Genomic DNA, 1,153,433 nt, shown 5'->3' with positions numbered 1-1,153,433 from the left:
ATGGATCCCTTCCCATCACATATTTCAAGGGTTCAGTTGGTGTAGACACAGAATATTTGGAAAGTGCGTCTCAAATTTTAGTGTGCATACAAATCAACAAGGGGTCTTGTTAAAAAGCAGATTCTAAATGAGTGAGTCTGACATGATGTCTGAGATTTTACGTTTCTAGCAAGCTCCCAGGTGATATCCATGTGGCTGGTCTGTGGGTCACACTTTGACTAGCAAAATTTTAGAACACACAACATAGTAAAAGCTACAAAAAGATGACATTTAGGGGGAAAAAAAGCCTGATTTGGGAAATAATTGATTAACGCAACTCTAGAATCTTGGAAAATTGAACACAGAGCTTATGGTTGGCTGACTTGTGGAGCTTGAACCCTGTAATTATGGAAATTGCTTTTGCCATGTAATATCTTGCTTTTGCCTGCTCTGCATCCATATTTTCTTTAAGAAACTTCTCTTGTTGCATTGCATGCATTCCCAGAGAGAATGATCATTATGGGGTTGACTTCCTAGCCAATCCCCATTACCACTTTTTTTCTACCTCAGGGGTAGTACACGCCCCAAGAATGAATGTACATACCTCTCCGGATCAATGTATGGATTTTTAAGAGGCAAATCCCTTTTCTGATGAGAATATGAAACTGGAGAGTTACATTTCTGGGCCCACTGTTTAAAAGGGAGCCGACAGAAATAAATGAACCAATATTTTTCAACCTGAATCAACCACGACTAAAGCAAGCTCTTCTTATTGCATAAGCTTATAAATTTTCTAAGATATTTCCAGGTTTTTTTTTCAATCTACTTGTAACTGAAAGCATGTTGATTAAAAAATTTGCAGAGATTTAGGTCAATTGGTTTGCTGAATAGCTTTGTCTTTATTTGAGTTTTCCAGAAAGCAAGGCCTCAGGCAAAATCTTGTGTGCTACTACTTTATTAGGAAGCAATCCAGGGAAGGAGGGGTGAGAAAACAGGGGAGTAAGGTGGGGAAAGAGAATCCAGGTAAAGGTGTGTTGCTGAGCTGACCACTGCTGGTTAGCAAGCTTATCTGATTGTGCAATCCTGCAGGGTCCCCTGCAGTGAGGCTGTATGAACTCTCAGGAACGTCAGCTTGGTGGGAAGGAAGGCAGAATTCACCTGCTGTTTGTTCTCTCTTTGGGGAAAAGTTTACCCCATGGTGTTTTAATTCACTTATTTTATCAATTTATGTATGTCTGGACATTTAGTCCCTTGGAATTTCAAGCCTTGTCAACAAATGAGCCTCAGGAACTAGGGAAGGAAGGGTGGGCCTGGTATGAAGAGAAGCCTTATAAGTGTGTCCCTACAAGAATCTGATTGGCACCTGCAATGGCATCTGTAGTAGAACATGTGCCAAAGTTTCTGGAGATAGGTGAGTGTATGGCCAATATCCACGGCCACCATCACAGTTGCCTGGCTCATGCAGGTTCGCATTTGATTCAGACAGATGGTAATGAATAATGGAGCCAAAAACTGGTGGGCCATTAGCTTTAATTCTAGCTGGCACCCGGTGGGCAAAAAATACACACAGTGGGAAAACACTTCCCTTTCCATTCAGGGCTCCCAAAGCCACTGATTTATCCAAGTTTTCTAGAATCAAAGGTTTCTACCTCACCAGCCTTATTCAACTTTGCTCCCCATCTCCTTCTCCCTGCACAAACTCTGCACAAACTGATTCTCCCGCAGCACTCCACCATCTTAGCTGCTTCTCCTGGCCTCCTCCACGTGACCTTTCTCCATTCTCCTCTCTAATGCTAATCTCAGGAACTGAGAGAGAGCAAAATCCTGGTCTGCCCCATTTTATAGTGTAGAAATCAAAACCTTTAACCCAATATACAACAAGGAAGTCTCTGATATAAAGTTACTTATCGGAGGCATAATGGGATTCCTTTTGAGAGTGCACCACCCCACATCATGCAATCAGTCAAGGGTGTGGGGAAAAGCTTAGTCTTAAAACTAAGTCTTAGGTTATAATGACTCGGCCTGCTTACAGCCTGTCCCCCACACCCAATACAAACTATAAGCGAGCAAACATATATATCATACTAGAAAGCCCGGCGGTCATACGAAATGACCGCTGTTCTAGATACTATAAATTGTAATTAAAATGATTTGTGCAAAGGTGTCTGCTAATTCAAACTGAATTACCCAGGGCAGGCGGCGAGGACGCCCCTTTGCTTAGTGCCCCACGGGGTTTCCCCCTTCTACTTGCTTAATTGCTTAAAGTAGAGTGCAATGAAGGAAACCACTGGCGGTACATTTCTTAAGAGCCACCGCTAGCTCAATAAATAAAGGTGATTTAAATAATAAAATGTTAATTCACATGTCAAAGATCTCTTTGTACACAACATTTCTTGTGTAGATCTTTCCATCATTTTTAAGCTTGCCTTGCAGAGGACCATCAATTATTTTTAATTTTACATCCGTTCTTTCAATAGAGGCCAACTTTTTTTCAACTTCATGTATCATTTTATATGCAGTAGCAAATGGGTTAATGTCTTGAAATAATTCCCCCATTTCATTAAGTAAGGTCTCAGGAACTCTTTTATTCCATTCTAAACGTACCGAACTGGCTTCTGAGGGATCAAGTATATATAATTGAGCAAACTTTCTTTTCCCGTCAGAAGGATGCAAAGTTCCAGTTTGATGGTAAACCTGACCATGAAGTCAAAAGCAATCAAGTCCTGGTCCAGGCAAGTCAATTGGTTTGTTTCCCATGGACGCAAAAGCAAACGAACTATTAATGGATCGAATGCTATCCATGTACTGTTTGCTATTTGGATGCTGATTAGTTAATAATTTATTCAAGAGTGGTGGGTAATTCTCAATTAGTGGAACTACAATGTTTCCGTACTTGCAACATTGAGAAAATCCTTTCTTGCCACAGTCAAATTGATTAGTTTCTAACTTGAAGTTTAAGGACTGACAGTGTTCACATTTAATATTCATGTCACCAGAGGAATGCTCAAAAATTAAAGTTTCTCCGTTTGAAACTGTTTTAATCCTTTTTGCGTTTCGGTCAGCATTACTCTGTCGTTTTTTTTGCATTTCTCTCCTGCCTTTGTTTAAGGGACTCATTTTGTCGAGAAAGGCTTTTTTGTCTTGCATCTGAGGCAAGCCTTGTTTCTCTATGCTCATCAGTCTCATTTTGCCGAGAAAGACGCATTTGCTCTGCGACTAAAGCAAGCCTTGTCTTTCTCTGCTCAGTGGTTTCTTTTTGTCGAGAAAGCTGTTTTTGTGGAGCTTTAGCTCCTTTTCTCTCCTCTTCAGTGCTGTATTTTCTAGGAGGCATTCTTAAAAGAAATTACGTTAAGACATAGCTTTTATGTAAAACAGATGATTGCCAATGCAAACATATGTTCACCTTCCCCCTGACATGCTCAATTTGCGTTCAGCCTTAAATTGTTTCAAAAGCAGATGATTGCCAATGCAAACAAATGTTCACCTTCCCCCTGATCCGCTCAATTTGCGTTCAGCCGTGGCAACTTCACCCCATTGGCTAGTACAGTTATGCAAGCAACCAATAAGCTATCAGCGACAAACAGACACTTAAGCCGCATATAATAAAGATTTGCAAACTTATTTGAACATCATTCCACCCCTTTTGCTTGCTTCACAATCTAAAACACAGATATTCCTGCACAAGGAAATTAAGCACATTACACAAATTACAAAAACATGACAAACCATACAATTTCAACAATTACAAGAAACATTTCACCAGTCTCTGTGCACTTTGCCAAAAGTGCAAAATGTCCTCAGCCTTCTCTCTAGCCATGGGGAAAGCTTCCCGGGGCAGGGGAGTGCTTCCAGCAAAGCCACCCCCAACCCCATCAGGGTATTTTACATTGTCCAAAATCTGAAAGTCCATCCAACAAAAGAGTCAGTGCCCACTCTAGTAGTAGTCCAGAAAATCAGTCCATGCACATGGAGCCTAAGCCACCCCCCACCCCTGCCATCCTGGCAGGTCTTACACTGTCCCAAGGAGGAGCATGTGGCAATGGCAGCATTTCCATCTCTGCTCCAGAGAGCATGATGGCATCCAAAATCCCTATGTCCCAAAATCACAGACGTACCAGGAACATAGCAGGTACTCCTTGCTGCTGGGCTCTCACCTTCTGGAGACTGTGGATCGCAACTCCAGACCAATTCTCCTCCTCCTCTAAAGAGGAACTAAAAATATCAGCTCCTGCCGCCGGCCTTGCAGCCCCGGCCAGGCTCAGCCCCGGCCTCCTGCCGCTGCTGGCTCTCCACAATGTCCAGGGCAATCTGCAAGTCATGTGATTCCTTCTCCAACAGCTGCTCCATTTCCAAGTGAATCTCACGAACCTGGTTGGGTGCTTCCAGTGCTTGCTCCAGCTCCAGGGTCGGCATCTCTATTTCCCACATTTGCTCCAGCTCCTTCCACTGCTTGGTTTGCAGAGTCCGGGAAGCCACTTTCACAGAGCTCTCAATTTCCTCACGCATGACTGTAAAAGTCAGCCAGCCTATGGTCCTCAAAATGTCAGCCACGGGGAACCATAACAGCAGCCAGTCCTCTACTCCACTGCTCAAAGGTGGTGGTGGCTCCATACTGATCTGTATTGAATCCTGCCGACTATGCCAAACGCATAGCCAGTTGCTCCAGCCACCATCACAGCCACCTGGCTCATGTAGGTTCGCATTTCATTCGGACAGATGGTAATGAAACAATGGAGCCAAGAACTGGTGGGCCATTAGCTTTAATTCTAGCTGGCACCCAGCGGGCAGAAAATACACACAGTGAGAAAACACTTCCCTTTCCATTCATAGCTCCCAAAGCCACTGATTTATCCAAGTTTTCTAGAATCAAAGGTTTCTAGCTCACCAGCCTTATTCACTTCTGTTCCAAATCTCTTACTCTCTGCACCAACTCTGCACAAACTGGCTTATCCCTCAGCACTCTGCCATCTTGGCTGCTTCTCCTGGCCTCCTCCATGTAGCCTTTCTCTGCTCTCCTCTAATGCTAATCTTAGGAACAGAGAGCAAGCTGCAGGTCTGCACCATTTTATAATGTAGGAATCAAAACCTTTAATCCAATATACAAACAGGGATGTCTCTGATACAAAGTCACTTATCTGGGGCATAATGGGATTCCTCAGGAGAGTGCACCACCCCACATCATGCACCAGTCAAGGGTATGGGGAAAAGCTTAGTCTTAAAAATTTAAAAAACAACCCGACCTGCTTACAGCCTGTCCCCACACCCAATGGAAACTATAAGCAGCAAACATATATCATATTTAAAACTTATTTGACCAACAGTGAGATCGAGGGGATCTGAGCTGGCATATTCTGATGCTGCCTTCTAAATCTGCATGTTCTACTAAACATCTTGGTGCCTAAATGTCTCTGCCTGCCTTAACAATCTTTCTTAGACAGTATTTTATGCAATGCAATTTTTCAAATAAGTTTGTAAATATGACATATATGTTTGCTTGCTTATAGTTTGCATTGGATATTTGCAAACAGGCTATAAGCAGGAAGGATCCTTATAGACTGAGCCTTAGTTTTAAGACTAAGCCTTTCCCACTGTTTTTTTTAAATTAATTTTAATGGGGTGACATTGATAAATCAGGGTACATATGTTCAGAGAAAACATCTCTAGGTTATTTTGACATTTAATTATGCTGCATTCCCATCACCCAAAGTCCAATTCTCTTCTGTCACATTTTTTTGTGCCCCTCTCCTCTGCCAAAACCTCCCTCTCCTCCCCTCCTCCCCGTAACCCCCACACTCTTGTGCATGTCTCTGAGTCTCATTTTTATGTCCCACCTATGTACAAAATCATGTAGTTCTTAGTTTTTTCTATTTATTTTGCTCAGAATAATGTTATCAAGTTCCATCCCTGTTGTTGTAAATGATCCGATGTCATCATTTCTTATGGCTGAGTACTATTCCATAGTATATATGTACCAAAGCTTTTTAATCCACTCATCCACTGACAGACACTTGGGCTGTTTCCAGATCTTCGCTATTGTGAACAATGCTGCCATAAATATGGGGGTGCATTTCTTTTATTCAAACAGTGCTATGGTGTTCTTGGGGTATATTCCTAAAAGTGGGATAGCTGGGTCAAAAGGCAGTTCGATTTTTAAATTCTTGAGGAATCTCCATACTGTTTTCCACAGTGGCTGCACCAGTCTGAATTCCCACCAGCAGTGCAGGAGGGTTCCCTTTTCTCCACATCCTCACCAGCACTTATTCTGTGTTGTTTTGTTGATGAACGCCATTCTGACTGGTGTGAGGTGATATCTCATTGTGGTTTTAATTTGCATTTCTCTAATGATTAGTGACATTGAGCATTTTTTCATATACCTATTAGCCATCTGTATATTCTCATTGGAGAAGTGTCTATTCATTTCTTTCACCCATTTTTTGATTGAATTGTTTGTCTTCCTGATGTTGAGATTTACAAGTTCTTTATAAATTTTGGTTATTAACCCCTTATCAGATGTATTGTCAAATATATTCTCCCATTGTGTAGTTTGTCTTTTTATTCTGTTCTTACTGTCTTTAGCTGTGCAGAAGCTTTTTAGTTTGATATAGTCCCATTTGTTTATCTTGTCTTTTATTTCACTTCCTCATGGAGATAAATCAGCAAATATATTGCTACGAGAGATGTCAGAGAGCTTACAGCCTATGTTTTCTTCTAAGATGCTTATGGTTTTACAGCTGACATTTAAGTCTTTTATCCATTTTGAGATTATTTTTGTGAATGGTGTAAGTTGGTGGTCTAGTTTCATTTTTTTTTGCAGGTAGCTATCCAATTTTCCCAACACCATTTGTTGAAGAGGCTGTCTTAACTCCAATGTATGCTCTTACCTCCTTTGTCAAATATCAGTTGTCTATTTAAAGTGTGGGTTTATTTCTGGGTTCTCAGTTCTGTTCCATTGATCTATATGCCTGTTCTTATGCCAGTACTAGGCTGTTTTGAGTACAGTGGCCTTGTAGTATAACTTGATATTAGGAAGTGTGATATCTCCCACTTTATTCTTTCTTTTCAACATTGCTGAGGCTATTTGTATTCTCTTTTGGTTCCATATAAATTTTTAGAATATGTGTTCTATATCTGTGAAGTATGTCATTGGTATTTTAATAGGTATTGCATTGAATTTATAAATTGCTTTGGGTAATATAGACATTTTAATGATGTTTATTCTTCCTAACCATGAGCACGGTATATGCTTCCACTTGTTTGTATCTTCTCTGATTTCTTTTATTAATGTTTTATAATTTTCCAAGTAGAAGTCTTTAATCTCCCTGGTTAAATTTATTCCTAGGTACTTTATTTTTTTGGTTGCAATGGTAAAGGGGATTGCTTCCTTAATTTCTCTTTCTGACAGTTCATTGTTAGTGTATAAAAATACCTCTGATTTCTGAGTATTAATTTTATATCCTGCCACCCTGCTGATTCATTTATCAGGTCCAGTAGTTATTTGACTCAGACTTTAGAGTTTTCTATATACAATATCATATCATCTGCAAATAATGATAGTTTTACTTTTTCTTTTCCAATTTGGATGCCTTTTATTTCTTTTTCTTGTCTGATTGCTATGGCTAGGACTTCCAGAACTATGTTGAATAAGAATGGTGAAAGGGAGCACCTCTGCTTTGTTCCTGATCTTAAGGGGATTGGTTTTAATTTTTGTCCATTGAGTATGATGTTGGCTGTGGGTTTCTCATAGATGGCCTTTATCGTGTTGAGGTATGTTTCCTGTATTCCCACTTTGCTGAGAGTTTCAATCATGAATGGGTGCTGGATTTTATCAAATGCTTTTTCTACATCCATTGAAATTATCATGTGGTTTTTCTCCTTCCTTTTGTTTATGTGATGAATCACATTGATTGATTTACGAATATTGTACCAGCCTTGCCTCCCCAGAATAAATCCCAGTTGATCATGGTGTATGATTTTTTTCATATATTGCTGGATCCGGTTTGCTAATATTTTGCTGAGGATTTTAGCATCTAAATTTATCAGAGATATTGGCCTATATTTGTCTTTCTTTGTGTTGACTTTGCCTGGTTTTGGAATCAGAATTATACTCGCCTCATAAAAGGAGCTTGGAAGTCTTCGTTTGTCTTGAATATTTTGAAATAGCTAGAGAAGGATAGGAGTTAGTTCTTTGAATATTTGGTAGAATTCACTTGTGAAGCCATCAGGCCCAGGACTTTCCTTTTTGGGAGTTTTTTGATAACTGTTTCAATCTCATTTGTTGTAATTGGTCTGTTTAGGTTTTCTGATTCTTCCAGATTAATTTTTGGAAGATTATATGATTCAAGGAATTTGTCCATTTCCTCTAGGTTGTCTAGTTTTTTGGCATACAGTTCTTCATAGTATTTTTTTTACAATATTTTGTATTTCTGTTGTGTCAGTTGTTATTTCTCCATTGTCATTATTAATTGTATTTATTTGAGTCCTCTCTCTTTTTTCTTGGTGAGTCTGGTTAAAGGTTCATCGATCTTGTTTACCTTTTCAAAGAACCAGCTCCTGGTTACATTGATACTCTGTATTGTTTCTTAGCCTCTATGTCATTTATTTCTGCTGTAATCTTTATAATTTCCTTCCTTCTACTACCTCTGGGCTTTACTTGCTGTTCTTTTCCTAGTTCTTTTAGATGCAGGGTCAAGTTGTTTATTTGAGCTATTTCTAGCTTCTTGAGGTATGCCTGTAATGCTATGAACTTCCCTTCAGGACTGCTTTTGCTATGTCCCATAAATTTTGAGTTGATGTATACTTATTATCTTTTGTTTCTAGGAATTTTTAAATTCTTCTTTGATCGCATTGTTAACTCATTTGTTATTTAATAACATGCTATTTAGTTTCCAAGTGTTTGAGTATTTTTCAGTTTTTCTGTTGTGGTTGATTTCTAGTTTCATGGCATTGTGATCAGAGAAAGTGCTCGATATGATTTCAATCTTCTTACATTGGTTGAGACCACTTTTGTGCCCTAACATGTGATCTATCCTAGAAAATGTACCATGAGCACTTGAAAGGAATGTATATTCTGCTCCTTTAGGGTCAAAGATTCTGAAGAGATGTATTAAATCAAGTTGATCTAGTATGTCCTTTAAGTCTGTTGTTTCTTTGTTAATTTTCTTTCTTGAGGATCTATCTAGTGATGTTAGTGGGGTATTGAAATCCCCTACTATTACATATGGTCTACCAGAAAGTTCTGTTCGTTTTTGGAATAAAACAAAATACAAATTTTTCTTACTGTCAATAAACTTTATTAAAGCATATAATTGTCATTATTATTAATGATTTCTTGCCAGCATGAGGGCAATTTGTATATGCCATTTTTGGAAAATGTTTTATCTTTTGATTCGAAAAATGGAACCAGTGCTTGTTTGATATCTTCTTCATTTTTGAATTTTCTGCCCTTCAAAAAATTTTGTAAGGACAAAAACAAGTGATAGTCGGAGGGTGCTAAGTCCGGGGAATATGGTGGATGAGACAGAATTTTCCAGCCTAGTTATGCAATTTTTTTGATGAGTCTCCAAAGCAGCATGTGGCCTGGCATTATCATGATACAGTATGATGTTCTTCCTATTGAACATCACCGGCTTCTTTTCTTGGACTGCTGTCTTTAAATTATCCAGTTGCTGACAATACTTCTCCAAATTGAGCTTTTCATTTGGTTATAAAAGCTCATAATGTATTGGTCCTCAAATGTCCCACCATATACACAACATTCTCTTATTCAAAGTCAAATTTGGTTTAGAGGTGGAAGGGCTAGGTTTTCCGGGTTCACAATATGCCCTTTTCCTTATGATGTTTTCATAGGTAATCCACTTTTCATTCCCAGTTATCATCCGGTTCAAGAAGGGCTCGATTTTGTTCCGAGCAAGCAGAGATGTACATATGATGACTCGATCATCCAAATTCTTCTTAATTCATGTGGCACCCATTTTGTATATTTCCACACCAATCCTATCTTCCGAATAAGGTCCAAAATGGTTTGCTGAGATGAATTAAGCCTTTCTGCGATCTCTGAAGTTGTCAGAAAAGGATCTTACTCCAACATGGTCTTAACAACATCATCATTGATCAAAGATAGGTTGCCCAGAACGTGGCTTATCAGAAAGGTTGAAATCACCTGTTTTGAATTTTTCGAACCATCTTCTGCATGTCCTATCAGAAACTGTACCTTCACCACACACTTTCAATAAATTTCTACATGCTTCTGTAGCATTTATTCCTTGTTGAAATTCATAAAAATTACAGTGGCATAAATAAACTTTATCAGTAGCCATGGGTACACTATCAATTCACACATAAGACTAACATGAATCAACTTTGTTTTAATTTGCTACGTCAGTATGTATACATTAAGTCAGGGGTCTCAAACTCACGGCCTGCGGGCCGCATGCGGCCCGCTGAAGAATTTTGTGTTGCCCGCAGACTAATCCACGGGCTTACTTAATTTTATCTAAAATATTTTGAACTTCGTGGATTAGACTGCAGGCCGCACAAAATTGTTCAGCGGGCCGCATGCGGCCCGTGGGCCGCGAGTTTGGACCCCTGCATTAAGTGATAAAAATAGAGAGGCACACATGCGCCAAATAAACATGTGCTTACGTGTCGAAACTTGTTGTGGTAGAAATGACCAGAAATTTCTGGTAGTATTGCTCTTGATCTCGCCCTTTAAATCCATCAAAGTTTGCTTTATATATTTAGGTGCTCTTGTATTAGGTGCATAGATATTTATAACGGTTATATCTTCCTGTTGGATTTGCTCCCTTTATCATTATGTAGTGACTTTCTTTATCTCTTACTCTAGTATTTGTTTTAAAGTCCATTTTGTCTGATATACGTATTGCTACCCCAGCTTTTTTTCATTTCCATTTGCGTGAAATGTTTTTTTTCCATTCTTTTATCTTCAGGTATGTGTATCTTTTGTTTTAAAGTGTGTCTCTTATAGACAGCATATGTATGTGTCCTGTTTTCTTATCCATGCAGCTACCCTATGTCTTTTGATCGGATCATTTAATCCATTTACATTTAAGGTTATTATTGATATGCAATTGTTCATTGCCATTTTATTATTTAATACTGTATTCCTCTTTTGCTCTATTCTTTTTATCCTTTGATCTGTTTACAACAGATCCTTTAGCATTTCTTGCAGCCTTGGTTTGGTTGTAGTGAATTCCTTGAGTTTTTTTTTGTCTGGAAAGTTTTTTTTCTCCTTCAATTTTAAATAATAGCCTTGCTGGATAAAGTAGTCTTGGTTGTAGGCTCTTGTTCTGCATTACTTTGAATATTACTTGCCATTCTCTTCTGGCCTCAAGTGTTTCTATTGAGAAGTCGGATGTCATCCTTATGGGGGCTCCTTTGTAGGTGGTAGTCTTTTTTTCTCTAGCAGCTTTTAATATTTTCTATGTATCACTTAGCTTTGGTATTTTAATTATGATGTGTCTTGGTATAGATTTCTTTTGAGTTCCTCTTTAATGGAGTTCTCTGTGCTTCTTGAACTTTTGAGATGTTTTCCTGCCTTAATTAAGGGAAGTTTTCAGATATGATATGTTTGAACAAAGTCTCTATCCCTTGTTCTTTCTCTTCTTCTTCAGAAACCCCTATGATGCAAATGTTATTTCTCTTCATGTTGTCACAGAGCTCTCTTAGAGTTTCCTCAGACTTTTTGAGTCTCTTTTCTTTTTTCTGCTCTGCTTCTGTGCCTTCATTTATCTTGTCCTCTAACTTGCTGATTCGATTCTAAGCTTCAGCCATCCTGCTTTTATTTTTTTCCATTGTATTCATTTCTGATATTGTATTTGTTATTTCTGACTGATTCTTTTTTATTATTTCAATGTCCTTTTTTATATTTGCTATCTTTTTAGTTAGGTGTTCGTAATGACTATCTATTGTTGTTCTAATATCTTTGAGCATCCTAACAATCATTATTTTAAAATCAGCATCTGGTAATTTGGTTATATCTGACTCATTCCGGTCCTTTTCTGGGGATTTCTCTTGATTCATTTGTGTTGCATTTCTCTGCCTTCTCATTCTGTCTGTGTAAAAGAAGGTTTTGGCCACTGGAGTCCCCTGGGTGTCGCCTCTGTGTTCCATAGGTGTGGTTTGTCTGCAGGCCCACCACTCCCTCTGCTGCTGCTGCCTAGGGCATTCGGGTATGGGGGTTGCCGGTGCCTGCTCACTGGGGCTGTTGCTGTGATTTCTGCCTCTCCTTCACGGGAGTGGCTGTGATCACGTGCTCAGGTGTACAAGCCTTGGTGGCCTTGACCTTTGCCTTGCCCCTGCGGGTGGTGTTATTTTCAGCCCTGAGGATAGGGGTGAGCACCTTTGCTCAGCTGCAGGTCTCCACCTGTTTCTGTGCTTTCGCCCTGCCCCTGCAGGAGGATCCCGCTCGTGGGATGGCTGCAAGCCTTGGCTCCACAGGCCGGGCGAGACTGCATGCCCATGCTCAGTAACTGGACTCTGCCTGTTCTGGGCTTTTGGCTCCACCCCCATGGGAGGAGCCGGCTCCAAGTCAGGCCACAAGCCTCGGTTCCGTGGGCGGGGCAAGGCTGCGCTCCTGCGCCCTTGCTCAAGGGCGGGTCTCCACCCCTTCTGGGGCTCCTGCCCTTCCCCTGCAGGCTGGATTGCAGGCAGCTTGCAGCTGGGCTTGACCACTTTTGCACTCCCCCTTCTCCCCAGCCGGGCAAGACTGAGTTCACACCTGGGCCTCAGTGGTGGCCCGCCGGCTTCTGCCCTTGCTGACAGAACCACGCTTCCATGTCCTGCCACCGCCTGCCCTCGGGTGAGCACTCAGCTGTGTGGGTGGAGGCACTGCATCTCAGACCCTAACACTCACTCCTGTAGTCTCAAAATCTCCCTCCTTCTAAGCAACTCTGCTCTGAGTGCCGCAGGAGAGCTTGTTTGGCTGCTATCCTGCTTCCCTTTGCTGGTATTGCTGTTTCTAGGGGAAATATTTGCTTCAGATTTGGGGAGTGACTCGTCCCAGAGGTTACGGCGGCTGTCTCTCAAAATGTTTCTCCCTGTGCCTCCTAGATTACACTTTCTTCCTGCTACTCTGGTTCTCTCCTCTCTCCCCATCCCCTGGAGCCCCAGGTGAGTGGTTGTGAGAGAGGTGTTCTGCACGGTCCCTTTCAGAAGAATCCTGGGTCTGAGAAATCATTCTCTTTCTCACAAATGGTATCCTGACTTGTTTCCAGCTAAATACTGTCCATACGCCTCTTCTAGGCTCTGGGGCTACAGGCTGGGGCTTTGTTCCTGGGACTCAGGACCCTCCCCTCTCTGCTAAACTCACTACCTGCTACGAGTCTCTCCCACTGCCGTTCGCTCCGGGGAGCTGTTCTCCGCATTTCCGCTTTTCCTACCAGTCTCAGTGTGGCTTCTTCAGTGTTCCTTGGTTGAAGAGTCCTCTTAGTTTAGTCCAAAGTTGGTTTTTCCAGATGATGGTTCTTAAAATTAGTTTGCAATCCACTTTGGTTCTGGGAGGTGGAAGTTTGTACGTCCACGTACTCCATCTCCATCTTAGGATTTCATCTCCCACTGTTTTTGATGTGGGGTGGTGCACTCTCATGAGGAATCCCATTATGCCTCAGATAAGTGACTTTGTATCAGAGACCTCCTTGTTTGTATATTGTATTAAAGGTTTTGGTTTCTACACTATAGAGTGGGGCATACTGTAAACTTGCTCGCTCTCAGTTCTTGAGATTAGCATAAGAGGGGAGAGCAGAGAAAGGCCACGTGGAGGAGGCCAGAAGAAGCAGCCAAGATGGTGGAAGGCTGAGGTATAAGCCTGTTTATGCAGAGTTTCTACAGAGAGAAGAAAATGAAAAACAGAGATGAATAAGGCTGGTGAGCTAGAAACCTTTGATTCTAGGAAACTCGGATAACTCAGTAGCTTTGTGAGCACTGAATGAATGGGTTTTGGAGACCAGTGAGTGTTTTTACTTGCTCGCCAGGTGCAAACTAGGATTAAAGCTCATGTCCCACTGGTTATTGGCTCTGTTGTTTCATGTCCATCTGTCTGAATCAGATGAGAACCTGCCAGGGCTAGGCGGCTGTGATGGTGGCCTTGCCTACTGGCTTTACAAAGACCTATGGAGTGCCCTGGTGATACCACATGTACAAGCTTCCTGAGGCTGCCTTAACCAGATACCACACACTAGGTCGGTGTAAAGCCAGTAGCCGCAGCCACCATCACAGCCACTTGTCCTGTGCAGGTTTGCATTAGATTTGAACAAACTGTAGTGAAACAATGGAGCAAAGAACTGGTGGGCCATTAGCTTTAATCCTAGTTCGCACCCAGCGGGCAAGAAATACACACAGTGGAAAAACACTTCCCTTTCCATTCAGGGCTCCCAAAGCCACTGACTTACCCAAGTTTCCTAGAATCAAGAGTTTGTACCTCACCAGCCTTATTCATCTCTATTCCCTATCTCCTTCTCTCTGCACAAACTGGCTTCTCCTTCAGCACTCCACCATCTTGGCTGCTTCTCCTCTCCTCCATGTGGTCTTTCTCTGTCCTCCCCGAGCATGGGCTCCTCTGCCCCATTTTATAGTGTAGAAATCAAAACCTTTAATCCAATATACAAACAAGGAAGTCTCTGATACAAAATCACTTATCTGAGGTATAAATGGGATTCATCATAAGAGTGCACCACCCCACATCATGCAACAGCCAAGGGTGTGGGGAAAAGGTTAATTTTGAGAAGATTTTAGGATTAAAAGGGTGGGAGAGGCTTAGTCTTAAAACTAAGCCTTAGGCCAGGGGTCCCCTAACTATGGCCCATGGGCCGCATGCGGCCCCCTGAGGCCATTTATCCAGCCCCCACCACACTTCCAGAAGGGGCACCTCTTTCATTAGTGGTCAGTGAGAGGAGCATAGTTCCCATTGCAATACTGGTCAGTTTGTTGATTTAAATTTACTTGTTCTTTATTTTAAATATTGTATTATTTCCCTTTTGTTTTTTTACTTTAAAATAAGATATGTGCAATGTGCACAGGGATTTGTTCATATTTTTTTTATAGTCTGGCCCTCCAACAGTCTGAGGGACAGTGAACTGGCCCCCTGTGTAAAAAGTTTGGGGACCCCTGCCTTAGGCTATAAGTATCCTGCCTGCTTACAGCCTGTTCCCCATACCCAATGCAAACTATAAGCATCTGTCCGAATCCAATGGGAACCTGGATGTGAATGGCCAGGATGGTGAATCCTGACCATACAGATTGTTATTTAATTACATCTGCAAAAATCCTGTTTCTAAATAAGGTCATGCTCTGAGGATCTGAATGGACTTGAATTTGGAGGGAATACTACCAAACCCACTACAACAGGCTAAGTTGTTAGGTGAATTACAGTCATTTGACTTATAGCATTGTATGTGATCTCATTGACCTGCTGATGCACAAAGGAATGGTTGACTTGTGTAATATGACTTTAGCTCAGAAGAATACATTTTTGTGTATAGCTCTTCCTCAGGATCTTATATAGTTTATATCTCTTAGCATATTTCACTATATCTTATTCCTTCCAAGTTCATTGCTCATCTATTAAAATAGGAACCCATATTCCAGAATAAGCAGTAGGGGGAATTAATATAGAATGTAAATATATTTTTAAATGACCTCAATTTGCTCATTCAAAAATTTTTCTCTTTTTTTAGGCTCTTGTTCTCCTATAAGCTATAGCAGTCAATCCCCAAGTTTAATGGGTGTTGGTCAAATAAGTTTGTAAATATGATATATATGTTTGCTCACTTATAGTTTGCATTGGGTGTGGGGAACAGGCTGTGAGCAGGCAGGGTCCTTACAGCCTAAGGCTTAGTTTTAAGACTAAGCTTTTCCCCACACACTTGACTGTAGCATGATAGGGGGTGGTGCACTCTTATGAGGAATCCCATTATGCCTCAGATAAGTGACTTTGTATCAGAGATTTCCTTGCTTGTATATTGGATTAAAGGTTTTGATTTCTACACTATAAAATGGGGCAGACTGGAAGCTTGCTCTTTCTTGGTTCCTGAGATTAGCATTAGAGGGGAGAGTAGAGAAAGGCCACGTGGAGGAGAAAAGAAGCAGCCAAGATGGCGGAATCCTTGAAGGAGAAATCAGTTTGTGCAGAGTTTGTGCAGAGAGAAGGAGATGGGGAAAAGAGTTGAATAAAGCTGGTGAGGTACAGACCTTTGATTCTAGGAAACTCAGATAAGTCAGTGGCTTTGGAAGCCCTGAATGGAAGGGGAAGTGTTTTTCCACTGTGTGTATTTCTTGCCCACCGGGTGCAAGCTAGGATTAAAGGTAATGGCCCACCAGTTCTTGGCTCTGTTGTTTCATTATCGTCTGTCCGGATCAAATGTGAACCTGCATGGGCCAGGCAGCTGTGATGTGGTCGCGGCAACTGGCTTTATAAATGAGTATATGCAAATCCAACTGAAATTATTAGGCTCCCTAATCACAGAATACAAGAGCTAGAGGTACCACTGAGAATCATACTGATTTTCACTGAAGTCTGCATCACTATTTCACTAAAAAATGAAGTACACCTAGTGCTCTACTTACAACCATGATTGGTTCCGACAGCCAGGTCGTAACACGATTTGGTTGTAAGTTGAGTAGGCTATATGTACAATACTGCGAAATGATGTTATAAAAATCTCTAAGTCATATTTTATCATAATTTTTTTATTATTGTTATATATCATAATTTTATTTGTTCATTTTATGCCATTTGTATCATCTCTATACTATTTTGTTTCTTATTTTTACATTCGCCAGGTTTAAGTAAAACACTGCATTACCAGTATAACTGGTTTAATATAGTGTGTCCGTAAAGTCATGGTGCACTTTTGACTGATCACAGGAAAGCAACAAAAGACAACAGAAATGTGAAATCTGCATCAAGTAAAAGGAAAATACCTCCCAGTTTCTGTAGGATGATGTGGTAGCATGTGCTCATGTGCAGATGATGACATAACACTGTGTATATAGCAGAGCAGCCCACGGCCATGCCAGTCAAGATGTAGACGGTACAGAGGAAAGTTCAGTGTGTTCTGTGGCTTGCTAAATTCGAATCCGTGACTAAAGTGCAGCATGAATATCGGTGCGTTTATAACGAAGCGCCACCTCATAGGAATAACATTACTCGGTGGGATAAGCAGTTGAAGGAAACTGGCAGTTTGGTGGAGAAACCCCATTCAGGTAGGCCATCAGTCAGTGACGAGTCTGTAGAGGCTATATGGGATAGCTAGCTACCTAAGGAGCCCTAAAAAATCTGTGCGTGAGCCCCATCGAACTGCACTGAATAGGTATGAAACTGGGAGAGTTTTCCTTTTATTTAGTGCAGATTTCACATTTCTATAGTCTTTTATTGTTTTCCTGTGACCAGTCAAAAGTGCACCATGACTTTAGGGACACACTGTATTTGCAAAGACAATTTCCTCTTGGTAGACTTCTTGGGAGGAGTTTGGTGAAAAATATCCAAGACACAAAACACAAATTGCTGTACCAAGTCTGGGATAACAGTTGAAATGGTGTGGAGATGGTAGTGCTGCTGGAAGCTGGTCCGCACTGTCGTACGCCCAGCTGGGCAACGCTTGCACTGCCAGACTCAGAGCAGTCGTGGCTTGCGATTGTGGTCGTAAAGTCAAATGGTCTTAAGTTGCATAGATCGTAAGTCAATCAATACTTGTAATCATCAAGATTACATTGTATAAAGCAAATATGGACAACATAAAAAAATCCCAACTCTAATAATGTCCTAATAAAAAAACAGAGTATAAATTGTCTTGAAATACAAAAATACAGGCAGGATACTTCTTGCGAGTCAAATCAAAGTGATAAGGCAAGATTTCCGACCTTAATATCAACCTCTTCCAGGGACTAGTTTTGTGATAATATAATTTGCTTTCTATTATAGTTTGTATAAATTTTTAAATTCCTATTGAGTGAATAAGTAAATGTGTATTGTGGGTCAAATAAGTTTGCAAATATGATGTATATGTTTGCTCACTTATAGTTTGCATTGGGTGTGGGGGACAGGCTGTAAGCAGTCAGGGTCCTTATAGCCTAAGGCTTAGTCTTAAAACTTTCTCATCCTTTTAATCCTAAAATCTTCTCAACACTAAGCTTTTACCCACACCCTTGACTGTTGCATGATGTGGCGTGGTGCACTCTTATGAGGAATCCCATTTATGCCTCAGATAAGTATAACTTTGTATCAGAGACTTTCTTTTTTTTTAATTTTTATTTTTTTTATTTATTCATTTTTAGAGAGGAGAGAGAGACAGAGGGAGAGAGAGAGAGGAGAGACAGAGAGAGAGAAGGGGGGAGGAGCTGGAAGCATCAACTCCCATATGTGCCTTGACCTGGCAAGCCCAGGGTTTCGAACCGGCGACCTCAGCATTTCCAGGTCGACACTTTATCCACTGCGCCACCACAGGTCAGAGAGACTTTCTTATTTGAATATTGGCTTAAAGGTTTTGATTTCTACTCTATAAAATGGGGGCATACCAGGGGCTCACTCTCAGTTATTGAAATTATCATTGCAAGGAGAGGCAACCAAGATGGCGGAGTGCTGAGGGAGATGCCAGTTTGTGCAGAGTCTGTGCAGAGAGAAGGAGATGGGGAACAGAGGTGAATAAGGCTTGTGAAGTAGAAATCTTTGATTCTAGGAATACTAGGATAAGTCAGTGGCTTTGGGAGCCTTGAATGGAAAGGGAAGTGTTTCCCACTGTGTGTATTTCTCGTCCGCCAGGTGCGAGCTGATAGAATCAATTGGTGTCTGAAAGACCTGTGCAACAGGCTTTAATGAAAGGAAACCTGCTGGGCTGTCTCGTGAGGAAGAGCAGCCCTGGCTACAGTCTTAGGCCACGTTTTAAGGGTTAGGTTAGGGAAGTAGGAAGGGTGGCGGGGCATTTGCTGATTGGCTGTGCTATCGCTGGGTGCAGGGGTGCTTTTCACTAATCACGGATGTTTGTACATTTTCAACCATCAGCAGTTTCAACCGTCCATGACTTCTCGGAATTGTGACATCGGACGTTCCTTTGTGGTTGGTCACCTGCCACAAGCCCTGAAATGAAACTCATGCCAGCAGGGTTAAAGAAATGAAACCTAAGACGAGCTAGGATTAAAATGTAATGGTTCACCAGTTCTTCCCTCTGTTGTTTCATTACCGTTGGTCTGAATCAAACCTGAACCTGCATGGGCCAGGCGGCTGTGATGGTGGCTGTGGCTACTGGCTTTACATGTATCTTTTAAAAAATATGATATTTCCATTGTTTGAGAGGGAGAGAGAGAGAAAGAGAAGAGAGTAAGGAAGAGAGAGAGAGAAGCATCAACTGATTGCTCTACTTAGTTGTTCCATTTAGTTATATACTCATTGACTGCAACAACCTTATAAGGAATCTATTGTTAGCTCTACCTTGCAGGTGAGAAAGCTGAGGCACAGAGTAGTTAAATAACTTGTTTGAAGTGAATGGCAAATGTCAAACACCATATGTATGGCGCTTTGAGCTGCTATAACAAAATACCATGGATTGTGTGGTTTACATAACAGATAATTATCTCTCCTGGTTCTGGATACAGAGAAGTCCAAGATCATGTGCTGGCTTATTTGATTCCCGTTGAGAGCTCTCTTCATTGAGTACAGATGGTTGTCTTTTTGCTGTATCTTCACATGGAAGTAACTGCAAGTTCTGCTGTTGCTTCCTCTTCTTAGAAAAACACTCTCTTATCATGGGCCCTTCACTATCATGATCCCATCTAACCTTAATTACCTCCTGAGGCTTCATCCTCATTACCATCACTTTGGGGGTTATGGCTTTCACATATAAATTGGGGTGGGAAGGGAACAAAGCAACATCAAGTCTATGATAACAAAGCACACGACCTGAATAAAAAGACTACAGTTAAAAACAAATATATATAATTCTGGGACACCTGTTTAAAGACTGAGACTCATACATCTTGCACTAGAAAGTACAGATACAGACACAATGCCATATAGTGTCACCATACAATGTGCCACAGATAAACTGTACGCAATGTACATATTAAATGCTCGGTGGTTGTCATCTGAGGGCTAAAAAGCAATTGCTCTAGGGATATTTCCCTTATGAAAATATAAACTTGGACTTCATTCCATCTGTTGCCTGTGGAAATAGGGCTTTTCCACAGAGTCACAAAAAAGCATTTTGGTGATCCACGCAAGGAAGGATGAGGAGTAATGGTAAGATTTATTGAAGCTGAAACAAACACAAAGGACTGTCCCCAAGTGCTCAGAGTCTGGACCAGGTGGTTCAGCTCTGTCCCACTATGGAAGAAGGCCAGCCTTGTCTTCATCAAGCCCAGAAGGACTGAGTCCAGAAATTCTGTGGCACTGATTCAGTCCATGGCAAAGCTCAGCCCAATTCAGACTCTGTCCCCACCTGGCTAGCGTAGTCTCTGCTCCCAGCTGCACCCTGGCCAGTGCTGCACTGCTACCCAGGCCCATGCTTGGAGCCCACGCTTGGCCCATAGCTGCTAGGTTCACATGGTTGCTACAGAGAGAGACTGAGCTACAGTCAGGTGAACCCATACTACAAGAGAGGCCTTTATTAAGCCTTCATTATATCATCTTAGGCTTTGGAAGTAGCTGACCTGCTTTCAAATTAACCAGTCTCTTCCCCAATCCTTTACAGACTTGTATTGGGTCCTCCCCCTGTCAAATCTGATTCTTTTTTTGAGGCTAGATTTCTCTCCCTTTTGGTTATTATTTTAGCACCTACTGTACATGCCTCATAGTAGAAGGACCCCTCACTGCGCCATCTTGGCTTCGACTGTGCATGTCTCAAAGTTTTGCTGCGTCATCTGGTTTCCATTGTGCATTAACTTACTTCCCCCTGTGCCATCTCAGTTTCTAATGCACATGCATCTAGCAAAGAACTTCCCCAGGCTGTTTTCATTCCTCCCTTGGGAATCCTAGCTCATGCCTGGTGACCAATCCTTCCTGTGTACTACAGTGATTAAGTCCCTAGGCTGGAGGTCGTGGAGGTCCCCTGGGGAGCCTATGAATGCTGTGGCTTCCTAGCGAATGAAGCTTCATTTCTGAGTCAGTTTCCTTGTTTATTTATAACTAACTAGCTACCTACGCTAACACATCTACCACTAGTTTTGCTTTAATCACTACAGGGTAGACTACACAAGGAATGGCAGGTTATCTAGAAGCTATTTTGTTGTGTTTAAAAAAATTGGAGGGTGGAAGCTGGGGGTGGGGACAAGGACAGGAAATGCAGAATCTGGAAAAGGAGAATGTCTCTGCACTGCAGAACTATAAAGAATAAGCTGTGTAGAGGGGAAGGACCCACTAATACCATCAAATGCTTTGCAGCCAAGCAGTTTTAAGCCAAATGAAGCTGAATGAACCTCTTTAATAGTAAGCTTTGCTTATTAAGAAACATTATTTTCACCTTTGCTTCACAGCAAAGACCCCCCCCCCCATCTGTTCTCCCACCAGAACCCAGAGTGGTCTGACAAGGGAGAACAGAGATCAGAGCTGGCGCTTGGGGAGCCAGAGATTAAGCCCTGCAGCAGGAAGCAAGCTGCAGACCTGGACATGGCCTCGGTCCTGGCGTCAGGCTGTCCCTCACTATGGGGCTGGTGGTGGTGAAGTGTTACACTTTGCAAATTATTTACCTTAAACAGGTGAGCGAAATAGAGTATATTTAAGGTCATCTCCATAATAAGATATTTCTCACTTATTTCTGTTCCTCAGGAAGAGGGACAAAAGAGTTTGTTTATGGAGATTCAGTACCTCTCACTCTTATCCTTACCCTACATCTGAATCCCATCCGTAGACTGTACAGACCCGAGAGAAATCTACTGTTGATAACTTGGATTCTTCTTGGGCTCCACAGGAGGGAGTCTTCCTTAATCCATTGATTATTTCTTTGCTTCAAAATCCAAAGGAAAGCATATAATTTGGAGAAAGAGCAATAATAAAAGTCAAGTGACTACTTGTATATTTTTGGAAACAGCAAAGAACTACAGCTGGGAAACTTTTTGTTGTTGTTGTTATGCAGAGGGAAAAAAGAAGTGTGAATGGAAGAAAGATGAATGATATCAGAATCTATACAGTCAAGGATGTAGGAAAGGATTTGGGTGTTTGTAGGTTATTGCAGAGTGTTGCCTATAATCTACTTGAGGTGAGACATCAACACAAGAATGGCTAAATGGTGACAGTATATTTTAAGTAGCAGTGGTTTGTGAATGAGACCCTCTTTTAGAGATTTCAGAAAGATTTCCTTATATATTTAATTTGCTTTTGAACATTAAGTCTTTCAATTCCCAGTTGTAGAGATCCGACCCTATACAGAGCTCCTTTAAAGCTATAGGGGGCTAGCTTGGATTTTCATGCATTGTCACTGAATGAGAAAAACAAAGTTAGGATCTAAAATTGTGTATAAACTCTGGGCTCTTTTGTTCATGCAGCAACTCAGAACAGATCCCGTGGGCATGCATCACCGCAAGGATCATCATTAGCCTGCGTGTCAGGGCTGCTAGAAAGTGAAGAGCATCTCTCCAAGGGCATGCTGCCTTCTGACTGAAGGACCAAGGGAGGAGGGGAAATCCAGCTGCTCCTCACTACCACAACTCCTCCCTGTTGCTGCCTGTCTCCCATTTTTCCATGGAGGTGGTAAGGCTAAGTTCTTCCAGTGGAATATGTATCCCCTCAAATTTCTAAGAAATGAATCTGCTTGCTGCCAGGCTGTGTGGAGAGCCCTGTCGTGTACAATAACATCCTTGATAGCTTGTTTTCTTTCTTTCATTATTTTTCTCTCTTTCTTTCTTTAATTGATTTCATTGGTGTGACACTGGTTCACAAAACCATACAGCTTTCAAGCATATACAACTCAACAAATCATCTGCACTCTGCATTGTGTGCCCAAAGCCCCAAGTCTCTTTCTATCTGCATTCTCCCACTTTGCCCACCTACACTGGCCCCCAGTTTGGTTTTAATAGCATCTTTGTCATCCCGAATCCAGAAGTCTGTTATAACAAGCTCCTGTAAATTACTGCCAGCACTCCATTTTGCCACCGCCAGCCTTTCAGCTGTGGTATAGTGCCCATCAATCTTTTCAGGACTATCTCACGACACTGGGTGCTGGAGCTGCCTCACCACCTCTTCTATCTTCTGCATTCCCTCCACCTCTCCTGATTCTGAGTGGCTCAGCCAAGATGCAAGTGGGACTGCAGTGGAGTTTAATCAGACTCTGTGGGGCCATGAAGATGAATGGGATTTGGGACTGAGGGTTAAGGGAGGGGAGGGAAGGAGGAGAAACAGGTCAGCAGCAGTTAGGTCTCAGAGGACCTAAATATTTCAAAACCTGGAATTAGCTAGAGATAGTTGCAGGAGAGAGAGAGAGAGAGAGAGAGAGAGAGAGAGAGAGAGAGAGAACTTTGTGCTGATACACAAACCTCAACAGGTTCCAACAGCTCAAAAGATAAGACTTGTTCATTATTGATTTTCCTCCATGTTTGATTAGAACTAGAAATGAAAGAAGGAGAGAGAGAATAACTCTAAGCCCTGGGCATACTTTGATGTTTGCAATAAGGCAGGATCTTAATAGTTTTTTTTTTTTTAAGGGAGTATATATGTTTTTCTTCCTATATCAACTCAGGGTGCGTTCTTTATTATTTCCTAAGAAAAATGAGTATCAGACCTGAGAACACATGAAATCCCACCTGATTCAAAACCAAATAAATAAGAACATCAGTAAATAATGTATAATGAAAAATAAATAAATAAAAACAGCTGCTTCCTCTCCCGGACAAAGCTGCCCTCCCATCTCTCTCTGGCCCGGCCTCTTTTCCCTGGCCAGCTGAGACCAAAAGACCAAAGGCCTTATACATTCCTTTCTGCCTTGCTTTAGTTTTCCAGCCAGAATCCGGTCTGATCTCTACCTTATCTTTACTGAATGTTTGCTCCAGAGGAGAAGGGGAGAGACTGGGAAACCCTCTGAACTGTGTGGGGCGCTTGCAAGTTTGTTTTCTCCGTCAGCCAAAGCTGAAGTGGGAACAAAGGAGCCAGGAAAAATGTGGGAGCTGGGATTGGAAAAGTTTGGGGAAATGTCCTTCCCTCTGTCACATGACTTGTGTGCGTGTCACACACCCATTGTTTTCATGTCCCCTGTGTGTAGTTAGTTTTAATTGAATTCGGTCCCTCTCGTACTCTATCAAACTGAATCCTAAAACTTCCCCCAAATCAAAAGCCATAGTCACTTCCTTCAAACTCCCTATTTTTTCGCACTTTATTCTTACTGCCATTCCAGATGCTCTTACTATTCCTCATTTCATTCCCCTGGCTTCTTTTCCTCTTTTTATGCATGCACCAGCTTTTTACAAAAGCTCAGTCGGCAGTTCTCTAATAGTTCCTTAACACCTCTCTGAATTCTACACTCATCACCTCAAAGAATCTCTTCCCTTGTGATTCGATTAGCACAAATATTCAGATGATTTATCCATCTCTGCCCTATCAATCACCCTAGCTCTGGTGCTGCCTTTCTTCTTCTTCCCTGGATATTGGCACTTAGACATCCTGTGATCAATAAAACTCAGCACAGTTCTGTTAACAACACCATTTTCTTCAGTTCAAAGTCTCAGACATGTCTTTGATTCTTCTTTTACTTATACACTTCAGTATGTCAACCAAAAAGAAAATATAAAGGTTTAGGCTATAATAAAGCATTTATTTGAGAAAAAGAAAAATGGATTGCAATCTGGGGAGCACAAGTGGCAACCTAAACCGTGCTCCGGAGAGGGAAAGAAACCAGGGCTCTTCTAAAGGTGAAAACTGCAAATGCTCTTTCCATTCAGGTCCTTTGTGCAAATAAAGGATGTTGGCTAGATCAGCAGGGATTGGTTAGACCTATGCTATCTGTGGAGGATGCTGGTTGTTGGAGTAGTTTGGTTCTTTCAAGATGCAGAATGTAGATGAAGTGCCCGCCATGATGAGGTGGAAGTCAAGTCCATGTAGTATGTGCATGCAGCAGTCCTTGATCTAGGATGTTTGCAGCTCAGTCTTGAGCTATAAACATGGCATGGGGTGGAAAGAGCTGAAACCGAGGTCTGCACATTGGAACAGAGGACTAACAAATAACTCTGTGACTTAGTGGTGGTAGTCAGTATGGAAGAGGAGAATGAATGTCTCCTTAGTGACTGTACAATAGTTAAGTTTAAAAAATGCTTCTCATTCTCTATTTTTTAACATATGTATCATGCCTTGCATCCAACATGCTATTATAACCTGTGAGAGAACAGACCCACGTGTGCATACTCCCATGCCCCTATGTGCACAGCCTGCCCAGTCTCAAACCCAGTGCATGCCATTGAACTGGATATCGAGCAGTTGACTGAATGAACAATTGAAATGTTTTTCTCTGGCCAGATTCCATTCAGATATCCAGCACAGTGCTGGCAACTGGCCTGCCTGAGAGTTCATTCTGGTTCTGTCTTTGTTCTAATTATGTAGTCCTGAGCAAATTGCTTAATAATCAGTATTGCTGCTTTCTCATTGATAAATGCCATTCGAGGTTTTTGCAAGGATTAAATAACGAAATAATATGTCAGCTGGCACCGTACTACACTGCTCTAAAGAACTGTGGCACAGTTTCTGGCTCAGAGAAAATGCTTAGCAAGTGGCCAACCATTATTATTTAGTCTGCATTATGACATTTGGAACTGTTTAACTTTGGCAATGATCAATGACTTTTCAGTGTATGAGTTATGAATCAAAAAAATCAATTTAGCATTTATAGAGAAAATGGTGGGTCTATATTAGCAAAAACTAAAAATCCCTAAAGACAGAGTTTACTTATATTTTACAGATTTCTCACTTTTGTACTTTGTAGAGATCTGGGAAAAAGTGAGGCAATTTCAATCGAGGTGTTTGCTCCTCCCTATCAAAAGCAATTCTGAGGCGTTAATTCTCTTTGCTCTTCTGTTTTGAGACTTTTTGTGTTGTTTGCTATGTGCCTCTAAGACAATTGTTTCTTCTTGGTTTCAGTTGGACTTATAATTACTCCTTTTTTGATAACATAACATTACTAGTGGGAGAAGCAAAGCTTTTTATTTGTGTTCCTTCACGAATCCATTCCCATTAGACATGTCTCAGAGGCCATTTGCATCAATTAAGACACAATGCACATAAAGCTAGCATGTTGCTAACAGTCCTCATCATTCTACCACGTGCTCTGCATCATTATATATGAAGCGGTTTGTGTTCCTCCCCTCCTGTGATGTCACCCAAGCCCAACAATCCATCTGAAATACTATGGTTTATTAAGCCATTCACCCACTATGTATAGTATTATGAATCAAGGTTATTACTTAGAGACTTTTGCCTTTTGGTGGTAGTCACAGCTGTGGTTAAAAAAAAAGGAAAGAAAAGAAAAAAGAAAGGCTGATTTATTCTTAGTTTCTGTTCTACATTCCCTTTGGAATAAATTCAATAGGAAAGTCTGGGGGGAATACAAAATCCAGAAGCCCCTGCAGTGTGAAACTCATCAGACCATGATGCTGTCTCTTGGGAGCATCAAATTCTCTAAAGGGAAGGTCCTGCTCAATATACTCTATCTTAACAACTAACCAGGCAACCATAGACTGGTACCGCCTAGGCAGCATCCACCTGATGGGTTTAGTGTGACTGGGGCCCAGGGGCCTTGAAGAGTGAAACACCTACCCAACTTGGTCGCGGGTGTAAGTTCCAATTCTTGGTCATTCCTTCCTGCTAGAGCATTTTAATACCTTCACTGAAACATAAAATGTCATTGTGACATCAAACCAAGTCATGGTCTCCCTGGCTGATTTTGCCAGACCTCCATCTTCAATGATTCTCCTCCTACCTTAACTCCCGAGTGCCAGACCCTGATGTAGCCCTACTTTTTTACATCATGGCATCAGGAGAGCATGTAGAAAGCAACCTATTACCAACTGAATTTGGTCCTCCTGGAAATTGATCACCAACACTCTGAGAGTCAAAAGGAAGGCACAAAGAAGATCTCTTCTCCTCCCACCAGGTAGCCTTCCAGGTCATACGGAAACCTCCTCAGCTGGGCACGGGGAACAACGTCCTCCCTGCTTTTCTTCACCTTCTATCCCTTGGCCCTCTCCCTGCGCCCAGTGCCCTCCAGCCAGCACCTGCATCGTCAGACAGAGAGCCCTGTTAACAGTTCTGTTCCGGAGGCAGAGAGTGGGCCCTAATCCCTCAGAATGCAGCAACAGTAAAATGAATGTACTCCCCATTTGATAATGTTTGTCACTCTTCACAGTACAGCTTCAATGTATTTTTATGTTAAAATGCTCCTTGTTCAACATGGGTAGGATTAAAAAATGAAATAATGTATAGTTCTTGGCACTGTAATGTATAATTTCCTACTGGAGTGCCTGATGCAGAGAAAATGTTTAAAAATGATTCACTATTTTAATTAACTCTGCATTTTGACATTTTTGGTGCTATTTAAATTTGGCAGTGATCAGTGTCTTTTCATTGTAGGAGCTTTGAGTCTGAACCACCAACTCAGCAGTTATTGATATTTATTGAAAAGAGGAGAGGATGCTCAGTACTACCACGTATATTTCCCAGTGACTAGGAGGGTGCTCCCACCTGGATGTCCTACAAGAGCTCAGTCTCAGCACGTGGAAAATAGTGAGTTTCCCCATTCCAAAACCTGGCCCTCTTTGCCTGTGGTCACTGGCAATGCCCAGAGTAGGGGTCATCTTTATTCTGTTTTTGCCACACCGTGAGGCTCATCAGATCTTTTTTTTTTTTTTTTTTTTTTTTTTTTTTTTTTTTTTTTTTTTAATTTTTATTTTTATTTATTCATTTTAGAGAGGAGAGAGAGAGAGAGAGAGGAGAGACAGAGAGAGAGAAGGGGGAGGAGCTGGAAGCATCAACTCCCATATGTGCCTTGACCAGGCAAGCCCAGGGTTTCGAACCAGCGACCTCAGCATTTCCAGGTCGATGCTTTATCCACTGCGCCACCACAGGTCAGGCAAGGCTCATCAGATCTTAAGTGGAACACTCACATGGTCTAGTGAAGTCCCAGTCCCAATCATTCTTACACCTAGTCAGTCTCCAACTCCTTTACATGTCCAAAATATAGTTCAAATCTTATCTTTTCCACTATCACTGTTTTATCTCTGCCCTCTAGAAGTAGCTTATAATAATTAGCACAGAGTTAGTATTCAACAAACCCTAGATTTGTGCTAAGTGTTTTATGTTCATTATCTAATCTTATCTTCACAAACAAGCTATGAACAAGCTTTTTCTGTATTATCACCTCCATTTTACAAATGAGCAAACTGAGGCTGAGAGAGAACTAATTAAGCCCAGGCTCACCCAGCTAGAATTTGAACCTAGGCTCTGATGTCAAAGCTTGCCTTCTTAATGTCTACATTACGCATTCTTGATGAATGCCTATGTATTCTCTAAGGGACAAATAAAATAGTATACTTGAAACTAATAGAAAATAATACTGAATGTAAACTGTAATTGAAAAAAAAAAGTCTTATTAGTGGTTATGCCTAAATAAGAAATTTGGCATTTTTATAAAATAAAAGATAATTGTAAAGAAAAAGAAAAGAGTAAAATAAGATAGTCACTATATGTCACAACATATGTGACTCTTCTCTTGCCATCTTCTTGGCCACTGCCATGGGTGCCTTCTCTATTTCCTCACAACACTTTATACCTACATGTGGTAAAATATTTATTTCATGGTGTTCTAAGTTTGGTGTAATGGTATTTTGGATTACTATCCATGTTGTTTTTCCCTTGTTTTTTTTGTTATGTTCCTTTTTCTTCCTTCTTTTTGTGAGCAAGCCTTCACTCAGTGCCTCAGTGATGGGATGACAAGTGGAATGCCTTGGAAGAAATGAATCAGTATCTGGCTTTTGACTTTCACAAACCCAGACCACTAGAGGAAAAGGAAAAGACACAGGGTTTGAACAAGAGTTGGGCATCCATCTGAAGAGAATAGTTTTCCTTCCCCCAACTAGGTAAACAGTCCTGAATAGTAATAACTAAGGTCTCTGGAAAGGATGGTAGATTGACTTATGAATTCTGATTAAGGGGGGGGGGGTAAGAGGCATCTTTCTTTCCCACTCCCAGATGGAACTCTGAGAGGGATAAGTAGAATCCCCACTATGTTTAGAAAATTAGAGAGCAAGTGAACTTGATTCAGTCCACTGTACTTATTAGGTGACTACCTTGTACCAGGCACTATTCTAGGTGCTGGATATATAGCAATAAACAAACAAAAAAGTCCTGCTCTTACTTTAAATAGCCTTAAACCGCTTCACTGAGCACTCTCGTGTTTCACTTTGGTACAGGAACAGCAGAATGACCCTAGTGAGGGTCACAGAAACAGCTGATAATGTGCAGAACCTTAACAAGCCTTGTACCTGGAATAGCAATGAATTCCACAAATAGTTGAGAACCAGATCCAAAAAAGGACATCTCAGGAACTGGTAATGTGCCTAGATAAATACCCCGAAGGGATGAATGATCAACACAGCATACCACAGCATGTATGAGCCACTTCTACCCCCATCCTCTGAGGCTTCCTCAATCCCAACAACTAAGGTGGCAAGAAAACCCTACGTTAACTACATTAACTTTTATCCTATACAGTATTAGTGGAATGGAGGCTCAAATATAAGTTTAATGGAGTTATAGAAAAGTTAAGAAAGTTGTATTTCTTGACCTCGTGAATTAATGGCCCAAGATGTTTATCTGATGTCCATGTCTTTTTTTGTTACCACAAGACTGAGTTTTCTGAGAACACTTGATTGATTGATCAGGGGCGGTATGATTGGTGGACATGTGAATTATTGTACACACATTTGTTAATTCACTCAATCATTTTTCATATTTATTGAGTTGCATTTTTGAGTACTGGGCCAGGTGCTGGGTATACAGCAGAGAAAAAGACAAGGTCCCACCACTCAGAGAAACAATACCTCAGCCACGGGCTATGTTTTAAGCGGGAAGTCTTGTCGGGGGGGATGAATGGAAGAGGAATATGATCTTCACACTCCCTTTCTCAGAAGGTAAAACTTTTCAAGATTGATTTTTGGCTTTTTGTGTTAGTTCACACATTTTTAAGCTACAAATTCTCTAAATGCTCTAAGGTTTTCTATCAACAACCCCCTCCACCCCTGCATCACCAAACAATCTCTGGGTATCACATTTTCTGGGCTTTGTTGTCTTTTTTTTTTTTTTAACTAATGCTGTAATATTTATGACAATATTATTGAACTTTTTAAATAGGTTCTCCATTAGAAAGTCTTAAACCACAAGGACTCAGAAAAGAGTAGCATTATTAGTGGCTACACCTAAATGTATGTTGGTATGGATTGCTTAAAGCAGGGGTAGTCAACCTTTTTATACCTACCACCCACTTTTGTATCTCTGTTAGTAGTAAAATTTCTCACCGCCCACTGGTTCCACAGAAATGGTGATTTATAAAGTAGGGAAGTAATTTTACTTTATAAAATTTATAAAGCAGAGTTATAGCAAGTTAAAGCATATAATAATAATTACTTACCAAGTACTTTATGTCAGATTTTCGCTAAGTTTGGCAGAATAAATTTTTATAAAACAACTTACTATAATTAAATCTATCTTTTTATTTATACTTTGGTTGCTTTGCTTCTGTCCACCATGAAAGCTAGAATGCCCACTAGTGGGTGGTAGGGACCAGGTTGACTACCACTGGCTTAAAAGATACTTTGCCACTTCTAAAAGGCTACTAACCCATAAAGTTAATTGTGAAAGGGAAACATCAATGTCCTAGGAATCAGGGCCTATCAGCTCAGAGATATGCAGCTGATTTTACATTTTCAATTGATTTACACAGCATGCTTTTCAATGTTGCTTTCTCTATGAGGAGTTCAAACACTCAGCCAGCAAAGTAAACATGAGCACATAGAGCCAACTAGTGGCGAAGATGGATCCTTAGAGTATTTAATTAAAGCAAACCAAATACAAATTCTCCCCAAACCCTTCATTCCAAAAAGAAAGAAAGGAAAAAAAAAAAGTGAAAAGATCTATGTTTGGCCCTTTGCTCCTAAGAAAGGCACTCAACATCTGACGCCAGATTACTGCTTTTTATGTTGCTGATACACACCTTCAGGTCTGTTTTACACATTGCACGTTACTAGACTGATCTTCCTAAATTACTCTGTAAATTTTATATTTTTACTTTCTTTCTGCTGCTTTTCTCTCTAAAGGACCTGGAGATTAGGTGAACATCTTTAGGGGGGTGTTGGGCAGATAAAATATATTATGCTCACTTTGTTAAAGATGGCGCTGCCCACATGGAAGCCTGTCGCCCAGGTGATGGTATTGGTTGCCCTTCTCACTTGGGATGGGCATGATTATATTAATGTGTATTGGGGGCAGGCTGTGGGCAGGCAGGATCCTTGTAGCCTGCGGCTTGGTTTTAGGACTGAGCAATTCCCACCCTTTTGATGTGGGGTGGTTCACTCTCATGAGGAATCCCATTATGCCTCAGACAAGTGACTTTGTATCAGAGACTTTCTTGTTTGTATATATATTTTGGATTAAAGGTTTGGATTTTTACACTATAATGTAGGGCAGACGGGGAGCTTGCGCTCTCAGTTCCCGAGATTAGCATTATAGGAGAGAGCAGAGAAAGGCCAAGTGGAGGAGAGAAGGAGCAGCCACGATGGCAGAATGCTGAAGGAGAAGCCAGTTCATGCAGAGTTTGTGCAGGGAGAAGGAAGGAGATGGGGAACAGAGGGGAATAAGGCTAGTGAGCTAGAAACCTTTGATCCTAGGAAACTCGGATAAGTCAGTAGCTTTGTGAGCACTGAATGAGTGGGTTTTGAAGCCCAGTGTGTTTTTTTACTTTCCCGCTGGGTGCAAGCTAGGATTAAATGTGATGGCCCACCAGTTCTTGGCTTCGTTGTTTCTTTACTGACTGTCCGAATCCAATGCAAACCTGCATGGGCTAGGCGGCTGTGATGGTGGCCACGGCAACTGGCCTTAGAGGGGATCATTATTCTCTCTACCACAGCCTGCCCTCTGACCCCAAAAGATTCCCTTTATTCCTCATGCAAAATACATTTACCCAATTCCAATCTCCCCAAAAGTCGGTATTAAGCATCAATTTAATGTCCAAAATCTTATCGGCTTAACTACCCCATACCTCATCATCTAAATCAGATATGGGCAAGTCTTTAGCTGTGATACTACTTGAGGCAAAATTCCTTTCCATCTGTAGACTTGCAAAATTCAAAACAAGGTTATCTTCTGCATGGTGGGTCAGGCATAGAATAACAGTTACAGACATTCACATTTAAAAAAGGATACAGTGGATGGAAAAGTCTACAGTCTCAATTTCAAAATCCATTCGGCAAATTCCATTTGGTTTCAAGACATGAGATCTATCCTCTGGGGCTCATGGTTCTGTCCTCTAGAATTATGGCTCTGTCGTTTAAGTCCGTATTCTAAGAATACACCATTTGACATGTCACATATGTATTAATACATCGCCTCACCATTAGTGATGCTGAATTTGATTACATGGTTTCAGTGGACTGGCAACACTTTGGAGAGTGATACCTTTAGAGTGTTGCAATATCTATTTTCCATATAATAGACACAATGGTTATAACTTCTATTGATGATCCTTTCATAAATTAATTCATTATTTTGATAGTTAAATATGGTGGTTTCCTAATTCTATCACTTCTTCTATCATTATTATCTGGCATTCTTACATAAAAGAGAACATTTACTCCTCTTTTTCCCTTTCAAATATTATTATGGCCTTTGGTATTAGATGAGGATAATGATAAAATGTGTTATAAGCCATTACTGTTGATTTTTTTTAACTCTCAAGTTACCCATTGTTGGGAAAATAGCTGTGTTACGCTTGCTCGCTTGTACATTACCAAATTAGTGCATGAGCACGTGGCAGCGCCACGTGTGTACAGCCTATGTGAGGCTACGGGTGCCCGCCCTCAGGGCAGATGGTGGATTGCGGATTGCTTGCCCACCACTGCATGGGGCTGGTTTTGCTGTTCATTTGCCTGATGTCATGAGAAGCAGTTTTCCCCTGCCTGTTTGCTCATCCGCTGTTGCAAGACTCTATTAAACGGGAACGGCCCACCGGTTTCTGGCTCTGCAGTTCTTCTACTGTCTACCCGAATCCATTGTGAACCTGCCTGGCCTCAGTCACAGGTATTACACTTGTATATAACTAATGGGAGCCCCTTCAGGTCAGCTACCGTGTTCTCTTGACACAATTCAATAAGCTTTGGGTACCTCCTTGCTTTCTGGCACAAGATGTTCAGAGCTTTTTTTAAAGATTTTTTTCCTGGAATCATTTATTTCTCCAAGAAGCCCTGGACCATTTTAGATGAAACTGGTATTTGAAGACCGAGACCTGATCACTAAAGATACTCATTGCTAATGTGGAAGTCACTGAAACATTTTAAATTCTCCTACTGCTGCTAGTTCAGTTCTAGGCTGGAACCTGTCATATGCAATGAATGAATCAATCAATCAACAATTGACAATATTATTACACTTAATACTAAATAAGCTAGGGTAAACCAACATGCCTTGAACATGTAAACCACTATTCCAATAGTAGATGTTTCTATAAACATGTTAAAATTTAAGGTCTTGGGGAAGTTTTTGTAAAAGAAGAAAGTTTTTGATAAAACAAGGGAGAGAAAGAAGAAAAGAGTCAATAAAAATTATTAAGGGGACAGAGAAAGAGAGAGAGAGAGAGAGCAAATATTTTGATAGCTTTATGAGGCCAAAGAGACTTGGTTTTGGCTAAGGATTCCAAGTCCGGCTGTGAAAGAATTGGAATTATGCCTTTAGATGTATTCTGTGTTAACCTTTTTAGAAAACACCTGAGCCCTTTGCCAGCTGAGCCATCTGGGAGAGTGGCGATAAAAACAAGATAAAGGGAAGCTGCACAGAATCCCGGTGTTGTGAAGGGGTGAGCTGTAATGTTTAGGCAACAGAAAGGTTATCAGAATTAGCCTGATGGAACCAAAAAATATCAGCTCTACATTATAGTAAGATTTCCTTACATTTCACCTTTTGAGCTGCTGTTCTCCTATCTCGTTTATTTCTGAGCAATCACTGCCTGCTGGAAATGCCATCTTGAGACAAAGTGAGATGCTATTTATCCACCTATAAAAATCTCTAGTGCTTTGTTTCTCGGCACATGAAGGAGCTACTAAAAAATACTGTCATTAGGGGAAGCTCCAAGCCAATAGTCAATTTATAGAAAATAGAAGAAATTGTCCAATCAGCTGAGATTTATTGGGTTTAAAGCCCTGTACTATGGAACATCAGTTTTCATTCTCTCTTCTTAAATTATTATAATTCACTTTTAAAGAAAAATTGTTCCTACTAATTTGACAAAAATAAAATAGAACTTCCCAGCACAAAAACAAACAGAAGTATTTAAAATGACTCCTGTTAAAATAAATCAATTTATGTTCATTATAGCAACTTAAAATACCAGATAAAACATTTCAATTATGTAAAATTAAATTTTATAAGAAAAATTGGGACTGTGGACAAGGTAAAATAGAGAATGTATTGGTACAACATACTTTTCAGAAAAACATAAGGTGTTTGGAAAGAGCAGTGCAGACTGTCCACTGAACACCCTGCTGACTTCCCTCAGCTGGGGAAAGTCATAGGCCAGTTAAGAAAAGAGCTTCCAAATAGAAGAACCTATGTTTTATTTATTTTTGTATTGCTATTTTCCTTCACAAGTGTTGGCACCCAGAAAATGCTCAATTAATATTTTTAAATAAATAAATAAATAAATGTGTAAATGTATTAAATGAAAGCATTGATAATATAAAAATAATTTTACAAACTCAACTAATTATGTTAGAATCCATATTGCACATTAGCTGTAATAGAAAACCATTTTTAATTATTCAGGCTTTTATCTTCCTTTTAAAGCAGAACAAAGCACATCTTCATTTCAATAATTAATTTCACCAATATAATAACTCAGCTGCTTCAGTGATTTGATGACACAGGAACAACCCAGCTTTGACTTTGTGGAGTGAAAAAGTATACAACTTTTTATTGCCAAGAAACTTCAAATACATTGACTATGGCCCTGAGAGGAAAGAAAGCCTTTCTGATAGAAAACACTAAAAACACTGTGTTTAAATATTGAATAACTGGGTACTTTGTTTTGATGGTTAAATCTCGACCTAAGCTGTGTGAACATACGGCAGCCTCCTAATACAAATTTCTTAGGATAGTTGAAGAACTAGGATGAACCTGATGAAGCAGCTACTAAGCCCTAATTAATTAAAGAAGTCAGTTTGCTACGTGTATCATCTTCGCCTCCAGTGTCATCTTCTGGTGCTTCCTATGCTCAGGGCCTTAGTCAGTGGTCATCTACAATTAAGAACAACCTTGCCTTTCGAAGCTATACTTACGTGTTGCAAAAATAGCTAATTGGAGCAATTAACTTGATCTCTGGACAGACCACTTTGAACCACACCTGTTATAACAAGGACCTGGGTATGTGTTTTAAGTGCACACCATAATGCCTGGACTTTGGTTTAGTTTGAAAGGTCAGAGTTAGTTAAAGCCATCTCATATGTGTGTGTGTGTGTGTGTGTGTGTGTGTGTGTGTGTGTGTGTGTATACGTGGGAATAAGAGAGAGTGATTAAGTATACAATGGCAAGAAACACTAAGAGAATGGTAGGAGGGTTGGCCTCCTTAACCAGGCAGGGAGATGTCAGTGATGGTAAAGAGCTGTGACTTCAGGTTTTCCCTTCCTCCCTCCAATAAGCACAACAAGTTGTTAATTTGGCTACAACTCCAAACGTTTTCAAATTCAATCAATCATTGTATTCACATTGTACGGTTAATTCTAGAATTATTTATTCATCAAGAGAAAGAGTGCTCCTGTCTGTGGGCAGAGCAAGCAATACTCAAATGATTGATGTCAGTCCTGCAGAGCTGTCATGAGACTGGGCGGGAGGTGGGCACAAACCATCTGTAACTAAAACACCCAAAGATCAGGACATCAGCCACATTAGTATTTCTAAACATGACTGGCCTTTTCAATTTCCATTTTCTATAAATGGGAAACAATATGCCAGTGACAGGCTGACTGATGTTTCTTAGAGCACTCCAGAAAGTGTTTGCCTCTTTGGGGAGAGCAGTGGGCAGATCTGGCAAACACTGGTGTCAGGCTTAACTCCACAAAGGAAGAATGTTTTTGTTTCTTATGGGGCCTGAAGCAGAGCCAGCAAGAACTGTGTTAAATTACAATATTTTTAAGCAAAGAGAAGAAGCATTTGTCATGTGGAAGAGCATATTATAGATTCATCTCCAGTTGGGATGGAGAAGGCGTGTGGAAAATGACAATGTTTAATCGATTCATACCTTTACTTGTAAATATTGTAGAAGGCTTTACAATTGTCTTCTCTGGATTTTTCCTGCTGTGAGCTCATTCCGTGACCACAGCTCTGAACCTAAGGGACACAAAGACATAATTACAAAAAGCAGAGAAATATCTAATCCAATTGCCTTGTATTTTTGATCCGGTTGGTTTCTCTTTCTTTCTGGCCTTGTGACTTAAGTGAATTCAGCCAAACCTGACAGTCACATGTTTTTAAATAGGCTATTTGCCTAGGAGCCATATTCCATTATTAGTAGAACCATACCTACACCTATAATTCCATTTCTACGTCACATTATTCTCATGTGGGTAACGTGGAATCTAAAGCTGGGGTCTGGATACATGGGATGAGTAGTTCCTGCTCAACCTTCAGGTCTCAGCTTAAGTCATCACTACCTGCTCTGTAATTATAATTTATCTGTTTGCTTTTCTATGGTTTGTATCCACAACTACAATTTAAATGACATAAGATAAGGTGCTAAAGAGCCTGTAAGATGGCTTCCAACAGTCCCTGCCTCCTGGTATTCACACTCTATGTAGTCCCCTTCCATACTGCACCAGGGCTGGTCTCTGTGGCCAGCAGAGTACAGAAATGAAAGTATGGCATGTCACTTCCAACATTAGATTATGAAAGACTGGCTTCTGACTTGGCATTGTCCTCTTCTTTTCTCCTGACCCCCTCTGCCTCTCTTTCTCTCACTGGCTGCACAGCAGGGCGTGGGGGAGAGGGCTCTTGTCCTGCACTGAGCAGCCCTATGGAAGAAGCGGGATGACAAAGAGCTGAAGCCACCTCCCATCAGCCGTGTGAGTGTACTGGAAGCCAATTTTCCAATCCTCCAGGTGACTGCAACCCTGGACAACAACTTGGATCACAGCTTCATGAGAGGCCCTGAATCAGAATAACTCAGATAAGCTGCTTTTGGATTCCTTACCTTCAAAACTGTTTGAAATAGTAAATGTTTGCTTTAAATTGCTAAGCTGGGAGTAATGTGTTCCACATCAATAGACAGTTAATACAGGGACGATCAGTATTTGATTGTATGCTCCAATTCCTAGCACAATGGGGCATATATATCTCAATAAATTGGCTGAATAAACAAATGAACCCAGAGAGCTATAAACTTTCCCCAGGCACATTCTATAAGAGATGCTTTGTATTTGCTCAGGTACGAACAACAAACTTTTGACTGAAGTTGTTGGGCAGGCAAATCCCCTAATGAATAACTTGGGAAGAGTCCTTCAGTTCAAGACTTAAGTAAAAATATTAAGTTTAGTTAATAATACCTGAAGCTTTACTATAGTATAAAGGACATATACTATTTTGTTAAGCAGTGGACAGAAACACACACTTATAAAATAAAGTATGAAAGGTCCTAAGACTGGTTTTTGTGTTGTCTTTCCGTTTCCCCTCCTCAGGGCTGGTGAGGACGGTAGGGTGAAAGGAGGTGTCTCTCCTGATTTGGTTTGTCTCAGAGGTCTGTAGTCTGTTTTTGCTCTGGTTTTCCATCATGTACCAAGTCTGTCACCACCCATGTTTTCATCTCTTGCAGGCTGGATGGGAATGGGCACTTCCCTGTTCAGACAGATTTCAAAAAAAAGTCTCAGACCCTCTGGATTCTATTGCTGACATTTTTAAAAGAAAACTATTTTAAATTTATATATTTATTTTCATTCATAGCTTATGCTCTAAAACAATGCCTGTTTAGTTGCCACCTAGAAGTGGCTTCTCTGCTCTCCCACACTCTCTGGTTTTTCTACTCTGTCTTGGCCCATGCTTAGAGTTGTGGGAGTATTTTGGTGATTCCTGCTTCTTGGCAGTTTGGGTGCAACTTCTAGTCTGAACAGAATCTGGAAAAGACTCCTTAGTGTGCAAAAATTTGTTTACCCGTTATGTCATAGTCGCTACATAGAGCCCACAGCTGTAGATTTTTTTTGTGATGACTTTGTAGTAGTTCCTACTTCCCAGTCCAGATAAAGCAGCCCTGTGAGGAAAGGCGGACAGACTCATGCACTCAGATAACAATCCTGACTCAGTCTCTTGGCCCATCACAAAGTAAAGTAAACAAAAGCAAAGAAGTTTAATAATAGGTAAAAGTAACCAACGAAATGGTCAATATGGTTCAACTTCATAGTTCTTAATTTTTTAGTTTTGAAAACACTAGACATTTCTCAGTTTCTTGTAGAACATCTGAAATTTTTAATATTTCTGCACATTAATTAAAAATTGCCATGGTTATAGCTAACTTTGATTAACCAAGCCATGCTTTTAAATATCTCCTACATGAAATAATTCTCCTTTTGTCTTAACACCTAGAGACATATCTAGTATTCAGTAGTTAGGAAATATTTTTAAACTTTGATTGAACCATTACCATACCCAGCTTGTGGCTGTTCAATTTATAAATATTCTCCTTCCCCCTCGGCCCCATCTCCCCACGTATATGTATATAAGCCATACCCATTTTCACCACATTACTGTTTCCAAAACCAAGGAATATTCCCAACATCTACCAATCAATATGGTACTTCATTCAAAATTCAACTGAAGACTTTATTAAACTTTCATCAACTATAATGATTGTCTCCATTATTTATTTGTTTCTAAGTAAACCCAAATATCTGTTCACACCATCTCTTTATTATTTGGTTCTATATGTAATTTGTAAGTTTCTTTTGAGAAGACACCATACTTTGTGCCTCTTTGACATTCTTTATAGCACCTGACCCAGTGGTAGGCATGGCCTTTTAATGTGTACTGTCATCAACTGAATACCCATAATATGATCTTCAATTAGAAAAAGAGAGCCCCAAGAAAAAATAAACATTTTCATAAAAACCAGAATCAGTGGCAGCTGTACTAACAGCATGTTTAGTGAACATGAGCAGGAAAAACATTAGGGTCTTTTAATCCCCCAAGGTCATACCTTAATTTCTCAGCTTTCACCTTCCATATTTTTTCATAAGACATAGGGACTGAGCTTGTTTCCTTTCCTTTAAAAAAGAAACCCCATTCTGCTTCTTTGGAGTTTCCCCCTAAAAGTTAACTTTGAGAAAAAAAATATTTTTTTGTTGTTGTTTCTTTAATATATCAACTTTTTTATTGAAAAAATTTCTCTCTTGGCCCTGGCCGGTTGGCTCAGCGGTAGAGCGTCAGCCTGGCGCGCGGGGGACCCTGGTTCAATTCCCGGCCAGGGCACATAGGAGAAGCGCCCATTTACTTCTCCACCCCCCACCTCCTTCCTCTCTGTCTCTCTCTTCCCCTCCTGCAGCCAAGGCTCCATTGGAGCAAAGATAGCCTGGGCACTGGGGATGATTCCTTGGCCTCTGCCCCAGGCGCTAGAGTGGCTCTGGTCACGGCAGAGCGATGCCCCGGAGGGGCAGAGCATCGCCCCCGGTGGGCAGAGCATCGCCGCTGGTGGGCAGAGCATCGCCCTCTGGTGGGTGGGCCGGGTGGATCCCGGTCGGGTGCATGCAGGAGTCTGACTGTCTCTCCCCGTTTCCAGCTTCAGAAAAATACAAAAAAAAAAAAAAAAAGAAAGAAAAAGAAAAAATTTCTCTCTAATCTTTCAGTACAAATACAGCAAAGAAGGCAGTAATAAACGTACTATGTAAATTGAGGATTTTTTTTCCTCATACATGTCTTCAGTCCTCTGTTCAGGACCCACTGTTCCTGATTTACCAGCTCAGATGGATCTGGAAGCCAAATGCATTTCAGTACTTCTAAGGATGTGCTCACCAAACCCTTCTCTCCCTAGCCTCTATCTCAAACATCTCAGATGCTTTTAATCCTCTGGGTTTTCAAAGACTTTCCTCCACAAAGGCTCCTTTTCCTAGTAGATAGGTCTAAAAGTATGGATATATGTCCCTTCAAAACTTTACTTCTCTTCAGTCAGTAGTTGGTACATTTGATGTCTTGATAAGTACATTCTGACTTCAGAAGTTAATGTCCTTGGCTATATAGGAACGATTGCTTTGTTGTGCATTGCTCCTATGTACTCAAAGCCCTCAGCCCCGGACCCATGACTTCCCAACCAAGGATTAATTTCTTCTCTGGATAATGTGGTACATTACTTCAATCACTCTTTTTGTCAGTATGATCAAAATCATGTTTCCTTATTCTTTTATTGCATTTGCCCTACCAACCCCACTTTTGGACCAACCTATCCATCTTCCTTCTTTGTTCCCACACATATGGGCCATGATACAGAAAGAAAGAACACTACTACACTCACTAGAGTCACTGTGTTTTATGGTTTAACCTATGTCTCCACCCTCAGCTAGGCTCTCAGTTACACTTGAAAATCCTACTCTGCATCCTTAAAGGACCCCTCTCCCATTTTTATACTGGTTACTCAGAACTTGTTTTTATTTTCTTAGTTTGTCTCTTTTTTTATAATCTCATCACTCTAATAGTTTAAATATTTTTATAAGAAATAGATAAGAAATTATATTTAAAGAACTGAAGGTACATAACATAGAGAAAATATTTAATAAAGCTTAACCATTACTATTCTTAAATAATCAGAAAATACAGAAAGTAGAAAGCAAAATTACACAGAATCATACCACCTAGAAATATTTACTGTTCAGCAGTTCTTATTTTAATAGACAGCATGATTTAGATGAATATCATTTCCTCAAAAACATAAGTATTAATTTATCAATTACTTAAAGTTAAAGAGTAATATCACTAAAATAATTAAGCAGCAGTGTTACTAGTATATCTTAATTTCATGTTTCTTAATGAGATTAAGTTTTATAACTGTTAGTAAAACAATAAAATATAAAAATCAAAGTCAGAAAAGATGTTATTTCTTCAACTTTTTATTATAAAAGAATGTAAACATTAACACAGTTGAAAGACTAGTTCAATAAATATCCACATATTATAAATTCAACAAATATTAATATACTATGTTTTTTGTTTGTTTTCATGAGAGAGACAGACAAACCGGAAGGGGGAGAAATGAGACGCATCAACTCACAGTTGCTGCACTTTAGTTTATTGCTTCTCATACATGTCTTGAGCGGGGGATGGTGACAGTTGAACCAGTGACCTTGGGCTCAAGCCAGTGATCTTGAGCTCATGCCAGCAACCACAGGATCATGTCAATGATCCCATGCTCAAGCCAGCAACCCTGCGCTCAAGCTGGTAAGCCTGTACTCAAGCAGGATGAGCCCACACTCAAGCCGATAACCTTGGGGTTTCAAACCTGGGACCTCAGCATCCCAGGTTGATACTTTATCCACTATGCCACCACTGGTCAGGCAATATATGTTATTGTTCTTTAGTTTTCTGTGTTTGTGTATTTACTGAAGGTTCTGAAATAATTTGAAGATATGGCAGTTTTAAAGATTTCAGCATGCAACTCTTAAAACTTAGATCATTTTCACACATAATTTTAATTTTATTTTCACACCCAAGAAAATTTAAAAGTCCCTGAAATCAATTAATATATAGTCTTTACTCAATTTTCCAAACATGTCTTCTATATCTGTTTTGGTTCATTTGAACAAGATCCAGTCAAGGTCTCTATATTGCATTTTATTGCTTTACCTCCTTATCATTTTTATTCTATAACAATTATTATTTTTCCTACTGATGTTGACTTTTTGAAGAGAACAGTTCAGTTGACTTATTTGTAGTGGTACTTAATCTGTTTATACAACACCTATATATCCTATACATTGAAAGTTAGTCTAAAACATAGATGCATGTTACACACTTTTTTGGCAAAAGCTTTTCATATGTGATGCTGTGTACTACATTACAAGGTGCCCAGTAGCAAGTTGCCTCACTATTCATAATAATACTTGGTTATGGTGATGAAATACAGATATGTTCATTGTGAGGTCAATTTTTAATCATTTTTATTTAGTAAATAATCCGTGGGGTAATACCCTTGCATATAGGTAACATGCAGGGTGTTCTCCAACAATTTTTGAATAAAATGTTTTAGTATTCTTACTTGAATCAATTATTTCATTGGAGGTTGCAAAATAGTGGATCCCCCCCCATTTCCTTTATTCCTTTTACATTTGTGGTCTAGCACTCTTCTATAGAACACAGTTTTCCCCCACCAACTCAGTATTTTCTAAACGGAAGAGCAAAACATTAATTCTTTGTCTTTCATTGTCAAATTTAAAAGTAAATTTATGACGTGGTTATTATATCTGCCAGAGGTATATAAATAGGTTTTACTTTTTCTCTCTCTCTTTTTTACTTATATCACTACTCATTAATTTATTTTATTTAATGTTTTACAATTATACTGCTCACAAAAATTAGGGGATATTTCATAATGAATATGAAGCGATCAATTATCCCCTAATTTTTGTGAGCAGTATAGTTACAGCCCCAGATTTATTCAAACTGTTCCAGAATTGGACAATGACAGTTTGTTCGAGACGGGTCCTCTTTGAACATGTTCCCCTTGGTTTCTGAGAACTTTCTTGCTTTCTGGCTGCAAAGGTTTTTCCTCTTGTTCATCTGTCTTTTTATTTTAATTTAATATTTGAATTACACTTGAGTGTTTTAAGTATTGAATTTTGACAAATGCTTTGTCTGTGTATATTAAATTGCTTATATGGTTTTTTCCCTTTATTAATTTGCTGTATGATATTGCTGCTTTTCAGATGTTAAACCAACATCATATTCCTGGGATAAATTCCATTTGTTTATGATGTATAAATGTTTTTATATGTCTCTAGATTCTATTTGTTCATGCTCTGTTAAGGATTTTTGCTTAATCTCTACTCTTTGAATTATTTCTTATTTTTGGTTTTAATTTTTTCTTTTAAATTTTTGGCATATTACTGTCAGTTTTTAGCCCACATGCATTTATCATAGTCAAATGGATTATCAAATACAACAAATAGATTTTGTTCCAGATCAAGGAAAACAAAATGTGGATATCGTGTACACTAGAAAGGCAACCTGGTTCTTTCTAGGTAAAGTAATGTAGTCCAATGGAAATGTGTTCCAAACTGTGGCAAATTTTGATCCATCAAGTAACCAATAATATTGAGACTATAGAACTGTGATTGGGGAAACATCTTCTTATCTAGAGCAAAGGAGAAGGAAGAAAGCAGGTGATGTCTCTGCCAAGTGGTATAAAGAAACATGAAGTTCCATGCATACCATAAGCCGTAGTAATTCCAACAACACATTCCCACTATCATTGTTAGCTCTTCCAAAATGTCACTCAGAATTCTATACAGTGAATTCTTTTCAGTATCAACTTTTCACTGATGTTCAATATAATCTTGATTTCCCTAGATACCAATACTGGCCACAAATCTTGTTTGGATAGAAAATCTCTATGAAACTTCTCTCCCTGTCAGGATCCAGGGATCTCCTTAAATGGAAGAAATAATCTCCACAAAAGTTAAGTCAAAGATGAGCAGGAGGGGTGAAGATCTAACATTTGAATATGCTGACCAGGGTGAGGTATACATGAGTGAATCAAGGTTCAACCTATTGAGAGAAAGTTTGTGTAGACAGACAAACTTCTTTCTCCAAAAGATCTGGTGACAGTTATGAGGTTCAGACACTGGGCAAAAATTGGCAACCCAGCCGATGAAGACATCTCTTAAGTATGGAGAACTTCTTAGGGAGACCTAGGCAGAGAATATGCAGTGAATCTTGCAGAAAGGAGCATTACCAGCAGGGGTCAGGCACCAGTCACAGGATCAGTCATGAAGTTAGACTGAAGAATTGTGAAAACTGATCAGTCCAAGACTCAGAGTCCTGGGTTTGTGGGACGTAGGTTGCATGGAGGTAAAAGTAAAAATATAGAAGCCAAGAGCACTTCAAAAAAGGGATCTGTCCTCAAAGCAGGAGGCCAATTGCAATAAAAGAGAGCTTACTGCAGAAAAGAACCCTTAGACAGGAAGAGTTGGTGTTAATTCACCTTACTTACTAGTGTAGCCCAAAGTACCCTGACTATAACTGAGGACATTCTGCATTTGGTATGAAACTGAAACAATATGTGGGAATTGACTCAAAGCAGAGGAGAGAGGCTACATGGAACCAGAGAGCAAACAAATCATACACGTGGACTTACACCTTGGTCTACCAATCATAGCCAGTAGTAAAGAGTCTTTTGCACTCCAGCATTATTCACAATAACCAAGATATAAAAATAACCTAAGTATCTGTTGTGGATGAATGGATAAAGAAATTGTGGTTTGTACATATACAATAAAATATAACTCAGCTTTAAAAAAAGGATCTCGTCACTTTCTTTTTTTTTTTTTTTTTTTGTATTTTTCTGAAGCTGGAAATGGGGAGAGACAGACAGACTCCCGCATGCGCCCGACCGGGATCCACCTGGCACGCCCACCAGGGGCGACGCTCTGCCCACCAGGGGGCGATGCTCTGCCCCTCTGGGGCGTCACTCTGTTGCGACCAGAGCCACTCTAGCGCCTGGGGCAGAGGCCAAGGAGCCATCCCCAGTGCCCGGGCCATCTTTGCTCCAATGGAGCCTTGGCTGCGGGAAGGGAAGAGAGAGACAGAGAAGAAGGAGAGGGGGAGGGGTGGAGAAGCAGATGGGCGCCTCTCCTGTGTGCCCTGGCTGGGAATCGAACCCGGGACTTCTGCACGCCAGGCTGACGCTCTACCACTGAGCCAACCGGCCAGGGCCTTGTCACTTTCAACAACATAGGTGGCCATAGAAGAGATTATGTTAAGTAAAATAAGCCACTGTTATTTTTTTTCCATCCTCCAATTTTATTCATAAGCATAGTGTCTGTGAGAAGCTGGGAAAGGGTGTGGGTATTACCAGCCTGAGGCAACTGTCCAGGCTGTACCCCTTAGGGAGGGAGAAACAGTTTGTGGAGATGTGTAGGCGCCAGGGAAACTGACTCACCCCAAAAGGATAGAAAAAAGAAACTGCATGATTCCACTTCTTTACGAAATTCAAAAATTTTGAATACATTGAAACGAAGAGTTACCTGGGGTGGGGAGGTGGGAGAAATTGGGAGATGTTTGTCAAAGGTTATAATTTTAGTTATGTAGAATGAAGAGATTTAATGTACACAGTATTGTGATTACAGTTAACAACACTGTATTATATACCGAAAAATTACTAAAAGAATATATCTCAGGTGACCACAAAAATAAAAAACGTTAACTATGTGATTAAATGTATGTTACTTAGTTTGACTGTAGTAATCATTTCACTATGTATATGTTTTGTCAAAACATAACATCATGTTGTACATATTAATTATATGCAATATTTGAATTTAAGAAATCCTAAGTTTTTGCATTCCAAAATAAAAGGGCTCAGTGTCATTAAATAACAATCACCATAAGAGTAATAGTAATCATAACAAAAACATCATATATATAATACATGATGTTCTCATCACGTGTCAATCTCATTTAATACTGTACAAGGTTGGTAATATTGTTTTCTTACCCTCAATGAGAAACCTTAATCTGAAAGAAATTTTAAAACTTAACTACGGTTAAAAATTTTACCCAGGCAACTAAGAACCACACTGAGAAACTAGCTTTAAATCCACCCTGACCTTATTCTTAATTATTGTTTTTCATAAAACCTCAGTGACCTTCAGATTCTACCTGTGTGTGCATACTCTATTTACTATCCCTGAGGTGTGTAATCATCATATTTTCAGGCATTCAAAGCATGTTATTTCTACAGAGTAGATCTCAATAAAATCTGTATTATTACATTTGTGTATTTAAGCACGAAGAAGATTGGTACAAAGATCAGAAGGCTTTCAATAACTTATTTGCAATGTTGGTAACTAAGAAGGTGTCCTTGGACAAGTCTTTTATTACATTCCACACCTCTGTTTCATTTTTTATCAGATGAATAGTGAATATTCTTATCAAATTGGAATACTATAAGAATAAATGAAGAGACATGGCCTTGGGCGGGTCATTGACTTCTCTGGCCAGAGACTGTGGGGAAAACATCAATTTAAATCATTTCATTTTTTTCCTTTTCTCCTTAGAGAGATGCAGGGCTAAGTGTGTGGGCTGATATCTTAATCAGAACTAAGAATGGCTACAAGGAACATATATAAAGCAACTTAAGCATCTGGGAAGAAAAGTGCTGCGTCCACCTGGTGGTGATAATGATAGTGATGAGGAAGAATTTTATTAACGATAAAACTGAATGAATTTCATTCAACTTGCTTGTAAAATATAGCTGCTCAAGGATATAAACTTCCCCCAAAAGTTAGGTTCAGTATCTAAATTTGCAAATAAATTGTTCACGGCTTTCTTGGTTCCATCAACAAAATGTAGATGGATCAATATCATGTTTTGCTTCAGTAGTGCTTCATGCCAATTGTGAGGATCAAGAGAACCTTAAACTAGTTCTTATGATGCATGTTCAGTTTCAGAAAAACTCTATTTTCCCGGTACACGTATGTGCACTTACTTTTTCTTAGCAGAATGTGAGTAGTTTAGCTTTCATACATGAAAAAAAAGTCACAATGTGGAATGATTTTCTTTTATTTTCATGCTTGACTGCATTCCACCTAAATTAGTACAATTCAGGCAGATGCTATCAAACTGAAATCCTGTAGTGTTTTTCTTTTATTCATGAACATACAAGTAGCTTTCAGAACTAAAGTCACCGTTGAGTATTTTATAGTAGTGACATGAAGCAAAACTGAGAATGGTCAAGAGAAGGGTTATGGAAGCCTGATTGGAAATCGCAGGAAAGGGTTATCAGTGCACCAAACCTAAGTCGTTGGCAGCAGAACAGAAAGAATGAAGCCTTATCTTCTGCCATCTTGCCTTGGGGTATCACAGGAGTTATTAGCTAATGATAACCATCTGCTGACATTAAAGGGTGCTAGCCTTTCCAATGCATCTGGCCTTCTTCAATGTCTATTAGTGGAGATTCACATGATCACAAAGTTGCACAAGTTGTGGGATGCACAATTCGCCAAAGTGCAAAGCATGACCTCTCTCTCGAGAATTTTTTTACTGAGGTGACATTAGTTAATAAAATTATACGAGTTTCAAGTACATAATTTTACAACACATACTGCATCATGTGTTCATCACTCCAAGCAGTATGAAGCTACCTTGAAATATTAAAAATAGAACTTTCTTGTGACCTAGTGATTCCTTGTGACCTAGTGGTTCCAAAGAATCCTGAAACCCTAATTCAAAAGAATATTTGCACTCCTGTGTTCATTGCAGTGTTATTTACAATAGCCAAGATTTGGAAGCAGCCTAAGTGCCTGTCAGTAGAGGCGTGGATAAAAAAAGCCGTGGTGTACTTGCACATTGGAATACTACTTGGCTGTAAAAAAGAAAGAAATATTACCATTTGCAACAGTATGGTTAGAGAAACAGTTTCTTTATCTCTGAGGAAAGAAAGCTCTGAGTAGTATTTTTCCTCTTTGAATGGAACTTTGGTTTGATGCAATAACAGATGAGAGTGATTTATGTAAAGTTTCCTCTTGATGTTTTTGCTGAGGCCAGGGTAGGTCAGGTGATGGGGTAATGAGTATGATATAATTTTTAGACTTTACCTAGGAAATCTGTAATCTAGTATAATCCTTATTGACCCATATGAAATATACTAGTCTTTTGGGAATTTGCATGCCCAAGTATGACCTAAAAACAACTCTGAGAATGTCTTCACCTCTCCCTGAGCATTCTTTGCTTATCCAAATGTGCACGACAGCACATGGCACCAGTGTGTGCGCATGGAAAAGGCATGTACTTTGCCTTATGATGACTAATGCACAACACTTTTTCTCCTCTGGTAGGAAGGAAGCAAAAATCTCACCAAAAATATTCAAACCATACAGCCCTATAGGTTTTTATTATATATTATATATACATTTACTACTGTACTATGATACAAATTATAAAATCTCCTAAAGATACATGAAAGAAGTTGACATAAAAAATAATTTTGTCTAATAATTTAATTAATAAGAGAAAAACTGCAGTGTTCTCATTAATATATTGACTTTTTAAAGCAAATATGATTGCGATAACTATGATTGCATTTGTTTTTATAATTATAATTACATTTAATTATATGAAATATTTTTGCCTTTAATTTAAGGCTAACAGTGTAACTCTTTTATTCTCCTGTATTTTTGTTTCATGTCTTCTCTATCATTTGCAAAAATTTTAATAATCTGTTTGTGATGACTGACTGAGTTAAATGTAGGTATGCAACAACGAATCAACTATCCAGCTGTGAACTCTGATAATCACAACAGCTAAAAGCAAGTGCGCTAGTCAGATGGCCACTTTCAATTCCACTACATTCTCTCACCTGTTTTTTTAGGACACTTGGTGTTCCTATTTGAGACATGATAGAAGGGCATAAATCTCAACTTAAAACTTAAATATTCTAAAGATTAATTTTGTTATCATTTTAAGGTGAATAAATATAAATAGAAATTTTAATAATTTATTTCAGCATCCCAAATAATAGTCTTATGCACTTAGCAATCTCATAATCCCTTTTGGAGGTCCTTATATAGATTTATTGAGCAGAGGACATCAGGTCAATCTGAATTCTCAATTTTTGACCCTGCTGATAAAAGCAGGCAGGAATAATGAGTTTAAGTGAGAGAGGATGAGGCAATGTTTGAAGAAGAGGAAGCTTCAGCAATTTCCTAGGGGGAAGACAGATAGGATAAACCATTTTCCAAATAGCCACAGTATAATGATCTCTTCCCTCTACAGCCACTGTACTTAAAAGGTAACAACTAAGCCATTTAATGCCTTTGATGTTTTTTCCCTTAAAAAATATTTGAATGAGCCTAGCCAGCAAAGAAAGGTCAAGTGAAACCACTATGGCACATTTTTTCCTGGGAGTCTTTTCCCTCTCCATACTGAGCGGAATAAAGGACCCAGTTGTGACTGCCACACAGTGGTTTCTTAATTGAGTCTTCCATCTTCACAGAACCAGATGAGAGAGTCACTTAAAAGAGAATAAATTCAAAACCATGTGCAGTTTCAGAACAAACTGTCCAAACCACCTAAAAGTGAAAGTCTTTGAAATCCTGGTGCTGCTTCTACTACATCAGGCTCTTTCTAACTCTAGCCAAAGAACTCCTGTATTTAAAGCGCAGATCCCCGTAATGAAGTGACATTTGACTGTTCACAGTGAATTATATAGTCTCTAACATGAGAATGGTATTCACAGTTGCATTTTCTCAATTCTGATTAAGTGAGAAAATACCATATGAGGGGTCTGGAAGGCTTAAATATATTTCTGAGAATCACAAGGTGAGACAGAGCTGAGCCTGATTCATCACAGGATATCAGTGGAGTCCTGATCATTGAAGACAATTAGGGGGAACTGTTATAGAGGTACTAGGGAATAATGGAAATGTATTGGAAACAGGACATGTTGTTAACCTGGAAGTCAGACAGCAAAGGGGGCTTTACAAATATAGCCAAAGATCTGGAGTTGCCAGAGTCCAGCAGCAAGGAGAGATGGCAATGGAATATTTAGGGACAGAAGCTGAAAATTCAGAACAGAATGACCTATTATACAGTAAGGCTTTTTATTCTAAGATAAAGTCATATTAAATTTACACCTGGGAGTGTAAAATAATCAGGCTGAGAAACAATAAAATCTAAACATAATAGCTTTGTTAAGCACTTGGTATAACATACTTACACTAAGAGATTATCACGTGATTCAAATAACTGTAGTTTTTTGAAATGGAAAGTAAAATCTATACATCCAAATACTGAGACAGAATAGCCATTTGGTGAGCATAAAAGGTCACTTGTACAACTATTATAAAACTTGTACTGCAATTCTGGTTTTAACAGGAAATAATTGAGTGACCTGAACCTTGGTTTAGTCATCACTAAAATGAGAGAGCATAAAACTAAATCTTTCTTGAGTATTAAAAAAGTAATACAAAAGTTTAGCAAAAGATGCAAACAGTATGAAAAAAATTTAAAAAGACATACTTACCCTTAAATTTCCTATGTCCCCATAAACCCTTTGTTCAATTCCTCAAAGAAAAACTACTATTAATATTTTCTTTGAAGTCTTACAAAAAATTTATGCAAATATGTATGTAAATGCTTTAAAATATGTGAAATACTATTACACATACTATTCACACCTTTCTCTATTTATATTATAATATATAGTAGGGGTTTAATTATATCTTCTCAAAATTCATATGTTGAAGTACTAATCCACTGTACCTTAGACAGTATTTGGAGGTAGGTCTCTAAAGAGTTAAGGTAAAATGAGGCTGTTAGGGTAGGCTCTCATCCAATATTACTGGTTTCCTTAAAAAGAAAAAGAGATTTAGGCATGGTCAAGAACAGAGGAAAGACAGTAGAATAAGAAGGCCATCCATAAGCCAAGGAGAAAGCCCCTCAGAAGAAATCACTACTACTGACACCTTGATCTTGAACTTCCAGCCTCTCGAAGTTTGAGAAACTAAATCTCTGTAGTTTAAGACATTCATTCTGTGGTACTTTGTTATGGCAGGTTTTTTGTTTGTTTTTGTGACGGAGACAGAGAGAGACAGAAAGAGGGACAGATAGGGTCAGATAGACAGGAAGTGAGAGAGATGAGAAGCACCAATTCTTCATTGCAGCACCTTACTTGTTCATTGACTACTTTTTCATATGTGCCTTGACTGGTGGGCTACAGAAGACTGAGTGACCCCTTGCTCAAGCCAGTGACCTTGGGCTCAAGCTGGTGAGCCATGCTCAAACCAGATGAGCCCGCACTCAAGCAGGCGGTCTTAGGGTTTTGAACCTGGGTCCTCTGCATCCCAGTTTGACACTCTATCCACTGTGTCACCCTCTGGTCAGGCTATTATGGCAGTTCTAACAAACTAACACAATATATAGTAGATATCATCACATATCAGAAAATACAGATCTACCTTATAATAGTTCTATTATATTCTATTTTATAGACATGATAAATTAAATTTACAATTAGTGGAAATATAGGTTGTTATTTGCCTCCATTTTTGTGACCAGAAGTCCAGTAAATCCTCTCTGGAGGAAGAAAACACCACACAGAGCCACCATAATTTTTTATACACAATGACTAGTAGTAAAATAAAATGTTAACAGGCATGGTGGAGACAGAACCAAATGCCTGAAAACCAAGATAAAAATTTAGACAAGAGATTTCCATTTCTGCTCATGAAGGAATAACTGCTACAGCATAGTTTTTCTTATTAAACCACTTGAAAACTGGACAATGGAACTTTTCAGATACTGAATAACAGCAGCAAAGACCTATGCTTTGAAAAATAATTTTAAGAAATGAAATAAGCCTTATAATTTCCTGTCTTTTTTCTTAACTGAATCTCTGATTTGTATTGAAGAGAAGGAAACTCAGAGCTCAGAATACACAAATATTGAACTCAGGGAGGCTGAAGGTATTGGAATTTACAGTTCTGGGTGCCAGAGAAGAGGCAATTAAACAGAGAAAGACAAAGAGCTCTAGAAATCTGTAGAAGAGACCTCTGAGTTTTTTGTTCAATTCTAACCTCTTATTTTTCTAGGGGAATGTTACATGAAGCCAGGCAAATGATAACATCAAGGAAAGCTAATTCTTAGGGAACTATAAGCCAAACATATTCCAGAACTCATGCAAACCTGATGATCTTCTAAACTACTACCAGACAGAATGGAGAAGCCATGTTGGTGACATGGCGCATTCAGTAAACACTTTAGAAGAGTAGCCCTGCCCAGTTAGCTCACTCAGAGTGTTATCCTGAAGTGCAAAGGTTGTGGGCATGAATCTTAGTCAAGGCACATTAAAAAGCAACCAATGAATGTACAAGTGGAAAAAAATAAATGTTTTTCCTTCTCTCTCCCTTCTTCTCTCTGCCTCTCTAAAATGAACCAATAAATAAGAGTAAATGACACCTAAAACTTGGAGTCCAAACTGAGAGTATAAAGTTCTTAAGAAGATCCAAGATGGCAGCAAAGTAGGTAGATGTTATACCCACCTTCTCCCAGAACCAAACTGGAGTTGTAACTGCATTTAAGAACAATCATCCTGGAAAACAGCTCAAGACTAAATGAAAGGGAGTCTTATAACTAAGGATTCACAGAAGAGGCTATATTGAGACTAGTAAGAAGAGCAAAGATGTAAAAAGGGTTGACCCTGCTCCCAAGAGCAGCAGTGAGGTTGTGGATGGGTACCTCAGGTACAGAGGAGTAAATCCTGAGAATTATGGGGCCTAAACCCCTAGCCAGGCTACTCAGCCTAGAGCACAAGAGCCAAAAAGAGACACCCACATGGCATCCAGCTGTGAAAAGTGGCGAGGTTTCTGTCTGCCAGAAAGTGATGAGAATCTGCAGGTATGCAGGCACCCTCTTACAGGACCAACACACAAAATCTCATTCATAGTCACTTACCCTGGGCTAAGGCAAAGGGAGGACTGAGCAGACTAGAGATGCATAAGGAGGGAGAGTCTGATGTTTTCAGCTCTAGGGAGATACACTGTAAAGGAGAGCCACCAGGATCCCTGTGCTGAGTCATTCGCCAATACTGCAGTCACCATCTTTCTTAGGTGGAACACTTGCCTCTGTGTGGCATCAGCCTGGGAGAGATGCAATTACCCATCCTTGGAAGTTTCTCACACTCCACTCTCCAGAGGTTAGGCCTTAGTGAGAAATCAATGGCTTTGCCTAGAGAGTAGAGGTCTGGACAGGTTCAGAGGGTGACAGTGACCCAGTTGTCTGGCTTCAAGCTGGAAGCTATTCCCCTAACTTTCCCAGGTATCTAACTCTTGCCTCCCCCTCCTAGGAGATTCAGTAGAACTACTCTAATAGTGTGAAATTAGAAATCAATCTCAAGAAAAACACACACAAAAAAACCATGTAAGCTAAATAACATGTTACTAAACAATATATGGGTTAACAATGAGCTCAAAAAACAAAAGATACCTTGAAACAAATGAAAATGAGAAAACAACAGCCCAATATCAATGTGACATAACAAAAGCTGTCTTAGAGGAAAAATTTATAGCATTACAGGCCTATCTCAAGAAATAAGAAAAATCTCAAATGAACAATCTAACCTTACCCTTAAAAGAAATTGAAAGAGAACAATAAGCAAAACCTAAAGTGAGTATGAAGAAAATAATAAAAATAACAGAAATAATAAAATAGAGACTAAAAAACAATAAACAACATCAATGAAAACAAGAGTTGTACTTTGAAAAGACAGACAAGATTGACAAACCTTTAACCAGACACAACAGGAAAAAAGAGAGATGATTCAAATAAATAAAATCAGAGATGAAAGAGGAGAAGTAACAATAAAACCAAAGAAATACAAAGCATTTTAAGAAAATATCATGAACAACTATCAATACATGCCAACAAATTGGGCATTCTGGATGAAGTGGATATATTTCTAGAAACATACAACCTTCCAAAACTGAATCAAGAAGAATAAAAAACTCTAAATAAACATACAGATTACATACAGCCAGTGAAATTAAAGCAGTTTGCCAAAAACCTCTCAACAAACAAAAGTGCTAGACTGGATGGCTTCACCTGTGAATTTTACCAAACATTCAAAGAAGAATTAGCACATATCCTTCTCAAATATTCCAAAAAATTCAACAGGAGGATTCAATATTTTCCCAAGCTCATTTTTCAAGACAAGCATTATTCTAATTCTAAAATCAGAAAAAGATACTACAAATAAAAAAAAATTATAGGCCAATATCCCTGAGGAACATAGATGCTAAAATCCTCAACAAAATATATTAGCAAACTGGATACAGCAATACATTAAGAAAGTCATACACCATGATTAAGTGAGATTTATTTTAGGGATGCAAGGTTGGCACAACATACACAAATCAATAAACGTGATAAACTGCATAAACAAAATGAAGGAAAAGCATCACATGATCATATCAGTTGCAGAAAAAGTTTTTGATAAAATCTAGCACCCATTTATGTAAAAAATCTCAGTAAAGTGGGAATAGAATGAATATACATCAGTGTAATAAAGGATATATATGACAAACCCACAGTCAACATCATAATCATGGGGAAAAACTACAAGCATTTCACTTAAGACCAGGAACAAGACAAGGATGTTTGCTATCACCATTACCCAGTACTGTATAATACTGAAAGCCTTAGCCAGAGCTAGAAGAAATAAAAGGTATCAAAATTACAAAGGAAGAAATCTGTCATTATTTGCAGATGACATGATACTATATATAGAGAACCCTAAAGATTCTTCCCCAAAACATTCTAGAACTGATAAATGAATTCAGTAAAGTAGCAGGATACAAAATAAATATACAGAAATCAAATGCATTTTTATACACCAATAATGATCTGTCAGAAGTGGAAACCAAAAAAAAATCTCATTCATAATTGCATCAAAAAGAATAAAATAAATTTAACCAAGGATTTAAAAGACTTGTAACCAAAAAAATTATAAGACACTGAAGAAAGAAATCGAAGAAAATACAAACAAGTGAAAGAATATACCATGCTTATGGATAGGAAGAATTAACATAATTAAAATGTTCATATTACCCAAAACTATCTATAGATTCAATGCAATTCTTATCCAGATACCAATGATGTATTTCACAGAACTAGAACAAATATTCTAAAAATTTATATGGAACCCCAAAAGACCCTGAATAGCCGTAACAATCTTGAGAAAGAACAAAGTTGTAGGACTCATGCTACAATATATCAAACTACATTACAAAGCCTTGGGAAGCAAAACAGTGTGGTACTAGCATAAAAACAGACATATAGATTAATGGACCAGAATCAAGAACCTAGAAATCAATCTATGCCTATATAGTCAATTACTATTAATAATTTACCCAATGGAATACTACTTTGCCTTAAAAAAAGAAATCTTTCCTTTTGCAACAGCATGGATGGACCTGGAGAGTATTTTTTTTTAATTTTTTTTTATTTATTCATTTTTAGAGAGGAGAGAGAGACAGAGAGGGAGAGAGAGGAGAGAGAGACAGAGAGAGAGAAGGGAGGAGGAGCTGAAAGCATCAACTCCCATATGTGCCTTGACCAGGCAAGCCCAGGAGAGTATTATGATAAGTGAAATAAGACAATCAGAGAAAGACAAATAACCATACAGTTTCACTTACATGTGGAATCTAATGAACAAAATAAGGTAAGAAACAAAATAAAAACAGACTGATAGATACAGAGAACAGACGGACAGCTGTCAGTGGGGAGGGAGAGTTGCAGTTATAGTTTGAAAAGATGAAGAGATTAAGCAAACCAACAACACTAACAACTCATAGACACAAACAACAGTGTGGTGATTACCAGAAAGAAAGGGTGGTGGGGGGAGATAAAAGAGATTAAAGAGGAAATAAATGACTTGGGATGGTAAACACAGATGATGTATTATAGAACTGTACACCTGAAACATGTAATTTTGTTAACTAATGTCACCCAATAAATTCAATAAAAAGGAGGGAAAATGATTTATTTTATTATGAAATATTAGAACCTCTCTACTGAGATTAGGAATGAAACAAGAAGACATGCTATTAGAATTTTTATTAACTATTATAGTAAAGTCCCAACTAGAACAATATGGTCAGAAAATTTCAATGTGGTATTGGTGCAATTTTAGTTAAATACATCAAGGGACTAGAACAGGGGTTGGGAACCTATGGCTTGTGAGCCAGATTTAGCTCTTTTGATCGCTGCATCTGGCTTGCAGACAAATCTTTAATAAAAAAAAATAATAACGTTAAAAATATAAAACATTCTTATTTATTACAATCCATTCATTTTCTACTGCTCATGTTCATGGTTGCAGGTGGCTGGAGCCAATCACAGCTGTCCTCTGGGACAGCACCAAATTTTTATTGGATAATGCGTAATGTACACGGGTCATTGTATGGCTTTCACGGAATTACATTTTAAAATATGTGGCGTTCATGGCTGTCTCAGCCAAAAAGTTTCCCGACTCCTGGACTAGAATGAAATACCTAGAACAGACTCACATATACACTGTCATTTCATTTGTGACAATGTGACATGGAAGTGTGATGGACAAACAATGATCTTATCAATAAAAGATATTAGATCAGCTGAATAATCATAAAAATAATTTAACTTGACACTTAACTCTCATTCAAGGTCGATCATAGATCTAAGTGTAAAAGTTAAAATAATGAAGCTTGTGCAAATAGAACATTACTCTCATGGCCTTGGAGTAGGGAAAACATTACTATCATGGCCTTGGAGTAGGGAAAACATTACTCTCATGGCCTTGGGGTAGGGAAAACATTACTCTCATGGCCTTGGGGTAGGGAAAGCTTTTAAATGGTGCATATTAAATCTGGACATAAAGAACTAATTTGAGAATTTGCCTTTATTAAATTAGGAACTCTTGTTCATCAAACAAAAACAAAAGGAGAAAAAATAACTAGCCTCATAGTAAGAGACTGTAATATAGACACACGTACATCCAAATCAGGATTTTTATGTCAGCAAATTTATTAATTTTAGTCTTTATAACGCTTAGGTTACATGTTTTTATTAAGAAGACCCTGAACATTATCAAACAAATCACCCATGGAACTATCTTTAATATAAATAATGATTTACATATCTAGCTTTTGTTTTCCTTACTGCTAAACTGCCATCCCAACAGTAATTTTTTAACAATACCATCTTTTCTTTTAATTTTAAAATATCATTATCATACACTCTCTTTCCTTTTATACTAGAGACTATTTATGGACTTTAAAAAATGGTATAATTTCATGTCTTTCACATACTGCTCTACAGCTCTACAAACCCAATTAACCCTGATGTAATGCAGTTACATTTCAGGTCTTATTTTTATGTTCTCAAATAGGATATGCTTTTATATCTGCTTTTAAGTGGGAGATTTTTGAGATTCATGAATTTGTAGAAAAAAAACCCTTCCTAAATAGAAAAATATTTTGAAATTTTCCTCAAAATTAACTGCCCTAATGTGAGTTTGAAAATTTTCAAAACCTTCCATTAATAACCTAATCTCAAGGATCCCTCAGCTTGATCAAAGTCATTTTGAGTTTAGATATATGTACATAGATTTGTGAATAGCTTTTAAGTCATAACAATATGCAGCATCAATTCAATAAAAGCTTAACTCTTAACACTGAAAATGGGGAGTGAGTTGGGGATGTAGGATGTTTTTCATTGAACTCAGTAGAAAAATATGTAACAAAACATTTCAGTAAAGCTCACCTGACCTTCCTATTGAATCACAGAATTAACTAACATAAATCAAGGCTGACAAGGTTGAAATCTCAGTCCTAAGAGCTTTGAAAATAATAATACATCATCCTATTACAATATAACATCCATCCTCTCCCATTTTCTCTCTCATCTTGTTGGCAAAAGGTCCCTCTATTCAAAAACAAACCTTCACTATACCAGATGAATGTAATTCTCATGCCAGAAAAAGAGTATCAGATTCATATTAAGGGGAAGATTGTTTTACACAAGAACTTGCCAGAAAAAGACTTAGAGATGAATTATGTTAAAGCTCCCTATGCTCTTTTAATGAAAATTCTAGTATGTAGCCAAATGTTGTATTGGGGGAAGAAATCACAAGAAACATGGATTGTTCTGCCACTCTACTGAACTCTGAAGCTGATATTAGAGTGATCCACAAATGCATATAATTGTCTGGAATATTTATCTTTCTTTTTTTGAAGAGAAAATAACTCTCCATCTACATTTTTCTTTTCTCTCTATAAAATAAAAATGAGATCTTTGTTGTGAGAACTTGGGAGACCTTGTCTCTGTGGCAGAAACAACTAATGCTAATAGCTTTCCCAATAACTCTTCTCTATTTTACTAACTGAATTTTAAAATGATTCAAAATGGCAGTGTGTCAGCTTAAAAACAGAGGAAAAGGCCAACATACACACAACCAAAAAACTAGTCTCCTCTGAAACAAGAAGTGCTCATGTGACACAATCATGGTTAGTGAAATGTAAGTAGAAGTCACTGGGAGATACTTTTAGAAAAGTAGCTCTTTACAAGGGACAATAGTTGGCAAGAACCTTACCCCTCCCCTCCCCTCCCCACCTATTCCTTCCTTTGTTTTTTATTTTTCTCATTCTTCTTTGTTTTCAGGAAGAATGGACACAAGACTGGAAGTGACATAGACATATTATGAGTATATAGCAACAAGTAAAAGCTAAGAATAGCTAAGAATAGCTAAGAAAAAAAGATAGAAGTTTCTGGTGATATTGAGTTGCTGCTGCACAGGATGGACTAGTTACTTCCAGACTGGTACTCTGAGAAAAAATTTAGAGAATGATTTTAAAAGAGAACAGACCAATTATACTTTTAGTCAAATTCAATTGCAAAAACTTTCATGCTATTTATATCTTCTCCAATTTTATCGGCATAATGATAATTATCATTATCCTGTGGTACTATAATATTGCATTATTACACCTAACTTACAGAAGACTGACTTGGGGTCTGAGGGTTAAACATTTCCCTAAGATTTTAAGCTTAAATAAACTGCAGAATAGTATACCAGCAAATCAATTTGATTACACTTACCGTGGTGTCCATTCTATCACATTGTCTCTGACATGCTCTCCAATATTATGAGAAGTGGATTTTGGAACTGACCAGGCAGTCTAATTTGAGAGTATCCGTGATGATTAATTTTACATGTCAGTTGATTTCTACTCTAATCAGACCTTCACACTGTTTCTCTTGGAGCAAGACCCTTTTGGAACTTAAGTCAGAACATCAATCCAGTAGGTACTTTTCTGCTTAGTTTAGCAAATACTAAAGTATTTGCTATGTATCTGGTCCACTCCTCAATAAGCCATTTGTATTTGAAACTATTGATATAGAAAATTAATTTAAATACAAACCAGTAAGCTCTATAGAGGAAGCAAGCATAGGTGCAGTGGGACAGGGGATGGGACATCTAGTCCAGCAGGGGGTGGTTAGGAAATGTCTCTTTAAATAAGATGACTCCTGTTTTCTGTAATGCACTTTGTTACAGGATTTATTTTCTAAATCCCATGACCTCATTTCTTGTTTTAAAAATTAATTTTGTTTTGATCTGGCCTGGTTAGGGATATCCCTCCAATACAAATAACCTATCATCAAAGAGACAAGAGATAACAAGCGTTGGTTAGGATGTGTAGGGAAGGAAACACGTGTTCAGTCTTGGTAGGAATGTAAATTGGTGCAAACACTATGTAAAACAATATGAAGGTTCCTCAAAAAGAATTACAAATAGAACTAATGTATGATCCAGAAATCCTAGTTCTGAGTTTACATTCAAAAGAAACTAAATCACAATCTTGAAGAGATGTCTGCACCCTCATGTTCAATGTAGCATTAATCACAGAGCCAACACATGGAAGCAACCCATATTTTCAAACACAGGTAGGTGAACAGATAAAGAACATGCAATACGAATACACAATGAAACGTCAGCAATAAGGAAGAGGAAATTCTGCCACTTTTGACAACATGGATGGACCATGAAATAATTATGCTACATGAAATAAATTAGACATAGAAATAAAATACTATATGATCTACTGTATTTGGAATCTAAAAAAGTTAAACTCAAATAAATGGAGAGTAAATTGGTGGTTAGCAGAGGTTGGCGGTTGGGGTGATTGGGAAAATGTTGGTCAAAAAGTACACACTTCCAGATATAAAATGAGTTAGTTCTGTTGATCTAATATACAGCATGTTGACTATAAATAGGTAATAATATTGTACTGTATACTTGAAAGTTACTAAGAGAGTAAATTTTAAATGTTCTCACCACACTCACACACACAAATTGTAATTATGTGAGGTGAGGGGTGTTTTAACCTTATTGTGATAATCATTTCACAACATGTATGCAAACAAATTATTATGCTATACATTTTACCCTTATATAATGTTTCATATCAATTATATTTTATTAAATCTGGGGGAAAATTAATAAGTACAAAAATTTTTATAGGCAGAAGGAGTGTTTTTGGGTTTTTTCGTGATTTTTTAAAGCTAGGAATTCTATTACTCAATTTATATTTTAGAAAGGGAACACCAGAGATATTGGGGAAGACAGACTGAGCTGAGAAGAGCTGATGCAAGAAAAAGTTTAGTTTATTAATGCATGCATTTATTTATTTATTTTTAAGTTCATTACTCTCTTCCCTTTCTTCCTCTTTTTCAATTATTACTTGTTAAGGAAATATTATATTCTGGGCACTGTGTTTTATCTCCTTTAATTCTTAAAGCAAACCTATGAAGTAGATACTATATTGCTCTCTTCTTATTTTTTGTTCTTTTCCAAGTGAGAATAGGGGAGATAGAGAGACAGACCTGATCCACATGCACCCTGACCAGGATCTACCTGGCAACACCCATCTGGGGCATGATCGCAAACAAGCTATTTTTAGCACCTGAAGTATAGGCTCTACGGAGCCATCCTCAATATCTAGGGCTGATGCTCTTGAACCAATCAAGCCATGGCTGTGGGAGTGAAAGAAAGAGAGAGAGAGAAAGGGAGGTAGAGTGGTAAAGAAGTAGATGGTTGCTTCTCCTGTGTGCCCTGGTTGGGAATCAAACCTAGGACATACACATACCAGGCCAATCCTCCTATCACTAAGTCAACTGGCCAGGGCCTTGCCCCTCCTTTTAACTCAAGAACCTTGAGAATTAAACTAAGAGCATAAATACCAACTTTGTTCTTATAGTTAACTAGCAGTTCAGGTGATCTGAATCCAAACCAACAGACTCCTAGAACACTATAATTCATAATTATTCAGGTCTATACTTCATTAATTTTCTCTCTACATTTATGTATTTTCTAAATTCAAGTCACTAAATGTGCCTTATTTAATAAAATGACAAATGTTATCAGTAAATTCCTAGAGACACTAATGTTTGATACACACACACAAATAATAAGAATTCCAGCATCACAATTATTTTATTTTTAAATGATTTGTGATTTTAACAACTTACCAGTAAAAACATTTTTAAATTTTGTTTAGAAAAACTGACTTCATTTAAAAATACTTATTTGGAAAAAAATGAAAAAGAGAATTAGCCAAAACAACTTGTGAAAAAGAATATAAAAGAAAAAATACCCATCATACAAGCTACTTGACATAATACAAACAATACTAACTTTAAAAGTCTAGTTGTTTCTCTTAGAATTTTCTAGATATACAACTATATCATCACCAGTATGTATATATGCTCCTTTCTGTTTTTTAGGCATTTTATTTTCTTTTCCTTGGTAAATTGGGTTAGTATTTCCAGAATAATGAAACTCATTAAATCATTTCTCTACTTTTTAGTTGTAATTTTATTAGACTATATATATTTTGTCCTTTTTTTAAAATTAATTTTAATGGGGTGACATTGATAAATCAGGGTACATATGATGTTCAGAGAAAACATCTCTAGGTTATTTTGACATTTGATTATGCTGCATTCCCATCACCCAAAGTCCAATTGTCCTCTGTCAACTTCTAACTGGTTTTCTTTGTGCCCATCACCTCCCCCAACCCACTCCCTCTACTCCCCCCCATCCTGTAACCCCACACTCTTGTCCATGTCTCTGAGTCTCATTTTTATGTCCCACTCATGTATGGAATCATATAGTTCTTAGTCTTTTCTGATTTACTTATTTCACTCAACATAATGTCATCAGGGTCCATCCATGTTGTTGTAAATGATCCGATGTCATCATTTCTTTTGGCTGAGTAGCATTCCAAAGTATATATGTACCAAAGCTTCTTAATACATTCATCCACTGACGGACACTTGGGCTGTTTCCAAATCTTCGCTATTGTAAACAATGCTGCCATAAACATGGGGGTGCATTTCTTCTTTTCAAACAGTGCTATGGTGTTCTTGGGGTATATTCCTAATACTGGGATAGCTGGGTCAAAAAGTGGTTCAATTTTTAATATATTGAGGAATCTCCATACTATTATCCACAGTGGCTGCACCAGTCTGCATTCCCACCAGCAGTGCAGGAGGGTTCCCTTTTCTCCACATCCTCGCCAACACTTATTCTGTGTTGTTTTGTTGATGAGCACCATTCTGACTGGTGTGAGGTGATATCTCATTGTGATTTTAATTTGCATTTCTCTAATGATTAGTGATGTTGAGCATTTTTTCATATGCCTTTTGGCCATCTGTATGTTCTCTTTGGAGAAGTGTCTATTCTTTTCTTTTGCCCATTTTTTGACTGGATTGTTTGTCTTTCTGGTATTGAGTTTTACAAATTCTTTATAAATTTTGGTTATTAACCCCTTATCAGACGCAATGTCAAATATATTATCCCATTGTGTAGTTTGTCCTTTTATTCTGTCCTTATTGTCTTTAGCTGTGCAGAAGCTTTTTAGTTTGATATAGTCCCATTTGTTTATCCTGTCTTTTATTTCACTTGCCTTTGGAGACAAATCAGCAAATATATTGCTGCAAGAGATGTCAGAGAGCGTACTGCCTATGTTTTCTTCTAAGATGCTTATGGTTTCACAGCTTACATTTAAGTCTTTTATCCATTTTGAGTTTATTTTTGTGAGTGGTGTAAGTTGGTGGTCTATTTTCATTTTTTTGCAGGTAGCTGTCCAATTTTCCCAACACCATTGTGGAAGAGGCTGTCTTTACTCCATTGTATGCTCTGATCTCTTTTGTCAAATATCAGTTGTCAATAAAGGTGTGGGTTTATTTCTGGGCTCTCTGTTCTGTTCCATTAATCTATATGCCTGTTCTTATGCCAGTACCAGGCTATTTTGAGCACAATGGCCTTTAGTATAACTTGATATTTGGAAGTGTGATACCTCCCTCTTTATTCTTCCTTTTCAAGATTGCTGAGGCTATTTGTGTTCTCTATTGGTTCCATATAAATTTTTGGAATATGTGTTCCATATCTTTGAAGTAAGTCATTGGTACTTTAGTCGGTATTGCATTGAATTTATAGATTGCTTTGGGTAATATAGACATTTTAATGATGTTTATTCTTCCTAACCATGAGCACAGTATATGCTTCCACTTGTTTGTATCTTCCCTGATTTCTTTTATCAATGTTTTATAATTTTCCAAAAAGAAATCTTTAATCTCCCTGGTTAAATTTATTCCTAGGTACTTTATTTTTTGGTTGCAATGGTGACGGGGATTGCTTCCTTAACTTCTCTTTCTGACAGTTCATTGTTAGTGTATAAAAATACCTCTGATTTCTGAGTATTAATTTTATATCCTGCCACCTTGCTGAATTCATTTATCAGGTCTAGTAGTTTTTTGACTGAGACTTTAGGGTTTTCTATATACAATATCATATCATCTGCAAATAATGATAGTTTTGCTTCTTCTATTCCATTTTGATGCCTTTTATTTCTTTTTCCTGTTGTATTGCTGTGGCTAGGACTTCCAGTACTATGTTGAATAAGAATAGTGAAAGGGGGCACCCCTGCCTTGTTCCTGATCTTAAGGGGATTACTTTTAATTTTTGCCCATTGAGTATGATGTTGGCTGTGGGTTTGTCATAGATGGCCTTTATCATGTGGAGGTATGTTCCCTGTATTCCCAGTTGGCTGAGAGTTTTGATCATGAATGGGTGCTGGATTTTATCAAATGCTTTTTCTGCATCTACTGAAATTATCATGTGGTTTTTCTCCTTCTTTTTGTTTATGTGATGAATCACATTGATTGATTTGCGAATATTGTACCAGCCTTGCCTCCCAAGAATAAATCCCACTTGATCATGGTGTATGATTTTTTTCATATATTGCTGGATCCAGTTTGCTAATATTTTGTTGAGGATTTTAGCATCTTAATTCATCAGATACATTGGCCTATAATTGTCTTTCTTTGTGTTGTCTTTGCCTGGTTTTGGAATCAAAATTATACTCTCCTCATAAAAGGAGCTTGGAAGTCTTCCTTCATCTTGAATTTTTTGAAATAGCTTGAAAAGGATAGGAGTTAGTTCTTATTTAAATATTTGGTAGAATTCACTTGTGAAGCCATCAGGCCCAGGACTTTTCTTTTTTGGGAATTTTTTGATAACTGTTTCAATCTCATTTGTTGTAATTGGTCTGTTTAGGTTTTCTGATTCTTCTAGATTAATTTTTGGAAGATTATATGTTTCAAGGAATTTGTCCATTTCCTCTAGGTTGTCTAGTTTTTTGGTGTACAGTTCTTCATAATATTTTCTTACAGTATTTTGTAATTCTGTTGTGTCAGTTGTTATTTCTCCATTCTCATTTTTAATTGTATTTATTTGAGTCCTCTCTCTTTTTTTCTTGGTGAGTCTGGTTAAAGGTTCATCAATCTTGTTTACCTTTTCAAAGAACCAGCTCCTGGTTTCATTGATCCTCTGTATTGTTTCTTTAGCCTCTATGTCATTTATTTCTGCTCTGATCTTTATAATTTCCTTCCTTCTACTAGCTCTGGGCTTTATTTGCTGTTCTTTTCCTAGTTCTTTTAGATGCAGGGTTAAGTTGTTTATTTGAGCTTTTTCTAGCTTCTTGAGATATGCCTGTAATGCTATGAACTTCCCTCTCAGGATTGTTTTTGCTGTGTCCCATAAATTTTGAGTTGATGTATACTCATTATTGTTCGTTTCTAGGAATTTTTAAATTTCTTCATTGATCGCATTGTTAACCCATTTGTTATTTAATAACATGCTATTTAGTTTCCAAGTCTTTGAATTTTTTCAGTTTTTCTATTGTGGTTGATTTCTAGTTTCATGCCATTGTGATCAGAGAAAGTGCTCTATATAATTTCAATCTTCTTAAATTTGTTGAGACCACTTTTTTGCCCTAACATGTGATCTATCCTAGAGAATGTACCATGAGCACTTGAAAAGAATGTATATTTTGTTGCTTTAGGGTGAAAGGTCATGAAGATATCTATTAAATTGAGTTGATCTAGTGTGTCCTTTAAGTCTGCTGTTTCTTTGTTAATTTTCTTTCTTGAGGATCTATCTAGTGTTGTTAGTGTGGTATTGAAATCCCCTATTATTATAGTATTGCTGTTGATCTCGCCCTTTATATCCATCAAAGTCTGCTTTATATATTTAGGTGCGCCTATATTAGGTGCATAGATATTTATAACGGTTATATCTTCCTGTTGGATTGCTCCCTTTATCATTATATAGTGGCCTTCTTTATCTCTTACTCTATTATTTGTTTTAAAGTCCATTTTTCTGATATAAGTATTGCTACCCCACCTCTTTTTTCATTTCCATTTGCGTGAAATATTTTTTCCATCTTTTTATCTTCAGTCTATGTGCATCTTTTGTTTTAAAGTGTGTCTCTTGTAGATAGCATATGTATGGGTCCTGGTTTCTTATCCACACAGCTACCCTATGTTTTTTGATTGGATCATTTAATCCATTTACATTTAAGGTTATTATTTATATGTAATTGTTTATTGCCATCTTATTCTTTAAAACTGTATTCCTCTTTGCTATATTCTTTTTCTCCTTTGATCTGTTTACAACAGGCCCCTTAGCATTTCTTGCAGCTTTGGTTTGGTTGTAGTGAATTCCTTGAGGGTTTTTTTTTTGTCTAGAAAGCTTTTTATTTCTCCTTCAATTTTAAATGATAGCTTTGCTGGATAAAGTAGTCTTGGATGTAGCCTCTTGTTCTGCATTACTTTGAATATTTCTTGCCATTTCCTTCTGGCCTCAAGTGTTTCTGTTGAGATGTTCAAATTCATCCTTATAGGGGCTCTTTTGTAGGTGATAGCCTTTTTTTCTCTAGCAGCTTTTAATATTTTCTATGTATCACTTAGCTTTGGTATTTTAATTATGATGTGTCTTGGTGTAGATTTCTTTGGGTTTCTCTTTAATGGAGTTCTCTGTGCTTCTTGAGCTTGTGAGACTTTTCCTGCCTTAATTAAGGGAAGTTTTCAGGTATGATATGTTTGAACAAAGTCTCTATCCCTTGTTCTTTCTCTTCTTCTTCAGGAACCCTTATGATGCGGATGTTATTTCTCTTTATGTTCTCGCAGAGCTTCTTAGAGTTTCCTCAGACTTTTTGAGTTGCTTTTCTTTTTTCTGCTCTGCTTTGTGCCTTCATTTATCTTGTACTCTAACTCACTGATTCGATTCTCAGCTTCAGCCATCCTGATTTTAATTCAGGAAAGCCATTGTGTTCTTCATTTCTTATATTGTATTCGTCATTTCTGATTCTTTTTTATTATTTCAATGTCCTTTTTATATTTGCTATCTCTTTAGTTAGGTGTTCATAATGACCATCTATTGTTGTTCTAAGATCTTTGAGCATCCTAGCAATTGTTATTTTAAACTCTGTATCTAGCAATTTGTTTATATGTGACTCATTCAGGTCCTTTTCTGGGGATTTCTCTTGATTCATTTGTGTTGCATTTCTCTGCCTTCTCATTTTGTCTGTGTAAAAGAAGGTTTTGGCCACTGGAGTGCACTGGGTGTGGCCTCTGTGTCCCTAGGTGTAGTCTATCTGCAGGCCCGCTACCCCCTCTACTGTTGCTGCCTTGCGCATTTGGGTATGGGTGTTTCCCGTGCCAGCCCACTGGGGCTGTTTCTGTGGTTTCCACCTGTCCTTCATGGGAGTGGCTGTGATCATGTGCTCGGGTGTATAAACCTCGGTGGCCTTGGCCTATGTCCTGCCCTTGCAGGTGGGTTATGTTCAGCCTTGAGGGCAGGGGTGAGAACCTTTGTTCACCTGTGGGTCTCCACCTGATTCTGGGCTTTTGCCCCACCCTTGCAGGAGGAGCCCATCATGGGACACCTGCAAGCCTTGGCTCCATGGGCTGCGGTGGGTCTGTATGCCCAAGCTCAGTTGTGGAACTCCGCTTGTTCTGAGCTTTTGGCTCCACCCCCGTAGGAGGAGTCGGCTCCCAAGTCAGGCCACAAGCTTCAATCCCATGGGTGGGGCTAGGCTGTGCTCCTGCATCCTTGCTCAAGGGCTAGTCTCTGCCCCTTCTGGGGCTCCTGCCCTTCACCTGCAGGCTGCATTGCAGGAAGCCCACAGCTGGGCTTGACCACTTTTGCACATCCCCTCCTCCCCACCTAGGCAAGACCAAGCTCACACCTGGGCCTCAGTTGTGGCCAGCTGGCTTCCATCCTTGCCTACAGAACCGCGCTTCTGCGTCCCACTGCCACTGGCCCTCAGGTGAGCCCTCAGTCGTGTGGGTGGGGGTGCTGCAGCTCAGACCCTAAGAGTCTCACTACTGTAGTACCGAAAACTCCCTCCTTCTAAGCAACTCTGCTCTAAGTACCATGGGAGAGCTTGTTTGGTTGATGTCCTGCTTCCCTTTGCTGGTTTTGCTGTTTCCAGGGGAAATATTCACTTCAGATTTGGGGAGTGACTTTTCCCTGGGGTTAGGGTGGCTGTCTCTCAAAGTGTTTCTCTCTGTGTGTCCTAGATTACACTCTCTTCCTGCTTCTCCGGTCCTCTCCTCTCTCCCCATCCCCCTGGAGCCCTGGGTGAGTGGTTGTGAGAGAGATTTTCTGTGCAGTCCCTTTAAAAAGAATCCTGGGTCTGAGAAATCAGTCTCTTTCTCACAAACAGTATCCTGACTTGTTTCCAGCTAAATACTGTCCATATGCCTCTTCTAGGCTCTGGGGCTGCAGGCTGGGGATTTGTTCCTGGGACTCAGGACCCTCCCCTCTCTGCTAAACTCACTTCCCGCCACGAGAGTCTTTCCCGGCTGCTGTTCACTCCAGGGAGCTGGGCAGCCCTCTCCATGTTTCCGCTTTTCCTACCAGTTTCAGTGTGACTTCTTCAGTGTTCCTTGGTTGAAGAGTTCTCTTAGTTTAGTACAAAGTTGGTTTTTCCAGGTGATGGTTCTTAAAATTAGGTTGTAATCCATTTTGGTTCTGGGATGTGGTAGTTGGTATATCCGCCTACTCCATCGCCATCTTATCTCTCCACTTCTAAATCCTTTTTTAGAATAAGTAGTAGACTGTATTTTTGAAAGCAGTTTTAGGTTCATAGAAAAATGATGTCGAAGACATAGAGATTTCCCATATACACTCTGTCATCACATTTGCACACAGTCTGCCAAATATCAACAGCCCTCACCAGTGGCACACTTGTTAGTCAATGAGCTTACACTGACACATCATTATCACTTAAGTCCATAGTTTATATTAGGGATCACTCTTGAAGTATATACAAACATGTGTTTTGCAAATATTTTCTCCCAGACTGTGACTTGTCTTCTCATTCTTTTGACAGAACCTTGTCTTCTCATTGTTCTTGACACAAAAGAAGAAGTTTTTAATTTTAGTAAAGTGAAGCTTATCAATTCTTCTTTTAATGAATATGCATTTGGTGTTGTGTCTAAAAATGCATTGCCAACTATAACTTATATAGATTTTCTCTTTTATTATTTTCTAGAGTTTTATATTTTGGCTGATGATCCAGTTTGAATCCATTTTCCTGAAGGATGTAAAGTATGTGCCGATATTCATTTATTTTGCATGTGAAAGCCTACTGGTTTCAGAATCATTTGTTAAAAAGACTCTCTTTGCTCATTGTATTGTCTTTGCATGTTTGTCAAAGATCAATTGATTATATTTATGTGGGTTTATTGCCTGACTTTTTATTCTGTTCCATTAATCTACTTCTCTATTCTTTCTACAATACCATGCTGTTTTGATTACTATGCTAAGTGTTGAAGTTGGATAATGTCATTCTTTTGACTTTTGTTTTTCTCCTTAAATATTATGTTGGCTATTCTGGGTCTTTCCCTTCTTTATATGAACTTTAGAATCAGTTTGTCACTATCTATCAGTGACTTGTTGATAGTTTGATGAGGATTGTGTTGAATCTATAGATACAGTTTGGAAGAACTGGCATCTTGACAATATAGATAGGAATATTTCTGTGCATAAGCATAAAATATATCTCCATTTGTTTACTTTCTTGATTTCTTTCATCAGTTTTGTGGTTTTTATCATATAGTTATACATATATTTTATCATATTTACTCCTAAGTTTTTTGGTTTCTTCAGGTGCTAATGTAAATGGTGTGACATTTTAAATTTCAAATTCCATTTGTTTATTTCTGGCATATAGAAATGCAACTGATTTATGTATAGTATACTAACCTTGTATCCTGTAACATTGCTATAATTACTTACTATAAAAACCTCCACTTCTCAGGAGGTTTTCTTTCTTCAGATTTTCTGCATTAACAATAATGTCATCAGTGAACAAAAAGTTTTATTTCTTTCTTGCATCCTTATAATTACTGCACTATGAACAAAGAGAAAAACCATTTAGTGAGGCTGTATTTTGCAGCCAAAACTGTCTCTTAATTTAAACAAGTCATTTTTATTCTAAGGCCTCTATTGTTCAACTGTGAAATAAAGGGACTGAGCTATATAAACTCTAAGCTGCTTTTAACTTTAACATGCTATATTCCATCTGTAATTCTATTACTGTATTTGATTTTTAGTCTTTCTTGAAAGTACATTATTACAATCGAGTCCTGGAAACTTCTGTTTCTGGAGTGAGGGCCTAATTGCCTTTGTATTCTTTAGACTGTCTTTGCAAGAAGTTCTTCTCAGAGAAGGCTGACATATACTGAGTCTATAGCTGTTATCAAAGTGATAACAGCTTGTCCTAAAGCTTGTGATTTTCAGGGGTTTTACATTATTAAGCTACAAGTTTGAGCATGTAATAAGTATAGGATGAAGCATTCATATGAAAACATTTCTAAATATATTCAAGTTGCTATATTTTTTACAGTTTAGACTTATATGTGGAAAGTTTACAAGAAAGGAGTAATGGGGTGCAGTTAGCAAGGTACACAGTTAACTTGTTATCTGAAGCAGGGCATGCTGCTTAGCCTTTCTTTCCCATCTATAAACTGGGAACTAATAGTAGCAGATACACCTCATCATTTTCCAAATAATAGAGGGAGATATTAAACAAAACTTAACTACATTATGAACAGTGTTATCAATATTAATGCAAGGTGGTGATAACTTTCATAAAGACACATAAAACAAAAAATAAGATAAAGAATGAGATTTTAAAAGACAATATGGTCATGAAAACCTTTCTGATAAAATGACATTTGAGTGGAGACCTAGAGAATGTGACGAAGAGAGTCATGTGGATAGGGACAGCTGGGGACATAATGTTCCGGGAAAAAGGAACAGAAAAAGCAGAAAAGCAGGCCTATTCAAAAATTTACAATAAATGTTATATGATAGGATTACAGAGAATGAGAGGGAGTAGAAAAAAAATGAAGTAAAAAAATAACAAGGCGGCAAATCTTAGAGGGCAATGTTGACCATGGTAAGAGCTTCAAATGGTATGCTGAGTAAAATGAAAGCCATCATAGAACATAAGACATCCATTTTTTTGTGCAATAATATAATAAATATTATGAATAATAGATATAAACAACATGTATTATATTCAATCATTCTGCTATTACTTAGTCTATAGCATCTCTGCTAAGAGTCATAAAAAGTCAAGGAAATCACCCACTACACGATATCCCATTCAATCCTTGTATGTTATTTTTTGTCAAAGTATTTTTCCTGTCCAGAAACCGACTTTGTCTCCCTGAACTCTTCACCATTCTGTTTTAACTATTCACAGTACAAGTTTTCTTTCTAACAAAAACCATTTATGTATTTTCACCCTGATTCATCTCTGAAATATCCACCCTGTCTTGATCTGACATCTGAATAAATCTTCTGATTATTCTCCTCAGGTCTATTTTTATCATTCTATGTATTTGGTGACTAGAACTAAATGTATATTCATTTCTACTTATCTTTATTTATTGCCATTATTTATATTAGTTCCAGGAAGTTTATTTTCCAACTTTTGAAATGAGCCCAAGCTTTCTCCTTGAATAACCTATTTTTTTCTTAAATCAATTGGCTCCAACTTGATAGCTCATGAGAAGCTTGGTATGTTGGCATTTCATACCTCTGCTCTAAGCTAGCAGTGTGAAATCCATGAGCTGGAGTCGAACAGTGTCTGTGGCAAATCCTAAGAAGGTTCTACTATTTTCCAACATAGGCAATCCTTTTCATTCTTTTTTTCTTTCTCCATCCTCATTCTTTCCTTTTGTTTTTCTTACCAGTTTTTGTTGTTATGTTCTTCACCTTTATTTTATTCTCCATTTTTCCCCTCTATTTACTTCTCACCATGGAACTCTGAATAATATTCAGTAACAACCACAAAAAAATTTCAGCTTTAAAATTTCAGAAGTTTCAAGGATGCAGAAAAGATGAGTCAACTGAAACTTTTCATAGTTCTAACAAGGAATCTTAAAATACAAAATTCCTTCTTGGAGGTTCTTCCTTTGATCTAAATATCCAAGTTAACACAATTATCAGGATGCCAAATTGAAAAAATTCATAAATTTTACCTAGTATCAAACTTCACTAACAATTCCAAAGGTATGTATAATCAAGAGATTCAAGTATAGATCTGTGATCCTTAATAGTTCTCCAGTTCTTCATTTCACATTTATCTTTTTTTTTTATGATTTTTTTTTTTTTGTATTTTTCTGAAGCTGGAAACGGGGAGAGACAGTCAGACAGACTCCCGCAGGTGCCCGACCGGGCCATCTTTGCTCCAATGGAGCCTTGGCTGCGGGAGGGGAAGAGAGAGACAGAGAGGAAGGAGGGGGGCGGGGGGCGGAGAAGCAAATGGGCGCTTCTCCTATGTGCCCTGGCCGGGAATTGAACCCGGGTCCCCCGCATGCCAGGCCGACGCTCTACCGCTGAGCCAACCGGCCAGGGCCCATTTCATATTTAAAAGCATCCAAAGGTCTCTGGCCTAAAAGTAACACCAAGATCTTTAAGAGGTGTGTGTGTGTGTGTGTGTGTGCACGCACACATATTTGTGTATGTGTGCAGCTTACGATTACACAAAAGTAGCTGTTTCAAACAAGCAACTTTTTAATTTTTGTCTCAAATAACTATGAAGTTGATGGTATTTTCTATAGGTCATACTCCATAAATCCATACGTTTACTATAACTGTCCTAACAGACCAGGTATAAACTGCTTAAAGTATCCTATAAATCAGAGGTCCCCAAACTTTTTAAACAGTGGCCAGTTCACTGTCCCTCAGACCGTTGGAGGGCTGGACTATAAAAATAACTATGGGCCCTGGCCGGTTGGCTCAATGGTAGAGCGTCGGCCTGGCGTGCGGGGGACCAGGGTTCAATTCCCAGCCAGGGCACATAGGAGAGGCGCCCATTTGCTTCTCCACCCCTCCCCCTCTCCTTCTTCTCTGCCTCTCTATTCCCCTCCCGCAGACGAGGCTCGGGCGCTGGGGATGGCTCCTTGGCCTCTGCCCCAGGCACTAGAGTGGCTCTGGTCTTGGCAGAGTGACGCCCCGGAGGGGCAGAGCATTGCCCCCTGGTGGGCAGAGCGTCACCCCTGGTGGGCATGCCGGGTGGATCCCGGTCGGGCGCATGCAGGAGTCTGTCTGACTGTCTCTGCCCGTTTCCAGCTTCAGAAAAATACAAAAAATAAAAAATAAATAAAAAATAACTATGAACAAATCCCTATGCACACTGTACATATCTTATTTTAAAGTAAAAAAGCAAAACAGGAACAAATACAATATTTAAAATAAAGAACAAGTAAATTTAAATCAACAAACTGACCAGTATTTCAATGGGAATTATGGGCCTGCTTTTGGCTAATGAGATAGTTAATGTTCGGTTCCATATTTGTCACTGCTAGCCGTAACAAGTGATATGACGCGCTTCCATGCGTCCCGTGTCACTGGAAGTAGTACTATATGTGAGCAACGCCGCGCTTTGCAGCACCGCCACATACAATATTCCAAAAGCACATAATGTGGATGCATCCTGTGCTTCTCTCACTGACCACCAATGAAAGAGGTGCCCCTTCCGGAAGTGCGGCAGGGCCGGATAAATGGCCTCAGGGGGCTGCATGCAGCCCACAGCTGGGCTGGAGGTAGTAGTTTGGGGATTCCTACTATAAAGTAAATACTATCAACAGGTCCAATTAGCATGTTTGTAAGGAGGTTTAACCAGCTGATTTGCTTTTCTTTGTGTCTTGTTTTCTTTCTGTCCAAAAGTTCCCAGGTTAGAAATAATGGATTTCAGACTAGCTGATAACATGTTTCTTTTCAGAATAATTTAACCCACTGTTGTTGGCTTTGGAAGAAAGCCTGGAGTCATGAAATGTGGGCAGCCTCTAAAAGCTGGAAAGGACAAAAAGAATGGATTTCCCCTACTGCATCCAGAAGGGAGCATAGCCCTGCCACACTTTGATTTTAGCCTAGCCTGACCCATTCCAGACTTCTGAACTACAAAATTTTAAGATAATAAAAGTGCATTGTTTTTAAACCACTTAGTGATAATTTTTTTAGGGCAGCAACATAAAAAACTAATATAGGCATATATAACTGGAGTTCATTCAGAAACTGTTCATGAAAAAGGAAAACGAAATCATATGAGCAAGAACAGGAAAAACTGAAGGAAAAGCTGCTTGGGGTATGTATAGGAACAATATTATAAAAGTCTTCATACCAAACAGAGATTAGTTGTGATTTATTTCCCTTTTAATATCAAGAGAGAAAATAAGGGCCAATGAAAAAATAAAAGCAAAATGAAGTCAATTTTACATCTAAAGAAAGCAAAGAATTTAACAATTACGTATCTTAAAAAATGTTCTGGGTTGCCTCAGATAATAATGTATTATCCATTATTAGAAAAATTCAAATACAGTGTAGTGATCCATATGATCAAAACTGAAAGATTACATGAATAGTTATATAAGGTGCTATTCTCCTGAACTCCAAGTAGGGAGATGATTCCTTAAATAGCTAGAGTGGATATGTTAATTCTGAAAGCCCTTCTCAGAGCCACCAGATTTTAATTACAATAAACAATTAATATTCAATTTTAGAAATCTGGTCTGTAATTAAGAACATCATAACCAAATTATAAAACTGAATGCATTGATAATTCATCCTCTGAGGATTTTTTTTAAAGGACTGTACTTGAGGGATAGTTAAAATGAGAACATGTTTACTAGTCAATTATTTTCTATTTTAAAAGCACTAATAAATTTGGTTCATAAGTTAGTTTTTAAAGAAAGTCTTAAGTCAGGGAAAAATATGTTCATGAAGAAACTGATTATATAGCCTAATCAAAAGCTGCATCACTGTTACATCTGGAAAAAAAGAGCAAAGACGAACTGCTTTCCATATTTTCATGGTCTTGTTTAATATGTTTCTTCCCTTTTGTGGAACTAAAATTAAACCTCTCAAGGTATTCCATTCTATTTATCTGGAAGTGATTTTTAAAAATAGGTCAATGTAGTAAGCACATAACAATATCAAATATTGAATTTTGCTTTGACTTTCAACAGAAGTTATATTTCTAATACAATAAATCAAACACTTAATTTTAATAAAAATGACAAGGGAGTTTCTGTATCTTAATCTGGTAATAAGTATTTGTAGACAACAGGAATATGGACTGTTATAGTAGTGGTCTAATGGGTGAAGAGGATAGAAAAAAATTGTAAGACATCTATCCTGACCCTAGGAAGTTTAACCTACTCAGGGACATAAGATAGACCCATAAGGTATTGTAAATAAACAAGATATCATGGATCATGCAGGTAGTTAGTGCTGTAAGAATTATGCAGCTATGGTAGGCTACTAAGGTGAGATATTGAGTCCGAAGGGCTGAATAAGGTTAGAAGTTTGATGGGTAAAAAATAGGTATAGGCCCTGGCCGGTTGGCTCAGCGGTAGAGCGTCGGCCTAGCGTGCGGAGGACCCGGGTTCGATTCCCGGCCAGGGCACACAGGAGAAGCGCCCATTTGCTTCTCCACCCCTCCGCCGCGCTTTCCCTCTCTGTCTCTCTCTTCCCCTTCCGCAGCCAAGGCTCCATTGGAGCAAAGATGGCCCGGGCACTGGGGATGGCTCTGTGGCCTCTGCCCCAGGCGCTAGAGTGGCTCTGGTCGCAACATGGCGACGCCCAGGATGGGCAGAGCATCGCCCCCTGGTGGGCAGAGCGTCGCCCCTGGTGGGCGTGCCGGGTGGATCCTGGTCGGGCGCATGCGGGAGTCTGTCTGACTGTCTCTCCCTGTTTCCAGCTTCAGAAAAATGAAAAAAAAAAATAGGTATAAAACTTGTTCATTTGAGAAGAGCATTTAAATAAAAAAAGTAAATAAAATAGCAGATACTAATTGCCTAGATAGGTGTGCTGGGGGAGAGCACAGGGGTCAGGTCGCCAAGAAACCTTTGATCCTTGGGAAGAAGCTATTCACTCACCTGTGAGGTTTATTCTCCTCTTTGTATGTAAGAACTAGAGAGTCTATATTTACAGGATGAAGGAAAACTTGGATCTGATCATTATATATACTCCTGAATAATGCAAGGGCCAATTTCCTGACCTCTTGAGGGTTTCTTGAACCAATGGAGGAACATGAGAGAAACTAAGGTAGAGCCAACCAAAACCCAATTAGAATCTTTCAAGGGCCACAGAGCGTATGCTCTTTTATTATTTATTCATTCACTCAGCATATATTTATTGATTTTGCCTTGTATATGCCAGGAGCTGCTGTAAGTGCTGGGAATACAGTGGTAAACAAAACACATAAATTTCCTCTCCTATTGGAGCTTGTATTTTAGAAGCTGGAAAAGACACAAAATAAACAAATAGTTAAGTAAACATTTAATATTTTATATGGTAGTACATGTTATAGAAACAAATGAAGCAAGTAAGGCAGGTGACTAGGGGGAAAAACTTCCTATTTTATTATATAATGTGGATAGGGAAACTCTTGCTAATAAGATGGCATTGCAGTAGGGATTTGAAGGATGTAAGAGATGAGCTAGGATGATGTTAAAAATATGCCAACAAATACTTTCATAGTATTTCCTTAAACAAGTGGAGCTGAATTTCTCTCCTTTTCTGAACAATAGGCTGGACTTAGTGATTCACAGACTGCAGCCTGTCATGAGTAGCCCTGTCAAGCAGCCTATATGAGAAAGTACTGAAGCCTCTTGCCAACAAATCTGAAAGCAGACCCTTTAGCTTCTGTCAAGTCTTCAGAAGCCACAGCTCCGGTCAACAGCTTGACTGCAACCTTGTGAGAGGTCCTGAAATGAAATCACCCTCTCCCAGATTCTACACCACTCTCATATTCTGATCTCATGTCTGATAAATGTGTGATATAATGAATGTCGATTGTTCTAAGTTGCTAAATTGTGGGGTAATAAATAACTATTTTATATCCCATAGGTACATCTGGAATAAGAGAAATTGAGGAAGAAGAGCAGCAAGTGACAAAGAGCTCATAGAGGAGGCCTGAGGCTATGAGTACAGCAAGGAAGCGTTAGAGGTGATGCAGAGTAAACTGAGGGGCAGGCAGTACAGAGGAAGGTGGTACCTGAATGGTAGCAGTGCAGTTAAAGAGCCCTATAAGCCAGTGGTCACCAACCTTTTTTGGGCCACGGACCGGTTTAATGTCAGAAAATATTTTCACAGACCAGCCTTTAGGGTGGGACGGATAAATGTATCACGTGACTAAGACAAGCATCAAGAGTGAGTCTTAGATGGATGTAACAGGGAATCTGGTCATTTTTCAAAAATAAAACATCGTTCAGACTTAAATATAAGTGAAACGGAAATAATGTAAGTTATTTATTCTTTCTCTGCGGACCGGTAGTAAATGGCCCAGGGACCGTTACCAGTCCGCGGCCCAGGGGTTGGGGACCATTGCTATAAGCCACTGTGAGCTAAGTTTTAAAAGGAAGAAAGCTGAAAAGATTGGAGGGTGTGGTCAGGGAGTGGATGATTGAACTGAAATTTTAGAGGAGTACAGTTTTGGGTCAAGGATATCGTGAAAGAAGGTTAGACACAAGATTAATGATGAAGAGATAAAAACTGAAGAAAAATACCATGTTTTAGGTTCTTCCTAGAATGATTTTGTTTCTTCTCTACATATCTGCTTACATATATGCCACATTAGCCTCAAGGAGAACCAGGCAAAGTGTTGAATGGGTCATCTTAATTTGAACACCACTATTAGCAAAACACAAAATGGGTTATTATTATTGAAAAATCAACATAAACTGGGTTTCTAATATGAATGCAACTTAATAAGCTTTCTAATTTCTTAGAGAAATGAATTGCACATTAACTCCCAGATTGCTATATCTGACTCTCTATCACTCACCTATTTTATTTGGTGTAAATTGATTTTATTATTATTTCTCTGTTACAAACAAATTTATCAAATTTATCATCTCAGAATTTGGTACTTTCTCAATCAAGTATCTGTATATATTTTTCTCATTTAAAGTGTGACTAATTTGTTAGGTGTAAATTGGAATTTATTTCTTAAAGTGATATTTGAGCAAAACATTGAATCTCTCTGTCTACAGGAGGGGTCCTCTGTCACTTCCTCTTCATTCTGGATAGAATTTAGTACCAACATTTAGTGGAGTTATAATTGCAAGATATTCAAATTTGAATAAAGACAGTAATAAACAATGCTAACAAGCTGAGAAAATTGACTTCAGAAAGAATTTGTATATTTAAGATAAGAAATATATTTTATTCTTCCCCTCAGGCTTTTTGATTAAGCATGTTTTCTGTCTTCTAAGAGTACTCTTGTTTATTAATTAATTAACTATGACCAAGGCAGTTCAATCCACAGCACCAGTATTATTTTGTAGAGATATCATGAGTGTGTTAATCTCAGATTGTGAGAAACCTTTAATATTATTTAATTTTATTAGGCTGTATAGCTAGTCACACAGTTGGCAGTTATTTTGTAATCATTTATTTTTAATTTTTTGAAGTATTAAAAATGTTGACTTAGGTTTTTTGGGTTTTTTTACAGGCAGTTAATGTCTCCTCTTTCTCCACCTCCAGCATTCAGTGAAGCAGGGAATATAGAGTCATTTAAATTTTTGAGTTTTAGAGACTCTAAAATTCAAAAGTGTGGGTTTATGAGGGGGTGGGGTAAAAAAGGTGACAGGATTAAACAAACGAAATCATAGACACAATGAATGATAATGCTGATTACCAGAGAGAAAGGGGTGTGGGGGATATTGAAGAGGGTCTAGGGAAAATAAATGGTGATGGAAGAAAGTTGACTTGAAATGGTGAACACACAATACAATATGCAGATGATGTATTATAGAATTGTACACCTGAAACCTATATAATTTTATTAACCAATGTCACCTCAATAAATTCATCAACTTTTTTAAAATTGTGAGTTTAGATTTTTTCTTAAAAGTAGGACCAATTTAGAGAATACTAATATTATTTTTTCATAAATATTTCTGACATCCGACCAAGAACAATTACAAACTAAAATCTCATAGTATTTATTAATTTGTAAATGTAAAATTATATAAAAAACACACATTATCCAAAGTAGTGAGTATGTGAGTGTATAATGTGTATATGATAGAAAAGAAATGTTTGGGAAGGAAAATAGCTGTATTTCTTAAAAATAGTACTTTCCACTTAAGGAATATTAGCTATGTAACCGGAAAAAGTTCAAAGTTCATATTTTACCCAACACCATTTGATCTAAATAAGTCAATGTGTACTGTGTGGCAAATTAAGCAAATGGCAGAGTAATTTTCTCTGAAATAGGGAACTATTAACAAACAGAATATGCCATCAGCATTAACGTTCTAGAAACACTGTTTAAAGTAATTTACAGGTTGGCCAATGATTACAGATTTCTTTTTCATTTGTACTCAGGAGAATTATTTTTAATTAAAATAATACACAGAGCCCAATTTAGCTTGACATATAGTAGATGAAAAAAATAAAAGAGTTTGCTAGGTTGTTTTGCTCAATTTGGTTGGATTGTTTGTCCCTTCTTTCTTATATTTTCACAAAATCTCAGCTATAGAAGATTTATTGTGCTAACAGTGTAAAGGAGAATAATGGGAAGGTATTTTTGTTTTTGTTTTGTTTTGTTTACCTGGTTTTTATAGCCCTGAGGAATTTTACTGTAGTCACATAAATTGACATAAGAATTGCAAATCCTACTGCTTGTGCTTCAAACCAGCTTGGGTGTTTTGTTTATTTGGAAAACAAGCAAAATGCTCCTATTGTCTCACAAAATGTGAAGTTATATGTCTATAAAATGATTTCTTTATTCATCAAATGTTTATTGAGATCCTGCCAAACACTAGTCAATCTTCTAGGCGTTTGGGGTAAATTACAGTGCAAAACTGACAAAAATCTCTGACCTTATCTGAATTGTATAGAATGTGAAAGTGGTAAGCAATGTGGGGGGGAAAAAACTAAAAAATGATAAAAAAAAAACCTAAACGGAGAAATGCAATAATAAAAACAGGTTAATAACCTGTTAGAAATATAATTACACTGTCCTCTGGCTCCTAGGGCTTTCAGTCTAAGTGTTGTCAGAATTGATTCACATTATTTTACAACTGCTGTAGGGGGTATGAATTATACTTCTCAACATATGGGGTTTTAAAAGGCTATAATAATTTTCAAAAACAAATTTTCTAGATGGTTTCCATGATTAGGACTTTCTTGACTCCCAGGGACTATAAAATAACTCAGGACCTTATTTAGGGTTTCCCCGGCCTCTATTCCACATTGCTCACCACAAATATACTCAATTTTTAACCCAAGAGTTGCCTAACGATACTCAGCATAACCTACTGTCAGCTTTTACTCCTAGTCGTCCGTGCAGCCACTCCAATCTGAAGAGCTTCTTTGCACTATGAGAATAAGCAGTAACACTTTTTTTATTGATAAGATCTGCCTCACACTCTTTCCATTTCTTCATGAATGGCCTTTCTTGGCCTCTAATTTTCTGACATTTCTTCATAATTCCTCCAGTGTACACTTAAGGAAGTTCAAGATTGAGTTGTACATCCTAAAGGAAATGTCATGGAAGATGTCCACACCTGTCAGCTGTATTCCTTCTCAAACTCCAACTCTCTCTTTTAAATGCTCTGTACGATGATTTAATTCAAATCTAGGACCCTAGACAGCCCAGGGTTGGGGCAACATAATTATTATATGTCTCCTTTGATTGTCACAGAAACCAAGTGGCAGACTGAACAGTGACCTATTAGCTAACTTTATGGATGTGGAGATTAGGCAGATCGACAGAGTATAAAGTGAGAGATAGAGCCAGAAACTGAACCCAGGTCATCAAGGTTCATGTCCAAGCTCCTAATCATTGCAGAAGGAGATAATACTTGATCATGTACAACAGTCTTATCAGCCCAAATTTCTTTGACAATTTCTTTTGCACATTTGCGTTTCTCCCCTCCTCTAGGCTTATTATTTCTCAACTTTTCAGTTTGGTCTCTAGGTTACCAGAGTGGCACCTGTACATAAATAATACTAATTTTTCAAATTAGTGCACAATAGTCATTTCTCCCTTGCTCCACAGAATTTGTGCACATTTCCTGGCATCTTTTCTTACATGAACTTTATTTTCTCATACATGATAAGCCTCTTTGTATAAAAAAACTATATTTTCTTTCTTCAAAGAAAAGATGGATTATGATTATATTTTCTCGCACCAGTATTTCCCAAACTATGTTCTACGAACACCAGGGCTCTTCAGCAAAATAATATGTTGACAAAAATATGAATGAAAAATAATTCATTAAACAAATTTCATCAGATGTTTTATTATAGAGTTTCTCACTATGTTCCCTATGTTAAGAAGCATAAAAATTTCCTCCAGTAGGGGGAAAAGTGCGTAAAGAATTTTCCCAACTCTTTGCCATATAACACTTTCTGGCAGAATTATCAGTCAAAACTGTAAACACTAGCATTTGAAGAATCCAATTTGGAAGATGCCATTGTGAGCCCATCAGTAAGACTTTCCCTGTTGCCTACCCAAGAGTCCTTAATGTAGCTTAGTGCAAAGAAGCTGCCTTTTATACACATCATATAATTTTGTTCTTTAGGGACCAAATAAGAAAACGTATTTAAGAAACAAATAAGGAGGTCCTGGCTGATTGGCTCAGCAGTAGAGTGTCGGCCCGGCATGTGAAAGTCCTGGGTTTGATTCCTGGCCAGGGCACACAGGAGAAGCACCAATCTGCTTCTCCACCTTTCCCTCTCTCCTTTCTCTCTATCTCTCTCTTCCCCTTCTGCAGCCAAGGCTCCACTGGAGCAAAGTTGGCCTGGGCACTGAGGATGGCTGCATGGCCTCCGTCTCAGGTGCTAGAATGGCTCTGTCTGCAGTGGAGCAATGTCCCAGAGGGGCCGAGCATCGTCCCCTGGTGGGCATGCCAGGTGGATCCCAGTCAGGCACATGCAGGAGTCTGTCTGCCTGCCTCCCCACCCCCAAACCCCCACCAGCTTCTCACTTCAGAAAAAAAAAGAAACAAATAAGGAAACAAGTTTTAGAAACACCAAGTTGAGTTTCTGAGTCTTATAGTATGACAGATTAGGTATTTTGAATAAATTGTCTACTTCAAAAGAATTACATTTATAGATAAATTAATCTTAAAATATATGTTTGAATTGTCACAAAATATGAAATCCATATAATTCTGGGAGGTGAGAAAGTGCCAACATGGGCTTTTGGTATAAATGTTTCTAGCGACACTCTTAAGACCTTAAAGCTTTTTTTCCCCCCACCTCATTGATTTCAACGAAGGTAGGGAATTCAAACAGGAAATCCATGAATAAATATGGGAAAACACAGAGTTCTATATTGACTTTAAGCATGAACAAACAAACAAACACTTCTCATAGAGAAGGAGACAGCAAGTAAATTGCCTATATTTGGACCAAGGTGCTGAAAGAAAGATAAAATGTATGCCCTGAAAGTTCATATTTATATCCCAGGTCTCTTTCAGAATTGCAGTATAATTTATGTTACCATTATAGTTTGAAAAACTTCAGATATAAATAATACTTAGGTCAAAATTGTTTCAGGTTTATAGTGATTATAAATGTTTGACTGAAGCAAATGCAAATTTTTCTTGGAGGAACTAAAAGCTAATTCAGGCTTCAAAAAATTCCATAGAGAAAGTGTCAAGTAAAAGGTTTTTACAATTAAAAATCATAAAAATGGGTCAGTACAGAAGGCATCATGAATGAAAACTAGCAGAAGCAAATGATAGTAGACACATTATGACAAATACTTCAGTTGTTGGATTTAGAAACAAAATTCAAAATAATATATTTAAAAATAAAAAAGGAGTTTGAAATTATAATTAGAGGACAGCGTATGTGGAAAATATAATTGAAATTTAAACCTTAGTGCAGAGTTTAAGGGACAGCTCTCCTATTTTATCAACAATAACAATAAATGGACTAAATTTACCAGATAAAAAACAAAGATTGCAAACTAGCCTAAATAATCCAATTATATGTTATTTATAAAGAATTAAAACATATGGATATAGATAACTAAAAGTCAAATGATGGAAACTAAATATCAACCAAATACTAGCCAATAAAGAAAAGTTGTAAAATTATATTTGTATATGTCAAAATAGACTCAAATCCCAAACCATTACTTCATTACTAGAAAAAAGCAACTCAAAACATAATAATAAAAGTCTTAATTCACCATAAGAATAACACAATTCTAATTATTTATTTGCTTATTTATTTATAGCTTCAAAATATGTAAAACAAACTTTGACAGGTAAGGAAAAATAGAAAAATCCATAATTATGGTGGGAATTTTTTGTGTGTGTGACAGAGGCAGAGAAGGTGCGAGAGAGAGACAGATACGGACAGACAGAAAGGGAGAGAGATGAGAAGCATCAATTCTTTGTTGCAGCACCTTAGTTGTTCATTGATTGCTTTCTCATGTGTCTTGACATGGGGGAGGGGAGCACTACAGCAGACCAAGTGACCCCTTGCTCAAGCCAGTGACCTTGAGTTCAAGCTGGTGAGCGTTGTTCAAACCAGATGAGCCCATGATCAAGCTGGCGACCTCAGGGCGGGGGGGTTGTTTTTGTTTTTTTGTTTTTTTTGACCTTGGGATTTTGAACCTGGGTCCTCCTCATCCCTGTCCAACGCTCTATCCACTGCACCACTGCCTAGTCATGGTGGTAAATTTTAAGATAATATTTTATTATGGAATTTTTTAAATGATTAGAAGAATATGTGCCCATCATTCAGCTTTCTGTTGAAGTTTAGCGCTTATTTATATCTGTTTTAGGAGTATTATCTATTTATAACCTTTGTCAATTATTCAAATTGTTTTCATTGTCTGCACAATACTCATTTCACTCTTCCTCTATTGTGTAACAGTAAAGCATTTAGATAGAGTTAACTTCATCCAAGGGGATTAGCCAACACTAGTTAGGGCAATCTCATTTCTTTTGCTACAATAATTGACTCAGGTAACACAGGTATAGCCAGTCAATAGTCGACAGTGCCCTATACAGTTTCTCACTTATGGGTACTAGTTCTAGTCAGCACAGAGTTCAGGACATGTGGTTAAAAAAACATGTAACCCAGATACTCTTGGTAATCATTTGAACCCAGGAGAAAAGCAAGCCCAAGCTTTGTACAATAAATCATCAGAAATGAGAGGAAAAGTAGCCAGAACCTAATAAAACTGTATTGGAGCCTAATCTATGTTTAACATCTTATTGTTTAAGCTAGTTTGGGTCAGTTCCTTTGATTGTGATGATAAAAATTATAAACCAGATAGTTCTTGGTTTGAATCTTTATAAAATATGTTTCATTTCTATAAATTCGTCTGGAAGTTTTGATGATAATTCTTTTATACATGTAAAGATGTGTTTGTTGTTTTGTTTTTAGTAAGAAAGAGAGACAGGGAGGAAGAGAGGCGAAAAGCATCAACTCATAGTTGCGGCACTTTCATTGTTCCTTGATTGTTTTTCATATGTGCCTTGACCATGGGGCTCAAGCTAAGCCAGTGACCCCTTGTTCAAGCCAGTGACCTTTAAGCTCAAGCCAACCACCTTTGGGCTCAAGCCAGTGATCTTTAAGCTCAAGCCAGCCACTTTTGGGCTCAAGCCAGTGACCACGAGATTATGTCTATGATTCTACACTCAAGCCAGCAACCTCGGGGTTTTGAACTTGGGTGCTAGGCATTCCAGGTTGATGCTCTATCCACTGCACCACCAGGTCAGGCGAAAGATGTGTTTTCCAACGTTTACCATTTATTTTCTTTTATTTAGTTTATGGAAACTTTCTTTTTATACACAGAATCAGATAAAAAAAATTGTGGGGCATAAAAGTTATGTAATCTCTAAGACCTTCTTTTTAAAAATTGCAATTATAAAAACAACTTTAAAGAAAAAGTAAATATTTCGAGTGAGATCAGAAATTGCAACATTCTGAAAATATAAGGCATTGTAAATATAAGTAACATAAATCTTTGATGTTTTTGCCATTTTTCCAAAATTTTGTAAAATTTTCTGTAGAGAGAATAGAAAGTTTAGTCATTTCTAAAGCTTAAAATTTAGTCTTTATAATTGAAAAGTGAGATGTATAAATCCTGAGACTTCACTGAAAAGAAACTCACTTTTTGAACTCTTCTAGCATAAGAATCCTGATCAATTTTATTTCACTACTCAAGAAAATTTTTTTTATTTTTTTAATTTATATTTAAGTCTGAATGATGTTTTATTTTTTAAAAATGAGCAGATTCCCTCTGTTACATCCATCTAAGACTCACTCTTTAAGAAAAAAATTAAAAAAAAATGTGTTGTGTGATTATAATGTTGAATAAATAGGTATATTTTTGGCAGAGAGAACTTTTATTTTGGCTAGATATTAGTGAAAACCAAATCCTCTATAAATTTTATTTATTTATTTTTTATAAATTTTATTTATTTATTATTTATATTTTACAGAAACAGAGAGAGTGTCAGAGGGAGGGATAGATAGGGACAGAGAGACAGAAATGGAGAGACATGAGAAGCATCAATCATGAGTTTTTCATTGCGACACCTTAGTTGTTCATTGATTGCTTTCTCATATGTGCCTTGACTGCAGACCTTCAGCAGACCGAGTAACCCCTTGCTCGAGCCAGCGACCTTGGGTCCAAACTGGTGAGCTTTGCTCAAACCAGATGAGCCCGCACTCAAGCTGGTGACCTTGGGGTCTCGAACCTGGGTCCTCCGCATCCCAGTCCGATGCTCTATCCACTGCGCCACTGCCTGGTCAGGCTATTTCTTTATTTTTTTAAAAAATTATAATTAATTTTTAGAGAGAGAAGAAGAGAGAAAGAGAGAGACATTGATTTGCTGTTTCACTTATTTATACATTCATTGGTTGATTCTTGTATGTGCCCTGCCTGGGGATTGAACCCATTACCTTGGCATGTTGGAAGGATGCTGTAAACCAGTGGTAGTCAACCTAGTCCCTACCGCCCACTAGTGGGCGCTCCAGCTTTCATGGTGGGCGGTAGCGGAAGCGGAGAAACCAAAATATAAATAAAAAGATAGATTTAACTATAGTAAGTTGTTTTATAAAAGTTTATTCTGCCAAATTTAGCGAAAATCCAACATAAAGTACTTGGTTAGTAATTATTATTATATGCTTTAACTTGCTGTAACTCTGCTTTATAAATATTATAAAGTAAAGTTACTTCCCTACTTTATAAATCACCATTACTGTGGAACCGGTGGGTGGTTAGAAAATTTTACTACTAACAGAGATACAAAAGTGGGTGGTAGGTATAAAAAGGTTGACTACCCCTGCTGTAAACCAGCCTACCAGGCCAAGGTTCTCTGTAAATTATATATTTCTGATATGTGAAAGGATTTCCCATAGGCTAGCTTCTGGCTCTATTCTTTCAACAATTTTTTTTTCCAATCACTTAAATATATGTAATTAAACCTAAATTAAATATATTTCCCACTATATACCAACATTTCTTCAGCCAAACCCCAAAATGTCCTTGGCTTAAACTCAATGCCTCTTCACATGGAAGCAAATATAGCAGAGGCAAGGCCTGAGCAGAAAGAGACAGTGATATACAGGAGGACTTAGCAAGCATTCCTGTGTAGAAGGTCAAAGAGTAAATGTTTTAGAGCTTAGAAACTAGAAAACCTCTGTCCCAGCTATTAATCTCTGTCATTGTACTATCAAAGCATCCACAGGCAACAGGAAAAGGGATCTGCATGGTTCTGTTTTAGTAAAACTTTATTTATAAAAATAGAGGTCTGATCTAAACCATCCCTGAGCTAAACCAGTTGAAGTGAAAATACCGTGCCAGCAAACATTTCACATAAATGTCTGTCTATGTGAGCACAGTTAAGACTTCCTTTGGCTCTTGAAGGAGTCCAGGTCAGCATACTGTTAAACCTTAAACATCATTATCATCAAAGGAAATCCTGTGATTACAAATATACAAATTTTTTATCCTGTATAATTTTTGCTTTCTGTATTCATTTAAGATATTACTTTCACTGAAGGGTATAGTTTCCTATTTTTCCACAAAACTTTCAAATTGTTTTCTTTTTGTGTTATGCCATTAATCTCCATGAATAGTATACTGTAGGAATATTTTTTAATAACATTTTAAATTTTCCTAGAAACATTTATTGAATAATTTATCTCCCCACTGATCTGAAGTGCTACTTCTATCATAATATTGAATATTGAACTATGATTCTTTCTCTTCCTTTTATTAAGCTCTCTTAATTTCTTCAGTAAATTTAATATTTTCTCTCTAAGGAATAAGGCCTAATAATTTTTGTTAAGTTAATTTCAAGATACTGTGTCATATTTGTAGCTTCAGTGAATAAAATCTTTTTCTTGTTAGAATTTTGAATGAGTTTTTGCAGGAGTATATAAAGAGCTACTGGCTTTTGCATATTAATTAGGTATCAGGTCATGTCTGAGTACAAATATTTTCTGTTGATTCTTTTGAAGTTTCCAGGTAGATGATTATGTTGTTTGTAATAAATTTTCACCTAGTAAGACCTATATTTTAAAAAATATGTTTCAGTGGCCCTAACTTGTTGGCTCAGTGGTAGAGCGTTGGCCTGTCATATAGATGTCCTGTGTTCAATTCCTGGTCAGCCACACAGGAGAAGTGCCCATCAACTTCTCCACCACTCCCCCTCTCTCTTTTCTCTCTCTCTTTTCCTCTTGCAGTCATGGCTCGATTGGAGTGAGTTGGCCCCAGGTGCTGAAGATGACTCCATGACCTCTACCTCAGGTGCTAAAATATGGCTCCAGTTGTAACAGAGCAAGGGTCCCAGATGGGCAGAATATTGCCCCCTAGTGGGCTTGACGGGTGGATCCTTGTCAGGGGACATGTGGAAGTCTGTCTCTCTGCCTCACCTCTTTTCACTAAATAATATGTTTTAGGCCCTGGCCGGTTGGCTCAGTGGTAGAGCGTCAGCCTGGCGTGCGGAAGTCCTGGGTTCGATTCCCGGCCAGGACACACAGGAGAAGTGCCCATCTGCTTCTCCACCCCTCCCCCTCTCCTTCCTCTCTGTCTCTCTCTTCTCCTCCCGCAGCCAAGGCTCCATTGGAGCAAAGATGGCCCAGGCACTGGGGATGGCTCCATGGCCTCTGCCTCAGGTGCTAGAGTAGCTCTGGTTGTAACAGAGCGACGCCCCGGATGGGCAGAGCATCGCCCCCTGGTGGGTGTGCCGGGTGGATCCCGGTCGGGCGCATATGGGAGTCTGCCTGACTGCCTCCCCGTTTCCAGCTTCAGAAAAATACAAAAAAAAATAATAATGATATGTTTTAATATCAGGGTTATGCTAGCTTATAAAATTAGTTGGGTAGAAATTCATCTTTTTGTAGTTTTTGGAACTATAAAGCTTACAATTATCTGTTTGTGTTCTTTGAAGTTATTATGCAGAGTTCATCTGTAAGTTATGAATATTTGGTCCCTTTTGAGGGATAGATATTCCACTACTACATAAACTGATTTTTTTTTCTGTGAGAGAGAGACAGACCGACAGACAGAAAGGGAGAGAGATGGAAAGTATCAAGTCATAGTTGCAGTACCTTAGTTGTTCATTGATTGCTTTCTCATATGTGCATTTACCCAGGGGTTACAGTCAAGCCAGTGACCCCTTACTCAAGCCAGCAACCTTTGGGCCCAAGCCAGTGACCATGGGATCACATCTATGATACCATGCTCAAGCCAGAAACCCCGTACTCAAGCTGGTGAGTCCACGCTCAAGCCAGCACCGTTGGGGTTTCAAACTTGGGTCCTGCGCGTTCCAGATCAATGCTCTATACATTGTGCCACCATTGGTTAGGTCATAAATTGATCTTAAAGACATGATTAAAGAAGTTAAAAAAAATTGACTATACCAATTATTAGTAATAGTCCCATATTCTTACACATCTGCTGTCGATACACATAGCAACATTTCTATTCTTGCTGTTCTTTCTTTGTTCTTCCTTTTTGCGTGTGTGAATACTTCTCAAGAACTCATTAGGTTGTTTTAAAAACAGCTATTTCTATTGGTATACACTCATGTTTATTTGTTGAATTTTTATTTAAAAATTTCTTCTTTATTTGGGTTAATTTCACTAAATTTTTCAAGTTAAAATATTAACATTTATTTTCCTCTTTCATTAATAAAATGATACATTTTCTTCTGAGTATTGCTTTATTTTATTCTACACATTTTATATCTGTTGTTTACTTCAAAGTGTTTGTTAATTTCCATTTTTCAATTACTTTCCAACTCCCGAATTATATAAAACTTTTAAAATATTAAATTTTTAAGCTATCATTTATGAGGTGATTTTAATTATATTTCACTAGACATTTCTGATGTCTGTTTATATGATACTAATATTTTATAATTTGTTGACACTCCCATTTTTGCTAAAATATGCTCAGATCTTTCAAGTATTCCATGTGTATTTGAAAATATGAATTTTGTGCTTGTTGAGTTTGGTAGACAGCACATTGTTATTGGTGGTCTTCCCAATACTTCTGAGTCTCCATTTCTTCTTGATACATTTCTCTGCCCTTTTAAAGTCAGCCATGGTCACATTACTTGCTTGAGAGAATAAAGTGTAAGTGGAAGTGACAGGTGTGATTCCCAATAGTTCTGCAAGAAAGAGCTAATGTCTAATTCCCTGTGCAGTCTTCTCTTGTGGCTGTAATCCATGAAGCTTCGTTTTGAGATTGTAGTATCAAAACACAGTGGAATCTCTCATCCTGTTTCCCTGAATATTGATTATGTAGAGCAGAGCTCCCCTACTAAGCCACTGGCATGAAAAATAACATATTTTAAGCCTTGAGATCTGAGAATTATTCATTAGTATAATGTCCCATCAATCGGCTTGGGCCAATTTATGCTATTATAGCAAATAACCCCCAAATTGTGGTGTCTTCCAGCAATAATGGCTCAGTTTTCACTTATGTGACATAGCCTTTGAATCTGACTGGATTTCCATCTGGGACCCAGGATGAAAGAGCAATTCCTCTGAGACATTGTTGATGCTACAGCAGAGGTAAAGACAGAGATGGTGATACACATAAAGACCCTCACAGCTTGTGCCCAGAAGTAGTGCATGTCCTTTGAATTCATATTGCTTTGGCTAAAGAGTAAATCATATATAGATAGCTAGCACATTGCTATGGCCAAAAGAACATCATATATACCAAGCTTGGTACCAATGAGGTAGTAATGATTACACTTCCTTTAGGATGAACCTAACAGGGAAGAGCTAGTAGGAAAAGCATGTGTATTTTGACAATAATAAACTGTAAAATATGCAGTGTAACTTAGTTTATCCTGTTCAATAGACCTCATTGTCTATTTCTGTTTGATGTCAATTTTTGAGAAAAGTGTATTAGCTTGATTATGGGATATTTTTTCTTCTTATTGTATTAGTTTGTCTTCATACATTTCAAAGCAATGTTGCAAACAGCACATTTGTTTCATGATTTCATATCTTTTTTATTATGTTTATAATTAGGAAATATCCTACTTTGTTCTTAAAGTATCACCTTAAATTTTATTTTCTCTTGTAATACTACTGCACAATTCTTATTTTTTATTATTCCCAACAGTATATATTTTTAAGAAATCAAAGGCAAAGTTCTGAAGCCAGAATTTATCTTTGTCTTGGTTCAACACCTGTTTCTGTTACTCAGTACTTGTATGAGCTTCAACAAGATAACAAACCTCTCTGTGCTTCAATTCCCTTGTCTGTAAAATAAAAGTAATAAGCCTATTTTGTGATATTGTTGTGAGGATCAGAATTATGTCTAGCATGTAGTAAGGATCAGTATTTATATTTTTTATCATTATATTAAAAATCAGTTACCGGACCTGCCGGTTTGCTCAGTGGTACAGTGTCAGCCAGGTGTGTGGAAGTACTGGGTTCGATTCTCTGCCAGAGTACACAGGAGAAGCACCCATCTGCTTCTCCACACTTCCCTCTCTCCTTTCTCTCTATCTCTCCCTTCCCTTCCTACAGCCAAGGCTTCATTGGAGCAAAGTTGGCCCAGGCACTGAGGATGGCTCCATGGCCTCACCTCAGGGGCTAGAATGGCTCCGGCTGCAACAGCAACACCCCAGATGGGCAGAGCATCGCCCACTGCTGGGCTTGCCAGGTGGATCCTACTCAGGGGAATGCAAGAGTCTGTCTCTCTGCCTCCGTGTTTCTCATTTCAGATATTAACCTAGAGTCAAGGAAAATTTAGTATAAGGTTGTAATGGAAGAGACATCTCACAGGGCAATGGTAGAAAATGCTATTAGATCTCCTTATGAGCAGGAAAGTTCTCAGGAACTAAATGGGCCATCATTGTTTGCTTTGCTCTACATCTCTATGAGTCTGCTTTGTCCTTTGACTTTTCTCTGTAGATTGTAAACAAATAAAAAATGGCAAGGATTTGGTTTGCTTTGTTTTCATTAGAGTCTGAGAAGTTTAGTAGTAAATTAGTTAAGCCTAGTTACAGTGATTGTGATTACCAATATGTTTGGACTAATTTTTTTTTTTTCATTTTTCTGAAGCTGGAAACAGGGAGAGACAGTCAGACAGACTCCCGCATGCGCCCGACCAGGATCCACCCGGCACGCCCACCATGGGGCGACGCTCTGCCCACCAGGGGGCGATGCTCTGCCCATCCTGGGTGTCGCCATGTTGCGACCAGAGCCACCCTAGCGCCTGAGGCAGAGGCCACAGAGCCATCCCCAGCGCCCGGGCCATCTTTGCTCCAATGGAGCCTTGGCTGCGGGAGGGGAAGAGAGAGACAGAGAGGAAAGCGCGGCGGAGGGGTGGAGAAGCAAATGGGCGCTTCTCCTGTGTGCCCTGGCCGGGAATCGAACTCGGGTCCTCCGCACGCTAGGCCGACGCTCTACCGCTGAGCCAACCGGCCAGGGCCATGTTTGGACTAATTTTTATTTTATTTTCTTAGTCTTTACCCTATTTCTCTTTTTTTCTCCCTTCTGTCTTTTGTTGGGTAGATTTCTTTTACTGCATTTCTCTCTCTCTCTCTCTTTCTATATATATATAATATATATTATATATAATATATATTTGTGATGTATACATATTAAAACTTAATCTATGATGAGAGTAACTGTCACTATTAAAAACTTACATCAATGCCAAGGCAACTAGAAATATGGCTGAAGATGTCATGTCCTCAATTGCTTGTGAGGTATATTTTCTATCTAGATTTGTAACAGAACGCTTTTTTATTCAAGGCTTCTTTCCTTCATTAAGCAAAACCTACTGGTTTAAAAGTTATTTTATTTCCATTCTTCTAAAAACTGTTTTTAACACGCTTACACTGACATTTTTATAGTAAAACTCATTTTAATCAATCTCTCTACACTTCCACCTCTACTCTCTATCTCACCTCAAATGTTAATGCAATTTACAATCATTGTTCTAGACAATAAAAAATAATTTATTTAAATAAATACTTTATTAAGACTATAAAATTTATGTATAAATTTTCTATTACTTTCAGCATGCCATCTAACCATTTGGAATCATTTTTCTTTTCACTAGAGTATGCTACTCTCAACATTTTAATTACACTCTGCTAAAGACACCCACATGCTTATTAGCTGCCAATTCTTCAATTCCATCTTTATCTCATGTTTTCTCACAATTTATTGTACTCTGAAATTGCCCCTTTTATTTTTTAATATTAATATATAATCACTTAAATATTACCATCATGTAAAAATTTTAATAAGAGGGGACAACTGCCTTATGTTTTTCCTACTTTATTTGAAATCACAACTATTTCTAAGATTATGTAAGACTATATAGTGACAAATGATAGTTGCATTTGAAGACTACTGATTAGTGATTGTGAAACATTAATTATAAGTATATTTACTTTAATTCATGACCTATCAAATCTATTTCAAATTTTTCACTATTGTGCTTTCTGGCTGCTAATAGTACCATCAGGTTACGTGTATAAAACATCCAGGTTTCTGAATCTTTAATAATAACCATGTCACAGAAATTACCATAAATTAATTTTAATTTCTAATCAGCAAATACCTTAACATTCATTTGGTTTTCTTATCATGAGCAATCTAAGATGATATGAAGCCAGTTAGAAAGAGAAGAAACAATAGCTATGATAAATTTAAGTGCCAATGAAATGGTATGTGAACAAAACACTTCTCATCTAATATTCTTGTCTTTTTCTAATCTAAAAGAAATTTATCTTGGACAGAATCATTTCTTTCAGGTACTGATTCTATTGTACTAAATGCTTATTGGTTCCCACAGTCATTCCAGATTTATCCCATATTACTCACTATGACAATCAATATTATGGTTTCAACTTATGTTTCAAATTGATGTTCAGACAAATTGATATCAATGGTCCCCTGACTTGGTCCATACAATCCTGTGCTCATGTCTTAGTTAGTGCTGTTAAGAATTCCATTATTTCAGTAGGTTACAACATCATCTCTCAAGATGTCAAGGTTGTGTGGTTCCATTGCCAGTCAGGGCACATACAAGAATCAACCAATGAATCCCTAAATAAGTGAAACAACAAATCTGTGTTTCTCTTTCTCCTTCTCCCCTCTCTCCCTCCTTCCTTCTCTCTCTAAAATAAATAAATACAAATTAAAATAAAAAATATTCCAGGCATGGGTTCTTCTAGTATTTGTGATAGTTCAAATCATACAAATGGTTTAAAACCCCCTTGGGATTTCCTCAAGTGTTAATAAATTCTCTGGTTTTACAATTCTTTTTTTAATTTTTAAAAATTCATTTTAGAGAGGAGATGGAGAGAGAAAGAGAGAGAGAGAGAGAGAGAAGGGGGAGGAGCAGGAAGCATCAACTCCCATATGTGCCTTGATCAGACAAGTGCAGGGTTTTGAACCAGCAACCTCAGGGTTCCAGGTTGACACGTTATCAACTGCACCACCACAGGTCAGGCTGGTTTTACAATTCTAAGAGGGCCTTGTTTCTTTGATGATATTTATTTACCTCCATCTAATGATATAATTTTGTGTGATATTTCCTACATTACACACACACACACACACACACACACACACACACACACCACCTTCACATGATACACTTCTTAGAAGCCATAAGAATGTCTAACTCAGCTTCAGTGGCCCTGCAGGAATTAGCACCACCCCCTGTTCTTTCATAAAACTCTCAGTACACTTACAAAATGAATTGAATTGGATCATATTTTTTATTTAACACTATTGTATATGTCTACAAATTTGACCACTAGATTAGGTAAGACTAACAGGACATTATTTCTTCTGATTTTACATTTAAACTGGGCATGAACAGTTTTAGCCTGTGCTCTCTACCTTTACCCGTATTTCCTATAGATGCCTCTACAGGAATTTAAGTCACCATTTTATAAATAATCACCCCAAGATCAACACCTGGAAATTAACCCCTCCATAAAAATGCAAAATAAATGTAAATCATCAGAGGAGTCTCATTGTAAAAATTTATCTTTGTTGAAGGGAGAAAAGGCTTTGGAAAAAGGTCCCTCAGAAATGCTTTAATTTGTTGATGAGTGCTAAATACAATTTACAATCTCTGCACAGTTGGCAAAACTCATTTATTTTGCTGATTAGTCATTTCAATGAATGTTTAGGGAAGGGGAAGTCTCCAATTCTAAAGTTGTATTCAAATGCATAAACTTGATTTGTCAAGATGAGTCTAAACTAAACTGCCAAGACTTGGCCTCTTGCTGTTGGTGAAGTGTAAGTTCCCCTGTGGGTGGCCTAGATGGGAGGATAACTAATTTTACATGGGCAGAACTACATAGGGAGATAATGTTAGATCCACGAGAAATTTAGAAACAAACTAGTTCTATCATCTGAGCATTTTTTTTTTGGTCATTTCTAAAATGAGGAGTTTAAAGTATAAAAATCATGAAAGGCATGTATCAAAAAACTTCGAGAATCAATGCAAAATTTCCAGCAAGTAACTTATCTTATTTTGGTTCATTGCAAAACAAATCTTCATGACAAATATTGTACTTGTACAACCTGGATTTCCTTAGGTCTTACAAGATGAGACACAGATTTCAATGGCTTTAGCCTTCACTTTCTAATGCTGGACATTCAGCCCTCTTTTTAATTTCATACAGTTATTTCTGGAAAGCCTTCAGAATATATCACAGAAGTTCTCAAACTGCTCTGTAGTGTCAATCCTGTGTTGCTCGAGGATCCCCTGTTGATGTCTCCTCCATTGAAGCCTCTTAAGGACATCTACTGCTCCCACTGCAGCACTGTCCGCTAGGACAGAGCTAGTCCAACTCTTAAGAGTGATATCTCCTAAGTTCATAAATCTTACACTTTTGAAGTGCTACCTGGATTCCTGAAAGCACGAAGAATAAAACAGCTCCTTTTCTCCACTTTCTGTCAACATGTTTTTGGTTTTTTTTCTTTTTGGTTTTTTTTTTTGTGTGTGTATTTTTCTGACATTGGAAATGGGGAGGCAGTCAGACAGACTCCCGCATGCGCCCGACTGGGATCCACCCGGAATACTCTGCCGGAATACTCTGCCCATCTGCGGCACTGCTCTGTTGTGACCAGAGCCATTCTAGCACCCGAGGCAGAGGCCATGGAGCCATCCTCAGTGCCCGGGGCCAACTTTGCTCCAATGGAGCCCTGGCTGCAGGAGGGGAAGAGAGAGACAGAGAGGAAGAAGAGGGGAAAGGGTGGAGATGGGCGCTTCCCCTGTGTGCCCTGGCTGGGAATCAAACCCGGGATTCCTGCACTCCAGGCCGATGCTCTACCACTAAGCCAACCGGCCAGGGCCCAACATGTTTTAATATCCAAAATATATAAAGAACTCACAAAGCTCAGCAACAAACAAGCAAACAATACAATTAAAAAATGGGAAGAGGGACCCTGGCTTATTGGCTCAGTGGTAGAGCATCAGCCTGGCGTGTGGAAGTTCCGAGTTAGATTCCTGGGCCAGAGCACACAGGAAAAGTGCCCATCCCATCTGCTTCTCCACCCTTTCCCCTCTCCTTTCTCTCTATTTCTTTCTTCCCCTCCCACAGCCAAGGCTCCATTGGAGCAAAGTTGGCCCAGGTGCTGAGAATGGCTCCATGACCTCTGCCTCAGGTGCTAGAATGGCTCTGGTTGCAATGGAGCAATGCCTCAGATGGGCAGAGCATCGCCCCCTAGTGGGCATGCTGGGTGGATCCTGGTCAGGTACATGCAGGAGTCTGTCTCTCTGCCTCCCTGCTTCTCACTTCAGAAAAATACAAAAAAAAAAAATGGGAAGAGGACCTTATCTGACACTTCTCTGAAGAAGACATACAAATGGCCAACAGATATTTGAAAAGATACTCTTCACTAGCTATTTGAGAAATGCAAATCAAAACTACAATGAGATAACACCTCAACACCTGATAAATTAGCTATTATCAACAATACAGGTAATAGCAAGTGCTGAAGAGGCTTTGGAGAAAAAGGAACCCTCATTCCCTGCTGGTAGGAATGCAAACTAGCACAACCATTATGGAAAAAATTATGGTGGTTCCTCAAAAAAATAACAATAGAACTACCATATGACCCAGCAATCCCTCTACTGGCTCTTTACCCCCAAAACTAAAAAACACTGGTAAGTAAAGACACATACACCCCAATGTTCATCACAGCATTATTTGCAATGGCCAACATATGGAAACAACCAAAGTGTCCCTCAATTGAGGACTGCATAAAAAAGATGTGGTACAATACAATAGAATACTACTCAGCCATAAGAAATGATGAAATTGTGACATTTACAACAACATGGATGGATCTTGACAACATTATAATAAGTGAAATAAGTAAATCAGAAAAAGTTAAGAACTATATGATTCTACGCATAGGTGGGATATAAAACTGAGTGAGACTCATGGACATAGATAAAAGTGAAGTGGTTACCAGGGAAGGGAGACATGGGGGAGGGACTGGGAGAAGGGGAGTAAAGAGGGACAAATATACAGTGATAGAAAATGACTTGACTTTGGGTAATGGGTATACAATATAATCAACAATTCAAATTCTAGAGAAAAGTTTACCTGAAACCTCTGTACTCTAATTGATCAATGTCACCCCGTTAAATTTAATTTTCTAAATAAATTTATTAAAAAAGAATCAAGCACAACTGTTTCTCAGCTGAAGTAGCAGAATAATCAACAAATAATAAATTAACTAATGTAGATATTTAATACATCCCTTAGGAAGTTTGGCTCATCCCATTCTTTAGTTGCTTTTTTCCTAAGTGAGAAACAGGAAAGCAGAGTGACAGACTCCCACATGTGCCTCAACTGGGATCCACCTGGCAAGCCCCCTATGGGGTGATGCTCTGCCCATCTGGGGCTGTTGCTTCATTGCTCATCAACAGAGCTCTTTTAGCCCCTGAGGTGAGGCCATGAAGCCATCCTCAGCACCAGGGGCCAACCTGCTCCAACCAAGTCATGGCTGCAGGAGGAGACAAGAGAGACAGAGAGAGAAGGGAGAGGGGAGAGATGGAGAAGCAGATGGTCACTTCTCCTGTGTGCCTTGACTGGGAATTGAACCCAGGACATCCACACACCTGGCCAATGCTCTACCACTGAGCCAACCAGCCAGGAATGTCTTTAGTTCTTCTTTAATCAGTAGGCAGTGTCTCTTCTTTTGGTCACACAATGACTGCAGGGACACAAAACTGTCCATCCCAGGACATTGATCAGGAATATTCCCAAACAACTGTAAAATGAGCAAAAACGGAGCACTGCACATTTTTCCAGTGCACCCTTTTTAATTATAAACTAATATCGCTCAAGAAAAAAAGGAAGTACAGGGCTAGTCATTCCTTAGATACATTACTCTTTCCATAAAAGAAATATTTGCTAGCCTGACCAGGCAGTGGCACAGCGGAGAGAGAATTGGACTGGGATGCGAAGAACCCAGGTTCAAAGCCCCGAGGTCACCGTCTTGAGCATGGGCTCATCTGGCTTGAGCAAAGACTCACCAGCTTGAGCACGGGGTCGTGGGCTTGAGTGTGGGATCATAGATGTGACCCATGCTCGCTGGCTTGAGGCCAAGGTCGCTGGCTTGAAGCCCAACGTCACTGGCTTACGTCTAGGGTCACTGGCTTGAGCAAGGGGTCACTCGCTCTGCTGGAGCCCACCCCCCAGGTTAAGGCACATATGAGAAAGCAATCAATGAACAACTAAGGAGACTAAGGAGCCACAATATAGAACTGATGCTTCTCATCTCTATCCCTTCCTGCCTGTCTGTCCCTGTCTCTCTCTCTGTCACAAAAGAGAGCGAGAGAGAGAGAGAGAGAGAGAAATGTTTGCTAGAATTGGAGCAAAATGCTATCCCCAACTTTAAGAAAGAGAGTAGAAACATCTGGCATTTTCAAATTCTACACTAGGAGATTAGCAAGCAAGATGGTGGATGAGTATGGCCTATATTTGCCTAACTCATTGAATTCTTCAATAGGGCTCCATGAGCCTCCAGCCTGGGACAACTCTTTCCAGAAGTAGCAGACAGTGTCTTTGAAGTTTAAAGCCCTAGGAAAGATGTCTTACAGAACATTGTCTATTCTCTGAATACTCTTCCCTCTTAGATATGGATGTACTCCCCTGATTGTATTCTCGAATCCCATACTATAAATAGACTCCCGTTAAGTTTGCCACCTTAATTTACTATGAGTGTATGGTCTTGCCTGGAAAGTGGTAGTGAATAGAGCTTGAGCTCAAGGTTGGCATTCTGATGCTTCAGTAAGAAGAGCAACTAGCTGTAGGACATTGGTTAAGTTATTCACCTTGTCTGCCTCCAATCCAGAGGCTTAGACTTAATGTCTAAAGTATCTTCTAGTTCTAAAATATTATGATTTAGGATGTGCTTTTTTATTACCCTATGTCTCTATTTGACTCTCTTTTTTTTTTTTTTTAAAGATTTTATTTATTCATTATAGAGAGGGGGGAGAGAGAGAGAGAGACAGAAGGGGGTGGAGCTGGAAGCATCAACTCCCATATGTGCCTTGACCAGGCAAGCCCAGGGTTTTGAACCAGCAACCTCAGCATTTCCAGGTTGACGCTTTATCCACTGCGCCACCACAGGTCAGGCTCTATTTGACTCTCAACAAGAACTTCATGTTCAAAATTACTCTTCTCTCTACTATAATTTAAAGAGGTACACAAAGTTTGTGATGATAAACACCAAAGCAAGAAATATTAAAAAACACAAAATTCAGTGTCTTTTATTTGCCTTTCTCAAGAAGTGCATCTTTGAAGATCAAGATAATTAATCAAAAAACTCTGACAGAACACTATTTCTCATGTAAGTAGCTCAAGCAATTGCAAAATTATATTCTAAAATAGGTTAAGCCTGACAGGTAGTGGCACAGTGGATAGAGCGTTGGCCTTGGGTGCTGAGGACCCAGGTTCAAGATGAGAAGCATCAACTCATGGTTGCAGCACCTTGGTTGTTTATTGATTGCATTTTCAGATGTGCCTTGACCCGGTGGGAGGGGCTCCAGCCAAGCTAGTGACCCCTTGCTCAAGCCAGCGACCATGAGGTTCTGTCTATGATTCCATGCTCAAGCCAGTGACCCCATTCTCAAGCTGGTGAGCCCGCGCTCAAGCCTGTGACCTCAGGGTTTCGAACCTGGGTTCTTAAAATCCCAGGACAATGATCTATCCACTGTACCACTGCCTGGTCAGGCTTTACAAAATTTTTATGAAAATATTTTAATAAAAATTTTTATGAAATCTTAATAACATTTCCTTTTCTCTAGTTTACCTCATTGTAAAAATACAGTACATACTATCATACAAAAATAAGTTAATTGGCCACTTATGTTATTGGTAAGGCTTCCAGTCAATAGTAGGCTAAAAGCAGTTAGGTTCTGGGGGAGTCAAGGTTATATGCTGATTTTTGACTGCTAAACCCCTCCATTGTTCAAGGGTCAGCTGTAAGATCATGTCAGTTTTTGATGCTCATTTTTTTTGTGCAACTTTAGAGGGTCATACAGAAAATCTCTGCACATTCATGGAAACTATTAAGTCTGACGCACTGGTGAAGAATTCTCTCTCTTGGTCTAGTTGGTACCTAATAATTCTTTCTTTCTATGCACAGTACTCACTTGCTTTAGGTGCCTTATTCTCATATCTGTTTAGAGGAGTCCTGGATGCTAACAGTATATAGAGGGAGACCACCTCTGGATGATGTTAAAACATTTTGCCACGTGACTATTTAAATATCTAAGTGTAGATGGAGCATGCAAGTTATTTATGAAAAACTCCTGTGGATTGTCAGTCTATCAGTATGGGGCTTTTGGCAGTCCTTCTCACTTCCCTCCAATTTTCTTTTCTATTTTTTTTTCTTGAGCTCTGCATATTGCTTTTAAATTACAAGTCTCTAATCAATCAGAGCCAAAGTAGTAACTAATGGTATTCTAGGGAAAGTTTGTGCTGGAAACAAACCACAAATAAAAGTACTAATTAGAATAATTATGGCCATTACTATTATAATGTCACAGCATGGTCTTGCGGTGTGCTAAGTATCCAAAGCTATCACATTTGCAAACAGCATAATTATACATATTAAGATTTAGAATTCTTTTACTCACTATGGGAAATTAGTCACTTCTTGAAACCTTGCAAATAAGCACATCCTTACACATTCAGAATATTATTTTGTCAAAAAAGCCTGACTAATATACAATGCGAAAGGATGTGGGCAAGAAAAGAAGAGGAAAGTTTTGCAATCAGGTACTCTTCTGATTATCTGCAAATACCAAATTTTATAATCCCCTCTAAAACCTCATGTATTAGTTTCTATATTACTCCTCTTCTGCATGTGAAAATACTGAAGTAGACAGAGATTCACTCATTTGCCCAAGGCTACATGCAGTGAATGAGTGGGAGGGCTGTGATTCAAGTTCAGGCAGATTAGCTCCCTAACCTGTGCCGTTAGCTAGCAGGCAACATGGCATAAATAAAAAAAAATATTTGTTATTTGCAATGTGAACCTATTCAAGCTGTGTAGGAAGTAAGTCTCTACATTATATACAGAGCAAAGTCTTTATCACTATTCCTTTATTTGCTTCAGTATTGGAGGGCTTCCCTGTATATTTTTATGCCACCCAGAAAGCCTTATATAACTTCAGGGTAGATGTCAATTTGACAATAGAAACACCCCCTCCACAGACTAACACACACACAAACACAGACACACACACACACACACTGCAAAAATTTCAGTTTTCTCAGAATCATACTATACATTAACCTATGTGAGGCGTGCAAACTTAAAGTCAAAATGGATAAATCCTTTGTCCTTTTAACTTCCTCTGTATGATCATATCGAGCGGAAACCAATCAACTACACAGATATGTTAGGTCTGGAATCCTATAATTTAACATTGAAAGAATATTCTCATAAAAACTAAAGGACTAAAATTATGTCTGTAGAAGAAGTGGAGGTTTAGGAAGAAGATCTCTCCGTGCCCAAGTTTTCTCATTTGCAAAAAGAAATTGTAAAGACTCTTACTTTCGTGGGCGTGTGTGAGAATTCCATTTGTGTGCATCCTTAGAGGCTTCCTGGCTCATCAGACACATTTAATAACCCCCCCGCTGCTGTCACTGCACCAAGGGCTCCTCTCATCCACCTTCTCCTAAGCCTGACCTCGGGGGTATACATTGAATTCTGCCTGAGCCTTAAGAAACTGCATTTTTAATGACATTAATGGCCATTTATTTGGCCTTAGAAAATTCCTAATGACTCTTTGAATCCTGTCTCAAGTGTTGTTAGCCCTCACTGGGAATGCACACAGTCCTGTGGAGGCCTGGACCCTGCCTTCGCTGTTGACTGTGTAACAAACCCCCCCCCCCCGCCCGCCTGTCCCCAACTCCCTTGACTCAAATTCATCTCATTAAAATGGTGCATCCAAATGCTAGCTAAAATTTTAGCTAAATTTTTCTGTTTAATTGGCTCGAGTGATCTGTGACTTGCTAATATTACTGCTTTCAAGAAATGTGAGGAAGCTCCAGTAGTTCTTTTTGTGGAGAAATATTACCTTGTTCCGGAAAAGTACCCAGTATGAAATTCATTAGTGAGCATGTGTGTCTGGAGAGTAGAAATGAAGAAAAGTGGTCAGAGGGAAGGGCTCACTAGTTCCCATGGAAACAAACACAATCACCTGCCCAGCTTGCTTGGGTCTATAATTTATAAGAATTTCACTCTTAACTGGGCTCCAAAATTCCCTGGGAGGGAGGTCTAGAACTAATTTATGTATACTAGGGGCTTTTCTATTTCTCCAAAGACCAAAGCTAGCTGAGCAGAGCCCAGGTAAAGATTAAGTATTTGGTGAAGCATTGGGGGTAAAGTATGAATGTATCATTTCACTGGGAGCAATAATTTTTTATTGTAGAAAAGCCACAGTGGAAAGAGGAATGAGATACTGAACTTTAAAATTTCTATATCTGCATACTTTCTCACTTCCCCAAACTTACAGTTAACTAGTATCACAGCCCTTGATAGCACATGACTGAGCAGAAAACTTTCACTGGTTTTTGTCTCAAATTATTTTCCTCCAATTGAGAAAATCTCTTGCCATTCTTCTTTCACTTTTCAAAATTTTACCTAATCACCACCATCATATATTTAATACATGAACATTGTAAAAATAATCAAATATCACAGGACTGGAAGTAAATGTACCATTTCCTCCTACTTTTTTCACAATCCCTCTCCTTAGAGCCAGGCATTTTTAGCAGCCTAATGTGTATCCTTCTAACTCCTTCTCTCCATTTAATTGCACACACAAACACATACAGATATTTACACATTCACACAAAATGTTCCCACACTTCCTGGGTAAATAATTATTGTTAACTATAACCTTAGTGTTTTTATTAATATTGATGATTTAAGTATCATCCACAGCTAAGCTGTATAGAACTATAGAATTGTATTTCTTTTATTTTATAACTTCCTCCACTACCCCCATTCAGCGCTTCCCTCATCTTTTGGCTTGCTAAATTATGTACCCAATTTGTGGCCATATAGTTGTCACATTATAATCTTTTTTTTTTTTTTTTTTTTTTTTTTTGCCAGTGTCCTAGAAAATGCTTTCTTTCTCTCCTTTATTGGCATTTCTCATTCCTAGATCCTGTTTCATCTTTCTTGGTTTACTTTTCTGTCCTAAAGTAAGACAAGCTACAGTAGTTCTTATAAAAGGATACATGACAGGTAAGTTTTTTTTGACAACTTAAACATTTAAAAATGTCTTTATTTTCCCATTACATTTAAATTACTTTATTTTTCAGGAGGTATCATTCCTCTTAGAATTTCAAAGATATTTCATTGTCTTCCAGCTTGTAATGTTGGTGGCAAGAAGTCTAATACCATCCAGGCTCTGGCTTTTTGTGTGTGTGTGTGTGTGTGTGACAGCGACAGCCAGAGAAAGAGACAGAGGGAGGGACAGATAGGGACAGACAGACAGGAAGGGAGAGAAATGAGAAGCATCAGTTCTTTGTTGTGGCTCCTTAGTCTCCTTAGTTGTTCATTGATTGCTTTCTCATATGAGCCTTGACCTGGGGGCTGTAGCAGAGTGAGTGACGTCTTGCACAAACCAGTGACCTTGGGCTCAAGCCAGTGACCATGGGATCTTGTCTATGATCCCACGCTCAAGCCAGCAACACTGCACTCAAGTTGGTGAACCCACGCTCAAGCCAGTGACCTCGGAATTTTGAACCTGGGTCCTCTGCGTCCCACTCCGATGCTCTATCCACTGCGCCACCACCTGCTAAAGTGTTTTCTTTTTATTTAAATAGGGACAGATGTGTGAGTGTGTGTTTGTGTGTATGTGTGTGTGTGTGTGTGCCTAGAAGTTCTTATTTTGTGGGTCATTCAATTCTGAAATATATTACTGGATTTTTGTCTTTGATAATTTCTTATCATTTTTTCTCTTCTCTGTATCTGAAACTCATTATTTTATTGTGTAATTTTTGTATTGAAAATCTCATTCTTTCTGTGCTCTATTTTATATGTCTGGAAGGTCTTAAGAGCTTCATTTCCCAATTATTCTATTACATCTTTTGTTTATGCCATTATAGTTTTAATTTCAAGAATTTTAAAAATTTTCCTTTAAGCTTGCGTTATGTTTTGTTTTGTGAATACATTTCTTTCAAATTTCTCACAGAATATTGTTTGTGTTCATATTTATTATATTTTATATCACTTTGTTCCTGCAGCACCACCACTGCAAGATGAAGTTTCAGCACTATCCTACATTATGTCAATTACCACTCATCTTGTAACTGGGAATAAATATGTTATATTACTGATATTAGTCTGACTAGCCATAGAATGGAGCTAAATAAGAATGTACTAAAAATCTTATAACATGATTCAATATTACTAGTTTAGTGATCAAAGTTTATATGTTGAAACAAATCAAAAGTATATAATTGATCCTGTGCTTTCACCTCTGGTCAAGTTCTCATTACAGTTGAAAGGCCTGTTCTACTCTGGCTGATGCATGTCAAAAATTAACATCACAGCAAGAAGAATAAACATAAGCAGGAGCTACTTGGCTTCACCTCAGCCCCCCTTCTCCTCACTCTTACTGCTCTGAAGCTTGCAGTTCTGATTCTCACTCAAGGCCAACAGGACAAACTAACTGCACAGATGTGTGGGCACCTATTGTAGAGAACAAGGACCCTCGTTTGTAAGTTACTTGCTAGCTTCAGTTTCTATAACAACCAAAGCAGTAGATCCCCACAATCAGATACGCCAGCTCCAGATGTGCTAAGCTTCAGTCAGTTATCTGAATACACTGACCTAGCCTGCATATAGTCCCACTAAGCAAAGAATACTCAACCCCTTCCCTTCAATTCCTTTATTCTATTTTTGTTTATTCCCTGTGCTTTCTCCTCCTTAGGAGAACCCCTGCCTGTACCAAAAGATTACGATGGGTTTTGGAGGACAGGAGTCTCCCATCTTCTCAGGCTGCCAGCTCTTGAATAAACAAACCTCTTTCCTTTTGAATTAACACTTGCTTCTCATGATTATTGACTTCTGTTGCAGCTGGCCCTGTGTTCGGGAACAATCTCTCTGCTTCAAAGATTTTTTTCTTTGCCTCTTTTCCCTGTGCTTTTCAATGCTAGTACTATCATTTTAGAGGGTACTAGGAAGAAGTTGAGAAAAGAACATGCTTTCCATTCACCAGTTTTCACTTGAAGACAGAAACCATAGGGCCTTGTAATATAACTCCTGAAGTTTATAGGACTCTCAACCTATCATTTGATGATAACATTTGACTGTTATGTTGTCTACTCATAAGTAATTTCATTATACTTGGTGGGGGGAGGCAGTACCCAGGAAGAGACTTTTAATAAAAATAGTTTTTTCCTTAAGTTCAAAAAAAGTTCTGGCATATTGATATATATTTTTTCCTTTTGATTGTATCTAGCCTCTCCTGCAGTTCTCATTAGATAAATACATGTTCAACATCTTGGCTATATCTTGATTCTTTGTTTACATTTCTCTCCTGTTTTCTATCATTTTTTTTTCTCTAACCCTGAAAGATTTTCCTAAATTTCTCTCTCCTATCACTAACTTGATCTATAATTATGTACCTTTTATTAATGGATAGATATTTGTATTTCTCATTGAACTTTGTTATTACATTAACTTCTTTTAATAGTAAAAGAAATATGGTCTCATTGTGGAAAATAGAAAACATTTTTTAAAGTACGTACACTAAAATAAATATAATCTGTATCACATTTTAGAGTTAACATTTTGACAAAACACTTATTAATGCAATCACTCATGCATTTAATTTTTTTCACAGAACAGAATTATGCAAGCTAGTCTTTTTAACCTTATTTTTCACTTAGCAATGGAACATTGTCATTCTTTCTCATAAACACATTATTTGCTTTGCAGTTCTAAAAGCTATATATCATATCTTTGCTTAAATGTACCATAATTTATTATTTTTCTTTCATTTCCTATTAATAGGTATTAAGATTGTTTTCAATTTTTCTTTATCACTAACATGTAATGATAAATATACTCAAATAAATTTTCAGGGCTTTCCAAATGCTCTAAAGTCTTTTGATATATACTAGCAGATTGCCCTCCAGAAAAGTTAGAACAATTTACATTCTTATCTACAGTGCCTTTTTCTCTACACACTTTTTGATTTCTTCAAGCAGTTGGAGTTAGGGGACGTAAAGGGGGGGGCAATTCATTCTTGTTTAAATTAGAAATTTTATAACTGAATATTAGCATTCTTTTCAAATATTTATGCCATTTCATATTGCTACTGTTGTAAATTAGTCTTCATGTTATTTACTCATTTTTATCAAATTTTCCTTAAGAAATTCTCTAATTACTAAACTTAGATTTTTTGGCAACTAATGAAACAATGTATATACAAATAAGTATATATTATATAATGATATGTTCTTTTCTCTTCTTATCTACACACTCCTCTTCCAACATAAGCATTAATGATTGGATGTGTACCCTTGGGCAACATACATATAAAATTTGTGAAAGGACATTTATTCACCCATTTATTCACCGAAATGGACTTTTACAATACACATGCTCTTTAACTCATTTAATTTTTATTTAATTTTTTTTTTAGAGAGAAAGAGAAAGGGAGAGGACAGACAGGGACAGACAGACAGGAAGGGAGAGAAATGAGAAGCATCAACTCACTGTTGCAGCACTTTAGTTGTTAACTGATTGCTTTCTCATATGTGCCTTGATGGGGAGTGGGGCTCCAGCTGAGCCAGTGACCCCTTGCTCAAGCCAGTGGCCATGGAGTCATGTCTATGATCTCACACTCAAGCTGGTGACCCCTTGCTCAAGCCAGTGGCCATAGGGTCATGTCTATGATCTCACACTCAAGCTGGTGACCCCTTGCTCAAGCCAGTGGCCATGGAGTCATGTCTATGATCTCACACTCAAGCTAGTGACCCCTTGCTCAAGCCAGTGGCCATGGGGTCATGTCTATGATCTCACACTCAAGCTGGTGACCCCTTGCTCAAGCCAGTGGCCATGGGGTCATGTCTATGATCTCACACTCAAGCTGGTGACCCCTTGCTCAAGATGGTGAGTCTGAGCTCAAGCTGGCAACCTCGGGGTTTAGAACCTGGGTCCTCAGCATACCAGGTCAATGCTCTATCCACTGAGCATTGGTTAACTGGTCAGGTGAACTCATTTCACTTTTAATTAAGAAAACTTTAAGGGTACAGAGCACTACTATGTAGTAAAATAAATACCATCTAAACACCACCTTTCATAACTTAAAAATACAGTTATTTATTTTCATGTTTTAAAGAAACAATGTTAAAGATACAGTTGGCATCACAGATAGTCCTATTACCTAGAAGACCAACAATTTGGAATCTTTTTCATCTCATGGCATACATAAACTAATTTCTAAAACTGTATGACACACCAAATAATATATTATTTTTTGTTGATTTGAAAATAGGTGTCATTTAGATTCATTCTCAGCAAATAGTCATTGTTGTGTTGTGTCATTTTTTTAATGCGACAGTCTAAGGGAAAAGAGGTCAGTGCCCCTTACTAAACAGTCAGCTATTTCGTGTTTTAAACATTCTTGCAGCGCACCAGTTTGCCTGCCACAGCCCACCAGCCGTGACCGACGAGTACTGTCATGTATCTTCTGTAAAGTCTTCCTGTTTCAAGTTCTCACACTTTTTCATATATTTTGAGAGCTAATTAAAAACACAGACAAAAGCTCTCCTATATACATGTGTGTTCATAAAAATATGTTGTCTTGAGTTTTTTAAAAGACATTATTTGCATACTTATATTTTTATTCAACATTTTATTTTTGAGATCGACTTATATTCACTTTAGTTTGTTTTAATGGCGCTACACAGAATTTGATTATGTAAATATACCAAAATGTATTTATTCACCTTTTTGTGAAAATTTAGATTGCCAGCATATTTTACTGTTAATAATAAGTCAGCAGTGAGCATGTCTGTACATGTTTTTCTGTACATATATGTAAATATTTTATAGAATATGTTCCTAGAGATGATTGTTAGGCCATAGCGGGTAAATAATTTTTCATGGTTACTGATGCACCTTGCTTTTATCATTTAACATTATAAAAAATAACTAGTACATGCTAGTTTAAGTAGTTATTTTAAGATTTAGTAATTAAATTAGACTGATTAAAACATTCATTCTCAAAGATGTTTCACCTGCATCCCTGTCAGACTAGACATTAAGTTTCTTTTTAATAGTTGTCAATCTGATGACTCAAACAGAGGGAAACCTCATTTTTTTTTTAGTGTGTGTTTCTTTAGTGTCATATTGGTGAAACTAAACATATTTTCATTTATCTATTGGCCATTTCGATAGTATTTTCTGTAAATTGCCTAATCATGTGCTTTTTATACTTTTCAGTGGGTTGTTTGCCTCTCTGATAAAATGGTAGGAGCTCCTTTTCTTACTAATTCTTAGCCATTTGATGCATTGAAAATTGTTTATGTTATTGTTCTGTTTATACTGAATATGTGCCTTTTCCTACTCCCAATGTATACCAGACATTAAATGTGTCTATATTTTTGTTTATAATGGCTGAGCCTCCTATGTTGAATAGAAATATTCTTTACACCCAAGATTATTCATATAGAATTTTTCTTAAACAGATATACTTTATTTAAAATTATAATTAAACAACAGAGCTGAAATTAATTTTATTGTGGTTTAAGGTAGAGGATTTAGCTTTTTTCATATAATTAGATGATTATTACAATACCATTTATTAAATAAATCATTTTCTTATTTAATGGAAATGACACACATTTATGTTCCTGTATATGTACAAATCTGCATGCTTGCATACAAACACAGATACATTTCTGATAAATTATTCACTCTGATGCCAATATTCTATTAGAGCATTTTGTTGACAATGGCTTTACTAGTGTTGCTATTTTTAATCCATTAAGAAAATTTCTCCTCTCCTCCATATTTTACATTTTAAGGCTAATCTCAAATATTCATATCTCTGTTTGAACCTTTAAATTATTTTATTTAGTTCAGCAGTTCACCCTCCCAATACTTTATTTCTAGAATACCTAGAAATAGTCTAGATATTGAATATCTGGTTTTTATTGTACATTTCTCTTTATGAATTAGGTATCCTACTGATTAGTTTTAAAAATGGGATGTTTCTTTTTTAGATTCATATCCTTTCTTAAGTTCTCCATTAAATAAGAATTCAGAACCGGGATAGGTAGGTTTCTTAGTAAGTGCAGAGTAGAGAAGAGGCAGGCCTGGCTGGATCACACAACATTACTAAATTAAGATCGTTCTTACCCCAGAGGTATTGAGCCCACTGTACTGCAAGGCTGGACATAGCTACTGTGTCTTTTTCTCTTTCTACACTGCCAAAGAAAGATTTGGAGTGCCACGTCTCTTCCAGGCTCCCTTATGCTCACTAGGAGCCCAATATAAGGATATGTGGCACTTATTTTTAGAAAAGAAGACCAATGCAGTGGTAGCTAAGATGATTGGGAGAACAGAGGTGGAGCCTCACTCTGTCAGCGGACCGAGTATGGTTCTTTAATTTATTCATCTTGTTTTCTTTTATATTTTGCATAAGATAACTCAAGATTGTGAAGATTCAAGAGTTTTCCCTGTCCTTTTCGTCACTGTTGATCTAATATTTTAAAATAAGATTTCTAATTTTTAACCAAACCAGTCCAAAGTTGCTATATAGCTTTTTTATTTTTAAGAATTCTGAGCCTACTTCTTTACCCAGGTGAGAAACAACTGACTGTTTTCTCAATAAAATATATATATAATAAATACACATATAAAATTGAGTTTTATTCAAAGAACTTGACCTTATATTAATTACTGGAGCCAACAAAGCAGTTTCTGTAAGGCTGTCCTCTTTATACCTGATGAGCAAGCTTGAAGTCTATGGGACAGGGAGTTAGAAATGCAAGATGGATGTAAAGTGTCAAAGATCAGGAGAAAACCTACCAGGATAAGCTGGAGCCTGTGAGAAGGAACTGAAGCCTTAGTAGTTCCTGTTGCCTTAGTGATGTGAATATTCTGCAGAAGCTGGAGTGCTTCAGCATGGAGTTAAACATATATACTTAGTCCAGGAGTCAGAGAAGCTAATGTAGGATCTAGAGAAAAATCCGAGCACTTTCTGGCCAGAGGCTGTGTTCCACCAGAAAGATGAGTTAGCTGATCAGTAACATCATATCTGAGCTAAAAAATGCCTTCTCTTCTGCCTTCCAAATCTCTCAAGAATCTCATGGTTCATTCTACCCAAAACATCTAAGGAGAGAATTTTGGGAAATGCAGTTTAGCCTAGCCAAGTTGACATATCATTAAGCCACCACATGTAGAGATAAATACATGAACTCAGATTGCCATTTGAATCCAAAGTCCTTTTCATTACCCGTGGAAAGATTCAGAAAGTATTTTGCATTTCACAAAAGAATTTGTTCAAATACACATATGTCTTTTCTCAGGTGATGTTCTCTCTAAAGCAGACCCTGAGACAAGGCTTATTTGCAAATTACTTATTAAAGGAATGCTGCCAGTATAAATACTTACTGGAATGAAGAAGTGAGATTGGGAGGAGGAAGAAGACAAGTCAGAAAGCAATCTGATTGGCTGCTGAGGTGGATGACACTGTACAGCCTATTATTACACCCCAGAATTATTTGCTCTGCCTAGAGGCAAAGGACCTGGGCTTTTATACACACACTACAAGGCAGGGGAGGGAAGGGGCAAAACAGTGCAGCCTCTTCTGTATCTCCATTCATGCACAGCACCTAGGTGTCTTAGGTGTGCACAATTACTAGACTTCTGAAAGCCAGTAAAATAATCCAACAGTATCTGGGCAAGGCACTACTACCAAGATTTTATTTCATGTAGATCAACAATTGCCTACATGACTCCAAAGATAGAATCTTGTTTTTCCTCTAAATTTTTTCTACAGAAGTTTATGTTAATGCAGACCAGAAATCTAAAACTTCATCAAGACTAAAACTCTATAAAAAACTGTAAGAACTACCAACATAGTCATAGCCACATGCATAGCAACCTTCTCTGAGTGCTTTAATATTTAACAAATAACCTGCTTTCCTGTTTTTTTTAAAAGGTCAATTTCTTGAAAGCATAAAAATACTTTTAGACATTTTTATTAATACCGTGTCATGCTTTATGCCTTATAGAGTGTTAGTCCATGGAAAATTAATTTATGATAAAGTAGTGAAAAAATGCTGATGTTAAGAGAATATATTTTCGGTTGTGCAAACAGTATTGAGTTATAAAAAATATTTACTGTAATGCTGAAATATACTAAGCATCCATAAACAATGTCCAGTTAAAAAATACCAATTATTAAGGTGAGATATGAGAGAAACCTAGAAAATATGCAATCATTTCAAGAGAGGACCTGTGGTATATTTTTCAGGAAACCAAAAAGAGCATGAGATCCTTGAAATTAGGTCCTAGAAAATTTACCAAGTGTAGCCTTCAGAATATATCATCCAAAATATTTGTTTGCAAATGAGGAAAGAATGGGATGTTAATCATATTGACTCCCAAGAAATAAGTTTTATGATACTAACACCATATTTTCTATAAGAATGATTGCCTAGCAGAGTTTGCTTCAAAGACTGCAAATGTTTTATGTAAAAAGCATCAAGTCTGTGGTGTTGCTGAGTGTTAGGAGATAGGCCTGGTTTCTCCAGGCGAAGCCAATCTAAAAAGAGTAGAAATCAGTGAAGGGAAATAGTTTTAAAATCAAAAGTCCCAGCCCTGATTTTACACACTGGAGTTTACAATAAGCCTTAGAAGATAAATAACGCCTTATTAAATACAAATGTGTTATTTTGGAATGTCAACACATAGACATATTAAGGCCGCAAAGAAGAATAAGCCTGCAGCAGAAAACACTTAAATGGGAGGAGGAAAGAGAGAAAATTCAGAGGCTGAAGAACGAGCAAAATGTATGTGACCCAAACAGTGTTTTGCAGTTTCTATTTCTGGACAGAAATGTATGTCATGAGGGTGCTAAGTAGTTCAGCATCTAACACGGAGAAAGGGAATTGGGAAGCAAAGGACCATACTCAGTGTAGCTCAGACATGAGGGCTATAGGCTTTGCAGGCAGACATCCCATTTAGTTCCTTTTTTAGCCTGGATATTCTGATCTTAACAGGTGTGTATTGATATTTTCTTCTCGAGATTATGAACATTTTGCAAGATAATATGCAAAATACTTAACACGGTGTCATGATGCAAGCATTTACTTTGCCACCGTTAACCATTTACTGTTTTGTCTGTCAACAGTTGTCTGCCCCTTCATGAATGTCCAATGGGTTATGTTGCCAATGGTAACACCTTTTTCTCCCTCTGCAGCAGACTCACCACCATGTTCTAGGTTTCAGGTGAGCTCTCGAGGCTGGACTGCCTGAGTTCTTTTTCAGAGAAGAAAATATATCCTATGTAAATGACATAATATCTATCTGGACAGAACTGGAATTTAAGAAAGGAAAATTGCAAAAGAGTTTTAAATATGAATTTCATTGTAGGGACAGTGGAGAAGATGAGGAGAGACAATGGCTTTTACAGCATCTTACTATGTGCTCAGCCCTGCGGTAAGCACTTTGCATATATTATTTCATTTACTAATTATCACAACCTTGTAACATAGTACTCTTTCCTTCATTTTACAGGTAAAAAAATTAAGGTTCTGAGGTTATAAAGCTTGTAAGTTGCCAATCCAGAAAAGTAACCATGAAAATGTAAGCCAGTGAAACAAATACAAATATAAAACAGAGTTTATAAAAGAATGCTGTTTAGAGATGCCCACCATATGTTCCTTTGACTTTCTTTGTATAAGCAATTCTGAGTGCTGTGGAGTTTACAGAAGTAACATGGGGTTTGACAAGGTGTAACGTTCAACATTGCAGTTGATGGAGCTCTGAACTTGGCTAGAAAGTTGCATATGTCATCCTTCCCCTGCTGATTCTGGTATGAGCACCTTCTTGAGGGGGGTTCTTGCCATAGATACTTCAGCATTGGGGCTGAAGCAACAACTGACTGATATATAGCAAATGATATGTTTCATGATGTATAGGGGAAGAAAGAGGAAAGGGGAAATATCAGGAAGAAACTAGAATTCTATATATTGAGACTTGTTTCTTTAATGCTATTCTCACAGTTGTTGGATTTCCTAAGAAAGCTATGTAGCCCTTGAAGGTCTTAGAGCTCTGCTGTGAGTAGTGCTATGGAAATGATGCTAAGAGAATACAACTGGGCTTTCCAGCTGAAGAGGGACTTGATGACTTTTTCTCTAGATGTAAAGGGATTGATACCTGTGAAATGAGATGACTCCATGAGAACAACCTATAGAAGTCTGGCAATTGGATCTCATTGCGTTGTGGGGAATGGTCACTGCTGCTGACAGAAATAGCTGATGCTTCTGCTGCCACTGGGATTTCTGTCCATCAAAACACCCTCTGAGCAACCCTACTGATGAACACAAACAGCTCAGATTCACTTATTTATTCAATTATAACTGATCGAGCATCTTACTCTTATAGGCACTGTCCTACCTCGGAACTGGGTCTATCATGAAGAGAACATAAATAATGCCTCTACCTTGAAACAGCTTATAGTTAAAAGAGCATAGATCATGAAGGTAAACTGTTAGACTGCTATAGAAGCTAATGATAAGGTAAGCAGGTGCTAGGAGTGCAAATGGCAATATACCGTCAAGAAAAATTAACTTGAAACTTAGAAATAAGACAAAAAAGTGGCTAGCGTATCTTTCAGTGTACATTGGGACATTGTTTTAGTAAGGATTATACAGTAGACCCCCTTTATCTGCAGGGAATACATTCCTAGACCCACAGGGGATGCCTGAAACCTTAGCTAGTACCCAACCTTATATATACTACATTTTGTAATATACATAATCATTTTTTTCACTTAAAGGGAGCACTTTACAGCTTCTCTTGGGCATAACCAAACTGCCAGTATCACTATTCTTATGCTCTGGGGCCATTACTAAACAAAATAAGGGTGACTTGAACACAAGCACTGTGATAGATAGCACGACAGTTGATCTGATAACCACAATGGCTGGTAGATGCCAGTGGGTGCAGAACATATCCAGTGTAAAGAGTAAGGAGAAAGAGATGATCATGTCCAGGGCAGGATGGAACGGGACCCTGGGAAATGTCATCCTGCCATTCAGAATGATTTACAATTTAAAACTTATAAATTGTTTTACTTAGTAATTCCAGACTGATGTTGACCATGGTAACTGAAACTGTGGAAAACAAAAACTTGGATAAAGAGGAGGTAACTGCAGATAATTTTCTGTAGGAATGTACCTGTGTTTGTGCTATTTACTAGTGGGACTCCAACTTCAAGATGTTACATGGTAGCTTGTACATTTCTGTGTAGAAGAGATGTTAACTCTACAGTTTCATTGCTCTGTAGGATCTCAACCAATATTATCCCTAGCTCAGCAAACTTACTTCAACATGTCTTCCCGGTTAGACAATATACACATTTCTCAAAATGCTCTTTGAACTAGCTTTACAAACTTATCAGATTCCTCATTAATAAGGGAATTGATTAAAATATTGATGCATATTCAGTATATATTGGTATAAGAATCATGTTGTTAACATTTTAAAAATTAATTATTTTATAGCAATAGAAAAAATTCTGGAAAGGTAGGTATAGGGCCAGTATTCGTGGCCACCACACAGCCACCTGGCAAACGCAGGTTCGCATTTGATTCGAAAAGATGGTGTAAAGCGAGTAGCCACGGCCACCATCACAGCTGCCTGGCCCAAGTAGGTTCACATTAAATTTGGACAGACAGTAATGAAACCACAGAGCCAAGAACTGGTGGGCCATTAGCTTTAATCCTAGCTTGCACTCAGAGGGCGAGAAAAACACACAGTGGGAAAACACTTCCTTTTCCACCCAGGGTTCCCAAAGCCACTGACTCATCTGAATTTTCCTAGAATCAAAAGTTTCTACCTCACCAGTCTAATTCACCTTTGTTCCCCATCTCCTTCTCCTACACAAACTGGCTTCTCCTCCCCATTCCACCATTTTGGCTGCCTCCTCCATGTGGCTTCCCTGCCCTGCTACACCACGGGCTCTTCCTTTTACAAGAAAATGATCACTCTCCCCAAAATGGCCTCCTAGCTCCACCTTTTAAAACCTTTTGGCATGAAAGACCTCCTCCAACACACATTAGCATAACCACACCCCTTCCCAAGCAAGAAGGCAATTAATGTTATCACCTAGGCTATGGCCGTTGACACGGGCAGCATCATCTTTAACAATGTGAGCATAATATATCTTATCTGCCCAACAATAGTTACACAGTGTGTCCGTAAAGTCATAGTGCACTTTTCACTGGTCACAGGAAAGCAACAAAAGACAACAGAAATGTGAAATCTGCACCAAATAAAAGGAAAACTCTCCCAGTTTCATACCTATTCAGTGCAGTTCGATGTAGGCTCACGCACAGATTTTTTAGGGCTCTTTAGGTAGCTATCCCATATAGCCTCTACAGACTTGTCACTGACTGATGGCCTACCAGAACGGGGTTTCTCCACCAAACTGCCAGTTTCCTTCAACTGCTTATCCCACCGAGTAATGTTTTTCCTATGTGGAGGTGCTTCGTTATGAACGCGCTGATATTCATGTTGCACTTTGGTCACAAATTCGAATTTAGCAAGCCACAGAACACATTGAACTTTCCTCTGTACTGTCCACATCTTGACTGGCATGGCCGTGGGCTGCTCCGCTGTATACATTGTGTTACGTCATCATCTGCACATGCACACATGCTACCACATCATCCTACAGAAACTGGGAGGGTTTTCCTTTTATTTGGTGCAGATTTCACATTTCTATCGTCTTTTGTTGCTTTCCTGTGACCAGTCAAAAGTGCACCATGACTTTACGGACACACTGTATTAGTCAGCTCAGTTGCAATAACAAAATACCACACAGACCGAAGCTTAAACAATAGACACTTGTTTATCACAGTTATGTAGACTAGAAAATTCAATAGGAAGGTACTGGCATATTTGGTTCTTAGTGATGGCCCTTTTCCTGGTTTGCCATTGGCATTCTTCTTCCTGTGTCTTCATGTGGGGGGGAGAGAGAAGAAGAGAGATGGGAATAGTGAGGGGGGAGAGAGAGAAAGAGAGAGAAATCTGATTTCTCTTCTTATAAGGGCACTGATTCCACCATAGTGACCCCACCCTCATGATTTCTTATAAACCTAATAACCTCACAAAGGCCACATCTCCCTATTTCATCATACTGGGGGTTAGGACTTCAACAAGAAAATTTGGAGGGGGATACAAATATTCAGTCTATAACAGTGTAGTTTGGTTTTATCAGACAACATTTTCAGTACACAGTTGTGGAGAATGCAGCAGCTGATGAAAACTGCTATGGCATAGAGATGGTATAACTCAGTTAAAATAGCTTTGGAGTCAGACAGATACAAGTTCAAATCCTGTGTTCAGGATTTAGTACCTGTTAATAGAAGTGCTCAGTGCCTTAATTTTCTCATCAGTTAAATGGAGCTGATAATAATGACAATATCAGAGGGATACTGTAATAACTATAAAATAACATCGAAACACCTTGCACAGAACCTAGTATACAATGCTTAGTATTCAGTTGTCTTCTTAGACACTGATTGCTACTACTTCGGGCATTTCCAGAGATATCAAAACTGGAAGGTCAGTGCCATGCTCTCAGTTCCTAGGTTTCTCATCCTTGACATTGCAGAACAGTAGAAACTTATTCTCTCTTCTACACAAATTACATAAACATTTCCACCAAAACACGTAGATATGGCAGTCCAGAAACATAGAACTCAAGAGAGATATAGAGACTGAAATTTTTCTCAGGTTTAAAATACTTAGGGTGTGGTGAGGCCTACGGAAAGAGACTGCACAGCAGATTTTCATCTCTTTAAGTCAAGCTTGATTCAGTATTTGTCACAATTCTGATAAAGATCAGCCTTGCATTTACCTGTGCTCAGCAAAGTCTCCGTCAAGGATTAACAATATGAAGATTTTAGAAAGAATTTGTTAATATATTTAAGAAATCAAACACTATTTATGCACCTACCTTAATTGCATTTAATATATACACCAAATTATATGTAAAAATAAAACGTTCTTATTTAGTCTTTAAAGCGAGTCTCCAAGGGCTATTTACTAAGCTATACTTCATCACTTTCAAGTATGTGAAGTTAAATAAATGTAATGTAAATGAATGTTGCTAAAAGTATTCCAGATTTCTTACTAATTTAAATCAACTTCCCTTATTAGTTCAAATTGGCTTTCAGAGTAAATAAAATTTTATGCCATCTTACAACACACATAAATACCCACTTTATGGCACAGTCTAAGAATGAATTATTTATTTAAAATTACAATATTCACAACTAATGTTTTGATACTCTTTAAAAGAATGTGGTAGGAACACAAGATTGTCATAGGTGATTTTAATAAATTTGCTTTTCAAAATTTGGTTCTCCGACAAGATAACCTGGACATGTTATCTTTGAATATATGTATCTTGATTTACTGATGTCACCCCATTAAAAATAAAAATAAAAATAAAATTTGGTTCTCTTGTGTTCCTTTTACTTTCTTCTATATATCTTTACATCTTATCATAGAGAAAATAACTCCACCACTAATTTTCACCCCTTATTATTTAGCCTTATTCCCTCCTAAAATATGATTCTAGATGCTACCAATAATATTTATGATTAGGGTAAAAATTTTTGTGTTCCTTAGTTTGTAGCATAAATAATAAAAAAAAGATTTGTTGGCCCTGGCCGGTTGGCTCAGTGGTAGAGCGTCGGCCTGGTGTGCAGGAGTCCCGGGTTTGATTCCCGGCCAGGGCACACAGGAAAAGTGCCCATCTGCTTCTCCACCCTTCCTCCTCTCCTTTCTCTCTGTCTCTCTCTTCCCCTTCCGCAGCCAAGGCTCCACTGGAGCAAAGTTGGCCTGGGCACTGAGGATGGCTCTGTGGCCTCTGCCTCAGGTGCTAGAATGGCTCTGGTTGCAACAGAGCAATGCCCCAGATGAGCAGAGCATTGCCCCCTGGTGGGCATGCTGGGTGGATCCCGGTCTGGCGCATGCGGGAGTCTGTCTGACTGCCTCCCCATTTCCAACTTCAGAAAAATAAAAAAAATAAAAAAGATTTGTCAAGCTTTTAAAATCTGTCAAGCACTATTTCAAGTCCTTGATATTAATTAACTAATAAATCATCAAAAATCCATAAAACTATCATTATTATGAGGTCAATTTTATAGATAAAAAAGCAGAACATTCAAATAAATCTCTCAAGGTCACACTGATTAAGATGGAACCAGGCTTTGAACTCAGGAAGTCTGACTTAAGAGGCTGCACATTTATCTGCTACCTCCATTTTTCTTCCTCATATTAAACATCTGTACTTCACAATTACTATCTTATAAGAAGTTATAATTATGATACATTTCTTTAGAAAAAGGACTTTGATGATTAATTTTATTTGACTACTTGACTGGGACACTAAATCTCTAGATATTTCATTAAGTATTTTCCTGTGTGTCTTTGTTAGGATGTTTCTGGACAATATTGAAATGTGAATGAATAGACTAAGTTGATTGCACTCTCCAATGTGGATAGGCCTTGTCTTATCCATTGAAGGCCTGAATAGAACAAAAGACTGAGTACAAGAAAAACGGCTCTCTGCCCGGTGGTCTTTGAGTTGGGATATCAGTCTTTTTCTGCCTTCAGACTTGGACTTACATCATTGGCTCTCTTGGTTCTCAGGCCTTTGAATTGAAGATCTTGGAACATTTCAACCTCCATAATTACAAGAGCCAATTCCTTATTATCTAGTTAACATTAGTCTGTCTGTCTGTCTATCTATCTATCTTCATCTATTTCTTATCTTTTTTATCTATACCTTTATATATCTATATCTATATCTATATCTATCTATCCTATTGCTTCTGTTTCTTAGAGAACACTAACACAGGTACCCAGGACACATGAGATTTCCCTAACCAGTTTTATATTTTTTTCAATATTTTGTATTAAGATATGGAACATCTTATCAAGATATTAGGTATATTCATAAGTATAAAAATATTTGAATTACTCAATGAATGCAAGATGTGGTCTGTCTCTCTCTATGTGTCTATATACTGTACCAATTTTATGTATTTAATCGTTTCATTAAAGGTATAATGGTGAAGAGAAGAGAACTGAGATCTCAGAACTAGAAAACTGTTTCTGTGGCAGCCCTATCAGCTGACCAGGGTATCTTTGTTAGGGTTCATAAATATAGTATATAATACATGTTACATATGGCCCTATTAGTGGAGTAACACGGGTCACATTTCAATTCCCCCAACTACTCTGAAATAATTTGTAAGTCTTATGCATTCTATATCTACATAAAATCAATTTTTATATTTTCATTGTCTCCTGTCCCTAACATTATGCTTACATATATATGTATGAGAATGAATGCATAACTATATGGAGGTGTTTATTATTTAATGCTAAGTGTCTTTTAAAAAAGATTTTCCAGGCTTAATAATGTCTTGCTATATACATCACAATGAATAATAGATAATGTAGTGAAGTAGAAATACCATGAACACTAGATAGTCAGATATAGTTTGAATCTTAGCTCTGCTATTAACCAGCTACAAGATCTTAGGAAAGCTACTTAAATTTAATTAATAATCAGGAAATGAAAATGGAAATAATAATATCATAATAAGAACCATTTTATTCACCAGACTGACAAGAATTTTTACATTTGCAATACCAATTATTGGTAATGTTATAAAACAATAAAAAATAAAAAGTCCTGTAGACTATTTGTAGGAAAATAATTTGAAGATGTACATATTCTATTAGCCCAAAATTTTATTGTCAGGTATATATCTCAGAAAATATTTTTCACTTGTACACCAGAAAACATTTAAGCAGCCTTATCTATAAGAGCAAAAAACTAGAAACAAAACTAATGTCCATTCGCAAGAGAATTAACTAATAAATTGTCCTGTATACATATAATATTATTATTTTGCATACACATAAGGATCTAGAGACACACACCTAAGCATGTGTGAATCTTAATAGTTAAATCACAAGAATAAAACGATGAGTTGAAAAAGTTAAGTCCCAGAAGAATACATGCATTATATTAATGATATAGTTTAAAATCTTACAAAATTAGCCTGACCAGGTGGTGGCACAATGAAAAAAGCATTGACCTGAGATGCTGAGGAACCAGGTTTGAAACTTTGAGATCGCTGGCTTGAGCACAGGGTTGCCAGCTTGAGCGTGAGGTCATAGACACGACCCCATGGTTACTGGCTTGAGCAAGGGGTCACTGGTTCAGCTGGAGCCTCCGATCAAGGCATGTATGAGAAAGCAATCAATAAACAATTAAAGTGCTGCAACTATGAATTGATGCTTCTCATCTCGTTCCATTCCTGTCTATCTCTTTCTTAATAAAAAAAAATTACAAAATTAAATAACATATTATTTAAAAATGTGTTCATATATAGTTTATATGTTTATAATATTATATTATATTACATATTTCTATGTATTATGTATAGTAATTATATAAAATATATCTTGTCTGTATTTAAAAATATACGTGGTAAAAAAATTAGGATAGTAGTTATATTAGAGAATAGGAATTGAAAAGTTTTAGCGTTGGCAAGGTTTAACTTCTAATCTTGGTGTTAGATTGTTTTTTATTTTTTGTGTCTTTATATGTTTATATTATTTTACATTCATGAAAATTTTTATTTTTATATTTTAAAATGTTTGATATATAAAATGATATTTTAAGTCAATTTATTATTATAAGGTTACTTGCAGTCTCAATATTTCATAGTGCCATGAAAAAATCTTTAAGACCATTTGGTGATTCTCTTCATCTGTTCTGCATTTCACAACAATATATATATATTTTTTTTGATGGAGAAAGAGAGAGGGACACATAGGGACAGACAGAAAGGAAGGGAGAGAGATGAGAAACATCAATTCTTTGTTGTGGCACCTTAGTTGTTCATTGATTGCTTTCTCATATGTGCCTTGACCAGGGGGCTACAGGAGACCGAGTGACCCCTTGCTCAAACCAGTGACCTTGGACTCAAACTGGTGAGCCTTGCTCAAACCAGATGAGCCCGCGCTCAAGCTGGCAATCTCGGGGTTTTGATCCTGGGTCCTCCGGGCCCCAGTCCAATGCTCTATCCACTGTGCCACCACATGGTCAGATTTTTTATATATTTTTTTCTTTTCTGTAAGCTATGAAACAGTGAGGCTCAATGATCACACAAAATATTTTCTTAGAATAGAATTCTAGATGAGTTTTCCTGTGCTGTATAAGGGTAAATATTTTATGTAAGGTCACCAACAAAGAATAAAATGTAATAAACTAACTATTTAATTCCTACCATTTTAACTGATATGTGTATAACATACTGCTATCTATATCACTATATAGATATATATCAATCTTTATATATCAGTATATTTATATCAGTATGTTATAAAATACTGAACTATATTTTTAAAATGCAAAAGAAAATTTATTAAATACTTTAAAATATAGTTTTATACCATGACTGGTGAAGTCTGATAGACAAAACTGGGAGAAAAGAGAATGTAATTGGGGAAAAAATGAAGAGAGAAAGAGAAGAAAATAGTTTGCACAGGAAAATGTGAAGTGTCAAAACAGTGAGGGGAAACAAAGGAAGAGAGAGGAAATGTAAAGGACACATTCACAAATACAGAATATATAATAATAAAATAATTTATGTATCTCATGGTCTATTTAGATCTACTTCGAATATTCTAAAAAGTTGTTACAGTATAACCAGAAAAGGTACTTGAAAATATCAAAACCATCCTAGCCAGTATTTCTGGCCTCTGTGCCTCATTACAGCTTTGCATCAAATCTTTGATTTTCTTCCATATTGCAATTCACTTATTTCCTCTCCTTGGTTTCTTTCAAAGGGGATAGAAGTAACCTTGGTTCACATTGTTGATAGTATTTATTTATGCCTCTGAAACACTCTTGAAGGTTTGTCTTTTTTTTCTCTATATATTAAATAAAAAGAGCTCCACCCTACCACGATCTGTAGGGTTTTATGAATATTAATCTAAGTTTTGTTGTTATATTAAGCCTTTTGTAGACTTGAAAGAGAAACAGCAATAGAACTGATCTCTTTGTGAATGTTAAAATTTCAAACTAAGCAAGCAAAGTCAGCTAGTTGACCTTTAAGAAGACTATAAACTGTTGCTTAGAAGAAAGCTTGGGGGTGAAGGCTGGCTTCCTCTCTTAAGAACTTTGATCAGGTGACAAATAAGATAACTGTCTTTGAGCTTTGAGCACATCTGAAAATGCATCTGCAAATGAATAAAACTGCAAACATCAAAAAGATAGTTTATTTTCCATTGCCTTTGTAGCAGGTTCATTAACAGTGTCAGCCTCTCGTTATTCTAGAGGCAAGGGGGAAAGTGAAATTGTAGTATACCTGTAGAGTACTGTCAGGATGTTATCCAGTCCATCTTTAATTTGTTTGTTTGGAGAAAGCTCAGTGCTACAATGTACAAGTTAAAACTTAAGGTCCTATTCAATAACTTTAATAATATTTCCTATTGCTTTCTAACAACAACAACAACAAAAAAAAACTCAGTCACTAGAATTTGGTTTTGCAGTTTGATGCTTCCTGAACCTTTGAATTTAAAACTTAAAACTACATGCATTTGGCAAAGAACATATAGTTAGTCATTAGCCTTAGAAACTGTCCATTCCTCTCACCTAAAAGGGGGCAGTGGTTCTGGAGAAGTAGAGAGACTGTCTCAAGGCTAGTTTAGGGCAGAGCTGGAAAGCAGACACTGTAAACCGGTTCTGGTCCCGCGGTCCAACCCTAGCGCTACTGCTCTACACTATATGATACATTGGGGAGTGTTTTTTTTCTTTCTGTAAAGTGCCCTTCTTTCTAATTCAATAGCTAAAAAAGGCACAATGGACTCAAACTGTGGCGGAGAGAGGAAAGCTGTGGTTCCTGGCTCCATTAGAATAGATTCTGGACAGCATCTCCAGCATTCTCTAAAGGCAAAGAACATTCAGCTGGAACCCCAGGGGGCATCTTCACTAATTAGCATGCTGCTTCCTCTTCAAAGTAAAGGTTAAATGTTTGAACCTCATCTATCACTTCTAAGCCAAACCTGTTCATGCTGCACTTCAGGGAAAGGCGAGGTACGCCCTCTGATTCAATAGGTGGAAAGGGAACAAACTATTTGACTTTTGAACATGAGTTTCCAATATGTAAGGTGCCTTTCAGGCAGTCACCTACATTGGGGATCTGTTGAACTGAATTTTACACACACGGATAACCATATATGGAGCACATGTTTTATGCCAAATCCTGTGTTACCTGCCAACAAGATAAAGGCAAAAAGAGATACCACCTCTGCTTTGTAGGGATTTAGAGTTGAATGGGAATAAAAGACTCCTAAAATTGTATCACTATGTAATATAAAGGAAAGTAAAATGCTAGAGATGTGAGGAGAACATAAAGGAGTCGTAGTTGGTGGCTGAGGGTTTAAAAAAGGCTTCTTGATGGAGCTGTCTCAGCCGCGTCTTGAAAGGCAGCAACCAGGTAAAGAGAGGTACGAACTTTCCACACAGAGGCGAAGAATATAAGACATGGAGGAGTGAAATATGATGGAGAGGAAAATTTTGCAAGATCTACATATCAATTGCGAGAACTGAGGTCATTAAAATGAGGCTTAGACACTTCCCTGTGGTCACCTCATGAAGAGCCTTGAAGGCCAAGCCAGAGGCCTAAATTTTAATTTGAAGGATACACAGGGGTATTGTTGGAGTCTAAATAGAAAAGTACCAGGTTAATTTACAGTGCATATAGATTATTCTGCCTCATGGTTTAGAGATCTTATTTTTTAAAAAGCAAAGGTAGAGAGGAGCGTTTGAAGACTATTGAAATATGATATCTTGTAGCAAAGCTGATCACACCTGAGCAAAGGCAATAATGGTCAAGACAGAGAGAAAGGAAAAGGGAACAAAAAGTGAAATTTGAGGATGCATTAGAACAGAGGGGTAAAATATTAGGAGAAAATTAAGATGATTTAACTAATTCAGAGACGGTTTTTTTCCCCTCTCTATTTGGAAGACGGTAAACAAGTCCTCACTTTATAAAGGGTAGCCTCATCTAATTAAGCAAAAGCAAAAATGCATGATTGCTATGGTATGGAAGTTCAGTATGTGTGCAGAAATGTGTGTAACACTACCTAGCCAAACACGTGGACTGTGTGGGTTTAAGCTACGGCTTCTCAGCTCTAACTCCATCGTCTGAGCCTTTTCCTGGAACTGGGGCTAGAACTCGGCTCACTACGGTTCTCCTTTGTCAGCGAGCTCCCTCTAAGAGGGGTCAGGGAGAAGTAAAAGGCAGGGCGAGGGGAATTGGGGCTTGGTCCTTTCCTGAGTTGCTTGTTGTTTCTGTTTGGGACACGTCAGCAATGGCCCTTCATCCTGGCTGTGGCACTGGCTTCGATACCCAGCTTTCTCTTTTCTGAAAGCACACAGAGGTCCTCTGTGGATGCCCTTTACATACAGACTTACAACTGTATCCATTACACACAGTAAGAGATTAACAGCACCTAAGAAAGTAGAATCCTTATAACAATATACTGTCATAAAAGTTATGTGAATGTGATGTCTCTTTCAAAATATTTTTTATCACAAATGCACTCACCCTTCTTGTGATGTCAGATGAGAAAATGCCCACACGATGAGGTGGCGTGAGGTGAAGGAGACATTAAGTTAAACAAGGGTTACTTGAACACAAGCACTGCAACCCCACAACAGCTCCCAAAACAGCCAGGAAGGGACAGATGCCGGCAGCGCGGCCGCTGGAAGATGCTAGATTAAGGGGTGGGTCGCGTCCCAGGCTGGGTGGCACAGGACTCACGAGATTTCGTCATGCCACTCGGAACAGTGCACAGTGCAAAACCTACGAATGCTTTCCTTCTGGATTTTTCCTTTTAATATTTTCAGACTGTGATTGACTGTGGCTTACTGAAACTGTGGAAAGCAAAACTGTGGTTTTGGGGGCACTGCTGTCCACAGCAGTCTCCTTGTAGCCCCTGAAAGTTGCCAACTGGACAGCGGTTTGGCCTCAGAAGTCTGAGTCCGGGTCTGGGCCCCCCTCTATGATGCAAAAACCTTCGGATAAGCCACGATGTCCCCTCGTCAAAGGCTGGGGCTCCCGTTCTGCCTGGAGGCCCGGTTCTTCTCTCAGCTGATCAAGTCCAAGACCCCATGGCTTTCCTTTGCTGTCCAGCGCCAGGTGGCCACGCTGGCGACAGGTACTGTCTCTGTGTTTCCTCTGTGTCCTCTTGGCTTGCTCAGTCCAGTGCATTCAATCCCTTATGTTAAAGTCTCTGCTGTGATGTTCAGTGTACTTTCCTGACTGGGACCTGACTCATTTGGGCTTGAAGTTGAAGAATTTATTTATTGGGGGAGGGGAGCAGATAGTGGTTGAGGTGCCTATTCAGATTAAGTGGGTAAATCCAGCAAGTTCTTGGTTTTATGAGTCTGAAACTCAAAGGAGAAAACATAGAAGAGCCTGGGATATTTATTTGAAACTTAATATATTAGAGGCAGCTAAAAGTTGGAGAATATATGAGATTACTCAAAAATACAGGAGAGAAAATGCTCTCCCTGTGAATTCTGTGGCACTATGAAGAATAAAACAGGTCTGAGAATTATGACTTAACTTCATATGTGTGTTTCTATTAATGCCCTGTGCTATTTTTGGCACCAAGTAAGAATATAATATTTTTTGAGTGAATGGAGCAAAAGGAAAAAGAAAAGAAAAAAGAAAGCCAAGTGGGGGGGGGGGTTTCAGGTTAATAGGCATGGCACAGGATACTGCTTGCCTATTCTGTATATATTCTCCCTATGTCAAAGAATTATGATTTTATTGAGGTTATTAATGAGTATATTTCACAGATTTCTGCAGCTAAGATATGGTCATGTGACTAAATTATGACAAATGAGAGAAATGTTGAGAATGACTTTCAGAAAGGATCCCTGAATGGAATTGATTCTACTAAAGATAGTTTTTTTGTTTGTTTTTGTTTTTGCCTTTTCTCCTTCCTGATTTCTGCTGTGTGGATGCAAGGGCAGGAGTTCCAGCAATCATAGTGAACCATGAGGTAATTTTGAAGATAGTGGATTAGAAAGCAAGGAGTCTGGGATTCTGATGGCAGAAACTGTTATACATTCTCCAAGCTGCCTCTCTGTCTCTAGATGCCTTTAAATGACAGAAATAAACTTCAATCCATTTAACCAATATTTTTTATTGTATAGAGTTCAAGACAATGAAAAGTTATATTAATGGGTTTTAAAGATTATCTCTAAGAGGTATTTGAACGACCTCTTTGACCTTTTCATTCTTTGTCAACCCATACATGTTGTCAAGAATACTTTCTGAGGAAATTACTCGAGCTTTTGAATAGATTTGACTATTACAATTTTATTGAATGAGAGAAATAATTTCTACTTGTTCCTGGATCTTATTTATTGAATGTCATCAAAAATAACAATTTCTTCTGCACTAGAAAAGTATTCAGATTTCTAAGGACTGTTACTCTGCCCTCAAATCTCTAGGCTAAACTTTTCAGCTTCTTCCTGATTTACGATTAGACATGATTTAAAATTTCCATCCATCGTAACATAACATTTAGGTTATAGCCAAATGGAGGAATGTCTACACAGGTTCTCAATAGTTTTTTTTTTATGAGACTCCCATTGCTATTGATCCTGTGGACTATAGAGTGTTAGTAAAATCTTACAAATAGTGCTGTTGCCTGCAGGTGCCTTCTGCTCCTCTGGAGAATCAAGCGGGACAGTGGTGAGAGAGAAAGGATTTTCCTAGTGAATGTTTTCCTTAAAATAGTCTACATGTATCAATTAAAGGTTTAAGCATTTTTAAGCCATATTATCTGTTGAGAGGCAGTGTCCATAGTGACTAAGAGTAGACCTTGGAGCCAGACTGGTTAAGTTCAAATCCCAGCTCTGCTTCTGACTTGACCTTTTTTAAAGTCAGCACCTTCAGTCGTGGAAAAACAAAACAAAACTCGCCCTGGCCAGTTGGCTCAGCGGTAGAACGTCGGCCTGGCATGCGAGGGACCCGGGTTTGATTCCCGGCCAGGGCACATAGGAGAAGCGCCCATTTGCTTCTCCACCTCCTCCTCCTTCCTCTCTCTCTCTTCCCCTCCCGCAGCCAAGGCTCCATTGGAGCAAAGATGGCCCGGGCGCTGGGGATGGCTCCTTGGCCTCTGCCCCAGGTGCTAGAGTGGCTCTGGTCGCGGCAGAGCTACACCCCGGAGGGGCAGAGCATCACCCCCTGGTGGGCAGAGCATCGCCCCTGGTGGGCGTGCCGGGTGGATCCCGGTCAGGCGCATGCGGGAGTCTGTCTGTCTCTCCCTATTTCCAGCCTCAGAAAAATACAAAAAAAACCCACCTCTAATAGTATCACTTTCATACAATAACTGGGAGGATGAAATGTAAATTCCATGTACATTTCTATGTAAATATTTGGAAGTGCTAATACCTCTGTCATATCAAAGTTTCAAACAGAATAGTAGTTACTTCATAAATGTGTTATATTTTTATTCCTGTTTACCAATAAAATTTTTATATTGGCTATGTCCATGTTCGATGTTGTTCTGAGAATCTCTCAGACTATCATATTCATTTCTAAATTTGGTGATAAAAATATGTTTCTCTTTTCCTGGAATGGGTTTCTCCTTTTTTTCTCAGTAAAGTCCTACTAACACTTGAATACTTAATTTAAGTATCCCACATTCCTTGCTGACTGCTTCTTTACTAACATAACAGACTCCCCGAAAACAAGGGCCACATTCTATTTTTTTAACTACCCTAATAGCTACTACCATATTTGGTATTCTATTGATAATTACTATAAGTTTTTTGAATTATAATACATTACTGAGTCATGAAAATAATAGATGTTAATAAAATAATTATTTATATTGCCTTAATTTTAAAGGAGTAGGGTTTATTTTTTTTGAATCAGTACATTTAATTTCAGACAGGTTAACTCTCTTCAAAGTAACATTTTTCTGTCACTTGCTATGTATCAGAGTCTCTGTTAAATATTTGACATAGACATATTATTTTATTTAATCTTTGCAAAAATTGCATGGAGTAGATATTATTAGCCTTATTTGACTAATATAAGGCTTTAGAGAATTTGAGTAACTTCTCTGAGTTTACATGATTGATAAATGGTAGATTGAGTATTCAAGCTAGTTCTCTTTAATCCCAAGTCTGTACTTTCAATCAAGATGCTATACAAGTGCTTTTTGAAACTTAATATGAATTAGACAAGTTACCTGGGGATGTTGTGAAATGTAGATTCTTATTGAGTGGGTCTGAGATGGGCCAGGAATTCTGCATTTCTAACACCTCCGCAGCAAAGCTGGTGCTGTGCACAGACCACACGTTCAATATTACAGTTCTGGTTTCCCTCCAGATGGGTCTCCTGGCTCTACCCTACACTGCCCAGTTTCTCACTTATCATGCTGAATAGACATCCAGTGTTTACCTTGCCTGTAATTCACAGCTCATTTTCCAGTGATAGCCAAGAAACCTTCTTTAGCATTTGGCTTTTTGAATTTAGAATTACTAAGAAATAAATATCTTCAGCAATATAGATTATTCAGAGTAGCATGGACACCCTTCTAGCTCTAAACACAAAGTAATCCTGGATTAAAAAAAGAAAATCAGAAACATATAGTCAAATTTGAAAAATGGTAAAATTACTTTATCAGAAATAACAGAATTATTCATAACCAGTTATTGTACAAGCTAACTCAGTGGATGTCCAGAGGTTATTAGACCTAGATGAAGGCCTGAGCACCTTAAGGAGAGGATGTTATTTATCATCTGTCCCAAAGCAGTAACTGTTCTTGGAAACTACATGAGACAGAAAGCTGGAACTAAGAACAATGAAGACTCACCTCCTTCAAGAAAAGAGAATCTCCACTCGTTGCTATGAACAACAACAAAAATGCATATCATCTCCTAGAATCTTTCAATGGAAGAAAAGTCTGTTGTGAAAATCAAGAATCCAAGACTTCACCATGGACCAAAGTGAGAATTTAGTTTATACCACACATGCTACAGGTATCCCAGCATGATAAATTAACATGTATACTGAATTCAGAATAGCAAGTTACATGAGATCTCCAATAGAACTGCATCCCATACTGCTCTATTTGTAAAATTCCAAAGGGCATTGTGCACGGCTATCCCCCAACCTCACCACACACGCATACACACAAGCAATCCCACAAACTCCCACTGAAGATGAGCTCATAATAAAACTGAAAATCTCAAGACTACCATGGACAGGTGATGTGACATGTGAATTCATACCACAAGAGCTGCAAGTTTCCCCGGGTTAATAAATTGACATATAAACAATTGAGGATAGTCATTTTCTCCCGAGACTGCAGTAAAAGCTCATTTTACAGTAGTCTTTTCAGAAACAACAAGAACGTGTGATGCACAGACATCCCTTATGTGCACATATAATCACAATAACAAAAACAAACCAAACAACCCATAAGACTTTTATCGAAGATGAGCTCATAAGAAGATACTGCAAATCTCGATTTATGTGAGACTTAGAGTGAATTAGTGAATTAACATATGCACTGAACTCAGGGGAGCAATAGCCCCAATGCTCTGCAGTAGAAACCCATGCCATAACCCATTTCATTTGGAAATTTCCAAAGCTCATGGCACATGAGCTCTGCCAGAGAAATTAACTCAAATTGAATATGAGTTTATAATAAGACATTATAAATCTTCATGGAAGTGCTTTATGTTGTGTGTGACTTAACACTACAACCACAATCTAAAAGAGATTATAAGTTTATTTAAAAGTATTGAGAAAAAAGACAAATCACAGTGAAAGAAAGGACACTATAAGAAATAAGTAGGAATAAGGACACTTAAAAAAATCAAACTAATGAAGTAAAATACAATTATTAAAAGTAATGACTCAGCCTGATCAGGGAGTGGCAGGCACAGTGGATAAAGTGATGGCCTGGGCCGCTGAGGACCCAGATTTGGCTCCAAGGTCACCCGCTTGAGTGTAAGCTCACCAGCTTGAGCATGGGGTCGCTGGCTTGAGCATGGGATTATAGACATGACCCCATGGTCACTGGTTTGAGTCCAAGGTCGACAGCTTGAGCAAGGGGTCACTGGCTCTGCTGGAGCCCTCCAGTCAAGACACATATGAGAAAGCAATCAATAAACAACTAAAGTGCTGCAACTACTAGTTGAGGCTTCTCATCTCTTTCTTTTCCTGCCTCTGTGCCTCTGTCTCTTCTCTCTCTTTTTCTCTCTCTTTCTCTATTGCAAAAAAAAGAAAAAAGAAAAAAAGAAAAGTAGTGACTTAATGGATGAATTTTAAAAAAGTTTGACAGATTCAGTTCATCAGAAAAAAAAAAACTGTGAAAATTACTGATTACTCATCCCAGTGGAAAAAATAAATACAAAATATTTAAAGTGAGATTAAGAGATTTAGAAGATAATATGAGGCGTTTAACATATGCATCTTTAAGATTCCAGAAATAGAAAGAGAAACAATTAAGAGAAGTGCAGGATTTAAAGAGAAGTAACACTAAAACTTTCTAGAAGATATACATAATTCTCAGACTGAAGAAGCCAACCAAATTCTAAATTCCTAACAAAATTCATTTTAAAAGGTCATAAAAGCAACCAAAAGAGAAAGACTGATCACCTACCAAGGAAGAACAAATTCAACTAGTGGCATTTTTGCAGCACAGTAGAGAAAAGAAGATAATGAAATGACATCTTTACTGTGTCAAATAAAATAATTGTCTACATAAAATTTTATATTTATGTAAAGTGTTTTTAATAATTTAATAAGGGCAAAATTCAAACATTTTTTAATAAAACAAAAGATTAAGAGAATTTTCTTCTATAGACTTTGACACTGAAAGATCTAAAAAAAAGGATACCCTTTGTAAGAAGATTAGAACCAACAATAAGCAAATAAATTGGTAAAACTGGTAAATATGAGGATATAGGTGTTGGCCAAATAAGTTTGTAAATATGATATATAAGTTTGCTCACTTACAGTTCGCATTAGATGTGGAGGATAGGCTGTAAGCAGTCAGGGTTGTTATACCCTAAGGCTTAGTTTTAAAACTAAGCCTTTCCTACCCTAAATGACTTTGTATCAGAGACTTCCTTGTTTATATATTGGATTAAAGGTTTTGATTTCTACACTATAAAATGGGGCAGACCGGGAGCTTGCTCTCTCTCCGTTCCTGAGATTAGCATTAGAGGGGAGAGCAGAGAAGGGCCACGTGGAGGAGAGGAGAAGCAGCCAAGATGGCAGAGTGCTGAAGGAGAAGCCAGTGTGTGCAGAGTTTGTGTAGAGAGAAGGAGGTGGGGGACAGAGATGAATAAGGCTGGTGAGGTACAAACCTTTGATCCTAGGAAAACTCAGATAAGTCAGTAGCTTTGGGAGCCCTGAATGGAGAGGGAAGTGTTTTCCCACTGTGTGTATTTCTTGTCCACTGGGTACAAGCTAGGATTAAAGCTAATAGCCCACTAGTTCTTGGCTCTGTTGTTTCATTACTGTCTGTCCAAATCCAATGCAAACCTGCACGGGCCAGGAGGCTGTGATGGTGGCCGTGGCTACTGGCTTTACAATAGGTAAATAATCATTGATTATAAAGAAAATATAATTATATGATTCTAAAAAGAATTTGGAGAATTAACCATAAGGAAATTTAAAACACTATAATAGCATGGAATCTGAAATGGCATGATTAGAATTAATGTGTTCTTATTTACCTTTACAGTTTCAGCAGAATATAGAGATGTTGGTCAGATTTATATACTGCTAAGTCAAATGTACACTTTAAGGTAAGGGCTAAAGGAACAGAAAGAGAATAATTTTCCATCCAGAGAAAAGAGATATAAAAGTGTATTACTTTCCTATGGATGTCAGAATAAATATCACACATTGGATGGCTTAAAACAATGGAAATTAATTCTGTCACAGTGCTGGAAGCCAGATGCTTTACATGTTTCACTGGGCTGAATCAGTTTCAGAGGGACACGCTTCTATTGAGGCACCAGAGGAAAATCTGTTCCTTGCCTGTTCTGGTTTCTGGTGACTGTTGGCATTCCTTGGCTTGTAGTTACCTTATTTCAATTTCTGCCTTCGTTGCCTTCTCCTATGTGTGTCTGTTTAATCTCCCTCTGCTTCTAAGGTTAATCATGATGAAATTTAAGGTCTATGAGTATCACCCTTTACTTAATCACATCTAAAAGAAAATCCTTTTTGCAAACAACATAATATTTATAGGTTCCGAGGATTAGTATGGATCATATCTTTGGAGCTATAATTTATCCTACTATACAACAGGAATAATGAAAACACAGTCTACCCAATAAACAACAAAGAAAGAGAGATAATAAGAGCAAGATAGCCAATAACCATTTTGTCTACTTTGACTACTTCCTGCTTGCTTCATTTCAATTTACCATTTTACTCTCTAACCTAAGGTAATGGAAAGCATTAGAAAAAGAGTCAACAAACGAAGGCTAAAGGACCAGATCCAGCTCCCCACCTGTTTTTGTGAATAAAGTTTTAATTGAACATAGTCACATCCATTCTCTACATATTGTCTGTGGCTGTTTTTGTGCTGCAAAAGTAGAGTTGAGTAGCTGCCAGAGAGACCATATGGCCTGCAAAGCATAAAATATTTACTATCTGGTTCTTTCCAGAAAAATTTGCCATACTTTGGAATAAATAATCTACTGTAATTGGAAATAGAGAAAAATAATTAAATAGATTAATTCAGTGACTATGTGTGTGTGTGTCTGTTAAACATTTTTACATTAAGGTCTTTATCAATAGTCTGACACCTTCAATGGACCTGATGTCTTTCAGAGAACTGACAAATGAAAAAGAAATGTTTCTGTGAATTTGGAAATTTGGATATTTGGATTTAGGATTTCCTTTAACTGTGCAAACTGTTCTTAGGAGAAAGATTTGCAATTAGATGCTAAGCACATTGGACTGGAGGGATAAGGAGCCGTAAATACTGCCACAAATTTTATGAGAAGTCTATGCAACCCAAATTTTACTCCTAACGGGATGCACATTTTGGCCTCATTTTATTTTTACTTCTCTTGCAAGCTGGCTCAAGTCATTTTGGTGGAGGTAGATGTGGTATAAATAAATAACCATACATGGACAGCACAAGAGAAAGAGAAAATGTGGAGCAGAAAAAAATAAATTTCATAAGTAGTTGTATTTTAACTGGAAGGTCAGGCTTTACATTAGGTAGTATTTATAAGATATTTGTGGAGTGCCTTAAAATGCCATGAAAATGTCAATGATGGTCTCAGCTCTTCAAAACAATAGTGTCAGAACCAGCTAACATAGTTTTTTCTGCTGCTGCTTGGCTTTCACTTCTTTGTAAGAAACAGAAATGCCTGTTACTCAAGGCTTCATGTCAGGCTCAGAGATCACAATTCTCTCCGGCCCAGGGGCATGACAGCTTTCACTGACATACTAGCTCAACAGAAGGGATGCAGTTGGGCTCTGTGAATTTACAATAAACACGGTTAAATATTTAAGAATCTGACAATTTCTAGTTTCTTTTTCTTTTTTTTCCTGCCAATTATAGGAGGGAAAAGATGGAAATTTTTATTTTATAAAAAAATCCTCCGCATTATTTACATTAATACCTGTCTGAGTTGCCTTAAATAAGTTGGAGGAATTATCACTCTCTGGTTGGAGACAGACTTCTTCATAAGAAAGCTGACAAGGATAACAAGATCATGTCACCCCTCACTCGACCCTCAGTTCATTATGCTTGGTCTTTCATTTGCCCTCCCTACCTTGGAGATTTTTAGCAGAGGAGAAATTCTCTCAAGATGGTGTCAGGAGGCAGCACCTAGAAGAGCAGGAAGAGAGTCAACTCTGGACTCGCCCAAGAACACCAGGGAATGTATTGATGAAGCAGGTCTGTTTATTAGGCTGAGTGCAGCATGGGAGAACACAACCCCAGGAGAGCTTGAATGGTGTCTCAGAAGAGGGAGTTCAGCGGAAGGTGTTTGAAGAGTTTTGTCAGTTAAGGAAGATTTTTTTTGGATTTGCATAAGGTATTTTTACATGACATTTTAAGATTGGTGGGCACTGTGAGGTGAAGGTTTTAAAGCCGATCTTGATAAGGAAATTCTCTGTTGGATAAGTGAGCTGTTTGCCCAAGGGAACAATTTATTTATTGTGATAGGAAAGCTATTTACTCAGATGAACAAACTATTTGTTCCCATAAATTGATTTGCAGAAATCCCCTGAAGCAAAGAGTGAAATTTTTCATTGCTTTACAACCTTATCTTTCTGGGCAAGAGTTAACTCAGGTTGGCACAGGTGACCTCTGTTTAGTTCTGTAGTAGGCAGTTAGGTCTAAGCAGAGCAGATCAGAGAGCCAGGTACCAGGGGTCACCAGGGGAAAAACTCTAAGTGCCTAGCAACTGACAATTGTTAAGGTGGGGCCTCACTGCCAGGGTGACCTTCCCTCCCCTAGCATAATGCTGGCCAGGTGGTTTAGACCCTCTAACCTTTCCCATCACAGGTCATGCAGTTTGGACTCTCCCCTGATCTTTCCTTCCCTGGAATATCACTCGTCATGTGGTAGACCTCCTCAGAGGAGGAGGAGCAAGGGAGCCAAAGAATAGCCATGTAAGACTCCCATACAAGCCTTGCACAACCATTCTTTTAAGCATTGAGCTCTCTAGACAACGAGGTTCTGACCTATATCAAATGATCTTGAAAGCAGAGCCTCAGATCTGCTCACCACAGAGACAGAGTTTTGGTCAAACTGGAGATGACATCTAGGACTCAGTTGTGTTTCAACTCTAGGCCCAGAAAAGCAGCAAGACCAGTTGGGAGGTAGGATGGGGGGTCTAACACCACAACAGACATCAGAACAAGCTGAAGTGACTAATTTCTCCTGCTCTGGTGCCTACCAATCAGTGGAGACATTGACCCTGAAAGGACACATCTGGAAAGCTGATGAATATTCTACTGAGATTCTCCCCTGAATCATCCTCTAAAATTCCCTCCCTTAAAAGCCCTTACGGTAGAGGACCCAGCTAGCCTCTCTCTCCAGCACACCCTTGTCTTTCCCTACCTCCTTCTCTCATCAGTGCAAGCAGTATCTCTGAAGCATGTCTGAGCCTTCCCTCTCCTTGCCCTGCCCCCCAGCCAGGTGTGTACATCCTTGCTTTCTTTCTCCTAAGTTCCAAGGGCCCTTCTTTTCCTCTGTAACTTGCTTCCTGAACTCAAACAACCCAAATGACTCGCTTCTTCCATGGCTCACTTCTTCTACTTCTGTAACTTTCTAAATAAACTTTTGCTTTTATTTGAGTCTTGGCTTTCATTTCTCTTTCAGCTGGAACTCAAGTACCAAGTACGAAGGTTGCTGATCCAATGTCCAACCACCAGTAACATTCTTGTGCTATTTGCTACCAGTTCTGTAGTCATATGGATTCAGGAGCGTCTGCATTCCTAAAAGTTTTGTCCTAAAACATGACACAGATTCACAGGCCAGAGCCATTCCTGTTTCAACACTCGTGGGAATTCAAACCTGTGCATTATATCTCCAAATATTGATATATAAAGTATCTAAAGTATTTGATTGTTTTGGGAACTTCCTAAGCACCTGTTCTTGTCAGGTCACATTCAGTTCTGTGCCTAAATTCCTTTTACTGTCTGCACTTACCCAGCCTTCAGTGGTATTGCAGTTCTCTTTAAGAATTGCTAACTGAAGGAAAAGTATTTAGTCTTCTTGCAATTGAAAATGTGGACTCAGGATTTCTTTCAACTCTGCTTTCTTACATGAAAAATTTCAGTTAGAGGCTAAGCATATCAGCTAGAGGGATAAAGGGTAGTAAATGCTGACAAAGGCATGTCTACTGAGCTTCATTCTTTACTGAACTCATGCACTAGATGCCCAGTTTGAAGAAGAGAACAAGTCAGAAACTTGGAGAGATGACCATGATTTTGAACCTGATTTCTGCTCATGGAAGCCTGATGATTTGTGCGGCTTTGTTGTTGCCCCTACATAAGGGTTGGGTCATTTCTGTAATGCAAGAGTTGGTCCTAAGAGATTATCAAACCTGTCTAGAAATAAAACCCTTTTTCAAACCAGAACTTTTGTGCAGCTACTGCCCAGAGATATCTGGCAATAAAATTGGACTTCTGAATTGGCCATGATTATCTGTTCTATGATTAGAAATGGTGCGTCTTTCTTACCTCACTCTCTTTCTCCTAGAGACTACTTTCATTGCCCTTTAAACTTGTTGCTGTAGATTCCTAATTACTCTTTTTACTTCATCAGACTACAACTAAAATCTTAACATGGCTCTTGGGCCTGGGTCCATAATAACTATTGGCAGCCATGCTATGGGGAAGGCTACCATGTCCTGCATGTGTATATGAGGCTATTTTTTCTTTCTTCTTCTTCTTGTTTTTTTTTAAAGAAATTTTATACGAGTTTATTCAAGCCAAACTGATGACATGTGCTGGGGAGCAAGATCTCAAATGTGCCTGCAAATAACAGCTTTGCAGTTTCTCTTCTGCACTGGAAGTTAGGAGGGGATATCAGGAAGATTATATGGAGGTGGGGGTAAGCAAAGAGGGGATTAGATCACAGGATAATGAACAAGATCAGGTGCTCTCTTGAGGGTGATTAAGACTTATTTCAACAGCGTGTCAACCTGGATGCTTAGAAATAATGGACAAAGCTTGCTTAAGGCAAAGATAAACCTTTTACTAAAAAAGTATATGCCTGAGGTGTGACTGCCCATCATGACCATACCCAGTTAGGAATTTATGTTCAAATCACCCTGTGAGATTACTTTCCATAGAACCCCTTTTTTTCAACCACAGTTTCTGCTTTTGATGTAAATCAATCCAAAGGCTGCATCAATGTCCAACATTTTGGTAGGGTAGTGTAGTACAAGAGCACTAGAAAGACTCATTCCTAGGAAGTCTCAGTATCTACATGGTCTTACTGACGATGGAGCAATACTATGACCATGGAATATGAGTTGAGGCCAATTTTTTTCCAAAAAGGATAAAGCAGGCAAATGGAAGACAAACTGTTCTTCTAGCCTTTATTGAAAAAAAAAAACCAAAGCATTCTGGATCATTTCGAGCCTGTGAATTATCATTATCTGAGTTTTGCCTTCTATCCACTGTTCAAGGCCAAATCATTTCATCAGATTTCAACTGATGAAAAGTTAACAAGGGAGCTGTCTTGTTCCCCATCCCCCCAGTATACTTTGAATCTTGTTTTCTCTCTAATTAAACTTGATACCCATATTTGCTGAATCTATTTAAGGTTTGAGGGGGGGGGTTGCTTGTTTGATTTTTTTTTTTTTTGACAGAGACAGAGAGAGAGAGTCAGAGAGAAGGATAGATAGGGACAGACAGGAACGGAGAGAGATGAGAATCATCAATTTTTCATTGTGGCACTTTGGTTGTTCATTGATTGCTTTCTCATATGTGCCTTGACCCGGGGGGAGGGGGGCTACAGCAGACTGAGTAACCCCTTGCTCAAACCAGCGACCTTGGGTTCAAGCTGTTGAGCTTTACTCAAACCAGATGAACCCGCGCTCAAGCTGGCGACCTCGGGGTCTCAAACCTGGGTCTTCTGCATCTCAGTCCGACACTCTATCCACTATGCCACTGCCTGGTCAGGCGTTTGTTTGATTTTTAATTGCAGAGAGCGAACCCAGACTCTGAACCGGCACTTATACATATAGTGTATATTGTTATTAAGGTCCGTGCTTTAAAATCGTGAAAAGAAGACTGCCTGTTTCTATATCATACTCAGATATCCCAGTCACCATCTGTAAATACTCAAAGCACCAAGATTCTACTTCCGTGTGGAGAGGAATCAACACTACCATGGGGCCTAGATGTAGTTAACATGGAAGTCCAGAGGAAAGAAATGACAATCTGAGTTTCTCAACTGGGTTTTCCCCCTTTAATGGCATTTTGTTTTATTTTGTTGGCCACGCAGCACCTCCTGACAACTCCTGAGGTGTTCAATCTTGGTGTTTGCCCTCACACTATAGAAAACAAAGGCAGTTCTTAAAGACTTCTTGTCCAAACACTCCTTTTCAATGCCCCTTCATGCAAGATGTGGCTAATCCACCTTCATTTGGGACTCACATTTCTCTGGGGAAGGATGGAGGTCTCAGAGCTTGATTAGGCACCTGGGGAATTTGTGGAGCTCTTCCTGCTACTCACACTGCCTGGAGCCACCTTGTTCCATATCTTTCCAACTTGATCTTGTACCCACTTAATTTTTTTTCATTTTTCCAAAGCTGGAAACGGGGAGACAGTCAGACAGACTCCCGCTTGCGCCCGACTGGGATCCACCTGGCACGCCCACCAGGGGGCGATGCTCTGCCCCTCTGGGGCATCACTCTGCTGCAACCAGAGCCATTCTAGCACCTGAGGCAGAGGCCACAGAGCCATCCTCAGTGCCTGGGCCAACTTTGCTCCAATGGAGCCTTGGCTACGGGAGGGGAAGAGAGAGACAGAGAGGAAGGAGAGGGGGAGGGGTGGAGAAGCAGATGGGCACTTCTCCTGTGTGCCCTGGCCGGGAATCGAACCCAGAACTCCTGCACACCAGGCCAATGCTCTACCGCTGAGCCAACCGGCCAGGGCTTATACCCACTTTCAACATCCTGTATTCCCTCTGCCTTTTCTATGGACTCTCGTTTTTTTTAAAAAAGTTAACCAGAGCCTATTTCTGAAACTGAAGTACCTGCCCAACTTTTGCTGCCTTCAGGAGGCTGTGCATTACAAAGTTGGTTTTTGTGCAGTCCGGTTGAGGTTGACCCCTTGAGTATAGCCAGGCTGGCCTGCACCCTGTCCTGGTTAACTGAGATAGAACACACACATCCTAAGTCAGTCATGGTCCATTCCCTACACAAAACTCTGTAGGGAGGGGCACACTTACAGGAAAATCTGGCTTACTTCTGAGGTCAGGGACAAATTGTCTCCTTCATTCATATGACAAGCCAAGTCTGCAATGAGACCATTTCAAAAAGCAGTGACTCACTATCAATTTTGGCTTGAAGCTAGACAGTCAAAAATGAGCTCCTTTTTGAAATTTAATTTATATTCCTGCCTTTGTGTGTATGTGTGTGTGAGAAAGAGAAAGAGAGAGAGAGAGACCCTAAAAAAAAGCACAGAACTCAGCTGAACACACCAACAGTGCACGTTCAGTTTATAGCAGCTCTATCCCAAGGGAGTGATGCTTTGTTTTAGTTTCATTTGCTTCAAAACTGGTTTTAAAATCTCCTTTCTTATCTAGTCATTCTTTTGCAATAGCAATCAAATGGCAATTCAAATGGCACCAAAGTTAAGATTTCCCAAGAGCCTTGTCTCTTGAGATTGCCCACGTGAAGGGCAAAGGGCCTCTGGGGCCAGGGAAGGTCTGTTTGTGTCCACTAGCCCTCATTGACTATTCACCTTCTCCTGGGTTTTTTGTCGGGTTAAATCCTGTTAATTTGAATAGCAGAAGCTGTCTTAAAGAGAAAGAGAAATCACAGGATGTTAACAGTGTGAAGAGGGTTCCCATTTACCTTTTGTCCTAATCATAATACTGATAAAGAATAGCTATGGAGTGGTGATTAATTAACAATGCTTATATAAAGCATTACAGTATATGCTATATACATGCACATACATATATAAACTAATCTTTATAGTTCTCTATTTCTTCTAATATCCTTATGAGATAGGTATTCAGTTTATTGGAATTCATAACCTTAATTTAGGAATAAATAAGTCTGATGTTATCTAATGTTACCTAAGTGACTTTCTCTGGTCACAAATTGGTAAATCATAGAGATATGTCTCTAGATCAGCAATTTTTTTACCTTTTTCATCTCATGGCACATATAAACTAATTACTAAAATCTTGTGGCACACCAAAAAAATAGATATTTTTTGCTGATTTGACAAAAACAAATATGTAAAATTTTGATTCATTTAAACCAGATGTTTATTGAGTTAGCTGTTGTAATTATTTTATTTGACAACCTAAGGGAAAAGAGTTCAGTGCCTCTGACTAAATAGTCAGCTATTGCGTGTTTTGAACATTCTTGCAGCACACCAGTTGAAAATCACTGCTCTATAGCCTTGCTAATGAAAGGTTGTCTATGAACCAGCAACGTCAAACAGCATCATCTGGGAGCAGTTAGAAATGCAGACTCTCAGGCGCCACCTTAGAGATACTGAATTAGAGTCTGTGTTTCAGCAAAACTCCAGGTGATTCTTTTGCACAACAAAATTCAAGGAGTGCTGCTCTATATCAAGGCTGTTTTTTGCCATGAAAGCTTAGTAATTTTTTTAATCTTTTTTAAAAAATTATTTTTATTTATTCATTTTAGAGAAGGGGGGGAGGAGCAGAAAGCATCAACTCCCATATGTGCCTTGACCAGGCAAGTGCAGGATTTTGAACCGGCAACCTCAGCATTTCCAGGTCGACACTTTATCCACTGCGCCACCACAGGTCAGGCTTGAAAGCTTAGTAATTTTTTTTTTTTTTGTATTTTTCTGAAGCTGGAAACGGGGAGAGACAGTCAGACAGACTCCTGCATGCGCCCAACCGGGACCCACCCGGCACGCCCACCAGGGGCGATGCTCCGCCTACCAGGGGGCAATGCTCTGCCCACCAGGGGCGAAGCTCTTCCCACCAGGGGGTGATGCTCTGCCCCTCCGGGGCGTCGCTCCGCTGCGACCAGAGCCACTCCAGCGCCTGGGGCAGAGGCCAAGGAGCCATCCCCAGCGCCCGAGCCATCCCTGCTCCAATGGAGCCTCGGTTGTGGGAGGGGAAGAGAGAGACAGAGAGGAAGGAGGGGGGGTGGAGAAGCAAATGGGCGCCTCCCCTATGTGCCCTGGCCGGGAATTGAACCAGGGTCCCCCGCACGCCAGGCCAACGCTCTACCGCTGAGCCAACCGGCCAGGGCCTGAAAGCTTAGTAATTTTAATCACTGGTTACCTCCTTCTTTCTCAGAACTTCTTGACAAGATCATTTTCTTTTTGTTTATTATTTTTTAATTTTTTTTACTCAGTGAGAGGAGGGAAGGCAAAGAGACAGAATCCCACATGTGCCTTGATCGGGTTCCACCCAGCAAGCCCACTAGGGGGCAATGCTCTGCCCATCTGAGTTGTTGCTTCATTGCTCAGCAACCAAACACTTCTCAGCACCTGAGGTGGAAGCCGTGGAGTCATCCTTAGTGCCTGAGGCCAGCTTGCTCCAATTGAGTCAGGGCTGTAGGAGGAGAAGAGAGAGAGATAAGCAAGAGGGGGAGGGGTGGAGAAGCAGATAGGCACTTTTCTTTCTGTCTTGACCAGGAATTGAACCTGGGATATCCATACACCAGGCCAATGCTCTACCACTGAGTCAACCAACCAGGGCACTGACAGGATCATTTTCTAGGAGTCTGGCCATTAGAGTGAGGAATCATAAAGTGTTTGGCCTCAATTTATCCTTGGCTTTCCTTCAGTCCGAGAGCCATTTCTTTTCCCCCACAAGGCTATCACTGTTGGAAAACAAAAGTAAGCATAGCTACAAAAGGGCAGAAAGCTGGAAAAGAATAAAAGCCTGCTCAGTAGATTGTTTCCCGTTCTTCCTGATTTGAAGAGCTGCTCCAAAAAGCACAGACCATTAGGACTAAATTTTGAGTAGAATGAGGACAGCTGCAAATGGAGTCGTTTTGCCGTCTATTGTTACTGTAATCTACCAGGTAGACAGACATGGTTTGACTTCATTTGTATCAAGGCTCTAATATACTCTGTCTATTATAAAATTTTCACAATAAGAAAGTATGGTTTAAAAACATGCAAAATTCTCTCTCTCATTGGTAGATCTAGGCTAGCAGTATTATACACTCAGTCCAGGCCTCTACAGAGATACAGAGTAGCAAAGACTGAGCCAGAAACCTGGAGGCTGAGTTCTGTCCTGTCCTGCCAGGCTTGCCCAGCCTGTCTGCTCCACAAAGTTCCGGAAGCTTTTCCTATTACCCAAACCATTCAAAACTGAGTTGAGATGATGTGTCCGTTGCTCTTGTTATGATCACACTTAGGATTTGCAATTGGTTGATATCTGGTTCATGATATGATTGATGGAGCTCAGAGTGCTGCAATGGTTTTGAAGTTTGACGATCTACCCACTCCCACCCAAACCAGGCAACATTTACCTACTAAGTCTTTTTAATTTCCCAAATTTTTCTTCATTTCCAGACATTACATTCTTCCAATAGCTTTCCCTTGCCTGGAATGTATTTTTCACTTTAAATCAAAAGATTGTTGGCTCTTATTGTTTCCTTTATTATTATTTTATTCCAAAAAGTTTAAAAGGCGTAATGCTCAGGATACAAAGGATCTGAGTAGCTGGAAACTGGGTCATAGGCACATGTTACATTAGTAGAGATCTCAAAACTTTCTTCCCAAATAGAAATAAGGTCTAGTTAACAAATACAGAAATATTCTAAATGATTCTGGTATATTTTTCTATAAACTTGTGTTCACCTTACTGAACATATGATAATGTTTTCGGGGAGGACACTAGAATTATCTCTAGTGAAAACATGGTTCTAACAGGCTAGAGGTCAGAAGAGAAAGACGATGTTCATCACTAGATGGGATAATTAGGTTAAACAACCTTCAAATCTGGGGCAGATTACCTTTGTATAGTTCCTTCCCCACATCCATTTATAGATTGTCACATTATTTATTCTGGAAAACCCTTTCATCCAACTGGTACTTATGGTATACCTAGAATGTGCCAAATACTCTGCTGGCCACTAGGTAAAGAGAAAGGAGAGAAGCAGACATAATTCCTATTCTCTTAGCTCTTGTATTCTAGTACTGTTGGTTATGAGGATGGCAGAGGAGGGAAGTGACCTGGGAGAGCAATAAAAATGACGTTTTCATATAAAAAGAGATAGGAATTATCCTAATTGTTGTGGATATATTTATGGGAACTGATTAACTATTCAGTTTCCCTGATCTCAAGATGTCAGCATGTATCAGGATGTCAGAAAGCCTTAAGAGATGCTGTATGCCAGAGTGTCTGTCTTCACTTTGCCTTAGTGATCAGTAGACGGATGCCACAACTACTGAAGGCGTTTCGATCCCAGAAACAGATTTAATCTAATTAGTAAAGTTATCAAATTATCTAGATTATTAAAAACAAAGCATACGGGAGCACTGAATGACCAGATTCTAGAGCTCATGTTTTGCCCCCCAAACTGATTCACCCTAGGAATTCTGTGTTGAGCGGAATGAACTCTCATTCACTCTGCGTTCCACTGAATGAGCTGTACTAGCAGGCCGCCACAATGGCTGTCATCTGTCAGCGGTTAGCACCGACCATTAAAGCTAAAGGGAGTGTTAATGAAAAATATTACAACATGCTTTGCAAAATTCACAAGCCATTTTACTATTATCCCTGCCAAGCTGAATATAGAGGTTTGCCTAATCACAGAATTTTACCTCTCTCATCTTTTCCCCTACCCTGCTTTTCAGATACCCAGCATCCATCCAACCGGCAATAAGAAAGACTGCATTTGATGACTCAGAACAGAATTCAGTCACATTTTACCAGACGTTATTCTGCAAGAGTCTTTTGTGTTCTGTCTTTCCGTGTTCTGAAAAGAGTGTGTATTGAAGGTTGCAGACCATTCTTCCTGAGTCGATAGCTTTACGTGGACTCAGAAGCCTCATTGCACTGTCTGACGCAGCTGTAGGGGAGCTGAAACAATGCTCTTCAGTAAATAGGCTTTGTCTGCCCGCACTGGCAGTAACTGCTCCAGGAGCACACAGGCACTACACTACAATGTACTCCCCAGAGGTACTTAGCTCTCCTGCACGCAGCTTCCAAATCTGTCATCTTTCCGTTCTGCTCTTGCCTATTTTCCCTGGCCAGGACCGTGAAACATAAGCTTCTTTTCCAGCCTCTGGGGCCATGTGAATGTTTACTTTCCAAAGGAAAGATATTGTGGGACTAATTTCCCCATGGTTTAAGAAGTGAATTGCATCTCAGTGCCCACAAAGTCGTCTGCTAGTTGGTGATTCTAAATGCAAAAAAAAAAAAAAAGAAAAAAAAAAAGAAAGAAAGAATAATATTATGTAAGCCTATAATCAATAAGTTACAGACAGAGATAGTTCTGGGCTCTTTGTTCCCTTAGTGTCTCTCCCTACTTTGACTGTCCTCAGAGTGGTCTGAACAAGCATGGTGCTGAGGAAAGACAGAGGCTCAGGAAGTTAGTGGCCTGCCTGGGTACACACAGGTTGTGTCTAAGCTAGAATCAGAACACATGCTTTCCACTGTCTGTTTGACCAACTTTATTTGAGTTAAGAAAGTACTTTAGAGGAGAGGAGAACTTAGATCTAGGTCTTGAAAGTAAATCTGTGTTAGGAAAAGGGAAATCTGAAAAAATAAACCCACGTGCAGGAAGGCAGACACGTACTAAAAGATGGCTTTCTAAGAACCCAGCAAGAAGTCCAGCAAGGCAAAGTGTGGAGTGCATGAACGTGAGTGAGTGGCCGTGGAGACTTCAGAAGTCTTTGGGACTAGACCTGGAGGGACACTCAAGTGCCATTAAGGAGTTTTGGTTTATCTCATAGGTAATAGGGATAAGATTAGATTTTAGTTTAGATAGATCATTACACAGTTTTGCTCACACAAAACAATTGTCCTTGATATTGCAAATTAAAAATACCATATATAAGGAGAAGGTCGAGCTATATACGAAAGTGTTAAAAGAATTTGCTGAAGAAATTTAGAAATTCTAGATTTAATATACTAGCTGGAAGGATAAAGACACATAAGAGTCGTTTTTTAGAAAAGTGGATTCAGATTGGGTTCAGCGCTGTAACAAGCAGAGATAACATCTCGGAGAGAACAAGTTAAAAGAGTGACAAAGCAATCCTGACCAGATAGCTCGGTTGCTTAGAGAATCGTCTCAAAGCACAGAGGCTGCTGATTTGATCCCCCGTCAGGACACATACAGGAACAGATCTATGTCCCTGTCTCTCTCCCCCCCCCCCTCCTCTCACTAAAATCAATAAATTAAAAAGAAAAAAAGAGGCAAAGCACATCTTTCTGAAGGAGAGAAATTTTGTTTGGGTTTTGATGGATGTGAGAAGTAAGAATAAAAGGGGAAAATATTAGAAAAAAGCAAAGCATTTGTGGGATATATAGTGTCAAATTATTTGATTGAGTTATTTGGTTAAAAAGATTGGCCCTACAGATGTTAGTGCGAAATGACTGGGAAAAATTCTGGGTGTGAAAGCATTTGATTAGTATACTGGATGCCAGACCAGCAGCTTCACTACTTTAGGAAGTTATCCCAGACTAGGTCAAGGAGTCCATCCAGTATTAGTAGATGGCCCAAACAAAGATTGTTGTCACCGCCAGAGTTATTTTTCAAAAACAACTAAAACTGACCTTGTCTGATTAAAGCAGCAAAGAGATATTTTGAAAGGACATCAGTTATCTCATAGGTTTGCTCATAATTCTGAAAAATGAGTAGGAATAAATTGACAATATTTGGTTAGACTGTAGCCAACATAACACTGCAGAAATAGTCCTCTGGGGAGATGTCGCCTCAGTTGCTGAACACACGGCTGTGATTCACACCCGTTTGTGGTTGTCAGAGCCTGGAGACACCCCTGCCACTGCTGCCAAGAAGCATATCTCCTACCCTGAATCTTGGTTCAAAACCCGGACCAGTTGTGACTGGCACACTGAGGCTAGGCCATTGACTCAAACACAGCATGGGATTCAGATATAAGGTGTACCAAAAAGTTATATTTACTACAATTCTTACTGTTATTTTCATTGCTTTTGAATTACGCATACTTGCATTGTTATTGATTTTATAAGAATTACAGATATGGTCTCTAATTTTCTTAAGTCATCTTCTGAATAGCTGTAATCTTTATAATAATATCAAAAACACCATCTGACCCTCCAGGATTCTTACTCTGCTTCACCAGAACACTTACTTACAGGAGCCCCGATTTCTTGTTTCTACGTCTTTTTTCCATTGAGATAAAATTCATAAAATATAAAATTCACCATATTAACCATGTTAAAATATACAACTCAGTGGTTTTTAGTACATTCACAGTATTATGAAACCATCACCACTATCTAATTCTAGAATATTTTCATCACTCCAAGAAAACCCTCCATACCCATTACCAATGATATATTAACCTCCCTTCCTCCTAGCCCTGGCAACCACTAATCTACTTTTCTATCTCAGTGAATTTTCTAGTCTAAAGATTTCATATTAATAGTATTATGCAATATGTAACTTTTTTGTGTGTGGCTTCCTATTACTAACAAAGTGTTTTCAAGATTTATCCAAGTTGTAGAATATGTTAGTGTTTTATTCTTTTTATGGCTGAATAATATTCCATTGTATGTGTATATATAACACATTTGTTTAACTTATTCATCTGTTGTGAACATTTGGGTTGTTTCTACTTTTTCTGTCTATATAAATAATGCTGCTATGAACACTAGTATAAAAATATCTGAGTCTCTGTTTTTTTTTATTTATTCATTTTTTTAGAGAGGAGAGGGAGAGAGAGAGAGAGAGAGAGAGAGAGAGAGAGAGAGAGAGAGAGGAGAGACAGAGAGAGAGAAGGGGGAAGGAGCTAGAAGCATCAATTCCCATATGTGCCTTGACCAGGCAAGCCCAGGGTTTCGAACTGAACCGGCGACCTCAGCATTTCCAGGTTGACGCTTTATCCACTGCGCCACCACAGGTCAGGCTGAGTCTCTGTTTTTAATAATTTTGGATATATATTTGAGGATGGAATTGTTGGGTCATATATTTTGTTTAACATTTTAAGGACTCACCAAGCTATTATCCATAGCTATACCATTTTACATGCCCAAGAGCAATATATGAGTTCCAATTTCCCACATTCCTGCCAGCATTTGCTTTTCCTTATTATTTTTCCTTATTATATTATTATATAATATTATACACATAATATATTCTATATTAATATAATTATGTTTTATATTATTAAGTTAATATGTAATTAAATTATTATATTAATATATTATAAGTATATCATTATTATAATTAGTATAGCTATTCTAGTGAGTTTGAGGTGGTATTTAATTATTGTTTGCATTTTTTCTAATGGTTAGTTAGTAGTGGTGAGTTCATTTTTTTTAAATGTTTTTATTTACTTGTTTGTTTATTTATTTATTTATTTATTTATTATTTTAGTGAGAGGAGGGGAGGCAGAGACAAACTCCTGCATGTGCCCTGACCAGGATCCACCCAGCGTGCCCACTAGGGGGTGATGCTCTGCCTATCTGGGGCATTGCTTTATTGTTCAACAACAAAGCTCTTCTTAGTGCCTGAGGTGTATCTATGCCGTGGAACTATCCTCAGTGCCTGGGGACAGCTGGCTCTAATCGAGCCATGACTGAAGGAGGGGAGGAGAAGAGAGAGAGAGAAGTGAGAGAGGAAGGGGTGGAGAAGCAGATGGGAGCTTCTCCTGTGTTCCCTGACCGGAAATTGAACCTGGGACTTTAACACACCAGGCCGACGCTCTACCAGTGAGCCAACTGGCCAGGATCAGTGGTCTATCTAATGTGCTTATTGGCCATTTGTACATGTTCTTTGAAGAAATGTCTATTATGAATTCTTTCTCTATTGTTTAATTGGGTTGTTTGTCTTTTTGTTGTAGAGAGTTAATTTTTTTTCAATTGTGGATACTAGACCCTTGTTAGATATATGATTTACAAATATAAATTTTTTCCCATTCTGTGGGTTGTCTTTTAACTTTTTTAGTAGTGTTCTTTATTTATTTGTTTATTTATTTTTATGACAGAGACAGAAAGAGGGACAGATAGGGATGGACAGACCAAAAGGGCGAGAGATGAGAAGCATTAATTCTTTGTTGTGGCTCCTTAGTTGTTCATTGATTGCTTTCTCATATATGCCTTGACCAGGAACTACAGCAGACCAAGTGATCCCTTGTTTAAGTCAGCGACCTTGGGCTTAAGCTGGTGAGCCATCCTCAAACCAGATGAGCCCATGTGCAAGCTGGCGAGCTAAGGATTTCAAACCTGGGTTCTCAGAGTCCCAGTCCAACACTCTAGCCACTGTGCCACTGCCTGGTCAGGTTAGTAGTGTTCTTTGATACACAAACATTTTTAACTTTTATAAAGTCCAGTTTATTTTTTCATGTTACCATGCTTTGGTTGTCATATTGCCAATGCAAGATTTTGAAGATTTACGCCTCTATCTTGTTATAAGCGTTTTATGGTTTTAACTCTTACATTTAGGTCTTTGATTCATTTTTAGTTCATTTTCTAAAATGGTGTGAGATATATGTCCATCTTTATTTTTTTTTTGCATGTAAATGTCCAATTGTCTCAGCACCATTTGTTGAAGAGACCATTTTTACCCCATTGACTGCCCATGACAGCCTCAGCAAGAAAATCAATTGACCATAGATATAGTGCTTTATTTTTGGATTTTCAATTCTAGTCTGTTGATCTAAATGTCTTTCCTTAGGTCAATATCATACTGTTTTGATAGCTTTTAGTAAATTTTAAAATAAAAAAGTATGAGTATTTTAAGTTTATTCTTTTTCTAGATTGTTCTGGCTACTTGAGATCTCCTGCAATTTCAAAAGAATTTTAGAATCAACTTGTCTATTTCTGCTAAAAAAAAAAGGTTGGGCCTGACCTGTGGTGGTGCAGTGGATAAAGCGTCGACCTGGAACGCTGAGGTCACCGGTTCGAAACCCTGTACTTGCCTGGTCAAGGCACATATGGGAGTTGATGCTTCCTGCTCCTCCCCCTTCTCTCTCTCTCTCTCTCTCTCTCTCTCTCTCTCTCTCTCTCTCTCCCCTCTCTAAAATGAATTAAAAAAAAGGTTGGAATTTTACTAGGGATTATTTTTAATCTGCAAATTGATTTGAAGAGTATTGCCATTTTAACAGCATCAAGTCTTCCCATACAAGAACACATAATGTCTTCTCATTTACTTATGTCTCCTTTAATTTCTTTCAATAATGTGTTTTAGTTTTTAAAAAAAGGTCTGTAGTACACAAGTCTTATCCTTCCTTGGATAAATGTTTTCCTAAGTATTTTATTCATTTTAATGCTATTATAAATGGTATTGATTTCTTAGTTTCCTTTCAGACTGGCCATTGATATTGCATAGAAAAACAAAGATTTTTGTATATTAATGTAGTGGCCTGAAACTTTGCTGAATTATTTTATGTCTAATAATTTTGTGGAGAGTACTTAGGAGGGTTCTTTGGGATTGTTTTATATACATAAAGTCATGTCTTCCCCAATTAAAAATAGTTGCACTTCTTTCTTTGCAATTTGTATTCATTTGTTTTGTTTTCTTGTCTAACTGCTCTGGCTAGAACTTCCAGTATTAAACAGAGGTGGGAAGAGAAGACATCCTTTTCTTAGTCCTTATCTTAGGAGGGAAAGCTTTCAGTCTTTCATGTTAATTATGTTAGCTTGGGGTTTTCACAGATGCTTATTATTAGGGTGAGGAAATTCCTGTCTGAATCAGTGTTGCCAAGACTACCCTCAGATGCTTGATGATTCTCTAGGAAAACTAACAAGACTTAGAAGCTGTTATACTTATTTATTAATCCAGATGATACAGATTAAAATCAGCCAAGAGAACAAGTGCATGGGCAATATCCAGAAAAAAAACAGGGGCAAGCTTCCAGTTGTCTTTTCCCAGTGGTAAGCATGGACATGCTTAATTCTCCCAGCAATGATGTATGGCAATACATACAAAGTGTTGCCAACTAGGGAAGCTCAATGAAGCCTTGGTGTTTAAGATTTTTATTGGGAGGGGGAGGAGTTCAGTCACAAAGGCATGTAGTGCCTACATGACTGACTATAGCTACTCAGACTCTAGCCCTCCAGAGAAGGTCAAGAATTTACCATACATCTACTTACTAGCATAAATTATATCATCAAACTGCTATCACATATCCCAAGGCCTCAGGCATACAAAAGCAAGTGTTCCTTATAAATCACATTTGTTAGCCAAGGGCTGGTCCTGAAGACAGGCCTTTCTTGGGGATATACAGGGTTTGAGCAATCCACACCAGCTCTGTTAACCCATTTCTACACAGTCTACCTCCTTGGTCTTTGGACTAGAGACTCTCTTGAAGCAAAATAATCACTTTTTTGGGGGGGGGAATCTTCATGTGACACAGCATTTATATATCTGATATACCAGTAGTATCTGTATAAGTATGCCTAACACTTGAAAGTCATTGTGGAGACAGACTTAAGGGAACAAATAATCCATTCTCTAAAGCCATTACAAATGTTTTTATGTTTTTGCACTAATTTGATACATATCTCTCTCTTGACTTACTATTATTTGTACCCTGTGATATACTTGTGCAGAGCTATTTAAAGTAGAAACTGGCTGGCGGTGAGCTAAATCCCATTCTTCAGGCAATGTATATACTTTCCATTGGCATGACCTCTGAAGAGGTTTCATGTCAATCTCTCAATAAATTTGATTGTCAGGGTTATCATTTAACTTATGTACACAAGTTAAATCTTACCAAAATATCAATGTCATACCGTATCACAACATGGTTATGGTACAACTAACTTTTCATAATGAATTAATCAGTAGAAATCACAGAGCTATTTGCCATCCCTTCTCAGCAGAATCAGCCTTTGCCCATATATCAAATATTACTGTGGATAATTGTTACAATTGACCCATTACTCAGTTATTTCTGAGTTCCAAGTCAGCTGGAGACAAAGCTAGTCAACCTGTCTCAGTTCATAGGCAAGATTGGTGTCAATTGTGTGCTATTATATTTATATATAGCCAGATTCATTTACCTCCTAGAGGTAGGTCATAAGTGTGATTCAGAATTGTTTCTGCCTCTGCTGGTTTAAGAGAGCCTAGACTATAGGATATGTCTTATTCTGATGTATAAATATTTGTGGAGTGAGTGCAGTTATAGTGCATCAGTGTAAGTTCCAAGTACCCATAGAGATTTATAAGATTTATAAGATTCTCATAGGTGTGTCCTTTGGGACTCAGCAGCCAAAAGGGGAAGCACTACCACACAGCTAATTTGCGTTCTATCATTATTAACATCGTCAAGAGGCCCTGTTGGGTAACATGCAGTCTGTTTTCTAAAACTGCACCTAACATTTTGCAGCATCAGTTCTTGAATCTGCCTGACCTACTTAACTAAAAACTTCATCATCTTTCCAGGCTTATTCCCATTCTTTGCTCTCTTCTAAAAGAGAATCTCTTCTAACAGGCTTATTCTAGTTAATATTTTCCTCTGAAAACCACTCCTCATTAAAAGTGAATTCAGCCTGTCCCATAGCTCCTTTCGCTGTGTGGGCCAGTATTAGATAATATGTCATGAATGTTGTTGACACTATTACTAATGGTCTGAATACAGTTAAGATACATGTTTTGTACCTAAAAATGTTGAGTTTCGCATAATACTAGGTTTAGATGGGTAGTGGGCATGCCTAGATATAATTTAGTCTGAGTATTCCACTAAGCCTCCCATAGCCTTTCTTGTCTCACAGTGGAGAGATTCTCAGAAATTCGTTCTCACTATGTGAAGTTTACTGCTATCTTTCCCACCAGGAACCTATCATTCCTTTCTCTTCCGTTTAATAGGTTTTCATCTACAAAAACTAGGGTGCTGTGTTTTGTTAACAGCATAATCATATTTGCAACGGCTGTATTTTTTCTATGATAACTAGGGACCTTTTAAAGCATTTAATTAAGGTTTATAACTATACAGTTATCAGTCTGCAGGGAGTTGTACACTACACAGTCTGATAGCCAATGGGGAATAGTTCCTGGAAAATCCTTCCCAAATGATATCCTTTGTGGTAATTATAGCCTGAAAAATAAAGTCAAAATATACTGACTCATTACTAGAGTTCCACTCAGTCATAAATATTTGGTCCAATTCACTGTCCTATTATATGACCAAAATGTTTCACAAAGCAGTGCCAATCAGGTCTGCAGGCTTCCATCTGACCGCGTCAGATTCCAAAAGTAGGAGCGTCTTGGAAAACACATGGCTTCCCCCTTTCTGAGCATCTTCTGTAATTATGATAAGAGATAATAGAATTATCACACTCTGATACTCTTTTTAGGTACCAATGTAATACTGAATTTCCCTTATGGTATAGCCCATTTATTTATTTCTTTATCCTCAGCTACTATTTCTTCCGCTCTCTCTCCATTTGTTATTGATCTAAATACAGACTTTCCCACCCATGAAATAAACATGTTCATTCAGTCATTGTGCTGGTCTACTTTGCTGGCTGCATTACCACATTAGCAAGTGCCTCCATATAAGGTTGGATTACATAGGTAGAGAAGTAGTGGGCTCTCCCAACCACTAGGCAATACAGTTGCATATATTGTAAATCACAGTTTTTTCCAGATGGCACAATTTGTACCATTATGCCCTTAGGAATTTTGTTACAAGTGTTTAAAAGTATAGTTTAAAAAAAATTATAATTAAAACTATACTTTGAAAGTATAGCTATCTTGTTAAGAGTCACACCAATTTTGGGTTCCTGCTAGTGTAGTTCTGGTCCCAGGACTGTTATATCAAGTAGGTAAAAAGAAATTTAAAGCGATGCGGGGAAGAATTGTATAGTTGTACCAGCATCCTCTCTCAATCATTCCTGCCCAGATCAACCAGAAAAGTAGAGCGATCCGTCAAGTGGGGATCTTTCCCTGGCACTTCTCATGTTGTGTGTGAACCCACAATGTATCCAGACCTTCATACATTTATTTCCTCACAGTTTGGACAACCAATATTTCAAATGCCCGTTTCAATTCTCTTATCAGACCACTACTCTGAGGATGAAATGCAACTTATGTAAATTTAATATATTTCTCTTTGCCCATTGTTGGACACTGTGGAATATAAAACTGTTTAAAGAAATGTAACTTAGCTGTCTAAATTGGTACAATGTGATCAGTTACAGTCTGTTTTTAACATTTTGAGCATTTGTGTTATGTTCTAAATTGTGCCCCCCCCTTAAATTTATATGTTGAAATCCTAACCCCCAAAGTGACTGTATTTGGAACAAGGACATATAAGGAGATAATTATGGTTAAATGAGGTCATAAGGGTTGAGTCCTAATTCAATAAGACTAATGTCCATTAGAACTATTATTGTTGTTAAATTTTTCCCTCACCAATCTTCTTGGCACTGCCTTTGTATTAGTGTTTCTGTAACATTACCCATGATGTTATGGGTATTTTAGGTTTTAAGATTATTTTTGGCCTTTAGTCATATGGGCAGTTTCAATTAAAGCCCAGTAACAAGACATTGTCTCTCAAATGGTGCATATCATAGTGATACACGTGAAAATGTTCTGGTCCAAAATCACAGTGGTCACTGCTGAGCAGCACTCACAGATTTTTGCCACGAGCCCTAATTAACATACGTACAACTTGCAGATTTTTCCAAAATAATTTGAGTGTGAATTGTAAAAGCTGAAAGAAATTGACTGAATGGCCATGTTTTGCAATTCTGAAATAGCCTCCTGTTACTCAGGTTCTCATTCAAATACTTCTTTCAGGTAGTTTTGTGGATAAAGAAGTGGCAATATTCCCAGTTGTGAAATATATATCTTCTGACATTGAAATAACCTTATCAACTGCTGTACTTTTTGCTTAGTTCCAGGGGCAAACAATGGCAATAGCTTATTTTTAGCTGCCTATGGATTTTGTGTCCTGTGGCGGCTCCTGACCAGGTTATTCTAAGAATTTCACAATTTGGGCAGGCCCTTGTATCTTTATTAAACTTATTTATTTATTAAATTTGCATAATTAGCTATTTTACTGATTTTAGAGAGAGAGAAAGGGAGAGAAAGAGAAACATCAATTTGTTGTTCCAGTTACTTATGCACTCATTTGGTTGATTCTTGTACATGCCCTGACCAAGGATTGAACCTGCAACCTTGACATATTAGAGGGATGCTCAACCAACTGAGCTGCCCTGGCTAGGGCTTTACTAATTTTATTATTCAGCCTCTGTTAATCAGGTGTGTCATCACATCATTTAAGTCAAGTCTCGCTTCTCTTTCAGTTTCTAATACTATCATGATATCATCAAAATTTGGTTTATTTCATGCTGGGGACCTGCATTAAGTTCTAATCTCTTCTAATCAAATGATGATAGAAGTTGGTGAATTCAAATAATATGTGTAATATATTGATAGTAAATGTAAATTGAGATTCTTTCCACATAAAGGCAAACTGCAGTTGGCACTTTTCCAAGATTAGAATTGAGAAAATAACGTTTATAAGACCAATCACCAGTCTTTTCAGATTTTTGTATTTTTGCACTTAAAAATTTATATCACATTCTTCTGATGCACTAATCAGTAACAGTTATTCACACTTTGAATCTCTACTGTTAGTCTCCATGAACCCCCTGCCTCTTTTAGGGACCACATAAGGCAATTAATTGGTACCAGAACTTCAATGTCATATCATGGTAGCATGACAATTATTAAAGAGATAATCGCTTTTTCCCACAAGGTATCAAATAAGATTTCATATTAACAACCTGTGTGGATTCAGGCAATTCTAAAGCTTCCTATTTAGCAATTAATACTGGCCAAAGTATTATTACAGTGATAGGTAGAGTAAGTGTTCACCAGCCAGACATAATTTCTATCTCAATAATATATGTAAATAAATGAGACAGTCAATTCACAAAAGTTCTGTTCAAAGATTCCAATTTTTATCCAAACTTTCACCTAAATCCCATCAATCACTACACCCTTACATACTCCCAATCTAATTGTAGCCCATTTGAAGACCTCACCAACAGTTTTAGAATCACAGTGCATTACGTTTCTATGTTAAGGAACGCCAGAAAGGTTTCTTCTCCACTCTTGGCCACTTTATCCACATGGGCGTGTATGATTTGGGTCCTCGGCCAGGAGCTGTGCTCATAGACCTTGAATCCTTCATCCATCTCCATCTCGATGATAATTTGCCAGACCATTGACCTCAGCATTGCGAGGTTAGGTTTATCATTGTTATTTTGTTGTCCAGCTTTGCACATTTCTCCAGACTAAGGTAAATAGAGTAGATTTGTTTAGGGCTCTTTAATGTTGAGAAACAATCAGGGGCTCCTATCAGTTCACCCAAACTCTGGCAGTTTTACATTAAGACTTTTGTATTGACTTCATCAATATCCACATTATTCATACCATTTCTTAATAACAGCTTAAAGTCTTTCACTGCACAGGATCAAGTCCCTTGATATTCACTTGTCTTTCCCCATTGTTTTGTGAATTACTTTCAACTTCTTAGCATCTGTAATACTCATAAGGGATACAGAAACCATGAGGCTGATGTGGCTTATTGACTCATTGCTTATTTTCAGCAGTAAGGTGACATAAGACATCCATGCAATGGAATGCCTTAGCCAAGGCATTTAACATGACCTTGGTAAAAGGCATATTAGGTGGGTGAACATTTTGATATTATAAATCCAATCCAGCATGGTTGGCATATTCAACCTATGAGCCACTATATCTGGAAAGTTCCACTCGATGTTAGAAGAACAATGACAATTATCCTGCTCAGGGTAGAACAAATACATTAGCTTTTATCTAGTCCACTAAGTTAGCTGTCACTGAAAGAAAAGCAGCCGTGTGTTTGGGACAGTAACAGTCATCTGTAACTGTCCATAGTAAGCTGTATTATCTGGACCAATCAACCCAAATATGCTTCTCCATTCTGCTGCATTTGAAATCATGAAGACTGTTTCTAAGTCACTCTCACAATCCCTTTTAATAAAGATTATTTAGGAGCTGATGATATCAATCCACAAAATTAGACAACTCCATTACACTGTACCTCCTCCTGGTTTCAAAAGTTCCTTGGTTTTGAGCTCCCATGATTCAGAGTACATTTTTGGTGATTGGAGATTATAAAGGCACCGTGTGTCATTTCAGCATAGATTTTTCCTTTGGAATTGGCCCCAATGCTTGTGGTCATAGCTTAGATAGGCCAAAATCCGAGTTTAGGACAGTGCTAGGATGTGCCCCAATACTCTTCTTCACCTTAATTTTAACTATTAGAGATAAAATTAATCAAGATATTGTATAGTAAGCATGACTTTATTATTTTATATCCTCTTATGCATCTAGTGAACAATTTCTTAGAAGTTGAGTCTAAGTTCATTTCTTTGTTCCATTCGTGACTTTTATTCCAGTAACTAATTTAAGGGCAGTTGCTGTCTCATACCGTGGGTGACTCAGTGTCATAAGATATGAAGGTAGTCATCTTTCATTTTAATAAATAATGCTTTCCCCAACAAAAGTTTGAGTGAGTCAGAGTTATGTTATAAAATCCAGCTTCTGATGTCAACTGTATCAATGTCTCCAGACCTCTCTCATGCAAGGTTGATTTGCTAGAAAGTCTCACAGGACTCAAAGCTGTTATAATCATGGTTACCGTTTATTACAGTATTCAGTACAGATCCAAATAATCTAAGGAAAATGTTACATGGGGAGAATCTGAGAGAAGCTTAGAAGCTTCTAGTATTCTTTTATAGTGGTCACAACAACATGATTAACTTTTCCCAGCAATGACGTGAACTGTTGCCAACATGTGAGAAGTGTTGCCAATTAGTCAAGTTCACTTCAGAATTGATTTTCAGAGTTTTTATTGGAGGTTAGTTATGTTTACCTGTATTTACCTACATAACTGACCTCAACTACTCAGATTCCAGACTCCAGAACAAAAGTAGGCATTCACCATAAATCACATTTATTAGTAAGTTTGATCAATCTAGGCCTATTTGATAACCCTTTACTTCACATCTTCAATTCCTAGTTTTTTGACAATTATTTATAACTAAACGGTGTTAGATTTTGTCAAATACATTTTCTGTGCCAACTGAGGTGGTAATGTGCTCCCCCCCTCTATTATATTAATAGTGTATATTATTATATTGATTGATTTTTAGTCAAGATACCCTTGCATTCCTCAGATGAATCCAACTTGGTCATGGTGTGTAATTCTTTTTATATGATGCTGGATTTGGTTTTCTATTATTTGTTGAAGTTTTAAATGTTTATTAATCAGACATATAGATCTTTGGTTTTCTTGTGATGTTCTATGGCTCTAACATCAGGTTAAAACTGGCTTAAAAAGAGAAAGTATTTTTATTTCTATTTTTTGGTAAAGATTGAGAAGTAGTGGTGTTAATTATTTTTAAACATTTGGTAAAATTTACTAGTAAGGAATCTGGTCCTGGGCTTTTCTTTGTTTGGCATTTTATTTTTTTATTATTGACTCAAATATTTTTATTGTTAAAGATTTATTTATAGTTTCTATTTTTTGAGTCAATTTTGACAGTTTTTTTTTAAATTTAGATATACTTAAGTATTTTCTTGAATTTTTTTAAAAAATGCATAAGGTTATTAGTAACATTTCTAATTTTATTTCTGATGTTAGTAATTTAAATTACTAGTCTTTCTTTTATCCTTGGCTAAAGGTTTGTCAATTTTTTTTTCTTTTTGTATTTTTCTGAAGCTGGAAACGGGGAGAAACAGACTCCCGCAAGCGTCCGACCGGGATCCACCTGGCACGCCCACCAGAGGCGAAGCTCTGCCCACCAGGGGACGATGCTCTGCCCCTCCGGGGCGTCGCTCTGCCGCGACCAGAGCCACTCTAGCGCCTGGGGCAGAGGCCAAGGAGCCATCCCCAGCGCCCGGGGCATCTTGGCTCCAATGGAGCCTTGGCTGCGGGAGGGGAAGAGAGAGACAGAGAGGAAGGAGGGGGGGGGGTGGAGAAGCAAATGGGCGCTTCTCCTATGTGCCCTGGCCGGGAATCGAACCCAGGTCCCCCGCACGCCAGGCCAACGCTCTACCGCTGAGCCAACCGGCCAGGGCAGATTTGTCAATTTTGATGATCTCAGAAAACCAGCTTCTGGTTTTGTTTATTTATTTTTTATTATTTTTTAGTCTCTATTTCAGTTATTTTCTACTCTAATCCTTATTATTATTATCTTATTTTCTCTTGGCTTTGGGTGTAGTTCTTTTTCTAGTTTCAGAAGGTGAAACATTGGGCTATGGATTTGTGGCCTTCCCTCTTTATTAATGTAGGTGTTTAGAGCTTTATATTTCCCTCCAAGAACTAATTTTTCTACCTTCCATAAGTTTTGTCTTGCTCTGTTTTTGTATTTATCTAAAAAAGTAGTTCCTAATTTATCTTTAGATTTATTCTTTGATTCATTTATTTAATATTGAATTTTCACATTTTTGTGAATATTTTACATTTTCTTCTAGTGATGCCTAATTTTATTTCATTGAAGTCAGAGAAGGTACTTTGTATTGATGTCAATCTTTTTACATTTATTGAGCCTTGTTTTGTGGTGTAATATACAGTTTGTCCTGGGGAATGTTCCATATACACTTGAGAAAAATGTGTATTCTTCTGTTACTGAGTGAAGTAATCTATATATGTTTCTTAGTTCTAACTGGCTGATAGTGTTATTCTGGTCTTATATTACTTTGCTTGTCTTTTATCTAGTTGTTTTGTTCAAATTTGAAAGCTGGGGATCCAAGTCTTCACCCATTATTGTCATGCTTCATAGTGCTCCCTCAATTCTGTCATTATTTGGTTCATGTATTTTGGGATGCTGTTGTCAGTTACATATATGTTTGTAATTGTTATATATTCTAAATTGATTGACTTTATTATCGTATAATGTCCTACTTTATCTCTTTTAACAGTTTTGTCTTTAAGTCTAGTTCATCTGATATTAGTTTAGCTCTTTTTTGCTTGATGTATCTTTTTTCCACTTTTAACTTATTTGTGTTTTTGCATGTAAAGTGAATGTATTGTAAATAGTATATAGTTGGACTGTATTTTTAAATTTATTCTGCTGGTCTCTGCCCTTTAATTTTAGAGTTTAGCCTATTTACATATAATATATTTACTAACAAGGAAGGACTTACCTCTGTCATTTTACTATTTGTTTTTAGATCTGTTAGGTTTTCTGTTCTTCCATTTCTCTTACTGCCTTTTTTTGTTAAACATTTTCTAATGAACCATTTTAATTTTTTATTACATATTTTAAGTTCCTTTCTTAGTTTACAGAAATCTAGTTCAGATTAATATAAATTTAATTTTAATAGTGTACAATGACTTTCCTCATGTATAGTTATGCTCCCATTTATGTTGTTCTTGCCACAAATTACATTTTATATTTTATGCAGCCATTGATGTAAATTTATACTTATTGTTTCATGCAGTTGTCTTTTTTGTTTGTTTGTATTTTTCTGAAGTGTGAAGCAGGGAGGCAGAGAAACAGACTCCCGCATGTGCCCGACCAGGATCCACCCGGCATTCCCACCAGGGGGCGATGCTCTTCCCATCTGGGGCATTGCTCTGTTGCAACTGGAGCCATTCTAGCACCTGAAATGGAGGCCATGAAGCCATCCTCAGCACCTAGGCCAACTTTGCTCCAGTGGAGCCTTAGCTGCGGGAGGGGAAGAGAGAGAGAGAGAGAAAGGAGAGGGGGAAGGGTATAGAAGCAGGTAGGCTCTTCTCTAGTGTGCCCTGGCCAGGAAGGAACCTGGGACTCCCACATGCTGGACTGATGCTCTACCACTGAGCCAAACTGCTGGGGCCTATGCACTTGCCTTTTAAATAATATAAAACAAAAAGTTACATCCCCAAAACTTACTAATTTTGTTTTTTATTTTTAAGCTATGTTGTTACCTTCCTGTTGCTCTTTGTTTCTTCATGTGGATTAAAGTTATTGTCTAGTGTTCTTTTGTTTCAGCATGAAGGATTCTCTTTAGCATTGCTTATAGAACATGTCCACTAGAAACAAAGGCTCCAATTTTGCTTATCTGGGAATTTTATAATTTTTCTTCATCTTAAAGGATAACTTAGGGAGATGGAATCAGAATAAATTAAAAAGCCACAACGTTCTCTTACTTAGATTTGGCTATTATTTTTTGACTGAGAATTTCTTAGGTTGTTTCAAATGTTTGGCTAATTTTCAGATTCTGACAGTTTTGCCAATTTATTTGCTGCTTTTGAGGAGGTATACACTTTTTGGAGTTTCCTACTCTGCCATTGTTGCTGATATAACATTTCTTTTTCTACTGTGAGACACATTTCTCCAAAGGTTGAATGATTCCTTGAATTTCATTTCAAAACTCATCTTCCACCTGTGTCACCATGGAAGATGATCAGGACAGAGCTAAGTGGAAGCTGGCCAACACAGGGCTTTAAGGCATAGAAATGTGCTGAAACACAGGATATGGCTGGAAAATCTGAGCCATTGACTAGCCCCAAGCCAGGCAAATGAGCAGATTCAGCAGCCCTCACATAACAGTGCCAGAAATCATACTGAACTTAGATATGGTTCATTCAAACTTGGGTTCCAGTAATTGCAATATGGAGAGCATGCCAAGGCAGTGAAAAATTTCCGATGGGAGATAATTTGATTTATATTGGTTACTCAAAAGTCATATACAGGCAACAAAATAATAATGTCAGAAGTTGGGAGGATATAAAGAAAAATAAGATTTAAAATAAAAACTAGGTCAACGTAACAACTTTAAGACTAGGCCATGAAATAAGAGTAATAATGATTTATTTTATTTATTTACTTTTCAATCTTTTATTAATCATTCATCAATTAAATGAATAAGAACTATTTAACAAGCTTGTGCTAGATCCTGCCCTAGAAACAGTGGATATTGAAATAAACACAGTGGTTATAACCATATCTTAGTGAATCTTTCAGTCTGATAAGGACAACATGTTTTAAAAAAAACACAAAAATACAAAATTATAAATTGTGATAAGTATGAAGGAACAAGATAGTATGAGAAAGAACTGGAGGTGGGCCAAGTTTGGACTAAGGGGTACAGAAAGCTTGAGAAAGAGGAAGCTAAGATTTAAGAGATGCAGAAAGGCTAACTAGGTAAAGAGTAGACGAACATTCTGATCAGAAGAAATAGTATGGACAATTCTTATGTAGCTCCAGCTACTTGATATAAGGGTGAGTAATGGCTTATAAGAATGGAAGAAATCATAGCTGAATTCAAGAAAAGATTCATTTCTTAGACAGACTTAACTAAGTAAATCATGTCAGAAAGTAAAATAGGAGCCAAATCTAGCTTACTAATGAATATTAGGTATTAGGAAAGATATACCATGAAACAAAAGTCTTAGGAATACTTAGGAATCATACCTGCAATATAGAGTCTCCCCATTGGCACAGCCAGTGCTGGCCTCGATGTCCTTAGTGTTATTTAACAACCCTGGGTGTTCTTGTGAATTCCCTCTCCCATTCTTCTTAGGGACCATTCAAAGTCATTATCACTCTTATTATTATTCCTATCAATTCTCATATCCCTCATAAGTCTTAACAAATATCCCCTTTATTTTTTCAGTACGAAAACTAAATCCATCAGGCATGAACCATCTCAAACACATGCTTTTATATCAAAGTCATTTTCGTAAATTATTATATCACATTTTCCAACACTTTTTCTTTAAGACTCAAATGATAAATTAGATCTCATTCTATTCAGGATCAACTCTTCATTTTTCTAACATCCCCTCTTTTTATTTTAGGAACTATGATAAATCAGTTAACCCCTCATCTACACATATCATACTTTTCCTCTGATTCTTTCTTCTCAGCCTAAGAAGTCATCTTCAAACCCTTTCTATTTAAGAAAAGTACACATTTAATCCTGTTTTTTATCAATTGCCCTGTCTCTCTCCTACTTCTACCCAAATTTCACTGACTTATTCTAATATAAAACTATATGTAGGTGTATGTTTAGAGTATACCTTGTAAAAATGACAAAATATTACAAAGAGAAAAAGTGAAATTACCTGTCAATCCTTTGTCCATTTCTATTTTTATTTAATGATTTCTGAAATAGTATACACATACTGTTACTTCTGTGTTTCCAAAATGGTATCTTCATTATCATTTGGTGAATACTTCTAGGTGCTCAGTCTATGTAGAATCAAGGTGAAATATTTTTTCTGGTTTTATAATCTTCTTCCTAGTCTTTCTGGTTCTTGAAATTGACTTCAGTGGCTAAAACTAATCTCAGTATCCATTCTAAAAGACCCAGTCTGATTCAAGAGAACAGGAATAATTTTGAGGAAATCTGTTAGTACAGGAAACAATAAAATCAAACCCACTATCCATAAAAAAGTTTTGACCTAAATTGTGAAGTTTATGAAGATTATTCATTGATGACCTTTCTTTATTTTGGAAATCCAGGCCCTCCCTGGAATTTGAACTTTCATGCAGTGTGGACTCCATCTGCTCCAGCTAAGAGTACCACACTGCTAACTGTGGTGGAGACCTTCCCTTACCTCCTCAGCCTGGCTGATATGTGTATGTTCCATGATCCAGTGCCTCAGCACTCTTTAACTGAAACTTACATTTACCAAAAATAAAGAGCAAATACAGTGAATGTTTCTTACTGTGTTTAATACTTTCACCAGATACCATAATGATCTAATTTAATAATTTGGTCATGTTTCTGAAGCTCCATACACACACACACACACACACACACATGCACACACACGCACACACACAAATTCTAATGAAGAAAACTTTTATCTGGAAATTTTTTATCAATGACTTTTTTTACAAAATGGGTTTCTCCCATATGCCTTGAGGTAACTAATTAATGATTAAGAAGAAATAAAACATTCTAAAATCCACTTAAGTCTATTTCCAAGAGCAGCATTTCATGCATACTGAGAAAATTGGATGCCCTGGCTGGGTAGCTCAGTTGGTTGGAAGATCATCTAGATAATCTGGGGTTGCGATTTGATCCCCAGTCAGGGCACATACAAGAGTCAACCAAAGATTGCATGGATGGGTGGAGCAATGAGTGTTACTCTCTTTCTCTCTCTTTCCCCCTCCCTCTCTTTCTCTAAAACCAATAGATTTAAAAAAAATTATTTTAAAAGAACATTTGGGCTGGCTCAGAGAAGAGTTTCCAAATGGATAGAGTCATCAACTGAATGTAACTTCAATTGCCATAGCTACTAAGCTCCTGCTGTCTTCTTGCTTAAATAAAGCAGCAGTGAATGTATACAAGCAGGTGCTTCAGAAAATCCCATACTTATAAAAATGTTTATCCTACCCCTTTTGGGGGGTGCCTGTGGGTTAACCATCTGTGTCTGGGCTAGTTTTAGAAGGCCCCGTGACTTCCAGCAGATTGAGGAGTGAGTGGGTGATGACAGTTCTTGAACTAGAACCTGGCACTGTACAATGGGCAGAAACAGGTAAATGCCCCCAGTGGGTGAACCTGGCTTGCAAAAACAGACCTTTAGATGAAGTCCAGACATCCATCCTAAAGTGAGGAGTGTCTTTCAAATGAATGATAGATCCAGAGATTGGAGAAATAATCCAGGGTAGGTTAATACTAAAGTTAGGATCATTGTCAGCAAGTTCTGAGTCGGCAGCAGGAACTCAGACACTAGGTCCAGATTTGGACCAGTCTCTAATAGTACACGAGTGACTGGTAGGAATCTGGCAGGTCCTCAGTCTGAAGACAGCTGAAGCAATATGAAAATCAGAAGTGTGTGCCGTGAAGTGAAAGAGCTATGGAACAGATGTGTCTAAAATTACCCATACAATGAAACACAATTAAATCAGCAGATACTGAGCCTACAGAGTAGGAGAAATACTATAGATAGACGAGGGATAAAAGAAGGATCATAGAGAGTGTTTATTCTTTAGATGGTATTAGTCAATTCGGGAGGGCAAGATAGAAATAGCAAAACATGTTAAATAACAATGAAAAAATCTCATTAAGGTAAAGTGTTAAGATATGTCACAAGCTAGAACACAATTAAAAGATTTGGTTTTGAATGAAGCAAATGGAGTTTTCAGACCGAACCATTAATTTGTTAAAAGTATTACTAACTAGGAGAAATGATAAACTGACTGTAAAGGTGATTTCAGTTTATATTACCTAGTAATTTGTCATGTATTTTGTAGCAGTTTTTAAATGAGACACCCTGGGATGCCCTTCCTACTTCCTCCCTCCTCTTAGAGTTACTTTTAACTGAATCTTTTTGAAATAGATCAGAGTGAGAACTTCTTACTCGTTTGATCACTCTCCAGGGCTCACTGCAGACAGGTGGAACCCAGGTCTTGGCAGCCTGGCTTAGCGAGGGCTATTTCTTGCCAGCTTTACAGCAAGGCTTCTGGTTGTGTCACTATGACAACAGCCCAGTCTGGGGGGCATTTCATCAATTATCCAGTTGTTATATTTTCATAATGCCCAATGACTTATGCGAATGACTTGTTTGATTACAATGACCTCTTTAAAGCTTAGGCATAGTACTTATTTCTGAGTTAAATGAGTTTTTATCATATCATGACCATGAACTGGTTTTGCTCACCAGTGAATTAGCTGTATTAGCCATGAACATACCACTTTCATGAAGAGAAATGCCTGTTGTTATAGGGGACAGTGTAGCAAGTAGGGTTTTTCTTTCTCTCTACCTTCGTTATCTCTCCTTTTCTCAAGCCTCTAAAGAAAAATGAGCTACTAGCCATGTTAATGTGTCAAGGTCTCAGCCATATGGACTCAACAGTAATAAACACACACATGTGGCAGAGGGACCTAATATCCTTCCAATTCCCCACCACATACAGTTATGATAAAATATCCTGTTTTGTGAATATTGCATTTTAATGAATTTTAATATGCAGAATCTTTTTTTGAAAGTTTAAAAAAATCATTCTTTTAATTGCTGAGATCAGCTTGAAGAAAGGATTTGAAAAGCTTTGCCAAGGAGGAAAAAAATAATATTCTAGAAAAACCCAAAGTAAAGTGTTTTGACTTTATTTTTTTTTCCTGTTAAACTAATGGCAGTATTATGCTAGCAATTACCATCTTTCATGTCAAAGCTTTAAAAATTACTGAACATCAGCTAATCAACAACATTGTGCAATTCACTAAGAAAGATTTAAAGCCCAAATGAAGGGGGAAATTTTTCAAGTGGTTTTGATAAGTTACCTAAAAATCAGTTTTTTATCTGAAAAACCTATTGGGTTCAGAATGGAATGGAATATCATAGTAAACCAAGGCCCTTTCTTCATCTAAATTATTATTCCAGTATTGAACTAAAATAAAACTAATTTAGTTTGAAGAGGTCATTTTCTGATTCCTCCAATAAGATGTTTTATAGGTCTGCATGAGACTATCTTTCTTGGAATCAGAATTAAAGTTTGAATTCCCAAATACTAAATTCAGGGTCAGAAAACACCTTTTTAAACAAAATTTGTCATTTAGTTAAAACGGAGCCCTCATTTCATTATAGTGCAGTCTTCATTGACATTCATTCCTTTATGTAAGAACATATTTACATTGGGGCCATTTACTCACCGGGAATTTTTTCTCAATCACTCCTAATATAGAACATTTCCCAGAAGCAGTACTATTTACTTTCTCCTTGAAGCAAGAAAACAAATGAGAATGCAGAGATGTATAATTGATTGTTTTATTATTAAAATAAATCACACTTTCATGTTTATGTAATTTTCTGATTTCAGGACAGTGTCTCTAAAAGGCAAATCCTCAGAAAAATAGATCATCATCTCTTTCTTGTGTATTATTGTGACGAACATTTATGCTTTCCCCTCCATTGCCCTAAGTGGTGAATTTACAAGTTATTTTAAGTATTGTTTGAATCAAAGCTGTCAGTATGTGTTAGGTTTTAAGTGCTTTTAGTAAATTAATAATTGTTGTTTGGGGTTTTTTTTGTATCAAGTTCACAATAAGCATTAAGAGACATAGCAAACTATGTCACTTACTGACCATATGACCTAAGAACAGTCACTTAACATCCCTAGATCTCACCGTCCTCATCTATAACATCAGGTGGGTGACCATAACAATAAGCAGGAGACATGTGCCTCGAAGGACTGCTGAAAGGAGATTTGGACGTACAGATGTTGGTACTATAGAGCAGAGTTCTGGGAAATTTTGAAATTAAGGGTGATTGTTTGAGGGGGAATTAGTACAGGTCTTCCAGGAGCATTAGAAAATAATTAGTAAGGAAGAAAGGACAGAGCAGGCCAAAGACCCAAACGAACAAAAGTTATCTGCTAGAAATCCTTATTTCTGCAGATATATCCAAAGAAACTCGTAATACCAATTCAAAAGAATATATGCACCCGTATGATCATTGCAGCATTATTTACAATAGCCAAAATTAAGAATCAGCCCAAGTGTCCTTCAGTAGATGAGTGGATACAAAGGCTGTGGCAATTTTACACAATGGACCACTACTCCATCTTAAAAAAGAAGAAAATCTTCCTATCTTGCGATAACATGGATGGACCTGGAGAGTATTATGCTAAATGAAACAAGCTAGTCAGAGAAAGGCAAATACTATATGATTCCAGTTATATGTGGAATCTAATGAACAAAATAGCAAACAAACTAGAGGCTCACAGATGCAGAGAACAGACCGATAGCTGTCAGAGGGGAGGGGTTGCGGGGGCTGGTTGAAAAGGTGACAGGATTAAGCACAAAAATACATTTATAGACACAGGCAACAGTATGGTGATTACCAGAGGAAAAGGGGTGGAGGGAGGTAGAAAAGGGTAAACAATGGTGACTTGGGGTGGTGAACACACAAAATATAATATACAAATGATGTATTATAGGATTGTACACCTGAAACCTGTATAACTTTATTAACTAATGTCACCAATAAATTCAATAAAATTTTTTTTTAAAAATTACTTTTAGCCCTGGCTAGTTTTTTCAGTGGTAGAGCATTGCCAGGAGTGTGGGTGTCCCAGGTTTGATTCTTGGTCCAGGGCACACAGAAGTGACTATCTGCTTCTCCACCCCTCCCTCATCCTCCTCTTTTTCTCTCTTTCTCTGTCTTCCCCTCCCGCAGCCATCTCTCGTTCAAGTGCATCAGTCCCAGGCACTGAGAATGGCTCTGTGGAACCTCTGCCTCAGGCACTAAAAATAGCTCAGTTGTGAGTATCGCCTCAGATGGACAGAGCATCAGCCCAGATGGGGGTTGCCAGGTAAATCCCAATCGGGGCACATGCAGGATTCTATCTCTCTATTTCCCCTCCTCTCACTTGGAAAAGAAGAAAAAAAAATTTTTACTTCCCATTGTTTTGGTCTGTACTACTGATGATAGCAATCAGAACAATAAACTATAAGTGCACAAAATTTTATTTCAACTTAGAACTCCCATATCAGTGAAATGGCACAATTTATGGCAGGAGAATGAAACTACACATCAAATTTGTAGCATCTCAGCTGTTTTTAAATTTCAACCTGTCAAAGAAATTGTTTTTAATGCATATGAATGGGGATTTCTTAGAGCTGTGAACTCTATTGCACCCCACCACTACCATCTTCAAGTCAAGCCAGTCAGTACCTTAATAGAACTTAGCATGGTACACAGCCTGTCTATCCCAACAATCTCACCTTCAGCCACTTCCCCACACAAATGCTGTTTTCTTAATTTATAATTATTTCTGCTCTTTACTGTCATGCTATAGTTTTCCTTAATCCTTTGTTATTCCTTCTTGCAGAAATACATGCTTTTATTCCTCCACCTTCCTCCTGCCTAGTTGTAAATTACCATAGCTCACGATCATCCCGTTTGGAAACTTCCAGTGACACTCTCTTCTAAAATAAGCACACTGAGAAACACGTTCCCAGATTATTAGGGTACTAGAGAGGACAGCAGCTTTTGTAGCACTGAGATTATTGAGATTTATCTCCCACTACGCCATGTGATTTTTTGAAGATTTGACCTGCATGTTATTTTATTTATTTTTGTGTTGGTGTTTATCCAGAAATAATAAGTGGTTGGCATATTTGCCCTTGTTCTCTTTTTTCTTACTGTAGATGGCAATAATCTATCACCACAATTTCTTTTTCTTTCTTTTTTTTTTTTACAGAGAGAGAGAGGAGGATAGACAGCGACAGACAGACAGGAATGCAGAGATATGAAAAGCATCAATCATCAGTTTTTCATTGCGACACCTTAGTTGTTCATTGGTTGCTTTCTCATATGTGCCTTGACTGCGGGCCTTTAGCAGACCGAGTGACCCCTTGCTCGAGCCAGAGACCTTGGGTCCAAGCTGGTGAGCTTTGCTCAAACTAGATGAGCCCGCGCTCAAGCTGGAGACCTCGGAGTCTCGAACCTGGGTCCTCTGCATCCCAGTCCGACGCTCTATCCACAAGTTCTTATCCACTGCGCCACCACCTGGTCAGGCCATCACCACGGTTTCTTACTTACCCCTTTCGCCAAGTCATTCTCATACTAATTCTTCAGCCAGATACTGCCAGTCATTCAGATTTGGAACACAAATCCATGTGACTTTCTTGCCTTAAGTAAGCTCTAATCCTCATGTAAATAATTAACATATCAAAGATTGCCTCCTGTTTTCCTAATATCAAACCTGGAACTGGTATAATAAGTACTTTGTTCAAGCTATCTTGCTAGGGTATTTTTACACATTACCTCATGTGATTCTCACAATAATATGTTTGTGCTATTACTTCATTTCTTTCATTTGAGAATATAGGCAGAGGAGGTCAGACACTAGTCTAAAGCTATGCTATTAAATCTGGATTATAAACCACAGCTAGAAAGTTTTAGTTATACAAGATGAATTAATCCTAAAGACCTGCTGTACAGCATAGTGGCTATAGTTAATAGTGCTATATTGTATACTCAAATTTTGTTAAGAGGGTAAATCTTAGGTTGAGTTATCACAGATACAACAATAAGAATAATAAAAAAGGGGACAGGAGACAACTTTTGAAGGTGATGAAATGTTTATGGCACAGATGGTGATGGTGGTTTCACAGCTATATATAGTTACCTTCAATCTCATCAGGTTATATTCATCAGATCTATACAGCTTTTTGTTCATCAAACATACCTTAATAAAGCGGCTTAAAAATAAACAACAGCTATTTAACTTTCAAATTTAGGCACTTTTCATTGTCAATAGGCATTTGGATTTGTTTTGTTGTTTGTTATAAACTATAGATTCTAGCCACCTGTACTTGAAGAACTCCAAGTCAGGCATTGGCAGTCGCTACCTCCTGTCTCTTAACTGGCTGATCCTCTGCCCCCACGCTATAGTGAAGAGACAGGTGGATCTGCTCAGCATCAGTGAGGTAGGAGACTAGCAGAGCTGGCCACTAAGAAAGTGGGTTCAAATCAGCTGCATACACATTCCAGGGTCTTCAAAACTATGTGGAATCAGCGTGCCCCAGTCATGTTTCCTGCACGGTTCTTTATCGTTGCCGTGTGGAGGTCTGAAATGGTAGCTACGTTCCCTACCACATACACTCTCCTCTTCCATCACACACACAGACTGATGATCTGTTATTTCTGGGTTGTTTTTGAGTGCTGGACTGTTGTTGATCATTGATGGGTTTTTTTTTCTATCTCAGGAAAAGGAGCTGTGAGGCATTGCCTTTCAAAGAAAAAAAAAGCTAAAAAGAGAAAAACCACACACATCTGAAGGATTCCATGGACTTTATAAATAAATTTGTTTCCAAAACTTTTTATTTTAATCCAGTCAAAACATTTGAGCAGCCTTTGCAGTGACACTGCCTTTAAAGGAACTTAGCTGCAGTTTTGCCACAGAAAATGCCATTTTGAAGTTTAACTTAACAGTAAACATGCCTTTAGATTTAGTCACTAGGAGTGGAAAATTATCATGGAATTTGGCAAAATGTTTCTCTTTCTAGTGGCTGTTTCCTCTTTTATTCTCAGAGCATGATCCTCTCCACATGCTTGGGCTTTGAAAAGACCTCAATTCTAAATCAGCTTGGTCACACTTTTCATCTTCCAAATCTCAGATTATATTAATATCCAAAGCTTCCCCTGGTTTAAATCTCTGCCTGCCTCCCCCCCCACCCCCCCACAATACCTCTGGAGAATTAACTATAAAGTAGGAATGGAAGCTCATAGCATATGTATGTGAAACTCTGTTTCTTCCACTCCTGTCCCCAATGGAACCGCCGATGGTCATCTCAAACAGTCTAGCTGGGTGGAAGGTGGCTACTAAAAGGTTTTTCTATTTTTTCTGAGATAAGAAACTATAAACAGGTGCAAAATAATTATCCCTTACTTTGTATTATGCTTTACTGCTGAGTAAAACCTCATACATACATTGATTAGTATATTTATCTTTATAATTCTTGAATTGAAGCACCAAACATTACTGCTTTAGGGATGGGGACAATATGGCTGGGGATTTAACAGTATTAAATTAATACTGTGATAGGTTGCATTATTGGCTAAATTCATCACCCCTCCCTGAATCAGTCCCCTCTGCACGTGACTTTAAGCTCCTCCCACAAAAGGCATAGAGAATATTTGCTATCCTTTGACTGTGATTTTTGCCTGTACCACTTGCATTGGCCAATGCAGGAGGGATGCAGGGTGTGCCCATTCTCTCTCAGCCCCGAGAAGTCTTGTATATTTACGTTTACACTCTGATTCTCCACCCACAGTATGGGAAGAACATGCCCCCGGTGGGTCCCAGAACAAAGAGGAGAGCAACATGGAGCAGAGCCACTCTGGCTAAGCCCAAACCAGGTCAGCTGGCCAGCAGACCCATGAGAAATTATATATGAGTAAAGTTTTAAACCATGAGTTTGGGCTGGGTTCGGTAGTAATAACTAATTAACACATTGCCCAAAACCACGCAGCTCTTTAGAAACAGTCAGAGATTAGTCATTACTTTGTACTTCAAAACCATTGATATTTTATTACACCAGATTGCCTACTGAACATATCATTAGAAGCTAAACAGCTTTGCAATTGCAAAGCCAAGAAACTTTCTTCCAGGAACCTGTACCTTACTTACTTAGTCCAACTCATCTCTCATTATTCCCTAACATAGTTCTCTGCGACAGATCGGCTGGTGTCCTTTCCACCGGCCGTGTGTACGAGTTATCTTTCTTTCCCTATACACTCAGTCCTCGTGGCTGCTTCCCCCCTCTCTGCTCAGTCAAGTCTTTTACTTAACACCCCACTTCTAATGCATCCATCCATCCTTCCATTTGTGAGTTGTCTTCTATTCACCTATTCTCTGTTAACCTGGCACTTAACGTTGATATGTGATCTCAGTCCCACGCAATTACACCCTTAATCGCTGCTCTTGGTGACTTATGACCTGCCTCCATAGCTCATATAAGAGCTTCCCACAGGGACCAAGACCTCTGCTTCCCTGGTGCACCTATGAATAAATAGATGAGTGAATAAATAAATAATTAAACTCATCACATATAAAGTACACTAGAAGGAGGCTAAAACAGTGCAGCATCTTTTTAGCTGCTTGTATAACTGCTTCTCATCTCTAGAATGCTAAAAAGCAAATGGAAAGGTTCTATGACATTACCTTAATCTCTTATTATCTGAAATATTATTGGAAAAGAAGAAACAAGTACACGTCACCCAGAGAGAAAAATGCTTTTCTTCTCCACCAGGTGTCTCCCCAGGTTCGGCCACTGTTAGCAGCATCCCCTGTACTGGATGAGGCTGTGGCTAGGTTTAACTAGTAAGCACAGTGCAGAGGGAGCCCACCTACTGTGAAGGACTGCAGGGCTTGTTACACAGCAGAGCAAAGCAGGCATAGAGATAACTTTAAAAGGTTGCTTCCCTGTGTGTGTGTGTGTGTGTGTGTGGTGTGGGCACAACTATTTTAAAATGCACACCTTTTGAAAACATAACTCATGGATCATTACTTGTAAAAGATTACCAGTTCTTCTTTTGAAATGTCATTTCCACTTGAGGGAAAAACTTAATTTCTATGCGTATCATACTCATTGCCTTCGGTGCATAGGTGGTGCAAATCTGTTAGCAGATTTTGGTATGCTTAAAGATTGCTCTATCGGAGCCTTTGCATTCGAAAGAAAACCAAATCAGCAATAATAAGTCAGCATTCGCTCTGCCCTTTTCCTTCTCACTGCTGCTCTCCCAGTTGTAGGCATGTATGAGCCTTGCTCAAAACTGTCCACCTGAAGAAATGTTGTCCTCACCCCAACTAGTTACCTGGTGGGTCCAAAACAGCTGAAGACTTTCCCAAGATGCTTCCAGGGCCAAATCATTAGAGCTGTGTAGCCAGTGAGGGAGAAGGAGGTGAGCCTGCCAGCTTGCGTACAAAAAGACGCCAGCTTTCAAGTGTCTGTATATAACTGGGTCTTCCTGGCAAGGAGCTTTTCTTTTGTGTTTAGCACGTGTGGCACGTCTCTTATTCTTGTTATTTCTTTTCAGGGTTTTCCCCGGATATTTATTTTCACACAGATTTCTTAGATGTGTGTGTGTGTGTTGTGTGTGTGTGTGTGTGTGTGTGTGTGTGTGTGTGGTGGTTGCACATGGACATGACTGACATATAACAGAGATGAAGGACTGCTTTGTTCTCAACTCTAGATCTTCTAAGGATGTCTTCTTACCTGATGAGGGAGAGAAGTGTTGTTCGCCCGCTGATTAGCTAATCCCTGTTTCCACAGAAACCCTTAGAATCAAATGATTTCACATTAACATTCTGCCTATGACCTAACATCAGGTAGATCAGATCAGAATTAGGATGGAGACTGGGCATGGTGAATACATGGTGTTATAGGTTGAAATTTGCCTCCATCCATAAAATATATATTGTTCTAACCTCAATGTCTCAGCAAGTGACCTTTAGAAATAGATTTTTGTAGAGGTAGTGAAGTTAAAATGAGGTCCTCTGGGTAGTCCCAACCTAATATAACAGGTGTCCTTATAAAAATAGGAAACGAAGACACAGACATAGGGAGAAGGCCATGTGACCATAAGGCAGAGATCAGGGTGATGTATCTAGAACCCAAGGAACTGGGTTGTATCTAGAACTCAATGTCTGCCAGCAGACGACCAGAGGTGAGAGGGAAGGCATGGGACAGAGTCTTCCTTTTAGCCCCCAGACAGAGCCAACCCTGTTGACACCTTCATCTCAGACTTCTGGCCTCTGGAACTGGGAGGGAATACATTTCTGTTAAGCTACCCAGTTTGTGGTCTCTTACAGCTGCCCTGAGAAACTAATACAAATGGGGGTGGGGGACAGAGATTCAGTGCTTCTAGACTGATTGATAAAAGTAGTTTAAACCTTTAAACCTTGCTAAGAACTTGTATTTAACTGGCGGTGGCTGGAATGCGGATCAAAGGAGGTGAGGCAGAGAGGGCTTTCCTGGTCGAGGGCTGTACTGCTCTATAAATATTTATTAATTAACTTAGTACTCTGGCTCCACCAAACCCCAAGGTAAAATAATAACCTCTAAGTGTTGGTTTTGTCCTGCCCCTTGCCTTGTACAATGTTCAGATATGAAAGCATTGTTAAGGTGTGAACAATTAAAATGAAATAGACACTATTGCAAAGTTCTGTTTCACTTCAGTCATCACATTTTCCTCAACACTGTAGTAAGCCTGCTGTATGATCTTGGGGTTATAATAAGGACCTGGATACGAGTATTCCTATCTTTTATTACTGCTGAGATCTATCTTGTTTGTTTTCTTGGGGTTTTTATTTTATTTTTATTTCTTTGACAGAGACAGAGAGAGAGAGAGAGAGTCAGAGAGAGGGATAGATACCAACAGACAGACAGGAAAGAGATGAGAAGCTTCAGTTTTTCGTTGCGGCATATTAGTTGTTTATTGATTACTTTCTCATATGTGCCTTGACTGGGGGGCTACATCAGACTGAGTAACCCTTTGCTCGAGCCAGTGACCTTGGGCTCAAGTTGGTGAGCCTTGCTCAAACCAGATGAACCTGCGCTCAAGCTGGTGACCTAGGGGTCTCAAACCTGGGTCCTCTGTGTCCCAGTCCAGTGCTCTCTCCACTGTGCCATCACCTGGTCAGGCCTAAGATCTATCTTGAATGCATTTACATTTGTTGTCCTGGTAAAAATATGGAGTAAGGCCCTGGCCGGTTAGCTCAGCGGTAGAGCGTCGGCCTGGCACGGGGGGGACCCGGGTTCGATTCCCAGCCAGGGCACATAGGAGAAGCGCCCATTTGCTTCTCCACCCCCCCTTCCTCTCTGTCTCTCTCTTCCCCTCCCGCAGCCAAGGCTCCATTGGAGCAAAGATGGCCCAGGCGCTGGGGATGGCTCCTTGGCCTCTGCCCCAGGCGCTAGAGTGGCTCTGGTCGCGGCAGAGCATCGCCCCCTGGTGGGTGTGCCGGGTGGATCATCCCGGTCGGGCGCATGCGGGAGTCTGTCTGACTGTCTCTCCCCGTTTCCAGCTTCAGAAAAATACAAAAAAAATTATGGAGTAAAATATTGTTTTGGACATACAGTAATGATACTGACTACTCATAGTCAGGTATTGCAATGATATAACCTAGTTAGTACAGTTTAAGAGTTGCAGGGGGTGTGAGTAAACAACACCATATATTCAGGAACTTCTAGAAAGAAATGTTTACCTATCAGTTAACCAGCTCTACCTAGTAGGTGCGAGTGCTTCACAGTGTAACACAGCACCCCTCAGATTTCCATTCAGCCCAATTTAACTCAGCATCCATTACATACATCCCGTGCACAGAATGTTGCATGGGGGTTTATGCACTGTATCTCCGTTTTTATTTTCTTGCTTTCTAGAAAAATAATATTGCCATATTGCTTCCCCAGTTAGAAAGATTTCTTTCTTGTTAAAAAAAATAGCTTTTAAAGCAATAGAGGAAACCAAATTTCTCTTTCGTGAATGCATCGGTAAGTGTCTATTCCTGGGCCCTGAGACCCAGGAATCTGAATGTAGCAACTACTTCTAATGTATAGGAGCTTAGGTTCCAGGGAGCTTCAGCATGGACCAAGTGATAGATACTTATGAATATACTACCAAACAAAAAAGAATGGTTTTGCATGACTACATAAGAAGTCACCCAGCTGGAAAGTGAGTTGTGATCAATATATAGTGCGGTCCTTTTAGGGAGACTGCCTTGGGGGAAAGAAGAGCATCTTGGTTGCCTTTAATCCCAAGTACTCAATACAATGCCTGACTCAAAATGAAACCCCATCAATAAAACAATTACAGTGGGAATGCTCGTGACTGTGATGCCAGTGGACATGGTGTTCTTTGATGGAGCCGCAAGGAAAGCATTTTGGGAGACTCACATACGGAAGGTCGTGGCTTGAGGGTAAGGTTTAATGGAGTTGAAATAGAAGGTTCCCCTCAGGTTCCCAATGTCTCACATCCATCTATCCACCATAGAAAAAGTCCAGCCTAGTCTTAATCAGGCCCAGGAGAGAGGCCAGTCATAAATTTAATGCCATGGTTTAGTTCACCTCTGTGTCCCCATCTGGCTCTGTAACATCCAAGTCAAGCAAGCAGACTTATTGTCTGATTCAGCTCGCCAGTTGATTAAGCTCAGTGTCTGATTCCCTCTGCTTTCCTATTTATTAATATTTAGCTACTTATACTAACAACTGGACTTTTAAGCATTGTCACATCTGGACATTGAGATTTTCTATCCTTAGAATCTATTGTTCATTCAACTCTTTTTTTTTTTTTTTTTTTTTTTTTTTTTCTGAAGCTGGAAACGGGGAGAGACAGTCAGACTCCCGCATGCACCCGACCAGGATCCACCCGGCACGCCCACCAGGGGCGACGCTCTGCCCACCAGGGGGCGATGCTCTGCCCATCCTGGGCGTCGCCATGTTGCGACCAGAGCCACTCTAGCGCCTGGGGCAGAAGCCACAGAGCCATCCCCAGCGCCCGGGCCATCTTTGCTCCAATGGAGCCTTGGCTGCGGGAGGGGAAGAGAGAGACAGAGAGGAAAGCGCGGCGGAGGGGTGGAGAAGCAAATGGGCGCTTCTCCTATGTGCCCTGGCAGGGAATCGAACCCGGGTCCTCCGCACGCTAGGCCGACGCTCTACCGCTGAGCCAACCGGCCAGGGCAAACTCTTACTCATTCTGAGTCAGAGTGAAATTGTTAAATCAACAAATCTCAAATTTTGTATTTTTTAAGACTTGCCTGTATTGGTTTGTCACGTGCTGGCATGAAGGAGCGTAGGCAATATCACATTTGAGAGTGCTATAGTGATACTTTGTATAGTCGGGGAGCCTTTCTGAGAAATTCCTACAGAGCCCGCAGTTCCCTGTTTCTCCACTCCTGCCCACACATCATCCCCAATACTGAAAAAAACGGTTCTCACACCGTTCTAGCCCAGTGCAGGGCAAGATAGGGTGGGGTGAGTGTTGGACCAGACCCTGAAAACCATGGCACACTATAGGTAGGAAAGTCATTCTTGGGATAGCAGACTGCGCACACAGAGAAAAAAAATAAACTTTAGCTCTCAGCATTGCCTGGATTTATGTAACAATCATTAGAAATAGCAGTAGCTGGAGATACAGGAATAGTTGATCTATTAATTATGAGCAACCACAGAGACAGAATTCCCTGAAAAGGGTCCATAGCTTCCATACAAAGAAACAATTCAGGGCCAGCAAGTTTAAGACACAGAGAAGGATTAGCAGAGCGGCCAAGACTAGGATTCTTAAAACAAAGGAGGGTCCAAACAGACCCAGGGCATAGATACTATTTCTCTGTCTCATGGGGGGCAGGCTGTGATACTAACACCGGAATCACAAGCATACCATTAGCAGTTGTAAATATCTTTTTATTTTTCAGCTTACTTTATAGTTAACTTAATAGTTGACTCCACAGTAGGGACCTGGTCATTCTTAAGCAAGCCTTGAGTGCTTCTTTAATGATATCCCAAATCAAAGGTCCTTTCAGTTATTATAATTTTCCCCCCTCTTTTGATGGCTCCCAATTGACAATTGCAGTCAGGACTCCAGCTTCTAAGTGCAAAACAGGTGAAAAACACCTTTTGGAGAATGCTGACTTGCTGAAGGTGTGCTTCTCACTTACTATGCTTGCTACACACATTCTGAAGTGGGCTGAGCTTTAATTGCTGTTTGGATGGCTAACAAAGCTAAATGCTGAGAAAAAACAGCATCTGCTTTTGAAAACATATTCTGGTTTTGCAGCTCTAGGTAGTAGAGTCGCCACGTAGTCAGCAGTGAAAGAAAGATATTTTCTTTTAAGTTGTGACAAATGGTAAATGTATACTTTTTAGTCATTCTTCCTTTAGGAACAGGACTGCCGAAGGCTCCCTGCTGACTAGTTCTTCATTTTCTTCCTTTAACAATAAAAAAATATTTTCCTTAAACGGAAGTGAATTTGCTACATTATAACTTAATCATTAACAAGGAGAACTTTTCTTCTGCATCAGTTGAAAAACATTTAAACCTTTCTCTTTTCGTTGCATTGTAAGAATCCCTATACTTTTTTATGTTTGCATTTTTGACCCTGAAAAAGTAGTGGTTCCTTTCATTCTTGGAACCCAGTATGTTCTAGACATTTATTCAAATCTCCCCCTTATCTTTATAAAGCTGGCATAAGTTACATGCATCTGGGAAGGCACTTGCTCTGAAATTATTAAATTTGTTCAAGTGAATAAATCAGAGATAGAATTGGAAGCCAAGTGGAAATCAAACTCTAGGAAAGAAAATTCAGGCTTTTTGAGAATTTTCTCTTGATTAGTTTATTTTTTCTGATTTTTAAGTTTTCACAATCTAGATTAGATGTGGTTGGGCTAAAGATGTATTAGAAAATAATAACCTATGTTTGTAAATAGCTAGGACACAAATAGGCAAACATTTAGAATATATGTTGCTTTCATAATGGTCATTTAGAGGACAAAAATTGGTTATGTAGTCAAATATCAGTTGATTGTTTTTTGTTTTTGTGACAGAGACACAGACAGAACGAGGGACAGACAGGAAGGGGAGAGATGAGAAGCATCAATTCTTCGTTTTGGCACCATAGTTCATTGACTGCTCTCTCATATGTGCCTTGACCAGGGGGCTACAGTAGAGCGAGTGACCCCTTGCTCAAGCCAACGACCTTGGTCTCAAGCCAGTGACCATGGGATCATGTCTATGATTCCACGTCCTAGCCAGTGACCTCTCACTCAAGCCAGATGAGCCTGCACTCAAACTGGCAACACTGGGGTTTCGAACCTGGTTCCTCCTCATCCCAGTCCAACGTCCTGTCTGTTGTGCCACCACCTGGTCAGGCTATCCATTGAATGTTGAAAGACTATTTTAGAAGTTCTGTATATCTAAACCTAGCTGTTGTACTCTTTTCTCCAGATTACACAAGTATCAATGTATAATTAGGGTAGGAAAATGAAGGTCTGTGCTGCAGTGATTTGAATGGTGAAGTTGTGCCTGATCTGTGGTGGCACAGTGGATAAAGTGTTGACCTGGAACCCTGAGGTCACCAGTTCAAAACCCTGGGCTTGCCCAGTCAAAGCACACACAGGAAGCAACTACTATGAATTAATGTGTCCTGTTTTGCCTCCTTCTTTCTCTCTCTCCCTCTCTTTTATTATCTTTCTTTCCTCTTTCTAAAAATCAATAAATAAAACCTAAAAAAATAAAAATAAAATGGTGAGGTTGTGATTCTAGTACCAAAGAAAACTCCATGCAAAAGAATTAAAACAAAACCTGCCATACAAGAAAATATCTTAGGGTGCTCTAATACAAGAGTGGTGTCTAGTCAGATTTAATTCAAGTGTCAGAGAGCATTCCTCAAGAGGTCCAGGTTCAGCTTCATTGACATTTATATCTCCAGAAATAACTCTTCAGTGGGTTTTAAAAGTAGACTTCAAACTTCACTGCACACTATAATCAACGGAGCAGCTTTTAGTGCTGACGTCAGGTCATACCCCATCTTAATTAAATCAGAGTATCTGTGAGTAGGAGCCAGACTCAGTAGTTTTTAAAGAATGCCTAGGTGATTCTATTATGCAATAGAGTTTGTGAATCACTTAGTTATTTTAAAATGTTTAAAAGATCATCAAAATGAAATGAAATACTCAGGCAAGATTTCCCTTTTCTGTGACTGAGTGGTATTCCATTGTGTAAATGTATCACAGCTTTTTATTCATTCATTTACTGATGGGCACTTGGACTGCTTCCAAATCTTGGTAATTGTAAATAACACTGCGGTGAACATAGAGGGTGCATATATTATTTAGAATTAGTGTTTTGGAGGTTATTTTGGATAAATTTCCAGAGGAGGAATCATTTGATCATAAGATAGTTTCATTTTTAAGTTTTGAGTAACTCCATACTGCTTTCCTCAGTGGCTGCACCAATTTGCATTCCCACCAACGGTGCATGTAGATTCACTTTTATCTACATTCTTACCAATACTTGTTGCTTGTTGATTTTTTTGATGGTATATATTCTGACAGGTATGAGATAAGACCTCACTGTGGTTTTAATTTGCATTTTTCTGATGATTAGTGACATTGACCATCTTTCCATATGTCTGTTGGCCATCTGTATGTCTTCTTTGGAGAAATGTGTATTTAGGTCCTTTGCCCACTTTGCGACAGCATGGAGGGATCTGGAGATTATTATGCTAAGTGAAAGACAGTTACCATATAATTGTATTTATATGTGGACTCTCCTAAACAAAATAAACTACCAACAAAATTGAAACAGAATCATAGACATGGAGAACAGACTGACAGCTGTCAGAAGGGATGGGGGTTGGGGACTGAGTAAAAAAGTTGAGGGGATTAAGCAAAGAATAAAGACCTGTAGACACACACAACAGTGTGGTGATTACAGGAGGAAAAGGGGATAGGGAGAGGAGGAAGGGGGTAGAGGGAGGATAGACTTGTCTTGAGGTGGTGAACACACACTGCAATATACAGATGATGTATTGTAGAATTGCACACCTGAAACCTATATAATTTTATTAATCAATGTCACCCAAAAAAATTCAATAAAATTTTAAAAAATAAAATAAGAAATGAATTTTCAAGCAAATAGTCATATTTTTATATGATAGATATTAAGTATAGACTCTCAATTCTGTATCTGAAATCTTCAGGAATAAATATGATTTGCTATTCAGAATTTTTTCAAATTTTGGAAGTTATATAGTACATATATTTATAGTATGTAACTCTCTAATCAGAATATGGGGATAGAGCACCCTGTAACAACAAAACTAGTATTTTTACAGAAAAGCATTCATACTAAATGAGAAAATTTAAATGATAAAATCATATCTACTGAAGTCAAGTTTTACCACCAAATGAATTTGTCTATATTTAAAACACCAACTTTATGTTCAAACCTTTTGTGGTTTTATAATTATTGATAGGGGTATGTGAACCTTTACTGAGTCAACTTTCAGCAAACCAAATCAAGACCTAAAGCAACAGAGTCCATGTTGTTGTATGTTTTTCCATACAAACATACATGTCATACACACACAGTCTTTCTGTGTGTGTGAGTGCAACTAAAATACCAACCCACTAAGTCATATACCTGAAACGGTCAACTAGCCAGATTTCGTAAGAGTAACCAGTAATCATAGATTCCCTGGTGTGTATCTCTCAAGGCTGTCAAACACTAAGTTTACAATCACTGACACTACCCTGTGGTTTATTATCTGTAAAATACAGCTGAAGAAAGTCTTGGAAACTTCTTGGTTGGATAGCTCATGGAGTCTAGCAGCAGTCTCATTACATCCAAAACATAGCATGCTGAGTCAGTTATTGGAAATAGCCTATTGGTTTTCTGTCCTGGGGTGGAATTGCTCACTAGTATTAAACAGATGAAGAGGAGATTCATACCTGTTCACTGGGAAAAGATATGTGTGCTCAATGAGAACAGAACTTACAGAAAGATTGAAGATTTTAGTCTAGAGGCACCTAGATAAAACAGTAGCTTCACAGGACTGGATGGAAGGTCCAAGCTGGTTATTCAGCTTTGATAATATTTAGCCAGTGGAAGACACCCTATATGGAGGCTCTACAGGGACCTGACAGGAGAATACAATGACAGAACTACATAAAGCTAGAAGGAGTCTCATTGTGGATTGTTTCCAAGACTTTCTTCAGGGACTTGTTGAGAAATAATCTGCTTTACTGGATGCCCTGAATGTTCCCCCAACTCCTAAGAACACAAAACTCAGGAATCAGGGGATGAAGCAGGCTTCTCTTTCCAGCACTGTTCTAAAAAGCCAGGTGCAGGTTTTATCATACTAAGAGAACTACCAAGAATAAGAACTACTGACTTCGTCTGAAAATCGCAGTTTGTTTTTCAGAAATTCTAAAATAATCTTTTGCTTGTTGCCAGTCACCAACCACTAAGTGACTGTAACATTCAGTACAAATATTATTACTCTTCCAAAGTCCTTTGTCCCTCCTCTTTCTCAGGACATGAACCTACTTGACTGAAAACAAAACGTCTATGATATTTGATTTCATTCCATCAGTTTCCTTCTGACACCTACAATCTGATCTGCATCCACACCCACTTCTTACTTCCCTTCCTCCTCTTCCAGGGTCACCCCACTGTTTCTCCAGCAGGGATCTCTCTCCTGCATCTTCAGTGTACCCTCCTCTAAAGATCTCTTCTTTATCTATAAACATACTCAAATCTTTCCCACCTCAAAAACAGCAAAAAGGAGTTAAGACCTTAAGTTTGCCAAAGCTTCCCTTGCCTTGCTTTTATAGCTTAGCTTCTTGAAAGGGGTGAATGGAAGGTGAGGAAATAAAAACACTTAGGTTGGCATCCCCTCCCACTAGGGTACAGAATTTGTCAATACAGGGTCAATTTTTCTAGCAGCTAAATTCAATGGACATCTTTCAGTCATCTCATACCTCATTTGTCTGCAACAATTTTCATTCTTTCTGGAACTGGCCTTTTGTGACTCCACTCTTTCCGAGGTGTTTTTTGTTTTTTGCTTTTCTAGGCCTCCAGGTAGAAGCTTCATTTCAGAATTCTTTATGAGTTGTTCTTTCTCTGCCAGTTAAAAGCTTGTGATCCCATGGTTCTGTCAATGATTTTAGCTGCATTGTTAATATCGCCTAACTCCATCCTCTTCTCTCCAGCACCACTGACATTAATGGATTTAGAACTTCATCATTTCTATTTTGGATTTCAGCAACAGCCTCCTGTTTCTTCCACCGTTCCCTGGTCTTGCTTCACTTGCCAGCTCTTTGATGGCATCTATGGCACACCATTTGCATTTCTCCACCACTGTTCCCTTGACAGTCACATTTATTTTTGACAATGGAGAAATACTTTATTTTTTTGGAAGCTGAATCTTTCCCTGACATCCTTTTTAAAAAGTCTTCAATATGCTCCACATTTCTTAGATATTGAGTGCTGATATCAGATGTATTTTTTAGGTGGGAGGAGGTCATGTGGTTTTAGGAGATGTCTTTTGGAAGTTGTCCCTAGAATAACAGCCATACCTGAGTATATAATGATGGCTTTAGTCCCAGCTTTACCTAAATACAGCATCAGTACCCTTCTGAACACAATGTCAATTAATGCGAGTTAGATGTTAATTGAAAACTCTCAGTCTTGATTTGAATATTTTTCAAGATCTTCTTAAAACAAACAAATACACACACACAAAAAATGTGATGCTGCCACCACCCTGTTGACATGTTTAAAGTGCTCTTCTTTGCCCATAGGATACAGTCTACAATTTTATTCTGACACAGAAGTTCCTCCAGGACCTGGCTTCGCCTATCTTATCAATCTTCCTTCTAGCATGTTCAAACTTTGAGTCTAAGCTGTTTCTTTCACAAACTACTTACTATTATTGAGAGTTCCATGTGCTTTTTTGTTTCTGTAGGATGTTTAAGAGTTGTGTCTGGTGACTACAGTTACTAATACTGCATTGTATAATTAATTGAAAACTGCTAAGAGAGTGGATCTTAAATGTTCATACCACCACAACAATCAAAATGTGGTAATTGTGTGAGATAATAGATGTGTTGACTAACATTATTGTGATAATCATTTAGCAATATATATGTGCATCAAATTATCACATTGTATACTTTAAACTAATACAATGTATGTTATATGTCAATTATGTCTTAATGAGGGTAGTGGGGAAAGTTCATTTCTAAGAGCAGAATAATTCAACAAAGAAGTGAGCACAAAAGGATTCCAGAAAAATTCCCTAGCAGAAGCATACATTAAAGTTTAGAAAAGGAAGGAAGGCAGAGAAAGAGTGAGAAAGTAAAGGAGAATTGTCAGAAAAACTAGTAAATAAAAGTGTCATGGAAATCAATGGAAGAGTAAAAGAAAAACACATGCAGCCCTGGCCAGGTGGTTCAATGGATAATGCATCGCCAAGGTCGTGGTTCAATCCTCAGTCAGTGAGAAGCAATCGATGAGTATGCAACTCAAAAGTGGAACAATTAAATGGAATAACGAGTTGATGCTTGTAAAGCCAGTAGCCATGGCCACCATCACAGCTGCCTGGCCCATGCATGTTTGCATTAGATTCAGACAGACAGTAATGAAACAACAGAGCCAAGGACTGGTGGGCCATTACCTTCAATCCTAGCTTGCACCTGGAGGGCAAGTAAAAACACACACTGTTTGGCAGGCTCCAAAACCCACTCACTCAGTGTTCACAAAGCTACTGACTTATCCAAGTTTTCCTAGGATCAAAGGTTTGTACCTCACCAGCCTTATTCACCTCTGTTCCCCATTTCCTTCTCTCTGCACAAACTCTGCACAAACTGGCTTCTGCTTCAGCACTCTGCCATCTTGGCTGCTTCTCTTCTCCTCCATGTGGCCTTTATCTGCTCTCCTCTCTGCTGTCCTCCTAGAACATAATCACTCTTTTCTCCGAACAATGTGATCTCTCTTCCTTTTAAAATGTTTTGGCGTGAAAGCCCTATCCCAACACATATTAACATAATCACGCCCATCCCAAGCAATCACCTGGGCGACGGGCTTCCACGTGGGCAGCGCCATCTTTAACAAAGTGAGCATAATATATTTTATCTGCCCAACAGTGCTTCTCTCTCTCACTCTCTTCCATTCTCCCTCAAATCAATGGAGACTTTAAAAAATATGCATATGTTAGTTTTGTATCTGTTTGTACTAAAAATGCTGGGGGAGGGGTGATGAGTAAGGGAGGAAGTAAATCAGAGGTCAGAAAAATGATTAGTAATTTCAAATATCATGGTAAATAATAACTGAGTACAAGATATCAATGTGTTAACTATACTAACACAGCTTGAAATAGGTATTTCAGATGAATTTTAAAGACAATAATTAGATTTCAAAGGATTTTGGAATGAGTATGTAGTGAGGAAGTAAAATAAAGTGAAGAAAAGGTGGTCTTCCCTATTAGTCAATGAGCTTCTTGGAAGCAAAAATTAGCATCTAGTATAGGACTTGTACATAGGGTTCTTGGATAAACATAAGTTATATCCGACTGTACAGTCTGTAAGCCAAGACCTGCTTTTTATCATGAAGCTGAAAACACAGGAATAACTATGAGTTTTATTAAAGCTTGCTTTGGGGAGCAGGTTAACATCCTTTGCTCCAGTGCAGTGGTAGTCAACCTGGTCCCTACCGCCCACTAGTGGGAGCTCCAGATTTTATGGTGGGTGGTAGCAGAGCAACCAAAGTATAAATAAAAAGATAGATTTAACTATAGTAAGTTGTTTTATCAAGATTTATTCTGCCAAACTTAGCAAAAATCTGACATAAAGTACTTGGTAAGTAATTACTATTATATGCTTTAACTTGCTGTAACTCTGCTTTATAAATTTTATAAAGTAAAGTTACTTCCCTACTTTATAAATCACCATTACTGTGGAATCAGTGGACAATTAGAAAATTTTACTACTAACAGAGATACAAAAGTGGACTGTAGGTATAAAAAAGTTGACTACCCCTGTTCCAGTGGATCAGTGGATGGTCAGTTTTCATACTGAAGCAATCAGATTTCAGAGTCAATGGCTTTTTCTTTGAAAGCAATTTAATACATTTGAATGATCCAAGAACAAATCATATAGGTTCTGATGGAAAATTATTTGAATGACAGAGCACTTAAACTAATTGTCTTCTGCATTTTTTTTCCTTTGTGCTGCTCTATAAACAACATGGAACTTTTCTCATTTTTGCCTTCACTCCTCTAAAAGCTGGACTTCACAATTTCAATTATACTATGTCTTAATTTATTCCTCCCTTTTGTTCCCACTGTGCTACGTTATTCTGAACCTCTATGCTTTTGACTTAGATTGATTAATAGCCTTTTTGAAGCTAACAGTGTCACATTTTTTAATCTCCATATAGATTATTTTCTTGCTAATAAGCAAACAAAAGAAATAACGTAAAATCCTTCTAAATTGTTCTCTATTACCATTTAAAGAAACCTAACCTGATTTTCAAGACTCATTAATCTAGTGCTCATTTTTAATTTTATCCCCAATTACTTCTTTCTAAACTGTACTCCAGCCAAACCAGTAAGTTCCATTTCTACCAGGGTCTTCTGTTCTCTGAGTTATTCATATAGTTTCTTCTCCTTTTATTTTCTTTTGGGTATGTCCAGATTCTTTTTCTTTATATGGGCACGGTAATCCACTGCATGAAGTCATTCTTAGTGTTCCCCAACTCAAGTTTACTTTCTTTTTTTTCATTTTATGAATGTTCATAGTCTTCTGTGCCTTTCTGGTAGGATATATTACATCAGCCTGTGTTTGAGTTCTTTGCATGTGTCTCAAATCTCATACTAGATCTTGACACAATGCTTTGCCTAGTGTCATCCACTTTGTAAGTACTCTGTACATATTAAATGCATGCATGCATGAATGAATGAATGAATGAATGAGAATAAATATACAAGAGTAACTGAAATTTAAAACCAATCTTTGGAGATTTGTTAAGTGGTCTACTTCTTTAAAATATGTGGACTTCTAAATTGGCTAAATCCAGCAAACAAAATAACATAGTATGTCTTAAATTTTGAATTTTAGTATTAAATCCATCTAGATAGCCTAAGTCTCCTCTTCATTTTTGACTGAATTGATATAACAAGCAATTTTACTAACTAAAAAGGACAAAGTATTGGAAAATCTGTTTGAAGTCAAGGTAATCTTACTGTACAGATACATGTTTTTAAATGTTTATTTCTACATGCCAACCAAAGAATTAGTAACTTTTGGTTAGCAATATCCAGAAAACATTTTTAATGTAATCTTTTAAAAATAATTTCAACAAATAGCTTCATTTCTTCTTAAAATATTTTTCCATATTTAGGTCTTTTATTTAATTCACCCACCAAGCCTTTAAAAATATATTAGAAATAGGACTGGGATTAGAATGTATAATGTAGTCAGCCTGGATTAGAATGAGGTCAATCAATTAGTTGGAACAAGATGTTAATGAGGTTGGGGTTACATATTCAATCCCCACATTGACCATTAGCTGGACTCCATTCAAGTTCCAAAGTCTCAACTTCAGTCCCCAATCCAATAAAAGAATAACTCTGGATCAGCACAAATGTATCTTCATTCTTAGAAATTAAAGCAAAAATACTTTCCTTATTTAAAGAGGGTCAGAATAGCCATCAAGTAATAAAAAACAGCTCATTAAATTTGGGGCAGGTTTGAAGATAGAGGAGTGGGAAAATTATGGAAAGAAAAAAGAACTGTTCTACAGTGAAACAGGGAGCATGATAGCTATCATTCCAAAAGGAAGTTTAGAAGTTGAAGAATTGGGGTAGGTTGGTTCAAAGTGTCTTAGTTTAAACAGAAAAATATTATGAAGATCTGTGGAAGACTGAGTGGCCTGAAAAGCTAGAGGAGATTTTATAAATTCTGTTCTATTCCCTTTCTCAATTTTATGTATTATTGCATGCTTGTCATACTAGCTTATTGCATCTTTTGAGGGAGTAATAGGCATAAGAACATTATCAAAGGGTTTACTCTCAAGATAGTTAGGCTGCTGAAAAACAATTGTGTGCAAAACACCATTTCTTGTAGGATGCAATGAAGCAAACACTTTTTTTCTTTTTATTTTAAATTTACCAGAGATTTTCTCCCCAAGGCAAATACTGTGGGTTGCAGTTAAAAACAAACAATTAAAGGTTTGGAGCTGGACAAGCAGTCAGAAAATGTTACTGGAATCCAAACTTTTCCTAAGCAGGTAACTATGCTTGTCTGTAAAACTGCTTCAAGTGAGAAAAAGAAAGGACATTGATTGAGGCACGGAAATCCACAGTGAAATGCTCATGTCTCCTTGGTGTGCAGCACATTTCAAAGAAACTAATGTTTCCAAATTACTTTATCCTGGGTGTATATCCACGCCCTGTCTCTCCCTGTACCATATGTGTTTATAATGACATATTGATTTCAAGTCCAACTTGAAATAGAATAGAAACCACCCTTCCACCAGAGAGGGGGCATTTCTCCCAAGTCAGCTCTCCCTGTGCACATTTTCAATGTACTATCTGTCCACTGGGTGTTTGGTCCTTAGACTACTTGAAGAAATAAGGTTGAAAAAGAGGGGATAGGAGAAGGACAAGAAAGGAAGTGTGACCCTACTCATTTCAGAGGTGAATTGAGTTCCAGGGCTGAGTTAGTAATTTTCTATCAAATTCTGTTCAAATCATTTCCAAAGTCAAACACTTGAAATCTAACAACCTTGACTCAGGATATATGTTTTTAAGCTACAGACCTCACTCAGCATTCTATCTCTGCCTTGACAGCCACCACCAGAATTATTCTCCTGTCATGATTTGTGTAGAGGCTCACGAATAAGATACTGACCAAGCAAACAGAAGACCTCAGAGAATTTCCATTCTAATCTCAATTAGGTGAACGTCCTTAATTCTAAGTAATTGTTAGTGAATCAAGTACACAGTAAAATACTGCAGCTACAAATCACATGAACTTACACAGAAAATATTAGACAAATAATAAAGACCAAAGTAAAATGCATACAAAAAGTGAGACAAAAGTATGCATGTTTAAAAGGCAACTACGATTTTACTGCTTTTAGCTGCATACTGTTACTATTATACAAGAGTGTTTACCATTAGTAAGATGACTGGATCCAATAGAATGAACAATAGATAAGATTAGTTTGATTCAATAACATTCAGTTTTCACAAAAATATGAAGATATGTCTTTAAAAATGCATTTTGATCTGAACTCATGAAGTTATTACTAAATGCTGAGAACTGTGTTAGATAATTTATATATGTCACCTTTAATTTAATTAATTCTAAAGAATATTTAATATCTTTATAGATGAGTAAACTGAGGTTTGAGAAGGTTAAGTAACATGCCCAAGTTTATACAATTAATAAGTGATAGAGCTCAAATTTGAGTTCAGTTTGAGCTGTTGAACTCCATGGGCCAGATTAAATGTACCAAAGAATGCTTTTGTTTCTATTATTGAAATACACCATAAGAAATGTGGCTAAAAAATAAACGCTAGCTTATCAGACTAGATCGGGCGCGTTCAGGGTGGTATGGCCGTAGACTAGCTTATCAATAAGTGAAATTATTTGTTTCATTTTACATGAACATGTAATGTATTATATTTAAATGTTTTACAGAGGTAATTTTAGAAGGTTTTAAACTTATTTCACTAATGTGAACAAGCATTAACAATCTTATATATTTAGAATTTCCCTGTGGAATTTCCTTTAGAGCCAGTATGAAACTATACTTATGACATACTTCCTGAGTACCTTTTAAGTCACAGTCACTAAGTTAGGGAGAAATTAAAACATATTTAAAAGTCCAATAATGCAATTCCTGTTCTCTAGTAATTTGAAATCTAGGATGAATGAAACATTATACATCTATATCAACACAAGACAGTATAGCAGTGTACATACCCTATAAGTGACAAATTTTTACATATTGCATTTGAAAGAATAGATGGCTACTCTACAATGAAATTTGGATTACTGGAGAATTTTGACTTTAATTTATTTGAACTTTTTTTTTGAAAACTATTTCAATAATGTATAGAATTAACTTTTACATATATCTGGATGAATAGACACCAATATACAAATAGAAGTCAGGAAAGACCTATATTTTCTTCCAGTCCAATAATGATTAGACATTATCCTGACCTGTGGTGGCACATTGGATAAAGTTTCAACTTGGAATGCGAAGGTTGCTGGTTCAAAACCCCTGACTTGCTTGGTTAAGGCACATACAAGAAGCAACTATAAGTTAATACTTCCCACTGTCCCCTCCAATTTCTCCTCTCTCTAAAAATAAAAACATAAAATCAAAAAAAAAGTAAAAAATAAATAAATTCTACATTAACTGATATGATAATTTTTACAATATTTTAACAGGATTAATCAATTATTTGTTTTATCTACTATTTCCTAGCTCAAATAAGGGGTCTCAGTACCTCAAGGTAAATATAGCCAAGAGTAGCTTGAACTCCTGTCTTAGTCATCAAATTTAAATTTGATCTTTTAAAGATGAGTTTTATTTTTTCAGGAATGAAAGAAATGTTTAGAGCTACGATAATTGAGAATTTTAAAAATGCCTTGTCATAAGCTCTGATGACAATTTTTAAGAAAGAGTCAAAATGTGTACATGACTCCTGGGAAAGGGACAACATCCTCTGTCACTGTCTCAGACCTCCTATATAGTGTAGCACTTACTCTGCAATATCAAAATCTTCCAGTCATTGGAGGCTAAACTAATGAGATAGTATGGTTGCCATTAAATAAAATAATGTTTTTTGTGTGAGGGAGGGGGAATGTCAGGCTTTCTTCATGTTTCTGGTGAGCATAGGCAGGAATAATTCTCTTTAGTTAAATAAAAAGTTGGCCTTTTTATTACCTATAATGCCTATTAAGCAATTGATGGCTAAGTATTTCCTCTTGCTTTAGTTAATTTAATTCAATAAATATATGTATGCTTATGAACAAAAACAAAAAAAAATGACATTTAATAATTATCTGGTTGCTCGTTGATGCAAAAATCCATAGCAAATAATTCAATATTTAATAATTCAGTCATGAAAATGGATTTTTTTTAGCCTGGACCATTCAACTAGGCCATAATAAGCCATGCGTAACCACCAGATTTTCCCTTTGTCCGTGCTGTAAGTCAGTGGCAAAATGAAGACTTCCTAGGTATAGTGTACATAAAAAGAAGGACACAGAAGCAATTTTGCTTCTGCATTTTTCTTCTCAAGGCTTTAAAATTTCCGACTATTAATCTGCTGTGGAAAGTTTCTATCTGTGCTTCTTTACAGTTATCTTGCAAGCAGGTATTTCAGAAGACATACTCTTTCTAAATCTAACCTTTCAATAGATAAATAAGTATTCCAGAGGCTGGAAAATCAACAAAACCAGAAATATGTTTTTCCCTGCTAGTCACCAGAAAACAAATATCCATAGCATATTATGGAATGGAAATGACTCAGGCACCACTCTTTGTGTGTTTGAACCACCCACAGACACGATGCCCTGACCAAGAGAAAAAGTGTAGCATTTTATTGCTGATTTGCATTGTGCATTGTTGTAAAGATTTGCACAAGATGCACGTAAGAAAGCCAAATTTACTACTGGGCCCAGAGTTGAAGAAGAAGTAACCTGGGAATAACTGGCAAAATAATATAGTAAATATTTCTATCACTCTGGCCATTAACTTGAACAAGTACTAAACCAAATTAAATCCCTGTTTTGTGTCTTTTCTTACCTTCTATACCCATCCTTTCTTTATCATCAAGCTGCTGGTAGCATGCTTCTTCCTTTTCCTTCTTTTCTTTTCCTTCAAATCCTTTAGCCTCAAAGCCTCCTTAAGATCTAGAAGCCACAGGTATGGACACTAAGCCAACAGCCAAGGCTCTCACCTTTGCGCTCTCTGGGCAGCCTACTGGCCGAGGGAAGTGATGCTATTCTCAGAGGTGAAGAGGAGGGGTGTTCTCACTGTGAAGGAAAGACAATTTGAGATATGTGCTGTGCTCCAAACTAAGGCACATCTATTTTTTGGCATAGTCATAGATTTGTAGTAATTTTACCATTATTACAACATTACTATAATTATTTTAATTAAAAATTTAACAGTTAATCTTTATTCCAAACTGATTGATTACCCCTAATGAGCTGAATTCACACACATACAGACACACACAGACACACACACACACGCCAGAGTGCAGCAAATAATTGGTCTCTTGATTCTTGTTAATGAATCTGGAAAATTTTCAAGTGACACCTGCTATTTACGTGAACCAAGAAAGTATTCCATTTTCCTGAGGCTAAGGCTCATCTTGAAATTTTGACGAGTTGGATTGTGTGATGTTCTCATTACCTTTTAGTGTCCACAGAGTCATATAACCAAAGCATCATCTTGAACAACCACCTAGACAGAGCATAGATTTTCCTTCAGAATATCTTCCAGCTTCTGGTCGATTTATCCAAAGGAATTAAAGCTTTACTATCTTCTGTTGCATCTTGAATGACTCCAAAGATTAGAATATCTACTGACATGAAATCTCTCTCCAGCAACTCCCATCCTTTGGTCTTGTATTACTCTTTGTCATCATGTAATTTAATTCTTTAATAGGGAAAACTTTTGGTAAATACTGCAAATGAAAAAAAGGTTTAGCACTTATTTCTATAATTCAGAAAGAATAAATATTGAAAAGCTACCAACTTGCTGCTTTATGTGGGGTGTTTTTTTTTTGTGTGTGTATGTGTGTGAGATTCTGTGGTGAAGTAATTTTCTGTTAAAAACACATAGCAGGGCCCTGGCCGGTAGGCTCAGTGGTAGAGCGTCGGCCTGGCGTGCAGAAGTCCCGGGTTCGATTCCCGGCCAGGGCACACAGGAGAAGTGCCCATCTGCTTCTCCACCCCTCTCCCTCTCCTTCCTCTCTGTCTCTCTCTTCCCCTCTCGCAGCCAAGGCTCCATTGGAGCAAAGATGGCCCGGGTGCTGGGGATGGCTCCTTGGCCTCTGCCCCAGGCGCTAGAGTGGCTCTGGTCGCAACAGAGCGACGCCCCAGAGGGGCAGAGCATCGCACCCTGGTGGGCAGAGCGTCGCCCCCTGGTGGGCATGCCGGGTGGATCCCGGTCGGGCACATGCGGGAGTCTGTCTGACTGTCTCTCCCCATTTCCAGCTTCAGAAAAATACAAACAAACAAACAAACAAAAAAAAAAAACACATAGCAGGATCACACATGGGTAGAGGACAGGGTTTCCCCAGAAGGGAGTGGATATTCAAACTGTTGACTTTCCTGAAATAAGTCAGAGCCTAGGAAAAAAAGATTTATGACACAGAAAATAATGAGAAAAACTCTATTTTCTCTACTCCAGACCCTATGGAGACCAGTCTGCCAGAAATATAGAAAACCTTAAGTATATTTCTAGGTGTTACGGAGCTCTGCCACAAGGCTCCCCGTCGCTGGGCATGGGTGTTGCTCTGTAGATATACAGAGGGGTCTCCTGTTAGAAACTCAGGGCTTCTGGGTCCTGAAAACAGCTACATACAGTAATCAGCAGCAATATTTTTCTGGCTTAAAATATTCTTTAATCTTTAAATATCCTTTACTGTTTTAATAATTGTACAATCTGAGCTTAGCTAGGCTAACAGTCAGACTCCCAAGGCCAGTGTATTATAGGTAGCAACCTCTAAAGCAGTGGTTCTCGGTCCTTCTTGCCCTGCCAGGGGATATTTTGCAAGAGGTGAAGACATTTTTATTGTCATTATTGGGGGTGCTACTGGAAACTAGTGGGTTAAAGGCCAGTGATTATGCTAAGCATCCTGTAATATACAGGAAACCTTCAAAACAAAGAATTATCTGGTCCAAATCATCAACAATGCCAAGGCTGAGAAACCTTGCTCTTAGGACAGACCGCTATCTCAGACCTGTAGGAGGTGCAGACTGAGGCCCATGTGTGAAGGCAAGACTGGCAACCCGGAGCCACGTACAGTAAGTGGCAGAAGCAGGAGTTGGGACAATATCAGAAGCACATGTGTGATACTCACTGTGGATGCAGCGGAGTTTCCTAGAGTGAAGGGGGAAATTGGAAGGAAAGATTGTATTCCTTTGATTAGTCTGGTGACTCTGAGAGACATTAGATTCCAGCAGTTAGTTTCTCCAGGCAGAACACTTGCAAGATTCTGTGAGTCCTAGACCACTCTGAAACAGGAACCTTGACTTGGACGTGGACATAACTGCCTTAGACCTTGATTTACTTCAGCTTGTAAGGCAAGAAGTCAGTACCTCATTGTCCAGAGCCTAGCTGTTGTCGTTGCCCTGTGCATGTTAAATGCATGACCTTTCACAATGATTTAGTGTATGGCTTCACAGTCTCTAACAGGAAGATGTTTCAGTCTCCCCTTCTCCTGACTTATCTAGCTATTAGTTTAGTGTTTGTCAGGATTTTTAATCCCTTTTTATCTGAATTATCAGATACTTAGGCTGATTTTTAACTTGCTTCTTGCTGAGTCTTTGATTCTAACTCAGTATATGTCCATATATTTTCTGTTATCTTGGAACAATAGATATTTGTCTGGGTGGAATCACAATGAAATTAACTTTCTTTGGTGTTCTAAGATTGATTCTGAAGTGTTACTGTGCCATTTAGCATGTTGTATCATTTCTACATCCTGCATTATAGTCACTTGTCTATTCATTAACGGGGCTATGATCACTACAAATTAAAATGCAATAAATATTATTAGTGTTGATAATGTTTAGGACATATTTTAGCAATAACATTAAAGTGTTGTAAATCGTATGCTTTGTTTCTAAAATAGATGCCTTTTCTATTACCGTGTAATTAATATCTATGTATACTGTCCTTCGTAATTTTTCAGTTTTCTTGAATAACTACATCACTTAATTTAAACATCTTGCCTTTGTTTGTTTTTTCTTTTTTACTTTTTAATTGAATTTCTTGGTAAACAAAATAATACAGGTTTAAGCCTCAATTTATCACCATTTACTCCATTTATCCCCTATCTACTTTCCTCTACCTCCTCACCCCCACTTTCCACAGCATTGTCCACACTGCTGTCTATGTCCATGAGTTCTTTCTCTCTCTTTTCTTTTTTAGGTTTTTGCTAACTCCCTCTAGCCCCCTCATCCAGTCCCCTACCCTGACAGTTGTCAGTCTGTCTCTATTTATGAGTCTGTTTATTTTGCTCTTTAGATGTTATGTTCATTAGATTCCACATATAAGTAAAATAATATGGTACTGTCTTCCTCTGCCTGGCTTTTATCACTCACCATAATGCTCCCTTGGTCCATCATTGCTGTCACAAATGGTAAGATTTCCTTCCTTTTTTTTTTTTTACAGCAGAGTGGTATTCCACTGTGTAAATGTACCACAGCTATTTTTATCCACTCATCTACTGATAAATACTTGAGTTGCTTTCAAATCTTGGTTATTGTAAATGATGCTGCCATGAACCTAGGGGTGCTTCTGTTCTTTCAAATTAGTGTTTTGACTTTCTCTGGATAAATTCCCAGAAGTAGAATCACTAGGTCATAAAGCAGTTTCAATCATAATTTCTTGGGGTAACTCCATACTGCTTTCCACATCGGCTGCACCAATCTACATTCCCACTAACAACGCACAAAAGTTTCCTTTATTTCACATTCTTGCCAACATTTGTTGCTTGTTGATTTATTGATAATAGCCATTCTGACAGGTGTGAGGTGTAATCTAATTGTGGCTTTAATTTGCATTTCTCTGATAATTAGTGAGATGAGGATCTGTCGATTGGCCATCTGTATGTCCCTATTGGAGAAGATTTGTTCAAGTTCTTTGTCTATTTTTTTAAAATAATTTATTTAGAAAGTTAAATTTAATGGGGTGACTTTGATCAATAAGAGTATATAGATTTCAGGAAAACATTTCTATAGCATTTGAACTGTTGATTAAGTTGTGTACCTTTTTCCATTTTTAAATTAGATTGGGTATTTTTGTTTTATGTTTTTTAATAAATTTTGGATATTAACTGTTTAGCAGATATATCAGCAGATACGTTCAGTGGGTTGTTTTTTTATTTTGTTGATTTTTTTTCCATGCAAAAGCTTTTTAGTTTAATGTTCTCTCATTTGTTCATTGTTTTCTTTTGTTTCCCTTACCTGAGGAGATATATCAGAAAAATATTGTTATAAGAAATGTCCAAAATTTTCCTGTCTATGGTTTCTCCTAAAATTTTTATGGTTTAGAGTCTAACATTTAGGTATTTAGTTCATGTCAAGTTTATTTTTTTACATGGTGTAAGTTGGTGGTCTAGTTTTATTAATTTATTTATTTTGCATGTTATTTGTCCATTTTTTTCAACACCATGTATTGAACTGACTGTCTTTAACCTAGTGTATTTTCTTGCCTCCTTTGTCAAGTATTAATTAACTATAAAGGTGTGGGTTTACTTCTGGGCTCTATATTCTGTTGCATTGACCTATATGCCTGTTTTTATATCAGTACCATGTTTTGATTATTATAACTTTGAGTATAGTTTGATGTTAGGTAGCATGATTACTCTAACTTTGTTCCTCTTTCTCAAGATTCCTGTTGCTATTCAGGGTGATTTGTGGTTCAACATAAATTTGGAATGTTTGTTCTGGTTCTGTGGAATACACCATTGGTATCTTGGAAGGAACTGCATTAAGTTTATAAATCGCTTTGGGTAGTATGGCTATTTTAATTATGTTAATTCTTCCTATTCATGAACATAATATATGCCTTTACTTAATTTTTATCTTCCTCAGTTTCTTTCTTTAGTGTCTTATAATTATCCAAGTCTTTTACATTCGTGATTAAATTTATTTCTGAGTATAATATTCTTTTTGAAGTAATTGTGAATGGGATTGTTTTCCTAATTTTCTTTGCGATAGTTTGTTATTGGTGTATAAAAATACAATTGATTTCTAGATATTTATTTTGTATCCTGCTACTTTATTGAATTAACTTATCAGTCTAATAGTTTTGTGTGTGTGTGCGCGTGTGCATGTGTGTGTGTGTGTAATCCTTAGGGTTCTATTTACAGTATCATGTCATCTATAAATAATGATTGCTTTACTTCTTTCTTTCCATTTTAGATATGTTTTATTTCTTCTTCCTGTTTGATTGCTGTAGTAGGACTTCCAGTACTATGTTCAATAAGAGTGGTGAAAGCAGACATCATTGTATTGTTCCCAATCTTAAGGAAAATGCTTGTAGTTTTTGCCATTGAGTATGATGTTGATTTTGAGTTAGTCAAATATGCCCTTTGTTGGGTTGAGCTGTGTTCCCTCTATTCTCACCTTGCTGAAGGTTTTTGACATAAATGGGTGACATAAAACGGATTTTATCAAATGCTTTTTCTGCATCTTATTGTTATAATCATGTGGTGGTTATCCCTTGTTTTGTTTATGTGGTATGTCATGTTTAAAATTTGTGGATTTTATACTAAATATTTATCCCTAGAATAAATCCCACTTGATTATGGTGCATGATTTCTTTAATGTATTAATTATTTGGTTTGTTAATATTTTATTGAGGATTTAACGTCTATGTTCATCATGAATATTGGCCTATAATTTTCTTTCTTTGTAGTGTCTTTATCTGGTCTTTGAATTAGAATAATGTTAGCCTTGGAAAATAAGTTTGAGAGTCTTCCATCTTCTTGAATATTTTGGAATAGTTTGAAAAAGCTAGGTGTTAATGTTTCATTGCATGTTTAGTAAAATTTACTCATGAAGCCATCTAGTCAAATGCTTCTCTTTTGGGGAGTTTATTGCTTCAATTTAACTAGTTATAATCTGCCATTCAAATTCTCTGATTATTCTTGGTTCAGTTTTTGGAGGATTTTATGTTTCTAGAAATTTATGCATTTTATTAAGTTCAATTTGTTGGCATATAGTTGTTCATATATTTCCTTAAAGTCCTTTGTATTTCTGTGGTGTCAGTTGTTACTTTCTTTCATTTCTGATTTTATTTATTTGGGTTTTCTTTTTTCTTAATGAGTCTAGTTAAAGGGTTGTCAACCTTTAACTTGTTTATCTTTTCAAAGGACCAGCTCTTGTTTTCATTGATTATTTGTATTGATTTTTTAGAATCTATTTTGTTATTTCTGTTTGATCTTTATTATTTCCTCCCTTCTACTTATTCACTTTGGGCTTTGTTTGTTCTTTTTTTTCTTTTATTTATTTATTTTTTAGAGAGAGAGAGAGGGAGAGAAAACAGAAAGGAGAGAGAGTGGAAAGAAGAGAGAGAGAAGCAGCAACTTGTTGTTCCACTTAGTTGTGTATTGATTGCTTCTCATATGTGCCTTGACTGGGGATCAAACTGGTGATCTTGGGGCTCAAGCCAGTGACTTGGGCTTAAGCCAGCAACACTGGGCTCACACCGGTGACCTCAGGATCATGTCAGCAATGGGAGGGTCAAACTGGTGACACTGTTCTCAAGCTGGTAACCCCATACGCAAGCCAGTGACCTTGTGCTAAAGCTGGTGACCCCAGGCACAAGCCAGCAACCTTGGGATTGAGCTGGTGACTATGAGCTTAAGCCAGTGACCTCAGGATCAGGCAGGTGACCCAGAGTTTGAGCCAACAATATATGCATTCTGGGTCGATGTTCTATCAAAAGTGACACCACTGGTCAGGCTATTGTTCTTTTCCAAGTTCCTTTATGTGTAAAGTTAGAATATTTACTTGAGATTATTTTTGTTTCTTGAGATCAGTCTAGAATACTATAAATTCCCTCTTAGCACTACTTTTTCTGTGTCCATAGATTTTGGGTTGTCTCATTTTCATTTGTTTCAAGGTATCTTTTAATTTCTTCTTTTATCTCATCCATTCTTTTTCATTCATGTTATTTAGTCTTCATGTCTTTGTATGTTTTTTAGTATTTTAGTATTTTTCTTGTGATTGATTCTTAGTTTCATACTATTATGGTCAGAAAAGATGCTTGATATGGTTTTAATCTTCTTAAATTTATTGATACTTATTTTGTGTCCTAACATGTGGTCTATCTTAGAAAATATTCCCTTTGCACTTGAAAAGGATGTATATTCTAATGTTTTTTGGTGAAATGCTCTGACAGTATCAATCAAATCCATCTAATCCTAGTGTATCATTTAAAGTTGATATTTTCTTGTTAATTTTCTTTTTTTTTTCTTTTGTGGCAGAGACAGAGAGAGTCAGAGAGAGGGTCAGATAGGGACAGACAGACAGGAAGGGAGATGAGAAATATCAATTCTTTGTTGCGGTTCCTTAGTTGTTCATTGATTTCTCATATGTGCCTTGACCAGGGGGCTACAGCAGACTGAGTGACCCCTTGCTCAAGCCAGCAACCTTGGGCTCAAGCTGATGAACCTTGCTCAAACCCGATGAGCCTGTGCTCAAGCTGGCAACCTCGCAGTCTTGAACCTGGGTCCTCTGCATCCCAGCCCGACACTATCCACTGCGCCACTGCCTGGTCAGGCTCTTTGTTGATTTTCTATCAAGAAGATCTAGCCATTAATGTCAGTGGGGTTTTAAAATCCCCTATTGTGACTGTATTACTATCAATCTCTCCCTTTATGTCCATCAAGATTTGCTTTGCATATTTAGGTGCTCCTATGTTGGGTACATAAATGTTTACAAGAGTAAAATCTTCTTGTTGAATTGCTCCCTTTATTATTATGTAAAGTCCTTCTTTGTCTCTTACTATAGCTTTTGTTTTAAAGTCTATTTTGACAGATATAAGTATTACTACCCAAGCTCTTTCTTTTCCATTGCCATTCGCATGAACTATTCAATATCTTTTTCCCATCCCTTTACTTTTAGCCTGTACATATCTTTTGTTCTGAGATGGGTTTCTTGTAAACAACATATATATGAGTGTTGTTTTCTTATCCATTCAGCTACCTATGTCTTTTGATTGGAGCATTTAAGCCATTTACATTCAAAGTATTTACTTTCCTGGCCAGATGGTTGTTTAGAGCATCATCCTGAAGCACGGAGGTTACTGGTTTGATCCCTAGTCAGGACACATACAGGAACAGATCAGAGTTCCCCTTTTCCTCTCTATTATGCTAAAATAAATTAAAAAAAATAGAATTTCTAAAGCGTTTACTAATAAGGATGCACTTATTGCCATTTTCTGCTTTTAACTATGTTTCTCTGTCTCCTTCTTCTTCTTACTCTTCCTCTTCTTTGTCTTTCTTATTATTCTTTTTTCAGGCCCTTTAATATTGCTTGTAATACTGGTTTGGTGGTGACAAACTTCTTTAGCTTTTCTTTGTCTAGGAAGCTCTTTATTTCTTCTTTAATTTTAAATGATAGCCTTTCTGGGTGAATTAACTGTAGGTCCTTACTTTTCGTTATTTTTAGTATTTCATGCCAGTCCCTTCTGGCCTAAAATGTTTTTGTTGAGAAATCAGTGGGAGCTTCCTTGCAGGTAGCTAACTGTCTTTCTCTTGAAGCTTTTAAGATTCTCTCTTTGCCTTTAACCTTTGACATTTTAATTATGATGTGTCTTGTTATGGGCCTCTTTGGGTCCATCTTTTTTGGAATGCTCTTCACTTCCTGGACTTACATGTTTTTGTTTTTGTTTTTTTCACCAAGTTAGGGAAATTTTTGGTCATTATTTATACAAATAGGTTCTCAATCCTTTGCTCTTTTTCTTCGCCTTCTAGTACCCCCATGATACGAATGTTGTTATGCTTCATGTTGTCCCAAAGGTCCTTTAAACTATCATCATTCTCTTTAAATCTTTTTGCTTCTCTGATTATTTTTTTTCCCTACCTTGTCTTTCAAATTTCTCATTCAATACTCAGCTTCACCCAACTTACTGTTTATTCCTCCCAGTGTATTCTTGACATCAAGTACTGTATTTTTCATTTCTTACTGGTCGTTTTTTTAGGTTTCTTTATCTTCTTTAATGCTATTGTAGTTCTCACTAAGTTCTTTGAGCATCCTTATAACCATTACTTTGAACTCGATATTTGATAAATTATTTGTCTCTATTTCTTTTAGCTCTCTTTCTGGAGATTATTCTTGTTCTTTAATTTAGAGCGTGTTCTTTTGTCTCCCCATTTTGGCTACATCTTTGTGTTTGTTTTTATGTATTAGACAGATCTGTTCTGACTCCCAGTATTCATAAAGTGGCCTTATGTAATAGGTGTCATGTGGCATCCAGTGGTGTATTCTCCTTGGTCACCAGAATTGGGTGCTTCAGGAATGTCTCTTGTGTTGGCATGTGGGCTTTCCCGTTTTAATTGAGTCTTGTGCTTGTTCTGGCCTCTTGTGAGGGATTTTGGTGCAGGCCAATGTAATAAACAGCCTGTGACTACAGGTCCTTGGCAACATGTTGGAGGTAAGTGTTCCACAGTTTGTGGTTGCCTCTGCTATGCCTGGGTGACTGTATGAAAGACTAAGTTGCATACCAATGCCAACTTTTCCCAGCTCTGGGCCCAAGGACAGATCAGCAAAAGTCCCAAGGTGCCCTGATATCTGTCTTTGGCTGCTTCCACCTGCTGTCTGACTGTTAGACTAAATCACTACAAAAGCTTCCAGCTGTTCTCTTCATCAGGGCCTAAGCTCCATAAGGTGGGGCGAGAAGGAGTCCAGATAGTGGGACAGTTGCTTTCCCCAACACTGGAGCCATGTGGAGGAGTACTCCACTCAGGAAAGATCATGTCTTCAGTATGGGGATGACTCAGCGATTGTAATGCCTGCCCCTTTAGTTGATTCCCCATAGCCACAAACCCCAGACTCTCCTCACAAAACCCTAGTTCACTCTGACCTCTCTCCCCCGTTGCTAAGAGAGAGTGGCTAATTTCATGCAATGTCCCTTTAAGGGGGTGCATGTGTCTCTGGGAACTCTTGTCCCTCCCTGGCAGACAGAAACATGGCTGATTTTCACAGCTATATGTTATGTGGGTACCTCTTTCCTGGCTCTGGCACTTTGGGCTGGGGAGCCTCGTTTGGAGTTGAGACCACATGCTTCTTATGTGGGAATCTTTGCAGATGAGATATCTCTCCAGAATCTCAGCCACTACCCATGAGAGCAGGGCCAAGCTCTGTCACATCTCTGCCTTTCCAACCATTCTTTCTGTGGTTTCTTCTGTAAATCTTGGATTATAATTCTTCTCTTCAGCTAGTCTTCAATTGGTTTTTCAAGATGATTGTTCCATAATTTAGTTGTAGTTCCAGTTTGGTCCTGGATGGTGAGTTAGCTTTCACCTACACCTCTGCTATCTTTGATCACTTGCCTATGTTTTTTATATTAATAATTATGTTCTACATAGTCATTGTCATTAATTTTTTAAAATTTTCTAGGGGTATAGACCTTCATTTATTATTAACCAGAATGGATTGATTGTCTACCATGTGCCTGGGATTTAAAGGAGGGAGGTTATAGTTACATATGGTGTATAAAATCCACCTATGTTTAAATTCAGGGGAATTACAATCTAGGTTAAAACCAAAACCAAGTCTTTCATTTTCTGATATCAGTTATTGCTATGTAATGATTTGTCTGAAGCTTTCTGTGATAAGATTCACCCTAGAGTCAGACTTTCACATTACCTTCTCCAAAAGGTCTTTCTAAAAAAAAAGGAGGAGAATGAAGATGCTGAGTCTATACATCCTTTTCAAGCTTTACAAAGTTGTCCTGAGGATTCTTTAAGGGTTGAGAACACGTGAATTCACCCACCCTCCTACTAGCTGATTTGGTAAACTCAAGACTTTATGATGCAATTTGAAACAGAAGAAACAAAGAGAATAGAGAAGACTGGTTTATTAGGAATGTATTCTATTCCACACTAATGTCAATATAAATGCAAAATGAAAAAGCCTTAGAAAGATTTTGTTATTCTTTAGAATTTCATTAATCCAGCCACAAATAGCAGAGGGCTGGTCTATCTCCCCACCCCACCTCCATTCCACCACCTCCAGTCTTTGTTCATTTTAAACAGTTTTAATGGCTCTGGAAGTATTCATGAATTCCAGTTGCTTCACTCTCCTAATCATGTTGTCGGCTTAAAATTCACATTTAATTAACCTCTTCACCCAAGGCATAAATCAATAATAAAACTCCAAATGCTTACCATGCCAATAGTGATTTTCATTTGGAAGAAAACTATTGAAAATTAGACATTAGAACGCCTGAAGAAAAGCAGAGAACTAGTGGCGTAGAGCAAAAAAAAAGGAGTTGATACATAAACTGTGGTAATGAAAGAGCTAGATTTGAGAGAGAATATTCATTTATTCATTTATTCAGATTTCAGAGCCAAGTATATGTTTGAGATGGGTTCAGAAAATAGCGTTTTATCTAGAAAAATTAGAGGCAATCTAACATACTGATAGAGGAGTAATGTAGCACTCCATTTCTTAGTAGAGGAAAAGATAAAAGAAGAGGTGCTATTCAGGGACAGGAACAAAGGATTTACAAACTTAGTTCAAATTCTGGCACCAATATTTTAGGTATATGACCTTTGTGATAAATTTTAACATCTCTGCAATTTAATTTCTCTATATGTAATATGGAAATATTAGCATCTCATAGAATTATCCAAAGAATTAATTAAGATCAAACAGATTACATACATAGATGGAGAGATTGTGTGTGTGTGTCTATTTGTAATTAAGAGCACACAGCCATGCAACATAATATAACAGAGGGAACCTGACCTTCTAATTGCTATTGATTATTGACTAATACAAAGGAACTCTCAAACCCAAACCAAGATAATTAGTGTTCTTTCCTGGAATTTTTAACCAATAAGTAAGTTATTTTCTGCCCCTCTCCACAGAAAATGCTGTTAAATTACAATTCAAGAAGCTATGTTTCCTAACATGAAAAAGTGTTATGTAGGAAGTATAATTCAAATACATACAGAGATGCACACTGGAATACACACACAAACACAAAGTTGAGATGAAAAGTATAGAAATTGATTCATGGTATCCAAATCAAGAGATACAGTGATTTCCAAAGAACTAGCTATATTCATGTCCCACCTGTGTTTGATTGAATTATCTTACCCTTTCATTCTCATCTTTAACAGTTTTTCTTATAAATAAATTTTTATTTTAATGGGGTGACATCAATAAATCAGGGTACATATATTCAAAGAAAACATTTCCAGGTTAATTTGTCATTTAGTTCTGTTGCATACCCATCACCCAAAGAGAGATAGTCCTCCATCACCCTCTATCCAGTTTTCCCTGTACCCCTCCCCTTCCCCCTCCCCCTCTCCCTCCTTCACTCCCCCCACCCCCTGTAACCACCCCACTCCTGTCCATGTCCCTTAGTCTCGCTTTTATGTCCCACCAATGTATGGAATCCTGCAGTTCTTGTTTTTTTCTGATTCACTTATTTCACTCCACATAATGTTATCAAGATTCCACCATTCTGCTGTAAGTGATCCGATGTCATCATTTCTTCTAGTTGAATAGTATACCATGGTGTATATGTGTCCCATCTTCTTTATCCAGTCTTCTATTTTTTTACAGTGATTAAAAGCCTTTAAGCAAACTCTTGGCCAATACAGCAAGAATCCATAAAAGACTAGTGTCCTGAACATGTTCACTAACTCCAAGTTGGCCCCATCACCATGCCAAATCCCTGAAAAATGCAACCCAACCACAGTTCAGTCTGTTAGGAGCTGTCACAGGGAGCAGTAGTCCAGGAAAAGTCCACATCCAGGAAAAGTCCGCATAGCACTGGAATTGTTGTCACCATTCTATACTTTGCAGCTCATGTCCAAGTCCCAATGACCGCTGCTTCTAGCTGGTAATGGTTCAGGTAAACTGGAAAAGCCATTTGCAGCATGCTTGGATATGGAGCTTCTGTTCTCCTCTGCCTGGAGAGATGAGACCAGGTTGCTTTTCCCTGGAGCTCTGCGACTGTGGCATGGTAAAGAGAACCTTGGGATACACTAAGCTAGGTGGCAAAGGTAGATTCATAATAGAAGTTGGCAAAAGGGGGAAAGAGAGCTCTAAATTAGGAGTAGGTCCCAGCCTGAAATATGAGTGGGGCATTGAGGTAGGAGGGATAAAGGAAACACTATATATTAAGCAAAGCAGCAGAAAATAGGACTATCAACACCCACAACAGAGATCTTTGAGGGAAGAATAAAAAACCTGACTATTCAGGAAAAACATAGTTAAGTGGCCCTTGTGCAAATGAGATCAGTTTACCTGCTTCTTGGAAGAAATACCCTAGGCTTGTCCACAGTGTCGTAGATGGGGCCAACGGCCCTGGGCACCTTCAGCCTTCAGTGGCCAACCCCAGCATTCTGGGCAAGGTTAGGTCATAGGTGGCTGGAGCAGGGCTGGAAGAGACTGAACCCTCCCTTAGAGGAGCGAGGGGGAAGCTTACCTTCCAGTGTCCCTGTTTCCTCACAGCAGAGGCATGTAAGCCTGGCAGGCTTTAGCTCAATGACCTTCCTTTCCACTATTGAAGCAGGACCCAGATGGCATCCTATGAGACCCCTTTGGGTCATTGGAGCCTTTAAGGGTGTATCCTAAAAGCTGGTAGTTCCCCTGATCTCTATTGGGCTTTTTCTGCCTCTAGGTATCTTAACAGCCATGCTCAGAAGATCTCACTGAGGGGTTTGAGGATCCCCATCCGCCTATATAAATCGTTTCCATATATCTGGAGCTATTTGGAAAAAGACAAAACAGTGTTATTAGCTGGATCTAATAAAGAAGGTAGTAGTTTGCAGGCGAGAAAGATTTGGTGTCTTCTGTTCCTCAGCATTCCAAAGAAATGTAAAATTTTTTTTTAAGTAAAAAACATGATATGGTAGACCCATAGGAGTTCCAGGATATGACTACCCCCTCTTAAATTTTTTTTTAATTGATCTTAAAATGTTTGCTGAGTACACTTTAATAATACCTTAACTTTAAAGATTGTAAGCATGACAAAATACAGTAAATGCTTTTGCTCCATATGCAGGAGCATTTTCAGTTTAGCCAGTTTAGGAAATCCAATAATAGAACAATGCATACAGACAATGAGCTATAGCAGGGGTCCCCAAACTACGGCCCGTGGGCTGCACCGAGGCCATTTATCCGGCCCGCCGCACTTCCAGAAGGGACACGTCTTTTATTGGTGGTCAGAGAGAGGAGCACATTGATCATCTCATTAGCCAAAAGTAGGCCCATAGTTCCCATTGAAATACTGGTCAGTTTGTTGATTTAAATTTACTTGTTCTTTATTTTAAATATTGTATTTGTTCCTGTTTTGTTTTTTTACTTTAAAATAAGATATGTGCAGTGTGCATAGGGATTTTTCATAGTTTTTTTTTATAGTCCAGCCCTCCAACAGTCTGAGGGACAGTGAACTGGCCCCCTGTGTAAAATGTTTGGGGACCCCTGAGCTATAGCATGCTTAGCAGCCTCTCCTGTTCTGACAGAGGTTACTATAGATCTGGAATATGTATCCACTGTAATGTGGACATACGACTGTTTGCCAAATGAAGGTAAATGAGTAACATCCATCTGCCAAAGTTGTCCTGGTAGGGGTCCTTGAGGGTTAACTCCAAATGAAGGGGCAGTATAGGACCCCTTGGACAGGATTTCCCAATCTGCCGTGCTGCTTCCCGAGAAAGTTGAAACTGTTTACACCGGGCTGCAGCGTTCTGGTGATGAATAGTATGAGACTGACTTGCTCGGTCTGTCATGGTTGCTCCATATAATTTTCTTTTGGGTAGCTTGATCAACAAGGGCATTCCTAGGCCCTGGCCGGTTGGCTCAGTGGTAGATCATTGGCCTGGTGTGCAGGATTCCCGGGTTCAATTCCCAGTCAGAGCACACAGAAGAAGCGCCCATCTACTTCTCCACCCCTCCCCATCTCCTTCCTTTCTGTCTCTCTCTTCCCCTCCCGCAGCCAAAGCTCCTCCAGAGCAAAGCCACCCCGGGCACTAAGGATGGCCCCATGGCCTCTGCCTCAGGTGCTAGAATGGCTTTGGTTGCAACAGAGCAACACCCCAGATGGGCAGAGCATTCCCCCCTGGTAGGCATGCCAGGTGGATCTCGGTCAGGCGCATGCGGGAGCCTGTCTGACTGCCTCCCCATTTCCATCTTCAGAAAAATACAAAAAAATAAATAAATAAAAGAAAAAATACAACAACAACAACAAAAAAGGGCATTCCCTTGTGCTAAAGCTCCAGGGAGCATGGAGTGAGCTTGAGTATGTAATATGAAACATGGAGCTCTATGTTAACATATAAGTTTCTGAAGAAGGAGGAACTGCTGAAATAGTTCATCAGCATTTGTCCCTATGACAGCAGTCTTTATAGTGGAAACACCATAAGTAAATATTTGCTGTCTGTCTATAGATTAAAGGGGGAATATGGCAAATGCTGAAAAGCCATGATCTTTGTGCCCCTCCCTTCCCCCAACCCCCTCCCTCTCCTCCCCCCACCCTGTAACCCCTACACTGTTGTCCATGTCTCTGAGTCTCATCTTTATGTCCCACCTATGTATGGAATCATATAGTTCTTAGTTTTTTCTGAATTACTTCTTTCGCTCAGTAAAATGTTATCAAGGCCCATCCATGTTGTTGTAAAAGATCCTATGTCATCATTTCTTATGGCTGAGTAGTATTCCATAGTATATATGTACCAAAGCTTTTTAATCCACTCGTCCACTGATGAACACTTGGACTGTTTCCAGATCTTTGCTATTGTGAACAATGCTGCCATAAACATGGGGGTGCATTTCTTCTTTTCAAACAGTGTTATGGTGTTCTTGGGGTATATTCCTAACAGTGGTATAGCTGGGTCAAAAGGCAGTTCGATTTTTAATTTCTTGAGGAATCTCCATACTGTTTTCCACAGTGGCTGCACCAGTCTGCATTCCCACCAGCAGTGCAGGAGGGTTCCCTTTTCTCCACATCCTCGCCAGCACTTATTCTGTGTTGTTTTATTGATGGGTGCCATTCTGACTGGTGTGAGGTGATATCTCATTGTGGTTTTAATTTGCATTTCACTAATTATTAATGATGTTGAACATTTTTTCATATGCCTATTGGTCATCTGTGTGTCCTCTTTGGAGAAGTTTCTATTCATTTCTTTTTCTCATTTTTGGATTGGATTGTTTGTCTTCCTGGTATTAAGCTTTACAAGTTCTTTATAAATTTTGGTTATTAACCCCTTATCAGACGCAATGTCAAATATATTATCCCATTGTGTAGTTTGTCTTTTTATTCTGTCCTTATTGTCTTTAGCTGTGCAGAAGCTTTTTAGTTTGATAAAGTCCCATTTGTTTATCCTGTCTTTTATTTCACTTGCCTTTGGAGACAAATCAGCAAATATATTGCTGCAAGAGATGTCAGAGAGCGTACTGCCTATGTTTTCTTCTAAGATGCTTATGGTTTCACAGCTTACATTTAAGTCTTTTATCCATTTTGAGTTTATTTTTGTGAGTGGTGTAAGTTGGTGGTCTAGTTTCATTTTTTTGCAGGTAGCTGTCCAATTTTCCCAACACCATTTGTTGAAGAGGCTGTCTTGACTCCATTGTATTTCCTTACCTCCTTTGTCAAATATCAGTTGTCCATAGAGCTGTGGGTTTATTTCTGGGTTCTCTGTTATGTTCCATTGATCTATGTGCCTGTTCTTATGCCAGTGCCATGCTGTTCTGAGTACAATGGCCTTATAATATAACTTGATATCCGGAAGTGTGATACCTCCCTCTTTATTCTTCCTTTTCAAGATTGCTGAGGCTATTCGTGTTCTCTTTTGGTTCCATATAAATTTTTGGAATATGTGTTCTATATCTTTGAAGTAAGTCATTGGTATTTTAATCGGTATTGCATTGAATTTATAAATTGCTTTGGGTAATATAGACATTTTAATGATATTTATTCTTCCTAACCATGAGCACAGTATATGCCTCCATTTATTCGTATCTTCCCTGATTTCTTTTATCAATGTTTTATAATTTTCCGAGTACAAGTCTTTAGTCTCCTTGGTTAGATTTATTCCTAGGTACTTTATTTTTTTGGTTGCAATGGTAAAGGGGATTGATTCCTTGATTTCTCTTTCTGACAGTTCATTATTAGTGTATAAAAATGCCTCTGATTTCTGAGTATTGATTTTATATCCTGCCACCTTGCCGAATTCATTTATCAGATCTAGTAATTTTTTGACTGAGACTTTAAGGTTTTCTATATAGAATATCACATCATCTGCAAATAATGATAGTTTTACTTCTTCTTTTCCAATTTGGATGCCTTTTATTTCTTTTTCTTGTCTGATTGCTGTGGCTAGGACTTCCAGAACTATGTTGAATAAGAGTGGTGAAAGGGGGCACCCCTGCCTTGTTCCTGATCTTAAGGGGATTGGTTTCAATTTTTGCCCATTGAGTATGATGTTGGCTGTGGGTTTTTCATAGATGGCCTTTATCATGTTGAGGTATGTTCCCTGTATTCCCACTTGGCTGAGAGTTTTGATCATGAATGGGTGCTGGATTTTATCAAATGCTTTTTCTGCATCTATTGAAATTATCATGTGGTTTTTCTTCTTTCTTTTGTTTATGTGATGAATCACATTGATTGATTTACAAATATTGTACCACCCTTGCCTTCCAAGAATAAATCTCACTTGATCATGGTGTGTGATTTTTTTCATATATTGCTGGATCCGGTTTGCTAATATTTTGTTGAGGATTTTTTCATCTAAGTTCATCAGGGATATTGGCCTATAATTTTCTTTTTTGTGTGTTGTCTTTGCCTGGTTTTCGAATCAGAATTATGCTCACCTCATGAAAGGGGTTTGGAAGTCTTCCTTCCTCTTGAATTTTTTGAAATAGCTTGAGAAGGTTAGGAGTTAGTTCTTCTTTGAATATTTGGTAGAATTCACTTGTGAAGCCATCAGGCCCAGGACTTTTCTTTTTTGGGAGTTTTTTGATAGCTGTTTCAATCTCATTTGTTGTAATTGGTCTGTTTAGGTTTTCTGTTTCTTCCAGATTGATTTTTGGAAGATTATATTATTCAAGGTATTTGTCCATTTCATCTAGGTTGTCTAGTTCTTTGGCATACAGTTCTTCATAGTATTTTCTTACAATATTTTGTATTTCTGTTGTGTCAGTTGTTATTTCTCCACTCTCGTTTCTAATTTTATTTATTTGAGTCCTCTCTCTTTTTTTCTTGGTGAGTCTCGTTAAAGGTTCATCGATCTTGTTTACCTTTTCAAAGAACCAGCTCCTGGTTTCATTGATCCTCTGTACTTTAACAGTTTTATTGATGTATAAGTTACATAGCATTAAAAATGCTCATTTTAGGTATACAATTCAATGATTTTTAGTAAATTTTTAGAGCTATACAACTGTCAGTACATTTTCAGTTACACTGTTTTCATTACTCCACAAAAGGTTTTCTTGTGCTCTTTTATAGTCAATTCCATTCTTTCCTCCAGTTCCAAGCAGTCATTGATCTGCTCTCTCTCCTTCGTAGATTTTTTAAATAAATTTTTATATAAATAGAATCATATTGGTCTTCTGAATCTGGCCTCTTTCATTCAGTATGTTTTTCAGGTTCATTCATGTTGAGCCATGTAAAATATTAATAATTTTTTCGTTTTAATTACTGAATAATATTCCATTGTATGGATGTGCCATGTTTTGTTCATCTTTTTACCAGCTAATAAACATTGGAATTATTTTTAGTGTTTGGCTATTTTGAGTAATGCTGCTAAAAACGTTTTCATACAGATTTTTTGTAGAAAGGTTTTTACTTCTTTCACTTGTGTAAGACTTAGGGTATAGTTATTAGGTTATATGATAAATTTATGTTCCAATTTTTCTGAATCAAATTGTTTTTTCAAATTGACTATCATTTTACATCTCTATCAATAATGTTTCATCACATTTTGGAAAACATCTGATTTGTCAAACTTATAAATAATAGCCATTCTGCTGGGCATGTGTGTAGTGTTATTTTCTGGTCGTTTCAATTGGCATTTCCCCAGTGACTGAAGATGCTGAACTTCTTTTCTTGTGCTTATTGGCTGTTCATATATCTTTGTGGTGCACTGACTATTCAGATACTTTTCAACATGTTTTAATTGGGTTGCTTGTCTTCTTACTGAATTGTAGTAAGCATATGTTGCATATTTGGAATATAAGTCCTTTACTAGATATATAATTTGCAAATATTTCCTTAGATTCTGTGGTTTGTTCTTCCATTATCTCAATGATGTCTTTTGAAAAGGAAATATTTTTATTTTGATGAAGTACAATTTATTAATTATTTTCTTTTATGGATTGTGTTTGTGGTGTTGCAGCCAACAAAACTTTATCTAATCTAAGGTTACAAAGACTTTTTTCTTTTGTTCTAAAAATATTACAGCTTAGCTTTCACATTTGGGTCTATGATCCATTTTAATTGATTTTTATTTGTGATATGAGTTAAGACTCTAAACATTTCTTACGTATGTATACATGTACATGTGCATATGTAAATATAGGTACAATACTATGAAAAAAAGAAGCTTGCTGGGATTTTGGTAGTGATTGCATTAAGCCTATAGATCAGTTTGGAGAGACTGCATCTTAAGAATATTGGGCCACTCAGTACATAATCTCCATTTGCATTTTGTCTTTGTTTAAATTGCATTTCTGTCAGTGAAAACTAAAAGATTTCTGATTGATGCATCATGGACTCACTTTCCCATTCCCAGTCTGATTAGTAATATCTAGACAAAATTACCCTGTGATCAAATAAATTATCAAAATTTCTGAAAAAGCCAGAAGCAAAGAAAAATTAGAATAGGGAGAGACTAAAACAGAACCATAAGTACTAATGAAGGAGAGGAGATGAAGAATAGACCGTGTAAGGTGGCAAAACTTTTGCTTCTGGATCTCTGCCTAGTGATTGGAAATATACTACATTAGTCTATTATTGTAGACCAGGATTTTTTTTTCTTCCAGAAATATTTAGTTTATCAATGCCCCACTTAACAGTGATAGAGCCTTTTTTTATTTTTATTTTTTTTAATTTATTGTGTTGGCATGGTTTCAAGTGTCCCACTCGATATAACACCTCAATTGCCTGTATTGTGTCCCCGTGTCCCATGCAGAGTCTCCTTCCATTCCAATCTCACCCTTTTTGTTCCCTCCCACTACATCTATCCCCCCTTCCCTCTGGGACTTCTTACATTGTAGTATGTAGCTACGAGTTATGTGTTTATAATTTGATTAATCTCTTCACCTTCTTTGATTCTGACCCCTGTTCTCCCTTCCCTCCGACGGCTGTCCCTCTGTTCGTGACCCTGCCTCTGTTTCTATTTTGTTCCTCAGATTACTGTGTTCATTAGATTCCACACATAAGTGAGATCATATGATATTTGTATCTCTCAGCCTGGCTTATTTCACGTAGCAAAATAATCTCCAGGTCCATCCATGCTGTCACAAAAAGTAAGATTTTCTTCTATTTCACAGCCATGTAGTATTCTACTGTGTAAGTGTACCGCAGCTTTTTTTATCCACTCATCCACTGACTGACTCTGGACTGTTTCTAGATTTATAAAAGTATGTTCTAAATAGGCATGTATTAGTAGTTCCTTTTCATTTCTGAACAATATTTCATTATATGAATGTGCTATGTTTTGTTTATCCTTTCCACAGCTGATAAACATTTGGATTATTTTCAGTTTTGACTATTATGAATAATGCTGCTTATAATGTTTGCATACAAATTTTTGTATGAACAGATTTTCATTTCTTTCTCTTGAGCAGACCTTAGAGTGTAATTGTTAGATTATATGATTAGTTTATATTAAAGTTGTTTTAAAAATCGAGTATAGAATTACAAAAAGATAATCATACCTCCTTTGATCTGATCACATATTTCTACCAAGGCCATTTTTTTAATGACTGTATTTAAATATAATCTTCGGCCTGACCTGTGGTGGTGCAGTGGATAAAGCGTCGACCAGTTCAAAATGCTGAGGTCGCCAGTTCAAAACCCTGCACTTGTCTGGTCAAGGCACATGTGGGAGTTGATGCTTCCTGCTCCTTCCCCCCCCCCCTCACACACACACACACATACACTCTCTCTCTCTCTCCTCTCTAAAATGAATAAATAAAAAATAAAAATAAATAAAAATAAAAATAGAATCTTAATAAATCACTCTGCACAGAACTTTTCTAAACTTTCTAAACTTTAGCTCATGTCATATCAGACATGAGCTCTTTTTAAATAAACTACTATTAAACCAGAGCTCCCATCCCTATTTTAGCATCCATTTTTACTTGAACAATGGATATAATTGGGCTTAAATCAGGTCGGGAACCTATGGCTCGCAAGCCAGATGTGGCTCTTTTGATGGCTGCATCTGGCTTGCAGACAAATCTTTAATAAAAAAATAATGTTAAAAATATAAAACATTCTCATGTATTATAATCCATTCATTTCCTACCGCTCATGTTCATGGTTGCGGGTGGCTGGAGCCAATCATAGCTGTCCTCCAAGACAACACTAAATTTTTTTTTTTTAATTGGAATAATTTATTCTAACTTTTAAAAGTACAAAGTGTGAAAACTTAGTGTGATTGAATCATTTGAGAGAGTAGAGAAAGTTTCACACTAGCAGATTTGAGCTTTTAGCACCTTTGAGCAGAAATCGAGTTAAGACAAGTGGCGGCCCAGGCTTCTACTGCCTATGGTGAACAACTCCTCTGACGAGGTGTGCCGACTGCAGAACAGTGCGGTCGTTTGGTGTTTTCTCTCCATTTTGAGAGTGCTACAAAAACAAAGAATGGGGAAGGTGCTCACTGAATTCACGGCTGGTGGTTAGCAGATGGAGGAGAGAGGGTGACAGAGGAGAAGAGTGCGGGCGATGACGAGGTCAGATGGACAGCCCGAAGGTGGTGACGATGCAGTACATGGTCTTGTTCTCCCACCGCATGGTGCAGCTCCCGTCAGTAGAGCTGTCCCAGAAGCAAGAACTCACCGAGTGCAATCCTGCTCCATTCTTCTGCATAATTACACAGGTCACAATGTATTTAAATGGTTTTCCCAGCTTGCTGAGTTGGCTCAGAGTTTGTTCCACTACGTTGTTGGTCCACTGGTTGACCTTGCTGTGCTGGTAGGCGCTGTCTCCGATGACACTTTCCACGGCCTCTTTTACAATGTTGCTCACTTCATCAACAACAAAAGTCGCCTCTTTGGAACCCTGAAAGTCTTCCATCTTCCCTTTGATGCGTCCGACAACACTAAATTTTTATTGGATAATGCATAACGTACACAGGCCATTGTATGGCTCGTGGAATTACATTTTAAAATATGTGGCATTCATGGCTCTCTCAGCCAAAAAGTTTCCCTACCCCTGGCCTAAATGATGAATTGATATTAATAAGTATAATTTTGATATTATTGGATATTGATTCTGTTGTTCAACTTCTTAGTTATTTCTCTTAAATTTTGTAATTTTCACATTAAATGATAGTTATTTTATGTGTCTTCAGTACATTTTTTAAAATTATCAAGAGTAAGAATAATATCAGACATGAGAAATTAATAGGGTCCAGAATCACTCTTGTACCTTAAATAACTGGATTGTTAGAAAAAAATATATGAAACAATGGTTGTCAGACAATTGGACAATAAGCAGTTTGAGACCATGGTTTTTGAAAGAAAAGAAACAAATGAAATAAGCTCTAAGTTTACACCAATTTATTGCTAGGCTAACTTTTCAGGCTGCAGCGTAGGGAGGGGATATGTAGTTGCAACCTAATGGCCCTCATGAGTTGAAGAGATTAAGATCAGAGTTAAAAAATAAAATAAAACACCTAAAATTTGTGAAACCGATTACCAGAGAGGAGAAACCTTACAGAGAGGTCTCCAGAGATATGAAATATTTTATAATCCAACCAGACAGAGTAAAATGATCTCTTAATGCACATGGTTTCAGATAATGTCCTGAGAGGAAACCACCATAGGAATGGAGCTAAATCAACCTAATACTAAAATCTAAACTGGACCTACTTTAACAAGCTCTAAAAGCAAGACTTGAAATGATCAAACTGACACCAGTACTTTAAGTGCATACCTGGAAAAAGGAAAATATCATTTAAATGAATAAAACAAAACCCATAAACCAAAATATATAATTCACAGTGGCTGACTATTTATGTCCTGCACCCAATTGCACCGTGTGTGTGTGTGTGTGTGTGTGTGTGTGTGTGTGTGTAAGAAGAAGTGGGGGAGTGAACCAACAAGCAAATCTCCAGACACCAGTTGGGTTTTCTAGAATTTAACCAATTTTGACATTGGCTACCTAGAGATAGCATCAGATGCCACAAGTTAACGGCTCAGTCCCAAAGACCACCCTCCATTCAAATGCCAGTTGCAAACCTAAGTTGTTACCAGTGCTTCTTGACCAACTGGCTATAAATTAGAAGTTTCTATGACTCCATTCTTTTTTTTTTCCTGTATTTTTCTGAAGCCGGAAACGGGGAGAGACAGGCAGACTCCCGCATGCGCCCAACCGGGATCCACCGGGTACGCCCACCAGGGGGCGACTCTCTGCCCACCAGGGGCGATGCTATGCCCCTCCAGGGCGTCGCTCTGTTGCGACCAGAGCCACTCTAGCGCCTGGGGCAGAGGCCGAGGAGCCATCCCCAGCGCCCAGGCCATCCTTGCTCCAATGGAGCCTCTGCTGCGGGAGGGGAAGAGAGAGGCAGAATGGAAGGAGAGGGGGAGGGGTGGAGAAGCAGATAGGCGCTTCTCCTGTGTGCCCTGGCCGGGAATTGAACCCGGGACTTCTGCACGCCAGGCCGATGCTCTACCACTGAGCCAACCGGCCAGGGCCTACTCCATTCTTAGGTTCAATTAATTTGCTAGAGTGCTTCACAGAACACAGGAAATCTGTTTACTCACTAGAGTACTAGATTATTACCTAGGATATTAAAGAATATAAATCAACAGCCAGAAAAAGAGATGCAAGGATAAGGTCTCCAACAACGGAGCTTCTGTCCTTGTGGAGCTTAGACTCAACATGGTGGCACATGAAAGCATTCTGTTTACCCAACCTGAAAGCTCTCCAAACTCCAGTCTTTTGGGTTTTTATAAAGGCTTCATTACATAAGCATAAATGATTGAATCACTAGCCAGTGGTTATTGATTTCAACTTCTAGCCTATCTCTTTGCCCCAGAAATCAGGGGGTGGGACTCAAAATTTTACCCCTTAATTTAGGGTTGGGTCCTAAACCATTCCCTGTCCTTAAATGCTTTCCAAAATTCAGCTCATTAACATCAACAGAGTTGGGATGTACAGGAACTTGTTATAAATAATAAGACACTTATTTAACCTTTAAGGTTTTGGAGCATTTCAGAAACTGAGGAAAAAAGACCAAATATTAAAACAAAAGATGTTCTTATTGACCTTATCATTCATCAAGTTACAAGGATTGGAAGCTGTAAACCAGAAATGTTGGATTAAGATCCAATATATGTGAGAAATGACCAAATATATACAGGGTGGGGCAAAAGTAGGTCTACTGTGGTTTGTATGAAAAATGATACAAGAAATAAATAGTACAATAATAAACTCTGTGTTTCACATACTCACAACTATAAACCTTCTTTTGCCCCACTGATATTTCTTATAAATCACACTATCACACTGACATCCAATAGAAAATTACCATGTCTTTTTCAACAAGTTAGAAAATACAGTATGATGGAAAACCATCAATGTAAATGACTCAGAAGTGTCAGATTGATAAATACAGTAGTTAATGATATTTAAACAGCTATCATAAATACGCTAAATACACTAAAAATGGACCAAGTGAATATGATTAAGAGAGGAATAAATGACACCAAGAAGACCCAAAGTTAATTTCTGAAGATAGTAAGTACAACATTGGAAATAAAAAATACACTGGAGAGACTTAATAGTAGATCATACACTTGATGTGTTTAACAATGGGATAGATAATGCAAAAGAAAAAATTAGTAAGCCTGAAGACACAACTATGAAAATTGTACAAAATGGAGAACAGAGGAAAAAGAAAAGAATGTCACTCCTGACCAGGCAGTGGCACAATGGATAGAATGTCAGACTGGGATGCAAAGGACCCAGGTTCAAAACCCCAATGACACCAGCTTGAGCATTGGCTCTTCCAGCTTCAGTGTGGGCTCACCATCTTGAGTGCAGAGTCACTGGCTTGAGCATATCATCATCGACATGACCTCATGATCACTGACATGAGCCCAAGGTCACTGACTTGAGCAAGGGGTCACTCACTCTGCTGTAGCCCCCCGGTCAAGGCACATATGAGAAAGCAATCAGTGAACAGCTAAGGTGCCATAACGAAGAATTGATGCTTCTCATCCCTCTCCCTTCCTGTCTGTCTGTCCCTCTCTCTGTCTTTCTGTCACAAAAAAAGGAAAAAAAAGAAAAAAAAAGAATGCCAAATTATGAAAAGGCAGCCATGATTCATAGGACAATACAAAAAAAGTCTAACATAGGTGTAATGTGACTTCCAGAAAGAAAGGAGTAAAAATCTACAAAAATATGAATGGCAGAAATATCTAAAGTTATATATATATTTTTAGATCTTATTTATTCATTTTTATTGGAGAGAGAGGGGGGAGAGAGAGAGAGAAAGAGAGAGAGAGAGAAAGAGAGAGAGAAGAGGGGAGGAGCAGGAAGCATCAACTCCCATATGTGCCTTGACCAGGCAAGGCCAGGGTTTTGAACCAGCGATCTCAGTGTTCCAGGTCGATGCTTTATCCACTGCGCCACCACAGGTCAGGCTAAAGTTATATATTTTTAAAAACTATAAAGTCATAGATCTAATACACTCTACAAATTCCATGAGAAATAAAAATAAAGAAAACAACACCAAGGAATATTATAATAAAATTATCAAGAAATAGAGATAACTATTAAAAATAGTATGAGGAGAAAAGATGTGTATAAAGTTTAAAAAGTAAGAATGATGGCACACTGCTCATAAGAAATTATGCAAGGCAGAAATGGAGGAATTTCAAAAATTATTTAAAGAAAAAAACTTAATCTAGGATTCTATTTTCACTAAAAATGTTTTTTAAGAATAAATGTGAAATACTTTCAGAAAACTAAAATCTGAGAAAAGCTATTGCTATACTTGCTCTACATGACATGTTAAAGTTTTTCAGGCAGAATCATATACACAACACAATGAAGAATGCTGGTAAGAAACAATACAAACAATACAAATATCCATTGACTATTGAAATAATAAACTAACTTGTGATATAATCATGCAAGGATATACTGATCAGTAATAAGTATTGAACTCATGATACATTAAATAACATGGAAATTGCAAAATCAGTATTCTAAATGAAGAGATAAAAGAGACAGAGAGAGAGAATTTTCATGTTTTATGTTCCATTTATATGAAATACTAAAAACTTAAAATTTAGTGACAGAAGAGAGATCAGCAGTTCCCAGGTTATGAGCTGGTGGGGGAAGCAATTGACTGCAAAGGACATGAAGGAGTGTTAGGGTGATGAAACTGTTCTCTATCTTGATAGTGGTGATGTTTACATGTCTGGAACTCATTACACAGTACTTTCAAACAGTTCAAATGCTGTAAAAATGTTTACCTGAAACCTATGTACTCTTATTGATCAATGTCACCCTGTTAAATTTGATTTTCTAAATAAAAAATTTTAAACATTGATAATTTTTATAGTATATAAATTTTATGTCCATAAAGCTCATTTAAAAAAATATCAAGCATTTCTTATGATGTAGGCCTTGTGCTAGATACCAAAATAAACAAGACATAGTCTTTTCTTCTATACTGTAGGTGGAGAGATAGACAAATTTAGTAATTGTGACATAAAATAATATATATGTGATATAATAGATGTACACACAGGGTTCTACAGGGACAAAATATTAGGGAAACAGGAAAAATTACCAGATGAGGGGGTAAGAATGACAAAGCACACATTCCTATTTCACTCACCTATTAAAATCACATCGCTCCACTAACAAACATCATACAAAGAAAAAGAAATTTGTATATCAAATTGGTGAAAATTCGATAAACAATATAGCATATTTAAATTTAAATTCTTAAGAGGATGCTCTATTTTTCATACGGTGCTTGTACTCTTATATAACACTGGGGAACAGTTTTTTTTTTCATTTTTTGTTGCATGAGGTTTTAGAAATGTTTCTATATATCTCTGCATCACTGATTCCAAATCTGAAATCCATATTTTGGTGCATGCTCTAGTTTTTATGCAACTTTCATTTCTTTTTGTTATAGTTAATGGCATGCATTGGTTTTTAAATTGGAGTTAAAGGGCAACGACTCTTGGATTGAACATAACCACAAGGCAATTAATGTTTAACAAACATCACTTTTACATAATTGTAGTTGTTTTTAAATGTAAAAAAATATTATCTGATAAAAACACCCTCTTATTTTGTTTTAAGATTGAATCATGGCTCTTCGAGTAGGCATAAATGTAAGAATAGTCCTGACACCTTCTGTTATATATGTGGCTGTTACACACTTCAATGTTAAAGGCACAATATTTCATCATTTGTGACACGTGCATATATTGCGTATATTCAAGTTCCCCTTGGTGATCAAGAAAAGAATTGGGCTCCTCATATTGTGTGTCATAATTGTGAGAAAATGCTTCATGACTGGACAAAAGGAAAACGCAAAGGAATGCCTTTTGGTATTCCCATGGTTTGACATGAACCTAAGGACCACAGTAGTGACTGTTATTTCTGTCTGATCCACACAAAATGCATTGACAAGAAAAAATGGCATATGATCGCATATCCTAATATTCCTTCAGCAATACGACCTATCCCACACTCTGAGACACTCCTGGTTCCAGTTTTCAATGGTTTTATTTCTTCTAAGGATGAAGAAAGTGAACATGGTGATCAAGTGTACTTTGATAAGATGCATGAGGAAATGGTTGTAGAATCTGAAGGGTCTTCTTCTGATGCCAAGCAGTCATTAACTCCTCTGCAGTTTAGCCAACCCAAATTGAATGACTTAGTAAGAATGACATAAAAATTGTCCTCGACTTTCTGAAGTATGAGGTGCATAACTGGATCATTTGTGTGGATCTTAAAGTGGTAAATTTCCTGCTAGGACAACAGAGAGGTTTCACGAAGTATTCTTGCTTTCTGTGTTTGTGGGACAGCCGAGCTCAAGAGAAACACTGGACACAGAAGGAGTGGCCAAAACATGAAGCTCTGGAAGTAGGGATGCAAAATATTGTGAATGAACCTGTAGTTAACCGAGACAGGATCATTTTTCCCCCTCTTCACATCCAACTTGGCTTAATAAAGCAGTTTGTTCAGGCTTTGAATAGAGAAAGTGAATGCTTTCATCATATTAGTTCTGCTTTTCCTGCTTTGTCTTTTGAGAAGATAAAAGTAGGTGTATTCAATGGACCTCAAATTTGAACCATTGTATGTGAAGAAGAATTTGCCAGGAAGATGAATAAGGAGGAGAAAGCAGCATGGCAATCTTTTGTGGCAGTTAGAACGAGCTTCCTTGGCAACAAAACAGAAAACTATGAACTTCTGGTTCAAAGGATGTTGTTGGCTTTCCACAACATTGGATGTAACATAAGCATTAAATTGACTTCCTGAACAGTCACTTTGATAAGTTTCCCGAAAATCTTGGAGCTGTTAGGGATAAGCAGACTACTGCTGGAGCATCAAATGAGATTGTCCTCAACAAGTACAAAAACGTAAGAGCTACAAACGCAATTTTTTGCCTGAATAGAATTTAAATGTTTTGCACAAATTTTATAATTAAAATAAGTGTTTTAATATGTTCTATTTCAAAATTGTAGACAAATTCTGATGAAATCATATCTTTTAGTGTTTAATGTATTTACTGCATTATATAAATTATTATATTTTCACAAAGATGATGCCCAAGAAGACATTCTACTTCATTATGCTAAACTAAATGTTGAAAATTTTACAATAAGATGAAAACCTAAAATTTTGAATTGCAAAAAAACTGTAGCTTACAGAGAAATCTAATGTCAGATTTGAGATCAGCACACTCACTCGAATTAGGTAAGAACAAGTGTTTTTGTGGATGCAACCAAAGTTTTGTTCCCCAGTGATCTTATTTTGCCCTATTTTTCTGAGTAATAACAAAGATATAGTAAGTCACAGAAATCTTAATTGTACCACACAATGAAATTTTACAGATGTATATATTTCCTCCTAACCAGGATCAAGATTTAAAACATTCATAGACTCTTCTCTTTATTGAAGCCTTTGATTGCTGGTTGATTAATTACTGACATTTTGGAATTTAAGATAGAGGGCAGTATTCTAATTCTGTGGATAAAAAAAGAGGAAGATGAAATTGTCATCACTACTTATAGGAACTGTTCAGAATGATCAATTTTTACCCTGTCAAATTCATTATGAAGATGGCTAATTTAGGTAATGCTTGTAAGCACTCCCAGGGTAAAGCATGCCTTTCTAAGAGAGGTAAATATCAATATTCTGCACTAGGAAAAGCTATTGAAATTATAAAATTATTTTACTGCAAGTAGAAAATTTCAGTTTTCAGCGGGAGCATGTAGAACTCTGAATAGGATAGGTGCCTTATATCAAGTGTCCTCTGTACTTTTGTATTTTAAAAATATGCCTTTGTGAATTGACCTTAAAATGCACTTTATGGCAATATCTATGGTTACCCACTTGAAATAATAATTAATGCTAATGAAATTGATAATTAGGAGCCATTCTCCAATTTAATTAGACATATAAGTGTTCTAATTAACTGGTTTTGGACTTGGTCTTGAAGTTGAACCTGAAGGTCTTCTATTCTTTGACAGATGATGAGGACAACTCTGAAAAATAAGTAATTGGTACCACACAGTTCTCTTATTAGTTTCAAACATTCCACCTTCAGACTTTTATCAGAATTTTCGCTTCTAGATCTTACTTGCAACAATTTCTATTCCCAATCCCAAGCTCATGGTAAATGAGAACTGACTTTGTGCTAATGTCTGAGGGTGTGATGAAATATGACACTGCCAAGGTAGTTTGGGGAAATGTCATACACATCCTTAGCTTCAGGGTTGTCTTTGCCTAATGCCCATGAATCAAAAGTGATTTGAACACAGACAACAGTGTGGGGATTGCAGGAGGGAAGGAGGGGTGGGGACAGGTGGAGGAAGGAGAAGGGGACTAGACGGTGATGGAGGGAGACTTGAGAGACTTGACTTGGGGTGGTGAACCCACAATGCAATATACAAATGATTAGAGGATTGTACGTCTAAAACCTGTGTAATTGTATTAACCAATGTCACCCCAATAAATTTAATAAATTATAAAGTGATTTGAAATTCTTAGTCTTTTATAATCTTGCTCTAGTAATGTGACATTATTTGGTGACACATTGTTGCACTAAAGCAATAGTTTGAAAGATGCTTTCTAGACATTGTTACACTAAAGCAATAGTTTGAAAGATGCTTTCTAGAACCAATCCTAACCAAAAGGAGTGAGTAATGAGAATCGTAAGCCCTTTTCAACTCTAGCCAGTCAATGTTTCTGGACTACCTGGCTTTTTTTTCTATTATTATTATTATTATTATTATTTATTATTATTATTATTAATTTTAATGCAGTGACATTGATAAATCAGGGTACATATGTTCAGAGAAAACATCTCCAGATTATTTTGACATTTGATTATGTTGCATACCCCTCACCCAAATTCAAATTGTCTTCTGTCACCTTCTATCTGTTTTTTTTGTGCCCCTCCCATCCCCCACCCTGTCTCTCTCCTTCCTCGCCCCCCCATTACCATCGCATTCTTGTTCATGTCTCTGAGTTTCATTTTTATGTCTCATCTATGTATGGATTCATATAGTTCTTAGTATTTTCTGATTTACTTATTTTGCTCAGTATAATGTTATCAAGGTCCATCCATGTTGTTGTAAATGATCTGATGTCATCATTTCTTCTGGCTGAGTAGTATTCCATAGTATATATGTACCAAAGCTTTTTAATCCACTCATCCACTGACGGACACTTGGGTTGTTTCTAGATCTTCGCTATTGTGAACAATGCTGCCATGAACATGAGGGTGCATTTCTCCTTTTGGAACAGTTCTATGGTGTTCTTAAGATATATTCCTAAAAGTAGGATAGCTGGGTCAAAAGGCAGTTTGATTTTTAATTTCTTGAGGAATCTCCATACTGTTTTCCACAGTGGCTGCACCAGTCTGCATTCCCACCAGCAGTGCAGGAGGGTTCCCTTTTCTCCACATCCTCGCCAGCACTTATTCTGTGTTGTCTTGTTGATGAGCGCCATTCTGACTGGTGTGAGATGGTATCTCATTGTGGTTTTAATTTGTATTTCTCTAATGATTAGTGATGTTTCTGCCTTCCTTCAGATCATCACCATATTGAACAATCATCTGTTCTGTCTCCATACATAATGTAGAGCAGGGGTCCCCAAACTATGGCCTGTGGGCCACATGCGGCCCCCTGAGGCTATTTATCTGGCCCCTGCCGCACTTCTGGAAGGGGCACCTCTTTCATTGGTGGTCAGTGAGAGAAGCATAGTTCCCATTGAAATACTGGTCAGATTGTTGATTTAAACTTACTTGTTCTTTATTTTAAATATTGTATTTGTTCCCATTTTGTTTTTTTACTTTAAAATAAGATATGTGCATTGTGCATAGAGATTTGTTCATAGTTTTTTTTTTATAGCCCGGCCCTCCAATGGTCTGAGGGACAGTGAACTGGTCCCCTGTGTAAAAAGTTTGGGGACCCCTGCCCTATACCCTGCCACAGTTACGCCAGCTACTAAAAAAAGCAGGGTATGTTGTCCAAAGATATTTTCAGAATGAGACCTGTATAAAAAGCTGTCAACTATGGTTCTCTTGGTGGTAGATGACCTCCTCAATGCCATCTACTTGCCATCCAGATGCTGAGACATTACAGCCTCCAGAGCAAGCTCTACATCAGGGGTCCCCAAACTTTTTACACAGGGGGCCAGTTCACTGTCCCTCAGACAGTTGGAGGGCCAGACTATAAAAAAGAAAACTATGAACAAATCCCTACGCACACTGCACATATCTTATTTTAAAGTAAAAAAACAAAATGGGAACAAATACAATATTTAAAATAAAGAACAAGTAAGTTTAAATCAACAAACTGACCAGTATTTCAATGGGAACTATGCTTCTCTCACTGACCACCAATGAAAGAGGTGCCCCTTCCAGAAGTGCGGCGGGGGCCAGATAAATAGCCTCAGGGGGCCACATGTGGCCCACAGGCCGTAGTTTGGGGACCCCTGGTATAGGGTAGTATCTTTTAATAGACTCTTATTGGCTTTCTCTGAGTTCACGTAAAACTTTACCAGGATATGAAGATTGCCTCATTGCTTGGTATTCAAGCAGGTTAGTTTTCATAGTGCCATCATTCTAGTATCTCTGCTTCGTTGACTAGAAAAAAGATTATGGTCTCAGTGTTCAATTCCAAAGACACTGCCTCCACTTACAGACATCCCAGACTCTGAGCATCCCCGCTGCAATTTTCAATATTATGATGCACATCATTACAATGAGACAGGTTTGTTTCATTTTCAAACAAAATGAAAGGGAATGGCTTGCTGCCCAGTACACTCATTCAAGGATGTAACAGAGCTCTAGGCATCATCGTTTCAAGGCAGAATTTCAAAATGCCCTGGGAGCATCAGCAACGAAGGAGACTGTGCAACTGCCTCTGGACATTTTTTTAAAATGAAGAATTTATTTAAATAATTTTGGGAAAAAACATGTTATTCGTGATAATTTTAGCTTTATAGAAATTTGCAACGATAGTCCAGAAAGTCCCTGTGTACCCCTCACCCAGTTTCAGTGTCCCCTGGTGTGATCATTTGTCAAAAGTAAGGGACTAATCCTGATATATTACCTGAACCCCAGACTTCATTTTAATTTGACCGGTTTTATCATTAATGTCATTTTTTCTATTTCAGGATTCAATTCTGGCTGCTTTTTAGATTTGTCCTCTTCCCATCTATTGTGAAGTACTTTTTATATTAAGATATCAGTATTTTCTGTCCAATAATTATTTTAGTATGCCTTGGATCTTAATGGGAATAGTAATTAAGTTCCGTATGCTCCATGTTGCTTATTGTTTTGTTCCTCTCAACAGCTAAGACGGCTTCTAATAAAAATCTGCTCTAAATTAAACCAAAAGACTGTTACAAGGGTGAGAGATTTTTAAAATGCCCTTCATTTGGTTTTCACCAAGGACACAGTGGACTGAAGCCAGTCTTCTTTCATTCTTTATTCCTTTCTTTATTCCTTCTGAGTGAAAACATTTAGGTCAAATTTGTCTGAACTAAATAAAAAGCAGCTGAAATTTTCCCTGGAATCAATAGAATGCTTCCACAGCATCCACATTGAAACAGAGAGAAAAAGCCCTTGATGTGCAACAGCCCTAACAGGCCAAGGATTCTCTCCTTCCTGCACCTGCAGGGTCACTCTTAGGCTGTAGCCTTTAATACAGAGCCCTCCAGACTTCAAAGAATAACAGTAAGAGGGGCATTACTTTGGTTTAAGAAGTTACAGTGCATCATAACAAATTCAGTTTGCAAAATTAATCTTGCTAAAATAAGCTCACCAAGTACAGCTCTGGTGTAGCCTCTTGGAAGCTTATATAGGGTGAACAGTGACATTTAATTGCTCTTTCCTTTTTAAACCTCTGAACCTGAAGTTTTCCTTCTCTCCAACCAATGTCAGTTCACAGTAACTCAGTTTATTGATGCATGTAAAAAGAAGGTAGGCAATTATTTCTGAGAGTAGCCAAACCTGTGCTCATGGGGTGGGGAAGAAACTGTGATGAGGATTTTAGTACATTTAATTCACTTATTCACTGAGTGAAGGAAAGGGCAAGAGACAGAAGGAAATTAAATTATAGAGGTTTTTCTTTTCTTTCTTTTTTTTGTCCACTGCCTAGAGAATTATTACAGGCCTATGCTATTACACAAGTACATGAACAACACACCCAGTAAAAACTATCACTTAGGATTTGATATTAAACTATTCAGGTTCAAATTTTAAGTATGGGTTGAGTTAAAGCTTAATTGACACTACTGTAAAAACATGTTTTTTCTTGGTAAATTGACACCATAAACAAAGACTCGTGTACAACTTTAAGGCTGTCAATAAGAACGGCTGCTATCAAGTGGAGAAGGGGTTCAACTCACTAAGCTAAAACACGAAAATGCTTTGTTTTTCCACTAAATGCTCGCCTAACCTCCTGCCTACCTTTCTTGAAAAATAGGGGTTCTTAAGTAAAATAAAGTCTGATTTTTATCATCTGGAATTATATTTGATCATTAAAACAGTACTTCTATTCATTTAAAAACCATGTTAGCCTGACCAGGCAGTGGTGCAGTGGATAGAGCATTGGACTGGGATGCGGAGGACCCAGGTTCGAGATCCCTTGGTCACCAGCTTGAGCGCGGTCTCATCTGGTTTAAGCAAAAGCTCACCAGCTTGGACCCAAGGTCACTGGCTCAAGCAAGGGGGGTTACTTGGTCTGATCAAGGCCCATGGTCAAGGAACATGAGAAAGCAATCAATGAACAACTAAGGTGTCGCAATGAAAAACTGATGATTGATGCTTCTCATCTCTCTCCGTTTCTGTCTGTCTGTCTGTCCCTCTCTCTGACTCTCTCTCTGTCTCTGTAAAAAATAAAAATAAAAAAATTAAAAACCATCATTATCCTAACTGATTCAGAAATACAACCCTCCCCACTCTTCTAGCAGGAAGATGAACTGGTGGCACCAGTTGGAGAGTTCAGCACTCTCCTGTGCTCTTCTGTGCGCTCTCTCACCTGCTCATGCACCACACAGACTTACCACTGCCCCCATCTCCTCTGGCCTTTCCCCTGCCCTTCCTGCCTATCTCATCCCCAATGTGTGATAGTACCAACCTCGCTAGTGGAGAGGCAGCTGTGGAAGCAGAAACAAAATGTCAGTCTCCCCTTTCAGCTGAGCTCCAGGCTATAAAGAGGTTCTCTTGTGAATTCCCTCCTTTGTCTGCTGCTATCCATAATAAGTATATTATTTATACGTATATTTTGCCTTCAATTTGTGTGTTAGAACTTTAAAAAATGACAAATACAGTGTGTCCCTAAAGTCATGGTGCACTTTTGACCGGTCACGGGAAAGCAACAAAAGACGATAGAAATGTGAAATCCGCACCAAATAAAAGGAAAACCCTCCCATTTTCATACCTATTCAGTGCAGTTCGATGTGGGCTCACGCACAGATTTTTTAGGGCTCCTTAGGTAGCTATCCCGTATAGCCTCTACAGACTCGTCACTGACGGATGGCCTACCAGAACGGGGTTTCTCCACCAAACTGCCGCTTTCCTTCAACTGCTTATCCCACCCAGTAATGTTATTCCTATATGGTGGCGCTTCATTATAAATGCGCCGATATTCACGTTGCACTTTGGTCACGGATTTGAATTTAGCGAGCCACAGAACACACTAGACTTTCCTCTGTATCCTCCACATCTTGACTGGCATGGCCGTGGGCTGCTCTGCTGTATACACGGTGTTACATCATCATCTGCGCATGCACACATGCTGCCTCATCATCCTACAGAAACTGGGAGGGTTTTCCTTTTATTTGGTGCAGATTTCACATTTCTATCGTCTTCTGTTGCTTTCCTGTGACCGGTCAAAAGTGCACCATGACTTTACGGACACACTGTACTTCACAAATAAGTAAATAAATAAAACCCCAAAGATCATGTAATCAATTTCAAAATTTCATTTGTAGGTTGTTTTTTGTTGTTTTAGTTTGTTGTTGCTCTACCTCATTAATTGTAAAGTACGTAAATAGTTTCTTAGAGGAAAAGTAGATACATATTTTTTAAATTATTTATGAAATAAACCAAAGAAGTTGGGGTTAATATCTCACTAAGCTGTTAGCCTAAATCTTTTAGCTATATTTTCTTTTTTATCTTATCTATTGTGATAACATAGTAAGGTTGAAAGGAATGCACTTAACTCAAATGAAATTCAGATGATGGTGATGATAAAGCTCTTTATATTTCATATGATTGATTAAATTGTTTTTATTTTATATGATTGACTTCATTCTACTTTCATTCTCACAAACTCAAGGAGAGAGGAATAAAGTCACCCCCTGGGACTTTCTCAAAGCAATTTAAGTGTTTCTATTTCCTTTATTCCAAAGGGATTTTGATTTCAGGGCAAAAAACAGAACTCAAGTCCGACCTCCCGCTCCTCGTGCTGTCTTCTCTCTCTGCCTCTCACCACCAGAAGCTTCTGCTTCCTCCTCCTGTGCAAGCAGACCTCCAATTCTGTCACATTTGTATTTTCCTGACCTGTGGACTTTTTCATATATTGTTACTCCTTTCTCTGTGGCCACAATCCTGATGGTCTAGCTTTAATGGTAGAAATACTACCAAAGAAAGAAAAACATGGATTGTTAACCAATAAAATATTTCCAAAATATTATTCTCATCACAGAAATATTGAGAGTATGTTCATGGTCAGAGCTATGTTCCCAACATAATCCTTTCTTTAACCCTTTGCTGTCATCAGGAACTATGCTTTCTTAAGGTGGAGCATATGGCTGAGGTTTACACTCTAGTTCTTTTCCAACATGGCTGATAAACTCAATTTTCATGCAAATGATGATTATATTTTGCTACTTATACTTTATCTGGGAGCCACCCTGCTATGTAAATCAATGTTTCCTAATCTTTATTTCACTTAAAAGGTAATAAAGACGCCCACTCAGTACACACATAGGACCACAGGGAACACTCTCAGAGCCACTAGAAAAGACAGTATTGCTAAACAATTGGGAAGGTAGTTGGTTGCCTGGACATAAACTTGCAAAATGTTTGTGTACAATTCACTGGACCATATTTTAGTAACTGTATGTAATGCTGCTTATGGGGGGGGGAGTTGGTGGGTAGTTTAAAGTGTACTATTACAAAATTGGAAAGTGTATGTTTTTTTAATTTATTTTTTATTATTAATTTTAATGGGGTGACATTGATAAATCAGGGTACATATGTTCAGAGAAAACATCTCTAGGTTATTTTGACATTTGATTATGCTGCATTCCCATCACCCAAAGTCCAATTGTCTTCCATCACCTTCTAACTGGTTTTCTTTGTGCCCCCCCTCCCCCAACCCCTTCCTTTTCTTCCCCCCTCCCATAACCACCACACTCTTGTCCATGTCTCTGAGTCTCATTTTTATGTCCCATCTATGTATGGAATCATATAGTTCTTAGTATTTTCTGATTTACTTATTTCGCTCAGTATAATGTTATTAAGTTCCATCCATGTTGTTGTAAATGATCTGATGTCATCATTTCTTATGGCTGAGTAGTATTCCATAGTATATATGTACCAAAGCTTTTTAATCCACTCGTCCACTGACGATCACTTGGACTGTTTCCAGATCTTCACTATTGTGAAAAATGCTGCCATGAACAAGGGGGTGCATTTCTCCTTTTGAAACAGTGCTATGGTGTTTTTGGGATATATTCCTAAGAGTGGGATAGTTAGGTCAAAAGGCAGTTCGATTTTTAATTTTTTGAGAAATCTCTATACTGTTTTCCACAGTAGCTGCACCAGTCTGCATTCCCACCAGTAGTGCAGGAGGGCTCCCTTTCCTCCACATCCTCACCAGCACTTATTCTGTGTTGTTTTGTTGATGAGCGCCATTCTGACTGGTGTGAGGTGAAATCTCATTGTGGTTTTAATTTGCATTTCTCTAATGATTAGTGATGTTGAGCATTTTTTCATATGCCTATTGGCCATCTGTATATCCTCTTTGGAGAATTGTCTATTCATTTCTTTCGCCCACTTTTTGATTGGATTGTCTTCCTGGTGTTGAGTTTTACAAGTTCTTTATAAATTTTGGTTATTAACCCCTTATCAGATGTATTGTCAAATATGCTCTCCCATTGTGTAGTTTGTCTTTTTATTCTGTTCTTATTGTCTTTTGCTGTGCAAAAGCTTTTTACTTTGATATATTCCCATTTGTTTATCCTGTCTTTTATTTCACTAGCCCGTGGAGATAAATCGGCAAATATATTGCAAGAGATGTCAGAAAGCTTACTGCTTATGTTTTCTTCTAAGAGGCTTATGGTTTTACGGCTTACATTTAAGTCTTTTATCCATTTTGAGTTTATTTTTGTGAATGGTGTAAGTTGGTGGTCTAGTTTCATTTTTTTGCACTTACCTGTCCAATTTTCCCAACACCATTTGTTGAAGAGGCTGTCTTTACTCCATTGTATGCTCTTAACTTCTTTGTCAAATATCAGTTGTCCATAAATGTGTGGGTTTATTTCTGGGTTCTCTGTTCTGTTCCATTGATCTATATGCCTGTTCTTATGCCAGTACCAGGCTGTTTTGAGTACAATGGCCTTCTAGTACATACAGTAACTTGATATCCAGAAGTGTGATAGCTCCCACTTTATTCTTCCTTTTCAAGATTGCTTAGGCTATTCGTATTCTCTTCTGGTTCCATATAAATTTTTGGAATATGTGTTATATATCTTTGAAGTATAAAATATATTGGCATATAATTTTCTTTCATTGTGTTGTCTTTGCCTGGTTTTGGAATCAGAATTATGCTCGCCTTATAAAAGGAGCTTGGAAATCTTCCTTCCTCTTGAATTTTTTGAAATAGCTTGAGAAGGATAGGAGTTAGTTCTTCTTTGAATATTTGGTAAAATTCACTTGTGAAGCCATCAGGCCCAGGACTTTTCTTTATTGGGAGTTTTTTGATAACTATTACAATCTCATTTGTTGTAATTGGTCTGTTTAGGTTTTCTGATTCTTCCAGATTAATTTTTGGATTATATGTTTCAAGGAATTTTTCCATTTCATCTAGGTTGTCTAATGTTTTGGCATACAGTTCTTCTTAGTATTTTTTTACAATATTTTGTATTTTTGTTGTGTCAATTGTTATTTCTCCACTCTCATTTCTAATTTTATTTATTTGAGTCCTCTCTCTTTTTTTCTTGGTGAGTCTGGTTAAATGTTCATTGATTTTGTTTTCCTTTTCAAAGAACCAGATCCTGGTTTCATTGATCCTCTGTATTGTTTCTTTAGCCTCTATGTCATTTATTTCCACTCTGAACTTTATTATTTCCTTCCTTCTACTACCTCTGGGCTTTACTTGCTGTTCTTTTTCTAGTTCTTTTAGATGCAGGATCAAGTTGTTTATCTGCGCTTTTTCTATATTCTTAAGGTATACCTGTAATGCTATGAACTTCCCTCTCAGTACTGCTTTTGCTGTGTCCCATAAATTGTGAGTTGATGTATGCTCATTATCGTTCGTTTCTAGGAATTCTTTTACTCCTTCTTTGATCTCATTGTTAAACCATTCATTATTTAATAACATGCTATTTAGTTTCCAAGTATTTGAGTATTTTTCAGTTTTTCTATTGATTTGATTTTTAGTTTCATGCCATTGTGATCAGAGAAAGTGCTTGATATAATTTCAATCTTCTTAAATTTGTTGAGACAGCTTTTGTGCCCTAACATGTGGTCTATCCTTGAGAATATACCATGAGCACTTGAAAAGAATGTATATTCTGCTGCTTTTGGGTGAAATGTTCTGAAGATATCTATTAAATTGGGTTGATCATCTAGTGTGTCCTTTAAGTCTGCTGTTTCTTTCTAAATTTTCTTTCCTGAGGATCTATCTAGTGATGTTAGTGGGGTATTGAAATCCCTTACTATTATAGTATTGCTGTTGATCTCGCCCTTTAAAGCCATCAATGTCTGTTTTATATATTTAAGTGCTCCTATATTAGGTGCATAGATATTTATAACGGTTATATCTTCCTTTTGGATTGCTCCCTTTATCATTATGTAATGACCTTCTTTATCTCTTACTATATCCTTTGTTTTAAAGTCCATTTTGTCTGATATTAGTATTGTTACTCCACTTTTTTTTTTCATTTCCATTTGCACGAAATATTTTTTCCATCCTTTTATCTTCAGTCTGTGCATATTTTGTTTTAAGGTGTGTCTCTTGTAAACAGCATATGTATGGGTTCTGTTTTCTTATCCACACAGCTACCCTGTGTCTTTTGATCAGATCATTTAATCCATTTATTTTTAAGGTTATTATTGATATGTAGTTTTTTTATTGCCATTTTATTCTTTAAAACTATATTCTTCTTTTGCTATATTCTTTTTTCCCCTTTGATCTGTTTACAACAGGCCCCTTAGCATTTCTTGCAGCATTGGTTTGGTTGCAGTGAATTTCTTGAGTTTTTTTCTTTGTCTGGAAATCTTTTTGTATTTTCTTCAATTTTAAATGATAGCCTTGCTGGATAAAGTAGTCTTGGTTGTAGGCTCTTGTTCTGCATTACTTTAAATATTTTTTGCCATTCCTTTCTGGCCTCAAGTGTTTCTGTTGAGAAGTCGGATGTCATCCTTATGGGGTTCCTTTGTAGGTGATAGCCTTTTTTTCTCTAGCATCTTTTAATATTTTCTCTTTATCACTTAGCTTTGGTATTTTAATTATGATGTGTCTTGGTGTAGATTTCTTTGGGTTTCTCTTTAATGTTGTTCTCGGTGCTTCTTGAACTTGTGAGACTTTTTCCTGCCTTAATTTAGAGAAGTTTTCAGCTATGATATGTTTGAACAAAGTCTCTATCCCTTGTTCTTTTTCTTTTTCTTCAGGAACCCCTATGATGTGGATGTTATTTCTCTTCATGTTGTCACAGAGCTCTCAGAGTTTTCTCAGACTTTTTGAGTTTCTTTCTTTTTTCTACTCTGCTTTTGTGCCTTTATTTATCTTGTCCTCTAACTAGCTGATTTGATTCTCAGCTCCATCCATCCTGCTTTTAATTCCTTCCATTGTGTTTTTTATTTCTGATATTGTATTTGTTATTTCTGACTAATTCTTTTTTATTATTTCAATATCTTTTTTTATATTTGCTATCTTTTATTTAGGTGTTTGTAATGACCATCTATTGTTGTTCTAAGATCTTTGAGCATCCTAACAATCATTATTTTAAACTCTGCATCCAGTAATTTGGTTATATCTGACTCATTCAGGTCCTTTTCAGGGATTTCTCTTGATTCATTTGTGTTGCATTTCTCTGCCTTCCCATTTTGTCTGTATAAAAGAAGGTTTATGCCACTGAGTCCACTGTATGTGGCCTCTGTGTTTCCTATGTGTGGTCTGTCTGCAGACCCGCCACCCCCTCTGCTGATGCTGCCTAGGGCGTTAAGGTATGGGGGTTGCCGGTGCCAGCCCACCGGGGCTGTTGCTGTGGTTTCTGCCTCAGAAAGTGTATGTTTTTAATAGAATTATTTTCCATTGCTTCTCAAAGCTTATAAGTTTACTACACTTAAATGAGAATTGAGTACATGAATATAGATCTTAAAAGTTCTCAGCTCTAATTTGTTCCCTGTAAATTTTAGTAAGTGGCATTTAGCTGCTGACATAGAAGCTTTAGAAGGAAATTGAAACAGCATTTATATTTCTAAATACATATATTTCTCCTCTATCAGAATAAGTCCATCATCTTTGACCAAGCTTTCAGTTTTGTGTGAGAAACACAGGAAAAACCAGTGGAAGAAGACAGTGGCTCTTTGGGTAAACTGAGCGGTACAACACCTAATGACACAATCATGATAAAAAAAAAAAAAACCATCCTGAATCCATAGATTTTTTATTTTTAAAATACATATTTTAATGATCATTTTATTCTAAAGTGGGACAGTTTGAAGATATCCCTTAAAAATAGAGTTTTTTAGGAACCAATATTTCTTATACTCAAATCTCAGAGATTGTTTTTTAAGTGAGAGTAGCAGAGTAGCAGAGATTCAGAAACAGACGGTATCCACCCACCAACCCCTATGTGGGGCCATACTCACAACTGAGCTATTTTTAGCACTTGAGGTGAGGGCTCCAGGGAGCCATCCTCAGGCCTAGGGCTGACATACTCCCAATCAATCGAGCTGTAGTTGCAGGAGAAGGAGAGAAGGGAGAGTGGTTAGGGAAAAGCAGATAGTCGCCTTTCCTGTGGGCCCTGGCTGGGAATCGAACCTGGGACTTCCACATGCCAGGTCGATGCTCTATCACTGAGCCAATCAGCCAGGGCCAAACCTTAAGATTTAAAGTCTGTCTTCTTAAAATGAGTTATGAGATATTTTCCATACAACAACAGAAATGTATAAAAGTGACCTAAAGTCTATGGACCTTAGTTTCCCCAGAAGTAGATGAAGGAGAGAGAGAAATGAGGTCTCAGTCTTTGCCTTGTCTCACAAAATAACGGGGACAGATCTCAAGCTTTTATTTTCTGACTGGTTTCCTTCAACAGCAAAATGAGGCTAGGGCTCAATGGAAATCGATAGTCTGATATGTATGTGCCTTGATGATTTCTCCCCTGCTTCTGCTCCTGCCTTGAGGATGAAAGGGTTTGGCTGAAGGCTGGCGTTGACCCCTGAGACCAGCTCCTTAGAGACATCCAGGTGCAGAAATAACAGGAAGACTTTTGCATGTGTGTAGTCGGTGTGAAAGGTAAGATTAAATTTGAATTAATTTCAGCTTTCTAATATTAAACAACAGAACATCTCACTCTGTTAAAAGACCCCAGAGAGAGGTATTCTCTGAAAGCAACTTACCCTTGACAGGAACTTTTTAAACAGTGACACCATGTAATGGGCCTCAACGGCTGGAGCTTGGGGAATGGTCCTAACAGAGTTCATGAGAAGTACCAGCAGCATATGGGGCATGTTTGGGGGAAACCTGGGTTCAGACACACCTGACTGGTTCTGGTAGATTTGGACACATCATTTGTGAGTTTTTTTGAGCCTCAGTTTTATTGTCAGTAAAATGAAGAGGGAGATGACAACTAAAGACCTTCCCTTCTAACCTTTATTATACAAGTCAATAGACTCTTAGTCTCAACTGCTGCTTTCATCCTTTCTTTTATTAACACAAACAATTCCATGGAGAGTAAAGTGATGACACCATGCATATTGGGTTCTCAAGCAGAAAAAGGGCTGAGAATTCCATCCATCAAAATAGTCTTTGTTAAAGTGAAACTTTGTTGGCTTTTAACTCCCTAATCATCACAACACAAAACCCAAGGAATTCAAAAGGGGAAAAATGTAACCATGTGACTTCAGCACCCTAACATTGAAAACACACACACACACACAATACACATGCATACACAAATACACATATACACACACAAGCAAATACGTAAACTTTGGGATGAGGTGAATTTAAAGTATTAACAGGGATAATGTTTAGTTATTTTCAAGTTAATACAATTTTATTATACATTAAGACATAATAATTTGAATTATAGGGACAAAGTGAAAATCTTTAAAGTTTAAACAATTCAAAATAAACTGAAATGTTAGTAATAGAAGTCTAAAAACCATTTGATACTTTTTACCAAAAGTTTATTCTGTCAAATAGTTTGGAGCTGTTGGTATCATTTAATAAAGATAAATAATATTTTAATGAATCAAATAAAAATATAGAGTTAATAAGAAGGATACTTAGAGCTAGTCTTATTCCATTTATCACAAATTCTGGGTCAGTATAATATGGTTAAACAAAATTTATCAAAACAAAATATTAATTCAAAACAAAGCATGAAGAAAAGAGTAAACAAAATCATTAAATATGCTTCTTAAAAATCCTTTTTATCTTTCCAATGTAGTATAATATTACTTTCAAATTGATATGGGAAATGTTTTTCTTTTCCATACTTTGTTTTTATTACTCTCATCTTTTCCTTAAAACTAGTGTCCTTTTCACTAGGCATCATATTTCAGTCTCTCTGACGTGATTGGCAAATATGACTGCTTCTCTGAGATTTTTTTCCTTTTTCCAACCAGATGGTGATGATTTCAATAATAACCTCAGGTTTAAATAGATCACATCTCACGAGGCCCCCAACAGTTCCTCACTTACTCATCCTTCCAGCATGTCAGAGGAAAAGACATGGTTTGGCTAATCATGCCCTGGAATAGAGAAATTAGAGCTCCATGTGGATAAAGGGATGACAAGGGAAGACAGCACAATGGAATGTTACAAAGCAATGCCACCCTAAGAAATCAGAAATGCTAAACTAAGATTTTCTTTTATTATTGTCAGCTTTTTTATTCACTCATCTACTAGTGGCAGAAAGAGACTTGTCTTTGGGTGGTGAGCACACAATGCAGTATGCAGATGATGTGTTCAAGTTACACACTTGGAACCAGTGTGGTTTTATCTTACAATGTCACCCCAATGAATTCTATTAAAAAATAAAGTAATGTTGAAATATTTTCAAGGTTAAAGTTATGCTTCTAAATGTATTCCTTCTAAAATTTTCTTCTTATTCATCATCATTTAGGAATGGAAAGATAAATTCACATTACACCATTCTTTATTCGTTAGATGGGTTTGCTTGATGGCATCAGAAGTGCTTTGCTCTTGAGTTTCTGCCTCTCAGAGAGCAGAAAGATCTCTTTCCAAAGACCTAGCTTGATTTAACCGTTGAAGTAATCTTGGCGCTGGCTTCCAGAGAGTTCACACTTTTCAAACTACTGCTTCCTGGGCTGAGCTACTGAAATGCCAGTGTGAGCAATAGCTCTCAATGAATTTCCTTAATTTTTGACACTGCGAATTAGTTTTAGTTATTATGTAGAGTACTGAGATGCCCTATTTGCAATGCCAAGATTTTAGTAGACTTAAAATGTGGGTTTATGCACTATTAATTCAAAATTTTAGAATTGTTTTGTGGTTTATTAAGGATTAAAACATCCTCTGGCCAGATGGCTTGGTTGGTGGGAGCATTGTCTGGAAGTGCAGAAGTTGCTGGTTCGATCCCTGGTCAGGGCCCATACAGGGACAACTTGATGTTCCTGTCTCTCTTTCTCTCTTCCTCTCTTGCTGAAATCAATAAATATAAATTTAAAAATATATATATTATACTTATGGAAAATATATATATATTGTACTTATGGAAAAAACAAGACTGGGTTTTGTACCTGAGTGAGGATTTGTTTCTATTGATTTATCAAGGGAAAAGATAATCATAATTTTTTTCCCTTGTAATCAACATATATTGGGAATACTGTGTTTGGTGCTATGAAGACTAGTGAAGGCTGTGGGAAACTTGAGATTGCTCATTATCCTCTATTAAAATTATAAGAAACATTTATTCTGGCCCAACTCACAAAGGAATCTGATTTTCTATTTATTTATTCAGCAGGCATTAAAGTCATAGAAAAATAAAAGGCTAATATGTAGAATATAGTTTAACCATGTCATTTTAAAATACTTAAAGTATTTTTATTTTAGTGTTAAATGTATGGAAAAGATACAATGATAGTACAAAGAATTCCCATATACCTAATACCTAATTCCCCCTATTGTTAATGTCTGACATTATTACGTCCATTTGTCACAAATAATGAAATAATACTGATGCATTATTATTCACTAAATTTTATTCTTTATTTAGATCTCATTAATATTTCCCTAACTTCCTTTTTCTGTTCCAGGACCCCACCCAACATAGTACATTATGTTAAGTTGTTCTTGCCTCCTTAGGCTTCTCCTCTTGGCTATGATGCTTTCTCACTTTCCTTGTTTTTTATGACCCTGACGGTTTTGAGAAATGCTGGTTAGGTATGTTGTAGTGTGTCTCTCAATTTGGGTTTGTCTGATGTTTTCCTTATAATCAGGCTGCAATTATGAGTTTTGGGGGAGAAGACAATAATTGTGAGGTACCCTCTCATCACATTATATCAAGGGTACATGCTACCAACATGGTTCATCACTACTGATCTTAACCTTGATCCTAACTACAGTGTTGCTAGGTTTCTCCACTGCACTTTTTTATTTCACTGTTCATATAATACTCTATGGGAGCAAGTCACAAAGTGTAGCCTTCATTTAAGGGCTGAAGAGTTTCGACTCACCCTTCAGAGGGAACAATATATAGAAATTATTTAGATTCTCTGTATGAAATATTTGTCTCTTATTCCCTATTTATTTACTTATTCAATTACTTTTATCAGTATAAATTCATAGATAGGTATTTTATACTTTGGCTTATACTTTGAGTTTTAATCCAACCTTGTATTACATATGCTATTGTTCAAATTGCTCTAGCTTGCCTGACCAGGTAGTGGGGCAGTGGCCATTGACCAAGGATGCTGTGTTCCCAGGTTCCAAACCCTGAGGTAGCCAGCTTGAGCATGGACTCACCCAGCTTGAGTGCGGGGTCGCTGACTTGAGCGTGGGATCATAGACTTGACCCCATGGTTGCTGGCTTAAGCCCAACAGTCGCTGACTTGAAGCCCAAGGTCATTGGCTCGGTGGGAGCCCCTGGGTCAAGGCACATATAAGAAACAAGCAATCAATGAATAACTAAAGTGTCACAACTACGAGTTGATGCTTCTCACCTCTCTTTCTCTCAAAAACTAAAACAAATAAAATTGCTCTAGCTTTAGCCTTTGGGAACTTTTTCAGTTGGCTCCTGTGTCCTGCTTTTTGAGATCTTTTTTACTTTCTGTCACTAAAAGATGTTCCTGGGTCTTCTAATATATTCCCTGCATCAATCTTTCTGTCAGATATATATATATATATAAATATATATATTTAAAGTAGCCCTGTTTTTTTTTATTGGAGAATGGTATTAGAAACCAAGATCTGAGCACTGGCAACCATGTCCTTTTACAGATTACATAATTAAAACTCAGAGAAGAGAAAAGATTTGCTTAAGTTCCAAAGATGACTTGTTGCAAAGCTAACACTGAGACACAAGGATCTTGGCACCTGAATCGCTAACTTGCCATTGCACCACTCTGCTTTTCCGTTCACCTTCCAGGACATGCAGCCTTCATAGGCATGTCAGTGAAAAATATATGTCTATTTTTCCTGTAGTCTAGACACTCTGAAAGTCTTGCAGTTACATGCATTTTGATTTATGCAGGACTTTGAATACTTGCCATGAAACAGAAGATGAAAGCAAAAAAAAAAATACATACAGTAATCTTAATAATAATAACCAAGTAAACAATAAAGGGCCATTTTCCCAAGCGGAGTAAGATTTAGGTTACACAGAGAATATCTGCATGTCTTGTTATGCTCAGAAAATCTGCTGTGTCAAATACTTTGTGACTTTTAAGATCATCAGTTTGTCACATTTATTTTAGATGTATGTCTTTAAAGCCATGCAGACCCAGAGCATGTTTGCTTGCACATACACCTAAGAGCAACTGGACATTAGAAATCTGTTGTAATAAAGAGTAATGCTTATTGTTTCTCTTTGAAGGGAGACGCAGCAAATTTCCCTATTGTCTTTGAGATGTGCAGGATTTAGAGATCACTTAGTACATAAAACACTATTAGAAACTTTGACAGTGTTCTTTGGCGCCCAAGGGCAAGAAGAGTACACATCTCACCACCTTATTATAACATTATTCAGACCGACTTTAGATTTTAAAGGTGAGTAGATTGTTTTAATGTTAGTGCTTTAAGCTCATTTATTTTTTACTCATACATGATTGTTCCCACTAGATTCCATGCATTTAATAAATAGCAATGTGGTCCTTGCCATTGGTCTTAATGGTAGAGTGTCAGCCTGGCATGTGGATGTCCCAGGTTTGATTCCCGGTCAGAGCACACAGGAGAAGTGACCATCTATTTCTTTACCCCCTACCCCACCCCTTATCTCTCTCTCTCTGCCTCCTGTAGTCATGGCTCAATTGATTGGAACACATCGGCCCTGGGCACTGTAATGCCTTGTGGAGCCTTGCCTCAGGTGCTAAAAATAGCTCAGTTGGGAGTGACCCAGGTGGGCAGAGCTTGACCCAAGACAAGGACTGCCAGGTCCATTCCAGTCAGGGTGCGGGGACATGTGAGAATCTGTCTGTCTCTCTCTCCTTATGTCACTTGGAAAAGAAAAAAAATTAAAAATAAATAGTAGTGCTTATTACTACCGCTAAGTATTACTAAGACTGTTCTGCCATTATGGGTGATATAAAGATGAATAAGTCCCAGATCCTTTTGCTAAAATAATACCCTAACATGTATGTACTATAGACCTCCCATATAGTACACACATTAAGCATTGAGGAAGCAATCATTGTTTAACAAATTAATAGTCAATCTATATAATATTGGTCATTTTAAAGTGAAGAAGTAGTGAGATACTTCTGATTTCTTGTACCATTTTCTTGAATGCTTACACCTACTGGTTATCCCAGTTGTCCCCAGAAGTGAAGGACTTAACTATTTAAGATTTTCTTATTTTTCCCCTAAAATAGAGATTTTATTTTGAATATACATCTTTAAAAGCAATTCGTGTTAATTATTCTAATTTTATTAATAGTAAATAGAAGAATTTTATATAATTTTTTAATTTATGCATATTATCTAAATTACAAAATGAGAGGTTTTTTAACTTTTTATTATTTTAATTTAAATTGCTATTTTTATATGTGATTGTAATTAATGCGAATGTATGACATTTACCAATTACTGGTTCTGCAACAATCAACCAATTGCTAGTACCAAATGTTTAATGTAGGCAAAACCTCTCACTTAGCAGTAAAATGATCACATTTTTACTTACTTTTATATTGGTTCATCAATATCTGTCTATTATGTAATTTATTGAAACACTCTCTGAAGAAACATAGTCAAAGGTGTAGCTAAGACTCTTTAATAATGTCATTTTATATGGGTTTATGCTAGATAAAACTAACTGACGTTAAAGGTAGTATCTTCAAATAACTTGTTAAGAAATTTTAGATGCTAAAATATACATATTTCCTATTTTTCTCCCCAATTCACATAAATTGAACACTTCTTTATCTTACTTAAAACAATTTATACTCTGTTCCTAACGGATATGGCTCATTGTTACTTTATAACCCTCTTTAGGTTGTCCACAGCCTTCGTAATGGGTGGCTGATCTGGGGAGGAAATGTACATTAAAGGAACTTTTCTACCTAGACTTCATAAACCTTCTAAATGTGCCTGAAATATCTCGTCATATGTAGATTGGCTGGTGAAATTTATGTAAAGAACATGGCATCTTACTTTAGCACTCTCAAGTTCTCTGCTTTTTCCCTCAGAGGAAGAAAAAGTTCCCAAAATTTATTTCTCAGTGAAAAAGAAAAATAATACATAGAAAATTAAGTCATATTTAAATTTATTCTTGAATATTAGCAAATTTTAATATTTTTCTTAATTCTTGCGTCATAATTTTTAAAATCCAAATAAATTTCTATGGTGTTAGTTTAATTGCCTTAGGAAAGTTCAAGTTGGTCCTGGTTTTCTATTCCTTTCAAAACGTTCTTTGGTACAACAAATCCAGGAGGACAGAATGATATTCTCTAAACTTATCAAATGGAAATGAACCTATGGGAAATGGTAAAAAGCATCTGTGAAACTGAGCTCAGAATCAGTCTCTCACATTCTAAGTCCTGGTGAGTACCCAACACACTAAAGGCTAAGCTCTGGTCTTTGGTTTGGTGTATTATTCTATGAACTGACATTTGGACTAACCTCACTGGCCTGTAAATATTTTATTTTTATCTTTGAGGATTAGGTGAAGTTTTTCCCCACTCATAAAGAAGCAGGATATTAACACATCCCAACAACAGCCTGTTTTCCTTTTTTCTAAATGATGTGATTTGAAAACAGAAACAATCCATGGTTAATGTTGACACTGTGGTCATATTTTGAATATCCGAATGCTCAGTTCTAAAGGATTTTGAACATCATCCATATTCTCATGGTACTAAGGGAAAGATTTGAACCAAAATTTTATCTCCTAAGAGGAAATTGGATTTGTGAAACATAATTTTAAAGAAAGGTTTATTGGCCTCAGTAGATATAAAATTTGAGAAATAGAATGGGTTAAATATGTCATTCAAAAAAAATTTGGAGTACAGTTAGTAGACTCAATGTCTAGGAAACCATACAGTTTGATATAGACTTTCTTTACCCTCTGACTCTACAATCTCATCTTAAGCCTCTATTTTACAGCCTATTTGTTTAGGGACAAAATATAGTGGAAAGTTAATGAAAGGAGGAGTTAGCAAATATGGCCTATTAGCCAAATCTGGCCCACTGCCTGTTTTTGTAAACAAAGTTCTATTGGAATACAGCCATACTCATTCATTAGCTCATTTCCCATGGCTGTGTTGGTACTACAACAGCAGAATATAGTAGTTCCAGCAGAAATTGCATGGCCTGCATGCCTAAACTATTTCCTACTTGACCCATTAATGAAAAGGTTTGCTAAATCTGAACTAAAGGATCAACTGATAAGTTTGGATTTCAAACATTACAGTATTTGCTGGTTCACAAAGCCAGCACTGATCATACATATCACATATTTCTTCATTAAATGCTACAGCATTTCAAATCATAGATCCTCTTCTCATTTTCTCTCTGCAAAGAGAACTATATGCAGCATGTTAGTGAAAAGAATAAATGGCTCAGCAAGGAGGAGACTCAGAATACTTCATCTGATGCCATTGCTTTTCTTTACCTTAGTGACTTTAAAACCATGCGAATATTGAAGACAACAGCATTTCATATTTCTTTACAATTTATCATTACTGGTGTTGCAACAATGCACAGACTTCTTGAGACTTCATGGCAGAATAGGGTTCTTTTGTATGCATGCACACACAATACCCACACAGCACACGCATGCATACAGAGCCAGCCTGCATTGATACCCAGCTCTCTCCCTAATATTTCATGTCCACTCGGATACTGACCACCAGCTGGCATAAATGACAGATGATCCTAACTTTCAACAGATGTCTTTCTGGCCCCAAAGATAATGGAAGTGACAAATAATAACTTTGTAATTACCTTAACTTCAATCAAAGCATAAGCTGAAAAATAACCAGATGAGAACTACAGGGAACATGTGGGACTGTCCTCCTGCTTACGCCCATTGAAGTGTTTCTTGTGCTGTGCATCTCAGGAACTGTGCCAAACCAGCGGCGAAGGCAGCTAAACATGCAGCCAACCATAAATCTTCTTGGCCCCATGATACACAAATAAGATTTCAGCATCTGCATGCACAGCTGACAAGAAATGGAAAAATGAAGATTAAATGAGAATTAGGGCAGTCAGAGCATGGAGTTTCACAGTGCCTGGATCAGATAAAAGTCCTCTAATTAAAAATACATTTTGAATGCTCACATTCTCTTTTCTGTTTGCTGGGTCTGGCACTTGAGAAGAAACAATGAAAGACTAAAACGGCAACTTGAACTGGTGAGAAGAGAGGTTGCCTTTTGCTGATATTCTTGGTTTGGAAAGTGAGTGAAATTCAGGGCACCATGTCTGCCCTTGACCAATGCGATGGTCTAGGCTTCATACTTTGAGTACACAAAGAGACCTCTGAGCATAGTGATCTTTTCTTTATTTTCAAGAATCTGGAGCTTATTTTAGCTCTTTGAATAAACACCCAGAAGTTACTTTGTTTAGCTAGACTAAATATCCTAATCATGCTGTCTGGAGATTAACCAATCCTTGGATAGAAACCATTCTTAATTTGATGGTTCACTTCATGTGTCAACTTTACTGACCCATGGGGTATATTTTGTCTATTGTTATTCCGAGTATTTTTTAGGGTTTTGGATATGATAAACATACAAATTGGTACACTAAATAAAGCAGATCGTACCCCTTAATGTAAAGTGGTGCCATGGTCACCTCTGCAAGCCAAACATCTTGCTTGGATCTAACCATAACTCACCAGATATAGTTTAAGTTCTGTTCTCACAGTCACTCTTCTCTGTGTGATAGTTTGTTATAGAGCCTTCTTTAGACACAGAGTAGCATTATCATCCCCTGAATTATAATGCAATACCATGACGAGTGAAGCATGCACTGGCACAAGGTCTTCTATGATTGTATTAGTTTTGATCCACATTAGCTTAAATACTCCTGCTACATTAAATGTTTCTGCTAAACTACATCTTTATGTGTAGTAAAAAAAAAAAATTTAAATATGAAACTTAGTAATCCATAGTTGTAAGTGTTCCTTATAAGCTGTTCTCCTTTGGATCATTTCTAGACCAAATCTTTCATCTAAGCTCCAGCACTAATTCAGTCACCTACTGGAATGTCCATAGGTAGACTATTAGATGTAAGCTATATGAAGACAAGAATTGCTATTTGTTTTATTTACTGCTGTAAGTCCAATGCCTAGATAGTCTCTAACATCGGGTAGGCAAGTTGACTGCAAATATTTTTAAACAAATATATAAGTTAATCTTAAAAATGCACATGTTCTAATACAGTCTTTTTTTTTTCTCATTTTTTTTTTTCTGAAGCTGGAAACAGGGAGAGACAGTCAGACAGACTCCCGCATGCGCCCAACCGGGATCCACCCGGCACGCCCACCAGGGGCGACGCTCTGCCCACCAGGGGGCGGTGCTCTGCTCATCCTGGGCGTCGCCATATTGCGACCAGAGCCACTCTAGCGCCTGAGGCAGAGGCCACAGAGCCATCCCCAGCGCCCGAGCCATCCCCAGCGCCCGGGCCATCTTTGCTCCATGGAGCCTCGGCTGCGCGAGGGGAAGAGAGAGACAGAGAGGAAAGCGCGGCAGAGGGGTGGAGAAGCAAATGGGCGCTTCTCCTATGTGCCCTGGCCGGGAATCGAACCCGGGTCCTCCACACGCTAGGCCGATTCTAATACAGTCTTATCAACACATTCCATTTTCTATATACATTTTCCTAAGAGTGGTGACACCATACATACAGGTATCAATGCCAAAAATGTAAGAGTCACCCTGTATTCCACCTTCAATTTCAACTCATATATCTAATTAGATCTCAAGGAAAACTGAGTGTCTCTCAAATTGATCCCTTTTCTCCTTTTTACTATCACTGCCTTAGTTTAGGTCTTCCTCTTCTCCCCAACAAAGTTTTTCAAAAGCCCCCCTAAATAAATTGATGACTTCATTCTTGCCTCTACTCTTTTAATCCATCCATTCTTCATACTTCTGTTAAAGCTGTCTTTCTAAGATACAAATTTGCTCAAATTATTGTACTGTTTAAAATTGTTTAGTGGTTTCCCATAATGGCCACAGTAAAATCCAGATCCCTTAGCAAGACACTCATCATTCACAGCTTCTTAATTCTCTGACCTATTCATACCTTTCCAGGTTTATTTTTACTCACTTGCCCACCAAATGTCCCATTCTTCAGCTGTAATGAGCATGCCACACTCTCACCTCTGGCCTGTGCATGTGTCATTGCTCTTGTTTCTTCTCTTAATATATAGATTTAACTATAACTCATTAAATTATTCAGAATGTCATTGAGGATTGCTAAGATACTTTGCACTCACAGAATACCTTTGCCTAACCTTTATTGTAGACAATCATAATAAATTGTGATGAGAACACTCTCACACTTGACTCTAAAATTATGTGAATTTGTATTCTCAGTGCTCTTCCTAGTGTTCAGGACATATTGTGCTCAGTTGAATAAATTGCACTCTGTCAAGCATGTTTCTAAAGATGGTTGGTAGAAGAAAAGTCCCATGTGCCTGGGAGACATTCCAGAAAAAGTAAACCACATGAGCAAAGGCAGAGGAGCAAGAGAACAGTGCTTTGTGTCTGGGAGAGCCAGGGACATGGAATTCAGGAAGGGAACTGGAGAGCGGAGGGCTAGAAGAAAATATTCTTTGCAAAGAAAATTTCTGAGGTCAGTGAATTGCCATCTGGCTGTCCTGCTGACCTAGTGTTCCATTCTAGTTTTCCAGCAAGCAATTAATTATGTGCATCACACAGACTTTCCTCTGAGTGTCCCACATCTCACACTTTTGCACTCTCTCTTCATCAGCAATAACCGACAAAGCTGCTGAGTTCAGCACATATTATCTTGTTAGCAAGTTTTCCCTTCAGCTCTTCCTCTTTGCAACCCAGTCTCTCTAATGCTGACTCCTAAAATGGCTTGATGTCCAGATGTAGATTCAACATCTGAGTCAGGAGCTCTAAAATCTGTGCCAGCCCTGTGCAAATGTGTTGGTAGATGTGATAATGACTTATCTCTTACACATATATTAAAACATTCCAAAGCCCTCAGTCAAAATAACTCACAATTACGGAGTATTTACCTTGTACTCTGTATTGTTCTTGTATTCTGTATGCATTACCTCACAACATTTCTATTAGATATTTGTTCTTTTGCAGATGATGTCATTGGGGCACGGAGAAGTTAGAAAAGTTGTACAAGGTCACACAGCTGACAAGGTTTGAAGTTAGAATTTTTTAAATGTAGCTCCAAATTCCATGAACTTAATTATCATTCTTTGCAGCCTTTTAAAAAATGGGCAAGAAATACAGGACCAAGTAAGAGAGCATGGCTTCTAATATTGACTTTGCTATAACTATGTGATTTCAAAAGTCAGAAGCCCATGAAACTTAATTTATTTCTCTGTACAATGACAAAATTTGTATAGAAATGCAGACTTCTAACATTGTCACCTCCATAGGCCCTCCCTAACAGAATTTTAAAAGAATAATGTATCCTTTTGTATATTTTTAAATGACCTCTAGATTTTCAATAATATGCTTAAATATGTACAAAAAGTACATTCTAGCATCTTATAAATAAATTTTCAACAATAATTTTCATTACCCTTTTAATATAAGTGCTTCAGCTCTCTGCTGTGTACTATGTGTATTGTGTACTTTTTCCGTCCTTGAATTTTCATGTCTATGTCTTTGAACTATGTTGTACAGAGCATATAATAAAATCTTGCTTTTTCTTATCCAGACTGATAATTTGTGACTTTTGATTGGAATCTTTAGTGCATTTGTACTTAATGTAATTTTTTTTTTTTTGTATTTTTCTGAAGCTGGAAACGGGGAGACAGTCGGACAGACTCCCGCATGCACCCAACAGGGATCCACCCGGCACGCCCACCAGGGGCAACGCTCTGCCCACCAGGGGGCGATGCTCTGCCCCTCTGGGGCATCGCTCTGCCGTGACCAGAGCCACTCTAGCGCTTGGGGCAGAGGCCAAGGAGCCATCCCCAGCGCCCGGGCCATCTTTGCTCCAATGGAGCCTCGGTTATGGGAGGGGAAGAGAGAGACAGAGAGGAAGGAGGGGGGCGGGGTGGAGAAGCAAATGGGCGCTTCTCCTATGTGCCCTGGCCGGGAATCGAACCCGGGTCCCCCGCACGCCAGGCCGACACTCTACCGCTGAGCCAACCAGCCAGGGCTGTACTTAATGTAATTTTGATATGTTTAGATTTATGTCTGCCATTTTGCTATTTGTTTTCTATATGTCTCACATGTTTTTGTTGTCATTGTTGTACCGTTACTCTTTATTTTCTTTTTTTGGTGTGAAACTAATATTTTTCTAGTAATCCATGTTAATTACTCTGTTGAAATATTAGCTCTGCTTATTTTGAGTTAACTTTCAAAGTGGTTTACACTATGGATTACCACATGCACGTTTAACATAAAATTGTATATGTTTAAGGTATGCAGCATAATATTTTGAAATACATATGCATAATGCAATGATTACAACAGTTCAGCTAACTATCATTTCCATTGCCTCACATAGTTACCATTTTTTAAGTGTGGTGAGAGTACCTAAGATCTACTCTCTTAGCAAATTTCCAGCATTCAGTACAGTATTATATTGTTGAACATGACTATACATTAGGTCTCTAGACTTATTTATCCTCCCTATATAATTGTAACTTTGAGCTCTTTGACCAACATCTCCCTATTTTCCTCACCTCTCCACCTTAATTTATCATAATCTACTTCAGATTAATACTGACCTAAATCTAGAAAAATTAGCTTCATTTTCTCCTCTTCTGTGCTATTATTGTCATATATATCATATCTGTCTATGCTATGAGTGCAATACTAGTGTTATATTCATTGTTTTAAACAAACTTATGAATAGTTTTTTAATTAGGGGAAACAATAAAATATATATAGTAGAGTATTATATGCTTGCCCATATAGTTATCATATCCTGCTCTTTATTTTTTCTTAGGCATTTGATTTCATACCTGCTGTCATTTCCTTTCAACCTAAAGAACTTCTTTTGTAGGACAGATGTGCTAGCAAAAAACTTTTCTTATTTATTTTTTTATCTAGGAATGCCTTGATTTTGCCTCATTTTTGAAGGATAGTTCTGCTAGATAAGGGATTCTTGATTGAAACTTCATGAATGTCTGTAGTCCATGTAGTAGGCAAGTAGGAATTGGAGCAACACTCCCTGAAGAAGTCTGTCCTTTGAAAATTCAGTTTCTTTGGAATATCTAAGGTCTACTAGAGTTGGAAAACACTGGTTTCTGTACAGCAGAGTTTTTCAGTCTCTCTCTTTAACATTTTTCAAATTGTTATTTATTATGTTTATAGAGAGTGGGGAGAGAGAAAGAGAGAGAGAGACAGAGAGAGAAAGAGAGACGGGAGTGGAACAGGAAGCATCAACTCCTATATGTGCCTTGACCAGGCAAGCTGGAGATTTTGAACCAGTGACCTCAACCTTCGAGGTTGACGCCTTATCCACTGTGCCACCACATGTCAGGCTCACGGTCTCTCAAATGCTGATTGTGCCTTGACTCTTGAAGGAGGAGGTTGATCTCAAAATATCTAGAAAACCTTTTTGAGTATAGGAAACTTCTCCTATTGAGTCTCTCACTTTACTAGTGTTCTATAAACAGTGTGTTGAACAATATTAATCTAGTTTGGATAAGTAAACTGAGGCACAGAAAGGATCCAGTTGTGGCCCATGGATCAAGCACTGGCACAGTGAAAGGAAAAGCAGGATGATTATATTTCCATCCCATTTACTCCCAGCAGCATTGCAGCTGGGATTATGTTGTTGGAGAAGCATGGGTATGACACTCACTGACAGTCAAGAAAACATGCTGGGGGGTATTTATTATTGGGTTGTTTTGCCGTTATAAACTATTGTCATATACTTGACAATACAAGCTTCATAAGTGATCTGGAACTTAGTTTAAGCTTCACCTTACCACAACCATAGGCTTAACTGTTACAGTTTACGCTGAATAGAATAAAAATTAAAATATATATATAGCTGTTGAACCATCCCTACTTTATAATTACATTTTGATTGCTGAGGCATTATCAGGGCATCCTGCAAAGCTCAGCTGATGCAAACATAATTCTCCTTTGATATCAATCCTAGTAAGAGTTTAACTCGAAGACAGTAAGATTTATTTTTTGAGCCTACAGATTATTTTAAATACTCAGTTGCTAGATTTTATGCACTATTACAAGGGAGAAAACAGATAATCAGAGAATTCTATTGTTTCTAATCTTCTGAGGGGGCAGGAAAAGATACAGCGCTCACAGCAGTCAGCTCTGTAGTCTGAAAGATGATTGTAGGAAATCTGGAAGATAATTACAGAACAAACAGGTGTATCATTATACACAGCATCTAATTCCTCTGGTGAGAAACAGCAAGAGAGGACTAGGTCTTTCATAAAACTCTACTTATTAGTATGGTTAACATTTTTTGAACTCTTACTATATATCATTTCATCCACATAACAATCTAATGGGGTAGCTACTATTATCTTTTATTAAGTTCAAGAAACAAAGCCAAAAAAATTAAAGTAACATGTTTAAGATTTACCATGTCTTGCCTGTGGCTTAGGATCTATGCTTTTAACCAGTTCTACCTTGTAGATAACCATGTAACAGTGGTTCTCAAGCGTCCTCTCCAAATCACATGAACAGGACCTGGGAACTTGATAAGATGCAGATACTTGGTCCCACCCCAGACCCGACTGAATCAGACACTCTGGGGATGGGGCTCAGCCACCTGTTTTAACCAGGTGATTCAAAGACTCTTTAAGATTTTATAAACACTGCTACTTAGCATGATACTTGATAAATATGTTTTTGGTTGAGGTATATTTTAAGGGATTGTTTTTTGCTACACATTAGAAATTCATCTCTCAAATTTGCAATGTCAAACTACAGAGCACGTTATAGCATTCACATAGTCTCATTTATAAAAATGCAGTACAAGATTTTGTTTTGTTTCTCTTTGTCTTGTTTCCTGTATCAGCAAATGTATTCAGTGCCACTGCATTGTGTAGACATCTGATCCTGCTGCCTTTGGAGAAGCCAATCCTAGATACATTCAAGTCTCCTGAGCTATAATTTCCTCATTTATGTACCTCATTTATTCACCAGAATTCATCAGTATCCAGTACAGTCTCTGGAACCTAGCAGATAATTAATAATCATTAATTAAATAATTAGTGAAATTGCTATAAACTCTGGTGCAAATTTGAAATGATTACTTTAGATGCTTTTTGAAAGTAGATTCTTAATTCTTGTTGACTAACTGATTTGGGTATAACAAGAGTTTCTGCAAGCCAGGCATCATCATATATCCACAAGGTATATATGACAAAGGTGGTCATTGGTCTTCAAAGTTGGATTCCTCAATGAACCATGGATTCCTCAGTGAACCACGTTTCCCAGGAATCGTGTCCTGTGTAGTGACATTGTGTTGATTTTAAGAGTAGGTGATTTAAAATATACAGATTATGCATTGGTCAGTGTCTCTTGGAATATGTGTTCAAGGGAAAATCAGCCACCATGTATGAAGTCTAAATTGAGATCTCCATGCTATAAGGAAGCAAAAACTGTCTGGCCAAATGAGGAGGCTCTCTAGATAGAGAGAAATTCCCAGTGATCCTCAACTGCCTGGGCTTCCCAGGTGAGGCACATGACTTGTGAGTTAGGAAGCTATCATGGGGAGCATTTGAGTTCTTACTTACTAGCATATGTCATCAGTCTGCCTCAAATAAACTCATTACACACACACACACACACACACTCTCACACACACACACAAAACCTATCATGAATATCCAGCTCAGCTGGGCCTGTCAGTTGGCCCCCATCTACCCTCTGATTGCAACTCTGTGAATGACCTCAGGCAAGAATAGCCCATGTGAACTCAGTCATTTACAAAACAGTATAATAAATCTTGTTTTAAGTCACTGTATTTTGGGATAGTTTGCTACATAGTGATACATAACTAGAATAGGTTAAAGTATTTCATATACTGAACATATGTCATAGTGCCTAAATATAATACAGTAAGCTAAGGAAGAAGGGGCAGGTCTATGCCTAATTCATTTTCTTTTGCTAGCTTTAGGGACACCTTCATTTTACTTAAATGTGGATTGTAAATGCTCTTATTGTAAGTATAAAAACTAAATTTGCATGACAGCAGTGTTGCATATTGCATATTTCTGTTGAGTTAGAAATTTTGTTAGCAGCACAGGGAATATTTTTATGAGTGTCCATGAAAGAAAGAAGGATGAAATTTGTATCCTGTTTAAAATTTTATAACTTGAGTTACACTGTACATTAAGTAGATCTGTTTCTAATACACTCTAAGAAAAGTGACTGAATGCCGACTGGTACTGCCTCCATAAGGCAGTGAAGTCTTCCATCATTTGAAGTAGCATCCAGTTCTTATATGACCACTTGCTCATGGAGCCAGGTAGACACATGTTAAAATTCTTTTCTCCCTACCTCTCTTCTTTTTCTATATAGAGTGGACTAAATACATACTTTTATATACCCCTTACCATTTATCACATAGTATATAGGCTAGATTTGTCCTACATACAACTATTACAATGTATTTATAGGCAAAGATTATTTTTTCAAGTTTTACTGAGATATAATTGACAGATAACATTGTGTAGTTTAAGGTGTACAATGTGCTGATTTGATATACTCATATATTGCAAATGGTTACCATCATCACATTAGCTAATACCTCTATATGTTAACACCTCTATCATGTAACATAATTCCTATTTTTTTTATAGTGAGAACATTTAAGATCTAATCTCTTAGAAATTTTGAAGTATACAATAAAATTTATTGTTTATAATCACCATGCTGTACACGAGGTCCATAGAACTTTTTTAGAACTGGAAGTTTATACCTTTTGACTAACATCTCTATTTCCCCCAACCCTTAGTACTTGGTAACCATCATTCTTCTCTAGTTTCTATGACTTAGGTTCTTTCAGCTTACACATATACAAGAGAGCATACTGTATGTTTTCCTCTGTCTCATATATTTTGCTTAGCATTATACTCTCAAGGCTCATCTATGTGGTTGCAAATGGCAGGATTTCCTTCTTTCTCATGGCTCAATAATATTGCATCGTGTGTGTGTGTGTGTGTGTGTGTGTGTGTGTGTGTGGATTCCACATAATTTTTTATCTATTGATCTACTGAAAACACTTAGGTTATTTCTATATCTTGGCTATCCTGATTTCAGTCGCCTTAAATATGTGCCCTCAGTGGGCTGTTAGATCATATGGCAGCACTATTTTCAATTATTTGAGGAACCTCCATATTGTTTCCGCAGTGTATATACCAATTTACATTTCCACCAACAGTACACTAAGTATTGTTAGAACTGATTTCCTTTTCTTTATATCTTTGTTAACATTCCCTTGCCTTTTTGACAATAGACATTATAATAGGTGTGAAGTAATATCTCATTATGGTTTTCATTTGTATTTCCTGATAATTAGTGATTTTCAGCACCTCTTCATGTACCTGTCAGCCATTTGTACAGGCGTAGGTGATAGTAGGTTTACAGTTGTAATACAAATAAATAACATGATAATTAATAAATAATAATACAAAAATAAATGCTGTGGTTTTGTGTACTGACTACTGTAAACCTACTTTTGCCTGCCTCTGTATATCTTCTTTGGAAAAATATCTATTCAGTTCCTTTGTCCTGGTGAGCATCCTCTTTGTGGTTTGCAGTCAGCCACATTCTTATTGTCTTCTTACATGGTAGAGAGAGATATAATCTCTCTCATGCCTCTTTCCATGAGGGTACCAATCCCATTTATGAGGGCTCTACCCTCATGACCCAATTACTTCCCAAAGACCCCACCTCCAAAGACCTTTACATTTCAGATCAGGGCTTTAGAAAACAAATGTAGGGGAGAGGACACAAACACTTAGTCCATAGTAGTGGCTTTAGCGGGTGGACACCAGGGAAATCAGTGAAGTAGTGTTAGCAGAGTACTGGAATGTATTTGCTGTGAGATCTGGGATCTCAGTAACGACATCTACAAAAGTATGAAATTCTGTAGTCTACTCAAACTATTTCCTCTCTCCATTCTACCCTCCTCTTCAAAAATGATTTTTTTAACCTATATGTGCAAAATTCTCACAGTACATATTGACAGCTCAGCCTAAGACTATAAAAGTGATGTTATAATGGTAATAATGCTACTGAAAAAAAAATTAAGTCAGCACTTTCTCATTTCCATACAAGTCCCAGGAAAGCAGCACATCTGTGCAGCTGTTTGAAACATCTTTCTGTGCTTTTCAAACCATGAAGGCTTACTTCTTTCTCAGAAAATCCCTGGTGAGGCTGTTGGAGATGTGAAGTAGCAAGGAAATACTAACCTTTAGCATCCTTACCTTTTAAATTTGTTAGCTATGGAAGTTACGTCCTTTTCTTTTAAACAAGTCCATACAGTTCCAACATCCAGAGACAATAAACACTTGACTTCCAGTTATGATGAGGAACTGACACAGTAACCTGTGTCCTCCACAGTTCAATCACCCCTCTTGTTTCATTTCATCCTGCCCCAAATCCTATCCCTCCCATGTCAGATGACACTGATTTGTAAGCATCTTCCTTCCCCCTCAAATCAGATATGCTCTCTTCCTTCCTGTACTTCCATCACCTGTGGCCTTTCTTGCTCCTGCTTTGGATTCTATTTATGTGTCTGCATCTTAACTTTTTCAGTCAACTATCTACTCTCTAAAGGCAAGGATTACAACTTACTAACTTTTGTATACCCTTAGATTTTAATAAACAATGGGTTTTTATGAAGGCCACTCTATTACACCCTTTAGTGTATTATCTCAATCTTTTTTATTTCATAGTTGTAGCAGTTGATGTTCCACCCATGTCTTTGAGCCTGGAAATTGTGGTGCTCCTAAGACTTCCAGCTGCCAGGGCCAGGACCTTTTCACCAAGAGATTACCCTGAAATCTGCTCTACCCAGAGGCACCACACAGGTGAAGGTGCTGGAGAATTAATGTTTATTTCCAACACCCTCTCCCCAACAGTCTTCAGTAATGACTGACAGGAATTGGTGTATAAATATCCCAGCTACATTTTCCCCCTTGACAGAATAACTCTGGGAACAGTATTCTGCATCTACTCCCAAAGTTTCTTAGCTCATCAGTCCTCAAACGTAACTGTGTAACAAAATCATCTGCAGGGGTTTTAGACCAGATTGATGGGTCCATATGCAGAGTTCCTGAGTCAGTCAGTCTGGAGTGGGATCTGGAAATTTGAATTTCTAACTAATCAGTACCTGGGTGATGCTGACACTTGTCAACCATGAACCTCACTTTGAGAATGAGTCTCTGCTGCAGGTATCACAGTAATAACTTGTTTCTTAGCCGATCCTTCATTAGTTGCCCTATCTTCCCTCCCTCCCTTGCTGTCTTGTTTCTGAGATCTCCTTGAAGGTAAACAATCTGTACGCAATTCTAATTTGGGGGATCTACTTTCAGGGACACACAAAGAAGGCAATCATTATCTCGATAGTGATTCTTGCCATGATACACGTAAGAATCTCCTTGCTTAGAGGGATTAGGCTACTTGTGTAGCATTGGCTTGGCTCTGCATTGACACTATGGCCTTCCGGTAAAACTGAGTTCTGCTGTTGCACTTTAAAAATGCAAATGCTAGACAGGAAAGATTTACAGCTGCTTGACAGCTGGAGTCTGGACATTATAATGCCCCCCTCTGGAGATAATTAGAACTCATTGTATACTCTCACTACCTCACTTTGATTCATTGCTTTGTATTAGCCAACAGCCCAGATCCTTCTCTCTCCAATGTGCATCAGTTTAACACTCTTAAAAGTTTTTGTTGTTTTCCCCCTATTTTCTTTTTGTAAATGATGGGCATTGTTTTCCCCACACAAAACAAAATGTTGCCATTTTTGGCTGGTCTTATAATTCAATCGCACCACTCTTTAAACAACCTTGTCAAAAATTTAGAGGTGGCTGAATACTCAAAGCTCAAAATCAGATAGGACGCTGGCTTCATGGAATAATCACCAAGCTTTGGGCACCCATAGAGAATTGTACATAACAGGAAAATAATATGTAATTGTGTGAACAATTCACTTTATTAGTTTCCTTGGGATTAAGCTTGTACCATCTATAGTAATCTTGACAGCAAGGAAAGAAAAAAGGAAAAATTATGTGCAATTCTCATAACTTATTCTGTAATAGAATAGAATTTGAATTGAATTGGGTGATAAGCTAAAAAAAAAAAAAGAAAAGAAAAGAAATACTTAACGTGAATAAATTCAAGTTGATTTATTTTTAATTAACTTTAGTGATGGTGAATTAAGCCAGGCTTCCAGCTTGAGTTAGGACAATACCCAAAACAACAAAAAAAGTGACAAAAGAAGGGAGTTTTGCATATTTCATGTAAAATGTCAATAGCACTTCCACCATGAGAGTAAATACTTTAAATACTTTAAAGCAATGATTTGGGGTTTTTACAGACAGCCCATTGGACCAGCCTCACTGTCTATAAGATGCCTCTGTATCAGGCCCCATTTCTTAAGTACATTTGTACAAAATAAGAATAATACAGGTACTTAGAAGCAACTAAGCATTTTGTCTACTAAGCGAATGATGTCCATTAAATGCTCTATCACTTAAAAAAAAATAGCAAACATATATGGTGCTTATTTCCAGGGCCAGCTTTGTGGGTATGTGGTCATCACAGTCTCATGGATTCTCACATTCAAAAGTGTGACCCCCAAGCCTTAGTTGTAATATTCTGTAGTCACCACCTTAAAATTCTTCATAATCTTAATTTTGAATCTGTGTTTTGTAAGAGAAATCCTGTGAGACAATGGAGCAGGCACTGGAGGTTTGGAGTCCCAGCTCAGGTGTGGTACCCTATCCTGCTGTCCTCCTCTGTCTCAGCCACCTGCTCTTCCACACCTGCTGGCCTCCTTCTCCTGCCCAGGGACCTTCCCAGGGGCCACTGCCACCCTCTACTTCCAACAAGGGCCTAGGTGTGGATGCAGGGGAAGGTTAAACCCTAATCCTTAAAACTATGAATACAGTGAGATATCATGCTTGTGATTACGTTATGCACCTTGACAAAAAGGATTTTAAGAGGTTACCAAGGTTACTAATCAGTTTGCTTTGAGTTTATCTAAAGAGAGATTCTTCAACCAGGCCCAATCTACTCACAGAGAATTTAAAATCAGTGAGTTTTCTCTGCCTGAGAGCTTAAAGAAAAGTCAGAGACATTCAAAGTGTTAGAAGGACCTTGTGTATCTGCTGCACTGAGGATGGGGGACACCAGGCAAGGAGGAATGTGGGGCCTCTGGAAGCAAAGAGGAGTCTTTGCCTGCCACCAGAATCTAGGACCCCAGACCTATAGCCACAAGCAGCTGGATTGTGAAAGCAACCTAGAAGATCTTAGGAAAAGATTCTTCCTCAGTTCCCAGATAGAAGCCCAGCCTGACCCAGATTTTGACTTTCTGAGAGCCCAGCCAAGTCAGCCTGGGCATCTGACCTGCAGAACTAATAAATGAGTATTATTTTGAGATACTAAGTATGTGGTGGTTTCTCACACAGCAACAGAAAACTAATACACCTCCTCCATTGTTTCTAAGTGGTCCTTTGGCATTTTTTTTTAAATGAAGCCAGTTATTATATGAAATTAATGGTTGGTTAAAGTAGACTCTCCAAGGACAGCTTTTCTGTGTTTACTCACACCCACAAACAGTATTCTTCCATGAAACAATTTATGACAACGCTGAATAGTTTTATGAGTGATAACATAAAATGTATAGTCATGCTAAATAAAGGTAATCAGATATGCATTAAAACATAAGAGCCAAATCATACTTATAAACAGATTTCTGGTCTCACTCATGTCAAGCCTCTATTTTGTGTAAAAGGAATGTTATACTTCTCTAGCTCTCTGAGTGTCATACTTATTCAAAAACTGTCAGATAAAGAGATAGCAAAAGAGAGAGTGAGACTGGGGAAGAGGGTGAAATATTTCTGTGTTTTTATTTTTTGTCTTAATCTCGTCATTGTTTCTTTCTTTTTTCTTTTTTTTTGCATTTTTCTGAAGCTGGAAACAGGGAGAGACAGTCAGACTCCCGCATGCGCCCGACCGGGATCCACCCGGCACGCCCACCAGGGGCGACGCTCTGCCCATCCTGGGCGTCGCCATGTTGCGACCAGAGCCACTCTAGCACCTGGGGTAGAGGCCACAGAGCCATCCCCAGCGCCCGGGCCATCTTTGCTCCAATGGAGCCTCGGCTGCGGAAGGGGAAGAGAGAGACAGAGAGGAAGGTGCGGCAGAGGGGTGGAGAAGCAAATGGGCGCTTCTCCTATGTGCCCTGGCCGGGAATCGAACCCGGGTCCTCCGCACGCTAGGCCGACGCTCTACCGCTGAGCCAACCGGCTAGGGCATTTGTTTCTTTTTGATAAAAGTTATTTTACTGTGACATTAGATGGGCTCCACTTTCTGTTCCTGTGACAAACATGTTGGTCAATAAATGGGACAAGAAAAAGGAAGGGGAAGTCTATGCTGAACTAAAGGAGCCCGATTCACATACAGCCAGGATTCAGGCTTGGACCAATCAGAGCTGGCCCCTGGCACCAGCTTATATTTAAGCCCATCATAACTCAGTTACCCTGCTCGTTTGCACATCAAACTTTTCTCCCTTGTCCTCCTCAAGGTGGCACTATCCAGAGGCTGATTTAGAAATGTGTAAGGAAAACCTTTCACATTTTCTTCTGAACCCTGATAGCCAATCACCATCTCAAAAGCTGATATTTTCCTCTTTGTGGTAGAGTGTAACCATCACAATTTCAAACTTCTCTCCTGAGGCATGAGTCATCCAGAAAAAAAAATTATTATATCAGTGATCCACTCTAAATAAATGACGTTTACACCAAGGTCCATATTATTATTTTAGATTTAATCTTCAATGGAGGAACATTGATTTCACTTTTTTAAAAATTTTTAGTGAGAGGATGGAGAGGCAGAGACAGACTCCCACATGCACCCTGACTGGAATCCACATGGCAAGCCCACTAGGGGGCGATGCTCTGTCCACCTGGGGCATTGCTCCATTGCAACTGGAGCCTTTATATATATATATTTTTTGGCACCTGAGGCAGAAGTCCTGGAGCCATCCTCAGCACCAGGGGCCAATTTGCTCCAATCAAGCCATGGCTGCAGGATTAGAAGAGAGGGAGACAGGAAGAGAAGGAGGAGGGGTGGAGAAGCAGATGGGTGCTTCTCCTGTGTGCCTGACCAGGAATTGAATCCAGGACATCCACACACCAGAAGCTCTACCACTGAATAAGCTGGCCAGGGCTGATTTCATTTTTTTCTTTTATTTTTTTGGTGTCACTCAGCCAGGAGACTCTTAAACACAGCTTTCTACCAACCATTATTTATGCTTCTTCTCTGAGCAGCACCTAATAACTGCTAATTAAGTCTTTTGTAGCCTGACTCTGAACTAATTAGGGTTAATTGAGCCTGTTTGTGCATTAACTATTCTAGCTCTTGTTCTGATAATCAGGATTTTGGAGCACATTGAATATTTAGTCAGTTAGCTTAGACTTCTCTCCACTAGTCCTTCTGCTGCAGGTCTTTGTCATCTGTTAATGAGCACATTGGGTCACTCTCTGCTTGATTTGTGTGTGTGTGTGTGTGTGTGTGTGTGTACACAGCCAAGGAATGTTACAGATGAATGAGTCCCAAAAGAATGGGCAAACAAAAGGATTGGTTCATGTTATTTCAGCTTTGATTTTTACTCACTAAGAGTTTGTCTCTTTGAAGAGAATGAGAATGAAATTTTTGAGGATCTGTGATTGTGATCCATAAATAAGTATTTTAGTCTTCCTTCCTAGTCCTGTTCATTGGTAAGATGGCTATATCTTTGAACTGACTCTGGGTTGTAGTGTACTGTACATGAGGGACCTATGAGAATTAGCTCCATTTCATGTCATTTAAGACCATTGACAATCCAGCTTGTTTTTGCAACTCAGATAAGAGGTTTGATCATTTAGCTTGGAATCATTTTCAATTATTCACCCATCTTTATTATAAAAATACCTATTCTACAAATTTCAAAACATGTTTACTCTCTAGTTTCTCCTGATTGTACTTCACAAGTCAATTAAGTTGAACAACAGGAACTAAAAGATAATTTTTAACATTAAGTAACTTTTCTAATCTCACCAAGATGAGTGGTTATTAAACTATTTATGTACATACATTATCTGATAATCCAGAATTCAAAACAAACAACCTAGCCATAACAAAGATTGAAAGGGTATTCTTTGATGAACCTCTGACAGGTCTTAAAGTAAGGAGCTCATCCTATTTTTTTTTTTTTTTTTTTTGTATTTTTCTGAAGCTGGAAACGGGGAGGCAGTCAGACAGACTTTTGCATGCGCCCGACCGGGATCCACCCGGCACACCCACCAGGGGGCGATGCTCTACCCATCTGGTGTGTCGCTCTGTCGCGACCAGAGCCACTCTAGCGCCTGGGGCAGAGGCCAAGGTGCCATCCCCAGCGCCCGGGCCATCTTTTGCTCCAGTGGAGCCTCGGCTGCGGGAGGGGAAGAGAGAAACAGAGAGGAAGGAGAGGGGGAGGGGTTGAGAAGCAGATGGGCGCCTCTCCTGTGTGCCCTGGCCGGGAATCGAACCCGGGACTTCTGCACGCCAGGCCGATGCTCTACCACTGAGCAAACCAGCCAGGACCACATCCTATTTTTTTTACATATCTAATATATAACTCACAAGTGTTGGCTAAATAACGAGTGACTGAATAAATGAGACAGTGAATGAATGTGTATAAATGAATAGTGGATGATACAGCTACCTTCTTTATCTTTATATGTACAATGCAGATATTAGTTACATAATTTTTAATTGGTTTTAATTTATTATGTTTACATAGATTCTAGTGTTGCCCCAAATGCATCCCCCCTCTCCCATGTTCCCCTCAACATCTTCCTTTCCCCTCTCCCCATAACGCCCTCCCTCACTTCCCTTCAGGTTTATCCCATCCTATCATCCCCTTTCTCTCTGTCCTCTTTTCCTCTGGTTCCTTTGATCTCTCCTCTGTCTCAATTCCATTTCTCAGTTCTCATTGCTCATTGGATTCTCAAATGAGTGAGGTCATATGGTATTTTTCTTTTTCTGCCTGGCTTATTTCACTTAACATAGTATTTTCCAAGTCCCTCCATGTTGTTGCAAAAGGTAAGATTTCTTTCTTTTTCATGGTCCCATAGTATTCCATTGTATATATGCGCCACTGCTTTTTAATTGACTCGTCCACTGATGGACACTTGGGCTGTTTCCAGATATTCGCTATTGTGAACAATGCTGCCATGAACATGGGAGTGCATTTCTCCTTTTCAAACAGTGCTGTGATGTTCTTGGGGTACATTCCTAAAAGTGGGATAGCTGGGTCAAAAGGCAGCTCAATTTCTAATTTTGTGAGAAATCTCCATACTGTTTTCCACAGTAGCAGCACCAGTCTGCTATCCACCAGCAAAGCAGGAGGGTTCCCCTTTCTCCACATCTTCGCCAGCACCTATCCTGTGTTGTTTTGTTAATGAGCACCATTCTGACTGGTGTGAAGTGGTATCTCATTGTGGTTTTTATTTGCATTTCTCTAATGGTTAGTGATGTTGAGCATTTTTTCATATGCCTATTGGCCATCTGTATGTCCTCTTTGGAGAAGTGTCTATTTATTTCTTTTGCCCATTTTTGATTGGATTGTTTGTCTTCCTGGTGTTGAGTTTTACAAGTTCTTTATATATTTTGGTTATTAACCCCTTATCAGACGTGTTGTCAAGTATGTTCTCCCACTGTTCAGTTTGTCTTTTTATTCTGTTCTTATTGTCTTTAGCTGTGCAAAAGCTCTTTAGTTTGATATAGTCCCATTTGTTTATCCTCTTTTATTTCACTTGCCCATGGAGATAAATCAGCAAATATATTACTACGAGAGATGTCAGAGAGCTTACTGCCTATGTTTTCTTCTAAGAGGCTTATGGTTTTACAGCTGACATTTAAGTCTTTTATCCATTTTGAGTTGATTTTTGTGAATGGTGTAAGTTTGTGGTCTAGTTTCATTTTTTTGCAATGTAGCTGTCCAATTTTCCCAACACCATTTGTTGAAGAGGCTGTCTTTACTCCCTTCTATGCTCTTACTTCCTTTGTCAAATATCAGCTGTCCATAGAGCTGTGGGTTTATTTCTAGGTTCTCTGTTCTGTTCCATTGATCTATATGCCTGTTCTTATGCCAGTACTAAGCTGTTTTTAGTACAGTGTCCGTATAGTATAATTTGTTATCAGGAAGTGTGATACCTCCCACTTTATTCTTCTTTTTCAAGATTGCTGAGGCTATTCGTGTTCTTTTTGGTTTTATATAAATTTTTGAAATATATGTTCTATATCTTTGAAGTATGTCATTGGTATTTTAATCGGTATTGCATTGAATATATAAATTGCTTTGGGTAATATAGACATTTTAATGATGTTATTTCTTCCTAACTATGAGCAGAGTATATGTTGCCACTTGTTTGTATCTTCCTTGATTTCTTTGATCAATGTTTTACAATTTTCCGAGTACAAGTCTTTAATCTCCTTGGTTAAATTTACTCCTAGGTACTTTATGTTTTTGTTACAATAGTGAAGGGGATTGTTTCCTTAATTTCTTTTTCTGACAGTTCATTGTTGGTGTATAAAAATGCCTCTGATTTCTGAATATTAACTTTATATCTTGCCACCTTGCTGAATTTACTTATCAGGTCCAGTAGTTTTTTGACTGAGACTTTAGTGTTTTCTATATACAATATCATAATCATCTGCAAATAATGATAGTTTTACTTCTTCTTTTCTAATTTGGATGCCATTTATTTCTTCTTGTTGTCTGATTGCTGTGGCTAGGACTTCCAGAACAATGTTGAATAAGAGTGGTAAAAGGGGGCACCCCTGCGTTGTTCCTGATCTTAAGGGGATTGTTTTTCATTTTTGCCCATTGAGTATGATGTTGGCTGTGGGTTTTTCATAGATGGCCTTTATCATGTGGAGGTATGTTCCCTGTATTCCCACTTGGCTTAGAGTTTTGATCTTGAATGGGTGCTGGATTTTATCAAATACTTTTTCTGCGTCTATTGAAATTATCATGTGGTTTCTCTCCTTCCTTTTGTTTATGTGATGAATCACATTGATTGATTTGTGAATATTGTACCAGCCTTGCCGCCCAAGAATAAATCCCACTTGATCATGGTGTATGATTTTTTTCATATATTGCTGAATCTGTTTGGCTAATATTTTTGTTGAGGATTTTTTTTTAATAAATTTTTATTAATGGTAATGGGATGACATTAATAAATCAGGGTACATATATTCAAAGAAAACATGTCTAGGTTATTTTGTCATTAAATTATGTTGCGTACCCCTCGCCCAAAGTCAGATTGTCCTCCGCCACCCTCTATCTAGTTCTCTGTGCCCCTCCCCCTCCCCCTAACTCTCTCCCTCCCTCCCTCCCATGTCCTCCCTCCCCCCACCCCTGGTAACCACCACACTCTTGTCCATGTCTCTTAGTCTCATTTTTATGTTCCACCAATGTATGGAATCATGTAGTTCTTGTTTTTTTCTGATTTACTTATTTCACTCCTTATAATGTTATCAAGATCCCACCATTTTGCTGTAAATGATCTGATGTCATCATTTCTTATGGCTGAGTAGTATTCCATAGTGTATATGTGCCACATCTTCTTTATCCAGTCTTCTATTGAAGGGCTTTTTGGTTGTTTCCATGTCTTGGCCACTGTGAACAGTGCTGCAATGAACATGGGGCTACCATGTGTCTTCATGTATCAATGTTTCTGAGGTTTTGGGGTATATACCCAGTAGAGGGATTGCTGGGTCATAAGGTAGTTCTATTTTCAGTTTTCTGAGGAACCACCATACTTTCCTCCATAATGGTTGTACTACTTTACAGTCCCACCAACAGTGAATGAGGGTTCCTTTTTCTCCACAGCCTCTCCAACATTTGCTATTACCCGTCTTGTTGATAATAGCTAATCTAACAGGGGTGAGGTGGTATCTCATTGTAGTTTTGATTTGCATTTCTCTAATAACTAATGAAGCTGAGCATCTTTTCATATATCTATTGGCCATTTGTATCTCTTCCTGGGAGAAGTGTCTGTTCATGTCCTCTTCCCATTTTTTTATGGGATTGTTTGATTGTTTGTTGTTGAGTTTTATGAGTTCTTTGTAAATTTTGGATATTAGGCCCTTATCTGAGCTGTTGTTTGTAAATATCATTTCCCATTTAGTTGGCTGTCTGTTTATTTTTATATCAGTTTCTCTTGCTGAGCAAAAACTTTTTATTCTGATGTAGTCCCATTCATTTATCTTTGCCTTCACTTCTCTTGCCATTGGAGTCAAGTTCATAAAATGTTCTTTAAAACCCAGGTCCATGATTTTAGTACCTATGTCTTCTTCTATGTACTTTATTGTTTCAGGTCTTATATTTAGGTCTTTGATCCATTTTGAATTAATTTTAGTACACGGGGACAGGCTGTAGTCGAGTTTCATTCTTTTGCATGTGGCTTTCCAGTTTTCCCACCACCATTTGTTGTTGTTGAGGATTTTAGCATCTATTTTCATCAGGAATATTGGCCTATAATTTTCTTGTTTTGTGTTGTCTTTGCCTGGTTTTGGAATCAGAATTATGCTCGCCTTACAAAAGGAGCTTGGAAGTCTTCCTTCCTCTTGAATTTTTTGAAATATCCTGAGAAGTATAGGAGTTAGTTCTTCTTTGACTATTTAGTAGAATTCACTTGTGAAGCCATCAGGCCCAGGACTTTTGTTTGTAGGGAGTTTTTTGATAACTGTTTCAATCTCCTTTGTTTGTAATCAATCTGGTTAGGTTTTCTGATTCTTCCCAATTGTTTCAAGGAATTTGTCCATTTCATCTAGGTTGTCTAATGTTTTGGCATACAGTTCTTTATAGTATTTTCTTACAATCCTTTGTATTTCTGTTGTGTCAGTTGTTATTTCTCCACTCTCATTTCTAATTTTATTTATTTGAGTCCTCTCTCTTTTTTTCTTGGTGAGTCTGGTTAAAGGTTCATCGATCTTGTTTACCTTTTCAAAGAACCAGCTCCTTGTTTAATTGACCCTCTGTATTGTTTCTTTAGCTTCTATGTCATATATTTCCACTCTGATCTTTATTATTTCCTTCCTTCTACTACCTCTGGGCTTTACTTGATATTCTTTTTCCAGTTCTTTTAGATGCAGGGTTAAGGTTTTTATTTGAGCTTTATCCATCTTCTTATGGTATGTCTGTAATGCTATGAACTTCCCTCTCAGTACTGCTTTTGCTGTGTCCCATAAATTTTGAGTTGTTGTATGCTCATTATCATTCATTTCTAGGAACTTTTTATTTCTTCTTGATCTCATTGTTAAATCATTCATTATTTAATAACATGCTATTTAGTTTACAAGTGTTTGAGTATATTTCAGTTTTTCTGTTGGGGTTGATTTCTAGTTTCATGCCATTGTGATCAGAGAAAATGTTTGATATGATTTCAGTCTTCTTAAATTTATTGAGACCACTTTTATGCCCTAACATGTGGTCTATTCTAGAGAATGTACCATAAGTACTTGAAAAGAATGTATGTTTTGTTGCTTTAGGGTGAAAGGTTCTGAAGATATCTATTAAATCAAGTTGATCTAGTGTGTCATTTAAGTCTGCTGTTTCTTTGTTGATTTTCTTTCCTGAGAATCTATCTAGTGATGTTAGTGGGGTATTGAAATCCCCTATTATTATAGTATTGCTGTTGATCTCACCCTTTAAATCCATCAAAGTCTGCTTTATGTATTTAGGTGCTCCTATATTAGGTGCGTAGATACTTATAATGGTTATATCTTCCTGGTGGATTGCTCCCTTTATCATTATGTAGTGACCTTCCTTATCTCTTACTATAGCCTTTGTTTTAAAGTCCATTTTGTCTGATATTAGTATTGCTACCCCAGCTTTTTTTTCATTTCCATTTGCATGAAATATTTTTTTCCATCCTTTTACCTTCAGTCTATGTGCATCTTTTGTTTTAAGGTGTGTCTTTTGTAGACAGCATATGTATGGGTCCTGTTTTCTTATCCACGCAGCTACCCTATGTCTTTTGATTGTATCATTTAATCCATTTACTTTTAAGGTTAGTATTGATATGTAGTAGTTACATAACTTTTTTATTCTATACTTTTGATAGGTTAGCAGTTGAAAAGACTTACAGATAATTATTTTTAACCTCTTTCTTTATAGATGATAAAATTAAGGATTACGAGGTCAAGTATTGGGCCCAAGTTCACAAATAATGGCAAAGCTGGAATTCACGAGCCAAGTTAGTCCATTGCAGGTATGTTTCACCGTGAATGGAAATTCTGAGCACCGATATTGCCTGTGTATTGTTGTCAGATGGAAACTTCTTACCTTCAGAAATATGACCAAGCCAGTTACAAAGGCTTGAATTACAAACCTCCATCTCTGCACTAAGGCCCATAATGCATTCTGTAGCAACAATCCATTTAACACCAGCTATTTATAAATATTTATTTTATGTTATGTAATTTATGTAAATATGATTCAAAGAAAAGTCTTTATTACAAAGCTTTTAATGTAGATTAGAAAGCTACCTTTAACATGACCTGTGGTGACACAGTGGATAAAATGTCCACCTGGAACACTGAAGTCACTGGTTTGAAACCTGGGCTTGTCTTATCAAAGCACATATGGGAAACAACTATTGTAAATTGATGCTTCCTGCTTCTCTCTACTTCTGTCCTCTCTTGAAAAATCAATAAATAAAATCTAAAAAAGAAAAAGTTTTAGAAAGCAACCTTTAAAAACATATCCAAATAAAATAAGCAACTAGTTATTTGTATACAGATGAGCACATAAGAACTCAGAGGTTATATATAAAGTGTATAACTTTATAAGTAAAGACTATGAATAATTTTGGTTTCTTTTTTAATTGGATCTAAAATTAATCAATGAAATTAATAGCAATATATTGACATTGAACTCCCAAAACCTTGTTTTAATGGTTTTAAACCAATGATTTTTTTCCATGCATTAAAAAAGTGCTGCCAACAATCAGCAGTGCATTGAAATAATATCTAATTACTTCAGTAGGTAGGGGAAATTATAGAATCTATAATTGTGGCCTGAAAAAATGCAGTTTAAAGCATGCATGCTGCTGTTAAGATTTATGATCATACTAATCAAGTTGATGTCAGGGTTTATTTCATAATGGGAATTTTATGATTCAGGAAAACAACTGTGATGGCTGAGAACAAGTTAAATGGATTTTGTCCGAAGTATTGTTCCAGAGAATGATGTGAACATATATTGTAGTGTTTCCCAGGGAATTCTTCCATTTCTTTTCCTCTTAGCTCCCTGCATTCCAGTGTGATTAATCTTACAAGCAATTTTTTATTTTTCTGGTATGGTTACTATTCCAGGCAGTTCTTAGGGGAAAGGTGCATGCAGCATACTGATAATTAGAATTAATCAAGTGATCCAAGGATCCATTTCTAGTTCTGAGTTTATCTGCATTGAACTATTGTCTTGATTGTACCTGGAATTTAATTTTTAAAGACTGATTTTAATTTATACAGGGAATGGTGCAGAAAAGTCAATGTCATGTAGAGAAGCTTTATTGCTCAGAGTTCTCAGGAGGAAACCTGTCATGCCTTGCAGGTCTCCATGCAGGTTGGTCAGGAGGCAGACGTGAAGGAGAAAGGGTGGCCCAGAACTCAACTGTGGTTTTCTTCAAAAGGAATAGGCGAGGTCGGGGAGGCAGGTTTGAGCAAGTTTAAGATTAGAGAGATGAAAATTTTCAGCAGACTCTGGGCTATAGGTTTAGGGGTGGTTCCTGCCTGATACATGATCCTGGAGTGATGTAGGGTAGAGGAAATAATGACTTGCTGTGTGAGAGTTAGATAAAGGAGGTGTTTGGGGTATGGGTGTGCATTGTTTGGTTTTCATATGAAAGGTGTGCTCACTGGAGAGTCATTTTTATTTTTATTTTTAGAATTAGCTAGCCCTGAGAGGGGCAGCCTTTCCCAGCAAGTAAGGCACCTAGGTGTCAAATCATTATAAAATATAGAAAAAATTTTTCATGATTAATACAGCTATCCCTATGCTTTCTCTCTACTCTTCTTAGTTTATACAATTTCAAATGAAAAGATTGATCAAGAAAGCAACCAATCTGAAATGAGGGAAGATCAGGGATCTTACTAGGCATCATACTTACATAAACAGATTATTTTCACATTTGACTATGTCGTGTATTTCCCATCATTTACATAAAACATTAGGAGGCTGATTGTACTTGTAATAAATATCACACAGATGTGCATTACCATTTTCTAGTATTTAAACCTGTTGTTGGGTCATTTGCAAACCTCTACTTAATGTCCTCTGTACCATCTTCCACTTTCCCTTCAGAAAAACACACCCATACACCATGAAGAACAAAGAATTTGCAAATCCTCTATGTAAATGAGCCCTAGATTTAACAGCTGAGAATGAGCATGGATTAACTCTAGATTGTTTTTGCTGAGTCCTTTGGTTCTTTACATTTCAGGGACTGAATCCTTATGTTTCATTATCTCACTATCTATTGCTTTTTCTAGCTTTTCCCATTTCTTTCTCTCTTCTTACCTACCTCTTCCCTCTTTCATCTTGTTTTCTGTTATCTTCTTGCAACAAAACATTTATTAAGTTCAAGTTATATGGTAAACTGGGTAAGTACTGGTGATGCAGAGATGAAAAGACATATCAATATCCTCAAAATGCTCAAAGGTAGGTAGGAAAACACTGCTAAAATGTCAAGGTTACTGAACATTGCAAAGCTATTCTAAGAAGAGTTCTGTGAGGAGAAAGCCTGGAGCAGGGAAATAGAGCTAAGTGTGTTGATGGAGTCAAGGCAATATCCACAGAGGAAAAAAACCAAGCTGAGAAGGGCAGGCATTTGGAAGGTAGACAAAAAATGTGGACAGACACTCTAGACACTGAGAATGTGTGCTCAGTAGTGAAGGGAAATCTGGGGTCTTTAGGGAACTGCAAATAGTTGAAACTAATTGTAGTTTAGGGATTAGAGAGAAGTAGAAATATAAGTAAAAAATAAAGGAAGTCCCAGATTATGAAGGACGTTTTATGTCATGCTATATAGTTTAGATTATAATCCACTCCATTCCTAAATATGAATTGAGAACCTATTCTTAGAAACACTCAGAGCCTGACCTGTGATGATGCAGTGCATAAAACATCGAACTGGAATGCTGTTGCTGGTTGAATACCTGGGCTGCCCGGTCAAGGCACATACAGGAAGCAGCTACTGAGAGTATATACTCCCTGCTTCTCTCCCCACTTTCTCACCTTCTCTCTCTTCTCCCTTTCCCCTAAAATCAATAAATAAAATCTTAAAAAACAACACAATTTGAAACATTGGGAATACGGCAGTAAAAAAGACATTCAAAGTCCTCTTACATTCCATTGCAAACACATAAGCTCACACATGTAAAAAAAGTTGTGTCAGATGGTGATACTGTAAGGGAAAGGACTGAAATTTGGGTGTTATTTTAAATAGGGTGATCAAGAAAGTGCCCCAAAGCACAAGTCATTTAAACACAAGTTTGACTGGGCTCTGAGGAAGTGTTATTTGAACAGAGAGGAAGTCAGGAGAAAAACCATGAGAATGCTCTAGGCAGAGGCAGGGATGTGCTGGTATATTTGAGACAACTAAGAAAAACAACCAGGCTTGAGCCGTGTGTGTGAGGAGGGGCTAGCTGCTGGGATGAAAGTTTGAAAAGGTGGGCAGAGTCCCACCTGTGTAATTACATAAGACAGAAAGTTGAATTTCATTCAGTGATGAGATTTTTTTGAGACTTACGTAAGCCAGGTAACAGAACACAATTTATGTTTTAAAAAGATGACTTTGATGTTTTATATCTTAATTGGATGATGGTTTCACAGAGGTGTATATATGTGTATATATATGTATTTGTCAAAATTTATCAATACATATACAATATCTCTGTGTTTTATTCTATGTAAATTATGCCTCAAAATTTTTTTTAAAGATTACTTCTCTTGTTCTATGGAAACTCATATATCATCAGATAGAGGAACTAAAAGCTGAATAGCCATATTTTTTTCCTTATCAACAAATAAAGATCATTGAAAACTTGTGAGAGAATCAGATTCATACTTTTCAAAAATAACTTGAACAATTTGGAGTACAGAATGAATTGGAGAACCTGAGAACAGGAAACCTGATTAGGAATACATGATTGCAGTAGCCTGGGTAGAAAATAATAAGGACTAGTCAAGTCAAAGAAAAGAGAAATAATTAAAGTGTTCAGGGGATAGAATTGGCATGATTTGACCAATTGGATAGAAGAGAAGAGTCTAAAAGGAATGATTGTCAGGTTTCAGGCTTTGGAGGCTGGGGAGACTATAGCCCATTCATTCATTCAGATAGAAGTTATAAAAGAAGGAGTTGATTTAGGGGTGCAGTTCTTTATGTGCCTTGTTTAATTTGGGATGTGTAGGCAACACACATGTGGAAAGACCAGCTTACAGGTGTAGATAGAGGTCCAAGAGTTGACAGTGGTCTGGTGTGTAAATACAAATTTGTAAGCTATTAATAAATGAATACCAGCTAGCATTATGAATATTAATATGAATGCCCCAAGAGTCTTGAATAATAGTCTACAGTTTTCAAAATGTCAGGATAATTGCTTAGTGTGAAGGGGTGATTCAGTCTCATACATAGCCCATATCATTTAAACGTCTTTACTAAGCATATATAATGTACTCGGTGGTAAGCCACACAGTATGGTTGATAAAGAACTATAACTTACATCGAATATTTCTCTTAATGGGAAACATGCATAAAACAGTTACGTGAATCATCACACCTTTTAAGCGTTATCAAGTCTTAACCCATTCTATAGAAAAATTACCATTTATTATATGTCAAGTATTTTCCTGGAGCTAGCTGATTTTCACATAAATTGCATCACTTTGATAAGTTGAATGCAAAGGTATCCCCAAGATATCCTGCCAGTGACGTACTGAAAAATCCTGAGTGTGTGAATAGGATAGATTTTACTCCTGTGATTAGGTTATATGGCATAGCTGGCCTTAAAATAGGGAAATTATCCAGGTAGGCATGACCTAAACATAAGAACCAATTAAAAGCAGAGACTCTCCTCTGGCTAGAGGCAACCATGGAAATCAGAGAGATATGCTTCGCCTGGCCTAGAAAATGCAGACATTCATCTTGTGAAGCGCCCATGGGGACCACATGGCAAGGAGCTGTGGGCAGCTTCCAGCGGCTGAGAGTAGCTGCAGTCCAAAAGCCAGCAGGAAAAGGAGGACCTCAGTGTTACAACTGCAAGAAATGAATACTGCCCATAGCCTGTGAGCCTGGAAGAGGACCCTAAGTGCCAAGTGAACACTGCTGTCCTGGTCAACACCTCGGTTTCAGCCCTGTGGATAGCTGAGCAGATGCCAACAACTAGTGCCTGGACTCCTGACCTGCAGCAGCTGTGAGATAAAAATGGATGTTAAACTGGTAACTGTTCGTTATACAGCAGTAGAAAACTAGTACACACGATAACCTAGTAATTCTCCATGCTGATACTCAGAGAGGTCCAGCAACATGCCTAAGCTCCCCATGCCTATGTGGGGCAGCAAGGGTTGCAACCCAGCTTGTCCTGACCTCAAGTGCCCGGCTGTCCTTTTTCAGCTCGTGCAGGGAAACCCTGAGGCGGCAGTAGAGTTAGGTGGTGTCGTGGGCAGAACTGAAGCTTAGCATCCTTCTGCAAGCCTTTATGCCTCTAAGCTGTATTGCCTCTGATCATGTCTACCTCACAGAACCAACGTTTTTCTCTGCATCCATCTATCTGACTCCAGGGAGAGCAGTGAACACTCTTCTCATGTACCAATTAAACTTTGACCACCAGGTATGCCTAATACAGGCAGGAAGGGTGAAATGGACTCTTGTTTTTAGGAACTGAGCTGAGACCCCTGATTTATTTCACCTTGTTTGTGAAACAGCAGCTAATGATTTTGTTTCGTGACCCACCTGGTTGAGATTCAGGGAAAGTTGTTCGATGGAATCACAGGAGAGCACACTTAGGGCACGAGCGAGCCAGCACACTTGTGTCTTGGCTGTAATTCATCCTCCCTCAAGTTCAGAAGGCTCGAGTATCCAAGGAATTATTTGCTGTGATCTTATAAAAACGTGTCAATATCTTAATGACTATTTGTGCATGAACCATAGTATATTCCAGTACTTCCTATACTCCCGGATAAACCCAATAAATATTCCCTTTGTGTCAATAACAATATAATACTAAGAATCCCTGGCCATTAGACTCCTTATCTTTAACATGAATATAGCAACGACTTGTGGCAATATTGTAAAGATCAATGTGATAATGCACACAGAATTACATTAAAAACTGGAACTGCTAAGTGCTACCCACAATTAAGATGTTATTAAGTTAGGCTCAAAGTGGATGTCTATAAAAAGCCAATTTTTAAAATATTTGAAACTTTGTGCATGTAGAAACTGCTAAAGATGAATGTATTTTCTCTATGATAAGTCTTTTTCCCTCCCCTCTACTTCTCTGTCTCTCTCTTTTTCCTGAAATAGGGAGATCCATATAACATCTTCAATCCATTGTTAAATCATCTTGCAAAGATGCTCAGGTTGTATGTTAAGTGTACTCAAAGCTCCTGACCGCTAAGAGACAAGTGAGGTATTACTTAGAACTGAGTCCACACTTTTCTTAAAGTTGAGTTATCCTGCCTGGGAAAATGGGGTGGTAGTGGTTCTAGCTATATCAGAACCATAAAGAAGGATAGACAAAACTGCCAAATAAGATGCAGAAATTGGTAGGGAAAAGAAATAGAATTTTTCATCTCCTAAAAGGAAATTACTCTCAATGGTGAGTGAGTAAGAAAGAAGAAAAATTACTGAGGGAGTATGAGAGAGTTACTTGAAACACATTTTTATTCATTGGACAGCAGCAAGAAATTTGTCAGCATTGGGCTGCATTATGGTTTGCCAGAGCTATAGAAAGGTTATGCAAACAGTAACCCAAAAGGAATAGAAATACAGTAGAATTTATAGGTCTAAATTGCTCACTATGTAAATGAAGCTTTCAAATATATATGGTTTATGGAAATTAATGCTTTATATTTATTACTCAGCTCCAAGATTAAAATTGGAGCCACACTGATTAGGTTACATTATAAATCAATTCCCATAGAGAGAAATAATAATAATACATCAAAGTACAAATGCTCTGATTAAACAAGTTGATATATAAGAAGAAGAAAGATGTGTGCTTTTCTTGACTGCTGCTTCTGAATGCTAGTCAGTTTTCTCTTTATTCTTTCCAAAACAATGGGCTGAAAGTAAACAGACAAGCTGGTTATGACACTTTCCATTTCAGTAAACACACAGGGAGAAAAAAAGGGAGAGAAAGATCTGGGCTAGTTTCCTGCAAGTTAAATATCAAATCATGTGAAGCTTGTATTGCTGAATGTGGCAACACTTCAAGATTACAATTAATGTAGCCTTTAGCCAAAGAGAAGACAGGGAAGCAAACAGTGCATTACTGGAGCGTCAGCTTTCAGTTTCCTTACATTCTTTCAGGCAGGGAAAGAGGGTTATGAGGTGGAAAGGATAATATTAAAAGAGTAAAGCATTAATTTATTCTGTCATGTATACTAATAACCTATGGAAATTGTTAGGATCCATAATGTCCAAAAGTATTAAAACATTTTATTCCAAAGGGGGAAAAAGATTTTACTAAAAAATAACAGAGTGAAAGTAAATTTAAATCTCAGTGCCTTTAGAGTGCGATAGAAGGAAGGAGAACTTTGTAGAAATGTGTTTCAAAGCCTTCCATAGGAGAATCCTTGAGCAGAAGCAATGCTGATAGGAGGACTATGTACCTGAATGATTTGGGACCAGGTCTCCTTTTATGAATAGGTAGAGTTATTGTTAGGGAAAGCATCAACAGATGAACAAAACACTCTTATAATAGAAAAACAATTTTTTTAAATTAACTAAAGCGATTTTTCTCATCATTTTGCTTCTATCCAGACTCACCCTAAGTGTCTCATTTATATAACAAGTCATAATTGCTCACAGGTTAGCTGATGGAAAAGGGTTTTCCACTTCATTAAAGAAGAATGGGGTAGATTTTTATAGCAGCTTCAGTATTTTATAACAATTCTATTTTTTTCATCGTGTTACTTATTTGCTATGGTAGGTATAATGACTGTATTCATCCCTAGTGTTGGGATGATTTAGGTCACATGGAGAATCTGGCTTCCTGCCTATTACACCTGCAGATGTTGATGAATATTCCAAGAGTTAGACTCCCAGGCTTCCCCTAAAAATCTGCAGTGTCTTGGTACACTCAGAACTGTGAAAAGAAATGCTGGAATTTGCTGTCTGGTTAGTATGTGCTGTATTGACAAATCATATCTGGTAGCATCAGAACGTCACTATTTCTTTTAAAGACTGCTAAGGACGACTGCATGTTTATGGAACTGGACTCATCAGTCTTTAATTTACTGTTGTGCCAATGTTATAGCAGCTTTGACGTCACCCTGGACAGCGATGCCTTGATGTCTCTGTTTTTAAAGTGGCTGGTCTGGAAGTTATGAGTAGGGTACTGTCCCAGGTGTGTTAAAAGACATCAAAGTGAAGGAGGTGAAAATTCTACCTTTGAAAGGTCTATAATCCAGTAGTGGAGATAGGAGAGGTAAGTAATTACCTCATTATATAATATTATTACTAAATTTAGTGTCATAAAAGAGATACAGTGACAATGCAATGGGAGTTCAGATAAATCACCAGGAAGAATTGCCAGTAAATTGAGCAACAGCATTGCCCAGGGTTGGACTTAAAAAGAGCACTGATGCCTGCCAGCACCATAGAACAGACCTGTAGCCCTTCCTCAGTGTCTGGCCCTACTGCTGAATATTCCCAACCCAGGACTTGACAGTGTTAGTTAGCACCAGGTTAGTCTCAGGTAACCTTTCACTAAGACAAGGTCCCATTCACTCACATCCTTATATCTGTTATTGGAGTTATGACTTTATCTCACATATTTACCTTTATTCCAAAACTACACATGTAGACTCATCTCAGTTTTTGGTTTCATTATTCCTTTTCCTAAAGCTAGTGTTCTCAGATAATAGGAAAAGGCTTCATAAAGGACCTAACATGGACATGGCATCTGGCCCTATAGGGACAGATAGAATTTGGTCATGTAGAAATCAGTAGGAAGGGAAGGGGGACTTTCTTACAGAAGGACCATCATGAACCTAGACAGAAAAGGGGAGCGCATACGTGTTAAATTGTTTTGCATTTTATTTGTATCACAGGGACAAAAAGAAGACACATGGAAGATAAATATTTAGCAGTCATATTAGGGTTAACAAGGAATATTTGAAATATCTGACATATGAGAAGATAATTTTATTGGTATCAGAAAATGAGGAAAGACTTTTTAACCAGAGATTGCATGATCAGACCTGCTGTTGGGGAAAATAATTTAGTAGTTATGTATAAACTGCTTTTGAGTGCAAAAATAGAAAGAATTAAAATTAAAGAGAAAATAATTATTGCAGTTCCTCAAACACTATGCTGGTCTAAATTAGGATCAGGGGTACGGAGAAGAGGACACTCATTATCATTGTCTCCAGGGAGGTGTGGCTGGTGGAGAAGCAGAGACACCTGTAATCTTGGCTTTTGTCTCCAAGAGCTCAACTCCATCGTATACCATATAAACTCAGCAGGGGTCTCCAAACTTTTTACACAGGGGGCCAGTTCACTGTCCCTAAGACCATTGGAGGGCTTCCAAATACAGTGGTCCTCTCACTGACCACCAATGAAAGAGGTGCTTCTTCCAGAAGTGCAGTGGGGGCTGGATAAAAGTCTATAGGAAGTAAATGAGAAAGCAGGTGTGCCAGAGAAAGTAAGAGGGCAAGAGATCTCTCCATCCTGTTAATGATGTTTCCCTGGGCTGAAAGAGAGAGCAAGATCTGTAGCTGGCAGAGTTGGAGAACCAGAACCCCAGAGATGCCGGGCAACAGCACCCAAGACAGACTCTGAGGCACCAGAGTCTCTAACCTCTAAGACTTTTTGCCTTCCACACAGGGCCAGAGGGACCTACAGGCACCATGCAAACTGGGGACAGATATATCTCATCATCACAGATATCTAATAAATGAGGACTCCCTCTAGATAGATGACTAATCATAAATGTCTTAGAATTGCATGTGGCGTGACCTGTGGAAACAGGATAGGAGGAAACCCAGACACACTGAGCTTGAATTCCTCGCTAACACAACAGGAATAAGACTCAGGAGAGAGAATAAAATAATTCCAAGAAAATGCAAAAGCGCTCTATTTCTTATCCACCTGGATTTTTGAAATGAAATTCATATACTCTAAACATCTTATATATTTTTATATTCTGAGCATATAGTATACCACATGCTAAGCAGTGTATACTCCATAAATAGGGGCACATAAGTGTATGAGATTCAAAATAAATCCAGTTTACAAAAAAAAAATTGTCCTATCATGCATGGTAAAAAAAATGGTTGTATGTACTGTCACTACTGATAATTACCTACCTTTTTCCCTAAAAAAATCTGGTTTCTTTGGTTTGAAAATCAAATCACCAGACTACAAACAAGTAAAATCCTATTTTTCATCTTAAAGTTTCGGAATTTTGGGATTTTTGTTTTTCTTTTATTTTTTAACTCAAGGTAAGCCTAACATTGTTCAAAAATTTTAAATTACAAGGGATAAATTGTTCTATTTACTTATGAAACTAATACTGAGGAAAATGGAACTTTTCTGCAAAAAAAAAAAGAAAAAGAAATTTAATTATAGCTTTACAGGAACAAATATCTACTTTTAAAAATCAATCTCTTGCTTTTTTTGCCACCTTTTACATTTTATTACTTAATGGTTTGCACCAATTAACATCAGAACTGAAGACACTTGCTGACAGAACCTGCCCTCAGATTTGTGTGTTTATTGACCCAACAGTGTCATACAAAGCCAACCAATTTATTAATTTCTATCACTGGAAACATCTGGGAAGTTTCAGAAGGGGCACAGCTGGGAACATCCCCTCTCAGATTGCCTGTAGGGGCATTGCCATGTGGGGCCAGGCATTTTTCAATGGAAAGGACACCTCTGCACAGTGATTAAAGCCTCATTATGCTAAATGCCATACAAGAAATCAAGGACCTTATTATTTTCCCCTATATTCCAGTTTGGTTATGTAATAATGGATTAAGGTTCTACTTGTCTGAGAGTAGAAAAGTTGGTCTAAAGAATCTGCCAAGTTAGCCTGACCAGGTGGTGGCGCAGTGGATAGAGCGTCAGACTGTGATGCAGAGGACCCAGGTTTGAGACCTCAAGGTCGCCAGCTTGAGCGCAGGTTCATCTGGTTTGAGCAAGAGTCATTAGCTTGGACCCAAGGTCGCTGGCTTGAGCAAGGGGTCACTCTGTTTGCTGTAGCCCCCCAGTCAAGGCACATATGAGAAAGCAATCAATGAACAACTAAAGTGCCTCAACGAAAAATTGATGATTCTCATCTCTCTCCCTTCCTGTCTGTCTGTCCCTATTTGTTCCTCTCTCTGACTCTGTCTCTGTCAAAAAAAAAAAGAAAGAAAAAGAAAGAAAGAAAGAAAAGAAAAGAAAAGAAAAGAAAAGAAAAGAAAAGAAAAGAAAAGAAAAGAAAAGAAAAGAAAAGAAAAGAAAAGAAAAGAAAGAATCTGCCAAGTTCTAATGCCAATGATTCTGTCCCATACTTCCATGGCACTAAGTTTTCAGTGTGTTTGGGAGTCCTGGGTCTCATATTTATCTTGATCTCATGAGGTAAACAGACATGCAGATCAAGCTGAGAGACATAAAGTGACATGTTCAAGGTTGTGTAGGTGGCTTAAGGCACAACAGAAACGAGCACATAATCTTTCTTTGTATCACTCCAGTCATTGATTATACCACCTATTATGTGCTAGGTACCTTCTACAGCCTTGGAATAAAAGTATAAAAGGGCTTATAGTCTTTGTTTTTAACAATTTTATGGTATTTTATTAGAGATTGATCAGAAAAGGGGTCAAGTATAAAATAACCTAATAAACACAGTTTTCAGGGCTGATTTTACTCTCTGAAATGAAGCGTAAGAACTGGAGTTCAGCCCAGGTATTCTGCCTCCTTTCCAGTTGCTCTGTCAGCGCTCTTGCTTTTCGGTCCCTGTGCACCAGGCATATGCATAGCTGCAGAGTCTTAGCAAGGAATAATTTGGTCCAGAAAAAAATCATCTTAAACTGGTTTAGGTGTTGGGGGACCTATTTTAAAAATGCAATAGTAAGTCACCGAAGCCCAAAGCAGGAGACACTGAAGGGCTGATGGGGAACTAGAATTGGAAGACTCCAAGCACTGGCAAAAACCAAGTTGTTCTTCTTCCTGTCTTTTTATCCCTCTCATGTGACCAGGTAAAGGATCACTTTTCTTGACACATCTGTTCTGTTTTCCTATGTGAAAGATAAAATGCACCAAATAATGAAGGTGATTTTCTTTAGGATATTGCCATAGGAAGAACACATTAGTGAGGGTCACCGTAAAGAAGAGGAAAAGAACTTGGGATTTTATACAAGAGAGTAGCTGATGAAGAATGAAGATGAGTCTTATCTAAGAATATGCAAGGGTAGGTTGATTCATTAAGGTTAGCTGTTTATCCTGACACAAGGGGTTCCCCAAAGGGTAGGGGGTTCTCCCTTGCTCTGCAGGACTTCTCTTTGCTGATCAGCTTGCCCTTCCTGCTTTCCAACATATGTGACCCCAAAACATCCATCCACAGTCTATAAAATAATTCCTGATTAAAATTCTCAAGAGGAAGAGGGTTAGAACGGATCAGATGGGTAAGATATTTACCCCTCCAACAATTACCTAGCAAAGATTGAAGTTAGTAAAGTATGACACCAGAGACCATGTCTTCTGTTGTATTGGTGGGAATGGAGAAGGTCAGACTTTGAGAAGAAATTGGGAGCAGAGAAAACACACCAATCAATGTCAGCTACTTAGGTGATAACTCTGGCACAACTCCTTGGAATGCTAAAACTACTGTTCTAAGTATGTTAAGGGGCAAATGTTATTTACATATTAAAATAGATAGGATACTGATAAAGATGGTAGATTCTGTAAAAATATCTAACTTCATTTCTGACAATCTCTAGACATGACCAAAAATATATGAAAAATAAATTTATACCAGCACTGGTAATCAAGAAAGCATGCCAACCTGACCTGTGGTGGCGCAGTGGATAAAGTGTCAACCTGGAATGCTGAGGTCGCTGGTTCAAAACCCCAGGCTTACCTGGTCAAGGCACATATGGGAGTTGATGCTTCTTGCCCCCTTTTCTCTCTATCTCCCCTATTCTTTCTAAAATGAATAAACAAAATCTTAAAAAAACAACAACAACAAAGTATGCCAGTGGCAATTTTGAGGAGTTCCTGGAAGAAGAAAAACAAAAACAAAAACAGATGCTTCTGAATCAACCCATTAAAAATAAAGTTAATTAACATTTAGAAAATGTCTTTATCTCAGGAATGTAATGATTATTTAATATTAGGCCATTTATTGGCACATCTCACTAAAGAAACTTTTAAAAGAGAAAAACAAGAAGCTAAAACAGTCATTTCAGTGCTTCTCCCCTAGCAGATATCTCAACTCGAACAACTATCCACACATGAAATACCTTCCCAATAGCTAATGATTTCAGATGAGACATTCAAGAACCTGGGTAGATCACAGAAAGAAGAAAAGATTTATTTGAGAGGGCAAAAAGGACAGTTTCACATTACCCTCATCACTGCTCCCCACACCTGGGACGCCCAGCACAGAGAGACAGCTGCCCATTAGAGGAAGAAGACTGGTATGAGCACTCACCTAGGAACCAGTGCCAGGCTTGCCCCCATGGCTCATCTACATTATAGGTCATCCACAGTTAACCCCGATCCTAGGCCAGCTCCCATGCCCAGATTCTCAGTCTGCCACAGTGCCAGGCCAGACTCAGGGAACAAGTCACCAGACCAACACCTGTAAGACTCCAGACTAGTCTCTGTAGTCCCAGGTCCTGAGCCTAGGACCCCAGCTCACCCTAGTTCTAGGCAAGTCCTCAGGCTTCATTCCAGCATCCATATACCCAAGCTCTAGACCCAATCCTGAAATCCTGGGCTCTGGGCCTGCCTCAGCACCAGGCCAGCACTCACAAACCTGGACATGAGGCAGGCTCCAAGAATGCAGAACACCAGTCTGCCTTGGCACCAGGCTGGCTCTGCCAGCAACAGGCACCAGGCCAATACCCATGGAGCAAGGTTCCAGGACCATTCCAGCACCAGACTAGTTCCTGTGGGCTCAGACTCCAGTGTAACAAGTCTAGGCCTGCCCCAGTAGACCTCAGTGACAAGACCAGCTGTCATGGACCCAATAATAACAACAAATGGAAGGAAGGAAGGAGTGAGGGGTGAGGAAAAGAGGGAAGGAGAAAGAAAAAGAAGAAAACCTCTTTAAAAAAAATGCATAAACATATACATACATACAAAAAAAACCCCTAAAAACAAAATAGCCAATTCATAAAAAGGAACTTATAAAGGATCAATAACCATTTGAAGTAAGCTTCAATGTTATTAGTAATCAGGAAAATGAAAGTAAAACAACAGTGAGATACCATTTCTCTTCCGTCAAATAAACAAGGATACTGTAATGGTAAAATGCATAGACTAGAATGATTCTGCCTGACTTTTAATCTCAACTTTATAATTGATTAGCTATCAGATCCTGAACAAATTACTTAACTTCCCCTGGTCTATTTTCTTATTTGTATAATGGAGCTAATAATACAGTGTGTCCGTAAAGTCATGGTGCACTTTTGACCGGTCACAGGAAAGCAACAAAAAACAATCGAAATGTGAAATCTGCACCAAATAAAAGGAAAACCCTCCCAGTTTCTATAGGATGATGTGGCAGCATGTGCCCATGCGCAGATGATGACATAACACCGTGTATACAGTGGAGCAGCCCACGGCCATGCCAGTCAAAATGTGGACGGTACAGAGGAAAGTTCAGTGTGTTCTGTGGCTCGCTAAATACGAATCCATGACCAAAGTGCAACGTGAATATCGGCGTGTTTATAATGAATCGCCACCACATAGGAATAACATTACTCGGTGGGAAAAGCAGTTGAAGGAAATCGGCAGTTTGGTGGAGAAACCCCGTTTTGGTAGGCCATCAGTCAGTGACGAGTCTGTAGAGGCTATACGGGATAGCTACCTAAGGAGCCCTAAAAAATCTGTGTGTGAGCCCACATCGAACTGCACTGAATAGGTATGAAACTGGGAGAGTTTTCCTTGTATTTGGTGCAGATTTCACATTTCTATCAACTTTTGTTGCTTTCCTGTGACCAGTCAAAAGTGCACCATGACTTTACAGACACACTGTAGTACCTACATCGTAGGATTGTCATGACCATAAAATTAGTTAATATGTATAAAGTAATTTAAACAATGCCAACTTAATAGTAAATGCTTTTAATATGTATAGTAAATATATAAAACTAGTGTTAGCACTTAGTTGTATCATCTAAATAATCGTGGAAGAAATGAAAATATATTGAATGAGTATTTAAGTGTCCAGGATCTATCACAATAACATTAATTCCAAATCTCACTGCTCACATTTGTCTCTTTCAACAGTAAATTGCCATACATAACTCATTTGGAAGGCTAGTCCAGGGTCTGAGATCAGTTTGGGGCTCCATGATTAAAAATTAAAATGAGATGCTCATGAGAGAGAACCAGGGGCATCGAGGCTAGAGAAACAGCCAAATCCCTTTCAGTGGAGAAAGCAAGATTCAAATACTAAAAAGCCCAGTTTAAATTCCCAAATAAGGTTAGAGGCCAAAATTGAAGCAAGAATGATAAAGCCAGCAGATTAGAGTTGTGACGCCCAACTAATTCATGAGGGTGGGCAGAAAAAGCCATGACCGACCTGGCCAGGTAGCTCAGTTGCCTAGAGCATCATCCTGATATGCCAAGGTTGCAGGTTTGATTGGGGCACATACAAGAATTAACCAATGAATGCATAAATAAGTGGAACAACAAATTGATGTATCTCTCTCAAAATCAATAAATCTTTTTTAAAAATCTGTGAACTGAGATAATGTCATCAGATAGCAAATCTGAGCCTGAGATTGCCTCAAAGACAAGTGGAGTGGTTGAGCCCATAGTTGAAATTCCCCTCTCTTAGGAGAGAGGCTGAGGAAGAAAAGGACTCACAAGTATGGTGAAATTCACTTCCCTTATCCTGTGCTCAGCCCGATGTGTGATTTGACTCACTGTAGCCCCTCCAAGGCCAAGTCACTCTCATGGGGTACACAAGTGAAACCTCTCTTTCCCGGCCACGTGCTGCACTCCGTTTCACCCTACTAGCACAAAACTTAAACCTGATAATAGAGGCTACCCCGTAAGAAGTACGCTGTGCTTGCTAAACTTTCCAGTGCAGCTTTCTACCACTCAACCAGGAAGTCATCATCAGGACCTGAGCTGTGGAAAGGAAGCTTTTAATATGTGTAGAAATGTGTGTAGGTCTCTCACGGGGAAAGGTTAAGAGACAAAGCTTCAGCAACAAATGTATTAAGCAGATATATTCCAGAGTGGGGGGGGACCTCTGGGAGGCTGTAAAAGGAAAAAGAGGATCAGTCAAGTCCTTGACAAGATGATGGAAAGAAGTCAAGGCCTTGCCAGCTGAGTTTCATACTGACTTTGTTGACGGAAGACCTACCCGCTCCTGGAGGCATCAGCTAACAATGGCCCCTTCAGAACCTCTCATTAGGGGAATAGATCTGTTTTATACTATAGAAAGATCCAGGAGGGAGAAATTGGCTACCCCTTGACAAAAGTCAGGCGGAGCTTCCTGCTAGCCTCTTGTCACAAAGTTAGGTTTATTGACTATTTCAGTCTTTGTGTCGTGTGACTTATCTTGTGGAGGATCTTAGAAGCCCACACTCTCCTCTCCCAGTGGAGCGGATTTAGTAAGAGTCATACACCAGCTCTCAGATGTGCCTTCCAACCAATCAATATGCTGAGAGGCTCTGTAAAATAAGCGCTAGCCATCACAGCATGTCCAATTTCTCTGTGTTATCACTTTTATATCTGTTAAAGGTCAGAGACTATATTTATCACAACCAAAACATACATGAATGTTAAAAAGATAGCTTTGCCAGCATATTGTCTTGAAATGGGATGGGTTAGGGAAAGGCTGCCTCCTGGTTTCTGAAAAGTTCATATTAAATTAAAGCACAGTACACTTTTATATGTTCCTTTCCATCAAAAGATTCCAAAGTACTTAAACAATATTAAATAAGTTCCTCTAGCATTTCTCAGGAGCAAATCACTATTTTTCATACTCCTTGTTACAGTGTAGGGGAATAAAGTCTAGCCCCTTCCCCTAACCTTGATTCAGATTTAACAGTCTTTCTTTGAAATATAAAACAGCCTTTTGAATCTATTTAATTATAGGGGAATAAAATTATCCTTTTAATGTACCTTACCATTTTTCCTCACCTAGAGATGAGAAAAAAACAAAAAACAAAAAAAAAACAAATCCCAAATAAGAATCTGAGAAATTTTTTTTTTTTTGGAAACCTGGATTATAAAAGCAAAAACAAAATACATTTCTCATCTTTCAAGCAGTATGGGAGACAATCTGATTTTTTTTTTCAGGCTGTAAACAAAAGAAATATGGCCATATTTTTAGAGCCCTAAAAGTTCTTTTTTTTAATCTAGATTTGAAAATCAGCAGAAGTATTTTTTTAACTTCCAAAGTGTCACCAAAATGAATCAGAAATGTTCCTCTATAAACCTGTGAAAGAAGGGGAAGGATGCTGACTTTTTCTTCTGTGCTTTGTAGGATAATTGGGTTTCTCTGTGTCATTTGATTGAGGATTGACATTCTCGACTCTCAAATACCTAATTGTCCAATGGGGAGAAACTGGGCTTCTAGAGCAACCAGTAGATGGTGGGCTGTACTTGGTATGGCAGGAGGACAGGAAAAGGCCACTCTGTCCTGTCTGAGGTGGCACTGTAGGGATGCAGGAAAAAAATAATCCAGAAGAGAAATAGCAAGTTAACTACTCACATTTCTCCACCTGGGGGCTGCTGTTTGGAGCAGCAACAAACTGCTATAATAACAGTTACACTTCTGCCACTTTCTCGGGTTCACCTTGGAGACTGATTTAAGCTCCTGAGATGAAAGTTTTTTGCTCTTAAAGTCTGAGTGCTTGCAACTCTCCTTTAATGGCTTTTGGAAATAGAGGCCTTCTGCATTTCCTGCTTTGGAAAGCTCTGAATCTAAGAGCATTTTAGCTCAGCTGTATCTGGACTTCTATTTCAGCAGCAGCTTCACTGCACAATGAGACAACCTCTACTTCTCTATTCATAGCATAAAGCAAAGAAAAATGGCAGCCATTGGGCATGAAAAATGGATATTTTAAATTCATACCCATTTTCTCCTTGATAATCTCTTCTGAGACACTTAATCCCAATATTCCCTAAGGTCATCAATAGGGTGTTTGCATTCTTCCTCTCTATTCACACATGCACTACCAGGGAGAATAAACTTCCCAGAAAGAGAATTGTTTTTTGATCTAAGGTACACAAATGTAATAGTGTGAGATGTTGAGAAAGCCTAGCAATGACAGTATTTTCTTTCCCTATTGTTACCTCTAGAAAAAAAAAATGAACATGTGTTTCTAAAGACTCATGTAAGAAGTCCTCACATAGGATAATTATAGACCCTGGTTATACCTGATATGTTGGTGTATCTATTACTAATATTCCCTTTTCCCTTAGAAGTGTCCTGATTTAGATGACTTATTATGTGGTCACGTTACATATTAATATCTTCCCCAAAACTATGAATATGGAGAAATTCTTGCAGAATTAAAGTCAGAATTGCTGGTTCTATATAAGGAAGAGGTTGATAAAGACTAGAAAGGGCCTGACCAGGTGGTGGCACAGTGGATAGGGTGTTGGACTGGGATGTAGAGGACCCAGGTTCGAGACCCCGAGGTCTCCAACTTGAGCGCGGGCTCACCTGGTTTGAGCAAGGCTCACCAGCTTGAGCCCAAAGTCGCTGACTCGAGCAGGGGGCCACTCGGTCTGCTGTAGCCCCTGCCCCCGGTCAAGGCATGTATGAGAAATCAATCAATGAACAACTAAGGAACCGCAATGAGGAATTGATGTTTCTCATCTTTCTCACTTCCTGCCTGTCTGTCCCTGTCTGTCCCTCTCTCTGACTCTCCCTGTCTGCCACAAAAAATAAAAAATAAAATAAAATAAATTAAAATTAAAAAAAAAATCACTGGGAAGGAGACAGTTTTGGCCAATTCCATCCTAACACCCTGCACCTGCCAGGTATGTGTACTGAGGTTGGATGCCAGGTGCTAAAGACCTAAACTACATTAAGACCCATGTACCCAAGCTTGGCCTACCTAATGTGTATGGATCATGTGGACTTGAGCACTGTACATATCAGAAACTCTCATAGTCTGAAAACTAGAGAAAATTTCTTCAGTTTTTGCCACTCACATAAACCACCTGTCTCCCAAGCTATTACTGAATTTGAATTTCTCCTAACCATGACTAGTGTGGGAACAAACTTGGAGTTAATTGATTTAGAGAAATTAAACAATATGGTATTTCTTATAGCCAGGTACATAGACAAAAAAAAAACATGTGTACTATACAAGAAGCTAAAAATTTCTGTTTGTAGCACTAAAGAAAATGGTAGACAGATGGCAGTGAGCTTAGAACTGCGTAGTCGCCTTTAGTAAGCATGTGAAGTTGGAGTACTCAGCGGCCTGGGATGTCCTCAGAGCCCCCTGAACCAATGAATAGCAACAGAGGGAACTGCTTACAGAGGCACTGTGGAGTAATTAATTTATCTAGTTGATTCCACCAGTGTTCAGTGAGCACCATTATTCTTCTGTGGCTGAGTTGGAATACTTTGTGTTTAGCCCATGGTCTTTTTGGCTATGCCCAGGTCCCTCCTACAAATATATGTAATCTCAGATTGAAGAGTCACTTGTGGAAGAGATATTTAAGCAGGAAAAGTTTTGGGGTACAAGTAAAACACAGTACTTCACTACACGTCTGTGTCCAGGGATTTATATCTGAGACAGAAAAGTTGAAATACAGGAAGAACCAAAGTGATGATAATTAAAAACAAACAACTATTTGAAATTAAAAAACTGAAACAGAGGTATGATAGAAAAGTATCCAGGGAAATTACAGATTTAAATATTGTTAATTGGCTAATAAATTAATTCATGTCCTACCTGTTTTTTTTAAAATAGCATAAGAATTCTAACGTAAAAGCTGGGTAAGGTAATTAAGAAGGCAGACTTAGAAAATGCATATCCCCATCTCATATAAGTGCTTTATGTATGGTAAGAGTAAGGATACAGGTAGTGTATGGCTACTATAGGCAACTTTTAGACCTTATATGTTAAGGAGGAACTCAGGGAAAGGCTCTTTGGAGAAAAACAGGTTATTTAAATTAGGACATCTGAGGGTTATGTTAAGCCAAGATTTATAAACCAATGAACCTATAGAGATTTTAATGTCCTACCTATTTCCCTCTTGAGCATCCAAAATGGAAGTACAAAACTGGAAATCATGAATGATAATGAGCCATAGACTACAAAAGCAATTGGAATCCATAGAACACTGTGATTACTGGTCCGAAACAGCTTTTTGGTGGGCTGGGACTGAGATGAACTTTGAAGTGTGGTTAGGACATGAGTGAAATAGAAGTAATGAACTTTGTATAAATACTTGTTCCTGTGTTTACCTCCAGCCATCCTAACCAGCAGCAAATGAAGCTAATGTACTTGTTTGTTCCAAATTGGTATTCTGCTAGATGCCCTTTAGTAAGTATATAATAATAATAAGAAGAAGAATCAGCTATGGCCTAGACCTTGAGGGAACAGAATGGTGAGTGTCTATTACAGGGTTGGTCCTCCATTTGTAATAAGAGCCTTAATTAAGAATTAGTACTGGCTGGTTGCCCAAGAGAAAATTGAATAATCCTTAGAGAAATGCTTCTTCTTCTTAGCCCAAAAATATAAACACAGGTTTAGCAAAGTTTTCTCTCTCCCTTCCTGCTTGGAAATTAGCTTGCCCTGCTTGTTTGTTCACGGACTCTCCAAGCAGCAGCCATGCTATGTAGACTGGCAGTGGACAGTCTCCCAAGTACAGGCTTTGAGCAGGGCCTGGACTGGACTAAGCTTTGAAATCGGCTAAACCATGGCACAGAATATCTGGACTTTGGTCTTTATACTGGGCTTATTGAAAACAAGACAAGACTTTTTCCTTGGCAAGACAGAGAGAAATGAGACGTTAAATACCTATGTGCAGCCTTCTATTTCAACTTCGAACAAATCTTACTGCAAAAGCCTAAGCTTCTTCAAGTACAGGTCCAGTAAAATGCTTTTTTTACAACACAACACAAACGACACTTTTACTGGCATCAGAACTGATATCGTATATTCTTTGACTTATCATTTCAAATGTAAAACATAAAGCTATAAAACTTCTAGAAGAAAACAAAAAAATCTGTGTGACTTTGGGTTAGGCAGTGAGTTTTTATTTATTTTATTTTTAATTTTGAAAGAGAGAGACAGACAGACAGACAGGAAAAGAGAGATGAAAAGCATCAAATCATAGTTGTGGCACCTTAATTCTTCATTAATTGCTTCTCATATGTACCTTGACCAGGGGGCTCCAGCCAAGCCAGTATCCCCTTGCTCAAGCCAGTGACCTCGGGTTCAAGTCAGCGACCTTGGGCTCAAGCCGGCAACCATGGGGTCATGTCTTTGATCCCACGCTCAAGCCGAGGACACTGTGCTCAAGCTGGGAACCTGCGCTCAAGCCGGCAACATTAGGGTTTCGAACCTGGGTTCTCAGCATTCCAGGCCAACACTCTATCCACTGTGTCACCACCTCATTAGGCTAGGCAATGAGTTTTTAGCTATAGCACTGAAAGCATTCTTCATAGAGAAGAAAAATTGATAGGTTGTACTTTACTTACATTAAAAACATTTTGTCTGTGAAAGACACTATTAAGAGAATTTAAAGTCAAACCACAGGCCGGGAGAAAATATTTACAGATCACATATCTGATAGAGATGTTTCCAGAACACATAAAAAACTCAACTAAAAAGTAAGAAAACAGACAATCCAAGAAAAAATAACAGCAAAAAGAGCTAAAAATTTACTTCATTAAAGATGATATATGGATGGCAAATGAATGTATGAAAATATGCTCAACATCATTAGGGAAATACAAATTAAAATCATAGTGAATTATCAGCCTGAACTTACTAGAATGGCTAAATTGACAAAACAAATCTAAACAAAGCAAAAATACCTACTGCTGATAAGGATGTAGAACCAGAACAACAGAAAGTCTTATTCCTTGAAGGTAGGAATGCAAAATGTAGAGTCATTTTGGAAAATTGTTTTTTATACAGTTAAACATATACTTACCATGACCCTGAAATTTTAGGCACGCTGAGAATAAATGAACCAGAACTACATGCAACTAAATGTATAAATCTCACAAACAAAATACAGTGGTACCTTGAGACATGAGTTTAATTTGTTCTGTAACCGAGCTTGTAAGTCAGTCAACTCGTATTATATCAAACAAATTTCTCCCATTTAAAATAACTGAAATAGGTTTAATCCGTTCCAGCCCTGTGAAACATCCCCAAACTATCCTAAATTATGAAAAAAGACATGTTTTTAATTAAGAAACACACATGTATACTTTACCAATGCATAACAAAATATATGAAATAAAAAAGTGTTATTTAGTACTGTATTCTCACCTTGGAGACAGACGAGTGCGGCTAACAGAGGTGAATGGTGGAGGAGGAGGGAAGGAGGAAGGGATGCAGGCACTGTAGACTCGTAAACTAAAACTGCACTTTCTTAACACTAAATGTAAACTAAAACTGTATTTTCTTTACTTTAAACAAAACTAAAACTGCACTTTTTTTTTACTTAAAATGAAACCACAATAACTTAATTGTAAAAAATGCTCTTTCTTAACTTTAAACTTAACCTAAGCTTACCATTACATTTTTTTTCTTTAATCATCACCTGTTTTTGCCTTTTTGGCTGCACTTTCAGCACTTTCACTTTCAGGACTTTTGAATAAAAATCTATCCAAAGAGTTTGCTTTTGCCTGCCTTTTAAAATGTTATGGAAATGTGACAAACAAGTGTCATTAAAAAGTGCTGAAGCACGACCAGTTGAAACTTCTTCTGGGTGTTTCTTTTCAATGAAACTTGAAAGCTTCTCCCACATTGCCAGCATGTCTTTAATTTCACTTGTAGAAATCACTTCCTTCGACTCTACCTCCTCCTCACCACTAATCTCTTGCAGAAGCTCCATATGTTGATCATCTGTAGCTGCTTCAACTGCTCAGTTGAGAGTTCCTCCTCATGTTTCTCGATGAGCTTGTTTAAATCTCCCTCATCTACCTCCAGACCCATTAACTTTTCAAGGGACACAATCTCCTCCAACGCTTCTACCTCAGTCTCGGTCTCTAGTTTAAATCCTTCGAAGTCCCCATCTGCAACAACATCAGGCCTTAACTTTTTCAAGGTTCTTCTTGTAACCTCTTGCCATGCCAAGTCTATAATGCGTAAACATATCACAATGTTGTAGTGATCTTTCCTAAACTCTCAAAGGGTTAGTATTGTATTCTCAGTTACCTCAAAGCAGTGGCAGAACAAGTGCTTTGTGTAAAGATTTTTAAAGTTGGAAATGAGCTGCTGATCCATAGGTTGCAAGATTGAAGTCGTGTTGGGTGGGAGGTAGAGGACTTTCATGAATTTGAACTCATCGAGAATGTCATCTTCAAGACCAGGTGGATGGGCTGGAGTATTATCAATGATTAGTAATGCTTTCATCAGGAGTTTATTTTCTTGAAGATATTTCTTCACTGCAGGACCAAAGATGAGATTTACCCATTCAATAAAAAACTGCCGCATAACTCATGCCCTAGCATTGGCGCTCCACATAACCTGCAGTTTTGCTTTAAGAATCTGTAAATCTTAAAGGCTCGAGGATTTTCAGAATGATACACTAGCAGTGGCTTTACTTTGCAATCATCACTAGCATTTGCACACAATGCAAGGGTTAGACAGTCCTTCGTGGGTTTATGGCCTGGCGGCTTCTTCTCCTCTGCGGTGATGAAAGTCTTCTGGGGCATTTTTTTCCAAAACAATCCTGTTTCATCACAGTTGAACACTTGTTGGGGGATGTAGCCTTCCTTTGTGATAAGCGCAGCAAAATGTGCAATGTACTCCTCAGCTGCCTTAACGTCAGCACTCGCAGCTTCCCTGTGCCTCACCACCGAGTGGATGCCAGATCTTTTCTTGAAATTTTCAAACCAGCTGTGACTTGCCTTAAACGTATCTTCTGCTGCCTCTTTTGAGGTTGATGGTTCTTTCTTCTTCAAGTCACCATAAATAATATGTGCCTTTTCGTATATTACAGTCTTCGTCATTGTATCTCCTGCCAGCTCTTTCTCTTTCACCCACACCAGCAGAAGCTTCTCCATTTCTTCATGTAAATTTGTCCTTAATTGGGACAGAATTGTAGTTTCTTTCACTGGATTTGCACTTTTGATAGAATTCTTTTGTTTAAGGATAGTACAAATTGTAGATGTATTGCGGTCGTACAGCCTTGCCAGTTCAATCACTCGCACACCACGCTCACGTTTTTCTATTTTTTCTTGCTTTACTTCTATCAACATCATTCTCTTCTTCTTCTCACCACTGTCCTTTACACTCTTTCTTCTGCCCCATGATAGCACACAAGAAAGTTAGTAAAAAATGCAAAAATAATGCAAGAATGAGCACAGCACACGAGATTTGACTTGATTCTTCTGGTAACACGTGAGAAAGAATGAGATGCTGGTGTTGTGCTTCTGATACTGGGCCCATGCTCCAATGCGCCAACTAGCGGCAGCTTCTTGAATCATGACTCGTATCTCGGAAGTTTGCTCGGATCTCGAACAAAAATAAGGACCAAGTTGCAGCTCGTATCTTAAAAATTGTTTTTTCATATGTTGGTCTGCTCGTATCTCAAGGACCACGGTATTAAGGGAGAAAAAACAGACACAAAAGAGTACATATTTTATTAATCTATTCATGTAAAGATCTAAAATAGGCAAAACTAGTCTATGGTGTTATAAGATATGGTGTTATAAGAGTTATTGCCCTGAGGTGTGGGGTAGTTATTAGGGTGTGCAGTCATTTTGTTGATTTATAAAATAAATAATGTGGATTTATAAAATAAATATGGAAAGTGTGGATTTATAAAAATACTTCTGGTGTGCTGGCAATGTTTTGCTTCTTGATCTAGGGAATGGTTACATAAGTGTGATCACTTTGTGGAAACATGAGCTGTATATATGTAACTTATAAACTATTTAGTTATATGTATGTCCTTCTTCAATAAAAATTTACCAAGAGCCTGATCAGGCAGTGGATAGAGCATTGGACTGGGATGTGGAGGACCCAGGTTCAGGACCCCGAGGTTGCCAGCTTGAGTGTGGGTTTATCTGGTTTGAGCAAGGCTCACCAGCTTGAGCCCAAGGTCTCTAGCTCGAGGAAGGGGTCACTCAGTCTACTGTAGCCCCCCAGTCAAGGCACATATGAGAAATCAATCAATGAACTACTAAGGAGCTGCAATGAAGAATTGATGTTTCTCATCTCTCTCCCTTCTTGTCTGTCTGTCCCTATCTGTTCCTCTCTCTGTCTCTGCCACACACACACACACACACACACACACACACACACACACAAATATATAATATATATATATAATTTACCAAGAAAGGCCTTGACCGGGTAGCTCGGTTGATTAGAGCATTGTACTGAAGCATGGAGGTTGTCAGTTCGATCCCTGGTCAGAGCATATACAGAAATGGATTGATGTCTCTCTCCTTCCCTTCCTTTCTGGCTAAAATCAACAAATAAAAATTATAAAAAAAAGTTATGCTTACTTTTAAAAAAGTTTATCAAGAGAGAGCAATGAAATATATTTATCATTAAAAATGTTATAATATACTATTCATATGAAAATATAAGTAAATAATTTGGAGAATAATTAAAAATCGAACAATCCTACTATTTCACTTACTGAGGCCACAAAGGAGCTATTAAGTGGAAGTGACTTTCAGCCACAATCAACTTTGACTAGATTCAAACCAAGGACCTTGCAGTGGGAGGCACTAGTTATAGACTGTCTACACTCTCATAGGCTCAAAGCTCGTGGCACACGGCTGATTTAAGACTTGCAGCTGTTGAATTTTTTTTAAACATTGTGATACCACAAAACTTCTTTTCCTCTTACCCCCTTCCCAAAAGTAATTATCAATTATAGCACGGTTATTAAAATGGCACTTTAAAAAATTAAAATACAGGTTTTTAAAAAAAAAAATCCTATAAATGTAGAATTAATTGCTATATATGCTTCAAATTACTAGGAGACTTTATTTTATTTCTGTCACAGCAGAAAGTGCTCCATCAGGAGGAATTCATATGGAGATCCAACCATGTCCTAGTTATTTTGTACTTAATATGCTTGAGATGTTTAATTATTTTTGATTAATTCATTTACCATTGAACTGCCCCAGTCCTTTGACATGTTCTGCACTGGGTGGCTTGCCAGTGGGCTAGCTCTCCAGTCCCAGCATGAGAGGGGTCAAAGGAAAAGCCCAGCACTGGGGGAGGGGGTGTCAGAACAGATTCAGATTCAAATCGGGCTCCATTACTTACTCATTGTTGAATTTTGACAGTCAACATTCCTGAGCTATGGTTTTGCCATTTGTAAAATGTATAATGCAATAAATCTGACTTCACAAGTTGTAATGAGAACTAAATGAGAAAATGAATGTAAAGCTTATTAAACTTATAACTAGTTTAGGCAAGCCCTCAATAAATGGTAATTATCGTTATTATTATTATTCAGTGGAAATGCTAACCCTCTACTATACACAAAAGTAAAATACACAAATCATTGCTTGCTTGTTTTTTTTGTTTTATTTTGTTTTGTTTTGTTTTTGTCATATGCAGATTTCCTGAGCTGAGTGAGTCCCAGGCTCAACTCGAATGAAGCTGAAAGAAATCAAGTTAGGGGAGGTTTTTAGCTGGGCCCGGATCACCATTGGAGCCCAGCACATAATTTTAGTCTTGGCTCTCACTAATACTCCAAAGAATACTCAATTTCATTCAAACTAGTTTTATCAGTGGCCGCTAAGCACTCCTGTACCTTCCTCATGTAGTCTGAGAAGCCTTCTGTAACCACTGTAACCTTCCCTGTCGCTCCCTCTGGCACTCTCTGAGAAACCTCTTACAGAATCAGAGAATGTGAAATGTAGAGGAACTCACAGAATGTCAGGGAAGGAAAGGGCCTTGGAGATCATTTAGCTCTCTTTTAAAAACAAGGAAACAGAGTCTTAGAAGATTAAATAACTTGCTCAAGGTCATACAACTAGGCAATGGCAGAAGCAGAACAAAGACTCACGCTCCGGACTATTCCACCCTTCTTCAGATGTCTTAGCTTGATGTGTTTCAATTTGGCAACTTCTTAAACAAAAATAGCTACCCAAAATTCCCTAAAGGGAGATCTTGGGAGTAACTTGAGTAGCAGAATAGGAATTAGAGGAAAATATCTCTCCCTGTCTTTACTACCCATGTGTAAGTGTCTATCTCTGAAACGAAGAGAAAAGAGAAAGGAAGTAGCTATTATTGAATCCTTAATGTATAGCTGACACCATGTCCTTCCATAGCCTCCCATTCTTCAGGCTTCACCAACCTGGATGTTAAAAGGAGAAAATAAGCGGCCTCACCCACCATAAGGGTAAACCCAAATGTCCTTAAAATTTCTTCTCTTAAATCAATTCTGAGTATCCTATGAAGAGCCTCGCTTCTACTGTGAACATCTTCACAGCTGCTGAGTGATGCTCACCATTTTCCTCTTTAAAAAATTTATTGCAAGTATTGAAGATGATCTTTTAACACCACTCACTCATCTGATAAAATACAGACTGCAAAGCCACTACAGTGTGACATCTTTGTAGTGTTTCCTCACATTGGTATGTCTCATGAATCAAGGTGCTATGTTTTTCTTAATCACATCATATTGCAGCAAAATTCAAAAGGAGGAAAATAGTGTTCATTGGTATAAGCACAACATATAGTTATGCAAAGCATGTCTTTTACTATCAGTATTCGTCTAGTAAAACTAGGATTTTTGTTTTTGTTGTTGTTCATTGTAGTCTATCTATTACTATTCAGCAATAGGTCCACATGGACTCTGTTTTGCAATATATGGTTTTGAATTCATGTGTCCAATACTTCTTTTATGTCCCTAAACAAAATTTGCTACCCAGTTTGCTTCTCCCTTACCTTAGAATGAGTTACCTCCCTGCCCTTCCTGAATCTCTATCTTCCCACACAAAAAAAGCCCTGCAGCAGCTGGCTCACCAGCTGAACACTAATCTAAATTTATAAGCTTCTGTTTACACCAACTTTAACTAGTTTGATTTTTACAAAACTGTTAGAAGTAGGAAATACTGCTTTTATTGACAGCTCAAGGTCATAGAACCAGTACCCAGGGCCAGGAATTCAAGCCAGGAATCGACCCTCTGAGCTCATGCTCTTAGCACTGTAGCATTATGCTTCCCACAGGACTTGAAAGACTCCATTCTCCACCTCCAAACCACAGTTCTATACTATGGACTAGTTGGTTCTTCAAGTCTAACAGCTTTCCTTGTTTAAGAGGTCCTTGTCATTTTTACACATTCCTTCTGCGAATGAATTTATTGCAGTGTTTTTATCCTAGCTCCATTAACCTTGTGACCTACTTGGGACTGCTCTTAAGTCTCTAATGTTCTCTGACTATCCAGTAACTGATGTCTACTGTCTGACTTATTATATGTTAAAAAACAAGCATTTTCCAAAGAAAAACACAACTCCACCGTATTTCGGGTGAAAACTTACAGTGGACTGGTACAAGCAAGAAAAGCTGTTTGACATCTTGACGGTGGCTAACAGTGGCTCATGTGTTTTATGTATCTTTTGGTGAATTATATATGCTGCACTGTAGCTACAGATGGAAAACCATGCAATTTATCTCTTATTTTCTTTAATGGTCTGGCTCATAAAAATAGGTCAATCATGAAGGGAACATTTTGGAATGAGAACCTGAAAATAAAACTTCCATACAGACATTCAACTATAATTCAAAATCTGAAGAGAAGAATGGACCCCTTAACTCTGAGGTTATTGCAGACATGTACAACTTACTGAGGAAATTCCTGTACTTTCTTATATCCAGGGGCCATAAATTATCATGAGGATTGCACCCAGGAAGGATTCCTGACATACTGGTTTCTCAATATTTCAGCTTCAGTAATAGGGCTTCCAAGGACTGATATCATAATGGATGATCACTCTGGACAGCAGAAAACTGTGAAAAGCAAGTTGGATAAGATCCCTTTGTCTTCTCTGCTCCATGTTGAAAAAACACCAGTTCTCTTACCATCCTGAATGAATTTCTGTCATTGATTAACTTAATTTTATCTCCTTATATAATTTGGGGAACTGCAAAAACTTCATAAACTGTTCTGTGTCAGTGGGATGAAATCCTTATCAGTGCTAAATGGCAAAGGAAGCTAAAATTGATAAGATACCCCTACACATTTGTGAATCTGTTGTTTAATTACTGACCTTAACCTCAGATGAGTAGAGAAATAATATTAGCAGCTATGACTAGCACGTGTTCCTCATTATTTTTTCCAAAATATTTTTGTAAGCTGTTATTGATTTAACCCTCAATATGTTGTATCATAGTATCTTTGCTAATTGTCCTGTCCTCTTCTTAAACACAAGGAAAAACACACATCCCTTGCTCTCAATCTAGCTTTCCTTAATTTTACTGACATTCTTTCTGTTTCAGCCTCGCTAACATTGTCCTAAAGGCTCTGGATCTGAATTGTCCAATAGAGTAGCCATTAGCTACATGTTATTTAAATTCATTAAAATTAAATATAATTTAAAATTTAGTTCCTTAGACACACTAGCCAATTTTAAGTGCTCAATACCTCTTGAATAGCCACGTGTCTGATAACAGTTATTGTAGAGCAGCAATTATTAATAAATTAATAATTGATTTTAATTGAAACAATTTTTAAAATATGCAATACCTGACTATTTAGTTAGGGTACTGATCTCTTTGTTTCTTAGATCGTTAAATAAAATATAACAACAGACAACACAATAGCCATTTCTTGTGAATGAATCAAGATTATACCTTTTTTTTGTCAGGTTGGCAAAAATATATAGTGTATTTTTGGGTGTGCTGCAGACTTTTAGTAAGTAGTTTACATGTGCCATGAGATGAAACATGTTAAAAGAAGCTGTTGTAGAGGATAGTGCAGGTATAGAACATTTCCATCAACTCAAAAATTCTATTGAATAATGTTATTCTATGGTGAAGAACCAATTATTTTGATGTGGGTTTTTTTTTTTAATCACAATTTTTTAAAATCTATCCCTATTCAAGAATTTCTCTTCATTCTACAATGAGATAACAAGGACCATAGTTATCTTTTGCAATTTAAACAACTAGAAAACTGAAAAATACATGAAATATATCTTGGGTTTTCAGGCATAGGTAAAAAAGCAGCACATAACTTAATAAGTGAAAAAAAGAGAGATAAAGTTCTATGATTCACCCAACAGGTGCTCAGTGACAGCTTATTAACCCCAAGAAAGAGAAACCTAAGGACAGCATAGAAGTCTTCATGAATCTCTATAAATATTAGATACAAAATCAGATATTAGAGCAAAGGGTGGTCAGCAATACTGGAATGTGTGAGGTGGAGTACCAAGAGAAGTGACTACATACTGAGAGGCAAAATAAGACATTTATAAAGAGATCCATTTCTGTCTTTGACTGGTTACTGATCTGTACATGCCTAATAGAAACTACTCAGAGCTGGAAAAAGAACCACTGAAAAAAAAAATAAGCCAAAAAATTCCAGTAGAAGGCTGTGTATTTACTACTTTTTGTTACCACCAAGCCAGAATTGGAAAAACCCACATAATACACATCAGATCAAGTTCTGAAAGGAATCATGTTAGTAGTGGATATAAAATAAACTAAATGTATGGAATTCTCTGGACCCACTCTAACAAAGTTTAACAGCAATATTTAAAAGGATCTAAGGCTCTACCTGCTCCTATGCAACTACACTGAGTGCCCAATCAACATACACTATTTAATAAAATTTTTAAAACTCTGGGTCCCAAGAATTCTAAGAAGCATAGAAATATGACCCAAAACTGGTTGAAAATTATTCAATTAAGCCCTGGCCGGTTGGCTCAGCGGTAGAGCATTGGCCTAGCGTGCGGGGGACCCGGGTTCAATTCCCGGCCAGGGCACACAGGAGAAGCGCCCATTTGCTTCTCCACCCCTCCGCCGCGCTTTCCCTCTCTGTCTCTCTCTTCCCCTCTCGCAGCCAAGGCTCCATTGGAACAAAGATGGCCCGGGCACTGGGGATGGCTCTGTGGCCTCTGCCCCAGGCACTAGAGTGGCTCTGGTCGCAACATGGCGACGCCCAGGATGGGCAGAGCACCGCCCCCTGGTGGGCAGAGCGTCGCCCTTGGTGGGCGTGCCGGGTGGATCCCGGTCGGGCGCATGCGGGAGTCTGTCTGACTGTCTCTCCCTGTTTCCAGCTTCAGAAAAATGAAAAGAAAAAAAAAAAAAAGATAACCTGGAGTTGTTATCTTTAAAAAAAAAAAAAAGAAAATTATTCAATTAAAACAGGCAACTCTGTGGCATAAACAATGGAATCAGCAGATAAAGACATGTAAACTGCTCTCATAAACATGCACCGTAAGACCAATAAGGTAGAAGAAAACATGAATATAAGATGGAAAGAAAGAGAATGTACTAAAGTAACCCAATGAAACTTTTAAAGATTACCAATAAAATATCTAAAATAAAAGACACATAATATGGAATTAATAGCTGGTTGTATACCACAGAAGAAAGATTAGTGAACATGAAGACATAGCAAGAGAAATTATTCAAAATGAAACAGAGAAAAATGACTGAAATAATAAAATGACTAGAAGATTGACATGTGGGACAATATTAAGTAATCTAAGAAACATGTGTTTGCATTTCAGAAGGAGAAAAGGGAAGGAAAAAATAATTGATAAAAAATGACCAATTGTTTTTCTAATTTGATGAATACTTAGAAGCCACAGAACCAAAAATATCAATAAAATTCAAACAAACTAACAAAGTAAGACCACATCAAAAACACATCATAATCAAATTGCTGTAAACCTAATAAATAGAACATTTTTTAAGTTTTCAGATGAAAAGAAATAAAAAACAAATAAACAAAGAAAAATTTTACCTGATTTTTCTTGGAAAACTATGCAAGCTGGAAGATAATGCACAAACATCATTAAATGCTGAAAGAAAAAATAGTCTACTCATCACTCTGTTCCTGTATGCTCTCTCTCTCTCTCTTCCTTCATTTTTCTCTAAAATCAATAAATAAATTTTATAAAACACAGTCTACTAAAAATTCTATACTAAGGAAAAATATCTTTCAAAAATAAAGGTGAAATAGAGACTTTTCATGCAAATAAAAGCTGAAAAAATATATCTCCATCAGATCTACACTACAAGAAAATGATACAGAAATTTCTTCAGGCAAAAGAAAAATAACACCAGATATAAATTTGGATCTACTGAAAGAACTAGAACAGTACAAATAAGGGTAAATATATAAAATAAGTAACTGCCAGTTTAAAAATAATAACAATATATCATGGGTTTTATAATCTACATATATTAAAACATATAAAACATAGTCATAGCATATGGAAGCTTGCTGTTTTAACATTCTTGATTATACATAAAGTGGCTAATTTTACTTGAAAGTAGACTGTGATAAGTTAAAGATGTATATTATAAACACTACAGAAACCACTAAAGAAAGAGTTATAGCAAATGAGAAGATAGTAGGAAATAAATAATAAATAGAATAACAAAAATCAACAATATAGAAAACACAAAAAGAATAATGACTATCAATTTAATTATATGCTAGTTCTTTGAAAACACTAGCCAGACTAATCAAAAAAAGGGATAACACAAATAATCAAAATTAGAAATATAAGAGATCAATAATACAGATTTTTAAAATAATATAAATATAATAAGGGACTGTTATAAATAACTTTATGAAAAAGTAGACATTGTTGATGCTGTGTAGAAATTCTGTAAAAAAACACAAATTATGAAAGATCACTAGAGAAAATATAGATGAATAGAGCTATGTTTAATTTTAGTATATGTGCTGCTGAAGTGAGCACATTCTATGTTTAATTTTAAAAATTGAAATTATAACCTAAAAATTTTATAAACAAAACTCCAAACCCGATAGCTTTATTGGTAACTTTTATTCAACATTTAAGAAAAACATTACACCAATCACACAAAAACTATTACAGAACATAAAAGAAGATGAACCCTCTCCAACTGATTTTATAAGGCTTTCCGTGATTTCAAAACCTGACAAAAATATTGCAATAAGCAAAATTACAAATCAATATTCTTCATGAGCACATATGCGAAATCTGATATACTTTTAACAAATCAAATCCAGCAATATAGGCATCATGAACAATTGAAGACATTCAGAAATGTAAAGTTGGTTTAACATTTGAAAATCAAGTAATATGATTTACTGTTAATGATCAAGCAAAAAAACCCATATGATGACTTCTAAGAAAAGGATTTGACAAAAATTCAACACCCATTCACAATAACATTTCTCAGTAAACTAGGAATAGAAGAGATCTTCCTCAATCTGATAAAGGACATCTATAGTAAAAAATGAAGATAATAGTGTAGTAATGTTGAAAGACTAAATGTTTTCTCTTGAGATCAAGAATTAGGCAAGAAAAAAACCACTTTATCACTTCTATTTAACATTATCCTGGAAGTCTTTGGTAGTGAATAAAAGAAACACTAATAAAAAAACACACATATTCAAACCAAAAAATAAAATGTTCTTTATTTGCTAATGACACAACAGAGTACATAGGGTCACAATCAATCTACCAAGAAACACCTGACAAGGCAGTGGTGCAATGGATAAAGCATCAGCCTGTATGCTAAGGACCCAGCTTCAAAATCCTGAGGTTGCCAGCTTGAATTTGGGCTCATCCAGCTTGAGTGTGGGCCCACCAGCTTGAGTGCAGGGTAGCTGGCTTGAGTATGGGATCATAGATATGATCCCATGGTCACTGGGTTGAGCCCAAGATTGCTGGCTTGAGCAAGGGATCACCAGCTCAGCTGGAGCCCCCTGGTCAAGGCACATATGAGAAAGTAATCAATGAACAACTAAAGTGCCACAACTATGAGTTGAGGTTTCTCATCTCTCTCCCTTTTTGTCTATCTGTCTGTCTCTCATTCTCTCTATCTCTCACTTAGAAAGATCTGCCAAGTGTCTGCCTGGTGTGTGGAAGCCCCGGGTTTGATTCCCGGCAAGGGCACACAGGAGAAGCACTCATCTGCTTCTCTACCCTTACCTCTCTCCTTTCTCTCTATATCTCTCTTCCCCCCCCCCCAAGCCAAGGCTCCAATGGAGCAAAGTTGGCCAGTCCAGGCACTGAGGACAGTGCCATGGCCTCCACTTCAGGCACTAGAATGGCTCCAGCTGCAATGGAGCAATGCCCCAGATGGGCAGATCATTGCCCCCTGGTGGGAATGCCAGTGGATCCCAGTCAGGTTCATGTGGGAGTCTGTCTGACTACCTCCCTGCTTCTAACTTCGGAAAAATACAAAAAAAAAAAATCTGCCAAGGAGCCACTAAAAATTATGTGATTTTAGCAACTTCGCAGGATACAATGTCAATGTACAAAATATGTATATATTGCATACCATATTCAGTGAGATAAATGTGTTGATCACCTACATACTTTCATGCTGCAGCAAGATAAAATATATAACAATTTCTATCACTTATTTTCAATAGCTGTACTTCTCTCATTCTGGGTTGGCAACAAACAAATTCATGGAGTGTCCCCAGACTATAGACAACTACACAAATGACACTCACCCTTTTATTAATAAAGGCAATCTTTCATTTATACAGTAAGCACATTCTTTGTATGTGTTAGGCACTGTACTAAACACAGGAGTCTCCAAAATGAGACAGGCTCAAGATCCTATACTGGATAGGATCTCCAGTATAATATATGAGACAAGTACACAAATAATGAGTATTTTAAATTACAGCCATAGCGATAAGAAATTATTTGCATCTAAAGAATGGGAGAATGGAAATGCAAGAGTTGTGCTGATGAGGAAAATTTTAATATATATTTAGAAATGTATTTGGATTCACCAGAGAAGTAGCACTGCAACCTTAACCCACCCACATAACTAAGAGCTTATGAAGAGAACTTGATGTCTCATAACGGTCATTTTTTTTAGGAAATGGGTTTCTACAAAAGCTTCTGGGATATGGAAAGGGTGCAAAAAAACTGACCTTGAATCTCTCCCTCCTAACACCCTCCCAGACTCCCAACACACTTACATTTCTGACTCCCGAATAGCTATGGCATTCATGCTGAAATCCCAAGAGTAATGTTTTTGTACAGATTGTGACCTCTGTATGATAGAATCATAGAGAATTAGAAATGGAAGATCCTTAGAGATAAATTGATACCAAAATTTTTTTTTAAATATGGCAATGGGAGATAAAACATTTTTGTGGGCTTTGCTAGAATCAAGAGAGTTTAGATCCAGCTTTGACACTAAGTCTAGTGCTTTTTCCATTCCGCACAATGCCTCCCAGGCATTAAACAGTGGAAAGCATCCGTCGCAGCTGCTGTCACTGCACGTAATTAACAAATCCAACCGAGTGGTCTGTGTAACAGAATGACAGCTCTAATCTGTGAACATGCAGAAAGGCTAGGGACAAATCCCCCAGGACCCTATTTACAGGAGCATAAAATCAACCTTCTGGTAAAAACATGGTGAAGAGGAAGAGGAAATAGAGGTGTGGGACAAGAAATTCATAGGTAATAAGCCATCATCGAAAGGATGAAGCTGAAAATATGAGGTTATCACTGAGACAATCCAGTTTTATTAACTAACACTCTCATTCCAGGAGAAGTAAGAGCTACAGGATGAATTTCAATAAAATATCAGTATGACATTAAGAACGGTATTGTCCTTGGCCATGGCATTTGCAAAGGTAACAAGAGCATTGGCACTGGTGAAACTAATAGTTTTGGGGACAACAGTCAGAGCTGATCTGTTCTTGTCAGCACCAGGGTTAGCTACATTTCTAACATAAATACCAAAATATCAAGGTCTTCCTATTTCCATATCCAACCGGCAAATGGATTCAAAAGCATATAAAACAAACTGAAAAAAATAATCATAGAAATCTTCAATAAGACAGGTATTAAATAGCATGTCTTTGTTTTCAGTAAACTAAGCCCAAATATAGGACAAATGGATTTTAGCAAATGGACCACTGGTAATTCAGGATGCATTCTCTTCATTGCTTTTCTTCTTTTTGCAGACCCAGAACACTACACAGCTTTCTGATTCACATACAGAAACAGACTTTTTTTTTTAATTAAAACTTTTTATATCTTTAAGAGCAATGGCTCTCACACTTTAGTGTGCACTGGAATCACATGAAGAGCTTTTATAACCAGCTTCTGGGTTCAATCACCCAATATCTGGTTCAGGGGGAGGGGAGGTAGGGCCTGACAACTGGCATTTCTAACAAATGTCCACACGTTGCTGCAGCTACTGGTCAGGATACTAGACTGGAAGAGGAAACAGTCTTTTACACTCTCGTCATCCTCCAACCATTTGAGACAGCTTTTTTTCATACTTAAACAGGAAAACATGTGTACAGCTATTACATCTGCCTCTTTCCCTGTAGTTTAGGCAGGGCATTGAGTAAGGGTTCAATACATATTTGTTGTTTAAGTAAATTAGCAGATGAATGAATGAGTTGTGAATGAATCAATGAATACCAGCATTTACTTTTTGTTTGCTTCAAAAACATTTAGAACTACTCAAAACACAACAAAATAAAATACTGCATGAACAAGAAACCCAACCACAATGATTCTTTCTCAATACTGAGTCTTTTCTGAAGATAAATATCCCATTAAGCCTTTCCAACCATAGAGAGCACATTTCTGGAACTTTTCAAATGATCACATTTTCTCTATGTACAGACTTTAAACATTTATACATTGAACGCCAGTCTCAGAGTATCTTTCTGTATATTCAATACATGATTTTATGGCTTTAAATCCAAATATTTATGTCCTTAAAACAATAGTACCCTTCACTTAAATAAATTGCACACATGCACTTACGTCTTCTCCTTCCGAGAATCCGCTAAGCCATAAATCTACAAAGACAAGCAGTTTGGGAGAGACATGACATCAGAAAAAGAGAGGTCAGTGATTTTCTGGAGATAGAAAGTAGAAGCTGAGTAGTAACTCCCTTCGCAGAGCAGAGGAAGCTGGGTCCTCGGAGACTGCAGGGAAAGAAAGCAACAAGAAACGAGTGGGCCCGTGTAGAGAACACAGGGAGAGCTCGGGAACTGGAAGCCCCAGACGCCTTAGATGGTCATGGTGGGAAGAAGGGTAAAAGGAAGACCAATTAAAAGTTGAATAATGTGAAGCTTTAATTGCAGACATCCTTTCCAACCCTATGTGGCCAATTCATATTTAAGATCTCTAAGCATTTGAGGAGGACCATTGTCATCAAAGAGACCAAGTCAAACAAGGAAGAGACATCAGAGGAAGTAGAACAGAAGGGAGAAAAGAATAATTTTTAAGGTGTAAAAGATCTTTAGCCCTGGCCGGTTGGCTCAGTGGTAGAGCGTCGGCCTAGCGTGCGGAGGACCCCGGTTCGATTCCCGGCCAGGGCACATAGGAGAAGCGCCCATTTGCTTCTCCACCCCTCCGCCGCGCTTTCCTCTCTGTCTCTCTCTTCCCCTCCCGCAGCCAAGGCTCCATTGGAGCAAAGATGGCCCGGGCGCTGGGCATGGCTCTGTGGCCTCTGCCTCAGGAGCTAGAGTGGCTCTGGTTGCAATATGGCCACGCCCAGGATGGGCAGAGCATCGCCCCCTGGGGGGCAGAGCACCGCCCCTGGTGGGCATGCGGGAGTCTGTCTGACTGTCTCTCCCTGTTTCCAGCTTCAGAAAAAAAAAAAAAAAGATCTTTAGAGAGAGGGAAAAGTAAATTTGGCATTCCTGAGACCAAATAAAACCTGTAATAAAAAATTATTTTTAGAAGTTCTTTCAGAACTGCCTTACACTCGGATTAAATGACCAGGGAAGTCATTTCATTGCAGAAACAATGGGTTTGAAGAATCAAGTTACCAATTCAGGAAGCAGGTGTTGCTTCTCCAGCAGGGGTTTGAGGGCATGGCTGCCCTCATGCAGGGATGCCATCAAAATGTCCGCTCTCAGTCATGGATCATCCCCTATGACCATACACATTGATCTCAAGCATGCCAGACTACTAGACAGGTCAAACCATTTAAATAGTTTTGAGCTTAGGAAATATTGCATCATATCTATATGCAGTGCTAAGCAGAGCTATTTAAAAGACATGCTCATTGCAACGTATAGATGAATATAAGAGTCTGCAACCACATATGGACCATTATTTTATGACCATAGTGAACACATGGATCATCTCTATTTCTAAAAATATATAAGAGAAAGAAAATAGAAAGCAAGAGAGAGAGAAAGGAAACTTAGTACCTAAAGATCAAATGATTGTAAGTAATTTAAAGAAAAAAAATGTATTTGCATTGATCCCAGTCACACTCCTCGCAGCCCTAACTAAAACCCCTCTGGAATCGTCATTTTAGACATTTAAGATTGCTCCAAGAGAAATTAGAGCCAAAACTCCTGTCAGCCAGTTGGGTCCCGTAAGTGCTGAGCTCACTTCTACCTCTGAGAACTCCATACCTGCTTCTCTCCTTCTATTCCAGGTCTTTGTCTCTGCCAATCTGATTCTTACCTATTATTCAAGGCTCAGTTCAAGTATATCGGTTTCTTCAAAAAATGATCGTATAATTACTATCTAATGATTTCTCCTTATCTTCAGGATAAAAATCCAGGCTTCGTAAGGAGACATACACTGCTTACAAAAATTAGGGGATATTCTATAGCTTCATATTCATTTTGAAATATCCCCTAATTCTGTTCACAAAAATTAGGGAATGTTTTATCTATCTATTTATTTATTTTGTGACAGAGACAGAGAGAGGGACAGAAAGGGACAGACAGACAGAAAAACAGGAAGGGAGAGAGATGAGAAGCACCAATTCTCTTTCTCGCCCTCCTCCCCGTCTTTTACACACACACACACACACACTTCACTAGTCTTTGATTACTCGTGTAGAGCCTTGGAATCACACTCTGCTGGTTTGGGGCATGTATTATTTCCCAAACACATCTCAGACTTTTAAAAGTCCAGAGCTGGGTCTTCCAGTTTGGGATATCTCTGCACTGGCTAACACAACACTGGGCATATACTTAATGCTTAAAGCTGTTGCTTTTGTTGCTCTTCTTGCTGCCTCAAGAAGAAAAAGAGATGAATCTGTTCGGTGGTTTCTACAAAAAGCTGAAGTATCATTCGCTTGAGCAACTCTGGTTTATCCCTTCAAGTGAAACACATGTTTGGCTGCGGCGACTTGAAAGCCGTCCGACCTGGGCTGGCCAAATGACACTCTGGCCTGAGAAAAACTCTGCCAGGGTGTAAGCCATGCAGTTCCCTGTGTCGAGAGGGTTCCAGAAAAAGCCATACCTGTTTTTCAGAGCCAGTGGGGACCAGGATATGGGTGAGAAAAAGAGCATTAACATTTTACGTTGGGAAATTGAAGGTTTTGGCATCCCTGGGAAAAAAAGAAATGATGTGGCCTTTTAAAGCCTGCAGGAGTTACTGCCAAATGTCTTTCTCCTTGAAACAAAAACTGTGTTCAAGTCTAGATAATTACCACTGAGCTGTGCCAAGCCCAGAAATCCTTCTCAGCCAAGCAGCCCCACAGGGAGTTAAAATTTACATTTATAATCATTTACCTTCAAAAAAAATACCTTAGTTTCCAGCATCAGGGTTCACATACATAACCTTGGGGTTAGATCTTATTTAGACCTGAGGCTGGACCTACTCATATCAAGCAAGGAATCCCATGTAAGAGGCAGCTTTTTTCTTTCTCTTTAATTTTATAGAAGATGCTTGGAGGGGAAATACTGAAAGAACAAAACAGCTGAAATATCAGAAGCAAGATTACCTTGGTACTACCCCGTAGCCTGTTTTCCTGGAATTTTGTAATCCCAGAAATGAGCAGGCTGTTTCTCATCTGCTCTCCAGAGGACTCTCCAAAACTCAAGAGAGACTCAGTTCTCAAGTCCATCTGATCCCTTTTGCCTATCTGAACAGAATTAAATCACAAAGAGACCCAAATATTTGGCAAAACAACAGAAGAAGCCAGGCAACAGATACTTTAAAAAAGAATCTCAACAAAGACAGATTATCATCTGCCTTTTCTTCGGATAAAGACCCTGTCTTTATTGTCACCAAAAATATTCATTGATATTATTCGTGTCTGATTCATTCAGAGTAAGTCCCAGTTTTCTACTTCTGATACCATTGGTTTATGAATTCAGAATGATTAAAAAACTGTTTCAATGCCTTACACCAGGAGTCCCCAAACTATGGCCCACGGGCCACATGCGGCCCCCTGAGGCCATTTATCCGGCCCCCGCCGCACTTCTGGAAGGGTACCTCTTTCATTGGTGGTCAGTGAGAGGACCATAGTTCCCATTGAAATATGAGTCAGTTTGTTGATTTAAATTGACTTGTTCTTTATTTTAAATATTGTATTTGTTCCCGTTTTGTTTTTTTACTTTAAAATAAGATATGTGCAGTGTGCATAGGAATTTGTTCATAGTTTTTTTTATAGTCCGGCCCTCCAACGGTCTGAGGGACAGTGAACTGGCCCCCTGTGTAAAAAGTTTGGGGACCCCTGCCTTACACTGTTCTTTTCTCCCCAGGAAAATTAATGTCAATCTCTGTAGATTTCTCCATCTTCTCCCCAAAATATTGCCCCAGAAAAAGCAAAAAGATTCACAATAGAGATGTTCTGATTGAAGTATGAGGGGCAAAGGAGTGGGCATTGATAGTTGTATAAAGTGGGGGACCAGGGGAGTATTCAGCATTGTCTTTCATTGGGATTCACCAACTGTAGAAAAAGATTTAATTGCCCCTCCTCCCTTCTTTAAGTGTCACAAGGGTAATGTGTTACTGCCAAACCTTGTGAAAACGTTAAGAAACACCATTGCAGCTGTTGGAGTCAATGAGCAAAGCTATGAGTCTTGTCAAGTCCTTTTGCTACTTCACAGCATAAAACCTTCACTTCATTAATTAGATGAGCGTGTTGCTATGCAACGCCTGCACACTCACTCTTCATCACTGATCTTTGTCAATTTTGGTAATAAAACAGTAATTTAATAATCCCCCCCTCACACGTTAGTAACTGCTTTATGATGGAATTTCAGTTTCCTGGTACACTTGATTAATTAGTCTGGGGAGGTCTTAAAGAGATGTACAATATTAGGAGTTTAATTAAAAGGCTGGCTGCAAAGAAACCAACTGAAAGAAAGATACACAAAGGAAAACGAGCTCAAGTGACGAATATGTGACAAAATTAAATATTCTAGGTAATCAATTTACTGTATGAGTCAGGTTAAAGGAGGACAAATAGACTCATGGTGGGGGTACTATAGAAATCTCATGTTTTCTCTACAAAAGTATTTCCTTTATTATCTGTTGTCTCATCCCGTCTTCCACCTGCCATCGTGCCCTCTTCTCCCTGTTGTAAATGAGTCAGCAGGCTCAGCAAGCTCTTCTGGACTGTGTATGACACCTGATGATAACCCTTCTCCTGTCCCTTGGCAACAAGAGCTGAAATACCTCTTTCTTTCAGGCTCTGAAAAGATTCCACAGATGATTTAAAAGTAACTTGATACCTCTCCTGTGGAGTGGAATCTCAGGTATTATTAAGAGGATATACATTAAAAATCTCAAGATATGAATGAAACAGGAAGAAATTGGTCCCCTCTCGTAGGCACACAAGGCTGATAAAGAACAGCCCACTAAACTAAATGTGTTCATCTAAAGCCAGAAGAAATGGGTCTGGTTCTAGCCCTGCCGCTACCCACAACATCTAACTGAGTGATTTGGGGCAACTATTTTCATCTCTTTCTCTGCTTCAATTTACTCATTTATAAGACCTCTAATATCCCTTCCACCTTAAATACCCCTTGGCTTTCTGCTATGCCTTGCCAACCTTCCCTGACCCCTTTCCCTGCCCTCCTACTGTGGCTTTGACGAGTGCTTCAGGGCCCAACAGAAAAGGGAGTTGAAGTTATACTTTAACGGATAATATGCGGTTACAACCTCATGAATAAAATTAACCAGGGAATCCATTAGGCAGTACCGTCACATTTCGAAGTTAAATTATATATCACCATATGACCTAAACTTTGAGGGGAACAAATGAGAAGATGAGTCTGAGAAAAGAGTATTATAATAGCTAGGTTAAAAGAAAAGGTCACATAATTCGAGCAGCTATAAAGAAATATCAGAGGATCTTTTTAATCATAGGAGTAGATGAAATCTAAGGTCCATATAAACAGTCAAATTGTGTTTGATGTGAGCTTTTGAATCAGAAGTAGATAATTTTGGCAAATCTTACTCCCAACAATAAATAAGAAAGACACAGCCCACAGTTGGCTTGAGAGGAAGTGTATTTTTCCAGGCATCAGTGCGTTTCTACGGTACTTGTCACTCAAGTACTTGTCTTTTCATCCTTACACTCTATTCCCTAAGAAGTCCTGCATACTAATTAATTCCAGCTTATAAGAGTTCTTGCTATATATGATTTTAAGAACCTCTGGTGTACAAAATTGAATTAATTATAATCCTCAGTTCATGATAACCTATCATTAGTATCCATATATGACATTAATATATTTAGTTTATTAAATCTAATAATATAATAAACATTCATGAATGCACCATGCAACCCAATAATTAGAACTCTGACAATAACTTTTATCTATTTACACACACCTCCCAATCTTGTTTTCAAGCCTCCTCTTCCACCTCAAAATAAGTATGATTCCAAATTTTGTAGCAGTTATTCCCTTTAATATTTAATAGTTTTAGAAATATATACATATGCCTAAACAATATATATATATTTTTTAGTTTTACTTGTTTTTGAATTCCCCCCCCCAAAAAAATATGCTGTTTAAATTCCGTTTTTTTTTTTAAATTTCCATTAAATTAGCAAGATTCATCTACATGGTAGTGAATGCATGGGGTTGATTCATTTCACTGCTGTATAATATTCCATTGTTTGAATATATCATATTTTAATTATTCATTCCCTTAAGATTGTTTTCAGGATTTTACTGTTATGAACAATGATGATGTAAAAGTTTTTTGTTCACATCTTCTGGTGATCCTGGTCAATTATTTGTCTTGGATATATACCAGAAGGTTAAATTTTGGGTTTGTAAGATGTGTAACTATTCAACTTACCAAGATAATACCATTTTTCTTCAAAAAATGTTCTATCAATTTCCACTTCAGCCAGCAATTAGTAAGGTATCCTATTGATCTGTATACTTTTTAATAGTTGGTATCTTCAGATGTCTAAAATTTGTTAACAGTGACATGAGTAAAGCATTTACCTCATTATGGTTTCTTAATACATTTCCCTCATCATTAATGGAGTTGAATATCTCTAAATGTGGTTATTGGCCATAAATGTCTTTTCTTTCATGAAATGCCAACTTTTCTATTTTAATATTGTATTGCAGAATTTCTTTATGCACTAAAGAGATAATGACTATCCTTTGTCAATTGTATGTGTAGCACATATAGCCTTTTCTATTTGTAGTTATTTTTTCTCACTTTCTTAAGTTGTTTATTGAGTATCAGAGGTTTTCATTTTAATAGGCATAAATTTATCTACCTTTTCCTTTATGACTAGTAGTTTTTATATCTTGTTGAAAATAAAGTTTTCTACCTCTATCTCAGCTTTTTATCTATGAAAATTTTTCTCTTGATATTTGAAGTTTCAATGCATCCAAAGTCGTTTTGTATAGAATGAACTTGGTATACAATTTTCTAGCTAATAGAATAAACTAGAAAAAGAAGTTAGGTATAAAGCTTGGAAAAGGAAAAAACTACTGTCATTATTTACAAATGATATGATGTTGTCTAAATAAAAAGCCCTAAAGAATTAACAGATTTATTATAAAAATATAATATATAAAATTACAGTTATTAAAATAATAAGAAGTGACCAATTCTTAAAAGGGGAAAATATAAAATTCTATTGTGTTTATCTACATCACTAGCAAATAATAAAATATAAATTCTAAAACAAAGATATTAACATAGCAAATAATATTGTAAAATATTTAGGAATAAATCTAACAAAAGATGTATAAGACCTGAGAGCAAAAATTATAAGGTTCCACTGAGAGACATTTAAGAAACCTAAATAATTGGAAAGATCATATTTGTGATAGATACATATCATGGAGATGTCAATTCAGCCCGCATTGATTTATAAACTTGATGCAACTCCAGTCAAAGTCACAACTAGACTTTGAATGAGGCTGATTCTTAAATTTCTATGGAAATGTGAAGAACCAACAATAATCAGGATACATCTAAAGAGAGCTAAGAGAGGAGACATATCTTGTTATACATCAAAATTTATGATGAAATTACAGCAGTTAAAACTGCATTAATGCAGTAAGAGACAAATTGACAGATGATATAGAGTAGACTAGAAAGCCCATAAGAAGATCAACACATATAGGGAATTTTAAATATGATACAAGTAGAATAGCACATCAGTGTGAAAAAGGAGATTATTATAAAAATTAAACTGGAAAAATTGTTATTCATAATGTCTGTAGGTAAAAAGTGGCTAAATGCCATTTATATAATCAATCGGTATTCTTTAAAGTGGCATTTCAAAGCTCTCAAGCTTGTCTTATTAAGAACAAGCTCCTAGAACTAACTAACTCTCTCTCTCTCTCTCTCTCTCTTTGAGTATATATAGTCTGAATGTCCTAAGGGTATTGAATTAATATCTTTAAGGGAGTCCCTTGAGTAACAACAGGTAGTCTTTATTTTCCTTTCAAGAAATATGAGGCTGGTAGACTGAAAGCTCTTGGGCTGGTGACTAAGAGATGCAATTTGAGTGCAAAGTTGAACTGCCGAGGCAAAAAGGAGAAGCTGCATGCTACCCACAGTAGTTAACCCTCTCTGTCCTCCGCCTCATAGCATTCACCCTCTTCTTCAAACACATTTAGGGTACTTTTTAAAGGATTTTAAATATTTAGCTCACCTAACACACTGCTATCTTTTGGTCTGCTTTTGCCTCAGAGTGATTAATAAAGTCACAACTCCTTTGCTTGGGTCCACACTTTAGTGCATTTCCAAGATAACCACTCATCGTTGACCTGTACATCTCTCTCTTGACCCCAAACCTTAAATATCTGAAGCCTGTGTTCATTCATGTATTTCGGTCCATAAATGTTCTCTTGTAGAAAGTTACATGTGGTCTATGGAAGCATTCACCTAACCAGTTCTTCAGATAGTCCATTGATATTTACTATTAAAATGTTACTACAAGGCTTCCTGGACAGTACTCAGCATAATATAGTAGTCCCGCTTAATTTACAAATTAGGCACAGTAAGAGATTAACAATAATAACTAACAATGAAATAGAACAATTGTAACAATACACTATAATAAAACCTATGTGAATGTGGTCATTCGTTTCAGGAGATCCATTGCTGATATTTTTATACAGCAATGCTTTCTGGTGCAATATGTTACCTTCACTCAAAACACATTTTCTGTTCATATTTCCCACCTACAAATTTAATGCCTTCTCCATCTTAACTAATCACTTCTCATACACTGTCGTTGTATCTTTTGCTTTTTGAAGTGAGGTTAGACACAAATTTAGCACAGGTTTCTTATTTTTTCCTCAAAACTTCACAAATAAAAGATTCATTATTACTGTAGATCTTAGCAAGTTCAACATGTAATATTTTGGGAGTTTTCACCTTTTCATTTCAAGGGAACACTTTAAGGCTCCTCTTTGGCATAACCAAATTGTCAGCATTGCTACTCTTGCCTTTGGGCCATTATTAAGTAAATAGGGGTGACTTGAACACGAGCACAATGATACTGTGACAGTCAATCTGACAACCAAGAGGGCAGCTAAGTGACTAATGGGTAGGCAGCACATAGAGTGAATGAAAAAGGAGCCACCTGCTGAACCTGACAAGCTCAGGGAAAGCCTGCATGGTGGCCCTGCAGACTCAGAGACCTAACGTAACCACACAGGATGGTCTGAAAGTAAATCTTTCTAACTAAAAGCAGTTCATGGTGGGCAGCCCTGTCCTAGAGGGGTATTTTTCTCCAACCGGTCACAGCTTACCTCCATCAGCCTGTTGTCTTTTGCATCTACAGTAACATATCTGATAACACATGACTTACCTTCTTTTCCAGCCCCTCCTCAGGGCAGGCATCCTAGCAGAGTAGGAACTAACAAACCCCCTCATTGTTGTTATCATCATGTTAATTAAATACTATCTTATTCCTGCCTATGTAAAAGAAGTTTCAGTACACACATTTTTAATTTTTATCCAGTCCCAGAGATTTCTTTGCCTTACTTTCTCCTTCCCTAATCTATCACAAATTTCATGTACCCCCCCCCCTATATCTTTCCCTTTGATTCTGATATATAAAATAAATGGTGAAGCTACCATTTTCTGGAGCACTTTCTCAATCTTTTGGGACATTGCTTCCTAGCAATTGTCGACAGTTTGGCTCAAATGAACTTATAAAAAATTCTTACACATTTGGAAAGTTCTTAAATTGACAACAGCATGAATACAATGGACAAAGGATGGTTCATATTCCAGGTGGAGCGGAGCAGGCTTCATTATAGTATCCAGAATGGTGCACAACTTAAACCTTATTGATTTTTTTCTGGGGATTTTTATTTAATATTTCTGGACTTCAGTTGACCATAAGTAACAAACTGAGGGGATAAGGGGGGACTACTCTAAGTATGCAAAAGTTTTTCTTGTTTTACTACACAGGACCTAAATTCTTTTGATTCATTATAACCTCTACTCTACTTCTCAGTACATTACTGATCTTCTCTTGGCTTAATGCTTTGTCTTTTCTCTGTTGACTTAAATTTTTGACTCTTTGTGTCAGCCTGTAATTGTAATTTCTCTTTATTTCTATCTAACATTTCTTGATAATTTCAGTCCCATTTTGGTTTCCCAAGAAGCAAACCAAAGCATTCTTCTCTAGCACAATCCAAGTGTTTGGCTTTCCCAACAAGCTTGTTCTCAATAGGAATGTACATTAAATAATTAACAATCCCAGGTTAGCATATGACTTCTGCCACATCTCTGCCTATTCAAATGCATGCCATATTTCAACTACCTGGCTGAATTCTACCTCTTGTATGAAGTATTATTACTTCCTAGTTCACAATTTTTGCTAGAGCTTCCTTTGCCCAGAAAACAAATTATTCCAAAATCAGACAGGAACTTAGAATGGATTTGTTATCTGGAATTCTTTCTGCCATGCTGGAATCCCTATAGCCATAAATGACCATTTCACTTGTTTCAAGGATACATTAAAGAAAATTTAATAATAGGTTGCAGAGTGTTTTCAATCACCAGTTAACAGAAGTAATCAGTACTAAGCTTGCCTCAAAAGACTAGTATATGTTCCCTATAAAGGAATGAGCTACCTAATTGATACCTTTACATTTTATTGAGACTATACCTTGTTTTTCCTATTAGCTCCTTGAAAATAGCCCTTCCACCCTTCAAATTCTCTCTGTATCAGTCAGAATGCCAGAGGAAGCAGATGGCTTATTCAAACTGAAAAAGTTTTAGAAAAGTTAGTACAGGGGCTATTTACAATCCCTAAGAGATATTGCAGTGTGCAGAAACTAGTAATTATAGGATTGATTCCTTGACCAGTCTTAAAAGGAAAAAAGAACAGTCATCATAAAAAGCTTTGTGGAGCATGGTGACTAGTGTTTATTCAAGGGAAGTATCTAGAAGTCGTGCTTCTATACTAGGGAAATTAGTACCCTGGTCACATACACCTTACCTCCTTCTGTCTAATCTCCTGGCAGTGCACCCCACAGAAAAATCAAAGCTGAAGCAAAGGCAAATGAAAAGGCAAAAGAGAGCCCATTGTTCCAATCTACACACATAGCCTCCCAAAGCACAAAGTAATGTGGAGAGTCGAGAATAAACCTATGGGAACAAAAGGAAGACATATAGCATATCCTCTGAGCCTCAGGTTACATACATGAAGAATGGCCCCAACCAAAATGGAATTAAATTACAAATAAATAACAGAAATATATCTGTAAAACCCCCATATATTTGGAAAATATTTTTCTAGTTTCTCTGAAATTAGAAAGTATGACATATCAAGATCTTTGAGAAGCATACAAGACAGTACTTAGAAGGAAATTTATAGCTTTACAATTAGATTAGATTTTTAAAAAGGTTTCAACATAATGACGTCAGCTTCCACAGTTAAAAAGAAAAAAGGAGAAAAAAAACTGAGAAAAACTAAATTAAAGCTTAAAGAAGCAGAAGAAAGGAAATAAGGCCTGAGCAGAAAAGCAATGTAATAGAAAATAGAGAAAAACAATGAATCAAAAAGTTGGCTATTTGAAAAGATAAATGAAAATGATAAACTTCTAGCTGGATTGATCAGGGAAAAGGGAGAAGTTATTAATTGTCACTATCATGAAAGAGAAAGGTGACATTACTACAGAGGGTACTAAGGGAATATTATTGAAAAACAATATGCCAATAGATTTGACAACTTACATGAAATAGCAAATGCCTGGGAAAAAAATGAATTTATAGTTAAAAACCTTCACACAAAGAAAACTTCAGACCCAATTCCACATAAAATCTTACAGAAGAAAACTTAAAGCAAAAATAATTCCTCATTCATTTTATAAAGCCACCCCTCTTGGACCCCCATGACACTTCTCTTTTCCTCACATGCATATAGAATTAACCAACAAGTCCTATTGGTCCCACCTTCACAATATATTCTGAATCTTACCATGTCACCCTGCCTCCACCATGGCAAGTCTAATTATAGCCAGAGTCACTGTGCTGCCTTCTTTCACTCCTGAGCCCTTAAAATCAATTCTCCTTCACAAGGCAGCTAAAATAATCTTACTCCAGCTCAAATCTGATGATATTCAGAACAAAATCTACATATTTGACCATTATTCATACTGTGACCCATAGGGTACCAATGATGCAGGCTTTTCCAATTCTTTTATCTCATACCTTTTCTCCTTTTCTCTTATCTCACTTCGTTCTATAACAGTGGTCTTTTTTTTTCTGTTCCCTGAATAAATCAAGCTTATTCCTGCCTTTAATGTTTGCCACTTCCTCTGATTGGGATACTTCCCTCCCACTCCCCACCCCCCTACCCCAGACACCTACATGGTCTATTCCTGCAATTCAGTCACAATTCTTCTCAAATGTCACTTGCTCTGAGAGGTTTTCCCTGATGGTTCTATTTAAAATAGCTTTTCTTTGTCTTATTGTCACTTTCTATTTTCACATCCTCTTTATTTTTCCTTAAAGCATGTAAACCACATTAAATTTTGTGTTTATGTGTTTAAGTGTTTGTGATCTTTCTAATAAATTTAACTTCTATGCGGGCAGTTTCTTTCCTATATACACAGTGCCTAGAACAATGTTTGGCCCATAGTAAATACTCAATGTATATCGCTTTTTAAAAATGAAATATTGAGGGAAATATTGTGCCAGATCAATACATTCCATTAAAACTTGACCCTGCATTGAGATTTAGTTATTTTCTTTTTATATAGCCTTTTGTTAATTCCATTCTATAAGATGAAAAAGAAAAATAAGTAATATCAATGAAATAAAAAAAACTCAAGGCAAGTTTAGATTTAAATATTAAAAGCATCAATCATAATAATGCCCTATGTTTCAATAACATTTATTGGTTTTCTTGGTACTTTCTTATATACTATCCCATTTAATCCTTATAACAATTCTTTATTAGCATCTCCATTTTATATATGAGAAAATGAAAACTCCATAGAGCTGAGGGACTTGGGTAAGTCATGCTGCTGAGAAATAATGGAGACAAGATTAGAAGCTATGTTTATCAGACATTTTATCAAGGATTGTTCATTATATCATACTCCCAAAGCTAACCAGAATCCTTCTACTCTGTGCTAGGTTGAAAGTAAAAATAAGAAAACAAAAAACAAACAAATTAAACAAATTTAAAAATGACATTCCATGACTCACAGTATGAAAATATTTATCCTCTTTAAAAGTCAATCTTTAATATGTAAAGGATTATTTCTGGTTCTGGAACTCTGACTTTGAAGCAGAGGGGAGCTTAGCACTGCAAATATGATTTACAGTAACAGGACAGGGACTTTCTCTCTGAGAGAGTGTCAAGCAAAGGCAAGCAGGATGGGGGCATGCTTAGACCCTATCTGGTAAGAAGAAGAGCAGGTGGGGAAAGTGTCAAGTGATTTAATACAGAGGAACAGCTGTAAAGATATAGTTTATGAGCCATATCTAGTCTGAGTATTTCAGTTTGGGGGTTTACTTTCTTTTTATTTGTTTCCTATTAATGTGGTGAAAATTGTTTGTTCTTTATTTTAAATTAGTTTAAATATTTCATATCCAAGTGACTTCACATAAAAGTCTGAGTTTCTCGGCTTTCTTTTAAAAATCAGAAGATGGAATGACAGCTAATTTACCATGTGAAATCATGGCCAACCATAACACGAAGCTGCAGCTACCTCTTTCCATGGGGCATGCACTTTCTATTCGACACACTCCCCGTTTTTTGCTCATAAATTCCACCTTTCTGCTTTGCTCATTTTCATTGTTTACTTGGCCTCTGTAAATATTTGAGTTTGTGACTTCAGATATAGGGATTCCTTGCTATGGAAGAAGCAAGGAGAATCAGATAATCATCGGTGAGGTGAGGTGAGGTGAGGTGAGGTGGTATGTATGGGCTGCAGAAACTTGAATCCCCAAACTAAGTATCTGTTGTTTGGGGAAAGAGTGTGTTCATAATAAATGTAGTTAGGTTAGATAAGGAGCCAAAAGAGCAACTTGCCTAACAGGGCTGATTCCCCAATGTAATCCGCTGCCTTGATGTATGAGCTGAGGGCATTTATTATGAATTGCTTTCCCATAAATATATTCTCCAGCAGTCTCTCCTAAAGTCTTGGAAGAAGATCTCCAGAGGTACAATATATTACCTTATTTATAAAGGGCAGAACACACTACCCAAAATGCAGAGTCACCATTTCTGTTGCTACCATATAGAAGAAAGCCAAAAGGAAATAGGAAACTAGAGAGGGAAGATGACCAGGTGTTTTTAGCTATGACAGTCTTGGATAGAGTGATCTTTTGAAGGTCTCTGTGCTACTTAGGATAACACCTGGGCATTGAATATTGTGAAGGGAGAATGGTACCTGCAGCAGGAGGGAATTTCTACTCTACTGCCTGCAACAGAGGAGTATGAAAACAACTCTCTCACTTATCCTTTCCCAAAGTGGAGGAGTCACTTATTTTACAGGTTGTATGTTCCTGGAACATACTCAGTTCAGACATTCCTGCTTAACTTCAGCCTGCCTGCAGAGAAAATGCATTTTGGTATATTCCCCACCATGAGATAAGTGAACAAGTTCAAACTGTTCCTTTAAAATGCAAAGCTGTTCAATCTGGGGGAAGAAATTCAGTTCTGGGGTGAGTAATAGGATGTCCATTATGATCACGCTTCTAAAGATATTGTTTCTCATTAGCAATATTATCATGTTATCTCCATTTTTTGTTGTTGTTGTTACTCATGTCTCAACACCTTATCATCACGGGAGGGGATAAAAAAGGTTAGTTATAAACTCCATAGAGTCCTTATAATGCTGAAACAAAATTGGAAGAATTGACTGCTGAGAAGTCCAAGCAGCCTGGAGCCAAGTAAATGCCTTAGCCCTGCCTTGAACCCCCCATTAGCAACCACTGACCATTAGCACATGTTAGCCTGAGGTTTTGTTATTCTCAAATAAAGTTTGAAGCTTCTGGCTGCTACTACAAAAAATGATGAAAGAATTGAAAATTTATCTATCTTTGTCTTGTATCTAGAGTTCTCTTGTTTAAATTGGAGGTTTTCAAACAGATAGGCTCTTGGATGACATGACACTTAATGTTCTTTTGAACCCTAAGATTCTATAATTGTATAATAAGATATACCACTGATAACTAATATGTTTTTCTGCTCCACAATCTGCAGTGAGAAAAGATGGGATCCGTGACCAGATTAACCCGTAAAGAGAAGAAAAGCCCTAGTTGTTATCAACTCACAGAATTTATAAGGTTGGAAGGAGCATATAAAACCATTTAGTTCCCAGCCTGTTATCAGTGTCCTCTTTCTTTCTGTACCCATCTAATAACCTCTGCTTATGCTTGAACATATTCTATGATTGGAAATGTAAAACTGTTTGTTTTGAATGACTGATTCTCAGATTGAAAGCTATAGTAATAAGGACTTGTAGAACCGTGTCAGGTAAAGCATTCGCATAACAGAAATGTATTGAGCACCCATAATGTACCCAGCACTGTGCAATATTTTGATAGTATTAAAGCAAAGTCTTAGATTTCCACAGTCAGCTTAAGAGAACACATGTAGACAGATGAACATATTTCATTTATAACAAGTAGAAAAAGGGCTTTATACCTTATTAAAAGTATAAATGAAATTTTTGAAGTGGGATTTTTAACATCTTTTTTGTTATACACCTTGAGTTTTCTTTCAGCAATACCTTCTCAACTTTTTTTTAATATTAATAATATCTAAAATTTATTTTTATTAATTTTAATGGGGTGACATTAATAAATCAGGGTACATATGTTCAGAGACAACATCTCCAGGTTATTTTGACATTTAATTATGTTGCATACCCATCACCCAAAGTCATATTGTCTTCTGTCACCTTCTATCTAGTTTTCTTTGTGCCTCTCCTGTCCCCGCTCTCCGTCCCTCTCTTCCCTCCCCACTCACCCCAGTAACCACCACACTCTTGCCCATGTCTCTTAGTCTCTTTTTTGTGTCCTACCTATGTATGGAATCATATAATTCTTAGTTTTTTCTGATTTACTTATTTCACTCCGTATAATGTTATCAGGATCCATCCATATTGTTGTAAATGATCTGATGTCATCATTTCTTATGGCTGAGTAGTTATCCATAGTATATATGTACCACATCTTCTTTATCCAATCTTCTATTGAAGGGCTTTTGGTTGTTTCCATATCTTGGCCACTGTGAACAATGCTGCAATGAACATGGGGCTGCATGTGTCTTTACGTACCAATGTTTTTGAGCCACGAAAATCAAAACAGCATGGTATTGGCAGAAAAATAGACACTCAGACCAATAGAACAGAATAGAAAGCCCAGAAATAAACCACATATATTTGGTCAAATAATTTTTGATAAAGGGGCCAACAACACACAATGGAGAAAAGAAAGCCTCTTCAACAAATGGTGCTGGGAAAACTGGAAAGCCACATGCAAAAGAATGAAACTGGACTACAGTTTGTCCCCTTGCACTAAAATTAATTCAAAATGGATCAAAGACCTAAATATAAGACCTGAAACAATAAAGTACATAGAAGAAAACCTAGGTTCTAAACTCATGGACCTTGGTTTTAAAGAGCATTTTATGAATTTGACTCTAAAGGCAAGGGAAGTGAAGGCAAAGATAAATGAACAGGACCACATCAGACTAAGAAGTTTTTGCACAGTAAGAGAAACTGACAAAACAAACAGCCAATTAAATGGGAGATGATATTTTCAAACAACAGCTCAGATAAGGGCCTAATATCCAAAATATACAAAGAACTCATAAAACCTTCTCAGCTTTTTAAGACTTTGTAATTGAAGGTTCTCTTTCCATTTTAAATCAATAACTGATCATGAGTGATAAATCATTTATTAGAAAACAATCTGAAATTTATTAGACACTACATTTATTCTCAAGTATTTCTTCACATTTGTGATGCTATGACTTGGTTTGGATTCTCTTTAACTTAAAGAAATTGTACGTCTTATTAAAACATTACAGCTGATCATTGAGTTAATGAAGTTAACAAGTCTCCATTGACCTTCACATAGCATCAGGCTCACAACCACAAAGTGTAATTATTAGAACTTATACACCTTTGAAATCTTAACTTTAAAAACCTACACTCTTATTATTACAACCCTTTCAGCTCTTGCTGCTTCACACCCCCATTATACCTAATCTCAGCTTCGGTGAGTCTAGAACCCCAGAAAAATCAGTCAGTCTTCTGGCTTCATGTTTTTCTTTGCCTAGTTAATTGCCCAAGGTTCATTATTTTAGTCACAACTTCTTTACGCCTTTTAACACACCTTTCTGAAAAACCATGGTCCTGATCATTCTGGCCTCTGGACTCTTCTGCTCCTACACCAGGGATGCAGAGTCTTGAGATAATACTTGAGATAATTTCACCATGTGTAGATTGTTGGCATCAAACATTCATGCCTCAATTGTCAGCCTCAGCTCCAGAAAAATCTTTGTTTTTTTTCTTCTTAGAAATTTTGTTTTTCCTTTGTCAGTGTTCTCCCAGTAGGTACAATAGCTATTTCATTTTAAATAAAAAAAAATAGTTTGATTAAATAAAGTCTGGGGTATGAAATACTAAAAAAACAAATAAATGTCATATATTTTTTTCTCTTCAAAATAGCAGTTTTTAACAGGTTTATATATTCTTTTAGGTCTTTTCTTCTCAATGAATAGGGTAATTTCATGTTGTTGTATCATGCAATATATAACAATTTCTTATCTTTCTTTTCTAAAAATGCTCTATCATAAGCAATTTTTTGTTATACTACTTAAGCAGCATTTAAAATGATTCACAATATGAAGAAACTTTACCATGATTTTATTATGAAATTTTTTTAAAGAGTAGATGCTACTTACTGCATTTACTTACTCATATACAATTTATTAAATAATGTAGAATAATAAGATTAGTATCTTTATGTTATTTTATAAAAAATACTCCAACAAAATTCATCAGATGTCTCATATCAGTAAAGATTAGACTCAACAAGTAACATTAAAACATAAAATAAAAAGGTGTAAATTATATAGAAATTTGTTTCTTACTCAAAGTGTAATTCTAACCTGGGAATTGCAGGGACAATATGGCATTACTGCTCCATGAAGTCATTGGGGACACAGGTTCCCTGGCTCTATGGATCTGTTACCATGACCACCATTCACAAAACCACACTGTAGTTCCACATAGCTGTTGCTCTCTAATAATCATGTCTGTATTTCAAACAGAGAAAAGAAGGACAAAACAAAGAAAGAAAAAAAATAACTGCATCAGCAATTTTGTAAGGAGAAGCCCTGGAAAGTTTGATAGGAAAGTCATTCTTGCATCCCCTTGGCAAGAACATAATCATTTGGCCACAGTTAGCAGCACAGGAGGCTAAAAATTAAATGCTAATTCTAAAGAGAGAAATGTTGGAAGATGACAAATAGTCTGTGTCGTATTTCCCAATTGCCAAACTTTACTTACCTTATGTAATCCCGCAACATTGTTTGTTACCACAATCTCCTTATTTAGTATCCGTTTCACACAGTTCCTCTACTTCCACAAGTATAATTTTTCAGAAGTTTATACATGGTGGCTTTCTTCTTTTCTATCTATTACAGAATATTAATATTCCCCAGAATTTTATTCTTGAACCAGGATCTTGCTTCTTTGATTTTATTTATAGTTTCTACACGTTCCTATTTGTGTTTTTAACAACTACATGTACGCTGATGACTCCAACTTCTTTATTGGCACCCATATCTTCTATTCAATGTTTGAAGTTGATATTTTTGTAATCTTATTTTGCATTTTCATGGACACACAGTAAAAATCTCAAAATTTCCAAATCTATACCTAAGTTCATTTTTTTTCATTATAAATCTGGTTCTTCCTCATGCAGTTTCTGCCTTGGTTATTTTCACAACAATGCCACTGAACTCAAAAATCACTTTAACTATCCAACTATGTATAAATTCACAGTCATACTGGTTATGTTATATTACGTTTGCTTGTTTTCATCCTGAGTGCTTTGAGTTAGTTACTGAATATCCAGTGTGGAACACATAAATAAAGCTTCATTTAGAGAGAATTTGTTAAATATTGCCTTGACTACTCTCTTTTGTGATTTCTGGTTACCAAACTCTTGGTTTCAATCAGTAGGGAGCATCACCCAGTAAAAGTGATATTTCTTAAAATATTATATAAGATTATAAAAGAGCTTTGGCCAGGCAGCTCAGCTGGTTATAGCATCATCCCAGTACACCAAGGTTGTAGGTCTGATCCCCAATCAGGGTACATTCAAGAGACAACCAATGAATGCACAACTAAGTAGAACAATAAATCAATGTTTCTATCTCTCTTTCTTCCTCTCTCTCTCTTCTTTCATCTCTCTCTCTCACAAGTAAAGAAATAAATGTTTAAAAATAAAAAATACTATAAGATTTAAAAATTTTAAATATTTATTAGATTATACAAGATTATAAAGATTTAAACTTTGAAACTATGAAAACAATAAAGCAATTTGTTGAACCTAAACAAATCTAAATTTTTACCATGTTATCTTATATAAACAGATTTCTTTTATATAATTACTTACAAAATAGACTTAAGCTTTTAACTTCTAATTCCTTTTCACTAAAATACTGGTTATAGCCATATCCAACAGTAAGACTACAAGAACAATTTTGGTCCAGTGTGGGCCCATTTCTGTGTAATGCAGATTATTTTTATTCCACATAATTGAGTCTGCTCAAAAGTATTTGCTTCTTTATATAATGGAGTAAAGACAGTCTACTAAATAAATAGTATTTAGAAAATTGGATATATACCTGCAAAAATGAAACTAGACCTCCTCCTTACACTAGACACAAAAATAAACTCAAAATGAATTAAAGATGTAAATGTAAGACCCAAAAACCACAAAACTCATAGAAAAAAATATTGGGAGAAAATTCTTTAGCAATACTCTTAGTAACAATTTTTTGGATATGTCTGCTTGGACATGGGAAACAAAAATAAATAAATAAACAAATGTAAATACATTGAACTAAAAAGTTTTTGCACAACAAAAGTAACCATCAATAAAATGAAAAAGCAACCTATTAAATGGAAGAAGATTGCCAATAATACAACCAATAAGGGGTTAGTGCCAAAAATTTATAAAGAACTCATACCACTCAACACCAAAGTAATATACAATCCAATTTAAAAATAGGAAGAAGAGTGGAATAGACCCATCTACAAAGAGGACATATGAAATGATGTTCAATGTCATGAATCATCAAAGAAATGCAACTTAAAACCACAATGAGATGTCACCTCACACCTGTCAGAGTGGCTATCATCAATAAATTAACAAACAACAAGTGTTGGCAAAGATGTGGAGAGAAGGGAATCCCGTGCACTGCTGGTAAAAATGCAGATATGTGCATCCCCTGTGGAAAGTAGGAAGAAGTTACCTCAAAAAATTATAAAAAAAAATTATAAACTGAACTGTTTTATGACGCAGTGATTCCACTTCTGAGAATTTATCCAGAGAAACCTAAAACAGTAATTCGAAAGAACAGTAACACCCATATGCTCATGGATACATTATTTATAATAGCCAAAATTTAGAAACCGTCCAAGTGTCCATCAGTTTAAATGCATGGATAAAAAGTTCGGTATGTATGTATGTATGTGTGTATAAACACACACACACACACACACACACACACACATACACACACACATAGAATATTACTTGGCCATGAAAAAGAATGAAATTTTACCATTTGCAACAGCATAGATGAACACAGAGGGTACTATGTTAAGTGAAATAAGTCAGATGGAGAGAGACAAATGTTATATAATTTTACTTATCCATGGAATCTTAAGAACAAAACAAACAAAATAAAAACAGACTTATAGATACAGAGAACAGAAGAGAGTGGTTGAAGAGCTGGGGAGAAAAGATGAAGGTATTAATAACTACAATTAGTAGTCACAAAATAGTCACAGGATATAAAATATAGCATAGGGAATATACAGTGTGTCCATAAAGTCATGGTGCACTTTTGACCAGTCATAGGAAAGCAACAAAAGATGATAGAAATGTGAAATCTGCACCAAATAAAAGGAAAACGCTCCCAGTTTCATACCTGTTCAGTGCAGCTCAATGTGGGCTCACGCACAGATTTTTTTAGGGCTCCTTAGGTAGCTATCCCGTATAGCCTTTACAGACTCATCACTGACTGATGGCCTACCAGAACGGGGTTTCTCCACCAAACTGCCGCTTTCCTTCAACTGCTTATCCCACCGAGTAATGTTATTCCTATGTGGTGGCGCTTTGTTATAAATGCGCCAATATTCATGTTGCACTTTGGTCACAGGTTCGAATTTAGCGAGTCACAGAACACACTGAACTTTTCTCTGTACCATCCACATCTTGACTGGCATGGCCGTGGGCTGCTCTGCTGTATACACGGTGTTACATCATCATCTGCATATGGGCACATGCTGCCACATCATCCTACAGAAAGTGGGAGGATTTTCCTTTTATTTGGTGCAGATTTCACATTTCTATCATCTTTTGTTGCTTTCCTGTGACCGGTCAAAAGTGCACCATGACTTTACGGACACACTGTAGTTCATATTGTAATAACTATATACAGTGTCAAGTGGGTATTTGAAATACCAGGAACCACTTTGTAAAATATATGCTTTTCCAAACACTGGGCTGTACACCTGAAACTAGTACAAAATAATTTTGAATGTAAACTATAATTAAAGAATAAATTTTTAAAAATAGAAAACTAAAGCAATTCAAAGTATCAGTAAAGCTGGTCCCAAACTTTTAGATAAAAAAAAAAAAAAAAGGAAAGGGAGAGAAAGAAAGAGAGGGGAAAGAAGGAAGGAAGGAAAGAAGAGAGGAAGGGAGGGAGGGAGGGAGGAAGGAAGGAAGGAAGGAAGGAAGGAAGGAAGGAAGGAAGGAATGAAGGAAGGAAGAAAAATAGATTTGCTTTGATTAATTATGTACCCAGAGTTCTTGGTCTTTTCTAAGTAATCCTAGAAATGGTTTTCACCTCCAGGAAAACTTGTCACAGCCTCAGGTGAGAGACAGTGCTCTGCCTGTAGGATCGGAATTCTGTAATTCTGGCCTGCACATTCTTTCTATCATCTCTACTTTATTTTATTATAATATTGGGGAGGGGTTTTAAACCTCTTCCAGAGATTTATATTTTCCTACTGTATAGGAGTGGGAACTGAAATTTGATCTCCATATTTACAGTCCATGAGATTTCTTGCATTCCATCACAAAAATAGTGACTCAGAACATTGCTTTTTAATCACTTCCAGGCCCTGGCCGGTTGGCTCAGCGGTAGAGCGTCGGCCTGGCGTGCGGGGGACCCTGGTTCGATTCCCGGCCAGGGCACATAGGAGAAGCGCCCATTTGCTTCTCCACCCCCACCCCCTCCTTCCTCTCTGTCTCTCTCTTCCCCTCCCGCAGCCAAGGCTTCATTGGAGCAAGGATGGCCCGGGCGCTGGGGATGGCTCCTTGGCCTCTGCCCCAGGCGCTAGAGTGGCTCTGGTTGCCATAGAGCGACACCCGGGAGGGGCAGAGCATCGCCCCCTGGTAGGCAGAGCATCGCCCCTGGTGGGCGTGCCGGGTGGATCCCGGTCGGGCGCATGCGGGAGTCTGTCTGACTGTCTCTCCCCGTTTCCAGCTTCAGAAAAATACAAAAAAAACAAAACAACAACAACAACAAAAAAAGATAATCACTTCATACCCAGTTTAGTGATTTTCAAATGTCTTCATGTGGACAGGCTGCATCAGAATTTTCCGGAAAGTATATTAAAAGCACAGATGCTGAGGCTCCAACCTAATCATTTAAGAGAAATTCTGGGACAAGGGCCTTTAATCTGTGTTTTAAACTAGAACTAAGAGAATTCTAATTTCAATGCATTTTGGGAATTTATTAGAGCACAATGACTATCATATACTTAAAATTAGCAGATACTATTTAAAAAAAAATTTTTAAGTGAAAAGCGGGGAGGCAAAGAGACAGACTCCCACATCCACCCCAACTAGGATCCAGCAAGCAAGCCCCTATGTGGTGATGCTCTGCCCATCTGGGGCCATTGCTTCATTGCTCAGCAACCAAACTATTTTAGCACCTGAGGTGAGGCCATGGAACTATCCTCAGCACCTGGAACCAACTTGCTCCAACCAAGCCATGGCTGCAGGAGTGGAAAAGAGAGATAAAGAGATAAGAGAGGGGGGGAGGGGGGGAGAAGCAGATGGTCACTTCTCCTATATACCCTGACTGGGAAGTGAACCCAGAACATCCACATGCCAGGCCAAAGCTCTACTGCTAAAGGAATAGCCCAGGTCTGATACTATTTTCTGAATTGAAAATTAAAAAAAATGACATAGAAGGAAAGCACCTCAACATGGTAAAGGCCATATGTGACAAACATTCTGTAAATATCATACTCGATGTTGAAAAACTTAAAGCATTTCTTTTAAAATCAGAAAAAGACAAGAATGTCCACACTTACTACTTTTATTCAACATAGTTTTGGAAGTCTTAGCCAGAGCAAACAGGCAAGAGAAAGAAATAAAAGACATTCAATCTGGGAAAGTAGAAGTAAAGGGGTCACTTTGGCAGATGACACAATTCTGTGTATATAAAAACTAAACAAATCCACCAAAGAAACTATTAAAACAAAAATAAAAATACAGTAAAGTCACAGGATACAAAATTCACACTTGATTTTAGCCAAAAGGCCTAGAAGTGATACGAAACAAAATTCATAACAAATTTCTACTGCTTTCCTGTATGCTAACAATGAAACTTCAGGGGGGAAAAAATGAAAGAAAAAAAATCCTTTTACAATTGCAACAATAAGAATAAAATACCTACGAATAAATTTTTTTTATTTATTTATTTATTTATTTTTAATGGGGTGACATCAGTAAATCAAGATACATATATTCAAAGGTAATATGTCCAGGTTATCTTAAAGTTCAATTATGTTGCATACCCATCACCCAAAGTCAGATTGTCCTGTCACCCTCTATCTAGTTCTTTGTGCCCCTCCCCCTCCCCCTTCCCTTTCCCTCTCCCCCCTCCCCCCGTAACCACCACACTCTTGTCAATGTCTCTTGGTCTCAGTTTTATGTCCCATCTACGTATGGAAAAATGCAGTTCCTGGTTTTTTCTGATTTACTTATTTCACTCCGTATAATGTTGTCAAGATCCCACCATTTTGCTATAAATGATCCGATGTCATCATTTCTTATGGCTGAGTAGTATTCCATAGTGTATATGTGCCACATCTTCTTTATCCAGTCATCTATTGATGGGCTTTTTGGTTGTTTCCATGTCCTGGCCACTGTGAACAATGCTGCAATGAACATGGGGCTGCATGTGTCTTTAGAAGTCAATGTTTCTGAGTTTTTGGGGTATATACCCAGTAGAGGGATTGCTGGGTCATAAGGTAGTTCTATTTTCAGTTTTTTGAGGAACCACCATACTTTCTTCCATAATGGTTGTACTACTTTACATTCCCACCAACAGTGGATGAGGATTCTAGGAATAAATTTAATAAGGGATGTGAAGGACTTATATACTAAAAACTAGAAAGCATTGTTAAAAGAGATTTTAAAAGACACAATGATAGAAAGATATTTTGTGTTCATGAATTAGAAAAATCAACATAGTTAAAATGGCCATATTACCAAAATCAATACGCAGATTTAATATAATCCCCATCAAAATCCTCAGGTCATTTTTTAAAGAAATAGAACAAAAAATTATCAGATTTGAATGAAACCATAAAAAACCCCATATAGCTGAAGCAGTCTTGAGAAAAACTAAGCCAGAGGTATCACACTACCTGACTTAAAATTATACTACAGAGATACTATAATCAAAACGACATGGTATTGGCAGAAAAATAGACACACAGAACAATATTACAAAGTTGAGAGCCTAGAAATAAAACCACATATATTGGCAAATAATTTTTGATGAAGGAGCCAAAATACTCAATGGAGAAAAGAATAAAAATAAACTACACTTTGTGTCCATGTACAAAGATTAATTAAAAATGGATCAAAGACCTAAACATAAGATATAAAGCAATAGGTTACTTTGTAAAAACGTAGGTACTAAACTTATGGACCTTGGCTGCAGAGAACATTTTATGAATTTGACCTCAAAAGGATGGACCTTGATAACATTAAACTGAGCGAAATAAGTAAATCAGAAAAAACTAAGAACTATATGATTCCATACATAGGTGGGGCATAAAAATGAGACTCAGAGACATGGACAAAAGTGTGGGGGTTATAGGGAGGGGGGGAGGTGAGGGAGGGGGTTGGGGGAGGGGAGGGGCACAAAGAAAACCAGTTAGAAGGTGACGAAAGACAATTGGACTTTGGGTGATGGGAATGCAGCATAATCAAATGTCAAAATAACCTAGAGGTGTTTTCTCTAAACATATGTACCCTGATTTATCAATGTCACCCCATTAAAATTAATTTTAAAAAAGCAAGGGAAGTAAAGACAAAAATAAATAAATGAGACTATATCAAACTAAAAAGCTTCTGCACAGCCTGACCAGGCAGTGGCGCAATGGACAGAGCATTGGACTGGGATGTGGAGGACCCAGGTTCGAGACCCTGGGGTCGCCAGGTTGAGGGAGGGCTCATCTGGTTTGAGCAAAGCTCACCAGCTTGGACCCAAGGTCGCTGGCTCGAGCAAGAGGTTACTCGGTCTGCTGAAGGCCCACGGTCAAGGCACATATGAGAAAACAATCAATGAACAACTAAGGTGTCACAACGAAAAACTGATGATTGATTCTTCTCATCTCTCTCTGTTTCTGTCTGTCTGTCCCAATCTGTTCCACTCTCTCTCTGTCTCTGTAAAAAAAAAAAAATGCTTCTGCACAGTGAAAGAAACCGATAGCAAAACAAAAAGGCAACCAATTGAAAGGAAGATATCTACTCTGACAAATAACAGCTCTGACAAAAGGTTAATATAGAAATTATATTAAAAAATCATAAAACTTAACACCAAAGAAGCAGTCCAATTAAAAAGAAGGCAGAGGGCCTGAATAGACATTTCTTCCATGAAAACATACAAATAGACAGCACATATATGAAAAGACGCTCATCTTTGCTAACTGTTAATGAAATGCAAATCAAAACTGCAATGAGTTGCCACCTCACACCTGTTAAATTGGCTTGGCTATTATCAACAAGACAGGTAAAAAAAGGTGTTGGAGAGGTTGTGAAGAAAAGAGTACCCTCATTCACTGCTGATGGAAATGTAGATTGGTAAAGTCTGATGGTTCTTTGAAAAATTAAGACTAAAGTTACCATATGAACCAGCAATCATCTATAGGGTATCTACCAAAAAAAACTTGAAAACATTTGTTTGCAAAGACATATGCCTCCTCACGTTTATCACGGCACTATTCACAGGAGACATAGAGAAAACCAAAGTGTTCTTCATCAGAGGACTGGATAAAAAAGATGTGGCACAGATACACAATGGAATACTACTCAGCCATAAAAGATGAAATACTGCCATTTGTGACAACACGGATGGAACTTGAGCATACTATGCTAAGCAAAATAAGTCAGAAAAAGCTAAAAACTATATTAATTTCACTTTTAAGTGGGATATAAACTGAGACTCATAGACAGAGACAATATAATGGTGGTAGGCAGAAAGAAGGGCATGGGAAGGGGAATATATAGCCACAGAAGATGACTTAGCTTTGAGTAATAGGTACATAATGCAATATACAGATCATGTATCATAGAAATGTACACTTAAAACCTATATGATCCTATTAACAAATGTCACCCCATTAAATTAAATAATAATTATTTTTAAAATTAATGACTACGTAACATTCATAAGCATTAGAAAGGCAAAAAAAAAAAAAAAAAAAAAAAAAAAAAAAAAAAAAACCCGCCTTCTAGAACCTTGATTTTAGAGAAGCGAAAGACTGCCATCTGTTTTAATAACAAGTCTACGGCCATACCACCCTGAACGCGCCCGATCTCGTCTGTTTTAATAACAAGGCCGTCTGCACTCCTGCACATAGTGGAATGTAATACGCAATGTTAGGCCAATGGTTATGCAATAGCAACCAGAAAAAGTCATTACCTAAACCCACATATTTTAAGGCATTAAATTGCTGTGAAATTATGGAGGATTAGATGATCTAAAATTCAAAAATGTTAGAATATTTCCGAGATAACCTGACTATATTCAGCCTCTATCTTCATCTAACGGCATTTTTTACTTCTGAGCATGGGCTGATGAAAGAATTTTCTGAACACCTCTTTTGTGAGAATAAAAATTGGTAAAATTTTTGGGAGTGTGTCTGGTGGTAGAGTAAATAAAGAAATTTGAGAAAACAAAAATGCCTGGCCAGTTTTCCCTATAAGACACTTGCTAGACTTTGGTAATGTTAGGATGTTTTCTCTGGTGAATTCTTCTGAATATTTAAGAAATAAAATATACAAATTTTATACAAAGTCTTTCAAAAAATAGAAAGAGGGTAAATACAGTGCCTCTATTTATAAGGCTAACATAATCACGATTCTAAAATTTTCAGAGAACATTATAAAACAGAAAAATTACAAACCAGTATCTCATATAATTATAGATGTAAAAATCTTTGACAATATTAGCAAATCAAAGCCAATAGTATATATATGAATGCATGTTACCAACTTGAATATCCTGAAGTGCAAGGTTGTTTTAAAATTCAAAAATTAGTCTTTTTAAATTACTGAATTAACAGAACAAGTGAGATAATCATGTGATCATTCAGATAAATGTAGGAAAGGACTAACAAAATAATCTATTATAATTTAATAAAAGCTCTTAACAAACTAGAACTATAGAACAACTTTTAAAAAATAAACTTATATCAAGTATCATGTTTAACAGTGAACTGTAAGAGCATTTTGTTCCTGAAACAGAAACAAGACAAAGACGCTTACTGTAGACCACTCTGTTCACCATTGTGCACTTGAAATCCTAAGCAGTGTAATAAGGTAAGAAAAGAAACAAAAGGCAAAGTGATTAGAAAAGAGATGATGAAGCTACCATTGCTGGCAAATTATGTGATTATGTATATAAAATCTGCCAATACATAGAAAACCTTTTAAAAATATAGTGCAATAGATGAATTTAGCAAGGTCATGACACACTAGATCGATATTTTAAAAGCCATTTAACTTCTATAAACTAGCAAAATAACTTTGAAAATTAAATATACTACATATAATAATATAAAAAAACTTTAAACGCCTAGGAAATATCTCCTAAAAGATATGTGGAACTTAAAAACTAAAGATTACAACATGTTTTTGAGAGAAATTTTAATAGACTTGAAGAAATGGAAAAATGTACATATCATATTAATGAACTGATGACTCTTGTAAAGATACAAATTTTCTCCCAATAAATCTCAGAAATCAACATAATTTTGCTTTTTAAAAAAGCAACTTTCTGGTGGAACTTGAAAAACATTCTAAAAGTAATGCTTTGGTATAAAAATATCAAAGCAATCTTGAAGAATAAAAAAGCTGAATTGCCTTTTGGCTTGATATTTTTTCTAAATCAAAAATCATTATAGAACTCTGATGCAAGGATAAACAAACTGGCCAGTGGAATGAAACAGAGGTCAGTAATTATGCATAACATATGCACAACAATTCTACTTTTAGTAATACATTTGATAAATATACATATGTATGTATTCATGTACTGAAATATTCACAGCCATAGTAACCATAACAACCCCAAACTGGAAATAACTAGAATTCCCATTAGTAGTTTAATAAACAAAAATATTACGATAATTACATGATAAAAGTTATGTAGTATTGTAACTGAATAATTTATAGCAACACTGCTGACATTTAAAAAGTCTTACTAATTTAATGAGCAAAGGATTCAATCAAAACTACATAAGCAGAACAGAAATAGACTCATAGATACAGAGAACTTTTTGACAGTTGCCAGATGGGTGGGGGGAGTTGGAGGGATGGGTGAAAAAGATGAAGGGATTAGGAGTACCAGTTGGTAGTTACAGAACAGTCATGGGGATGTGAAGTACAACATGGGGAATGTAGTCAGTAATATTCTAATAACTGTGTATGTTGTCAGATAGGTACAAGATTTATCAGAGTGAGCATCTCATAAACTGTATAAGGTCTAATCACTAGATTATACGTCTGAAGCTAATATAATCTTGTATGTGTCAACTGTAATTGAAAAATAAAAAAGGATTAAGGAAAAACTATAGAAGTCAGGATGGTAGTCATCCTGGCATAAGCAAGTACTGACTGGAGGAGAGAGAACATGGTTTCCAAAGTATTGATAAAATAGTATTTTTATATTTGAGTGCTGGTCATGTAGCTAAACTCAGTTTATGAAAAATCATCAAACTAAAAGCTGAATCATTATAATACAGGAACTTCTGTGTATTTATTTAATATATATATTTAATTAAAAGTTAAATAAATCAGTCTGAAGTGCTAAAGAGCTCTAAACTAAAAGTCATTCCAAAGCTTCATGTGTAAGATTTAGACACCTATAGAATGAATGAATAATAAACATATAATCTTATAGTCAATTAGACAATCAAACAAAAACATATGGAGAATTTACTGTAAAATGCTGTGATGAATGGTGAAGTGAATTGAACAAAATCCTTTACTCAAAACCAGTTTATGATATACAAGGTCTTACAAACTCTTAATAATAAGATTATTAAAATTTCTGGTATAATAAATGTCATATGATAAATGCAAATAAGTTGCTATTGGATAGGATCTAGCTGAGAGTGGGAAGAAAGAAAGCTCATGGTAGAATGGTATTGAAACAGACCTTGAAACTAGGTAAAATTTCATCAGCTGAAAATAAAGCCAACTTAAAGTAGTATTTCTGTGCTGTTCATTTCAATTCTCATTTTTACTTTATATTCAAAGAGATAATAGTTCATAAAATAACACATTGTTTTTTATTTCAATTTATTTCTAGGTGTGGCAAATGCCACTCCGCACCCCCATCACAATAATATTTTGTTGTTGTTAGAATGCCTCCCATTCTTACTTCATTTTCTGTGCACATTTCAGCACGATATTTTTGCCATTGCACTTTATCTTAGTATATTAGTATGTTCAAGGTCATTTTAAATTTTTTCCCTATCTTTTGGATTGTTAGCACTCATCACAATTTACACCGAGTCTATAGGATGGTATAAATTGACTCTAGCATGATCAATTTCATATTTTTAACCCTCTTAGTGATTGGCCATGTAACAATTGATTGAGTTGAACATATAAAGATTCAGCAATTTTGGTCTGTAAGAGTCAAAATGGATCATCTATCAAGGTTTATATATTTTGATTGTCTAGTTTTGGTGTCAAACTTAATCGCAATAAAATGATAAATTAGGAAAACATACTTTGCTCTATGTGAGACAAAATCCAATCTCTATGACTTTCTTACATGCTGAGATGCTTCTTTATTATATAATGGATGAGAGATATTTATGTCTATCCTGGCCTGTTTGCCCTCAGATTCATTGTTTGTGCCTACTCTGCTTGACTCTATTTTGAAAAAAACAAACAAACAAACAAACAAACCAGAAAGCCTGTCTTTAGCTGTTTTAGTCAGTTGAAGGTCCTGGTAGAATGGTGAAGTGTGGAAAGAAGAGAATATTAAGGTTTTCCCTCTCTGTTTTCCCTCCCCTCTCAGGTAACATTTTTAGAAGCAGCTGCAAGAGACATCAGCAAGATGACTTAAAAAGATGTCCCCTTGTTGTATTCTCCTAATAACCTTGGTTAGCATTCATTCATGGACAAAAGTGTTTTTATAGAAGAGGTATGGTCCAGCACCATATGCCAAAGGATGCAGGAGGAGCCTTAGCCATCATGCATTAAGTATTAAGCATACGGACTTCAGTCCCAACTCTGAACTCTGAAGTGGCCCATGACCTGGCTTTAGCCCTTCATGAACACAGTCTGGGAACCCATAGAGAAAAGTGATTCAAATAATCCACTATGGATAAGAGCCTTTATAGAAGTCCAGGATTCCAGTGGAGAAATTCCCAATAACTGAAACAAACAAACAAATATCTAAGATAGTACTTATTGGAAAGAATAAGAGGAACAGTTTAACTTGAACCTCATAATGCCACCCTCAAAGCAGAACAGTTCAGTGCCAAGAGAGCATTTCTAGGCCAGTGATTTTCTTCTGTGGGGAAAGCAATTGAGTGTCCAGCTTCCCCAGCTGCGTGTGACTCTGCCAGAGAGGCCCATTTCTCTCTCACCCCATCAAGAGTAATGAGTCAAGAATTGCGCAACAAAGGGGTAGGGAGCAGATAGGAGAACAGCAGCCAGGGTCCAGATAACATCAGGTATGGGGATCCTACTAAAAGCATCATGGACTCCACTAAGAAGTCTGCCAGCTCCTGAGGCATCTCACCTGCAGGAACCCCCAACAGGATTGTAGACAGCCCCAGCACTCTGTGTCCTCGCCCACACACCCTTCCACTCAGTGGCTGGCCCTCTGTGCATGCTTCTGATAATGACAAGGGCAAACTCTGGCAGAAGACTAGTGAGCAACACACAAAAAGCTGGCCCAGATCCGCAAGCCAGAGAGAAACCTCAAAGTTGAACATTAGTATTACTTTAGGGAAAGCATAAGGGAGGCCATCAGCACCTGGTCTATGCATTGCAGAATCCAAAGAGGCATACAAACTTAAGAAATCTGCCATAGAGGGAGCAAGAAGTGGGAGCAGATATATCCATAGAGTATCTGAGTTATCTTCAGCATCCATACCACATATATGGTCATGTAATATGTAACAAGGGAACCAAGAATGCTGAATGGGGAAAGAGACTCTCTTTAATAAATGGTGTTGGGAAAACTGGTTAATCACACGCAGAAGAATGAAATTGGACTCTTATCTTTATTGAACTCACAAAATTAACTCATAATCGATAAAAGTCTAAACATAATACCTGAAGTCATAAGACTCCTGAAAATAAACATTAAAAAAAAGTTTTTGACATTGGTCTTGGCAAAGATATTTTTAGACAGGGCACCAAAAGAACAAGCATTAAAATAAAAAAAATAAATAAGAGTAAATCACACTAAAAAAACTCTTCCCAGCAAGGAAATATTAATAAATTACAAGGTAACCTATAAAATTGAGAGAAAATATTTGCAAACCATTTATCTGATAAGAGGTTATTGTTCAAAATATATAAAGAATCATACAACTCAATAACAGAATAACAAACAATTGTATTTATTTTTAAATGAGCAGAGGATATGAATAGCAAATAGACATTTTTCCAAAGAAGATATAAAAATGGCCAACAGGTACATGAAAAAAAAATGTACAACATCAATAATCATCAATGAAATGCCAATCAAAACCATGAGATATACCATTATACTGTTAAAATAGCTATTACCAAAAAGACAAGCAATAGCAAGTGTTGGCAAGGATGTACAGAAAAGACAACAAAGTGCACTGTTGCTGGAAATGGAAATTGGTCCAGTCACTATAGAAAACTGTATGGAGATTCCTAAAAAAATTAATAATAGAACTATTCTATAAGCCAGCAATTCTAGGTACCATTTTCTAGGTATTCACCCAAAGGAAATGAAATCAGAATCTCAAAAAAAAAAAAATACAGGTATGTGCAATATCATATTTATTACAGCATTATTCACAATAGCCAAGATAGGACAACTACTTAAGTGTTCATCAATGGATGAATAAAGAAGATGTAATATGTATATGCATATACATATATATGCAATGTATATATTAAGATTTTTAATAAAGGTGTGATATCAATATTTATATATGTATGTGTATGTATACATATAACTATAGTTAATACTATATTATATACTTGAAACTTGCTGTGTCAGTAGATCTTAAATGTTCTTAGCACACACGTAATTATGTGAGGTGATGGAGAGCTTAACTAACCTGATGTGATCATTTTGCAATATATAAGTGTATTATGTCATCTCCTTGTATACCTTAACTTCACATCATGTTATATATAAATTTTATCTCAATAAACTTGGAGGGAAAAAATGAAGGAGCATCATCTCTTTTACTGTTTTAACTTGTCCCTTACATAATCATTATGGTTGTAGCTTCTGCTGGAACCTCCTGATTCCTGGCTCCAATAAAACTGCCTCCCTCTTCTGTTCCTCAACTTTCTTCTAATGACCTTTCTTCCAGTTTTCAATTCAGTTCTTCTATTCTATCACCTATATAACTAATTCCCAGAATTTAGTACTTTCTCTTACTCTCAGTACTGTTTGATGAATAGACCCTGACTAATATAACTCTCTATGTTTCAAATTACAAATTTACAACCATATTTTGCTCATACAAGCATGAGTTAATTATTTCATTAATGTCACAAAAAATAGGACGCCAGTTTTCTTTGTTGACACAATTGACAGATCATGAATCTGGAAATTATTGTTAGTTAAATTAGCCAGAGAAGCTCAATACTGTTTAGCGTGCACCAGATTGTCATCACATATATCTACCAAATTCATAACATATTAGATAACAAAGCATACATCATTTCCCTTTTAATAGATGCAAAAACTGAGTCACAATAAGGTATCATATTCATAGACTGCTATGGTCTAGGAATCAAAGAGATCACCTTGAACAGAATTTTCAAATCAGGGTAATGTGTAGATCCTGTACCGGCACTTAATATAAATACTCTGACATTTCTCATTCAAATATTTTAATTTACAAATGCATAAGCTGAGACTGCAGAAGGTGAAAAGGTGTGTCTATGACCAAAGGGAAGGCTCAAAGCACTTATAATTCTTGACTTTCAAAACCATACCCCAATCAAAACAAGGCTTCAAAGCTACTCTTATACTTACTGCCAATATCCCCATCATTTTCCTGAAAACTAAAGAGAATTAAATTGTTCTTGTGATCATTCACACTAGGTATTAATTTTATAATGGCAAGATCCATGTTTTCTTTTCACTGATTGATTTTAGAGAGAGGAGAGAAAGAAAGGGGAGAGGAGCAGGAAGCATCAAATTGTAGTAGTTGCTTCTCATATGTGCCTTAACCGGGCAAGCCCAGGGTTTCAAACTGGTGATGTCAGCATTCCAGGTCAGCGCTTTATCCACGATGCCCCAACAAGTCAGGCAAAATATCCATGTTTTATATGATTTATAATTCTTGCACATTCTGTAGCAAGCTTTTCAATTCTAGTCAATAGATAGTTTTTCATTTTCTACTACATTCAAAATACCATACTATGCATCATTATAGCCAACCAAGACTTAATCATATTTCCTGCTATATACAGCATTCAGCTATATTAGTAATTTGGACTAATAAGAAAATAAACATATGCATTTATTTAATAATTCATTCATTTATTAAATATATTTTGAGCACCTACAATGAAATAGACACTGTTTTATCTATTGATGATATAGTAGTGAATAAGATAGACATGGTCAATGTCTTCCTAGAATTTCCAAACTGTGGTGGAATAAGACATAAATAACAACTTCAACAAGCAATAAATACTGGGAAACAAACTGAATGCTGTTATAAAGAATACAGGGTTTTAGGAATGCTGTGTACAATCATGCATGTTTTACACAACACAACCATAGGGGGCACCATTCATGTCATGGGCATTGCAGATATGAAAATTTATTGCAAAAATATTTTGGCAGATGTCAGTAAAGTTCCTTCTTTAAATAAGTTGGTATATTAAGATTATTTTCTGGCAATGTAAGTAAAGAACCTTAAGGAAGGACTGCTTTTTCCAATTTGCTCAAAGACATCATGTGGACTAGCAGAGGCCTTGAGAGGGGAGGGGGTAACTTTGAAGAGGTAATCAGATAAAATAATTTTTGATAGATAAAGTGACATATAAGTTGAGGATGCATAAGAGCCAGACATTAAAAAACCCAAAAGAAGAACACTTCAGGAAGACAAAAATACATGCGCTTGACATTATCCACTCATCTTTGGGGGGATTGTTTGCCTTGACATTCTATTCTTAAAACTAAAAATTATGAAGTTCTTTGTAGACGACTATAATTTTCATTTGCAGAGTTTCTGTTCTGCGAGGTTGGTTTCTCCATTGGTGATGACCTAGTCTCATTGGTCTTTCCCTCCAGCACACATTTCCAGAGGTTTTTGCTGTGGTTGGGAATATAATTTTGGTCACATGACCTAGCCAACTGACCTCACGTCAACCAAGGACAGAGAAAAATAATGGTAGTAAAATTTAAGAATTTTCATGAAAATTACTGCAATTTGTTGAGCATTTACTAAAAACAAGGCAATATAGTAAACAACAATTAATCTGAACAATTAATCTGACCTAATTAGTTACCTCCAAGAAAACTTCCACCGCTATACATTTATCTCTTCCATTTTCCTTCCTTCTATGTAACGTTTAAGCTACTTTCCCTTTCTGCTATAAAAGAGAGTTAAAATACCTACAACGTAATGTAATTATGATAACTGGTAACATTTGTAGAGTGTTTATTAAAATGTCAAGTACTATACAAAGATCTTTACTAACTTTAGCTCACTTAAACCTCAAAACTCGAGACCAGATATTATTTTACCTAATTTACAGAGGAATCTGAGGCTTAGCATGCCTCAGAATTGTTGAGTTGGAATTTTTCCCCAAGCTTCCTGACTTCAGAACGTACGCTGTTAATTCTAAATATGGTAAATAGTCTATAGAAAGACTTCAATAAATGTTTGCTAATACTTTCAGAATAGGATAGCGATAGACATGTGTAAGCTCAGTAAGTGCAGGTCCCTACCTCCCATGTGGCTTTAATAATAACCCTGAGAAAAGATGTTTTAAGTGATCAAGATTTCCTTAGAAAAACAGGCCAACCTAATAAGGCTAACACAGTCTGATTTTACTGCATGCTATCGTCGGTTTTCTAACTTCCTTTGTTTCAGAAAGAAGTCTTCACCTCCCCCAGTGTACCCCTGAGAGTGAAGCACACATAATTCTCCCCGAAAGATACCCTATTTCAAGAAGAAGGAGACACAGAACGTGCCTAAGATTGTCTGTATCCTTCCAGGTCCACCTTCCCAAGAGACTCCTACTGGCATCCCCTTTCTGAACACCAATTAAGCACACAAAAAAGGTGCTTTCTCTCCTATTCTGTATTGTAGGAATACTGTTAGACTATTTACAGTGTTGTGTGGCAGACTTCACAGAAATTTGCAATTCTGAAGCACAAGGAAAGCCCACATCATGATATTAATTTGATAAAAAGACAATTCAAAGCCAAGAGACTATTTAGACATGTTGTTTTATTAAACATCATAAACTCGGCTGTGTTATAGGCACAGTGGAACCAATAAACCATTAATATGGCATCAAGCAATAGCCAAGAGCAGAATATGAACCAGCTTTGATCAAGAGCAGGTGTGAACACAAAGCAGAAAGTAAATTGTTCAATCAATTAATGGGAACAGAGTTAAACACTCTTGTCTATCAGTAGGTTATAAATCACTGCATCTCAGAGGGAAAGGCTATAATAATTCCATAACAAAGCTCAGTGGTTCTAAACACTCTGCAGTAAATCTTTTATCAGACTCAGCCTGGCATCTCTGTCCCAAGAGCCAGTTTGTACTTTGTGTGTTCAGCCCAAATCAGTGCCCAGAAAAGATTTCAGTGAAAGAGACTTGTGATCAAACCTCCAAATGTTCACATACTAGATCTGTATAAATACCCACAAGTTCAGTGGCTTATGTTAACTGCTGAAACGTGAAAATGCAGGCTGGAATATGTGAGAATTGGTATTCGGGGTCAAACTAAATAAGCCCTTCGGAGAAGCTAGGAAAATTAAGTCACTCAAGGAAATAGACATCCAGACATCTTCAATTTTTTAAATCAAAATATTGAAAGGTATTTTTCCTTTTGTTGCTAGACTATTGTACTCCTGAGTCTCCAAGCATGGTTCCCTACAGCGAAAAACTCCTTTCCGCATCACAGCCAAAATCAGAAACGCACTCTGAAAGGCAGGGCTTGCACTTGGAAATCTGGCGTTTCCTCAAAAAATTAAAAATGGAACTGCCTTTTGACCAACAATCCCGTTTCTGGGACTATATCCTAAGAATCCCGAATCTCTAACTTAAAAGAATATATGCACCACTTACGTTCACTGCAGCATTATATTATTTACAATAACTGAGATCTGGAAACAGGCTGAGTGTCCATCAGTGAATGAGTGGATAAAAAGGCTGTGGTACATTTACACAATGGAATACCACATGGCATAAAAAGCAAACAATCTTACCTTCTGTGACAGTATGGATGAACCTAGAGAACATTATGTTAAGTGAATTAAGCCAGTCAGAGAAAGACAAGTACCATGTTATCTCACTTATATGTAGAATCTAATGAAGAAAATAAACTGACGAAATAGAAATAGAAGTATTAATACGTGGAACTGACTGACAGCTGTCAGAGGAAAGGGAATTGAGGAAACTGGATGAAAGAAGGTAAAGAGATTAGCCAAAAGCATATACACATAACACACAGACAATGTGGTGATAAGCAGAGGAAGAAGAGGAGGGAGGGGCTCGGTGGGGGTCAGCAAAAGCAGGAGAGTGGGGATGGAAAGAAATTTTGCTTGAGGCAATGGGTGAAAGATGATGCGGTGGCAGATGATATTTTATTGAGTTGTACACTTGAAACCTATGTGGTTTTTGGAACCAGTGTCATCCCAATAAATCAATTAATAAAAAATTAAAATAAAATAAAATAAATTATGAAAAAATAAAGTAAAAAAATTAAAATCACAAATCAAACTTCAACCCACTTAGATGATCCCACTTAGCCCACTAATGGGCTCTTTTTTCTCTTTTTGTCTTTGTAATTTCTAGCCAACTCTATAGTCAACTATAATCACCTCAATATGCTTACTGAAATCCTGCTGAGAGAGCCAGCTTCTACCCAGACTCTAACCTAAATGAGGAACATACATGAATTGCTGAAGTGTGGCAATAATTCATTAGCCCAACCTCAAGGTCAGTCTTACCATCCAGTCTATCTGACCTTGGTAATAAGCTTCCCAATAACTGGATTCTTACCATGTTCTACACTTATAATGAAGTTGGTGCCTTGAACTGAATACCAGCGGACAGACTGTGTCCCTGAACCTTCATTTCCTCAATGTTTGTTCTAAGTTTCTGCATAGGTCACCAGCCTATCTGATTGTATTGTTTATTTTTCTGCAATAGCTTGACCTGCCTAGATTTGTCTCTCTCACACTAACAAATCTCTCAGTCTTTAGATTAAGTTTTGATTCCTCTTCCTTCCAAACATGTATTGAGTGTTTATTTGGAACTAAGGTTAGAGAAAGAAAATAACCAATCCCTGACCTCAAGAGCAACTGCAAGTATCAGCATCAATATTCTGATTTTGAATAAAATCAAGAAATTACCTAAACTTTAGGTCTTATTTTACCCCATATAGAAACTGAAGCTGAGGCCCTAAAAGAACACTAAATATATTACTTAAAGTGGATAAGCCCGTAGTCTTCAGTGACAGCCTCTCTTAATGATGTCCCTTTTACTAACTCAGTGGTCCCTAACCTTTTTTGGGCCACGGACTGGTTTAATGTCAGAAAATATTTTCACGGACCAGCCTTTAGGGTGGGATGGATAAATGTATCACGTGACCGAGACAAGCATCAAGAGTGAGTCTTAGACGGATGTAATAGAGGGAATCTGGTCATTTTTTAAAAAAATAAAACATTGTTCAGACTTAAATATAAATAAAACAGAAATAATGTAAGTTATTTATTCTTTCTCTGCGGACCGGTACCAAATGGCCCACAGACCGGTACCGGTCCACGGCCCAGGGGTTGGGGACCACTGTACTAACTGATTTGACTTGAACTGGTTTTCTTTTCTATTTTGCTTAAATAGGTTGGGCAATGTCAAGAGTTAGTTTATCACAAGTTGATCTCTGCATTAAGGAAAAATTATTTGGTGATTTAGACCATAGATATATAAACTTGATCTCTACTGAGGATATTTTTTATTTCAGTTAGAATATTTGCTTTAGGTTGTGTTCTGTTATGCCCTTTGCCAAATGAAAGCTTGAGGTTTTCCATACAGCTATCTAATTGGTAGAGACTCACCCAGTAATCTACCCAATAGCTTCTAGCTCTGATTCTGATTAGCAAAACACAAATTTACAGTTAAACTCAGAAATTCTATTTATTCATAATGAAAGGACAAACATAATCTATTTATTTTTAATTTTTGATGTGACATTTGTCCACATTTGTCAAACCAGTCTAAAGCCTATGTTGTTGTGAGGATGCTCTCAAGCCAATACCAATCCAATGCATTCAATCTTCTTTATTTTTTTCTTTCTTTTCTCCTCCCACCCCCCGCCACGTACACATACATTCACACACACACACACACACACACACACACACACACTTTTCCAATTTCATCCACTCTTTTAAACAGAAGATAAAGTTGAAAAGCAGTAACAATGTAAGAGCAATTCCTGTATGTTTTTGCACTTTGGACAGAGATGGAAGAAACACCCAGAATTGCAGATGTCAACACTGAGAACAAACACTCTCAAGATCATACCAGAAAACTAGCAACGCAGTTTAACGAGAAACAAGTACTGTGCATCAGATCATCAATAGTTACCTTTGAGGATTATGGATTTTAGCAATTATCAATTGTTGATAAACACATTACTTATTCATGGAAGTGGATTTTATTTTCTTCACCAAACCATCATTTGCCCTATTCAGTTATCTTAGAAATTAAAGAACCTTGAAATTATTCTTGGTCTAGGAGTGAGTTTGTAAAATATTTTGTATTTCTAGAAAGTAAGTTAGAATTTTGGTCGAAAGACATGAGGTTCAAGCTTAGTCCCCATAGTCATTAATTGTATGACATTGCACAAGATAGTTAACCTCTCTGAGGCTCGGCATTTCCATCTATTTAAACATTATTAACAATATTAATAATAACTGCTATATAAATTTAATTAGACTTTTGTGATTTTAGTACATTTTTATTGTGGTAAAATATACATATCTAAACTTACCATTTTAATCATTATTAACTGTACAGATCTGTAGTATTCAACACATCCCCATTGTTGTGCCCACACCAGTACCATCTAACTTCAGAACTTTTTCATCTTCACCTGAAAAAGCTGAAAATCTGTACCTATGACACAATAACTCACTATTGACCACATCCCTGCCCTGGAAATCACCATTGTACTCTGTTTTCATGTATTTGACTATTCCAGGAACCTCAGTAAAAGGCACCATACAGTATTTGTCCTCTTATGACTTGCTTATTTCACTTAGTTTAATATCTTCAAGGTTCAGCCATGTTGTAGCATGTGTCAAAAAAAATTTTTTAAGGCCCTGGCCGGTTGGCTCAGCGGTAGAGCATCGGCCTGGCGTGCAGGAGTCCCGGGTTCGATTCCCAGCCAGGGCACACAGGAGAGGCGCCCATTTGCTTCTCCACCCCTCCCCCTTTCCTTCCTCTCTGTCTCTCTCTTCCCCTCTTGCAGCAAGGCTCGATTGGAGCAAAGATGGCCCGGGCGCTGGGTATGGCTCTGTGGCCTCTGCCTCAGGCTCCAGAATGGCTCTGGACCCAACAGAGTGATGCCCCAGAGGGGCAAAGCATTGCCCCCTGGTGGGCATGCCGGGTGGATCCCGGTCGGGCACATGCAGGAGTCTGTCTGACTGCCTCCCCATTTCCAGCTTTGGAAAAATGAAAAAAAAAATTTTTAAGACTTAATAATATTGTACTGTATACTTATATACCACATTTTGTTTATGTAGTCATCTGCTCAGGAACACCTAGATTGCTTTCTCTGTTGGGCTACTGTGAATAATGCTGAGGAGAACATGGGTGTCCATGTATCTGTTTGAGTTTCTGCTTTCACTTCTTCATACACACACACACACACACACACACACACACACACACACTGAAATTGCTGGATCATATGGTCCTTCCATTTTTAAATTCTACGTTTAATTTTTTGAGGAATTGCTATATTATTTTCTAATTTTGTGTGTTTTAAATAAGATAATTTTAGAAAGAGCTCTGAAACTTATTCTCTATGAAAAATAAGTTAGGTGACAGCATAGTCTGTATTTTCACATGTTTGGAGAATTTCTTCATCAGACTTTTCCTCATATATCAGACTCAACGTCTCTGAGCCTCAGAATGGTCAATATAAAATGAGGATCTTAATATTAATATAGAGCTTGCAAGTTTGTTGTGAAGTTTAAATGTAATAAGAGTAGATTAAACTTCAAAAAGTTGTTGTTATAGGTTAAAGCTGGTCAAATATTGGCAATTTTATATACCTCAACCTAGTTTATCTGTGTTACTGTTTACTTGCATTTCCAGACCCACTCTACATATTTTGACATATACTGTGTGTCTTAAGAGACAGAGCTGCATGAATAGTTTTCTTGATATTTGCCTTTCTGTTAATTCAGAAGGACAGACAGTAGACTGCAGGGCAGAAGAGTGTGTTTGGGACATTCATTCCCCGGCTTTCTCAATGCCAGATGCCAGTAGGGCCAGTAGCTGCCTTCCTCCCGTGAATTTCATAGCTCTTCTCAGGTGGCTTCCCTCTACAACTATAGCAATAGCCTCAACTTTATCCACATTTTATGCTTCTCCAGGTGTGCAGGTACTAACAGCTCTTAACATTGATAGTCTCCGGTTACTCCACCGTTTTTGTTTTGTTTTGTTTTTTGTATTTTTCTGAAGTTGGAAATGGGGAGGCAGTCAGACAGACTCCCGCATGCGCCCAACCGGGATCCACCCAGCATGCCCACCAGGGGGCGACGCTCTGCCCATCTGGGGCATTGCTCTTTTGCAACCAGAGCCACTCTAGTGCCTGAGGCAGAGGCCACAGAGCCATCCTCAGCGCCCAGGCCAACTTTGCTCCAATGGAGCCCTGGCTGCGGGAGGGGAAGAGAGAGACAGAGAGGAAGGAGAGGGGGAGGGGTGGAGAAGCAGATGGGCACTTCTCCTGTGTGCCCTGGTCGGGAATCGAACCCAGGACTCCTGCACGCCAGGCCGACGCTCTACCACTGAGCCAACTGGCCAGGGCCTCTCCACCGTTTTTTGTTGGATTCTCTTAAACATGTTCTCACTTAAACAATTATTTTATTAAACTGAATTATCCTATTTGAGTGTGCCATGCTTTTCCTGCAGGGACTGAAATTGATATAACATCTTAAATATATTGCCTTTTAAAAAAATAAATGCTTAACAAATGGTAGTAATGGTCATGAAAAGTACTTCCAACTTTTTGCTACTATTATTTCTCTCTGTCTTTGGTTAACCACACTTCTTATCTCATGTGAAGATTACTCCTATGCTAGCGTCATGTCCAGGAGATCATCTTTGTGAAAACTATATATAAAGGTAAGACCTCCCTTTAAGTGTGCATGTTTGGTTCTCCAAGTAGCCAACAAGCTGGAAAACAAACAAAAAAAGTTGGCTGAATCTCTCTCTTGAGGTCTTTAATCCTATCTTTGTTCCATTTTTCAAAAATAATTTATTTGAGAAGCTAAACAACCCAAAAGTCATTTTGGTTTCCATTTAAGGAAAGTGATTGACCTCTTGTTGAAAATGAACTGCCCCTTAGTCAACAGGTGTCAGTATGTTGAAGAGCCTAAATGCAATGCTAGTTCAGATGAAGAATAGAAAAGATGAATTTCCTGTAAAGTCACACATCTTAAACTGCAGGGCCCCTCACTTGTATAAGCTCCTTCTAAGACACTGGAGGAGCAAAGGACTCTGTGCACAAGGTCATATGTGTTTGTAAATTTGCAAAAGTAAGACTAATTACTCTTTCCACTGTGACATTCCCACTATTATATTTTCTCTCATGATGAGTAAATCAAAGTGGCTGTGGATATTTTGTGGGATATGACTAAGGGCAAGTTGAACTGGGCCTTCATTCATTGGGTTTAGTGGGAGATGTTTTTGCTGTTTAATAGTATTTCTCAGGAAAGTTAATTTACTGCTAGCCATTCCATAAAAATTGGCTCTGGAAATTCTATTCCTGGCCACTTTGCTGGTTCAACCATGTGACATTAAGATGAAAATATATGGGCTGTATCACAATATAAATGTGTCCTGCAACACCCAGCACAGAAATTTGTGAGTAGATTTGCAATATAGAGCCAGAAACTCATCTATATAAGACTTTTTCAATCATTAGATAAAATTATAAGGAGAGAACTTAGTTCCTATCAATGCCTAGTCAAAACAAGAATATACTCAATGCTGCAAAATGTAAAATTATAAAAGCACCGCTCATTGGCCCTGGCCGGTTGGCTCAGTGGTAAAGTGTCGGCCTGGCATGTGGGAGTCCCGGGTTCAATTCCCGGCCAGGGCACACAGGAGAAGCGCCCATCTGTTTCTCCACCCCTCCCCCTCTCCTTCCTCTCTGTCTCTCTCTTCCCCTCCCGCAGCCAAGGCTCCATTGGAGCAAAGTTGGCTTGGGTGCTGAGGATGGCTCTGTGGCCTCTGCCTCAGGCACTATAATGGCTCTGGTTGCAGCAGAGCGATGCCCCAGATGAGCAGAGCATCATCCCCTGGTGGGCATGCTGGGTGGATCCCAATCAGGTGCATGCGGGAGTCTGTCTGACTGTTTCCCTGTTTCCTGCTTCAGAAAAATACAGGAAAAAAAAGCACCACTCAGTTTTATTTTTGTATAGTAATCATGCAAAAATAATTTTACCCAAATTCCTGTTATTGTTGAACACAAAACTATAGGAATACTACAATAGCAATGAGTTTGTCTATAATAGCTCATAAATGAAAGAAATTTGACAGAGATTTTTAAAATTCTGGCTACGCTACTGAAATAATTTATGACATTACTGTAATGAATTGTGAAATAAAGGAAGAAACTTTTCTAAACCTTTATTCATAGAAAGTAATGGTTATTTATTATTCTGATTAAATTTGTTGTGATCTCTCTCTTAATTCTAAATAAATATTAACTAATTAAAAAGCATTAATATCTATTCTATATAATGTCTTCTGGGAATATAAAAGAAGAAAACATTATCATTAACAGATTCTCAATGACAATACAACACCATCTCCAAATAAAGTTGCCTTTAACGTCAAATTCTGTACCTAGCTAGGTTTCCATTCAAGAGCGGAGAGCAAAGTAAAAACATTTTCTGACAAACAAAAAGCCTATGATAATCTATACATTATTAACTCCAAGTAAAAGAACTTCTAAAAGGACCTATTTCATTCACTAGGAAAAAAAGTGGAACCAGAAGAAAGCAGGAGAGTATAAAAAGTTAGTATGAATAAAAAATTTTTTTTTAATATTTTGGTAGTATTTTAATGAGGATAACTATTCACAATATCACTAATGATGTAATCTGTTGCTTTAAAAAATGCTAGAAAACTGCCTGACCAGGTGGTGGCGCAGTGGATAGAGCGTCGGACTGGGATGCAGAGGACCCAGGTTCAAGACCCCCGAGGTCGCCAGCTTGAGCGCGGGCTCATCTGGTTTGAGCAAAGCTCACCAGCTTGGACCCAAGGTCACTGGCTGAAGCAAGGGGTTACTCGGTCTTCTGAAGGCCCACGGTCAAGGCACGTATGAGAAAGCAATCAATGAACAACTAAGGTGTCACAATGAAAAACTGATGATTGATGCTTCTCATCTCTCTCTGTTCCTGTCTGTCCCTGTCTGTCCCTCTCTCTGTCTCTCTCTCTGTCTCTGTAAAAAAAAAAATGCTAGAAAACTAAAATAGGAGCTATAACATGGGAATGAAACTACATCAGAGTTTAAATATTCCAGAGTTCATGCATCATTCCACAAAAGGATAGAGATGTTGGCTTACTTGATTTCTGGATAAAGAATGTTTTAAATTTTAAGAATAACCACTAAAAGAATAGGAATGTTACATAACTTCAAGAAGTCAGAAAAAGAGAAATCAAGAAATAAAATGAATAGTTTAAAAATAAGATGTTAGAATGAAGTCTAAATATCATTGCAAGAAAGAAAAAGAAGCAATTTCTGAGATTCAGGAATTACCTTGACAATTACAAGTCAGAGTTATTAGAAGTAAGCCTGTCACTCAAAGCCAGGCTATGTTGTTCTCCTGTTAGGCATAAATAATCTCACAGAACACCAACTTCAGACAAAGTCACTATGAGACCATGATAAAGTGAGCCACAGCAAGACCACTTTGTAATATTGTCTAAGCATAGTCACCATCACAGTGCAATCCAGAAAATACCAAACATCCCCCTCTTCTGGCTAATATGAGAGAATGCTACTTTTTCTTTTAACAATCACAGCTTTTGTCTCATTCTAACCATCTTTCTCTGTTGCTATATTAAAATATTCAGTTATAACAAAAATTGTCCCCCACTTTATGACAGTATTCAATTCAGAATAAACCTCCTTTTTTTCTGAGATCCTCCCCCAAATCACTCAGTCAAATCCCAAGTCTGATAAAAGGTCCTTCATAACACCTTCTATGTCAACGGTCTTACGCACTGCGCCACCGCAGGTCAGGCCACTCTACCCCGTGCCCCAAAGGTTACACAATCTCCTGTGATACAACGAGTTATAAACCCAACATTCAATTATGGATACTTCTCTGGGGTCTTTGGATAGAGAGAATTAACACCTATAATCACATTAAGGATCAAATGGATTTTTTTATATCAATTTGTTCCTAGATGAATTTAGAATAATTCTGCCAAAAGTTCCTGAACCATACCTTTCCCTGCCCCCCCTCCAAAAAAATCTTGTGGGAAGTTTTCATTTTTGTAAAAGTTTAGAGTAAGTTGGTAAGAATTGATATTTTTCCAGTATTGAGTTTTCCTTTTCAGAAACATTATGTATCTCTTCATTTGTACACATTGTGGTTTATGATTCCATTATATTTTTATTCATATAAATATTACATATGACTTATGAAATTTACTTCTAAATAATATATAAAAACCTATTCCTTAATATTTGTGTAACTATATTTTTACATAGGTATTATGTGTACATACACACATATATATACATACACATAATATATATACATATATATTTCCTTACATAGTTTTTGTACATACTTTAAATTTATTCCTATATATTTATATATCTTATGCTTTTATATAATAGTGTTTTCTGTTTTCTAATTCACTAATATCTATTTTAACTTTAAAATTTCTGATGTATATTCTTGATTTCTTTCTACTATTTAGAATAAAATAATTGGCTAATCTATTTTTAATAAGCATTTCAGGATATGGATGTTTCTCTGAACACATAGCATAAATTACCACTCAAATATAGAGCTCTTTATGTCCTTAATTTCTAAATAATATGAGGTTGCAACTATCATATTTTATTTTAGTTAGGAGAGTTTTTTTCAGGCCAATAAAGCTTTGTCTCTAATTTTTTTGTAATCAATTTCTACTTTTAGAACATGATAGTGGTAGAATCTTACTTGTATAATAACTAAAGATTTTTTTTGTTTTCCTCAATTATCTTCATCTTAAGAAACTTTCTATGAATATTAAAAAAGTAATAGTCTCCAGTGGTTACCAATATATATATTCTTAATACAAATTTTTAATATATATGCATCTTTATGAATAAGCTTTTCCACATACACTAAGCTCTAAAGATATTTGTCCTTATCACCATTGTACCATTAGACACAATGACAGATGTACTGAAAAAATATTTGTAATTCACTGAATTAACAATTATTTTCATTTATTCTTATTTCCTAAATTATCTCTCAAAAACGAAAAGATGTGTAAAAAATCCCCCACTACTATGGCTATGTCAAATGTTCTTTGTATTTTTTTTTATTTTTCTGAAGTGAGAAACAGGGAGGCAGAGAGACAGACTCCTGCATGCGCCCGACCGGGATTCACCCAACATGCCCACCAGGGAGCAATGCTTTGCCCATCTCGGGCACTGTTCTGTTGGAATCAGAGCAATTTTAGCACCTAAGGTGGAGGCATGGAGCCATCCTCAGTGCCCAGGCCAACTTTGCTCCAATGGAGCCTTGGCTGCGAGAGGGGAAGAGAGAGACAGAGAGGAAGGAGAGGGGGAGGGGTGGAGAAGCAAATGGGCGCTTCTCCTGTGTGCTCTGGCCAGGAATCGAACCTGGGACTTCCACACACCGGGCCGACGCTCTACCGCTGAGCCAACTGGCCAGGGCCTTCTTTGTCTTTTTAAAAGTATTCATTGAATATATTTATATCCAATATTATTTGAGGCATTAAGGTTTATAACCGTTATATTTTATTGTCAAAGTTTCCATCAAAATAGTATTATCTTTGCCCACATAATGCCTTTAAAATTGATTTCTGTTGTGTGTGTGTGTGTGTGTGTGTGTGTGTGTGTTTACAAAGACAGAGAGAGAGTCAGAGAGAAAGGGATAGATAGGGACAGACGGACAGGAACAGAGAGAAATGAGAAGCATCAATCATCAGTTTTTTGTTGCAACACCTTAGTTGTTCATTGATTGCTTTCTCATATGTGCTTTGACCGTGGGCCTTCAGCAAACTGAGTAACCCCTTGCTAGATCCAGCGACCTTGGGTCCTAGCTGGTGAGCTTTGCTCAAACCAGATGAGCCCGTGCTCAAGCTGGCAACCTCGGGGTCTCGAACCTGGGTCCTCCACATCCCAGTCTGATGCTCTATCCACTGTGCCACCACCTGGTCAGGCTGATTTCTGTTTTGTTGCAGGTGGCAGCTCCATTTTTTCTTTGGTATTGCCTGATAGGCCTTTGTCCCAATTTTAAACTTACTGAAATTCACCTATAGTGTTTTTTTATAAAAATGATATACATTTTGTGTTTTGGTTGTTTTAACTAATATAAGCCTTTGTCTTCTAACAGGTGACAAGTCAAATATTTTGTCTGCTTTTAGTTTTTATGCTTTCTTTTGTTTATTGTATGGTATTATATAAATGTCTTTTTTGTTTTGTTTTTGTTTTTTTGTTTGTTTTTTGCTTTTTTTCTATTTCCTAATAAGTAGAAAAATGTACAATGTATTTCAATAGTACATACCCTCAAGTACCTAGAATCATAAACTTTCTCAATACAGCAGTGTAATCAAGGAAATAATGTAATGCTCCCCATCTGTGTCTAGGTCCTCAGATGTGTGCTACCTGAAACTTTTCATCCTCTCTGGATTCCTGGTTCATGAGGTAAGTAGGAGTCTCTCATGGTGGAGTCTCTCATTTTGGCTTCTGGCGCAAGTGTTTCTGTGGAGTTGTGGGAGGATTCCAGCGGGGCTCAGCAGGTGGGCGCTCACACGGGGACATCTCAGGAAGGGCCAAGTTAGCGCTGCACCAGGCTAACTGGTTTGTGAACCAAGAGGGTGGGAGGAGGAGAGGAACTTTTAAATTGCAAGGAGTTCTTCACAGTTAGGTCTCCCCCTTCCTCCTCCTACTTTGCCTTCCTGTCTCCCTCTCCCCCACTTCCTCCTCATTTCCCAGGGGTGCCTTCCTGGTCAATAAAAGACAAATGCAAAGAAGGTGAAGGAGAGAATCTGGTCTAGCCAGTGAGTTTGAGGGAAACTTGGTGGCAGGGTGGCTGGTTATCTTTATCCTCTAAGTTCAGCACTCTTACAAGACGCTTCCCTCTGTATCTCATTTTGTTACTATTGCTTGGTAGTTAGATTGATTTTGAGTTTTACGTCTCTCTTGAACTTGAGAAAAAAAAATTATATGACTCAATTTCTTCACCTTTATATGTTCTGGTGTCTTCTTATGGGACTCAAGTTGCCTCTACCTTTGATCTCGAATTTCTGTCTTCCATATGTGTGTTCTCAGTCACTCTGTCCTCTCTCCACAGTTGAAAGCATACTGTCAGTATGTAGTCCATAATTTCATATTACTCAGTGTTGATTCTGCTCTCAACTGCAATTAATGTTGATTTAATTATCCTATTGCATTTTTACTTTCAGCTCTCTTTTTATTTCTTACTGTCTCACAACCAGCCCATTGTAAATTTTAGTTTTCTGTTATTATTTTTGTCAAGCCCTCATCTCTTATTTTGGGGTCTCTTAATTTTCTTCAGCATTTAAACCACATACTTTATGAAATTTACCTTTGTATCCACTTATGAATAATTTTTGGAAGTACCTTTTCCTTCTGCATCATAAATTCTCATTTATATTGCAGATTATTTTTTATAGACCGCATCTCCCATGTCTTTCCTTTCTTCTTTTATGACTTCCTTCTTTAGAAAAGACAAATCTATTCACCTGAGAAAGGGGGTGAATTTTGATTAGGTCATTATTGATTGTTTTCAGACTCCTCCTTGTAGAACACAAGTAGAAACACTAAGATGCACAGGCCCAAACTGAATATCTAGTAGCTAGTCTGAACAGTCTTTCCTATTCTGCTTATAACCTTCCAGTTAGGAGAAAAGTTTAATGTGTATAATCTGAAGTAGTCTGTGGTTCTTCACTTATCCCAAATGATAAATGAAAAAACATAGCCCTCTGGGTGTTTCTCCTGCAACTTTCAGACTTTCCCTTTAAAAAGAGAAGATCTAATTTGTAAAGCACCACCTCCTTCCCATGTAGCCATCAATTCTAGTTCATACTGAAAAGCGTTTGGTAGACTCACATCAAAATATTGAAAACAGAAGTACTGGGCCAGCTCTGCTCTGGGCGAGTTGCTTTTTTTCCTTAGAAATGGATGCTCACATACATACATACATACATACGTGTGTGTGTGTGTGTGTGTGTGTGTGTGTGTGTGTGGTTTGAATTGAACACTTTATCAACTGTTTCTCCATGTGGCTTGTCAGCCTGCCTCAGGACTTCATCTGAGCTATAGTACTTGGCAATTTCTCATTAAATTTGTATCCTAGAGTCTAAAACCTAGACAATTATTTTGTACTGTTGGAAAAAAAGCATACTTTGATGTGTTTTTTCAATGATAAAAATGAGATTGGTTCGGCAAATACATATAATTGTAAAGGTTCTCTTTGCCCTAGTAATATCCCTCACCCTTGTGAATAAGAGGCCCATATTTGCAAGTATAAGTGATAATTAACTGTTGTCTCCATAGAGGATATCAAAGAGGGGTTGATTATTCAACTAAAGCTCTTGGCCCCTAGCTAGTTCATGTCATTTTATATCCCTTTCACCTTCCTAGCATTTCCCAGGTCTATTTGTAATAGCAATTATTCATTCACTTATTTGTTCAACAAATGTTATCTACAAAGCTCTGTTTTGGGGACTGGAGATGTTGTGGTAAACAATATAAACATTGTTCTTGCTCTTATGGAATATAATGTAATGAGAGAAAAGCCAATAAACAAGTAAGTAAAGAAATATTCCTAAAGTGATGCTACTCACTATGAAGAGAGTAAACTGTTAGCTGTGGTAGAGAATGCAGAGGGAAGTACTTTGAATGAAGTGGCTAAAGACATCTTTGTTTAAGTTGAGAAGAACGAGAAGTAACCAGTTTTGTGAAGGAGTGTGAGGGTGACAATCTGTGTTCTAGGCAGAACAGCAAGTGAGAAAGCCCTGAGGCTGAAATTAGGAAAGTGATTGGAGGAGTATGGGAATGGAGCCATAACCTGAGATTTGCTGAGGTGGGCATAAACCAAAACCTACAGATTTGGAAGGTAAAGAATATGGGATAAATTCTAAATACTGTGGAAAGCCATTGAAGGATTTTAAATAGGGCATAACTTGACATTTTAAATAAGGATAATGTGATACATATAAAAAACGTGAATCTGGAATGGGGAATGTGATATATATCAAAAACATGATTCTGTAATAGGGGATGGAGAGGATACAGAACAAGAGCAGAAACAAGAAACACATTTAAGTGATTTCAAACCCACACCAAAAGTAGACACATTTGAAATGTATAACAGAGGTAGAAATAAGGCTTGTCACTGTTTGGATATAGGATATAAAATACAGAAGCAAAAAGAGGTACTTGCTTGAGCAACTGAGCAGATAACAATATGCACTACTAAGATGTGGAAGATTGGCATGACCTGTGGCGGTGCCGTGGATAAAGCATCGACCTAGAACACTAAAGCAACTGGTTAGAAACCCTGGGCTTGCCCAGTCAAGGCACTTTTGGGATGCAACCACTACGAGTTGATACTTCCCACTTCTTCCTCCACTTTCTCTCTCTCTCTTTCTTTTTCTCCCTCTCACACTTAAAAAAAAAGATGTGGAAGATTGGGAGAGGAACAAATGTATAGAAGAAAGTGAAATCAAGGGTTCATTTTCCTTTTGGAAAATCTTTGAGCCATAAAAACAGAAGTAGTATTTTTTTTCTTTTTGAATTTTTCCAAAGCTAGAAACGGGGAGGCAGTCAGACAGACTCCCGCTTGCACCTGACCGGGATCCACCCGGCATGCCCACCAGGGGGCAATGCTCTGCCCATCTGGGGCGTCACTCTGTTGCATCCAGAGCCATTCTAGCACCTGAGGCAGAGGCCATAGAGCCATCCTCAGCGCCCGGGCCAACTTTGCTCCAATGGAGCCTTGGCTGCAGGAGGGGAAGAGAGAGACAGAGAGAAAGGAGAGGAGGAGGAGTGGAGAAGCAGATGGGCACTTCTCCTGTGTGCCCTGCCGGGAATCGAACCCGGGATTCCTGCATGCCAGGCCGATGCTCTACCACCGAGCCAACCAGCCAGGGCCCAGAAGTAGTATTTAAAGACGTGAATGTAGCATGTGACTAGATAAGTAAAAAAATTTCTTGGATAGAGAGAACATATTACAGACTGATGTTTTCCAGAGAGAAAGAGGATTGGGGGCCTGCGTGTAAAAGGTGAAGGGATTAAGAAGTACAGATTGGTGATTACAAAAAGTAGTCATGGGATATAAAGTACAGCAGAGGGAATGTAGGAAATAATATTGCAATAACTATTTATGGTGCCAGGTGAGTACTGGAAATATTAGAGGGAACCCTTTGTAAAGTATAGAATTGTCTAACCATGATACCATATACCTGAAACTAACAAAATAATATTGAATATAAACTAGAATTGAAAAATAAAATTTTAAGAAGCACTAACCATAAAAAAAGGAGAAATTTCTTGGCAATTCCAACATTTAGAAGTAGAGTAGAAGAGGAGGAGCTAGCAAAGGAGACTTTTAGTGGGAAAAAACAATGAGTTAAAAAGGAAACTAGTGTAGGGAACCCTGGCCTTAAAGCTCAGTTAGATAGAGCATCGTGCTAAAACACAGAAGTTGCTGGTTCAATCCCCAACCATGGCAGATACAGTAACAGACTGATATTCCTTCCTCTCTCTCTCTCTTTCTCCCTTCCTCTCTCTCTAAAAATCAATAAAAAATTTTTAAAAAGAAAAGAAAAAGAAAACGAGTTTAGTGCAGTTATATGAAAGCCAAGAAGAGAAAGTGTTTAGGAAGAAGTTGTACGTACTCACTTGTGCTGGAGCTGCTGAGGGGTTAACAAAGGTGATATGTCTTCAGAATTTGTACTCACAAAGGTAATTAGCCACCTTGACAAATGCAATTTTATTTGAATAAAGGAAGTTGGAAAAGCAAGAAAGGAAGTTGGATAAAGAGTATCAAATTAAAAGTTAATTTAAAATGTAAGAGGATAAAATAGTGAATTGCAATTGGACAAGTAAGATAGCACGTATAGATAACTGTTTCAAAATCTTTGTCTCTGAAGGGGGCAAAGGATGGGACAATGTTTCAGGGAGGATGGGAAGTCAGAGGAGGTTTTTAAAAGATGGGAAACTCTAGAGTCTGTTTATCAATCATAAAAATCCAAAAAAAGTGAAAGAGACAATTGATGCAATCCAAAGACAGACTGTATATTCCTGGGAAGTTGAAAAGAATGCCATCTGGAACACAAACCAAGGATTGAATGTGCTGACAGGAAAGGACCTTTGGCTATTTATTATAACAGGAAGAATGAAGAAAATGAATGGATGCCGATAATTTTATAGACTTACATTACAAATCCAGACTAACCAACCCTTCCTTGGTTGGAAGAGTGTCCAAGTTCTAATTCCGTACTGCAAAATGAGACAAACACTAAACCAATCAGATTTCTCCTTGCTACCAGATCAGCAGAGCCCTGGAATTTAACTTCTCTAGCTGGTCTCTGGAAGTCAGATGCCAGATTTTGTATAACAATGCAACAGCGATAGTAAAAGGTAAATTCTGTTTACCATTTAGAGTAGCTTTCCCTGCATTTACTCACTTACTGTATACCCGCTGCTATGAATTCTTTTTATCAGTGTTATAAAAATTCATTTTTTTTAGCAATAGGGTTTTAAGTTGTCATTTTTGTTTTAGAAGCCTAAAAAATAAGGAATTACACACAGAGTCTGAGAAAGGAATGCAGTATATCTTTTGACTATCCAACCACTGCACCAAAATGCTGAAGAGTAAGACAGCAGCATGGCTTGTAAGCCATTTTTTAGTATACTTTTTTTAAAACTGGTTTTCACATTATCTTCAATGCAGTGCCTTGGGATTTTGAGCCATGAGTATTCTAGCTAGCTGACACTGACATATTTCTTTGTAGATACATCTGACAACTCACAGCCCCACTAGTCAGCCAGCTTACAGTAATATTTATGGACACCTATGAACTCAATCACACAGCAAGTAAGACATAGAGAAGAAGAAAAGGCAATGACAGCTGTTAAATAACACTTGTGTTATTTTTCTTTTTGCTTAGGCATTAAGTCAAGGGTTAAATGCATACCCTTCTGGGGGTGAGATGCCTCCTATTGGGGAAGAGTGAACTGGGATGGAGTTAAAGGACAATTACGAGAAATGTCACATAGAAGATTTTCTCTCCCCAAAATGAAGCGTCACTTTAGGTGTCCACCTACATGTGTCAATTTAATTATAAAACAAATTTTATAAATCGGAAGCAATAATGGGGTGCTGGGTATGTGCGTGTGTGTGCATGTGTGTATAATTTTTAGATATTCAATGTGCAGATTTTGCTCTCCAGAGAATTCATCAAACTGTCAGGCCCAAGACCAAAAACTGAAAAGCACACACAGTATGTCATGGTAACTTAGCAACCAGAGCTGAAGAGGTTAAGACAGAAATTGCTGTCGTTTTCTTACATTTAAGAGTTTCTACCTTATCATCTCCTTACCCCCTCACTAAACCTACATTCTGATTTCTCCAGGTGGTAGTTCACTGAATCAAATCTTTCATATATTTTAATGATCTTATGTTTGACAATTTTTATTTGTGAAAGATAAGAGGAATCACCTACTGAGGACGGAGTTTCAAAACATCTGTGGATACTTCATTGATCAGGACTGCAAGTCTTTTGTGCGTAAGACAGGTGTTGACAACTGGATTCATAATTTTTCACTATGTTATGAAACACACATATATAACGAGACATTTTAGATATATAAGTATAGCACCAGAGGGACATAACCAGTCCCATGACAGATCTATTCTGGCACTAATGGCAGTCGCAGCTGTCAGGATGACGATTGTTCAGCAGCCTCTGCATGGGCACCACTATTGGGCCTTCATACGGTAGGTCTTCTGGATTAAGGAAATTTTGACTTAAAATGGGTACAGGAGTTCTTTATGTTGAGGCTTAAGCAAAAGACAAAAATTCAGTATTCACAAACAAAGGACAAAAAGTTTTATTAGGGGCATTTTAAAAGTGGATATATTGAACAGTTTATTTAATGCCCAATGGCCTTGGATTAATTAGAAGTCAGAGGGAATGTTTATCTCATTTCTTCTAATCCCATCGACATCGCCCTGTCATACTGAGCCCTCTTGCACCAGGTTCTCACATCAGGAAGAAGAGGCTTACTTGCCATGTGAGGAGCAGTGAAAGGGGAAGTGGCCCCAACTGCAGAACCCCTTTGCCCCTGTGCTGGCCCCAGGACAGGTCGCTTGTAAGATCATGTCATCTTTGTCACAGATGGGGCTGGTAGCAGGTTGAAGTTCAGTAACTCCTTGTACTATTGCATGGTTTTGCTGGGTTTGGGGTGAAACTTCTAAAAGAAAAAGTCAGACTGTTCAGGCACTGTGTGAAAAAGAAGGACGTGGTGGTGCCAGCCACAGAAACTCCACTTTATGACTTGTGCTTCCGTTCTCTTAGTGATCCCGGCCATGCCCCTGTCCGTCCAGAGTAACGGAGCCGGCCACACTGGCTCATTGTTCCCAAGGTTGTTAAATTCAGAAGCAGGACTTGAATGTTCATCGGTTTATTTACCCCTAATATAAGCAAGAACTTAATTACTGGTTTGTTGTTTCATCTTTAGAAGACACACAGTTAAATAACATTCTAGAAACAAAAATATTTGGGGTCAGAATTCATTGCAAATAACTGTTATAACTTTTTTGTCTGCTGTTGTTTTGTGAAATCATAGTTCTTGCAGTTCATAATAGAATAATGTTAATACTTCTTAAATGTTTTTCTTATTTTCTATGTGAGATGGCCTGTTAGACTTATGGAAGCCATACAGATAGGCAGAGATAGGTAGATACACTGATTCTTAACTTTTTTCTTTTTTGAGTGTATACCCCCTGTACCTCAAAAATTTTTAGCTACATATCCTTCTGTTTGTATCTAAGGTCTGATGATAACCATACTAGGTTTTATCCTCACATGAGATGATTTCATTCTTTTTTCTGTCATTAATAAGGCTGTTTCACTATGCCTTTCTCTCTGTGTAGTCATTTTTTTTATTCATTTAAGGAGTATTAACTGAACTCCATTTGAGCCAAGTTTCCCAGCTTAAGAAAGAAATAGGTAATTTTCTGTACCTTCAAAGAGCTGAAAATAGATACACTTCATGTAATAAGGCATTCCACGCTAACCTCAGCACTGCACTCTCTCTGAGCTCTGGTCCCTCTCCATCAAAGGGCACGTTGTACTCTGACCAGTGGTTTTCAACAGCTGGTCTGTGGACCAGTGCCGATCTGCCAGAAATTTTGTGCCAGTCCATGACAGAGTTACCACCCTGAGTACCAGCGGTTGAAAAACACTGTTCTAAGTCAATGATGCCCAAAGAGAGGGGTATATACTTCCTGGATTGTGGAAGCTGATCCCTGGGATTGTAGGAAGAAGATATTAGAACTTTCCTTAATGTAGTTTATTTAGGGAAGGGAAAGAAATTACATAGAGTCACATCAGCTCATTCTTAATTCTTTTCCTACTTTCATGAGATCATATGTCATATATAGTATGCCACATGCCCAGAAAAAGTAGGGAGAGTCTGTCACACATGGTTGAACAGTGGCATCCTCACTTGCTTTTAGAGCATTGCGATATTGTGCCATGCTGTCATTGCAAATAACTGTTATAACTTTTTTGTCTGCTTTAAAATTGTATTGTTTAGTTTTAGCTAAACTAATCTTCAGAATGTACAAGTGGCTTAATATATTCATGAATAAAACACTACTGATTACAGGTGATAAGACAAACACAAGGAAACAACAAAAATTAATGAAGTTGATGATCTACCTTTCCTGCATATTCTTTGTGAATTTTTTTTTAAGCATTAAATTTTTTTTTTATTAAATAATTTTATCTTTTTAATGGGGTGACATCAATAAATCAGGATACATATATTCAAAGATAACAAGACCAGGGTATCTTGTCGTTCAATTATGATGCATACCCGTCACCCAAAGTCAGATTGTCCTCTGTCACCTTCTATCTTGTTTTCTTTGTGCCCCTCCCCCTCCCCCTTTCCCTCTCCCATTCCCCCCTCCCCCCCGTAACCACCACACTCTTATCAATGTCTCTTAGTTTCACTTTTATGTCCCACCTACGTATGGAATAATGCAGTTCCTGGTTTTTTCTGATTTACTTATTTCGCTTCGTATCATGTTATCTAGATCCCACCATTTTGCTGTAAATGTTCCGATGTCATCATTTCTTATGGCTGAGTAGTATTCCATAGTGTATATGTGCCACATCTTCTTTATCCAGTCATCTATTGACGGGCTTCTTTGTGAATTTTACAAGAGAAAACAATGGCGTATAATGAGGGCTCATGAGAAGTTGCCAGACGTTTTAGAAATTAAGAAAATAATTAAAAACGTGGGTTTATATCCACTATTAATGGATGTCACTTAGCTATGCTTCAAAATGAACTCCAGCCCAAGTGAATTATATCCCTTGTGATGTAAGCTCATGCTCGTTTTATACGTGTATCTTTTATAAATAAGTATATATGCATTTATTGGGTATATATTCTAAGAAATATCAAATATTTGAAAAAAGAAGAAGAAGAAGGAGAGAAAAGAAAAGTTTGGATACCACAGTTTTAGGTAATTAGGCTGTGGTTCCTTTTCTGGTTTCAGTGGCCATGCCATGGTACTTTGACTCCATAGGCTGAGCCACCTTGACGACTCTGTCCCTTGAGCCAGTATCGATCTGCTTAGCATTTTGTTCACACTTCTTCCCCTGACCAGAGCATATCATATATCAAATCCTGGGAAAAACCTCTTTATTTTAATGAGAAGAATTATTTCATTGCTCATAGAACACTGCCTCCTGCTACAGTTTTATGTCTTTTCTCTATGTCCTTTTCCCATTTTTGTTTCAAAAGGGTGTCAACTCCGGCATTGTCTTTTAATATGGCTGAATCATACTCTATTTCAGCAAATATTTTTTGCCCCCTGCTACTTTTGCTTCTTTGTGCAATGTGCTCTGCATAGATCCTCAAACAAGCACATTGGAAAAGCCAACAATTTGGAAGTATACATTTCCACAAAGGGAGCCTCCAATGCATAGACCACCCCTCCTCACGCAGAGGTTGATGGCCAACCCAAGTTTCCCTCCATGGATGCCTCTTTCCCAAGTCCCATTTCTTCAGTCTCCTAGCTGACTTGCCAGTTTTTGATTCACAAACCTTGGGAGCTTCCCAGGTGAAATCTGAAACTGGCCCATATGTGGAGGCCAAAGAAAGACCAAAGAAAGAAGCAGACTTTTCCAGATTGGTAGGTGACAGGTTTAATTAGCAAGGAAACTTGCCTGTCTTATAGGGCAGCTGCAGGACAAGTAGAGCTCTGCATCCATCCACCAGAATCTCATAAGTTTATATAGAAGCTTCAACAGGGTTCAGTCACATATACCATCAAATGGTCTCAACAGCACATGGCTCTCTCAAGCCTGTGTCCCTGAAAATGGCTCCCACTGTGGGAATGGTGGGCAGAACATATGCTCGAAGGACAAGGAAGTGGATGAGGAGCCTTCAGTTGCCCCAGTCTGGCTCACAGTCAATCAGTGGTCACAACCTCTTGATGATCCTCCGACAATCAGGGTTTCTCATTGTTGCCACTATTGATATTTTGGGTCAGATGATGTTTTGTAGTGGGAGCTGTCTTGTACATTGTAGGGTATTTAGCAGCATTCCTGGCCTCTACCCACTGCGTGTCAGTACCAAGTCCTCCCCTTCCCCAATGTCTCCAAACATTACCAAATGTATTCTGGAAGACAAAATCATTCTCGATTGAGATCCAACTGTTTTAAGGGCTAAAAAAGTAAAATTACAGATTGCTATTGTAGAAAATATTAAGCAGGGAAGATTTAGATAGAGCTGTCCAAGAAAAGGGTGAAGAAGAGTTTCCTAGATTTTGGGAATAGCCAATGTGAAGGCCTTGAGTCTTGAGCTTAATGGACTCAGGAAACTGAAACAAGTCAGGTGGCTGGACTACAGTGACAAGGAATAGGGTTGGCGATGTCGGCAAAGGCGAGATTAGACAGGGCCTCATAGATTCTTGTGAGGATCAGTTCTGCAGGAACCCTCATCTGCAGCCATTCTCTGCTTATTCTGTGTGTTCAGAAGAAAACTACCATGAATAACTTATTGCAGTTTTTAAGAAAATGATAATATTGGAAGTTGTAGGTGACTTCATCTTTCTTAACTTGGAAGAATTTAAACTTCAGAGTCTGAGAGCAGGGACTAGTCACACATATGTGCAGAATTTACTGCCTGGGGCAGAGGGTTGGTTTCTGCAATAAATAGATCATTTATTTTGAATTAGCTAGTAAATATTCAGAATATTTAGTTATTATTGGTAGAAATGAAAACTTGGTCAGGAGAGAAAATTAAGATGTTATTTCTACAAATAAGGCAGTCCAATTGTCAATTTCTCTAAGAAAACACTTGAGAAATTAATCCTCTGTAGTTGCAGTTTGCATAATTAACTTTGTCCAACACCAGATCTCTAAATTTATCTGCTTTTCTGGGGAAGGTACTTGCTTGGAAGCTTCAAGTATTAGGGCCTCAGTTTATCTGTAAAATGCTAGGATCTTTAAGGCCTATTTATATCTAAGATGTTTCATTCTCTCTCCTTTATATTTTTTCCTCAAAGTAAATATAATTTAATTTTTGCTAAAATCTTCATGGATGTGTAAAATAATTAGGGGGAAAATTGTCCTCTTTGATCTCTCTTGTGCAGATTACTTGGATTTCAGCTCAAGATGACATACAATACCACACCCTTTTCCATAACTCAGTTTACCAAAATCTAAAGTGAAACTAGCAGGTGTTTCAGGCATCCAGCCAAAGATATATTCAAGATCAATTCACTGAAAAGAAATAAGAAACATTCTCTTCTGCCAAACTTTCTCTTGCCTGCTGCTCTTGAAAAATATTTCTGTAGAAAAGAAATCTATAAAAAGATATAAAAAAGCAACAGTTGCCTCTACTCAATTTCCCATGACATGTGACATGATTTTTCAAACCTCTGTGATGTCTGGACCCTTATTTCCCAGCGAGAGCCAAAGCAAACTGATTTCAAGGGTCTCCATCTTCTGTCTGTTTGCAAACCATACCGGGTTTGCCCATTAGGCAGACATCTGGCATGAGGACAACAGCACAGCTTCCTCGTGGAGCCTCAGTCTGAGACAGGACAAGCAAGTCTAGGGGAGCTCATCTGAAGATGCCGAGGTCAGTGTTGGGTAGGATAAATGAACTTGTTTTTGACACTAGAACTAAACAACAAACATTTGGGGACAATGGGGTGCCTGAGGCTGATACTGTTTTCTGGAGAAGAAGGGTAAAGAGTACAGTTGTCTGCCCTTGAAAATGCTGTTGCAAAGGGAAAGAGTGACTGTGGGGTGTGTGTGTGTGTGTGTGTGTGTGTGTGTGTGTGTGTGGGTGGGTGTGCGTGTGTGTGTTAGAGAATAAAAATGTGTAGTTAATAGCTGAAAACTAAAGACTATCATCAAATTATCTTATAGTAATTCCTTTAAACCCTCTTATCTTTTCTAACAAAGCTATTTTTTCAAGAAGCAATATAGGCTTCCAGTCTCTTTTGCTATCATCTGTATCTGCTTTTTGTTTTAATCATTCACTGAAGTTATTTCCTGACATTTTGGACAAACCTAGTGCTTTCTGAGCCAAATAAAAATTTTTGTAAAACAATGCTTTCATACCCTGGAAAAGAAGATTCTGCAGCTCTGCTTTGTGTGTGCAAGAAAATTGTGCCTGCGGTTTCTTAAACTTAGGATCATGTCCTTGATAATTCAAACACCAGTAAAAATACTACTTGTATCAGCTTGTTATTGTAACATAATAGATAATCCCAAAACATCATGGATTAAACCAACATACATTTATTTGGTTAACATTCCTGTGCGTTAGAAATTTAAACTGTTTTACTATGGTTCTTCGGGCCTTGGTAGGGCTCCTGAGCAGTCAAATCAAATGTACGTCAGCTAGGCAGTGCTGCTACTCAGGTGTCTAGCAATAGATGGAATGAGAGTGGTGACTGGAATACATTTCTCTCATCTTCAAGAAGGCTAACCTTGGCATGTTTACATGTAGACACAAGGGTTCAAACAAACAAGCAGGGCCCTTGACTCGGAACTGATGAAATATCTATTAGCCCAATGCAAGTCTCCTGCCGAGGCCCAGTTTACCAGGTGGGAAATTAGACTCCATGGTTTAATGAAAGCAGATACAGGAAGCTTTTTCTGTGGGGCACGCCTGCGCCTTTTTCTGCCCCTTTCCCCCAGAAAAGCTCCAAAGGCCCTTCTTTTGCATCTGTAACTTGTTTCCTTCTACCCACTTCTTTAACCTCTGTGACTTTATAAATAAACTTTCTCTTCTAGAATAAAAAACTAGGAGATACAATACTACCTCACAAAGGATGTGGACACAAAGAGGGAGGAGCCATTTTTGTAATCTACCTCACTACTCAATGGTACATACAACATTCTAGCTAAGGAATTATATTTTCACCAAATTTTTCAAGCACCCAATAAGTTAAATATTAAAAGATTGAATATTTTTTTATTGGAGGGTTGAAGAAACTGAGGTTTAAAGAGACTAAGTAGCTTGTCCAAGATCATAAATAATAAGCAGATAAGCACAGTCTTAGACAAGGACTTCTATGACCCCAAATCTTTAATTATTTCTTTTATTAGATATACTTATTTTCATAGTTATCAAATTCTGTTAATTTGTTATAAAATTATATTTTATTCCTCTCTTTTACATATTTTATTTAATATTATTATTGCACCCATATAAATTATTCCAGTGTTTTCTTCTTAAAAGAAAATTTGAGAGTTGCTGAAACTAAACATTTTCACCTTCTTAAGTTAAACCTAAGCAGTAATTTATACCATAGATTTGATTTCCTACTGACGCCATATTTTGGCTGTTCAGTCTTTACGACTACACTCAAATCCGGAGGTGATGGGAGGGCGGGGTCCAAACAACAGATTAGATATATTTAGGGGAATGAGGACAAAGAGGTAAATGTTCTAGAACAGATGTGTAAGTGTAGTGGTTCTTATGTCTTGGCTGTCTGCTGGGAAGATCTTCCAGGGTGATGCCTAGCACGTGGCACACTGGAAAGTGCCCTGTCCTGGAGATCAGAACGCTGGTGCACCCTGAGGCCCACGGCATGACTGACTGGTTGTTTTACTTCTCCCGATCTCCGTGTCTTCACTAATAAACCGAGAGTGTTAAGAGTTCTAAACAACCTTGGATGTAAACTATTTCAGCATTCTTATTCATAAGGTGACCAATCGTCCTCCTTTAGGGAGGACAGCCCTTCTTTTGTAAGTTCTGTCCTTGCTTGAAAAGTGTCCTCCTACATGTCCTCCTTTTTGACATTGGAAGACTAATCTGTAAATGTCCGTATTCGATTGATGCAGAGTCTATCCATTGTGTGATGTGACGTATTTGTATTTGACATGACGATTCATCAAGGATCAGTATACTGCAGTGAAACGCGATTATGAGACGCACGCGCTCTGCACGAGAGACCTTGAGAGATCATGCGAAATACTGAGCTCACAAATGGCTTTGTGTACTTCTTTTTGAAACACGACACAGCACATACGACATTGTAGACTCACGATTATTTCTTTCTCAGTGAATACTAAATCATAGACAGGTAAGCACAATTTACATTTTATTAGTTAATTATCTATTTAATAATTTCCAAATATGTAAAATTTTATTCATAAGTATTTTCCCGAAATTTGAGTTTTAAAGTGGAAATCTAACCTCAGACCATATCTATTAATAATACATTTTGATTAAATTATAGTGTGCTTGTAAACTCATGGTGCACTTTTGACCGGTCACAGGAAAGCAACAAAAAATGATAGAAATGTGAAGTCTGCACAAAATGAAAGGAAAACTCTCCCAGTTTCATATCTATTCAGTGCAGTTCGATGTGGCTCACACACAGATTTTTTAGGGCTCCTTAGGTAGCTATCCCGTATAGCCTCTACAGACTCGTCACTGACTGATGGCCTACCAGAACGGGGTTTCTCCACCAAACTGCCGCTTTCCTTCAACTGCTTATCCCACCGAGTAATGTTATTCCTATGTGGTGGTGCTTTGTTATAAACACGCCGATATTCATGTTGTACTTTGGTCATGGATTCAAATTTAGCAAGCCACAAACACACTGAACTTTCCTCTGTACCGTCCACATCTCGACTGGCATGGCCGTGGACTGCTCCGCTGTATACATGGTGTTATGTCATCATCTGCGCATGCGCACATGCTGCCACATCATCCTACAGAAACTGGGAGGGTTTTCCTTTTATTTGGTGCAGATTTCACATTTCTATCATCTTCTGTTGCTTTCCTGTGATGGGTCAAAAGTTTACCATGACTTTACGGGCACACTGTAGTTGCATAAAACAGACGTTTTTGAATTAGAAAATGATAAATACACCCAAATATCACTGCAAATTAGTGGTTTTGTTTGATATTTAGTTTTACTAAATGAGTACTTTTTTCTTACAATTATTATTAAAAATTAATAAGCATGTAAGCATAATTACAATATAAAATATTACAAATGTTTTTATTATTTATCATATAGTAAATTATTGTTGCAATGAATAAAATGTTTCTTTTATTTACTATATTGTTTTCTTCAATTTATTTTTGTCCTCCTTTTCATTGTAAAAACGTTGGTCATCTTATTATTCATCGCACAAGGACACTCGGAGGAGAGAACTTCCAGGGCCGAAACCTGCCTGCCGTGTTGGTTGCTTCCGCCTGCTGGTATGAAGCGCTGTCTTTCCCCAGCCTCTACAGTGGTCCGCTTTCAATAAGAATATGACTCTTTCATGTGCCTACCAGAAAGGATACCTTTTTAATTCTTATAAATTGTGAAATGGTTAGCCTTGGTATTGACCTTAATGGTCTCTACTCATTGTGTCCAGTAAAATGGGTGTGAGACCTGCACAGATTTTATGTTCGCCTATTGAACTGTGGATTAACGTAATTAGCATGTGGCTCTAATTGAGTACAAGCCCATGGTGACAGGAGCAATGCTTCATCCCTTATAAAAACATCACCTAATGTTCACTAATTGATAATGACAGCCTCCCCACTTAAATCCGATGTCTAAGATCAACTTCCTTTCGGAAAGAACAATTGAAGTGAAGGTCTGAGGGGAATGTTGAAGGAAGCATTGTTCAGACAGTTTCTCTCTGGGCTTCTGAAGGAATACTCTTATCTTGATGTCTTTTCTGGCTTCTGGGTGTGAGCTAGGGGTTAAGAGCATAAGGTGTCTAGCTAGGGGATAATAACAAGGCACACAAAATCCTCATACCCCGTGGATGCCTGGCAGGGGTTCCACACAGTGCTTGGGGCCAAGAAAATCAGTTTATAATGAGAATTCATTTGCTGGCTTTGTGCCCTGCGCAGATCTCACTCAGGAAATCTGTGATACTGACAGATACAAACACAGTTCATGTTGTCAGATCGTGGTCAGTTTGGGTCCCAGTAATATAAGTAACTACTCAAAGAGCGTTACCTGTGTAAACTCTATTTGGGTAAAGTCTTACTGCTGATCTATGCCTTATCCATAAGTTAAGACTTTCTATTTCTTCTATTTGGTTTACTATCTCAAGTTATTTTATTTCTAATAGAGCTACAAACCACTAGCATACTAAATATGTGGCTGGCATATTTAGTAAATCTCCTCCTCCCTCTATATAATTTAGAATTGATATTCTAGTTCTGAGTTTGGTGGTAAATTTTTTTTTTCAAAATCAAATACTACGAACAATAATAATAGCTGTTACTTTAGTAGTCTACTAAAGCTGCAATAACAAAATGCCATAGACTGCATGGTTTCAACAACAGAAAATTATTTACTCATAGTTGTAAGTGATAGAAGTCCAAGATCAAGGTGTCAACAGGTTTGGTTTCTTCTGAGGCCTCTCTTTGTGGCTTATAGATGCCAACTTCTCACTGTACCCTCACTCAACCTCTTCTTTGTGAACAAGTAACACTGGTGCATCCCTTTGAGTCTTAACTTTCTGCAGTTATGTTAGATTAGGGCACACTCTGAAGAATTTTCTTTAATTAGCTCTTTAAAGACCTTATCTCTATATATAGTTACAATCTGGGGTACTGGGGCTGTGGGTTCAAGATATACATTTTAGGGAACATGTTTTAGTCTGTAACATTTAATATTCTTTACGTCTGCAAGGTGTACAATTCTAGTCACTTTACATAAAGTAAGTCCAACATTTCTCAAGCTCAGCAGTATTGGCATTTTGGACTAAATGATTCTTTGTCGGGGTTGGGTGGGAGACTGCCCTATGACTTATAATATGTTAGATATTATCCTTGGCTCCAACCCATTAGTACCTGTTCCCTTAGTAATGGCAACCAAAAATGTTTTCAGACATTATCAAATCCTCTCTTAGGCAGAAAACTGTCCCAATAGAGAACCATTTATTAGGTCTAATATTTGCCACCACATTACAAGTTAACTTATTGTAAGGTACCAAAGAGCTGAAAATTAATATTGATATTCTGGGAGGAAAGGTCAGGCTTTCCTGTCAGGCTTTCCTGTCCTGTCCTCCCTTCAGAGAGGGAAGGAAGAAGAATGTAGAATTTTCTGGCTTGCAAGAACAACGGGTCATTTAGTTTAAATCTAAAATAAAGGTTAACCGAAAAACTTCTTCCCTTTCAATGGGAGGCAGAATTTACATACCACCTTGCATTGACTGTAGTTCCTCCCCCTTCCTGGAATCTTGAGAATAAAATAACTCTAGGCTAATGAGGGAAGATAAACCCTGTAAGATTTGTAAACATCTTTCATTATGTTACCTTGAAAGTCTTAATGTTTCTGTGTATCCCCTAAACAAATGTTGTCAGCTTGTGCCATGATGTCATGCTCTCCCCCGCCTGTGTGTGATCAAGGATATATAAACAGCCCCTGAACTATTTTTGGGGCTTGTGCACAATTTGGGTCTGTTGCCCTGTGTCAGCCATATGTGGCTGGCATATTTGGTAAATCTCCTCCTCTAAGAAAACTCATCAAAACTTATTTAGAATGGATGTCTTTCGTGAACTCGATGAAGTGAGGTACAGTGCCTTTCAGAATCTGGGGTGCAGTACTTTATAACAAACTTTTTTTTTTGTATATTTCTGAAGTTGGAAACTGGGAGGCAGTCAGACAGACTCCCACATGTGCCCGACCGGTATCCACCAGCATGCCCACCAGGGGGTGATGTTCTGCCCATCTGGAGCATTGCTCTGTTGTAACCACAGCCATTCTAGCACCTGAGGCAGAGGCCATGGAGCCATCCTCAGCGCCCAGGCCAACTTTGCTCCAATGGAGCCCCGGCTGTGGGAGGGGAAGAGAGAGACAGAGAGGAAGGAGAGGGGGAGGGGTGGAGAAGCAGATGTTCGCTTCTCCTGTGTGTTCTGGCCAGGAATTGAACCCGGGACTCCTTCACACCAGGCTGACGCTCTACCACTGAGCCAACCTGCCAGGGTCATAACAAACTTTTAATATCCCCACTTTGTAGAGAAAGATTCTGAGATCAAGAGAAGATAAATGATCGGCCAACGTCACATGAAAACTAAATGGCAGAGCCAAAATTTAAACTTATTATTTTCCCATGACATTAAGCTGCTCATTAGTGGCTACCTTACATCTCTTACACCTTCCACTGTCTCTAACTCAGTTAACTCAAACTCTGAAACTGAACTGAAAAAAAAAAACTAATCAGTAATTAATTATATGATGATATTTTCTAATCTTTATGAAAACCCAAACCATAAATTGATTGTGCCTTCCCCAAATACTGACCTATTGGTATTCCAGATTGTCCGCCTGACATCACACCAACAGTTCCCTCTAAAATGGCCATTAATAATTGCAAACTAGACTGGAGGATGTACTCTAAGGATAATAGGTTATAAATCTTAATTTAACCATATACCCCTAATGTATATGGTACCCCAATTTTAAAGAAAACAAAGGAGAAAATTTAGAATATTAACCTTTGACTACACAATTAGGCACAGAAATAAGGTTTAAGTTCTACCTTATGAGAAGTTTCAAAATGAATCTTTGGACAGAGCACCCCAGAAAATGGGATAGCTTCAGAGTGATGTTTATTTTATCTTAAAGCCAGTAGGTTTATCAAATATTACCTGAGCTTTTAGTAACTGCCAGAGAGAAGAGAAAGCTAAATGATTGTGATCCCTTCCTAACTCTTGAGAAGTAATCTTCACTACTTTACCATGAAGCACAAGACTTACCTTAGCATACCAATAAATGTTGTATTGGCCATAAAAACAGTCAGCTCTAGTATAAATCTAACATCAGTATTTAATTCTTTGACCTTACCTGTCACTGATCCCCACAAGCAAGCTACATGCCCTGTGAAGTGTCTCCTTTTTATTGGCTCTAAATTTACTGTCTGATCACTTTGTAGCTCCTACGCTCATCCTGCCATGAGATAACATAAAAAAAAGAACTGTTCCAGAAACCTTAGTATTTTGGAATATCTTCATCTATTCTACTCTATTCCCTCTGCCCAGCTCTTCCATATGGTCATGAATCTCTTGGAGAAGATGTGATTTTTTTTTTCTACACAAAGCTGAAGCAAATGAGAGACTAATCTTCATTTCACTTGAGAATGATACTGAGTCCTCTGGAATATTGTTTCTGCTTTATCCATTGCCTCATTAGGAATATAACAACCTAAAAGATTTCCATGCCCTGGCCGGTTGGCTCAGTGGTATAGCATTGGCCTGGTGTGCAGGAGTCCCGGGTTCAATTCCCGGCCAGGGCACACAGGAGAAGCTCCCATCTGCTTCTCCACTCCTCCCCCTCTCCTTCCTCTCTGTCTCTCTCTTCCCCTCCCACAGCCGAGGCTCCATTGGAGCAAAGTTGGCCCGGACACTCAGGATGGCTCTATGGCCTCTGCCTCAGGTGCTAGAATGGCTCTGGTTGCAACAGAGCAATGCCTCAGATGGGCAGAGCATCACCTCCTGGTGGGTGTGCTGGGTGGATCCCGGTCGGGCGCATGCGGGAGTCTGTCTGACTGCCTCTCTGTTTCCAACTTCAGAAAAATACAAAAAAAAAGATTTCCAGTTTCCATTGTTCATGCTACAGTTTTTAGAGGTACTATTCAAAAGTATGAATTTTAAGTTTAAAAAATATATATATATATTTTATTATATATATATAATCAGGAGTACTAAGAAAGCCTTGTTTATTTATAATGGTATATCTTAAACAGTATGAGAAAACTACTTATCCCTGTTTCTGTCTTTCCTGAAAAGATTTCTCCTTTTCCTGTTTTGAAATTTTAAGTTCTATTTTATTACAGTTTTGTTTTTTTTTTGTAATTATTAATTCACCAAAGAAAGGTAAAACATACTGTTTACCCTAACCTGGAGCATCTGTGCTTATGAGTTTTACCCAGAATATGTCAAAGCCACTTGGCGGGAGTTTTCTAAACCCTACCCCATGATTCGTTTTCCTGTAGAGATGCAGATATGCTCTGATGTGCTACAAATGAGACTTACTTTTGTCCGTGCTAGCCATCAAATCTCTCAGATATATCTGGGCTGTAGAATAATATTGAGAACCACTGGTCTGTATTCAAGAAAAGGTTCTTTTGAATGGAACTTGTTAAGAGACAGAGGTTTAGATTTGTCCCTTGAGTACTTGATCCTCTTCCTGGACATGCTTACACATGCTATTGTCTCAAACTGGGTGTCCTTTTCTGCTCTTCCAATTCACCTTAAAGTGCCCAGCACAGCCGTATTCGCTCTCGAATGCCTACTCCAGATGGCCAGGCAGAATTACCTGTGCCAGCCTCTGTGCTTTCGTAGCACCTGGAAGTTAGCTCTTGACACCTTGCACACCGTCATTTCAAGTCTTTCCTTCCTCTTCCCAGACCTCAGGTCTTGACAGTTAGGGATGATGGGGATCATTTTTATATCCACAGTACAAAGAAACATGGCTGAGACATGTTTTGGGGGCTCAATAAATGTCTGTGAATAGATGAAATTGACACTTTAGGGAGAGGACAGTCTGAGTTTGAGGGAAGTGAGAATTGGGTTGTGAGGAGAAATGTAAACAACTCAAAGACAACCTGATGGGCTCTTAACATGGTTTGAAGGATGAAGAACAAAGACACATTTTGTCTGTTTCACAAATCCAGCCAATTAGAAAAGGACAGCATGCAGGGAAATGTTTCACTTTAAGCATCAAAGTGTCAAGCTTGTTTCTTTAACCTCCTCCTGTCCAGTAAACCGTTCTTCCTGATTTGGGTGAAAGTGGAAACGTTAAAACTCCACCCCATCTAGAAGGACTGATACTTTTCTTGCTCCAGACTCCACATGGTAAGCCAGAGGAGACATCACTGACAATGGGTTAAAAATAACAAAAATGGTCTGAAACTTTGATGAGAGCTTTAGGGTAAATGTTATTTTAACATCACAGGCTGCAGCAAGAAGACTAAATCCTGGAACCTTATGAAAAAATAATGAAAAGGATTTGAGAGTGTTGTTGGTTCTAATAATAAAAAGAATAATGTTGCCATTTAAGTCAGTCACATGTGAAAAAGCCCAGCAGACCCAGAATAAGCGTAGTCCCAAGAGCAGACGAAGAGTCCCCTTGCCTTGCAAAGAGGGACAGAGGGAAGCGGTCTTTCCTCCTGCACGTTTAAACTGAGAATAAATGCCAGAGCGTGACTCGGGGCTCTGCAATAAGAAAAGAAAAGGCCAACATCCTTAAATCTTTTCTGATTTATTTATAATTATTTGCCCACCATCCTCAAGGCTAGTGAAAATGAAAATGACCCTTGCCTAGGGTAAAGACCTGGTGGTTCTTCCCGAAAAGCACTTAAAGTAGATTCGCAAACTCTTCCCCACCCCTGCCCGGCTTGCTCTCCTCCTTCTTCTCTGAACATCCTTTCGTTCTTTGAATACCAACATTCTTTAAAAAGCAGAGAAATGAAACACCAAGTTGCCTAAGTCACAGATGAGGAGGAAGTTTGGTCAGAGAAAGCCTTGAGTGAAATCACACATACCTGAGAGAGCGCAGGGAGGGAGCCACCCCGCTTGGGAGAAGAGCAGGGAACATGGACAGCCAGGAAGGCAAGAAATGCAGTGAGCCACGTGCTCTGGGCTGCATCCATGGGGTCCATGCACATTTCCTGGCAGCAAGTGGGTATTGGGATTGAAATAGCAAACAGGATATTTTTTTCCTTCTTCCCTACTTGAGTTCCTATCTGCAAATCACAGAACTGAGCAAAAATACCCTGCTAGAATTTGTGTTAAAATTATTATCACAAAACTTAATAGAGTAATGACAAACTCATGGCATTGAGGTGTCCCTCTCAGAATTCAGATTTCCAGATAAGGTCAAAGCTCATTTTGCTTCTCTGTTATCTGGCTGTTTCTTAAATCCTCTTGCGAGTAGCTGTGACTTATTTAGAATGGCTTGGTGGATGCTGAACAAATGAAATTTACGAATTTGCCCTCTCTTGGAGGGATGTGTTGTATGCTGGGGAATTTAACAAACTAAATTTAAAACTGGGGGGAGGAATGAATGACTACTAGCAAAAGTGGAGTAGTCCCACGGAGAAAGCAGCCTGTTGTGTCCTGTGATCCGCAGCTGATTGTGGCAGAGACTACCATGTGCTGTCTTCACGAGTCTCATCTCCCTGCTGGGCACAAGCCAAACCACATTGTCAGACGCCTTGGCTGTTATATAATATGTAGCCATGCTACTGTCCAGTCAATGGAATGTGAATGGAAGTGACATTTGCCACTTTCATCTCTGGCCCATAAAAAGAAACTCTCTCCTTTCCTACCTATGAGCATAATGAGGAAGACATTGTGCAGCTCACCTGGAGAAGGGGGTAGCCACACAGTGGAAGGACACTGGGTCCCTGGACGGCCAGATGGAATGCCTCCTCCTCCATTAAAAAGATATGCCTGGGACTCTGAGCAAGTGTGAATTTTTTTTTATTTGTTAAGCTGCTTGGGTTGAGGGGATTGTTCATACAAATTGAGCATGCTCAGATGAGCTGAACCTTGCTGCTTCAGTTTCTTTAACTGTGAACGGTGCCCAATAACCTTCCTGTTCTATTTCATACCGTTCGGGAACTATTATGTGAAAGAATATATACATGAAAGTTTTAGAACATACAAAGTATGACATAGGCATTATTGCTTTGATATTTAATGTACCCTCACACAATATCCTAATATTCAACATTTTTACAATTTCATTTGCTGTCTCCATGTGCCTGCGCCACAGTCCAGACTTCCTGTCTGTAGTGGGAGCCATTGATTCCCAAACATAACTAGAGGTCGGAATCCCTGTTTAGTCTGTCTTGGAGACCACGGTGACACATAATGGTGAATAAATTTATCAGATTTCTTTTTTTGTGTGTGTGTGGCAGAGACAGAGTCAGAGAGAGGGATAGATAGGGATAGACAGACAGAAAGGGAGAGAGATGAGAAACATCAATTCTTTGTTGCAGCACCTTAGTTGTTCATTGATTAATTTCTCATATGTGCCTTGACCGGGGAGCGGGGGGGGGGGGGGCTACAGCAGACCGAGTGACCCCTTGTTCGAACCAGCAATCTTGGGCTCAAGCCGGTGAGCCTTGCTCAACCCAGATAAGCCCGCGCTCAAGCTGGCGACCTCGGGGTCTCAAACCTGAGTCCTCCACATCCCAGTCTGACGCTCTATCCACTGCGCCATCACCTGGTCAGTCTAGGGATGCTATTGTTAACCTAGAAACATTTCTGAGAATAAGTGAAATTGACTCCCCTGGAAGTCTCTGGCAGCTTCCAGGACTCCGGAATAGGAAAGACAAAGATTATCACCTGGTTATGACTAAGATCTAGCAACCAAAAAAATAAAAATAAAAATAAAAATGAGAGAGAGAGAAAGAAGAACCATCCACAAGAGTGAGTGGTTAAGTGGAAACTTCTATCATTTCATTTGAGGCAAGCAAAAAATACATCAAGTTTCTAGAGTGTTCTCTATGTTGGCACCAAAACAGTGTTCAATGCTTTACCCAGCACATATGGAGGGTTTTGGTTCTATGATTCCCTTGTTGAAATTCATAGGTTACCTTTGCGAGTAGGCAAACTCTAGCCTATTCTCAAGCTGAAGGATCTTAAAAACTATATAGCTGTTTGTTTGTTCGTTTTCTTCCTTTTAAATATGTGGCCCAAAATGAGAAATACATTGTGCTATCACAGTCAGCACCAGAATCCAGATCTCTTAACTTACCCAGAATGCTTTCTACTTCAGCACACTATCTACAATCCTGAGACTAGTGATATTTTGACAAGCAAAAATTAAACCAGTATCCTCTATTCTTAACTTTGTAGCTAGTGTTTCTGTGCCTATGAATAAAAATATCATCTGTGGTCTCGAATGTGCCGTCTTATATCATTGTTCACTTGGCGGAGGGGTGGCGGAAGTGCAGAGGTAAGGGACAGGGGATACCATGCATTCTCTTCTGTATTTAGTACATATGAACATAATAAAGAACAAAGTTACCTTACATATATGAGAAAATAAGTCCTTAGTAGGAGTCACATCATAAAAAATATAAAGGCATAGGTGTCAGATTTGTTTGACAACAATTAGCCTTTTACATCAGCCATAGAAAAGGCAGTTGTGATAGAGTTAACCAAAGAACACCCAAACCTGGTGTTTATAAATGGTTCATAAAGCCACATGTGATCTGGTCCCCTCCGATGTCTCCAATCCATCTCCTGCTCCTGCACTCCTCACTCACTCCACTTCATCACACTGGCCCTCTTACTGCTGCACGGACACGCCGCTCACTCTTCATCTTCCAACGCTGAACACTGGCACCCTCTTTCCTGGGGGGTCCCAGAGCTTGCCCCCTCACTACCAGCCTTTTCTCTAAAGTCACCTTCTGATGGAAGTTTTATCTAATGACATTAAAAATGGAAACCTTTCCTCTCTTACCTGCCCCACATTCCCTACCTACTCTTCCGTGCTGGATTTTTCTCTGATCTTTTTATCATCATCTAGTATAGTGGTTCTCAACCTTCCTAAAGCCATGACCCTGCAATACAGTTCCTCATGTTGCGGTGACCCCAAACCAAAAAATAATTTTGGTGGCTACTTCATAACTGTAATTTTGCTACAGTTATGATTCGGAATGTAAATACCTGATATGCATTATGTATTTTCTGATGGCTTTAGGCGACCCCGCCGGGGTCGTGACCCACAGGTTGAGAACCGCTGAGCTAGTATATCATATTATTTATAGTATTTTTTCAATTGCCTGTCTTACCTGTATAAAATCTAACCTCTGGGAAGGCAGAACTTTTGTCTGTTTTGTGTGCAGTGGTATCTTCACTTAAAATTATTCCTGGTCAATTACTTTCAAAAATTAGATTTTAAATAAATAAATGAGGGATACCTATAAATGAATAAATGATTGAGAAGTTAATGATCACATTAAAAACTTAATGTGCCTGGGATTTGGGCAAACATTTAATTCTCTGCTGTTCTTAGAGATCCAACTGTAGGGTCCTGGGCTCCATGGTGGCAGCCTCTACCAGGCGTCCCCAAACTATGGCCCCGCGGGCCGCATGCAGCCCCTGAGGCCATTTATCCGGCCCCCCCGCTGCACTTCTGGAAGGGGCACCTCTTTCATTGGTGGTCAGTGAGAGGAGCACTGTATGTGGCGGCCCTCCAACGGTCTGAGGGACAGTGAACTGGCCCCCTGTGGAAAAAGTTTGGGGACCCCTGCCTAGACTGAAGAGCACAACTGTTTTCTTTTTTCTTAATTTATCTATTCATTTGAGAGAAAGAGAGAGAGAAAAACATGATTTGTTATTCCACTTAATTGTGCATGCATTGATTGCTTCTTTTATATGCCCTGGCCAGGAACCAGACCACAACCTCGGCACACAGGGATGACGCTCTAACCAGTTCAGACACCGGCCACCACCAAGAACTGTCTTCTTTTGTTCAGACAGTATTGTTTCTCTTTTCATTGAACTAAATGCCTTTAGCCAGATCATGAATTCTACTATTTCCCACTCTTTTTGCCCTCACATGTCATACACATGGCCAATTTACATACTTACCTTACCTGCCTGCTTGGTTTTGAAGGCCTTTGCATTTGTGGTCCTGCTAATTTCACCTTATAGACTGCTCTGGAGAGCAGTGGGACAGAGGCCGAAGCCTTCCTCAGTATTCCAGAAGCCAGAGTTTAATTCGTTGATTCATTGTGAATTGAGCTGAGCTAATGCCAGGGAACCAAAGATGAAGAAGTCTCTTCCTCAAAAGCTGGAAATTTAATGAGATTGTCACACCTTGTAGACCCTCAGGCTTAACACAAACAGCCCTTCTTCTCTCCCTAGAAGGCTGCGTTTCAGAGATACTGTCATTCCGACATATCATTAGATAGTTCCTTCTTTCCTCCTCACTCTCATGTCTATTTTTTCTCATCTTAACGAAAAAGAATAGATCTCTCTCTCTCTCTCTCTGAGAAGTCAGGCTCCAGGCCAGATCTTATGTGTGATCTTTGCCTGTCAGGCCCTGTGGGGAGAAGCTGCCCTCCCCAATCCAGACTCGCTGCACCGATGCACCGCAGTTTTGTGGAGAGATTTGCAGTGGAGTTCTCACTCAAGCCCAGCCTTGGTGCAGCTTTGCTCACATGCATGTCTAGCTGCGTTTCTAGCCCAGGTACCTTCATTCAGAGGCCCCTTCTCAGGGGCCTTGACTAAGGTACCTTCTCTACTTTGACTCAGTACCTTACTACTCCTCGCCCTCTCCCAACCCCAGGGGTCCATAAAGAGGCAGGAACCTTTTGTCTGGGCCCTTCAGTAATGAGATTGTAAAGCCAGTGGCCGCCATTGTAGCCATTCACATGCAGGTTCGCATTGGATTTGGACAGTTGGTAAAGAAACAACGGAGTCAAAAACTGGTGGGCCATCATCTTTAATCCTAGCTTGCACCCAGCAGGCAAGTAAAAACACACTCTGGGCTCCAAAACCCACTCACATTTAGTGCTCACAAAGCTACTGACTCATTTCCTAGAATCAAAAGTTTCTATCTCACCAGACTTATTCACCTCTGTTCCCCATCTCCTTCCTTCTCCCTGCACAAACTCTGCACAAACTGGCTTCTCCCTCAGCACTCCACCATCTTGGCTGCTTCTCCTGGCCTCCTCCACATGGCCTTTCTCTGCTCTCTGTTCTCTGCTCTCTCCTAATCTCAGGAACCAAAGAGAGCAAGCTCCCGTTCTGCCCCCATTTTATAGTGTAGAAATCAAAACCTTTAATCTAATATACAAAATAGGGAAGTCTCTAATACAAAGTCACTTATCTGAGTCATGATTGGATTGTACCACCCCACATCAAGAAGGGTGGGAAAGGCTCAGTCCTAAAACCAAGCCCCAGGCTACAAGGATCCTGCCTGCCCACAGCTCACCCCCAACACACATTAATATCACCTGGGCAATGGGCTTCCACGTGGGCAGTGCCATCTTTAACAAAGTGAGCATAATACATTTTATCTGCCCAACAGAGATGATATCCATTTTCTTTACTGCTTCCATCTGACCCTTGCCTGCTGCCGTTCTGCAGGGGGAAATTGAACGCTAGGGAGCGAGCTGGTACTTGTATGTACCTCTTGCTTGCGCTGTTGCAGTGCATGACTAAAGGCTTGATTGTTACTGATTTTTGACACTCTATACATCCAAGAAGGTATGGGAAACTAAACTGACTCCTGATTCTCCTGTGTCTCCCCACTTCTTCTGCTCTTTCCTCTCTCAACATCATGGGACCAGGAGAAAGCACAACATTCTCTTAGTTTTTGCCTATTAGTTTGAGAAGATGAGTTTACTTCTGTTTGATAATCCTTTTTAGTTTGGAGTTAATCCCATCCACTGAAAGCCACTAAAGACATCCCATTGTAAAATGGTATTTAAATGATTATTTTATGGATAATCACGCCCCAGAATCTGACTCTCACTTCTCAAACCTTGCCTCTCATCAGTCTCTGCCTCATTCATTACATTTCAGACATGCTGGTCTTCCTCTTTTATAAACACATCAAACTCTCTCCTGTGTCAGGAATTTTGTACACATTTTATCTCTGCCTAAATGTTTTTCCCCAGCTCTTAGCATGGCTGGCTTCTCATGCCTTCGCTCAAACATTCCCTTAGGGAAATGTTCCTTTTCTGGTATATTCCTTATCCAGTCATTCTTCATTCCATTGCCTTGCTTTATTCTTATGACAATTATCACTACCTTAAAATATGTTGTTCATTTACTTATTCATTTATCACCAGACCGTTTCTCTCATTTACCTCTTATCCCAGGGCTCAGGACAGGGTCTGGTGCATAAATACATGCACTTTCTTCCTATCCTCCTAGTTGACTTCCACGAACTTCCAGGTCGCTCATTGTGTTCCTAATGTTCTGTGAGTTCAAGTCACATTAATGGCTTGTTCAGTACTCTATTGTGTAGTTCCATGAATTCCTCTCCTTAAATGTATTTCACCATTATTCTATCTCAGCCATTCTCAGAACCATCATCTGAAACTTCTAAAGTTCTTTCTTAAACAACAATTATTACTCCCCTTTCTTCATTCCTACTTATTTTTTCCTTGAGCTCTTATTCATTTTAGACACTAAATCCTTTTTCTTCTACTTCTTAACAAGGCTTCTAAATTTCATTTTTTCTCTTTTCTTCTTGAAACTCACGATTAAATATTTTAATGCACTCTCTCAAGCTTTTAAAATACTCCTTTGTTACATGACTGTACATTGGGTTTTGGCAATGTACGTTGTTTTACAATATCAACATAATGGATTTAAGAATGAAAGGATTTAGCAATGATGATAATCTTTTCCTCTTATCTTGTTTTAGGGTAGAGAATACAGCTAGAATCTTAGCTCTGCAGGGTAACCCTTTAATTCACCTCTATTGTACTTTTTTCTTTCTCTTTAAAACAGATTCTCCTCTTTGTTCAAGCCTCCAACTATACCCTCATGCTTACCATAAGATCACATCTTTTCCGTTGAAAAAAAAATATTTTTAACAGATTCCATCAGACATGGATTCTTTTAATTTCTTACCACCTTGGTTCCTGTTTTTGTTTTCTTCTGACTTATTTCAGAGCAGAAGGGTACAATTTATTCATTTATGTTCAATACCCAGTATACTTTCTAGTAGGCATTTGTTATATATTGATCGAATAAATGAAATAAGAACAGATGGGCAGTTCACACTTTATCAGCAAAATGTGGAAAGTTTAATATTTTGAAAACCAATACAGATGTACTTGACAGATCTGTGGTCTGGAATAGGAACAAAACTAAATACTAAAAAGCCTTCTGACTTGGTAAAATTAGTAAAGACACTTAGCTTTACTGTCACCCCAGGTCATACATGACTGTGTAGCTAAATAGATGCCACACTGGTCCTGGAGTCAGGGGACATAGTTTCTAAACTTGACTCTGCTACTACCTGTCATTAGCTCTCTAGACTTCAATAACCTCATCTGAAAATTAGGGGCCTGATAGCCTCTAATTTCTCTTCTGGATCTAAAGGTCTATGATTCTTTTATTTCCTTGTCATTGTATCAAATTGATAGCTGAAAGTGAGGACTTCATTATAGAGTGGGTGAACCTAGGTGATAGGGTAAGTATGTCAAGTGGGACTCTGGAAGGACACCAAGAACATACTGAGTTTATTGTTTGATTTGGGCCTACTCCTAGTGGGAGGCTTGAAAACTTGAGTCCTGAACCTCAGTCTTTGTACTTATTTCATAAAGCTAAATTAGCAGTCAAGAGGTGACTACAAAGCCTGACCAGGTGGTGGCGCAGTGGATGGAGAGTCGGACTGGGAGCAGAGGACCCACGCTTGAGACCCCAAGGTCGCCAGCTTGAGCGTGGGCTCATCTGGTTTGAGCAAGGCTCACCAGCTTGAGCCCAAAGTCACTTGCTTGAGCAAGGGGTCACTCATTCTGCTGTAGCCCCCTCAGTCGAGTCACATGTGAGAGGACACTCCATGAACAGCTGAGGTGCCGAAACGAAGAGTTGATGCTTCTCATCTCTCTCTCTTCCTATCTGTCTGTCCCTATCTGTCCCTTTCTCTGTCTCTCTGTTAAAAAAAAAAGAAAAAAGAAAAAAATGATGTGGATCCAAGTATGAACATATATGAGAAAGGTTGTATACTATGCAAATAATCTCATACTTTTAGTTTTGATGCCTTTACACCTGACCTCGATCTTTGTTTTAGATTATAGATGAAGTCTGGTTATGGTGAGAACAGGAAAACTTACTAATTTTCCAATGATTTCAAATGGACTACAGAACAGTGTTAATTATTGATTTTAACTGTGAATGCACTTAATTTGCTATTTAATCACTTTTTAGTTATGGCCAAGAAACATGTCCTCATGTAGTAAGAATGGATAAAAATATTGTTTCTTTTTGAGAATATTAATATTTTTACTTATCACACACTCAAAAAAAAAAAAAAAACCTCCATGATTTTAATGATTACTCATAAAACTTGGTACATTTTTTTTTCGTCACTTTGTTCTATCCTAAACTTCATATTAAGCCCAAGAGAAATGTGTATAAAGCTCTGCATCTACTATGACTGATAAACTCTCCCAGGACCAAGAGGATACAAATAAGCAGAATTCTATTTCTTCACTTCTCAATCATACTGTTTCTATGTAGTTTTGAAGCTGAAAGTGAGCTCAATAACAAAGTTAGTGAGAAGGTATACTTCTGATGTTATTGTGTGTGTGTGTGTGTTTATTTATTCAAAGATACAAGCTAACAGGCTTTTCTATACTCAGATGCACAATGGTAAGCATGTTGACAGGCAAAGGAGTATGTAGGAGCACTAGTTTTTTTGAATTTATTGATTAAGAACATGTTTTTGATTCAGGCATCTAGAAATGAGTGCTGCCATCTGTCTTTCCTCAAGGAAAGTTGGGCAAAAAGGGCTTGTTATGAGGACATATCTCATGAACATGACATCATCTTTACATAAAACAAAAACTATATTTTTATTTATGTGTCTCCATTGTCATTTATCAGCAGGTTTGTGCCATTATTGGTTACTGGAAAATATGTATTCTTTACAAGCAAGAGTTAAAGGAAATGGATTATACCACACTGGGAAGACAGTTGGGTAATTAATAAATGGTATTATTTCTTAATGATTGAGAGCCACTTTCAGTTGCATTTAGTTTATATTTATACATACTTAGCAGCCATGTGGTGCCTGGTATTCTGCAAATGACACATTCTGCAAAAACTCCTACCTTGTAATGCAGATGGTCAAATTCGGACAGATACACACTCACATAGTTTCATATACCCACAAAATGCACTTATCTAAATACTACATGGACTAGGCACAACTCTGGTCATCTATGGCTGAATAAAAGTGATAAAAAGCAAAATAGATGCTGGTTTAAAAGACAGTTCAATCACCTTTAACTATCCCCTTAATAGTACTAAAAATTATATTACATGGATTTATTCATTGTTTGCTTGAAGGAACTTTTACATCACCATCCCAAGGTATTCCTCTTAAATATCCATTAGATATGTATTTTAAAACACCTGTAAAATTACACACTCCAGCTCCTTCAGGACTATGGTAGATGAAATACCAAATAAAAACAAAAACCATTTCCAGCTTCTTCTTTTCCCTAACAAGCAGGAAAACCTATTTTAATACCTGCATATTTAGTTGTAATGTGTATAATTTTGTAGTCTTGCTGTAAAGGATATTTTTCCTCCTTGTACAAAGACATAACAGATGCAATCAAAGAATTTTATATTGTCATATGCATCAAAGGAATAGAGTTGGTATGAAATTTTCCACAAGACACTCAGGCAAAGACATCAGAAAAGGAAATGGCATTATTCAGAATCCTTTTCACCTTTCAACCCCAGGGGGCCTCATTATATCTGAGGGAAGGTGTTTGCAAAAGTCAAATGCTGAATGGGATATCAATTGTCATGGGGAGTGGTGGGAAAGGAAGTACTCTAATCATGTCAAAAGCAGCACCCTCTGAAGGACCAAATAAAGTGCTGATTTTATACGCTTTGTTGATCGTCCAGATACTTAGTATAGGAAGGAGAGGTTTGATAGATGAGACAGTCCATTTAAGATTGCAGACAACGGTAGGTAATGGTGTTGAATAACAATGACCAGAGAACAGTTCATGCACCATCACTTGCAAATCCTGATTACAGACAAGACACCTACAAATGACTCTGCGTTCTGGAGGTATTATAGTCCGTGTGTATCAGGTATTATAGTCCGTGTGTATCAGGTATTATAGTCCGTGTTTATCAGGTATTATAGTCCGTGTGTATCAGGTATTATAGTCCGTGTTTATCAGGTATTATAGTCCGTGTGTATCAGGTATTATAGTCCGTGTTTATCAGGTATTATAGTCCGTGTGTATCAGGTATTATAGTCATGTTTATCAGGTATTATAGTCCGTGTGTATCAGGTATTATAGTCCGTGTGTATCAGGTATTATAGTCCGTGTTTATCAGGTATTATAGTCCGTGTGTATCAGGTATTATAGTCCGTGTTTATCAGGTATTATAGTCCATGTTTATCAGCAACTTGGAGCAGCCTTTATGGGGTCATCAACTGCCAATCTTCATTGTATGAATAATCTAGATTTTATATTCATTCAGATGAAAAAGTAATGAAATTTCAAAACAATATAATCATATTACAGTATGTCTAAACCTACCTTCTAAGACGCCTCCTGTGCTTTGGATAATGCTTTGTGTCATTCAACAAGATTTTTTTTTCATGCTGCATTGAATAATTAAAAAAAATTGCTATTGCAGAGAAATAGCAGTGTCTATGAAATATTTCTGATGGATGTTTCTCAGTTCCTAAAATACGTTCTTGAATAGAACTTTTTTCTCTGTAAATGCGGAGAGAAACTGATTTGAAAGGAAATTAACCAAATTTTTTCTCACTTTGATCTCGCACATATCCCAAAATGTATTTTTAAATTTATTGAGCACCTACTAAGTGTCAGATATTTTTACATATGCTATTTTTTATTTAACAGATATCTGTAAAGTGGTAAACACTATTCAAATAACTAATATTAAAGCTGTAAACAAGGTAGACAAGCTTTGTTCTTTCATGGAACTTGGCTTCCACTTATGGTAGGCAAAAAACAAGTAAACAAATAAAGACAAATACAGACTGTGGACATATTATAATAGAAATAAACTGTGTACAATAAGCATTAGTTGAACATCTATCATGTGCAAAACAACATACAAGGTGCTTTCAGATGTAGAAATGAATAACAAAATAAATTCCCTGCTCTCAAGGAGCTTATAGAAATATAGAAAAATACAAATCATCAATCAATTTGTTCATATATTTTTTAAAGTATTATGTATGTGATTTGTTATATGGTTTTACCTCTAAGCTTAATTCCTTAACATCTCTTCCTGAAAAAGTGTATGGATGAGAGTGACATGACAAATAATAGCTAAATTTTAGAAGAGTTATGTGCAAATCTGAATTTAAATTCAAGAGAGAAATTTAGCTGAATTACCTGAATTTAAACCCAAGAGAGGTGCTTCATAGGAATTTCTGCCTGAATCATTTTATAACATTAACCTGTATTGAGGGACAGTAATATGGATTTCTCACTGTTTTCAAAGTTTCATTATTGGCCTGATTTTTGAAGGAAGAATAGAAGTTGACTAGGTTGTAGAGGATGAAGGTGCTTCTGAACAGGAAAAACAGCATATATAATGGCTCTGGGGTGTTTCATTGGAGTCAAAACATTGAAAGAGTTGAGAAAAAAGGGAGAGTAAAAAAAAATGAAGCTACAGATGGAAAGATGCAGAGGAAGGAACCCACAAATGGGTTTTTTTATGTATGTTAAGGATTTTGGTCTTTCTTTTAAGACAAATAGGAAGGCATCATAGTGCTTTAAGCAGAGGTCAATATGATCATAATTGTTTTTAGAAAACATCACTATATTGCAAAACTGAATACTGACCGAAGACCAGCTGGTGTGCAAGTAGAAGAATTAGTTGGCTTTTAAGATAGGTCACTCAAGGGATAATAGTACCTTAGGCCAAGTTACTAATAGTAAAGATGGAGAATGGTGGATAGTAGAGAGACAATTAAAAGATACAGTTAATAGGATTTAGTTATAGATTTACATACATATGGAGACCACAGGAAAGGAGATTTCAAGGAAGACATCCAGTTTTTTAAGTTGTATAATAGGATAAATAGGGTGAATGGTAGTATCATTCACTGAAATGGCTCAGTTAAGGCAGACAATAAAAATTCACAGCCATGATGAGTTTGAGTTGCCTTTTATTTTTTATTGTTTTTAGTTGAGTTGCCTTTTCAACATTCAAATAAATTTAACAAATAAGTAGCTATTTTCTAGGTACTATATCAGTCGAGGTTCAACCAGAGAAGCAAAACTAGTAGAAGAGAGATGTAGATATCTATATAATATGTGTGAGTGTGCTGGAGAATCAGGTAACAAAATTTCAGGAGCCTGTTAAGCAGTCAAGTCTCTGTAAGAATGCTGTCTCTGCATCTGATGCTGGAACTCGGAGTCCACAAGACAGACAATCACAAGGGGAAGATAACAAGCAGACAGGAAGGCATGAGCATAAAGAACTAGACCTCCCATGAGAAAAGACTGAATCCTATTTCACATGCGCACGTGCACACACACACACACACACACACACACACACACACACACATACACACACACGGCCCAGGAGTTAAGCAGAAGGACGATCTAGGGGGAATGAAGGACAATTCCAGGCCCAGTGGCTGCTTCATGCCCACACAGTGAGTCAGCAGATTAGAGATGTGTGTAAGCTACAAAATGGCTGCTCCTTCACATCTGCTTTCTGAATTCCTGAAGAATCCCCTGCATGGTCCACCCTAACAGTATATATATTAAAAAGCAAATTCTGAGAAATGTAGTTCAGCTAAGCCAAGTTGACACATCACAGAGCCATCACAGGCACAGTGCTATTTTGGATAAGTATTGTGATGATTAAGACCATTTTTTCTGTCTTTGCATAACTGTCAATTTTCATTTCATACAATAGGCTTAAAAGAAAATGTATACATACACTGGTGCTATTGGAGCTCATAGGGGCTTTCTGCAAGCATGAGAGTTCAAAAAAAATCTTTCTAGACTGAGTTAAGTTTTAAATAATGTGTGTGAAATAAGGAAACCAAGAATTCCAGAAATGGAATTGCAGACAAAGAAAGCATCAAAATGAAGCCACAGAGAAAGCATATAAGACAAGACTGTATTAAGACAAATGTAAAATTTTCCACACAGGTTTGTTTGCTTTGCTCACATTAATGTTCATTTTATTTGGCTGCATTTTGCCTTCTAATCTTCTTCATTCAAGCCCCAGAGTGAAAAGCAGTACTCACCTAGACATGCCTGCCTCAAAGAAGAGGGAAAAGAGCAAATAACCAAGTGACACAATAGCTTTTTTTTTAATTTTATTGCTTTTAGAGAGAGAGGAATAAAGGGAAGGGAGGGAGAGAGAGAGAAAAGGAGAGAAACATCATTTTGTTATTCCGTTTATTTCCGCATTGATTGATTGATTATTGCATGTGCCCTGACCAGGGATGGAACCCACAACCTTGGATATCAAAATGACCCTCCAATCATCTGAGCTACCCCATTGTACCAGCCAGGGCACAATGGCTCTTAAAGCTACTTGGGGAAAGTATGGAAATCATTTTCTCTCAATTTCATTGGCCCAGGAGAGTCATGTGGCCAAGAATGACTTCAGTGAAGGAGGAATATATAATCATCTACATAGAGGGTAGCAAATATTTCAAACAAACAAAATACTTATGTCTGATTACAAATATTTACTTTTCTCCCTTATGTACACTAAGTTCACTTACTCTTTCTTTTCAAAGGAGACAACCCAAAAGTCTCATTCAGGCTTAAAATCTAGGATCTTTTGATGGTCTCTGTAGCAAATCTGGATATGGCTCTTCCTGATTCTGTGACTTGTAAATTAAAAAGATAAATTATATTTCTTCACATACACAATATGTAATAGTAGAAAAGAGCTATTGTAAGCAAAATAAACCCTCCCACTTGGAAAAGGTAAAAAGGAGACACTCATTAGTTGCTGGTCAATAGCAGTACAAAAATTTCATGAGGATAACCTGGAGATCTGAAGTTTTTCTTAATTTTGCCAAAGTTCTCTACCCTAGGGGTAGCTCTTCTGTTCATCATCCTCTGTAACCTTTGGCTACAATCTTTGTGGGTCCCTTACCTTTTTTTTATCATTATTGGCTACATCTGCAGGTGACACTGGAGACTGAGTCCTTCTTAGAGGCTCAAGAGCATTCCAAACCCTGTTTCCTATCTGTCAAATCTTTGGGGCACCAGATTAACTATGTTCTTTGTATCAATTCAGAGTTTTCCACAGAAAGTTTGTTGGCAGTGCTCTAAAGTTGAACTGTGCCATTAGGCAGTTTTAACTGGTCCTTGGTGTCCATGGACCTTCTAGATTTTATATCTTACTAGTTAGAAATGGTAAAGAAACAAATGGCAATCATTGCATCTTCAAACTCTGAAAGTCTCATAATTTTGGGGTTTTCCATATGCCTTTCAGTTCTATGCAAGTTGCTTGATTCCTTTCCGAGCTCATCATTTTCCTACAGTACTTTGTCAGATAGAGCCAATAGAAATCATGTTCCCAATATTCTTTTTTCCCTTTTCACTTCACTAAAGCCACAAGTTTACTAGGTACATAATTTGCCTTCTGAGCTATTACAAGTGATGGTTTTACAAAATGAAAGGATAGTGACAATTTACCAATCCCTACTCTGTGGCCTAGAAGTCAGAGCTGCATATTTTAGTTCTGTTGTTTTTATGGAGGCACCAATTTTCATATTAGTCAGATTCCCCTAGATTACGCTACAATAACAAACAACCCCTCACACTTCAATGGCTTACAATAATAAAAGTCTATTTCTCATTTACATTAATGTTTATTGTGACTAGACTGTGGCTTTGCTCCATATACTCTTTATTTTGGGACCCAAGCTGAAGGAGTAGCTCCGCCTGGGATATGTCTGCTTAATAGCAGAGGGGAAGAGAGTGAATGGTTACATGATGCAATGGTTCTTAAAAATTCTGATTTGAACTGGAAACTGTCATTCTCACCTCATTCTATTGGCTAATCAAAATCATATGATCAAACAGCATAATGGAGTAGGGAAGTATTATCCTCTCAAAAGGAAGAGCAACACATATTCCGAGCAAATAAAGTCATCTCCCACAAAATTTAAGCTGAAGGGTATCATTCAGTTGTAGTAGAAGATACATAAAATGAAGGGATAAAAGATAATACTAGGGCATAAAATACAGACATGTATTTGGAAGGGATTGTATACAGTACTAAAAATGTACTTTCATTTTAGAAACAAATGGCGATCATTGAAGATCTTTAAGAAATGACATTGGCCTGACCTGTGGTGGCGCAGTGGATAAAGAGTTGACCTGGAATGCTGAGGTCGCCGGTTCAAAACCCTGGGCTTGCCTGGTCAAGGCACATATGGGAGTTGATGCTTCCTGCTCCTCCCTCCTCCTTCTCTCTCTCTCTCTCTCTCTCTCTCTCTCTTTCCTCTCTAAAAATTAATAAAAGTAAAAAAAAAAAAGTCCTGGTATGTCCGGAGCCCCTCCTTGGGGCGGCTTGTCAGCTTTTAAAAAAAAGGAAAAAAAAAAAAAAAAGAAATGACATTAGCCTGGTGAGGCAGTGGCACAATGGTTAGAGCGTTGGCCTGGGATGCTGAGGACCCAGGTTCAAAACCTCGAGATTGCTAGGTTGAGCATGATCTCATCTGGCATGAGCATGGGATCGCCAGCTTGAGCGTGGGATCATAGACATGACCCCATGGTCGCTGGCTTGAGTCCAAAGGTCACTTTCTTGAAGTCCACGGTTGCTGGCTTAATTCCAAGGTTGCTGGCTTGAACAAGGTATCACTTGCTCTGCTGCAGCCCCCGGGTCAAGGCACATATGAGAAAGCAATCAATGAACAGATGATGTTGTAACAAAAAATTGATGCTTCTCATCTCTTTCCCTTTCTGTCTCTCTCTCTCTCTCTCTTTATCTCACTAAAAAAAAAGAAAGAAATGACATAGGATAATTTTAGTTTATATAGTATTCTGACAGTGGCAGGAATAGGGAGACCAGTTAGAATATTATCTCTATAGATTCAATGAGTGATAAGTTGATGAACTAGAGCCCTGGTCAGCAAACTGTGGCTCGTGAGCCACATGCGGCTTTTTGGCCCCTTAACTGTGGCTCTCCCACAAAATACAATGTGCAGGCGCTACCTCAATAAGGAATGTACCTACCTATATAGTTTAAGTTTAAAAATTTGGCTCTCAAAAGAAATTTCAATTGTTATACTGTTGATATTTGGCTCTGTTGACTAATGAGTTTGCCTACCACTGAACTAGAGCTACTGTAATTGGAAAAGATGTGGGTGTACTGTGTTCTGATTTGGTAGGTAAAATAGTCATATAAGAAAGAATTAAGAAGGGAAGAAAAGTTGGCTAAATTGAAAAGAAAGAGAATAATTGATTACTTAGGGATCATGGCAGACAGTAAGTACAGTTAAGGATATATTTTGTAGGTGGTTGAAGGATCAGGCTATTCCTGAAGGCTTCATTCAACTTTCTATGTAAAATATAGGTTATTCACTTAGATTAAAGGATATAGAAGCTGGATAGGAGGCTTGAATATAAATGCCAAAGACAAAGTCTCTGAGAGGATTGGGAGAGAGAACAAATAAAAGTGAAAACTGTAAGGTAATTAAGAGCCTTGCCTACTGAGTTTGTAATGACTTTCAAAGGCACATTTAGTTGATTTTCTCCACCAGTGCTAAACAGCCTAAGGGTTTGAAGATAACATAAGGTTGGGATTGTGAAGGGCAAGTATGTTGGAAATACTGGGTTTCAAGATAATTGAGGATGTTAGTGAGAAAGTGACTGAGGTAATAAATTAACAAGTTTAGACACGTTAGGAAAATGAGTAACAGTCAAGAAACTGATTGATAATCTGGAAAACAGTGAAGAGTCATGTGGCTTTTGCCAATCTGCAGTTAAAGAGTAGACGTCAGAGTGAGGACATGAGCATGATTGATAAAAGCCTGGGGTAAGAGAGTGGTATCATTGCCTTTAAGGTTTTTGATTCAGGTCTCATTTCTCCTTGGTCATGAGGATTGGGACAAGGAAAAGTGCACAGCCTGAGTGGTGCTCAGGAGGGAATAAATCTTTAGAATTGAGTAAATAAAATAAATGTGAGAATAGCTGAAGTAGTTATGAAAATTGACATTGGGGACATTCTTGATGATATGAAAAGTAGAAATAATTGATATGGCTTTTTTGGAAAGGTACAATTATAATAAGTATGGCCAGGGAGGGGGGTGGGGACTAAGAGAGAATTATTAAACTTGTTGATTGCTACCTGTGATTGGAATAATTCTAAAATCATTTTTAATGACCCAAACCCTTATAGAATGATGTGGGCTTGAACGCGATGGGATCTATAACTTGCTTCTGAGCAACAGAATATGCACAGGTGATGGGATATCATTCCCATGGTTTTGTTACAGAATATGCATAGATGAGGGATTTTCACAGTTGTAATTAAAATTCCTAATCAGTTGACTTTAAGTTTATCAAGAAGAAGCTTATTTTGGGTGAGCCTGGCCTTTTCAGATGGGACATTAAAAGAGGATTAAAGGTCAGAGATGGAAGAAGTCAGAGAAATGCTCTCCTGCTGACCATTAAGAAGCCGAAAGCATGTGGTTAATTTCCAGTGGGGAGGGGTGGGGAGGGAAGGGATAGCCTTTAGGAGCTAAGGGTCTCATTCCTACCATTACAAGGAAATAAATTCTGCCAACCACTGCATGATTTTGAAAGAGGACCCAAGCTGCAGATAAGACCCCAGCCTTAAATGACACCTTGATTGTAGCCTTGTGAGATCTTGAACAGAGGACCCAGCTAAGCAAGGCCCAAACTTCTTACCCATGGAAACCTTGAAATCATAAGTACAAGTTATGCAGCAGTGGAAAACTGTACTAAGTTAAATATACCACCTGTTAAGGTACTGACGTGTTTTTATAAACCTTGTGTATAGTTCTCTTTTAAAAGTTTTCAAATATTTCTTTTCACCTTACACTTTTATTCGCAGAGACAAACACAAGATGGTTTATAATTCAAGATTGTAGATTTGAGCACGAGAAGCAAGCTGTGCAGTGGGTGGACATAGAACCATGGGACGGACAGATCTTAGTTATACGTCTCATTACTGTGTGCATGGAGCAGAAATGGAAGGAACAGGTATGCCAAGTCAGAGGGGTTGGATCTGCTGACAGTCGTCGCTTCCAGAAAGGAAGCTGGTTGAGGAGGCGAGTAAAAGAAGTATAGTTGGTTGAGGAATCTGAGACTGAGAAAGAAAAGGAAATGGTAGAAAAGGAAATAGGGACCAGGGAAGGAGAGGGAAAAGATCCGCTCAGTGACTGCTTGACAGACACACAGTTTCCTGATGGCTTGTGGCATGTAACCTCCTCCCTGAAATAATTTACCTTTTCAACCAGTATGGGAGAGCTTGCCTAGCTAGCCTGCAGTAACTGAAATTTCCACCACATTCTAAGTTCTACCCCTGCAAGATTAACGTTAACATTTAGCCAGATCAGGACACCAAATAGATCTGTATAAAAGCTTCTTCTGTTTTTTTTTATTTTTATTCTCTCATATCTGTCAGCTTCATTGTAACTGAGCAGAAAGGGGCTTAATATCTGTTGGCTACAACAAAAATTAATGACCATGCAGGAAGAAAGCATTAATGGTTAAACTGAAAGTAATATAAAAACGTTTAGTAATGTATGAATTCCCATCACTTCTACTTAACATAAAACACATTTAACATTTCAGTTCTGTTCTAAATGTTCACTTTAGAGCCAGAATGCAAAACTTTATGAAATTGCTAAGTGTTTCAGACTAAATTATGACTAATACTTTGGGACATGGTTAAAGATTTGTTAAACACACCACAGAGCAGTTTAAAATGTGCAATGATTCAATAAGATACAGGAGATACAGTGGGAGTATTTGATTCATTATTTCTGGAATTACACTTGAGCTATTTCTGCAGAGTGATTTTTCAATGGTAGGCTTATATTCTTGACTGCTATGGCTCATGGTTGTGGGTAAAGGAAAGGTGGAGTTGATTATCAATTCAAGATGGAAAAATATGTCTTTACTGGACTCAAAATGTTCTGTGACCCACAGAGAAAAAGCAGAAATCAGGCAATAGACAATATGAACTTTTCACTGTAGTGTGTGATTTAAGAGTAATTTGTGCATTTAAAACACTACTTTAAAACACAGTGCATTCATTAGAGAAATGTTTTATAAACATACACACACATATACTTTATTCAGAGTAATCTTGGCATACCTTTCATTCAGTCAAAGAGATAAATGAATCCCTTCCTTCTCCATTTATAAAAGCTATTTGGCTAATTACATTATATAACGGTCTTGTCAGAAGTCCTTTACCTGATAAGAATTCAGTTATGTAGGGCAGGTAGACTTAATCACTAATATGTTTACAATCTGTGTATCTAACTCTGTGGCAAGAATAACCAGAAAGAAAACTTAGTTGTCCCGGAAGTTAAAGATTGTTTCTGTTGCTAGTCTACAGTATGTAAAGTGAAGGAAGTTGGCATTCAGAAATGTTTAATTTGAACTGAGCTAGAGTGGATATGCCGAATTTCAGAGTCCCATACTTTATACAGCTACATCAGATGTTTGAAACCTATGTTAAGCAAGTGAAAAATTGGTAGAAAAAATACCCCTCCCAGGCAGGGTTTGAAAATAAAAATGATCACAATCAATAAGTCTCTGGTAAGGACCATAACTAAGTGTCTGAGGGAAGTTGTACCAAGACTGAAATAAGACCAAAAGTTAATAGTGGAGATAGCCCAGGGAGAGTCCATCCTGCCTCTAAGACTAGTGATTTTTCAAGCAATAGGCAAGAAAAGACATTCTTATCACCCTCTGTGGCCTTTCCCTGCATTTGAAAACCTTTCAAAGCAGAGAGTACATTTTCCTTATGCTCTTTCTACACTCATATATATTATGAGCTATCTCCATGAACAACTTCTTTCTCAATCTTCCTTTATAATATTTTGTCATGAAAAGGAAGACTTTTTAAAAGAACTTTTCAGCTCCCATCTCCTTCAGAATTAAAAGAAAATCCCCATTTCTTTAGACTTGTCTAGGAACTATTATTTTTCACCACCATTTATTCATCTCTCTTGTTTTCACTTCTGGACTCCATCCAGTTTCCAGACATTTCTAACATACTGAAATTAAAATGGGTGCAGTGTTCTGTTAAGGTCTTGGCTCTTTTGAATAACATCTATGTTTCTGTGTCTAATGAAAACTTCAGTCATTGACAGTGGGTCCTTTACACACTCAAGGTCAGTATAGCTTGTCTGAACCCTCTAAAAACCAGATTAGTGCAAGTGAGATCTCTTTTCTTGTGCTCACTGACAAGAGGAAGTTGTGGGTTCTTAGAGAGATGTTTGCTCTCTCTAGACCTTATTGACATTGTTAGCTCATAGGCATAGCACTTCAAGCAGTGTTTATTTATAGGCTCTCCTTCAATGAAGTGACATGAGGCTCCCAAATCTGCTCAAATCGCTATGATGAACTGCACATTAGATGATGATCTTATGGCACTTGTGATATTAACTCCCAAGAATCACTTTAGACTTGTGTATCTCCCTTCTACAAGCTGCGGATAAATCAAATAATGGTTGTTTGACTTCACAGGATTTACAGCTGATCTACAATATGATTTTGTACCTTGTAGAGATAGTCATCAGTTGGAACTTTCTCTGGTAAAGTGGTTAAGCTGCACAGGAATTCAGCATTCACAGCTACAGGGGGGAAAGATCCCAGTGATAGAGACCTTTTATATTTGTTTTTCCTTATCCCTAATGGTCATCTCTATGCCTCGCATATTGCTGTTGTGTGTGTGTGTGTGTGTGTGTGTGTGTTTCCTTAATCACAAGATGTTTACATTCCTTTAAGATTTCTGACAATGGATTTGGGAAGAATCCTTGATGTAAAGATTGCACAAGTACCTGTTGTTTTAAAGGGGTGATTATAGATGGGATTTGTATCCCAAACCATTTTCCCCAAGCAACTTCTCAGCTGCAGGCCACTTAAGTGCAGTTAATTCATTAGAACAAGAAGAACTTGAGTTAAATACATTAGCGATGAACTGCTCATCTGTAATAAAGCTGACTCAGGATGGTAATTTCTTGCATAGTTATTATTCAACATGTACTCTAGAGTCCTGGCTGAAGACTAGGAAAACAATGAGAAATGCAGCTTGTCTTAGTATTCTTAAACTTGTCTGGGTTTAAGAATATTCTTTCCATAGTGCTGGCATAATTTGAGTATCTCAGTGTTGCACCTATAGACAGGTCATAGTTAAAACAAGCTAAGCACGTTTTTATAATACTAGACCATTTAGGGAAGTCTGGAGACCCATGAAATTTAGGAAACAACATTAGAAAATGGGTGAGGTTATTCTTAAAGGCTCGTGTCTTCAATTCTGGGTCTTAAAATTATCTTTTTACCACAAAGTGAGCCCTTCCTAGAGCCAGGGATTCGCTAGCAGTCCCTTATTCCCTGACCAAATGAATTAATTTGGCAGTTGCTATTCCTCTCTCCAGACCAGCCATGTGCTCTAATTGCCTATTTCCTCTTCCCTAGTTTGGAGTAAAATACCTTCCTTTCACTTCCCCTGTTAAATCAAAGCACATGTCAGCATCTGCTGGCCTCTAACAAATGTTCCCACTTGTCCTACCCTCCTCCCCACCCCTTCCACCAGAATGCCTTCCATCCTAGTCAGTGTACTCAAACCCCTCTCTTCCCTCATTTCATGCCCTTTTTAGAGATTTAGAGTTTTCAAGGTCAGGCCTCCAAATCTCATTATTTTTTCTTTAGGTGTTGTGCCTGTAAAACTCAAACTTATAAAGTAATAACCAGTAAGCTCAATAAAGGTTCTTTAGTAAAAAAACAAAAACTCTGTGATTATACCTTTAAAATAGTGCTTTTCCTGCTACTGGGTTATAAGGTTCTCTAAGTCTCTCCAATCCTAATCAAATATCAGAAATGTGTACATTGCAGGGCTCCTATTATTAATCAGCATACATGGCACTACCAAGTATTAATCTCTAATTTTAAGAGAATCTTATCATTTCTCTTAAAAAATAAGAAACCACTATGTAAGACATATTTAAGATTGAGAACTTAAAACAGCATAACCATAATGAATTGAAATATGTTAGGAGTCAGCATTCTTTGGTACAGTTGACTCAAGTCAAGACTAATTATCAAAATGCTACCTGGGGTCCCTGTTAAAAATACAGATTCCACAGCCCAACCCCTGAGCCTCAAAAACATGGTTGTTTGGCTAATGCCTGAGAATCTTTGTTTTTAAGTCCCTCCGTTAACCATTGTATTTGTTTCACCTCCATCTTTTAGAATATAGACTCTTTTTGACTGTTTTCTTCACTGCTAAACCTACAGTGCCTGGACCCGTGACTAGCATATATCAGTTGCTCAATATTTACTAGTTGAATGAATAAACTCTCATTTGGAGCCAGGATTGGCAACCACTGGATTAGTAAATGGAGCCTTGGAACCAGTCAAGGATTGATTTGAATCCTAGCTCTGACTGTTAATACCTGTGAGATCTTGGGCCAGTCTTTAATCTTTTGGAGTTCCAATTTCTTCATTTTTAAAATGCTGATCATATTTCCAAAAATCAATATCTGTTGACTCAGTGAGGGAAATTTTCAAGTCACTATAATGACTGGGGATGACATATGTTAAAAACAATGCCTCACTCAATAAATGACACCCATTGTTATTATTTGGACGGGGGGAAGAGAAGATTGGCTAGCTGGGGTCATTTTTATGAGCACCTGAGGGAGCTCATGGGAAGACCAACTTGACATAATGAGGTTAATGGCTGGTCCTAGGAAGTGAGACAGCTGTACTTGATTCATGTAATTTAAAGGAACCAAATAATCATTCTCTCTGTGGTAGGAGGTTAGTGTTAAAGCCACATAGGAAGTAAGAAAGGAGGGAAATCAATTTTATTAGGAATGCAATGGGACCCCATAGAGAACTGGAATTTTCAAATACCCACGGAGCCCCACACAGTCTAACAATTTATCTTTACCCCGCTCTGCTCTCTCTGCTCCGCTTCTAATCTGCAGTTACCAGGTGCTCTTCAACATAATCCATGACTTCTCTTTCAGCTCCCTTTCTGAACCTGTGCTTTTTTTTAGTACTCTATCATGTTTCTTTGTGTTTCAGAAATAACAGGTAAAATTTGATCCTCACTCGGAAAGTTTATTCACAGTCTAGGGTAGACCGTTTGTTTATACTGAGTAGACTTTTCATGCCAAGCCCCACAGACTTTGGGCAGCCAGCCTTTATAATGGTAGAATTTCAACCCATAGCATAATCCTTAGTGGTGAGGGTAGCAATGTCAAATGGCTCGAAGTTTGACAACATATGTGAAAGGACTTGCTTTTGGTCATTTTGTCTAGGAGAATTAAGAGGTTGTTATTTTACTGTTATTGTTTGGAGAGTGTATTAAAGAAATATCTAGAAACTCTGTGTAACTCTCACCATACTGATCCCTTCGGGATATTTTTTATTGAGAAAGGATATTTTATATCATTATTAATAACCACTTATGATGATGCTAAACATTGTGTACCTTATGATTTTTCATAAGACTAATTTTTAATAGTGTAGTAAGATATTTTAGATCATATTACTATCCTTTTATGAAGTTCTTAATCTTAAAGTCTATCTTTACCATCATAGCTGTATTGTACATGTACTGAACTTAAAGAAAACATGAACTTAATTGGATTACCCGGAATAAGTTGATATACATATGCCTTATCTGGGACAGTGGCCAGTAGTCAGAGTGTAGAAGGGTGTGGAGTCCTTCAGGGTGTGTTCTCCCTCAGACTGTCTTCCAGCCTTGCCTCTCAGGAACGAGCTGTGTTAGCTTCCCAGAAAGGGATGTGCCAAAACATAAAGCAGATGAACAAAAGAGGGATATTCTTAGAGGCCAGGCTAGAATCAAAATATGTTTAAAAAAATTAAATCCCTTTTGTGGCTTTAGTGATAAGACTATAGGACAGGTGAGACGGAATAACCTTTCTCTAGGTCAGCATGATGAAAGTCAGCACAAGATAAAAGAATATCACACAGCAGCAGCAGATGTGGTATAGCAAATGAAGCCCCCTTGACCAGAAGAGGAAAACCAGGTGGAAGCAAGAAAAACAGCATCATCATTCATGAGCCCCAGAGTTCTGCCCCGACCCTTCCCACACATGCACATACACCAAACAGAGAATTTAGGGGCCAGGGTTCCAGCGATTCTGCTAGAGGGTGATGAGTCTTATATTGGTTACCTATTTGGTACATAATAATTTGCCCCAAACTTTGTGGCATAAAACAAAAACATTTAGTATAGTTTGTGTGGATTATGAATAAGAGTGTTTCTGGCTCGGGGTCTCTCCTGAGGTGGAAGTGAAAATATCAGCTGTGACCTCTGTCATGTGAAGTCCTCTCTAGGGCTAGATGGCTTGCTTCCAAGCCCACTAAGTGGTGTTTGCCTGGAAGCCTCACTTCTCACTCCATAAAGCCGTTTGAATATCTTTGTGATATGGGCAGTAGGCTTTCCCCAGGCAAGCAATCCAAGAGCTAGTAAAAGGAGAAAGCTACAACGCCTTAAATATCTTCATCCCAGAAGGCTCAGTCTGTTGTGTCCACCTAACTCTAGTCATTAGAGATGAGTTCAGCCACACTCAAGGGGAGGAGTATTTAAGTTCTCCATCTTAAAAAGAGATGTATTAAGAGTTTCTAGACATGTTTTAAAACCATTGAAATTTGTACTCTGGTGACAGTTTGTTTATATTTGTCTAAGATGCAAAATATACCCACTCTCCCCACAAAAACACTAACACAGTATTAGCTTGAAATCCAGAATGTTGTCATATAAAAGACATCAAGGCATGAATTAAGCCTCTCAGATGCAGTTCCCTAAGTGTAGATCCTTGGTACAACTCCTCTTGCCTTTAAGACCTATGAACTAGGAGGCAAGTTATTGTTTCCTTCCCATTGCCTACATTCAGTGGAGGAATGGGCACCAGACATCCGCTACAAACATGGCGGATAGCCTGGAATCACTGCTATACCAGTTCTGAAATCCCATCTCGTGCAAGTTGGCAGTTTCTTGATTGGAGTCTCAAGGCCTGGGAATAATTCTCCATGGTCCTTGGCCCCTTTCTTGTTTTTGCCTTCTGAGTCATCCTTCCTTTTTAATGAAAGATAACACGCATTTTACAAAAGGTACATGAAAGCTCAGTAGTTTTCTGAGCCCTGCTCCTGTCAGTAAGATTGGAGTAAGGGCGTGAGTATCCAAAGGCTGCTTTTTATTTAGTACTCTGTCCCTTTCCCTTTAAGCTAACAGTGTTTCTGCTGATGTAATTCTTTTTCTAAAAGTTTGCAAGTCTCTTGTGAATGGTATTGGGCTCCAATTCATTAGATAAATCTACACATATAAATCAAGATAAGCTCTTCTCTGTGTAGGGCTTCTGCTGAGGGACAATGCCCTTAAGCTTCTTAAAGCCACATTGTTTGATTGAGGGGCGCTCTGAGACGTACGGATCTTCAGAGAGCCCTTTTTCTGACTAAATGGTATTCTGAAGCTGCACCATTGATTCTTTTGAAGTCTTAATAAGAGATTGTATAGCCACGCCCTCAGATTCATTGTTAGACCCGGCAGCAACCTTGATCTGGTATTTGTACAGCGACCATCTGCTAATTTATCATCTTTCACCATCTGGAGAGGCTGGGAATTTTTAAAGTCAAAACACTAGCTTCTTTTTGTTTAGCAGACCTTCCATAAGCTTATCTCTTTCCTTTCACATTTTACTATGACTAGAAAGAAACCAAGAACACCTTCCGTTACCTTATCTGTTCACTTCGTTCGTGAAGTCATTTTCTACTCTCCATGTTATTGCAGGTTAGTGTTGCTAACCTGCCTGCCACTAAGTAAGAAGGATCCCTTCCTTTCCTTGTTTAATAAGGCAATCCTCCCTTTCCTTTGAGTCTCACTGACAGCCTCCCTAGAAAGTCCCAACTTCTACTACCCGTCTGTTCAAAGTCCGTAAGCTTTCACTAACCCTCTCTACAAGTCTTCCCACCTCCTGCACATTGGTTTGTGCCAGAGCCACTCCTCATTTTTGGTTATTTGTTATAGCACTTCACTTTAGGTACTACAAGCTGAATTAGTTATCTACTTCCACATAACAAGTTATCCCAAAACTTAAAATCATAAACGTTTATTATCTCACTGTTGCGGTAAGCCATAAATTTGGAAATGGCTTTAACTGTGTGGTTCTGGCTCACAGTATTTCATGAGGTTGCAGTCATTCCAGGAGGAAGCTACAGTATTTTATGCCCTAATTGACACTACAAACTCTCACTTCTGTCACATCCATTAGAAACAAGTCATTAAGTTCAGCCCCCAGTTAAGAGGAAGGGCATTAAGCCCCTTCTTTTGAAGGAGAGTGTATCAAAAGATGGGTAGCCATATTTTTAAACCACCAGAAGCCTAAAACTATTTTATAATTGATACTGAAACCATACTGTACCCATAGGGAGATACGGCAGAAAAATGATGACTATATTTATACTATTAGAATTCACCAAGGCTTTCCGCAACTCTGCAGAGCTAAATCTTAGTCTTCGTCTTAGTTCATCTTTTAGTGACATTGAGCGTAATTGACCAATGTTTACTTCTTGACATAGTTTCTTCATTTGGCTTCCTCTTTCATAAATCTAGCTGCTTGCTTTCAGGCTCCTGTGCCACTTGCCCATCTCTCTACTGTCAAAACATTAGAGTCCTAGAATTCATGCCTTGAACCTCTTTTTTTTAAATTCTTAGTTCCCGATGATCCCATGAAATTTCAAGGATTTAAATACAATGTGCACTTACAGCTTCCAGATTTTATATCCCTCTGTGACTGTTCAACTCTAAAGTCTTACCCAACTGCATCTCTACTTGAATGTTTAATAGGTATCATAGATGTAACTTGCCTTGAACTGACTGTTTGATCTTTACCTCAAACTTACAATCTTCCCCATTTCAGTTAATGCAGCTCCATCCTTCCACTTGCTTAAAATGTATTCTCATTCATATTCTCCCTGTCTTTCTTTCTCTCCCTCTCTCATTTCCTTCCTCCTTCTTACCCCACTTTCAACCTACCAGCACAATCTGTTACTTCTTACTACAAAATAGGGCCACTTTTCACAAGCTTCACAACTGCCTCTGCGGTCCAAGCCAGCACTTTCTGTCCTCTGGATTACCAAAGCTACCAACTTCCCACCAAGGTTTCTTTCCACCTTTGCCCCCTGTAGTCTATTTTCAGCACACCATTCAAGTAATCCTGTTAGACATAAACCAGTTCACATTATTTCTCTATTTTAACTTTCCATTGTCTCCCCTATCTCACTCGCAATAAAAGCCCATATACTTAGCGTGACCCATGTGGTCCTACAGAACCCGGCTGGTGTCACTTAGCTGATCTTATCTCCTACAGTCCTCCCTTTTGCTCACCCTGCTTCAGCCACATTTCCTTGCCCACTCTTGTTTAAACGTAGCAGGCACGATTTTGCCTCAGCAACTGATGATCACCTCAACACTCTGTTTTTAGATCCTACAATTTGCTCCCTTACTTCTTCAGACATTACTCAAACGTCACATTCTAAATAAGACCTACCCAAATGACCTTTCTTAACGTCGCCCCTCCAGTAGTCTCATATCACAGCTTCTTCTGCTTTCGTTTTTTATATCTCTTGTCATCATCTAACAAACCATTCCCTTTACTTGTTTTTACAGAATGTAAACTATGAGAGAAGTGATTTCTTTTATTGCTCTGTTCACTGCTGCATTATTGTTAGCACCTAGGACGACTTTTGACACATAGACATCCTTCAGTGTCTTCGAATGAGTAAAAGATCTGTCTGTTAGTTTCTTCTTCTCTGACTGGGATGCTCTTCTTTCTGTCCTCAGGCCATCAAAGTCCTGAATCAGCTCCACAGATGAGACAGTCAGGACCTGTCTTCTCCAGGAGCCTTTTCTCCCCGATGGAGCCCTACGTTGCTCCTCTTCACGGCTTTCTTCAGCCCTCTCGGTCACAGCTGGACCATGATACTGTGTGCTCCATTGCTCCTCACCTTGCTCCCATATTCATGCCTCATTTGTTTAAATAGATCTTGAGACTCCATATTCATATTCAGTTGATTTCTTTGAACCACTCTTTTGCTGCTTTGTAATTATGCAACATGCACTTTATAAATTCCCTGCCTCTGAAACAACTGCCAACCCATGGAAATGAACTTCCTAACCCCACGCAGCTGATGGAAGACACTACTTCAGGACAACACACTGTTTCTGTAAAAGGCATCCAATCATTTTCAATTTGTGCAGTAATAAGTTCCAGGCGGAACCAGCTGAGCTACACAAGAAGCTCTGTTCTAATACTCACACATTTATTACACTTTCTGGAGGAAATGGGATCCACTTTCCACATGGACTGGAAGTCCTTAGATGTTAAAATTTTTTTAGAAAGCTCCACCGAGATTTAGCTTCCGGTCATGATACTCTGAGTTGTTTCAACATTGTGTAAGTTACAAAGTCCTGAGCGAGTGCCTCCTAAGGTGCTTGCTGATTAGTTTTGATTCACAACCTGCTTCTGATAGCCCTGAAGGTACACGAGAAAAATCTCTTTGTAGGCAACCTCAGAACTCTAAGACAATATCAAAATCAGTCATGTCAGCTAAATATGTCTGAACAGCTCTAAATTTTCTGATATTTTATAAAGTGTTAGAGAAGCTCATCAAATGATTACATAAAGAGTTATGCCCCAAAATTTTTACTTCTGTGAATTAAACATAATATTTTTTTTCTAAATTCATCTCATTTTATATCCTGACTGATTTTCCTTAGGAATAAGATCAATTAGAACTGTCTCAATCAGCTCATCTTCCTCTGCCTCACCTCACCTTTGATACTATGTGTGTCCATTTTGGATGCATTCTATCTTCTTAGACAGAGACACACACACACACACACACACACACACAAAGTCTAAATACTGAATCAGGAATATTAGAGCTTGTGACTAACTCTTCTCGGAGCAAGAAAGTTAGTATAATAAAAAGAAGACAGTTTCTTCACTATATTTCTGTGTTGAGTTAGGACTGTCATCTAAGAGCATCTGACCCTAGTTCAGTTTATTAAACTCTTTTACTAAGTTTATTCAAAAATAAACTAAACTAAATACTTTCTTTTCTCGTTAACAAAAAAAAACAACTCATTAATCTGTTCCTGTATGTTGAAACCTTTGTTAATTTAGTGTTTTAAATAATTTTGAAGACTATATCTATAAAAAACATGAAAAATAATTACCAAAAGTGTCACTTTAATTTTTACTGTAACACCCTGCTGGTTTGCTCAGTGGTAGAGCATCAGCCCAGCGTATAAAAGCCCCAGGTTCAATTCCCAGTCAGGGAGAACACAGGAAAAGTGACCATTTGCTTCTCTTCCCCCTTCTCTCTCTATCTCTCTTTCCCTCCCACAGCCATGATCCGAATGGTTTGAGCAAAGTTGGCCTGGACACTGAGGATGGCTCCATGGCCTCCCCTCAGGCACTAAAATAGCTCAGTTGCAGGAAATGGAGCAGCTTCTCAGAAGGGCAGAGCATTGTCCAGTAGGGGGCTTGCCAGGTTTTAGACAAGGCCCACCAGGGGTGAGGACGATGGAGACACAGAGACCTGACTCCAGAGACCAGGTTCAGTGACACAGATTTGTTCAAGAAGTAAGTTAGCTTATATACACAGGTTCAGCCTATAGGGTGTTACAGCATGTCCTTCACAGCCAATGGCTGAAAAGGTCAGGGAGCTGCTTGGTTGGCGCTGAGTTACTTCCTTATAGCAGGTGAGCTCCCTCCTGGGTGTGCCTAGGAGGGTTTCAGGTGCTGGAGTGTTCTCACAGCATTGCATCAGCCACAGATGCTAGGAATGCACTCTGCACTCTACCTACACCAGGTAGATCCAAGTCAGGGCATATTCGGGTCTGTCTCTGTCCCCCTACCTCTCACTTAATAAAAAATAAATAAACAAATATTTTTTAAAATTTTACTGTAAGGCCTGACCTGGTGGTGGCGTAGTGGATAGAGCGTCAGACTGGGATGCGGAAGGACCCAGGTTCGAGACCCCGAGGTCACCAGCTTGAGTGCGGGCTCATCTGGTTTGAGCGAGGCTCACCAGCTTGGACCCAAGGTCGCTGGCTCCAGCAAGGGGTTGCTCAGCCTGCTGAAGGCCCGCGGTCAAGGCACATGTGAGAAAGCAATCAATGAACAACTAAGGTGTTGCACCGCGCAATGAAAAACTAATGATTGATGCTTCTCATCTCTCTCTGTTACTGTCTGTCTGTCCCTGTCTATCCCTCTCTCTGACTCACTCTCTGTCTCTGTAAAAAATAAATAAATATTTAAAAAAAAAAATTTTACTGTAAGTTCCTGGTATTGTCTCACACATATAATTGGAATCTGTTTATCTCATTTTACTCAGAGTCATTATTAAAGCATCTTAAAAACTAACTGTTAAGACTAGAATTTACCACATGTAGCTATAAAATGCATATCATATATATATATATATACATACACAGTATATATGATTGCAGAGAAACAGATCTTAGAAGTAATCAAATCCATGGGCTTATGATCTTTCTTTCACTCATAATACTTGAGAAACATGCAGATCATCAACAGAACCTCATGGTAGTATACTATTTTCTTATCATTTCTATAAAAATTACCACATATTAATGTTTTCAAACAATACAGATCTATTATCTTGCAGTTCTATAGGTCAGAAGTCTGAAATGAGCCTCACAGAGCTAAAATCAAGAAGCTGACAGTGTTGCATTCCTTCTGGAGGCTCTAGGGGAGAAGCTATTCCCTGCCTTTCCTAGCTTCTAGAGCAGGGGTCCCCAAACTTTTTACACAGGGGGCCAGTTCACTGACCCTCAGACTGTTGGAGGGCCGGACTATAAAAAAAACTATGAACAAATCCCTATGTACACTGCACATACCTTATTTTAAAGTAAAAAAGTAAAACGGGAACAAATACAATATTTATAATAAAGAACAAGTAAATTTAAATCAACAGACTGACCAGTATTTCAATGGGAACTATGGGCCTGCTTTTGGCTAATGAGATGGTCAATGTCTGGTTTTATATTTGTCACTGCTAGCCATAACAAGAGATATGACGCGCTTCCGGAGCTGTGATGTGTGCATCCCACGTCACCGGAAGTAGTACTGTACATGAGCGATGCCGCGCTTTGCTTCCGCATCCTGTGCTCCTCTCACTGACCACCAGCGAAAGAAGTGCCCCTTCTGAAAGTGTGGCAGGGGCCGGATAAATGGCCTCAGGGGGCCGCATGCGGCCCACGGGCCGTAGTTTGGGGACCCCTGTTCTAGAGGCTGCCTACCTGCAGTCTTTGGCTGTGGCCCCATTCTAGTAATCACATCACTGGGCCCTGACTTCTCTGAATCTTGCCTTCCTCTTATAATGACACTTGTGATTAAAATTGGTCCCTCCCAGATAATCCAGGATAATCATATCTGCAAAGTCCTTTTAGTAAGTCTCAGGGATTTTGAATTTAGGCAGTTTTTATGGAGGTAAAGGAGGCATTATTCTGCCCACCATAGATAGTGTTATCAAGTAACAGAGGGGAACATATAGTAGCAAATAATATTTGAAAAAACAAGCAGTATCGCATTGTGGTTAAGAACGCGGACTCTGGTGCCAGATGGCCTAACTTCAGATTCTAGTTTTGTCATTCAGTAGCTATAAAATTTTAAGCAAATTAAAAAAAAAAAAAAAATTTTAAGCAAATTATTGAAACTCTTTGTGCTTCAGTTGTATAGTTTGTAAAACCCAGATATGACAATATTAGTAACTATCTCATATGGCTGTTTTGAACATTTAATGAATATATACATGTAAATGCCCTTAGAACAATTTCTGACACATCATTAATATCCATCCAATAAATATTTGCTATTATTATGTGCCTTCAAAGTCTGAGAATATTAATTCAGTCCAAATGTCTTTTACAGATGAGAAAATTGAGTTCCAAAGAACTTATATGATTTACACAAAATTATATAGTGGCATTAGATTATAAAACTTGTCACATTAAGTTTATTTTGTATTGTTGAATCAGCATCTTATGAAACAGTGTTTTCAGTAGTGTCATAATTGTAAAAACACCTATTTTCTTATTACTAATAAATCTTAATTACCCTGGTGATATTAACATACTTCACTCTTGCTTTAGTAATGGGAATCTCATAAACATATATTTCTGTCCCAATTTCCCGTAACTTGATAGGGTTATATTATATCTTGTAAAAATTAAGATATTTTGACAAACTGACAGGAATTGAAAATACTCAAGGCTTAGTATTTCGAATGATAAACTTATCTTTGACTTTTTTACCTAGATAATAGTACATATATATTGCCATTAAACTTTTTAGATGACTTTAAACCTCTATTCAAAACATTTGTAACATATTTTAGATTTATAGATTTGATGTTGTCAGTGTATTCTGTAACACAACCAATCCTATAGCAAACTGACCATTAAAATAGTCAAATTAAACAGACCATTTAAGATTGTGAACTTTGATCATTTTTGTTATGTAGAAATTCTCATTGGTTTTTAATTTTTAAATATGCTTAATCTTTCCATTCTAGAATTAAAATCCTGAGAGTAGATATTATATCTTTTATATTTATGAGTCTTCCACCTCTGTCAAGCCTGAACTGATTTTTTTTGAAATCTTTTTTTTACTGTGTTAAGCATAAAATACAAAGAGAAAACTATTTGGTATGGAGAATTACTAAGACAAAACATGTTATTTTATCTTTCTGATAAAATAGAAATTTTCTACTAAAAGTTAAAATCACTCACCTCATCATCTTAACTAACAAATTGCACAGAGTCATGAAAGTTAAGCACTAGAAAGGAACATAGAGATTATTTGGTCAAAAAGCCCTCATTTTGTAGATGAGGAAGGATATAGGGAAATATAAAATTGAGCAAGTTAATTTTAGGCATCTGAAAAAAATTCAATCATTGAACATCATTTTTGGCTCTAGGCCCATAACATTTCATTTGATTGTGAGTGAGGTACATTTTTATTCACTCTAATCTTCTCATTGCTCTACTCTTTGGAAGAGGCAAATAAGTGTTAATCAGCATACAGGCTCTGACGGTACTGTCCCTTTCTTCTACATGACTTCTGTTATTGTTTTGCTTTCAGTTAAAGATGACCTTGTGCTCTTAACATCTTTTTAAATGACTGTTGGATAAGAAATGTTTATATGTTCCTAAACTACTGTGTTTGTTCAGTTGTCAAGCTCCAACTTTGCATTCTCCTTTTAATGTCATTCTTATTTTTTTTTAATCCACTATGAAAGAAACTGTGTAAGCCCTTCTTAGATTCTACATCAAGCTCTATCTTTATCGCCCACCCACACTTGGGTAACCTTGATTAAGTCAACTAAACAAAGCATTTGACTTTTCCTCATCTGTACAATGAGGACAAAATGGGATAATTATAAAATGAATGTAGACTACATATATAGCTGTTAATAGTGGTTGTTATTATTTGTTATGGTCAAATAGAAATATTTATTTTGGGATGGCTCCCTCATATGCTCCCCAGAAACTTGATCCCCGGTCTCCCACCAGGTTCCCCCCTTACTGACGATCTGCAGGCTGTGTGCTCCGGCACCCCTCCAGGAAGTGAATGCCTGTGAAATCACAGAATCAAATATTCCTGTGCCTTTTTCTGCTCCTTTCTTTATTTTTTTAGGTCTCCTAGAGTTTGAGTTGATTCTCCCTTTATTATCTCTGACATGGCAGTGCCAGACAGACCTCACCCCACACCTACTCAACTTCGTCCTTGGTAATTTCACATATAGTATTTCCTGTAGTCTTCAGATATACCTATGAAGGAAATGTGATTGTATGTTACAAATGATGACAAAGGCTCAAAAACATGAAGTGACTTGCCTAAGGTAATTCAAAATAACTGACAGCATCATGATTTGAACCTAGCTTCACATTAGCTTTCTCAGAGTTCCAAGGGAGATTGGTCCATTCAGATACGGTTGTGGGTCTGGAGGGGCCAACACTTTAAACCGTCTTTGGTCTTAATTTTGACAGCTGTGTGTTGACATCATTATGCATCTGGAATAATCTGGAGTTTTATCTTTAAACAAAAGGAAGGTAGTCTCTATACCTCATTTTCACTTTAGGATGACTATCAGAGTTTGTCTGAACAAGAAATATCTGAAAAAGGACAGAAGCAGAGAACTAGGAAGCTATTACAATAATCTCAGGAATGATTTGTGATTAATGGTGCTAAGATTAGTATGGTAGCTAGGGAGCAAAGAAGCAGTCTTAAGTCACATGCACAGGCTATTTCTTAATTTCTGCTGATGAAGGCTATAGTGCTGAAAGCCGTAGAAAATTACATGAACACTTATGATGATCACACAAAGTAGTGTAAGAGAAAGGTGCTAGAATGAGATTTAAACCTGCCTTGCTGTTGTGTAATATTACCCAGCCCCCACCAAGGAGAGGACTTCTTGCTCAGGACCCAATGACCTAATTGCTTTCCTTCTTCCCCTCCCAAAAAGAGATAAGCTAATTTAAGAAAGTAGTGTTTTCTGATCAACACAGAGTAACAATATACGTTTAGCAAGTCTCTTGTGAATTATCTTATTATTTTTAAACAAACACATATTTATATCTCATATTAAATAAAACCCCCACCTAGGTAGCCGTAATACCTTCATCAACAGAACTCAAAAGGGAGCAAACAGTATCAGAGCTCAGCTGTCTTATTTATTTATTTATTTATTTATTTATTTATTTATTTATGAGAGAGAGGAAGGGGGGTGGGGGAGAGCGAGAAACACTAACTTGTTGTTCTACATATTTATGTGTCCACTGGTTGATTCTTGTAAGTGCCCTGACTGTGGCATTTCGGGATGACACACTGGCCAGGGCAGCAGCTGCCTTTCTTTCAGAATAATTATTGTGGATTGGGTGACAGCCTCGTGTACTCAAGTTGTACCAGAGTTTTGTCAGCACTATAGCCTTCATCACCAGGAATTAAGAAATAGCCTGTGCATGTGACTTAAGACTGCTTCTTTGCTACCTTGCTACCATACTAATCTTAGCACCATTAATCACAAATCATTTCTGAGATTATTGTAATAGCTTCCTAGTTCTCTGCTTCTGTCCTTATTCTCAACACGGGCACCAATGTTATCCTGTTGAAATATAAATCAGGTCATGCCACAACCCTGCTCAAAGTCATCCAATGGTTTCCTAACTCATAACAAAAACCAAAGAAATGACGATAGCCCACAAGTACCGACACTATCTGCACCCCCCATCATCTCTAAATGCGTTTCCTCTGACTCTCCTGCATAAAACAGTAGTGCAAAGGGCCTGTGATGGGAAGAGCATGGAATTAGAAGGAGGCCTGTGTAGTTCAAGTGTGACACAGGAGCAGAGGGGAAGAACAGAGCATAAGGGGCCAGAGAGGTTTGCAGTTACCTTAAAAATCATTTAAGGATTTGGTTTTTACCTTAAGAGCTATGAGAAAACCATTGAAGACATCTCAGCACAGGGAAGACCTCATCATGTTTGTGTTTTTAGAAAATAACTCAAAATATGATAAAGGATGAAAGGAGAGCCAGACTGGGTACAGAGAGACTGTTGTCAGAATTAAGATTTCCATGTGAGAGTTCCTTCCCACATTATCTCAGGAAATTTATTTTTTCCAAGAAAAATGAATCAAAAGTTCATAAAAGCAAGAAAAAAAGTAACATAATCTTCCTGTAAGAATTAAAACTCTGCATTCACATAAAGTTCGTGGGTGTGAAGGAATCCACTGACATCAAGGGACAAGCCAGAGCATGAAATGCTGATGTGGACACAGAGTAGAACACTTCTAGGACCTGCGACAGAAGCACATAGGTGAGAAGTGGTCGCAATCTAATAAATTAGTCTTGCTAGTAGTTCCTGTCATGTTGCAAGTGTGTATCTGTCTCCCCATAAGCTGTTAAGGGTGAGTTGTTCTTACAAATAAAAGCAATTAAATTTAGTTTCATAGGATACTTTATACAAATCTTATGTTTGATGTTCCAAAAAATAGCAAATGTTGAATACAAAGTCCTTAATTTGACAATTTTGACACAAGTCTGTGTAGTGTTATTAAGCTTGTTAGGAAATCTGAAGTCATGTTATTTTAATACTCTGTGGTAAATTATTTACTGGTGTTTTCTAGTGTTTGAATATTTACTTTTTCTAAAGTTCAATGTAAATACTTGAACAGAGGAAATGCAAAGAAAAGAGGATGTTGTGTAGACACTTTGACACAAAGTTAGAATCTGATCTAGAATCTAAATTAGCAAAAGCAATATGGATTTCATGCCAAAGCCAAAATTGGGGTAAGCAGGCAGAATACTTTCACCAATTTAAAAATAAAAAAGAAAATGATGTTATATGTATCTTAATACCCAGCTTGACAATGCTTCTGGACTCAAAAATTTGACTGCCAATGAATGATGTAAAAAATACTTCTACATCTGCAATATTTGTCATGAAGTAAATTTCAAGGCTATTAGGACAATTAATTTTTTATTTGTTTTTAAATTTTATTTTAAGAATATTAAATATTTGTGGTTTTATACATTAATTTTTAATAATTTTTATTTGGCAATTATTTTTTATTGATGTTTTCTTTATTGTTTTTGGTTATCAAATATATTTATCTGGCAGAGATCTTTTTTTTATAAATAAATTTTTATTAATTTTAATGGGGTGACATCAATAAATCAGGGTACATATATTCAAAGAAAACATGTCCAGGTTATCTTGTCATTTAATTATGTTGCATACCCATCACCCAAAATCAGATTGTCCTCTGTCACCTTCTATCTAGTTTTCTTTGTGCCCCTCCTTCTCCCCCTCCCTCTCTCCCTCCTTCTCTCCCCGCCCCTTGTTACCACCACACTCTTGTCCATGTCTCTTGGTCTCTTTTTTATGTCCCACCAATGTATGGAATCATGCAGTTCTTGTTTTTTTCTGATTTACTTATTTCACTCCATATAATGCTATCAAGATCCCACCATTTTTGTTGTAAATGATCCGATGTTATCATTTCTTATGACTGAGTAGTATACCATAGTGTATATGTGCCACATCTTCTTTATCCAGTCTTCTATTTTTTTTTACAGTGATTAAGGCCTTTAAGCAAACTCTTGGCCAATACAGCAAGAATCCATAAAAGAGTAGTGTCCTTAACATGTTCACCAAGTCCAAGTTGGCACCAACACCATTCCAAATCCCTGCAAATGCAACCCAACCCCAGTTCCAGAGATCATTTTTATATTTATTAAAATACAGAATCTTATCACAGTATGTTGGGCCATGTTAATCATAAATCATGCATTTATTATATTTTTATAGAAAATCTCAGAATTTTTTGTATAATCCTGTCACCGAAAAATGAATACTTATTTTTATAGTCATTTATTTTAAAATACATGTAAATATTTTAAAAAATTATTACAACTCCCCCACCAAAAAACACACATATTGCTATGAAAAACACAGACTGCTTCATAATTTCAGGGTTTTCAAAGAATTCCAAGAAAGTCTGATTTCTCATTCTCAAATCCTGAAGTGCCAAAAAATGATGGTAGTATTCGGAACTACGGTAGTAGCAATGGATAAAAAGAAATAGATAAATTTAAGAAATGTCAAGGAATTAAAGCCCAGAGGGACTGTTGATTAGCTGGACATAGGAAATGAGGTAGAGCAGAATGTCAGGAATAGGTTCTGAGTTTCTGATTTTTGTGATGAGGGCACCATTTATTGAAGGAGAGAACTAGAAGAGGACCAGTGTATCAGCTGAGCTGTGCTTCCCAAGCAAGCAAGCATCCTTAAATTATTACTGATGTAAACAACTGAAGTTCAAAGACAGAAAGTAGATTAGTGTTTGCCTGTAGCTGAAGGTAGGGACTGGGATAAGCGGGAATGAAAAATAAAAACACTGCTATTGTATATATATTTTTTCTTTTGGAAGTACTAAAAATGTTCTAAAATTATATTGTAGTAATGGTTGCACAACTCTGAACATACTAAAAAGTGCTGAATTTATTTTGTGGTATGTAAAATATATCTCAACAAAGTATAAAAAAAGTCCTGTAGGTCATTTCTCATTTACACTACATGTCAATTTCATATAAGATGGGGGCTCTGTTCCATGGCATACTCATTGAGGAAACTAAGTTGATGTCTCCACCATCTGAAATATTGGTGAAGTCTTTGGCAGAAGAAAAGGGAATATGACAGATTTTATAGCATCTCTTAAAGGGTTATACTTGGAAGTAATCCATGTCATCACTTCTGCTCATATCCCATAACCAAAGCAATTTATGTGACCACACCAAACTTCAAGGGCACAAAAAAGTACAACATACCAGAAAGAAGAGATTTAGGAATGGCACTAATGACTGCTACCACCAGCACTGAGAGAAAGATCGAGAGATCCACTGCAGGCATGTTGAGTTTGAGGGTGCCTTTAAAATATCCACAGTAACGTGTTAAATAGACAGTCGGCCTTGCGGGACTAGGAACTCAAAGGAGATGTCTGGGCTGAAAGTGCAAGTCAGGTGATCACTGATATGTATGTGATTATTTAAAGTCATAAATGTGGATGAGATTACAAAAGTAGGTGCCATCTATAAATATCCTATAAAGTCATAGCTCTCTATGTCATACACAGAAACACAAACACACACACACACACACACACACCACATTCTATTGTGACTTCTCTCCAGAGCCATCTGGAACTATAACTATTAAGAGAAATGGAGAGGGTGTCAAACTCTCTTTCGTGTCTTAGAAATATTGAAGGTGACTAGAAAGCAATTGGTATTTTATGTCTGTCAAACTTTATTTAAAAGGCCACCGGCTCAATAAAAGCCTTGAGTTTACATATGCTTTTTGTTCTTTGAATTCCAAAGCATTTTATTTAGATTCCTTTTATAGTAAATTTTATGCTTTATCACTAAATGTGGTTTTATGCTGTTTTATCCCTCCTACTAGACAATATGCCTCTTAAGTTGAGGTCTGTGTTTTAATCATTTTTAAGGCATCACCACACCTACCACCATACCTTCTACATGGTAGTGCAAAAGAAACAAAAAAAAATTTTATCTATTATCTTTGTAAAGACAGATAATGTACTTTTCATTTCTTTCTGTTTTGCTTTCCACCTACCATAGTGATTTCTATATAGTCCATTATACTGATAAATATATTGATTGATGAATCAATTCAAAGAAAAATATTAAAAACCTTTAACAAATTATTTTTAGAGATTTATTGTGCTGCTTCTAGGTGAAAATATATGTACAAAAATACATAATACATTCCCTTCAGTTTTTAACTATTCAAATGTAAATATTCAAAGCTATTAGCTGCTATCAAAAACAGGATTAAAAATGTTTGCCTTTTCTGTCTCTAAAGTCTCAGAGAAATAAATTATTGTTTTGTTAGATACCTTATAAGTTATTCTATGCCCCTAGAATCTTATATTCAAAATTTTAGCAATGCTTAGATAATTAATTCTTACAGATTAAAATTTTAAATTAAATACTGAATAATTTAAATATATGTTATATACACCTATGCATATATGAACATATAATATGATCATTAATTAAGTCATCACAAGTGACTTAGTTTATAAGCACTTTAAAATATAAAAAAATATTAGTCATATAAACCCAAGATAATTATATATGCAATTTCATTATATAGCACATATATAATAATTGATAGTAATAATCAGTTCAAGAATATAAAAATATAATGATAATGCTCAAGTAAAACATTTTACCTTGCAAGGATTATTGTTTAAAAATATCAATTTAGCTGTGATACCAAAATGTTACAAAAAATGGCATAAAATACAGATGACGTCAGAGTAATGGCGGAGTAGGAAGCGATACCGATAAATCTCCCCCAAAACTCAACAAGATCTTCAACCAGAAACAGAAAAACCTATACTTGGAGCTTCCAGATTCTTCGCAATACACCCAAAGGTATGATTGAGTGAAAAATTGGCTAAATATATAACCAAACCCCGAAGGAAATAGGGAGTAAGAAATGCTCCGCCTTCCTCACTAACCTAAACAGGGCGGCTTTTTCTGGTAACTGTGAATATAGAAACTGAGGCGGGCAAAGGGGGTGAATAGATCCAGGCCGCCGCAGCAAAAACGGCCGAACCAGGCTGTGGCTCAGAGATCCAAGCCGAGGAAAATCTGATCCTGTGGCAACCCGGGCAATACAAGCTAACACTCGCGCCAAACCCAAACAAAGAAAGACAAGCGGAGCGGCCATTTTACCCGGTCTCCTGGTCGGTGCGCAGTTAGCGGAAGAGAGATTTCTTCCTAAGCCGCGGAAGTGGGTGCCCGTGTTGCCCCACGGAGAGGCAGGGTCAGAGGCCTTTCTGTGGGCTGAGGGCAGAGTCTCTGGGCAGCCCCAGCGCCCTGGGAAAGCCACGCACGGGAGGGAGTGAGAACTACTTCCAACGGTGGAGATTTTCCGTGCTGGTGAGGGTTTTACTCAGAGGGAACCGCGGCCGGCCTCATATCCTGGTGTGCGCGCGCAGATAAGGAGTGAGCGATTCCTCCGAGTGCCTCGGCAGTGCGCGCCCGTGTTATCGCACAGAGGGGCAGAGTCAGGGGCCTTTGTGTGGGCCAAAGCGGAATCTCGGGCCGCCCCAGCGCCTTGCAAAAGCCGCACACGGGGACGGAGCGAGACTCAATTCCAACGCTGCAACTTTTCCCTGCGGTTGGGGGTTTCACTCAGAGCGTGAGACTGCTGGCCGGATATCCTGGTTGCAGACAGTGAGTGAGAGTTTCCTCCAAGCACCCCGGAAGTGGGCGCCCGCTTGTGTTACCGGACAGAGTGGCAGAGCCAGTGGTCTTTGAGTGGGCGGAAAGCCCACCTGATTATGCTAGCAGCTCTGACTGACTGAGCCTTACCCAGAGCCCTGTGCTGAGTGGAAATAGAGTGGGGAGTTGCCAGCAATTTGAGCCTCTTACTATCCAGGCAGAGGCAGCAGCAACCCCATACCTGGACTATCAGGCTACTAATTGAGGAAGGAAAGACTAGGAGAAAGGCTCCAGGAACACGGACTCTCTCACTGTCGGAGCCTATAAATGCTAATGAGCCTCAAATCCCAACGAGAATAAAGCATAATACATGACATTGCCATAGAGACTTATCAACTGCAAACCTCTACCTGAGCGTGCCAAAGGGGCAGAACCCGGGGTACAGAGTCACCGACCAGGAAGAGGGAGAGAAAAGAAAAAGCAAGAAGATAACCTCTCAAAATCAAGAATAATTTGCAGACTTTATAACCTATCCCATTTTATTATATTTGTTCGTTTGTTTCTCTTATCTTCATTCTTGAGACTTTTTTTTCCTCCTCCAATTTGGCCGATTAACTCTCTACCGGTCTTACTCTCTCCTCTCCTTGAACTACACTACCCATAAGTGTTACATCTCCCATTATCATTTCTCTTCTCTTCCTTTCTCTCTATGAGGGTTGCACTCCAAAACCCTTAACTCTTTCTCTCTCTCTCCTTTCTTTTTTCTTCTTTTAGTGGTTCCCTCTTTTTTTCTCTCTCTCTCTTTCTTTTCTCCCTCTATATTAGTTTCTTCCTTTCTCCTTTACATCTCCTCTCATTCAAACCTCAATAACAAACAAATTATCTTATCTGGGACTCAAACCTATGTTTGTGGCATTTTGGGGGGTTTTTACTTCACCTTTTTAACTCACTAGCAGTGCTCCCATCCCTGGCTCTCCATATTATCTAGTTCTTGTTCCACTAAATACAATAGTAAGTTTTTAATTTGTCCCCCCATTTTTCCATTTTCCTCTTATTCCTCTCATCATAACTCTTAGAAAACCAACACCTAAAAGCAAATCATTTTATTCTTGACCCAAATTTTTTCCTTATTTGCTTTTTGTGGGTCCATACGCTCTTTTTTTTTTCTTTTTTCTTTTTTTTTTTTTTTCTTTTCCTTTTTTTTTTTTTTTTTTTTTTCTTTCTCTCTTTTTTGCCCCTTTATTACTTTTCCCCAATTCAGGCCCTCCATCACAGGCATTGTTTGTTATAACTCACAGTCCACCACAAGATTTTCTCAAGAAAGAGGGGAGAGGAGAGGAGAGGAAAAAAAGAGGGGGGGAATAATTTCCTTTTTTAAAAAATTTTTATTTTATTTTATTTTTCTTTATTTCATTATTAATTTTTTTTAAAAAAAACAACTCTTTTCGATTTGTTATTTTTTTATTTTTTTTTAACTTTTTATTCTTTATTAAATCTCATTAATACTATCAACAAAACCACCCTCAGATGCCATTAAGGAAGAGAAAATCGAATATCATGGATACAAAAGAAAGAGAGGTAACACAGCTAGATGAGGAAAAATCTATGGAGAAAAAATTTAATATATTGGAAACCTTGGAGCTAAATGACAGAGAATTCAAGATAGAAATCCTAAAAATCCTCCGAGATATACAAGAAAACACAGAAAGGCAATATAGGGAGCTCAGAAAACAACTCCATGAACACAAAGAATATATGTCCAAGGAAATTGAAACTATAAAAACAAATCAAACAGAGATGAAAAACTCAATTAACGAGCTGAAAAACGAAGTAACAAGCTTAGCTAATAGAACAGGTCAGATAGAAGAGAGGATTAGTGAAATAGAAGACAAACAACTTGAGGCACAACAGAGAGAAGAAGAAAGAGACTCAAAAATTAAAAAAAATGAGATAGCCCTACAAGAATTATCTGACTCCATCAAAAAGAATAACATAAGAATAATAGGTATATCAGAGGGAGAAGAGAGAGAAAATGGAATGGAGAACATACTTAAACAAATAATTGATGAGAACTTCCCAAGCCTGTGGAAAGAACTAAAGCCTCAAGTTCAAGAAGCAAACAGAACTCCAAGTTTTCTTAACCCCAACAAACCTACTCCAAGGCATATCATAATGAAATTGACACAAACCAACAGCAAAGAAAAAATTCTCAAGGCAGCCAGGGAAAAGAAGAATACAACATATAAAGGAAGGCCCATTAGATTATCATCAGATTTCTCAGCAGAAACTCTACAAGCTAGAAGAGAGTGGACCCCAATATTTAAAGTCCTGAAAGAGAGGAACTTTCAGCCACGAATACTATACCCATCAAAGCTATCCTTCAAATATGAAGGAGAAATAAAAACATTCACAGATACAGAAAAGATGAGGGAGTTTATCATGAGAAAACCCCCACTCCAGGAATTACTAAAGGGGGTTCTCCAATCAGATACAAAGAACAAAAAAAAACAGAGCCACAAGTAAAAGCTCCAAGAAGAACACAATAAAACCAAATTTAAACTGTGACAACAACAAAAAGAAAGAGGGGGAGAAGACGGAGATTAACAGTAGCAAAGGACGATGGAGTGCAAAAGTACTCACAAAATAGTTCGCTACAATGAAAAGGGTAGGGACCCTTTTCATTACTCAAAGGTAACCACCATTGAAAAAACCACCACAGAAGCACATGAGATAAAAAAGATAGCAACAGAGGAAAGATGTATGGATTACAACCAAATAAAAACAAAAGATAGAAAAACAAAAGAGAAGGATCAAACAAGACACAAAACTAACAGAAAGCAAGATATAAAATGGCAATAGGGAACTCACAAGTATCAATAATTACACTAAATGTAAATGGATTAAACTCACCAATAAAAAGGCACAGAGTAGCAGAATGGATTAAAAAAGAAAATCCAACTGTATGCTGCCTACAGGAAACTCATCTAAGTAACAAGGATAAAAACAAATTCAAAGTGAAAGGCTGGAAAACAATACTCCAAGCAAATAACATCCAAAAAAAAGCAGGTGTAGCAATACTCATATCGGATAATGCTGACTACAAGACAGGAAAAGTACTTAGAGACAAAAATGGCCATTTCATAATGGCTAAGGGGACACTGAATCAAGAAGACATAACAATTCTTAATATATATGCACCAAACCAAGGAGCACCAAAATATATAAGACAGCTACTTATTGATCTTAAAACAAAAACTGACAAAAATACAATCATACTTGGAGACCTCAATACACCGCTGACGGCTCTAGAGCGGTCATCCAAACAGAGAATCAACAAAGACATAGTGGCCTTAAACAAAACACTAGAGCACCTGGATATGATAGACATCTACAGGACATTTCATCCCAAAGTTACTGAGTATACATTTTTCTCCAGTGTACATGGATCATTCTCAAGAATTGACCATATGTTGGGCCACAAAAACAATATCAGCAAATTCAGAAAAATTGAAGTTGTACCAAGCATATTTTCTGATCATAAAGCCTTGAAACTAGAATTCAACTGCAAAAAAGAGGAAAAAAATCCCACAAAAATGTGGAAACTAAACAACATACTTTTAAAAAATGAATGGGTCAAAGAAGAAATAAGTGCAGAGATCAAAAGATATATACAGACTAATGAAAATGACAATACGACATATCAGAATCTATGGGATGCAGCAAAAGCAGTGATAAGAGGGAAGTTCATATCGCTTCAGGCATATATGAACAAACAAGAGAGAGCCCAAGTGAACCACTTAACTTCCCACCTTAAGGAACTAGAAAAAGAAGAACAAAGACAACCCAAAACCAGCCGAAGAAAGGAGATAATAAAAATCAGAGCAGAAATAAATGAATTAGAGAACAGAAAAACTATAGAAAAAATTAATAGAACAAGGAGCTGGTTCTTTGAAAAGATCAACAAAATTGACAAACCCTTGGCAAGACTTACCAAGGAAAAAAGAGAAAGAACTCATATAAACAAAATCCAAAATGAAAGAGGAGAAATCACCACGGACACCGTAGATATACAAAGAATTATTGTAGAATACTATGAAAAACTTTATGCCACTAAATTCAACAACCTAGAAGAAATGGATAAATTCCTAGAACAATACAACCTTCCTAGACTGAGTCAAGAAGAAGCAAAAAGCCTAAACAGACCTATCAGTAGAGAAGAAATAGAAAAAACCATTAAAAACCTCCCCAAAAATAAAAGTCCAGGCCCTGACGGCTATACCAGCGAATTTTATCAAACATTCAAAGAAGACTTGGTTCCTATTCTACTCAAAGTCTTCCAAAAAATTGAAGAAGAAGCAATACTTCCAAACACATTTTATGAGACCAACATAACCCTCATACCAAAACCAGGCAAGGATGGCACAAAAAAAGAAAACTACAGACCAATATCTCTAATGAATACAGATGCTAAAATACTAAACAAAATACTAGCAAATCGAATACAACAACATATTAAAAAAATAATACATCATGATCAAGTGGGATTCATCCCAGAATCTCAAGGATGGTTCAACATACGTAAAACGGTTAATGTAATACACCATATCAACAAAACAAAGAACAAAAACCACATGATCTTATCAATAGACGCAGAAAAGGCTTTCGATAAAATACAACACAATTTTATGTTTAAGACTCTCAACAAAATGGGTATAGAAGGAAAATATCTCAACATGATAAAGGCCATATATGATAAACCATCAGCTAACATCATATTAAATGGCACTAAACTGAAGGCTTTCCCCCTTAAATCAGGAACAAGACAGGGTTGTCCACTCTCTCCACTCTTATTTAATGTGGTACTAGAGGTTCTAGCCAGAGCAATCAGACAAGACAAAGAAATAAAAGGCATCCATATCGGAAAAGAAGAAGTAAAGGTATCACTTTTTGCAGATGATATGATCCTATACATCGAAAACCCCAAAGAATCCACAAAAAGACTACTAGAAACAATAAGTCAATACAGTAAGGTCGCAGGATACAAAATTAACATACAGAAGTCAATAGCCTTTCCATATGCCAACAATGAAACAACTGAGAAGGAACTCAAAAGAATAATCCCCTTCACGATTGCAACAAAAAAAATGAAATACTTAGGAATAAACATAACAAAGAATGTAAAGGACTTATATAATGAAAACTATAAACCATTGTTAAGGGAAATCGAAAAAGATATAATGAGATGGAAGAATATACCTTGTTCTTGGCTAGGAAGAATAAATATAATCAAGATGGCTATATTACCCAAAGCAATATACAAATTTAATGCAATTCCCATCAAAATTCCAATGACATTTTTTAAAGAAATAGAGCAAAAAATCATCAGATTTATATGGAACTATAAAAAACCCCGAATAGCCAAAGCAATCCTAAAGAAAAAGAATGAAGCTGGGGGCATAACAATACCTGACTTCAAACTCTATTATAGGGCCACGACAATCAAAACAGCATGGTATTGGCAGAAAAATAGACACTCAGACCAATGAAACAGAATAGAAAGTCCAGAAATAAAACCACATATATATAGTCAAATAATTTTTGATAAAGGGGCCAACAACACACAATGGAGAAAAGAAAGCCTCTTCAATAAATGGTGCTGGGAAAACTGGAAAGCCACATGCAAAAGAATGAAACTGGACTACAGTCTCTCCCCCTGTACAAAAATTAACTCAAAATGGATCAAAGATCTAAACATAAGACCTGAAACAATTAAGTACATAGAAGAAGACATAGGTACTCAACTCATGGACCTGGGTTTTAAAGAGCATTTTATGAATTTGACTCCAATGGCAAGAGAAGTGAAGGCAAAAATTAATGAATGGGACTACATCAGACTAAGAAGTTTTTGCTCAGCAAGGGAAACTGATAACAAAATAAACAGAAAGCCAACTAAATGGGAAATGATATTTTCAAACAACAGCTCAGATAAGGGCCTAATATCCAAAATATACAAAGAACTCATAAAACTCAACAACAAACAAACAAACAATCCAATAAAAAAATGGGAAGAGGATATGAATAGACACTTCTCCCAGGAAGAAATACAAATGGCCAACAGATATATGAAAAGATGCTCATCTTCTTTAGCTATTAGAGAAATGCAAATCAAAACGGCAATGAGATACCACCTCACACCTGTTCGATTAGCTGTTATTAGCAAGTCAGGTAATAGCAAATGTTGGAGAGGCTGTGGAGAAAAAGGAACCCTCATACACTGTTGGTGGGAATGTAAAGTAGTACAATCATTATGGAAGAAAGTATGGTGGTTCCTCAAAAAACTGAAAATAGAACTACCTTATGACCCAGCAATCCCTCTACTGGGTATATATCCCCAAAACTCAGAAACATTGATACGTAAAGACACATGCAGCCCCATGTTTATTGCAGCATTGTTCACAGTGGCCAGGACATGGAAACAACCAAAAAGCCCATCAATAGATGACTGGATAAAGAAGATGTGGCACATATACACTATGGAATACTACTCAGCCATAAGAAATGATGACATCGGAACATTTACAGCAAAATGGTGGGATCTTGATAACATGATACGAAGCGAAATAAGTAAATCAGAAAAAAACAGGAACTGTATTATTCCATACGTAGGTGGGACATAATAGTGAAACTAAGAGACATTGATAAGAGTGTGGTGGTTACGGGGGGGAGGGGGGAATGGGAGAGGGATAGGGGGTGGGAGGGGCACAAAGAAAACAAGATAGAAGGTGACAGAGGACAATCTGACTTTGGGTGGTGGGTATGCAACATAATTGAACGACAAGATAACCTGGACTTGTTATCTTTGAATATATATATCCTGATTTATTGATGTCACCCCATTAAAAAAATAAAATTATAAATAAAAAAAATAAAAAAAAATGGCATAAAATAGAAAAATAAAAATCTCTTAGAAAGGTCATAATCAGATATTGCATACAGAATCTAAGCCATAGGTAAGAAGACTAGGAAACCAAGTTGTATATATGTAATTTATAGAATTTTTAATTAAGCCAAAGTCCAGAGACTGGTGGGATGGTCTTAGAGACATAAAACTAATTCAATGAGTTTGCAATTGTTGCATAATCTTCCAGGCCTCTTCCTGCATTGGAAATTGTTTCCACTACAAATGGTCCCTCAGGACAGATGCTCTTTCTGATTTGTACCGCTTCACTCATTGCTTAATAAATCCAGTGTAAATAAATATTTATAAATTAATACATAAATTTTTATTTATGCAAGTAAATATGTAAAAATATACAAATAAATATAATACAAACAATTGTATGCAATTAAATGTAGCCACCCAGAACAAGCTTGCTATTGTACATTTAACAGACCTGTGGTATTGAATCCCAGACCGTTGGATTGAATTGGACAGTGGCTGAAACAGATTCATGAAATAAAATACAATCCTGAATTGTGATTTGGCTTTCTTTTTGAAATCATGCTTCTGTGAAATACTGCAAATATTTATTTAGCACCTATAATGTACCAGTTATTTTTCTGATACAACAATAAAAAGAACACAGTTTTTGCCTTCCGAGAATTTAGACCCTAATTCTACTGTACATCCCAATTATTTTGAAAGTGGATTCTTTCTTTTCAGTAAAGTCTCTGAAATTCTAGTTTCCACTTCCTTACAAAATGCCAGGCCTCACCCATCCTGGACAGCGAGTTAATTGTAGAGCACTGTATTTTTAGCAAGATAGGGAAATGCTGACTCTTGCTTTTGGGAAAAAGACAGTCTGCGTGAGGCTGTCATCCTTAAATGTGCAAGAATAACCAATCGCCATCCTGATCCCAACAACAGATTAGCTCTGTCATTTTTAATTACCTCAGCTTTAGCACAATGAAAAAAAGATGGCCTCACTGCCCCCTTTCCGCATACATATAAGCTGTGCAGGCTGCTATCTCCTGAATGCCTTAGCACGGCCGCTCCAGGGCCCCTGAGACACCCAGTCACATATAATGAACTGTAATGTTACTAACTGCTAAACTAAGCCTGATAATCCCAGCCCTTGAGATTTACGCATGTGGTGGAGGCATGGACTAATTCCCAATCAGACTCCAGCTCGGCATTTGCTGCCGAAGTAAAATCATTTCCAATTACCAACAGTGTCTAAGGATAATCATGAAAACTCACCTAGTCACACCCATTTGTGTACATGCAACAGACGGAGCACACACGGACCCACATTATTCCTGGATTGAGGCAGAGACCTACGAAGTTGGAACAAGCCAGTAAATGCCATGAAGCTGTATTTTGGCAGTGGATGCTTTTGCCGTTAGAAAGGCGGGGTTTACACTGAAATTTAAGACTTAAATGCTTTTACTTCGTTAAAAAGTGTTTTTTCTTCCTGCCTCACCTCCATCATCCAATCACCAGCCTGCAGGCTTTCCACCACTCCCTACTGAGAGCCTGCAGGTATCACAAGGTTAAATTTCCTGACTTTGACCACATTTTATTACCAGGAAGCAATGAAGGGAGGTTTGGATTTGTAGTAAGAAGTCCTGGCAGATTCTAAGCCTTATCTTTTTTTACCAGTTGAGTAAACTTGAGCAAGACATACATCACTGAGGCTCAGTTTTTCATCTGTGAAAATGGCTAAAACAGCACTTAATCGTGGAAGTTCTAAAACTGGAGGAAGCGGCAAAAGAAATTTTTTGGTAGAAAAGTCTGTTAGACTGCTGTGGCAAGGTCTCCACAAAATGGTATTGCCATGACTCATGACAAGTGTTACAAAGTCTCACTCTTCATCTCCATCCTGCAGGTTCAGCGACAGCAGGAGAATGGCTTTCTCTCCAGTGAGGCTTCTCATTAGTGGTGTACACAGAGACTAAGGTGTCACTCCTGAAAGCCTATGCTTAATTAAGATGAAAACTGTGAGTGCCACAGGGCACTGGAGTTCTTTGACCAGCACGTTATCTCCCTGAAGGCGAGGTCTATGAGAAGCCAGATAATTACTAGAAAAGTGTTTTTCTGAATATGCAGAACATTTAATTATCTGATTCTCCAAATTTGAGTACAACATACTCACATCTATGAACCCATCCTCATAACAAGAATACATTTGCTACAAAATTGGACAGGTCAAGTTCTTGGACACTCTCTCCTGGATAGCATTTAGTGGTCATTGACCAAGGGAGTTTCAAAGATGCTTCTCTTGGTGAACAAATCTCTTCATAATTGACATGTTCTTTCCTTAATAAATTTAATCAAGTTGATATTTTTCAGATTACAATGAAGTGTTTCTACCTGAAAACATTCCTGACTCTAAATGGGAATTTCTCATGCCTTTGCTTTGATCTAGTTATATTCTGATTTTAAAGACACTCCTCAGAAGAATACCTTATTTCTAAGTTTTGTGTACTTTGTAAAACTTAGAAGGGGGGAGGGAGTAGGAAACTAGTTGTATAGAGTTTCATTAATCAGTCTTTTTTTTATTTTTTATTTTTTTAATTTTATTTATTCATTTTTAGAGAGGAGAGAGAGAGACAGAGAGAGAGAGAGAAGGGGGAAGGAGCTGGAAGCATCAACTCCCATATGTGCCTTGACCAGGCAAGCCCAGGGTTTCGAACCGACGACCTCAGCATTTCCAGGTCGACGCTTTATCCACTGCGCCACCACAGGTCAGGCAAATCAGTCTTGAAGATTAAATAAAATATCTGAGAAGCCTGCAAGCTTCTGTGCTGTGTACAGTGAAAGTACTGTGGGAATCTAACTGGGGAGTGCTGTTTTGGTGCTTAGGCATTTACTTATTCTTTGGGATAAAAAAGCACGTGTGGATTTGTTTTATTTTTTTTTTAATTGACAGATAAACTATATGTATTTAAACTGTACAGTTTGGTAACTTTTAATATGTGTATTTATCCTGCAATAATCACCCCATCAAAAAAATCGGCCATATATCCACCAGCACCCCAAATTTTCTGGCTCCCCTTTACAATCATTTCCTTTACCCCTCACTGTTGTGTGCTCCCCCAAGCAAATACTGATCTTCCTGTCTCTTAGATGAGTTTGCATTTTATAAAATTTTATATAAATAGACCAATACTTTATATATCCTTTGGGGGGGGCAGCTTCTTGCCATATAATTATTATGGTATTCATTCATGTTGTTATAGGCATCAACTTTTTCTTTTTTTTTTTTATTATTATTGTGGAGTGGTATCTCAGTGTATGTAGACACAACAGTTGTTGGGCATTTGAGTTGTTGGCAGGTTTTTGTATTACAAATAAAGCTGCTATGAACATATGCTTTCATTTTTCATAGGGAAATAGCTAAGAGTGAAATGGCTGGGTCATATGGTAGGTTTATGCCTACAAAAAGAACTTAACAGTTATAATGTTTTACATGACCACCAGCAGTATATAGGAATTCTAAATTTTTCTCATCACTACCCAAATTTGATATTGGCATTGTATAATTTGGCCATTCTAAGTTGTATAATATTGTGGTTTTAATTTACATTTCCCCAAAGGCTAATACCATTTCATGTGATTACTTGTTTGCTTTATGTCTCCTTTGATGGATTATCTGTTCAGCTACAAATTTTCCCTATTTTGTGACTGAGTTTTTGTTTTCTGATTAAGTTTTGAGAGTTCTTTATGTATTTTGGATATAAATCCTTCACCAAATATATGATTTGCAAATATTTTTCCCAGTTTGTGACTTGTTTATTCCTTCTCTTGATAATGTCTTCCACCAAATAGAAGTGTTAATTTTGATAAAATTCAATATATAAATGTATTATCTTGTGAATAATGTTTTTGGTGTTATATCTAAAAAGTTTCCTACCCCAAGGTCAGAAGATTTTCTTTTATGCTTTCTGCTAGAAATTCTTTCATTTTAGGTCTTACATCTAAGTTTATGTTTCATTCTTAGTCAGTTTTTTTGTATATGGTTTGAAGTATGAATTAATGTTCTTTTTTGCATATAGATAACCAATAGTTTCAGCATTGTGTGTTGAAAACACTGTACTTTCTCCACTGAATTACTTGTGTGCCCTCTTTCAGAATTAGTTATTCATATATGTATGGGTCTATTTCTCAAATATTCATTCTGTTATATTGATCTATGTGTCCGTCTTTATACCAATAACACTCTGTTTTGATCCCTGTAGGCTTTCACTATTCAAAATCAGGCAGTATTAGTTCTTCACCTTTGTTGTTTTTTAGAGTAACAATTCTAGAGTCTTTACAGTTCCATATGGTTTTTAGAATATAGATATTACTTCAGTGACTGATTTTTAATTTTACTCCATTTTGATCAGTGGACATAATTTATAGGAATTGAATTATTTTAAATTATTGAGACTTGTTTTATTCTCCAGATTATGTTCTACCTTAATAAATGTTTCCTTTGCACTAGAAAAGTATGTGTATTCTTCTGAGCAGAGTGTTCCATAAATGTCACTTAGATAAAGTTGGGCACTTTAACACCCCATTGGCATCAATGGAAAGGTTCTTACAGAAGGAAAATCAACAAGGAAACAGACAGCAGTTTTAAATGACATATTAGAACAGATGGATTTACTGATATTTTTAGAGCATTTCACCCCAAAACCGCAGAATATACATTCTTTTTAAGTACACATGGAACCAGCATTATTTACAGTAGCCAAGATAGGAAACAACCACCTAAGTGCCCACCAATGGATTACTGGATAAAGAAGATGTACAATGGGATATTACTCAGGCATAAAAGCAATAAAATCTTACCATTTGTGACAGCGTGAATGGGGACTAAGTGAAATAAATCAGACAGAGACAGACAAATACTGTATGATTTTTCTTATATGTAGAATCTGAAGAACAAAATAAGTTAATGCACAAAACAGGATCATACTCATAGGTACAGAGAACAAACTGATGGTTGCCAGAAGAAAAAGGATTGAGGATTCTGGGTGAACAGGTGAAGGAATTAGGACGTACAAATTGGTAGTTATGAAAACAGTCACAAGGACATAAAATACAGCAGAGGGAATATAGTCAATAACATTATAATAACTAAGTATGGTGCTAAGTGGGTCTAAGACTTATTGGTAGGGATTACTTTGTCAATTATATAAATGTCAAACCACTATGCTGTTCACCTGAAATTAAAATAGAATAATATTGAGTCTTAACTGGAATTTAAAAATAAAATCTCTGCCAAACACTGACTAATGTCTATAATTCCCTACACACTTCCCTCCCACCCAACCAACTTAACAAGAGGCTGGAAACACAAGAACACAAATAAGTAAAGAGAGAGAGAGAGAAAGAAACTCTAACAGTAGAAGGACAACTAACATGGGAATAAATTCCAAACATACTACATTATTACTAAAAGCAAAACAAAAACAGTACAGCATTCAAGTGACCTCTTCCAAGAACAGGTAAATCAACTCAAATCCTTGCTCTTAAACATCATTGCTTAGTTCTATTTAAGACTGTATTGTGTAGCTACCGCATAGAAGGTAATGTGCTCTTTGTTACAGAGAACTATGATTCTGAGATCCTAAGGAGCTTACCATACAACAGGAGAGACATTTGTTTACATTATGAATAAAAACAAATGTGACAAAGGAAAAGTGGCAAGAGAATATCTAATATGTGATAACTTTACAGACATGGCAAAAAAAATTTGCCCCGGACTCATGCAATAATTATTCAATAAATCACTCTTTTGAAACTATTAATAATACACTAAAATTAACCGAGGTTAATAAAATGACAGTGCCTTGATTTAACACTTAAAATCTGATTCAGCTGGACCAGGGTGAAGCACTGATATTTTCTACAGACTTCAAAGAGTATGCTAGTATGCGGGCAGAGTGGAGGACCAATGCATTCCACACTGTCGGTCCCTACCAGACACCAGATGCTCTACATCTCCAACACGTGGCAAAGATGCATACGTTCTGATTCCTGTGTTAAAGGTAATTAGGATCTAATGAGGGTTCTTATGCAGTTACTTAAATTTGTAACCAATTGAATAACTGGACCATTATGAACTTGAAGGGGAACTCACATGGAATAGCACAAGGGTCTGCCTTCTACAGTGGCTTGATTTAAAGAAAGAAAAGTTAATATTCATCATATCTGTGGAGACTGGCAGAAAGATTTTATTATATTATAATGTAATACATTTTCTTCTGATATTTTTTTAAGTAGCTACAACAATACAGATGACGCCCCTGTGTACCCTTTCTCCAATCCCAGCCTCTTCTGGGGAGGTGTAAATAAATATTCTTTATGGATCTTTAGAGCTCTCTAACTGGGCACAAGTTTATTTTTCTTCTATAAAAACAATTAATGTTTAAGGACTTTTGTCCATTATACTGCTCAGCTTTGTCATAAAAAATATTTTATATGTAGGTTTAATCATATTGCACTCAAGAAACTTAATAGCTTTTGAACATTCTATTATATAATATATATGATGGAAGGAAGAAGCAAAGTTAATCTTGACTTTCTCAAAAGATCTGATTGGCTATTCACACTGATCCAAACCACTCAACCATTTTATGACAGATAGTCACAAAAATTCTGTGGAAAAAAAAATGTCTAAGAATAGAATATGAGAATGTCTACTTGGACAAGTAGATAGACATTTGATATAAAACCACTACTTTGTTTAATTTTTCTCATTATTGGTTTTGTTTTTATGCAGATTCTTTCTCTTTTCATCCATCTTGCCTACTCATTACTCAGCACACATTTGTGAGGTTGTCTGCCCTTCTTGATCATTGCCATCTGAAGGCCTGATTATGAGATATGCAATCCTTCCTCAACACAGATGGGGAAAAAATTAGTCATAAATATTAAGGGAAAGCTAAAATAAAAGCAGTTAGGGTTTACCTGCCTGTATCCAGAAGAGAGCTGCTCATGTACAAATGTGTTTACACATGTATAAGTACAACTGCAGAATTAGAGACAGAATTTTTAAAAATAAAAGTTTATTGACTGTACAAAATAATTTATCCCTAGGGAAAGAAGAGTTCAAATATTCTTTCCAGTCTCTGATTTTGATTAAAATACACATCATTGTCTTATGAACCACATGCCAGTGATCATTCATTCTGAAGTATTCTGCCAGCCTTCAAAATTTAGTGGAAGATAGTGTGTTTCTTCTGGAAACGGATGACATATTGAAATTCCTAAAGAAGGATATTCTAGTTGGAGTTTAAAAGTCTGCTAAGTTTTATTTAGCATTTGAAATCTAAAACCTTCCATTTCTTTCTCAAAGTTTAACTTGCTAAGGAACCCCTGAATTTCAATCATGAAAAAATAGTTTCAAAGAACAGGAAGTAAGAGAATTGGCTTTTGAGGTTTAGCTAGACAAAGAAGAGTTGATTCCTTGTGTTTAAGTATCTACTTTTTAACTAGATTTGAGGCACAACAATGGTGATAGCTGCTTTGGATGCAAAACACCATTTATTTCTCTCTTATTTATTTGTTCATTTGTTTGTTTGTTTGTTTAAAGTGAGAGGAGGGGAGATAGTGAGACAAACCCCACATGCGCCCTGACCTGGATCCACCTGGCAACCCCAGATGCTCGAGTACCAAGCACCTGAGGCTGATGTGCTCAGACCAACTGAGCCTAACCAAGCTATCCTTAGCACCTGGGGCCAAAGTGCTCGAACCAAACGAGCCACTGGTTGTGGGAGGAGAAGAGGGAGAGAAGGGGGAGAGGGAGAGGAAAAGAAGCAGATGGTCACTTCTCCTGTGTGCTCTGACCAAGAAATCAATCTCGAGTCGTTCATACGCTGGGCCAACGTTCTATCTGTGAGTCACCAGCCAGGGCCACACCATTCATTTCTACTGAGATAAATTGAAAACTGCTGAACTAGTTATCACCAAACTTCTCAATGTAATCTGTTGCCAGCACTGGAGCAAAAATGACTGTAGCCTCCACACTATTAAGATTGTGTATGTGAGCCTGACCAGGCAGTTGTGCAGTGAATAGAGTGGACTAGGACACAGAGGACCCAGGTTTAAAACCCCCAGGGTGCTGGTTTGAGTGCAGGCCCATCCAGCTGGAGCGCAGACTAACCAGCTTGAGTCCAGGTAACTGACTTGAGCGTGGTTCATAGACATGACTCCATGGTCACTGGCTTGAGCCCAAAGATCACTAGCTTAAGCCCAAGGTCACTGGCTTGAGCAAGGGGTCATTCACTCTGCTATAGCTTCCCAGTCAAGGTACATATAAGAAAGCAATCAATGAACAACTAAGGGGCCACAATAAAGAATTGATGCTTCTCATCTCTCTTCCTTCCTGTCTGTCCTATCTGTCTCTCTCTCTACCTCTGTCACACACACACACACACATGCACACACACACGCACACAAACACACAAAGGTATATGTGAATTTGTTTAAACGCATGCAATTCTAGTAGAATTGTACACTGGTATATGTAGAAAAGCTTTCATTTGGCAAATAATTTATGTTGATACTTTCTGATTGAGTGATTCAGTATTTAGAATGCATAGTCATGTAAAGATCTGAGAATGAAGCTTTCCAAAATTTCAGTTGTAATCATCGCACTCTCCAAATGCCATCTTTTATTTTTCTAGCTTATAACTTCTGGGGTGCTAACTCCAACAGTCATTGACATTATTGGGACCTACAAATCATTGACCTACCATCCCTTTACCTGTCATGTACTCCTTTTTCTCGTCATGTAGTTAAATTCCATTGTCTCTCTGAGCTGTCTTACCCTCTAGCTTCACCCTTTGTCTACAGCAGATGACCAGATGCCCTCTTCAAGACAGAGACACTCATTCGCCCAACTGCTAAAACTGTTGGCTTTTCTTGGATTGCAACTGAGTCCCTTCCACCAGGAATTGCCCTCCTAATGGGAGCTGACTTGTCCAAGATAAAACCTTCTCCCAATCAGTGACTGGTTGATGTAGGAGTACAAAAGCCCAGCTTCTCTTTGTTTGTTTGTTCAATCAGGGACATCTCTGAAGGGCTATCTCAACTCTGTTCTCCCAATGGAATCAGCTAAGAATTTTGCTCTGTGGAACCACATTGCATTTTAACTTCTCCCTCTGCTGATTCTACTCCCCTTCCCACCACGCATGTTTATTCTGCCATTGCTGCCCTATAAGACACTGGGACATGAATCTCAATCTCAGAGTCTGTTTTGCAGGGAAGAAGATTCAACAGTTAGTATGAAGAATGGTGCTAGAAAACAGATTCTCAAGTCCAGTTTTGGAACTGAATCATCTACCTCCAAGTTGGAAATAAGGACAGCATCACTGGTGGGAAGTGGAGTTATGATAGGTTCTGGCATAATGCAGCACTCTGACTGTTAAACTGCCTTTGGTGGTAAACTGAGAAGGAAGAGAATGCACTGAGACATGCAATGTTTCAGGCATGTGAAAGCTATAAGAATTTCTAATTATAAAAATGGTGTAGTTAGGTAGCAGTTCCTGGGGGTTGTTAAAGCATTGTCGAAAGATAACAACAGGCCAAGGGAAATAAATCATCTATTTAAGGCAAACAGTGAAAACCTCCTTGACAACAAGCAAAGGCTCTCTCATCTGTTACAGCTGGAGAAAAAGAGTTCTATCATTATTCTTCTGTTTTCTCATTAATATAGAAATAAGATTGTCGGCTGAAACGAAGAATGTTGAGGAGGTACTGAGGATTTGGAAAGGGAAAGGCTTAATTGCAACAGGTTGCCCTAGAAAGTTGAATTCTGGAACCTGGAAGTTTGCTACACCAAACTTTGACTGGGAAGTAATGTGACTCTGAGACTTGAGGTGGAAACATATAGGCATTTGAAAATTTAGAATGCCTAGGTTTCCCTGAACATTCTGGGACTGCAGGTGTGGCTCATCTCTTTCTGTTAAAGACTATATGGCTCTCCGTTTACTTGACTAGAGAAGAATCAGCTTCCAGATTCATTAGGGTTATTGGAAGAATTTATTTCCTTGCAACTGTAACACTTAGAACTTCGGCTTTTGGGGGGCTATCATTCAGATGATACCTTCAGCTACTAGGGACCATCCACAGATTCCTGCCATATGTTTGGAGATGGCTGCACAATATAGAAGCATAGATTGTCAGGATCAGCAGAGGAGCAAGAATTAGTCTACTGGAAATACGGAGTCAAATATATTAATATTTTCATGTAATCATGGGAGTGACATCCCACCACTTTAATCGTATTCTATTAGTTAAAATCAAGTCCACCTATATTTGGAGAGAGGTGATTACACAAGAACATAAACATCAGCAGGTAGGAATCATTGAGATCACCTTAGTTTCTTTCTGCTACAGAACTCATCTGAGAACCTTCACAGCTAGAGAAGAGTTGCAGCAGTCATGGCCCACAGAGAGCATGGTGACCAGGGGTTCAGAACTCCCATGGATTTGAATCCTTCTACTGGGTTAGCCATCTAGACTAACAAAGGTGCTCATCACAGGTACGAGTAGTCTAGAATGGGTGATACAGGATGGAGACCATAAGTATCAATTGTAGCTTCTAGACCAGCAGTAGTAGTAGAAATGATAGTTCAACCAACCAATATTTCTCTTGTAAATTTCCTCAGTAAAAGAGACCATATGGAATCCTGGAGAGGTTAGTGTCAGATGGTGAGAACTTATGCAAAGCAAAAGAATTTAAACAACAGAAGGAGTGGACTGTAATGAAGTCTGTGGCATGCTTTCCAGAGTTCCCCTTTGGATACTGTGGCAATCACTTTTCCCTGCTACCAGAAGTGTTGCCTCTGCTGATTCATAACTGACTTCCTCCCCAGGCACTTTTCTTAGCCAAATAAAACTACCTTACCCAAAGTGACCCTCCATCCTTAAGGTAGACCACATCTAGTTTCTGGTTGATGTGGGGGTATAGGATGTCTGTCCCTTTTTCTAAATTGAGGACATCCTTCAAGGGTTATTTCAGATTCAGAATACTGAGGATCTCTGAAATACCATACCAGAGATTAGTTCAACTTTTTCTTCTTTTCAAACCTACTTCCCTTGACTCCCTTAGAAGTGTTTTCCCCAAGAGTTCTTCCTGCAAAACCACCTATATGCAGATGTCTGCTGCAGAGTTATTTCTCAAGGCACACAACCTATGACACCTTTGCTAAACCACTCTGCCTAAATATAATTCTCTTCTCACTCTGTATTTACTTTCATGAAGTTGATGATGGCAAGAGGAAAACACACAATAATGTTTACTGGCTTCGCTTTAAATTTGTGAACACTAAACTCAAACAGACATTTAGCGCTACATGAAAATCTTTTATTTTCTTTGTCCTTTAACCCTCATAGTCTTTTAGATTTCTATTTCATATCTTTCCTACCCTTCTCAAATCTCCAACACAATCTCAACATTCTCAGTTTCAACTGACAATCTTGTTTTTATATTAATGAGAAAATAGAAAAATAGTGATAAAACTTTCACATACTCCTACCATCTCATATACTCATATACCTGCCTGCATTTATTCCTGTTACTATTCATACCATTCACACTCCTGGCAGGGGCTACTCCACAAGTCAAATTTTTTACCATCCATTTTTTCCTCAAGGATATTGCTCAGAAATTCTTGCTTCATTACTGTTTTGTCTCTCTATTAGATATTCCCCATCTGCACACAAACATGATGTTATTTTTCTCTCTCATACCATTTTATTAACCAATTATTGCCTAGTTATCTTTTTTCCTTTTAAGCGAAGATCCTCAAAAGAGTTGTCTACACTCTTATCCTCAGTTCATCTCTTCATATTCTTTCTTGAACCCATTCCAATAAGGCTTTTCCTTTATCCACTCCTTTGAAACTACTCTTTTGAAGGTCACCAGTGACCACCGTGTTACTAAATCTAACAGACAATTTTTCATCTTTAGCTTGCAATATCAGGAGCACTTGCCACAATTAATCCCTCCATCTTGAAACACTGTATTCACTTGACTTCTAGGACTCCATGATATCCTGGTTTCCTTCTACTTTATAAGCCATTCTTCTCAGTGTTTTCTACCAATTCTGCCCCATCTTCATAAAGTCTTAATTGTTGGAGCACCCTAAAACTCAATCCTTTTGCCTCTACTCTATTGACACTACCTGCCTTAATAAATTCATCCGGTCTTATGGCCCCCAAAACAATATAAAATTTAGTAACTATTGTTTCTATATTTTTTACCCAGAACTTTCCTCTGAACTCCAGATTTATCTATCCCATTGCCTTTGCAACATCTACACATAAACATCTAATAAACATCTCAAACTTTTAATATGTTCAAACCTAAAATCTAATTCTTTACTCTCAAACCTTCTTCTCCTACAGTCTCTCTCATCTCAAGTAATGATACTCTCTCTGTCCTCCCCTTTTCTCAGTGTATAAGCTCTTGGATTAGTCTGGAATATGCTTTTTCATACATACAGTCTTTGTCCATGCAGGCTGCTATAACAAACTAACATAGATTGAGTGGCTTATAAACAATAGCAATTTATTTCACATAGTTCTGGAGGCTGAGAATATCAAAATTAAGGTGCCAAGATCAATGTCTGGTCAGAGCCTGTTTCCTGGTTTACAGACAACCATCTTCTCCATGTCTTCACATGGTGAAAGGGAGGACCTTCCACCACAAAACACGGGAGCATTCAGGGGCACTAATCCCATTTATAAGGGCTCTGCCCTCAATACTTAATTACTGTACTTGCCAAAGAGGGGGATAGGGTTTGGGGGAGATACAAGCATACACACTATCTTTTATCAGTAAATTTGTCCAGTGATTTTTTACAGTGTCCCTAGAAGCTGGCCACATTTATCTCTTCTGCCTTACTCCAAGGCATCAGAATCTCTCCATTTGACTATTTCCTCCTAACGGGTCCTCCTGATTTCACACTCTCACTTCCTTAGTTTATTCTCAGCCCAACATCCAGCATAATTCTCTTAAAACTAAAGTTTTAAATGGTATTCTTCGGCTCAGTTCCTTTCAAGGGCTCCCTGACTGACTTAGGTAGAAGTCAAAGTCCTTCTAATGGTCTATTTGCCCTAAATACTGTATACTGACACCCGTTAGTTCTCTGAACTCATCTCACAGATTTCCTCCTCCCTCGTTTTATTCTAGCACACTGTCCTAAACACCCAGGCACTCCGAGCCTGCCTTTAAGCTTTTGTGGTGGCTATCTCCACAGCCTATAATGCTTTCTCTGGATGTCTGCTTTGGTTTTTTTCTCTTCGGAAATCTTTACCCAGATGCCACCTTCTCAATGAAACCTTTCCTAACCACATTAACTAAAATTATTCCTTGTCCCTTTCTACATATATGCTTTGTATCCCTCTTTCTTCCTATATTTCATCTTCCTAACATACTCTAATTTAGCTACTTCTTTTATGTATTAACTATCTTCCCTGACTAGACCTAACCTTTGTAAAAACAGAGATCTCTTGTTTTTGTAAAAACAGCATTTATATTTTAAGGCCCAGAACAACAAATAACATATAGTAGATATTCAATATTCATTGAATAAATGAATCAATAAAGGAACAGATGAATGAATAAGTGAATGAATGAATGAATGAATGAATGAATGAAGCTAAACTCTTCTGTATCAGTCAGGGCACCAGCAGAAAACACATGAAAGATTCGAGAGGGGAAATTTAGGTAAGGTTAAAGAAGGGAGTATTTAGAAAAGTGTGGACAGGAGGGAAAGAGCCCACCACAGGTGGTGAAACACCCAGGCTCCAGGAGCAGCGGGGTGTTGTTGTTATTCCTGTATCCAAGGAAGTAAGGAAAGAAGTCAGATGCCACAATATGAAAAGAGTTGTAAGACAAGGCCATATGAGAGTTGTAGGCTACGGTAGAAGAATGCAGCTTTCGGAGGTGACTCAGTAGGGAAAGAACCTAGAAGGTAAATATCCAGAACTTGGCCTCCTCTTGCCCTCATGCATCCTGCCAATACCTCGCATTGGTCAAACCCAGCTGTGGGTCAGAGAATAAGGAAGTTTGTTAATACAATTCCAAACAGCCAACACCCAAGCTGGGAGAAGGGTAGGAATGGTTGGAGAGCAAATCTGGAAAGAAAAATGGAAACACTTTGCCTCTACAGTCTGCCACTTACAATATCTTATGGATGGGATAGAACAAAAGTACGATTTTGACATAAGCATACATTTTCTGTAGAAGATAAATATCACTTATTCTAGATATTTCAGATCTCCAACTTTCTTTCCCATTGTCTGTTTATCACTCATTTCTTTCCTTATAAAATAAAAATATTCCATTCTTGGACAGTTTAGAATTTTTTTTTTTACTTTAAATCACTATAGTTGAGATTGTTTTCCCTAAATCAAATACTAACCTTTAAGAGACTGTCTAAAGGCTATATACTTTGGCCTATTCTATTTAGATGACTAGAAAGAAAGAGCATTGAAATTTGCTGAAGGCATTTTTAGAATTTTTTTGAAATGAGTCTTTTTTAAAGGAATGGAAGTAAAATAAAAGGAATAGAACTGAACAGCCTTCCTTATAGAAAGATCAGACTCAACCCAGGCTCAAAATAGCATCCCTAACTGCTGATGGGAAAGAGGACTATCTGGCAGAAAGAATGCATTTAGTAGGTGGCACACTTGAGAAGGTGCCTAACTCATTGAGGACATCATAACCGTAACAACATTATGATCCTCCAGGACTCTGGAGCAGGAAAGAAAGGCTTGGCATTACTCAAAGTTTAGGGTATAATGCAAATGGCCTTTGTGTTGGACTTTCTACTTGTGAAAGTCTTCCCCTGTCTTTATTGTGCCTTTACTCTAAAGGAGCTTTAAAAGAAGAGGGTGAGAACCTGACCAGTGGTGGTGCAGTGGATAGAGCATCCACCTGGGATGCTGAGATCTCTTGTTCAAAATCCCAAGGTCACCGGCTTGAACTCAGGTTTGTGGGCTTGAGTGTGAAATCATCAACATAATCCCAAAATTGCTGGCTTGAGCCCAAAGGTCGCTGGCTTGAGGAAGGGGATCACAGGCTCAGCTAGAGCCCTCTGGTCAAGGCACATATGAGAAGCAATCTATAAACAACTAAAGTGACACAACTATGAGTTGATCAAGCCTCTTGTCTCTCTCCCATCCTGTCTCTCTCTCTCTCTTTCTCTTTTGCTCTCAAATCAATTTTTTTTAATCTTAAAAAAAAAAGAAGAGGGAGAGGGACTTGTACTTACAAAAGAAAAAGGTAATTGGTGACTCAGCAAAGAGGATAGATAGGTAAGATGAATCAATCATTGGAAGAACTTACGTCCAATTCAGGAGACTCAAATGTAAGCTTTGTAGATGCAAGGGGTGCTGGTGTAATACAGATTGAATGATAATACTGAAGAACTCTACAATAATTTGGGGGGGACTATTGAATGTATGGTACTTCTCATGAACCCTGAGAGATGTGCATTTGCTGTGGAAATGTTCAGGGGGTTGTTTTGTTTTCCTTCTGAATTTTGTAACTGTGCAGTGTCTTTTTCTAATGCCCTGAGCTCCTGGGATTTATGATCTGTTTCTCTTGTCTCCCATTTCTCCCTTACCACTCAGATAGGCTACCCTTTGTTCCCTCTTCTTGTATTTGTGATTTACTCTCTAACATTCTTTATCAGCAAAGACCTTGTACTCAGTGTAATGAAGACTATTAATTCTATAAATGTTAGCTAATTTCCAGTAAGTCCCATGGCCAAATCATTTTACTCTTTTTATGAAGTACTGTTGTCATCTCTGAAACAGCGACCCTGCCATGTTGTCCTTCCCCATCTTGGAAAGTCTTATCTGTAAATGACAAAAAAATTTACCTTTTTTTTTTTTACAGAGACAGAGAGAGAGTCAGATAGATAGGGACAGACAGACAGGAATGGAGAGAGATGAGAAGCATCAATCATTAGTTTTTCATTGCGACACCTTAGTTGTTCATTGATTGCTTTCTCATATGTCCTTGACCGTGGGCCTTCAGCAGACCCAGTAACCCCTTGCTCGAGCCAGCAACCTTGGGCTCAAGCTGATGAGCTTTTGCTCAAACCAGATGAGCCCACGCTCAAGCTGGCAACCTTGGGATCTCAAACCTGGGTCCTCCGCATCCCAGTCTGACACTCTATCCACTGAGCCACTGCCTGGTCAGGCAGAAATTTACCTTTAATAACTTCTCTTTAGCCTGGAGATGCACTCACAACTCCATTTTCTCCTTTTACTTACAGCCCAGACCCCTGCTTGTACCATCCAAGCCTTTAATCAGTTTTATCTAACTTAATTTGAATTCTGTTCATCCATTCTCTTTAGACCTTACCCAGATTATTTTCTCCATCATTATCTACAGAATTAGGTGATACTACAAGACCAACTTGGATGTGTTATTAAGCTGGATGGCACTGCTTTTGTGTCTATATACACACATGCATGTACTTATGGAAACAACAAATACCTATGCCAAGGCCCTGCTCTGTTAATGATCCTATCTGACCTTTACAACAGCTCTGCAAAGCATTACTGTTCCCCCTATACCACAGATAAAAGCTCTGATGTTCAAATAAATAATTGTCCAAGATCATAGTGTAGGAAAGTAGGGAAAGCCAATAATGAAAGTATGTATCTAATTCAGTACTCCTCAAACTTCACCATTCATTGGAATCATCTTTATCAGTCTTTAACAGTATTTACTATGCACACCAATCACCTGGGCATCTCAGTAAGGTGCAGATTATGATTTAGTAGATCTAGAGTGGAGCCCAAAATTTTGTATTTTTTTGTAATTAAGTGAGAGCTGAGGAGGCAGAAAGACAGACTCCCACATGCACCCCAGACTGGGATCCACCTGGCAAGCTCCCTATGAGGCTTTGCTCTGTTGCTAGGTGACTGAGCCATTTTTAGCATGAGAGGTGGAGACTGCGAAGCCATCCTCAGCGCCTGGGGCCAACTTGCTGGAATCAATCAAGCCATGGCTGGGGTTGTGGAGGGAGATGTGGAGAAGCAGATGGTTGCTTCTCCTGTGTGTCTTGACTGGGGATGGAACGCAAGACATCCACATGTCAGGCCGATGCTCTACCACTGAGCCAACTGCTCAGGGCCCCAAGATTCTGCATATCTAACAAAGTCCCATGTGATGCCAATGCTACTGGTGGTCATGGAGCATATTATGAGTAGGAAGGACTTAGAGTGGTTTTAAGAAAATGTTTTGCCAAACCTGACCAGATTAATAAAATGTTTGAAGATAGGGAGCCAAGCAACTCACTTAGAAATGAATAAAAAATCGGATAGAGCCCTGGCCAGTTGGTTGAGCAGTTGAACATCGGCCCGGTATATGAAAGTCCCAGGTTCGATTCCCGGCCAGCGCACACAGGAGAAGCACCCATCTGCTTCTCCACCCCTCCTCTTCTCCTTTCTCTCTGTCTCTTTCTTCCCCTCCTACAGCCATGGTTCCCATTGGAGCAAAGTTGGCCTGGGAGTTGAGGATGGCCTCCACCTCAGGACTAGAATGGCTCTGGTTGCAACAGAGCAATGCTCCATATAGGAAGAGCATCACCCCCTGGTGGGCATGCTGGGTGGATCCCAGTCAGGTGCATGCAGGAGTCTGTCTCTCTGCCTCCCTGCTCCTCACTTCAGAAAAATACAAAAAAAAAATCAGATGGATTGATAGATGGATACCTAAATACGTGATAAAGCAAAAATATAGCAAAATATAAATTTTAGAAGATAAGTGTTGGATATATATGGCTGATCACTCTGAAGTTCTCTACCTCAAAATTTTTTTAACAATAAAATATTGTAAAAATGGATTGGGAAGAAAATATTTTGGGGGCTTTGAAATCCTTCCTCTCCTTCAGTATATATCAACTATATTACTCTTCTTTAAAATAACCCTATCTATTATACCTTTAAATAAATTATATTTATTTTTTTTTCTATAAAGTTATTCATACTTGTTTCACTTATGGAGACAATTTAAATCTTTGATATAATTTAGTATATTTCAGAGCACGAAATTTGGAATCAGCCAAAGTAACCAAGGTTTACATTATAAATCTGCCCTTCCCTAACTAGTATGCAATTTTAGCTAAGTTACCATGTTGCTTTTAGTTTTATAATCTGAAATTTAGCAATAATAACAGTAGTAATAATAATATTTTGCTCTCAAAATGGAGCTGGCAAACTGGCATAATTTATATACTTTTAACAACACTGAACCTTAGCACATAGTATTTGCTGTCCCAGACAGCCATGTGGGACGTGGCTTGCTGTGTGAGTTATGTCACTCACACAGAGACATAACTGATTAGACAAGCTTTAGACTAATAACTAAAAAACTCTAACTAGCCAGTGACACCTGACTTGTGACTTGGTTCAAATAGATGCACTAAAACCAAAAATATATCTCTCAGTAACATAAACCAAGAGTCTCAGAGAGAGGAGGAAGTTGGTAGTAGGTTCTAGGGTAGAAGATCATATGGAGATAAGGTCCAGAGATCTTCCCCATCTGGGTCATATATATGACTGATTACTTTGTATAGAAAAGTTTATTGAGGGAGGAAGAAACAATAACAGGTAACAGAAAAAAAAAACCCCAGAAATGTGGTCACCTGTGCAGCTTCTAAGATGTGAATAAAATAGCACCTTTTTCTGACTTTCTTGTTCCAATGAAACTTAAGTGTTCTTGGTCCTGATCTATGTTATGCCTAAGACTGATTTCATTGAATTTTTTGCTAACCTCCCCTTCATTCCAGCCAGGCTGAATGACTCTCTCTCAGTCAGAAGAGACCACAGTATGCTATTATAACACAAAAATCACAGTGGTTAACAATAACAAATATTTCTACCTCTCATTCAACTCACTCATGGTTTATGATAACAAACATTTCTATTTCTCACCCAACTCAAGTTAACTGGGACTATGTTCTACAGTATTTGAGGTTTTGATGCCAGGAACCTCTTTTTAGAAATATATCAGTGATCAACTACATGGTTAGCCACCATGATCTGCTTCACAGAGTTCCTGCATAAAAGTCACACTGTCATTTCTGCTCCCATTTCACACGACCATACCTGAGTTCAGCGAGCAGGCATAGATACCCGTAAGGAGGGGCACTGATTACTGGCCAATAAAATTATCATAAGATTTTTTTCAATTCTTTTTTTTTCCCATTAAAATTGCACAAATGAGAAAATGTATATAAAATGACTGGGACAGAATAGATAATAAATCAGTATGACATTTGTCCTTGTGAAGTTTTTTGCCTATTAAAGGCCTTTCTCAAAGTGTCAGAATGTTTTTTACTCAGCCATCTTCAGATATATAGAGTGTTTCCTCTATGCCAGGCAGGGTGCTAAATGCCAGAAATAAAATGAAGAACAAGATAGACACAGACCCTACACACGTGGTGCACAGAGAATAATGGGTCATAGAAACCAATAAATGGGCACTTCCAATGCCTATTATGATTCTTAGAGTCAAACCAGAACTGGGAGCCTGGAAGCATGAATATAGATTTAATTTAGGTCTGGGACACACAGAACATTTCTTAGAGGGTGTGGCAACAGTGGAAAGCAGATAATGAGAAAGAGTTAGCCAAGCAGAGGACAAGAGATGGGACACTTTCCTGGACAGAGGGGTCACCAAAGTCACAGAGCCTAATGCAAAGGGAACATGGAGCAGCACAGAGCTGCAGGAAGGGGGAAAGCAGGGTGAGTGTTGGTAAGGTGTGCTACGGAAGTCGGACTTTATTCTGGGCAATGAGGAGCCATGAAAGAGTTTTAAGAAGAAAAAGAACTTAATCAAAGTTGTGTTTCAGAAGGAGAATTGAGACCATAGTAAGTTTCTAGGACTTATGGCCCATTGTAAAAGTCATTTATTTGTTGGCCAATGCTTACATCCTACACACACACACACCTGTGCTTATTAAACAAAAGGAACAGACCTGTGTTTCTCCGGTACTGTGAGTTCTCTCCATTCCTCATCGTACTGGTTTGTATGTGGCAGGCAGTCATACAGTGAGCTCAAGTGGAGCAAAGGCAGTGAAGTAGGAGGGAGACTCACAGGCTCCAGCCCCAATCCGATCACTTCCTCAAAATGCGCTTTTAGACAAGTCACTTAGCTACTCCAAAAAATTGTCATCACAAGTTACCTTAAGGGCTTTGAAAAATATAAATCTCTTCACTATGGGTACCATTGGCAGGGCAGGTTTTGAACACCAGTAGTAAAAAGAAAAAAGTAAGAAAAAATAATCTAGTTGTGGAACAGACCAGAGTAGTGAGGCATAATTTACTTGGATCATGTTGATATATTTTATCAATAATCTCTTTGGAAAATAAGATACTAAGGTGGTACTCTTCAGATATTATTCAGACGCATTAACTGAATTTTTCTTCTGTTATGTGGGTGACAGAGTGAAACAAGAGCCTTTGGGAGACTTGATTAGCCTGACCCAGAAGCCATTTCTGAATACTGAACTTAGTCCATTTACACACATTGTCCTTTCCTGGTTTGGGTTGGATTTTCCAATTTGCATTTGAAATTCAAAATGTCAGGCCTAATAGTCCTGCTGCATCTCTGAGGGCATGACATGGCCTTTATAACTAAATGTTAAAACATAACTCGATGCCTGATAGTTGCAATTCCATTTTCCAATCCTTGGTGCTGTCAAAGGCATTGTGCGATATGCTGTCAAGCCGGGTTGGTCAAGCTGCACAGAGCACAGTCTCCTCTCTGGATTCTGCTCTTGGAGTAAAGAGCCCTTCACAGGCACCGACTCGTATCACGGCATTCCAGCAGTGTCTCGAATGCGTGTTTATCTGTCTCTTCTGAAGATAATTTACGACTTAAACCCTTTCGGAGGATCCAGAGAGTCAAGAACCACAGATATTGCGAAAACTTATTATTTATTTTTCCTATTGAGCAATTGATTTGTTTTTATTTTTTAATTGATTTTGGAGATAGAGGAATGGGAGGCAAGGGTGAGAAACACTGATTTGTTGTTCACTTGTCTTTGCATTCATGGTTGATTCTTATATGTGCTCTGACCAGGGACTTTCTGTTGTTGTTGTTAATGTGAGGTAATGATACAAAGGAAAACGGTCGTGCACATAGGTAGATTCATGCATTGTCAAGGATAGCCTTCCACAGTGCCCAGTGATCTGCTTGGGTGAAAGCAGAAGTATAGTTCATGTGTTCCAGGATAAAGCTAGCCTAAAGGTTCAGGAAAAGCACAGTTACCAAATGAGTTCAAATAAGAGATGTCCATGTAAAAGCTAGGACCAAAATTATTTTTCATTTCCATGAACTAGCTCGCTATGGAGGTTATCAGAAAGACACCTTAGTAGGGGTGAAATAAAGATTGACAAAAACATTTGATGAATGATGAATCTTGATGAAAACAGAAACAGCACAAGTTCTGGCTTCTCTTAAAGGAAATAACACAAGTAGAGAAGAAAGTTATTTGTATGTGTATATATACATATTTCTGAGGTAAAGCTTAAATAAGTGTTAAGTGTGGAAATTTAGGAAAATGAAATAATATAATACAAAAATGTCTCTCCTTGTAGTGAAAGAGTTTGTCACAAACTAAATCTGCATCTAATGAAGATTAGAAAAGCTGGATAGTTTTAAAAAATTGTGTTTAAGCCTGGGTGTGTAGCTCTGTTGGTTAGAGCATCATTCTAATATGCCAAGGTTGTGGGTTTGTTCCCCAGTGAGGGCACATACAAGAGTCAACCAACAATAAATCGCTCTATCTATCATCTATCTATCTATCTATCTATCTATCTATCTATCTATCTATCATCTATCTATCTATCTATCTATCTACCTACCTATCCATCTATCTATCTACCTACCTATCCATCTATCTATCTACCTACCTATCCATCTATCTATCTTGCTCTCTCCCCCTCTCTCTCTCTCTAAAATCAATTTTAAAATAATTTTAAACAAAATCGTGTTTGCAGATGTGATGGCATAACTAAGGCAGCCAGGACATAAGAGCTTGAGATTCCAGAGAAAAGATTATTGAGGAAAAAGTTTTTCTCTTCAGGCATTTATCAAGGATCCAGAACAAAAGACAAATAAGCTAAGTGTAAACAAGTGCCTAATTGGAAAATTTGCAGAACTTTTAACAATCTCATGGGAATGGAAAAACAGAAATCCATTTCAGGGCCCACCATCATGTAGGGGCCTGGTAAACATCACAGACTGCTAGTTAAAGCCCGGAAGGAGTTGTTCGAGGAGTAAGAACAACAATACATAGACCCAGTGTAACAAAATTTAAAACTTTAAAACTTTTGAAACAGCACAGTCCTAAACTCTAACTGCCTATTCCAAAACAAAGGTAAACCCTCACTGGGAAATGGTTACCTAAGCCAGAGTTTACGGTATTTGTATAATTTTTCATAATATTGCCTGGCATTCAGTTAAAAAATATTAGGTATGCCAGGAATAAATATGAAATGAGTGAAACCAAGGTAAAAAAAATATTCAATACAAGCAGATTCTTAGATGATCCAGATTTTATAGTTATCAGCTATGATATAAAGTAACTGTTATTAATATGTTGAAAGTACTAGAAGACAAGATGGAGAATTTCCACCAGAGAATGGAAATTTGTAAAAGTAGTCAAATGCAAATTCTAAATCTGAAAAATAAAATTTAGAACTCAATGAATGTGTTTAAAATAGATTAGACATAGCATAAGAGAAGTGAACTCAACATAGAACAAGGAAGCATCTAGAAAAAAGGGAAGAATGTCAGATGCATGTGGGACACCATCAAAAGCTGTGATATGTGCAATTGGAGAGGAAAAGAGAAAGCAATGTATCAGTCAAGATATTTTTCAAAACTGATTTAAAAAAAATCAAGCCCCAAAGCAAAAATCTCTTCACACTCCCCAAGCAGGTTAATTACACACACACACACACATACACACACACACACACCTAGACACATATACACACATTTATTATAGTAAAATCTGTAAATCTATGAGAATCAAAGCAAAAACAGAAAATTTTAAAAGAAACCAAAGGGGAAAATGAAAACATGTATTTTTTAAAGAAACAAAACAATGTTAAAAACTATTTGGAGGGTGGGTGGAAAATTAGCACCAATATAGAATATCTATATCCAGTAAGTACATAATATATACTGTAAGAATTAGCCTCACTTGTGGTGGCAAAGTGGTTAAAGCATCGACCTGGAACACTGAGGTTGCTGGTTCTAAACCCCTGGCTGGCCTGGTCAAGGCGCATATGGGAGTTGATGCTTCCTGCTCCTCACCCCTTCTCTCTATCTCTCTGTCTCCCTTCCTCCCTTCCTCTTTTTCTCCCCATCCAACCTCTCTCAAATGAATAAATAAATAAATAATGCAAAAAAAATGCTTTCAAACAACCAAAAACTAAAATAAGTGATATTTATCACCAATAGATTTGCATACAAAAACTATAAAAATGAATAATTCAAGCCACAGGAAAATAGTCCCAGAGGTAAAGCAGGAAAAATGATGAAAAATCTAGGAGTAAATATATAAATAAACATACATTAATACTGATTATGTGAAATCAGTCTTTCTTTTTTTGTATTTAGGAAATTAACTTTAACAAGGTGACTTTGATCTATAAAGGTACATAGGTTTCAGGTAAATATATCTATAGCATTTGAACTGTTGAATACCCATTACCAAAAGTCAAATCATTTTCTGTCATCTTATATTTTTCCCTTTTTACACCCTGGTGGAATACAAAATATGACAGAATTACACAAGATGTAAAATGAGTAAAGGGAAGCAGTGTTCTTACATCCCTGCGTTGTTTGAAAAATGATAACTATTTCAACTTATGCCAGAACTAATAAATCATGGATTCATATTATCATCTATAAACTAACTCAAAATGAGGAATTGAAAAAGTATAAATTAAAAACTAATAAAGTGGAAAAATTGAATAATAAAAGGAATAGTAATTGATCCAAAAGAGTGAAGGGAGAAAAAGGAATAAGGTAGGTGGGGTAAAAAGAAAACAAAAGGTAGGATGGTAGATTTAAAAACATATATACTAGTAATTACATTAAATTTAAATAAAATTAATATTCCAATTAAAAAACTAAGCTCACCAGATTAGATTTTAAAATATATTTGATCATATGCTACTTATTTGACAGACCTTAAATTTAAAAAATAAAAAAGACTGTAGCAGTAACCAAAACATTACTAGAGCAGATCAAGAAGTTTTAAAAAGTAGACTTAAAAGCAGGGAGTATTGCTGTAGGTAAAAAAATTACTGATAAAAGTGGCAATTCATCCAGAGTATGGATTTTTTATGGAGATAGAATAGTATATTGCACTTTCATCTCCTGTCAAACTTTCTCAAGAGTTCAGAGATATAATTCATTTTACATTTGTTTCTGTAATTATAAGTTTATGAGTTGTCCCCCTAGTCCTATTATAAGTTTACTAAGGATACAAGTTCTATTCATTATTGTATGCCCACCCAAGATTTTGGTATAGAACCAAACATAGAGTAGGAACTCAGTAAATAATTTTTAATTGAAGAAGTAACTGAATGGATGGATGGATGGATGGATGGATGGATGGATGGATGGATGGTCGGTCAGTCTGAGACCCAGTAAAGCATAGTATTTTGTTTACATGACAAATAAGATTAAACTGTTGCTGGAAAATGATTCTATAACTTTCAGATTTTTTTTAAAAAAACCTCTCAATTATAGATTTTGATTATATAGTGAGGAAATATTAGGGATATCTGAGTTATAAAAGTAAAACAATAGGTTTTAGTAATTATTATAACTTTCTCAAGCCTGATTAAACTTGACCCTCACCCTCTATTTATGTTATTTGCTTACTTTTCCTTTGTATACACCTTTTCAGGATCTTCATGGGAAAATAGGTTGTGAGAAATTAAAATGTGGACATTCCTGAATCTTCTGGCCAAATGTTATCAATTTCTCACAATTTTTTTTCTAACATTTACTTCAGCTAAATTTATTGATCCAAGACTTTTTTTTCCCCCAAAGTTAGAAGCTGGGAGGCAGTCAGACAGACTCTCGCATGTGCTCGACTGGAATCCACCCAGCATGCCCACCAGGGGGCGATGCTCTGCCCATCTAGGCCGTTGCTCCATTGCAGGCGGAGCCATTCTAGCACCTCAAGCAGATACCATGGAACCGTCCTCAGTGCCAGGGTCAACTTTGCTCCAATGGAGCTTTGGCTGCGGGAGGGGAAGAGAAAGATAGAGAGGAAGGTGAGGGGGAGGGATGGAGAAGCAGATGGGTGCTTCTCCTGTGTGTCCTGGCCGGGAATCAAACACAGAACTTCTACACGCTGGGCCTATGCTCTATGCTGAGCCAATCGGCCAGGGCCAGTTCTATGACTTTTTAAAATATTTTTTTCACTGTCAGCTGCTTTCCCTTTATTTCTTGTATTATTTAGACCATAGGCATTTAAATAAGAAGATAGCAAAGCAGAAGCAGTGTATAGAATTAGACTCTGTTTTAATGGGAATCAGTGTTTCCTAATTCAGTCATTTCCTGTCATTCTATTTCGAATCATGTTCTTACTCAGGTCCATGTCACCCAACCAAATTGTTATAAGGAAAGAAAATCAAGATATTGTTTAAGGATATTCATTCAGATAACAGTGTGTATTCTAGAACATTTAAATTCTTTAGGCACCTGCTCGGTTTTAGTTTTTGCACAGAAAAATACCTGCTTCGTAGTCATAAATACACTGCACCTTCCTGCAGACCTATAATTGAGTTAGTTTGGTTTCCCTGGCAACCACCACGATTAATTAGAATACTTGAGCATGGTAAGTTTGTAGATGCAGAAAATATTTCATGTATAAATAGTGCAATCTGTTTATGCTCAAAGAATTTTTCCCCTCAGTTGAGAAATAGGATCCCCCCCCCCCATTTTTGTGTGTGCGGATTAATCACATTTTCTTGTCCATAGACTCTGTAAGTACTATTCAAGAATTAATGTTGATTATACCCTTGCAGGCAGCACTGGCACTTGTTAGGTGATTTCTGGCCTGAGTCCTATGCCCCCGCTGGGTGAGACATGATTGTACTCATACTATATTTAGTGACAAAGCTAATGAAAGCATTCTCTGGGTTCCATTGACATCCCTGTTTTTTGTTTGTTTGTTTTTGTTTTTTCATAAAATTAAATGTGGTACAAACAATTGTATGTAAAAATATTTGTGTTAAAATTGATTTCTCCCTATGATATACCTTGCACAACACCAAAGGGAGCTCATCAATTTGTTTAATATTTCACATTAGAAAAGACGGTATGGTAAGTATCATGTATGAAATGTTTACTCAATGAGTCATTTACCCCCGTGTATCACATAGGCTGTTTCATTTCATTTTTACAGTGTTGCTATGAGATGGGTACTTTGAATCTCACTAAGAGGTCTAAAAGTGGGAGTCTCAATAAGTTAGCAAATCACTCCGGGTCACTCACACACTAGCCCTAAGTTTGGAGTTTGAACCTATGTATCTAAATCAAAAGCTTAGGCATTCACATATCTTCCCTGGCTGTCACCACATTACCCCTGAAGTAGCCATGGAAGAAGGCATAAGAGAGAGTCTGACTTTATATCAGAGAAGGACACCCTGACTCTCTTGGTTTGCACTGAATCCATCTGCCCCCTTCTTCTGAAACAGATGAAATGGCATGAATGTGTGATGTGTCCTTTTATGGAGACATACCTGGCCCCAAACTGACTTTTCAACCACAGCAATAACTGGATTTTAAGCTGGTTCTCAGGAAATATCTTTCGGCACAAAAGTGTAACTCTTGTGCATCTACCTGTTGCCTGGACCTGGGGAGGTCAGCGTGGTAAAGTGGAAAAGGCACTGAACTGGTGCTAAGGAATTATCTCACTAACCAGCTGTGCATTCAGGCAAGTGCACTTCTTCAGTGTTCAGAAAGATAATGTCACATGTTACCACTTAGAGCTTTGGTTAATAGATGCTCTAAGAATTACTCATAGAAGTAACAATATGAACTCTCCTTTATTCAATATATCTAGAAACTACTCTCTAAAGCTATTGTGTATTTTTCAAGTTATAGATACAATGTTAACTGCAGAGATTCATTTTTTTCCTCTCTTGGAAAAATTTATTACAGCCCTGGAAAAAATTTTTTAAACAATTGTAAACACTAACTGTGCTTCTTTCTATGGTTCACTCAACCAAGATTATGTCAAAGATGATAGCACCAGGCTCTGTTTGGAGAGAAAATGGTCATCTTCCATGAGATCAAACTTAGAAGTTAAAGATCTCCCCTGATCATAAACTTCCACACTAACTCATTACCTCAAAAAATGAGAATTTTTTTTAAATGACAAAAGGAACGATGATTAAAAGCTCTATAACAACTTGGGAAAAATATTTCTTAAACCCCATGTCAAGATGTTAATGAAACATGCATTGACTATTTTCTATTATTTGCCCTTTTGTCACATTTAAATGAAGCTCCCTAAGTCTTTTAGCCTGTGCTTCAGTAAATATATGTCTATCTTATCCACACACTTTGCTTTTTTTATAAGTATATTATTATATCACCTTTTTTTCTATTATTTCTACAATTAAGACTCATCACCATTTATCTTCCTAATTTTGGCAGCCCCCAAACCTACATTTTCTTGAACATTTTAGATTCTTTCACCAAATTTCTTCATACCATGAATCTTAATATAGGCTTTGATCTCAGAAAAGGGACTAAGCTCAGCCTAGGGTTCAAGGAATTAATCCCGTAGATGTGCTTATCAGCAGACCCAACTAGTGTCCAAGGCAAGTTCCAGGTAATAGAAGTTATTGCTGACAATCTAAATGTCCCAGCTAATAAGCAGCAGGGTTCACTAAACAGCAGTGGTCTTTCCACATCAGATAGGAGGCAGAGTAGCATATTGTCCCCTCTGGCAAGTGTCATTAGTTTTTTTGTTGTTGTCATTGTTTTTCGTCTGGTGGTTTCCAAAATGGTGCCTCACATGCCCAAAGACCAATCATTTGGCTATAAGCAGCACATGACATATGCTGTCTTCTACTTGGGCTCCCACTTGTCACCCCCATGAAATCCCTCATCACCACTGCTCAGACTTTCTGTCATGAGAACTACAACATGTGAGACAGGGGCACGGCCTCCGACGTTACCGGACCTGCCATTTCTCAGGGAGGCAAAGCAGAGCTGGGCTTTGTACAGAAAGTCATGAGGGCATCTTTCTTTCTATTGCTGGGTTACATTTTGTCACCTGGTACCTAAAGCAGCCTTGCTGAAGAATAGAGACCCATGGATTTTCTCATAAATAGTTTTATAGTGAACAGACCTCATCTCTTAATCATAGAGCCCCAACCCAGCCCAATGACAAGAGGATTGGAGTTGTTTTGTTTTTTTTGTTTGTTTGTTTGTTTTACAGAGACAGGGAGAGAGTCAGAGAGAGGGATAGACAGGGACAGACAGACAGGAACGGAGAGATGAGAAGCATCAATCATTAGTTTTTCGTTGCCCATTGCGACACCTTAGTTGTTCATTGATTGCTTTCTCATATGTGCCTTGACTGCGGGCCTTCAGCAGGCTGAGTAACCCCTTGCTCAAGCCAGTGACCTTGGGTCCAAGCTGGTGAGCTTTGCTCAAACCAGATGAGCCCACGCTTAAGCTGGCAACCTCGGGGTCTCAAACCTGGGTCCTCCGCATCCCAGTCCGATGCTCTATTCACTGTGTCACCACCTGGTCAGGCAAGAGAATTGGAGTTATGTGTCAGTTTTCCTTCTCACCCTTCAGCTTACGTTAAGAAACCTCTCTCCAAAGAACAGGATCTCCCCCAAGTAGCAATGTTTTGTCTCTTCTTTAGAATTAGAATTCTTAAACATACCATAACTATTTTAGCAGGTCTTCGGTTTGAGGGAAACCTGCAATCAATGAGCCTGTTAGTTAGGCAGAGAGAAAATCGGACTTCCATATCTGAAAAAGATTACATGCTCTCATAGCTTTTAAGAAACAATATTTTCAGCATCGATTCATCAAGAATTTGAAGAAAAATCAGAATCCAGAACAGGATTTTCTTGGAGAAAAGGATCACTGTGGAGAATTCTTTGAATAAATTCTGATACTTCAATTCTTTGCACTGAGCTGACGGTACTGTGAGAAGGCTCTACTCCTTGTAGAGAGGGAGAGAGTGGAGCCAAGTCACAGAACTCTAGGGAGCCAGTGTACAGGCTCAGAGCTAGGAGAGAGATCCAGGAACATAGACTGGACTCTTCCCATGGGGAACAGAGAGAAGAGGCATCCTTGAAAAGATCAACCAGACCCAACATAACAGGGTGCCAGGTTCAGCACTTTCTGACTCACACTCAATATTGCAGATTTCTAGTCCTCTCACTAATAGCTGGCCTTCAGGCAATGACTGACACTCGAGATGTACCCTATCTTTTTGACATATAGCTAAAACAATTGCACTCTTTAGCACAGGTGAGCAAGATCCCTCTCCACACCCAAATAGTATGGGCTCAAGAGAGCAGCATTTGGCTTGTGGTTTTCAGCATCCTCCGTGGCTAGCTGGTGCCTCTAGTGGCCTGTATGTTACATAGTATGTTAGGCAATGAGAGGCCACTGGACATTTTTGAGCAGTCATTGTTTCTCTGACATCTCAGAGTGACCTTCAGAGGGTGTCTGATACTGCCTTTGAGGGTTATTGGGTATTTATTAGAATTTCAGTGCTGATATTATATTATTATTCAATATATTAAAGATAGCAATAAAAATTGCCTTTTATTGGGTCTATACTTTGGGGTGTAAGAGAGAGCCGGGAAAAGAGCTTCAGGACCCAGCAGTTGTCCATACCTGTTCATGGGAAGGAGGCTTTCCCTGTTGGTACTCTCCTGCCAGCGTCACCTGCACCTGAGTCAAGTTCCTACCTGGCATTTGAGTTGGCACTCAATGTGGAGAATAATCCAGTGTACAAAGCCCTTACACACACAGTATCTTTTTATTTCATTTTTTTTATTTTTCAATTACAGTTGACATTCAATATTCTAATAGTTTCAGGTGTACAGAATAGAGGTTAGATACTTAATATAACTTACAAAGTGATCCCCAATAAGTCTAATACCCATCTTACCTCATATAGAGCTATTGTAATATTATTATTGACTACTTTACATGTCCATGGCTATTATGCAACTACCACTTTCGCCTTCTTAATTCCATACCTTTCTTGATACTACAATCCTGAGAAGCAGACTTTTTATCTCTATTCTTCCCCACCCCACCTCTTTACACATATACACCCTTCTTTTTCCGGAAGAGGAAACCAGGACGTAGAGAGTAAGGCCATACAGTACAATGAGTGTGGAAACTGTGGGACCAGAGCCTGTGCCGTTCCTCAGCATGTCCTCTCCTCCTCCTCACTGTTGCTTTCTCCTACCAAGTGTGTGCGGTGGGAATCGGAGGGGGTCTTCCAACCGTTCCATACCAGCATTTCTTCCCTTTCCTTTCAGAAATCACATCTTTAAAGGTCAAACATAAACTCTTTGATGGCAGGTTTTTGTTTTTTTCTATGCTTTTTTTCTTTTTTTGACCCCCTATTTTGGGCAATACAAGCAGTTGGTGCTCCCTATGCATTTGCTCAATATACTATTGGCAGCCGCAGAGACGCAGAAAATTTTGTGTGGTAGATGAGATTTCAAGGGCACGTCCATGGTGGAGCTGCCTGCTTCCTGTTTGCCAGCTTTCTGGGTTATTTGCTTGTGTTATTGTTGGTCTAAATTACCCAAGTATCCCTGCATCAGCTCCCGTTTCCAGGCACTGTTGCTGTATATTTATTCATCGCAGTTGCTATCAAAGCACAGAGCGTAAATAAGCTCCTTAGTAAATACTTCCGAACCGAGCACAAGGACTTGCTCAGCAGTGCAGAAACAGATGCTCGTTCACTCCCCGAGAGCTCTTGAGCACAAGGTTCAGTGCGTCGTGACAGAGGAACGGGGAGGACAGTGGCTGTTTGACAGCAGATTAGGCAGTGAAGTGACATGCTTAATTGGCTCGAGTACCCACCACCAAGTAATCAGGCTATTCCCACCACCTGGCCACAGGGCAGGTGATCCTGACTGCGTCTTCTCACTGCAGGTGGCTGAGTTGGTGGAAGACGGATGTACCGCGTGCACCCACGATGCAACAGGCGGTGGCTGTGCAGCACTGCAGAGGGAAGACACAACTTGAGAGCCCCTCACACTCTAGATAATGTACCTCTTCCCCAGGCCACTCGGAGTCACCGCACACGTACAGACACAGCCTCAGTGCCCCATGTCTCTATGCTTGGTCAGACACATGCACACAGATACACACACAAACATATCCTTGACAGAAATCTGGCAGCCCATGGCTACCAGGTCCTAAAACAACAGGTTAGTGAGTGATGTTTCATGCCTAAAATCTGACAGCTCTCCTGTCTTCAGCTTATACCTTGAAAAGATGCATTTAAAAGGTTTTATAATTCACACAGATGATTGGCGAGAACAGGTGGCAGGAGGCAGGTCATGGCCAATGTCCCCTGTCCACCAACTAAACTCACAGGCATCAGGGCTCTGAGCATCCGTCAGGAGGAAGAAGATTGAAATGGAGCAACCATCAAGTCTCTGTAGCCCAAACCAGTGAATAAAATAGTCATCTTCCCATAACCACTGACAAAGAGAAAAATCTTAGTGGTGCTCGATGCTGTTGTGTGTGAGATATTCTACAATTTGCTTTAGCTATTTAATACCACCTCAGTATAAACTGAGTTGAATATTTGACATTTGTTAGCACACACAAATCCATTTATCTCTGTCCTCTCTTTGCTTCAGGAACCAACCTTGCATTGCAAAAGAGATGTACACAGAGCCCATAAAGACCCGCTGATAGAGTGATAGATCTTTTTTAAACACTGGGGCATTACAGGATTTTATGAAGCAGTAAAACTTTCTCCAGGCATGAGAAGTGCAGATTGACAGAGACCATTTTATCTATAAGGCATTAAAATAAAAGTGCCACATCGGACAAGCATAAAAAAAAATAATTTCAGGAATGGTGCCAACCCCTCAAGCAAAGAAGAATGAGACCAAGAGATACCTAATGATCTCCAGGAAACCCGAGAAAGGACCAGCCCCTACAGTGCCTGCATTTTCCGGGAGAGGCGCATTTGCTCCACTCTGCCCTCCGTCTCATTGCACAAAGCAGCGGGAAATTGATGTAATTCCAAAAAGCCTTTTCTGAAGCAAATACATTAGACATTAAAAGAAAGAGAGGAAACTATTTTCTCAGCTCATTCTATCTCATTCCCCCCATCACTTTACTAATTATGTGTCATTTTATTTTTCCAAAAATGTTTATTGAGCACTTACTATATACAAAACAAGGCCTTATATAGTAGGGTGATTAGAGTCATTTCTCTGCCCCTGGGGACCACAGATTCTTATAGAAAAAGAGGCACTATACTACTAACTAAACAAAATAAACTAGATCATTTCGGAGTAGCATAAGAGCTGTGTAGGAAATAAAGGACAGCGTTATGAGAGACTGCCAAGAGGAACAAGCAGGGGGAAAACTTTAGATGATCTGATCTAGAAGAAATGTAAGAAATAAGTAACATGAGCTTTACTGGATGTCCTTAGTCCTTAGTCTCATAAGATCAATTTCTGGAAGGAATCTCCACTCTGATTCATTCAACTTCTCTCTCTTTCAGTAGTTTGGTTCAGAAACCTTTCTTTTAGGAGGTGTCTGTCCCATTTTAAAGGAAGTGGAATACAAATATTATTTTTATACCGTTCTAGTGTTCTGAAGGTCTTTAGTAATGACATTTTGTTTTTACTTGGATCCAATTTCCTGCATTGTTGAATTTAAGCATCTATCCAGTTTTATTAGAAGACCTAGAAACTGTTATTATCTCACCTTTTCAAGCCTTCTGTTTTTCAGACAGAAATGTTTATATTCTGTATCTAAACTTGGAACATAGTTACTATTTCTAAGCCTTGGTTTTTCTACAGTGACCCCTTCTGAGATCTTGATATACAGTGTTCCACTTTGATAAAGTAAGGATATATAGTCCTTGGTTCACACTTAGCATGCAAAGCTCAGCAACTTAGAGACAGACTCACACCATTGCCTCATGCAAGGGTACGGATCACATCCAGGTGGCTGCCTCGAATGGAATTATTCCCCAGGCTTCATTTAACCTGTTTGCCTCCCTTGATGTGGCACTAACAGATTGACATTTCAGTTGGGGAAAGTGATTCTTTACAACTGGCCTTTCCATTTCACTTCGTTGCTCAAAAATATCCTGTGTTCCCCTGACCTCTGAACAGCCATGAGGTCCTTCTTAATTGCAGAGCTTCCTTCAGGCTTTGTCTGCACAAACTGCTTGTTTCTCTCACTCTTTCTAATCCTATATCCCGCTGTCTTTCCTCTTCCACACAGCCTTTCTTGTGTATTTCAGACCACATTGTTCTCTTGTTTTTCTGAAATCCTATTGTGATCATTATCCAAATTTCTCTTTCATAAGAGATTTCATATATAGCAACATACATTCTGTTATATAACTGGGAATTGAAGGTCAAGGCAATATACAAACACCATTTATATTACCATATTAAATTAAGTAACTATATATAAAATGCATTGAAACATAAATTTAGATAATATATAATTATATTGTATACATTATATTGTGCATATATATTAAATATTGCATGTTATGGACAACTATTATTCTCTTCTACATTCCATGGCGTGTGATAGGCAGTCATTAAAAACTTATAGAATGACAAAGATTTTCTTTTTTAAAAAATTTATTTTATTTTTTTATTAGAATTTACATTCAATATTATTCTGTGTTAGTTTCAAAGGTACATACAGCAAAGTGGTTAGAAAATCCATTTTACAAACTGGTGTCCCCACTGCTTCAAGGACCGGCCTTGTCCCATCCACATTCATCACAATATTACTGACTAGATTCCCTTTGCTGTAATCTACATCTCTGTGGCTCTTCTGTAACTGCCAATTCGCACTGTTTAATCCCTGCACGTTTTTCACCAAGCCCCCAACTCCCCTCCCCTCTGACAACTATCAGTCTGTTCTCTATATCCATGAGTCTGTTTCTATTTTTTTTGTTTACTTTGTTCATTAGATTTCACATAGAAGGAATCATATGGTATTTGTCTTGCTCTGGAATGACAAAGATTTTCAGTGTTATATTGTGTTTTGCAACCCTCATTGGGGTGGGTTTAAACAAATGGTAAATACTTTTACAGTAGATTTTTTTTCCTGTTTGGAAATTATTTTCATGTAAATTAATCTGTAAATGTTAAACAAGAAAAAGGCATATATTATTGCATGTTTATTGGAAAAGAATATTGCATAGTATCTTCATATTACATAACATCTTTGAAAAAAAAAATCTAGGAAGTATGGTTTCGGAAGCACAGCTTAGTCTGAGTACAAAACTTGTTTGATGTCAGTGGAAGGTACCCAGAAGTTGCCAAATTAAATACATAAGTACATAATTTTCACTGGCCCTGGACTCCAACTAGATATTTAAAAGTCATTCATCCTCTAATGAGACCAGTGCGTGGAACAGAGTTACAAGTCAGTTTGAATGTGACAGCTGCCCAGGAGGAAGCCCCTCCATCCCAACAGCATAGTGTTACCAGTCCCAATCAATGGAAAACAACGTGGCCATCCTGTTGCATGAAATTTTGTTTCCTTAGTACTTTTGCTGATCTCCATATCATTTAGCCGTTATATTCATCATTCTGTAGTCAAACACGCCAGGGAATTCTAAATGGTGTGTAAAGTGAACATCTGTCCACTGCAGGATGGGCACATCTGCACCCATTAATTTTTCATCATTTCCCCAAATCAGAGGTCAGATGTTCACAATGTGCTAATGTCCTGGCAGCTCTCTCCCATGAATTTCATGCCTCTGAAGCAGATCTTGCAATGATAAGAAAATGCATAGTTCTGGCAGAGAATGTGTGAGAGTGCTGGAGAGCCTACCTCCCACTCTCAATGGGGAACAAAATCTGTTTTAAAAGACTGCATCTTCAAAGAGGATGGAAACAAGGAATGCGCTTGCTGCTTATTAAACATGGGATAATCATCTTTGTTATTTTCCATGTGATTGTTAGAAGAAGCATGATTTTCTTGCTTGAAAGCTCCTTCTTTTCTATTGTTCTTAATGTAATGAGCCATGACATCATCTTATTTTTCCTTTCACCTTCTATCAGAACAGCTTGCCAACTGTAATTTTTTTTCCTCTATGTACTTCTCAGTCTTTTAAGTTTTTCTTTATATATTATATTTTTATTCCAAAAGAAGAAAGCAATAAACTGGTGCTTCTGGACACCTCTTAGCCACTCCACTTGCTTGGATTTTCTGGTCCTTATCCTGATTCTGCTATATTGGTTAAGGACAAGGTAGGAAAACAATTTATAGCAATACAGATAATCATGACCTTTGTACATGGCTGGCAGGGATGATTGTCTGCAATGAGCTAACAGACATTGGCAGTAGAGGAGAAAACCCCCCATGCAAATATTACCTTCACATATAGAAAGCAAACTGTTCTCAGAAGCATTGCCTTGGTTAATTACCAATCTCACAGTGTGTTAAATATCTAAAAATAACTATTGATTGTCCTTTGCAGAGAGTTAAAATCACAGCAGAGGGCCACAAAGAGAAAAGATGGTTTTGAAACTTGGATGGCTTCCCAGGAGATGTGTGTGTGTGTGTGTGTGTGTGTGTGTGTGTGTGTGTTTGTGTGTGTGTGTGTGTGTGTGGCTTCGCACTTTCCAAAAATACAAGGTAACTTCAGAGATTTCCCGAGCTGTCATGAGATTTGGAGACAGCATGTCAACATGCCCATTGCCCCTTAGGAAACAAGGCTCTCCGGTTTTCTTCCCAGCTTTGCAGTTCATGTAAGCATTTTGTTAACAGCAAGTCAGTTGTTCTGAATTCACAGTCGTTATCAGCATAAACCTTGTTATCAAGGGTAAGAAAATGTTTTTTTTTCATGTCTGGTTTTCTTGAAGTCTCCCCTTTGCTAGAAATCGTAGTCATTACTGCTTTTGTGAATATATTTCATCAAACAACCGTCCTTCCTTTTAAATACATTGTCTGGCTCTATTCCAGGTTTTTCACAATGACTCCACGCCACCGCGAACAGCAGGCGCGGGCATCCTGAGGTCACTATTCAGTACACAGAGTCCGCACAGCCAGCACCTTTCCTTCTTTCCTTTCTTTCTCTCTCTCTCTTTCTTTTTTCCTTCCTTTCCTTTTTTTTTTTTTTAAACAGAGTAGTCTGGCATCCTGGCATCAGTTGAAGTGTTTGAGTGCTTGCTGTCCTTGCTCTTTATCGATCAATCAATCAGTACAGGCTTTCTGTTTGTTTCCGCGGAGCTCGCTTTGATCAGGTGCTGTAGGATGCAGGAGAGATAATGATGGCATTTTACATATGTACAGCGCTGCGCGGTTTACAAAACATTGTCATAAATGTCATGTTTTCCTCCCAATAACAGATTAGATAATATAAGATACAGTAACTGTCTGTTTTGAGAGATAGGACTTATACAGGCCTACTTTTTTTAATTGGGAAGGAAAGCTAATATTTACCTAACATTGCCCTAGACATTGTGGTAAATTTTTACATATTTTATCTCATTTTTTTTCTCATAACAACCTTGTAAGATAAATTGTACTGTCCAAATCAGCCTCAGCAAAATGAAGTAACTTGTCCTAAGTCATATTATTTGAAGCTGGCTCCAACACCTGCTCCTTCTACTAAATTGCACAGATTAATATTTTTAACAAATATTTTCTGCAGTATTTTTTTAAAAAAGGGTTGCTTCAGCCCTGGCCAGGTTGCTAAGTGAATAATGCATCAATCCAGCACACCTGAGGTTGCAGATTCTACCCCCGGTCAGAGCATGTACAAGCAATGAGTGCACGACTCAATGGAACAACTAAGTGAAACAATGAGTTGATGCTTTCTTCTCTTTCTCTCTCTCCAAACAATGGGGGGGATTAAAGGTTGCTGCTGAGGAACAAGAGGGTATTGGTATTTCAAGGATCCTTATAGTTTGGAGATGATAGTGCAGTCAGCAATGGAGAGGGCCAGGTGGGGTTTCATGGAACATGGGGATCTCAGCCCAGACCAATTCTCAGCCTTATTATATGACCAAGTGCAAATGGAATTCCTGTCCTGATCTTCATGGTCAGCTTTCTTGGCTGTATGGATATGTTTAAGTTTCTGATCCACCCATAAGTCTAGGCATTTTCAGTTGGAAAACAATTTAGATCCGGGGTAGTCAACCTTTTTATACCTACCGCCCACTTTTGTATCTCTGTTAGTAGTAAAATTTTCTAACCGCCCACCGGTTCCACAGTAATGGTGATTGATAAAGTAGGGAAGTAACTTTACTTTATAAAACTTATAAAGCAGAGTTATAGCAAGTTAAAGCATATAATAACAATTACTTACTAAGTACTTTATGTTGGATTTTCTCTAAGTTTGGCAGAATAAATCTTTATAAAACTACTTACTATAGTTAAATCTCTTTTTATTTATACTTTGGTTGCTCTGCTACCGCCCACCATGAAAGCTGGAATGCCCACTAGTGGGCGGTAGGGACCAGGTTGACTACCACTGATCTAGATAATGCAAAGAAGATTCTATTTTGTAGGTTCAGACCAATGGTGAATACCAGATAGTCCTGTACATGGTTCCTTTCTCTTGTCTCCAGTCCCATAAGTACTAATTGCCAGAACACTGTCCAATTTAGGAATGAATTGGTTCTTCTCTATCTGCTAATTTATCTAGAAAAGAATTGTATGGACTACAAAATTAATTTGTCATGCCAGTAGAAAAAAGATGCACAAATAATGAACTAACTAGCAAAGTAGAGACAGACTCCTAGAGAGCAGACTGAGCGCTGTAGTAGGGGAAGATGGAGGGAGTGAGCAAAAAAGAAAAAAATAGAAAAATCTCATGGACACAGACAACAGTGTGGTGATTGCCAGGGGGTGGGGGGAGTATGGAGGAAGGTAGAAGAAAGTATGGGGGGATAAATGGTGATGGAAGGAGACTTGACTTCGGGTAGTAAACACACAATACAGTGTGTAGAGGATGTGTTGTGGAATTGGGCACCTGAAACCTGAGTAGTTTTGTTAACTAGTGTCAGCCCAATAAATTCAAAAACAGGAAAATCAATAAATAAAAGTAGCTTTCCAATGGTCAGAAAATGCACATACATTTATACTTCTAGTGGGACCCTGAATATTAAGATTTATTTGACATAGATTGAAAATGCTAAAAAGTTCACACTATATTCGCCCTCCAACAAAATAGCCTCTAGAAATATGTTGCAAGAAACAAAGTTGAGTAAAAAGAGATTTATGAATTCAGTTGGTCATCACATTTCAACGCATTATTGTTACATCAAATTCTATACTTTTTAAAATTACTGAGGTATCATTTATGTACACTAAACAACATAATTAACTGTAAAACTCAATAAATTTTTATTTACATTTCCACCCATGAAACAATCAGAAAAATGAAATACTGAGAATTTCCATCACCTCCAACAGTTTCCTCATGACCCCTTGGAATCCACCCATCCCCTTACCCTAACCCTCAGACAACTGCTATTACTGTAGAGTACTTTGTAGTCTGGAGGACGTCTGTAAATGAGATCATAAAGCACATGCTATTTCTTATCTGGAATCTTTCATTCACACCATGAGTTTTGAGATTCATCTGTGTTGTTGTATATATCAGTAGTTTTTTCCTTTTTGCTACTAAGTAATATTGCATTGTATGTACTTACATATCACATTTTGTTTATTCATTCACAAGTTGATGGACATTTGACTTATTTTTAGTTTTGTGTATTACAAGTAAAACTGCTATAAATATTTCTTTATAAACCTATGTATGGACAGTTGTTTCAATTCTCTTGGATAAATATCTAAGTAGTAGGATGGCTATATCATGTGAGAGGTGTATGTTTAGCTCATTATTACCTAAACAAAAAACAGTAAGTAAATTAATGATAGTATCTCAAATGGAATATTATACAATAATTTATAATTTTTTAAATTACAAGTCTTTCTTTATTTTTAATTGAATTTATTAGGGTGACATTTGTTAATAAAATTATATAAGTTTCAGGTTAACAAGTCTATAATAAAAATATGATTTTGAGGAATATTATGAACTTAAAATGTTCATAATACATTTTTTAAAGTGATAACTTTTTTTAAATAGTTTATTGATTTTTAGAAAGAGAGGAGTGAGGAGAGAGAGAGAGAGAGAGAGAGAGAGAGAGAGAAGGGGAAAGAGCAGGAAGCATCAACTCCCATATGTGCCTTGACCAGGCAAGCCCAAGGTTTCGAACCGGCAACCTCAGTGTTCCAGGTTGACACTTTATCCAACTGCGCCACCACAGGTCAGGCCATAATACATTTTTAAGTAAAAAATTTTAAAAACGTTCCCAAACAATGTATACTGGTCACAAAAATTAAGGGATATTTCAAAATGAATATGAAGTGATTTTAAAAAGTGATTAAACAAGAACATCAGAAAAGCAAACAACAAGTCAAAGAAAGTTGTTCAATTAAGCAAATAAAATACAAAATCAACTTTTATTTTATTGTGGAAAATGCACTAAACACAAGGCTGAAAGTACTGGAGTATCTGCATGTTCCCTGATTCCCTAATTTTTGTGAGCAGTGTATATGCTCTTTAGAAAAAAAATAAAATTTGTATAACAATGTCAACAATAGTTACTTCTAAGGGTGATTTTTATTTTTTCCAGCTGCCTGTTTCTTCTAAATATGCTGGGACAAAAATGTATTCTCAGAAAAAAGTAAATATACAACATATAATTAATTACAACATCGTGTGTGTGTGTGTGTGTGTGTGTGTGTGTCTATATATATAAAATCTTTAAGTCTCCCCAAAGGCACATCTCCCTTCTGAAGGAAGGACTTTTCCAGTGTGAGATCCCTAGAGAAATATGAAAGTCAGAATAGATGTTTAAAGGTAATATCTCAGTTGCTTTGCTCCTAGCCAAAGGTAGATGGTCAGCTATTAATAGAAATATAAATAATAAGTCTTAATTTCTTTCTGGAAAAAGACTTGGAATAAATAAATTCTTAAATATTTCTACCATTTTACTATTTACCAAGGGTTTTGCATGTATATTAACCCAGGTTGATTCTCACAACCACCCATTAAGTGGTCCCAAAAGTGTTGATTTTTATAGTAAAACTATACATTGTGAGTTTAAAATTTATTGCCAGATAAAGCTACCTCTTCACATGTTTTATTTAAAAGTATAAACTTTTAAAAATCACTGTATTGTAGGTTGCTTTGCACCTTCATAGCAGTGACGGTGAAGGAATAGGTCTGAGATGCCTTCGTATTTCTGTGAGCAGCTGCAGAGATGGAAGTAGAAATCCGGGTTCTGCGTCTCTCCATGTCTATAAGTTTAGGCACAGATGTAAATCCCCACATAAGAAGATGCCTTACATTCACCATCGTCTACTCCCCCCCCCATCTCAAATAATGTTTTGCTCAATGAATTATAAGTGATTCCAACTCTAAAATCTAAGTTGGGTAAATCCAGGTCTATGCCGCAATGACTTGGCTGTGTTTGGTAGGGAACATCCAGTTGTCTCAATGTTCCTTCTGCTTATCCACTGACTTCTCATTGCAAACATGCAGACTCATCAGAGATGTGAAACTCACATCTATAAAGCCAGGCTAAAACAGAAAACTCACCTACTTTACTTCCTTTAGAATGTCTAGTTCCTTCTTACTTTCACCTCTTTATTTTTATAGCATTTATAAAATTTCTTTAACTTCATTCAAACTTGTAATATGATTTTATACAAATATTTTTCCACCCAAATTATAAACTGTCTTAATATTTCTCTTCTTACTCATCACTGCATCATTTGTAAAGCTCTGCATAGTGGCTTTGTACCTACTCGGTGTTCAATATGTTCAATACGTAACTTGAATTGAATTTGTCTCATTGATTTACAGTCCATTTACAAAATGCTAACAAATTAATGTACCTTAACAAACTGCTTTCGTTGTACTTTTACTGGCGTAATGATCTTCATGAGCTCCCTGTTGTCACCTAATGTCAGTCTCTTTAGTGCTAGCTTAATGCCGACAATGTACTTTCTGTTTGCCCTGTAGCTTTGCTCCATGTTGTCCCCCAAATTCCTCTTCCTCACATGCCAGCAAGAGAGATACCCACCAAGGTTGCAGCGTCTTTAGAATAATTAGTGTTTACTACGATCTGTGCTGTTTCTAGTTCTCTCATGAAACTGCTCTCAACAGTTTCAAGAACTATGAATTTTACTTCACTTGCAAGCTAACAAGTTACCCTGCCAGAGTTTTGTGGATTTTCTGGTAGAAAACATAGCACTCCTATGGTAGAGACAAAGGACATTTATTACTCACAGGAATAGCATGTGCCAGAGTATTAGCATTTATGCTGTTCTTTGACAGAGTAATATAAAGAAGTCTGAATGAAACCATCCCATGAGATAGAATGAAACCATCCTGTGATGTAGGTTCCATTACAGGAGAGGAACCCTGAGCTTGGAGAATGGGAATCTTTTCTAATAGTCAGAAAACAAGCACAACCTTTGCTCCAGAGGAAAACACTATATCTGTCTTCCAAGACTCTAAGTAAAACTGTCATTTGCAGTGGAGGAAAACACAACTTCTACTTTCCAAGGATGTTTGCTACGCAAGTCTAGAAAGAAGGGCAGTCAATAACTTGCTTCACAAGATGTGCAGAAATGCAAGAGACACATGAAGATTGTTTCTTTTACCAATGACTACCCCTCATGTCTGTGTTATTCCTCATATCTAGGTTGGCAAATTTTCTCATGGGTAACCCATTCCAGTGCCTACTCTGATTAATCTGACCAACAGATGCTAGGACAAAATCCATTCAATTTGTCTCAGACAGCCTTTAATAAAGGATACTATGAACAAGACCCAAGCAGCAGGATAAGGCCGCCCTGCAGTGCCTCCCAGGATCCGTGATCTAGCCAGCTAAACAAACCACATAAGCTATCAGATTCTATTTTAGAAAGTCAAGTGACTTTCTCTTTAAGTTTTTGTATTAGCTTTTCCACTTAACCTGAGACAATAATCCAGGAATAGCAAGATGTATTAGGATTTTTCCAGACTCTGATTTGTCCCATAAGAAGTAAGTTTAGAACAAATTTATCATCCTTAATAAGTCTTGCCATAGAATTAGGGCTAAACCAAACAAATGCCTTTTAGGGAAAAAAATGTGCAATTAATGAGATCAGCTTGTATCAGACACAAATATCTTACCAACTTTTCTAATTAGGTGACACTTATCATATGGGTAGTTGTCCATTGTGTGAATGTCTGTATACAGGGTGAACATAAATAATGAGTCAGTTATGACTTCCAGAAATGCCCCCTAATATTCAAGGGTAGCTTTACTTTAGAAAGATCTTGCAGTCATCTGAGGGCTACATAATCTGTTGTTGGTTTTTCCTTAACACTTGAAAGTTTCTTATGATCACCTGTAAGGGAGAAGTCACCATATTTTTGGAGAAAGGCAAGTTAAATATCTGGCTTTCTCAGAAGCAGTACAGTCCTGAGGGCACATATGGTACCACTTGATAAAGTTTGTAACTGTTAGGGCCTGCCCAGTAGAATTCACACCAGTCTGATGACAGAGGCTGATAGTACTCCCAGGATGGCCTCCTAACCACAGCTTTAAGGTTTTTTGGTTTAATTTGAATGACTGTTTTTGGAGGAACTTCCAAAAGGCAGCCAGTCTAATCTGTCATTTTGTGTGTGTGTGTGTGTGTGTGTGTGTGTTTCTGAAGCTGGAAACGGGGAGAGACAGTCAGACAGACTCCTGCATGCGCCGGAACTGGATCCACCTGGCACGCCCACCAGGGGGCGACGCTCTGCCCACCAGGGGGCGATGCTCTGCCCCTCCGGGGCGTCGCTCTGCTGTGACCAGAGCCACTCTAGCTCCTGGGGCAGAGGCCAAGGAGCCATCCCCAGCGCCCGGGCCATCTTTGCTCCAATGGAGCCTTGGCTGTGGGAGGGGAAGAGAGAGACAGAGAGGAAGGAGAGGGGGAGGGGTGGAGAAGCAGATGGGCGCTTCTACTGTGTGCCCTGGCTGGGAATCGAACCCGGGACTTCTGCACGCCAGGCCGACGTTCTACCACTGAGCCAATTGGCCAGGGCCTAATCTGTCATGTTTATCCACATCATCTTCTGGGTAGCATTTGTCCACTCCATGGAATGACTGGGAACAGGGTGGTGAAGACATCAGAGGGTGATGACCAGTCAAAACTGGAGCCATCCCCTGATGTTTCTGATATACCTGTCAGGAACGGTGAGAGAAAATGTGATCAGGACGTGGTCAGGACTGAGTGTTCAGGAATAGCAACCCAACACTCAGTTAAACTTAAGGCATTTACCATAGTTTAGAGAAGGCCCAATAGGGCGTTTTCCTTTATGAGAAAGGCTCCAGAGGCAACTCTGAAAGACAGAGATCATTACTGTATTCCCCATCAGTATCTCTCAAGGTCTAAGGTGTTCCCTCCCAGCTGCTGAGACTGCTATTTTCATTCCAATGCCAACAAAAATGTGGTCTGTTCCCTGCATGCTCTCAGAACTTTTGTTTAGGAGGGTCATGTGCAAGAGGGAATAGTTAATTTTTATATATTTTACATTGACCAAATACGTCCCCCAAATTGGACCTAGGTAGCCTCAAAAGGGGTATTCTGCAAGTGGGATGTCAGCCAAGTGGTTATGATCTTTATGATTTTGGACCCTAGTGATCAAGCAAGAGAATCTAAAGTTCTGAACCAGAATTAGGTTTCGATCTCCTAGGTCCCATCCTCTTTGGGCTGGTCTGTCATTAAAAGGATGTGCCAGCTCTTTCACTTTGGTAATCCTTTGATTCAACAGCCATAGACACACTATTTTCTGCCTAGGACCACAGGGTTTACATTTTCTGTGGACTTGCACAGTAGCACCTTTTGGAAGTGATCGCTAATAGAATTTAAGATTTATTAAACAATCTTGCTACTTATGGATGCGACATAACTTTCTACTTCTGAGACAAAATTGTTGTCCTTTTTATAACAGTTTTCTTGAGATATAATTCACATGCCATAACATTTACTTTTTTAAAGTATGCAAGTCAGCGTTCTTTATATATTCATAGAATTGTGCAACCATCACCACAAACAGTTTTAAAAACTTTTCGCCCCCGAAAGAATCCTCACACACATGAGCAGTCACTAACCATTCGCCCCCACTGCCACTCCCAGCACCTGGCAACTACCAGTCTACTTTCTGTCTTTACTCTGGACATTTCACAGAAACAGAATTGTATAATATGTGGCCTTTTGTGTCTGGCTTTTTCACTTAGCATAATGATTTCAAGTTTTAGCCATAGATTTTTTTTTGCAATTTTTTATTATTGAGATATAATTCACACAACATAAAATTCACCATTTGGAAGTGTACAATTCAGTGATTTTTAGTATATCCACATTGTTGTGCATGCATCACAACTATGTAATTCCAAGCATTGGTGTCACCCCAAGGGGAAACTCTATTTGCCAGCAATGATTCCCAATTCTCCACTTTTTCCATCCCCTGGCAAGGTTCATCTGTTACGGCCAAATGTTCCATTATGTGAAATACCGTATTTTATTTATACATTCTTCAGCTGATGGAAACTTCAATTATTTCTACCATTTAGCTATTATGAATAAAGATGCTATTAACATTCGAGTATTAGTTTTTATGTGGGCTCATGTTTTTAATATTCTTGGGTAAAGAGTTAGGGGTGGACCTGCAGAGTGTGTGGCCAGTAGTCAGGGCTGCTGTCACTGCCAGGCAGGTGTAGGTTCAGCTTAAATTCGCACATACAGTAGAGAAACAGTGGAACCGAAAACTGGTGGGCCATTCCTTTATTCTAGCCTTGCAACCAGCTGGTGAGTAACAACAAACACACAGGGCACCAAAACCCACTCACACATTCTTTGGTTCCACAACCAGGAGAATCTTTTCCAGTTTTTCCTAGAATCAAAGGTGCCCCACCAGTCTCAGTCCCCTCTGGCTCCTCATCTCCTTCCCTCTGCATAAACTCTGCACAGACTGGCTTCTCCTTCAGCACCCTGCCATCTTGTGTGCTTCTTCTCCTCAGCACACTTCCTCCCTGCTCTCACTCTGCAAAACCATGCCTTCCTTCTTCTTCTCCTTTCTTCTTAAAACTTTTTGGTGTGAAAACCCCTCATCCTGCAACACTAGCATAACAGAGCCCCTTCCCAAGCAGGAAGGTAATTAGCAGTTTCACCTGGCAGCACAATTTATGTGGGCAGCCGCCATTTTTAACAATAAAAGTGGGCAACTCAGAAAATACAAATTTTGCAAACTCGTTTGTCCAACACTGAGTCACATAGTAGCAATGTTAACTCTTGAAGGAACTGCCAAACTGTTTTCCCAATCAGCTGCTCCATTTTACCTGCTCCCAGGAACAATGGGTGGGAGTTCTAACTTCACATCTTCACTAATCCTTGTTATTATCAGTCTTTTTTTATTTTAGTTATCCTCGTAGATGTGAAATTATATCTCATTGTGGTTTTGATTTGCATTTTTTGTTATTAATGATATTAAGCTTTATTCAATGTGCTTATTTATATGTTTACACATATTCTTTGGAGAGATGTTCATTTTTTATTGGAGTACTTATCTTTTTATTAAGCTGTAGACATTCCATATGTATTCTAGAAGTAAATTCTTTATTAATATATGATTTGCAAATACTTTACCCATTCTATGGGTTGTCTTTTTATTTGATCGTCTTTTATTTATTTTTTTGTCTTTCAAAAACAAAAGATTTTGATTTTGATAAAGTCCAAGTTGTCCTTTCTCATCCTTATTCTTATAATGTTATACCAAAGAAGTCTTTGGCTAACATAAGGTTCTGAAGATTTACTACTATGATTTCTTCTAAGAGTTTTAAATTTTTAGCTCTATCATGTAGGTCTATGGTTCATTTTGAGTTAATTTTTGTTTAGGTGTAAGAAAAGGGTCTAACTTCATGTTTTTACGTATGGATACAAGTTGCCCCAGCCCTTTTTAAAAAAGAGTGTTCCTTCTTTTCGTGAATTGTCTCTGTCCATATTCACATTGAGAATAAACAGGTCATAAATGAAAGAGTTTATTTGAGGCTTTTCTGTTCTTTTTGTTAACTTATATGTCTGTTTTTGTGACACAGTAACACCTTCTTTTTTAAACCTTTCAGTAGTGAGATTTTTTTCATGCTCACTGACACCCGAGAGTGAAATCTTTTTCAGAAAATCAAATTAGTTCCAGTCTCTCTGGATGGTCAGGAGGCACAAGAACGTACATGAACATTAATACTACTCAAAGGGTTAAGGAGTCCACCTTAATCTCAAGCATTTGCTGCCCTTTGTCATGTCAACTCTTTATACAATTTTGCCTGATTTTAACACAAGAAATAAGTGAGTAGTCCAGGCCAATCAGGCTGATCACAGCAATGTATCTGAATTTCTTTGGGACAGTTTCTCATTCTCCAATGGGTCACCTTCATCAGCAATGAAACCCATTCTGGGGCAGCAAAAGCCCAAGTATTATTCACTGTCTTATCTGCGAATGTTCCAAAGAAGGCTAAACACTTGTATAGCTTTCAGATCTGTTGGTCAAGTAAGTTTGTAAATATGATGTATATGTTTGCTCGCTTATAGTTTGCATTGGGTGTGGGAGACAGGCTGTAAGCAGGCAAGGTTGTTATAACCTAAGGTTTAGTTTCAAAACTAAGCTTTTCTCCACACCCTTGACTGATGCATGATGTGGGGTGGTGCACTCTCATGAGGAATCCCATTATGCCTCAGATAAATGACTTTGAATCGGAGACTTGTTTGTTTATAAATTGGATTAAAGGTTTTGATTTCTACACTATAAAATGGGGCAGAGGACCCCATGCTGGAGGAGAGAAGAGAAAGGTCACATGGAGGAGAGGAGAAGTAGCCAAGATGGCAGAGTGCTGAGGGAGAAGCCAGTTTGTGCAGAGTTTGTGCAGAGAGAAGAAGATGGAGAACAGAGGTGAATAAGGCTGGTGGGGTAGAAAACTTTGATTCTAAGAATACTCTGATAAGTCAGTGGCTTTGGGAGCCCTGAATGGAAAGGAAATGTTTTTCCACTGTGTGTATTTCTTGCCCTCCAGGCGCAAGTTCGGATTAAAGTTGATGGCCCACCAGTTCTAGGCTCCATTGTTTCATTACCGTCTATCCAAATCTAATGCAAACCTGCACGGGCCTGGCGGCTGTGATGGTGGCCGTGGCTACCGGCCTTACAAGATCCTATTGCAATAAGCTCAGACACCATTTACTGTCATCTTCAAGTAGACCTAAGGTTTACATAAGGGGCTTCAGAAAGGGCTGAGCCGTAAGATGGTCTTGCTGTTGCTTTTCTTCCTTCACAAGTATTACTTGTTCTGGTCCCTTTCTCCAAAGTTCTAACAAATTCCCTGAATTCTGACCATAATGACTCTAAATTTCATGCGAATTTCTGTAATTATGAAAGCTCTTATGGATGAAAAGAAAGAAAGACAGGGCCACAGACTAAACCTGACCAACTCAGGTGAGTCCTGCATGGTAGCCTGACAAACCTAGAGACCTAAAGTAACCAAACAGGATGATCTGAAATGAAAACTTTCTAAGGAAAAGCAGTTCATGGTGATAGTCCTGTCCTGGGGTGGTATTTTTCTCTAAACAAAGATCAATGCTTACCTTAATCAAGCCTGTCTGTTGTTTTTTGCATCTACAATAATGTTCTGGATAACTTGCCTTTGAAATGTAAGAGCAATCTTCTTTTCCTGCCCCCCTTGGGGCAGGCATCCCACCAGAGCAGGGACCAGCAACCCCCCCCCATTGTTGGTAGTATCATGTTAATTAACTATTAATATTTTATGCCTGCCTATGTAAAAGAAGTTTCAATACACACACTTTGACTTTTTATCCAATCCCTGAGATTTCCCCAAATTGCCTTCTCCCACCTCCCTAATCTCTCACCAATCAATTTCATGAAAACTCGCCCCTCCTTCCATCTTTCCCTTTGATGCTAACATATACAATAAGTAGTAAAACCTCCATTTTACTAAACATGTTCTCAATCTGTTGAGACTTTGTCAACCGTTTGACTCAAATAAACTTACAAAAAATTCTTACAGGTTTAGAAGTTTCTTAAACTGAGTCTGAAATTTTACTTTACTTACAAACTAACACATTAGTGTGTTGCATTTTTTATAGATGATGGCAGGAGATATGAGACCACTAAGCCAGAGACAAAGAGCAGTATGTTACAGCAATAATACTAGTCAGAGTAACTCGGTGCTGTTTACCTGAGCCTGTATTCCTACATGATGGTATGAGAAGGGACATGTGACATCTTCACCCACAGTGGATTTATTCCAGGAGAGAAACCCAGAGTTTTGGGAACCCAATCTTCTATATGGGTGTAAGCATGTTTAGTCTTTGTTCTAGAGGAAACACTCTTACCTTTGAAGGCTTCAGTCAAACCTGCCTTTTGCTCCAGAGAGGGACACTCTACCTTGTAAGGCTCTTTGCTATAAGAATATCCTTCAAAAGAATTTGAAGAAAGGTTGGACAGTGTGTCACTTAGCAAGGAGTGCAGAAATGTGAGAAATCCAGAAAGATTTGTCTCCCAAGCAGCAACTGCCAAAGTTCAGTGTTGTTCTCCTGCTTGTGGGATATTTCTTAAGTTCTTATTGTAAAATCATTGAGCATGCCTCTTCAGAAAACGACAATGAAATAGGGAGCTATGCATCTTATTTTGTTGATTGTTTTTTCTTGTAAGTTTTTCCAGTAGAACCTCTTCTATTTAGTGTCAAACCAAGTGATTTTTATGGTTTTTGACGTTTTACGGAAGTTCTGGTTTAAACACCCTGTTTCTATCAGATACTTAAATGGATTTGATTTTGTTTAGTAAATAGGAAGGATTGTGAGAGGTGCTTGTGTGTTTGTGTGTAAATGTCTACACATTTTAAGCTTTATATTTTTAGAAGACTTTTAGGTTTACAACAAAAATTGAGAGAAAGGTACAGAGATTTTCCATATACCCTTTGCCCCAACACATGTATCACCTTCACCGTTATTAATATCACTCACAAGAATGCTACATTTATTTTACCAAGGATAAACATTGGTAAACATTGACACATCATCATCACCCATAGTTCATAGTTTATCTTAGGGTTTACTCTTGGTCTTGTACATTCTATGGGTTTGGACAATTGTATAATGATATATACCCATTATTCGTCTATTATACAAAGTATATATTTTTACTAACCTAAAAATCCATTCTGCTTCCCTGATTTTTTATTGTATCCATAATTTTGCCTTTACCTGTCACATAATTGGAATCAATTTGTATGTAGCCTTCACAGATTGACTTCTTTCATGTAGCAATATGCATTTATGGATCATGTTTTTTTTTAGTGCTGAATAATATTTTATTATCTAGATGCCCCCTGGTTTATTTATCTATTCACCTACTGAAGGACATAGTGGTTCTGTCCAAGTTTTGGCAATTATGAATAAAACTGCTAAAAACCTATGTGCAGGTTTTTGTGTGGACATAATTTTCAACTTTGTTGGGTAAATACCAAGAAGCAAGACTGTTTGGTCATATGGTAGGACTATATTTAGTTCCATAGGAGAGCACCAAACTGTCATCAAAAGTGGCTGTACCATTTTGCATTCCCACTAGCAATATATGAGGGTTCCTATTGCTTCACATCCTCGCCAGTACTTAATGTGGTCAGTATTCCAGATTCTGGCCATTCTAATGAGTGTGTAGTTATAGCTAATTGTTGTTTTAATTTGCATTTCCTTCATAATATATGATGTGGAAGATCTTTTTATATGCTATTTGCCATTTGTATATTTTCGTTGGTGAGGTGTCTGTTGAGGTTTTTGGCCCATTTTTTAAATTGAGTTGTTTGCTTTCTTGTCTGTGGTGGTTACCTTTTAAATTTTAAGACCTACATTTTTCCTCTTTGATTCTTTTTCCCATTATCAAAAGATGCTTACTTTCCTTATTTTTCTCTCCAAGAATCTATGTTTTAAGACTAAACCTTCAAACTGCACATACTTTTCAGTTCTTTCCCTGTAGTCTGTGCTCTGATCTACCTGTATCCTTTTTAAGTAAGTTTAGACATTAGGTATTATTAGGTAGGCTCATCTCTCCAGTGGTATATGGAGGTGGGCTGATGACTTCTTTATTACTCCCCTTTCCTGTCCCCCTAAAGGTTTTATTAGTCTGGTTTTGCACACCCAAACTCTGCTGTAGAGCAGAAGTGTGGAAGAAACCTGAGAAACAGTGCACTGAAATTTGGTCATTTCTCTTTTTTTATTTAGAGTTATTTTGAAATTTAGGCATTTTTTTTTTTGTCTTTAAGTTATGCTGTGGGCATGATTTTTGTGTAGACTTATCTTTCCTTTTTCTCATTCTGTGTTCTGGAGAAATTATTGTGTGGAGGGAAGCTAAGCACTCACCATCATCCTCCAGGTACCTAGAAGTCCTAGAAGGTGTATGAAAGCACAGATTAAAATACTGATTATCAAAGCACTCCTAGCGTTTCTCATTGTTGGGCAAATGAGTTTGTAAAATCTGTATTTTCTAGTTTTGCTCACTTTTATTAAAAATGGCGCCACCCACGTGAATGACCGTCGCTCAGGTGATATGACTAATTACCTTCATGCTTGGGAAGGGGCTTGGTTATGCTAATGTGTGCTGGAGGAGGGGTTGTCCTGCTGAAAAGTTTTAAAAGGAGGAGCTAGGAGGCCATTTTGGAGGAGACCATGTTGTTGCAGGTGGCACAGTGACCATGTGGTTGCACAGGAGGCAGGCAGCCAAGATGGAGGTGTGCTGAAGGGAAGCAGAGGTGAAGGGCTTTGTAAGCTCCGCTGAACTGGTGATGGCCTTTGATTCTAGGAAAATTCGGATGAGTTAGTGGCTTTGGGAGCCCTGAATGGAAAGGGAAGTGTTTTCCCATTGTGTGTATTTACTCACTTGCCAGGTGTGAGCTAGAATTAAAGGTAATGGCCCACCAATTCTTGACTTTGTTGTTTCATTATGATCTGTCTGAATTAAATGGAAACCTGTATGATCCAGGCAGTTGTGATGGTGGCCATGACTACTGGCTTTACACTGATTCAATAGGTCTGGGGTAAGGCCTGAGAATTTGTTTCCAGCAAATTAACAGGTGATGTTTGATGCTGTTGGTCTGAGAGCCATATATTGAAAAACATTTAATTTTTTCAGGTGAAAACCAATCACTTAAGAAAATGAAGAGAGGAGAAAGGATTATACCCATAGCATTGGAGAGTGTACTTGACCTCACATTAGATTATACTTAAAATTATTGCTTCCATCTGAGATGGCTGCAGAAAAAATAAATAAGAACCAGTTAAATTATCTAGGAATTGAAACTGTGAAATTATGGCAGCTGAAGTTTAAGTTGAAGCTGAAATAGTAACTAGAGATGGGGTCACAGTCATGAGGCCAGAAGAGAGATCCTGTCAGACCTCAAAGTTTGAGGCAACAGGCATACAGAGAGATGGGAGAGAAGCCAAGACTGAGACAAGGACCTAGTTTTAAATAATGATAAAAGCTAGTAGGAAATGAAATAAGCTTACCCAACGGAAAGTAAGTGCTTACAGATAGCGTGTTGGACAATGAGGCAGACAGCTGGAGATGTGTATAAATAAAGGCACACTCTGAGCAGGAAAGTTTGTGCTGAGGACTGGATGATTAGCAGCAGTGAGCCATGCAAAAATCAAGGGAAGAGAGTTCCAGAGGGAATACCAAAGGTGAGGGTCCTGGAGTGAGAATGTCAACAATAAAAATGGCAACTTTGAATTAACATCTTTATAGCTCTATGACCAAAAGCCAAAATGTCACTTTCTCACCAGTTCTTGCCTGAAAAATACTGGAGTAAGAGCCCCAGTGAATTAATTTGATCCAAGTGCTTATCACTAAACCAATTATGGTGGCCAGGGGGTCAGATGTTATCTAAATAAGGGGGAGAAGGAAGGAAAACAGCCACCAGCAATGTGCTGGAAGCCTGGTAGCTACTCCAATTTCTATCAATTACATTTTATCTCTAAGCTTCTCAGTGTATATGTACATGTGTACACACTCCCCTTCTTATATCTATAATTTAAAAAATGCCTTTGCTTATCCAAATATTCTGCTCTGTATATAAATAAACACAACTATATCAATTTTCCCTACTGAAGAAAAACCAAAATTAAGTCCACCTTCTACATCTCATTTTATTTTATTTTATTTGTACTTTTCTGAAGTGAAAAACAGGGAGGCAGCGAGACAGACTCCTGCATGTGCCCAACTGGGATCCAACCAGCATGCCCACCAGGGGGCAATGCCCTGCCCATCTGGGGTGTTGCTCCATTGCAACTGGAGCCATTCTAGTGCCTGAGGCATAAGCCATAGAGTCATCATCAGCGCCCGGGCCAACTTTGCGCCAATGGAGCCTTGGCTACGGGAGGGGAAGAGAAAGAGAGAAAGGAGAAGGGGAAGGGTGGAGAAGCAGATGGGTGCTTCTCCTGTGTGCCTGGGACTTCTGCCCGCCATGCCAAAACTCTATCACTGAGCTAGCCAGCCAGGGCTTACATCTCATTTTCAAATGTAATTAGGTCCATATGCATTCTTCATTACAGTATTTTGCAATCTTTGAGCAAACATTGCAACCGTTTTTATTTAATACTTTCAATTTATAAAATATGGGGAAAGAAAAATCATCACATTAAGAGCACCAATGTAGAAAAAGGGAAGGTGGAAAACAATACCTAGCACCATAGTCTGATTTCTAGAAAAGCACAGACCCCTTGTTGAAGTTGCCTGGCCACCCTCAGTTCTATTTGGAAGAATTTCTCTTGTCCTTTAGCCTTGAAGGCTAAGAAGGGCATTGAGTTGGGCTTTTCTGTTAGGGGCCATTCCCCTTTAGCAGATCCTTTATTACCAGCACAATTAGAGAAACCCAGAGGTTGCTGAAAGAAGATGAAAGTCATAGACATTAAATTGTGGTACAACGCAGTGTGCAGATGATGTTTTGTTGATTCGTACACTTGAAACCTGGATGGTTTTGTGAACCAATGTCACCCTAACAAACTCAATTAAAAAAATGTCCTGACTGAGTCAGCAGTAAGTATAAGAAGTGAAAGATAATATCAGCCATGTCTAATAACCTCTGACATGGGACTCTGTCCTGTTAAAGCATATCTTGCTTCATCTAGCCAATGGCTGTATTGCTTTAGAGTCTGTAGGAGATCATAGCTGTTAGACTCTGTGATACAATAAATGAAAGAGTAGAAACTTTGCTTAAGTATTCATAACATTTTAAAGTAAAAAAAATAAATAAACCTTTATTTTACATAATTAAAATGGAGAGGGAAACCTGCTAATATAACAAGTTTCTCAGCATGCCAAAGAGGGCTGTTCGTAGTGAAAAGCATCATTATGAAAGATCTCATAAACAAATGCTGGGACGGCAGTGTCTCAGGACTGGACTACCTTTGACCCAGGTTCTGGTTAGTTGTGAATGATTGACTGCCTTGCTAGGGTCCATCCTGACGAAGATCTCCTTTCTAAGCACCACTACATCAGATAACCTGGAATTGGAATCAAAACTCCTGTAGCCACTTATTATGGTAGAAAAAATACATACATACTAGGTAATAACCCAAATGGACAGGATCTATGGCTCTTAGCCCTGCAGTATTGGCATCCCCTGTGAATTTTATCGACTGCAAATTCTTGGGTTGCACCTTAGACCTACTGAATCAGCAACACTGTGAACGGAAGCCAGCAGCCTGAGGGTTAACAAGCCCTCCTCATGACTCTGATCCGTGCTGGATTTGGAAATTACTAACCATTAAGGGGTTGAGAAGGATAATCATCAATTGATGCCTGAGAAGTATTTTCAAATCACCTACCTCCAAACCATAGGCATTCTGAAATGTCCTTTTAAGGCTTTTTATTCTCTTTCACACACACACACACACACACACGCAGAAATTCCAAAACAAATCGCTTGGTCCATCTGAAGGTATCTAAATTCCTACTTTGTTTGCTTGCATGTCTGTTTCTCACTACTGCTGTCTTCCGAGAGATCCAGTATCTCGGCCCAGCACACGTTGCCATCTCCAAACTGTCGTTTCTTGATCTGAGAACTACACAGAAAAAGGTTTGCTGCATAAGGAAGTGAGGGTGGAACTCAAGTTAAATATCTTCTTTCACCTTTAGAAAAACAGGAAAAATAAGCAGACGCAATTTGTTATCCTCAATGTTGTTGACAAGATTACAACAAGTGCTACAGGCAAAGACAGCAGCAAAGCGTTTACTTCATCTGCCAACTGTTCTGTGTCTTCAGGGAATGTGTTGAGTCACCAGAAGACTAAACTAAGCCATTTTGCAGAATATATGAATCTCGCCTCTGATCCTAGCACTTGATGACTCTGTCGCAGGACTGTGTTTTCCGTGTCAGACACAATCTGTCACATGATAACAGTACTAGCTCCTTTCTGCTCTTCCTCTCCCTGTTTTTCTAAGACTAACAGAAAGATTCTGTCACCTACCATGAATATGTGAATCTTTCATCTATTTTTTTTTCCAGTCCGACCTAGAAGATGGTGATGGATCTTATTATTTTTTAAGTTTAGTAATAATTTCTCATGTTCAAAGAACTTTATCATAATGGTAAGATGATATTTGTTTGCCTTTTTGATCACTTCTATTAGACCAGGGATCTGGAAAAGTAGGTCTGTAACATATGCTAAACCAACTGGTAAAGGCTGTAATATTCAAACGCATGTTTTATTTTCTACAGTAATCTGGTAGTCCATTTTATCAAGAAACTCAATATGAAGTTAGCTTGTATCTGAAATCCCATTACTTCTACTTCCCTCCTTAGATATTACTGGTCTGTGTAATGTCCCCAGTGGAAATACCTTGGGGCCTCAGCTATATCCTAGTTCCTTGCTTTCTTCTGAACACATGTTTGACATACTCCAGGGATATTTTTTTATTGCTCCCTGCTCCAAGAGTCTTATAGAACCAAAGGACCAAAAGAACCCTATTCTTTTTTAGTGGAACCATATTGAGTCTGTTTGATGACTTTCCTTATGCCCACAAATTATCCAACAGCAATCTGTTGCCTCAAAAGACTAGTCTAAACTCTCTTCCATTCAATTATTTAATCATCCCTTTGTCTGTCGCGGAGACTTCTTTACTGATATTCTGCATCTTTAGTAGTTTTTCAGGTTGCCAAGGAATGTCTTTCCTCTGGCTCTCCTCCTTCCCCTCTTCACAGTTGCTATAAAGCATATCCTCAATTTTTAACTCCAAGCACAATCGCAAGAGCAGTGAAGGTAAGGGGTGGGGTTCTCACTACATGTGTTGTGGATGATCAGTAAGCCACTTACTGTGGTAAATGGAATGACATTTTGGCTTTATGCCTGAGCTCTGCCACATCACAACCTTGTGAGTGTTAGTTTCTCCTAATCTGTAAGATACTGCAGATAATGTCAATTGTAAGGTATTATTGTAAGACTTCATTTGCTATTTTAAAAGTTCTGGTAAGCATGTTAAATAAATATTAATTCTCACCTTTATAACTTTTCCTCAACTTAAATTGTTAGTAAATACTGTATATTTAAGCTTTAGGGTATTAAACATCATAATAGAATTCCAAACCTCAAGGAAACTAATGATGGCATATGACTAAACTTCTAGTGGTAGAATATTCTTTTTTCCTGCCTCTGTAAATTTCTCAAAAAGCAATATCTAATTACTAGTGACGTGATCTCTATTGATAACCAAACCCTGTTACCTGGTTCAAATGTCTCAATATTGCTACATTTGTGTTTCTTTGATCTAAAAAATGACTCGCCTAGACATCTTTAGAAATCATATTTTGCTTTTTATATCATTGGTGTAAAAATTAAATTCTTTTGCTATAAATGTGAATGCTATTAAAAGCACAGATAATTTTTTAAATCTCTGTAATCCAAAGCCTGGAATTTTTCCTAAGCATATGTCTTCTCTGAGTTTTGCATAATTACGGGCAGAAATGTTGTTCACTAGGAAGTGTCAAGGCCAGAACGTCTCTCGGAGTGTCTGCATGGCTGCACTTATATACCATGTGCAGCTAATCAAGGTAAATGTAATCACGAGGACATGATGCCATTGTCAGAGCTAATGACCCTCAACATTGCCAACTAACACACCTTGACATTTATTTAGTTGCAGTAAATATAATACCAAACAGCAGTTAAGAATCTATTCCTCCAGGTCCTGGAGCAGCAACTATGTACCGAGGTAGGAAAATGAAACTGCAGTTCTCAGATGTCATGAAAACCATTGACTTGTTTTTCCACAAATTATTCTCCTATTCCACTGTATTTTGCCCCACATTTACATTAGCAAGGTAATGTGCAATTTAAAATTCTGTCACTTTTTTTGTGACATGCCCAATTGGAGACCCTTCTACTTCTGAACCCAAGCTCCTGTGAATTCACAGAGAATGGTACGAAAGTGAGCCTGGGGCTGCTGTGTCCAGCTGTATTGGCCTTGTCCTCTGTAACCACAACAAACAGAACGCGTTGACTTTCAGGATCCTGAAAAGCAATAAGCACTGTGTACTTGGTTCAACTCTCATTGTACCAAATTTTGAAAATGTCACTTCTGTTCTAAGAGTCAAGGTTTATTTTTTCTAGTCATATCTGTGGGCCCAGAACATTTATTCTCTTTGGAATGTGTGTGTGTGCGTGCAATCAGATTTTTTTAAAGATAGCAATTTCAAGTTGGGCACTATTTTATACTTCTGACTGAAATCAAAACAGAAGAATAGTCACTTCTTCTTAGTAGCCATCTCTGATTATCACACAAGTCCTCTATCTTCCATCTCTCTTCAAAAAGAAGGAAGTGTGCATGAGAGAGCAGGAGGCATACAATCATTTACTGGCTTACCGTGTTGTAGAAAGGCACAAGTTGGGATTGTAAAGAAGAAACAAGAAAGGAAGGAGAGGGCGGGGATGGGAGAGCGGAGAAAAAAAGAGGAAGACAAAAACAAGAAAGAAAGAGACTAGAAAAGAAAGGGAGAATCATTTTGTTCAGTTTGCATTCTGCTAGGTTTTCAACTGTCATAACCGACAAGCCCTGTGCAACATTTACCTAAACCCTCTTCTTAAACTGTTGGGCTTGTATTGATAAAATTAATGCTCTGCAATCAATCCTTTGACTGTAGATGGATTTCTCGTGCCCAGTTCAGCAGATCATTAAGAAAAAAAGTTAGGGTCTTATAAGCTGCACCTATCAGCCTTTCTTTATTTAGTGACTGAAAGCTGATAACATTTTCTTTTATTTCTGGCATTGACAGAATTATTCAAATTATAAATGCCGAAATATAATTTTAATGTGAACTAAATGCTAATATTTTGTCTACAAGGCAATTCCAAAGTGGTAATATTAATTGACATTCTATTTCCTAATCTGATCAAGAAATGGCTGTTTGAATCTCTCCAGAGATCTGGTAACATTTTATACCTGCCTCATCATCATTATTCATCAATATTCATAGACACATCTATAATTTTCAAGACACTGAACAGAGTTCTGCTGGTGCTGCAGGGGAAGAAATGTCTCTGTCAGGGCACTATTACGGAGGCAGTAAAGTGTGCCCTTCGAGACCCTCTGCTCCTATCCCACCCTTGCCCTGATTAGTGTCTCTCCCCCTGGTGTGCAGTGTCTTCCCACTGTCCTCTACCACCCAGAGTCCACTAGGACTCCTGATGCATCCTGCCTCCTTTCTTCTCTACTCCCCAGACACCTGGCTACAATGTTCAAGTGATTGTAGCTATCTAATTTGCATGCAAGTCTTAATGGTTTATAAGAGTCCCGCATGTTCCCCTGCCAGGCGACATGCTTACATACTTGCATTTTGAGGCTTAAAGAAACCTAACAGTCTCAAGATGTTATTTGCTGATTTTTATAGAGCTCAAGGCTAATTCACAGGCCATCTCATATCCAGCCACTTGCTGGAAGAGCAAATTCATTCCACCTCCTTTTTCCTGAAATATGAAAAATCAATAACCAGCTTCTCCAAATGATTCTGCACTGGTGAGTCCACCCTGAGCATCAGCAGCTTACGGAGCAGGTGACAGCCTGTGGACAAGCACATCAGCCCTCGGGAGCACTACTGGCAGAAGTCTAGATGTATTTGTCACTCTGACAGTGCGGCCGTGTGAGTGCCCCTCAGTTACTACACCCAATGAGAGGTACAGGTGTTCCATCCAGCCCAAACAAAGAAAAACCCCTCCAGCAGTGGTTGATGGCAGGGGAGGAGGATGCAGAAAAGCGCACAGTCCCCAAGAATCCTACACCAAAAATTATACTAGCTAATAAAAAAATCTCCTGGGGTCCATTTGCCATTGCCCTGACCCTCCTCCACTTGGCAACTTCCTGGCACCATCCCCTTTACCCTCATTCTCTATCATCTTAACAGCAGCAGCACAAGAATAGAACCTATTTTTAATGTAAGATATGTAAGAAAAGCCTGACCTGTGGTGGCGCAGTGGATCAAGTGTCGACCTGGAATGCTGAGGTCGCCGGTTCAAAACCCTGGGCTTGCCTGGTCAAGGCACATATGGGAGTTGATGCTTCCTGCTCCTTCCCCCTTCTCTCTCTCCTCTCTCTCTCTAAAAATAAATAAATTTTTATAAAAAAAGATATGTAAGAAATGTATCCCTTTTTGTCACACAAACGTTTGGGGCTAAAGACAAAGGCATTTGCAGGCCTGATTATTTTTCAGAGAAAGAAAGAATCTGCAAGTACTTGGGAATCTTTTCTTTTCTTTTCTCCAAGTCTCCTCACTTCACATATCCATTGTGCAGACCTGTTTGGTGGCACCGTTTTATACTGAAGACCGCTTTGTTGATATGTTTTCCTTCCCAAGTAGCTGTGGAACCATCTGGCATGCAGTGAACAGGCCTATGCATTAGCTGACTGTGCTTAGGAAACCTAGCAGTTAGCAATTAATTTTATCCCTGAATAATGCAGTAGAAATGATAATCGATGGGACAAAAATGGACAGTATTGGAAAAGAACTTAGAAAACACTGCATGTCTACAGATGTAGAGGTTCCTAGGCATTCACTCAGATCAGAAATCAAATCAATGTCAGATTATCTTGTAGTTTATGGATCCTAGTTGGTTGCATAAATGGCAGCCCACTGATCATAAATTCCACACCATCTTCCCTTAATGACCTTAATGGGTTGCCATTATTTCACTGTGCTATCATTCAAAAAAAGCCCATCTGGTGTTCATAAATACATGCAGAGGAGGGTGGACTTTGACATTTATAAATGCAATTGGAGAACTTCTTCAGTTCAGGTGGTATCAGGAGCTTCTCTAGTAAAGCAGTTTTCCTCTAATGAGTTTCTATAATTTCTTGAGTAGATGTAGCAACCCAAAAATAATAATAGTAAATCATTGTTTTTCTCTCGTGGGAATAAAGAAAGAGGCATCAACCCAAATGCCTACCATCAGGGACCAGTTTAGCAAATCATGGTTGTTTTACATAATGAATTATTATTTTAAAATATATTTACTGAAATTCAAAGAATATGAAAATAGTTAAGTGACAGAAGGATGACACAAACTACATATGTATACTAATTGCTACTGTCTAGCAAAACTTTTAAGACCTATTGCTAGTGAATTTCATTCTGTTGATCTCACTTTCTTCTCTATAATAAGTATCCTGGCTTGAGTTCCTCCAGAACACACCCTGATCAAGGGTTTGAGTATAACACTTTTTCAGGTCAATGACTCCAGGAAACACAGTGAAGAGTGAGACAGTGAGATACAGAAAAGAGACAAGGTGTAAACCAATGAGTTAACCCTGTGCTAAACTGTAGATAAATCATTCTACAGACCCTCTAAGATGATCGCTTATCCAAATCGTCCACCAACGCACTTGTTCATTAACACCTCTCCCTAAGTGCTTGCCAGTTGCTGCTGGGACACTTAGTTCTATCCCAGTTGAGTTAAACAAGTTCCCACCGCCAGAGTACAGAGAGTCTCAGGAAACATCTGAGTACAGGAGAAACCATCTAGGATGGGCAAAGGAGATACAGTCAGAGTACCAACAGCATCTGCTAGAAGATAATTGGATTAGATAACCTCTAAAGCCTTCAACCCCTAAAAACTTGTTTAGCAGATGGGGATGTTACTGAATGATCTTGTGCTATATGTTTAGAATGTTATACAATGAGCTTTAAAAGGCAAAAAGTAAGTAGGTGTTAGGAAGGTGGTAAAATTGCTGTCTTTGTTTGGATTCCCCAGACTGACCCTTCATTAGAGATCAAGTGCAAGGTGTTTAGCTGGGAGCTTATTCCAAACAAAGATCATAGAGGTACAGGGAAGTGAGAGCTATTAACTAGTTATTAATGACCACAGTTGTAAATTAGCCGTCAATCCCACCGGTAGAGTCTGAGGGGCTGTGTAGGTTATGCCAGAGATATTCCACATGAGAAGTGAGGGACCTGAGTGATTACCCACCACCTCTCAGCAGTCATTTGTAGAAGATGGCTTCACCTGGGGCATTCACTCCCCAGAATTTCAGGCCTAAACCATGGCTGGCATCATAGGCTTGTGTGATCAAAGAGCATCCTCAGGCAACGAGAGCTGATGCATGGTATTGAAAGCCAGATTGCATGGAAATGATGAGGAGGATGAAAGGAGTGGGAACAATGAGAGCATCTGTTATAGAGGAAGGTACTTTCTCAAGCCCTCGTGTTATATACAGAAGCACTTGTGAGCCCTGTGATGTGTTATGTACATATCCTATAATTTGCTGCATTAGTCTGGGGAGGCCACTGGGGGATTGGGGTGGGGGTGGGGACACAAACCTGAAGACTTCAAAGCCAGTTCAAGCCTACTGCCTTCATTTCATCAAGAAACTACTAGTCACCACAGCCAAGCGCCTTCATCTCCTTCAGACTCTCCATGACAGTGTTGTCTCTACCACCCATTCAGAACAGGTGCTGCCCTTTTCAATTCTACAAGATAATGACTTATTTTCCTAACTATACTGTAAGTTTCTGCAGAACACTGCCTCTGTCTTACTATTCTGTTTTACTCTTAGTACTTAAAACACAGCATTTTCCCACAAATATTTGTTTCCTTGAATAAACTTTAAAAATTAGGTATGGAAAAATTAAAAGGAAATATGCTCTTTAAAATGATATCTTTATCTTATTTTTTGCTATTGCTTTTGTTTTATTTTTAACTTTTCTGTTTCATAGAAACATATGCTTTTAGAGATTTTGGGGAAATATGAAAATAGTGAATATTTTTTAAATTTCACTTTTTTTACAATAATGAAAGCAAGAAAACAGGCTTCTTCTTAAAATCTAATTAAATCCTACATCCAGAATATTTAAACTCTCAGACCATGTGGTGACTAGCTGATTAAGTAATAATTACTTTTATTTGCCCATCTAAAATAAAAACACTGTATATCAACTAAAGAAAATAGTAAAATTGAACAGATGACATAAATAACCTATCCGTGCCAATAGCCTGCTTTTTATCTTGTTGCTTTTGGACCTTTCCAGATAATATAGAATACTTCTAAGTAAAAAGCTTGCCTGATTTAATTTAGAAACCAAAATACAGTTTAGTATAGTGCTAAGCTTGAGAATGAGCTTTGAACTGTAATGACCTTCCTTAATTTCAATATATCATTATAACTATAAATTTAATTTTTCATGTTTTAGAGAAACCTAGGGTTCAATCAGCACATTATTAACAATTAATGGTCAGATTTAGGATAGGATACTCTAATTTTAATAAAAGCCTTCACAGGAAAAGTCAGTGAACTCTACAGAATCAATCATTTATAAGCAGTCTTTGGTTTTCACTGAAATATTTATGAATGATAAAATTATTTTGACAAGGCAAAGTTCAATAAGGAGGCCATTACTGACAATATGACATGGTTTCATAAAAATTCCTGGTTACAGTTAATATAAGGCAAAAAGCTAAGCCAGAAGCAAGGGATAATTCTATATTTAAATCATCAAGAAAGAAGAACATCTAATGTGAACATTCACGTGATCATCTATGCAACATGTTCTCAAGATCGAACCAAAAGAGACAACCAAAAATCAGGTTTGAAGTAAATACATAATGAAATAAATCTATTCTCCAATGTCCTCGCCAGTACATGTTTGGATGTTCCTACAGTATAAGAATAGCATTTGTTCAAAGGCTGATCATAGACATGAAGAATCAAGTCAACATTATTTTTTAATATAAAATTGCCTACCTCTCCCATGACCAACTTGCTACCATAGAAACCAACAAGATGGTGTTATTCAATACAGCTGTAGCAGAGATCATAGCAGGTTAAATTAAGAATGTACACATGATGGGCATAGTGAATTGAGGCCACCACCTTGGGGAATCACTGGAAAAAAAAAAGAGTTGCCTTTCAAGCTCCTTTCTTTCTATAACATGTATTAAATTAGCCCTAGACCCTGGCAGCACAGCCAAACAAAATGGTCGTTGATATTTGTTTTAACCTAACTTCACATGCATGCAAACAAGAATCCAGGAGGAAACCATTCATAAACGGGTTGAGTGCACAGTAATTTGCCTCTCAGCCCTGGCTGCCCACAGCTCCACAGGCACAATGGTAGACCTAGCCAACAAAGCCTCACAGTTAAACAAGAACTACATTTGATTTGGGGAGAATTAGGTATGGTTAAATGATTCAAGGAACTTTAAATGTCAGCAACTTGGTTTACGTTCTTTCTGTGTTATCCCATAATATAAAACATATCTAAATAAATTGGACTCATTTAAACTTTCTGGAACTAGTTTGAACTTATTTAAACCTTTCAAACTTTATTTAAACATACAACTTTTGAGTATGTAGAATGTTAGAAAAAGTAAAAATATGTATGGATCTGATGTACTATAGGATTGCATTGTCAATAAAGTTACATTAATTTAGAATAGACAGAAGTGAAATATTCAAACTATAGAATGTTAATGTTATTTTAAGCACACATAGTACATAATTAGACTGTTTCCAACAGGAAGCTTTAAAACACTCTAGCTATACTATTCATGAAGCGTTTCTATTTTTTAACATTAATCATATGCCATTGACTGTTGTTTGAATGCTTTCGGATACATAAAAACTATTTCCTTCAGATTTTGAGGACAATGCTGGTCTGCCTTTATTTATTTATTTTTATTTATTAATTTTAGAGAGGAGAGGGAGAGACAGAGAGAAGGGGGGAGGAGCTGGAAGCATCAACTCCCATATGTGCCTTGACCAGGCAAGCCCAGGGTTTCGAACCAGCGACCTCAGCATTTCCAGGTCGACGCTTTATCCACTGCGCCACCACAGGTCAGGCTGGTCTGCCTTTATTAGTAATCTATCTAAGGAGAAATTATTTTCTACAGGTGGTACAGAATTCTAACTAATAGACCCTATTCAATGATTACAGATTTCAAATTAGTAAAACTAGAATGTAACCCATATTTAGTCTATCTCCAAAATTATTTGTTTCTGAATGAATAGAGTTCAAATTCCATCAAGACAATGACGAATATAAGATTTAATGGTTGTGAAAAATGAGTTTGAAAATGTGTGTGCTTGCAAAAATCACAGTGTTTCTGCCAACCTACAGTGAGCTCTGTGGACCTTTCCCATTGCAACTTCCTCCTTCTCCCAAGTAGGTTCACCTCCATTATGTTTGAAGGTCTCATAAACAGTCCTTTCCAAAGCACCTTTTCCTTTACAATTCATTGAGTATCTCAGTCTCTTACCCCTCCTGGGGCCCCCCCACCTCTTCCACACCATTCTGAGTATCTCTTCAAACAGAATCCTGATCTCGGTATTTCTCTATTCAGAAATCAGGCGTCTTAGTGCCTGAAGTGTAAAAAGTTCAAATTCATGAACAGTAAATGAATATAAGTTGAGTAACACAGTTCAACAGTTGTATTGACACAGCAGGAAAAAATTGTACTTGTTTCTGTAATTTTGCTCAGTATTCTCATCTGTTGAATACATACATTAACTGTATATTCTAAAATAATTGGGAACATTCATTACAAACATGAAAGTGAGAGTGCTCTGAACACATGCGGGTTGTCACTGTAAGTATTTCTGTAAAGACTGTTGGCTTTTTGCTCAACAAAGTTCTAGTAGTACCAGGTTTTTCAGGTTATTAAATACAATCTGAGGTGACACTCTTTCTTCACTGGTCCTTAATTTCCCTTCTGGCACAGAGGTAAACAAGCTGAAGTCAGACACACTTAGCCCCTCACTGTGAAAACTATTATTATTCTTTTGTATAATTACTGTGCTTACAGATTTTATAATTCTTCCTTTGTGTTTGACATTTCACTTGGTACTCTGTGTCCGGTTTTTGTGTAAATCAACACAGTTTAATCTCACCATCAGCCTCTTGAAACAACAGTTTTAAAACACCAGGCTTCAAAGTCTCCCTCACTCCCACCTTCTCTGACTCCTCGCTTGATATTTCCATCATTCATATGGTCTCTTTAGAGAGCAGCACATAAAAGAAAGGATGCAAAAGTTCATAAGGAAACATTCCAAGATGCTTGTATATCTAATTTTCTGGGTCCTTACTTAGAGTCACTTTTATAAAATGTGCACTCACAAAAGCTCAGTTACCTATTACAATGCATTAAATTTAATTCTTTGTGGACTTTTCTATTAGATGTGTTACTGGGCAGCAACCGGTCTGGGGTTTGGGTCTCCGGCCACTGCAATAGCCAATAAGCAGAAACTGGGTCTGGGAGGGAAACAGGTGTCTTTAATCAAGATTGCTCAGCAACTTGAGAAGACAGGGGTCATATCGTAGCCCAAAGCCTGCTTTACAATCTCAGCCCTTTACAATCAAGGGCTGATTATATACTTTTTCAGGTGAGGTTTGTACAATGGGGGCATACAGTTAGTCATAAAGCAGGATGGCTGTTTAATGGGACTGTAATTTCTTCTCCATGGTGCTCTAATACAATCATGGTCTTTATTGCTTCTTGGGCACCAGTCATCTCCTCAGGGGGTATGGGAATGTCCGGTTTTAGTAGATGTCCTGCATTCCTGGGTGGGGGTGCTAAAAACAATCTAGGAAATAGGTTACATATGGTGCACTAGTAATCATTCATATGTGTATATTATTGGTTGTGTACTCTATCAATACTCTATCAGACTGAGCCCGATTTGATTAGGTGGAGGAGATCCCAAGACATTACATGTGCCTAGACTGTATGGCCACACAAACATGACACACAACATCTAGCTGTTTGGAAACTGTGCGGAATATACTCTGGCAAAGGTTTCTCAAGGTTTGAACTTGGCATTTACATCTTTTACCTTTTATATAGATTCTCATGTGACAGATTATTTTGTTGCATTTCATTTTTCTTCATGAAAGAAAAAATAATGGAAAGAAGGAAGGAAAGAAGAAGAGAAAATAATGGAAAGAAGGAAGGAAAGAAATAAGGGAGAGAGGGAGGAAGGGAGGGAAGGGAGGAGGGAGGGAGAAGGGAGGGAGGGAGGGAAGGAGGGAGAGAGGAAGAAAAGGTGAAAAGACAAGGAAAGAAGCAAGGAATAAAAGAAAATGGCCAATGAGTCAATGACAAAATTGTTTTTTGCCTGACCAGGCAGTGGCACAGTGGATAGAGCATCAGACTGGGATGCAGAGGACCCAGGTTTGAGACCCCAAGGTCACCAGCTTGAGCACGGGCTCATCTGGTTTGAGCAAAAGCTCACCAGCTTAGACCCAAGGTCGCTGGCTCAAGCAAGGGGTCACTCAGTCTGCTGTAGCCTCACGGTCAAGGCACATATGAGAAAGCAATCAATGAACAACTAAGGTGTCGCAACAAAAAACTAATGATTGATGCTCTCTCTGTTCCTGTCTGTCTGTCCCTATCTATCCCTCTCTCTGACTCTCTCTGTGTCTCTGTAAAAAAACTAACAAACAAACTAACAAAAATAAAATTGTTTTTAATTCAAAGTAGTGAGATAAGTGCAGAAAATATCTCTTTGGAAGGCCAACTCTAATGTGACTCCTACATAAAAGACAGCATAAGCAGTCATTCATTTTCTGAGTTCACTTCAATTCTGATTTTCAGTGCTACTAATGAAAAAGAAGTTCTCTCTCTGTAGCTGGGGAATATAATAAAATGTTGTTAACACATATATCTGTGAATTAGCATGAGCCAACCATGCCTTTGCATTAAGGCTCAGGGTAATATATTCAGGTTTAAAATTATTGAAAGGCAGATACTTAACCTTTGCTCCTTTCCATTCCCCATACAGAGTTATTTGGTAATGAGGCTAGATGCACCAACATAATATATGTCTAGTCTCCCTAGTGTTCACTCTCTGTGGTTGCTGCTGGCACTTACATTGCATTACAAAGTAATGACAAAATGTGAGTTGTGTTAAGAGTCTTGACAGAGGACATGAAGTGTAATTTTCAAAGGAATGAGGAAGTTAGGACCTTCTCTCCTATTTCAAAAAAGCTTGAGTTAGGTGCATTTAAAAATACATATAATTAATTATTTTTGATCTTTGCATTTGGATGATACATTAAAAAGGAAATGCAGTGATAATTATCATTAAGATAAAGTATGTTTCTCCTTGTTTTCTCTTGCTGTATTAAATAAACAACATCATTTAAAAAGGTGAAGTTTGTTTCCTTTTTATAAGATTATTGAAAGTTATTCCAGTTTATTACTCACCTGAATGACACAATGAACAAAGAAACTGAAATCAATAAACAAAGGAAAAAAAGTGAAAGCAGTCGCATTATAAAACATAATCGACATCACAACAGGAGTACATTAATTTAAAAGAAAATTAGCAAGGTTCTGTTAACAGAATAATGAATAGTTTCAAAGGTTTACCATATCCAAAAGTCCTGTGTTAATCAATTCCTGACCCAACATTACTGTGGGAAAACTAAATGTGAGAAAGCGATAATATTCCTTATATTTTCAGAAAACTTCACAAATGCTTGCAGTCCATTACATTTACTTTGGAATGTTCCATCTTAATTACCATGGCAATGTGATGACTGTAACACTCTAAAGGTGAGAACATGCATTGATCTAGAATATGATTTTCAAGGCTTTTATGGGTAGAGGTTGAGAAGACTATGTGACCTTCTAGGTCAAAATAGAGTTCCAGAGAGAAAAAAGGAACGAGGTAGTGTAATTAAAGAATTTATAACATATAGTATAGATTTAAGTCTGTTTTATCTCAAATATGAACAAGAATCTAGACTCTCAGAAAAGAACTAAATTTATACCATTCAATGGGAAAACAAAATTAGTCAAGTTAGTAATTTGGAAACAAGATGTCCAGATGAGTGACTGGTATTTTCCCTGCTCAAACTGGTTGTTTTGGCAATATTAGACTCAATATTGATGTCTGTGTTTTAGGGGAAATAAGTTTCTGTGTTGCAATTTTTCATTTTTAATAATATTAGTTCAAATTTCTCCAGTGCCTTTTATTCCATTAGCTCAAAGCACTTTTCAAACCACTAATGAATTACATTTCCTGACAGTCCAGCAAGGCAGAAAGCATCCCATTCATTTTCATAGCAAAATGCTTCCCTTCCAGTACTGCCAGCATGAAAGTAGCCACAGCTTTTTAAAACTATATATATATATATATATACACATATATATATGTGTATATATATATATGTAATTCATTTGAGATATATATATATATGTGTGTGTGTATTTCTATCATTTTCTCACTTCCTGTTTTATTTTCTGTTGCGTAGGTGATCCTAGACATTCGGAAGTTCAACAACATTATCCAAAAGGGAGGAGTTCAGACTCTGCATCCTCACTAATTTTATCTGTTTCATACATTATATTATCCACAGGAAATTTATCCACTCAGAATTTCCAGAATTCTTGGTGGAGAGCAAAGAACAAAAGAGGGACACTCCCAAATCCAGTCTCTTATCACTAGGCATCTCCATTATTCTCTCCTTATTCATCATCCTGAAACACAAAGCATTGAAGAGCACACGTTCGTTCGGTGACACTAGTTCTTTCCCCAAACTGAGGGAATCGTTGACAACATCATTCATCATATCAGGAGAGAGAAAGCAATTGCCAAAGAGGACAATGTTGATTTCAGGTTCACTTAAATTCCAAGTCATTTCTTTATAGAGATCTATCCTGAGCGAGTCCTTTTGTGGTTTTACACAAACAAATGAGATAAGAACAGCTGAATGAGTCTGTTTGTTTCTACTTCACACAATCAAATATAAGTTCTGCAGTTATCATTTTTTGCAATTTTTATTTCTAAAGCTTTTCTCCAAGGGTAAAGGATGACTCTTATCTGTTGCATGTCTACTGTACTGACCATATTAAAATATGAAAAATAACTATATGCTGTTGCCTCAAACAATTACTGCATTTAGATCTGTAATTTCATGTTTGCATCAAGAAAAAATTTGACACTTTGTTCTTTTTATAACACATAGGCCTCCTTTTTCCCCTCTAGGCCAACAGGAGTAGGAAAAGCACCGCCCCAAGTCACATAATTATGGTTCCAAAAACCTAAGAAATGCAGAGTTACAGAGGCAAGAACAGGTAGAAGGATGTAATATTCATCTCAGAGGTTATGATATTTCTGCTTTGTACAAAGTGGAGTGAAGGGAAGGGAAAAGCAAGAGGACTCAATAGGGAAATTCAATAACTTTGTATGTACAGTACAGTAGAAATACATGGTCAAATGTAAAAGTATCAGACATATCCACAAATGGTAACTTTTGACTTCAAACATATTCTGAAGTCAAATTTAAATCCTATAAAAATTATTCCTAAACATGATTTTAAAAATTAAAAAACAACAACAATACCAAAAGGTACATAATGGCTCCCGTTTGCAGAGATAACACCTGTCTGACAGGCTGACCATTGGGCGTGGGGGCAAGGAGGCTTGGGTGATGGGTGGAGGGATTGTGCAATAAAGGATAAAAAAGAGAAAACTCATGGACACAAACAAAAGGGTAGTGATTGTTGGGGAAGGCGGGTAGAGGAGGGTCTGGGGGGATAATGGTGAGGGAAGGAGACTTGACTTGGGGTGGTGAACACACACTGATGTGTTGTAGAATCGTGCACCTGAAACCTGTATCATTTTGTTAACCAGTGTTACCTCAAGAAATTCCATAAAAAGGAAAAAGAAAGAACAGCCTATCTGGATGTGTATAGCGTGTTTCAAAACACACACTAGAGCCTGACCTGTGGTGGCTCAGTGGATAAAGCATTGACTTATGTTGAGGTCACTGATTCAAAACCTTGGGCTTGCCCAGTCAAGGCATATATCAGAAGCAACTACTGAGTTGATGCTTCTCGATCCTCCTCCCCCATTTTTTTTTCTCTCTCTCTTCTTTCTGTAAAAATCAACAAACACACACCAGAAAGCAGAAGAGGTAGAAACCACATTTTGTAAGCACCCACATATACCTGTAGTTACTCCCCAACGACACCAGGTGGCCTTCCACAGCCAAATGTTCACTTCAGTTTTCCTCAACATTAAATAAAAGTGACAAATATTCAGAAAGCTGCAAAAAAAAAACCAAACAAAAAACCTAAATATAAGTGTATTGTAAGCATTTTAGATGAGCATATCAGCCAAACTTAAAGCTATAGAAAAGCTTAGACTACAGGCTAAGTATTTTTTTAAAGAGCTCAATGTGTTAGTTTATTGATACAATTCTATTACATCATTGATATTCATAACAATTTCCTTTGGAAATAGAAAAATGGATATTACTCTTTCTATTTGACTAATGGATATCAATAATATGCATAGAAATCAAGCTCATGGCTACAAGTCAGTGAAAGAAAAAAAAAGAAATTTAGGGAAATAGAAATCACTTGGACTTCGGAAACAAGTAAAAATTGAATAAAATATAAAATTATAAAGTCACCATATGTCATTTTCTATCTTCTTTGTGAAATTACTTTTCAAAGAAAGATCAGTCTCAGGCCCCAAGCAAAATATGTTAAGATCCCAGAATAAAACATGCCTTACACCTCTTATTCTTATCCTCCTATGCCCTCCCTTTGCTTTCTTTTCTTTAGATGTGTGTGCACTTGTGATACTTTGCTCAAGACATGGAGAACACAAGTCGCTGTGCAGCTCAGACTCCATATGAATAATTGAAGCAGATTAAGACAGAGGGACTAGATGAACTGCCCTTGAAAAGTCTCCATTCATGCTACTGAAGAAGGAAAATGCATCTTCAGATAGCCCACGTGGCACATGCTCCTTGATAAAGGGCATGCATTGAAATTCTCCAGTATGTTTTTCATGGTATTATCAGGCTGTTAAAGTGATGTCACTAACAATTTTCTGTCACGGACAATGGTTATTGCTTTAGTTTGGGTGATGTGTGTTATTTTAAAGATAAACATAATCTCCAAAAGAAGGGGAAAAAATATTGCCAGCACTGAATTGATACTCAATATATAAATATACATTTTGTATCTTCAGCAAAGTTGGCTTTCAGTTTGCAAAGATTTTCATTTCCTGTGTTCATCTACTTAACACAGTGCCAAAATGCCATTGTTACCTCTTTGTCAGAGCATTTCCAAAGGACAGGGACCATATCTTTCCTTAATCTGCATCATAGAAAGGGGAGATGGGCCCAAACCAGGTGCTCTTTTGTTTTCCTTATTTTTTATGGGAAAAAATAGTGCCTTGCCCCATCATTGAACAGAAGAGAGGGGTAGAGTGGTAATGCTATTACTTTTGCAAGTAGCAACAACAACAATAAAGACAATTTTTTTCTTTACTATACTTGAAGGCTGAGGATTGGGTTTCAAAGTCTTCTAAATTTCTGTTTAACAGTGGTTTTGGCCCGTAGCTCAAAGGAAGAAAGGATGTGTGTATACCTGTATGATATTTTTAGGAAGCACTTACCTAGATTTAAATTTCAGCTCTTACTGCCTACAAATTTTGTAATCCTGGAAAGTTTTACTTTTCCTAAGTGTCTGTTTTTATAAACTAGAGATAACACTTTATTTGGTTTTGTTAGGGTTATAGTGAGAATTTATATAGGATGGTGATGAAATGAGATTCTTGCATGTGAAACATATCTAATAAGGGTTAAATATGATACATCCTTGGTTTTCCTATCATCCAAGATGAATGAGGGCTCCATCTAGACTTTCTCACATTTATGGGCAATATTGGCTTATAAGGCCCCAATATCTAATTTAATAAATAGTAGTTTTTCCACCCTTGTGAGTATTGTAAAAATTAAAGGAAATTATCTGGCTTGCAGAGCATAAGAATAGAAACATTCTTCCATTTCTTTATCAAGAGCGAATTTTGCATACAGCCTCAGAAAATATCTTTCCTTCCTTCTTCCCTCCTTCTTCTGCCTCCTTTCTTTACTCCTTCCCCCTCCCTTTCTTCCCCCCTTTGTTCTTTCTATTTTCCTTCCTTTTTTTCTCCCTCTCCTCAGCCACCTCCTCTTCCCCTCTCTCTCTCTTTTCTTCTTCCTTCCTTTCTTTTCTTGTGCAAATGTACCTTTATTCATTCTCTAATTCTCTATCACCTTACATTTGCTTTGGACATTCTCACATTCAAACAAAACAGAAAACTTTCTTCCAGATCTTTTAAATGAAACTATGTGTGGAGCAAACAAATGTTTTTGATGCTCACTTGGGAATAGAAATACTGAGTCACAGGGTATATATGTCTTCAACTTTTCTAGGCAATTTTGAATTGTTTTTTTAATGTGGTTTTAATAGTTTTACTTCTGTATATGAGAGTTCCTATTTTTCCTGGTTCAGGCCAACCAAGATGGTATTGTTTAATTTGTTAATTTTTGCCTATCTTGAGGGCGTATAATGACATTTAATAGTTTAATTTCCATCACCCTTATTGATAAAGGTTTTGAACTTCTTTTAAAATATTCATTGACCATTAGATTTCCTCTTTCCCAAAATGCTTATTTATGACTTTTGACATTTTTCTACCAAATTGCAGGAGTTCTGTGTTTATTCGTGATACCAGCCCTTTGACAGTTATAAGTGGCGAATATCTCTTCATACTCAGTGACTTTTGCTCAGTTTATGATATATTTTTATGAATCGAAGTTCTTAATATAAGTGGTTATTTCATTAATTATTTTCTTTATAGGTGGTGTTTCTTACCATTTTTTTTTTCCTGTATTTTTCTGAAGCCGGAAACAGGGAGAGACAGACAGACTCCCACATGCGCCCGACCGGGATCCACCCTGCACGCCAACCAGGGGGCGACGCTCTGCCCACCAGGGGGCGATGCTCTGCCCCTCTGGGGCATCACTCTGTTGCGACCAGAGCCACTCTAGCGCCTGGGGCAGAGGCCGAGGAACCATCCCCAGCGCCTGGGCCATCTTTGCTCCAGTGGAGCCTCGGCTGTGGGAGGGGAAGAGAGAGACAGAGAGGAAGGAGAGGGAGAGGGGTGGAGAAGCAGATGGGCGCTTCTCCTGTGTGCCCTGGCCAAGAATCGAACCCGGGACTTCTGCATGCCAGGCCGAAGCTCTACCACTGAGCCAACGAGCCAGGGCCTGTTTCTTACCATTTTTAAAAGAAAAACTACCCTATCCTGATTTTGTCAGTTCAATTCTCTTTCCCCTCAGTTTTCCAAGAAGAGGGAGTTTACCAGGCCTTTGAAAACTGCTGATTCAGGCTTGATTTAACAATGTCAAACCAGACTTAGAACAATACTACCATTAAATGGAAAGTGCTTTACTGGCAGAAATAATATTTTATCCTTTTATTGGTATGATGGCATTGTCAAATGTTCTCATCGCTTGTAGACCTATAGAGTTGTTGGCTTACTGCAAAATCCTTTACACAAAATCATCAGTAAAGGATACATTCCTACTGATAGCTTGATCTTAGAGCAATCCAACAGAAATACTGGTTCTTTACTAGAAAAAGTGATAAGAGACAGGAGAAATGGTAGAATCATTAAAGCATCATTCAGTATACTTCAGTTCTATTCATGAAGTAAGAACTTCTATGCTATTAAAGAAATTAAAAAACAATTGGTTCCATCCCGGCTCTAAAGAGCTTAAAAACATTAAGAAGGATAAGGTAGCAAAATCTCTAGGACGTGGTTAAAATCTCATAATGTGATTCAGCATCTTTCCGCCTGGCCTATGGCATCAGAGAAGTAGAGTATTCGTCATTCTCTGGCTTTTGGTTTTAGTAAACATGGTGAAGACCTTCTTGAAAGGTACTCTGCACGTACTAACTGAAGTGGACGTCCCATGCTCCAGTGAGAAGTGTGCCACCTTTGCACCATGATTAACGTTTACCCATGGGCTCAAAATGCCCATTCCGGCTGCTGAGGCTCAGAGGCACAAATCAAGAAAATACAGCCACAAATCATTCTCCCTCAATAAAAAGGTCAACTTGTATTAAATTAGTTCATTTACAGAACTCATTGAAATTAGCAGCATGTTCTTAAATTGCTTCTTGATTGAGGACATTTGCCTCATTAATTCTAAACAACCTGAGAAGACTATTAAAGTTGCACAGAAAAAAATGACCAAAGGACAAGATGCACAATACACTTTACTTCAGGGGTAAATGCTAAATCCCAGAAAATGTGCTTGCACACACAGAGAGAGATCCAAGATAAGGGAGTTTAATTTCCACATTCTGTCTTGAAAATCCCCTACACCGGAAGTCCTCATCTTGTGTGTGTGTGTGTGTATGCTTTTATTTTTCCAGCCAGAAACAGCAATCTAAAACATAAACCCAGCCATATAATTCAGTGATTCCATGGCCCCCTTTGCCTTTAAAATAAAGTCAGTGAGGCTCTGGCTCTGGTGTCCCCTCTAGCTTCCCAGTTAGTCTCTACCACTGGACCCTTCTGTTCCCTGAGTTTCCCATCATCTGGCTCCTTTGGGACTTTGTTTCATGCTTTTACTTCTGCTTCTCTAGCCCAGGCTTATTTCTACTCATCTTTTAAGACTCAACTCACATGTCCCTTTTTCTGAATCCAACAAGCCTGTTTTGGGCTCCCCTTTCTTGTAGTAATCCTTACCATAATACTTGTCACACTAACACGAGTGATTGTTAGTTCTTCTGCATCATCTGCTGTAAGTTTTGTAAGACACAGACTATCTTACACACCATTTCATTCCTAGAAATTGCCTGGGCCTGGGTGGCAGCTCAATGATGAACAAATGAATAAATTGATTAGCTCAGCACTTATTGGGACCTTTTCCTGTACAAACTGTATTCTAGTGGCAGACATGTGATGTCACTGTACGGGACCAATTCTCAGTGAGCATCCACTGTTGTACTGGAGAGGAGTCATGCATACAAGGTACTGGGATATAAGGTACCAACAGCTTCCAAAAATGAGAGTTCTGAGGGAGCAATTATTTTGGAGACATCAGGGAATCCTTCAGGTATGGGAGTAGGTGGGCAATATAAATACCAACTGGTGATATATAGAATTTGGGTAGGAAAAGGGGAGGACAGGAAAGTCATTCTGATTACAGGAATGGCACAATATGAACCAAGGGCCAAGGGAAGAACATTATTCATACATTCCTTCATTTATTCACTTACTAATCAGTCATTAAAAAATTATTCAATACTTCCCTAGTGTGGTGTGAGACCCTGTGCTTGGCACTAGATTTTCAGTAATGAGTTATAACTTCAGTCCCTGCTCTGTAACACTTTCACTAAGAGGCAAGAAAAACATTGTGTAGCTAATTATGTAATTACTACCTGCCTATAATTGTCAAGATACTATATATTATAGGTAAGAGAACTGTCATCTTTATCAGGAGAGAGAGGGATTAAGGAAGGGTACTTTGATAATCCGTGAACTGTGAGCATGCTGATAGCAGGGATCTAGAAGATAAAGTTAAGATAGAAATCAAAGAACAAGTAACCAATAGCATAATGCCCCAGCAAAAGCCAAAGGGGATGATCTGTGGAGGGCACAAAACATGGATGACCTTGGATTAAAAAAACAAAACAAAACGAACAATCCAGAAAATGAAGAGAAGCTGGCCTGGCACCGGGTTTAGAGCGTCCGTAGTGGTAAACGGAAGATGCGTCTGTGCTTCTATTTCTCTGTGAAACTGGAGACTAGCTAATTTTCTGATGGTAAACAAAACAAAACAAAATTAAAAAACAAACAAACAAACAAAAAAAAAACAGAAAGGCCGTACGAGGTTTGAAGAACATAGAAATGGGCATTGTGGAAAGAAAAATACAATTCAATTTGACTTAGGGTTTGAGTTGTGGGAAATTAAACTGGGAGTAGAAATTGGGGCCAAATTGTCTAGCAACGCCCGCCCTTCAGCGCCTGGCTGCCTGATTGGAGAAGTGGGAAAGGAACCTGTAGCTAAACACTACTTAAAAAACAACAACAAAAAAAAGCCTTAAGTAAAGGAGACATTTTCTTAAACACCTTTTTTCTCTGGGTTGTACTAGGGGAGAGAAAAGGGTCTTGTCTTTTATTCTGAGCTACTTCTGGACTGGCGGGAGGATACATTCTGGAAGAAAGAAAACAGAGCAACTCTTGCTGAAAAAGTATATAGACCACCTCATAATCTCTGCCAGAGATGGCCCTTATCAATGGTGTGGCACAGATGGTCAGAGGGGACCGTCACAGCAGATGGCTGCAACAGAGGTTAACGACTGTTTCATTCATACACCTCATTCCCCATCCACAAAGCACTGCTAGGAAATGAACACCCCCTGCAGCATACATCATGACACCAACGTTCTAGCGCTGCTTTTACATGACATTTAAAAAATCACTTAAATCCTGTCTTATTCATTTGTGCAAAGAAATCCTTTGATTTGTCCAATGACTGAATATTTTAAATTGCAAATATTGCTAAATCACTATTTCCATGCCCTCACGGCCTCCAATCAGGCATGTTTTAACCATGACTTTCCACACTAGAGAGGTCAAAGAATTTTAGATGGCCATCTTATAGCAATCCCTTAATTCTCCTCATCAATTTTGTGTCCTTCTCTGGGTCCTACCATGATATGATACCTATTTTAAAACATAATCAAGTACAGCATCTAAGACTGGAAATGGGAACATGGTTTGGGAGAAAGATAGGATTATACTTTCTATCCTCATTCTGATCTGTCTAGTGATGCCTCAGATTGTGTGTGGCTGCCTTTCTGTTGACAGAAGAGCTGTAAACTTGTGTCTTTGGGAGTCCTTCTATAATGTACCCCACATATTATATTTCTGGCTTATTCACTGTCATTCTTCTACATTTTTCCTATCCCTGGGCACATTTCCCTGAACATAACCACACTGAGAATACAGATAGATACCCCACCATCTTTTCAACCAGGCTTTGGGAAATTACCTCCATGTTTCTGTCCTGAAATGCAATGAAATAAGGTTTAAAAACTATGGGGCATAACTCCAATAAGCTTCTTGCTCTGCTCCTGAGCTATACCAAGACCCTGGCTGACAATGACTTCAGAGGGAATTATGAGGAGCATAACTGTACACCTGTTTGTTTGTATATATAAGTATGTACAAGATCAGTATTGACCTCTGAGACTACACACAGGCACAAGGTTCTGTAGACTGAAATATGAAAGCACATTCTGGGAAAAGTTTGAGTGAGTGTCCCACCAACCCTTCCTGTTTACCTCCCCCCAAAGGTGCTACTGGCAATGAAATCATCTTGAACTTTTTTCTATCATATCTGGAGATCCTTTTATGTCAAACTATATAGTGTCAACCGTAGAGGAGACAGACTTACTGCAAAACGGCATGTGCTTGGGTTGAGTTATTAATTTAGCCCCAAATTTCTATTTCAGACAGCCTGAGGCTGCCCTCCCTTGTTACCAGGACTCTCATCATCCGAACGCCCTCTGCACCCCCTGTAACCTCTGGCTACCTCATTACCCTTTCTTGCATAAATATGAGCACTGGATAAATAAGTTGGAGAGAAAATGGAGCACACCAATGCATGAGACAGCATGAAGGGGTTCTCTACTCTCCTACCCCAACATGGTGACACACCGGGCAGCAGAACGTGAGTGCCAAGATAATTAGTGGAAACGCTCTTCGTGGCTGCATAATTTCTAGTGCATCTTTAAAAAAGAAAAAGAAATCTCCACCTAACACTGTGTTCCAAGGTTACTTTTTTTAATGAGCTGGTATGTGTGAAATATTAATCCTGACACATGAAAATGGAACCACTGCTGACAGGAAAGCCCAGTGTGGTCTTCAAACCTTATTTTTACTATATTTAACTCTTTGTTTTTATATGCATAAAAACTATGTATGTGGTCTGGACACACAAAGGATGTCAGACCATAATAATACAAATTCAAAATGTTTAGGCCAATTGAGTGAGTTATATTTTGTGATTTCATCTCAGCAGAATTTTATGAATTTACTGCTTGAGAGTCTAAAAATCCCTTCTTTTTAGAGAACAATGTCTTTTTGCTAATTCATAATTTTTACATGTACCTTTGCAAATAAATAGGAAAACATTTTTAAAAAATATGAGTCCCATCTACAGCTATATATTTTTTTCATGACCTAAGCATGATGTTCAGCCAAACTGCTGATTGCCAAAAACAATTGAAAGAAAACACTGAAAAAATAAAAATGAAGTACTCTTTCAATTTACTTATCTAACTCATAGAGATGTGTGACTTAAAAATGCTTTTTTCTGGCTGTATGCATAAGAATTGAACAAGCAATACACACATATAGGGGTTAGCAAAGCAAATTTACAGTTGTTCATGTAAAAAATACAATAATTAGGCCCTGGTGGGTTGGCTCAGTAATGGGGAGTCAGCCTGGCATGTGGATGTCTTGGGTTCAATTCCCGGTCAGGGCACACAGGAGAAGTAACCATCTGCTTCTCCACCCCTTCCCCTCTGTCTTCACTCCCCCCCACACACACACACACATAGCTCAGTTGGCTTAAGCACAATGTGCTGAGTACTGAGGATGACTTGATGGAGACTATATGCCTCAGGTGCTAAAAATAGCTTGATTGCAAGCATCAGGCCCCAGAATGGCAGAGCATTGGCCCCAGATGGGAGTTGCTGGGTGGATCCCTGTTGGGGCACATGCAGGAGTCTGTCTATCTTCCCTTCTCTCCCTTAGAAAAGAAAAAAAAATTAATAGAATAATTAGTAAATAATAATACAAAAATAAATTCTGAAGAAACCTATAAACCTACTTTTGCCCACTACTGTATTTATGATCGCCTTTGGGTGACGCTCCTGGATTGGTTGTTAGCTCATCTCTTCAGTGCTACTGGGGCTGCCTCGTGTTCTGGCTGCTCACCCTCATGAGTGTGATCTGTCAAGTGCATGGCACCTGCTACACACTCCTAATAAGGAGAAGGCAGGATGTAGGAATGTGTGGGAAAGAAAGGCTTATTCCTAGAAAGGGTCTGTCTTTTTATCCTGGAAGTGAAGGCCCTCCCACTCCCACCCCTGCACCTCACTTTACATCTTGTTGGTCAGAGTGGAGATGCATACTAGGATGATCTCTGGCACCAGAGATGGGATCACCACAGCTGACTTATACCGAGCATAGTTCATCCTCTGGGTTTAGAAACAGGGCTGACTTCTTCTGGAATGGAGGTGGGTCTCCTAGCAGATAATCAAAGAAAGTGTTCCTTGGGCAAGCAAGTAATCATGTTGGCCACACAGAATGGACATAGTGTTTCCAACCACGTGGATTGTTAGGAAGGTCTTCTTTCCATTGACCACAGCTTGCTATTCTATGCCTTCACCCGTTAACCAGCTCACAGTTCGCTCCTGGCAGACCTTGGAGCTTCTGAAACTGGGATCCTCATTCTCCAGTCTAGTGTGCTCTCCAGTGCTTGGACTGTCACACCAACCATCTTCTCACAACCTGCGGGAATACTCCCCTAGGTAGCACTGAGGGAGCATCCAGGAAATGATGCTGGATGTCCATACAAACGTCATAGTCCATATAGTTTGCATCAGCATCAGAGGTGGATTTAACAGTGGGTGCCCCGGGCACACACCCTGGGCCCCGACTCCTGAAGGGCCCCGCAAAACCCCAACTTTACACTTTTTTATAATGACACCAAGTTTGGTTTCATATGTGCAATTTTAACATTAATAGTACATAACAGTATTTATTTATTTGATATGGTTAACATGTATTTTTATTTTTTCTGTCTCTCTCTTTTTTTAAGGGGCCCGATATTTTCTTCTGCGCCCAGGGCCTCAACAGACCTTAATCCACCTCTGTTCAGCCTGGTTCTCTTTCACCAGTAAGAGGGAAATTGCTGTTGAGGCAAGACCTACATGAAATTCTGGGGATGAAATTTGTGTGCTTATCCAAAGTGAGATAACCATTTGGTTACAGAGGAAGAGCTTAACCAGAGGTCACCTAACCCACACCCAGGGTCGTTTCCTGTGCTGCTCTGAGGCCGTTCTCCCGGTGACTGCAGCCCCACAGCCGCACATCTGCCCTCTCCCCTTAGCAGCTGCCCAGCTGCTGTGCTGGCTCCACACGAACAACGTCCTTACAGAATCCTTCCAGTCATCCTTTAAGATAGCTAGAGTTAGCTTCATTTTTAGGCAAGACAATAAAGTGCAGTTAGAGATACATTTACTTGACCAAAGGTAGAGTAAGTGTCAATAGGGGGATTAAAACCCAAGCCAGTATCCGTCCAAATTCTACGCTCTTTCCAACACATGGTTTCTCCTTCACTTTTTAGCCCAAATGAAGGGGAGAAGGTGAAAGAAGAAATGAGCATGCAAATACTACTTTCTTCTCGTGACATTAATGTAAATTCTCAATAACTAGCTGATCCAATTTGCTTATTATCTTGATTGCGATGAAGAGATTGGACAAATGGTCAATGGGGAGTTCAAAGGAAAGAGAGTGACCTTATAACTTCTTGTGGTAATTGGAATGTTTTTGGAAGTGGAAGAAGGCTTTTTCAAAAATTTTATCAGGATAACAGGTGTAAACAGGATTGCCCTAGGAAAGTTAGGACATATGGTTGCCTGAACTCTAAACCATAAAAAAAAAAGAGCTTACAGAGAACAAAACTCAAGGAGAACAAAATCAAGTAATATCCAGTTTAAGGTTCTGGCATCAATGTTCACTTTCCGTGCCCCAATCCTATCTCTAAGAACCTATTTCCGCTACTGCTCCAGGTACAAAGTGCATCTGAATTGCTTTTACGAGGTGTAACTCCCCTTATAAGATTTGAATCAGGGATGTGTTGGCATTTTTGTTCCAGCAAATCTTGTTTAACTGCCTTTCCGGTTCCCCCAGCCCCATTCTCAAGGCCGAGCTTTTAGGGCGAGGAGGTTGCAGGACAGCCATATGATGGAGAGAGCTCTGCTCTTTAACTCTGCGGGGAGCGAGGCACCGCGGATCCAGGAGAGATTCTAAAAGTTCTGTTTGTGCTGGCTTTCCTTCAGTGCCCTCCAGGGAAAACTCTCTGGGAAGAAAATTGGCACTTGAGCCTGACAGGATAGTGGGAAGATCTTTTTCAACCTTTCAGACTGTGCTGAACTATTGGGAGGCTTTAAGGATATCCACCTGAACGGAAGCTAGCCCGGAGCCCCTATCATTAAATGCAGGTGTGATTCGAGAAAAAGGATAAACCTTGATTTTTGTTTTGTCTTTTTGTTTCTGTTTCCGAAGTCAAAGTTTTCTACCATCTGGCTGCTGGGGAAATGGGGCGGGGTTCAAGCGAATGCTGTCCCACTAAGCCTGACTTCGTGGGAACACCGGAGAAAATCAAAGGAGCGGATCTGAAGCTATATGTACATTACATAACACAGTACAGCATTACTGTCTACATGTCACTACACCAGCAATCATAACACAATATGTAAATGAGTCAAAGTAACATTTTGTACACCTTAAACTGACGCAATGTAACACATCAAATTTATTCCAAAAGTAGCAGCAATCAAGGCAACTCTGAGTCAGACCATCCAGGATGGAAGTGGCTGGTTGAGGAGAGGCGCATGCCCAAAGGCCGAGGGATGACTGATCCGTGTGATCGTGTTCACTCTTTGTACAACGGCAGCGGTATCTTGTATTCAGGCCAGCCCTGGCTGCAGAGATGGCGTGTGTCGATTGGAACAGCCCAAGCCCTTCGGTTGTTCGGCAGGGATGGAAAAACACACCTGCAGCTCCAACCAAGCCGCCTGATGCTGCCTATGCTGGTTTCCTGCTACTCAGCCGCTGATTGATGAGAGAAGGTGGTTGGAGGGGAGAGGGAGGTGAAGCGGAGTGCTTCAGGTGCTCCAAATTAGGGGTAATTCAGCATATTAGCCTAATGAAGTCAAAAAGTTAATTTGTAGCTGCCAGCTGTTGAAAGGAAAGTTGTAAGCTCCGCCGCCCCACACAGCCCAGTGGGGGGAACGCTGAGGCCCAGCGAGACACGCAGAGGACTTTGAATAAACACAATCAACGGTGTCTGCTGAGAAAAGCTTGGCAGTGGCCAGGTGGCCTCATGGAAGAAGAGATAATGGAAATAATGACGGTAGGCGTCCAGAGCTCCGATGGGGAGAAAAAGGAATATTTCTTTTCTCTGGCACCGGCTCTAATCCCTGGCTTACAGCATGCTGTTGTCAGCTGGTGCCAGGCTTAGAGGCCCCTGTTACTACAGGGATAACACACTTAGTGTCATTTCCTGCTTTCCAGCCTCCCCTGGCAATTCCTATTTAGCTCCCTCGGCCTCCTGGCTTTTTCAAAGCTGGCTCATGTCCTGCGCGGACTCAGGAAAGGAAACTTTCCGTTTTCATGCAGAAAAGAAGTGAGCTCTTCCCTGGCTCAGTTAGGTCCAGGTTAGTACCATGAGCTCCATGACCGCGCCCATCCACACGTAAATCTTACTGGGCATCAGGGCGGCCTCCAGCCTAAGTCAATTATCCACCTAAAGGTTGACCCTAGAGAAAATGCAAGTGGTCCGCGAAGGTAGTAGGTGCTCTGTGCTTCAAAAAGCTGCACAGGTGGAAAAAAAATAGGAATAAAAGAAGGTTTGCTTTATTAGTGTTTCTTTGAAAGCCAGAGATCTACTCCCACCCCTCCAGGGCATTTAGGAGACATCGGTAACATAGCACGTCTCATCCTGTGTCGCATTCACATGTCACGTGTGTTATTTTTCACCATGCTACCATCTCCTTCGTGGAGTTCCAAGTGCCTGGAAGAAAAAAATAGGTCTGAGAAAGTATCTACTGAATGAATTCAATTAAAAGCTACTCTTTCCGTGGTAGCCATCTCATTCAACCCTCGTTCTTCTTTTTACTGCTATCCAATATGGAAAATTATTCACAGCATGTGTTCGAACATTGATCATCCGCAAGTTTTTTTGACTGCCTGGTATTCTCCTCTGCCCTGAGCACTGCTCCTTAAGAGCGTTGCAGTGACTTCAAATGTGTATTTTTAACTGGTGCGCTTTCTCTGGACTGAGTTTGGGTCTTAATCTTAGGGGGAAAAAAATGCTTCCATTAGATCAGAGACTGGTCATATGCAAAAAAAGATTATCCCCATGCTTGTTGCAAAGGTAAGTAATGTTGTGGTTGTAAAACTGGGTCTTAATATCTGGCTGGTGATTAAGTCTATAATCACCCACTCAGTGCAGTGATTTAGGAACTCCGTAAATGTTGAGGCTTTCCCCTGGGGCTAGAGACGCCATCAGCTGCACTGCTGGTAATGGCAACTACGAGTGCCGAGTGCCGTAACACTCAGGTCTGGCGGCACATGGTGTGTCTCAATTCATTAAGTCCTCACCACAACACCGCAATGTTGATTTTCTTGTGTAAGCAGTGAGGATGATCATCATTTTACAATAGCCCAATTTTGTATAGCTTGTAGGTTGTAAAGGTGTCATTTGAGTCCAGAACCATGTGTATAGATTTTAAAACTCGTATCTGAGGTCTGGCCGGGTGGCTCAGTGAATAAAGTGTCCTTCCAGACTACCAAGGTTGCGGGTCCGATCCCCTTTTAGAGCACCTATGAGAAGCAATCAGGAAGTGCACAACTAAATGGAACATCTAAGTGGAACAGTGAGTTGATGCTTCTTTCTCTTTCTCCCCTTCTTCCTTTCTCTCTCTTTCAAATCAATGGGAGGGGAAATCCCTCCTTAGATCCATTTTTCAATCTGGGGGTCAGGATTTCTAGTCCCTGAGGCCAGTGAGATCTTTAAGAAAATTTGTCCACTTCGTGTTTAGTCATAATTATCATCCTCATGAAGGACATAAGCACTTTATCTTCACTTTGCTCATCTTCTAACCAAACATAACCATGCAATAACCAGGTAAATTATAAGTCTGAATGCGTGTTTGTGTTTATTCCAAGTGATAAGCAAATACTATCAGGGGACACCTTGCCCATCAGTATTTGACTGTGATGTAAGTAGTAAAGTGAGATAAGGAAATAGAGCCTTCCCAAGCCTTCCAGCCTTGTCAACCAAACCCGCATGGAAGCCAGCAGACCTCAGGCGGACTGCCAGCCAGCACCCGGCGGACGCCCGTCACTGCGTGTCTGCACAGTAGCAGAAAGGTAGCAGTAGAGCTGAAATGTGACCATTTCTATTCCTAATCCTCATGAAAACTGACCATCTGAGAGCAGACTTCAATAACACATCAATGCCTACATTATTAGTATCTTTAATTGAAATGGACAACTTCACAGAATAAACTGTTAAAATTTGCAACGATGAATTGATTGGTGGCAGTTTTGATTAAGTATGCGGTCTGATTAACTTGAACTAGCGAACAATGCCTTAAAGGTATTAATACTAATTTGTAAAACACAATTACAAACTAACATTTTCTGTATTATTGAAGTGAAAATATTGAGGGAAATTAAATATAGGTCCAGACTCGAGTCTACACAGTTCAATCATTAAACCAAATATTAGTAATTTTGTTTCATCAAAATAGTGTCATGTGTTATATTAATTTATTAATTTAAATTATATTGATTTTACAGTGTTGTTTTTATATATTTAATTTATAAACTTGTTTTGGTTTTACATGAGAGCTCTGAACAAAAGAAACATTGTTATATGTAATTTATAAAGTTGTTTTGGTTTTACATGAAAGCTATGAATATACGAAACAGTTATACGTTAGTATATATCAAGTAACATTTTATTTATTTACTTATTTAAATTTTTAAAAATTTATATATTTTAGTGAAAGTGGAATGGAGAGGAGACAGGAACATCTATCTGTTCCTGTATGTGCCCTGATCGGGGATCGAACCCACAACCTCTATGCTTCAGAATGATTCTCTAATCAACTGAGCCATCCCACCAGGGTATATATCAAGTAACATTAAAAAAAAATAACCAAAATCAGTAATCACAGTTCATAATAATTTTATTTTTCTTTAAAAGAATCTATGCCGGCCTGTGGTGACACAGTAGATATAGGATTGACCCAGGATGCCGAGGTCCTTGGTTTGAAAACCCCAGGTTACCAGCTTGAGCATAGGCTTAAACACTTGAAGCCCAAGGTCGCTGGCTTAGCAAGGGGTCACTGACTAGGCTGGAGCTTCCCAGTCAAGGCACATATGAGGAGCATTCAATGAACAACTAAAGTGACACAGCTATGAGTTGATGCTTCTCATCTCTCTTTTCCCTCCCTCTCTCTGCCTATCTCTCTCTCTCTCTCCATCTCTCTCAAATCAATAAAAATAAATAAATAAAAAGAAATAAAAGAATCCAAAATACTCAAGTATGGGTAAGACTGTACTGCTTCCTTTATGCTAGAATCTCAACTGGATGCAGCAAACTGGAAAAAGTCATAAATAACATATTATATACTAGATTGATACCCTTTTTATTTATTTTAATGATAAAAATATTTATTATGCTGGTGTTGTGTAAAAATAAACTACACACAGACACACAGGTGCCTAAAAGCTACATATAAGGATGGTCATCATGCTGATAGTGGTCTCTCAGGTGGTGAGACTTTAATATCTCTCATTTTCTTTTCATATTTTATGTACTGTTTATTTATTTTTTTAATAAATAAAATCACTCCATTGAAAACAGTGGAGGGAACCACTTTTACTGTGGAAAAAATAAGCCAAACAGGAGAATAGTATATATCTATATTATGTTTATAATTTTAAGATTGTATCTATGATATAAATATTAGATATTGAGATCACTAGTAAAAAGCTGAGGAGCTGAGAATAATAGTGTTTGATTTTGTTAAGTTTCGGTTTCTGTTCATTTTTCTGTGCAATTAAAAAACAAACCCTTCAAGGGCTATTAGAGGAAGAAAAAGAAGCAACAACAGGAGGGAGGAAAGGAATGATGAAAAAATGAAGCAGAAACTGGATTCCAGTCCATATTTCCCATCTCTGAGGCCAATGTACTCTTCACAGATAACTAATATTCGTTCCATAAGCAGGTATGGAATGCCTATGCTGCTGTCGGGGTTGAGACCAAAATCCCTGCCCTCATGGAGCTTATATGTAGTGGGGAGATGGATGATAAGCAAATAAGTTACACATTACATTAGAATCTGGTGTTATAAAAAATAAAATAGAGCTGGGAAAGCTGACTTAGGAATGAAGAAAGAGGAGAAAACAAAATGCTAAATGAGGGCCTCATAGACTTTGGAGCAAAGCTGAGGGAGCAAGCAAGCCAAGTGGCGGGGATATTTGGGAGACTTCCTGGCAGAAGGGGTGGCCAGTGCAAGGGCCCTGAGGCAGGAGCAAGCCTGATGCATCCTTGTGTCAGTGAGAAGGCCATAGAGGGAAGGGAGAACAGAAAGACACTGAGACCTAATGAGTAGTAGAGGGCAGTTTGCCCAGAGCCTTTCAGACCTTGGCTGTTTACTCAGTGGGAAATGAGGAGCCGCAGGAGTCTGGGGCCTGAGGGACATGACCTGATCCTGCCCGTCTTAGCAAGGCTGTTCCAGCTGCTGTGGAGCAGCTGCCTGGGGAGGGGGGAAGGACGGGCAGAGGGCTACTGCCGTTATGTAAGTGTATTGTCAGAATCCCAGTGGAAACAGTGGCGCACTAAAGTGGGTAATTTGAAGACCAGTTTAGTAAGGGGACTATTGCGAAACAATGGGCAGGACTGCAGGAAAGCACAAGGAATAGATGCATTTACTGTTACCCCCCCTAGGCCTTAAGAGGCAAGGGAGAAACCTGTAACAAGAACCCAGAGTTAGAGAGCGCTACCTGCATAACATGCTACATACCTGCCGGATGGAAGCCCAGCCTTGCGCGAGGGATGTAGCCGGGCTGGAGTGATTCTGCAGGTGCCCACCTCCCCTCCTCTCTCCTCTCACTTAGTATTTCCCCAGTGACCCAAACCTCTGGAATCCACAGGGCGAGGGAGAGCCTCCATATCTCTCCAAGCACTGGCCCACTACGCCCTACATTCCAAATCTGGCTGCCGGCCTGTTTTTGTAAAAAAATAAAATACTGTAAACTAAAAATAAAAGTTTTACTGGAACAAAGCTGTGCCATTCATTTTCTTATTAGCTACAGCTGCTTTCACATGATAGTGTCATTGAGTAGTTTGTAATGGTGACCATTTGCCCTGCAAAGCTTTAAATATTTACTATCTAGCCCTTTGCAGACAAGGTTTGTTGACCCTTAATTGCCCACACAAGTTTGCCTGCAGGGCACAAGCCAGAAAGCTTGGTAGATAGTGGATCAGGAGGGGTGAGGAGCTAATGGCAGCATCTAGTGCCTCAGGCAAGAGGTAATGAGGGTTGAGATGTGTTTTATTTCCCAGTGTATGGTCTATCTTGGTCAGTGTTTCAGGAGCAATTGAAAAGCATGTGTACTCTTCTGCTGTTTGGCAAAGTATTCTATAAATGTCAACTATGTCAAGTTTATTGTTAGCAGAGGAGATAGTGAGGAGTGTGTGGATTCTAGAATTATTTTGAATTAGATTTCCAAAGGACTACAAATGAGTTAGATTTGGAGTTTGAGAGAAAGTGAGGAGTCATGCATACCCCCAAGGGTTTTGGCCTGAGGAATGAGAAGGTAGACTACAAGAGGAGAAAGGTTGATGAAAGAGTAGTTCTTAAAAACTCGGGCTGGGTCCTGGGATATGTTAAATTTTAGAAACCTGTCAGATATCCCGGAGGATTCTAATCGATAGTTCTATATACAAGTCAGGAGTTCAGGGGAGGGACCAGTTTTAGAGATATAAATTGGGGAGTGATCAGCATTTAGATGTTACTTGAAGTTCTGAGACTACATGACTGAAAATAGAAGAGACAAGAGGTCTAAATACTGTGGCCTGGGCCACTTTCAGTGTTATCACATGTAATCCTTACAAATAATTCCACAATATCACTAAATGAAACAACTTCATAGATAATAAGACTAACGCTCAGAGGTCAACCTGGTCAAAGAGTCACACTGCCATGAGTACTCAGATCACCCTGAACTTCACTCTGAACTTCAGAGCCCATCTCTGAAAAAGGTTTTATTTATTGATTTTAGAGAGAGGAGAGAGAAAGGAAGAGAGAGAAGCCCATCTTCAGAGCCCATCTCTGAAAAAGGTTTTATTTATTGATTTTAGAGAGAGGAGAGAGAAAGAAAGGAAGAGAGAGAAGCGGGAATCATCAACTGGTAGTAGTTGCTGGTCGTGTGTGCTTTGAGGGTACAAGCCCAGGGTTTTGAACTAGTGACCTCAGCATTCCAGGACAACGCTCCATCTACTGCGCCACCACAGGTCAGGCCAGAGCCCATCTCTTTAACATTCCAATGCTAGCCTTCCCAAGCTGCTTCAGAACCTCCGGCTGGACCCTCATTCCCTGGTTCTTCCTGAGTCTCTTGGTGTGCACTCTGCTCCAGAAATCGCCTTTTGTGAATCTCTTTAGGGTGTTGTATGAGGAACTGAATGAGTAAAAGGAAGAAGAGTTAAGTAGAAAAAATAAGGAGAGGAGAAAAATAGGAAACATATTTGGTTAATGTAGGATGCTATCTAACTTATTTAGTAATAATGCTAATTTTCCTAATATAACTGTTAAACATCTATGAAGAATAATTTCAAATGTGTTTGCATGGTCAGTGGATGGGTAGGTAGTATCTCAATTTTGCTATTTCAAAGGCAAGATTAATTTGCATATAAATACATATCTGTGTGTGTTTGTATATATATATTTATATGTGTATATGCACATACATACACAAATATATATATCGATTCTCCACTCTGAAAATCACTGCAAGAGGATAATTCTCTGTTCTATAGGAATCTGTGGTCTCTGCGGTTGAGTTGGTAAGTTTTTTATCTTGTGACATCAGAATCACTTTGAGCACCGAACTCTGGAGTTTTTTTATTGTTTAAGCTAAATGTGTGACTCCTCCATGACACCACACCATGAGACCAAGTGTCTAACATAGTGAGATGACAAACCAGGAAAACCAAAGGCTTTCTGTTCAAAAGCAGTGGAACCACAAGATGTCTAATCCTAGCTTAACTTCAAGAAGTGATGGGCTGAAGAAAACAAGAGGTCACCACAGACCTTTGTCAGTTTCTCAGAAAAGCCGTGATATGACTCTGAATGTAACTGAAAACTTTTTCAAAGATGTATGTAAAAACATCTATGGAGGCCACTCTACATTCATCAGTTCTGATGAACTTCCTCAATTACCTTCTTATTAATAAGCAGTTTAAATTTAGTCATTTTAATGGAATACCAATAAAAAAAAATCCACAAAGCTCAAATGTACAGTAAAAAATTTATGTTCAAATGATCCTGTGTCATGTTACATATAAAATGTTATGGTTGCTTATACTGTCTATTTAATCAATTTATATACAAGGTTTACAATTCATAATATATATTATATATAATTCATAATATATATATATTTATATATATATATTTATATATATGGTTTGAAACAGTTCTAGAGAAATTGGCCCCTGGCCCCTTAGCCAGAGTGAATAAATTAAAGGCTAGTCTCACACTGTATTCGAGTTTCTACTGGAAAACCACGTTGACCAAGAGCTCCTCTGGCAGGAATGTAAATTGCTGTGTGTGCAGGGGCTCCTCTCCTGTTGCTTTGCACCAGTGTTCTCTCAATCAGCACAGGCCTGTTGCAATAAAAGGAAGTCGGCCAGTTGAAGTCTGCCACTTCCACCGCAAAGATATATGAAGACTTCCTACTCCCAGTCATCAATTCCCACTCGCCAAGCATGTAAGACAACGTCCCAGCCTCTCCCTCCCGGAGTCTGGGCAGGAGAAAATGATGGCTGTGCACTCACCTGTGCCCCGCCAGCCGGATTGCGTGGAGAGAAGTCAGCAGACGTGCTCCGGGGCCAGCTGCTCGGGATGGTGTTGAAAAATGTTGAATAATCGAATTGCCCATTTCTGCTCAATTGCTCTAATTTATTATCCCAGGCGTTCTGAATGCTAATGAGGACTACCTATCATGCCAGTCCATGTCACTCTTCTTTATGATCTTATTAAAATCTTTGCGTTTCTTAGGCCAGTGACAACGAGTAGAAAGCGGGACAGCTGTCCTCCTGCCTCCCGCGTGGTTCATCTACCCGCCCTGTCACTGCTAATGGCTGAATGATTTAGGCCCCGTGAGCAGCCTTGGGGTGATATTTTTATACCCATGACAGGATTGTATAACTTCGGGAAAGGCCATTTGCTACTACAAAGGAATAAGCAGGAGGGGGGAGCCGGTGAAAAATGGGCGAGTAAATCGTTGGATTTGACTCTTCATAATAAAATGCCCTTCACATTTAGATTTAATGAGCTGGTTATCTCACCAAAAGGGAAGGGAGAATCTGTCGCCCCGGCTTCCCGGCTTTCCTCAAGATGGTACCCAATTACAAAAGGGAGAGGCAATAGACAACAGATGCCTGGCCTCCACTGTGCAGGGTGGCAGTGCAGCCGGAAAGCTATCCCAGGGGAACAATTAGCAGCCCTCAGATTTCCAAGATGGAGGCTGGGAAGGGAAGCCGGGAGGTCATGTGTGTGACCCAAACATGATGTAAAGTGAAGAACTGCTAGCTAGTTAGCCTCTTAGCGAATTTGTCAGTTCTTTGTATCCGCTTCATTGAAATGGAAATAACACTATTTTGCTAGCACCATATGGTGGGAACTATTTGACAGAGGCCTAGAGCCATATTGCCTGGTTGGAGAAGTGGGGGGGAGCCAAGAGTCTCCATTTCAATATTTTATTTTAATGTTAACTACGAACTACACAATATGAAAGCTTCCAGAGAAAAAGTATCACTATCATTTTCCATTCAAGGAGTGCGTGCATTTAGTTTCCCCTTGGAAATGACTCATTTGTAAAAGAAAAATAATGTATTTACTATTTATGTGCACATATTAATAACCAGTTCTCAAATTTCTGGGGTTTTTTTTAGTTGTAGAGCAAATGTTGCTTTTGTTTTACATAAGACTCATATATAAAGCTGTTGTTTTTATTTTAAGTGATATATATGTTGTGTGTGTATTTGTAAGTAAATATATCAAATTTATTTATACCCCCTAAGCTTACCAGTTATGGTCCTCAGTCAGATTTCTGTAATCAGACCCTACATCTATAATATTGATAACCTCCTCCTACTGAATAGCTGGAGTTCACTGTATTTCTCCAGGTGTTCAGTGAGTTGTAAACAGGACATGACCTTTGTTTTTTTACACTTATTTCCCCTGGACTGCACCTCTGGCACTCTTGCCAGCCCAGCAGGTCTTAGCACTTGCTCACCTGCACCTGCTTACAGTGGGTAGTGCTAATCTTCTTACCTTCCACCCCACCCCCACCCCTACTGTTATTCACAGCCCTCTGGGCTGCTATGCTCACTTCTTGACTGGTGGGAATTCTTACCTCATCTCTCCACATGTGTGATACTCATCTCTCTCTGGCTTGAAAGGAAATTCCGTCCTTCCTCTTTTCTAGCGTCATCATTCTTCATGGGATGTGGAGGGACAGTTTTAGCAGGAGGACATCTCCCAGACCACATGCATGTCTCCACCCTCAAAGAATGCAGTCGTTCAAAGTTTAACACACACACCTCCCTTCCCAAGGGAGCTCAGTCACCTGTAGGGGGCTGATTGGTATGCATTTAAGTATACACTTAATGTATATAGATATACATTTTCCTCCAAGTTAGTTCCTATTAGTGAGCAGACTCCTTTAGATTGATATTTTCCCTCAAAACCCTATAGTCTCTCCCTGCAATCTGGTTTGTATCAGAATCTATTCAATCCCTCATAAATATCAGTACTAATCTGAGTCTCAATTGTGGTCAAGGTTTCTGTTCTTACCCATTGGCTCCTAGATCCCAGGCAAATCCTAAAATAGATCTGTTCTTAGGGGTAAGGTTAATGAAAACTTTTCTTAACCTCATTGTCTTGCATATCCTAGATTGAGATATGCAGTTGGCCCCACTGTCTACATGAGGAAAAGGATTAGAGAAAAAACAAATGGAAAAGCAAGAGAGTCTACAACTTGATCACCTGAATGAAATTAACTGATTTTTCTAGACATTGACTAAATGATATATTAAGATCCAAACTAAACAAGGGAAAATATTACAAATGTTAGTTATGTAATGTTAAATCTTGACCAAGTAACCATGTTAATATTGACTGTAGAGATCTTGCATTCTTGAATTTGTCAAATTTAACAACAACAAAAAAATGTGCCCACGAGAGTACTGTTCGTCTGTTGTGTGCATCGCCTGCACTTCTGACTTGGTTTTATATGTCTTCAGGTATCAACGTGGATGCTGGGAAAGCAAAACTATTTTACTGTGAGACTCTGCCTTTTCCTTCCCACTTCACTACTATGGGAGGAGAAAGGCAGCACAGCGTGTGTTCTCACTCAGCAGGCCAAAACCAAGCCACTTCATCTATTTCAATCATCCTCTGGGAGGCTCATGTTTGTGCATGCACGTATGTGAGTGTGTGTGTGTGTGTTTCTTTGAGCACATACTACTCATTGTTACCATTCATCTGTGAAGAGGAATATTTGTAGAGATTATACTAATAGTGGTAGCCTTTAAAAACAGGACACACTTATTGTACATTCCAGTGGATGAGAGGTCATAAATGTTACTATCTCAAATCGAATGTTCCCTCCTTTGCTTGGTGCTTTAACAAGCGTAAAGAACCCCGTGGCAGAGGTCTGACCTGTGTTGGAGCAGTGGATAAAGCATTGACCTGGAATGCTGAGGTCACTGTTGTGAAATCCAGGGCTTTCCTGGACAAGGCACAGATGGGAAGCAACAGCTATGAGTTGATGCTTCCCACTTCTCCCCCCTCTTTCTCTCTCTATCTTATAAAAAAAGAACCCCGTGGCATAGCTGTGTAGCTTGAGTCTGTGAAATAAGGGGAGCTAGCTTCTGCACGCTTGCTGCCTGCCCTGTTCTCAGTCTTTCTGTGCCACGCCCTCCCTCTGCCCCCGAAGAAAAGATGTATGATCCACACTGCCTTGTTGGTTATTCAAAGTGTTTCTTCTGTTAGACATGAACATATTTTCTTTTACTATTTTTTTTTAAATTAAAATATTTATTGATTTTAGAGAGAGAGGATGGAAGACAGAGAGAGAGACAAAAACATCAATTTGTTGTTCCACGTATTTATGCATTCATTGGTTGATTCTTGCATGTGCACTGACTAGAAACTGAACCTGCAACCTTGGTGTATGTGGATGATGCTCTAATCAATGGAGTTCCCTGGCCAGGGCAAATGTTACACATTTTGAAAGACAGTCATCAGGAGAACCTAATAGCTAATAGAAAAAAAATGAAGGGTTGAAGGTAAATCCAAAATATCAATAAAGATAGTGGGTAGATGTTTAAAGGGATTAGAGTGAGGCATGCTACCATATTTCCAATGTCCTCTACATAGGCCATCACTTCCTTTGCCAACATTGGGGCACTGTATGGAAACATGGGGTTGATAGACTGGGTTTGACTATATGGAGAGAAGTTTTCCAGTTTTGGTAGAGAGAGTATTATATAAATATATATATATATTAAAACTACATGCACAAAAAAATCGAGGCAACTGTTAACTCTGGGGAAAACCAATGGTTCAAGAAGACTGTAATATATTGCCCCACTTAGCTCATCTGAAATAATGAATGTGTGTTTAATTAATAAGAATATTAAAAGGATAAGAGTGGTGGTAACAGTTATGTGGAAATTGTAGTATAAAAGTGGAATCCTCACCTGACCAGGCAGTGGCGCAGTGGATAGAGCGTCAGACTGGGATGTGGAGGACCCAGGTTCAAGACCTCGAGGTCGCCAGCTTGAGCATGGGCTCATCTGGTTTGAGCAAAGCTCACCAGCTCGGACCCAAGGTCGCTGGCTTGAGCAAGGGGTAACTAGGTCTGCTGAAGGCCCACGGTGAAGGCACACATGAGAAAGCAATCAATGAACAACTAAAGTGTCGCAACAAAAAACTGATGATTGATGCTTCTCATCTCTCTCTGTTCCTGTCTGTCTGTCCCTATCTATCCCTCTCTCTGACTCTCTCTCTGTCTCTGTAAAAAAAAAGAAATCCTTATCTTTTATTGAGAAAACAGAATTTTTTAAAACTGAAAATTTAGAAATGGCAATTTTATTTGGAAGCGTGGACATAAATAGAAAATTAGAAGTGGCTGCCTCTGCTGTTTGGAAATGGATGTGGCAGAGAGCAGCCGTTTATCATTAGAATACGTGTTGTAGATCATTTGATTTTTTTCAAGTAGTGCCCTATTTATTAGGAAATCAGATTTCAGCCATCATCAACCATCTATAACAGGGAATGGTATTTTTTTGAGTATGCAAGAATCCAAACACAATATACTGCCAATGATTCTGTTTTATGAGGTCTATAGTGTTGCTCCTTTCATTATGATATATGATACATACTGCTTTCCTTTTAACAAACAGAAATTAACTTCTGTGTATTTTACATGATTGTGTTAATGTCTTAGATTCTCTCTTGAATATTCTTTCCCTTTTAATGGTATACTACACTAATGATGATGGTGATACCAATGCAGTGTCTTAAATGCTTTAATAGTGTCTGATACAGGGTTGGCATTCCATAAAGCTTACTTTTTTATATACCATCATAGTACTTGCAGCTGTGCTTAGCAGCCCACATGTTCTCTGGTCACTTTTTGATATTATGTTAATATTAAGTTCTTAAAACCATCCATAGGCAAGGTGGAATTCTTGATACTTGTGCTGATGAAGTAGTTGAGGGACTAGAAGGATTTTACAAGATTATGTGGATGGGTGTGATCAGAATCCAGGTTCTTTGGCCTCTTGCTTCTGGACCCTGCTGGAAACAACTGTGATCTCTACATACAGTAGAAGATTTAGGGAAAAGTTTTCTTAGTCTTAGCCTTAATTTCACCCCAAAATGATGTTGAATTTTACATTGTTAAAAACATAATTTTGTTAGCAAGCTCTACCTTAACATCACTGAGGTAATAGAGCAATATCTTCAGATCATATTTCAGGAACCACTAAGATGGAGAAAGACAAGCACAGTGCATTCCTGGGCATTTTCTAGCCCTAATAATAATGAGCACAACTAACCTTGTTTAAGCATTTGCAGTATGCCTATTGCAGTGCCCGACACTTTTTATACACTCTTATTCAGTCTTTAAATAAAGCAAAACCTCATCAAGAGATATATTACTATTTTCCCTTAACTACTGAAGAGAAATATGACCTTAAAATGTTAAGTAGCTTGCCCAAGGTTAGACAGCTAGTAAGTGGGCAGGAATGTGAATTCAAATCCAGATGTTTTCAGTTCTAAAACCCAGGGTCTTAGAGCAATTGATTTCTAATTCTCCTTGCCTATTTTCGTGAACAACTTTCCCACTAAAAAATGCTATTTATCTTGAAAATTCTCTGCTAGACTTCCTAAGCTATGTCTTAATTCTCCACTTTGTTGAGACACAGTCAGCTAATCTCTGGTTTTGTGCAATAAAACCTAAGGAAGACACAGTTCAGGTGTTTTTAGGTGACAATTCACCTGCATGCCCACGCTGGAGAATCTCAATACTCCTCATTTATATTGAGTTTGCTCTGCTCTGATCTAGTCCTCTTAAGCTGTTACTAAGGCAAAATGGGATTGATCAGCTTACTTTATCCCTTATGATAGTGTGATTTATAATATTAAATATGTATTTGGTCTGTGGCCTATGTCTGGCACAGAGCTCTTAAGACTTTTGGAGTGGCCTCCGATTAACTCAGGTGTCTTCTGTTATGCTGATGAGCAACTTTTGGAAAGCACCTGAGGACAGGGGTTTGTTGCCAGTGGAGCCAACCATATGATTGGAGGGTTGGCACATTCAGTCTGTTCCCCCTGACCCCCAAGGGTGAGGAGAGGAAGAGAGGAGCTAGAGGTTGGTCAGTGGTTTAATCAATCATGATTACGTAATGAGGCTTCCATAAAATGCCCAAGTCTGGGATGTGTTGGTGAAAATGAGGCCTCTGATGGACAGTGACTTGCCTGGTAAGAGCATGGACGCTTCACACTCTTTCCCACTTTGCACCTCTCCCATCTGGCTGTTCCTGAGTTACCTCTAATAACAAATCTGCAATCCAGAAAGTAAAATGCTTATTTGATTTCTTTGAGCTGTTCTAGCTAATTAATTGAACCTAAGAAGGGGGCACTTCCTATCTATAGCTTTTGGGTCATAAGCACAGGTGACCACTAGGCATTTGATTGGTATCTAAACTGAGGCGGGGTGAGGTGCAGTCTTATGGAACTGAACCATTAACCTGTGGGGTCTAATGCTGTCTCCAGGTAGATCCTCTCAGATTTGAGTTAAATTGTAGGACACCCAGCTGGTGTCGGAGAATCATTTGGTGCTGTGGAGAGAGACACCTATATGTTGAAATTGGTGTTAGTGTTGAATACCCCTTCTGGTTGGGCATTTTGTGTATTGTGTATTTTGTGTATTATTATTGTTGTTGGCTCAGTTTTGGGCTCCCCTGATGGTCACGCTTGCTTGGATCGTTTGTATTACTGGGTTTTGCCTACCATGCAGCAGACACTACTAAATTCTTCAGAAACACTTTGTTCCCCTGCTTCCCCAGCTTCCTTTTGGCACCACTAAGTTCAATAATGAAAACAATCCTCCTCCTATGATAAGAATATCCAGACATAAGAGGTTCACATGAAACTCCTGTATACAATTTCCTCTTTTAGGTCAAAGTTCTAGGCTGAATCTTATTAACATTTATGTAATGCCCCTGGATAGTCCTTAAACAGGTCAGAAAAGCTAATGGTCCTGAAAGGTCAAGCCTAAATTAGATTATAGCTTTGCCTGGGCAAAGACTGGTGAGCAGGCCTATATACATGAGCAGTATTTTGAGGAACTGTATGGTTGAGAGAGGTCAAAATAAAAGAACAACTGCAACTCTAGGCAAGAGTTCCACAGAGCCATGGTGTGCTCACCCACCTAAGGAAGGGAAGAGTGTGGGAGACCTTTCTCCAGAGTCACTTCTTTCCAGCTGCCGCCAACAGAGGTCCATGTAGCCATTTTATTGTGTCACTTGACTAATCCTTGCAAATATCTTGTAAAACTTATTTTTATAAATGTAAAATTGAATGTGATATAGGGCAGAACTCTAAATCTGTATAATTCATGGACTAGCATCAGATTAGTGGACATCATCTTTATTCCTGTTTGGTTGCAACCCATTTCTAATGTAGTGTAGAATCAAAGAACAAGTGGACTGAAATGGTGAAGGGAAAGAGACACCATTCGTCTTCCTACTCAACATGTCTGACGACCCATGATTCACTTCTATAGGCCTCCATGACTTCTTCCACTGGTCTGAAAAGACAAGCAGTTGGGAATTGAAGGAATTCTGTACTGCTCCATTGGCACCTGAAACAGTCTCTAAGATCTAGCTTCTATGGAATGGCTCCCAGAAGGCCTCAGTGGAAGCAGTGACCTGGTTGCTAGTGGAAATACCTTGGCCTTGGGGGAAGTGACACTCCCAACTTGTGGTTGGTTTTCCCCATATCTAATTTAAAATTAATAACTGATTACTTTTGGAGCCAGCTCCTCTGGCGGGGTTGAGAAGAAAGCCCCAGAACAGGCAGAGTCCTGCGACTGAGCGTAGCCATGCAGCCCCACCCAGCCTGTGGAGCTGAGGCTTGCAGCCGACCACCAAGTGGGCTCCTCTGCAGGAGCGGGTGAAAACTCAGAAACAGGCAGAGACAAAAGCTGAACAAAGGTGCTCACCCCTGCCTGCGGTGTCAAGGTTTACGGCCCAGGCATGGTGCATAGCACCACACATGAGGGCGAGGTGAAGTCCCAGGCCTCCGAGGCTTGTAGACCTGGGCATATGATGACAGTTCCTGCCATGGAGGAGAGATGGAAACTGCAGCAACAGCCCCAGCAGGCTGGCAACGGCAATGCCCATACCCCAACGCCCTAGCCAGCAGGGGCAGAGAGGGTGGCGGGCCTGCAGACAGACCACACCTAGGGATCACAGAGACCATTGGATGCCAGAGGCCACACCCTTTTTATACACAGACAAAATGGGAAGGCAGAGAAATGCAACACAAATGAATCAAAAGAAATCCCCAGAAAAGAACCTGAATGAGTCAGATATAACCAAATTACTGGATGCAGAGTTTAAAATAATGATTGTTAGGATGCTCAAAGATCTTAGAACAACAATAGATGGTCATTATGAACACCTAAATAAAGACATAAGAAATATATAAAAGGACAGAGAATCAGTCAGAAATGACAAATACAATATCAGAAATGAAGGCCACAATGGAAGAAATTAAAAGCAGGATGGATGAAGCTGAGGATTGAATCAGCAAGTTAGAGAACAAGATAAATGAAGGCATGAAAACAGAGCAGAAAAAAGAAAAGAGACTCAAAAAAACTGAGGAAACTCTAAGAGAGCTCTATGACAACATAAAGAGAAATAACATCTGCATTTAGGAGTTCCTGAAGAAGAAGAGAAAGAACAAGGGATAGAGACTTTGTTCAAACATATCATAGCTGAAAACTTCCCTAAATTAATGCAGAAAAACATCTCACAAGTTCAAGAAACACAGAGAACTCCATTAAAGAGAAACCCAAAGAAACATATTCCAAGACACATCATAATTAAAATACCAAAGCTAAGTGATAAAGAGAAAATATTAAAAGCTGCTAGAGAAAAAAAGGTTATTACCTACAAAGGAGCCCCCATAAGGATGACATCTGACTTCTCAACAGAAACACTTGAGGCCAGAAGGGAATGGCAAGAAATATTCAAAGTAATGCAGAACAAAAGTCTACAACCAAGACTACTTTATTGAGCAAGGCTATTGTTTAAAATTGAAGGAGAAATAAAAAGCTTCCCAGTAAAAAAAAAAACACAAAAACTCAAGGAATTCACTACAACTAAACCAATGCTGCAAGAAATGCTAAGGGGCCTGCTATAAACAGATAAAAGGGGGGAAAGAATACAGCAAAAGAGGAATACATTTTTAAAGAATAAAATGGCAATAAACAACTACATATCAGGCCCTGGCTGGTTGGCTCAGAGGTAGAGCATTGGCCTGGTGTGCAGGAGTCCTGGGTTTGATTCCTGGCCAGGGCACACAGGAGAAGTGCCCATCTGCTTCTCCACCCCTCCCCCTCTCCTTCCTCTCTATCTCTCTCTTCCCCTCCCGCAGCCGAGGCTCCATTGGAGCAAAGATGGCCCGGGCGCTGGGAATGGCTCTGTGGCCTCTGCCTCAGGTGCTAGAATGGCTCTGGATACAACAGAGCAACGCCCCAGATGGGCAGAACATCGCCCCCTGGTGGGCATGCCGGGTGGATCCCGGTCGGGCACATGCGGGAGTCTGTCTGACTGCCTCCCCGTTTCTAGCTTCGGAAAAATGAAAACAAACAAAAAAAAACAACTACATATAAATAGTAACCTTAAATGTAAATGGTTTAAAAGATCCAATCAAAGATCATAGGGTAGCTGCGTGGATAAGAAAACAGGACTCATACATATGCCGTCTACAGGAGACACAACTTAAAACAAAAGATGCACATAGACTGAAGGTAAAAGGATGAAAAAAAAATTTCATGCAAATGGAAATGAAAAAGAAAGCTGGGGTAGCAATACTTAGATAAGACAAAATGAACTTTAAAACAAAGACTATAGTAAGAGATAAAGAAGGTCACTACATAATGATAAAGGGAGCAATCCAAAAGGAAGATATAATCGTTATAAATATATCTTCAGAACCTTTCACCCTAAAGCAGCAAAATATACATTCTTTTCAAGTGCTCATGGTACATTCTCTAGGATAGACCACATGTTAGGGCACAAAAGCAGTCTCAACAAATTTAAGAAGATTGAAATCATATCAATCATTTTCTCTGATCACAATGGCATGAAACTAGAAATCAACCACAACAGAAAAACTGAAAAATACTCAAACACTTGGAAACTAAATAGCATGTTATTAAATATGAGTGGGTTAACATTGAGATCAAAGAAGAAATAAAAAAATTTCTAGAAATGTATGATAATGAGTGTACATCAATTAAATATTTATGAGACACAGCAAAAGCAGTCTTGAGAGGGAAGTTCATAGCATTACAGGCATGCCTTAAGAAGCTAGAAAAAGCTCAAATAAACAACCTGACCCTGCATCTAAAAGAAATAGAAAAAGAACAGCAAGTAAAGCCCAGAGGTATAGTAGAAGGAAGGAAATAATAAAGATCAGAGCAGAAATAAATGACATAGAGGGTAAAGAAACAATACAGATAATCAATGAAACCAGGAGCTGGTTCTTTGAAAAGGTAAACAAGATCGATGAACCTTTAACCAGACTCACCAAGAAAAAAAGAAAGAGGACTCAAATAAATAAAATTAGAAATGATAGTGGAGAAATAACAACTGACACAACAGAAATACAAAATATTGTAGGAAAGTACTATGAAGAACTATATGCCAAAAAACTAGACAACCTAGATGAAATGGACAAATTCCTTGAAACATATAATCTTTCAAAAATTAATCTGGAAGAATTAGAAAACCTAAACAGACCAATTACAACAAGTGAGATTGAAACAGTTATCAAAAAACTCCCAACAAAGAAAAGTCCTGGATCTGATGGATTCACAAGTGAATTCTACCAAGTATTCAAAGAAGAACTAACTCCTATCCTTCTCTAACTATTTCAAAAAATTCAAGAGGAAGGAAGACTTCCAGGCTCCTTTTATGAGGTGAGCATAATTCTGATTCTGAAACCAGGCAAAGACAACACAAAGAAAGAAAATTATAGGCCAATATCCCCAAAGAATTTAGATGCTAAAATCCTCAACAAAATATTAGCAAACCAGATCCAGCAATATATGAAAGAAGTCATACACCATAATCAAGTGGTATTTATTCTGGGGAGGCAGGGCTGGTACAATATTAGCAAATCAATCAACATGATTCATCACATAAACAAAAGGAAGGAGAAAAACCACATGATAATTTCAATAGATGCAGAAAAAGCATTTGATAAAATCCAGCACCCATTTATGATAAAAACTCTCAGCAAAGTGGGAATACAGGGAACATACCTCAACATGATAAAGGCCATCTATGAGAAACCCACAGCCAACATCATACTCAATGGGCCAAAATTAAAACCAATCCCTTTAAGATCAGGAACAAGGCAGGGGTGCCCCCTTTCACCACTCTTATTCAACATAATTCGGAAGTCCTAGCCACAACAATCAGACAAGAAAAAGAAATAAAAGGCATTCAAATTGGAAAAGAAGAAGTAAAACTATCATTATTTGCAGATGATATGATATCATATATAGAAAACCCTAAAGTCTCAGTCAAAAAACTACTAGACCTGATAAATGAATTTAGCAAGGTGGCAGGATATAAAATTAATACTCAGAAATCAGAGGCATTTTTATATACTAACAATGAACTGTCAGAAAGTGAAATTAAGGAAACAATTCCCTTCACTATTGCAACAAAAAAAATAAAGTACCTAGGAGTAAATTTAACAATGGAGATTAAAGACTTGTACTCTGAAAATTATAAAACATTGATAAGAGAAATCAAGGAAGATACAAACAAGTGGAAGCATATACCGTGCTCATGGTTAGGAAGAATAAACACCATTAAAATGTCTATATTACCCAAAGCAATTTATAAATTCAATGCAATACCAATGAAAATACCAATGACATACTTCAAAGATATAGGACACATATTCCAAAAATTTATATGGAACCAAAAAAGAACACGAATAGCCTCAGCAATATTGAAAAGGAAGAATAAAGTAGGAGATATCACACTTCTTGATATTAAGTTATACTACAAAGCCATTGTACTCAAAACAGCCTGGTACTGGCATAAGATCGGGCATATAGATCAATGGAACAGAACAGAGAACCCCATCAGAATGGCACTCATCAACAAAACAACACAGAATAAGTGCTGGCGAGGATGTGGAGAAAAGGGAACTCTCCTGCACTGCTGGTGGGAATGCAGACTGGTGCTGCCACTATGGAAAACAGTATGGAGATTCCAAAAAAAATTAAAAATTGAACTGCCTTTTGACCCAGCTATCCTATTTTTAGGAATATACCCCAAGAACATCATAGCACTGTTTCAAAAGGAGAAATGCACCCACGTTTTTATGGCAGCATTGTTCACAATAGCGAAGATCTGGAAACAGCCCAAGTGTCCGTCAGAGGACGAGTGGATTAAAAAGCTTTGGTATATATATACTATGGAAAACTACTCAGCCAGAAGAAATGATGACATCAGATCATTTACAACAACATGAATGGACCTTGATAACATTATACTGAGTGAAATAAGTAAATCAGAAAAAACTAAGAACTATATGATTCCATACATAGGTGGGACATAAAAATGAGACTCAGAGACATGGACAAGAGGGTGGTGGTTACGGGTTGGGGGGGGGAGGCGAGGGGAGGGAGGAGGTTGGGGGAGGTGAAGGGCACAAAGAAAACCAGATAAAAGGTGACAGAAGACAATTTGACTTTGGGTGATGGGTATGCAACATGTTCAAATGTCAAAATGACCTGGAGATGTTTTCTCTGAACATATGTACCCTGATTTATCAATGTCACCCCATTAAAATTAATAATAAATTAAAAATAAATAAATAATTACTTTCAAATAAATTCTTCACTTTTCAACCTCATGCTTTCTACTAAGTGAACTATTCAGTGATACGTTCAAGACTGTATCTGCAGTAAAAATAATTTTACTAGGGCTATAACTTTAGTACAAAAACAATTTTGCAATAAAAGAAGTTTAAAAGGAAGACAACATTGACAAATGATTTAGCATATGGCAGTTGGTGAGTACTATGTTATTACTGTAGACATAATATAGCGACCCAAAGAAACAGCTAAAGGATAGGTAGGGAAATATACTCAGGACTTAGAGTACATTGATAAAATAAACATGATACAGTCATTCGGACCAGTTCCCTGATTTTCCTATCCCTACGCCAAACACTATGTGATTGCTTCTAAGTCATGCCTAAACTACAAATAATGCAAACCTCTCCCAGTCACTAGCCCAGATCACTACCTGTTCTTCAAAGCCTCACTGAAGATCACTTTCTCTAGGAATCCTCTTGCTTCTAATTTCCTTGCTCTGAGCCCTGTGTCATACAAGTTTGCCTTTAGTTTTAATTTCCTGTCATTCATTAGGAGAGTGTCCAAATCCTTTCTTTACATTTGATGTGTACTAGTTATATCTACCCAAATAGATTGCATGTTACTTGAGAGTAGGACCCATATATATATATTCCTTCTGTCTCATAAAGAGCCTAGCACAGTGGGAAGAACATAGATGATTTTGTCAAATGATCAGAATCCTTGCATAGCTCGTTTCTTGATTAGACTATTGTGAATATTAACCTTCTGGGGTTTAAAATATGTCTCTCTGTTCTGAGTATTTTGTGCTTTTTTTTTTTAATGTTTGATGTATGGTGAAATACTTGATTGTGTTTCTGGTTTATAACTCTGTGTGATTTTAGGCAATTTCTTCTCTGACCTGCCTTGGCTGCCACAGCCTGAAGTAATGTTACATCATTAAGCTGATTTGGATTGAATCTTCTGTGTGTCAGAAAAAGTCATCTACCCATAGTCTATTTTCAATCAAACTTAATACACGTAACACACCCTAAAAGCACTATATACGTTGAAGATAATTATAATTTTAATTGCATTGAACATGGTGAAAGAAACTTGTAAAAACCTCAGAGCAGGGATGATCACACAGTTAATCTTTGGCCTCATGTTGGTTTGTGCTCAGGTCAATCAGAATTTTACATGATTTGTAAAGTTTCTTTGCAAATATTATCTCCCATTTAGTTGGCTGCCTATTTGTTTTGTTGTTTCTTTTGCTGTGCAGAAGCTTTTTAGTTTGATATAGTCCCATTTGTTTATTTTTTCCTTTACTTCCCTTGCCTTTGGGTTCAAATTCATAAATTGTTCTCTATGGCAAGGTCCACGAGTTTAGTACCTATGTTTTCTTCCATGTAAGTTATTGTTTCAAATATTATATATTGGTCTTTGATCCGTTTTGAATTAATTTTTGTGCAGGGGACAAACTTCAGTCATTTCATTATTTTGCATGTAGCTTTCTAATTTTCCCAGAACCATTTATTAAAAAGGCTTTCTTTTCTCCATTGTGTGTTTTTGGCTCCTTTTTTTTTTTTTTTGTATTTTTTTCTGAAGCTGGAAACGAGGAGAGACAGTCAGACAGACTCCCGCATGCGCCCGACCAGGATCCACCCGGCATGCCCACCAGGGGGCGATGCTCTGCCCACCAGGGGGCGATGCTCTGCCCCTCCGGGGCGTCACTCTGTTGTGACCAGAGCCACTCTAGCGCCTAAGGCAGAGGCCAAGGAGCCATCCCCAGCGCCTGGGCCATCTTTGCTCCAATGGAGCCTCGGCTGCGGGAGGGGAAGAGAGAGACAGAGAGGAAGGAGAGGGGCAGGGGTGGAGAAGCAGATGGGCGCTTCGCCTGTGTGCCCTGGCCGGGAATCGAACCCGGGACTTCTGCATGCCAGGCCGACACTCCACCACTGAGCCAACCGGCCAGGGCCTTGGCTCCTTTTTTTAAGATTATTTGTCCATTTATAAGTGGTTTTATTTCTGTGCCCTTGATTGTTCCATTGGTCTGTCTGTCTCTTGTTCTGCCAATACTATGCTGTTTTGATTATCATGAAGTCAGGTAATGTGATACCTCTGACTTCATTCTTTTTTCTCAAGATTACTTTGGCTATTCAGAGTTTTCAACTAGTTACCAGGGGGAGGAGAATTGAGGGAGGGGGCCGGGGAAGGGAGTATAGAGGGACAAATATATGGTGACAGAAAATGATTTGATGTTGGGTGATGTGTATATAACATAATCAACTGTTCAAATGCTATAGAAATATTTACCTGAAACCTATGTACTCTTGTTGATCAATGTTACTCTGTTAAACTTAATTTTCTAAATAAAATTAAAGAGAAAAAAAAGTTTCTATTTTTTGCATTCTCCAGTGTGAAGTGAACAAATACATGCTGGGAGCATTCCACTTTAATTATGCACTTACTCTTTCCTTCTACTGTCAATCTCCTTTGCCAAAAAAATCCTCTATAGAAACGGTTCATTGTCTTTTGGTGTATTTGTTCCTCTTCTTCTCCTTCCCCCCTTTCATTATCACAGTAAAATATACATATCAAGTTTAAAATGTTAAGTGATACTTCTGAGCTTACACTAAAAAATAGCAGTTTTTTTCTCCATCCTATTCACTCCTAATTCTTAGTCCCCTAAGGAAACCCCTTTCAACTTTTTAAGCTATTCTTTTTTATTTACTTCTGTATCTGAAAATACTATTCTATACTACTCTTTATTGAATTATTTCTTAAGCTTTATGTGTTCTTCACTGAATGCCAACAACAGGGAATGAGAACTCAGTTCTCTTAAATACTGAACACACACCCACTCACACATATATATACAATCACAAGCGCATACATTGCAACCAATTATTCATAAATACCCTATTCTTTCGGTATATTCTTTTTCAATATAGTCATATCACATTTTTGTTAGATTAATATTATGTGTTTATAGTATGAAGCCCGTGAAACAATCATTTATAGCTGAATCATATGGTCTGTCACAATCACAGTCTCTTTCTTTCTTATTATTTTTTTTAAATTTTTTATTAATTTAATTTATTGTGTTAACATGGATTCAAGGGTCCCTTCTTAGAGAATGTTAAATCCTTCCTAAGGTCTCTCATTACATTTTTCATTTTGCTTAGTTATCTCTGTAGCAATCACAAGTTTATCTGCGGAGTCTCTAACAGCTTTGAAGTTATCTGCTGGATATATTCAAATGTATCAGGGGTTTTATCTGTTTTATTGTCTTACTGAAAAGATTGCTTCTGGAAAGCACAGCTTTCCTGTTCCAATTTGGATTGGTTGCTCTCTGAGCTTGCAGCACAAGCAGGCATCTCAGAATATCCCAGGAATAGCATCCTGGAAATTTAGCTTCTCTTTTGTTTTGAATCTTTGTTTTCTGGATTCCAGACTTACCTCTTTCTAGTGTTCTCTCTTGTTAGCATGTACATATCTTTTTGAAGTTTACTAAGAAAAGAAAAATTTGAGAATTTTTCTGTCTGAAAAGGTTTTCTTCTATCTGCCTGATTTAATGATGGTTTAGCTGATTATAGAATTCCAGATTATTTTACTTAGAGAAGTGTAGTGTGTCTAATTGTGGATCTTTTAAATTCTTTAATTCAGTATTTCACAAGTGTTCTCAATTTATGTCATGCTCTACCATTTGAGTTGTATTTTTTTTTTTTTTTTTTAGTGAGAGAGAGGGGTGTATGTGGAGAGAGGAACAGACAGGGACAGACAGACAGGAAGGGAGAGAGATGAGAAGCATCAGCTCATAGTTGTGTCACTTAAGTTGTTCATTGATTGCTTTCTCATATGTGTTTTGACAGGGATGGTGCTCCAGCTGAGCCAGCAACCCCTTGCTCAAGCCAGCAACCTTGGGGTCATGTCTATGATCCCACGCTCAAACTAGGGAACCTGTGTTCAAGCCAGTGATCTCGGGGTTTTCAATTTGGGTCCTCAGCAACCCAGACCAATGCTCTATCCACTATGCCACCACCTTGTCAGGCTCGAGTTGTATTTTTTAAAAATCTCTTTAACAACTTTATTTTGTTTTATCTGTTCTATCTTGAATTGCTACTTTTTAAATATAAATTTCCAAGTTTAATTCCTTAATTTGCTTATATTTTCTCATCTAATTTTTATAGCTTTTGTTTCATATTTTGGGAGATTTTCTCAACCATTAAGTTGAAACTAAATATTTCTATGGAATTATTTTAAATTTTGATATCATTTTTTAGATTCTCAGAGTTCTTTTTTATTCTCTAATTTTTTTATTGTTGTTCTGTAATACTCTTTTTATAAAAATTTTTTTCCTAGTTGCATTTCTTATCCCTCTAAGAATATTAATCATAAATATTCTTTTAGTTTTTTTTTCTTTAGTTTTACTCTTAAGTTTTTTTCTTCCCCTTAGATTTCCATTTTTCCCTCAGCTATTCTTTCAACTTTTTTTATCCTTCCTTTGCCCTCTTGAGGCTTTCTCCAAATGTTTGGTCATCATTTACTATTTATTTATATTTTAAGGTAAGGCACACCTACGCAAACACACAACCCTATACTGCAGGCAGGGCTTGTCCACTGATGCGTTCCACGGTTTGGTAATCAGGTTGACCTAACCTGTCTTATTTGAGGACCTCCAAATGTCAGTATCTAATGTTCTTTGCTCTCTGGCTTGTCTATTTTCCCACAGAGAAATCCAGCAGTTTCCTACACGGGTGATAATAAGCATTGTAGGAGACAAGTGGGGTTGGGAGGAGAGTTCAATATATTTGTTGTCACTCTCATTGTTCTACCCACAGCACACACTTCTCTCTGTAGCTATATGTGAACCAAAAGAACTCTAAAGAAAGTTCAGCTTCTACCAAGTAAACAATCTCTGTGATGGCACAGTGTAGCCACCTGGTGTGATGGGGACAGCATGTGGGAGTCTATCTGCAATTGCTAAAGCCTGTTGTTAAGTATTGTTTTAACCACCCCTGCTTGTTGGCTGACTTCCTACCTTCACTATTTGTTTACTGCATGTCCTCACTCTTAGAACGACACTTAGTACACATTAGGCACACAACAAATATTTTTTTGAACTAATGGAACGGATGACTTGATTACATTTGCCTCTGATTGCTGAGTTGTTTTTTTTTTTTTTTTTCTGAAGCTGGAAACGGAGAGAGACAGTCAAGACAGACTCCCGCATGCGACCGACAGGGATCCACCTGGCACGCCCACCAGGGGCGTAGCTCTGCCCACCAGGGGGCGATGCTCTGCCCCTCCAGGGCGTCGCTCTGCCGCGACCAGAGCCACTCTAGCGCCTGGGGCAGAGGCCAAGGAGCCATCCCCAGCGCCCGGTCCATCTTTGCTCCAATGGAGCCTTGGCTGCGGGAGGGGAAGAGAGAGACAGAGAGGAAGGAGGGGGGGGGGGTGGAGAAGCAAATGGGCGCTTCTCCTGTGTGCCCTGGCCAGGAATCGAACCCGGGTCCCCCGCACACCAGGCCGACGCTCTACCACTGAGCCAACCGGCCAGGGCCTGCTGAGTTTTTTTTTAATGTTTTATTATATATATCTTCCCTAGAGGGCCAAGGTTCAGCTTTCTCAGATAAGCTACTTCACTTAACACTCCTCTACGCAGATTTATTTCCCCACTGTTCTTTGATTCTTTCCTGTTCTATCTGTCTCTGTAAGTTTATGGCCTTACAGAGGCTGTCATTTTTGTGGGCATTGCAGATGGGAGAGATGGAGACTAATATGCATTTAATCTGCCACATAGCTCCTAAAAGGAATTCTCTGATTTAATTTTGTCATAAATATTTTAAATAAAATATTTCAAACATTGAGAGAGTATAGCCCTGGCCGGTTGGCTCAGCGGTAGAGCGTCGGCCTAGCGTGCGGAGGACCCGGGTTCGATTCCCGGCCAGGGCACATAGGAGAAGCGCCCATTTGCTTCTCCACCCCTCCGCCGCGCCTTCCTCTCTGTCTCTCTCTTCCCCTCCCACAGCCAGGGCTCCATTGGAGCAAAGATGGCCCGGGCGCTGGGGATGGCTCTGTGGCCTCTGCCCCAGGCGCTAGAGTGGCTCTGGTCGCAACATGGCGACGCCCAGGATGGGCAGAGCATCGCCCCCTGGTGGACAGAGCGTTGCCCCTGGTGGGCGTGCCGGGTGGATCCCGGTCGGGCGCATGCGAGAGTCTGTCTGACTGTCTCTCCCTGTTTCTAGCTTCAGAAAAATGCAAAAAAAAAACAAAAAAAAAACATTGAGAGAGTATAGAAAATAATACAAGTATCCTCACTTGCTTTGAAAAGTCTTATTTTAATAATCTTTTCTTCAGGTTACACTCCTGTATATATTTAAACACATACACATATCATTTTTAAAGAGTCTATGTATCACACAGATGTATAATAAAGACTCTTGACCTTCTTCAACTTTAATCTTTTCCTTCAGTGTATTTATTTTGACTTCATTTAGTATATGTTATTCTCACTCATGTTTATATCTTAATGATCATGTATAAACCCTTAAGCAATTTTTAGTTTTATTTTGCATGTTTGAAATTCTATGCAAATGGTGTATTGTACATATTGTTCTATAAATTTTATTTTTCATTCCACATGTTCGTGTTATGTGTGCATGTTGATGCATTTACTTTCACAGCTGCAAGGTGTTCCATGTATATAGTCTATATCGTTTACTTTTGTCTATCTTAGATGAAAAACTTTCATGGAACAGAAATCAAGTCTTTAAAGCTCACTGCAGTCCACTAGTAGAAAGAAGCAGATTAATTTCAAGAGCCTGGACCCTGTGTCAACTAGATCTGGATTCAAATCTAGACTCTTTCATTTACTAACAGTTACTTAGGGCAGGTTACTTAACTTCTTAAGCCTTGGTATTATCATTTATAAAATTTAAATATTAATAGCATAGATCTTATCATTGTATTAAATATGTAGATTTCAGTACAGTTTTTGATAATATTAGGAAGTCAAATAATGGAGCTGCTGTTAATTATTATATAATAGCCAACAACCCATTGACTTATAGAATTTTACAACTAGTACTTCAGCTTTTTTAGGATGTTTGAATTCTCTTTACAAAATCCCCTCCAAGTAGTACTTGGGCCTCTGTATAAATACCTTCAGTGCATTGAAATTCTGAGAGTTTATCCCAGATTTGGACAGCTCTGTGAAAATGATGCTCACTATAAGGAATGAAGAAAAAGTCTCCTTGTAGGTTCTGCAGAATTGGTTCTAGTCCTATCACATGGGACCAGGCAGCTCTGGTCTAATCCCTCTTCCATATGACAGACTTTCAAATATTTGGAGACAAATGTCAAGTCCCCTTGAGTCTAATTATATTGAAAACGGAAGAAAAAAAAAATTGAACAGAAAGAAAAGTAGGGGAATTGGTATATGTCAGTGATGGATGAAGCCGCACATATTGAAACGCAGAGGTGAAAGCAGAGATAAGTACCTTAGAAATCCCTTCTCCTAGCTTCTCCAAACTGAACAGTTGTCATCAGAACCTTCCTTTGAGGAAATCTTGTAAGTGCTGCTGAAAATTTTTGTTACTACCTTTTGGGGACCTGCCTTGATAGTATTAACATAAGTGCTACCCAATGGACTGGGAAATAATCTCTAAACTATCTTCTAAAGAGAGTCTTTATTATACTCCATTATACTTTAAGCCTGAAATGATAATAATAGGAGAGAGTGCCCTGGTTTTACAAGGCAGTAACGTGGTGTCTGAGCAGTCAAACTTTATTATGAGTGAGACTGCAGAACACTTTATCCCGAAGAAGCTTTTCTCTGACAGTTGTGGAACTGCCACCACTCTCCTGTCCCTATTGGAGTTTCTGACTTTCCCTCCAGGTATTTCATTCAAAACATATACACCAACAAAATATCTTCAAATGGAACCATTTAATAATTCCACTGACTTAGATTTAGAAACGTTAAGATATGAAGACTTCTGATTGAGCTCTAGGACTTTTATCACCCTAAATCTCAGCAGACTCTCAGCCTGCAGGACCTCCTTTGAGATCTAATGATTCTCCTTGTGTCCTTTGGACAAGTTATAATGAGAGGTCAGGGCAAGAATTGGAAAACTATGGCTCTCAGGCTAAATCCAGGCCGCTAACCTGCTTAGGAAGGACTTGTGTACTAAGAATAGTTTGTAACTTTTTTGAAATGGTTTAAAAAAATTAAAAAGTGTGATAATATGTGATACATAAAAATGATATGTAAGTCAAATTTCAGTGTCCATTAATAAAGTTTTATTGTAACACAACCACTTTGTGTTACAATAAAAATTCCCATCCCTGGATTAGGGAATGAAGAGCTGGTTAGTGTGAGGAACCAAGAACTTCAATCTGAAAAGAAAAAGAAAAAAATCCTGCTGGCAGCCTGGAAGAGAAGCACTTATCCAAAAGTTTAAAAAAAAAAGTGTCAACAAAGAGTTTGGCACTATTTGCATAGTTCATTGAAAGCCATGAAGTTATGTTAAGGTTTTAAAAGCTCCTCCCAGATTTAGACATTTCTATAAAAATGATCCTTGCTAAAAAGGATTAAAATGTCTATAGTTTCTGTAAAATTAGTCCTAGTTCTTCCACATGGGACCAGGCAGCTCTGGTCTAATCTATCTTCCATATGACAGACTTTCAAATATTTGAAGACAAATACCAAGTCCCTCTGAGTCTAATTATATTGAAAATGGGAGTAAAATAGGAAAGACACAAAAGGAGAGGGCTGGTCCATGTCAGTGATGGATGGAGCCTCACACATTAAAACAGACTTTTTTTTTTCACCTCTGCCCCCCCCAGGCTCAATCTTTTATAATAAGTATTAAAATTCGAGATTGGCAATTGCTTAGATTTAGATAAGAATGGAGATAGTAGGAGAGAGTAGGAGAGACCATGCCACTTCTATCTTTTTATCTTCCGCTAATGGATTCAGATGTTCAGTTACTGGTGTGGGTGGCAAAGAAGGGAAACAGACCACCATTTCTTGGGGTAACAGAAGGAAGGAAAGAAAATAGTAGAGACTTAAAGTTGTTGAGAGATGATGCACAGATAAAAGACACTCAACAGATTTTTCAAATACACATTTAGTACTGTCAAGAAAAAGTTGTCAAAGGCTTGAACTTCAATGAAAGAAAGCACTGAGTGTCTTTTCAGGATGTCTTGGGTGTCATTTAACTAACCTGGGGATTATTTGATTCCGGATGTTGTGCTCATTAGACTGACCTCTTTAGACTTGCTTCCAGTACAGCTCCTTAGAGGGGGAGAAGTTAAACTGTAGAAAACTGGATATAATGCACGTCATTTTTATCCATAGCCGTGCAAATAAATTTTGTCTGGATACAGTTGAGTTCTACTCTGTACCAAAGATAATAATATTACATTTTTATTGTACTACAAAATATTAATTTATGGGCTATTCCAAAAATTTTTAATATCCTATAAGTTATTTATTAATACCCTATAAGTTTCTTAACCCCAGGGACAGGAAATTTAGATCCTAAAGGCTGTATAAACAAACCCTGTGAGTTCACTGTTTACTACCACGAGTCCAAACCCCTTTGTCTTGTCAATTCTTCACATAGTTATTATTTTTTATTTTAAAGGTATAAAAGCTCCCAGTCTGGTCACTCTTTCAGGTCTTCATTCTCTTGTGAAGACCCCTGTGGACATGTAAAAATTCAATAAAATTGTATGCTTTTCTCTTGTTAAGTTGTTTCATGTCAGTTTAATTCTTAGGCCCAGGCAGAGACCCAAAGAGGGTTGAGGGAAATTTTTCTCCCTACAAATCATACCTCTGAATGTTTTCTTTTCTTGCCATTTCTGATACCTGGCCCTTCTTTAAAGGAACCGCTTCTTCTCCTATTCTTTCTGTACCCCCAGAGGTGGAGCAGTAGTTCTCTCTGTTTCTCATAGCTGTCTCTGAAACACCTCTCTCTTTTCCCTAACATTTTCCATTTTCGATGCTCATATTTTGAGATGTTACCAGACACTATCTCTTCTGGTTGCAACAATCTACAGATGCCTAAGTCAATTCTTATTATTCACTGAAGAGTTAACTTCTGGCTCACTGTCATTCTGGGCAGCACACTCCTGCTTTAATTTTGGAGATGTCAGTATGCACATAGATGATTCTTCCATCTCCCTGCTCTCACAGTTCCTGGAATTCTGATTCTTTAGTGAATTTTTTTTTTTTAACTTTTTTACCCTACCTCAGCTATTTCCTGGGACCCATCAACATATTATCAGATACAGGTGGTTCTCAACCATGGTTGCTCTCCAGAGGATATTGGGGAATGTCAGGAGAAGTCTTTGATTGTTGAAATTGGTAGGCACTCTGTGGCGTTTAGTGGGTATAGGCCAGGGATGTTGCTAAGCATACTACAGAACATAAGATAGCCCCTTACAAAGAAGAATTATCCAACCCCATAAATCAATAGTGCCAGAATTGAGAAACCCCCATATAGACCTTGTTTATAATACACCTCTCCATAATCTCCATTTTAAGAATCTGTTTCAACATGCTTAAAAATATTCTCTCTTTTATAGTAAAGCTCCTCAAAAGAACAGATTATTCCCATTTTTTGAGTCTATTTTTTTCCTTGAGTCTACTTTATTTATTTATGTTTATATTAAGTCAAAGGCGGAGGGGCAGAGAGACAGACAGGCATATGCACTCCATCCTGGATCCCCTGGCAAGCCCTCTACCAGGCGATGCTGTGCCCATCTGGTGCTGTTGCTTTATTGCTCAGCAATCGAGCTATTTTAGTGCCTGAGGTGAGGCCTTGGTGCCATCCTCAGTGCCTGGGGCCAACTTGCTCGAATGAGCCATTGCTGTGGGAGCTGACAGAGAGAGAGAGAGAGAGAGAGAGAGAGAGAGGGATAGAGAAGGGGGATGGATGGTTGCTTCTCCTGTATGCCCTGACCAGATCGAACCAGGGACTTCCACATGCCAGACTGACGCTCTACTACTGAGCCAACTGGCCAAAGCCCTTGAATCTACTTTAAATAGGCTTTCCCCACTATACTTCATGTGATAACACTATTTTAAAATACACCCCGAATCACAGCCCTGCAATCCCCTCCTCTGTGCTGTGTCTAGCTTACCCTGTATTTCACACTTTGTCTTCTCTCAGAAGAATGAAACCTCTGTGGCAGTGGGGCATTTAGTTTTTGTTCAGTGTTTTATTTCTGTTGCCTAGTAAAGTGCTTCCCTCATAGTTGACTACCAATAAGTAATGTTTTCTTAATAAATTCAACACCTGGGTAAACTAGTAAGCCAATATAAGACACAATTGAATGATAATTTGTTTTTTCCTTTTTTTTTTTTTTTTTTGCCAAGAATATAAAGGACAATAGAAAGAAATGATAGTTTGGGTCCATAAAAGCCAGAAGAGAAGTGTTTGTTCTTTCAGTGATAACAAAAGGGTAGTTGTCTTTAGCATGTTATATAATTTTTCACTTATGACATCCAGAACACACTGATATTGATGATCTTTCTCAAAGTGTTTGGATTTTTGGAGATACAATTCCAGGGGAAAAGACCATCTGTTTTTCTGGGTATCCTAACCAAATTATTTAACCTCAGGGTCAGGGGGGTGAAAAAATAAGTGTAGACCATTTAAAATTTTTACATGCATGTCTAACAATTAATTTGGTCTAAAAGTATGAGTTTCTGATTCTACGTTTACCATTGACAGTTACTGTGTAGTTCTCATTCTGCTAAAATATATGCATAGGAATACACAGTTGTTGGCTTTTTTTTTTCACATACAGTATCTCTTTTGATCCCTGCCATAGCCACATATAGGTAGTGGAAGAGATATTCATGATGCCTATTTTTACATATGTGGAAACTGAGATGCAAAAAGTAGAATTGTTTGAGAAGCTGCTGGTAGGCATGAGAGTTGAGGTTAGAACCTTCTTTAATTAGCGTCCTCTTTGCCTACTTTGGGCTCTTTCCATTGAACTGCACAGCATCTTCTCTATGCCTGAACACCCAACACTCACACCTTTGACAGGTAGGATACACTGAATTTCCCTCTGAACTTAGAGAGAGCCTGGCTATTTGTTATACGTCATTTCATGATTTGTAAAAAATGCCTCCGGCTTTCAAATGTAGTCCAAATAAAGCTTGAGCAAATATTTATAACTTGTTCCCATCATTTTTAAGAGAACATTTGTCATTAGTTATAGAAGAACATGGTTAAGTCAAGCATTCACAGGCAAGAATTAAAATGTTTAAAAGGTTGCCATGGACTTACCATATGTTTAGAGATAAATTCTACACAGTGCAAAAAGAAAAAAATTGGTTGCTGAGAAAAAAAAAGAAGTTGAAGAAAATCTGGACTAAATTAATTTAGGACAGAGGACCCAATTTATCTCTTAAACATTGTTAGAGAAGTGGATCCCCAAATGTGAAATATGAGGTGTAATCACATGCTCATTAAATAGGAGATAGTTGGTGATAAATATTTGAAAAACATTGCAGACAATAGCCTTGGCTGAGTGATTACAAATGCACATTAGCATAACTTCTTTCTTCTTCAGTACCCTATTTACAAAATGTGAGTAATAATAGGACTAACTTCATGTGGTTGCTAGGGAACTAAATAAGTAAATCCCTGGGAAGCGCCTAGCATGCTGGAAGTACAGCCTCTGCTCCCCCTCCCCTAATCCACTGTTTCACTATCTGTGATTTCACTTTTCTCACTTTGTTACCCGCTGTCAACTTTGGTCTGAAAATATTAAATGGGAAATTATAAAAAAAACAATTCATGAGTTTTAAAATGCATGCCACTCTGGGTAGAATGATAAAATCTCTCTGTCCCACCTGAGATGTGAGTCATCCCTTTGCCCAGGGTCCATGCTCTATACACTACCTGTCCCTTCATACTCTTCTTAGTTATTAGATCAACTGCTGCAGGGTCACAGTGCTTGGGTCCAGGCAAACCTCATTCTACTTAAAAATGCCACATTCACATAACTTTTACTAAAGCACATTGTTATACTTGTTCCATTTTATTATTAGTTCTTGTTGTTACTCTTGAGGAAGGAGGGGCAGCCCCCTCTTCTTTGAGAAGGAAGAAATGAAAAAAATACAAGGGAAAGGAGCCAGCAGGGGTAACCAGGTCAGCCAGTGATAAATTAACTATATCCCATAGTTACAATACAAAGCACGAATAGCAGGATCTGTATGTAACTATGTCAGTGATCGGGAAACTCCTTCCCCCTTGCTGACCCCACTGAAACTTTCCCTCCTCTCTCCTTGAGTCCTGGGAAACCTTAAACAAAGAAACCACATGCCCATTGCTTAGATACTGTAAATGTATATAACCTGTAAGAAAATCAACTTTGGGGAGCCCATGTTTTGGAGCTAGAAACCCACAAGCTCCGCCTGCTTTAATAAATTCTCCTTTCTTCATTGATTAAGTTCTATCTGAGTGTCTATCCTCCATTGGGTCATTTCCTGCTACAATTTTACTGTTCCTAATTTTATAAATTAAACTTTGTCATTGGTCTGTATATATAGGAAAAACTATACTATACGTTGGGTTCAGTATGATCTGAAGTTTCAAGCCTCCACTGGGGGACTTTGAACATACCCCTTTGCATAAGAAAGGACTATGATATTCAAAAAGTGTTTACTACTATTAAGTACAAACCTTTGAGAGGTGTTACAATAAAGATACCTCTGTAAATGTGGTTAACTCAGCTTTTCCCAAACCTGGTTAACCATAGGATCAGTACCAAATGACATAGCAGAGAAGTTGGAAAGGGTTGTGGTAGAAGAGCCAGTGGATCAGAAGGACCAGAGGCATGAAAAGCTATATGGCAGCCTCTTCTACATAAAGTACTTGTTAATATATTTATCGATGCTAAACTTTTTGTTTCAGTGCTCTTCCTCCTTTGTTTTCACCCGACAAATTCTTACTCGTCTCAGATGGAGAATCTGAAACTGTGACCCAAATGCTCCACCCTTTTGTACTGTGATTTAGGAGCGGTTCTTGTCAAGATTCCTATTTTCCAGTCTCTTGAATGGGGCGAATCTTACGTTGGCCACTACACTATTACAGAAATGAGGGTGTTTCGAGACTAAGCTTCAAAAGACTGCACACTTCTCTCCACTACATTTACCATGAGAACCTACCCAGCCTAACCCACTGTATCATGACACAAGGAGCGGAGCTTAGTCAGTCCTGCATCCTAGCCAAAATCCCAGACATGGAAGGAGCCTAGTCTGGAAGAGTCTGTCTGTCTAACCTTCAGGCTGACTGCAGATACATGTGTCAGCTCAGCAGGGATCAGCCATGCCAGGCTTTGATCAGGACGACCTCTGCTCTGACCCAGAAGTTTGTAAGAATAATACGTGGTTATATTGAGCCACAAATTAAGGGATTTGTTACAAAGTGTTATATATAAAAATAGCTTTGTTGATATATCTTTTAAAAATATATTATCTTTAAATTTTAGATTTAAATTTGAAATTTTAGATGGCAACTTGTCCACGCAGTTTTTCCTCACAAAACACAACCTGGATTCAATGCTTTTTTTAATTCTCGCTTAATAAGCGAGCCCACCTCTTTCATAACACTCTGCTGATGATCTGATAATCTGTTGAGGCCAAGAGACTAAGCTTCTCGAAGGTTGAGTCAATGTCTTTTACTTATGAGTGCCTAACTTGTAGCAGAGGGTCTGGCAAATAGCAGGTGATAGTGCCCAAATAACTTCTTTAATCTTTCATCTGTGCCCAGTCTCATGTTTTGAAGGCCCTTGTGTTGTGTGTAAAGCAGAAATTGGGTCATCTCATTGATGGAGTGTCTACTCTATGCAAGCTCCCTTTGAGACAAAATATTACTTGTTAGTGATGGATATTCTTTAAATACATATTTGTATCATCATCTGCCTCAAGTTCTCTCTCTTTTTTTTTTTTTTTTTTTTTTTTGTATTTTTCTGAAGCTGGAAACGGGGAGAGTCAGACAGACTCTCGCATGCGCCCGACTGGGACCCACCCGGCATGCCCACCAGGGGGTGATGCTCTGCCCCTCCGGGGTGTCGCTCTGTTGCGACCAGAGCCACTTTAGCGCATGGGGCAGAGGCCAAGGAGCCATCCCCAGCGCCCGGGCCATCTTTGCTCCAATGGAGCCTCGGCTGCGGGAGGGGGAGAGAGAGACAGATAGGAAGGAGAGGGGGAGGGGTGGAGAAGCAAATGGGCGCTTCTCCTGTGTGCCCTGGCCGGAAATTGAATCCGGGACTTCTGCACGCCAGGCTGACACTCTACCACTGAGCCAACCGGCCAGGGCCAAGTTCTCTTTTAAAATCATGCTGTGTGGATGGATATGTGGGACCTTATTAGAGTATTTTTTAAGCTTACTGTATTAAGCTTTAACCTTTATATTTAAAAACAAAGTTCATTTCACTTCTTTCGGTGGGAATAAGACATACTTTTTTGTTTTTTCCCTAAATAAGTTTCAGGTGTCAGAGAGATGCTAACGCTGAGTCCATTTTGGCCCCATTGTCCCCTCACTTTGTTTATATAATGAACATTACAGGGTCTCTCCAGAACCAGAACAGGCCAGAGACAGTGGAGCTGTGTTTAGTCATTCTAGTCAAGCAACACAGGTTTTGGTCAATGACGGGCCACTACTTCAGTAGTTCCATCAGAAGATGGTGGGCCTGAGAGATTCCTGTTGCTTGGTGATGTTGTAGCTGTTGTAATATCACAGCTCCCGTGTCTGGTGCTGGTGCCCACACACTGGCTGCGCTGCCAGCTGCCAGCCGTATGAAAGGACAGCACGTGCAGTGACGTACAGTGCATCACACATGATGATGATAATAAGTGACTGTGTTACTGGTTTATGTATTTCTATACTAGAGTTTTTATTGTTATTTTAGAGTGTACTCAAAAAAGATGTTTGCTGTAAAACAGAATGCCTTGTTATGCTGGTAGCAGCCTCATACAACTTGTGTTTACATCTCTTGATTGCATCATTTTTTATTGTGTTTGATTTAGTTTTGTGTTCTTTTGTACAGTCACATGCCATAGAGGCTTGCCGCCTAGGAGCAACAGGTTACACGGCACAGCCTAGTTGTGGAGTAGGCTAGTACTGTCCAGGGTTGTGTTAGTGCACTTTGTGGTGTTTGCACAATAAGATCGCCTCAGGACACATTTCTCTGGGCTATCTCTGTTAAGTAGATCAAGACTGTATACTTTTTTTGGAATATTTATTTTGTGCTTGGTGAGCTTGATATAATTATCTCCTCTTAAAAGATAGTTTCTTGGCTAAAGTCCTGTATCCAGAGAATTCTGGCATTCCGGATTACTACCCCAGCCTGTGTTGATTCAATACATTTTGTTAACTACTCTATGCATATTGCCTCTCTAAAATATAAAACAAAAGCTTCTTTTAGACAGATGATTGCTTACTAAGTATCATGTAATGTGCTAAGGGTTTTACATGTTGTTTTTTTCCACTTAATCTTCAGACTTTGTAAATCTAAAAATGTTTTATAATCATCCCTATATTATAGATGAAGTAGAAATGTCAAGTATTTGGCCTGATAGCAAATGCTAAATGATAGTCAGGCTTTGAATCCAGACTATTACCATGTAGTAAATGTTAAATAAATATGTTTTTAATGAATGAGTAACCCTTATCAGAATAAGTCTGATTAGATTCTAACAAATCTTGGCTACATGGAATAAACATAAATTACCCCAGAGTAGCTTAATCCACCCAGAATTAGTTCCTAACACAATAAAATATTTTTAAACAAAGATTTCAAAAATTATTTTGAACACTTTATTAAAGGTTCAAGTTGACCTGTGAATTTTTCATCAGGATGAACTACTGTAGTTATAACTGGATCTTTATGTCAGTCCCAGCATTTTTAAAATTTAAAACTTATTTTAAAACTCAAATTGGGTTTTAACCAGATAGTTCTGATTTTTTTTTTGGTTTGGTCCTACCTAATTATAGTGATTTACCTAGTTTAGTTAGTTAGAACCAATTCTCATTTTGCCAGTAACTGTAAATTATATTTTAATCAGCTTGAACATGCTGCAAAACTTAAAGTGGTCAGAAAGAACAGCTGGAACCACTCACAGCCATGTTGGTCAGAAAGAACAGCTGGAACCACTCACAGACATGTTGGTCAGAAAGAACAGCTGGAACCACTCACAGACATGTTGCGGATGGTCATACCCATTCTTACCAGTTCCATACTAGTAAGAAATTACACGGTCAAAAGATTGTTGGAAATGTTGCATATACCCCCCCACCCCCTTAAAGATCCATCATATACATTAGATTAATAATACACATTAAGAATTTCAGAAATCTAGAGTAAAGAATGGTGTTTGGTTTTCCATAGGTTTTCAAACTTAATTAAAAAAAAAAACAACTTGTTATCTTTCTATGGAAACGGTATTTTAAGAAAACAAATTTTGGAAAATACTGGTTTAGGCCCTGGCCGGTTGGCTCAGCGGTAGAGCGTCGGCCTGGCGTGCGGGGGACCAGGGTTCGATTCCCGGCCAGGGCACATAGGAGAAGCGCCCATTTGCTTCTCCACCCCCCCTCCTTCCTCTCTGTCTCTCTCTTCCCCTCCCGCAGCCAAGGCTCCATTGGAGCAAAGATGGCCCGGGCGCTAGGGATGGCTCCTGGGCCTCTGCTCCAGGCCCTAGAGTGACTCTGGTCGCAGCAGAGTGACACCCCGGAGGGGCAGAGCATCGCCCCCTGGTGGGCAGAGCGTCGCCCCTGGTGGGCATGCCGGGTGGATCCTGGTCGGGCGCATGCGGGAGTCTGTCTGTCTCTTCCCGTTTCCAGCTTCAGAAAAATACAAAAAAAAAAATAATACTGGTTTAAAGCAATTTTTAACCTTTTAATTTATAACCACTCATTTAAATAGATCAGAAACTACCCTTGAATAAATCATACCATTTAAACGAACCCTGACCAGCTCACCATAGTTATTGTTGAATTCATTTCAGACAGATCAAATCAGTCAAGATGTACCTAAAATGTACGGCACTGTACTTATTTTCTTCACATTTTCTCATAGAGAGGTGGAAAATTTTCTATGCGATCTGTAAAAATAACCCAAGTACTCTGAGGAATAAGGTGAGTGGCTATCTCAGTTATGGTATGGCTAGCTTTATCTCAGAGTACATAAAATTGTATCCCAAGAAAGTCGTGTGTGTGTGTGTGTGTGTGTGTGTGTGTGTTGGGGTGAGGTGGAAATGTAATAAGATAATCTCATCTTTGCTTCCACAGCCTCATAGTGTCTCCTGCTTAAGGCCAGAGGAGAAATTAGGTACAATCTTGGGTAACAGGTATTTGGAAGCTGTCCTCGATGTGCAGGACATTCCAGCTCCTGCCAGGATGTGGCAGGATATGAAGAGGGCATCCTCATTGGGATGTCAGAGTTCCACTCATGGAGCATCCTAAAATGTCAATAAAAGACTCTTTATTCATAAATAACTGATAAGCAGTAATTGACATCTGTACATTTATCTTGAAAAGTCTGTAACCATCCAGTTTTTTGCAAACTCTACATAAAACATCCAAACCGTCCATTTTGTTCAATACAATATAACACAGCTGTTTGGCATTACCAAATATATATGTATATATATTTATAGATATGTACATGTGCTGAAAAAGAAGCCAGTGCAGCCTTTTCTAAGAAGTCCATCCAAGTATTTACTGTACAACATTCAGAATTTACATTGATAATACAAGGCACAAAAAGTGTGGTATGAAGCCAAGGCCATGCTTTAGTCAAACTCTCTCCTCTGGCTTTCTCACTCCTTCAGCCTCATGTCCAAGTCAGTGTTCAGTTTCTTTGTTGTTGTTTGTTTTGTTGGCTTTGAACACTTCAAATAAAAGTTGAGAGTGGTATGGGGTTGAGATGAATCACTTGAAAGAACCCTCCCCTCCCATGCACCTTCCCCAAATAAACAGAACAAAATAAAATCTGTTTTTGAAATTCTTCCGTACAGAAATGGAGGTAAATAATTAGTCCTATTTTTTGGGTTTGGGTCAGGAGAATATGACAATTTTTCCTGTAATTGCTTATATTTGCAGTGTTTCTAGGTCAACGCTTACTGAATTGCATGTACCAATTTGAATCAATTATGAAGAATGGGAAATTTTCAGTTAGTCTTTATTCCAGTTTAGAAAAGGAGAAAATTGTTTTCTTGACTAGAAAATTCCCACAGACTGAACTTTTCCCACCTTCTTATAGAGGTTTGAGTGGGGACAACTGATGTGATCCAGGACCAGCCTTGCAGAGTGTCACATTCAGATATTTTAGTTATCCTCTGATGAGGCTTAGATTGAAGCCCCTGGTAAGGGGTGGTCTCCCTTCAGCATCACGTGATCTTTCTAATGGAGGGATATTAAAACTATTAGATCTAGTTCTGACTGTAATGTCTGTTTCAGTAATGGGGTCATAGGGCATGATATTCTGCTTACAAACTTCCTCAAATATCATCTCTTTTCATGATTCAACAGAACCACAATTAAATCTCTACCTACCATATCACATTTTAAGAGAATAGTATAATTTGTGTGATTTTGGAATTTGTGTGTAAATAATGTTTGAAATAGTGAAACACTTTGAGTTCAGCAAAATTTGAGGCAAAACAACATTTTCACCATAATTGTGCCTTTTGTGAAAGGATTCAACATTTCCATTCATGCAAAGAATGATCAAATTTAGTGATATATTTTATTATAACTCAAGGCTATAACATTTTTTGGGAAAAAAAAGATATATCCCCTGCCAAATTCAATATTAGGGGTGGGGCGGGACATTTTAAAGCTTGCGCCTCCACGTGGAGCTCACTGCCTTTCTTTAGTCTTTGGGTTCAGATGAAGGGTGGGTTCTAAGATGTGAAGTGTAATGTTTCTGTCTTAGACCCACCTCATGAGGACATTCCAAATCCATGATCTTCACAGCAAAAGGAAAAAGCAAAGTAGCTGCTTCAAAAACCACAGGTATGCTATGTGAGTTACATTTCCTACTTCAGATCACAGGACTACACACTAGTGACTACCAGCCAGGTCTGACTGCCATCCCCTTTTGTCTTTTGAAGAAAATACAGCGTACAAATTGCCACTCTGATTCTTGTGGATGGCCTGGAGGGGGGATGTGAGGAGTCCGTGGCAGACAGACACTGGCGCTCCTAGAACTTCTTTTCTAAAAACACCACATGCTGTTGATACAGCCAAACAGCTTTATAACTGCAGCTTTTGAAAGAGTCTGGAAAGTAAAAACACAAAATATGCAACACATCTAAGATTAGTAACATTTTCACTTTGTGACATTTGACAAAATACATTTTTGCTTGTAGTTCAGGAAAATTCTATGCAGACAAAACAGTGGAAACTGCGGAAACGGTGGTCATTCAGCTTTTGGCTAAAGCATCAATTTTCAAATACAGAGCTATGGCAACTAACACCCAAGGGCTAATAAAAATTTTATCACTATCTGTAAGACAACAAACACTGTGTTCTCCCATTTGCTATGGATGTCACCTCTGGTCCAGTCAATGGGAGTTACTAAGGATTCAGAACTTTGCAATGTTTCATGAAGAAAATGAATGAAAATGTGCCACGCAGTGGGCCAGAGAATCATGTTCCTCAGCTCCATGGTCCCTGTGACCTTCACAGATATGGAACAAGGACCTCTGAGAGAACTTCAACACCTCTGTAGCTATATTACTCAACACCTTTACAGAGGGACTAAGAAATTGAAGAGAAAAATGTCAAAAAGGAAAGAAAAGCACATCAAAAGATTTTATGACACTTTGAAATTCACAGGGCAATTTGCCAGAAGTTTGGCAAGTGGAGAATGCTATCCAAAACCCATTATACAATTCTACCTTTGCTTATCAATCTTGATTTGAGAATTTCTGTTAGGGCAAAATACCTGCAATAAGTCCAGAACTTTTAATCCAAAAAGAAGCCCATTTTAGTCATCTGACTTAATATCCCTCTCAAAGTCAACTGAATAAAAAATATAGGGGTCATGGTGAAAGATAACACTTGCAATTGAAAAGAAAAATAATTAAAAAGTTCCCCTCTTTAAAGAGAACTGTGTCAGTTCCTATTCGTGTCTTACAACAAGGCCAATGAATTTTTTGTGAGCGTGCATCTGAGTTTTATGAGACTTCCTGCACTGGTAAGTGAAGTCTGCATTCAGATCCACAGAGTGAGCTTCCTTTCGGCTCAAAGGAGTTCAGTGTAAATGGCAGAGCCTGAACAAGCAACCTTGAGGAAACTGTAAATTCACGTGATGGCGCTGCAGTCTGGTGCAGCTGTGCAGAGCCCCATGTCGGCGGCAGGATTTTAAGTCAACTTTAAACCATGACCGTTAGACTTAAGTGCCTTTGAGGACCGAGAGTTTTGGCATTAAGTGGAATCTTTTGTAAAAATTTTAAGTAGTCCTACGAAGTATTAAAGGGCACTTTTAATGTCTTGTTTCATTTTTGCATCAGGACAATAAGCCTTCTAAAGTAAGTGCTCGGACTGATGAGTAAATCTCTTTCAAGAGGGGCGTTTGCATTGACGGGCAAATGTGACAATAGAGAGGGCTTAGGTCACAATCAGTAACCACAGTTTAAGTGTCAGGTCTATCTGTGGAGCTGCAATTTCATGCTCCCGTGCTCCACACACCCACACACTTTGATTAGTAACTCTCACAAGCCTGGGTTCTTTTTGGACTTTCTATGGTAAAAACTGCACCATCCTGACATGGGGTGGGGACAGAATTCCGTATATTTCTGTAGAAGTCCTATGTAGGATCCTAGCAGAATTAAGTAAGAGAAATGGAAAGAGGGAGCAAAATGGGCTGAAACATGGATTTAAACCTCAGGTAGAAATCAGAGGTGAAGCATGTTAATGTGCTTTCTTTGTCATTCAAAATGACCTGATGATGGAGTATATTTATAAAACCCAGACCAAAAAAAAAAAAAAAAAAAAAAAAAATCATGGAAAAAATTCCAGACATTCAGGTATTGATAACTTATCTTAACAGAAACTAGATTCTAAAGAAAACATGAATGTTTTTCAAATATAAAAAATATGTATCAAAAATCTAAAAAGGATCTGTGTGGATTCACAGATTAGATGGAACAATTATAAGGCCAAATAGAAGGGAAGAGGGAAAAAGGCTAGGATGGTTTAAAACAAAAGTCTTCCAAGAGGGACACTAACATAAGCCTGATAATGTGTTTTCTACTAATGAACGACTTGTGCAGTTCTTTCTGCACGCCACCCACGCCAGTGAGTCTCAAGTTTATGTTGGATGGTTGACCTACTTCTACTTCTTTCTCTTTCAGAAATTATATCAGGGATGTCACATGATTTATACTTTCATGTTTCTCCCTATTGTTCCTTAGAAGGAATAAGCAAGTTGAGCACATGAGCAAAAGGATGTTTTCGTGATCTAGATACGGAATTTTGAGAATGTGCTTGACAGTTCTAAGAGGGTCTGTCTGTTCTATATCATATGCCGTTGGTTCCTGAGAAGAGCAAGATGCCTTTGAATTTCATCTAGCAGAGGCTTCTATCAAATACAAGGGATCATACCTATATATGCCACGCATTAGTTAGAGAAAGTGGCCACCACCTTCAAGGGTTTTTTAATGCCTTACCCATAGTATCATAAATTCATTGTACCTTTAATTTTTTTTTCACTTAAGTGGAGATTCACATTTTTAAGATGGAATCTACAAAAACATTGTTTAAAAAAACTGACCATATCTTCAATGTCAGGTACTCCTCACCTCTTTCATTCCCTATTTTTCTTTAATTCTAATGTAACCAACCTCTAAGTAGCTGATCAGCCTCGTGAATAATCTAGGTTCTTGACTTTGGTTGTCCCGGTTGTGGACAGCTAATTAAAACCTCCACCATAAGATGAGCAGGCTCATATCTTTTCATCTTTAGACTACCCTGACTGACATCTTGTCAAAAATGATTAAATAGGATAAAAGATGGACCAAAGTGTGAAGATGGGGGGTCATGAGTTACCTGTGGATTGCAGTTCTCCACATATCATTGCCTCTCATTTAACACATAAAGCGAATGGTGCTATAGAGAAAGCATTCTTGGTGAGGTCGAGTTATCAGAGCTTGAAGGTTCCCTGAACAATGCATGTCGTTTCTAGGACACTGTAGTAGAGGTCTATTTACTTGAATATCACTGAGAGCAAATATTATCTGCTCGTTTCCCAAGAGGCAAAGGAGGGGACCCAGAGCCCTGTGGAGAGATTTGGTGATAACATAGTACCAAAAGGCTAAAAAATTTCAAGAACCTGGATTGAAAAGTACAGTAAAATCCTCTCATCCCCTTATAACAACAGCGTTGGGGAAGTGGACAAACACTTGCATCCTAGAATTACAGCTTATTTCAGGCCTATGGCATCTGGAGTTCATGTTTCCTTGGGTCTAATTTGACCTCTCTCATCTTCAAATCCATGTAATAAGCTGTGTGCTATTAGCATTCTGTAATTCGAAGCAGCTTAGCTGGGAAAGCAGATGGTCCTGCTTTGTTGAGTTAGAAGAAATAAAATTTCCACATTGAAAAGTCTATGCTGCTTGAAACCTCTCCTTTATTGTGATGAGTAAGGAAAGGGAATGTGGGTAGCTTTGTTCTCGAAGAAAATGAAGGTGGGGTGCACTGCACAAACTAGTTTGTGGTCTATCTTACCTCTTGATCTTGTTTCCAGTAAGTGGTTAGAATAGATAAGGAATTGGTTGGTGCTGGTGTGATGTACTCAGATTCTAAATTCTAAGTGCCCTCCTGGATGTTGTTAAAGTCATACAAATGGGTTTCTAACCCTGTTTCATTTCTAAAAGCCAGTTTTACAATGATTGCCAACATCCCAGATGCCAGTTGGCAGAAATCTCTTGACAATATGGTATCAGACTCAGCTGGCCCTTGGGGGCACGTCATTACAAACCTGTTTCAAAACATGCCCTTGTTCACTCTCTGCCTCCCCAGCTTTATTGCAGCTCATCTTTTCCCACAGTTAACTTCTATCTAGTTACACCCTCGCTTTTATCCTTGCCACCAAAATCTGAGTTCAAGTGCTAACCCAAGTGTGGATTCAAAGGAGACAGCAGAGCCCTCTTTTGTTTTAAGAGAGCTTGCACTTTTCCCTTATTAACATGTTTTACCTATATTAAATTCAGTTTCTTCAACCAGGGATTTTCACTGGTTATAAATGAAGGCTGAATTCCCCAAATGCCACTAGGAAGAAAGCTGCCTCTTTCTTCCAGTAAAAGCAAATGTCCCAAATATGGCCGTCACTCTGTCTCTTGAAAGAAAGTGGACTAGAGTCCATTCTGCCTGCTGTAGTTGAAGTCGGCTTCGTCAAGCTGGGATTCGGTAATGTTCGCGAGTTTCGTGTGTGTCCTCCCAATCTCTTCAAGGGCACAGGCCAGGGAGTCAAGGTCACCATCATGCTGATGACGAGCTTCCCACAGGTTCAAAATGACAGCAGATGGGCTACTTTGTGTAGCAAAATAAGACAAATTCCTAGACAGTCAAATAAAAAGAGTGACAAAACAAAAATGAAAACAGAAATTTTTTGTACTAATAAAAATTACTATAAGGAAATTTAAAAAATGAATTATAATTGATATTATTATACAAAGCCCCTGAGGCAGGTCTGGGGGAAGTCTAGTTTATATCCCAACACTTAACTGAAACTGTACTTTGGAATGTTACCATTGACCTTATCCTCCAGTACTTTCCTTAGTCTTCATGTTACTTGAGTCCTGTGTATTTTCCCCTGAGTAATTCCTTTAAAAATCTCTATTTCATTAGCTTATGTGATGATATAACTCATTTCTATATTTTCAAAATAGCTGAACCCTCTTGGTCTTTCCTTTGATAGACATAAGGGGTGTCAAGTTTTTTATCTTTGATTCCTTCTTCTTTCTTTCAATACGCTCACATACTAAGTGGATTAGTTACCACTCTAAGTGGACAACGTCTAGCTCTGCACCTCTGGACTTATATTATAGGTTACTGTGGTCCAGTTACAAATGTCTAAACAGCCTTGGAATCACTCCAACTCATCCTCATCCTCAAACATAACACATCAGAGATTTATATCTATATGAAATCTCCATGCCTCCAAATTGTCCCCATTCTGACTATAACAAATATCATGGTAATTTTGACTACCATTCCAATCACTCACACTATGACATTTATTTCTGAGTTTTCCCTTTATGTTGTTTCTTTTTGACATACTTACCAGCTTCACCCTTCTTCTCCATTCAGAGTACTTTGTAGTCTATCATTTTATGGCTTGACTTATAGCAAAAGCTGTATAACTATTTTATGCCTCCAAACTCTAATACCCTCTGCATTCTATTCCTGCAATTATCAGGTATCAACTTGTTTTCTGTCTTTCTTGGTCTTTCTTCAAAAAATATATATATATCCTACACTTCTATAACCTGGTTCGATTCTTATCTACTCTTTCCTCAAAATGATTTATTTCTTCTTTTTACTCTTTTATGCTTGTGCTTAAATTTTCATGTGAGTAAAAGCTTGTACATTTTATGTGTATGAGCTTGATTTCTTCAGTGTGATCACAGGCAACTTAAAGGGAAGGATCATAGCTAATAATTTTCTGATTCTGCAACAGCACTTATAACACCGTTGACAGGTGTTTATTCAATATCCCTCAACTGAGTAATTGACTGGCATGAACATTTTTTCAGATGATATGGATCTTCAGTGAAAACAAATGGTAACCTTTTGGATAATAACTTTGCTATGATGAAGACTAAGGCAATACAAAGTATTAAAGGTCACAGTTTTTCATAGGTACCTTATACAGCAGCGATGGAAATGTCACCTGTGGTAAAATTCTGATTTGTTAAAAAAAAGTTTCCAGAGTCAACCAAGAATTACCTATATTAAGGATGATACTACTTTTTATTGTCACATTCAGCATATAATCACACAGCTGACTCACCATGAAGAACACTTGGAATAGAAGACAGGCTTTTAAGGGCACATTACCATTCACAAGCAACACACAGTACTTTTGAGTGAGTAAAGTGCTATTTTATTCAAAGGTCTCAAGGGACTGTTTGAAGCTAGTTGGTTGCCAAAGAGCATAAATATCAGGGTAATATATAGACTTTGTACTATATCTGAATCTTTAATGAAGAAAGGGTGAAGGCTAGCTTAAAAATGGTCTCTAGTGTATTTTTCTCTTTATCTTACGTTCCTTCCTTCTCCATCTCAACCCTCCACCCCAATGGCCCTAGAATCAAGTATTGGTATTTATTTTTGCACTAATAGACATGGCAAAGTAACCTCACATGGGTATTTGAAGGGATCCTAGTTTCTCTTATTGAACACCATTGTTTTGAATATTGTCACTCTTCCTGTTGGATATGTTTATAGGGAAAGTTGTCTATCACCAGGTCAAAAATAAATTGACACCCCCCAACCAACATTTAGCCAGAGTATAATAACTAAAGCAGTACCTGAGAAAGAGGCAAACTGAGAGAGTAGGTCTGGGTGGGCTCTGTAACAATCTCTTTCCATGCAACTGAGGAGAATAATGACCATGGGGCATACATTTGTTCCTGGCATTAGTAAATAATTCTTTATCCTTTCCATTGTCATTTCAAAAAAAAAGTAATAATAATGCCAGCAAGCACAACATTAAAAGCAGCACAGATCTGTCATTTTATTGAGTTTATATTTTGTATTTGCTATTTAACAACAACAGACTAGTGTTCTATGGGAGTGACGTTCAGAACCCTTGTGATCCTCATAACCCCAAAGTTACACTTCATTCTATAGCAAGGGTTGAGAAATATTTCTCTAAAGGGCGAGATAAATATTTTGACATTAGAGGCCTCATTTAGTCTCTCTAGCAACTCAGTTCTGCCATGGTAGTGTGAAAGCAGCCACAAACAATACACAAGTGAATGAGCATGGTTGTGTTCCAATAAAACTTTATTTAGAGACACTAAAATTTGAATGCCACACAGTTTTTACATGTCACACAATATTGCTCTTCTTTGATTTTTTTTTTTCTTTCTAACCATTTAAAAAATGTAAAACCTATTCTAGCTTCTGGGCTAGAAAGAGCAGATGGCTATAGTGCTGATCCCTGTCCCCACACTGTCTTAAAACCTAACCTAGATTTCCAGAGGTAGTAGTTATTTGAGAGCAGATTAGACTAAACATTCTGTTTTGTGCTGCATTTGAAAAGAAGCACCCAGAGGGCCAAAGCTCCTGAAACCCAGAGCTACACGTTCTGCCTCAAGCACTCTGACAGGTTTATCCTCAGTAGCTGTTCCAGATCTCTGACATTTCAAGGTATACAAGGAATACCTGGGCACAAAAACACAATGCAAAAACTTTAGAAGAGACACACGGAATATGTCTCGGAGGTTATAATGAATCTTTTTGTCTCAACACAGTATTTTTTTAAAAAAATCATAAATCCATGAGAGAGTGTGGGAAGGTGTTCTAAGTATACCTGCCCAGAGGGAGAGGAGCGGAGTGGAGAACAACTCCTGTCAGCCACTTGGCTCTGAAAAGTCCTGCAAATGTCCTGATTTGTAGAAAGGGCACCCGGGGCTAAAGGAAGCTTAATGATCACAAATGACAAAAATACAACACTCATTTGGCACAGGTCTCTGAACATATTGGAGTGAGCGAAATGTGCTCCCAAAGCAGCTTTCAAATTATTCTCTGAATTTATATAAGGACGCTTGCTCAGCACAACACTCACCAATCTCAAATTCCTCTCAATTTTCATAAATACATAAAGGAGCATATCAGCCTTATTAAAAAGGATTCGATTAGCTTTGTGATAAATATTAAACTACATTTACCTGTCTTTGCCAGAATAATTAATAAATAAAAGGCCCTAAAATCCTAATGTAATAGACTAGTCCTCAGACAGCTGAATTATTGTACTGCTTGCATGTGTACAAATGCATTATGATTTTTTGAAAATTGGTATACCATATATTCATTTGAAATTATTTTATTGACAATCAATGTGATTGATTTTGTTTCTTTCAACATGCTGGTGTATTTGGATACCAGACGGTAAAGGCACACAGAAGTCAGGAACGTTGTTAACACTAGATAAGAATTCACAGCAATAGTTGATTTTTAAATTTCCTGGATCTCTTTGAATCTTTTTGTTTTGTTTTGTTTTTGAAATAGCATTTAGCAAACACAGTAGTCTTGAAATTCAAGAGAATGCCTTTAAATAAAACTTATTTTCTTTTTCTTTGAGAAATGTTTAAAGAGGTGAATGTTCTCATCTTAGATGTTTTAAATTCTGAGCTTTGGGGAACTTTTTAGTTTTTGTCATAGCCTTCTCAAATCCTGACCGACTGAGGGAAATTTGAAAAATACGATTTTTTTTGCCTGACCTGTGGTGGCACAGTGGATAAAGCATCGACCTGGAATGGTGAGGTCGCCGGTTTGAAACCCCTAGGCTTGCCTGCTCAAGGCACATATGAGAAGCAACTAGTACAAGTTGATGCCTCTTGCTCCCTCCCCCTTTTCTCTCTCTATTTCTCTCTCCTCACTCCAAAATCAATCAATAAAATAAATCTTAAAATATATATATATATGATTTCTATTGGGTGTCATAAAGATGCTATATGCTATGCAGATGAGATTATCTACTCTGTACTTTTTAGGACTTTACTTCAGAATCATTCTATGTCTTCAGTTCAGTTCACTTGTCCTAAGCCCTAGAGCTTCAGTGACTTTATCTTTGGAATCCTCACTGAAAGAGTACAGATAAACTGTAAAAAAACAACAATACGTGCTAAGACAGCTTAATAGATTTACCCATGTAAGTTCATTGAGTAGTAATGGTTTATTAAGTTTAAATTTGTTTGCTAGCATGCATGCCTTCTATTCACTTGAGTTCCTGGGGGTTTGTTTTATTACCATGATTAATTCATCTGCCTGAGACTTCCCTGTTCCCCCATCCCTGATCCCCAGTTAAAATCCCATGCTTGATGTGGAAACCAAGGCAGAATTGGGAACATCAATCTTTAGCTTAGCAATTTGGCTAGCTAGACAGAGTCCAACGTATAATGGTGTGTGTAGGTCACAACCTGAATTTTTATATAGATTCTGAGTTTTCAAAATACATCTTCAAATTAATTACCATATTAAACTATTATGGAAATTCAGTTCGATTTGAAGATTTTTGGAAATAGTTACTGTGCCTTTCGTTTTATTCTTTAAGTACAAACAGGAAGGGAGGCTTGAAGGAACCATGATAAATAGTATATAAGATCTTCATATACTATTGTAACACAGGGCTAATTTTATGAAGAGAAAAAGTCGTTAGGTGTCCATTCAGTGTGAATTTAGAGATATCACCCCTTCTTTAGTCCTTCAAAGCTGTATACAAATGCAAGTGTTTTAGGGAATAGTAACATCTAAATCCTGGATGAGTTGACAGAGATTAGATAGTAGTAATGGAGGAAGGCACAGGTCTGGGGCTCTATCTTAGTCTTTGGGGAAATTCACTGAAGAGTTACCAAGGGCACACAGCACTTATGGCTGGATTTTTGCCTGAATTCCAGATAACAAAGCTTTATTTTAGTTACTCAGAACCATATTACCAGGGGGCCAGTATACCTATTCACAAGCTGTGAGCTCTTCTTGTGACTGAGTGAGAATGATTTTCTACCAAAATAGAGCAGGGAACGCATCTGAGTTGCAACATAACATCCTTAGCATTGAAGATGCATCACACCAGGTACGTGCTACGATTTCATTCAGAATTTAGGATCTCACCAGGTACGTGCTATGATGTCGTTCAGAATTCAGGATCTCACCCAACACTTTCAAGCAGAATGGAACACTTGCACCTGTGATGTGAAGGCAGCAAGTTTGTTTATATTCTATGAACTACCGGCATGTATGTAAGACATTTTTTTACATTAAAGGTATATTTAAAAAATATTTTTTTTTATGAGTAGGCTGGCAGTATAAAAAGTAAAAACTAAGTTTAGCTGCCTATAATAATTTGGAAAACATCATTATGAGAATAGCACATAATCCTACTATATAGTACCAAATAGGGACTTGAAACAGTCAGAATGAAACAATGTTCATATTCTTGCTGTCATCCTGATTGTCTCATTCAAGGAGAGCCTCTTATGTGTCCAAAACCTGTCCTCCATATTGTTCTTTAAATGCAAGTAGAAGAGAAAAATAAAACATTCATTCTGTCCAGTAGTAACTGGCCACACCAGAAGCACCTGGCCCATTCATCAAGCTCTCGCCTACAGACTTCAGGCTCACTGGGCACTCAGCAAACAACAAAGCCGCTTTCAGGATAAAGCAGGTCAGTGTTCCATTTTTCAAGAACAACCACAAAATGTGCACCGCAGTGTAACCTGTGCCTGTTGTCCCCTTGTGCCTTCAAATGAAAGAAAGCTGGTGTGGAGACCCCAGAAGGAAAGGATACAGGCAGCTGAAAACTTGCTGAGTCCCATCCTGTTCTGCCCTAAGCATGCTGCCTTAATTCTTTTAAGCCACTCAATTTGGCAATAAAACCCCACTCCTAGGCTTTCCTTTTGCCTGTTTCCTTGTCTGGCTCTCAAAAGGGAGTAGCAAGGATTCTTCCTTCTTCAGAAAATGTACTAAAAGCCCTGAGCTTTCAGGACTGCCTGTGAGTTGCCCTCTGAGAAGAAAGCCAACTGTAGGCCCTGCTTTCTGCTCTCCAGTTTCATTCCCAACAGGGTAAGTCTGTGTTCATTTTTCATATTTGAAAATGAAAGATATTGAAAACTACCAAGTCAAATCTCTAATTTTCTTTGAATTGGGGTGTATCATGGAAAAATAGGTCTCATTTAAATTAATTTTCCACTGCAAACACCTTGTGACACTTTCAAGCACCCTGAAGAATGACCAGCATTAGCTCCACGTGGAAACCCCACTGTGCTAGTCCCCAAGCCCCAAGGAGGGAGGGGCGAAACTAATACGCTTCTCCCTCTGCAAAATGCTCACTATGTGTTTGACTAAAACCTCACAAATAATCGCAAAGAAATAGCTAATCACGTAAAGGATACTCTAATGAGTTAGGTATAATCCTTCCTATAATTTCGTTTTCTCAAGTTGTGGAAACAGCTTATTGGTCAGGTTTTTGGGGGCTACTTGAGATAGCATTGTGAATGGGGCTTCTTTAGACTCTAAAGGGGACTTGGCATGTCCCTCTTTTCTGAAAACTGTATTAGCTTGGAGGAAGAAAGCTTATTCCTTCAAAGATCAGGACAAATTCACTCCTCGCCTAGAAGGTAGGCAATGGCTCTTGTCACCACCTCCCTGGGGTCTATGGTGGGAGGATGACTTTGGTTTTCCTAGAGGAACATAAAAAGCTCCTTTTCCATGTTGTCTTAAGAATGGACACCTGCCACTTACAAATCACATACAGCTTGTTCATAGCTGAACTTGCCCCAGGCCATCTGGTTTCAGCTTCGCATTAGTGGGGAGTTGCATGAGTCGTTGGCTTTGGTGGAACAAGGCCAGACACTCACCACTTTGCAGTGTTGGCCCTCTGGCTTCACTGTGAGGGCTCTTTAGATTTCAGACCCTGCGGAAGTCCACTGGGGTCAGAACCTGAAAATCTGACTGCAGTTTCATCACATTTTGCCTCCAAGGACCTATGTAGTGCTATCCTATTATGTATTAATTCCCATTAAAGAGAGTCATGAAGATTGTTTTTTGGAAATGGTAGCCTTACATCCATTTTTGTACTTAAACATTAAAGTGAATTTTCTAGCCTCTAGACTGCAGAACCGTGAAAGTTTAGTTTGGAGTAATCATAATAAATCCTAAAACACAGGAATGAAAATACATAGTCTCGGTGGTCACTAGAGTGACCATCCACATTGGTCTTCCTGTGAAGCAGGCATTCTGTATGTATTTTCTCATCATTTTTTCTCTCTCTCTTTTCTCCTCCCTTCTTCTTTCACCCCTTCAAAGAAAGCTGGCACTGTGACTGTTCACTTCTGGTGAATTATCAACAGTTATTCAGAGGTAGATTAATAAGCTGCCCTGTGACCTTCCTCTGTCCTCTCCTACTGCCCTCTGGCCATTTTACTGTTTTGCACATCCAATTAAGAGGTGGGCAAAGGGAAGGAAGGGAGATGAACTTAGAGTGAGAAGATTCTGCTTCTCGTTAGAGGTCCTGTTAAAAGAGTTGGTGGAAAAAGAACTTATCAGCCAAGAGGTTTGAACTATTTCACTTGTTCATAATTTCTTCACTATCACCCATGAATACTAACATCTGAAATGCACTTGAAATATTTTAAATAGTTGACCAATTAGAATGTCTCTTTGGAAGTGCCTACAAATTTTCAAGTAAATATACTATTATTTAAAAAAAACATTAATAAGATGTAATTTATCTGCTGTTTTCCATTTCAAAGTTTTTTCTTCCATTTCGGCTGCTTCCTCACTCTTCATCCTCCCATATCCCATGCACTTTATCCAGCATCTGTTCCCATAGCAACTTGGTCAAGTTGGCTATGTTTTCACAAAGGTTTCTGGAATATGAAAATTATAAGGCCTTAAAAAAGAATGATCCAACGGTATCAGATACTACCTATGACCTGAGAGAAAAGACAGAAATTCTCCTCAGTGAAAGCCATATAACTAAACTGCTGTCTTCTGAGACCAATTTTCAAAATCCTTTAATGTTGGTTATATCTATTCTATTTATTGGGAGGCAAGTTTTTAAGGTCAAGTATACTACCCAATAAAAAAGTTTATGTCATTCATTTTTTTTGGTATTTTTCTGAAGTTAGAAGCAGGGAGGTAGACAGACAGACTCCCTCATGGGCTCGACCAGGATCCACCCAGCATGCTCACCAGGAGGTAATGCTCTGCCCATCTGGGACGTTGCTCCGTTGCGGCCTGAGCCATTCTAGCACCTGAGGCAGAGGCCATGGAGCCATCCTCAGCACCCAGGCCAACTTGGCTCCAATGGAGCCTTGGCTGCGGGAGGGGAAGAGAGAGACAGAGGGGAAGGAGAAGGGGAGGAGTGGAGAAGCAGATGGGCGCTTCTCCTGTGTGCCCTGACTGGGAATTGAACTGGAGACTTCCACATGCCAGGCCAATACTCTACTGCTACCCAACCAGCCAGGGCCCATGTCATTCATTTAAGAAAAATTTATTGACTTCCCCCAATATGATAGGTTTAACTATAATTAAAAATATAAAATATCATAAAAATACAAAGTGCTATGGAAGTTTAGAGATGGGAGAATGCTTTTAGCTGAAGCAGTTTCCAATATTATTTAAAGTCTTTTAAATTTTTAATTATTTATTTTAGCAAGATAAGAAGTGAGGGAGAGAGATAGAGAAAGACAGGAACATCAATCCATTCCTGTATGTGCCCTGACCAGGGATTGAACCAGCAACCTCTGTACTTCGGGCCAATGCTCAAACAAACAGAGCTATCCGGCCAGGGCCAATATTATTTAATTTTTTTAGTCCTCAGCAATGCTGCCCACCATCTACCCAGTGTAATCAATTCTTCATTTCCCAACTGACCCCCCTACCCATCACATGTGGCCAAGAACACTGAAATGGCGTGTTACTGCAGCTGAATTTATAGAACAACTGTGCAATCTCAGCTTGGCTGTGCAGCAACTATGGACTCTGAGTAATAGTCAGTTTGTGCACAGAATCTGTACCTGCAACTGTCAGCTATGACATTCCTTGCTACGCTGTGGAGCTTATTTAGTGTCATCCATATGCCAGGCAAGTTGCAAGGCCACCTGCGTTGTCGCCTTATAGCACACGCCACTGACATTTCTCACATTCGCCTCGACTGCTAAGCCTCTAACTTGCTATTCCAGGTCTTTTCTCTCCTATTCAGATCTTAGTAGAAACTTGTTTGGCAAAAAAGGAGATTATCATCAGTGACATTTGCATTTACCAAAAGGGGGTTAGACAACATTTTCACTGGCAAGAAAATAAAGCAAATGTTTCCCTCCATTTCCTTTGCAATCGCTTCCCTCATGGTTTGAGGGCTGCTTGCTTTACTAGCTTTTTAACACTTTTGGAAATTAAAAGGAGGGAAAGAGTCAGGTAAATGTGTTGTCACAAAATCAAGGTCAGTGAATTCTCTGCATAGAAAGACTATGTGACCTGGAATCATCTTTTCTTGTGACCCCAGAGTTGATGAAATGTCAAGCTACAGAAAGTTTTCTTAACCCAGATATATGGGCATGTTGCTAATGTTAGGATTCTGTGTTTCTACATACATTGATGATAAGTTCTGTGCAATATCATTTATAACCATAAGAGAGCAAGACCAGGGATTATACGATAGAAAGTTGAGACAATTACACCTGAAAACCCCCTTTATCCCTGTCACATGTTTCTTCCCATATAGAAGAAGATGCATTTTTGGAACACTGATGAAGACAGACAGTTTCTGTACAATGAGAATTAGCTAACGTGGTGCAAGGTAATTTTCAGTAGTATTTCTCCTGTTCTGCTTCTCTGGGTGTCTTGGTGGGCATCTCTACTGGAAGCCCAGCAGTCCGCAGAAGACCCCATCCTGTGCTTCTCCTCCTGAGAAGCTCGGATACAGAGCAGGATGGAGAAGCTGTGGCTCCTGGTGCTACTCTGACTGGAGCAACCAGATCCTATGGAAGTTTTACTAAGTAAGGACAAACTCATTTAAGTAAGGGGCCAGCGAACTGCATACCATAGACCAGATATGGGTCCTTGCCTCTTCTTTTCCATACAGTTCACTGACACATATTCATGCCTATGGCTGATTCACACGACAGAAGCAGAACTGAATAGCTGTCACAGATCTTATATAGTCTCAACTATTCAATATTGGTTCTTTAACAGAAAACGTTTGCTGATCCCTAGTTTACATCATTCTTACTCCATAATTAGAGTGCTTTGGGAGAGTAGAGTTAGAGAATAAAGAGGAGAGTAGGAAAAGCCATTCATTGAGGTTGAATATGTAAACTAAATGAGATTTAAAGACAGAAGTAGATTTCATGTATTCATGCTCTTCCAATTTGCTCTTAATTGTGAACTTTTCAAAGGGAGTAACCAGCATTTAGTGAAAATTGACATTTTTCTGGAGACCATGTTAGAAACTGTCCCAAAAGTAGGTCGTTTGAATTTCATCTGTCAAGGAAATTAGGCTTTCCTGGAGAAGGGATCTTAGAAAAGAGCCAAGCAAGTGAACAGACAGACACATCAAGTGCTCATGCCTCATGAGCCCGGACCTTGGAGGGGCGTCTGCTTCTGCATAGCCATTTACTGCTCATCAGAGCCCAGAGATGAAAGGATGCTAACCTGAGTCTCCCAATTAGAAATGCATTTCCCTACTGTGCAAGGCCAGAAACTGATGGCTTTGCAGGCACTCACTGCAGTTCTCTTATGTATACAGTAAACGGAGAATAGAGTGAAGCAAGGCAGGAACACGCACATGCTCACTCAGCAAATTCATGACAGCGTCCATGGGCGCATGGGCAGTTTGTGGCAGTTATTTCCTTAGAAGTTATGAATTAAAAAGCTTCAACCCTTTTCAGCAGAATGGATGAGAAAGTTAATGTAGTCTGAGTTCGGTGACATGCATTTGTAGAAAAGAAACGGGGTGATAGGGAATGTGTTTAGGCCACTGGTCACGGTTGTAGAACTGGGAGGGCCCTGCTGATCTTTTGAGTCCCAGCCCAATGTTCTCTTTAAACCAAGTTCTGTTCTCTGGGTTAGTTTCTCATTCCTGTCCCTGTGATGATCAGAAAACAAACCTGACATAGTCATGGTGTCTAGGTTATGAACTGGACATCTTATCCAGCCTCAGAGTTGCTAGGAAATAGTCAAATTAGCTGTTTCCTGTACACTCGTTCATTTTTGCATTCTTTCATTCTCGATATATTGCCTTCCAATAATGTCTCTGTTCTTGCCAGGCCTGCGCTCGGGCAGGTCGTTCTCTGTTGCAGCAGCGCCTCCCGTCTTGGATTTCCTCTGTGAACTGACTGCTTCTAGCTGGGCCCCTCCCTCTTGCACTCTGGACCCTTTTGGAAACAGGGAACAGCACTCTATTCTTCTTGGCAGACAACTACCCTCCCTTTCAGAGCAGAAAGTCGGGGAGCGTGTCAGCGAAAATAAAGAACAGAAAATGGAAATGACAGAGCAAGCCAAACAGTAGGAAAATAAGGCTTTGCCTGAAAAGAAAAAAAACAAAACAAAACAAACAAACAAAAAAAAACAGTACCAAAGCAAAGGGAAATAAAATGATTCTGGCAAAACTTGTCCTCTTTTCTATTCACTCTGGGGCTCGCAAAGTGGGTTGGGGAGAGAGGAGATATTATTTGTCAATGCCTTCCCTTGCTAGTTATCCATCAAGTGGAGCTAAAGCCTGCCCGCCCATCACTGCTGCTCTCAATAGCATCACCCTGCTTTTTCCAGTCTAATGTAATAAAACCCATTATGAGTCTCTCTATTCTACCCTCAACTTAACTATGAGGCTAGCACGGTAATGAACAGCGTCAGTTCAGGCAACAGACTCATTCACGGGACCTAGGCAAACTCTTGCTGGTTAATGCCCTCTGCCTTCCATCCTGAGAGTTATCGTCCCCAGAATGCCTCTTTTTATACTGAGGGGCCCACTTCTGCAGGCTGAGCTTGCCCCCAGTAAGGGTTAAAGAATGCTTAGGCTTACACAGTGGTAGGAAAGTGCTTACATGGCGTTCCTTTGTTTCTGTAACTCTGTCTCAAGACTGTGCTGGGATCCCTGATAGAACCAGGGCGGCATAGTCTAACCCTCCCATTTGTGTGGCCCAGTCAGCAAATGTGGAGATGGGACCAGGACCAAAGTAGGACTTTTCTGTAACGTCCCCGAAGACAGAGTGGGGTGGCAGGCAATGCCACCATACAGTGTCATAGTCTTGTTCTTTCCCCATTTACTTAGCTGGACTTCACAGGAAATATGGCCAGAGGAATCCAAGACGGTCAGAGCCTGGAAGGTACAAGGATACACCCAACCCGCTTCGTTTTTCAAAGCTCTTTCAATAAAATCCTCTTGCACAAATCGCCCCCACTCACCTGTTGATGCTATTTTTCTGTGCTAACATCTGCCAGTCCTTGCCTTTGGCATTGGGCGTGTCAAATGTAGCACAAATCCTCTGCCGGATGGAGTAGGGAATTTTGAAGGCTCGTGGGCCGGTCTGTGCAGGGAAAGTGCTGTCCTCTTGTGCAAAGAAAGTGATGGTTTCCCTTTCACTCTAAAACAGAATGAGGAAAGCGGCATCAGATCCAAGTGGGAGCATTCCTGAGCCTCGCTTCTGTTTCTTTAATGAACCTGCGTTAACACACAGGTACCATGTGCTTGCCTACTGTGATGAACTCTATAAAATGTATTGACAAGTTCCCCTCTCTCCTAAAATACTAACTAATGTCTCAGTAGCCTAGTAAATCGTGCGCTGGAGATTGACAACAGCCTCTTCTACTCAGAGAGTCACAATGAGCAGCTTCCTGCCTCTGAGGATATATCAGGGGAGAGCAGAATTAGACTGTTTTTCATTTTTGGTTTTCGGAGATAGCTCTAGGCTCAGTAGCACAAACTACCGAATGACAGATTTCAGTTCAGTCTAAGCTTAAGGAATGACTCTCTGATGGTCAGGGCTGCCCAAACGTGCATGGGCTGGTGGCTGGGCAGCCACCCGTCAGAAAACCTGCAAAGGGGGAACTGATGGTGTGGTGATCATCTTAAAATTTCTGTTTTCCCCAGTCTTAAAGTAATTGTGTGATTCTAGAGTAAAAATTCTCATCTTGTTTTAGAACTAAACTTCTTTGGTAAAATGTGAGCCTGCCGTGAGTCAGCGATGAGATCTGGACTATTCTGCCGAGTGGCGTAGGCTGGAGGCCCTGGGCCTGCCTTGGGCCCACCCTGCTTCTGATTTGGGGTTGTTCAGTGAGGCTTTGTTATTCCAGTACTTCACAGCGCATGGGTTACCATACCCTACACGGAAACTGGTCACACTGGAGGGAATAGTAACAAATTAATGCGGACTAACAGAATGTTAAGGCCTGAAAAGTATTTGATTGAATCACTCCCATGAGTATAATACTGTATGTTACAAGACAACAGGGATACTACAGAGGTAATTAAGGTCCCTAAACAGTTGACTATGAGATAATCAGGACAGGTTTTTCCTGGTGGGCCTGACCTAAGTGGATGGCCCTTAATAGAGAGAAAAGGGAGCTCTTATCTGGAGTTCTCTCCTGCTGGCCTGGAAGAAATCAGACAGCCATATTGTGAACTATGGGGGAGGGGACAGGAAATGAGGCTCTGACCTGAGGGTGCTCCCTAGGAGCTGAGAGTGACCCCTACCCAGCAAGAAAATGGAAACTTCAGTCCTGTAGCTGCAATAAACTGAATTCTTTCCACAACTTAAATAAGCTTGGAGGAGTCTAAGCTCCAGCTAGGAGCACATGTCCTGCCTCAACCTTGACCTCAGCCTCGTGAGACAGCTATGCCTGGGATTTTGACCCTCAACAGAATCGAGACCATGAATGGCAGTTATTTTAAGCTGTTAAATGTATGGTAAATTTTTTATATGGCAAAGGCACCTAATAGAAAGAGAAATTCAAATATCAAATTTAAGATTGGGTTAAGGGACTACTTAGGAGTTTTAATTTTTTAAATTTTATTTCATTTCTTTTTGAAATATATTTTTATTATTTAGAGAGAGAGAGAGAGGAAGGAGAGAGAGGAGAGGGAGACAGAGACAGAGAGAGAAGCATGAATTGGTTGTTCCACTTAGTTGAGCATTCACTGGTTGCCTTCTGTATGTGCTCTGCCCAGGGATCAGATCTGCAACCTTGTCATTTTGGGATGACACTCTAATAAGCTGAGCTAACCAGCCAGGGCTACTTTAGGACTTTTTAACCCCTAAGAAACTATCTTTTAAGTTAAGAACTTGCCATCTTGGTTGCCTTAATTTCTCAAATCATTACTTCTTTTTCTATTGAAAGCACCAAGCCATGTTGGCTCTTTTTGGATAGTGCCCGTGCTCATAGTTATCAACTCTCAGAACTGATGAGGCTGGTGAGGCTGGTGTCCTCAAAAATTTAATTGAAGAAACTGGTTCATATATATATATATATATATATATATATAGTTTGACAACACTTTAATATTTAAAAAGAAATTTCATTGAAAATATTGGGGTGATATTGGTTCATAAAATTATACGCATTTCAGGTACACAATTCTACAATATATCATCTGTATATTGCCTTGTGTGTTCACCCTCCCCCGCCCCAAGTGAAGACTCCCTCCATGACCATTTGATACTTGTCTTTCTATGATTTATGATTGGCTTATTTCACTTAGCATAATGATCTCCAGGTCCATCCATGCTGTTGCACAAAGTAAGATTTCACTCTTTTTTAAGGTGTAGTAGTATTCCATCATGTAAATGTACCACAGCTTTGTTATCTACTCATCTACTGATGGGCACTTGAGCTGCTTCCCAATCCTGGCTATTGTAAATAATGCTACAGTGAACACAGGAGTGCATATATTCTGTTGAATTAGTGTTTCAGGTTTCTTGGGATAAATTCCCAGGAGTGGAATTGCTGGATCAATAAAGCAGTTGCATCAGAGGTTTTATTAATAAATAATTACATATTTTGTTTTTCTATAGCCATTTAACACAGTTACATTTTGAGGGTTGTGTTTTGAAAACAATAAACCACTATTTCCAAAAGGGTATCTCAGACTATGTTTCAAGAAAGAGCATTCTTATGGTCAAACACATTTGAGAAATGCTGCATATTATATCTTCTTTATGGAAAACCAAAGAACTTTTGATCATATTAAACAGATTCTACTTACTGATTTTAGTTCCCCTGTCAGCCTCAATTTCCTAATCCATTTTATAGCATTTTTCGTAGACTCCAGAGAGGCTATGAAATTTGGTAAAAGTCACCCAGGTAGTTTGTGACACAGCTAAAACTAGAACTCTGATATCCTGATACCTACACCAGGACTCATTTCACTAGATCATGCTGCTTCAAGACAAGTCCCCAGAAATCCACAGAACAAGGAGGTTAAGAAAAATGCTCTGAGCAATATTAACATTATGCTTCAGGAATTAGGAGTAGAAAGGGCCTCGAGGAAGGAGGTATTTTGAGTTGGCCTTAAAAAATGGGTAGATATTGACTGAATAAAAATGGAATGGATAAGTGATTATTTAAGGCAGAATGGAGGATTCTTTTCTGATAGATTGGATGTTATACAGATTAGGCCAACCCAGGCTTCTTAGTGCATAAAATAGGTTATAAGATATATTATTTTTTTTAAAAATCACAGTTTGTAAAATTTCTTCTAGCCTTTAACAATGCAAATCATGTAGGAATGGTTTTCTTAAATATTTCCTGGCATAAGGCAGGAAAATATTCTTATAAGGGATGGTAGAAACTAGGAATAGATGAAGAAAAGGAATCTATGCAAGAAAACATGGTAGTTATTATAAAATGGTACCCAAATGTGTTAGCACATGAAAAGGCTTGCCAGAGAAGCTGAAAACATTGAAAGTACCCATGCCAAAGGACTACAACAGACAGAGAATTGGCTTCTGGAAGCCCTCACAGCATCTATGAATTGATCGAGTGCACCAAACTCTATCTTGACTGTTGGTAGAATAAAGACTACTTGAATACATCAGGTATTCAGAAAATAAATTGAATACAGTGGTGCAATTTGAAAGTGAATAAAATATTATGAGACTAACTCTAAAAATAAATATTTTTTTCTATTTACTACATTTTAACAAGTGGGTCCCCATTTCCCTTAAAAACTTTCCAAATTTTACATATTTTCCATGCATAAGGATGACACTTGATGTAACATTTATGATGCATTTTAAAAGACATCTGGGCCAAGTAATAAGAATCCTGTAGATACATCACATTTTCTGATGTTTAAATTAAGTATTCAGAGGAACAGTAGATTTTCATGCTCTGCACATCTGAGATAAGCAGCTGCTACCTGGTTAGCTTGGGAGTTATAAAGCAATGAGAAATTCCAAGTATTCCATGTATTTTGTATCAGAAAAATCATCCCCAACTTCTACCATTTTTGGAAGAAAAGAAGTTGCTTGAAGGGAAAATTATAAAATTATAACGTGTGAGATTTCCATTTAAAATAGTTTCTACCAAAAAAAAATTGTTTTTACCAAAACAAATATACATTCTTCAATAATATCACATTAATAAGGAATAATGAAATAAATTACTTGTGATGATTCTTCTCTTCCCTTCAATAAGAGCAAAATGATATCGTTGCTTTACAGAGGATCAATTGGGGATAATTGTTAATTAAATCAGTTGGGTTAAATTTAAGACGAGCCAACTTGCTTCTAAAGATCAACAGAATAACGGCCATTGTAAAGAGCAGAAAAGTTGTATGATCACTGTATTTTTTTTTTCTGAAGCTGGAAACGGGGAGAGACAGTCAGACAGACTCCCGCATGCGCCCAACAGGGATCCACCCGGCACGCCCACCAGGGGGCGACGTTCTGCCCACCACGGGGCTATGCTCTGCTCCTCCAGGGCGTCGCTCTGTTGCGACCAGAGCCACTCTAGCGCCTGGGGCAGAGGCCAAGGAGCCATCCCCAGCGCCCAGGCCATCTTTGCTCCAATGGAGCCTCGCTGCAGGAGGGGAAGAGAGAGACAGAGAGGAAGGAGGGGGAGGGGTGGAGAAGCAGATGGGCGCTTCTCCTGTGTGCCCTGGCCGGGAATCGAACCCGGGACTTCTGCATGCTAGGCCGATGCTCTACCACTGAGCCAACCGGCCAGGGCCTGATCACTGTATTTTTAAGTGTGAGGAGATATGAATGGTTGTGTATCTCACTGATTAGAGGCATAGAGGAATATGATGAATTGAGGCTGAACATAGAGAACAAAATGTCTTTAATGAGAATAATCACTGCATTTAGATCTTTAAAATCAATATTATTTTATATACATTAATGATATATATATATATATATATATATCTTTTACTACTAATGGTTCCATGGTTAAATTCATGAAATAGCAACACGAAGATAATCCATTAAAGTAAGGTAGGAGTTGGGAGCCCTAAGCCTAAATATGCAGCAACTTTTGGAGGAATGGGGATAGTAAAAAATATTTCAAGAAACCTTTTAAAATCTTCAAAAGTTTTAATTCCTTATTATAACTGTATTAATCAATAAAACCCATTAATAACTCATTAAAAATGACCCAATGCAGTCTCTTTCAGCCTAGTGGCTATGAAATGTGATGGGATTTAATAACTGATCTCTTATTCCTGATTCTCTGATTGATTCAGTGAATGTATCTTGCTTCCTCCCTATGTCATCCCAATTTTCAGCACTCTGTATATCTTTACTTCATCTTGAACTGTCTAACACAAAAACCAAGTCATTTTTAAGGAGAAGAGGATGGTTTTTATTCATCAGACACATCACCTGATATATGTATGCTTTTCCAAGGAGTGAGACAGTCCTAGGGTTGGCAAGTGCTCATTCCATCAAGACATCTCTTGGAGGGAAGATGATCCATGTGTAGGAAATCTGGTCTATTTTCCAAGATCTACAGAATCAGCACTTATTCTAGCCCACCACACAAAAGTTACAGCTCATCCTTCTACAGTCTTAGGAAAAGAATATCCTAGTTTTCATATACTTTCATACTCAAAGTCAGAATTGCTGCTGGTACTGTGATGTTTCTCACTAGTGCCTAAGCCCCCAAAGACAAGGCTTATATTATGTACAAGCCCACAGTTAGGACTGATAAATTGGACCTCTTTGACAAGGATCCTTAAGTAGCATAGTATGGAAATTTAGTCTTTGATCCTAAAGTCACATATCTCAGGAAACTGTGGTTACCCATCTTACCGGCTACGACGTTGACGAGAAGTTGGACCTCTATGAGACTTATAGCATGTAAAATTGTTATAGTATGATACTAATCCACAGAATTGTGACAGTTGTATGTAAAAGCACATGAAATGGTGCCTGAAATATAGTAGCTTTCAAAAGTTATTAATTTTCTTCTGACATGGGAAATTATAACAAATTAGACTTGCCTAAGAAATACAGTTTATTTTAAAGAGATGGAGTCGTACTGGGCCAAATTCCAGCAGCATCACTTGAAGCAATTAATAAAACGATCCTTCCAGGATCAAAGGGTTCATAAAGCTTCTCAAATGCCGGAGCTTACAAATTGGATGACTGTAGTCCAATATTGAATATCTAAATATTATTCTCATACTTGCCTACTTTTATCAAGAGATACTGTGATATTATCTTCTCCAAGCCATTTTCAAAGTGACTGTAAACTTTGTGAAGCATTCAAAAAGGAACTGGAGAGTAAAGGATAAGATTATATTTATTAGCTCATTTTCCTTTCATGCACTTCCACAATTTAAGCAAGGAGAAAAGGTACCAGGATACATCAGCTCTATCACATTCCTTTTACATAAATATCCTGTCATAGCAGAAGTTGATCCTCAATATCTGAGTGCCTTAAGAAGTAAAAATCTTTTAAACTTAGAATTCTTTTCTTTTTTTTTTTTAGTGCGTACGTTAAAGAGAGAGACTGGGACAGACAGGAAGGAAAGATATGAGAAGCATCAACTCATAGTTGTGGCACCTTAGTTATTCATTGATTGCTGCTCATACGTGCCTTGATTAGGGAGCTGCAGCTGAGCCAGTGACCCCTTGCTCAAGCCAGCGACCTCGGGCTAAAGCCACTGACCCTGGACTTCAAGTTGGTAACCTCGTGCTCAAGCTGGTGAGCCCATGCTCAAACAGCAACCTCAGGGTTTTGAACCTGGGACCTCAGCTATTGGTCTATCCACTGTGCCACTGCCTGGTCAGGCTAAACTTAGAATTGTTTTTGTTACCCTGTTAGCAGACATTTGGGCAGTGTGCATCTGAGGCATCTTTATGGTCTGTTTTCCTTCTTGCTTCTGAATACCAAAAGGAAAACCTTGGTTTTTCCTTTGGTTTTTATTTTAAAACATTCCTACAATTTTTATTTTACTTTGAAATGTATTGTGCTAAATACACCATGACTGTTTAAGAAAGATACTCTAAAAATATCCTACCTAAGTTTCTGGATATACCTTCCCCATCAAAACTCCTTTAGCACATAATGCTAATTAGCAATAATGAATGCAAATACTGTATAAACATGTCAGTTCAGACAGCTATCACTTTTTGAGGCACAGTCCTTTGGAAAGACATCCTCTTCTGAAAAACTATTTGGAGAATTAGCAGTGCTCATTCTGCATGAACAATGAATTGGAATGAGAATGGAGGGAAGTGATAATGCTATAAGGCTACAAGTTTTCAGAGGAAAAAAAAAACCCCTGGAATTGAGGTATATACATGTATATAAAATGTGCTAAACCTTCTGCCAAGCTGAAATGAATAAGGATATATTATTTATGTATTTATTTGTAAATATGAATGTGTGTGTATACACACACACACACATATATGCACACACACATTGTACAGGTGAATAATAAAACATACTGGTGTGGGCTTTTTTAGAGCCAGAGTTGACTTTAGAATAGCTGAGCAGAAGCATCGCATACCTCCCCTGAATCTATCCTCATCTCCTTGCTCCCTGCACTCTTCTAACAACCAGGAGGGAATGCCAATCAGAATCATGGCAGATATCAGATATCTTTTAGCAAAAGTGCCCAAGTGAATTCTCCTTGGACTCCCATTCTAACTCTGCCCTTCAGTATTGATCTGGTGTTGGACAGGGTCCTTTCCTTCTTTGCACTTCCATGTCCTTCCTTTACAGAATATGATTAACATCTACTCTATAGTATTATGTTGATGAACCTAGGTTTAATGGAAATGGGGGTGCGCAGAACCTTGAGCCTGGAGGGTTTGAGAAATTGTAAGACAGTATGGAGCCAAGACCCTGAAGATGAAATAACACATTTGGGACAAGTGACTTTTAGAAAACTAGTCAGAAGCAACAGAAAACTGCCCAATGGTAACCTTGTGCCTCTTCTTGGCATGTGTGTGTCTCATGTCTCAACTGTACCGCCAGCTAATAATGAATTTCAGATGATATTCCAAGCCTACCGTGGACATTATTAGATTGCCTGTGGTTTTGTGTGTAAAGAGCTTTGTTCCAGTTCCTTCCCCAAAGGTCCCTTCATTAGTGCCTGAGTTCTGATGAGTTGTTTCCCTGACCAGTGGGAAGCTCAGTATAATCTGAAGCCTGAGAAAAAGTTTGTTTTTTCCCTTATCAGTAATGAGGATTTAAAAAGTGCCCGTTGAAGCTCTTTCCTGCTACTGTATAGTATGACTGTGATAGGAATATTCTTATTGTCCTTTGGAAATGGGTCAAGAGGCCTGCAGGCCAAGGACTCACCTCTAGGATTGATGTCTGCACTTGGAGGATCTGTTCATGGCCTTTGAGCTGCCGGATGCAGATTTTGCAGGACAGCTGGGTGGTGGTGGGCGTGTAGCGCTCCAGGGAGAAGGCACAGTGCAGGGGCTGCCGGTTGCTGCACCACACGCGGGAGAACGGGACTTCCTGCAGGGAGATCGGGTAGAGAAGGGGGCTGTGGTGTGCAGAGCCTGGCTGAGAAGAGCCGAGAACAGGAGAGGCTGAATAGCAATAATCATGATGATGATGATGACGATGATCGCAGCAGAGATAATTGCCTAAGTGACTTTGGTGGAATTGTTGTAGAAATAATGTTCCAGCATATGTCAAGTAGCACAAAAGTAATTAGTGTCAATTCCAATTGATAACATTTAAATTCCAAAACCACACTGCAAGAGCTCAGATTTCACTTGGTGACACAATTAGAAAGATTGCCATCAAACATGAATCATAATGCCTTTCCACTTAAAAAGTATTCTTAGAACACTCCTCTGGCCCACCCTTCTACCTAAGCCTGGGGGTAGGATGATATCTTTTCTCACTTAAATGAATATTATGCTAAAGAACTGATTGATCCAAACTTGTCCCCATATTACAAACTCATTCTGAGCCATGTCAATAGAACACAATATGGCTAATAAAAATTATACCTACTGCAAAATCACACACACAGACACACATTCCAGAGAGAGAGAGAAACACATCGGGCGGCCCCCGACTAGTCTAGTTTGCCAACTCCTCATTTAGTGCATCCACTCCACAATTCTGGGTATGGTGCCCCCTAACAACCCGACACTTTACTAGATAAAAAATAGGAAACAGTAAGAAATTAGGTTTTATCCCTACTCTCAAGGGACTTCCAGACAACTGAGTGGCAAAAGCAATGTTTACTAAGTGAGAGGGAAATTATAAAAATCAACACAGATCACCCTTTGCCCCACTGCTGGTTAGTGCTTGTCACTGAATGGACTGGGCTCAGGCATGTGGCTCTGTAATAATGTGTAGTAGAGCTCAGTAGATAATTCTGAGGTCAGAATTTCAGAAACTGATACATTTTCATCTACTGAGAAGTCTCTCACGCCTACTCACATCAGGCTGTGTCCTGGGCATTGATCTTGTATGTCTAGCCTCTAGTAATGGCTAGTCTCACTTTTTTTTTCTCTTTCTCTCCTCTCGTTAATTTGCACTTTAACTTTTTGCCATAAATTCAGTTTCTTATAAAGCCTACACTGAAAGGTGGTCTAGAAATTTGATGTTCTAAAGTGTGACTGGTAGTGAAACCAGCATGTGTTATAAAACTAAGGGCCATGATTAAAATTCAGTCGGCGCACTTTGAGGAACTAGGAGTTGCCTAGTTAGTTCCTGAGCTTTACAGTACACACACTTGTTTCCTACTATTCACTACAGCAATCTCACAGGTTTGGATTTTCGATACTCATGGGGAGACTAGCGAGGAAGGATGGGCTTTAGATTGTTGTACACTTAACTTTTTTGTTAATAATTATTTTTTTTATTTATTTTTAGAGTTTATTCATTTTAGAGAGAGGAGACAGAGAGAGAGAAGGGAGGGAGGAGCAGAAAGCATCAACTCCCATATGTGCCTTGACCAGGGAAGCCCAGGGTTTCGAACCGGTAACCTCAGTGTTCCAGGTCGATGCTTTTACCCACTGTGCCACTGCAGGTCAGGCGATTGTTGTACACTTAAGAGAAGACAGTCAGCTTCAGAGAGTATGAGAGAATAAACTCAAGCATCAACTCCACATCCCAACAAGAAATATAAGGGCTTTGTGTTTTGGCTTTATTTGTTTGCTCGTAACCCTAAATCAAGGGAAAGGTAGTGGAAGTCTACTTTGGTCTCAGGAAGTAAAAACAGGGGCTTAGAGAAGGTCTATGTGTGTGACACTGTGGTGTTTCATTGACTTTAATCTTGTGCATGAAGTTTTAGGAAAAACACTGTTTTTGCCATTCTCAGCTTTCCTCTACATGCTAGGGGCTGGAATTCTGCAAACTACACTTCATAGACTTCCTAGCAGGCAGGGGTTCGCATTTCCATTCTGCCAGGGAAGGCACTTGTGCTAGACGTCCCCTCGAACATCAGCACAGGCCTCAAGGCGTGAGCTCTCAGCACATGTGAGGTTGGCAGGGGTTTCGGCCGTTCCCCAGGGCACCTTCTGTTTCAGAACTGTTTCCTGAAATTCCTGTATTTGCTGGTTTCCTAATACCATTAGTGCCTTCCTTTGACACTGGCTCTCCTAGGCTTTCTAAAGGTTCTGTAAGCTTACAACTCCCACGATTAAATTCCTCCTTGTTGGAAATAGCTTGAGTGGTTGCTGTTTTCTTGACCAAAACGATTCTCTTTAAGTTGGACAACACTGAAAGGTGCCACTAGTGGGTTTCACATGAAGATTGTCCTCTTCTAGGGGAAACACTAGGAGAGGCACTAAATTAATGGTCACTAAGGAAGCACTTGTCTGGGTCACAACCTGCTTATACCACCAGCAAGTCAGCACAAGTCCATTTAACAGTAACTTTTCCACTTTCTCCCCACACAGAGGTTTTTACTTATGATCTCATCTTGGTAGACATGGCAGCAGAAAGCACTTCTGATTGGTGCACCTCCCAGCAAATTTTAGGGGAGGTAATTTTCCCTAAAAGACTAAAAAATGACCCTGTGCCCACACAAAATTCTACCCCAGATAAAAGTTATATGTGTTTACAAGTTCTGCCATCATCTGTTTCATAATGCATGGGTACCCTTATTTCCTATTTCAGCCCCTCCCCCCACACACTTTCCAGTCTGCCTAGTGAGCTCTTCAAGGTCCCAGCTGCTCATGGATGCCCACTTACCATCTCTCTGTGGAGGACTCCAACCTCTGTCTCTGGTGTTTATTTCATTATCATCCACCCCTGCCATTATATACCTAATTACTACAGATCATTTTACTTGGCCTTTCCTTTGTCTGGCAACTCTACCTTTAGAAAGCTGATTATCACCCCGTCACTCTCATTGGCATTCTTTTATGATTTTCCTAGTTCCATGAATGGTCCCCTTCTTTGATCTTACTATAGCTAGCTGTGGTACCCTCGCCCGCCGGTCCTCCTGCCCAGTCTCCACTCTACAGTGCTAACGAGGGGCTTAGCGCTCCACTGGAGAGAAATAGAAAGCAGTTGATTGGTATTCTTTAGGAAGTAGCATTGTGGTCTCTCTCTTACCTCTAATCATGAGTGGGGGACCCTGATGGTGACCAGATCACCTCTTATGACAAAATCCCTTTGCTGGGAGTGGGGAGGGACCTGGCCCTCAGGCCTTCCCTCAGCTGATGCCCGCCATCCTCAGGTTACCTTATCATGTTAATGGCCCTCAAATACACTGTCTTCTTCACACCAGTAAATGTCATGGAGTTACTCTGCGCCATCCCCTTCAGTGAAAGACACTGTAACATAGGGCTCTGTGGTTAATAGGCAGTTTTGCTTAAGTAAGGTGGTTTTGCCTAAGCTACCTAAGCAAATTTTTGTTTTCCAAAACTGAAGCTTGAGTCTTTACGGCGTAATATAGGCTCTTAAGCTCTTGGACTACATGGCCAGATAAAGCTGAAGTCAAGGTCCAGCTCTGAAACAAAGCCTACATTATCTGTGGAGAGTTTGAATCCTTGATAAAGCTACCCTCTCTCACACCCCTCCCAGTCACACTGGCCATTTATTTGAAAATGTCTTCTCTACTAAATTTCTCATATTTTTGCCTGAAAATAATGGAAGAAAGGTAGGAGAGTAATGCACACTGCACAAGTACCCTTTCCTTACAGAAAGACGTGAGAATCAGCACACACACACACACATAGCCATCCTTTTTCCTTTCCATTCCACTGCACACAATCAAAACATTTTAAAACTCTGATTTTAAGATAGTATCAAAAGAGTATGGTTTATTGTTGACTTGAGTAGCAGCTGCCAATAGTGCTCAACAAAACATTAAAAAAAAAAGAATTAGAAGCACTGTGATTAGTGCGTTTTCAGGGCAATCATCATTGCTTTCATTATTCAAAAGACGAAACGAAACAAAAACCACTAAGATGCTCACTGGGTTCAGAGGAATTATGGGGGAAATAATATGGGAGGACAAAGTGTAGCAAAGTTATGAGTGTTTAAAGAGTTCCGGAACTGTTCTCATTTTGATTCCCATTATAATTAGGTTCCCAGCAGATGGAGAGAATGCCAATCGTATCCTAGCAGGAGATAGACACTGGGTTCCCCAAGACACATAGCATGCTGAAAAGACAGCTGCTTTTACCCTAGGGAGGTGACAGCCTGACTTTGGGTTTTGTAGGATTTAAAAAATAAATATTTTATTGTGTATTGTTTATTACAGCTACTCCACTCCACAGTCAGCGAGGAATAAGTGAAACCATAATTAAGTGGCATGTAGGTTCCAGTAACCTATCGAGAGCAGAGCTATTTACCACCTAGAGGCGGGTTTCTTAATCTGTGGAGGAGACTATAGCATAACCCTAATTGTAGGAGAGTCTTAAAAAGCCTGAGACAAAGGAGGAATAGTTAATTGTTGATTTGGGAGGACTAGCATTGTGGGCCTCATTTTTTCCTTGAATCAGTATTGCTGTGTGTACAGCAACCAGATCTAAGAACCCACAGAGCCTTTCCTCTCACACCTGGCTTCAAAAGCAATAGGGCTGTGGCAAAGTATCCCATAAAGTGAAACCCTCCAGAACCTCAGCCAACAGGACTTAAAAATCTAGTTGGTCCTCTTCTACACAGGCTCTCACCCTTTAGTTCTGGACACAACCTTGAACTCACAGCATTTGAAAACTAATTTCTTGTGTGGTTTGTTGGTATCTGATGGAGCAAATATTCTATGCATTAGGTACCTCCTAGGCATGTACCTTCTTGGGACATTTCACATTCTCCAGAAGAAAACAGGAATGTTTCTTAAGAGAGAAGCCCTTGGGTATCAATTGGACTATGTTGACCCTCAGATTTCTGATTTGCAGTTAGAGAAAGGGAGAGAGGAAAAAGATAAGGATTACCAGAGGTCTTTCAAGTACTAGGTTAGAAGATGACAAGATGACAGGGAGATTTACCAATTGCAGGATAGACCCATAAACAGTGGTGGGATTTAGCCGGTTCATACCGGTTTGGCAGAATAGATACCTAATCTTTTTTGTTGAGTTCAGCAAACCAGCTATTAAAATGGCACTTGTAATCAGGGTTCTCTCCAAGGTGGGCGCCTGGGCATCCGCCCAATGTGGAAATTACAAATTTACATTCCTTACTCTTTTTTAATGTGCATCTTTGCAACAGCACATTCTAAGTGCCTGTAAGTAATGTTCATTCTATCCACAGGTGAAAAAAATTTGATGGAATTATGCTTGTGATATTTATTTATTCATTTTATAAAACTCATTATACCTTTGATGAAATACTACATTTTAATTCCCTCATGTTTGTTACTTCAGTAGGAAGTGAGGATGCCAATCGAGAAGCAATGTGGAAATATCATAAATAAATTTACTGTTTTTTGTCAGGTATTATTTAATATTTTTCCTTAATATTTTAAAACTCTTCCATATAACATAATCTAGTTTTGTGTACCTCTTTTATTATTCTTATTTAAGTATTAAACGCATGAAATAATAAACTACCCTTCAGCATATTGCTTTTTTATACTTAAAACAGTCATTAGGGCAGAGAACTGGTTGTTAAATTATTTGAATCCCACCACTGCCCGTAAATGACGTCATGAACAGTCGTGCGGTTATCTGTTGTGCAGGAGCTGATAGTTCCTGTCCACTAATTCCTGATGAAAAGCCACTCTCTATTCTCCACACCCAGTATGTCAGCACACCTGGTCTTCTATGTGAGGTCCAAGCAGGTGGAATACACACCTTCCCCCAAGTGCTTATACCCAAATGCCCGGAGCAAACACTGCATGGCCATTAAAATGACAAGCACGGTATATATTCACACGAGCTGGGGGAATTTCAGTGATGACAGGGGCAAGTGATAGCAGTAGTGGAGAGATAGGAGGAATAAAGCAGAAAGCCATTTGTGGGTAAGAAAAATGAAGTGGAAATGAGAACGCAGTGGCAGGCCTCTTGGTACAGAGAAAATTAAATTGTTTCTCAGCCTCCCAAGACTCTTTCAAATTATGCTCAATTACAGAAGACAAATATTTATACGTGTTCACAACATCCATGCAATCCAACTCATCCCAGCAATAAAGCTTGTTGGGTCTGCTGTTAAGCCAGTGCCCTTTGGCTTTGCCTGGCCCTGTGACATTCTCTGGGGTTGGCAGGCATTTCGTGTTCAAGTGCTGCTGAAAGGTTATGGATCTTTCACCTGATGTTTTATCTCTAAGAGTTAAATTTAATAGTTACTTTGGACTGAGTCACTTGCATTAAATCCAGTGAAGTGACATTCTTAAACCCGTAAAGATTAATACAGAGGAATTTACATGACTGTTAGTACTTGTTTTAATAATACCCTGATGTTCAATTTGCACCAGAAACTTTGAATGCTGCTCTCTGGGAAACAGAAACACAGGTCTAGAACATCCTAAACAATTCAGCCATTCATAGAATACTTCCTTCCACGAGGAGATATGCTGAATGTGCCCCCCCCAAAAGAATTTGTTCTGGGCTGTGAGAGATGTTATTGTTCCTTTGAATGCATTGAAACTGTACTTAGAGCAGCAAGACTCGCGGTAATGAGAAGTCTGAAAAGTAAGTAGGAACATATGGCCTTGTCCAATTAGAAAATTCTGAATTTTAGGAGCTATGAGGGTTGGCAGTTCAACTTTTACTTTTTTCTTAGCTTTTATGGTGCAGCCAAGGTTTTTCTCTGTGTGATTTGGCTTGTTCCGGTTCTGACAAGCTCATATATTGATACCTTGTGCAAGTTTCTTTGTTCTTTTTTAATAAATGCCACAGAAATGAAAAAGTTAAAAAAAAAAACCTATAAGGCTCTGCAGGTTATGTTGATGCAGAATGAAGAAATTTGAAAGTCTTCCATGATTCCAGATCAATATGAGTCACCAGTAGCTTTTCCAGAGTTAAGGGAATGTCTTGTCACTTGAAGCACAGGTGACTCTGGCTTAAGAAACCATGGTAGACCAGTTGGCTGCTAATGTTGACAAAATTTACTGAGAATTTCATAGCATTCAGAGATCAGAGATTTTTTTATGCTAAGCAATGACTCCAGTTCCTTCAAAGTTATCCAAGGAGATGAAGTCATATTGCAATTAACAAAAATTCTCTGATATAGAGTTATATAGACAATAATATACGTGTATCTCTATATATTTATAAGAGTCCTAAGAGGTAATAGCCTTTCTTTGCCTCTCAATTTATAATTTCTTTTCCACGTCTTGTCCAATTCATTTGAGAGTAAGCCATCCATATATTCAGAACATAACTGTCTTATTCCCACCTGCCAGCGTAGCTCTCCACAACCCAATATCACCCTTAAAAGATTCCTCACTGACCTCCAGTTTTTTAATTACTGAACATAATTAAAACAATATCACATAATTACCTGATTTTAATAAAAAACCAACCAACAATAATTGCTCTAAGCTATTAAACTGCCACCTTCCACCTGTATCGAGCAGCAATTTGAACAGGAGAGGGGGGAAATGTCACATTACCTGACATGGAAGCGCCTTTTTTCCCACGTGTTAGAAACCTGTGGATTCATGACAATATGTTTAATTCCCTGTGTATAGCCCAAACTTACATTTCTATGACAGTTTTGAGATTTAATCCATACTTTTAAAAGAGGAGGAAAGGCAAGAGTTCCCTCACCAAAGTCTGTGACATGCTCGCTGGTTCAAGCAAAGCTTTTTCTGTTAAAAACCCATCTGGCCAGTACCTGGCATGCAGTGAATGGTTTAATTCTCCAGAGGAACGGGGGGATGTCGAGGACAGAGATCTGAAGACTGAAGGTATTCCCTTTGAAATGCAGCAACTTTGGTTCTTCCAGTAGCTGTCCACCTTGATGCCTTTCATCCGAAACCACCTCCTGCAGGACGGGGGGAAAGAGGCAGGACAGTGAGTATCCAAGTCTCTCCATGTCTCCTCCCCACAGATGTGGGTGCTCACTACATGTATCTCCCAGACACAGACAAACAGCGCAATGAATGCTGTCCTCTTTCACCTCCACACTCATGCCAGGTCATGACAGAGGACCAAAAGCTTCTAAGTAGCAGGATTTGGGCAGGAAGAAGCAGTTCTTTATTACTATGTTGCCTAGGCTTTCAAACACATTGTGCCTTTCTTTAGACCTCCATTACCCCAGGCAAATTTTAACACCGCTGAATTTCCACAATTGTATGAATTCATTCTGATATGACCATAATAGGAGTGCTTTTGTACCTAACCGGACATTTTGTCACATTTCGCAATAAAGGCAGAAACAGCCCCTCCTACTCTGGTGCACTTCTTTGTCACTAACGTAGGCATTATCCGTATTTAGTCTCTGGCTCAGAAGAGATGTTACAGAGGGCACAGATCATGTTGGTTTTTACTAATAATGTTCATAAAAGTTATGACACCAAAGGCCAAGAAAAACATAAGTTATCAAGCCAGTTTTAGCTTAGAAAAAAGAAAACCAAATTCCTGAGATAAATACTCCTGCATATTTCACTAGAAAATCATCGTATCTTATGCAAACGCAATACACATACCTCCTATTGAGTAAACCATTTAACTGGTTCCCAATTCGTGTTGTTCAGAAACATTGGCGAGATGGTAGGGCAAGTGAAATAACAGATATGAATTCCGTAAAAATCTTAAACTACTGCGGGGGTAAGGTTTTTAGTGTTTCTAGCAATAAGAGACCTCCCTAAATCTATTTTTATCAACCATCATTAATTAAGTTAAAATTTTCTTGCAGAGCAAGGATAAATAAGAAAACTAAAATCCCTTAATTATGTCCTATACTCTTTCCAGATTCTAAAAACGATAGTAATAAGTCAGACAAATGGGTTTATAAATAAATACAGTATAAATAGATTTTAATTATAAATGTACATTTCAATTATCAGTTCGTGAAACACCTTTTAGAGCTCTCTACCTCTTGTTTATGTGTAAAATAGCATGAATAAAAACATTGCTGACAAAGCAGCAGCTGCCCCGCTTTAGTCCCTGGTGTACATATAAACACGTTGCTAGCACCTTTTCTGAGAACTAAATGATTCAATCCAATGTTATTTTCTCCAGCTCTTTGGTCTTGCTAGTGGGCGGCTGTTTCTTGGGGCCCCTCAGCTGAACTCTGTGATGGTGGCAATGTTCTCTATCCAATGCAGTGTTCACTAGCCACGGTGGCGTTAAGCGCTTAGAAAGTAGCTGATCCAACATGGATGGATCTTGATAACATTATACGGAGTGAAAGCAGTAAATCAGAAAAAACTAAGAACTGCATGATTCCATACATAGGTGGGACATAAAATCGAGACTAAGAGACATAGACAAGAGTGTGGTGGTTATGGGGGGGGGAGGGAGGAGAGGGAAGGAGAGGGGGGAGGGGAGGGGCATAAAGAAAACCAGATAGAAGGTGAGGGAAGACAATTTGACTTTGGGTGATGGGTATGCAACATAATTAAATGTCAAAATAACCTGGAGATGTTTTCTCTGAACATATGTACCCTGATTTATTAATGTCACCCCATTCAAATTAATAAATAAAAAAGAAAGAAAGTAGCTGAGTGACTAAGAAATGAATTTTTCATTTTAGTTTATTTAAATCCCCACATGTGGTTAATACTTAACGGTATCTAACCATGCTGTGTTAAGTGATTCATAATGTTGTGGATCTAAGAATTGGGCAGAACAACATGGAGGCCAGCGAGTGTCTGGAGGGGACCTCAGACAATGGAAAGAAAGTGGCAAGGTGGGGAGAAAAGGAAATTGATTTCAAATGCTGACTTTAGGTCTCTCTCAGATGCTGGCCTCTGGGTCCTTCCTTTGAGGTTAATGTGTGTCCACTGGAGCTATGCTTGAGCCAGGCTTTGGGTACAGAAATGAAACTCTCCCTGCCACCAAGGAGCTCACAGTCTAGCGGGAGTGTCAGAACAGCTGGCTTATGATTACCGTACTGTGTGATAGTAAAACGTATGTGTGCCTGGGAAGTTTAGCCCAGACAAAGGGTGCTGAACCCAGATGGGAGGAGAGGCCAGGAAAGGAGTCAGGGAATTCAAAGAGGAATTCACATTTGAGGTGAACTTTAAAGTAAAAGAGGGTCTAGCCATGGGAGAAGGAGGGGAGAGCGCCACCCAGACACTGAGCAGGGTATGCGCAAGGGTACGGAGGTCAGACAGAGCTGGAATACAAGGTTAGGGTGGGCAGTGTGTGGCTGGATGTGATGACAATGTAGGGAGAGACGAGGTAATTTATTCTTGCTTGCTCTGCTTAGGACTTGTGTTTCAGAGTAATGCTGCTCAGGATTTAAGGTGCAAACGAATCTTCTGGGGGCCACCTGTACTTCTAAAGAGCACTAACTAATCTTATAAACCAAAATGGGGACCAGATTCTAATCTCAGTTCTGAATGGTTTCAGGCAAGTTATTTTTTTAGGCTTTGGTCCCTTAATTGAGTCTATTCATAGTTAAGCAAAATAATTCCCGTGATAATATAAGGTCTACCGGAAAGTTCTGTCCGTTTTTGGAATAAAACAAAATACAAACTTTTCTTACCATCAGTAAACTTTATGAAATAATATAATTGCCATTATTATTAATGATTTATTGCCAGCATGAGGGCAATTTGTATATCCCATTTTTGAATAATGTTTTATCTTTTGATGTGAAAAATTGAACCAGTGCTTGTTTGATATCTTCTTTATTTTTGAATTTTTTGCCCTTCAAAAATTTTGTAAGGACAAAAACAAGTGATAGTCGGAGGGTGCTAAGTCCAGGGAATATGGTGGATGCAACAGACATGCTTCTGTAGCATTTCTTCCTTGTTGAAATTCGTAAAAATTACAGCAGCGTAAATGAACTTTATCAGTAGCCATGAGTACACTATTGCTTCACACATAAGACTAATATGAATCAACTTTGTTTTAGTTAATTTGCTACATCAGTATGTATATATTAAGTGAGAAAAATAGAGAGGCACACATGCGCCAAATAAACATATGCTTACGTGTCGAAACTTGTTGTGATAGAAACGGACAGAACTTTCCGGTAGACCTTATATATATACTAACCTCTTTCTGCAGTGCAAGGTTAGAAACAAGTACAAATAGAAAATATGCCTATTAAAACCATACTTAAGCCATAGAGGAACAACACTGTTGATACCTCTAAGTATATTTGACCAGGCTTTCTATAGTATACTGCTTTTCTTTAAATCTAATGTTCCTGAATGCACAGAGAAATGAGGGCAGGAGATAAAATTAGTTCTTTGAGGCTGAGCATTACTTAGAGGAGAGATCTTCTGTTTCACTCACTCATGCCATCACTGGTTGATTCTTGTATGTGCCCTGACTAGGAAATCAAGCCCGCAACCTCGGCATGTCTGGGCATGTCTGGATGACGCTCTAACTAACTGAGCCACAGGGCCAGGCCTAGGCTATTTTAATACTTAGAAACTACATGGAATCATCACACCAGAAGGGAACTTCAGCAAGTTTTCAATCACCGAGTACCTTATTTATAGGTGAAAACATGTAGACCCCTGTACCCTCAAGAAAGTTACTTGTCTACAGTCACATGGTTAGTGACCAAGCTAAGACTAGAACAGGGCAAGTTGTTCATTATTTAGTATTGTTCTACTAGATGTTTCTGCATTTTCCTATACTATGCTTGATTTAAAAAAAAAAATAAAGAAAATCAATGCTATTAATTTTTCATTGGTGCAAGATATACAATACGTATAGGTATAGGTAAAGATATCTGTCAGTCTGACTGGCCCTTAGTATATATACCAAGTAGTCCCTGAAATGCGGAGTAGAGAATATTAGCAATTAAACAAAATGGATATATACTTATAAGTATCACAAAAGAAAATGGTATCTTTAAATTTTTCTGCTATATGGCTCCAAATTTAATATGATGATTTACTTTTTCTTTTTGTAGCTTACCACGTATTGAACCCGCTATATACAATTAACAGTGTCCCATAATCATACACAAAATGTTAAGTAATTACAGTTATTCTGTAACAATTAATTATTAAAATCAAGAAGCCCAATATTGAACTAATTATTGTGTTTATATATTTGTAAAGGCATAAGTGGTTTTAGAATTAAATAGATAGATGCCCAAGCATAAGCTTTAAAACGTTCTCCACATAGTATAAATTGTTACCTAACACAGAATTCCCAGGTATGCTCCTAATTTACTGTATTCTTCTCAGGGGCTGGGCCTGGACATCTGGATTTTTAAATGCTTCTCAGGTGATCCTGATGTCTGGCTGGGTTTGGAAATCAATGATAGAAACCACCCTTCTGAGCTAGTTCTGAGTCACTCACAGGGGTATCACCCCAACAGTGGGGTTTGAGAGTCATTTGTTTTTCCTTATTTGCTTCCTATATAACAAGGATCTTCTGTTACATCCATTGTCAAAATGTATATCTGCATTGATTAAACTAGGAAATAGAGTCTGGCTGGTTTTTTGTATATAAAATATAGCTAAGAGCTCTGGTTGGTGGTTTGTTCTAGTCTCCCTACTTCCTCATTTCACATTGGGGGTTGCTAGTCATCTAGTTCTAGGAGTTGTGGCCAAGAAACTTGTGCTCTGGGCCTCACTGTGCTCTTTATGTTGATTTAATGAGACAGGCAGTAAAATTCAGGTGTGGTTCAGGCAGGCCACATTTACATATTTATGAGACAAAACTGAACTTAAGTGCGCACACACACACAGAAAAATTATGTCGCTGTGGTGTTTTCCTTTAAATGCTTTACGTGAACAATATTTCCCAAGGTTGCATTATTGATAAATACAAGAACTACATCTGGAGGAAATCCTTTGAAATTAGATTCTAAATCCACATTAATGCCAAGTAAGTAATGAGTACCGAGAGGTGCTGAATAGGAGTGCTGGGAACAGCGGAGAAAAAAACTAGTTGTTATTTTATTTTTCTTTCTGAGATAGGGCAAGTGCTTAATTCCTTGCTTTCTCTATGCCCAGGTTTGTTTGAGGTGCGCGTGTGCGCGCGCGCGCGCGCGCGTGTGTGTGTGTGTGTGTGTGTGTGTGTGAAAGAGAGAGAGAGAGAGAGAGAACACTATAAAAACCTAGCTCTTAAAATGTTACTGCTTTGAAAATATATCACCATTTCCTACCTTTCATCAAAGGAGGTGATGTCAAGTACACAAACATTCAATGGCAGCTCTAATTATTACAGAAACACAGCAGTGGGAAGGACAAGAAGTCATCTGGTCCTTCTCAGCCTCTTCTCACCTCAGGCAGATGGCATTTTTATTTTTAAAGAACATACCTGAACTGATGTAATTTTCACTGCTGTCTTTTTAGGTGTATTGATCAGAACAGATCTTCGAAAAGGAATCTGGAACTAATTTAATTGTTTTTTTTGCCAAGGTGTTTGAGATTTGTTTTTGTCATTCAAAGAAACTGCTGCTATGATTCAGATAAAATATCCCCAGAGTAAATGAGAGGTAAGATGAGGAGCTCGCCTGCAGGAGGTCTGGGGAAGGGGGACACGGCTGAACACGGAGAACGTTTCTGTTTCATTACTAAAATCCTCTACAGGAATATTTATCTGTATTTTGGTGGAAGCTTTATATTGCCAGGTCTCACCCAGTTTTAAGAGGACAGAAAAGTTGGGTCTGGAAACTGTTCTTTTTCCAGTAAAAAGTGTGCTCTTTTAAGGTTTATGGGCCCAAATTTCCCAGTGAGCTATGAATGAAATGAAAGATAAAACCATGCACATTGAGCAGGCTTCTTTCTTGGTTAAGAGCATAGCTCTAGTTGGGTGCACAATTGTTATCGTTTCTTTGAGATATAAAAAATGCACCACAATAAACATGGGCCTATACAACGACACCTGTATTGTTTCCAGATCATAGCAGACATTTTCATTACAGTGAAAACTGAGACAAGTTCCTGGATAAGCAATTTCTGTAGAAATATATCATACAAAACCACATATTAATTTTGATGAAGAAGTCAGGGTTATGTCAGAGTTATAGAAAACGAGTCACCACTGTATATAATATTTTCAACTCACACCACCCAAGTTGTGGTAGGTCATATTAGTATGTGAAGTCTTAGCAGTTCAAATGGGGGTGGACATGGAAAAATAATACAATAATTAATAAATAATAATTCAAGAATAGACTGTGATACCACTTTTGCCCACCCTTGTATACTACTTCCCTCTAAATACCACATATGAAGTCATGAAAAATAAGACCTAGATGATTTGGGATATTAAGATGTTTTACATGCACCTGTATAAAAGGGCCTGAACACATTCACTTAACAAGGTTGAGAGCCAGAAAGCAGTCCTTTTAGAAACAAAACCCAGGGACTAGGACGAGGGAGTAAAATAGTTACACGTTATTAATCTTTCTGCAGGTCAGAAAAGTTATGCAATCAAGGCTTAATGCTCTCTCAGAACCCCCAGGGTTCTTTGTAGGTCCTCTGCTGCTCATGACAGCTGTCACATACATCCTGTCAATGACAAGAGCAGCTGAACCCAACTTTAAAGTCAGCTTTAGCTGACATACCAGGAGAGGAAAGACGTGCTGGAGGTAAACAGATGATGACAAATGAGGTCAAAGGTACTTCTGCTGAAAAACATTTCTCGAGAGCAAAATTAAAGCATTTTAAGAAACATCTCTAAAGGATGAAATGTAGGTACTTAGCTTCAATTTAGAAGGAGGATACCATTTTCCCTAGCAGTGACTAAGAAGAGTACATTACCCACAGGAACGGATAGTGGTTGGAAAAGCTATGTTTAGGGCCTCGTTCACATTCATCTGTGAACAGTTGAGCCGTTGTAGAATCTGGTAGCAATCAACAGGAATAAAAACAGATTATCAGGAAAGGCTATTAGAATAAACTCTTTGGGCAAATGTTTAACCCAGTGGTATATACAACAGCAGTGAGACCATTACTCAAAGAAAATTGCAAATTGGTTACGAAGGCAGACTTCCGAGGCAGCTGTGATGACCAGAGTCATCTCGCCAGGCGGCAGTGGGCTGCCCATGAGAGCCAGAAGACTGGAAAGGCCCCATGGCTCTCCACGTTTCCTTCAGTTTACTCAGCCCTCACGATCTGGCTGAGTTACTCAGCCTCTAACTTGAGTCATGGTGCGCTTTATAATCGTTAAGTGATAGTAACACTTTCAGGGCATGCTTGTTTTTTTTTGTTTGTTTGTTTTTTTGTATTTCTCTGAAGCTGGAAATGGGGAGAGACAGTCAGACAGACTCCCGCATGCGCCCGACCGGGATCCACCCGGCACGCCCACCAGGGGCAACGCTCTGCCCACCAGGGGGCGTCGCTCTGCCGCTACCAGAGCCACTCTAGCACCTGCGGCAGAGGCCAAGGAGCCATCCCCAGCGCCCGGGCCATCTTTGCTCCAATGGAACCTCGGCTGCGGGAGGGGAAGAGAGAGACAGAGAGGAAGGAGAGGGGGGGCGTGGAGAAGCAAATGGGCGCTTCTCCTATGTGCCCTGGCCCAGAATCGAGCCCGGGTCCCCCGCAAGCCAGGCCAACGCTCTACCGCTGAGCTAACTGGCCAGGGCCGCATGCTTGTTTTTGATCACTGAAAGTCTGATGTGTTTTATCCTGGAGGAAATCCTTTTAATAGTGGTGGCGAGAGCAGAAGAAGCATATAGAATGCCAATCACAGGATGGGGTGTAACTACTCACGCTGACGTTCTTTACACTGCAAGATGGCACCCCTGTGTAAAAAGGGGCAGCCACATATTAAGTGTGCCCTTCAAAATGACCTGTGCTACCTAAGAGACAGTCAGGGAGGTCTGGAAATATATAGGTTGGCACGGTGTCGTCTTGACTGGCTCAGGGTCGGGTATCAGGTTGTTGTATCTCTTCTCTTGGTAAACCTGAGTTTTCCAGTTCAGTGTCTTAAAAGCTAGTTACTGAAGAAATGCTCTGCATAATGGACTTAATGATCCAGGACTGGAATAGCAGGGATCCAGGATGAAGGGTGTCAGGAGAGCGCTACTATTTATACATGGGCAAAGCTTACCCGGGCGCTTCTGTGCGATCCTTGCTGCTATTAATAAACCCACACTCTTTGTGAGCAGCTAATTGAAAATAAATCTTACATGATTAAAAGTACCAAAAATGGAAAGGAACCTTGAACTATCTCTGCCCTAGTAGCCCTAATAATTAATAGACTCTGTGTCCAGGATACAAGATGACTGCCTGCTGAGAGGTATGATTTATAATTGTTGTTCTATAACTACAACCTTCAGTTGATTCAAAACAATTTTCTCACTGCCCTCTGCACATCAGCTAGCTCTTGTGTCTGAAGCACCTGCCAGTCTCCTTTCTTGACATGGTATCCCTTTCTCCTTTGCTTCTAAATCTCATCTGTCCATTAGGTTCACAAAGAGTTTCTCAAAAGCTCTCCTCCAATTCCTCTATTGAACTGGTCTTGTTTTCTGAACCCCGACTACATATCTAGTCAGTTTTATAATTTAGCACACAATGTTCTTGACATGCAATGATTTAACCCTTCTCTTTTTGTGACTGCCAAGTATCCAAGCGCCTTGTTGGACATACGGTAAACAGCTCTTGCTTTGAGATAGTTATCCCCATCAAGCCAGTGCTGTGGTTCATTTCCTAGACCTTCAGCAATAGAATTCCCTGTTGATACTGATCTTTAGAAAACCCCATGCTTTCATGACACCAAAAGAATTATAGAGACAGGGCTGACCTGAAATGCACAAGGGGTATTGTCCACACAGTAGACTCTCAAGTTGTAATCCAGAGAGTTACAGGACATGCAGCCAAACACTGCCACCTTGAGTTGCTTCACGGCACAGTCTGTGATTGGTTCTCCAGTGAGGGCGTAGGTCCCAAAGCTGTCTAGGAGCACATGACATGCAAAGGGGTCCAAAAGGCAGTAACAGGATGTGGATTCATCCTCTACTGACATCACTTCCTGTTGGGAAAAGGTATGTTAAATTCTCTCAGTTTGGAAATAAGATGTAATTTGATTTAACAATTATTTTCCAAAGACATAAGCAAACAAACATTTTCTTCAGAATATTTTCATTGCCTTAATTTTTTTTTATGTTAAATGTTCTATCACAATAATTGCTTACATCAGAAACTCAAGAAATGGTACTATCCGTGTTGGAATTCTACTTAATAGGTTATAACAAACAGCAGTTTCAAAGTTCTCTTATTTTTGGTTAATTTGTTCAACACTGAATTAAAAAGTATTTTTAAACATTAACATCAATAAGCAAACAGTTATGTTTTCAAAAAGGTCTATTTCTGAAAATGTCTTTCAATATCCTGAAGGTAATATATATATATTTTTTCAAATATTTTATCCTCCCTCATTTCACCAAATCATTCGCGAGGAACCATTAAGTAAATGGCTTGGATAAGATGTACTAAGAATATTTCACTCTCCCTGATAAGAAGTTAGGTATGTGCGGATGGTGTGCTAGAGCATAAATATAACACCACCTGGATGTAAAAGATTGTGAGCAAGTGCTGAGATGAGAAACCCAAGTAGTGAAAATCCAGGCAAAGCAAAACATAATGAAAAAGAGACGAAAACCTGGCCCAGTTAGGAAACCCAGGGAACTTCAGATCCCATAAAATTGGCCTCTGGTTCATGAGGACAGAATAAACAGCAGAATGCATCTTCGACGAAGAATACAGACTAGTTTAAAGATACAGGTGGGCACAGTAAATGTAATTCACTGTAGCAACTGGCATTTTCCTTCTCATAGGGAAATGTGATTTCCCTCTTACTAGAAAACACCTCCTGGGAGGTTCGATCCCAGAGCTAGGATGGAACAGGTCATTGCATTCCAACAAGATAATTCACCTGCTTTCATGCAAACTGACTTCAGACAGACATAGAAGGAATAGCTATCAGACGGACAAATCAGAGGTTTCACTTAAAACAGCAATTCTGCTGCGATCTTTCAGCTGTCTCCCTTACTGTTACCCGTGTCTCATGTTTCCTCACTTTCTTCTCCTGCCTCTTCTGTTCTCTGTGCTGTAGCTCTTTTACACGTGCTCATATCCACAGGGAAACAAACGCTAAGAATAATTTTCAGTGCCTTCATTAAGTCACTGAAATATATTTAGCACCTACTGCATTCCTGAATACTAAACATAGATAATCCCTATAATGATAAAAGATACAATGATTTTATATAATCCCTATTTATATAATCCTTTATAATCCCTACGATGACAAAAACAGATATAGTGACCAAGTTTTATGTACCAAAGTCGGGTACATAAGGATTCCTGTCTGTGTGGGTAATTACAACTGCATCCTAAAACCAAACAAAAATGCTTGGGATTCTCTCATCTCTCTTTTTCATTATCCTGGAATACAACACATGACACCGACCCTCTGAAAAGCCAGAAAATGCTCACAAATTTCACCGCTGACTCTTGGTGTTAAGAGAGCATAAGTGAAATCCATCCCACGGGTGAAACCCAAGTCCTACTTTTTAAAAAGGAAGAACAGGGTCTCACCTCCCACGTGCCCTGCTGTGTTCTCTTCTTTAAATGGATATTCCAGTGCTCAGCACTGACGTCCGCACAATGTGGTATGGTCAGTGCAAAGGGGGTGGTGACAATCATGTCGGGGGGACCACAGGTGACTTCAGGACTCAGGAGCACCTCAGATCCGTCGGACTGGAGGCTTGACGGTTGGGAAAGGATAAAAAGAGAGAAGCATGTCAAGGAGGGGGCATATCTGAATGGCAATTTAGTTACAGACAGGGGTTCTCTTCAGGCTGAGCAGAGTCCTTTCCCAGGATTCCTTGTGGTTAGCATCACATAAGCAGAGGGCTGGTCTGGTTTGCAGCCATTAATCCTGAAACTTTAATCCACAAGACTGAGCTTCAGCCTAGATTTCACATCTAGGTTTTGACAAGCAGAATGACAAATGCTGCTTCAGAAATAAAGGGCAGAACAGAAGAAAGGAAAGATGTGGCTGGTGTGTGACACACCAGCCACTGAGTCCTTATTCTTGTTGATAACGTTATCAAAGATCCAAGCCAAGAATATTATAGAAATTACTGATTTGGTAATCTTACTCATCAGTGTCCTTTCTTTGAATATATTCTGCAAAAAATTTTAATGTTAGTAAGCAAGAAGACAAATTATTATGAAACAAAGCAATACTTCAAACACCCTTGAATTGAGGATGTCCCTTCTGGTTTTGAAAACATTGATTTTCTGCCAATGCACAAACACATGGGTTATATAGCGGTAGTACAGTAAACAGTTCATTATAAATGTGCATAATGCATAAATATATTTTTCATCTATTTTTTTATTTTTATCTAAATTTGAAATTATTCTATCCAAAACTGGTATTCAGATTTTTCTGTATTGGGAATTATTTACAATAGGAATGCAGAGTCATGAAACATAAAAGAAACTGAAGTTTAATCAAAGGGAAATAATATTACCTTTAGTGAATTTCTCCTTCTTCCATGTTCTGTCACCAAACAGTAAGGGGGGGGTTACTTTATAAGATAGTAGTCAATGAGGAGACCCCAAAAGCTTACTCATTTTCCCCCAACAGCCAATGTGTTTTTGAACAGCTGTTTTATTTATTTTGATGGATTTTCACTTGTAAGAGATAGAGTGATACAGAAGATAGCCAATAAAGTAATTTAGGCTCTCAGATGAACAAAGCTATGCGAGAGCTGGGATTGGTATTAGCCACGCTTTCTCTTACCTGACCTAGAAAGGCCATTTAAATATGTCATCCCTGATCAAAACAACCTTTTGGAGCAAAACAAAGATGAAAATGAGTATTAACGGACTCCATGTTTTCTGTGGTCTTGTACAGACCGTTTTACTATGAGTACATCTAACGTGTTACTAATTTCTGACTTGCTTTTGCTGACAGGGCTTGTGCTTGCTCAGGTGAGTCATGGTCCCCCTCTAGGTCATTATCCCTCATTTGCTGCTGTAACGAAAGCCAAGGCGTATAATTGAACAGAAACACCTTTTATCTACTGCATCAAAACAGGCCTGAATGTATCACACGACCTCCCTTCCTCCCCAAGAAACACTGGAGATGACTCCAAAAAATTCAGTCTTCCACATGGGCAACCATTGTCCGAAGCTGACGATTCTTGCTATACAAGCAAAGCGTAGGGTAACTGACCACATGTCTACATTTACCTGTGATCAAGGCAGGCAAGCTGTGGGGTGGGAATGGAAAGGGGCATATTAGCAATAACAAATGCTCTATCTAGAAGCAGCCTCGAACAATAACATACTTGAGGTTTGGAAAAAAAAAATGAAAATGCCAGTGTGAGCTATAACCAGCATGAAGCGGCAGCCGGTGAGTGGATGCCTGCCAGCAGCCGATCGGGAGGGTTAAGCGCGTTCCCTGTAATTGCAGCCTGCATCCATCACAGGCAGGAATAGCAGAGATGCTTATGAGTGACCGATGACAAGCTCTCCTAAAAGAACTATTTAATTGCTTTCAGAGAATCATTCCCCTTGTTGAACATATTGTTCAAACATATGGGAATTTGGGGAATTATTTAATGCCAAATGAACTGAAATCAGCTAATTAGATGAACTCTCACACTCATGAGTAGCAAGGCTCCTTGTGGTAATAACTTAAACAGCGTTAGGAGTCACAGGCGGCACAGAGCCAGGCGCGGGTGCTGCGCGGAACGGGAGCACTGCATTAAGCAGGCCTGGGCATTTCCATAAGTGCAAAGGAAGTCAATCAAGATTTATACCTAATCCTCCCACTGTGAAGAACAGTGTCTGGGTGCAGGTTTCTCCCTGGTGAAGGAGCGAAACTTAAGTCTCTCCATTCCCCCCCCCCTACATGATTAATAAAAATGTGCCCTTTTCTGCTAACTTTTATCTGTGGCAGTCAGGGAGATTTACAAATATTATTTAAAGCTCTTCACACACCTGGGGGAGGCAGGTGTTAACAGCAGAAGGTCACAGAGAAGTCAATCAAGGCAGTGGCAGCAAAGTAGCCCTAAATGTCTCTGAGACCAGATGCGCTTTCCTCTTCTGTTACCAGTAGGAGGTTTCTGGTGGAGTTGCTGGCTCTGGTGACATCTCAAGGAAAGGTAGGGGGAAAGCACAGACTGAGTGTAGCCATGGCTACAGACGTAGGGCCTTTGGGGACAGAGAAATGGGGACAGATGCTTTTAATTGGGCCTGGGCACAAATGAAGATTCATAAGGAAAGCCTGGATGGCATTTAAGTTTTCCCACATTATATAGTACATGACAAGGAAGTGGCTATGCTCCTGCTAGAAAAAAAGTGACACAGTATTCTAAAATTGCTGTGAGCTCATAATGACTGTGAAAAAATAATAGCACTGATTCCAGGACCGTAACATGAAGTACCCCATGAAGCACTCCAGGGCCTCACACACCACAGTGCCACAGTGTAGACTGGAAAGACTGGCTGCATGGGACTTCTGCTATGGATCTTTTTTCTTTTTCATGGTATTCTCTCTCTCTCTCTCTCTCTCTCTCTCTCTCTATATATATATATATATATATATATATATATATATATATGCTCTGTGCATATTTCTAAAAGATAATTGATAAGAAAAGAGCAATAACTTAAGAATCAGGTCTGTGTAACCAGGTGGCTTTGGCTTGCTGAGCAACTGTATGGAAACATGGTTGTGAATTCAAATTCCTGCTCACACAGAGCACCTGAGGGATCTGGGGGTAACCGGCAGCCCTGCAGCTTGGACGCAGAGCACACGTGGTGGGAGAGGGTGCACAGGAGCATTGTACCTGCTGATCTGGTAAGACAGGTGGACCTGCATTGCCGGTGTTGTTTGGTTAGCAGAAAGGGAAACCTGGCGAAGAAGTGCAGCTGCAGAGAACATAGCAGTGGGCTAAAAAGAACATCCTTGTGCCCTCACTGTGTTTGTCGTGGCATCATCCCTTGTCTCACCTTTTGTCTGTCATTAAAACCAGGCAGTGCAGGAGAAGGGAAAGCCCAGGCCTTTCTGTGCCTCACTTTCCTCCTGTGCAAAACAATACCTATTCTGAGAGTGTTGTGAGAGTTAAAAGAAATGTAGAGAGTACCTAGCATATGCTTGTTAAGTGAAGCTTCTGCTTCCTCAACCCCAAACTCCCATCCCTCCTGCCTTTTCATGAGTCTTTTCTATGGGAACTGTGCGTGCTTCCCTGAATGGCTAATTTATTCAATAAATTGTCATTATATCAACACATGCTTTGACAAATGTCCAGTACCATAGAGATGCACACTATAGGAATTTAAGGCACCCCGTCAATACTTTTTGATCCTTACATCCCCATCTGAGCTCAACTCAGCAACCAGAGGAGTCCCACTAAAATGTCAATTTGCTCCTGCCTCAAGGAATTCCAGCTGTTCCAGCTGTTCCAGCGGCTTAGTCTGCCTAGAAGAGTTTTCCTCCACATCCCCACCGTCAGCTCCCCCATGCCCGTCAGGTCTTGGCTCAAATGACATGTACTAATGAAGTGTTCCCTGACAAAGCCTCCACAACGCAGTCACAACATGCCCTACCGAATCTTGGCCTTCTCTTTTTCTGCAGAACTCTTATTGACCTTTAGTGCACTCTACCATTGGTTTACATTTTTTGGCCTTCCACAAACTAGAATGTGAGCTTGATGGGGCCAGAATACACTCTTTTTCTGTTTTGTTCATTGCTGTATCTGCAGTGCCAATTACATGCTGGTTGTAAGCACTAAAATATATTTGTTGGAAAGGACATAGGAGCATAAGGTGGTTCCTACTGATCAAATCTGGAAAATTTTGAGCATCAAAAGCAAACCATAGTACTAAAGGCTAACAATCCATTGAATAACATAAGAACCCATTAACTATATGGCTATGAATAAATGCATGAGAAGGGACAACTCTCCCTTGCAATAGAAAGCCTACTAATACATGCAGAAAGTCATCATTTGGCAAGCAACCATATTAACACGGTGCAGTCAAGAATTATGAATGGATGCTAATCTACTCAGTTCAAGTATGCAAAACAACAAAGAACTAAATAATTCAAAGTATTTTTGAAATTAATTACAAATGGGAAAATATTACTTTATAGTGGGGACTCTTGGCAGGTACCACCTAACCCATTACCAAAGTTGACAATGCCAGTAGTAGGATGAGTCAGCAGAATACACCTCCTGATATGACACAGTGCAAAGAACCCAGCATCACTTCCATAACATTCCGCCAATAATACACAACCTGTATCTAATTTTAAGGCAATATCAGACAAGCCCACACTGAGGGATAGTCTGCAAAATAAGTGATCTACCCTCTTAAAAACCTTCAGTGTCATGAAATTGTGACAGACTTAGGAACTGTTCTGAAGTAAAGGAGACTGGAGACCCATGACAGTAGAATGCATTGAATGGACTTAGACTTTCATTTGCTGTAAGGGACACTATTCGGATGGTGAAACGTAAATGAAGTCTGTGGAGTAGATGCTAGTTTTATGTTCATGTTAATTTCTTGACTTTGATCATAGTACTGTCGTTAGGTAAGAGGGTTTCTATTTTTAGGATATACGCACTGAAGTATTTAGGGGCAAAAGGACATCTTGTTCACAATGGTTAAAAAAATATGTCTGTGTGTATGCACATATATTTTATTTGTGTATATACACACACATAGAGAATATAGAAATAGTAGTAAAATGTTATTATCTTTGAATCTGGATCTGGGATAGCTGGAAATTCTTTATACTACTCCTGCAATTTTTAAGGTTGAAATTGTGTCAAAATTAAAACAACAACAGTTTTTAAAATAACTAAATGAATGAGAATAGAAGCCAGGGAGAATTTTTCCAGAATTTGTACACTAAAATTGGCAGGGTCACCGACTACTGTATAAAATGTGTCATGAAGGGTGAGAGAGGTGCTACGCTGGGTTGTGGCGAGATGGATGGTCCAAACCTCACAACATAATCACAAACATTCTGCGGCACCTGCTCCCACACCAGTGCCACCAGAAGGTCATGCTGGTGATGGTCAGGGACAGGACAGCAACTGCTAACCCCAGCAGGACTGGAGGTATATTGGTGCATGTTTTGCTTTTGCTTTCAATATTTTTTTTTGACCTGATTCTAGATTGGTAATGTGTCACCCTCTTCAAAACAAGCAGCTCCGTATTTCGAGATGAGATTTTCATTATTGCTGTTGTCTGCCATGCTGCGCCTGGTAATTATTGTTCCCTCCCTGCCTCCTTATGGTCTATATTATAGATTAATGTAGGTTTGATCACCTTTACTCAGAGTATCACTCAGGAATTCAGGCAGAAGAGTAATGATAGTTTTACTATTCCAGACCCTGGGTCGATACATAATTAAATCATATTTTAATGGAATAGACATAAAGGACAGATAGAAGGAACCTGTGCTTAGTCTTAAAATTAAAGCTCAGAAAGCAAGGCAGCTACAGTCTCCTATAATTTTCTACCCAAGAAGATACATAATTTTAACTAATATAATTCTCTTCTTCTCTTTTCATTAAAACCCCCTTATATTGACCTAGGGTGCTACTTATTGCTGTGGATAAAAATTAAGGTTTGGGGTTTATTATTTCTGTTGTTCTTAATTGATTCAGAAGGCTATCTCACCTCCTAGCTCTCAGATCAGACCCAGGAAAATGACATCACAGACTATCCTGGAGAGAGGGGCCCTTTAAAGCCAGCTTGGCTACTAGTCAACCCCGACATCGTGGCTAGGTCTCCCAAGGGTTTCCATTCTCTAACTGCTATGTATGACTTAGGAAATTAGACTCCTGGAAAGGGAGAATCGGAAATCAGCAGCAGAACAGAGGAAAAAAGAGTAAAGTTGGACAAAAATCTCTTTATCATCTCTTTTTAAATGGTTAGAATTGTTTGGGCAGCTTGAATAAAATTACATTTCTGGATGCTACCAAGGAGATTCTGATTACTTCCCCATAGGGTCCAGAAACTTACTCTCGTTACTTGGATTCCCTACATGACAGGTAGTCCTGGCATTAACATTTGAGAAAAGTTGAGTAGTTGTTGAGAAAATATTCAAAGCAACACGTCATGGAGCGGGGGCTTGGTGGTCTGTCACATACAAATAGGGTAGGTTTATGAAGCAAAATATGGATATTGGTTAAGTTTAAAATGCTCAACATCAAGGTCTTGGATGATGGTACTGTGATTGAAAATTCAGCTGCACGAGGGACTGTTCCTGCAGCCCTTTTCTCTGAGTAGTATGTATATTAACAGGCAAGGGTGTCAGGTTGGGGGGGCGATTAGCAGTAACTGGAAATCATGTAACAGCTCATCAAGCTACTAGACTGGGGTGGGCAAGAATAGGTGTACAGTTGTTCCTATGGAAAATAATACAATAATAAAAATAATTCAAGAAGAAACTCAGTTTTTCGTACTCCCGATTGTAAACCTCTCTGTCCATCCCTGCACTCCATTAGTTGGGGCTGGAAAAGGAGCTGCTGGAACCATGGACCACAAAGCAACAAGGGCGGCCACTGAGGACAGAAGCCAATGGTTCTACTCTTAAAGTGTTTCAAGATCTGGGCCGGCCACCGGGGCTGATCCGAAGCAGGGTCACAGGAAGGGAGATGGTCCCAAGGGCACGGAGGCCGGGGAGGAAGTACATACACACGAGCGAGGACCCGGATCTGCCGGCATGTGAGCAGCAGGGCACTGGGAGATGAAGCTGTTGCCTATGTTAGATGGCTTCCGTTTACACACAGTCCTAGGGTGTTTCCCAATTAATCTACTACAGGAATCACAAATCACGTATATAGCACCAGCTCCAAGACGCCACGTAAGCCTCATCTTCCATGCAGCGTCAGGCTCTCGGGCAGCCTGCTCACCAGAAGTGGAGTGACTGCTCGCTCAAAGTACGTCAAGGTACAAACAGTAAGGGGGGAGGGAGACGGTGCTCTGCGTGGCACGCGGTGGCAGTTTTCACACCCACTAGGCTGTTGATTCATTTACGTTTTGAATGAGGAAAACAGCCTTCTCTAGAGGAACCCCAAGTCCCATTGCCCAGGATCACTCCCTCCCGGGTGGGGCAAGGAGCGAGCAGTCACCTGGCCCAACAGCGCTGTTCAGCTGAGGAGACGGACGGGCATGGCGCGGGGTGGGGTGGCCCGGTCAGTCACACCTCCCTGGGACAGAGCTGGGATTAGAAGCCCCTGTCTTGTAGTGTTGCTGGCTGTGGGTTCGGGGGTGCGGTTAAGCAGTGGAAAGAGCAGATGTTCCCTGGGACATAATCTCCAAACCCAGAATGTTTAAGGTAAAACGTTGGCATGAGTTGTTAAGCCTGCATTCATAGACCCGGGAGAGAGCCATAGGAAAGGAGGGCACTGAGGTATATAGAGAGCTCAGAACAGAGTCACGTGTTAGTTTCCTCTTCATGCTGCAACACAGACTTCCTGACTTAACACAAATGCGTTACCTACGGTTCTGCAGGTCAGTAGTCTCACTAACCTAGTTTAGAGGTGTCCTCGGGGCTCTGCAGGAGAATCCACTTCTTTGTCTCTCCCAGCTTCTAGAGGCAGCCTGCGTTCTTTGGCTGGAGCCCCCTTCTCCCATGAGCCGGCAGTCTAGCATCCTCAGATCTCAGTGTCCGCCTCTGATACTCCTGCCTTTCTCTTACGCGGACCCTGACATGGGCTCACCTGCACAATCGGGAATCGTGCCCTCTTCTCAAGGTGCTGCTTAACCTTAATCCCATCAGCAAAGTCCCTTTTGCCATGTACTGTAACATATTTCCATATCTTGAGGAATTAGCATGTGGACTTCTTTGCGGGTAGGGCTGTGCAGTCTTCTGTCCGCCAGCAGGCTGTTCATGGCTCGCTCACTTTAAGTCAGAACCTAGAGACCCCGGTGCTCTGCCTCCTGCTCCAGGGTTTTTTCCCAGATACCTTACGATCGAACCCAGGTGTGGGCTGACCTTTGTTTTGCCGTCATTGCTTCGGCAGCCAGCACCCCACCATAATTTCGGGGCGATGCCCCATTTCTGCATCCAGCTCTAGAAAGTCCTGGAAGTTATTAGGGTTTGTCATGATTATAACCAAGGGAGTCAGGAGGTTGACCATCCAGGATGGAAGGGTTGTTGGGGATTGTGTCAGACAACACAGAGGGCAGCCCCAGCATGACTGGGGTCTTCTCCCATTGTGTTTATTAGGCAATAACTAACTGAAGTGGAAAGGATGATGTATATTAAATATCTTAATAGGACACGTTATTTCTACTTCCAGCATGGGCATTAAAGAGATGGCACAAACAAATAAAAATAATTACCATATGTGGTGTTGTTCCTTTACAATGTGCAATTAAACTCACAAACCAGTGACTTTCTTCTTATTGAATTAAGGAGCTCTTTCCATTCAGATCTATTAATGACATTCACAAACCATTGTTATCTAATCAATGGCATCTTTAATTAAAGACTCCTCTGGACCACTCCAATCTCTTCACATTGCAAGTGCATGGGGGTTTCGCATGCACTTTGATTAAAATGAAGGCAATTTTTATTTATGCGTGTCTGTTTGTGAACCAAGGGGGTGTGATGTGGAAGGGCAATAAGGAGCATGGTATGGAGGAATTCTTCCCCCCAAAAAAAAGATCATAAAATGGCAATGTGAGGATCCCTCCTGCACTTTTCTTCTTCTCCCTCTCTCTCTTCCTCTCTTCCCTTTGTGGGAGCAATAGCATTATATTCCAACCTAAATGACTTTGTCAAGAAACCATCATGATTTTACTGTGGAGGAAGAAGAGCACAATCTTCAGCTAAAGGTGCATTAACCCTTCTAGGCCATTAAGATACCATTTGATAAATTGCCCCTTTTATTACACCGCATGGCCCTGGTAGCCTGCAAGAATTAATGTGTTTCTGAAAAGGCAGCAATTTACTCCTCTTACACTAGCAGCAAGAGCCCTTTGTGTGTGACTTGGGGAGTACCCTTCCTCCTCAGTAATCCCTGTGCCTGACACAGAGTTAATTAATGCCAGGGCTCCTCAAAGGGATACGCAGGGAACATCAGTGTGACTCTTCCAATAAAAAACTGTAATACTCAAAGCAGCAAACGGGATTCAAATCCATGACTGACTACTGAACAGAAATAGTGACAGGAATAATTGGTTCATTTCCATCCCTCACTAGCAAGGAAAGCCTGACAAAGTGGAGAGTGTCAAAGCTTTTTCAAGGTGGCATAAGCCACCTGCCCACGTGACTGGTCATCATTCATTGATCTAAATCTAACACCAGCTCACCTAGAGTCCTTTGTTGGACTCATACACTCCACCGCTGAAGAATAAATCATAGGCCAGAATGTTAAGAGAAACAGAGGTCGACTCGGGGGAATTGATACAGGTTGTCCTTGGCATCATTGCAAGGCTCTTTATTTTAATTTATTATTATTATTATTTCTTAAGATTACAAAGCATTTATTCTAAAAAGAACTACTCTTCTTATATGTGTCTACAACATCTTTATGGTTCTAGGTTGTTTTCAATCATGAAGACTAGTAGTGAATCAAGGTGGGTTTACTAGACAAAACCCAAATTAGACTAATGGGGTTTCCTTTCTGGGGTAAGAGTTTGGGGATTAGCAGGCACCTGCTTGTTCGCATGCCACTTCACAGACTCTTATATCCTTGTTGGACAGTGAGAAGGAAGGGCACTAGGTCAGCTAAGAGAGTGAAACACCTGTGTTTGCCAGTCATTTTAGGTGGTGTTCAGATGAACATTTTCTTTAATAAAACTTTCTCTTCATGACATATGCTACACTTTTTAATTCATGTTAATTATATTAATTTTGTGTGAGTGTCTGTGTGTGTGTATGTGTTTATGAGTTTTTTGCTTAATCCCTTCACCTTTTTCACCCAGCCTGGCAACCCCCTTCTCCTCTGACAGCTGTCATTCCGTTACCTATCTATGAGTCTGTTTCTATTGTTAGTCCATTAGATTCACATGTAAGTGAAATCATATGGTACTTGTTTTTCTCTGACTGGTTTATTTTATTTAGCATAATGCCTTCTAGGTCCATCCATGCTGTCGCAAAGGGTAAGATTTCCTTCTTTTTTTTGGCCGAATAGTATTCCTTTGTATATCTGTACTACAGCATTTTAATCCACTCGTCTACTGATGGATACTCGGGCTGCTTCCAAATCTTGGTTATTGTAAGTAACACTATAATGAACATAGAAGTGCCTATTTGCTTTCAAAATAGTGTTTCAGGTTTCTTCAGATAAATTCCCAGAAGTGGAACTGCTGAGTCATAAGGCAGTTCCTTTTTTTTTTTTTTTTGAGGTAAGTCCATATTACTTACCACAGTGGCTGCACCAATCTGCATTCCCACCAACAGTGCAAGAGGGTTTTCTTTTCTCCATGTCCTCTCCAACACTTGTAGCTTATTGATTTATTGATGATAGTCGTTCTGACAGGTGTGAGGTGGTATCTTATTGTGGTTTAATTGGCATTCCTCTGGTGATTGGCGATGTTGAGCATCTTTCCATATGTCTATTGGCCACCTGTATGTCTTCTTTGAGGAAGTGTCTATTGTAAAGTCCTTTGCCTATTTTTTTAATTGATTTGTTTGCTTGGTTTGTTTTTGGCATTGAGTTGTGTAAGTTCTTTTTTTTTTTTAAAATTTATTTTGTACTATGTGTGGGGTTTTATTATTATTATTATTATTATTATTATTTATTCATTTTAGAGAGGAGAGGAAGAGACAGAGAGAGAGAGAAGTGGGGGAGGAGCTGAAAGCATCAACTCCCATATGTGCCTTGACCAGGCAAGCCCAGGGTTTTGAACTGGCGACCTCAGCATTTCCAGGTCGACACTTTATCCACTGCGCCACCACAGGTCAGGCTGTAAGTTCTTTATAAATTTTGAATATTAATCTATTATCAGATGTATTAGAAAATATGTTCTTCCATTCAGTGGGTTGTCTTTTCATTTTGTTGATGGTGTCCTTTGTTTTTGGTTTGATGTAGTCCCATTCATTTATTTTTCTTTTGTTTCCCTTGCCCAAGGCAATATATCAGAAGAAAATATTTCTAAGAGAAATGTCTGAGATTTTACTGTTTTCTTCTAGGATTTTTATGGTTTCTAGTCTAACCTTTAAGTCTTTCATCCATTTTGAGTTTATTCTTGTGCATGATACAAGAAGGTGGTCTGGTTTCAATTTTTGCATGCGTCTGTTCAATCTTCCCAACACCATTTATTGAATAGACTATCTTTATCCCATTGAGGGCTCTTGATTTTAGAATAAACAGGTAATATGTGTTCTAGCACTGAATCAGTCTTTCCTGAGTCTAGGAATGTGGTAGCAGTCCAAAGGAAAGATCATAAATTCTTTTGCATCATTGGCACAGAACTAAATCAAATTCCATGGACTTTAGCAAGTTTATCTGTGTAATTTACAAAATATGATAGAGAAAGTAGTATTAAAACATAGCATTTATATGGCACTTTATAGTTTGCACAGGGCTTCTCATACATTAAGTCCCTTTATTGTCCTCATCAAAATCCTGGAGTTCATTGAATTATAGACAAAATTTGTAGATGATAGAATTGAGGTCTAGAGAAAGGAAATGACTTGCTCAAAGACATTTAGGCTATAAGTGACAAGGCATATTGAAACACAGGCCTTCTGAATCCCTGTGTTCTCATTCTATAATGTCAACTCACTTCTGATAATTCTTTATTTCTCACATGATGCCAATGACTGAGTCTGCAGTACTTTCCTGACAAGTTATTTACATTATCAGTTCAGTTCAGTGGGCTCTAAGATACGGAGATTCTTACTCAGCTAGGAAGACACAGAAAACAAAGGAAGGCAGATAATTTGACCCTGCATGAAGCAGGCAGGCTTAGTCTCTGCCCGATATTGTGACATTTTGCTCCACATAGTACTGCTGCCACATGCTGTGGCCAACAGCTTGACATGGGATTTCCATTCAGCCGTTGCCTTTTTTTTCTTGGTTATAAATATTACTTTTGCCTATCACTTATTCTTGAATCAAGTCTTCTCCTGTCTATTTTCTTGTAAGTCAAAGAGCTGTCTTTATGCCATGGAAAGAAACCTGGAGTTGCTCCCAGAGCTACTATTATCACAAACTCTCAGGTGAACTTCAGCTGGCAAATCTCTCTCTACTAATTAACCACCAGTTCTCAAGTCAGGATTCTGGGAATTATCAACTCCTTTATCTCCTTACACACACCACCACCACCACCACCATCACCACCACAACCAAGCTTGCTAAGTTCCTTCCCAAGTCGCTCTCAAAACTCCCCACTGACAGCCAAGTGAGGATTAGAAAAAGGATTCAAAATACTGACAACTAGAGACAAGGATGTTCAAAAGTAGAGTGACTGAAACATTATACAAATTGAGATACATTCGAGGGTGAAAAGAGGCACTGTTAATGACTGCTAGGCACCAGGAGGCAGATTTTCTCTGTGCTGACAAGGAGGGTATGATAGAGTGAAGACTTGACCTTGGCTAGTGGCAGTGGCGATGAAGTAGCAGAGAATACATCTAAAACGTAAACATGCCAAGGTCTTCTGAATCTTAAGCCTCATCAATCCTTATCCTCAGGTAAATTTCAATGTCCCCAGTTTCACTCTTCATTTCACACTCTGTTCTGATTTGCTTGGTTCTAACACATGTGATGGTATTTATTCCTCTGTGCCTTTGCATGTTCTGTTCTCTTTGACTAGAGTGCCTTTTGCTCTGCCTTTCAGTTTTTAAGTCAAGTGTCACTTTTTCTCTGAAACTTCTCTGAGCCTTTGGACAGGGTTCATCCTGGTTAACATTTGTCACCATATGAATCACCATGCAATAACATTGTTCATCTGAGTAACTGGGTTTGCGTCTTGGACTTCATCTATTATGCTATCAAGTATCTAATTTCCTAGTAATTGCTAACAATTGTGGAACCCCCTACGGCAGCATTGCATTGTCATTCAATAACTTTTCAGTAACATCTAGTTATTAAAATTGTTTTTAGGATTCATATTTATTTATTTTAAAACTTTAATCTTACATTTGATTCAAAATCCATCCCTAAGCCCCAGTACCCAGACACACAGACACAAGATCATGAACACGCACATTAGTACATACACACACAAGGCTCTTGAAGCTTGGTCTGGAGAGGAGGGAGCAGGTTGAGCTTACCCCGACGGCATTGTGATAGGAAGGAGAGAGAAGGAACACATACATCATCTCCTTCCTTCTTCCTATGGCAAGAGGATCAAGTCCCTTAATGGATTCAGTACCGATGGGTGGTGACTCCAAAAGGCCTCGCTGACAGAGGGTGCAGGGGACTAGACTGCAAACAGTTGCCCCCAAGCATCTGTAGTTCCTCGTGGGTTTCTGTTATATCTGCCAACTGGCTCCCGGCTGATAGCGTCTCGACCCTGCTAAGTCTCTCTACCTCACACTGAGGTGGTCCCTGGAAAACCTGGTTTCAGTCTCTCTTATGCAACTCCTGGCCAGGCTTCGTCTTCCCTACCTCTTGGGAAGCTGCAAATTAGGGAAGGGCTCTTTGCCCTTCTCTCCTTGGCTTTAGCGGTATGACCTCTCATCTCCACGCTTTTTCTTTTCCTGTTCTCTGAGAGCAAGGAAAAAGCCAATACATGGATAAACAATGAGAAATTCCTGCAGGCGACCCAGATTTTTGAGTAATTCTCTTGGGGCGATTTTTTTTTGGGGGGTGGTGGTGAAGGAAGGGACAGCCTTTTTTTTTTTTCTTTTTAAAAGATTTTATCGGCTGACCAGGCAGTGTCACAGTGGATAGAACATCAGCCTGGGACGCAGAAGACCCAAGTTCGAAACCCTGGAGTCTCTGGTGAGTGCAGGCTCATCCGGCTTGAGTGCAGGGTTGCTGGCTTGAAGCCCAAGGTTGCTGGATTGAGCATGGGGTCACTCGGCTGGAGCCCCCCGGGTCAAGGCACTTATGAGAAAACAATCAATGAACAACTAAGGTGCTACAACTATGAGTTGATGCTTCTCATCTCTCTCCCTGTCTGTCTGTACCTTTCTGTCCCTCTACCCTCTTGCTAAAAATAAATAATAATAATAAAAAATAAATAAAGATTTTATTTATTAATTTTACAAACAGAGAAGTAGGGGGTGATGAGAAGTATCAACTCATAGTTGTTTCACTTTAGTTGTTCACTGACTGCTTATTGTATGTGCCTTGACCAGGCAAGCCCAGGGTTTCAAACCAGCAACCTCAGTGTGCCAGGTGGACGCTTTATCCACTGCACCACCACAGGTCAGGCCATTTTTCATACCCGTACTCCTGCAAAACACGGCTTCTCTTTTTGTCTCTTCAAGTCCCATTTCTTATATCCATAGGAAAACAGAAGGCGTGGTGTGTGAGTGCGTGGAAAATGCTAGGGCCCATGCTGATGACATGATGCTTCTCAAAAGCTTCTGTAGAGAGGTGGGAGTATTAGCCTTGGATTACAGCTGGGAATATCTGAAACTGAAAAGCTGGGGTACTTTTTTAAAAAAAAAATCAGTTCTGAGTTTGTCAATCTCAGGACTACAGAACAAGTGTGCTGTGTCCCACACATCATCCTGCTCTGTCTGTACAACCTATATCCTCCAACTAGCTCCTCCACCAGAAACAATCAACTTCATGTAAGGGAGCCTATTTTTCTTGGTCCACAGGACCGAATACATTTGGTACTTAGTAGTCATTGATAGAGCTGAGCTCACAATATCAGTTGTGAGAACTGCTCCAGAAGTCCACAACCTCTCTGCAGTGAGAAAATGCAGAGTTTGTCTGTGCTGGGGGCTAGTTGGGAGGGAACAGTGCAGAAGTCCTGTATGCTGAAGGATGCTAATGGATATAGATCAACTCATACGGTTTCAGCCAGGTTTTCTCCCCGTAGCAGTGTCCTGACCCGGTGGCAGGGGAGAGCCAAAGTAGAAACTATTATTTTGAACTCAAGAGGCAAGGTTCTGACAGAATACCATACTAAGTCCAATAGCCTAGTGCCAGGGTTTCTTCCCTTCTAAGAAATCAGAGCTCCCAAAATCCCAGGAAAAGTGTATACAATGGCATGCTTTACTGGGATTGGAGGTTTTAGAATGACTTCAAATGTCTGCTTGCCATAAAAAGTAGTTTACAAACATATTTGTTTTATTAAAACTTCATTCTCACAACACATTGGCCATATGTATCCATGATTCCTTTTATTCTTCTAGAAATGTGGTTCTCCAAAATAGTCTAAGAACATTTCTGAGAGCTTAAATCCTCTGTTAGGGACGACATGTGAGATGTGAGAAAGCGTGTGTGTGTGTGTGTGTGCATGCGTGTGTGTGTGTTTATAATGTTGTTTCTGTGTGAGTTCTTGCTACCATGAAGGAAAACCCACATGAAGCCACGCCACAGAGTAGCTTACCCTACAGTGTTTAATTGTAAGCCCATTCCTGGGGGTGAAATTCTATCTACTCTCTTCCATTTCCCATAGCTCCTCTTTTCTGTTATTCTAGCCTTTGGTCTTATCTCCTGCTTCGCTGTTAAAGCCACTGCACCACCAAGGCACCCTGAAAAAGTTAAAAGTTTCATAACACCACTGTGTCTACCATCCCAGTCCTTTCCCTGAGATATACTCGTTTGATAGGAAAAAGAAAAAAAGTGGTTGAACTATCCCTCTGGGCTGAGCCCAAATTCTAAAATACGTGTCTTTTTGTAAATTCTTCAATATGATTACTTACATTTCCAAGTCTAGTCTAAGCATTTGGTCAGGAATATCCACATGACAATGTAATTGGAAAAAGAAATGAATGTTTGCCTTTGGTTTCATTTTATTGCTTCTCAGAAGAAAGCTCCATATAATAATTTTCTGGTCCAGTTCTTTCCTCTCCAACCAAGGGGTGGGGAGGGGTGCACACGAGCGTCGGAAAGACTGTGCTACCATCATACCACTTTCTTACTCTTATATTGTGGAGGAATTTCTGATATGAAACGATTGATTCTTTTTGATACTCTTGTTTAAATACCTTAATTTTATTTTGTTTTAAAAATATTAAAACCTGGTTAGAGCACATAAAGAAGTATTGCCCCATGCCAAAAGTTCCTGAAAAAATTAAAAAAAAAAAAAGACCCAAATGCTTTCTAATTAAGTTTGGGCATAGAGACAGGCTTTTGGGGGATGATTAATGCCAGTTTTCTGCCCTCCAAAGGGGTCTGTAATAAAGGAGGCCATGTTTGGCATGAGCTGGCTAATTAAATACCCTTGATCCAGGAGGACCCCAGGAGCTTCTCACCACAAATACTCTGCTCCCTCCACCCCCAATTTCATGCAGTTGCATTTCTGTGAGGCCGTGCTAGTTCCTGTTCACGGGCACCACTTGAAACCCAGCACTTTGTTCCATGGAAAATCCTGGAGTAGAGTTGGAAGAGAGCTAATTAAGGCAATATTCTGGCATCAATGACTTCAAACCAGGGAAAATGCCCGGATTTAACCACTCTTAAAGACTCTTCCCCAAACCACACCTTATACTATATACTATAAATCCTGGAGCTGGTCTAGTCCTTTGTACTTTGCTTTGTCTGGCTAATTTCTACTGATCTTTTAGATTCAGCACAGGTGACATCTCCTGGAAGCTACCCTCCCTGCCATTCCTTCTGAAGTTTATCCCAGATTAGGTTAAGGAGTCCTTCTCTATTTTCCATTGCTTTCTGTGACATTTGCTGGCAGTGTAATTCCACATTGAATCAGAAAGTTATCACTGTCTTCCCAAACCCCGGTCCCTCTCTGTTTGTTTCATGACATATTTCTATTACTAAGCATAACCCCTGTCCCTCATCAAGCATGCCTTACTGGATTCAAGAATAATATGCCTAATTAAGCCTAAATTGGGCAGTGTGACATAGTTTACAACTACATTATAGGACAGAAAATCTGGCTTTGGTGTTCTGTTCTGCTACAGCCTAAATTAGGCAGTCCTAATTTTTCTTGGTCTTAATCTACAAATCAATAAAAATTAGGATAATATGAAGGTTAAAGGCTACACTGTAGATGCTTTATCACATATAAATATATCAATTAGGTTTTCTTATTTTATCTTCCAGAGGTTGTTGCATCACTTTGTATCATGCAACCAATCCCACAATATCCCTGTAAGTTAGAAACCTACTGTTGTTTTTCAGATAAGAACACAGTGTTAAAGAGTTTCATTAGGTTACCTAAGGTCACACAGGCAATAGCAGGGAAACTTAGATCTGAACCCAGGGCCTCTGATGCCTGAGATCACACTCTTAGCCACTGACCTCAAATGTTTCCTAACCTGTCCAGTAAGATTCAGCACTGGAGTGAGACTGGCTTCTAACCTTTCTTCTCTCAACTCTATAATATAACCTAACAATAGCAATTGACCCCATGCACTCCTAAGAGAAGTTCAACTTGATCCTGCCTTGCCTATTTCTCTGTGCTCTTACTGAGCTATTCCAGTGGAGGCCTTTTTACAGGGGCCAGGAGTTGGAACAGAGCATCAGAAAGCTGTTTCCTTCAAGTCTCCAACATCAAGGAGAGGTGGCATCTTTTAGTCCATGAGCATCGGAACTGGAGCCAGAGGCTCTGAAGGCAAATCTCAGTGCAGCCGGTGAGGGGCATGCCTTGGAAAGCAGCTTTGCTTCTTGCAACCATTTTATTTTTAGATTTTCCCCCACATCTCTAAAATTGGTATGAAATCCTCCTCTTACTGTGTAGATTAAATGAGTCAAATGTATGTGAGAGCACTTTGCAAAATGACACTAAAACAAAGGCAAGCAATTATTACTTATCCAAGGATGTATATTCCCCTTCCAGCAAACCATTTCATATGTGTATATGTACGAAAAGTCAACAGAGATCATTTCCTAAGCATTATAACCAACCCAAAGGTCCAGATGGCTAAAAGAGGTTGGAAAAGATGCATTAGGATGATTGTTCAAGTCTGAAAGTGTTCTACAGACAGAGCAGGGACATTGAGGAAGAAAAGTGACACCATGCCACTTACTGGAAGATACAAAGTGGCTCCCCCAAGAGACATTCAGACACCAAACAACTTCACTTAAAATGCAGCAAAATATCAAACTACATCCAGCCATCAGGGACTATTTGAATACAGGGGGTTATTTTAAGTCTGTGATTCATTCCACACAGCCATATCCCTCGGAGTCGGGTACAGAACTCGGATCAATATATCAGTAACAGTAGCACTAAGTCATCTCTCTGCTACACCAGGGGTCAGTGCAGAAAGGAGCAACAGAAATGAAACATCAGCAGGAAAATGCAGCAGGCCTGAACTCAAGTCCAGCGTAAAGATGTTGCTTGGAAGATCCCACCGTCACTCTTTGTGTGTGGAAGTGACGGAGTCAGCAAATCCAATTCTCACACCTGTGAACTAAGGCGGACGCCATTTCCAGAGGCAAAGCTGAAGGGAACAGCAGCTCCATTCCGGCCCCAGGAACCAGGAGGACGGGCCTTGCTCTGAGCACAGCTTCAGAATGGCAGAAGGGTTTTGTCAAATGAAAATGGATTTTCAAATGGCATTAAGGAGAAAAGGTGACACTAAATGGCCTTCTCCTGATTAATCACAGGATTAAAAGCTGTGAGAATTCAGATTCAAACTGCCTTCCGGCAGAGAGGGAAAAAAATCAACCTGAGCTTTAAAAAATACAAAACTCAAACAAACAAAAAACCCAAAACAGAACAACAAAACAATCCAGAAAGACATTTGCTATTTTGAGTGTTTTTGTAAGTAGTTTGGAGCTCCTCAGAAGGGAGAGAAGGTTGCCAAGGAAGCCGATGGGCAGTAGCCCAGGGACTGGCCATTTTCTTCAGACACAGGAGCCCCTGGGAGGTTTCAGCAGCATGAAAAAGATCGTGCGCTTCCTGCAATTTTAATTTATTGTCAGCTTAACAGATTGAAAAATGCACACACCTCACAGATATGAAGTCTTGGATGAACTGTTTCTGCCCACCTTCTTAGACAGCAGTAATGAAGTCAACCTCAGATTCAGATGGATAAACCACACTGGTGCACGTGGAACTTGCAAAAATAGCAGTGGCCCAGGCAGTGACTTCATTAGGCCAAACCTGTCTTTCAAGATCTGTGGGCTCTGCTGAGTTTTTATATATTTTTTCCTTTATAACTACAGGATGTACCAAGTGATATTTCCCACATATCTGGGGCCGGTTTTATTTCAGTTCTTTTATGTTTGATGTCTTTTTGCACATTCTAGCTCCGACTTCCTAAGAAGAAGCTTCCAGTAAGAGAGAGATTGAGGTGAGCTGTGAACCAGGTGGCCATTTCCGCCCTCGGCTGGTGCTCACATGAGGCGGAAGGCACAGGGAATGGGCCTGAGAGGGAGATGCTGAAGAAGGGAGCAGGACGCAGAGGTGAGGGTCTGAGGGAGGACGTGGTTCCAGCAAGGCGCCCTGCCTTCCGCCTCACACAGGTTATGCTGCACGATGGGGGTACGGCCTGAGAAACGCGTCGTTAGGCGCTTTCGCACTAAACACATCGTTAGGTGCTTGTGCAAGCATCCCTGAGTGCACTTGCGTGCACCTAGACGGTAGGTTTACATGACCGGCAGCCAGCTGGGTTTGTTTCCATCAGCCTGAGTAAAGCACTGTGCGGTGACATCACTCGGGGACGGGAACATTTCAACTCCATTATAATCTGAAGGGACCGCTGTTATATACGCGGTCCATTGTTGATCGAAATGTCGCTGGATGGTGCATGACTATACTGGATTTCTGAAGGATGATGTGTTTACTAGCGTATGTGTAATTGACCATGACCTCCATTTTAAACAAATATGATTTCTTATATAAATCAACCAAAAGGATAAAATGAGAGGTGATTCTCAGCCAGAGAACTCCTTTTTTTGTTGTTTTTGTTTTTTAGGTTTGCTTAATTGAGATTTTGAATAAGCTCTTCAAACCATTCTGTTCCTTAGTTTCCCCTAATGAAGTGGAGCTATTTAGACACGATCACGTTTTCAGTGGTTGCTGGGCAAGGCTCTCACTCCTTAGGACTGAGGAAAGAACACCGATCCTGACACCGTCTAGTTCCCATGCTAATCCTCCCGGAGGCTCACCAGCCACCAGGGAGCAGAGCCTCCCCTCTGTTCCTCTCACACACATTAAGTTAAACTCACTGGGCACCAACCAGCCCTTTTACAGAGATAGCTACCAAAATCTGTCCAAACCATCTGTCTCTCTGGCTGTTGTTCCTTTCAGTGTGTTTCCTTCATGTGGTCTTTGCTAACAACAAAAATCTATTCTAAAATAACCAAGATGTTAAGACTGAAAATGCCAGAGGTATATATCCAGTTTCTGAAAGAAATCGCTTTCTAAAGAGGCGTCAGCTTTATCTGGGGCGGCGGAAGGCAACATTTCCACAAATGTTATAGTTGTGTGAAGAAAATAACCAACAACTTTCATTAAAAAGAGTATGTGACAAGATTTGTATTTGCTCATGTAATTGAATTTAATGCTACTGAAATCTGTCAGACCTGAAAGCTATGGAAGCGTAGACCATATGTTCACATGAGGAAAACTGCAGAAGAAATGGTCTCTCCTGCTAATAGCACGTCTTCTGCTGACCTTAAAAGGTCACAGGTCAACCATTCCCTGACTTTTTATAATCCCTAGCACCCAACAGTGCCTCCAGGGCTGATTTTTTTTTTCTTTTGAGAGTAAGACAAAGGGAGGCAGTCAGTGTTTGTGAGGAAGCCCTGCTTACGGCTTGCTCCCCAACTCACTGTTTTCCATTGCGTGTCTGCTGTCTAGTTCCCTAAAAATATATGGCTACCGGTGCTTTCATTCTAGCCACTAGTTTTGCAAGTCACAGATCTTAAAAACCTCAGGTTTTCTGCAGAAGCTCCATCTCAAAGTTAAGATGTCATTAATACATGTATATCATCCTTTTCCGCATCTCACCTGGGTTCACCTTGGTTGATGGACATATAAATCTCCCAAGAATTCTCCTCAGGGATGGCGCCATGTGGGATGAGTAAACTCACTCCTAAAACAGAAAAAGCCAAGAGGTTATTTGCAGATTTTCCAATTATTTTGAAGCACCTCAGCTGGGTATCTTACTGATGCTCACAAAAAAAAAAAAAAAAAAAAAAAAAAAAAGGGGCTTCTTCTCACAGCAGTTTGTGCAATCCTGATCCTTGGAAAGTTTGAAGTCCAAGATAATAATGGGGAAACCATTAATTAATCACAGTGACATAAAGAAGGACATATCATGCAACTGTGTATTCAAAGTAATTTTTACTTAGAGTCTTCCTACTAGTTTTAAATTCTCTTTAAAAACCTGGATGTTCTGAACTGGCAAACATATCTGAGAATATGTGAGTTTATCACTATATTAGTTTATCTGTTTTGAAATTTAATTTTTATTTTTTATTTATTCATTTTTTTTTTAGAGAAGAGAGGGAGAGGGAGAGAGAGAGACAGAGAGAGAGAGAGAGAAGGGGGGAGGAGCTGGAAGCATCAACTCCCATATGTGCCTTGACCAGGCAAGCCCAGGGTTTTGAACCAGCGACCCTAGCAGTTCCAGGTCGACGCTTTATCCACTGCGCCACCACAGGTCAGGCTCTGTTTCGAAATTTAAAAATGTGTTTCTTGAGCTTGTTTCTGTCCATTCATTTCCTGAAAAGGTATCTGGGATGATGTGCGGGCCATGTAACATTTTGTGAGAGTCTAGTATAAAACTGTCTTATAAAACTGCATCCTGAAGTAAGTTTAGGGCAGAGATCAGAGGAGTCCTCAAGAAAACTAAAGAAAGAAAAAGCCCGGATGAGCTCGGGAACCTTACCGGTTGTTGTATAGCCACTCTGTGGCCCTGTATTTGGAAACAGAAGCTAGAAAAGGTCAGGTGTAATGGTGACTGAAGCATATTCATGTCTGTATCAAATTTAAAAACACTCAACAGCCTTGCTTCAGTAAAATCGTGTAATGCAGGGAGGGAGGGCACAGCACGAGGAATTTGAAATGCCCCCCCCCCTTGAATGCTGCAAAGTAAATATTTCACTTTGGCCAAGAGAGAAGCATCTCCAGAGGGTAGAGGTTCACTTTAATATAGCTTCTTGTTTATAAAAAGAAATGGAATAGAGACACAGTAAGATCTTTACGAAACAAAGTCTCAAGGCATCCTCTTTGAATAATGCAGCTCTCACCTTTCCTCCTTTCATGGGCACTAATGTAATCACACAGAAAGCTTTCAGGCTGCGATGATAACCGGAAGCCAGAGGAGGCAGGCTCTGGTGATAGCCCTCTATGTGCCTGTTCGCTGCCATGGGATCAAGGAATGTACAACTCATTGCAAAACAAGTTATTGGTGAGTCACATTCATGAGCATTATTCAGTCACGTGCTACTTATCATCGGTATCTTTCACTAGCACTAAGAATGGGGCTCATTTTAATCTTGCTTCCAGCTTCTTAGCAAGGGGATCCATTTGTATCCAGGACCTTCATGCCACCAGGGGGACCAGGATTGCCATACTCGGGGGGCCTCTGATCAGGCTCCTCCTCTCATTGCACATCTTTCCTTAAATGTCGCTGCCAGATGAAGTGGCCTCCATTCTCCTTCCCTGAGTTGAGCAGAAGCTGTAACACACAGGCTGTTCATTGCGTGTGGATGTCGACTGGGATACACACCCTAGACCTGGGTATTCTTTCTCTGTCTGACATAGTGCTCTCTCTCTGCCGCCTCTCATTCAGACTGTCTAGGCCATTATGACAAGAGACGTTAAGTCACTACTAGTTAGCTATAGAGGCACAGGAGGCTCTTATGAAGCAATAATGCCATCTTAGGCAATGAACCCAAAATAATAAATTTACATCTCACATTTTCTTTCCTGTTGTTTCCTTTAGTTCGGTAAAATCCACACACAATAAAATGCATGTTTTAAGTGTAAAAATGGATGAGTTTTGATAAATATATAATCATGTAACCACCACAGTCAAGATATAGAGCATTTTCATTGCCACAGAAGTCCCTTCGTGCCCTTAGACATCAGTTCTTTGTGAGCCCAAGTGATCACTTACTTGCTTTCCTATGTGTTGATTAGTTTGCCTATTCTAAACTTTCATATAAATGAAACCATACAGTGTGTAAGGAAAAAAAAAAGGTAATAATGGCTTAGTACAGTGGTCGGCAAACCGCGGCTTGTGAGCCACATGCGGTTCTTTGGCCCCTTGAGTGTGGCTCTTCCACAAAATACCACATGCGGGCGTGCAGGTACCCGCGGGGGTGTCAGTCGGTCCTAATTAAGTTAATAACAATGTACCTACCTATATAGTTTAAGTTTAAAAAATTTGGCTCTCAAAAGAAATGTCAAACATTGTACTGTTGATATCTGGCTCTGTTGACTAAAGAGTTTGCCGACCACTGGCTTACTACATCAATAACACAGATCATAATGCCTGACACAGAGCAGGTCCTCAAAAAAATCAAACCATGCCTGATCAGGTGGTGGTACAGTGGACGTAGCACTGGCCTCGGGATGCTGAGGACCTGGGTTCAAAGCACTGAGGTTGCTAGCTTGAGCGCGGGCTCATCCAACTTGAGCACGGGCTCACCAGCTTGAGCATGGTGTCACTGCTTTGAGCGTGAGATCATAGACATTACCCCACTGTTACTGGCTTGAGCCCAAAGGTCTTCGGCATGAAGCCCAAGGTTGCTGAATTGAGCAAGGGGTCACTTGCTCTGCTGGAGCCCCTCACCCCCCCAACTCAAGGCTCATACAAGAAAGCAATCAATGAACAACTAAAGGACTGCAACGAAGAAGTGATGCTTCTCATCTCTCTCCCTTCCTGTCTGTTTGTTCCTGTCTATCCCCACCTCTCTCTCTCTCTAAAAACAAAACAAAAACCCCCATGAATGTATGAATAAATAGAATTCAAAATTCTGAGTCAACAGGAAAGGCCAGGCTTTGAGAGATGGTATATTCTATATGTCACAACGGCCTGATGGTCAACTCTTAGATCAAATCAGAATAAAGATGTGCGTGGACTTTCAAGAAAGGGCTGTTTGTAGAGTAGATCTCACATCTCATGCCTTTCAAGTCAGCTTAATTCCCTGTGTTTAGATTGAAACATTATTCATCATATTCCTAAATTCAGCCTGAATCTACAGGATCATTGGAGCTTTACACTATTTCATTTTTCCTTCAACCAGAAAGTATATGATTATCCTTTGAACATACTTCCTTCCTTCCCACCAGACATGCAAATTGTGTATGCATGAGACTGAAGATAGTCAAACAGAGGCAGGGTGGTAGTGTGGGTGACAAGTTATGTTTTATGAAGGATGAGAGGCACTGTGGGAAGTCTTTATACCTGTGGCCCCCTAGAGAAGTATCCATTTTTAATATGTCATTCACCAGCTATCTCTGATTAAGGAAAAATAGACTCTTTCCCAAATTCCACCTGCTTCCCTGACAGCCTTTTATTTGATATGACAACAGAAACACCTGTCTGAGTTTCCTGTTTCATATTCTGCATAATAAATGACTTCTAGAGCATGGGGACCACCCCAACCTTTTTGAGAAATCACTGCCAGGCCCCACAAAGCACTCTGGGACAGCCGGCGCTAGGATAACTTAATTGTAGTTCCTTGCTTTACAATGTAGCTCCCCAAGGCATATTTTGCATTTATGTTCTGCAAATAACTGCATATGTTTCCCTTTCCACACTTATTTTTCCTTAAATTCATTTCTAGTGGACATCTTCTGTCTTGTGTGGGGCTTCTTGTTAGGAAATGTTTTCAGAGGAAGTGTTTGGGAATTGGAGACAATGCTATCAAAGACTGTACTTTTCAACACCAGTGCTTCTGAAGTCAGAGGGGAAGAAAAAAAATCTGTTTCATCACTTCATTTCTTTGTCTTTGATGAACATTAAAGAAACATAGTCAGTGAATGGGTTTGTCTTGGCATTCTCCATGTGAGTGTAAACACATAAACACACACAAATACATACCAACAAATGAGGGTGGGAATGGAAAGGAGACGTGTGGGCCAATATTCAACCAGTAACTATTGAGAGCCCACTAAGTGCCAAGCACTGGGTTAGAATGTGGAGATAGGATAAATGCACAATAACTCACTGTGCAACTTAGGTTTCTGACGACTACATTCTACTCTTTTTTGTGTGTGTGTGACAGAGACAGAGAGAGGGACAAGATAGGCAGGAAGGGAGAGAGATGAGAAGCATCAATTCTTTGTTGCAGCACCTTAGTTGTTCATTGATTGCTTCTCATATGTGCTTTGACCAGGGGGGCTACAGCAGACTGAGTGAACCCTTGCTCAAGTCAGTGGCCTTGGGCTCAAGGTGATGAACCTTGCTCAAACCAGATGAGCCAGTGCTCAAGTTGGTGACCTTGGGGTTTTGAACCTGGGTTCTCCGTGTCTCATTTTTTTTTTAAAGGGTACGTTTTTTGTTTTTTTTTATTCATTTTAGAAAGGAGAGAGAGAGAGAGAGAGGAGAGAGAGGGAGAGAGAGAGAGAAGGAGGGAGGAGCAGGAAGCATCAACTCCCATATGTGCCTTGACAAGGCAAGCCCAGGGTTTCGAACCGGCGACCTCAGCATTTCCAGGTCGATGCTTTATCCACTGCGCCACCACAGGTCAGGCCTCTCCGTGTCCCATTTTGATGCTCTATCCACTATACCACTACCTGGTCAGGCCATCCTACTCTTTTTGAAAGGACAGGATTTGCATATCTGGAAAAAGTTTTCTTTTTCCAGAACCCACACTTTCAGTTCATAAGATTCTTACAAAAATGAAACTTTGTAATTATGGTGACTTACTCAATTTCACATTGGTCTATCAGCCAATGTCACCAGAGAGGGTTGCCTCACACATTGACAATCATATAGTGACATGCATATATATTTAAACAAAGATCTTTTCTGTGTCCTAAAACACTGACCAAGGAAAACTGAGAGAATTTGGAAGTTCAGAAAACAAAATCAACATTAGGGCCGCATTCAAGGCCTGCAATGGAGTTTTTTTTAAGAAAGCAACTGATAGAGAAGAACAAGACTATTCATCAAGTTGAAACAAACAGCAGTCTCAAGTTGCTAAGGTAGCAAAGGATCAGTTAGCAGGAATGGTAGCATCAGATTAGTCCTATCACAGAGTTCATTTTATAAGATAAAATGTTTCACTTAGAGAGGTGGGCTCGCTCTCCTCTAGAGATAAGGCCGACGAGGCCATGAAGGTCCTGACTCAGTGCTGACCTGTTGTTCAGTAGAACTGGCAGATCTAGGGCACTCTGTTTCCTTGTGGTAGCCAGAAATGATGATGATTCAGAGCACTACCTGTTTCGCTTTGCCTAGAAACCAGAGGTGAGATTACCCTCTTCTGTCATCCAGTTAGGTCTTAGATGGCAACTTTGAAGAGTAATTCATAGAGAGAATGGCATTTTTGAAGTGATCTGGCTGTATACCTTAAGTATCCTTGTCAAAACATCCAACCAAAAGGAGGAAAACATCCTTAAGAACCAAGTGTACTTATGATATAACCTTAGAACTGTAGTTTTTAGTCAAAAAGGATCCATCATCATTGCTCATCTTCAGGGAACATTACAGCAAGGTCTGTGGATGTTGGCAGCGTTTAATAAGTTAGTTAGAGGAAGTTCAACTCTGAATGTCATTTCACTAAATTGCCTCCTAGTCTATAAACCATGCTCAGCTATAAACATGGTGTTTTCCAGTCAGGTCAAAGCATTGGTTTTCAGTGTTTCCTGATTAGTTTTAGGAAATATATTTCAAAGGGGTTTAAACTCTAGGGACCACCCAAATCTTTTGCACAAATGAGGCGGTCAACTCTAACACAGCCTCCAATGGACTGTTCCGTTCATGACGGGATGAAGATCGCAAAGGCCAGTCTAGTGTTGGCTCTGGTTCGCTCTGCACTTCCTGTAGACTGCTGGAGCCACAGTGTTTCTAGCTCTGAGAAGGGGATGGCAAGCGTCTGAAAAGCTAATCTGGTGGGACGTAATTGCGCAAATACAAAACGTTTAAATAAATGCTAGAAAATACGCAAACACACACTTACCACCCACCTGTATTTGGCATTACTAAGCGTCCTCCTAAGTGGCCAAAGACACCAGTTGTCCTCAGTTCTGTCCTTGTGGGGAGCGACGACAGATTTTGGAGGTACGGTGTTTTATTTCTGGGATGCATGGTACTGAAGCTGCGGTTGTTTCCATGGGGAAAAGTCCCAGGATGGTTCTTGCCACGGTACTCGGCTCGCTCGGACACTCCCAGCGAAACCATGAATGAGCTCTGAACTTTGACTTTGATGTCTGACAAAGGGTTGAAGAGTGAAGACTCCGTCATGAGTTCCTTGTCCAGAGGGTCTTGTAGACAGATGGGACCACTGTATGTTCGACTCACTGTCAGGTCTGGTTGCATGGAGGAATTCAAGAGTAGGGAGTTACCTGGTAAACAAAGATGGCTCTGTCACCCAGAAACTAAAAGGCATCCCAGTTACCCCTTTATATCTGCTTCCACTAATGGCAGAGCAGCTGTGTGCTACCCGCAGCCCCTGTCCGAGCCAGGCGTCAGGGACACCCTAAGCATCCAGTGCGGCTGTTAGGCTGGTCCTCAGGGGCCAGAGCCTTGGACTCTAGGAATCAGGCTTTCCCAGGCACCTCTCTGTGTGCCACGGACCAAAACCATTCACTTTCCAGAATTCCTTACCCATGATCTTTTGAAAACAAGTATTTTTGGGCACTCTATCAGGTATTTTTTGTTTATGTGATTTTTAACTGGCAAAGAGAAACTTAAAAAAAAGAGAGAGAGGAAAAATGTTTTATAATCCAGTTTGGAGCAAAAATAACATCTGTTCATTTTAAATGGCAAGCGATGACAAAGCAGGGTGGCTAGGTAGCGGTTTATAACTGATGCTGTGTCGGTACCCACGCATCTCGTGGGAAATTCTGGGCAGCTTCTGGAGCTGGGGGAGGAAATGATGTGTCCTCGGAGCCAAAGGGTCAGGGGACCTCACGCATCACTCCATGTCCAAGCATCCAATTTGCTCTAATAACGCATATGTCACTCTGAGAGAGAAAGGAGGCACCACGTGGGGATAGGGAGAAACATTCTACGTGAAGAACAGCTTAGAATGGTTTCCTTTCTGTCTCACAACCAATGGGGGAAAAAACCCAAACAATCTTTACAGAAACATGAAAAATTGGACTTTCTCATTTGTTGCAGCTTACCATTTTTTTTTTCTAAACCAAATAGTAAAACAAAATGCTGTGATATTTTCTTGTGATGAAGTAATCTCATTTATTAGTAAATAACAAAATAACCCTCAGTCCCAAACCTCCCACCCATATCAGTCCGTCAATGTGACATCTCAAATTGAAACCCAAACCATATTAAACAATTTTCCTTTCGGGCCTGACAGAAATATTTAAAGCATGATATTGTGAAAATGTTGCAATTCCAGGCCATAGTATATTAGCCTCTATTGTTTTTCCATTTTCATAATTTGTAGCAACCCCAGCAGGAAATCTGTAATCCTGACTTTCTCCACCCCTTGATCTAATGCTCTAAGAAGCCAGCATCGTAAAGGAAGGGGTTTAAAATGAGATGAGATAACCTCGTGGATCTGAAGGCTTCTAGGTGGTGCATTGTTTTCATGTTTGAGATATTGTACTAAAGACACAGGCACAGTCAAGGAGCTGTGCTTTTTCACAGAACTGCACTGAATTCTACAGGCACAGGCTGGTTCTTGTTGATGGTTTTCCCAGGCAAGAAGCGGGACTTAAGATCCATCAAACGTCTCAAAATAACTGGGAACAGGCACTTCCCCTGAGACCTGAAAAATCGTATCCTGGAGTCTCATAGTTATTTTATCTCAAGGCCTCACCTTCTGAAGTTTAATTTCTGGCTACTCTTAAAAGACACCCCCCCCCCCCCGCCCCGCGCCCATCCCTTACTTATGTAAAGCCATCAAGCAAAAACATTTCCTAGAGTTAGACTAAAGCCTAATTTATGCACTTAAATGGGAAATGCGATTTTACAAGGGTGGACAAAAGTAAGTTTACAGTTGCAGTGCAAACAAACAGCAGGATAATTAACAAATAATACAAGAACAAACACCATTCCTTGTACTTACAATGTAAACTTGCTTTTGCCCATCTCTGGAACAATAGGGATGTATGGTAGACTCCACAGTTGACTAAAGTTGGCTGCCAACTTGATTCAAATCTGATCAGGGGCAATCACCAGGTCGCCCTCAAGTTTCCCTCTGGAAATCCTTTCTATGAAGTTCCTGGTCGGTTCTAAGTGTACCACCCTATTTAACCTCTCGCTGGCCGCTTCCTGGGCTCTGGCTGCATCTGCTCAGGAAGGGATGTCTCTAAGACAGTGGAGGGGAGAACCAGTGAGCACCAATGGGAGGTGTCACCACATGAATATAGGGTAGAGTGGAATTTTAATAAAGAATTTTTGCATATATCACTGGTTTTGTGACATTCCTGGTTTAAAAAAAAATGATAAAGTAAGTTGCAAAAGGCTACATATTTTCTCAGAGATTTGCTATACACATGGGCTTCGGGAAGCCCAAGAGGAAGGAGATGTGTTTCAGCTTATTCCAGTCAGCCTTCTCCAAGTGAGCCACCCTCTCGCCTGCTGCCTGGGGCTCTATGGAACACAGTAGCACCCTGCACCAAGGCAAGAGGGGACGACCAGCTTCCGGAACACTATTCACTGCCTTTATTAAGCAGCTTCCTTATGCAAAGGGCTTCTAGTTCCTGTCATTCCAGGTATATTACACCTCACAGGTGGGTCACCTCTGAGGTGGATATTAGTTTTCTATTTTACAGCTGTAATTGAGACTCGGAGAAAATGACTGAGTCACTGGCCACACAGCAATTCTGGACTCGTCTATGTGACTTCAAAGACTGCACTTGTACATGGAACACGCAGACCACTACCTTTCCTCCATCTTTAAGTACTATGGTCAAAGATACCGCTGTCTTATTTAATGGATATATATTTCTAGTTCCTTAAAAATTTTATTTTCAATTAGAGTGGACATATGATATATTAGTGTCAGGTGTACCACAGACTGAACATACGGACTAGCCCTATATGAGGCTGAGCAGACTCAGACTCAGACCTGAAACTTCGGTGCCTAGAAGTGAATGAGAAGCAGTGGAAAGCATTTCGTTTCTCCCAATTTCTAGCGCCCTTGGGTTTCCACTTCAGAATCCGGTCTCTACCAAATCACTGCCAAGCAGTCAGACTTCCTCTTGTCTGTGCTACAGGGGATACTGACATGCAGTCAACAGAAATAGAGGGAACGGAACTGACAATGAAAGTCAAGGTAAAAATGTTCATCCACTGAGGAGTTTCATTTTCTTTTCTAAAATAAAAGCTGTGTATGTCTCATCACCATCTTGCAATCAGAAAGAGGTTTGGTTCATATAAGAGAATTAAGTGGCTCTCCATTTGAAAATGAGTATTGCTGTACTTTGACATAGATTTTCATTCCCCCCCACAACAAAAGATGGTCTGACTGGGACTGGGAATTTTATATTTTCCCTGGCTGACCCATCATATATCTAAAGTCCCTTTACGTATTTAAAACAGAAGTGCAAAAATAAGTCCACCAAATAAATAAATAAATAAACAAACAAACAAACAAATACATAAATAAATAGTGCAATAAATAGGCCTAGGAGGTTGTGATATAGTACTTGGTCCTCAGCTTTGAATAATCAGTATTTTAGTTAACTAAATTAAATGCACGTCCTCAAAGCAGGCTTGTTAAAATAGGAAGCTGGGTAATCTGTGATTAAATAACTCATTAAGCTCACTACGTATCAAAGGTGGAAATGCCTCATTTCAAATGTTGCTAATGGTAAATTGAGAGCCATTTGTCCTCACAGTAGCCAAGCACTCAAGCAGATTACTCCATTGAGCCAGGTTTCCAAACATGTGAAGACAATTTGGCAGCGGCTCCCAGTGCCAAGAACCACGCTCACACAGGGCCAAAGAGCACAGGAGTCCTGTGGGGGGGTAGTCTTTGGTCCTGAGGACGCGGTATTGGGGGAACCTAGCCGCTGACCTTGACGGACTGTTTTGAAGTTGAAGGTCTGGAAGCCACCTGTCAATGCAGAAGAATCAATGACGTCCACGCCATAGTCGCTCTGGCTCCGTCTATAAAGGGTGACACCAATGACCAGGACTGCCACGGCCACGACTGCAGCGCCCAAGCCCGAGTACAGAGCAATGTCGCTGGCATTCTCAATGCCTGAAAGACACAAGAGAAATCCTAAATGGCCAACAAGGGCACAGAGCCAAGAGCCACCCCAGGACACAAAATGAAATGCTAGTGAGTTGTTGGAGCTACTGCTCTGAGGAAATGATATATGCAGCTAGCCACGAGCTGTACTCTCTCTCACACAATAATCCTGTTTCTAAAACACTTGTGTAAATCAAAGAGCTGCTAGTAAAATATCTTAACTGTGTTAAGGTAGCTTATTACCATGTAATAGAATCTTGAAGACAATCAACTTTGCAAAGAATATAATATTTTTGAGTAAAAACAGGCAACTTCTTCTTAATTTACTTGTTTTAGGAAGTCATATTTACCTGAAAAGTATTTTTTATATTTTTATTGGAGGGAAAACATGAGACCCACATACAATGACAAAATATGGGTGAACTTCTCCACTTATATATGACCTGGGCACATGCATTCACAGAGAGAGTGGTCTACTGTGAGAAGAGAAAACATGGTCTGAGTCAAGAGAGGACAGACCAGCATTCACAGTTAGGACTTTCAGCTTTGGCACATGTCATTCAGTTGAAGAGAACATTGACAACGTCAGTTTAGAGTATATGCAATCATTATGAGAGACTTTCTGTTGTGAGATATGAAAAGGTCTTGGTCCTAGGTGCTCTTATGTCCATGGTAAATGTTTTCTGGCACCAATGAGATTCTAGAGTCTAATACTTTTTTGTGGAGGAAGACTGGTCTCTAAGAGGGCACATGCTGTTTCTCCCATACCTCTCCTACTCCATCCTATTGAATGCATGGGCAAAACAAAAATAAAAGCATTAGTTTGAATTTCGACTGTGAGTGTTTCCCCACCCCCCAAGATATGTTGTAGCAGATTTTCAACTCTTTTGCTAGATGCACACTGGGTGTGGTTCATTCCTGAAGAGATGCATAAGGGCTAGTACAATTCAACATGAGATTTATCCTAGACTACAGAATCCTAAAGGAGGCGTAATCTCGGGAGGTGTTTAGAAGTACAAGGTGGCACATACTAACATAATTAATCTCCCTACAGATTATATGGTCAGTGTACTTAATAGGTCCAAAAGTAATTACTAGGTAGCCCTGTGCTGGGCTTGAAGGATAAAATAAACCCATTATACACTCCTCTTATAATTGCACAGAGCTTACTATTCATTCATACACCCTAATACGGTACTTACGTTATCAAATGAGGAATACTAACCATACATGTAAAGTGAGTATATTTTCAACAAAGTTAGTGGACTGTAAAATAAGGTGCTACCAAATTAAAGAGAGAACAAGGAAATCAAGCAGAACCAGCTCAGTCATGGGGCAGTAACCACTGAAAAATATTCCTAAGGGAGAATGCAACCACTTGAAGGAACGGAATATGAAGGGTCAGAGGATTATCAGACATTTATAATCACCACTACAGCCTGGGAGGTATGGAGAAACAGGGTGTGATTTAGGCTTTAGTTCCAACTTCACGATGGCCCAAATGAGAGAGAGTCCAGGGGTGGAGGTATCTGTGTCCTCTTCTCTGGGACCGAGAACCACAGGCACACTGCTCGATGACAACTGCAAAGCTCCAATGTCTGCCGATGTCACGGAGGGGCAGAGGAGGGCAGCTCTCGCCCCACTAACACTCGCACCCTCCCTCTGCTTAGGTGAGTTCCTTCAAGGGAATAATCCGTTATTCTCAGAGGAGAGAGAGGACACAGAACATGGCAGGTACAGCAGGCCAAGTAGAAGCAGTGAGAGAACTTTGGATTTAAACCAATTAGCCTTTCCTCCTTCCCCCTCCAGTTCCTTGGGCACTGATGACTGATGACACTATCATCTTAAAATGGGCATCTGGGGACGACACAGCTGCTCAGCCACTGAGCACATGCAGAAAAACAGCCTGGCAGGGTACTGAATGCAGCTGCTCTCTTGCTGAGTTGGCAAAGTACAGACAAAGACATCTTTAGCTTCCCAGGTACAAAAACAGGAAGGGCCAGAAGCCAGCAGGATGGCCAGGGTGAAGTACTTCTGCGGAAAATGGACATCACTGGCCACGAACATTCTGACACAAAACTGAGTGTAGCAGGAACACACTGTCTTTGATTCCTTGGATTTTCATCTTTATTTCCCATTCCCTTGCTACACAGGTTACCAGATAACCAGAATTCTCCTTCACCCTTCACATACAAATCCTGTTTCTAGAAAAAGACCCCACGTGTACCTCCAGACTGAGGTTTAGAGCTGTGATATGGGTCATTGTGTTTCTTTTCCTAGGACTGTTTGCAGAATCTATAGTATTTAGCCATGTATCCTCGTTTCTGTTGCATGGTTGGCTCTTAACAAATGTAGAATGAATGAATGTTATATCCTGAACTTTCTTATTCCCATGACAAATTGTTCTTGTAAAATTAATACCACTGTATTTATCTTTTTGCAGAAGTCCATTGACTCCTGGCTTTTAGGACTTGAGTCAAAGAAATAAAATACTGGCCCTGGCCGGTTGGCTCAGTGGTAGAGCGTCGGCCTGGCGTGCAGAAGTCCCGGGTTCGATTCCTGGCCAGGGCACACAGGAGAAGTGCCCATTTGCTTCTCCACCCCTCCCCCTCTCCTTCCTCTCTGTCTCTCTCTTCCCCTCCCGCAGCGAGGCTCCATTGGAGCAAAGATGGCCTGGGCTCTGGGGATGGCTCCTTGGCCTCTGCCTCAGGCGCTGGAGTGGCTCTGGTCGCAACAGAGCGACGCCCTGGAGGGGCAGAGCATTGCCCCCCTGGTGGGCAGAGCATCACCCCCTGGTGGGCGTGCCAGATGGATCCCGGTCGGGTGCATGCGGGAGTCTGTCTGACTGTCTCTCCCTGTTTCCAGCTTCAGGAAAAAGAAAAAAAAAAGAAATAAAATACTGGAATAAATAATTTTTTAAATTGAGTGGAGGGACCTAGGGTGGGGAGGAAGGGAGAGGCCTGCACGGAGAGCTCTGTATTATTACAAGGCTCACCCTGGCACTTAGTAGGACAATCTGACCTAAAAGCCAGGAGTCAATGGACTTCCGCAAAAAGATAAATACAGTGGTATTAATTTTACAGGAACAATCTGTCCTGGGAATAAGAAAGTTCAGGATCTAACATATTCATTAATTCTACATTTGTTAAGAGCCAACCATGCAACAGAAATGAGGATACATGGCTAAAGTAACAGTTGTTTCTTGTCTAAAAGTGATAAATCCTGGAATCCACGTGCCACTACAGAGGTAGAAACAAGCACTCAATGCCACATGTGTAAATATCTCAAGAGAATGAGTCAGACATTTTTACCCGCAGCTCAAATCAAATTCTTCTCAAGTTGGCTCACAGTGCTTCTTTCTTCTCTTCTTTTTTTACTTTTCTTTACTCTATCTACCTATTTTCCTTATTTCCCCTCTACCCTGTTGTCTAATCTGTCCTTTCAGGAAAGCAAGTGGTTTTCCCTATAAGGATTTCTGTGTGATTATTAAACATCATCATTTTTTTCCACATATGTTCAGGACTGACCCCAGAAGAGCCTGAGCTTTAGTTCCACATTTTCCACTACAGATCTATGTGTCCAGACATACGTATATATGCATACGTGTCCATGTGAGCACATGAGTACTTGGAGGGTGCCACTGCAGAATCAGTACACGCATGTGCGCACGTGGGTATGCATACACACAGTACACAAACACACATTCAAAGCCACTGCCGCTGCTTCCCAGAAGATCGCTCCACCAACATGACCACGTGGCACAGGCCCTTCCCAAGGCCTGACCGCTTCCCCACGTCCGTTCCCTGCACTGCAGTTGTGATTCATTTCCTTCTAGGTGAATGTCTGCTAGTGAAGGGCCTGCTTACCTTTCACATTATAGCGACAGGTCATAGTAATGTCTCCCCCCCCCACCCCACAAGGCATGTAGGCACTACCACCCATCTCTAAGTACCCATCTGTACGGTGACAGCTGACGGTCCCCCTCCCCCAAGAGAGTAAGTCTGTTCTGCACAAGCTAGCCAGCTCTTCCAACCTATGGTCAGCTAAACTCTTAGATCACTTATGGTTCCTAGAACTCATTTTATATCAGACTTTTTACTGTTAAGTATCTGAACACCAGTGCACCCTTCCTTACTGCTTTAAACTCTTCAAAAGCAGTGATAGCTCTATAATTTCCCCCAGAAATTTGCACAACATTGTGTGAAACTATTTGGTGATTACTTGCCTCAACTCTGAAAAGAGAAATAGGAAAGGAATTCCAGTCTGAGGCTGGTTTTAGAACTCCTGCCTCAGGGACTCTTTTTCTTTTTCTTTCTTTCTTTTACATGTTTCTCCATCTGCTCACTCATCTGCAGTAGTCGTTTCTTTGCTCGAAGTGATTTTGAAGAAAAGCTTTGATACCCCCTGATAGATCAGGCTGTTCTGCTTTTTGTGGGCACAGGACACTTTAACTTGCTGTTTCATAGACAAAACTTTACATATTAATGTCTTACTGATGTTTTTACCCCTATTTTCATCTATCCATGAGTCACAAAAGCTTTAGGCAAAGCTTGGAAGGACCCAACATGTAGCAGAATAAACTGCTGTGTATGATAAGTTAGAGGAAAAAAAAAAAAGCAAAAACCCCGAGAATTGACCGAGAAATCACTTATATTCCAAATTATTCAGAAAGTACTATAGAATATGTTCAATAGAGAGTTGGACACTAGGACCATGGCAAGGAAGTGTTTATGGGTTCATTTGGCCTGAAGAAAAGAGCTGTAAAGAGACTTGTGCTGACTTTAATGCAGAAAGCTTGTTATAAAAAGAGAACGGGCCCACCAGGTGCTCAATGACCCTTCATTTCTGATGAAGCTAGTAACCAACTCTTCTGCCATCTCTAACAAGGACTGAAAAGAAGGACATGGCCTTTTATTATAAGGGGAACTCTGGTTAGATATTAAAATGACCTTTTCTACAATGAGAGTTGTTAATAAACTGTGCTGTATTTCTGAGGGAGACTGTGAAATCTTTCAGAAAGTCTCTAAAAGACAGCATGACTTTATAATACTCTGCAGTTATATATTTATATATTTTGGGGGGCACAGCTGGTAAGAAGAACCAAGTGACCTTTCAAAGCCCCTTTGGACTTCATGGTTCAAGGACTTCATGAACAAGTTCGATGGCTTTATGAATTACAATCATACCTAGTTATTTATAGTAACCAGTATCCCCAAAGGATTAAATAAAAGGGCCATTTATGTAGTTTGTCTTTCTCTCTTCACATGACTCCCATCTGAAAGAGATATTAATGTCACTTGTTAATGGAAATTTCACTTAATTCCCATGGTATAAACTTAATGATATATCAGGCTAGAATCTGTTTTACAGGATTAGCTAGCTACACAAAATTAATGAAGGAGCATCACAAATGCCTTTCAAAACACGCTATTCTTTTCAATCCTCCTTTCATATATTATGCAATGACCATTGATCCCATGTCAGAAAAAACAACTTGAGTGGTCTATAGGAGAGAGTGAATTACTGAGGTATCCATACAGTAAGTATTCACAAAGAAAGGGGGGAGCGAGGTAAACCAATGGGAGAATAAAGACCCACCTGCTGCACTGGACACCCCAGAAGGCCAGGACATGGCCATCTCAGGGCCCCACCCCTTCTCCAGCCCAGCCCAGGCAGTGCTGTGGATATAGGAAGATGTGCCGAAATAGTCACTGCATACTGAAGTATGATACAACAGGAGTTAATGTTAGAATTGTTCATACTTGCTGTCATTAAGAAGCAACTTCTTTTGTTTAACACACGAGGAAATAGCTTTTTCATGGTGAGCAAGTCCAATGATACCTGCATTGCTTGGAATCTCATCATTTTTTTTTTTTTTTTTGTAGTTTTCTGAAGCTGGAAACGGGGAGAGACAGACAGACTCCCACATGCGCCCGACCGGGATCCACCCGGCACGCCCACCAGGGGGCGACACTCTGACCACCAGGGGGCGATGCTCTGCCCCTCCGGGGCGTCGCTCTGTTGCGACCAGAGCCACTCTAGTGCCTGGGGCAGAGGCCAAGGAGCCATCCCCAGCGCCCGGGCCATCTTTGCTCCAATGGAGCCTCGGCTTCGGGAGGGGAAGAGAGAGACAGAGAGGAAGGAGAGGGGGAGGGGTGGAGAAGCAGATGGGCGCTTCTCCTGTGTGCCCTGGCCGGGAATCGAACCCGAGACTTCTACACGCCAACCGGCCAGGGCCAGAATCTCATCATTTTTTAACCAATCAACATCTCAACTTCTTTTCTAGTTTCTCATCCTCAAAAATCTCATTGCTATTGTGGTGATTATTGTTTTTTTGTTGTAATTAATGACAATAGCAAATTCTTAAGTAGTGCTAACTGCCAGTTGCTGGTCTAGTACTTTTCACTTCTTAACTCATTTTGATCTTTCAACAACCTTGTAAAACTGTCTCCATTCAAATGCGTAAACCGAGGCAAGAAAATCACTTGCCTTGGCCAAAGCCTCATGATTGGTAAGGAGCAGAACTGGGATTCAATCCCAGGCACTCTGGCTGTAGAATCGATGGATGAGGGTAGGTCCAGCCCTCTCTAGCTGTTAACCCTTGCTCACTGCTGACTTCCTCTTGATGACAAGAGTAACATAGAACTGGGCAAGTTTGTGCTTGAATTTCTGAGAACAACAAATGTGACCATATTCTCAGCCTCACAACCAAATCATTTTTTAAATTTCTTTTGTTAATTTATTGATTTTAGTTGGAAAGGAGGGAGAGAGAGAGACAGACAAAAATATCAATCTGTTCCTGTATGTGCCCTGACTAGGGATTGAACTGGCAACCTCTGTGCTTCTGGACGATGCTCTAAGCAACTGAGTTATCCAGCCAGGATCCAAATCAATTTGAAGAGGGTATTCTATATCCTCTTTTACAGATATGACATAGGTTCAGCTAAGGTAGTAACTAGACAATGGTAAAACCAGGGTTTTCATACACATCTGTCTTCATTCTCAAGCTGCTGAACAATTGCTCTGTGTGGCTTCCCTTCTCTCTGCTCTGGATGTGCCCGCACCAAGGTAACTTGCCTTGCTTGGAGGAAGTCCCAAACCCTACTGGCTGGTACCATCAAAAAACTGATGCTATCCAATTGCACCTGGGCCTCCTTTAGCTCAATAATTCTTTTATTCATGTCCTATGACCAAAAACATTTCATCAAAAACAATTACTCTGAATTTAGTTTCTTTTCTTTAAGACTCCTGCTTCTCACCTCTCATCTGCCCCTCTTTTAGGTGAAATAGAGGTCATTCTATGTGAGCTCATTCCCCTGCAACTCCACACTATTCTGCTCCTTCACATTCTTCCTTTCCTTTCTCTGCTCCCCGAAGAGCTGCTGCACATCTGTGTCAGACCAGCTCGACCACACCCTCTCCCACCTCCACAGGGGACGGGGCCTCATTCATCATCCTCTCATTGTCTTGCATCTTCAAAATTTTCCTACAACCCTGAGCCTTGTTCTTTGCCTACAAACATCATCCAGTCTTCCTAATCACCTCTCCCCAAATCCTTCCCCTGACTTGTTTTCTAATAGACTACTCAAAGATGCAGCCTTCTTTACATCCACAGAATTCTTAGCTCTTTGTTTAAAAGAACTTTCAGCATTTTTAACTTTAAACATTTTTTAATACATATTCAATAATTCTCCTAACCTTTTAACCCCTGCCCCTGTTAAAGTAATCAATAGAATGCATGTATAAAATGAGAAAATATTTTAGGAAATATATAAAGTTACACTATGCAAAGAGAAAAATTATCCTCCTACAACACCCCCCCTTCTCCAAAAGTAATTACTCTGGATAGCACCTCTGAGACCTTTCAGGGAAAAAATGTCCTTCATTTATTTTTCTTTACCCTAAAGGCTCTAGATTATATACATCTTTTACTGTATCTTTTGCTTATTTTTTTTATGTATAATATCTTATAGATCTTTTCTTGTCAGAACCTGTAGAACTACTTCATTCTTCTTCCACTTGCTTAGCCCACTAACAGGCTGTATGATAATTTGGTAAGTCTACCATTTCTATGTCATTTGATTATTCCCTTTAAAAGTCTGTCTTTTGCCTAAACCACCACCTGAAGGTTATTTTCAACTGCCGCCTCTACAGCAATGTTCCCTGTCTTATTTTTTACATTGCTTTGTGGTAGGCAAGAAAAGTCAGCCCACGATCTAGGAAAAAAAGAAGTCTCTTGAATTTGTTTCTCCTATTTTTTCTTTCCTCATTGTTTAGTAACTACCCTTTAGTCTTTAAAGTTCAGTCTTGGCCATTTTTTCTTTCTCTATGCTTATCTAATTGGCTAATCACTGGATAGTCATCCACACATCGGTAGCTCTAACTAGACCCTTGATGCCAAACAGGTTCACATCAAGACCTCCTGCCTCATCTCCTGTCCTGCACACAACATCCTGTATTTCTGTCCTGCTTTGTGGGCAAAACCCCCTGCATGTGGTGCTAACACCTCAAATTTCTCATCTGATTTACAAATTCATCATTCTTATGTCTTTAAATATTTTCCTCTCTGAATTCCCTTTTCCTGCTCATGACACCACCAGTGATCGGGCTTGTGATGGAAGAGTCACCTTCCATTCTGTTTCCATGGACTCCTTCCCCAGACCACTCACATACCTTACTGATTGTGTCTCCAGTGTCTCTCACACTATCATTTCAACAGGAGAGACCCTAACTGATGCCTCTACTGCCCAGGCTTGTCTTACTAGTATCCATGCTCCTAGTCTGTGATCACTCTGACCTGTTTTATGCGTGGATTACTCTTCCCAAATGCGGTTCTGGTACTGCTACTCTGATACCTTACAGTCCAATGGGAACTTACCTTATGCTCAATACACTTTATGCTCTGCCCTATTTTTCAACTGTTTTGCCTACTTTTCATCCATATGAACCCTACTCTAGCCAGATCTGATTACTCACTTTGTTCCAAGTAAACCTTGTCAATGGACTTTTGTGTGTGTGTGTGTGTGTGTGTGTGTGTGTGTGTTACCCAACGGCTCTCCCCATCAATATCTACTTCAATTCTGACCATTTTCCCAAGACTGGCAATAAGCGGAACCTAATTTATAAAATATTCTTGATATAGCACATTCAGACATGTTTTATCCCTTAAGTAAAATGGCCAGATTTGGCAAATAAAAATATGACAGTTAATTTTGAATTTTGGATCAATAAAGAATAACTTTAATTTAAAAACTTATTGTGCAATAGTTGGAACATGCTTACACTAAAAATGCATTTGTTGTTTATATCTGACATTCAAATTTCAATGAATGTCCTCTATTTTTATCTGGTACTACATTTGAACTGCAGAAGAACTGTACTTTTGCCTCCTCAGATAGAAAGACCAAGTTAAAATGGCCAACAGAGTCCAAAAGATAAAGACTTGAACTCCAGCTCTTGAGAAAATGATTTCACGTTATGAAAGATATTAACTCTATAAACGTTGAGTATACTAATAGAAATGGGGCCTGTGAGTTCACATTTTAACAAGTAACCTGGGTTATTCTGTGGCTGAAGAACATGTTGGTCTACCACTTATTCGCCATGGCTGTACTTAGTTCTAAGGTATTTTATAAACAGAATCCTGTATCATATCCCTTAAGTGCAAAGTCAATGATATCACTGAAAACAGTAGTAAGAAAAGGCATATGTTTATGATGGAATAAAAATTAAATAATCAAAAAGTTGAAAGTGGTAAGAAAACTATAGATGTTGCATATATATATACACACATATACATATATATAAATATATGAGTTGATCTGATTCATAGTATAAACAATTTTTAAATTTATTGGGGTGACACTGATCATTGGGGTCATATAGCTTTCAAGTATGTCAAGTGATTCATGATCTGCATATTGCACTGTGCCTACCATCCAGATTCAAATCATCACCTGTAACCATATATTTGGCCTTCTTTACCCTTTACAAACTCCCCACCCCCTTCCTTCTGGTAACCACCATATCGTTGCCTGTGTGTATGAGTTTCAGTTTTATAGCCCACGAATGAGTGAAATCATATAGTTTTTAGCTTTTTCTGACTTATTTCACTTAGCATAATATCCTCAAGGTCCCTCCATGTTGTCACAGGCCAAAGCAAGTCAAGCAATCTGTGCTATAGTTATTGAAAATAATCAGCACAAGATGAAGGAAAACAATAGACAAACTAGAAACAAAGAATGTTTTTTAAGGCATGGCTAGAAGATCAGCATCGAAGTCTGTAGCCGAGTGACGTCACGGAAATGGCGCCGTGAGCAGCGCGTCCGACAGATCTCCCCAAAATCACAACAAATTTATCAACTAGAAACAGAAAAATTTATCCTCGGAGCATTCCGGAGTTCCACACAAACTGAAAGCGAAAGGACTGTTATCACTTGAATCGGAGAAACGAGGGTGTAGAGGAAGCTACCGCAGGGACGTTCATTCAAACCGCGGAGGGAGTGCGCCTGAGTGTTATCAACAAGACCACCCTCAGATGCCAATAAGAAAGAGGAAATCAAATATTATGGATACAAAAGAAAGAGAGGTAACACAAATAGATGTGGAAAAATCTATGGAGAAAAGACTTAACATATTGGAAGTCTTGGAGCTAAATGACAGAGAATTTAAAATAGAAATCTTAAAAATACTCAGAGATATACAAGAAAACACAGAAAGGCAATTTAGGGAGATCAGAAAACAACTCAATGAACACAAAGAATATATTACCAAGGAAATTGAAACTATAAAAACAAATCAAACAGAAATGAAAAACTCAATTCACGAGCTGAAAAACGAGGTAACAAGCTTAGCTAACAGAACAGCCCAGATTGAAGATAGGATTAGTGAAATAGAAGACAAACAACTTGAGGCACAACAGAGAGAAGAAGAAAGAGACTTAAAAATAATAAAAAACGAGAAAGCCCTACAGGAATTGTCTGACTCCATCAGAAAGAATAACATAAGAATAATAGGTATATCAGAGGGAGAAGAGAAAGAAAATGGAATGGAGAATATACTCAAACAAATAATAGACGAGAACTTCCCAAGCCTGTGGAAAGAACTAAAGCCTCAAATTCAAGAAGCAAACAGAACACCGAGTTTTCTTAACCCCAACAAACCCACTCCAAGGCACATCATAATAAAGATGACACAAACCAATGACAAAGAAAAATTCTCAAGGCAGCCAGGGAAAAGAAGAGTACAACATATAAAGGAAGGCCTATTAGATTATCATCAGATTTCTCAGCAGAAACTCTACAAGCTAGAAGAGAGTGGACCCCAATATTTAAAGCCCTGAAAGAGAGGAACTTTCAGCCAAGAATACTATACCCATCAAAGCTATCCTTCAAGTACGAAGGAGATATAAAAACATTCACAAATACAGAAAAGATGAGAGAATTTATCAGCAGAAAGCCCCCACTCCAGGAAATACTAAAGGGGGTTTTCCAACCAGATTCAAAGAACAAAAGAAAACAACACCACAAGTAACAGCTCCACCAAGAACACAATAAAACCAAACTTAAACTGTGACAACAAAGGAAAAAAAGGGGGGAGAGGATGGAGATTAACAGTAGCAAAGGACGATGAAGTGCAGAAATACTCATAAGATAGGGTACTACAATGAATATGGTAGGTACCCTTTTCATTACTTAATGGTAACCACCCTTGAAAAAACCACCACAAAAACACTTGACTTAAAAAAGGTAGCAACAGAGGAAAGAAGTATGGAACACAAACAAACTAAAACAAATGATAGAAAAACAAAAGAGAAGAATCAAACAAGATACAAAACTAACAGAAAGCAATTTATAAAATGGCAGTAGGGAACCCACAAGTGTCAATAACTACACTAAATGTAAATGGATTAAATTTACCAATAAAAAGACACAGAGTAGCAGAATGGATTAAAAAAGAAAATCCAACTATATGCTGCCTACAAGAAACACATCTAAGCAACAAGGATAAAAACATTCAAAGTGAAAGGTTGGAAAACAATATTCCAAGCAAACAACACCCCCAAAAAAGCAGGTGTAGCAATACTCATATCTAATAATGCTGACTACAAGATAGAAAAAATAGTCAGAGACAAAAATGGTCATTTCATAATGATTAAGGGGAAGTTGAATCAAGAAGACATAACAATCCTTAATATATATGCACCAAACAAAGGAGCACCAAAATATATAAGACAGCTACTTATTGACCTTAAAACAAAAACTAACAAAAATACAATCATACTTGGAGACCTCAATACACCGCTGACGGCTCTAGATCGGTCATCCAAACAGAGAATCAATAAAGATATAGTGGCCTTAAACGAAATACTAGAACACCTGGATATGATAGACATCTACAGGACACTTCATCCCAAAGCGACAGAGTATACATTTTTCTCTAGTGTACATGGAACATTCTCAAGAATTGACCATATGTTGGGCCACAAAGACAATATCAGCAAATTTAGAAAAATTGAAATTGTACCAAGCATATTTTCTGATCATAAAGCCTTGAAACTAGAATTCAACTGCAAAAAAGAGGGGGAAAAACCCACAAAAATGTGGAAACTAAACAACATACTTCTAAAAAATGAATGGGTCAAAGAAGAAATAAACGCAGAGATCAAAAGATATATACAGACAAATAAAAATGAAAATACGACATATCAGAATCTATGGGATGCAGCAAAAGCAGTAATAAGAGGAAAGTTCATATCACTTCAGGCCTACATGAACAAACAAGAGAGAGCTGAAGTAAACCACTTAACTTCACACCTTAAGGAACTAGAAAAAGAAGAACAAAGACAACCCAAAACCAGCCGAAGAAAGGAGATAATAAAAATCAGAGCAGAAATAAATGAAATAGAGAACAGAAAAACTATAGAAAAAATCAATAAAACAAGGAGCTGATTCTTTGAAAAGATCAACAAAATTGACAAACCCTTGGCAAGACTCACCAAGGAAAAAAGGCACAGGACTCAAATAAATAAAATCCAAAATGAAAGAGGAGAGATCACCACAGACATCATAGATATACAAAGAATTATTGTAGAATACTATGAAAAATTATATGCCACCAAATACAACAATCTAGAAGAAATGGATAAATTCCTAGAACAATACAACCTTCCTAGACTGAGTCATGAAGAAGCAGAAAGCCTAAACAGACCAATCAGCAGGGAGGAAATAGAAAAAACTATTAAAAACCTCCCCAAAAATAAAAGTCCAGGCCCAGATGGTTATACTAGTGAATTCTATCAAACATTCAAAGAAGACTTGGTTCCTATTCCACTCAAAGTCTTCCAAAAAATTGAAGAAGAAGCAATACTTCCAAACACATTTTATGAGGCCAACATAACCCTCATACCAAAACCTGCAAGGATGGCACAAAGAAAGAAAACTACAGACCAATATCTCTAATGAATACAGATGCTAAAATACTAAACAAAATACTGGCAAACTGAATACAACAACATATTAAAAAAATAATACATCATGATCAAGTGGGATTCATCCCAGAATCTCAAGGATGGTTCAACGTACGTAAAACAGTTAACATAATACACCATATCAACAAAACAAAGAACAAAAACCACATGATCTTATCAATAGATGCAGAAAAGGCTTTTGATAAAATACAACACAATTTTATGTTTAAGACTCTCAACAAAATGGGTATAGAAGGAAAATATCTCAACATGATAAAGGCCATATATGATAAACCATCAGCCAACATCATATTAAACGGCATAAAATGGCATAAAAGGACTTTCTACCTTAAATCAGGAACAAGACAGGGTTGTCCACTCTCTCCACTCTTATTTAACGTGGTCCTAGAAGTTCTGGCCAGAGCAATCAGACAAGACAAAGAAATAAAAGGCATCCATATCGGAAAAGAAGAAGTAAAGGTATCACTTTTTGCTGATGATATGATCCTATACATCGAAAACCCGAAGGACTCCACAAAAAGATTATTAGAAACAATAAACCAATACAGTAAGGTCGCAGGATACAAAATTAACATACAAAAGTCCATAGCCTTTCTATATGCCAACAATGAAATATTAGAAAACGAACTCAAAAAAATAATCCCCTTCACGATTGCAAAAAATAAAATAAAATACCTAGGAATAAACATAACAAAGAATGTAAAGGACCTTTATAATGAAAATTACAAAGCATTGTTAAGGGAAATCGAAAAAGATACAATGAGATGGAAAAATATTCCTTGTTCTTGGATAGGAAGAATAAATATAATCAAAATGGCCATATTACCCAAAGCAATATACAAATTTAATGCAATTCCCATCAAAATCCCTATGAGATTTTTTAAAGAAATGGAACAAAAAATCATCAGATTTATATGGAACTATAAAAAACCCCGAATAGCCAAAACAATCCTAAGGAAAAAGAATGAAGCTGGGGGCATTACAATACCTGACTTTAAACTATATTATAGGGCCATGATAATCAAAACAGCTTGGTATTGGCAGAAAAATAGACACTCAGACCAATGGAACAGAATAGAAAGCCCAGAAATAAAACCACATATATATGGTCAAATAATCTTTGATAAAGGGGCCAACAACACACAATGGAGAAAAGAAAGCCTCTTCAACAAATGGTGTTGGGAAAACTGGAAAGCCACATGCAAAAGAATGAAACTCGACTACAGCCTGTCCCCGTGTACTAAAATTAATTCAAAATGGATCAAAGACCTAAATATAAGACCTGAAACAATAAAGTACATAGAAGAAGACATAGGTACTAAAATCATGGACCTGGGTTTTAAAGAACATTTTATGAACTTGACTCCAATGGCAAGAGAAGTGAAGGCAAAGATAAATGAATGGGACTACATCAGAATAAAAAGTTTTTGCTCAGCAAGAGAAACTGATATCAAAATAAACAGACAGCCAACTAAATGGGAAATGATATTTTCAAACAACAGCTCAGATAAGGGCCTAATATCCAAAATTTACAAAGAACTCATAAAACTCAACAACAAACAAACAAACAAACCAATAAAAAAATGGGAAGAGGACATGAACAGATACTTCTCCCAGGAAGAGATACAAATGGCCAACAGATATATGAAAAGATGCTCAGCTTCATTAGTTATTAGAGAAATGCAAATCAAAACTACAATGAGATACCACCTCACCCCTGTTAGATTAGCTATTATCAACAAGACGGGCAATAGCAAATGTTGGAGAGGCTGTGGAGAAAAAGGAACCCTCATTCACTGTTGGTGGGACTGTAAAGTAGTACAACCATTATGGAAGAAAGTATGGTGGTTCCTCAGAAAACTGAAAATAGAACTACCTTATGACCCAGCAATCCCTCTACTGGGTATATACTCCAAAACCTCAGAAACATTGATACGTGAAGACACATGTAGCCCCATGTTCATTGCAGCACTGTTCACAGTGGCCAAGACATGGAAACAACCAAAAAGCCCTTCAATAGAAGACTGGATAAAGAAGATGTGGCACATATACACTATGGAATACTATTCAGCCATAAGAAATGATGACATGAGATCATTTACAGCAAAATGGTGGGAACTTGATAACATTATATGGAGTGAAATAAGTAAATCAGAAAAAACAAGAACTATATGATTCCATACATTGGTGGAACATAAAAACGAGACTAAGAGACATGGACAAGAGTGTGGTGGTTACCAGGGGTGGGGGGAGGGAGGACATGGGAGGGAGGGGGAGGGGCACAGAGAACTAGATAGAGGGTGGTGGAGGACAATCTGACTTTGGGTGAGGGGTATGCAACATAATTTAATGACAAAATAACCTAGACATGTTTTCTTTGAATATATGTACCCTGATTTATTAATGTCATCCCATTACCATTAATAAAAATTTATTTAAAAAAAAAAAAAAAGAAGTCTGTAGCCTATGCTAGTGTAGAAGAGCCTAGAAGTCTGTTGGAGAATTTAAAGGTATCGCTCAAAGTTGCAGACACTATTCCACCATAGATGAAGCCAGTATATCAAGGGAAAAGATGCAGAAAGAAATGTCTGTGATTGAGGAGAAGAGCATACTTAGTTTCCAGACTTTAAGGACAAATCAGGCTATTGTGATGGATGCGATTCTGGGAAGCATATATTGTGGGCTTTAACCTAATACCTAGCACAAAATAGATGAGATTATTAAAAGTTGTTTCCTTAATTTCCCTTTTCTCAAATCATTTATCATCTTCTACTGCCTTGTATTAAAATTATGGAGAAGAAACTTTCCTTATTTTTTCCCTTCACACTTAACTGGGTCAAGACTATTAGATAGAATAATTACATAATAAATATCTACTACATGAATGAGTAGCAGTGAATATAGAAGAAGTCTTTATTTTCACCTGAACAATAAAGGGCCCAGTGAGGAGTCAGTAAGAAGATGTCAGACCACAACTCAACAAATAATTACTGAACGTCTAACATATACTAGGCCAAGTGGTAAATGCTACAGGTATAAGGGTGAATGGCTCTATACTGACTACCAGAGGCAGCAATTTATGTCTATACATTGAAAAAGAATCCAGGCCAGTATAAAGACACTGAACATATTGTATAGAAAGAGGGAAATAGTCTGGTACTTGGAAAATAACAAGACTAATTAATTCAGACTTGGAGTGTTGGTGAAGGCCTTGTGGAAGAAATGACACCTAAGCTAAAACACGAAGGAAAAATAAGTTAAACAGGTTGAGGATTAGGTTGAGAGAAAGAGTTTTCAGGCAGAGGTAACAGAATGCATAAGGTATTACATGCCCACATGGGCATAGGGTATTCCGAAAATTATGAAGTTTGTTTGGTTGAATAATACAGGAAGTGGTGAGAGGGCAGGAAGGAAAACACTAATAATTAAGATGATCGAGAGAAACTGATATGATTAAAAATATATAAAGTTGAAATCAGATCATAAACCTATTAAGTACTTTGAAGTAATGGTGAGCTACTAAAGAGATTTAAACATGGTACTGATGTTACCAGAATGTATATTTTTAAAAGATCAGATAAACTGATGTAGGACAAGGCTAGATACAGGGAGGAAATTGTAGAAATCCTAGTTAGGAATAAAGATGGCCTGAACTTTCAAACTTTCCTGGGACACCCTTTTCTTATCATTTGGTTTCTGTCTTACTATGGCTGCTGTTACTTTTCCATCTCCTTTGCAGTGATTTCTGACCTTTTCTATATCTAAATGTTGCTATCCTCCAGGGCTCAGTGCTCAGCTCTATTTCCTTTTCTATTCACACTCATTATCTGGTGATCTCATACAAACTAATGGCTTTGAATATCATCTGGACACTGACAAGCCCTAGATGTATGTCACCAGACAGGACTCTCTTCTGACCTCCGGACACATATATTCAACTTGCCTACTCAACCTGTCCATTTATGTTTAATAGGTATTTCAAAGTTAGCATTTATAACAATGAACTCTTGATTCTCCCGGATTTACTATCCCAAGCTTTTCCCATATCAGTAATGACTACTCCCTCCTTGTAGTTGCATAGCTAAAATTTCAGAATCATCCATAACACTTTTCTTCCTCTTAAGTCTATGTTTAGTCCATCAGCAAATCCTTCTGACTGTGCTTTCAAAAGATATGTAGGATAATACTTGTTTTTATCATTTCTGATGCTATCTGGCTCCAGACCCAATCGTCTTGGACCCAGGTACTGTCATAGCCTAGTTAGTTGTAATACATAATTGTTATAGTAGATCATTCTAAGGGGTCTCCTTGCTTCTCCTTTTATTCCCTGTATGTTTACATTCAATACAGCAGGGACAGTTTACCGTTGAAAATACTGGATCACATCCACATGAATAAAAACCCTCAAAGGCTTTCCATCATGCTCAGAGTAAAGGACAAAGTCATGACGATGGCCTGTATTACCTTTGACTGTTTTCCCCCTTGCCCCATATCTCTGATCTTAGTTATGGAGAGGTAATTCCTCCCGTTGTCACTCTGCCCCAGACATCCTGGCCACCTCAGACAGTCCACGCAAGCTTCCATCTCACAGCCTTTGAACCCTGCTGTTCCCTTTGCCTGGAATGCTCTCCCCCCAGATATCCAGAATGCTTATTTCCTTGCTTTTCTTCAGGTCTCCTCTTAAATGTAACTTTATTTTATACAGAACTTCCCTGAAACACTTGCTACACCAAAAAGGAACACTCCCTCCAACTTTCCCTAAGCCCCTTACCCTGTTTTATTTCTCTTCACAACACGTACCACCAGCTCAGCAGCACTCCGCACTGTATATGTCCTGGGTGGTTTGTTTCTATCTCCCCTCACGGAGAGTGTGAGCTTTGTGGATGCAGAAACTGTATCTGCTGTGCTCAGTGCTGACTTTCCACCACCTAGAACACTTCCTGGCACGTGGTAAGCACCCAATAAAGAGCTGCTGAATGAATGGAGCTATATCTATGAGTAGAATAAAATGAAATAAAGTTGACGAAATCTTTTTAAGTGGTAGAACACTCAGATTATAATGATGTATTGGGTACTGAGCAGGAGAAGGAAAAAAAATGAGAGGGGTCTAGAAGGCTGTCCAAATTCTTACCTCGACAACTGAGTTGCTGGGATAGTATGCACTAGAGAAGATGGGCACAGGACTGAATTAAGAACAGGGACAAAGAAGGATAATTTTAATTTTGAAAAGCTGCGGTTCAGCTAGAGATGACTGGGTGGTAGCTGACTCTAGAACCATTCACTGGATTCGTACTTGCTCTGTTAGGTACAACCAGCTCTGGAAAGCAAACGAAGAGAGAGTCTGGGGTCCTGAGTTATTCTTTCTACCCTGAACAGGAACTGGCTGAACTCCTCAGGAGCACAGAGACTCTCAGAAAGCCACATCCCCAAGCCTCCGAGGAATCTCCTTGTCTAAACGCAACCATTTTCCAGCCTAACTCTGGGGGTGCGTGTCGCCGTTCAGAGCCTACTATATTTTACTGCACCTCCTGACATTGTTACACAACATTTATTGAAAGCACATTTGATGGTAATGAAGTTTCTATTAACTATGATTAAATCTCATAAAGCACCTGAAGATAATTTAAGATGTGCAGAAGCAGAAAATGAAACATTCAGTTTAGTACATTAGGAAACGTAATTGATTAAATTATCTCATTTACAATAAGTGCTTTCATGAGCTGTGCACCGCACACATCTCCCCCAGTTTGTCATGATGACTTGCCAACAGATATCTGAAGACTTTCTTTTTTTTTTTTCCTTTTTATTCAATTTCTTGGGGTGACATCGGTTCATACAACCCTACAGAGCTCACGTGTACAACTCAACAAGACGCCATCTGCACACTGCAGCGGGCGCTCGCCACCCAGGTCAAGTCTCTTCCCAGCATCTTTTATCCCTACCTTGCTTCCCCTCTTCCACCTACCCCGCCCTCCTTCCCCTCTGGCAATCACCGTTCTTTTTCTGTCTTTTTTTTTCTTTTTGCTAAAGGACATCACTTTCCTTTGACACCTCCGCACTGCAAAGCGGGCTCCTCAGCCCGCCTGCGCACGGAGGTCTGCGTGCGAGGCTCTGAGTGGTGTTTCTATCCGCCGGGCCCTGCGGAGGATCATGCGCTCAGCTATATACAGGAACAGGTTGTTTCTCAATTATCTCCATCATTGACTTTGATTTTGCATCAGTGATGATTCATGGACCCTTAAACTAAGCCCCTCTCTTTTCACTGAGCAACTGCGCCTGGATCTCTATGATGCATTGCTAACCATGCGGCTTACAGGACCCCAACTGCATTCCTCGGGGAGCCTTTTGCAATCATATTGATTCTGTTAAGGCTTTATTTTTAGGAAATGACAAATTAAAATAGTTTAAGTGATTTGGTTGCAGTATCCAGCAATTAAGGTTGGTGTTCAGGAGCAAGAACCCCAAGCAAAAACTAATTCAGGAGTCCCCAAGGACTAGGAATAGCTACTGTGGAGTTTATGGCTGGAAGTACAGATGTAACCAAATTAGAATGGCGCAGGCCTCACCAACTAAGCATGAAATTAAGTTTTAGCAAACACACGTGCATTTCTACACAAGTCTCACACTGGCCACCACATGGATACCTGTGATCCTGCTTGTGCTGCACCCAGAACCGGTGGATGCCCTGGGCTCTGAGCGGGAGGCAGCTGAGGGTCCACTTACCCAAGCTGTCACTGTGAGGTCTAGACTCAGACACAGCCAAATATGCGGTGACTCGTTTTATTATTCTCCCTCCCTCAACATGTACATACACAGACACACAACCACACAGGACACAAGCATGTTCCCCTACTCTCTATCTTCCTGTGATTTCAAGATCGAGCATACATGATGTCAGAGGGTTGCCACCTAAGTACCCAACTATTACTTTCTGGGCAGCAGACAGCCCGGAAAAGAAGTTAAGAAAGTTTGTTCTTGTTGTTCTGCAGATATCTCAGACTCGGCAAGCAATGGCCTCTCTATATCTCAAGCCTGACTGAAGCAACATAATAAACTATGAACATAAATAGCTTTACTGGGTCTTTCTCTCCTGTCTCTGACCCCTGTCCCAAGGTGCCTATTTCTGTCTATCTTCACAGGGTCTTAATTCTTTCAAAGAAGGTGGCTAATAAGAGCTGTTAACTCTCCAAAGCTATTTGAATTTTAATACCCTTGGATTTAAAAGATCAAAAGCCATTTATCTGCTACTCAAACGGGTGATACTGGCCAGGGACATCTTACACAAGATTTACAAACCCAACCTGCCGGGCTGTTGCGCCTCACGCTCCTGCTGCTAAGAGCTGTGTTGCTGATACCCTTGATCTCGAGTGTGCTTACATATAACTGGGCACTTGAGCATCACTCAGTGAACATACTACAATGTATATTCCCAAGTGCCCCTGGCCCAGTACCAGGGATTCTAATTCAGTTGTTCTATTTGGAGGTGGGGCATATTTAACAACCCTGTACCATACCACAAGAGTCTCATGCACGTGGCTGTTGATCTACCTTTTGAGAAACATTTTTCTAAGGCAGTGGTTCTCAGGCTGAGCTGCACACTGGAGACACTGGGGAGCTTTTAAACTGAGAGATCATTGGGTTTTAACCCCCACCCCCCATTATGATATCACTGGCATGGGGTACAGCCTGGGAGTCTGGATTTTTAAAAGCCCTTCACATGGTCGTCACATTTAGTCAATGCTGAGAACCATAGGGTCAAGTGCTCATCTGCCAACCTTCCCTCTCTGCTCCTTTCCCCAAATCTATTGGCTGCACAAGAGGGAGAGATCGTCAAGGAAGCTCCTGGAAGCTAGCCTGTATTTAGAGAGCTCGAGCTGGCACCGGCCCTCAAATTTCTAGATCCTGTTAGTTTCACTGTGCAACAGTGCGTCCTCGTTTACCCAGTTGCCATGAAGGTCACAGTTTGCATCTTAGGCTCCTCCCCTAGGTGGAAAGGTGTGGAGTCAGGCTTTGGTCCCAGGCTGCTATCACGGAAGTGCGTACTGACAAATATCGATTAATTTTAATGCTATAAATCTCAGAAGAATTCTAGGTCTCATTTGCAGAGTAATGGGCTTATAGGTGGGTGGAATCAAAGGAGAGATATACTTTTATTCTGAGGGCAGGGAGGGATGTGTATATTTCTTTCTGATTTAAACTTCTGATATGTGACTCCAAACCCAATGAGCAGAAGTTCCGGAAGCCCTGGATCTTGGTACAAACTTCAGTTCTTTTTGGCTCCTAAGCAAATACAACAGTAAGGCAGCAAATATGAGAATAAATTATATTCACAAGAGGAAAGATAACTTACTTTGGGGTTTTATTTCATGAAGAGGTTTTTTATCTAAAAGAAAGAAAGAGAAAGAAAAAGTTGCATTTAATAAATTTTCATGGAGAAGGTCTATTTCCTATATCACTTTGTCTACGTCTATAAATGAAACATTTTCTCTGTTTTATGCAGATATTACGTATTATGTTGTCTGTGTTTTTTTCCTTTTCTTTCTAATTTTTTATTTTCCTTTTTTTGAAATATTGTTAGGATGACAACATCCTAATTCCCTTTTTAACTTTCCCTCAGGCTTACTAGAGTTTCTCCCTGTTGCATTTGCTTGATTCTGATCGGCAAGATGAGAGCAGTGAGCTTGCAGCCTGCCCTGTTCTAGATGCAGCCAGCAGATGCTCAGGTAAGGGATGCTATTCCACTATACATGACGATGGAAGAATGAACCAGGGAATGAATGTTTAAAGGGACCCCGCATTGGTCTGCAGTTAGCATAGCCTGATAAAAACTTCAAACTATGTTGTTTACGCATTCTTGTGGTGTATATGTTCAGTATTGTGAGCAAGTTGGAGGTGTTTTTTTTTTTAAAGAAATCTCACTCTTTTTGTTCCTTTATTTGGTAAAATGTGTATAGTTTCTCTGAATGGAAAGGTGTCATTTCATAACCATGGTATTGAGCCGTGCAGCTGTCAGATGAGGTGGGTACAGGAAAAAGACATTCAGCCTTTTACCTAAGCAGGGCCGCCCCGGCACCAGAGCTCAGGTGAGGTATTGCTCTAATTCTCCTGACTCTTCTCCACCCACCCTCTTCTGCCCTGTCTGCCATCACCCAGTAACCCTGCAGTCACCTTGTAAATCCCTTTGAGACTTGGCCTCATTCGCTCCCTCCCCATTCCCACTTCCTGGGCCCATCCCAGGCCGACAACTCCCCTGCATGGAAGAAATGGGGAAACCTACACTTCAGACACTGAGGCCAAGATTCCAGAAGGCCTGCGTGGTGAGTCCTCCCTCTCATCAGTCCCTTCCGGGGCTCAGATGGGACCCTGTCAGACTGCAAGCACTGAGGCTGTTTCTGGGTGGCCACAGAACCGGACGATGGTGAGGAGACCTTGAAAGGTCACCTTGTGCAGTTCCCTTCCTCTGCCTGCCTGAAGGCGAGCCAAGCGTGGAGAGACACTGTCATGTTCGATTATGTTTTTGACTGAATCAACTCTAGTACAGTACGCATTTGAGAACTTCATAAATATTATCCGACTGACTGCTCTGTAACCCCTCCCAGGCAGAGAGATGCAGCTATTGTATATACCGAATCCTATAGGACATTTCTCTTACCCTAACCCACTTCCTTCACTCAATACTGATTTTGACAGAAAACCCTTGCAGTGTGATTTAAGTACAACTCTTGTGTGTTTTGCCGTCTGATTTGTTAAGGGAGTAGCTGTTAAAAGTTGCATGGAAATTACATTCTTGGAAATGGGCCACATTTCCCCCCCCCCCCCAATATATGGGGAAAGTTAATTGGCAAATGGCAATTTCTGGCAAATCTTCTTTAAATTAAAAATCCTCATAAAAGACAATAATTTCTTCCATGTGATATGATTTTATTCAGATTTTTATGCAGATTTCTTAAAAACAGACAACACTCATGTTCTGCTTATCACATAAGTTTAATACCACATTTTTTTCCTGAGAGCATGTGATGTCCCCACAAAGTCCAGGTGCTAATGCACTCAAGAATTAGAATAAAACGACTGTGCTGGTTTGAACCCAACTTGAGTATTTGCTTATTGCATGCTATCTGACAGCATTTGGCACGGGCACAGTGATGCTGGCAGACCAAGGCCAAGCCATCTGAAGTGACGCGTTGCTAGGACCACACAGAAAGACATGCAGAACATCTGCTTAGGAGCCTGGCTGAGCTTAACTGCATTTTCTTCCTTCTAAACCACAGCAACAGAGAGGTAGCAAAATGAAACTGCATTAAAAGTGGGTGATATATAAAACTACTCCTTAGAAAAATAAATCAAATGCAGCCAGGCTGTGAAAACACCGAGGTGGTAGTGCTCTACCAGGGGTAGCACTGAAGAGAGAAAGAGTAACTGACAAGCCAGAGCTAAGGTCCCAAGTCAGAACTCAGGCCCAAGGGCACACAGGACAGAGGTGTGGGGCACTTCCCCTCTGAGCCGGCTCTGGTGACGTCATTCCTGGCAATGTGGCATAATGGGATTAATGCACACTCTCACAGTTGGAACAGGATTTAAATCTTGAATTTTTGTATTCTGTCTCTGTGATCACAGTGTCCTCCAAAGTGAAACGGGAATGATCTTTTCCTTGAAGATTGGTACCAGGGATTAAGCATGATGGATGTGATGTGTGCAGCACAGGGCTGGCACACGCTAAGCATCAATAAATGGTAGCTGATAACTATTATTATCATTTCACAGTATTCTAAACAGGAGCATTATCACTTGTTCAGAGGGAAAAAATGACTCTCGGAGAGGAGTCACAATTCCAAATTTCTAGCGCATTTCAGGGCACTTGAATGGGAGTTAAGACATTTGTGTCTAGTTCTGGCTTCTGCTGAGGACAAGTTACAACATCAGTTTCCTGATTTGGATAAAACAGGGCAGGGACCAGAAGACCCCTGTGGGATCAGTAGCTTTCACCCTCTATAAATCAGCAGAATAACAACTAATGACACTCCATTTGAAATCCATTTGAAATGACTTCCTAGAACAGAGTAAAAATTATTCAACAGGCTTCTGCTCTGCCGTGGGATTCGGTGCGCTACGGTCCGGCACGTCTTGCTTGTCAGTGTGCATCCTCTCTCAGAAAAGGCTGTAAGTCACCGGTGCACCAGAGAGCTTTCATCCCCTAGCATCAGCATCAAAATTGGGTCCTGCTGGATTTTTTTCTCTCTGAAATACCAGTGTCATGCCAGCATGGAACGTTTTCCCAGCTTGAAATGTCTGAATAGTCTCTGATCCATGAGCCTGAGACGGCTACTCATTGACCCCACTATCTTTTGCAAGAACTGCCTGTCTGACTCTCCAGGTTCTTTCATTCTGTCTGCATAATCATTTCCTCACAAGGCTGAGGGCTTGTGCCCACTTGGCCTTGGTTAACCAAGTCTTCTCTGCTTGAATTTTAGCTCTCCCCAAGGCCATGTTCAAACGACCCCTTAGTATAAATAAATTAACTCTTTAAGGCCATAGTTCTTCGTGTTGGCTGCACATCAGAGTCAGCTGGAAAGGTTCCATATTTTATTTTTTATTTTTAAATACCCATGCCTGGGCCGCACTCCAAGAGCTCTTGATTAATTGGGGTTTGTGTTTTTGTAATCACTGAGGGCACCATCAGTCCACAGAGGTGGACCGCCACAACAGAGGTGGTGGTCTGTGTACTGAGATTCAGTTAGTCCTGCCTCCCTAGGAGCCGTCGGGGTGGCTGTAGTATCTGGATGGGCGCAGGAAGATGCCTTTTTTATTCTGCAGGCAGAGAAATAGACTTCTGAGCCAGGAGCAGCTGAGCTGCAGTTTGTGAAAATCAAAAGTTTTCCAAGGGTCTAATATACATCGAGAGGTACCTTCTGGGTAAATGGAAATTGATAATAAGTAATTATATCTCAGTGTTATAATTATCTTGTGTACTTTTAAACTAAAGACGTAGGAGTGTTTTTTAAATTTTAATAGAGTCTTAAATTGTCATGTGTTTTTTTAGGTTATATATACAAGTCTAGGCTTTTTTCCCTTATGATTATATGTATGTATAAGTAATCTCTGCATTTTCCATTTCTACACATGTTACACCATGGAAGAGTGTCTGATTTACAATAATCCTCTCAATTTATACCACAAGTATGTGTCCTTTTAAATTCTCAGAAATTTGTGTATTCACTCTCATATGATGTAATTAAACTTTTAAAGGATAAAAAGATTATGTGCACACTTATACACTCATAAGTTAGCAGGAAACTGCATGAAATTGATAGCTATGGATCATTTTTACTATAAAAACATGAAATTGTCTTTTATATAATATTTTGCAGTCTGCTTTTGTTCTCTCGTACTATAACGCAAATATTGCTTTCTTTGTGTGTGCATATAATACATTTATGAGAGGGAGGAGATAAGACAGAACAATCTACCTTTTTTTATTTTTGATGGTGATTCATTTCTTTTCCAAATTTAATTTCTTGCTTTCTTTGTTATATGGGATGCTCCCAAAGCATTTCCATGGTATCCATTGTTCTTAGGAGATATTTATAGCTGCACCCCTATCTTCCCACCCACACACCCACTTCCAGCCTTATCTGTTCTTTGCCAGAAAACAAACGTGGCCAGCTTGGTGCAGCCCACACGCTGCGATCTCAGAGCGCAGGCCCGAGGAGGCGCTGCAAGTGTGGATAGATGCGGTCAGTCTCCAACTGTGGACTGAGCAAGGGGCTGTCCTCAGAACCTGTGGGTTGGGAGTATTTGAAATTGGCTCCTATGAGTTTTGGCCACTACACAAATATGTCATTTTTGAAATTCAGGCATTAGAGCCACTCAGTATGGATTAAACCCCATCCACCCCCGAAGCTACTCTTCACCAGGCAGCAGGTCATATATGTTATTATCATTAATAATTACCACTTTATTTTTCACAAAACCAGCCATGTCCCTGTTTTCATCTCCAAAGACCATTTTTATTATTTCCTTCTTCATAGATCAGATTCTTTGAAACCTTTTTCATCCCCCTAAAAGACATATGTTGACAGTTTAAATTTACCCTCCACAGACTTTGTAATCTTAAATATTTCAGGAGATGATTCTGAAGTCTGTGGAATAGTCAGTCTTCTCTGTTCACAGCCGTACTCTCTGGGATAGTTCTCTAGCATCAGCACACAGGACTCGACCATGATTCCCCCCTGCCTGCAAGCCACAGCCAACGCCTCTGCCCATCTGTATGGTATTCTATTAAGGATCCCATCACAGCAAATACGGCTGAGTTTCCACAGCACCTCAGTACAAATTCATGCTTTAGTCTGATCACTCCATCGCCACTGCAGCCTTCCCAAGAGTGCTAGTTCTTGTGCCCATGCCTCTGCCTCTCCCAGCAGGGCCTTCTCCCTCCAAACCTTCTCTGGAAAAATGTGCTGACTCCAAGGCATAGATCAATTAAAAAAATACTTTTCAATTACAGTCGACATATATTAGTTTCAGGTGTACAACATAGTGATCATTTACACAACTTATAAAGTTATCACCTGATAAGTCTGTTACCCATCTGACACCATGCATATAGTTGCTACAATATTACTGATTATATTCCCTACAGCAGCAGTCCCCAAACTTTTTACACATGGGGTCAGTTCACTGTCCCTCAGACCGTTGGAGGGCCGGACTATAAAAAAAAACTATGAACAAATCCCTATGCACACTGCACATATCTTATTTTAAAGTAAAAAAAAACCAAAAAACAAAAAACAACCAGGAACAAATACAATATTTAAAATAAAGAACAAGTAAATTTAACTCAACAAACTGACCAGTATTTCAATGGGAACTATGCTCCTCTCACTGACCACCAATGAAAGAGGTGCCCCTTCCGGAAGTACGGCGGGGGGCCGGATAAATGGCCTCAGGGGGCCGCATGCGGCCCGCATCCCATAGTTTGGGAACCCTTGCCCTATAGTATACTTTATATCACTGGGACTATTTTTCTACTGCCAATTTGTACTTCTTAATTCCTTTAACCTGCCAACCGTATTCCCCTGAAGCCCCTCCCATCTGGTGACAATTTGTTCTTTGTTTCTATGAGTTGGTTTCTGTTTTGTTTGTTCTTATATTTGTATTTTGGCTTCCACATATAAGCAAATTTATAAAGTATTTGTCTTTCTCTGACCTATTCCACCTAGTATAACCCACCCTCTATGTCCATTTATATCATTGCAAATGGTAATATTTTATTCTTTTTCATGGCTAATATTCTAGTGTGTATATGTACCACATCTTCTTTATTCATTCATCTACTGATGGACACTTAGGTTGTGCTGTATTGGCTATTGTAAATGGTACTACAGTGAACAGAGGGGTGCATATATCTTTTCAAATTAGTGTTTCTTTTACTAACCTATCTTCCAGATCATTGACTTGATCATCTGCTTCTTCTAATCTGCTTTGATTCCCTCTAATATATTCTTCACTGCAGTTATTGTATTCTTTATTTGTTTTTTTCTTTATAGCTCTTCATTAATCTTCTCACTGAGTTCATATTTTTTTTCCCCCTAAGTTCATTGAGAAACCAGTGTTTAGAACTCTGTATCTGGGAGATTGCTGTGTCAATGTCATTTAGTTCTTTTTCTGGAGGTTTGTCCTGTCCTTTCATTTTGGACATATTCCTGTCTCTTCATTTTGTCTGACTCCCTGTGGCTGTTCATCTCCTAGGCTCTGCAGAGTGGTCTCAGGTAGTGGGTGTTCTGTGAGGTCCAGTGGTGCAAGCTCCCTGGTTATGTGAGCTGAATGCTTTAGGGGTATCTCTTATGGGGGCTGTGTGTGCCCTCTTGTTGTAGTTGAGCCCCGATTGCTGTCTACACATCAGCTCAAGTGACTGACCCTCAGGCTGACCAGCTGTGAAAGCTGCCTATAACTACAGTGGATAATCTGTTGTAAGGGGGCTGATCCCATGGAACAGGTGTTGCTTCTGAGGGCCTCTCGTACCAGCCAGGTTTGATCTTCAGATGTATCATTTTGGAGCTGGTTGGTACTCTGTGTGGTCTCCAACTGGCCATCAGGTGTATTGGTTCTGAAGCCTTTTGGGAAGGGCTTCATTGCAGGCCAAGTTCAACTGCCATTTGTGCTTGACTTGTGGCTACCTGGTGTAAGCTACAAAATAATCTGCAGTTTGTTGCCATTTGTACTGTGCTTGGAGGCATCTGGAAGGGGCTATGTTGCAAACAGGCTGATGCTACTGGCCAGGCTTGGGGATCCTTTGCTGGGAGCATCACAATGTGAACTGAGGCTGCTGCCAGTTGTTCCAGGCCTGTGGTTGGTTAGCTGAAGCTCCATTCTGCACCAACACTGGCCACACATTATGCCAGGCTTGGGACTACCTGATATGAGTTAAAATACCAATTGAGACTATTTACCACTTGTGTGAGGTTCAGCTGCTTAGTTAGAAGTACAGGGTATGCCTAGATCAGTTGCTACTTGTTTGGGGGTTGTGAACATTTGAGAGGTTTTTAGGAAAGTTTGCAGCTTGCACCAGTGCATGCTGTTTTTGTGGAAAAGCTGCTGGAAGAGGCTTCATCTGGGTGCTGTGGAGTGGGGCAGCAATTGGCAGGGCCAACAATGTTAGCTAGGTCAATGGAATGTTTAGATTTGGCACCTGATGGCTGGATTCAAAAAAGGAACAAATACCTTTGCTAACACTTTTGTCTTCAGATTGAACAGCCCAGACCCCTGCATCTCTCACCCTGAAGCTAGTCAGTTTAGTTCCTCTGGAAATGCTGCTGGTGCTTTTGGAGCTACTGCTCATGCAATGGGGCCTGAGCTAGTTTGTGAGTCTCTCTGTGCAAGCCCCCAAAGGGGAATGCCTTGGATTTCCGCAGCGAGCTCAGTCTAGTTCAGATGCAATCCACGGCTGGTTTTCACAGTCAGATGTTATGTGGACTCCTCTTTCCCGCACTAGTGCCCCAGGGTGGGGAACTGGCTATGGGGTTGAGACGCCCTGCTCCTTCAGAGCTAAAATATCCATCCTTATTCTCAATGAAGACCCTGTGGGAGTGGGATGTGTCCATTTCACATCTCCATCCCTACCACTATTGTCGTGGTTTCTTCTCGACATCCTTAAAGAATTCTGTTCAGCTAGTCTTTCAGGTGGTTCTCAGTGATTGTTTTTCTATAATTTAGTTGTACTTTAGAGGTGATAATGGGAGGAGGCCAGCACCACATTTGCCTACTCCATCTTGACCTGAAGTTTCTTTTTATTATCAAGGCACTAAAGTAGAAAAGTGTATAGCAGGTGGATGACAAAGGGGAGACATTTTATGATTATTTGTTGTATTTTGTTTACTTTCATTCTCTTTATGCTTAATTCCACTCATGACACTTGAGTTTAAGTCTTATCAAAAGGCACAAAAGGGAAACTTTTAGACTTATAGAATTAAAAAAAAATGTTTTCACTAAAACACGAGTATGGAGCTATCCCTGCTTTATTTTCTTCTTTAATTGAACACAATGGAAATTTTAGTCATGAGCCACTCCACTCTGTCTCTTTAAAGCTTGTTACTCGCTGGTCTTCTCATCAAGTCCCATAATGGCAAAATGTTTACTGGGGCATGGGGGAGAGATTGTTGCTAAGCCGCTAATGATACCATATGTTCTAAAACCTACATTCTTATTACTCTTGTGGGTTTGCAATACCATATCCACATTTGCTATGCAGTATACATGAAAGCAACTCTGAATTAATCAATTGTTTGTTATGCAGAAAGCAGCTATAATAAAAAAGGAGCACCTACTCTGTATTATGTATATAAATGGAATAACAATGGGTTTTTAATATTAAAACTACTTGGGAGAATTAGCAAGCAGTAGGACATTTCATGACAACTTAAGAATGGGTTGCGCTAGCACGTTATCTTGCTGATGCCGTTTTCATTTCTTGGCTATATAAAGTTTAACTACGCTATAATTAAGCAATTGTTCAGTGCAGCTGCTGCTCAGATATGAACTTATCCAACAAACGTTTTAAGGATGATTCAAGTATGATTCTGGACTTTTGGCTTTTAAGAAAGGAAATAATGGGTTTTGTTTCAAAGGGACACCCATCAGTTATAATCCTATATATAAATTAGGTCTTCCACAAACCACTAGCAAAATATAAAAGCTGTTTCAGATGCACTGAGCTAACTTCATAATGAAAATTCTTATTTGGTTCCCTAGGAAAGACAGGGAAGGGCCTCATGTAATTACTGTAACAGATAACAACGAGGTTTAGGATGGTCCCAGAGAAAATGCTTACTGAGGCAACCTTTACTTCGAGATGATTACAGGCTCACCTTCTCAGGGGCTTCCTGTAGGTTACTTAAGCACACCATTCAATAGACAACATTGTTCGATTATTAAATGGAGCTTGGGGTCGTTTATTTGAACCTGCTATTGTCTTTGTCCTTGATGTGGTCTCCCTACTGTCAGCTGAAACTTTTCCTGCCCATGTATCCATCAGAAACAAAAACCACAATTTAACTGGTATTTTAGTTTTTGAGCTATCCGTGTTGAACTGACCTATCTTACATCTTAATCAGGTAGTTTAACCTTGAAAATTTCCTCTCTTTCAGGCCCCTGGGTATTTTTCTCTAGGCTTGAGTCTCACTACACCTCAAGGCACTAATCTCCTTGGAAGCAGATCCATTTAATCTTCTCAAGCCAAAGCCCTTCCTTTCAGATCTGGGAATAAAGGAAGAGGGAGCAGGCTTTGCTTAGTTCTTAGGATCAAACTAAAATACCCTGCCATTTTCCCCCTTCAGTTCCTGCCAAGGAGGCAGGCTCATGTTATTTACCTCTGGCTGTGATCCTCCTTGGAGCATAGAGGCAGCTTAAGTTCAGCAAGTAGAAAGGGCGATGGTCACAAAACTACCTGATGTGGGTGTTTTAAGTTTAGAAAACACAGATCCATAACAAAACAAACAAATAAACAAAAAAACCCACAGATCCATAGAAGTTTCTTGTTTCTCAACAATCATGTCACACTTATCTTTCTGGAAACTAAGTGTTCTGTCATAAGGGCATTGGAGGTTTAGCTTATAGGTTCGATTTGGATCCTTGCACTAACTGCTATTGGCAAAGATTAACTCATCTTTCTATCACCAGTCTTGGGGCATTTAGTTTCTTGTTGAGAGCATTTAGGTGTGGCCATCTATGATCACTTAACACCATGGCTTTGTGCTCCAGTCACAAATGACCAAGCAACAATCACTCCCAAATATTAAAGTGATCCTTCAGTGCTGGCAGCTCCATCTCTGGGAGAGATGCAGCCCTCGGGGACAACAAAGGCAATCCAGAAAAGACCTGTCATGAAGTTTAAAGGCTGTATCTCCCTTCCCCAACCCCAAAAAAGTCTCAAACTCAGCATTTTCATCTGTCTAGGATTTCAGTGTGCATACTTTGAACTAGTTCTTGCAAAATGAAAAAGAATAGTTTTTAAACAGCAAACTGTTTTTTAATTTTAAAGGCTCTGTTAAAAGCTAAATAAAATCAAAGAATCATAGGCCCTCCAAGAGAAGTTGGGAATTGAGGAATTGCTTTAGGGTCTTGTTTGGCATAGGTGAAAAAAATAGGATGAAGGAAATTCCCAAACTGTAACATGACCTAGATCCTTCATGAAGCTCCTGCTCCATGAGGCTATTGCCAAGTGCTATTTTTTTTGTTTGTTTGTTTTTATTTTTCTGAAGCTGGAAACGGGGAGAGACAGTCAGACTCCCGCATGTGCCCGACAGGGATCCACCCAGCACACCCACCAGGGGCAAAGCTCTGCCCACCAGGGGGCGATGCTCTGCCCTTCTGGGGCGTCGCTCTGCTGCAACCAGAGCCACTCTAGCGCCTGGGGCAGAGGCCAAGGAGCCATCCCCAGCGCCCGGGCCATCTTTGCTCCAATGGAGCCTTGGCTGCAGGAGGGGAAGAGAGAGACAGAGAGGAAGGGGGGGGGGTGGAAAAGCAAATGGGCGCTTCTCCTATGTGCCCTGGCTGGGAATCAAACCCGGGTCCCCTGCACGCCAGGCCGACGCTCTACCGCTGAGCCAACCGGACAGGGCCGCCAAGTGCTATTTTAATCAAACCCAGCCTTCACTGGATCTGACTATCTTCAGAGCATGGCTAGTTTCCCCAAGAGCATCTGAACAGAATACCAGCAAGAAGAGCAGAAGGGTATTGGCATCTCTTAACCAGAATGCTGTTCAAGGCTTCCTGTAGAGATAGTAGTAGTATGCTATTCATTTTTGTTGACATTGATAGCCATTCTGTCTATAGGGAAAGAATATATTCTGGTGTTGGAGTCTTATAAACACATGTCTTTCCCACTGATAGGTAAATATACTCTATCCATCTCTATGATTTCTTAGTCACTGTAGACATCAAGCTTCTTGATCACACTTGATAGACATATTAATTATGCATTCTATGGAGACAAAAGATGCTAGAGAAAACACATGCTTTAAGTAGAAAAGGAAATACAGGAATGAGCCAATCTAGTAGAAAGGCTCACATAGCATTCTAAACTCACACCTCCAATACTAAATATATTACACACATTCTCAGCTATATTATTTCCACTATGGGAAGTGGGAATGGGATACCCATTAAACTACACACAGGTGATTAAAACTATGCATGGCCAATGTTCACAGGAACTGCTTAAAGCAACTGTGTGAACTAGGGCCATGAATGACACCAAGGAAGGAACTAAACTCTGGAACTTCCCAAGTACATACACATCTGTGATGGCTAATTTTATGTCAACTTGACTGGGCCATCAGGTGCCCAGATGACTGGTCAAACACTATTCTGTGAGGCTATTTTCAGGTGAGACCAGCATTTCAGCAGACAGCCTTCCCTACTTGCCTCCAGAGGCCTCATTCAATCTGTCGAAGGCCTGATCCTTCCTAAGTGAGAGAAAAATTTCCTGCCTACCCGTCTCTGAACTAAGACATTGGCTCAGCAGATTTTGACCTTGCCAGATTCCATAATCATATGAGCTTATTCCTTATAACCAGTCTCAGTCTCCTTTATCTATTTGTATATCTCCTATATCTTATATATGTATCCTATTCGTTCTCTTTCTCAAGAGAACCCTGACAAACACAGTATCTCAAATTTTAGAGTTGAGATCTCGCTGTCCAATACACTCAGTGCTGGTAGTGCCTTTCAGCATGCAACAACTTCTAATCAACTGACAAACGCCAATAAATAATATTTACATATTTAATAACAACTCTTTCTTATCTGAGGGGCTAACAATTATCTTTCTTCAACAGCAACTCTAAGACTTAAGTATTTAGTCACCTAAGGTTTAAGCCTGTTATTCATAAATTTCACCTCCCTGGTTTTATTTTTTTTTATTTAGAAATTTAATAAGGTGACATCGGTCCACAGGCATACATAGGCTTCAGGTGTATATCTTATACTATGTGAACTATTCACTGTATTGTGTGCCCATCACCCAAAGTTAAACTAATTTTCAGTCCCCTTTACTCCTCCCCCATAACCACTTCACTTTTGTCTACGTCTATGAGTCTCAGTTTTTCCATAGATTTTTGTCCTCAAGTACAAGCCTAACTGGTGGTTGATGGGAAGGATATTATTATGATTATCTAAAATTTAATGAATAACCAAATAGTTATATTGTCAATGCCTCTTTAGAAGAGTTATGAGTGTCACAGTCCTAACTGTATCAATTAAAAGATGGTTACATGCTAAAAAAAATAGTCATATGTCTATGGTATATTTCAGAAAAATCTGGTGGCAGTCAAGAGTAGTTAGAAACATATTTTCTTAAACTTCTTTTTACTGAGTTTTTTTTAGGTTGCATTACGTTTTGGTGAAGAAATTTTGAAGAAGGCAAATGGTTGGAGTATAGTTATTAGAGCACATGGCCCTTTCATCACTGAGACTGGTAGTAGGTTGCATTCTGGCCCAGTCCTATGTATTGTATCTGACAAGCTCAGGTACTCAATACTTCTACTAGCAAAAATAAAAAAGGCTCTCTATGTTATCAGCCCATGCTTGTTTAAACATATTAATCATTTTAACCAATGTGTGAACCACATAGACTTATTTTAAAAAATATAGCAGCATGTTTGAATATGTTTGTTTTCAAGGGTACCCAGTTATATTGACACAGAAAAATAAATCCAACTTTGATATTTTCTTCACCCTGCCATTTTCCCAAATAAAAAGGACATATATTTTTGAAAAGATGATAAATTAATATTGAGCTATATTATATTTTGCTGTGTATTTTCCAAGAAAGCTTTCTCGGTCTATGCTCTGAATCTCTGGTTTTTTACAGACCTAAGCAAAAACAACACAGCTTAGCTCAAGGAGTGGACAAGCAGAGACAGGGATCGTATTTACTGAGCACCTCCTCGGTGCCATGAAACAGTCAAACTCTTCCATCCTTCAGTCTTCACAATAACCCAAGATAGGTACCATCTGGGGTACTTACAGGCAGAGAAATTAGGTGACTTATCCAGGGTCACAAAGCTAGTAAGGGACAGCACCCAATGAAATCCTGTCTCTCTGTGACTATCTGATCCTCCCGTCCTGCTTCCTCAGACACAGTCACTGGGAGAAGGAAAGGGGAAATCTCAGGAATAAAGCCTGAGGGCTATGAAATGAATGCCTACTGCTCGCTCTGGGAGACCAATTCGATACACAGCCCCCCCCCAGATGTCACATGTTATCCCCCATTTGTAAGACAAGAGTCACAACACATGTCCCTTGCCATAAGTCCATGGTCTCCCAAGGCGATTAAGTGCGTTATAGTGCAGTAAAATTCTCGGGAGAAAATATAAACCTGGTGATCAGTATCAGAATTTCACAAAACTTAAAAATGGAGGCTCATAAAAGAAAAGAATTGCCAAGCTGAACAGTCTACAATGTCTTCTTTCATCATTTCTCTTAAAACCTTCTCTGGTTGAATTAATAAGTGTAGATATTTATAAAACTTAGTAATAAAATATTTAAAACAGCTCCATCTCTACTAAAAGTGTATTTGTCTACTTTTCTATACTTTTCACTCATTTTTTTTTTTTTTGCTCTTAAAGATTTTGCTTTCTGCTAACCTATTTGGCCAAAGTTAATAATTATGATGTTTCATTCATATTATGGACAAACACTGAGATGTTAAACAGAAGGTGTTACCTAGAATGCAGAGGCCATCCGTGCAGTTTTCGGATTCCTGGCTGAGACCTTCACAGAATTTGCCCCCGTTTCTTGGAGCCGGAGCTGTGCACTCCCGGATCCGCAGGTGCTCACACTCTGGACTGCAGACTGACCACTCGCTCCACACTTCCCAGCTCCCATCCACTTTGAAGGGAAACAAAAGGAGCCAGCATTAGCATGAATGAGGCAGCTGTCAGGAGACTCACCCCAGGACTGCTATTGATCTTAGATCTGGATTTTTTTTAAATTTAATTTTATTTATTCATTTTAGAGAGGAGAGAGAGAGAGAGAAAGAGAGAGAGAGAGGAGAGATACAGGGGGGAGGAGCTGGAAGCATCAACTCCCATATGTGCCTTGACCAGGCAAGCCCAGGGTTTTGAACTGGCGACCTCAGCATTTCCAGGTCGACGCTTTATCTACTGTGCCACCACAGGTCTTAGATCTGGATTTTAAAGCAATAACCACCAAAACAAACACATGTATTTGTTTATCTTCTCTTCATGGCTTCTTTCCTAAAGAGCCAGGCTAGCAAACACAGTGGTACAATTCTTTAGCTATTTCAGGATGAGACCAATTACTGAATTTAGGCAAGCATTCGAATTACCGGTGCCCTTTGGTTGGCTAGTAATGTCATTATCCAGTCTTCCCAGTCTTTCACGCTCAAGCGCATCTTAGATGGATGGATAAACAATGGGCTGTAACCCACTACCTTGGTGTTGACAGTTTAGAATAGAGAGCAGAACGAACAATCTTTAAACCCTAAAAGCCCCTAAACAATAAAATGTTGAACCCATATACATATATTGATAGCATTAAACTAAAACAGGTCAAACCCCAAGATACCAAGACTTACATAAATAGAATTTCTTGGGTCATGAATTGCTGCTTTATGTAGAAACTAACAAACTAAATTCCACTAAAAAATCAACCCTAGAGATTGTGGCAGCTGTTTGAAGCAATTGTCCCATTGCCTCCTAGGAATAGTCCAACCAGGCTTATGTGGGTTAAGATATTGTAATTTCTAATCTAGAGCAATTAGGAAAAGAGTAACAAGAATTACTGAACTTGAAGCAAAACATCTGAGTGTCTGTCTGTCAATTTATTGGCTGAGCAACCCTGAGAAAGTCAGCCTATTTCTGTCCACTGGGGATAATAAAACTCACAACATAGAGTTCAATGACACTACATCTGTAAAAGTATCTTGCACAGTACCTGGCACATAGTAAGCCCTCAATAAATGCTTATTGATTGAGTTCAAAATGAAACTCCAAGAATAAGCTGCTGGTGAGAGCCTCACCTTAGCTTTGAGTAGAGCTGGATTTGAAATTTTAGACACGAGGTACTAGTCCAGTGTCCTTGGAGTTAATGTTTTATAATGCATGTGAGACCCAGGATCAATTTATTTCTCAGTGGGAGGATATGCTTTCCATAAAGAAAGTCATCTTCCGTCTCATCCATTTCTCATTGTATAAATTGGGTTAGAGCCAGGAAGAGATGAACAAAATAACTTATAAAAGCCATCTTTGCACAAATGAAGTCTCTCTTTATTCAGAAAGGAAGGCAAACATAGACCAAATAAATGCTAAATCAACTGCTGTGATACTGTACAATCTCTGCCAATTGAATTGTAAATAAATACAAAGCTAAAACTGCTAAGGTTAGTGGGTTGGTAACTGATAATAAAGGGTCAAATGTTTGGTGCCCGTTTTGTGCCACAGACAACTCAATTTCCACGAGCTAGTATCATACAAATGAATGTCACAAAATGGGAGAACCCAGGGAGAGAAGGGCATGGCTTAGCCCAACCAAACACCAGTGGTATAAAAATACTTCAAAGCATTTAGCTTATTGATGGTGAGCATCCAGGGTCATTTGAGTATTAAAGAAATATGCCCTCAAAACAGAGATATTTTACCCAATGTCTTACTATTGCATTGAGTTCTACATTAGCATTTTGGACAAAGACTCCTTTCTATAAGAACTCGGGAGAGGGTAATTTTGGAAAAGAAGGCAGTATTGAATGCTTCACACCAGCTTAACAGTGTTGGTGGATCAGAAGGGAAAAGGGAATGTGTGTATATCTCACCAGGACAAAGAGAAGTGCAGGTAATTTTCTGCACTGACATTCCCTCACAAAAGGCCCCACCATTGAGAGGAGCTGGGTTGGTACAGGTCCGGGAACGTTTCTGCCATCCTCTACCACAGCGAACATTGCAGGCTGACCACTCTGTCCAGGAAGACCAGCCTCCATTCACTGAGAGAGAAAATGGGGAGGGGAGAAAAAAGGAGAAAGGTTTTTACTGATTGCCTACTATGTGCAAGCCACTGTGCCAGGTGTTGTGAGTTAGATACCCAGGGACCCACGGACCCTGCGGGCCCACACTGGTGGCTCCATCGTGAGGTTAGCCACAGACGCCTCCCTCCACTCTGCCCCTCCGTCTATTCGTCTGATATAAGGAGGGACACAGATAATTGTCTTTGCTGGGAGAACTCATCAACATATCTCTAAAGCACTTGAAAATCCATAGTACAAGAAAATATCAGCATTTGAATTTCTATTACTTTAAGTGCTTCAAAAATAAATCCCAGGGCTGTTCTATTGTAGAAGAGAATGACGTTACTTAAAGAGCTGGGAGTTTCTTTTATACAATACCTGAGATATTCAGCAGATAGTAATGCTTGTTTTTGGTAAATTTTGTATGCCCACCTCAATTCTTTACAAATATAAACACAATGGAAGAAAATAAACAACTTCTAAAATTATTTTCTACAATCAAGGGATTGGAAATGTCACTGACTATCTCACGCAAGTCCAGTATTGGATGGAAGAGCAAACATTAGTAGCACTAGAAACGTGTTCTCACCTGCTAACTGGGAAAGGCAAGAGAGAGCACAGGAGTGGAAGACCCCTAAGACCTCTCAGCTCAAAAAGTTAAAATTTTAATCAAATACACATCCCTCTACTTCTCTGCTTTCTGTACTCTGTACCCATTCCTGGCCTTTGGGCTGGTCTTACCATAAACGACCACGGTGGCTGACAAGCTCCTCCTCTTAGCCACGATGTTGGCCGCCATACAGGTGTAATTCCCGGAGTCAGACAGCCGCGCCTGCCTGATGATCAGGTTGTGGTCAGCCCTGGTGTCAATGTTCTCATCTTGTTCGGAGTCAATGGGCTCCTCATTCTTCAGCCATTCCACCTATAAGAAGAAAGGGATGTTAACCTTACAAGTCATTCAAACAAACAAAAAAATCCCCTCTTTTTAGAATTGGAGGGTGAGCAATTCTGGTGTGTGAGAGACAGCGAAAGCAATGATTTTTTTCCTTCTCCTTTATTCCCTATCCGATCCCTTTGATTTAGTAAATTTGGTATACTCAGGGAATGAATACTCAGGTTAATAACAAGGAGGCAAAAAAGGACATAAATATCCTATTGACTTTGACCTATTTTGAAAAATGCAGCGGAAGAGGGAAAAGAGGTGACTGCAATTAGGTCACTTCATTATATTTCATGTTATTACAATGCTGCTGCTGCTGCTGATGATGATGCTTCAGTAACTAGTGCAAAGGGGGCTCAGAAGAGCGACATGCATGGAGAACTTGTACTTTGTGCTGGGAGGCTACTATATGGGCAGATAAGAGTCAAGTCAATATTTTTACATTTAAACAGACTTTAATAAAGACCAATGCGATATATCTTTGGACAATTATGGCCATATAAATTAAAAACATGGTGTTCCCTAGTGTTGAGTATACGTTCCTTCAGTGACAACTTAAGTTACTCCATCAGTGATTCAATGGCTAGTCAGAGTGGGTGAGATGCCCACCTCAGTGAAGGCCCATTCTTTGAGCATCAGATTTGTTTTTTTCTAATGTGCTCCTGGACAACCTAATTTCATCCTCCAGTTCCACCCTAATCTTATCCTTGGTCCAAACTTCTCTTTTCCTGGGACCTCTGAAGAAGATACAGATGGAACCTTCTGCTCCCTCGACCCTCATGCTCCCCCAGGTGGGGTGCACCACCCTTACCTCCCCTCTTGCACCAAGCAGCCCAGTCTTCCCCTGAACGAACTGCTTTCCTTCCTCATTCTGTCCCCGCATCTGCGCCTGATGACACTTCCACTCTCCCTCACCATCTTGGTAGCACTAGGCACACCTCATGTTTGACAATAAGCAGTTAGCTCTAGGTATTAGCATATGGTGCACACAGTCATTTGCCACCGAGAGCAAGGGCAGCGACTGCACCACAGAGACAGCACACAGAAGCGCAGGCAGCAGGGGACTGTTCATCCTTCTGCCCACCAGCAGCACAGAGAAATAAATGTTACTGGTCTCTACAAAAAGTTGTCGGGGTCTATAGCAAGGGATTTATGTCTGAGAATAAAACCTATAATGATCTTTTATAATGCTATTTATCTCAAACACCACCATGTAAACAAGAGTTTAGAGTACCAAAAATCATCACCCATCATTCCAAATCTATCCTAGGAAAGGTCAGTTTCTGAAGATAGTGATAGCAAATGATAGCAAATCACCCAAAGTGAAGCTCTGAGAACTGCTCTAAAACCTCAGGACACACTGAAAAAGCCACGTGACACAGGACCACGAGGGCAAGAAGCCATGAACTGCCCACCTGGCAGCCCCTGCCAGCATCACCACGGTCCAGCCTGGAGGTGTGGGGACTGCTACTGATCCTGAGCCCAGAAGCAAAGCTCCGTTGAACAAAGCAGGACAGTGCCACCAAGTTTAAATCACATCTGATCACCAGCCTGTGACAAAAAATGTCCTCCACTCCCTACTAACAGTGCACATTTCACAGTCGTTCATTTACTTATCTGACATATATTCAAATATTTATTGAGCTCATCCCAAGAGTTGGGTCAAGGAAGATACACAAAACCAGCACAACTTCTTCTTTTGGGAATTTTATATTTAATGAGTACGATGAAAATAATTTAAACGCATGTCACATTTATAAGAAAATAAAAGCTGGGAGTAACACTGTCACCAATATCCACGACAAAACACGTACTTCATGCCAACAGGATTGGATTTCTGAAAGAACAAATTGGTCTGCTAAAAGTAGGTCAGGAGAGCTTTGCTCCACCCCCTCTCCCCCTGATCTGAAATTCAGACCGTAAATTGCCTGGTTTTCTCCTTGTTAATTCCCTCCTCCTGAGATTTGTAGCACTTAGAAGGCTGTTCCCCTTGGGTCCCCACCTCAGTCATCTTTTCCCACACTTCCCCTCCAACAGCTGGCCAGGAAGTCAGGGGAGTCTGGCCCTGGTTCACAGCTCAGTCATTTCTAGTGAGTTAACTAGCCAGAAAAGCACCCTAAGGGCAGTGTTCCAGGAGTTGGAGACCAAAGGAAGTCCCCCAGCACCTGGATCCAAGAAAGCTTTCTTGGCCAAATCTTGGTCATGACTGTCTACTACTGTGCTAGACATCTGACACTAGAAAAAAGTGATAGTAGATGTTAACTGTAATTGAAAAATCAAAATATCATGGCCCAGAGGATATTAAAGCCTCAACCATCAAGTAAAGGTTAGGCTTCAACTTGAAAAATTACAGAAAAATAAATCATATACACAATTAAGTGGCCAGCAAACTAAGAAAATATGTGCCACAAATTTGATAGATAAAAGGTTAATGTTATGATGATCTGAGAAATAATCTGAACAGTTCAAAACCACTTTACATATTTAAATCCCATCCTAGGTAATGTGGCATAATATTAAGTATACAGTTCATTACAGGAAAAAATATAGCAATTAAAAAATTGAATAAATATTTTACATCACTAATAATAATATTAAACAACAGTATAGTGGATTTTTTTTTCCTATCAAAATGGCAAAGATAAAAATTATACACACATGCACATATAGTTTTTATTTTTGTGTTTGGTTTGATTTTTACTGAGAATGCAGAGCATGGGCTATTACCTCTCTCACTGTTCTATCCGTTTCCTTTCTGGGATGTCAGCAAGAGCCTTTTAAGGGGCTGTCTGCTGCTTCCATTGTTGCCTCTACCGTTGATTGAGATCAGATCATGTACTTTTTACCTTGAAATCCTTGAATGGTCTCAGATCCCACTTAGAAAAAATTGTAAGCCCTGGCCGGTTGGCTCAGTGGTAGAGCATCGGCCTGGCATGCAGGAGTCCCGGCTTCGATTCCCGGCCAGGTCACACAGGAGAAGCGCCCATTTGCTTCTCCACCCCTCCCCCACCCCTTCCCCTCTCCTTCCTCTCTGTCTCTCTCTTCCCCTCCCGCAGCCAAGGCTCCATTGGAGCAAAGTTGGCCCAGGTGCTGAGGATGGCTCTATGGCCTCTGCCTCAGGCGCTAGAATGGCTCTGGTTGCAACAGAGCAACACCCCAGATAGGCAGAGCATTGCCCCCTGGTGGGCGTGCTGGGTGGATCCTGGTTGGGTGCATGCAGGAGTTGTCTGACTGCCTCCCCATTTCCAGCTTCAGAAAAATACAAAAAGAAAAAGAAAAAAATTGTAAATCTTTTCTAAGTCTAGGCTAGCCTTCTGTTGTCTAGCCTGCATCAATCCTTTACCTCAGATGGTCAAAGGAACCCTTGCTCCCATCACTCCAGCCCTATCCAACTCCTTTCTGTGCTAAGAAAGCTCAACTCCAGTTCCAACCTCAGGGCCTTAACACCTGCTGCTTGCTTTGCTCTGGCCTCCCCCAGAGGTGCCCACATGGCTCAATTCCACTTTTCATTCAGATCTCAGATCAAAGGGTACCTGCTCAGCGAGGTCTTGACTAGCACAGCAAGTCCCTTTCCTTTCACTTCCCCTGTCTGCTTTCACTTTTTACCTAGTACTTATTTCCACCTGATAGGTTTAAAGATAGTAATGCCTTTTGCTCTTGTAATTTTGATCTTAAAAATTTACAAAAAAACTATTATGGCTACAAGCAAAAATTTAACCATAACAAATTACTTGGGGTAAAAGAAATAAAAGAAAAAATTATGCCAAAGCTATGTACGTGCCAAATAATAGAACTTTGTTTAAATAAATCATGTTTCAACAATATGCATTAGTATTATATAGGCATTAAAAGTAATGATTTCAACGAGTGCTAACACAGAAAATGCTCATAATACATGAAAGTCAAAATACAAAATTGGATGAATAGTGTTATGAACTTATAAAACAAAAATTATGTCTAAGTAGACTTTTAAAAATGAATAATGATTGGAAGAAAATATGCTCGCAGAAGTTTTAAGAAAAGACTAGGGTAAACTTCTTTTGCTCCTGTTGGGTAAGTGGGGCACTTACAAGAAAAAGCTATTCACCCAACAACAACAAAAAATCACTTTATCTTGAAAATATCTTTTACTCATTGTGTAGCGCAGCAGTTTTCAAACGTGTATTTTGCCATAAAAATGTTTCCTTGAATTAGTTATCTCAAGCTCAGAATGAAAAAGGTATTGACAAGGAAAGATCTCATGACTGACGCAGAGTGCACCACAGCCAAAACCAAGCGTGCATAACTCCAGGGGAGAGCGTTCACGCCCTTCCCCTTCTGTGTCGGCCACACCCCCTGGAGCTGTCCGGAGCACCTGTGCCGTCATATGTAAGTTGTCCTGGCCCACGCCATCTCCCCTACCCCTCCACAGGCCCAGTGGTCTGCTGCTGCATCTCCCCAGGTCCTAGTTTGATACACATCAATACAAGACCCATGAGGTGCCGTAGCTACACATACATTCTGGTATACTTGGTGTTGACGGCGCCATCACTGAGGCCCATCGGTCCAATTACGTTTGTAAACAATCAGCGCCTTGGGTAGACTCCTAAAACTGTGGGGCTGTTTTTTATTTGTCACCGAAGAGTTCATCCATTTAACTGATGGCAGGGTCTTTATGAAGAAATCAGTCTGGTATTTTTCTGGGCTTATAAAAGTGACAAATTGCTCTTGGATTTATGTTTTTGTCACTTAGAGAAATTTAAAAACATTTTTGATGAGCTAAGTGCTCCTGATGTAGACTAGTTTAATAAATAAGATAGAAAAGAGCATCGCCCACACCAGCCACGGCAAACTCAAACGGTCCTGGGGGCCAGGGAGGGAGCATAAATCACTGCCCTGGCGCGGGTGCGACGCGGCGTGCGCGCTGCTCGCATATTAAAGACAAGGGGTTTTATTCATTTCCACAAAGGAATGAGCTCATGCTCATTTTTCTTTCCTTTTTGTGTGTGTGTGTGTGAAAGAGACAGTGAGAGACAGAGAGGGACAGATAGAGACAGACAGACAGGGAGAGAGATGAGAAGCATCAATTTTTCGTTGCGGCACCTTAGCTGTTCATCGATTGCTCTCTCACATGTGTCTTGACGGGGGGGGGGGGGGGGGGGGGGCGCTATAGCAGACCGAGTAACCTCTTGCTCGTGCCAGTGACCTTGGGTTCAAGCTGGTGAGCCTTGCTCAAACCAGATGAGCCCGCACTCAAGCTGGCGACCTCGGGGTCTCAGACCTGGGTCCTTCGCGTCCCAGTCTGACGCTCCACTGTGCCACCGCCTGGTCAGGCCATGCTCATTTTTCTTAAAAAAAAAGTTATCACTTTCTCCTTTTGTTTTCCCACTTTAGATAGAGACATGAGTATTTAAAAAAATTACAGTGATAGTGCCATGAAAATTGACAATGAACTCACTTTTGCTTAAAAATCTCTTTTTTGCTTTTAATGTATCACAGCAGTCTTCAAATTTACAGAGTATTTGGCCTTAGCATCAGTGTGTATGAGGAACTGGTGGCAATTGTGACAAAATGAAGATCACAGGATGTGTGCAAATGTGCAGTGACCAGTCAGGTTCAGACTGTTGTTGTCAGTGTGACCAGATCTTTCATCTTCCACAAGAAGTGATGGATGGATGTTTTAATACAACATTTCTTGATTCTACCATGATGGCTTCTGTATCACAAAATGTATTGTAACCGCCAAACATAACATATCCGTGAACCGGAAATAGATTTACTTTCTCTTCTCCACACACTACAACGCACCAACTTTCTCAGGAAAGCAAGTGGTTGGTCTTCTAGAAGTCACCCAGCAGACTTAGATATATTTGGCCTTTGTAAAATCTTTTAAGATTGCTGACTGTATCAGATTTTATAGACTACTTGTCCTACTCATTTCTGCTCATTACATCAAAAAGGACAATGAGACACCAGATAACCTTTTTGTGATTGTTATCACAAAAAGGAGCTCAAAGTCCTTTGCTGACGTTAATTCCTTTTCATTCAGCCTGCTATCCCCCATCATCCTATCCTGCTATCCCCCATCATCCTATCCTGCTATCCCCCATCATCTTATTTTGCTATCCCCCATCATCCTATTCTGCTATCCCCCATCATCCTATCCTGCTATCCCCCATCATCCTATCCTGCTATCCCCCATCATCCTATTCTGCTATCCCCCATCATCCTATTCTGCTATCCCCCATCATCCTATTCTGCTATCCCCCATCATCTTATTCTGCTATCCCCCATCATCCTATTCATGTGTCAGCACCCACTCTCGAGGCTTTCTCATGGAAACGACTGGCCCGCATCACAGAACTTCTGATCTTCCTTATGGTCTTCTTTCTGCAGGTATCACACGGGCATGTGTGTGAGTTCAGAAATTATTTTACAAGAGGTTGTCAACAAGGAAAGCCCTAATTAAACTCTGAACAAAAGTAACACAGATTTTTAGATTAGCATTATGAGATCAATATACACCAACCACCTCCAGGCTAACATACATTTGTATCATTGATCCAAAGGACCTCATGTAAATAGGTGTTCTCTTCGACAGAGATACTTAACAGTCCAGAAGGTTGTTGGAAACATTCACCCCTCAGAGAAACAAATCTTCATCTGGTTTCTATTCACTTAGTTTACACGGATGATTCCAGTCACGTGAAGAAGCTTGTTACGTAGAGGTAATGGAACTTGTGGATTTGTAGAGTGTCCACATTCATTAGCATAGTGGCATCTACAGATGGTCTGCGATTCATAAATTTTTCCAGTGTATAAACAAATCTGGAAAAAGCAGACCATCAAAGACTATTAAAGCTCCTGCCAGACAGCATGATCGGTTCCTGACCAGTCATTCTGGTTAGCTGGGGACAGAAGGTATGTAATTGACGAGCCTACAGATTTTTCTCCGCAACAGGCAGCATGGAGTAATTGGATGGGGATGGAATCTTCTTTGGACTGCTTTGCATTTTATTTGAGACCTGAGTTACATTTGAAAATGAGTCGGAACATTTCACCTCTTCTGACCTTTTATCAAAGAAACCTTATACCTTATTTCCATCAGATGGTATGCCAGAAATCTCATGCTCTTGGTTTTGTTCTGAATATTCTGTAGGAGAATGAGAAGGTGACTGGTGTTATGGGTTAAAAAGAAAACCCCCAAAATAACTAGACTAGAAAGAAAAAGCCATTTTAATAGGCAGGATTCAAAGCCTTTTGTCCTTTGAATGAAGACGATAACAACTTGGAACTCTCCTTTATATTCCGCAAAATAAGCCAATCAGCACCATTTACTGATAAATGGGACAATATCTACCAAGTGTTTCTATCCTTCAGTCCCACTCCTCTATGTTAGGATTGGCTAGACTCAATATATACTTGAGTTATCCATACCTATTAGAAATATAACTACAGATTTATGACTTTGGGAGCTTCTCAATCCATCTACTCATTAACTAGGATCATTTTCTTTCTGTACTACTCATTGGCAAGCTCCTTGGAACATGAGTGATATTTTAAATCTTCTTATGTAATACATAGCACCTACTTCAGAGGGTATTCACTAGTACCTGCTGAACAAATATTGTAGTCCAAATGGAGGTACAGGCACGTTTAGAGGGTGGTGTGACATACATACAAACATACAATAAAAGTTAAAACTGCCTGTTAGGGGTAGGGCCAAGGGAGAGGGATTTTCTCTTTTGCTTTAGATCCCAGGGTTGAGCATAGATCTGATCTGGAAGAGAGACATTTTTAGAGTGGTTGCTAAAGGAAGCCAATCTTGTCTGATGAGACAAGATGCAGAGGCACGGCCACACTGGGGGATATGCGATGGAGAGTTGGGAGAAACTGGAAGGCCCCAGCAGTTCACAATGTGGTCATTCCTGACACACCCTCCAAACTCTTTGTAAGGTCAGCATCTCACCACATGGCAAGTGTGACTGGATTTCTGTGAGGCAACAGAGGCTGAGGTCTGCAGGCTAGCTGGTGAAGGGTTAACCTGAGGCGGCACACAGGGACAGAGGGGTGGGGACAAAGTGGATAAAGCAGAGTAAAGATGGGGTCCCACAGCAGCCATGGGGAAGCCTCTTGACTTTCACACCCTAACGAATTGACCTAAACAATAAATGTCTCATTCACTTTAAGTCCTATTACCAGTGTGCTCGGTCATCCACTTCATTTGCCAGATTTGGATGCAATGACCATGCTATTTGCAAAATAATCTTCACTTCTATGTGGAGTCTAAGAAACAAACATACAAACCCCAAGCTCATAGAGAGCAGCATATTGGTGGATGCCAGAGGCAGGGGGTGGGGTGGGGGAAATGGGTGAAGGGCGTCAAAAGATACACACTTCCAGTTATATAGTAAATGTCATGGGGAGGTAATGTATACAATGGTTACTAAAATTAGTAATATTCTATTTTTGAAAGTTACTATGGAAGTAAATATCAAAAGTGTTCAGAATAAGAAAAACTGGTTTTGTAACTATGTAAGGTGGTAGAAGTTAACTGGACATATTGTGGTGATCATTTCACAATGTATACAAATATCGAATCATTATGTTATACACCTAGAACTAATGATGTTATATGTCAGTTATAACTAAATGAATAAATAAAATTACTAAGACAATATTTGTCCACATATAGCTCGTGAGAAGTTATAGTAGCACTCTTGAGGTTATCTGGTGTCTCATTGTCCTTTTTGGTGTAATGAGCAGGAATGAGTGGGACAAGTATTCTATAAAATCTGATACAGTCAGCAATCTTAAAAGATTTACAAAGGCCAAATATATCTAAGTCTGCTGGGTGACTTCTAGAAGACCACTTGCTTTCCTGAGAAAAGGGGCGGACATTTCTGACCTTTCACCTGTCTGGGCATGAATGTGATTCTAAACAAATGACAGCTGTATTGTGACCATGAATAAAAGGCAAAGGAACACACAGAGATAATGATCATCGTCTCTGTACTCACAAGTTAACACATTGCTATTCAATACATTATCTCATTTGATCCTCACAATAACTCTGCCCCCCAAAATAAAACTAGGCAAAGAATATCTTATTCTTCCCATTTAACAGATTACACGATCTAATGTAACATACTTGAGAAATCATAGAATTTCTATGGTTCTAGTCTATAGAAGACTAGTAGTCTTCAAATAATTCTACCACAAGACATGAGACATATTCTTACGTCTCTTACTGACCAAGTGAACTGCTGCGCCTTACTGTTTCCCCCAGTTTGACTTGGTATACTTGCATAGTCTTCAATGGGACTTAACCATTGACAAGAGCGACATCCATCCACTCATAAGGAAGCTTATTATATGCTAATGGTAGTTTAGGCCATTAATCGCTTCATCTCTTACAGATTAGGTGTCCCCTGCCCTCTTCTCTCTCCTTCTTCATATTTCCTTTAAGCTATTTATAGCAGCATGATCACATTTCCCCTTTGTCTCCCTTTCCTTTTCCAGACTGTATAGATTGTTTTTAAAGCCACCTACAGAGCAGTTACTTCAATTTAGCTCTATTTATCTGACTTCTCTGATTATGTATCACAAAAGGAAGCAGAGATTCGGCTTAATTGTGAAGCCACAGCAGCAGAACCAGGCGAATGACAGGAACCTAATGATCACAGATAGAAGCACAGTCATTGATGCTGAATGAAATGACAGACGCAAGTACCTCTCTAGGAGCCTGGAGTCTGATTACAGAACTTTATATTCTGTCATTGTGGGTCTCTTTTCCGATCAGTGTGGTCCTTTAACTTCCTTGTTTCAGTCATATAAGTCAAGAGCAGCCTCATGTTATTATATTTAATTATTATTATTCATTTTGACAGGTAAACGGTCTCTGGGAAAGTGAACATCCTGGATCAGTGCACTGTTGAACTGTAATATTGTCATGAGTGCAGAATAAGTCATGTTTACATTAATGTAAAGCATTTACAAGAATGGTGATCAGGGGGAAAAGACAACATTAAACAGACAAGACATAAATATAAAATGAAGACAGATAGTCAATCAAAGGCAATTTGTAAGCAAGGACCTGGGCCACCATTTGCCTCACTGCTGTGTTTTCAGGGCAAGGGCTCTCACTCTTGGCTAATTCTGCCTTTGCTCACTGCAATATGGGAGGGGAAAAGGAATTATACTCTTGAACCTTTGATGAAGCAACATATAGGAGATGCTTCTAAAACTTGGCATCCTAAAGATTCCTGTAAAACAGGGTCTGGAATCTATGGTTCATGAGCCAGATGTGGCTCTTTTGATGGCTGCATCTGGCTTGCAGACAAATCTTTAATAAAAAAAAATAATAACATTAAAAATATAAAACATTCTCATGTATTACAATCCATTCATTTCCTACTGCTCATGTTCATGGTTGCGGGTGGCTGGAGCCAATCACAGCTGTCCTCCAGGACAACGCCAAATTTTTATTGGATAATGCGTAATGTACATGGGTCGTTGTATGGCTCTCATGGAATTACATTTTAAAATATGTGGTGTTCATGGCTCTCTCAGCCAAAAAGGTTCCCAAACCCTGCTGTAAAATACAGTGTAATGTGCTACTTCATTTTAAGTGATTATTTTAGGATGGGAAGAACTCTTTAGCCAGATAACAAAGAGTTGGCTTTTAGAGAACCTCAAAACTGTTTCTGTATTCCTATCTCCACCTAAAATTTCCGGTATGTAAATAAGGTTGTAAGGTGGTAGTGAGAGAATATTAATGAACAATTCCCATTTCCTGTTTCTTACTACCATGTAGTATGTGTGTCTATATAATACACACACACACACACTCAGGTGCTGAGACAATACCATCTTATTAAAAATCAGAGCACTGAAGATCTTAAATGTTCATATCATAAGCTGGTTTTAAATGTTGATATTGAAGTAACATGTAATTAGATAAAGAGTCCCAACACACATCACTTACACATACATGTATACACACCGTCTGAGAGATGAAATCTATTCACAATAACAACTCCATCAGCCACAATGAAAGGCTAATCATGTAATGATCTACAAAGGGAATGTAGGGACAGATATGGATTAGCTCAGCTTCCATATACTGGGTGCTAAGGATAAATTAGCATAATCATACATTTGTTCCAATTACAGAAGGCAATTATCGAAAACCAGCTTTCTAGCATTATCAAAATGAAATCAGCAATGTGCTCTGACATTCCAGGTAGATGCCATTGAGTTAATGGTGCTTAAAAAAAATAAAAAGGGCTCCACACTCATTCATCTTTTGTCCTTGCGATTACTGTATACTCCGTACACCTTTCCTGTCAGCTGACAGACATAAAGCCACCTGAAAGATGAAAAACTACATGCAGTGAGGGGGAAAATGGGCTTAACATAACAACGCAACGGCAGGAGAACCAAATTCTAATTCCCCACGTCCTGCGTGGGGAATTTCTCCAGGTCAGTGGTTCAGATTTGGCTTTTAAATTTTAGACAGTTATTCACATCATCCCTTGTGGTCTTTCCAAAATACGGATTAGGAATAAAACTGTGACTGAGGCTGCCATTACCTGCTCCACACAAAGTTCTTTGTGCAGAAATGCGGTAATGTTTTGCAAAGGTAGCCTCTCTGCTGTCCGTCCCCCCTCCAGCCCCCATTTTGCCTTCCATTATAAATAGTCCCTTGTTTAGTGACTGGCAACCTAGAAAGCATATGGGACAAACATATTTTGTAAAGGAGGCAAGTGATTTAGTTTCAAAACTTTAGAACCGAAAGGGAAACTCAATTAAATAGCTAAGATTTTACATATATGTATGTGTGTCCAGCACTTAAGGAAACAAACATTAGGGAGATGCTCAGGAGATGGCAGATTAATAAGATAATGTACCGTATTTCTATTGTATCTAAATACAATGGGTTTTCTTATTACAAAGCACAGCAGGCCCGGTGAAGCTGAGGTAGGAACAGGGGAGGAGAGGGAAGGCACACAAACGTTTACCTTCATTGATCATCTGCAATGCCTCAGATAAGATTCTCGTCTCTTTCACATCGTAAACCACTCGGTGAGGTGGTTGTTAAGCAAAGCTTTTTACAATAATAAAAAAAAAGCATCGAAGATCTGAAATATTCTTAAAATTAATAAAAATTTATTTGTTAAAAAAAAAGATCTGAAATATTCAAACATGCTCAAAATTCTGTCATCCCTAAATAAGTAAACAAACAACAAATCCTTTTTATTTTTTTTGTAGTCATCTCTTTTGAATTCTTTACTCATCCCTTATCATTAAATTTCAGTCTGGCTTCCACCCCATCAATTCACCACAATTGCTCTTGCTGAAGTCACCAGCCATCTCCAAGTTGCTACATGCAGTGCACACTGTTTTGTACTCCTACTTGATTTTCAGGGGTAATGAGGACCTTTCTTGAATATTCTCTTCCATTGGTTTTTATAATACCACATATTCTATGTACCCCACTGGCCATTCCTGCTGTTTCTTTCGTTGGTTTCCTTCTATCCAAACATGAAGTATTATATTTCTTTAGGTCTCAGGGTTAGGTCCTTTTCTGGATCTAGCCATTCAGTGTCTCCTGACACAATAACGACAGACCCAAGTGACATTCATGGCCATACACGGAACATTCCCCAATTGGTATCTTTAGCTCATTAACCATTTGAGCTACAGCCTCTTATATTCAGATGCCTACTCAGCATCTATTTTCGTATGATTCAAAGAAACTTCAACTCAACATGTGGAATAGGATGCAGACATTTTTTTCTTGCAGAAATAAAGGAATAGGTGATGTCCTTACCTGTCTGGCATTAAAACATTTGAATATTATCACCTGAAAATAAGAATTCACACAAAAAAATTTAGAGTTGGTGAAATAATTTCATATTAAAAATATATAAAATTGATATAATGTATAGAATATATGAGATGAAGAGGGGCAGACAAAGCTAGGTGCAGAGACCATTAGAAAACTGACAATAATCCCAGGAAAACTGTGGTGTTGAAGGTTGTGATGGATATACAGTAAAGAGCTTTGATAAGACATTAAAGGGTAGAATTGGATGAATAGAAGTTGGTGGCTGATTTAAGATCTGAAGACAGAGCAATAAAAATTTGGCCCTCATAATTCTTACTTGAACAAGTCTTATAGGAAAAGCAGGTGGAAAGTTCATTTTTAGATAATATACTGATATGTCCTGACTTAATATCACCCTGCTCCCTAATATGTAAAGAGTACTCTCAAATCATCAGGAAGAAAGAATGGGAGAAAGACCAAACATGGCAACAGAAAAATAGGCCGAGTACTTGGATAATTAACTCAGTGACACATAGAGTTACATTTAAGATGTATACAAGGAATTAAAATGAACATCTTTGATCCAGATCTCTCTTTAGCTCCAGACCTATATTGTCAACTACTTTTGGACAAAATTACTTTTAAGCTACAGGCATATATGAAATAATGCTGAAAATATAAGATGGAAATAAAATAGTTAAAGATACAATCTAAAAATAGAAGTACTTTCTTGACCAGATGGTGGCGCAGTAGATAGAGCATCAGATTGGGATGCAGAGGACCCAGGTTCAAGACCCCAAGGTCGCCAACTTGAGTGCAGGCTCATCTAGTTTGAGAAAAGCTCACCAGCTTGGACCCAAGGTTGCTGGCTTGAGCAAGGGGTTACTCGATCTGCTATAGCCCCATGGTCAAGGAACATATGAGAAAGCAATCATGAACAACTAATGTGTCACAACAAAAAAACTAATGATTGATGCTTCTCATCTCTCTCTATTTCTGTCTGTCCCTATCTATCCCTCTCTCTCTCTCTGTATATTAAAAAAAAAAATAGAAGTACTTTAAGGTCAGAAAAGGCTGATAATGAGGTGAGAGAAATTAAAAATGCATTTATCGTGGAAACCAAGAAAGAAAAAAAAATATTTTTTTTATTAAGTGAGAGGCAAAAAGGCAGAGAGACAGACTCTTGCATGTGCCCAACGGGGATTCTCCTGGCAAGTGCACTAAGGGGTGATGATCTGCCCATCTGGGGCCACTGCTCTATTGTTCAGCAACCAAGCTATTTTGATGCCTGAGGTGAGGTCATGGAGCCATGCTTAGCACCCAGGGCCCAATTGCTTGAACCATTTGAGCCATGGCTGCAGGAGGGATGGGGAGGAGAAAGAGAGAGAGAAAGAGAGAGAGGGGAATGGAGAAGCAGATGGTTGCTTCTCCTGTGTGCCCTGACTGGGCATTGAACCTGGGACTTCCACATGCTAGGCCGATGCTGTACCGCTGAGCCAACCAGCCAGGGCTGAAAAATATATTAAGTAGAGTCATGTACCACTTAATGATGGGGATATGTTCTGAGAAATATGTTGCTAAGTGATTCACCATTGTACCAGCACAGAGGGCACTTGCACAAACCTAGATGGTACATAGCCTATTATTCACCTAGGCTGTACGGTATAGTCCATTGCTCCTAGGCTGCAAGCCTGTATGGCACATTATTCTACAAAACTACACTAGGTTAAATCAAGCGCAGGAGGAAATTATATAATTAAGAGAAGCAATAAACATAAGATCCATGTGGCTAATGGGATAACACAGAACACTGTTTTACAGTAAACATTTTTAAGTAGAGGAGTACACTCTAAAATAATGATAGAGTATAGTAGAGTAAATATAAATACCTAAACCAGTCACATGGTTGGTTATTATCATTATGAAGTATGTGTACTATTCATACTTGTGTATGCTACGCTTTTATACGAATAGCAACACAGCAGGTTTATTTATTTATTCTAGCATCACCACAAACACGTTAGTGCTATGTTATACTATGATATGGTGACTATGACATCACTAGTTGATAAGGATTTTTTTAGCTCCATTATAATCTTATGTGGTTTGTCGTCGATGTAAGAGTTGTTCTGTTACCCATGTCTGCACTTAAAAATCACCAGTAAAATAAAGGTGAGTGTAAGTAATGTTCCAGGCTCTATTTCAACATGAAGCTCCTTCTATGAACGACTTTACTCTTGTCTTTGTTAATTTTATGGTTAATAATAATAAAAACACTCTCTTCCTCTGTTTACTTTCCTCAATATTCGCTAAAACTTCCTCAAACTCAATAGGCCACTTGTAAAATAAAGTTGTTATCTCTCACTCCATACAGCAAAACAAATCGTAGGCACATAAAATATTAAAAATACGTTAAGTAAAGCCACAAAAGTACCATAAGAAAGCATGTGTGAATATATTTGTAATTTTAAAGAAGGATGTCCTGCATGGTTTATAAAAGGCAAATTCATAAATATTGACTATTAATGTTTAAAAGTTCAATATAACAAAGAATGCCAAAAAAAATAAATAAGAAAAAATATATTTATAACATTACTACAAAGGGTTATTATACAAAACCAAGGGAAATATCAACATTTTGCAACTTTTACAACTGAATGCCAATCCAATAAAAATGCATAGCAGTTTATATGTCCTACCAGTATGTACTGAATATCAGTCTCGTTCTTAACATATAAAGGTTATGCTAAAATCAACAGGGAACATGTATTCCAAAAAAAAAAAAAAAAAGAGCTACGTACTTGATTAGATTATTTAGAGTAGAAAACTATAAATGAATAAATAACATATAAAAAATTGTTCAACGTTTCCAATAATGAAAATGAGATATTACCGTTAGCCCATTACCCTGACAAATTCTGATACTATAAGGTTGGCAAAGTGTAAAAAAAAAATGAATGTTTTAAGTTACTTTATGTAATAGTCTAAATTATTATACCCCTTTTGTGGAACAATTTTGTAATTTTTACCAAAAATTGAGAATATTGGTATAATTTAATATAAATTTATGGTTTCCGTGCAATACTCTTTAGTAAAAATTCAGAGATATGTGCTAAGATGTTAATTATTCCTGTTTATAATAAGGAAGACTGTAAACAACGTCAATGCTCATGAATAGGAAAAAAATCAATAATGTATATTTATATTTACTCAATGAAATACTATGCATTTTTCATTTTAACATAATAGAAAATGTCCTATGAGAATTGAGTGTTAAAAAAACATCATAAAGCTATATTTTTATTGTCTCTATATTCAAACGCACTCAAAGATCTGGATGGCAGTTCATCAAATGTTATTTGGGTAGTGAAATTTTCAGTGATCGGGACTTTCTTCTGCATAGGGTTTCTAAATTGCTGTAATTCTTGGTATGTGCAATTCACCAAACATTTCTGGCCTTCTCCTTTACAAGTACATTTGTACTTCCTGGTCCCTTTTTAGTTTGATGAGGTCGAGTGACTTGTGCTGGCCAGTGAGCTGTCAGTAAAAGTGACCTGTCAGATCCAGGACTGAGCATTTGATTTCCTAGTGAGACTCTCTAGACCTCTCTCTTTCTCTTTCTGCCACAAAAGCTCATCAGTTTTTGGAGAATGACTACTCCATTAGCTTTGGATTTATAGAAAGAGTGTCAATGAAAGTGGGCACCCAGCTGCCATGTGATGGCGATGTCACATGAGAGAGAAAGAAATCTTGGCTGTTTTAAGCCATTGAAATTATTAGGTTGTTTGTTACTTTATCGTTACCTAACCTACCCTATTTTCTACAGTCTTATTATAAGCAGATATAAAAGCTGTTTTCATAAATATATGTATATGTTCCCACAAATATTTCTAATACACTGTATCTCTAAGAAGTAACCAAATTATTTTAAATTGCATATCGTCTGTTTCATAAACTAATACATGAAGTAGTAAAATAATCCAGTTCTAGAGAGGTAGGAATCTAAGTGATTGTCCCCCATGGCATTTTATTTTCAGAGCTGTTCTTACCTGGCTATTTTAGACAACTTGATTTTTCTATAAATTTACACAGGTCATAAATAATGAGTCATTGGGTTAAAACTCTAACTTCTAAATTCAAGGAGAGAAACTTAAATGAAATTCTATTACTTTTACATGTCATACTTACTTCAGCTGATTCTACAGTTTCATTAACAAAATTGAATTTTTCATTTCTGTTGTTTTTACTTTTTAAATAACACAGGTAGTTTCATGGATTACCAACATTCCAGAGAGAAATCTGAAAAGAAGTAACTTCGCATAGACAACATATTCTCATTTGGGGAAGTTGTTTCCATTCCTCATTTTAATCAGCCTGGTCAATTAAATTGGATGATTTCCTGTTTGTTTCTATCAGCTTATCCTCCTCTGCCCTGCATTCTTGCTTTTATGAACTAGCTCAAAGCCGCTGTTTGGTCTTCACAACACTACAGGGAATGTTAAAAAAACAAAAACAAAATTGTTTCGTGACTTTTTTCCCCAAACTTGTTGAAAATGAGATTTTTTTCCACAGCCTCTATTCCATAGCCCCCTCCTTCCTTTTTAATTTAAATTTTGGTACTAAAATGAGCTTCCAATATTCCATTAATATCACTAGGGGAGACACTTGTTTTCTTTGCACTGTGCAGATTAGTCCACAATTCTCCCCACTTCTATCCATCACTGTTCTATGACTTCCCAATGCCTATATATAACATACTGAGCAGTTTATTTGCCTTAAAAATCTACCTTTTCATATTATATATTGTTTTATGATCATACATAAAACATAATAAACAAACAAACAAAAAATAAAGTCATCATGCAACACCATGTCCACTATAAACTGTGGTTTGAAACAGGTGGTAATTATAGATTTATTTCAGAACACTTGGGAAGTCAATCCCAAATAACGCATTCAACACAGAAAAACTATGATCGAAACTGTCAAACAAGAAAAGTATAACCTACTTTGGAATTAAATGTTTCACTTCTTGGAGAAAACTAAATGTGCATATGTGTATCTTAAGTGGGTGTGTAGTTCATAAAGAATCAGCTGAATATCAGATTTAGGAAACCAGTAGGATACTAGACCATAAAAGTATGCATTGCAAAAAATTCTATAATCTACATAATTATCAAGAGTTGATTTTGTGTAGTACTTGCCTATTAAATCAGTGTGGAGTTAAGCTCCCATTCTTCCTCTGTAAAATGACAAAAATGTCACCTTCTTTCGTCTCCTCACAGGGAGCTTGGGAGATTGAAAGTGAAACTGTGAATGAATGGGTTTTTGCAAACGTGTAAAGTAATAAATGAATAAAGCCACAGTCTCATGTGGCTTCATTCAGGGTGCCCACAGTTCAAAAAGATAAGACCAGAACAATGGCTGGTTGAATATGAGCCCTGTGTGCCACTCAGGGAGTTCAAACTCAACCCTGAAGGCACTAAAGAAATATGGATGGGTCTTCACTAAAGGACATTTGCTTAAGAAAAGTCATTCTGGCATCAGTGTGGAGGGTGCCAAGTGACAGTAAGATCTGAGAGGCCAGACAGGAAGTCATGGGAAACAATGAAGGCCTGAATGAGGCAGTATGGTCAAGATGGAGAAGACAAAATTCAGAATAAATAGAATTGATAAGCAGTGGTAACTGAAAACGAAAGACAAGGAAGGAACTCAGGAAACGTGCATAGCTCAGAAGTTCCTAGCTTGGACAACTGGTACCCTTAACTATGACTAGGGATCCTGGATTTTCAAAGTCAAGTATGTGTGGTTTACCTGCTAGGGGACCATGGGACATTTTTAAGAACTGATTATTGATTTAAGCAACTGGACTCATCCAGATAGCTAAACGGACATCCAGCAACATGCAAGAGCCAGCATTCCTGATTTGAGAATAAAATGACCTATAGCATAAACTTCAATGAAAACAACATTGTTTGGGGCTTTGGGTTGGTGGTGATAATTTTATAGGTCAAATCATAAAATAACTTTATAATTCTTGAATTACAATGAGGCTACTCTGACATTTAGATATATCTGACTTTTGATTGTGGTCAATAAGCGAGGTATACAACAAACATCAGAAGCATCACATCCGGAATGTCAGCACTCCTTGAGGAGAGCAATCAATCACTTTCTGGATGCAAGATGAGTCTGCAACCAATTTAATGTAGAAAAGGTCAACATCTGGCTGGTGGTCACAATTACTTCCTTGTAGCCTGTTCTTTCTGTTTAGAAACCATATTTTTATGAAAAAGTAAAAATTAGTAGGAGGTTCTTTACCCTTTATTTTTAAACCAACCACTTATCTGCATTTTCTAATGTAAATAGGATACCTCAGAATAAACAACCACTCCATCCTTCTTGTAGTCATTTCACAAAGGACGTCATACCTGAGCTAGAAATGAGGGCATTATATTTGGGAATAATTAGGATCTAATTCTTTCTCCCCTTTTGAAATAACATCCTCTTCTCCTTCTGTCTTTGTTTTCCTCTCTGCCACATGTACACATAATCACCACAGCCACCATATACCACCCTCCTCACCACCACTACCACCATCACCCATGTGGTCTAGACAGACTTACAGGCATGATTACTGAAAAAGGGCACCTTTCTTATTTTCCTGGGATAGTTAGCTTGCCACGAACACTCATGTGACTATTAGGCCAAGAAGCTTAGACTGTCAAATGCACTGGAGCTGCCGTAGCAATCTATAGTGGCCATCTGTCTAGTGCTTAGGACAAACAAAATGTGAACGGATTGGATCCGTCTTTGGATACAGTAAACTGGAATAAAGACAGGAAGGCGGTTAGGCAAGGAGGTGTTAAAAAGATCAGACTGTCATTTTCTACCCAGCTCTGGGCCACCTGAAGACAAGGAATGTGTCAGCTGTCTCTCCTCCACCCTGGCCACTGCATCTGGCACACTTCAGTAGCTCGAGTCTAGTCGTTCATGGGGTATCTCTGCACACTGGTTGGTAACAAGTAAACCCCCTTAATGAAGCTCTAAAGGAGATGGACAATGTCCTCCACTCTTCCAAAACTTGCCTCTGCAGATTCCATATGACATCCCTTCCTTTTTAGGGCTTCTTATTTTTAGCCCGAATTTGCTTGCTTGAAAATGTTTGTGGTGATGTGATAAACACATGGAGGGGTGGGTGGGTGGCACCTGCTATGTTCTGCATCATCACCCCCTCCTCTTGAGGACCTTGGACTTCCACAACCCTTGACTTCCCCTGTATTTATTTTGCTTTAAACCAAGATTCATCCCTGAGAAGCTCATATTTTTACACCAGTCACGGACAGAGTGCACCTGTTATCTCATCCACACATTTGCAATCCCTACGTGTGTTGGCGGCATTGCACATCACCAGAGGGCGTCATTGGCTTTATGAACCACTGCGACTTCCATCCCTTGCCTGGCAGCCCTCAAGCCACCAGCCTCTGTCTGTAGCTCTAACTACAGCTCTAACTACAGGTGGGATTGCCAGGCAGCATCATATTACAGAACCAGATTTCACTTAAATCAGTCTAAACTACTGTGTGGGATTTTTTTTAAGTTGTTGTTTTGTTTCCTTTTGACTCTGCTAAAAGCAAGAGATACAAAGAATCACACTTTCTGTGTAGTTCATATACAGAAAATGCTGAAATTGATACACATTTACCAGAAGAATCAGTCTGGGCAATAGAAAATTGTGTTTTGCAACCCTTTGCACTTTTTCCTACAGAAGATAATGTTGACACAATAATGCTATGTCCTCAGCCACAGAATCTGGAGTGGCAGGAGGTACGCCCTTTCAGTGAAGGAGGAAATAAGTCAAAAGCGCCTCTCAGTTAGGGGAGACCCAGGTTCCATTGCTGAAGCCCTGTCGGGATTCCTAAAAAAAAAGAAAAAAAGCCTGTAGAGTGAGAAAATCATTATCTAAATATACAGCAGCTGGTTTGACTATTTGTTAAGTGATATGTACTTCACCACCTGACTGAGGACGGTTACTCAAAAGAGGTAAAATGTGGCAAGCCTGGGACGGATGATGGACAGCTCTACTTTGAGCTGACAGGAAGGCTGATGCATCCTGCACACCTAATAAATAGGTTGGCCCAAGGCTCCTTAGATTTCCCCAGTCTTGCAGAGAATTGGTTATAGAGTCACATCAGGATCAATCTAGAAGTGGGGCTAGCTAATGATCGCAGATATGAAATTGGACGTAGTCGATTCTCTCTATGGTTTCCCTCCATCAAACGCTGCCAATGCAGGACCCATTTCCACGCCTTTCTGATCCACAAATTCCCCCTCGGAGAGTTAAACTACAATTAAGATTAAACCAGAAACAAGCAAATTAAACATTAAACCAGAACAAAATTTTAAACATTAAAAAAAATAATTTGTTTAAAAGAATCAAATGGAAAATTCAACCAGAAGCAAGGAAGACACTAAAAATGACATGCCTAATCCAAAACTTGGATTCAAGATCCTGAGTTGTTTGTCTTCTCAGCCAAAAATGTCTCATTATTTCAACCACTGGAAATGAGCAACAGATCCAATATGTCAGTACCTTTCAATCAAGCTCCTCTCTACACCGATGAGCATCATCGACATTTCTTGTCTGAGGCAACACGGCTGTACCCTGCAGTATTTAACTGGAAAAGGGCGCTAGGGGAATGTACACATCATCTTTTTAAGGTCCCTTATTTATCTAGTACCCTCACCTAGTCATCAAAACTTCTAAGTGTGCACCTTACGCCTGTGCGGAATATGGGGAGAGGGCGAATGGTAGCTAGCTCTAAGCACATTGCGTGGAGTAAGAGAAATTAGAACCCGCCAGAGTCAGGCAAGAGGCAGTCGGTTGCTGTCAGCCAGAATTGGCCTTAAATAGACAGCCCTGAGGGAAGAAAATCCATCTATTTCAAACCGTCCTCCCTAATTGTCTAGTCCCGTGACATTATTTTATCTCAATGGACTATTGCATATCTGCAACTCTGTTCCCCTCTGGCTCCCTTCTTTCCCATTTGCCCTGTTTTACAACAGAAACCAACTCCCAGCAGGATCAGAGTGATGAAGGGGTGGCTTTGGTTCTGCATACATTACAGGGATCAAAACTAAACGCTGGGTGATAAACAGCACCGGAGAGCACGGACCGCTCCAGGAGAGATGATCTTTAATGGAGCTGCTCTTAAAAGGATCTGCATGTGGCAACACTAAATACCATGAAGTCTCAGTTACAGATCACAGACCTGAAGTACATGAATATTAAAGAAGAAAACACCAGTGGAGCAACTAAAGGTAGTGGAGGAAGCTGAGGGAAAACCACATTTGTCAGCCTTACCACCTTTCACATGGCTAGCCGTAAGCACAACCGTAATGCAGACAAAACTGTTTTCTAGATGCATTGTTTCACCTTTTCTCTCTTCTCCCCACGCTCCTTAATCATTCCATTTGTATCATGTTCTAGCTATGGAGAAAGAATCTGAAAATAACTATTTGGAGAGTACGTGAATGACATAGCCCCCAGATATTTGCATTTTGACTGGTTTAATCTAAGAAATGACTCTCCAACAGTGAAATTCCAGACAAGAATGGAAAAATGAGTCGTAGATGGGAATGGATGGAAGTTTTGGGAAATGAAATCTTTAAATTATACCATGTAAATGTTTTCCCTCGTTCATGCAAATTCTTTTTTACAGAAAATAATTATTGCTGCTTTAACTCTATTTATTCCAAGAAGAGTGGTGGGGTGCTTAGGGCTTGGAAATAGCAAGCTTTTCAAGTGTTTATGCTGTGAAAGTCTAGTTACTACTCATGTCTTTGATAATCCTCTCCATTGCCTCAGCAATGTGGAGTTACCGTAGAAACAGTTCATGCTGAACATGTATTCACTGTGAGGACAACACCCATTTAAAGAGCTGTCACCTGCAAGATGGAGCCCGAGGTCATACCTATGTGTATGTGTATGCATTAGTGTGCTTACAACAATGTACTTTAAAGACTTAAGTTAAAGGATAAATAGAGGTGCATAACTGAATTGCTATGAGGATATCAGCAGCATAAAATGTAACCTAGGTGATTAATCTAAACAAATCTGCACAGTGTCCAGAACATACCACTTGGTTTACTAGTTCCATCTTGCGCATGTTTGCTTCCATGATCATATTGTTATGTCATCAGAATAATAAAAGACATAAATCTTCATTTCACAGAATTGATCACAAATCTAGGAGAAAGGGAGGTCACTGTACCTGTTGTATTGTCTACAAACCCATCGAGAGATCTTGAGTCGTTTAATCATGGTGCTGTCATTTGGTTTGGGTAAGCATATTTTCCCTTCATTAGATTTAATATATAATCTCATTATAGAAATCTGACACCCTGCACTGACTCTCAACTCATAAATCAGCTTTTACTTCTATTTCTGAGGCCCAAAAAGGAAAAAAGAAAAAAAAAAGCAGTGAAGTGTTGCTTCTAAAATGCATGGCATAACACAATTCAGCCATTCAGCTGATGCTACCTCGCCACTCCACTCCTCACTTTCCTTGTTGATTTATCTTAGTCCTATTGACTCATGGCCTATCGTGCTGACTCTCATTTTCCTGTGCAATCACACACTTTAAAATTTACTCGTGAATCTTTACAAAAGGTCACTTCCTAACTTTTCCTCCATCTAATCACATCAGTTATTCTTTTTGTATAACATGCAACATCTGGGTACTCTCAGACCACCGACATATCTATGTCCATGGTGCACCTACAACATGTCCTGTACTTTCCTTGTTGTTAAATGGGATAGAAAAGAGATGATGACATGTACCTTGACTTAAATACACTTGAAGAAAAAAGATCACAATTTAGATCCCAACTAACAGGTTTTTTTAAATGTTGGCATGTACATGCTAACACAGTGGTCCCCAACCCCCAGGCTGCAGACCGGTGCCAGTCCGTGGGCCATTTGGTACCGGTCCGCAGAGAAAGAATAAATAACTTACATTATTTCCGTTTTATTTATATTTAAGTCTGAACAATGTTTTATTTTTTTTTAAATGACCAGATTCCCTCTGTTACATCCATCTAAGACTCACTCTTGACGCTTGTCTCGGTCACGTGACACATTTATCCATCCCACCCTAAGGGCCGGTCCGTGAAAATATTTTCTGACATTAAACCGGTCCATGGCCCAAAAAAGGTTGGGGACCACTGTGTTAACATATCTATTATAAAATACATTTTGCGGATATAATATACTACTTGATTTTTTAATGTTTAAACCTAATAATTTCTTGTACAGACAAAATAAAATTATTTCTTCATTTTATATTTTGTCCCCTAAAAAAATCACTGGTCTATTGAGGCTAAAATTGTTTTAGTTCCAAAGAGGAACAAAGCCAACCTAAGAAGACATGAATTCTATCAAAAAATGAGAAAGATATTAAGACTACATTTGTTAACTCACACATGTTAGTATGCATTCCTGTGTCACATGTATGTGGGCATTATATCTTTGATGGTACGAGCTACAGAGCATTTTATTTCAAACCTTTCTCATCTTGCTTCTTGACATTTCCAAGCTTACATTTTTGTTTTACTTACAAAATTATAATAAGGGGCCTTGTTGGTGTAAGAATTCTTTAAAGAGGAGAAATATTGACCTCTTTTGATTTCAAATTTGTAGATCTGCTTATTTAAAATTTTATAAAAATAATCATAATATCAGGCAAAAGGATAGAAATGTTCAAGAATGATCATTTGCAACTAGAACTTAGCCCTTCAGGTTTCTTAGCTAAGGACAATGAACCTCCATCCTGCCTCCTTCTGCACATGGAGATTACTGTAAGTGTACGCTGTATCTGAGACTCTAATCTGGCTCAAGGTGCAAACAGACAGACAAATTCCCAGCAGTTACAAACTTTCAGCCAGGTGTTTGTGTAGACAGAGAATGGGCATCAGAGAACAACTGGTTCTAGGGGGAAGATATATTCGGTGGGAACACTTAAATCTAAGTAAACACAAATTAAAATCATAAAAAAGAGGAGCAACTGGTTCTATAGTATGTTAAAAAATAATAACATATATTATCAAGATAAAGTGTTGATTATGGCTCCAGACTACTATATCTGAAAATTGATAATTGTTTTGGGTGGAGCGTGTGCGTCTTTCTGTCTGTGCCTGCCTGTTTGTTACATTGTTAAAGAGCTGCTAGAAGACAGGAAGACTGAGAAGGCATATGTGCACTTTACTCTTTCATAGAGATCGACACACTATGGCCCCAGATCCCACTCTGAACTGTGCTGCTTCAGCTTCCCTGCATGCGGTCTGGAGTGAGTGATTCTGACTCTGGGGAATGTGCTATTAATTGGTACTCATGTGCCTGGGATTGCAAAAGGGCGGGGCGAAGGGTGCTGGACCGAGACCAAACCCTGTACTGGTGGAGCTGTGGGGTGGAGCTCCCCAAACAGGGTTAAGATTTGCATTAGGAAAGTTCGAAGGTGACTCTATGGTCTGACTTGAACATAGGGAGGAAGAACAATGAGGAAAGGTAGGAAATGGGATATTTTCAAGAGGGGAAACCCTATGAAGTGTTTAACTCTTAATGCTTTTCCCTTGAATGGTGAGGAAAATCATATTTAATCTATTGTATTCAGTTATTTTTGCTTTCTACACTAGAACGTCCTTTTCACTTACCTTCCTGATATTCCTGATAGCATGGTCTGGGTATACTGGGAGGAAGGACGGTTGGAGACAGTGAAGTGTCTTAACATATACCGCTTGTATTGAAGCCAGCTGCACTGTGACAGTTTCAAGAGGCCAGGAGCAGAGTAAGCAGTGGTCTGAGCTGGAGAAGGAAATGGTGAACAGGAGCTCCTGACGGCATGTCAGCAGTGGACAGAGGGCTCAGGAGTGGATAGGAGACAGATTCTGTCTGCTCCAAATAAAGAAAAAGGTGACTTGCCTGACCAGGCAGTTGCACAGTGGCTAGAACATCAGACTGGGACATAGAGGACCCAGGTTCGGAACCCTGAGGTCGCTGGCTTAAGCCCAAAGGTCACTGGCTTGAGCCCAAGGTCTTTGGCTTGAGCTCAAGGTCTCTGGCTTGATCATGGGTCGCTCGCTATGCTGCAGCAACCCCCTTTCCACCCCTGTGAAGGCACATCTGAGAACGCAATCAATGAACAAGCAAGGAGCCACAAGGAAGAATTGATGCTTCTCATCTCTCTCCCTTCCTGTCTGTCTGTCCCTCTCTGTCATTGTCACCAAAAAAAAAAAAAAAAAAAAAAGGTGACTTGAGAAGTGGAAATAGATGCTTGGATTATATAAGTACAACTTGAACATGATAATAATACGTTATTTCTGCTGAACATAGAAAAGATTAATATCAGTAGTGCCCAAGTTGAGTGTTTTCCCCATGCAAATTCAGATAACATTTTATATAAACATATGGCTCACATTGGGCCTAGCTTTAAACTATTCAAATTCAGTATATAAAGTTACATCCAGCAAAACTGGTGAAATCTAGACAAAAGCCTATACATTGTAACTGCTTATTCAATAGGGGCTGTTATTCTCTTTTCTTGTTTACACCACGCTATCTGGATGGACTGCCCTCCTCACAATAGTGTATTGGTCTCTGTCAAACTACTTTACTTCCCTCCTCAAAACTTCCAGAGCCCTTATTGTCTATATCCCAAATGGGGACTTAGCAGCTACTACCTTGCATTCTTATTTTTTTTTAAATTCTATCTCCTCAACTAAATTGGAAATTTCTTTCTTTCTTTTCTTTTTAACTTCTTGAAGGCATGAAATATACCTCTGGGGACCCCTGATCTATATTATTCTAAAATAGTTATTTTTGAAATGTGGCTATATTGCTTCTTTTTATGAATAAGTGTAGAAATAATCGATGTTATTCTAACAGAGCAGCTGAGTACAAAAGGAGTTAGATAGTTATAAAGTCCATTATTTTTATGCACGACTCCTTTGGTACCAATTAAATACCCTAAAGAGTTGGGCAATCACCCAATATCACTAATTGAAGAGACAATCTGTATGAATACTTGTTACATAACCTGGAGACATTCATCTCAATAAGAGATGGAAGTACCTTTGGCTAATATCCATGTGATAGTTGGCTAAACCCAGATGAATATAAAAAAAATTATGAAGAGAATAATAACTTGAACATTTAGGATTCAAGTAAAACAATTGATAATCCAGTGAACTCTTTAAAAAAATTACTCTGTGAAGCAGGCTGAAAGGAACTTTTGTAGTATTATTATTGTTTTCCTTAAGAAAAAGGAAGAACTGAATGGTTGAATTTCATGAGCAAGTGCATTACACATGGCCACTTATTTCGGTTCAATGTCCTAGTATGATCAGTTTAATCAATCTTCTTTCCATCTTGGAGAGTAGATCTTATACACCATTTTCACCACCTTCAGGTAACAAAATTTTTGAGATGGAGGAGATTTAGAGTCTATCTAGCTCAATTCCCTAGCTTTGATCTGAGAAAAGTAGGGGCAAAGGAATGACGCAAGTAACTTGAAAGTACACAACTAACTTGCAATTTTTGACTTGATACATTAACTATAGTAAGCTACTGAGAGCATAGAAAGGTATGCCAAGCTCTGCACTACACACCTCCCCCCCTATAGCTGGGAATGCTGGTTCTATAAATGTGAGAGAGCAGATGTGTAGAGAAATGCATAATAGTACAGAACCACGAAAAATAATAGGTAACACTGAACAAAAACAAACTCTTTAAAAGCATAAATAAATAAGTGGGTGATAAAATGTGATCAATAATTAGAGGCCAGACATCTCAAGATGTTTCCTGGGTGAAGTGAGCCAAGCAGCAGACATTTTCCATCATACTCCTTCCAGTCCCCAGGGTAGTGAGTCACACACACAGGACTTGAACAAAACTTGACATCCATGTAAGGTATGTCATCAGAGACTCCTGGGCAAAGCAGGCACCAACAGAGGGCAGTGAATGACAGAAGACACACCAGGAAAAAACACAGTGTACAGAAAATGCCTTTCTTAGAGTTGATCGTAAGTGGAACAGAGAAAACAAAATGTCTCTCTTGATAGTTCATTACTCAAAGCCCATATTCTAAAGAGACCAGGACTTATATCAGAAAAATGTCAGGGAAAATTTTAAGCATAAAAGGAGCAGTGTCTCTAAGTACCTAGCAGAAATAAGTTACAAATACTCTCTAGAGAAAGACATTCCAAGCATAGGCCACAAAGAATTCCTGTAGATGAATTCCAACAAACATGAGTTCATCACAAAAAGCCCTCCCTTTAAATACGGAAGGAAAACAAGTGCTATGAATAAATCTAAAGAAAAATGAAGCCTCAGATCTGTAACAAGTATAGAACATAAAATTGTCTTACTATACTTAAGTAAAAATATCTGCAAGTATAATACATAAAAATGAGTCTACTAGAATTGATCAAGAAATACTAAAATGAAATTCAAATTTAAAACTCCAATGAATAAACTTCAAAATATATAGTTTGATGTAGTTGAAGAGAAACTTTGTAAACTGACACATACATATCAGTAAATTACATGCAAAGTTGTATCAAAAGAGGGGGGAAAACATGATCAATCAACTGGTTAAGAGGCATGGAGAAATGGAGTGAAATGGTCTAACACAGATAGGTCAAAGTTCAGCCCACAGACTAATAGTATCGGTGTTAGAATAATCTCAAGACCAATGCAGTAGAAATTCGTGCTATAAGTTAATTAAGTGAATAAATCAATCCAGATTTTTTTGTAGGCTAAATTTGAGAAGCATTGGTCTAATATATCCCTAGTCTGAGTTCCAACAGAGAACATATAAAATATCGGAGTGGTAACTGCAGAAGATAAGTGAAAATTTATTAAATTAATGAATGACACCTATTCTCAGACTCAACATGTTAAATGGATCCCAAACAGGAAAAAGAGATCCACACCGTGAAAATGAATAACAGCCAAGACACCAAGAAGATCTTAAAAACATCCAGTGAAAAGATTCAGTTTAGAGTCAGAGATCACAAGCATACAGTCTAGCCAAGGGAGAGATCAGTCTAGATAAAAGCAGAGGAGAAGACCACAGAAAGATTTCTTCAAGATAATATTCACAAAACACTCAATACCTAACACCCTTGATTGTCTAAAGAGGAGATTTTCATAGCTCTCAAAAAATTTTAGATATTGAATGACTGATAACCACATAGAAAAGTTAGAAAATGAGAAAAAAAAAACCAAGTAATTACTTTCCAGGGAAAACAAAACATTGTATAATAGGAATTGTGCTATACTTTGTTCATCTGTGAATAGCTTTTATATAGTTATATAAATATCGTATAATCTAACAAAAGTGTAACACCTATATTGGGAAGATGGGAGAGGCTGGAAAGTGGGCGTTGTATATAATGAGGGTCAAGAGGGAAGAGAAAGATAAACCCCCCTTTTCTATGAGTGATGCAGTAAGTAGAGTCTCAATCGGAAACCTCAAGGCCAGCAATTAAAATGTAAACGGAAATATCGAACAAAAATGTTCAAATGATGATAAGTAGTCAGCTTTGAGGGACAATGAATGTGTTATTCTTTTTTAGTGAACTTTCTTAAAACTAGTTGACTAAGTTCAAGCATGTTTAACATTCATAAAATGCCGTCCTTGCTCACGGGCAAAACATTGAAAATTTGACAATACAGAGTGTTGCTGAGCATGTGGAGCCATAAAGGCCAGGGATAGTTGGTGAGGGTTTTCTTACAATTTGGCGTTGAAGGGCACAGCTGGGTGTGCACAGACACTCCTACCCCGTGGATTCCTGTGCATGTACCCTAGAGAAACTCGGGCATGTGCGAAGGAGCATGTCAGAGTAGAAATGACAGTATGGTTTGCATATAACTAAGACCTAGACACAATCCAAAGGTTCTTTTTTTTTTTGTATTTTTCTGAAGCTGGAAACGGGGAGAGACAGTCAGACAAACTCCTGCATGCGCCCGACCGGGATCCACCAGGCACGCCCACCAGGGGGCGATGCTCTGCCCACCAGGAGGCGATGCTCTGCCCCTCCAGGGCGTCGCTCTGCCGCGACCAGAGCCACTCTAGTGCCTGGGGCAGAGGCCAAGGAGCCATCCCCAGCGCCCGGGCCATCTTTGCTCCAATGGAGCCTTGGCTGCAGGAGGGGAAGAGAGAGAGAGAGGAAGGAGGGGGGGGTGGGGGATGGAGAAGCAAATGGGCGCTTCTCCTATGTGCCCTGGCCGGGAATCGAACCCGGGTCCCCCGCATGCCAGGCCGACGCTCTACCACAGAGCCAACCAGCCAGGGCCAATCCAAAGGTTCTTAACTAGGAGAATGATGACATAAAATGTGATAGAGAGTGAAACTGTATACAGCAGTGAGCACGAATAAGCCAGAATTATACACATCAACTTGATAAACCCCAATCACATAAACTTGCATGAAACAAGACAGAAGAGTGCAGTTCCATTTATATAACATTCAAATCTAGAAAAAAACTAAATCATACTGTGTAGGGATATATCCTATATGTTAAAGCAGGAAAATGACAGAAAATTAAATAAATGATTAGCCAAATTTCAAAATAAAAGTGATCTCTAGTTGGAAGAGAAAGGGGCTGTAAGGGGGGGGTAGGGTTCACTCAGCAGTATTTTTATTTTGTAAAGTGTTTAGTGAGTTTTTTCTCATTTAAGAAGAACAAAGTTATATGTACACTTTTATATTTCTCATTAAATTAATGCATAATCTGATTGATCTACGTATCAAGCATCTGATTTCGCCAGTAGTCTGATCTCAGCCTGCCCAGACCCTGCCCCTAGCTCTGTCCTCAGCAACGTTCACTCTCTCTCATTTCCTGCCACCAGCATTCCCGTCATTTGTGCACCTTGAATGGTGAAGCTTAGATTCTAACCTGAGTTCCCTCCCGCAATGCTTTTTTTCCTCTGGCTCCCTGTATTTACACACAACCTTCCTGCTCTGGCTGGGCCCCTGGGAGCTCCTATTCCTATGTACTGTTTAGAAGGACAGTCCCACCTGGACTGACCTAGTTTATAAACTGATACCAGAAAAATAAGGTTGTGTGTCTTAACTCCCCACCCAGGGCTGTCCTTGTAACCATATTGACTCTGTTGTGTCAAGCAATGCAACTGGCCAGACCGCATGAACATCTCACTGTCCCTGATAGCTAAGGAGAGGTCTATGAGCAGAGTCTGCCATTTGCCCACAGAGCCAAACACCTGCCAGGCCACTGAACTTACAAGAAGTTGAAAGGATTTAAAGGAACAGATTAAACAAACAAGCCTATTTCTTGATAGGGCATCTATCTCATTCTCAATGAAAGCAACATGATATGCAAAGATGCTTTTGGTTATTATCCAGGCAAAATTTAGCTCCCTGCCTTCTTTACTATAACTGCTGTCCTGTTATTGCATTAAAAAAAGTAATTTTTACTTAAAGTGCTTCCACTTTGTACTCCAGGAGAGTGACTACTAAAACAGAGTGAAAATATTCTTGCTCTCAACAGTCTATCATAGCAGAAAACTGCTTTATCAGGGCTAACAGAGGCTCCGGACACCCACTGCGAATTAACATGACCTCGGAGAGGATGCAATAATAACACGAGGAGCTGAGTGACCACAGACTCTCACCACGTCAGTAACAGAGCCTCAGCCAGAGCCTCAGCCGTCAGCTACTCTCCACGCTAAACCCCTAGTGCTACAGCATTATTGTTAAGAGATAGGCTAAGTGGTCACTTTTTTCACTCTCAGTCTTCGTGGTCTGAGTTGACAGTTTGCGACTTCCCTCGCCTATTCGCTCTAATAGTTTGCCTCTATTATTTAGAGAAACCCCCCCCATTCCAAAAATAGTTTCCCTCCCCAAATTCTAAAACTCTGATGTACAAATGTGACTATTGAAATGTGACAAGATGCCTTTCCTTTGCTCTAAGAACAAAATCTCAAAGACAAGCCAAATCCTAACATGTGACAAGAATGCAATACTGTCCCCTGATATTTCTTGTTCTTGACACTGCATGGCCTCACTAGAGCGCATAGAGTTGCTTGCACTTTTTATAAATGCCAAAATCAGTTAAGTATTTTAGATTATAATCTCTTGCCTACAGAGGCAGGGTCTACCATGTCCAACAGACTCCCTTGTCATAACAGCATGCCAGAGTCTAATGAACTGCATTTGTCAATGACATAACTTGACATGATTAGATCCTGAGTTGAATATTGCCAAGAGTTATCACTTAAACACTTGTTCTCTGCAGCTTCTGTCACTATTGACTTTAGAAGGAGCTGGGGATCTTTAATGCCTTTAAGGGTTCAGTCCCGTGAGAATACTATGGGAGCAGGTACCATGGCCCCATTTTTTAGTGATATTGACAGTCATAAGATGAATGTGATTGCAGGATACGGGGTTCACGGTCCAGCTTTAGGCCACATGATTATATAATCATTTTGTACTTTAAAGATGAGATCAAATCACTAATGGAAGAGCATATCCTAAAATAAAGAGATATTTGGATTTTCTTTTCTGGTTTAATCGGGATTCCTCCCTCATTCTTCCCTCTCCGCAGACGCTGCGTGATGATTCGCTGTTGGCAGAAGGGATGCTGGGTAGTTCGGGAGGTGTATGCGGAACACTTTTAAGTGATGCCCAACAGAGGGAGCAGTTGATGTCAATGGTTTTCCAGTAAGAAGTAAATTACCCGACTATAGCTGAAACCCTGGATACCTTTACTATAATTTATGGGAATGAGAAGAGCAAATTATCTCCGTTGCCCTTCGAATACAACTTGATCTCGCTAACTCGGGAAGTAAAGATGTAGAGAAGCACTAAGCCTTGCTTTCTACACTGGTTATGATGCAGATTCATGATATCTAGATTAAAAGATAACAGAAGTCCAAAACTGTTGTCTGTATTATTTTCTAGTTTGACTTCACTTATAATTAACCAGAAAGTGCCTGCTCATTGCCAGTAGATATGCTGGGCAAAAGGACAGCTGCAGATAAGAATGTGGTGATGGTGTTTTTGTATAATCTAAAATAGCACTTGTCTATATAGTACTCATTTCAAAGATGAGGATCTGAACAATAATCATAGAAAACTAATGCTATAGCCTGACCAGGCAGTGGCACAGTGGATAGAACATTGGACTGGACACGGAGGACCCAGGATTGAAGCCCCGAGGTCACCCTCTTGAGCGCGGGCTCATCTGGTTTGAGCAAGGCTCAGCAGCTTGAGCCCAAGGTTGCTGGCTTGAGCAAGGGGTACTTGGTCTGCTGTAGCCCCCCCCCCCCGGCCAGGGCACATATGAGAAACAATCAATGAACAACTAAGGAGCCACAACAAAGGGTTGATGCTTCTCATCTCTCTTCCTTCCTGTCTATCTGTCCCTCTCTCTATCTCTGTCATAAATAAATAAATAGAAAGATAGATAAACAAATAAATACATAAATGAATAAAATAAAACTAATGCTATAAACCTTGCATAGCTCCCATTCCCTAACATGAAGATAGGCATTAAAAAGACTAAATACAATACAGGAAAAAAGTAATAATCCTTGTATAATGTTGGAGATCCCTAAAGACACATAACGATATGTACAAAAACACACAAGCACTATTATACACACTCACACTACACAGAATTTGAAACAGGATTTTTAATGATAATAAAGCACCTTGATATGTGCACCATGGTCTGAAGAAATATATTGTTTTCCCTACTGGCTTGTGTGACCCTTATTTCTGATTACATTAGCACCTTGAATATTTCTGCACTGTGTATAAAGCATTAGAGTCTACATATGATTATGCTTAGAGTTATAGCTAACCAGGAAGGTACAGATATAAGACATTTTCTTTTGATGAACAGTTACTTTCAAAGAATACATTTTTTTTTGTTGTTTAAAAATGCAGGTGAAGTCAGACAGAAACATCATTAGGATCTGCTAATGAATCATCCTCCTATTTGCACTGGGAATATGTGTTTGAACTCAATGCTATGTCTGTGTTTGAAGAAATACAATTATTGGTTAACAAATGTGCTACATTTAGGTGGAATGGCTGGATGAATACTAACTACAAGCAAACACTGTGTCTGTTACGTTAGAAAAATAAAGTACATCAGTGGCACCATTCCATTTTCACCTAAGCAAATACATATTTATATTGTTATGTTAACTGTATTTATCAAGCCAGAGTTAGTGTTTTAAAATTAATATTGCTCTTTTTCCACTGACATTTAGTGTAAAAAATGTAGAGAACAACAAATAATTATGATCAATGGTCCCATCATTAAGCACTAGCCACTCTTACAGGTTTGCTGTCTGTGCTATCTATCTATCTTTCATTACACTACAAAAGCCATTCATGGGCACACAACGCACCCATTGGGGAGCAGAGGGAGAGGTAGATGTAGATATAGATGTATTAGTCTTTAAGTCCCACAGTCCCACTATATTTAATTCTGCCCCCAACCCCAGTGCATTACTGACAAATAACTATCATGACACAGGCTTTACAGTCTTGAGTATTTCAATGACTGGGTTGGAGCAGTATGATGACAGTAATGTCCCGACTAAAGGTGGCATCAGGGAAAAGCTCGTGGTGAGCTGTTCCTGGCATGAGGTTGGCTTCCCGGGTTCTCCCTGTCCTCCACCCCAAGTTGCTCTTGATGCATGGCATTTCTGACATCTCACACTTTTGTAAAGAATGTTTTCACCATGTGGGAAAAAGCAAAGTGCAGTTCTCTTTGATTTTTTCTGTGTTTAAATAGGTAACGCTTATTTCTAAATTTGACTTATTCCTTAATTATCTGTAAGTTTAAAGTAGAAGTTATGTTCTATCTGCCTGTTGTAAATCTAGCATAATACCTGCTCAGAAAGTGTTAAATTTGCTAAATTGTATGCCAATGCTTTGCATTATTAAACACCTTATTTAATGTTCTGGACTCTAGTCTTTTTTCCTTATGTCCCTATGTCATTTACATTACTCCATAGGTCAAGAGTCTCTGCTGAACTCAACAGAGAGATGATACTCTCAAGTTACTTGGGAATCCTTAGCACAATTCCTTGAGTAAAGGAGGTATGTATCTCCTAAAACCAAAATCCCTTAACATAAAAGTCTTTTAGGAAATTAAAGCCCTGAAAGAACACAGACCAACCTCTCACCAAGGACCAGTGGGCTAAAGGCAAAAGAAAGTTGGGTATAAGTCCTATCCTTTGACTTAAATGTCTCATCTGTCTTGCTCTTGACCAGCAATAGTCTAGGAGACAGCAAAGAGAACAAAAATCTCTACAAAATAACATGAGCCCTTGCCTTGTCAGGATGGGCTTTCCTGAAGAACACCCTTATCTGCTGAAATGTTTCAAAGTTTCATGACCCTCACATTCTGCTGCTGCGAGGAAGTGAGGCTGCAGGTTTCCTGCTCAGGAAAAATGCCTCATTTATATTACATGTGCGAGTACTAGAAACAGGACAGAATTCACTCAAAAGTTTGTTTTCCCTATATGGAGAATGTAAGGTCGGTGGATAGAGGGATGGTCACGTGGTGAACCTAGGCCCGCGAACTTTGGCTAGGACCGCCCACAGCCAAGTGCGCCAAAAGAAACTTCCTAGGAGTCCTTGGAAAAAAAAGCAACTGACTGTCAGCCAGTGAGATTTCTCTACGTCATATTAGCCCGACTTCCCTAGAGGGACCCCCTTTTCTATTGATATTTAACATAAAAGGTCAGAATGTAAGGTCGGTGGATAATGGAGGATGGTCACATGGGAAACTCAGACCCGCGAACTTTGGCTAGGACCGCCCACAACTAAGCGCACCAAAGGCGGCTTCACAGGAACCGTTTGGAAAAAAGTGACCATCTACCAGCCAGTGGGATTTCACCACGTCATGTTAGCTCCACTTCCCTAGAGGGACCCTTTAAATATCTCCCACACGGTTTAATCTTTGCAACTTCCCTAGCCTCCATCTTACCTCGGGGCCAGGGAACCTCGCTGGGTGGGATGCGCGCTCTGTACTCAATAAAACCTTTTGCTATTCCACACTTTGTGGCTCTGGCCTCTTCCCTCCTTCTCAGCGGGGAAAAATACCTTACATTTTGGTGCCGAAAACTCGGAAGGAGTAGAAGTCCACAAGGACCGCTCCTCTTCCTCATCCTCTCCGAGAAAGAACCAGGATCTCCGATCTTCCACCCACTTCGGCGCACAGTGCGGTAAGTCCCCTGCCTCCAGCCTTCCTCTCAGTTCTTTCCTCCGAGACTCCCTGTCCGAAACTGTAGCTACGTCAGGGAACTCTTTTCCGTTCTGAGTGAGTGTATGCTTGTGGAGACCTCCCCAAGCATATCCACTTTACCTTTTACATCCGTGGCCAGACCTTGAGTTTTTAGGATGCTAATACTCAATACTGACCACTCCAAGGACTGAGGGCAGCTGTGGGGGCACAGGAATCTCCCTCCTTAAAGAAGAAGAAACTGTTCTTCTTCTCCGCTGTGGCCAGGCCACAGAACCCACTGAATTAGCCTCCTGAAGGGACTTTTGGTGTTAACACCCTCACCAATTTAACTATCACCAAAAAAGCTGGGAACTGATTGGAGATCTCTTACATACATGGCTTCTAATTATTTGCGCACCCGTCCTTAATCTCTGTGCTGCCTGTTACACCGAGCAGGCCTTTTCTGGCCAGAGAAACCTCACCTAAAACCTCCACTCCTGATCTTTCCTTATCCGTGGACTCCCAACTCTCTCTCCCTCCTGTCTGACCCCTGGGGGCACCTCTCTCGGGACTTTTCTCTGGTCCCTCTGCGGACCTCTTTTGTGCTCGGGTCTCTTCCCTCTGAGAGCCCCCTCCCCTCCCTTTACAAAAACCTGTTTCTTATTCACCACTACCATCTCTTTCTTCTCCCCTGCTAGCCAGGGGCCCCTCCCTTCACTGTGTTCTTAAGTCCCTCCTTCAGGCCTTTCTCAGCCTGTCATTGGCTCTTACACCAGTTTTCAGGACATCCAACCCCAATTTTCTTGCAGGAAGTTCTGGCCTTGACCTGCTTTTGGCTCCAGCATTTCCTGCGGAATCTGGGTGCCAGGCTCCCCACAAGCCCCCCTCCTCTTATTCCCAATTCCCCAAACCCCTATCCAGAACCTGTGAACATGGCATTTAAAGTTTTTAACGGTCCCAATTAGTAGAAAAAGGCCAAGGCTGTTTGCCAGGCTCGCATGCAGCAGAAGGTAACGCTCTAAACCCTGACTATTGTGGCAACCCTGAGACCAGCAGAGCCACCAGCAGCTTGCTTTAAGTGTGGCAAGCAGGACCACCGGTCCTGGCAGGGCCCCTGCCAGCAGCTGCCCACTGAGCCCTGCCCTGACTGCAAGCAGCCGGTCACTGGCGGAGTGATTGCCCCTTTGGGCAACAGGTTTTTCCTCAGTGCCTCTACGTGGAGGACAAGCCGCCCGAATGGGAAGGCCAATCCAGCCAGGTGGGTGCATCGCTCAAACTCCTAGGACACGGCCTGGACTCGGAGAACCCAGGGTATGCTGCAACTAGTGGGTAAGTCCATCTCATTTCTTGTGGACACGGGGGCTACCTTCTCTGTTTTGCCATCACACTCTGGACTTCTAATTCCCTCACAGGTCTCGGTTATGGGAATGGATGGGACCCCCTTCCTTCCCCCTTTTTACGCCACTCCTGACATGCAGTTTTGTCTCAAGCTTGCCTCCTTACAGGACCACTGGCAGTCAGAACCACTGGACTCCATTCATCTCCAGCTCACTAAAAGGTTGAACCCTGCAAATCCCCCTATTACTCCTTTTTTTTTTTTTTTTTTAAATCCTTACAGGACCGCATCCGCAAAGTTTCTCAACTCACGGCCAAACAGATGTTCCTCCTGACACCCCTCAAAACCACCACCTTCCAATGTCCCCCACCCCACAACGCCCCTACTCAGCAGGAAGTAGCCAGACGAATAAGCGGCGCCCCTGATTAACACAAAAAGATCGGGATGTAAGGTCAGTGGACAGAGGGATGGTCACGTGGGGAACCTAGGCCCGTGAACTTTGGCTAGGACCACCCACAGCCAAGCGTGCCAAAAGAAACTTCCTAGGAGCCCTTGGGAAAAAAAGCGACTGACTGTCAGCCTGTGAGATTTCTCTACGTCATATTAGCCCGACTTCCCTAGAGGGACCCCTTTTTAAATTTACCCACGCGGACTCTCCGTGTGCGATTTTTCCTGACCTCCATCTTCCAGGCCAGTGAGTCTCATCCGAGGAACGCTCTGTACTGAATAAAGCCTTTTGAACTTACCACACTTGGTGGCTCCGAGACCTGTTCCTTCCTTCTCGACAGGGAAAAATACCTTACAGGGAAATGTTACAAGTGGGTTCAAGGAATCCTAGCGTTTGCATGCCTTTCTTTTGCCAGTTTCTTTCACTGTTCTCTTAAAGGGTCACCTGGAGGCTAGAACTGCAAGCCAGGCAGCCTGCCTGCCTGCATCTTCCCCGCAGAACAAACACAACGCGTGCCCATTGGATCCAACGCCTGATGAATCAGACAGACCAGGCTGCTGCTCCAGCCTCCCCAGCAACAGTGAATTAAGCCCCAATAAAGTGTCCGTCACCCATCGAGAGGAAATTCCTCTCTGGAGCTAGCTCAGGGAAGCTTGTCTAAGAGTTTCAAGTTGCCTGAAAGAAACATTTATATTAAGACAACAAAATAAGACTTGTGCAGAAAGAAGGGGTGGGGAAGTGGGCAGTCTGCAATGTGTCATTCTGAACTCTCAAAATGCCAGAAGCAGGAGACATTAAACACAGCTAAGGGATGTGGCAACTACCCTGTCCAAAAAGTCACTCTAATTGCTCAGATCCTTAGATTGCTCAAAACAGAGCAATCTGGGATGGGCAGGCCGGAGTCCCTAGATGTTACATTTATATCAACTATTACACACACACACACACACACACACACGTATATGTTTAAAAATATATCGCAGATCCTGCAGAATCAATCCCAGAATTTCACTAGTTACTGCTAACTCCCACTGATAATGTCTGTGTCAATGGAAATTCCAGTCATAAGACATATCTGACTTCTTTAGTGATTTCACCTCATTTACATTACATGTGCTGAAGAGTGAAAGTAAGAGAAACAAGAGGGAATTCACTAAACTGTTTTGTTTTTTTTTCATGGAGAAAGGTTGCAGGTGGGTTCAATAAATCTTATGGTTTGTGTGCATATCCACTAGCAAGGCACAAATGTGATTAACCATAAGCCTTCGAGGTGATCAGAGACGAACTTATATATGACCGCAGACTATGCTATACATCCTGGAAACAGAATCTGAGATGCTGTTTATCAGCAAGGGCGGGAGCTGGCTCGAAACACCCAGAGAACCTGAATGAGCATTACGACAAGGACATTCTTAGTGCTCACTCAGTTATTTTCAGTCTGATACAGTGAACTCAGATCTTTAAAAATGCTCAAAATGGCGTTAAGTTGTAGACTCAGGAATTGAGTTTGATGAGAAAATTTCCACTCTGAGGTCTATAACCAACTTTAATTTTCAAGGTCTTATAAATATGGACCCTGAGAAATAGGGAGGAATGGAGGAAGAGGGAAGATGTCGAATTTGAATATATCCACACAACTACACTGAACACAACTTCTTGGTCCCCTGTTGATGGATTACTGACATCAATGGTGCTAATAAGAAATAACAGTTTCCTTTAAATGTTCAAAGCATGGCCATGGACTTCTTGCAATAGGCCGAAGAGAAATCCCATTCCCTTCTTTGTTAACCATATATATATATATATATATATATATATATATATATATATATATGATCTAAGTTTGGGGCCAGATATTTATATATATATATATCTTAGTCCTGTCTTCCTATCTTTACTAAAATGGATCAGAAGAGCAAAACCCCTGAATTTTATAAAAGCTCATTTGCAACTGAGCAAAGCCTGGATTTTTAACTTTTTGTTAGCAATTACAAATGCCATGATGCTACAATTTCTAAACCTGGGGAGGGACAAATTTGAAATTTACATAGTGAAGTTGGGCAGGAGGGACTCTTTAAACTGGTGAGAAACACAGTGGCTGGCCCCATACCTGCTCAACCTTTACTGTTCTCCCCCTGCTTCCGCAGGTATTAGGAGCAGCATGACGGCTGCATGCAGGCTCTCAGCCTGAGGAGGACCAGTTTATTCTTTATCACATATTGGTTTTGCTGGTAACGGCTTAATTAAAATGATAAAACAACCTCTCTGGGTTTCATTCTCTTCTCTGTTCTCCTCCCTGATGCCCTAGCATTCTAAAACATTTTTAGACATTTAGAAGCCACTAAATGATTCTGAATCATGTAAAGGCTAACCTGCTTTATAAATCTCAATTGTAGAGGTGTTAAAATAGAGATGGGCTGCATGAAGAAAGAGTCAAGACACGAAAGTAGATTAAGAGCAGTGGTTCTCAGCTGAGGGGTAATTTTGCCTCCTGAGAGACATCTGGTAATGTCTGCAGACATTGTTGTTATAACTGAAGGGAAGTACGAGTGGCATATAGCGTTAGATGGCAGGGATGCTGGCAGGCATCCTACTCTGCACAGGGAAGCCCCTCCTCCAAGACAAAGACTTACCTGACCCCAAACTTATATAAGTGCTTATAATGGGAAACTCTGAATTACAGAGACTAGAACTTTCACTTTCCTATGGACAAGAATTAGCAGTATATCCAGAAGCTGTGTCCCTTTCCTTAAGGATGACTTCCTAGCATGTTTCTAAGCCTAAGATATATAACCACTCGGTGGGTGTTAACACTCTTTAAAAAAAGAACCCGTACTTGACCAGATTTGGAGTGGGGCAGGGAGAAGAGAAGAATATTTCCTTGTAACTAGAGATAGGAAAGAAAGAACTTATAATCATGCAAAAGTGATCTTCTGTGAATTTAAGTGCTTCATTAAAATGTCTTATAGGTGTTGAAAGCCTCATTAAAATTAAATCTGTACCTGCCAAAAAACAGTACTTCCCAGTAATCTTTGGAGTATGTACTAATTAAAGTTAGCAAATGCTCTGAGATTAGGCAGGAATCCAGCTAGAAAAGCAATCTATTAATATGTTTCCTCTCCAGATTGATTTGACTTGGGCTCAGCAGAGCACCATTGGCCAGCGCTACTTGAGTTATCAGGAGAAAAAAATACCTACTGGTGAAAGCCTGAGTGTAAACCTAGATGTACAACTACAGCTTGTCCAGTGAGGGACTTGGGGAAAGAGAAGACAGAAACATCCAAAAATATATTGTCCCATGTTGTTTCTATTACTTTTGTGATAAGAGACCTGTAAAAACTCAGGAATATGATATATAACTGTTAGGCAAATGAGTTTGTAAAATTTGTATTTTGGGGGTTTGCTCACTTTTAGTGTTAAAAAATGGCGCTGGGCAGCACCAGGTATGTGATCTGTGAAATTGCAAATTACCTTCCTTCTTGGGAAGGGCCATTGTCATGCTAATGTTTGCTGAAAAAGAAGCCCTGTGCAGGGAGAGAGAAGCTATGTTTTTGCAGAGTCTGTGCAGAGAGAAAGAGGTGTGCAGATGGGGAACAGAGGTGAGGGGCTTTTGTGAGCTCTGCTGAGACTGCTGAGGTCTTTGATTCTACGAGGACCCGGAGAAGATTCTCCTGCTTGTGAAACCGGAGAACGCGCCAGTGGCTTTGTGAGCTCTGAATGAATGAAAAGAAAAGTGTTCTCCCTGTGTGTTTGCTCATGGGCTGGTGAGAGACTTTAATAAAGGAATGGCCCACCACCTTTTGGCTCCACTGTTTCTTTACCATCTGCCTGAATCTAATGAGAACCTGCATGTGAATGGCTGCAACTGAGGGAACTACTGGCCATACAATAATGTACAATTAGTAAAGTACAAACAAAGATAAAGGACACAGTAAAAGACAAATTTCTTGATTCCAGGACCTGAGTTCTAACCCTTCTTCCACTAAGCCCCGAGTCCCACAGATAATGTGATTCATTTACAGCTATAAAATAAGGAGACAGGAAGCAGCACCCCTGTTAATTCTAATGCTAATGCAAGAATATTGCATTAAGATCTGCATTATCAACAAAACAAGTAATAACAAGTGTCGGAGAGGTTGTGGAGACAAAGTGACCCTCACTCAATGCTGGGAATGTAAACTGTACAGCCACTCTGGAAAACATTAAGAAAGCACCTCAAAAAAAATTAAGAAAAGAGTTACACATATGACCCAGTAACCCCTCTTCTGGAAAAATTTTTTGTAAGGGTATACGCACCCCTATGTTCATTGCAGCATTATTCACAGTGGTCAAGACATAGTAACAACCAAAGTGTCCTTTGAAAGAGGATTGGATAAAGAAGTTGTAAGTTCATATATGACATGAAATATACTACTGAGCCGTATAAGAAGATGAAATACTGCCATCTACAGCAATATGGATAGATCTTAAGAATATCATGCTAAGCAAAATAAGTCAGACAGAGAAAGTTAAGAATCATATAATGTTATTCTTATGTGAGACACAAAACTGAAAGCAATAAACGAACAAATAAGGAAAACAAACAAGACCCATAGACAACAATATGGTGGTTACCAGAGGGAAGGGGGTGGGACAGAGAGTATAGGAATAAAGGGGATCAAACATGGTGATGGAAAAAGATTTGATATATACAGATAAGTATATAAGTAATTGCATAATTGAAGACTTTATTCATCAATGTCACCCAAATAAATTTAATTTAAAAAATAAAAATATATCTGCATTTTTATAGATCAGCAAGAGTAAAATCAACTCTAAGGGTAGTTGGGTCGGAATTTTGCCCAGAGAAGATGATTCCTGAGGCTGGGGAGCCAGGGGAAACTTACAAACCTGAGGCCGAGAAGGTAAACTGCCCAACAGCAATGCGCCCGGTAGGGATATCCCAGGGTCTTGCTCTTCGGCGCCTGCCTGGGACGGTTTGGATGCACCCAGAAAAGGACCTGGAGAAATGAGGTCCCTGTGAAATGGTGCCAGCTTTTCCTATTTAGATTATAAAAATCTTAGACAGCACTCAAAATGGGAACCTGTGATCCTGAAGTTTCAGATAAATAACAGTTTCAATGTCTATGTTTTGAGAGGTCCCGCACTCCTGTTTTCCCAAGCATTATTTTCGCACAGACTCTCTGACTGGAGGCCAAGAACCTGAGTCCCAGTTTCTCCTTTCCTTTCTGTCTATGAAATGATACAGAACATTATTCAATTTGTAATAAAGGCTAGTGTTACTTTTAACATGACGTCAGTATGTGCTCTTACTGAGGGAAAGAGAATTATGCCCTGGACAGGCCCCTGACTTTAAAGAGTTGGCAAAGATCAGGCCCACCCTCCCAGTGACCTCGAACTTCCCCAATGCTTTTTTCCTAATAGGTAGTAATATGTTATATAGCTATCTGCCCCAGCTAGCCTAAACTTGTAAAGAAAGTGAATGATTAGAAGCTTTTGGCACCTGTAAGATACAGTCTAGTAGACTGTGCATTTTATCAAATGAGGAGATAACTAATGTGAACATGGGGGGAAAAAATTCTGCTCCATAGTCATAGATATAAATAATTATATGTATATTAATAAACCAATGAGTAATAGAAGTTTAGAAGTATCAGGTATTTGTCAATTTGGAAAACCTTCTAAACCCTCCCCTATATTTTATGAATGTCTATATTAAACAATGTACAGTTCTAGGCTTTGATTGGGCACAAATGTAATCTGCTTTCATGTCTCAAAAAGGCCATCTTGCAAGTGAAAAGAAACCAAAAGAAAGGACAGGCTCTATGGGGTTAAAGTGATAGTCCATCTAATTATTAGAGAATAAGAGCAAGCGAGATAGAGGGTCAGAGAGTCAGGTTTATAGGACTGAAGAAAACAGAAAAAAAAGAGGATCTTAAAATCTGTTCAGTAGATCAGAATTCAAGAGACATGATCATTAAGATGACAGGTGTGAAAAGATATCTGAGCTTCTAGGCACTTTTAGATTTTGAAAGATACATTATTTGGACTTGGAGTGGAGTTTTTGGTTTAGCCTTTGGCTGCTGTACCCTTCCAGGTTATTTCTCCCCAGGAAGGGCTGTGGCAATGGAAGTTTCCTGAGATTCTTAATACCAGGGCTCAGGTCAGGAGAGCTTGTCATCCTAAAGATCAAACTCATGAATCAAATTCGAATTTGAGCTAATCAGTCCACAGAGCATCATATCAAGAAGGAAAAATGGTACATCGACCTCATGCTAATTTTGAGTTACAGTCTTTTGGGTACATGGAGTCTTGAAGGGCTGAGTCTTGAACTCCATAATTCTGAAGTGGAAAGATCATGATTTGATCAGGATAATGAATGGCAGGCTTTTAATTTCTTTCTTTTCCATCCTTCTCAAGAGCAAGAGAGAATCATCTCAGAAACAATGAATGGCAAGAGTTGGGAGTGACAGTGGGTCCCAAGTCAGAAACATAATAAAAGGACATGGTCAATCATGATGCACGCTGGTTGGTTGGTGCAAGGGGACTAATGAGCAGGGTCAGCAAAACTCAAGGTCGAAAAGCAGCTCTTGAATAACACCAGAGGGTGAGAGTCTTTTGAAAGTTTCCTCATTGCCTGGCAAGGATGAAGACACCCTCTCCTAGGAAATGGAGCATACCAACTCTTTCCCCTTTGATTTAAATCTGTGAAAAATTCCAATTAGCACCAAGAGATGCCATTGCCAACAGAATAGACTAGTCTCTCTTGTGAAGATATTATCACCATGTGTTTATTTCATCATCATAGTTTAATACACAGATACTGTCCACTCCCAAGAATGGTTTAGGAAAAAGAGAACTCTAACCCCATCTCTCCCATCCATCCTGAAAACAGGCTAATTACCCAGGGCTCTCAATCATTTCTGTATGTGTATTATAAAGATAAAAGGATGACCCCATGAGTGCCCTGGGGGTTTTAGATGGAGGGTGAAGCAGAACTGCACAGAAACTGGCTGAGTCTATGGACCTGGAAACTTGGCTTCCACAGGACGTCTGAATAAGACACTAGTTTTGGTTGGTGTGACAACCGAACCTGAGCTGTGATACAGAATACATCCGTGACTCAGTCATGAAGAAATGGTGCGAGTGTACTTTAAAAAAAAAAAAAAAAAAGACAGAAGAGGCAGACTCCTCAAACTCCTTCAGAACGCCATACAGACAACATGTGCTACTGATTAGAAACCGTTTTAGGAAAGCCATGATTAGACCTCTACTTGGAAGATTAACAGCAATGCATTGCACTATATACTTGGTCACGACTGGATTCAATTCAGCTTTCTACGTTTCACACATTGCTTCCTTATTGGTTGAATTAGGGGGCTTATTAGAGTTTTCTCCATAGGAAGCCGGAATGACTGACCTCAGGCAGACATGAATAACAGCTCTCACTAGGGCATGAAACCTGTGAAACTGACTTGTGATTTATCGACTGTCAAGAGAAAACACACAGAAATGCTGCTGCTGGGGTTACTCTGCATCTGCGGAGCTAGCAAGAATGCAGCCAGTCTCCAAATGTTTGGATGGGCAAGATACACAAAGGCCCCATGAGAACAGGACGGGCAGATATGCTTGTAGAGGGCCCCACGGGAATCCTCACACCACGAGGTACTTTCTGTGGCCCATGGATTCCCTCACTATGGATGAGCCAGCCTGGGAGGATTCTATGGTGTCACTGCTCTGTGAGGCAGCCTGTGTACAGTCTTTACCTAAATCAATGGTTATACTGGAGGCAACTTTGCCCACTCTTTAGGGGGGTCATTTGTCAGTGTCTGAAGACATTTCTGATTGGCACAACGGAGGTGGTGGGGGTTCTACTGGCATCAAGTGGGTGGAGCCCAAGATGCCACTAAACTTCTATAATTCACAGGCTAACCCCCATGACAAATAGTATTGGGCCCCCAATGTCAACAGTGCTGAGGTCTAGGAACTCTGACCTAAATCAAAAGAATGTGTCCTTTACTTGTTTAATTTTAGGTCATTCACCATCTCCTTTGTGACAGATGCCCAGTAACTAGCAACTATTACTTGTAGGTATAAAACCTATTGTTAGATTTTGTTTGCTCCCTCCACTCCATGATAAACAATTTACACAAATGAGCATAGAACAAATCCATAGCTTCTGCATGACCCCAGGCAAGTGAGAAGTAGAATCAGGCGGTATGTGACCAGAACTCTAAATGATTAGGGAAAAATCTAATCACGACGTAGTTTTGCTTACTCTGTGGCCATCCTTCTATACTGATCAATTAAAAGCAAGATCTAAGATGTCTACTTTCTTCTTTCTAAATGTACTTCCATCCACTCGGTCCACCATTAGAATTTTACTTCTTGTTGTTGTTGTTGTGAAAGGTGACTTGCCTGTCCCCTCTTCAGCACGTGTCAGTGAGCCCGGGAGAGGGAAGGCTGAGAACATAATCTTCTATGGCCTTGATGAGGAAGGAAACCCTACAAACATCTCTTTTCTATTCCCCTTTTCCATTCTCCTTTTCCATATGATTTTTGATCTTCCATTTCTACATACATAACAATCTTATTGTATATGTGTCTTTTATTGTCAGCCAGCTCAAATCCTTTTGTGAAAGGAGGCAGGGTATAAATTACAAATAAATAAATGCCACACAGAAGACGCCTTTCCTACATGCATCACGCGCTATTTATAGCAGGTTTCACATAGCCTTCATCAATGAACTGCCACCAGTCAGTGTTGTTAAAATGATTTCTTACAACTAAGGAGCATTATCATGTTTTCCAAGCAGGCAAGGCAATGAGTTATTATAACTTCTGCTCAACTTCTTATTAAGAGCTGAACTGCCTCCAAGCCAGAGCGGGTTTCCTGGATAGGTGAGCAGACCTTGGATGAGTGACAAAAAAATATTGCAAGACAAACACTTAATGGGTCAAGAAAAAATGTTTGGCCCTTTCTAAGTGAAGAGATGCTGTTGTGGATAGACATGCTGGGTGACAGCCACAGAGGCTATCAGTCTATAGATGTATCACTGTAACCCCAACGAAACACCTGGGTACAAGTGCTCAAAACGAGACCCCTGAGGCTGAGGCAGGGAGGGAGGGTCAGGAGGAGGAGGCGATGGGAGCTACATCCTTCCCACCACAGGACTAGCTCATGGTGCCAAAGGAGAGCAGGAAAAACAAAAACAAAAAGCAAAACAAAATAAACAAAAAATCAGAAACCTAGTGGACCCTTTCTCTTTTGTGTAACTTTGCAAAAAACCCAGAAAGGGGGAAAAAAAAACCCATAAGTATTTTTTCCTTATTTACCTTGTAATTGCACAAAATCACTTCCCAATCAGTGTATGCCATCGCACTTTTTTCTTTTTCTGCCCCCTGCATCAGTATTTGTAAGCTTTGGAAACAAAATAATTTGTGTCTCTGTACCCTGGGAAGTCAGCATGCTTCCTCTAATGCTCTTAATTCTATCAGACAGAGTTAGGTCACCACAAGCCTGGGAATGAATTCACATAGCTCTAGCAGGAGCCGTCTGGTCCCAGCCCAGGGCCTGGTGAGGCGGTCTTTCTCATTTCCACGCTCCATTACTAGGGACGTGTTTTACTTGTGTTTCCATTCTGTAACCTTTGTAACTTCTTTGTTGCCTTGTTTAGTTTAGAGTTTAACATAGAGGTAAAAACATGCACACTTCTTTTTTTTCATAGGGACAATGAGTGTCATGTCACTTGTCTTGATTAAACAGAAATTCTATGTGATTAAAAATAAGAAGCTTATTGTCAACAGAACCAAATAGTGAATGCTTTTAATCATATTTATTAGTTTATAGATCATTCTCCAGATGATCTTGACTTAGAATTTTAACAAAAACCTAAGAAGGTAGATATCATTACCTAGGCTCAGATTTGGAAACCTTGAGATGATTCAGGTCAAGGAATTGGAGAGTTAAAATCAATTTCCAGGTTTTGATTGTTTTGTTTTGGTTTTGGCTGTTTTGCTTTTTTATTACAAATTCTGTGTTTTTCTCTTTAAATTCTAATGGATGATTTCTTTAGACCAACTACAGGGCTCTGACCTGGCTTCTCACTAAGAATCTACCTTTCCCATGATTGTTCTTGCCCTTCGGACCCGAGGGTGAGGGACTGTCTGCCACATCTACCCCAGGCTCTGTGACACTACATTGCAGGACCCACTGATCTGGGCTTCTGCAGGACTGAAAGTTGTAACTGGACACTAGAAACTGCAAGTCTGGCCATTCTAACCAGATATTTTAAAAGCTGTACCCAGGATCTAAATAGGTAATAATTTTCATCTCCAGAAACAAAACGAGACTGAAAGAATGTGTTCTGTGTTGGATGAGAATAGGTCTAAACCCCTTAAAGTACTGGCTGTGGTTTAGAAAAAGTATGGAAATCAGAAAAAGATGGGCCACGAGGGGCCCCTCACAAGGGGGTATGTAGGTTTTAGACCTGGCAGCAAGTTAACGAGCATGTCAAGATAGACTGTTGTTTCACTCAACCACTGCAGAGTTAGAACCCCAACTGTCTGTCTGCACATTGAGTCTTATCCCCAAGACAGCACAAGACATCAAGGGGCAGACAGTGCTGCTGTCCATGGTGCTGTCAGAGTGTGGCAGGGAACCTTGCCGGGCAGACCCCAAGCAGAGCAACCTGGGGAGAATTACCTGGACCAAGAACAGTGGCTTCCAACTGCCAGTCTGCCAGAAATTTTGTGCAGATGCTACAGTCTTCAAGTAAGGTAACATCAGGGTGGTGAACTCCTCCGCAGACTGGGACGAAATTTCAGTCTGTGGACCAGCGGTTGAAAACTACTGACCTAGACTACTACTACCAGAACTGCATGTTGGCGCCTGAGAACCAACTTCTCTTATGGAAGGAGGAAGCTGATGATTAAAGCTAGAGTCCTAACAAAGCAGGTGAGAACCTATTAACATGCAGTTTGTAGAGCGCAGGATCTCAGGGGGTGCTTTTGTCTGAAATGAATGATCCAGTGACATTTGCCACTGGTTTCATCTCACTTATGCAGATACAAGAGTAAACAGTTTGATTGTAGCTGGTTCCTGGTCTTAAGGGCATGGAGGCCCTGGTCGCTCTGTGGGAATGCAACAGATTTTCATGACTGAGCTGGGAAGGGTGGCAAGGCTTTTATCTCAAGCCTGACAAGCAGAGAGCAATGCCAGGCCCACGCAGAGGGCAAATGCGGATAGGGACCCAACAGAAATCCATCTTGTCGTGAGAGTACCACATAAATGATGCATAGGAATTATTTTTCAAGCTGATAGAAAATCACATCGAATATGAAATGGTCATGATAAAAGTCCGCTCTGAAGAAAGGGCAGGAGTGAGAAATGTGAATTCCCAAAGCGAAGCTCTGTAACAAAACTGTCAACAATTGCCATACATCACCACGTAAGGTCAGACCCAAGGATCATTCGTCATGGCCAATGCCCTGAGCTTACAGGTGAAGAAACTGAGTCCCAGGGAGGCACAACATATTGCCTAAGAGCTCTACGCAGAACCGGAATAAGTTCCTTCTTTGCCTTGTCTGTGGCTGTGGGAGTGAACATCTTCGGTGCTTTTCTGCTTCAATAAACTCTCATTCCCCTAATCTGTACATTTGCTGCCGGAGTGACAAAGACAAATGAGGCATGACACCTAATGATCTGAGCGAACTCGGTCAACAAGTTGCCAGCAGCGGACAGTGGAGCCACCAGCAGTCTGTGGGGCAGATGAGAGGACCCGGGCCCAGGGGTCAGAGGGGCTGCTTCGGGCGGCTGCCCTGACACACCAGGCACGTGGCTCGGCGCAGGCCACTGTGACCTCATGGCACCTTCAGTACCACAAGGCAGCGTGAGGCCCAATTTCTAGGACTCCTTCCAGCTCAGATCGTCTCTGTTTCCACAAAGCCGAGACCACAGACCCTCCATCCAGACAAACTGCTTTCATTCCCAAAGGATGAGCGCTGTGCAGACACAGCAAACACTGTCTAGAATCCTTGATGCCCAAAGTGAAGCCCTTGGGAGAAGCCTGGCTTAATCTCAGCTGAAGTTTGTAACCTTCTGGCATAGTTTTCTTTTCCCCTTGTAAACTTTCTTTGGCTCTGATTTAATCAAGATCGGTTTCGTAGTACTTTAAATCAGTTACCTGAATTAGGGATAATTTAACCATTTCTTTTTTCATCTAGGAATCACTACAGAAGAAAGAGAGAAATTGGATTAGAAGGTGTACCCTTAAATTCTAGAAAAAACCCTGGGAAGTTCCACAAGATAAGAATTTGCAATGTGGCCCCTACAGAGAGCCAGAACATTGTCAAACACACGTAATGGCCGCGACATTCCTAGCCTGCTGACACAAAACTTCTTGGACACTAACAAGACTTAGCTCTGCCTTTTCCTCTTCTCTACATATAACCAGTCTGGACGATTTTGTCAGCGTCAGAAGAAGAGGAAACTCTCCATGAATTCTGAAATCAGGACTCCTAAGAATTCAAATGAGTGCCTACTAATCCTTGATCATCCACTGATCATACTAAGCAACTCAAGCAGGGGAAACAAGAAGTTTCAGATCAATAGATACAAGAATGTTTGTACAGGGTCCAAGAGGCTGAAATCCAATCTTTCTCCCCAATTCCACTATAGTAATAACATTTCCTATGAGATGTAGAAAAGGTTCAGTATGAAAAGCCCCAGAGTTCATCTGTTGTCATGGAAGTCATCTATAAAACTTACTTCCTGGAATTAATCAACTCAGTCCTGAAACTATATAAAAACCAAAATAAACCTTTTCTACATATAAATATCCATTACATATTTATTTTCTCCAAAGTAGAACAAAAAAAGAGTGCCAAGCCAGGAAAAAGTTTAAGCAAATCACTCAATAAAAAAGGGAAATGAAAAAACAAGAAATAAAAAATAAATAAAACTCATGGACTCATGGTTACCCTAAAATTACAACACAACTCTGGAACTAGGCATCACACAATTATCTCATTTGTAATGATCACAACCCTTTTATGACTCAGAAGGGAACGTAAGATTGTGAGTAACAGACAACGCATGAGTGCAGTGAAGTTACAGCTGCGTGCTAGAAGGGGCATTCACTTTCTGAAACTAAAAGGCCCCTTCTAAGTATGCGATGACTGGGAGATTTAAAATAAAGTAAAATGCCCATGTTGAAGTAGCTTCTACTCTGATGGAAAACAAAGCCAACCATTGCTGCCATTATTTGGGTGGCACAAGATTTGCTATTGAAGCAGTGCTGGTAGTTCGGGAGAAAAATGGCAAACCCAGAAGGCAAGGGGTTAGCAGGTCTGCAGGGAAACTGCACCATGGGATGGCTCCTTATCTTGGCACCAAAGAAACCCACAGCACACCGCAGAGGACGGGCTGCCAGCTGACTGGGCTTGGATTCTCGGACTGCTTTTCTCCCCCGTAGAAAAGGAAGGTTGGACAAGTCTATATAATTACTATGATTCTATCTAGATTGGATAATCACTAATTCTCTGAGTTATATATTTCCAAGAAGGAGCCACCCTGTTGGAACTCTCTAATTATTATATCAAGGGCAAGTCTCCCACTGTGAGATAGCAGTAAGCCAGCTCCTCAGCGTCTATGTAAACAGGCTTGTTCTTTATCTCCTTCCTAAACCTTGCTTCTTTTGAACCCCAAAACCTATCACTCTAGGGTTATTTAGTTAACCCAGGAATGTAATACCTAATTCACTTCTGAAAATAATTAAGTTCAGAGTATTTTTTTAAGACGACTGTGTGTTGAGTTGTAATGTCTGTAAGGTTCAATACTAAGTAACAGGTAAGAAAGAAAAGGCAAAGGAGAAAAGCAGAATTAGCATCTGTTTCTCTGATTCTACAATATACATGCACACTTTTTACACTGACATCTTCAAAATCAGGTTGAGTTTTACAGTTGATAACACCTTCAAATTAAAAAGTGACCTTTTTTTTAGTGGTATTTAAAGTAATGGTTCTTCTTAAAACTGATGTCATCTTACAGTCTATAAAATATGGTACTATCTGTCACATATAGACCAAACGCAAACCTTTCTTCTGAGAGATAGAGATAGAGAGAGCAAAAGGAGAGTTTCTGTTTGTTTATCAACTAGAGAATGGCATTTGGAATTTTCTGCAAAAATGACTATTTAAAAATCTTGAGTTATTTTCCACAGAAACAAAGACTTGGATTTTGTTATGTTAAGATGGCCACATTCTTAAAAATTCCTGAGTAGCTTGGCCAGGTGGTGGCGCAGTGGACAGAGCGTCAGACTGGGACACAGGGTACCCAGGTTCAAAATCCAGAGGTTGCCACCTTGAGCACAGGCTTATCTGGCTTGAGCACGGGGTCACTGGCTTGAACCCAAGGTCTCTGGCTTAAGCAAGGGGTCACTCTCTCTGGCATTGGCCCCTCTCTGCCCACCCGCCCCACCTGTCAAGGCACATATGAGAAAGCAATCAATGAACAACTAAGGTGCTACAATGAAGAATTGATGCTTCTCGTCTATCTCCCTTCCTATCTGTCTGTCCCTCTCTCTGACTCTGTCTCTGTCTCTGCCTGGGGAAAAAAAAATCCCTGAGTAAATTTTGTTCACATCTGTGTTTAATTTAGAAAAATGAATGAAGTGGTTTCCTTTTTAACTATCGCATAGTAGATGGATGTAGGGGTCGGTGGGAGTGAGGTACCCGTTTCTATGGATGCAGTTAGAGTATGAGTCCTGCTGAGTGTTCACCGGATGTGCACAGAGCCAGTCTAGATTTCTACTTAAGTAAATATATCTCTGGTAGCATAGGTCAGATGACCAGGAGAAAACACACACAATTACAAACCAGCAAGGCAACTGCATATATAGATTTGGGCTCTATGTTTATAGATATGTAGGTTTGCCTGATAGTATGATCTAGAATATGTTTGAACTCGTTCAGAGAAATAATGAAACATCTCTTTTGCTAGAGCACCAAGGATGCCTGGATGATACATATTCCCAGCCGGTGCTCTGGGGAAAGGAATAGCAAAATGGCAAGTGGAGATTGTACTTTGCTAGCTCTGCTTTAATCATTTTCAAGCGCTCATATCTTTCAGATGGCTTTGAACCCAAATGAGCTGAAGGCTATGTGTGCCCTCTTCTAAACGCAACACCTTACAGAATCTAATTAATCATTTTCATTCGTTTCTAGCTTAAGAGCATGGTTTCCGTGGCTTACCAGGCGCCATAATCACATATATGCATATAGCTAACCAGAGAGTTGAGTTCCAAGGGGAGGCTGTATTTTAATCTTTTTCTGATAATTACAGTTTGTAACTAAATCCTACATAAAACACATGTAGATGTTTTAATGGGTTTCTAAGATATTATGATTATTATTTTAGCGTGTGTAAGATACTCCGGAGTACTGTGCAGTATTTAGACCTTGAGAGTCTCTTACTCATTGAGATTTCCTTCTTTCTTTGCATTTTATTTTTATTTGAGTAGCCCAAGGGAGAAAAATTCACGTGGTGTTTTGCAGACGCAGTGGAACATGGGGTCAGCTGCCCTGGTAGGGCATGCGGTTCCCATTAGCATGAATGAGAATGACATGCATACATCAAGAGGAAAAAGAGACCCCCACGGGTTCTAAACCAAAGCCGAGAGACAGTCCTGCTATCTGCCAAGGAGCGATTTAATTAAACTCTTATTTATTGCTACACACTCCAGTTTCATGGGTTTCAGAGAGCAGCCGCAGCCGTCTTTGCTTATTACAAAACCAGCCTTGCTCACTTTCCAAAGGGTTTGCAGATCAATAATCATTGAGACATATATTGCATAGTCTGACTTGAGAGCTGAAGCCGGTATGTCTTCAATGAAAAATGAAACACACTTATTGTATTTGTAACTAATGTTCCTTAAAAGTAAAGCAAATATTGATATTCCAGGCACACATAAAAACCAAGATCTATAACGAAGTGTGTAAAATGCACACTGCATGCATTTAATAATCATACTCCATTTTCAATAACGGGAAACAAGGTACAACGACTGCTATAATTCACCAACCCCCCTTTTGTTTCTTTCAGCAAGCACCACATTGTTTTATTACAATATAGCAATCCTGCCACATTACATTTTACAGTATGTGTACAAGAACCATAAATACACTAGCCCATCTAAACTATGCAGCAACAGACTCTCCCAGCTTTAGTGATACTTGCAACTTTGCTGTTATATGTGGATTTCACATTTTGTTGATGCGTTTGCAATGAAATCAGTACTGCCCAGAAGAGGAGTTATTTTACATTTCCATTAAAAGCTCCAGTAGTAAATAAACCCATCAAGGTTTATGTAGATATCCACTTGAACATGGAGGGAGCCCGTTAAAGTGCCAAACCCGGGGTTAAACACTTGATAAAAGAGGACCTAGAAGGCACATTTCGAACATTTGTTTTTCAAGTGATAGAGTTTTAAAGATATTTTATAATCCTGTACCAACCTCAGCAGAACATTCAAAAATCAAGGGAAGGTTATGTTTGTCAGTAAAGCAGCTGTACAGCCCCTCCCCCCACAGTGCCCCATCAGAGAAGGAAATGACAGGGTGGCCACACTAGAAGCAGAGAGAGCAGAGAGAGGGCTACCAGACAGAGACTGCTGAGGCTCACGGACCGCTGGCTTCACACACACACACACACACACACACACACACACGCATGCACGCACACTCAAAATAAGCATGCAGTAGATTACAATAATTAAGGGGTGATAAATAATAATTAACGTTGCCGTAATTGAAAAGGCCCTCTTTTAAAGAATAAATTAGCAAGGAGGCCCATGGAGGCAAATACATATATGGAATGTGGGTCAGAACAGCTGGCTGGCTGAGGAGAGGGAAGAAGTGCAGTAATTAGTTAATTTAGAGATACTGTGAATGGTTTTGAGATGTCCCATTTATGTTTTCTCTAGCACAAATGTGGTTGCTGTAACATGGAAAGGATTCAGGCAATGTGTTTGTTTCCCATAAGGCTTATGCACGCGGTGTGCTAGTCACTCTGGTCATTCCCAGTTTCTTTCATTGAAACCTCAGAAGAACCTAAAGGTGGGCATTATCATCACTTTTGTTTCTGTCATGCGCAAGTCAGCTTAGCAGGAGGAACCTGTCCAGGATGACGCAGCCAGTGCATATCGGAAGTAGGGTTTGAATTCCTGCCTGTTGATTCCACAGCTCACGCAATGGCGCCTGAGTGTGCAAGTCAAATACAAAACTACATCAATTAGCGTAAGTCAGGTGTGCTATAAATGACTGACATGTATGCTATCAATTGTAAAGACCAACCGTGTTCCCTCACGTAAGACTAGTGTTTAGCACAGGGTTTGGCTCTTTAATGGGCCACAATGGATGTCCAGTAGATATCTACATAAACTCTGATGGTTTAGTTACTATTCCAGCTTTTAATGAAAACGTAACGTAATTTCTCTTCTGGGCAGGACTGATTTCACTGCATACCCATCAACAACATGCAAAGAAAGGTATTCCTGAAAATTAAAAATAATGGCTAGAGATTGATTAAAGGAAAAAGAGCTCTTCAGTTCATTGCTGTTCCTGCTATAGAAGCTTCTCTAGCCCTGTTCTCATCTCTCCTCTAATCCACCAGCATGCAGGAGTGGAGGGAGCTCGGGCCGCTTAGCAATCATTCAACAAAAGGTCTGATCTAGGATGACATTTTTTTTTTTAACTTTGTAGAGGAAAACTGGGGAAAAAATATAAAATAAATTTATATAAAGTCATTTAAATTTATAATTCGTAGATTGCATGTTGCTAAATAGCCTTTTCTAAATTAAATGAGAATTAAGGAAAATGGCTCTGATAGTATTTTAATGTCCTCCCCTGAAAAAAAAATAAAAATAAAAGTCGGCAACACTCAGCCAGCCCGTCCTCTGAGGGAGGGGGATAGAGGAATCATCTTCCCATGGAGGCTGAAGTCTGCGCGCCATTCGCTGCTCCAAAGGAGAAAGGCCCAGGGACGGCGTCAACTCACCTCCGCGCAGCTAAAGAAAATAAACAGAGAAGCCGAGGAAGAGGATGCTGAACGGAAAGGAAGGGAGGAAAACAATGGTGGGGAAAATACAGGCATCAGGGAATAATAAAGTCATCACAAACGATAATAAAAATAAAACCGAATGGACGCCCCGGGTGTTCACAGCCCATTCTCTGTTCTTGAGCCCAAAGCAATAGAGATTTTACTCAGCCAAGGAAAGTAATAAGGGGAACAAATAAACATAGAAATGACTCAGAGCTCGACACAGTGGATGCATTGACCAAGTGCTGCCCAGACGTGGCTTGTGATCGCTCCGACAGCCACAGCGGAGAACGCGGCAGCGACTCTCACAGATCAGACAGTGAGGAGAAATGACCATCCAGAGGCATGGGGGAGTGAGAATGTCTTCGTCTTGCTGACTCCATCACTTGGAGCTCAGATCCATTAGTCATAATGACTCCAGACCTTCCACCTGAACTGGTTCAGAGCACTGGCTAGGACAAAATCAAGTTGTTCACATTCTTCATTGTTTTACTTTGAAAGTAAATGTGTTTGTCACTGAGGAACATGACTCCCATGGTAGCTACATCCCTAAAACCAAAAGAGATCACTGTTATTTGGAACAAATACATTAGCCCTGACTGAAGGATGATGAGCTATTACAGGATAAGGGGGATGAGGATGAAGTTGGACCAAATGGTTATGGGAAGAGAGAATAATAGATGCGTATCTCAACATGACCTGGAGGCAACAGCGTAGTACAGTGAGAACCGCACAGAGACAGAACTAGCTCCCCAAACATGCCTGCAGTATGGGACGGACAGGCAGTAAAACAAAGGAACACAGTGTGCATGGACTTACTCCTCTTCCTAATAACAGCCAGTAACTATCTGCTGTACTTTGTGTTAGGAACTAAGTGAAATGTTATCAAGATACCATCTCATTTAAGTTCATCTTTATGGCACCCTTATGAGGCATTATTATCCCATTTTATAGATGAGGACCCTGAAGTTCAAAAAGGTTGTAGAATTAGTCTAAGATCAAACTGTCAATAAAAGGAGGGACATGAATTGAATTCTGTCTGCAAGATCCATGTTCTTTTTTAAAAGATTTTAAATTTATTTATTCATTTTTAGAGAGAGAGGGGAGAGAGAAAGAGAAGAGGGGAAGGAGCAGGAAGCATCGACTCCCACATGTGCCTTGACCAGGCAAGCTCAGGGTTTCGAACTGCAAGCTCAGCATTCCAGGTCGAGGATTTATCCACTGCGCCACCACAGGTCAGGCAAGGTCCACGTTCTTAAATAATCTGCTTATAGTAAAGCAAGTCTCCCTCAGATTCTATGGGGTTCCCTAATGTTTGTTTTTCCCAGCCCCTTGCCTTTCAAGTAGAAAATGTAATAGCGCCACTTAAAAAAATCCCAATGGGCTGTAGCTTTCCTAGTTATGAGGTTGAGAAGGGGATCTGAAACAAGTCTCCTACCTTCAACCTGTTACGTTAGGTCAAGTGGAGTGGTGACGTAAGAGTGTATGTACCTCTTGGGTTTGAAGGGACAAGCCTGGTGGAGACGGAGGAACATGTCCCAGAAATATGGTGTGCTCCCCACTGTGCACCCATTGAGTTCTGACATGGTTCAGCAGGCTCTCTACTTTGGAGTGACTTCCTCTGCAGGCTGGTAGCCTGCTGTGATTCATCCATGGCGTGATTTTGACCCACCAGCGTAAGGCCAGTCTATAGCTTTGTGATGTGTATTTTGGGTCATGTGAAGCAAACTGGGCTCTCCGAGAAGTAGAGGTACAGTGCCAACAATGAGCACTCTTTGGGGAAGAGAGCATATACCTGTGCTCCTCAAATTGATTTCCTCTTTATGCATCTCTTCATATATAATATCACATCCTTCACTGTCCAGAGCTCATCCCCTCTGCCCACCCAATACGTGTAACTCCTTGATTCATCAGCAAAATCTAATGCAATCATTTTTGTAGGAGCTTCTTGCGTTCTCTTTTTATTTAAGCATCCCCTCAACATATATTTCTGGAGTGCCTATTACATGACAGACACTCTGCTAAGGGATGGCTGTAGAGAGCTGAGTATGACATAGTTTCCACTGCCCACTGTGTGGCCACAGGCCGGCGGGCATATGGTAACAACTATCTCTTAATGTTCAGCTTACTTAATTCAACAACAAAAAAATTATTGAGCCCCTGCTAGGGTAGCGACTCTATTTGATACTGTGTATAGCATCTTAGTAAGATTCTAAACTGCCCATAAGCAAAGAGTCTACCTTCGAGATTCTCAACGAGGGATGACATTTGGCCATATTTGCTGGTCACAACTGGGGGTGTGAGGGTGGAGGTGCTACTATTCTCTAATGGGTAGAGGCCAAGGATGCTGCTAAACAGTCTCCCCCAAGCGGGAGAGCCCCAAGACAAAGGAGCACGCAGCCTCAGATACCAAATGTTGAGGGAGAGAAGACTTGCTCTGTCTATGCTCCTTCCAGCCCGGATCAGATTGAAGTATTGACTGGCCAGTAGCAGAAAAGGGAAGGAGATTATCTTAGATAGAATCTGTCCTCAATTGCCTCATAGAGCCGTAGTCACTTCTGGGAGCCCGGAAGGCAACACAAAGCAGGAAACCCAGTAATAAGAGCATGATTAGGGCGAGGCACAGAAGTGATTTAGAACAAAATTTCAGACTTCAAAGCAGGCAAATGGAAGGAATAATGGTCTGGGCACTTTAAATGCAGCAGAGAAGGTAAGCCACAATAGCGTGAAGGAGACTTGATTGAATAAGCCTAACTGAACAAACGCACACTGGGTAAGAGCAAAGGCAGGGGTAACAGACAATGGGGAAAAGGGGGGAAGAGGCGAGAGGCTCTTTTCACAGGATGAATCGCGGAGGTGAAACAAAAGCTCTTTCCGGGACCCGTGGTAGCAAAGAACCTTTGAGAGGATATCTACATTATCTGGATGAAAAGATCCTGGCCTCCTGGCAACAATAACAACACTCCTTGTCCTTTGTCTGCCCCGAATCCAGGCTGTAGTGAAATACTCAAACAACCTGGTACACGGCCCGCAAAGCTAGAGCCTCTAATGGGCTCAAAGTCACTGGCGAAGAGAAAGAGCTCAGCACATTTTAAGAAAAATCTGGAGCACGTACAAAGGAGGCAAAGGAAACCTTCAAAGGCTTTGTGAAATAGCGGGGAAGTCCATACTGAAAGCCCAGGTGAGGGGCTGCTGCGGGGGCCTCTAATGACATAAAGATCTTTGACCTTCGCTTCAGCGGCTCCCTTGGTTCTGAGCCAGAGAAGAGAAGGGTGCCCATTAGGTGAGCTGTGCAGCGCAAACACAGATGACTCAGGCCACAGGGCTTAGCAGCAGTGACATCAAGACATCGAGGCTAGTGAACATAAATGTCTACCCCATCTCCACTTTCTGCAGTCAGCTCAGAGCGACCCCCGCAGCAGGAGGGACAAGAGGCCTGGGAAAGACGAGCCTGCTTCTGGCTGGGGCTAGGGTGGTGGGGTGGTTGTCCCAACACTGGGCAGGGCACAGCTGAAAAGAGGCTTATGCTGTTGGCTTTCTGATTCTGGTTCTTGAGCCTTTTCTGCAAGTTCCCAATTTGTTACAAATAAACAGTTCTTAAAGCTAGTTCCAATGATGACATAGAGAAATACATATTTAAAACTCCCTACTAGTTTACCTGTTGTAATCTAAGTACTGAGTCCATGAACTAAAAAATAACGTAGATACTAGAAAAACAGACAACTCTGTCATCCCACTTCTCCGATTCAAACTGTTCCATAGCTCCCCGCCACCTGTGAGCAAAAAAGAAAAAAAAATCTAAGTTCTTCTGGATGGCAAAGAAGGCTTTCTGCGATATCGCTCTGCCTCCCCCCTCTCCGCTGACACACACACCCCCAGTCTCTACTCGATTGATTCTCCAGCTGGTTCTTTAGCTTCTCAAAGTGGAACAAACTGTCCTTCCTGGCCCTCCATGCCGTTTCATACCTGTCTGCTTTGACCATGCTGCTCTTGGGCCCTGAGTGTTCTAACTTTCCACCACGATGATTTCTTATTCATCTTTCAAAAACCTGCGTGGGGATTGTATGCTTCAGTCTTGTTTGACCACTCTAGTCAACAGAAATACCCATACTCCTTCTATATTACTGTTGCTATCATTATCATAGGCAGCACTCTGGTGTTTTAGATAGTTATTTACATATTTATTTCATTCATTAGCTTTGCTTTCCCTTTTCTGTCATTATGATTGTCCCTTCTCTATCACCAGTTCATAGTGCTTGTTATTTGAATGATTTAATTAAAAGTGAAATTGTGAGTTCTCTATCAGGTAGGAAACACACTTTTCAGGCAAATGTGCCATGTTCATTACCATGTGATATATCACTCCTCTAAACATACCCAGATATTGTAACTAAGTCCCCCCTTAACTGCAGGGGTGACAATATATTCCAAGAGCCCCAGTGCATGCCTAAAACCACAGATTGTACTGAACCCCTATGTACTACGTATTTCTCCCTATAAACCCAGACCTTTTCATTTAAAGGGAGCACTTCATGACCTCTCTTAGGCCTATGAGGATTGGAAGCATCACTACTTTTGCACTCTGGAGACATTATTAAATAAGTCAGGGTGCCTGGTCCATAAGCACTGTGATGCTGCAACACCCAGATGGCTACTGAGTGACTAATGGCAGGAGCATCTGCTGGGTGGAGGCACTGGACCGATGGATGATTCACATCCTGGACAGGATGGAGCCAATGGCACAAAATCTCATCACATTTCTCAGAGTGGTGTGCAATTCAAGACTCATAAAATATTTACTTCTAGAATATTCCATTTAATATTTTCAGACTGGGGTTGACCGTGGGTAATTAAAAACACAGCAAGCAAAACCATGAACAAGAGGAAACAACTATACAGAGATGACAACATTGAAAGGAAAGATTCAACTGACCACCTAGCCTCACACATGACTGATACCCAGAGTGACAGCTTCTGTCAGATTCCAGTGGCACGTGCAATCTGTCCTTTTGTTTCCCTGCAGTGGCATACCAGAGCGGCCTCCTGGAGGTGATCTCCAAATGTTACTGTTGAGCCAGCACATGACCTACCTGTCTGACACTCCCTGCATGCAGACATCAAGGTTTACACCACCTCTTGTAATGAGCAAGGGCCAGTCCTGGCGGTTCCACACAGCATGAGGAGTATCACACATGATTAATAAACACATCTACAGAGAGAATCTGTTGGGAGGACTGACAGCCAGATCTGTAAGCCAATACTGAATCAACAATTAAAAGAACAGTTCCAATTCAGTTAAGTCAGAGCCAAGAGAGCTTTAGTTATATTTAAATCAAAAATCACCGCGGCAGGGGATTATCAGCTGTTCAGCTCAGAATGTTGGATGTTTTTCTTGGAAGCGAAACTGATAGAACCAAGTGCATCTAAGTTATGTGTGGGTGTGCGCCGTGCAGCCGCGAAGCTAGGGTGGTGTGCCCGGGAGCTGGAGCGTGGAAGCCACAGCAAGTTATACAAAGCCAAGCTCCAAGAGCTTCAATAAGCCACCCATTCACTCTGTATACTTACTGGGCTGAATCTGAAGGTGGCTCCAAAACAAGATCACCGTGCCTTGAAATTTTTACAGCGAGGAGAAGCTTGAGAGCTGTGCAGCACAACGAAGGAGGCCACACCACAGATTCTGGAACGGAAGCTAAACCGCAGTGAGAGCAGCTGGGTGCGTCTCAGTAGTACCTGTGGGCAGGTGCTTACTCTGCACGGCTCTAAACTACCCCATGAAGGAGAATGGACACGCTCTATTTCACTAGCAGTTACGTGAAAAATCGCCCACAGTGTCGGTGTACTTCCTGGTTACCCGCAGTGAACTAATAGCAAGAGACATTACGGGGGATAAGAGGGTGCATTTCTGCCCAAAGAGACCATAGAGACAGCAGTTAGGATTTGGGAATTAGGGGAACAGGATTACCAGGAGCAAGCCATTATTGTGGTTGTTTCCGTTTTATTAAGTTCTGCTTAAAAAACAAAGGCTGAGGCTGTCTACAGTTGCTAAGTGAGTGAGGATGTGGTGTGCTTCCTGGAGACATGAAAATCCGCGCTGCCTCAGCAGGACTGGGATGGAGCTCTTGACTCCTGCCCGCGGAGCATTGCTGCTGGATCACAGAACCAGCTCTTCACGGGGCGGCCTACCAGCCCGCGTGTACTCCTGCATAATTCAAGATACACGGACTGTTTATTGCCGCTAAACTGGGTAAGAAGGCACAGGACAGAGAAACGGCTCCTCATTTTCTTTCTGTTAATGTAGAACGCGTCTATTTCCTTTCCTGAGTGCTTTTCTGTACATTTTTATGACTGATTGATTGATTTCTAGACTTCTCATTTTCCCTCCCAACTGCCTTCCCTCTTGATCCATTTGTCTCTTCTCCCAATTGGAGACACGTTAAGCACAATATGACAATTTTATGATGTTGAAAGAATAAAGGATGCAATTTCCTGCCAGGTAAAAGAAAATGGGGGAGGAGGGAGAGGGGGACAAAGAAATAGGTGGTTAACAGTGTCTCTCCATCCCATCGACGTCTGTTCAAAGTTGTCACTGGCACTTAGCAACTCTGCCAAACCATCTCTCCAACTTGAACGCCAGGCCTGTCCCACGGTCACACAGTAACAGGGCTGAACTGCCAGGGTGGCTCAGAGCTAGAACCGCAGACTGAGCAACGGCCGCAGAGAAGAAGTAGACGTGCATGCATGCGTGCGCACGTACACAGTCACATACGCCGCTGGCTTACCCAAACACTTGCAGCTGTGTATGTGTGAAAGGAGATGGGGGGCCCATTAAGGGCAGGTGTGCCGTCTCCCTCAGCTCGTGCTCAGCGTGCAGTGCCCGGAGCATGAGGAAGCTTCACCAGATAGCGTTTAAGAGAATGGGCTCAGAAGCCAGGCTGTCTGGGTTCAATTACTGCTTCAACCATTCAGCAACTGTACCCTCGAGTAAGCTGCTTAATCTATCTGTGCCTCTGTTTCCTTATTTACTAGCCCCTACCTCAGAGGGCCGTTGGGAGGATGCAGTGCCTGGCGTAAAGTGCATATGGAATAAACATTAGCTATATAGCAGTTTCTCTAGGAATATAAAAGTATGAAATAAATGATTCTATAAAACAGAGATGCTGCTATATTTGCCTACCCATAAGTGGGTAGCTTTGAAGATCAAATAAGTCAATATATGTGGAAGTCTTTGTAAATTTTAAAGTGATAATTTACACTTAAGAGTTCATTATTATGTATGCTTACAGCAATTTTGTGAATACTCATCCACTAAGTTATGAATGCTTCCCCAATATCTATCTACTACATTCCCAGGTGCATTTGCAGTATTGGCTAAGAGGGGATGGGAAAGGATGCCAAAAAAGAATACTTTGCATTTTCTAGTCTGAAGAAAACTACCTTGAGGAAATAAGACATACAGTCATGAAAAGTTAAATATAAGAGAAAGAGAAAAAGAAAAATATATGTTCAAAACAATGTACGTGTTAGGGATGAGAGAATGTTGTTCTTATTTGAGTAATCCACACCCATGAAATAAGGTATTTCTAAGAAAGAAAGATCAGGGTCAGCTGCAATGGTGCAGGGAGAAGTCAAAGGCTGGCCAGGTAAACAGACCCTTCAAGATGGCATAAAGTACAGATAGACGGAGGGGTCAAGGACATTCCAAGCAAGGAGAAATGAGGAGGGCAGAGAGGGCCATAAGCAACACAATCAGACAGCAGTGCTTGGGAAGAAAGAAGGTGGAGTGTGTGAAGCTGACCTAGAAGAGTATAGAGAACAAGTAGAGGGGAGGCAAGCCCAGCAACCAGGCAACCTGAGCAATCTACCTGCTTTGCAAAGGGTGCAGTTGTTCCTTTTCATCTGTGGGACATACGTTCCAAGGCCCTCAGTGATGCCTAAGACCACGAACAGTTCCAAACTTTATAGATACTGATTTTTCCTATACATACATACTGATAGTTTAATTTACAAACTGTCAGAGTAAGAGATTAACCGTATTGAAGAAGAAAATAGAATTATGACAATGTACTGTAATAAAAGTTATGTAAGGTGGTCTCTCTCTCTCTCTCTCAAAATACCTTATTGTAATGTACTCACCCTTCTTGTGATGGGGTGAGATGACACAATGCTGACCTGGTGAGGTGAAGTGAGGTTCTTAGACTGCTATACAATTTTAAATGTAAAAATTGTTTATCTCAGTTCTGGCCTGTTGACTCAGCAGTAGAGCATTGGCCCAGTGTGTGGAAGTCCTGGGTTCAACTTCTGGTCAGGACCCATTGGAGAAGCAACCATCTGCTCTCCACTCCTCTCCCTCCTCTCTCACGCTCTCTCTCTTCACCTCCCACAGCCATGGCTTGAATGGTTTGAGCAAGTTGGCCCCCAGTGCTGAGGATGGCTCCATGGCCTCACCTCAGGTGCTGAAGTAGCTCAGTTGCCAAGCAATGGGGCAGTGGCTCCAGATGAGCAGAGCATCGCCCTCTAGGGGGCTTGCTGGGTGGATCCCGATTGGGAAACATGTGGGAGTCTGTCTCTCTGCCTCCCCACCTCTCACTTAATTTTAAAAAAAATTGTTTATCTCTGGAATTTATCATTTAATATTTTCAAACCCTGGCTGATTGTACAGGTAACTGAAACCATGAAAAGTAAACAATAGGTGTGAGGGAGAGGCTACCGCAATCCTCTCTTGTGTGTTTTACCCCCTCCAGAAATATAGAACAGAAAGAAAAAGGAAAATAAATACAAATCAGGAACTTTTAGATGTTTTCCGTCCTTTTCTTCCCCAGTAAGAAAATAAAGCTTCTCAGATAAGGATGTGGTAAAAGTCGGCACATTAATAAAATTTACTTAAGAACCAGTATTAATGATGATGGTATTTGGGCTGTAGACATTCACTTTTTAAATAACTTATATTAACCTCATTTCCGATCTCCCTTATGATAGCAATTTTTTTTTCAGAAATGTTTTTAGAGAAGTAATTTACTGGCACTTAATTACTAGTATTTAAGCAATTCAACATTCTCTTTTCTTAAGAGTTCATTAGGTTTCTATTACAATATTATACATTCTAATCAAATGTGGCTTTCTGCAAAGGTCCTCATTGTCAGTCTCCTCAAGGCAAAGTTTATCTGGACTATTAGATATTCTCTCGGCTTTGGCTGCACCAAATTAGATTAATTATTTATACCTGAGGTCCACTGCTTCAAAACTTGGGCACCTCACTTAACATTTCTCTAGTGAATTATTAAGATTCTTATTTTTTAAATAAAACCTTCATTTCATAGTCTGTTTGATTGAGGTTAAACACAATAGTCTAATGATTCTTATATTAAATAGTTCAATGTCATAAGATTCTCTCCCGGGTTTTATGCCAATGAACACATTGGAAACAAATGAACCTTTTTCATCAAGAATACCCTCACAGGAAAGAAGGGCAAAGACTATCTGACCTGGAAATTGTCTGGCACCAGTGTGGGAAGAAGTATTACAATAAGTCATAGATAGTATGCAAATTGTTCTGTTTATATATCAGGAATAAATTAGAGAGATGAAAAGGGCCTTAGGTGCTCTCTAATCTCCTTCCTTATTGTACAGATAAACAGATCAATATCCCACAAATGGCCTTTAGCTCGTCGTGACTTGCTTTGATCCAATGACCAGTGGTCACAGGCATCCTGAAGTAGTAAGGCATGGCACAGGCACTGTAATGGGCAGGATACTTGCCTGCACACAACATACCACTCCAGCTTATTGATGCAGAAAAGGACTTGATTAAAAAGTCGTGCCCCAAACCTACAGGAGGAAGCCTAAAGGGCCAGGCCTGGCTTCCAAGCAGCCAGAAACAACATCCAACAACACTATAGAGAAGGAAACTGTCGCTTGGCAACACCCTCACAATTCAAGAAACACAACATGGCTCACAACCATGAGACTTGGGAGAGATGCCCATTCTTTCCACTGCCACCAAGAGCTGGCATCTCTACTACCACCTTCTCTAGAGAAAGGTTTCCATACCACCAACTTCCATGGCTCTCTTCTCCACCTTGTTTTGTGCAGGAACACCTAACTAGGAAGGCCTAACCGCAAAGAAAACGAGAAAAGCGTTTTCTGGCTTTTACCTTAAGAGGCAAGGTTTACAAAATTACCCACACATCAGAAATCATGACAAATGTCCACCAAGTCTACCAAGATTAACAGAGCTTCAGAGCTTCATAAAAAACCTTAGATTCTCACAAGAGCATCTGAAAGGGAAATAGTATCTTTCCTCTAAATTCTGCACTTCCCCTCCCCCCTTCCCCAATAATTTGGCTTCTAACATTCGTATAATCCTGGCACACTGTATGTACAAAACCAAAAACAAACTCTTCCATTCCACTTCTGGAACCTCCCTCCTTGTTATGTGGCATTCTGACCCTGCGATCCGTCAATGACAAAACTTGTGGTGGCCAACAGAAAGACAGGAACCATCTCCTTACCCATCCCGCACTTACTGAGGCCCATGACCTTCCCGAGTTTTCTAATTCCAGCACTGCCTTGACTCTGGTGACATAAAAAAAAGAACAGTGCTTGACATGCAGTGGCTCAAGGCTAGAATGTGTCTTAGCTTTGGGGCCTTCATTCTCAAAGACTCTGGATTATTTTGAGAAGGCTGTTTACTTCGATGTGAGCAGAATTATCCATAGACCCTAAGCCTTTATGGCAAGTTTTATTGTCCGAGGCAAATATAACCTGTTAAGATTTATAGGCTTTATTAACAGCAATAACCATTTTACAGCCAACATCAGTAAATCAGGGTTTATTGAGAACTCTACAATTTTAATCTGTGGAAAACCATTAAAACGTCGGGTTTTCATTGGACATCATTTCTAACTTTTATGAAAGATAGATTTTCCATTTAATTGGGGAATATAAAGTAGTGCAATGTGAGATAATGAATTGTTTTGAAAAGAGCAAATTGGCTTGGGTTTTCGCTAAACAAGTGTCAAACATTCAAGTCGCTATATTTATCAATAGTTAGAAGTGCTCCAAGGTCAAGGTTAGAAGTAACTGTATTGGCAAATGCACTGTAATGTAACTAGCTATAGGATGAGCTCGTGGAGTTTAGAGAAGCTTGAATTATCCATTCACATATCAGGTATTCTTGGAAAAGTATGTGTGTAAATAAGTCTGGTGAGAATCTTCAAGTTCACATATCATTTTTCAAAAAGTGCGTTTTCTAACAATACTTCCTTTCCTAAGATTCTTCAATGGGTAAGGTGAGAAAACATGGATAAGTCACCAGCTTCTGTCAATAACTATTTATTTTCTCCATGTACTAGATTACAAAAGAGGGAGGCAGGAAGCTTTTTGATTAGTGCCTTTGTCCTTTGATGAACTTGAAGGGTAAGAACAGAGGGTACAGGCTGGAGAGGCAGTGAGCATGATGTCTTCACAGCACCCTATTTCTTCATGGGGCTGAACACATATTAGATATTGCAAGAGTTTCCATTTTAATCTGGTTCCCAACCATAATAGAGCCCTAAATCTTTCTTTAATAATCAAAGGTTCACAACGCTTTAGAAAAGGAGGAAGAACAGATATAATAATCTCTACTTTTTATAGTATCTAACTGTGCTAAATGTTTTGCACATTCTTGAGGTTGTTTTTCCTTTCCATTCACTCCAATTGTACAAGAGAAGTATTGTTGACATTTTCAGATGAGGAATCTGAGGTTCAGGGCGACTAGTAAACTGCGAGAGGTCATAGGATTTCTAAGTGCTAGTCAGGGTTTGACTCAAATGTTTGACTCCAGATTTCTTCCTTACCCTCCATTGTGCCACATTAATAACCCTCAGTTCCGTTTCTACAATTTCTCTACCCCTCTGATGTATATCAGGAAAGAGAACTCTGTCTTATACATTAGTATACACTTATCAGAATATATCTGTGGCCCTTCATGCCAATGAACTAGGTCAAGGACAGCCAAATGTAGAAAAATTGTGATGATGTAGAAATTGCCCTCAGTCCTCTCATCTTCCCCTTTATATGCTCCCTTTTCTTCTCCTCCATGGTCTCCTCTCTATAACTAAGCATCCTCCCCTTCCATCTCCTAGAACAGCATCAAAGCCAGGCTCCTGGCCCTGAGGACCACAGAGGCTCCACCGATATCCTGCTGCAGGCTCCCTCTCTGGTCTCAACTCCCAAAGCCTCTACTCTCAGTGCTCTGTTCTGGGTGTTATCATACGATTATCTATTTCCAATAAAGAAACAGAGTTTACAGCAGATTGAGAATTAGCATATTAATGAGAAGAGATTTCAATCCAAAAATCTCAGTTTCTAAGGGTAGGCTGTGAGGCATTATAGCAAACATAAATGCTATCACTGGCCCTGGGGCTCCCAAGCTTCAAAAAGGCTTGAGGAAACTAAGTAAACCCACAGTCTCATTAAAAATGAACAAAAACTCTTAGAGACAGGAATGATTTGAGCTTTAGGGTTAGATTGGCTTCCGGGTGATCCGAGAGCTTGAACAAGTTCCTGTACGATGAGCCAGAAAACACAGATAGCTGTCTAGAATCTCATAACAGTGTTTTTGCACATGAAATTAAATAACATCCAAGAAACCACTAAACACAGTGCCTGGGACACGGGGCAGTTCATATGTGGCAGCTCTCTCTATTCTTATACAATCTACCTTCTCTGCTTATGTAGATGAGTTGGTAGTCAAGAAAGTTCTATCTTACAGCCAGAAGGCAATTGTATGTAGCCTTGTGAAAGAAAATAAGACATGGACCTTCCCACAATGTGCCTTTCAATGTGCCAAGTAAGCGACCTCCTGTGTCACTGCAGGACACAGCCAACTGCCCTGCCAGCCACAAACCTTGCCAAAGATGACCCCCCAGGAGGTGGAGCAGAAAGGAAACCAGGCAGTGCAGTGGAGAGGGTGGGACACGCCTGCTCAGGGAAGACAACTAATAACAGTTCACGGGGACAATTACATAACTGATCTGTTTCCAAGCACAATTCCCAATGACTGTCATACCTAAGAGTCATTAACTGTAGGGTCCTCACATGGTTGTGAAGACACTAAGTACAAAAATACACTTTTCAAGAGAACTAAAGACCACATGACAGGCATTGGTAGACATCTCTCCCCCAGCAGACCTCGACTGTGGAAGGTGATGGATATTGTCACTCTCCTTCCCTATCCTCCTCTTCTCCCAGCTTTCTGCTCTCACTCCGCCTTCCCTTCTGCAACGACACAGAAGCAGGTGGTAATAACGACTCTGAAGCTATTGCTGAAACTAAAGGAGCTGTAAACACTGGTGCATAGATATAGGTAGTTCCAACTCCTAAATAAGTGAAATTCCAAAAGAACTCAAGTGTTTGGAACTGGGAAGCTTGCCTGCATTAAGACGATGCTATAAATGCTTGTTAGGGCCTCACAATAGCTCATTCCACACTGTAGCTGAAACAATATCACTGTCCATCTGCAATATAAAATGTACAGAACAAAGCTTTTAGCCCCCTCTCGGCTCGGAATTTAACCACACTCCCACACCAGTTGCTCCTCAGAATGGCCCTCTTTAATTTTAGCCAGCCTGCCTCTCAAATTGACTCCTGAAATGTATACATGAATAAAATGAAAGATCAATATGATGTCAGCAACGAGGTGAACAATGCCCCCTCCAACTTCACATCCACGTGGAACCTGTGCATGTCACCTTATTTGGAAAAAAAAAGGTCTTTGCAGATGGACTGTGACCCAAATACTAACATGTGGCCATACTGGATTAGGGTTGGCCCTAACCCAACGACTTGTGTCCTTATAAGAAGAGAGAAATTCAGACACACAAAGAGAAGCACACTATGTGAATACAGAGGTAGAGGCTGCAGGGATGTGTCTACAAGCCAAGGGACGCCAGGCACTGCCGAGACTATTGGAAACCAAGAGGGAAGCATAGAGAAACCGTCTTCCAGAGCCTGTACGGAGAACTCATCCTGCCTTCATCCTGGTGTCTGACTTCTGGTATCCATACTGTGAGGGAATCCATCGCTTATTGCTTTAAGCTATCTAGTTTGTAGTCATTTATCACAGCAGCCCCAGAAAACGAGTAAGAAAGTGAATACCTACTGCTTGCAAATTTGGCAGGAGGGCAGGTGTCAGAGAGAAAATCTACTTCCTTTCAGGTACGTCTCTATTGCGTTCCCTCTCCCCAGCTCAACAACTCTTTCAAATGTGTTCTCATGACGCGTGTTTGTATGGCCACTGGAAATTTTTCACATCCTGTTTTGCTCCTGTGGTTATAGCGGAAAAGCACCATCAGAAATAAATGAAGGTGGAAAATGAGTTGAGTGGCCAGGCAGAACTAATTTGCCTTCAAAAACAGGGCTCAGAAAGGTGGAGGAATGTGCAAAGAGCCGCTGCTTCCAAGCTTTAACCCAAGGTCTGCCTTGCAAGCAGCTGAACAGATAGAAATGCTGCTTGTTTCCTAGTGGTGAGTTAGCGCACATCCCCACGGCAACCTTCTCTACCAACCACGGCTCTGGGGGCCTGGATGTCCTGTAATTCAGAAATCCCCTGATGTCTCTAGAAAGCTCCTTCACTGTGTGTGTGTGTGTGTGTGTGTGTGTGTGTGTGTGTGTGTGTGTGTGTGTGTGTAGGGGTGTGGGCATGGGTATGTTATGCCTGCATGCACACTCATGGAGGCCCTCACACACCATGGAATACTTTCCCTATTATTTTATCAGGCTGCACATCCTTTCTACTTCTTTCCTTTTCCTCTCTTTCACTTATTTTTTTAAATTATTTCTTCAAAGAGCAGGTGGAGAATGTTTTACTCCCTGGCTAGTACCAGAAGCCCTGGAATGGAAGAACAACAACACAACAGAAGTCTAATGGATTTCACAGCTTTTTTTCTGGGGAAGACCCTGGTACAACCTCAAATATGCATCAGTATAGAAAACAAGCTTTCATTCAAAGTCAACAAATAAATATGGATATAAGAAGCAGTATTTTATTTTCTGGGGATACAGTGATAGAAAAAAAATAAACAAAAATGTCCCTCACGAAGCTTAAATTCTAGTGGAGTAGACAGAAAATAAAGTAAATATAGTAGGATGTTTTTGATAAGGGCTAAGGAAAAATATAAAGCAGAGAAGAGAGCTTGAAAGTATATGTAGGGGGTGGGTTAGTGACACCTTCAATAAAATATCCAGAGCAGGTGACATTTGAACAAGCCCAAAGGGAGAAATGCAGTAATATAATAGGTAAGGAAAAACGTTCTAGCAGATGTGTGCAAAGGCCCTGAGGTAGAAGTGTGGCTGGGGAAGCAATCCTTGAGGAAGAGTGTCAAGGCTAGGGTGGCTATCGGGAGGTCCGACACAGAGCAGCAAAAGTTGAGGTCAGAGGTACCACCGGGCCAGACAATGTTGGGCCACATAAGTACCAAAAGAACAGGTACCTTTATTTTGAGTGCTTTGAGGAACTTCTTAAAGATTTTAAACACAGTTAGCCCTTAAGTGGCTGCAAGACCTTTGGTAGGTCACTGAGCTGAGTATCAGTTTTCTTGCCTTTAAAATGCAAAGGCTGTGCCAGTTAACTATCACAGTTCTATACAAATTGATGAGTAGACACTTGAGAATGCCAGGTTCCCATCCCACAGGCAGGGAGCTAATGAAAACATGGCCTTCCTCCCTGTTTCTCTCCTCTCATCTGCTGCCAAAGTGGACGGTCACTACCTCCAACTTGGAAGGAAGCCTGGCTGTACCCACAGCCCATGTGACACAGTGAGACATCTTTATGAATGAAATAATAGTAAGTGGGGATTCTGATGGATGGGAAGACACTGTAGTGAGCTGCTGATACTGAAATCAGGCTCCCAGGCCTGCTTTGGGTGTCCTCAAGGAGGCCAACATGTTACCTGTGCCCTGAGCCGTGGGTCCTGTCACCCTGCTCAGGAAACTAGGGTACATACACGCTGGAATGAACCAGGTGGCAACAAAACAAAAAAATCAAACATCCTTTGGGTTCACGTTCAATAATAAATCTAAAAAAATAAGCACTTTCCTTTCTAATGATCTTATATCATGCATGGAATGTTCATTTTAATTTTCAAGTTCGTTTACTTTATTTCTGTGAACCACCTAAACTCTGAACAGTGTCCGCCGGGCACGCCTTCTGCCAGAATATGCCTGTGTCTCTCCGTCCTTCTTCATTGCTTCTCCTCCTTTGTCTGTTCGGCCATGAAATCCCACAACTTCAGCTAAAACATGAAGTATAGGCTCCTGTTGTTTTCTCTTGTTTGCTATTTTTTAAAATACGCTTCATCTCTGTGAATAAACCGTAGCTCTAAGGACAATTTCCTAGCTTCCCAGAGAAAAGCCACACTATGCAATGCTCAACTCGGGCTTCCGTTCTACTGAGCCTTCCTGTACTTCCGAGTCACTCCGCCTCCGCCAAGACGGCCTTACTAACTGTATCGCCAGCCTATCAAAACATCTTTTCCTCATGACTGGAAGATGTAGGGAGTCTTCCCTATGACCACAGTGTCCTGTTACTGGCAATTATATCCTAGTGATATAGCAGAAGTGCTAGAAAACATGCAGAAAATAAAAATGACAGTGACTCTAGATTCCAGAAGCCTCACTGTGATGAAAGAGTAACAGATTGTAGACCGTGGCTTCATCATCTTCTACGCCACATCAGCACACTGTCTAAAACAGAATCAACTCCCGCCAAATGTTCCATTAGCAAATGAAGACCGAGCGAATGCAAGCGCCAGTAAACCTTGACGCTACAGGCTGGGGTCCTGGCCTGGGCACTGGCATGACCTTGCTTGCTAGAGCACCCACTGACCCCCTAGGCCACGCCCACATCAGAGTGCCCCAGGTGACTGACTGAAGACACAGAGGGTGCCACCTATATGGCCTGAGGTCACCAAAAGCAAGAACAGACCAAATCCTCGCAGGGCTGCCTGCTAAGAGCTCAGCCTTAGCAAGAAAATAGACGAGAGACAATGATTTCCTCTTTTAGCTTATTTCCTTCACAACTCCTTCACCATCTTTATCATTTGTGTCCAGACAGCAAGAACAGCAGACACAGGCTCATTACTTCCCAGGTGTGACCACACAGGACCCACCCTCCCTCTTGGGAACAGGCCTGGTCCCAGGTGTCCCTCTCACCTCAGCAGCAGGGACTCCCTCCGGTGGCCGGCAGTGCAGCACGATCATGCCTTCGATGGGGACTTCCCTTCCCTGCGGATCTTGTTCAAAGTTCTTCCGTAAATCTGCAAAGAAGTGTGAGATATGTGACACTCAGCTCTAGGGCCAGAATCATTCCCATTGGCTCCAAATACAACAAAATGATGAGCCTACTGTCATGACCTAGTTACAAACACACTTGTTTCAGAGCTTCCGGAATGAGAGAATCATTTTCCTAAACAGGCACAAGCACATTTGCAATAAACCTTAACAAAACTGTTCCTAATGCTCGATACTGGGAGAAGGATAAAGGATTTACTGGGGAGCAGAGAAAACAAAACTCATCATTTCATGAGACTTTGCCAGCATTATCTGCTTAGCAACTGATGAAACACTTGGCCTAATAAATTGCCAGCCACCACTATTATGCAGCTGAGACGTGTGTGATTTTTTTTTTATTAGCTAAGGAAAACATTATTAATCTGTCACCTCTGCCATTCCCTTAACCCTCTAGGGGGCTGTAGAAGATGATAACAGAGTGAGATTACCTATTAGTCTTTTATTTGTAGCCAGGGAGAAAGGGTCACATGGAACCACAACAAAATCTAATCTATCCAACCAAACCCATAATTAAAAAATGCAATGCGCTCCATTCAAACACAAAAGCTGGGCATCTGGGTCACGCCCTTCATGGAAGGCTTGAGGCACCTTGTAAACAAGCTGCACGATTAACCTTTTACACATGGAAGGCAGGCGCAGGGAGAGGTTAATTGGCTTGGCCAGTGGTCACAGACAGCGTCAGTGCCAGCGATGGGGGAAATGCACCAAGCTCCCAGACATCCAGTCTGACTGCAGGCCAGCAAAGCTTCCTTAGGAGAAAGGATGCTGGAGCAGTTCCGAAAGAGCTGCATTTGCATGGCTTTCCACGTGAGCACACGCTTCATTAACAGCAGCGGAAGCTGACCTTTGCTGCCTTGGAGGTGTCATGACAACCCTTTGATAATTTTACAGCTCCAGCTAAATTCCTGCGGTGGCTCGGAAGCCTGGGACAGCTAGTGAAGCAAAGATGGTGTTACAAGTCCTCCTCAATGTAAACGATCCCCCCTCCCACTCTGACAATGTGTTTTTCTTCAATTGAGTATCTCAAATTACAGGCTGTGGATTTATTGATTTAATTTTCTCCAGTGCTTACAATAACATGAAATATGTTCCCTGTAAAGAGCAGAACTCCAGAATCAGTTACATCTTTATAAATTTTATAAATACATTAAACTTGCTTTTAGCAAGTCAAAAACACTCCATGAATAACAAGCACAGCAATCCAAGTATTCACTTTCTTTTGAATTTCACTCTTAATGTTTTCCCTCCCAGAGGCAGCTGATGTCTTCTGTCAGCGGTGCTATATATTCAGAGATCTTCTCGAGCACTTGTGAGGCAGAAGATTCTGGAAAGACTGGTGGTGCAGGCAGATGGCAGGATCTGTCCTCTCACTGCTCTGCTGTCCTTAGACTAAAGCCAGCTTCCTTCTGCTGGAGACCTGTATATTGTCACAGCACGTAGGATTCAGAGTTTCTGACTCCAAGTAGGACCAAGGTGACTTAACTGATAACAAGGCTGTGAATAGGGGACTGCGGGTAAACCCGGAATAAAAGAATCTCATGTTTCCTACACAAGCTTACCACTGATTCTCCTTTGCTCCCCCCCCCCCAACAAGAGATCTTTGAGTCCAAAATCCCATTTATTTATCAGGACTGTATCGAAATTCGTCTGTCATAGAGTGTGAGTGACCAACACGAGACATCAGTTTGCTAATGGAAAGGATTGTGTTTTTGTGGCAAATTTTTTTGGTGTGTTTGCAGTTGTTTTTCTCTTCCCTGAGTGCTTTGGTTTTTTGTTTTTTTTTTTTAAAGAAAGTCTGGCTCAGGGGTGCTAAATAAAGACTGCAGGTTGACAACACCAAATAATCTGTGTTCAACCAAATGAAGTACAGGAAACCAACCGGTCGATAAATGGATAATTAAATATGTATATAACAAAGGAAAACCCTGTGTTAGCACTGGGAGATAAGAAGGAAAGTGCATTCCCTATAAACAAGGAGCTTTGAGAGATCTCTAGTAGATCTCATACAGCCAGGATCAGTGGGAAGAAAGGACCCGCCTGACCTCTTGCTCTTCCCAACTGACATTAAAAAGCACAGGAATAGCTCCAACAAGGAGCATGCTGACTAAGGTGACCAACTTTTTTACAATGAAAAAAAGGACAAAAATAAATAGAAGAAAACAGTATCGTAAATAAATGAAACATTTTATTCATTGCAACAATAATACACTATAATATGATAAATGCATAATAAAAACATTTGTAATATTTTATGTTGTAATTATGCTTACATGCCTATTAATTTTTAATAATACTTGTAAGAAAAAAGTACTCATTTAGATACAAATACGTCATATCACATGCAATGGATCGGCTCTGCATCGATTGAATACGGACATTTACAGATTAGTCTTCCAATATCAAAAAGGAGGACATGTAGGAGGACACTTTTCAAGGGAGGATGGAACTTACAAAAGAATGGCTGTCCTCCCTAAAGGAGGACGGTTGGTCACTGTAATACTGATGTCTCTCAAGGTGAGACACAAAGATTAAAGGCAATGGAGCAGGGGGCCAGGGTACAACTGGGGTGCCATATCTAGATTCAGTTTCTAAAAAGCAGCCGTTCATGCAGCAGATACCACACCAAGTGAGAATCCCATGTGTCACCCTGACCTGCCCTGCACCTAACACTGATAGAAAGGGCGGTGACATTTCTGACTCCCAAAGAAGGTAGACATCCCAGACAAATTTCAGCTGGCTACTGAATATAATAAAAATTATGAAAATAAACTCTTAGACTGAGAGGTAAATGAATGCTTCCAATTCTACTTCTGATTCCCACCAGAGATGACTCAACCTAATTGGTTTCTAAAATTGGCAAACTAAAGCTTTTATCACCTATGTCAGTTCCAAGGCATAAAAGATTTAGATAGGGACCTATACAACTTATAATAACAGGGAAAACATCCCCACCCACACGAATTATGACACAATGAAGGAGACAAATCATTGAACTGAAATGAAATGGCTTCCTCTTAAGATGAGAAACAAGAGGCATTTTTAGATAACTTGTAATTTAAGTTCTTTAAAGTCAAAAGGAAATAACAACTGAGAGTCTAGAGTAGGGAGTTATAAATAGAGTAATATCTGAGAGCAAGGAAGCTGCCGCTTCACAGGGGAAAAAAAACATCCCAAACTGCTAAATTAGTAATCTATCTATGATAGAGATGGTAAACGAATGCTGAGCATTGCAGAAAACTGAACTAATGAAAAAGAAGACAGGGTTATCAACCAGGATCCAGGCTGGAAAGCAAAGCATACGCATACCCGTTGTTTTAACAGAAATTATTAATGTAAAGAATTGGAAAAATAAAAAGTCAGAAAGGGAAGAGCTAAAAGCAGGTCCCACCCTAAGACAGGAGGATGGAGGTACAAAAGGGAGACCTTGGGGTTATAGAACTTCAGAGCTTAGAGAGAGATCAAATGTCCAGGGAGAGGACACTAGGTATTGGTGCTGGTGCCTCAGAACTTAAAAAACGTCGAGACCCAGACCTCTGAAGACTGGTGCTGGCATCCCTAGGGGGCATAATTAAGTTGGCTCTGGAAGCATAGGGAAAAAATAAGCAGGAAATAAGAAGCAACTGTGACTTCCAAGATGAAGAAGCTCTGCTGGGATGATGTGGACGGAGACAGAAAATGAACAGCAAGAAGTATCTGGCGGCCCTCATGGTGAGGCTTATAGGGAGCCAGGATCTGGCAAGGGAGACCCAGCCCCACGCTACACAAATTATGGACCCGTGGCTTTAGAGATGGGAGACAATAGCTTGGTAACCAACAAATCCCAGTTTAAGAGATTTCCTCTAGTAGAGCTCTTATAGCTGCTTACTCTATATCTGTTTTTCTCACTAGATGGAAGTTCTAGGACAGTGAGTTTTACATCTGAGATGTTCCCCCTTATAGTCCCAGTGCCTACTGAACATCAGGTACAGGGAAGGTCCTTAATCAATACATATATGTTGAATAAGTGAGCTCAGAGGAAAATAATAAAATAATAATAAATTCACCAGAACAAACAATGAACTAAATAACAAAAGATAGTGTTGAGATAGAGAAATACAGCATTTAATGTAATAGAAATTTTAGGAGGCAACAAGCTGAAATAAATGATAATCAATTTAATAATAATTATTATTCTCTGAGTTTAAAAGAAAGATGTGTTTTCAGAAGAAGTCACTGAATACATGGCAAACTAGTTTTAAAAAGAAAGAAACGATAATGAATATACCATAGTTGAAACTGAATTTTAACATAACTAAGAAATATATAAATAATAATTTTACAAGTCTCTTTGTGGTAAATAAGCAAACAGAAGTAACTAACAATTTCATGAATAGGAAGAATTAATATTGTTAAAATTTCCATGCTATCCAAAGCCATCTATAGATTCAATCTAATCTCTATCAAAATTCCAGTTTCTCACAGAAATATCTATTTTAAAAACTCATCAAATTCACATGGAATCACCAAGACTTCAAAGAGGAAAAGCAATCTTGAGCAAGAAGAACAAAGCTGGAGACTTCACACTTCCTGATTTCAAACTTTACTGCAAAGCTTTAGTGATCAACATAATATGGTGCCTGCATAAAAGCAGATAGATAGACCTACAAACAGAATTAAGAGCTCAGAAATGAATCATCAAATATACAGTCACATAATATTTGACAAGAGGACCAAGACTATTAAATAAACAAAGATAGTCTTATCAATAAATGGTACTGAAAAAGCTGGATAGTCATACCCAGAAGGATGAAATTGGACCCCTGCTCATACCAGAAGGATAAAAGTGGACCCCTAGCTTATACCAGTCACAAAAAATTAACTCTAAATTCAAGACCTAAATGTAAGACCTAAAACCCATAAAACTCCTAGAAGAAAACAGGAAACTCCTTGTCATTGGTCTTGACAGCAATAATTAGGAAAGGACACCAAAAGCACAAGGCACAAAAGCAAAAGTAAAGAATTAAAACTGTATCAAATTTTAAAAAGTTTCTGTTCAGCAAAAGAAATGAACAACAAAGTGAAAAGGCAACCTACCAAATGGCAGAAAGCATGTGCAAACCATATGTCTGATAAAAGTTTAATGTTCAAAATATATAAGAAAGTCACTCAATTTAATAGGAAAAATACAAACCATTTTATTAAAACGGAAACAAAAACAAAAAAGGGGGTTGAAGGGGGTGGTCCTGAATAAACATTTTGCCAAAAAGACACATTCAAATGACCAACAGGTACATAACAAGGTGCTCCACATCAGAAATCATCAGAGAAATGCAAATCAATTCACAGTTCAGTACCACCTCACACCTGTTAGAATGGCTGTTATCTAAGAGACAAAAGGTAAAGAAGTGTTGGTGAGGATAGAGAGGAAAAACCACCCTTCTGCACTGTTGGTGGGAATATCAGTTGGTGCAGCCACTGTGGAAAACAGAATGGAGGTCCCCTAAGAATATAAGATAGAACAACCGTATAATCCAGCAATCCCATTTCTAAACATGTATCTGAAGGAAATTAAATCGCCATCTCAAAGAGCTGTCTGCACCTCCGTGTTGCAGTATTATGCACCAAGACACAGAAACAACCTAAGTGTCCGCAGACAGAAGCAAATGTCACACACACACACACACACACTCACTCACTGATATTACTCAGCGTCATCTGCCACAACACAGAGGAACCTCAAGGGCCCTATCCTAGGTGAAATAAGTCAGACAGAGTGAGGGCAATGGGAGAAGTGGTCAAAGGGTAAAACTTCCAGTTATAAGATGAATAAGTTCTAGGGACCTAACCACAGCATGGTGAACATAGTTAACAATACTATATTAAATACTTGAAAGTCACAAAGAGAGTAAATTTTAAATGTTCTCACTACATAAAAAATATTAACCCTGTGGCATAACAGATATATTAACTAACCTTATTGTGGTAATTATTTCACAATCTAAACATATTAAATCATCATCTTGTATACCTTAAACATACTCAATGTTATTGCCAAATATACATCTCAATATATTTTTTGAAAAGTCACTGACAATGAAAAACTAATCATGCCATGACTAGAACTTTTCTCTATATTAGCATATACCAGAGTATAATTAATCAAACCTGTTTTGTTTTTTAGGAAAAAACATGGGCACTAATTTTCTATTCCCAAACAAGTTATTACTCAAAGCAAACTGACAACAGTCTTAGACATAATCGAGCAAAGAGATTTTAATCAGCCTCATGCTCTTCCTGAAAACATTACCTTTTTAAATAAAGTCAATTACAAGAAGACACTCAAAATAATGAATTATGTAATTGGAAGTTGTGGTTTTAAAAAATCTGCCAGTGGGCAATAAAAGCCATTTAATTATAACTCTAAAAACATTAATAATATATAAACATATTCATTTAAAACTCTGGAAAGAGAAATGCATACTATATCATAAACATGTGTAACAACTAACAATGAAAATTTTAACTGTCACGTGTTCCCGAAATACACTAGGCGGTATTGCAACCACTGAAGGGGGTGGGGATCAGAGCCAGGAGTCTGATTACATTCTGGGTCTGGAACTTAAACTTTGATAAAGATCTTTGGCTCTCTTTGCCTCAGTTTCCCTGTTTATAAGAATAATAATTCCCATTATAGTTTTGTGAGAATGAAATGCTAGTGCATGTAATATCCTTTTAAGAGTACTAGTAGCATAATAAGACAAAACCACAGCAGCGGTAAAATATTTATTGGTTCTTAGGACAAGAAAAGGCCTCCTAAACTTAAAGTTGAAGGAAGAACAACCACTTAAGGTAATAATTGGTAGATATTACTTTGTTAAAATTAAAAATTAATTTTATCTAAAAAAAACTGTAAGCAAAATTATAGGTAGATGCTTAACAGCCTTAACATAGAAAGGGCACTTATGCAGCAATGAGAAGGAATAACACCTAAAAAAATGACCAAGGGATGTGAGAACGGAGTTTACAGAAGAAGAAACTCAAATAGCTACTACTACTTTAGATGGACCAGTGAAACTGTTTAGCAAAGAAATGTCAACCTAAAAAACATCAATACGTCCCTTTACTCATCCAAACTGGCTTTGTGTTTCTTTGTTTTAAATAAGAATTTCTAGTGTTAGAACATGTATGGGGAGCTAGATAGTCCGAAACATTGCTAGAAGAAATTAAAATGTTAAATATGAAGAGCAAGTTGAAATATGGCCAAAATTACTTTAGACATTCATTTATATGTTCATTATCTAAAGAATGAACAAACAATATATGGCGTATAAAGAGGAATGAAGTACTGATACAAGCAACAACATGGATGCATCTTGAAAACATACTAAACGAAAGAAGCCAGACTCAAGAGACCACATGCTGTATGATTCCATTTACATAAAATGTCCAGGATAGGTAAGTCTCTATCACCAGAAAGCAGATTAGTGTTTGCCTACAGCTGCAGGTGGGTGGGGGTAAGTGCATTACTGCTACTGGAAACAGATTGACTCTTGGGTGTGATGGAAATGTTCCACAACTGACGCTGGCAAGGGTTGCGCAACTCTGTGAATAAAAGCCATTAAAGGCCCTGGCCGGTTGGCTCAGTGGTAGAGCATTGGCCTGGCATGCAGGAGTCCTGGGTTCAATTCCCGGCCAGGGCACACAGGAGAAGTGCCCATCTGCTTCTCCACCCCTCCCCCTCTCCTTCCTCTCTGTCTCTCTTTTCCCCTCCTGCAGCCAAGGCTCCACTGGAGCAAAGTTGGCCGGGCACTAAGGATGGCTCCATGGCCTCTGCCTCAGGTGCTAGAATGGCTCTGGTTGCAACAGAGCAATGTCCCAGATGGGCAGAGCATCGTGAGGCAGGTGGATCCCAGTCGGGCGCATGCGGGAGTCTGTCTGACTGCCTCCCCATTTCCAACTTCAGAAAAATACAAAAAAAAAAAAAGCCATTAAATTCTACACTTGAAATAGGTGCATTCATTACAGATATTATGGATTATATCTCAATAAAGCTACTATTAAAAAGAGTTCATTATATGCTTTAATAATTTACACTTCTAACATTTTCTAAGAAAATTGTAGGAAATGTCGCATAGTGATACTGCTCAAGTTATCATTTATGATGCTGGACAATTGCTAACAATCTATATATTTAATAATACAGAAATGGTTAACATCTTTTGGTGCTTTCATATAATGAAATACCATGCCAACATTAAAAAGACACGATCTATTGATAGATATAACAATGACTAAGATGAATCTGCAGAGATCAATGCTGAATGAAAAAAGCCAATCCCCAAAGCTTACATACCATGTGATTCAATCGTTATATAATATTAGTTCAATGACAACTCTATAGAAATGAAGAAGTGATGGTCACTGGGGTTCAGGAAAAGTGGAGGCAGGAAGAGTGGATGTGCCCACAAATGGGCAACATGACAGATTTTTTGAAATGATGTAAATGTTCTTTATCTTGGCTGTGTCCATGTCAGTACCCTAGGTGTGTTATACAGTATTATTACAGTTTTACAATATATTACCATTGAGGGGAACTGGCAAAGGGTACATAGAATGTCTTTTTATCATTTCTTACAACTGGATGTGTCTACATGATCTCAAAATTAAAATTTTAATTTAAAAAGCATATTTAAAATTTTGCAAGTAAATGTTTGAATAACTTGCTAAATAAGATAAAATAGTTTGTAGTGAATGACCTCTATCTTAAATATATCTTAATAAGAACTGTCTTCGTCCAAATGTAGCAATCACATTTTTATAGAATGCACCTACTTCGAGATAAAAGTAGGCATGTCCGCAGTAAAAATCTGTTTCTGCTGGTAGCTGTTTTCTTAATTTACCTTCAGGCTTTCAGTAAATGGGCAATGGCTTCCTTCATTCAATCACGCTACCAGGCAGTGGGAGGCCTTACTGAACTTGACACAGCCCTCCCACAGCATATGTTTCAGCAGGGAGGACAGACATTAAACAAGTAATTATAAGGTATGTAGATCAGCAAGGAGACAGAGGAGTAGGAAGTTCTGTAAAAAATGTTTCACAGCGGGACCCACTTTCACCGAGTGATTCCAGGACAGTTACTCAGAGAAAGGTATCAGGAAGCAGAGGCTACGTGGCTCACAGGCCTACATACTGCACACCAGCCCTCATTTACTGTTTCAGTCAGCCTTGTCCTGGCTTAATTTTTTAAACATCTCTATGCTCTCTTGCAAGTCTCTGCAAAATTCTTGCCTTGCTATCTCTCCTTCCATAAGTGATCACACCACATAAGGATACTTTTATTAGACTTGGTCTTCTATTCATACATACTGAGTGGATTCCCACCTTATCTCACTTATCATTATGCTCACATATTCAGTGGGGGAAGAAAAATAATAATTGTCACATCATTCGGTATAAGGGAACTGAACTGCACACATACGCATCAAGATTGATGACTTAAAGATTTTAAAACAGCAACTGCTGTGGGATTACTACATGTGTGATAGGAAAATGTTTTCTTCATTTCTTTCTATTGTTTCCAAAATTTCTGGAATGAACATGAATTACTTTTATAACCAGGGAAAAGAAAAAGTAAACACCGTCCAAGATACCTCTCTTTCCAATTAGTTACCAAGATCCACTTAAACTAAACGAAACTGAATCAGAAGCCAGGGAAGAGACATACTTCGTTTCATTTTATTGTACAAGTTTCACTTCAAAGATATCTATTAAAGAGGAAAATCAGAAGCATTATATTTTTAAATCTTGAGCGAATTCTAAAATATGCTTCTTTCATTTGTTTTTCATTATGGGAATCTATGCCCAAGAGGACAAAAAATTTTCATCTGTTTTGTCCATTGCCTTGTCTCTAGTACCTAAAAGGGTATACAGTAGTCACTTAGTAATAAATATTTATTAACTGAATGAATGAGTGGGCTTCCATTTCAAGTCATCTGAATGTTTATTACAAACTCATACACAAGGAAGTATCCATAGCTGAGATGACTAGGAAAAGCAAGCACGTGAATAGATACATGTACTACCATGAGGTTCAAGGAACACTTCTCCCCTTCACATGTGTGTGAGTGTGTGTTGAAATGATACTAGCAGGCATCAGCCTTGGCCAATATGGAGCATTACCCTGTCTACTTCTGCCTCTCTCATCTCGCCACCCTCCCAGTGCTGCAGGAGAATGCCAACAAGACCCAGAATGACTGAAAACAAAACTGTCAGGGGGGGAAGGGTAAGGAAGCCGGTACTTGACCAACTTGTAAATCCTGTAATCAGCAATGGCATCATCCTGAGTCAGCGACCTGCCAATAAGGAGTGCATGTGGGGCTCGGCCAGGAGGGGCAGCAGCCTCCCTTTCCTCACCCTATGCCCTATTTGGCCTTTTCCTCATTTTCCTTTCATGCTACTATGTTAGAAAAGTCATTGTAGCACAAGGAAATCAATAAAAATTCAATTGCGAATAATAGTTCTTTGCAGCTCAGCAACACTAGGGAGTTATCGGCTCATTCAATGTTCTGGCAGTTAACGCAATGAAATAAAAATAATTTACTCATTCAAACCAAATCAGCCAATGAAAAATCATCATCATCATTTTTTTTTAAATAGGCATGGTCATAGTCACTTGAGATTGCAGGAGGATGGTACAGTGTCCCATTAATGTCCAACTACAATGGTTTTCAAACCAGCTTTCAATCTTTTCTGCTTGTATTTTCCTGAAGAAACAACAAACCACATTTGTCATACATAAAAAGAATTTGTAACTCAGCCAAATACAGATCAATTGTTGTAATGAAAGGGCTGGTTCAAATGTAGAATAGACAGATGCCAGCAAAATGAAAGTCAAGGCCTGGTGCCCTTCTTTGGTTCTGCCTCAATCTTCTGCCCTCCGTGGTGACAGGCTGAGAAGACAGCTATGATGTCCAGTTCCCAAAGGAAGCATATAAAACACTTTCAGTCATGTCAATCTTTTCTTTGATGACAGTCTTCTTGTATTTGGCACATTCTATATGCACCCCTTGTCAGCCAGGCTTAAACCCAAGAATTCGGCAAACTTCTTGACCTACTAATTCATATTAACACTATGCTGCTCCTGTCTGTTATTTCATGTCTTTGTTGTGGACCTTCTAGTTCTGATCTCGCCGGTCTCCTTAAAAAGACAACTGGCACTAAAAGCACAGTTCCACCCATAGATTCCCATACGTCAGGGGCATAGAGGTGACATCTGTTTATTCCTGAGGTTTCTGAATCTCTCAGACTAAACTCCTGCTGAGTAAATCTGGCTGCAAGAGTCAAGAAGGGACACCTCTGACCATCACTGAATTGCGTGGGTCTCTTCATGTCCCCCCTAACCTCATCTTGGTGCCAGGTAATGAGCAGGCTCTGGGAAGGCAAGGAGACTGGCTGACGCCCGTGCTCCTGTCGGGCAGAAGCTCAGAAGGCTCTTTACCAGAGCCATGGAAAAACTTTGGAGTTTTGTTCGATTCTTTGTGCTCTTCAATCCCTCTCCTGTTATCAATAAATCTGAGTGTGACTAGCATTGTGGGTCATCAGCACTTTCACGACAAGTCGCACACTTCGTCGGGCAGCAGTTACGTTGCAAAGGCAGTAGTACCCTGCAGCAGGGACACATTATGTGGGGCAGAAACAGCTGCCACTTTACAGAATGCTCCGAGCACTACTTTGACCTGCTCTCTGTTGAGCTATTCCCATAATATATTCCACTATATTTGGCCACTTCTGTTTAAAAGGACATGCAAAAAAAAAAAAAAAATTAGTTCAGAGACCATCAAAGAATTGCAAATCAGGAAGAATCTTAATTTTGAGTGCAGGACTAATTGGAAACTAAGAAAGACCACCGACCAGGTCTGAAAGAAACAGTAAGGATCACAAAACAAACAGCTTTTAAAGCGACCGTAACACACCAGGCAAGGGGGTGACAAGATCCAGTGCATTAATTGGGTGATTTCATAGTCTTATTAGCACAGATGTTGCTTCTCTTGCTTCTGCCCTCCCTAAACGATTTCCCTTTGCTCTGTTCTGTTATGATGGCTTCTGCTTTTACTCCTGGCTTCTGAAGTTCAGGGTCACTACTGCCTGCTTCTTGTCTGCCTCGCTCTTCCTATTGCCACTATCACTGGCTGATTCAGGATCAAGTCACATTCAGAGGAGCAAGAATCAACAATATATACTATATTTTTTGCTCCATAGGACGCATTATTATTCCCCCCCCCCAAAAAAAAAGTAGAGGGAAAAATGCCTGTGCATCTTATGGAGAGGAAAATACAGTATTTTATTAAATATTTTAACACATCATTTGGTTCAGATTATTTTTTCTTATTTTCCTCCTTAAAACCCTAGGTGTGTCTTATGGTCAAGTGTGTCTTATGGAGTGAAAAATATGGTAATCACTTTATCCTTCTTGAGTGAGTCTATTCATATGCAGCTAACCTGCTGAGGTGTCTATTCTGGGACCCATAAACATGACAGTGGGCATCTGTGGTATACAACATGGCCACCTACATCTCAAAAGCACTGAGCACCTCTCCCATCAGCAGGGACAATATGTGAAAACTCCATATAAAGAAATTGTTTCTGGGGCAGGGTGGTGGGATTTGTTTTGTCTCCAAGTTCCATGAAGGGTACTTTCTGTACATTGATTAGATTGATTGGGCTGTGTCAATACATAAAGGACACATGGAGTTTGACCTCAATAGCAGATCTCAATCATCTTCAATAGGGAACAATTATTAGGTGAAAAATTGGAAATTCTCTGCTCCCTTGTTCTTAAAGCATTAAATCAAATTAAAATGAAGCTAGTAACTCACACTTCGTATCTTTACATCATTTTGCACGGAAAGGGATGGGGGCGGAATGTCCGTCAGCCCCACAGTCTGTGTTCGCGAGGACTCTTGCTCTACTTACTGCGCTAATGAGAGTATTGACTCTTGTTTGAATGCAGAAATACTACTGAAAGAAGTGCTTTTGATGTAGATTTAAAAAATAATAATAATAACTGCATTTCCAGAAACCACTGATTAGACTAGGCTGCTCAACCGAACAGAAGCATATAAAAAGATTAGGCTGCTCATCTTCCTACTGATTGGATTCCTATCCATGATGTTGCTTAAACCCACATCCCCTACAAGCAGCACTAGAGCTTATCTGCAGCTCAGCAACCTGATGAATGCAGGATTGCGAAAAGAATTTCACTGTTGATGGGACAGAGTTTCAAGAACAACACAGACATGAAGAATCGTTCCTGACGTTGCTCAGAGCCCTGCCGGCCCTCCACAGGAAATTAGAAGGATGCGAACTAGCAAGGAGTTTAAAAAGAAATGACCTAAAAATATCCTTAAGCTTTAATACTCATCACCTCATTATAATTCAGGACCAGTACTGCAGAGAAACAAGAAAAACAGGGGAAAAAAATGGAGGGGAGAAAGAGTCAAAGAGAAAAAGCAACCCAGCAAGAAGAGATGCATTTTTTTAACTACATTGTTAGCGTTTTGATCCTGCCCCTCCACTGCCCCAGAGCTCCCTGAGGCCAGAAAGGTCGATCTGGACAAGATGTGGCCAAGTGTCTTGAGCATGCACACCATGGAATATGCTGCCAAACAGCCAGCACATCTGCCTCCTGCTTGGCTGCAAACAGCAATTCAGGGCAAGAAAGGTAAACTGCATTTTGCCTGACTTTCATCGGTCTTGCCAGAAGGTTCTAAGAGATCACTTCAGCTAGATGTTGTTCACCTTAATTTTTTTTTTTTAAAAATTATACTTATCCTGAGAGAGAAATACAGAGACAAAGAGAGAGACAGACAGACATGAAGGGAAAGAGATGAGACGCGTCCATTCATAGTTGCAGCATTTTAATTGTTCATTGACTGCTTCTCATAGATGTCTTGACTAGGGGGCTCCAGCTGAGCCAGTGATCCCTTGCTCAAGGTTGCTTGCCAGCAACCTTGGACTCAAGCCAGTGACCTCTGGGTTCAAGCTAGTGACCGTGGAACCATGTCTACATGATCCCAAGCTCAAGCTGGCGACCCTGCACTCAAGCCAATGAGCCCGTGCTCAAACCTTTGACCTCAGGGTTTCAAAACCTGGGTCCGCTGCATCCCAGGCCAATGCTCTATCAACTGCACCACCACTGGTCAGACTGCTGTTCACCTTTTTGGTAGAAAAATCCATACTGTGTATTAAATCACACAAAGAGACATAACAAATAATGCAGATAAAACTAAAGCTGACAGGAAAGAACCTACCATTCAGAGGGCTGCTGGGGGGTGCTTTTCAGGAAAAGAGAGAAGGACAAAAGGCCCTGAAACAGGGACTGTCATGGGTATTTGAGGAAGAAAAGAAGTCCCTGAGGCTGGACAATGATGGGGAACACTGTGGCGCAGGGAGGGAGGAGGGGCTGGTGACGCCTATGGAGCCAGTATCAAGGAGTTCAGCCAAGAGAACTGTGAGATCTGGTTTGTATTTCTTTTTAATAATTTTTCAGGCCACTGTGTGAAGAGGGATTTTAAGATAGTGAGAAGAAACAGTAGAGAAATAATAATTGTTTGTACCAGATGGAGAAAAATAGACAAATTCAGAAAACGTTTAGGAGATAAAGTTGGCAGGACTTGGTGCTGGGTGGGATGTGACCGAAGGAAACAGAAGAATTTAGATTGTGACCCCTAGGCCTCGCCATGAGCTTCTGAGGGAACATTACTGAACCAGGAAAGGCAGGACTAAATACAGGATTACAGGGAAGTTGATGATGCAAATACCAGACATAGTACATTTGAAATTCCTAGTACATATCTAAGTGGATATTCTATCAGGTACTCAGTGAGCAGAGGAATTGAGAGAGAAGACGGAGGACTGAGAGTAATCAGCATACAGATGGCACCTAGATTCACAGAGGGAAAATGTCACTTGGAGACAGTCTGTGGATTACGGAGGGACATAGTGTACTACAAGAGTTAGAGATGGGACGTGAGGGAAGCATCCACACAGGAAACTGAATTTTGGTTGGCAGAAAGGAGGAAAACAGAAGATAGCAAGGTCACAACACGTTCCTGGGCCCCACTCCCAGTGATTATATTCCCACAGGTCTTGAGCCCGGCCAGGATATCGTGAATTTTAACAGCCCCACTCAGGATTCCCCTGTGCAGCATGTTTCAGGACAGTCTATAATAGAACGCAAAGCTAGTTACTGGAGCCCAGAACTCAAGTCTCCTGATGTTTAGTTCTGCACTCTTCTTACTGCTATTCCTTGCCAATGAGTTTGGTTTTTTTTTTTAATATGAGCCCATCTAATCTTCATGCTTGTAGTAAATCACCATCTCTTCCTCAAACAGTTAACTCTGGCTATTGCTCAAGCTTTCCTCCCTTCAAATTTTTGGAAATGGCAGTCCATTCCATGTCTGTTTTCTTATTTCCTATTGATCCCTAGATTCACTAGAAGCTCAGGTCCTCTGTCTCACTAACTGCTTTGTCCATGTCCATGGAGGAGTTCCTGATACCAAATCTAATTGATCCTTCTTACTTCCTACCTTAATGCTATGGCGGCACTGACGCTACTGACCATTTATTCCTTTTTGTAAACCTCTGCTCCTTCTCGGATCTCCTAGTGCCTTTTCAACTCCCCCTCCCCTCCAATCTTCTTCATGAGAAGAATTTTCACCATCACAGAATTTCACTCATGGTTTGCTTATTCTTCTTGGCTCACCAGTGGTTTGGTTCTGGGGTGAATGTGAAGTATGGAAAAACACCTCAATCTATGCTAATAAAACCTAACACCTCCTTCCTTCCTGAGAAAGGTCTACCATCCTAACAATGATCTACTTGCCAGTGACTCTCAGTTCTGAGTTTGATGATAATACCCGGGCTTCAGACTCAACAATACAACGGCAATGATGACCCAGCTGACTGATTATTCCATGGACAGTGCACACATAACACAATCAAAAACTGAACTCGGCACCTCGTTCTCCACATTAGTTTCTTCTACTCTGTTTATGATGTTATTCATGGAATCACCATCAGTGCAGTTACTTAAGCCAGAAACCTGGGAAGCCCCAAACCTGGAGGGATTTTCAAACTCCTCCCTACTGCCCCACAGCTCGACAGCCAAGCAGCCACAGACACTGGTAATCGTACCTTTTTTGGAACCTCAAATTCGCCCTCTGTCTTTAACCTGAGTTATTCCTGCAAAAGCTCAAGTTCCATCACTGGCCTCCAATTGGCACAAAGCTTCCTTGCCTAGAGTCTTGTTCCTCTTAAATCTCCCTGACTGTGCTGTGGTACATGGCAGGGTGTGTGTGTGTGTGTGTGTGTGTGTGTGTGTGTGTGTGTATGAAAATATGATCATATCATTACCCTGCTTATGACATTTTCAGGGCTCCAGACCACAGAAACTTTTTTAAAAATTACTTAAAATGTTTATTGTATTGATTTTAGAGAGAGATGAAGAGAGGAACAGAGAGGCAGAGACAGGAACTTCGATCCATTCCTGTATGTGCTGCTGTGCGGTGATCAAACCGGCAACTTCTGCGCTTCAGGATGATGCTCTAACTGAGCTAGCCAGTCAGGGCGACTCTTAAAGAATGAAAACACCCCCGCCTCCATAATCTGATCTATCTTCTTGTCTCCGGTAGCCTCACCTCCTAGTTTTCCCACACCAGTACATGCAATTCGCACGCTGTTCCATCTGTCTGTTTTCACTCAAACTCTTTCCCTAACCCTCCTTCTTCCTCAGGAACTAGCTCAGGAAGTGCACCTTAGACCTCAGGGGTAAGTAATTTGTTTCACTTGTGGGCTCCTAAAACACACTGTGCTTACCACCAACCATACTCCATTGGATAGACTTGTTTATAAGTATGTGCCGTTGTTGCGCTGTAAACTCTTCAGGGGAAGGGATGGAATTTTATTGTTGTGCTACCCAGAACATGGCACATAATTATTTTTGGAGACCGACACTTCCACATCTTAGCATTCCTGTGTCACTTAACAAATTTCTAGAATCCACCCTATTGTCCTTACTTACTCTGGAGGATATTATTTTTTAAAATAATATCATCCAGCTCACGAAGTCTTCAAAGTTTAACAAAGACATCTTTGTTTTGGATTTTTTGGCTTAACGTCTGTTTGCACTATCTGTTGGGAGGTTTCTTTAGTGAACAAAATGAGCTGAATTGAGGTAAAATCGTATTTTCTTCCCTGATAAACTTTTGCTGAGATTCTTTATAGTAATGGCCATTTTTCCAGGAAGTTTATGGTTTATTTCACCACAACAATGGCAGATTGAGTACAGTTGTGATTTCCTAAAGAGGTTGTGGCCATATATCTGCAAATTCTTCTTGGTAAAATAATGGCTGGCAATAAATAACATGAAGGAAAATTATTTGGGGAAGTTCTTTTCATCATCCACAGTAGCATATATCATAAAGCAATGCGATTTTACCTAGTAGTTCCCATTCTTAAGGTTGATGTACTCAATTGTGCACATGGTAAGCAAAGGTAGCACCGTTTATATCAATTCTGAACAGATCATTCTACTCTCTGTTCATAGAATCACAATTGTTTATAGTTCAGTGTTTCTCACAATTTACACTGAAGTGTCCGTACTGGCAGAGCAGAATAAATTCATATCCTCAAGACATGTATGGGCGGAGCTTAGAAGGACTTGGTATGCACAGTGTAAATGGCTTTGAAGCTTCAAGCTGCATCTTCCCAATTTAAGAAAACTTTGCATTCTAATCCACACTGCACTCATGTTCGTGTTTTACTGACCTAAAGGGAACTATAATTGATGCTCCTTATATTGCCAGAACGCCCAGCAGTGTTCTACATGAGGATAGCATTTTGAGAGATATATGGTATTAAAAATGGCCTGTTATGTAAAATGTTTCTCAATTTAGGTTTTGTTTGCTTTTTCAATGTTTTCCTGTGGTTAAACACACAGTAGCTATATATTTGGAAGGGATGTCATGGAAGTGATACAGTCTTCTCAGTTCCGCACATCAGGAGACAGAGACCATGGATTCAACCCATGGCTGATTATATTAACTCCAATCGCTTGGTTAAGGTGGTCTATGGCAGGATTTTCTACGGCAACATTACTAATTTCCTCTTTGTGATTAATAAGTATCTTGTGGAGAGACAGTTTGGAATTATGCAAACATCCTGCTACTCTTGAAATTTCACTCACTAGGTTAAGCATTCATAATACTTGTCTGAATCTCTGAATCAATTAATATTATGAAAGATGCTATTTTACGAGTTCCTGTTTCCTTTATACCTCCTACCTTTATTCATTTATTCTATTATAAGGAAGAGCTCTCCTTTTTTCCACAAAAAAATGTTTATCCCACTCCCTGCCGCCCACGACCCCATTAACTCCATTAAGCAATTCATGAACTGAGTAGCACCCCATCTAGCAACAAGGGCACCCCCAGATCCATGGGTTATTTATTGAGTTATAATACTTCACTATCACTTATTTTGATGCTCAAATTGTCCCAGATTTGGCCACTGGGAAGCCTTTCTAGGTGTGTGTGTGGGGGGGTGTTTCCTTCTTACAAGTTCAAACTGAGGGATATTATAAAAAATATCTGACATTTACACTTCAACAACTCAATGCAATAAAAACCAAAAGAAGGCAAGAATTATTTGGATTAAAGGAGGCTAAAGAAACCTCTCAGACTAAGAGACATGGACAAGAGTGTGGTGGTTACGGGGGTTTGAGGGGAGAGGGAGAGGGGAAGGGGACGGGGAGGGGCACAAAGAAAACTAGATAGAGGGTGATGGAGGACGATCTGACTCTGGGCAATGGGTATGCAACATAATTGAATGACAAGATAACCTGGATATGTTTTCTTTGAATATATGTACCCTGATTTATTAATGTCACCCCATTAACATTAATAAAAATTTATTTTAAAAAATTGACCTGTGGTGGCGCAGTGGATAAAGCGTTGACCTGGAAATGCTGAGGTCGCTGGTTCGAAACCCTGGGCTTGCCTGGTCAAGGCACATATGGGAGTTGATGCTTCCAGCTCCTCCCCCCTTCTCTCTCTCTGTCTCTCACTCTCTCCTCTCTGTCTCTCTCCCCCCCTCTCTAAAAAAAAAATGACCATTGTCTTTATATGGGGAGAATTGAATTAAAATATTTTCAGATTAAAAAAATAAAAATAAAAAATAAAGAAACCTCTCAACTGGAGGTAAGCCACACTAGGATTTTGTTGTTATAAAGGACATTACTGAACTATATGAAATGTAAATAAGGTCTATAGATGACAAATAATACTATTTTATTAATGTTAATTTCTTTTTTAAAAAAGGTAAAGTTTAGTATGCACTAAAAAACCTTATTGATTTCAGAGAGAGAGAGGAGGGGGGGGAGAGAGAGAGAGAGAGAGAGAGAGAGAGAGACAGGAACATTGATCTGTTCCTGTTCGTTCGTGCCCTGACTAGGGATTGAAATCACAACCTTTGCACATGGGGATGATGCTCTAACCAATCAAGCTATCTGGCCAGGGTTAATGTTAGTTTCTTAATAATTATACTACAGTTATATATGAAAAAATTATCTTTGTTTTTTAAAAACATACATGAGGAAGTATTTAGAGGAAAGGAGACTATCATATGTCTGCAACTTAATCTTAAACAAGTCATAAAATAAACCATAATTGCCTATATTCAAATACATATAAACACAGAAAGAGAGATACTGCTAAAGCAAATGTGGTAAAACACTGACATGTGAAAAATATCAGTAAAGGGCTTCCGAGAATTCTTTGTGTTATATTGCAACATTTCTAAAGTCTGAAATAATGTCAAAATCAAAATATTTTTTAAGAAAACCACATTAGTCCATACCTTGCCTACTCACCTATTACAGTAATTCCTTCTATGGTACCACCAACCAGATGTACATCCCTTGCTGGCCTATGTACAGTTCACAGGGGATATGGCTGCAGGAAGAATGTTCCATCACTGGGCATTTCTAGTTGTCAGCTTAACTCAAATGTGCCATCTTAAAACTTAGCTTCTGTGATGCTACTTGTGACTTTGGAGTAAAAGTGAATAACCTTTTCTCCATTTCTATGTGGAATAGTTTGAATGTGTCCCTGGCCTTTCAAAGTGTACACAAAATGATTTGGTACACAAAGTGTACCAAACTAACCCCATTATGGCCACCCACAGCCAGTTTCATGGACCTGGGACCACTGTGGTGGCAGACACCTATTCTCAAATTAATTCTCCAATGTTGATGGCTTGAAACTCTTAATGATATTTAACAAAGGTCCAACATTTTCCTTTTTTTTTCTTCCTTTTTTCTTTTCCAAGTAAGAGGAGGGGAGATAGAGAGACAGACTCCCACATGCATTCTGACCAGGATCCACCTCGCAACTGCTATGTTGGGCCGATGCTTTGCCCATCTGGGGCTACACTTGCAATTAAGCTATTTTTAGCACCTGACGCAGAGGCTCCACAAAGCCATCCTCAGTATCTGGGGTCAATGCACTGAAACCAGTTGAGCAATGGCTGCTGGAGGGGAAAAAAAGTGAGAGAGAGAAGGGCGAGGGGGCGGGGAGGGGTGGAGAAACAGATGGTCACTTCTCCTGTGTGCCCTGACCAGGAATCGAAGATCCCACATTTTATTTTCACACTTGGTACCACAAATTACTTATCCAGTTCTGCTGCCACACATCTATGTAGCACCTTTAGCATAAACTGAACACCTGTGAGCACAGGGTTTGGCTGGAAAACAGCACCTGTCTGCCAAGAAGTACTAGCCCTTTCTTGGGTGCTTGCAACCACATCCCAGGTGCTCAACCTGGCTGGTGGAGAGTGGACTGCTTGTCACCCCACATGCCCTCCCTTGGCTCGGGGCTCTTACACAGTGAACAGCTTCACCGGCAGGACTGGACTCTTGGATAATAGTCATTTAAATGAATTCCAGTCTCAAGGCAAGGACGGACTTTGGGCAGAGCGGAATGATATTTTCTCTTGACTCTGGCCACATTCTTCAATGGGGAGGTAGAGAAAGGTTTCAAGTTTTTGTGCAATTTCTACTAAGTGTGCAGAATAGGTCTTGACATATTTCTCATAACCTGTGACTGAATTCCGTGTTGTGAGGAGCAGGAAGGGGACAGTGTGGGCGGCGCAGGTGGCTTTGAGTGGTTCAGAACTGTACACTGTATTGTACACAGAGTTGTACAGTTGTAATGACTCACCTACTTCTAATGCCCTTTTGACCTCTTTTTTATTGCAGTAAAAATGATTAGGAGTAGTGCACAAGCCAGGCAGGGCTACGATGACCCTTGTAATAATGTCCTTGTGAGCTAGGGACTCACTAAAAAGCCAGAGGCCATGCTAGCCCGATGGTCAATTCATGACCCTCAGCTAACAGATGCCTCTCACAGAACCATAGTCGGTACTGACAGGCTGTTTTTCAAACCGGACAAACGTTTATAATCCAAAGGTGCTGTATAAGGGTTTCTCCTAGGCTCAGAAGTCGAGACAGCAAGGGGAATGCCATTGGATCTTAAAGCAGGCTACAATCTGATAAAAATAAATCCAAAAATGACTTCAAAATAACTATGATTCTGGGAAAATTATAAGAACCATGGGAGAAGTACTAAATAAATGCCAGAGAACTCCAAGGTGGATATTTAGATTCTCTCAAATTTGAAGCTAGAGAGGCTAGAAGGTTATCTTTTCCTTTTTCTTTTTTCTCCAGAGACAGAGCGAGAGTTAGAGAGAGGGATAGATAGGGACAGACAGGAACGCAGAGAGATGAGAAGCATCAAACATCAGTATTTCATTGCAGCACTTAGTTGTTCATTGATTGCTTTCTCATATGTGCCTTGACCGGGGGGCTACAGCAGACCGAGTAACCCCTTGCTCGAGCCAGCGACCTTGGGTCCAAGCTGGTGAGCTTTGCTCAAACTAGATGAGCCTGAGCTCAAGCTGGAGACCTCAAGGTCTCGAACTTGGGTCCTCCGCATCCCAGTCCAACACTGTATTCACTGCGCCACCACCTGGTCAGGCAAGGTTATCTTTTTCAATGGCTTGGTCGCTGTGTCAGGCTGCTGAGGTCAATTCCTATTAAGGAAGTTGCTAAACTAAGTTTAGTAAAGGAGATGACCTGTAAGATGGGCCTTGGATGGAGAATTAGTCGAGGAGACACAGGAGTGAGAGATGGGGTGAAGAATGTTCCAGAGAAGAAAAGGAATGCGAGGATGTCAACAAAGGGGGACACGAGTCATGGGTCCCAGAATCCAAGCTGTGCTGACTCAGCTGGCACGTGGCACAGGTGTGGAGGTGCAGTGGGAGATGAGGGTGGAAACAGAAGCTGAGGCTGAATCTGAATACCAGATAGATGTGTCTATATTTATTCATTTTCGTATTTCATTTTGCTATTAGAGAGGGTCATTGACAGCTTTAGCAGGTGAGATTATATATAAAAGTCATGAAGCAGAGGTCCGTGTTTGAGGTTTCTTTAGATATTGCTGTTGTATAGCTTTCAATAAGATATGACCTCTCCGCACAAATGAAAATGCCGTTTTATACTGTGTGCCTGTACAATTAGCTAGGGAGCTTGACAGCTTTCAAACGAGATTCCCCTTTACGCTCCACATTTATTCTTAGCATAACTGCATAGATATTTTAGGAGTGTTTCAAATGAAGAACATATTTAAATTGTACTCAAGATGTACCATAAATGTATATTTTTTAAAAATTCAACAAAGTAGTGGTTTCCTCCCGTGTTTTATTCCAGGCAGTCAACTTGCTATGTGACTATTACAGGCAAATGTGGCCCTTATTCCACCCCAACCCCAATTCCCACATTGAAGAAAAGGCCCGAGTGTCAAGAAGGGATTGACCAACCAAGGGTTAATGATCGAGGCAAAACATTCTGTAAGCAGATGAAGAAGGAGAAAAACAGGAAAGAAAAGCAATGGCTAAGCAGCCAAATGTTCACCCATGAAAATAAAGAACTCCGCATAATTGAATATTCCTAGTTTTGACAGCCACCCAGCAGCAGAAGTAGCAGATGCCACAGCAGCCGGACTACCTCCAGCTGGACTGAATCAGACAAACGAGAAAAGGCCCGGAGTGGGAGTCGCTCCCTGGAGACGGAAGTCTGCCAACTTGATGGGCTGGGGGGGGGGGGGGGTGGCTTTATTTATTTATTTATTTATTTTTACCTTTAGACAAACCACTTTTGGAACAAGGCCTCAGTTATTTCCTGCCCCAGGCAGCTTGATGGACAGCTAATGTCTCTGACACAGTGTGGAATTCTTAAGGAACATACAAGTTTAAGATGACAGGGACATTGGTTACATACAGTTTTATAGCCACTAAGGCAGCAAGCAATGGGTTGTGATTTTATATGTACATAATATATAACCATATATAATATAAAACATATAAATATGTAAATATATAAGTGTACCGGTAAATAAATAATAAAATTATAAGTATGCATACACACACACACACACACACACACACATGCAAATCTTGACTGTGAGGAAGAATGTAATTTACATACAAATAGATTAGGAAAGCAATCACTGATTTCCTGGAGGAAACACTCACATGCCCATGACCTTTTCTTTCTGTTCTTGTTCCCAAACTCCCATCTCCCAGAGAGAAGTTAACATAGCTTAGGAACTAGAGCGTTCAGGGAGGGGTAAAAGGATATAAGGTCTGGTTCCTTGTCTTTCATCTGCTGGGTTACCTCTGGTCAAGTAACTTAACCTTCCTGAACATCACTTTCTCAGCCATTAAATGATAACATTGGATGAACGGGTTATAGCAACATTTCCCACACAGTGCCTAAAGGGTTTTTAAGGTCTTGCTACTCAAAGTAATGGTCAATAGACCAACTGGCAGGGTCAGCATCACCTGTGAACTCTCAGAAACAATGGAATCCCCGACTCTGGACTGGACTTACTGAATCATTTTAATTGCAGTTATCTGCATTCATGTTAAATGCTGAGAAACACCGTTCCTGGACAAGACTTCCCAAAGTTACCTGACCCTGGAGTCATGGGGACAACTTCATACAAACACAGCTTCCCTGGTCTTCCCTCCAGAGTTTGATTCAACAGGGGTGGTCTAGAAGCCAGAAATCTGCACATCTGATAAACCAGGTTGGTCCTTGTCAATGAAAATGAGTTATATAAAGAAATAAAATAATGATGTGTATATTGTTTTCCTTTAAAATGAAAGGATCTCTAAGTGATATCATGACAATAAACCACCTGGTGTTTTTGCAGAGATTAGCTAACCTGATCATTATAAGACACTCCAGTTGATAAAGCCCTCAGCTGAACATCCCCTGCCATGAAGGTTTGGCCCACTGTGGTTTTGAAATTGTTAAACACTTAATGGATGATTGGTTAAATGCAAGAAGTGATGTTAGCAGCTCTGATGTTGAGCTACAATAATTTAATGAATAATATAAAAATGATACTAATTTTGCAAAATCCCCTCAAGACGATTGCCCTCAGATTCATAAGCTACATTCATCTATCAAAACCTTTCTTTAGCACATTAAAATGTCTTTAGTACTTTAGAAACCAATCTTAAAAAGAAAAAATCATGACAATTATACCAAATCTGGTTTCTCATTTATTGGAAGTAAAGACTCTTCTCATGCGCAATGTGTTGTTTGCCAGGAAGTGCTTACCAATAGCAGCCAGAAATCTCTATTTCAACAAAACATTGAGTTATATATATATAAATAAATAAATGTTTTGGGGTTTTTTTCCTACAAGCAAATCAAAAGAATCCCAAGCAAGATCCTAAAGGCAATTTTTTCCCCTTCAATTATGATGCCATTAAACATAGTTAAATTTCAATTTACTCTTTAATGTACACTGGTCCCCAAGTCAGATACAATATTTAATGACAAGTCAAGTCTTGGCTTGCATAATTTTAAATAAATTAAAGTATCTGTCACTTGCCACATAGAACTTAAAAATGTGTTGCAAATAAGTTTTTGAGATTATTTTAATTACATAATCTAGGCTTTAATGATATTGCTTTTATAACTTAAAACTCCTATCTTTACCATATTCCTATGAACATATCATCTACAAAAATGACAAAATGATTTTTTTAATCCCTGAAGGGATTTATGAGATTATTAATCCAAAAGTATTGAGTGACTCGAAAAAATGTGAGACATGAGAGAAAAGTGTTTTCCATCTTTAACATTCTTTGACCCTATTATGCTTGGGAGAGCAGAGTACTTAGGACTGGCCTAGAATGGATTTTTAGATTCCATTTAGCTATCACCTGCAGAAAAAAATTATTAAGGCACTAAAATTTTAATTCAATTCAAATTAGTTTCAGTAAGTATTAATACACCTACTGGTGCTAGGGAGGATCAAATGTGTGATAAAATGATCACTAGTGATTGATAAGGCAAACTCTGGGCCGGGTGGAGTTTTAAACAGTATGGATATCAATACTTCTAACTCTTGCAGTGATTCTACGAATAGGCATCATTTGTCACTGAAGACACAGAGACATCAATACATTGTCCACGATCACAAAACTAAGCAGTGGGGCTAGAACTAGCAATCAACAGGACTCCAGTGTCTGGGTCCTTCACCACCAGGCCCCGTGTGTGAAACTGGAAAGCGCAGGGGGGCAAAGGCACAGGCAAAGGCAAGTGACAGCGAGGCCAGGGGGCACAGCACAGCAGAGTGCTCCGGAGGGGGGGTGCGGCGCTCACCAGCAAAGGTTGTGGGCAATGAGGGAAGGCGGGCTGGGCCAGGCCTGGCCAGCTTTGTCAGCCAGAGGTTTCCAGCAGGCATGCTGACAATCAGAAATTAAATGAGCAAGTATGGAGGTGAGGGAGGCTAGAGGTGAACAGATTCATGAGATGCTACTTAGAGTAATTCACAGAATAGTCGTGTGGGCCCCAGCGAAGTAGAAGATGATGAAGAAGGGGAAGAGTGACATTGAGGAGAAGGAATTTGATGGAACCCGTGTTGAAATGCCCAATGCTGTATTGCTTCTTCTGTCTTCCGACAGAGCCTGGAGGATAATGGGTCAATTCCAGCACCCCACCTCACCCCCTACCCCCATCCCCACGAGCTTGGATGAGGCTGTACAGGGATTCAGAACTAGATGAGTTATGGGAGAGTAAAATCAAAGCTATTCCCTCTCTCAGCTGGCCTGCCACTTAAAAGCCGTCAAGTATTTGTTGGCTAAAATAAACTACGTAAATTGAAGAGAAATGTTTCCTCCGGCTCTTACATCAAGAGCTTGGCTTGCGAGATGACCTGTTCTCCTTGGCCCGCTGGGGCGCAGCCCACACCCTGGAGAGGGACTCCCTAACTGCCAGTACAATGAAGGTGAAATGCGTATTTTGTGAAGAAGATTTCATTTCCCAAGAAGCCTAAATGTCTCCGCAAATAGCAATTCACTCCTGTTCTTAATCCCCAAACCATCGACAACTGCTATGAAGAGCTCCCCGAGTCCGCAGATAAAATCCCCCCTGTCCCATATTCTTTATGACACTCTCCAAAGGCAGCTTCTGAATAAAACAACAATAACCATCTCTGCCCTCTACCTCTCAATTTCTTTCTCGAGGGGCTTTTCCACTCCTGAGCACACAAAGGAGGTTTATAATGGGGCTCTATGGGGGTGGGTGAGATAAAGACACTTGAAAGGAGGAGAAAGGAAGTTTGTGCATTTCTCAATCTGTTTGAGATAAAGAAAACACTGATGCTGAAATATGATATAGAAATCTTATACTTTCTAGAAAAGCAATTTTCTTTCTTCCCCCACCACGAAGTGTCTATTTTTTTAAAGTCCTACTTGGGGCAACCAAATGCAGTTTTAAAACCCATTTTCATGTTTTAAGATTCAGAAGGAAAAGGATTAATAACGGGCTATAAAAATCCCTTACTCTTTAACGTCTTCTTTTTGCAGATTTGCTGAAAAGTACAGTAAACAGTCATTGCTCAACCTTCCCCATCAGTACCCCTTGACCTTGGCCATTGATGAACAGCAAAATCCATTTGTGTGGGCTTCTGTTTCTCAAGAACCGTTTTTTTGTTTTGTTTTGTTGTTTTTTTCCTGGCATTGTTGAGACACCTGCACTCTGACAATCTAGGCAGAATCTTTTAGCCAAACTGATTTGCTGATTGTACTCCAGAGGAAATTATCAAACACTTAATGGACAATTTGGAAAGAGTAATTTAGTGGAGGTAGAGACAATTCTGATGGTTTTCTGCTATTCTCTAATGCACATTCTGCAGAAGCAGTTGGCACCCAAAGCCCCTTTCCACCTCTATTCAAGTCTTGTCTGTGTTCCCACAGGACAAGCAAGTCAACCAGAATATACTCACAGGCTATGCGTACAGAGGCCTTTCTGCTCTTGGAGGTGCCTAGGTGGCTCCATGCCACACATTGGCACCAATAGTCTTCTGGCCCGTGGAAGTCCTCCACCTGCTGCCTGGTGACGTTGATAAACACCTCCCGGACCTTCAAGCCTGGAGGGGAGACAGAGCAAATCCACTGAGGCTGCTATAGTTCTCAAACAGGAAGTGAAGGCTAGCCAAACCTTCTCTTGTTAATTAAACAATTCTGTTTTTAATCAAGGAGAGGTTTTAATTACTTTGACAATAATATATTACTGCTAATTAAATCCCAACAGCTGAGTAGGCTGGAAAGAACGAGTGTAAAATATCACCAATCAACCAATGTTGCTCCAATACACTATGATAGTGTCCTCAAGGTTTGGACTTAGTGCTTTTAAAAATTTTTTTTACTCTTCCTTGGTGCACAAATCTACTATGAGAAAGATAGTACAAAATTAGTTGCTGGGCATGACCAGGCAGTGGCGCAGTAGATAGAGCATCAGCCTGGGATGCTGAGGACCCAGGTTCAAAACCCCAAGGTCACCGGCTTGAGAGTGGGCTTACCAGCTTGAATGTGGGGTCACTGACTTGAGCGTAGGATCACAGACATGACTCCATGATCACTGGCTTGAGCACAAAGGTTGCTGGCTTGAAGCCCAAGGTCACTGGCTTGAGCAAGGTGGTCATTGGCTTGGCAGAGCCCATTGGTCAAGGCACATATGAGAAAGCAAGCAATGAACAACTAAGGTGCTACAACTAGGAGTTGATGGTTCTCATCTCTCTCTTCCTTCCTGTGTGTCTGTCCCTGTCTGTCTCTCTCTAACTCGCTAAATAAACAAACAAATAAATTAGTTATACCAACCCTAGTAACATAGTTCTAGGTGGTTCTTAATGTCCCTACCCCTGAGTATGACAGTGAGGAGAGGGTCACTGGCTTATAAGAAAAAGGGGACAGCAAACATGCACACGATGGGTCCAAGCAAGGGCCAGTAAATGCGAGGCAGACAGGTGGAGCTTTGTCTTTAAGCCCCAAGCGGAAGACTTAGGAAAGTGTTTGAACAATGGTATGAGGATGTAAAAAAAAAAAAAAAAGGAGAGAGAGGCTTTTGTAGAAAGAGGGACTAAAGGTACATTTGTGAAATGTGATAAAATTAAGACCTTGACACTTTAATGTTGTTGTTACTCTTATTATTACATATACTTTCATTCTCCTTCTAATAGTTAGAAAAGCTGCTTGGTGCTCTTACTGGGGGATGTAAGTTTCTTCCAAAGCTCTGACCTAGGACTATCAGCCTTTCTTTGTTTGGGAAGGACAGTCACCTTGCATAGAATGCCAAGGATGAAGCGGTACGCTCCGCACTGGCCCATTAGTTAAATCATCACAGGCAGGCAGCCGCCTTTGGTGCTCTCTGCACACAGCCAACATTTGCTGAGGCTGGGCGTTGTTTAGGAGGGTCCACCAGAGAGCAAAACGGTGAAGCTCACTGGATTTCACCTGAGTGTCTAGCATCACGATAAGCCTTTAACCTACTCACTCGTCACATTTCCACAATGCACTAATGCAGTAGATGCTACTGTAGTCCTACTTTGAGGAGGAGAAAAATGTGACTTAGAGAGACAAAGTCACTATCTGTAAACAGAAGATGGGGGTTTGACCCTATATCTCCCCGATCTCAAAACCAATATAATGTGCAAGCCTCTCTTAAAAATTCAACTCTGGTCCTGAATTTTAAGGCTTATACTTCTTTATGGAAATAAGACCAACATATGGAACATCTAAAGAATAGTTAGGTGCATAACTATGCTTTTTCCTTTAAGTTCCAAAGGAATTCAGGGAACAGAATCATCAGCATAAACTAAATGAGCCAGGGACTGCTGGTGGAGGAGGTGGGCCGGGATTATCCCCCGGGTGGTGATAGGGCTTGAAGAACAGGAACGGAGGTGTCGCATTAGTCAGGCTTGGGAAACAGTCCCTTCCACCCTGTCCGCGATGTGTTGTTTACAGTGTGTGATGGGAGATAGCTGTATGGTCACATAAATTGCCACGTACAATTTGAGTTACACTTTGTAAATTCGTAAGAGGTATGACAGATAGAAAGTCACCGTGACGACAGTAGGTAGTTCACATTTCTACTGTTTGTGCTAAGTGCACAAACACCCTTCTTCCCTGTGAGAGAGGAGGAGTCCTGATCGCTTCTCAGACATCCAATAGGAAAAGAAGCCTTCGAGGTGTTTTTATTGTTGTTGCTGCTGCTTCTCCCTCGCCCCTCCCCCCATTTGCACTTAAAAGGCGTGAGTGGGAGGACAAGGACAAGAAGAAGGCGAAGCTGTCAGATGAAGAGAAAGGGAGAATAACACCAAAAGAGAGACTAAAGTAGGATTTTTTTAAAAATGGCTCATCAGGAGAGATAGCAAACTAGAGTGCAGCACTCACATTGAGGACCAGAAAGTAAGGCCGAATTAACAAAAAAACAAGAAATTAGGCTTAGAGAAGCCGGCTTGTGTTATATTTTTTTCTTTTTGATTTGAGGCAAATGGTGGAGTATATTTACTTTGAATAGTGCAAGGGACGGGAGAATACCACATCAGTGCATCTAGGTGAGAGGCAGAGTAACTTTAATATGATAGAGTTCCCTTGTCACAGGACATAGAGACATTAAGACAGACTACACCACCATTTGGGAATCAGGACTCTCAGTGAAGAAGCATTCAATAAGCTAGAAAGACCAGAAATGCCTTCAAGCTAATGGGAAACACGTCTACATTTTTACTTTCTTCATCTTACAAGACTACCTAAGCTATCAGCTTCCTCTCAGTTGGAAATGAAGACAAACAGCATCACAGGATGGTTCAGCATTGTCATGTTTATACAGCAGGAGGTTTCCCCATCCAAAGCTCAAAACTTCCTAGGATTTAATCAAGGCACTGTGTTTTAAGGATACCTGGCATCCGTCTTAATGAGGTCCGATAAGACACAGTAACAGAAATGAGTGTCATAAAGAAAAAAGTTCACACTCACAAATCCCTAGAAACGGGGCACGGCACACCACGCAGGGACACACTGGAAGGCACCAGGGTCAGTCAGGAGGCTGAGGGCCAGGGGAAAACGTGGGCTAGAGCCTTTCGGTGATTTCCATGGGGAGGAATTGAAGAGGCAGGTTAAACAGATTTAGACTGGGCTAGTTTGAATAACTGCGGTGGGCTCTGGGACATAATGGCTGTCCCTAGTTGTCTGGTACCTAGTGCTGGGCTTAGGGCAGGGAAATAGCATTGGCCCAGCCTGTGCGATCAATAAAAGAAGCGGTTGGGGGTAACAGGCTCTGCATTGGTTGGTGTGCGTACAAAAGGCCTGCTCACAGGCAAACCCTCCAGAGTCCCGCCGGAGTCCGCTGTAACCCCTAGTTCCGACTAACACAGATGAGAAGAGAATGTGGAAGTTGCAATTTCAACATTAGAATGGCTCAGTCACAGGTCCTTCACTGTGGTTCCCCATGAGACTGGAAAAACAAAGCCAATGTGAAGTAACTACTTCCAAGCACAGTGTATTTTTCCGCAGGTTGCAGCCAGGAGATAGGCTTCTTTAAAAGACACCGAGTGACATCACCTCCCACAAAGAGAATGCATTATCTATCAGGACTACGCTTCTTCTTCCAAAATCAATCTTGTCAAATCATCCCCTGCAGGAGAACCCTTGGAAAATCATGAATACTTCTTTTTCTACTGTAACAAGGAATAACTTCATTGAAAAAGATGTAAAGTTTAAAACTAGTCTATTTTCACTCAAATCTTCATTATAGTTCAGTCTATAATATGTGTGTGTGTGTATACATGTATGCTACATGTAAATGTTACACACACTCGAGAAGCCATCCATGGGAAACATTCAGGGAAAACAGCTGTGTTTAAGAAACCCTCCAGCCTTGACTGGATAGCTCGGTTGGTTAGAGCATCGTCCCAAAGCACAGAGGTGGCCGGTTCGATCCCCAGTCAGGCACATACAGGAACAGATCGGTGTTTCTCTCTCTCTCTCTTTCTCTCTCTCACTATAATCAATAAATAAACATTTTTTAAAAATTAAAAAAAAAAAGGAACCCTCCACCCACCTGCCGGTACTGAAGTTCATCCAGTAGTTTTGCAGAGAAAGCCAGCTACTTGTACGTTTCAAGACCTGGCAGCTAACTTGTTCACAGGGAATGCTACAGGGGAGCAAAAATTCCAGGCCAACAGAACACGGCATCCCATAAATAAGAGTAGCATTCTACCTGATAAGCTGTGTAACTCTAATAAGCATGGAAGCCCCTTTAAATTACTGTGCAAATTATAACCATCGGCCTTTGTTATGGAGTAGAGCCTTACAGAACATACAAATATGACTGTGGGACTGATATGCTAATCAGCTCTCTACGCTGTTGGATGGTTTAGTTGTAGATAGACTAATGTTGGCAGCAGCTGAATAATTGCTCTCCGTGTACTAAACATAACAGAGAGGCACAGAGCTTCATCATTTGTCAGCTTTATTTGTTTAAATGAGAAAAACGCTGACAGCAGTTATTGCTGTAATCCCCTTACTTATCAGATAGAAAACACTAGTTACTCTTAGCAGGTCTAATCCTGCTGGGAGACTAAAAGTTAGTGAATTTTCAAACTAATTGAAGGTATATGCTCCATTGTTCAAAGGAGAGAAATACAGAAGACAGGAGGAAAGAAACAGAAAGAGAATGAAAATCATTTATTTCCGGTCAATTTTTAATCCAAAGGGCTCTAGCCTTCCCACCAACTTCTTCTGTAGAAAAGCAAGATTTCTGGAATAGTATTTAACATTCAGCACCATGCCAATTGCAGCCCAGTGCCTACTAACAGCTGTCCCCACGCCCTTTATCTACTGCTCATTATCACACTTGCGCAAAGCCTTGCAGCAGCCTTCTGCCGTGGCTGTAGTTGCCAACCGTTTCTCAGCCACACCTGGTGATGGGCACTTGGGGAGGAATTTAACCCAGTTCTCCGACGCTTACCGTTCCTCACAGCTTTATGTTCTTCCACTGTGTGGAAGTCCTCTGTAGTAGGATGCATGGCGCAAAACCGAGTAAGTAAAATCAAGAAGCGAAGTGAGAATTCCTCTTCCTCCTCTAAGGTGCTTGTCATTTCTCCAACAACACAGATGTAGTAAGAGACCAGCAAACCAGGTTTACAATGAATTGTTTTCTCATCTGAGTCTCTGTTCCTGCTTCGCTGGGCCGCCCTAGCCCAGTGCTTGACCTACTCTGTGCCTGGTTTTCCATACTGTTCTGTTATGTGATTGAGGAGTAAGCAAGGGAATGGTTACATAGCTCTCCAAACACAGAGCTCTGAAAAACTGCTCTGAAACAACTTCATGAGTAGTATAGGGCCTTGCTCAATTCTCTGAGAAAGAAAGCAAAGCAAACTCTGCCTCAGAATGAAGAGCTTCTCTACTGGACCACTCTCCCTCTCGGTAGCTCAGAGCCTCTGGTGCTTGGCTTCGGCTCCTGGCTGGGCCCTCCATGTGCCACTGCCTCCTGAGAAGGCGGACACCACCCATTCAGCAGTGAGAAGTGAGTTTACCACTTCTATATTATATATTAAAAAGTGCTTCATTTGCCTCTTTCAAGTCCAGGTTAAAGCCTAGAAAATATGCTTGAACAATGAGAAGCTTCCTCATATTTTGAATAATATACTACCCTCATTATTGATTATTATACTTTTGTATAATAGTTACTTGACTTCCTTTAATACCATCTCATGCATTACCTTATCCATCTTAATACCACTCTATTCTTACTTCCACTTCTATTATTATTTTGGCACAGATCCCATACCAGAGGAAATGGTTCAAAGATGTCAAACAATTTATGACATTATTGAAAAAAAAAACTTATGTGCCTGCCACTGTGCCAGGGACTGAGGATAGTATGACAAGGTAGGTGATCAAGATCTCCACCCTTGAGAAGACTACAGGCTGGAGGGGAAAATATTTCAATTTGTGGGGGGACTGCTTTGAGAAGAGCAGTGTAGACACAAGAGGGGCTTCTAACCTTTCCACACCATCAGCAGAATCTCCTGAGAAAGGTTACCAGTCTATCCAGAAATGGAAACTCTTTTCTCACCCAAAATTTAGCTTGGTGTCAAGGGCAAGGCTCTGGTAAACAAACATGATTCTGACACATATTTGAAGTTTCAAAATTCTGAGATATAGGAGAATACTTTCAGGGGACTGTAACTATTTTTTAGGGCAGGGGGCTTATATGTCTTCAGGCCAACATGTTACTGAAATAGTAAATTAAATGTAGATAATTAAAAGGTAGAACCATATTTCATTTTATCAGCAGATGCTTAATTAGGGCTAAATGTCTTTTGCCACTTCATCCTAGCAACAAGATTAAAATGCATTTTGATTAAAAAAAATAGTCATCTTTTGCATTTGCACTATGCCTAGTGAATACTCTTTAGTTTCCCCTGGATAATAAGCACTCCATGTATTCCTCAGAAGCACCACAAGTTCAGTCTTAAGTACAGAAACTAAGAATACACCCAAGCTCTCCAGTTTCTTCCACACTAGAGATTAGAATTAATCAGCACCAAGATGTCTGGCAGAGGAAAGCAAATTAACTTGATAGTATTGCCTGATATCAGAGACAAGGGAAACATAAGAGGCAGAAGCGGACATGGTGGGGTTATGTAGAGGACAGCGTCCTGTGAATGACTCACTCAGACACCATACTCCCAACCCGGTGAGGAACACAAGCACGATTCCAACCCTGCTGCCCCCAAATCAATGACCTTCCATTCCTGAAGTCACTAAAATCATCTCCTGTTAGGAGATCATGTCCTGAGGTCAGGACACTTATCTTTCAACTCCTATCTTCCACATTGCTACCATTGGCTCTGCGAAGAAAGACTAAATGTAAAAGGAATGAGGAAAGAACAGGCAAGGAAAATGTTAGGCCAGAACAGACAATTATTTAGCTGTTAACAATATTAGATCTTTTATTTTTCTGGAATTGTAAAAGTTCATAATTTCCTATTTTCTTTTTTGAAGCATAATCACCAACCTCTTGTCCCTTTAAAAAAACAAACAAACAAACAGCAATTTTATAGTGATCATTTTGAGGGCTACCCTTGATTGAGTACTTGTTATAGGCCAGGTCCTGAAACAAGCATGTCGTGTACATTAGGTTCCATAACCCTCAGAACTGTTCTGTGTGGTAGATGTGATTATTATTGCTACTGTGCTCATGGGGAAAGTAAGGTGAAAGGAAATTAAGTACCGTGGATCTCCATGTATCATATAAGACACACCCTATTTCAAAAAATTTGGGTTCAAAAAACTGGGTGAGTCTTATGCAGTGGTTGTAGATTTTTTTTTACTTGCATTTCCCGCTTTTTTGCGCTTGTTTTTGTGCTCACTGTTGAAGACAGTGATTCATCATCACACACAGATGAGGATGGGAGTTTTGACAGTGATGAGCAGTTGTATGAATTTTATTATTTATTTATTTAACTTACTTATTTACAGAGACAGAGAGAGAGAGTCAGAGAGAAGGATAGACAGGGACAGACAATCAGGAACGGAGAGAGATGAGAAGCATCAATCATCAGTTTTTTGTTGCGACACCTTAGTTGTTCATTGATTGCTTTCTCATATGTGCCTTGACCATAGGCCTTCAGCAGACCGAGTAACCCCTTGCTCGAGCAGGCAACCTTGGGTCCAAGCTGGTGAGTCTTGCTCAAACCAGATGAGCCTGCGCTCAAGCTGGCACCTTGGGGTCTCGAACCTGGGTCCTCCCCGTCCCAATCTGATGCTCTATCCACTGTGCCACCACCTGGTCAGGCTGTATGAATTTTATGATGAATAAAACTTGAGTTCAATAACTTTATGTAATACTTTTTTTTCAAATATTGGACCCCAAAATTAAGGTGCGTCTTATACATGGGAACACCTTATACATGGGGAAATACAGTAACATATCTACCCAGAATCGTTTGTAGACAAAGAGCCAGATTTTAAACTTGGTATCACCTCTGTTCTTAACCACTGGACTAGCTTCAGTGTTTTTTATTTTTTTAAGATCCTCATCATTCCCACTTCAAATAAAAAAAAAAACCCACTTCTGAATGCTGCATGAACAGAAGAAGCTAAAAATTTCCAACGACACTGGCCAAGAATTCAGGGTTTAGAACAAAGCTCTGCTTCATTATCAGGAATTGTCATTAAATTACATAAAACGGTTGGCTGCTTTCTAGCTCTGCTAAGGACGGGCTGAGAGTAAATGATCTCTGGATATCTTAAGAAAAGGTTAAATTAGACACAAGGGAAAAAATCCCTCATACTCTGTCACAGGTTTTAGGAAGAAATTCATAATGTTTTCCTGAAAACCTTTTAAGATTCTGTCAGTCTTCTCCAAGAAGCAGTGACGAGAGAGATGCGCTCTGGCTGGCGTGGGAGAACATTTTTATAGAAGTGAGTTTCAAACCCGCCAACTGTCAATGCAACAACTGAGAAATTGATTATTTCTGTGTTATGTGGCCTAAAATATATGCCTCCCAAATGTACCTTGGTGATTTGTGGATCATCGAAGGCAACTTCAAATTAATGGTTTCTTGGAAAATACTACGTATATTCAAATCCCCATCACCAGCATAGCAAAGTTCTTAGATATGAACTTTGAAGATTTAACACATTTTTATTTCTATTCTTCTCCCTTTTCTCAACACAATCCATTAACCTTTCATCCCCAGAGAGCGACTCCAGTTGTTTAAAAAGGAAATCACGCACAATGAAATCCCTAAAACAGTATTCTTTGGGAAGACAAATATTAGTTTATGGGAGTTGAGACTATTCACGTAACGCATTTGGAACACGCATGATTTCACTCATTAGAGTTCAGTATCTCCAAGGTAGAATAAGATAAGAGCCATGGTGTGCCATTAGGGGAACTCCTGTTTTTATGGAGCAATAAAGAAGTGGTTTAGCTTATTGATAACTCCAGCTTCCCACAGGCTACACTATCTTGATTGCCAACCATGGGTTTTGCTGGTGGTGGTGGTTCTTTCTGTGTGTCTGTGTGTGCCCGCCTACTTGTTAGATCAAAGCTCTTCACTTTTGTGATACTGATCACACCACCCTTTTCTCGAGGGCATAATTCCTGGGTTGGGAATACCTCTGAATTCCAGATGTTAACAGAAGGAAAACCCAAGGGAGAAGAGTTGCCATATTTCCAGATGAAATGAGGAGAACAAATGAAAGGATCCTCTGGTTTGTGCAGAGAACTGAAAGTGTACATTACTAAGAGGTATGGCCAGGGCTGTGCAAACACACTCACTCATGTCAAATAAATTGTACTTTTTTTGCAGGAAAGAACTCTAGCTCTAGGTTTTTCAAGCTAAATTGCATGAAAACACACAATCCTTTTTCTTCTCTTTTGAACTGTTAGATGACGGCTCAAATTACCAGAAAGACCAAAGGCAGTTTGCAGCCTTTAACAACTGAAAGGACTTATTGCTTCCAATTTGGAAATACAAAAGATCCTATGTCTGCTCCAAACACTCCCAGGTCCTATGCATTTCCCATTAGCTCTGCATAGAAAGAACCACATAAGGAAAAACAATATCAAAATTCTCTGGGATTTTAGAAACCATGTATGTATTGGCCAAAGATATAGAAACACTTCTGCCTTAAAAGAATGCAGATGTTTCTCTACCTCTAGTCAAATGGGGTCTCCCTGTCCTTGGGTGCTGAGTGTCAGTCACTGCTGCGGGACTGGCAGAAATTATTTTACAGACCCAATCAAAAGTCATTAAGCCTGTAAAGGTAGAGAAGCCCTGAGCTCCAGTTCTGCACTGAAGAACCCAAGGGAAGTAAGGCATCTATTTTTCAATACCTGAGGCCATTTTGTTTCCAACTTTAATTGCACTTATGTATTGGTTTTGGGTGTAATATCTCCACTCATCTTGCTCCACTTTCCACGATTCCACTATTAATACAGAGCTTAGGAAACATAATTGCAGTGTGTGGCAGACAGCAGTTTTCATTAACTGCACAGATGAAAACTGTTTAGGGAGAGACATTTCTTTCCTATTGATTCAATCAAAATGACTTGGAAGAAAAGATTGTGCTTATTAAATTCTTTTCAAAAATGTGGCTGTTAAAATTTAAATTCTTTCTCAACAGCATTAAAAAAAAGAATGGTATATCATCTCTTCAGATTTTGTCATTTATTAAGTTTTGTTCTTTCTAGTTCCTTTGAAATTTGTGACTTTTTATTAGTCTTTTAAAAAGATATATATATGGCAGAGAGGGAAGGTTTTTACATGGAGACAGAGAACATAATCAACGTTGCTATCTGCAAACCATGGAGTTGCCTAGCAATGCTAGGAGAATTAAAAGGGGGAAACAGTAACCAAACAGAATGTTGTGAAATTACAGAGGGTACAATGTCAAGCTGACTCACAATACTTATCAAGAGGACTTTAAATGAGAATGGATATAGGATTTAAGCAGCGGTATTAAAAAATAGCTGATCATTTTTCAATGTTCTTCCTATCTTTCATTTGGAACAGGTTACCCAATGGGACTCTGCTATTTTGAGTTTATTACTGGGCAAAATCTAGGCCAGACACATCTGAGGATAAAACAGACAGCCCCACAGAGGCGCTGCTGTTCCCGCTAATGGAGTACACAATGCTTCCATATGCTGCCATTGTTTTATAGGCTTTTGCTCATATAGTAAATGCTGTTCCCTTTGTTGTGCTCTCTCTCAAATTTTAGGGTCTTTCTTTGAAATTTTCATGCTCAGGTAGGTGAGACTGCTGTTGTTTGTGACTCAGTCTCTTCCACCAACAGATCGGTTATAATCCAAACCTTGGGAGCACAAACACAGAAACTTTCCTGACTCCGAGGTGCAATGAACCATCTTCTTTTTTTGTGATTACGACAAATACTTCTTTGAAAAAAAAAATTATACCTGGAATACTGGAAATGTCGCCGTATCTTTGGTGTAATAAACTTTTGTCTATCAGTGCCAGAAATACGATACAGAATAAGTGACTGGCCCTTACAGAGGTGGCAGAAACAGTCAGGATTAAATAAATTCCAAGGGAATAACTACAGGCTTATATACTCAGGAAACTGAAACCCTAAATAGATCATGGTGGAAAATGATAAGCCAAGTGCTGAAACCCACCCTTTTGTCAGTAAGAGAATCTGACAATATTTTGATTGAGGAGAACATAGGAATCTGGATGTGAAGGTGGCTTGTAGTGTCAGGAAACTCTATCTGAAGTGGAGATCAGGAGACACGGTTCCTAGAAATAGCTATGCCATAAACTAGCTGTAAACTCCTGGCACTTTATAATTTCAATCTATAAAATGGGGCCATTAGGTTATCATTAAGATCCCTTCCAGTTCTCACATTTAGATTCCAGAATTCTAACTGTGCTTTTTGGTCAGCAGAACAGAGTCTCTAAAACAGGCGCTCCCCCTCCCCCCCCTTCCTCATACTAGTTCCATACTGGAATGAGCAAGGGAATTGTGATAAGGTTTTAGGTGTTTCTCTGCCTTCTAAAGGTATGTATGTATGTATTAATACTGCAATCCCAAATTGGTTCAGAGCTGTATAATATTGTATTTAACACTCTCTCTGTGTGTGTATGTGTTTGTGTATGTGTGTAGGTTTTTGCCTCCTTTACTAATTCCTAGGCAGAGACAGAGTAGCATGTGAAGATATTATTGAAATAATTTTCTCCTTTTGCTATGGAACACAGCACACATCCTGTTCAATTCTTTGTTGTGGCTGATAATACCCTCCCTGGCGCCTAAGGAGGTATGTCCCCAGTTCCATTTCCTTTTCATATTACCTGTTCTCTGTGAGCTACCCCATCTCCATGGCGTCATTCTTTATCGATGGTCACCAACTACTTTTCTATTCCTGAATTCTACCAAGTTCCAGATCCACATCTCTTCATTATATCCCATAAGTATTTCATATTCATCTTGTCCAAACAATGATCTCATACTTTTCTCCTTGCTGATGTAAGTAATTTTATTAATTATATTACCCTTGCTTCTTTAAGGGATTAATTTTTATTCTTCCATCTTCCTCATGCATTCAATCAGCTATTAAGTCTGATTTGTTACAGTGCTTCTCACACCAGGTACCTAGTCCTTATTTCTGTGGTCAACGCTGAAGAAACAAACCCAACTTTCTCTCAATTAAATTATCCAAGTCTCTTAATTTTCCTGTGGGTTTTTTATTTGTTTGTTTGTTTTTCTCTCTGTACCATTCTCAACACTTGTGCCAGGTTAGTCCTTTGACGCAGAGCTCTGGTCATTGTCGATGTAATCAATCCCCCTCATCAGTAAAATATCTATAAAGACTAAGTAAAGAACTCCTGCCTTTGGTATTGGAGACCTTTTGCACCATTAGCTGAACAAACCTTTCCAGCTATCAGCTGCGATTCTCTAAAATCAATGTTATATTTTAACCAAACCAAACTTCTTTGTGAACATATATCAAGCTTTCTTTTGTTTGCTGATGTTGAAACCAAGACCCCTGAGACTCCTCTTTCTTCACTTAGTATAGTATACTAATTATACCTATTTGAATTTCATATTCATCAATGTCCCTTTCAAATGCTATTGCTTCCTCACTTTCCTGATAGTCCTAGTTAAATGTGATTTCTTTTCCTCAATAGCACCATCCATCTCTTTTTGACATTTAACCTGTACTGCACTTATGGGTATATTGATCTTACACTTATCAGTAGGCGTAAAGCCGTAGAGATCACTGTTTACATCTTACCCTTCTTTGACTGAAAGGCCTAGCCTAGTGTATTGAATAGCATTGGTAGATAGTTAATAAATTAAACTGAATTAACACTTTCTAATTGCACTACAGCTTTTGGACTAATTTAAAAATCTAATATCTATTGAGTGAATTGAAACTAATAAAATCAATAATCTAAGGTGAGACCAGATTTGATTCAGAATGAAACTACATTTTCAGGTAGTCTTAGGAGCTAAAGTTCACTAAAATATAGAAAACATAATTTTTGAAAGTTTTGAGTCAAATGATCCTGCTCTGAATTCCAGCAGAATCCCATAGTTTACTTCATCTCTTTGAGCCTCGGTTTTCTTATCTATAAGAGGCCAGTGATAGCATTATTTATTTTTGACAGAGAGAGAGAGAGAGAGAGAGAGAAAGGGACAGATAGGGACAGACAGACAATTCTTTGTTGCGGCACCTTAGTTTCTCATTGATTGCTTTCTCATATGTGCCTTGACTGAAGGGCTAGAGCAGACCAAGTGACCTCTTGCTTGAGCCAGCAACCTTGGGCTCAAGCTCGTGAATCCTGCTGAAACCAGATGGGCCCATGCTCAAGCTGGCGACTTCGGGGTTTCGAACCTGGGTACTCTGCATCCCAGTCTGACTCTATCCACTGCACCACCGCCCAGTCGCCACTGTCCAGTCCAGACTATAGCATTAATTAACCCAGATGACTACTGCAAAGACAGTAAGATAATGACTGTCAAGTGGTTAGATATATCCTGGTATATAGTAAGTGCTCAATTAACATTAGATAGTACGATCACAATCACTATTCTCATCATCGTCACTCATCAGCCAAAATAGCAAAACTAATAAAGAAAGAATGATCCTAAAATTCTTTCATACTGAAGACCCAATTCAAATTTGGTAATCTAATTTGGGCTTTGTCATTACATAGTAATCAAAAGAATTCAAGAAGACTCAGAAACTACAGACTGGAGAATGAAGTACTATACAAGAGTGATATCTTGGGGGAAAGATGAAAGAAACTGAAGTTATGCTGCTTTTGAAAAGGCATTTGTTTGATGGAAGATTAATCTTTAAAAATATTTAGAATACATAAATAAAAACTGGGGCTGCCTGACTTTATTTCCAGTGAGAATACTGACTTCCATGCAAAATTAGATGTTAAAGTTACAGAGAGCAGGAAAAACCAATGACCCTGTACCATTCTAGAGTTAAGTCATTTAAAGATACAAACACATCTTATTTTCCTGGGACGATGTTAATATGACCATAGTCCAATAAGGCACTGAATGGTGGGATGTTTACACAATCTTTCCAGTCATAAAACAGTGAGCATCTGAATTCTTCTGACTGTTTCACATTCTTACCTGAACTCTCGTCCAGAGTCTCCTCAGAGACATGCTCGTTTTGATGCACCCACTCGCCATTGCATTTGAAGAATATCTGCATGGCTGGCCTTGCTTTACACCTCAGTGCAATGGGGTTGCTCTTGATGATATATGCATCGTCGGGCTCCTCTACAAAATGAGGCAGTGTCCCAGGAGCTGATGGGATGGATTCAGGGAGGGCTTCGCCACTGTCAGTTCCTGCGAAATTGAAGAGGACATTAGAACACAGCCTACATTGGTGGCACATGCATCAGAAGAAAGCACAAGCCACACCAACTCTAAGAATCTTCGCTGAAAAACTTTGCATTGTATTAATACAGCATGCTTATAAGGCCTATGTATATAAATTATGTTCCAGAGGCTAGATTACCATAATGCATTAACTTTAGCTAAACACACTGTCAGTGTTGCTGGACAAATAAAAATAATAAAGAGGAGTCTCCCTCCTACTACAGTTTTCAATCTGCATGTTTTTGCTGAAAGAACTGAGAGATAAACATCAGTGAGGTGAGGGGCTGACTCGTAAGATTTAGCTTGGTGAGTGGTTAGCTCAAGGTTTCAATAAAATAATGGTGGGAATAGATTATACTCTCCCAGAAGTATGAATAAGGTTCTGTTGATGGAGGATGCTCGCTAATAAGAGATGTTCAAAAGATTCCAAGTTGTCCACGTTCTTTACCTGTGAGACTTTGGAGGTTGTCTGCTCTTCTACCTTGGATAGGGTTTCTTGCAAAAACTCACTAACTTAACTTTCTAAAAGGAACGCACGTTGTCCTGCCCCCCACTGGCCACCGTTCTCTACCCCCAACACTCCCTCCCATATTCATTGACTCTCACTCTCAAGGCAAAGACCTAAAACAGGTCACTGAGAGAGCTATGCACATTTAGTTCATGACTAATAATTACATTTGTTCAAAAGGAAGAAACAGATACAATTTTCCCCTAATCTGAGGGAACTGATGAGTGGAGAAAAGCAATATGAAAAGGAAAAAGCAGGAGTCCCCACTTTGTTTCATTGCATATTCATTACATTTAGCAAGGACTTAAATCCAAAAAAATTACCCAAAGTCAAGGAAGAAAGATGTGACTGCTGAGCAATGTGGAGGTGACCAAGAGGAATGTATCTTTTTTAAAATGTATTTTAATTAATTAATTTATTTAGAAAATTAAATTTAAAAGGGTGACATTTATCAGTAAGAGTACACAGGTTTCAGGAAAACATCTCTATAGCATTTGAACTGTTGATTGTGTTGTGAACCCACCACCCAAAGTCAAATCACTTTCCATCACCTCATACTTGACTCTCTTAACTCTCCTCCCTCCCTCTCCCCCACAGCTCCCTCTCCCTGGTAACTACTTCACTTTTATCTGTGTCCATGAGTCTCAGTTTTATATCCCACCTATGTGTGAAATCATATAGTTCTTAGCTTTTTCTGATTTACTCATTTCACTCAGTATAAAGTTCTCAAGGCCTATCCATGTTGTCATTAATGGCAATATGTCATCATTTCTTATGGCTGAGTGGTATGTATCTTGTGCATTCCAATGGCCATTCCAGAGTAAGAACAAAGACTGCAAGGATTTCGGTACCAACATCCAATAAGCCCTGGAAAGGGTCTTTCCCACTCAAAGCAAGCCAGTTTTAGGATTAAGCTGGGGAAAATTACCTAGTCAAACCAGTGAGAGGACACTCCAGTTTATCAGAAGAGAATCTACAAGACGGGACATACCCTGTGCCCTAACCTGATTTTCTTGTATGCTATCAGTGTAATTCTGAACAAACAGAACCTCTTACTCACACTCAAGTCAACAATATACATTAGTAAGCATTGTCAAAGATAAACAATATTCAATATTAGGAGTATTGTCTTGTTTTTAGAACTTGTTAAAGGGGCACTCTCAGGTGTAAAAAGGATGGGAGCTAAGACACAAGAGGTATGATCACCTATAATTATATTTTTGTGCAAGAAAGACTACTTGCCAATGAGAACACATAAGCACTATTTGTGCCATTCCAATGAATTAAACATAAAAATAATATGATTCTTGAAACTATTTTTTCCATGAAATATATCCACTTGAGAAAATAATAGACAATTTAAGGTGCTATAAGCTTTAAAACACATTTTTAACAGAAAAGTTAACTCATATGTAAGTAATTGAAAGTACCCAAAAAATCATCATAAAGCAAATACCATAAATAGTAAGATAACAAATAGTTTGCTGTAAAAGTACAATAAAGTCACTCAGAAAATAAAAATAAACTATGTATATACCACACGGAACAAGATGGGTTTCAGGATAGAATCTGAGAGTGTTTTTTAAAAAATACTTCAAATTATATTTACAACAGACTTCATAAAACATATCATATATTAATTCATTTTGTTGCTGACTGTTCAGACCACTTTCCATCTTCAATAAATGCCAAGTCCCCTCAGGCTTTTGTAAATCCTTGCATTAGAGGAAATGACAAAAGTATTAAGAGATTTTGTACGGGCATCAAACAGCTTAAACTCATCAGGGACTTGAGTTCTGTCCAGAGTAATTCATTGACACAGAAAAGGGTCACCTGGTAAAGAATATACACCAAATCCTACGGTGGCCTAAGTGGACAGCCACAGGCACACATTTTGAATGATGCATTTTTGCTTAACTAATAACAATGTATAGATGTCTGATGTAACTTCTGAAATGGGGGGTGAAGATCATATAAAATAATTTCTAAGCAAAGAGTGAGACCACATCCATCTGGCATAAATAAAATGACATATAAAGACACCAAATCATTAAATAAATCAAGTTTTAACCATCCAATTCACAAAAACACAGCGTGATCTGAAAGCAATTAGGTTCTACTCCTGCTATTTTAATAAATGCCCTTTAGATAAAGTAATAAGTCAGCCTTCATCTGAAACACAGAGGGGGAGGGTGGAATGGCAAAGTCTGCAAGCTAGGCTCAAGGCCTTCCATTAAGAATCACTCAATCTTAATATTCAAAGGAGAAACAATTTAAAAGGCAGAATGCAACATTATATCTTTATTATTGAATCCTCCTCAAAATCATGTATGAATAGGAAAAGGGCCAGGATCCCTGTAAACAAGAAACAAAGATAAAAATCAATTTACCAGGGTGGCAGAGTGAAAGTGAGAGAGCAGGTACACAGTGTGCATGTATTACCATTTATTTGCATCCTTCCGACACAGAAATAAGTAAAAGTAGAAGTCTGACATATTTTCCTTTTCCTTCTTTCCTTCTTTCCTTCTTTCCTTCTTTCCTTCTTTCTTTCCTTCCTTCCTTCCTTCCTTCCTTCCTTCCTTCCTTCCTTCCTTCCTTCCTTCCTTCCTTCCTCCCTCCCTCCCTCCCTCCCTCCCTCGCTTCCTCCCTTCCTCCCTTCCTTCCTCCCTCCCTCCCTCCCTTCCTTCATTTTTGTTTGTATAGTGATGTTTTGAGAGTCCTGTCTACCTGACACTGTTCCCTATCCTCCTTTCTCTCCCCCAAATTTCTTACGGGGCTCAGGCTCCAATCCTTGGGCAGCAATGCCCTGCCCTTCACAAGGCTTCTTTGCAGTAAGAAGGCGGGATTCTCCTCTGCCCTCCCCCACACCATCTCAGTTTCTTCTTCCTTACTCCAGACGCTGAGTCACCTTCCTCCCTCTGGCCTCAAGGCTGCCTATCATGCTCAGCCCCCACTTAGAACTGAACTATTAGGGCAATTTCCAGGATTCATCAAGCAAAAGGGAAAGGAAGTAAGGAACTGAACTGAGAACTTTGAAGGGGCTTGGTTGTTGACAGGTCCTGTCCCTTACAGGAGGTGTGAGGAGGTGACACTTTAATTAATGGTGTTAAGGAAGGCTGCATAAATATTTTTTGGCTTTTGGGTCAATTTATTTGTAATCTCAATAGAGTTGCCACTGCTTTATAATTGAGAGAAAAATTTTACAACTGGTATGAAAAATGCTAGCGACTGGCTGGTTCGGTCTTCATTTATACCACTTGGATGGCAGAACATGAAAAAGTCCGAGATTTGGTCTCCTTTCCTGCGGGTAGGATGATCATGTAGCACTGATCTAGCAGATAAGTCATAAACAGCTTCTGAAAAAGCTTTATATTTTCCTGACTCTTCTCTTTTGTTCCTGCCCTTCACTGAGGAAGACTGTGAGGACCACCGAAGTCCCAGTTCCGACAGCCGAGAGGCTGACCTAACATCAGGAGGCATCCACCTCTAGAAATTTACAACTTAAAAAAAGAAAAAACAATTCTACATAATTAAGCTACTAATAGTCAGGTTTTCAGTCATTTTTGCAGAAACATCCCTTAACAATACAACTAGATCTTTCTTCTTAAACAAATCCAGAGCTCCAAACTTCATTTATTAAACACCCGTGCTCTAAGAGTGAAAGGATGAATTTCGGTGAGCTAAACCGTGGAAACTATGTTCGCAGACAGTAAAAATAAAAGCAGCTATTTATTGAATGATTGCAGGTTATGGTCTTAAGTGTTGTGTATAGATTAAATCATTTAAGCTTCCCAGCAACTCCCTGGGATTAGGGACTAGAAATACCCATTTTGCATTGGAGAAAATGCTTCAAGGTTGCTTTTTTGTCTAAGGTTAGAAAGCTAGTAAACGGGGACTCAGGATTTGAGCACAAGTCTCTGACTACGAACACCTCACAATTCCATTTCAGTTCATATGAAGCGATTTTTAGAAGTCTGATACTCTCAGTGAGTGCCTGCCTGCTTTATGGCAATAGCATGCAGTTCATAAAACCAAAAGAAGATAATATAAAATTATATATTCTGTGTGGGGCACCTCATGACTTACAGGAGGTGTGACAGTCATCATAAAGGTCACTCAGTTATCCTGTCAGCTAGAGTGTGAGGCCAGGTCAGGATGGGTATGCTATGGATACATCCAGAGAAGATATTTAAAAATTAAACATTTTTTTAGAGATAAAGCACAACAAGAACTCAACTAATTATATTCAACTGACTAGGCATCCTCACTAAAGTCAAAAAGTAAAAAAAAAAAAATGAGTGTTTTGTGAGAATAAAATAATGAGAAGAATTTTTCTGTGTTTTATTTGGAAATAGTTTCATCTCTTTTTATGCGGAATTATTTAACCACTAAAACTCAATTAAAGTGCAAGGATTATAACAGTAGACAGTGAACCTCAACAAAATAAAAGGACTGGGACCCCAGCATTGTCATTCCATTAAGTTTAACCATAAGATTCCCAGTGTGTGACCATTTGGTCTGTTAAATCTGTCTGTAATGAGACTGGGGAGAGTCAATCCAAACTGGGATCTACCTGTAAGACCCTGGACTATCAGTGAAGTGTGCTGGTCCTCCATGAGGTCAGAGTATAGATATAGTTGAATTTCACCAGATTTTGAGAAATTCAATACGATTTTTGTTCTTTTTTTTTCTAAGAGTACTTTAAAATACATTTTCGTTTTCTTTTCTCTCTCCAAAGGATGCTTGTCTTCTCACTGGTACAAAACATTTATTACTTGTTCCAAAGTCCTGCCACAAAGCGAAGGACTGTGTGTGGGAAAACAAAAGAACTTTAGAATTAAAAACCCTAAGGACTGGGTTAACTTGGTGACCTTGGTTGAGGACCTTAATTTTGCATTTCCTTATCCATAAAAATGGGTGATTAAAATTTATTAGTCAGAGTTTTGTGATGCTAAGGGCAGATAACATGTATTAAAAATAGTGTATGGTGAAATGTTACATAAATATAAAGCAGCATCTCTACCACCATCATCAGCACCATCAACTGGATCAAGAACAGTAAACAACAAAAAAAGAAATGTAACTATGATCTCTATGATTTCTACTCCCCCAATAACCATCCTAATATTTATGTTTCAATTTTATGATAACTATTATTATTTTTATCCCAGAGCCCTTATGCTATGAACTGTGGTTTATAATAATTCTTTACTATTTGTTATCTAAATGTATATTAAGAGAATTCTGTCCGGTCACAAACTCTGAAAGCATGCTGCAATGCGTTTATTTATGCAATAAACATGCAGTGAATGGTTCCACCATGTGCCAGGCACATTGCTGTCTCACAAGCAGGGTGACGATATACAATGGGTTTCCTCTGGGCCAGATCTGGAAACTACTGGCTCTAATAGGTAAGCAGTTATTAAACATTGGGAGTTTCTTAGTATTCCAGAGCACCTCTCACAGCAATATTCAAAAGAAGCAGACACCTTAGAAATAGCTCTTTAAATTGTACACAATGATTGGGAGCATATTGGTTCACAGCTATATCCAAGTCAGAACATTAAGCCATACTAGGTATATTACGTAACATAACCTAAGACAACACAATAGAGTTGGGTTCTCTGCTATTGTTTTTGTAAATATGACTTGCCTCCCTATGGTTACTTAATAAGATGAGGGATGTATTGTACCCATTTAATGCAGAACAGCAGCAGGGATTTTACACACCAAATATTTTATGTAATTTATGAAACACATCCTCTTTCCTGAAGCCTCAATAAAGGTTTTTTTTTAAACTCAAACTCTTCTGCCTTCTTCTCAACCTCTAATAAAAATGAAAATGTTATATATAACTGTATTTGCATAGTTCACCTCACCTGTGATGATCTTATATTTTGTGCCTAAGATATTATTCCATTGAGCAGATCTTAAATTCTGCAGAGCACAAGATGATAACACTTAAAACACATTCAAAGAAATCTGAAGAGCAATTCTTAGTGTCTCATACAAGAAACTTCAGATTTCAGTAGAGATTATAAAACACATTAATTATTCCCCAAATTACCACAATTTACCTTAATATATTAAATTTTATTTGACAAATTTGTGCAGGCCTACTAAGGTTAGGCAGTTTAAGCTACCTTGCATTCAAAGATAACTCAGACATAGTTAATTTCCTCAAGGAGCTCACAGAGCCTGACCAGGTGGTGGCGCAGTGGATAGAGCAGCAGACTGGGACTTGGAGGACCCAGGTTCGAAACCCCGAGGTTGCTGGCTTGAGCAAGGGGTCACTTGGTCTGTTGCAGCCCCCCAGTCAAGGCACATGTGAGGAAACAATCAATGAGAAACTAAGGTGCTGCAATGAAGAATTGATGCTTCTCTCTCTTCCTTCCTATCGTCCCTATCTGTCCCTCTCTCTGTCTCTCTCTGTCTCTGTCACACACACACACAAACACACACACATACACACAAACAATAGGAGCTCAGAGAGTGAAATTAGAGGCAAATAATTACAGAACAATAACAAGCCTGCTAACAGTATACTGGAAGTATAGACAAAGTGTCACAGCAGCACAGACATGAGACAGAGAGAGAGAGGGAGGGAGGGAAGAAAGGACTTTCCCTGGGAGGGTTTCTGAAAGACATCACAGCAAGGCGAAGCTGCAGCACAGTTTGGATATACGAGCTGAATAGGAGAACGAATAGGAGACACTCTAGCCCAGGCTGTGGCAGATGCCACGTGTGCCATGAGTATAGGGAATGAGTTAGGTAGAGCTAAATAACACCTTCATTAGAACTCACGGTTTAAAAGTTTACTCTCATATATAGATATTAAGGTTTGTAATAAACCATGGGTCCTTTTTAGCTCTAACATGTCTTGTTTCCCTGTGCTGTTCCCTAAGGGCTTCTGAGATATCCACACGAGTAACCACCCAATTATAGAGACATAGCTGTCTTGGTTTGCAGCATGAAGCCTACGGCCAGTGTCAAGTAATTCTGTGTGTATACTTTGAATGAGGAAAGAGCTGCATTTTTTTCTAATGCATAGATGACACAGAGTGATTCTTTCAGCCACAGTAACATAGGTGACAAGGCTCCCAAGGCCACAGAGGAAGTTTTTTGTTTGGGTTTGGTTTTGAAATGGCCAACACCATTTTATCTCTTGCTTGAATCATCTGCAAAATGGAGTTCTGAAATTAGGGCTAAGCCAGAGATTTTACACTAGTTCGGATGACAGGCCTTGTCTGTTAATGGAAGCAGCAATATACAATCAGACTTAGTAAAACGCATCTGTTCCCGTAACAATTTTTCCAAAGAAATTCTGAAGTAAGAGACCAAATTTAGCCCAGTAGTTTTCTACATGTTGTGGGATTATTGGTGATTTAAATTTTTATTAAGCATTTTGCTTTTTCTATATGTTTAAGTATATTCTAAAATAAGCACTTGGAATCAGGAAAAATACACATTACCACCCCCCCACCCCCCGCCACGCACACACACACGATTCTCTGTTCTAGAGCAGGAATTATTAGTAATAAAAGGTTCTGTAAACTATAGCACCTTCTAAATTTCACTTCCAAGTTTGAACTTCTAGTGTAGTAAAATTCATAAATCAGGGAAAAACTAAATATTTCCCTAGGGAAAAAAAGTGGAAAGAATTAGATTATAAGATTTATAAAAATATTTATTTCAAAATGTAATAATTTGCTGAAAATAGTGGATGAGATAGAACTTGTAAATTAAGTTTTTCCCAACAATGGATACATTTGTGTGTAAATGTGTGCCAATGAATAGTTTTCAACATCATCTGAGAACCTAGTGGAATTTGGGAAAGGTTTTGCTTTCAAAGTGTTAACACCTTTCATTTCTTTTTTTATTTTTTTCTTAAGTGAGAGGCAGAGAGGCTGAGAGACAAACTCCCACATGCGCCCCCAACCATAATCCATCCTGGAAGCCCTCTACGAGGCAATGCTCTGCCCATCGGGGCCATGGCTCTGTTGCTCACCAACCAAGCAACTGTATTTTAGCACTTGAGGCAAGGCCGTGGAGCCATCCTCAGTGCCCTGGGCCAACTTTGCCGAACCATTTGAGCCATGGCTGTGGAAAGAGAAGAGAGAGAGAGAGAAACAGGAGGGGGAGAGAAGTAGACAGTCTCTTCTCCTGTGTGCCCTGACCAGGAATCAAACCTGGGTCCTCCACAAACCGGGCAACGCTCTACCACTGAGCAACTGGCCAGGGCCCACCTTTCATTTCTAAGTGACAGATTTCAAGAGTGAGGCCATTTAGAGTTAGGGAAAAACGGTTGTTTTAATGCAATACTGAATGACAGAAAACCAAACAATCAAACACCACGCTCGTGTTTCTCATTCTCGGAAAATTACCCTTCAGGAAAAGCTTGGTGTTTTATGTTCTATACACTAATACAGCAGGGACTTTCAATCCCGCTAATGACAAAAAGGAGAAACAAAAGGGAGAAAACAAAAGCATAAGGAATAAATGCCAACGTCCTTTTGAAATACCTGCATCTTTATTAGATGCCAGGTCACATTTTAAAAACTCAGATGGTGACCATCTAGTTGCAGATCTCAAAATCTGAACATGGGCCAGTTTGACTGGAACATGGTTTGATAGTATTTTTTGGATGTGACCTGGACTCAGGCAAAGGAGACTGGGAGTTTATCTCAGATTAAATCTAGGACAACTCTCTTATCTTAGAAGCCAACCAGGCCCTCAGAGGTTAAACAGCTTGATGAAGAGCTCTGTGGAGCAGACTTAGTGAAAAAAGTCTCTCTGTCGATATCTAGAAGAGTATTTTCTCCATTATACTATGCTACTTTTGTTTGGATGAAACACAAAAGATTAAATTCACAACTGAATTCATGTTATTATATATTGAGAAATTTTACCCAGAAAACAATCTTTTAAAATCTCTTTCATGATGACCTTGGAACTTGCAAACATTCTAGTACAATCAAGTACAATGAAAAAATATATATCCTTTAACATTTCATGATGTATTTTCTATTGAAAACTGTGGCCTTTTATAAAATACTAAATTATAGAAAAGTTACCAATTTTATGCGTATATTATTTATACACACACACACACACACACACACTTCCACCCTGTTTCCAAAGACTAACACTATTAATTATTTGGTACATCTCATTCTCATATCTTTTTCAGATATACATTTAATAATTTGGCTTTCTGTAGTTAGGGCACATATAAATTTGTAAGATGGTATTTCATTGTTTCATACTATTATTCATTTTTCATTAAACCAATTTTTAATGATTGAGAGTAGATTGTCAGTTTTATCTTGCCATTTCTTTCCTATTTAACATTTAGTTTCTTTAAAATTCCAGCTTGATATTGATATTATGATTCTCCACTTATCATCTGTACCAATTATACCTGAATTTATAACTCCAGTGCAGTTCTCACCGGACCTTCAAATCCGTATGTTAAATTGCCTCTAGATGTACTCACCTAAATGTCCCCACAGATCCCTCAAACATCTGCCTAAATCAGCTCCTCAGAAATTCCTTAGGACTAGATTTCCTTAGTCAAAGAATGGCCCTCATGGTCACTGAGTTGCCCAAGCCAGAGCCTGGGCATCACCCACATTCCCTCTGCTCAGCCCCCACAGCTAAATCACCACCAAGCCCTATTACGTCTGTTTCCTAAACACCTTTCAAATTCAGTAACTGCTCTTCATCCCCATGTCTACTACCCTGGTCCTAACTGTCTTCTCCATCACTCTTGCTTGCCCTCCTTCAATCATTCTATATACTGCAAGCAGAAGAAGCTTTCTAAAGTGCCAATTAGAATTATGTCATTCTGTCTTGAAACCCTTCCATGCTTTGGGTAAGGTTCCTATGTGACACGGCCTACATATGATCTGGGTAGAGCTTACAACTCCAGCTTTATGCCTAATCACCTCTCCACCAGGAGGCTATAGGAACTGTCTCTCACATCTTTCCTGGATTAAGTGTTCTTCACCCGGGACCTGCACCCATGATTTTCTTCTGCCTAGAGTACTAATTTCCTTTCTGTTGCTCAAAGCCCATTCTCAACCGTCAGTTTAGCTTAGATGACACATCACATGCGAAGCCCCATTGGAATATCAAAAGTTCTGGGTGGCCTTTCACTTCTTTGTTCTTCCATTATACTTTGTATTACTATACAATTATTCATGCATATCAGTACACCTTCCACTAGACTAGGTTCCAAGGCAAATGAAGTGAAAATCTAAACAGATAAATGAATCTGTGATGAAACTTTGTGGCCATTATTATTGCAATAAATATGTATTAAGTACATATGATGTACAGATAAATTTTCTTCTTACTTTAAATTTTTTAAAAAATTATTGATTTCAGTGAGAGAGTAAGGGGGGGAGGGAGAGAGAGAGAGAGAGAGGAACATCAATCTGTTTTTGTATGTTCTCTGACCGGAATCAAACTGGAAACTTCTGTGCTTCGGGACGATGCTCTAACCAACTGAGCTACCTGGCCAGGGTTGGATAAATTAATTTTCAAATGGACCATCCAAACAAACATAACTACCAGCATCATAAAAATTTACCAATTTTCTTCATCTTCTCTCGTATTAAACATATTTGCTAAACGATAAGTAAAAATAAATAGTAATTGTTTAATATATATTTCTCTATTACTAGCATAGTTAATATTAAAGCATGTTTATTAATCTTTTTTATTTAATATTTTATAAATTGCATATTCATATTTTTGCCATTCTGATTTTGTTTTATAGTTTTAAAAAACATGTAGGCAGCTGTATAATCCCTAAAAGAAAAATGAAACTTGATTGTATAGATTCCACTGTTTAAGTATCAAGCGCTTAATGAAACCAATAACATCTTACTTTTTGTTATTTTTTCCAATAAATTAATTCACTCTTCACCAATTTGGAGTTATAGCAATTAAAAGATCAGTTTCACTATTCCAAAAGCAACAGAATATTGACTCAAATGGTTAGCTCCAGACAAAAATGTCTTATGCAAGAAAAATATTACACCTTCTAAAAAAAAATCAATAGTTTTATGTGAAGGATTCATAAAGCAAAAGAAAACGAACAGGATTTGTCTTCCATTTCCTAAAGAGACGAACGACCTTTGTGAGACAAAGTCCTTCTAGAAACCACCCAAGGTGTTGATATCAGGGTGATGCTCACATAAAATCATTCTTTTGTTATTTTTCCTAATTTACAGATTTGGGTGAGCTGGCTGGGCCATGGTATTTAGTAAAGACTAATTATACACCACATGACACTAGTGACCAGTAATAAAAGTTGTGTCTTGATTTCAATTGACATTCATCCAATCAGGAGATAGAACTTGTAGAACAGAGGGGACTTAATTTCATTATCGTCTTTAGAGGAGATGCTAGGCACTGTCCGAAACTACTGCTTTATACTAAGGTGTACTGGCACCACAAAAGAGTGTTCCTCCTGATACCTTCCCTCAAGAAGCAGCCTGATGCCAGGGCACAAATGTGGGCTCTGACGTTAGTGCTAGATCCACATCCAGGCTTTCTTTCTGATTAGTTATATGACCTTCAAAATATCTGACATACTTACGCTCCACTTTAGCCCATGTAGAAAGAAAACAATGCAGTACCATTAGGCTATTGTGTACATTCAAGTAGATAAATGTAAATTGATGAGGGGATTATATGACATTAAAGAGTCAATCCATATAAATATATATATATTTATATAATAGAATTTATTGTTAGGATACTACTATGAATTGTTAATGGACGGTTAAGGAATGGATGGATGGATGAAAGATGAAACAGGTAGATTTGCATCTTGCAGATTTTGTTTGTGGGGGAAGAAATTGCTACAGCAAGAGCCCACTCTCCTCAGCAGCACTTCAAGAAATGCCTAAAATTTTACCTATTTTTTCTTTACAAAGCAATATCTAAGATCATAACCCAGTGACAGATTTTGGAGACCTGGATATTCTCAGAAGATTAGGGCCACTCGTCTTCTGCTATAATGTGTTTGGTAAAGAGCTCTACAGATGTCATTTGAAGACCTGAAGTGGTACTTTGAAAAGATGGCATTTGACTTATGGAACTCGGAGAAAAGAAAGCAGGAACAACACAAACGCCTACTATATACTTGAGCAACTTAGTATTAACTATTCAGCATAATTGCACTGGGGTGAAGCCTGGTATGCATACTGTCAGCAAGAAGAATGGGGGGGGGAGGGAAGAGCACTCTCTAATAGAGCAAGTTTAATTACATTATGTGATTTAATTATTTAGCTTTCTCAGCATCCTACCTCCATGTAGAAATGAATATGAATCAGGCAATCACGTGCATATTGTAGGCCATTTCAGCTGCCATTTGTCATCAATGAGTTGATAGCTTGCAGGTATCTATGGCTCACAGCAAGCACTTAATTTTATTGGCACCTAGGGTGTGGGTCAGGAGATTGGTAATGACCTGTGTTACTACTGAACAGGTTCTGAAATTAAAAGAAACAACCAATACTAGTTGGTACTTTGGGGAAAGATATTAAACCATCAATCAAATGGGTCAATGTGCCCTAACAGGAAAAAAAATACTTCCTAACCTAGAGGTGAATTTCAGAGAGGATCAAAATTTTCTTAGGTAAGTGGAGGAAATAGGGCAGGGGAGGAAAGAATAGATGTATATATCATTACATGATCATCTTTTTTTCCCTATTGCTCAGACATTTTTTGCAGCCCTCATATACATTAAAACAATTTTGACTGCAGTGCTGTCCTAGTCAAATACAGTTTCTGTGGCCATTTCAAATATAAAATTAAAGAACCAACAAGCATTTCAAATTCCCAGGAAGAAAATATTTTAAAGTGTTCTTCCTTAAAAATATGACTAAACTGCTCAGATAGTGCCAGATATATTTAGGTATCTGATATATCTAAATGAATAAATAGGCCTGTTTAAAACTGATCTCTGGGGAAATCTAGAATCATCAACCCAAGGGCTCACTAAGGGGAAGCCAATGGGGACATTTATAGTTATCTAGGGTTAGAATTTAACATCATAACTGCAGAAATAAAGCACAATTAGTACCTAGAACTAAAGACAACACAACTATGTCAAGACATTAAGAATCACTGTGAAACCTGACCAGGCGTTGGCACAGTGGAGAGAGTGTTGACCTGGGATGCTGAGGACCCAGGTTCCAAACCCCAGGTTGCAGGCTTGAGTGCAGGCTCACCAGCGTGAGTGAGAGATTGTCGCCTTGAGTTTGGGATCATAGACAATACCCCACAGTCACTGGTTTGAGCCCAACGGTCACTGGCCTGAAGCTCAAGGTTCCTGGCTTGACCAAGGGGTCACTAGCTTGGCTGGAGACCTCAGTCATGGCACATATGAGAAAGCAATCAATGAATAACTAAAGTGCTACAACCACAAGTTGATGTTTCTCATCTCTCTCCCTTTCTGTCTCTCTCTCTCTCTCTCTCTCTTAGATAAATAAATAAAATCATTATTAAGACAGAGTTAGAGCTGAGAGTATGATGTCTACAATGGCATAACAATCCAACAGAAAGCCATGACAAGTTGCATGTTGGCAATAAAACTCATAATTATGTACTTACTTCATTACCATTTCATCCCTATAAGATGATTCCTAGGATGGAAAACTGAGGCTTAGAAATTATTTTACCTACTGCATGTATAAATATGTAGACTATAATAATAACCAGTTGATTCCAGAAGTCACAGTAAACGGACTGGAGTTGTCCATCTTTTGGGGAAGAGCCTCTGGAATACAACACTTATCACCACATACAGGGGACTGGCAGCAAAACAATACCGCCTTGTTTGGGGGCTCAATATAATGCCGCCAGCCAGACTCAGGCTGGCTCTGGAGGTCCGTAAGACAAAGGGATAAAGGAAGATCCTGAAAGTCTCAGTTTGAAACAAAGAGGAAAAAGTAACCCAGAAGCCTATAACCGTGTACTAGTCTATATCTCTGAGTACAATTGATAAGGCTTTTAGATTTTGTATTTTTTTCCAGGTGATTTCATGTTACAGAGAGAAACCATAATGAAATGTGAAGAAAGTTGAAGTAAAGACACACCGAATTCTGAACGATAATGAATACCAATAACCATATCTTCATTCACATGTGGCCAGGATCAGGGAGGCCAGTGTGCCTGGCCATAGACTGGGATGCTGGACGTGGGGTTTTGAAAGATCAGGTGTGTCAAAGTGCAACACTGGAGCACAAAGGGTTTCCATATGTTATTAAAAACTGGGTCTGGGACACGCAAGTGTTCAGAGACAACCATTGTATTTGAGATAAGCATTTACCCTTCCTGTTTATTCCCTTTTCTTGGAGGGTTACAAAGAGTTTCTTCATATGGAAAAAAATAATCCTTCATTTCTCAACATTTTAAATTCTTGGAAATATGTCTGTATAGCTTAAAATGATAACATTGCAAACAACAAAAGAACTCACTTGTCTTCCATAAATCTTATGTCTGTAATCCCCACCCCACCTCGACACCATGTGAAACAACTATGACAACCACCACTCAGCAGGAATGAACAGTCCCTCGATCTTGGAATTGCTTGGCTTTCAAAGCACTAAGTGCTTTTGAGGTCCCTGTCTGCGTTACAGAACCAGGTGAGATGGATGAGGCGAGCTCCCATCTTATTATAACTCTAGTGTCCAAGGACTCAGGGAGCCACTCTCTGAAGAATGTGCTGCTTCTTCCGATGACTGCAGAGAACAATACAAACCTTCAAGATAAATGTGGACCCTGGGCTTGGTTGAAGGCCTGGGCCTGTCGCAAATGCAGATTACTGGTTTCCTATTAGTAAGCGGAGAAGACTAGACTTCACTTAGATTAATTATACATCAAAGCAATGTCCTCAATTGACAGCAATAGACTTTACAGGTAGAACCACTATAACAGAATCATGCTTTTTCCCCTTTGTTTCCCAGGGAATTATTTCACTGCTGGGCCATTGTCATACCGCCGTGAGTCACAGAAGAATGCAATGCTTAATGAGCCAAATGCGAAGATAATTACGCCAGTTATATTTGGGACACACACACAATGACAGACTGTATTTGTAGATTCTTTGTGAACACTCTAGGGCAGGGAGAGAAAAGAGGATTTTTATTTTTTTAATAGCTGAACTGGATTTTACTATGACTAAATACCTTTGAAGTGAACACATTAACTTTTTTTTGGTCTTAATTGGGCAGAAAAGCAGACAAAGAATGCACTCATAATTTCAGAGGTTCCGAAAGGAAATTTAAGTCGCTCTAAAACTCCAACAGGATTTTATCCACATGATCCTCCACGTGAATAATTAGATGCCATTTTTGAAAATTATCTGCTACAGCAGTATCTCTCCATACTTGCTTTTTTTTTTATTGTGAATTAATGTCCTCAATAGGCCAACACAGCAATGCTATTATAATTATGAGTAAAAAATGGCTCTTAATTTATAAGCAATTGAAGAAGTAAATACTTCTAGGTCCACTTAATATACTTTACTATGTTAAATTGGTAACTAACAAAAATAATCACTAGTTGGTAAATACTGTCAATCTGTTCTGTACAAGCAACTTTTCAGAGCCAGGGTAAAAGTCAATTTTATGCTGTGTTTTGGAAAAAAAAAATGTGCTTAAGGAAAAGACTACATGGACATTTGGGATGTCTTTGTTCTTGTAAAAGCAGAAAGGGTCAGACTGGTTCAAATCTCTTTGGAATCTTTGCATGGATACTGTAGAAAACATCCAACTTAATTCCTATTTTACAGATGAGAAAAGTGCCAATCACAGAACCTAGGTTGTCTAGGTATATTCCACTTGTTCGTGACAGAGTTGAGGTGAGGGAACCAGAAACATCTCAATACATATAATACGGAGATTCAAGTGAAAAAAAAATCTGACATTTAAACCCAAAGTTGCCATAAGCTTTTCTTTCCTGCTAGATTAAACTTCCTCTCTTTGCATAAACAGCTTGTAGGGTAAAAATACCCCTGGGCATTTTAGGAATTGGTTGAAATCACAGAGCTCTTTGTAATCATCTCCTTTGCTCCTGGAGTTCTGTGAGGGCTCCACTGATAAGAGAAAGGGCAAGTGAAACATTTCTCTTTGAGGGAGTGTAGATTGGGCTCCACATGAGAGCTCATCAAAGACTAAGACAATTGAGTTTGGATCAGATCACTGCCAAGTGGGTGAACAGCTGATTAGAAAAGTGATTCCTAAAATCTGATTGTAGAGATCTAAGAAAGACACCAGTTGTCTAAAGCATTCTCACGAAATTGATTCTAAAAATAGTCTAACAGCACAATAAACATTTTTGAATGCTAAATTTTATAATTAGCCAATATTGCTGAGGAAACAGGATTGGTAGGGGGTGTTATGTACAATGCTTTGGCTGGTGGAGACATGATGCCATGCAATCTATAACTTTGGATACTCAAATAATCATGTGAATTGTTCCTCGAGGGACCTGAACTTTAATATCCGAGAAAAGCACAGAGAGCCTGATAGCTGATCATCGCTCTAATTTTTAAAAACATTTTGATTAAGGCTGGGTTATAGAGAGTTTGTTCATTAAGGAGCTGCTGATGAGACCCAATTTAGATAAGTGTGTAACAGCCTTCGAGCAGTTGCCAAAAATACCATGTAACTTTATAAAGAGTGGGCACATAGAAACAGAAAAACATCTTAAAGAGGTCAATAGGAATGTTTTAGAAGAATCCTCTTGTAAACCAGGGATATATTGTTTTATAGGATTTGTATGAGGTTTTATATGGAATTCTCACCAACCAAATGATTTATAGAGTTGAAAATCACAGCGTTAGGATCGAAGGCTCCTAATTTCTGTGTTTCTTAGTTCCCGTCTTTTTTTCCTCTCTCTAAATTAGTTCAGTTTATCAACTAACTTTTTATGTCACAGATGCAATTCCTCTTCTGTGACACAATTACCAGTCTTAAAACTTGGTCGTTTTCCCTGATTTCTTAAAATAAACAATAAACTGTACAGCAAAGAGATCATCATCAAAATGAAAAGACAGCTTATTGAATAGAGAAAAATATTTGTAAATCATATATCTCTTAAGTAACTAGTATCTAAAATAAAGAATTCAGATAACTCAATAGCAAAGAAAACCCCAACAATCATATTTAAAAATGGGCAGAGGATCTGAGTGTTTTTCCAGAGAAGGCAGATGGCCGAAAGGTACACAAAAAGATGCTCAGCATCACTAATTGTCTGGGAAATGCAAATCAAAACCTCAATGAGCTATCACCTGACACCTGTAAGAATGGCCATTATCAAGAAGACAGCAGAAAACAAGTGTTGGCAAGAGTAGAGAAAAGGGAGCCCTTGTGCATTGTTTTGAGATATTAAATTGGAGCAGCCACTAATAAACAGTCTGAAGAGTCTCCAAAAAAATTAAAACTAAAACTACCATATGATCCAGCAATTCCACTTCTGGGTATTTATCTGCAGAGAATAAAAACACTAAAAACACATATCTGCATTCCCATGTTCACTGCAGCATTATTTACAACACACATACACACTTCCATACACAATGGAATATTCTTCAGCCATAAACAATAAAATCTTGCCATTTGAGACAACACGGATGGGGCTTAAAGGATTTATTTAGGAAATAAATCAGACAGAAAAATACAAATACCATATTATCTCCTTTGTATGTGAAGCCTTAAAAATATTCAAATAAGTTTTAAACCCAGAGCTAATAGACACTGAGAACAGACTGGCCGTCGCCAGAGGCAGGGGTGACAGGCGGGATAAAGGGGTGACAGGCGGGATAAAGGGGTGACAGGTGGGATCAAAAGGTACAAACTTCCAGTTATAAAATAAAGTAAGTCACAATGACCATAATCAATGATACCGTATTGAATATCTGAAAAGTTCTCTCATTACACACACACAAAACATTTGTAACCATGTGTGGTAATGGATGTTAATTACACTTACTGTGGTTATTATTTCACAACATATACAAATTTTGAATCATTAAGATGTACACCTAGAACGAATGATACATGTCAATTAAAAAAGACACAAATAAAAAATATGTCTGATTCACTCATATAATCTCTCTGTTGGACAGCAGGATTATTTTAATGCACCCAGAGTTGGAAGGCATTTAAATTTCAAGAAACTAGAATTTAAATTGAGTATCAGACAATCATTTCCATAGAAGTAACTGGTCCACCCCTGCACGAGGTTCTGTCATTTTGTTCTCACCTCTCACCTAGTCCTCTCTGCTTCTCCCTCCCATGGCGCAAACCAACATCCAAACAAAACCTTTACTTTCAGAAAGCAAGTTGTATTTCCTACATTTTTTTTTCATTTTTTATTGATTGATTTTACAGAGAGAGGAGAGGAGAGAACAAGAAGTATCAAGTCATAGTTGCTCCACTTTAGTTATTCATTGATTGCTTGTTGTATGTGCCTTGACTGGGCAAGCCCAGGGCCTCGAACCGGCAACCTCAGCGTTCCCAGTCAATGCCCCATCCACCGCGCCACCACAGGTCAGGCACCTACATTTTTAATACAAAACAATTCAGATTTGTACCACCGAAAACACATTTTTGTATCAGCTAAAAGAGAGGTTGTCTCTCCTGGATGTCACCCTTTGGCCCTCCCTACCAGTGTTCTTCCTGAAGGAGCCAGAACAGCGTACACATATATTGTGCCACTAGTACACTAGTACTCTCTCCTTCGAAAGATAGAGAAGGCTGCATTCAGATTTTTATTTTAAGTATTTGATGCACATAATTTTTTTTTTTTTGTATTTTTCTGAAGCTGGAAACGGGGAGGCAGTCAGACTCCCGCATGCGCTTGACCGGGATCCACCCGGCACGCCCACCAGGGGGCGAATCTCTGCCCATCCGGGGTGTCGCTCTGTCGCGACCAGAGCCACTCTAGCGCCTGGGGCAGAGGCCAAGGAGCCATCCCCAGCTCCAGGGCCATCTTTTGCTCCAATGGAGCCTTGGCTGCGGGAGGGGAAGAGAGAGACAGAGAGGAAGGAGAGGGGGAGGGGTGGAGAAGCAGATGGGCGCCTTTCCTGTGTGCCCTGGCCGGGAATCGAACCAGGGACTTCTGCACGCCAGGCCGACACTCTACCACTGAGCTAACCGGCCAGGGCCGATGCACATAATTTTTAAGTACTAAGTATTGGTTAAATAATTATAGAACATAAACATCAGAAATAAAGTGTGATAATAAAAGAAACACACCACTCAACCTAAGAAAATAAAACATTCTCGACACCCTTGCTCTGTGATTCTCTCTGACATGATCCCCTTTCTGAAACTCACTGCTAACAACTGCCACTCTGAGGGTTTGTCCTTCTTTTCTCAAATATGTTCCTCCTTATTGTTTGTTTTTATAATATACCTATACAACCCTGGAAAACATTATTTAATTGTTTCTGAACTTTATAAATATTGTAATAGAATGCATGCAATCTTCTGACTGCTTTTTAAAAATCTTGATGTAATTCTCTTACCATAAAATTCACCCACTGTAACTGTACAACTCCACGGTCTCAGTATACTCACAGAGTTGTGTCACCTTCACTGCAGTCTAAGTTTAGAACACTTTCATCCATCCTCCCCTGAAAACCCTCTATCCATTGCAGCTATTCCTCTTCCCTCCAACCCATCCCAGCCCCCGGCAACCGCTGCTCTACTTCCTGTTTCCATAAATTTATCTATTCCGGACGTTTTATGTAAATGGAATTATATAACATGGAATTGTTTGGAACTGGCTTTTTTTCTTTTTCTTTTTTTTTTTTCTTTTTTTTTTTTCATTTTTCTGAAGCTGGAAACGGGGAGAGACAGTCAGACAGACTCCCGCATGCGCCCGACCGGGATCCACCCGGCACGCCCACCAGGGGCGACGCTCTGCCCACCAGGGGGCGATGCTCTGCCCATCCTGGGCGTCGCCATATTGCGACCAGAGCCACTCTAGCGCCTGAGGCAGAGGCCACAGAGCCATCCCCAGCGCCCGGGCCATCTCTGCTCCAATGGAGCCTTGGCTGCGGGAGGGGAAGAGAGAGACAGAGAGGAAAGCGCGGCGGAGGGGTGGAGAAGCAAATGGGCGCTTCTCCTGTGTGCCCTGGCCGGGAATCGAACCCGGGTCCTCCACACGCTAGGCCGACGCTCTACTGCTGAGCCAACCGGCCAGGGCGAAACTGGCTTTTTTTCATTCAGCATGTTTTCAAGGTTCATCCATGTTGTAGCGTATCTCGGCGCTTCCTTTTTTATTATCAAGTAATATTCTATTGTCTTGTTTACCTATTCATCAGTTGATGGACATTTGGGTCATTTTCACCTTCGTGAATAATTTTGATTGGACCTTTGTAAATGTGTTTGTGTGAATATGTTTTCATTGCTCTTCTATATGTATCTAAGAGCAAAATCGGTAGGTCCTGTGGTGACTAGATGCTTAACACTGAGAACAGTCAACTCTTTCTCACAGTGGCTGCATCCCTAACAAGGTATCAATGTTTCCATTTCTCCACATCCTCTTAACACTTGTTATTATTTTTCTTTTATATTATAGCCATCCTAGCGAGAGTTAAGTAGGATCTCATTATGGTTTTGATTTGTATTTTCCTAATGGCTAACTTTGTTGAGCATCTTTTCATATGTTTATTAGCTATTCCTATTCTTCTGATTGTATTTTGTATTCAACAGTGTTTTTAAAATTCATCCTTGCCAAAGCACGTGGTTGGAGTCCATGCATTCTAATTGCTGAACTCTAGCAATTTTCAAACAGCGCTAAGAATTTTTGAAACATGCTATACTTGACTATTTAGTCAGGGGCACTCACCTCTTTACTCTTAGAATATCAAATAAAAAAAATGACAACAGCCAACACAACGATAGCTGTCTGGTGCGCACAAACCAAAATTATACCTATGTTTGTTTTCAGGTCGGCCAAAAATATACTTCTTGGTGTGCTGCAGAATGTTTCTGTGTGCCACGAGGTGAAGAAGGTTGAAAATCGCTGCAGTATTCTAGTGCGTGAATATATCATGATTTACTTATCCATTCTGATGTCGATAGCCATTTAGGTTGTTTACCTTGTTGTTTTTTGCTTTGCTATTGAAGACCATCCTGTTATGAACATGTTTGACCTAACTTCAGGTTTACGCTAAACAATTACCCTGCCCCCATTTTTATCAAGCAAATAAATGCCTAAGTGGTGAAACTGCCACTTATTAGAAAGCATAACTGTCCAACTTAATAGGCCATATGCTAAATACATATAATCCAGTCACAGAGGACTACTGGTGACCTAGGGGAAATCCTAGGAGAAAGGCTAAGAAGACTGGACTCATGCTGCTTAAAGGAAAAAATAACTTCAAATCAGCATATGGGAATAGAAAGAGTTATTTTAGATGTGGAGGTAAGTAGCCGGGCTTCATTACTTCTGTAGAAAGCAAGAGGGAATGGGGCTTCAATTATGGAAGTGGGATTTTAGGTCAAATGTTGTGAAAATTTTCCCACCTCTACTGCTCTGAGACTCCAAATATGCACCCAAAGGGATCTGTGGACTCGAAATCTGTTTCTGTCAAAGGGTAGAAAGTATCTCAGATGACTTAAATCTAGTCCGGTTCAGTCAGAGGGTGCATTACATCAATGGCATCCAATTCCTTTGACCATTTCTTCCTCTGGAGTTCGCAATTTAATGGTTTCTTCCTAGCGAACAGCAGTTGTTAAATCATAATTCCCCCCAATGATTATTAATAATTAGAGATATATAGAAATTTCTACCAGGACATGAGCCCAAGTAAACATGAATAAATACATTCTAGATGTTTTCTAGAGAAAAATTAAAATCAATATACCTGTCTCCTAAAGGAAGGACTAATAAATCAAATAAGGCATATTCATGGAATGGGATACTCTTCTGCAGCAGGAAGGGAGCAATGCACTATCTACTAACATGGCTAAATCTCAATTTATGTTGCACGAGAAAAACAGGTTACAGAAGAATATATTCTGTAGGATTCCATTTTTGTAAATTTTTATAAATCAGTCATAAAGCAATGCATAACTATTACTCACGAGTAGATAAATATATGCTAAAATATAAACATACATAAAAGAGGAGAATATTAAATTACTGAGAGGAGTGACTCCGGGAAAGATGAGGGAGGAAAAGGAAAAACAAAGAGCTATGGAAGAGAAAGCACTTTAATTTTAGCTACACTGCTTACTTCTCTTGCTAAAAAATATAAGCAGTTATGGAACATTCTAAATACTACTAATAATATCGTAATCACGAGAGCTAAAGATGGGTATACAGATGTTTGTTTTTCCTGTATTTTAAAAAATTCTCAGAAAACAAATAATCAGAATCTGTAATTAATCCATTATTACCAATCTAACTCCACTGAATTGCAAAAGCTCCAGCCCACAGAGAACTACGTTGTAAGTGAACCTTTCCCTCCACATTCTGTGAAGTGCTGGAAACAGTGCACCTGCTGCAGACCCATGGCGCCCTAGGGCTATCCAGGTTAAAGGCAAGGGGATGGCCTGACCAGGAGGTGGCGCAGTGGATAGAGCATCGGCCTGGGATGCGGAGGACCCAGGTTCAAGACTCCAAGGTCGCCAGCTTAAGCGCAGGCTCATCTGATTTGAGCAAAGCTCACCAGCTTGGACCTAGGGTCGCTGGCTCGAGCAAGGGGTTACTCGGTCTGCTGAAGGCCCACGGTCAAGGCACATATGAGAAAGCAATCAATGAACAACTAAGGTGTCGCAACAAAAAAATTGATGATTGATGCTTCTCATCTCTATCTGTTCCTGTCTGTCCCTATCTATCCCTTTCTGACTCACTCTCTCTGTTAAAAAAAAAAGGGAGGGCAAGGGGATGGTGGCCCCTCTTAGATCCCTTCCAGCTCTAGAACACCCCAGGTCTCCACACTAGCAAGTAACTGGTACCTTCCCAACCTCGCTTCTCTCTCTTTAACAGTAAAAAGAAACCACAAGATATTGCCTATCTGCCCTTGCCCCTCGACCGTGTTAATTAAGGTTTGCTTTGTGACAGAACTATCATCCCACTAGCAAATTTCAGTTCCTACCCTTTCCACCCTGTTCTACTCATACGCCTAGTTTCAAAATTCTTTGAACAAGATTACATGACAGTTGAGACGCTTTCTCAACTGTCCGGCCGCCTTGTCAGGGAACTCGGAGAGAGGGAGGTTTCTGAAGGGGGCTGAGCCACTGGTTCGGGGAAGAAGAGAAGCAAAGGAAAAATCTGAGTGGGGGAGGCAAAGGGAGCGGGGAAAATCTGTCAGCTGCAAAAAACGCCAGGTAATCAAAATCTTAAATCAGCACCTTTTAAATTATTGTACTAAAATAATCCTAACAGCAGAGAAGAATAAATGCAGACCTCCTGAGAGAGTAGGTGAGAAAAACGGCGTGAGCACCAACAGGACGTTTCTCTGCCATCACCTATTTCCTCTTAAAATCCAGCCACCATTTGAATTTTTGCTTGATCCAAATTTATATTTAGTTCATTCAAAAATGTCCTTGTATTTCTTTCTGAATGTCCTTGTATTTTAAAATAAAATTACCATTCCAAAAAGAGGTGGCATGTTGAACTAGGGACTCCTCAAACACTTGCATGTTGCCACTTGGGAAACTCCAAATAGGGGGAAAAAAGAGATTCTCAGCACTTGTGCCCAGACTGAGAAAGACAAAAAGTGCCCAGAAACCGAACCTGCAGGGGAAGGTCTGGCAGGTGCTCCTGGGAGAGGCGGTCCGGAGAGTTAGGAGAGAAACTGGAGGGTGTACGAGCAGCTTGTCCATTCTGTGTCTCGGATGTACCTAGTGCAATGTTGTGCTCCCATCAGCTCATAATATAAAAGTGATTCTGATCAACACAGCGGGTTCTAGCAGATGGTGAAAGCCCTCACCACTCTGCAGTGGCTCTGCTAGCGGTAGATTGACATCAAATGACAAGCCAGGTGACACTGATGAGCTGTGGAAAGGACAAACATCCAGTACCAACTAGAGCAGATTTTTAGCGGAAAAACACGCAATTCATTTTGGGGCAAGACTATTACTATATTTCCCCATGTATAAGATACACCCTTTTTTGAAAAATGGTGCATCTTATACAGTGGTGTGGCATTTCAAATGCCATAGATGGAACTGAGGACGAGGCAACAATATATGAAGACAATGATTCATCATCAGACACTGATGAGGACAAGCTAATGGATGGGAGTTTTGACAGTGATGAGGAGTTGTATGAATTTTATGATGAATAAAACTTGAGTTCAATAACTTTATATAACACATATTTTTTCAAATTTCGGGCCCCAAAATTGAGGTGCATCTTATACATGGGAGCGTCTTATACATGGGGAAATACGGTATGTCCGTGTTAACAACACAACAAAATGCTCTTTGTGATAGACTCTGTCCTACTCTAGATCTGTACACAACTGGTGGGAACGAACAACGTAAACTGAAAAGCTCCGGAAACGGTGTGTACGAATTGGTCTGAGATCACAGAGACACGATTTCCAGCTGCATGTTTCCCAGAAGGCTTTTTAAAAGGAGAGGGTAGAATTGAGTTAGGCCATGACGGGTAGGTAAAAGTTACATTTGACACACAAGCAGAATGAGGAGCGGCGTGCACAAAAGCAGAAGGATTAGGTAATTTGCAAGGAGTATGCTAGACATCAAAGTTCAGTTGGACTGGCTGGTGGGGTCCACGGGGTGGTAGAAAATAATATAGGAAAGCAAAGTCAGCATCTCATTATCAGGGACATGCATGCTAGCCCGAGAATTTCAGCACTTCTTCCGAGCCAGCTGAGGCGTCCTGATACGGCGTGGCAAAATCTATACTTCAGAAAAATTCTTCTGACAGCAGCAATATTATTATTACTTATGATGTTCATAAAGTGTTTGAAGAAACAAGGGAAAAACAGTTTTATATTTATTCTGACAGTTTAAAAGGTTGCTGCCATTATGTATGAATTTTTGAAATCTGTTTTTGTTGATTGTACTAGCTTGGCTGGCTATATACCTAGCGAACTACAGAGGCACATAAAACTCAATGGAGACAGTAAATTACTTGAACCTGAAATCAAATGACAATTTCATCCGCACCTCTGTACCAGTGCTTCTGTTTGGGTTCCATTTGCCAGAAAGATGAACAACAATTATTTCAGGCAATTAATTCAGCTCTTTGGCAAGGCCACAAGTTTTGCTGAACACAAGAATTCCGTTATAGCATAAAGGATGAAAAACATCATTTGCCACGCATCACGTTGAGAAGTGTGTGTGTGTGTGTGTGTGTGTGTGTGTGTGTAAGGATGTGTGTGCCATTGAAGCTAGATGTTCAGAAATGGCCCTAACCACCAGAAATCCATCCACTGCTTTATAGACACTTTAGCAACCTGGACTCTGATATCAGGGCAGTGGTTTCATTAGGCCCTCTCGCTTCCACGGGATCCACAGCATAAACTTTCAGAGCCGGCAACATAATCCTTCTCATCAAATATTTGGGCGACAGGTGGAAAATTGTTCTGCCAGCTGAAGAAGACAAAATCCATTCCTTCTGGCAATTTTCTGCAATGAAAACTCCAGAAATGAATGTGCAATAACTTGTGGAAATAAATTTCAAATATTATCACACAAAAGCAGTGTGCTCAAAATCTCTAACTGTAAACTAACTCCTGCTTATCTGAATTTTAAAATGTTGATTTTTCTCTTTGTGTTTGAGTTGCCACGAAGGAAAGACAAAATATTTTCAGACACCAAAAGCCAAAGAAATGCTAAATTCAAACAAAAGAAAGCCATGTTGAAGGCTGTGCTTGGTTAGTAGCAGCTCTTAGGTCAGGAAGCAAGGACCAAAAGTCGCTTTTCACCCCATTCCCAGCAACTGTGAGATCATCCCCTCGGATTAGCATGCTCTGCACAAGCCTGGAACTGTGTGACTCTTCCTGGTTGGTTCCAGCAAATTCCATCTGCTCTGTGATGCGGGGTGGAGCACTCTGGCATTCTGGTAATGGGTCTTTTAAAGGTTTCTCTCAAAAGCCCTCATTTGCTCATTCCCTAACTGTAAGAGCTCGGCAGACGGGTACGTGATGGCATGGGGAGGCTCAAAGGGTTTGCATCAAGTTAATGTTAGTGAGAGGATTGCGCACCAGCACACCGGGGCAGTAGTCTTGCACACAAACTGTTCGACTGTTCCTGTGTGGGGCGTCCGCATGTCAGCTCATGAGGCTGCTGAGAGGCCTAATGGACCGGGCTGAGGGACAGATGGGGGTAAGGACGCTAGTATGGAAACATCATACTGGGCAGTTTAATCTACTTTCTTTTAGCTGGATAAATTTTCCCCCTTTTCACCTCTGGTTTTCTTATGTGGCTTATGTTTGTAATGATAAGCAATGAATTCCAGTTTTCTTAGTTGGAATGTTATGCTCTCCAACAGTGGAGTATATTTTTGAAATACACTGCTCACAAAAATTAGGGGATCAGGGATCGTGCAGATACTCCAGTACTTTCAGCCTTTTGTAGAGTGCATTTTCACCCGTGAACTAAAAGTTGGTTTTGCATCCATTTGCATAATTGAACAACTTTCTTTGACTTGTCGTTTGCTTTTCTGGTGTTCTTGTTTAATTAAAAAAATCAAATGCTTTTTTTAATCACTTCATATTCACTTTGAAATATCCCCTAATTTTTGCAAGCCAGTATAGCTTACCAATGTTAAATAAATAATGTGAACAAAATGACCAGTTTAATGCACTATTTTGTTTTGACAAGCAAACTTTTAAATTTGTAAAGAACCGTTGAACATATAAACAACCATTTTACATATGACATTCATTCACTCAGCAATCTCCCTGGTGCCATCTCTGTGTTAGGCACACAATATTTAGTTATCAAAGGAGACAGAACTCTTGGAGTAGCAAACATTTTGAAGGAGAGATAAAAATGTATGTATTGTCTAACACCTTTAAAAATATGTAGCATGTGCCTGACCAGGCAGTGGCACTGTGGGTAAAGCGTTGGACTGGGACACAAAGGGCCCAGGTTCGAAACCCTGAGGTCACAGGATTGAAAATCAGGCTTATCCAACTTGAGCGCAGGCTCACCAGCTTGAGTGTGGGGTCGCTGGCTTGAGTGTGGGATCATAGACATGACCCCATCGTCAGTGGCTTGAAGCCCAAGATCCCAGTCTTGAATCCAAGATTGCTGACTTGTGCAAAGGGTTATTCGATCTGCTGGAGCGCCCAGTCAAGGCACATATGAGAAAGCAATCAATGAACAACTAAGATGATGCAATGAAGAACTGTTGCTTCTCATCTCTCTCCCTTCCTGCCTATATCTATATTTATACATATACATACATATATATACATATACATACATATACACACATACACACACACACATATGCTAGATGACAATAAAGTGCTATAGAGAAAAATAGAATAGGAAAGAGGGATTAGGAGGGTGGAGTGAGGGGAGATTGCAACCTCTGACAGCATAGTTAAGAAGGGCCTAGGAAGGCAGAAGGCAAAGGAGGTGAGGACACATGGCTTTTAGGGAAGAATTTTTTTTTTTTGTATTTTTCTGAAGCTGGAAACGGGGAGAGACAGTCAGACAGACTCCCACATGCGCCCGACCGGGATCCACCTGGCACACCCACCAGGGGCCACGCTCTGCCCACCAGGGGGCGATGCTCTGCCCCTCCAGGGCATCGCTCTGCCGCGACCAGAGCCACTCTAGCGCCTGGGGCAGAGGCCAAGGAGCCATCCCCAGCGCCCGGGCCATCTTTGCTCCAATGGAGCCCTGGCTGCGGGAGGGGAAGAGAGAGACAGAGAGGAAGGAGGGGGGGTGGAGAAGCAAATGGGCGCTTCTCCTGTGTGCCCTGGCCGGGAATTGAACCCGGGTCTCCCGCACGCCAGGCCGCCGCTCTACCACTGAGCCGACTGGCCAGGGCTTAGGAAAGAATATTTTAAGAACAATAAATAAATAGGTCCTGAGGCAGGAGCATGTCTGTAAAACAATAATCCGTTCTAATTCAGTTTTTTTCCATTGTTTCATTTACTCACCATCAATGGAATCCTAAAAATATTAAATAAAAAATTCCAGAAATAGACGATTCACAAATTTTAAATTGTGTGCCACTCTGAATAGCATGATAAAAATCTCACACCATTCCACTTCATCACACCCGGACATGACTCACCCCGTCCATGGTCTCCATGGCACTTGACACTCCCTGCCTGCCACTCAGGAGCCATCTGCGTTCTCAGGTTGATGGTAGCAGTATCGCAGTGCTTGTATTCAAGTAATCTTTATTTTACCTAATAATGGCACCAAAGCCACTTACATAACTTTTATTGTGGTATACTATTATAATTATTCAATTTTATTTTAATTGTTGTTACTATCCCATGCCTAGTTTATAGATTAAGTTTTATCATAGGTGTGTACGTATAGGAAAAACATCATAGTATATATAAGGTTGGGTATTATACACCGTTTCAGGCATCCACTGAGGGTCTTGGAACAGATCCTCTGCAGACAAGGTGGGACGACTATACCAGAGAAATTACAGGAAGCAAATGTGGAGCCAGGGGTGTACTGGGCGGGAAGGAGGCAGCAAAGCCCAGAGAGGAGGAGGAGATGAGAATTAAGAAGGGAGAGGAGACAGCATACATAGAGCCTTTCAGGCCCCTGGACTTTTTGTGTTTGGGTCTGAGTGAGACAAGGAACCTTTGTAGGTTCTGGAAGGAGGAGTCTTAATCTCACTTCTTCACATCAGCCCAGACGCACCTGTCCACTGAGTCTACCCAACAACCCTACTTAATACTGCAACCTGGGCCCTGCACTCTCCATTCCTCAGGTCCTGACCTGCTCGCGTTTTCTCTCCTAGTAATTTTCACCTTCTTATCGTCTAGATGTTTTTATTTATGAGGCATATTGCTTATTCCCTGTCTTCTCTGCTAGAACGTCAGATAAACACAGGCAGTAGGTGCGTCGGCGATTGTAAGCACATAGTCAAGTCCCTGACCCCCAGTCGGTGCTCTGTAAGGCTCTGACCCTCATAACTGTTCCTCCTGAGTCCTTAAAGCAGATGTTAAAGTTGCTAACGATTTCAGGACAGCCCTAAGCTTCTATATTTTGAATGACAGGGATATTTCAAGGAAGTGGGAACTAAAAAGAAAGAGTGGTTTTGATGCCCCAGGGCTGTGAGGTAGAAGAGACAGGGTGAGATGCTGCTGAGAGTCCTCACCCCTGCGTGAGTCACTGTGAAAAGGAAACAAACTGATCTGCCTGTGTATCTCCTTCAAGGATTCAGTCCCTGCCAAAGTTCAAGGAATTGTTCTTGGTCAGATGATAAGAATCCTACCCAATAATCTGCAAGAGAAAAAAAAATGCAATTTCAATTCTTTTTAGTAAATCTAACTAGTTTTCTTGTAGATAATGGCAAAAGTTTCCAAGAACCGACAAGAATGCAGGCAGGTAAGTAATGAAATGACTGCAGGCCCGATCGCTCCTTCAGTGTCTTATCACGTGGAGTGAAGAATTCCTTCGCTCGTTCATTATTTCTGTGTGAGAATGTGTCCTTGAGTGATGGTCCTCAGAACGCATAGTTAACTAGGGCTAGTACAACACAAATACATCTGCAACCTGGCCTCAAATTTAATAATTTAATAGACATATATGTTAAGTATCCTTAATTTATACCCTAAGTATAAATTGTGACGCTCGATATTGATACATCTCTATACTCTCAATAAAAGGAGAGTTTGCCATGCAAATTAAACATGTAAATGAGACTCAGGGAAAAGGGGCCTGAGGAAGCCAGTGAAAAGACTTGTTTTTGAAGGACTTCAGAAACCTGCAATCTACGTGAAATCTAAGTGTCTCCACTTGGCAATCTATTTGGATAACTCAACTTTATTTTCACAACTAGGTAAAATGAAGCAGTTGTCAAAAGTCTTTTTTTTTAAATGTATGCTTTGCATTTTAAATGTGTTTTACCACAGTACTAGTACTACCTCCATTAGTTGATATTCTATGGGTGTGAGGGATTTTAGTTGGGTGTGTTTTCTGTTTAGAATTATAGTATCCAAGAGATGGAATGAAATTTCAATATAAACCCATCTCAACATTCTTTATATTTTGACTTCCCATCAACCAATTTCCTACCCTTTTAAGCACAGCTGATGAAGCGATCATGGCCGCGCAAGGCTGTCTCCTCCTCCTTCTGATAATTAGATGCTTAGAAAGTTCTGGCAATGGTTACATAACTCAGCTTTAGAGTTAGTTAGAAGGCTAAGATTCAGAGTCCCCCTACTGCTACTTAGTAGTATGAGACCTTCAACAATTTACCCCTCTAAAGCTCCGTTTTCTTACATATAAAATAGGTATAGAACTTCCTAGGGTAGTTGTAAAACTTAAGATGTAAACCACATTGTGGGTCAAATAAGTTTGCAAATATGATGTATTATATATGTTTGCTCGCTTATAGTTTGCATTGGGTGTGGGGGACAGGCTGTAAGCAGACAGGGTCGTTATAGCCTAAGGCTTAGTTTTAAGACTAAGCGTTTGCCATGCATTTAATACTAAGATCTTCTCAACACTAAGCTTTTCCCCACACCCTTGACTGTTGCATGATGTGGGGTGGTGCACTCTTAAGAGGAATCCCATTTATGCCTCAGATAAGTGGCTTTGTATCAGAAACATCCTTATTTGTATATTGGCTTAAAGGTTTTGATTTCTACACTATGAAATAAGGGAGACCAGGGGCTCTCTCTCTCAGTTCCTGAAATTAGCATTACTGAAGAGAAGCAGTCAAGATGGCAGAGTGCTGGAGAAGCTAGTTTGTGTAGAGTTTGTACAGAGAGAAGGAGATGGGGAACAGAGGTGAATAAAGCTGGTGAGGTAGAAATCTTTGATTCTGGGAATACTCAGATAAGTCAGTGGCTTTGGGAGCCCTGAACAGAAAGGGAAGTGTTTTCCCACTGTGTGTATTCCTCACCTGCCTAGTGCGAGCTGGGGTTAAAGGTAATGCCCCACCAGTTCTTGGCTCTGTTATTTCATTACCATCTCTCCAAATCAAATGCAAACCTGCATGGGCCAGGCGGCTGTGATGGTGGCCGTGGGTACTGGCCTTACACACATGAAATGCTTATTATTTTGTAAAAGATGCTGAAATCAGTATTACTGTTATTGTGATTATTCTTAACTTTGTTCTACACGTTGATACTTCGATAAGCTAGAAATCATATTCTTTATATAGTCATGGGCCACATAATGACGTTTGGTCAATGACCCTATATATGACAGGGGTCCCACAAGATTATAATGAGGCTGAAAAAGTCCTATCACCTAGTAATGGTATAGCCAATATATCACAGTAGACCAAAATATTACTCACATGTTTGTGGTGATGCTGGTATAAACAAACCTATTGCACTGCCAGCTATACCAAAATATAGCAGTGCAATTTCCGTAGGAGACTATAGCACCCAGGTTTGTGTAAGTGCGCTATGATGTTCTCACAACAAAGAAATCGGCTAGCGGTGAGTTTCTCAAAACATATTCCATTGTCAACTGGCACATGATTGTACTCATGTGTTTGTGGTGATGCTGGTGTAAATAAACCTCCAGCATTGCTAGTCGTATAAAAGTATAGCACATACAGTTATGCACAGTCCATAATAGTTGGCAATGATAATATGCAACTATGTTACCAGTTTATGTATTGATTACAACATACTTTTTATCATGATGTTAGAGTGTACTATTTTTACTTATAAAAAAATTTGTTTTAAAACAGTACGCCATGCCCTGGCTGGTTGGCTCAGTGGTAGAGTGTCAGCCTGGTGTATGGATGTGCTGGGTTCAATTTCCAGTCAGGGCACACAGGAGAAGTGACCATCTGCTCCTCCACCCCTCCTCCTCGTGCTTCTCTCTCTCTCTCTCTCTCTCTCTCTCTCTCTCTCTCTCTCTTCTCTTCACTTCCAGCAGCTGTGGCTCAACTAGAGCAAGTTGGCCCCGGGCACTGAGGATGATTCCATGGCCTCCGCCTCAGGTGCTAAGAAGAGCTCAGTTGCTTAGCAATGAAGTAACACCGCAGATAGGCAGAGCACCGTCTCTTATTGGGCTTGCTGGGTGGATCCCGATCGGGGTGCATGCAGGAGTCTGTCCCTCTGCCTCCCCACCTTCCACTGAATTAAAAAACAAACAAACAGTAGCCATGTGACACCAGCAGCAGCCTCTTACATTTTGTGTTTACCATGTCTCTTGACTGTATCATTTGCTCTTGTGCTGACTTATTTTCAGGTTGTTTTGTACAGTCACATGCTGCACAGGCTTGCAGCCTAGGAGCATCAGGCTACCCCATACAGTCTAGGTGTGTAGTAGGCTACATCACCTAGGTCTGTGTAAGGTGACTCTCTGTGGTCCACACAACAGAGTCACCTAATGACATATTGCTCGGAATGTATCAATATCTCCATCGTTAAACAGTGCATGACTGTACAAGGCTTTATTTCAGTAATTTCTTGTTTCAGGATTTTGCATCACTTACTAAATGGGTAGTAGGAAGGATCACTACCACCTCCTTCAGCAAAAAGGTGCGGCCCTCATATCAGCCCTGAGGTGTAATCTGGGAATCACCTTTGAGAGAAAAGTCCCTGAAAGCTTGATTTCCTAGGAGTTGTGAATTCCCCTGCAGATGCAGGAAGACATGAAACATGATTAATTGAGGTCTTGTTGGTTGGGTTCCTTAATGGAGACTCTACTATATAATTGGCCTTTTCCTCAATTAGTCCAAATTAGTAAATTTTACTGTACATTTGTTCCTGTCAAGAATGAATTAATAATTTAAGTGTGACATTAAATAAATACCAGACATGGATTTATGTGTGTCATCTTTAGTCTCTTTAGTACGTATAATTTTCCTGTCAGTTCTGTGACAGTGTCCGAGTCGCCAGCCTGTGCTGGACCATGCTGTCCTGTTCCAAACCCTCCTTTCCTAATACTCCCTGCAAAGACCCAATCAGAGCTCCCAGGCTTTTCATATGTGTCTCTCCTGAAGCAAACTGGCTATCGACAGGAACTTTAGCGGGACCTATGTAAAGCATCCCAGAAAAAATAAATGTGCAAAGCTCACACTTAGGAAATCAAGGGAGTGGATTCTGATTTATAGACCCCTGGGCAAGCTGTCTGCCCTGGACACTGCTGGAGGCTATGGTGGTGGTGGAGCCCTTGTTTCCAGGGCTCAGGGCAACCACATGGGGCAGAAGTTCGAAGAGGCTATTTGCCACAACCTCAAGCATGAAGCTTTATTGTCCCTAAACAATTCAGAGCCAGGAGGTGAGAGCTGGTCCCAGGTGCGAAAACAGCCCAGCCCTCCATGGGCGATGCCTGCTTCTGCACAGGCTCTGAAGAGAAAGAAAGGGGGAAGTGTCCAGAGGCAGGAAGGAACGCAGAAGTCCTGTGTGTGGTGTCTCCCAGTCTCCGAAAGCCATGTCTGCCTCCATTAAAACATCTTTTTATTCCCCCAGGAAGTCAGACAAGCTAAAGGCCTTTGCCTGGGCTCTATAAGAACCCTGCAAGCCCTGCCTGGCTGCGGGGACCCCGGCACTCTGCAGTCTCCCGGGTCCCTTCCCATCCTGGCGCTCGCACGTCTCTCTGCACCCCGCACAGGGCGGAGCCCAGGCCTCTTGCCCTTATTCCCATGACCGAGATGAAATAATAAAGACAGTGTTCTTGATTGATCCATAGGAAATGAAGCTGTGCTCCTTCTGTAATACTCTCTGCTGTCCCTGACTCCCCTACTTCCTAGTTTTTCGTGTCCACACAATTTCTGAGTGCAGACCTTTATCCTACGACACAGTAGAAAATGTTGGGGAAGGGCATACGCCAGCAGCCAGATACACCGCAATGGGTCTTGTTTTGGTCCCCAAGCCTCCCAGAGCCTCCATGTGCTGCTTCTCTATTGTGACACAGTTTATAACGTCTACCTGGAGGAGTAATAGCGAGAATCAAAGAAAACAAGCAACTCATTTTCTATTTTCATTAGACATTAGCTACTACTATAAATAAACTCAAAGTATTATTATATATATGTATAATATATATGTCTGTATTATTTATTCATTTTAGAGAGAGCAATGAGGGAGGCAGCAGACAGCATCAACTTGAAGCACTTACTTCTCCTATGTGCCTTGACCAGGCAAGCCTGGGGTTTCAATCCAGCAACCTCAGTGGGTCAACGCTCTATCCACTGCGCCACCACAGGTGGCTTAATCAAAGCTGCAACGTGCACACTGCTCAATTTCATTTTCTGAAGATGAAAAAATTCTGCAAAATACCTTCAGTTCACTTCTAGCCTACAAACGAAACCGTTTATCTATTACTTCCCAATACGCCCCTTGCAGCTCCGCCTAAGCGCATCACCAGCATGTGTCATGAGGGGCTTGGTGCTCCACCGCCATTTCAAAAGGCGCAGCGCCCACCCTGTACTACCCGGCAGTCTACCGGGACTCGCTTTCTGCCCTTCTTCCCTGTCCCCCTCTGAGATCCTCTTTGTAAAGAGGAAGTAGGAAGAGATGTGTAGCCAGTTTCCACTTCCCAGCGGAACTTCAAAATCTGTGCAGTTTTTCTTTTTTTTGGCAGGCTCACTGTTGACCTGCCCGTTTAGTAATTACAAGCGAAGACTCAAAGGCAGTTGTTTAGTGCAGACGATCCATCTCTGTTGCTCATTGGTGTCTGAAGAGAAACACAGTCTTTCTCATTAGAAAACTCCTGGCGCTCTCTGATCAAGTCAAAATGTCAGGCCCTCAGCAGATGAGAATCATTTAAAAAATTAAAACAATCTAGACTTAGGTCAGAGTTCTAACTTTTCTTCCCACCTGCATCTGAAAATAACCATTCACTTTAAAAAGAACAAACAAAAGACTCTCCAAAGTCACCGAAGTCCAAATAGTGAGTCTCAAGGTACCAGGAAGTTCCCAGGAGGAGCTTTTGAATGTTCCAAGCATTCCCATATGTATTAGCCAATTCTTATAACAGCCCCGGGGGGGTCCCATTCTTAAACTCATTTACTGAGGAAGAAATCTGGGAGCCACATTTGCCATCTCGGGATCAGTGAATGACAGAACGAGAGCTCCTGACTTCAGGTCCAGCATTGTTCCGTTGAACCAGAGCCCTTACAACCTGCTCAGTTTCCAAAGCACGGTTTCTACTGCTGTTTCTTCCTGACTTCTCTTTGATCAGTAAGTGACACTCATGACAATTTCCCCATCGGCTGGACTGCACTCTCATTCCTCTCCAGCACTTTCGCCAGGAAGTCATGCTTAATTACACAGAGTGAAAGACAGACTGCCTCTCCTGGCACCGATAACCGTCGTGTTTCACCCACACAGCGAGTCTATCTGCAGGGACTAGGAGAAGAAAAGATCTGATGGAGATGTTCCCAAAAGACTCATCCCTAGAAAAAACACCTTCAAAGGGGATGGCTGAATCTGTCAAACATGATTCTGGAAAAGCCAGGACACGACTAAATCTATCAGTTGAAGTAATGAGGCCCATCTCATTTACTCCTGAGGGTTGACAGCCCTTTACAAAAGCCCCACAAAGTCATGCATGTCCCACTCGGGATTCACAGGTCCTTTCCATCTCACACTGCTGAGATGCCTACGGACTCACTCGCCTATGCTGGACCAAGCTGTCCTCTTCTGAGTCCTCTTTCCTTAATATTCCCTACAAGGACCTAATCAGTGCTCTCAGACTCCTAAATAAATGTGTGTCCTACCTGAAGCAAACAGGTCTATGAGTTATATTGTAAGTTGCAGTCTAAATTGTAAATTTTAAAGTCAAACTCTTTGATTCAAAAACTGGCTCCTCATTTTCTGTGTAAGCTTTGGCAAACCATCTAAATCTTTGATCCTCCGATTCTTTGTCTCTGGTGCTGCGTGATTATACCTATATCTCTCGTGTACACTGCTGCTTACTAACGTCTTCCTCCCTTTGAAAAGAAACTCTACCTAGTACTCTCCTTCACAAAGCCCTACAATTTCTTAACCTATCAGGGTAACCCCAACTCTATTTCCCCTACCAGTAATAGGCAGAGGAAGCAATTGTGACCATTAAGATGTGAATGACAGTATGCTAGGGGACATTGGGAATTAAAAAGATACAGCCAAGATAAAAGGACCTTTGTTCTTCTAGACCAGGGGTCCCCAAACTATGGCCGGCCCCTGCTGCACTTCCGAAAGGGGCACCTCTTTCATTGGTGGTCAGTGAGAGGAGCACATTGACCATCTCATTAGCCAAAAGCAGGCCCATAGTTCCCATTGAAATATTGGTCAGTTTGTTGATTTAAATTTACTTGTTCTTTATATTAAATATTGTATTTGTTTTTTTACTTTAAAATAAGATATGTGCAGTGTGCATAGGGATTTGTTCATAGGTTTTTTTTATAGTCTGGCCCTCCAACAGTCTGAGGGACAGTGAACTGGCCTCCTGTGTAAAAAGTTTGGGGACCCCTGTTCCAGACCCTTGGTTGGCAAACTGTGGCTCACGAGCCGCATGCGGCTCTTTGACCCCTTGAGTGTGGCTCTTCTAAAAATACCATGTGCAGGCACTACCTCAATAAGGAATGTACCTACCTATATATCAATAGTTTAAGTTTAAAAAGTTTGGCTCTCAAAATAAATTTCAATCATTGTACTGTTGACATTTGGCTCTGTTGACTATTGAGTTTGCCGACCACTGTCTAGACCAGGGATAGTCAACCTTTATATACCTACCGCCCACTTTTGTATCTCAGTTAGTAGTAAAATTTTCTAACCGCCCACCGGTTCCACAATAATGGTAATTTATAAAGTAGGGAAGTTACTTTATTTATAAAATTTATAAAGCAGAGTTGCAGCAAGTTAAAGCATATAATAATAATTACTTACCAAGTACTTTATGTCGGATTTTCGCTAAATTTGGCCGAATAAATCTTTATAAAACAACTTACTATAGTTAAATCTATCTTTTTATTTATACTTTGGTTGCTCCGCTACTGCCCACCATGAAAGCTGGAACACCCACTAGGGGGGCGGTAGGGACCAGGTTGGCTACCACTGGTCTAGACAACGTTGTGTCTGGATGTGATGGCTGATCTGCTGCAGCTGTCTTGTCACCGTGAGTGGAGCCAGCCTGAGTGCACAGTCCACTCGCTGAGGATTACAGAGTTCCAATGTACCTGGTTTTCTGATATCCTCACTGAACTGCTGATTTAATAACATACATTGCATCAAATAATAAATAACCTCCCAACTTAGATCATCTGAGTCCGAGCTTTTTTTTCCCTACTTGAAGCTTGATGACAGAATATTAAATGAAAATAATGACAGTCTCTCACATCAAGAAATTTCTCAATATCAGTATTATTTGAAACATTTCAATGTATTAATTTAATTATCAATGCAAACCTCTGAGCCTGTTAGGAAACAGCTCAGAGACATTCAAGTGAAGCAACCTGCTTTATTCACTTGGTAGGGAGCAGTAAGCGGACATCTGAACACAGGCAGTCTGGTACCGGGCCCAACCACTGTGCAAACTCTCTTTCCTCACTTACACAGACCATCTCATATGCAAGGAACGGGCTTAGCTTTAAAAATAAAGTATAGGGACTATACATATAGTCCCTAGTGAAAAGTAAAATCATAGACGGTATTTCCTACTTTATAGGTTTGTGTCCGGAAATGTGAATTATATATGTTAAACGCTAATAAGCACTGTGTTGAGCATGCAGCTGGCATGCATAGCTGATAGCTATATTTACCATTCTTTTCACTGGCCCACTCTCTTTCTTTAAATCTTAAAATAGCATTAGATACGAGGGGAACTTTTTATACCTCCTTTTCCATAATGCTGATTTAGAGGGAGGAGCGCTAAGAGGAGGAGTGAGAATTAAAACTCTAACTCCCTTCCTATTAAGAAAATTTCCAATACCTTTTTAAGCATTTTAATTAACAAAAACCTATGCAACTGTAACAGAGAGAGTAAAATATCCAAGGTGTGTGAGCTAAGCTCAATTTCTCTCACACTCACCCACCATGTGACCTTCCACAAGTCATTTTATCTGAGTGAGGCCTTTGGTGCCTGGTGGGCCAATGTGAGCTCTTGTTTCGCCATGTTATTTAGCTGGGTGACTTTGGACACTGTTTTTTAAAATTACAGATTCGGGTTAAGTCATTCTGGGGGAAAGATATGAGATTTGGTTAGTTTTTCTATCAAATTCTAAAGTGATACCGATGCTCATGGCCTACAGACCATGCTTTGAGAAGCACAGTTTCCTTGTCTGTGGGAAGAAAAAACAAAAATACATAGCATTATCTACATGATAGAGTTTTAGGAGATAGAGTTTCATGAGAATTGAATAGGAGAATCCACATAAGGCGCACACATACTCCACAAAAGGTATACCGCTTTAGAACACCAGAGGGCGCACTTTGAGATACTCCTTATAAAAGGCTAGTCATTAAATACTACAATAGGAGAACAGAACTCAGGGAGCTTTCCCTTTCATCCAGGGTGGCAGGACAGCCATAAAATGTGATCTTGCTGACATACAAGTGTGACAACTCTGCTGAGACATAGATTATTAAAAAGGACTATGGCTTTCAGGAAGGATACAGTAAGTCCTCACTAAACATCGATAGGTTCTGTGACTCTGAGCAACGGTATAATGGATCCTGGTTCACCAGAGGCCAATTCATATAACCGGAATTTAGTTACAATGGAATCTCATCAATGTTATTGTAAGGTCGGTGGATAGAGGGATAGTCATGTGGAGAACTCAGACCCGCCCACTTTGGCTAGGACCGCCCACAATCAAGGTTCCCTTCGGGGCCAGGGAACCTTGCCGGGTGGGATGTGCGCTCTGTACTCAATAAAGCCGTCTGCTATTCCACACTTTGTGGCTCTAGCCTCTTCCTTCCTTCTCGGCTGGGAAAAATACCTTACAGTTATCACAAAACGATGTTGAAGAAAATGAATTATCTGAGGACCTGCTGTGTGGACCTTTATGGGCAGCTCCCTTCTCTAAATTCACCCACCCTGGGACTCTATTTATCCAGTTCTCTGTGTACTTTGGGTAGGCTATGCATGAGGTCCTTCGCTCAGTGAGATTCTGCAGAAATTAAAAACGGGTGACTTCTCATAAACCGTGTTTAAAATTGGCGACGAGAGACTTAACGCGTTTATCTCTAACAGGATTAATATGCTCATAAAACACTGGCAGGAGCCTTCTCTCTTGCCTGCTGAAAAGAATGCCTCATCCCATCACACCTCTTTTGTATTTGAATTCCGTATTTTATTAGCACATACATATTTACCAAACACTTAAAATTTAAATATTAAGTAGAATGCAAGTTATTACAAATAATTGTGCCTCCCACATTTATTGAATGCTCAGGTTAAGAATGAAAACCACATTCAATAAACAAGAATCCATCCCTCAAACACACACACACACACACAAATCCGTAGTTAACAAAGCACAAGATAGCATTTGCTCATAAGTAAAATGCCAAAGCGGGAAGTCTGTAAGGCTCACGGGGATTTTGTATTCATTAAATACATTCTAATGATGACAAGAGTGAGGTAATTTAATCCAAGTGTTTATCTCAATTATTTCAATTCTGAATGAGAAGTGATTTTAAACATTTCTTCCTTCTCTTCACTTCCTTCCCCTCTCCTCCCCTTTCTTTACTTTCCTTCTTTCCCTCCTTCCTTCCCTCATTTTTTTTTTCTTTTTTAAGATGTAAACTCCCCAGGACTGGAGAGCTGCCTGACATGTTTGTTTTCATCATCTCTCTGTCCTCACATAGAGACCTCAGAAGCCAACACAGACACAGTTAAGCTTCGGCTCTGGGACAAGCGGGACATATTTCCCCAAGAGGAGCTCATTTTCTCTCGCACTCACTGCCTCCGTCCCACTCCTGCTCCACTGCGACCAGCACATGGGAGCTCTCCTCCCCTCCCTTAGAACCTTCCTACAAATGCCCACAGGAAAGCAGTAACACAAAAGCAATGCCTAAGGGCCGGGCATGCTGTTAGCTAGCCCCAGAGGGCTCTACTGTTTTTAACCTTGGTCGGAAAGCCCCTAGAAGTGACAGCATTCCTAATAGAATTTATTTCGGACACTAAGTCTCTCTATAAATGGATCTATTTCAACTGCCTTAACAGTCACATTTTGTGATTATAAACTTTTCTGCAGAGCGCTTTCATGTCTGACTGACTGCCTGATTTGGGTCACCAGATGTTGCATATTTATTGAGCAGCTACTATATACCAGGTAATGTGCCAGGCACTGGTACACAAGTCAGACGTGGTTCCGAACATCACCAAGTTTATGGCAGAGTACCCAGAGTGGCACTGGTAAGAACTGTTGTACTTTACATGTCTACAGAAATCCTTCTTGCTAACTTTTCCCCCATTTACTTTGTCATTTTAACAGTTCTATGAACCTTTAATATAGGGGATTTCTTTTACTTTTATTTTTAACTAACGCATTTTTAAAATGTCATATTTACCCACCCATACCACCCAATGTAGATGCTATCTGGTGAATGTCACAATGATCTGAGCTGATTGTTGGCTCAACTTGGTCATATGCACACAGCATTCAACCAACCATCAGTCCTTTTTGGAGCAGCCATGGTATATGCAAGGCCTTGAGGTAAACATGAGCATGACAACCAGCCCTCAAGATCCCATGGCCTAGTAGGCAAGGTGGAAACACTTTCAGTGAATATGAGTCGATGTCTATAGTATAATGGGAAGTTCAGAAAAGAGATGTCAAGGGCGGCTCCACAGAGGAGAAGATATTGAAGTCATTGGTTCATGCATGCACAGACTGACTAGACACATAAGGGCATTGATAGAAGTACATAGTTTATATCTTCTGGAAAAATAAGTACTATTAATAAAGTACATGGCCTAAGGCCATTTAGACATGAAATCAATTATTTAAAATAAATGGTGATGGTACTAATTTGTTTCTTGTTGCTGTTCAATGCTGTCTTAGATTTGAGTGGTGCCAGGTAACATTTATCCACTCCTGGGTTGATAGCCTTACTTGCGCAAAACTCAATCAGATTATCAGATGTTTTGCATTTCCAGCATAAGCATTATTTATTTGGGGGCAAGATTTGTCATTTTGGTCAGTTAAGTTATGATGAATCAAATAGACTAATGTCCATGAGGGAGAACTAATCGACAGCAAAGCTAATACTCCATCTTCCACAAAGGTTTCTGAGCCAATTTCCTTGCAAGTGCCATTACTGATGTGAGGTAGGTGCTTATCGGGAGTCTGGCCTGAACTGTGCACTAATGTAAGGCATGGACTTGCAAACTGGCAGGAGGGCAGCAACAAAGGACGCTGAGTCCTGCCCTCGTCACCACTGTTCCTGGGCTGTGCGTTGATCCCTAGCCAGAGAAACATTTGATTTACTGCAGCTACTGGTCTGATCTAAGCCCCAACTTCTTCCCTCTTCTTTGTTTGCAGATCAATTGTCATGATTAAAGTTAGGGGATTTGAAGAAGCCAACAGCTGATTCAAATGTGAGAGGTGCTTCCTTCAGTGTTATTCACATCCTGCTGGGTGAGTTTTTGTTTCCAAGAGAGGAAGTTCCAACAGATTGCTGAATGTTCTGAAGCAGGTGTTGGGGAGCAGGGTCTACCCAGGGAAAGAAGAGCAAAGGAATGAAAGTAAGGAAAAAATAGGGCATGCCCTAAAAAACTAGTTTTGTCAGCTATGTTGTGTGATCTCACATTTCCTTTAGTGATTATGAGTTTAGAGCTAATGAATCTAGTTTTGTGGATCCTCTATGTATGCCAGGGGTCCCCAAACTTTTTATACAGGGGGCCAGTTCACTGTCCCTCAGACCATTGGAGGGCCAGACTATAAAAAATAGTATGAACAAATCCCTATGCACACTGCACATATCTTATTTTAAAGTAAAAAAACAAAACGGGAACAAATACAATATTTAAAATAAAGAACAAGTAAATTTAAATCAACAAACTGACCAGTATTTCAATGGGAACTATGGACCTGCTTTTGGCTAATGAGATGGTCAATGTCCGGTTCCATATTTGTCACTGCTAGCCGTAACAAGTGATATGATGCGCTTCCAGGGCCGTGACGTGTGCATCCTGCGTCACCGGAAGTAGTACTGTACGTGAGCGATGACGCACTTTGCGACATCTCACTGACAACCAATGAAAGAAGTGCCCCTTCTGGAAGTGTGGCGGGGGCCGGATAAATGGCTTCGGGGGGCTGCATGCGGCCTGCGGGCCATAGTTTGGGGACCCCTGATCTATGCGGCTCTATGGTCATGACTAATGACTAAATCCCGTCAACCACCTTTAGAGGAACATAGCAGCCACATCAATTCCCATGTGTCAACAGGACTAAAACACAAGTCCTAAAACCAAACATAAGTCTACTTACTTCTCCACCCAGCCCTGCATTTCCTCCTGGCATACTGGAGGGTATACATCTTCCTATTCCTCCTTTCCTCCTAGTATGCAACTGATCCTAGTCCTGCTTTCCCAGGATGCTCACCTACCATGTTTGCTTCTCTTTCCGGTACACAGCTTTCCAGGTTCCCGGTACTGATCCTTCTAGTCAAAACTGAGCTGTCCGAACTCTCTATCACGTGCCAAAAACAGTATTCCGGTCTACAGTCCCCTCTCTTCGCCTTCACAAAAGAGTAGCCTACATTCTTTATCCCTTATAATCTAATCTTTAACCTACTCAATCTAGAATCTTTCAACCAACACAGTTCCCAAAAACTTCACCAAATGGCTTCAATGGCAACAATCCCGACAAAAATTTTAAGCCATCAACTTCACTTACATATGACATATAACCACATATTTAACAACTCCCTTTCTTGTTCTTGAAATGTCATCACTTCTGTTCCTGTTTGTCCTCCTATCTCAAGGGATATTTCTCCTTGGTTTCCTTCGAAGCCAAACTCTAATCAACCATTAAAATATTAGAATATTAGAATGCCCCAAAGTCTAGTCCTAGCCATCTTTTTTTTTCTTTGTCTTTCTTTTTATGCATGCTCAGAAATTTAATTACCCACCTGTAAATTATATAATTCCATTGCATGTCTAAACGGCTCCTTACATGTGACATGTTCAGAAGCTAAGTCACCATCTCTCCCTTCCTCATGGCCAGTCCTGCCTCTCCTCCGGTGCCATCTATCACCTGGTTTTGAACAGCAGAGGTAAGCTAAAACAGGGGTGCACTTCATATATTTTTCTGAGTGAAAGCAGCCAAACAGAAAAGAACACTGACTGTATGATTCCATATATATAAAATTTCCAGAAATGGAAAATCTATAGAAATCAAAAGTAGATGATCTGTTGCGTAGGGAGAGAGATCGGGATGGAGAGTAACTATAAATGACAAAGTTTCTTTTCAGGGTGATAGAAGTGTTTCAGAATTAGATGGTCGTGTTGGCAATACAACTCTATAAATACAGTAAAAATTAATGAGTTCTACACTTAAAAATGAACGAATTTTAGGTCATGTAAATTATCTCTCAATAAAACTTAAAAGAATCACATAGGGGTAGAGGTCAAGTTTGACTCCCTCCCATTTCTCTCACCTTCATTTTCTACCTATTCCTAAATTCTACCAACTAGATTACAAAAATGTTTCTTAATTCATTCATTTCTCTCTCTCTCACATTCTATTTTAAATTAGCATTTCCTTTTCCCTGACTACTGAAATAGCTTTTTCAACCACTGTCACCCGTCAGTTCCGGTACCTACAACAAACTATTCTCTACGCTTCAGCCAGAAAGATCTTTCCTGCTCAAAAACCCCTTTATTGGCTTTCACAAGACCTTAGGTAAAGACCACATTCCTTAAATTGACCTAAACAACCGAGTGTGAATGCCACTGAATCCTCCTGTCCCTCTGCTTAAGCCTTCTCCTTTCCCCTCTCCTGGGTCAGCCACTTCTGTATCTGCCCTGCTCCTGCACCCCATCCTTACTTGGTTGATTCTACGCCCCCTTGGGTAGCAGACAATCTTGAGAGAAATTACCCCGATCCCTAAGCCTAAGTCAACCCCATTGACTACTGTCCTCATTGAACCACAACTTCTGCCTTCAGAAACCTAATTCTAGTTTGTAAACATTCACTGCTGTAAAGATTCCGGTTCACATCTGCCCCTCCATCTGCCCGTGTATGCTGTGTGGAAGCAGTGGGTGTATTTGTTTCGCCCGTGTTGTTCACTTACTCTCTTTAGTGCCTGGACTGGTGTCTGATGTGAATGATTATTCAAAGAATAACCATACTCTGCCAGTAATAATTAATATCAACCCCTTCTATAAATGAAAGGATATTGCTGCTGCTACTATTTAGTATTTCAATAAAACTTTCATATATGCACACACTACCCCTAATACACCTGTGAAATAATATAGTTTGTTTATTTCTACTGAACCCATGTAAACCAAGGACTGAAATGAACAAGTGGGCTGGTCTATGAGAGACCCAGAAAAGAGAAACCAAAATAAAAATATGGCGAGGCTTTACCTCCTTTAAAATCGGGCGGAAATTACGTTAAAGCTTGTCTCTAAATCATGGCTTTTCTCTTATTTAACAAGCCTCTGCCAGCCAAATAAAAATGTTCACGCTCTTCCAAAATTCTGTGAGGAACAATGTTTTGACATCCTACACTTATCTCTACGTACACTGACTTTTCCCAGGGCTTCTGTTCTGAGCTGTGACAGCACTTACACGAGTCCAGATTCCTCAGCCTTTTCCCTGGGATTCAAAAAAGTTTCCAACCATCACTTGGCAATCGGGTTAGCTGACTAAGCACCTAGTTACCGCTTAGTCACTCTTTTTTATGCCCTGGGCAGAACCTTAAGCTTCACAGGGGCCCATCCCCTAAACCAAACCTAGAGCCTTGGAGACTATACAGAGAAAGAAATCCGAAATACTGAGTAGAAAAAGTAACAAAACAAGGTTTCTAAGATTATTCTACAAAACTTTTAAAATAAAGTTTTTTTCTTAAATAGCACAATCAACACAGGACAGAAGAAAGTCCATTTTTATAAAATAGCATTGAAATACGATTGAAAGATGAAGGACTAAAAATGCAAAAATTTTATAACTGATGTATTTTGATGTAGACAGGTGCAACATTCTAATCCGTCAGACTTATTCTGGACAATTGCCTCTGAATAAATATTTCAAACATTCGACTCCACTTATGCAAGGCACACATTTTAAAAATTAGAATTCTGCCAGTGTGTACAAATGGTGTGAATAGCAAACAGTTGAATGGAGAGTATGCTTTTCATCACAGTCACTATCTGTGATTCTTAGGGAATCAATTCTTTCTAGAGATTATAGATTTCCTATCTGTAAAATGAACATAATAACACTTGGCTTTCCCACAGGATTTTTTGAAGAGTAATAAAAATATTGTAGTATAAGTAAAGATTCTAAAAGTTCTGGAAAGATATTATTACCATACTGCACTTCTGACGTTAAGATAAATAATCCAATCATGTCCCCCAAAAGTTCATTGTAATGCAAAATAGCGTTTGAGAATAACAGCATGTTTAACATATTATTATTTTTCTTTAGAAACATTTTGAACTAACCTCTTAGGAATTGTTCTGAAGATATGCCAACGATTTAATTAAGACACTTTGTTATTGGAAACTGCATAATTTTATATTTAACTTTAATACTAAATGTCAATAATCTCACAGAGAAGGTCGTTTACATCTTCGTTTACAGTTCAGGAGAGGGAAGAGCGACTGACAGGAATCTGCAAGTCTTGTTTAGAACAAGACCAGGAGGAAGGGAAAATGAGAAAGGTCAGGTTGAGAATCTGACTCCTCAGGCCGCATCCATTTTATTAAATGGATGCATCAACTAGTAAAAATTACTTCGATGGTCTCAATGTAATCAAGTGGTAGTTATTTGAAAACAAAACTACAAAATCAAATTAATTTCTAAATATTTTCATGGATGATCCCTTTGCTTGAGAGAAAATTTCACCTATGAATTTCAGTAACTTTCCCCTGCGATATTCTAATAAAACCTAGAAATGCAGGGTCTCCTGTTCACAGAAATAAGGTCAACAGTTTATCAATTAAAGCAAAACAAAACAAAACAAAGTACCCAACAAAACCCACTATAAAGCATTCTTCAAATCAGACTTGATATAGAAAAACTCAGTAATATTCTGTTTAATATAAAAAGTCTCAAATATCTAATATTAGATTTTTTTTGTATTAGATTTTTTTCATATTTATAACAGCTCTCTCTTTTTGTTTCAGCGCCATTTGTGGGTTTAGATGTTTTTCATTGGTTTGTTTACTTTTTGGTTTTGCAATCCAGACAACCTAGAGCTACCTTTAAATTATTTGCCAAGTGGAAAATCAAATTGAGTAATTGTAAACACGAGACTAATGACATGAAGGAACGCTCTCGAGTTTTAAAGCAGTCGGCTTCTAGAACCACTGTGACACAACATTTCATAGCACACACACCCCAGACACCACCCCCTCAGAGAGATGGATAACACGCTCCCCAGTTTCAAGACAAGAAACAGATGCATAACGACAAAGCAAACCGTGTTTTGTCACAGGCTTCACTGAAGCAAATCTTTATTGTGAATGAAATTATAATATAGATCAGAGAACATTTTCAGTGTCATCATGCATCTGATAGCTTCTGGGACCCCGATTCCTCAACCATGGATGGCCAACGCTAGCTTCTTCTCAGTTAATGATGAAAATGCTGGAACAGTAGCTGCTCTCTAGTTCCCTCCTTTGCCCTCTGACGGGGCAGCATGCTGCACTGACACAGTTATTCTTCTGACTTACAACTTGTCACAGTTAAAATAACAAGAAAATAGACAAAGGTTAAGGAAAATGAACCTGTACGCTCTGAGAGCAAAGTAATGACATAGCTATCTGTTGTATTTGACCTGAACTTGAAGCTCATTCTTTGCATAAGGAAATAATGGCAAGAAAATGTAGACTTAATGTTTAGACTGTAGGAAAGAAATAATAAAAAGGAAAGTATTGCATTCAGAAAGTGATGGAAAGTAAAATAAATTGGGTAGGGAAGCATTTGAGATGATTTACTTCTTGTTTATCAAGTACTTGCGTTATGAAAAGCCATCTACCAAGAGGGAGCTGAGGGCGCTCTTGTCCTTAGGGTTACAATAATGATGAGAAGACAATGGGGAAAAATAAGGAAGAAGGGACTTGATTAATAAGTATTCCCACATCGGCTAATGACAGTAATGTACATGGCTGATAGACGGTCGGGTTAGAAAATTATTTTGAGTTGTGGACTGCCTCTACAGAGAAACAATTTCTAAAGTATGGCCAACTTCTTCTGGGAGGATATTTTTGAGTATTTTCTGATCCAAGCTACCGAAAGTAATAATGCTGGGGTTCTGGCCTTGGCCAGTTGGCTCAGTAGTAGAGCATAGGCCCAGCATGTGGAAGTTCTGGGTTTTATTCCTGGTTAGGGCACACAGAAGAAGCAACCATCTGGTTCCCAACCCTTTCAATCCCTCCCACCACCCACAGCCATGGCTTGATTGGTTCCAGCACTGAGGATGGCTGCATGGCCTCCACCTCAGGTGCTAAAAAGAGCTCAGTTGCTGAGCAACAGAGCAATGGCCCCAGATGGGCAGAACATCAACCAGTAGGGGACTTGCCAGGTGGATCAGTTGGGGCACATGCGGGAGTCTGTCTGTCTCTCTGTCTTCCCTCCCTCACTTAATAATAATAATAATTAATAAAATAATAATAAGTGAGGTTCCTCATTTTATGAAAGTAAGCATATAAAACTTCTAATTTTAAAAAAATTAGTTAAGGCCCTGGCCGGTTGGCTCAGCGGTAGAGCGTCGGCCTGGCGTGCAGGAGTCCCGGGTTTGATTCCCGGCCAGGGCACACAGGAAAGGCACCCATTTGCTCTGTCTCTCTCTTCCCCTCCTGCAGCCGAGGCTCCATTGGAGCAAAGATGGCCCGGGCACTGGGGATGGCTCTGTGGCCTCTGCCTCAGGCGCTAGAATGGCTCTGGATGCAACAGAGCGACGCCCCAGAGGGGCAGAGCATCGCCCCCTAGTGGGCATGCTGGGTGGAGCCTGGTTGGGCGCATGTCTGTCTGACTGCCTTCCCGTTTCCAAGTTTGGAAAAATGAAAAAAAAAAAACAAAAAAATTAGTTAAAATTAAAGAACACGATACTATAATTCTAGTATTGGGGAATCATTAAATAACATCTTTTGTTTGATTCGGGTGGAATCTAATTTACCAAACCTAGGCTTATTGTTTCAAGCCTCGTCTGTCATGTTAATATACATATTTATAGTCAGTATCTTCTTAGTTCATTTATTTCACTTTCACAAAAGCTTCAAACATGAAGATAGACCTTCTGGAATAATCCTTACTTGACATCTATTAGAAAAACACTTTCCTTACCTCAAGTTCACTCAGAAGCCTCAACTATCTATCTAAATGTGAACAAGCAAATGGAAACCACAGGTAGTCTTTTAAAAACTAATATTAACACTGTAAAGTTCTTGTACCACAAATTAGGCCTACCATCACAGACTAGTTGTGGTTATTTTGCAAATAACTGTAGCCAATTCAATTATTTAAGTACACAGTAACTTTTTTAAGTAATTAAGGAATGGGGAAAAGGAATACTATAGGTAAATGGATGAAAAGGAAGGAAAAGAAACAAAAAAATATATAGTTAAAGAAAATTTTGGTTAAAGTATACAACTATTCCTAAGAACTCAAGGTTAAGAGCAACCTGAAGCCATTTGATTGGACATGATACCCAGGATTAAATTATTTGATGTCTCCTGTGCCCCCCTCTTTTACAGAGTCCAGAAGAAAAATAATGTTTATAATGAAAACCCTAGATTACTTAACACACTAAATGTAGGTCTACTCTGATATACCAAGCTGCGGCATCATAGAATATGCTTAAAGACATTTCCATGTAGGATTATCAGGGTGTGCATTTCAGTCTGGGAACATAAAAGAAATCTTCAGTTATCTAGTAATTTCTCTTCCATGAGAAATCAATTCTTTCTAGAGAGTATAGATTTTCTATCTGTAATCTTAAATAAAGTAAAATAAATAAGGCATTTTCACACTTACGTTTCTGTCAGTCAAAGATAAAAATAGAATTGCTAAATAAGGAAATCCTTGGTTATAAATAATAATCAACTCACAATTTTAAGAAGAAAATATAGTATAATAATTACACTATAATGTCTTTATAATGCATCCTTACCCCTGGGGTTATATTTAAGTGAAGTCAAAGTTTGTATGAATAGTGAGCCCTCTTGTTCTTTTCTAAATGGGCAATATTTATTAACTGCAGCAACTAAAAGATAATTTTCTTTTCTTTCTTTTTTTTTTTTTTTTTGTGTGTGTGTGTGTGTGTGTGTGTGTGACAGAGACAGAGAGAGGGACAGACAGACCAGAAGGGGGAGAGATGAGAAGCATCAATTCTCTGTTGCGGCACCTTAGTTTCTCATTTGATTGCTTTCGCATATGTGCCCTGACCAGGGGGCTACAGCAGGCCAACTGACCCCTTGCTCAAGCCAGCAACCCTGGGCTCAAGCTGGTGAGCCTTGCTCAAACCAAATGAGCCTGCGCTCAAGCTGGCGACCTCAGGGCCTAGAACGTGGGTCCTCCACATCCCAGTCTGACACTCTATCCACTGCACCACCGTCTGGTAGGCTAAAAGATAATTTGCAACAAAATATACACAAACACAGTAAAACCTGAATGTAATTGTCAGTGAATGTAAATCTCTGATGGACCTGTGTCAGACGATGTCTAATGATTCCAGAGCAGGGGAAAAGGCCTGGGCTGCAATATGTATCCTTTACAATAACTCAAAGAATTATGGTAATCTCATCCAAATGTACCGTCACAGAAATATCCAGAATTCAATTGACCAAATATCTGGGCACCACAGTCCAGCCATGTTGACACATAAAATTACTCAAGATACCAAATATTTCATTTTCATAAGGCATACGCATTAGGTGAACTGCTCTGCTCCACTATAAGAGCAGAAGCGACTGCAAAAGTCCACAGACTCTGATAACCTTTACCTTCTAAAAAGAAGAGTAACTGGATTAAAAATGCTTAGGCATTAAGCACAGTAAAAATCCATGCACTAATTCTTACTTATAATATTGTTACCTGAGTTGGATACTATGTTTGGTTGGGATTCTGCCAGTGTCCAATGCAGAGTCCCGCGGCAGAAGTCTCAAAAAACTCAGTGTCCGGCCTGATGAGCAGGTAGTTGTATGACCCGGAGAAAGTCACCTCCCATCTCTCAGGCTGGGTTTTCCTAACTGCCCAATCAGAGGAAGTATTAGAAAATAATGCTGAAGCTCAAGAGAGCCTCTCCAGATACCTCGGGGAATCTCCCCTGAGCTGGAAATTGGAAATGTGTGATACTTTTTTAAAAATTAAATTTATTGGGCTGACATTGGTTAATAAGACTATGTAGGCTTTAAGTGCGCGTTTCTATGACACATGATCTGCATATTGCATTGTGTGCCCCCCGCCCGGAGTCAAGTCACCTTCCGTCACCACACAGTTGACCCCTTTCCCCTTTACTACCCTATACTTCCATGTCAACAGTACTAAATTCACTGAAGCGGGTGCTCATTTTGCATGTGTTTTTTTCTAGTTTTAAAGAGATTGACATATTATTTAATCACATATTCTTACCTAAATTCTTCGTGACAAATCAAAGTCAATGTGACTCTCACTGGCTTTGACCTCATGGAGCAAACTAGCCAATGATGATGATTAAAATTAAACCGTGTTAACAATTGTGTGTTACATTTTGACTCTAATTTTTTTTTTTCAGACTCAAATCCTTCTACCCTTCTAAGTTTCCCATGCAGTAGGAAAGAGCAAAGGCCTGTTTCATTATCATCAGAAGGAGACTTAGACTGAGATGGCGAACGTCTCCTTGGGTACCATGTTAAGCCGCATCAGTTCCCGGATCGAACCTCTTCCGGCTCCATGTCCTCAGCCTGTACACTCAGGTGTGTGTTGAGGGGAACGCGTCCCCTTAGCTGGCATGTGCTGGGTGAATTACTCCTGCAGAGTGCAGCCACACGCATGCAGAACAGGAGTCAGGACGTGCTCCTTCCAGAGCTCAGCAAATGGCTTTTATATCTACTCATGCTAATTAGGAAATTACTGAAAATATTTCCCGTATTTAAAACAGCAGCAATCCTCATTGATATGCTACTCTCTCCTTATATGGCAACCCTGCTATGAATCAAAGCTGAATACTAATGCATCACTGTCAAAGGTAGATGACTGTGTGGAAAAAGACAAAAAGGCAGTATGACATTTAGGGCATTGAGAAATCGTCGGCTGATCCCCCTGCGTGATCCCCAAGTTGCAAATGACATAGGTGACATCAGCACCGTGGAGGATCCATGGCAGGGGAGGCCGTGTACACCTCAGCTGCAGACACCGAGGCCAGCAGCGGGACTGTGGTGAGAAAGCCTAGTTGGATCATCTCCCGTCTCTACCACAGTTCTCCTTGGGCTGTTTCATGTGAGTCTTGGAACAACTCTTAGGTTCTGATCATCTCCATTGTATAGGTCAGAAAACCAAACCACAGCAAAATAAAAACTGTGCTCAGGGTCTAATCATTAGTAAAGAGGAGTAACAGAGATGGACAGGCAAAGTCTCTCTGGAGGCAAAGCCTTTGTTATTTTCACTGGCCCATGCCACCAACGCTACTTGGGAGATTAGGCATTTTGGTGGCTGGTACTACAAAGTGCCAGGGCAGGTGGGTTAACAGCCTGGCAATTAATCTGAGCTCCGGAATATAAACATACCTGAAGCGTTCTATGTATCGGATTGCACTGCCATATAGAGGGATAACCTCCCTTAAAGAGGTCCAATGAGAGACTTCTCCGATAAAGTCACAGTGTGCAGCACTCAGTAAGACAGTTTCTCCCCAGCTCTCCATGTTCTGAAATTATACATTTTAGAGAAATGTATACTAGTTATCTTGTTCATTTTTCAGTAAGGTCACCCTGAAGGTATTCTAGAAACAAACATTATCTCAGCCCAGGGGATATGAAAAACAATTATAATCATCAGTGCCAGAATACACTTTGATGCAAATAGTAAGGCAGATGGTATCAGTCTTTAACTATTAAATCACTAACACCCTTCCACCTACCCTGTTTTCTGCGTGTTTTACTTCTCAGAATTTGTATCTCATGATTTATGAATTTCTCCTGTCATCGAGGTAATTGACTTAATGAGATTTTATAAAATATTATGGTGACTTAGAGTGTTAAACCACCACAATATCCTTACCACAGGAAAAATAATTTTTAAAAGAAGGCTTTACATTTAGCACACATCTATTTATTAGGCTTTTCATTTAGAATACATCTACCTATTAGTGTTATCAAGATATTGAGACTCAAGAAGAGACCATATTAGTATCTTGGAGTCAAATGATGCTGGCCCTTGAAGGATCAAGTATGCACTTTGCTGTAGCTAGTGAGGAGTCATCAAGGGGTCTAAACAGGGAGAGTGATGTCCCCCCATTTTACCTTCCAAGAAGCTCACTTTTCCAGGTGAAGAGTGAGATGAAGAACGGCCATCAATGGGACCAGTGGAAGACTACGAAGACCAGCGAGTAAGCTATTTAGAATTTGACATTGAGGGTAGAAGAAACAGTAATCTATTTTGGAGCACAAGTAATAAAACTTACTGATCGGTTGGGGTCGAGTGAGGAAAAGAGAGAAAATGAGGGTAACTGGAGGTTGTGGCTTAAACGGCTGGCCTGCTGGCCCCGGCAGAAGCCTCGGCAGGAGCAGAAGCAACGCGGCGCTGTGGCGCTTACGGAAGGCTCTAACAAAAACAGATTAGAGAGGTTCTGTCTTTCCTTTTTATTTTTCCTTTCCTTTCCTCCCTTTAACAAGCCTTTGACAAGGAGCTTGACATTGATGTCTTGGTGATTGAATATAAATATGCTTAATTCATTACAGGCAGAGATAAAGGGAACTCGGCTGCCCCTTAAGGGTCATTATCTAGGTATGATTATATTGTAAACTGAAGCCAAGTCTCCGGAGGCAGCCAATCGATGGGCTAGTTCACAAGCCCCTCCCCATCTCCCTGCATTTAGATGCAGCACACATTTCCTGCCTAGAATCTCCACTCCAGGAGCTCCAGGTTAACCACTCCAAGCCTCTCTTGTCAGAAAAGCAGTGTAAGTGACTGCCTAAAGGAAATGAATAATTAAAATAAATTTTATCTCTTCTTGAGATCCATCCTAAGCTAATAAATTGATTTAAATTGTGTTTCTGAATCAATACCTCTTAAGCCCAAGGAGGTTGTGGGTAGGTGAAAAATAATAAAGTAAGTAAAACAAAACCCTTAGTGTTCTCTGTGACTTGACACTTATCTATTGCAATAAATGGAGGGATAGAAATGCTCAGGTGGCTCTTATTAATGGGGAGTTCAACCTGGCAGGAAGGACCATATTGCCATATAGAAGCAGTAAAACAAATTAAAATGTATCAGTTTCCACTTTTTGGGCCAAATTCCCTCAGTAACAGCCACCTGAGGGGTAACCCAATCTAATCTGTGCTTCAGGACAACTTCTCGGGTAGCAGTGCAAGAGACAGAGACTAGGACTGACCTCCCATACATACACCTACCACTGGCAACGGGGATTAAATAAAGTAGGAATACCTGGAGCTCTTCATGCCAAAAAAGTTTAGCAGACAGACGAATCATCTAATTTGGCCACCATCAGTAGATGGCACTACTAGTTGATTGTGAGATGTCACTCTGAATTTGGAAAGGGCGGGTCTTTCAGAATCTAGTTTAATAATTACACAAGACCTGTATCACTCTCTGTGCTGCAAATGGACAAATCTGAGATGTGGAGGCCTGTCCACCAAGATTTAAACTCCTGATGACCAGTGTCTCTTTCCTAATTCATGTAAGACAGAACAGAAGCACTAAAAAAAAATGGGAAGGATTTATTTTATTTTATTTTATTTTTAGAAAGAGATTGGAAAGGGGGGGGGATGAGAAACATCACCTTATAGTTGCTTCACTTCAGTTGTTCATTGATTGCTTTCTCATATGTGCCATGACCAAAGGGCTCAAGTCGAGCCAGTGCCCCCTTGCTCAAGCCAGCGACCTTGGGATTATGTCAATGATCCCATGCTTAAACTGGCAAGCCCGCACTCAAGCCCACAAACCCATGCTCCAGCTGGTGACTAGGGATTTCAAACCAGGGACCTCAGAGTCCGGGGACAAAGCTCAATCCACTGTGCCACCACCAGTCAGGCAGAAGGATTTTTTTAATGCCAATTACTGTGTCAATAATGTCCACTTTTAGATTTAATGTTTGTATTTGTGGTCTCTTCTAAGTCGCATGAGGTTAGTATCTGTCTGTTTCAAAGATTATTTATGTAGCACATATTATTGAATCTATTATACATGACATACTGAGAAATTGCTGCTGAATTTATTAATTGTATTTTGTCAGACCTCATTTAGACAAGTGTTTTTAATCCGAAGGTTCCTATTTTAAGAGTTTTAGAGTGTCCAGGACTTGGCTGACCAACGTGGCAAAGGAACTAGAAAGATGGTTATTAGCACCGTAAAAGTCAGCAGTTACAACTAGGAATGGAATAGAATGGGAATAAAGTTGTGTTCTCTATAGATTTAAAGATTATTTTTTGGAGAAATTATACTTATTCTAAAACCTCAGAAGGCAAAATTTTTAAAAATGTGTGAAAAGCAATAAAAAGCACATTTACCTCAAGTTTAGAAAGAACATGCTCATAATCAGAATTACCTAAAAATTAAATATCTCTTTCAGGAAGAATTACAGAGTCCATTAATACATGTATCTAAGTCACAGCTCAGATATCTGAAATGCTGGAGAAGATGCCTTGAACTATACTAATGTTCCTTCCTACTAAGTGTCATACTCAATCTCTAGATTAAAAAATGTATTTTGGCTTCTTTTAGATAAATTGTGACAAACCTAAAGCATATCCTACTAGATTAATTTGATATGTGATAGGATGTATTTAATGGACTAAAGACAAAAGCATATAATTTTTGAAGTCATAAATATCTCAACTAGGATGATAAAAGTGATCATAAATAGGAGAGAAAGTATTTGGGGAACTTGAGCAGAATCCAATCCACACATCCTTGTGATTAACAAGATTTTGAAGGTGAAGGTGTTTAAAAGGTACAGTGATTGGCCCTGGCCGGGTGGCTCTGTGGATAAAGGATCAGCCCGGTGCACCAGCGGTCTCAGGTTCAACCCTCAGTCAGGGCACAAACAGGAAGCAACCAATGAGTGCACAAGTGGAGAGAACAACTAAGTGAAACACAGAGTTAATGCTTCTTTCTCTCTCCCCCTTCCTTTCTCTCTCTTTCTCCCTTCCTCTCTCTCTCAAATTAATGGAAAAAAAAATGTTTATAAGGTATAATGATTAAATCAAATTTCAGGCACAAATGAGTAAAGGAATATTGGTAACAGTGATAGAAAATTGTTTTTAATGCAGGGGAAACCAGCTTTAGAGGAAAGACTCAAGTTTAATTCTGAAGTCAAAAGTTTAGTGAGAAACTGTGTATACGGATACATCCATCTTATGGTCAGATGTTGATCTCATTCAAGGGGGATCTTAAGACTCAAGAGGTGCTACAGCTGTTACAAAAGGAAAAGAGAGGGAGAAGGAAGAGCAGAATTGTGGAAGTCATAGTAAATGATGGAGTTTAGGCTTAGGAGATAGAGAAATGAGCTCAAATTTTGGCTCCAGCACTTATTATTTGTATCAAGTTTGTCAAGAGAAACAAGCTTGCATTTATCACGTGCTTATCCTCTGTGCCAGACACTGCATAAGCTGCTTTAGAAGCACTACAGTCAGTACAAAAAAGGAAAATCATCTTGATTGTCCATCCATTGAGGAGCAGTTCAAAAACCATAGTAAATTAATAACATGGACTATGGCATGGGTATTAAAACAATGATCACATCTGTATATATAAACCTGGAAAGATCATCACTTTCAGTTTAGCTACAAATAAATTTAGATAGTATGATCCTAAAAGGATCACAATTTTTATACATTCTCTACCTACCTTCTTACCGACCTACCTACCTCTATGACACACCAAGTCCAATTTTTCAGGAAATTCCTTTGACTATTTTTGGCTCACTAGTTATCTTGGAAACTGGAGGGTGTTAAAGTGAGATATTTAAAACCAAACCACACTAAAAGAAAAAGATTATTCTAAAGTTAAATAAAAATTAAAAACATAACCATATTAGCATAAAATTAAATTATTACATATTCATATGGATAATATTAAAAAGGTAACATTTTTAAGAAAACCATTGACATGAGGAGATGAGATTGTGGGCAATTTTAATTTTAAATAAATGTTGTTTTAAGCCTTTATCAACTTCTTAAAAGACTAATCCTTATTTTATTCCTGATTCAGAAGTCAAGAATTTCAAGTACCCATTTTAGAGCTTCATATTGCACAACAGAGATAAAACTAATGTTTTCGAGTGTTAAGTATGTAAAGCACAAATCTATTGTTTAAGGTCGATGTTAGTTTTAAGTTTTATATTTTTTGTGGTTTTGCATTGCACTAATCTCAGAGTTAAGGACAAACATACCTGCCTGAGCTCCGATAAGAACGGGAATAACGTCACCCCTCTGCATTTTGCTTCAAACCCTCTGCCCTATCAGCTGGGCTGTGAGCATTCCATTCGCTGGTCAAGGCCAACTGCCTCTCGGGTAGAATATGTTTGCCTGAGAGAATATGTGCACAGCTTTACATGTCAAAAAACAAATAAAATCAGGTGGCTTCAACAAAGATTTTTTTTTTTCATTCAGAGAACCAACTAAGAGATTTTGCCACAGAGACAAAGAACCTATTGACTTCTCAGGTTCTCACTCCGTTCACAAATTGCAGATGTTTAGATAAAACTTCACATCTGCACTTGGAAATATAACTGTCATCTTAAACTATACATGTATCTAAAACTGAAATCCTCAGGTCCTACCCCAATCTAACAGAGTTTCTCCTATCTCACTTACGGGGTCTTTATCCTTTTAGGTACCCAGACCCAGATGTCTGAAGTCACTGTGGATAGATGTTCTCACATCCTAAATTCAACATACCAGGGAATCATTTTTGGATCTCCTTCCAAGATATATCCAGATTGGATCTGTTTCTTTCCATAGCCACTGTTCTTACTCTGATTAAAACCATCAGAACTTTTTGCTTGAACAAATAATTAATTGTAATGCCTCAGATCCACTCCCCCTACTTTTTCTCTTGGGTTCCAGTGCTCTGACAGAAGCCAGAGTGATGGGTTTAAAAGGTAAATCACACTATGTATTTCACACTTTGTTCAAAACCCTCAACTGATTCCACATTTCCATATACTTCACCTGTCAACACTATCCACATTCTATAGCCCCACTGGGCCCTGCCACTGTGCAGGTCTGCCTGAGTTCTTCCCTCTGCCTGGAATGTTTTTACTTGATATCCACAGTGCTAACTTCCACTTTTAGTTTCCAAGATTATCTTCTCAAACCGAGCATCCTTAACCACTCCAAATCAATGGCAACCTCCCCAATCTCCTTGATCTTGCTCTATCCTTTTTCCTCTAGCACGTTGATATTTTATCCTTCTCTATAATTCACTTAACTATGAGGTTTATTCTTTATTTCCTGCCCCACCCTGAGAGAATGTAAGCCCTGTAGACGCAGAAATATGTGTCAGTACTAATCATTGATGTATCTCAGCAACTTAAACAGGTTCATGTAGTAGGCTTAGAATAATATTATTTAATAATGATTTCTGCTTTATTTTGTTTTATTACACCAACCAGAATTAAACAAGGAAAATTATTTTTTCTATCTTAACCAAGAAACCTCTTCAAGACTCCTCAGGAAGTCCACCAGAGAAGAAAGATCTGATCCCTACAATGCTTCAACAAAATAATTCTCAAAATCCGGAGAGTTCTCCATCCTTCTGACAACTCTTCTAATAAAACTCGTCTTCTTGGTATTCCAAAAAGCCTCGGGCTTGTGTTGTTTAGCTTCACTATTTTTTCCCCTTAAATAAGAATTTTCCTTTATTTTTTTCAGTGACAAAGAGTGTATTGCTTTATACAACTTTAGTGTCCTTTTGCTTCAGAAGAATAGTGTTACAACAGTGTAATTACAGTCTTTTAAGAGCGTCCACAGGGAAGGCTATTATCAAGAAAGACTAACCTATTATCAATATTCTCCATCTAGATCACTAGTATCGAAATGCCACACAATAAAATACTGGAAACTAAAATGATCTTGAACATATTTGTAGCACTTTATTGACATCTCAGAAGAGACAGCAGTAACTGGACAGCAATCACCATTAGAAACATATGGATGAGGGGAGGGCGTCAGAAGCATCCTGAGGACCCAGCAAAGGGTTCCTCATATTTTCGTGTACCTATGGTTAATGCGAATCCTATGAGCATTCATCCACAGTCACAGGACTGACACTTTCGCCCCAGTAGTCAGATATGAAAAGCTGATTTCAAATCCTTTGCATTTCTTTACTAATAAAGGAAACTTACAGTAGTTCCCCCCTTACCCAGGGAGATACCTTCCAAGACCCCAAGTGGATTCCTGAAACCCTACATAAACTATGTTCTTTCCTATACATACAAACCTATGATAAAGTTTAATTTATAAATTAGGCACCATAAGACATAGTATAACTAATAAAACAGAACAAGTATAACAATATACTGAAATAAAAGCTACGTGAATGTGGCATCTCTCTCTTCTTTCAAAATGGCTGATAACCAGTCGGGTAACTAAGATGACTGCTGAATAACCAGAAGCAGGGTGAGTCACGTCCCAGGCGGGACGGAGCAGATGGGCCAAGATTTCATCTTGCTACTCAGAATGGTGTATGACTGAAAGCTTATGAATTGTTTATTTCTAGAATTTGCCATTTAATATTTTCAGACCATAATTGACGTCAGGTAATTGAAACCTTAGAAAGCAAAACTGCTGATAGGCAGGGGGTGGAGCTAGGGGGGGTAGGGAGTGGGAGAAACTACTATTCCTTCGTAATAAATCACAGCCTTTCAGAGGCTAACAAATCATTTATGAGAAAGTTCAGGAGACTTTCTGCTCCTTTTGAGGCAAAGCAGTCTTACTATTCTGTGTGTGTCCTCACCATCAGAAGGGGCAGAGAAAGCTCTTCAAAGCTTCTGAGAGTAAACACTACGGGTCAGACACAGAGAATACAGCAAGAAGTCCTGCGGATGTTTCTGTAAGCTACAGTCTTACTTCTGAGCTCCAAAGACTAATAACGTTTTTGCAAATCTCTCATTCTAGAAAGAAACCATTCTCTCCAAAGGGCTGCCCTTTATTTCACTCAGAAAATTTTCTAACACCCCGTTTTACAATGACTAGTTTGAAATGTAATTTAAATAAACTCAATTGTAAAGAGTGAGCTGCAGAGTAATTCAACCAATAGAGCCTTAAATCCCTAATGATCTAATTAAAAGCAGGTTAAAGAATGTTGTACTTGACTTTTTTGTTTCCTCAGATACCTTACTCTTCAAAAACCACAGAATGTTTAATGCTATTAACACACTGCGATACTAGCAGCTTCAGATCTGATATTCAAAAACATTTAAAATAACCCCCAAATTAAAGATCAGAATTTAGTGTTGATATCTCCTTTCAGAGAGAGATGTACACCTATACATACCATGTGGTCTTCTACTTGATATTTGATTCTCTGACAAAGAAATAACTTTAGCACCGAGCAGTTATAGTTGGGGAAACCCAGCATTTTGAAATAAGAATCTGAATAAGAACAGATATTGAAAGCTAAGTTTGTTTGTGTGTTTAGATTAATGATGTTGCAACTGTTTTATGATAACAAGTCACTCTTTGTAGAAGCTGCTGGAGGAAAAGGAGCTCTCACAGGAATGCCTCTAGCCTGTAAACTGTTGCTACCCGGTTAAAAGATGTTTAGTCCCCAACCTGAGAGAACAGAGCGGGTCCATCAACACTGAAACTAAGGCCTGTGCTGGCTTTTTCCTGGGGGCTCCCACAGATCGTGTCCATTTGAAACAGGCTAAGTAAAAATTTAAACACTTTTGAAATGGTAAATGCAGACATGTTGATTAGCTTTGCGGTTTATCTTATTTTATAGTAGAGATTCTGAATAGTGGCTTTAGATAATATTAGTATCTAAGGGTCACAACAAGCGAGAGCATTGGTTGAGTGCATGAATTACAAATCTATATACAATTCTTTCTAAAAATAAAATTATCTGTTTATGACTATAAGGCCTCTTATTCATTTTCATCACTGATGTCTGCTCCCTGGTACAGAATTCAAGATTTTTTATAAATATTTATTTTTATTTACCAATAATCCTGCTCAAAGATTATTTTCCTCCTTAAACCACTAGAGTTGGGAATAAAAACATAGAGACTCAATAAAAGTGATTAATTAACTTTGTGTGATTCCCAGGAGGCCCTGCAGACAGGGTAGGTTTATATGATTTTTGTAAGTTGCACTGTGTATCCAGATGTAACCACTGAGTGATGACTAATGTGTATTTGGTAAAAAGTAGAGAATAATAATGTAATATTAAGGTTTGGTCCAAGAGATGTAGCTAGTTCTTAGGGTTTTTTGTGGTTTGTTGGGGTTTTTTTCCTGTTGCTTAATAGTTACACAAGATTGTCTTTGGTTCAGTGTCAGAACAGTCTGTGCTTAACTCCATTCCACACACAAATTCAAGAATAATTATTTCTGGCACAAAAAAAACCCATCATCATTAGCAGTGGCATCTTTAAACACTGAACATTAAAAAGTCATTCTGTAAAAAGAGAGAAAAGAAACTGATTTTCAATGATGTGATACAGACTTTGAAATTATGCAGGTAAACAAATTCTACGCAATGTATGAAAAAGAGAAAAACATTTTTAATAAAAGGTAAAAAAAAAAGATCAAGTAGGATGAGTCTCAGGCTTACGGAAGCAATATATACACTAGAAATAATTATTAGGAAACAGGATAAAGGAAATTTTAAACTCATCAAAGACAGAGAGGGAGAAAAAAAGGTTACATTCTATGGTTTGAACACACAAAATTTAGGCCCTAAAATAACTTCCAAATTAAGCAAAATGAATCACACACACACACACACAAAGGCAAATGTCTTTTCAAGTACAAAGAAAATTACCTTAGAAGATTAGAACGAGTGTCATTTCAAGAGCAGCACATCAGATAAACCAGAAAGACCCACAAGGGGGCTGGCTGCCTGGTAAACGCAATGGATGTTGCTAAACATTTAAATGAAGGCCCTGCTATAATGATCACAGAAGTAACGAGATGCAGACACTGGGAAGAGGGACCTAATTCCAGGAAGGGGGATGATGAGAGCAGAGCAGAATGGAAATCAATATTAATGCCAGAATAGGTGATCAAAGCATCACAACTCAATGTCCAGACCCTGGGCTGTGAAGCTTGAGGGGAAAAACACATATGCATAACTGTTCATTTACTTTTCCAGCCTGAGCTTAGAGGAGGGAAATAAACAGAAAGGAACTGCTGTAGCTGGAGGTTGTCTTGTTTTCGGGAGGGTCTGGATTTTACTCTAGGGGCCATTCTAAGGCCGGAGCCCTTGCAGAGAGCAGGGCTGGTGATAACAGATGGGAAGGTGGGCTTGGAAATAAACCCAGGGAGGCGGCTGGGCAGGGCGGTGTTGAGGAAAGACAGTCACTGCTCTGACACCGTGTCGCGAGGGTCCCAGTCAAGGTCACAGTGTGTTTATGTTCTAGATCAGTGGTCCTCAACCTTTTTTGGGCCACGGGCCGGTTTAGTGTGAGAAAATATTTTCACGGACCGGCCTTTAGGGTGGGATTGATAAATGTATCACGTGACCGAGACAAGCATCAAGAGTGAGTCTTAGACGAATGTAACAGAGGGAATCTGGTCATTTTTAAAAAATAAAATATTGTTCAGACTTAAATATAAATAAAACAGAAATAATGTAGGTTATTTAATCTTTCTTTCCAGACCGGTACCAAATGGCCCATGGACCGGTACCGGTCCGTGGCCCGGGGGTTGGGGACCACTGTTCTAGATCGCAGAAGAGATTCCTTTCTATCGGTTTTCACATACAACAGCCCAAATCAGCTGATATGAATGAAAGATAATCAGAAATTCATCAAGTTTTAGAGTTGAAAAGAAACCCTGCGAGCTTCTGGCAGGGCGCCTGTGGAGCTGGATGATGAACTACTACCCAGGGAGATGCCACATCTAGCTGAGTTCACAGCAGAGCCAGGACTAGACCTTGGGCATCCCTTCACAGAGGTCGGTATTCTGTGCTTTAGTGCACTTGCGAAGGTCCATGGCCCAACACAGTGGTTCTTTTTTTTTTTTTTCATTTTTCTGAAGCTGGAAACGGAGAGGCAGTCAGACAGACTCCCACATGTGCCTGACCAGGAGCCACCTGGCATGCCCACCAGGGGGCGATGCTCTGCCCCTCTGGGGTGTCACTCTGTTGCATCCAGAGCCATTCTAGCACCTGAGGCAGAGGCCACAGAGCCATCTTCAGCGCCCAGGCAATCTTTGCTCCAATGGAGCCTCGGCTGCGGGAAGGGAAGAGAGAGACAGAGAGGAAGTAGAGGGGGAGGGGTGTAGAAGCAGATGGGCGCTTCTCCTGTGTGCTCTGGCCAGAAATTGAACCCGGGACTCCTGCACGCCAGGCCAACGCTCTACCACTGAGCCAACCGGCCAGAGCCCCAACACAGTGGTTCTTAAAATGTGTGTTTGCATCAGAGCCATTTGGAGACTTGTGAAAAGTTCATTCCAGCCAACACTGATCCAGACTCAACAGCAAGAAAATGCAAGTCAGCCTGTGTCAGAAAGAATTACTCCCGCTCTCGCGGGGTACCACACAAGGGATGTTAACTGAGGTCCTCTACGTACAAGATACTGCCTGATGATGCAGAACCCATGATGACAAAAACTCTGCCCCCAGTGAACTTCCAGTCCAGTGGCTGCACTAATCATTCCAGGGCAGGCACCCAGAGGATGCTCTGCGACCAGTAGTTAAAGTTGATGGCACCAGAACCCGCCCGCTGGTGCTCAGCTGCTGTTCGATAGAACAGAAGGCTACCTCTCTGAGCACCATGGGAACTGTAAACTCCCCACGAATGCTCAGAATAGCAATAGGGAGAGTCACTGTGGTCCTAAGTTCCAAAAGCATGTATCTATGCCACAATTTCTAAAAATCCAAATAAGAACAAGAAGTTAGGACCAGTTTGTCTACATCATCTAGTTCCCTAGTCAGCAAACTGGGGATCGCTAGCCACACGTGGCTCTTTGGCCCCTTCAGTGTGGCTCCTCCGCAAAATACCACGTGCGGGTGCTACCTCGATAAGGAATGTACCTACCTACCTATATAGTTTAAGTTTAAAAAATTTGGCTCTCAAAAGAAATTTTAATCGTTGTGCTGTTGATATTTGGCTCTGTTGACTAATGAGTTTGCTGACCACTGATCTAGTTGAAACAAAATGCAAAATAGTACATAGCTTTGGGGACAGCTAATTCTCCAACAAGGTGTCAAATCTGCATCCCCTGCCCTGCCTCCTCCCCCTGACCCCCCCACACACACCTGTTCAGAGAGGGCAGGCCCACACATTGGTTGAGTCCCTCAGGAAATCCGTGGAAAGAGCTGTTCAAAGCCAGAAGCACAAGTTATGCCTGTGGCACTTGAGAAAGCTAAAGGTCTCACACTCCAAGGACAGAAGCAGAGGCAAGCGTGAAGTTCAAGTCCTGGAACTGTCAGCACAGAGAAGGAGTTGGTCAGGGTCTGGGTGGCTGTGGTAGCTGCCTTCAAGTCACCTTTGGGCCTGACTGGGCCAGCTGGGGAGGCGTGTCCAGCCAGGAAGGGCCGGCTGGAGAGTAAGAGATGTGCAGCAGTCCGGGACTTGGCCCTCTGTCTCCCTGGGGCACTCTCATTTGGATGGTCACTCACAGCACCAGCTCTGGTCCCTGAATCACATTCCTTGCTTATTTAATATTTTTCTTAATATTTAGAAGAAGAAAAAAAGTAAACTGAAATCAAAACCACCCAAACACTCTTCTCTTAGTCCTAAATATTCTTTCCCTATCCCCCAACTGTGAAAATTCCAGGTTAGGCCTCCAGGCTCCTCTGGGAAGGACACTGAAGTCAGTCCCTGTTTCCTTCTCACAGTTCAGTCACTCATGGCTTAAGTGATTTACCTAATGAATGTCCTCACCTACTGAGGCTCAGATAATCAACTCCAACCATGGAAAGAGATGATCATAATTCACTCCTCTGGTGGGTTTTTCTGCCACTATTAGGCGGTTCACTTCACTAAAGCCTTCTATAAAACTTTATTAGTCAGGATAATTTATCTTAGCTCCTCCAACAAGCAGAGAAATCTCAGTGGCCTAATACAGTGAAGGGTTATTCCTTGCTCACATAAAATCCAAAACAGGTCAATGGGGGACCTCTTCTGTCCAGAAATCAGGGACCCATAATCCTGCCATCTTGTGATGCCACCATCTGAACATTTGACCTTCAAGGTGGCTGAGGCAGAGAAAGTGAGAGCTGAGGAGTCACACTGGCTTTGAACTCCCTCTGCTCAAAAGTAACATATACCTTTGTTCACTGACCAGTACTAGGCCGAGGGCACAAACTCTGCAATGATAGCAATAATTAGTATGTATAACATTAGCATACTTGTCATATCTGGAAGGGTCTTAAACCACCTATCAATAGTTGTTATCCCTGCTTTGGGAGTTAGGAAACATTCTCTTTGGGTGTTTCAGTGAGGTAGCTGGGTAAATTGAAAACCACTTAAAAAAATTTAAACAAAACAAAACTGAGTGTCAAAATAAACTCTTGTTTTTTGCACATCCTAAAGATCAGAAAGTAGACATTAAGAATGAACTGTGGTTAACAGTCAGAAAAGGTGTGAACAGAACACAACAGGAAATATCACAATTAATAATACATCTGAATATGGTACAAGTACACACACATACAACCCCAAAATAACCAAAAACTAGTTATATTGTCAGTTGTATGCACAAATGGCAGGTTTCTATTAATGCACCAAAAAAATGGTACCTATTATTCTGGTGGTTTCCTACCTTGCACCATCCTTGGTTGAGAATGCTGACTTGATAAGAAAGAAAAAAAAAAAAGTGATGTCCTTCACATTGTTTTTGAATGACAGGGCACTGTTGAGCTTGTGAGCGTAAGTCTTTCAACATCTGGTGAGAGCCATTATTGTGCAAAGGTTGGGAAAAAGTGAGTGACTGAGTCATTTGCTCATCACCCACCTATCCACTCATCATCCACCCATCTACCAAATACTGAATGACTGCCACGTGCCAGGAACTATTCTGAAGTTTGGTGGCGCCGCAGTGAACAAAGCTTAAAAAAATCACTGTCTTCAAGGAATTTACCTTCCGACACAAATCTGGGTTCCATAGTTTGTAAAATATTTTTCTGGTTTGTTGTTTTCTTCAGTTTTCCTTTTCTTACCCGCCCCCTACAGATGAACTTGGGAGGCCTGTCTACAGATTCTACACCCTCTCTCATTCCTACCACGTTGTCACCTAAGGTTGACACTTTCCCTGTAATCGAGGTCGTCAGCTCATTGTCTCTTAGAGGATCTGTCATCTACTGTCAGGGCAATCATATTTAAAGAAAGACTACGTTCTAAAATTGACAACTTGAACACACTTTTTTTTTTTTTTACAAGGATAGAGAATGAGTCAGAGAGAGGGACAGGCAGGGACAGACAGACAGGAACGGAGAGAGATAAGAAGTATCAATCACCAGTTTTTCCTTGTGACACCTTAGTTGTTCATTGATTGCTTTCTCATATGTGCCTTGACCGTGGAGCTACAGCAGACTGAGTAACCCCATGCTTAAGCCAGTGACCTTGGGTCCAAGCTGGTGAGCTTTGCTCAAACCAGATGAGCCCGTGCTCAAGCTGGCGACCTCGGGGTCTTGAACCTGGGTCCTCCGCATCCCAGTCTGATTCTCTAGCCACTGCACCACCATCTGGTCAGGCTTGAACACAATTTCTGCATTTTGCTTTGCTTGATTCACTGCTCCATCACTCTGGTAGGGCAATGACTCGAGTTTACGTCTATGATTTGCTTTCCTTATTCTCACACCTGGGCCATTAACCTGTGAGGGAAAGTTGGTTCCCAATACTCCCCCTTATGCAATGCCTTCTATCCCAGTATCTCTTTTATTTTTTTAAGTGAGCGGAGGGAAGAGAGACAGACTGCCACATGCAGTCCGACCGGGATCTACCTGGTGGCAACCCTTATCTGGGGCTGACAGGCACACCAATCCAGCCCCTGGCTACAAGAGAAGGGGAAATGGAGGGGAAGAGAAGCAGATGGTTGCTTTTCATGTGTACTCTGACCTGGGTTCGAACCCGGGGATCGAACCCAGTATGCCCACATAATGGGGCAATGCTCTAACCGCTGAGCCAAGCAGCCAGGGCCCCAGCATCTTTCCCATTTTTCATCCTTTCTCTTCTCTCCTTACAATTCTTTATGTCCGAATAAGTGGCAGATCATAGAAAGGTCCATTGGGAGAAGAAATATGAGTTTCATGCTCATCTTTGCCACTAAATTCTTATGTGATTTTAAACAGGCCCTTTTCCTTTTTTGATTTTCAAGAGAATTCTTGCTTCAGAGTTTCTGAGCAAAGAACATTTTCTAAATCTTTTATTTATCAAGGGGCTTTGTGGTGATGGAGACTACCTGCTCTATTTTCATTCTCCCAGGATGGTCAGTTTCACACACCTCTTCCCCTAAGTATGCCATCATTCTTGTCAGGCTAGCTTCATTTCCATTAACAACACAAGGTTACAAATTCAGATGGCTTCTCACCAGGGCTTTCCGCATTCAGATCAAAAGCCTCACACTCTTTTCAAAGTTTTTGTCCAAGCAGTCCTTTTTCTGACTTCCTCCCACGCTAGCATTTATCTCAGCTTATGACCACTTACCAACTCGCTGCTCTTCCTGCCAGCCCACTCTGCTCTTCCTGCCAGCCCACTCTGTCTCCACATCGCTCGTCGCTCCCGTACCTGTGACGCCTCTCCCAGGCGGATGCGCGCGGAACTCTCGCCCCCTCCTTCCGCGCGGGCCCCCTTCTGGACGATGCCTGGAGCCCCCACACGTGCATGCTCCTTCACCCCGTACTTTTTCCTGACCTTTGGGAATAGTCAAGTGTTTTGTTTTTATTTTTGTTTGTTTTTTTTTTGAAGAAATCTTTTTCTGTATAACGACACAAATCTCAACTCTCCTTCTGTTTTCTTTAATTTTTTTTTTTCTTTTTCATTTTTCTGAAGCTGGAAACAGGGAGAGACAGTCAGACAGACTCCCGCATGCGCCCAACCGGGATCCACCCGGCACGCCCACCAGGGGCGACGCTCTGCCCACCAGGGGGCGATGCTCTGCCCATCCTGGGCGTCGCCATGTTGCGACCAGAGCCACTCTAGCGCCTGGGGCAGAGGCCACAGAGCCATCCCCAGCGCCCGGGCCATCTTTGCTCCAATGGAACCTTGGCTGCGGGAGGGGAAGAGAGAGACAGAGAGGAAGGCGCGGCGGAGGGGTGGAGAAGCAAATGGGCGCTTCTCCTATGTGCCCTGGCCGGGAATCGAACCCAGGTCCTCCGCACGCTAGGCCGACGCTCTACCGCTGAGCCAACCGGCCAGGGCTTTCTGTTTTCTTATAAAAGATTTCCTCCCTAGTTACCGCGTAAGTGCAAAACTTCATTTATACACTGCGTACTTGAGGTCTGTCTTGAGGTCTTACAGTCTCTTTTCACTTGGTTCTTGTTGTCTAAACTCCTTAAAGACAGGGACTAAGAAAATTAAACAGCTATATTTGTCCAGTCAGACTGAATCACAAGGCAAACACTTCAGTTTTGCTTGTTTTGTTTTGCTGTAATTTATATAGCCATGCAATGGTTGGCAGTAATCCACAGAAGGGCATCAATATATCTCACTGTGGTGGCAGCTTCCCCTTTTAATAATGCAAAGGATCTTTAAATGCTCACCAAATGCCACATTCTACAATAGCCATCAGACAAAAGACGTGTCTACCGGTATGTTTGTTTAATTCATTAAGTAAAACATATAAAAGTGGTTGTGGTCTACTGCATCACGCTAACATTGCTAGCTCCCAGAATATTAATTAAGTCCTCGCCAAGCCGGAGGAAAGAGTAATAATACACTCTATCAAGAAGAAGATGCAATAGGATGAAATGTGATAAAACAACAGTTGGATGTTTTTACTACTTTTCCTTTCATATTAATTGCTTTTAGTTCCACTGGGGAACTTGAAAGAATCCAGTAAAAAATATTTACTATTTGATCTGATTTTTTTTTTTGAGAGAGAGAGAGGTAGGGAGAGAGAGAGAGACAGGTAGGGAGAGAGAGAGTAATGGGAACATCAAGCTGCTCTTGTCTGTGTCCTGACTGGGCAATTGAACCAGCCACCTCTGCACCACGACGATGCTCCAGCCAACCCAGCTATCTGGCCAGGGTTTTATTGATTGATAGTTGGAGAGACAGAGAGAGGAAGGGAGAGAGGGGAGGGGGAGGAGAAGCGTTCATTTGTTGTTCCACTCAATCGTGCATCCATTGGTTGCCTCCCATGTGTACCCTGACCAGGAATCAAACTCACCACCCTGTTGTTTTGGGACAACACTCTTAATCGACTCAGCTAGCCAGCCAGGGCCTTTTCCCCAGTGTTTTATATGATGGTTTGCAAGGTGTTGCAATTCATTTTTATTACAGCCTTCACCGAATGCTTTCTTAGCTAAAATATGATATGCTTTATGTAGAGCCTTTCAGTTGCACTGATGAGGGTAACAGGAAAATGCTCTAATTCGTCAATTTTCTATTCCTTGTGAAATCGCTTAATCAAATATTCTACAGCATAAAACAAAGGTGTTTTTTTTTTGTTTGTTTGGGTTTTTTTTTGTTTTTTACTTAAGGAATCTCTTGGAATGTTCATTCCCTAGATATTGGGTGTTTGAAATAACTGTGAGGTATGAAGTCGATAGTGGCTACATAATGTTACCTCTACTTGCAAAAGCAAACTCAACCGTAGTCCTCATGCAACAGCTCTGTAACCAAGGTGGAGCTGGCCGACAGCTGTGATCACGAAATCAGCTCCCTGCTACTAGAATCAGGAAGTCTGAGTTCAAATGCTGGAACCTTCATTCGTTTGCTCTGTGAACTTATGGCTCTTCCTTAGACCTTTCTGAGTCAGTTTTTACAGATACAAAATGGAAAGACAACCTCAAAGGCTTGTTGCAAACTTCAAGTGAGATCACCTCTATGAAAGCACGTTTTAATGATCCACAAGATACAAATGTACGACCATGGTGGGGAGTGGAGGTGCTTCTCCAATCACTGCCACACAAACCCTATGCTAATTCTTTACACTAAGTATACATGTATATCTTCCTTCCCCTGCTAGAACATACTCCCCTTCATGTCAGAATCCACAATCACATGCCCACACGCCAACAAGGTTGCTTAATAAACGCTTATATTAATGCATAAATTACACAAAATTATTATATTCTGTTCACAAAGGAACATTTGAAAGACAGACTTCCAAAAACCCCAACACCATCCTGTGATGGTTCCAAATCATTTTTCACAGACTTGTCTTAATACATGTCTTAGTTCATTGTAATTATTAAAATATGTTTGTCTCTTCAATTACTGGTTGTATTTATTTATTTATTTTTATCTATACCTCCTGGCTAAATATTTGTTCATGATTTTACTTACTCTTCTACTGAAAAGTCATTAAAATAATCAAATCTTAGAAGTGTTCACTGAAACCAGTGATTTGTCCAATACTATGTTTACAACATCCCTCATCAATAGTATCAAAAAAACAAGGACGGGGGAGGGGGGTGGTCATTATGAAGCATCCACCATGCATTCAAGGAGGAAAAAGTTCACCCTCCTTTCCTGCAATACCACACTTCAAACAAGTGCTTTTGTCATATGCTTAAGTCTGTCTCTATAATATTTTGAGATTTCTTCCTCTCTTAAGGTGTAACACTGTGATATATGTCAGGCACAAAATGTAATCATGGGGTCAGGAAAACTGATTTGGAGCTGAAAACTTTATATTGATCATTCGGGTCTTCTCGGGGAAATGCATTATGGTTTCTTTCCAATGCCCTTTTTGGCTGAATGGAAATATCACAGATTCATAATATCTACCTTTCTGACTTCTCTGTGAGATAAGGGAGCAGCTAGTGCTATCAAGCTCCTGAATAGAAGGGAAAATAAGGCACAGAAATGGTATTAAGTAGATATTTCGAAGCAAAATGAATCAAATCAAGGTTGCACAGTGACTCCCTCCCTCCCCCCAGTATATGCACTCAATATGTGCTGTTCCAGTGGGGGGGGGGGGTCAGGAGGGACACACCAAAAAATGACAGTGTTTTTAGTAATTTACAGGTTTCTTAGCATGAGTTCTGAAAATACTACACATATTTACTTCTACTTATTAAATACTCCCTATGGATGGATACTATTGTACTATTCTACATGCCTTTTACGCATATTTGATTTACTTGCAAGATAATGCATTTAAGACAAGTATTATTATTCCCAGTTTAAAGATGAATAAAATGAGCCTCATGGAGCCTAAATGAAATTGCTGATGTTGAAGCTGAATCTAATTCATTCCAAATTTTAACCAAGTATATGTCCTGATTATTAGAAGTTTTTACCTATGCTAGTCTGATAATGAATTGTATTCATAAAACTTGCTTTCTCTTTAATCAGAATAGGCTAATAGCTCCTGTCAAATCACTAGAGCATTTTTAACTTGCTGAGAAATGTGTAATAATAGATTATTTCAGATTATCAGCTACCACCCTCAGCAACTCCCACCTTCCACATGGTATGAATGTTTTCTTTGTTTTCTCTCTGCAGAGGGTTCTCCGGTCACGTTTCTCTCATTTCTAATTCCAATGACCAGGGGCTCCCCCTTTCTCAACACTCTTATACCCTCAGTTTTCTTCTACCCACCTGTTAATGCAGCACGCAGAACAGAAGAATACTAATTAAAAAGTTGTCAACACTGTCCTGTGGAGATCACACTTCTTTGCCTGGAGGTGTTCAGGTGACACCACATGTTGGTATTCAGGAATGAGAGCTAAATGTGATTCCAATCACTTCATGAGATTAAAAGTCCCAGAGCAACACGCTGCCACTGGCCAGGTGATAAACCAGTTAGTGCAAGAACTATGCAATCCAACCGGACTAGGCAGTGGCACAGTGGATGAAGCATAAGCCTGGGACGCTGAGGATCCAGGTTTGAAACCCTGAGGTCATCGGCTTGAGTGTGGGACCATAGATATGACCCCATGGTCGCTGGCTTGATTGCAAGTTGCTGGCTTGAGCAAGCAAGGGGTCACTAGCTTGGCTGGAGCCTCCTGGTCAAGGCACATATGAGAAAGCAATCAATGAACAACTAAGGTGCTACAATGAAGAATTGATGCTTCTCATCTCTCTGCCTTCCTGCCTGTCCCTGTTTGTCTCTTTATCACTAAAAGAAAAAGAAACTACACATTCCAGATTGTGACAATTTGAATGAATGAAGAACCCTGACCTCCACAAATACAATCCCTCCAGTAGACCGAGGGCATACTGACAATAATCATACCACCCACATGGGGACCACCACTGTGCACAGAAGAGCTCAGGACTGAACACCTTAGCGTGACAATTTATTTCACCTTCACAGGAAGAAGGAAGCATACCTAAATACAATTTTTTACCACAATGAGTTATGCTTCTCAACATGAAGTATGATTATTGTTTCCCAAACAGTGCAGGCAAAATAAAAAGTAGTATGAACTGATAAAAACAAAACAAAAAACTGGTGATCCTTGTCTTTACAAAGCTCAAAGGCACTTTATTTCCATTTACCCGAGGCCTCATTTGACATGTGGTGAATGCTTACTTGTCACTCTAGCACTGGCAAACCACAGTCGTGATTCTAGGTTAAGCTGTTTTCCTCAATTACTACATCGCGCGTATTATCTTGATTAATCTGACAAACGTCAAGAGCAGGTGAAGTCTGCTGTAATAATTTATTTATTATCCCTAAGAAATCAGTTGGCATATTTCTGGATTCCTTTTAAAAACACTTACAAAATTCATAAGTAGACTCTGTGTGTGTATGCCCTTTAGATAATATCACAGAATTTTTAGATTTGCTAGGGGGAAAAAAATCACAAGGGTCATCCAATACCACTTCCTACCCACCCAACCTTTCCTAAAAAGTGACCTTCCAGCCTTTCACTGAATGGCTTTGGCTGTCAGAAGTGCACTCCAGCACTGTGCAGCCCTGTTGAAGAGGATGCTTTCTGAGCGAGAATAAACTCTGCCTCTTCCCAGCATCTGCCCATAGGCTCTAGTTTTTTCCTTTAATACACACTGAATGAGATCTTTTTCTGCCTTCTCTAGCTGAAGTTCTTTAAACATTTGAAAAGAGTTATTGATAGTTTCATTCAAACAGGGATGATTTTTGGGGGGTGGGGCAACATAGTGTCATTATGGCTAGGGTGCTTTCAGATATAAACAGTGGTCCTCGATTACCCTGAACATGAATTCTGCACACCTGAAAGGGATAAACCCAGCAAGCTCATGAATTTCAGAAGAGTTTAGACTATCTTCCATCCTGCCTTCTTAGCTTCACTTGTGCTTTCAAACTGTCAATCCACCCACTTTGAAACCAAGTGACTTGTTCTGTCCACGCACCTCCCACACTTCTCATCTTCGCAGAACACAGTTCCATGATGAAGCTTGGCTGGCAAGAGAAGAGCTGATAGCTTCAGCTGAGTTCTATGAAAGGACATTCAATATTAGAAAGTAACCACCCATTGCTTAATACATATAAAGACAACTGGCACTTGAGTTAGGGGCAATTTTCCAGGAAGACATCTTAAGGAAGATGAGGGTATAAGAGATCTGCTTACACAGTCAAAACCCACTTGTCAAGATATTTGTGTCTTCACATTTGAGATTTATTACACCTGTCCATGTTCATACAACCTGGAAGTTCACCCTTGTCAAAGAGCCTCTAGGAGAAAGCATCCTTGACTTAACTTGTGTTCCAATAGAAAATGTGAAATTAAATTGCAGCAAGTGAGGCAATTTCTCCATTTTCTTTTGACCTCTTGCTCACAGTAACACAGAAAATGTACTGTGATGCAACTACGCTTAATAAAACACAATACATCATTAGCCGCACTGCACCTGTGAACAGGCAACTGAACTGATTATGAAAGTTCTCTAGGCAAATATATATATATTTTTAACTCTAATGTATGTCATGTCAACTTTTAACATGGTCAATGAAATTTTCATCATACAAAATATTTTTAAATCCTAAAATTATGATTACAACTATAAGACTATTGAAATTCCAAGAGTCTCATTTTCAGCTAAAAAGAACTGAATTTCTGTTTTTCAAAGGGGTCAAAGAGAAATGATGTCGTGGGCTAATGGAGATTATTTTTTAAAGGAAATATCTCCATCTTGTGGGCATTTAGGACTCTATGTTTAGCATCATTTCTACTGTGTTGCATTTTTACAATTTGCTTCAAAAAGCATAAGCTTGGGCGTAAAACTCTTGTTGGGGAATTCAAAGATGAATAATATACAAAACCTATCTTCTGCGCACTTTCAATCCAAGGTTGGCAGGACACACACACATACCTAATAAAAGAGAAAAAGTACAGGACATAAGGTTGTAGGTGAGTATAGTAGGGTTAGAGAGATGAATGTTGACTTCCGGAATCTGGGAAGACTTGGAGCAGGTGAGATTTATACTAGACCTTGAAGTCTCTATCAGACCTCCATAAGTCAGTATAAAGCAACAGCTTATTTTCAACATTATGATCAGCTTGAGTAAAAGTGGGAAGGTGGGTATATTAGTTTCCCACTGCTGCTGTAACCAATTACTACAAGCCTGGTGGCTTAAAAAAATTCATCATCTTGCAGTTGTGTAGGTTAAGAGTCTGACATGGGTCTCATCGGGCTAACCCCAAGTGCCGGCAGGGCCATGCTTCTTTCTGGAGGCTCTAGACTCTAGAGAACAATCTGTTTTCACCATTTCCAGCTACCAGGAGCTGCTCACGTGCCTAGGATCATGGCTCCTTCCCCCATCGTCAAAGCCAGCAGCAACAGATGGGAGTTCCTGGCTCCTTCTTCTGTCTTCAAAGCCAACAACAGCAGACAAGTTCATCTTATATGTGTCCCACAACACATATCTCCTTCTGTAGTGACATCCCCCTGGCTCTCCTCTTCAAAAATTTTTTTATCTTATTTTTATTAATTTTAATGCAGTGACATTGATAAATCAGGGTACACATGTTCTGAAAAAACATCTCCAGATTATTTTGACTTTTGATTATGCTGCATACCCCTCACCCAAAGTCAAACCGTCCTGTCACCTCCTATCTGGTTTTCTTTGTGCCCCTCCCCTCCCCTTACCCCCTCCCTCTCCAACTTCGCCCCGACCCCCACCCCATTACCATCACACTCTTGTCCATGTCTCTGACACCTGTGATTACATTGGGCCCACCTGAGAAATCCAGCCTACCCATCTGGATTATGAAGCTCAGCTGATTAGTATCCTTAGTTCTCCCTGCAAACTTAAATCCTCTTTTCCATGTAGCATAACAAAATCATAGGTTCTGGGGATTAGAACCTCTTGCAGGAGGAGGAGGAGGAGGAGGAGGAAGAGGAGGAGGCATTATTTTGCCTATCACAGTGGACTAGAACCATAAGAAGAAGCTGGTGAGTAGATTGTGTTTCACATAAAGAAACAAAGGATTGATTATGGGAAGGATGTAAGGAAATAAAATTGGAAATGAGAGAAGTGTGTCTCCTCAGAGACCTTTGAGCATGGAAACGTCTAGTCTGACCTGGTCATGAAAACTGTGACCCTGGACAGTGGGCTCTACTGGAGGTGGACAGACCAACCAGAAGATGATCAAAGGGGCCAGGCTGTACTAATGAGGGTCTGAGTTGATGCAGTGAAGGCGTGAAAGAAATATCAACTGTGAAAAACACTGTACAGGGAGAACCAACAAGACCTACGTGACCATCAGGGTTCTGGAGGAAAGAACGAAGGATTCTCACAGCATTCAAATTTCAAATGGGAGAAAAATACTACTCTGTTATCTGAGATGGGAACACAGTAGATAATAAATGAATATTTTTTTGGGGGAGGGGGAAGAGGGAGTCTATGACTTAGAGATGGTCAGGCATAGGAAAAAGGGAGGTTTACTTAGAGCCATAGGAGTCAGTAAGATCGGTCAGGGAGCCTAGCTGAAATATGAAAATAAACAGCCACAAATTGACCTTCAAAGACTGCCTCTTCTTACAGGGTACACAAAGGAAGAAAATATAAAAAATAAAAGGCTAAAAGAGAGTCAAGAAAGACTTAAGGACAAGATAGTGTATAGATAAAAAAACAAACAAATAAAAACTGAAAAAAAAAAAAACAAAAACAAAAATTGAACATATCCTGAGCAGGATAAGAAAGAGCTACCAACCCAGAAAATTACAACCTGGGCACCCAAGTGCTGGGGGCACTCAGCTCTGCCAAGATTTTTCTCCAGGTGAAAGTAATACCACACGTTGCAAAAAAATACAGGTGCAAAACTATCTGGGTGGGAATCATTTCTCAACTATCTCCTAATAAATCAGTACAAGGTTAGAAACCTGAAAGGACTGTGGGTAAGCTGTCACTAAACCATAATAATAACCATCTCTTACTGGACATGTTCTACAGTCCAGTCATTGCTTTAAGCACTGCACAGTGAAACAAACTGATGTTTTTTTGAACATACACACTCTCCTGGCATTATCCAGGTGCTGAGGCTGTATCAATAACCACACAGATAAAACTGTTGTCTCAGTGAAGCTTCTACTCTAGTGACCTGACTCCATCCAACTGTCCTCTAAGGCAGGTCTCGATATCGGTTTCTAGATGAGTTACTGTGCTGTGTAAGAGGCGCGGTTCAGCATTGCAATTACTCACGGATGGATTTTAGGGGGAAATGTATTATGATTAATAACAATAAAAATAATTAAGGTGAAATCAAAAAGGGGTTTGAACTTATGTAACCTAAAGTATATAAAATTTTTAAAAAATCAATGCAATGATGAGCTACACAACATCACCAGACAAAGAAACATCAGCCTGGCCTATAGAGTAATAGCTAGTTAAAGCAATAGACAAAGAAAAAGAGAAGGCCCTGGCCGGTTGGCTCAGCAGTAGAGCGTTGGCCTGCATGTGAAGTTCTGGGTTCAATTCCTGGTCAGGGCACACAGAAGAAGCGACCATCTGCTTCTCCACTCCTCCTCCTCTCCCTTCTCTCTCTCTCTCTCTCTCTCTCTCTGTCTCTCTCTCTTCCCCTCCCACAGCCATGGCTTGAATGGTTCAAACAATCTGGCCTCAGGCTCTGAGGATGGCTCCCTGGCCTTGCCTCAGGCACTGAAATAGCTCAGTCTGGAGCAGTGGAGCAAGCCCCAGATGGGCATAGCATCGCCCCTTAGAGGACTTGCCAAGTGGATTTCATTCGGGGCACATGCAGGAGTCTGTCTCTCTGACTCCCTGCCTCTCAATTAATAAAAAGTAAGAGAGAGAGAGAGAGAGAGAAAGAGAGAGAGAGAGAATTATGAGTATGTATAAATCTCAGCAAACATGGAGGAACACATCACCAGACCAGGAAGCCTGGGTTCCAATGTCGGCCCTTTGCCTTGCTTATTCATCCATGAGGAAGAGTTCTCTAGAGTTTCAGGGGCAGTCTGAGACCCTACCTTTTTTTATGGAAAAAAATTTTGGCTGGAGGCTATTGGACAAGGAATCTTCCTGCATACCCTCTAGGAACAACAAAAGGTCACCACATTCCAGAATAATTAACTAGGCTTTCAATCAAGTGATTAAGAATGTCCTGGTTTCCATGGAAACGACAGCAGGACTTCTCATTCCCCCCTGAGTAAATGACTCAGTCATTCCTACAGCCATTTTTTGGTGACCCTTATTGTTCACGTTCAACTGAGTTCAAATTCATATATTTCTTTATATACTGTTTCTCCACAGTCACCTGGAGCAGGTGTAATCCACACCACTGTGAGAGTCAGAGCAGGAGGCAAAGCCAGGTAGTACCACCATAGATACTGCCTTTTGTGATATATATAATACGTACCCCGTGTGAAAAAAGTAATTCTAAAAGACTTTTAAAAATAGTTATTTCCATCTAGAAGCATTAGCAGCTTTCTAGATTTGAATAAATACTTTAATTTACCTCCTTACTTTCTCTTTTGTAACTCATTTATATGTAAACTCTGATAGTTATATCAATAAAGGAAACTTCTTGAGAGTCTGCAAGCAGCAGAGTAGAGGAAGTATGTCACTTGACAGAAATGGGACATTTTATTTTGTCGAAGCACATAAGGCAATGCCATGATAGCTACAAATTCAGTTGGAAGTGTTTTGTAATATATAACCTCTATAAGTTGTAAGTTTGCCAGGAAGGAAACATTTGTCAAGGACATAGATCCAATATCTACCCAACCAGAAGAGTCATTAAAGTATTACCTAATTGTGTTCTAGAGGGAAAAATATCTCATGTCTTAAGAAAGTACCAATAATATAAAATCCACCTGCATGCCTACTAATGGTGACAGTTTTGGGAGAAGAGACCAAGAAATTAAATTACAGTATCACTTAAATCCAAGGAGTATAACACAGGAGGTTGAGGCCAGGGAGGTTCACACTGGATTTGGGCAGAACCAAAAGGCATTGGGCCATTGCCATTTATTGGATTCTTGCAGCAGCGGACGAGTGGACAGTCAGAGAAAACCACTTCTCAGGGCAGCAGGTGAGCAAACGGGAAAACCGCCCTGGGGCTAGTACCCATAGCCTTTCAAAGGCTACACACACAAAAGTGGTTTCTGCCATGTGCGTACATCACTAATCATACAAAATCACTGCAGCTGGAAAACAAGGGAGCAAGCCTACCAGCATCCTTTTCCCCTACAGGGAGCTAGGAGACAGATACCTTGTTAAAGTTTTGGAATCTCTACTCCACTGCATCCATTGCTGAGGCAACGCTTTGGCAAGAATCAAATTGTTCCATCCTATTTTTTCGAGCCCACAACGCTGCTATGCTACGATACAAACCCATTTCCCTTAGGATGTCATTTTCTTTCTCTTGTTGGGTAAAAGTGTCATTTAATCCATGGGGAATTTAAAATAAAGTACTAATATAATGAAGAAGATAAATCTCAGTATATTATTTTTTGTTAAATCAAAGAATATTTTGTGAATAATTGGTATTTCTAATACACCATTTATATTTTTAAGAGAATTCAACCTGACCAGGCAGTTGTGCAGTGGAGAGAGCGTCAGACTAGAACGCAGAGAGCCCAGGTTTGAAACCCTAAGGTCACCAGCTTGAGTGAGGGCTCATCTGGTTTGAGCAAGCCTCACCAGCTTGAGCCCCAGGTCGCTGGCTTGAGCAAGGGATCACTCGGTCTGCTGTAGCCCCCTGGTAAAGGCACATATGAGAAAGCAGTCAATGAACATCTAAGGTACTGCAATGAAGAATTGATGCTTCTGCATCTCTTTCCCTTTCTGTCTGTCTGTCCTTGTCTGTCCCTCTCTCTGTCTCCCTCTGTCTCTGTCACACGCACACACACACAAAAAGCAACCATGATTTGAGTGGTACACTTGAATCCATGTTAACACAATTAAAATTAATGAAATATTTTAAAAATAAGAATAAATAAATAAAGCAAAAAATAGAGAAAAAAGAGAATCCAACATATCTAAGATATAATCTTTTGATGCAAATTTTAAATGATGCATAATAAAGTAACTTTCAAAACTGCAGATTTAAATAGTTAGCTATAAGAAAATTTTTCTAAACTTGTAATATTGTAACATACAGAAGAATTAAGATCCACCATATTTATAAGTTCAATTTATGAGATTTATAAGTGTTATTTAAGCACCGGGGAAAGTTTATTTGTTAGACAATTTAACTACTTAAAAAGAAAACTGAATATATTAAATTTATAGGTACAGTTTAAAATATTTAAGTGATTTAATTAACTAGGTTGTAAATATACTCTTTAAAAGCAATTGCTAAATTTGCTAGATTTAGTAAAAGAATAATTAGATTTATAAATTAAATTAAAAGGCTTAAGAAAGAACTTGGCTTTTGAATTTGTAATTTTAATAAAAATGACTATTAATATTCAAAATGAAAGTAGCCCTTAATTTTTCTAAGCATTAAAGCCACATTTTTTTAAATCTTTTTTTTTTAAAGCCACATTTAAAGACACCTCCTATCATGTGACTCTCCAGGCTGTCTGTTTCCTCATCTATTATGAAAGGTCCAGATTAAAGAGCCCCTAAAATCCCTTCTAGCCTCCTTTTAAGCATCCATAGTTCTGTGTCATCCTGCTGGGCAGTTTGTTAATTTATTTGTTGTTGGTCATATTTAGTCTTCTACAAAGAGCAACTCGATCTAATTTCAGTTCTTATCACAGAACCACAGTTCTGACCTGAAGCAAGTGACTTCTCATGAATAATGATCTGCTCTCTCCCAGAAGCGGACTTCTCACAGCACCTGCTGGCTGGGGTGCCATAGGACTAACGAAGCACTGTGCTTCCTCATGCTTGTAGAGAAGTCATCTCTATAAGATCTGCTTCCAACAGCCTTCTGATCTCTTCTTTGCTCCTACAGTGCTAACAGGTTATGTGTGAACACGTTCAAAGAGTGGGATGAATGCACCCTTTCTCCTGGAGAGATTGTGTTCAATCTGTTAATGGTCCTGAGCGTTGGATTTCCCCCCCTCCTCCAGATGATTGCTGAACTCTCACCACTGCATACAGCTCCACCTCCCTTCTGCCCACGGAACCTTCCCAGAGGCAACCGTGAGGAGCATGGAAGTCAGAGAGCCGTACAATCAGCAGTGCAGAAGCATGAGGTGGAAACCCAGAGATAGGAAGTGCTAGAATTCAAATGCCCCAGCTCATCTATAGAAAGAGTGGACTGTGCCATTGTCAACATGCCCTTCAGTAAATGTCCATTCTCTACCCAGCTCACCCGTTGCCACTCCTGTCAAAGAGTGTAAACACACTGTAACTCTGCTACCTACCCAGCTACCTCATCATGCCAACAATACTGCAGCCTCTACTTAAGACCCTTTATTCTCGGAAGTGCCACATTTCACACTCACAACAAACACAGTGTCATATCCAGCAATCCCAACCACAGGAATCAAATCTGCTTCATTTGCCTCAATGCAAAAGTGAAATAACAAAAAGGTGAAGACCTGCTTATGAGCCAGTAATGAAAATCACCCTGACCATACACTCCCTGTTTTTCTTTCCAAATAAATTGACCTCTGGATGGACAAAGTCTGAAAAATATTAAAAGAATAAATCACTCTGTTGCTGATGGTGATGACAAGTGAACCTTTGGAATGTGTTGAAGAGCAGAGTGATCCAAATTAAGGGCGTTTGTACAGAATACAAGAAAGAGAGGAAATCAGGCAGAAAAAGACTGATAAGGAAAAGTGTCTCCAATGTGCCGGCAAAGGCTTTAGGCAGCTTGCATGCAAACCTTTAAAGTCTTTATCACACTCTAAACAAAGAGTGGAAAAGATGCAGGAATGATAAATAAAACATACCCTCAAAAATCAATGAATAAAAATTAATTGGCATTGTGGTTTAGCACTGTAGCCACTGCATTTCCTTGACTTAAACCTTATCTACCCAGGGGATGTTGAGCAATTTGATGAAGCCATGTGTATTTCAGAGGTTTTGTGGTACTGGTGCAATTTCAAGTGAACAAGTTCAGGCTCTGCATTTCATGTTGCAGCATCTGGAATATTTCCTGATGTGGCATGTGTTGCACCCTATGTTCCCATGAGGAACTTTGAGTTGCTCTAACTCTGGTGCTTCCTCAAGCTGTCAAGACAGTCCCCCTAGGGAAATTACACCCTCTTCTGGGAATAGCAAGCCTCAGTCTTTGCCATCTCACTGTCCCATTAAGAGTCTCCTAACTTTTCTGGGAGTAAATAAGACTTGATGAATCCAAGTTTTATAAATTTGGGGTTTGTATATGTAAAAGTGAGCTGAGATTTCCTTTCCCCTCACTTCAAACTTCTAAATCACTTAGGGACCGGCCCTCTTGCTCAAATGAGCTTGTTGGCACTCACCACTCCTAGAGTTTATGAAGCTGAATCCTACAGGATAGAACGCTCCGGGTTAGTTACACCTGTCTAAAGGCCATGGCAGATCTACAAGCCACATTCATGCAAATGTTTGTCAGTTATAAAAGGACTGTCAAATGGCATAAACTAACGCTGAAGTATATATGTAACAGTGTGTTAGAAATTGAAACAGAGGCTCATTATGGCAACAGGCAGGATCTAGATTTGAACTAAGATGATTTCCCATTAGACACAGGGAAAGGGGCCTCTACCCTTCCCCATAACTAAGTCTAGTTTAAAAAAGAAAGAGAGAGAAAAAAAATATTTCCTTCACCTAGTCTGATAAATAATGCATTGGTGATGGTGACAGGTTTGTAAAGATGGTGCTAGCCCCTGTGGGGGCTATGCATCCTTAATTCCTCCCTGTCTGATACATGCCATGACCTTCAGCTTTGTGATTTGAACATTTGGCCTCAAATGTCAAAAGGCTTGTGCAGTGAGCCCAGCAAATTTAGCTCTGTGTGATTGGATTCACCACAAATTCTGGAATCAATGTGTGTTCAACAAGCAGTTATACTTCAATAACATTTCAGCATGAAAGAAAAATGGGGCCAAGAATTTAAAAATTGAAATGTTATTAGCTGGCTCCTCTTTGTTATTGGCAACACTACCATTTCTTGGATTAGCTCCGCTGCTTAAAATTCTCTAGCCTCACCCAACTAAGGATGCCCCAAATGAATGAGTGCTATGTTCTCTTGTCTTCACAAAGAACCAAAGGAAACCAGAACAACTTGTGAAATCAAAGAGATTAGCCTTCTAATAGTCAGATAATTAGCCCCTTTTCTTCTTATACCATAGTTTCTAAAAGAACTAGAAAAAATGAGTTATTAATATATCAATCAATAAGTTCAACTGGGATAATCTACCAGCTCAGAAAACCTATGGGCTTTCTGAAATGTTACCCCCACACATGCATGGAAATGGAGACAGAAAGTGAGAGAAAGAGAGAGACAGAAGAGAAGAGAAGGCCCTGGCCGGTTGGCTCAGCGGTAGAGCGTTGGCCTGGCGTGCTGGGGACCCGGGTTCGATTCCCGGCCAGGGCACATAGGAGAAGCACCCATTTGCTTCTCCACCCCCCCTCCTTCCTCTCTGTCTCTCTCTCTTCCCCTCCCGCAGCCAGGGCTCCATTGGAGCAAAGATGGCCCGGGCGCTGGGGATGGCTCCTTGGCCTCTGCCCCAGGCGCTAGAGTGGCTCTGGTCGCGGCAGAGCGCCGCCCTGGACAGAGCATCGCCCCCTGGTGGGCAGAGCTTCGCCCCTGATGGGCGTGCCAGGTGGATCCCGGTCGGGTGCATGCGGGAGTCTGTCTGACTGTCTCTCCCCGTTTCCAGCTTCAGAAAAATACAAACAAACAAACAAAAAAAAAAAAAAAAAGAGAAGAGAAGAGGATAGAAAACAGAGGAAAGAAAAGAGTTTTTATATTTAATGAAAATGCTACTTATTTGGATAAGAGTAAGAAATAACAGAAAAACCCTATAAAATCTAAGGCTTGCATATTCCACTGCTTCTCTTTGGAAGCACGTCTCTGACCTTGGATGTGGACCAACCACTGCTAGCATTCCTGGGCTCTTCTCCTGGTGCACCTGTTTTCATCCATCTGGAAATATCTCGTTATTTAAGATTGGCATCTCGGTTCCCCTTAGTGGCATAAATGAAAGTTTTCATGCCAGCCTTGTTCTCTCACTTGTTTTTCTTTAGATGCTATTAATTAAAGATTTTGCGTTGGAATGAAGAGAGACTGAATCCCATGGTCAACAGGTCAGTGCCTGTGGCCTCAGAAAATGGTAGCAAACTCAAATACCAATCATGGTGAGCCCTCCCTCAGCAGCAAGCAGCTGACAGGGTCAATAACCACCATTAGCAGAGCTTCTCTGAGGAATGTCATTCTGATGATCACTTGTGCTAAATTACTGAAGTCACTGCTGGGGTCATTACAAGGCAGGGAAAGGTATTGCTATGCATTTGTGTGCCAAAATATCAGCCTCCCCAGGAGGGCAGTGAGTTTCCTTCCCTGTCCACTAGGGGGCTGCCCTGGGCTACCACTGCGGCCCTGCTCTAACACTGGTCTGCATAAGCGGGGACTCTCCCACAGCCACATCATCAAGGTTGGAGAAGGCAGCAGTGCTCCACACTGATCACCATGAGGCTCAACGGCCCATCCACCACAGAGCTGACCAACTAATGAAACCTTACAGGTCTTCTTAGGAGGCTCCATTCTTGACTTCCATTTGAATAGGTCTTTGGAAAATGTGCTTGCCAACCTTTCATGAGCTTCTTGAATCACTGGGGATTGTGCAGAAATCCCAACAACACAGTGCTATTTTTATAAGCTCCTTCCTTCAGAAACAACGATTGAGCCTGTGCCATGCCAAAGCACAATAAGAAAATAAAAAATTAGGAATAAAAGAGTAAATAAGATGCAGCCAGTGTCCCCAAGCAGATTCTTCCCATTGCATTCCCAAGGGACTCAGGATCAGTGTGCTGGAAACATGTTACAAATGCAAAGAACTGTTTCAGACCTGTCCCTTCTTCAGGGAGGTGAGGCTTTCAGTGCAGTTCCAACCCTTCTCCAACTAACCCACTGAGACTCAGGTTCTACATCCCTGCCTGCAGGTAGCTCCCAACCCGAAAGGATCAACACATTCTAATCAGCTTGCAGAAGGGAATAACTTGGTTCTATTACAACAGAATTTAACAAGTCATTTGTACCTATCAGAACTGGAAAGCACATGTAAAGTTGTTACCGTGGGGATGAGAGACGGTTTGATAAGAATCAGCAGTAGTTGCAGACAGTTAGACGCTGGCCACTCTCATCCAGTTGAGACAGAGAAAGAAAGACGATAAAGGGAGTAAGTGGTCGGAATTTGAAGTTGGCCAAACTTTAAACTGGGAGGGAGTCCAGTCTGAGGATTAAAGAAAACTGAAACATTAGGAGACCAAAGGAACTTTTCAATTATGTCTAGAATCAGGAAATGGCAATTACTTTAAAAAGGTCTAATGGTAAGCAAATAACATAAGAAGAGAAGAGGGAAGAATTAAGGCCGTCTGCATGCCAGTCATTCTACGGGCCGTCCGATTTAATCATCAGCGCAATCAGAATTAAGGGCCGGTATTATTATCCTATTAACAAAGGATGAAAATGAGGCCAAGTCAGACACAACAAGAAAATTTGCTCAAGGACATACATTAATAAACTTCTGATCCAAGATCCAAAACCTTCAAGTACAACAGATAGAGGCATCTCATGCATGAATAGATTATAGCTGCTAAGAAAATTAAAAGTGAGACACGTTTAGTGGGTGTGATCGTGCAGCACCTCAGCGTGATTCCATACCCAACCCCATAAATCATGTTCACACTGTCCTTTCCAACCGGCCAGAGGCCATTACTAAGAAAGTGCGGCGGGAAGGCCCCACGCTTCTGTAATGAAGTGAGGCGCCATGGATTTAACAACTCTTGACTTTTAACAAATATTCTGACAAATAAGGTCAATTACATCGATAAGTCTTTCTCTCAGAGCCCTTTCCGGTCAGGCAGGTCCTGCCTCACTTAATACATTTTTACTTTTCAGCAAAGTGATGCGGTGACAACCACACTGAAATCAAAGCTTTCTGGGACAGCGCTACCCCTCCGTTCTCACAGAGCGTTAGGGACACAGCAGGGAATGTCAGGGGGACATGGGGGTCTGCGAGGGATACCACGCTGCCTAGGCAACCCACAGACAGAAACTCACTTGGCCCAAACACGTTGTGACTTCTCACGTCCGTGAATAGTGGATCCAGTGTGTGCTTCCCTAACCAGAAGCATTGGCAGCACCCAGAAATGAAGAATGTTGGCTCCTCCCAGACCTACAGAATCAGAAATTCTTGGAGGCTACCGTGACCCAGCAATCTGAGTTCACAAGCCTGCCAGGTGGTGCTGGTACACACTCAAGTGTGGGAGCCATTGGCCTAAAGGAAACAAAAGCCCAGTCACCGGGTTCCTCACCAGAGGAAAAGAACCAGCGGCCCAGGGGGTGGTAATGCCAGGTCACAGGCCAGAGAAATGCCTGCCCGTCAGAAAGATACCTGCCTCATGTGATAAATGGAGTCTCTTTCGTAAAATGAAAGCTACCTCAGTCATAGAGGCCTTTGGGGCTTTACCTTACTTGCCAGGAAGCACGGGCTCTTAAGTGGCTGGCTGTTTTGTGCATTTGGTTCCTAACTGCCATCCTATACATTTTAAAATTTATTTACACTAAGGTAAAAAATAAAATAAAAGTTCACCCATTTGCCCAACCCCCACCTGCTTGCCTCTGGTAGCCACTGATCTGTTGTCAATGTCCACTCTATGAGCTGAATGTACAGGGTGGGGCAAAGGTAGGTTTACAGTTGCTTTTATGGAAGATTATACAATAATTAATAAATAATAATCATACAGGAATAAACTTTCACATACAACTGATAACTGTAAACCTACATTTGCACTAACTTCCGCATGTGCGAATGTGTGTGTGTGTGTGTGTGTGTATGATTTCACGTGTAAGCAAGATCATACAGTATTTGACTCATTTCATGTAGCGTAATGCCCTCTAGATCCATCCATATTGTCACAAATGGCAAGATTTCATTCTTTCTTTATGGCTGAATAACATTCCATGTCTTTGCTATTGTACATAATGCTGCCATGAACATGGAAGTCTAAGGCTTCTTGAGTTAGTGTTTTTGTTGTCTTACAATGCATACGCAGGAATTGTAGGGTGATATGGTAGTTCTGTTTGTAATTTTTAGAGAAACTTCCACCGCATTTTGCACAGTGGCTGTACAAATACACATCCCACCAACGGTCACAGGGTTCCCGTTTCTCACATCCTCACCAGCACTTGTATTTCTTGTGTTTCTGACAACAGCCATCCTAACACGTGTGAGGTGGTATCTCACTGTGGTTTTGATTTGCATTTCCCTGATGATTTGTGATGCAGAACATCATTTCAGGTACCTGTTGGCCTTCTGTACAGCTTCCTTGGAAAAATGTCTAGCCAGATATGGTGCCCATTTTACAATCAGTGTTCCTGTGTGCAACCTTTTTGAAGACCTGGAGGCCTACCTGTCCCAGCTGGAGAGGTTCAAGATCCACTGTGGCAGGATTCAGGGTACTCCTCTCTCCATAGCATGAAGAAATCGAGACAGATTGAGAGATCTCATAGTAAACCCAGGGATCCAAGATCCAAGAATAATGTTCAATTAAATGTGCTATGCAATTCAGTGGGAAAAGGTCCAGTATTAACACTTTTTCTTGTATGCTTTTATCTAGTTCTCCAATTCTGTATTTTCAAAATGGGGGGGGGGGGAGAGAAGGAGGAAAGAAAAAGACGGCTTGTAAGAAGCAAAGCCAGCCCCCTCTATGGAGTGTGGGCAGGAGGTTAATTTTACACTCCAGTAAGGAAAGATGAGGGATGTCCTAGTAGGCAGGCGAGTGGGTGGGTGGCAGATGTCTCACTCTGCCTTTTAGAAACGCACATTTGAAAGGGGAGTTCTGAATACGCTACCCCCTTGAGATGCAAGGCAGCAAAGAGGCTGCAAGAGGGAAACACAGACGAAAAAAGAACTAGGCCAAACAGCAATTAGGGGGAGAAATGAACTGAGAACACGCCAGAGGACTTTATCCTCTCTTTGCTCTGTTCCCCTGATGCAGACTTAAAACTTAATGTTAAAGAAACAGAATTATTCTCTTACTCAATTTGCTCTACTCTGTGCCATTTATAGGACTCTGTAGCCCAGGTGGGTCCTGTCTGTCCCTCAAATTATAATCTCTTAGATTAGTGTCACCATGGGCTCCTGGCAATTTGAATGCTCATAGGCACTGCCGCACATTTCCAGGTTGACTTTGCCTTAGATTTCCTTTATAGCACATCCATGTTTCAAAGTCCTCAAAATATAATGCATTCATCTTATAAATCTTCACTTCCATTTTGATGAAGATAGCACATAGAATGGGCACCATTGGTAATGACTGAAAAGGACTCAAGATGCTAATTCGCTATTCTCAGTGCTGGCAAATGCAATTGGAGACAGCAACAGACATTCAAATACAAAAATGCAACTTCACCCTCATGCCATTCATTTGAGGTCAGTAATTAAATAGACTTTCTCACATTCCATGAAGACATCCAGCATTTAAAAAAAGGGGCTATGGGTATTCAACTGATTTTGCATAAGGGTGAGAGCCAGAAGCCTGCAGGACAAATGCATTATTTAATTTTCTACTATCACACACTAAACAGCTTTTCTGGACTCTAGACATCAATTTGTTCCAATACTAAAGGCCCCAGTGGTAAAAAAGATATGAAAATATTCAAAGTAAACTAATGCCTCTGAAACTCTTGGATCAGAATACTAATGCCTCCATCTGAAGAGGCCATAAGTCTGTTATCTTTCCATTAGAAACCTTTCACATAAGTCCATTTGGACAATAAATACCTGCAACTCATGGACCGAGTCAGCAGCATCCATTTAGTTTTTTATGTAATGCCCCTTCTTTGTCTGCAGGTCTTGTGCAAGTGCATCAGTAACACTGTGTTTGTGCTTTAAATCCTAAAGAATTATCTTTTTAGCTAATTTTAGGTAGTAACTGAGATACATCATGCAGATTAGATGCTTGGTAGTGTTTGTTAATGAAGGAAATTAGAATTCGCTTTCTTATACACACACACGCACACACACACGCAGACTGAAACTCTAAGCAATTAAGTTAACAAATCTGTATGGTGCACTTGTGACTCACAACATCGATTCACACACACTAATTCATTAAACATTCATTAAGTGGTCGCTCTATGCCAGGCACTGAGCAGTGCACTTGGAATTGGATAAGTACTGCCTTGTCCATAAACAGGTCACCCCATATAAGGAGAAGTAATTTATATAACTCTTTAATTAAACAAATGTGTTAAACTACCACTCATTGCCTGGTAATGGGGAATAAGGAAAGAGGGAGCCACCCACAGGAAATGTTAGGGGCTTTGCAAAAGAAAACTCTACTTTAAAGTTGCCTCCAAGCAGGAATCAGCTTTCCCTTATTGAAGGAATCTCAAATTTCTTCTCTCAATACCACAGTGCGCAGAACAACAGGAATTTGCAGAGAATACTCAGCCATCTCTAAGACCAAGGCGAGGATCCTCGGCAACAGCACTAGACACTCACAGCAACAGGTGCAGATGACACATGGCCATTATTCAGTAATAAGAGAAAAGATGGATCATAGCAGGACGCAGATCTTCGGGACACACATACAAGAACACAGGACCAGTGCTACGAGGTGGCACACCATTTAGGAATGTGAAGAGATTAAAAGTCCAGAACATTTATTTGGGAGTTGCAGTCACAGCTCAGTCATCTTCTCTGCACCTCTGATTTTTCATTTATAGAACTGAAATAATCGACCACGGCAAGGACTCAATGTGTAATTATAGAAAGAGATTAGAATCATGCCCTGTACCTAGTTTTTTATAAGGATTTGTTAATAAATGAACTATTCCCGCAGTCTCCTAGGTTATAAAGATTATTACTGGTTTCTTCTTGAGGAAAATGCTGATTGCTTTCCAAAAACTGTTGTATTTAATCATCTGTCTGTAAGTATATTTTATAAACAGTTCATAGCTCCCCCTAGAAAATGTACATAGATAATGATAGTACCTGTGCTATAAGAATGATTATTTTCTCATTAGACCTATCAAAAGCAATTTTGCCTTCCTAAATTCTAAGCTAAAGCACCAATGTAGACATTATTATAAGTGTTGACATTATATAGATAAGTATAGGCCCAGAATAGGAAAACCCAGGTAAGTGTATGGATGGCTGTTTACTGAGGATTATTTTCTATACTGATAGAGAACAATACTAACCTATTCTGGGCAAGGTTCAGGACGCGTAAACCAGCGGTCACCAGAAATGACATGAACAGAATTTTCACGAGCCACCGGGGGTATGCAATATGTGCATTTCATCAATGCAGAGTTATTCAGCAATTATGGACAGGACATTTTACTAAGTGCCGAACAGGTGAAATTTGTGATTTCTGCCCTCACAGAGCTTAAAATTTAGCTGAGGTGTCACGTCTAATATAAAAGTAAATAAAAATTTGTCACTCAACAGTTCCAGAAAAAATGCAGAGTAATATCCAGCCTAGTATTTCAGAGGAAAGAAATTTGTAGGGATTAAAATGGCTTAAATAGGTTTTGTGGAGAAAAAAGATACATGGTAAGATGCTGGGTCTTCTCTTCCCCCACACCACCAAGCAATGCTCTGACACTACCTGGTGTCCTGTAAATCAACTCAATCCTGACACCATCTACCCAGAGAAGGAATCAGTTTCCACAGGTTAAGTGCTCTGTCCCACCAGACTGACTGCCCTGCACTTTGCGGGCCCATCCTAAATCCTGATCACCTACGCTTCTGACCAACAAGCTAGAAATCAGAGCTTCCCCGGACTCCCTCCCTGCATTCAATTAGTTTGCCTGAGTGGCTCACAGAACTCAGGAAACTAGTTTACTCATTAGATCACTGATTTGTTACAAAGGATATGAAAGAATACAATTCACCAGCCAAACGAAGAGATACCGAGGACGAGGTCCTGCACAAGCAGCTCTGTCTTCCTGGAGGCCCAAGAACAGCATGTCCACCCAGGGGAGCAATCAGACTCACCCAGCCTGGGATCTCCTGGAATCCTGTCCTTCCTGGTTTTTATAGCAGCTTCATCATTTAAGTATGATTGATGAACATATAGGCCATTGGTGACGGAACTCAATCACTGGTCTCTGGGGGTGTGGGTGGGGATGGTGGTGGGACTGCACGTTCAGGTCCTCCTGTCATCAGTGGTTCTCTTGGCCACCGGCCTCCATCCTTGGGTGCTTTCCAAAAGTCACCTCATTGACATAGCAGAAGACACCTCAGGATGCTTCTATTGCTCACAACAGGAGAAGGCCCTGCAGATTTCAGGAGCGCCGTGCCAGAAAAGGGGTCAAAGACTAAATAGGTATTACTTATTATAAATCACAACATCACAAATGGGAATTGATTCTTGGTAGGTCATGCCGAATGGATCAACATTGTAGGAGAAGGCCAAAGACTGAGAAGTGCAACACACAGTTGGAAACGTTAGAGGAAGTTTTGTTATCAAGCAGAGAGGCCCTTGCAGAGACCAAACTATACTGAACAGTTACTATGTACAAACAACAGGCCAGTGGCCAGGGGACACGGCAGGCAGGCTGGGAGAAAGGGTCTGATAATCTCATGACACTTCCAATTCAGTCGGATACATAAAATAAGAAAATGTAATGACAAAATGATGATATGAAATGAGTTAAATCATAAAAAATTTAATTCCCAAGTGCATAAAATAAAAGTTCCATAAGGGGGGAGACCTGAAGATGGCAGTGGAGTAGGCAGATGCACAAACTCCCAGCTCACACCACCGAACTGGATTACAAACTAATTTAGGAACAATCAGTGTGAAAAACCAACTCTGGACTACAAGAACAGCTCTCAAAAGCCAAGGTGCAAAGAAGAAGCCACAACAAACCTGGTAGGTAGTGCCTGAATCTCCCCTGCTTACAGGAACATATGGGGGGGTGAAGCTGAGAGCCCAGAAGAGCTGTCACTCCACGGAAAAGAGCAGAAAATACTGCTCACAGCCACTTGCCTGGTGACCAGGGAATGAGGTGTGTTGAAAGGGCTGGCTTGTCTTCCAAAAAGAAAGGGGAGAGAGAGACAGACAGACAGTGAGGGGCAGAGGAATGAAGGGGATGACCTGTGAAGCTGACTCACCCAGTGCTGGAGGCAGCCATAGCTGGGAGAGGGGCTGATCCTTCCACAAAACAAAAGAATAAAGTGCTTTCAGGTCACAGATCTCCAGACATCTCTCCAGCTCCAATCAGCGCAACAAGACACAGCTGAAAACAAGAAGTAGGAAGGAGGGGCAGTAACTCAGGTCTCCATGGAGATCTGAGATACATGTCCCCCTACTAAAGCTGAAAAAACACCCTGCCCCCAGAGAGACAAACTGGCAGAAGAGGCCTTCAGAGTCTCAGATTACATCCACCACATTCCTGGATACAGTTTCAAATAAGCCCCCTGCTGAATTCAGTAAACAAGACTATCACCTGTTAAGAAAACAAACAAATCAAGACTTCATAGCAGCCCAAATCTGAAAGTGGATTACAAATAAAGCTGATGCCAACCCAAGAAGACCTAGAAATAACACAATTGAAAACTGGAGGCAGACAACACCAAGCCTAGACTCAACCAGCTCTACAAACAAAACATCCAAACACACAGGCATAATGAGAAGACAAAGAAGTGCAATCCAAATGAAACCACAAGAGAAATCTCCAGAAAATGAACTTCTGGATGTGGAGTTCAAAATAATGATTGTAAGGATGCTTAGGGATCTTAGAACAACAATGGATGGTCATTATGAACACCTAAATAAAGAAATAGCAAGTATAAAAAGGATATTGAAATATTTTTAAAAAATCAGTCAGAGATGACAAATACAATATCAGAAATGAAGACCACAATGGAATTTAAAACAGGATGGATGGAGCTGAGGATCGAATCAGCGAGTTGGAGGACAAGTAAAATGAAGGCATGAAAGCAGAGAAGAAAAAAGAAAAGACTCAAGAAGTCTGAGAAAACTCCTAGAGAGCTCTGTGACAACATGAAGAGAAATAATATCTGCATCATAGGGGTTCCTGAAGAAGAAGAGAAAGAACAAGGGATAGAGACTTTGCTCAATCATATCATAGCTGAAAACTTCCCTAAATTAATGCAGAAGAAACTCTCATAAGTTCAAGAAGCACAGAGAACTTTATTAAAGAGAAACCCAAAGAAACCTACACCAAGACACATCATAATTAAAATACCAAAGCTAAGCGATAAAGAGAAAATATTAAAAGCTGCTAGAGAATAAAAGGCTATCACCTACAAAGGAGCCCCCATAAGGATGACATCAGACTTCTGAACAGAAACACTTGAGGCCAGAAGGGAATGGCAAGAAATATTCAAAGTAATGCAGAAAAAGAACCTACAACCAAGACTCCTTTATCCAGCAAGGCTATCATTTTATATTTTTTAAAAATGACAAGATTCCCTCTGTTATATCTGTCTAAGACTCACTCCTGATGCTTGTCTCAGTCATGTGATACATTGCTGCTAAAATTAAACCCATAAACTAGCAAAATGAGTGAAAAACAAAATTCCATCGAAAGTTTTTTTGCGAAGTGGAAAAGGGCCAGTGAGGAGACAGAAGAACCTACGACCTCGAAGAAAATGAAGGCTTCATTTAACAGACAATACCAGGAGTCCTACTTGAAGTATGGATTGATCACAACTGGTGATTCTCGCGCACCAGAGCTACTCTGCATAATATGTGGCGACCGGCTAAGTAATGAGGCAATGAAGCCTTCAAAACTGCTTCAGCACTTGAAGACCAAGCACCCTACTTTAAAAGGCAAGCCTTCTGACTGAGTATTTCGAAAGAAAAAAGCATGTACAAGAAGGACAGAAAAAATTACTGGTGGCCACTACATCAATAAATGCGAGTGCACTGAGAGCATCATACTTGGTGGCTAATCAATCATATTGCTAAGGCTAAGAAGCCATTCACCATTAGTGAAGAATTTATCCTTCCAGCCGCTAAAGACATTTGTCGTGAACTTCTAGGAGAGGCTGTGGTTAAAAAGATAACACAGATGCCTCTTTTGGCTACCACCATCACACGGCGCATTGAGGAAATAGCAGAGGACATTGAATCACAATTGTTGGAAAGGATTAATAAATCACCGTGGTATGCTCTCAAGGTTGATGAATCTACAGATATTGACAACAAGGCAATGCTACTTGTTTATGTGCATTATCTTTATCAAGAGGATGTGCATGAGGATATGTTATGTGCACTATCATTGCCAACCATAACTACAGCCGCAGAACTATTTAAATCGCTGGATGACTATATATCAGGAAAACTGAAATGGTCTTTTTGTGTCGGCATATGCACAGATGGAGCTGCTGCCATGACCGGAAGGATGTCTGGTTTAACTACTCGGATTAAGGAAGTTGCACCTGAATGCGAGTCTACACATTGTGTCATTCACAGGGAAATGCTGGCTAGCCGAAATATACCACCGGAACTTAACAGCATATTGAATGATGTCGTTAAAGTTATTAACCACATCAAAGCACACGCCCTTCACTCGCACCTGTCCGAGTAGCTTTGTGAGGAAATGAACACGGAGCACAGACACTTTCTCTTATACACAGAAATAAGATGGTTATCCCGAGGGAGATCCCTGGCCAGAGTGTTTGAATTACAAGAGCCGCTGCAGAGATTTCTCTCAGAAAAAAAGTCACCGCTAGCAGCACATTTCAGTGACGAGGAATGGGTCGCAAAACTCAGTTACTTGTGCGACATATTTAACCTACTCAATAAACTCAATTGGTTACTTCAGGGGAAAATTACAACTGTCTTCAATTTGGCAGATAAAGTAGCTGCATTTAAAGCCAAACTGGATTTGTGGGGACGACGCGTGAACAGGGGTATATTTGACATGTTTCAAACATTCACGAGAATTTTGGAAGAGACTGAACCCAAGCCTTCATTGTCCCAGCTGGTGCACCATCACCTGTATTTGCTTTTAAAAGAGTTTGAACGCTACTTCCCAACCACAAAAGTCCCACGAATTGCCAAGGAATGAATCCGCGATCCATTTGTCAACAAACCAGGTGAATCCAGTGTATCTATGCAAGAAGAGGATCAACTACTGGAGATCTCAAGTGACAGCAGCCTTAAAAATATGTTTGAGACTACAACTCTGCCGGTGTTCTGGATTAAAATCATGGCAGAATACCCCAAGATCGCCACAAAAGCACTAAAAATCCTGTTACCATTTCCGACATCCTATTTGTGTGAAGCGGGATTATTTGCAGTGACAGTAACCAAAACAAAATTACGGAATAGACTGGACATAAGCAACACACTTCGGGTGTCATTGTCTCCCATTACCCCTAGATAGGACCGTCTCATTGCAGAGAAACAAGCTCAGGGCTCCCACTGATTTAGCGTTATGGTTGTTGAGAGATAGGCTATTATCGCTCATTCTATATAAACATTATAATAAATAACCCTTAACTTACAATATTCATAACAATGGTGAGTTGTATTTTTCATGCACTTTATATTTGTTTTTGTGTTGTATCTTATTTTTAAGGCATCTTTAAATGTTACCATAGTGACTGGAAAGTATTTGGAGGCAGAGAGGATGTTACTGATGTTATGTTGTTGGTGCGATGTTAAGAGGATGCTTCCAATAAAGTTAGATACGAGTACACAGTGGATTCATGTTTATTTTTATTGTCGTAGGTTCATGATTGGTAGCGAGCCTGAACCTATCACATTACATATTGATGTCAGACATGAAACATTGTCAGAATAACAAATTTAAATACAGGCTGAATAATGAGGACATGCTCGTTCCTCCTTTAACTTAGCCCAATAAATATCTTAAGTTCAACAATTATATTTAAAAATACCACAGTTTTTACACCGGTCGCATAATTTTATTTTATGCATTTATCCGTCCCACCCTAAAGGCTGGTCCCTGAAAATATTTTCTGACATTAAACCTGAATGAGCCGCCACATGCACGGAGTCACGGGCAGCAGGGCAGGATGTCAGTGGCTGAACCAAGTGGAGACTGGAAGTACTAAGGAAACACCCAGTGGTGAGGAAGAAAATGAAAGTGGGGGAGGGAGGGGGAGCATGGAGTTTGGCCCAGTAGTGGGGAGCAGTTCAACACAGTTATAATCACTAACACACAAAGAAGAAAACTAGGGGCTTCCACACGAATGTGCACTGAACACCCTGGGACTTGAGGAGAATATGTCACCCCTAAATGCCACTTTGGTGTATTGATAATTTTGAATTAAAGGTACTTGAGAAACAGCCTGTGCAAGGTGAACACTCTGAACCTCCTCTGTCCCCCTAAAAGAAGGCTATAAATCTCCCATGTGAGAGTTACCTTCCCAGCACCAGGAGGGGAGGAAGCATCCTCATCAACAGAGATGGGAAAATTAGGGCCTAGAAGGTGACATAAACACATCTTGCTACTTCTCTATTTTACTACCCCAAGCCCAACTCCTTGACTTGTCAATTCTTCACAATTTATTGTTTCCTTGTCTAAAGTGTATGAAAGCTTCTTGCATTGGTCACTTCTTTGAGTTTCATATTTTTATGGTGTTTCCTTATGGATAAAATGATGTCGTTAAAGTTATTAACCACATCAAAGCACACGCCCTTCACTCGCACCTGTCTGAGCAGCTTTGTGAGGAAATGAACACGGAGCACAGACACTTTCTCTTATACACAGAAATAAGATGGTTATCCCGAGGGAGATCCCTGGCCAGAGTTTCCTTATGAGAGTAAATGGGTCCTGGCCAGTTGGCTCTGTGGTAGAGTATTGGACCAGCATGTGGAAATCCCAGGTTCTATTCCCAGTCAGGGCACACAAGAAAAGTGCCCATCTGCTCCTCCATCCCTCCCCCTCTTGCTTCTCTCTCTCTCTCTCTCTCTCTCTCCCCCTGCCCCTTTCCTGCAGTCATGGTTCAATTGGAGCAAGTTGGCCCTGGGAACTGAGGATGGCTTTTCATGGCCTTCTACCTCAGGTGCTTAGAAGAGCTCAGTTGCTGAGCAACAGAGCAACACCCCAGATAGACAGAGCACCGCCCCCTAGTGGGCTTGACAAGTGGATCCCAGTCAGGGCACATGTGGGAGACTGTCTCTGCCTCCCATCCTCTCACTGAATAAAAAAAGAAAAAGAAAAGTAAATGTACTTTTCTCCTGTTGATTTGATTATTAGACCAGCCAAAGACTCTAGAAGGGAAGAATAAAACAAATGTATCACCCCTAAAGTATTGGTTAAGACAGCGAATCCTGAGCCCCACTTACAGATATTCTGATGAGAAAGGTGCAAGCAGAGTCAAGAATTTGAATTTTTTCTCAGGTTTATTTAGGCATAACTGACATATAACATTGTGAAGTTTAAAGTGTATGGTGTTATGATTTGATACATGTATACATTATAAAATAACTAGCATAAAAAGTTAACACATCCATCACCTTACATAATTACAATTATTTTGTTTGTGTTTGGGGTGTAGAGTGGTGAGAACATTTAAGATTTATTTTCTTAGCAACTTTCAAGTATATAATACAATATTATTAACTATACTGGCCATGCTCTACATTAGATCCTCAGATTGTATCCATTTTATAACTTGAAGTATATACCCTTTGACCCCATAGCTGTCTATTTCTCTTAACCCCCATACCTTGGTAACAAACATCTTTCTGTTTCAATGAATTAAACTCTTTTTAGATTCCACATGAAGTGAGATCATACAGTATTTGTCTTTCTCTTCTTCTGCAGAAGCTTTTTAGTTTGTTTATATTTGCCTTTGGTGTCATGTCCAAAACTACTGTTGCCAAGACCAATGTTAACGAACTTTTACCCTATGTTTTCTTTTAGGCGTTTCACTGTTTCAGGTCTTACATTTCATTCTTTTTTCAATTGTATTTAGAAAATTAAATTTAAATGGGTCAATAATATCAGTAAGAATACATAGGTTTCAGGTAAACATTTCTATAGCATTTAAAATGTTGATTATGTTGTATACCCATCACCCAAAGTCAGATCATCTTTTGTTACCATGTATTTGTCTTTCTTTACTCCCTTCTACCCACATTTAGTTCTATAATCCATTTCAATTTAATTTTTTTTGAGTGTATAAAACAGAGGTCTGAGTTTATTTTCTTTTGTAAAGTTTTTAAAGACTTTATTTATTCATTTTAGAGATGAGAGAGAAGGGGGGAGGAGCAGGAAGCATCAACTCCCATATATGCCCTGACCGAGCAAGCACAAGGTTTCAAACTGGCCACCTCAGCATTCCAGGTCAATGCTTTATCCACTGTGCCAACACAGGTCAGGCCTGAGTTGTTGTTGTTTTTTAATAAGAATATCCAATTTATAAACATCATTTGTGCAAAAGACTATTCTTTTCCCACTGAGTATTCTAGACCCCTTCGTAAATATGAGTGGGCCATATATACAAAGGATTATTTCTGGGCTCTATCTCCCATTCTATTGATTAATGTGTCTATTTCTATTCCAGTACTATAATGTTTGAATTACGACAGCTTTGTAATTTAGTTTGGAATGTGCGATTTTTTTAGCTTTGCTGTTTTTTTCTCAACATTGATCTCTAGCTATTTAGGATCTTTTGTGGTTCCATTTGAATTTTAGGATTATTTGTTCTATTTCTTTGAAAAATATGCTATTGGAAATCTGATAGGGATTGCACCAACTATAGATGGTTTGGGGTAGTATGGATATTTTCTAAATATTAATTCTGATCTATAAATACAAACTAACTTTCCATTTCTCTGTTTTTTTTTTCAACCTCTTTCATCAAAATATTAAGTTTTCAGTGAATAGATTTTCCACTTCCTTGGTTAAAGGTATTTCTAAGTATTTTATTTTATTTTTATTTTTTTGATGCTGTTGTAAATAAAATTGTTCTATTTCTTTTTCAGACATTTCTTTCTCAGTGTATAGAAATGTAAATTACTTTGCATGTTGATTTTTTTTTATCCTGCAACTTCACTGAATCTGTTTATAAGTTTTAAGAACTTGAATTTTTAATAGCTTCCAGGTGCTGCTGATACTGCCTGGCCTCCCTCCACATTTTAAATAGCACTGATCTAACAGACATCAACTTAAAGAGCAAAGGATTTAGGTTAAGTGAATTCTATCTAGGAAAGTAATCAGGGCTGGGGAAAAGAACATTTATTAAGTAGAAATCATTATTTTTCAGCTTTCCAATCACCACCACCACCATCATCATCATGTTTAAAGCAAACAAGTTCATCTTTCATTTAAGCCCTTTCCTCAAGACAGTCTTAAAAATATAATAACAGACTGGTGCCCCAACAGTCCACTGGTCAAAAAGCATAAGAAACATCAATTAGCCCCAAAATCTTGAGGGTGGGCATAGGGTGAGGGTGGTGGTGGCCTGAATGGCATTTCTTTTCAGCAATGGCTTTTTCTTTTCTTTCTTTTTCTTTTTTAAACACCAGGCCAGCCAGTTCATTAAAAGGAGATCAATTTCCAATTGATGACAAAATGTGTTGCTGCAGCAGCTAAAAAATTCTGCAACAAGTACAAGAGGAAGTGGTGGTGGGAGGGGGAGATTTTGGAGAATGCTGGAAAAGAGCTTTTAAAATGAGAGGACTTCCTGAAGGGAAGTTCAGAAACCTTTAGACAGTAGAGTATTATTTCCTGGTAAGATTTTGTTGAATTTGCATACCCTCTGAAGTCCTCCAGGGACTGGTTTAAGACCGTAATTACAACAGTGGACTCTGAAGGGAAAGACTGCAAAGAAAAAACATGGAGCTGGATTTTTGGAAAATTCCTACACTAGCTGGAGGAAAGGAGGTGTATTTTTCCTCTCCATACTATGTCAGTACCCTCACAGTATCCACAAATGGCCAATGGCTACACAAATCAAAGTCACAATGAAATACCATCTTGGACCTATTAGCATGACTATTATGAAAACACTAAAACATAAGTGTTGACAAGAATGTAGAGAAAAAAAATTCCTTCTATACTATTGGTGGGAATGTAAGTTGGTACATAGAGTATGGAAATCAATACAGTGATTCCTCAGAAAATAAACAACTAGAACTACCATATGATCCAGCAATCTCTTCTGGGTATCTATCCAAAGGAACTGACGTCAATATCTGAAAGAGATATATGGACCCCCAGGTTCATTAAGATATTATAACAATAGACAAGATACGTAATCAACCCATACGTCCACTGAAGGATTAATGGATAAACAAAACTCTTATATTCTTACAAAAGATTATTAGTCAGTGTTGAAAAAGAAGGAATTCCTGCCCTGGCTGGGTGGCTCAATAAAAAAAGCATTGACCTGGAGCACCAGAGGTCGTCAGGGCACATATGAGAAACAATCAATGAATAAACAACTAAATGGAACAACTGGGTGAGACAACAATTTGATACTACTCTTTCTCCATTCCTTTCTTTCTCTCAAATAGGTGGAAAAGTTAAAACACAAAAGAAATCCTGATATTTGCAACAATATGGATAGACCTAGATGGGCCACAGAAAAACAAATACTCATATACATGGAGTCTAAAATATTCAAACTCATAGATGGAGAGAGTAGAATGGCGATTATATTCTACTTGCTGAGGGGATGGGTAAATGGTGGTTCACGGTCAAAGGATACAATGTTTCAGTCAGGCAAGATAAATTCTAGATATCTACAAGATAGCATAGTGCCTATAGATAATAATACTGTATTATATACTTAATATTTGTTAAGTGGATAGATCGTATGCTAAGTGTTCTTAAACACACTCACACACACCAACTATGAATAATGACCAAGGAAACCCCGGGAAGTGATAGCTATGTCTGAAGCCTTGATGTGTAATGATGGTTTCATGTCATACTATTATCCCCCAACTCATTGAGTTGTATGCATTAAATGTGCAGTGTTTTACATGTCAATCACACCTAGAGTGGTTACAAAACAAAGATGTGCTGGTACACAAAAACGAAATGCTCATGGAAAAGAGTGAGGTATCAGTTACAGCATTAGGAGATTGCATGATGGGGAGACCATGAATCCTCCACCAGTCAACATTATAGAAAACATCTAAACAGAAAACCTTTATTGCACATTAGTTAAAGGGGACCTTAAAACATTTATAGGCTAGTTATGGAGATAATCACTATATATGAATCATCAAATAATATATTCAAAAACACAGAAGTCAGGAACAATATTAGGAAGACAAAAATAGCATTCATTAATCAAAGAATATCTATAAATCAACTATTGATAAACGTTTTATATGGCAGAGTTGTTTGCATAGCACGTCCCTGGACACAAATATTCCTTTCTCTAATCAAGGCACGGAGAGCTGAAGAAGGCTGTCTGGAGGTGAGATTCAAAGCGCTTCTAAGTCCGGTGTGGTTCAGCTTTAAGAAAGGCATGAACACATCAAAACGGTACCAACTGTAGTCACTAGACTATTTGTCTATCTGGAGACAAGCACAAAGGTAAAAACAAACCAACAAAAAAACACCTAAAAACAAAGAACACAAAAATATGAAAATTCATGTTTTAATTTTTTTCTTCTATAAAACTGCTTTACGATAAGCTGCCATGGATGTCTTTTCTGAGACACACGAGCTGACCAGGCTTGGCAGAATGCGCCCTCTAACAGTGATTTGTGTTCCTGTGACGCGCTCCAATGATGCACTGGGGACTTGGCAGTGAGACCATCAACACAACTCAGAGGGCTTTTAGGATCTTGGATAAGCCCAGGTGGCTGTGCTTAGTTTCTTATCTACAGAGAAACATTTCTTCAAAACAAAAGGATGGAGCGAGCACCCCCCAGAGGCCTATCCCTAGGGCTTATCATCACAGGTCATCAGAGTGATTGAGCTGATCTTGAGGAGGACTTGGGTGACAAAACAGTGAGAATTAGTGGGCAGGTTGGGGAGAAAAAGTACTGAATGTTAAAAATACCTGTAGATCCAGATATAGTATAATTGCATATATATTCTTACAACTGAAAATAGTTTCCCCATCTCCTTTGTTTACTTTTAAAAGGTGAAGTAGGCCAACCTGAGAGATTTCTGAGACGCTGACTCAGTCCAGAATTAAGCAAAATTGTATATTATTTTTTGCTTCTCCTTCAGCACACTAAAGTTTCCTGGGAAAAGATACTTTCCACAGCTAGAATATGACAAACTTTCTAGAAATGACAGAAACACTTGTATATAATCCCTCCTTTTGCACTTAGCAAAAACGAAACCTGAGATATTAGGGAGTTGCTTTACCATGGCGGCAGGAGACTTCTGCTGAAACAAGAGTTCATTATGTCGCAGACGCAGTGTTCTACACCAGGCATTGGTTCTTAAACTTGTCCAAGTAGGGAAACACTTGGAATTCATAGATCTGAGGGGAAGAGCATGAAATACTGATACTGCTCATTCACTTGTTTTATCATCTGTTGCCGCCCACTGGCAGACAAGAAGCGGTAAATACCGAAGGGAGAATACATCAATCTCAGAGAAACTATCAAAGGATAATATTCCACCAAACTTAGGTTTCCTGCATATGAAGGAGATGGTACTCTCTTATTACGTTAGTAGTAATAGCACACACTGGACCAGCTTGCAGAACGCAGTCACTACGCTGGGACACTATGATAGTTACCATTTATTGAGAGCCTTTTGAGCTGCAGGCACTGTTTTAAGTATTTTTCAAGTGTTTAAGAAAATGTGGCCCTGGCCAGTTGGCTTAGCGGTAGAGTGTCGGGCCCAGCGTGTGGAAGTCCCAGGTTTGATTCCTGGCCAGGGCACACAGGAGAAGCGACCATCAACTTCTCCACCCTTCCCCCTTTCCTTTCTCTCTGTCTCTCTCTTACCCTCCTGCAACCAAGTCTCCATCTGAGCAAAGTTAGCCCACGCGCTGAGGATGGTTCCATGGCCTTCGCTTCAGGCACTAGAATGGCTCCAATTGCAGCAGAGCAATGGCCCGGATGGGCAGAGCATCGCCCTCTAGAGGGCATGCCGGGTGAATCCTGGCTGGGCGCTTGTGGGAGTAAGTCTCTCTGCCTCCCCCCTTCTCACTTCAGAAAAATACAAAACACAACAAAAAAAGAAATCTATGAGGTAGGTATAATTATCTACACCACAAGATCTAGAAAGAGGACTCAGTTTAAATAACTTGCCCATGATTACTCAGCATGACAAAATCAATATCTGAACCAAGGCTGTTTATCAGGCCAGATGTCCAGACTTTGCATCCTTCTCTCCCCACACGCAGGTCCCTCACCCCCACATATGGGTCCTGCTGATTCTAAAGCCAGTCCTGACTTGAGAATTTCCTGATATTGACTGCCAGCTCAGGCCCTAATTTTGGTGAACAGGTTTCTGGTAAGTGTTCCTGCTCTGGGATAAACCAATATCCCAAATTCTCGTCAGAACTTCTCTATCTCGCATGGTCTTGATCATTCATTGATTAGCTTTAATCTGAACTTTAATCTTATATTTTCAATCTTGCAATTTGCCACAGATTTAGCCAAAACAATATATGCAAAAGCCAGGAGCAACACCAACCTCCCACTGAAGGTGGTCTGTTTGACTTGTTAAATACAATCTGCAAAGAAAAAAAAAAAAAAAAAAAAAAATATATATATATATATACACACACACATATATATAGTCTTAAAAACTATCATACTAAATATGCATACATATATTTATATATCAGGAAATATATATTGATATATATTTCCCTGATAGCCTATGAGTGTAAAGACATTTATGGTTTTCAATATCCAAGGTGAGTATAAATCTTTACCTAGAACAGACCTGATTGCATGTCCATTGTCCTGGCATAATTGTTAACAGTACTGCATTTAACTCACAAAGGAGTCTCAGTTTGAATGACACTCTTTAAGGTTATCTTTATCATGTGCACTATTTTTTTATTTTTTGTATTTTTCTGAAGCCGGAAACGGGGAGGCAGTCAGACAGACTCCCGCATGCGCCCCACCAGGATCCACCCGGCATGCCCACCAGGGGGCGATGCTCTGCCCATCCTGGGCGTAGCTCTGCCGGGACCAGAGCCACTCTAAGGCCTGGGGCAGAGGCCACGGAGCCATCCCCAGTGCCCAGGCCGTCCTTTGCTCCAACGGAGCCTCAGCTGCGGGAGGGGAAGAGAGAGACAGAGAGGAAGGAGAAGGGGAGGGGTGGAGAAGCAGATGGGTGCCTCTCCTGTGTGCCCTGGCCGGGAATCAAACCTGGGACTTCCACATGCCAGGCCGACGCTCTACCACTGAGCCAACCGGCCAGGGCCTCATGTGTACTATTGAGATATTGCAAAGGCACTGCACACACTTCATTTATCTTCTTTTAATTTTAAGATGAGTTTGAAAATGTAGCTAACCTTACTCTTGTTATACAAATGAGCTAAATAAAAAGCAGACTGGTTAAAATACAAGGTGGGGGGGGGGAACATTTACAATTGTTTGTATGGAAAATAATACAGTGATTAAGAATTAATAATACAGGAAGCTAATAATGTACCGTTCAGGTACGTGAATGTTGGTTAGGTTTAATCCTGAATAGATACTAGCACATTTCATGGAGAGTATTTACCAGGTATTAATCAGGCACTCATGTATAGATGTTATGTTGTTTCATTCAGCTTATTGTGGAAAGATATTGGGAAGAATATCTATCTGTCTATCTACTGCCAGAGAAGAACTTGCTGACCACTCTACAGAAATCAAAATATTACATTTTTTTAATTGCAGATTTATCTTACAGCTATACTATCTATTCATTTAATGTAAGAGAAAAACTTTAATACATAAATGAAGAAGTCAATGATATGATAAAAGTATGGTTTTCAAGAAAATATCTAACAATGATGCCATATTTTTACCTTTATTAAAGTGAAAATAATATACACCGTATCCATCCTAACAAACATACTTTGTCACTTAGAATAACCAAGCATAAAAATAAAATGCTTTTAATAAAGTTCAGTTGTAATTAATGACAGTGGTAAATTGAACAACATTCAAGTACTGCTATTAAACATACATTTAAAGTAGTTTCACCAAACACTGTTTAGAAGTGATAAATGATTTCGGTAAAGTTGTAGGTGATAAAATCCATATCACAACAAAAATCTGTTGTGTCGATACACTAATAACAAACTATCAGAAAAAGAAGCTAAAAATAACAATTCCGTTTAAAATTGCATCAAGAAGAATAAAATATTTAGAAATAAGTGTAGCTAAAGAGGGGAAAGGCCTGTACACTAAAAAGTATAGGCATTGATAAAAGAAACTGAAGAAGACACAAATGAATAGAAAGATATTATATATTCATGGACTGGAAGAATTAATATTTTAAAATGTCCATACTACCCAAAGCAATTTACAGTTTAATTTCAATCCCTATCAAACTGAAAGGTTTATGCTCACCAAAGGAAACCATCAACAAGACAAAAAGACAGTCTACTGAATGGGAGAAAATATTTGTAAATGATACATCCAATAAGGGGTTAATATCCACAATATATAAGAAACGCATATAACTTAACTTCAGTAAAAACAAACGATTCAATTAAAAAATGAGCAGAGAATTTGAATAGACATTTCCCCAAAGAGGACATACAGATGTCCAGCAGACATATGAAAAGATGTTCAGTATCACTAATCATCAGGGAAAGGCCAATAAAAAGCACAATGAGATAGCACCTCACACCTACCAGAATGGCTATCATCAAGTGAACAAATTAAGTTCTGGCCAAGATGTGGAGAAAAGGGAACCCTTAGAGGGATTGTAAATCAATGCATCTACCATGGAAAACCATATGGAAAGTCCTCAAAACTTAAAAAAAAAAGGACCTGATGTATAAGCCAACAATTCCACTTCTCCGAATTTATTTGAGAAAAACTAAAACATAATTCAAAAAGATATATGCACCCCTCTGTTCACTGCAGCGTTATTTTTAATAGTCAAGAGATTAAAGCAACCTAGGTGACCACCTATTGATGAAGTGATAAAGAAGATGTCTGTCTGTCTCTCTCTAGCTGTGGGGTGTCTTTTTTTTTTCTTTTCGTTTTTTTTTTTTTTTTTTTTTTTTTGCTTTTGTTTTTTAAAAGACACACAGGAGAGATTCAGACTCTAAGACCATGATGGCGAACGTTTTTATAAAAACCACCCACTTTTGCAGTGCTGGTTAACCTGGTCCCTCCTGCCCACTAGTGGGTGTTCTAGCTTTCATGGTGGGTGGTAAGGGATGGTTGCTCTGGAAGGTTGCTCAGATACCTGGCACCATGAAAGCTGGAACGCCCACTAGTGGGCAGGAGGGACCAGGTTAACCAGCACTGCAAAAGTGGGTGGTTTTTATAAAAAGGTTCACCATCACGGCTCCAAGAAGTCATTACTTTCAGGTTATAGTCCCTGAAAGTTTGAGTTAAGATAAACCTTAGCCTCCTGATCAAGTGAGCACATTGTGATTCTCTCCTACTGCGAGTCCTGTACGGAGTTTTTGATTCGTATGCACAGGCAATACCCAATGTTAGTTTCAAAGACTCATCTGTCAGCAAAACTGTACGTCACTTCTTGAAAAAACCAGAATGTTTTTCAGCCAAATATATGTTTTTGTCTTCAAGAGTAGTTTTTGAGTACAGAAGAGGATATTAAGGCCTTTACTTGAATTGCTATAACAAAATTCAATTAAAAATATTTATAAGCTACAAACCTCTCTTAAATTTTTTAATAAAATATTAATTTTCTATTTATAAATCTAATAAACTTATTATTTAAGAGTACTCTAAATAATATTTGTTTTTATTATAAATTTAAACATCTTCAAACATTTGAAACTGCATTTATACTTTTAATATTTTGAATACAGTGGTCCCTCGTCTATCGTGGAAGTTAGGTGCCAGAAACCCCAATAGGTGAAAATCCACGAAGTAGCAACCTTATATTTATTTTATTATTTATATATTTTAAGGCTTTAAAAACCCTACCTACGCTACTAGAAACCTTTTCCACACTGTTATTAACCTTTTCCACACTTTTTATATTGTTTTCAATTTTTTAGACTAAAAACCGCTTCTTTTAGTGCAAAAATAATTAAAATAATAAATATATAAAAATATCTATAAACTTCAAAATCCCACAATATAGCAAAGAATCTGCAATACAAAATCACATATATACAATTTAAAAATCCGTGATACAGTGAGCCCATGAAAACTGAATCACGATATGGCGAGGGACGACTGTATTTCAATGGGCTCATTAATAGACCTTAGTAATTAACTCACTGTTAGAATCACATATATTTAACTTATAATGTGAAGAAATGAAAAGTTTATGAATTAAGTACTCAATATTTACAGGCTTACTTAGAATGAATTTAAAATCATGATCTTAAATTACCATGTGAGGTCACAGGATAAACTATTCTCTAATAGTCTGAATACTCTTAAATATTGTAAGTACAACTTTTACAAAATTCTTTTTATGTAAATATTAATAAAATGGAATCAATGTTTCTTCTACTTATATAAAACTTTCTAAGAGAGTTTGATACATACTTATTACCAAGGAAATTATTATATATTTCAGCCTCCACAATGTAACCTTCCAACAAAAATTTTGACTCTATTTCTCAGTATACTACAGCTCCCAAAAATGACCAGAAATTCAAGATATGAAGTGGACTGCATTTTTTTTACAGTTACTCACTCATACAGGATGCTCAGAACACTGTTTATAATTTCTACATCAATGACTTTATAACCGAAAATAGGTGGGTTTAAACATAGTGAAATTCAAGTTTTACACTATCTTCTCACTCATGCCTAACTTAAGTATATTAGCTGATGGGATTTTACATTTATTTTTCTTTTAAGATAATTGCACTTTATCTTTCAATTAGATTTCTTCCCCTTCTATAGATCTTTATACTGTTTCATGTGTTCAGAAATAATCACAATGATATACCTTATTGGATTATGGTTATCACACATGGCTCTGTTGTACTCATCATAACACTCCAAGTCTTTCTATCTATACTCTCCAGTTCTTAGAAATGGAAAGATTTTTGTATTATCAAGTCAGTGACATTTTTGTTGGCAATTTATTTTTCCAGTTGTTCTAATAAATACTGAAAAAAAAATGACCAGAATTTGAATTAAAAACGGAGAATATGTTAATACTATTGTAAAATTATAGGATAGCCTCTTATCTTATTCTTTTCTTAAATTTTTTCCTTGATTTAAATTTATTTTGTTTACATAATTCAAGTGTCCCATCAAATACATCTCCCCGCCCCTGTGTTCCCCTCAACATCCCCTTGCCCCCCTCTGTCCAATGCCCTCCCCCCTTCCCTCCAGGATTTGCTGTCCTGCTCTCTATAATGCTGTGTTATGTATATATAATTTCACCAATCTCTTTCCTTTCTCTGATCCCATCCTCTCATCCCCTTTCCCTCTGTCTGCATTCCCTCTGGTCCCTTTGATCCCACCTCTGCCTCTATTCAGTTCCTTAGTTCACATTGTTCATTAGATTCCTCAAATTAGTGAGGTCATATGATATTTTTCTTTCTCTGCCTGGCTTATTTCACTTAACATAATAGTTTCCAGGTCCATCCATGTTGTTGCAAAAGGTAAGGTTTCCTTCTTTTTCATGGCCGCATAGTATTCCATTCTGTATATGTACCATCGCTTTTTGTTATTTATGATCTTAATTTGTATTTACATAGATTCAAGTATACCATCGACTAAATCTCCCCCCACCCCCTTATTCCTCCTCAACCCCCCATGCCCCTCCCCACAATATCTTCCCCTCTTCCTTCTAGGATTAGTTGTCTTGTTCTCTATAATGCTATGTTATATATATATATATATATATATATATATATATATATATATATATAAATTCATTAACTCTCTTTCCTTTCTCTGATCCCATCTTCTCTTCTAATTTCCCTCTCTGGATTAAAAAAGCTGTGGTACATATACACAATGGAATAAAACATGGCCATGAAGAAGAAGAAAATCTTACCTTTCGCAACAACATGGATGAACCTGGAAACTCTTATCATATTCTTAAAGTGAAAGGCAATCTTTAATGTCTGCATTAGCATGTGGATTATATTTAATTGTTCATGAGTATTTTTTTAAGTCTGCAGCATTTATTCAGGAAAAAATTCTCTTTTCCGAAACAATGAAATTGGGCAGGCAGAGAGAGACTCCTGCATGCACCTGACAGGGATCCATCCAGCATGCCCACTAGGGGGCGATGCTCTGTCCATCTGGGTCATTGCTCCATTGCAACTGGAGCCATCCTCACCGCGCAGGACATCTTTGCTCCAATGTAGCCTTGGCTGCGGGAGCAGAAGAGAGAGATAGAGAACAAGGAGAAGGGGAAGGGTGGAGAAGCAGATGGGCGCTTCTCCTGTGTACCCTGGAGGAGTCAAACCCGGGACTTCCACATACCGAGCCAACCTTCTACCACTGAGCTAACCAGCCAGGCCCTTGTTTATGAGTATTCTTTAAGCAACCTATTAATTTTGTTTAATATATTCCAAAACAAAATTAAGAAAACACCATAGAGGTGGTCAATTATGAAGTGAAGAGGAAATGATTTGCAGACACCCCCATATAATCAAGTAAAAGAACATTTTTACCCCAAATTATTGAAACTCCTTCAAAAAAAATAATACTCTACACTTTCCAGTCTTAAAAGTCATTAACATTTTTTTTGAAGTTTAATACTAGCCAATGAAAAAAGAATCATAAATTGTACTAAAAAAAATAAAAATTCTGCACATGCATGAATATGTCTATTCACACAACCTGAACAATAACAGAGCAAGGGCTGACTCCCATTTTTTCATTAAGATTTGACAGCATCATTGTTTTGTGTCTATGATTTACCACACAAAATATTTCAACTCTTACAATATATAATAGGCTTTTTGTTATTTTAATGGGTCTTAATCTAGTAAAGAATTTCAATGATACCTTTCAGGCACCTAACCTCCTTTTAAATTTTGGTATATCATTAAAATACACATGGTTTCTAATGAATGGCATATGGGCTACCTCTATAGTAGATAGTGACACACATTTATAGCATTAAAATAACAATTGTGCAAGAAGAAAGAAAAGAGAAGAGAAAAATCAAAGAGGAGAAATAAAAATAATAATTTTATTTTTAGGAAAGAGTTCCTTATCAAAGAACCTACTATATAGTATTAATATAATTATATATATATATATATATATATATATATATATATATATATATATATATATATAATGATCTACAGTTCCATGTCAGAAGTTAAAAAATATGGGAGAAACTGTTTTCCTTGTTAAATAGGTATTACTTATAATAAAAATAATTATAAAACTACTCACTTTGATTTCTACATCCCTCACCCAAACCAAAACAAAAATATTTTTAATTTGGAGTCACTCAAAGGCAACAACTGTTACCTTTTAAAATCTAAAATTGAACCAGTACATTTTTAGTAGAAATTGCTATATTTCCTTTATACCATAAAATTTATTTCTATATTTCAGTATTATGAATGAGTTAATTTATAAAAATGTACATAATATTGATTAAATTTAATTTATTGTCAATTCTATTCTACTATTTCATAAAGTTTACCTGGTTTTTCAATAAAGGCTAAAATTCTTACTTTTCCCAGTCAAGTAACAAATTTTAGTACTTTATTCTAAGACTTATTGTCATTAAACATTTGAATTCCTTAATAAATAAAAAATGTAAGTTTATAATATAAATTACAAAATGTAATAAGTTGAAAATAATTGAATATAAGACAAGCATATGTCCTAAAATAGACTAGGAGTCAGAAAAAAATAACTTGATATATATATATATTTAACCAGTAATATTTCACTGACATAAATGAGAATATAGGCAATCACCAGTAAAAATGCTATTCTTCTTACCATGAAGCCAATATTTATCTTACATTACAATATACACGATTGCATTTGCCTTATTTTTATGGCCTCTGACTAGTAATGGTCTATAAAGCAAGTGAAATATATAAATTGTTCATACTGTTCATGAGTGTTCTATTAATATAAGTTTACATTCAGCCTAACCAGGAAGTGGCGCAGTGGATAGAACATTGGACTGAGATGTGGCAGACCCAGGTTCAAAGCCCCAAGGTCACCAGCTTGAGTGCAGGCTTATCTGGTTTGAGCAAGGCTCACCAGCTTGATCCTAAGGTCGCTGGCTTGAGCAAGGGGTCACTCAGTCTGCTGTAGCCCCCCAGTCAAGGCACATATGAGAAAGCAATCAATGACAAACTAATGCTGCAACAAACAATTAATGCTTCTCATCTCTCTCCCTGCCGGTCTGTCTGTCCCTATCTGTCCCTCTATCTGTCTCTGTCATACAAAAAAAGTTTATATTCTATGGTAATAACATACGCAACTTTTTTAATAGTAGTCTTTCAAAACAAAATTGAGTAAACTTAAATGATTTTATTTTTGTTGGAGATTGATATAAATCAGTTCACTTAAACTTGAATAGATTCTTCTTCTTCTTAAGCAATAGGTAGAGAGTTTTCTTCTTATACATCATTTCCATCATAAACCAAGGTAGTAATTTTAGAAGATACAGAAAATGGATCAAGGATATAAACATTTTGACATGAAAGAGAAAATTTCAAGGTACCTGTGAATATTACTGATGGATTCATCTCATCTTAGGTCCTAGCCACTACATTAGATTATCCATCCTATAATTTTATTCTGATTATTTTAAGAGATACTTGGCATACCCATGAAAATTTATCATCCAACTTGTCAGGCAAAGAAGATAGCCAATGAAGATAAATTTGAGCTTTCACACTCGGCCTTAGAATTTAGGTAATTATTCAATTCAATTACAAATTTATGTGCCTCCTATGTGACAACACCACTGATTGTCAAAAGTATATTGATGTATAAAACACAGATTCAGGCCCTGGCCAGTTGGCTCAGTGGTAGAGCGTCGGCCTGGCGTGCAGAAGTCCCGAGTTTGATTCCCGGCCAGGGCACACAGGAGAAGCGCCCATCTGCTTCTCCACCCCTCCCCCTCTCCTTCCTCTCTGTCTCTCTCTTCCCCTCCCGCAGCGAGGCTCCATTGGAGCAAAGATGGCCCGGGCACTGGGCATGGCTCCTTGGCCTCTGCCCCAGGCGCTAGAGTGGCTCTGGTCGTGGCAGAGCGACGCCCCGGAGGGGCAGAGCATCGCCCCCTGGTGGGCAGAGCGTCGCCCCCTGGTGGGCGTGCCCCGGTCGGGCGCATGCGGGAGTCTGTCTGACTGTCTCTCCCCGTTTCCAGCTTCAGAAAAAATACAAATAAATAAATAAATAAATAAATAAATAAATAAATAAAAACAGAGATTCATACCTCAAAAAACTTCACATATAATTTTTAAATATCTTTTCCTTTGTTTATTTGTTTAAATACAAACTCACTATTTAGCCATGTAGCCAACTGAAACAATCTTTATTAAAGTCCCAAGAAATTAATTGTTTCTGTCACTAGACAAAGATGCCTTGGCCTTGAAAGTGATTGCAGATCAAAAAGGCTCAGCGAGGACAGCCACTATTTGTTGAATTGAACTGGGAAATTGAAAACCTTTATTCCCATGCAAGATGAAAAATATGCAAAATGTGATTTCAATGCAAGTGAGATAAGAGATGGCATGTTATTTAACTGACAAGTGACCCACTTTCCCAAGTCTTTCCACCATCAAACACCTTTCCCCTGCTTTTCCACCACTCAGCAGACTTTAATTTCATAGAATGATGCAATAAATCCAGGATGCTCTAACCCAAGTGATTTTAGTGAGAATTAAAATATGATTTCAGTCATATGTGGCATGTAATGAACAAAATGAACTAACAAGCAAAATAGAAACAAACTCATAGATAGCAGGCTGATAAGTGTCAGGGCGGGGGCTAGGTGGGGGGCGGGGTGGAGCGATTGAGCAAAAACAAGAAAAAGAAAGAAAACACTCATGAACACAGACAACAGTGTGGTGATTGCTGGAGAGAAGGAGGGGTGGGAAAGGTAAAGGAGGGTATGGGGGGTAATGGTGATGGAGATTGGCTGGGGGAGGTGAACACACAATACAATGTACAGAGGATGTGTTGTAGAATTGCGGACAGGAAACCCATATCGTTTTGTTAACCAGTGTCATCCCAATAAATAGAGAGAAAAAAAGAAAATAAACACTAATCGACCTCATAATAAAGTTAAGTTAAAAATCCAGAATAAAGCATAATACAGTAAAAAGGGGACCTGGACTTTTCAGCACCATGGACAGTGTCACCAAGCCAGAATGAGAGCAGAAGTACAGGCAAACCATCTGAGATATCTCGGGTTAAGTTTCAGAACACTGTAATAAAGTGAGCATCACAATAAAACGGGTAGTAATCTTTTTGCTGGTGGAGGGTCTAGCCTTCAGTTTTTAAAAAATGCAACAACTGTGAAGTGCAGTAACACAATGCTCAGTAAAACGAGGTGTGCCTGTATCTCATAAGAGAATGAAAATCAGAGATCTTTCAGTTGAACACTTCCCAGGACTTTCTGATTTATAAAACTGTGGCATAATAATAATATTTACAAACTTGTGTGACCATTAAAATTATTTTGCGGGGGGATGATAATAATAATAGAGGTCTTTCTATGTACCTGGTTCTATTTTATGTATTTTATGTAGTTAACCATGTTTAATCCTCCCAACAAGACCATGATGTAGGTTGGCATTACTTTCCTTATTATATAAACAACTACAATGAGATTCAATAACTTTCTCAGGGTCATAGAGATAGAATATTACAGATCTGGGATTCTAATCCAGATATCCTGACTCTGAAATCCGTGCCCTTCCTCTGTGATATAATAAGCAAGAAAATTTAAGTTGAAATCAGTATGTTTTTAAATACTATGCCTAACATTATTTTAATACTCTATTTAAAGTTAATTATAACTTATGAAGAAAACTGTTTACTTCCTTCTATTTAATAAGTGGCCCATGCTGCTTAATTTATTTCAAGAATAACTCATTATTATTTAAAATTAAGAACAATTTATAAATTACTTTTAAATATTATATTGCATCAAGTTTGAAACCAAACACACCTTAAAAATATAAACTAAAATCTCTCACTTAATATTTTTACTTATTTATTTATTTATTTATTTGCATTTTTCTGAAGCTGGAAACGGGGAGGCAGTCAGACAGACTCCAGACCAGGATCCACCCAGCGTGCCCACCAGGGGGCGATGCTCTGACCCTCTGGGGCGTCGCTCTGTTGCATCCAGAGCCATTCTAGCACCTGAGGCAGAGGCCACAGAGCCATCCTCAATGCCCGGGCCATCTTTGCTCCAATGGAGCCTTGGCTGCGGGAGGGGAAGAGAGAGACAGAGAGAAAGGAGAGGGGGAGGGGTGGAGAAGCAGATGGGCACTTCTCTTGTGTGCCCTGGCCAGGAATCGAACCCGGGACTCCTGCATGCCAGGCCAATGCTCTACCATTGAGCCAACTGGCCAGGGCCTTAATAAATATTTTAAAAAGGACTTTTCTAATGATTATTTCTAATGGTTATTTACAGAAAGAAACGTATTTTTAAAAATATTTATTAAGTGAGAGGTGGGAGGGAGGAAGGTAGAGAGACAGACTCCATGTGCCCCAACCAGGATCCACCAACCAAGCCTCCTAAATAGAAATGCTCTGCCCTTCTGGGGCCACTGTTCTGTTGCTCCTCAACCAAGCTATTTCAGTGCCTGAGGCAAGGCCAGGGAACCATCCTCAGCACCCAGGGCCAACTTGCTCAAACCATTCAAGCCATGGCTGCAGAAGGGGAAGAGAGAGAGAAAAGGGGGGAGGGAAGCAGATGGTCACTTTTCTTCTGTGCAATGACCAGGAATCGAACCAAGGACTTCCACTTGCTGGGCCAATGCTCTAATTCTGAGCCAACAGGCCAGGGCCAAGAAAGCCTTTAACAAAAAGTAAAAATGTTCAAGAGAGTACCTACTATCCTGCCCACTGTAAGCTGATTTCTGTTGTTACTGTTTTTTATTAGTGAGCTGTCTTTTCCTCACCACTGCAGATTTTTTCCCCAAAAAATAAGCTCTGTAAGAAAACTGTGAAGAATGAGTCCTTGCTAGTCACTGGGTTCAACACTAACTAGTTAATTGTTCTCAAGTATTCATTAAGATGCATGAATATCAAACAAAAATATATAGAAGGAGGGTTGTTTTTGTGTGTGTCAAAGTACCAATGTAGGGTTTTACACTGTGCAACAAAAAATATGTCTTAAGTGGAGAAGAAGGGAGCCGTGAAGAAGCATCATCTTTAGTCTACAAGAAGTAAGATTAAAAAACGAATCTGACATACCCTTGAGTCCTGACTTATGTCAGTGAATGAGGGAGAAGCAGCTTGAGAAAGGCTCTCATCCTGTTGATGCGTTGGGATTCTGGACTATTCATCCTGAGCTCAATCTGAGAACAACTTCCTTTATATCAAATGTTAAACTTCCACAAAAGATTTAGTTTGAAAAAAAAATGTTTGTTTTTGAAAGTGTACACTATACCTCTGTGATACACTCACCAGACCTACTGCAACAATGAGTTTAAAATGCATAGGCTCTAAGTTGACTTGACACAGAATGTCCTGCAATTTTAGTAGTAGGAAATGGCAAATATATCCCAGACGCTTGTGACTTATGAATGAGCACTCCAGAGAAAAATCTTAGTTTGAGCAAGTTGACTTCATACTGGAGATTATCAGAGAAGGTAAAATTGTCAAGGAGAACTAAATAAATTACTCCAGTCTGGTCAGGGTCCAAGAAAGGACAGGGATGAAAAGGAACTCTCTCAGGATCTTAGAGCAGAAATATCCTAACTGAACTAATCTTTGATCAAAAATTTCTCTCTACTTTATCCACATTTCATCACCACCATATCTAACAGCCTCACCCATTCTTCTAAGAGCAGCATAAATCCCTTTGTCTCTCAAGGCTGATGATGGACAAAGATACCAGCTTTGTTTGGCATCCACCCTGCTTAAAACATAGGAAATATTCTTTGATGATAAAAGCAGTTCAGCAAGTGGAATTTCCTACATCAGGAATCTAAAAAAAAACCCCGAGTTTTTCTTTCTATTTTCCCAACTGGGTGGATGCTGCCCCAGGTAAGCACAGGTAGGTTTTTGAAGTTCGTTGTTCACCTACATATGTGCATGTGTATACTGACCTATGTTTGTGGGAACAAACATTTACTAGAATAAGAGAAAGAAGGGCCTTCGGTAAGCAGTCATGAAAACTAGCGTAGAATCTCTTTATAGGTGATTTCATATAGCAGGCTTGGCAGAATAATTTGAAAGCAAAACAAACAAAAAAACCCACTGAATTCTACTGACTGTATCCACCTAGAGCTGGAAACCCCCCAATTCTGCCAAAAGCTATTTTGTCAATACAAGAGGAGTAAATCAAGAAAGATGTATTTTACTTTTACTGGAGCCAAGTGATTGCAAAAATCAACTCGTTCATCATTTTCCATCAGTGAGAAATTTAGCAAATAGTAGCAGAATAGGAGTCGATAAATGTGCCTAAATAATACCTTGGCTTTTGCTTGCTGTGCTTTTAATTTGGTAAATAAATGCTTTCCACTGGGCACGCACCCTAGAGTACAGGCAGTGACGTGGATTAAGTACTTTGTTAGCTCTGCAAAGCTGAATGCATCTCCGAGGCCTAGCTAACTATAATGGTCCTGGAACATTTGGCCTAAATCTTCCTGCTGCTTAATTTCAAACACCTAAAAGGGGCATGTGGGGGCCACAAAACTCCGAAGTTAAAAATACCACCTTCCTACGAGTTTGAAGTCTGCTAACCATACAACTAAGAGGCCTACAACTTCAAGTTGAGAAACGGAAGTGTATGGATGGATGCCTATTTAAAACCATCACAAGCAATCTCACTCATGATATTAAGTTAATCCCTAAACAGCTCTCCTGGTGTAATACTAGAAAGGGATCTTTAACAAAGAAAAGATATCCACTGTCCTCCTACTTGGTTTCACAAAAGAAATACAAAAAGTAGAATGCTTGATCATTTTAGAAATTCCCAATTTCTATGATTATTCAGAAGAGAAAAGCAAATATTTACATAGGCTTCTGTTGCTCCTTTATTTTCCTTATTTCTGTGCTGGTCAGATTGTATTTAAAGTGTCACACTTAATCCTTTGTCCCTGAAGTTCATTCAGGGGAGAGTAAGAAAACTTTCATGAAGAACATTTGAGCCTGACCGGGCGGTGGCGCAGTGGATAGTGTGTCGGACTGGGAGGCAGAAGACCCAGGTTTGAGACCCCAAGGTCGCCAGCTTGAGCGAGGGCTCATCTGGTTTGAGCAAAAGCTCTCCAGCTTGAGCCCAAGGTTGCTGGCTCGAGCAAGGGGTTACTCGGTCTGCTGAAGGCCCACGGTCAAGGCATGTATGAGAAAGAAATCAATGAACAATTAAGGTGTTGCAACGCTCAACGAAAAACTAATGATTGATGCTTCTCATCTCTCCCTTCCTGTCTGTCTGTCCCTGTCTATCCCTCTCTCTGACTCTCTGTCTCTGGGGGAAAAAAAAAAGAACATTTAAAAAAACTCAGAATTACTCAGCCTAAAGAAGAAAAGGTTGGAGAAATACACTGATGAAGTTGGGAGGAGTCACATCTAAGCTCTCCACTTCCAAATATACTTGAAGGGTTGTGATGTTTAGAAGTCCTATACAGCTACAAAAGCTAGAAGTTACAGGAGTAAATCTTTCAGATAAATGAAAGGGGAAATCGAGCTGTTTGTACATGAGATGAACTTAAGAGGTAGTACAATTCTTATCACTGATGTTGTTAAATAAAGCTGAGGGTGAACTATTAGGACATTTAAAAAGGTGTTCAAAAAAAGCCTACTAGAAGTTTTGTAGGTGTTTTTTTTATTCCCACCCTGAGAGGGTTAGACAACAACCGGTCATTGTTATGTCACCAAGAGGCAAACCCTCACACACTCAAAGCCAGTCAATGCGGCTTCTGTGAAGGAGGGAGCAGGGCAGCGCTGTTGGAAAAACAAATGACTTAAAGAGTAGTAAACAGGAGAAAGTCAATTGCTTCTGAGGGAGGAGAGCGAAAGCCCTAGAGAAACCTACTGTCCTTGAGCAAATCAACTTGACCTTTGAAAGTACAGCTTTGTTCAAATTTCTATAAACACTGACTTAACTTGCAGGCATGCTGTTTAGCTCCCCACAGCCCTATACTGAGCACAGCAGGGTTCTAACCTGGGGGTCTCTAAGGGTGCAGGCATCAGCATTTGCTGCATTCTGTGGATGGATAAACAGAAGCACCAAGAAGCTAAAAGAATAATGCATTTAGCCAGGGGCCGAAACAGAATCTTTCCAGATTTCTGCCTTTTTACTGACTTTCCTATAGAGTTAAAAAGTAATGGGCATTTGAGTGTGGTAAGAACAAACAAACAAAACCAGAGTGAAGACAACGTCCCTAGCACTCACCTTTGCTAGAAGAGGGGCAGCTCCAATCTTTCTTGACCACCCACACTTTTACCCCCATCACTGTCCCACAACCCAGGGTTAAACAAAGAGAAAAGGTTAGCAATCCTATAGAATTCACTATTTAAGTTTCAGCCTCGAACTTATGGACCCCTTGCTTATATGATATAAAGACAGATGTGTTATATGTGGAGTTACCTCCTGAAAAGGAGAAGATTGTATCTGAAAGAAGCCTGAGACCCAAGCTCACCATGTAGAGCCATGTGTGAGGGGTGACTCTCAGAGCCCTTCTAAGTCACCTAGAGCAGTGGTCCCCAATCCCCCGGCCATGGACCGGTACCGGTCCACAGAGAAAGAATAAATAACTTACATTATTTTCATTTTATTTATATTTAAGTCTGAACAATGTTTTATTTTTTTAAAATGACCACATTTCCTCTGTTACATCCGTCTAAGACTCACTCTTGATGCTTGTCTCGGTCACGTCATACATTTATTCGTCCCACTCTAAAGGCTGGTCCGTGAAAATATTTTCTGACATTAAACCGGTCCGTGGCCCAAACAAGATTGGGGACCACTGACCTAGAGAACTTCATCCACATATGCCAGGACCTCATCTCAGGCTGCCCAAGTCAAAACCTAGAACAGGGTCTAAGAAACCTTTTATAGTTTTTAGAACTTTATACATGACTTGCAGTTCACACAAGAATCACATGGTTTGTTAGCTCATTTCTGGCCTGATGCCCCAGCTCAGCCTGGTCCAACATCATATCATAGCTACATGAGCTCCTGAGCATTTGAAAAATGACAGATCCAAACTGAGATGTGTTGTATGTGCAAAAAGCATACCGGATACCTAAAACTTAGTGCTAAAAAGAGATTGTAAAATATTGATCATGTGTTGAAATAATATTTTGGATATATAGTATTACATACATATACCATTAAAATTTATTCTTCTGGCCTGACCTGTGGTGGTGCAGTGGAAAAAGCGTTGACCTGGAAATGCTGAGGTTGCCGGTTCAAAACCCTGGGCTTGCCTGGTCAAGGCACATATGGGAGTTGATGCTTCCAGCTCCTCCCCCCTTCTCTCTGTCTGTCTCTCTCTCTCTCTCTTCCTCTCTCTGTCCTCTCTAAAAATGAATAAAAAATATTTATTCTTCTTGTTCCTTTTAATTTCTTAATGTGTCACAGAAAATTTTAAACTGTGTATGTGGCTTCTAGGTAACATATTAGTGATGTCTTGCATCACTACAGACTTGTACGTTTTCAGGGTGTATGTTTTCCCACATATTGACTCATTGTCTCCACGTCCATCCAAGACCTAAACAGAAGGAAATCACTCAGCCTCACTCAGAACTATACCCTTTATTAACTTCCTTCAGTTTATAAACCTCTTACTGATAATTTTATGTCTTCATTCACTCCAGCTTCTTTGAAACCTTTAGTTAAGGGCAAGAGTGGTCAGCCTTCCTGCTTCTGCACGAATGTCACCCTTAGTTTTCTCTCCTTCAGGAGATATTTCCCAATGGCTTTGTCGTCCAAGCATGGTGCTAATTAGACATTACAGTCACAATGACAAATTTGGCAATCCGTCATTATTCGCCCAAGTGCTGTTGGCTAAAGTATTTGTCACTTTCCTGTCAATTGTACCCAATTATTGAAAATTTGAGTAAAGTTCTATGCTCATGTTATCTATTAATCAACCTAGGGGAAAAAAAATGTCGTGTGGTTATTAACCTGATGAAAGATAGTTTCACCAGATTAGATGGGTTTGTTAAGAGATGGCCGACTATATACAGGATTAGGAGTGGTTGACTCAACAGGGAGGGCATTTCAGAAAGGAAAAATGTCATGAGTGAATGTCAGGAGACTGCGGTGATAACGATAACAACTTGTGTAGGGCACACCAAGGTCAGCCTGGCTCCTGGGAAGGTACTTAAAGACACATGTGGTGACAGTGGCTCCTAACGGGAGGGGGAAAGGAGGGAGAGGGAGAAGTGGGTGTAAATTCTGAGGAGGAGCACAATCATATGATGCGTTCTTGCCTCGCACACTAAACTGTAAACACAGTTCTCCATAAAATTAGCTCATGCCATATAACTATAAGCCTTAAGCTGCATTGCAGCAGCTTCTCAAAAGCAAAAGGTTCATTTTCACTTGATGGGGGTCAGTTCTGAAGGAAGAGTGACAAGATACGGATTCTAGCAGCAGCTCTTCTAGTAGTAAGTATCTTACCTGATGCAAGTCATTAAAACATGGAATTTTGGTGGGTGACCCTCTGTGGGATACTTGTTTGAGAGACTCAAAAAGAGACGCACCATTGCCACTTTAATTTACTCTGATCACAATGTGGTAGACTTGAATGAATATAAACTTTGGAGATAGACTGCTAAATTAATATTTCTCAATCTCACTTTCCAAACTGCAAAAGAGAGAAAATACTATGTACTTTGTATGGCTGATATAAAACTTAAATGGGATCATTTATATGAAGCACCAAGCACATAGTATTCACTCAAAATGTGATGTCTCCCCTCCCATTATTATTTTAAATGATGTCAAGCCACAGGCAAATTATTATGCACACAAAATCAGCATTGGTTTTAGTCAAATATGAAAAAATAATTTCCTGTGTACATAGACACTGGCATTTATAAGAAAATGGAACTGCAGCATTCATGAGAAGACATGTCATCTTTTGTCATTTTATATCGTGGAGGAAATTCTTCCACTCGTTAGTGCTTGAATTCAGTAAGTGGTCTCCTACTAGGCATGGTGACTAAGTTTCTAGACCTTCATTGACAATAAAAGAGTACTGTTTCTTTAAAGAACAGCCCAAACCCTCTCTGACACCAGTAATAACTCAAATACACTCTGCTCAGCAAAACAAGAGTAACTGAGAGAATGGTCTTGCAATGAAACTCAATTCTCTCCAGTTGCATTCGAAGCATGACACAATTTTATTAGCACATCCTTCTGTTTTCTGTTTCCATAGAGTTCCACTAACAGCAGCCCAACTGTGGCCATGAGCTCACAGAAAAGGGGCCATACTGAGAGGCTACAACTGGCGGAGACTCGGAGACTGAGACAGCAGAAAGGTTGGGTCTCTCTATGTTTTAAACAGCTCCAACCATCCCAGTGCATATAATTCCAGTTATCACGTGTAGATAATCAAAGAGCCACAAGAGTCATTGTTGAGAAAGTATTCTATTAACAGACATGAAAAAGGCAGAAGGTATAGTACTCCATTTGAAGTTTGGTTTCTATCTTGTGTCTCTTGGGGAGGGTGGGGTATCAATAAAAATGTCTTTCTTCAGAAAGGCCCACTTCAGAATATGTGGATAAATAGAGTGGGGCAACAGTTGTTTATGTAGAAAATAATACAATAATTAATAAATAATAAAACAAGAATAAACTTTTTTTGCATACTTACAACTGTAAACCTAAGTTTGTCCACTTCTGTGTATAGGCCAAATTTGAAAGTTTTCTTTGTTTGTTTGTTTGTATTTTTCTGAAGCTGGAAACGGGGAGAGACAGTCAGACAGACTCCCGCATGTGCCCGACCAGGATCCACCCAGCATGCCCACCAGGGGCGAAGCTCTGCCCACCAGGGGGCGATGCTCTGCCCCTCCCGGGCGTCGCTCTGCCGCGACCAGAGCCACTCTAGCGTCTGGGGCAGAGGCCAAGGAGCCATCCTCAGAGCCCGGGCCATCTTTGCTCTAATGGAGCCTCGGCTGCGGGAGGGGAAGAGAGAGATAGAGAGGAAGGAGGGGGGTGGAGAAGCAAATGGGCGCTTCTCCTATGTGCCCTGGCCGGAAATCGAACCCGGGTCCCCCTCACGCCAGGCCGACGCTCTACCGCTGAGCCAACTGGCCAGGAGCTAAAGTTTTTTGTAAAATTATTTTTAAAAGCTAAATGATGGTATAAAGAAAAGTTTAGATTAGTCAAAAAGTAATCTAAGTTTTGTCAGGTTGGCTCCGTGGTTGAGCGTCAGCCCTGCGTATGGAAGTCCGGTTTGATTCCTGGTCAGGGCACACAGGAGAAGCGACTATCAGCTTCTCCACCCCTCCCCCTCCCCTTTTCTCTCTTCCTTTCCCACAGCAATGGCTCAATTGGTTCAAGCACATCAGCTGGGGTGCTGAGGATGCCATAGGTGCAAAAAAATAGCTCAGTCATAAGCATGGTGACAGATGGTCAGAGCATGGCCCAGACGGGGGTTACTGGGTGAATCCCGGTTGGGGCTCATGTGGGAGTCTGTCTCTTTATCTCCCCTCTTCTCATTTAAAAAAATTTAATCTAAAACTAAAGGGTGGAATTATTTTCATACACATATACATATATATGTATATTTGATATATAATTATTTTATGAGTATAAAAATGCTCATAAGAAAAGAAAATAATACAAAAAATACTACAGTGTATAAACTATAACAGCAGTTTGTATACAACACTGCTGACAAATAATATGTGGTTGAATTACCAAAAAAGTGTTCATTATAAAAGCATAATTTAAAAGTCTCTGAAAACAGGAATTATACTCATTCACTGAATCTCTTAGAGATAGAGATCTGATATGTATTTGTCAACAATATAAGTCCCTTCTTTCCTAAGTTGTGTTGACTTGGAAATACTAGTAATTCTCTTCTCCCTTTTCCAGGATGATTACAAGGTAAGTCTTGAGACCAGGATCACAGCTGCCTCTCACGTAAGGCGGGTGGAGCAAGGGCAAGTCTCCCCTCCAGTCCAGAGGGGAGGAGGAGGTAGCATATCAGCCTGTGCCATTTTAGACATACCAAGAAGCTATGCTTGGCCCCCAAATCCCAAAACTCCCTCACCCACTGCTCCTGTACTTTTGAGAGAATAGAATATCAACACATAATAAGATTAAGATAATGTCATAACCTTTCCTGAGGTCAACCTTTGATTGTACTTAGGGGTAGAAGAAGTAGCCATTGGGGGCAAAGAGTCCTTAAATGAGGAAGGGGGCAATGGAAGAGGGACACACATCAGGTAGGAATAGGGGGCACTTTATACGTTCACAATTCAGCCTCGGCCCAGCCTTACAGAGACAGCAACCACCATCCTATAACTGAAGAGCAAATCTCTGGTACTGCCAGACAGAGGAGTCACACATCATTTCTGACCTGTGCCCTACTTGACTTGCCAGACACTTTATATAATGGTGATTTTTAAAGCTCTCCCGGGTTCACCCTTCTTATACTAAGGCACGAGAGAAATACACACACTGCCTTCCAAGGTATTGAAATAGCAGTCTCTCCAGAAAAACCCATGGTATTAATGCATTTAATGAATATGGCATCAGCATGATTGTTTCAATCACTTACATCCTAAACTGTGGGCTATTAAGGGAGGAAGGGAAGGACAGGAAGCACATCTGGCTCCCTAAGGGGGGATTGGTGTCTTCTTTAATGCATCTGTTAGTCTATTCTTGAGTTGTGGCTTCCACAGACTCCAGACTAATTGTATTCAAATTAATGGCAGTAATAGGCCCTTTATCCTGGGTTCTCTTTTCAAGTTTTACTTCAGGATGTATGGTAAGGCAGCTCACACAATACCACACTGGCCATCCTCTTTATGAACAGACAGAGAGGCATCCGTGGAGGGAAAATAAATAGAAGATGCTGTATTAGTTGATTCTAATGAGAAGTTTCCTAGGAGGTCAGATCTTGTTCTTAAATCTCTGATCTGGAGGATGTGTATGAGTTATTCACCAGGTTGTAAATGCTATTAAATTATATATAAAACTATGCAGCTTTTACAAGGGGGTTCTTTAATTTCATATTCTATTCCTGTCCTACAAAAGAAGAAGAAGAAGGAGGAGGAGGAGGAGGAGGAGCAAGAGAAGGAGGACCAAGAGGAGGAGGAGGAGGAGGAGGAGGACCAAGAGGAGGAGGAGGAGGAGGAGGAGGAGGAGGAGGAGGACCAAGAGGAGGAGGAGGAGGAGGAGGAGGAGGAGGAGGACCAAGAGGAGGAGGAGGAGGAGGAGGAGGAGGAGGAGGAGGAGGACCAAGAGGAGGAGGAGGAGGAGGAGGAGGAGGGAAGAAACAATAGCTACTCAAATGATTAGTTAGCCACAAAGATGCAAAGGATTCCTCCTGGTGGGAAATCCAGTCAGCTGTTTAATTGGCGTGACTTGGATGCTAGAGCACTGTTGCTACCCAGAAGCCCACAGGAGATTTGTATCATACTGACTGCAAGGCAGCAATGCCACTTAAGAAGTGCATTGGTTTGGAAGTAGGTACTAATGAGCCAGTTTGTTGGGACACCCATGGCTGTATTTGGGGAACCATGCTGAACTGTGAATTCTTTTCCTACTGGGTAATTCTTGAAGATTTCTGACTGCTTCTGCCTCTGCACCCTAACAGTTTGTCCAACTTCTTCCCAGTCCCAGTGCCTAGCAGAAGTCAGTGACCATCCCAGGGGAACTCAGGCTATTTCCACCCCAAACCAAATATTAAAATACAAACGCCCACTTCTGCCATTTCACCCACCCTTGAAACACTGCCTTAATTCAACAATGAGGGGTCCAGGAATTTGTGCTGACCTTGTGGACACAACTATCAAGACAGAGGGAAGGGCTGAATGTGCCAGAGCCTGCTGGTGAGAATCAGCCTGTTCCACCACATTATCTTTGTGTAGAACAGATATTTCTGGAGAGAGACGGACTGCCAGTGGGGGAGGGGCCCCCTTGTTGAGATCCAGTTAGTTCATTTCCACTGTTCTCTCTTTTTCTTTTTTCTTTTTTACATCACAGTCAGGAACCCTGACCAGACTTAAAAGACAGGTGAGCAAATGCTTTACCATATGTCCAATTCAACAGAGGTGACTTCCACACTCAATCAGGCTGTCACCAGGGTCTATGGCATCGGGAAACGTGGGACTGCAACAATGGCTTTAAAATCATCATTAACGTGCACAGAGATGAACACCGATATGTACAAATGCCTTTATATGTCCAGTCTGGAGTGAACTTCTGGCACCTGCAGGTGGAACGCAAACGAAATGAAATTCTGGCAATAACTCCACAGGCCTGTGAGGGACCAGGGGGGACTCTGATCACACTGCAGCCTGGGGATCGCTGTTCTCAGACCCAGGGAGGCAGGGCTTAGCAAATAAACCACCACGATGGTCTCCGAACAACAGAGAGGAACCCTGAGCCCGAAGAGGCAAAAAAGAAGAGGGTAAGCACATTTTTAATTAAATAAAATAATATTTAAATGCAATCAGCTCCAAGGAGGTCCCATTGCCATCTCTATCTTCGAAGCTCAGCACTCACTCTGCAGCAGGCTCAGAGCCGGGAAGGAGGGTCGCAGGTGGCTTTCAAGAAGACGTGGATGCACTCACCTGATTAAAATGAGCTCACCTAAGCACTGCTCAGTGGTGTGGAAAATGAGCACAGTTAAAATCCAGAAATCAGAGTCAAAAGTCCCATTGTCTTCACTCCAGTGATTTACTGTGTGACACAAATATTCTTCCTTGGATGCTCTCACATCTGTGAGTCAGGGATAATGATTCTTTTGTTGGTTTGCTTAGAAATATGGAAGCAGAAATATCACATGCCTGAGGTGTCTCTTTGGCAATCTCTTCTAACATGAAGAGACAGTTTCTTTTCAACAGGGTAATTTAATAACCAAGAGGTGAACTGATGCCATAATAAGGAGGTAAATGAAATGACATTAGCACGTTCAAAAGAGAAAATTTATTTGTGTAACACCTCCACTTCTGTCACTTGAAAAAAAAATCTATATGTTTGACCTGTTACTTTAAGCAGAATAAGAATGGAGTTCAGTACGGGCTGATTCATGGCATGTTATATTGCTTTTCTGCACACTAACTTTTTTCAAATGGTTCTGTTGGATAAAATAAATCATTTGTATAGCCCACTCTTTAGTCACATCAATCCTACTTAAAATGTATATCCAAACCTAATGCAAGTACCCAACCTCACCTGGCCCTACAGAATCTGATGTAAAAGCCATCCTACACATCCTTCCTCGATCCAGTTCCAGGTGTTAACTTCCAATAACATATTCCACATTCAAATGGTTCATTTTAAAGAACCCTCAAATCGCCAAGTCTTATTTCAATGATAACTAAGCTTGCTGTCAAATCATGGACATTAAAAGCTACACAGTTGAAGTTGTATATATACTTGCTGCCTTTCAGATGAAGTCTGTCTGCAACTGAGCAAAAACTGTACATGGCATGTTATCATGAGGAAAAGCAAAGTGATGTTCATTTTCTTCTCTCCCAGTTGGAAAAATCAGAATAGTTACTTCTGACTTGATTCTTATTATGAGAAAGGAAATATCATAAACTCAAATCCTTGCTAAAACACAACGAAGGTCGAGAGAGAGAGGCTACCTGTATTTTCTTCACGTGGTTATCCACTGAGATTTTTTTTTTTTTGTATTTTTCTGAAGTTGGAAACAGGGAGGCAGTCAGACTCTCACATGAGCCCGACCGGGATCCACCCAGCATGCCCATCAGGGGGCTATACTCTGCCCATCTGGGGCATTGCTCTGTTGCAACCAAGGCCATTCTAGCGCCTGAGGCATAGGCCACAGAGCCATCCCCAGCGCCCGGGCCAACTTTGCTCCAATGGAGCCTTGGCTGCGGGAGGGGAAGAGAGAGACAGAGAGGAAGGAGAGGGGGAGGGGTGGAGAAGCAGATGGGCACTTCTTCTGTGTGCCCTGGCCGGGGATCAAACCTGGGACTCCTGCACGCCAGGCTGACACTATACCACTGAGCCAACCAGCCAGGGCTTCCACTGAGATATTTTAAAGCTCATCCTCAACTGTGCCTCTTCTGATTGATTAGCGGATTTTTTTTCTTCTTCTTACATTTACATTGTCCAGGCCTTTACAGATCAACTTATTTATGAAATACTGATTAAAATAAACACCTGATTTAAATGCAAAAAAGAAAAGAAAAGAAAAGCCCACTAGTGCAGTACAACACGAATCGAACTCCCCTTGCTCCTCCCTGTGGGCTACTTGCTTCTTTTTCATCTTCTTCCCAACATCTCTTTCCTGTGCCTGGCATCTGGCTCTCCCTTTCTAGTGTAGTGATTAATCTAGCAATGTATCCAGCAGAAACAATCTCTAGACCAGTGTTTTTCAACCAGTGTGCCGTGGCACACTAGCGTGCCGTGAGACATGGTCAGGTGTGCCGTGGGGAAATTAAACATGGGTCCCTAAACTAGGCCTGCATGCTGGATATGGCCCGCGGAGGTTATTTATCCGCCTGCTGCCAGCCACCTCCATCTGAACATAAACATTCCCCTCACAATCCCTCCAGCTATCAGCGACAGGAAGAGTGGAAACACAGGGAACGCTCACTGACCAATCACCTTCTAGGATTCATCCCGACCACTAGTGATGAACCAATAGTAGGCCTCCTCTCATCCACACCCAGGAAGGTCTCCGCTGAGGCTGCCGTGCACTTGTCATTGTGTGGCCGCGACGAGTAGTTGAAGCTGCTACTCCTCCCATGGTCCCGATTTCTAATCCTGGTCAGGACTGGAGGTAAATGTTGCCACCACTAGATGAAGCCTCAGCCTCAGCTGGTTATGTCTATCCTGATGGTGTATATAGATATTTGACCTTTTTCTTTTTAAAAGAGGCCCCCGCAGAGGGTGATATACAATGCATCACAATGTTATCTAACTTTAAAGCTATAAAGTTTGCTGATCTTCCTTTGGACAGTTTTTGGTTATCTGTTGCCAAGGAGTTCCCCATTCTGGCCAACAAAGCTATTTTGATATTGCTCCTGTTTTCAACCACATGTTTATGTGAGTTGAGCTTCTCAAGCTTGACTGCGATACAAACTAAAAACAGAGAGAGACTGAGAACTGTTGAGGAAGAACTTGTGTGTGTCTTTCTACCATTCCTGCCAGGATATTCCTTTTGTGTTCATTGAAACAGGCCCAGGTTTCACACTAAGTGAGTATAAATACATTTAGAAACTATATTATTAACTATATGTATAATATGTACTGTGTTAGAGTGTCGTTTTGTGTCATTTTGGTAAGTGGTGTGTCCCAGGATTTTGTAAATGTAAAAAATGTGCCGAGGCTCAAAAAAGGTTGAAAATCACTGCTCTAGACCAAGTCAATTTTCCTATGGTTCTGTCTGACCCTTCTTGGTACTTCGGAATCTTGCATCAGTCACATAAAGGTGATAGTAACAGGAGCAGCAATAACAACACTTCACTTTGTTCTGTACTTCACAGTTTGCAAGATATATTCCCAGAGGAAATTAAGCCCAAGTCTTTCGATGTAAGCCCAGTTATGTTCTTACTTCAATGTAGTTCACTTTGTTGATCCATAAAGGAATGCTGAATTTTAAGTTGCTTACATAATTGAAGAGAAAATAGTAGTGGGCATGGAGGGGAAGCAATCTCACCTTTATAACTATTTGCAGGCTTTCCAAGTTACTTCATACTAAAAATGGTGTCACTAAAAGTGATACAAAAATCAGGAAAGTAATAGGGACATCTGATGATTGGAAATTCAAAATAACCTGGACAATTCTGCAGTAGCAAGTGAGAAGGTACTGCCTGCACCTTCCAGGGTCAACGTGTAAGAGTCGTGTACAGCAACCTAGCTGAAGAGGAGTCAGACGGAGAATAGTCAAGAAACTGCAGAGTGATTGCTTTGGGAGGTAGGGAAAAACTAAGTGTCCAGGGGGCAAGACAGAGAGAGACCTTCTCCTCTCTAACTTTGCATATATTTTAAATAATTCATAATGTGTGGTTATTACTTATTTAATACAGAAATAAAATGAAAAAAAAAGATAAACAAGCCAGATAGATTGCATTGCCCAGGAGGGTCCGTATATTTACTTTTGAAGCCTGGCTTCATTCACATCAGAATCATTTATATTGAGTCACTTAGCTGTCCACGTAGAAAAATAAAGAAATAAAGTAAACTCCTGAGGGTGTGTCAGATCATACCCATATACAATTATGTCAAGATCAATTACAGGTTTATATACAGAAACAAACCATGAGAAGAAAATCTATCATTTTTGTAAAAAAATCAGGAGAGGAAATATTTTCTAAGCAGAGTCTCCTAGATCATTTTATTTTAATACAGTCACCTAGGTCCCAGACATCCCTTTCCTCAAATAAAACTCTGATTTAGGGAGTCTGAGATGAGTTCTAGCCTTATATTCCTTGAAGAAATTCCCTCCATAATGTGGATTCACACTCCTAGTTGAGATCCATTAAGCACTGTGGCAGTTTTTAGAGATTTTCTAATAAATGATAAGAGACAGAAAAAAAAATAATAATGTTTAAGACCCAGTGTATATTTCCGTGTTTGAGTTAATTATGATTTGGAAAACTGACCCTTGAAAAGTTGAAGGAAAATGAGAAACAAATGAAACAGTATGGTGACAAGAAAATATCTTTAAAGGTAAATTCTAAACCCCCATCCAGGTCAGAGTTTACACTGGTTTGTGATAAAAACGGACAAACAAAACAATGTGGTATTATTTTCAAGAAACTCTTTTGTGATTTTTCTGGCCATTTTAGTGTTTTGATTCCTACATCTCTTTTTAAAAAAATGAAATTACCATGATAGCAAATCAGTTTTTGTTTTCCTTCTAGAGTTTTAAGTTAGCTAATAAGGAGTTGGAGAAAACCTTCATTAGACTAACAACTATGGCAGAAGATGTGTGAAATATGACAAATTAAGACTGTTATAACAGCGCATTAAAGGTCAAAAATGAGGCTACATTCTGAGAATACATAAAACATCACATGTTAGAACTGAATAACAACAAAGTAATCATCGTAAATTTTAAACTTTAACGACAAGTAAATACTGAACTAAGACATACAACATAAATATTCAAGAGGACATGAAGAAGACATAAGAGACCGTCTTTGCTGACGAGTGACTTACAGCCACAAGTTCATGTGCGGCTCATGGATACATTTTGAATTTCCAAGGCAATCTTGACTGCAGACCTCCCGGTGAGGCCTCCTAGTGATTACTATAACAGAGCTTGGAAAGGTGGGTGAGCAGGATGGATGAATGTTGCAACAGGTGGTTCTCAGGCTTAACGGAATCTCAAAACTACCTTGGGAGCTTTACATTCAAACAACACATTGATCCCCAGGTCTTTTTCCAATCAAGAATCAGAGGATGGCTCTAAGACATAGGTATTTTTTAAAAGCTCTCAAAATAATTATTTACTGTTTTTTAGAGGGGGTTGGAGTGAGAAGCAGGAAACATCAACTCATAAATCACCGTTACTTCTCATATGTGCCTTGACCAGGCAAGCCCAGGGATTTGAACTGGCGACCTCAGCATTCCAGGTCAACACTTTATCCACTGTGCCACCACAGGTCAAAATAATTCTAATTAAGACCCGCTGATGTAAAGTCTTCAGTATATGAAAATCTACACGATCGGAAATTTGTAGACCCATTTTACTAGAGCAGAACAGAAAACCTACTCCTCTGTGCTACCAGGTTAAGAGATGGATTGAAGTAGCTGATTTTTCCTCCACTTTTTGTGTTTGCTCGGCCAGCCTCACTACTTTCACATGACATGTGCAAAGATCTTAGCCATTCTTTCAGTTGAATGGGATGATTTGAGGGATTTGAAATAAGTATTCTGGGCTTTGCACATTATTACAAGTTCCCTGGGTAGAGAGACCCTTTTATCAAGATAAAATTGTCTACTTTTACATTCTGTCATGTGACCTAGATGATGGCGGAAAGTCAAAGGGAAATCAGTCATCATCATTGCCCCCACCTCCGCCACCATCTTCCTCATCTTCATCCTCAGCCCATTTGCCTGTCATCAGTACAATGATTACTGCTATTTTTACATTTAGAATGGTGCAGTAAAAGCAGCATCAAGCTTCTGGCTGTATTCTTAATGAATCGAAGAGAAGAGGGAACAAACAGCTGAATTTCTTTCCTTTTTTTTTTTTTTTGCAACGTCTGTTAAAACCCTTGTCTCCAGATGTCCATCGCCAATTTGCCTAAGCCGGCAAAGGAGAGGGAAAGCAATCACAACCCCTGATTAGAGAACCTGAAAGGAGTATCCTTAAAAATCCAAGATGCAAGGACATGGAACACAGCTACTGTAGCTTCATTTTGCATTGATGGTGCAGTGTAATTCATGGTTGCTCTTCGAAGTAAACAGAACCAGTACTGGCCAAATTGGTATGCAGCTCCCAGCGTTCTTCCCCTATGTGGGGCATTTGCAGCTGCTCAATGTAAACACGAAACTACCTTGGCAGTGAAATTCAATAGAACCTGGTCATTTTATATGCTGAAAAGGAATCCAGGGAGACCCGCACGCGTAATGAAGCTCTCTCTCTTCCTAGACTGCATACACGCCTTCCTCTCAAAAGGGTTTTCCACAGCTCTCAGTGGAATTGGAGTTTGGTTCTTTTTCTAGATTACTAAACTAGGGAGTTAGAACAAATATCCAACTAGCTGTGCATAATAAACAGGGCTGTGCCAGAGCAGTTTCCAGTTCTTGGTAATAGACCAGTCTACTGAGGAGAAATGGCCCATCAGAACAATGGCAAATCTATTAAGGTCTCATTGTGAGGATATCCTTTCTAAGAGGCCATGAGTGCTTTATTTGCATGTATTGATTCTTTTTTTTATAAGATTTCCATTCCTAAACGGAAGACACCGTTTTGTCATATTATAGATGATAAAGATAAACCCATGATGGAGAGAGGTTACGCATTCTGCCTGCAGTTATAGAGAACACTGTGGTGTTTGCCATGAGAAGTCAGATCTTTCTGATTTGTGGTTCATAGTTTTTTCTGTCTCTGAATGTAAAAAGCAAAGGACCTTGACAATGCAAGACAGTGAGCATCCTTAGCCCAAGGGAACACATCTGAAATTTCTGCCAAATCATTTGTTTTTACTTAACACAATAGTGCTTGTATTTTTAGCTAAGATCAGATCAGAAGAGCAATACCACACATCTGAGCAGAGCACTTTATCTCTATTACTGTCAGTGTAGACAATTTAAGGATATTCCTAACTGGTGCCAAATTGACAGTTCTAAAAATAGGAGAAGTGGCAGGTGCTCAGGGAACCTAACAGCCAATAATACTGCATTCAAGATATATCTGAAACATTTATACCGAAGTACATGTAAAGTGGAACACTAGATATCTACCAGATGCAGTTTATACACTACTAAAGTAATAGAGAGATAAAAGACTGTTAGGGAAGCCAAGGAGGTAAGGCCCATCAAGGAAGAGACATTTTTCTATAAAAGATGTTCTGCACATTGTGAAAGACCAACTCATTCCCTCTTTTTAATATTCCCCTAATGTCACAGGTATAAGACAGGACATAAAGTGACACGTGATTTATTCTTTTATTTTGTGTAAAAACCCTTCTGAGCAGATAACCATTTCATTCATCCAGAGGACACATACGGAACACTTTTTAATACACTATGCCAAGAACGATTCTAGGGGTTATGGCTATAAATGGGTTATCAAAGCAAAAACAATTGTTGTCTTCCTAAAGATTGCATTCAAGAGGAGAAAGAGAGAAAATAAAATATATATGTGTGTGTAATACACTGCCAATAATGTAAAGTTGGTGAATGGAATCAGCAATGACCAGAGGCTATGTTCACAGGTAATGTGGTCAGGCGGGACTTCTTTAAGTAGCTAACATTCAACCTGAGAGTCAAATGAGGACTATTTCACTCACTCAGTCATTAAAATCATGATCTATTTGGTCACTGTCTATTCTTTGCCCAGCACTGTTCTGGGCATTCAGTCTACATTACAAAGTGGCATTCACAAAATCTCTGCTCCAGAAGAAATATTTTAGAGTATGGAAGAAAAGAGATAATTCTGCTTCTCTGAAAGTAAGAATGGCATTTTTTAGTTTCAATAGGACTTGTCCAATTTATATTTGCAGCTTTTTTTTATTTCTTTGCAAAATATCTATAAAATCCAATTCATATTTTTTTTAATAAATTTTTATTAATGGTAATGGGATGACATTAATAAATCAGGGTACATATATTCAAAGAAAACATGTCTAGGTTATTTTGTCATTAAATTATGTTGCAAACCCCTCGCCCAAAGTCAGATTGTCCTCCGCCACCCTCTATCTAGTTCTCTGTGCCCCTCCCCCTCCCCCTAACTCTCTCCCTCCCTCCCTCCCATGTCCTCCCTCCCCCCCCCACCCTTGGTAACCACCACACTCTTGTCCATGTCTCTTAGTCTCATTTTTATGTTCCACCAATGTATGGAATCATGTAGTTCTTGTTTTTTTCTGATTTACTTATTTCACTCTTTATAATGTTATCAAGATCCCACCATTTTGCTGTAAATGATCTGATGTCATCATTTCTTATGGCTGAGTAGTATTCCATAGTGTATATGTGCCACATCTTCTTTATCCAGTCTTCTATTGAAGGGCTTTTTGGTTGTTTCCATGTCTTGGCCACTGTGAACAGTGCTGCAATGAACATGGGGCTACATGTGTCTTCACGTATCAATGTTTCTGAGGTTTTGGGGTATATACCCAGTAGAGGGATTACTGGGTCATAAGGTAGTTCTATTTGCAGTTTTTTGAGGAACCACCATACTTTCCTCCATAATGGTTGTACTACTTTACAGTCCCACCAACAGTGAATGAGGGTTCCTTTTTCTTCACAGCCTCTCCAACATTTGCTATTACCCGTCTTGTTGATAATAGCTAATCTAACAGGAGTGAGGTGGTATCTCATTGTAGTTTTGATTTGCATTTCTCTAATAACTAATGAAAATCGAATTCATATTTTTTAAGAAATGACAAATGCAACAGGTTTCAACAGCCTAACTGGCAAATCTCAGCCTGGCCTTTCATTCATTCTGAGATAGGAGGAGGTGTTTTACTGCAAGGTAAAAACAGACAAACTTCTGAAGCCCTGGAGCATGTGCAGGAATGCCCAAAGTGCCATAGGTCACAGCAGGAAAAGCACTGTGCCCCACCAAGAAGTCTCCTTAAACTAACCCGACATCTGGTTTTCAGTGATCTCTCTCTCGAGACTAATGGCATTTTCCACCTGGATTACAGGAATAATATAAAGTCATAAAATACTGATCATGAAAACTTAGCATTAATACAGGCTTCTTCTATGGGGGGAAGGGTTTCAACAACTTCCTCTCAAATCAAATATTAAAGCTAAGATAAAGTCCAGTCACATTTCTCACTATAGTACAAAAACAGTTCCCATAGAAACATATAATCCATTTTGAGAAAAATCTAAAAAGACAGTCATGTGGAGCTTTGCCCTAAGAATCAGAAGGTAGAAATTCTATTTACACTTCTTCACCAATTTGTTGTGCAAGCTTGGGCAAGTTACATAATCTCTCTGAGGCTGCGTTTTCTCATCATGGCAGTAATGGTATGAGGCTTTCAAACATCTCCGCAGAGGCCGGCCGCAACCTGAGCAGCTCTGCTTTTATGTGTTTTCACTGAATTTCTGGGTAAGATTTCACTTGAAAACACGGGCCTTGATATAAAAATCAATTTCATAATGACTGCAAGATACGTTCTCTGAAGCCTCTTCCTACTGCATAATAGCTGCATTCCTAGTACTCAGATTTGCGGTGGTTGGCAGGGCAGGGGTGGGGGAACGCTTCTGGAAGAGAAACTCTTATCCTGCCTTACAAGCCATTCACTAACTTCTCTTTTTCAAAGGTACAAGGTATTATCATAATCCCTCCAACACTTTGTTTTGGCAACTGAGCTCAGTGACCACTGCAGTGAGTTTCCAAAAGGCTTCTTTGGTCTTTTCTTAAAAAAAAAAAAAATATGTGTAGTGTACTTTACCCCTAAAGGTTGCCCCTACTGAAAGTGCATAAGGAGAAAAAGCAAAATCAATAGTATCTTTGCTAAGCTGCTACTTTACCCAATAAATATTGATATTTATCAAATGCTTACTATATACCAGACACTAGTCGCTCGTGGGAGTTAGATTTTTTTCTCAAAATAGAGCACAATCCCAAATTAAATATAAATCCAAGACCTAAACAAATGGAGATCGGCCTGTGCGCATGAATTGGAATACTCATTATTGTAAAATGTAGACTCTCTCCAGTTTTATTTAGATCCGACAAAATTCCAATCTCAGCAAAGTTTTTTTTGTAGATATTGTCACGCTGAATGAATCTCAAATTTGTATGGAAAGCAAAAGGCACAGAATAGTCAACGATTCTGAAGAATAAAGTGGGAGGACACACACATGATCTCGCTTCAATACTTCCTGTAGGATGACAGTAATCAAGAGAACGCAGTATTTGTGTAAGCATGGAGGTGGGGACCAATGGAACACAAAACAGAACCAAGAAATAGAGTCACACCAATGCAGTCAACTGATTTTTGACAAAGGAAAAGGCAATTAAATGGAGGAAAGGTAGTTTTCCAACAAATGGTGTGTTAACAGTCGGGTATTCTATGTAAATAAATAAGTAAATCTAAACACATAAATCAGATTTTATATAAAAACTATTTCAAAATGGACTAAACACCTACACATAAAATGTAAAAGTGTAACATATCTAGAAGAAAACACAGGTGAAAATTCACAGTACGTTGCGTGAGGTGAGCGAGGCTGGGTTTAGATAGGAGATCAGAAGCATGATCATGAAAGAAAACCTTCATAAATCAGACTTGGTCAAAATGAAATACTTTTGTTCTGCTAAACCCAGTGCTAAGAGAATGAAGACAAGACACAGACTGAGAGAAACTGCTTTCAAATCACATAACCATTAAAAATATATATATATATTCAGAATATATTTACAGAACTCTCAAAATTCAAAAATAGAACACAGAAATCCAATTTTAAAAATGAACAAAAGATGTGAACAGCCACATCACCAAAGATATACCTTTGTCAAAAAGTAGATTAAAATACTCTCAACCTCATGAGTTATTAGAAAAACATAAATTAAAATCATAACAAAATACCAGTTTCTACCGATTAGAAGACTAAAATTAAAACAAACAACAGAAAAAGCTGACATCAGCAAGAATGTGGAGGAAGTAGAACTCTCGTACACTGCTGGTGACAATGCCAAATGCAAAATAATACGGCCAGTTTAAAAAGCGGTTTGGAAGGTTTCTTTGTTTGTTTTTAGCAACGTTAATATATACTTACCATAAGACCTATCATTCCACTAGCTATTTATACAAGAAGGATGAATTCACGTCCCTACAAAAACCTGTGTAAAATTTTTCGAAGCATTTTTATTCACAATTATCCAAATCTGTCTAAAATTCAATATCTTTCAACTGTTGACTAGCTACACAAACTGTAGTACATTCATACAATGGGATTACACTCAGAAGTAAAGGAATAAACTCCTGGTACATACTACATAGACAAAACACAAAGGTATTAAGCTGAGTGAAATAAACTAGACTTAAACAACTACTACATCCTCTATGAGATATTTCAGAAAAAGTTAAATTGTAGGGATCACAGGTTGCCAGCAGCTGAGAGTAGGAGTATTTCACTAAGAAATGGCAGCGGGAGGGAGGTTTTCAGGGATAAGAGAAGTGCTCTACATACTGAACGTGATGGTGAATTACCTGACTCTAAGCATTTGTCCAGGTTCATTGAATTATATACTTTCATATTTGTAAATTGAAAATATATTTTCCTCTGGCCAGGTGATTCAGTGAATAAAGTGTTTTCCTGGCAGATCGTGGGTTCAATCCCTGGTCAGGCATGTACTAGAAGCAATCAATGAGTGCACAGCTAAATGGAACTAAGTGGAACATCAAGTTGATGCCTCTTTCTTTTTCTCTCTCTCTCTGTCTGTCTCCCTTGCCTGCCTCTCTCTTCCATCCTCTAGCAATAGAAAAATAAAAAAATATATATATTTAACAACATACACACACACATAAACAACTTAATTACATGGACATGTGTGATAAACATAGATTTCTCTATCTTTAATTTTATCTCTGTCTACCAACCTTGTTGTCTAAAAATCTGTGCAAATATTGTGGGATTATTTTACTGAAATCTTTTGAGTGAACATGAGTTGTAAATTGTAGCAGCATTGAAGAGTTCAACAGTTATGCACACACCTTGATTTAATAAAGAAAACGGTCCTTCTGGTCTTCTTTCTTTCCCTCATTAACATACTTTAGCCTCTCTCTGACAGCCATGTAAATGAGCAGCCAAACCTTAGCAGGAAGCAGTATCACTGGGGCTTACTGTCCAGATTTGGCTCCCTATGTTACTGTAATTTAATGCAATTTGACAAAAATCATACACACACAAATACACACACACACAGAGGTGTATATTCAAATGGAATTTTACATTTTGTCTTTTTCATTTCACATGGGGATGTAAGAGCCTATAATTATTATAACAAGAATGTTTATTTCAAGATTGTCATTTAAATGTCTATTTAAAAAATACAGGAAAGAATTCACAGGAGCACAAAAAATTACAAAGAAGGAAGGAGAATAAAATAGTTCTTCAATGCTTAAATGCAGAGTGAACTAAAGACAACTATTAAGAAAAAAATCGTTACATGTGAACATGTTTAAAATAAATTCTATTGGCACCTTTTCAAATAGCAATTTTAAAAATTATTTTCACAAAAATTTTTGTTTGAAATGAGATGGTCACAAACTTTCTTGACCAGAGAGTGGATCTCAAGTGATCTGAAAGTGGAGGAAAAACTACAAATTCGTTTCCCATATTTAAACCTGTATTTCTATAATGTGGCCTTCGGAGTTTTTCACAGAGAGAGACCAAATTCATTGTAATGGTGTGCTGTATCATCTGTATTAAAGTACTTTCCCTGATAATCAAAATAGTTTATGTTCAAAATATTACCTATACATACATACACACATATATACATGTTTATTCATATACACATATATAGATACTCCATATGGTGTGTGTGTGTGTGTGTGTGTGTGTGTGTGAGAAATTCTTGATGTGTAAATTTGTGGCACAATGAAAATAACTGGAACACATACAAGACTGGTCCACTAGGAAACTATAATCTTAAATGCCACCAAGTAGCTATGGGAGTATGGACATTTGTTTTCTTTAATCTTCAGTTTCCTACATCTAGAGGACTATTTCAGGTTCTAAGATGGTATCCAAGTCCCGGGAAGCCCCTCCAGGCAACAGAGGCCCTTCCTGTATTCTTCTCTTTCCTGTCCTGGCCTCTCTCACACCTCACTCAGTTACAAGCCCCCTCTGGGAAATACACTGTCTTTCACTCTAAAAGCGGTTTCCGACTAAATGGCTCTGTACTGGTATTTTATAACCAGCCCAATATGACTAGAATAAAGAACAGTCTTGTAAAATTAAGGTTACTAAGTTTTATCCTGGTAAAGGCATCCTTGAATAGCAATATTATTCATAATTCTCAGTATGCAATGTAAAAATAATCAAGGCTTGCCAATTATTGTCATCTTTTGATATGGCACTCAATACCGCATCATTGGAGAAGATTCAGCTGTATTTTTTAAGAAATAAAATATAATTATAATCAGGATGTTCAAAGTTTGTTATCCAATCTGAGGCACTATTTCACCAAAGAGCTTGAAATAGGAAAAAAAGAAAGGAGAGGTAAAATCTCACCAAACACATTGAATTATTTGTACTCCATAATTAATTTAAATCAATGTTATATTCATAAATATAGAACACTCAGCATTATTTAATTGTGCATTTCCCTCCTTTTCATCCCACTTAAACCTATGAACCTAAAATACAGCCAATTCTTTAAGTTATATATGTCAGAATTCTAAATTCAGCAAATAATATTCATATAGATATTATTTTTACCTACTCCAGTCCAACACAACAAAAGGAAATACATCACAACATATAATAATATTTTCCTACAGGAAAGACATGCTAAAAGCTTGTCAGAGCTGTAAATATAAATGAAGATGAAAATTAGAAAATGAATCAAATGTGATAATGTGATTTAAGAAGCTGTAAAAAAATTGAGAATAGAATGTTAATTCCTAGAAACAGTTTAATATTTAGGGGACTTTTATTACTCAATGAACATCAACCTATATGGAAACAAAGAATTGGCAGATTTTTTTTCATGTTTAGCATTGGTTAAGTATTTCCAATTATTGTCAAATATATATTTTCATCACCAGGTCATCTTTCTACCCAATTTAAAGCCAGTTGGTCAAATCCAACACTATATAGACCACAGGCTCAGCTTGAATCCACAAGTATCTGTGAGATTTTTGTCAACTGGATTTCTAGATTTTCAGAACAATGCAACAATTAATTAGGATAGAGGGTTCATTTTCACTGGGAACCAATATACTCTTATCATGTATGACCTGATTTCTATTATACACCCACCGTTCCCTCCCAACCTTGGACTCCTGATGGCTCCTCCTTTTCCCATTATCTGGGTGAAAGCAACTATCATTGAGTTGGAATTGCTGCTGATGTTGAAAATGAGATTCCTTGTAGAAAGTCTCTGAACTCTTGGTTTCAATAGCTCTCATTTAAATACTGTTTAAAAAAATGCTGTCTATTTTCATACGTGCTTTCAAATATATTATTTTTTAAATATTTACAACAGTGTAAAACATAAAATCCCCATTTAGTAGATAAGGATATTGAAGCACCTAGACCGTAACACATGAAGTCGTCTCAGCAGCTATTAGTACAGCCGGTCTTTGAGTGGCACTTTGTTCAAAACTGTTTCATTTTAACATTGATGAGATGCCATAGGAATGCTTGTTTTTATCAATAAAACTACAGTAAGATTGGTGTCACTACAAACGTTGTTTTGTTTATAAAGTCACAGAACCTATCAATGACATTAAGTGAGGACAGGCTGTGTAGACCAATGTTTATCAAACTTGAATATGCTTAAGAATCACCTGGGAAATCTTGTAAAAACAGGGATTCTCATTGAATATCATTCTGGGAATGATGCCTGAGAATCTGCATTTTAAGGTTCTCCAAGCTGATGGCAACTCTGCTGGTCTCAGGCCACACTGAGAGGAGCAGAAAGTATAGACAACGTTTAAACCTGTCTTCTTCTAAGTCCAAGCACAGCAGAACTCCACTTCTTTTATAACTAGTCTATTTCTTCTCTTCCTTTGCAAACCTGATGCTGGGTGTTGGGAGAGTAGGAATTATCTCAAAAATGAGACTCGATCTTGATTGGCCCCTTGGCCTCTTCCCAAACCATTTAGGGGCTTATTCCTCCAGAAATGTCTAACTTCTGCTGGGCCAGCCCTCTCCCACCATTTCTACATTCTCTAGTGTTTTCTACTAGACCAACTAGAAGTTATCATCTATCATAATCATTGTCTTTTGTTTTCACTACAAGAGAGAAAGGCATTAGGGACTTCATGTCCCCTAACAGGCTGCCTCAGGCCCCCAAGGAGGCGAGGCTGGAGAAGGGAACACCATCTGCGGGTCCTCAAGCAAGCAGAAATAGTGCAAGGAGCACATGTCAACACCCACACTCTAATCTCCACACAAGCCAGCTGGAGAGCTGGCATGAGATAAGACTGGGTGGGAGGGATGAGAAGGGGGCAGAGGGGAAGATGGCCAGGGGAGCACAACCCAGTACAGGACATTCTGCCCAGCCAGCAGTGACCATCTGGATTTAGCTTGCTCTAGTCATCCAGGGGACAGGTGAAGAAGATGGCCATGATGACCCTTTCTGAGATCATCCACATTAGCAACAGAATTTTCTTACTGTCGGTGAATTCAAGGCACTGAGGTAGTTCTCTCTCCTTCAAGTACCTCTCAAGACTCTGTATGTCTCCGGGCCTTGTTCAGTGTCCTCCACCTGCTAGACACAATGTGACGGCTCTTGGGACAGTGAGGAGGACACTTCAGGCTAGAAGCAGGGGCATCCTCCTGCAGCTGTCTGACTTCCCAGAGCAGGCAGCAATGCCAAGGTGTGAACAAACAGCATCTTCTCTGAGGAGATACTCTTAATGCACCCTTTATAATGTGACATGGTGACAGGGGACTGCTGACCAACAAGCTTCAGTGAAAGGTGAAAGCATTACAAACGGCTTATGCTGTCACTTCCGTGATTTACACGGGGTAATGTGATAGCCAGGCCTGATTAATAAATACAGGTGACAGAATGCAGAAACAGCAAAAAGTAGCTCATGCTAACGCATTATTCCCTGACTTCCAGGCCCTGACAACACTTGTCTTGTGATGGCCTCGCAGCTTCTGACTGTAACACCAGAAGGAAAGAACACGTCTAAGAAGTAAAATGAAAAATGGGTGTTCATGCAGGCGTGGCTTTCCAAGACACCACTGGACAAGAACACTGGACCATTATAATCCAAGGAGGCTACAAATACGGAGAAACCCTAAACTGACCTTCATGCAGGATGAAATCATGTTAGGGTCTCACACTGTGCGCAGTGCCTTAACGGTCATAGTTTTCAATCTCTCTCTATTGTTTTGTTGCTAATAAGGAAGAAGAGGTAAGGATAACAAAGATAGTCTGGAAAAGTAAAAATTACCAAGAAAGAAATGATAATCAGGCTCCTAATAGGGAATCCTAATTCTTCCTCCATTTAAAAGGTCAAGATAAGAAGCTATGGTCAGACAGCTAAACTGATCATCAAGCTGGTGGATGGCCCAAGGAATCCAATCACCTAGAGTCTCATGAGAATATGCAGTTTGCATAAATTTCGAATTTCAACTTAGGAGGATAGGAGATAATGATACACACCTCCACAACAGGCTCAGTTTTCTGTGAACCACTCAGCATATCATGAGCAGACCAAACTCCTTGCAGGTTAGATTTTAACATTCAGAAACATGGAGCCTTTCAATGCCCAACCTGGAGCAAGATAACAGAGCATAAAGGCAATCATGCAAAGATCGAGCAGAGAGTGCATAGCTATGCAAGTGGGCCAAAGCTTTCCAGGTTTAATCCATTATTTACGAGGCAAAATTAAGATCAGCATTTCTCGCCTTACACTGTGAGTCCGGCAGTTGGGAGTAAGCATAAAGGATAGCAGCATTTGCAGACGATAATGCTGGCTCTGCTGATTACTTTCGAGGCTTCTGAAATGGTCTTCGCTGTACATCTTCATCCATGGCAGTATTTTAGAAGGTCCATAAACACTAGACATATTTTCTTCTGAATCTGTTCTAGACTGTGCTCTCAGGCGATGCTCTCAGCCCGCACAGAGATTCAGTGAGACCCCTCTGCGTTCTAGTCCAACGAGCGCTGCCCTCTGTCCACAGTAGGTCAAGACAGAAACGAGGTTGGGACAAGCAATGTCTCTCCCCCTCTTGCGGTTTTTCTTAAGAAAACCTTTGATGGTAGGAAGGCTTAAACGTGGCATACACAAGCAGAAACGAGGTGTCCTCTACTTCAGGACCACCTTGCTCATCTAATAATTCTCTCCCAGCCCCTTTTCCTCCTTTTGTTTTTAATAGTACCTATATATCAGGGTTAAGTGGACTCTGTTCATTTTAAATTATGAGTATTTCATCTTCTTTTATAAGAAGGGTAGAGTTAGCTTGGGCTGGCGTTCCTAAAATGATATGATCCTAGTGTTCATTTCTGGTCATTCTAAAAAATATTATGCATATAAGTTTGGTTAATACATTCATACCAAGAAATCAGTGAGAATGGCTGCTTCCTAGAGACTCTTCTAGTGCTAATAAACAGGCAATATATATTTAGAGACATATCCTGTCCGTCCCAACACTGTGTATGCATGCACACATGACTCAAGAAGACAAATAACTCTGAAGGGCAACAGTGGCAATTACCCCATTTCTCCAACCTTTTCCCGATGGTTGAACTAAACAGGGAGGGGTTGTAAATGACTGTAACTGGACTCAATTCGGAGTGCAGAGGGAAGTGACAGTGGTGGCGAATACCTATAAAACTTTGTCAAAACTTATCACTTGGCCCTGGCCTGTTGGCTCAGCGGTAGAGCGTCGGCCTGGCATGCAGGGGACCCGGGTTCGATTCCCGGCCAGGGCACATAGGAGAAGCGCCCGTTTGCTTCTCCACCCCCCCCCCCTCCTTCCTCTCTGTCTCTCTCTTCCCCTCCCACAGCCAAGGCTCCATTGGAGCAAAGATGGCCCGGGCACTGGGGATGGCTCTTTGGCCTCTGCCCCAGGCACTAGAGTGGCTCTGGTCGCGGCAGAACGATGCCTCAGAGGGGCAGAGCATCTCCCCCTGGTGGGCAGAGCGTTGCCCCTGGTGGGCGTGCCGGGTGGATCCCGGTACGGCGCATGCGGGAGACTGACTGTCTCTCCCCGTTTCCGGCTTCAGAAAATAAAATTAAATTAAAAAAAAAAAAAAACCTTATCACTTGCCATAAACTGGTCTAGAAAGCTTCCATCAAGCACTCAAATAACACTTTTGTTGATCAAACAAACAAACGCCCTCCACACCTCACTGGTATCTTTATTGCTGCAATGGCCCAAAGGAAAACACAGTTAGATGAGAGGAATGTAGGTTTTTGTTTTACGAACCAAAAATGAACCCTGTATCTGTAGGTAGACCTATAGGCAAGGAAGATAAAAGGTCTGTAAAAGAGAAAGGATCCTTGCTAACAAAATTATGTCTTAACTGCTGTTAGCATAATCAAGGATAAAGAACAGCATAACTGTTAAACACAATAGTAAAATACATATCATCCAAATTTAGAAACTGGCTCAGATATTTCACCAGACTATGCATACAAGCACTCACTCAAAATGGTAATCTTAAAGATAAATTTATTATAAATGCATTCAATTTTTTAAAATGAACTCTCCCAGTATATTAGCAAGTGAGTTCTACTTTTTTTTTTTTTTTAAGAAAAAGAATCTCAACTAAAAGTATCTTCAACTACAAGGACATGTACTAATATGCAAGAATATAGGGGACAAGTGCTTCCGAGGCTGGTGTGACTGCCCAAGGTTGTCAGTAAAGACCCATCTGTTTCTTCTTCCCACCCAGTCATTTCCACTCTTGGCTTTTCATGGTTGAAAGAGGCTTGCCATTGTTCTAGACATCACATCCTGACTAACTTTACCCTAAAGCAGTGTCTCCACATGCTGCCGTTTCTACAATAAGAGAGACATTTCCAGGAGTGCCTAAGCTGACTGTACTCAGACCCTATTGTCAGACACTGTCTCAGGTACCATTGAAACATATGGCCATTTCCTGGCTGCAGGGGCTTCAGAAGAAGTGAGTATTGCATCTTTCAGCCCTGTAGTTGAGAATAGCATTGCTGGCAGAAAAGAATCCTAGTGGGTAGGCAACCAACTGTGTCCACCGCCAGGCTTCACAATTAAAATTTAAAGTGTATTAAGATCAATGAAGAGCCTTTCTTGTGTAATTAAAGCAGTCTTAATTCTAATTCTCAATTTTTTTCTGATCCCTTAAAGAGACACAGATGTTAAATCTACTAACTTTTGACATATATTTGCATGTAAATGTGTGATGCCCAGATGTAGACACCAGCGTATAAACAAACTTCCAAAGAGAGCGGGAAATACGTGGCTTGAAAATTGATATGTAAACCCTTCACTTGGGGTTGACTCTGAGACAAAATAATAGCTCTCACTCTCTAAAGAATGTAGTCTCAGAACACCAGGATGATAGCAGCTGAGCCAAAATTTTAATTCTATCCTAAGCTTGTACACCTCCTGGACTTTTTTAGGCCTTCGAAGATGGAAAAGAAAGCAGCACTGTCTGGATCACCACCCACACAGCTAGGGGTGCTCGGAGGGTCCCCCAGCATTCTCAGGGGACTGCTTTGTTCCTAGAAACCCATTCTGTGCTTGATCACTTCCAGGAGATGAGAGAAAATTCATACCTACAAGGAGAAGATAAATTAATTGCTTATAAAGAGAACTGGTTTGTTTGGTTTTTTTTTTTAACAGTACTACTATTTTTAAAATAGTGAAATAAAATTTGGAGTATGCCCATTTAATTTAAAATTCATACAAATCACCAGCAAACCGACACACCTGAGAATTTCTGCAGAGGTGCAACATCCCAACACATAACCAAATTAATTATTTATATATTCTGCAAGACAGCCACCGAAAGATACACCCAAGAATTTAATGAAGAGCTCCCGGTGACATAGTCAGTGGGTGAAAGCAAAGCACGTGGAATGGAGAGACTGATCCAAAAGGACTTGCTATCCTCTCACTATGAATACAGGAACTACTTACGAAATGTCACCTGGCACTGCTGGGTGCTGGCCACGTTGCCCATGAACTTGTAAAACTTCACAGCATAGTGAAGGTAAAAGATGTTTAAAAAAATAACCACATAAATTAGTATATAATTAATGGTTATGAGATAAGTGGTATCAAGGCAATGGCAAATTGTTACAGAGAGACAGTGATCCAATTTAGAAGAAGGGGTCAAGAAACAGCTCTGCAAGGGAAGAACGATGAGTAGGATAATGAAGTCTCCAAGATGATACCTGCTGACCTGGAACAATTACAAACAACACCCCCTTTTAAGCTAGAAAACGAGGAATATGCATTAGCTTCACAATAACAAACAATGACTTAGTGCTTCTGGTGTATGAATGAGCTTGTTCAGAACCTGAGAATGGGGAGAGCTGCAAAAAATAAGAAGCAAATGATCCTAGACAGGGCTAGACAGGGCAGGGCGAGCTGACGTATTATGGACTTTGGCATTCATCTTAAGAACATTGTGAAGTCATAGAAAAATTTTAAGTAAAAGAGGCATGTTACCCAGTTTTAAGTTTTAAGAAACAGTCTCAAGCTGCTTTGGGGCATACGGATTAGCAGACGGCAAATGTTGAGGGAAGAAGCCACTTTAGAGGCTACTGTGGCTTTCCCTTCTGGAGCTGAGCGTGGCTTGAAAACCAGAATAGCACAGGGGACAGAAAGAAAGTGGATGGACTCTGGGTATATTTTAGATGAAGAGGAAATAGTCGGCAGGAGATCTTGTGTTAACATGAGGGAGCAGGGAAGAAAAGCACCTATTAAGTGTTTAGCAAGATGTTAGGTACAGTGTAGTTTCCAATTAGTGCCTGCTGGATAGAAAGTTTCAACATCTCTAGCAAATGAGTTGAGAAGATTGTAAATTATTACACAAATTGTGCAGAAATAGCTAACACAGCAGGCCAGATTGCTATCTTTTCGAAGGCCTGTTTACAAAGTTGGCCCTTAACCGGCCTCTGGGAACTGGGATTTCAAGACAGTGTCTGCTATTTACAGAACTGATCAAAATCACACGCTGTGATTAAGCTGTTTATGGAAACAACCTAGTTCACGTGGAACAACTGTTTTTCTTACAGGAGTCTGGAATTCTGGTTCATGCCAGGTAGAGGGTGTCTACCTTATCAGCTCCCCATAAAAGCCATAGGCAACTGAGTCTCTAATGCTCTTCCCTATCGGCAGCGCCTCACACATGTTGTCTCAATCAGTTTCTGGAGAGATCATGGCTCCTATGTGACTCTACCAGGAAAGAATAGCAGGATGACTGTGCCTGGTTTCCCCTGGACCACATACTTTTCCCCTGGGCTGACTCTGTCCTTTTCACTGTGATACACTGTAGCCAAATACATGCGGATCCCTGGGACTTCTCTACCTGAACCTCAAACCTGACGGTGGTCTTGACACAATGACCAAATGGCAAAATGCAGATTTCAGACTGAAATATGATGACATACACTGCTCACAAAAAATAGGGGATCAGGAAACATGTCGATACTCCAGTACTTTCGCCTTTTGTATGGTGCATTTTGACCAATGAAATAAAAGTTGATTTTGCCTCTCATTTGCATAATTGAACAACTTTCTTTGACTTTACATTTGCTTTTCTGATTTTCTTGTTTAATAAAAAAAAATCAAATGCTTTTTTAAATCATTTCATTATTTATTTTGAAATATCCCCTAATTTTTGAGAACAGTATATAATAGGAGATCAGAGAAGAGAGTGGACAATACAGGATAAATACTTCAAGGATATGACTTAGGGGGGCTGGCTGCTTAGTCTAATCAATATCAAATACTAAGTGCTCTCCAAGTGGGTGTGTGGCCCAGGCTCTCCTTCCCTTCCCTAAGGAGATAAAGTCACCATGCCAAAAATTAAAAAATAAAATAAAAAAATAAATGACTGGTAACAATATTTTTTTGACATTCAAGTTAAATCTCCCAGTCTTCCAGTGCCTGGTTCTCCAATATGCTAAAGAATCCAGGTTCAATTCTGCAGCTCTGGCCCATACAGAATGCTCTGGGGAGGATGACAGAAGGAAGATCTTTGAGGACAATAATATCAGAGGCTGAGGAAATGATTGTGTATTTTCTTCTTAATAAGAGGTACCTCCTTATCTTGTGAAAAGACTACAGAATTAGCCACCGCCTACCCATCTGATGGAAGGGAACTGCTACTAAGCACAGAAATATACATCATGAGCAGTTTGGGGGGATAATGTGTTGATTGTTCAAGATCTCCCCAAGAACTGAAAATGATTTACTCTTTAATATTAAATTGAAAAATAAGTTCTTCAGAGAAAACCTTCTTCAAATACAAAATAACAATTCTAGCTGTATAGGCAAGAGAATCCAAATAGTTTGAGATGATTATATTTTAATGTTGGCTCTGCTTCACAGTCTCTCCTGGCTAGATCTCTTTCTTTCCTCTTCAGTTTGAACAAGCTGCCCCAGCGAGTGTTGTATCTTATGCTATCAGACTTGCTAATACTTTATTTGGTTAGGTTCTCTATTTTTGATGGGCACATCTTTAAGGAAAAACAGTATTTATCACTTCTTCATTTTATAATTAAATAGCATTAGTAACTGTCCAAATAGTCAAGTTATAATGCTAGATATTAGTAGAAAATAATAAGAATAGTCCTTGTTCTTTAAGGATTTAACATTGGACAACCACTGTTTTGAATAAAAGGTCTCCCTTCTGATCTGAGATTTCCAGAGCCCTCAGTACACATTATCTATATATTTTCTAGATTAGTCCTATGAAGAAAAAAAAAGAACTCTATGGTTATTTTTTATAAACATAAATACTTTAGACACATTATAGGGAAAACAAATCAATATTGGACAAAAAAAGCTGAGGTAGACTCAACTATTCCCATTCCTCCATTCATTTTATTCATCTAACAAACATATAAGGTGAGAAGGACCAGGTTTTCTACTGGATTCTGAAGATACAAAAAGAGTGTGAAACTCTAATTATATTACTCTTGATCTAAAGATTGTATCCTGTGCCTTTCTCATTACTAATGTAACCTCACAATTGTAATGACAAGATTTTTTGCAGTGAGTAGAATACCTGTTCATATTTACACAAAAACTCTCTGCTTCCATAATGCTCACGCTGTCTGGACGACACAGAAGCTGGCATAAGTTTGACCTATTTTTTTGTATTAGTATTTTCTAGTATTTATTTTTTCATTTGATTTAAATAGCTTTATTGAGCTGTGTTATATATTATAAATTCCCTTGTCTCCTTAATTCTTATTTCTTTCTTTAGACAGTAAAAAATAAATGCCTATCATAAATTTCAAATTATCCATATATATCTTTATATATATATATAAAGTAGGAAGTAAAAGCTCCAACATTGCTCAAATCCTATTGTTATTAATTTTTTAATGTATCCTTCCACATTCTTCTTCTCAGCATAAATATAGATGCAAAGGTTTTGAATACTATTTAAAATAAAAAATATATATGAACAAAAGTGTACATCATTAATGCACAAGTTTTATATTTTTGCACCTCTGAGCTTCTTTCCAGATAAATAAACATTATAAATGAACTACAAATTGGATTCTACTGTTCTGCAACCTTCCACATCAGCATATATTCACTAACTGCATTGTTTTTGGAAATGGTTTAATTTAACTCTCTTTCATGGGTATTTAGGTAATTTCAATATTTCATCATGGAAAGAATACAAAATAAATATTTTTATATGTTTAATTTTCCTGTGCTTGGGAAGGACTACTTCTGTGACACAAAACTTGGTTCCATGACAAAGCGGTCAAGTGGCTTGCTAAAAATAGATGCCATTTAAACTCCAGGAACTGAGAAGTGAAAAAGAAGAATAAGTTTAAAATGAGAGAGAAGGAAGAGAAAGGAAGGAAGCAAGAGAAGAAGAAGGGGGACAAAAATGAAATTCCTATACCAGGTGTGCATTTATTATTTTTCTCGTTTAGCCACACCAAAGTTTAAAACTGAGATCATCTTGGTTTAAGCCTACAGTGGATTATCCAATCTATTTAAAAAAAAAAAAAACTACCACAAAAAATGCCTTTTTGACACTTACAAAGCAGGGTTTTTCTCCTTCCCCTAAAATATACTTCACATCGGCCTGTGGCTGAGTGAAACCACGGCAGACAGCAAGAACAAGCACCTTATGGAAAGTGGCGGAAAGCGGGCCAAGAAGAAAGTGGTTGGTCCATTTTCTAAGAAAGATTGGTATCAATGTGAAAACACCAGCTGTATTTAGTTTAAGAAACACTGGGAAGGCCCTGGGTTCAGTAGATAGTGTCGGCCTGGTGTACAGATGTCCCAGGTGCAATTCTCTGTTAGGGCACACAGGAAAAGCAACCATCTGATTCTCTTCCTCTCCCTCTCCCTCTTCTCTTCCTCTTCCCCTCCCATAGCCAATGGCTTGAGTGGTTTGAGTGTCAACCTGGGTGCTGAAGATAGCCTCTGGGTCCTGAGGCACATCAGCCTCAGGAGCTAAAAATAGCACAGTTGATTCAAGCATCAGTCCCAGATGGGAGTGCTGAGTGGACCTCTGTCATGGAGCATGTGGGAGTCTGTCTCTCTATCTCCCCTCCTCTTACCTTAAAAAAAAAAAAAGAAAAAGAAAAAGAAAAAATAGGAAAAGAAGTACTGGGAAAACACTAGTCACAAGAACCCAAGGAACCAAAATTGCACCTAATGGTTTCAAGGCTCATGTTTTTAAAGTGAGCCTAGCCGAGCTGCAGAATGATGGAGTTGCATTTAGAAAATTCAGGCTAATCACTTGGATATTCTAGACAAAAACAACCTAATTTCCATGTCATGGATTTTACCTGTGACAAAATGTGCTCCATGGTCAAAAAATAGCAGACCATGACTGAAGTTTCTATTGATGTCAAGAATACCAATGGCCATTTGCTGTTTATTCTGTGTTGGTTTTATTCTAAAAAAAATTGCAACAATTATATTCAGAAGATCTCTTATGCTCAGCATCAACAGGTCTGACAAATCTTGAAGAAGATGATGGAAATCGTGACCCAAGAGGTGAGACAAGTTACTTGAAAGAAGTGGTTGATGAATTGACTCCAGCTAGCACTGAAAAAGACATGGAAAAGGCTTGCCATCTATTTATCCATTTCATGATGTCTTTCCTAGAAAAATCAAAATGTTGAGGAAGCCCATGTTTGAATTGGAAGAATTTGTGGAGCATGATGATGAAGGTAACATTCTGGAAAAGCTACTGGTGATGAGACAGGTGTGCAAATGTTGAACAAGCTGATGGATATGAGCACCCAGTCCAAGAATCTGTTCAAAATTCAGCCACTTAATGATGACAAATAAAAAACCCTAATTGTGGGAGAAAAAATACTTCACATGAGCCACAAAATTGTCATAAGATGAACTGAGGCTTTAGTGAGAACACCTTCCATTCCCGAAGGACCTTACGGTAATGAAAGGGAAAGAAAAAAGAAATAGCCCCTCCTCAGAGGTGCTTTTCATTTTCAGTAACCAAACTAGGGCACTGGAATCTATGCACGTTATTGGTGCTTTTCAAATTATGCAAAGTCTGTACTTTTGACGTTGTCTTTTATATGGTGAGTACTATTTTCAGAGTGCCTGGAAGAAAGGAGGATTCCCAATTTAAGTGAAGCATTACTGAGAATGATCTATATGACAGTGTGATATAAAAAGCAAAATGCAAGTCATTTCTCACTGAAGATAATTTGAAATAGTATTGTATCAAGGGAGTCATTTCAGAGAATAAAAGGTAGGAATAGGAATTCACACATTTAGTTATATTTGCATAATCTTCTAAAGTAGGTATCCCATGTCCTCTTGGAGCTAACTAGCATTCACAGAATAAAATAAAAGAATAAAATAGTAGTTTCACTTAAAAATAAGCCTTTTAAAATATTTTGAAAGAAAAATTTTGAAAGAAAATATTTTTAAAGAAAAAAATAGTGAATGTTATTAAATAGATAACTCTGCCATCCATCCTTATTCCAAGAAGGAGAAGCTCTCCATTCTTACCTTTTATTAATGTAAATAAATGCTAGCTGATTAACAAATAACAAAGAATGATCTGTATCTTGAGGTTATTCTCATAACCAAACACTGCAAGAAGACAAGGTCTTTGCTATTTCTGTGGAATCTATCTCCTATGTGGTAGGTCAAATAATGACACTACCTCTCCCCAAAAGATATCCTCATCTTAATCTTCAGAACCTGTGAATATATCTTACATGGGAAAAGGAATTTTGTGATCTACAATGGGAGAAATAAATTATCAAAATTACCCAATAGAGTCTGACCTGTGGTGGCACAGTGGATAAAGCATTGACCTGGAATGCTGAGGTCCCCAGTTAAAAATCCCGGGCTTGCCTGGTCAAGGCACATATGAGAATAACTACAAGTTTATGCTTCCCACTCCCCCCTTTCTCTCTCTCTCTGTTTTCAATCAATTAATAAAAAAAATTGTTTTAATCACTTAATAGGTTTCCTTAAAAGTGTAAGATAGAAATGCAAATTGGATTGAAAGGGGTCAAAGAGATGCAACTTTGCTGACTTAAAGATAGAAGGAAGGGGCCACTAGCCAAGGTTATGTGGGCAACCTCTATAATAGGGCAGGAACAGCGCTGTCCTTAGAGAGACTTCAGATAGGAAGGTGGCTCTATCAACACCTTGAATTGAGTCCAGTGAGACTCATGTTGGAATACTTACCTATGGAACTGTAAAATAATATAGTTCTTAGGTTTCATTTCTTTAACCCTGCCAGTAAGTCTTTTTTTAGGGCTCGCAGCCTATGACCAACTGCAAAGGTTTGTCTGATGTCACAAGCCAAGAAGTCCTGGATGATTGAAAACCCCACAGCCCTTCCTACTCCCGCTCCCCTAACCTTTAAAAGAGTGTGATCCTGATCCTGTCTGTGCCTGGCATGACTCTCCCAAGTCAGCCCAGCAGGGTTCCTTTCTTCCTTTCAATAAAGCCTGATGCACTGGTCTTTTCGGAATCCCATGGATTCTAACAACAGCTGAATTATTTCAAGCCACTAAGATTTTGGTAATTTACGGCAGCAATAGGAAACCAATACAACACATTTCTCCATCAAGTTTGAGAACTGAAACCAACACATTCTCCAGTTCCTGTTCTATGAAGGCAATATATATATATATATATATATATATATATATATATATATATATATAACATTTTATATATATATATAACATTTTATATATATATAACATTTTATATATATATATATATTTGTCTTCTGTCTCTGAAATGATAAAACACTAAAACAAGTAAAATAGGTGACTTACCAACAAGACTAACATTAGCTTACCAATTCTCACATCTACAACCTGGTCTCACCATGCCCTCTTGACCAGTTTTTATGCCAAAACTTCCTGATCCTAAATGGTTCCTTACTTTGAAAGACCCATGGCAAAATTATCTACCAAGGCTTTTGATCTTGTAAATATTCTCCCTTATTTTTCTTCTTTGAGAGGCTACCAAGAATCCTTAAGTTTGTACTCTCTCACAGAAATAAATCTACTATACTAAACTTATTTTGCCTTGTCGACCATTTTCTTCTATTTTGAGGGAGGTCACACACAGACGTCGGGTAGTTCTTCCATTGGCATAACTGAAAATTTCACTATATAGCTCTGAAGGTAAAGGCATGTGAACGCAGAGTATACTTTAAACTCCTACTAAGCTGAGAAGGAAAATATAACAATAAAATAATAGAAATAAAAACGTATATTGATTACCGCATTTGTTCATTTTTTTTAAACTTATATATCCAAATTTTAGATGTATTGTTTGTAATGTTGGAATAAGTTCCTTGACAAAAAATAAATTGCTTGACTCATGCTACAAAGTAGTGAAGAATTCAATCTGGAGCTGAGGAATGATGATGAGGAAGAAGAATCCTCTGCATCTACCTAAGGGAAGTACGTGTATGAGATCTATGTTTTTCTCCACCTCATAACCTTGTGTTTCATAACCTTGAGGCTGAACAAATGTCCCACCTCAACAGAATCAGGTTCAGTCACAAATGTCTGTATCAAAACTATTCTACTTGTGCCTGTGGCATCCTTCCTGCCTCCCTCCCACTTCGGATTCCCTCCTCTGTGCACCTGGTTGCTCCTTACAGATAAGCTCATACATGCTCCAACTTCTCGCAAACTAAAAGGTTCAGAGAACGCCTTCAAGTGTTTGGACACTGCTGCTAAAAACCAATTGCCTTTCTGCGTGTGGAATTTAGTGTTTGTTCTTGTTTTTATTGTTTTTTTTTAAACTCTCTCCAAACTGCAAGGAGAGTAGACTGACCCACTAGTTTAGGTAGTTCACACGACAATGAGGAAGAGTTATAATCCATTATGTCCAAATTACATCTGTCAGCTGGAACCAGGTTTCCTTTCACTAGTGAACAAGAGCATTGAACCCATAAAGAGAAACTAATGAGACAGTTGAGAATGAAATACACACATCAATACATTTAGAGAGATTTCGCTAGGATTAATGAAATGACAGAGGGTTATCAACGAACAAATATTTCTTTTGGTTGTTAACAAAAAGAGAACTTTTGCTTTTTTCAGAAAAAAATATAATATTTCATTTTTATCCTATCCCTCAAAGACTTTGACTCTCAAAATTCTCTCTTCAGAAATTATTTTTTTCTTATATGGTAACCAACACAGTCCTCATCGAAGACTCTTATGAAAAAGAAGTACTGCCATCATTAAAGATAACACTAACCCCACCAATAACAGTGACAGCAATTACTGCTAATTATTCAGGATTTACCATGTGCCCACAGCTTTGTTTAAATAGAATTTATTGGGGTGACATTGGCTAATAAAATTATACAGGTTTCAGGTGTACAATGCTATACTACATCATCTGTGTACTGTGCTGTACGTTCACTGCCCTAAGAGCTCTTCAGACCCATTGTAAGTTAATGCTCTAAACCGGTATGCATAGCAAGGCATCCTAACAGGCAAGGACAATTATAATGATAGAGACATAATTGTATCTGGATATCCACATACAAATTCTTTCTCATTTCCTTTCAATTCTCTTTGTTTCCATATATTACCCCACAAGACTGACTTTTTCTTTTATCAGTCAGAACAAATTTTAAAATTTCATTAAGGTGGTGAACTACGGTTACAAAATCCTTTCTATACTACATAGTTTTCAGTTATATAATATTTTCCCGTTTGTTATAAAACAGAAAGGGAAAACACTAGTGGGTTTTTTCTGGTTAGACAGCGGGCACCAGGATTATCAGAATTACTGTCTGGCATGGTACTGTTTTCCAAAGAGCAGATCCTGAACTAGTTCGTTACTACTTAGAGCTTGGGCTGAGAACCTAGAGCCTCTGCATGACCTTGAACTTCTTAGAAACACAGAGCTCCAGGCCCCACTCCAGTGTAAGGAGATGCCCAGGTGATTTGCATGCACATAAAATTAGAGAACAATGACCTAGTTCTTTTTTTTATGCTACAAGCATAAAAAAGCCATAAGTAAAAGAAATCAAGAATAATTCAGGGCTTCCCTATCATAGCTGTTTATTAGACCTGGTGGCAGAACAGGATCTACAAAGCTACAATCTCCAACAATAGACTGACCATCTATCTTTTTAAAGAAAATTTCAAGGTGGTTCTGATGTGTAGCAGGTGTGAAAAAAATACAAATAAACATTTAAAGAATCTTGTTCCCAACCAGTAAAGAAATAATTACTCACACACACTCCCAAACATTCCTCAGTCTTCTTGTGAACTCCGAAGTGCATGAAAGAAACATGGAGGCAACCTCGGCAACCTCTGAGTGGATTCAGCGACAGGAGCCACTCCAAAGACGCTGGCGTCTCTTGAAAAAAGGTCTCACTCATTTTTACTGAGCCTGAACATCTCAGGCTTTCAACGTAAGAGCACTATTTTTTTTATTTCTAAAACTCAAGTCCCTATTAATGCCCAAATTTTATGTCAATAGATAATTAATTCAAATACATTCTGAAACAAATTAGTACCTTTCAACTCTAAAATCAAGCAAACAAAAGAGAATAGCCACTTAAGAAAATAACATGTTAGAATCCTGATGGTATGGACTAATCTTCCAGAAATGTTTATATCACCACAGCGCTGAGCATGGGGAAGACACATTAAAGAATGTCTGCATTTAACTGAACTGACTAAAAACTTCTCCATAGACTGATATCAGTACTAACCACTGTCAAACCACCAGTCATGCCACATGCTTGCCAAGGATCCATTTGACTTTACATGCCTTTTATTTGGACTGCCATTGCGCGACTGTAAACTGCTCTTACTTAAACCCTTGAAGCTGTGACAAGGACACACACTGCTGTTATGACTACAGGCTGAAAATGTCCCAAGTACAGGCTGAAGAGTCAGTGCTCAGCGCTCAGCGACTCTGGGAAAGAAGTTGGTTTAAAGAGCTCTGGCGTAGCTTCCATTTTAAAATCATCCTTCTTAATAGAAAGCTGTTTCCGGAGGAGGACGTAAGGAAACTCCTCTTCGGTGATATCTGTTACTCATTCTCAGCCCTTTCCTCATGTTTATTCCTGCTTTTCTGTAAATTGATAAGCTTATCCCATCAAAGCCTGCTTTCAGAAAAGAGATCGCATTCACTTATACAGTATTATTATACTAAATGCATAGATGACTTCTTCCGAAACCATTTTTGTTAGTCATAATTAAAATAAAAGGTCATTTTTACTGTATACTTACTAGATTGCAGGCCCTGTCACTAAATACAGGCACTCACATAACCTATGGGAATGGATACTCTATGGACCACTGCATCATCCTGTTCTCCTCATGGAAACACCGAAACTAAAGAAGTTAAGAACGGTGTCCACAGCTGCACTTCTGCCAAGGAGCCTAGCTAGGATTCCACCACAGAGCCCCAGGGTCCTCACACTGGATCTCAGTTCTGCTTGTCTCTCTACTGCTCTTTATTTACTAAAAGCATGCATTCAATGTTAAATAACTTGGTATCATTAGCAAACAAAGAGAAGTATTTTCAGCAGGCAGAGAAAGTAATTTGGAGACTAGGGAGGGTATGGTTTATCTATGAAAATTGCTTAGGCCCCTGGTTCCCTGATTTCAGATTGACCTGGAGGGCCTGAGAATTTGCAATTCTAACAAGTGACTAAGCGAAGTTGATGACGCCACTGGGGTGGAAATGGGAGGGCATTCTTTCTCCCCATCACTCATCTGCAAATTACAGCGATCACATTTCAAAAGTCATTTCTCACTTTCAGTCTTAGACTCTGCCTCATCATCACCTTCAGAGTCTCAGGTTTAAAAGAGAAAAGAAAGGGAAACAAGTTAGCCCTATCTATATCATTTTCTACCAGAGCTTTCAAAGGAAAGGTAAACTCAAAACATTCCTTTCCCACAGTCACAGAGTCAGCCACTATGTTTAAATTGAATGTGGAAAGCCTCCTACATGCCACTTCTGATAACAAATAGCCCAGGGTACTCTTCAATGCCATTTCTTCAATTATATTTTCTTTACTGCTCAAACAAGATAAATGGGGGGAATCCGAACAATTTTTCATAGGTCAGAGATTCAGTGCTCCTGATGCTGCCAAAGTTTGGTTAGCAATACAGCGGCAATGCTTCTAAAATGATCACTTAGACCTTTCTTCCCTCCACAGGCTTTCAGTCAATTTCCCTTTCACAAAAAAATAATTAACGGAAGAAATCGCTCAATCTTCCAGTTAAAAAAAACAATGAGGTACTGTTGTTAAAAAGGAAAGCAAATGATTTATAGGCTCTTGGGGCTGAGTAATTCCCTTATTTCAGTTGTGTGTGTGTGTGTGTGTGCATGCTCGCGTGCATTCTTCCAAAGAAAGATATACTATGTTTTGTTTATTTTTTAATTATTTTTAAGTAAGAAGGCGGGAGGCACAGAGACAAACTCCCATTTGCGTCAAGACTGGGATCCACCATCTAACTCCCTATGAGGTGATGCTCTGCCCATCTGGAGCCATTGCTCTGTTGCTCAGCAACCAAGCTATTTCAGTGCCTGAGGCGAGGCCATGGAGCCATCTTCAGCACACAGGGCCAACTTGCTTAATCTGAACCATGGCTGTGGAATAAAAAGAGAGCATAGAGAGAGAGAAAGGAGAGGGAGAAGTGTGGAGAAGCATACGATCATTTCTCCTGTGGGCCCTGACTAAGAATAGAACCTGGGATATCCACATGCCAGGCCGATGCTCTACCACTGAGCCAACCAGCAGGGCCAAGATATACCATGTTCTGCTCTTGGCTAATAATTTCAAATTTTCCTCAGAGAAAAGTCCATCACTGAACATGAGCACATAATGCTCTTACAGAGTTCAGGTTAAATGGCTTCAAAGTCAGGGAAAGCTGACTTTGCTTCCATCTTCTTCTTAGAAATTTTTAATAAAAAGAGAGAGAGAGCAAGAGAAACTCAGGAGAAACAAGTAAAAAGAAAAATCAAATTAAGAATAAGTGTTGACATTTCAAATAGAGAATAATTTCCTTTATAATTTTGAATACATAGAACAATTCCCTGCTACAAGGCATTCCTGAGAACTAAATGATTAAAATAAACCAACTACACACTGCATCACAGTTGATAGGGAAACTGGAACACTCTACTATAAACACATACTGAACTATTACCTGCATATGGGTAGAGATGTTAGAAATTATTGTAAAACATAAGAAAAATCTTCAGCTAGGAAGAAGACAGTCCTTTTTTTTCCTTAAGGTAAATATCAGCACAAATCTGAAAAGGGTGTCTACTATTGTCGTTGTTGAAAAGAGGGAGGCAGAGGATGTGAACACAAAGCATCGCGCGTGACCCAGTCTTATAGAGTAACCAACATCGTGGAAAAGTTGGTGGCATGTACGTTCAGATAGCATAAGAATTTAAACAAGGAGCTACATGGGTTTGCGTGCAGAATGACAGCATGAACAAATCAAAAGAAATTCCACACTGGGAAAGATCGATATCTTATCACTTGCATCATAAAAAGTAGACTGATAAAGAACTAGAGACTCAACCCTCAACCATAGGGAATACCCTCCAGGCTGGCAGAGAGAGGAGGGCTGGGTGAGAGGGACCAGACCTTTGCCATCTTATGTTCCAGGATTCCATAGCACTAGCCAAGCCCAGAGACTTTCATGAAGGAAGCGGCGTGCTGTGAACAGTGGCTTCCTGCCGAGGTATTCACAGAACAGCACGTAGAGCATGGATTCAATACATGGCACGGAAGATCTAGACTCTGTTCACCACCTCAACTCCAGTGTCTCTCCAGAGGGCCCCCACTAATACACTGCCCACTCTCGTAAACTCCAAAGCTGAGTCCCACACTTAGCAGGTGCCACACTCACCCTGCTGCCAGGCTGCTGTCAATTCGCAGACCTGAAAATGGGACCCTTCAGTCCCACAGAGCTCCGGGGCTCCAGTCACGGTAGGCAGACAAACTTTCCTTGTGTGTGTGTGGAGGGGGGGGGGGCAACTATCTTCATTTGGGCTGTCAAGTTAAGAAATAAGAACGAAAAAAACTGCGATTTTTACCTGCTAACTAATTAGCGCAATCTCTAAATGTGGGTCAATAGCTCACCTCTTCCGTCTCTTTGTCCCAGTTAGAGTTTGCGCAACTGCCACCATCTGTAACTTTGATGAAGAGTCCCGCATTTCATTAGGCAGCCAAAAGTGCCGAAGGGAAATGCACTCATTTGAGAGCCAAGTTCCAACAAATAAATGGGCATCAACAGCAGAAGGAGCTTTTGAGTAGGTTGACCCTATCAGCATGGATTTGAAAGATAACGACTTCCACATTAAATGGGGGAGAAGGAAGGAGAAACTGGGACACAAGGCAAGGCGGGTTAAACATCTGCACAAGGGCACACCCACACTTCCAGCGCATCCCGCGGGTCAAGCCTTCCCTGAGCCCCCACATTCTATGGGCACAACTTATCCTAAACACGAAGGGAACGGCTAATTTAGAAATACACTCATAATTCTCTAAGACCATATTTTTATAATTACTGTTTTTTTATTCACTGCTGTCACATGCCTGAGTATATGATGGACTTGGTTTTATTAAAAAAAATTTGAGGCCATTTCAACCCCAAAACAAGACCATAGACTGGAACTAAGCCCTAGTCTAAAGTTTATTTTCAATCCCACCTGTGTATAAACCTACCACTTCTCCCTGTGAAGACCACAGACCACACTCAGTCATGCCGCCATGTGTGTTTTTATTTTTTCCCATGCTATCCTTTCCACCTTAAATATCCCTTAACTACCTATTTCTTTCAAGCCTCCATGAAAAGATCTTCCCTCTTGGGAACATCTCAGACAGCATCAGTCAGTTTCTCCTCTATGAACTCAAAGGAACAGGTATACAACTGTCTGATTCTAGTAGCACCTTTCAGCTCACCTTACAATTGTCATTCCCTCCACAGGACTGTGGGCTTCTCAAGGCCTGATTTAATTACTGTCATATGTCTGCAGATTTTCCTAACCCTGAACTAGGATATTTAACTGGAACATTCATTTGTGACAGGTACAGCAGGAAACGACACAGATTAATAGAAGCAACAGTGGCGCTAAAATAATAAGGCATGTGCTCCAGCCAGGACTCTGGTTTTAGCAGTGGTGAGCTGCAGGACAAACTGTTTAATGTCACTGTGATGATGTTTTCTTGTCCATAGAATCAGGAAGATAATAAACTGACCTCTTATTGAATTGCTTAAATTTGATCACTGATATGAGAGAGCTCTGTAACTTGCAATGGTCTGTTAAATCATCACTAAATGCATGTGATTCTCTCTTACTTCCCAACAGGGAGTGTTTTAAATATGGTTCCATCCAACACCTTCAGCTTACGAAGCTCATGCAGTCTCATAGCATAGAATTCCAGGTACGTTCAGTCAAAAGTAGATGATAAAAATATTAACAGAATGTCAGTAATATCCATATATTAGAGAATTGATTGTGATCAAGGATGTATAATGAGACCCACTATCACAGAAGCATCAGAGCTATGGTCACAATCCAGGGGTGCACACAACACCTCACCAGCACCCCGGGTTCCATAAATAAGCAATGGTTAAGCTGGCAGCTGTTAATGTCCTTCTTGAGATATGACAGTAGGAACTGTGTCCAGACACAGTCACTATAAAACTACAAAGCCAAAATCTCCTTTGCAATTCTTATTCATCTGTTGGAATTTATTACCAATGAAATATTAAAGCTCAGCCTCAAGACAATATAAAAGATAAAGTAATTTAGACAGTAAATTCTAAGGTGAATAAAAATAAAGCTGTACTTTTTAAAATAAGTAATATGTCCACAAAATCTAAAGTCAGCAAAATAAATAAATAAATAAAGCATTTTATATATATATATATATATATATATATATATATATTTTTTTTTTAATCAAGAAATAAAAAGGGGCATCTACGTTCATAATTGTGCAAGCTAAGGGCCCGGAACAAGTTCAGTTTTCTCTTAATAAAAGAGAGAGAGAGACTTGAGGCAATTCTGAAAGTCTCTCCAATGTTCTTTTCTTTTCCGTTTAAGGACATCACAGACACGTAAAGGATATTAAGAAATATAGTTGTCTGGCCCAAGTTACATATCAAAAAATGTCATCTACTGCTGTAGGGGAAAGCACAGATCTTCAAACTCCAGGCTTCCAGATGCCTTTCATTTCACCTTGACAGATTCTTATCTTTGTCGGTGCAGAACTGTGAGGAACTCCGCAAGGTTCTCTGAGATTGCTTTCATGTCAGGTCTCTTCTGTCAAAATTTCCAGGCACTTGTTACTTAAAAATGTATTTGCACTGAAATAATCCATAATTACAAAGTTATTTTAAAATCCCAAAAGGCAAATGAATTCTTTCAAAGCCCTGCCACGCTCACGTCTGAGACCACATCCCACCTTCAACCTCGTGATCCCACCGCATCCACTCACCTTTTAAGCTAATGAAGACTTTACACGGAATGAAATCCTGGCCCAGAACAAAAGCTGCGGAAATCTGCGACAAGAAAGCAGGAAGAGGGAAGGAAGCAGAGGCTCTGTTATATCAAGCCCCAGCCAGTGTACAAAGCTCAGGGCGACTATCGCTTTGTGATAAGGCTTTAGGATAGACTCAAAGGAGCAAAATTTCAATATTTCATGTTACCATAGTGGCTTGGCAGGACAAAATAAATTAATAAGTGCTATTTTTCTATCTAAACTAATGGCCATGCTTCAGACTGAGGGGAAAAAAAAGATTCATGAGATTAAGCATGCTAATGACTCCTTAATGAAACTGAAAAGAACATAGATCATCTTCTCTTGAACTAAGTTTAAATTATTCGTTGTAAATAATAATAGTTACAAAACATAATAATGGCGCAGCGCTGATCCCAGCAGAAGACATGGCAGCAAGGCTGGAACCTGTGTCAGGATCTCACTATGGCTGAGCCTCTGAGTGAGGGGCGTGGGATGCAATTGCTGGGAGGAACCTGTTAACAGCGCCAGCATCCTCTTCAGTGTAAAAGTCTGCACTTATAAATCACCTAGGAATCAGGGCCCTGGAACAGGCAGAGGTAAAAAGAACAAGATAAATTATTTGGACTCTAAAGGCAGAATTTAAGTGTCATTTGCTCTGTAAAAAATCGTTCATGATCACCCCAGTAAACCCACACCGATCTCATTCTAAATCCTAGGAGTTTTCTCCTCCACTCATTTGGAACATTTCGGAGGCTATTTTTATGCTAATTATCATACTAATTTGACTACCTTGAATATTTCACTATCAGTATTCTTCCTGGCTGAATCTCTCTCTCTCTCTCTCTCTCTCTCTCTCTCTCTCTCTCTCTCTCTCACACACACACACACACACACACACACACACACACCACTTTGTATCTATCCACAAGTTTAACACAGTAGCTTCCTTCTCATTGCTGGTGGATATTTTTCAGTTGATTGGAAGGTAACATCTACAGCAAGAGAATGACAAACAAGATCCTGAAAAATGTGATCTTAGACAAATCACTTCAGGATTTCTTTCTTTCTTTTTAAAGTAGACACAAAAACTGCTCTTGGTTGAAAAGAAGAACTATGACTATGACATACACACTACTGGTTTTAGTTCAATACACATAGTTTAATTGACATATTGATATTGTGGGTGTATGTCATTCCTAACTGTATATGATCCAGAATCTTCCTTTACTTAATTTGTAGTTTTACAGTAAACTCTTTGTTTCCTCTTCTTTACAAGATCAAACTCAAATAAGCTTCACTTTCAAATTTCTGATTTTATATCTAAAAAAAGCATGATAATTCACAGTGGTGTTAGGCATTCACAACATTGTTATAATTTTATAATAAAACTATAATTATAATGAAATTATAATTATACTAAGAAGTATAATAAATAGTAATAAAAAGTATCCCTAAGTAATCCCTAAATGGTATTTTTCACAAAAAGCACTCAACATTCCCCTAAATAAAAGATGATGTTTAGACAGCAACACCATTCTTTCAAACATGGAGAGTTGATGTGTTCTACTATATTATAATATATTATTATAATATATTTAAATATATAAATACATATTTATGTATATGTATGTAAATGTATACAAGATTACACATAAATATATATTAAAAGGGCAGCCTTACATGTCAAAGTGTATACTGTTTAGACTACCAGACAATGCAAAGCTAAGCTTTATGAAGCCTCAGTACTTCTTCTGTGTCCTCACAGGAGCTTTTGTATGTATGTGAGCTGAAGATTTTGCTTTCTCCTCATTCAATCACTGGTTTTCCTAATATGAGGTCAGATAGAGACTCTAAGGTAACAGAATCCAGGGGACTCAGATGACAGGGGTGTAGAAGATAGATAGGAATGCAGCCATATGTTTAATAGGTGGATTTGGCCCTAGGATTGTAGGGCATGATATCCCTGAAAGTCAGGTCAACCTATGAGGAACACTACAGCAATGAACTATTCTGGGGAAGGGGCATATGAATATAGTGCCAAGTGTGAAGAAAACAAAGGTAATAAAAAGGACAGAACAGATAGCAACCAATCCTGGATAGCCAATCCCACCAGACTCAGTGCTGGACTGCGCATAAAGAGAAAGCATGAAGATGGGGTTAGGATCTGCCACTAGACCAGTGGTTCTCAATCTTTTTGAAGTCGGGGTGCATTTAAAATCCTACAAATATTTTTAGGTGTACTATATACAAATTTCTGAGAAATATGTTATAATAATTAAGTCAAATATAAAAGAAAAAATATAAAGTCTAAGCGTGCTTTTATGGTAATTAAATGAAATAAATACGACAAAATCAAATTTATTCTGACATTACAAAACATTTTTATGTTACATTTTTTGAGTTATGCTTTTTAGAATTCGTAAAAAAGAGGGGTTAAAAATAAAAAAACTGACAGAAAGTTATCTTTATATATATATGTAGATACATTCTTAGTAAGATACATTCTTAGTAAGATTTAGTAAATTCAGCTGGTCCCTGCATGAATGTGTTTTGTCATTCTTGTGGTTATGAGAAATATGAGCCTGATGTGTCCTAGTGATTTCTTCAATGTTTGGGCATATATTTGAGAGGCAAACTCTCATTTCCTTGTCAATACATTGAAGAATTTCTCTCTTTTTACTCTTTTTTTTAATTTTTTTTAATTTATTCATTTTAGAGAGGAGAGGGAGAGACAGAGGGAGAGAGAGAGAGACGAGAGACAGAGAGAGAGAAAGGGGGGAGGAGCTGGAAGCATCAACTCCCATATGTGCCTTGACCAGATAAGCCCAGGGTTTCAAACCGGTGACCTAAGCATTTCCAGGTCGATGCTTTATCCACTGTGCCACCACAGGTCAGGCCTCTTTTTACTCTTAATTGTGTTGAGTGCAGAAAACTCCCACCATACATATCATCTTAACTTTACACCAAACAAAGGATAGAAGAAACTTGCCTCCAGTCTTTCTGAGGAACATGGGGGGTAGTGTAAACAATCCAGCACCACAGCTTAACAGCCTTTTGCAACCTAATCAGGCAAGTGAAGTGGGGGATTGGGCAGACTGTCAGCTTACAGCCAATTCCCTACATCTCTGTCCTCCCAAAATCTAAACTACAAAAACCCTGTTGGTTTTTTGGTCCCCAACAGGCACCTATTTCTCTGGAATACCATAGGGCGCACCTGGAAATCTTCTAGGGCACACCAGTGTGCCCTGGCACACACTTTGAGAACCACTGCACTAGGTTGATGCCCTTTACACAAAGACAGAAAAAACAAGGGTGGACTCATTTATGGGGTTGGTGGGAAATAAACAGAAATGTAATTAAACAATTTGGGGAGTGTCAGAGCAAAAGGGAAGAACATTAAAGAGGTGCCCTCACTGAGTATCTATGTGACTCTGCAGGACACGCAAGTCATCGTAGGCTTCAGTTTTCTTCTGTAAAATGAACAGGCTAAATTAGATGACTTTTATTCTACTCAAGGGACTACAACACTAATGTTATCACTCCTGTTTCCCCAATCAGCAATACAGAAAATCAAAAGTTATCCTTCTTAACAGGAAGCTCTAAAAATAAGGTTAGAGAATTGTAAAGCCAGGAGCCAAGGCCAAGGCCAGCATCAGAGCAGCCTGGCCCATGCAGGTTTGCATTGGATTCGGACAGTCGGTAAAGAAACAACGGAGCCACAAACTGGTGGGCCATAGTCTTTAATTCTAGCTTGCATCCAGCGGGCAAGTAAAAACACACACTGGGCTCCAAAACCCAGTCACATTCAGTGCTCACAAAGCTACTGACTTATCTGAGTTTCCTAGAATCAAAGGTTTCTAGCTCACCAGACTTATTCTCCTCTGTTCCCCATTGTAAGGCCAGGAGCCGCCATCGTGACCATTCACATGCAGGTTCCCATTGGATTCGGGCAGACGATAAAGAAATGGCGGAGTCAGAGGATGGGGGGGCCATCCTATTTATTGGTGTCTCACCAAGACAGGCAAACCACAAAAGAAGACAAGGGAAAAGCAGAAAACCAGCTCTTCCCATGAAAGGCAAGGGATCAGGGGAGCCCCTGCAATTGTGATAGCAGGAACTGTGTGTCTGAGCTCCTGGTCTGTCCCACTTTATAGTGTAGAAAACCAAAATCCCTTAATCCAATATACAAACAAGGAAGTCTCCAATACAAAGTCACTTATCCAAGGCATAATTGGATTTCTCATGAGAGTGCACCACCCAGATCATACAATCAGTCAAGGGTGTGGGGAAAAGCTTAGTCCCAAAACCAAACCTCAGGCTACAACAACCTGGCCTGCTTATAGCCTGTCCCCCACACCCATTATAAGTCACAAGCGAGCAAACATATATATCATGTTTACAGACTTATTTGACCAACACCTATCTCCTTCCTTATCCCAGATACAAACTCTACACAAACTGGCATCTCACTCAGCACTCCGCCATCTTAGCTGCTTCTCCTGGCCTACTCCACGTGGCCTCCTTCCGCTGCTGTCTCTACTCTCTCATGCTAATCATCCCAGGAACCAAGAGCACAAGCTCCCGTTTTGTCCCCATTTTATAGTGTAGAAATCCAAACCTCTAATCCAATATACGAAATAGGGAAGTCTCTAATACAAAGTCACTTCTCTGAGGCATGATTGGATTGTACCACCCCACATCAAAAAGGGTGGGAAAGGCTTAATCCCAAAACCAAGCCCCAGGCTACAAGGATTCTCAACACACATTAATATCACCTGGGCGACGGCCTCCATCTTTAACAAAGTGAGCATAATACATTTTATCTGCCCAACAAGAATGTTCTTCTGTTCTTCGCTCTAGGGCTTCTCTGATAAATCAAGGGTACCTGGTGAAGCACCTGCACACCTGCAGCAAGACACACCAGGGACTCTGCCTCCCACTTTGGGGGGTGTAAGTGGAGCAGAGTGAGAAGGCGGTCTGACTGGGACCACTGTCGGCATTCCCCAGCCCACCGTGAGTTCCCCCGACAATGTTCCATCCCTCGTACCGCCTTCCATGGCACCCCGCCATCCACAGCACCTTTGCAATCGGGTGTGTAACAACACTCAGATTTTTCAGCTCTCTCCACAGCTTCCGCTAGCCAATGTAGTAGAATGAGCTTTCAAAATCTAAGGGGTGGAGGGTGGGACCAGGGACCTTCCAGGAAAGGTGAGAACGAGACTCGAGGCAAGCACAAGGAAGGTACAACCAAAAGCTGTGCTCTGTGGTTGAGAGAGGATGCTTCACAATTTTAACAGGAGAAATCTGAATGTGAAGTAGGACAGGTTCTCGGGCAGGGGACAACCTGGAGGGTATAAACCTCTCGATGCACACTGAGGCTTGCAGTTCAAAGGCACAGGCAGGAAATAGTCTCAAACAGAGAGGCCAGGCAGCAGCCTGGGTCACAGGGATCGGAGGCATGAGAACCTGGGGCCAACAGCACACCCAGGGGACCCAGACAGCAGGAGCCTCTGCTCCAGATGAAATATCACACATCCCTCTCAACGTGACGGACGATGGAAAGTATGCTTTCCTCCTCAGAATCGGGCTGATTGGCTGCATTCCTTTTGCTCTGCCCGGACTCCTGGTGGCCAGGTGGATGTTCCAGGGAAGCACTTCAAGAAAACTGCAGGGTTGAGACCCCGTGAATAGTGAGTCACAAGGTAAAAGGTGCCTGCTTTGGCAGAAAGTGACACGCAGCTAGGTCTTTCTCTCTGAGAGGAGATGTATGAAAGGACCGTGTCTGCATGCTTCTGTAGGAAGGGCTGTCACAAGACACTGCAGGCAAGGAGATAGGGAAATAGGATCAGGAAGCCAGCATGTTTAGCCTGAAGGTAGAGTTTTCAAAAACACTAAAATGTGGGGGTAGAGATGGGCGGGGGGTGAGTGATGAGACCCAAACACACGTGGTTTATATCACGTAATCACCGGGCACCAGATGTTACCCAAGGAGTTCTGGAAAGGACAGCACGATGGCAGCTGAAGGCCTGAATGACACTGGAATGTTTGCAATATGTTGATAGGATAAAGGATGACCCCTTCTTAAGAAGAAAAACAGAAATAAAGTATATGTCCTGGAAGCATACAACTTCTCTCAGGAGAAAAACTAACTGTAAGCTCAAAGTTATTGGAGAGACTCAGAAGAAGAGCACATTAAAAAAAAAAAAGTGCAGATATGACCTTTCTGCTAAACCCTTCAGAAAAGTGGCCCACAATGTCCCAGTGATCCAGCAGTGTCCACATATTACAAATGACTTCCCCGTGGTTCACCTACAGACTCCTCTGATATATATCACCACCTTTCTATGTAAACACAGATAAACTAGAGGAACAAGGGCAGATGAATCAAAGGAACTCCAGCTGTCCTGTAGTGCTATAGAGAATAACTAATATTGTCCCAGGCTGCACAGCAGGAACCGGGGGTCAGCGGACAGGACAGCGACAAGGGGAGCTTTCCCACTGTGCTGCGATGACAGGAACACTCTGTGTTACAAGGCCGAACCCGGAGTGTGCAGAGACACACCAGCGCCCTCTGCCCCGTGCCCCTGCTGTGCTCTGCAGGAGGCCGTGCCTGGCTGGAGCTGACTTCTGGAGCTCTTGGAAGATTTCAGACACAGACAGGACACCTGTGTTCTATAGCCCAGGAAAATAGTCACTCCACACCCAAGCCTGACAGGGTTCTACCAGAAACTGTCTCCCTGTGACAAAGGTGAGGGGACTACTGTGCTCTAGATCATGTTGGGACATCCCAAAGCAATTCTGTGATAAAGGTCTCCAGTGGTTTGGATTGCCAAACCATAAGTTTTTGCTGGGGAACAAGGCACCATGCAGTGTATGACCAGAGAAATAGACAAAAATCACATAACACACAGTGATTTTGTAGAAAAGCCTCATGATCAACTAGAGACAATGATGTGCACATGAAACCATATATATAAGGACTCAGTGGATTGCAACCCAAGTTTGCTCAAGGCAAGAAGAAAGAGAACATGCATTTTGACATGAGGTGGTCAAGAACATTTATGTGAGCAAGTTATGGTTCTTGCTGGCCACAGAAGATGGTGAGGATGTGGACTGAGGGTAGGGTGAGAGCAACTGCTCCTGGCTGAGGGAACACAATGAACAGAGGTGCTTAGGACACCTGCTGGTTAGACAGTACAGATACAGATTGCAAAGCCATTGGGAAACGGTTAGAACCACAGGTTAGAACCACAGTGCAGAAAAGAAAGCTTTGAAGAGATTCCATTATCTGGTATGGGAGCCACTGAAGGTTTTGGAGTTGGACAGTGACTTACAAAGCCATCACAGGTTGGTAGGATATGTCTTCCCACGTATTTTTATCAACTCTCTTCTTTATCAACGGCATTCGCTTGCACTTCTTTCCCTCCTTCCCCTCCAAAATAGAACTTGAGCTTCTGAGCTCAGTGCTCTTCCCAACCAAGCTAACCAGCCACCATTCCATGAGTTTTACAAACTCACCCCTCTGCACTGTTTGTTCTGTCATGCAAAGGACATCTCTCGGAAGCCAACATAATTTTTTTTACCAAATACTTCACTCTGTAGAAATTCTCTCTGGCCTATTGTTAGAAGTTTTGATAAGCAAAGCCTTTTAAAAAAGCAAAGGTCTTTCGGGGGAGGGTTGACATTCATACGTGCCCGTCTATGCTCCTACCATTCCTGTTTACATGCTTACCTGTGCAAAGGGAAAGTGCACGGTACAATTGATTGCACCAAACCTAAGGGCTTCTCCCCCCCCCCCAAAAAAAGATGCCACACTCAGCATGCTCTGCTTCTATTTCTGCAGTACTAAGGCACATTTTAAGTCACTTTTATAACCTCAATTTTGCTTAAGATAGAAAGTGGTAAGGGCTTTTTGCGATTAAAAAAAATAACAATATAAGCACTTCTTCAGTATCAAGAGATACAGACTATAGTTGGCAAAACTCAACTTCTAGGACAGCCTCACGTTTCCTCGGAGATTCAGGAGGTGGGAGAGTACAAAGAGGTGGTTTTAGCTGAAATTTTCATATTGCAAGAGAATCTAAAAATAATCAGCATTTGGGATTCCAAATACCACCCTGGGCTCCTGCTCTAAAGGGATTAAAAATATAATTCTCTTCAAAAATGCAATTGAACTAATGGGACAAATTCAATTGCCCTGCAATTCCTCTACAGCTTTAGGAACTGCCGAGTCCATGAAATTCAGCTGAATCAATAGCCTGGGTTAGAGAAGAACATTCTCAATGACCTTTATTTATTCCAGTGCTTTCTCTAAAATGCTGGTGATTTCTAACAAATGGAATTCCCACCGCTAAAATTAAATATAGATTGTAAAGCCACCACCATTAATCTTATTTGTTACTATTGCTATTGCATGAGGGGTTTGCCATCACTGCGCATGGTCTGAACTGTGACTCGTGTTTATTTTTGTGTGCGCGTTGTCTTTTTTATTAGATAAGAACTCAGCTGTGTATGTGTGTGTGTGTGAGTGTGTGTGTGTGTGGGTAAAAAACCACCTCTCATTTTCATAGGTGAAATTTGTCATACAGGCTTTCTTTCTCTTCTCTCTGTCCACAGCACAAAGAAGGTGTGGTGATTATCAAGGTGTAAACATTAAGAAGGCACACTTTAGTAATTCATATAAATTATCTTGTTCCCTTTAACAAGGTGTTGAAAACAGACACTTTTTACTCCAAATACTTTGCGGTTCCTCTGCGGACAGTCTTACACAGAGAGCAAACTTACAACACTCTTTTCTTTCACCTTCCCATGTGGGAAAAGTGGCAGGAACTCACATGTAAAAAAAAAATTTTTTTTCCTATACTAAACATCAGTGGTTTTCAATCTTTTTCCTTTCATGGCACACAAAAACTAATTACAAAATTTCTGCAGCACACACAGACATACACACACACACACACACAAATATATGTTTATGTATCCCCCTTTCTCCCCAAACTGACATAAGAAAAATAGGTATAATTTTGATTCATTCACACCATACAGGTACTGTTTGTTGTGTTGGCTGTTGCTTTTTAAATTTTTTTTGGACAATCTAAGGGAAAAGAGGTCAATGCCCCTGACTAAATAGTCAGGTCTTACATGTTTTAAAAATTCTTGGGTCTGACCCAGTGGTGGGTAGCAGATCATCAACCTGGGATGTTGAGGTCCCAGGTTTAAAACTCTAAGGTCATGGCTTTAACATGGGCTCACCAGCTTGAGCACAGGGTCAACGGCTTGAGCATGGGATCATCAGCATGATCCCATGGTCGCTGAGTTAAGCCCAAGGTCACCGGCTCGGCAAGATTTCCCCCCTTATCATGGCACCTATGAGAAGCGGTCAATGAACAATTAAGGGGCTACCACGACAAGTTGACACTTCTCATCTCCTCCCTTCTCCTCTGTTTTTCCCTCCCTCCGCACCCTTGTTAAAAAAAAATTCTTGCAGCACACTGGTTGAAAATCACTGCTATACTTGATTAAAAAAAATCTTAAATCTGAAAATAAGTGATATAGAAAAGGTTATAAAAAGAACATTTAACTCTTTATAATAAAACAAATGTTCTCATTCTTCTTAAAAGTTCATTTATATATTGAAATTTGATCTGCTAAGCTAATTAAAACTAGTCTTACTGCCTTATTAAAGCAGAGCCTCAAAGATTTTTCAGGCCAAGCTGTAAGCATTTAATATTCAATGTATTACATAGCAATGAACTGTGCTTTATTTTTTTGAAATCTACGATCCAAAATTACCAATTTTACTTTCCTCCATGAAGTCCCTGGGTATATACACTTGCCACCCTTTGCCAGAACCTAGAGGAAGATGAGGTACAACCGAATGGAGAACACAGTGTGTCCTTCTGAGACAGCAACAGATAAGCATTTGCGGGCTTACAGACAGATGCTCAGGCTGGGTGTGGTGTGGGCGCCAGGAGTTGGGAAGGGAGGAAGGAAGTTGCTAATTCCTATGACCCTCTTTTCGGTTTGGCCCCTTGATGGGCCCAGCCTAGCCCTCCACAATAAGTCCATTCTTTACACACAAAAGCTTAGTGCCTTCTCTAAGCTGCACATCACCTTCCTATAACCTCTCAGGAGGCTGTTTTCATAGTAGCTTTTCATCCAAACCAAAAACGGGCAAAAAAAAACCTTTGAAAATCATTCTCACTTGTATTTGTTTCCTCCAACGTCTTTTGACCAGTGAAACTTTAAACTCCTAACATTACATCATCCTCTTTGGACACCTGGCTGGGAATAGCAGACAAACTCTATTTAAAACACATACTTTCTGTCACCATTTAAGTGAATTACTTCCTGAGCTAAACAGCAGAGGGACAGTTTACGGTAAAAGCAAAGTAAAGAAGCAGTGGTAATTTCTCCAACTGAAATGCAATATCATCAATACACATTTAAGATGTACATAAAACTACTCATATGTCACCAAAAAAAAAAAAAAATCCCCATGATTTCTCTGCAAAGTTCAAAGAATTTTCTGAAGTTAATCTGTTGTATTAAAAAATAGCCTTTTAAATCTACACCACTCACTTGCTTATTTGTTCCCTGAAGACAAATAATCTCAACCCATTTTTGAAAAATAAAGCACACCAAAGAAAGAAAGACATTTTGATCTCAGGAATCCTGGTGCTCAAAGGAGATAAGGAAGTGTCGGACTGATATATGCCTCCACACGTTATTTTTCCTATAGCAATATCAAAAAGGGAAAGATGAGCTTTGATTCAGGAATTTTGAGCTAACTCTGGGGTTATAACTTTCAAATGGTGAACAACTGCAGTTGGTTGATCCCAGTCTTTCTCTTAACTCCCTATCCCCCTTCTGAGATAGGCAATCCTAAACCCATTGCTGGTATGTTCTCAAGAAAGGGTAAGTTCAAAATAACAACATTATCTGTCTTAGCAGGGGTCCTCTGGCTGCATGAACTATTGCCTTTATTGCACGAGAGATAGTAACTTAACCTCCACCAGCACACACATATATGTACCGGGGCAAGCAGAACAAGCATGCAGCTTCATATCACGTGATGCTTATTAACTAGAAAATAAAAGCTGTGTTAAAAGACTATGCCTGGTAGGCTAAGAGAAGGGTAAATACATCCATGCTTTATTGCTACGTGTATTCTTTTTTAAATAAATGCCTATTTTACTGTGGAGTAGGTAACATTTCCCAGTACGTTTGAAATCACTCAGCGTAGCATCATGTGGCGCGGTAATGTCCCTGAACAGTGGGGCACAAATAACTCACAATTCACTTCACTTTGCACTCATTTGTTTAAAAAAATAAAACTATTCTGAGATGTAACATTGTTACATGAGTTCCTATAGCATCAGGATAGCTCGGCACTAGTGATGCTACTCTTTGTCACACATGAAGCCAAGAAGGAAATAAGAGATATATCCATCAGGATGAGCTATCTAAGTTAGCCAGTGTGTGAGAACAAAACTGGACCAGGCAAAGGAAACTGAGGTCCAGTTTACCTGGCACACACAATAAAGCAAACTATTGACTCTGGGCCTAAATCATCTTCCAGCACTCGTTGGCGTAAACAAAGAGGTCAGTCAAAGGCAACATGAGTGAAATGGGTGAATTAAAATATTCAGTGTCTTTGATCTATTATGAAATTGGGTGCTTATTCTTCCAGAAGTTTCAGCTTCAAATATCAAACAATGGTAATGATAGATAAGTCAATCTGCTTCTGTAAAAGTATATTAATTCCTAAAGATGTACAGATTAATTGGTATTAAAGAGCTAAAAACTAGTGATGAGCCAAATCAGGTAATACATCTTATCATGTTATTATCAAATGCTCGGAGGAGAGGCAGACTCAGATCAGAGGCTAAGATCAAAGATTAAAGAGAAGATGATATATATCATCATGATTTCTCCACAGCCCACCCATTTAGACAACTGTTCATTGTTCATCCCTGTTTCTGCAGTTCAGAAGGACCCTAAGCCCACATGTCCTAGTTATGAAGAAGGATCACAGAATTATCATTAACTCTAAGCACCTACTTCATAATGGGACACTTTGCTAAAATGCTTAACATAATACACTGTGAGTCAAGTAAAACTATGAACAAACAAAAACCTTCTAGAACCCAGAAAGATAAAGGGATGTATGAGAAATGTTCAGAGATGCCAATTTCAAGGATTATGACTTCTGAAGTGATGACAGCTGTTAATACAGAATAAACTATAACTTCATTCAAGTTCCTCTTCCCAAACCCGAAAGACAGACTTTCAATCAAGGATCGGTCTTTCCCATACCAGGTGTTTACTGGACAAAGGCTTGACTTCTAGTCATAATCCTTGATGAGCTTGGCATGTCTTTAACATCTCCTGTATTTTTAAAAAATGATATGTCAGCCTAACACATACCAAAATAGAGAACATCATCAAATTCAAGGAAAGAAACTGTTTAAAAAGCATTGCCCTGGAAGTAAGAACACAATTTTACACTTCTCTCTTCCACATTAATGGCACCCAGGTGTTACAATTATGAGTAGGATGTAGCAATCCAACGTCAAAGCAGCATGCGGTATAAATCAGAACACATTTTAATTGCTATGCTCTCCATTTTTACTGTCTAATGTGCTTTTTAAAAAAAATTAAAAATACATTTTGTGTGACATGTTTTAACAGGTACACTATAATTAATTCAACAGAAATGTTCCATGTGTTTCTGTAGATGTGACTGACGAGGCTGTTTTACCACTTACTTAGTGACTTTCCTTATTCCACCTGTCTCCACGAAGGATAACACCCCTGATTGTGCTACAACCATAATTTCTCATATTGTTAGCGAACGACTGTGGTCCATGGCTCCACGCCAACAGGCAGAATGGATTCAATGGACTCAGCAGGACTTTCATTTGTGATTCATTTTCATGACTAAAAGTTACTTTCATTATTTAGTTCATTTTTTCCCCCAGCTAACAGAAAATAAAGAAGAGGCTGACAGACTGTTAAAAAATATATACAACATTCTAAATAGCACAAATAAAAGTGAACCATAAAAATCTTGGGAAAATTACTGTTTTTTCCCTTCAACAGCAGTTTTAATTTTAAACGCTCAATAGTCTTAGGAAATCTAGACACAATTACATTAAAAAGGCTTCATATATTTCAAAAGAATATGACAGAACACTTAGTTAAATGTTATATTAAAGATTCATTGTAGATGAAATATTAAAAAGTATTCAACAGATTCAAATGTGGTTCAAATCCATCTGTTACTACAAACCATATTTTTTTCTTTATCTTAAGATTGCCATATGCCACAGTGGAGCACCCAAGCTCTTTTTAATTTTCTATTTGAAATTTTTCCTTAGAAAGGAATAGCCATGGTTAATGCATGACATTTGTTCTGCACTATAGATCATCACAAAATCATATTTCACAAGGTTCAAGTTAGGAAGACCACAGATACAATTTAATTAGAAAAAGCCTTCCCCCCTTAAGATATGTTAGCTTCACAGGGATTCTGGATAAAAACATCACCTCTAACTTGGTCTCAAGGTATAAGAAAAATGAAGAAAAGAAGAAAGAGAAACACACCTGGAATACTCCTAAGAATAATTAAAAAAAAAAAAAAAGCAGAAAGGAGATGGTTTCCAAATGAGCAAAAAGAAAAATTATGCAATACAGAAACTACATGGGAGGGTTTAATTACCCATTTCTTATGCCATTGACACTATGGTTATTGAATATACAGGGAAAGCACAATAGAAAAGGATCTAATGAGATCTTCAATAAAACAAAGCTCACAAGACATAGGTCAGCTTATTATATAAAATCCATATATATATTTATATTTATATTCTAATAGAGGATATATAGTCTATTCTGAGAAAAAAGAAAGAAACAAAAATAGAGAGAAAATCCAGAATTTTCTATATATCATCATCCCACAGCAAACATAATGCCTATTCTTAGATGGCCTGTTTGCAAACAAACAAAAAACACACCAAAGGAGGAAAAAACTCTATAAGACAGATCTATGATGGACACAACCAACTAGAGAAAGTCTCAGTACTACTGGGCCAACCCAAGACGTAGAAACTGCTGAGCCATTTGATGTATACACATTATGGATTCAAGCCTTTGCTGACAGAGGCAAGAAAAATATCTGAGGGAAAAGAACACCTTCCCAACTTCTTTAATAAGTATACTGCTCACAGAAATTAGGGAATATTTCAAGATGAATATGACGCAATAAAAAAATATCCCCTGAACTATGGTGAACAGTGTATTTCCTGTGTTTTTCACCTAACTATAAAAGCACTATCCCTGAGGTGCATATGTCTTTGAATTCTACTTCAAAGGCTCTAAAACCTGACTACTTAAAGAAATAGCATTCTACCTGTTAATTTAAATAAAATTCATTCAAAATGTAGCACAACGAATGATGTTTTCTGTGTTTTAGTTAGCATTTTCCAGATGCGGAAAACACGAAGACAAAGAGCAGGTTAGTCCCGCATGCCACCTGACTCTAGACCGTGAGGAGCTCCTCCTCCAGGGAGAAACGTGACCTGAGACCTGAGACAGGGCTTGTCATTATTACCATCAGCTAATCACCAGCGCTGTGATTTCTGAACTCTAAATCCTAACATTATTAGATCAAGTGTGTTTAAAGTAGGATTAAGATATACTGTCTTCAATATATCATGTATATGATAATCATTACATCTATTTCATAATGTTATATAGGCTCAAGGTGCTATAACCAAATACCACACACACCAGGTGGCTTAACCAACAGAAATTTATTGTCTTGCAGATCTGGAGACTGGACACCCAAGATCAGGTTACCAGCATGGCCACGTTCTGGTGAGAGCTCTTTCCCTGGCTTCTCGCTGTTTCTTCACAGGATCTTCTCTTGGTATGTGCATACTGTGTCTCTTCTTATGAGGGCCCTAATTCCATGGTAGGGGCCCCACTCTCATGACCTCATTTAATCTTGATTACTTCCCCAGACCCATCTCCAAATTCCATCATGTTGGGGTTAGGGCTTCAAAATATAAATGTGAGGGGACACAAACCTTCAGTACATAACAAATAACTAATATAAGTATTATATATATATATGTGTGTGTGTGTATGTGTATATATATATCACATATTTGATTATAGTATATATTATCTTATATTCATATTACATTTCAATTTCTATCAAATAAATTTCTATTAAATATTTAACTTTACAAAAAAATTTAGCATAATGTGATATGGTGGGAAGGTAACAGAATACCTATTCAAAAAGAAACTATAAAGATATCTGCCAATTTCTTTAAAATCTTTAAGTTAAAACAATCAATGCAGCCTGACCAGGCGGTGGTGCAGTGGATAGAGCATCAGACTAGGATGCGGAGGACCCAGGTTCGAGATCCCAAGGTCGCCAGCTTGAGTGCGGGCTCATCTGGTTTGAGCAAAGCTCACCAGCTTGGACCCAAGGTCGCTGGCTTGAGCAAGGGGTCACTCGGTCTGCTGTAGCCCCACGGTCAAGGCACATATGAGGAAGCAATCAATGAACAACTAAGGTGTCGCAATGAAAAACTAATGATTGATGCTTCTAATCTCTCTCCATTGCTGTCTGTCCCTATCTATCCCTCTCTCTGACTCTCTCTCTCTGTCTCTGTAAAAAAAAAGAAAACAAAAGTAAAAAAACCAAAACAATCAATGTGTGTGTGTATGTGTATGTGGTGTGTGTGAGAGAAAAAGAGAGGGGAGAGAGAGAAGCACAAATGTTGCAAAATAGTAGTCACTGGCTTGCTGTTCTTTCAGTTTCTCTGTAGGCTTACAATTTTTCAAAACAAAAATTGTGAGATACATATCACCAAGAGAACTAGCATGATGTTTTTAATCAAAATAATATAACGATTACCGTTGCACCACCTTTAAGATCACTTTCCTTTGCTAGGAATTTGGAAACATGTCACGTAATAGACTTGACTTGTTTTGTTCCCTCATGAGCTCTACAACATTATTAAACCACTACTTACAATTAAAAACAAAAGTAGAATTCCACTTGTGTGCTCAGGCATCCTGTACAGAAAATCTGCTTGTTAACAAATTAAAAGTGGAGGGAAGTACAGAGACAGGGAGATAGGGAAGGAACAAATAAGGCAGAGCAAAAAGAAGGAGCAAAGGGCATCATAAACGACTTGTGTGCTGACAACCTTTTCGTCGTGTCCCACACCACATGACAGAATGATTAACGGGTTGGGCTTATTTGGTCGAATAAGTTAAGGAAACTAAGTCGAGCCAACTTCAAAGCACGTACAGCCCACATACTGTCATTATAAATTCCTTCTCCTCGCCTGTTTTGTTTTATGAATGTCTCTGACCCATATCATATTTTCTGCCTTCATTTTTTACTTCACTATTTTTATATTTGCCATTTTATACTATTATAGAAACAGAATGGAAGAATTTTAGAGTTTATATACAATAGTTGAGATACGCATGTTCAATCATTCTATTATGTCTTCAACAGTCACAGATGGTTTTCCTCCTCTGGAGAAGTGAGGACAATATTCCCACACCCACTACCAACACACTGGCTCCCATCCCATCCTGATTCTTTTACAACCAGATTATCATCTGAAGTGACAAAGTATAAGTTGTCTAAAATCTTTGTTTTTTTAATATGTAGGAGAGAGATGATAAATTAGAAAAAAAAGAAAGTTTAATAGCAAACAAGAATTGTGAATAGGCATAAAAGAGGGGGAGAAAAGGAGGTTAGAACTCAGTAACCATTCCTTCTGTAGGTGGGTAGGTGGGTGATTGAATAGATGAGAGATAGATTGATTCATAATAGATATATACCTACCAACATACATACATAATAGATAAACACAAAAATGGATGGATGGATGGATATATAGTAATAATCACTAGTTCTAGAAGATACTCGGTTATGGGGTGAAAGTAAAAGTGTTCCATGATCATTTTGGAAATGCTATATCCTCTGCCAGAATCACAGTGAGAAATATATGACAAGCTCTAACGCATTCTGCACCAACAAAAATAGTGGTACCATTTAAGATATGCAGCCTGTTGCTACTTCCACTAACTAAATTATAATCACTACAGGCTTGTCAAATAACAACACATTTCAAATTATTTTATTAATCACACCCTACTTGGAGTTAGTTGTACAAAGGAAGATTGCACTAGGCTGATGATCTCTATTATGACATGAGCTAAGAAAATAATTTCCATTAATTTTAGGTGATTAGGCTTTTTATCAAGCTGTCTAGCATGAGACAAAGTAGAATATGTAATATATCTTAAATGACAGTAATCATGCTTTAATAACCCTGTTTTCTTTTATTAACTGTTTTTCAATACATTGCCAATTATACCCATAGCTTCAAAATTACTCAAGGGAAGGAGGATGCAGATTTTATATTTTCCAGTACCCTAGATCACTGGACCATTGGTGACTTCATTTGCTTTCTAAATACGCAGTGGGTGGTGAATACTACTCTAGGTGGATATAATGACGGATGCAGCGGATACAGCTTTTGCATTCAAAGGTGCAGAGGAAGAATAAGTGGACACTTATGTAAGTAAATACAGTATGGTTTGCTAGGTTCTTTGACAAAATAAGTATAAAGCAAAAAAAAGAATCTCACCAATTCTGGAGGTTTAGAAAATAATAACTTGAAAAATTACATGTAAGTGAGACCTGAAGACCTGAGTGGAATTAGACAAAACAAGAGTGATTATGTGTGCGTGGGCTGGGGTAGGGTATCCAGGTAAAATGCATATGCAAATGCATGAGGCAGAAAGGGTTTGGACACTAGGGAAAATGGAAAAAGTTCACTGGTGTCTCTATCACAGAAAGGACAACAGCAAAGTAAGAGTGAGAAAAGATTACTCTGCAGTCCTCACACACTGCAAGATGTCTACCTGCTTTGAAATATATATATATATGTGATTAATTAATTAAAACAATTTAATTCCAAGTATGACCACATTTTGGCCAAGCATCACAAGAGCCCATATAGTATCACCTCTTCTTTCCTCTCTTTCTTCCTCACTCCACCCAAATTCATCACATGTCTGAGCTAGTGTGGAGGATGCGTAATGACTTAAAATTTTTGTTTCAGTGGCTTCTTTTGGCTGAATGTAAGTCTTATTTGTAATGATTATGTTTGCCTTACTCTTTTATTTTCTCCCCCCCCAAAAAAAAAAACAAAAACAAGGACAGCTCTTTCATCACCTAATCAACACAAACTGTAGGTGAAATGTTACACTTTCAGTTTAAAGTCAAGGCTTCTGCATTGTTCTTTGTTCATTAAACTCTTGTTTTTCCTCCCTGTAAGTTACATGCAAAGTGTTGGCTAGTTCGCAACTTAGCTCACCCCTAGAAAGAAAAAGTGCAAATCACACTTAGTACTAGGGTTCTATTTCTCCTCATGGGAGCCTGGCATCAGCAGAAATAGTTCTTACCACATTTGATCACAGGAGTTCTCAAATCCTCGACTCCCCTGACTAAATGGCTGGTATCTGGGTTACAGGATTTTCACTCACATTTGTGGCATTTTGCTTGTTTTATAAAAACTGCAAGCTAAAGAGATAATCCTCTGCTGATAGAATTTTGGACAAACAGTGACAGGCAAAGAATTGGGTGAAGTCACATGCTATCTATTGGGGCTTCCATCTGAAACCTTCCCTTAATTTCCTTAGGTATTTTTTCATTTTCACTTAACAATATATCCTAAAATTATCTCCAGATCAGCTCATAGATTTTTCTCATTTTTGTTACAGTTACATAGCACTCCATTGTGTGGATGAACAATGTGCAATAAATAGCTCATTCAACCTCTCTCCTACTTATGGACAATCAGGTGATTTCCAATAATGCTCCAATATATAAATGCTCCAGTAAATAAAACCTTTGTACATATGTAATTCCTATTACTAATTACAGAAGAGTATATAAAAGTATCCACATGTCTGCTCACATATAAAATGAAACATAGGAAAGAGATACTAGGCATGAATGGGGTAAGTGATACCCAAGGGATAAGGGGGAACAAAATGGAAAGATTACATTGTATTCAGGTAGAAGGGATGGGAAAGGGGCATTTCTCTGAGTATAAGTTTTCATATATTTCTGACTTTAGAACTATGCTGTTTTACACATTATATCATAAATAATTCCAATAAATAAGTAGAGGAGGATGGTATACAAACACTAACAAAGGAAATTACTTAATTATAAAGGAACGGTTTAATCACAGTGAAGGTAGTAACTTAAGTAACCGTGCAATGTAATATACTGACTATATAATTTAAGGCTAAAGACCCCCCCCCAAATAAAATGCATACCAATAGCAGGTTTATTTTCATAGGTGTACAGGTTAGCAACTTCAAAACTACCTTGTTTTATTCTAGGACTGAACAAATAAGTGAGTATATCATAGATAATGAGGCTATCTTTCTCACTGAAAAAAAAAATTGTAAATATGAAAGAAAAAATGGGATTCCTGTTAGGCTGAATTGAAATTAGAGGTATTTGTATAAACTTAAGGATTTTAATATATACAGTGACAGACACACATAGGTATAAATGTATATAGGATATGTGTATATACTTTTGTACATATATAAATATTTTCTAGCTCTGTTCACTGAGAGTGCATGAAGTCAATGGTATCCCAGTATCAATAATATGTGTAGCTCCTCTTTATCATGGTTTCTAAATACTATCCTTTAATAAAAGAAAGCAGGAATCTTAGATAAAATATCTTGATTCCAGGACTGGGACAAGCAAAGCACAAAATGAGCCTACAACATCTTGGGGTGTCTGACATAAGAATTTGCTTGAAATGTGCTTAGAAAAAGATGCAGACATTCAAAAGAACACAATAGTGAACTAAAGGCACCTCCCAGGAGCCAAACTGAGGCAATTTTAAGAAACAAAATAAGTAATGACAGCAATAAAACTTAGCCCAAAGTATAAAATAAGAATCCATGATCTCATATTAATATAAATTTTAAAAAAAATGCAGGCCTTACTATAAAATTCCAACTGATAAATCAAAAAGGAATAAAGAAACTAAAATGTCACCACTATGTTGCAATGTGCACAGTATTAACTGTGGAATCAAAATTTACTAAGGAAAGAACCAACAATGGACATTTAAATTAATGGGCAAAAGTATGAGTACATAGTTTCAAAGTACTATAATTATAAAAGGAAAATGGTAACTTAAACTACAAATGGAAAAAGAATCAGAGTAGGAAGAACCTGGCAGACAATGTACTAACTGCAGTAAATGACCCATGTTCACATCACCAGTAATGGGATAGACATTAATGTGCCTCCCAATACAATGTCCAGAGAAGGTCGCAACATTAACTTTGTATTGTTCTTAAAATGGAAAATCTAAACAGAGCCATGAAGAAATATCAGAATAAAAGCCCAAAATGACAGATAACCTTCAAAATAGCTGGCCAATATGCCTTGCACATTTTTAGGTCATGAAATATAAAAACAGAAGGAGAAAATGCTTTCAACTTAAAGAAACCTTAAATTATATAAACTAAGGAGTCATGACAACATGTGATCTGGGACTGGACTCTGGACCCAAGAAAAAACACCACTGAGAAAGCTGTTAAAATTTTGAAAAGGTCTGTAGATTTCATGGGTTGGCAAATGAAGGCCAACTGGTCACCTACTTTTATGATGAAAGTTTTTGAAACACGGCCATTACCATTCATATAAGTACCGTCTACAGCCATTCTTGCCCTACGACATGGGGAGACGTAGCTACAAAGACCTCACAGCCAACAAAGGCAAAAATATGTATTCAGAAAAAGTGTGCTAAACTCCGATTAAAAATAGTATTGGGCCCCCTGGTGGGCAGAGCGTTGCCCTCTGGTGGACGTGCCGGGTGAATCCCGGTGGGGTGCATGCCATGCGGGAGTCTGTCTGACTATTTCTCCCTGTTTCCAGCTTCAGAAAAATACAAAAAAAAAAATATTGGATACAGGTTAATTTCATAATTTTGATAATTGCATTGTTTTTCTTTTTTTAAAAAAAGTATCAGTTTGGAGAATCTGAGAGAATGGTTTACAGGAATTCTGCTTTTTTTTTTTTGCAACTCTTTGGTAAGTCTAAAATATTTAAAAATGGAAGATTCAAAAATAAATCTATACTTTGGGGCCTAGTTATTGCCATTGTCAGAGTGGTCCAGTCGTTTGTAAGATGGATTTTTTCCTTGTCTTAAAACATTGAAGTTGGGCCCTTCGTTGCCTTTGGTGAGAAATGGCCACTTTTACAGAGGGCTAAATATGGAAATGCAAAGTCCATGCACTTAGCCAGAAAGTGTGCTTACCCAGATGGCTTTTATGGCTGCCATTTATTCCAAATCGGGCTCTGGGCTGAGTGCTTTACACCTATTCTCATGTAAAGAACTGCATTTGCCAAAAGGGAAATCCATTTACCTAAAGATTTCTAATTCCATCAGCACACTTTTTAGTAGACAGTAAAGTAAGCAAGCAGAGGCTACAGAGGAGCAGCATGAGTTAGTGACTCAACTGTCAACCACGTTATTTTTAGCAAAATTCCTCCATGCCCCACAGTCCAAACATATTAAGGGAAGTTTTCTGACTCTTTGTTATAAATATTATCTGAATAAAAGAATTCATATCATGCCTGGTGATATAGGTCAATACCATAATCTATCATATCTAAGGTATTGTTGATTGTTAAATTGCACCAGTATTTTATGTACCATCAAGAAAAAAAGTATTGCCTGACCAGGCGTTAGTGCAGTGGATAGAGCGTCGGACTGGGATGTGGAAGACCCAGGTTTGAGACCCCGAAGTTGCCAGCTTGAGCACGGGCTCATATGGTTTGGGCAGGGCTCACCAGCTTGGACCCAAGGTCGCTGGCTCGAGCAAGGGGTTACTCGGTCTGCTGAAGGCCCGCTGTCAAGGCACATATGTGAAGGCAATCAGTGAACATCTAAGATGTTGCAACGAAAACTGATGATTGATGCTTCTCATCTCTCTCCGTTCCTGTCTGTCTGTCCCTGTCTATCCTTCTCTCTGACTCTCTCTCTGTCTCTGTAAAAACAAAAAAAAGTATTGCCAATTTTAATTGGAAGATGTCATCTGTTATCAATACTTCCAAATTCAGAGATATTAAAATGTTTATTTTTGAATAAAATACAACATATGGCATATACTTACTGTATGGTTAATATATATATTGTGGAAGCCCCTTTTACTATTAGATTGTTCTAGCTAGAATGATATTCCAATCCTGGCTTAACAAAGAAAATCCCAACTGAAGCAGATGGCCAGTTAAAGTTGTTGCTCAGACTCACCCTAATGGGAATGGTGGTCAAAATAGGAAAAACTCAGATCCAATGACTAGAAGAAGCTACACAGGCAATTCTGAGAACTCAAATTACCTCCTGCACAGACTATGTCAGCTGCAAGCTAATGGCCTTCTCACACATCTCTGCATTTCTACTAGGGTTCTGCTCCTGGTACCAAGGCCAGTCAATATCCAACTGAAAGAAATCAGTCCATTATTGCTGGTTTCTAAGCATTCAGAATCGACATCTAGAAGACATTGGGATAAAGGGCTAATTTTTTTGTGCTTTTAGTCCTGGATGTTTGTTATTCTGTTGTGGCCGTCTGGTCTAATAACTTAAGGTCAAACTGTCCTGATTTATATTTTGTTTGTTTATTGTCCATGTTGAAATTAAGAGCAGCCAGGAAAGTTCATAGTTAGGTCTTAAAGACATAATCTAGTCTAGCTCCTTTATTCCAAAAATGAAAAGACAGAAGCAAAAGAGGGTGAGAATAATTGCATAAGGCAAGGAAGTAAGGTAGACTAGAGCAATGCCCAGCTCACAGTAAAGGTCTTCCCACTCCTCATCCAGTCCTTTAATTTCAGCATACTGATGAGGGAACCTTTTTTAATATATGCAGCCACCCTGAAATTCCTCCCCTACCAGCATACCATAATCATAATCCTGGCAAGCATGCATCTTTGCAGATATTTTGGCATCCATTAAATTTATTTTCTTTTATAGAAATGAGTCCCAGTGTGCTGTTGATGTTTGATGGTGTAAATATATTTTTAAATCTTTTTAAAAGCAACGTGCATTAAAATAAAGCCATCTAAAACAACAGCAATTTGCAATAGTATTCTAATCACAAATCTCCCATCTGGGCACTAACCAAAAAACACAGTAGGAGTTTTAAACTATTGTCTGTAGCTGTAGTTTGAACTGTTAAAAAAATATATATTGCTAATTCATATCAGTTCTTGGAAGGCATATTCATATGAACACAGTCATATTTTATATCTACCACTGTGCTCATATCGCCTTCCAGACTCCTAAAACTAGGTACTCAGAGTGCAAAAATTAATAGACTAAAGTCAGAGATGCACATACTTGATTTATAACACAGCTGCAGTTAACATTCAGATGCATGGGACGGCGAAGACAATTTTCTTTCCAAGTAATGACTGGTAACCTATAGACAGTGCACTAAACAAGATAGATTATAGAATTCTCAAACACACTCAGCATTCCAGAGAACATGTCAAGCAGCCCACGCCAATCTGCAGCTCAACAAAGCCCAAGATCAGAGACCATGTCTTTCATAACCCTCATTGAATGAAGCCCACAAAAGCCACTTTAAAGTAAGAAGTATTTGACAAAATTAAGGGTACAGAGATTTCTAATTAAAGCTCTCTCAGCAGCACAGTGAATTACAGGAGCTCAGAAAGTTACAGCTATGTGGAAGCACTATTCAGATTTGCACGTGAGAGGAAGAGGAGATCACCCTGGGACAGGGACATGGTGAGATAAGCACAGGGCCGGACTGGGGCTTCATAAAGGTACTGCAGACAGAGCCTTCAGCGACAGGAAAAGAAAGTGGAAATAGTGAAGGGACGCAAAAACAAAAACGAAACAAAACGAGACAAAGCAAAAACCCTTAGAACAAAATGGAATTCTAGAGCATTGTTATTTGAGTCTGCACACTACCTAGAATCATTTCAAGTAATTTGGGAAAAAAAAATAGAAAGTGATCACAGAGTCAGCTAATGTATAGGAACTCTCCATTAACTGTCACTTCCAAGCTGTTATGGTTTAAAGATAATTGGTATTCATAGCTTCAGATTCAATACCACTTTATGAATCATCATAGAGGATCATCAGAAACCCATCCACTTAATGAATATATAATGTAGAGCATTCTTTGGATAAGCAACTGTACACGATGCTGAGGGACTAGACAGTACAAAGGTCACAGTATAGGCACTCAAAGGAGAGACATAATGATATTGCAGTGCATTTATCACAACTCGGTAATCCACATATGGTATAAATGGTAACTTCATTTATCAGGATATACAATGACAGCATTTACATATAATTGCCACATGACCCACTATCCTCTCACATACAGGACACTTCAAAACACTGTAAATATCCACAAATAAACATATATGTAAATGGATGTGCATTCTAAAAGAGGAATGAAGTCTTTCATCCCATAATTTAGCAATGGAATAGAAGTTGGTAGCTGTGAAAAGAATTTCTGTTTTGAGAGCACTAATAGTCCATATGCAAGAAGAAAAAGAAAAAAAGCACAGAGTCATGGTTGCATTCAAAACTTTGCTAAGTGTTAAAATAAGAAAGTATAAAACTGCCTGACCTGTGATGGCACAGTGGGATAAAGCATTGACCTGGAACACTGAGGTCGCTGGTTCGAAACCCTGGGCTTGCCTGGTCAAGGCACATGTGGGAGTTGATGCTTCCTGCTCCTCACCCCTACTCTCTCTTGCTCTTTCTCTCTCTCTCTCCCCTCTCTAAAAAACTGAATAAAGTCTTAAAAAATAAAACCAAATAAAAATGTGTGCATTCACATACAAATAAAATTCTTGCTTAAAGAGGCTTATAATATATAGGTCCATTTTTCCATCTATATCATAGCAATTCATACATATTCATAAGCAATCATAATATTAAATAGTACCAGTTCCTACAATTTTATTAATAGAAAATCAGGGATGACAGCCACTGGACATAATTTTGTGTATCACAAATATAAGAATTTTACATAAAGGATAGTTGGTATGGAATGACTCAAGAGTTATATTTCTTGAAGAAGTGATGGAAACTGAACTGTGATTTACAGTAAATGAATGATATAGCGGATGAAACCCAGGGAACTTGTTCTAAAATATCTGGATAGTAAGCAATAATCTGGGGTTTAGAGAAAATTTCCCAGTGCTCTAAATCTGATATAAATATGGAAAGGTAACAAATTACAGTAACTCCTCATTCATCTGGAAGTCAGTCATATGGGAATCTCAACTGTCTAGATTAAAGCAATACTGGAAAGGAGAGGAGAGGAGAGGAGAGGAGAGGAGAGGAGAGGAGAGGAGAGGAGAGGAGAGGAGAGGAGAGGAGAGGAGAGGAGAGGAGAGGAGAGGAGAGGAGAGGAGAGGAGGGGAGGGGAGAGGAGAGGAGGGGAGGGGAGGGGAAGGGAGGGGAGGGGAGGGGAGGGGAGGGGAGGGGAGGGGAGGGGAGGGGAGGGGAGGGAAGGGGAGGGGAGGGGAGGGAAGGGAAGGGAAGGGAAGGGAAGGAAAGGGAAGGGAAGGGAAGGAAAGGAAAAGAAAGGAAAGGGGCTAGTTAGCTGGCTAGCTTCTGGACATCAAAAAGTATGTTTTCAACACAATGGGTCAAATTATTTTACTCAAAGAAGTATTAGCCAAAGTATGTTTACTTATTCACACAACTGAACCTTATGTGGGACCTAGGATGTGCCAGCCACTAACACAAAAATCTCAAGTGTCATGAACTGAAGGTGCTCATCTGCCTGTGCACATCAAAGCCCAATAAGAGGCAAACAGCAGATTGCAGCAAAGAAAGTAAAGGTTTATTTAAAGAAATTGTGCCAAATTTGGATTCACAAATGAGCTTTTGCCCCAAAACCTGGCTTCCCAATGATTTTTAGGGGATGAGTTATACAATCTAAGGGGAAGGAATGAAGGGAGGGAGGGAGGGAGGGAGGAAGGGAGGGAGGGAGGAAAGGAGGGAGGAAGAAAGGGAGAAGGAAGGCAGGAAGGCAGGAAGGCAGGAAGGCAGGAAGGAAGGAAGGAAGGAAGGAAGGAAGGAAGGAAGGAAGGAAGGAAGGAAGGAAGGAAGGAAACCAACAAATCAACAAAGCCAACACAGTCATGTGCAATGATATCTATCATGGGAGAGTAAGAAGGTGAAATAGGAGTTTGTGAAAGTGAAATTAACCCACCTTTGGTGAGTCAGGGAAGGTCTTTTGTGTAACTCTGCAGAAACGTCATTTCTTTAATATAACCTCTTCTCCCTTCTTGCTCCTTGATTTAAAGTGTCCTTTTCCAGTGTAATAGCAGCTAACACACCTGTCTCTCTCTTCCCTTGCATGTCCACTCCTGTAAACACTAAGCCCTTAGGAAATCTGATTTTAGTCAGCATCAGTCCTCAGAACAAAACCCCAGGTCTTCTGACCACAGAAACAGAGTTTTGGTCAAATTAAAGATGACATGTAGGCCTTATTTGGGTTTCAGTTTCAGATCCAGAAAACCAAACAAACCCACTGACTACTTTCTTGCAAAGCCAGATAGAACAACATCATGGCTGACCTCAGCTCCAGATACATCGATAAAATACTCCCTACTCTGGCTCCAACCAATTAGTAGAGCCCATAACCCTAACTCCCTTAGTTACTATGATTCACAATTTCCCCCTATATAACTCATCTCATAAAACCCATCAGGAAGCCAGGTTATAGAGCAATGACTCACCTGTGACTCCAGGTTTGACACCATTTCTTTAAGTAAACCTTTGTTTTCTTTGCTGCAAACTCCTGTTTGCATCTTATTGGGTTTTGATGCACACATGCAAACCAACTCCTTTATTTTGGAAACACTTGAAGGAACTGTCTTGCAACCTGACATTTAAGAAGAGGTTCAGGTGAAATAGATGAAAAAGGAAGGAAAGAGAGATGTATGCAGAGGCATCATCATACCCAAAGGCATGAAGTTAAGAATAAACAAAGTGCCTGACCAGGCGGTGGCACAGTGGATAGTGTCAGACTGGGACACAGAGGACCAAGGTTCGAAACCTCAAGGTCGCCGGCTTGAGTGCAGGCTCATCTGATCTGAGCAAGGCTCACCAACTTGAGCCCAAGGTCACTGGCTTGAGCAAGGGGTCACTCACTCTGCTGTAGCCCCTGGCCAAGGCACATATAATAAAGCAATCAGTGAATAACTAAGGTGCCGCAATGAAGAATTGATGCTTCTCATTCCTTTCCCTTACTGTCTGTCTGTCCCTATCTTCTGTCTCTCTCTCTGTCTCTGTCACACACATGCAAAAAAATAAATAAAAAGAAACAAAGCTTATCAGGGGAACAAAAGTAATCCATATGGCTGAAATATCAAGTGAGAAGGGGAATTAGGTCACAATGAGACCAGAGGAAAGCAGGGGCCAATCATGCAGAGCCTCGTAAGTTACTTGACGTTACTCTGATGGCAACAGAGCCATTAACGAAATTTAAGCAGGGAAATCACATCATTAGATTTTCACATTAGGATGATCACTTCAGCGGCAGTGCCAAGAAGAGAACAGAAAGCAGACAAGACTGGTATCAGGGGAATCAATTAGGAGACTTTGGATGAATAAGATAAAATATAATAGTAGCCAAAGCAGAGGTAGTAAGGAAGCTCAGAGGGACAAAAAGCTGAGTTTTATAACAGTGTAGAGAGAATAATTGTTTTATTACTATTCATTTGCATAGCTAACATATTGAACACTGACCATATTCCTAGAGCAACTTGATGCTAGGGAAACACAGAAATAAGAGGCAAAGCATACACTTACACACACTGGTTAAGTAACAAGGGAGCCAAGGAATTCGAGATGAGCCTGCGTCTTGTTAATGTTGCATTGCATAACTATATCGGTTCTCAGTGGCTACTTCAATCTGCTTGACATACCAAGACAAAAGACCAAGAAAACTTTTTTTGAAAGGCTTTTTGGAAAGAAAAATAAGCACAGCTTTGGAACTGAGGGTCAAGGTTACAGGCTGCTAAGATTCTGAGAAAGAACAGAGGCGGAATTCAATATTCAGAGTTCCCATCTGGGCAGGTATTTCCTAATAAAGTTAAAAAAATTAAGTTGCTTTGACTTGGCACAGAAGCACAGGTTAATTGCTAACACTGTAGGAAGGTACACTTTGGGGTTTGAGCTGAATGATGGGATTTAAAATCTTTCTAATACATTCTTTCGATATTGTCCAAGTTCTTAAAAAGAAAGAAATTGTAGGGGATTAAAAGTACCCACAAATTCTTTACCATGCCTATCATTGAAGGGTTGGGTCTATGTTCCCTTCTCTTGAATCTGACTGGAATCTGACTGCATTAACTAGTGCAGGGGTAGTCAACCTTTTTATACCTACCGCCCACTTTTGTATCTCTTGTTAGTAGTAAAATTTTCTAACTGCCCATTGGTTCCACAGTAATGGTGATTTATAAAGTAGGGAAGTAACTTTACTTTATAAAATTTATAAAGTAGAGTTACAGCAAGTTCAAGTTAAAGCATATCATAATAATTACTTACCAAGTACTTTATGTCGGATTTTTGCTAAGTTTGGCAGAATAAATCTTTATAAAATAACCTACTATAGTTAAATCTATCTTTTTATTTATACTTTGGTTGCTCTGCTATCGCCCACTATGAAAGCTGGAACGCCCACTAGTGGGCGGTAGGGACCAGGTTGACTACCACTGAACTAGTGGACCAGCTTCCAAGTCCAGTCCTAAAAAGATTGACAGCTCTTAACTATTGTCTCTTGAACACTAGCTCTTGGAAACCATCTGACGTGGAAGAAGAGTGCCTATCCTGCTACCACCAAACTGATAGTTCTGAGCCACCTACAAAGCCACTGTAGGACAATATGCTGTGTGGAGAGAAAAGGCACAGAGAACTGAGGTGCTGAATACTGAGTGATGAATCCATCTTAGAAATGGATCTTCCAGTCCCACCTACTGATCAGAAGGAAATCTCACAGTTCAGCCTTTCTTCACATCCTTACGCAGAAAATTGGGAGCTACATAAAATGGTTGTAAAGGCCAGTGCATTTTGATGTAGACAGTTATATAGCAATTATCCAAAGGTAATTAGGATGAAATTATAAGGGAACTAGGAAAACAAGACCACTCTTTTAGGATCCTACATAAATAATTACTTCTTGAGTATTAAGAGAGCCTCTCCCTCACATCAGGTAGAATATATTAGTAACATGAAAAGTGACAAGGCCAATGATCATAGGCACTGTATAGACTAAGACTAAGCAAAATTATATAAATTATACATAACAAAAAGGAAAAGCTCACTTACCTCAAAAACACATGCATATGAAAACCTTGGGTTGCACTGGAGTTCGCTATACACAATGTTAACATCTTGTAAGATGCTAAGTGCTTATTCACAAAGATGTCATAAGCTCATAAAAATTCACACAATGAACTTCTCCAATGACAGGCTGTTACTCACGCATTGGAGCAATGGCCTTGCTTTGCCTAATCAATGTATCAGAAGAAAGAATAAGACAGGAAGAGAAAAAAGAAAGAATAAACACAGCGACACAGAAGGAAATGACTCACTTATTTTATCCCATTTGTCATTGTAATAGCAGATGATAAAAAAAATAAGAGTAGCCTTTGATTCCAATAATATTTCCTGTATACAACACAACCTTGCAAATAATTACTGACATACACAAAACAAAATGTGGGCAGTCCTTAATATTTTATTTATATTGTATTTTAAATGTGAATTTCATTTATTTTCAGACTAAGTAATGTATTTACATTATTTAAACTCCAAACTCTGTATACAGCAGTTGTCCCCAACCCCTGGGACGCGGACCGGTACTGGTCCGTAGGCCATTTGGTACTGGTCTGCAGAAAAAGAATAAATAACTTACATTATTTCCGTTTATTTATATTTAAGTCTGAACGATGTTTTATTTTTAAAAAATGACCAGATTCCCTCTGTTACACGCTAAGACTTACTCTTGACACTTGTCTTGGTCACGTGATACATTTATACATCCCACACTAAAGGCCGGTCCGTGAAAATGTTTTCTGACATTAAACTGGTCCGTGCCCCCCAAAAAGTTGGGGACCACTGGTATAGAGAACGGAGAGAAATTTACTCTCCCGCCCCTACCTTCAGCCAGTTCATACCCTTCCCTAGAAACAACAAATATATTCAGTTTCCTGTGCAAATTTCTAAAATATATTTTATGCAATGAGGGCACATGTAATTTTTCATATACCTATATTTAAATGTATTCCATATATATTTGTATATGTATGCACATTTTTAATAAAACTTTTATACATATGAGTATAGATATACAGATGTGTGCAATTTTCCACCCTTTCTGCACAATCATTATACATTGTCTTGAGCCTTTTCATTCCTAATAGGTTTTTAGGGGTTTTTCAATATTAATACACATAGAGGCATCATGCACATTTCTAGACTAATAATATATAGCATACTCTCTATTTATTTATCACTCAATAGATAAAGGTTAGGATGCCTGCAGTCTTTGCTACTTTCTAGCAATGTGTGATGACTGAAATCTTAGATATGTTGTTTGCTAGTATGAGAATGAGTTAATATTTCCAAGATGCAAAAATTCAGGGTAAAAGGGTGTATATATTTACAATTTAGATAATTACTGTCCACTTTGCATACATAGAGACTGTATAGAGTTTACAATCCCAAAGGCAAAGGTTGATTTTATCCAGAGACATGACCACAGCATTATTAATACTGTTTAGATTTTTGCCAGTTTAATTTTATTGTTTTGGTATATCTCATTTTATAATTTTCCTATATATTATTGTTCATTTTTAAGAGTTATCTGTGCTTCCTACTGTTTAAACCCTTAGTTCTTCTTCCTTGCCTAATTTTTTATTGAGTTATTGGTCTTTGTCCTCTTATTTTCTAGGAATCCTTGGTTTTGAAGAAATTAGCTTTTTGGCTATGATAGGAATTTCAAAAATCACTTTTCCTGAACTTCCTTTTAAATTTGTTGATGGGGGTTTTACCATGAGAATTTTCTTAACATAGTTGAATTTATCAAACTTTTCTTCAACGACCTGTAATTTAGGGTCATAGTTGTGAAGACTGCTTTTATTTATTTTGTTTTAATTAGTCCACTATCCTGCTGTACAAAAAGCAAATAGATATAGTCAAGTGTCATTAAGAAATGTCATCACTGAGAAATCTTTTTAGGACAAAAATGTCATAAAAATACTTCTTAATGAATCATTTATTTCTAACATTTAAATTAATGCAATTATAATGTAGTTTTATAAAATGAAGTTAATTTCTTGGTGTTCATTACACAACAAAATTTTATGTAGACTTTTAAAAATGTTTTTCTTAAAAAATATTTGTAATTTATTGGGTTGACAATGGTTAATAAAACCACACAGGTTTCAGGTGTACGATTTATAATACATCATGGGCATATGGCATTGTGTGTTCATCATGCCAAGCCGAAGCTCCCTCCATCACCATCTATCCCCCTTCTACCCTATCCACCACCCCCACTCCCTTTCCACTCCTGTAATCTCCAAATGGTGTCTGTGCCTATAAACTTTTTTGCTTAATCCTTTCACTTGTTTCACTCAGCCTCCTAACCCCCTTCACCTCTGACAGCTGTTAGTCTGTTCTGTGTATCTACTTATAATTTTTTAAGGATTTTATTTATTGATATGAGAGAGAGAGAGAGAGGGGAGAAAGAGAGAGAGAGAGAGAGAGAGAGAGAGAGAGAGAGAAAGGTGGCAGAGTGTGGTGGGAGGGAGAGAGCCGGAAGCATCAACTCTAATTGCTTCTCATGTGTGCCAGGCAAGCCCAGGGTTTGAACCAGGAACTTCAGCATTCCAGGTCAATGCTCTATCCACTGGACCACCACAGGTCAGACTCTACTTATAATTTTTGATGTTGATAGTCTTTTAAAATTACTTTACAATTATTGAGGAAAGGACATCAGCAAGATGGAGGACTGACTGGAAGGTCTCAATACTTGTTTCCTTCATCAAAACAGCAAAGCAATAAACAACTACAAAGCAGATGAAAATAGCTCTGGGGAAGCTCTGGACCGTAACAAAGAAGTGAAAGAGATTCTGCAGAGCTCAACCACCGGACAGCTGCCTAGGAAAACACGGGATACATGTTACCTGCATTGCCCCATCCCTGAGCCCAATGACCAGAGCAGAGCAGAGCTCCTGCCATTCTTTTTTTCTTTTTTTTTTTTACAATTTAAAATAGTTTATTGGATATCCATTTAAGAAATGTCTGTATTTTAAACATCTGTGCTTAATCTATTTTCTATTATTAATTTTAATGGGGTGACATTGATAAATCAGGGTACATGTGTTCAGAGAAAACATCTCCAGGTTATTTTGACATTTGATTAAATTGCATATCCATCACCCAAAGTCAAATTGTCTTCTATCGCCTTCTCTCTGGTTTTCTTTGTGCCCCTCCCCTCCCCCCTTCCCTCTCCTCCCCCACCCCTGTCATGGTAACAACTACATTCTTGTCCATGTCCATGAGTCTCATTTTTATGTCCCACCTATGTACAGAATCATACAGTTCTTAGTTTTTTTCTGATTTACTTATTTCACTCAATATAATGTTATCAAGATCCATCCATGTTGTTGTAAATGATCCGATGTCATCATTTCTTATGGCTGAGTAGTATTCCATAGTATATATGTACCACATCTTCTTTATCCAGTCATCTATTGAAGGGCTTTTTAAACCTGCCATTCTTTAACTGATGTCACCCTGTGACCAGAACTGAAACACTAATCCCATTCTCCCCAGGGCATGTACTACTTCATCCTGCCCCCAGGCCCAAAACACTGCTGGACCTTATCATACCAGGGCCTGTGCTGCTGTTGGTCCCCCACAGACCCATAGGGCCCAAGCCACTGCAATGGGCCCCAGAGAACCAGACTTCAGCTACTCAGGGGACATGCATAGGCCTGCATTTCAGACACCAACGCCACCACAGAAAGTACCCTTGTGTCCCAGAACCCAAATGCTGCGGTAGTTCTGCCTGCATGTGATCCATGACCCTGGCTTTGCTGCTGCATGAAGTGCCAGCCTAGCCCCAAGAAGGATCCCCTAAGATAAAACATCCTCCTACACAAAATAATGAAGAGCAAGAGCACCCCAGCACCTTCATCTCTGAGGATCACAATAGCCTTAAGAACCACTCAGAGAAGCTCTGTTGTCTTAGCCATAGAAATCCCAAAGATGACCTCAGTTAACAGACATGTGCAGAGACTGTGCCACTGGGGCCTCCCAGAGACCAGAGATGTTGAACCCCACCTACCTGGCACCCCTGCAGTCACCTTCAAGTTAACGCCTGTCTCTACCAAAATCAATTGGAAGAGGCTAGAAGAGGAAATGTTTCCTCGAATGCACCGATATCAACGCACAGCCATATGAAGCATTCAAAAGCAAAAGTATGAAAAAAGCAAAAATATGATACAACCAACAGAAAACTAGTATTCCATTAACTGATCTCAAAGAAATGAAAGGAAAATAGTGTAGCCTTTTTAGGTGATGGCTATTTAATGCTATAAACTTTGCCCTTCCTAAGGGATAATAATTCTCAGGTAGGTGTGTGGGTGTGCATGCTATAATTTAGCAAGAAAGATGCTACCCTGATGGTGCCACATTCTATAACAGATGAGTCTTTAAAATATTTACACTGGCATATGTCAACGTGTCCACCTTTATAAAATGTAATCAAAATGTATAGATATATTTAATATTCTGAGTTCAGTGCTTTAAATATCAGAAACATTTTACAAATTCCTCTTTAAGATTACTTATAACTTTTAAAAATTATAACTATTTAAAAGTTTTATGAGACATGTAGGGGACTAGGTGGGTAAAATAACAAAAAAATAGGAAGGCACTTTCAATTATTTATTTTGATTTAAGAGCTTCATGCGATTGGAACTGAGGCCTCTGATGCATTTGCACATATGAATGCCTGCAACTAATGTTCAGTCATCAAAAGTTTAAGCATATTGCCTGACCTGTGGTGGCGTAGTGGATAAAGCGTCAACCTGGAAACACTGAGGTTGCTGGTTCAAAACCCTGGCTTGCCTGGTCAAGGCACATATGGGAGTTGATGCTTCCTGCTCCTCCCCCTTCTCTCTCTCTCTCTCTTTCTCTCTCTCTCTCTCCCTCTCCCCCCCCAAAAAATGAATAAATAAATAAATAAAAATTATTTTTAGAAAAAGTTTAAGCATATTTATGCTAGTGTTTTCAACTTGGCTGCTTATAAATTTAATTACACACACACACACACACACACACTTCCTTTAAAATGAGCAGAAAAAAATAGCCTCACCAAAATAACTTGAGCCTGTCCTGCGGTGGCACCGTGGATAAAGCATTGACTTGGAACGCTGAGGTTGCCGGTTTGAAACCCCAGACTTGCCTGGTCAAGGCACAGACAGACAAGAAGCAACTGCTATGAGTTGGTGCTTCCCGCTCTTCTCCCCCCTCCACCTCTCTCTCTCTCTCTCTCTCTCTCTCTCTCTTCTCTTTGTAAAATTAATAAATAAAATATTTAAAAAATAATAACTTGAAGTCTCAAGACAAAAGCTTTTATTAAAAAGAAAAACTTTTTAGAGTAATTTTCAGAAACCTTCCTTTCCCATTAAATGAAATCTGAACATTGTCTACTTAATGGAAACAGAAAGTTATGCTGAGAACAACACAAACCGCAACAAACACAGCAATTTGCGAGCACTCGGTGGTCAGGAAAGAGGGTGCAGTGACCAGAAAGCAAAAGAAGCTCAAAAACATTAGACAGCATGTTCTTACATGTATTTCTACGTATCTCCTTGTCCCTCCTTCATTAAATGAACTATAAACCTCACTTTAATTAAGACTTAGGGGAAAGATGGAGGATAAAAGAGTGGACTGTTCTTAAATTTTCTTTTTTTCTTCTGAAGCTGGAAACGGGGAGAGACAGACAGACTCCCGCATGCGCCCAACCGGAATCCACCGGGCACGCCCACCAGGGGGCGATGCTCTGCCCACCAGGGGCCGATGCTCTGCCGCCTGGGGCAGAGGCCAAGGAGCCATCCCCAGCGCCAGGGCCATCTTTGCTCCAGTGGAGCCTTGGCTGCGGGAAGGGAAGAGAGAGACAGAGAGGAAGGAGGTGGGGTAAAGAAGCAAATGGGCGCTTCTCCTATGTGCCCTGGCCGGGAATCGAACCCGGGTGCCCCGCACGCCAGGCTGACGCTCTACCGCTGCGCCAACCGGCCAGGGCCCTGTTCTTAAATTTTAAAGTCCAAAACAATCATATGAAAATGTTAACTCACGTTTGGGATCAATTTCAAAGATTTAAGTTTTGAAATAAAAAATGGGGAGGAGTGAAGGAGTCTATTATTCTCTCTTTGTTTTCTAAACATTATATTATTCAATTTTACATGTTCTTGAATTTAATTAATGAAATTATTCTTTCATTGAGAAAAATACTTGTTGAGGAACAATTATGTGCTAGGCCCTTTCATTTATTTAAGATACAAACATGAATAAAATAGACGAAGACACCACGCTCACGATTACATTGTATTGGAGGCATCAGTCTGTTGTAACCATTGTCACTTCTCATTTTTCACCTAACATGCTCGTGAAATGGAATCCCATTATATGACTACACTACAATTTATTTTCCCATTCTCAAGTCAATGGTCATTGAAGGTATTTCCATGCATTTTTCCATCACACTCAATTGAACTGTAAACATGTTTGTACATAGAATTTGGTGAACGTATGCAAGTTTTTCTGAGGCAATTATTGTCAAAATATGGTCCAGAGAAACCTGACAGTTCCCAACACTCCTTTGGGGAATCCAGAAAGAAAAAATAAATAAATAAATAATAGTACAATGTGATTTTTTTACCCCATTGCATTGACATTGCACTGATGTTGTAAAATCAATGGGAGGTTAAACTGTGGGCATCTTAGCAAAATTGAAACAGCGGTACTTATTTCTATTAGTAATCACTCCATCTTTTACTGCCGCACATTTGCTGCAGAAAGTAGTACCTGCTTCCAGTCTGTAAGAAATTAAATTACAATAATTTCTTGTAAAGGATGAGTCTCAGAATTTCTTGCAAGGAGTTAAGGAACTGTGAATAACTAGGAGATTCACTCACAAACCTTAATCTTTCTTTTGTTGCCTAAGAAATACAGGGACTTCTCTTGCAGAAGTATCCAGAGGAAGCATGACCCCGGATGTTCCAAAGCAACATCCAGGACACCAGATAGAACCATGCTACATCAGAAGAACTTGCAAAGGAGACATTCCTGCGACTGAAACCCCACCTCCTGCGTATTGTTATATGACTAACTGCCTGGACTTTTTTTTTTTTTTTTTGCCCCTTCCACCGTTACGAACAGCCCCTGAACTCTACAAAAGCCACCAGAACCAGGAAAGTTTTAAGGCAGTTCTTCTGGATGTGAGTTCAGTGCCTTTTCAAGTTGCTACAATTTGAATTAAAGACACTCATACCTACTCAGGTGCCGTCTCATGTGAAATTGGCAATAAAAAAAGGCAACAGACAACAGGAATCCAGCTTGTTCAGGTAACAGGCCCTCAATGAAGCAGCAAAAATCCTTCATTTTATTAGGTCTCCACCTTTGAACATGTCTTTTTAATAACAAAATTATACAGACAGCCTTTCTGTTGCATACTGAAATAGAATGGGAGCCTTAAGGAAAAGCTCTCGTGTAATTGAGTTACAAGCTAAACTAGCATTCCCCCTCCCATGGGGCACCTTGTTTTACTCTAAAGACTGAAAAGAAAGTATTACTCAAACCTGGTTATTTAGCTGAAATTTTCTTGAAAATAAATAATGAGAATATCATTTTAAACAACAACAACAAAAATTGACAGTACTTTTCCCAATTATAAAATTTGTGCTTTCATTTGAAAATTTGGCTTTTGAAAATATTTATTGGCCACTGTTAAGTTTTTAGCTTCCTAATACTCAGACTTTTCAGATGAAATGGGTAGTGACATTTATGAAAGTCATTTTTACATTGCACTGAGAAGTATGTAAACACTTGGAATTTCTGTAGAACTCAGTGAAACAGTATTTTCAATTGACAGTTGCATGATATTACAAAATTATGTTTGGGTAAAGACCCATTGTAATCTAAGTGCAAGCTAACTGTAAAAACACAGTATAAAAGTTTTTTGATAATGTTTCATATTGGCACTAAATTTTACAAAACTAACACTTCTCAAGTTTTGATGTAGTTATCAAAACAAATGCCCATAAATGTGTGATAAGGCTATAAAATTCCTTTTTGTATCTCCTGTGTATTTACATATACATATATATGCATACAGATGTGCACATATACACATATCAGTTTGGGGCCAGATTTTCTTCATACACTGCAACCAAAACAATATATCACAATAAACTTTATCTAGAAGAGATAATAGTTGTTTCCTATTAAACCAAACAAAAGGACTTACAAAAAAAAAGTAAAATAATATATTTTGCTTTGGAAAACAACTATTTTTTTCTATAAAAAATGACATTCATGATAACATGTAATGGGCTAATTTTTGTTAATTATAAATGTAATAATACTTCAAATTTGTCTAAAATTTAATGTCTAATATTGGTAAAGATCAATAGAAAAAAGCAACATAAGTAAAAACTCTTTGAGGTTCTCAATAATTTTTAAGTCTTTACAGCGGTCCTGAGACAAACTATTTGAGAATCTATGTCCCCACATAATATTTCTAGCATAGAAATTCTGGGTTTAAAATATTATATATATACATACCTTGAACTTTGTTAGAAAATGGAAAACTGTTATTTAATTTTTACTGCTACCTTTATATGCAAGGGTTACCCTTCTCTAGACTTTCCCCAACTGTTGGAATTATTAGAACTTTTAATGGTTGTCATTCTGATGACAGATAAATAATATATAATTGTTGTCTTAAAGTTCCTTTTTTCAGCCCTAGCCAGATAGCTCAGTTTGTTAAAACATTGTCCCAACACACCACGGTGGCAAATTCAATCCCTGGTCAGGGCACCTACAAGAAGTATTACAAATAAATGTTTCTTTCTCTCACCCTCACTCTCTCCCTCTCTCTCTCAAATCAATAAATTAAAAAAATACTTTCTATTAAAAATGTTCCTTTTCACATCACAAGATGAGAGTAATTCAGTGTAGTAACTCGACACTGTTTTTCACAGGTAGATCTGAAGCTTCTAATAGAATTTCTACATGTGAGTACTAGTAATAAAGAAGTTAATTTTTACTGAGTAGGTAACATTTGGTATATCCATCTTATCCTGTAGAAGGAAATAGACTGTGTAATCATTGACATTGAACTTGTGCTGAATATTGAACTACACCTAACAATATTCCAGACACCTCCTGATTCTTGCTCCCCGGCTCGCTTTCATGTCTTGTGTTTACAACTTGTTCATTCCATAATATACATTTTTTAGTAAAAAATACAAAGTACAGTAATGTATACAGAATATTTTTCTTTTAGTAAAATAATAGCTCCAATGATACAGGCATTAAATCTACGTTAATATGTTTTATAAGCAATTAAAAAGTGTAAGTACAGACACCAAGTTGTCAAGGCTGTTTGTATCAGGTGGGGCAATTGGGATAAAGCCCACAGGGCAGAAATACGATTAGCTATGTCTTCTCACATCTTTACATTGTCTTGTTTCACTTCATAAAACAAATATAAAATAAAATCTGTAATCTAAAGAATTTCAAATAAAGACAAAATAAAAATGAGTATTTCCTTCGCATTTAGTTCACAATCACAGGTTATTCGTAGCCCTGCATATGTCAGACCTTCATTAGTCTTTAATGAACTTCGCTGGACTTCCATCATGTGACTACTTTGGCTCTACAGTATAAAATTAAATTCTAGAGAGTTCAACAGAGTTAAAATCATCATGCAAAAATCAAAAATTGGAAAGGCAATCATGAAGTGCAAGGAACGCTAACCCTGAGTCAAAATCACTTCCTCTCCTTGTTCCCCGTGATCAAGTCAAGACTCGTAAGAGTGAACTTACAAGGAGAAATGTGTCGGGAGTTTTAGCAGCGCAAGACGGCACTCAAGTATCTTCCAACCAAATCCTAAAAGACCCATGTCACAAGTGTCAGAGAATGAGCTCTAAACTTACTTAGAAAAAATGACACTAATTATGATGATTCTAAGAAAACATTTGCATCAATATTGTTAAGAGAACTCTTACTTCATCCCAAAGAATGCATGCCAGCCTCAATGAAAGTGACCACATAAGTGTGTTTGAATTGAACTGAGTATAGACTAAAGATGATGAATGAATGCTCTATTTCTATCACATATTTAAACAATCTCCTTTTCAAAATATACTACAAAGCCACTAAGAGAGAATGGCTAAATATACACCCCACAGCACCTACCACATTGGTACATTACTGTCTTGTGAGCTAACACAACTCATGCTCATGGGATGAGTCTTTGTTTGGGTTCCTTGCCACAAAAAACATAATTATACTCAAAATGAGTCAATTATTTTAGTTTGTCAATTGTGATCTGTTGACCACACTCACACTCAAAAATGGCTCAAAGTTGATCTTCACTATCCTTTTAGTGGTGGCAAGCATTTCCCTCTTATTTTTGCTTAAGTTTCATTCAAATTTTGCCAAGCTTCAATTAGCTAAAGAATAATGGCTATTGTGCTATAATGTATAAATTGTCTTCTCTGCATTGATATATTTGATTCACATTACATCGATGTGTTACTCTGAAGAGGTCCAATGTGGTTTTATAGAAACAAACACAAATGGAGAAAATCATTGCCGTGAATGCCAATATGTAACACAGAATCATTGAGGGGTGGAGAGGCATGTGCATATAAGGAGTAGTGAAGGCTTACTGCCCTTTTGAAATAATCACACTCTAATTCTAATGAAGATATTAATATTAGTCTAGTGACACTCCATTATCTACTTTCAAAATAAACAACTGATTCTACTGTACATTCAAGACCATAATACAAATTATTAACCTGATTGTTCAGGTATAAAATACTTAATATTTAAGTTTTAAAATTCCTGGTTCTATGAGGAATTAAATATTTCTACATACAGGAGTAGGCAAAAGTAGGTCAGTAATAATAGTAAACATAATCATTAATAAATAAATAATGATACAAGGATAAACTGTTTCGTGTACCAACAACTGTAAACCTACTTTTGCCCATGCCTGTATATACTAATATATAAAATTATTTTTATTTCATGGTTTTCTATTTTTCCTGAAGTTGAGATACTCATTGAACGTTCTCCTCTTCTATTGTATGCCTCCTTCTTCTTTCAACAATTAAGCCTGTTACAACTATAATCCGTATGTTCAATGTACAGTCATATATTGAAAACTGCAGAAAAACAGTGCATATAATTTAAAATGAAATTCCAAACATCACCATGATTCACATTGATTCCTCAAATATCTTCATGGACAAAACCTTTGCAATCCTAATCAGTTTTTATAACTTTCAGTGTAAATCTGTATTTAATTAGTCATTATCATAGAACATCTCTAATCTTATTTTCAACTCCACACAAAGACAATGACTGTTTCCACATAGGTACTCCTTCAATTCCTACTGGTCTAATGAATAATAACATCATGGCTTCCACTGATGATTTTTGTCGACCTTAACCCAAACCAGAGTTCATTTCCCTTTTACCCAGAAGAATATATAAAATAGAGAGCATCAGATAGAGCAGAGAGTTTTTGAACTCTGAGAATGTTTTTTTCTCTTTCAAAATGTGCAATGTTATAAAAATAACTTGGAATTTCTCCAGAGAAAATATAGACCATGACCCCAAAGGTCAGGGTTGACTATACACAGACACTGAAGAGCACTGGAAATTAAATGTGCAAATCTTCTTTATCTTCTAACTGGTTGGTGATATTCCTCACAAAGAGTTGACTCTGCTTTTTACGTTATTTTTTTCTGTCCAATCTGTATTAGAATCATAAAACCCCTGTCCCTCCTTTTGGACATTATCCATTTTATTAGGCACTTTCATACATGAATTTTAATTCAGTGTTTGAGGTACACAAAAATCTAATATGTGTTTATATCCTCTAAATTGTTGTGAGCACACAGAGGGACATTTAAAGTAAAATTTTATAGCAAAGTTTGCTGAGATAGAAAGTTGGTGTGTTGTATTTCCCAGCACAGCTCTGTTTATGTCTCTTCCCATGCTTTACACTGTCAGAGATGACGTTCATTCCTTTCCCAAATAAAAGACATCTCCTTCTTTAATAAAAATGAAATGGAGTCAGAGGAAAGGTACTAAGACAGAAAGGTGTTATTCAAATGTACTCAAAGCAGAGTACAGAAGAATTTTTGTTTCTAGGAAGGCTCCACATACAAAAAGAACCAACCAGATAGGAGAAAACTTCTTTCCACATTTCTTTGGAAAAGTTCAAGTGGTTTCCAGAGGGTATTTTCTCTCACACTTCTGCTATTTTACATTAACTTGTTTTCTCTTCTGATGAAAGCAAAGAGGGTCATAGAAAGTTCTCAAAGAAACTCATTAAATGAATATAGCAGGTCAGGAATAAATGAAGGCATTATGAAATGTAAACAGTACCCTGACTACAATCAAATATAATTAGATTACAAGATTCTTTTCAGCTCACACATGGAGAAAAATGTGCATTTTAAGGTAAATGTCTATAATTTAGCAAATACGAAAGTTAATACATAGATTAAACTTTGCCATATTTGAAACATTAAATGTAATAGAGTTACACTGTGTAATCCTTCTGGCATTTACTACTGTAAACCCATTACTCAATGGGCTAGAGATTTGTGTACATTACCATTATGTTATGTTATTTTTATATAAGCACACAAGCCCACTTATGTAAGTATTAATATTTATCTAGGATATTAAACACTAACATAAGAGCGAAAGCTCTTATTATTATAAGAGGGAAGTGTAGATCATTACAGACCTATCTATAGAACAAGAGAAACCCCAAGTAAACAAGATAGCATTACTCCTGAAAGAACTAAAAAAAGAAGCCCAAAAGCAACCCAAAGTCAGCAGAGAAAATTAACACTAAAAATTATACAATAAATTAATACAACAAAGAGCTGTTTCTTTGAAAAGATTAATAAAATGGACAAATCCCTCGTTAGACTCACTAAAGAAAAAAAGACAAGATTCATATAAACAAAATCAGAAATGAAAGAGAAGTTACAAAGACATCATAGATATACAAATGAGCATACTACTACAATACTATGAAAGACTATAAGCCACCAAATTCAATAATCTAGAGAAATGGTAAGTTCCTAGAAATGTATAACCTTCCTAGACTGAATCATGAAGAATTGGAAAATCTAAGTAGACTGATAAACAGTGAGGACATTGAAACCATCAAAAAAACTCCCAAAAAATAAAAGCCCAGAACCAGATGGCTTCACTAGTGAATTCTACCAAACATTTAAAAAACATTTGGTACTTATCCTTTTCAGACTCTTCCAAAAAATTCAAGAAGATGCAATACTCCCTAATATATTTTGTAAGACCCAACATAACCCAAAACCTGACAAGTATAACACACATACACAAAAGAAAACTATAGACCAATATCTCTGATGAATACAGATGCAAATATCCTAAATAAAATACTAGCAAATCAAATACAATAGTACATTAAAAAATAACACATCACAATCAAGTAGGCTTCATTCCAAGGGCACAAGGATGCTTCAACATACTCAAATTGATCAATGTAATACAATACATTAACAAAACAAAGAACAAAAATCATATTATCACATCAACAAATGCAGAAAAAGCATTTGATAAGGTACAACATGCATTAATGCATTTATGATTAAAACACTCAATAAAATGGGTATAGAAAGAAAGTACCTCAACAAAGGCCATATATGACAAACCCTCAGCCAATATCATACTCAATGTCGAAAAACTAAACACTTTTCTTCTGAAGAAGACAAGGATGCTCACTCTCACCACTCTTATTCAACATAGTTCTGGAAGTCCTAGCCAGAGCAATCAGGCAAACAAACAAAAAGGGGGGGGCATCTGAATCAGAAAGAGAAAATTAAAAGTAACACGTTTTGCTGATGACATAATTCTATAAAGGCAGTCCCCATGTTACGAATCAGATAGGTTCTGCAGGTTTGTTCTTAAGTTGGAACTGGAACATTTACCTATTAAATGGAACTTAGATAGATGTTTGTCCTAACATAATATTTATTTTTACCTTGCTGTGCATATAAATACTTAAACATTTTCAAACCTATAGAACTTATCTTGTTTGTAACCTGAGGACTACCTGTATATAGAAAACCCTAAAGGCTCTGTCAAAAAACTATTAGGACGATAAACAAATACAGTAAAGTTGCAGGATACAAAATCAATGTACAAAAAGCCACTGCTTTCCTAACAATGAAACTTCAAAAAAAGAAATTTAAAAATATATATTTTTGCAATTGCAAACAAAAGAATAAAATACCTAGAAATAAACTTAACAAAGGATATGAAGGACCTATATACTGAAAACTACAAAGCATTTTATTAAAAGAGATTGAAAAAGACTCAAGGAAATGGAAAGGTTTTCCATGTTCATGGATCAGAAGAATCAACATAGTTAAAATGGCCATATTACCCAAAGCAATGTATAATTTTAATGCAATTCTCATTAAAATCCTAATGTTATTTTTTAAAGAAATAAGACAAAAAATATCAGATTTGTATGGGGCCACTAAAGACCTTAAATAACCAAAGTAAGCCTGAAAAAAAAAGAATGAATCCAGAGATATCACACTACTTGACTCCAAATTATACTACAGAGCTATGGTAATCAAAACAGCATGGTATTAGCAGAAAAACAGACACATACAGACCAATGGAATAGAATGGAAAGCCTAGAAATAAAATCACATATATATGAACAAATAACCTTGGACAGAGGTGCCAAAAATGAAAGCCTCTTAAATACATGTTGCTAGGAAGACTGGAAAGCCACATGCAAAAGAAGGAGACTGAAATATAGTTTGTCCCCAGGTACAAAAATTAATTCAAAATCTGAAAAAGAGCCTGACCAGGCGGTGGCACAGTGGACAGAGTGTTGAACAGGGATACAGAAGGCCCAGGTTCAAAACCCTGGAGTCATTAGATTGAGCACAGGTTCATCCAGCTTGAGTGCAGGCTCACCAGCCTCAGCACGGGGTCGCTGGCTTGAATGTGGGATCATAGACATAACCCCATGGTTGCTGGCTTGAGCCCAAAGGTCGCTGGCTTGAGCCCAAAGGTCACTGGCTTGAAGCCCAAGGTCGCTGGCTTCAGCCCAAGGTCTCTGGTTTGAACAAGGTGCCACTCACTCTGCTGTAGCCCCCCAGTCAAGGCACATATGAGAAAGCAATCAATGAACAAGCAATCAACTTGGAATAACTAAGATGCCGCAACGAAGAATTGATGCTTCTCATCTCTCTCCCTTCCTGTCTGTCTGTCCCTATCTGTCCCTCTCTCTGATGCTCTCTGTCTCTGACAAAAAAAAAATCTGACAAAGACCTAAATATATGATTTGAAACAATAAATCACATATAAGAAAACATAGGTACTAAATTTATGAACTTTGGTCAAAGAGAACATTTTATGAATTTGACCCCCAAATCAGGGGAAGTCAAGTTAAAAATAAATTAATGGAACTATATATTGATATATGAAACTAAAAAGCTTCTATACAGTGAAAGAAACCAACAACACAACAAAAATGCAACCAACTGAATGAGAGATAATATTATCTCTGCAAACAGCAGCCCTAATAAAGGGTTAATATCCAAAATATATAAAGAATTCATCACCAATCAAATAATCCAGTTAAAAAATAGGCAGATGACCTGAACAGACACCTATCCCATAAAGACATACAAATGGCTAACAGATACAGGAAAAGATGTTCAATTTCACTAGCTATTAGGGAAATGCAAATCAAAACTATAACAGGATACCACCTCACACCTGTTAGAATGGCTGTCATCAACAAGACAGGTAATAAAACAAGTGTTGGAGAGATTATGGAGAAAAAGGAACCCTCATTCACTGCTGGTGGGAATGTAAATTAGTATAGCCATTATGGAAAACCATCTAGAAACTACTCAAAAAATTAAGAATAGAGTTACCATATGACCCAGCAATTTCTCTTCTGGGTATCTACCCAGGAAACTCAAAAACATTGACCCACAAAGATATATACAGCCCTATTGTTCATTACAGTATTAATCATGGTGGTCAAGACACAGAGACAACCAGTGTCCTTCAATAGAGGATTGAATAAAGACAATGTGGCACATATATACTATAGGATACTACTTAGCTGTAAGAAAAGATAAAAAATACTGCCATTTGCAAGAGTGGAACAGATGAACCTTGAGAATATTATGCTAAGCGACATAAATCTATCAGGAAAAGTCAAGAACCATATGATTTCACTCATGTGTGGGATATAACACTGAATCTTACAGACTCAGACAACAGTATGGTGGTTACTAGAGAGATGGTGATGGGGAGCAGTAAAGGGTAAAGAGAGGCAAATATATGGTGACGGAAGATGATTTGGCTTTGGGTGGTGGGCACAATGCAATATACAGATGATGTATCACAGAAGTGTACACTTGAAGCCTATCTAATCTTATAATCAATGTCACCTCCAAAATTTAATAAAAGAAAAATGGAAATAAAAACACTAGCATAAGGAAATCATCTCATGTTTTTAAACTTATGCTTTTAAGTACATTTTGTAACTATTAATAATACCAAGTTTCTGCCCACGTGGCATACCCCTCCAACTCTCAGGAAACATTTCTCCTTTTTTTTTTTTTTTTTTTGGTATTTTTCTGAAGTTGGAAATGAGAAGGCAGTCAGACAGACTCCTGCATGCGCCCGACCGGGATCCACCCGGCATACCCACCAGGGGTTGATGCTCTGCCCATCCTAGGCATCACTCTGTCGCAATCAGAGCCATTCTAGCACCTGAGGCAGAGGCCACAGAGCCATCCTCAGCGCCTGGGCCAACTTTGCTCCAATGGAGCCTTGGCTGTGGGAGGGGAAGAGAGAGACAGAGAGGAAGGAGGGGGGGAGGGGTGGAGAAGCAGATGGGCGCTTCTCCTGTGTGCCCTGGCCGGGAATCGAACCCAGGACTCCTGCAAGCCAGGCCGACGCTCTACCACTGAGCCAACTGGCCAGGGCTTCTCCATTTTTGAAATACAAAATATAAATGGTTTGAAATAGCAGATTACTGGATAACCATTCTGAAAAGCAAGAGCCTCCATGTAGTAAACCTCTTTACAAGACCATAGTAGTTGGAGTTGAAATCGTAAATAGGGAAGTGTAGATTGCTTTGATTTAGAAAATTGTTGCCATTAAGCAGTTTACAAAGAGCCTACTGTTTCTGCATCATTATCCCCAATGTGTCAAAGTCAGCATTTTCACAATACTTAAAGCACTTCCCACTTCCTCATAAATATCATTTATACTCCTGCACAGCCGTTCAGCATATCAAGGAATATCATTTATAGTCTTCTATAGTTATACAGTATGAATACCTGAGCCAATTCATGTGAACCTGAAATAAAGATAAAGAACACAAATTTTTCTCCAAGCAGAATCATGGAGATCATGTCATTTTACTGCCAGTTTTGACCCTCAAGACTCAGGGCATTGCATGCTTTGCTCGTGGAGAGTTGCCCTGATGTCCAGCTGCGCTTATATACATACAGCAGAATCTTACTACTGGGTAACTCATTCATGGATGAGCAGCTGGCCCATGTACTAGGATTGCCATTTGTTTTTATTTATTTGCTTTGTGTTGAAAGAGGCCTTTCTTGCTTATAAGAAAATAGAACCAGACCTACAACCGTCTTTTCCTACCTCTCCACCTATTGAAACCCCGACAGAGCCATTTCAAGCCACTGCCTCCCACAAGAAGCAGTTGACCAGCAGACTGGTCAGTCATCTCTGAAATTCTCCAGCATTGGTCAGTGAGACCAGTTTGGTGAAGCAAGTTCACATAACCTTCAAATTAATCCTTCGTGTAATCCTTGCATAAATCAATAACTTTAAGCCACAAGAATGAAAAAAGCAGCCCTCAAGTGGAATTTTCAAACAAACTGATTTATACTCAATACGGCCATGGTGCAGAATTCAATAAAGTGCCTTCTTGTCTCTGAATCTGAGAAACAGATGAGGGCCACCACAGATGAGATGGTGTCACATGTGCTGTGGGCAAAACACTGAAGCCTATGGCCACCTCAAGGTATAAAGGAATCATTAGCAAAGAAGAGTTTTAATTTATTTGTTCATCAAAACTATAATTCTTCAAGTAGCCAATAGAAAAGCTTAATGTGGCCCTGGCCGGTAGCTCAGTGGATAAAGTGTCAGCCAGGAGTACGGACATTCCAGGTTTGATCCCAGGTCAGGGCACACAGGAGAGTTGACCATCTTGCTTCTCTCTTTTTCCCTCTACCCCTTCTCTCCCTTTTCCCCTCCAGCAGCCAGTGGCTCGACTGGTTTGAGCATAGCCCTGGCACTAAGGATGGCTCAGTTAGTCAGAGCATGTCAGTCTCAGGTGCTGAAGATAGCTTGATTAATTCAAGCATTGGCCCCAGGCAGGGTTGCCGGGTAGATCCGGTTGGGATGCTTGCAGGAGTCTGTCTCCCCTCCTCTCACTTAAAAAAAAAAGAAAGAAAGAAAAAGAAAAGCTTAATGTATTAAAAAGAAAAGGTCAACCTGGGAAATATTCCCCAGATACATAAATAACTTATTTTATCCATTAAGCAGTCTTACAAAACATTAAGACTAAAGGCTCAATGAAAAAGAAAGCTACAGACAGGAAAGCAATTTCCAGAATGAAAAGAGAATTTTTTTTAATGTATAATATTAAAAAAAAGAAGGTACCAATATTAAGAGTGATCGAAGGAGCCAGAAGTTTTTTACAAGATATTGTTTATCTATTTTTTGTCTATCAGATTTACGGGAATTAAAACAGAATGATGACCTCTTGGGTTTTGAGGTCCTGAAAAATCACTATATGCTTATACACTGTTGGAAGATGAACTGTCAACATATATCAGAAGATTTGAAACCTAAAATTTTCAACCTATTCATTCTACTTCTACAAGTAATCCTAAGAAAAGTACCAAGTAGGGCATAAATATATATGCAGAGCAACTTACAGTAGAAAAAAACACACAAAAATGCCTTAAATACTCAGCAATAGGAGACTAGGCAAATAAATTAAAGTTTTAATTGAATCTATGAAGCCCAGTCACGGTGATGACTTTGCATATGTAATTATTAAAGAGCAAAGTATATAATGCATTGCTGAGTAGAAAAGGTATCATCACAGAAAAATAAAGCATGTTATAAATATCTGTGGAATAGAACACGTATTAATTAATGTCTACAGAGCCCCCTTTTCCCAACTTGTCAAGGGAGACTGGGGCTGAGTTTCTGCAATTTTTCCGACCTCATCCTTCTAAAGAGAGAGCCACCTAGGCAGGCATTTTCTCTTTTTTTCTTTTTCAATTAAATTCACTGGGGTGACATTGGTTCCCAACACCGTCCAGGTGTCGAGTGCACAACTCAGTAATACATTATCTGCATACCTCATGGCGCACCCATCGCCCTAGGCTAGGTCTCTCTCACCCCCTTGTAAATTTAGGAAAAAAAGAAGGGAGTACAGAATAAGTGACGCCATGCTGATACTGAGTGGATTATCTTAGTGAGAGTTTTATTTGGAGAAAAGTAGTATACAAAAAATTTTAAATATCTTTTTCAAGGTGCAGGCAATGTCCCAGCACTTGATGGGTATAGTCAGGAGGGCAAAAAGATAGTTAGAGGTAGATTACACGTTTCACATTAACCTTTAAGTATTCCAAAAACTAAGAGAAAGGAAGCTGTGCTACTTTGAACTTCTTCTCCCTTGAGGGGTGTGGTCTTTTGAACCCAGCACACTGCTCTGAGATTAGGCTGGGGGGGTCACAGCGAGGGCCATGTGTTGGTGCATGATTCCACCCCAAGTTTACATTTGAGTTTTGGTTCCTGAATCTTCTAATTATTCTGTAATGAGCATTTATTACTAACAAAGTATAAAGTATACCTCCCAGGGAGCTATAAAAAGGCTGATGTTTTATATGTTCATTTTAGTTTCCCAGGGGCTACTTAGGTTGCAGCAGGAGAGGCTGTCTTTCCTTCCCACCCCTAACACGACCTAGGAGACAGGAACTAAAGTGAAAGCGGGCTCCTCTGGGATGTGTCGCTAAGGAGCACTGCTACAGGAATGGACAATAGCCATGCCTGTTGGTAGAGAGTGATCCAAGGAAAGCGGAAAGGGAACGGAAGCCAATATCATATAGATCTGAGCAGACTACCCTGGACCATGGGCCAGATCCTGTCGGGGGCCTCTGGGAGATGCCACCGAGTGGTTTCAGAGCTGTCCCTGTCTTACGGTACTTACTATCATATCTCTGGCCCAGACTCCTCTGGCATTTCCATTTTCAGCATACCTGCCCTGAGGACAGCACAGTCAGCCAGAGAAAGCCCACATGAGCAGACCCCAAGGAATAGTCTTACTAGTATTTTTTTTTGTAGATAATGAAGTATCAGCTATACTAGGGGTCCCCAAACTACGGCCCGCGGGCCACATGCGGCCCCCTGAGGCCATTTATCTGGCCCCCACCGCACTTCCGGAAGGAGCACCTCTTTCATTGGTGGTCAGTGAGAGGAGCACATTGACCATCTCATTAGCCAAAAGCAGGCCCACAGTTCTCATTGAAATACTGGTCAGTTTGTTGATTTAAATTTACTTTTCTTTATTGTAAATATTGTATTTGTTCCCGTTTTGTTTTTTTTACTTTAAAATAAGATATGTGCAGTGTGCATAGGGATTTGTTCATTTTTTTTTTATAGTCTGGCCCTCCAACGGTCTGAGGGACAGTGAACTGGCCCCCTGTGTAAAAAGTTTGGGGACCCCTGAGCTATACGGTGATAGCACATTATTCTGGAAGTTTCCTCCCTTCCTACTCCCTACCCATAGTAGCACTCAAACTGAATAAGAAGTGTTATAAGATACCATGAATCTTCCTCAATATATCCAGAGCTGGAGAAGAAGAAGCTGCCGCTAGAACATTACCCACTGCACTTGAACGGAATCAGTGTTCACAGTGGTGATGCTTGGTTCTTGGCTGATGAACTTAGGAGTGTCACTCTAACCTAGGCATTTCTTCAAGCTAAAAAAATCATAAGCCTCACCACACACTTACTGAATCAGGACCCCCAGGGCGGGTAGGGGTTAGTGGACAATGTGTTCTCATAAGGTCTCCAGGAGATTCTAATGGGTTCTAAAACTTAGGAACCACTGCTCAAAGAGCTAGTTTCAAATTATAGCTTAGATAAAATGTTTCTAAAGGTTCTCATTTAAAATTCTCCTCTTCTGTAGCAGTTAGAGATGAAGTGTCATATTGTCTGCAGTTTACTGTGAAACAGCACAATGGAGTATTACTTGATAATAAAAAAGGAGAAAATCTTAGCTTTTGCAATAGCATTGATGGATGTGAAGACTGTTATGCTAAGCAAAGTAAGCCAGTCAGAGGAAGACAAGTACCATATGATCTCACTTATATGTAAAATCTAATGAATAAAATAAGCTAACAAGCAAAAGAGAAACAGATTCATAGGAACAGAAAACAGACTAATAGCTATGAGAGGGGATGGGGGTTGAGGGCTGGGTGAAAAAGGTGACGGGATTAAACAAAGAAAAAACTCATAGACACAGACAACAGTATGGTGATGGGGGTTAGAAGAGGGTAAAGGGGGCGTAAATGGTGATGGAAAGAGACTTGACTTGGGGTGGTGAACACACAGTGCAATATACAGATGACGTATTATAGAACTGTGCATCTGAAAACTATATAATTTTATTAACTACTGTCACCCCAATAAATCCAATTAAAACTTTTTAAAAAAGAAATAGCGTAACAGCATCCCTTCTATATTAGATACATGCAGATATAAAGGAAACTTGGCAAATGTTAATAATTTTGGAATCTAAATGGAGTGTATTAAAATATTGTCCAGCTGGGTTGCTGTAAAATAGGTCTGTGCCCCGGAATGTGGGTTTTTGACAAGTACCTCAGGCTTTCCTTAGGCTGATGGCTTATATCACTTAAAAAAGAAAATAAGAACACTGCTCTAGACATCTTCCATATTTCTTAGTACATAATGAATTTGGCAGTGCAGTCATCTACCCCCAAAGATACAAGCAACCTCTTACATTTGAGAGACCAAACCTGTGGCCGGTTTTGTGGGTTTGTTTCACTTGCCCACACCCCTATAATCTTCAGATAGTGGGTTACCAACAACTTTCCTCATGGTTCCTATTTTCCTGCACCTATCACAGAAGATCTCACTCAATGTCTTTTTAATCCGAAGGAAACACAGCAAGCCATCTGATAAACTCACTGAGTGATCCTCAACAGGAGATGACGTCCCACATGATGAATAAAAATAAGTGTCAGGGTACAAGAGCGTCCTTCCTCCTGTCTGTCCTGAAGGCAAGGGCTCAGCTCCTTGAGATGCTGAAGTCACAGGGGAAGATCAGAACTCAGAGACCTGGCTCGTCGAATTTTATAGTATTTACAAAATTTATTTCTGAGTTTCACAAAGCCCTAAAAATTCTACAAGGGCTTTGTTTACCTGGGGGACAAATCACTTCAATGAATCAGTGGTAAGTGAAATTCTTCAGACTGTTACAAGATTGATAGCCAAGAGTCTTGAAGATGGAGAGAGAAGAAAACCTATACTCTGCAGTATTGATACCGTGAAGTATGTCATTTAGACTGCTATAAAATCGCAGTGTTTCATATTTTGCCTTATTCTCTCCAAATATAAAACATTCAATAAAAAATCCACATGTTATTGTATAAGCCATATCTACACAACATCTTATTAAGTATGTGTTTGGCTCATAAAGCTGAGTTAACAATGAGTGTCTCTCATTTTAAAAATATTAGCTGGCTGTTTGCTGCATGTTTCAATACTAATCCCATTTTTACAAATTATCTGTCATGTCACTGGTCACTTGGTAATAACACGTTTTGCTGTTCGGTATTTATCCTGTCACACATGTATATGTTTTGCCTAATTTAAATAATCATAAGCATCTTAATTATTTCTCAGTACTTGTTTAAAGGTCATATCCAGATGAGAGGCCAAAAGAGTTCTAAAACGGTGAAAAAGAAAAGAAAGAAGTAAAGCCCATGGCTGTTAGCATAACCAATGATCAGTTCAATAAACTTTAAATACATCTTCTTTAAAAATAAAAATTCCTCCTTCACCTCCTCCCTCCACCGTTTCTGCTTTGACTGGTCTGTTTACAGCCTTTCTTCCTGGGAGGCTATCTGAGTCACAGGTCAAATGAGGATTCAAATCCATGTGCCATGTAGTTTACGCAAAAGAATTGTTGTTTAAGTAAGCCAGCCCTGCCTTTTTCCCCCCTTAGGTATAGATAAAGAATGATTGACAAATATCTTATATTTGACATAGTTTTGAGTTCTTATAAAAATTACTTTTAGCGGCCTGCCCTGTGGTGGCGCAGTGGATAAAGCATCGACCTGGAATGCTGAGGTCGCTGGTTCAAAACCCTGGGCTTGCCTGGTCAAGGCACATAGGGGAGTTGATTCTTCCTGCTCCTCCCTCCTCTCTCTCTCTCTCCCTCCCTCCTCTCTAAAATGAATAAAGTCTTTAAAAAATTACTTCTAGGTTATATTGGAAAAATATGAATTATTCCAAAACAATTTATTGATTATATGATTAAAAATTTCTGGGATGTAGTTCTGAGTGGTATAGTTCCTGAAAACAGATAGCTTTGTGATTTAGTTGTGACCACATAGAATATAAGAGGCGAATAATCACAGATAACTCTTGTTATAATTGTTGGGGTATGTTCCTAGGCTCTGAAATCAACCATTTTTAAACTATGGAATGTTAGATACAGAAGATCATTCTATTCCCCTAAAAATATATTTCACTCTTAGGAAGTTGGGTGTCAAAAAGAATAAATTTTAACCAAAATATTTTTCACCTACCTAACATTTGACGGGAAATTTTTGGCTCCTGAACTTCAAGGTTGGTGAGAAATCAACAAATCTGTACACCCCTGTGCACCTATATGTAAATCTCAGCACTGGAGTCACTGCATCAGAGTCCAACTTGTCACCCATGCTCTGCATAGCAGCACACACACACATATTCGGTTCTTTTTGTCCCAATTGTATATCCCAAATGACCAAACGAAATCTGAAGAGAGGAGCATTGGATTTTTTACCTTATTACAAGAGACAAAGGGAAGATAAATTCTCTGTAAGCTGCAAATGGCAGATCCCCCATCATTCCATTGACCATGCCGTGGTATCTTTTCTCTAATCCTACCTGCTGCCTTATTGTCTTCATCCATACTTCGTAACAATTATTATTGTAAACCCTGACACACCAGCTTAATGACCATATTGCAAGTAAAGCAATTAGTTACTAAATAAATCCCACAGAGTAGGAATCAATCTGGTCTGTACACAACCATTGGCTATGTTGCTTTAACTGTCTGTCATTCAATAGTTCACAGTGTTATTCTTCCCTGATCCTGAACAGGTGTCTAATGCCAAAGTATTCCCCAAAATATTTCTATTTAGACATATATATCCCTGCTGTCAGAAAGATAAGTGTACTGTTTTATTGTAATAAAGTGATTTCTGTGTATTTTTGTGGGAATGGGAGGCGGGCAAAAGTCCCTTTGAATATTTCTCTGCATCATATGCTCCGTGTTTTCCAGTCTAGGCCCACTCTCCTGCTGACACTCACTCTGTGCCCTAAAGGAGTGAAAGAAGCACCCCAAGGTACACACTGACTCACATCTAGGGAACCTAGAGAGGGACTCCGATCTTGTAGCTTTCAAGGGCTTGATCCTGCGAAGGTGCAGGATCTGATTCAGGGCAGATGTAGATCAGAGCGCATTCAACAAGCCAGGTCAGGGCTGGTGTGTGGAGCCGTGGGCTGGGCAGATCCCCAGAGGAGGATAAACGGCGGATATAAAAGCAATGTTTCTAAAACATGAGCCAGGAAGAAAAAGCATTCTGAAGTCAGACATAGGACAGAAGCTCTTCACCTCAGAACTTTTCCTCTACTCCACTGGCCCCCAAACCAGTCCTGCCTTTAGTCTGGTATCTAAGAGATCATCTTAACAGTCAATGGAAAACCCAAATCTGAGTTACAGACCCAGGACTTTTTGGCTCAGATGATCCACTTCCCAAACCTAGTCTTGGGAATCAGCTTTTTATTTCCTATTTGGCAAATCATCTCACTGACCTCTGTTGTTTTATACAGATACAACCCTCAGAGAAGCCAAACTTCATTAAAATGAACACTGCTGAGGGTATCACTGAAGGTATCACGGAATTTTAGATCCAGATTGCTCACACCCTGGTTGAATAGCTCAGTTGGTTAAGAATGTTGACCTGAGCCCAAAACTTGCTCGTTTGATCTCCAGTCATGGCACATACAGGAACAGATCAATGTTTCTGATTCTCTCTCTCTCTAAAATCAATCAATAAAAAAATTTTACTTGCTCAGCATGAAAAAAATAGAAGAAAAACCCTAAAAAATATCAAATTTTAAAATTTGGACAAATTTTACTTTTAGGAGACTGGCATTTGGCAATCTATCTTATGAAAATATGTTCTAGTGAAAGTTCTACATTCTAAGAGAGAATAGATTCTCTTTGGGTTAAATGATCATTGAACTCCTCAGAAATTAGGTAGAAAAACTACACATTCAAGAAGACCAAGAGGTGAATGTTGGGAGGTTTCACTTTGAGTTTCCTTTTAAAACTTTGAACTAGCACTTTGATTATGAATAATGCCCAAAAAATTTAATATAATCATTTGCATTCTACAAACATATGGAAGCAATGAGAAAGCAAAAGGTAAATTAAATTTTACCGCATGCCAATCAATTTGGCTAATGCAGGAGTGAAAAAATATCACAAACATTTAATAATTTATACTTCTGACAGTAGTAACTAAAAATATAATTACCAGTTTGAAAATGTTGAACCTAAACCAGCAATTGACTTGGCTTCTTTTATTTGCTGTTCTGATTTTCCAGAATAGAAAAGGAAAATAGAGTTTGTCCATATTTACCCAGAATGAGGTTTTTATACTTTTTCCAGAGCAGATGATCAGAAGTAGTTTGTTTGAGAGAAAACATTCTCTCAAATTACTGAAGGGAGCAAAATCCAGTGTATGCTGGCTACCACAGCAGAATGCTCAGAGGGACTGCCCACACTCTGGGGCATATTCTCTTAACTCAGTAGGAGTAGCTGACTGCTTTTTCAGTGACTAAAAGAGGAAGTCCTGGCAGACCCACTGAATAGGCTAATTGTGTAAATAAAATGGCAGGAGTGACCCAAAACATGACATTTTTGTATCAGAATGGGCGGGTGGGGGCATTCTGTTCAAAAAAGGAAGAAAAACAATAGTTAAGGCACTGCCAAATAACTTTCCTGCCTCTGCAGATTCCTCAAGAAAAGAACTAATTTCTTTTTTTTTTTTTTTCCTGAAGCTGGAAACAGGGAGAGACAGTCAGACAGACTCCCGCATGCGCCCCACCGGGATCCACCCGGCACGCCCACCAGGGGCGACGACGCTCTGCCGCGACCAGAGCCACTCTAGCGCCTGGGGCAGAGGCCAAAGAGCCATCCCCAGCGCCCGGGCCATCTTTGCTCCAATGGAGCCTTGGCTGCGGGAGGGGAAGAGAGAGACAGAGAGGAAGGAGGGGGTGGGGGTGGAAAAGCAAATGGGCGCGTCTCCTATGTGCCCTGGCCGGGAATCGAACTCGGGTCCCCGGCACGCCAGGCCAACGCTCTACCACTGAGCCAACCGGCCAGGGCCAAGAAAAGAACTAATTTCTAATGGAAGAAATATTAGCAACAACCATGGAAACGCCCATCCAGAGTCCTCTCCTGAACACTGCAGGGTGAGGATGCTGAGTCAGGTGGGGGAGGGATTTAAGCTTATCAAAGACATTGATGTTTCAGGTGTACATCTGAAAAAGGCCGCATGAAGATCATCCAGCAGTTGAAGCCTCGGATGTATTTTATCAGAGTCTATAACCACTGTAGTGTTTCTAAATCATTACTCTCCCGTGATGAGGTCAGCATTTTGAATATTAGGGGAAAAGAGCTATCCATATAAATATGAAAAATGCAGGTTATAGTCCTGATGAAACAGGTCAGGGAGTTACTGGGACAGCACTTGCTCTTACATCTGTTCATCTAGCTGTGACTTGAAAAGACAGAAAGCAAGTGTCAGTTGAAGTGCCACATTATAGTTAATTTTATATAAGGCAGGGCTGGGAAGAAAAGAATACCCTACACAACAAACAGTAAAGCTAAACATAAAGTAGAAAAAAAAATCACCATTTCCTTGTGTCTACATGGGCTTGAAATGTATTTGAAAAGTGACATCCTCAGTAGAGGATCCTCTCTTCAACTACTCTTTCACCTTTGGGAGAAAAGAAAAATGTGTGCTTATTATCCATGTCCAGGCCATTTTCAAGCAGAAATGGAGGGAGGCGGCTGCTCCTATATGAATCTCTGTCAGTAGTGATAACCTGAGAACCCAGCTATGGTCTCCTGTGATACTGCTGGTGTCTAGCATTTCAACCAAAAGATAACAACATTTTACCGCATGCCAATCTGGACACCCATGGAGACTCCTGTATAAATTCATTAAGATACTGCACCTCTCTTTAAGCAATCATAGAACTCTCTATGGGTATAATTAACAAAGATTTGACTCAATGTTTAGATTTTAGGGAGTGCCGGAACGGTTAAGGAAGTAGTAACCTGTCAGATAATGCGTCACAGTTGTATAGATTTTTGAGCTGGAGGCTAATTCTTCTAAGTCACAGAGAGGTTAAATGATGTCCCAAAGCAACACAGCTAATAAGGCAGGTGGTTTTAGCCCTCATTCTAGAGATCATTCCTCAATTACTACACACTAACTAAAAGAGAAGCTTCAGAATTTCATTTTATCTTAGCTCTTTTATCATTTACTCTCTCTCTCTCTCTCTCTCTCTATATATATATATATATATATACAGATATTTACTACTAACTCATACTAACTCACTAAATTGATTACATGGGTTTCATACATTTTATTTAACATATGAATAGTTTTTTAGAAAACGAAATCTCTTATTTCAATCTATCATTTCAAAGGTTGACTTCCTATCATTCTATGAATTTTATTAGCTAATAACCATGCACATACCTCGTGTTATTATAAGTAAATATATCTTTTAAATAGATAGTTATTAAACCCAGTATTATGCAACATGATGAAATAATCACTTTTCACATGAATGAAATTTTTTTTGAGGAGTAAAGCTAATAAATTTCAACACTGAAATTTTCTAAAGTTTTAAAATTTTACAGCACATCCATGGAAAGACTTGACATGATAGCTCATAACAGTTATATCTGTAACAATCAAAAAAGTGGAAACAATCTCAATGTCCATCAATGGTGAAGGGGTAAACATTGTCACATAGAAACACAGTTGAATATAACTCAGCAATTAATAAAAAGCAACAGACTACTGACACATACAACATGATGAATAGCCAAACAATTAAGCTAAGTGATAGAATTTTCACACATACACACACAAACTACATATGGAATATTCCATTTATATAAATTTTTAGAAAATGCAAATTAATCTATAGTAACACAAAGTACGTCAATGCCTAGAAGGGGAGTATAGAGTAGGGAAGGAAGTGTTTGTAAGGGGATGGGAAGACTTTTATGGGTGATGAATAGATTTATTATCTTAATTAACATTACGGTGTTACCGGTGGTACACTTGACCATATAGGTCAAAACTGACCAAACTGGGAACTTTAAATATGGGTCATTTATTGTACATTAATTACACCTCAATAAAAAAGTCCAACTCCAAAACTTGTGTCCTTAACCATCAGAGTATATAGCCTCAAATATTATAAAAAGTCCTACTTAGAACAGCATATTGATTTTAATTTGGTTTTACTTTAGAGTAGCATAGTCTGTTTTACACTATAAGATATAAAGGCCTAATAGATGCCTGTTGTTCTAATTAATTATTTTGTTACCTCCTTGTAAGTGAAATCCCTGAAGAAAATTTTGGTTTTGATTAATCTGTCCCCTCACATAATGGCCCCAAACTGCTGCTGTTTTCATTGAAGCTGCTTCTGTCTGTTCCCAGCTGACTCTGATCTCTACAGTTACTTCCTGCCTTTCCAAGTGGGACATTTTTTTAACTAAATCTTTTCATCTATTTTCTTCACAGCCTGTGATTCTAAAACCTTCGGTTGTAAAGTTACATAAAAATGGAAAGCATACACCGTATATAAAATCAAGCAAAAAAATTAGCAAGAAAATTCCATGATGAAAGAAATCTCTGTCACAACTTTCCTACAGAGTGAAATGTTCTGCTACAGGAATTTTATTGACATTAATGGTTAACTCACTTGGAATACTATGGGTTAAATTGGAAGCCTTTCCAAAGTGTCCAAGATCTGAATGCTGGGTAACTTGGTAATTTGCTGATAAAATTTACAGTATTATTCTAACACTTTAAAATATTGTAGTACAACACCCTATGTTCTACGCATAACTTTGTAGCAAGAGATTTATCCACAAAGCACGATTAAAACAAACACTAATTCTCCAGCTTTTGGGGGGACCTAAAATGTAAACAAAATTAAATCAGGGTTTGAAAGTAGTCCATGTAAGTAAGGAATTTAAAGCTTAAATGTCATTAGCTACATGGGAAATCCACATCTGACCTCAGAGAAGCTTATTAATAAGGGCATCAGGTACCTGGAACATGGTTTTCTCCACATATGGGCTGGAAAATTATACAGTAAGCACTGATGAGAATGGTACGTTAACTTCACTTAGAGGAATAATCAAGACTTGGAGTTCTGAGGGATGCCTATCTCAGCTCAGGACCTGCTAGAGTGAGGACCAATGCCTCTTTGCCTGGTCTCCACACGTAAGCTGCCACAACTCAAAGCAGGCCTGCTGCTCCTTCTGACCCGCTGCAGTTAATGTGTGAGGATAGGCAGGGGTGAGCAGTGACCCGATTACCAGATTTCTTGGCCCAGAAATAAAGTGTCTAGGACTTGTTTGTCTTAACTACTATGGGTCTGCCCCCATATAATTGAGAGTTGATTGTGTGTAATTATGCTGCTTATTTATCAATATTTTATGCTTTTTAACAGCACATGATTTTTTATAATAATGTGCTGATTATCAAAACATGTCACTTCAGCAACTAAAGATCTGTCTAAATTCAATAGAAGCTCACATGAAATCTTTGCATTTCAAACAATACTTCACAAGATATAGCTAAAAATTAAAAGAAAGGTATTTGTTGTTAGTGCCACTATCCTCCCTAGAATCTGGAAGATTTGCATTTGAGAATATTAGACAAGAACTTTGAGCTTCTACCAAACCTGCCTCTCTGCATTAGAGTAGAACAGCAAAAGCCTCCAAACAAATGAAGACTGAAAGCGAACCCTTTGTATGACATTATTACAGTTTTAACTAGGTGAGTCTAACCCTAGCATCACGTCTACCGTCATTCTAGCAAGTTTAGGCTGGAATCAGAAAGCTTATTGTTTATCCCTCAACAGAAGGCCCTAGCCAAGTCCGTCTCAAGCCTAACTAACTACACGTTGGAAGCTTCAATGGAAGGCAACCGTATGTGAGAGGAAGGGTGTGCTACTTTCAGGCAAGAGGAAAAAGCAGTGTCATGAGAAGTATAATCACAACTACCAAATATTAAACGTGCTATACACCAGGAACTATGCCGTATATGTATAGTCGCCACCTGCCCCATGACCTGGGGAAAGGAAACATTTTCCCTTTTTCAGGTAAGGGACAGAGAGGGAGAAGGCAGGGCAAACATCCTGCAGTTCGTGGTAATGGAGGCACAGAGCAGTGCTGAATCCAAAGCCCATTCGTATATTCTATCAGGCAGTTTGACTGTGTTCATTGCACTTTCATTATCCTTCTTCATGAGAAAAGCTGGTTCACCACGCAGAGGAAACATTAAAGAAATCTGCAGGTAAGTTAGGCCTGGCGGCAAAGGTTGATCCTTGTTCAGAGACAGAGAAACTGACGGGGAACGTAAGCGCAAACTTCTGTCTCTCTGGTTAACTAGGGGTCCAGCAGACTGCAGTGCCAGGGACGACAGAGATAAGACAAGTGGACACCGCCCGGCTGCTCCGTCAGTCTCCGGTCCTCCTGAAGCTCTGTGGTCACAGCTATCTGCCCGGACGTAACAGTCCATCATATGCAGGGAACAAAGACACCTACGCTGAACGTTCAGGTCCCCGAGGCTGGGGATAGGCAACGCGGATGCTCAGAGCTCTATCAGCTGCTGGAGAAAGCAGCTGCAATGGTCTTCAGCTTTGGTGTTTTAATACTTTTTTTTGATCACTGGACTTAAAGTCTGACCAGTGGCCAACCTGTGAGCTTAGAAATTGTTTAAAATTCCATTTAGGCTTCTGAACTAGTATTTCTCTCATCTTCTTCCTTGTCCTCTGGCCTTCTTTATTTCGGCTTTTCTCTTTCTCAATCTCTCTGCATTTATTGTAATTATTTATTTATTTTGCCTCTCAAGAAATCCCCTTTGGACAGCAAGTCCTCAAACTAACTAACTAACTAACTAACTAAGTAAATAAATAAATAAAATCAAGACTTGAGATTATCTTAACTTAGCAAACAAACCAACCGACCCATGGTCGGCAACCCTAAGCAACCCAGAAAGCACTTAAAAGAAAGACAATGAGGCTGCCTTACATTCCTAGTGTCCCTTGGGGCAAAACACTTTCCAGTGCAACAGTGCCCTGCTCCTCTGCAATCATTTCCAAACTCACTTATCACTTTATCCACATTTTGTATAATACAGTGAAAGAAGACACTTGAAAGCCAAAGCATCCGCACATTAAGGAGGCCTGTCATGGTTCATATCGAGTCCAATTTCATAGGCTTTTTTATTGCAGCCCCCGGCTACGCCACTCCATGGCAATCAAAATCAGCCTCTGTTCATATCATCTTATGTATATTTCAGATTTCCAAACTCGGGGTTAGAAGCTTAAATGTATTTTGTTTTTCAAACATTCTGAAAAATGATAGCGGCCCTGCAAATACGTATCTAGATTGGATCTAAATGGAATTATACCACGACAGCTGAACAGAGGATCCGCGGGAATAATGCAAGAGCCCTTTGCCCAATCCTGGGGCATCAGCTAGCGGGTCTGAATTACTTTTCGAGTCACCACTTCTGGTTTTATTTGCCGGAGGTTCAAAGAGGCTTCAGAGCACATTTAACCCTCTCCCCTTCGTTTTGCAGATGAAGAAACTGGAATCCAGAGAGCCACGTGAATGATTGATGTCACAAAGCTAAAACAGAATAAATGCAATTTAAACCTTTATCTTCTAATTATAAGTCTAGTGTTTGTTTTAATAGAACACAGCCTCTCTCTTATTTTTCAATCCAAGAAGCACTTATTGAGGAATTAATATGTGATAAACACTGCATTAGATTATGGAAATCCTGTATGAACGGAGGTTAAGGACTTGGGTTATGGAGTCGGAAAAATTAAGAGTTTGAATCTGGTTTCACTGTGTATTAACTCTGTGGCTTTGAACAATTGCTGTGCAGCTGTGAAACCATGGACAGGTTACTAACTTTCCAACTGTTATTTATTTCTCTCCTCTGTAAGTGTGAACAATTAAATGAGATAATGCAAATGAAGTACTCAGCACAGTGCTTGGAATTTATTAAGGATTCATTAAATGTTAGCGATTATTATTTTTACAAGTTGAATAAAGCCCTGCCCATATATGATCAAGTACTAGAAGATCTAAGTCTAGAAACAAGCAGAGAAACCAAGAAAAATAATGGCATAAGTTTAGCCCCATCCATGAGGCACGTGCAAAGGGCACGAAGCCTTTGATTCTGCTAAGGAGGTCACCCTTGGCAAACTGGGCTGGGCTCTGGTTACAGACTTTTAATTATTATTATTATTATTTGTTTGTTTTTTACTGGTTCAACTTTATAGCAAACTTGGTTAGGGCCTAATATAGATAGGAGCCAGGGAAGAAGAAATACCAAAATGCCACTAAAATGCTGAGTGAGACTTCAGCCATTATTAACAGAAATTAATAATGATGATTAGCATTTTTCTGTGCTTTTCTATGCTCTGGTCTCATTAGAACTGTTAATTTATTGTTTTTTGTTTGCTTATTTATTGATTTTAGCAAGAGAGAGAGGGGGACAGGAAAGAGACCGGAACATCTATCTGTTCCTGTATGTGCCCTGACGAGGAATGGAACCAGTAAACTTTGTGCTTCGGGACGATGCTCTAACCCACTGAGCTGTCTGTCTGGCCAGGGCTAATTTATTGCTTTCAGGATTGATGTCTAGTTTTTTCCATCTTTTTTTTTAAGTATAATTCACCCCAATAAAAAACAGGAAATTGGAAACATTATCTACTTATACTACTTTTATATACTGAAAGACATATATATATATATAAAATCTTCCTATATGACAGAAAAGAAATTGAAGCCCTGGAGACTACAGCACGGGAATAAAGAACAGGACTCAGGAAGAGGACAGTCCCAAAATCAAATTTTGGCTGACTTTGAGCAAGTGAGTTAACCTCTCGAAGAACAATTTCCTGTGTGAGAGAAACCATAACAATTTTATGAGTGCCAGTGATGATTAGAGGATTTAATACACATGGGAGATTAAGCAGTCCAAAAGAAAATAAAAAGGCTAAACTCCACAAAATAAAAAAAGAAAACTTGTAGAAAAATGACGACTTTATGAGTCATCTCAATAAATAAATAAATAGATAGATAGATAGATAGATAGATAGATAAAATTTTAAAAAGGGCCTGACCTGTGGTGGTGCAGTGGATAAAGCGTAGACCTGGAAATGCTGAGGTCGCCAGTTCGAAACCCTGAACTTGTCTGGTCAAGGCAGAGATGGGAGTTGATGCTTCCTGCTCCTCCCCCCCCCTCTCTCTCTCTCTCTTTCTCTCTCTCACTCCTCTCTAAAATGAATAAATTTAAAAAATTAAGAAAAAAAAGGGACTCTATAAAATCACTCATCAGTGTCTCAGGAAACACAATCAACAGAACAGACTATTGCAGGATTATGTGTTTTTAAATCAGGAATTTGGGAAAAGAAAATGCAAGACAGACAGACAGAGGAAAAGACACAGAGAATATAATATATATGTGCATGTGAATGGGGAAGAAACGGAAATAGAGTACTTCCAAAATGTACTAGGAAAGAGCCAGTTTTCCTCGGTGGTAATACGCTGAACGACACCCCTGGGCCTCCCAGAGTAAACGCAGCCCCTGTCACAGACTGACTGCCGTGGAAGAGGAAGTTTACACATGGGCCAATCCAGCTTTATTAAGTTTATATGTAATGTCTGAGCTGCTGTATTAAAATTTTCTCTCAGATTTAAGTCTTATCTACCTTGGGAACTGCTATGTTAAATCAGGAGGCTCGATACCAACTGAAGTTGATAAGAAAGGAGATCTGTAGATATATTTTTGAAATGCCTTTTGGATAATTATTACAGTGGGGAGAAAAACAAAACAAAAACGTTTGAGCCCATGCCATGAATGCAGCATTAGTTCACAAAAATCAACTGAGCCTGGGTCCCAGCCAGGAGGTGACCATCAAAAGCCTTGCTCAGAGCCAATGTTTAGACTTGACAATAAAAAACAAACAGCATCACCAGTGATGACTTAATTTAACTTCCCTGTGGAGAAAAAAAAGTGCTCATTGTTTAAAGAGCACAATCGTCATGGACTCTATAGTCTGTGATGAAAAGGATTTGACTCAATGTTCTCTGTGACGCTTCCAAGGGATTCTCTACACACCAATACAACACTAGGCACATACAGTAAAGGCACATACTCTTTGCTAAAAAACAATTTCCAGGGAATCTCTGCTTTAGGGTTTTAAATTTCTTTACAAATACATACACATATATTCCATAAAAATTGAATCAACTGCAGTTTGCGGTCACTCTAATAATTCCTGATGTTATTCCAGCCCCCCCCCAAAAAAAAAAACCCATCCTGGTATTTAGATTGTAAAAATGCCCATGGAGACTCTTTTTCACCCCAATTTCCCGATCACACAGACCAAATATTAACAAGTAAACCCACTGTCATCTATCAAAGACCTTCTTATCCTAATCTTCTGTGAGTTATTTCTCTAAGTAGTGTGTCTAACAGCTGTCACCTCGAACATCCAAATCTGTGGGTTCACACTTCTGATAAATGACTCTTGCAACATTGTACTTGTGAAATCAACTGACCAGCTGGGAGCTTAGAACTTTAACTCGGGCTGTCACCTTCAATCCATCACTGCGGATCAGAAGAGTCACAGGTCCACAACTGCAGACCATGCCAACCTCGGAAAGAGCAGTTGCAGTCAATTAGGCAGTTTAGGAATCCACTTCCCATGTTCCCCCTACAACAGATAAGCATCTTGCTCCAAGGAGACATTTGCACAGTAAATGCAGAAGAGAGAGTTCAGACACTAGCCCTGGAGGAAGAGCCCTCCAAGTCGCCCTTGCCTTTACAGACATCTGGATGAAGGGAAATGGTCTTCTGCCTAATAGAAGTCATGTAGTATTTTCCTTAAATTGATCATTCTCCTACATCTTGGGATGTTGGGATGAACTGACACCAGTTGTATGCACAAGTCATTGACAGGATAAAGGACAGCGAACACGCTTCGTAGGAAGCATACACACAGAAAAAACATTCCTGAGCAAGGAGTATCAGTAATAATCATTTGGAAAGGCCATTTAGTCCTTGTTAAAATTAACTGATATGATTTACGTAGTTTTGAGTGAGTGAGCTGTATGCTCATCAGTGAAATAGCCTATGGGAACATGGCGCAGAATATTGCGGCTATGTTTCAGAACTCAGTGGGTGTCTAATTTTTACAGGTGATTCCTCCTGCTCATCTTTCTGCCACAGCACTCTGGTAATGCCCATTCGGTCGTTTGACCTGCTTAAAACTGCATATCTGACCATTTTCACTAATTCAGACAAATTGCCCCTCAACAAGTCAATCCAGTTGGGGGCAATGTTCATTACATCTCCACCACAGCTGAACCTTAGAACAAATTAGAATGATGCTACGTCTGAGAATCAAACACATTTCTTTATCTGCCATTAACCAGGGTCCCTGTGACACACACACTCTGGTACGGTGACCGTCACTAGGGATTGCTGACTCTGCAGAACCAGACCTCAAGATCAATGTTCTCTTGGTGCTGATGGCTTGAGTCTATTTTCTTTTCCAATTGAAACCTGCTTTTGAGCTCCTCTGGATCTTCCTGCTTCTGAGCTACCAGTTGGGCCTTCTTCACCTTACCTTTTAAACGTGTCTTCTGGTTTCTGACTAGATAGATAATCTGCCCTGACCTGCCTCTTCTCACCTGTCCGCCGTTTCCCATTTTGGCTGCTGATCTGCTATTCACTCTGATGCTCAACCTGGGCCCATGCATAACATCGGGAAACAGACACTTTCAGGGTTGGAAGGGCTCCATCTACAACTTCTCCTGTATCATTCTGGTCAAGGGGAGAGCCTACTCAGTCCTGACTGAATCCATAATGACATCTTTCCTTCCTCATTCAAATTTGTTAAAAAAATATTCATTATATGGAATCTAAATCCTTGTTAAAGTGTGTACCCTTTGCCATTGCTAAACCTTCAGGACAAAGTAGAAAAAAAGGAATATGGGCTTTGAAGGCCAAAGACACAATTTAGTCTCACAAAATACCTTGCTGTGTAGTGTCTGCATAACACCCACGTGTTACAAGCCTGATTTTCTCCACTATCTACTAAGGAAAGATGACTTTTTTCTCTGTTTTTTTGTCTTGTTTTTGTGTGTGAAGATTAATTGCGATAGTTGAGTATCTAGTACAGGGCCTAGAATGCAGGGGGCGTTAAATAAATGTTCCTTTCTTTTCTATGTTTCCTTCCTCCGTGTGAGAGCCCATCTCTCAGATATGTGAAGGGCCATCATATCTTTCTTTAAACCGTCTCAGTTTCAAATTCCTTAAATGCTAGTGGTGACCCTCCCTTGAACATGTTCTAGTTGAATATATATTTTATCATGGTACTCCTAATGGAATGCACTACCTCAAAGGTGTTCAGGCCAGTATATAGCGGGATTTGGACTTTCTTGAATATGAATGCTGTATTTCCAACAACACACTCCTGATTCCCTCTGTTGACTCGTGTACCTCAAACCTGGTCAGGTCATACAAACTCCTAGCAGTCCTCCCCTATCTCCACCCACTTGCCATGTTATTCTCAGCTTTCTCAATCTACTTTTCTTCCTGTTTTCCTTGACCTCACACTTAACATCTATCTAACTTTGTTACAAAATCATGTATGATCCTCTAGAATTTTGACTGGTGATCTCAGGATTCTCAACCTTAAAGTATTTAAGGAACATTATCCAGTTAAGTCCCTTTTCAAATCATCACCAGTTTGTTCTTTATCTCCAATGCCCAGCCTCTTAGTGTATGTATATGTCATAAGTATCTGTTTTGACAATTAGCTTACTAACCACTAACCTCAAAGCCTAAAATTTTTTATTCATTGATAAAAAAATAACAATAACACTTTTGTCATGTTCCTACTGGATTCTATTTACTTGCTTTAGCCTTGATTTTGAGGGTCTCCCACCTCTTGGCCTTGATCAGTTTCAGTTTCTCATTGGCTAGGAACTACCTACTTCATCTGGAACCTTAAGTCTTTTCAAGATTTGCTTCTACTTTGAGAAACATGGCTATCTAGTATTTGGTCCTGCCAATACATGAGTTGATGAGTGGTGATCACTCAACACAGGTCCTGGCACATAACAATGATCCTCCCCTGCCCTTTTCTCATGTCAGTTCAAAAAACAAAACAATAAAAAAGCCCACGAAGCTAAGAATAGTCTTTAAGAAATGAGACTGCTTGGCCATGGCCGGTTGGCTCAGTGGTAGAGCATCAGCCTGGCGTGCAGAAGTCCCGGGTTCGATTCCCGGCCAGGGCACACAGGAGAAGCGCCCATCTGCTTCTCCACCCCTCCCCCTCTCCTTCCACTCTGTCTCTCTCTTCCCCTCCCGCAGCGAGGCTCCATTGGAGCAAAGATGGCCCAGGCGCTGGGGATGGCTCCTTGGCCTCTGCCCCAGGCACTAGAGTGGCTCTGGTCGCAACAGAGCGACGCCCTGGAGGGGCAGAGCATCGCCCCCTGGTGGGCAGAGCTTCGCCCCTGGTGGGAGTGCCAGGTGGATCCCGGTCGGGTGCTTGCGGGAGTCTGACTGACTGTCTCTCCCCATTTCCAGCTTCAGAAAAATACCAAAAAAAAAAAACAAAAAAAAAAAAAACAAAAAAAGAAAAGAAATGAGACTGCTTGACAAACACTATCCCGGAAGAGCACGGGATGGCTTCAGCAGCACAGAGACTAATTTGCATTCATTTTCTGTAACAAGCAAGTTACTAATTTGATAGAAAAATTCAAGTAAATCTGCAGCTTCCCTTCATCATATGATATTCATTTTCATTTAGCTACATGGTCATCTCATACTAAATATTAGCTTTGAAATTTTAATTGACCGTGTGTCTTTCACTCAGTAACCACAAACACTAAGTTTAATCATTATGACAGAATGTAAATGAAAGTAACAAATGACCGAAGGTGTCTATGAGCAAGACTCAAGAAAAGTTGTCAAGCAATGATAGAAATAAAACCTAATATTAGTACAGCAGTTTAGGTATGAAATGCTTTCTTTATATCTACATTAGCCATTTTAAATACTTTGAAACAGCAGGAAAACAAAAAGATGGAAATGAAGCAATGAATAAGATTGCATATGAAATTGGAAAGAGGATTTTTATCTTTCTTCTCTTCGTCTCCAAGTGCCTTATATTGTACTAGGTATATAGTAAGTACTCAATAAACATCCACTTAATGAACAGATGATCAAATGACTAGTCATTATTCTTACATTTGTCCAGAACCTGTATACACGTGGCATACTCTCAAGAGCACTGAACAGGGACATTACCTAACACAAATGGACAATTCGCAATCTAAGAGCCTGAGAAAGGCAATGACTTTGCTATTAATCATCTTTGTACATGTGATTAAATGTATACTGGAGACATACTGCCTGGGTACAGATTCAGCTTCATTGCCTAGAAGCATCTTGGGCAAATAAGTTAAACCTTCTGTATTCCAATTAATACATCATTAAAATAGAAATGAGAAATAACTGCCCCATATAAATATTGTAAAGAAAATTAGATTCCTGTATACAAAAATGTTTAGAGTTATGCTTCACACACTATAAGCACCATGTATGTGTTTGAATTTAGTAGTAGTAATATTTCTAGTACCTAACACAATCCTTGCCACAAGTAGTTGCTAAAGGAATATTTATTCAATAAATGATTGAGCCTTAAGACTTGTTTCTACTTAGAAGGAATGTGTATTTTTCATAGTTTTTATGTTTTTGAATACTCAAAAATGGAAAAGGAGACTGGAAGGCGGCAGACAGGTAATTTTGTAGCTCATTAAAGATGGCACACTGCATTTTCTTAGAAATCGAGTGACTTAGAGGAAGGTTTGTGCCACGTAGACTCAATTAAAACCTAAAGGTACCAGTTAAGTAGCCCATTCCTTTTCAGAGAACATATACTAGTCTGTGAGGTTTAGTTTAGTACTGATTACTTTTGTTAACAGCAAATGGCACTGAATATTTCTGACATAGTTTCGGTCTGTGAGTTCTGCTAAGAAAGAATTTAGAACCAAGAACTCTAAATGAGTCCATTTATTTAAAAAGTCACAAAAATAAAAGAAGTGAGCCAGTTGGGTTGCCTGGGCTCAGGAGACAACTTAGAGAGGCAAATAAAAGGCCTTTGGAGCTTAGGAGAAAGAAAGCAAAATCATGTGCCATAAGGGAAAAAAGGAGGAGGAAAGGCACAGGTGTGACTCAGAGAGAGAGAGAGAAAAGCATACTGGGTCCTTTATTTTTAGGGGTTTTATCTGCTTTCCAAAGGTGAGGGTTTTAGGAGAGGTTTTGGGGAAGGTATCAATAGAACATTCATCAGCTTTCCAGGTGTGTACTTTCAGTGTCACGGTCTCTACTGATTGGTCCGCACTAGAGGACGGAGTCATTAGTCGTTGTATCTGGTCCTGATGTCAGCCAAGGCATCACTCGGTCTGCTTTTGCTACTTTTCTGAGCCTGGAGCTTAAAGATAGTTGAGCCTAAGATGTGATGTTCTCTCTAGTTTGACTAGAGCTCTGTCTCTGTGGTCAGGAGGCCAGAGGTTTCGTTCTTTTTATTATTATTATTATTAATTTTAATTTATTGTGTTTACATGGATTCAAGTGTCCCACCGAATATAACTCTCACCCCCACTCTCGTGTCCCCCTTTATACCCCCCTTGCCCCTCTCCCCTCAACACCCTCCCTTCTTCCCTCTAGGATTTGCTGTCTTGCTATCTATTGAATATATCAGAGGTTTTGTTCTTAATATTTGATGCTTCTGGAACCTTGTTGTCTTGAGGGCTTCATGTCTAAGGGAGTGGTCATGAAAAGGCCTGGATAGGAGTCTATGAGGAGTTTAATGTAGTCTTGTTTTCTGGCTTCCTTATTCTTTCTCTAAGGGGATCCTACCACATGACTAGCAACATACCAGGGAGCAAAAGTCAGGGGAGGGTCTGAACTGCATGGCCAGCTATATGAAAGGTCAGGGGAGGGTCTGAACTGCATGATCTTCAATATGCTAGGGAAGGAGAGATGACCCTGGGGGTGAGGTCTCACCCGAAGATACTTGTTTTCCCAGTCTGCCTGTTGTTTTCCCGTCCTGGTGACCTTCTGTACCTGGCCTATCATTCCTCCCACGCTTGTTTCTGTCTAACTGCCTACTATATCTCTTCCTCAGATGGACCTGAGTCTCATATCTGCTGAAGAAAGGCTTTTCCAAAGTTTGATTTATATAAAAAGTAAAGTAGGAAGAGAAAACAGTAAAACGTCAGGTTCTCTTTTTTTTTTCCTGTCAGAAATAAAAATGATGCAATGGATTAATATCTACTCACACTGATGGATAGTATTAGTTCGGCTTTTTGATTAAATATTGTCCGATTCTATTCTGATACATGTGAAGGTCATATTAGCCCCATTGTTAAAACTGGATTGTCAAAGCAGAGACACCTGAGCTAAAATAAAAAAGCCTAGACATCTATCATCCACAAATGTAGCTTGCTTAACGGAAGAAGTTGCTACTATAACGAGGTATTATGTGGCTAAAAAAAGTACTGTATGATTTGTCTCTTTAAACCTGTCAATCTGACCTCTTTGGAGAGTAGTAAACTCATCAAATCATTATAATGATTTAGAAAGATCATTTAAGAAATCATAGCACTGAGCCAAAACTTTGTGCCATAATTAGGAAAAATTAGAAGCGCTAAGTTACCTATAAATAGGAAATCAACATATTAACCTTTAGTTTATTTAAAGAGGCAGACACAACATGCATTGCAAATGAGGGGCACTGAATACACTTATTCCCTATTCATATCATGATTGAGTTCTCTGGAGAAGGCAGAGTGAAGGAGGGGATTAAAGCACAGTGTCACCTAGTCCTTTGGAAAAACTCAAAAATCTATGACTTGAAAGCAACAATTTGAGACAGGGAGTGTGAGACCACAAGTAAGGGATGTACCCAAAGCAGAAAATAGTTCCAACAGGCGAAGAGGTGAGTATGGAAAATGAAGATTTACATGTGTTTATCTTAGTTGATTTATGAGGTACTCCTAGAAAAGAAACACTGCTTTCTAATATAAAGGAACCATGAAAAGAGAAAACTCTTATTTGTTTTCAATTCTTAACCGAAGGAATAAGAACTATTAAATATTTGGAATTAACATGTCTTAGAAATGAGTAGGTAATGGATACAAATATGTGCCATATTGGGAAAAAAAATCCTTGAGCAAGTAAGTGAAGAACGCCTTAATGAGGTTAACTCTGAATACCGGAATCTGCTGCTATAATAACATTACATCCCTTGTTCGTTAAAAATAATTTTTATTTCATATTTTTAAAATATGAAAAATATTTTCACCCCACAACCAACTCTTGGTTATATAGGTAACAACTGAGCCTACCATCTACCTTGCGGAAGGCACAGAGCTGAGCAGCCCTTATATACGTTTCTGATGTGTTCGTTCCTCGTAGGAAACCTGTGAAACAGGTACTGTGGGTGTTAGTTTCCTGCCTAAGTAATGGGGAAAAGATATCCATTTAGAGGTTCAAAAGACTTTCTTAAAATCAGTACCAGCATGTTTGTTAATTATCTTAGGAGACCGTAAAATGAAAGTTGATCAAGACATAGAAAACCAAGAGCTTTCTAATATCACAAGGCAGCATGGGTAAACAGGCCTAGTAACCCAGGGAACCTGGCCCTTGATCTGCCCGTTCAGTTGACTGGTCCTGATATCAACATATTGTTGAATGGGCTACAGAGTTAGCACCCACGCCAGTGCTTGTAATCATGAGGACAGAATTGGTCCTTCTGGAGCTTACAGAATGGCTGTAGGACTGCTGCCCACTAACAAATGTTTGTGTATTAAAAAGGCATGCTATTATCATAGCCCACCTACAAAAGCAAGTTATGGTGCAAGGGATACATAATCTCCACTTCAATTCTCTTTGGTCTCCAAATACTAATATTTCCCAAAGAAACATGAATGATTGTGGAGGAACACATTATAATTGCTCACTTTGCAAAGTTTCAATCAGATCAAAAGCATATGGCCAAAATATAGTCTTGTTTTCTGGCTTCCTTGCTATGTAAATTGAAGTCAATTTATCTCAGTTGAGTGATTCTCTTAGCTAACCACGGTTTTAAAAGAGAAAAAAGGCAGAAGCTCATCCAATGTAAGTGACAGTGGAGTGATCTTTACCAAAATACACATTTCAAAAAGACATGAATCTATTATATCCTAAGACAATAGGCAACCCTGGTAAGGAATACAGTTTAACCCGACCTTTATCCAAGTGCACACTGCATCAAGGATTCGGACAGTCTCACACGCAGCCTTTAAAAGTTCTTGGCTATTATTTAAACAACAACAAATGTGGTCGATAACTGACAATTAGAGGAGCAAGTTATGAATGCAGTCTGAAAACTGTAGCATGTCAACAACGAGGCCAGTGGGGCACAGAGAGAGATATGCTCAGACTCCTATAAATGACATGACTTAGTTGGCCAGAAGGGTATATTTTTAATTGGAAGTTCTAACGGGGTTGTACACTTCATACGGAGGTTGAGGGGTCCAGATTTTATCACCATATTTCTACAGTTCAGATCAGATGCCTAGTCAGCTTCAAGTACTGAATACAAACAACATATGGTTATAAAATGCTACCATGGTGGATCACAGAACCCCTTCTATTTTCTAAAAGACCTAACAGAAGAATAGAGGGCCAGTTCAAGGAATGTGGGTGAGGTCTTTCTCTGAGGTTGTATGGACTTGGGCAGATTTTCTGTTTTCTGAAACCTCTGAGTATTACAGTAATTTTCTGTGTTATCAGGATACACACTCAGATACACCCCGAATGGATTCAGTTAGAGCTATTTCACAAACCCACACATTTGCAGTCTAGTTATCCAAAAATCTCTGGTCAGAGTTGGTATTCTTACTGAGAACGTGGCATACACCGGAGCTCACCTGATACAGTGCAGGCTGTTCTGACTGTGCTTAGGCTAATAAAGGAAGTCTTATCAAATCCTTTCTCCTTCTTTACATAATAACAACCTGCAGTTCTCAGATGGAAAATAGGTAACTACTAAACACCAATGTGGTAGTCACACTAATACAGCATTAAATGTACAGAACTGCCTTTTTTTTTTTTTTATAATAAATTTTTATTAATGGTAATGGGATGACATTAATAAATCAGGGTACATATATTCAAAGAAAACATGTCTAGGCTATTTTGTCATTAAACTATGTTGCAAACCCCTCGCCCAAAGTCAGATTGTCCTCCGTCACCCCCTATCTAGTTCTCCGTGCCCCTCCCCCTCCCCCTAACTCTCTCCCTCCCATGTCCTCCCTCCCCCCCACCCTTGGCAACCACCACACTCCTGTCCATGTCTCTTAGTCTCACTTTTATGCAGAACTGCTTTTAACCCATAAACAACAAAGCTAGGTATCATGTATCATTCCAATGTTATGGACGATAAAGGGATCAGACACAAAGACATCTGATGCAGGTCACACATTTGGAAAGACATGCGGCCTGCTTCAAGCCCTGTATCAGGCCTGATTCTAAACCCACTTTGTACCTGCCTTTGGGCTTCATACATACATTGTGGGCTTATTATTTACATTGCTTATAAGAGATGTCTGTCAGCTTTGTTACTATAAATGACTGCCTGTGAACCAGTACTTTGGACTTCTCTGAAGGCCAGGAAGATAAATGCTGTCTACATATTAGTCCATCTAAACCCCTAGAAAAGTATTTTGACACCCATGTAGAATTTGGACTCCTACTTAGGCAGGGCTTCAGGCAGAACCCTGAAATGACAGTGAGGTAATGTGGAGTCTTCCAAGAACTGAGCAATAAAGAAAATCAAGTTTCCTTCTGAAAATTAAATAGTAAAATCAGATCAGAAACATGTTAAGTCTCCTTTCAGAGAGAGAGACTATCTCTTAAGCCTGATTAGACTTGAAATGTATGGACATACATGGTGGCCAGTTGGGGAGGGAGTATGAACCAGAAGGGAGGACAGTGCGAACTTGAGTGAAAGAGAAGACAGACCCTAGAACCAGATTGGAAAGTGCCTGTCTTCGTACTGACCAGAAGGTGTTATGCACTCCCAAAAACCAGTCTGTCTTGTCCCAGCAAAGGCCGTTCTACAATGGACATAATGGGTAATATTTGCCTTTAATCATAAAATATACATATTTGACAACTTATCAATCTACTCTCAGCCTATCTCTGAGGTCACCAAGCAACCTGGCTTGCCAGGGTCGTGGAATCAGGAAAGTGGAATAGGTGGAAAAGAATGTCTACTTTGAATGACAGTTACATTTCACATTGTAACAAAACGAGCAGATGGGTACTCTGCTTTCTGTTAGTCTCTTTCAAGTATCGTTAATGTGATTTCAGCATCCTTAGTCGAGCTCATCCTGATATACTGTTATAATTTAATTTCTGGGCTGCTAAGCTAAAAATCATACCTCTGACCATGACAAATTTACCAAGATACTGTTAAAACATCCTTTGTAGCCAGTGTAATCAGGTAACCAGAAAAACTCAAACTGCCTGCTTTTAAACATCTTCAGAACCCAATCAACTATTCAAGAAAAGATGCTCCCTCTAAGCAAATAGAGTCCTTGATTTGCAGTAACAGGTAAGCAATCCTCTTCTGACATGTAATATTTGGGGATAAATTAATCATAACTATTATGAACCACTGAAATAGCAAATGATGGCTGAAGATGTACTGAACAGGAACTAAAAAGTTGGGCTATTTTCCTAACTCTGCTGCTAATTAGCTAAAAAAGCTTGGAAATGTTATTTAACTGTTCTGAGCCTTAATATCTTTATCCATAAAATGGAGAAATTGAAATATATGCTGTCTAAAGACCTTCTGAAGCTCTAACAATCTCTCACTTTAAGATGAGATGGTAGCTTATCCTCTAAAAGTCAGAACATTTATTTTATGCTCAATGACTTCATTTTCTCTCAAATATTGGCTCTTTGGCTGTCATGGCTTCTCTCGGTGATTAACTGAATGTCTTCTGGTGGCCCTAATATTGGCAACCCGTCGGACAGTCTATTTCCCGAAAATGCAAAGTAATATAAGCAATGAAGAAAACTAATCTCTATAGTCTCTGCATCATCTGTGACCTTACTTACTCATCACACCAAGATGCAAGCTCAATGAAAACTTAGCCTAAATAATTATACTGTCGATTAAATCTGTAATCATTTTCACTTAGGCTCACATGAACCATTCCAGAAATCAAATAGCTAGGAATGGCTATATCAAATGACATAACAATATCCCCCTTTTATTCTTGAATAGTTAGGGCAATGCATCTGATTATCCTAAAATGCTAAGTCAGTATTATGTAAAAATATATTTTCAGATCTTCTGAGTTAGTTTGGCAGATCGACAATCACAAAGGGGTTTTGTATTCATTGAATAAGTACCATCTATACATTTCACTTATAGAGACAGATGGAGACTGGCATCTTTACAAGGCCAATTAGCAAATGTATTTGTTAAAGTCCCTTTCACACCTCCACTGTCAACTCCAATCATTTATTTATGTCAACTAAAATCTTCTGTTTTAATTACTTATTATTGACTAACAAACGATAAAGTGTACTTCCCTAAATGTGTTACAAATTTACAGCTCTAATTTTCCTATGCTACTAACACTCACTCAATAGTGTCATATTTATAAGAAAGTTTTTAAACATGATATTTCCTTAATTTAAATGAAACCAGGTAGTAATTCAACTATCACTGCTAAGGGGCAGGGTTCAAGTTTGTCTTCCATCAGCATCCTACTAGATTAATGTAACGACTAGTTGGTTAGTCAATTTCCAATCTTGCCCTCCTACAATTCGTTCTCCACCATGCAGCTCAACTGATCTTTATAAGCTATCAAGTTGATATGCCAGTCTTCTGATCATCATTCTTCCAAGGCTTTCTAGTACTTTCAGGATAAAATCTCAACTTCTTATAAGAGCATACAATGTTATTCATGGTCTGTACCTATGTTACCTTTCCCTAAAGGAGCCAGAATAGAATGGTGATAAAAATCAGACCCAGAATCAGATTGCCTCATTGCAGAATCCTAGATCTGCCACTTATTAGCTATGTGACCTTGATCAAGTTAAATCTCGGGTTACCTCAGAGGTAACTGGGGTTTATGATAACGGCAGCTACCTCACTGTGATTTTTAAGTTGTAATTAATACATTACCAAATTGATCATACGTATTTTTTTCTCTTCTCAAGATGTAAAGTCATTTCTCACATCTTTCCATTTGGGTTGATCCTGCAACTTATTTTGGACATTAGCAGAGGTTCGTGACATACTTGAACACTGAGGCTTGTTCTCTTGCTAATCTTAAAACCCTTTGACTGTCCTGTGAACAAGTATGGCTTACATGCTGACTGACCAGAGACACAGGGCCAAGTCATCTCCATTACTCCAACCAAAAGTAAAACAACTGCCAGGAGAGTGAATGAGACCCATTCTAGATCATCCAGGCTAGATGAACAGCCATCTGAGCACAGATAAATGAGCAAATCTGGCCACGATGACTCAAGCCTGGCTCATATTAGCAGAATTACTCTGCTGATTCCTAGACCCTTGAGTAATAGTAAATAATTTTCAAGCAATTAAATTATGGGGCTTGTTTGTCATGCAGCAAAAGCTAATGGATACAACAGGATTAGATAAATTAACATATGTAAAGCACTTTTAAAAGTTCCAAGCATTTATGACTATAAGGTAGTATAACCCAGCAGCCTCTATATTACTTTCTATTATTATTTCACCCACTGACACAACCCTGGAATATACATCTCCAGGGGTTTCTACAGTTTATCAACCTAGAATACCATTGTCCTTACCCTAACTTGGCAAACTCCTAACCTTCTTAGTTTAATTATATCCTCTTTCAAGTACTATTTCAGGACACCATTATTGTTAGTGGTGTCAACAGTCCGCTCTGTGAATTCTCAAAAGCACTATGCTTAGCTTATCCCATTGTGGTATTGCCATACTGTACTGCTGTGACTTATAGATTTGTACCAACACTATTTTACAAGCACTTAAAGGTAGAGACTATGTCACTAGTGGGTATTAAGTTACTCATTTACTTTAGACACCTTTTAAACATGGTGCTTAAGTCAGCCTTACCTAAGCAACAAGAGCTGACTCTCGAAAAATTATTAGTGTGTAAAGGTTAAAAATGTTGTTAAATAAAATTCTCTTAAGCCTAACCACTTAACCAGGGAGTGTTTTTAAAAATAAATTCATATGACTTTATATAAATGTTACCTCAACTGTTTCAACCATTGTCTCAATTAATTTATTTTTGAAACTTGCCTCTGTCATCAACATCAGATACCTCTCCAAAGTGTATATCAATTGATGTGCATGTTTCCAGGTCCTCACAGAAACCATGGATACAAACACTAGATACAGATAGGCAAAATGACTAATTTTTAAGCTATGAGAGATTTCTGTAGAGAATAACAAGCAGTCTTGTGGTACTCTACCCAAGAAAAGTAACTCTAGTTTATCAAGTTTAGATTTCCTCCTTTCGATAAAAATATATCATGAAAGAATCCATATACTTTTCGGAAATCCTGAAAAGGCATGTCTTTTTTTTCCAACAATCCAGGAACACTTTCCAAAAAATGAAATTAGGCTAGTGTAAAATGGCTTGCTTTTAATTAACACATTATGATGGTTAGTGACCACCAGTTTTTTCTGAGTGTTCAAAAGCCATCTGTTTTGCAATTTCGACTAGAATTTTTCAAAGGAAAAATTGTAACAGTTATTTTCAGAATCAAAATAATCCACCAGTTTAGAAAATTAGAACAACATTTCTGGTCTCCTGACACCTTTCTCGTGCACAGTGAAGCATCAAGACATTTAACAGTACTTAATTTCACCACTTCAATTCATATTAACAAAAGTTAGAATGATAATAATGGCTAAATGTAGTGAGATCTTACTATATGTCAGGCACTGCTCAAAGCTCATTTGGTATATAAACTCATTCAGTCTTCAAAACAATGCTATGAGGGTTGTACTATTATTATGTATGTAACAGGTGAAGGAATAGTTATAAAAAGGTTGGAACGTGCCCAAGTCACATGTCTAAGTAGTAGGGCCAGGATATGGACTTGGGCTGCCCTATCCTATGTTCATCCTCTTAACTATTGTGGGGGCAACAAGAAATAACTGGAACAAGTCTCCGATAATTGGTGTAATCAAACAGGCCTTCCACCTGCATTATCCCATTTAGAAGAAATGTCAATGAAAGACCATCAAAAGAGTCTGCTTTTCTCTGGCTGGGAAGGTTGCTGGGTTTTCTTTCTGCAAATACTCACAAAACTTCCATGTGGGATCAGATAACCATAGTAATTTTCTGTCACTGGGGACATGGCTCTATTTCATTTAATGGAAGAGAAAATTTGATGAGCCATATACAATATGCTCAGATGTTTTCTGTACTGCAGTTTAGCACAGTCAAAAGCAGGATATAGGGCCCTGGCCGGTTGGCTCAGCAGTAGAGCATCGGCCTGGCGTGCAGAAGTCCCGGGTTCGATTCCCGGCCAGGGCACACAGGAGAAGCACCCATCTGCTTCTCCTCTCCCCCTCTCCTTCCTCTCTGTCTCTCTCCTCCCCTCCGGCAGCGAGGCTCCATTGGAGCAAAGATGGCCCGGGCGCTGGGGATGGCTCCTTGGCCTCTGCCCCAGGCGCTAGAGTGGCTCTGGTCTGGGCAGAGCGACGCCCCGGAGGGGCAGAGCATTGCCCCCTGGTGGGCAGAGCGTCGCCCCCTGGTGGGCGTGCCGGGTGGATCCCGGTGGGGCGCATGCGGGAGTCTGACTGTCTCTCCCCGTTTCCAGCTTCAGAAAAATACAAAAAAAAAAAAAAAAAAGCAGGATATAGGAACGAAGTACCATGATATTCAAGAGCATGATTGTACTTAAAGACAAAGAGAAGATTTCCATGAACTCTATCCTTCTAGATAAATATTTAAATGGATACATCACATTTGCAATTTACATGTACTTGTACTCCTTGCATTTTTAAAAAAAGCACAGGCCATACTAATGACATATCATGGGTGAGCTCCGACAAAATAAATATGAACTAATATCCACTTCAGCAGTGATCGTTATACGCCCCTTTAAGTAGACATTTCCATTGAATTTGAACCGATTAGTCCTTTCAAAGGACCTGTTTAATTATTTCAAAGTGGTTACACACTTGTTTGACTGAACTTTCTTGTCATATGACATAAAACTGCCAAATGAGGGCATGTTGATAAAGCCAGGTGCTCTGCTGGTAGAGAAGCAAGTTGCCAAAGAGTAACTAATTTGACAATTTGGGTTATAAAGCAAAAGAGTAAATAAATTTTAGACAACAGAGATAATTTAGTGAGAGTTTATATTATGAAATAATGTCCTAAACTGAAACACTAAGTGCTAAAGCAGAAGGGAAAATTCAACACACACTCAACACTTCCTTTGATCCAGTGAAACTGTGCTATCATCTTGACATCTCTCCTAAGACAGCTGGTGTCACTGGAGTCCATTAGTATTCTGAGATGCTAATCATTTGTTATGGAGCCTACTGAACATGTCAAAAATAATTTTAAAATACTAACCAATATGACAAACCCATCCTTATTCCCTTCAAAAGATCCTTGTATCCACTTTCCATAGCTAATGATTCTTATTCACACAGACAGGTCTGGACTACCCTGCATCCTTCCCACACTTGAAATGTTGTGTGAACACACAGGAAGACGAGTATTGATACACAGGGCATGAAACTTTAAAGTTACTACGGAGATCTGATGCTTTTTTTTTTTTTCATCTCGACAGAGAATGTATTCTGGACATATATTTAAATGTTTGACTTGCCTATGGTAGCGATTTCTGACATTTTCAATGCTATAGGCAGTAAAAGCACAATTACATCTTTGACAATTATGTCATCCTGGCTAAACAGTTTGGATATGGCTATAAGCTGTGTCGGATGTTGCACAAGAGGTGTTTTCAGAAGCTGGGTGATGATAGCAAGATACCACAATGATTCATGGTGCTTGTGACAGCATTCAATTAAATTGTTCCTAACTGATTTTAATTAATTGAAAAACAATGTTAGTTTGGGAAACATGACTCTACCTCCGAAAATGAAATACTGATTGAGTGGAGTACAGCACTAGCATAAAAGCCCAGAATTTTAAAAAGAATGAGAAAGTTGAAAAAATAAAAGAAAGAAAGAAATGTGGCAGATTTTTTCTTTCATTACTCTAGAAAACAGATGGAAATGTATCATGCCAGTGTAGGGTCAGGAGTGTTGATATAAGGATTGCAGGTACAAAGACTAAAAGATACCCCACTACTTTTTCAGGACCAAACAGAAGGTCCTGTTCCTTATACCTTTAAAGTAGCTTTGACCTGTTTGTCTTTGCCTCCAGGGCCCTCTCTACTTCCTCCATCTAACTCCCCAAACTACTTGCCTTTCACGTTGGTGATGAGGATATGACAATGTATTTTACATTTCTATACAATTTTAACGTTATTAAACCAAAGCTGGGACACCAGGCCCATCTTAAGCATTTGCTGAATGAAACCAGTTACCTCTAGTCTAACATACGTTGAGGGCTAGCAGTAGGCAAGCACTTCACATACATGATCTCATCAGTCCTCACAATAGTTGACGAAGAGGAAGAGATACATATCCTCAGTTTAGCATAAGGAATCTAATGGTTTGTGAGGTTAAGTAATTTGCCCAAGCAAGACCATACAAAGCCCAGATTTTGAGTCTGTACTTGGGACTATGCCTAAGTGATGTACACAAACTGTTATCACATGACTCCTCTGCACAGAACCTGGCAACCATGGTCCAGACTCCTCTGCACAGAACCTGGCAACCATGGTCCAGACTCCTCTGCACAGAACCTGGCAACCATGGTCCAGACTCCTCTGCACAGTCTCAAGGTCTTTCCCACTGGTCTCATCAATAACCTGCCAGCTCTATGACCCACTGTTTCCTATACTCATTCTCACTTCACCCCTCCTATTTTAGGTGCCTAAATAAGCAACTCCTATGCCATGCACCTTGCCTCAGTTCCCCCAGGCCTCCAGAGGCCTGTTTCAAATACAGTAATCCTCTCCCCGCAGCTTCCCCCTGGGGTCCTATGGCAGCGCTGTTCTTGGGCTTTCAGAGGTCCTCTTTAACCTTATCACATTATTTGCCACATTGAGTGGACATAGTGTTTGTTCCAAATAGCCCACTACACTCTGAATATTAAAACCTGTAACTTTTAATCTCACCATTTTATCCATCATCATACATAGACTGAATTGTGTCTCCTCCCTGAAAAAAAAAAAATTCAAATGCTGAGATAGGGTTGTTAAGGAGGAAGTTATGGTTAAATGAGGTAATAGGGGAAAGGTCCCAATCCAATCAGACTGGAGCTCAAAAGAAGAGAGCAGAACTCACCGAGAGACCCCGGAGGCATGAGGCCTCAGAAGAAAGGCCATGTGGGACATCGTGAGAGGACATCTATCTGCAAGCCCGGGAGAGAGGGCTCAGGAGAAACCAATCCTGAAGGCATCTTGATCTTCAAATTCCAGCCTCTCAAACTTTAAGAAAATAAATTTCTGTTGCTTAAGCTACGCAGGCTGCGGCACATTATTATGACAGCGCCAGCAAACTAATATAGGAAGTTTGCCCTATTCACAGTAGATACTTATTATAAAAACACTTGGTGATTAGCCTGACTGGTGGTAGCACAGTGGATAGAGCACAGACATGAGACACTGAAGTCCCAGGTTCAAAACCCCAAGGTCACTGGCCTGGTTTGCACCCTAAGTTGCTGGCTTGAGTAAGGAGTCATTGGCTCGGCTTGAGCCCCCCAGTCAAGGCACCCATATGAGAAGCCATCAATGAACATCGAAAGTGATTCAACTATGAGTTGATGCTTTTCATCTCTCTCCCTTCTTCTCTGTCTCTCTTTCTCAAAATAAATAAATAAATAATAAAATAATAAAATAAAATAAAAAACCACTTGGTGAATTAAAGTAGAAATGAATTTGTGGTATATTTCATATATGGCAAGAACCAAACTTCGATGCAAATAATTTATAGTCTTAATTATTGAATACTTTTCTTACTTCTTTTCTCTTTTTCTTTCTTTGTTCTTTATTCCACCTTTTTTTCTAAATTATTATTTAAATTTTATAGCTATCCTACAAAACTTTGTAAATTAGTCACAAATTCTTAAAGGGCTCATAATTTTAGATTATGAAAGTATGGCTCTCTCTTTCTTCCTCATCCTCCATTTATTTTATTTGCTTATGGAGAAATTTCTTCAGAAATATATAAAAGCAAATAGAATTTCACTTTCACAGTGAATTATGTATTAATATATAAAAAAATTAAAAAGTTAAGTTTCTACTGCTGTGGCTTTGTGGTTTTTGTATAAAGACACTTGTAACTTTCAAGGAATATTTGAATATAGTATATAAGTATAAAAATCAAGTTACCAAAATAGAGGCTGTGCCACAAAGAATCTTGAAAAGCACCAAAACTATAGACACACATGTATATTTATTTCATTTAAAGATGTGATAAGGTGCCAAGGAATTGCAAAAATTGTTAACATTAGTATTTTAAAAGGAAGAGTCAGGCCCCCTTATCCCTCCTTTTTGAAGAAAAAAAAAACCCTAAAGAGAGAGATTAAAGGGGCCAAAGTTAGTTAGTAACTAATCATAGTTTAACTATAGTTCTCTGGAAGGACTGAGGCCACTACTTGCTAGACAGAGCAAAGAAGGTAAACATCTGAAAACTTCCTCTTCCCCTTCCTTACGAGCCTTTAGGAGACAATGTTTACATATCTTAATTTAAAATTCCTACACTGATTCTAACTCTTCCTCCCCTCCTGGAGTCCTGAGAGTGACGTATATGTCTAGACCAGTGGTCAGCAAACTCATTAGCCAACAGAGCCAAATATCAACAGTACAACGATTGAAATTTCTTTTGAGAGACAAAGTTTTTAAACTTAAACTATATAGGTAGGTACATTCCTTATGAAGTTAGCATCCGCATGTTGTATTTTGAGGAAGAGCCACACTCAAGGGGCCAAAGAGCCGCATGTGGGTCGCGAGCCGCAGTTTGTCAACCAGGGCTCTAGACGAAGGGATCACGAGCCCACTCTCCTTGCTTGAAAAACCTGTATTCTGTAACATTTTATATGCTTTTTAATAATCATCCTTCTGAAATTCTTTATATGTGTAAAACTTGTAAACTAAGCAAGCGGGGAATAGCTTATTAAATTTCCTAATAAGCTAGCCCCAACACTTTAAGCAAAGGTAATTTCATTTAGCTTCTCTCCTTATCCTAAGCTAAACATTTCATTATAGTGACAGGGATGGGTGGTAGACTCTAGAATATTTGGGACTTTGCTGGGTATGTAAAACATTTATCACTACTATGTTATATATTGTGGTCTTGATATGTGAGAATGCTTTCTCCTTTTAATAGACCCTATAGATAAATGTTGTAAACTTGTTAGTAATTGAGTATTTACCATGCTCCCCCTCTTCATCCACTCCAACCAGTACTTGGTTTTTTATAAAAGAAGGCTCAGAACTGTATGAGAGCCTACATAATTTGGGACCATGCCCCATGTAGCTAGCCAGCTAATTAATAAACTCCTCAAAATTTCTTCTGTATCCTGCCTTGGTGACTCTATGTAACCCGTGGATTAAAGTACAATTACTTTACAACAAAGATAATACTGCTGTTCATAATTTCTCAAAAAGAAATGACTAATATGTAAAATAATCAGAATTCAAAATTTGCACACTGGGTTGATGTACGGCCAAGGGCTGCCACCATCATGGCTATTCACATGCAGGTTCCCACTGGATTCGAGCCACCAGGAAAGAAACCGTGGAGCCAAAAAGTGGTGAACCGTTCCTTTATTCAAGTCTCTTACTGGTTGACGAGCAAACACACAGGGAAAACACTTCCCTCTTCATTCAGAGATCACAAATATACTGACACATTCTCTGGTTCTACAACCAGGAGAATCTTCTCTGGTTTTTCCTAGAATCAAAGGCCCCACCAGTCTCAGCAGAGCTCACAAAAGTGTTTCACCTCCCCATTTGCACACCTCTCCCTTCTCACTCTGCATTCTCTCTCTTTCCCTGCCATCTTGGCTTCTCTCTCCTCTAGCACACATTAGCAAGACAATGGCCCTTCCCAAGCAGGAAGATAATTTGCAATTTCACAGATCACATACCTGGTGCTGCCCAGTGCCATTTTTAACAAAAAAAGTGAGCAAACTCAAAAAATACAAATTTTACAAATTTATTTGCCCAACAGTTGACAATTCCCAAAATGTCTGCTGATTATCTGTAACAGAAGTACCTAGCTAGCTCATTGAACATGGAATTTCTGGTGCCCCAGACAAGAACTACTAAATAGCAATCTCTAAGGGTTAGAACCTTAGAATCTGAATCTTATATAAGCTTCCTAGGAGAAGCTTATGTCTTAAAATTTGAGAACATTCCAAATTGTTAGGTAAAAATAATAACATATTAATAAAAAATATGAGAAAAATATCTCAGAGGAATTCTGGTATTTTGGATGAGAACAAATAATTCTGAAAGCCACTACTAATATTAACTATCCACGATTAACCTTTTCAATTAATACTTATGTTTTTGTGGACTTTGTCTCAAAGAGGACCTGTGCTTAATATTTGTATTGACAAAAGAAAAGTTATTTCCCACCCACATATTTCCCATTTAACATAATCAAAAACCTCCCAAAACTGAGAAGAACTTGGATGAGCTGAGGGAAGGACTGCTATTTCAGGCGTTGTCCCTGAACAAGTGAAGCAGTGACCACAGCTGAACTCCTTTGTACCTCACTGTCAGGGTCTGCAAGCAGGGGTGTGCAGGGTTTTTTCCTGTACCTCCTTCTGCTCTGAAAATGCATGACTTTGTGTGGCAGGGTCATGAATCTGAGTCATGCTTCAATTTCTGTATCTAAAGGTTGCATCAAAGCTCTGTTGGTTGGCAAATATTATTGCTTATCAGTACCAACTATTGTGGTAGGAGGGGTGTCCCAAGCATTGGAAGACCCCCAAATTGTTCAGTATTGAGGAATAAAAGAGGGTCCAATAAAGCAAAGATCAGTCTCAGCCAGTGTTCTTGTGGAATGCCGTTTTTCTAGAAGGAACCAAGCATAAAGCAAATGATAAGCAGACATGGCTGTCTTGCCATAGCTACCCCCAGAGTCACCCAAGGCTGTCACTCATCCAACCTGGCTATCTCCCTCCTCATCTCCTCCCTTCCAGCAGGGAAAGCATAGGTTTCATGTCCTATAATTTTTATAGCATAATGGCTCTCTCCTGTTGAAGACTAAAATACCCATGGCATGGAATAATCAGTATCGATTCACAAATCATGGCTCTGCTTGCAATTCTAGTCTAAACATTAACCATGTGTTTGCTTAAGTCAAAACCATCTCTTCTCAGGAATTGTCATTTTGTATGTATAAATATTGATTGAGCTTTGGTTCCTACTACCAGATGGCAGACCTGTGAAACTGCAATATAGCTGAAGTGATTCAAACAGATTATCATTCACTGACAGGCACTGGAGACCAAAGTGAAGGCCAAAGTTTTTATTTCAAAAATACATAATTAGAGTTGACAGCAGAAGTGTAAATAGGGCCCAAATGAATAAATTTGCTAATTGGACTTCTCTTTGGTAGTTGTTAACCCAGGACTGTTTGGTCATAAAACATGTTCACATGTCCACAGTTTCACCGTAAGAATGTGCTTGAATTCATGACACAAAATGGTGTCCCAGGTGAGACTGTAGCATTATATTAACAAATAAGAATTTGGTTGTCTACTCAATGCAAGTCTCTGTTAATCGCTTGCTGACAGAATGCCCTTTCAACACAGAACCATGACACACAGACATCATGGGCCAGGAGAGAAGGTGCCCTCTCTCAAAACGTATATTTATAGATGCATATATATCATCATATTATAAAAAGTCTTAAAGTAGGTAACTCTACTGCTTCTGTCGCAAACATTGTCTTCTTTTTTGTAAGAAATATATGCGGCACAATCAAAGGGGAATGAAAAAGCTGCCTCTATAGCAAATAAGAAGTGGCTGACCACCTGCCTCAGCACATCCCCTCAATAGCTCCACATCAATCAATAATTAGGTCCTGCACTTTCATACACTCCAAATGAAAATTTCAGGCGATTCTCCTCCCCCCAAGTCTTTTCCATTGCAATCAATGTTGTGCTTCTGACATTGAATCAATATTAATTGTAAAGTCCCTGCATAGAATTTCCATATGCATGTGTAGGAAAGCAAGGTCAATTTTGTCCCAGAGCACTCACTCCTCACCTACCCAAAAGACTGCAGAGGAAATGCAAGGTTAATTAAACCAGGTACACTGCAAAGGATAATGCATTGACTTTCCTTTCTATTTCAAACTCCGCCATTTAAATATACAGCAATTTAAATGATTTTACATTAACTGGTACTTTCCTTTCCTGTGCTTATCCCTTCTGCTCACTGTCTCTTGAACCCCCTCCTCACTTACCTAAAAGAATAACTTTTAGGCCTTTCCCATTGTCTTATTAGTAGTTAGTACCAGGCAAATGACTTAGCTGCGATCATCTCATGGAATTCTGAAGAATACCAACTGCTAAGATTAATGATGCCACCTTACCTGAATCTCTTGGCAAAGAGCCAAATCTAGATTAGAGGACACCAGACAGATAAGGAATCCTGTCCAGATAACCTGCGATCAGTTAGCAGTAAGGAATCAATGTAAAATGTAGCATTTTCCTCAAAATAAGTTCTTTGCTTAAATTCTAAGCTATGGTGTTGACTATCTTTTTTGTTTTCCCAACTGTGAATAACTTTTTACTAACAAATTTAGATTTGCCCCATGATCGTGCAACTGGAAATCTCAAATGACTAACTAAAAATTCAACAAAAACAACAACAAATGAATGTGATCAATAATGTTTCAAATTCCCAGTTAAACAATTTAAAACTATTCCAAACATAAGCAGAGCCTTTAGACGTAGACAAATGTCTATTTGTCCCCAAAGTGTATTCCAATTTAGGAAAATGCTCTATAAAAAGTCTTCAATGACAAATTTCAGGGATAATTCATTATGGTGATAATTTATTACAGAAGGTCTTCTTCCTTCAAACCCCCCCCCCCATATATATTTGAAGAATTCCCTTCCAGGTGCAATTCATAAAAGTTACCAAGTTGGGGCCCTGGCCGGTTGGCTCAGCGGTAAAGCGTCGGCCTGGTGTGCGGGGGACCCGGGTTCGATTCCCGGCCAGGGCACATAGGAGAAGCGCCCATCTGCTTCTCCACTCCCACCCCCCTCCTTCCTCTCTGTCTCTCTCTTCCCCTCCCGCAGCAAAGGCTCCATTGGAGCAAAGATGGCCTGGGCACTGGGGATGGCTCCTTGGCCTCTGCCCCAGGCGCTAGAGTGGCTCTGGTCATGTCAGAGCGACGCCCCGGAGGGGCAGAGCATCGCCCCCTGGTGGGCAGAGCTTTGCCCACCAGGGGCATGCCAGGTGGATCCCGGTCGGGCTCAAGCAGGAGTCTGTCTACTGTCTCTCCCCGTTTCCAGCTTCAGAAAAATACAAAAAAAAAAAAAAAAGAGTTACCAAGTTGGTTACTAACATTTCACTAAGGATTTAAAATCCTAAATAATGAAGATAGTTTTCTCAAAATCACCTATAAGGGATAGTTTATCCCCTACCTCCTCTCTTTCTCCCTCTGTCTCTCTGTCTCTCCCCCCCCTTCCTCATAGGTGTGTGTATGTGCCCATGTATGTCTGAATAATACTTCTCATGGAATTCAGGTAAAATCACACAACTGTATTTATCCCTTAAAGAAAATAACTAAAATTATGCTTATAAAATTGCATTTTAAACCTCAAAATATAACTAATAACCTTGAGAACCTGAGAAGAAATTCAGTGGATATTTTGAAACAAGTAAGGCATAGATAGCATGATCATTGAGTGAGAATATATTTAAGCCAATTAGTGAGAAAAACCCAACATGTACAAAAGTCACCCAATCCAAGGCTCATAATTTTATATAGCCTAACTTGCATCATTTATTCACTATTCTAGTATTTTAAATCAATTACTGCTATTCTTTTATCATTTTACATGAAGAATAAAACACAATTATCTTTATGTTGAAGTAATGTTTACTTAAAGTTTCACAAATAGATCAATCAATATATTTCAGTCATATTAAACTAATCATATTTCTACATCTACTAATCATACTTCTACATTGTCCTCACATACATATGTATGTCCTTATATATGTGTATGTGAGGATAATGGTACTTCTTTAAATATACAAATTTGGAGGCATTTTTCCAAAGTCATGATCTCTAAGTGGTTTAGTCACAATTCCACAATATTTTGCTACAAACCCAGGCTCCCTCTAGAGGTCTGATTTCATGGGTCTCTGGGTTGAAAGGAAAGGGACTTCAGACATGTTTTTTGTTTGTTTTTGTTATTTTGTTGTTGTTGCTTTTTAATCAACCTACCTAACTTTGGGGAATTTCTGGGCTTAAAGGGAAGGGGCCTGCAAGTCAGACATAAGACAGTGGGAACTCACGAGCTCTCCAGTTCCACTCTACTCTTAGGTAGTTCTGACCATAATCGTTTTCTCCTTTCATTCAATTAAAACCTGTCTTGTCATTTCCAACTGCTGATCCCCACCTCTCTTCACCTGAAGTCATACAAAACAAACACAATACCTCTTCCACATGTCTTCAAATATCTGATGACAAGTTTCATGATTTGCTTATAGCTTAAGTAAAATAAAGAAGTCTGAAATTATCACATTTCATGAAAATGACCTTCACAGTAAAGCTGGATAATCAGGGAGAAAAATCATCAATTGCACTACTTCAATTATTCAGCCTAAAATAATATAGTACATTTCTGTGGCTTTCAAACTAATATAAATGAATATAATAACTTCCTTTTGTTCATGGCCGATTACATTAGATTACAACAGCACGACTTCCAGGGCTAGCATGCAAAAGTAATTTATTTTTCTCCCACATCTGTAACTATTTGGGAGAGCAGCTAAGTCTTCATAATTATGCTGCAGACACAGTAAATAGAGCAAACCCAATAGGTCACGCTGTAACTATAGTTCAGGGAGAGAACAATTATTTTATCCCGTATAATTTGCATCCAACGTTTCAGATAGAAAAACTAAAGAGAAAAACAAAACACTGGCTTACAAAATTACTACAGCTTTTTAATATTCATTCTTTTTTTTCTGTTTAATGGTTTTTCTGTCTGAAATAGAAACACACACACATACACACAGAAACACACACACAGTGTATATGACATGCCTGACCAATTTTCATTAAGGAGCCATTTCCATTTAGGTTGTTATTCATTTTACTTTGTCTACATGGATTAAGTTATTATAAATTAAGTAAAATTGTTGGCACGTCATTCAATTTCTCTTCTTTTACTCTTTTCTTTCCCTCTGTACAAAAACAATTATCCACCATATGAAGAATGGTCAAAGTCAAGAAACAGGGTCTTCCGCCTTCACCAAGAGATACTGCCCAACAGTTTCTAAGTAGAAGAAATCCTGCCGTCAGAAATGCAAATCACTACTAAGCATCTTCCCTGGGAACTCTGGCTGCAAGAGAGGCCAGCTTTATGAAACCAATGTGTTTGTGAGTTTTTAAAATATTATCATTAGTGAAAACTATGAAACATCAAAATAATTCTCTAGTGATGCTGGGAAAAAAAAAATCAAGTCCATGGCAATTTTCCCTGCCAATCAAAGGATTTTTGCCTGGCTTTCCCTTGTTATAGAACCCAAAACTCCTTGTTGGGGATTTGAATCCCTTGAGAAATGCAGTCTAATAGCCTTTGTTTTTAACATGAAAGAGTCCCAAAATGTACAAAACAAAATTAAAAGCACCAGGACAAGGACAAACAGCTCAGACTGCTAATAAAGTACAACTAAGGAACCCTTGTCAAACACAACCAGCCTCCAGGGGACAGTACTCTCAGCTGACCATCTGCATTTTGGTTCTCATTGCAACTGTGGTAGTGACTACGATTTAACTAAGAAACACATTAGCATCCCTGCCTGTGAAATGTGCTTGCTGGCTGCTCTCTGAAGGCCAGCAGCCTCCTCTTGGTGATAAACAAGCTCCCTCTCAGTGGACAACTGATATTAGGCATTCAAGCCCTGAACTTGATTTACCATTATCACAAAGCAGAGGAGAGAAGGCATTCAACTTAGCAAACACTCATTACGATGCAACCTCTGTTAAGTGACAAAATGGTCATACTAGAAGTTAAGAGTTAAGATCATGACATTCGGAGTCATGTTAACTCAGATTTACATGTCAATTCCGTTATTTCTGAGCGCTCAGGGCCTTGGGTAATTCATGTTAATTTTCCAAATGTGCACTGTCCCACATGATAATCATCAGCCACATGTTGCTACTGAGTACTTGAAATGTGACAAGTGTGACTGAGAAGCTGAATTTTAAATTTTATTTCATTTTAATTTATTTTAATTAATTTTAATGTAAATGTAGCCTGACAAGGCGGTGATGAGTGGATAGAGCATCGGACTGGGACGCACAGGACCCAGGTCCAAAACCCCGAGGTTGCCAGCTTGAGCACGGGATCATCTGGTTTGAGCACAGCTCACCAGCTTGAACCCAAGGTCGCTGGCTTGAGCAAGGGGTCACTCGGTCTGTTGTAACCCCCAAGTCAAGGCACATATGAGAAAGCAATTGATGAACATCTAAGGTTTCACAACAAAGAATTGATGCTTCTCATCTCTTTCCTTTCCTGTCTGTCTGTCCCTATCGGACTCTCTCTCTGTCTCTCTGTCACAAAAATAAAAAATGTAAATCTAAAAGCAGATACTCATAACATAACAGAACAGCTTTTAAGCACATTGGAACAACTTGGGTATTTAAATTTAGTGTACATTTTATGAAATCTAAACATAAATCAATTATTTCCAATGAAATTTAGCATCCAAATTGAATTGTATTCTATGTATAGATAGGCTCTGATTTAAAGAGAGTATAAAAAATATAAAAGATCTCATTACTAATGTTCTATATTGATTACATATTTAAATAATAATATTTTAATAACTGAATTAATGAATATTATTCAAATTTATTTTATGTGTTTCTTTTTACCTTTTCCATATAGCCATATGAAATAAAAATTAGCCTGACCAGGTGGTGGCGCAGTGGATAGAGTTTTGGCCTGGAATGCTGAGTACCCAGATTTGAAACCCTGAGGTCACTGGCTTAAGTGCGGGCTCACCAGCATGAGTGAGGGGGATGCTGGACTGAGTGTGGGATCATAGACACGACCCCATTGTTGCTAGCTTCAGCCCAAAGTTTGATGGCTTGAAGCATAAGGTTATTGGCTTAACGGCTTGAGCAAGGGGTCACTGGCTTGGCTGGAGACACCTCCCCCCCAGTCAAGGCACATATGAGAAAGCGATCAATGAACAACTGAAGTGTAACAACAAAGAATTGATGCTTCTCATCTCTCCCCCTTGCTGTTTGACTCTCTCCTTCACTACCTTGCTAAGAAGTAAAAAATAAATAAAAATTTAAAAATTAATATTACATACATGGCAGTAGGTGATGCTGCTCCAAACCTTAGATTCTGTATCTTTTAGATAGAAAGATAAATAACTACATTGTAGCGTTTTGGAAAAACTGAAATACACATAGATAAGCATATCCCTTAGTGTCTAACATACTACTCAAAACCTGGCAACTTTTATGAATTCTACTAGCCAGCACAAAGAATTACAAGGCTTACTTACCTTGAACAACATTTAATAACTATATCAACAATCCTTTTCTCTCTAGCACTTTTCAATACAAGATCTTCATGAATGCTTAATATGTGTTCTTCAAAGGAAAGGAATCAAAGAACTATATCTAATCTTCCATCTTGTCTTCAGAGAGCATCCCTTCAAAACTGCTACTCTCTGTTCTTTCTCTCTCTCTCTCTCTCTCTCTCTCTCTCTCTCTCTCTCTCTCTCTCATACACACACACCCCACACAGAGGGAAAGAGAGAGAGAGAGTGTGAGAGAGAGAGCTAACACTACTATATCTGCTCATGAAAAGAAGGTTCTTTAAAGCAGCTTTTGAAAATCCTCCAACAGCCCTGATATTGCACAGCATCCAAAGAAAAGAACACACATGGGGAACCCTGCAGCTCTGCCCTTTGGTAATAAGGGATCATTTTGTTGCATCACATTTCAGTTGCATTTGGTTTAGCTTTCCCTTTTTATAATGCAGGAAGCATCCAGAATCCTAAGAAAAGGGAAGGGTGGAGAGATTGAATTTCTCTCATGAAAGGATTTTCCAGACTTGGCTCTCAGCCCGTCTCCATTTGGAGATTCAGAGCTTCTCTCATTCCTTGGCGCCCCTGAACCATCCATGCCAAATAAATATTTCAAATGGAAGGGTAAGCTGTTGAATTTATCCAAGTTGGATTAAAAAGAGTCAAAGTCTATTTCCTCACCCTCCCCACAGCCTCCACCATCTCTCACCCCGTTTAATCAGGCACAAAATGGATTGTTTCTCAAACCCATGGCTTTCTCACCATTGTTTAAATTCTCTAATCACCCCCAGCCTCCATATACTTCTCCTTCTTTCTCCTAATAACTTGAAGTTTACACTGTACCAAGAGTTCCTTCATACTCTTCACTCATCTCCCCTACTGTTGATATCTTATTAAATCATTATTTAATTACGACACCCAGAAAATTCACATTGTTATAACACTGTTTACTATACCACAGATCTTACTAACATTTCACAAGTTTCCCTGTAGATGTCTTTTCATCTGCTCCAGGAGCCAACCCATGAGCTCACCTTGCTTTCGGCTGTCATGACTCTTTATTCTCCTTCAGTCTATGACAGTTCTCAGTCTTTCATTGCCTTGACATTGGGCGGGGGGACTGGTTAGTAATTTTGTGAAAGTCATTCAATTTGGGTTTCTCTGATGTTTTCTCAAGATTACATTTAATATTACGCACTACTTAGCAAGAATAATATAAAAATGATGTTGGGCCCATCTCAGAGCATACTACTAGGGATAAATGATGCCAATGTCTTAGTATTGAGGATATTGATTATATTCACTTTGTGAAAGGGGTGCCTTCAGGATTTCTCCACTGTACATTTTCTACTTTTCCCTCTGTAATTTAATTTGGAGGAAATACTTTGAGACTTTGCAAGTATCCTGTTGCTATACAAATAATCACCTACAATTTTAGCCTCCATTATTGGATTCAACCTGTACCAATTATTATTATATGGTTTTCCCAGTGGTGATTTTCCTCATTCTTTCTACTTTAATTAAATGGAATTGTCTTTAAAAGAAAAAAGTTCCTTCTTTCCCATTTAGTTACTTTTTCAAATATTTCTTTCTATCAGTATAGACTCATGGACATTTATTTGTTCCATGGATTTTAATGCAATGCTGTCATTATTTATTCATTTATAGGCTCCAGTTGTTCCAGCTTTGATCATGGGGAATGCTTCCAGGTTAGCTGCTCTGTCTTTTCACAATATCCATATTTTTTTCTTTTTTTTTTTTAGTACTACCTTACTTTCTGGCACTACAAAATATCCCAGGCTTATCTTATCTCTTCTCCTAGTATCAGCAGTCATTTTTCCAAGAAAATATAATTTCTTTTGTTGAAGAATGACATTTAGAAACCCAGATCTGGGTGCTAAGTGTGTTCATTGCTACTGGGGTTGTTATTGCTTCAAGTCGCTCTCAACAGACAGAACTAGAAATTTAAGTATACATATAGACACAAATACATTTATTATTTATGTGTGCACTATTTCTGCACATATTTTAAAACCATGTGTTCATACTGATAAAATCTAATTACGATCTAATACCACAGTGCTTATTCTATACTTTGTCCTTTCCTTAATTGTAATTTCTTTTTTCCACTACTGAAAAATCTAGCCCTCGTTGTCTACCTTTTGTTCAATCCTTGAATACTCAAAGTAGACTCGCAATTGCTAACCCACACTTCTGTGGGAAATGAAGTTACTAGGTGAAGTATAGCATCTGCGTACACTTTTTGTCTTCAGTCTTACAGTATGCTGTCAAAATGCTGTTTTCCAAAGTTATGTAGGTTGGTTCTTCCTTCAGGTGGTTATTTAAGTCATTTAAGTTTGGCTCACTTATTACTGCTTGTAGTCTCTATGGGTTCCACCCACATCCTAGTTACTTTTAATTATTATTTTTTAAATATATAAAACATTACTCTGGTTCTAAAAAGTAGAACCAAACTAAATATATAATCAGAGAGGTGCTGTTCTTTCCTCACTCCCACTACCCTTCTCTCTACTCTTTCCTCAGCCACTCTGATAGATAATTGACCTCAGTTTCTGATTTATCCTTCCTGGATATCTTTTGCACAAATTAGCAGATGCATGAATATTTCCAAATGTCCCTTTTTGTTTCTTTTTATAATGTTTATTTTATTGATTTTAGAGAGAGGAAGTAGGAGAGAGAGAGAGAGAAAGAGAGAGGCAGGGACATCAATCTGTTCCTGTATGTGCCCCGACCAGGGGTTGAACTGGCAAGCTCTGCGCTGAGGGACCCTGCTCTAACCAGCCAAGCTTTCTGGCCAGGGCCCTTTCTGTTTCTTAAATGAGAGTAGTATATAGATACCGTTTTGTACTTTGCCTCTCCATTTAACGCCATATCCTGCAAATTACAGCAATCAGTCCACAGAAATCTTTCTCGCTCTTTTTTTTGTAGCTGCAAATTACTCCACTGTATAGATTATAATATAGTTAATTCAACCACTTTGCTATCTGTAAAAATTTAGGTTGTTTCCACTATTAAACTATTCTACAGTAAATAATATTATTCATATGCATCTTCATATGTTGGAAATGGCTCTTTTGCCTAAATTTCTAGAACTGGGATCTTGAGTCAGAGCATCAGTGTATATGTAGTTTTGTTATATTTTGCCAACTTTTTCCCTCAAGAAGGACTATACCAGTTTGTATTCTTACCAGTAATGTGTGACAGTGCCAGGCTCTCCATAATATATATATACATATATATATATATACACACATATATAATATATACACACATATACACATATATATCATATATACATATATATAGTGTGTGTGTGTGTGTGTGTGTGTGTGTGTGTATATATATATATTTGTTGTTGTTGTCGTATCACATCTCCCTTCATTGAGAAGGGAGAAAGGAAAGAAAGAAGTATTGACACAGAGGTCTGACTTAAAAACAATTGATATTTCTCCACTGTCTGTGAAATGAAGGTCTCGTATTTTTGGAAGTTCCTACAAGGCTCTCTGCAGATGGCTTTGAGACTAGCCTCATTGTCAGCAGCTTTCTCCTGACACCCATTCTATCAGCGGACTTGTCATTCCACATACATCCCATGATCAGTTCACAACTGTATAGCTTTGCTTACACCCTTCCTTTTACTTGCACTTCCACACCTCCATTCCATACCTCTTACCTGCTACACCTTACTCTCACTCATCCTTCAGCTCAAAGGTCAACCCTGCTTCCTTAAGAAAAGCACACGTTTCTTTCTCATGTCTCTTCTAGTCTCATGGTTTTATCAACGTTCAAGTATTACTCCTCATAACACGGTTTAAAAAGTAGACACCAATACTTACATCCAGTACTGCCAATATTGTGGCCTTCCAACACATTCCCTCCCGATGGTATTTGAAAATTTGCTTTATGTCTTTTGCTTTCTTTTCTTTGGATACTCTTGCTGCCATTGAATGCATGTCAGGACCCTACGCTACATACATGGTTTATCAGCATGCCTCCTTTCCTCCTTATAACATCCATAGAACCTGGGACAATCAAAAATGCTTAATGTCTAGGTGATCAATCTTCATTCTGACAAAGTGTTAGGGAACAATAGAGTCAATCAAAGATAGTAATTTGTATTTTGTTCTGTTGCCACAGGAGCCCTCCCCACAACTACTGCAGTATGTACTATCAAAAAAACATCTAGGCCCTGGCTGGTTGGCTCAGCGGTAGAGCGTCGGCCTGGCATGCAGGGGACCCGGGTTTGATTCCTAGCCAGGGCACATAGGAGAAGCGCCCATTTGCTTTTCCACCACCACTCCCTCCTTCCTCTCTGTCTCTCTCTTCCCCTCCCGCAGCCAAGGCTCCATTGGAGCAGATGGCCCAGGCGCTGGTGATGGCTCCTTGGCCTCTGCCCCAGGCGCTAGAGTGGCTCTGGTCGCAGCAGAGCGACCCCCCCCCCCGAAGGGGCAGAGCATCGCCCCCTGGTGGGCGTGCCGGGTGGATCCTGGTTGGGCACATGCGGGAGTCTGTCTGACTGTCTCTCCCCGTTTCCAGCTTCTTAAGAAAAAAAACAAAACAAACAAACAAAAAAAACATCTAAGTCCTGGAAACTAAGAGAAATGGGCCGCTTTTTTTCCCAAGTAAGAACTAACAGACAGTTGTTTTTAAAACACATATTCAAAGAGGTCATGGAGCTAGTTTAGGGGTGAGGTGAACAGAAAATGTCCAAGGAGAGAAGAAGGCCCAAGTGGTCCAAGTGGAGAGACAAGGCTGACTTTCTTGAAACTAGGAAGGAACGAGAGGTGAGGGGGTGTTTCTATGAGTATCAGAGGCCTGGATGTTGCTGTGTGCAAAGCCCAGGTCAGTGGGAAATGAGTCTCTGGAGAGCCATGAAATGCTTCTCGCTAGACTGGCAACTTCCAAAACAGCAGAAGATCCAGCAGAAGATCCCTGTGACTGAGCCTGTGGTCTTAGAGAGAGAACCAGCATGAAAAGCAGCCCTGTGGGCCGCATCTCTGAGACGGACCAGAAAGAGCACCAAACATGACTGGGAAGTGAAGGGGAAATCACTGACTGAAAACCAGGCTCCTACCCTCTGTTCCAAACATCAGAGAAGGCCTCCAGTTTTTGAACCCACTCAGTAACAGTCACGGTATCTGTCAAACTTGAGTGGGACTGGGGTTCTAGTATTTTTTAGCATCCTGCTGAATATAGATATTGAGCATTATTTAACTTACTAAAAATTTTTAAAAGACATTTTACAGAGAGTGTTAGAAAACATAATTCACACCTGTCACAGTGATAGTTTATTGAATGCTAAGGTAACAAAGACTGGACTTTTCCATGCACCCTCATCAATAAGTCCTCCAAAATGGTTAAGGAGGGAGTTGAGTTAGGTATAGTGCAGGACAGGTTGAGCCTATGTCCTAATGGGAAGGAGAAGAGAATTGCTAATGTGAATTTAAGATCCTCTGCTTTTCAACTGCCCACTGTGGACTCAGCCAACCTATCATGGGGAAGAAACTCTTGGAGGAAGTTATGCCACATCCTCTGCTACTCAAATAATTAGAAATGAAGGTCCAAGTGATTAAACACTACATTTCAGAGGTACTTCCAACCTCATACTCAATTATTTCTGACATCTAAATGCCTATAATTTATTGAAAACTTGGAAAGCTAGTTAAGCCATAATTTAGAATAAATTTTCTTACTCCAACAGCTGAAAACTAATTGTATGACTAGTTATGAGGAATTTTTCTAAGTATGAAGGAAAGTGAGTGATATAAAACATGTACTTTTGTGAGAGGCATCAAAAAAAGTGGTCACATCTGAGTGGTTACGGATACGCCTCACTAGGATGCCTGGGGTCTACCCTGTTGATCCAAATGAATGGAGACAAACAGAAGCTTCTGACTGATAGTCATTACTTAGACATTTGTTTTTCCTATGACTTAAAAATTGGTTTTATAAGTGTTTCTGCCTGAACTAATTTCATATATAAGAGTTTCAACTCTAAGGAATCCACTAATGTCAATACTAATATGTAGATAATTCTGGATTATCACAAATTGAGATGGTATGATTTGCTGAATGTCCTTAGACTTACAGTATTACAGTATACAGTTTGGTGTATCATGAAATAGTATGGTATAAGTATAATATATTTCGACTCCAGAATATTATGAACTAATTTATTTTTTAAAAATTCAAGTTTCTTCATAACTATCTCTGAAAGCTTTGACCAATGTCCAAATATTGCAATGCTACAATAATTAGGACAAAAATTTTCCACCAGAAATGAATTAATAACTGAAGTCTGAATATGCAGCATGCACTAATCCTGGTTTTTAAAATCCTAATGGGCTTTGCAGCAATGCAATTTGGCAAAGTGAGTAAAATCCTAACATAATAGAGGAAGGTAATTAGAGACGCAGAACAAATTCTTTTTAAATGCCTTGCATACAATTTAGACACTAGCTCCTACTTCAGAACTGAGGAAACTAGGGAAGGAAGGAAATACAACAAATAAGGAAGTGAAAAGGGGAAATCGAACTGTATCCATCACAAAGGAATTTGGAACTGGTGAGCTGTTCAAACCCTTCTAGCTATTTTGACTTTCCAAAATCTCCCAAGAAACCAGGTCACTTACAATTAAAGAATCTCTCCCTAGAAACAGTCTAACTTTAGTTAGGTTATCAAAATGTGAGAAGACAACTAATGATCTCAGGAATTAAAAGAAAACCAATGGATGAATGTTTTAGGAAAATGTGCCCTTTTTCCACATGACTGCACAAACCTTTCCATAACTCACAGCAATCATTTCAAGTAAGAGCATATTTCTACTTGATACATGAAGAATACAATTATTTTATTATATATATTATTTGGCTTTTTATGTATATTAGTGTATTATGTATGTTGGAGAATAGATTACAAAATATTTAAAAACATAATTATATTTTTATTCATACAATACAGTAAATATTTATAATATTATATTAAACATATGCCTCTTGTTTGGCTGAGAGTCCATTGACCAGATACAGATGTGACACATCAAAGGGAGACATCTGTTATAATAAGGAGGTTCAGCTTGGATTCTAACTGGTTAGTCGCTTCGTGTGTGTGTGTGTGTGTGTGTGTGTGTGTGTGTTTTCATACACATAAAGAGAGAGCAAATAATTATATTATGTATACATAGCTATAATTTAAAATAATATTTATACAAATATTATTATATTTAAATATATAATTAAGTATAATACAAGAACAAACTGAACTTCATTATTACAGCAAATGTGTCCATCTAAGATGCATCACATCTGGTTAGCTAAAATTCAGCAACACAAGAGGCATAAATGGAAGAATGGAATGGACAAAAGTAAATATAGAGTAACAGCATATCACAGGAAGAGTGGCCTTCAAGATCACCTCCTTGAATCCACAGCCCACCTTATCTAAGAAGTAACCCAAATACCTAAGAACCAACCATATGAAAGGTAAGGTTCGGTGTAGAAACAACTCTTCATTGTCCCAGCTCAATGTTTTTTCCACTGCAAAAGCCAGTGTGTTACCCTACACATATCTCCAGAGGCCTCTGGACATGGTAGATTATGACCACAAATGATTCTTCAACAACCAAGCATTTTGCGTGAACTCATAGCGGCATTTCCTGTATGGTACTTATTTTTATAATAGTTGGTTGGTTGACTTACACAACAATAAAGCAGCAATTTGAAATTCCATCACACTATTTTCTCTCAGCTTATGAATGATAATTCTGAATAGCTCAGTTTCCCTTAGGGTACTGGGCATTGGTTTGGGAGTTGTTTCCTAAAGACTTTCTCCAAGAGTAGCCAGAAATAGCTAATCATTGGTTATTTCTTCCAATTACTTTGACACACGTTCTAGTCACACTCTCTTCAAGCCCTGTATGTTGGTTATATTTGACAGACAGAATAAAATGCAGCCCTATTTCTGAGGATAATGCCTTTTAACAGTTGTCAGGACAGATTTAACAGAAGGTTACAGTAATTCATAATTCCCAAGCAGCTCTGTCATCTTTATATAAGAACCTCATGAATAGTTATCATTTGAAATTTTGAACTTTTTTATAAAAAAAATGGCACTCAAACTAAATTGTGACTTATAGTTCTAATATTTCTGTTTCTAATATTTTTTTAAGTTTAAAGTGGCATATAAAAGTTACCAGCTGTATAGCAACAACACTTTTTTACCTTTGTGGCCTACACACTGCAGATTGTGGGTTGACAGATGTGAACTGCTGTACAATGTTGATAGGCTCATTGTTGGGTTCATGGATGAGGGGATATGTTTGTGGATTCCCTAATCCTCTGGGGATAAGGCCAACTTTTCTTCGGGTAAAAGGCCTTTCACTGGCCTCACTAGGCAAGGGTTCCTCAACAAGAAGTTTAACGTGATGTAGATAGAACACTGGTTTTCTCATCATTCTGTGTTCTGGATCAAAACAAAAACAAAAACAAATTGTTTATCCCAGATCCCTGATTAAATGTAATGGACCAATTAACTTGATTTTTTAAAAATCTCATACAGATAGTGAATCAGCAGCTCACTCAAATTCATCTATCAGCTCCTTAGGGGAAAATATAAACATTTTCACAGATTCGTAGAACCCTAGAAATCAAACTTAGGTGAAGCCTCACCTGAAACACCTTACTATTTCTAAACAAAACTATGTCCAAACATTTGGGATAATGGTTATCTTCCTTATGTTACAGAATGTCCTAGGAATGAATGCTATAATTCTCCTAGGGAGGCTTAGGGGAAGATGTTGACCTGAAGATAAATTGGTCCTGTCCTGCAAAGAATGGGCTGGGAAAACTGATAGGCTTTCCCCCCCTCCATGAACCTGACAATGAAGCTGCCAAAACTATCCAGGAGTTTCACATACATCTAGCTCCCATTTGTGCTTTGTAGTCCACAAAGGTGAAAGTCTTCTGATTATAAAATTAGTGCTACTGCATGACAGTATAACCTTTAGAAAACACCACAAACACAAGGGCCGCCATTTAGCAAGTGGATCCCTGAGGTGTCAATAACTATCTCAAAGCCACCTAGATGACTCTATTTTAAAATTACTAATCAGAAAAGTATAAAAAGAAAAAGTACACTTCAGGTCAAAGGAGGAAACTGATTAAAATAACTTTCAATCAGTTATTTTATTGTGGGGTATGTACAGTGAGTAGTGGTTTAGTTATAGAAAATAACATTATATTTTTTAATGACTTTTCTCAGATTTTTCCTGCCACCAAATCAAAAATAGAAATGGTTTATTTACCAGTGATAACTGATCCAGATAAGTGAGACTGTCAGGAGGGAGTATATTTCCAACTCATTGCATTAAACTGGGGTTTAGTTGGCCAGTGCTGGTGGGAGCAAAGGAAGGTGATATTTTTGCCATTGTCATGCAGAGAAAATCTCACCGAAAGTGGTGAACGTTTTCTTCTTTAATTAGTTAAAAAAAAGGTTTTGTAACCTGTATGTTACAAAATATTTCATATGTTTAATAAAAGCCACTCATATTTTCTGAGACTGTACTTTTAAAATCAGTTCAATTATTTCAGAAAAAAATAGTGCACACAAGCATAGTGTGATATAATTTCATGTGCTCTCTAACCTTTTCTGTATATTTGTAGAAATGGCCATGGCCAAGATTTTCTTTTGGTATTCTCCCTAAATTTTGATCAATTTAAAAGAAACTCATCTCTAATAAGACTTCCCTTCTACACATCACTCTCTTCAAAGGTTTCATGGTTTTTTTTTTTGTTTGTTTGTTTTTTTTGTTTTTTTTTTCATTTTTCTGAAGCTGGAAACAGGGAGAGACAGTCAGACAGACTCCCGCATGCGCCCGACCGGGATCCACCCGGCACGCCCACCAGGGGCGACGCTCTGCCCACCAGGGGGCGATGCTCTGCCCCTCCGGGGCGTCGCTCTGCCGCGACCAGAGCCACTCTAGCGCCTGGGGCAGAGGCCAAGGAGCCATCCCCAGCGCCCGGTCCATCTTTGCTCCAATGGAGCCTTGGCTGCGGGAGGGGACGAGAGAGACAGAGAGGAAAGCGCGGCGGAGGGGTGGAGAAGCAAATGGGCGCTTCTCCTGTGTGCCCTGGCCGGGAATCGAACCCGGGTCCTCCGCACGCTAGGCCAACGCTCTACCGCTGAGCCAACCGGCCAGGGCTGTTTTTTTTTTAAATTGATGAGTATATGTAGTTGAATGATTCTTGATCTCAGTAGTTCTCCACATTGGTTCTGCTAGAATTTTCAGGTCAATTCTTTTTTTTTTTTTTTAATTTTATTTATTCATTTTTAGAGAGGAGAGAGAGAGGGAGAAAGAGAGAGACAGAGAGAGAGAAGGGGGGAGGAGCTGGAAGCATCAACTCCCATATGTGCCTTGACCAGGCAAGCCCAGGGTTTTGAACCAGCGACCTCAGCATTCCCAGGTCGATGCTTTATCCACTGCGCCACCACAGGTCAGGCCTCAGGTCAACTCTTAAGGAATACTAATGCCTGGGTCCCATTCTATACAATGAAATAAACATTGAAGTGGGAACCTGGGGAAACAGTGTTTTTAAACGTCCCTAGGTGAGGCCAACACACATTGAGGACCTCAGCCACAGGTTAATTTGTGACTCGACACAGCACATCTTAGTAACAGAGTTCTATAATGTTCCATTTTGCACCCCAGATGCCATTACAGAGAAAACACACTCCTAAAGCAGACAGTTAATCAATGACTCTATTATGCATACTTAGAAATTAACGTTTTTTTCTGTACATTGGAGACCCAAGGACTGAGAGAGACTTCGATAGATAACGCTTTTTTAAAAAAAAAATTACATGAGCAAATTTTCTCAAATTAAAAGGTATTCTCGCCTGGCCTGTGGTGGAGCAGAGGATAGAGCATCGACCTGGAATGCTGAGGTCACTGGTTCAAACCCTGGGCTTGCCTGGTAAAGGCACATAGGAGAAGCAACAAGCAAGCAATGAATAACTAAAGTGAAGCAACTACAAGTAGATACTTCTTGCTCCCCTGCTCTTTCCTCTCTCTGTAAAATCAATAAATAAAACCTTAAAAGAAAAAAAGGGTATACTCCCCTGTACATGACAAGGTAGTTTTGCTTTAACATGTTAAATTAAAACTATATTCATAAACACTTTTACAAAAATATTTTGAACTCATATACAGAAATTCAATTTTGTTTGTAAATTGGTTTTTTATTTAAAGGAAACTCACAAATTGATTCTATCTATTCTATCTTACTCAATCTTTTCTTAACTGCAGGCTATTCCATTCCCTTGTGAAAAACATTTTCTTATTCTCTACCATTGGCAATGCCAAGAGCAAAACCTTCCCAAATCACCTCCCAAGAGGATTACATCGTCAAATGAATACTGTTCATGTAGACCATATAGTTACAGATCGTATTAGTTTTATCCAACCTGGGAGAGTTTACAAAACATTCAAAGTGTTTGTCAAGAATGGAAAGCTATTTAGATGAATATACTGATGTTTTCATATAGTAAAAGATTTGCCAATAAAATAGAAAACATTTTATAAGATGGTTCACTCTGAATTCTTAAAACAAATATCCATAGTCGATATAAAGTTCCATTAGTATTATTTCAAGTAGCTGACTTTATGTTAGCTGGTAAATATCACTGTTCCAGGATAGGACACCCTGAAGAAAATTCACTTTGTGATCTGACCTGTTGAGAGTAGCAAAGTCAAGTTTAGTATAGAAATAACACATTTTTTAAAAAATGGGGAGCACTTTACTTCAGAAATTATAGTACTGAGTCCAGTTTGTAAATTCCCTGCGTACCAGCAGCTTCAGTCACACAGGGTGTCTGTGCAAAGTTGTATACAATGGGACAAAAATACAGAAATCTACCCTCCTTCGACAGTCCCGTCTCCTTGCTGAAAAGACCTCCCCTGTGACATAGATGTCTGATAAGCCATTTAAGAAAGTGATTTAAAAACGTGGTAAAGCCTGACCAGAAGGTGGTGCGGTGGATAGAGTGTCAGCTGGGATGCGGAAGACCCAGGTTTGAAACCCTGAGGTCGCTGGCAAGCACATCTGGCTTGAGTGCAGGCTCATCTGGCTTGAGCATGGGCTCACCAGCTTGAGCGAGGTATCACTGGCTTGAGCGTAGGATCATAGACATGACCCCATGGTCACTGGTTGAGCCCAAAGTTGCTGGCTTGAGCAAGGGGTCACTGGCTCAGCTGCAGCACCCTCCCCCCAGGTCAAAGCACATATGAGAAAGCAGTCAACGATGAACAACTAAGGCGCTGCAATGAAGAATTGATGCTTCTCATCTCTCTCCCTTCCTGTCTGCCCCTCTCTCTGTTTCTCTCGCTAAAAACAAACAAACAAAAAAACAGTAAGGAGGGTCATGGAATTGACTGGTGTAAGTTTGATTCATTGCTTCCTGTACAATGAGAGGAGGCTACTCTACTATATTTACATAATTTGCAACTAAATTTTAGCAGTACATTAACAGATGTAAAAAGTAAATTATGCAATGAGGTTGTTCCAATGGGCTGACAGCCAGGAAAGCCAGAGCATGCTGTCCCTTGGTCTCGATGCTGTGGAAATAGCAACAGGAATATTCAGAGGGTGGTCACTATTTCACAGCAGATTTTTAAAAAAGCCAGCTATAACTGCTTTTCCCCCACTTGTATTATAAGAAAAGCAAAATGCTTTCAGACCAAACTCCTGCCTCTGCAAACTGCTCTGAGCCTTTGAAAACTTAGAACTGCTCTTTAGAATTCTGCTTAGATAGGTAAGAAATGATGGGAAATAATACAACATTTTAGTACTAAAAAAACACAACAAAATAGAGTTTGTGTGAAGGGAGAGGTCATTAGAAGTGGATACTCAAAAAGTGATATAAAAGGAATTCATAACAAAGAGAATGTAAAAGTGAGAACATCCAGATTTAGGATACAGTCATAACACCATTTCCCAAATGAAATACAGGAAGTGGGCTGGAAACAGAGAGAATGATAGCCACTAACAAGCATCAAAAGCACAGCAAGATTCATTTCCCGTAATTACGAAGGTGCAGGCCACAGGGACCGTGGGAGGAGGCTGTCCTGCCCTCAGCTAGCAGGCCCGTTCACAGGGGAACAAGAACTCTTTACCTGGTCTGTTAGTGTCTTCAAAGCAGGCAGAATAGCAATGTTCGAGTTGCAAGAAAAAAGAAAACTCTGGCAAAAACTATAGCAAGAAAGAGGTGTAATTACTCACTTAGTGAGAATCATTCACAGACAGTGACGACGAGGTGGACCTTTGGTAGATGCCGCCCTTGCTGCACCCCACATAGCTAGGGGGCCAGCCGTGGAAATGGCTCTTTTTTGATGAATCAGGGCAAGAAGAGCCAGCAGAGATTGAGGACAGGCATCATTGTCAGAAAACAGGAAAGGTATAGGTAAAGAGGAGTGTGCCCATAGAGAAAGGACACACAGAAACGCGATCACAGGATGGAGATCAGAGGCGGAGCGAAGGCCAGGAGAGCTGGAGAGCAGCTGAGTGAGGGGGGCTCGTGGGGCAGGCCAGGAGAGCTGGAGAGCAGCTGAGTGAGCGGGGCTCGCGGGGCAGGCCAGGAGAGCTGGAGAGCAGCTGAGTGAGCGGGGCTCGTGGGGCAGGCCAGGAGAGCTGGAGAGCAGCTGAGTGAGCGGGGCTCGCGGGGCAGGGCCAGGAGAGCTGGAGAGCAGCTGAGTGGGCGGGGCTAGCGGGGCAGGGCCAGGAGAGCTGGAGAGCAGCTGAGTGAGCGGGGCTCACGGGGCAGGGCCAGGAGAGCTGGAGAGCAGCTGAGTGAGCCGGGCTAGCGGGGCAGGGCCAGGAGAGCTGGAGAGCAGCTGAGTGAGCGGGGCTCACGGGGCAGGGCCAGGAGAGCTGGAGAGCAGCTGAGTGGGCGGGGCTAGCGGGGCAGGGCGAGAAGCTTTGTGCCTGCGTGGACAGGTAGGTGGGAAGAGTCAAGCCAAGAGCTATCGTGAGTTGGCAGACAGGCACACATATGCTTTAAATAAATATCATTTCGGAACTTTAGTTGTTAGGCAATGAGGAAGCAGAGAGGGCATCTGAAAAGGGGGAGATGATATTTGGGTGGGGCTTTAGGAAGATTAACCTGGTGAGCGAGGAGAGAATGAATGGATGGGGGAAGGTCCCCAGGACAGAAGTCCCACTTAAATGCAGCCTTGTAGGCCAGAGAAAACTAGGTGGTAATGAGAATGAAAAGAAGAGGCAGTACTACATCAGAAATTGCAGATTTCTAAAGACATAAGTTGTTAAAAGAACTGTCAAGGACCATTGCAGGTACTGCCAACCCTCTGTGAGCTCCATTCTGGCTGACAGCAGGCAGGGAGAGGACATGTTCCAGGTGACTTGGCCCGCACCTCACATTAACAATTTCGCACCCAGCACACATACAGAATTTCAAAGGTCAATGCAGATATTAGGAAGGTCAACTGGATCCAACATATAACACAGGACACAATGGACTCTTTCACTAAATATCGAATCATTAAATACTAAGACTTAACTGTCTTTTCAAAAAGATCTTCTATCACAGGCATTTAGCAGAATAATTAGAGATCATTTATAAGTTTTTAATTATTTCAAAAGAAAAGGTAGCTACTTCATCCATAGTAGCTATACACATAACTATGTGATTGAAAAGATATGTTCAATTTCCACCATAACAGTACCAGAATCCTGAATTTTTCTTGATTTTACAAGGCCACAGCTATAGAGTCTATCTTCTGTTTCTGTTTTGGCTCACCTCTGCTCTTAGCTAATGGGAAGCTGGGGATCTTTTGCCTGTGGGAGAGCCACAGCAACTGCAGCTAGAGCCTGCCTCTACCCCGTTTCTCTGAAGCCAGGCAAGGTCATTTCAGAAGTGTTTATCATCAGGGCATTTCTGTGTGTGTGTGAGGTAGGGGGGAGAAGGTGGGCAGAGTCACCATCATCCCTCAGGTTTACTCTGGTAAGCAGACCCAGCTATTAACCTGCCATGGAGGACTAATCCCTCCTTATTTTACATTTGAGATGTATTCATTAATCACCAGTGTGACCTACAACAAAAATACAATGCTGACAATTTTTCTCTTCATTGCAAAGGGTCAGTCAGCCTGGGAACAATTTGCTACACACATAAAATTTATATTATGTTTATGTTCTTGAATAGTTTACAAGTTCAGCACTATATCTCAGAAACAGCAGGTTCTTATTCCCAGCGTCATCTCTCCCTGCTGTAAATACCAACACACCAAGTCAGAGGTGGACAACTGAGTCAAGTTCCAAACGCTATTTTTTTTTTAAGTTTATTTACCTTCCGTTTTTTTTTTTGTTTTTGTTTTTTTTGCAAACATTCAGTAATAATGCCTTAACTCACCTCTGTAAGCTCTAGTCACCATTTACAAAACAACAGCACATAGGCATGGAGTCTACACAGTGTCAGTAGAATTCAGGATATACTCCTTGTCTTCCTCAGTGTATCTCAACAGGGCAAGACAGATTTTGCTAGGGCAGCAATTGGATTTCTTCCACACTACAAATCCAGCATCTTTTCTTCAGGGAGATAATCACTCACTACTGGTGATAAAAACTGGCACCTACCATACTTCACAAAACTTAACAATCAATGGGTTGTTTTAAAAAGCTGTTGGGTTCTCTGCCCTGGCCAGATAGCTCAGTTGGTTAGAGCATCGTCCTGAAGCATGAATGTTGCCAGTTTGAACCCCAGTTAGGTCACATACAAGAGCTGATTGATGTTCCTGTCTCTCTCTCTCTCTTTCTCTCTACAATCAATATAATAAACATTAAAAAGAAAAGATATTGGTGTCTCTAGGTACTACATGGACTTGAACACATGAAACTCCATCTCCTAATTTAGATATCCAATTAAATGACTGACAACTAGATATTTTAAAATAAGGAATAAACTGCCTACATTATTCATACCAGACTTCAAGGACTACTTGCTGGGTAAAATGCCTATGGAATTAAACTAAAGAAAACTGTGACCCTGATGAAGGCACCTTACACATGATGGAAGTATCTGCCTGGGAAGGTTGTGGAAATGATCCCAGGAAATGAATTCTGCCAACGCCCATTAGGTAACAGTGGTTGAGATGACGAAGAGTGTGGGTGTGTGCAGGGCACGTGTGACTTTCTGGTGCATCTGGGGAAACCAGGAGTCACAGGGCATTCTGAGCAGGGATCTGATATCAGAATTCTTTGCTAGATTAAACTTGAAATTCATTGGGCATGAAGAATGGATCACTGGCTGTGAATGAAAAGACCCAAACCAGGTGAAGGTAGATCAACAAATTCCAGAAAACCACACTAACTAGAGAAAGAGGCTGGCATAACAGGTCAAGCTGCCTGTGATGCTTCCTTTGGTTCTGGTCACTCCTGACCAAGCTGCTGAATCCCTAACATTTCCCCTTCTTCTTTCATTAACGACTGAGAAATTTGAAGAGTGTTCAGTGCCATCTCTGAAAGAGCACATTGCAATTGCCAGTCTTTGAAAAGCACCGATAAGCTTTTCATACATAAGCAAAATTTTGAAGAAACAAAGTGATTTTCTTCCTAAGAAAAACCGTCACAACAAGAGATGGGAGGAGAACTTTTTGTAAAATTTTTCTTTTAGAAGAACTCAAAAGGACCCTGCATCTCTGAAAAGCAGCAGCCAAGAACAGGGAAATAACAAGCCCGGCCTACGTAATTAGAGACCACAATAAAAGCAGAGAGGAGCAGTCAGAAGTGTGGGAAAAGTTAAATCAGTAAAATAAAAGCTGGAGGAAAGTCTCCCAAGACTCAAAGAGAAGGGTAAAGAGATAAAAGATTTAAAAAGAAAAGCTAAATGACATAAAGGCAGGCAAAGGATGGACAATGTGCAATATAAGACCAACAGAGACCAGAGTAAATAAAAAAAAAACTATCAAAAGAATAAAAAAAAATAATTGAAAACTCTCTTGAAGTGAGAAAATGTTCTGAAAACACACAATCCGTTTACCAGTCTTTAAAAAACTAACCTAAAAATATGTTCCTGCCAGTCAACAAAAGTGGAAATGCTAATTTATTAATCGTGATAGATAACTGTCCCAAGCACTATATCATGCAAAATTCACCGAGCTTCTCCCTGTACACAGATCTACATGGGAAACAATACCATCACTCAGAAGATTTCTTAGTGAGTAGGGAATCAAAAGATATAGAAAAGATGGACAAGTCAAAACTTTAATGACACCCGCAGGAAGTAGCTGGATACAGCCATCTCAAAATACGTATGGCCATAACAATGGCTTAAAATTTTGAATCCACCAGCAAAGGCTCAACTTAACTTGGAAAGAGCCTGCACTGCCGCTGTTCACGTGAGGCTCATTGACACCACTTGTCTGTACCCTGGAGTCTAATATGAAGCTATGCTAATATAATCAATCAGATTCTAATCAAATCGTGCTGGCCCAAAAACAATTCTTGCCCATCCCCAAAATAATTAAACCAAAAAACAAACAAATAAACAAACAAAAAACCTTCCCAGATATCTCACATTTGACCTACCACATGGCAGTTAGCTTGCCCTCCAAGTATAAATATTTAAAACTCATAGGGCAAGCTTACCACCATCATGACCATGCTGGTAAGATACAAATCACTATAACTTTCTGTACTTACGACATATTCAGTAAATTTGAAAAATTTATTGAGAGGGGTGATTAAATGGATAATGCATTTTATTTTCAATTTCCATAAATCATTGAGAAAATATTGATTCTATATTAAATCACAGAGGAAATCTTTTTATATCTCTTCACCTTTCAAAAAATATAATCAGAACTCACACATATTATTTCTCTGGCCATACTTCCCTCTTTAATTCCTTATAAATTATAAACTATTTTATTTACAGAAGGGCTTGGTACTATAAAAAATTTCAAAACCACAAATGAAAACTATTTAGAACATAGATTAATTGATAGATAAAGATATATAAAATTTAAGGCACATGAATAAAACTGTAGTTAGAGGCAAATCAAACCTAATATACAATCTCAAGCCCTAGGAAATATGTATCATGATGCCCATTTTACAGATGAAGAACCTCAAAGCACAATAATTTCCTCAAGGTCGCAGACAGAATAAATGATAAAGTTGAGATGAGATCTCAAAAGCTCATGTCTCTTGTCAAAATATCACCTGGATTCCAAAACTAATGAAAACAAATTATATAAGCATCATTTCACGGAGCTGAAATCTAAAAAAAAAAAAAAAAAAAAAAGAAAGAAAGAAAGGAAAAGAATGTATCTAAGACAACAAATACCAATTTTCAATTATATCGCTCCAGAGAAAAGAAAAGCAGGTCACATTCTTGTGTATGAAAGGCACGATTTGCCACGTTGATTTGTCACAGTGATATTAATTTGTATTTATGAAAGTTTGTTTCCAATACACTTTGATGAAATTAGAACCTACTAATTTATTTATAACAGATGGTGACTATAATGTTTTGAACTTTTAATCCAAAATACTAGGTTTCTTCTACTCAAGATTCTTTAGAAGAAGGGGTGGTAGGAAAGCCAGGAAACAAAGGAAGAGAAATTTGGGGAAAGTGCAGAAAGCAAAATGAGGAAGAACAGTGAAAAAGAAAGAGAACAGATTTATTTTTCCATTTCATTACATTTTAATCAAAAAGGGATTTTGAGAATTGATAAACAAGATAGTAAGTCATTTTGCCCACTAAAACGCTTCTGGCTATGTGGTTACCTACGATTAAAATATGTAGCGAATGTTTCAGACACAAACAAATACATTTTGAACTGGTAGAGCTGCTTCTTTGCCACTCGTGTTCGGGGACAAATAATGAATTAATGTTGTTATCAAACTCTATCACCAAAAGACAAAATGGGTTATATCACAAAGCACTGAGATTTGAAGCTGCCTTTCCAATCTGATTAAAACACTGTCACAAATCCATCTGTCATCGTCATAAGCTGAACACCTGCACACCTATACGTGCAGGTGCACACACGCACAAACACGTGCACACACTGAACACAGTATTTGCTGAGTAAACAGGTTACAAATTCAATTCAGCTAGAGAATCATTTTCTCCCTTTTGAAAAGGGTAGTTTCTTTGGATGTGACTGCTACTCTGCTGGACTTATATAATGGGTTTTTCAGACCAAGTCCTTGGAGATGTGTGAAATCCTCTGAAGAAACCATTTTACTCTCGGCTTTTCACCCTGGTAGTCCTTTTGCATCATTATGGTGTCTTTCAAAATTCCCAATCACATCATAACCAGAGGAAACATATATATTATGATGACTAAGAAAGATTTTACCCTTTAAATGCCAGCTGGTAACCAACAAGGTCTTCTGAAGTTCACAGACACAATTTGGAATTCTCAAAGATTAAAAAGAGCTCCGTTCAAACCATAGTTATCCTCAGTCAGTTGAAGTAGATACAAGAGTATATCTGAGAACGTTAAAAAAAGAAAACCTATGATGAATTGATAAAAGACTCATAACAGGCACTGAAATGATACTAGGATACCTATAAAAAATAAAATGACTTGGGTGTTTGTTAACCCCCATATTTCTCCCAGTTATAATAAAATTTACAGGGTGGATGTTAAATTTTTATTTAACAAAACTTTTCCAGGTTCTGTGGATTCTTGGTAACAGGTTTATAATCCAATGGAAAAGCAACTGGATTTACATAAACCAATAAACACTCTTTGGTCACATAAAAATTTTTTAAATATTACCAACCTGGAGTGGTTATAATATGATAGTAAAATATCAACATTAATTTGTCCTGGCCCGTTGGCTCAGCAGTAGAGTGTCAGCATGGTGTGTGGATATCCCAGGTTTGATTCCAGGTCAGGGCACACAGGAGAAGTGCCCATCTGCTTCTCCACCCTTCCTCCTCTCCTCTCTCTCTTTCTTCCCCTCCTGCAGGCAAGGCTCCGTTGGAGCATAGTTGGCCCAGTCACTGAGGATGGCTCTGTGGCCTCCACCTCAGGCACTAGAATGGCTCCAGTTGCAATGGAGCAACACCCCAGATAGGCAGAGCATCGCCCTCTAGTGGGCATGCCAGGTGGATCTTGGTCAGGCTTATGCAAGAGTCTGTCTCTCTGCCTCCCTGCTTCTCACTTCAGAAAAATACAAAAAAATAAAATAAAATAAACATTAATTAAATTATGTCTTTGTTGAGTTTTAACTATTAGTTTTCTCTAACTTTTCTGGGGAAAAATATTTCTGAAACCGACCTTTCGGAGAGCTTTCCAAACACACAGGGAACTCCTGAATACTGTGTTTCACATTGGAATCCACACAGACCTCCAATGAAGGGAACTGAACTACTTAAGTCCCAAAGAGGCCTTGCTAGAAGCTTTTTCCATCCTAACAAGGCTCAATTTAATCACCTAGAGGAAAAAGTTGGTGCAAATAACTTCATTACTTAAATCATAACCTTCTGATCTCATCTTGAAACACTGACACGTTCCCTCATGGTTGTGTGTGCACGTGTGTGTGTGTGTCTTTATGTGTGTTGTCATGTAGGAGAGCAACTGAATAACCCTAAGGTACACAAATCACTGAACTTTTTGTAATTTAATTGACCTTAGCTGATTATTAAGTGGTGTTTTGTTTGTCATTGTGTTTGAGGACTTTCAAGATTTGCATCTGGAAGGAAGACTGTAAGTCACTGTAGGCTGTCAACTGATGGTCATTGGTGCCAATCCAAACTCAATAGGAGCCAGCAATCCGGGGTGCAATGAGGAAGAAAACTACTCAGTGCAAACCAGCTAAACTGTGATACAGTGTCACCATGAGAACAACATGGCTATGACGCAGCCCTGGGCCCAGGCCCTTCCCTGGCTATAAAGCTCTGCTCTGTTCCTCACTGGTCTGCTCCACTCTGGGTCAGCCTGCTCTGGCCTGCACTGCTGTTCTGCTCCACTCCTGCAACACATCCTCAGTGGTCTAGCTTCCCCTGGGTAAACGTGGGCTTTTTTTGTTTCGGGAAAGTGCTCTTTCAGATCCAAAGGAGAGCTGAAGTATGTATCATATATAGACAGAAGTTCCTAACCTGGTCCCTGATTGGTTCATTTTCATGCAAATGAGGACTCCAAATCACAGAGTCTTACTGGACCAAAAGGCACTGTCCTGATTGGTCAAAATAAAGCCACTCTGATTGGTAGGTGAAGAAGCTGATGGAGATATAGCTGTGCCGCTGCAATTGGATAGGGAAGTTCTTGTCTGTAAGGGCTGGCTCAGCTGGCAGGAACCCAGTGCAGGCAGGCCGTTTAGTTTGGGAGGTAGGTAGTTCAGTGCAGCCTTCTCCCTGAAGCATGTCCTGCATGAGAGGTCCTATTCAGAAATGACAGCTAGGTTCTGTTTTGTTTTGAGCTCAGTTAAGCCAGCAGGATCCCTTCTAAGTAGGAATCTTCTCTTTCAGGGTCCACAGTTGCATCCAGATTCCATCTTCAGGACAAAAGCACTTGTCCCCCAGCTCCTGGGGGCATTCATGACCAAAAGCTTTCCACTGAGCCCTTGTCTTCCAACAACTGCTCCAGGCCAGAGTTCCTCAAACTTTCTCACTTCTGGGAGCTTTTCGTGGCGCTCCTTAAATTAAAACAGATCCACCTAACTTTCCATTTATAAGTAGGTCAAGCAACTTAATAAGTATTCGAGTCCTAACTACTTAGCATCCACTGGGCACTACAATTTCAAACCTTGGAAGATTAGGCACTGCCACCCTCATTTTCTGTTTTCAATTGATTTTCCCATGGTACTTGCGTTTTCTCAAATTGACTGATGAAAACCTGGTTTGGAATGGAAAATAAGAATCAAATGTGGAAACTGAACTATCTTGAGCTGGCAGTTGCTGCAGAGTCCCTGCAGATCCACCTGGGAGCCCATGTGGCATGTGGGTGTACAGTGTGGAAACCAGCCCTGGGCTCATTTCTCACTCAAAGTAGCACCCCTGCCTTGGAGGCCAGGTTTGGTGACTGTTGGGGGTATTTTTAAAGTCATAGACACTTGCTTCAATTTGAAACAACCCTAAAGAGCCCTTCTATTTCAGTAGATTGATCACAGGCCTGTGTTGCAGGACAGCTGTCTTTCAACTTCTCCCCGGTTCGCACAGCTGGTTCCCAGGGTGATCCACAATGAACACCCTACATGTGGTCTGCAGCCCAGCATCGGTTACCCAGGGGATCCAACCCATGACAGTCTCTTAAAATAAAAATTTTAGAAATGGAAGAAAATACTACATTCTCCAGCTAGACGACTGAACTTCTACTTTAAGTAATATTTATGTTTTAAACATTTTATTTTCAATTTTGTTTGGGCTGCAGAGACACCCGTCAATTCAAAGTCAGTTTCCTTCTGAAAACCCAGCCATTTCAAAAACAGCACAGCACTAATTCCATCCCACTGTTGCTGTGTGTTCCGGAGGTTTACTTCCGCGGTGAGTCGATTGACCATATGTTACACCTAACCACCGCTACGCTGCATGTGAAGCTAAACAGAGCTCCCGTCCTTATTGTGCTTGCCAGGGTATTTTTACCTCCAGCCCTGTTACCTAAAAACTTCTAAAAGCTATCCTTAGAGTTACAATTTATTTTAAACACATCCATTCAAAGGGAAACCCCGTGAAAGGAGACACTTGTCCATCTCATTCCTAGGGCCTATTGCAGTATCTAGCCAATTGTAAATGCTCAATACATGTATTTGTTGAGTTAATAAAATCTTTGGAATCCTGCTTCCACACCCTTTTTAAGGCTGGTTACTTTCCTGAAATAAGAGCACAGGACAGAATTCATTAATGTTTCTTAAAAGATCAGTTGTGATTCTTGTGACATGTATATATTTGAAAAACAAAGCTGGCCCAAAAAGATGTGCTCTGCTGATGAGGACTAGCAGGTCATCCCCAGTAAAATAGCATATGTCCACAATATACCTTGAGGCACATTCCAATGTTAAAATTTAAAGAGATATATAGTGATTTTTTTAATTGCAGTCAAAAGTACAGTGCCACAAGTTGGCAAATGCAAGCAATGCCTGCCTATATATTTACTATATATTATGAGCCACTGTTTAAATTGGCCATGAAGCAGCTGTCTGCTTGAGACTTGTGCAAAGATAAGAGTCTCATAAAAGTAAAAACGGACAGTGCAGCTCTGTTTCAGACTTTACAGTTTAAGATCTGACAGAAAACAAGGTTTTACTTTTAATTTGAAGAAAATATCACACCACACCAATGACTGCTACAAGATAATTACACAGTCTATTAATTTGTCATCATAACTAATCAAAACAGCCTGTTTTATTATTGTTGTTATTTATAAAACTCATCATAAACAAAAGAAAAAAAAACCACATGTGAACATTATCTTCAGGTAAATGTGGAACAAATTTATACTAGAAGGCTTTGCATCCAGTACAGTAGAAAAGAATAATATTATTTACTCTCATTTGTCAAATAAGAAAACTACAAACTAAGAGATTTGCTGACAGCCACAGGTATATCAGTGTCCAAATGAGGATCATCCAGGAGGATGTGAAGAACTGAAAAAAATCAACCACCTAATTCTCCTAAGGTCAGTCGACTTGTTTGGTTTGTATTCTTACATCTACTCTACTTTTATCAAAGCTTATTATTCAAATGTTCTTTTAAAGCCTAAAGTCATATACACATATTTTAATACAAAGCCACAGATGTGAAGTTTCAACACCAATAGGTGGAATAAAAGAGTCCATTATTAATTTTAAAATAATAATGCATTAAATATCTATAATGTGCTACACAGTGATAAATAAAACACAATTCCTTCAAATTTAGTGCAAACTTACAGAAATAGGCAATCCTGAATTGCAACTTACTATAATAAATGCCACATTCTAAGTACTGGTTTCAGAGAAGAATGATTTATTCTGCTCAGGACTTACTAGAAGAATGTTCACCAGAGCTCACCTTTGAAATGGGCTTAGAAGACTAAGTTGAAGTTCATTATTCTGATGGCACGTCAGGCAAAACCTGTGTCTTGGACAAAAGTATATGCAAAGGTGCAGAGATATGATAAATTCATGTCACACTTTTGTGGTTGGAGTAGAAAGTACCTGGTGGTTAAGGGTGAGAAATGAAACGAAGAGTAGATAGAGGTCAAATTACATTATCAAGCAGTTTGTACTTTATCTTAAAGGCAACAGAGATCTGCTTTCCATTTGGGGGAAGAATAAAAATGAAGGTTTTAGAAATAGATTTCTGGTGCTGAAATGAATTACTATGAGATATAGGAAGGCAGCCAAATCTTGCTCTAGGACCTAGTATTACAGGATTCCATCTCGAATTGATGAAGTGATTGTTTTCCAATGTCTATAAATCACTTTGAAAAACAACACAATGATTTTAAGCATCTTGCTGAGAAATGAAATTTCCAGATCAAGAATCCTCACCATGAGGAGGACACTTCGGTGTGGAGCACCAATTCCCAAGCAACTGCGATTCCCAGTCCCAGAAACCAGCTCACTCTGGTTCTCCAACAAAGGCCTTCTTAATTCTTTCATTACACTCTTAGCCTCTCTTGTTTAGGTGAAAATCGGTTTCCTCCAAAGACACTGCTTTAAATTTAACTATGCTTGGAAGGGGTGTTTTTAAAGCTGGTGTGCCTGTGTTCAATTGTTAAGTAAGCTTTAAATTGTTTCACATTAAACCTAATATAAAAAGCCTAAATATTTTAGAAGCTAGGGCTGTCTATGGGGCAAATATTTACACAATCTTTAAAACATTCAGTAGTTACTCATCCAACCATAATTTGCTATTTCCATGACATCAGTCAATGTAAATACATGCTAACTGGAAACAGGAGGAAGAAATGACTCCAGATGAAAAGAAGCTCTTATTGTGATAACTGTCCAGGATTTTAATTCCCTGAAGTTTAATAAACTAAATAAAGTGCTTATAAATAAAAGTTTTTTCACTATAATCTCTTATTAGTTGCACCAAAACCAGAGAACCCCCCTCAACAATGACTTGTTAAAATGTTGTGTGCTGGCAGGCAAATTTAACATTGTCCCACTGCCTCCATCATCCCCTCACCCTGTGAGGGAAACCTGGCTCCATCATCCCCTCACCCTGTGAGGGAAACCTGGCTCCATCATCCCCTCACCCTGTGAGGGAAACCTGGCAGGTGTTATTCACACACATCAGTAACAAGAGACGAGGAAGCCCAGGAAGCTACAACAAACTTGTTTTTTATTTCTTGCTAGCACTGGCTTTATTTAGCAGCATCTCTTTCTAGAGATAGATTTGGTTTCCAACACCAAAAAGAAAAAGAAAAAGAAAAAGCAGCAGCTAAAGAGCTTAATTAAAAACCATCTCCTTCCCAAACCTACCAGCACAATGAACTTCGAAACACTCCCTATTATAATGCATTAGAAAATAGTAACATAGAGCACGTAGGATTGCTCTCATCAGTTAAGAAAATATATCTGAAGAACAGTTTCCCCTCCCTAATAAGAGTAACCGTTTATAATCTGGACCAGAAATGAGGCTCCGTTGAACACACAAACACACACACACACACACACACACACACACACACACACACACACTGGAATCACTGTAAACCAGGCTGGATTTCCCTTAAAAGGAAGAGTGCGAAGATGAGCGCTGAGAGCCCTCCACTGAGGAATAGCTCCGGCTGGCTCGCGCATAACAAACTGCTGTTTACTTTTTGGGTTCTATTTATGCCACATGCACATTGTTCATCATTATTAAATGATCCTTTTTTATCTTTCTATGACAGTTACATATTTTAAAAGGTGACAGTTTGCCTTTATAAGCAGCAAAACACTAGTTTATTAGTATGCCTGTGTGGCATAAAATAGAGTTCATTTTTTACTGAAATAACTGGAGGAAAGAAACATCAATTGTGCAGGGTTCGGAATAGCTCAATGGGTATAGAAGGTGCTGGCAATAAATTAAGATAGGTTTGCTTTATTTATGAGTCTTAGGTATTCTTTCACAGTTGCTACTGCACGTGAATTTTAAGTGGCCTTCCGATGGGCATGTCTGTCTGAAGCAGCATCGTACACTCCACAGTAGTTTCACAATGGATCGCCTCTCTGCCGTACACTCAAGAACGAGTGGAAGCCGACCACTCAGAAGATTTTCCCTATGTCCTGACCAGAGCAGTGCACGCTACATTACAAAAGAGAGATAAAGAGAGAGGCATCAGGATGTCACTGAGTTGCTGAATGGGGCAAAGTGTGTTCTTTATTGGCTGTTCTTTATTGGCTCCAGCAAACCCCAACTCATTCTGGAAACAAGCAGTGTCCTGCGTGCCTACTTGGAACAAGGGTCTGGGGATGGCCCGCAGCCTGGTGATTAATGCTGTAATCCCTGGGGTAAGCCAAAAGGGACACCATTTCTGGCAAATGGCATTTAAGCATCCCAACTGCCACAAACTCCATCTGCCATTGTTCAAGTTTGTATTTAATAATAAGCACAAATAAGTCAAATCCCGCCTGCAGGGAATTCTTTGTGCTTTGGGGAGGAGGCAGACAGCCCATCACACACGGAAGGCCATCACCTAGTCCTGCCAACGAGGCTGAGTGAGTAGATCATTTCTATAGCTCCTCGTAGTAAGCACCTCATTGGGTAAAATATGGCCCCTTTGGATGATGGACGGCTCCGGAGGTGTCTGCTGTGCGCAGGCGCAGTGCACGGCAAAGATAATGGGCCTGGCTAGGGGTTCAGTTATTTGTTTCTCACCTGACAGGTGAACTGTTCTCTCTGCCTTTTTGAGGAGACATAACTATATCTGTCACTCCAAAGGCAAAACTCACTCAGGAATAACACTGCCAGGTTCCCGATGCATCTGATTTCATTCTCGGGGTCAGAGATTTGGCAAAAAGGGAAGGAAGCAATCATTTTCTCAATTAAAACCTTGAGGAATGCCACTTCTTTGTGTCTTGGCATGGGCTTGGGGGAACATGATAAGGATTGTTTCTTCTCCAGTAAGTTAAAATGGAAATAAATAATCAAGTCAATCTCGAGCTTCAGATAAAGCTGTCTTATTCTGCGCGTGTGCGTCCCTCTGCGCCTTCTCCTGAGCCTGACCTCACCCACCTTTTCACCGGCGTGCACACACACGGGCCTGGAGCGTATGTCTTTGCCTTGTTTTCATTAGAGCCCTTAAAAAAAAGAGATCAGTCAGCTTTTTGCACTCTCCTCTCTCAGTAAAGTTGCTTCTGCCCTTTGAAAATATGAATGCCCTTGAGTGATTTTTATATTTTCAAAGGGTAAAAGTGCTAAAGAGCACTTCTCTATCTCAGAGAGGAAGGGAAAACAGTAAATCAGCCTGCCTAAAGTGTTCACTTGGAAAAGGTAAAAATGAACTACCGATGTGAGGGGGACTCATCAACACACCTGCACTTGTATCTATAGTGGAGTGCACGGCTGGACAACAAAACGCACCGCAGGCATCGAGCCTCCGCCCAAATCTTTGTGGTGTCCGTTTCCAGTGGATCCAACTCTTCTCCAAACTCATGTCACAATGATGAACGTCTAGCAGGCACGGACTTCTACTCCGGACCATCATGTAATGTGGGGATAAACTGTGACCACTCCCTACATCCTCCTATCCATTCCAGTGGCCAGTCCCTGCCCAACACCTGCCCTCCCGCCCCGAAAGTTTGTCCTTGGTGTGTGGGTTCCCTTTCCTTACTGCAGTCTACAGATTTGTATTTAATGCCTGGCTGCTGCTTCTCTGCACCTTCCAACCCCACTATTAGAAAGCACGTTGCAGCCCTGGCCGGATGGCTCCGTTGGTTAGAGCATTTGTAGGCATAGAGGTTGCCTGTTCAATCCCTGGTCAGGGCACAAACAGGAACAAATTCTGTCTCTCTTTCTTCCTTCCTCTCTCTCTAAAATCAATAAAATAAGCATAAAAGGAAGGAAGGAAGGAAGGAAGGAAGGAAGGAAGGGAAAAAGGAAGGAAGGAAGGAAGGAAGGAAGGAAGGAAGGAAGGAAGGAAGGAAGGAAGGAAGGAAGGAAAAAAGGAAGGAAGGGAAGAAGGAAGAAGAAAGAAAGAAAAGAAAGCACATTCACCTCTCTCAAGGACATCTATATTTTTCCATTCTCCATGGAATATAAGGGGGAAGGAGTGTCTTCCATAAAATACACAACCAGCCAGTGGGAAGAGCATTTCTTAGAGAAGGAGTCTTGCCTTTGGCTGATGCTGCCTGGAGTGTCTCTGACTCCCAGAGCCGCCTACTCAGAACTGTTCACTCAGCTTGCTCAGTTATCAGTTCCTCTGGGTAAACGCCCACTTCTAAGATTTGGGGGCTCTTGGCTGTGCTTCCAGAGCACCCTGTGATGTTCATTCCTGAGTTTCCCACAGTGCATTGTAAAGTTTATTCTGGCAGCTCCCTCACTAAGATCCTTGGTGACAATGACAGCAGCTTTTACTTCCAGACCCCTGTTTTTAGTATAGTGACTCAAACACATGAGTAGCAGTAATAGATAAAATGTAATATATCAGGATTATTTTAAATATTTTGCACTTATTAATTTACTTAATTTTCACAATACCACTATAGTAAATACTATTTCATATCCCCATTTACAGATGAGGAGACTAAAATACAGGGAGGTTAAGTAATTTTCTTATGGCCACACAGCTAATATGTGCTAAAAACTGAATTCCAACTCAAATAATATGATTCTAGAGACAGTGCACTTGACCACTACTCCTCATTACCTCTTTCAAATATATTGATACCTTAAAGATACTCAATAAATGCTTTTTTTGGAAGACTTTTTAAAAAATATTCAGATCCATTGCTCACAATCTGTTTGACCAAGGAAGAGTGAGACGCCTTCCAGTCCTGTTTTCGTCTCTGTGTCCCCTTTGAGGATTAAATGAAAAAGGCCCCGCCATCTGGCTGGCACTATCATGGATATGTTAAATACATATCAATTCCCATGCCCAAGTAACCACCAATGGGGTAATTCTCTTAGTGAGTTTCAGGCAATAAAAACCCAGTTAAAAATGCAGGTTACTAATTTTACCTGAGGTGATCATTTGGCCTATAATTAATATTTCCAACTATTATTAGTTTGTATGCACAATCTTTGCCCAAAGCAAGGTCAACCGCACACCAACTCCATGGCAGAGGGCTGACTGTTGTAATTCTCCTCTGAATGCACAGGAAGCAACAGTTAGGCCCTGGAACCTAGAAACATGCCAGTTAGGGTCTGGTCACCAGCTGCTAGAAGACCACAGAGTGGGCCTGCCAGCCAACCAGGGCCCCAGAAAGCCAGACTCCAAAATTTCTGTGTTCATTGCTTACATGATCAAAAGGGAACCCAGAATTGGTGTTCAATGACAGTTATTTGTCTGGAGAAATTGTAATCTATAAAATGCTGATACCAAGACCACAGACAAGGACAGAACCAAAAAGATGAATTTAAACACCCTTTGGCATGGGGACTCCTACCATACCTGGTGACTAAAAAAAGGCTGAGAAAGCAACTTTGGAAAACCAGCTACAGCTGGCTCTAAAAGGAGTACTATAGCCAAAGAATCCTGGACACTCCTATGAATCTTTCTTATCAGGCAGAAAGGCATCCTAATATATTGAAAAAGAATATTTATTTTGGAGCTAAGCTGACCTGAGCTCAAATCCCTCTTCTTCCATTTATTGGAAGTATAAACTAAAGAAAGCACATTTAAGTTTTAGCATCCTTATTTATAAAACAGCTAAAAATGCCTATGTTATTGGTTTGCTGTGGGAATTACAGGATTTATATGTTAAGCATCGAACATAATGAGTGGCACGTAGCAGACATTCACATTTCACATACACTTATCCAGCTAGAGCTCAGAAAACACACAAATATGTATTGCAAGCTGGTAACTATTCATCCATTCATCTATTCACTTATTCTGTGAATTATTAAAATGTGCCAGACAACAAGTATACAGAAATTCAGAAAACAATAAGCCCCTGTCATCAAGGTGTTTTATGAGAAAACTGCATAAACAGACTTTCAACGCATTACGCAGATGATTACGAGCTACAGAACTCTGATACCGCTGCATATAAACACACAAAGGGGAAACCTTTTGTCGGTGGGAGTTGTAGAAAATTTCACTCTGGAGGTGAGTACTTTGTCTAGGAGGAATGGGCACGGTGGAGAGCTAGATGCACTGAGAACATGTAAAGTCATGGCTTGCTAAAAATAGTGGCCTTCATATTTTCTCTACATCTTAATTACTTCAGATGCATTTTAATAATCAATCGGTGTAGGAGAAGGTGGGAAAGGGGCTTGCCAAAGACTAATTGCTCTAGTCTTAATTAATTTGCCTATGAAAATTCCATGTAATTATTGTTTCTATCAAACTCCAAGAAAAAAAAAATGCAGGATACAATTTGAGTACATGTAATGATGGTGCAATGATATAGCTCTTGGCTAGCCTAGGTGTTACTACAAATGAGACACCCTTTATACTAGTAAGAACAATAACTATTTTAAATAAATGTATCCCTATTTATCTAAGTCTACAGGAGTCAGAAAGCTCTTATTAGCCAAGGTCTGATTCATTTTGATACTGAGATAAAATGAGTCCTCACTTAATGTCATACATAGGTCCAAGACTTTAATCAAAACAATGTATCATGAACCCAATTTTATCACAGGCTAGTTGACTTAAACAAGAATTAAGTTTCTAAGGCATCTCACCAACATTATAAAAACAAGGTTGAACCAAAATGTTGTTCGAGGATCTGCTTTGTATGGCAACTTACCAGGAATAGAAAAACCATCCTTCAAAGTTGTCTTGGGAGCATTAGAAACAATAAAAACACCTCTGTTCTGCATGTCAGAGTAGTAAGACACTCATTCCCTTTTAAATACTGAGAGATAAACAGTGATTTTGTGTCTTATGTAGGTAGCTCAATTGACACAAAGCACTGACTGCTATATACTCTTCTGCAGAGCTTGCTCCCAGTGGTCTTGGGGCACTGAAAGGCTGTGACCACTAGCTGTGGTCAGTTGTTTAAAAATAAGCAATATGTGATACTTTTACATTATCCAAACCACTGAAGATATGAGAGATACACAGAATCTGCCACCAAGAAGTGAACACTCTGAAAAGCAAAGAGCCGTGGATCTGGAGTATCTGGTTTAGTACTTGGGGAAACTGGCTGGTTGTGCCTCTTTCCAAAAGATGGGAAATGAGAAAGACCAGCGGGGAACTGCCGACCAATAGGGGCGCTGTAAGAAATATGGCTTCTACCTGGAGAATTCCCGTGAGGTAGTTACATTTGGATTATCTTTTGAGGATTTCTATTTCCTTCTAACAATGAACAGATAATATTTTATAGTTCAGGGGAAAAAGCTATTTTCAACACTTTTATCTAAAAACACTATTTGGAATAGATGCAATTAAGTTCCCTGGTCTCCTTAGTTGTGTTAATCTAACCATTTAGCTGCAAGTGACTTACAACATGGAGAAGAGGGTGCCAGCTCCCAAAATCCTACTGTCAACCCTGCTGGTTCAGTGACTTATATCTAAGGGGCCCCATATAAGACTTCTTCACGATGCTCACTGCAAAGCTGTAGTCACCTCAGGCTGTGTTTGCCAGGGCCACTCACGGGGCCATATGGTTATTGGTAGCTGGTGTCCTCTTACCTCTAATTTTTTAAATATAATTGCCCCTTTTCTGGACCCTAAACCCTAAATACCTAAGACCTTAAGTACTCTTCTAATTTCCCAAATCCCTAACTCTACAGCCTCATTCAATCAGAAACCTAGCATGCTTTTTTCTAGACATGGAACATGTGACAAGTTCTTTAGCCACTGCTGATGGCCCCTAATACTGCAGAAATGTAACTGTAGGGCCAGTAGTCATGACCGTCATGGCCACATCCAGGCACTTGCAGGTTCACATTAGATTCGAGCAGACAGTAGAGAAACAGCGGAGCCGAAAACTGGTGGGCCATTCCTTTTATTCTAGCCGTGCACCAGGCTGGCAAGTAAACACAAACATACAGATTGCTGCAAAACCTACTCATTCAGCGCTCACAAAGCTAATGACACATCTGGGTTTTCCTAGACTCAAAGGCCTCCACTAGTTCAATCACCTCTAGTTCCCCATCTCCTTCTCTCTGCACGAACTGGCTTCTCCTTCAGCACCCTGCCATCTTGGCTGCTTCTCTGCAAAAAACATGATCTCCTACTTCTCCTTCCTCCTTCTTCTCTCTTAAAACTTTTTGGCATGAAAACCCCTTCTCCAGCAAATATTAGCATAACCAAGCCCCTTCCCAAGCAGGAAGGTAGTTAGCCATTTCACCTGGGTAGCATCATCTACACAGGCAGAAGCCACTTTTAACAATAAAAGTGAGCAAAATCAAATAACACAAATTTTACAAATTTATTTGCCCAACAGTTATCATTCCCAGAGTTTTTGTATTTTAATAAGGGGGGGAAGCACAATGAATTCACCCAAACCAATTTTACACCTGAATGGCAGAATGACAGAACATATTTACAAGCTCACCTGAAGGTGTTGGGTTTTTGCTTCTTTGTTATTTGCATTTAGAACACTGTGGAAAACCAACTTACAGCAAACACAGCCCTATGCTTGGCATTGAGGAGACACATAGAAAAGAAAATTGTCTTTGACCTCAGGTGGTAACAATCAAGACAAACATAAAAAGAAGTAAAATATGGACTGATTGGTGTAGCAACAGAAATGACGTCAAGGTACGCAAATATATCATTCAATAAGACGAAATTAATCTATAATTCTGCAGAAGGTTCATGGATGGTGGTTCATAAAAGCATCTATTCAACAAGGGTCATGAACAAAATCACAGAGTGGGAAGTGAGCACAGTGTACTTGAGAAATGCCCAGCATCTGGATGTATTGTAAACATTAGTGTTGGCAATGAACTCAACTAGTACAAGGATCTTGGACCTGTTGTCTCTTCTTCTTTTTTCCAGTGTCTTCATATTGTCCTTACTTCTGGACAGTGTCCAATAGTCCAGTCCTTTGCCTATGGAATGGATGATGAAAGGTGTTCTAGAATAAGTCCAAGAAGAAAGAACAATTCCCCTACCCACCTAGCTATATGTCTCCAGGCATGACTCTTAAACTCTACCAATTTCAGTGATCAGAGGTGAGAAAAGTTAATGAGATTAATTTCTAAGATAACTTTAATTCCAAACTCCAATTTAGGCCAATGATTTATCAAATATCTGTTAAGTAAAAAACACCATATTCTGTTCACAGGTATCAAATCTGAATAAAATACCCTGGCTACTTTCAAAAATGTACATATGAGATGAAGCAAAAGAGAAACAAACTACTGAACACGACAGCACAAGGCAGCATGTGAGAGGTATAAGGAAGGTACAAAATCTGCAAGACAAAGGAAACTCAAGGGCACTTCGGAGGCACAGCCAGGAGCCCAGGTGAGTAGAAGGTACATGAAAAGGGCACTACGAAATAAAACCGGAGAGGTTTGCTGGAACTGTTCTGAGAAACAGGTAATGCCAAACTAAAAAACTCCCTCGCACATAAAAAGTTTTTATCCATTACAAAGGTGACACTGCCGATCATTTGAGAAAGGAGGACCCCTCAGTAACGGTCCTGGGACAATTGGTGATTCACATAAAATAATGAAATTAAATCCCTAATTCAAACTCTTATTCACACACAAACAAAAACCTGTTCCAGGTGGATTAAAGACATAAATATGACAGACCAAATTATGAAACTTAGAGGAAATATAGGAGAATATATTTAATGAGATTTAGGAAGAATTTCCTAAGCACGACACAAAAGAGCTAAGCATAATATGATTAACATTGATTACATTAAAATTAAAACTTTGGTTCATGAGAATATAAAAATTAAAACCACCAGAAAATACCATAAAGAAAAACTAAATAAATAAAGCAATACAATCAATTATACATTAAGGATTATTAATTAAACACACACATTTAAATTCCTATAATTCAAAAGATAAATACAAAAAAAATGAGCTAAAGTCTTGAGTAGATGTTTCACAAAAGATGAATGGCAATAAAATATATGAAAAAATGTTTAACTTCATTAGCAGTTAGGGATATGAAAATTAAGTCCATGCAGAGATAATCATATTATAACCACTAAATTAGCAGAAATCTCTAGGCCTGGAAATACCAAATGGTGGCCTATGTGGAAACTCACATGTTGCTAAAAATTACTTGGCATTACCTGGAAAATTTAACAGGTTTATACCCCTACTCTTAGTAATCTACTCTCAGATTATATGAAACACTTAACAAGTTTAATGTTTAGAAATACATATGTGCATAATTAAACCGTAAAGCAAAAGAGGGTAATTCTGACATAACAGCAGACATGTGCATGACTGTTCCTAGCAACAATTTTTATAATAGAAAAAAATCTGAAAACAACCCAAATTTCAGTGACAGCAAAATAAATAAGTCAATTATAGTTTAGTCACACCACTGAATATTTTAGATGAGGGAAGTAAATCAAAAATAGGATGTGGCCTGACCAGGTGGTGGTGCAGTGGATAGAGCGTCGGACTGGGATGCAGCGGACACAGGTTCAAGACCCGAGGTTGCCAGCTTGGGTGTGGGCTCATCTGGTTTAAACAAGGCTCACCTCAAGCAAGGGGTTACTCGGTCTGCTGAAGGCCCATGGTCAAGGCACATATGAGAGAGCAGTCAATGAACAACTAAGGTATCACAATGAAAAACTGATGATTGATGCTTCTCATCTCCCTCTGTTCCTGTCTGTCTGTCCCTATCTGTCTCTGTCTCTGTCACTGTAAAAAAAAAAAATTGAAAAAAAATTAGGATGTGAAATAATAACATAGATGAAACAATAACAGGTATTAAAAAATGGTTAAGACTATGTAGACTAAAATGTTATTTAAATAACTTTATTTAAAAAATCAAACATTGGCCCTAGCCAGGTAGCTCAGTTGGTTAAAGCATCGTCCCCCTATACTAACGTTGCAGGTTCAATCCCCGATCAGGACACAAAAAACAAAGAATAAATACCTAAGTAAGTGGAACAACACATTGACATTTCTCTCTCTCTTCCCCCTCCCCATCGCTCTCTAAAATCAATTTAAAAAAAAGAAAAAAAATCAAAAGTAAACTATGTTTTAAAGTACATACATATTTGTTTAAACTATTTATAAAGAATAAGGAAATAAGCACAGAATTTGAGCGTGATAACTTCTGAAGTAGAACCTGAGGGTGGGTTAAGGGCGAAACAGACCCGTGTTGATAGTGCTCTACGTCTGAAGTGTGGTGTAAATTCAGACACCACTTTAATTTGATTTTTAAACTACATTGAAATGCAAGAATTAATAAATCATAAAATGTTTTACAGAATAATTTCACAAATAAGGATCCGCGAGGAGTTGTGAACGGAATGGTAATATTAGCCACGCTTGCTTTAAGAAGAATTCCTATGCCTTGTCTCCTAAAATGTCAGAGGAGTGCCAGCTGTCCCTGACTGCTCCTTTCGGTCACAACAGCGGTGCTGACTGGGATTGTGTCCGACCCTGTAGGAGGAAACACCATGCCTATATCCTTCAGCCTTTAGGACCACTCCAAAGATATTAATCCACTCACAGATATGATCACTTATCACTCATACGTGGGCCTAGGAGACATTAGATGAGGGGTAAAAGGAACCAGGAATCTATCTACATGTGTGGGTCCTGGGCTTTTTTTCAGAAGAAAAATATATGGTGCAACCTTCACCCCTGTGTTCTTAAGTCTCCTCCCTTATGATATAATGTGTCCTATACAATCTCATCCCTTCTATTATTTCCTCTGTGCTTCCATCTTAGCAGGAAATCTCTCTAGCTCCAAAAGGCTGAAATGTTTTGTGCCAGCATCCAATTTCACTCACCCAAGTCATTTGAGAACTGACATGGAATGATAAGGCCTAATGCAGAGCGGGCAGCGACCTGTGAGCGGTCACCTTCATCCTGTACACTTGGGCTCTGGTAGGGATTTTTAAATATCTTCTCTAAATCTCAAAAGAAAAGATCAGTTTCTACACATATACCCAATCGATGCACCCATTAAGCCAGCGGTTCTCCATCTTGGGTTCTCAAACTGAGCATCTTTAAAAAAAAAAAAAAATCCTAGAGGTCCCTCCCCGCTGAGATTCTGACCTTAACTGGTTCTGAGATGGAGGTCCCAGTATGAGCTAATTAGGGACATCAAAATTGCAGTGTTTCTCTTCAGAACTTAAATTATAATCACATGTATTTCTATTAACAGGGGCTACATTAAATATTTGGTGGCCACCTTTCAATCCACTGCGTTTCAAGAAGATGGCTTGAATGCACATTAAATTATTACATAGCATTTTTAAGCTTTAAAAAAAGGCTAACGATGACACAAATTGAAAGTTTACCCATCTGTCATTTTGTCACTCAACCCTGGGTGGCAATATTAGAGATGTTTACCTTCCTGCCAGTTTAAAAAATGGTTTTGGGTGATGACAAGGGACTGAAAATTTAAAACCTGAACACTACTTCCAGCTGCAAGATCCTTCACTGGTAATTGCTAAAAATAACCAAACTGAGTATTTTGACACCTAATCTCCAAGAATCGGAAGTTTTCAACACCTCACGTTGTCTTACACTTCCCCAGCAAGGTGGCTTCAACGTGAATAATAATCATGATAGAGTCACCAGAGTTCACAAACTCCAGCTCAACTGCAGGGATTGCTTTTTGCAAGTTACCATGGGTTTCAGAAATCACTTTAAAACAAAGAACAATAGGGAGTACATAAGAAGAAGCAACTGAAGCTTTTAAAATTATATTCACTCTCTTTGGCTGCAGATGATGGCCTTTGAGGGCATCAGTGGTACATTGCTGCCAACATCAAAAGCATTCTAAGAAGCTCTTGCGCTTTAAAATCCGGTCCAGCGAATGTGCCCAGAGTGCCCAACCATGGCAGCTATTTCAATAATATTTCTCCTAACAACAGATCAGGCCACCATTCTAACTAGAAAGTGTTACCTTTTCACCTCAGGTGAAAATCCAGATTGAAACAGAGAAAAAATGGAAACTGGAAGTAATTTACTTATCCAGATAAGAATTAGTAGCTGTGTGATAAATACCATTCTAGTTATTCCCTTGGGTAAAACCCAAGGTTCCCACTTCTAACTCATGGCACTAACATCTCTTATTTTTATTAGCAGAAAAGAGGTGAATAAACTTTTCTATGTATAGATTTTTAAAATATTTAGGATCTACTAGTGGGTTCACACTGTATAATCTTTAACGAGGATGCAGAAGTAATTAGAACAAAAGCTTAAGACATACCATAAATTTTCATACAAACATAAAACATCTATAATGCAACCTCTTTTACAATGTTAATTAGCTCTGTTACACTGAACCAACTGAGTCCCTTAAATCACAGCCCCAACAGTCTATGATCAAAAACACAGCCAAAGGTGGGGGGGGACTGTCCTAATTCAAAGGCATTCAGAAAAACATAAACATTTTAAATAAAAGGGAATCATCCTTTACCAGAAGGGTAAAATAATCAATAGTTTTAGTCTTCTGGTATCTTTTTTAATGTCTTTGTGCCTCCATTGATTACTTTCCTTATTACAACCCTGAAAAGGAAAGAGACAAGAACAACAGTGAGAAAATGAGGACCCGAATTTAGAGGCCAGCTCGGATGGAAATGACTTCTGAAAACCAAGCAAGCTACTTTGCTTCTTCAGACCTTGGTGGTTCAAGTAGAAATATGAGCTTTGACCTAGATATTTTAGGATCCTTTTCAGCAATACAATTTTTTGATCCTTCTTTACAAATGGGAAATAGAGGCACATAGAAAAGTCAGTGATCAAATTAGTATTTATCAAATGTCAAATAAAAGGCCTCTTTAAATGCTTTCTATTCTCTTCTTTTAGACAGTGCTCCTCCACAAAACTAGACAAAGCTATATATGCACAGTTTAAAGAAAATTATAGAAGATGAGGGTGAACTGATACTCTGACCCTTTAAATCGCAACAAAATGTGAAAAAGTCATTGATATGAAACAAACTGGAAGGCTGGGTGCTGAATCTTGCAAGATTTGAGTCAAAGATGTTTTAGTAAAATAGTTTGAGAAGATCTCCATCCAGAAATATAAAATGAAATGTCATATATGTTGTTTCTATTAAAAAAGAAGCAGCCAGTCTAGCAACCGTGCGCTTGTACACCCAGCTAAGCAACAAGGAGCTCACCTGGAAGGGTCCCAAACCCCTTCCACTGGTCTCTATTTCTCCCAACTCCGCTGTGACAGTGCACAGGTAAGCATTAATTTACCACCACTGATTTAGGAAAAAACCAATACATAATATTAAATTTCTTTTGTTGTTGGTACATTCTTGAAAAATGCTTGACACAGCTTACAGGCATCATCCCTGAAGCCCCACTAAACATGTCTTGAACATTCTACTTCCAGAGTAGTTTTTCCTGAATGTATCGATACGTATTTAAAATGCCAACAAAAGCTTTCTGAAATGATAAAACATACTGTGAATGAATGGTACTGAAAACAATGGGCAGCATCATAAAAGGTGAGAGTGGGAATGGGTTTTAAAAATAATCTACTCACTTCTCATCTGGGAAATGAAAAGAAACAGAAGAAAGAGTGACATGTTGAAGGACATGTGGTCTTGAGTTGTCCAGCCCACCATCAATGCTTAAACGAGAGGGGAGTTTTGACTTGGGGAAGATTCAAGGAGCAAGAGGAGACGGGGAATTGGGGGTTAGATGGGAGATACTATGGAGGAAGAGAGAAAGGGGAGTGCCTGAATTAACAAAATGATTTTCAAGTCCAAATTGTGTCTACATCTCAAGTTTAAGTGTTACTAATGCCATTTACATTCATAGTATAGAGTCTTACTGATATGTTTGCTATCCTGATGACAGATGACATTCCATCCATATATAATACATACACACAGATATCCATGCATGAAAGCTTTTAGCACCTCGACAATTATCAATAATTGGCTGCCTAGTGATGGTCCTGTCCGCTGCATGCTGGGAAAGGATAGAACTGTCTTTCCCACGCTGCTCTCCCAGTTGTTAATGTGCATTTCAACCTGTCTGGTAGACTTGAGAAAATAGCCAATGTTTTTCTTTTTGTTTCTCCAAGGTGAAAAAACTTAAATGACAAATTTTGGACACCTTTATTGCTTTAAAGCAAACCCCAAACGCTTGCATCCCACCCATATACCTCACATTGACAAAACTTGTAAACTTCTTGATTGCTTTTTCTTTTCCTTCTTTCTTTTTTTTTTTATTTATTTTTTTTAAGGAAAACAACTTCAGAAATTTCCCGATGCAGGCTGCGGGCAATCACTGTGGCCTCTGGTCCTGTGACTGAGGGAGGCACTGAGAGAGGCACGGGACTGTCCATTTAGATGCAAGGCAGTTCAAGTCATTCCAGCTCCTTTCAAAAGGCTTGTAACGCACATTTCTCTGGCAGAGAATTTAGTTTTTGCGGCTTGTATTTGTTCACCTCTTTTTTTTAAAAAAAAAACAACGGTGATATAATTCTTAAGGACATATTGATGAAAACTGATGAAATTTTTCAAAGAAAAAATAAAGCACGCACATGCAAAATTAATAATAAAGACAAGGTTTGATAAACTAGGCAGATTGAGAAGCTAGTGTTATATTTCTAAATAGTATTTGGTATCCATAATGGCATCATTAAAAATGAAACTACAGAACTAATTTGCGATTTTATTTACTCTAATAAACACTTCAATTCCTTTTTATTTTTAAGAGAAAACTACTGCTTAGCAAGTTCCTCAGAATATTTTACATACCACTGTCCCATACTACAGTATATCATTTTTAATATGTTCAAAATTCTGCTTTCCTTATATCAGTCTTGACCCATTTCCTATTGCCCCCTTTTCCCAGGTGGGGCTATTTCTGTTTATAAGCAGGAGAAACATACACCACGTATACCAAGAAGACAAAACAGGTATCAAATTATTTACAGTACTTGTTTCTCCCATGCTGATGCATTCATGGTCCTATCCTAAATGCAACGTGAGCAGAATGTTGTATTGTCCAATTTAAGCATAATCCATCTATTTGGTAATAAAAGAGAATTACATGGTAAAGAAGTCAAAAAGGCTCAGACACCACTTGGGGACTCAGCTTCCAACCCTCATACTACTTATTGCTACCTGTCTGCCCTTGGTTGAAATGTCATCATCTATTCAATGTCAGGGTGGATGTGAACATATGAAATGATCAAAATTGTCACCATACCTTAAAAGTGTCAAGTTCCATGCACATGAATTATTATTCAAAAACAGCCATCCACAACAGGGTCACATCATACACTTAATCATCTCTCTAGAAGAGTTTATCTAGGAATATGGACTTTACAATATGTCAAGAAAACAGAATGTAAAACCTTCTTATAGCCCCCCACCCCCAGCAAATAAATTTTCCTGATTTTTTATCACAACATTGAGTATATCTTAGAAAGTTTAAACTCAGTATTATTCATACCATAACATAAAAAGGTTAAAGTAAAAATAATATTACTGGCCTGACCTGTGGTGGCGCAGTGGATAAAGCGTTGACCTGGAATGCTGAGGTCGCCAGTTCAAAACCCTGGGCTCGCCAGGTCAAGGCACATATGGGAGTTGAAGCTTCCTGCTCCTCCTCCCCCTCTTTCTCTCTCTCCTCTAAAATGAATAAATAAATAAAAATAATTTTAAAAAATAATAATATTACTTAGCACGCGCCATTGGACAAGCACTGCCAGGCACCAGGTAACAATACACAATGGACCCAGTCTAATAAAGGTAACTGTCTTGTGGCACAGACAGACCCCAAACACTGGCTACTGCATCATGTTGTGACAACAATAATTCACCAACTTGGGGAGCATCAGTACCACAAATAAACATTGCTGTTGTTTTTGTTTTTGTGCCTGTTTGTTTGTTAACAGCTGGTTTGTTCAACATAATTATAGCTTGCTTGTCCCATTATCCGGTACTCTGGATCTTTTTTTTTTTCTTGTGACAGAGAGACAGAGAGAAGGACAGATAGGGACAGAAAGACAGGAAGGGAGAGAAATGAGAAGCATCAATTCTTCGTTGTAGCTCCTTAGTTGTTCATTGATTGCTTTCTCATATGTGTCTTGACCGGGGAGCTCCAGCCAAGCCAGTGACTCCTTGATCAAGCCAGTGATCTTGGGCTCAAGCAAGCTAACTTGGGCTTCAAGCCAGCGACCATTGGGCTCAAGCCATCGACCATGAGGTCACGTCTATGATCCCACGCTCAAGTTGGCAACCCCATGCTCAAGCTGGTGAGCCCACACTCAAGAGGAATAAGCTTGTGCTCAAGCTGGCATAAGCCAGCTGGTCAGGTATGTACTGTGGACCATTTTAAGTGTAGCACCAATGAAGAGATACACTAAAATGAAGGAACATTTAAGACAGTTAACAGTCTCTTACTTAACAAAAATCTTACTTTGGGCAAACTATTCAACTTCTGGGGGACTCAGTTTCTTCTTTCTGACAAGAAATGATTTAGATGCAAACATAAGTCCTCAACTACACCAAAAAAATTTCAAGACTTTTAAAGTATTGTATTGCATCTATCTTTACAAAAGCGGGAAGTAAGGCATTATGTATATTGCATCTGAATGGTGCTCCCTGAGTGTCTGTTGGTTTTATGAGTGGCTGTATGTTCATCTGACTTAAAACTGACATTTTTGTTTACCTAATCCTCTATTGGCATGTTAAAAATAGTTTTACATTGAATTCCACTTCATACTGGCTTCCAAGCAAAAGTCAATATTGAAAATCAACAACCTGAGTTACTATCCAAAGTGTGGTCCACGGATGATGTCATCTCAGAGCCTGGCACAAATGCAGAATCTCGGGCTCCTCCCCAGGTTTACAAAACCAGAATGTGCATTTTAACAAGCTCTGCAACAATTCCAATGCACATTAACATCTGAAAAGCACTGATTTGTGAGTTTCAAACACTATCAGTTTAGCTTCCGTAATCCATGATCATTTATTTGGTTCCCCTCCACTCACAGTAGATTTTATTAAATTAAATTCAAATAAAGATGATAACTTCTAAATAAGTACTGTTGCTAGCAGAAGCCACAAATCACTTTCAAACACTTCTAAACAACATGCCACAAATATATTTAGAGGCAAATCTTCTCATTCAATATTTAGTAAATATATTTGCATTTATAGTAAGTTATCAAAATTTATGAATGATATTAGGCATAGTTATATCCCAGTATTGGGTGAGTCCTTGAAGTAGGCAGAAGAATCTCTTCACTTTGGTCTCTTGTATCTCCTGCTTCCTATGCCTGCCTGCCAATCACCTACCTTCTGGAATGTCTGCAATGTCACTTTCCCTTAGACTGACCTGATTGAGAAATTACATTTCAATGTCGGTAATAACAAAGCATTTGTAAGTCATTCTTATTTGAGTTCCACATTGTGGTGGTGGTATTTTCCACATAACTCCTCCTGCCCTTACAAGGCTGGGTCCAGAAGGGAGACATGTGTTAAAGCTTCTCCCTGGGCAGGAAGGCTCTTTTGCACATTATGAACCAGAAATTTGGGAGCAAACAGTCAATATCTGCATTAACCGGAGCTGCATTGACTTCACTTGGAAGACAGCCTCTGGCTTTGCAGTTTTCTTAGTTATGAAGGAAACTGTCAGAGGAACTGGTCATATAAGAAGAATACAGGCGTCCCTTATCCTTGTCCCTTTGAAAAGAATATTAGGAAATAATCTATGTCTCGTGATTTAATGTGAGAAGCGTAATACATGTTTATTATTTTTACTTTTAGCCCCATAACCACAACTTTAATACGTCTGCCCTTCATTTCTAGTTCAGTGAAGTTGGGGTTGAGGGGGTGAAGGATGAATGGGGTTAAGGACAAAATAAACTGTACACAACATACTGCACACAAACCCACTTTCAAAAGAAATACTCCACAAGCACAATCGAGTTTGCAGTAGATTTCTAACGCAGCCTAAACTGAATACATTAACATCCGCCTAATTCTGAAAATTATCTACACACAGCATGTGTGTACGCACAATAAGGCCATACGATGCAATGTGGCACAAACAATTAAAAGTTCTTTTCAAAGTGGAAATGCAAAATAGAATGAATATCTATTTTCTATAAATGCATCTAGCCATCTGCCTTGCGAGAGCAGCAGCAGGAGTACCCAAAACAGCAGAAACAGCAGCCTCTGCTGTTAACACTCTATTCTCAAATCTCATGCTCCACATTTTCCCAGCAAACAAGGCTAAAAATATAAGACACGCAATAAATAGTCTCTTGGGATCTGCCATTCCATGGATGGTGTATTCAATCAGAGTAATATTTTCTGTTGAAATTCAAAATTGAAAAAAAAATAAAAAAGCAAGCCATCATATTAGAAACAGGCATTCAGAATGTTAAGCGTGAATCCAATCCCAGAGTATATTAAGCTGAATGGTGAGAGGGTGGTTGTTTTCTTACAACATAAATCTCTGAGATTTATCTGAATATAGCTATAGATCTATTTAAGCAACTCTAAATTCCGCTACAACTCTCACAGTTATAGAGACATCATTTTAGTAATGCCGTCACCAAATAGAAAGGTCATTTTATTATCGGCAGGGTTTGGAAAAATCTGCCTTGCTGTAGGCTCTAGGGTTGGGCTACATAAGTTCAAATCCAGGCTCCTCCATATACTAACTTTATGGCCTTAAGCAAGTTATTTAACCTCTGTGTGCCCCCTTTTCCTACCTCAAAAATGAGAACAATAATGTGACTTAGCCTTCGGAGTTTTGTGTGTTTTTTTAAATCTGGTTTTTATGGAACCCCTTACTTTTTTTTTTAATATTTTTTTTATTTATTCATTTTAGAGAGGAGAAAGAGGGGGGGAGGGGGGAGGAGCAGGAAGCATCAACTCCCATATGTGCCTTGACCAAGCAAGCCCAGGGATTCGAACTGGCGACCTCTGTGTTTCCAGGTTGATGCTTTATCTACTGCGTCACCACAGGTCAGGCGCCTTTGGAGTTATTTTAAGAATTAAATGAGTTAATGTGTATAAAGCTTTTAGAATAATCAACAGCTCGTGCTACATACAATAATTACTATTATTCTTTCGTATTCAAACAGGGCAGCAAACATGTTTTCTTTTAAAAATAAGCATAGTATAAGAAGCCATACTATAGTAGTTCTCACACATCATACTGCCCACTTAGCAAGTGAAGGGGCGAGCAGATAGGTGTCTTTATCTAGAGCGTGCAGTTAGTTGAGAATGACGGAGGAATGTTTGTCTCTGGTTCTTCTATCATACTGTCAGTTGACAAAGGCATCAGGAGAAGGAAGGCAGAAGACAGTCACAGAGCTGGTCAAGTGACACTTCCTGGAGTACAGAACAATCAGAATTATTGGCAAAGGTGTAATCAAGAAGCTCCTCTGGGCTTCCGGGAGCACCTGTGCCCATCCATTGGGGAGAGACCCTGCGTCAGCACCCCCACTTCAATGCGAGGATGTTATGTTAGAGCTTTCTCTGTACGCCTGTCCTCGGGACTGGATTTTAATGCAAGGTCTCTGAGTCTCTAGCCTCCCTACTAAAACAGAAGGAAGTAAAGTCATAAGGGAGGGGTGTCAAATATTTACTAGCTCCTGATAAGCCAATTTCTTGATAAACCTTTAAAGTTGGCACCATTTTACGTTGCACACTAGATTTGGTAGAAGGAGAACAATAAAAGCGAGTTTACAAATCAGTGAGGAGAGAGAAAAGTGCTTCTCTAACCAGTAAGAGAGCAGGATCTGGGCCGACCTGCCGGATTCAGGGCTGAGGTCCTGAGGGGGCTCACACAGCATTCCCGGGGCTCCCCACGTTCTCCCAACCTTCTGGAGTACCACGTGAAGAACCATGAAACCACAGATGGGTCATTCAAATAATGAGGGAGGATGACGAGGCACTATCACTGTCATAGTGAGACCATGAAAAGGGCGACAAGTGCTGTGCCCTGATAGAGCCGGGTCACAGCAGCTCATCTCTTCTTAGGAACTGAGACGCTTCAGAGAGTTCTTGAGCAGAACAGTGTGTTGGACAGGAGGAGAGGTGCCACTGGTCTGCACAAGCTAAGAGCACAACCAAGAGTCAGAAAGTAGCAAGCCCAGCAGTACAATGAAAGGAAGACTCTTCTCAGAGCCCTGTGGAAGGACAGATTTCTCAGGAAAGGGAATGGAATGAGGAAAAGAGGTGGGGGTGAGCACAGATGTGCTAATAACATTCATTAAGGAGGAAATGACTAGAGATTTAAAACTGTATGAACGAGGTAGATAAATAGACTTAAGAATGCATAAACCATATGACCCTATTATGCCCACAAAATAAATGTGTGCATCTCTTGCCCTTAATGCATTACTACAGTTACTGTCAGGAAGATTTCATTGTCCAGGAAAAATTTTAAAGCAAAGAATTGTGTGAGAGTTCTGCCTGTCTAATATTCTCTTCCTCCCTGCCTTCAGACTAAGATAGCTTATGTACAGTAGCTACTACAGGAATCACCGCCCGATCAAAGGCAAAGAACAAAAACAAATCAGAATGACAACATGATGTGGATTTAACTAGCATTTGGCAGGTCATGGATAACTTTTTTTTTTTTTTAAAGTCAAAGATTCTTTTTTATTTATTTATTTATTCATTTGGGGGGGGGAGAGAGAGAGAGAGAGAGAAGGGGAGGAGCAGGAGGCATCAACTCCCATATGTGCCTTGACCAGGCAAGCCAGGGTTTTGAACTGGCAACCTCAGTGTTTCCAGGTTGACGCTTTATCTACTGCGCCACCACAGGTCAGGCCCATGGATAACTTTTAAACAACCTTCTTTTAAGTTGGAAAGTGTTAAAATATACAGTAATCATGGCACCCAAGGGCCTTCCTTACGGCCTGCCACCAGCCAGGAACATAAATCTGAAGAGGTAAGTCTTGTTGATGAGGGAGGGACACAGAACATTGCTCTTCAGGTCACTTCTGGGTTCTGCAGACATACCCGTACCCCAAGTATCTTCTTCTTTGACTATATCCAAAGCCCATCATCAGAAATCCCCCTCTGACTTTCAGAGTTTTATATTAAGAGTGAGATAGGGAAAGAAAAAAAAAAAAGGACCTGGTGCAATCATGAAAACAAATGATCAATAATTGTACAGAAAATGCTTTTGAATTGTTAAATGTTCTTATATCATCAAATCAAATGGCTTAATTCTGTATATTCTGTTAACTAGGGAAGGCAGACTATCTTGGTTCAAATCAACATGAAAAGGCTTGCAGAAGAAAAACTAGGTACTTGTATAAGGAACAACCACCTCGGCCCAAGCAGAAAGAGCCTGCTGAGGTTCCTGGGCGAGCCACAGGAGCGTTTAATGAATGGCCACCTTCCTGGGCTGGGAGAACTTAAGTAACATTGAAACACACTCTTTGTTCTGAAAACTCCAATTATGTCCACCTGTCCAAAGCCAGGCGCATGTGGCTTCGCAGGTTTCACAGCCTGCTGACTGAGCAATCTCTGACAGATGCTAAGGGTAATGGGCTTCATGCCCCAGAAAGTAAAATATTACCAGGGAAATATTAGGAAGATTTAGTGCTCCACTGCATGTGTCTGGAACATTACTATGATCGGTGCGACACATTTGTTGTAAATAAGCCTGCAGAGTGTACAGTATGTTTTCCAGGAGACCTTTCAAGAACAGCTTGCAGACAAGAGGTGCTAGCCTTGGTTTCGCAGCCAGCAGAACCCCATCCACCAGGCTTCTGGCGTGTCTCCACTCCTCGTTGGGAGCTGGCTTCCAGACAGCCCACCAACCCAAGTTGAAAGGGGTCAGCACACAGAGTCAGCCCGTGAGGTACTCCACAGCAAAAAAACAAGTGGCAACTCAGACTTTTAGATCAACATCTAGAGAAAGCCCGCTTGTCCCCGTAACGGCATATGAAAAACAACTCGGCTCTGACTTTGCAAGGAGGCGTCCACAGGAAGTAGTAAATGAAATGGCTGAAGCTTGTGCTGCCTCCAGCAAGGAAACGAGACCCAGGCTTCACCACCCAGTGTCTGCAATCACTGAGGCTCGTTTTTTAAACCTTTCCTGCTTTTTAAAGAGCCTGCTTCATTTAAAAACAAAACGAAACGAAAACTTTTCAGGAAATGAAATGCAATAGTCACTGAACAGAATCATAAAACACAAAGCCTCAATCTACTTTTTTTTTTTTTTTTAATTCTTCATCCCAGGCAACACGACTGCTTTTAACACACCGTTAGCTTTTATAAACATGAGATTATATTGGTTCTTTGAGGATCGTCCCCAGTCCTTTCCACCCTTTTCTCTCTCGCGACCACGCAGAGTATGTTCGGGATAGCCAGGAGAGCAGACGTGAGCTGGGCAGCTCGGTCCCACCTCTCACCAGACAAGCGTCAGGTCCATCATTTAATGCAATAATGTAATTACATATTCTAACCCCTCATGGATGCCACCCGGGGAAAGAGAAAGGTAAAGAAGGGCGGGAAAGAGAAGCTTCATGCTCTGTGTGAAATGCTGCCTCTGATCATCTTCCAAACAAGTCCGCGGGATTTATCTTTAAGTTCTTGCTCTCTGTCCTCGCTCAAGGAGGAGCTGAAACCAGTCACAGTATGTTTCACCCTGCTGGAGTCCAGAGGATCCAGGAAGATGCGGTCTACGTTTCTAAGTAAAGCGGCGGCTTCCCTGCGGCTCGGTGGCCCCGCGCTTGCGACTCTCTGGCTGCACTGGGCACCGGGTGGGCGAGGACGCGCCCGGGAGCGGCCTCGGGCCGGCGGCTCCTCCGCGCGCTGCACTGCGGGCGCAGTTACGCACTGGGGGTGCACGCAGCTCTCCCCAGCTCCCGCAAACACGCAGCGTCCTCGAGAGAAAGCCCAGCGCTGCCTAGGACCTCGGGCTAGCGTCGCCCGAGGGGTGTCAAGCTTCGCGGACTTCAGCCTGGATGCTGCTCCCGAAGGGAAAAGCGCCCTCTCCATTCAAGCAGCCCACCCTACAGAGACTCTCCTCAGCCGGCGCCTCTCCCCAGGAACTCTCGGACACCGCTATGGGCCCCCCCAAGAGCGACTTCCTTGGAAGGAAGTGGAGAAGACAGGGGACAGCGAGATCGGAGGCAAGAAGTGGGTCCTCCAGCCTGCCGCAATCGGGGAGGGCTGGGAAATGGAGCAGGCAAGGAGAGTAAAGGGCAGGGTCCCCGTCACAGCAACCTGTAGGATTGCGGCAGATCGTAAACTTGGGGTGGGAGGCAGTGTCCCCTCGGAGGTTCTCCGCCCAGTTCCCACCCAGCTGGGCTCGGTCCGCGGGGAGGTGCCGGGCTCAACTCGGGCAGCCGACGCCGGAGGCGCGGGGCACAGCCGGTCTCGCCGGCGCCCGCTGCGCTCGCCCCCAGCCCCGCCGCCCGCTCCGCCCGGTGCTTACCTCGGGCAGCCGCAGCCCCCGCCGCCCAGAAGCAGAGCCCCAGCCACGGGAGCCAGCGGCGCGCTCCTCCCGCGCCTCCTCCTGCGGCGGCCGCTCTCCCCATGATATCGCCCCTCGCCGGGGTTCGGTTCCTTCTCCACGCCCAGGAGCCTGGGAGCGTCACGGCGAGCCTGGGGTGGACGAGGGGTCCCGAAGGTCTTTAGTGAGTCACCGCTCCACGACCGCCTCCTAGAGCAGCCGGACAGGGCGCTCCGAGCGGCCGCTGGCTGGACACCCAGAGGCGGAGCGCGCCCCCATCGCCTCCCACGGCGGGGCGACCGCAGCCGCCGGCGCCGCTGCCGGAGTCGCTGGCCGTCCCCGCCGCTGCCGGTCCGGGACTACCGTGCGGAGGAGCCAGACCGCATCGCTAATGAGACCCCCGCGGCCGCCCCGTCTCCTCCCTCCGAGCAGCAGCCAATGAGCCGGGCCGGGGCGGGGCGGCGGGAGGGGCGGCGGCCGCGGCCGCGCGGGGCGGGAGGCGCAGGTGAGCCCGCGGCGCCGGCGCCCCCCACTCCCCGCCCCCCGGGTTTTCCGCGCTCCGCATATTGAGCCCGCTCCCGAAGAACCAGAGCGGGTCCGGAGCCGGACTCGCGGGCACCAGCCGGACTCGCGGGCACCTCGAGATGTGAGCCAAGCCGGCGGGCCGCTTGGAGGCGAACCCAGCGCAGAAAATGTGACACCTCGACACCCTGACTCAGTCTGTTGCATCCGCCAAACCAATGTTTTGTTCAACTTTGAGCCCTTTTACCGTCTGCTTTTCCTGCTCCCATTTTTTAACAGCAGATCAGATATCGCTCTTGAAGAATTCGGAGGAAAAAAATACCACTATAAATGATAAATTGGGGAAAATAAACTAGAATATATCCATTATTGCAATTATGCTAATCTAACTCTACAGGCTTGCAAATAAAGAGGTGGGGAAATTACAATCATGGGTGCATTAGGTATGTGTGATCGATATTCATTTTTTATCCCCCTTTCCCCATTCCCTTGTCTGTGATTCTAATTTCAAGGGGAACCTCGGGATTTTCAAAAAGCTCCCTCATTTCCGATGGTTTCTGTTGTCTTTGTTTGTTGTAATCTCGGCCCTGGGAATTGCCTTCATCCTACGTATCAGGGAATGGCAGCCATGCTGGGCCTTTCATAGAGGGGAGACCTTTCTTAAAAGTGTGGGTTGTTTTGAATGAACTGTCAAATCTTTCACTGCTTTACCTCATGGTTGCTTCTTATTCTCTCCTCTGCGGAGGAGTGATTTAAAAGAGATTGGGCGAGGCCACATGGTTTCGGAGCAAGGAACACACCTGGGGAGTTGACCCTGACTCCAAGGCTCCAAAAGTCAGAGCACCAAGTTCTCTCTCACCCTACCCAGCCCCCCCACCCATGGTGCCATGACTCGCTGGTCAGCATATGTCCACTTTTGCCCAGTTGACCCCAATAGGAAATAAAGTCTTAGTTTGGAAGAAAGACAACCTTCCGAATAGGTCCTCACTGCCTGCAGTCAATATTGATACCAGTACTTTCTAAAAATCCACCTTTCCTGCCAAAGTGCTGTTTGTTCTCCAAAACACCTTTCTCCAGAGAATAAACAGCTTAAAGCAAGGTAATTGTTCTGGATGAGGTAATTGCAGTAGCTCACTTTCTTCCCAAGAACAAGGGGATGATAGGCAGAAAGATTGATTCCCTGATAAGCACAGATGCCATCCCTCTCCTGAGTGTCACCAGACATGTGACTGTCAGGGGAAGGGACCAATTGTTTCCTCTGGTCTTCTTGCAGCTCAATAAAAGGTTTGGGACCTGGTCAGAAAAACCAAGTTCTGAGGAAGGAATGCTTCAGAGTCAAGTGATGCTCGGCTGGCTAGGGACCTGCCTAAAGATCTCTTTAGAATCTTAGTGAATAAGGGTTTTGATCTTTTTCTTCTGAGAATGTGAATTGAAAATTAATTTGCCAAATATGCTTTACTTGTCTTCAGGAAAATACTCATTCATTCTCTGACATTCCTTATTCTTCAAGTTTTGTGGTAGTTCTACCACAAATGAGTGTTTTCATTAAGAGAGAGAGAGAGAGAGAGAGAGAGAGAAGGAGGAAAGAAAAAGAAAAAAGTATAACTATGTTTCCAAGATAGTATTTAAATATTACTGCTGTCACCAGAGAGGAGCAAAATAAAAACAATTGTATTTTGAAAAAACTATTGAGGCCCTGGCGGGTTGGCTCAGCAGTAGAGTGTCAACCCCACTTGTGGAAGTCTGGGGTTTGATTCTGGCCAGGGCACACAGGAGAAGCAACCATCTGCTTTTCCTCCCTCCCACTCCTCCTCTCTCTCCCTCTCTTTTCCTCCCACGGCCATGGCTTTACTGATTCAAGTGTGTTGACCCTGGTGCTGTGGATGACTCCCTGAGCCTCTGCCTCAGATGCTAAAAATAACTCAGTTGCCAGTAGTCCCAGATGGACAGAGCATGGATCCCAGACAGGGCACATACAGAAGTCTGTCTCTGTATCTCCCTTACTCTCACTAAAACAAAACAAAATAAACAAACAAAAAATCTATTGAGGAAAAGATGACATACTATTAGATTAATAATTCAAGTAAGATTGCAAAGACAAATGAGAGAGAAAAAGGGAAAGAACCTTTGATTGCATACCCGGCTCAAGCAATAGGTCTTTCATACACATAGTTTTTTAGAGCAGGATCAAACCCTGAAAGGTAGTCACTATTATTCCTATTTGGCAGATGAGGAAATTCAGATGGAGTACAGAAGTGATTTGCCCAGGGTCACATAACTAAGTTGTTGAACATCAATAATGAAACACCAGTTTGAGACCAACTCCAACCCCAAGATGAGGGTCTAGGTAGGGTTATTTCTATCAGGTTTTCCAGAGACGGCCCACCCCATCCTCCTCAATACTATCTAACTAGTGGTGTGGGGGAAGTTGAATCTTCAGTATTATCCCTTGTTACATACCATGTATTGATGGTACTCCCTGTATTAATTATGTTCCACATATTTAGGCACCCAATATTAATCTAACCATATCTATTTTTGAAACATATGAGTTGTATCCCATTCTATTTAGAGATATATCCACATCCATCACTACCCAGGGTCATTGTGCTCCACTGTCAAGAAGCACAGCATAGAATAGTAGAAGTATTGGCCTGAAAATCAGGACACCTAAGGTCCAGTCCTCAGTATTGCCAGGGACTGGTTAGGTGACCTCAGGCACATCACTTCTCTACCTTTTCATTTGTAAAATAGAGTGTTTTACTAGATGATTTTAAGATTAATCCTACTTAAGATCCATCATTTTCAACTCTAGCGTGTTATAATTTTGAATATTTAAAACAACCAAACTAGATATTCAGTTGCCTCTCTGGAATCGGTACAATTATATCACAAATGTATTGTGTTCTAAAGAGATTATTTTAGATTAGAGCCAACCTATAAGTAATAGCCATAATCAAGTAATATTAATTTAATAAATAAAGTTAGCAAAGTGTTTTTTCTCAATTCTTTGTTGTTTGAATTGACTCTACTTATTTTCTAATATGTTATACATAGAGGTAAAGAGACAGAAAGTGTCTATTTCCATTGCCTTTTAATTTAGATATAATTAACATACAACATTATATTAGTTTCAGGAGTGCAGAACAATGATTTGACAGTTGTATATATTGCAAAATGATCGCCACTAGTTAACATCCATCACCACACAATTATATTTTCTTATGTAGTAACAAGTTTTAAGATCCCTCCTAGCAACTTTTAAATATACAATATAATAGTATTAACTGTAACCACCATACTATATATTACATCCTCAGAATTATTTATTTTATAACTGGAAGATTGTGCCATTTGACCCTCTTCATCCACCTACCCCCCACACACACATACACCATGCTTCTGGCAACCACCAATCTGTTCTCTGTATCTATGAATTTCGTTGCATTTCTGTTTTTGTTTTAGATTCTACATGTAAGTGAGTTCATACATCATTTGTCTTTCTCTAGCTGATTTCACTTCGCATAAGGCCTTAAAGGTCTATCCATGTAGTCATAAATGACAGGACTTGGAAGATTTGAGAAAGTACGGGAAATTTTTTGGAGTGCCCTAACCAATAGAATGAGATTCTTTTAGGAGAAAGGAGTGCCTCATTTAACACTTGAGCAAAAGCAAAGTATCAGAAGTCGGTGAGATCAAGACCTCTGGGAATAGAACACAACTGTAGCTGGAAAAAGAAAGTAGATTTGAGCTTACGAACATTGAAGGAAGGTTTAAAGCAGAAGAACTGAGAAGGTAGGTCCACAGTACATTTGTACATCACTTTTAGTTAACCTTCTAAACCAAACAGGTAGTTTTAGTCGTAACCACTGTAAAAAACATTCTCTCTTTCCCAAGCCTTTTTAAGCTGCACATAGATCCTTCTCAGGCACGGGTCATAGAGAGACAATCTTCCCACATATGGGATGCTAACATTCCTCCTTCCTGAACCTGATGACTATGTCTGAAGACCCAGCTAACTATTTTTAGCTCTGCCACTGTTGATGTTTCTGATAAAAAGCCACTGTCTCTATTAATCATGTAATTATGATAATAAACAGGGACGGCCAAAAATCAACTGGATGAAAGGGCAACAGCTGGCAACTTCAATCGATGAACTTGGCAATACAATTAAAGGAGATATTCCACAAACAATGTTTCCATTGGGAATACGCTCTGTGCCTGTCATTTCCCTCAGGAAGGTCTTGTTCAGTTGGAGCACTGCATTTCAGAAATGCATGCAACTTACAGAGAGCATGCTGAATTTTATTCACCGCTGTGTGCTCACAGCCCTGCTCATGACTCATGAACTTGGTGGAAGCCGTGGGGGGGAAAGAGATGTTAAAAGCTAGAGAGCTGTGAGTCCTTTCCAAGTGATGTCTATCTGTGTACAAAAATCCAGCTTAAAGGCAATATGGGAACGTTTGTTAAGTAAACTCTTTCAGACACAAAATTAGAGAAGCCTATTTTAGATATTGGGCTACGAAGCAGCAATAAAGTACAAAAATCCAATACATTTGATTAAAAAGGGCAGCAGGGCGCCATGATAAGGCTCTAGCTAAACAAGTTTTTCCTGAAGCTGCAAGTGTGCCTTCCCCATTTTGTACCCGGGGAATTCTTCCCAGAATCGGGCGTCCTGGAGTTTCAGCTGCAGCCACTGACACAGACGAATGAAAGAACTTAAAAATAATAACAGGAAACACAATCCTTCGGCAGTAAAATTAATGTTTTAGTGCTTTAAAAAATAATAAGCTGTGACGAGAGAAGATGTGATGTGTTAACTCAGAAAAGATGTAGTCTCTGAGGACAGCGTGGCATGAAACCCCTGAGTTACCTGACCTTGGCATTTAGCATCCTAAGTGTGACAATTTATGCATCCCAGCATTTCGTGGTCTTGTGGCAGTTCGGGGATAGCTTGGAATCTTTCCATATTGGGAGAAAATACCAAGATTCTTAATGTCAGATGGAACATGCTGCCAAACCTTTGTGTGTGTGTGGGGGGGTGTATTTTTGACAGCTTTCTGCTTCCCAATGTTGTCTCTGTTTGTTCCTTCTATTTCCTTCCTTGGGATATCATTTATTCATTTGTTCATTTGTTACCCTCTGCCTACTCTGGTAGACCCTGTGCCTGCTGGAGGAGACAAGGGAGGAAACACACACAGGTAATTAAAGTAAATTTAGAGTTCCAGGTTGTACGACTGCCACATAGCCTTTACTAGAACACACAGGTAAACCACAGTCCTCTTCAAATAGAAGACAGCTGAAGGCCTGAGACGATTGCCCTGCAGCTCTGGTCAGGAATAGAATTAAGGGTCAGAAATGTGACAAGTGGAACAAGCTTCTATTCTAACCTTCCATTTCTTATTATTCTCACAAGATCCAAGGATGTTTAGTTTCCTTACAACTGCCTCAGATACCCGGAGCACACTGTTGTGGGACAGTGGCTTAGATGCAGAGTTTCTAGTATGCAGACATGAACAGGACCAGCACATATTCTTGTACACTAATGCCGCTTGTTCTACTCCAGAACAGGGCAAAGAAACAGATGGATGTGGTCAGGAGAATATCTGCTTGTCGAAGTTGGAGAAAAGGGAATACATTGCTTTTTGGAGTACCATAACCAAAAGAAGAAGGAGGTATCTGGTCTCTGGAATAAAATGTGACAAGCAGAATGGTAGTGCACACATCTGGGGAGGGGAGTGGCTTAAACAATCAAAGGACTTTATCTGAGAGCATTTAACTAAAACAAGTCATTTGTATAAATGCCAAATAGAATTTACTGAGGAAAGAAAGGAATGGCTTGTCTAAAAGATAAAACAAAAGAAATAAGCTCCCATTTTCCTTTTTCTTTCACTTTCCTCAATTCCTCTTCTGGAATGAGATGTTATAAATAAATTATTTCACTAGGAGGTGGAGCAAAGCAATAGTATTATATATCTGTTTAAATGGGACTCATGTAACTTTTACATGATTTCTCTTTGGTGTGCAAAGAGAAACTGCTAGCTTAACAAACAGAATTGGTTCCAATTTTCAAATAAAGCTTTCCTGGTCCAAATCTCACTATTCTTGCATTCTTTCTCCATATATGTATCAAAAAAATATCCACTATGAATTTATAATTTTTTATACCTGAAGGCTTAGTCAGTGGATTTAAAAGCATTCATTAGTAAATGGCTGTCATGCATTTTGAAAGGGAAAAGATCAGCTTTACATGTTAAGTAGTATTTTACTGAAAATAAAATTTAAGAGAATACCATTTGCAATTTAATTCAAACACATATTCCACTCATCTTGTCAGGTATAAAGATGACTTCATCTTAATTCAAGTACTCACTTCCCTTGAGACAGACAATGTGGTTTTAGAGTAGATTTTGGGGATCACTAGAAGGCCAAGATCATCGTTATTAGTACTTTGGTAAGAACCTAATCCAAACAGAAAGTAAAGCTGGAACTCCTTTGATTCTTCTGTACTCAAATTTATGACAATATACTTCTCCACTGAAAAGAGAATGCAAATTACACACACATATACAGTGTATGCATATATATGAACTGTCTGTGTGTATATGAATAAATGAATTCATAGAGCTACATATATGTCACATAGGTGTGTACAGGGTGGAGCAAAACTAGGTTTTCATTTGCAAATACCTGAAACACAATTTTTTTGTATTATTATTTATTAAATATTATGTTATTTTCCATATGAATAACTGGAAACCTACTTTTGCCCCACCTTATATGTATACACAAATACATACATACATACATACATGTGTGTATGAAAGAATTGGTACATCCACTCAGAGTTTGTGTGTGGGTGGGTGTATGAAACAATAGGACTAAAGTATCTGAAGTTATTCTTGAACACTTCGAAGAAAAAAGAGATCAGTTCTGATCAACATGACCTAGTAGTTTTACACTTTAATCCTTCTCTGCTCTAGACATATAAGAATAAAAGGTAGCATATCAGAAAGAAAACTGAAGACACGGAGCCTGGTTCTAAGCCAATTATCTGTATGGATCATCAACAGAACAGAACTGCTAACTGCTAAGTGGGGCTAAAGCCGGGTACTTTCTGGGCTCTGGCTCCTGAAGCAGGCAGTGGTAAATGAAATCGGAATAATGCAATGTGAGAGGGAATAAATGGCTAATGTCAGGTGGGATATCAGAGGCAGTTGCACAGTTTAAAGAAGAGATTGAGATGAAATTCCCTAATTCAAGAGGAATGCCTCAAAAAACTTCATCCACTGTGACTGCTGTTTCGAGAAGCAGGGGCTACAAAGACACAGCCTTTTAACTGGGAACTGAACCTAACCGTGCCTTGGCTCAAGGGCTGCAAGCGTATCTCTCAATGATACTACCACTAGATGTCCTAAATGACTTGTAAGATCTGGTCTTAGAACCAGGGCCTTGGGTTTGGATGAAGGTAGCCACAGTTCTCCATTCAAAGAGCTATAAGCAGAAAAAGAGAAAGATGATGAATGAAGAAGAGTAAAAAAAGAATTTTCTTTCTTAAAATGACCACCAATATCCTAGAACTCTTGAGATATATGAGTTTAAAAATTACAGGAAAATAAAATCAAAATTTGAACATTAATTCACACTTCATGGAAAAGATATTGTAGAACTTAAAACATTTATTTGAAAAGCTCCAATTTCTAAAAAGAACTGAATTTATTTCTAAATTATAAGAAACAAATATAAAAACTGATATGAAACAAATATTTCTGGATAAGAATAAAATACTAATCTAAGAATTGAAAAGGAATAAATATATGGTTAAGGCTGGCAAAGATGAAGAGACAATTAGTTAATTTGAAAATAATGCTGAAGAGACATCAGATATAGGGAAAAATGCAAGTACAATTTCAAACATATAAGAGAAATTCAAATTTGTGGCTAGATTAGGATACTTCAACAAGCATCTAATAAGAGTTGCAAAAATTATCATAAAGGAAATGTTATAAAAATAGCATTTTAGAAGATAAAACATGAAACTTTTTCAGAATTAAAAATATAAATAATTTTTAAGTTGAAAATTACATTAAAATCAGGAAGTACAACATATAAAAATAAGTCCTCATATCAATATATACAGTGATATGACAAAATATCAAGGATTTAAAGAGATATATTAAAATATCAGATATTATTTTTAAAAATATGTATTACCTAGAAGAAAACAGACTTAACATCAAACCATTGTAGATGGCCAAAGATCATGGAATGATAGTATCAGAATGTTACAGTGAAATAAGTAACTATGTATAATGTAATTAATTCAATATATATTATAAAATATATTTTTTTATGTTTGCGTGACAGAGACAGAGACAGGGACATATAAGGATAGACAGACAGGAAGGGAAGAGAGATGAGAAGCATCGATTCTTTGTTGTGGCACTTAGTTGTTTATTGATTGCTTTCTCATATGCATCTTGTCTGAGGGGCTACAGCAGAATAAGTGACCCCTTGCTCAAGCCAGTGACCCCATGCTCAAGCCAGCAACACCATGCTCACGCTGGTGACCTTGGGGTTTTGAACCTAAGTTCTCTGCATCCCAGTCCAATGCTTTATCCACTGTGTCACTGCCTGGTCAGGCTATATAATAGAATATTTTAAAGAAATGTTCATACAAAAGAGATTTTCATTACAAAGCACAAATCAATATAATAATATGATTAATATTTTTACTGAATTATAAGAAAAATATGGGCTATTTCAGCAATGAACTAGAAAAATAAAAATAATTAAAAATTGTAGGTCTAAAGAATACTGTATAGTGATTGAAATTAAGAACTTATTGGGTGGGTTACACTCTAATAGACACAGATGAAGAAATAATTTTCTTCAACAAAGAAAAATTTTAAACAAATTGTTTTCTAATTATAACACTAGTATAATTTAGACACACATATAAAATATTTAACAGAAACAGAAAACTAAATATCAATCAATCTTGACATGAATTATAAAGTTTTAAATTAAAATGAATGCAATGCATATGTATGTGTGTATATAATATATAAAAATATATTACATATATATCAAATACATATATATTTACATATGTATGTGTGTGGCTATATATGTACATACAACCAAGTTGGGGTTTTTCAGAGGTTCAATCCTAGAACATTGCTGGAAAAGACAATTTGTTCCCTTTCCTGCATGCCATCTTTCGACCCCTGCATAGCCACGTAAGAGTGGTCATGGGCCTGGAATATTCTTTTTCAGAGAGACAAGTGGCCCCACAGCTTGTGCTGGGCGTATTGCCCTGTTTGGGAGGACCTTCCACTGCCTCAGCCTTGATGTGTGCTTCTTTTCCTGCGTCGGGGTGTGCATCGTATGGCTTTCAGCATGCCTCCAGCTCTCTGTCTTTCAGACCAAACCTGGGAAGGGTCAGAATCCTTTGCTTGCAGGACAAGAGGGGTGCATGCAGACTATTTATTACCCTGCAGCAGTGAAGGAAGGAGTTCTGCTGGCCGGGACGGGGGAGGGGGGGGCGGGGGGGGTCCAACCCACCCTGTTGAAGCTGATATTGCTCCGTATCTTCTGTTTGGGAGTAAGTCTGTTTCATCTACCACCTGTGCAACATGTGTTTCTGGAGTGAGCTGACAACCTGGGACCACTGCTCCTGGTAGAGTGAGACTCCTCCCCTGGAAGTGATAACAGCTGTCACTTCCTTGACAATATGATAGTATTTGACTTCTTGAAGCCTTGCCGTCATTTCAATAAGTGCTAAAAAAAGCATTTGCTACATTTTTTCTTATATGTTGACTAAAAATTATTAAACTGTGAAGAGTAAAACTCTTATGATTGACTATTCCAAAACCTTGAGCCAAAGTTATAAAGCAAAATACGTGTCACCCTTACTAAAACTGTGAAGGAACTGGAAGGCTATCACTTTGTTATCCTAAAATTAAATGGCCAAAGTGAGTGGCAACATACACTTGGGATCTGAAAGAATAGCTAGTCATCTGAGAAGCTCTGATTCAGGCAGAAACTCACATGGTTTCTAATTAAGGGATAAGGCAAGGGCTTTTTATGAGAAAGGGAAGGGGAGTAGCTACATGAATAGACAAAGGAATTTGTATTGGTGTTAATAAGTCAAGGAAGGAATTTCTATAGGTACAAATAAACTCAAGTTATTTTTAGCTATTTGTGGTGATGCTAATACAAAAGAATGTCTTTAAGTTTCAGTCAGAATGTCTGTTTTCCTGTCAGCTTTGCAAACACTTGTTCGGAATACAGCATTGGTTTGACCCAGTTTGAAGGTTATTTTGTTCACTTTAAGCATTCCAAAGGTTTGAGGGGTAAGAATTTTAAATGAGTCTTTCCTGGATTTAAGTTCGACAGTCAAAAATATATCACGTATGTGGTTACAGAAAACCAAAACCGTGAGAGTAACTTGTACCAGATGGGCAGTGTCCCAGGGTATGGGGCAGAAGGAAAAAGCAAGTCGTCTTTGGAAAGCAAAGCCTTGAAAACTGGGATATTTTGCCCCATGAAACCCAGACTAATATGAGCTTAGAATTTATATGACAAAAACTAGGAAATAAACCTCAGCCAGAGTACATGAACAGAATCAATGAGGTAAAAAATCACATTACTAAGAAATTCATATATTGCAATTTTGTTTATAAGATTTAAATAAGCCTTTTTGTAATATTTAATGAAATAAAATATTTGAAAACACAGGCAAGAGGCAAGATGTCACATAAAAAAGACTAAATAGATATGAAAAAGGACTGAATAGATTATTTCCCTCAGGAAGATGGCAGGGTATTCTATTTCAAGGAGTGTGCCATATTTTCTCCATATAAATATAATCCTGCACACAATTAGTAGACAAGAATTGTTGATATAAGTTCCCAAAATGCCACTGAAGACAGAGGGATGCAGTGCAAAATTTATGAAAATAAAATTAAGAAACAGAATAGAGTCCGTAGAGTTATTGTTTTATCTAATTAACTTTGCGGGCTATACAACAACTATTTCAGAGTATTCAAAAGTTGATAAAGAAGACTAATTCTGTCTATGGAGACATTATCAGTGAATGCTATCAGCAAAACACAATTTAAAAACTGGATGAAAGGAGCCATTTACTGGGGAAAGTGAGACAAATCAAGAAGACACAATGAAGACTTAGAGAGCAGTGAGCGTCTGTGGCCTTCGGTGTTGGGGACATTGCTATCCTCCTCCCCAGTTTGATTAACGAGAACTACAGCTTTCAGAGCATAGTACTGGCCGACAATCCTAGCAGTTTTGCTGCCAGAATGGGAAACTCAGTTCTGGGCAGGATTTGCATCATGTAGCTTTGTCTGCTTTCAACGGAAAACTCAATAGGACTTGGGAAACCGAAACAGAAGTCTCCGTTGTGGAAACAACAGTCAGGCAGAAATTAACGCGAGAGCTGGAAAGGTGGAAGCAGTAGAAATGCTGAGGGAAGTTCTCGGTATGTACCGTGGTGACTGGGAAACTACACCCACAAGAGCGAAAGAGACCTGAGAGAATCCAGTAAAAAGTCACAGGCAAGGGAGGTGTGGGAACTGGGTCAAAACTGAATGTGTTCCCCAAACCACGAAGAGATCTCACTGCATAGGACGCCAGCCTTATGGACTTTAGGTGTTTGAAACTACGTTCTTAAGTCTTTGGTTGAGCACTAAGACCTGCAGACACAGGGTCAAACCCTAGAGCACCAGACCTAAAATTTAAAGTAGAAATATGAAAATTAAGCAGAAGCATCACTTTCACTGAGTGGAAAACAGATTTGAAGGCTTATGTCTAGACAACATACTAAAAGCAAAACAAATTTTAAAAAATAATAGAACCCAAGATGTTGCTAAAATGTTACTTTAGATGTCCATTTCTTTAAACAAAAATCTTGAGCCATGCAAAAAAAAACTTGAAAACATTACCTATACTCAGGAAAAAAGACAATCAGTACAAACTGACTGAATGTATCAAAAGGTTGGATTTAGCAGAGGAAGCTTTTGAAATAGTTTATATATTTGTTTAAAGAAAAGAAGGTAAGTATGTTAAAAAATAATATTAAATAAAAATTTTAAGTTGACTCACTAAAGAAGCAATTGAATACCAAAAAGAAATAGAAATTCTAAAATATAAAAACCCATTACAAATAGAGTTGGGACCACAGATGTAGCTAGAAGACATGCAAAAATCTCCAGGTTAATCCATATTGTCACGAAAAGATGTACTTCTTCTTTTACAGTTGAGTTATATTCCATTGTGTAATGCACCACAGCTTTTTTAACCACTCATCTACTGAAGAGCACTTGGCAATTATTCTGTTAAGTGAAATAAGCCAGTCAACAATGATTTCATCATATGATTTCACATATATGTGTAATCTAATGAACAAAACAAAGTAACAAAATAGAAATTGACTTATAGATAGGAGAATAGAATGACAGCTGTCAGAAAGTATGGGGTTGAAGGATTGGGTGAAAAAGGTGAAGAATTAAGCAAAAAAAAAAAAAAAGACAAACACCACATAGACTCAGACAACTGTATGGGGGTTATAAGGGGGAAAGCTGTGGGGAGGTAGAGGAGGGTGAAGGAGAGATAAATGGTGATGAAAAGAGATTTGACTTGGGGTGGTGAACACACAAAACAATATACAGATGTGTTATAGAATTATATACATGAAGCCTATATAATTTTATTAATCAATATCACCTCAATAAATTCAATAGAAAACAAAAAGAGACAAGCAAAAAATATTAATAACAAAATGGCAAAAATAAGTACCAATTGTTAATTACTTTAAAGGCAAATCATATAAAGATATAATCCAACTATGTGTTATTTACAAGAGACTCATTATATCTAAAGTCACACATAGGTTAAAAGTGCAAGGATGGAAAAAAAATTCATGCAAATAATAACCCAGAGAGAGTAGGGGCGGCTATACTAATATCAGACAAGGAAATTAAATTAAAAAACTGTTACAAAGAAGACATCAAAGATTTATAAAAGTATCAAGTCACCAAGAAAAAAGAATTTTAAACATGTATGTACCAAACATCAGAGTTCCAAAATGCATGAAGCAAATATTGACAGAAAATAAGGGAAAAATACACGACTCTACCATAATAGTAGGGAAATTCACAATGCTATCTACAATAATGGAGAAGACAGTCAGATAGAAGGTACGTAAGGAAACAGTGAACCTGAACACTGCAGACCATTTAAACCTAGAAAACAGATACTGAACCCTGCACCCAAAACAGCAGAATATACATTTTTCTTGTACATATAGAACACTGTCCAGGATAGACCATATATTAGGCCACAAAATTCACAAACCTCAATTTTAATTATTTAAAATAATTAAATGCAGATACAGTGTCATTTCTGACCATAACAGAATAAAATTAAAAACCAATAGCAGAAGGAAAAACTGGAAAACTAAAAATAAGTGGAAGTTAAACTCAAACAAGTTAAAGAACTCAAAAATAGATTAAAGAAGAATTCATAAGTGAAATTAAAAAATATCCTGAAGCAAAGGAGAATAAAAACCCAATATACCAAAAATATGAGACTTAGCAAAAACGTCGTAAGAAGGAAATTTATAGCTGTAATGTTAATAAAGATTATAGCCAAGATATAAAATAATAGAGAATAAACAATAGAGAAAACCAGTGAAACCAACAGCTGGTTTTTCAAAAATTGACAAACCTTTAGCTAAACTGGCTAAGAAAAGAAGAGAAACAACTCAAATAACTAAAATCAGAAATGAAAGTGAGGACATCATTACAGATTTTACAGAAATTTTAAAAAAGGATTATAAGAAAGTGCTATGAACTATCCTTCATTTGCAAATTAGATAACTTACATGAAATAGACAAAGTCCTAGAAAAATGCAACTATCAAGACCAAATCAGGAGGAAATAGAAAATTACTGAATAGACTTACATTTAGTAAGGAAACTGAATCAGTAATTTAAAACCTCCCAACAAAGAAAAGCTTAGTACCAGATGGCTTGCTTCAGTGGTAAATTCCACCAAGTAAGTATAAAATACTTAAGGAAGATAATTAATACCAAACTTTTCCAATATCTCCAAAAAATTAAAAGATGTGGGAATATGTCCTAACTCATTTATCCTGTTACCAAAGCCAACCATAGACAATGTAAGTAATTATTTTTTTACTTTGATGTGGTCCCACAACTAGTTTGAGCTCTACTGACTTGACTGCACGATTTTGCCCACAGTCTCTCTGGTTTCCTCTATTCTACAAACTATCGTATATTTGGCACATAAGCATTTCTAACTATCAATTACAATTTTACTTCCTGGTTTCAGCACATACAATGATTTCTTGCTTCTTATTCAATAAAAATAATTTAAGTTGGTATTTTATAATATGTGCAATGCTAAAGTTAATAATAAGTTATTATATCAAATATTATAAAAAGATTTATTAAACTTCAGCTCCCAAAACCTCTGAATTTGAGTAAGGGATACATTAACCTTACCTCTTATATGGTCACCTTCTCTCAATTTCTTTATGGGTTAATATATACATTGAAGTACAAACCTTTAAAAGTTTTTATATCTTCAATAAAGCAACTAGTATATATCTCACAATCCCTAAGAAGCACCTACGTTTCTCCTAACAGTACAAAGAGATGTTTCATGCTTTGATATAGGCAGTTACCTTAGAATTCAAAAGTTATGTATATTCACAGGACAAAAGTTCACTTATAAATCCACACTGCAAGAATCTTAAATTTTAAAGGTCAATCCACTTAAGCAAAATAATAAAGAATATGGTTGACCATAATTTACATTTTGATTATTTACAAATACTGTTTTATTTCTTTTTATATAAATACCATTATTATTGTATTGCCAAATTATTTTTAAAGTTTGAGGCTGTATTATTGGGTAAATTATTTACTAGAGATAAAACAAGACCTTGATTCCATTGTCACAGAGAGAGGTACTTCTTTGGAAGTATGTCTTTTCTTTGTCTATGTAATCATGAGATGACCTTGTTGTTTGTACAAATGTGATAATTATTATTTTGATAATATATTTTTTATTATACAATAAAAAATATAGGTTATTCGAGAAATTTATGGATATTGACACAATTTTAAAGATTAAATTGACGTAGAAACTAAAATCTGGCTCAGTTTTGTATAAATAGATAGTTATTTATAACTATCTCCATTAATGCTTATTAATTAACATTTGATAAAAATAATTATTTTATTACATTAGACAGTGAGAAGTTGGCATTCAATATAAAGCATGCTACAAGAGTCATCTGCTCTTTATTCTTGTCACTGCTAATTGAAGTCTTGTCTCACCTTGGTGGCTTCAAGAACTTATTCTCAGGGGTGTGACCTGAAATGATTTGGCTGCTTTGTAATTCGAAGCAAATATGAAATGGATGGACAAGAATGCTCAATTATTACAATGAATAATAGAAATAACTAAATAAATAGTTCTACCTGCTTCTGTGAGATTGTGGTGCGCAGTGAGTATGTTAGGAGAGTTCTCATTAGTCAGCCCCATTATGTTCAGTGATTCTTTTGAAGGCATAGAATTGAAAATGAGGGAGGACCTTGAGAGATTCTTCTAACATATTATCATAACATCATAAATTACCTTTTTTCATTCCATGGTCTTTCGACTTTTTAATCTGGGCTGGTCATTAGAATTATCATTTTCACCAGATATTTTGGAGCATATTGACAAGTCCTTTAATTCACATATTCTTTTCTTTGCTATTGTTTGAGTCATCAAAATATTCTGGTGTTATGACCCGACCTAATAATGTATGTATAAAATGATTTTGAAGATATCCCAAATGTTATCAATCACAGTTAAACTATTTCATTTTAAAATATTTCTTTTCATGGCTAATTTAAAATACGTGTTGATTCTTTCTGATAATATACTAAAGTAGAACATTTTCCTACTTCATGATTAAACTCTTAAGTAGGAATAGAAATTTCTTTTATTAAATCTTAAGGGCACTAATTACTCTTTATAAAAATACTTGTATCAAACCCATTAACGTAAAAATTCAGTTAGGATTGTACCAAAGCAATATCTATTACCATTGTATTGTGTTTAGTTTTATTTAAAAAATAAGCTTATGTGTTTTTGTTTTGTTAGGTCAATGGTTATTAATATATAACTTACAGTAATTCTATTGTACATCATTTAAATATTCTGTCAAAGAATAAACACAATTGTGCAACATTTAACTTGGCCACAGTGAACATTCCTCTTGCTGCATCATAAAAAAAAATGTTTAAAAATTTAATCAGTATTTTAAAAACACAAGACAGGTAGTGTTTCTATCATCTAAGAGTCCTAATAATAACCATGACAAAAATAAAAGTGTACTCAGAAAAGGAAATATAAATAAAGCAGAGTTTAAAATTCTGAAAAAAATATGTCAGCAGAACCACTTGATAAAAAAAATGAATTAACTTCATTGTATTGTGCATAAATACTGTGCAAGAGAAGTCTGTTTATTGAGAAGTGTGAACTTCAAATTACAAAATGCGAAAGGGAAGGATGGCTAGGTGATGGTTATGAATGTGACCTGCTCATTTCCAGTCTTCACTTGCCATGCTCTGGACAAAGGAAAACATGGGATTCTCTTAGAAGTAAGAGAGAAAACACTGCTGGCATAGAGTTGTGTAGTTGAAGGAAAAGTACCAACACGGCATGGGAAGGATTGTGCTGAACATAAATCTACTGTAAACTAATGCAGTTGTTTTTATTTGTATAATAAATATGACATTCCTTGAGTATGCGACATCTGCTTGGTGGTGTTTTTCCCTCCCTGAATGTAGTTATTTAATTACCGGCATGTAATTAAATGATGCAAAGCATTCCAAAGTGCTCAGTTACAAAACTGAACAATTCAATAAAAATGCAAGTCTACTGATTGGTTATGAAAATGGCATATACATATAAATATATATATGACATATGTACATGTGTACACACATACATGTATACAACAGAGATATATATATCATAAATATTCAAATGTATGCTTATATATGAGAGAAAGAGGAGAAAATTATATATAGATTCTTCTCTCATCTGTTAGACATGGAGGAAGGGACAAGCTTTGCCTTATTAGAGTAATACCTTGAGTTCAGACCTCACAGTAATGAGGGTTATAAAAATGTCCACGTGAATCCAAACCATTTTTTAGCACTGCCTTCCTGCCTGTGTGCCAACTGATATTTTGGGTGTATTTCCCTCCATGATTTCATTATGATCCAAATAAGACATGAGAGCAAAGCTCTGACAAAATAATTCATCGGTGCGTATGACTCTCTGGTGAACAGTCACAATTGCTAGTGCAAAACCTGTCAAAATGACAAATGATTCATGTGCAGTGGAGAGTTGAACTGAGTTGAATGGTAGTACTGCTGCTAAAAAGATCTGCCTTTTGGCTGTTGTGGGGTTTTCTCAGCAGTTGTTCTTGTGAGTGAGTGACTGGGCCCTGTTCAAATTCAGTTAACATCTTCTTGTTAAAGCTTTGGTTTCAGGTTGTTCTCCTAGAACAACTTCTCCCACCTGCCTGGTGGGTGTCAGCTGAAGAACATCAAATACAATGACAGCAATGCTTATTCCACTGTGTAATGGAGGTGGATGGACTTCAACAACAATGAACACTGGGCAACTCAATTTTTGCATACCAGTCTCACACTTTTCATGCTTCCTGAACAACCAAACGAAAGGCAAGGAGTTAAACCAGACAGAGTCAACACCTTGACACCCAACAAGACATGGTTTCATCTTAGTAAAATCTTGAAGAATTGAGGAATTGGTAATTTGAAAGTTATTTAATTATAATAAGCCATTTTAAGCATTAAGTTAAGACTCTCATTCAAATAAATACATAAAACTAGTTGACTACAAGAGTGAAAACATTAGTGACAGCATGAGCACAGAAGCTGGCATTGGGTACTCCAAAGAAACCTCAGAACATGAACCAGAACTTCTTGCAGCAGCTATGGATTATCTCAGAAAGCGGGGTTCAGCTTGGTGAATCACTTGATTTTCATCTGAGTCAGATATGGTTAGTATCAGAGGAAAAGAAGAGAGTATGACTGTGTGAGTCACTACGAGCTGAAAGGCGAATCAACATATTCATTCTCTTTAGAAAGATTTATAATGAACTTACAATAGAGTTTAGTACATGAGGATAAGAGTGCATCGACTGTGCTGCTAAAAATACCATGCTGGGTACCTACAAAAAGAAAATAATGTTCAGGAGCATACAGGAGTCCCCCCTTCATTGGCAGTTCCGCTTCCCACTGCTTCAGTTAACCTCGGTCAACCACGGTCCAAAGGTGTTCAATAAAAAATTCCAAAAATAAAGAATTCATATGTTTTAAATCACTGGTTTCTGAATAGCTTGATACAATCTTGCACCTTCCTGTTCCCTCCCACCTGGGTCTTGACTCACCCTTTTGTCCAGCATCCTCCTGCTGTATACCTTACACGATCATTAGTGATGTAGTAGCTGTCTTGGTTATCAGATAACTGTGGCGGTATCACAAAGCTTGTGTTCAAATCTCCCTCATTTTGTTGGCAATTAAGATATGCCAAAGCAAAGCTGCAAAGTGCTCCTTTTAAGTGAAAGGTGAGTAGAGTCCAATAAGATATTTTGATTGAGAAAGAGACCACATTCACAAATGCACAGAACTGTAATTTTAGCATATTGCTAAAAATTTTCTACCTTATTGTTATTGTTGTTAATCTCTTATTGTGTCTAGTTTATAAATTAAACTTTATCATTGGTTTATATGCATAGAAAAAAAACCATGTATGGTACTATACATGGTTTCAGGCATCCAGGGGCTTTGAAATTTATTCTCCATGGATGGGGGGACCACTGTATGTCATATCTTGTTCCATCAAGAACTTGCCATGAAGATTTGCCTAAAAATTAAAAGAGCATTTTTCTAGTTATTTTTGACAGAATATACATTAGAGGCAAAGCTCAAAATGGTCATCCTTCTGTGATTTTTGTGACAATTTTACTTCTGTAGAAGGGTTAAATTTTTGTCTGAAACTACCATATGACCTACAGCTCTTACTTTTCTAACACCAACAGAAGTACTTTATGAGTGGGAGGAAGTGGTAAGTGGAGGGAATGAAAGTTGACTCTTGTCAACTAAATAGTTGATGAAGACATTTGTGTTTATAGAAGCATTAACACTAATGACTGAAGAAGGGATGATAGAATTAAAATATTACCTTTCCGTAACCTCTAATGAGTTAATGCATCTAAATTCTGATTTTCAATTTTGACTGCTATCATAATGAGAGGGAAAACTGGAAATTACGTACCATCTATTGGAAGGACGTGCCATCACCTATTCAATATAAACTAGTCAGGAAAAAAGTCAAACTTGAATACCACAATTACCAATGTCCATGAAATACAGAGCACAACAGAACGTGTTAGCATTATGGAGATGAACTTCACAACACAGTCTGTGACAAATTCTACAGGAAAATATGACTAGCTTCTATAGCAATAAAAATGTTAAGAAAAAAGAGAGAAAGAGAGAGACAGAGGATGAATCTATAAATTAGAAGACACTTAAGAGAAATATTAACCAGTTGCAATGTATAGCCCTTGTTTGGATCCTAATTCAATGAACAAAGAGTGAAAATAATATAGAATTTATGAAAAGTGAGTGATATTTCAGATTCTTACTGTGTCCAAGGAGCACTCTCCCAGTCCTTCCCGGAGGTCAGGGGGACAATAGTTTTTGGGGTTGCCACAATCTTCCAGAATCTAAGAAAATTTTCAAGTCCTTGAAATAGCCAGAAGTCCCAGGAGATAACTCTCAACCTGTGAGATGTTCCAGAGTGTAAATGCCCATTTATACCTGACATTCTGTGGGACAATCTGAAATATGCTCCACCCATTGTCTACAAGGGTCTCCAGTGGGATTGAGTCCCACTTCCACATGACAGTAATACCCTCCATCCGCATGCTTTTATTTTTAGTTTGCTTGCTTTGGGATCTAACCTATGAAAGATATGAGGCCAAATTATTATGTTTGAAAGTTCCTTGATATATTTCCTATCTGATGAGCTATGTAAAAATTTGAATTACACAATTATTTATTTCATTTTATTTTTTTATTTCTGGGATTATTTTAAAATTTAATTTTGTTATATAGTTATATACTATATATATAATTTTCAAAGTCTAATTTACAAAACAAGATATATTTAAAGAAGTTTAGCTGGAACTGTTTTACTTTTTACCTTATTCCCACCTACCCTCTATAAGCACCACACACACACACACACACACACACACACACACACACAAAGATTCTCTTTCTCCTTAAATAAATGATAGCAAATTATACATACTTTCTGGTACTTTTGAGAATGCTTTTTAAATTGGCATTGGGACAGTTACTAAGAAGACAAGCTGTCACGGCAGAAGCCGCTGTGCAGTGAATGTGTGGATGGGAGTTATCTGTTAGCCACAAAGCTGAGTTCATTACATAATACAGGGAACATTTATTTGTATTGCTCCATGGCTTTTTCTAGTGAAATTCCTAATTGCTATTTACTTGATCTTCCTTGTTTATGCTTGCTTTTGCCAGATAAAAGTGCTTCTTTGATTTGCCTGAGTTAGAGATTACTCTTTTGAATTCGGAGGGTTTCATGCAGGGTTTCATAAGAACAGGCTGCGAGATTCTCATTTGTACACACACACCTTATGCTACATGCACATCTCGTGCAAGAAGACCTTGGCTTTCCACTGTATTAGCAATTGAGAAACGCCACTTGCCTGTTTGTTATTTTCAATTCAATCTACTACTTTTTGCATTTAACGAAAGTGAAACTGGATTAGTCAATTTCGCTATGGATTACTGTTCAATTTAAGTTAGTTTTCTTTCGCCGGCCCTCCAGAATTAACATAATGAAGTAAACTCTGGCACCAAAACTAAAATACAAGGTCATTTTCCTTTTTATTTTTAAAACACATTTTCTTTCAATTGTGTCACAAAAATTTGTGCTCCCTTGTCACCTCAGACAAAATACAATTTCAGATTCCTTTTCATCACACTAAGCCTGGAAAGTAAAGTTGGCATTAACCAGAGGAAGAAAGGACACGCAGATGAACTTGCTGCTTTGATAACAAACGTTTTCAAAACTGGTGCGTGTGTGTGTGTGGGGGGGGGAGGCTAAGAAGAGACCCTGAGATGGGGGATATAGGAGCTCCCGTGAATGAACACCATGTGGTGTGGAATTGGGGATGCCTGATTGCAATGTGTGAACTGCTGCATCTGGAGTATGGACACTTTGTAAGCCTTGTGCGCACACACACACACACAGACACACACACAGACATACCTAAATACACACACAAACCTTGCTCACATAATAGAATCAAAAACTAATATTCTTACTAAAATACCATGTCAAAAATCAAAATTATTTCATCTAACATTATTTTAACAGAGTTGAAAACTATCAAAAACTGCAGCATCAGAAACAAACAAAATAATTAGGAGATAAATATTATTTACTAAAAAAAAAGTCATTTCTGATTTCCTTTAAGTGTCAGCTTGCCTAACATTCTCAATTCACGCTTTGATTTAGCCATAGCTTATACATAACTGGTAAGTAAAAGTGAGTATGTTATTGATAATTTGTATAGCCTTGACCACAGGAGAGTGTTGTTGACTTTGAGAAGTCAAGTGCAAATATTTATAGGGCAGTTATGAAGAAATGGTGAGGAAGTAGAGAAAGTTGATGTAATTCACTCATGCTTTTATTAAAATATTTACTACCCTTTGAGAAGTCTGAGTGTGTATGAAAAGAACATAAGATGATAGCGTAAGTCAGAGGACAGTTTTCTGATGAAATTACCGCTGTTGGAGTGTAATTTGTTTTAAAGATTTCATTTTATTTTGCATAACAAAAATACATTTTTATAGGCAATATTTTCATTTTGATAAAAAAATAGAATCAAATCGAGATCAAGTATAATGTTTTCCTCCAAGGCGAGCCCCCATTTATTCTGGGTTTTCACTGTTGGCCTCTAACAGGCAACCTCATCTATCATTTTCTTGAATATCTTTCCTGATTTTTCTTTATGCAAAATAAAGAAATATGAATATATGTCATCCATTGTTTTTAAATGTAGTGTTGAAGTGCAGGGTTGGAGGACTTTCTAAAGCCCTGTGATCAGTTCCCAGTCTTTCCGTGAGTGCCCCTGGGCTGTGAACATCACATGTGTTTCTTATTTGGGTTTTTTTGTTTTTCTTCCCTTAGATTGGGGAGGATGCCTGGAGTTTGCTCTTTTCTTTCCTTCAGGTCATCTACGATCTGATTATACCCAAGTGGGTGAGGTTCTGTTGAATTAGATACTCCTATTTACATTTTAAAAATTGTACATCCTGTGATATTTTTTAAAAACTGCATTTTCATGTGGTTATCACTATAATCATACCTAGTATCTATTAGTTTCATTGTATATGCATTAAGAAATTATTTTAGGCCCTGGCCAGTGGCTCAGTGGATAGAGCAGTGGTCCCCAACGTTTTTTGGGCCACGGATCGGTTTAATGTCAGAAAATATTTTCACAGACCGGCCTTTAGGGTGGGACAATGTATCACGTAACCAAGACAAGCATCAAGAGTAAGTCTTAGACGGATGTAACAGAGGGAATCTGGTCATTTTTTAAAAAATAAAACATCATTCAGATTTAAATATAAATAAAATAGAAATAATGTAAGTTATTTATTCTTTCTCTGCGGACCGGTACCAAATGACCCACGGACTGGTACCGGCCTGCGGCCCGAGGGTTGGGGACCACTGGGATAGAGCATCAGCCTGGTGTATGGATGCCCCAGGTTCGATTCCTGGTCAGGGAACACAGGTGAAGCGACCATCTGCTTCTCCCCTCCTCCCTCTCCCCCTTCTCTCCCTCATCCCCTTTTGCAGCCAGTGCCTCTATTGGTTTGAGTGTGTCCCCAGGCACTGAGGATAGCTAAGTTGGTCCAAGCGTCAGCCTCGGGCACTAAAAATAGCTCCATTGGTGCGTATGTGGGAGTCTACCTTACTATCTCCCCTCCTCTCACCTAAAAACAGAACAAAACAAAAAAAAGAAGAAAGTTATTTTACACCTGACCAGTGGTGGCACACTGGGTAGAGGATTGGCTGGGACAATGAGTTCCTAGTTTCAAAGCCCCGAAGTTGCCAGCATGAGCTTGGGCTCATTCACATGATCCTGTAGTGCAGGAGTCGGGAAACTTTTTCGCTGAGAGAGCCATGAATGCCACATATTTTAAAATGTAATTTCGTGAGAACCATACAATGACCCGTGTATGTTACGCGTTATCCAATAAAAATTTGGTGTTGTCCCATCCACAGCTGTGATTGGCTCCAGCCATCCGCAACCATGAACATGAGCAGTAGGAAATGAATGGATTGGAATACATGAGAATGTTTTATATTTTTAATGTTATTATTTTTTTTTATTAAAGATTTGTCTGTGAGCCAGATGCAGCCATCAAAAGAGCCACATCCGGCTCGCGAGCCATAGGTTCCCAACCCCTGCTGTAGTCACTGGCTTGAGCCCAAAGGTTGTCGGCTTGAACCCAATATTCCTGGCTTGAGCAAGGGGTAACTGGCACAGCTGCCCCCCCCCACTCTCTAGGCACAGGCATGTATGAGAAAGCAGTCAATGAACAACTAAGGAACCACAATGATGAGTTGATTCTTCTCATCTCCCTTCCTCTCTCTCTTTTCTCTCTCTCTCTCTCTCTCTATATATATATATATATATATGTATGTGTGTGTGTGTGTGTAAAATTATTTTACATCTTCTTATATTCTTCATCACTATTCTTCTTTCTCCTTTCTACCTAGCTACTCACCCCCAAAGTAACTTATTTTTCCTTTACTTTTACTATTGTACTGTTACATTTCTGCTATTTGATTTGCTAGTTTCAAATGCTTTCTTTGCCACTCAACTACTAGCAATGAGGCACCTGTGAGTTTACTTTACTTGCACTCTCCTCTATTCTTTTGTAATTTTTTATTTCTCTATTATCAAGCCATCTTGTACCACTATACTGTTCTATCACCCTTATCACCACATGCTTTAATTTTATTTAATTTTGTTATTTAAAAATTTTTTAATTTAATTTACTGGGGTGATCATGATTAATAAACTTATGTAGGTGTACAAGTTTATGATACATCATCTGTATGCTTTATTTTGTATTCACCATCCCAAGTCAAGTCTCCTTCCTGTGGCAAAATATACTCATTGCTCACCAACATGCTGTTAAACTTTTCCAGTCATTTCCTGAGTAAAAATCCCAAATCATTTCTTTAAGTGCTACTGATTGAAGAAGTATTTTCTAAATTTTCCCATTTTAAATTGTCTGTCTTTGTTGTATATGGCTTTTTATATTTTATATACTTAATAGATAACATGGCTAGATAGAAAATATTTGACTCATACTTTTTTTGTCTTTAATGTGTTTTCAGGTGCTACTTCATGGTTTCCTGGCATTGGGTATTGTGATAGAGAGAGAAACCTCGAAAAATAATATTTTTGAAAGTAGTCATTGTTGAAAACTATCGAGAACTCTAAAAGTAAGGAAGGAGAAGTGGCTATTAGTGGTAGGATTAAAACAAAATCTGTAATGGCTTATTCTTCCTTAAGAAAAAAAAAATCAAAACAGTAATTTCTGCCTCTCAGGGAAGCAATTGAGCAACTTGACTGTATTGAAAATTGTGGTTTTTGGGTAAAATATCTCTGATTCAAACATTACAGGAAAGTTACCCAAGGTAGTCTTTAAAAAATAGTATGTACTGTTTTGCAAATCATTGCATAGTCTAAAATAAGGGTTGTTGAGTACAAAAATCTGTGCAGTCTCTGTAGGAGAAAGCAGGACAGAGAAATTGAATTTAACGCATAAAATATGGCGAAAGAAATAATCTGAGAGAGTTTAGAAAGTAATTCTTCACGTGTCCATTCTATTTCCTCAACCAGCTGAAATTACTGTTACAATCTCATGGGCCATAGTAAATATTTGCTCAATAAATGAATGCCTTATATCACATTCATCACAATTATGATAGTATATGCTATTTGTAAAGAGGGAATCAGTTCAAAGCTATTATAGCAAAACCTCTTAAACCCTGAGGTATCTATCAGTTTGTACCTCAGACAAGAAATGTTAACTTTGCAAAATAAATAATAACAAGAACTAAGTGCAATTATAAGTTCTATATTAAAATAAAGTCTGTGAAAATAAAGCAATTTGGGGTCCCCTGCCCACTTACATGTGGGTTGTTTGCCTTGATTAAAGACATTTCATTAGACCTTGATCTGCTCAGTGCTTTGGAGTAATAACATATGGACATTTTATTTTCTCCTAAATGATCAGAATATTGAGACCTGCTAGGAAATCATGAGGTCAGACCTACCTAGGTTTCATTTTGGGCTGACCTTTGTCAAATTCTGAAGGGTCTGGAAGCCTGCTTCCTTCTATGTAGATATTACCTGCAACATAGCTTTAAATCTACAGGAGAAGTGAAAACAATTTTATATGTTTATAAACCATTGTCCCAGGGACACTGTGTAGCCCAGGTCACTAAGAGGCTCATACGACACATGTAAGAGGAGTAGCTTGATGCATCCAGAAAGAAAGAAGAAGCCAGTCAAGATTCTCTGGAGAATCTTGCTTCCAAAGTCTTTAGATACCTTTTTGGTAGGAGGGGTATAGAGGAGATTCTGGCGAATGAAGTGGAATTAAGCACAGGAAAAACAATCTGAAGTGGATGTATCACACCTTTCTCTGTGCCAGCAACTCACCCACAGAGAGCAGGAGCAGGTGTGCCTGTTACATCGGTGGGCTTCCTTAATGTTCACAGCTTAGGCAAGGTATCCTCCTTATTAGCTTCGAAGGAAAGAGCCTTATCGGGTTTAAAGCAGCACGAAGTGATATCAAAATTTTTGTCAGTAGTTATAATGGTGACAGATGTCCCTAACTGAACACTGTTTGTGGGTGAAGAGAGGTTATTACTGTCATTATTTCTTTCTCATCAACTGCATACAACAAACTAGGTGCCATATGGGATGGTAAGTGAGTTCCCATCCTGCCAGGACCAAGTGTGATTCTGCAGGGACGACACTGAATGGGGTTTGTCCCTGGGGTGACTCATGCCAGCACGCAGCTTTGATGCATTTCAGGCTGACAGCGTGAGTTTCAGTTGTTCTCTGTCATGCCTCAGAGCCACTCCAAATCTTTGTCAGATGCCAACCCAGTGGGGACAAGCTGACTTTGGTCTCTTCATTTTCTTCATTTGGGAAGCTCAAAATTCAATTCCCCTGGAATATTTTCTGAGAACTCAAATCGATACAGGCATGAAGGGAAGGGCAAGAGAGAAGGAGCAGGCATTCTACAGGTGTCCTGAATTAAATAGACCATCTGGCCCTACCATGTTAGAAACTTAAAAACATAGGGCATAAGATAACAACAAATAACACTTATTAGATCCTTGTGTTACAGGCATTGTTGCGGCATGTTATAGATCTTATCTCACTGAACCCACAATCCTGTAGAGAGGGTGTTATTATTACCTATTATCTCCTTTAAACAGAGGTGGTCAGGAGGGAGTCTAAATAATTCACCCGTGGGCTCACAGCTGCTCAGCCACAGAGGCAGGCTTTGAATCCAAGCCTTCTGGTTGGTTCCCAAGTCGACCAGATAATTCACAGTTTCTGTAGGCTTTAAACATCTGGGAGGCTGTATTTCTGTTGCTGAATTAATAGGACCTCGATTTCATAAATAGTTTTCAATTAAATAGTGAATTTCCATCATGCTCTTTGCAATAAATTTCTTGTAGTAATGTAAGAAAATAGAGACCCTTCCACTGAAATACCGGATCTGGCCTTATTATGGAGCTGTTGCTCATATCCTTTGTAAAAGCAGTTCTATTTCTCCACAGACATCACAATCTGTATTTGAGAGGCTGTCTGAAAAAGCCTTATTATTGCACATGTTGCTGACAAGCAATGCACTATTGCCATCTATTGTAATAAAGAGTAAGGTGATTTACTGCAAAGGAGGGTGAGCCAATAGGAAGCATTCGATATGCAGCTGAGAACTGCAATTCATTGTTCTCCTCGGTTCAAGAGCATCTCTCAGGAGCTCAGGGCACCCTCTCTACATTGCTCCTGTGGACAGGCTTTCACCTGAAGAAACCACAACCCCCTTCACTCCAAGGTCATGAACCCTATTCACTGATGATGAGGCTAAGAAAGCTGAAACAGTTCTTCGATTCTTTTTCTTTAAATTCAGCAGGAAACATTAGTACCATCTTTTGCGAAAGCAGCATTTGCAGAAGATCGAATTCAAATAACATTAGAGCAAGTGAGGCTGGGACTAAGCTCCTCGGGGCTTCACAGCGTGACCGTGAAGGAAATGCCCTCCCATCCTTTCTCGTTGGCACCATCTCCTATCCCCCAAGGAGATGCAAATAACGGTTCACTGATTTTGGAGGAGTGTCTACTGTATCCCATCGCCTCCCTGCCTTCTGAGCTGATCAGAAAGCTTTAGGGGGGCCTGGTACTCACTTCGTTTCACGCTGGCCTTAAATGAATTTGTGATCTTCTGATTGGCGCTGGGATCGTTCACAGAAAGCAGCCAACATTCCAGGCTTTCTCGTTTCTGATGTGCCACGGAGCAGGCCAGAGCCTGCTGCTGGCCTCTGGAAGGCACTGCAAGGCAGCCAGCATCACTCCCATTTAGCCGGAGGCTGTTTAAAATCTGGCACATCCAAGCACGTCTCAGATAGTGTCAGTTCTTCTAGGAAATTAACTTGAATTCCTTTCCATTTATGCTTACCCTCTTTGGCTTGCTGTCTCTCTTCCCGGGCCAGGGGAGCACATGCCTCTCGATTGGTACCCCTCCGTTCTGTCTGCCTCCCTGGCTTCCTGCTTCGCTGCTGAGAGAAACTCCCACTCCGGCTCTGAGGCCTGCACAAGCCTTCTGGTTGTATCGGTTTCTACCTTTTTCCTCCTGGGCTCTTCCCATGAGTCTTAAGGGAAGTGGGACAGACTCAATGAATCGTCAGAACCTCCCAGTTATGTAGTCTAGAACAGTGTAGAACTTCAGAAAAAAATTTAAAATGGAATTTTAGTTCCGTGAGACAACATGGAGTTAATCTGAACAAAATCCCTGTAGAAAGAACCCCTTCTAAGAGATGCAGAAAGACACTAGTGCCTGAGACATCCAGCTCCCTTGTTTCCCTCATTGATCTCCTGTCTATTCTAATTCAAATACTTCTGAGCTCTAAGTACAAGTCAGGCACAGAGCTGGGCACTGAGACAACAAGGAGGAATAAGAAACGATCTTTATTTTCAGGGAGCTTATATAGCCAGACATGCCATACAGATGCCTCCAGTGGACTGAACGACTGCAGGGACAGGATAGAAGTGTGCATTGCTATTAACTTCTTATTGGAGCTATTGTTTCCAAATACCATCTCCCATTTAGTTGGCTGCCAATTTGTTTTGTTGTCAGTTTCTTTTGCTGTGCAGAACTTTTTAGTTTGATATAATCCTATTCATTTATTTTTGCCATTACTTCTCTTGCCTTTAGGGTCAAATTCAAAAATTGTTTTCTATGGCCAAGGTCCACGAGTTTAGTACCTATGTTTTCTTCCATTTAATTTATTGTTTCAGATTCTTATATTTAGGTCTTTAGATAAATTTTGAATTATTTTTTGTGCAGGGGACAAACTGTAGTCAAGTTTCATTCTTTTGCATGTGGCTTTTCAATTTTCCTTTCACCGCAAAGCTCAGTAACAAACAAGAAAACAACCCAGTTAAAATATGGAGAGAGGCCTGACCAGGCGGTGGCACAGTGGTTAGGGCGTTGGACTGGGATGCAGAGGACCCAGGTTCGAGACCCTGAGATCATCAGCTTGAGCGCAGGCTCATCTGGTTTGAGCAAAAAGCTTACAAGCTTGGACATAAGGTTGCTGGCTCGAGCAAGGGGTTACTCGGTCTGCTGAAGGCCCATGGTCAAGGCACATATGAGAGGGCAATCGATGAACAAAGGTGTCACAATGAAACACTGATGATTGATGCTTCTCATCTCTCTCCGTTCCTGTCTGTCTCTATCTATCCCTCTCTCTGGCTCTCTCTGTCTCTGTAAAAAAATTTTTTTAAAAAAATGGGGAGGGGACCTGAACAGACACTTCTCCCAGAAAGACACACAGATGTCCAACAGATATATGAAAAGATGCTCATCTTCATTAGCTATTCAAGAAATGCAAATCAAAACTACAATGAGATACCACCTCACACCTGTTAGATTAGCTATTATCAACAAGACAGGTAATAACAAGTGTTGGAGAGGCTGTGGAGAAAAAGGAACCCTCATTCACTGCTGGTGAGAAAGCAAATTAGTACAACCATTATGGAAGAAAGTATGGGTGGTTCCTCAAAAAAAAAACAACAACTAAGAATAGAACTACATATTACTCAGCAATCCCTCTACTGAGTATCTACCTTAAAAACTATAAAATATTGGTATTTAAAGATGCATGCACCCCCATGTTCAGCCCACTGTTATTCACAGTGGCCAAGACATGTAAACAACCAAAGTGCCCTTCGATAGAGGACTGGATAAAGAAGATATGGCACATGTATATAATGGAAGACTACTCAGCCATAAAAAATGATGACATAGTAACATTTACAACAACACTGTAACATTTACAATAACATAAATGGACCTTGAGAACACCATACTGAGTGAAATAATAAATCAGAAAAAGTTACGAAGTGTATAATTTCACACATAGGTGGGATATAAAACTGAGACTCATAGACATAGATAAAAGTGAAGTGGTTACCACGGAAAAGGAGGACCTGGGGGAGAGGGGTGTGGGGGAGGGGTGGGGGAAGGGTGGAAAGATGACAAATATAAGGTGATGGAAAATGATTTGATTTTGGGTGATGAGTATACAATATAATCAACAGTTCAAATGCTATAGAAATATTTACCTGAAACCTATGTACTCTTACGGAACAATGTTATCCTGTTAAATTTAATTTTCTAAATAAATAAAAAAAAAGTGTGCATGGCACTGAATGGAGCTTTGGAATGCTTCCTGGAGGAGAGACTATCTGAGCTGAAACTTGAAGCTAAGCGGAGTAAGGCAAGTGAAGAATGACAGCGCAGAGAACATAAGCGAGTTACAGAGCATGACGTGGATATGACACCCAATGCAAGAGTCTGCAATCACTTCTGCATAGAGTGAGCAGCAGGCAGACAGTCAGAAGATATTTATTTATGAAAAAAAATGTAGGCAAGCTCTACTTAGATGCGCAGAGGATGTGCTTTCTGTGCCTACATCACTACCTCCAGCCCTTGCAGTTTGGGTGCCCGGCTGTGGCCTTGGATTGCTCTTTTTATCCAGCCAGAAGACTCAGGAGGTGCCACAGAGGTCTTAAGAATTTCTAAGCGTAAGAATAGAAAGCACCCTGAGGGAGAAGAAAGGTGTCTGGACAACACTTGTGTGTAAACTTAACCCAGGCCACTTTATTGCCCTCAGATCTAGCAAATGATGTCAGCTCTAGCTTTAGAAACACAGAGAGTTCTGTGAAACTTCAGCTTGCAAAAGCCATTACAGGGCTCCGCTGTCTAATTTGTCATGGATCCACTTTACTTGATTTGGGCAGTTTAATCAGCATGAAGATGAATCTGCTTCATACCCATATAAACATGCATCATTTTTCTCCTCTCTTTGGAATCTGTGTTTGTGGAAAGAGTCCCTCACAGCTCTCACTAGAGGGGAGGGTGCAGCAGGAGACAGCAGCCAACACAAGCATATGGCTACGCACCCGGTAGTGACATAGTCCATAGGCATAAGGCAAAGTGAATTTTAGGGCTGCACAAGGCCCATGCTTCCCTGTCTGCAGCCAGCAGGGAAAATATTCCATCAGTTTAGCGTTGTGATCAGCCTTCTCCCCATAAAATAAAGTACAAATGCCTCCGCTAATGAAGGAGTCCTCTCATCTTGCTTTAATCAGTGGGCTGGACTCTCTTTTAGGCTTAAATAATAATGGTCATAAAATCTAACACAGTAACAAGGAAATTAGAAAAAATACCTGGAGTTGTGATCTAAGCCACTTAAAGAAATCCATATCTGTTCTTCCTTTTACAGAGCTGAAATTTTAATATCTGTGTAAGGAAAAATTACACCCACAGAATTTTGAGGTAGGTAAAAATTGTGGGTAAACAAAAATGAAAATGTATACCTTGTTCAGTTATCTCTAGTTTGTGAACAAAACTTCATAGCACTTAGATCACTTATTCTCTTCCAGGAAGGCTCCTCAGAAGCACTAGAGACCTTTCCCTCTCCTGAACTCCTAGTAGTTGGTGACCATACTTTAATTTGGCTATTAATCACATGGGATTCATGACATCCTTTATTCGTGTGCCGAACTGTTATTTATCCCTTATATTGCCATTTCATTTTTCATGGTTTTATAAGGTGGTTTAGCATGAGAGAAAGGATATGGGTTTTAGGGAAAGACCGATTTGGATTTGAATTGGATAAAAAAAAACCTGGGTTGACCATTTTATAGCTATGTGGGCTGATGCAGTTAAGTTATAATTATGATCCTCAATTTCTTCTTCTTTAATATAGAAATGATGGTACTTAATTTACAGGGCAGCTTTAAGAATGCAATAAAATAAATTCATAATACTTGGCTTGGGAATAAATGATGATTAAACTATTAGTTTTATTTTATTTTATCTGTTGAAAATGACTTTAAACTTTTGGTTCATTTGCTTGGGGGAAGCCCGCTGGCGTGTGAGAATTTCAACTCCCCTGAGGTGGCATGCAGTGAAGGAACCCATGTGCAAAGCCTGCAGGGGGACAAAGTGTGGGAAAGACATGCCCAGCCAGCCCCCAGGTATCCCAACCATACCAGCCTAGGTACCATGAGTTGATGCAAAAGCCTCCAGATGACTCTAGCCTCATTGCCATATGACTACAACAGAATGAGAGGCCACAAGCAGGTGAGCCCAGTCAATTCTCACACCATAAAGGGTAATAATGAATTTTTGTTTTAAGCCACAAAAGATACTGAATTATTTTAAGCACGCTATTTATTACAAGTTTTGTATTTCCCAAGATGCAACAATCACTATTTATAGGTGACCTATTATTTCACTTTTATATCTTTGTTGAAGTACCAATATATCAGATCAGTGGATCTCTGAAAAAATGCAAAGATTTTAAAGCACTTGATTTTTCTCTTTATGTATTTTTACAAAAGGGTTTTCTTTTCTCAAACATGTTCTGAGGTACAATCACATACATTTTAAAGTTAAGGATTATTTATTGAGAATGTATGGTATGGCAATACTATGTCCAGTCATTCTGTAAATCTCAACAACAGAAAAAAATTAGAAAAATCTCACAATAAAAAATATGTATTAGTCTTGGCAATGATTTCTTTGCAATATGACTTCTAAAGACAACAAAAGCAAAATTAAATAAGCAGGACAACTCCAAATGAAAAAATCTGCACAAATGAAACAGCCAACAAAATCAAAAGGTAACTTACTGAATGGGAGAAAATATTTGCAAATCATCTATCTACTAAGGGTTAATATCTAAAATATATATGAACTAACACAGGATGACTTTGGGGGGTAAACATGCAATACAGCATACAGAGATACATTGTAGAATCGGGCACCTGAAACCAATGTAATTTCTTTTTTTATTTAGTGAGAGGAGAAGAGGCAGAGACAGACTCCTGCATGCGCCCTGACCAGGATCCACCCAGCAAGCCCACTAGTGTGCGATGCTCTGCCTGTCTGGGATGTTGCTTGTTGCTCAGCAACCAAGTTCTTAGTGCTTGAGGTGGAGGCCATGGAGCTATACTCAACACCCAAGGCCAACTTGCTTCAATCAAGCCGTGGCTATGAGAGAGGAAGAGAGAGAGAGAGAGAGAGAAGTGAGAGGGGAGGGGTGGTGAAGCAGATGGTTGCTTCTCCTGTGTGTCTTTACCAGGAATTGAACCCAGGACATCCACATGCCAGGTTGATGCTCTACCACTGAGCCAATCAGCCAGGGCCCCAATATAATTTTATAAACCAGTGTCATTCCAATAAAATCAATTTAAAAAGAATTAATACAACTCAATAGTAAAACAAACAACAAGAAAACCTCACTCTGATTAAAAAATTGGCAGAGGATTTGAATAGACATTTTCCCAAAGAAGACATACAGACATTGAACACGTATATTATATATATATATAATATGAAGCTCAACATCACTAATCATCAGGGAAGTAAAATTAAAACCACAATGAGATATCACTTCATACCTGCTAAAATGACTATCATCCAAAGGGAAGAAGGAAGTATTGATGAAGATGTGGATTAGAGAGAACCTTGTGGATGGGAATGCAAACTGGTACAGCAACCATGGAAAATACCATGAAGCTTCTTTTCCTCAAATAGTTTAAAACTACCATATAACCCAGCAGTGCCACTTCTGAGAATTTATCTGAAGAAAATAAAAACACTAATTTGAAAAAATATATGCACCCCATGCTCATTGTAGTATTAATTATAATAACGAAGACATCAAAACAGCCTAAGTGTTCATCGATGGATGAATGGATAAAGAAGATTATATCTATATACACACACATATGCACACAGTGGAATACTAGTCAGCCATAAAAAAGAATAAAACCCTGCCCTTTATAAAATATGCATACCGGATGGGTATTATGCTAGGTGAAAGAGGTCAAACAGAGAAAGAATACTGTACCCCTAGCTCCCAGATACACAGGAGAGGTCGGTGGCTGCCGGAGATGAGGCGTGGGATACAAGCGAAATGGTAAAGGGATCAAAATGTGCAAACTTTCAGTTTTAAAATAAATAAGTCATGGGAATACAATATACAGCATGGTGACTATAGTTAATAATAATACATTGCATATTTGAAAGTTTTTAAGAGAGCAGACTTTAAAAGTCTACCACAATAAAAATATTGTAACTATGTATGAGGATAGATGTCAACTACACTTTTTATAGCAATCATTTCACAATATTCAAATACTGAATTATTATGTTGTGCACCTGAATCTAACATAATGTTATATGGCAATTATAACTCAATAAGAAACTTTTCTGCACAAGATGGAGAGATTCCATCACTTTTAAAGGAACCTGATTGGAGCAAAATCAAAACAAAACAAAACAAAAAACACCATTGCTACTTTGAGAAACTAATTCAATATCCACTGTATTTAATAATATCCAACCTCATCCTGTATATGGTTCTCAGCTGTTCCTAAACGTATTTACTCTCCACTGAAGACCATTCAAGTTATTGAACAATTTGTTAAATTAAGGTTCCAGGAAAATTCAGTATGGCTAACAGTTATAGGTATACCTTTGTCACTTCACTAAAATTTTAATTGTAAATATTACTTTTAAAATACTATTCAGAAATCATGGCACATAAAAATAAATAAATAAATATATATATATATATATATACACATACATACATGATAATGTATGTGTGTGTATGTGTGTATACATGTATTTAGGGGGTTGTTTCCTAAATTCCTCTTAGATCCCCCTCAAAAGATTTGAGATTTCATAGAAAATGGAATGGAAAATCTCATAGAAACTTTGATTAAGCAGTGCACTTAAATGTCATATTTAGTTTGAGCTTCCAAGTATTAAAAAACAAAACACGTATTTCAGTCATACTGTATAGAGGAGACAATATCTGGTGCTAAATCCCGTGGCAAACAGCCTAACATAAATCCTGACATCTGAATTTCTGGTTCATAACAAACAAATCCTTCAAAAGGAAATTTGCTAGAATATGCCAACACTTATTTCATGAAGACATTTCTCATAGTGGCCCTAAATAAAAATCAGGAGGTAATGTTAGATTTCAATTCAGTGGAAGTATTTTGCTATATCTGGGCTGATACCAGCAAAGGGGTGAAGATTGGCAGGAGCTGGTGGTCAGCTTCTTCACTGGAGAAGCAGTAACTTCCCAATATCCATTTCCTAAGGTAAAGGAGAAGCAGAATTGAACACTGAGATGACAACATGTATGGAAGATAACAAAAGCCATATATGAGAGAAACCAGAGCTAGAGCCAAGAAATTACCACCTGGCACCTGTAACTTGAAAAGCAGGTTGAGCAGAAGACAGAAAAAAGTACATGAAAAGCAGACATCAAATGTCATTGGATGTAAAAAAAAAATAGAGCAACTTTCTATAAAGCGAGGCTAGTATTTGTGATGTCCTCAAGTGTTCCCTGGCACCTGATAACTTGAGCAAGGTAAATACATCCTACATGATCTGTTTTCTTCACTGGCAAACTCAAGAAAGCCCATAAGAAGGATAGTTAGTATGTGCCGTATACTGCCCTTGACATGTTCCAATCATTCTGTGTTTTCTTTTTACATGAGTTGAATGAAAGTTAACCTAGATTTTTATTATGTTCTGATAAGAATCTGGAGTTCAGATCATCAGCACTTTGATAAGCATATGTATTTGCATTATATACAGGTTGTCTAGATGGCAAAGTTAATATTCTGATAAGCATTTCAAGTCTTCTCTATAAAAAAGATGACATACCTTCTCAGGATAGATAGAGGTGTCTGCTTGTGGGCAAGGATTCTTAATAATAACTATAACAGTAATGAAAATATTAGTCACATCATTTATTAAGTGCTTACTCTGTGCTGAACCTTCTAAGCATTCATTTACTTTCATCTTTGCAGCAGTATTATGCTAGTATGAAACATGATGACTATCATGATCATTTTACCAACGGAAACAACGCCAAGGCCTCATAGTTGGTAAGGCGCAACTTTCAATCTTCCCAGTGAGTTTATAGGAACATTTGCCTATATATGTTAATGTTTGCTTATATAGCACATCACTATGTATCCTTATAGAATTTATATATGTCTGCATGTATTACATATTTATATATGTCTCTCTGTATATATACACTAATTTCTCAGTTTCATCATGTTGAACCAAAACATAATCATAGAGTTTATTCAAGTATATGAATTTATTCAAGCATATGAATTTACCTGTTCATCACCTTACAGAATTAACTCCATAATTTGTTGCAGCAACAACTTCAGGAAAGATCCTTAATGGAACTAAATCCCACAAAAACTGCTAATGAGTTATGTGTCAGATGTAGATTAGGGATTGGCAAACTTTTTTTCAGTAAAGGGACAAATTACAAATATTTTAGGTTTTGCCAGCTATGCTGTCTCTGCTGCAAACATTTAACTGTTTATACATGAAAGCAGCCACAGACAATATGTAAAAAAAAATGAGTCTCTCTATGTTCCAATAAAATTTTATTTACAAAGACTGGCAGTGAGGCAAGATTTAGCCCTTGAGAGAATTTTGCCTACCCCTGATATGGAAGTAGCACATACACATTCTACATTCAAACCATACACTTGCAATATAAAACTACCTCCATTGTACTTTCTATATCATCTATCTCTAATACTGCTATGATATTCAGCTGGTATTTTTAATAGTACTCTAATAATTAGTTCCCATAAAAAGTATTATAATTAAAAAGACTAAAAAATGAGAGCTCAGTCAGATGTTATGATTTATTGCTGTATAGATTTTATTGTGTATGATTCCTGATTTTTCCTCCATAGACAGAATTTTAATTCACACTGTCAATAAATTGAGTCAGATGAGTTGGACTTTTCAGGAAAAGATGCTGAGATGAGTTAGATTTTTAAAGGTAAAATGCTGATGTTCTATTTGTATTTGTAGGTGATAAATGAGTCTTAGTCTTTATGATCAGCATATTTATAGATGCTTTACACAAAGAGTTAAGATTTAAAATATTTTTTCTCTTGTTACTAATAGAAGATGGATTTATCTGTTTTTATATTAAATTTGGATTTCTTTTATCAACAGGAAAATAAATACTTTCATCATTTATGCTGTGCTTTTAAAATTTCATTCGGTTTGAGTTATTAAATAACCATCTTCTTTCCAGTCAGTGGCTTTCAGTATTGAAACTTTTCTTTTCTTAGGATTTTAATTTTATCAAAGATCCAAAGAGGGGTAAAGTTCTCTGTAATTTTCTTAGAATTAAAAATATACATTTATTAGTTTCTACAGACACTAGTGCTCATTAAAAAAACCTACAGCACTCATATTAAATACTAAAGCTTAAACAATGTGTCCTTAAACCATACAAATGCTGTTTTTAAAGACTTAACATTTTCTATGAATGGCAAGCATATAAAATGCCCAGTTTCAGACTTACTAGGCCTTTGTTGCTAGTTCTCACGCGCCCATTCAATGACCTTGGGCAGTAGGATAGTGCGGCAGAAGTTTAGATTAAGGTACCGCCTCTCAGTGGAGCTGTGCAGGAGTTACATAAAGCCCATGCAGTCCCGTTTCCTTACTTGTAACTTGAGATCGTGTGATGGTTCCTAGGAGGCAGAGGCAAAATAACATAGGTCGGAGTGTGAGTGCAGAACACTCCTTTTCCATTTAAAGGGTAATGTCTTCCTGACTCTGAAAGTCACCTTTTCATTTTAAACACCATTCCTTCAAAATGAGAGTGATAGAGCAGAGAAATCCACCTACGTAAAGGGAGCAAAGTGGGAAAGGAGGAGAGGGTGCTCCCGGAGAGACACATCTCAGAGCTAACTGCTTCATGGAAAGTGAAGACACCTATTCCTCTGACTTGTGCAAATCCTCTAGGTATAGCCTAAGATAGAACTAACGGTTAAAGGAGGGTAATTATTGATTACTTAAAGGGCAATTGGAATGAGCTGAGATAACAGAATTATCACACTTCAACGCTTCATACTTTTTTTTTTGAAGCAAAGAAAATGATTTCATTAAATAGTATTTGAAATTGTTCAGATTAGACTTGAGCATGGTGTCTAAAAAGATTCTGATGACAAAGCCTGCTGGAATGCAGAAATCTTCCTTGTATTTGCTGAAGCATCAAGGAGAAGAAAACTGAAGGCGTGTACATAAGACAGGAAAAGATGGTTTTATCAAAAAACATTGGGCATCAAATGTCCTTACCCAAACAGGGGGAGCTTTCAAGAACATCAGCTGAGATGCTTCTCAGTTTTGTAGCGAAATTGAAGTCAAAGAAGAGAGTTTTTCAGTTTTTTCATCTGCAGAGTTCCTAATTCACACGAAAAGCAAGACATTCTTTGTAAATTGATTTCTGAGGCTCTCATTTGAGGTGTGAAAGAAACCATGGTATTGTTTTCCCAGTAAACATTTTTTGTTTGACGATTGCTTTCTTTTTTTCTTTAGAGAGAATAAAAGCCCTTAACCTTATCAGACTTGGACTCTGGGACTTTTTGATGCCAAAGTGATTTCTTAGGAAAGGTGGTTGGCACTGCAGAAACGTCACACTATCTCTGTCTACAAGGTGCAGTTCTTTTCCTCCGCGACCTCTCATCTGTGCATCTATTTATCTAGTGTCAAGCTATCGTGTCAGGACACCCTGTAACTTGGTTAGATGTGACCATGTGGGTACATACTCACTCTGGTCAGTGATCACTCGCTTCCTTTCTTGGTGACCTAAATCAGGCTTTATGCTGAATACACTGTTGGTTCTTCCAGGCAAGTTTGTGCCAGAACTTCCATTGCCTGCTATGCAGGAGGCCCACTCTGCAACTTTCCTGAACACTGTATCCTCCTATTGATCATGTTTTGAAAGTAAGAAAATTTCTGCGAGAGGATGTGTGTGAGTGTGTGTGTGTTAGCAAGAGACAGAGGAGGAGTATGCTTTCTTGTTGAAATGAAACAGAATTTATGAGTAGGAGCAGACAGTTTTTGCTCCTGTTTGGCACCATGCATGAAAAAGAGGCTTGTGTCTTGGCTTTCTTAGGGACTGAGTTTCAGTGAGTTTTTGGTGTGTGTGTGCCACAGAGAGAAGAGCATGGGGAGAACTAAGAGAATTCGTGCAGGCAAATTCAGCAGCAAGGAAAAGCAAAGAAAAATCGGTCCTGAGACACAATGCTTTTTTTTACCCCTCAGAAGGTGGGATGTCTACGGGCTGAAAATCACTTCTAAAAAGATTTTGTTTGCATCTGCACAGTGATGCCAAGATCTGCATTGGGCATCATCCTGCTGAGATTTTCAACCCTGTTCATCTCATGGCACTCATAAACTAATTACTAAAATTCTGCGGGACACCAAAAATATAGTTTTTTGCTGATCTGACCAAAAAATAGGTATAATTTTGATTCATTCACACCAGATGGCTATTGTTGTGGGGTTTTTTTTCCTTTGACTGACTATCCAAGAGAAAAGATGTCAGTGCCCTGACTGAATAGTTTGCATGGCTTAAACATTTGTGGCACACTGGTAGGAAATCACCACTGGGGAGGATGGTGCACTTCTGGGACAGGACCAAGGTACCAAGGTGGGCAGGGGGACATGCCAAGAGCCCTTGGTCTTGACAACCTGGGCTTTCTCCTGGCCTCTGGAACTCTGCCTGGGGTCCCCCACTGGCACCAAATTCTTATTCTTATGCACCATTATTTTCTGCATGGATTACAGGGCATTTTTGCCCTTGCTGGATGAAGTCACACTGTGAGTCTAAGGTTTCAACCTTAACACTCTGTGTTTTCACTTTAATGAAGTCCATACCCTCAGAACAGCTTCTCTGCCAGCCTCCACAATAAGACCTCCCTGTCAGGCAGCACTAATCCTCAGTGCTCTCGGGACTAGCCTATAATTAATTTTAAGAACAAAAGTAGAATTGTTCCGAGTTATCCATGTTTGATCACACTGAAGAGGTGTGCAAAATATATAATCACTTTCCAGGATTACTTTGTCACCTAGTGTTCATATTTTCACGACGGATTTCATAAAGACACTTCAAGCCGTGGAAAGTCTCCCTGCCTCAATAATTTGTTACCAGTGAGATCTTGGCTTGAGCAGCAGCAAATTCCTAGGAGACAGAGGTTTATGGGCGCACTTTTACACATTTTTTTTTTTTTTTTACTGGCAGGAAAGAAAGAATTTTCCTCTCCAAAAGCTGACAATTGTTTCTAGGCTTGACTCCCTGTAATGAAAGCAAAGTGAGTGGTGTGTGTGTGTGTGTGTATATGTGTGTGTGTGTGGTGTGTATAAGGGCTGATTGCAATAAGGAGGGTCAATATTTGTCTGTATTTGGATGCTGAGATTGGTACTTGGAAACACTGTGCCAGGCATGCTGATGATTGTCAATGAAACGAACGCCGTGAAGGGAATCAGCTTCCATGTTTCACGTTTCATCTGTACTTCCTTCCCACCATTAGTCAGACTTCAGCTGAGTATGCACTAGGCCCCTAGAGCGGCGGTTTTCAGCCCTTTTCACCTCATGGCATACATAAACTACTTACTAAAATTCTACAACACACCAAAAACTATATTATAGCTTTTGCCAATCTGACAAAAAAAAAGGGGGGGTATAATTTTGATTTATTCACACCAGCAGGCTATTGTTGTATTGGTTCTTGTCATTTTTGTATTTGACAATCTAAGGAAAAAGAGGTCAGTGCCTCTGACTAAATAGGCAAGTAGTGCATGTTTTAAAAATTCTTCAGCACACCGGTTGACAATTGCTGGCCCAGAGGCCTAGTTTTGTATTTCTCCCGTAAAACATCAAAGTGAAAAGATGGTTCACATTGAAGAAGACTCGAGGACTCTGCGGTGCTGTAGGAAGCTTTCTAGGTGTGGATGGTAGGGGATGTAAAATACACAATGCTGGCCCTGGCCAGGTGGCGCAGTGGTAGAGTGTCGGACAGGTGTGTGAAAGTCCCAGGTTTGATTCATGGACAGGGCAACAGGAGAAGCGACCATCTGCTTCTCCACCCTACCCTCCTTTCCCCCTCCTGAAGCCATGGCTCGAATGATTCAAGCAAACTTGGCCCAGGGCACTGAGGATGGCTCCATGGCCTTGCCTCTGGTGCTAAAATAGCTCTGTTGCTGAGCAATGGAGCAGTGGACCAGACAGGCATAGCATCGCCCCTTAGTGGGTTTGCCAGGTGGATCTTGGTTGGGGCTCATGCAGGAGTCTTTCTCTCTGCCTCCCTTGCCTCTCACTTAATAAAAAAATAAAAAAAAGAAAGAAAATACACAATGTTACAGTCATTCCAAGCAGACTTTTTAACTAATATAAATGTCACTGCATATAGAGACACTATTAACATTGCCAGTAGAGATGACTCAAATCCTTCACGCACAAATATAACAGACTTTTGAATAGAAACCACCTTGTAAGGAAAAAGAGTCAATATCCTAGGACAGAGACTCTGGAGCATGTGGGAAGGTTTCTGACTGACAAATGTAAATGAAAGTTAGCAGTCCACAGAGCCCACATCATTTCTACTCTTCCAGCCCAATAATTAAAATTCAATCAGACTCCATGATTTTAAAGTCTCTGCCTTACCTCCTCCTGAGACAATGACTTAAATAGATGTTTTATCAACTGCTTTGGCTAATAATGAATTCATTGATAACTGGGAAAAAATGCCCCAAACCAAATCTTAACAAACACTGTCTTTACTAGTTATACAGGTTGAGGAGATAATGTCTGGATTATAGCACAGAACTCATTCTTTTCTCTAGGAATGAAAGTAAAGATATTTATATTTAGAAAAATAAATGCTGCAAGCAATTAGAAAAGATGCTTGCTCTGTAGAAACTAACATTTATATGAGAGGCCTGCTAACTCTACCTTCCATTATTTTCCAGCCCAAGGTTTGGTTGGACTAATTCACTTACAGCTTTCTTAACCCAGCTGTGCATTATAAACTCTGTTTATGCTGCACCTTCTTTAATTTCCAAATCTTCACATCCTAATCACATTCTAATGTGCTTCTCTGTTGATAACATCCATGCTCATCATGGTATCCTTTGTCAATTCTGTCTTCACTATCGATTGGATATCTATTACTAATTAACTTCTTTTTCTTCTTAAAATTTTCATTTTGAAGGGATTTTAGATGTGCCGAAGTGTTGTGAAGTCAGAACAGAGAATCTCCTATAGCCTCCATTTAGTTTCCCGTAATGTAAACATCTTATATATATAATCACGGCACATTTATCTAAACCGCAGAGTTTACTTGGATTTCTTCAGTTTTTCAAATATGATCTTTTTTTTTTTTTCCTGTTTCAGGATTCATTCCAGGATCCCCCTTTGCAATTAGTCATCACATCACCTTAGTTCCCAGAAATCCATGACGATTTCTTAATTTTTTCTTTCTTTTTTGTTTTGGTATGTGACCTTGACACTTTTGAAAAGTACTAGATCAATATTCTACAGGATGTACCTCCCTTTGTGTTTCTCTTATGATTGAATGGAAATGATGAATTTTGGAAAAAAATACTAAAGAGATGAAGTACCCTTAGCATCACATTGCATCAGAGGGAACATGCTACCATTGTGACATATTACTGGTGATGGTAGCCTCAAACACTTTATTAAGCCATTGTCTGCCAGATTTCTCTATTGTTATTTCCTTTCATATTCTATTCTGTGATCCACCAAGTTCAGCCCACATTTCAGGGGAGGAAAATTAAGGTGCACCTTCTGTAGAAAGGAGTACCAAAGAATTTCTGGGAATATATTAAAAACCACAATGGCAAGTAATAAGCATTATAGGATAGGCTATTCATTTACCTTTCCACCGTCTTCTCTCTCTCTTGCACTCTCTCTCTCTCTCATTTATTATTTATTTATTTGCTTATTTGTTTGTTTATTTATTTATTTATTTTTGAGAGAGAGAGAGAGAGAGGAAAGGAGAGAGATGAGAAGCATCAATTTGCAGTTGAGTCACTTCAGTTGTTCACTGACTGCTTCTCACTCTCCACTCTCTTTTTATTCTCTCTCTCCCGTGTGCTCTGCTCACCCTCCCTCCCTCTCTCCCTCCCTCTAGAAACTCACAGAAACACAGAGAAAACTATATATAAAGTTCATACTGCCTCCTGTACTCTGGCCCAGTTCTCATCTAATTTTGCAATTCTTTTCTTTGGCAATGAGAAACTTGGTCCCTGTTATTTACAATTTATTTACTGAGTTGTTAAACTCTAGTAAACATGTAATGTTGTTTCAGAATTATTTACCTGTAACCCTAAAAATAATCTTACCAATTATAGTTCAGTGTTTACATAGAGTTCTTTCTTTGTCTTACTTTCCATTTAAATCATTGTTTACCAAATTTACTTAGGGCAGCTTCATTTTTTTTGCCCACTGCCCCCCAAGTGCAGTTTGCTTACGTATTTGTAATACAGTTACATTCATCAGAGTCTGTATTCCATCTGGGATCCCCAACATTTTCTGTTTATTTGTTTAAATTTGCATGTAATGAAGTTCACCTTTTGTGGTGTATAGTTTCGTGGGTTTTGACCAATACACAGAGTTGTGTATAGTCCTCCACAGTGACACATAGAACTGTTCTGTTACCTTGTAAATTCCTTTGCATTACCCTTTCTTTTCAAATCCCTCAAATAAATATTTATTGGTTCTCTATTCCCACAGTTTACTTTCTTAAGAATGTCACATAAATAAATATGCCATTTATAGGCTTTGGGTACTCTTTCACTCAGCAATGAAAGTTTAATCAATAGCTAATTCCTTTCTATTGCTGAGTAATATCCCATTGAATGAATATACCATAGTCAGTTTATCCATTTGCCTATTACAGGACATTTTGCTATTTCCAATTATTAGCAATTATGAATAAAACTGCTATAAACATTTACATACAGATTTTTTTATGAATGTAACTTTTTAATTCACTTGAGTAAGTACTAAAAAGTGAGATTGCTGGGTCCAAGATAAACTATGTCATATGTTAAGTCTATATTTAATTTCATAAGAAATTGGTAAAATAGTTTTAAAAGTAGCTGTACCACTTTGCATTCCCACCAACAATATATAAAGGCGAATTACTTTTTTATATTATTTCCATCTGTAATATCAGAATGTATGGCACGTTGTTCATTTACTCATCATAATTACTTGTTGAGTTTCTATGTATCAAGCACTATTTAAGTGTTTTTTCAAGTAAAGATTTTATTAAAAGTAAGAAAAAATAAATGTGTATAGAACTAGACAAGATAATTTTAGAGAGTGACAACTGTATTAAGAATATTGTTCTATGAGATGAACCACTTTGAAGAACTGCAGCCTTTTTTTTTCTTTTTTGCATTTTTCTGAAGTTGGAAACGGGGAGGCAATCAGACAGACTCCTGCATGTGCCCGACTGGGAGCCACCCGGCATGCCCACCAGGGGGCGATGCTCTGCCCATCTGGGGTGTTGCTCTGTTGCAACCAGAGCCATTCTAGTGCCTGAGGCAGAGGCCATGGAGCCATCCTCAGTGCCCAGGCCAACTTTGCTCCAGTGGAGCCTTGGCTGTGGGAGGGGAAGAGAGAGAGAGGAAGGAGAGGGGGTGGGTGGAGAAGCAGATGGGCGTTTCTCCTGTGTACCCTGGCCAGGAATCGAACCCGGGACTCCTGCACGCCAGGCCAACTCTCTACCACTGAGCCAACTGGCCAGGGCTGAAGAACTGCAGCCTTAAAATTTCATTTTCCCCACTAAGAACTTATAAAAATGTATTGAGACCAAAGAATGCATCACGAGTGTTCTGAAATGATGCTTTTGGAACCTGTATTTCAAAGTGTTGTGGAAGTATATTATTCAAAGAAAACAAAAATTGTTATGAAGTGAGAGGAGGGCAGATAGTGAGACAGACTCCAGTATGTGTCCTGACTGGGATCCACCTGGCAATGCCTGTCTAAGGCCAATGCTTAATTCAACCAAGCTATTTTCAGCACCTGAAGCTGGTACAGTGGGACCAACTGAGCTATCCTCAGCACCAGGAGAGGAAGAGGGTGAAAAAGTAGAGGGAGGGGGAGAGAAGCAGAGAGTTACTTCTCATATGTGTTCTGATCAGGAAACAAACCGGGACATCTGCATGCTGGGCTAAAGCTCTATCCACTGAGCCAGCCAGCCCAAAGAAAATTCGATAAACTGTAATCTTGCACTGGACTTCTGGTTTTAAAATCTCTTGCTTGCATAGCAAGTGAACAAGGATCTCCTGGAGTTGGCAAAAGCATCTGCTTTTTGTTTTTTGAAATGTTATTTGGAAAATGAAGAGTAGGAGCAGAGGAGGATAGAGCTCAGAAATAGAGGGGATTCTCAATAGTTATCTATGATACATCCTGCATTGACTGAAAATTGACATAAAAATGTACTATTTTGAGAAATTAATTCAATTGGGTTACAAGTATTTCTATCTTTAAAAGTGGAAGATACAATTAAGAAAAGAAACATGGTTTAAAAGACATCATTTAGAGAAACGTATAATATCATGAATGGAAGCAGGATCAAACTTAATGTTTAGCTGTAGAAGGTTTAGGAATTCATTTTCATAATATGGAATTTATGGTTCAATACTTTTCTGTTTGGACGGAGGTCAGCATGTCAGAGCACTTTCTTTGACACCATCACATTTCCCTTAAATAGAAACACATTATTTACCTAACAGGAAGAGACAGACTTTCTTTAACAAGATATTTAAAAATGTTAATCATGGAACTCTTGCCAATGGAATACCTGAAGAATGGCGAGAAAATTAGAATGATACCGGGTTAGGTTTTAAATTCATTGAACATGAAGCTGAATGTGCTAAACCTATTTCTGATCCTTCTTAGAAAGTATGAGTATGGCAAGAATAACTAAGCTTCACTCATGGTGCTACTAGAGTTGAGACCAACTGTGTGCCAATAACCTCAACGTGAACCATTGCTATGGGCATCTGCTGTGCACCCTGATTACTATGGTTCTGCCCAGCTCTTCCGATCTTAGGACGCTGACATTTGCCTGATCTCATTTGCTCATGGAGAGGGCATGCAGCTGGCTTCTGCAGGCAGTTCAGGTTAGCACTTCTTCGGGAAGAGCAGGATTTGGGGGGAGAAGCTATTTTGGGTATCATTGGAAATTAATGCCTTGCCAGAATTATGAGCAAAATTATTCAAGACAGTTTGGGAATGCTTAGAGTCATTTTTTCTACAAAGCAAAAAATTCAAAAGGTATCTTGTGAATTTGGAGGAGTGTGTGCTGGTCTATGTGACATTCTCTGTGGAATCTCAACTCCAGGAAGCAGAGTTCTAATACCACTCACTGGGTAATGCACCCCCACAGTCGTGACAGGAAGGTGGCCAAGAGCACTGGGCAGGCAGGACGGCTGACCTTATTTGGCATTTACTTCCTCACAGCTTCTCTTTAGCTGAGCAGCAGCGCATTTCAGACGCTTCTTCAAGTTGTTGCTGCATTTTCTCTGTCAGGATATGAAAAGCATTAATGAATAAAACATGGATGAATTCTATAGGGAAGATCTCACACACACACAAACACACACACACACACACACACACACACACTCTTTGATCCAGTTTTGATATTTTTCCTTGTGTCTGATGGACAAATTTCTGAAGCCAGAGCTTCTGTTCTTGTTTGTGGTCTATGGCATCATTAGACAGCATTCCTCTCAAAGCCAAGAAAGACAGAGCCAGTTAAGGGGAGAAAAAGGCAGAAAAATGAAATCTTGTTTCTCATATATTAAAACAGACAATATCAGAACTTTAATAGTAGGACATCCTGAAGGAATTGTAAAGCAATGAATATTTAAGAAATTTTAATGAGGTAAACTATAGTTAGGCTCATTTATGGAAAAGAATCTAAAAATGATTAAAGGGAAGACTAAATTTATTTACATATAGGTCAAAGTTTGGGTCCCGTGCAAATGTGCTGTTTTCATCTGTGGGTGATCATCTGCTTAGTAAATAAGTACCATTTTTGGTGAAGAAATAATGTGGGCCCCTCTATTTGTCAGGGTATGCTACAGTATACATGTGTTTCCATAGCTGTCAGTTAACACACTGCTGTAGTCACTATTCTGTATATTTATGTATGTATATTGATCTGCATTGCAATAGCTCCACCTATCGGTAACAAAGGGCAGGGGACGGACCAATGCAAATTGACGTAAGGCAGATTTGACTGTTTGGCTCTAGTATTCCTCAGTGCTAGGGAACAGAAGGCAACAGGACTTGGGAACGTCATTTTGAACCTGACACTGCATGTTCCCCAAAGTGAGTTGAAGGAGAGCTGTCACTGTGTGCTAGTGTAAGGCTGGCTCTGGGAATGGATTCTGTTACACATACACAGGTCATGAGGGGATTTGCTGACTAAATGAGGAGGAATGCTGCCTGAGGATTTCGAGCTTCATGTCATTAACAAATATTAGCAAAGATTTTCATCCCTTGGAAACTGTAGCAGAAACTTTCTTCTTCCATCTGTTAGGTGGTCATGGAGAAGGAAGCTCAGACCTCTTCAAAGAGAATGAGCTTTGAACATTTGATTAAGGAATTCCATTTGGCAAACAGACTGTCTGGCTTAGGGATTTCAGAGGTCTTGGAGAGCAGGTGGCATACTGACATTCTGACTTATACACCTGTCCATCCTCCACATTCTAGACAGGGTGATCGCAGTAGGATAGATGGTCTCATTAGCATATGCTTAACAAGGCATTGTGGCAGTGTTTGATGTTAGAATTTAAAAATATAAATACTTATATTTCCTTAAATTTTTATTCCAAATGTGATTGGAGCCATTTCTGTTTTGTTGATGTTACAGGAGAAGAAAAAGAGGGCTACCTAGCAATGCTGGTGTTCTAATCGTCTTATGAATATTTTCACTTCTACCCTTAGATTATGAGTGACCATTCCTCCTTCACACCAGTTCAAAATGGGTGGTGAAGGAAGACAGAGGGCTATATTGGTGTTCTAAGCAGGACCCACTCAGGGCCAGTGGAGAGGAGCAGAGAGACCATTTCCTCTTCTCTCCTATGTGCTCTCCCGTTCCAAATTGGAGCAGGTTTATTGCCGGCATATAAACAGGATTCCCATGGTCATTTATTTATCTTAACTAAATAGCCTCAAGGATCTAGCTGCAGGCTCTTATTTCTGCCAATTTTTCATCATTGAAATAATATATGAGTCTAAGAATCTGAGGCAAGAATGTAGCCATTAAGGAAACAAATTTCTTCTTGAAGGTGTATGTAGTAAACAGAAACAATCAAATGGATGAAACAATAGGTGACTACACTAGAGTACAGAAGAGTAAAAACTGTGAGTTTACATCAGCCTTAATATTATTAACAGAGTGCGTCTTGTCACCTCTCAGAACCCACTCCAGAACCATGTATTTTGAAGTCCTGAGTACAATAATAACAATTACGAAATGATCCCCTTTTACATTGTCTCACCAACTAGTTCCTGTTCAATCAAAATACACCAGATGAACCTTACTGGCGTTAAGCATCATGATCACCATCACAAAAGTAAGAGATAGAAAAGGTCAAACATATAACATAGAGTTAAATTAGCCAAACTAAGAAAAAAAGAAATGTACCAGTTCTCCAAATAAAAGCATGAATATTTCATTGTGTATTTTCTAAGGATTAAAAGCAAAACAAAATTTGAGTTATTATTTAAATAATATATGGAGCAGATGACTAATTCTCAAGGAAGAGTTTATGCTAAATGTGTTTATGCTTAAAGAGTTTAAAATCTAGCAAGGAGATAAGGTGTATGTGCATGAAAATTAAAATAGCAGAAGAGTCAGTGATTGTAGTAAGCAATAAGAATATCAAATAAGACAGTGATTAATTAGCAAATGAGTGATACATCCTGTTCATGCATTTGTAAGAAAGAGTGGTTACTCAGGGTCTGGGAAAGCAAAGAATGATTTTTTTGGCTTTGAGAGATAGATAAATTAAAATAATTATATGATAATATTACTACTTTTTCTTATTTCTCAAGTGTACCTTTCAGAGGTGTCTAACTTTGATCTCTTATACATTTTCTAGGGTAAGTGGTTTGATACTCCTTAATCCAAAAAAAAGCCTAAATTATGTCATAAAATATTTAAAAGTTAAAAGGAAGCTTTGAACTTCAACCTCTTCAAAGGGTTGAGAAAAATGAACAAGTGTAGAAAAGAATAATAACTAATCGTTGATGAGTTGGAATCTACAAAGAGAAACTATCAGACATTGTTTTAAAAGCATAGAGTATGCCATGAGCCATTGCTATAAATACTAGTGCCTAGCGACTTGTTTCAGAAATAAAATATGTTTGATATTGCATTTGAACATATAATAATTTCCACAAACATTTGCCAAATTTTTATTGGTTACTTTCTTTAAGTACAAAGCTTGGTCTCATGAGCTAGGAAATAAACATTGAAAAAACATTGATATTTGGCTCTAAGAATCACTCAAAAATAGTACTGAGAACAGTATACTATCCAGAACTAAGCCTAACAATGTAAAAGAATATTTATATCCATGAAGCATATATAAATCAGTTCTGACCATGAAATTAGAGAAAGTATATATTATGAAAGATAAGACTTTGTTCCTTATAGAAAAAGTAAAATTTTGATAGAACATAAAAATATAAATAATTATAATCCTTTATAATTAAATACTTAAAATAAATAAAGTGATGAAAGAAGGAAGGGAATAGTTTGAGTACAGTGCTAAATAATTTGAAGCAAATAAAATGTAAAGAAAATTGTTAAAGAATCTTCAGTATCAACCAGGTGGTGGCTCAGTGGATAGAGTGTTGGACTAGGATGCAGAGGACCCAGGTTCGAAACCTGCAGGTTGCTGGCTTGAGTGTGGGATGATAGACATGACCCCATGGTTGCTGGTTTGAGCCCAAGGTCGCTGGTTTGAACAAGGGGTCACTCGCTCTGCTGTAGCTCCCTGGTCAAGGCACACATGAGAAAGCAATCAATGAACGACTTGATGCCACAAAGAAGAATTGATGCTTCTCATCTCTCTCCCTTCCTGTCTGTCCCTCTCTCTCTCTGTCACAAAACAAACAAAAAACTTAAAATATTTTGGCCTGACCTGTGGTGGCGCAGTGGATAAAGCGTCGACCTGGAAATGCTGAGGTCGCCGGTTCAAATCCCTGGGCTTGGCTGGTCAAGGCACATATGGGAGTTGATGCTTCCAGCTCCTCCCCCCTGTCTCTCTCTCTCTCCCTCTCTCTCCTCTCTAAAATCAATCAATCAATCAATCAATCAATCAATCAATCAATAAATAAATAAAATATCCCAAGTGAAAAAAAAAAAAAAGAATCTTCAGTATCATTATAAGAAATTTAAACTTAACTCTCATAGCAATTATTCAAGGTCATGAAATAATTTTAAGCATTGATATTTTGTTTGTTTGTTTGCTTATTTCTTTTAGTGAGAGAAGGGGAGGCAGAGAAACAGACTCCCGTATGTGCACCCACTGGGATCCACCCAGCAAGCTCACTTGGGGGTGATGCTTTGCCCATCTGGGGCCATTGTTCTGTTGCTCAACAACTGAGCCTTTTTTTTTTTTTTTTTTTTTTTTTTAGCATCTGTAGCAGAGGCCTTGGAGCCATCCTCAGTGGTGGTGGCAAGCTCACTTGAGCCAATTGAACCATGACTGTGGGAGGAGAAGAAATAGAGAGAAAGAAAGAGAAGCAAGAGGAGGAAGGGTAGAGAAGCAGATAGTTGTTTCTTCTATGTGTCCTGACTGGGGATTGAACCCGGGACATCCACATGCTGGGCTGACGCTCTACCACTGAGCAAACGTGCTAGGGCCTGGCATTGATATTTTAAATGTTAATTTGTATTTAGGAATTAATGCAATAGATAAGAGAGTTGGATTGACATAATATTTGAAGCAAAAAATAAAAAGAATAAATTCATTGCTTCTAATAAAATATACAAAAGCATAAGAATAAATGGGAACAATTACACTGGGAAAATAGTGATAAAAACTTAGTAATTAAAAAATAATTAATAGGGAGAAGTACTGGGAATTGTGAATGATTGGGCATGGAAAATAAATAAAACAATAGGGTTATCTATGACTAAAGTTGTCCACTTAGGGTGTTGGTCAGGGTAAGCTAACTTATGTGACAACCTCAACAAACTGTGGCTGAACACGGTAAGATTTATTTTATACTCAATTATGCTCTATAGAGACTTAACATCTCTGTTCCACAAGGTAACTCAGGACCCAGGTTATTTGTGCTGCATTCTTGCACCATCTTGAATTTCTATACTAAAGCCTCTGCATCTGGCTAACAGGTGTGGTATGAGAGGAAGACGGAATGAAATACTTTGTAAGGATTCAGAATCAAATTCGGAAAGGGTGTATATAATTTCCACCCATATTGTGTTAGATAGATTTTAGTCATTTAACCTAAAGAGAATCAGAAAATAGAATCTCACAGTGTAACATTAAGGAATAAAACACAGGTACTTGTGAATAAATGGCTAGTTTCTCCTACAGTGATCAGTGTAGGGTAGTACCATGAACCAGAACAAGAAAAATTGAAAAATAATCCTAATGGAAGCAAACAAAATGAGTTCAGAGTTGGATATGTGGAGTTTGTGTTGCATGTGTAACTGCAGGCTGGTTGAAATATTCTGCAGGTAGTGTTATATTTTAGCTTGACTATCATGGTGGAGTTGTTGATGTGGAATCACTTGTATAAAGGTGATAATACAAATAAAGTTGTGATGGAAAGCAAGGGAAATAAAACCACTGGTAAACTGTTAGTAGCCACACACTTGAAGGTGTGGTTGAGGAGAAGAAGCAAGCAAGGGCCGTCAGAAGGGCTAAAGAAGACCCAGAGAAGAGCTAGTCGAGGAAGTCAATGCAAACTAGATAGAGCAAGAAGAAAGAGAAGTGCAAAACCTTCATATACGGCTGGGGAGGCTGTAGGAGCAGAGAGAGGGAGACTTGAGTTTTGGTGGAGATAAAAACACTTGCTGACAGGGAGAAGCGTAGGAGAGATAAAGGGTAAGGGGAACAAGAAAAGGATGGAACCAATTAGCGATGAATACAGACACCGGCAAAGAGTATTTTTTTAGTAAAACTGAAATTAATAAAATTTTATTAAATTTTACTTTGCTAAAAAGATACATTTTTTTCAATTGCATCATATAGTTGATTGTGAATTCTAGAAATGTGAAAAGAACAATAGACTTGAATTTGGATTAGATGGTTTCAAATTTCGATCTGCTTAGCTGTGACACCTTGGGCTAAATATTTAGTATCACTTAGTTTGCTTTTTGTGAAATAAAACAACTGGACTCAAGGTTAAGTCCCTTCTCTCTTTACAAGCTTTAGTCATTTTGTTAGGTAAGGCAATCTGGCATAAAAGGAATAAAGAGTTCTGCCTCAGTTCTGTTCCTAGGATGCAGTTTAGATCAAATTATTATAATTCTCTAACCTTCATTTCCTCATATTTAAAATGGGGATAATGATAGCATCTACCTCCTAGTATAGTTTTTAGGTTTAAAAAAGCGATTATAAAACACATAGCACATGCAAAATATATATTAAATAATTCTAAATGTGAATGCTAAAAAGACTAAGAGAAGAGATAGGCCACTGGAATGGATGTGGTAGAGAGTGAATTAAAAGAAGGCTCTGGATATGAAAGTTTGGTAGAAGGAAAATAAACTTGTAGTATCTAAGACTTGTTTGATTCTTGCTGATTTTGCAATGAGAATATGTACGGGCACGAACAGTTTGCAAAACAAGAATGGAAATGTAGATATTCATTCAGTAAACATTCATGAGAATTTTTTACTAATTCAGAATCTGTTTGTGTTGCAAGGATGAGTAGGGAAGAGTCTGGGGTCCATATTTACCCTGTGTAAATGCCCAATGTGCATCTAGTTTGTATCGTGGATGGCCTTAACACAGTGGAGAATGGTTTTGTCCTCTCAGTATCTTGTGTGTTTAAAGGACAAAGACTAAAATAGAGAGGGGAAATAAAACAGGGCACAAAGGTTTTGTTCCGCTTTTCTGTAACCTGAAGTGGGCACCCTGGAAAAAGACCAGCAGTCAGTACTTGAAATTTCCACGTTTAAATGTCTCTGGTAATTTTTCACACAGAAAAAGGCACTCTTATTTATTTGAATAGCGGAACTGTTTTCTCTCTTAATTCAAGTAGAAAAATGCCCTTGAAAAAAATATATGCACCAAAAGCAAGATAAATCAACATCCTTGCTACAGTTGAATTAGTTGGTTGTAGACAGTGTTTTATGGGCTATTTCACCACCACTTTAATTAACATCAAACAAGGAATGTATTCTAGCTCTGCTCTGTTTTTCAAGTGTGTGAAGCTGTATTCCATATGTGTGATGATTAGACCATTGAATTCTAACCTTTGGGAAATCAACCCGACATTGCCCTGAATTGTCCGTTGAGTATACAAGATATTCAAGTTCTTTAAATTATACAGGACAATGTGAACAGAGCTTTGCCTTCTATGTCTTCGTTGGCTATTATCTTGTTCCTCCAAACCAATAGCAATAACAAGCTTAATTAGTAGAGCTAATATTGGATTCATGGATGGGGGCTGAACAGGTTAAAAGATGTCAGTAGGACTAGGAATACAATATTATAGCTAATTATAGCTATAGTCAATATTTCAAAAGTAATTAAAATTTTCAGATGATAAAAAATAGATTTTAGTTCTTATAATCTTTATGTAGGAGGTGTTTATTTCCTTTATTTTTTTAAGTGTGTGAGATGTATTCCTTATTTTCTTTGTGGTACACATATATTCTTATGCTATCTATATAGTCACTATTTTTTTTTTGTATTTTTCTGAAGCTGGAAACGGGGAGAGACAGTCAGACAGACTCTCGCATGCGCCCGACCGGGATCCACCCGGCACGCCCACCAGGGGCAATGCTCTGCCCCTGGGGGGGGGTCGCTCTGCCGTGACCAGAGCCACTCTAGAGCCTGGGGCAGAGGCCAAGGAGCCATTCCCAGCGCCCGGGCCATCTTTGCTCCAAAGGAGCCTTGCCTGTGGGAGGAGAAGAGAGAGACAGAGAGGAAGGGGGGGGGGTGGAGAAGCAAATGGGCGCTTCTCCTATGTGCCCTGGTTGGGAATCAAACCCGGGTCCCCCGCACGCCAGGCCGATGCTCTACCGCTGAGCCAACCGGCCAGGGCTATAGTCACTATTTATTAAACACATGTTATCTGTTAGGTAATGTGTTAAGTGCTTTAAGGCGTCTATTACTCTTGTAATCTTTACAATCATCCTAAAATTTAGTTATCATTATTACCACTACACAGATGACAAAATTGAGTCTAAGAATTGGTAGAGCTGGTACAGTACTCTCCCTTTATCTGTGGTCTCAGTTACTCATGATCAAACTATAGTCCAAAAATATTAAATAGAAATTTCTGGAAATTAACAATTAATACATTTTGAATTGCTCACCATTCTGAATATTGTGATGAAATCTCCTACCATCCTTTCCCATCCACTGGTACTTTTTATCCACAGTCTCCTGGCTCTGTACACCCCCCACCTCCACCCATTAATCACTTAGTAGCCCTCTGGGTTATCAGATCCACTGTCCTGGTATTGCAGTGCTTATGCTGAAGCCACCCTTATTTCACTTAATAATGGCCCCCAAAACGCAAGAGGAATGATGCTGGCTATATGCATATGGAAAAGGGGAGTTGTAAAGTGCTTCCTTTAAGTGAAAAGACTTGTATGCAGAGACTTTGGTACTATCTGTGCTTTCAGACATTCACTGGGATTCTTAGGATGTATGCCCTGCAGATAAGGGGACCTATTGCATTTGAACACAAACTTTTATACCCCAAGCCAACACGCTTTATAATCACAAGCCTATATAGTCTACCTGTAATCACATGTTAGAATAATCAAAGAAAAGTGCCCCCCCAAAAAAGTTAACTTTGGAGAAACTGAGACGACTAAGTGTGAGTTAAATCTTGTGTCAATGATTAGCTGAGCTTGTCTTTGTACATTTCCATAGGATCTGTTCCTAAATGTTTCTTCTCAGGTTTTATAAATGTGATTTTTAAAAAATATGACAACTTAGCTGAAGAATTCTTATACAAGATAGAAAAAAGATAAGAAGCCTTGGCCTGTGGCTCAGTAGATAGATAGTCAGCATATGGATGTTCCGGTTTGATTCCCGGTCAGGGCACACAGTAGAAGTGACCATCTGCTTTGCCCACACCCCTCTCTCTCCCTTCTTCTCCCACAGCCAGTGGCTGGATTGGTTCCAGCATGGCCCTGGGCACTGAGGATAGCTCCTTTGGAGCGTATCAGCCTCAGGTGCTAAAAGCTTAGTACTTGAGCATCAGCCTCAGACAGGGTTGCTGGGTGGATTCCAGTCAAGGTTCAGGAGTCTACCTCATTATCTTCCCTCCTCTGACCTAAAAAATAAAGAAAGGAAGGAAGAAAAAAGGAAAAGAAGGAAGGAAGGAAGGAAGGAAGGAAGGAAGGAAGGAAGGAAGGAAGGAAAGAAGGAAGGAAGGAAGGAAAAATAGAAAGAGAAAGAAAGAAGAAAGAAAGAAAGAAAGAAAGAAAGCAAGCAAGAAAGAAAGAAAGAAAGAGAGAGAAAGAAAGAAGGAAAGAAAAAGAAAAGAAGATGAGTAAGAGGCCGAAATTTGAACTGGAAGCAATTCTTATTCTCATCTGTGGGATGGGCCAGATAACTACGGTATTCCTTTCTTCTTTATATCCTCAGATCTGTGGTTAGCTTTTGAAAAGTTGGGTTTGGCTACAGCTAGAAATTTAGCTAAGAAAGGAAGAGATTTCTCAAAGGGTACTTGATCTGAAAAGCCAGCTTTTCTTACCTGTAGAATATTGTGTCACTAGCATAATATATGAGAAGTCAAAATAGTAAAAGCCTCCCAAATCCTTGGGGTAAAATTAAAGTTCCTTCACTCTTTGTACTACAATATTGTGAAAGCTGTTACCAATTCTTGTTGTTATTTTTCTAAGGTGAACAGATGCATACAGATCCACACTGTGTGTGACTTCAGAGAAGGTCAACAATTGTTTCATCTGGCAAGGTTCAATATGAACAGTTTTTTTTCTCTCTCTTTCTCTCTTGTTTTAAGTGAGAGGATGGGAGACAGAGAGAGACACCCTTGCATGTACCCTGGCCGGGGATCTAACCTGAGATGTTCGCACACCAGGCCAACACTCTATTCACTGAGTTAACTGACCAGGGCATCTCTCTGTCTCTCTCTATTATTAAATGGTTGTTTATGGGCATGAATTCATTAGTGTTCCTTCACTTTCCATGGATACAAGACACCAACAGCTGTCACATGGCCAGGTTATTGCCTCTGGAGATGTCTTCTTCTTCATTACTGATCTGGCATTTGGATTTGTAAGTGTATTTGAGTGTGTCTGTAGGTCTATGAATGTTGTTCTGAGAAAATATACAATAAGGAGGAAAGAGTAATGACTGATCCTTCCTGACCTTTCACTGTCCTTTCAGTGAGTCATCTTCTCTGCTCTGGAGACCAGAGAAGGAACAAAGCCTCTAACTCAAGATTTAAAGACCAGGTTAGAATTTCAGCTTCCCCACAAAATGTGTACACCTTGTGTGGTCACTCAACTATTCTGAGCCTCCGTTCCCTTGGCTATGAAATCAACGTCATAACACTTACTTAACAGGTTTGTTGTGAGGATAAAAATGAGGTGATGTAAGAACAAATATGTGACAGGAAGATGTCATGCCGCTCTAGTGTGGTATTAACAGCATTGCCTTCAGGTAGGTGTGATCAGCCCTGCTTTTCCCTTACTGTATCCAGTTTGTTTGGACAGAGATTAGGTGCAGGTCGTGGCCAAGGAAAGTGGGGAGGGGACAAAGCCAAGGATGCTCTGATCTGCTAATTGCTGCTAAAACAAGCTGGGGCTCAAAACTGCAAATATTTTCTCAGATTTTCCATAATGTGAAGGCCAATCCTTGGTATTAAGCATTAATTACCTTTTTCCCTTAGATCTCTAAAGCTAAAATATTTTGCAACTTATTATGACTTCTTATGCTTTTGGGGTTATTTAAAGCAGAACTTATGTAAATATTAAGAATAAAATGAGGTGTGAGGGAAGACTACAAACATTAAAATTTTATTCTGACTTCATACTTCTTAGGGGTAACTTTGGGCCCTACATCAAACTGAGATATCCTTACAGATAAGGTAAATCAAAGATTGTGATCTTTCTTTTCCTTATTTCCTTCTCTTATTCCTTCTTTCTCCTTCCTTCCTTCCTTCCTTCCTTCCTTCCTTCCTTCCTTCCTTCCTTCCTTCCTTCCTTCCTCTTCTCTTTCTTTTTTATCATCAGTTTTATTAAAAGATATCACTGTATAATTTTAGGTGTACAGCATGATGGTTTGATTTACATATTTTGTGAAATGATTACCCAATAGGTTCAGCTAATATCCATCTTCTTATATAGATACAATAGAACAAACAAACAAAAATAAAGGAAAAAATTCTCCTGTGGAAAGAACTTTTAGGATTTACTCTGAACTTTTCTGTTTATCACTGAATATATATACACAAGTCCTTTTTCCATTGGCTGTAGATAGATACTGATGTTTCTATGTCTTGGCTATTGTAAATAATGTTGCTATGAACAAGGTATCTTTTTGAGTTAGTTTGTTTCCATTGGATATGTTCCGAGAATTAAAATTACTGGATTATATGGCAATTCTATTTTTAACATTTTGAAGATCCTTCATTTTGTTTTCCATAGTGGCTGTACCAATTTACAATCCTACCAATAGTACACAAGTGTTCTCTTTCCCCTACATCCACACCAACAGTTGTTATTCTTCTTTCTGATGATGACCATTCTAACAGGTCATATCTCATTATGGTTTTAATTTGCATTTTCTGAATGACTAGTGATGTTGAGATTCTTTGCATGAAACTGTTGACTTTTTATATATCTTCTTTGGAGAAATGTATTTATGTCCTTGGCCTATTTTTTAATTTGGTTATTATTTTGCTATTGAGTTGTATGAGATCTTTATATGTTTTGGATATTATAACTCGTTATCAGATCTATGGTTTACAGATATATATATTTTTTCATTCTGGAGTTTGTCTTTTCACTTTGTTGACAGTTTCTATTGCTGTGCAGAAGCTTTTTAATTTGATGTAGTCCTATTTGTTTACTTTTTATTTTTTTCCTTGTGTCTTAGGTGTCATACAGATAATCATTACTCACATCTAAAAGCTTTATTCCTATGTTTTCTTCTAGAAGTTTTATTGTTTCATGTCTTAGATTTTTTTATCCATTTTAAGTTAATTTTTTGTGGGCCTGTAAGATAGGCATCCAGTTTTATTTTTCTACATGGGAATATCTGATTATCCAGCACCCTTTATTGAAGAGATATTTTTATCCATTGAGTTAACTTGGCTCCTTTGCCAATTTTTAGTTGGCCATTATGCTTAGGTGTATTTCTGGGTTCTTTATCCTGTTCCATTGATCAATTTGTGTGTTTTTATGCTAGTACATTACTGTTTAGGTAACTATAGTTTTATAGTATAGCTTGAAATCGGAAAATGTGATACCTCCTGTTTTATTTTTATTTTTCAGAATTTATTTGGCTCTTCTGGGTCTTTTGTGATTTCATACACATTTAAAAATATTTTTCTACTACTGTAAAAAGAATGGCATTGCAATCTTGACAGAAATTATGTTGAAGCTACAGATGGCTTTTGGTAGGTTGACATTTAAACAATATTACTTTTTCCAATCCATTAGCATGGAATATCGTTTTATTTATTTGTATTTTCTGCAATTTTTCTCATCAACAACTTGTAGTTTTCAGTTTAGAGAGCCTTCACTTTCTTAATTATTTTTAATGCTTCTTTTTTTGTGTTTTTTTACAGAGACAGAGTCAGAGAGAGGGATAGATAGGGACTGACAAGAACAGAGAGAGATGAGAAGCATTAATCATTAGTTTTTTGTTGTAACACCTTAGTTGTTCATTGATTGCTTTCTCATATGTGCCTTGACTGGGGGGCTACAGCAGAACGAGTAACCCCTTGTTTGAGTCACCGAACTTGGGTCCAAGTTGGTGAGCCTTGCTCAAACCAGATGAGCCCACGCTCAAGCTGGCAACCTCGGGGTCTCAAACCTGGATCCTCCGCATCCCAGTCTGATGCTCTATCCACTGTGCAACCGTCTGGTCAGGCTTAATTATTTTTAATGCTAAGTATTTTGTTTTGGATACTATTTTAAATGAATTCAATTTATTTTTTTTTCAGAAAACTTTTTATTAGTGTACAGAAATGTTATTGGCTTTTGTATGTTAATTTTATATTATATAACTTTACTGAAATTATTGATTAGACCTAACAATTTTTTTTTTGTTTAAATCTAGGATTTTCTCTCTATAAAATCATCTCATCTGCAAACAGAGACAATTTTACTACTTCCCTTATAATTCTGATAATTTTTATATTTTTTGTTGCCTGATTCCTCTAGCTAGGACTTCCAGGACTGTGTTAAATAAGAGTGGTACAGCGGGCACTCTCACGTTATTTCCGATCTTAGAGGAAAAACTTTCATTCTTATACCACTGTTTCTTTTTTTCTCCCCCGTTCTTTCTTTCTTTGGCCATTAAATGACTTTCATTATGTTGAGATATGTTCCTTCTATGTCTAATTTGTTAATAGTTTTTTTTATTCATTTTACAGAGGAGAGAGAGAGAGAGAGAGAGAGAGAGAGAGAGAGAGGGAGAGAGAGAGAGAGAGAGAGAGAGAGAAGGGGGGAGGAGCAGGAAGCATCAACTCCCATATGTGCCTTGACCAGGCAAGCCCAGGGTTTCAAACCAGTGACCTCAGTGTTCCAGGTCGATGCTTTATCCACTGCACCACCACAGGTCAGGCAGTTTTGTTTTATTTATTTTTTTATCGTGAATGGATGTTGAATTTTGTTGAATGCTTTTTCTGCATATATTGAGATAATCATACGATTCTTTTTCTTCATTCTGTTAATGTGATGTATCAGATTATTTGGTTAGCATATGTTAAACCATTTTTGCATTCCAGAGATAAATCTTACTGATTCCATCTTGATAAGTTGTATGTTTCTAAGATTTTTTTTCATTTCTTCTAGGTTGCCCAGAAATTTGGTTTATTGTAGCCTGTTATGATCCTTATTTTTGTGGTATCAGCTGTAATGTCTTCCAATTATTTATAATTTTACTGATGTGGGTCCTCTCTCTTTCATGTTAGTCTAGCCATAGACTTGTTGATTTTATCTATTAAAATAACTATTTTTTTAGTTTGATTATTCTTTTCTATTATTTTTCTATTATCTATTTTATATATTTCTGTTTTATTATTTATTATTTATTTTCTTCTGCTAACTTTGGGCTCAGCCTGGTTTTTTTTCTAGTTCTTTATGGTAAAAAGTTAGGTTGTTTATTTGGGATCTTTCTTGTTTCTTACTGTAGGTATTTGTTTTTTGAACTTCTCTCTTAGAACTGCTTTTGCTACATTCCATGAGTTCCTGATGTGTGTGTTTTCATTTTTGTCTCAGAAACCTTTTTAATTTCCCCTTTAATTTCTTCTTTGACCCATTGGTTGTTCAAAAGAATGCTGTTAATTTTCATGTGCTTGTGACTTTTATGATTTTCCTCTTGTTATTTATTTCTAGTTTCATGTCATTGTGGTCAGAGAAGGTGTCCTATGTGTGCTTGAGAAGAATGTGAATTCTACTGTTGTTGGGTAGAATGTTCTGTATGTCTGTTAGGTTCATGTGGTTTATAGTATTCTAATCTTTTTTCTTTATTGCTTCTCTGTCTTGGATGACCTATCCATTGTTGAGAATGGGATATTGAAGTTTACAACTGTTATTGCAACATTGTTCATTTTGCCTTTTAGTTCTATTAGTTTTCGTTTTATACATTTTGAAACTCCAATATGGTACACAGATATTTTCTATTTTTATATCTTTTAATGTATTGACCCCCCCCATTTTTTTTACTGTATTTACATTAGAGTCTATTGTATCTGACATATGTATAGCTACCCTTACTTTTTTTTGTTGTTACCAGTTTTTTGGAATAGTTATTTGTTTTTTCCATTTCTTCAGTTTCCATCTATGTGTGTCTTTCAGGCTAGAGAGAGTGTCCTTTAGGCAGCATATTGTTAGATTTTTATTTATTTATTTTTTACTATTTAGTCAATCTATATCTTTTGATAGATAAATTTAATTCATTTATGTTCAATTATTCATTGGAAAAGACTTAATATTGCTGTTTTTTTGAATTGGTTTCTGGGTGTTTGTAGATAACTTGTATCTTGTTTTTTTTATCCTGCTGTCTTTATGTGTATGTCTTGTTGCCTTTTGGTATTAGTATGCTTTGACTTTTTATTATGTTCTTTTGTATAATTACTACAAGATTTTCTCTTGTAGTTATCATCAATCAGGCTTACATTAAACTTTATCTTAAACTTATAACACACTATTTTAAACTGATAACAACCTAACTTTAATAGACTTCATATACATTACATTTTACTTCTTTCCCCCCTCATTTAGGTTACTGCTATTACAATTTACATTTTCCTAGATAGTTTTACTAATTATTTTTTAACTCTTAAACTAGAGTTGTGAGTTGTGCACCACTAATAATATATTACAAAATCTAACTATGACTATATATTTGTTATTACCGGTAAAAACTTATTCTATTTTTTGTGTTTTTATGATATTAATTATCATTCTTTTACTTCCACTCAATGAATTAACTTAAGTATTTTTTGGGAGGCAAATTTCTTAGTAATAAACTCCCTCTGCTTTTGTTTGTTTGGAAAAGTTTTTATCTCTCCTTTGTTACTGAATGACAGCTTTACTGGGTACAAAATTCTTGGTTAACAGTTATTTTCTTTCAATATTTTGAATATATTATCCCAAAACCTCCTGGCTTAAATGTTTCTGTTGAGAAATCATCCAATATTCTTACAGGGTTGCCATGGCATATAACACCCTTTTTTTTTTCTATTGCTGTTTAAATTCTTTCTTGGTCTTCAACTTTTGACAATTGGATGTGTCCCAGTGTAACCCTATTCAGGTTCAACATATTTAGTGTTTTGGGGGCCTCATCAATCCAGATGTCCATTTTTTCCCCAAGTTCAAAAAGTTTTCAGTTGTTAATGCTTTACATATACTTTCTGTCCTCTTTTTTATTCTCCTTCAGAAATTTCCATAATGCAAATGTTGTTTGTTTGTTTTTTCACTATTCCCATAATTTTCAGAGGCTTTCTTCACTATTTTCATTAATTTTCCTTTTTGAGACTCTAATTTCTAATACCTTATTTTTCAGGTGTTTGAATCTTTCTTCCCCATGGCTGTGTCTACTTCAGAAATTCTCTATTATATTCTTTAGTTCAGTTATTGCATTTTCAACCCTAAGATTTCTTCCCCTCCCCCTTTTTTTGATGCTCAATATTTCTTTGTCAAACCTTTCATTTTTTTTATGCATTGTTTTCATAATTTAGTCTAGTCTGACTGCATTTTCTTCTAGGTTTGCTCAACTTCTTTAAGATGATTATTCTGAATTCTTTATCAAAATGTTCATAGATTTCCATTTCTTTAGGGTCAGTTTTTAGAGCATTATTCTTCCTTTAGTGCTGTCATATGTACCTGAGCTTTCATGTTCTGTGATTATTTACGTTGGTATCTGTCCAGGTGAGTAATGAGGCTCTTCCTCCAGATTTTACAGGTTTGCTTTGACAGAGACAGCTCTTCACTAATCTGCTCAGAGGGGTTTTTGGACATGTCTGCTGATAATGTCTTTGGGCAGATAGGTGCTGCTCTTATGTTTTATTTTTGGGCAAGGCAACTGTTCAAATTCTGAGGACGGGGCGTGCCACTGGCTGAGAGCAGATGGATAGGACTGCTGGCTTAATTTACTAACCAAGTGAAGCGGCAGGACTGGCTCCATGTTTTCCTAAAGTCTCTGATCAGGCTTCCTGGATGTTCAGGACTGGGTATTATATTCAGCAGTAGCTGGGGCTATGATTAGTTTCCCTGCCCTAGCAGTTACCAGGTCATAACACAGTTCTTAGGTAGCTGTTGTTTAGGGGCTCAAATCAGTCTGAGTGTGAATTAAATTCCCTAGTCAGGTGAGCCCATTGGTTTTGCTCTGCAAATTGGTGAAGTCACAGGCTGCACTCTTTGTTGAAGTGCCACTTTATGAAGGGCTGTTGAATGGGTTACACAGCTGGCTGTGTGCTCTGGTTAGGTTCCCTGGTTGGACAAGCTGAAGTTTGTATTCAACAATAAGCAGGGCTACAAATTAGATTCCCTTCCCAGGTACAGCATAGAAACAGCTCTCAAATCAATAAAGTTCTATGTCATCTTAACTGACGTCAACCTGCATCCCACGTTCCCTTGGCCAAACAGAATCATCGGTTTTGCTCTGCAGATGATCCGCTCTGTTTGCCATTCTTGAGGGCTGTTTGGAAGCACAGCTTTCAGATGTGTTTGCCAGTCCTTTTGGTTTGATTGGACTAGAAGACTCTGTTCACAGTGGGTGGGGTTATGACTCAACCCACTTGTCTAGGCAGGAGAGGGAGCGACAACTCCAGGCTATTTTGTAGCCTGTGTTTTTTGTTGCAAGTCTCTTCTGCCTTGTCCGTCACAGTCAGATTTTCAGTGGTTGGTCCCCGCAGATTGCCCTGAAATCCCTGAGTACAAGATCAGAGTGGAGTCCCCACAAAATGACCCACAATGCCGGGAGAAGCTGGTTGTCTCCCTGTGTTCACTTTTTCCATTGGAGGAGCCCGAGGCTCATGGGAGATCTCTCCACATGCGCTGTGCTGTCACAGGGAAAGGCAATGTGGTCAAAATGTAGCCAATTCTCTTTTAATTCAGTCTGAATTGGTCTCTGAGGTGTGGGGAGGTGCTTCAGCCTCAGCCCCATGTTCTAGGATTCTCTCAGTGGTGTCTTGTTGAAAAGATATTGGTGGGATTCTTGTTAGGAGGAGTGAAACGAGGAACAACTTATGGTGCCTTTTTGGTTACTTCACTCTTTCTTTTCTCTTTTTTACATCAAGGAGATAAGATTAGGTTTATTGGAACAATGTTTTTTAACCTGCAGGGATGTAATTGAAGTGATAGTGAATCACTCACACAGAGTTTGGTATTACTGCTAGGAGGCAAATATTCATATTGACATTTTACTTGGATAAGTAAAAGGATAGTAAGAAACTGAGTTTAAAAATAGGTACAGATCTTTGGTTTACAAGTAACTTGTTATTCTTTTTGTGTGTGTGAGTTGCAGATGTTTCACTGAAAGGGAGCTAAAATATGTTCCTTTAAAATAAGGCTGGAACTGATGTCAGAAAGTGACTCATCATTATTAACCAGAGAAGAACACAGATTGTGCACATCAACTCCACTATACTGAAGTACAAATCTAAAGAAACTCATCATACATTTTTGATTTTTAGAACTTATGTTGTCCTCATTTAGTATTGAGAAGAGTCCCTTGTAACCCCCCCCACACACACACGCGCACGCGCGCACACACACACGTGTATAAAAACCACCACTTCCCCATTAGTCCATAATCAGCAGGGAAACAATCTTATTCAGTCAGGGAGACCATAGAGAACATCTGGTTGATTAACAGATGCTAATGCCAGAAAAACTTTGGTTTGATCAATGATGTAATTAATCATGAAAGCTATAATTTCAGCAAGGTTTAGACTGTTCCATTAAATAAAGATGGGGCATATCTGGAGTTCCAGATTTAAAAAAATGTTTCTCTAGAACAAGTATTTGTGGAACATCTGCATACATATAATTTGAGATGTAATTTTTAACATGTCCATATGACAACTACCTTATGCAAAAAAAAATGATATAGCAAGGTGGGAGGTGAAGATTTATTTTTTCCTCATAAGGGATGATATGAATTTAGTTTGGCTTTATGAATTAAAGAGACAGTAGAGAAATATGGGCTACAAAAACAACTGAGGTTCAATTAATTTATTTAACAGGGAATTATTTAATGGATGTGAATATTATATACTGATAGTATGATATCTGAATATGGTTTTTAGTTTTATCTCTGTCATTAGACAAAAAAATAACAATACATCGAAATAAAAAATTAAAGTGAAATCAAAGTCAAATGAGAGTATGTAAAACATTTAATAACCAAATAATTAATAAGTATATCCTTTTTGTTAAAGTCTAAAATGATATGCTTAAACTTCCATAGTAGGGTGTTTTGATGTCAAAACATAAAAATATAAAACAGATGTAACCTAAAGCAAAGAACAAATGCAACCCTGATAGGAATATAACAAGTGCGATTATACATAAAAACCAAATGGGTTGAGTACTTTTTACAGTCAAGGGTTTTGCATGCATAAACTCATCTAAGTAGCACAATAGCATGATGACAGAAACAATTGTTTTTTCTTCTATGGCTGAGAACAAAGGCCCAAAGGGATAAAAATCTGTGCCATATTACATGACTCTTATGTGATAATATTAGAATTCAAAGTCAGACACATTTGTAACCTATGCTATATTGATGGCTTCTATTTTTGTTGTTGTTGTTAAACTGTAATTTGAAAAAAGTAATGCATTTTATGTATCATTTTTTGTCTTTTCATTAACAGCGGTGGCCAGATTTGTTTCTCTGATGGTAGGAAACAGCATCTTCACCTAAATAAGCAATTTGCTTCTCCCCACATCTAAGGGTCAATCATATTAAACATGCTCTGACATAAAACCATCTTACTTCTGTTAGTTTGAAAAAATATATCCTTTGAGAATAAAGAATTAAGCCGAATATTTTGATTAAGAAAACCATTTTTAAAATGTCAGCCGAGGGTTGTGTCCTCTATACTAGTTCTGAAAATGATACTTAATAACCTATATTAGTAAAGAGAAAATTTTAAATCTATGAAGTACAAAATTGTGGCCAGTGTTATAGATTCTTCTTTTGTAGGTTCAAAATTACAAAAACATTTTCCTTCTTAGAAGCATTAATTCTTTTTTTTTCCCCAGAGACAGAGAGAGAGTCAGAGAGAGGGATAGATAGGGACAAACAGATGGAAATGAAGAGAGATGAGAAGTATCAATCATCAGTTTTTTGTTGTGGCACCTTAGTTGTTCATTGATTGCTTTCTCATATGTGCCTTGACCCGGGGGCTACAGCAGACCAAGTAACCCCTTGCTCGAGCCAGCGACCTTGGGTCCAAGCTGGTGAGCTTTTTGCTCAAACCAAATGAGCCCCCGCTCAAGCTGGCGACCTGGAGGTCCCGAACCTGGGTCCTCCGCATCACAGTCCGATGCTCTATCCATTGAGCCACTGCCTGGTCAGGCAGAAGCATTGACTCTTAAAAATAATGAAATAAATCAGGTTCTTGGTTCATCGGTACCAAATTTATTTGATTTTTTACAAGACAGGGGAATGAAAAACAATAACAAATTTAACTCTCCTTTGTATTATTTTGGAACCTTTTTCTTAATAGCATTAAATATCATGCACATTTGTCAGGATTATTCAAGGAAACAGAGCAACAGTATATATATATAGATGAAGATGTAGATAGATACAGTTATAGATATAGATGATATAGTTATAGATATAGATAGATATGTCTCATACATTCATGAAAGAGAGGAGAGGGAGAGAGATTTGTTTTAAAGAATTGACTCCATGATTGTGGGATTGGAAAACCCCAAACTTCTAGGACAGGCAGGCAGGTGGAGACCCAGAAATGAGCTGATGTTTAGCTCAAGTCTGAAAGGCAGAGTGCAGGTAGAATATCCTCTTCCTTGGGGAGCCTCAACCTTTTTCTTTTAAGGATTTCAACTAATTAAATGAGGTCCACCTACATTATGAGGGTAACCTGCTTTTATACAAAGTCTAGCAATTTAAAAATTAATCTCATCTAAGGAATAATTTCACTGAAATATCTAAACTGATATTTGAACAAATATGTAGGTACTGTAGCCTAGCCAAGTTAACATATAAAAGTAACCATCACACAATAAAAATATTTCTTCTAAGCATTTTTTTTGGCAAAGGGACTCTGACCTTTTGTACTTAAATCTAGAGACAGTAAATGGACATTAAGATGCAATATCTGAGGCCTGACCTGTGGTGGCGCAGTGGATAAAGCGTCGACCTGGACTGCTGAGGTCGCCGGTTCGAAGCCCTGGGCTTGCCCGGTCAAGGCACATACGGGAGTTGATGCTTCCTGCTCCTCCCCCTCTCTCTCTCTCTCTCTTTCTCTCTCTCTCCTCTAAAATGAATAAATAAAATAATTTAAACCTATAAATAAAAAATTTTTTAAAAAAGATGCAATATCTGATATCAAGATTTGTTTCTATTACATATAAAAAGGTATGTTTTTCAGTTACATGTTTCTCATTTTAGGTGGCTAGAGAAAATGTTACTGCAAGTAGAGAGAACGACGGCTTCATGTTACACTCAGACGCTGCATTCTGTGCCAGCTTTGATGTCTGTGCCTGGGACTGCAGAGCATATGCAATCTCTTATTATACCTTTGCTTGTCCCAGATGGATGAGCCCTATTCTGGATTTCATTGGAGGGTGAGTGGTGTGCACCTTATGAGGGGTGGGTAAGGAGCACTTTATGTTGAGGAGACCCTTTTACTGCTTGTGGTGTTTTAAAAAGCTAACTTCCAACCTGCAGTCTTTTATTATTTTTATGGAACTTTAAAAAGCTGAATTTTTGTGGAGCTGCAGGGCTTTTGAAAATTAATTCAGCTGACACATTGAGTTGGGATGTATCAAGATGGATGGCAGATTCATATTCCAGTGCATCACATGACTTTCATCAATTTAGTGTGTCAGCAAAAAAGTTTAAGGAGAGGGGGGAAAATCAGTTAAAGCAATTTCATTTCTAGTAAAAGTGGCTTTAGGCCTGACCTGTGGTGGCACAGTGGATAAAGTGTCAACCTGGAAATGCTGAGGTCGCCGGTTCAAAACCCTGGGCTTGCCTGGTCAAAGCACATATGGGAGTTGATGCTTCCAGCTCCTCCCCTCCTTTGCTCTCTCTGTCTCTTCTCCTCTCTTTCTCTCTCTGTCTCTCTCTCTCCTCTCTAAAATGAATTAAACCCCCCCAAAAACCTGGGTTTAGGGAACCTGTGGTTCTTAGAGAAACTTTTCAGTGTAAATTGTCATAGAGGCTTTACAGCCTGTAAATATAGCAATGTTTCTAGGCAAGTTTGGATATCAACACACTCAGTGGCTGAGGGTTGGGGCAGCATATTGGAGTCCAAATCAATCAATCGAACAGGAAACATAAATGGAAAATGGTAGATGTAAGGGGTAAATTAAGGAATGTCCATGGTTTAAGATAAGAATATCTGGGTGATATTAAATAGAAAAGTAAAACTGAGTTCAGTTCAGTCAATACAGAAAGTAAGATTGTGTGAATTTTTCCAATTTTAGGCAATATTTTATTTATTTATTTATTTATTTTTAAGTGAGAGTAAGGGAGAGAGTGAGGCAGACTCCCACATGTTCCCTGACAGGGATCCATCCGGCAACCCCATCAAGGGCTGAGTACTGAACTATTTTTAGTGCCTGAGGCTGATGCACTCCAATGGAGCTATCCTCAGTGTCCAGAGTTATACTCAAACCAAGCAAGCAACTAGCTCGTGGAGGGGAAGAGTGAGTGAAGGGAGAGAGAAAGAGGGAGAGAAGCAGATGGTTGCTTCTCTTGTGTGCCTTGACTGGGAATTGATCCTGGGATGTCCATATGCTGGGCCAACACTCTATCTACTGAGCCACCGGCCAGGGTCTAGACAATATTTTTTAACATTAAAGAATAAACACATTTATAGTATGAACAAAAATCTATTTATCTAGTATATACCATATAAATTCTAGTCACCTAGAAGACAACTAATAAACAAATCAGGCAATCTTGAACTTGTATTTTTGCAGGATGGTGTGAGAAGGGATAAAAATACATCACAATTAATAAACAAATAAATTATGTAGTATGCAAGAAGATCATTTGTGCTATAAAATAATAAAATATTTCATCAAGATTGCAGAGATTGGGATTGTTTCTGTGGGGTCTGGGGCAGTTTTGCTCAGGTAGACCTCACTGAGAATGTGACATTACAGAAAGTATATGAAGTAGGTGTGGACTGCACAACTTGGCTGACTGGGGGAAGAGCACCTCAGGCAGAAGGAACATCAGGGCTGAAGCCCTGTGAGGGGTGGGGAACAATGTGAAGACATGAAATAAGTGGAAGCCAGAGACTTTAAGATCAATGCACTGATTTGGGCTTTTACTCAGAATAATATGGGGAGCCACTGGTGGTTTTGAGAAGATAAGTGAGAAAATCTGACTTATATTCTAAAAAGGGAAGTGTGGCTGCTCTGTTGAGAACAGACTATAGATAGTAAAGGTAGAAGCCTGGATACTTAGGAGGTAAACCCAAAAGAAGGAGAGATGATGATGATTTAGTACTTTGATGAGAGCAATGAGGGACATAAAAAGGTGGTTAGATTCTGGATGTATTTTAAAGATAGATATGTATATATAAAAGGTGATATATATATAATGTTTTGAAGCTTGACTATGGGGAACAAGAGAAAGAGAGCAAAGAAGATGCAAAGATCTTTTTGGTTTTGGCAATTAAAACATGCAACTGCCATCGACTTAGAGGAATTAGGCTGAGAAAGAACTGGCTTGGTGGAAATGAGCAGTAGTTCTGCCATGGACTATTTAGATTGAGATATGTATTAGAGAGCCAAGGCAGATGCTGAGTACGCAGATGGCTATCTTGGTTGAAATTTAAAAGATACATTTGACAACTGGCACCATAGATGTTAAACTAGATACAACGAACAGTGCTTGATGATTTTTGACAGAAAATGACAGCAATTTCATATGATTCAACCTAATGAAAATCTTTGGAGTTGGAAGAGATTACCCAGATTTAGAGTACAGACAGAGGAAAGTACCACGACTAGGAGCTTAAGACAATCTTACATTAGGAAGTTGGAGAAAAGATGAAGGACTAGCCAAGGAGGCTAAACAGAGCATTGGAGAAGGAAGGAAACCAGCCTGAAAAAAAGAAAAGAAAAAAAGAATCAAAGAGGAGATGTAAGCATTGAGTTAGACGCTGGTGATTGATTGTGTAAGATGAGAATTGATCATTAAATTAGAAACTATTATTAGTCACCCTGATAAGATCTTTTCTTGATGCAATGTGAAGTTTGAAGCATAATTGGAGTAGTTACAAACAGAATGTAAGATCAACTTTTAAAGAAAAGTTGTCACAAAAAGAAGCTGATAGATGAAGGGTTTGGTGAAAGAGGACTTCACATAGCATTATGTTTTGAAAGAACTTAATGTTAGAGAAAGTTTGTATACTGATTGGAGCAAGCTTCTAGAGAGGGGGAAATTTGTGGTACAGGAGACAGAAGGAACAGTTACCAGAACAGTGTTTTGGGGTAAGCAAGAGGGAATAGAATTTAGTTTAGATTTAGGTTTGTATATCATTGTGTGGTTTCAGAAAACCACCCAAACAGCTTAACTCTAGAAAGAGAATGGAAGGGAAACTATGTATGGGTACAAATATAGGTGACTTGGAAGCTGTACTGAAAAAAACATGCAGAGTCCTTCACAAATTGTTTTTATATTTTTTTTAATGAAAAAAAAAAGCAAAATCATCAATTGCACATTAGGAGAAAGGGTTAGATAGTGAGACTGCAACAGACATAAACTAGTCACTGGGGAATTTGGAGATTGAATAGAATAGGGAAATATAGTAAGATTGCCAGGGGATGGTAAGGCCCCTTTGAGGACGGTGGTCATAGATTTAAAGTAATGGTCATATGCAGAGTGTGTGGTTTCTTCCAGCCATATTCAGCTACATGGGTGCTGATATGAGTAGGGAAGAGGACTGAAATTAATCAGGGTTAAACTTTTCCAGGAGAATAGGATCAAAGGAGAAAAGAGCAACTGATTTGAGAGTATCTATACGACAGAACACTCTGAGAACATAGTATCAGAATTGTGTAAGATATCCAGTGAGGAGGTGAAGAAGATGAGAGGAAAAGAAAAGATTTTAGGATCTCAGGGTTTGAACACCTGTGGAGTTGGGATTCTAAAGTCAATGAACTGGAAAGATAGTAGGCAGTGTTTGAAATTGAGGGTATGTAATAGAAAAGGTGTAATTATTGGATAGGAGGCCCAGGGTATGACTATAAGAGTGAATGGATGAGGTAGGGAGGAAGTAAGACCATTTGAAGAGGAAAAGTGAAGCAACCAAGAGCCTCTGCATTGAAAATATTATCAGTGAAGACATTAAAATGATCAGAAATGGATTGAAGACCTTGAAATGACCAGTAAGCTCATTTGGTTCTGGGACAAGATAAATACATATTTTTAGGGTAACAAGTTTAAATATGTTTAAGTGGAACTACATTGCAAAATCCCAGAAGTTTTTCTTATGACTTGAAAGCAAGAATAAAGAATTCTCTCTCTCTCTCTCTCCTCCTTCTCTCCTCTCTAAATGAATAAATAAAGTCTTTTAAAAAATTAAAAAAAAAAGAATAAAAAATTCTGTGAAAATAAAATGACTGAGAATCCTGCAAACTTTTGATTCAATATCCAAAATGATTTTCAAAAACTTTGACTATCAGAAGTTATAGGGAAGATTTATTTAGCAGGTATTGTAATACACTATAAAAGTTAAATATAAACAAAACAATAACATAAAATAAAATAAAATGGTATTGACTCATGGATTAACATAGAGACTAACTTAACAGAGTAAATAACTCAGAAACAAACAAGAATACATTGGATTTACTAAATAATAAAACTGGCATCACGAGTAAATATGTTAAGGAAGTCTTAATAACTGAATCTGGAATAAATAGGTAACCTCTTGGGAGAAAAACAGATGTCATAAGGGACATAAAAATGAAACTGAAAAAAACTTACATGGGAAAAAGATAAACCATAAAAATAGACATTAATGCAAGAGAATTATTATTTTCTTTGTATTTTAATATAGGAAAGGGGCTTTCTCAGCAACCTGATATGACTGACATTTTAAAAAGGTTACTATGGCTGTTGTGTGAAGAATGACTGGGCTGACGGAAGATGGAATCAAAGAGATGAGTTGGAAATCTATTGCTATGTGCAGGTGAGAAACAATGGTGCCACACAGGAATATAGCACCTTCTGATGGAGGGGAAATGGCACAGACCTGAGATGGGAATCAGTTAATTATATACCCAGCTCCAATTATTACTGCCATCTAAAAATCACTTCCCTAAGATGAGAGAATAAACTGCTTTCAAAATTTAAATTTTCCCAAATCTATGGTTATTTATTTTGGCTATTTTATATACTTTATTTTATTTTTTAGGTCCCCTCTAAGTTAATTAATAGTAATGTCTTATAGTAATTTTTCATCCAGCTTCCCTTGGGGGTAACATTTTATAACTGTAGTTAAATATCAAAACCAGGTAACTGACATTGCCCAGAAGTAAACCCACGCATCTACAGTCAACTAATATTTGACAAGGGAGCAAAGAATACTCTATGGTGAAAGGATAGTCTCTTTAATAAATGTTGGGAAAACTGGATCTTCACAGGCAAAATAATGTAACTGGTCCCCTGCATTACATCACTCACAAAAATTAATTTGAAGTGAATTAAACATAGGGAAAAGCTCTTTTACACTGGTCTCTGTAAATATTTTTTTTCTTTTTGATATGACAGCAAAATGACAAACTACAAAGGCAAAATCAGTAAGAGGGTCTACATCAAACTAAAAAGCTTCTGCACCGCCAAGGAAAATGACCAACAAAATAAAAATTCAACCTATGGAATGGGAGAAATATTTGCAGATCATATATTTGATAAGGGTTTAGTATCCAAAATATATAATAAATTCATATTACTCAATACCAAAAAAAAAATCTGATTAAAACGTGGACAGAAGGCTTTTACAGACATTTCTCTAATGAACATGTACAAATAGCCAACAAGTAATGAAAAGGCACCCAACTTCACTAATCACTAGGTAATGTAAATCAAAGATATCACTTTACAAGATTAAAGTAACTATCATCAAATAGACAACAACAAATGTTGGTGGGGATTTGGAGAAAAGAAAACTCTGGCACACTGTTTCTGGGAATATAAATGGGTACGACTACTATGGGAAAATTGTATGGAGGTTCTTAAAAAATGAAAACTAGAACTACATATGACCCAGATCCCACTTCTATGCATACATAGACGAAGAAATTGACATGAACGTCTTGAAGATATATGGATCCCCGTATTCACTGCAGCATAATTTACATGCTTCAGGATATGAAAAAACCAAAGTGTCCATAAATGGATGGGTAAAAATGTGATTATCTATCATCTATCTAATCTATCTATCTATCTATCTATCTATCTATCTATCTATCTATCTATCATCTATCATGGAATATCACTATCACTTAGCCAAAAAAGGGAGAAACTTCTGCCATTTGCAAAAACATGGATAGTTACTGACAGCATATCAAACTCATAGAAACAGAGAGTAGAATGGTTATTTTCAGGGGCTGAGGGATGGGTTAAGTGGGGAGATGTCAAAGGGTACGAACTTTCAGTTACATGATGAGGAAATTCTAGGGATCTAAGGTACAGTGTGGTGGCTATAAGTTCAATATTGTATACTTGAAAGTTATGTGCATAGAGCTTTAATGTTCTGAGCTTCAGTGATCTCACCATAACACCACCAATAACAAAGTTGTAATTATGTGAGTTGACTTTTGTGTTAACTAGCCTTATTTTGACAAACATTTTGCAATATTTACATGTATCAAATCAGGATATCGCATACCTTAAACTTACACAATGATATATGTAAATTATATCTCATTGAAGCTAGAAAAAAAGAACAGTAAAGAGATAATCCACTGGATTGGTAAAAATGTTTGCAAACCATATATCTGATAAAGAAGTTGAATAAAGAATATGTCAAAAAACTCCTACAATCACTAATAAAAAGGCAAAATACTTTATTAAAAATGGGTAAAAAATCTACATAAATACTTTTTTCAGTGAAGACAATATAAACAGACAATAGCATGCATAAAGATGTTCAACATTATTAATCATCAGGGAAATGGAAAGAAAAACTATGATCAGATATCATTTTTCATCAACTAAGATGGCTGAAATCTAAAAGACAGGAAGTTTTGCCAAGTTTGTGAATAAATGAGAAGCCTTATACATTGTTGATGGGATGGAAATAATGCAGGCACTTTGGAAAACAGTTTGACAGCTCCTCAAAAGCTAAACACAGAATTACTATTTGACCCAGCAACTCCACTCCTAAGTACATACCCCCCACAGAAAAGAACATATGTCCACATAAATAGTTGTACATGAATATTCATAGCAACATTATTCATAATAGTCCAAAAGTGGATACAACTCACATGTTCACCAACTGATGAACTGATAAACAAAATGTGGTATATTATTCTGCCACAAATAGTAATGAAATACTGATACATGCTACCACATAGATGAACCTTAAAAGTCTATGCTAAGTGAAAGAAGTCAGTCTCAAGAGGCTACAGATTTATGGTTTCATTCATATGACATATTCAGAATAGACAAATTGATAGAAGAAAGAAGATTAGTAGTGTTTTAGAGCTTGGGGCTGGGATGGTGGTGGTTGGAGAGAAATGAGACATTTGGGGATAATATCTGAAACAATACCAAGTTTCTTTTTAGAGGGATAGAAATGTAAAATTGATTGTGGTGATGGCTGTACAACTCTGTAATGTACTAAAAATCACTGAATTATATCAATACTTTAAATTGATAAATTGTATGCTGTCTGAGCTATATCTCAATAAAGCTGTTACTAAAAACAAACACAGAAAGAAAACTCGAGTGTTAATCTGCTGTTCCCTTGTGTTTAGAGAGAGGGCTGTCGTAGGAGCAGACTTTTCTCAGCATTTACATTCTATTCTTATCTTCCAGCCTTGCATACCTGTCTACACGTGCACAAAGGGTGGTGTGTCCCCAAGTGCCTTCCCTTCTTGAGAACTGCTAGACTACGGCTTTCATTCCTCAGTGCCTTGCCAGGCTGGTGATGGTGGTTCTGGTCTTGTGCATACCCAGCATTTCTGGACTGCAAACGAAGGGCTTTCTCATCCTTCCTGTCTCTCCTCTCCATGACACCAAAGCCTCTTTGCATCTGTGGAGATTCTGACTAGAAGAAAATGTCTTACATTCCCCAGTGGTAAGTCACCTCCAATGACACTGATATATATTCTAGGACCCAATGTTATTTTTTTGCTTTTCCACTAGCAGTAGGGCTGATTTGTTCTTTCTTCTGTTCTTCCTCTAGCCACTCGAAGTGTTGATGTGTAGCCTGCAGGTAATAGCATTTATGAGCCTTCCTTAGGAGCTTAAGGTTTTGGTTTTACATGAGATGAATGTCCACGGTAGGAGATTCAGGGTGCCAGGGCTCTGTGCCTTTTTCACAGTGGCACCTAATCCCCTCTTACATATCTTCATTTAAAAAGCAGGTGTGTGGAGGATTGCTCTGTTCCCCGGTCCTGCCACCAGTATTTCTTGTGAGTAGCTGATGAGATTTCATGAAAAAGAGCCTTCCAGTGAGCCACCAGAATGGCTGGAATGACCAGCTCCTCGTTCTGCGCTGTCGCGCTCACGCTAGTCAGTCTACCTAGCTCGCTCTCCTGGAAGGGCCTGTCTCTGGGGGTTATTCAAGGTACTCTGATGGGATCAAGAAAAGTTTTAATTTTGTAGTTGGTCCAAGTTTTTCTCATTGTTAGCAAGGGATCCAAGCCTTTTCTTTTTACTTCCTCGTGGAAGCAAAATTCATATTTTTTTGTTACTACAAATAATTTTGCAAAAATGAGGAATTTTGTTATAAACTCTTCAGAAAATGTACATGAACCTTTGTTTCATTCAACATTTCTCAAATTTAACTTAACGTGGCATCAATTTTTCTGACAACTGTCTTGAAGTTTGACAGAAAAGATACATTGGAAGATTTTGGTCCTGGGAGAGCTGGAATGGGGATTGTCAGGTCAGATGAACTCACTAGGTGATGAATAAGATGGGAAATGTCAATGGAGTAAAACTCTGTTTACTTAAATTACTCTAGCCAAAGACAAAAAATTTAAAAAAATATGAGAAACATGATGTGTATCTGAAGTCATGCTAAATTTATTTATTTACACATAGATTATGCTTTGATTCAGGAAAGAAGAAAAATTTATAAGTGGCATCGTTAAAATTCTCAGTGCCCTTTCTAATAATGTCCTGGTTAAGTCATCATTCATTTTTATTTCTGTGTTGTATATCAATTTCTTGTGAGGCTGACAGTTAGTGTTTGGATAACTTAAAAACTTAACTCTCACATTCTTTTGCCTCTTGTCAAGTCTTATTCTTTGGAAAGATGTTCAGCATTATCTGAGCTTAATGCAGAGGTGGGATTCAAATAATTTAACAGCTGGTTCTCTGCCCTAATTGACTGTTTTAAGTATAAAAAAAATGATATACCAAAAGGTAGTTTGTTATTTCATGCATTTGATACTTAAATAAGAACAGTAAAAGAGGTACACAAAACTAGATTATAAGACTTTTAAAATATTAATGAAAAAATAATAAATAATATCTGACCAAAAAACAATAAAACTGTTTAGATATTTCCATATTGTTTCTTGATTAGCACCCTTATTTGCAACTTTTTTATCATCTATGGATGGAACAAACATTACTATGGGCACTTAGAATACGCTGTTGCACAGATGAACATTAAAAAAGAATAAGGAATGGAAATTTGTGATTTCCACATTGGGTGGCGGCTGCCCAGGTGCCCACTTTAGAGAGAACCCTGATTACAAGTGCTATTTTAACAACCAGTTCACCAAACTCAACAAAAAATTAGGTATTGAACTGGCTGAATCTCACCACTGGCTTAATGAATCTCATTTTCCTAAGGCAATTGCTAGTTAACTACCTCTGCCTTCCACAGAAGAAGGAATGCACAGTGAGATAGAAAAACTACCACTTCCTGAGAGATGCATAGCTGTTCTTCTAAGGAAATCAAATCCCTTATGCAATCATTTTATATTTGCATTTTAAAAAGTGTGTATAGCCCTGGCTGGTTGGCTCAGTAGTAGAGTGTCAGCCTGGCGTGTGGAAGTCCAGGGTTTGTTTCCTGGTCAGGTCACACAGGAGAAGCGCCCATCTGCTTCTCCACCCTTCTCCCTCTCTTTCCTCTCTGTCTCTCTCTTCCCCTCCCACAGTCAGGGCTCCATTGGAGCGAGGTTGGCCTGGGCACTGGGGATGGTTCCATGGTTTCTGCCTCAGGCACTGGAATGGCTCCAGCCACAGCGGAGCGATGTTCCAGATGGGCAGAGCATCGCCCCATGGTAGGTATGCCAGGTGAATCCCGGTGGGGAGCATGCGGGAGTCTGGCTGACTGCCTCCTCACTTCTAACTTTGGAAAAATGGGGGAAAAAATGTGTACCAATTATATATTTACAAATGCTGTACAAATATACATAAACTGATTACCTAGCATTCACTGTAGTTTAAATTCCTGGGAGCTAGGACCAGGCAGGTTTTATGTGTAAATAGTTGTGAGGTGGAGTAGATCACTGGATGTGGAAGAGGCTGGAAATCGGCATAGACCTGGCTGTGCTGGTAAGAGAGCTGTACAACCAAATCTCTGAC

The 1,153,433-nt window shown here is 39.1% G+C and overlaps 1 protein-coding gene, 1 long non-coding RNA gene and 1 pseudogene across 7 annotated transcripts; 1 reads left to right on the top strand and 2 right to left on the bottom strand.

Moving 5' to 3' along the window:
* Nucleotides 1-212,575: 212,575 nt before the first annotated feature.
* LOC136308156 (dynein light chain Tctex-type 1 pseudogene) lies at nt 212,576-213,262 on the bottom strand (annotated as a pseudogene).
* A 327,701-nt stretch (nt 213,263-540,963) lies between these two features.
* Nucleotides 540,964-1,075,391, bottom strand: UNC5D (unc-5 netrin receptor D). Of its 6 annotated transcripts, XM_066235603.1 has the most exons (18): nt 1,075,046-1,075,391; nt 772,293-772,511; nt 758,105-758,248; nt 730,569-730,672; nt 657,217-657,397; nt 656,287-656,454; nt 654,180-654,344; nt 640,309-640,341; nt 618,293-618,478; nt 614,271-614,648; nt 608,136-608,220; nt 586,686-586,854; nt 584,890-585,117; nt 575,891-576,040; nt 567,992-568,156; nt 559,640-559,818; nt 552,347-552,420; nt 547,012-547,063 (listed from the first exon to the last, which is right to left on the bottom strand). In XM_066235603.1, the coding sequence occupies exons 1-17, from the start codon at nt 1,075,146-1,075,148 to the stop codon at nt 552,384-552,386; spliced, it is 2,694 nt and encodes an 897-aa protein (XP_066091700.1). In that variant the 5' UTR covers nt 1,075,149-1,075,391; the 3' UTR covers nt 547,012-547,063; nt 552,347-552,383. The 6 variants fall into 6 exon arrangements, with proteins under 6 accessions (XP_066091696.1, XP_066091697.1, XP_066091699.1 ...); XM_066235599.1 differs by lacking the exon at nt 552,347-552,420 and having other exon boundaries at nt 540,964-547,063; XM_066235600.1 differs by lacking the exon at nt 552,347-552,420 and having other exon boundaries at nt 540,964-547,063; nt 618,332-618,478.
* On the top strand, nt 802,548-824,240 carry LOC136309140 (uncharacterized). The gene is made up of 4 exons (XR_010726237.1): nt 802,548-802,601; nt 814,660-814,755; nt 816,310-816,394; nt 824,066-824,240. It is a non-coding gene; the product is annotated as an uncharacterized lncRNA (long non-coding RNA).
* Nucleotides 1,075,392-1,153,433: the final 78,042 nt, after the last annotated feature.

This window comes from Saccopteryx bilineata, chromosome 6 (genome assembly GCF_036850765.1).
Source record: "Saccopteryx bilineata isolate mSacBil1 chromosome 6, mSacBil1_pri_phased_curated, whole genome shotgun sequence".
NCBI lineage: Eukaryota > Metazoa > Chordata > Mammalia > Chiroptera > Emballonuridae > Saccopteryx > Saccopteryx bilineata.
Note: the sequence above shows the minus strand (reverse complement) of the source record. Positions and strands in the feature narration are given on the sequence as shown.

What these genes read in the sequence shown, in the direction of transcription:
- UNC5D (XM_066235599.1), bottom strand. Translation starts at nt 1,075,148, where the DNA reads ATGGGGAGAGCGGCCGCCGCAGGAGGAGGCGCGGGAGGAGCGCGCCGC. An exon ending in TCATGAAATAAAACCCCAAA is followed by an intron (nt 618,479 to 640,308) that starts GTAAGTTATCTT and finishes TGTGTCTTTCAG; the next exon opens with GCATTGAGAATGCCAGCGAC. An exon ending in ATCAACCAAGGTGAACCCAG is followed by an intron (nt 586,855 to 608,135) that starts GTGAGATGCGGA and finishes CCAACCGTCAAG; the next exon opens with CCTCCAGTCCGACGGATCTG.